Source organism: Rhinocladiella mackenziei (genome assembly GCF_000835555.1).
Source record: "Rhinocladiella mackenziei CBS 650.93 unplaced genomic scaffold supercont1.2, whole genome shotgun sequence".
Taxonomy (NCBI): domain Eukaryota; kingdom Fungi; phylum Ascomycota; class Eurotiomycetes; order Chaetothyriales; family Herpotrichiellaceae; genus Rhinocladiella; species Rhinocladiella mackenziei.
In genome coordinates, this window is record NW_013550603.1 from 2,443,296 (window position 1) to 3,345,826 (window position 902,531).

The 902,531-nt window shown below is 50.6% G+C and overlaps 306 protein-coding genes and 1 non-coding gene across 307 annotated transcripts; 158 read left to right on the top strand and 149 right to left on the bottom strand.

Moving 5' to 3' along the window:
- Positions 1-5,733: 5,733 nt before the first annotated feature.
- On the top strand, positions 5,734-6,066 carry Z518_02677 (uncharacterized protein; the record flags this gene model as incomplete). The annotated part of the gene is made up of 1 exon (XM_013419704.1): positions 5,734-6,066. One exon carries the CDS (start codon positions 5,734-5,736, stop codon positions 6,064-6,066), a length of 333 nt encoding a protein of 110 aa, XP_013275158.1.
- Positions 6,067-6,565: 499 nt separating this feature from the next.
- Z518_02678 (uncharacterized protein) lies at positions 6,566-9,074 on the bottom strand (the record flags this gene model as incomplete). Its single annotated transcript, XM_013419705.1, has 2 exons — positions 6,566-7,194; positions 7,241-9,074. 2 exons carry the CDS (start codon positions 9,072-9,074, stop codon positions 6,566-6,568), a joined length of 2,463 nt encoding a protein of 820 aa, XP_013275159.1.
- An 832-nt stretch (positions 9,075-9,906) lies between these two features.
- Positions 9,907-12,939, top strand: Z518_02679 (uncharacterized protein; the record flags this gene model as incomplete). The annotated part of the gene is made up of 1 exon (XM_013419706.1): positions 9,907-12,939. One exon carries the CDS (start codon positions 9,907-9,909, stop codon positions 12,937-12,939), a length of 3,033 nt encoding a protein of 1,010 aa, XP_013275160.1.
- A 352-nt stretch (positions 12,940-13,291) lies between these two features.
- Z518_02680 (uncharacterized protein) lies at positions 13,292-18,838 on the top strand (the record flags this gene model as incomplete). The annotated part of the gene is made up of 1 exon (XM_013419707.1): positions 13,292-18,838. One exon carries the CDS (start codon positions 13,292-13,294, stop codon positions 18,836-18,838), a length of 5,547 nt encoding a protein of 1,848 aa, XP_013275161.1.
- A 1,296-nt stretch (positions 18,839-20,134) lies between these two features.
- On the bottom strand, positions 20,135-20,593 carry Z518_02681 (uncharacterized protein; the record flags this gene model as incomplete). Its single annotated transcript, XM_013419708.1, has 1 exon — positions 20,135-20,593. One exon carries the CDS (start codon positions 20,591-20,593, stop codon positions 20,135-20,137), a length of 459 nt encoding a protein of 152 aa, XP_013275162.1.
- A 614-nt stretch (positions 20,594-21,207) lies between these two features.
- Z518_02682 (uncharacterized protein) lies at positions 21,208-25,837 on the bottom strand (the record flags this gene model as incomplete). The annotated part of the gene is made up of 2 exons (XM_013419709.1): positions 21,208-25,434; positions 25,490-25,837. 2 exons carry the CDS (start codon positions 25,835-25,837, stop codon positions 21,208-21,210), a joined length of 4,575 nt encoding a protein of 1,524 aa, XP_013275163.1.
- Positions 25,838-26,136: 299 nt separating this feature from the next.
- Positions 26,137-26,727, bottom strand: Z518_02683 (uncharacterized protein; the record flags this gene model as incomplete). The annotated part of the gene is made up of 1 exon (XM_013419710.1): positions 26,137-26,727. One exon carries the CDS (start codon positions 26,725-26,727, stop codon positions 26,137-26,139), a length of 591 nt encoding a protein of 196 aa, XP_013275164.1.
- Positions 26,728-28,040: 1,313 nt separating this feature from the next.
- On the top strand, positions 28,041-29,657 carry Z518_02684 (uncharacterized protein; the record flags this gene model as incomplete). Its single annotated transcript, XM_013419711.1, has 1 exon — positions 28,041-29,657. The coding sequence occupies one exon, from the start codon at positions 28,041-28,043 to the stop codon at positions 29,655-29,657; it is 1,617 nt and encodes a 538-aa protein (XP_013275165.1).
- A 425-nt stretch (positions 29,658-30,082) lies between these two features.
- Z518_02685 (uncharacterized protein) lies at positions 30,083-30,399 on the top strand (the record flags this gene model as incomplete). The annotated part of the gene is made up of 2 exons (XM_013419712.1): positions 30,083-30,200; positions 30,272-30,399. The coding sequence occupies 2 exons, from the start codon at positions 30,083-30,085 to the stop codon at positions 30,397-30,399; spliced, it is 246 nt and encodes an 81-aa protein (XP_013275166.1).
- Positions 30,400-30,427: 28 nt separating this feature from the next.
- Z518_02686 (uncharacterized protein) lies at positions 30,428-30,921 on the top strand (the record flags this gene model as incomplete). Its single annotated transcript, XM_013419713.1, has 2 exons — positions 30,428-30,821; positions 30,869-30,921. The coding sequence occupies 2 exons, from the start codon at positions 30,428-30,430 to the stop codon at positions 30,919-30,921; spliced, it is 447 nt and encodes a 148-aa protein (XP_013275167.1).
- A 968-nt stretch (positions 30,922-31,889) lies between these two features.
- On the top strand, positions 31,890-34,232 carry Z518_02687 (uncharacterized protein; the record flags this gene model as incomplete). The annotated part of the gene is made up of 5 exons (XM_013419714.1): positions 31,890-31,951; positions 32,008-32,087; positions 32,162-32,194; positions 32,743-32,953; positions 33,011-34,232. The coding sequence occupies 5 exons, from the start codon at positions 31,890-31,892 to the stop codon at positions 34,230-34,232; spliced, it is 1,608 nt and encodes a 535-aa protein (XP_013275168.1).
- A 712-nt stretch (positions 34,233-34,944) lies between these two features.
- On the bottom strand, positions 34,945-37,599 carry Z518_02688 (uncharacterized protein; the record flags this gene model as incomplete). The annotated part of the gene is made up of 1 exon (XM_013419715.1): positions 34,945-37,599. The coding sequence occupies one exon, from the start codon at positions 37,597-37,599 to the stop codon at positions 34,945-34,947; it is 2,655 nt and encodes an 884-aa protein (XP_013275169.1).
- A 1,887-nt stretch (positions 37,600-39,486) lies between these two features.
- On the top strand, positions 39,487-41,124 carry Z518_02689 (uncharacterized protein; the record flags this gene model as incomplete). Its single annotated transcript, XM_013419716.1, has 3 exons — positions 39,487-40,774; positions 40,834-40,971; positions 41,021-41,124. The coding sequence occupies 3 exons, from the start codon at positions 39,487-39,489 to the stop codon at positions 41,122-41,124; spliced, it is 1,530 nt and encodes a 509-aa protein (XP_013275170.1).
- A 339-nt stretch (positions 41,125-41,463) lies between these two features.
- On the top strand, positions 41,464-42,552 carry Z518_02690 (uncharacterized protein; the record flags this gene model as incomplete). The annotated part of the gene is made up of 1 exon (XM_013419717.1): positions 41,464-42,552. One exon carries the CDS (start codon positions 41,464-41,466, stop codon positions 42,550-42,552), a length of 1,089 nt encoding a protein of 362 aa, XP_013275171.1.
- A 1,216-nt stretch (positions 42,553-43,768) lies between these two features.
- On the bottom strand, positions 43,769-45,407 carry Z518_02691 (uncharacterized protein; the record flags this gene model as incomplete). Its single annotated transcript, XM_013419718.1, has 2 exons — positions 43,769-45,267; positions 45,371-45,407. The coding sequence occupies 2 exons, from the start codon at positions 45,405-45,407 to the stop codon at positions 43,769-43,771; spliced, it is 1,536 nt and encodes a 511-aa protein (XP_013275172.1).
- Positions 45,408-46,004: 597 nt separating this feature from the next.
- On the bottom strand, positions 46,005-47,107 carry Z518_02692 (uncharacterized protein; the record flags this gene model as incomplete). Its single annotated transcript, XM_013419719.1, has 2 exons — positions 46,005-46,491; positions 46,563-47,107. The coding sequence occupies 2 exons, from the start codon at positions 47,105-47,107 to the stop codon at positions 46,005-46,007; spliced, it is 1,032 nt and encodes a 343-aa protein (XP_013275173.1).
- A 360-nt stretch (positions 47,108-47,467) lies between these two features.
- Positions 47,468-49,274, bottom strand: Z518_02693 (uncharacterized protein; the record flags this gene model as incomplete). The annotated part of the gene is made up of 7 exons (XM_013419720.1): positions 47,468-47,693; positions 47,748-47,826; positions 47,875-48,277; positions 48,337-48,459; positions 48,511-48,541; positions 48,600-48,641; positions 48,694-49,274. The coding sequence occupies 7 exons, from the start codon at positions 49,272-49,274 to the stop codon at positions 47,468-47,470; spliced, it is 1,485 nt and encodes a 494-aa protein (XP_013275174.1).
- A 1,981-nt stretch (positions 49,275-51,255) lies between these two features.
- Z518_02694 (uncharacterized protein) lies at positions 51,256-51,872 on the bottom strand (the record flags this gene model as incomplete). Its single annotated transcript, XM_013419721.1, has 2 exons — positions 51,256-51,457; positions 51,766-51,872. 2 exons carry the CDS (start codon positions 51,870-51,872, stop codon positions 51,256-51,258), a joined length of 309 nt encoding a protein of 102 aa, XP_013275175.1.
- Positions 51,873-52,311: 439 nt separating this feature from the next.
- Positions 52,312-53,685, bottom strand: Z518_02695 (uncharacterized protein; the record flags this gene model as incomplete). The annotated part of the gene is made up of 1 exon (XM_013419722.1): positions 52,312-53,685. One exon carries the CDS (start codon positions 53,683-53,685, stop codon positions 52,312-52,314), a length of 1,374 nt encoding a protein of 457 aa, XP_013275176.1.
- Positions 53,686-54,183: 498 nt separating this feature from the next.
- Z518_02696 (uncharacterized protein) lies at positions 54,184-54,986 on the bottom strand (the record flags this gene model as incomplete). Its single annotated transcript, XM_013419723.1, has 3 exons — positions 54,184-54,644; positions 54,704-54,866; positions 54,915-54,986. The coding sequence occupies 3 exons, from the start codon at positions 54,984-54,986 to the stop codon at positions 54,184-54,186; spliced, it is 696 nt and encodes a 231-aa protein (XP_013275177.1).
- An 820-nt stretch (positions 54,987-55,806) lies between these two features.
- On the top strand, positions 55,807-60,558 carry Z518_02697 (uncharacterized protein; the record flags this gene model as incomplete). Its single annotated transcript, XM_013419724.1, has 5 exons — positions 55,807-56,171; positions 56,229-57,889; positions 58,641-59,040; positions 59,093-59,895; positions 59,954-60,558. The coding sequence occupies 5 exons, from the start codon at positions 55,807-55,809 to the stop codon at positions 60,556-60,558; spliced, it is 3,834 nt and encodes a 1,277-aa protein (XP_013275178.1).
- Positions 60,559-61,080: 522 nt separating this feature from the next.
- Z518_02698 (uncharacterized protein) lies at positions 61,081-61,972 on the top strand (the record flags this gene model as incomplete). Its single annotated transcript, XM_013419725.1, has 3 exons — positions 61,081-61,230; positions 61,362-61,484; positions 61,616-61,972. The coding sequence occupies 3 exons, from the start codon at positions 61,081-61,083 to the stop codon at positions 61,970-61,972; spliced, it is 630 nt and encodes a 209-aa protein (XP_013275179.1).
- Positions 61,973-63,488: 1,516 nt separating this feature from the next.
- Positions 63,489-68,889, bottom strand: Z518_02699 (uncharacterized protein; the record flags this gene model as incomplete). The annotated part of the gene is made up of 3 exons (XM_013419726.1): positions 63,489-68,414; positions 68,473-68,701; positions 68,762-68,889. 3 exons carry the CDS (start codon positions 68,887-68,889, stop codon positions 63,489-63,491), a joined length of 5,283 nt encoding a protein of 1,760 aa, XP_013275180.1.
- Positions 68,890-69,708: 819 nt separating this feature from the next.
- Z518_02700 (uncharacterized protein) lies at positions 69,709-71,376 on the top strand (the record flags this gene model as incomplete). Its single annotated transcript, XM_013419727.1, has 4 exons — positions 69,709-69,778; positions 69,864-69,948; positions 70,045-70,110; positions 70,176-71,376. The coding sequence occupies 4 exons, from the start codon at positions 69,709-69,711 to the stop codon at positions 71,374-71,376; spliced, it is 1,422 nt and encodes a 473-aa protein (XP_013275181.1).
- A 211-nt stretch (positions 71,377-71,587) lies between these two features.
- Z518_02701 (uncharacterized protein) lies at positions 71,588-74,198 on the bottom strand (the record flags this gene model as incomplete). Its single annotated transcript, XM_013419728.1, has 6 exons — positions 71,588-71,856; positions 71,919-72,372; positions 72,436-72,943; positions 72,997-73,204; positions 73,259-73,940; positions 74,124-74,198. The coding sequence occupies 6 exons, from the start codon at positions 74,196-74,198 to the stop codon at positions 71,588-71,590; spliced, it is 2,196 nt and encodes a 731-aa protein (XP_013275182.1).
- An 893-nt stretch (positions 74,199-75,091) lies between these two features.
- On the top strand, positions 75,092-76,546 carry Z518_02702 (uncharacterized protein; the record flags this gene model as incomplete). Its single annotated transcript, XM_013419729.1, has 1 exon — positions 75,092-76,546. One exon carries the CDS (start codon positions 75,092-75,094, stop codon positions 76,544-76,546), a length of 1,455 nt encoding a protein of 484 aa, XP_013275183.1.
- A 758-nt stretch (positions 76,547-77,304) lies between these two features.
- Z518_02703 (uncharacterized protein) lies at positions 77,305-78,324 on the bottom strand (the record flags this gene model as incomplete). The annotated part of the gene is made up of 2 exons (XM_013419730.1): positions 77,305-78,069; positions 78,127-78,324. 2 exons carry the CDS (start codon positions 78,322-78,324, stop codon positions 77,305-77,307), a joined length of 963 nt encoding a protein of 320 aa, XP_013275184.1.
- Positions 78,325-79,315: 991 nt separating this feature from the next.
- Positions 79,316-81,145, top strand: Z518_02704 (uncharacterized protein; the record flags this gene model as incomplete). The annotated part of the gene is made up of 1 exon (XM_013419731.1): positions 79,316-81,145. One exon carries the CDS (start codon positions 79,316-79,318, stop codon positions 81,143-81,145), a length of 1,830 nt encoding a protein of 609 aa, XP_013275185.1.
- Positions 81,146-81,649: 504 nt separating this feature from the next.
- Positions 81,650-85,432, top strand: Z518_02705 (uncharacterized protein; the record flags this gene model as incomplete). The annotated part of the gene is made up of 1 exon (XM_013419732.1): positions 81,650-85,432. The coding sequence occupies one exon, from the start codon at positions 81,650-81,652 to the stop codon at positions 85,430-85,432; it is 3,783 nt and encodes a 1,260-aa protein (XP_013275186.1).
- A 1,170-nt stretch (positions 85,433-86,602) lies between these two features.
- Positions 86,603-88,665, bottom strand: Z518_02706 (uncharacterized protein; the record flags this gene model as incomplete). The annotated part of the gene is made up of 3 exons (XM_013419733.1): positions 86,603-88,155; positions 88,206-88,469; positions 88,572-88,665. 3 exons carry the CDS (start codon positions 88,663-88,665, stop codon positions 86,603-86,605), a joined length of 1,911 nt encoding a protein of 636 aa, XP_013275187.1.
- A 2,057-nt stretch (positions 88,666-90,722) lies between these two features.
- On the top strand, positions 90,723-91,466 carry Z518_02707 (uncharacterized protein; the record flags this gene model as incomplete). The annotated part of the gene is made up of 2 exons (XM_013419734.1): positions 90,723-91,182; positions 91,240-91,466. 2 exons carry the CDS (start codon positions 90,723-90,725, stop codon positions 91,464-91,466), a joined length of 687 nt encoding a protein of 228 aa, XP_013275188.1.
- A 1,168-nt stretch (positions 91,467-92,634) lies between these two features.
- Z518_02708 (uncharacterized protein) lies at positions 92,635-93,750 on the bottom strand (the record flags this gene model as incomplete). Its single annotated transcript, XM_013419735.1, has 1 exon — positions 92,635-93,750. One exon carries the CDS (start codon positions 93,748-93,750, stop codon positions 92,635-92,637), a length of 1,116 nt encoding a protein of 371 aa, XP_013275189.1.
- A 258-nt stretch (positions 93,751-94,008) lies between these two features.
- Z518_02709 (uncharacterized protein) lies at positions 94,009-97,248 on the top strand (the record flags this gene model as incomplete). The annotated part of the gene is made up of 1 exon (XM_013419736.1): positions 94,009-97,248. One exon carries the CDS (start codon positions 94,009-94,011, stop codon positions 97,246-97,248), a length of 3,240 nt encoding a protein of 1,079 aa, XP_013275190.1.
- Positions 97,249-100,594: 3,346 nt separating this feature from the next.
- Z518_02710 (uncharacterized protein) lies at positions 100,595-103,907 on the top strand (the record flags this gene model as incomplete). The annotated part of the gene is made up of 5 exons (XM_013419737.1): positions 100,595-100,696; positions 100,759-100,857; positions 100,913-101,077; positions 101,127-101,439; positions 101,488-103,907. 5 exons carry the CDS (start codon positions 100,595-100,597, stop codon positions 103,905-103,907), a joined length of 3,099 nt encoding a protein of 1,032 aa, XP_013275191.1.
- A 436-nt stretch (positions 103,908-104,343) lies between these two features.
- Positions 104,344-106,196, top strand: Z518_02711 (uncharacterized protein; the record flags this gene model as incomplete). The annotated part of the gene is made up of 2 exons (XM_013419738.1): positions 104,344-104,384; positions 104,456-106,196. 2 exons carry the CDS (start codon positions 104,344-104,346, stop codon positions 106,194-106,196), a joined length of 1,782 nt encoding a protein of 593 aa, XP_013275192.1.
- Positions 106,197-107,046: 850 nt separating this feature from the next.
- On the bottom strand, positions 107,047-110,514 carry Z518_02712 (uncharacterized protein; the record flags this gene model as incomplete). The annotated part of the gene is made up of 1 exon (XM_013419739.1): positions 107,047-110,514. The coding sequence occupies one exon, from the start codon at positions 110,512-110,514 to the stop codon at positions 107,047-107,049; it is 3,468 nt and encodes a 1,155-aa protein (XP_013275193.1).
- Positions 110,515-115,610: 5,096 nt separating this feature from the next.
- Positions 115,611-116,513, bottom strand: Z518_02713 (uncharacterized protein; the record flags this gene model as incomplete). The annotated part of the gene is made up of 2 exons (XM_013419740.1): positions 115,611-116,115; positions 116,200-116,513. The coding sequence occupies 2 exons, from the start codon at positions 116,511-116,513 to the stop codon at positions 115,611-115,613; spliced, it is 819 nt and encodes a 272-aa protein (XP_013275194.1).
- Positions 116,514-117,664: 1,151 nt separating this feature from the next.
- On the top strand, positions 117,665-118,431 carry Z518_02714 (uncharacterized protein; the record flags this gene model as incomplete). Its single annotated transcript, XM_013419741.1, is given in 2 exon segments — positions 117,665-118,060; positions 118,069-118,431. Coding segments are annotated over 2 exon segments (759 nt in total).
- Positions 118,432-120,323: 1,892 nt separating this feature from the next.
- Z518_02715 (uncharacterized protein) lies at positions 120,324-121,949 on the top strand (the record flags this gene model as incomplete). The annotated part of the gene is made up of 3 exons (XM_013419742.1): positions 120,324-121,340; positions 121,387-121,607; positions 121,655-121,949. The coding sequence occupies 3 exons, from the start codon at positions 120,324-120,326 to the stop codon at positions 121,947-121,949; spliced, it is 1,533 nt and encodes a 510-aa protein (XP_013275196.1).
- A 1,003-nt stretch (positions 121,950-122,952) lies between these two features.
- On the top strand, positions 122,953-125,515 carry Z518_02716 (uncharacterized protein; the record flags this gene model as incomplete). The annotated part of the gene is made up of 2 exons (XM_013419743.1): positions 122,953-124,238; positions 124,300-125,515. The coding sequence occupies 2 exons, from the start codon at positions 122,953-122,955 to the stop codon at positions 125,513-125,515; spliced, it is 2,502 nt and encodes an 833-aa protein (XP_013275197.1).
- Positions 125,516-126,451: 936 nt separating this feature from the next.
- On the top strand, positions 126,452-128,265 carry Z518_02717 (uncharacterized protein; the record flags this gene model as incomplete). The annotated part of the gene is made up of 5 exons (XM_013419744.1): positions 126,452-126,655; positions 126,706-126,910; positions 126,952-127,435; positions 127,489-127,778; positions 127,841-128,265. The coding sequence occupies 5 exons, from the start codon at positions 126,452-126,454 to the stop codon at positions 128,263-128,265; spliced, it is 1,608 nt and encodes a 535-aa protein (XP_013275198.1).
- A 1,061-nt stretch (positions 128,266-129,326) lies between these two features.
- Z518_02718 (uncharacterized protein) lies at positions 129,327-130,988 on the top strand (the record flags this gene model as incomplete). The annotated part of the gene is made up of 4 exons (XM_013419745.1): positions 129,327-129,694; positions 129,854-129,960; positions 130,103-130,581; positions 130,866-130,988. 4 exons carry the CDS (start codon positions 129,327-129,329, stop codon positions 130,986-130,988), a joined length of 1,077 nt encoding a protein of 358 aa, XP_013275199.1.
- A 2,112-nt stretch (positions 130,989-133,100) lies between these two features.
- On the bottom strand, positions 133,101-134,763 carry Z518_02719 (uncharacterized protein; the record flags this gene model as incomplete). The annotated part of the gene is made up of 2 exons (XM_013419746.1): positions 133,101-134,075; positions 134,125-134,763. The coding sequence occupies 2 exons, from the start codon at positions 134,761-134,763 to the stop codon at positions 133,101-133,103; spliced, it is 1,614 nt and encodes a 537-aa protein (XP_013275200.1).
- Positions 134,764-137,864: 3,101 nt separating this feature from the next.
- On the bottom strand, positions 137,865-138,248 carry Z518_02720 (uncharacterized protein; the record flags this gene model as incomplete). Its single annotated transcript, XM_013419747.1, has 1 exon — positions 137,865-138,248. One exon carries the CDS (start codon positions 138,246-138,248, stop codon positions 137,865-137,867), a length of 384 nt encoding a protein of 127 aa, XP_013275201.1.
- A 1,556-nt stretch (positions 138,249-139,804) lies between these two features.
- On the bottom strand, positions 139,805-142,608 carry Z518_02721 (uncharacterized protein; the record flags this gene model as incomplete). Its single annotated transcript, XM_013419748.1, has 3 exons — positions 139,805-140,761; positions 140,812-140,959; positions 141,014-142,608. The coding sequence occupies 3 exons, from the start codon at positions 142,606-142,608 to the stop codon at positions 139,805-139,807; spliced, it is 2,700 nt and encodes an 899-aa protein (XP_013275202.1).
- A 1,622-nt stretch (positions 142,609-144,230) lies between these two features.
- Positions 144,231-145,077, top strand: Z518_02722 (uncharacterized protein; the record flags this gene model as incomplete). Its single annotated transcript, XM_013419749.1, has 2 exons — positions 144,231-144,711; positions 144,806-145,077. The coding sequence occupies 2 exons, from the start codon at positions 144,231-144,233 to the stop codon at positions 145,075-145,077; spliced, it is 753 nt and encodes a 250-aa protein (XP_013275203.1).
- Positions 145,078-147,547: 2,470 nt separating this feature from the next.
- On the top strand, positions 147,548-148,195 carry Z518_02723 (uncharacterized protein; the record flags this gene model as incomplete). The annotated part of the gene is made up of 1 exon (XM_013419750.1): positions 147,548-148,195. The coding sequence occupies one exon, from the start codon at positions 147,548-147,550 to the stop codon at positions 148,193-148,195; it is 648 nt and encodes a 215-aa protein (XP_013275204.1).
- Positions 148,196-148,662: 467 nt separating this feature from the next.
- Positions 148,663-149,095, bottom strand: Z518_02724 (uncharacterized protein; the record flags this gene model as incomplete). The annotated part of the gene is made up of 2 exons (XM_013419751.1): positions 148,663-148,782; positions 148,847-149,095. The coding sequence occupies 2 exons, from the start codon at positions 149,093-149,095 to the stop codon at positions 148,663-148,665; spliced, it is 369 nt and encodes a 122-aa protein (XP_013275205.1).
- Positions 149,096-150,329: 1,234 nt separating this feature from the next.
- Positions 150,330-151,724, top strand: Z518_02725 (uncharacterized protein; the record flags this gene model as incomplete). Its single annotated transcript, XM_013419752.1, has 1 exon — positions 150,330-151,724. One exon carries the CDS (start codon positions 150,330-150,332, stop codon positions 151,722-151,724), a length of 1,395 nt encoding a protein of 464 aa, XP_013275206.1.
- An 886-nt stretch (positions 151,725-152,610) lies between these two features.
- Positions 152,611-153,453, bottom strand: Z518_02726 (uncharacterized protein; the record flags this gene model as incomplete). Its single annotated transcript, XM_013419753.1, has 2 exons — positions 152,611-152,880; positions 152,968-153,453. 2 exons carry the CDS (start codon positions 153,451-153,453, stop codon positions 152,611-152,613), a joined length of 756 nt encoding a protein of 251 aa, XP_013275207.1.
- A 2,505-nt stretch (positions 153,454-155,958) lies between these two features.
- Positions 155,959-157,325, bottom strand: Z518_02727 (uncharacterized protein; the record flags this gene model as incomplete). Its single annotated transcript, XM_013419754.1, has 4 exons — positions 155,959-156,334; positions 156,394-156,538; positions 156,660-157,231; positions 157,315-157,325. The coding sequence occupies 4 exons, from the start codon at positions 157,323-157,325 to the stop codon at positions 155,959-155,961; spliced, it is 1,104 nt and encodes a 367-aa protein (XP_013275208.1).
- Positions 157,326-163,922: 6,597 nt separating this feature from the next.
- Positions 163,923-164,489, bottom strand: Z518_02728 (uncharacterized protein; the record flags this gene model as incomplete). Its single annotated transcript, XM_013419755.1, has 1 exon — positions 163,923-164,489. The coding sequence occupies one exon, from the start codon at positions 164,487-164,489 to the stop codon at positions 163,923-163,925; it is 567 nt and encodes a 188-aa protein (XP_013275209.1).
- A 2,079-nt stretch (positions 164,490-166,568) lies between these two features.
- On the top strand, positions 166,569-167,099 carry Z518_02729 (uncharacterized protein; the record flags this gene model as incomplete). Its single annotated transcript, XM_013419756.1, has 2 exons — positions 166,569-166,658; positions 166,710-167,099. 2 exons carry the CDS (start codon positions 166,569-166,571, stop codon positions 167,097-167,099), a joined length of 480 nt encoding a protein of 159 aa, XP_013275210.1.
- Positions 167,100-167,973: 874 nt separating this feature from the next.
- Positions 167,974-168,594, bottom strand: Z518_02730 (uncharacterized protein; the record flags this gene model as incomplete). The annotated part of the gene is made up of 1 exon (XM_013419757.1): positions 167,974-168,594. One exon carries the CDS (start codon positions 168,592-168,594, stop codon positions 167,974-167,976), a length of 621 nt encoding a protein of 206 aa, XP_013275211.1.
- Positions 168,595-170,737: 2,143 nt separating this feature from the next.
- Positions 170,738-172,568, bottom strand: Z518_02731 (uncharacterized protein; the record flags this gene model as incomplete). The annotated part of the gene is made up of 2 exons (XM_013419758.1): positions 170,738-170,987; positions 171,079-172,568. 2 exons carry the CDS (start codon positions 172,566-172,568, stop codon positions 170,738-170,740), a joined length of 1,740 nt encoding a protein of 579 aa, XP_013275212.1.
- Positions 172,569-173,385: 817 nt separating this feature from the next.
- On the top strand, positions 173,386-175,296 carry Z518_02732 (uncharacterized protein; the record flags this gene model as incomplete). Its single annotated transcript, XM_013419759.1, has 1 exon — positions 173,386-175,296. One exon carries the CDS (start codon positions 173,386-173,388, stop codon positions 175,294-175,296), a length of 1,911 nt encoding a protein of 636 aa, XP_013275213.1.
- Positions 175,297-176,483: 1,187 nt separating this feature from the next.
- Positions 176,484-178,485, top strand: Z518_02733 (uncharacterized protein; the record flags this gene model as incomplete). The annotated part of the gene is made up of 3 exons (XM_013419760.1): positions 176,484-176,748; positions 176,804-177,475; positions 177,530-178,485. The coding sequence occupies 3 exons, from the start codon at positions 176,484-176,486 to the stop codon at positions 178,483-178,485; spliced, it is 1,893 nt and encodes a 630-aa protein (XP_013275214.1).
- A 239-nt stretch (positions 178,486-178,724) lies between these two features.
- Positions 178,725-179,160, bottom strand: Z518_02734 (uncharacterized protein; the record flags this gene model as incomplete). Its single annotated transcript, XM_013419761.1, has 2 exons — positions 178,725-179,048; positions 179,137-179,160. The coding sequence occupies 2 exons, from the start codon at positions 179,158-179,160 to the stop codon at positions 178,725-178,727; spliced, it is 348 nt and encodes a 115-aa protein (XP_013275215.1).
- A 1,195-nt stretch (positions 179,161-180,355) lies between these two features.
- Z518_02735 (uncharacterized protein) lies at positions 180,356-181,963 on the bottom strand (the record flags this gene model as incomplete). The annotated part of the gene is made up of 3 exons (XM_013419762.1): positions 180,356-180,640; positions 180,677-180,733; positions 181,709-181,963. 3 exons carry the CDS (start codon positions 181,961-181,963, stop codon positions 180,356-180,358), a joined length of 597 nt encoding a protein of 198 aa, XP_013275216.1.
- Positions 181,964-183,207: 1,244 nt separating this feature from the next.
- Positions 183,208-184,080, top strand: Z518_02736 (uncharacterized protein; the record flags this gene model as incomplete). The annotated part of the gene is made up of 1 exon (XM_013419763.1): positions 183,208-184,080. The coding sequence occupies one exon, from the start codon at positions 183,208-183,210 to the stop codon at positions 184,078-184,080; it is 873 nt and encodes a 290-aa protein (XP_013275217.1).
- Positions 184,081-184,404: 324 nt separating this feature from the next.
- Z518_02737 (uncharacterized protein) lies at positions 184,405-186,151 on the bottom strand (the record flags this gene model as incomplete). The annotated part of the gene is made up of 4 exons (XM_013419764.1): positions 184,405-185,579; positions 185,672-185,825; positions 185,887-186,005; positions 186,079-186,151. 4 exons carry the CDS (start codon positions 186,149-186,151, stop codon positions 184,405-184,407), a joined length of 1,521 nt encoding a protein of 506 aa, XP_013275218.1.
- Positions 186,152-188,075: 1,924 nt separating this feature from the next.
- Z518_02738 (uncharacterized protein) lies at positions 188,076-191,926 on the top strand (the record flags this gene model as incomplete). Its single annotated transcript, XM_013419765.1, has 4 exons — positions 188,076-189,148; positions 189,370-189,529; positions 189,583-190,179; positions 190,232-191,926. The coding sequence occupies 4 exons, from the start codon at positions 188,076-188,078 to the stop codon at positions 191,924-191,926; spliced, it is 3,525 nt and encodes a 1,174-aa protein (XP_013275219.1).
- Positions 191,927-191,960: 34 nt separating this feature from the next.
- On the top strand, positions 191,961-193,985 carry Z518_02739 (uncharacterized protein; the record flags this gene model as incomplete). The annotated part of the gene is made up of 2 exons (XM_013419766.1): positions 191,961-193,156; positions 193,220-193,985. The coding sequence occupies 2 exons, from the start codon at positions 191,961-191,963 to the stop codon at positions 193,983-193,985; spliced, it is 1,962 nt and encodes a 653-aa protein (XP_013275220.1).
- A 511-nt stretch (positions 193,986-194,496) lies between these two features.
- On the bottom strand, positions 194,497-195,358 carry Z518_02740 (uncharacterized protein; the record flags this gene model as incomplete). Its single annotated transcript, XM_013419767.1, has 4 exons — positions 194,497-194,584; positions 194,644-195,090; positions 195,177-195,216; positions 195,274-195,358. The coding sequence occupies 4 exons, from the start codon at positions 195,356-195,358 to the stop codon at positions 194,497-194,499; spliced, it is 660 nt and encodes a 219-aa protein (XP_013275221.1).
- A 276-nt stretch (positions 195,359-195,634) lies between these two features.
- Z518_02741 (uncharacterized protein) lies at positions 195,635-199,472 on the bottom strand (the record flags this gene model as incomplete). Its single annotated transcript, XM_013419768.1, has 2 exons — positions 195,635-199,105; positions 199,188-199,472. The coding sequence occupies 2 exons, from the start codon at positions 199,470-199,472 to the stop codon at positions 195,635-195,637; spliced, it is 3,756 nt and encodes a 1,251-aa protein (XP_013275222.1).
- Positions 199,473-202,166: 2,694 nt separating this feature from the next.
- Positions 202,167-203,420, top strand: Z518_02742 (uncharacterized protein; the record flags this gene model as incomplete). Its single annotated transcript, XM_013419769.1, has 1 exon — positions 202,167-203,420. The coding sequence occupies one exon, from the start codon at positions 202,167-202,169 to the stop codon at positions 203,418-203,420; it is 1,254 nt and encodes a 417-aa protein (XP_013275223.1).
- A 296-nt stretch (positions 203,421-203,716) lies between these two features.
- Positions 203,717-204,985, bottom strand: Z518_02743 (uncharacterized protein; the record flags this gene model as incomplete). Its single annotated transcript, XM_013419770.1, has 1 exon — positions 203,717-204,985. The coding sequence occupies one exon, from the start codon at positions 204,983-204,985 to the stop codon at positions 203,717-203,719; it is 1,269 nt and encodes a 422-aa protein (XP_013275224.1).
- A 388-nt stretch (positions 204,986-205,373) lies between these two features.
- On the bottom strand, positions 205,374-207,624 carry Z518_02744 (uncharacterized protein; the record flags this gene model as incomplete). Its single annotated transcript, XM_013419771.1, has 2 exons — positions 205,374-207,363; positions 207,419-207,624. 2 exons carry the CDS (start codon positions 207,622-207,624, stop codon positions 205,374-205,376), a joined length of 2,196 nt encoding a protein of 731 aa, XP_013275225.1.
- Positions 207,625-208,592: 968 nt separating this feature from the next.
- Z518_02745 (uncharacterized protein) lies at positions 208,593-211,860 on the top strand (the record flags this gene model as incomplete). Its single annotated transcript, XM_013419772.1, has 2 exons — positions 208,593-209,802; positions 209,852-211,860. 2 exons carry the CDS (start codon positions 208,593-208,595, stop codon positions 211,858-211,860), a joined length of 3,219 nt encoding a protein of 1,072 aa, XP_013275226.1.
- Positions 211,861-213,725: 1,865 nt separating this feature from the next.
- Positions 213,726-216,840, top strand: Z518_02746 (uncharacterized protein; the record flags this gene model as incomplete). The annotated part of the gene is made up of 3 exons (XM_013419773.1): positions 213,726-213,809; positions 213,868-214,138; positions 214,190-216,840. 3 exons carry the CDS (start codon positions 213,726-213,728, stop codon positions 216,838-216,840), a joined length of 3,006 nt encoding a protein of 1,001 aa, XP_013275227.1.
- A 1,702-nt stretch (positions 216,841-218,542) lies between these two features.
- On the bottom strand, positions 218,543-220,039 carry Z518_02747 (argininosuccinate synthase; the record flags this gene model as incomplete). Its single annotated transcript, XM_013419774.1, has 2 exons — positions 218,543-218,692; positions 218,942-220,039. The coding sequence occupies 2 exons, from the start codon at positions 220,037-220,039 to the stop codon at positions 218,543-218,545; spliced, it is 1,248 nt and encodes a 415-aa protein (XP_013275228.1).
- A 2,445-nt stretch (positions 220,040-222,484) lies between these two features.
- Z518_02748 (uncharacterized protein) lies at positions 222,485-223,693 on the top strand (the record flags this gene model as incomplete). The annotated part of the gene is made up of 2 exons (XM_013419775.1): positions 222,485-222,699; positions 222,763-223,693. 2 exons carry the CDS (start codon positions 222,485-222,487, stop codon positions 223,691-223,693), a joined length of 1,146 nt encoding a protein of 381 aa, XP_013275229.1.
- A 1,395-nt stretch (positions 223,694-225,088) lies between these two features.
- On the top strand, positions 225,089-225,487 carry Z518_02749 (uncharacterized protein; the record flags this gene model as incomplete). The annotated part of the gene is made up of 2 exons (XM_013419776.1): positions 225,089-225,331; positions 225,425-225,487. The coding sequence occupies 2 exons, from the start codon at positions 225,089-225,091 to the stop codon at positions 225,485-225,487; spliced, it is 306 nt and encodes a 101-aa protein (XP_013275230.1).
- Positions 225,488-227,272: 1,785 nt separating this feature from the next.
- Positions 227,273-229,052, bottom strand: Z518_02750 (tubulin beta chain; the record flags this gene model as incomplete). The annotated part of the gene is made up of 8 exons (XM_013419777.1): positions 227,273-228,004; positions 228,053-228,375; positions 228,428-228,560; positions 228,617-228,671; positions 228,721-228,762; positions 228,823-228,848; positions 228,903-228,926; positions 229,041-229,052. The coding sequence occupies 8 exons, from the start codon at positions 229,050-229,052 to the stop codon at positions 227,273-227,275; spliced, it is 1,347 nt and encodes a 448-aa protein (XP_013275231.1).
- A 478-nt stretch (positions 229,053-229,530) lies between these two features.
- On the bottom strand, positions 229,531-231,238 carry Z518_02751 (1-pyrroline-5-carboxylate dehydrogenase; the record flags this gene model as incomplete). The annotated part of the gene is made up of 2 exons (XM_013419778.1): positions 229,531-229,691; positions 229,747-231,238. The coding sequence occupies 2 exons, from the start codon at positions 231,236-231,238 to the stop codon at positions 229,531-229,533; spliced, it is 1,653 nt and encodes a 550-aa protein (XP_013275232.1).
- A 485-nt stretch (positions 231,239-231,723) lies between these two features.
- On the bottom strand, positions 231,724-233,019 carry Z518_02752 (uncharacterized protein; the record flags this gene model as incomplete). Its single annotated transcript, XM_013419779.1, has 1 exon — positions 231,724-233,019. The coding sequence occupies one exon, from the start codon at positions 233,017-233,019 to the stop codon at positions 231,724-231,726; it is 1,296 nt and encodes a 431-aa protein (XP_013275233.1).
- A 1,049-nt stretch (positions 233,020-234,068) lies between these two features.
- Positions 234,069-236,218, bottom strand: Z518_02753 (uncharacterized protein; the record flags this gene model as incomplete). Its single annotated transcript, XM_013419780.1, has 2 exons — positions 234,069-234,133; positions 234,190-236,218. The coding sequence occupies 2 exons, from the start codon at positions 236,216-236,218 to the stop codon at positions 234,069-234,071; spliced, it is 2,094 nt and encodes a 697-aa protein (XP_013275234.1).
- Positions 236,219-238,343: 2,125 nt separating this feature from the next.
- Z518_02754 (uncharacterized protein) lies at positions 238,344-239,464 on the top strand (the record flags this gene model as incomplete). Its single annotated transcript, XM_013419781.1, has 3 exons — positions 238,344-239,208; positions 239,266-239,368; positions 239,419-239,464. 3 exons carry the CDS (start codon positions 238,344-238,346, stop codon positions 239,462-239,464), a joined length of 1,014 nt encoding a protein of 337 aa, XP_013275235.1.
- A 430-nt stretch (positions 239,465-239,894) lies between these two features.
- On the top strand, positions 239,895-241,661 carry Z518_02755 (uncharacterized protein; the record flags this gene model as incomplete). Its single annotated transcript, XM_013419782.1, has 5 exons — positions 239,895-240,802; positions 240,849-241,047; positions 241,102-241,167; positions 241,200-241,258; positions 241,310-241,661. The coding sequence occupies 5 exons, from the start codon at positions 239,895-239,897 to the stop codon at positions 241,659-241,661; spliced, it is 1,584 nt and encodes a 527-aa protein (XP_013275236.1).
- A 2,218-nt stretch (positions 241,662-243,879) lies between these two features.
- Z518_02756 (GTP-binding protein rhoA) lies at positions 243,880-244,779 on the top strand (the record flags this gene model as incomplete). The annotated part of the gene is made up of 5 exons (XM_013419783.1): positions 243,880-243,947; positions 244,013-244,040; positions 244,175-244,372; positions 244,429-244,563; positions 244,627-244,779. 5 exons carry the CDS (start codon positions 243,880-243,882, stop codon positions 244,777-244,779), a joined length of 582 nt encoding a protein of 193 aa, XP_013275237.1.
- A 1,029-nt stretch (positions 244,780-245,808) lies between these two features.
- Z518_02757 (uncharacterized protein) lies at positions 245,809-248,942 on the top strand (the record flags this gene model as incomplete). Its single annotated transcript, XM_013419784.1, has 2 exons — positions 245,809-246,113; positions 246,227-248,942. The coding sequence occupies 2 exons, from the start codon at positions 245,809-245,811 to the stop codon at positions 248,940-248,942; spliced, it is 3,021 nt and encodes a 1,006-aa protein (XP_013275238.1).
- Positions 248,943-251,904: 2,962 nt separating this feature from the next.
- Z518_02758 lies at positions 251,905-252,020 on the top strand. Its single transcript, XR_001230608.1, has one exon. It is a non-coding gene; the product is annotated as a 5S ribosomal RNA (ribosomal RNA).
- A 1,807-nt stretch (positions 252,021-253,827) lies between these two features.
- Positions 253,828-254,855, top strand: Z518_02759 (uncharacterized protein; the record flags this gene model as incomplete). Its single annotated transcript, XM_013419785.1, has 2 exons — positions 253,828-253,955; positions 254,042-254,855. 2 exons carry the CDS (start codon positions 253,828-253,830, stop codon positions 254,853-254,855), a joined length of 942 nt encoding a protein of 313 aa, XP_013275239.1.
- A 1,421-nt stretch (positions 254,856-256,276) lies between these two features.
- On the bottom strand, positions 256,277-258,648 carry Z518_02760 (uncharacterized protein; the record flags this gene model as incomplete). The annotated part of the gene is made up of 4 exons (XM_013419786.1): positions 256,277-256,335; positions 256,416-258,002; positions 258,059-258,586; positions 258,642-258,648. 4 exons carry the CDS (start codon positions 258,646-258,648, stop codon positions 256,277-256,279), a joined length of 2,181 nt encoding a protein of 726 aa, XP_013275240.1.
- Positions 258,649-259,535: 887 nt separating this feature from the next.
- Positions 259,536-260,739, bottom strand: Z518_02761 (DNA repair protein rhp51; the record flags this gene model as incomplete). The annotated part of the gene is made up of 4 exons (XM_013419787.1): positions 259,536-260,344; positions 260,399-260,466; positions 260,518-260,597; positions 260,647-260,739. The coding sequence occupies 4 exons, from the start codon at positions 260,737-260,739 to the stop codon at positions 259,536-259,538; spliced, it is 1,050 nt and encodes a 349-aa protein (XP_013275241.1).
- Positions 260,740-261,281: 542 nt separating this feature from the next.
- Z518_02762 (uncharacterized protein) lies at positions 261,282-262,952 on the bottom strand (the record flags this gene model as incomplete). Its single annotated transcript, XM_013419788.1, has 1 exon — positions 261,282-262,952. One exon carries the CDS (start codon positions 262,950-262,952, stop codon positions 261,282-261,284), a length of 1,671 nt encoding a protein of 556 aa, XP_013275242.1.
- Positions 262,953-268,330: 5,378 nt separating this feature from the next.
- Z518_02763 (uncharacterized protein) lies at positions 268,331-272,005 on the top strand (the record flags this gene model as incomplete). The annotated part of the gene is made up of 1 exon (XM_013419789.1): positions 268,331-272,005. One exon carries the CDS (start codon positions 268,331-268,333, stop codon positions 272,003-272,005), a length of 3,675 nt encoding a protein of 1,224 aa, XP_013275243.1.
- A 3,705-nt stretch (positions 272,006-275,710) lies between these two features.
- On the bottom strand, positions 275,711-276,346 carry Z518_02764 (uncharacterized protein; the record flags this gene model as incomplete). The annotated part of the gene is made up of 2 exons (XM_013419790.1): positions 275,711-275,939; positions 276,006-276,346. 2 exons carry the CDS (start codon positions 276,344-276,346, stop codon positions 275,711-275,713), a joined length of 570 nt encoding a protein of 189 aa, XP_013275244.1.
- A 301-nt stretch (positions 276,347-276,647) lies between these two features.
- Positions 276,648-276,968, bottom strand: Z518_02765 (uncharacterized protein; the record flags this gene model as incomplete). The annotated part of the gene is made up of 1 exon (XM_013419791.1): positions 276,648-276,968. One exon carries the CDS (start codon positions 276,966-276,968, stop codon positions 276,648-276,650), a length of 321 nt encoding a protein of 106 aa, XP_013275245.1.
- A 1,007-nt stretch (positions 276,969-277,975) lies between these two features.
- On the top strand, positions 277,976-279,013 carry Z518_02766 (uncharacterized protein; the record flags this gene model as incomplete). The annotated part of the gene is made up of 1 exon (XM_013419792.1): positions 277,976-279,013. The coding sequence occupies one exon, from the start codon at positions 277,976-277,978 to the stop codon at positions 279,011-279,013; it is 1,038 nt and encodes a 345-aa protein (XP_013275246.1).
- A 1,069-nt stretch (positions 279,014-280,082) lies between these two features.
- Positions 280,083-281,505, bottom strand: Z518_02767 (uncharacterized protein; the record flags this gene model as incomplete). The annotated part of the gene is made up of 2 exons (XM_013419793.1): positions 280,083-280,178; positions 280,234-281,505. The coding sequence occupies 2 exons, from the start codon at positions 281,503-281,505 to the stop codon at positions 280,083-280,085; spliced, it is 1,368 nt and encodes a 455-aa protein (XP_013275247.1).
- Positions 281,506-282,369: 864 nt separating this feature from the next.
- Z518_02768 (uncharacterized protein) lies at positions 282,370-284,840 on the bottom strand (the record flags this gene model as incomplete). The annotated part of the gene is made up of 5 exons (XM_013419794.1): positions 282,370-283,338; positions 283,406-283,657; positions 283,714-284,461; positions 284,507-284,629; positions 284,701-284,840. 5 exons carry the CDS (start codon positions 284,838-284,840, stop codon positions 282,370-282,372), a joined length of 2,232 nt encoding a protein of 743 aa, XP_013275248.1.
- Positions 284,841-291,896: 7,056 nt separating this feature from the next.
- Z518_02769 (uncharacterized protein) lies at positions 291,897-292,947 on the top strand (the record flags this gene model as incomplete). Its single annotated transcript, XM_013419795.1, has 3 exons — positions 291,897-292,067; positions 292,119-292,685; positions 292,816-292,947. 3 exons carry the CDS (start codon positions 291,897-291,899, stop codon positions 292,945-292,947), a joined length of 870 nt encoding a protein of 289 aa, XP_013275249.1.
- A 9,562-nt stretch (positions 292,948-302,509) lies between these two features.
- Z518_02770 (uncharacterized protein) lies at positions 302,510-303,094 on the top strand (the record flags this gene model as incomplete). The annotated part of the gene is made up of 2 exons (XM_013419796.1): positions 302,510-302,964; positions 303,019-303,094. The coding sequence occupies 2 exons, from the start codon at positions 302,510-302,512 to the stop codon at positions 303,092-303,094; spliced, it is 531 nt and encodes a 176-aa protein (XP_013275250.1).
- Positions 303,095-304,405: 1,311 nt separating this feature from the next.
- Positions 304,406-307,278, bottom strand: Z518_02771 (branched-chain amino acid aminotransferase; the record flags this gene model as incomplete). Its single annotated transcript, XM_013419797.1, has 6 exons — positions 304,406-305,421; positions 305,529-305,695; positions 306,273-306,414; positions 306,468-307,036; positions 307,097-307,209; positions 307,258-307,278. 6 exons carry the CDS (start codon positions 307,276-307,278, stop codon positions 304,406-304,408), a joined length of 2,028 nt encoding a protein of 675 aa, XP_013275251.1.
- Positions 307,279-308,860: 1,582 nt separating this feature from the next.
- Z518_02772 (5'/3'-nucleotidase SurE) lies at positions 308,861-310,209 on the bottom strand (the record flags this gene model as incomplete). Its single annotated transcript, XM_013419798.1, has 4 exons — positions 308,861-308,901; positions 309,022-309,386; positions 309,456-309,672; positions 309,753-310,209. The coding sequence occupies 4 exons, from the start codon at positions 310,207-310,209 to the stop codon at positions 308,861-308,863; spliced, it is 1,080 nt and encodes a 359-aa protein (XP_013275252.1).
- Positions 310,210-310,872: 663 nt separating this feature from the next.
- Positions 310,873-313,599, bottom strand: Z518_02773 (uncharacterized protein; the record flags this gene model as incomplete). Its single annotated transcript, XM_013419799.1, has 1 exon — positions 310,873-313,599. One exon carries the CDS (start codon positions 313,597-313,599, stop codon positions 310,873-310,875), a length of 2,727 nt encoding a protein of 908 aa, XP_013275253.1.
- Positions 313,600-314,405: 806 nt separating this feature from the next.
- On the top strand, positions 314,406-316,538 carry Z518_02774 (uncharacterized protein; the record flags this gene model as incomplete). Its single annotated transcript, XM_013419800.1, has 1 exon — positions 314,406-316,538. The coding sequence occupies one exon, from the start codon at positions 314,406-314,408 to the stop codon at positions 316,536-316,538; it is 2,133 nt and encodes a 710-aa protein (XP_013275254.1).
- A 711-nt stretch (positions 316,539-317,249) lies between these two features.
- Z518_02775 (uncharacterized protein) lies at positions 317,250-318,911 on the top strand (the record flags this gene model as incomplete). Its single annotated transcript, XM_013419801.1, has 1 exon — positions 317,250-318,911. One exon carries the CDS (start codon positions 317,250-317,252, stop codon positions 318,909-318,911), a length of 1,662 nt encoding a protein of 553 aa, XP_013275255.1.
- A 239-nt stretch (positions 318,912-319,150) lies between these two features.
- Z518_02776 (uncharacterized protein) lies at positions 319,151-321,128 on the bottom strand (the record flags this gene model as incomplete). Its single annotated transcript, XM_013419802.1, has 2 exons — positions 319,151-321,048; positions 321,107-321,128. 2 exons carry the CDS (start codon positions 321,126-321,128, stop codon positions 319,151-319,153), a joined length of 1,920 nt encoding a protein of 639 aa, XP_013275256.1.
- A 1,766-nt stretch (positions 321,129-322,894) lies between these two features.
- Z518_02777 (uncharacterized protein) lies at positions 322,895-323,752 on the top strand (the record flags this gene model as incomplete). Its single annotated transcript, XM_013419803.1, has 3 exons — positions 322,895-323,066; positions 323,122-323,530; positions 323,581-323,752. The coding sequence occupies 3 exons, from the start codon at positions 322,895-322,897 to the stop codon at positions 323,750-323,752; spliced, it is 753 nt and encodes a 250-aa protein (XP_013275257.1).
- Positions 323,753-325,277: 1,525 nt separating this feature from the next.
- Positions 325,278-328,598, bottom strand: Z518_02778 (uncharacterized protein; the record flags this gene model as incomplete). The annotated part of the gene is made up of 3 exons (XM_013419804.1): positions 325,278-325,411; positions 325,473-328,524; positions 328,569-328,598. 3 exons carry the CDS (start codon positions 328,596-328,598, stop codon positions 325,278-325,280), a joined length of 3,216 nt encoding a protein of 1,071 aa, XP_013275258.1.
- A 363-nt stretch (positions 328,599-328,961) lies between these two features.
- Positions 328,962-330,118, bottom strand: Z518_02779 (uncharacterized protein; the record flags this gene model as incomplete). Its single annotated transcript, XM_013419805.1, has 3 exons — positions 328,962-329,506; positions 329,563-329,799; positions 329,848-330,118. 3 exons carry the CDS (start codon positions 330,116-330,118, stop codon positions 328,962-328,964), a joined length of 1,053 nt encoding a protein of 350 aa, XP_013275259.1.
- Positions 330,119-330,473: 355 nt separating this feature from the next.
- On the top strand, positions 330,474-330,958 carry Z518_02780 (uncharacterized protein; the record flags this gene model as incomplete). The annotated part of the gene is made up of 2 exons (XM_013419806.1): positions 330,474-330,546; positions 330,621-330,958. 2 exons carry the CDS (start codon positions 330,474-330,476, stop codon positions 330,956-330,958), a joined length of 411 nt encoding a protein of 136 aa, XP_013275260.1.
- A 1,649-nt stretch (positions 330,959-332,607) lies between these two features.
- On the bottom strand, positions 332,608-334,816 carry Z518_02781 (uncharacterized protein; the record flags this gene model as incomplete). Its single annotated transcript, XM_013419807.1, has 4 exons — positions 332,608-333,090; positions 333,155-333,591; positions 333,644-333,680; positions 334,556-334,816. 4 exons carry the CDS (start codon positions 334,814-334,816, stop codon positions 332,608-332,610), a joined length of 1,218 nt encoding a protein of 405 aa, XP_013275261.1.
- A 408-nt stretch (positions 334,817-335,224) lies between these two features.
- Positions 335,225-336,415, top strand: Z518_02782 (uncharacterized protein; the record flags this gene model as incomplete). Its single annotated transcript, XM_013419808.1, has 3 exons — positions 335,225-335,351; positions 335,401-335,536; positions 335,728-336,415. 3 exons carry the CDS (start codon positions 335,225-335,227, stop codon positions 336,413-336,415), a joined length of 951 nt encoding a protein of 316 aa, XP_013275262.1.
- A 263-nt stretch (positions 336,416-336,678) lies between these two features.
- Positions 336,679-337,413, bottom strand: Z518_02783 (guanylate kinase; the record flags this gene model as incomplete). Its single annotated transcript, XM_013419809.1, has 1 exon — positions 336,679-337,413. The coding sequence occupies one exon, from the start codon at positions 337,411-337,413 to the stop codon at positions 336,679-336,681; it is 735 nt and encodes a 244-aa protein (XP_013275263.1).
- Positions 337,414-337,600: 187 nt separating this feature from the next.
- Z518_02784 (uncharacterized protein) lies at positions 337,601-339,442 on the top strand (the record flags this gene model as incomplete). Its single annotated transcript, XM_013419810.1, has 1 exon — positions 337,601-339,442. The coding sequence occupies one exon, from the start codon at positions 337,601-337,603 to the stop codon at positions 339,440-339,442; it is 1,842 nt and encodes a 613-aa protein (XP_013275264.1).
- A 347-nt stretch (positions 339,443-339,789) lies between these two features.
- Z518_02785 (uncharacterized protein) lies at positions 339,790-341,913 on the bottom strand (the record flags this gene model as incomplete). Its single annotated transcript, XM_013419811.1, has 4 exons — positions 339,790-340,788; positions 340,851-341,435; positions 341,490-341,689; positions 341,745-341,913. 4 exons carry the CDS (start codon positions 341,911-341,913, stop codon positions 339,790-339,792), a joined length of 1,953 nt encoding a protein of 650 aa, XP_013275265.1.
- Positions 341,914-342,469: 556 nt separating this feature from the next.
- Z518_02786 (uncharacterized protein) lies at positions 342,470-345,231 on the top strand (the record flags this gene model as incomplete). Its single annotated transcript, XM_013419812.1, has 6 exons — positions 342,470-342,560; positions 342,662-343,431; positions 343,485-343,660; positions 343,718-343,839; positions 343,896-344,088; positions 344,142-345,231. The coding sequence occupies 6 exons, from the start codon at positions 342,470-342,472 to the stop codon at positions 345,229-345,231; spliced, it is 2,442 nt and encodes an 813-aa protein (XP_013275266.1).
- Positions 345,232-346,049: 818 nt separating this feature from the next.
- On the top strand, positions 346,050-348,568 carry Z518_02787 (uncharacterized protein; the record flags this gene model as incomplete). The annotated part of the gene is made up of 2 exons (XM_013419813.1): positions 346,050-348,150; positions 348,201-348,568. 2 exons carry the CDS (start codon positions 346,050-346,052, stop codon positions 348,566-348,568), a joined length of 2,469 nt encoding a protein of 822 aa, XP_013275267.1.
- Positions 348,569-348,762: 194 nt separating this feature from the next.
- On the top strand, positions 348,763-350,807 carry Z518_02788 (uncharacterized protein; the record flags this gene model as incomplete). The annotated part of the gene is made up of 2 exons (XM_013419814.1): positions 348,763-349,003; positions 349,075-350,807. The coding sequence occupies 2 exons, from the start codon at positions 348,763-348,765 to the stop codon at positions 350,805-350,807; spliced, it is 1,974 nt and encodes a 657-aa protein (XP_013275268.1).
- A 908-nt stretch (positions 350,808-351,715) lies between these two features.
- Positions 351,716-353,025, top strand: Z518_02789 (uncharacterized protein; the record flags this gene model as incomplete). Its single annotated transcript, XM_013419815.1, has 2 exons — positions 351,716-351,901; positions 351,955-353,025. The coding sequence occupies 2 exons, from the start codon at positions 351,716-351,718 to the stop codon at positions 353,023-353,025; spliced, it is 1,257 nt and encodes a 418-aa protein (XP_013275269.1).
- A 1,660-nt stretch (positions 353,026-354,685) lies between these two features.
- On the top strand, positions 354,686-355,309 carry Z518_02790 (uncharacterized protein; the record flags this gene model as incomplete). Its single annotated transcript, XM_013419816.1, has 2 exons — positions 354,686-354,885; positions 354,949-355,309. The coding sequence occupies 2 exons, from the start codon at positions 354,686-354,688 to the stop codon at positions 355,307-355,309; spliced, it is 561 nt and encodes a 186-aa protein (XP_013275270.1).
- A 224-nt stretch (positions 355,310-355,533) lies between these two features.
- Z518_02791 (uncharacterized protein) lies at positions 355,534-356,038 on the bottom strand (the record flags this gene model as incomplete). Its single annotated transcript, XM_013419817.1, has 2 exons — positions 355,534-355,879; positions 355,938-356,038. 2 exons carry the CDS (start codon positions 356,036-356,038, stop codon positions 355,534-355,536), a joined length of 447 nt encoding a protein of 148 aa, XP_013275271.1.
- Positions 356,039-357,135: 1,097 nt separating this feature from the next.
- Positions 357,136-358,266, bottom strand: Z518_02792 (uncharacterized protein; the record flags this gene model as incomplete). Its single annotated transcript, XM_013419818.1, has 1 exon — positions 357,136-358,266. One exon carries the CDS (start codon positions 358,264-358,266, stop codon positions 357,136-357,138), a length of 1,131 nt encoding a protein of 376 aa, XP_013275272.1.
- A 1,099-nt stretch (positions 358,267-359,365) lies between these two features.
- Z518_02793 (uncharacterized protein) lies at positions 359,366-361,349 on the bottom strand (the record flags this gene model as incomplete). The annotated part of the gene is made up of 3 exons (XM_013419819.1): positions 359,366-359,621; positions 359,715-361,102; positions 361,251-361,349. The coding sequence occupies 3 exons, from the start codon at positions 361,347-361,349 to the stop codon at positions 359,366-359,368; spliced, it is 1,743 nt and encodes a 580-aa protein (XP_013275273.1).
- A 2,824-nt stretch (positions 361,350-364,173) lies between these two features.
- Positions 364,174-365,678, top strand: Z518_02794 (uncharacterized protein; the record flags this gene model as incomplete). Its single annotated transcript, XM_013419820.1, has 4 exons — positions 364,174-364,362; positions 364,586-364,680; positions 364,777-365,424; positions 365,483-365,678. The coding sequence occupies 4 exons, from the start codon at positions 364,174-364,176 to the stop codon at positions 365,676-365,678; spliced, it is 1,128 nt and encodes a 375-aa protein (XP_013275274.1).
- A 530-nt stretch (positions 365,679-366,208) lies between these two features.
- Positions 366,209-367,093, top strand: Z518_02795 (uncharacterized protein; the record flags this gene model as incomplete). The annotated part of the gene is made up of 1 exon (XM_013419821.1): positions 366,209-367,093. The coding sequence occupies one exon, from the start codon at positions 366,209-366,211 to the stop codon at positions 367,091-367,093; it is 885 nt and encodes a 294-aa protein (XP_013275275.1).
- Positions 367,094-367,152: 59 nt separating this feature from the next.
- Positions 367,153-368,592, bottom strand: Z518_02796 (uncharacterized protein; the record flags this gene model as incomplete). Its single annotated transcript, XM_013419822.1, has 1 exon — positions 367,153-368,592. One exon carries the CDS (start codon positions 368,590-368,592, stop codon positions 367,153-367,155), a length of 1,440 nt encoding a protein of 479 aa, XP_013275276.1.
- A 542-nt stretch (positions 368,593-369,134) lies between these two features.
- Z518_02797 (uncharacterized protein) lies at positions 369,135-370,882 on the bottom strand (the record flags this gene model as incomplete). The annotated part of the gene is made up of 2 exons (XM_013419823.1): positions 369,135-370,563; positions 370,617-370,882. 2 exons carry the CDS (start codon positions 370,880-370,882, stop codon positions 369,135-369,137), a joined length of 1,695 nt encoding a protein of 564 aa, XP_013275277.1.
- Positions 370,883-371,309: 427 nt separating this feature from the next.
- On the bottom strand, positions 371,310-372,104 carry Z518_02798 (uncharacterized protein; the record flags this gene model as incomplete). The annotated part of the gene is made up of 1 exon (XM_013419824.1): positions 371,310-372,104. One exon carries the CDS (start codon positions 372,102-372,104, stop codon positions 371,310-371,312), a length of 795 nt encoding a protein of 264 aa, XP_013275278.1.
- A 1,146-nt stretch (positions 372,105-373,250) lies between these two features.
- On the bottom strand, positions 373,251-374,058 carry Z518_02799 (uncharacterized protein; the record flags this gene model as incomplete). The annotated part of the gene is made up of 2 exons (XM_013419825.1): positions 373,251-373,528; positions 373,584-374,058. 2 exons carry the CDS (start codon positions 374,056-374,058, stop codon positions 373,251-373,253), a joined length of 753 nt encoding a protein of 250 aa, XP_013275279.1.
- A 1,944-nt stretch (positions 374,059-376,002) lies between these two features.
- Z518_02800 (uncharacterized protein) lies at positions 376,003-378,909 on the bottom strand (the record flags this gene model as incomplete). Its single annotated transcript, XM_013419826.1, has 1 exon — positions 376,003-378,909. One exon carries the CDS (start codon positions 378,907-378,909, stop codon positions 376,003-376,005), a length of 2,907 nt encoding a protein of 968 aa, XP_013275280.1.
- A 1,541-nt stretch (positions 378,910-380,450) lies between these two features.
- Z518_02801 (uncharacterized protein) lies at positions 380,451-384,222 on the bottom strand (the record flags this gene model as incomplete). The annotated part of the gene is made up of 5 exons (XM_013419827.1): positions 380,451-380,632; positions 380,691-381,144; positions 381,198-381,497; positions 383,818-383,930; positions 384,000-384,222. The coding sequence occupies 5 exons, from the start codon at positions 384,220-384,222 to the stop codon at positions 380,451-380,453; spliced, it is 1,272 nt and encodes a 423-aa protein (XP_013275281.1).
- Positions 384,223-385,214: 992 nt separating this feature from the next.
- On the top strand, positions 385,215-387,992 carry Z518_02802 (uncharacterized protein; the record flags this gene model as incomplete). The annotated part of the gene is made up of 1 exon (XM_013419828.1): positions 385,215-387,992. The coding sequence occupies one exon, from the start codon at positions 385,215-385,217 to the stop codon at positions 387,990-387,992; it is 2,778 nt and encodes a 925-aa protein (XP_013275282.1).
- Positions 387,993-389,504: 1,512 nt separating this feature from the next.
- On the top strand, positions 389,505-390,830 carry Z518_02803 (uncharacterized protein; the record flags this gene model as incomplete). Its single annotated transcript, XM_013419829.1, has 1 exon — positions 389,505-390,830. One exon carries the CDS (start codon positions 389,505-389,507, stop codon positions 390,828-390,830), a length of 1,326 nt encoding a protein of 441 aa, XP_013275283.1.
- Positions 390,831-391,558: 728 nt separating this feature from the next.
- Positions 391,559-393,025, top strand: Z518_02804 (uncharacterized protein; the record flags this gene model as incomplete). Its single annotated transcript, XM_013419830.1, has 5 exons — positions 391,559-391,653; positions 391,792-392,420; positions 392,470-392,733; positions 392,808-392,920; positions 392,987-393,025. 5 exons carry the CDS (start codon positions 391,559-391,561, stop codon positions 393,023-393,025), a joined length of 1,140 nt encoding a protein of 379 aa, XP_013275284.1.
- A 1,185-nt stretch (positions 393,026-394,210) lies between these two features.
- Positions 394,211-395,047, bottom strand: Z518_02805 (uncharacterized protein; the record flags this gene model as incomplete). Its single annotated transcript, XM_013419831.1, has 1 exon — positions 394,211-395,047. One exon carries the CDS (start codon positions 395,045-395,047, stop codon positions 394,211-394,213), a length of 837 nt encoding a protein of 278 aa, XP_013275285.1.
- Positions 395,048-396,805: 1,758 nt separating this feature from the next.
- Positions 396,806-397,269, top strand: Z518_02806 (uncharacterized protein; the record flags this gene model as incomplete). The annotated part of the gene is made up of 2 exons (XM_013419832.1): positions 396,806-396,850; positions 396,910-397,269. The coding sequence occupies 2 exons, from the start codon at positions 396,806-396,808 to the stop codon at positions 397,267-397,269; spliced, it is 405 nt and encodes a 134-aa protein (XP_013275286.1).
- Positions 397,270-398,464: 1,195 nt separating this feature from the next.
- On the top strand, positions 398,465-398,803 carry Z518_02807 (uncharacterized protein; the record flags this gene model as incomplete). The annotated part of the gene is made up of 1 exon (XM_013419833.1): positions 398,465-398,803. The coding sequence occupies one exon, from the start codon at positions 398,465-398,467 to the stop codon at positions 398,801-398,803; it is 339 nt and encodes a 112-aa protein (XP_013275287.1).
- Positions 398,804-398,851: 48 nt separating this feature from the next.
- On the bottom strand, positions 398,852-399,906 carry Z518_02808 (uncharacterized protein; the record flags this gene model as incomplete). The annotated part of the gene is made up of 4 exons (XM_013419834.1): positions 398,852-398,995; positions 399,053-399,274; positions 399,330-399,661; positions 399,738-399,906. The coding sequence occupies 4 exons, from the start codon at positions 399,904-399,906 to the stop codon at positions 398,852-398,854; spliced, it is 867 nt and encodes a 288-aa protein (XP_013275288.1).
- Positions 399,907-400,783: 877 nt separating this feature from the next.
- Positions 400,784-402,198, bottom strand: Z518_02809 (uncharacterized protein; the record flags this gene model as incomplete). Its single annotated transcript, XM_013419835.1, has 2 exons — positions 400,784-401,724; positions 401,805-402,198. The coding sequence occupies 2 exons, from the start codon at positions 402,196-402,198 to the stop codon at positions 400,784-400,786; spliced, it is 1,335 nt and encodes a 444-aa protein (XP_013275289.1).
- Positions 402,199-402,531: 333 nt separating this feature from the next.
- Positions 402,532-407,422, bottom strand: Z518_02810 (uncharacterized protein; the record flags this gene model as incomplete). The annotated part of the gene is made up of 3 exons (XM_013419836.1): positions 402,532-403,832; positions 403,884-403,983; positions 404,042-407,422. The coding sequence occupies 3 exons, from the start codon at positions 407,420-407,422 to the stop codon at positions 402,532-402,534; spliced, it is 4,782 nt and encodes a 1,593-aa protein (XP_013275290.1).
- Positions 407,423-410,652: 3,230 nt separating this feature from the next.
- Z518_02811 (uncharacterized protein) lies at positions 410,653-412,183 on the bottom strand (the record flags this gene model as incomplete). Its single annotated transcript, XM_013419837.1, has 6 exons — positions 410,653-411,114; positions 411,182-411,331; positions 411,398-411,523; positions 411,593-411,851; positions 411,913-412,060; positions 412,117-412,183. 6 exons carry the CDS (start codon positions 412,181-412,183, stop codon positions 410,653-410,655), a joined length of 1,212 nt encoding a protein of 403 aa, XP_013275291.1.
- A 976-nt stretch (positions 412,184-413,159) lies between these two features.
- Z518_02812 (uncharacterized protein) lies at positions 413,160-415,140 on the top strand (the record flags this gene model as incomplete). Its single annotated transcript, XM_013419838.1, has 5 exons — positions 413,160-413,219; positions 413,279-413,540; positions 413,600-413,976; positions 414,190-414,345; positions 414,400-415,140. 5 exons carry the CDS (start codon positions 413,160-413,162, stop codon positions 415,138-415,140), a joined length of 1,596 nt encoding a protein of 531 aa, XP_013275292.1.
- A 632-nt stretch (positions 415,141-415,772) lies between these two features.
- Z518_02813 (uncharacterized protein) lies at positions 415,773-418,178 on the top strand (the record flags this gene model as incomplete). Its single annotated transcript, XM_013419839.1, has 1 exon — positions 415,773-418,178. One exon carries the CDS (start codon positions 415,773-415,775, stop codon positions 418,176-418,178), a length of 2,406 nt encoding a protein of 801 aa, XP_013275293.1.
- Positions 418,179-419,088: 910 nt separating this feature from the next.
- Positions 419,089-422,262, top strand: Z518_02814 (uncharacterized protein; the record flags this gene model as incomplete). Its single annotated transcript, XM_013419840.1, has 1 exon — positions 419,089-422,262. The coding sequence occupies one exon, from the start codon at positions 419,089-419,091 to the stop codon at positions 422,260-422,262; it is 3,174 nt and encodes a 1,057-aa protein (XP_013275294.1).
- A 2,755-nt stretch (positions 422,263-425,017) lies between these two features.
- Positions 425,018-426,983, top strand: Z518_02815 (uncharacterized protein; the record flags this gene model as incomplete). Its single annotated transcript, XM_013419841.1, has 5 exons — positions 425,018-425,283; positions 425,347-425,539; positions 425,596-425,797; positions 425,850-426,200; positions 426,253-426,983. The coding sequence occupies 5 exons, from the start codon at positions 425,018-425,020 to the stop codon at positions 426,981-426,983; spliced, it is 1,743 nt and encodes a 580-aa protein (XP_013275295.1).
- A 1,908-nt stretch (positions 426,984-428,891) lies between these two features.
- Positions 428,892-430,110, bottom strand: Z518_02816 (uncharacterized protein; the record flags this gene model as incomplete). Its single annotated transcript, XM_013419842.1, has 3 exons — positions 428,892-429,643; positions 429,695-429,915; positions 429,971-430,110. The coding sequence occupies 3 exons, from the start codon at positions 430,108-430,110 to the stop codon at positions 428,892-428,894; spliced, it is 1,113 nt and encodes a 370-aa protein (XP_013275296.1).
- Positions 430,111-432,446: 2,336 nt separating this feature from the next.
- Positions 432,447-433,829, bottom strand: Z518_02817 (uncharacterized protein; the record flags this gene model as incomplete). Its single annotated transcript, XM_013419843.1, has 1 exon — positions 432,447-433,829. One exon carries the CDS (start codon positions 433,827-433,829, stop codon positions 432,447-432,449), a length of 1,383 nt encoding a protein of 460 aa, XP_013275297.1.
- A 513-nt stretch (positions 433,830-434,342) lies between these two features.
- Positions 434,343-435,701, top strand: Z518_02818 (uncharacterized protein; the record flags this gene model as incomplete). The annotated part of the gene is made up of 1 exon (XM_013419844.1): positions 434,343-435,701. One exon carries the CDS (start codon positions 434,343-434,345, stop codon positions 435,699-435,701), a length of 1,359 nt encoding a protein of 452 aa, XP_013275298.1.
- A 374-nt stretch (positions 435,702-436,075) lies between these two features.
- On the top strand, positions 436,076-436,921 carry Z518_02819 (uncharacterized protein; the record flags this gene model as incomplete). Its single annotated transcript, XM_013419845.1, has 1 exon — positions 436,076-436,921. One exon carries the CDS (start codon positions 436,076-436,078, stop codon positions 436,919-436,921), a length of 846 nt encoding a protein of 281 aa, XP_013275299.1.
- Positions 436,922-437,538: 617 nt separating this feature from the next.
- On the top strand, positions 437,539-438,671 carry Z518_02820 (uncharacterized protein; the record flags this gene model as incomplete). Its single annotated transcript, XM_013419846.1, has 2 exons — positions 437,539-437,931; positions 438,021-438,671. The coding sequence occupies 2 exons, from the start codon at positions 437,539-437,541 to the stop codon at positions 438,669-438,671; spliced, it is 1,044 nt and encodes a 347-aa protein (XP_013275300.1).
- Positions 438,672-441,453: 2,782 nt separating this feature from the next.
- Positions 441,454-443,646, top strand: Z518_02821 (uncharacterized protein; the record flags this gene model as incomplete). The annotated part of the gene is made up of 1 exon (XM_013419847.1): positions 441,454-443,646. The coding sequence occupies one exon, from the start codon at positions 441,454-441,456 to the stop codon at positions 443,644-443,646; it is 2,193 nt and encodes a 730-aa protein (XP_013275301.1).
- A 1,534-nt stretch (positions 443,647-445,180) lies between these two features.
- Positions 445,181-446,563, top strand: Z518_02822 (adenylosuccinate synthase; the record flags this gene model as incomplete). Its single annotated transcript, XM_013419848.1, has 1 exon — positions 445,181-446,563. The coding sequence occupies one exon, from the start codon at positions 445,181-445,183 to the stop codon at positions 446,561-446,563; it is 1,383 nt and encodes a 460-aa protein (XP_013275302.1).
- Positions 446,564-447,297: 734 nt separating this feature from the next.
- Z518_02823 (uncharacterized protein) lies at positions 447,298-447,897 on the bottom strand (the record flags this gene model as incomplete). The annotated part of the gene is made up of 2 exons (XM_013419849.1): positions 447,298-447,599; positions 447,660-447,897. 2 exons carry the CDS (start codon positions 447,895-447,897, stop codon positions 447,298-447,300), a joined length of 540 nt encoding a protein of 179 aa, XP_013275303.1.
- Positions 447,898-448,492: 595 nt separating this feature from the next.
- Positions 448,493-449,515, top strand: Z518_02824 (uncharacterized protein; the record flags this gene model as incomplete). Its single annotated transcript, XM_013419850.1, has 1 exon — positions 448,493-449,515. The coding sequence occupies one exon, from the start codon at positions 448,493-448,495 to the stop codon at positions 449,513-449,515; it is 1,023 nt and encodes a 340-aa protein (XP_013275304.1).
- Positions 449,516-450,296: 781 nt separating this feature from the next.
- Positions 450,297-451,703, bottom strand: Z518_02825 (uncharacterized protein; the record flags this gene model as incomplete). Its single annotated transcript, XM_013419851.1, has 1 exon — positions 450,297-451,703. The coding sequence occupies one exon, from the start codon at positions 451,701-451,703 to the stop codon at positions 450,297-450,299; it is 1,407 nt and encodes a 468-aa protein (XP_013275305.1).
- A 900-nt stretch (positions 451,704-452,603) lies between these two features.
- Z518_02826 (uncharacterized protein) lies at positions 452,604-453,947 on the top strand (the record flags this gene model as incomplete). The annotated part of the gene is made up of 4 exons (XM_013419852.1): positions 452,604-453,046; positions 453,093-453,410; positions 453,461-453,729; positions 453,796-453,947. 4 exons carry the CDS (start codon positions 452,604-452,606, stop codon positions 453,945-453,947), a joined length of 1,182 nt encoding a protein of 393 aa, XP_013275306.1.
- Positions 453,948-454,671: 724 nt separating this feature from the next.
- Positions 454,672-459,084, top strand: Z518_02827 (uncharacterized protein; the record flags this gene model as incomplete). The annotated part of the gene is made up of 1 exon (XM_013419853.1): positions 454,672-459,084. The coding sequence occupies one exon, from the start codon at positions 454,672-454,674 to the stop codon at positions 459,082-459,084; it is 4,413 nt and encodes a 1,470-aa protein (XP_013275307.1).
- Positions 459,085-460,398: 1,314 nt separating this feature from the next.
- Z518_02828 (uncharacterized protein) lies at positions 460,399-464,845 on the bottom strand (the record flags this gene model as incomplete). The annotated part of the gene is made up of 2 exons (XM_013419854.1): positions 460,399-461,375; positions 461,422-464,845. 2 exons carry the CDS (start codon positions 464,843-464,845, stop codon positions 460,399-460,401), a joined length of 4,401 nt encoding a protein of 1,466 aa, XP_013275308.1.
- Positions 464,846-465,848: 1,003 nt separating this feature from the next.
- Positions 465,849-467,129, top strand: Z518_02829 (uncharacterized protein; the record flags this gene model as incomplete). The annotated part of the gene is made up of 2 exons (XM_013419855.1): positions 465,849-466,101; positions 466,168-467,129. The coding sequence occupies 2 exons, from the start codon at positions 465,849-465,851 to the stop codon at positions 467,127-467,129; spliced, it is 1,215 nt and encodes a 404-aa protein (XP_013275309.1).
- A 2,875-nt stretch (positions 467,130-470,004) lies between these two features.
- Positions 470,005-472,788, top strand: Z518_02830 (uncharacterized protein; the record flags this gene model as incomplete). Its single annotated transcript, XM_013419856.1, has 4 exons — positions 470,005-470,623; positions 470,674-471,015; positions 471,063-471,357; positions 471,405-472,788. The coding sequence occupies 4 exons, from the start codon at positions 470,005-470,007 to the stop codon at positions 472,786-472,788; spliced, it is 2,640 nt and encodes an 879-aa protein (XP_013275310.1).
- Positions 472,789-477,428: 4,640 nt separating this feature from the next.
- Positions 477,429-480,227, top strand: Z518_02831 (uncharacterized protein; the record flags this gene model as incomplete). Its single annotated transcript, XM_013419857.1, has 1 exon — positions 477,429-480,227. One exon carries the CDS (start codon positions 477,429-477,431, stop codon positions 480,225-480,227), a length of 2,799 nt encoding a protein of 932 aa, XP_013275311.1.
- A 706-nt stretch (positions 480,228-480,933) lies between these two features.
- Positions 480,934-483,458, top strand: Z518_02832 (uncharacterized protein; the record flags this gene model as incomplete). The annotated part of the gene is made up of 3 exons (XM_013419858.1): positions 480,934-481,251; positions 481,451-483,101; positions 483,157-483,458. 3 exons carry the CDS (start codon positions 480,934-480,936, stop codon positions 483,456-483,458), a joined length of 2,271 nt encoding a protein of 756 aa, XP_013275312.1.
- A 1,323-nt stretch (positions 483,459-484,781) lies between these two features.
- Z518_02833 (uncharacterized protein) lies at positions 484,782-486,452 on the top strand (the record flags this gene model as incomplete). The annotated part of the gene is made up of 3 exons (XM_013419859.1): positions 484,782-485,024; positions 485,085-485,301; positions 485,359-486,452. 3 exons carry the CDS (start codon positions 484,782-484,784, stop codon positions 486,450-486,452), a joined length of 1,554 nt encoding a protein of 517 aa, XP_013275313.1.
- An 809-nt stretch (positions 486,453-487,261) lies between these two features.
- On the bottom strand, positions 487,262-488,323 carry Z518_02834 (uncharacterized protein; the record flags this gene model as incomplete). Its single annotated transcript, XM_013419860.1, has 1 exon — positions 487,262-488,323. One exon carries the CDS (start codon positions 488,321-488,323, stop codon positions 487,262-487,264), a length of 1,062 nt encoding a protein of 353 aa, XP_013275314.1.
- Positions 488,324-491,472: 3,149 nt separating this feature from the next.
- Positions 491,473-492,420, bottom strand: Z518_02835 (uncharacterized protein; the record flags this gene model as incomplete). The annotated part of the gene is made up of 1 exon (XM_013419861.1): positions 491,473-492,420. One exon carries the CDS (start codon positions 492,418-492,420, stop codon positions 491,473-491,475), a length of 948 nt encoding a protein of 315 aa, XP_013275315.1.
- A 193-nt stretch (positions 492,421-492,613) lies between these two features.
- Positions 492,614-493,729, top strand: Z518_02836 (uncharacterized protein; the record flags this gene model as incomplete). The annotated part of the gene is made up of 1 exon (XM_013419862.1): positions 492,614-493,729. The coding sequence occupies one exon, from the start codon at positions 492,614-492,616 to the stop codon at positions 493,727-493,729; it is 1,116 nt and encodes a 371-aa protein (XP_013275316.1).
- Positions 493,730-497,717: 3,988 nt separating this feature from the next.
- On the bottom strand, positions 497,718-499,094 carry Z518_02837 (uncharacterized protein; the record flags this gene model as incomplete). Its single annotated transcript, XM_013419863.1, has 1 exon — positions 497,718-499,094. The coding sequence occupies one exon, from the start codon at positions 499,092-499,094 to the stop codon at positions 497,718-497,720; it is 1,377 nt and encodes a 458-aa protein (XP_013275317.1).
- Positions 499,095-500,422: 1,328 nt separating this feature from the next.
- On the top strand, positions 500,423-501,373 carry Z518_02838 (RNA polymerase II subunit A domain phosphatase ssu72; the record flags this gene model as incomplete). The annotated part of the gene is made up of 1 exon (XM_013419864.1): positions 500,423-501,373. One exon carries the CDS (start codon positions 500,423-500,425, stop codon positions 501,371-501,373), a length of 951 nt encoding a protein of 316 aa, XP_013275318.1.
- Positions 501,374-501,556: 183 nt separating this feature from the next.
- Z518_02839 (uncharacterized protein) lies at positions 501,557-502,558 on the bottom strand (the record flags this gene model as incomplete). Its single annotated transcript, XM_013419865.1, has 1 exon — positions 501,557-502,558. One exon carries the CDS (start codon positions 502,556-502,558, stop codon positions 501,557-501,559), a length of 1,002 nt encoding a protein of 333 aa, XP_013275319.1.
- A 618-nt stretch (positions 502,559-503,176) lies between these two features.
- Positions 503,177-505,076, bottom strand: Z518_02840 (inosine-5'-monophosphate dehydrogenase; the record flags this gene model as incomplete). Its single annotated transcript, XM_013419866.1, has 3 exons — positions 503,177-504,318; positions 504,516-504,824; positions 504,875-505,076. The coding sequence occupies 3 exons, from the start codon at positions 505,074-505,076 to the stop codon at positions 503,177-503,179; spliced, it is 1,653 nt and encodes a 550-aa protein (XP_013275320.1).
- A 1,988-nt stretch (positions 505,077-507,064) lies between these two features.
- On the top strand, positions 507,065-508,928 carry Z518_02841 (uncharacterized protein; the record flags this gene model as incomplete). The annotated part of the gene is made up of 5 exons (XM_013419867.1): positions 507,065-507,146; positions 507,195-507,226; positions 507,281-507,360; positions 507,411-507,492; positions 507,543-508,928. 5 exons carry the CDS (start codon positions 507,065-507,067, stop codon positions 508,926-508,928), a joined length of 1,662 nt encoding a protein of 553 aa, XP_013275321.1.
- Positions 508,929-509,754: 826 nt separating this feature from the next.
- Positions 509,755-513,501, top strand: Z518_02842 (uncharacterized protein; the record flags this gene model as incomplete). The annotated part of the gene is made up of 1 exon (XM_013419868.1): positions 509,755-513,501. The coding sequence occupies one exon, from the start codon at positions 509,755-509,757 to the stop codon at positions 513,499-513,501; it is 3,747 nt and encodes a 1,248-aa protein (XP_013275322.1).
- Positions 513,502-515,293: 1,792 nt separating this feature from the next.
- Positions 515,294-517,262, bottom strand: Z518_02843 (uncharacterized protein; the record flags this gene model as incomplete). The annotated part of the gene is made up of 6 exons (XM_013419869.1): positions 515,294-515,714; positions 515,774-515,809; positions 515,871-516,439; positions 516,493-516,593; positions 516,654-516,715; positions 516,775-517,262. The coding sequence occupies 6 exons, from the start codon at positions 517,260-517,262 to the stop codon at positions 515,294-515,296; spliced, it is 1,677 nt and encodes a 558-aa protein (XP_013275323.1).
- A 525-nt stretch (positions 517,263-517,787) lies between these two features.
- Positions 517,788-518,382, top strand: Z518_02844 (uncharacterized protein; the record flags this gene model as incomplete). The annotated part of the gene is made up of 2 exons (XM_013419870.1): positions 517,788-517,883; positions 518,053-518,382. 2 exons carry the CDS (start codon positions 517,788-517,790, stop codon positions 518,380-518,382), a joined length of 426 nt encoding a protein of 141 aa, XP_013275324.1.
- A 2,005-nt stretch (positions 518,383-520,387) lies between these two features.
- Positions 520,388-521,345, top strand: Z518_02845 (uncharacterized protein; the record flags this gene model as incomplete). Its single annotated transcript, XM_013419871.1, has 3 exons — positions 520,388-520,586; positions 520,639-521,180; positions 521,241-521,345. The coding sequence occupies 3 exons, from the start codon at positions 520,388-520,390 to the stop codon at positions 521,343-521,345; spliced, it is 846 nt and encodes a 281-aa protein (XP_013275325.1).
- A 558-nt stretch (positions 521,346-521,903) lies between these two features.
- On the top strand, positions 521,904-522,302 carry Z518_02846 (uncharacterized protein; the record flags this gene model as incomplete). The annotated part of the gene is made up of 1 exon (XM_013419872.1): positions 521,904-522,302. The coding sequence occupies one exon, from the start codon at positions 521,904-521,906 to the stop codon at positions 522,300-522,302; it is 399 nt and encodes a 132-aa protein (XP_013275326.1).
- Positions 522,303-523,990: 1,688 nt separating this feature from the next.
- On the bottom strand, positions 523,991-525,381 carry Z518_02847 (uncharacterized protein; the record flags this gene model as incomplete). The annotated part of the gene is made up of 2 exons (XM_013419873.1): positions 523,991-525,182; positions 525,215-525,381. The coding sequence occupies 2 exons, from the start codon at positions 525,379-525,381 to the stop codon at positions 523,991-523,993; spliced, it is 1,359 nt and encodes a 452-aa protein (XP_013275327.1).
- A 1,074-nt stretch (positions 525,382-526,455) lies between these two features.
- Positions 526,456-527,329, bottom strand: Z518_02848 (peptidyl-prolyl cis-trans isomerase; the record flags this gene model as incomplete). The annotated part of the gene is made up of 4 exons (XM_013419874.1): positions 526,456-526,642; positions 526,736-526,842; positions 526,908-527,077; positions 527,233-527,329. The coding sequence occupies 4 exons, from the start codon at positions 527,327-527,329 to the stop codon at positions 526,456-526,458; spliced, it is 561 nt and encodes a 186-aa protein (XP_013275328.1).
- Positions 527,330-528,232: 903 nt separating this feature from the next.
- On the bottom strand, positions 528,233-531,035 carry Z518_02849 (uncharacterized protein; the record flags this gene model as incomplete). The annotated part of the gene is made up of 2 exons (XM_013419875.1): positions 528,233-528,643; positions 528,705-531,035. The coding sequence occupies 2 exons, from the start codon at positions 531,033-531,035 to the stop codon at positions 528,233-528,235; spliced, it is 2,742 nt and encodes a 913-aa protein (XP_013275329.1).
- A 1,310-nt stretch (positions 531,036-532,345) lies between these two features.
- Z518_02850 (hydroxymethylglutaryl-CoA reductase (NADPH)) lies at positions 532,346-535,924 on the bottom strand (the record flags this gene model as incomplete). The annotated part of the gene is made up of 3 exons (XM_013419876.1): positions 532,346-532,745; positions 532,801-535,532; positions 535,589-535,924. 3 exons carry the CDS (start codon positions 535,922-535,924, stop codon positions 532,346-532,348), a joined length of 3,468 nt encoding a protein of 1,155 aa, XP_013275330.1.
- Positions 535,925-538,983: 3,059 nt separating this feature from the next.
- Z518_02851 (uncharacterized protein) lies at positions 538,984-539,826 on the bottom strand (the record flags this gene model as incomplete). The annotated part of the gene is made up of 2 exons (XM_013419877.1): positions 538,984-539,581; positions 539,648-539,826. The coding sequence occupies 2 exons, from the start codon at positions 539,824-539,826 to the stop codon at positions 538,984-538,986; spliced, it is 777 nt and encodes a 258-aa protein (XP_013275331.1).
- Positions 539,827-540,110: 284 nt separating this feature from the next.
- Z518_02852 (uncharacterized protein) lies at positions 540,111-543,395 on the top strand (the record flags this gene model as incomplete). The annotated part of the gene is made up of 1 exon (XM_013419878.1): positions 540,111-543,395. One exon carries the CDS (start codon positions 540,111-540,113, stop codon positions 543,393-543,395), a length of 3,285 nt encoding a protein of 1,094 aa, XP_013275332.1.
- A 299-nt stretch (positions 543,396-543,694) lies between these two features.
- On the bottom strand, positions 543,695-553,291 carry Z518_02853 (pre-mRNA-processing-splicing factor 8; the record flags this gene model as incomplete). Its single annotated transcript, XM_013419879.1, has 1 exon — positions 543,695-553,291. One exon carries the CDS (start codon positions 553,289-553,291, stop codon positions 543,695-543,697), a length of 9,597 nt encoding a protein of 3,198 aa, XP_013275333.1.
- A 454-nt stretch (positions 553,292-553,745) lies between these two features.
- On the top strand, positions 553,746-554,289 carry Z518_02854 (60S ribosomal protein L34-B; the record flags this gene model as incomplete). The annotated part of the gene is made up of 3 exons (XM_013419880.1): positions 553,746-553,783; positions 553,858-553,981; positions 554,098-554,289. 3 exons carry the CDS (start codon positions 553,746-553,748, stop codon positions 554,287-554,289), a joined length of 354 nt encoding a protein of 117 aa, XP_013275334.1.
- Positions 554,290-558,699: 4,410 nt separating this feature from the next.
- Z518_02855 (uncharacterized protein) lies at positions 558,700-559,943 on the bottom strand (the record flags this gene model as incomplete). Its single annotated transcript, XM_013419881.1, has 2 exons — positions 558,700-559,209; positions 559,263-559,943. The coding sequence occupies 2 exons, from the start codon at positions 559,941-559,943 to the stop codon at positions 558,700-558,702; spliced, it is 1,191 nt and encodes a 396-aa protein (XP_013275335.1).
- A 1,560-nt stretch (positions 559,944-561,503) lies between these two features.
- On the top strand, positions 561,504-562,858 carry Z518_02856 (uncharacterized protein; the record flags this gene model as incomplete). Its single annotated transcript, XM_013419882.1, has 3 exons — positions 561,504-561,981; positions 562,036-562,605; positions 562,662-562,858. The coding sequence occupies 3 exons, from the start codon at positions 561,504-561,506 to the stop codon at positions 562,856-562,858; spliced, it is 1,245 nt and encodes a 414-aa protein (XP_013275336.1).
- A 1,248-nt stretch (positions 562,859-564,106) lies between these two features.
- Positions 564,107-565,741, bottom strand: Z518_02857 (uncharacterized protein; the record flags this gene model as incomplete). Its single annotated transcript, XM_013419883.1, has 1 exon — positions 564,107-565,741. The coding sequence occupies one exon, from the start codon at positions 565,739-565,741 to the stop codon at positions 564,107-564,109; it is 1,635 nt and encodes a 544-aa protein (XP_013275337.1).
- Positions 565,742-567,605: 1,864 nt separating this feature from the next.
- On the top strand, positions 567,606-568,422 carry Z518_02858 (uncharacterized protein; the record flags this gene model as incomplete). Its single annotated transcript, XM_013419884.1, has 2 exons — positions 567,606-567,954; positions 568,043-568,422. The coding sequence occupies 2 exons, from the start codon at positions 567,606-567,608 to the stop codon at positions 568,420-568,422; spliced, it is 729 nt and encodes a 242-aa protein (XP_013275338.1).
- A 1,079-nt stretch (positions 568,423-569,501) lies between these two features.
- Z518_02859 (uncharacterized protein) lies at positions 569,502-571,560 on the top strand (the record flags this gene model as incomplete). Its single annotated transcript, XM_013419885.1, has 2 exons — positions 569,502-570,410; positions 570,466-571,560. 2 exons carry the CDS (start codon positions 569,502-569,504, stop codon positions 571,558-571,560), a joined length of 2,004 nt encoding a protein of 667 aa, XP_013275339.1.
- An 889-nt stretch (positions 571,561-572,449) lies between these two features.
- On the bottom strand, positions 572,450-575,437 carry Z518_02860 (uncharacterized protein; the record flags this gene model as incomplete). The annotated part of the gene is made up of 2 exons (XM_013419886.1): positions 572,450-574,990; positions 575,054-575,437. The coding sequence occupies 2 exons, from the start codon at positions 575,435-575,437 to the stop codon at positions 572,450-572,452; spliced, it is 2,925 nt and encodes a 974-aa protein (XP_013275340.1).
- Positions 575,438-577,497: 2,060 nt separating this feature from the next.
- Positions 577,498-581,710, top strand: Z518_02861 (uncharacterized protein; the record flags this gene model as incomplete). Its single annotated transcript, XM_013419887.1, has 2 exons — positions 577,498-577,703; positions 577,753-581,710. 2 exons carry the CDS (start codon positions 577,498-577,500, stop codon positions 581,708-581,710), a joined length of 4,164 nt encoding a protein of 1,387 aa, XP_013275341.1.
- A 1,600-nt stretch (positions 581,711-583,310) lies between these two features.
- Z518_02862 (uncharacterized protein) lies at positions 583,311-583,886 on the top strand (the record flags this gene model as incomplete). Its single annotated transcript, XM_013419888.1, has 1 exon — positions 583,311-583,886. One exon carries the CDS (start codon positions 583,311-583,313, stop codon positions 583,884-583,886), a length of 576 nt encoding a protein of 191 aa, XP_013275342.1.
- Positions 583,887-586,866: 2,980 nt separating this feature from the next.
- On the bottom strand, positions 586,867-589,251 carry Z518_02863 (uncharacterized protein; the record flags this gene model as incomplete). Its single annotated transcript, XM_013419889.1, has 3 exons — positions 586,867-587,555; positions 587,605-588,712; positions 588,766-589,251. The coding sequence occupies 3 exons, from the start codon at positions 589,249-589,251 to the stop codon at positions 586,867-586,869; spliced, it is 2,283 nt and encodes a 760-aa protein (XP_013275343.1).
- Positions 589,252-591,628: 2,377 nt separating this feature from the next.
- On the top strand, positions 591,629-592,335 carry Z518_02864 (uncharacterized protein; the record flags this gene model as incomplete). Its single annotated transcript, XM_013419890.1, has 2 exons — positions 591,629-591,778; positions 591,829-592,335. 2 exons carry the CDS (start codon positions 591,629-591,631, stop codon positions 592,333-592,335), a joined length of 657 nt encoding a protein of 218 aa, XP_013275344.1.
- Positions 592,336-593,747: 1,412 nt separating this feature from the next.
- On the bottom strand, positions 593,748-595,583 carry Z518_02865 (uncharacterized protein; the record flags this gene model as incomplete). Its single annotated transcript, XM_013419891.1, has 1 exon — positions 593,748-595,583. One exon carries the CDS (start codon positions 595,581-595,583, stop codon positions 593,748-593,750), a length of 1,836 nt encoding a protein of 611 aa, XP_013275345.1.
- Positions 595,584-597,253: 1,670 nt separating this feature from the next.
- On the bottom strand, positions 597,254-598,060 carry Z518_02866 (uncharacterized protein; the record flags this gene model as incomplete). The annotated part of the gene is made up of 1 exon (XM_013419892.1): positions 597,254-598,060. The coding sequence occupies one exon, from the start codon at positions 598,058-598,060 to the stop codon at positions 597,254-597,256; it is 807 nt and encodes a 268-aa protein (XP_013275346.1).
- Positions 598,061-599,250: 1,190 nt separating this feature from the next.
- Z518_02867 (uncharacterized protein) lies at positions 599,251-600,684 on the bottom strand (the record flags this gene model as incomplete). The annotated part of the gene is made up of 1 exon (XM_013419893.1): positions 599,251-600,684. One exon carries the CDS (start codon positions 600,682-600,684, stop codon positions 599,251-599,253), a length of 1,434 nt encoding a protein of 477 aa, XP_013275347.1.
- Positions 600,685-601,346: 662 nt separating this feature from the next.
- On the top strand, positions 601,347-602,142 carry Z518_02868 (uracil phosphoribosyltransferase; the record flags this gene model as incomplete). Its single annotated transcript, XM_013419894.1, has 3 exons — positions 601,347-601,526; positions 601,603-601,702; positions 601,754-602,142. The coding sequence occupies 3 exons, from the start codon at positions 601,347-601,349 to the stop codon at positions 602,140-602,142; spliced, it is 669 nt and encodes a 222-aa protein (XP_013275348.1).
- A 30-nt stretch (positions 602,143-602,172) lies between these two features.
- On the bottom strand, positions 602,173-603,144 carry Z518_02869 (uncharacterized protein; the record flags this gene model as incomplete). Its single annotated transcript, XM_013419895.1, has 1 exon — positions 602,173-603,144. The coding sequence occupies one exon, from the start codon at positions 603,142-603,144 to the stop codon at positions 602,173-602,175; it is 972 nt and encodes a 323-aa protein (XP_013275349.1).
- A 473-nt stretch (positions 603,145-603,617) lies between these two features.
- On the top strand, positions 603,618-607,172 carry Z518_02870 (uncharacterized protein; the record flags this gene model as incomplete). Its single annotated transcript, XM_013419896.1, has 1 exon — positions 603,618-607,172. The coding sequence occupies one exon, from the start codon at positions 603,618-603,620 to the stop codon at positions 607,170-607,172; it is 3,555 nt and encodes a 1,184-aa protein (XP_013275350.1).
- Positions 607,173-607,824: 652 nt separating this feature from the next.
- On the bottom strand, positions 607,825-608,723 carry Z518_02871 (uncharacterized protein; the record flags this gene model as incomplete). Its single annotated transcript, XM_013419897.1, has 3 exons — positions 607,825-608,116; positions 608,169-608,590; positions 608,649-608,723. The coding sequence occupies 3 exons, from the start codon at positions 608,721-608,723 to the stop codon at positions 607,825-607,827; spliced, it is 789 nt and encodes a 262-aa protein (XP_013275351.1).
- Positions 608,724-609,193: 470 nt separating this feature from the next.
- On the top strand, positions 609,194-610,855 carry Z518_02872 (uncharacterized protein; the record flags this gene model as incomplete). Its single annotated transcript, XM_013419898.1, has 3 exons — positions 609,194-609,397; positions 609,456-609,599; positions 609,659-610,855. 3 exons carry the CDS (start codon positions 609,194-609,196, stop codon positions 610,853-610,855), a joined length of 1,545 nt encoding a protein of 514 aa, XP_013275352.1.
- A 985-nt stretch (positions 610,856-611,840) lies between these two features.
- On the top strand, positions 611,841-612,860 carry Z518_02873 (uncharacterized protein; the record flags this gene model as incomplete). Its single annotated transcript, XM_013419899.1, has 1 exon — positions 611,841-612,860. One exon carries the CDS (start codon positions 611,841-611,843, stop codon positions 612,858-612,860), a length of 1,020 nt encoding a protein of 339 aa, XP_013275353.1.
- Positions 612,861-613,835: 975 nt separating this feature from the next.
- Positions 613,836-614,435, top strand: Z518_02874 (uncharacterized protein; the record flags this gene model as incomplete). Its single annotated transcript, XM_013419900.1, has 1 exon — positions 613,836-614,435. The coding sequence occupies one exon, from the start codon at positions 613,836-613,838 to the stop codon at positions 614,433-614,435; it is 600 nt and encodes a 199-aa protein (XP_013275354.1).
- Positions 614,436-616,147: 1,712 nt separating this feature from the next.
- Z518_02875 (uncharacterized protein) lies at positions 616,148-617,815 on the top strand (the record flags this gene model as incomplete). The annotated part of the gene is made up of 1 exon (XM_013419901.1): positions 616,148-617,815. The coding sequence occupies one exon, from the start codon at positions 616,148-616,150 to the stop codon at positions 617,813-617,815; it is 1,668 nt and encodes a 555-aa protein (XP_013275355.1).
- A 1,500-nt stretch (positions 617,816-619,315) lies between these two features.
- Z518_02876 (uncharacterized protein) lies at positions 619,316-620,475 on the top strand (the record flags this gene model as incomplete). Its single annotated transcript, XM_013419902.1, has 2 exons — positions 619,316-619,722; positions 619,866-620,475. 2 exons carry the CDS (start codon positions 619,316-619,318, stop codon positions 620,473-620,475), a joined length of 1,017 nt encoding a protein of 338 aa, XP_013275356.1.
- A 303-nt stretch (positions 620,476-620,778) lies between these two features.
- On the top strand, positions 620,779-623,112 carry Z518_02877 (uncharacterized protein; the record flags this gene model as incomplete). The annotated part of the gene is made up of 1 exon (XM_013419903.1): positions 620,779-623,112. The coding sequence occupies one exon, from the start codon at positions 620,779-620,781 to the stop codon at positions 623,110-623,112; it is 2,334 nt and encodes a 777-aa protein (XP_013275357.1).
- A 1,232-nt stretch (positions 623,113-624,344) lies between these two features.
- On the top strand, positions 624,345-625,997 carry Z518_02878 (threonine synthase; the record flags this gene model as incomplete). Its single annotated transcript, XM_013419904.1, has 1 exon — positions 624,345-625,997. One exon carries the CDS (start codon positions 624,345-624,347, stop codon positions 625,995-625,997), a length of 1,653 nt encoding a protein of 550 aa, XP_013275358.1.
- A 320-nt stretch (positions 625,998-626,317) lies between these two features.
- Positions 626,318-627,788, bottom strand: Z518_02879 (uncharacterized protein; the record flags this gene model as incomplete). Its single annotated transcript, XM_013419905.1, has 3 exons — positions 626,318-626,432; positions 626,483-627,312; positions 627,372-627,788. The coding sequence occupies 3 exons, from the start codon at positions 627,786-627,788 to the stop codon at positions 626,318-626,320; spliced, it is 1,362 nt and encodes a 453-aa protein (XP_013275359.1).
- A 1,005-nt stretch (positions 627,789-628,793) lies between these two features.
- On the top strand, positions 628,794-630,353 carry Z518_02880 (uncharacterized protein; the record flags this gene model as incomplete). The annotated part of the gene is made up of 1 exon (XM_013419906.1): positions 628,794-630,353. One exon carries the CDS (start codon positions 628,794-628,796, stop codon positions 630,351-630,353), a length of 1,560 nt encoding a protein of 519 aa, XP_013275360.1.
- Positions 630,354-631,101: 748 nt separating this feature from the next.
- Positions 631,102-633,553, bottom strand: Z518_02881 (uncharacterized protein; the record flags this gene model as incomplete). Its single annotated transcript, XM_013419907.1, has 3 exons — positions 631,102-632,770; positions 632,820-633,458; positions 633,534-633,553. 3 exons carry the CDS (start codon positions 633,551-633,553, stop codon positions 631,102-631,104), a joined length of 2,328 nt encoding a protein of 775 aa, XP_013275361.1.
- Positions 633,554-634,696: 1,143 nt separating this feature from the next.
- On the bottom strand, positions 634,697-636,060 carry Z518_02882 (uncharacterized protein; the record flags this gene model as incomplete). The annotated part of the gene is made up of 3 exons (XM_013419908.1): positions 634,697-634,824; positions 634,882-635,636; positions 635,693-636,060. 3 exons carry the CDS (start codon positions 636,058-636,060, stop codon positions 634,697-634,699), a joined length of 1,251 nt encoding a protein of 416 aa, XP_013275362.1.
- A 1,192-nt stretch (positions 636,061-637,252) lies between these two features.
- Positions 637,253-638,334, bottom strand: Z518_02883 (cytosolic Fe-S cluster assembly factor nbp35; the record flags this gene model as incomplete). The annotated part of the gene is made up of 2 exons (XM_013419909.1): positions 637,253-638,196; positions 638,250-638,334. 2 exons carry the CDS (start codon positions 638,332-638,334, stop codon positions 637,253-637,255), a joined length of 1,029 nt encoding a protein of 342 aa, XP_013275363.1.
- Positions 638,335-639,078: 744 nt separating this feature from the next.
- Positions 639,079-642,084, top strand: Z518_02884 (uncharacterized protein; the record flags this gene model as incomplete). The annotated part of the gene is made up of 2 exons (XM_013419910.1): positions 639,079-639,259; positions 639,317-642,084. The coding sequence occupies 2 exons, from the start codon at positions 639,079-639,081 to the stop codon at positions 642,082-642,084; spliced, it is 2,949 nt and encodes a 982-aa protein (XP_013275364.1).
- A 285-nt stretch (positions 642,085-642,369) lies between these two features.
- Positions 642,370-643,551, bottom strand: Z518_02885 (uncharacterized protein; the record flags this gene model as incomplete). Its single annotated transcript, XM_013419911.1, has 2 exons — positions 642,370-643,064; positions 643,137-643,551. The coding sequence occupies 2 exons, from the start codon at positions 643,549-643,551 to the stop codon at positions 642,370-642,372; spliced, it is 1,110 nt and encodes a 369-aa protein (XP_013275365.1).
- Positions 643,552-644,740: 1,189 nt separating this feature from the next.
- On the top strand, positions 644,741-646,365 carry Z518_02886 (uncharacterized protein; the record flags this gene model as incomplete). Its single annotated transcript, XM_013419912.1, has 3 exons — positions 644,741-645,015; positions 645,066-645,966; positions 646,024-646,365. 3 exons carry the CDS (start codon positions 644,741-644,743, stop codon positions 646,363-646,365), a joined length of 1,518 nt encoding a protein of 505 aa, XP_013275366.1.
- Positions 646,366-647,349: 984 nt separating this feature from the next.
- Z518_02887 (uncharacterized protein) lies at positions 647,350-649,851 on the top strand (the record flags this gene model as incomplete). Its single annotated transcript, XM_013419913.1, has 1 exon — positions 647,350-649,851. The coding sequence occupies one exon, from the start codon at positions 647,350-647,352 to the stop codon at positions 649,849-649,851; it is 2,502 nt and encodes an 833-aa protein (XP_013275367.1).
- A 776-nt stretch (positions 649,852-650,627) lies between these two features.
- Z518_02888 (uncharacterized protein) lies at positions 650,628-651,841 on the top strand (the record flags this gene model as incomplete). The annotated part of the gene is made up of 2 exons (XM_013419914.1): positions 650,628-651,446; positions 651,503-651,841. 2 exons carry the CDS (start codon positions 650,628-650,630, stop codon positions 651,839-651,841), a joined length of 1,158 nt encoding a protein of 385 aa, XP_013275368.1.
- A 9,166-nt stretch (positions 651,842-661,007) lies between these two features.
- Positions 661,008-662,861, top strand: Z518_02889 (uncharacterized protein; the record flags this gene model as incomplete). Its single annotated transcript, XM_013419915.1, has 1 exon — positions 661,008-662,861. The coding sequence occupies one exon, from the start codon at positions 661,008-661,010 to the stop codon at positions 662,859-662,861; it is 1,854 nt and encodes a 617-aa protein (XP_013275369.1).
- Positions 662,862-663,483: 622 nt separating this feature from the next.
- Positions 663,484-665,307, top strand: Z518_02890 (uncharacterized protein; the record flags this gene model as incomplete). Its single annotated transcript, XM_013419916.1, has 3 exons — positions 663,484-663,525; positions 663,612-663,760; positions 663,813-665,307. 3 exons carry the CDS (start codon positions 663,484-663,486, stop codon positions 665,305-665,307), a joined length of 1,686 nt encoding a protein of 561 aa, XP_013275370.1.
- A 1,340-nt stretch (positions 665,308-666,647) lies between these two features.
- On the top strand, positions 666,648-667,838 carry Z518_02891 (acyl-CoA thioesterase II; the record flags this gene model as incomplete). Its single annotated transcript, XM_013419917.1, has 2 exons — positions 666,648-666,854; positions 666,936-667,838. The coding sequence occupies 2 exons, from the start codon at positions 666,648-666,650 to the stop codon at positions 667,836-667,838; spliced, it is 1,110 nt and encodes a 369-aa protein (XP_013275371.1).
- A 788-nt stretch (positions 667,839-668,626) lies between these two features.
- Positions 668,627-669,316, top strand: Z518_02892 (uncharacterized protein; the record flags this gene model as incomplete). Its single annotated transcript, XM_013419918.1, has 1 exon — positions 668,627-669,316. One exon carries the CDS (start codon positions 668,627-668,629, stop codon positions 669,314-669,316), a length of 690 nt encoding a protein of 229 aa, XP_013275372.1.
- Positions 669,317-670,685: 1,369 nt separating this feature from the next.
- On the top strand, positions 670,686-672,025 carry Z518_02893 (uncharacterized protein; the record flags this gene model as incomplete). The annotated part of the gene is made up of 4 exons (XM_013419919.1): positions 670,686-670,790; positions 670,978-671,167; positions 671,225-671,413; positions 671,487-672,025. 4 exons carry the CDS (start codon positions 670,686-670,688, stop codon positions 672,023-672,025), a joined length of 1,023 nt encoding a protein of 340 aa, XP_013275373.1.
- Positions 672,026-673,596: 1,571 nt separating this feature from the next.
- On the top strand, positions 673,597-674,234 carry Z518_02894 (uncharacterized protein; the record flags this gene model as incomplete). Its single annotated transcript, XM_013419920.1, has 2 exons — positions 673,597-673,908; positions 673,935-674,234. 2 exons carry the CDS (start codon positions 673,597-673,599, stop codon positions 674,232-674,234), a joined length of 612 nt encoding a protein of 203 aa, XP_013275374.1.
- Positions 674,235-675,448: 1,214 nt separating this feature from the next.
- On the bottom strand, positions 675,449-677,434 carry Z518_02895 (uncharacterized protein; the record flags this gene model as incomplete). The annotated part of the gene is made up of 1 exon (XM_013419921.1): positions 675,449-677,434. One exon carries the CDS (start codon positions 677,432-677,434, stop codon positions 675,449-675,451), a length of 1,986 nt encoding a protein of 661 aa, XP_013275375.1.
- A 1,293-nt stretch (positions 677,435-678,727) lies between these two features.
- Z518_02896 (uncharacterized protein) lies at positions 678,728-681,782 on the top strand (the record flags this gene model as incomplete). Its single annotated transcript, XM_013419922.1, has 4 exons — positions 678,728-678,761; positions 678,845-679,948; positions 679,997-680,070; positions 680,118-681,782. The coding sequence occupies 4 exons, from the start codon at positions 678,728-678,730 to the stop codon at positions 681,780-681,782; spliced, it is 2,877 nt and encodes a 958-aa protein (XP_013275376.1).
- Positions 681,783-682,442: 660 nt separating this feature from the next.
- On the top strand, positions 682,443-683,019 carry Z518_02897 (peptidyl-prolyl cis-trans isomerase-like 3; the record flags this gene model as incomplete). Its single annotated transcript, XM_013419923.1, has 2 exons — positions 682,443-682,454; positions 682,507-683,019. The coding sequence occupies 2 exons, from the start codon at positions 682,443-682,445 to the stop codon at positions 683,017-683,019; spliced, it is 525 nt and encodes a 174-aa protein (XP_013275377.1).
- A 1,228-nt stretch (positions 683,020-684,247) lies between these two features.
- Positions 684,248-685,565, top strand: Z518_02898 (uncharacterized protein; the record flags this gene model as incomplete). Its single annotated transcript, XM_013419924.1, has 3 exons — positions 684,248-684,325; positions 684,387-685,271; positions 685,323-685,565. 3 exons carry the CDS (start codon positions 684,248-684,250, stop codon positions 685,563-685,565), a joined length of 1,206 nt encoding a protein of 401 aa, XP_013275378.1.
- A 995-nt stretch (positions 685,566-686,560) lies between these two features.
- Z518_02899 (uncharacterized protein) lies at positions 686,561-686,905 on the top strand (the record flags this gene model as incomplete). The annotated part of the gene is made up of 1 exon (XM_013419925.1): positions 686,561-686,905. The coding sequence occupies one exon, from the start codon at positions 686,561-686,563 to the stop codon at positions 686,903-686,905; it is 345 nt and encodes a 114-aa protein (XP_013275379.1).
- Positions 686,906-687,318: 413 nt separating this feature from the next.
- On the top strand, positions 687,319-688,821 carry Z518_02900 (uncharacterized protein; the record flags this gene model as incomplete). Its single annotated transcript, XM_013419926.1, has 1 exon — positions 687,319-688,821. One exon carries the CDS (start codon positions 687,319-687,321, stop codon positions 688,819-688,821), a length of 1,503 nt encoding a protein of 500 aa, XP_013275380.1.
- Positions 688,822-690,395: 1,574 nt separating this feature from the next.
- Positions 690,396-690,770, bottom strand: Z518_02901 (uncharacterized protein; the record flags this gene model as incomplete). The annotated part of the gene is made up of 2 exons (XM_013419927.1): positions 690,396-690,583; positions 690,647-690,770. 2 exons carry the CDS (start codon positions 690,768-690,770, stop codon positions 690,396-690,398), a joined length of 312 nt encoding a protein of 103 aa, XP_013275381.1.
- A 562-nt stretch (positions 690,771-691,332) lies between these two features.
- Z518_02902 (uncharacterized protein) lies at positions 691,333-693,287 on the bottom strand (the record flags this gene model as incomplete). Its single annotated transcript, XM_013419928.1, has 2 exons — positions 691,333-693,174; positions 693,228-693,287. The coding sequence occupies 2 exons, from the start codon at positions 693,285-693,287 to the stop codon at positions 691,333-691,335; spliced, it is 1,902 nt and encodes a 633-aa protein (XP_013275382.1).
- Positions 693,288-695,559: 2,272 nt separating this feature from the next.
- On the top strand, positions 695,560-696,849 carry Z518_02903 (uncharacterized protein; the record flags this gene model as incomplete). The annotated part of the gene is made up of 1 exon (XM_013419929.1): positions 695,560-696,849. The coding sequence occupies one exon, from the start codon at positions 695,560-695,562 to the stop codon at positions 696,847-696,849; it is 1,290 nt and encodes a 429-aa protein (XP_013275383.1).
- An 873-nt stretch (positions 696,850-697,722) lies between these two features.
- Positions 697,723-699,721, bottom strand: Z518_02904 (uncharacterized protein; the record flags this gene model as incomplete). Its single annotated transcript, XM_013419930.1, has 2 exons — positions 697,723-699,339; positions 699,419-699,721. The coding sequence occupies 2 exons, from the start codon at positions 699,719-699,721 to the stop codon at positions 697,723-697,725; spliced, it is 1,920 nt and encodes a 639-aa protein (XP_013275384.1).
- A 547-nt stretch (positions 699,722-700,268) lies between these two features.
- On the bottom strand, positions 700,269-702,470 carry Z518_02905 (uncharacterized protein; the record flags this gene model as incomplete). Its single annotated transcript, XM_013419931.1, has 2 exons — positions 700,269-700,976; positions 701,028-702,470. The coding sequence occupies 2 exons, from the start codon at positions 702,468-702,470 to the stop codon at positions 700,269-700,271; spliced, it is 2,151 nt and encodes a 716-aa protein (XP_013275385.1).
- A 3,013-nt stretch (positions 702,471-705,483) lies between these two features.
- On the top strand, positions 705,484-708,265 carry Z518_02906 (uncharacterized protein; the record flags this gene model as incomplete). Its single annotated transcript, XM_013419932.1, has 4 exons — positions 705,484-705,505; positions 705,554-705,618; positions 705,673-706,557; positions 706,619-708,265. 4 exons carry the CDS (start codon positions 705,484-705,486, stop codon positions 708,263-708,265), a joined length of 2,619 nt encoding a protein of 872 aa, XP_013275386.1.
- A 1,431-nt stretch (positions 708,266-709,696) lies between these two features.
- Positions 709,697-710,634, top strand: Z518_02907 (uncharacterized protein; the record flags this gene model as incomplete). Its single annotated transcript, XM_013419933.1, has 2 exons — positions 709,697-710,556; positions 710,616-710,634. The coding sequence occupies 2 exons, from the start codon at positions 709,697-709,699 to the stop codon at positions 710,632-710,634; spliced, it is 879 nt and encodes a 292-aa protein (XP_013275387.1).
- Positions 710,635-712,391: 1,757 nt separating this feature from the next.
- On the bottom strand, positions 712,392-713,456 carry Z518_02908 (uncharacterized protein; the record flags this gene model as incomplete). Its single annotated transcript, XM_013419934.1, has 5 exons — positions 712,392-712,492; positions 712,561-712,995; positions 713,054-713,211; positions 713,349-713,389; positions 713,448-713,456. The coding sequence occupies 5 exons, from the start codon at positions 713,454-713,456 to the stop codon at positions 712,392-712,394; spliced, it is 744 nt and encodes a 247-aa protein (XP_013275388.1).
- Positions 713,457-714,111: 655 nt separating this feature from the next.
- On the bottom strand, positions 714,112-715,039 carry Z518_02909 (uncharacterized protein; the record flags this gene model as incomplete). The annotated part of the gene is made up of 4 exons (XM_013419935.1): positions 714,112-714,182; positions 714,240-714,368; positions 714,423-714,684; positions 714,752-715,039. 4 exons carry the CDS (start codon positions 715,037-715,039, stop codon positions 714,112-714,114), a joined length of 750 nt encoding a protein of 249 aa, XP_013275389.1.
- A 402-nt stretch (positions 715,040-715,441) lies between these two features.
- Positions 715,442-717,463, top strand: Z518_02910 (uncharacterized protein; the record flags this gene model as incomplete). Its single annotated transcript, XM_013419936.1, has 1 exon — positions 715,442-717,463. The coding sequence occupies one exon, from the start codon at positions 715,442-715,444 to the stop codon at positions 717,461-717,463; it is 2,022 nt and encodes a 673-aa protein (XP_013275390.1).
- Positions 717,464-718,270: 807 nt separating this feature from the next.
- Positions 718,271-719,928, bottom strand: Z518_02911 (uncharacterized protein; the record flags this gene model as incomplete). Its single annotated transcript, XM_013419937.1, has 2 exons — positions 718,271-719,641; positions 719,695-719,928. The coding sequence occupies 2 exons, from the start codon at positions 719,926-719,928 to the stop codon at positions 718,271-718,273; spliced, it is 1,605 nt and encodes a 534-aa protein (XP_013275391.1).
- A 751-nt stretch (positions 719,929-720,679) lies between these two features.
- On the bottom strand, positions 720,680-723,118 carry Z518_02912 (uncharacterized protein; the record flags this gene model as incomplete). The annotated part of the gene is made up of 6 exons (XM_013419938.1): positions 720,680-720,769; positions 720,819-721,023; positions 721,075-721,309; positions 721,363-721,672; positions 721,724-722,563; positions 722,612-723,118. 6 exons carry the CDS (start codon positions 723,116-723,118, stop codon positions 720,680-720,682), a joined length of 2,187 nt encoding a protein of 728 aa, XP_013275392.1.
- A 2,634-nt stretch (positions 723,119-725,752) lies between these two features.
- Positions 725,753-726,811, bottom strand: Z518_02913 (uncharacterized protein; the record flags this gene model as incomplete). The annotated part of the gene is made up of 1 exon (XM_013419939.1): positions 725,753-726,811. One exon carries the CDS (start codon positions 726,809-726,811, stop codon positions 725,753-725,755), a length of 1,059 nt encoding a protein of 352 aa, XP_013275393.1.
- Positions 726,812-727,480: 669 nt separating this feature from the next.
- Positions 727,481-729,541, bottom strand: Z518_02914 (uncharacterized protein; the record flags this gene model as incomplete). Its single annotated transcript, XM_013419940.1, has 1 exon — positions 727,481-729,541. One exon carries the CDS (start codon positions 729,539-729,541, stop codon positions 727,481-727,483), a length of 2,061 nt encoding a protein of 686 aa, XP_013275394.1.
- A 5,755-nt stretch (positions 729,542-735,296) lies between these two features.
- Positions 735,297-736,610, top strand: Z518_02915 (guanine nucleotide-binding protein subunit beta; the record flags this gene model as incomplete). Its single annotated transcript, XM_013419941.1, has 5 exons — positions 735,297-735,414; positions 735,502-736,214; positions 736,269-736,358; positions 736,411-736,530; positions 736,590-736,610. 5 exons carry the CDS (start codon positions 735,297-735,299, stop codon positions 736,608-736,610), a joined length of 1,062 nt encoding a protein of 353 aa, XP_013275395.1.
- A 1,430-nt stretch (positions 736,611-738,040) lies between these two features.
- Z518_02916 (uncharacterized protein) lies at positions 738,041-738,767 on the bottom strand (the record flags this gene model as incomplete). The annotated part of the gene is made up of 3 exons (XM_013419942.1): positions 738,041-738,574; positions 738,633-738,686; positions 738,738-738,767. 3 exons carry the CDS (start codon positions 738,765-738,767, stop codon positions 738,041-738,043), a joined length of 618 nt encoding a protein of 205 aa, XP_013275396.1.
- Positions 738,768-739,356: 589 nt separating this feature from the next.
- Z518_02917 (uncharacterized protein) lies at positions 739,357-740,030 on the top strand (the record flags this gene model as incomplete). Its single annotated transcript, XM_013419943.1, has 2 exons — positions 739,357-739,441; positions 739,492-740,030. 2 exons carry the CDS (start codon positions 739,357-739,359, stop codon positions 740,028-740,030), a joined length of 624 nt encoding a protein of 207 aa, XP_013275397.1.
- A 706-nt stretch (positions 740,031-740,736) lies between these two features.
- Positions 740,737-742,356, bottom strand: Z518_02918 (uncharacterized protein; the record flags this gene model as incomplete). Its single annotated transcript, XM_013419944.1, has 1 exon — positions 740,737-742,356. The coding sequence occupies one exon, from the start codon at positions 742,354-742,356 to the stop codon at positions 740,737-740,739; it is 1,620 nt and encodes a 539-aa protein (XP_013275398.1).
- A 354-nt stretch (positions 742,357-742,710) lies between these two features.
- Z518_02919 (tRNA pseudouridine(55) synthase) lies at positions 742,711-744,064 on the bottom strand (the record flags this gene model as incomplete). Its single annotated transcript, XM_013419945.1, has 2 exons — positions 742,711-743,951; positions 744,025-744,064. 2 exons carry the CDS (start codon positions 744,062-744,064, stop codon positions 742,711-742,713), a joined length of 1,281 nt encoding a protein of 426 aa, XP_013275399.1.
- Positions 744,065-744,481: 417 nt separating this feature from the next.
- Positions 744,482-746,041, top strand: Z518_02920 (uncharacterized protein; the record flags this gene model as incomplete). Its single annotated transcript, XM_013419946.1, has 2 exons — positions 744,482-744,689; positions 744,741-746,041. 2 exons carry the CDS (start codon positions 744,482-744,484, stop codon positions 746,039-746,041), a joined length of 1,509 nt encoding a protein of 502 aa, XP_013275400.1.
- A 161-nt stretch (positions 746,042-746,202) lies between these two features.
- Z518_02921 (uncharacterized protein) lies at positions 746,203-747,400 on the bottom strand (the record flags this gene model as incomplete). The annotated part of the gene is made up of 2 exons (XM_013419947.1): positions 746,203-746,489; positions 746,581-747,400. The coding sequence occupies 2 exons, from the start codon at positions 747,398-747,400 to the stop codon at positions 746,203-746,205; spliced, it is 1,107 nt and encodes a 368-aa protein (XP_013275401.1).
- Positions 747,401-747,869: 469 nt separating this feature from the next.
- Positions 747,870-748,336, top strand: Z518_02922 (uncharacterized protein; the record flags this gene model as incomplete). The annotated part of the gene is made up of 2 exons (XM_013419948.1): positions 747,870-748,104; positions 748,221-748,336. 2 exons carry the CDS (start codon positions 747,870-747,872, stop codon positions 748,334-748,336), a joined length of 351 nt encoding a protein of 116 aa, XP_013275402.1.
- A 390-nt stretch (positions 748,337-748,726) lies between these two features.
- Positions 748,727-749,905, bottom strand: Z518_02923 (protein disulfide-isomerase domain; the record flags this gene model as incomplete). Its single annotated transcript, XM_013419949.1, has 2 exons — positions 748,727-749,313; positions 749,383-749,905. 2 exons carry the CDS (start codon positions 749,903-749,905, stop codon positions 748,727-748,729), a joined length of 1,110 nt encoding a protein of 369 aa, XP_013275403.1.
- Positions 749,906-750,665: 760 nt separating this feature from the next.
- Positions 750,666-754,210, bottom strand: Z518_02924 (uncharacterized protein; the record flags this gene model as incomplete). Its single annotated transcript, XM_013419950.1, has 3 exons — positions 750,666-753,820; positions 753,885-754,072; positions 754,137-754,210. 3 exons carry the CDS (start codon positions 754,208-754,210, stop codon positions 750,666-750,668), a joined length of 3,417 nt encoding a protein of 1,138 aa, XP_013275404.1.
- A 1,277-nt stretch (positions 754,211-755,487) lies between these two features.
- Z518_02925 (uncharacterized protein) lies at positions 755,488-756,175 on the top strand (the record flags this gene model as incomplete). The annotated part of the gene is made up of 3 exons (XM_013419951.1): positions 755,488-755,873; positions 755,953-756,052; positions 756,128-756,175. The coding sequence occupies 3 exons, from the start codon at positions 755,488-755,490 to the stop codon at positions 756,173-756,175; spliced, it is 534 nt and encodes a 177-aa protein (XP_013275405.1).
- A 386-nt stretch (positions 756,176-756,561) lies between these two features.
- On the bottom strand, positions 756,562-758,338 carry Z518_02926 (uncharacterized protein; the record flags this gene model as incomplete). Its single annotated transcript, XM_013419952.1, has 3 exons — positions 756,562-756,897; positions 756,962-758,218; positions 758,264-758,338. 3 exons carry the CDS (start codon positions 758,336-758,338, stop codon positions 756,562-756,564), a joined length of 1,668 nt encoding a protein of 555 aa, XP_013275406.1.
- Positions 758,339-758,956: 618 nt separating this feature from the next.
- Positions 758,957-760,822, bottom strand: Z518_02927 (uncharacterized protein; the record flags this gene model as incomplete). The annotated part of the gene is made up of 1 exon (XM_013419953.1): positions 758,957-760,822. The coding sequence occupies one exon, from the start codon at positions 760,820-760,822 to the stop codon at positions 758,957-758,959; it is 1,866 nt and encodes a 621-aa protein (XP_013275407.1).
- Positions 760,823-761,049: 227 nt separating this feature from the next.
- Z518_02928 (uncharacterized protein) lies at positions 761,050-762,176 on the bottom strand (the record flags this gene model as incomplete). The annotated part of the gene is made up of 2 exons (XM_013419954.1): positions 761,050-762,066; positions 762,117-762,176. The coding sequence occupies 2 exons, from the start codon at positions 762,174-762,176 to the stop codon at positions 761,050-761,052; spliced, it is 1,077 nt and encodes a 358-aa protein (XP_013275408.1).
- A 552-nt stretch (positions 762,177-762,728) lies between these two features.
- Z518_02929 (uncharacterized protein) lies at positions 762,729-763,714 on the top strand (the record flags this gene model as incomplete). Its single annotated transcript, XM_013419955.1, has 2 exons — positions 762,729-763,421; positions 763,475-763,714. The coding sequence occupies 2 exons, from the start codon at positions 762,729-762,731 to the stop codon at positions 763,712-763,714; spliced, it is 933 nt and encodes a 310-aa protein (XP_013275409.1).
- Positions 763,715-765,164: 1,450 nt separating this feature from the next.
- On the top strand, positions 765,165-766,163 carry Z518_02930 (ribonucleoside-diphosphate reductase small chain; the record flags this gene model as incomplete). Its single annotated transcript, XM_013419956.1, has 4 exons — positions 765,165-765,194; positions 765,262-765,531; positions 765,621-765,841; positions 765,896-766,163. 4 exons carry the CDS (start codon positions 765,165-765,167, stop codon positions 766,161-766,163), a joined length of 789 nt encoding a protein of 262 aa, XP_013275410.1.
- A 46-nt stretch (positions 766,164-766,209) lies between these two features.
- Z518_02931 (uncharacterized protein) lies at positions 766,210-766,668 on the top strand (the record flags this gene model as incomplete). Its single annotated transcript, XM_013419957.1, has 1 exon — positions 766,210-766,668. One exon carries the CDS (start codon positions 766,210-766,212, stop codon positions 766,666-766,668), a length of 459 nt encoding a protein of 152 aa, XP_013275411.1.
- An 801-nt stretch (positions 766,669-767,469) lies between these two features.
- On the bottom strand, positions 767,470-767,988 carry Z518_02932 (uncharacterized protein; the record flags this gene model as incomplete). The annotated part of the gene is made up of 1 exon (XM_013419958.1): positions 767,470-767,988. One exon carries the CDS (start codon positions 767,986-767,988, stop codon positions 767,470-767,472), a length of 519 nt encoding a protein of 172 aa, XP_013275412.1.
- Positions 767,989-769,367: 1,379 nt separating this feature from the next.
- On the top strand, positions 769,368-770,564 carry Z518_02933 (uncharacterized protein; the record flags this gene model as incomplete). The annotated part of the gene is made up of 1 exon (XM_013419959.1): positions 769,368-770,564. One exon carries the CDS (start codon positions 769,368-769,370, stop codon positions 770,562-770,564), a length of 1,197 nt encoding a protein of 398 aa, XP_013275413.1.
- Positions 770,565-771,364: 800 nt separating this feature from the next.
- Positions 771,365-772,141, bottom strand: Z518_02934 (uncharacterized protein; the record flags this gene model as incomplete). Its single annotated transcript, XM_013419960.1, has 1 exon — positions 771,365-772,141. One exon carries the CDS (start codon positions 772,139-772,141, stop codon positions 771,365-771,367), a length of 777 nt encoding a protein of 258 aa, XP_013275414.1.
- A 394-nt stretch (positions 772,142-772,535) lies between these two features.
- Positions 772,536-774,165, top strand: Z518_02935 (uncharacterized protein; the record flags this gene model as incomplete). The annotated part of the gene is made up of 3 exons (XM_013419961.1): positions 772,536-772,653; positions 772,700-773,050; positions 773,105-774,165. The coding sequence occupies 3 exons, from the start codon at positions 772,536-772,538 to the stop codon at positions 774,163-774,165; spliced, it is 1,530 nt and encodes a 509-aa protein (XP_013275415.1).
- Positions 774,166-774,309: 144 nt separating this feature from the next.
- Z518_02936 (uncharacterized protein) lies at positions 774,310-775,449 on the bottom strand (the record flags this gene model as incomplete). Its single annotated transcript, XM_013419962.1, has 1 exon — positions 774,310-775,449. One exon carries the CDS (start codon positions 775,447-775,449, stop codon positions 774,310-774,312), a length of 1,140 nt encoding a protein of 379 aa, XP_013275416.1.
- A 550-nt stretch (positions 775,450-775,999) lies between these two features.
- Positions 776,000-777,117, top strand: Z518_02937 (uncharacterized protein; the record flags this gene model as incomplete). The annotated part of the gene is made up of 2 exons (XM_013419963.1): positions 776,000-776,062; positions 776,134-777,117. The coding sequence occupies 2 exons, from the start codon at positions 776,000-776,002 to the stop codon at positions 777,115-777,117; spliced, it is 1,047 nt and encodes a 348-aa protein (XP_013275417.1).
- Positions 777,118-777,501: 384 nt separating this feature from the next.
- On the bottom strand, positions 777,502-781,977 carry Z518_02938 (uncharacterized protein; the record flags this gene model as incomplete). Its single annotated transcript, XM_013419964.1, has 1 exon — positions 777,502-781,977. The coding sequence occupies one exon, from the start codon at positions 781,975-781,977 to the stop codon at positions 777,502-777,504; it is 4,476 nt and encodes a 1,491-aa protein (XP_013275418.1).
- Positions 781,978-783,421: 1,444 nt separating this feature from the next.
- Z518_02939 (golgi apparatus membrane protein tvp18) lies at positions 783,422-784,173 on the bottom strand (the record flags this gene model as incomplete). The annotated part of the gene is made up of 4 exons (XM_013419965.1): positions 783,422-783,722; positions 783,778-783,870; positions 784,063-784,078; positions 784,137-784,173. 4 exons carry the CDS (start codon positions 784,171-784,173, stop codon positions 783,422-783,424), a joined length of 447 nt encoding a protein of 148 aa, XP_013275419.1.
- An 826-nt stretch (positions 784,174-784,999) lies between these two features.
- Positions 785,000-785,799, bottom strand: Z518_02940 (uncharacterized protein; the record flags this gene model as incomplete). Its single annotated transcript, XM_013419966.1, has 7 exons — positions 785,000-785,019; positions 785,071-785,164; positions 785,252-785,353; positions 785,416-785,487; positions 785,551-785,615; positions 785,669-785,686; positions 785,793-785,799. The coding sequence occupies 7 exons, from the start codon at positions 785,797-785,799 to the stop codon at positions 785,000-785,002; spliced, it is 378 nt and encodes a 125-aa protein (XP_013275420.1).
- An 813-nt stretch (positions 785,800-786,612) lies between these two features.
- On the bottom strand, positions 786,613-788,415 carry Z518_02941 (uncharacterized protein; the record flags this gene model as incomplete). The annotated part of the gene is made up of 1 exon (XM_013419967.1): positions 786,613-788,415. The coding sequence occupies one exon, from the start codon at positions 788,413-788,415 to the stop codon at positions 786,613-786,615; it is 1,803 nt and encodes a 600-aa protein (XP_013275421.1).
- A 1,710-nt stretch (positions 788,416-790,125) lies between these two features.
- On the bottom strand, positions 790,126-791,713 carry Z518_02942 (hydroxymethylglutaryl-CoA synthase; the record flags this gene model as incomplete). Its single annotated transcript, XM_013419968.1, has 4 exons — positions 790,126-791,176; positions 791,231-791,432; positions 791,487-791,589; positions 791,654-791,713. The coding sequence occupies 4 exons, from the start codon at positions 791,711-791,713 to the stop codon at positions 790,126-790,128; spliced, it is 1,416 nt and encodes a 471-aa protein (XP_013275422.1).
- Positions 791,714-795,230: 3,517 nt separating this feature from the next.
- On the bottom strand, positions 795,231-795,743 carry Z518_02943 (uncharacterized protein; the record flags this gene model as incomplete). Its single annotated transcript, XM_013419969.1, has 1 exon — positions 795,231-795,743. The coding sequence occupies one exon, from the start codon at positions 795,741-795,743 to the stop codon at positions 795,231-795,233; it is 513 nt and encodes a 170-aa protein (XP_013275423.1).
- Positions 795,744-796,308: 565 nt separating this feature from the next.
- Z518_02944 (uncharacterized protein) lies at positions 796,309-797,379 on the top strand (the record flags this gene model as incomplete). Its single annotated transcript, XM_013419970.1, has 1 exon — positions 796,309-797,379. The coding sequence occupies one exon, from the start codon at positions 796,309-796,311 to the stop codon at positions 797,377-797,379; it is 1,071 nt and encodes a 356-aa protein (XP_013275424.1).
- A 211-nt stretch (positions 797,380-797,590) lies between these two features.
- On the bottom strand, positions 797,591-798,427 carry Z518_02945 (uncharacterized protein; the record flags this gene model as incomplete). The annotated part of the gene is made up of 3 exons (XM_013419971.1): positions 797,591-798,038; positions 798,096-798,307; positions 798,353-798,427. The coding sequence occupies 3 exons, from the start codon at positions 798,425-798,427 to the stop codon at positions 797,591-797,593; spliced, it is 735 nt and encodes a 244-aa protein (XP_013275425.1).
- A 643-nt stretch (positions 798,428-799,070) lies between these two features.
- Positions 799,071-801,816, top strand: Z518_02946 (uncharacterized protein; the record flags this gene model as incomplete). Its single annotated transcript, XM_013419972.1, has 2 exons — positions 799,071-799,086; positions 799,151-801,816. 2 exons carry the CDS (start codon positions 799,071-799,073, stop codon positions 801,814-801,816), a joined length of 2,682 nt encoding a protein of 893 aa, XP_013275426.1.
- Positions 801,817-802,917: 1,101 nt separating this feature from the next.
- Z518_02947 (uncharacterized protein) lies at positions 802,918-803,234 on the top strand (the record flags this gene model as incomplete). Its single annotated transcript, XM_013419973.1, has 2 exons — positions 802,918-802,992; positions 803,043-803,234. 2 exons carry the CDS (start codon positions 802,918-802,920, stop codon positions 803,232-803,234), a joined length of 267 nt encoding a protein of 88 aa, XP_013275427.1.
- A 207-nt stretch (positions 803,235-803,441) lies between these two features.
- On the top strand, positions 803,442-805,934 carry Z518_02948 (uncharacterized protein; the record flags this gene model as incomplete). The annotated part of the gene is made up of 1 exon (XM_013419974.1): positions 803,442-805,934. The coding sequence occupies one exon, from the start codon at positions 803,442-803,444 to the stop codon at positions 805,932-805,934; it is 2,493 nt and encodes an 830-aa protein (XP_013275428.1).
- Positions 805,935-807,608: 1,674 nt separating this feature from the next.
- On the bottom strand, positions 807,609-808,043 carry Z518_02949 (thioredoxin; the record flags this gene model as incomplete). Its single annotated transcript, XM_013419975.1, has 1 exon — positions 807,609-808,043. The coding sequence occupies one exon, from the start codon at positions 808,041-808,043 to the stop codon at positions 807,609-807,611; it is 435 nt and encodes a 144-aa protein (XP_013275429.1).
- A 1,041-nt stretch (positions 808,044-809,084) lies between these two features.
- Positions 809,085-811,730, bottom strand: Z518_02950 (uncharacterized protein; the record flags this gene model as incomplete). Its single annotated transcript, XM_013419976.1, has 1 exon — positions 809,085-811,730. The coding sequence occupies one exon, from the start codon at positions 811,728-811,730 to the stop codon at positions 809,085-809,087; it is 2,646 nt and encodes an 881-aa protein (XP_013275430.1).
- Positions 811,731-813,962: 2,232 nt separating this feature from the next.
- Z518_02951 (uncharacterized protein) lies at positions 813,963-815,226 on the bottom strand (the record flags this gene model as incomplete). The annotated part of the gene is made up of 4 exons (XM_013419977.1): positions 813,963-814,679; positions 814,736-814,943; positions 815,002-815,139; positions 815,198-815,226. 4 exons carry the CDS (start codon positions 815,224-815,226, stop codon positions 813,963-813,965), a joined length of 1,092 nt encoding a protein of 363 aa, XP_013275431.1.
- An 886-nt stretch (positions 815,227-816,112) lies between these two features.
- On the top strand, positions 816,113-817,413 carry Z518_02952 (uncharacterized protein; the record flags this gene model as incomplete). The annotated part of the gene is made up of 2 exons (XM_013419978.1): positions 816,113-816,224; positions 816,284-817,413. 2 exons carry the CDS (start codon positions 816,113-816,115, stop codon positions 817,411-817,413), a joined length of 1,242 nt encoding a protein of 413 aa, XP_013275432.1.
- A 648-nt stretch (positions 817,414-818,061) lies between these two features.
- Z518_02953 (uncharacterized protein) lies at positions 818,062-818,764 on the top strand (the record flags this gene model as incomplete). Its single annotated transcript, XM_013419979.1, has 6 exons — positions 818,062-818,081; positions 818,166-818,209; positions 818,275-818,302; positions 818,354-818,397; positions 818,453-818,542; positions 818,592-818,764. The coding sequence occupies 6 exons, from the start codon at positions 818,062-818,064 to the stop codon at positions 818,762-818,764; spliced, it is 399 nt and encodes a 132-aa protein (XP_013275433.1).
- Positions 818,765-819,766: 1,002 nt separating this feature from the next.
- Z518_02954 (uncharacterized protein) lies at positions 819,767-821,293 on the top strand (the record flags this gene model as incomplete). The annotated part of the gene is made up of 2 exons (XM_013419980.1): positions 819,767-820,071; positions 820,165-821,293. 2 exons carry the CDS (start codon positions 819,767-819,769, stop codon positions 821,291-821,293), a joined length of 1,434 nt encoding a protein of 477 aa, XP_013275434.1.
- Positions 821,294-822,067: 774 nt separating this feature from the next.
- On the bottom strand, positions 822,068-823,283 carry Z518_02955 (uncharacterized protein; the record flags this gene model as incomplete). Its single annotated transcript, XM_013419981.1, has 2 exons — positions 822,068-823,125; positions 823,274-823,283. 2 exons carry the CDS (start codon positions 823,281-823,283, stop codon positions 822,068-822,070), a joined length of 1,068 nt encoding a protein of 355 aa, XP_013275435.1.
- Positions 823,284-823,549: 266 nt separating this feature from the next.
- On the top strand, positions 823,550-825,032 carry Z518_02956 (uncharacterized protein; the record flags this gene model as incomplete). Its single annotated transcript, XM_013419982.1, has 3 exons — positions 823,550-823,633; positions 823,685-824,860; positions 824,919-825,032. 3 exons carry the CDS (start codon positions 823,550-823,552, stop codon positions 825,030-825,032), a joined length of 1,374 nt encoding a protein of 457 aa, XP_013275436.1.
- Positions 825,033-825,192: 160 nt separating this feature from the next.
- On the bottom strand, positions 825,193-825,957 carry Z518_02957 (uncharacterized protein; the record flags this gene model as incomplete). The annotated part of the gene is made up of 1 exon (XM_013419983.1): positions 825,193-825,957. One exon carries the CDS (start codon positions 825,955-825,957, stop codon positions 825,193-825,195), a length of 765 nt encoding a protein of 254 aa, XP_013275437.1.
- A 304-nt stretch (positions 825,958-826,261) lies between these two features.
- Z518_02958 (uncharacterized protein) lies at positions 826,262-828,741 on the top strand (the record flags this gene model as incomplete). Its single annotated transcript, XM_013419984.1, has 3 exons — positions 826,262-826,301; positions 826,352-826,512; positions 826,570-828,741. The coding sequence occupies 3 exons, from the start codon at positions 826,262-826,264 to the stop codon at positions 828,739-828,741; spliced, it is 2,373 nt and encodes a 790-aa protein (XP_013275438.1).
- A 5,422-nt stretch (positions 828,742-834,163) lies between these two features.
- Z518_02959 (uncharacterized protein) lies at positions 834,164-835,036 on the bottom strand (the record flags this gene model as incomplete). The annotated part of the gene is made up of 1 exon (XM_013419985.1): positions 834,164-835,036. One exon carries the CDS (start codon positions 835,034-835,036, stop codon positions 834,164-834,166), a length of 873 nt encoding a protein of 290 aa, XP_013275439.1.
- Positions 835,037-841,399: 6,363 nt separating this feature from the next.
- Z518_02960 (uncharacterized protein) lies at positions 841,400-842,501 on the top strand (the record flags this gene model as incomplete). Its single annotated transcript, XM_013419986.1, has 3 exons — positions 841,400-841,438; positions 841,489-841,955; positions 842,003-842,501. The coding sequence occupies 3 exons, from the start codon at positions 841,400-841,402 to the stop codon at positions 842,499-842,501; spliced, it is 1,005 nt and encodes a 334-aa protein (XP_013275440.1).
- Positions 842,502-842,789: 288 nt separating this feature from the next.
- Positions 842,790-843,308, top strand: Z518_02961 (60S ribosomal protein L32; the record flags this gene model as incomplete). Its single annotated transcript, XM_013419987.1, has 2 exons — positions 842,790-842,954; positions 843,078-843,308. 2 exons carry the CDS (start codon positions 842,790-842,792, stop codon positions 843,306-843,308), a joined length of 396 nt encoding a protein of 131 aa, XP_013275441.1.
- Positions 843,309-843,538: 230 nt separating this feature from the next.
- On the bottom strand, positions 843,539-844,062 carry Z518_02962 (uncharacterized protein; the record flags this gene model as incomplete). Its single annotated transcript, XM_013419988.1, has 2 exons — positions 843,539-843,932; positions 843,983-844,062. 2 exons carry the CDS (start codon positions 844,060-844,062, stop codon positions 843,539-843,541), a joined length of 474 nt encoding a protein of 157 aa, XP_013275442.1.
- Positions 844,063-844,385: 323 nt separating this feature from the next.
- Z518_02963 (uncharacterized protein) lies at positions 844,386-846,071 on the top strand (the record flags this gene model as incomplete). Its single annotated transcript, XM_013419989.1, has 1 exon — positions 844,386-846,071. One exon carries the CDS (start codon positions 844,386-844,388, stop codon positions 846,069-846,071), a length of 1,686 nt encoding a protein of 561 aa, XP_013275443.1.
- A 548-nt stretch (positions 846,072-846,619) lies between these two features.
- On the top strand, positions 846,620-848,031 carry Z518_02964 (uncharacterized protein; the record flags this gene model as incomplete). The annotated part of the gene is made up of 5 exons (XM_013419990.1): positions 846,620-846,677; positions 846,734-846,942; positions 846,994-847,156; positions 847,210-847,954; positions 848,007-848,031. 5 exons carry the CDS (start codon positions 846,620-846,622, stop codon positions 848,029-848,031), a joined length of 1,200 nt encoding a protein of 399 aa, XP_013275444.1.
- A 951-nt stretch (positions 848,032-848,982) lies between these two features.
- Positions 848,983-849,834, top strand: Z518_02965 (uncharacterized protein; the record flags this gene model as incomplete). The annotated part of the gene is made up of 1 exon (XM_013419991.1): positions 848,983-849,834. The coding sequence occupies one exon, from the start codon at positions 848,983-848,985 to the stop codon at positions 849,832-849,834; it is 852 nt and encodes a 283-aa protein (XP_013275445.1).
- A 2,575-nt stretch (positions 849,835-852,409) lies between these two features.
- On the bottom strand, positions 852,410-856,252 carry Z518_02966 (uncharacterized protein; the record flags this gene model as incomplete). Its single annotated transcript, XM_013419992.1, has 1 exon — positions 852,410-856,252. The coding sequence occupies one exon, from the start codon at positions 856,250-856,252 to the stop codon at positions 852,410-852,412; it is 3,843 nt and encodes a 1,280-aa protein (XP_013275446.1).
- Positions 856,253-857,388: 1,136 nt separating this feature from the next.
- Z518_02967 (uncharacterized protein) lies at positions 857,389-858,225 on the top strand (the record flags this gene model as incomplete). Its single annotated transcript, XM_013419993.1, has 1 exon — positions 857,389-858,225. The coding sequence occupies one exon, from the start codon at positions 857,389-857,391 to the stop codon at positions 858,223-858,225; it is 837 nt and encodes a 278-aa protein (XP_013275447.1).
- Positions 858,226-858,388: 163 nt separating this feature from the next.
- On the bottom strand, positions 858,389-861,298 carry Z518_02968 (uncharacterized protein; the record flags this gene model as incomplete). The annotated part of the gene is made up of 4 exons (XM_013419994.1): positions 858,389-860,741; positions 860,800-860,976; positions 861,029-861,158; positions 861,211-861,298. 4 exons carry the CDS (start codon positions 861,296-861,298, stop codon positions 858,389-858,391), a joined length of 2,748 nt encoding a protein of 915 aa, XP_013275448.1.
- Positions 861,299-862,597: 1,299 nt separating this feature from the next.
- Z518_02969 (uncharacterized protein) lies at positions 862,598-863,252 on the bottom strand (the record flags this gene model as incomplete). The annotated part of the gene is made up of 2 exons (XM_013419995.1): positions 862,598-862,924; positions 862,977-863,252. The coding sequence occupies 2 exons, from the start codon at positions 863,250-863,252 to the stop codon at positions 862,598-862,600; spliced, it is 603 nt and encodes a 200-aa protein (XP_013275449.1).
- Positions 863,253-866,449: 3,197 nt separating this feature from the next.
- On the bottom strand, positions 866,450-867,304 carry Z518_02970 (uncharacterized protein; the record flags this gene model as incomplete). The annotated part of the gene is made up of 2 exons (XM_013419996.1): positions 866,450-866,960; positions 867,072-867,304. The coding sequence occupies 2 exons, from the start codon at positions 867,302-867,304 to the stop codon at positions 866,450-866,452; spliced, it is 744 nt and encodes a 247-aa protein (XP_013275450.1).
- A 352-nt stretch (positions 867,305-867,656) lies between these two features.
- Positions 867,657-869,673, bottom strand: Z518_02971 (uncharacterized protein; the record flags this gene model as incomplete). The annotated part of the gene is made up of 2 exons (XM_013419997.1): positions 867,657-869,570; positions 869,623-869,673. The coding sequence occupies 2 exons, from the start codon at positions 869,671-869,673 to the stop codon at positions 867,657-867,659; spliced, it is 1,965 nt and encodes a 654-aa protein (XP_013275451.1).
- A 666-nt stretch (positions 869,674-870,339) lies between these two features.
- On the bottom strand, positions 870,340-870,819 carry Z518_02972 (uncharacterized protein; the record flags this gene model as incomplete). The annotated part of the gene is made up of 4 exons (XM_013419998.1): positions 870,340-870,406; positions 870,471-870,496; positions 870,547-870,639; positions 870,694-870,819. 4 exons carry the CDS (start codon positions 870,817-870,819, stop codon positions 870,340-870,342), a joined length of 312 nt encoding a protein of 103 aa, XP_013275452.1.
- Positions 870,820-871,199: 380 nt separating this feature from the next.
- Positions 871,200-872,631, bottom strand: Z518_02973 (uncharacterized protein; the record flags this gene model as incomplete). Its single annotated transcript, XM_013419999.1, has 2 exons — positions 871,200-872,082; positions 872,141-872,631. 2 exons carry the CDS (start codon positions 872,629-872,631, stop codon positions 871,200-871,202), a joined length of 1,374 nt encoding a protein of 457 aa, XP_013275453.1.
- Positions 872,632-873,476: 845 nt separating this feature from the next.
- Z518_02974 (uncharacterized protein) lies at positions 873,477-874,498 on the top strand (the record flags this gene model as incomplete). The annotated part of the gene is made up of 3 exons (XM_013420000.1): positions 873,477-873,505; positions 873,536-873,612; positions 873,672-874,498. The coding sequence occupies 3 exons, from the start codon at positions 873,477-873,479 to the stop codon at positions 874,496-874,498; spliced, it is 933 nt and encodes a 310-aa protein (XP_013275454.1).
- Positions 874,499-875,681: 1,183 nt separating this feature from the next.
- Positions 875,682-877,529, top strand: Z518_02975 (uncharacterized protein; the record flags this gene model as incomplete). The annotated part of the gene is made up of 1 exon (XM_013420001.1): positions 875,682-877,529. One exon carries the CDS (start codon positions 875,682-875,684, stop codon positions 877,527-877,529), a length of 1,848 nt encoding a protein of 615 aa, XP_013275455.1.
- A 207-nt stretch (positions 877,530-877,736) lies between these two features.
- Z518_02976 (uncharacterized protein) lies at positions 877,737-878,735 on the bottom strand (the record flags this gene model as incomplete). Its single annotated transcript, XM_013420002.1, has 1 exon — positions 877,737-878,735. One exon carries the CDS (start codon positions 878,733-878,735, stop codon positions 877,737-877,739), a length of 999 nt encoding a protein of 332 aa, XP_013275456.1.
- A 1,257-nt stretch (positions 878,736-879,992) lies between these two features.
- On the bottom strand, positions 879,993-880,586 carry Z518_02977 (mitosis protein dim1; the record flags this gene model as incomplete). The annotated part of the gene is made up of 1 exon (XM_013420003.1): positions 879,993-880,586. The coding sequence occupies one exon, from the start codon at positions 880,584-880,586 to the stop codon at positions 879,993-879,995; it is 594 nt and encodes a 197-aa protein (XP_013275457.1).
- Positions 880,587-880,744: 158 nt separating this feature from the next.
- Positions 880,745-881,746, top strand: Z518_02978 (deoxyhypusine hydroxylase; the record flags this gene model as incomplete). Its single annotated transcript, XM_013420004.1, has 1 exon — positions 880,745-881,746. One exon carries the CDS (start codon positions 880,745-880,747, stop codon positions 881,744-881,746), a length of 1,002 nt encoding a protein of 333 aa, XP_013275458.1.
- An 80-nt stretch (positions 881,747-881,826) lies between these two features.
- On the bottom strand, positions 881,827-882,198 carry Z518_02979 (uncharacterized protein; the record flags this gene model as incomplete). The annotated part of the gene is made up of 1 exon (XM_013420005.1): positions 881,827-882,198. The coding sequence occupies one exon, from the start codon at positions 882,196-882,198 to the stop codon at positions 881,827-881,829; it is 372 nt and encodes a 123-aa protein (XP_013275459.1).
- Positions 882,199-882,641: 443 nt separating this feature from the next.
- Z518_02980 (uncharacterized protein) lies at positions 882,642-887,976 on the top strand (the record flags this gene model as incomplete). The annotated part of the gene is made up of 3 exons (XM_013420006.1): positions 882,642-882,771; positions 882,820-882,970; positions 883,020-887,976. 3 exons carry the CDS (start codon positions 882,642-882,644, stop codon positions 887,974-887,976), a joined length of 5,238 nt encoding a protein of 1,745 aa, XP_013275460.1.
- Positions 887,977-888,928: 952 nt separating this feature from the next.
- Z518_02981 (uncharacterized protein) lies at positions 888,929-890,936 on the top strand (the record flags this gene model as incomplete). The annotated part of the gene is made up of 2 exons (XM_013420007.1): positions 888,929-889,067; positions 889,114-890,936. 2 exons carry the CDS (start codon positions 888,929-888,931, stop codon positions 890,934-890,936), a joined length of 1,962 nt encoding a protein of 653 aa, XP_013275461.1.
- An 868-nt stretch (positions 890,937-891,804) lies between these two features.
- Positions 891,805-895,407, bottom strand: Z518_02982 (uncharacterized protein; the record flags this gene model as incomplete). Its single annotated transcript, XM_013420008.1, has 2 exons — positions 891,805-895,217; positions 895,266-895,407. The coding sequence occupies 2 exons, from the start codon at positions 895,405-895,407 to the stop codon at positions 891,805-891,807; spliced, it is 3,555 nt and encodes a 1,184-aa protein (XP_013275462.1).
- A 2,610-nt stretch (positions 895,408-898,017) lies between these two features.
- On the bottom strand, positions 898,018-901,323 carry Z518_02983 (sodium/hydrogen antiporter; the record flags this gene model as incomplete). The annotated part of the gene is made up of 1 exon (XM_013420009.1): positions 898,018-901,323. One exon carries the CDS (start codon positions 901,321-901,323, stop codon positions 898,018-898,020), a length of 3,306 nt encoding a protein of 1,101 aa, XP_013275463.1.
- Positions 901,324-902,531: the final 1,208 nt, after the last annotated feature.

Below are 902,531 nucleotides of genomic sequence, written 5' to 3' on the forward strand. Positions count from 1 at the left end.
AAAAAAAAAAAAAAAAAAAAAAAAAAAAAGCAAAAAACAACAAATCAAAATCAAAATCAAAATCAAAAATATCGGAATGAACTGGACGGGGAGTGGAACAGTGGGAGGCTCTCTCTTCGATTCACCCCGGCCGATTGGCTTGAGGGTTCAAAAAGCTCACCTGAATTTTTATTTCCCCTTTAGTTACCCAAACAGGGGTCGACCACATTGCCTTTGCTTTAGAGAAGAAGACTCTTTCGTCTGCATGAACCAAAAACATCTCGTTTCCGCGTTCGATTCAGCACCAGGAATTCGAATCTTCGAAAACTCTGGTTCTTGTTACACATGCATAGCAGAGGAGAGCTTGGGTTTTCATGACTGTACATAGTGCTTACATTCTTGATGATTGTTGCCTGCTTTCGCTTACGAAGGAATGATTGACTTGACGGGATGAGCATGGACTGGATGGGTGGGTGGGTGGAACTTCTCATGGGACACGACTTGGTATGGGATCATGTGGTATGACACTCTTCATTTGCATAATTGTCAAATATGACTTGACGATCATGAACACGCGAGAGAAGGAAGAACCAGAAAGGATCAGACGGAGCTTGAATAAGACTATTTCTTTTCTCTCTCTCTCTTTTCTTTACGCGTTCATTATCAAAATGATGCTTAACTACTGGCTTTGTGAGAGGGCGGACAAGTTGTTCCTTTTTGAAGCAAGCAAGCCAAAAGACCTTTCTTTCTCGGACAGATCTCTCGAGTTGTTGATATGGGTGGAATATTGCAATTTAATAATTTCTGTTCGTTCACGATCTATCTTTTCCCCAGGCTTGCAAAATCAGCAGCAAACGAATCGGGCGCCATTGTTCCTGTGTGCTTGGCCCCCGTGTTCACTGCTGTTCACTCTAGTACGACACGAATTCAACCGATCGAATCCCCCATCTCACGACCGCAGATTTGACTGAGAACTACATGTTGTGTGTCTCATGAGTAGTAAGTATGTGTAGCTGCATGGGAAGCAGTGTCCTGTAATTTGCTTTGTAGGCCTAACTGTGCGCATCCAAAACCCTTAGTCTTGATCGTTAAAACTTTTCGTTCATCTTCGATTCTCAGCCTCGTCGCCTTTTGGGGAGGTTCGAGTTGGTAGCAGCTTAGCTCGCTTCGGTGTAACCACCAGTGGTGTAAGCGTCGGCTGGGATACGTACTCATTCCTGTCATTCTCCACATGGTACTTTATGTATATGTGTTCTCTCTTTTTTTCCCTTTTCTTTTCCTTTTTTTTCCCCCCTTTCCCTCCCTTTTCTGCATCTGCCGGAGAAGTCATCCCACGCTCAGATCGTGTTCGTGTAACGGGAAACAATAGGATAGTGGTTACCATGCATGCCAGCAGGGTTGCACAGCATGACAGGAGGTAGGGATACGATTCCGTATTTTGCTCGTACGTGGTTGTTTGTTGCCAATGGGAGTGTCTGGACTCGATTCGATGAAACTGCTTTTGTTAGTCTTTTGCTTTCCTTTCCTTCTCGTTTCGATCCGGTCTCGTTTTCAGTGAGCAACTGACAGCGGCGTTCATGCACGCCGCTCCGAAAATCTCAATGCCTCCCAAGCCTAAACGTACTTAGGCGAGAACGATGGGATGCAGCAGAGTAGACCAGCTCATGCACTGCGCAATGGCTAAATGCGTGAAGCCGTCTGGATTCGTGTTAGCGGCGAGCAGGGGTGGTTGGTGGTGGTCTGTGACTCAAGCCAGCTTCGTTGCGACTTGTCACCATCTTGTAGCGATTCACCCAGGCATTTTTCTTTCAAGGGATTTGTTGGAAATTATGCTCGTATTACATCATGGATAAACACCGTTATTTTAATTCTCGGAGGAATTCCTTTTGTTCTGCCGGGATTGTTGGGTAAAGAGAGCTATGGCCGGAGGGGATGATACCTCAGAAGGGCCGGAATGTGATGTGGCTTGCATTGCAGGTGATGAGTAGAGAAGGGGGGGGGGGTTGTTTATCCAGTGGGGTCCGGGAGGATACTTCCTGCAAAGTTTCTCTGGACCAAGGACTCGCCGGCTGCTGAAGTATCAGGGTAGTTGGTAAGCCTTAGTTGCGGTGAGGGTGAGGGAACGCATCTTGCATAATTGACTAAGTCGGCTGAAACACAGACAATTGGTGCCGAACGAGTAGAAAGCTTCCCTGAAAGGCTGGGATCCAACTCGTAAATGGTGGCTGAACATTGTATGTCCTTGGATGGACGGTTATCCAGAAGTTTCTTTGGGAGGGTGAAAATCACCTGCGAGTCGCTCAAAAGGGTGTGCATGATTGGAGAGGACGTGGGAAAACTCCCATGTCGTACGACGCTCGAGACGGCCCAATATAGCCCAGCCATGGAAAGGCTCTACATCATCCCTTTTGGTCTACATGGAATCATGTTAGCGCTGTGCTCTAATTCTCAAACGCAAGGCACTGGAAATGGGACGTCACAAGATTCAGGACATGTTCTTTTCATGCTCAGCGACTTACTGTTCTGCGTCATCGTTCAGCATTTGGATGAGCGGTGACTGGGCCAATGTTCGATCTTAGCTGAGTTAGGCGTGAAAGCTGAGTTGAAGTGGTGTCCACTACTGCTGTGCGACATCTCTAGCTTTCCGTGGTCAACATAGTTGATGAAGAGATTTACTTGCCAAGCTCGATTGGAAGCTGTGTAACCCTTCCCCCCGAAAAGCGCTATCATGCGGCACGGCTCGGGGCCGTTTCCCTCCTTATCCCCTGGTCCAGAACCATGGCTTCAGGTTAAGACTAAGATCCATGTTTTGTGTTACCATCCCGGAAAGACAGAGAGCTCGGCAGTTAAGAGATTTTGATGAGGGGAGAATTTGGCGCCTCAGGCTGTATGCCCTTGAGGGTGCTCTTTGGAGTCCTCCAGGTCTAGCTTTGCCGATGTCGGTACTCAACCTGGTCGACAAGTCAAGGGAAATGTAGTGTCGGTGAGCTTTGAAGGATTGATAACCCCACTCTCCACCTGGTCTGGTGTAGTCTATAGGCCAAAAGTTCCAGAGACTTGTCCAAGGTTCACAATTGAAAATCACGTGCAAGGCTGGATTCTGCCACTCGCCTCCTTCGTGCTCCTGACCTGGGCGCTGAAAAGTACCAAGCAGTCCCAGAATATGAAGATCGAATATCGATCTTCATGCAGAGTCACCTGAGAAACTCTCGATGCAGACGGACCTACACATGATGGTCTCGTGCTTCACCTTGTTGATCAGGCACCGTTGAACTCGCGCGGCATGCAGCCAAAGTAATCAAGCACAATGTAAGAGGTTTGGTGTCCTGGCTTAGTTTTTCATTGCACCTGCATTAGAAAGGCTGCAAGAACCTCAGGTCCACCTTGCAGTGGTTGGATTGACCTGTTCCCCCAAACCTAGCGCCCACCTTTGAATATCGTCTCTCCTGGACACAGCCAAACAGTCACCTTTTCTCCGCTTATGATCGGCCGACATTCTTCTCCAAAGTCCCTGTTGGGCCAGCTTATAGGATGGACGCCGAGTTAATTCGGTATAGTGTGAGGAAGGTGGGTTGACGCATTGATCCTGATGATTGTGAGAATTTTTCCTCGCAGATGAATGCCGAGTTCAGGAATAACTTGAGCTTTGAGTCGTGTGTATCTCCACAGGACCTTTCTCTTTAACTGCCCCGAACGTCGTAGAGCGGTTAAAGGCGGAGAGTATGCAGGGTCGAGTCAGACTTAGGCATCCTGCATATGCACACAACGATGGGTCGGGCATCAGAGCGGGACAAGTCGGACAATCAACGGATAAGGCCATTGATATCAAGGTTTCCGAGGGGGGTCCGCGTAGATACATGGGATTTTGGTTGCGGCCCCCGCCAGCTTGCGAGCAGTGCCACCTTAACGAACAACTGCGGAAATTTCAAACCCGCAAGGTCAGTGTCAGTATCCAAGCCACGAGTTGAAGTCAGAGAGAATGAAAAGGCGGAAGCACTAGGCCCGCGACTTCTGCTTCCAGCTTAGGCGCCGTAGAGACATTTCCCTTTCATTTCTTGAACTTGAACAGATAGTTGCTCTTTCCAGAGAGACTGTCTGCTACATGGTCATAAATGGTCCGAAATCAAGGACATTTGACGATAGGAGGAAGAAAAAAAGAAATACTGTGAGAGGGGAAAATCATTCTGTCTGACAGTCTAAGAATTTCCACAAATATGCGAGGAACCAAATTGTAAGAAAACTGACGACTTGTCAGACTGTTTTTTTTTATCCCTTCTAGGGGATTCGGAAAAATCCATTTCTCCGGCCTTGACTTCAATCCTTTCCCGTGCCGTCTCAGCTTGGGAGCATTCAATCCAAGTCAATGCCTTGTTCAAGCAGCGTTAACATCATAGTCGACGAGACGTCGAGGAAAGAGATGGCTTTCACACCATCATAACCGACCTGGGGGCATTTGCCCAACGACAAACCCCCTCTCAGGAATCATTGTGCAATGACACATTGACCACCACAACCTTCGCAGGAGTGGCGTGCTCTCTCCAGCCCCTACAAAATTACCTCAGCTGCCCTCCGTTTTTGATCCAAGGCTGCAATATATGGCAATATCCTGGAATGGCCAGCCATGTATATGCTTGGGGTGTAAGTCGAAGTCTCTCGTTATCAGTGATTGTTTATTGTCCACTCTTATAATTTACCCGTTGGTTACAACGGTTGTTATTGTCTTCTTTCACAATATCTCTCACTTCAACCCTCGCCACCGAGCAAGACTGGGAAGAATGCGCGGCCTCTCTTCGCGATACATTTGAGGCCATCCAGCGCTCGCACGAAGATTACCTCGCCGAACACGACTCCAGTCTCGCTCGCCCAGATGCTGCCTTCGGACGTCCTGGGTGACCAACATCCTCAAGGCCGCTAGCCCCAATCGTACGATCGCTTCCTCCGCGGATTTCTCAGATCAATTATCTCACCTCATGGCCAGTTTAAGAAGCTCGGTAGAACTGTTGATTCAGCTTCTCTCTTCACAGGAGAACTTGTGCCTCTGTTCCCTGCTTCTAGGCCCTCGTCGCTTGCTATCTTGCCCATTACAAATCTCACCACAACGCCCCACATATATCCAACACCGCCTCCAAGGAATCCTACTACAACCACAACAAGTCTTCCGCCGACAGAGGCGTCTACATTTAATCCGCAAGCCGACAACTTCAATGTCGTGTATTACTCTCAGACTGACCTAACTCCGGCCATCCCTCTCACTCAAGTCTGCGATGACAATTCCATCGGATATGGTCATCATTGCATTCGTCATCAAGCTCTTTTGCGTTGGAGGGCCTCCCCGAATTGAACATGGCATCCAATTGCTGGGCACCAAACTCAGCACAATCAGCAGCGGGGGTGACCAGCCTTCTGGATTGCATGAGAGATGATTTCGAGAGCAAGATTTCTACCTACCAGAACAGAGGGAATAAGTTCTGCTCAGCCGTGGGGGAACTTTGGAGATCTCTCAATGTCCCGCGGAGAGAAAGTTGTTAAGGTGGCACATACAGTGTGAAGTTTATTTTCGGGTGGATCGGATCCAAACTTGACGGCGATACAGCCTTATGGCCTTTCCTTTTGAGCGTAGAGTGAAACCCACTAATATCTTCCAGGCAACGAAGTCACCACCGACGCAGTCTATATCCCGACCTTAGTATCAGTGCTGCACTAGCTCCTAGTAACCGACTCGTCAAAGTCGTACTACGTCACCACAGCGCCTCAATGCCCACGGCCGACGCCTCCACCCCTGTCTCCGAATTGCTTAAGGATATCGACGTCTTCAGCGTGCAGTTATACAACAGCTTGTCGCGCAACCTGGACGCCGGCGACGGCTTCCTCGATCTCTACAAGCGTGGCCCAACAACCTCCTGCCCAGGGGCATCTCCGGGCGGAGAAGAGCAAAAAGTTCCCACCGGGCCGCAAGATTTAGCAACGATAAACTTCCTCCTCCGTTCCCCCCTCGTCGAAGTTCCACAGCATCAACAACGACATCATTGCCCCACGCCTACTGATCGTCACCTCGGCCTTCGTGCACGCACGTTCCCTCTACGTTGACGTGTCGGGCCACAGGACTGTTCTGGAGCAAGCCAAGGCTCTGTCTCTCCCGAATCTTGCGGGCGTAATGTCCTAGGACAGTGTATATCAGGAAAACCAGTGGGACAGCCTGTTGACGTAAGTGGTATGAATATGATGTTCGTAGAGGTTCGTCAGGTAGGTTATGCCGTAATTTGGAAGGATCATAGTGATCTACTCTGGACAGGAGAGTGAAAAATGGTAGCTCATGACTTCCTGTCTGATAAAGAAATCCTTTCCTTGCAGCTACTAATATGTGTGACATGGGATGAGGCTGCGAGCCCCTAGCACGCTAAACAGTGTCTAGTGTAGTCAAGTCATGGTAACAATCTTCGCCTACTACATAAATATACAATGTTTCGTCCCGGTATTGCATTCGGAAGAGGTCCTTGTCTTCCTATCGCTCGTCTGTTAAAATTCATAGATCTGAAACAATTCAGCCCAATAAAGGATCAAAAATGTCTCCCATAATCCCTGCCTCTTACGACTGCTGTCCTGGCGGCATAGTAATAAGCGGCCAACCCAGGGGCCCAAGTCCGTCAAAGTAATGGCTGGGCGAGAAGTTCATCATGGGGTCGCCACCACCTAGGCCGTTTTGTGTCTGCGGAGACGTCGGGTAGCTGACATACATACTGTTGGAGTCGTTGAGCAAAGAGGCTAGCGATGTGGGAATTGTCTGGGTTGGTGTCGTTCTAGAAGGGCCGGTCGCGGGAGATTGGGAGAAGGCGGGATATATGGGAGAGGTAGGGCCTGGTTGTTGGCCTTGACCTTGGGATTGGGGTAAGAGGGTGAATGGGGGCTGCCATTGCTGTTGCGGCGGATGACGATTCGATGGAGACTGGGGCTGGTTGTGATTCCTCACTTGGTTTTGCATGTACAGAGGTTGAGGGAGGTGATTCATCTGATTTGATGGATTCTGATTTTCCTGATATGGAAGCGAGTTAGGTAGCTCGAATTTATGGGTAGATGGAGTGTTGGAGCCGTTGACAGGCATAAATGGTGTTTGAACAGTAGTTTGTCTCGAGGAATTGTCGACCAAAACTTTCCGATATTCTTCTTCGAGAGCCTGGACACGAGGCTGAAACTGTCGTTGCAAATGGTTACCGGTTCCTATGAAGGTGTCAATATGAGAACGTCGTGCATCTGGAGCACTTACTCATAACTAGATCTGCATACGCCATTAGTGATATCCAGCCTTTCAACTCGTTCGTCATGGCCTCAAATTGTTCCATCGTTACTGGTGCTATTCTTCTCCTATAGATGTACAGCGTGATACCAAACCCCGTGGCGTAAGCCAAGGTTGAGTGCCACGTAAAGTCGACACCTTTGTACTTGCTCGATAGGATATGAAAATTTTGCAAGAGACGTTTTGACGCCTTGTGGCACATATCTAGACGTCGATCCATCACGTCGGGATCATCGCTTGTACAACATACGGGATGATGAAGATTCAACTGATATTCAGCTGCCCACGTTTCAATGAGTAGGGTCGCCACCACGAGATTGACATGCTTGGGCTCCGATTTGGTCGATTCCTCCCAGTCTTGTCGCCAGGCGATGATCTTGGTATTCAATGCTTCCACAGTTCGAAGATATTCCGCAGCGGGTTTTCTTACAGCAATGATGTTGTTATGAAGTTCTGTTAACAGAGGGAGTAGTTTAGCCACGTGTAAACAGGGCCAGAAATCACAATGGCCCGAAAGGTCAGAAGAAATGCCGTGCTTGGATATTTCAGAGTCTTTCAGAGCTTTGGGAAGAGGCAAATCAATATGCTGGAATTGCCATGGAGCAGGCAAACCAACCCGACATCCCGTCGTCACACACACGGCCAACATAGAATGGAAGATCCTTTTTCGAAGCTCCTTGGAGAGTGGGTCGTTTTCACCTTCTGGGAGTTCAATCTTATCGGGATCTCGATGATATTCTAACTCGATTGCACGCACAAGGACTTTGTGACTGTAAGTCCAAGACACCCCCGGTTTGGGGAGGGTCCGAAAATGGACAATGATCAACGCCATAGCTTGCATGGAAGCGATTGACCGGTCATGGAACAGGTCGCGGTAGAATCCCAGGGCGTAATGTAAGTAACGCTGTGAATCCTCGAACTTCTCGGCGGAATGAAGGTGGTTTCTAACTGCCATTTGATGGGAGATAATGACAAACACCATCACCACTTGGACCCGCTCCGCCGCTGACACCGAACTCCGGTCGTCATAGAATCTGTGGACGAGTTCCATGAAGCTCGGTCTGTGGACCACGGGGACATATTGTGACATTACGACCAGAAAATGATGGGCATCTCGTAAAGCTTCATCTTTGGAAGGGAGCCTGGGATCTTCGACTCGCTGATATCCTGTGATCGTGTTGGTGATGGATGTTCTCGACAAATTGAATACGTTCCTTGTATCCTTTGGGTATTCTCTCATCATTTCACAATCCCAATCCGCAATATCGATTGTGCCATCGAGAGTGTCGACGAGGGTACCTTTGACAGGGCCCGAACAAAGTGGTTCCGAGTGATCAGGAGCAGGCCACCCAATGTAGCGTGCATCTGGCACAGAGGTTGCAGGACATCTTATTGCAACAGGAAGAGACTCTTTTGGCGTCGCAGACACGGGAGCGACGGTCTCTACCCGCTGCAGAGGACCGTACCTGTGCTGGTAAGCCGCCAGTTGTTTTCTCAGGAATATGAGCTCGTTTTCTGCACGATCTGACTCTCCTCTTTCCCTAGCTTGCCCTGTAACACGATCGGTGGTGTAGCATCGCAGACCCTTCACGCGACACGGTTGACAGGCAACTGGATCTGTGTCGCACTTCATCTTCCTCTCTTTGCATCGATCGCAGGCCTGACCCGTCCGAGACGTGGCTGCGAGTTTCTTTCGCACGGCATCGCTGTACTGGGTAGGCACTTCGGAGAGGGGCTTGATTCTTTTCGCAGACGGACTAAGGTCATCAGTGGGAGGCGAAGGTCGTTTCGAAGGCGTGTCCATGGAACAGGAAGAGTGATTTGATGAGTGTTCGAGTGAGTGGTGGCCAGAGCTAATGGCAAGTACCGTGAAACACAAAGGGCTTACCCCAGGATTGGAGATGCAGGATAAACGAACCCATAGGCCAGGATTGTTTGGGATCCCAAATTTCGGGGAAGCCGCCTGTTGTCTCGGGGGCAAAAGCCAAATGGGTCTCCCTGACGTACTCGAGAGCAAGCGAAGGGGATGTTCGCCAATGGATTTGCTCGTAGACAATAGAGGGTGGCGGGTTTGTCTCTGGGCCTGCCGATAACCGAAGTCCGCGATCTCAAGGGCAGGCCGGTTTGATGCCCTGCAAGTCGGTGCTACTTAACGACCCGGTAGCGTTTCGGTCAGCAGATGAATGCCGTTAGGTCCCCAGTTTCAGCCTGGAGAATTTGATATCTTGCTCATTTTCTGTGGAAAAGCTTCAGCTCTTCACAAGACAAAAGGGCGCAGAACTGTGCGGTCTGAAAGGCCCTACCGTCTGACAAAGACATCTATGACCATATCAGAGAGATTCTGATGCAATTGAGCGTCAGACAGCCCTTTTCCACCGGCATTCAGCTTTCTCACGTGACACATATTGTCTTGGCATCATATTTTCAACTTGAAAATGGTTTGCCTCAGGCTCTCAAAGTCACCAATCCGCCTCCAGCCTTCCATCTCATCGGCCATGGCAGAATCAGTTATCGCACTGAGTGGTAGCCTAAGCAGTCAAAACAATCACACATCTCATCGTTTCCTTTTCTAGCATCACCACTTCTCGAATCCTTGACAGAGGACAGAGCTTGAGTAGGCCAATTCTCCATAGAACATGCGCTCGTCCAAATATGATTCCCCTCGACCTGGCCCGAAACCACCTCACCCGACTTCTCCGTTTGCATTTCCACCTAGAAGACAAGAAGACGTCTTCAAGTCTCGCTCACCGGACCAACGGAGTGAACCATCCCCCCATTTTGTGGAAGACCGCAGAGGAGACCGCCAAAATCTAGCATACGGATCTCTAGATCGACGCTCCATTCCACGCTATCATACTGCGGGTAATGGTGCATTGATCGGCCTGCCTTCAAGGTATCGCATCACGTCTCGATCGGAAACTCGTCGTGAAGTCGAAAATGTGGACCTTGACTCGGTTCGAAGATCACGCAAACAATCTCTACTTTCGAATGTATTCAATGATGATATGAAGTCCAAGAAGCTCCTTTCCCGCGAAGAAGGAGACGAAGAGGACCCGCACAAAGATTTCCTGAGGTTTGAACACCGCCATCCAAATAAGAGGAGACGGATAGATGCAGACGCTGATCGCCACGATTCCCAAGAAGACGACAGTTATGGGTCGAGCTCAGGGGCCGAAAATGAGCGTCTAGCTGAGAATGCATTTGATGCTTTCAAGAAGGATCCTGTGCATCAGCACCACCTGAAACTCGCAAATGCCACTTCGGAACGACCTCATGACGTACAAATATGGCAGGCTCTCATCGACTACCAACAAACTTCTTTCCACCATGACTCTCATGATTTCCGGCCTTCTTCGGTCCGGAGTCTAGCAGAACTCAAAATATCTCTCTACGAGCAGGCACTCTCACACATAAACGATCGCGAGGGAAGACAAACCCTGATCCTGGGAATGATGCAAGAAGGTAACAAAATCTGGAACGCGGAAGAACAGGCTTCACGGTGGCAATCTTTCCTCGACAATGACTCTTCCTTTGACCTGTGGATTCTCTACCTAAACTTCGCGCAAAGTCATGCTGTCAAGTTTAGCTTTGAAGAATGTTTGAATGTCTACAAACGCTGTCTTCGAATTTTCCGGGATTCACCTGCTCGTTCTCGTGACGCACAGTGTGTCTATCTTCTGCTGCGTGCAACATTGTTTTTGTGGCAGTGTGGATTCACTGAGCATTCCATCGGAATTTGGCAAGCGCTTCTCGAATACAACTTTTTTCGGCCGGCCAACTTAACAAGCGAAGAGCTTCTATCATCTTTTGGTCAGTTCTGGGGAAGTGAAGTTTCTCGGATAGGCGAGGAGGGTGCAACCGGGTGGGGTTCTGAAATGAGTCCCGACCTTGAGCCCAAAGCTGACGAGGTTCGGTCTCCGATCCACGGTTTGGATTTTGACACCTGGGCATCTGCCGAGTCTAATCTCGAAAAACATGCAGGGATGCCGGCAAGATCTCTGGACGATGTGAACGAAGACGACCCTTACCGAATTGTTCTCTTTTCAGACATCAAAGATTTTCTCTTCACCCCACTCACAGACCACGGCTTGAGAATGCTTCAAGACGCCTTCTTACTCTTCTTGGGGCTCCCAAGAGTCTCTCATCTCCCCGAAACAGAGCATTGGACGCGCGATCCCTTTGTTTACAGCCACTCTCCTGCCACAGCAGAACCCGCTCTATTTCTGGGTACTCCAAAAGACGGCGGTGGTCTATCAGAGGACTTTCGACATGACATTCCTGTTTTCCAGGAAGTGAGGTTTTTGCCGCCTGGTGTTCTGTCTCCCTCGAGAAAGCCTGCAGGGTTCCATTCCCACTTTGCTCGCCGCGTATTTTCCCAGTTAGCAGCAATCAAACTTCAAAATCAACCCGACGAATTAATGATGGAATATGTGGTAGCTTTCGAAGCTGATATCGACCCAAAATCCGCCCGAAAGCTGGCCAAATCATTTCTCAAGTGCAAGTCCGATAGCCTGAGACTCTACAATGCGTATGCCAAGCTTGAGTGTCAACTGGGCAATTTCGAAGCGGCAGAAAGGGTATGGTCTACAGCACTATCGATGCGCAGCTCGCTCAACCAAGATGCCGAGAGCAGGACCTTTTCACTGTTTCGCGATTGGGCATACTCTTACATGTTCCGGAAGAAATACCGCCAGGCAAAAGTCTTGTTGACCATGGTCACGGACACCCAAATTGATTTGAATAAGCTCCAGAAAGAAGACGCAGAGAGCTCAAAGCCGTCGGTTGCCACCCAGATCAGGGTAGAACAGTACATCCAATCCCAATTTGATAATCTTGTGTCCAGAGGTCGATTTGACGTTTTACCAGAGTTGATTGACGTTCTCGCCATCCACAAATACCTGAATGATAACTTACGTCTGGAGAGTACCTTACAGACTTATGACAATTTCCTCAAGCTTCTTACCGGTCCGCCAGCGACGGTGTCTCCTGCTGTGGAAAGAGTGCACGTACAACGAGCCAGTCTCCTTCATGCACATTCAACCACATTTGGGAGAGATTTCAGGCCTAGGGAGATATGTGCCATATTGATGGAATCAGTTGCCAGATTTCCCGAAAACTTCTATCTTCAGTTGCTCTGTCATTACTATACCCAGAAGTCTGGACTCATTGACAGATTGCGCCAAGTTGAATCCAAAGCACGAGTGCACGATTGGACTAAGGATGCAAGAGGCAGTATCATTCCATGCATACTTGATCTTCTGGTCGAACTCAAGAGACCTTCCTATTCTGGAAGCACAAATCACAGCATTCGCTCGGCTTTCAAACGCACCACTGAGCAAGGGTCCCCGGGGCATCACAGTGTTGAGATTTGGAAGGCGTATGTCTCGTGGGAATTATCCAATACGGTTGACGACGATCGAATAAGACATAGCACCGAATCCAAGGATCAAAAGAGAGAACGCGAGAGGAAAAAATCGGCTGCTGAATCTTTCTACGCCTCTCTTCGGGCATGCCCTTGGGCTAAAGAACTATATATGCTTGCCTTTGGGCAGCGCGTTCTAAGAGACGTGATTGGAGATGATGGTTTAAAGCAAGTGTATCAAAGCATGGTGGAAAGGGGTCTGAGACTGCATATTGATATCTCAGATAGCCTTCCGGATTCCAAGTAAATAGAATTAACCATGAATCGCTGGCAGGAGTCCTTGAACTCCGAAGGCTGAGCAGCACCACCCGCCTCGGTCGTTTGATAATCCGCAAGGCTGCCAACCCGACAAGGGAAAGCACTCCGCAAGGCTGTGATTCAGTCTTGGCATGGTTTAAACCCGAACTAAACTCCGCCACCTTCACGGTTCCCCCAACTATATTTTCTCATGGCAGCGTGAAAAGTGATTATTGCGGCCTCAATTTTGCGACGCAGAACTAAATTGTGAACGGTCTTTCAAGTATTGCCATTGGCATTTCAGATGCAGTTTTCTCACGATTTGTTAGTAGTGCAATCCTGCTAGTGGCAATCTGCCGGCAATGACCACGACATTCGCGGCGCAGTTACGCACCATCGCCGCAAACTCGACAAACGAGTTAGACCTCCGTGCTCGTCGAGACGCCCATGGCGAATCCCTCATTTTCGAACGAAATCTAGCCGTCCAACAGGATTGGGAGACTGTATATCAAATATGCGTCGATGGTTTCCAGGAGCTGTGTCGGTTAGACTCAAGACTTCGAGAGTTCGATCAGAATCTCTACAGCCCACAAGCCAAGAACCAGGACAGAGAGCAATTGAACAAGACGCAAAATGAGGCTCTCGGAGTCGTCATTGAACGATGTCTTGCACTTCTGGGGGGGAAAGTCATGCTCCGCCCTGGCGTTAGAGCAGTGGAATGGCTTGTGAGAAGGTTCCGCGTGCACGTTTACAATACCAGGGCGTTTCTTCTGACATTCCTTCCCCATCACGAGGCACCCGTTTTTCGAAACGTGTTGAGCATTATTCCGGCCAACAAGATCACGGGCGAATGGAAGTTCCTTGGACCCTATCACAAAGTCGCCGCCAACATTCCCCGCCACGCACTGGTGTACACCGCTACACACGATGACGCCTTCTTTTCGGTCTTCAACCATCACACTCTCCGTGTCTGTCAGGAAGGCGCAAGTTACCCACAACTTCTACGCTTCTGGGGCAGTATCGTCGTTGAATCGGTTAGAGGCAGGCTGAATCAAGTCAAGAGCGGCAGAAAGGAAGTTCAGAAACAACGGTTGGAAGATGCATTATTAAAGATCCTTCCTGCGCTCAGCGAAGGACTGGGAATCAAAGATTGCGCCGAATTGACATTCAGCTGCTTTACGATATCTCTGGTTTTGTCGAGCAACTCCGAGCTCGAAGACCGTGTGATTGATTCGTTAGTCAAGGCTATTTCACCGTTCATTACCGATGGCGAAGTTGATCCGAAATCCACCTTAGCTTGTTTGTGCATTCTCGTGGCAAGAAAGACGGAGAAGAAGGTTTCGAAAGATGTTCTTGAGCGTTTCATGAAGATCAGCAATTTGCAAGGCCGACTTCTCGAGTTGAGAGCACAGGTTCCTGTGGATGCATTGTGCGAATCGCTAATTCGTTCGTCGCTCACGGGACTGAAAATCTCGAATCTTAATTCAAGATTTGGATTCGTCGAGAAGGTTTTTGATATAAGCCTTGAGCTGTTTGAACCCTCATCGTCGAGCGGTCTTGTTGCCGTCTTGCTTCGGAAACTCCAGAATACATCTTCCACGAATGCTCTCGAGTCAGCCATCCGAGCCCATGTAATTCGGCTGCTACAGAAGCTGAACGAGTCTGCATCGTTGTCGTCTACATTCTACCAAGCCGTGGAATTGACAGACCAATCCTTACCCGAGGTTGAAGCAATAATTGAGGGAACTATTGAGCCGGCCACGTCTGTTCTCATTAAACCAGACCTCGTGGATGTGGATGGGTTGCATGCTGAAACGGAGTCAGATCCTGATAAGGCGGAGCAAATGTTGGCCGTGCTACCCTCACAGTCTACCGAACTATCATTTCTGAAGCCAAATCATTCAACGCTATTCGATCAACTTGTTCAGGTTTTCGAACTCTGCCACAAGACTGAAGCTAATCTGGCTAAATTTCAGGACCTGGCATTGTGGCGTCAGCAAACAAGAAAACCTTCGGACCTGCAAACGAGTTTCCTTTTGAGAGTTGCGAACCTTGCTCTTCCAGTTTCCGAGCGGGCCTCAGCCCTTCGGATGCTCTCAAGAATGCTCGAGAGAGAGCCTCGATTAGACTGTCAATTGCTGCTGCCCTATTTGACAGTTCTCCTCGCTGATCCCGCACGACCGATAAGGCGAGCTACCGTGACTTGCTTAACGACTATCCAAAAGTGCATGTCAGAGAATTCTGAAGCAGAGAGCAGCACCCAGAAAGATCCGGAAACAATGTATGACGGTGTGACAATGGCACATGTCAAGCGAATTCCTCCCTTGCAAGTAGTCAAACTTTTAAGTCAAGTCTATTTGCCGACCCTCGAGGAATGCATTCTAGATGGCTCCCACATTCGGAAGGTATTACAGATAGCTCTCGATGGCCCGTCTCGTCCTTTTTCGGCTGGAACAAAGACATGGAATATCGAGTTGAAGAAGTCGTTGAAGCAGAATTTGTACGACCTATTGACAAGCTGTGCAGTCAACTGTCCCCTTACAAGGGTCAAAATTGGTGTCGTTGAACTACTCATCGACGTTCACAAGGTAGGCACCACAACCACCAGCAAGGCCCTGACGCCAATCCTGAGAGATTGGGCATCTTTGAGCGACACCGATGCTACATCCATTGCCATGGTGGAAGGCCTGTCGCTACCTCAAATCGATACGGTGATGGTCCAGCTCATCAATGCACGCGACAAGGAAGCGGTCGAACACGCCCTTGCCATGCTTGAGGAAGAAAAGCTTCAGCCTAGATTGGACTTAATCGAGGCGTTTTTTGGTCGAATCGCTGCGATTTGGAAGGAAATGCGCCATGAGTCTCAAATCTCATCAGCGGTACGCCTTTTCGATATGTCATTTTCGGACACGCCGTCTCACGCGAGAGGAAGTCGTCATGTCCTGCATTCTGTCACGCATTCCACCGATGTACTTGCCACCCTACTTGATCACGCTTGTTCTGGTCTGGCTCAAATGCAGATGGAGGTGCCGCCCAAAAAAAGACGCAGAATAAGCCATGGCCGCGAAAGCATACCGAAAGAAATGATGCTTGAATTGCACGTCGCAGGCTCGAGGCTGACATTTGCGCTTGAGATTGTCGAAAATTCCCAGCCTGAGTCCCATCCTCAGCTGTTAGGAAATTTGTTCGAAGTCCTCATCACTTTGAGGCGACTTAAAGACAAGAGCGCGTCAGAATCTCCATACTTGTTCACGCTGTGCCTGGGCAGTATCCTGGCTATCATTGACAAGGCACGGGATTCAAGGAAACCAAATATTGATATGTCCAGCATTCGTGCCGACTTAGTCATCGATTGTGTTCGATCATCCGAAAATCCTCAGGTTCAAGCCACGGCTCTACTCCTCTCAGCATCTCTAGCGTCTTTGGTCCCCGATAGAATTTTGCACACCATCATGCCAATTTTTACATTTATGGGTCACAACATCTTGTCAAAAGACGATGAACGATCAATTTATGTTACCAACCAAGCAATAGATCAGATAATTCCACCTTTGGTCTGCACTCTGAAGAGGCAGGATGCAAGCAACCTAGTCCACTCTACTTCAAGTCTCCTCTCAAGCTTCGTTGCCGCTTACGATCATGTTCCTCAACACCGCCGAGTGGCATTTTACCAGAGGTTGTTGAACCGACTGGGCGCAGATGACTTCTCATTTGCAATAATTGCATTACTTTCCTCCAGACGACATCATCAAGATATGTCGACATTCCTGTCCAGCTTGATGGGTGTTTCATCCGCTGCAACCCAACTCTTGACATTCAGAAAGATCATCGAGTTAGTCACGGACATCTTTTCCCAAAATCCTCACAACGCCGAACCATTACTAGACATCACCAGGTCTAGTAAGAATGACAAGAGAGAGCGTGAAGCATTAGTCCTCTTGAGAACTGCTTCGAAGCTCCTTGAGCCGAAAAGATTGAAGTCTCAAGTCAAGGAAATGTGCAAGACGGACGAAGCTGAAACACGACTATTGTGGACCGAGTTCAAACTCTGCATTCCCAAATTATTGGCTATGATGAAGGACCAAAAGGCCAGCCATCCATCTTTGACCTCCTCGACCAAGACGTGTCTGAGTGCACTGCTTGAACTACCTTCTCTGGCAGAATTATTGCATATCACGCCAGACCTTTTGCAGGAAATGGAACAAGTCGGAGATCAAGAGCTCCAACCTCTTGTACTGAGAGTTCTGGCCACACAACTTCAACATAACGCACCGAAAGATACCAAGACCCAATCTGAGGCAATCTCTATCCTTCTCACGATCGAGAAGGTCATCACAACCACCAAGGATGAGCAGTTCCGACACGCCGCAATCACTTGTTTGGATCGAGTTGTCGAAATCTATGGTCGCAAGAGTCCTGAGGCGATCCTGTCCACTGTCTCCTTGCTCATCGACAGGGAATATGGTCTCAAATCCCCAGATTCAAGGACCCAAATCATGTCTCTTCTCTGCCTGGCTTCAGTGATGGAAGTTCTCAAAGAAGCAGCAGTTCCTATTGTGCCGCCAGCAATGACCAACGTCTTGGATCTCTTGAAAGCGAGCCTGAAAGACGACATCTGGAATGCGGAACTGCACAATGCCGCGTTCGCGCTAATTTCGTCCTTCATCTCTCACGTTCCATTCATGATTTCGGATGGAAATGTGGCGGAGATACTACACACATCCTACCAGTCATCGACAGCCAAATTGGAAGCATCCTGTAAAGAATCTAGGACAGAGACGTTGAATCTTCTCGCGCACAAGATCGATCTGGTCAGCATTGCGACAGGTCTAAATCAAGTGTGGAAAGCTCTTTCAGATAAGATCGAAGCTGAAGCGGTAATGGAGTACCTCGACCTACTCTCACAGGCCATTGAGCGGAACTCCAAATCCACAGTCGCGCACTCCGCAGATGCAGTCTCTACATTCGTCCTACAAGTCTTGGACCTCCGACGTCCACGTGCGTCGAGTGGTGGTGAAGAGGACAAGAACAACCTCCATGCAGAAGTCATCGAGCAAATCGAATCCAAGCTTCAGGCTTTGGGCATCACATTCATCTACAAGCTCAACGACACGACTTTCCGCCCCGTCTTCGAAAGCTGGATTGACTGGGCGATGCAGGGTTCCGATCTCTCCGTCGCTTACTCTGATCAAGCAAAGACAGCACGACTAACGAGCCTATTCAACTTCATCGGCCACTTCTTTGCCACACTCAAGAGTATCGTGACTTCGTATGCAAGCTACATACTCGACGCGGCCAACGAGATTCTCCGCTCCGTGACCCAAGAATACGCCACGGGCGATAAAGGTGCCTCGGTCTCAGAAGCCTCGCTTGCGCTGTATGAATCAACATTGCACCTCCTCACGGCAGCCATGACACACGACGCCGACGGCTTCTTCGCATTCCCAGCCCATTTCTCACCTCTTTTCAATTTACTCGTAGCAGCCCTAAAGCTATCATCCGCGAAGCTCAAGGCCTTGCGCAATACGGTGTCGACAATGGTGATTCCGGCCCTCGTCTCGCTGGCGACCGCGACGCAAGATACGCCCGCGCACCACCATGCGCTAAACCACGAGTTATGTCAACTACGCCACCACGGCTCTAGTGCTGTGCGACTAGCCGCGATCCGAACGCAGCTGGCGCTTACGCAGGCCGAGGACGTCGGTGAAGAGTGGGTAAACAATGTCGTCGTGGGCACGACGAGCACCAACACGGAAGGTGGCGGAGGTGTTGGAGTAGGTGGTAGTGGTGAGACCATGGTGTATGTTAATGAGAGTCTGGAGGATGATGAGGAGGAGGTTGAGTCCGAGGTGCGAAGGTGGGTGAATATTGTTAGAGAAATGGTAGGGGAGGATGTTTTTGAGGTGTAAATGTCGGAAGGGATAGGATAGGAAAGTGTGGCTGAGTTCATACGGGATGGAGAATTGGGGAAATGATGAGATGAATAATGAACCGAGAGAGAAGTCCATTGATATGGGATAGAGGAAGCCCCTGAATGTCCAGCCTTGCTCAAATGAGGCGTTGAGCATGTGCGCAGAGCTTGGCCAATGATACGATCCTTGGGTCCCTGGCATTTGTTGGGCATTATTGGCAAGGAGCCCGGAGCACTCCATCGTGGTGTTCGATGACATGTGGAGTTGACATTATGGCTATGTCAAGTTCCCATGCGGTGATGAGCCACGTGGCATAATCAGTGGCATTCGGCTACTCCTTCGCGAAGATAGATTATTCGTCGTGTCTTTGGTTTGAGAACTTTAAAATCTTCATTTTGCTGATGAACAGTATTGATTTCGGTGTTTGCTGCTGCTTTGCCTTTGGATTTACCAGTTTCATTCTAAGAGTGTGTGAGATACTTGCTGAAGCTGGCCCAATTTGATAGAAAAATGTTTTGCCCAAAGATAATTCTGTTGCGAATCGAGATTGAGATTTTTCATACCTTTCTCAATGTCGCGAGTTTCGGCCTGCCTGTTTTTGCTAGGACGGTTTGCCTCCTTGTCTCTGCGATCAAAAGGCCATGCTGTGTGAAATTTCTTTCTTTGTTTCCTCTCGGCTGCTCCCAATCGCCTGTTGAAAGCCATGTTAGAGACCACGAAGTTGACTGTGATGAGGATACCGAGAAAGAAGACCACCACTTGCCGCTGAGAAGAGTACGGACTAAATATGAGAAGTCTGGTTGCCGAACTGTTCGTGCCACGAGCCAACAATTTGTTTGAAGTAGCGAAACATCCATAGTTCGCTTGACGCAGATCAAAGGGCCTGTTTGGATTGGCTAGCAAGGCAACAAATATTGGAGCGGTTTGCCATGATGGGAAGCAGAGTAGGAACAATGGAAATAGCTTTGCATCCGGTTCACGTGCTGATGTAAACCAGAGAAATGGGTAGGGAAAGAATGGACAGTATGATAAACAAGCTTGCTTGTTGAGATGCAGAGTAACACTTGCAGAGTCAATGCCTGAAGCATGTTGGCGCACAGCAAAGATGTTTATGCAGACGCGGTCGGAACAAAGGATAGAACTAGAAATCATGGTATCAACATGGGGAAGGATAGATGACCCCTGGACTCGTCAGCCTCGAAATGGCCATGGGGAGATTCTTGGACGGAGAAGGAACGAACGAACCAACTAGATCCCTTCTGAGCTTCGCACTCTTCGCTGTGCCTTTTGTCCCTACCTCTTCCCCTGCTCGACTCTTCGCTTCAACTCGCCATTGAACTTGTTGATCATCTTGATCAAATCCTGGACCATTGAATTTGGCACCAGGAATTTCAACATGCCTTCAATGCGCTCCCCATGGTCAAATCTCGTCTTCCCTCCCTCTTGGGGCACGAGAATAAACCAGTGGTGACCTCTAAGAACCCATGACAAGCTGGTGGGCATGGGCCCTCCTTTCCAGGCGAATTCCTTCTTTGGTTCCCACGTGACCATGTGAGCATTGTAGGTACCCGGTTTGGCGGTCTCGGACGTTTTGTTTGTAAAAGTGATTTTAGTTCCCACTGCCGGATTGGGGTCATGGCTATGAATCGATGAGAACCAGGTATTCCAATCTTTCCAGTGATCGAAGTCGATGAGGACATCCCAGACCTGGTCGGACGGTGCATCGATGACTATTGAGGATAGGGCGGGCATTGTGACGCAGATAGGCCGTCTCAACGTGCTCTCAAAATTGTGAAGAAGGTAGTAGAGCAACTGTCATCAACTCACGAGATTGCACGTGTTATTATATAGGAGGGCCATTTGGTCCCCCTCAGATGTTTTAGTCTGTCAGCTGCAGGGTCCTGCATATGAGAAACAAAGCCATTGCTGAACCGGGCACCCTTGTCGAGGCGAATGAAGCGATTTCAAGCTGGTGGAAGACAAAGTGAAAACCTGGAAGTGAGGCCGACATAAGCACTTTACTGTGCCAAGCCACCGCGTCGTCCGTCCGATATTCATCCGTGCAATCGACCTGCTCAGTCCTCAAGGCTGAGCACCTCAGGGGGAAAAAACTGCCTCTTCATGAGCCTACGCGTGGTGATTCTGAGCAACTCATACTATCTTTACACGGTCATCATGCACCTGACTCGTCTTAGCTCCCATCATAACCAACATACGCAGCACATTCATATCATACTACATTTCCCCGACCTGTGACTTGGGCAGCGAAAAACCTTTTGATAGTCTCCCAATAACAATGACATGATGCCTATTGATGTTGGATAAACACAGCAACTATTAATCAATTCCATCGCAGCCCAGCCGACTCATCTCTTCGTACTACGAGTCCGTCTCGTAGTTCGTGTTGACTGTTCTGGCTTCTTCTCTGGCGTTGTCTTCTTGGTCGGAGTCGCCTTTTTTCCTTTTTCCCGTCCCTTACTCTCGCCTCTAGCGTTTCTCTTCTCCCGCAACGGTGGTGACGACTTCTCTTCTTCTGTCATATTTATATCTTCACCCTCATCAGCTGCATCTTCGTCTTCATGCACATGAACTTCTTCTTCTTCTTCTTCGCCGCCATTCTCTTGGGTTCTCCCCTCGACTTCCTCATCCGGATCATGGACTGTCTCGTCCTCGTCTTCTCGTTGTGCCTCTCCGTCTTTGACCTGGGCTTTCTTCTTCCGATAAGAGGGCGGCGTGCTTGCAAGTCGATCCACCTCCTCCATTTCAGCGTCATCCGCGTCACTATCTGCCTCGGCATAAGACACAGCGTTTGAGACACGGGCACTCTTTCTTGATGGCATTGTCGGGCTTGAAGGTTCGGAGCTTTTTCGCTTTGGCTTGGGTGTCTTTCTGATTGCGAGAGAGGCCTTCCGGGGTTTCTTGATCGATTTCTTCCTCTCCTCGCCATCGCCGTCATCATCTCGACCAACAGCGTCACTCTTTCTCTTCTTGTCGCCCACGGTCGACTTCTTGGCAGGCTGGCCAGCATTCTTCAAGGATCTCACGTAGGTTCGGACTAATTTCTCAAGTCCACTGGCGACATCCTCGGGCAGATAATTTTTCTCGGCGATTTCCTGTGCGGCTTCGTGACTTGGTAAGGCTTTGAACAAAGACCGGGGAAGAGTTACGTGGCCAGGCCAAGTCTGGAGAAGGTTGACACCTTTCGCGTGTGCCGGCATGAGGTCCGCATAGTTTCGAATGACGGCTTGAGAGAGATCACTCAAAACGTACAGTCGCTTGCTAGCATCATCCGAATTGGAAATGCCGTCCCTCGCGCCCTTGACACGTTGGGCAATATGAAAAATCAACGACAGGTTGTCGTCTGTAGCAACCGTGAAAAGGTAGAAAACAACATATTTCGAGAAATCCAGCAACTCTCCATCAAAGTCATGGCTCTCTGGACTTGGATAGTCTGGGTGGTGCGCGAGCAGGCTAAGGAGGCGCGCAAATATTGACTCCAGGACATTCTGATGCAATCTCTTGTCTGCCGATTTGGCTTGGAGTTGTTGCCTCGCATAGAACTGTGCTCGAGCTCGGATCCAGGTTATCGTCGACGTTCGAAGCTCGATGTCGGGTTCATAAGCAAGGAGGAATAACGCGGTGAACCATCGATGAGCAAGGCGATTTTGGCCGAGGTATTTCTTGAGGTAGTTGACGAAGCCGCTCCGCACTGGATTTGGAGGATTGATCATGATCATGGCAATTGATGTAAATACGGATGGAGTGATTGCGTCCTCGCACTTCCGCTTGTGACAGCAAAGCTTGAGGACGAAATGGACAGCGGTGAGTCGTAAGCGGTTCTTCTGTGCAGCAGGGGTGTCCTTCGAAGGAGTTATCTCACCATCATTCTCGATCAAAGACGAGAGATGGCCAATAGCATCTTTGGCCGACTGCTCAAAATCGGCGGCATCGAGTTTCTCATCTTGCGACCGACAACGGTTGACAAGGATCTTCAACGCCAATTCTTTGGATATTGTTTCGTCATCAGGTATGTCGCTCCAGGCATTTGGGTCGGCCTTCGAACCGGGCGTGCGATTCTTTTGCAGAATGTCTGCGACCGCCAGCTGTTGAATGGCACCTGCCTCCATACTAGCAACAGTAGGAGCGAGCAAACACACCTGGGAAATGGCTGATAGTCGAGCTAGGAAATTCGGAGAGTCCGGTTGACAATGCTTCAGCGCCTTCGATAGTACATCTTTGGCATACATCTCCTTCTTTTCGGCCGCCATCATCACGATCGAGACAGCGTGCTTTGCAGCCCGAGGAGATCTCGAGAACAGCGCAAATTGAGTCAACGCGTTGAGAAATTTACGGTCCTTTGGCACTTCAGAGGGATATTTTCGAGTGAACCCTGCACATGCTTTGAGTGACTCAGCCGCGCCGACTTCTTCCCCCCTCAAACCTGAAGGTGCGCTTTCTTCGATTTCCGAACACAACGCTTGGATGTGGGATTTGAGGATCTCCGGATTGCGAGCTGATATTTCTTTGAGGACTTCATGGGCAACGTCTCCCAACCCGCCTTCGTCGGTTCTCGATATCTCCATGATAGTTGGGACATGGCTACGATTGTAGGTAATCAATGCACAACGATACAGGATAGACAGGATGGTATCCAGAAGGGATTGCAAATTAGCTGGACCCTCACGAATTCGCTTGGTGAGCTCTTTGATGGCCTTGGTTACCGTGCGATAATCGTGCTCGGCGCCCATGGCAAACCTTATCAGTTGATACCAACGACGATTGTGCTGTTTGGCGAATTTCCAAAGCTCTGCCGCGACACCGGTCGGGTCTGGGAAAGGCTTAGAGATGGTATCGATGAAGCGGGTGAGGCGGTCTTTGATCGTTGTTTCAGAGGCGCTGTCATCAACAACACCACCATTGAAATCTTCGCATGTCCGTAAAAAAATTGTCATGGCTTTGCTTAGTTGAACCTGTCGATTTTGAAGATTGAAAAATACGGGACGAGATTTGGGATCCAGACTTTGCACCAAAGTCAAAATCCGGCGGGCTCTGATGGCATCCGGATCGGAAACGGGGCCTTCTGGTGAGTTTTCATCTTTATCTTTCGCTCGCTGCTTCTGGCTGTCTGTCCGAGAAATTTGTACTTTGAGGGGTGGAAATGCGAGCGGCAACAAGCTTTCATAAAGAGCCTTGTCGAGTGCAGCATGAACGTGCGCGTCATTGGTATAAAAAGCACGGAATAAACGATTCGGAATGTCCCCCACCACCTCTTTCACAATCTCAACGCCTTCTTCGATATCTCTGGAGGCAACACCCCAAATTCGAGCCAGTAATTCAATCGCTTCCTCTCTGACGCTGTGCTTTCGGTCAGTGACACGATCCATCAACGTGGACAGAACAGTGCCGGGCTTGGCTAGCCCTCCGTCTGCGCCGAGAGTATTGATGATAGCCAGATAGCTGAAGTTATTGATGGAGTGGACGGCAGTTAAGCGGACATGTTCCTCGGGATCGCGGAGCATTTGCGCGAATCCGGAGAGTAGTTCCTGAAGCTCTTGATCGTTGAGTCCAATACCTCCCGCCGCCGTCAAAAGTATCCGAGAAGCCGCAACGGCCCATGCCTCACGGACAGCTGGTGATCTATCATTCCGGCGGCCCAAGAAAGTCTGATACGCTGCAGCATGTACTGTAGCAAACGGCTTGGGGGAAGCCGGTGTCACTAAGGAATTGGTCGTCTGCTGAGGGGCCTCTGACTGCTCTATCGACGGCAGGGGGTAGGCAGCGGGGTCAAGGGGCGCTGAAGGAGGAAGTCGTGCGATTCCGATGCCAGCCATGATGTCTCCTATAGTTTCGGTGGCAAGCTGGCGAAGGGATGGCGAATCAGCAGAGAATTCTGCTTCGATTTGGGGGATGACATTGAGAAGGACATCGGGACATGCCCGCCATAGCTCCCTCAGGAGACGATGAGCTTTCCGCAAATCTGCAATTCCTTCTTGCTCGTCGTCGTCCGAGTCATCCAGGTCAGAAATCCTTCTATGTGATGGTTTGGAGAAGCTATTGGCAGATGTAGTAGCAGTTGCATCCACAATGACCGTACCGAAGTACTGCGTGATATGTGCGGTCATTTTCTCAGGACAGGTGGTACAGAGTGACTTGGCCATATTATAGGCTGGAGGATAGTCCTTGAGGAGCAGAGTCCCTTGTTTGTTATCCAACGCATCCCGCTTCTTGCTTTTTGCACTTTGTTCCCGGACATTTCGAGCATCCACGCGCATGAATTGGGATATAATGATATCGGTGACTTCTTGGGGTAAGGTTACTTCATCCACAACTGCAGCGAGGAGGTTCTTCAAATGATATTCCACGCTCTTTGAGACCTCCACTCCGGAGGTGTTGTTGCCTGACCCAGAAACAATATCAAATGCTGTAGTGAAAAGGGAGACGATCAAATTCTCGTGATTCGGAATGTCAGTCACCAGTAAAATACTCTGCGACTCGGCCAAGGAGCTCAATATGTACATGTGCTGGACATTGTAGGCGTTGGTCGGTTCAGCAAGAGCAGGAAGAATGGAGTTGATGGTAACAGTGAAGATGTCCTGGGAGGGGTATTAGTCGTGTGCGAGACGCCGTGTAATGTTCGGGTATACTCACTTTGAGCTGACTGTCAACGAATGGTGCATCCGGTGCGCAAATCTTCAGAACATCCACTATACATGATACAGTCCACGCTCTCACGCCCTTATCCTTGTGTCCTAGAAGATTCGCATTTGCGAGGTCATGCGCAAGTGTCGTAAAGGAGCGCGAATCGACCTGGTCAAGGTCAAAGTGGCGTAGTTCCGCTGCGAGCTTTTGTAATCGTGCCAGGAGTTCTGCAACAGGAATCGCCTTGCCAGCGCGCCATGAAAGAGTCTCGCCGAATTCGAGGCCGGGAATATCATAAGCTCGTTCTTTTGACGCAGCTTCGGCCGCGGTAGTAGTAGTTCGACGCCGAATAGGCATTGTGTAAAGATTCACGAGCTGATAATCATTTTCGAATGGCGCGAGGGCGACAGGAGGTATGCTTGCGTCAAATTCCAGAAGTTGCAGGTGTGGTGAGGGTGGCGCCAAAGCGCTGGCAGGTGAATCGAATTTAGTGGAGGAGAAAATTGGAGATGATTGCCAAACGCGTCCGGAAAACGCGTCCAATCCCGCAAGCCTTAGCTGCAAAGATCATACTTTAGGGCACTTTTAGGTGAACCGAGTGATATAGTCATGATCGAGCAACAGCAATGCGCGTCCATGCCTGGCTCCCATCTCTTTCATTCTAACTGAATAGAAAGCTCCTCGAAATATACGACCAGATCATCCTTCTCACCATGAGGCGCGGGCTTCGCTGCGTACACCCCAATCCAGCATTCAGTGTCCTTGTCAAGATCTCCCCACCAAGTCACTTCTCTCAACGGAGATTTCTTCCCGTCCGAGGCCAGAAGCCACACCCAAAGGCTGCCATCGCCTGCACTTTCCATCTCGATAATGGCATGATTGCTTGACTCCGCCAGCAGTGGCCTGAGACTCCAATCCGACCATTGGTCCTTTGCGACGGTGCTCACGTTGGCTTGTCCATCCAGGAACTCAACGCCAGTTTTCACCCAGCGAGTGACATCGGCCGATTTGATAACGAGGCATAACCCGCCCTGATCGTACTTGTCCTTCCAATGCGCCGAGACTGAGACCTGGGCGGTCTTGAAAGATTTTTTGGTTGTGATTTGATATATTATTGGCGCATTGAATGAGTGGGTTAAAGGAGGTTTATCCCAGATGTCAGTGCCAGGAGGGCAAGTAATTTGGAAGGACCCCGAGAGGTCAGGAATTGCGTGATTCAGGTGTTCTGCCTTGAAGACCCAAGCCATTTCCGACCAAGAGTCGACAGTGTGTTGACGGTGGCAGGGGAATTTACAAACAAGTTCGTCAGCTGTTCTACGTGAATTTGCCAGGCTAAAACGTCCTTGATGGTGCTTGATATAGAAGACGAGAATCCCTCATTTTGGTTGCTCATAACCAAGTCTGGGGGGTATTGGTAGCGGGGGAGAGCTTGATATGGCAGCCCGGCCGCTTTCTGCATACCGAATTAGGAGCGGTCCGCTCGATTGGAAATTCGGTTGCTCCAAGAATCTGGAAGAGAATGATTGACACCCATTGGGGGCTGCAAGCCCTGTCATCCGAAGCTCTTCCGTCGTCCATGCCTGAACTAATTCCTACCTGATCATGGTCATTTGAGACGATGTACTATAGGACAAGTCGTCATCGCTGCAGTGAGGATTCCTCCCACTCTACGTGGGTAGGGATGTGCGGTGGGATGATTCCTGCGTCCGCCATACGTGTGCAATCCTGGGTTCGAGATTGTACTCGGGCTCCTTCTCTTGTTAACGACGCCTTGGGGAATATTCGATAAAGGGGGGCCGAACGGCCTAATTGAGGTGTTCCCTGCGAGGTGTTTCTCACAGGGACGAAATTTAAATCGACCAAAGCAGAAGACTCGGCTATCGAATTCGACGAAAACAGGGGTTTCTCGCGCAGTTCGCCTTGGAGTTAAATTCCTGATTCAGGTGCAAATCTCGTAGGCGAGTGATTTGTTTCAGCGGACAAGGCCTCGGAAAAGAGAAATGAGATCCACGGCTGTAGCCTGTCAGGGCAAAACACAAAAAGCTCCCAAGGGCAGGGGACTGCTGACGTGCTGCTGACAGGGCGGCGACCTTTGATTGGTCTGCGGCACCTAACAGCCCAATGGCTCAAGGGGCTGTCGAGAACACCAAGGGTTGGTTAGTGGACAGGACTTACGTAGTTGGGGAAAAAAAAATGAATACGAGGGTCGAGAATTCCGCAATTATAATTTAAACCAATCTTGGGAGGCTGTGCAAATGATCCTCTGCGCCTAGTTTATCGCAATGACAAACAGGATTGTGGCACAAACGTGCTTGCTGTTTCTTGCTTCATCAATAAACTAATACCACCATACATTCTTTAAAGGTCGCCTTGTTTTCCCCCTTACCCCAGGCATGCGCCCTCTTCCACGTTTCCCACTTCTCACAGCCTCTACTTTATATCTACAGGCTGTTGGCTCTCAGTCTTTGTTGGATTCCTCCTCCTTTCATCTTATGGCGACTCGATCTCCCTGGTTACGACCCTAGCCATATCCACTCGTTCCCCCGGTTCCCCGCACGCCATGAATTATCAGGATGATGAATATGAGCTATCGGGAACCAGTACACATACCTCGGAAGACCAAGAATCAAATCTTCTCTCCTATGACCACGACTACCACTATGATGATCCGCAGTCCCATCTCTTTCCTGGCCAGAATGTGTCCAGTGTTGTCAATCCTGCGGTGACTGCCCGCTTTGCATCTTTGGCACCAGCATGGCTGCGCAAACCACACCGCCAGAGGCGTGTATGGGTCCGGGCAAAGCGTCGAGAGCGCTGTTGCTCATGTTCTCCGAGATTCCTCCTACGAAAATTTGCCCTGTTCATCTACCTCCTCTTCACGACTATCTTCATTCTCCTCGCAGTTGGAGCGATTTTCTTCCCGGGATACACTCACCTGCCCGCCCATTATCAAGCTCTGCGAGAACAGGCACTGGCTTCTGATAGTCCGGGCCGTGTCAATTTGCAAAACCAAAAAGTATTCATAGCAGCGAGCATCTACGACAAGGGTGGAAAGCTTTGTAGCGGGGATTGGGCACAGAACGTACTGGATTTGATACAATTGTTGGGACCGAAGAATGCATTTCTGTCGATATATGTGAATGACTCGGGCCCGGAGGCGAAGAAAGCGCTGGAGAACCTCCGGCAGCGAGTACCTTGTGACCACGAGCTGGTCTTTGAGGATCATCTGGAGTTGGATGAACTACCTCACATCACCACTCCCGATGGGTCACAACGAGTTAAACGCATCGAATACTTGGCCGAGGTGCGAAACCGAGCCTTGAGGCCTCTTGAAATTTCCAACACGACCTTTGACAAGCTTCTATATCTAAATGATGTGGTTTTTCACCCGATCGACGCGGCGCAATTGCTATTCTCAACGCACACCGTGGCAGAAGGGACCACCGATTATCGAGCCGCATGTGCGGTAGATTTCATCAACGCGTTCAAATTTTACGATACTTTTGCCACGAGAGATATGGATGGCTACAGCATGGGATTGCCCTTCTTTCCATGGTTTTCGGCCAACGGTGACGAGCGAACCCACCAGGACATCCTCGACGGCAAAGATGCTGTCCGAGTCAGAAGTTGCTGGGGCGGCATGGTCGCATTTGATGCCCGATTTTTCCAGAAACGACCGGGTCAAGACGTTGAACCAGTAACGGCAGGAAATCAAAGCCCCGGCAATCTCACCGTTCCTTACAGGTTCCGTGCGGAGAAGGATCTTTATTGGGACGCCTCAGAATGTTGTCTCATTCAGGCAGATATCCAGAGCCCAGAACCAGGACATTCGGGGATATATTCGAACCCCTTTGTACGGGTGGCGTATGACTCCAAAACGTTGTCATTATTGGGTTTCACTCGACGGTTTGAGCGCCTCTATACGCCAGTCCACTTCTTGCTGGATATTCTCACCGGTGCACCGGGATACAACCCAAGGAGGTACGAGGTACCGTGGCAAGAAGTGGAGGAAACGATTTGGATTCCCGATGAGAAATCAGAGGACGGCGGTTCTTTTCAACAAGTGACAAGGATCGCTACCCACTCTGGCTTTTGTGGACGCCAAAGCCTCCAAGTGATGAAAGAGAATATCACTGAGGGGGAAAGAAACTGGGAATTCTTGCCAGTACCATCATGATTTGCATAGCAACGGTTGGGATTGAGCTTCTTTGTACGAAATAAAAGAGTGAGCAACAATGATTTTTGTTTTCCTTATCCCCCCTGGAACCGAGCATTTGCCGCTCTTGTATCTGACCCCTTTTCCCCTCGTGCTGCCCTCCCTCAATGTGAAGCCATTAAATATCACAATCCCCCTCGGTTGCCCTCTCTTCACAAGTTCTTGCGATACGGTTACATACGACTTGCCCGTCGCCTTTCCTGCACTGTTGTCGCACGTTCTCTCATGTGCCTCACCCGCCGCGTCACGCCATCTTTTATTTACTTCTCACCCTCGAGACTTCCATCCTCATTTTTCCAGATCGTGCAACAACAGCAACAAGAACAACTTACACCAAACATATTTTTCATCATCGCCAGGTTCATTACAGAGGAACATTTGTCAACATGGTGGCGCCATTTGACAACCTTGACCACACCAACGCCTTCCAGCGAATCATCAACGGAACCCCGTTATCTACGAGCCCAAACGCTCGGCCGTCATCAAACTACGGAAAACAGTCAGGTATGCATGTCACACAATAACCTATCGTGACCCAGGAACTGTTGCTAACTTGAACGAGGAATCCTCTCCAGGTGTGACTGCCACTGCCTCATACAAAGAACCTGACTCTAGTTACACCACTCTAGCAGTGCCCAGCACCACTACTTCTGCTGCAGCGAGTCCTTCTACAGGCCATCGTGCTCCTCCAACGGCTCCCTAATTCTCAGACATTGTCTACGAACGACAAAATGGGTCAGCTTGGCTCTATCGAAGAGACCGAGGGTGACACAATGAGTGGGTTGCCAAAAGATTCGTCTCCGAGAGACAACAACCAGTCACCACTTCCTCAGGAAGAGGACGATGCAAAGAAAACTTCTTCTCCATCTCAAACTAAGCTCACACTGAAGAATACCCATATTCGTGCTGATTCAGCGGCCTCTTCCTCCCCCAAGACGACTCCCACGCAGAACTCGCTCTTGGAAAGAAGGTCGAATTGGAATAGAAGGCTAAGATGGCGCCCACGGCCGAGATGGAGAAGGAATCCAATGGATACATGGGACAAGGACATGGAAAATTTCCGCATGTCGAGGGAACCAATGTTTACTCACGGACGCAGCTCCAACATTGAACGTGGCAGTTCTGGTAAGAGCTACTTATTACCTCGAATTCTTCGACTAACCTCGTTATAGGAACACAACCTGATGACTGCCAGACTGGAACGCCCGACACTGAGCCCTTTTGAGGATACCACAACCACCACACCGGATGAAAAAGTCAAGCCATCACACACTCCTCTCCACTACGGTTAAAGCTCTCTTTCCAAGGGAATCTTCCACATCAGTCAGCCCAGAGTCCAAGCCAGAGGATAATGACGACGACAAGATTGGAACTACGCGGGAGACCGACAGCAGCACTGTGCTCTTTCAAGGCACTCATTCTCCCACCATCGTCGTTACGGCTAGCACTGAGACCGAGGCAAGCGAGGATGGAGACAGTAAAGAGGGCGACCATATTACTCGTTTCGATTCATTGGGTGCAGCTGCAACGCACAATGAGCCTAGTAAGTGTCCTTATTTCCCGTGCACCAGGCCTTTGCTGATGCTCCTAGGTTCCTGTGTTCTCACTGTCATTCTCGGTTCGCTCCACTTATTTTCGCTTTGCTAATATCATCGACGCCGTCAAATTCAAAAGCTATCTCGGTGGAGAAGCTAACTGAGAGGGATGCTCGATTGATTTCACGCAAGACCCATGCGAGAGGGCAACTCGTGTTCATGTCGAATGAGCGGCTTGCTCCAAATTCGGTATGCTCCGGGCCGTTCTAGGTGTGGTACAAGAGCGAGTCGAAGATCGCAAGGAAGATCAAGGATAAGATACCGACATGGACATTGGCATGAAACGGATCATAGTATCAAAGTTGCCGCGGAGAGTTGAGACAGAGACAAATATGTCCCGACTTTTGAACCTTCGAATCTCCATTTGGAGAATGGCGTGATACGTGCAGAGGGGTAGCCCAAGATTTGAGTAAATGCCCTGTTTGGTATGCCCCACAGCTGTGACTTTTTTCCTTTTTTTTCTTCAATCATCTGGTCCCACCATTAAGACGGCACAAAGAGAGATAAAAGTTCTAATACCTCTCCTCGGTGCCTTTTTCATTCTCGAACCTAGGAATCCACACTCTCCAATTTACTAGCTTGCTCGCGAAACATCACCATGGGTCAACCATCTCAACCGGCGTCCAACGCCATCATCTACACCACATATAGCCTATTCCTGTGCGTTACTCTCTCCTACCCAACGACTGATTCATAACTAATTCTTTCTTGTTCAGCGTCTTCGGCCTCTTCGTCGCATGGACTCTCCGCCATCAAACCAAAGGCGAATACCTCGCCACATTACGAACGCAGAAGGGTTAGAAGTCGAGCCTCATGACATCCTTCCCACTCTCTTCCACGGCAAAATGCCCCCCTACTAACGCGCTCCAGGCATACCATTGGCCCTCAACTTCATCGCCTCGGGTGAGTGCGCTTGGAAGGCAGCATTGGCCTGAAGCGGCAGTAAAGGAGGGCATTACACTCGAGACGACACACAGACAAAAGGATTTCATGGATTCAAGACCACAATGACCGATACAATTCTGCTGGGTGTCATTTGAACAAGGGCTATCTGAGGTTCGTACGCTTGCATCAACGGCATTGGTCTTGTGCTCTCGGCCGATAAAAAGCATGCATTTGACTATCAACCTGAAATCACCCGCGGAGATACAGGATAGGAATGTTGTGTGAATTTTTGAAGCCAAAGGCGCAAGGCCAGTGTGCAGCACTACGGGCGCTTGTGTGGACATTCCTCGCATTCATCCACCTGATCCTTCTCCAAAGAGACCAGAGATGAACGAGTTTCAATGTCGGACACAATGCTGAGATTGTACCGTTATGACTCGATCAAGTTAATGCTTGCGTGGGAAACGTGCTGCCGCTTCTCCCCTGCTCCCAAGAACCCCCCTTCTTCCCCGACATCCTGATCGAACGTACTAACGGCACTTTAATTTGGTGATGTCTAGCTCTAGGTTCGGGTATCCTATTCTCGTATCCACAGATCTCCACCATCGCTGGTGTGCAGGGACTCGTGGTCTACAGTCTATCCTCCGCTCTGCCACTACTGGTTTTCGCTGGGCTCGGCCCTATTATCAGAAGGAAGTGCCCTGAGGGGTTCGTGCTCACCGAATGGACTCGCCAGCGATATGGCGTAATCACGAGTCTTTACCTATCCGCTTTGACGTATGAGGATGATTAGGATCCCGTCACCAATGCGCAGTTTGTTCTAACTCTTTGCAGTTTAATAACACTCTTCCTCTACATGGTTGCCGAGCTCTCAGCCCTTCAACAAATTGTCACAGCTTTGACAGGCCTGAATGGTCTCCCCGCGGTCATCGTCGAGTGTGCAGTAACCACAATTTACACATCACTTGGCGGGTTCAAAGTCTCCTTCATCACCGATAACGTCCAAGGTGCCATGGTTGTTGGACTCATCATCGTCGGCTGCATCACAGTCGGTGTCGAGACAGACATTCAACACGACCTGATTGACCGCAGTGGATACCTCGACGCAAGCTTGTTGGGCTGGCAGCTAATTTATATTCTTCCCGTGGCAATTTTGACGAACGACTTCTTCATCTCAGGCTTCTGGATGCGCACATTTGCTGCAAAAACAGACAAGGACCTGTACATCGGCGTGGGAGTGGCGACGGTGGCAGTCGCAATCATCCTCGCAGTGGTCGGTGTCTCCGGCCTGTTGGCCGGCTGGTCCGGCGCACTGGGAGACCCTCCGGAGGAGTCATCCATTGCATTCTTCTTGCTCCTAGAGCAGCTCCCAGCCTGGGTCATTGGAATCGTTCTCGTCATGACAATTTGCTTGTCCACCGCCGCCTTTGACTCCTTCCAATCCGCCATGGTGAGCACAGGGTCCAACGACATCTTCCGGAACCGGTTGAATTTCTGGTTCATCCGCGCCGCTGTTGTCCTGGTGATCATCCCCGTTGTCGTTGTGGCGCTGAAATCACCTTCGATCTTGCAGATCTACCTGATCTCGGATTTGATTTCTGCATCAAGCATCCCATGCTTGGTGATTGGATTGAACGAGCGAGCCTACGCCTGGCGCGGCTTTGAGGTCGTGGTCGGCGGACTCGGAGGCATGTTTACCGTGTTCTTGTTTGGGCTGGTCTTCTACGACGGCGACGCCAGATTGGCAGGAAATCTCATGCTTCTCGAGCAAGGACTCTACGCCAACGATTGGTCCGCGTTCGGCGCATTTGTTGCCGCCCCTGTGGGAGGTCTGCTCTGGGCTCTTGCGGCCTTCGGATCCCGGCTTGCTGTGCAATGGTGTCTGGCGAAGTTCAAGGGTACCCCGTTCGAGGCGTTCGAAAAACCTGCCGCTCCGACCGCAAGCTTCTACACCGGCGGAATCAGCTCGGGTGTCAGCGACGGTGAAAGAGAGATCTATACTGACACCGACGGCGTAGAGAGAAGCGAGGTCAAGATTAAGGGCAAGTTCTTCTGAGAGCGAGGTACCTGTGGCTATGAAAAAGGAAGAGAAGGAAGCGATCCAAATTTGATACCAGGGGAAAAGCGGTATTATTTGCGACGGGTGATCGGAAGGGAAAAGAATTTCGGAGTTTCTCTCTCAAAAATGTTCCTTGGAACACAGAGCATCTTGGTTCGAGCCACAGGTATAATTCAATCGGGGGCGGAAGAGGGTAAGGAAGAGGGAAGAAACGACAGCAGACGCATCCAACCAGATCATGGTTCCCAGCACCGTAATAATTTCCACCAGGTATCGACAAGCGACATCAATCATCCACATCAGCATTCAGTCCTGTTCAGAGGCAAGCCAGACCACAATACAAAGTTTGCCCGGATCCACCATGATTTCCGACAATCCTTTTCTTTCATCTAGGAACTACTAGTGCTTGTTGTCTTTCCTCGAGACACACGCCGCGATCGGGGTGCAAATACGACGAGACTACTTATGGGTGAAGGATGGACGGGCTTATTTGGACTGATCTAATCTGATCACAGTCATTCGTTAACATACGTCATATACATATACTCATTCCTTCTTTCATTCAATCTTTTGGTTACTTCTCTCGTCATGTTCCTGGGCAAATAGGCTGTCTGACTGTAATAGGTACACCGAAGGCTCAATTTTGCATTATTCTCTACCACATACTCTTACTCTATTCCTGGTCTCAGAAGCCTCAATCGCCCTCGCCTCATCTTCCACGTCCTCTCCATCCTCCCTTCCAAAGACAACAAATCCCATTCTGCTCGCACCAGGCCCGCACTTCAAGTGGATTCACTTCTCGATCCTCCCCGATAAGCCTGAAGCCCTCCGTGTTCAACCAGACGGTCAGATCTTCAAGCACGATCGGGTCGTACATGAGGATCTTTTCGCGCCAGGTCGGGGAAAGAGTGTGGTTCCTTACCCTGTCAGGGTTTGAAGGAGTGAAATAGATTGCGGCGCGGATTTGTGTTTGGATGTCTGGCAAGGCTGGGGTTTGCGCGGGTGTCAATGCACCGGGGGTCGTGATCTCGCGATTCCTCGAAGTCGGGGGTAGAATTGATGTCGAAGGGTCCTGCACCGATGGGCCTGCAGGCAGAGGTTCAAAGGCAGGAGATGGCGAAAAGCTGATCGAGGGTAGTGTAGGAGGAGGTGTTGCTGGTTTCTTAGGTCGTGAAGGGGCTCTGGCGTTCGAGGTCTTCTTCTTCCGCTTCATGATTATCTTTTCCGCCGGTCCTCCTTCATCTTCAACATTGAGGGAAAGGGAGTCAATATCATTCACATCCATGATGGTCTCGTCCGAAAGTTTCTTTTTCGTCGCCCGCTTTCGGGGAGTCTTCTCTGCTTCGCTCACGGGATCCTTTGACATTGTTTCGGTCCTTTCCCTCTCCTCGGGTTCCATTGGAGTCGGGTCAGAAGCCTCTGATTTGCGCTTCGCTCGTGCCTTCTTCGCTTTCGGGACTTGCCGAGCAGAAATATCGTGGACCTTACTTAGGAAATCACCGTGCTTCGTTGTATCGGCGGGCTCTTCTTCTTCTTCATCGGGGGTCACGCCATGCTTGTCATCCCAACATCTATCAAGGATTTCAATCATTTTCTCCCGTTTTTTGATAGGCTTGAACCCGTACGCGGATAATTGCTTCTGTAAGTCATGAGTTGAGAAGCCTGCATAAGATGGTCTAACGGGTGAGGTTGCAGATTTTTGTGGAGCGCTCTTCTCTCTTGAATTCTCGTCAACGTCTTGAGCCCCTTTACCAGGTCGTATCTGCGGTGCCTCCAGAGGTCTGGCTGTATGGTACGATCTCACGTGCAATCGTGTTGGTGAGTTGATTGTAGCTTGAAACGCAGGCGTGACAATGTCGTCAATGTCTACCATTGATTCACCTTTTTTAGTTAACGGGGTCTCATCATGATACAATATCGTCCTTTCTTTCCGAACAGTTCCATTTTTCTGATGACCAGGCACAGCGGGCTGAACAAGGGCATCTTTCCCGGTAAGAGCTAGACGTACGGCAGGAGAATCTATCAGATCAATTGTGTCAACCTGCAGAAGTGCATTGTCTTCATCTCGACCAGCAGCTCCCCATAGATTTCTTCTTTTCACGAATCTATTGGTGCCCCAAGAATTTTTGGCCGACATTGATTCGATGGAGAATGGCGGCGTCTGCTGGGACGAAATGGGATCAGACGACAGGAAGCACTCTGACCGCTTGAGGACCTCTGGAGTATCTCTCATCAAGGTCGGCGATTCGTCACGGGCCAGTTGACTTGCTGATCCAAAGAGCATTTCTTGATCATCAAATGCCTTCAGCGCCGATGTTGGAGATACCAATCGACTCTTCGTGGGAGCCTTCTTGCTGGATGCTCTTGGTTTGGCAGGCTTTTTCCTGGCTTTCTCCATGGAGGATTCCAACTCGCATCCCGCACCAAGCTGGGTTGCAGTCAGACGTTCCAGCATTGGTGCAGTCTTTCTGCCCTTTTGCTGCTCATCACCATAATTTGAGGTTGCTAAACCAGTTATTGTAAGCGCCTTCTTGGAAGGCGATTTATTTCTTTTCTTGCCTCCATCCTTTTTTGATTCCTCGCGATTGCTTGAGATGTCTGAGAGCAACGACGCCTTGTTATGTGATTCGGCTGTCATAGCAAAATCAATGCGCCTTCTCTTTGTTGGTTCCCCACGCGTATCGATTTTCGTTGTTATCTTGTCCGCCGATTCTCCGGCAAGGGTTTTAGCAAACGTGAAATAATTCAGAAGATCTTTGGAAAATCCGACAGACGGCTCTTCCAAGTCCGAAATGTTGGCCGAAGCATTAGCATGTGGTTTAGCAGGAGTCCAGTCCAATCGCCTTGGTAAAGCCTTTTCCAATTGCAATGAACTTGACTCTGCCTGGGAATTAGATTGTGGTATATGAGTGCCGTCATTGGGAAAATCAAAATTTTTAGCCTGACGGGAGGCTTCAGGGCTTTCATAACACATTTGTCCTCCAGACTCGGGGTTTTTGACATGCTCAGAATGCTGCTCATTCTGCGAGCTCAGTGTCGTGGTAAGGAACTTTGCTCCAGTGGCAACGTCCGCGCTGCTCTCTGGCACAGACGCTGAGCCTGTCGATTGGAAGCTGTCTTGGCCTGGAGAGTGCAGGGGGATGTTCTCCACGCCGGCTTTGGTTGTAAGCAACGAACGGACGCCGCTGAAACCATCGGAAAATCCATCTCTTGTCTTGTTTACAGATTTGAACCGCTTCAAACCTTCCGTAACATCGCTCAAGATTGAGCCGGGTGAGGGTAATGGGGGTGGAAGCTCAGAGGGGGTGGGTGACCGGGCAAAGGCTCGAGGTGGCGACGAAGAGAGAATAACAATCGTCGACATGGCGGGAAGGCCACAGAGTGCCCATTGGGGCAAACGAGTTAGGGCCAATGCGACACCAAATGGTCATGGACACAGTAGCAAATGCATCAGCTTTGGGGGGGGCCGAGTTGGTGAAAATGTCAGATGGTTAGCAAGTGTGAGTACACCTCTCATGGTGTTGTCGTTCAACCCAGAGGCATGATCAGGCTTGGCTTTCAGGAACGCGGTCTTTCAACGCTCCGAAATCGCGAAATCACATGACATCGAATTTTCAAGTGCCCGTTCACCCTTTACGACACTTTAAGGTTTCATACTCGATGGTACATAGCAAAACGTGGCCAAAGCAACCAATGAAAAGACTTTTCCCTAGCCAAATGCAAACTTTGCGCCAACACCCGCGTCCCTCGTTATGCCTCCTTGTTGCCAAACACCGAACACCCCCGACCCAAAACAAGGTATCTACCCCAGTGTGCTGATCCAATCCGTATTCCTCTTATCATCCGGAAAAGGCCTGCTCAGGGAAACTTGCTCCAATTCCGCTAAAGTCTCTCGGATCATTTGTGCTTAATACAAGAGGTGGTGAGCCGGGCGGTGACAATACTGGCGAAGTTCGGCCCGATGGATTGGCCGTGACACTCGTCGCGGAAGGTTCGGAGGACGGAGGACTGTCACTGTCGTCCGCCGGCAGAGAATGCTGGTCTTTGCCATGTCCAAACCCTGAGACCGTCAGCTCCAGGCTCAATGGAATCCAAATGAAGCCATTGGTTGAATACTCACATTTGCAGAGAGGACGAACACAAGCCTGACACGCGTTGAGGGTGGCATAGACAAGTGACAAGATTGCGGAAACGGTATAGCTCCAGGAGTTCCCGAAGAATGAACTGATGGCTTGGAACGGTTGCATGACTCAGATTTCGGCTAGATCAGCTAGATTATCTATCGTGAAAGAGAGGTGTGGCTTCGTTAATGAGTCAAAGCCATTTGCTGCGTCGGGGTGGGCGAGAATGATATAGCAACGTGCAAAAGGCAGGGCAAACATCGAGTCGATGCCAGCAGACACACTCGACCAAATCACCACACATAAAATCACCCATGGTAGAAAGAACTGAACTCATAGTATGCCCAGGTGTGCGATCGAGTAAGGAGGGATTTGGGCAGTCCACGGATATCAATCAGGATCGGGGGTGCCATCATGGTCGGTGGTGGGCCAGCACTACTCATGAGTTCGAAATGTATTCAGGCAGAAGCTGGCTTGACGTGAGGTTTTGTCCATGATGGTTGGTCCGTGGAAAGGAAATGGGATCATCGGGATGTGGATTTGGGCTCGGTTGAAAAGGCGCCCTGAGGATATCGCTATGCTATACCGTAGCCAATGCTCCCGGAAATACGGTTAAGCAAACTCGCTCACCAAGTATGAGGGGTTCAGGCAAACTGCCAACTCCCAAGTTCCTAGACGGGCACCAGCCACCCTTCGATATTACTGGTCTTTACGGTCCCAGCGGCGGCCGGGGTAGGTATTGAGCCGGGCATTTCCTACTACTTCGGCGCGCCACCTGTCACCTGCGACATTTCAGCCGCAGCGCTCCTCTGTCATCGATGATTGGGGCCAAATAGCAAGGAGACGGAACATGCGAAACAACTTGGACCCTTCGCGACCTGCACAGCTCCTGCTGGCGCCCCCTGCCCTGACTGAACATCGGTGATAAGGTGGTCTTCATGTCATTCCATATGTATGAAGCTCCTCTCTTGACATCCGTATCATAAAGCCTCATCTGGAGACACATTGGCTGTCTGCGGAAAGCCAAGCTGACTGACAGCTCACGTGGCGACTGATTCCAGATCAGGCTGAAGACACACCTCATTGTCGACGTCGGATTTGCGGCAACGGCGAAATCGGTTGTGGTCATGATGGCGTCTGAGGACGAGTCGCAGGCTCTCGATAATCACCATGACGAAAAGGATTGGGAGGCGCAAAAGGAGAACTTCCGGATCTGTTACATTGACCACAACATGACGAGAAAGGGCGCCGCACAGTACATGAAAGAACACTTTAATTTCGATGCGACTCCGCGCCAATGGGAGCGCAAAATCAAGCAATGGGGATTTGCAAAGTATTCGAGCCGAGACGAACGACTGCAGCAAATTGCGGCTTCGGGCAAATCCGTCTACGATTTCAGTCGTCCCGGTCGAAGACCCCGGCCTCATGGAGCCGAGCATGGCAATCTCCATCCCCATGAAGACCGAAACCTACGTCGCTTTGCTCGTCGGGAAGTCAGCCGGTCGAGATCCCGGTCGAGATCTGACTCCTTCAGCCGTCAACAACGGCCTCATCTCAAGGACGAGTTTCAGGACGAGTCTTCCCTTGCCGTCACGGATCCAACCTTCAACCTCAACATTCCGAGCCCAGGACTGCTGCACCCACCGGGCCATGGTGGTTTCATTGTGGCCGCGACGCCAGCAGACGAAGGGCCAGAGTCAGGAGTTCCATTAAATTATATCCCCGCGCAAAAACCCCCCGGCCTGGGTGAGCCTGACGACCGCAGCCTTCTTCTGTCTGTCGATCACAAGGAATGGTCTCAGGCGGCCCTCGGGGACGTGTCAAAACAATTCGATATGCCGGGCGAACAAGAACAGTTCCCCAGCTTCCCGGACGATCTGACGCCGACGCACGCACCCACGGGCAGAGGGCCACACCGTCCTCCAATACAATATTCACTCGATGCGAACAACCCGTCCCTCGGATTTACGATGACCGACCAGTCGATGCACGCACCGGCAGGGTTCCCCCAGTACGCCGTTTCCGGGGACGGCATGGGGATTGACCCCAGCATGTTGAACGAAAATATGATCGGTGAACAACAGATGTTCGACAATACCTCGCCAATGCCACAAGGCCCAAATGCGCTGAATCAGCCCCATTTTGACAATCACCCGATCTTTCGATTTGATTTGATCGACAATGATTCAGCACCGGCTCTTCCACCACCTGAGGAACCGACTTTTCACGATCTGGGCAACGTGCCCGAAACAGTTCCCGACCCGTTGATCGGTAATGAGGGCCCGTTACAGAATGATGTGGCGCCGTTAGTGGAGGAGTATACCAGAGCCGTTCACGATGCGGCGCTATGGTGCTTGAGCAATCATCATTATGGCGATGGACTGGGGGACAAACTCGCGGCAGATCTCGACCCGCCTGGTAAGAACTACACAACTTGGGAACTCCTCTCGGCTCAAGGCTGACTGATGTCCGTCCAGGACAAGTCTTCATGGCCAAAATGGCGGTGGTCTTGGATAACTTTACCAAATCACAGCAAAGGGCTGTTCAGAGCATGAAGGACACTTGCAGCAAACTTCGCCAGAAGAATGCCATGCTGGAAAATATTATCAATAACAGTAAGTGGGAAAGCGGCTTGCCTGGGGCGTTGGGTCTAATGTGTGGTAGGCAGTCGAATTCCTCCCGACCCAACATCAGATCCGCCGCCTCATCGATCGTCGCTTCCGGTGCAACCCCCCGTCTACGATGGCATGTTCTCGTCGAACTTCTGAGAAGCGAGGCGGGAGGAAGGTTTGGGTTACTCGATGCCACCTCCCCCCTTAAGATTGACCTTCGCCATCACGTGCTGGAGGCTCGGCAGAAAAGTACCCTTCGCTTTTCCCGAGGCAACAGGCGACCCGCGACCAGGGGGGACCAGGCTAGGGACGGAAGGATCCATATCAGCCGCACACAAGTTTTTCTTTCACTTCCAGTCTATCTTGACCACCCACCCCGTTCCGGGTTGGTGACGGGGAGTGAAGATAACGGCGTGAAGCGCCTATAAACTCCAGTCTGTGATTTTTCTGCCATGCTCGCGATCAGAGAACCGATGACAGCAGACATCGTTGAAGATGTTGGTGATCCTCTTCGACCTTGATACTCTCCTCCACAACACCGTGGAATTGTTGGGCTCCAAACTCATTCCGGCATTGGAATCACCAGAACGACTGGAGGTGATCGTGAAGGCGTTGCGCATCTCAGAGTATGATGTCCGCACCATCCAGCTCCGCTCTTTGGGGCAGGATGAGCGAACGTCTCGGGTGACTCGGCTCAGCTTGGAAACCCACAATGACGGGTATCTTCAGCATCTACGAGATGTCTACGAAGAATGGACATCGGCCGGCTTGATTGAAAAAGACGGACATGTCCTATCGGAATGTTTTTGGTTCCCCACATCCGTCGGGAAACCGATACAACCACCAAAGGATCCTTTTGCGCGAGCGGGATATTACGCTTTTGACATGAGCACCAGTATCATGTCAGAGAGCTACCGAGCGATCATTGCGTCCGCCAATCTCGCCTGCGAAGGCGCCGACATGCTGTCAAGATTTCCCGGCCATGATGTCGACACGGTCTTTGCTCTCTGTCGACCTCCCGGACACCATTGTGACGGTCAACGTGCGGGTGGATATTGCTACATCAACAATTCCGCTCTGGCCGTGAGCTCATGGCGAGCGTCGAATCCCGATGCACGGATTGGCATCCTTGATATCGACTTCCACCACGGCAACGGCACACAAGAGATCTTCTACGCCGATCCCAAGGTCCTGTACGTCAGCATTCACGGAGAAGACGAATATCCCTACTACACTGGGGCGGAAGACGAGCGAGGCACAGGAGGAGGAGAGGAGTTGAACATCAACATGCCTCTCAAAGTCGGCAGTCCCATTGGGGAATACTTGGAGAAACTCGAGTACGGCGTGAAACGGCTGGCCGAGTACAGGACCGAGTTCTTGATTGTCAGTCTTGGCTTTGACACCTTCCATTCGGATCCGTTGGGGGGCTTTCAAATTCACACCGAAGACTATGAAACAATAGCGAGGGCGACGAGACAAGGGCTAAGGGAAATGCCTGTTCTCATACTCCTCGAGGGTGGTTATGTGATTGAACATTTGGGGGAAAATGTGTTGTCATTCCTCAAGGGGTGGAATTCTGGTTGAGTTGTCCGAGACTCCTGCCCTTCCCGTTGTCCTTTCCTTGTCCTTCCATGTTGTATGGTGTATCCGTGAACCAGTCCAGCTGTACCTGATCTCCCCAGGAGCAAAGGAGGAGACCACAGGCCCACTTGTGTTTTCCTACGCCAGTCACCGTGATTGTAGGAAGACCATGGTCGGACGCATCGGTGTTTCGACGGCGCAGTTCGATGGTGGCATCTGTTCCTTGTGTCAGTTCAGCTCTAGAATAAGTCTCATAAGGCTATGTACCTGGCATCTGACGGTTTGCTCGGTGAGTTTGCCAAAGAGCATATATACCGACGAAGAACATGGCAAGACCAAAGAGAATGTTGCTCAGCAGTTCTGGTGAGATGCGGGGAATATGGGTCGGCATCTTTGATATTTGATTGGCTTTGTTGGCGGCGAGGCCGAGGACGGATGCTTACTGAAGCAGAGGTCTGGTGGGCTTTGGTATTGCTCGTGTTCACGCGACTTACCGAACGCAGATGGAGATGGTAAGGAGATTCGGGAGATTTGTGCAAATTTATAGCCTGTCATGGTCAGCAAAAAGAGAAACCCTTGCTTTGACCTTTCTTTTTTCCCCGTGATATATTTCCCAAGGATGAAGTTCTCAGAGCCATCATATCAAATATTCGTCTTTTCTTGTTCCTTCTTGCTTCCCCACCGACCACGGTGTGACAAGCTTGTATATCCCAGTTACTAGCGCCTTGGCATAGGTCTTAGCTGGTCGGAGAGTACAGCCACACAATCAAAACGTCAAAATTGAGGCGCTCACATACCTTGGTCATTTGCGGGCTCTTTACCTCGTTGTCGCTCGATTCGGACTTTCCTGGCGTTATAGTGCCTATTTTGACTTTGAACCCCTCTTGTTGCCGTCGCCCTCATGGCCACTTCCTTCGTTGACGACTTCTGGCGAGCCCCCCATTGGGTGCGCTGAGCACCTCCGGACAACGCTCGCACAACAAGGGCCAATTGGGTGCGCAGACAGTTCCAGACCCACTCTCTGTTGTCCGAAACTCTCTGCCAAGAGTCTCTCTCCCGAGAGGCTCCCTCTAAGTATCAATATTATTTCTGCTAAGTAGTTCTTCTCATCATCATGCTATTTACTCCTCTCACAAATTCCTATTACCATTATCGGATCTTCCAAAGCCATATAACAAACCGCATCATTAGGACTTACAGCCAGAGGAAGATTCAATCTTCAATCGGTCGACCTGCTTGCTGCCGCTGTTTCCAAACGCCTGACCTCCATTTTGACAGCATCGATCACCTTCTCAATGAGCGTGTCCTCAACAACGTCCTTCTGCCACGAAACCCCTAGGACCAAACAACCATCTTGCCCCGTGACGACGGAGACCTCGAACGCACTCCCCGTAACATTCGCACTCTGTGTGAAGATCATCCTGCCCACCTCCGCTTCCGCTCTACCCTCCCCTTTATCTGTCCTCTGCACTTCTTCCCCTTTTGGGGAACTCTTGCTCTTGAACACCCCTAGATTCGAAACTTCATAACTCGACCCCCGTTCCTTCCCAACCTTCGACAAGAAGAGTTCTTTTTGGAAATCATCCACATACTTCAACAAATTCGGTCCAGCATTCTGGCCTTTCAAAGCTAGTGTTTGTTCCATCGTCCGTCGGGACCGTCGGGCTTCGTTCCACGGTAGCAAGCATAAGGTCTTGGCAATCTGATCAGTCTGGAACTCATCGCGCAAATACCGCTCGTTGAGATCCTGGATCCAGACGCCCATGCTATCGTCATCGATGTGTGCGTCTGCAAGCCACCGGCGCGCAGATAGCGCGCCTCGACACTCAAGCTTCGTCCAATTATCGGGGAGACTGCTGAACAGCGCGCCAGCAACGAGCGTCTGGAGGGCTGCTGTGATCGTGGTGCCGTTGGCGCGACAAAGGTCTTTAAATGCGGTGGTCTCGGAGCGTGAGAATGCAAAATGCCGTACGTTGTTGACCAGAGGCGTTAGGATTTTGGAGCCTGTCCATAAACCCGGGTCGCGGGGTGGGGACCAGATTTTCTCCCGGAAGAGGATGGAGAGCAGATGGAAGATGGTGACGGGCATGGCGTGGATGGATTCCACGTTGGGGAGGAGGGGTGTGGTAGGTGACTGTACTTTTAGAGTCGTGCTCAGGTCTTTGTATGCAGCCGACGAAGACGAGGTCGTCAGGACTTGGGACAACGCCTCGTGGAAAGTCCTATGAAACACCATCCCGGAAGTCCCGTCGCCGAGGGCATGATGGAAGACAAATGCTGCTGTGAATCGATACCGATCGTTGGATGTGGGGTTCAAGTTCGTCAATATACATAGTCGCCAGAAAGGGTCGGGTGGTTCGAACGGCGTATTATGTTGAATCGTGAGGAGTTCGTCTAATTCAACGTCCCGGTCTCGATCTGGTGCCGGAGTGCTCGGTTGACGCTCTTGAAACAGCACGCATTTCTCCAGATCGATCTCCGGTAGTCTCGCGAATTGTGGGGACTGCGTGTTCTCTCCGACAGGGATGGCAGAGAGGATGGGATGTTTGCCAATGGCCCTTGCACAGGCTTGGTAGATGTACGTTCTCAGCACGCCAGGTTGAGGATCGGTCGGCGTGCTAGTCGTGGTTGGCAGAGTCAGCATATACGACGCCGTGATGGCGACGTGAAGGTAGAATCTCAAGTCATGTCGTGCTGTGGAGTATTGCTCGAGTCTACCTGTTCCATAAGAATCAGATCCAGCCAGGCAAAAAGAAGGGGGTACAGAATAACGGATGGGTGTAGTAACCGCGGAATGGTCAACCCAGCCCAGGGGTCGTACCAAGAGGGCGCAATCTTTCGAACTTTTCTATGTCCATTTTCTTACAACCAGCTTGCTATGGCTCATACACAAGAATTGAATCGAGCCCAAAGTTTACAAGATCAATGATAGCACCTGGATAAGTTGTTACATACCTCTATGGGACTGTCTGGTTGCCTATTCTTCCCCTTTTTTTCTCCAACTGTACCACAGGACCTATACTGATCCGGAGTAGTTTGATTTCGAGGCTTTATTCTTTCGAGTCGTGCTGGTCGAAATTTGACCAAGGCCCAGCTTCTTTTCTCAAGGGGTAAGGTAATGTGGATCGCAAGTACACAGATTGGCATTTGCGTTTGAATCTTTCCTTTGAGAGCGGAAATGTATTTTCAACTTTTTATGGCATTTCTAATATACAGATCCCCAACAACCCCCAGTGCAAATTCACACGATCAAGAACAAATGCAGGCCATCGACGCGTATGCTAGGGAGTCGTCCCCCTCGGTGATTCACATCCCCGACGTTCCATCCCAACGCTCCCTCCAAAGTAACTCATATTCTGCTGAAGCGGCACGATGTGCCCTTGTTTTCATTGGTTGGTCGAGATTCGTCTCAAACTTCTGGTCCAAATCTTTCCATCACACCCGGTTTCAATCGATCATCTCCTGTTGTTGTTGGATCGCATGCCCAAGATCTGGACGAAGCGAATGAAAATGTTCAAAAAGTCCAATTCAAGGCTGACACTCTCATTCACCACATCTTTTCTAACCAAGCCACGCTCACTCATGCGGGCATGGTGAAGAATCTTCTGGACATCATACAGGGTGAATCCACCAAAGACGGCCAGACCACCGTACAACCAGATATTCTCAGTCCAGGCCAGGGTTCGGACGGCGGTGGCGGGAAGAACGAGAGGAGCGAACCCAGAAATGGCCACGATGGCAACACCGGCTAACAATGGGCCCCCGAGGTATAGATATTTCTCTTGCTTGGCAGTGGCACCGACGAAAGCGATACTGCCCATCATACCAACGGTGTAAAGACCCGCTCGGGCCAAAAGAGCAGGGGACAAGAACATCAAAGGCGAGAGAATCGCGGCTTGGGTTACGTTGAAGGCGGTCCACAGGGCGTACTTCTGAACATAGCTGTGGACATGAATTTAGCATTTGTTGACATTTTGAAGAGGAGGGGGGGGGGGTGGTTTCCATCAACTTACTTGTCGGGGTGGGTATAGAAGGTGCCGTACATAGTTCCAATACTCGCGGCAAGTGATACCCCGATGACCAACCACGGGTTTGTGGCCATGAGACGATAACTCCATCCGCTCGTATGCAATGTTCGAGCGGCCAGAGCAATGATACCAACTCCCAAGCCCGTGTGCATGAAGGTCTGGTTGAGATACTCGCGCTCATATTGGGGCATACCACCATCTTCCCGTGTCTCTCGGTTGAAGATCATGTTCGTGGCGACAATAGTTCCCCCCACCAAAGCAGCACCATAAAGCAGTCGTTGTGTCAGGTTTCCAGTGGCCGCCGGGCTGGCGGACTGGTAAGAGGGAGTCTGGTAACCACGTTTGAAGGCATCACGAAGAGCCGTGGATTTCAGGAGGGATTGCGCGTTCGATCTTGTCGGTCGAGGGTTGAAGAAGGGGCTTGATTTGGGACCCGAGGAGTGAAAGGTTCGGATGAAGCTGGAAGGTTTGCTAAATGGTTTGAAAGTGTTGGAGGAGACCGCAAACGGCCTCCTGAGAGTGAAGGACATTGTAACTCGATGCACGGGATTGTATCGATGATGTGGTGAAGGGAAGAAGACACAAGAGAAAGAAGTTGCAGGCAGTTATAGCTTTCGTGTAGGGATGGATGCCCGTGCCCACCTGCGAGACTTCGAGAAATGACGTTTCGAGTCGATGGGGTTTAGTGTGCAATTCGATGACTGCTGATTGGCCCAAGGGAAAACGTCGGCCATCACGTGGACTCGGAGATAATTCTCCGGCGTCCGGTCCATATAATGTTGAGTTTCGATATCTTTCGATAAAATGCATATTTGCAACTACGAACCCCGTCCATTCGGCGCTCCCATCAGTCTTAAGCACAAATGACTTTGCCGACACCCCGACCAGTCCTATGGAATATACCTAAAGTCAGGGTGCTTGTGTCCTAGATCCCTCTTCTCATCCGTCCTCAGCCCGTCGAGACGATGGTTCCGTCTTCCCTGATCCCGCACCCTGTTCTCACGCATATTGTATGCAATTCCAAAGCTGGCCACGCACAGTACAATGATTTGGGCCGTGAGGTTGATGGTATGGCCGATTGGATATCGAGGAGCATCCCGGACGAGATATGTCCATCTGCCACGGTCAGTTCCCGCTGAATCCCGGACACGCAGGAGCTTGATTACTTACGTCGCCAGTACACCTCCTAGTGTGCCGACTGAGACAATGTAGGCTGTCGCGACTGCTCGGACCGCCGGACCGGCGGAATCTATCCCCATTAGCCACCGACAAATCATCCGCAGCATCTCAAACATACTGTTGATGCCCCAAGACAAAAATCCAGGGCCCCCGGGGAATGCACCAGTAGTAATGAAATACACTGCCATATACCGAACTGATGCATTTGAATTCCATCTGAGGATAGAAAATCCAACAATGGGCGGGAACGTTGCCAAGGCCAGGTAGATTCCACGTCTGCGAGTCTTGTCGCTGATGAAGGCGATCAAGATAGCCACCAGACAAGCAGCCACATACGGTGGGACTGAATATAGCTGTGCTTTGGTCGCCGTCCAACCTAGATCGGCCAGAATGGTCGGCATGAAGATAGAGAGACCTTGCACGGTGATGTTGATCAGAAAGAAGCCTGCAGCGCAGAGGTTGTTATTCACATTCAGAACCGCAGCCTTAATGTGATGCCATTGGACTCGTTCATGCGGATCCTAACCTGGTCAGTGGGGGGAATGCATTCATGGACACACACTCTCTCGTCGATACTCACAGCTCTGTGCTCTCGAACCAATCTTTCATGGGCAATATGTCGTTCTCGTTCGCTGAGAAATGTGCAAGTTTGTGGGTTCGATGGCATGAAAATCGGTGCCGCGGCAGCGACAAGGGTAGTAAGCTCCTGAGGGTAAGTCCATCTTCAGGGGATATCGGCTCACAACAGGCTTACCAAGCCTTCGAAAAAGAAAATGTTCCTCCAGCTACACACAAGATGATCAGACCTCCGGGGATCTCAAATCGTGTAGACATAAGACTTACGTGTGGATGGGCGTGGAATCGGTACCCCAGCGGGGAATGCGCCTCGATCCTGGTCAGCCAAACTTCTCAATTGTATTCACCAGGGTCCTCTCACGCTAGAGCTGTCGCGAACAGACCGCCAAAGGCACCTGCAATTGAAGCGGCAGAGATGAAAATCCCAATTCGGAAGTAGAGTTCCCGTCGTTTGTAAAAGGTGCTCAAAAAGAATGCAATTCCAGGCATGGTACCTCCTTCAAATACGCCCAAAAATGCCCGGGCGACACAAAGCTCGGCGAAATTCTTGACAAAGGCCGTACACAGAGATACAATGCCAAAGCCTGCCACAAGTGCCGGAATGTAGAATCGGGGCCCAATATGCTTCAGAAGAATATTGCTAGGCACTTCGACCAGGAGGTAGATGATGTAGAAGACGCTGAGAGCCCAATTGAACCGGTAGCCGACCAGTTCAAGGTCTTTTGCCATTCCTTGAATTCGAGCATTTCCAATGTTGGCGCGGTCGAGGAAGCAAAGCAGGTACAAGAGAGTCACCAGGGGCACAATTCGCCAGTCAATCTTTCTCCTGATGGTCGTTTCTTCCCGTTCGGTCCAGGTGATCTCGTCATTCGATGACTCGCTCCGGTTGGGGTCTAATTCAACATGATCAAAAGCTTCAGCTTTCAATGTCGCTGTCGCCATCGTGGTTGGAGTTTCACGTTACGAATAAGTAGGTATGAGTGGAGGGTTCTCATCGTCCGGCGAGGCGAACGTCAGGAGCGTATTATAGCTACATAGCCAGACTCGAGAGAGTACCACGCTGTGCAACCCTGCCCCACATCTTAAACAAGAAACATGTGGATGTTTACCACCGACCAGGCTCAAAATTGCCACAGCTCGGTGCAAAGGGCTTTCCTCCCCTCCCCCCCGCCGGATGAAGCACCCTGTTTCCTGGTTACACCGGGAAAACTGGACAAAGTCATGGTGGAATGAAGACTTCAGGAATTACTGGGGCATAGGGACGGCCAAGGCGGCAGGGCAGCATTCTGTTCGAGCTGATAGGATCGCCGTGAGGTTTGTAAGGAAGCCAAGGAATAAGGCAGGCTTGGAAACCATGGGGAGGAGAAGGCTGGAGGGTGGAAGCGAAATAAATGGGACAGATCTGGGGTCAGGGAAAGTTCTCATTCTTGGCTCGGGGCGATTCTGCTCGAGTTGTCTTCGCGTGTGGATTGACTTACTTCTCATCACGAGGCAGAAGGCGGCGGGATGTCCTAGGCCCTTTTCTTCTGGAACAGCCCGTGAAAAGGAGAATTCCCGTAGGATTGGTTATACTCATTCCACGCACCAGATCTACCTCATCTTCGCCAGCTGAGATGGTTTCACAGACGCATCGTCACAGGAGCCTAACATCTTCTTTGAGTGCGGAGTGACTTCCCGGACAGGAAGGTGTATGCATGTTCCTCCAGCAGATTTTGGCCTTTGAATCACGGCAGATGAGTTTCCATTTGGTTCGACTTTGAAGAGAACGCGACGACTTGGAGCCTCATGGGGCTTCAAACAGCCACTACAAGAAGGCCACTTTTGCTGTTTCTTCTTTGGCTGACGCAGGCAGGGTTACAGCTTGGTTGAGCGCCACAAAACACGGCAGATATAAATTACGGCAGAACATAAGAGCACAAGTACAACGCCAGAGGATCCGCCGTAATCCGTCGAATAAAGAGCCTTACCGTGCCAACGGCCTCCAGCATAGACATCGATAAATGCGCCTCTTCCAGGTTTGTAACACTCTCCGGCAGGATATGGTAACGGAAACAAGTGAGTGATGTGGTGAGTACTTCAATTCTTGACATCCCGCCCACTCAGGATAGGGGCGTAAGCTGTTTGCCGAGCAAGACGCCCTATCAATATTGGTATCGACGTCGTTTTGACTTGCCCATGTAAACACAACATTGGATCCTTCTCGAGTCTCAAACTGAATCCAGCAGTTAGTCTTTCCACCAGATGACGCTAGTACATCAATACTTTTTTCGTTTTGAGCAAGAAACTGAAATCTCTGCCCTGTGTCGTCTCGCATGTGCGTTGTTTCGACAGGGAAGACATATGAATTATCCGTTTCAATGATGGTCAGGTCGTCATGGTCTTCAATATCGAAAATTACGAGAGATATTGCGATAGCACCTATCAGCCGCACTTGATAAGTCTTGTCCGACTCCCCGTTCATGACCCAAAGTAGACATGAAGAATCTGATGTGCCCGGGTTCTGCGAACTTGGAGCAGTGCCGCTTTGGCCGTTGATTAACAGTGGCGTGGGATCTTCAGTCCAAATCCAGGGAATGTCCGTCAACATTGACTCGACGGTGTGATCGTCTTCGGGGAAAAGTCGCCAATCTTGAGGGCGATTTCGTCGTCATAAACATAGGGAAGAGACATTGTGTCGTCCACAATTAATGGTCTCGAGACAGTAATGGCTTGAATTCCGACATGGGAATGATAAAAGGAAGTACCAACCTCATAGAAACTAGGATGAACTTCGTAGCCGAAAAAATGGCCCGGTGGGATGGGCCATCGGAGGCTTGTGATCTATCAGCATAAAGAGCCAGGGCCATGGAGAGTCTGTACCAGTGCTATTTCCAAAGACATATCTCCGTTAGGCAAAACGATCCAGTCAAGTTCCTAGGATTGCTTAATCACCCATTGTGGTATTCACATCTGCGTCGTTGTAGACTCGAATCCATGTTGTTTGATCGGGTCCGAGGTAAATTGGAGGCGCAGGGTATGAACCATTGAGCAGTGTCGAGAGACGAGAATGACAGTTCAATTGGATGGTTTCGACGCTCGCTCGAAGGACTATGTCTGGAATAAAATCTGCGTCGTGCTTGACGAGTCTGGCTCCCGTAGTAGTAGAAATGAAAGCCACGAAGAGAGAGAAGATAACGAATGGTGAACGAAATGATCCGTACATTATCGCACCTCCTATCCCTCCACACGGATCCTGAAATGAGAGAATCTCAATGCTGTCCATGGGACTCGAGTTCCTCAATCCCCGTATAAAGAGGTACTTTAAAGACGATGAGTGTACGGCCTCAACCACGTAATCATCTCCAATACCCGGCGAAGCTTTGTGAACTGCCTGCTACATTGGAGGCAGAGAAACGGGTTACCTGGATCTTCAGATAGCTGCTTGGCCACTTACGCCGGACCAGATATGACCACTCTCCTCATGCCGTGGACCGAGATATTTTCGTAGTAATTGGGTCTGAAAGGAGGGGGGGAGGGAGACGCGTTTCTTTTCGGTCCCATGCTTGAAAGGTCAACATGATCCGAGTAGCCGACAGGTGTTCAGAGTGTGCCCAAAGATGAGCTATAACGACAAATTCATAGAAATATCTTGTGACACCTGAGAGACAATCATCGTGCGAGATCGAGGTCAAGGTGTAGAGGGAGTGGAAATTGTCCGACGGAGAAACAAGTGATGAATGTCGTCCGATGTCCGCGTTGGAATGTCCCGCTTTACATAGAAAAGGATAATGAATTTTGTCCGTAAAATTGTTGATATATGCGGAGTGGGAGACTGACGTGATGAAGCTAAATAATATGAGGTTGATGGGCGGATGTTGGAATCAAATGGCGGACGCGTCCCCAAAGCACCGCGCGTCGTCCTGCGCTTTTCAAATATTTGACCACCAATTCTAGTGAGTCTATTCTATTTCACTCGGTAACATTCCTCCCGACAATTTCATCACAGCTTAGGAAATCTCACCCTCAAGAACTGACTCGGCCAGGCCACGTCCACACCCAACTTCCACGCCACCTTCAACACCCACTCGGGCTCCCTCATAAACTGCCTCGCCACCAAAATCACATCTGCCATCGGCTCCCCACCACCGCGCTTCGCATCCGTCATTTCTTTAGCTGCCGCAGCCTCGTCGTCGATGCCTCTATCCGGTCCGTCTTCAACGATATCCCTCGCCTGTTCCGCCTCGGTGATGAGTCCGACGGCCCCAATGAGAAGTTTGAGTTTGGCGGCTTTCATTGTCTGTCGAATCTGATTCGCGATCTTGGTCTGGTAATCCTTGGACGCAAACATATTGATTCTTTGAAGAGGATGGTTTCCCCCACTGCTGACATCGAGAAGATCCACTCCCAGGCCTGGGAGAAGACGAGCGAGGTTAATTGTGCTCTCCACGTCCCAGCTTCCCAGCTTCTTGGCGAGCTCCGTCTCCTCCAGCCATTCCGTCGAGCTGACGCGGAGGAATAAAGGCATGTCTGATGGGATCTGTGCGCGCACCGCCTCAATGACTTCGGTTAGCAGACGCGTACGGTTCTCGAAGCTGCCGCCATATTGATCGGTGCGTCTGTTGGAGACCGGGCTGAGGAATTGGTGAATCAGATAGCCATGCGCGGCGTGAATTTCAATCACGTCAATTCCAGCCTCGACTGCTCTTCGGGCACTCTCAGCGAACGCCTTGACTGTCTCCTGGATCTCGGCGACGGTCAGCTGTCTTGGGGGCCAGAATCCTCCGTCGTCCGCCAGACCTTTGCCATCCCAGGTCTCCTCGAGACCTCCCATCGGCCCAACCACATCGTCAGGCCATCCACCTACATCTTCATCCGCACGCATCGAGGATCTCTTGAATGTCGCAGCGATCCAGGGAGGAACAGTACTTGATTTCCGTCCCGCGTGTGCGAGTTGAATGCCGGCCAGTGAGCCTTGAGATTTGATGAATTCCGCAACACGCTTGACACCTTCCGTCTGGGCGTCACTCCAGAGCCCAGGACAATGAGGACTAATACGTCCGTTGGGCTGGACGCCTGTCGCTTCGATGAACACTAACGCAGCACCCTTCAAGGCGTAATGACCGAGCGTTGCGATGTGGTAGTCTGTCAGTTTCCCAATATCAGGGCCTGAAGAGGCCGTTGAGTATTGACACATAGGGGCGACGATGATGCGATTCCTCAGAGTTTTCGAGCGGACTTTCAGGGGGGTGAAGAGTGTCGGCGTATCGGGTGAAGGGATGAATGGGGTACCCGGGTTGGAAGCATGAGAGGGCGTGTAGTAGGAGATATTAGGAGCTCCTGGATTGAGTCCCTTGGGATTCGATGGGGAGGACATCGTTGGGTTTGGGCGCTGTAAATTTGTAGGGTACATCGGGACTCTTGATATACTGGAGGATGGCGAAGGTGGAATGAGTGCAATCGAATATATATATGTGTGTCTATCGCAGATCTAAATTGGAAATATCAAAGATAATTAATGATGCCAGACTCAATTGAGGACGTATACCGGCACCTCATCGGGAGCTCTCTTATTATTGATTTATAAGACATTTTCCATGGGGAATCAAGGTTGACTCGAAGCCGGCCAATAGAGCCGAACGGCTGTTCGTTCCATTGCCGAGGCTTGAACTCTGAACACTGAATGGTCAAAAAGCCAATTTATATTCCCAGTTTGGAAGAGTTGCCGACTTCGGAGGGTAACGAGCAGAGTGTAGGACAACCAGTCTCTAAGCTTCCTGGTCAGGAGATAATAGAGATTGGCGGAAGACAACAATTGCGATTGCGTTGCTGTCTCATATCTGAGTCGGCACACAGGATGGGATGCACGTTTTAATCACCAGGGTAGTTCAAATCCCTCGCGATGCCAAAATTTGCCTGTATCCTCTATCTGTTTCTTGCTGACAATGTTCTGCCACAATTTCGTCGCCGCCTCCTCGGGCTCGACAGTCTCAGGAGGCATCTTGGCTGTGGGCAACAAATTGGTCCTCACATACCCAGGGTGCAATAGCATCACCGTGACGCCCTTGTCTTTCAGATCTATGGCCATGCTCTTGCCGATGGAATTAACAGCGGCTTTGGACGAGCGGTATGCATAGTGACCTCCCGTGCTATTGTCGCCCACAGATCCCACGCGGCTAGAAACGATACCGATTTTGGGGTGGGAAGACTTCAGAATATCGGGTAGAAGGGCCTGTGTCAGAAGCAATGGCCCAAAGGTGTTGACGGCGAATGTGCGCTGGAGAATTTGAAGATTGGTCGTCGTCAGACTATCCTTTTCAGACGCAGACGCGACACCTGGTGCGGGACTTGGTTATTCTCACATCTTCTGCTCGTAGACTGGAAGAATATCTGACCTGCGATGTTGAGTAAAAGGTCAACGGTCGTACCACCAAGCGATTCCTCGAACGCTTGAATCGATTCAGGAGAAGTCACATCGACCTGGGCGGTACGGGCTTTGGCCTGGAGAGCCTCCAAACCCACGCCCTGATCCCGATCGACTGCATATACTGTGTATCCCTACCTGCAGAGTCACCGTTTGTCGGCTAAGTCATGAGAAGTGCTGACCTCATCACAGAGTAATTTGGCAAACGCATGGCCAATGCCGCTGTTTGCGCCGGTCACAATTGCGGTCGGCATCTTGTTCGTTTCTGCTTCTTCTTGAGAGTCAAGTCTGTTTCACGACCGAAAAAGGATTATTTCGTAGGATGGATTAGAGTTACACAAAGTCCCTTTTTGGGTGAGATGACCGAGGAACGACAGGGTGCCACAATCCTGTACGGGGATGACGTGATTCCACGGTACTTGGGGGGACGTAGTGGGCAAAGCCCACGTTTCCCGAACTCAAATCCCCTATCCAATCCCAAGGGCGCCGCTTAATCTCATCCCCAAGACGCCCAGACGCCACCCATTCTTAGGCCTGACGGCCTTTTCTCCCAAGCGACCCTGAAGCGGAATTGCATCGCTACGGCGACAAAGCGGACGCAATCTCAATCTGCCTTTATGTGGTCCTTTAACCAGCGTGCCCGGATAACGGCCCATAAGTTAGGCAGGTCAAGCCTTTTAGTAGGTCTTGGTATCGCTAACGTCGCTCCGGATGGGCAATCACGGCGGGCTCTCAACGTGGGGGCGTGGGCCATAGAGTCCTTAGGTCCAAATGAGGCTGGAGACGCTTGCGAAAGCACTTGCGACGCTGCCGTCCCTGCCAGGCCTTATCAGAGGGCTGCTTGCTCTTCATTTTCCATCTCATCGTCGTTGTCGCATTGACCTTGTACTTTGTACAGATATTCGCGAATTACGCGTCATCAAATCAACATCGAGGTGTCTTGTCGCCGAGTTATGAAAGCTCTTCCAAGCCAATTGCTGACGCTACTCCGCACCACGGCTTACTCCAGACCCAGCAAGACAGAAGAGCCCACACCCCGCACCCACACCTCGTCACGGCGGCCTCTTGTGTGGAATGATTGACTTGCTGTCCAAGTCCATCACGGGCAAGCTCAAAACTTCACATTCAGTCCACATTCGCGACTGGAGCACTGATACCTCCAGTAGCGGTCTGCTTAGTCCGGTCGGCTCACCAAAATGGCGACGGGGCCATCGGCGCCAACTGAGTTTGACGAGATTCTACATCCAACCCGGCAAAGCCATATGCACGGCCGCCGCGATAGCCCTGTTGACCGTCGTCGGTCTTTGGTGGTCGTTCAGACCGGTCGGCCGGGTGCCGATGCAGGAACCGGACATCGAAGGAGACCACGGACTCATACCAATGGGTCAATCAGAAAGTCGCGACGGAAGAGAGGTGTTCTGGTGGGAACAATTCCCCCGGTGAGTCTTCCAGATTCGTGGCAACGCGACGTTGGGGTTAACCTTTGTCGTCTCCAGGCTCCATGGTCTCTACCGTGGTCGCAAGAATATCGTTCCCTTCTTGGAATATGCTCCGGAGCAGCAGACAAATTCCTTCAACCCTTTCGATCCCGGCCCACAAAATGATCCCGACTTGGTCGCTCTGCCGTCGCCGCTTCAATCGGACATGGAGCAGTGCTATATCGATGAAGAAAGGAATATTCTGCCGCCGACCATATCTGCATACCAGGGATTACCTCAGGGAATGTCGGCGCCTCTGTTTGGCTCTCAGAAAGAACTCGGTATCAATGATCGAGTATGCTATGACCGAATCAACCGATTTGCGCCATACGGGCTGGGTTTTGGCCAGGATGAAGGCGGACTGGGTTTGAACCTGGACGGCGACAATCAAGGCTTGAACCATGTAGTTGCGACTGACTGGAGGCACGTCAATTGGCGCAACGCGCAAAAGCAGTGCCTCAAAAAGAACGCCGACCGGGTGAAATCTCGCACGGCATTGGTTATTCGCACATGGAACACCTTTCAATATTCCGAATATCACATCATGATGCTTCGGGCCATGATCAGCGAACTGGCCCTGGCATCGGGAGGACAATATTCGGTGCATTTCCTCATTCATGTCCAAGACGACACGATTCCCATCTGGGCTTCTCAGGACTTGTACAATCAGGTTCTTCGAGACAGTCTCCCGGAAGAATTTTGGGGAATGGGGAGCCTCTGGTCGGTGGCGCAGATGAAGTTGATCTATCCTCCACCATTCCCGGAAAGTATTGTCAATTTCTCAGGAGGCGACATCTATGAAGCTTATCGCTCTTTGCATTTCCCCTTGCAATATTTCGCCTCTCGTCATCCTGAATACGATTACTTTTGGCAGTGGGAAATGGATGTCAGAGTTACCGGACACTATCATGAATTATTCCACCGGATCACGACGTGGGCTGAACGCCAGCCTCGGGAATATGCCTGGGAACGTTCTTCCAAATTCTTTATTCCTTCCCTCCACGACGACTCTTACGACAACTATGCCCGATCCATTATGGACGAGACCACAGCGTCCAACAAGACACCCATCACGGGACCACAAATACCCCAAGAACGTCTTCTTGACATTCCTGAACAATCAATCCCGCAACATGCCGACGAAATTACAGATCTGATCACCTTGAACCCCTTGTTCGACCCCACCCACACTCATTGGGCATTCCACGACGACATCACCGGCTACAATGTCGATGTGGATGGTCGACCTCCCACACGAGCAGCACTCATCACCGCCTCCCGAATGTCCCGTCGTCTACTCCTCCTAATGCACGAAGAGACCTACCGCAACAAGCACACGATGTTCCCCGAAATGTTTCCTGCCTCGATTGCCCTCCACTACGGCTTCAAAGCAATCTACGCTCCTCTTCCAGTATATTTTGACCGTAACTGGCCAAGTGAACATGCCAATGAAGTCTTCAATAACGAACCGCTCAGCGCCAAGAGCCAAAGAGAGGGAATGGATCACGGAGACGGCTACTTCCACGGTGAGGGTGGTAGTGTATTCGGGCCTGGTGAGCATGTGTTCCGAGGGGCAACCTATTATTCCAATGCCGCCTTTGCTGGATACCTGTGGCGACGATGGCTCGGGAAAGAGAATGACAATGATGAAATTGCCTGGGAATCAGAAGGGGGATATGGTGGGGGACGGATGTGTTTGCCGATGATGGTATTGCATCCTATAAAATATGAATGACGACAGGAGGGAGGCCCCCGGCGGCGGGGGCAACAACGTTGATGACGGACCGACAGCTGAATGCGAGACCTAATTGCTTGGGGGGGGAATGCATGCATGGCGTTTACAAGGAGCGAGAATCAAGAATTGAGGCGTATCCGAACGATTTCCTTGGCCATAGGGCTTATGGTCAACCAAACAACTAATTTGGTGATGATGGTAGAAGTGTGTCTACCAAGCATGAATGGCACTGCACATACTATCTGTGGAGGATGAAACAGAACTTTCTACAACGATTAGTACCCCGTCTGGGAAGACAGCACAGGAAAAACCCTAGAAAACATGGTAACATCATGGCTAATATGTCGATGAGTGGTGCACCACAGATACCCAAGTACTCTTTGCTCTGAGCCCATAGTTATCGAAGAGCTCTGCCTGTTACCCTGCAGTATCAAAGAGCCTCAGCTTGATCAACATGATAACCCAGGACGGACTAATCCGGCTCTAACAAACAGGGTTCATGCATTTGCCTCGTCTTTGCCCGGCCCCCACCAGCTTTCTTCGGAGGCTAAATTCGTGAGAGCTGAGGGCTTCCTCTCCCACAGGTGGTCTGAAGCGACGCTGTCATTCTCCATGAAAAGATCAACGTTGATCCGGGTTGATTTGAGATCGGAATGAAATCCACAATGCTGACACGATCTTTTCGACGCGCTTAGAATTATGGCTGGTCACCGCTGCCGCTCAGATCTCCCAGACCCTCACAGCTATCATTAAACGAGCGAAGAAGGCTCCAAAAGAGTGCCAGGATGCTCGAGCAGAAGTTGATGACATGCGGAGGATCCTAGAACAGCTGCAGCTCTTTGTGTTCGGTATAGCGACAGCTTCACGGACCAGAACATCCTTGATCCTAGTCGATCAGGTCGTTACTACTCTCGCCGCGGCAGTTACGACGTTCTCGGAGTTGGATGTGTTTGTGGAGGTTCTTGACTCGGATGAGAAAATGGGATTGTTGGATAGATTCCGCTGGGGTTCGAAAGCGAAGTCACTCGGAGAGATCACACAAAAATTACAGCTACACAAGAGCTCTATGAGTCTAATGCTAGCTATATTAACATGGTAGGTTTGCAGATTGAGGACCCTTGTTCGAATCGATGAATAATCGGTGCAGCCAGAGCACCGTTGAGGCTGAAGATAAGGTGGACAAGTTATGTGACCTGGTCGAACAAACACTGAAGCAGAACACCCTCCTTGCAGAGAGGCTTGCGTGGCACCAGATGAAACGGCACAACGACTTTCAGAAGATACATCCAGGCCTCCCGAAGAACAGAAGCAAGAAGCAGAGAAGCCAGCCAGCTGAAGACGACAACAGCGAAAAATCTGTTTCTCCGGATCCATCGCAACCTGGTGCTCAAGGTCATCCTCGGGCATTCGTCTTCGAAGAACTGCTGATGAAATCGAGAGTCTATCGGAAGATGGCGTGGGATAACAGCGACACCTTCTCAGTTCTTAGCTCGGCTGGTAGAACTGGCACCTGGTCTCTGCTCTCCGGACTCAGCTTGTCAGAGATGTCCAATATTGCAATTCTCGCTCTTCCAGTTTATGCAACTGATCTCGAGAATAAAGAACGCTATGACTTCAGTTCTATCACAGAAGAACCGACCATCCCCATACTCCCCGATTCGCAAGAGACCCTGGTGGCCTTACCAAAGAAGACCGACACATCGTCCAGACCCAAAATATCTCAAATCTTTAGCAGGCGAAAGAAGGCCAGTGCTGGAGCTGGAACTACTACCCCGGCTCAAGAAGACACGTCCACCACCGATGCTCCGAGAGTGATGGGGGTGCCGGTTCACGAAAGTATTCGATATGCCAATGTCGCCATCAGCATCGAAGATGAAGAAGGCCAGGAATTCATTTTCTGCTACCTCCCAATTGTGGTGGCCAAATGTTGCAATTATCTAAAGGATCCCGGTAAGCCTGCGTGGCAAAGCGCCATGGAATCACTCTTCCTGACTCCGGTGCTTCTTAGGGCCCAATATGAAGGGCATTTTCGCCACCAACGGACGCCCTTCCCGAGTTCTTGCTTTGGAACAAATATTTGATAATCCAAGACGAAGATATGGGAGGGGGGTTGATTGGACTGGCTTTACCATACACGACTGTGCCGCCCTTCTCCTCCGGTATCTTAAAGCGCTTCCTGAGCCCATTATACCGTTTGACCGCTATTACCAGTTCACCGCTCCTTTTCGGCAGCACTCAGACTGGAAGCTGCCATACGATTATTGGCCAGATGTCGAGTCATTTTCCAGAAATCCTCAACAAGTGACGCTGATCCAGCATTGCAGAGAGGAAATATTTGGCCTTCCTACCCTCAATAGGCAATTTCTGCTCTACATCTTGGACTTGTTCTCCTACGGCGCCTCGAGATGGGAGAAGAACGATATGCCCATCGCGAGGCTAGTAAGTGTCTTTCATCCGGCAGTTCTGTCAGGGAGACCACAGGAAATGAATGAGGCCGAGCATCGGCTTGCACAGGATTCTGTCATTTTCCTTACTCATTGGCAAGATGGATTGTTAGAGGTGGTCATTGATCAGGCCAAAAAGGACTTGACCAAGGCTCGGCATAGTACATGACCTCATGGAACCGAGCTTACGTGGACTCATTCACCTAGACACGCGGCCGCCTTGGAAGAAACAGACTTGAGACGAGCCTATCTAAGAAACTCACGGGGAAAGGCATATTCTGGCGTAAGAGCAATTCCGTGGGGGGTTTGAATCAGCTAATGTTTCGAATATCTCGATTGTATGACCAGATGAATGGCCCTTCTGAGGTAGGGAGGGCGATAAACAGCACAGGGCTCCGGATCATGAAACACAGAGCCTTTAAATGCGGACTGAGTGGCTGAAGCTTGGTGAGCATATTAGATACAAATGGTGAAGAAGAGAGTAATTGGGTGATGTAAAGCGGCACTGGTTTTCACCGTCTTGGGACAAGCGAGAATTCGTTGACGCCCAAACTTCAAACCTGATCCTATCGCTTCAGGTTCTTTTCTATCCACCACTCCCATTCTATCCTGTCCTCGAATACATCAGAAGCAAAACCTCTTCCTGTCCGTCTCTCTGTTAATCACACCTCCTCAGCGAAAAACCGCCAAAATGGTCTCAACAATCCATCTAGCACACATGCCCCCCGATCTCCTCCTCTATGTGGCACTCTACGTCGATGTGTCGAACGCGGCTTTCCTCAAAGATCAGCTCTTAGCTGGCAACGCCGAATTCGAATACGCATTCATAGACGCGAGCATGGTAAGAAAGAGAGAATCTGACTCCTTTCTCCTCCTCTCCCTCTCTCTTGGTTTTCACAAACATCGGAATACTATAACCTGGCGTCCCCAACATGGTCACTCGATTGGTGGCTGGCTGACGCATGTTGACAGATTCTGTCAACCAAACACGTTCTCGCAGCATCCTTTCGCGCCATGAACGACTACTTGAACGACAGGCTCAAGTCGCGCAACATTCATTCTGAGATCGTCTTCTCATTAAGTCCGAGTAATAATGTAAGTCCCTTACATATATATTCCGTCAATCTTTCCACACTTCTCCATGTCTATACTCATCTACTCTCCTCTTATCCTTTTTCTCAATACTCATCGTCCACCTTCAAATACACGAACTGAAAGGTGTAAAGATAGCCGAAGCATTCCGACGCTTCGGCATCACCGAGACCACCAAGAATCTCCTCGTGCTCAAGGTCGCCACTACACCCGACGTGACGCACGAGAGTGTCTCCTCACATTTATCAACGCGCATTCAAGGCACGGAGTGCGTGTTTGAAGACGCGACGATTCGTAAAGTTTCGGATCTCGAGCGGATTAGGAAGGCATATAAACTCGGCTCGGCCACCAACTCGGCAGACAAGCAGGCTAATATTGTTGATGGCACGATGAGGGGAGGGAGTGGCAAGGACGTTGATGACGAGCAGACGAGGATCAGGAATCTTGAAGTTCAGATCCTCGGACTCATGGCTCTCAGAGGCGCGACTTGAAATTGACTTCAAGTTACGCTGCTACGCCGGTTTCTTGGACAAGTACTCTGAGTCATCTCCCCGGGAATGCGACTTGAAATCAGCCAAGTTCCGTACGGTAAGAGTATTTTTGGACAAGGCCTCATAGTCACTCGTTGTCACGAGTGCCGCGTCCATTCAGCCCTGCAGAGCTGCCACGATTCGAAGAATCTTGCCGATGTGGCAGCCACGGCATCTCTGATACGGTCGGAGACCTGCCATTTCAGCCTGCCGACCTATGGAGGTGATTGCTGTCTTGCGGAAAGTGCGGATGCATCGTCAAGCGCATGTCCCTGCAGATCTAGTATGAAACATACTCCGATCGACGCCAACCAATATCATATCGAATATCTGGTCTCTCTGTCCTGCTCTTCTCAGCCCTACCGGAACGATGAAGAAGTCTGTCGACCGTACGTGTGCCTTCTTCAAACAAACCGGGGCTAGAAGACACCAAGCGATGATACACCATGGGTTGGCAATGTAGATCGGATCCGCTCGATTCAACCGTCAGCATGTGGAATGGATTGATCTATTCCGGGGGGACAAACGGGAAGTGAAACAGAACAAGAACACTCGAGAATTTTCCACGAAGTGCAACAAACAACCAAGACGGGAGACATCTGAGGTTCATCTGTTCACTTTTTATTTCAGATTCCATAAAGCTGACTGATTCAGTGTCCACCTGACATTAGAAAGCAAGCACAAGCTGCAAGCAAGCAAACCAATCCGTACCTAAAGCCATCCCCAGGTTCTTGTAATGGATGGATTGTAAAGTCGCTTTTTTTCTGTCATTTTTGCATCCATTTCAGTCTCCCGACCATGCCACCGGTCTTCCATTCCTTTGGATGCGCCTCTTTCCATGTCCACTTGCTTGTTTTCGATCAATCCACGTTTCTTTCGGTCGATAACAATCTATGTTTATCTTAAAGTACACTGCAAGGGTCTCGTTCTCGTGCTCTCTCTTCCATCCCATTTTCAAGTTCGCCGTCACGAAGGCGCTCTTTTCCCGCACCCAATCCCTGAATGCCCGCTGCATCTCATTGCCAGATATGAGTATTGAATCGTACTCCCTATTTGGGTGATTCCATTTCCTCTTCCCCGACTAAAGAACAAACCCATTCTGATTTTCTTACTCATGGAGAAAGTATATCTTTCCATTCCGTTCCATGCAAGCAAAATAACAAGTCGATCGAATGCGTGAGGGAAAAACAGTGTAAAACCAATCCAACGCCGTCGCTAATGATCGAGTTTGTTTTTGTGAAAAGACATATGTGGCCGGATAAAATAAGGCTGGATCCAAACGCCAAGTTCAGCGCTTGATTTTCCGCCCATAGCAATTTGGTGTTACCGAGCCGTAAAACAATGCATGACAAACACAAGGCCACCCCATTAGACACAGGTTGAAGACAGAGTGCCAAATTAATGGATCCGTCATTCGTCCTGTCTCTGAAATTTGCATCGGGTTGACATCCAAGTCATGTGATGGTACAAAGATGTTTCAATCCTCTTTTGGAGAAGTTGGTGAATATTGTGGACTGTTCGGAGAATATTGGGGGCTGGTGACAGATGACGATCTAGCCTGGGGACTTCTTGGAGAAGCATTGTACATCGGACTCGTCGGTGAGTACGATGGACTGGTCGGTGAAGTCGGTGAAGTCGGGCTGTAAGTTGGTGATGTCGGCGAATAGCTGGGTGACGTTGGAGACTGCTTATTACCACTACCACCATACATAGGGCTAGTTGGGCTGTACATAGGTGACGTTGGACTATATACAGGTGAGGTAGGCGATGTAGGTGAAGTGGGACTGAAAGCCGGAGAAGTAGGAGAGTAGCTTGGCGACGTCGGTGAACCATAAGCAGGAGATGTTGGTGAGTAGTTTGGCGACGTTGGAGAATAGCTGGGCGACGTAGGCGATGCTTGGTATCCAGGGGAAGTCGGCGAGTATGCGGGCGAAGTCGGGGTAAACGCTGGACTCGCTGGAGAGAAGGATGGTGATGTCGGACCAAATCCAGGACTGGTGGCGCCAAACATCGGCGAAGTGGGAGAATATCCTGCGGTAGGCGAGAAGCCAGGTGAACTGGGACTGGTACCAAACGGACTGGCAGGCGAATAACCTCCAGGACTTCTCGAACCGTATGGACTGAATCCTCCAGCACCACCAAAACCCGGTTGATAGTCGGTAAACCCTCCTGGAGTCTCGGAACCAGAAGCGGCAATGGGTGAGAAGGAAGCACCGTAGTCAGGAGAGCCCAGGTAGTTGTTATCTGGCATCGGCGAACCTGAATCATAGGGAGTGGCAGCGCCATCGAGGAGTTGTTGAGAGCTTTTAACGCCAATGGCGGCGCCAAGGCCGTAACTGCCATTGTCGACGACGGTCGAAAGCATGTTCTGGTCGAGGAGGATCTCCATCGTTCCCGTGCCGACAGGAGCAGGTTGACCCAGGATCAAGTTCTCGGACACACCTCGACAATCGTCTAGTTCGCCAGCAGCTGCCGCTTCAAGCAGAATCTCCACAGTCTGTTCGAAAGAACATCTCATGAGGGCCCCAGTATCGGACTTGTTGATGCCATGACGAGTGACAGCCATGACGTAGCCACGTGAAGTCATCACATCGCACAGGATGCCCAAGTGGCGAGCGTTGACATAAGAGCCATCGAATGACAACACTTGAGTCAGTTCGCGAAGAATGGCCGCGCGAGTAGCCTCAATCCCAAGGACCTCAAACACTTCGGTGAAGCGGTTGGTGTAGGTACGAGCGGTGTCAACACCTTCGATTGCGAGAACCTTTGCAAAAGAACTGCCACTGGTCTCGAGAACATACTCGTTACAACGGGGATCACTCTTGGCCATGAAGACCGAATTATCGTCATTGATGATGGCACGGCTCTTCTGATCAATGAAGGCTCGAGTCACGCCAGGAACACCGTGGAAAGTCAGATGGTCGAGCATTTCGTTCAAGAAACGACGAAGAACCTCATCATCTTCCTTTCGATCTTCGTCCTCATCTTTACCATAGTTCTGGACCAGTCGAATCCGGATGATTTGCTCGTCGGCATTGATATCGCTAAAAATGACCGAGAGATCCTTTCCGTACGTTGACTTGATCTTCGAAGCGACATCTTGAATGTTGAGGCCCTTATCGAGAAGTTTGGCACGGCTGAGTGTGATACGCAACAGCCATTTAGAGTGAGCAGCCAAATCCTGATCACTGTCCTCGGGGATGATGAAGTAAGATTCGACCATGTCCAGATCCTCGGGAATGATGGTGCTCTGGATATCGGGATCGTACCACAGTTCGCAAGCCTCGGCCACGGATCGCAGATTGGTATGTTGGACGCGACTTCGAAGGAGTTTAGCTGACTCTTTGTCGCCCGCATTCTCAGGAAGTTGGTAGACCGTCATGGATGGGGTTCGGATGTTTTGAGACACGTTCAAAATTTCCTTGAGACGAGGGACACCCAAGGTCACGTTTTTAGCCGACACACCAGTAAAGTGGAACGTGTTCAGAGTCATCTGGGTGGCAGGTTCGCCGATAGATTGGGCAGCTAAAACACCCACCATTTCACCGGGCGCCGCGGCGGCCGCAATGAATCGACTTTCCACACCACCGATGATGTTGTCAAATGCCAGTCGGTTGATCCCATGTTCGAGAACAAGTCGCTTGTATGCGAGTCGAGAACGTAGCTGTGCCTTCAAGAGAAGAGTGGCATTGTTCTGAGCTTCTTTCGAAATCGCATCTTCCCCACGAACAACAATGAGGCGGTCCAGCAGTGACTTGACCGATGGAAGAACATGACGAGGATCGAGGTCGGTCTTGTCGCCACGACGGATCTTGAAGTTCTTTTGCGCTTGGTCGATGATTCGGCCAATATTGAGTGGCAATTGCATCGAATCCTCGGTGCCTTTGCCCATCTTTCGTAAGAAGTCTCGAGATTCTCGAAGAGCCTCAAGCTCCTCATCGAACATCTCCTGCAATTCGGTGTCACCTTGAAGTTCTCGAGCTTGGAGCAATTTGCCTCTCCACATAGAGATGTCGCCGCTCATGATGTCAACAGCATAGCGATTGTTGAATGCCTTGTCGGACATGGTGATGATGTCGACTTTTTGGTTTTCAATATGCGCACCATCAAGACCATCTTCGCCGTAGATGAATTGAATGACATTTCCACGCGAGTCACGGACCGTCGAGTCGTATTTGACGGTCACTTCTTCAAGAGCCTTGACAAGTCGGCGTTGAATGTAACCAGTCTCGGCAGTCTTGACAGCGGTATCAATAAGACCTTCACGACCGGCCATGGCGTGGAAAAAGAATTCCGTGGGGGTCAAGCCTCGGAGATAGGAATTCTCGACAAAGCCTCGAGACGGGGCGGAGTAATCGTCCTTGGCGAAATGGGGTAGAGTGCGATACTTGAAGCCGAACGGAATACGCTTGCCTTCCACAGCCTGTTGACCGACAATGGCGGTCATTTGTGCAATGTTGATGGTCGAACCTTTGGAACCGGCGCGAGCCATGGTGATGGCATTGTTGAGATCTTTCAAGCTGTCTTCGGTTGCAGCGCCTGCCTGGTCACGAGCTTGATTGAGAGAGTTCATGACCTTGCTCTCGAAGGTTTGGCGGATGTTCATACCCGGTGATGGTTCCAGGTCTTCCTTGTAAGCCCGGATCGTGATTTCGTCCACTTCGGCCTTCTTGGCGTCGACGGCTGCTTGGACCTTGAGAACCGTTTCGGGGTCAGGCACTGTGTCACCAATGCCGATGCTGAAGCCGTTATGCAGCAGCCAATAATTAACCACGGTTTGTGCACCGTTGAAGAATTGCATGGCGGCATCATGACCAAATTCATTGAAAATGGTGTGGACGATCCCACCAGCACTGGTGCCGACGAACTTCTTGCTGAACAAGCCGAACATTAAGTTTCCTTCGAGGACCATCAGCCCCGTGTCGTTCGTAGGCACATATGGGTCTTCACCCTTGGCGTCGAGTCTTTCAAGGTTCAGGGCCGCTGGGAGCACCATACTGATCATCTGCTTCCCCGTCCAGCGAGGTCTGGGCTTGATGATAGCGGGTTGAGGAATCACCCCATCCCAATCGGGAACCCAGAGCATAATGTTCATGACTTGCTCTCGACTCAAGAAGACATCACGACGACAGATCTTGTAGATACCGCACAGAGTATCCTGCACAATACCCATCAACGGGCCGTTTCGTTGCGGAGACACAATGTTACGAGGGACCATGCAAAGATTGGCGAGCTCGGCTCGAGACTCTTCGCCCTGCGGAACGTGCAAGTTCATTTCATCCCCATCGAAATCAGCGTTGTAGGGAGTGGTGACGGAGAGGTTGAGGCGGAAGGTGGAGTAAGGCATGACGCGGACTCGATGTCCCATCATGGATTCCTTGTGGAGAGATGGCTGACGGTTGAAGAGAATGACATCCCCATCTTGAATATGTCGTTCGACTTTCCAGCCGGCTTGCAAGATCATATCTCCGGTACGCTTGTGATGCCGCAGATCGATACGCTCGCCGGTGTCTCGAATGACATATCTGGCACCAGGATGCAGATTCGGACCGTTGGCGACGAGACGCTTGAGCTTGTCCGCGTTGAAACGGGTGACGGTCTCCGGGTAGGTCAACGTGCGGGCGATGCTTCGCGGAACACCGACTTCGTCCAGGGAGAGGTTGGGATCACCGGTGATGACGGTACGAGCCGAAAAGTCGACACGTTTTCCCATGAGATTCTGGCGCAGTCTGCCTTCTTTTCCTTTCAGTCGAGCGCGGATTGATTTGATGGGTCGACCACTCTTATGCTGCGCTTTGTCCAAGCCGGCAATCTCGTTATCCATGTACGTGGCAATGTGATATTGAAGAAGGTCGCAAAGATCAACCTTGATGTGATCAGGTGTCCCATCGACTTCAGTACGGAGTACCGCCTGGTTGGCTCGAATAATATCGCCGAGTTTGAATGTAAGGTCGTCTTCACCACGTTGTCCTTGACCGCTGCCGTCCACGCTGATGCTAGGACGGACGGGCGGAGGAGGAACCGGAAGCGCCGACAAGATCATCCATTCCGGTCGCGCATAATCGAGACTGAGGCCCATCATTTCCAAGGTTTCATCGGTCAGGGTGCGGAAAGTATTCAACGCATCCTGGGGAAAGATTCTCTTCTTGTCTGGAGTGATGTCTTCGTCCTCTTCACCCTTTCTTGGTTTCCATGTCGCCCACAATTGTAGACCCGTTCTTCGTATCTCTGGTTGCGCATTGCCACAGCCGCCATGCTTAGGCTGAGAAGGCCCCTTGAGAGGTTGGTCAGGATCTTCAGGAGGATCCGCTTCGCAGACCAGCCGAGGCTTGCTCAACCGCCACACGGCGTCGAAGCGTCGTTTTCGGTCTCGGAGAGAAACGGCGTGACGAAATTCTTCGGACTGTTGGGCGATGAGGTTAGCAAATCGAGCGGTCAAGGACCCGTTGGGGGCAACTAACATCAAGTGCCTTGATCTTGCCACAGTTGTGACAGACCGTCTCCAGAATCTTCTTGACCTTGGTCATGAACCCGTAGTGGAAGACCGGAGTTGCAAGCTTGATGACGCCAAAGTGACCAGGGCATTCAGCCATGTTTTCTTCACAAGTACTGCATTTGAAGTTACGGTCGATCGTACCAAGAGCAGGATCGTTGGGACCTTTCTCGCGAGGTCTGAGGCGCTGCTCATCCCTGGTGAAGAAGGTTAGAAGCACATCTCACAAGTCCTGTTTCTTTCTATTATCTACATACATCGTCTCAGGATATTCGATGTCGATGACCGCGAGGCGTTCAGTTTCTTTGGCCGAGAAGAGGCCAAACTGAATCTCCTCCACGGTGCGCAGAGGAGCGCTCGAGTAAGGGAAATTGAGGTTCGACATGATGGCTCGTGTATCCTTGGGAGACGATCTTTACTGTTCAACACGATCTGGGATGATCGCAGTCTTGCGCAACGGGCTGCGCGATGCGGTCAGGAACGACCTTCGCCCTGTCGGGCCACCCAAAACAATGCAACCTTTCACCAGCTGCGCGCTTCACCAACTCTCTTGTTTTGGGATCTGAAACTTCCTGGAAAGCGATCAACTCGTCAATTAGGGCGTCGAAATTCGTGGGCGCAATCGAGTCGAGATGGTTGAAGTGGGATGGTGATGGAGGAAGAGGTTGAAGGGCTGATGAGAGCGATGGCAAAATTTACACGGGGCTGGCGCAGGCAGCGAGCGCCAAGACAGAAAGGGATTAGCGCGATATCAAACTTGAAAGGCGCAGAGCGACTTTTTCGGGCGTCTGCCTCGCCTCACTGGGGATAGATGCGCTTCTACAACCTCATCGTATTAAGTTGTAGAGAACGGCTTGTGAATTACACAGGTGCCCATAGAAGTTCTTAGCGTCAACAGTGAAGATACAGTGGCCATGATATTGACCCGGCTGCATTCCCTTCATTTTCTCTTCACACAATGCTGTGTGCGGTTTAATCAGAACAATCCATGAAGCAGCAAAAGACACATCTACACTTCTTCTTACTCCTATTCTCGTTTGTGGCATCTTCATAGGTGTATCCGGCCCCGACTCCCGTGTGCTACCCCTGATGGTGGAAGCGGGGTCTGGCGCCAACCAATCGGCGAGTGGCGCGAAAGTCTCGTAGTTACTGTAAACCGCTACGGCATCCATTCCATCCTCTGCGCCTCCTGTTCAACCACATCATGAATTTGGCACTGATTGACCCTTTCCAACTAGCCCAGGACTCGCCAGACGCTCTCACGAATGATCTCAGTATGTCAAAACCCCTTCCCATAACTGCCATCTGCGGACAGGGCGACATCGCTTGGTTCTCACCCACAAAACTAACCCCGAACAGGATCTGGCCATGCCACCACCCTCCGGTTCAGTCGCAAGGGCGACTACCTTGCATCGGGTAGAGTGGATGGCAAGGTCGTCATTTGGTAAGTCAAACCCAGATACGGTGGTCAGAGAAATGGGCTCTCGGGGAAGATATCAAAGTGGATCCCCAAAAATGTCAATTAACACCGCTCTTCAAGGGATATGGAAACATACGGCGTGGCGATGAAATTGCATGGTCACTGGAAACAGATCCAAAGTCTAAGGTAATCTCCATTCCAAGCGCCCGCCTTTTATTGTCTTGCCAAATTCTCATCTCGTGCCTGATCAGCTGGTCAAGAGACGGCCGACACCTCCTCACAGCATCGCAGGACTGTCGAGCTTGCCTATGGGACCTGCAAACACAACAACGGATCCGGACCGTCAAATTCGAAGCTCCCATCTACACCGCCGAACTACACCCCTACAACCACAATTTATTCGTCGCATCCCTTTTCGAAGACCGACCATATCTAGTCGACATCACGAACCCCGAGCCCGTCAAACGCATCCTCCCCACCACTCCGCTAAGCGACAGCATTCCTCGGTCCGAGAACAAACAAGCCACGACCTCTGCCATCTTCTCCGTGCTGGGTAACCACATCATCGCCGGCACCTCGAAAGGGTACATCAACATCCTGGAGACGGAATCGCGCAAAATCATCCACTCGACCAAGATCTCGACGGGTCTGATCTCCTTGCTCCGTCTGACATCCAACGGCCGCCAGCTCCTCGCCAATAGCACCGACCGCATCATCCGCACCATCAACCTGCCTGACCTCTCACTGATCACGCCCTCGACGGCCCCGCCCTTCGAGCCGACCAGCGAAGACGACCAGCCCGACCCCGCCACCCTGGCCGAAAACATCGTGCTAACGACCGAACACAAGTTCCAGGATCTAGTGAACCGTCTGCGCTGGAACCACTGCGCATTCAGTCACTCGTCCTCGACGGGCATCGCCGACTACGTGACCGCCTCGACATACATGAAGAAGGACATCTACATCTGGGAGTTACGAACGAACTCACTGCTACGCATCCTCGAGAACCGCGAAGAACCGGCGATCATCGAATGGCATCCGTCCCGACCTCTCCTGGCCTGTACGAGCATCGAAACCGGCAGTATCCAGATCTGGGGGATCGAGCCGCAGCAGAAGTGGTCGGCGCTGGCGCCCGACTTCACCGAACTCACCGAGAACGTCGAGTACATCGAGCGCGAGGACGAGTTTGATGAATACCCGCAGGAAGAACACCAGAAACGACGGCTGGGTCGCGAAGACGAGGTTGTCGACGTGTTGACGGTCGAGAGGAAGATGGGGGAGGAAGAGAGTTTCGTTCTGCCTATGCTGTATAATATCGAGGACAGTGACGGGGACGACCAGGAGCTGGTGAGGATGGGAGTAGGCACCATGCGGAAGAAGGAGATCAACGAGGGCAAAGAGTATGAGAATGATCCGGAGGAGGTTGCGAAGACGGCCAGGAAGCGGAAGTAGTGTTTTCGCTCCAGTCTAGAAACATTGGTTGAAGAGGAAATAAAGTTACCACGACGGCTGGCACAAAAATTGCATGCTCAATTGCTATGTCTTACGAGAATGGGCGAAGTCGATGAGACCAATGTCCAATGGTGGGTTCCTTGGGTACAGAGACGTTAGGATCTTTGCCAATCTCCGCATTGTCTATGGATCACCGGTCCCCCAATGCCGCTCAATCGTCAAATTCCGTGCACGATCGAGAGACGAAAGGATTGTACGCAGCATTGACAAACTGCGCAGACCACATGACTGGTTCAGAAACCTCGTATGGCATCGTCTGAAACATCATATCAAATACATCCTGATCCGCACCCATGGAATCGAAAGTCGACGGCATCGTAGTTGACAAAGGCGCCCTAGATGAAGTCGCATCAGAGGGATTGTCGTGCCCGCCTTCAATTCGAAGAAGCTCACCACTCTGAGCATTATTTGGAGCCCTCGCTAGGTGTGAGTGAGATGGTCAGTATCGGGACGATCACAAGAGGCCCAGACCGAGGACGAACCTTGAGAACGAATCCGAGTTTCTTTCAGCCTTTGCATCATATCTCTTGCCAGACGTGCAGCATTCGAATTCGAACTCAGCGCTTGGAAAACAGTAAGACAGACATCGGCGTCTTCATCCACGCCAGCCCAGTCAATGTCCTGAGTGTCTTCTCCATCCAGGTCCATGCAAATACTTGCCACCAAGAGGATCGAACTTGCACAAATGAGGCAGGAGATCATTTGCCACCAGGGAAATCCGTACACAAGACTTTTCTTGTCTTCGACATTGTGAAGCAGTCGAGCCGTACATTGGGCAGCCAAAACGCATCTCCTCTTGGACAAGAGGATCTGTGCTCGTTCAGATTGATAGAAAGCCATTGGGTCGGCGCATGACTCAAACAATCTGGCCGGGGCAAGCAACGGTCGATGAATAAGAGCCTGAAGATTGTAGAACTTGATGGCCAGCATATTTCGCTAACGGCCCAGTCAGAAGAGGGGAGACCGAAATGTGGCTCTGGCCGTGCGAGAAGTACCTACCTGTCTTTTGAAGGTCATCGAATTTTCGAACGTGTGCGAGAGATCAAATCTCAAAGTTCGCGGCAAGCTGGCTTTCCATTGCGATAACTCACGATCTAAGCGTTCGATTGTAGACAACGTCATGCCGGCATTGACGGCCTTATTGGGCCCGTAGAGACCATTGAATACTCTTCCGATAATGCCAGAGAATTGGATCATTGCGATGAAATAGTGTCCCACCAGGGCATCACCGTGGGCAGGATATTGATCGACCGTGGCATGGCTGTCGTCCGATATGGCAAAGTCCGACATTCGGGACGGAAGTCGAAGATTAAAGCCATCGTCATGTATCGCAGGTGGTCTCCCCAATTGCAAGGCAAGAAGGCGGTCAAGAACGTATAAAGAGAACCAAACACGTCGGCGCGTTTCGCTAGATCGTTCATTCTCCGGCAGCTTTCTATGTCCTTCATCAACATGAAGACCAATGCTCTGGGCAATTCTGACTGCCATTCCCAAAGTCGTCCAGCATCTGCCGGAGGATAAGTCTCAAGGGTGGAGATTTAGGCCTTTGGTGGGACATACCGATCGGTGTGGCACGTTGCCAGGAGGTAAAAGCACTGAGCGAGGAGAGCTTGAACGTGGCCCACGGTGTGTTTCGAGTCGTATTTCTGCGATAGAGCAACCGCCTGGTCAAAGTATCGTTGGTGCTGATGGGATAATCTTTTGGAGGAACTGGCATTTTCTTGGTCTGCCATTTTCTCATAGCAAGCACCGATGGCGAAGATGGTCACTTCCACGTCAGTCAAACCCGTCCACCACGGGGCACGGGGCACGAGGCACTCACAAAGGAGGGATAGCCAAGGGCCTCGAAAATTCTCCAAGGACCCGGATCGCCAGAAGGATTCGTATGTTTTCTGGAAAGCTGGCTGCCAGATAAAAGGGTAAGCAATATGAATGGTTGAGAAATATACCTCGACGAAAGCATTGGCAGTGGTTTTGCGCGGCAGGAATGCTTCATTTTCGTCGAGACACTCTTGCAGTGGGACTCCATCTTGCTCATAGCTGTCGATTCGCACTTCGCTGTTGGTTTCTCCTCCTTTTTCAAGTTCGGAGGGCTGACAGAAAGCCTGCTCGATCGCACGGAAAAAGCGGATGTCGCTTGCTTCTCCCAAATATCGCTGAGAAGGGGATGATGGAAGCCGTGCCGTGAACTCGTTGTCTGGAGATGAAGGACTTGCAAGGGCGCCGTCCGTCGCCCCCAAAGCAGAAGGAGGAAGCCGGATAGATGAAAGTCCCAAATCGACAGCTTTACGGTCACTTTCGGAGAGCTTGTTACGAAGACCCTTGAGGAGTCTGTCATATATGCCAACTGCGTGCCTCAACTTCTGGGCTTCATCACAAGCTGACAAAAGGTTCAACCGAGTTCGTTTGTTTTCAACAGCACTTGTCCTCTGACCAGCATCATTCCACTGACAGGCATACCCATATCCAGCACACCGATCGCACGTCGGACGCTTTCCGTCACACTGGCGACAAGAGATGGTCAGTGACGGTGGAACTGGTCGGCCGCTAGAAGAAAAAAAGCACACAGAGTTTACCACGGGCAGGCTCCAGGCGGATATCACTCCGGTTCATCCAGGTTCAACCATGATCTTAGCAGCCTATGCTGCTTCTCATATCAACAAGTTGCCATTGACACAATAACTCACCTTTGCCTTCAACGCCCTGCAACTGTCACAGGCAATGGCAACACGGCGCCGCTTAAGAGGGGGTTCACCGGGCATATTCGTCAGATATAAGCAGCGCAACGCGGCGTAGGTAATAGTCTCTATGACCCGATCACCTATACACGCTTCGGGACTTTATCATCCAGTGGATGGAGCAACATCAGGGAATGCCCACTCAAGATGAGCGACAAGATGGGCGAGAAGCAACCCGCCGTGGAGAGAAAAGAACGGAGCAAGCTTCCGCCTTATCCGTCCGGTCCGGTTGAATCATCGCTTTTCCTTACTGATTTTATCCTCCCCTATCCTGAAATGGCTCTATCTTTCCGAAGTTGGCCCTGAATGGGGCAGTTAATACGGCCAGAGTCTTTCGCATTCGCATACGGTATTCCTCTCCAGTAGTGATCACGGGTACAACAGCCGTCACCACGCAGACCAATTCCGTTTACAGGATGCCTCCCTGCGACTCCCAGATTCGAGCAGACGGGATAGGCTGAGGGATTTTCAATGAGGTTGGACCTTTCGCGCCGTTCTCCAACCATTTGATGAATACCCTCTAGACTCGCCTCCGGTATTTGACCCGATTCCCCATGGGTAAGTTGAGCTTGTGCAATGCTTGTTCTTCGGTGGGTCGCTTGCGCGGTATTCATTACTTTCCCCTCCGACAGGCTACGCCGCCCCGAACGGAAGGCGTCTCACGACCTGGTTGAGCATCATGTGAGGGGCTCTATACATGGCCAATGTTGGCGGCATTTTGAACTTGTACACGGCTTGATTCGTCAATGTTGTACTCTTCACTCACGCCGCAGGATGTGCGACACAAGATGCTGTTGGCCGACAGATATAGATAAAAAGCAAGACGCTCGGCCTCAGAAGGGCATATCTCACTTAATCCCTTCTGATGCAACTTGTTGAAATTGAACCACAAGTTTTGCTCCTTCTCTGGCGACAAAATGGCCCTTTCCATAAGTCTCTCCAATGACGATGGAAGGCCATATACCCCTGGTTCGATGGTTCTAGGAGTAGTCAGGCTGGACACATTTGAAGACCAAACAATCGGCTCCCTGACCATCACCTTTAGCGGCCAGACCAAGGTTCTGTTGAACCAAAACTACGGCGACTTGACCGTGTCAAGAACAGACTACTACTCCTGTGGCTATCTCTTCAGCCGGCACCTCAGCCTGTACCAGGGTAAATATACCCACCACAAGGGGACATATGCATGGCCGTTTGCATTTCGGATTCCACTGTTTGCGGCGCCCAGAGCAATTGCCCCGGGATCCAAGGAGTTATTTGAGCGAAGGCCCCCATGGAAGGGTGATCGGGGACCGGAGCCTCATCCTCTCCCACCTAGCATGTTTTACAGGGGAAGATTCACCAGCTCCGTCGAATACGTGCTTCAGGCGATTCTCGCACAACCTTCAGCCAGCCCGATGGCGCTGAACAAGAACCTAATCGCCTTGAAGACGATTCCCGTTCACACCCTTGCGATCTCGCCAACCCTGAGCTCCGAGGATGATTGGCCCTATATAAATCACCGCCACGTCGTGAAGTGCCCGCTTGCTAGCGCTTCACAGACAGTGACAAGTCGAATTTTCTCTAAATTCTACCGTGGCAAAGGCAACGTGCCTGAGGTCGAACTTTGGCTCTGTGTCTTACTGCCCAAGAAAATCGAGATAAAAGCACAAGCGGCGTTGTCGATTCTTGTCTCTGCGACGGCCCAGCGCTGCATTCCGGAGACCCCAAGACAAGATCGCGGAGGGAATATACTGAATTCCCATGCGAAGCTGACAATCACGTCCTTCAAGCTGTCTCTGGTCCAACGCACCCAAGTCCGAGCGGGCTGCCACAGTCCCTCATCGGAGCGACAAATCTTCACCCGAAAGGGATCCTGCTCGGTGCCTGTCTCCCAATCACCTTCGACAACAAGCAGTACCGAACCCAGCAATCCAGAGGCAAGGACAACAGAAGCAACCTTCGTCAATCTCGGCGACTCAGCTGATCTCTCGGTGCCCATTGCATCTCTCGTGCCCGACTTCTCCACATATAACATCGCACGGTCTCACACGCTAGACCTCGCGTTGAACGTGGAGTATGAGCGCAAGCGGTTCAAATTCATCCTCAGAACTGTACCGATCCGAATACTGCCGAGGAGTGGCTCGGATCTCGAGAGGCGATTGAGCCAATCCCTCGCTTTAGATGATGAGTATGGTTGCGAACAGCGCAGTGGACAAGGACGCGTCAACAGTGGAATTCAGAGCCTAAGGCAGGGTCAAGGGGAAGAATCCTGGGTGGTCCCGCCGCCAGAGGCGCCCAATGCTGACAACATCGCCGACGCCGACACCTGTGGAGTTCCGTCCGATGCGATCTTCGCGGAGCCGCTGCCAGTGTATACCGTCCAAGCTTGACCGACCTAGGAATGGGGAGCGTTTTTGCTTTGAGGATATTGACGGCCGTGATACCCTTGCTTGTTACATCACGCTGCTGGGTGTTTTCGTTATGGGTTGGGGACCATATATTTGCAGGAGAATCCTCAATCTTGTTAAACTTCGTTGTCCTGTCTCTTCATCTCTGTTCTACATTACATAGCTCCATCCGGTGGAAGGCTATCAGGCCATCTCGTCACTCAGGTCTCCGTCGCTGAACCGCGCATGTGGCTCCAACACAGGTGCTCCCTTGCAAGTCTACCATCTCTCCCGGCCCGTGAATACCCCATTTTGGCTTTGTACTTCATGACATCGACACGGGGATGCTTACCCCTCCCCCTACGCCTCTGGGACAAGACACGATATCCAGCTCGTTGTCCTCTTTCTTCGCTCAAAAGAAGTGCTATTTAGATTGGGTATAATTTTTCCTCTCGAAGTGTGACTGGAAGACGGTAAGTTTGGCAATGTCGTATTGTGGACGATGCCCGCGGCGGTACCTGTATCCATCTTGCTTTCCGATTCCCTTGTAGAGGAGCTTGCCGATGTTTGTCTTTTGGACGCCCCGTGTCGTTCTGTTTCCCGGCCACGGTGACATCCGTTCAATGCTTGGGAGATGAGGTCGAGGGCAGACCTCGTGAGAATCGAGTGGTGCTTTGTAGGACTATATGGCAATAAGCCGTCGCCACGGCCGGTTCCTGGAGGGCCGTGTTTTGGACATCTCCTGGACCTCTGAGGGCAAATTAGCCCGGTAGCTCTGGACGTGCCCGCGCCGGCTTTTTCTCCTGAGAATCTGCCTCGAGACGGTGCGCGGAGAGGGTCGCTGAGATTACATCGTTTGTAGTGCCCGTGGAGTAAGGAGACTGGCCGGCGGCCGGCACGGAGTAGCCGTCTTGGAATGGATCTGCTGGAGTAGTTTGGTAGTGAGATGCTGGAGGGACGTCCGAGAAAGGGTGGCCGTGAAGTTCGTGGGGGGCCAATTGAGCCCTGTTGCGTCTCTTCTCACGGAAGAGAAGCCATGAGAGCAGGCCGATGACAGCGAGCAGTGGAAGGCCCACACCGAGCCCGGCGCCGAGGCCGGCTATTAGAGCCGAGTCTGAGTCGTCAGACGATACTGGAATTGTATTCGAGTCGATTGTTGCTGTGGCCGTCAAGGTAACTTGGGAGCCTGAGACGTCGGTCGTGAACGTGTATGTTTGCAACAATGTCGTCGATGGGTTTGGTTCACTGTCGGTGAGGATGTTTTGGATGGGCGCGATGCTGTAGCCGCTGAGGAAGGCAGAGCCATTCTCGACGACTGCGTTCTCAATGATCTTGAACAATTCGATTCCCTGGTCATTGCAACATGATGTCGAGTTGCCACCGCCGTTGGAACAGCACCATTTGTCGTCATCGCATCGGTAGACCGTGCTTGGTTTGCCGAGCCGTCGTGGAGTTAGACAGCGGGGGAAACACGCTTCATCTTGCCACGTGCTGTCGGTGCATAAGCCCGTGTTGAGAAACGTGGACTGGCTTTTATGTCAGTGCTGTGAGTCTGGGTATGCTTGGCCTCGCGTATTGCGTACCTTATTGAGACAGAGTCCATTCTTCAAACAGGTCGTGCCCTCGTTGCAACAGTGGGTCACGTTCGCTGACGGGAAACACGGTGTGTGTGTTGTCGATGTTGTCTGAGTGCCATCCGGGTTGTAGCAGATGTCTGTGGCAGCGAAGACGGCTGTCGACAGCGCCGTCACAAGGACACCGGCTGCGAGACTGAGCAGCATCTTTGGTTTAATTGACCGGAGCGAAAGAGGGGAAACAAATAGACGAAGAAAATGAAAAAAATTATGCGATGAATGGTCAATATAAACCCACGGCAAATTTTCTTCGATGGTTGCATCTACCGAGGACTTCCGCGCAATTCACTCATCTCCGTGACATTCAAGCTCCTGTTTCAAGAGTGGTGGCCTTACATTGAGGTGGAGAGAGCCCCCCTAGGCCTGCGCCATGCGCCAGCCTTGACACCGAGATTGTGGAACCCCCATTCCATAGACCTTGAAGACGCCTCTGTGTAGAAGCTGTGCCTGCAGCGGCTGATAGACAACCTCCTTTAACGGCGGTCGGATCAGCTTCAAATTTCTCTGAGAGTCCATAGGATGGCATCGTGGTAGGATTGGCGGAAGGGTCAGACGCCTGGTAGCATGACAGGACAATGAATGGTAGGGCAGATTAGAACCTTCGTGGCCTGCGACTTGTCAGGGGTTCTTTCAGCTCCAACGGCAGGTAGGTCCGCGGGTGCCAACGACCCTTGTCGCCGATCTCGTTCAGTTGACGAATCGCAGCTTTTCTGGAAAGTCAAAATATAACGGGCTTCCATCTGCCGTTCCGGCTCGTATGATGGCGTTCCGTGGGAGGGCCCAAATTGGATTTGAAAATGTACTCACTACTTCTACCAGGTTCACCCGGCGCTTGTCGAACAAGTAATGCGAGATTGAAGAGATATCTGATCGCCAAAAGACGGAGGGAGGGGGTTGTAATGAAGGCCATCAAGTTTCATGTGATTAGTTGGGCCAAGTCTGACAGATGCCTCTCTTGGCCGCAACCACTTGTCCTTTTGCAGGCGTCGGGGAGACTTGCCATCTGCGACAATTTTTGGCGGATAAACCGAACTCTTCCGATCACTGTTCTGCCTCTTCTCGACACCGCTTACGCCACTTAGATTTGTATTCTTGATCGAATGGCTGTAGATGGCCAGATCTCTCCCTCTTTCACATAATGACCTCAATTGACGACCTTTTCCGCAGGCCGAATGCTGCTCCGAAGCGGAAACTCGAAGATCCTACAACTGCCTTGACCAATGCCCTTTCCAACAAGTCGACCAAATTGAACAACGGCTCCTCCCCACGCAGCTCAAACAATGGCTTTCATGAACCATCCACCCCTGATGGTTCCGATAGCAAGGCTGCTTTCGTGCCAGACGAAGTTCCGGATGACCAAGATGACGTCGACGCCGGACCGGCCTTGCCTCGCGAAGATCTGGAGGATGAAGTCGGTGACGACGAAGAAGGACGCTTTTTTGGCGGTGGAGTGACAAAGCAGGAACGTGAAGTGATTGAATACATCGAGAAGAATGAAGGGGGAGAGGCCGAAGAGAAGATTGACTCGACATGGCTGCGTCGGACAGCCATTAACTTTGAACGAAAAATCAACAAGAACGCAGAACTACGCGCCAAGTACGAGAGTGATCCCATGAAATTTGTGGGAAGTGAGGCAGATCTGGATGCCGAGATTAAAGGCTTGAGCTTGTTGAGTGAGCATGGCGAGTTATACGGCGAATTTGTTAAAATGGGCTGTGTGGGCAGCTTGGTGGGTCTGCTTGCGCATGACAATACGGACATCGCCATTGGAGTCTGCGAACTGTTTGTCGAACTCACGGACGAAGACTCTGCCACCACTGAAGAGCAGTGGAAGACGCTTGTGCAGGCTATGATCGAAAGTGATGTCATCGATCTTCTGACGAGCAATCTTGGTCGACTGGATGAAGAGAACCACCTCAATGATCGAGCGGGGGTCTATCATGTCTTGAACGTTCTTGAGAATGTGCTGTCCGAGACAGAATATTCGGAGGTTGTCGGGGCCCGTGCTGAGATGATGGACTGGCTTCTTTCGAGAATCAGCAAAATTGATCCCAATGCTCGAGGAAAAGTCGGACAGAACCGTCAATACGCCGCGGAGATCCTTGCCATCCTTCTCCAAAACAACAGAAACAACCGAGATCGCCTGGCACAGAAAGAAGGCGTCGACGCTCTCCTGGAGCTGTTAAGTGTATACCGCAAGAGGGATCCCGAGAAAGATTCCGATGAAGAAGAGTTTGCCGAGAACCTTTTCGATTGCCTGGCCTGTGTCGTCGAGGAGAGGTTTCCTGCAGAAAAGTTCTTGGAGGGTGAAGGAGTCGAATTGTGTCTCATCATGCTTCGAGAAGGGAGGCTCGCCAAGGCGAGAGCTTTGCGAGTCCTCGATCATGCCATGAGCGGGGGCAATGCGACAGCAATTTCGGAGAGATTGGTTGACGCCGCCGGCCTGAAGACCATTTTTGGAATGCTTATGAAAAGCCATAAAATGGAGCGCAGTCTGGTTGAACATCTCATTGGAATTCTGGCGAGCCTATTGAGATATCTTCCAGGAGGATCTGCGGCCCGGATCCGCACCCTAGCCAAGTTTGTGGAAAAGGACTACGAAAAGATCACGAAACTGGTGGAATTGCGGCGAGAATACAAGACAAGGCTCAGTAAAGTTGATGCCCAGATACGAAAGGAGCGACAAGAGATGGGTGATGCCGCGGCAGAAGAACTGGCCGACGAATGGCTGTCTCGACGCCTTGATGCCGGGTTGTTTTCTCTCCAGGCCCTTGAACTGATTCTCAGTTGGATGGTGGCGGAGGACAACGGTGCGAGACAAACGATTACCGTGCTGCTCGGGGAAGACGGGCTCAAGATTCTTGAACGGAGCCTGAGAGATCAACTGGATGGGATGGACCCAGACCAAAGCGACGAATCAAAGTCTACAGAAGAGATGCTGGAAGCGTTGCTTCTCTGTCTTGAATAATGATGATTGCAGGCCGCTTATCCTGGGACGGCGAGGCATGGTGATTTGAGTTAGAAATAGTTTTGGGATATCCAAATCGAGACACCCTTTCCTCCGTGCTGACCGTTTCTTCGCCACCACTGGACAACGGGAAATTCCAACGGCCAGGTTTTACATCAGGCCGAATCAGGGCTAGCGGCGGATGTGAATGCCAAGACTGCGCCTTGCGGATTTCGCCTCCCCAAAAGGTCCCCAGCCAGATTTTAGGAATCCCGACAACATCGTCGTGACCGTGTCTTGTCAAGTTCCTCGTGCCTGTGGCTCGCGACTGCATTCCATGACTGTCTCAGATATTGTGGGTTCTCCTTGGAGGCATTCTAAAGCCTTGGCTGACAACCCAGTGCCTTGGGTCAGGGCGCGACGAGAGGAACCTGAAAACCGCCTGACGAGGAGACCGCTCCGTTCTCTTTCGTTCGCACTGATTTTCACCCCTCCATTTCAATTGTTGACCCACGAACGCGCAGGATGACCGATTACGGGGATCAAAAGTACGATGTGAACGGTTATTACGGAGAAGATGTCGGATATGATGACGGGGAAGGGGTTGATCAGGACATTACTTCGGAAGATTGCTGGAAGGTCATCAGTTCATTCTTCGATGTCAAGAAACTGGCCTCTATGCAGATCGACTCGTTCAACCACTTCATGAGATCGGGGTTGCAGGATCTGGTCAACGAGAAGGGAGGAGTGACACTGGACCACGCGCAAAACATTGATGAAGATGATCCCAATCCGGTTGTTATCAAGAGACATGAAGTCAAATTCGGCAAGGTCACACTCAGCAAGCCCAACATGGTGGAAGGAGATGGTGTCACGACGGATTGTATGCCACACGAAGCGCGATTACGAAGCCTAACGTACGCGAGCCCTGCGTTTGTGAAAATGACGAGAAAAACATACTACGCGAAAGAGAAGCCCTGGGATGACGACAGCGCGGATCAAGGCGTCATGAAGGAGGATGGGACCGAGCTGTTCTGGCGAGAAGGCACAGACGAGGATGATTACGACACGGAGCGAGAGGTCTACATTGGCAAAATCCCCATCATGGTCAGAAGTATGACATGTCACCTGATGAGCGACAGATTTCAAAGCGAGAAGGATTTGTTCGCCTGGGGAGAATGCCCTTATGACCAAGGTGGCTATTTCATCATCAACGGGAGCGAGAAAGTCCTGATTGCCCAGGAACGAAGTGCTGGAAACATTGTTCAGGTCTTTCAGAAGGCCGCTCCCTCCCCATTCACCCATCTTGCCGAGATCAGATCGGTCATCGACCGGGGCGCCCGGATGATGTCTCAGTGCACGGTCAAACTATTCCGGAGAGTTGATGGTCCTGATGGAACCAAAATCGATAACCCGATCCGAGTTCAACTTCCATACGTCAAGCAGGATATCCCGCTGGTCATTGTCTTCCGCGCCTTGGACATTGTTTCCGACGCCGACATTTTGGAAAAGATCTGCTTCGACCAAAGCGACCAGGAAATGATGGATATGCTAATGGGCTCTCTCCAAGAAGGTCAACCTATACAAGGTGCCGACCTGGCGAGAGATTTCATCGCTCGTCGGGGAAATGTTCCGACTCTGAAGAGTCATGAGCGACAAAAGCACGCAACGGACATCTTGCAGAAGGAATTCCTGCCTCATATCGGACAAGGCCCCGATGCTACGGCACGAAAAGCATTCTTTCTGGGGTACATGGTCAATCGACTTCTGAAATGCGCTCTTGGACGAGCGGAACCCGACGATCGAGATCATCTCGGAAAGAAACGACTGGATTTGGCGGGCCCGCTCATGACCAATCTCTTTCGCTTGCAATTTGATAAGGCCACCAAAGACTTCTATCGCTACATGCAGAAGCGTGTGGAGGCGGGCCAGCCGATCAATATTATGGCCGGCTTCAAGCATCCAATTATTACCAGTGGCTTGAAATACTCTTTGGCCACGGGCAATTGGGGCGATCAAAAGAAACTGGACAAGGCGAAAGCCGGCGTTTCCCAGGTTCTCAGTCGCTACACTTTTGCCTCCACTTTGTCCCATCTTCGCCGGACCAATGCTCCCATCGGACGAGAAGGTAAAATTGCCAAGCCTCGTCAATTGCACAACACCCATTGGGGCTATGTGTGTCCGGCCGAAACTCCCGAAGGGCAAGCTTGTGGTCTGGTCAAGAATCTGTCTCTCATGTCAATGGTCACCAACTCTTATGAAACTGGACCTCTCGTCAACTACGTTATGACAAAGCATGTGGAGGCACTTGAAGACTGGGAACCTCGTCTCAATCCTCAAGCTACCAAGGTCTTTGTCGATGGCGTCTGGTTTGCAGTGGTCTTGCGGGATCCGAAACGCCTAGTTGATGATCTCCGAAAGCTTCGGAGAAAGGGGGTGTTCGATGCCCAAGTCAGTTTGGTGTGGGATATTCGGGACAAGGAATTCAGAATATCGGGTGACTCAGGCCGAATCGTTCGCCCCTTGTTCGTCGTCGAAACGGATCGGTCTTCCGAAAATCTCGGAAATCTTGTTCTGAACAAGGAACATATCAACAAGCTCGATCAAACCGCATACCTCAAGGAAAGCGGCTTCCAGTTCACCGACGAAGTTCGACCTTATGGATGGACCGATCTGTTGGAAAATGGTGTCGTCGAGTACCTGGATGCCGAAGAGGAGGAGACGGCAATGATCATCATGACACCCGAAGCTCTGGCCGATTCGAAAGCCAAATGGCTGGGCATGGAGATTGAGAACGAAGATGATCCGTTGAGGAGGAACGATCCGCTCCTGAACCCTCACGCACATACCTTCACCCACTGCGAAATCCATCCGAGTATGATCTTGGGCGTCTGCGCGAGTATCATTCCCTTCCCCGATCATAACCAATCGCCTCGTAATACCTACCAATCGGCCATGGGTAAACAAGCCATGGGCGTTTTCCTCACGAATTTTGACCAGCGCATGGAGACCATGGCCAATATCCTCTACTATCCTCAGAAGCCTTTGGCGAGGACGATGGCTATGGATTACTTGAAATTCCGAGAACTCCCAGCCGGTCAAAATGCCATTGTTGCCATTGCATGCTACTCAGGCTACAACCAGGAAGATTCCGTGATCATGAATCAAAGCTCCATCGATCGCGGCCTTTTCCGATCTCTGTTCTATCGAGCTTACCAAGACGCCGAAAAGAGTGTGGGACACTCTGTGGTGGAGCAGTTTGAAAAGCCCACGAGGGCCGACACCCTCCGTCTCAAACATGGTACCTACGACAAGCTTGATGAAGATGGTATTGTGGCTCCAGGTGTGCGTGTGAGTGGTGAAGATATTATCATCGGCAAGACGGCTCCGATGGCTCCAGACGCCGAAGAATTGGGTCAGAGACAAAAGCAACACATCAAGCGTGACGTCTCAACGCCCCTGAGATCTACCGAATCTGGAATGGTTGATCAAGTCATGCTTACCACCACGGCTGAAGGTCACCGATTTGCCAAGGTACGCGTGAGGACCATCAAGGTTCCCCAGATTGGTGACAAGTTTGCGTCGCGTCATGGCCAAAAGGGTACCATTGGTATCACCTACCGCCAGGAGGATATGCCTTTCACCAGAGAGGGGATTGTCCCTGATCTCATCATCAATCCACACGCCATTCCCTCTCGCATGACTATTGCTCACTTGATCGAATGTCAGCTGTCCAAGGTTGCCACCCTCCGTGGCGATGAAGGCGACGCTACTCCATTCACCAAAGTCACGGTCACACAGATCTCGGAGCTCCTGCGCAGAATGGGATACCAGTCACGCGGCTTCGAAGTCATGTACAATGGACACACCGGTAGAAAACTAGTGGCCCAAGTCTTCCTGGGTCCAACCTATTATCAACGACTCCGACACATGGTCGATGACAAAATCCACTCTCGTGCCCGTGGTCCTACCCAGATCCTCACTCGTCAACCTGTCGAAGGTCGTGCCCGTGACGGTGGTCTGCGATTCGGAGAAATGGAACGCGACTGTATGATCGCCCACGGCGCCAGTTCGTTCCTGAAGGAGCGCCTCTTCGACGTCTCAGACCCCTTCCGAGTTCATATCTGCGATATCTGCGGTCTCATGACGGTGATTGCCAAGCTCAAAAAGAACACGTTTGAGTGCAAGAACTGTAATAACAAGAACAAGATCAGCCAGATCTACTTGCCGTATGCGGCCAAGTTGCTGTTCCAGGAACTCTGGAGTATGAATATCGCGGCCAGATTGTACACCAAGAGAAGTCGTTAGGAATGAATGATTCTTGGCAGGCAGCTTGGAACCAGTCAGGAAGTGGAAAGGGGAAAAGACGACGAATAGAATCAGTTGGCGGGCTCGGCGTGGTGAACTTGGCTCGGGGCATTGTGTTTTCTTCAGGTTCAAAAGGAGTAAATTCACAAAGATGAGTGACGCTCTCACAGAAATGAAAGCGACTTGATCCAACAACAGAATTGTGTACAACTTTTTGAGCGTGGTATTTGTTTATCTTCGTACCCAGTTTCCCAGGATGGGAGATTCCTGGTGGCGAGAGCTTGTCTGATTTTCACCAAAAACATCAAGTGTACCATAGAAAAAGAACACCCCGGCCTAACGAGAAGGGCTGGGGGATCAGCGATCGGAGAATGGCAATGATATTCACAAAAACTCTGTTTTCGTTTCATTGGTTCTTGCTGACCCATTATAAGGAAAAAGGGGGACGAGTAAACAAATTATATCGATTCCATGATCACCGATGAGATCGGCGTGTCTGGCTAAGAGCAGCTATTTACTGTCGCTTGCTAGCGAATTAAGCGCCCCGAGCGTCCCGTTATCCTCTAACTCGAGAATTTGTCAGTTGCTAACCGAACGCCTGAATTGGTGCGGCTTTTGGGAAGGAGTTTAGCGGAATTGGGACGTTTGGACAAAATGAAAATTTCATCGATTTGGGAGGGAATAGATGTTGGACAGTCATTGTTCGTTCGCCGTGGTAAAAGGGCCGGGAGAGAAGTGTCATGTTCCATTGCCTAGTTCCCCTGACTGAAGCTCGTCAAGGTCAGGTAATGGCTTCAATGCACCGATGATTCCGTATGCCAGACCACCCTCGTGCCTGTGTCCATGATAATGAAAAAGCCCGCGTTGCTCGGCCATTTCTAGCCTTGACTATTCCTCAGGATACTTCGCTGCCTCGGGGGTCTTTAGCGGGATCGTACGGAAGACCTGTCGTAATGTCGTGCGATCTGGGTACTAGTGGTGCTTGCTTCTGTTCCTGTGACGCCTGTAGTATCAGAAGTGATGCCTGTTGTTCCTGTTGGGTGTGGTTGCCTTTTCAGCTTTGCTGGTCCTGGGTCTAACAACCTGTGGTAGCAGCATGTCCTTGTCGCTCTTGCCTAAGACTGTCCGCTATGGGCGCATCACTTGTTTTTGGTTCGATCTTGAAGGGGGTTATATGACGGTTTCTGAAGGCCGCCGATAGGTACTCGTATGTGGCTTTTCAGATTCATGGTAAGCTGCTGCCGTTCCTGTCGGCACGGCGGCTCCTGCATCCCCAACAGTTGCTGCTTCGGCGGTGCGATAGTGCCGGTGTGTTTCGTCCTCTTCATCGGTGCTGTATTCTTCTTCTTGGCCGGTCTCCTTGTTCTTGCGTCTCTTGAAGATCCGTTTGAAGATATTCGGTTTCTTCTCCTCCGGCGGATCTTTGTACAGTCTGTGACGATCCGATTCCTGAGAACCCGTAGTTCTTGTTGGAATCTCTTCAGTCGGCTGTTCGTTGTCATGCATAGCATAGGCGCCCGTGCCGGCAGTAGCACCGGTTCCAACGGCGCTGGCGGCAGCAGCTTCTCCAGCCTCGAGACGCTCCTTTTCTTCTTTGGCAGCAGCCTTCTCCCTCGCTTTCTCTTCCTTCTCTAGCTCTTTCTGGTACTGCTTCTTCTCTTGGGCAGCTTGCTCCTCTGCAGCCTTCTGGTCTTTTCCAAATTGTTTTTGTCGAGCATCTTCCTGTTCAGCTTGATGCTTGTCGTCCTCGTGAACTCCACAGGCTCCGGCACCAGCTCCAGCGGCTCTGGCCAGAGCGGCATTGCGAGCTATATGGCTTTCATTCATTTCTAGCGGCTCGGTAGCGGGTTCAGCATTAGGAGCTTCTTCCGAGGCAGGAATTGCAGTAGCAGCTGGTGCCGCACCCGTAGTTTCCTTCGTAGATGTGCCTAATCCTTCCTGAGTGGAAGCAGTCTTCTCAAAAGTGGGTATTCGGGCTTTGGAGGCTTCAGCGTCTCTTGGGGCTTGGGTGGTTGAATATGAATGATCAGCCAACTGGTTCCCTGTCTCAGCTTCCTTCTTTTGATTCAATGCATAAACACCAGCCGGACCTGCACCAACACCAGCAGTGGCGAGGCCTGGATTACGAGCAATATGATCTTTGAATTCTGTTTCCTCTTGAGCGGCTGATGTGCCCCCACGTGGGGCATTGACAGGGGCTGGTGAATTCAGACCTGCAGGATACGCCGTTGTGGGAATGCTCTTCTTTTTATGATGTGGTGGTGGAGGTCCCGAACGTGTTGGAACAGTGTACGAATCTATCCCTGTGGTGGTTGTTGGCGGCTCTGGGGTATCCGCCATCGCTTGAGTTTTATCATCCTCGCTTGCCTGGGAGGCAACGATGCCAGCACTCCCGGCGACCGCTCCGAGACCCATAGCTTCCAATATCCACGCCATGACTCCAGATTTCGGTGGCTCGGCGGAGTCTCGCGCAGTGGTGGTATCTGGAGTGGCGGTAGGTGTTTGATTCGAAATATTTACATCAGATACTTTGGGCTTTTCTGCTCGGCTGTTTTCGGCTGGTCGATCGGCAGGGGATGCGATTGTCGTCAAGGCCGAAGGGGGAACTGTTGTAGAATCCTGCGCTGGCGCCGTACTGGAGGTACCGGCCGCAGCAGAAGCGGTCCGTGCTGAATCGGTTGTCGAAGGTTCGTGTTTGGGGAGAGCTCCTGGAATATGAGAGGCTAGGAGGTGTCAAATCATAGTAAAGGCGAGGTAATGACTTATAACATACTGCTGTGATTCCTGTCTTTATTGGATGTGGTCGACGCCGCTCCTCCTGCTGCTCCCGCAGGGACACCGGTGCTCGATCCATAAGAATGTTCGGGCATTTGGTAGGTGGCGAGATCTATTGATGTTGGATCTACGACGCTTGCGACAGCATCACCCTCAGGCAAGGTATGGGAGCTATACGTTGATGTTTCGCCCATAGTGGCTATGCTAGTCCTTTCGCCGGATATACCACTTGTGGATGATGTTTCGGTCGCTCGCTTTGCATCTGCAGCGGAAACTATATTAATATAGCCCTGTCCATAGATGACAACGCCGTTTCAAGATGATTCGTCATATCAAAATATAACTGTGACAGCCTTGAGCGTACCTGGAACGTAGCCGGAAGTAGTGTTCTGGGGAGAGGTGGTAGTATTTGCAGCGGGTTCATCTCTTTTAGGAAAATGTGAGCCCTGGCCTGTCATTCTTCCAGTTGGACCGCTGGTATCAAAGACTTGGGGGGTTTCTACCTCCCTGCTAGGTCTTGGAATGTGTTAGTCCGATGCCTGCTGCTGTTCAGATGAATACCTACAGCATAGTTTTGAGTTTATCCATCTTGCATGAGATTTCTGGTTCTTTCGCCATCTGCCGGTTAGTTTGGTAGAAGGCAGCCCCTTTTGATGAGAGGAATTTCGACGATGAATTTTAAAACCAAACAAACAAGAACCAGACCAGCAAGCACGGCGAAGACGAGCTTATACTGTAAAGCATCTTCGAGGCATCGTTTCAAGTTACGTCATAACAATGATGTGTGGAGGCACACAATATATTCGCAACTGTGCTCTAGGGCTTCAAGCCACCAGTAATGAAGGTGGAGTTTGCTGATTGGGCGACCGCAAAATCAGCCATGGAGGATGTATGGAGGGTACGCAGAAGGGTTTCCTGGCGTGATCGGCGATGAGGAGCGAAACTGTGATGGTCGAGAGGGTTCGCTAACGGGCTGGACAGGTGGTTGGACGTCAATGAAGTCATCGGCCGCGGTAAATGGACAGATGAGATCGTCAGACTTCGTTGCTTGCTGAGGTTTGAAAGGATTGACATCTGCATGTCATCATCCCATTTGATCCTTATCAGACGGCTAGATCGAGACGGTGGGGAACGCTTTGAAAACTTTACTTCCAAATCTGTACCGTGCGTCGTCACCTTGTGGTTGGGCATGACGGACGATGTTTCAATTTCAATCATAGGCTTGACGTCGGGGGACGAGCGCAATGGAGATTATGTAATACTCACGTGACTGACTGAAGCGGTCGAGCCTGCCATCGGGGAGTTTATTTGACAGCCAGCCATACTTCACCATTACCAGAGCAGTTTCACCCATCAGTTGCCTCACAAAGCGTCACGATAAAATATTCAGCCCAGTTGGACGATACCTTTAGCCGTGGAGTGATGGACCTCTTTATCTTATCTACCCGCAGGCCCTCAGCCAAGCGAGCAGACTGGTCAGAATGCCAACAGGCCCCTTATCAGAAGAAAAAGCCGGTATCTTTGCCTATCTCAAACGATAAACCTCAACCTATAAGTGTCGGCCGGTGTTGTGCGAGACGGGTGGCTGGAAAATAAGCGTGAGCACGCTCTGCAATCAAGTGATACGAGAGGTGAAGCTAGGCGACCAATGCAAGGAACGCGGACTCGCCACCCAACCAAAAGCGTCCAAGCCAGACAAGCCCAAAAACAAGCCAGTACAAGTCCCGGCGTTGAGTTTTTCTAGAAGGCGATACGGCTTCTTCGATCGACACGAGATTCGCATATGACAATTTTGTGAACACGACATCATCCAACCGCGAGATGTCCACAGCCGATCTTGCTTATTGCGATGTTTTGCCATCTCCCCCCGCCAATTTTTACAGCAGGTTGCATTGCATGGGCACACGTCCACCATGACCTAGGACTTGAACAGCGCTCCGAACAAAGGGTAGCTAGTGAGGTAGGATTGGAAAGGGAGCCCACCCGACTTGTTGGCGTTCCACCCCATAGGCGACATACATGCGGAATAGTCGGGATCCTTAACCTTGGCCGGCCAAACTCGCCTCCTCCGGGCCATACGTACTCAAAACTGCGATGAAAACGGAATGATAAGTCAAGGTGGATACTCCCGCCACATACAACTTGTGTTGCACCCAGAGAGCACATCTCATCCCATCTCTTTGTCTCCAACTCCCAGGCCCCACTGCTGTCTCGTCACTCCCCGGCCCATGGTTTCGATTGAGCCTGGTGTGTCACGGGCCACCGCCCCAATTCTCATCTCACCTGAGTAGATTAGTACATTCACCGTTCCTTTGAGATTTGTTCTTCTCAGTCTATCCTATCCATCATTTATTCCTCAACCTGAGACAAGACCTTTCATATTGACCACAGCAATCGAAAACCCCTCGATCAAGGGGCCTTATCGAAAGCTGGACGGCACCATCGATGTACATTTGTGGGTGGATCAAACTCACGTTGATAGCAAACATTACGAAGTCGAGGCGCTAGAACCATCATGGGCCTTCGAGTAAAACTACGACGGGCATTCACTTCCAAGAAAGCCAGTCCCGACGATTCAACACCTCGCAACGAGCAATACTACACCGACCGTACAGACATCGAGTACTACAAGCCTCACGAGATCCCCAAGTCCAAATACAAAGGCAGAGTCGATCCAGAGCATCAAGCCAACCTGGCAGCCTTCTCACTAGCCGATGCCTTTTCAACAGCCCGGAGACGGACGTCACTTGCCCTATCCGGCAGCTTTTCCCCAGGTGGCACCAAGGCCCAGAGCAGAGCAGCAAGTCGGGACCCAAGCCAAGCTCCAAGCAGAAGATCGTCATGTCAGGATCAGCCGGGATCGAGACGGAGGATGGAGAGCGCCGGGGAGTCAGATGGAAGTGATGACTCAACCAGCACCAGCAGGGAGAAGAGTGTAGCTGCCAGTACAGCGCCGGGCCCTGACACTGCGAGCAGTATGTCTTTCGATCCCAATCGTCTTGAACTTAGATTCCAGTCATTAACATCCTTAGCGTCCCTCTCTGATCAGCCAACTGCGGCCCCTTTCGCCCCTGCCGAACTCACCGCGAAACTCACCCAACATGACAGCGGCATTGATATGGGTAACGGTCTCTTGAAGCAAGTCACGGCTCCCGACACGCCCTTCACTGCCGAAGAGCTAGAGCAAGCAATGTCGCGAGCAACTTTGAAGCCAAGAGGCTTGGGTGCCGAGGGCAAGGGCATCGGTGTTGCTTCGTGATAATGCCCGAGCTGCCGGGGGATTCGGGTGAAAAATTGTTGTGAAATACACAAATGAGGCATGGAATGATGAAAAGAAAGCAACGTGGACATGGACATGACTGGAATGACCTGAACAACAAAAACATTCTTCTAGTGTAAGCGGACGTGTTGGGAGTTGAAGTCTGGCATTTTCCTCCTCGGTGGCATTAGGCTCCTCATGATATGGATAAATGGGTCCAGGATTGTCTCGTCGCTGTTGTGACGGGTATGAAACTTAGAAAATGGCATATGTTCTTTCAAATGGCCGCAGGGCCCAAGAGATGGCAAAAGGTTCAGGTTTTCTTTCCGACGCACCAGGAATATCTTCGGTCAAATCAATGGTATTCTAAAGACTGGGGGGGGGGGGGTTATGGAGGCGGTAGAGTTGTCGGATCGGTTCCAAGGGAATGAATCACTCTCCTATCAGACTCTTTTACTGGCATTGCTGAATGAGGGAATATAAGAGGTCATGAGGTGTGCCGTCTATGGTCGACGATCCCTCGTTTCTCGTTTATTCATGGCGGCACAAGGCTTCCTCTCGGGTTCCGGGTTTAATTCCTCTGGACTGTATGCTAGAGCTGATCTCGTCTTTTTGCATCACAGAAGACAAGGGTTTTGGTCCAGAAATGCAGGATGTATTTGACAAGTCGTGTCATCGCGTTCACGTGTTGTAATTTCCCAACCGCCCTCTTCGCCCGCTAGCTCCAAGGTGCATGGTGATTCTGCGATACGCCACTCCCTCATTTCAGTTCTCAGCTTTACTGGCTCTCACTCACGTCATGCTCGTCTTGTCGTATGGACAGTCCGGAATAGAAAGGGGGAAGCTTTGGATTATTGTTTTGGCGGATGGATTCGAGCTCAGTATTCCATAAGGGCTCGTGATCAAGTGATCCAGATAAGGGCGATCAGCCGGAACGTTTCCAGAAATCAAAAGCTGGGTGGCTCACATAGGTTTAGGCTTGGGGAGAAAGTGATGATGTGCCGAGTCGCTTACCTCCTTTCGTGGAGACAGGATCCGCAAAGTGGACGAGAGAATAGTGTTTCCTCTTTGACCGATCAGGCGCAAGACCCTCGACATTCTGAGGCACCCGTTGCGGTAACAGCAATAATCTTTGCGGATCTCGGAAAATCGATGGGATGTATCCCTTTCAATCATCGGTATGCGTAACGGCCATATCCAGAACCTCGAGTCTTCCTCTGCCTTTGGTTTCGGCAGAACAGAATTCGCCCAGGGCCTTGAAAGCACCTGGTTCAACAAAGCCAATGACTTCCCACTCTTCACCCAGAACCTCCTGGCTCTCAACCTGTTCGACGAACGACAGGATTCTGTCCTTGATGGTTCCTTTACCATGCTCCCCATCGGTGCTGTCATCCGCGCTCGCCATCTTGGATTTTGGTATTTGCTTCGCAATGCTGGTGGGACAAGTAATTCGTAACCTCATCCTTGCTCGCATGACTGGAATCGGCTGCCAGGCTATCAATGCCCGAATTGCCTCCAGGGCCTGTTGTTTGACTGACTTGGTCGTCACAACGCCAGTCCACATCGGCATGTCGCTCTTCTTAGCCTTTCCGTTGCCCGTTGATTCGTTGTCGTCATCAGTCATCGGTGTCGCTTGGCCGCTGGTGTCGCTGGAACCTTTTGGTCCTCCTGAGCTTCTCTTAACTCCCTCTTCGAGATTTAGTTTGCCTAGTTTATGTCCCAGAGAGTCCTGCACTGGAGCATGCCCGCCCTGTTTTGAGAGAACGTCGAGTCCCTTCTTGATCATGCCGGTAGTATACACCCGTTTTGTTTGCGGATCGACAAGTCTCTGTACCACCTCTTCCACGATCTCTTTCTCCATTCTCTCCAATAATTCTTTTCTCTCGCTGGCATTCACTTGAATCTCGCCTTTCTTCAGGATTTCTTCTATAATGGCATCTTTCCAGGACTTTTCATCGTCACCTTCGTCGGTGGCAGCAGCCTTGCCTCTGCCCTTCTTTCCTCCTTTTCCGCCCGACTTTCCGTGCGAGGATTCTTGAGGCTGCGAAGAAATCGGCCAGGCCTTGATCAATTCCGCGTTCGGAGCGGTCTCGCCTTTAGAGGCATTGAGGAAGATGGTTGGGACTTGTAGAACATTGTCGAGGTCGGTTTCTGTGCCTGATCGATATTCTAGCAATTTGTTCTTGTAACAGGCGAGTTCAAACCGCTTCTTGCCCTTCTTGTATCTCACAAGCGACACGTTGGTCAATTTGATCTGATTCGCGGGCTGCTGTATCGTCGGCATGTTGACGGTCGAAAGGAAATCGTCAGCAGTATGCTCAACAGCAAAATGTTTTTCCTGACGGTTATTGTAAAATTCTCTTGCCGGTGATGGGTAGCCTTTGTGCGCCTCTCCGTTAGTCAATACGGGGGTCGCCTAAGCCAGTGAAGGAAACTCGGCATTTGAGGAGGGAAACGCGGAGAAAATTTGAAAGACATCCGCCGCGTCTGTGGAATTCATGGCTCACGCTTCTCAAACCTTTCCCACTAGATCTGTGTGACTATGTTGGCGTCGAAAAGCAATGCAAGAATAACAATAAGCCAGCAACTAGGATACATATGTCCAGAATGTCGCATCCGCCTCCGAAGACGACTTGCTGCACAGCGTCCCTCTATCCTTGCCGCCTCTAGACAGTCTCCTGATTTTACCGGCGATCAACACAAACAATCTGCCCAAAGACGATATTTCAGCACAAACGGCGAACTTCGGTCGTTGGAACAGGTGACTCACCACACTGACCTGCCGCTTCCCTCAGGCACGTCGAGTGCACCGAAGCCGAATGCGAAAGGGATAGGGCTCGGGAACTCCATTATCCGCGATCATTTAAGAGCATGGAGCATTCAGAACGAGAAGGACAAGCTAAAGAGAGCCGAAGCTGGCTTCCAAGGCCCAGGAAGACTGACCGCACTTCCCGATTCACTCTTCATCGAAGAAACAAGATTTGACGATGACCATCGAGATCTGGACCCAGAGCTCTCACAATATGAAGATGAGCTCGAGGGCGCAGCGATATACAATTTCAATGTCGGTGATTTGTTATATTTGGAGCCGAGGAACGTCAGGTTTCGTGCACAACTGGCCGTTTTTTTGGGTATCAGCGGCTCTCAGGCTCAATTTTTCCTTGCCGATGGCAGATGGCTGGTCGAGAAACCGTCAAACCTGACCAGCCCGATCTTACCGCAATTCGCCTCCGCCGAAGAGGTTCAACCGATCCAGAAGCACCTCCCGATAAAGCCTGTGGAGAGGAAGGTAGAAAATCTAGACATTAAGGCCAGTGAACCTTTTGCCGACGATGTCCCGTATGTGGATGCGGCCCCTCTAGTGCAACGCCTTGCAGATTTTACGGAGGAGATGTTGTCTTTCCGCCGAGAACACATTCAACTTCTTGATTCTCTGTATGAGCGGATTGCCGATGATGAGCACTACACTAGCCTCTCGTTTGACGGGCTCCTCGCCAAGTTGTTGGGTGCAGGAGAGTCAAAGGAAATCTCCCAGGCAGCCCGGATGATGGTATATCTTTCGGTGAAAAAAGAACCGGCCTTCATCCAACCAGTCGGCGCCAGGATTATAGATTCGGGCAAATTCATCATTACTCCCAAACGACTTGCCGCGACGTTTACACAAGTTTGCGGTTGGGCTCGACAATATCAAGAATCCGCAGCTCAGGCAGCCCAGGGGAAGGACGTTACCAAGATCCTGGAACGCAACCCGCTTCTCGCGTTCATTGACAAGGCAAGGCGTCTCATCCTCAAAAGCCGCGCTCTCCGCTCTCCAACAACCACAGGCAGTCTTGGGCCGAGCTCCGTCCAGTCCATCGTGGATTCCAAGGTCGCCACCATGCCCACGGGAGAAACCTTCTCTGAGCACGACAAAATGTTTCTGGAATTTCTCTGGGACACTTATATCCGTCAACCAGACTCCAAGATTCGTACTCGCCATCATTCCATCGGCTCGCTGATTCTCCGAGCTATTGGCGCGTACCCCAAGCTTCGTCTTGAACGAAAAATTGGCAGCCTTTTATTGCAGGAACTCGGAGTGCTCTCTCCATGGGCAGAAACCATTGATCAGAACGTGACCCTTCAAATACCCGGGCGGAGGGGATGCCACGAATTGGATGCGCTCTGTCGCGAATCCGACAAACTGTGCGAAGAAATCGGGTTGAATGAAGCACCCAATGACAGGCTGCTCCACGATTCCATGGCTTCATTACGACAAGACTTTGGTGAAATCCCCGCATTTTGCGTGGACAAAACTTCAACCGCCGTCAGGGATGATGCATACTCTCTTGAACCTAACGACGACGTCCCAGGCACCTACTGGATACACGTTCACATTTCGCATCCCTCAGCTTTTTTTGATCCGGAGCATGCCTTCTCCAAGAGAGCCCGTGCTCTTTGTCAAAGCTTATATCATGTCAACTTTACTCACCCGATGTTTCCTTGGGGACTTGCTGAAGCCTTGAGCATCAAGGATAATGGCCCGGCGCTCACTATTAGTACCTTACTTACGGAGGATGGCGATGTTAAAGACATCAAAATTTGGCCCACCAGGCTCCAGAACGTTGTCGTCCTGGAGCCAGAAGGGGTGGATGTGACTCTCGGAGCACCCTTGGAGGAGAAAGCTTACTTGATCGTGGGCAATGACGAAGGGCACATCGTGCCCTCTGGTATCGAGGTATCGGCAGAGGCCATAGAGAAGGCCCAGAGACATCGCCCCGTCCTTGAAAAACTCTACAGTTTGTTGCTCGCTCGGAATGAAGCCCGTCGTCGGGACGTTCCTGAATATGCCAATTGGTGGATCGGCCAACCAAGCTGTCAAAGCCTGGTTTCCTACGTTGAAGATTACGACCCCGACCGTCTCTTTCAGAGCTACCACTACTACGGCGACCCGGCCATCAAGTGCTTTGCCGACCGCTTTCCGAAGCACACTCGACTAGCAGAAAGCACCGACGAATATTCTCTGACTAACATGGCCATGAACCTCGCCGGCGAATCTGCGGCGAAATGGTTGGGAGATCGGAACATCCCGGCCATCTTCTCAGGGGCTCTCACGCATCCAGGTTTCCCAATCTCCAAGCTCAACAGTATGGGTCGTTATGACCCGAAATTTCTTCCCCTTTCGACCTTCTCGTCGTCCCCTGTTCCCAATGTGTTTCTCTGTGCCACCGCGTACTCACGTATCAGCAGCCCACTCCGGCGATTTTCCGATCTCCTATCACACTGGCAAGTGGACGCGTATTTGCGAGCGGAAGCCGCTGGATTAGTCACGCAAAAAGCTGATGCCAGCACCATTGAGCTCCCTTTCACGAAAGAAATGGTGGACGAATATATCTCAGTCGACACCGCAAGGCTACGGGAGACACCACGTGTGATATCCAAGGTCCCCCCCAAAGATTGGTCTATGCGAGCGCTCTTCCGCGCCTTTCACTTCAAAGAAGCAGAATTACCGGAAAAGTGGGATCTGAGAGTGTCGACTACCTCGATGAAAATGACTACCCCGGACGACAGTAGGCTGCGGGGGTTTCTCTTGCCTTTCGGTTTCTTCGCGAAAGTGTTGACCTCGAAGGAGGGATGGGAGACAGACTCATGGCTTGGTGCTTATCTACCGGTAAAGATTGAACTTGTCGACCTGGACACGATGTGTGTCTCATGTTGTGCCATCGGACCGCCCCGCAACACGTTCAACTTCACGGATCCTATCAGGATCGCCCCGAGACCTGTAAAACCATCACAAAAGAACTGAAGACGTTACGCCGGGAACGATGGACAGGATAGCCCCCCGGGGGGGGGGGAAGGGAACCCGGGCGGGAAGGAAAAAAGGAGTTGGGGTCTCAAGCTTGTCCCTTAAGACTTCGCCTAACCAACATTCGCGACAATATTCCCAGATAGCGTGCATTAATCTGACATCATTCAGAATGCTGACGAACTTCCCGAGGGATCGTTTTCTTAGGAAAATACTTCGATGTCCGAGATCTAAATATCTAGCTATGTTATCTGGCCATCCCGAAATTGCGTTAAAACAGCGGATTTCAGATTTCGGTATGCGGGCCCGCGGAGGAATCTTTTCTCTAAAGGAGGCAATGGCGTAAAGGGGCCCCAAAAGTCTTACCTACCAGCCGACGACGGTTTGTTGGATCTCTTGAGCTCTGAGTTCCTCTCCATGACCAGGTGTGACCCGGGGAACTGGGCATGCCAACGCCGTTCTAGTACCCCCAGGAAGGGGGGGGGGGAGGGGGTTGAGCCTCCGGTGACCAAAATTGGTGAGCCTGCTTGAAGACACGGATTTTTGCCGCCGCTCCTTGCGCGCACTTGACGTTTTTGACATTTCTGCGACGTATTTTTTTCAGCTGCGTGGGTGACGCGGGAGTGCTTCTGCAAAAGGAAAAGGATTTCTGCAGGAGGCGAGAGGCGAGAGGCGAGAGGCGAGAGGCGAGAGGCGAGAAGCGAGAGGATCCATAAAACCAAGCTTCGCCGTCTCCTGAATCAGAAAGATCGTCGCAGACGGAAACAGGTTCTGTATCGTGTTAGAACAGTGGACTCAGTCCTGGGTGGACAAGATCCAAAATTGCAACTCAGTGCGAGTCTACGACCACGCATAGTTTGGTATCACCAGTACACACTACTCTACCACTAGCAGCAGTCATGGAGCACACTGGTTGGCGACAACAATGCGCAGGATGTCGAAACAAGGGAGCGTCGTTTTGTGAAGCTCCCTTGGCTACTTTTCATGACCAGAGATATGAAAACGACCAGGGTGTCCCATTCGCAGGGCGAATAAGGCAGGGCCACATGGAGTTGCTCACTGATCATGACTCACCGCGCAATATCATTCCTGTCGCTTGAAGCCTCCAGTCGAGACTGAGGACAGAGCTGGATATCCCCCAAGGCTCAAAGGAGTGTCCCCTTGTCTTTTCTGACCCAAACGCCGATAGCTAGCCTTGTCCTCTATCAAACATTGCGACATGTGCGAGGTGGCAAGCGTGAGTTTCTCGGGCTTTACGTACATTTCTACCAAGCTCCTGGGACGGGCGGGTTTTGGGGGTCGCCTCAAAACAGGTGGCGCGTTAGGGATTTGCCGGCGTTCTAGGAGTGAGGCGAACGGTGAGTGGACGGCGAGCCGTGCTTGCGAAAAGGATGCCATCACCGGACTTATTCAAGAGGCAGAGCCCCGAAGCCACCTCCCCAGGGAGTCTGAAGCGAGGGGAGACAGCTCTTTACAGTAACTAGCCCGGAAGTCAGGGCGAGGCGGCCAAAAGCGGTCTACGGGCTGCTCCCTTGAACCCAGGGCACTCCCCGGTCCCCTTTCTGTCACAGATTCCCAGACCTTGTGGCATGCCGGGTTAAGGGATTTAACAACTCAGCTGGCTTCTCGAGGCTCCAGAGGAACTAGACAGGCCAGGAACGTGCCTTTCTCCGCCCTCCTGAAGCAGACGTGATGTTCAACCTTCAAGTTCCAAGATCGAATCCACCAAGGCAGACCAGGATCCTCAGGATCGCAATGGCCCAAACCTGCGAATGCAAGCCAGAACACCGGCGTGGCTGTCAGTGAACGCGGGGCTCTCTGTCCGGGAGTCAGATGCAATAATTCACATGTATCGGCCAGTGTGAAAATTTTGAGGGGAGCTGAACAAGAGTGACAAGCCGCATGGGTGGGCCAATCAGGCAGTCTGCCGGAGTGATTCAGAGTGATGATGGCACTAGCCGATTCAGAGTCCCAACCCACAGCTCTGGCTCCGGCTCAAGAGCACAACAAGATCTGGGTTTTTCCCAGATCTCTCGTCTATCGCCCCTTGTCGCTAAACATTCCCCGACCTGAGTGCCAACAACCTCTCAGCACACGGCGAATCCCACCGCTACGACGAAGCCTTAGGCCGTAGCAGCCCATCGCCAGCATCCCATGGAAGGGTCGCAACCGACACCACTCAGATCTCGGTCGCCCAGGATCAACCGCAACCTAGAGAAGGGAGATTTTCCTGCCCTTGATGCATCATGGAAGATTTGCATTGACCCGACTCATGGCCCGGGGAAAAGGGCAGACGTGAACTCGTGGACGAAATGCCACGGCTCCTGAGCCACAACTTGGTCAAATTAACTGAATTGAATCACACCTCTAATCCCAGCTGGCCTGGTCCATGAGGCCCAAAGACAACCCTGCTCGCTTGCTGGTCCTAGTCAACCGTCAACCATCGACTAACGAGTCCCAAAAAGCACAGACGTCTTTCGAAGCTTCTCGACCAATAAGCCCGTCGCTGGCTAAGGCTGCCTTTTCCTGCTTTTGTGGTCGATTCCCATCCCGCGAGTCCCCGATGCCGTGGAGTCTTGTTTAACCTGAATTGACTTGATGAACTCGATTGCGTGGCGGATGGCTGCAGCAGTGTGGGGGGGCAATATCTACCAGTCTGCTGTGACTTGACCCCCTCCATCGCTTAACACGAGTTTAGTGTCGAAACCCTCTTTCGACTCCCTCGACTATCCAGTTTGCCTTCGTGGTATCATGGGCGACTGCTCCTGATTGGCACTCCCCGCTAAGCACCTAGGAGGGTACATCCTGGTCGCCAATGCCACACTAAACCAAATCATGCCATCAAACATGGACAATGTTTCCTACCAGTTGGGCATTTTGGGAAGTCGGAAAAATCGAAATAGCACTGTTCTCTTGCAGCTGGATCTGATCCCAATTCTCATGCAACGTATATCCTTACCCTCTTCGACCTTTCCTGACCCAGGCATACGTTTATTGGAATCGCGACGCCTCGCCTACTTTTATTGTCTGCGTCTTCGCCTCGAGCCTCATTATCAAACCCTCCGCCTCCAAAATCGGACAGGTACAGTCGCACCTGTGCCCAAGCTCTCACATTTCCTTTTTTCCCCCAACAACGGCGGATTGAAGTGTATTGCTGTCTGCCAACTTCTTGATATACTTCCCTGGATTTTGCCCTGAATTATACGGAGATTGTGCTGTGTGCCATTTGTTTGCTATTCCCGTTTGCCTTGGATTTAAAAGCAGTCGCGTTGCACCGTGGCCGTATCGGAGACCCGGTGGCAGGAGATGGTTGCACGAACTATGAGGTTGACAGTTGACTGTGAAAATGTCAACACCACCTCCCCGGTCGCCCCGAATCGACTATGCCGCCAAAGTTCCGAAGAGACGAGCTAATTCCTGCGTACCATGTCGTGAAAGCAAGTCACGGGTATGAGCTCGCATCGCCCTTGAAAACACACCGGCAACGACTCCTGCTGATGAGAATCATAGTGCTCTGGAGGTATTCCCTGTTCGACCTGTCAAAGGAAGCGCCAGAAACCTCGATGCTTCTATCGCACCATAATAACGAGAACGGGTGAAGACGGCGAGGTCAGCAATGTATGGCTCCGATCAATCAACGGTGCATGACTAACTATCATGACAGCTTTTTGGACGTAGTTACTCGGAGCAACTCCAAAAGGAGGGGTTTTCATCGACCGCTCTGCAGGATCTCGCAAAGAGGCTCGACCAAGCCGATGATGAAGGTCACTCTTCCTGTCCGAATGATGCCTTCTACGGGTGCTTTTCCCTCTCACGCATTGTAGACGAGGTACCATCTCACATGCCACCACTTGCGATTGCGCTGACCCATTGCGCAGTTCAAGCTACTTTTGCCCTTTGAAGGATCGATTCAGGATCTTGTTGCGTCAATCCAAACCGTACCTGTCTTCAGGACTGGATTCGATGATGAAGAAACTCCAATGTCGAAAGGTTGGGGAAACCTGGGCCAATTGCTTCGCGGAATCGGCCTACGCACGTTCGTGGTTACGGATGCCACTAGTGAACTGACACCATCTCTGCGTCGCCTCTATCTGAAATACCTGTCGATACGGCGGCTCCTCGATTCGGGAAAGGTGGCGCGGGCCTGGGCCAACTTTCCCAGTATCGTCCGCGATGCTCAACTGATGGGCTGTAAGCTTGTCCACGTCTGCAAGAACGACCTCTTGCTAATGAGTCTAGTGGACCGAGACAAAGGCTTGAGGGACTCTGCTGCGGATGGGGATGACACAGAGCCTCGCCGGCGCATCTGGTGGCTTCTTATGGATCTCGATGCTCAGCTCAGTTTCCTTCTCGGTCGACAACCTCTCATATCCCCTGCCTCAACCGTCCCGAAGCCGGCCGTTGATGCGTCGCGGCGCGAGGTGAAAGAATTGCACCACAATATCATGGATTTCTCGCAATATTTGGTAGAAGCCCTGGGCGAGATGACTTCTGATCGGTCTGAAATAGGAACCGAAGGGGAAAGGCCTCCGCTAGAGACAATCCCAGGCCAGATAAATTCCGATCAGCCTGCGAAAAGGTCTACACTCGAGACATACCTGTCGCGGCTCCAGCGACTGCAGTCGAAGCTCCCCCACCTTCCACGAAACGGAATGGCCGAAATATCACTATGGATAGACATAGCCGAACACCAACTCGAGGTCCAGCTCTTCTCGATGGTCCTCAATTGCCAATTATCTCGATGGACACCGCCAGAACCAGCTCAACCCATTATTGAGAGGTACACCCCTTCCGCTCCAGAATTGGGAACTCCTGGTAATTTGCCCAAGCCGTCCTGCAAAAATTATCTCAATGAGACACTTCAGTCAGGCCGAAGTATTATAGACACCTTTGACTATATCCATTCCCTCGACCCTTCTAAGTCTACCTCTTCCTGGCCGCGCTGCTTCGGCGTATTCTGCGCCGCCGTGATCTTGGGCATGGGTCGACTGGGTCGCAAGGTCGATTTGGAAACAGACTCCACACGCATTGAGCGAATGCTCCAAATTTTCCAAAAACTTTCCAAGAGATCACCAGGGTCCCGAATGCCTCAAATGGCGGTCAAGATACTCGGTGACATTCTCGAGGGAATCAAGGTCCTTGATGGTCTTCCGGGGTCCAGAACGGACTTCTGCATAACTTCAGCTGTTGGCGAGACCTCTTCAGTGACTCGGCCAAGACCGAAGGACAAGGTCGAAACGACAGACCCTGGTCCTCGAGTCCTCCTCAAACGTCCGAAGACATCGACATATGAGGAAGACATCGGAGCGCCAAAGCGCCAGAGATATAGCGAAATTCAGTCAGGCTACGACACTTCCTTGCCCGAGAATGCTTCACCGTGGCAGACGAGTCACGAGCAGCAATACACCCAGCACATATCTGCGTTTCGTGAGATGCCCCCGGCTCCATTCCACGAGTCATCTAGCCAAGACAGCTTTGCGCCGCCGCCGCCGTCGCAGCAACAGCTGGCGTTTCCTCCCGGTGCGTCAACGTCGTTCAATGCAAGCGAGCAACTGGAATACACCAATGTAGGCTTCCCCTCGTCTCATCCGGATAACTCCTCGGAGATTTTCTCGGTTCCCTGGTGGGTACATCCACCAATGATGTTTCATCCGCCTATGTACCATGATGGATGGCAAGGCCAGGACCTGACTTTTACCATGATGAATGCCGATGCCGCTCAACATACGTTCTACTCTGAGACCTCAACCGTACCGGTAAGGGAACCACATCCACTCGATCCCAACATACATGATGGTCAACATATTGGCCTGAGTGACATCGGCCCTCCTCCATCTCGGGGTGAGCCTGTACCTCTGAGCGATCCCAAAGCTGTTCAAGCAGCGGGCAGCATGCAAGTAGGCGTGGAACGTCCTCGCGAACGGCAAGATGGCCACTTCTACGATGATACTGGGGAATGTTATTCAAGCCAGGATCATCCGGCCAGTTCTCCCTCTCTTGGAGGGGATTTCTCGCATAAAGAGGGCATTTTCGGCCGCCCCGCGGCCGCTACTCGTCGTCGAAGCGCCGTTGATGAATATCAGCGAAAGGGCAGTGGATGGCCGATGGACACGCCACCAATTTTTACTAACAAGATGGGCAAGGGCAAACACAAGGACGGAATCTATACACCTCAGACGCCTCCACATGGAAGCTTACTCTCTCCTGTCAGCGAAGACGAGTCTAAATCACGCCGCCATTCGTCGACGCCTAGGCAGATTGCGAGGCCAGCTCTACCGGCATCGCTAGAGACGCGTTCTGATGTGCCCACGCAGGAACAGCAGCACATGTCTCTACGTAGCATAGACGAGGAGAACTACACCCCTCTCCGAAAACACTCAGTGGTACATACTCCTGAGGTCGGGATGGCGGATACCACGCCGCGAGGAGAGGCGAGGGTGGAGCATGCAAGAGACCACGCTGGACAGCACGGTTGGCGAGACCAACCCCAATCTCAAAGTGCCTTTGACACGACTGGACCAGTGCCAATGCCTTACGATATGGAGATGACAACTCAGGGGATGGGATATGATCAGGACTTTCATCGGCATCTTCCCTCCACGAAGGTCGTCACAACAGGACCGTTTACTGGAGAAGGGCATCATTGGTGGTCCAGATGAGCAGAACCAACGGTCATTACCGAGGAAAGCGTTCTCTTAGCTCTCCAAAGACGTTGTACAGTATATATGAAAATTACCGACTTGGCGGCATCACGCATGACTTTTGGTGTCACGACGCGATGCGAATGGGCATGACTAAGGAAGTCATGTCTGATGAGCCCCACACAGTGAACAAATTAACCATCCATTCCATATGTGATCCACTATTTCATCTACTCGACGAACGACAGTTTGCAGTCTTGAACCTGTAGCCTTGCGCGAGATCACGTGAAACTGACCTAATCTGGCAGGTCTTTGCGAGATGTCCGCAATTCGTATAGCAACACACTTCAAGCGGCCGCGCTATCGCTAAACTACTCTTCTACCATTCGTGACTGTGATAATTAGCTCTCCTCGACCCGTTTCTGAACGATTTGAAATGATGTAAACCGTCAAAATGTATCCGCCATTTGATTACTTCGAGCACCGCCGGGCCTGGTAAGTGTTCAGCTATCAAGTCTTCATCCCGATGCTGTCCTCTGTCCTCATGCTGATACTCTCTTCCTCAGCGTGATCAAGCAGCGCCAGCGCGATGCCCGGTTTGAATCTCTCCCAGACCCCTACAAAGGCCCATTGACCTCCCAACAACGATCTATCCTCAATGCCCCCATTGCCTCGCTAGTCAACGACGTACAAAACTCGATCCTGTCACCCATTGACGTTCTCCGTACCTACGGAAAGACCGCTGCTATCGCTCAACAACGGACCAACTGTGTCACTGAGCTTCTCCTCCCGGAAGCGGAGTCCTGGGCTAAAAACGATGTGAATCTCAGGGGTCCCCTGGCGGGCATACCAGTGTCACTGAAGGACAGCATTGCGGTGGGAGGCTTTGATGTGTCCGTAGGATATTCAAGAAACGTCTTCAAGCCTTATCAGGAGGATGGAATCATGGTCAAACTTCTCAAGAGAGCCGGTGCGATCCCTCACGTCAAAACCGCACTTCCGATTACACTGCTATCCTTCGAGTCGGCCAATGACCTGTGGGGTGTCGCCAAAAATCCTCATAACCCCAAGTACTCCCCCGGTGGGAGCACGGGCGGTGAGGGCGCTCTACTAGCTTTGAATGGCTCCCGGATTGGGATAGGATCAGATGTTGCGGGATCAGTGCGTGCGCCAGCCGCTTGGTCAGGAATTCATTCCCTTCGGTGCAGCACCGGCCGATGGCCCAAGATGGGCATGAACACCTCAATGCCCGGACAAGAGGGTGTTCCCTCGGTTTTCTCTCCGATGGCTCGAACGCTGGACGATTTGACTTATTTCACCAAAGCCTTCATCCAGATGAAGCCTTGGGAGGTGGATTACACGGTGCACCCTATCCCCTGGCGGCAAGAGCTGTATGACGCCACTGCTGAGTCGAAGCGTGTGCGAGTTGGCTTGATGACCACCGACGGTGTCTGTACACCTGCCCCAGCTATTGCACGTGGTCTAGAACTCACAGCAGAAGCACTACGATCTGCTGGCCACGAGGTGATTGAGATTCCCATTTCATCATTTCCGGCCTCAGCCACTCCCGCACAAGGGTTGCAGATTGCATCGGTGTTACTGTGTGCCGATGGCGGCAAGACATATCACTCTTTCTTCCGCACCCTCGAGAGAAATGACCCCGGCGCCGCTCAGATCAATTTCTACATGTCCCTCCCCCGCCCCATCAAATATCTCTGGTATCTTTGGACGCGCTACGTCAAGCGAGATCGACTCTGGGCTTCTATCCTGCGGTATTTCCACCCGCTATCCGCCGCGGACCAGTGGAAATGGGTTGCGAAGCGTGAAGCCTTCCGTGGGACCTGGTTTGACTGGTGGGACAAGCCTGCGCAGAATTTCGACTTCATTCTCTGCCCTGGAAACGCCACACCGGCACTCCCACACCGCGCAATGCACGACGCTGTCTCTAGCTGCGGATACACTTTCCTCTGGAACCTCTTGGACTACACGGCGGGCATCGTCCCAGTGGCTAAAGTCGACGCGGAGAAGGATAAGCTGTCAAAGAATTTCAAGCCGGCCAACGGCATCGAGAAGGGCGCCTATAAGCATTACGACAGCGACAAGATGGCGGGCTTGCCTTGTGCTGTGCAGGTCGTGGGACGCAGGCTCACGGAGGAAAAAGTCCTCGCATACATGAAGATCGTGACCGATTCTCTTGCCGCTGCGGGCACCGTCTACGAGCACCTGAACATCGAGGCCCTTCCGGAGATTCATGACATTGAGGCACAGTCGAGTAAAGTCCCTGTTGATCCGAAGAAGATTTGGTAGTAGTGGGATGGTCTGAGCCCCTGAGCTGAACATGTCAGTCGTCTGGCCGCCCATGATGATCATCCAAGCATCTGGATGGAAGGGAAATCCTGAAGGAGGTTGAGGATGAGGTAGGGGGGGGGTTGCTCTTCCGTATTTGCCGGGTGATATGGCATTGGGTGGGGATTGCATAGTATATAGTTGAGTCTTTGGTTTATTCTATATCTACATCGTTATCAATATCACTATCTGTATTGAAGCCTAAGGCGACGAGGCAGGCAATTACGGGATCTCATATTCGTGTCCATAATCATGCCATGTATTTGATTGATTGACAAAGTATTAACTGGAGAAGTTACCGGGGGACATGTATTGGACTGGCTGGCGGAACCGATCCTTTCTTCATCCCCAGACCAAACCACATCAAAAGACATTCCATCGAATAAGTAAGATCGTCTCGAAGAGAAATTAGGCCACGCGACAAAATTCGTGACAAAGGTGACGAGGCCGACGTAATGATGCATATCCGCATGCTGGCGTTCAAAACATTTCTCAATATCTTCAACGTCAATATCAATACCAAATCCGACAACCATGATTGATCCCCACTCAGGAAATTTCGGAACGTCCCTTTGAAAGCAGTTCAATCCTGGACGCCGTGCTATATGTATGTCCCACTTTGAACAAAAGTTCGGAGCTGATTCCCTTTATCTCCCGGTTTCTCACGTTTCATAATAAAGCCGTTCATGAATCTCTTTTCCTACTTCCCTCCCAACTAAGCCGATCATTCGATTATCCGACCCCTTCGGCAGTTGAAAAGCAAAATTTCGTAATATTCGTAAAGGACAGTGCTCACCACATTCGTCACATTCTACCAACCTGGTCTTCCATGGACCTCCGCCGTGCTGCCTTCAAACTCGGGCGAATCAGGACTGTAGTGAATATTATCACTAGCTCGGTGCTGCTGTACAAATCCCATATTTGAGGGTCGATCATTGCGGAGATCTGCTCGATGTGACCCTAAAGCCGATGCGGAATCCCGGAGATGATTTGTATACGAAGAGTGAACAAGAACATTCTCATCTCCATCTCGCAGTACACTTGATGTCGTCGAGTCTGCGCCAGTGGAATATCTCTTATTTCGAGGCGTGGACGCTTGAGTATTCGAGAAAGGGATACGGTTCGCGCTTAGGTTCTGCGAGTGGCCTTTGTTGGAAGTGGGTTTTGACTGTCCTATGTCCGATGATCTTAATCCGGCACCAGCTCTATTTCCCGAATCGCCTCCAGATTGTCTTCGGGAACTTTTTCGCGGTATGGCAGGAACTGCCGGGACCTCTGGGACCTCTCCTGTCGGAGGTTTTGCGCGAGCCTTTCGAGATGCTTCAGACCCGATTCGACTTGGCAGTTCAATAGCCCCCACGGAGTCTATCAGTGGTAAGGAAGGCGGTCTTGCCGGAATGTTGCTGACCGGTTGTTCCTCATCGTCGGATTCCATGACAGACACCTCATCGGAGATGCTCCGTCGTTGTGGAGAAGCCAGCCGAGCACTGTTTTGCACGCTGCTCCGTTCTTGTGTCGTCTCCTCAGCGTCATCATGGTATGGCTCGGGACATCGACTCTCTGGGACAGGTGTTGGCGGAAATAGACCGGGCGGTGGTGCCCGAGCACTTCGGACAACTTCGAAACCCTTGTTTTTCTCCTTCGTTTTGCCACCAAGGAGGCCCTTAAACCAGCCCCTTGCCGTGGAAACCGGCCCAGTGGGATCGGCCGGACCAGTCTTGAGTTTCCTGGTTCCGCTGGACAATGCGGCGCCACGAACGCCATAATAGAAGTCGACTTCTCTTACGGCGTAATCGATCTTCGCTCTGGCACCATCATTGGCAGGATCTTCGAACTCATCATTCTCCACCCGCAGAGGAGTGGACGTTCCTTCACCTGCATCATCGTCTACAGCTCCCTCGGTGGACACCACGGCCTTTGAGCCATTATTAGCGACTGACATGGCCGGGCGCCGGTCAGTGGAAGAAAGTGGCTCCATGGTATTTCGGCGTGGTGGACGATAGTACGGATCCTTCGATTCGACCTGCCGTGGAAGGCCAACAATTCCTCCTAATGAGCCAGTGCCGCTCAATCGGTCGGTAAGGCGCCGGGATCCTCGGGTAGATGATCCATCCGGAGTAGTCACACCCAACACCCGGCCATCAAGGTTTCGACTGATTCTGCTCGAATTTCTCCCGCTGTCCAGCAAGACAGCTGATGTGGCTGACACGCTGCGAGACCTCGTCTTGGCCATTTGCAGTTGCTTCTGCTCATTTTCCGTCGCCGCAAGCATCGCCACGTTCGAAGACATGCTGTGACGGGGGTGGTGATCGCGTCGAGGCATTCTTCGCGATAATTGTCGCATCCCAAACACTTTGTTCAAGCCACCTCTCGTTGGACCGGATGTGTTCTGATCCCGTCCGCCGGCACCCGCCAGTCGGGCGATCACTTCGATCAATGTTTGTACCGCATTGAGGAAAAATCCGAAAACCAGGGTACAGGCATGGACGACGAGGATCGCGTATCCAATCCAACCTCTCGATGAATCTTGAACGCCCAGCGACGGTACAAAGGCTATTGACAGGAGAATGGTGATCAGTCGAATGACGGAGAAACATGTATGGTAGATGTTCATCGAAGTGGCGGATGGAAACGGTCGGAAGGCGATGATTGTGAGGATGAGGACGATTTCGCAAATGGCGAGCAGAACCACTTGTGCCACTCCCGAGGATTGAACGGCTCCAATGGCAATGCCACGTAGAAAATTGACAAGAAGCGGGATGAGTGCAAAGGTGGCGACATCGTCGCAGTAGGTGTTGTAAAGAGGTCCATACGCAAGGACCGTGAGGAGGTCGTCGAAAAGGAACGAACGTGGTCGTGTCCGAGCGAACAAAAGTATGAGTCGAACCGAGAACGCAACCACGGCGACCAAGCATACCGCTGCCAGTGCCACGGAGTAAGCCGGACCGCGGCCGGCAATCAAGAGCTGGTAAAACGACAGCGAGGCTAAGGGTAATAAGAAGAAGTTCAGGACAATCCGCACCATGTTTCCGAATGTAAAGGGACCGTTCTTGGAGCGCAGATCCTCCGCTGGCTCATTGGCGATCTGTCGGTGTACCCATCGCGCGGCGAATCCCACTTGAGTCAAAATTGATGCGGCCGCGACAATGACCACCAGCCAGACGATCATGTCGGCCCACATGTCTTTGTCAGATGTCATGCCCACCAGTTGACTCATTCGGTCAAGTCCATATTTGGTATTGCGTCGAATCTCGTAGACCCCGTCGACCAAGCTCTGGGTGCCATTTCCTCCGGTTACCAAGCTTTCATTGAACATGAGAGACGACCAACCAACGCGGCTCACAGCCGGTTGGTAGAAGCCCGGATAATTGAGGGTCAGACTGCCGGTGAGGACAACAAATTGGATATATTGCAAGCAGTCTCCGAAACCCGGGGTGACCAAACGGAGGAGATCCTCATCACGACCAAAATTGCTGCTCCAGTTGAAAATGTCGGTCGACCCCCAGGGACTGAATATAGCAGCCGCAATAGTGGCAATACCAACGACGATGAGGACAGCGAGAGGCAAATATCTCAAGATTCCTTGTAGGTAGCCCCCTAGATCGGGTGTAATGGTCGCCGTGACACAGCTGTAATATTGGCCGTTGGCGTCACCAGATTGAACCCGAACGGTTGCTTGAAGCGCTGCAAACGCATAGCTTGAGAACAGGTCATGTGCGACGGAAAATGCGGGTAGTTGATCGAGTTCACTCGAGTTGACATAGAAAGCCGGGGCCAATGGGCAACCTCCTTGAACAACCGAGTTACAAAACCTGGAAGGGTCGGCATTCCACGCGGTATAGCTCAAGAAATTGTATCGCGCAAAGAGCGTAGTATACTTGTTGTTGGCCTCGCTCAGATCAGGGATTTTGCCAAACGTATCGTTGGGATCACTCCATGACGGATCATCGGGAGGAGGATATGGCTGAGCGGTAGCTTGGCCTGTTACATTTCCATAGATCGTAATGTTCAGATTGTGGTTGCCGGACGAGTTATGAAAGACGGCAGAAACGTTGACGGGATCGAACTGGAGGAGTTTCGGATTCGAGTCCACGATACTCGCGTCCAAACAATTGCGAAACTCGACATAGGCGGCTCGGGTTGACGAGGACAAGACGAATAATGAGAGAAGGATGATGGTGAGCGAGTGATTCAATGTCGGTACTTGCAGTTTGCGACAAGAATGGCATCTGTGCTGTTTCGGAAAGACAAGGTCTGCATTTTCACAGATCACCGCCATTGAAGCACGTTGTGTACACTTCCCTCTCCTTCTCTTCCCACGTCAATCTTCTAGATATCCGACATTTCTCCAAAGTAAATAGCGGTGTGACCTGAGGGGAATGAGGATCTAGGTCTTCGGCGTGAGGCCGGGGGGGGTCGCGATTCCGAAGGCCTAATGGGATCAAATTATCCAGCTTGGGAAGGGGATTTCGAGTGTCAAGCAAATATTATTCGAGAGGTTTGAGGATTAGAAGGCAGCAGTGATTGAATTTCGTTTGGCCTGAAGCCTGCCAAAAAGGCGTGGTGCAAAGCAAGTGGTCGCGGCGTGAATTGATTCGATAGATTCGGGAATAGTGATCCCAGAATTATGCAGAATAACGAATGGCAAAGAGCAATGTAATTAGAAAGTGGGAATTGATGGAAGGGAAAAATATTTGCAAGGATGAAGAAAGACGTAAAGGGGATTTGATTGATGGGGTTCACCGTGTGATGAAGAGGAGTATTTCGGTAGAGTTCTCAGCAACGAGAATAAAAGCGATGGATGGAGCCTGAGGCGCAGGGAGAGACATGGAAACAGTTCACCAGAGGGTCCGGGCTGGCGAAAGCATCATCCCCCGTCTGTGTTAGGCTGCTCGAGCAGGCTCCGGGCCGCCAACAGTTTTAGTGGCTGACTTGAGTGGCATGGCGCCAGCCCGAAAAACCAGACGGTAATCTCTTAACCGTCTCCGTGGCGGGAATTACGGTACGGATACGCACCATCGCTCTAAGACCATCGTTAAGGTGGCGAGTCCCAGTCGCTAAAGTAACACTGGTGCGCTGCTATTTCTGGCTCCTTTTTTCCTCCTCACCTTCAGGATGCAACCGTTTTGGTCACAGAATGGCAGAATTGCCCTCTCATGGAACACCCTCATCTGACACCATATTCTGCAGACAAGAATTTAATTCTGCTTCAGCCATCAGTCCGGTGCAGAGGGAAGAACAGCAATGCGCGCTGTCCCGAGTTTGAGAGCGTTTCTAGACTTCCATACCTTCCAATTTGTGACACTCAACCTCTCAAGCATATTACACGAAGCTATGACCTCACCATTTTCCGAATCCACGGCTCCAGAATTCGAACCCGGTAAGTAAAGAACCAAAGCATGGGTTGCGGCCAATGAAAAGATCAACAGCGCAGTGTTGAGGTCACGCACTGGAGCCTGTCGCTTTACTCACCCTCGGCTCACCTACTGCTTCCTGAGCGCTCCCTAAGCTTTACCTGAGCCCTTTAGTCTTTAACCAACTTTTATCAACTTTAGACGGTGAGACCCGTTTAGGATACTAGGGGATTCTAACCCCCCCCCCCCCCCCCCCCCCCCCCCCCCCCCCCCCCCCCCCCCCCCCCCCCCCCCCCCCCCCCCCCCCCCCCCCCCCCCCCCCCACCCCCCTCCTAATATACTCCTCCTCTTACTCTTACTTAAACTACTTAGTTAGGCGCCTACTATACTACTCTATTGTCAGGATAAGAGCCTTCGTCCCTTGTATAACCAAAAAGACAGAGAATTCGCTATTCCGTAGCGAATATCTAGGCTCTTAAATAGATATCCTTGTGTTATGAGACTGCCTAGCTGTAGATAGAGAGTAGCCAACGCTAGACCCCTGTAACGAATAGGTTCTTAAGAGTATCACTAAGTAGTCCCGTTAACCGTAGCTAACAACATCGACTCAATCGTTATGGGAGTTGTAGAAGACTCCCATGCGTTTGAGGTGCTCTTACCCTGTTCTCCTCGTGCGAAGCTAATTCACAATCTGCTCCTGAGATGGCGAACTCCCCTTCTCGGAAAGGCGTGCAATAAGCCTATCGCTCGCACGTGAGAACCATGTATCCGACCCTCGATGTGTTCCTGACAGTTGTCACACCGCGAGGGCGTCACGTGGGTCGGGGGTCAGGGACCATGAGTATAAGGCTAAGGAGCAGTAGATACAGAGCGTATCGATGTATCTAATGGTAGGGGTGTGATAATGAACGAAGTTGACTACGTAGAGTATCGAGGGGTGAGGCCACGACTCTATAGACAAAGGTATTGCCAAATGTGGTAATGAATGATATGCCAGGATACCGCAGCATATTAATTATCCTCATATTTCCCATTCCGGGTGTCACGTGCTTCCCGGCGTACCTTCCCTTATGGTCCCTTCATAGGCCTACTTATAACACTAGAGCGATAGAGTACGCTACGTATCCTCCCAGCCTTACCGACGAGGCTGTATATTTTAGGCGCTCCCTCTCCGCCCACATTCCTTATTCCCTGGGCGGCCTCTAAGGTGGTCGCGTCCGTAACATGAGAGTTAAGCAACTACTATTATTCCACCCCTACACAATTGAGGCACCAAGCATGATCTTTCCATCAAGCATTTTGGCATCCTCGGATGCTGGAACCCTTAGCCCCTATAACAACGCTACTGTATACTAGCAGGCGGGATCCGATATTCTGACGTATCATTTTAGACAACTCAATTGTGCTGGAAGATCGACAACTAGTTGACACGCAACACAGCGGCACTGTTCCTGACGATCAAAAGCTTACCTGCGAAGCCGCTGATCGAGCAACCAGCGATCTGTCCCCAGGTTCTTCTGGAAGATGTACCGAGCCTCTCACGGATGACAGAAAGAAGACTTCGGAGTACTCAGCCAAGCATAACACTGACAGCCGTGCAAGTCACGAGCAAGAATGGGGCAATGAATCACATAATGACGAAGCTTTCCACACTCGTACTCTCGCTGGAGGTAGTGGTGTTAACGGGTGCAGTGGCAGTGGTATAGATCAAGACCACCGGCATCTGCTGGGCAAATCCACGACCTCTTTGCCGAGTATGAGGAGACGTTCGGCCAGTCCAAGTCAAGGCGAAAAGCATCGCGTTGGACTCTCCATAATTACCCAGAGAGTGGCACCATAGCAGACTCTATCCCACACAGACCTGCTTATTTTGCTGCGATGTGTTGATATCAACTCTGCTATCTGGATATATCGATATCGATATAACTCTCTGTCTCTTAAATGGATATCAAGATTGATACCCACCAAAACTACGCGCTCCGCTCCGCCTTCCTCGTTTTGCCGGAATGGCTTTGCGCATAATGCTCTTCCACTGTAGATTTTCCCTGAATCATGATAATTGTTCGCAACAAGTGTAATACCCCACCACCAGGACTCAGGGAGAATCTATGAAGGCTGGGAGACAAGGTATAAGAACGGGTCGAAGAGGTAGGTTTCGGTACATTGCCATCCTACACCCTACCTTGTACACTTGCATCTTCTGTGATTCCTCTCGATCCCCACCGTGACAAGCATATACCACTTCGTGGTACACTTATCTAGGTGATTTATCGTCCATGTCATCATCTCGGATCACCGCCGGCGGGTCGCGCAAGCGCAAATCTATGGAGGATATTGACATCTATCGAGTAGGGTGCCCCCCGGCCAAATGATCCACGGATTGGATCCGATGGCGGTGGTCCTTCGTCGGATCTGATCCATGAACCATGTCGATGGTGATCGATAGAGCTTCACATGATCCATGGATTGGATCCGATGACGGGCGGGTGTGATATGTGGCGACGCCAAGGCTTGTAAAGACCTTCGGAAGCGTTGTACGCTTCGTACACGCTTCGAAAGTATATAGTCTGACGGTCCCCCGGACCCTTCGAAATAGGACAAGTCCTCCGTAAAATCACACGGGAGTGTACACGTGCCCACGTGATAACGCCAAGACATGGGCTTATATGATTGGCCAGCACATCCATCTTGGCGTCGCCGCACAACGCCAAGCCCTAACCAGGCGATTCCAAAATGAAAAAAAAAAAAAAAAAGAAAGAAAAAAAATCCAAGTTTACATTTTATTCCGCCAGAAAAGTTGATGATATCCTCTTGTTTATACCGTTGGGAGATCACTGATTCAAACCCTTCTGCAGTTGAACTTGTGTGGCTGAAACTTTCACTGGCTGCGGCGCCACATCTATAAGTTCGTCAGAGATGGACTAGGACATGATACTACCCGCCTTTTTGAAAAGGGATATTGAGAACGGAACCACCTTTCGATCCAGGATGGAAGGTGATATACAAGAGACAAAGACTCTGGAAGCTAAGCACCAGGATATTTTGTTACACACACGCACCTGCCTTCGGTGCGAGGCCGCGCCAAGGCGCGCCAGCCAGAGAGGGCTATTCCGACCTGCGAGTCCTCCTGTCTCTTAGATGATCATGAACCAAAAGCAATTCCTCATCACTGCCAACAATATTCCCACGTTAGCTGGCAACTACCGCTCAGGTAAGATCTATTCTCGCGCCGTCGAACCTCATCCCCAAATTCTGCCATATGCAATCACAGAAAACGCCAGTCCCTTTCTACAACATCCATTTCCGTCGTCTCCCACGACTCCCGAACAGGCGATCGGATCTGATGCTAGTGCTGTCACCTAAGGAACATGACCACGAAAATGATCTTGGTCATCTACTAAGTGTCGACACGGGCGCTCCTCTAAAGCGACCTCGCTGTGCCGCGAAGGAGACACGCAAGGCAAGGGAGGCAAGGGAGGCGAGACGGTGGAAAGCAAGCAGTCTCAGACATTATCAGGTCGATCTTGAAAGAACAGGGCTCCTTGCATTTATCGTGGTGCGGGTCGTGTTGGCAAGGTGGCAAACATTGAGATGTCTATCTGCGCAGGATGGCTCCACCCAGTGTCTCGTCACTCGGCAGCCATCCATGATTACCATGGAGAATCTCGCAGGCGGTGAGGTACGACGGCGGTGCGAGCAGCTGTTTGGGAAGAGGTATGGCAACCCTCAAGCGGCAAAGCAAGAAGAGATGAAGACATACCGGTTCTCCCTTGACCAGCAAATCTACACTGCCATATGAAAACAGAAAGCGACTGAGCCGATGTCGCATAATTGAGTCCATTGTCCTACTGATCCGGAAGGACCAGCGCGCTGCGTGCTCGTAGTAGGCCGACGGTACCCCTATTTATGCGTTAGGGTCTGCCAGAGACCTCCCGCATCGGGTTCGAACGCAGTCATCTCGCCCTCCCAGTATACTTTGATCGCTGCAGTCGTCGCCTCCAAACATCTTGTTTTCAGACCCTTACATGTACGCACTTATGCAAGTCTTTGCACCCGGGTCATCCCATGTAGCGTCCGTCCCATTGAACAGCCAGCAGTTGCCTCTACCCACGTTGTATTCGGAGGACATTGATGCTTGAAAGGTAACAGCAGAACAGATCTGCTCATTGCGCCAAACATTTAGTCCGCCGCAGGCTTCGACGCACTGCTCTGCGGTGTAAGCCGAGAGCTGCATTATAGTTATTCCCACATCCCCCCTGTCATTACCGAGGAAAGCAGTTTCACACTGCCACTTGAACGTTTGGACAGGAAACGGGTCGTCATTTATCTGGTAGAGGTAGTTTTCTGTGGGGCAAGGATGTTGCAGGAGCTTGACCTCCGAGGGTGCTAGTGGTATATAGTCTCCGGTCGTCGTTGTCGCCGTCGCTGTCGTTGGTGTTACGTCTATCGTCGCTGAGATGGAAGAAGCTGATGTGGCTCCGGTCATTCTAACACCATCTGGCTCTGAGGGCGAGGCGCTCTGCGATCTGTCATCGCTGTTAGCATAATTCGTACTGTTAGATGCTCCAATTGCAGTCCAGAAAAGAGGTTCGAATCGTAGAAAGACATACCCGGACGGGCATTTAGATGATGAATCGGCCAATGCTGCACCTACGCCACCGCCAATGGCGGCGCCAACAACAATCATCGTAACGATAGCAGTAAGCACACCGAACCAAAATGGTCGGAGGCCGAAGGGATTATTCCACAACTTGCGTTTGCCACCAGTATTCGGCACATCCTTGTAACTCAGGTCTTCGAGGCGGTTATTGTCCTTGTTGGCTGAAAAGGTTGCGTATAAAGCTCCTTTCGTCCGGTCAGCCTCTAGAGTATCTTTCGCCCTGTCAACTTCTAGCCCTGGCTGCTCATTCTCATTGTGCATCATACTGATAAGTAGTTCTTGGTGATACCGAAGGGAAGAGCGGAAGGATGGGGGAAACGAACTGCAATGGTCCGGCAATCTGTGCTAGAAATAACGGCCCAGCATAAAGCCGCCGACCCGATGGTTGACACAATTTTCAAACGCATGGTGAACAAGTCAAACGTCTTGGCATTTACAGGATGGCGCCGCAGTCGGCGGCTCTTTCCCCTGCATTCAAGAGCGCGCCAGGAAGTACTTGGACTGGAAGAAATCCAGGGGAAGCAAAAGAGAGCATGTTTAGTCAACAACCCAGACAAAATAGACTCTAGCTATTCATGCTTTGCTTTCGAGCTTGACGACCCTCGCGACGGGCCGCTAAGCATAATCTAACATCTACTACCCAGCATCTGGTCCTAGACACCGCCACCATGCTCGCGGCAACCCAAATATTGAGCTTGGTATCAAATAGAATACTTACGAATGGCGCCTAAGGAATCTAGTACGGAGTATTGCGTGACCTCCAGGTGACCCAGGGGCATCGCCCTACCAATAATGTTTGCAGAAACATGGGTGGGCCATCAAGCTAGTGGAATTCCTCGCCGGGGTGGTGGCCTGGAAATCACACTGCTGTCTGCGAGCAACAAAACATCACTCACGCTAGTCTCACACAAGTTAAGTAGGAAAAATAGTGGATCACGTGATCATTCCCTTTGGTGCTTTAAAGTGCGAGCTGAGGCAATGAAATGAGGGGCGTGGGGCTTCCGACTAGCTATTTTCTGTGCCGCCAAGAATGGTCGCCCAACCTACTTTTCACCTCGAACCTCCCATCCTTGGTGATCCTGGTGCAGTAGGAACTCGACTTCTATTGTCATCAAGTCTACCAGCGGCCTATCCAGACGCGCGTTCGAAACCTCAGTACGTCCTATTCACACACGAGTTCCGATCATAGCGCCCTCTTGAGTTCGTGATGCTTTCGAGATCGTTACTTGGGGTCCTGCTCTCATTCTGCGTGGCTTTGGTTGCCTCGCTGGGTGGTCTATGTCGGCCTCGGATATGCTGGAATCGACATCGCAGTCCCATTCTCATCCGCTGTCATACGTGACACCAAGGCACCTGCACAAGTTGAACAGACTTTACTGTGCGCGGTAGATCTCCAGAAGGATTGGCTTGCCTTGATGACGACGAATCTGCTGTTGGTCTGCCCCCGTGTCGCCGACGTATTGAAAAGCCATCAACAGATGTCATTCATTCGGCAGCTTCGCAACTACGTCGAATTCCAACTACAGCAGCAGGGTAACCCTCGTTTGGAATGGATATTCTTTCTCAAAGACCGCGAAATGTTGTTTTCGCACACGCCGAGATCACTCAAGAAATTCCTGCACTCAGTCCCAGCGGAGATAAACGTTCTCTCATTTGGATATGGCAATGTGCAGCAGGCACTCGGTATCTTGGCAATTCGAGTCGATTACAGGAGTATTGGTCTACTTGACTCGGCCCTCGAGCTACTTCAACAGCGACCTGGCTTAACTGAGGCCTCGGCTATCACAATTGCTTTGGCAACTCTGAACAACGTACTTAGCGCGTGGCCTATATCCCGCAATGGTGGTTCGAGGTCAGAGGCAACTGCCTTGAACCAGCTACATGGGAGGCGCAATCTGGCGTGACTCATGTGGTGAAAGCAGATGAGCTTTGTTGTGTCTCTGATCTCTGTCAGGCTGCTCTGAGTGACGTTGCTAAACAGTCCAAGAGAACAGGCAATCAAGCCATGGATTCACAGGCTCCTCTCACGTCTGACTCAGGGTTATCCGTCGAGCATGCTGTTGAAGATTTCTGGACCTGTATGAAAAATATGGACGTTTGTTCTGAGGTCAGTCCGGCTGTCAATCTTTCAGAGGCTCTAGTAGCGGAGCAGAGCGCTGCAGGAGAATGCCGGGGTGTGTAAAGATCATCAGTCTAAAAGAGACACTCGGCAGGGCGAATTTTTCTATTTGTAGGGGAACTCGCGCAGGGATGTCGCGCCCAAGGTTATTCTGAAGGGCTGTAAAATCGGATGAGTTGGACTATTCGCTAGGAGGGCCTCGAGCAATTTTTGGATATCAAACTACTAACTAAGGGAATAGGCTTTCGTTATAAAGTTCCATTTGACTCTCTTCTCCTTCCCCGAAGATTGAGTAGGGCCTCCGTATCAGGTATATTGATCAGCTTCCTCTGAGGCATTCCTCGGGAGATTCTCTAGACAAGCAATCTAGCTTGTTGAAAGAACATCTTATGGAGGTCAAACGAGAAAGCAGGAAACAAGACCAGCGGTATCAAAATCATCAGTATCTTCAATGCCATCGAGTATTCAAAACAGACACATACGAGTAATTCACGAACGTCAATCCTGATTGCGTGGACGCTACATGTCAGTGGGTGCTGTCCAACCCTCAATGTCGGCAGTGGCACACAACGACCCATGATGACCTCCTCTGGATCTCGGCAGACTTGGGGTGCGGCAAGTCAGTCCTCGCCAAAGCGCTCGTTGACGACGGGCTTCGAAATGCTGATCAGCACACTGTATGCTACCCCCTTTTTTTCAGGACTACGAAGAGCAGGGTAACCTGGCCACGGCTCTTTGCGCGCTCCTCCATCAATTGTTCACTTACTAGCCCCAGCTAATCTCACATGTCATTCCGGCGTGGGAGAAGACGGGCGAGGTTGTACAATGTCTGTTTCCCAATATTTTGGCAGGCAACAAGGCCGTATGACGACCTTCCTGAGATGAGTCCGATACGACTTGGGGACTGCTGGGCCAGGCCCAAGGTTTCACGGAAATTTAGGCAGCAGCGTAAGGGCAGGGAATCTGCCAGGGAGCGCTCAGCGATGCTCAGCCAAAGGCTCAGTTTAAGCCCAGGTCAAAGCGGCCTTCGCTCACCCACGAGGATCAAACCGTAAATGGCAATTAGGTCGTTCTCGAGTACATTATCCCACACTGGTAGCGGTTGATTGCCATTTACCCCGTGCATCAGCGAGAGGGTTTGCAACGAAGAGTTGTCCTCAACACATTTGGTTCTTCTGAGGTCATCTGAAGGAGCGCTTGAAGGTGACGGGACGCTGGGACCAGCCGGAATTTCTCTCTTCTGAATGATCTCTGAAGATGGAAAATAGATGATCGGGGATCTGGTTGACGGTTTGCTATGTCAATGCGATATTTTGGGTCAGAGTTGCCATTTCATATCGAATCCATCTTCCTTCATCTGTATATGCGGCTGGAATCAGGCTTGGTTGAGTGTAGACGTGGCACAACTTGCTCCGCACGGAACTGTCCATTTCTTGACGCCCTGATATTTGAACGAGGGAGCGCGAGGGAGGAAGGGCGCATAAGTGATAGCCCAAGGATTATGGAACAAGATGTCCATACTCTATACCTCCGTAAGAGATTCAACTTCGGACTAGTACCAGTGGAGGCGATAGTGAGACGCCGGACTCGACTGCGTCAGTTGGACGGGCATATTTGGAGAAAGGCTTCGGCGACGGCCACTGCAACTTGAACCATCGCGGTATCCGACATCAATCAGTCACTTTATCTGATGACCTGTTCCTACCACGAAGCCTTACACCTAACCCATCGCGTCGGATATTATGTAGGCATCTCTCCTGTGCATGCGGAATCGTCTCGATATTCCCAATCACAAACCCACCTGCGCCCGTCTTTGCTGGTCTCTATGACATTGTATGTTCGGCCCCCTTCTGTCGTTGCCACGTGCCTGCCTTCTCAACCTCATCCTCCTTTGAATCACCAAATGTTCACATCGCTTTGCTCTCTACCTGACTTGGGGATCGGCCTACAAGGACATGTCTTCATCTGATTCAATCAGTTCCCGCAGCAGTTTCGAGTCCGATGCCGCTACAACGTCCGGTCGCACGTCAACCCAGCGCCCACTCCCTCCTCCTCCTCCACGACGCGCGGGCTCAAGCCACAGCGGGCAGATGCTGGCAGCCATCCTGCGTGACCGTCCATTACCTCTTCCGACCGCTGATCAGACGACTGAAGAACGCAGGCAAAGCATCCTCGCCCTGGACCGCAAGAGAAGGCTGACCAACCCTACTACATATGATGAAGCCAGGAGAAGAACAATCAACGATGGCTTTCAGGAGCGGAGATACACCCACGATGCCTACCGACGGGATGGCCCTTCGTCTCCTCCGGCTCGCGGTCATGCCTCCTCAGATCCAAACAGACCCCTGCCGGAGATCGTAGACCTGACAGACTCCTCTCCTCCTCTACCACAAACACCGCGGGACAACAGGCTAAGTAGGACATCCTCCAACGGCTCCAGACGATATGTGGTACCTCGATGGCAACCAGACTCGGAGGTCAGCGAGTGTCCTATCTGCAAGCGCCCATTTACCTGGATGTTTAGACGGCACCATTGCCGAAAGTGTGGTAGGGTGGTTTGCAATGACTGCTCTCCCCACCGCATTACAATTCCTCGACCATTTATAGTACGCCCTCCAGGCCTGGATATTACAGCCTCGCCCAGTGACACAACCGCACGATGCTACGATGCAGCTGATCTGACGGAAGATGATGATGAAAACAACCCGTTTCAAGATCCATCCACTTCTTATCCTTACATAGCTGATTCTCACCTAGAAGGTGGTGAGAAAGTGCGGTTGTGTAATCCCTGTGTCCCAGATCCACAGCCTGACCCCCTACCGAACTACCCTCCTCCCAACGATGATTTTCCAACCCATGAAGGACCATGGAGCACCGCAACTGCTCAGCGTCCCGGCGGGGTTCACACAGGAGAGCCTTATCAAGGGCTGGGAAGATATCGAGCTGATATAGGGGAGATATCAGTAATGAGCGTGAGTTCCCTTTTTTTTTTTTTTTAATCAAATCTTAGTGTCATAGACCATTCTCCTATTGACGTTCTACCCTTGGGTGTTTAGGGAAATTCCGCTCATCGCCACCATCATCGCTCGAGTGGGTCTCTTCAACCCAGCTATAGCGATACTCGAGACAATGGTATGTCTTGGTTTGGATCGTATCGCGGGCAAATGTCACCAGCCCGCCACCGTCGACAAGAGTTACCTACCTCGCCTGACTTTGGACAATTCCCTAGCCCATCAAGAGTAAGTAGAACACCTACTAAAGGACACCCTCATATTAATCAGGTCAGGATTACATCCCACAGGAAGGCCGGGGAACCTTTGGTATGTCACGCGCCTCCTATCCCGGAAGTCGCCAGCCTCGAGATGAGTCTGCCAACAACTTTCGAGAGTATAATTCTGTCAGGTTGTCACATGATTTTTCTAACACCAGAACCGATCGACATCCTCGCCCTCTATCTCACGTGGTTGAGCCTCCTTCTCGACCCCGGCTGCACGAGAGAGACATCTGTCCAGTCTGCCGTCGAATATTACCTCCTAGAGGTGCCGATGGCGATGAAACAGCCCGGGAGATGCACATTATAGACTGCATAAGGGCGCGAGATCCTTCATACCACGTCGAGGGTGGTCCTGGAGGATCATCTCAACCACGGATTCATATGCTGCCGTTTATTGCCACAGAAAAGGATTGCGTCGCGCAGGACGGCAACGCACAGGAATGTTCTATATGCATGGTGGAGTACGATGTTGGCGATGAACTAGCACGGCTAGAATGTCTCTGCAAGTTTCATAAGGAATGCATCGTGGAATGGCTTGGTCATAAAGCAGAATGCCCGGTGCATAAACTGATTGCATGAACTCACGACGCTATGAATGATTATTGGACGACCGGGAACGACATCTTATTGATTTTTTGGTTTGATGGGATCTTTTATCTGCAAGGCAATACTAGCACTATGGTACAATAGAGCCACTGGACACGCCGAATGGGTCAAAAAGGGGCGATGGGAGTGGTTTGAATTTTGATATTTCTACAGGAACGAGTCCCGTATCACTCTACCAAGGTACATGTAATAGATCTCCATCCCACGGTGCGACTAGTTACACTTGTCCACTTCATGAATCATCAATGATCGCGTCGATGATGGGGGGGGAGAGACGCGATCTATTATTAAATGAAATGATCCAAGTTCGCTAGCGAGCCGTCTTTTGTCTGAGTGGCTGAGCTCGCCAAAGTTAAAGAAGAGCGCACAGCCCTTGGTGCGGTGGTGGCCTTTTGATGCCGAGGGTGTCGTTCAAGGTCAATTGCAAATACGCCAAGACAACTCGTCATCCACCACGACTTGTCTGCTACCGACTGTTGTTCAACTGAGAGCGACCGCCTGTTCCTGAAGAGTCATCGTTGAGTGGAAGCGGTGATGCAAGTCATAAGTACTCGGACGCGACACCATGCTCACATCCACTCTTGACGAGCAACGTTGAACCCCTTCGCCGTCGGCGCGCGGCATCCCAGACGGCGAGAACTACCACCGCATTCCCGACATACTGACCACGAGTCCACACTTCCGCGGTCGACTTTACCGAAATCATGGCGAGCATCGAATCCTTTAATCCCATCGATCCAGCCTTGCGAGGCTCTTCTTTGACCTCCCCTCCAAAACCACGCGATTCCCAGTCCTGCCAGAACGGCGCCGCTGCTGCCTACTCGTCCTTACAGGCATCACCGAACAATTCCTACCAAAGCATACAGACGCCAAACTATTATCCCAACAATCCGCAGACTCAGGAAAGCCCGGATGACCAGAGTCCTTCGGGCAATCCGGCCGATCCCAATGATTTGAAAAGACCTCGCGCCTGTGAGGCGTGTCGACAGCTGAAGGTCAAATGTGAACCAGATGACAACAGCCCCACGGGTTCATGTAAGAGATGCGCCAAAGCAAACAGACAGTGTATTGTCACCGCCCCGAGCAGGAAGAGGCAGAAGAAGACGGACAGTCGAGTGGCCGAGTTGGAAAAGAAGATCGATGCTCTGACCGCCACGCTGGCTGCCCGAGGAAGAGCTGATTCAGATCTGGCGGTAGATCCCGCCATTTCTCAAGCCCATGCCTCTCAGCCTGTTCGTCCTCCAGCATATGGAGATCAATGGCATGGCCCGCCACCAATGGGCACCCAGTCTCCACAGTCTCTTCAGCAGGGCGTCAAGAGGAAGATTGCAAATGACTATGATTACTTTGGGGGTGAGCTACACAATTCCTCCTCTTCATCCGCCTTCAAACCTGCTGCGCCTGTTCCTCAATATCAGCACATGTACCCGGACCCTGTCAAGGCCAAAGCAGACCCTGATGAGGCTGTTTCTGTCGATGCTGTCGAACGCGGTATTGTGGATGCCAACACTGCCCGGGTATGCTTCGAACGGTATATGGCGGAGATGTGCGAGCATCTCCCACTCGTGGTCTTTCCACCCGGTACCAATGCTGATGAAGTTCGCAAAAGCAAACCCGTTCTGTTCCTTGCTGTTCTTGCAGTAGCATCAGGCACAATCCGACCAGATCTACAGCCCAGGCTCATCAGCGAAATAACTCGGACCCTTGCGGATCGAGTCATCTTTCGAGGAGAGAAGTCACTCGAGCTGGTGCAGACAATTCAGGTGACCACGTGCTTCTATCAGCCTCCGGAAAAATACGAAGAGTTGAACTTCAATCAACTTATCCATATCGCTGCTGTCATGGCCCTGGATCTTGGTATGGGGAAACGAGCTAAACGAGGAGGTGGAGGCTTATGGCGGCCATACCACGAAAATAAAAGACCGTTGACGGATCCTAACAGCGCAGAGACCAGGCGATGTTGGTTGGGTTGCTATTATATGTGCTGCAAGTGAGTAATGTGACGACGACGACGATGATGAATAGTCCCTTCATCGACTAATAGGTATCAGTTCATCCATGTCTCTGAGGCGACCATTACTTGTTCGCTGGAGCCCTTATGCGGAAGAATGCATCGACATTTTGAATTCTTCACCGGATGCCCTGCCCTCAGATAAATGGCTCTGCCATCTCGTTCGTGGACAACACATTGCCGAAGATGTTGGATTGGAGTTTTCCATGGATGATCCCGCCTCTCTCTTGACCCTAGCGGACCCGAAAACGCAATATCATCTGAAAGCGTTTGAGCGGCAATTGAAGGAATGGCACGATGCAGCCACCAAAGAAATGCTCAAGAAGCCATTCGTCCAACACTCCGAAGGAATCATCAATCTGTACATGCACGAAATCGCCATGCACCACAATCACAACATCGATGATTTTCGACCGCCATTCAATGCCACCCCCATTGAAGGTCCTCCAGATCCTGACAACGTGACCCCGGCTCACATTGAAGCTTTAACCATTTGTATCCATTCTGCCCATGCTGCATTTGATGCTTTCCTGAACATGGACATCAAAATGCTTCGGGCGCTCCCCACACTTTTCTTCGTGAGGAACTCATACGCCGCTGTTGCGTTAATCAAAATGTACTCCGCGGTGTCTGCCAAAGGCTCCAAGTTTGCTTCAATATTCAAGACGAAGGATCTCAAAGTGGAATATTATCTTGACCGACTTATCGAAGCCATGACCAAAACGGCTGAGGATGGTATGAGCAGGGTAGCACACAAATTCAGCCTGATCTTCAATATGTTGAAGAGCTGGCATATGAAACGCACTGAGCCATCCCACAATGGCAGTAATCCGGTGTCGAGACAACGAACTCCTGCAGGCAGAGGTAATGCACAACAAATATACAAGGCCATGGCCCCTCAGCAAGACCCTGGAAAGTTGGCATGGAATTCACAAAATCGAGCAGCTATGGATCAGAATGCTCAAGTCCAGCAGCAACCAAGAAGTGGTCTCCAAATGCTCTCCGAAGCCGCAATGGGACCTGGGCCCCCTCCACCAACCGTCATCCCGCAACAATGGATGCAGCCAATAAGTCAAGCTCAAATGCTCCCTGGCGTTACAGAGATGGGAATGCAACAAGGAATGATGCCATATGGCATGCCTGGACCCGATCTGGGACACATGGACGTGACTTCGGATGAACTCATAGCATATGGATTTGGCGACGAGTTTCTGGCGATGAACTTTGGTTTCGAACAGGGCGGCTGGCCACTTTGAGGTCCTCCAGGCTTCGCTGTCTGACCATCGCATCGCCAGCGGCTGATCAATGACCTTTGAATTCCGTGGCTTCGAGCTTCATCATGGGTTTCCCCCACAACGACTTGCGTATGCCCGTACCATGTCCTCTTTTATGATTTGCATGTTTTCACGGCCGAGAAGCAAACGACTTGCTCATGACTTGTTCATTGTACCTTGCATCTTAAAAGCTCCCCTCCGGTTAGCCCATACGAAGCTAAACAATGGATTTACACTATTAACCAGGTTTCCACAAACTTTTCTTTTCTGATGTCTGAAATCTCATCATGAACCCACACTTGGCCGTATAACTGATTAGAATATGACTTCCTGAACTGACTGTATCACAGGAACAGTCCCCCACCCCCCATCCGGAAAAAAGAAGTCTTCCTACCTCGGACTAAGACCGCAACATAGCCAGAAGACTCGGCCCAAGATATCGTGGAGAATTGCTTGCTTGAAGCTTGAAGCACTGGACATGTCACTATCAGATGTGGGATTCAACAGAACCAACACGCCACACTTTTCGGCAGTTGAATCTTTTCTCGACTTAGATGTCCATCATACATCTCCTCAATCAATACCAAGGGACTACTCCGGTCAAACGCCGCTCGGGTGACCGTCACCAGAATTATACGACAGGCACCGGGCCACTATTTGCAGCCCCCTCTCTCCCTCTCCGCATTTGTTCCTTCCCCATACTCCAATTCCACATTTGCAGGGATCAAGAGGTTGGTGCTAGCTCTACAGAAGCACCATTCCTAGGTAGGCTATGATCGGTTATTCGTTATATTTCATCTTGTTTCGCTGCGAAGAATTGCCTTTGGCGTCAATGACGAGAGCTCTGACGGTCAGCTTTTCCGGTCTACATCACTGTCAAGCTCGATTGCTATCATCTTCAAACATACCTCCGCCACCATGGTCGCGGCTCCTATTTCTGCAAACCCTCTGAAACTAGACGTACGAAGTCATCTCAAATGTCTAGCCATCTGTGTTGTCGCGACATTGTCGACTTTCCAATACGGACTGGACTACGCGCTGGTGGGCGGATTTTTGTCGATGCCGGGCTTCCTCGAAGTTTTTGGTTATTACAGTGAAGATTTGCAAAAATGGAACATCGACGTCAGTTTCTGCTGGCCATGTTCACTCACTTTATTGACCATGACCGTCAGGCTACTGTCCAGCAACTTATCTCCTCCCTCATGACAATTGGCACGTTTGTATCTTCATTGCTGGTTGGTCCTTTCAGCGCGAGGTTCGGGAGACGACATGGCCTGTGGGCTGCAACCATTCTCAACTTCATCGCCACAAGTATTCAACTAGGCACCACGACTAAGGCCGCTCTCTATGTTGCTCGACTCATTCTAGGCAAGTTGCGTATTCGAATGTTGCAAGCTTCATTGTGCTGACAATCTCAGGCATATCCGTTGGCTGGTTTTTGACGTTTGCTCAGCTGTACATTCATGAAGCCGCGCCGGCCCATCTTCGCGGCATTGTCTTTGCCGTCTATCAAAGCATGCTGTCAATTGGGTCCATTGTTGGGGCCAGTATTGACTTTGGGACCCACACAATGGATGGCAGGCAAGCGTACCAGATTCCACTTGCAATATTCTTTGTTGCTCCAGCGCTCCAAGCAGTTTTACTTTTTGTCGTCGCTCCAGAGTCTCCAAGATGGCTCATGGTTCAGCGAAAGGAAGATCACGCAGAGAGAAGTCTGCGACGGCTACGAAACTCAAGTATAGATGAACTGGAATTCCAAGCCGAACTGAATGAAATCCGTCAGTCAACTAGGGAGCAACTGGAACAGAACAAGAAGCTCCTTTTCCTGGAAATGTGGCGAGGGACAAACTTGCGTCGCACCCTTCTTTCGATTGCGGTTGTGTGTTTCCATTCCGCCAACGGGTGCGTCTTTTTCAAAATGTTCAGGACCAATCCACTGACTTTTCTGTTAATAGATCAAGCTGGGTCAACATCTACACGACATACTTTTTGGAGATTGCCGGAGTGCACAATCCTTTCGCCTACTCGATTCTAGTGACTTGCACTGGCCTTATCGGTGTCCTCGTCAGCTTCTTCTTCGTGCGACTGATAGACCGACGCATGGTCATGCTTATTGGAATCACGGCCTGTGGGATATGCCAACTGATACCCGCAATTGCATGGAGTGCAAACCCCGGTACCGAATCAACCGGCAAGGTTGTCGTTGCATTCATTGCTCTCTTCACTTTCTTCTATGTTGCCTACGGTAGGTCCGCCCTTTCATTTCCCGAGCACGGCCCTTCCCGAAACAGGGTTAACATCTGTTAGCACCTTATGCCTGGCTTCTCGGCGGCGAATATGTGAACAATCAACTTCGTGCGTTTACATTTGGCCTGGCAACAGCCATGAACTTCCTTGGTAATTGGCTAGGTACATTTACGGCCCCTTATTTCATCAACCCGGCAAAACTCGCCTGGGGACCAAAGTACGGGTATATATGGTTCGGAAGTAACATGATTTGTGCGATATTTACCTGGTTCTTCCTACCAGAAACACGAGACCGCACTTTGGAGGAAATTCACGAGATGTTCGAGGCGAGACTTCCGGCAAGGAAATTTAAACACTATGTTTGTACAGGAGTGGAAGGATATGCTGCCGAAGCGATGGGCAAGGATCTTAGCGAGCGAAAGAACATGGGTCAGTCCACCCACGTGGAAGAACTCAGCGAGGCGGAGAATAAGAGTCAAGCATGATTGAGAGGGCTCCTCCCTGTTGGTAATGGGCGTAGAGAGGGGTTGATCGGGGGTCCGGGGTGGTGTCCTGCTGCAAATGTGACTGGGTAATTTACATCAAATTCCTGTCAACCCGAAGACCACTCTTCAGGACACTAGAAACTATTGTACCATCCAACTTGTTCCCAATTTCTCAAGATTTGAGTTCAGGAATATAGACAAGGCTGCAGTGCAATGGGCCGCTTACAAAGGCACGAACCCACTTCCCCCCCAACTCTCCAAATGATCCCCGTTTAGCTTACAGAATACGAGATCCAATGTGCTCGGGACAGTGGCCTATACTACTACTTGGTAGAGAAACATATATCCGTCGTCAAAGCACGGCAGTTGTTTCAGCGACAACCCAAGAGCCGTCATACCCGATCGGTCTTCTCACCAGTGGTCGATCACCTGGACTGCAGATGGCACGGACGTTCTGAGCCTGAACATAATCATTACATCTAGGCCAAGGTTCGCCCAATTCAAACACTGGGGAGCCATTGAGATGAACACGAAGAGCATCGATTCGAAACCTGACCGCGAACGTCGGACAACCATTCTTGCTGTCCATAACCTACGACATATCGTCTTCGGCAGATGTTTATTTACTACCAGACCATTCCGGTCTTTTAAACGAACAAGCCCCATGGGGTAAAATTGCAATGGCGAACTCCAATCCGACAGACGTGAAACAACTTCCCCACATAGAGACAACGGGATGGTGGGAGCAAGACTCTCCGCAGTCATGCCCACACCAGAGGGGTTGCCTGGAAAGATTGATATACTGTACTTATACAGCCCCACGATGGAGATGGCGGATGGCGGATGGCTGACTGTTACATATCTTCGGAATGAGTTGACATACAAGCCACGATGTACGATATACAACATTTATCGTTCCATTTTGTTATTGTTGTGTCGTAAATCGTCTTAGTTTAAGGCAAGAATTCAAATACAGGTATATAGGATCACACGAACATAACATACCTCCCTACGGCCACAATACCCAATTCATCTCCCTTGCATCAACCAATCAATTGAAAATGGGTTCCATCTCACACATGAAACTCAAGCGCACACCGCTCAAAAACTCCGGCTCCATCGACCACCTCGAATACATCGACGTCACACCCATCATCGGTCGCGAATATCCAACCGCCAAACTGAAAGATATCCTCCATGCACCCAACTTCGAAGACCAAATCCGCGACCTGGCCATCACCATCTGCGAACGAGGCGTGGTCTTCTTCCGCGCTCCTCAAGATGACTTGACCGTCGCGGAACAGAAGACTATTACGGATTTGCTTGGGAAGTTGACGGGACGCCCCAAGGAGCATGGTCTGCATGTTCACCCGCTGTATAATGATCCGAATAATATTCCTATGGCGGATGGGACGACAGATAAGAATATGTGAGTAGGCCCTTTCTATCTTTCTATCAATGTTGATTCACTTGGTCGATAGATATAGCTTCTGAGCGACCTGCCAGCTTGGTTTGCTACTGCTATCTTGTCTCGTCCTGTAGGTATATATATGACCGTTATGCTAACAAATCCGAAATATACGTCTAGTTACGTGATCAATTCCGAAGCCATGAAAAAGCTGTACAAGACGATGAAAGATCGACCGAACAGCACCGGCGAACCCAAGGACCTCAGCAGAGAATGGCATAGTGATTGTTCGTCCCTCCCCCCTCCCCTTCCCCCTCTTATCCCTATCTCTCCCTTTCAATTGGACTTTTCCCCTACCTCTGCAATAAATTTTTGAGCATAATCATCGTTCATTGCCGATCCGTTTTCTCTTTTCTGAAATAATCTTAGGCCTCTTCGAAGAATGTCCCGCCGACTTCTCCTTTCTTCGCATGCAAGACACGCCCCCTTCGGGCGGCGACACATTATGGGTCTCTGGATACGAACTGTACGACCGCCTCTCTCCCCCGTTCGCTCGCTTCCTTGAGACGCTCACCGCCACCTGCGCTCAACCCGTCTTCAAATCCGCCTGCGAAACCGGCGGATACGAGCTGATGTCTCCGCGCGGTTCACCATTGAACATCGGCGATAAATTCGCCCCTGTCCACCCAGTGATCCGCACACATCCCGTGACGGGGTGGAAGAGTCTATTTGCGGGCGTAGGGCTGCACGTGAGCAGGATCAATGATGTCTATGCATACGAGGATCAGATGATTAGGGACTATGTTCTCAGGTTGATTACGAGGAATCATGACTGTGTGGCAAGGATGCATTGGACCAGGCAGGCATGTGCGATTTGGAGTAATGCGTGCACGTTGCATGCCGCCACGGTATGTTTACCTGAAACTCTCTCTAATATTTCACCTTTTCTCTTGCCCACTTCTCATATTTTCTTTCCGCTTTCCTTCGTTGGAATGTTGTATTGCGGTGAAAGTCCGGTTGGGATTGTATTGGCTCGGTGGTGGAGATGGAGGTTGAGGCGGAAAAGACCCCTTTTTGCGCTCAGCCTTGTCGGTCACTATTCACCATCGCCCACACTAGAGCTTAATTTTTCAGTCGGACATTGAATTTGATCTTTTCGGTGTCGGAGGCTAACATGGATGTTCTTCTTTAGCCGGACACGCATCTTGTCGATGGAATCAGAGTTGGCGTACGTGCTTCTGGTGTTGGTGAGCGCCCGTATCTCGACCCAGCATCTACAGGGCGTAGGGAAGCTTTGGGGTTGCCGAAAGTGTAAATCAGCAGTCTAGCAAGCAAAGGCCGAACGAACCATAGGCGGGTACTCTTCCTCCCCCTCGCCTTGTGGCTCTTCCACACTCTCCCCCTTCCTCATTGTAATGGATTACATGCAGGTACTTCCAAATATTAGGACCCCACGCGATACAAGTCCTCATCTCCCCGCCGATTTTTAGGTGATTCTTGATTAGAATAAAGTTTCACGCTCGAGTAATTCCTCGTCTTCTAAAGTCCACTCTCTGTGATTCTCGAAAAGTTTGGCTGTGACATAGTGACCTCGACTCCGCGCCCAAACTTAACGGCTTGGTAATACTGTCTTCGGTAACTTATAGTCCATCTGTCTGTGCTCACATCGATCCATCCGTGTTCGGCAGCATTTTCAAGCGCAGCTCGCCCAACCTTTTTGCGGCAGACGCATTCACATTACCATTGGTATGTGGCAAGATGCGAATAGTTTCCTCGTCACCTAATTCGATGATCAATTGCAATGCGGATCTCGGCGGCACGATGCTATATTGAGGTCACAGTATGGCACGAAATAGGATCCGAGTTAACATTTGCACCGTGGTCAACTCGAAGACAGATTACGTCGTGTCTTCTAGCGTACACAGCTAGTTTCAAATACCTTCTTGCTTTTCGAGAATTATCATTCAAGCTTCCTACATGCTTCAAAAACATTTCGAGCATAGAGTGATCCTGATGTTCCACTGCCCGCCTCAGAGCAGAATTGCATAACAGGACACCCCACGTTCAAGCAGAATTTTAAGGATATTCATGTCTGTACCCTGGACCCAAGTCAATCAACGGTATATCCTGTGTCCGATGATATGCTCTCTTTTCCTCGATTCTTAGGTGCCACCAGCCAGCATCATGCCGGCAAACGGGAGGGGGAATGGCGCGGTAGCGGGAGGGATCGTCATACAAGCGTGTTGCAAGAAGCAAGCTCACAAGCTGGGATTTCCTAGTCGTGGGATGGACCACCATACAGATGTTGAGAGGTACGGAGCGTGGAGAGCAAAAGTGTATTTCCAGTACATTGCCATCTAAACACCTGCTTTGAGCGCGAAGAGGACGTGATGGGTATTATGCAAGCATTGTGTAGAAAGGCAAAACCTTCGTCTGCTGGTCAGTCTCGAATTCCTTGACTCGAATTCCTTGACAGTTCGGTTCTGTTTCTCGACAGAGAGTTGATGCCCTATAAGGGAGTGAGATGGCCGCTTCCGGCTCGTTGACTTACCAGATCCAAAATCCCCAACCTGCGCCCATCCAGCCTTGCTGATTAGACTCCACGCATGCCAATAGCTCTCTCTATGTACTTGTGTGGGCTGGGCTGTCCAAGCATTACGCTGGCTAGTAAGGTGAGCTGCCTCACAACACGCCGTTCTTAACTAGTTATCTCCTTGGGCACCCCAAGGTTTTTGACACAAGCAGTTTAAGCACTAGCCAAGCCCAGTGGCTCCTCTCCCAGGTGGAAGATCCAGTTTAACACGGTTCATATTACAGTAAGGCTGGATCAAGGCATGAGCCTTTGGTCGACCATGGCTTTGTAAAACTTCTGGCGGCATAAGTTGAGCGAAGTCATCCTGGAACTGGACGTTCCGAGTAAATGAAATTCCAAAGCTGGGAACCCATAGCCCAGAAAAGGGCCCATATAGACGGTGGTGGAATAGCCCTCAGGGCTGCCCTAGGTGCTCAGGACACGCTCAGGGCTAGCAAAGCCAACTTCAGGATCGCACGGCCATGGCTGAAGCAAAACAGCAGGTGCTCAGGTCTAGAAACGAAAATGGACTTTGGTGAGGTCAAGACTCGGGAATGAATATTACGGGATTTGTATTGAGTATCCGAGGGTGGACGCGAACTTTTGCTACCTCACCTCCAAAGGTGCAGAGTATTAAAAGGCCGACTTGTGCTGTCAGCACTCAGTTCCAAGATTGTCCTTTCCATCAGCATCGCTCAACCACCCCAACGTCGACGCTTGGCTAATGAGAAACAACTAACGCCCGAAAATTCCCACAGCACACATCAAACCGCCTTCTAATGCGTCGAAGCTGAGCGAGCTGGCTTCTTTGGCCATCAGACCCGTGTAACTAAAGCGCTGGTTGATCTGGTATCGTTATATATTCTTGCGGCTCTCCTCCTTCATTGCTCTCAACCGTTTCTCGCATCTTTCATCCGCAATCCTGTTATCCTCGAGCAGCTGTTTCCTAGCGCCACCCCACGGCTTTCGGCGACCCATGTCGAATAGTCGCCATATCGTGGGCGAGAATACACCTCCCAGGCACATCTGGTAAAGTTTTGGCTCGTTCCACCAGAGCTTCCATCCTCGCCATTTGAACCAGCCGAAATGGTCGAAGATTCCGGTCCCGGCGGTTCTATCCAGCCATGTCAGAAAGGAATGGATAGGAAGAATGACGACATAGAACGTCCCCTCATGTCTGTGATACGCGAGGAGCCTCTTCATCGCCTTGACATTGTCTTCACGCCACTTTTTCATTTCCGAGAGTGATGGGAGTACAGATCTGCCTTGCCAAATCTGTGAGATAGCCATTACTTCCAACTCATATTGAACAAGACCTATGAACGAGGTAACTCCTTGGCCCACGAACGCCAAGGAATTGCGGACGGCTGGGTCGGGATGGAGCGGGAAGATATTTTGGTACAGCATGGGAGCTTCACCCACGATCGGATACGGGTTATACTCCGGTGGCATGAGGGGTACCGCGAATTCGTATCCCGTACAATACACGATTGCATCAATATCTTCCAACACACGTCCATCGGTCAGTTCGATTGACTTTGGACCAACAACCTTCCGGGTGTTTGGCACCGGAGTGGCAAAGCCGGTGTTCAAGAAGGCATAGAGCTCATCTGCTACAAGTGGAAGAGAGACAGCAACAGACTGCGCAGGTGAGAGGCTCCATTCCTTGGGCTGGTGGGGAAATGCTTTCTTGGACATCGATTTTAAGACACGATCCAGGAAAGCGTTGAGCAGGTTGGGAAACCATTTGTCTGCAAAGACTTGGAAGGCCACAAACCGTAGGTTCATGTCATAGTCAAAAGTACGGCCATCCGGCGTGTACCGGGGAGCCTAGAAATCGAGTTTAGCCCAAAGATGGGACAAACCTTGACAGACTTACCAGGATCACACCGCTCCTATGAGCAATATACACCTTTCTGGCGTTTCCTGCTAGTTCCTTCACCATGTCCGTTGCGGTTGCGTGCAATCCGACCAACAAGACATTCTGATTTTGGTATCGAGACCCGTCTGAAAAGTCAATGGCATGGATCACGGAGCCTTTGAAATTTTCGGCTCCGGCCAGACTCTGTTTGGGGTATTTGGGGCCCGCAAAAAGTCCAGTCGCAGACAGGATCTTATCAAATCGCTGGACGATCGTTTGGGTGCCGTTGACGAGGACCTCGACTTCCCATTTGTCATCAGCCCTTCTCAGATCCTTGACTTCAGCGTCGAGCTGAATGTGGGGTCGAAGTTCAAAGTGGTCAGCATAGCTTTCTAGGTATCGATGGATCTGTTCGCTAGTGGGAAAATCGTCCACCTCCTCCGGGAATGGAAAATCAGAGATCGAACTGCGAAACCGACTGGTGTTGAGGACTGTACTAGGTGTAACGGAGAGGGATGAATCTTGTGTTGGCTTCCAAATACCTCCAACATACGGTTTCTTCTCAAATGCCGTGACTTCAAACCCGTCTTCTTTCAAATTCTTCAAAGCCATCAATCCCGTGAGGCCAGCACCAATTACGCATACTCGGACCGCCATGATAATCAATGCTTTTCGATGGGACTTGTGGTAATCCCGATCAACTCAGTCGTTCCACAAGGCAGAAGGGCTCGCTGTCCAAAGGGGAGAAGCGTATATGTATACTCTAGCTCCTGTACGAGCGCCGCACTTTGTGTCAGAATTGTGACGTAGAGCCTCCCCGCAAAGAGACAGTCAGGATGAGCGTTTTATCTCTGAGTAAGCAAAGGAAAGGTTTACCGTCTCCTTGTGCAAGCTATGGTTGAGCCAAAAGCAGGGGCAGAGCCGTTACATTCTAGAGTTGCCATGAAGGTGTCACGAGTCAATTCGTGTTTGATGAGCCTTAAGGCGTCGTAACCAAGCTGAGAGCAGCTGATAGCGCCTGAGCATTTAGGGGCCGTGTTGCTGAGAAAGGCGTCCCGTGGAAAGGCAATCCTGGAGGCCTGATAAGCTTATATAAATGCATGGTCAATGAGCGAGTACGATCAAGGGCCCAGATTTTGAGGAGAATGATCCTTTCTTGCAGATCTTTATGAAGGGAACGCTTGCGGGCAGAAAATCTAATGTGGAGCATTATGACGAGCAACTCAAAATTCAAAATCCATTTTACCACCTTCCCACTGCAGCCAAACGCCATCCTAGCATTCGCATTGAGATTGAGCAAGTCTCCCATGAGTCCTTGGTCTCCGTTGAGGCATAGGTCGGCGCCGTAAGGGGAGGACTCTCGTGACGACGGCAAGGGGGAGTTGTTGACTAGTATCTAGTATCCCGCTAGAGGGAACATGGTCACGATTTCTGAGTCTCAATTCCGGATGTACACGTGTCATCTTTTTCGCGCAAAGCCGTCCTCTCCGGCTGACGCTCACCATGATCATAGGCATGCCGATGCTGATGGGCGCGTTCACCGTACAACCCCCACCAGAAGAGCCCGCTGTTCCATGGGGTTCGAAAAGCTGGTCCGGTCCAGTGCTTGAACCCGTCCCCCGGTCGTTATAAAATCAATTTCTTTCGTGCGATACTGTAGATGAATGGTTCATCCAACGAGATCTCTTATGTGATTAGTGAGGCTGTGCAGAGAGCTTGGGAGAAAGTATCTCCTCGGTCTTCGAAGAAAGAACTCCGACTCGCCGGCCATCAGAGCTCGTAGTGATGATACAGTCTGTGTGAGAGTGTGTGTATTCATTTACCCTGACCCCTCCCATTTTGGTGATGCGGTCTCTTGTAAAATCGGCCATGAGATCATCAATCACGTACGAGGCTATCTTTGACGAAGTTTCTCCGTTATGGTTCCAGACTCCTAACATTCACCTCTTCTAGCCCGATTCTGAAGGGGAGCCTAAGAGCGGCAACAGAATTCTATGGGGTAGCATATATGGCCTGATGTACTCCGCGAGTTGTAAGGATATTCGTTGCCCTTCGAAAGTACGAACCTGTGGTCTAAGGAATCAACAACTGAGACATCGTAGTGCAGGCCTGAGTCACAGTGCTTAATCTAAGTGCGCCGAACATCGCGCCTATACGCCAGGAAGTACATCGCCGGTTGAATCTGTTGTCCATACTCACTCAATGGAGGAGCAACCAGTCACAGGCCGCACCAAATAGCCAGGCATATCAACACAGAAGACAGCATCTTACTGGAGTTGTCGAAATTGAGCATAGCACCATCAGGATCGTCGAAGTCACTTGGCGTATGGCCGGGTCAAGCACCTTAGACAGAACCTGATGCCTTCCTGGGAGTTTATAGGCAAGACACGATTGAGTGCCGTGATGACTATTCGTTAGCCTTGTGATTCTGGCCAAGACGCCAAGGACGACGCTTATAAAACGGCCACGATTTGTTCATAGATTAGGCTAGTCTTTAACACACTTTTCACAACCTTTTGGATAAATACCAAGGATGAAACGTTGAAGACGAGATATAACTGGTTTGAGTGCGGTGATTCTCCACGAGTCTGCTGGGCCCCCAGCACAGAGTGCAGATGAAGAGAAGGTCAAGGTCGACGAGGTCCGACGGGTTATGACATTCAATCATTCTTTCTAACACGCGCTCAGGGCAACATCATCATCACCTCTCGGTCCGCGAAATTAGCCTTCAAGCAAGGGGCATAGTGATTTTCCCTTTAACTTTCTTCTCCCACATGGTAAACGTTCTGCTTCCATTGTTTTCTATGGGATATTCTCGAACGCCCTCAGAGGGACAAAATCCTCTGAAGTATGAACAATCGAAGGCTATCTGCAATTCTTGAAGCATTCGATGCATGGCCGGGCCGTCTACTCCATAAGGGTTCGTGTTGAAGTTTGTCTCTAGCAGGAGCTCGCAAATGGTGACCGGCGACAGAATTGCCGACTCTCCTGGTTCAACTTGTTCAGGGAATGTGGATGCCTCCAGCAATGTATTGACCACAGCGGCTCCATTGGCCAGCGTTAAGGACTAGCGCAGAGCAGTTGGCCATGAAAACACCGCATGTCTCTATGATGTGCCTGCGGAAAAGAGAATAATCCATTGATCCACGCCCACGGTCTAACCCGAATACTGTGGCGTGACGGCATTCCCACACTCCAACGCTAGAACTACATTGGATGGAGGATCACCGACATAACGCAGCAGAAATAGGAGAAAAGCTCGGGTATCCTCTTGGGGCTGGCGTCTTAATGTGACAGATCCGCAACCTGTAAAACATGTATGACTGCAAGAGTGCAGACAGGGAACGCTGAATAAATGCATCAGAGTCAGGGACCAATGAATCTGCCAGAGCACAAATGCTGACATCGACAACCATGGCGGTAAATAGCACGAATGTCGAATCGGATATTCTGACTCCTCACTCATGAAGTTGGCTCTTGATCCAGTTCTGCCCACTGAGGTATTTGGAACCGCATCAGGCATTTCTTTCGGCCCCGTTTCCCAACTCAGAGAAGTCATTCCATGTGTTGGAACGACACTGCATTTCGTACATTACACATTTCAATTTTCTTCCCTATCCATTCCAAATGAATCTCCCCAGGGAATTCCTCGTCCCTGTTATTCGCCTCGCCATCCCATTGCCTTAATCTTAATCGGACATTCGCTTGCGTGACTTCACGCGGAAGACCACCACGCCAACCTCCCGCTCTAATTCTCCTCAAGAACTGTTGTACTCGTCGAACGAGAGAAGACGGTCTGCTATTTTCCACCGTCTGTCCGCCTCGTTCTCGGAACCCCTCAGCCATCGTAAATACTGAAAAACCGCGACCTGCTGACGGATAAGATCATATACGAACATAGCAAAGAGAGGTCCAAAGATGTAGACGCCCACTGCTCCAATAGGCGCTGGGAACGCAGAAATGCGGAAAGCGTCACGGATCGAGATGAGAAGAGAGCCCCAGACGTAGAGGGTTATGGCCAACACGAGCAGCGTCGCCAGACCACCAATAAATCGGGCAAGGAAAGGCTGAAGGGTGAGGATTGGGCGGCGGACGACTGCTTCTGCGCCGAGAGAGACAGCCACGAGACGGCTTTTCGTCATGCTTGAAAATATGAATGAGCATGGTTCGTGTTTATACCCACAGATTCGCCGCCAACAAAGTCAAGGCTGTTAGTAGTCTCAAAACAGCGCCGATTGCATGAAAACCGTCAGCTTTTCAATATTGTCACATCTGCACCATAATTCGGCTCCATGGTTGGACTAGCAAAATCGGCAATGTGTCTTGGAATATTGAAAAAGTGGTGTATTAATAGTTCCCGGCCTGAGCAAACGGCACCGTCGAGGTAGTCCATCCATAGGAATTTTCGAGAGGGCTCTCTCCCTGCGCTGACATTTCGGATCGTAAGGGGTTCCAGCAGTATGAACTATTTACAATTTACAAGGGGCTTGCGAGCGCCATGGCCCCCTGCAATCAACGCTTGTGTGAGAGTCAAATACGAGACCGCCAATGGGCAATCCCGAAATCTGAATGTCACTCCGCAGCCCGCAATAGCTACAGGAAGAAAATATCAGCTGAAAAATTTCACCATATGTTAAAGACATATACCCAATTCTTTCCGGTGCAATCAAGTTTGAAGTCGTGGAGTCCAAAAGCCAAACCCATAGCATTGTGGCTTGTTGCAAGAGATGAGTCTGCTATGGGCAAAGATCAGTCGTGATTCGTGGGTGGGGACCCATCTGGCCACTGATCTTCTGTCAGCCCCGTTTGGTCTGATTTGCTGCCTCACACTGTTGGTCTTCAGAACCCCTTTTTTTACATGCAGCAGATTCGCCTCTCGTATTCTCCGTACAACCTAATGCTAAATCCACCTTGTCTGTCTCGCCACAACCAGGCTGGAGACGAGAAGGCCCGTGCTCTAGAAGGCAACCCGTAATTGAGTTGTGATAACATCCATGCGTATGTTCGTTTACAGCTTAGAGGAGCTCCCCATCTTGACCCGGCTAGTTCGGTCTTGATGTTTCCACGTGCGCCCAAGCCTACGAGCACGGACCAGTATTCTCCTTGACGGCCGCTGGAAGGAGATGGCGTGATAACGTGTCGAAAAGGCACGGACACGGGGAAAAGCTTTCGGCAAAATAGATTGTTTTGGTACCCCAGTTTCTCGTTGAATGATTTCCTGAGCCGTGGCCGGCACAGGCAGCGCGACGTAGTCAGAGCGACTTCCACTTCATAACGAAGTCGCTCCCTGGGCAGGACCAAGCTTCAACGAGATAGGGACTCAGCTTCTGGCAGGTTCGCCCACTCGCGACCTTCGCTGTTGCATTTCCCTTTTCGATATGCATGAAAAGGCATCCTCTTATGGGGCAGCAAACACAGATTGTGTCTCCAAGTTTCAGCTCTGGGAGAAAAATTATTCAGAAAAGATCTAGTCGAAGCCAGTGGCAAGAAAGCGCGGAACACGAGGATGTCATATTATGTACTGCATACAGGGTTTCCGACTCTGGCATTCCACGGCATTCTGCGGTCGACGTCAAGAATTATAAAATCCAAAAAGCAACTGTTTCCAGGCGTGCCATTCCATTAATTTACGTGTTCAACTCTGTGTGCAATGCTCGGCGTCGTTGTTGTCTTCTAGGAATGCCGAACCACAGCCATTTTAGTGCATGTGGCGTCCATGGGGTCTATAATGGTACCCGCCCAGGTGTCGTCTCTTGAGGCCTGATTCATATGGAGCCTTGCCTTCGCCACCAGCAGCTTCGTATGATTCGTAGGCAGCGCACTCATCCTGGAAGGAGGGAGTTTCCCAATATTGTTCGGCGTCAATGGCATCTGGTTGTTCAAGGAATTGAAGGCCCATACCGCCGTCCGCGTGCCAGATGATGTGGCAGTGCATGACCCAGGCACCGGGGTTGTCGGTCTGGAAACCAATGACGGTCCAACCGGAAGTGAATGCTGTTGGGCTGCCGATACCGAAGAGAAGGGCAGTATCTCGTCGAATAGGGTTGTCGAAGTTGAGTTGTCCCACCATGTCGGACGTGAAGACACCACGACCTTGACCAAGGACGGAGAAATCGTGCCCGTGAAGATGCATGGGGTGTGAGGTCTGGAAGTTGTTCTGGATAACGAAGTAGACCCATTCCCCGGCAGGACCATCCAGGACAGCCGAGTTGCTGTACAAGGAGCTGTTGAGTGGTAAGGTTGGCAAGGTCGCAAGTGTCTTGAGTGTGGGTTCACTGTAAGTCACATTGACGGCCTTATTAGCCGCAGGAGTAGCGCTGTTCTCGGAAAGTTCTTTGAGACCCCCCAGGAACCATCGGATAATAGACCCGTAACCGTCAAAGTTCTGGCTGCCAGCATTCCCCCCCGGGAGGAGTTTGACAGTGGAGGTAAAGTCGCTGGTCGAGCCGGCATTCTTGGACACGTGAGGAACAAGGCTGGCAAGTGGTTCATCCTTGCAGTCGCCGGCGGTGGTGATGGTGAAGTTGTCCGAGACTGGCGTGCCGCAAGCGCCTTCGTATGTGAAGATACCATTAGATGTTCCAAGACCAGTGTTGCCACAGGTGACACCGCACCCGGTTTGGGTAACGGCACGCAGGAAGTATGCTCCGGCAGGCTGTTTATGTGTGAGTCTAGATTGACAAAGCTCATGATAGCTGCGCTTACCTGATTCATCTCGACAATGACATTGTATCGCTGGCCACTCTGGATCCACAAAATATCGGTCTCGTACGGCACAATGGGGGTATAGTCGGCGCCGATGACGGTCATCTTGTGGTTGTCGAAGTGGACAGCGTATGCGGTTTGAGCAGAGCTAATTTACATATTAGCAATCGAGGAGGCATGGGACTCGGCTGAGACTTCATACCTATTGATGATGCGGAAGAGATGCTTCTTGCCCTTCTTGACGGTCCATTTCGTAGCTTCACCCGTGGTGCCATCTGGAGACTTGTTCTTACCGTTGAGCAGGTAGTTAGTGGATGGTGGCAGGGCTCCTCGGACTCTGGCAATGTTATAGGCCATTTGGAAGATTGTTTGACTGAAGGTTTCATCAATCATAACTGTGCCCATGTCGAGGTCATAATCTGCGGTAGCTGGCCCATGAATGATGACAGGGCCTCGGATACCACCCCCGTACTGAGCCAAAGCATGAGAGTGGTACCAACCCGTTCCATAGGTCGAAGCATGCCATTTATAAACTCGAGAACCCAAGGGGGGGATGGCACATTCAGTCACACCAGGAACACCATCTTGATCATTGGTGCCCACTTGCCGAATACCATGCCAATGAATAGTGGTGGCATTGTCGGTCATTGCGTTGATGACTGTGACCTCAACCATATCACCCCAATTGGCAACGATAGGTTCACCAGGAGACTTGCCGTTGACAGCAAAGGCAGGCTTGGCAGTGCCATCAAAGTCGATGTCTTGAGCGGTGATTGTCAAAGTGTATTCCCTGGTTGTTCCGGTGTAGAAGGTATCGTGAGTATCATCATCGACCGATTTGCCCAAGCACCATTTGCTACGGTCTTCTGGGGTATTGCATGTCGGAGTAGGAATACCGGATGCCGAGACGGTTGAGGCAGCACAGGTGGAAGTGGTAGAAGTAGTCTTGCTTGTCGTGGTGCTCCCAGATGTTGTCTTTGAGGTGGACGTGACGCTGCCAGAGGTTGTCTTGGTTCCGGAGGCCGAAGTAGTCTTCGAAGTCGTTCCCGAAGTAGTCTTTGTGGTTCCAGAAACCGAAGAGGTAGTCTCTGTGGTTCCAGAAACTGAGGCCGAAGTAGTCTTCGACGCCGTTCCAGAAACCGAGGAAGACGTAGTCTCTGAGGTGGTTCCGGAGACTGAGGCAGTAGTGGTCTTTGAGGTGGTTCCGGTGGGTGAAGTAGTTTCACTTTTGCTGGTTGTATCGTGACCAGGTATCTTGGTGGTCGTATCTGTAGGGCTGGTGGTGCTACTTCCCTCACTTCCTTTCGAGGTTGTGGTAGTTTCAGGACCGCTGGGCGTGGTGCTGCTTTCGACATAGCTTCCGGAAGTTGTAGTGCTTTCACCAGGGCCACCGGGATGATGACCACCGTCGTGGCCACCTGGAGTGGTGGTGCTTTCAGGTCCACTTGGGTTTGTGGTCGTGCTCTCCGGTCCACTCGGAGTCGTAGTGCTATCAGTTTCACCCGGAGTGGCAGTGCTTTCATCAGGACCCCCGGGATGATGACCGCCCGGCCCATGGCCCCCTGGACGTCCAGTGTGTGTCGGCTCGACCGGAGTAGTGTCGGGGTAGGAGGCGGTGTTGGTCGGAAGATCGATATCGCAAGTAAAGAGTTCCGTCAGGGGGCAGATGGTCACTGTTCTGGTCGTCGTTACCACCACGAGGACATCTTTTTCTTTGTTCCAATCGGCCCATTTTGCTGCGAGGCCATTGGTGACGAACAGGGGCAACAAGGCCGTCAAATACTTGAGCGACCTCATCACGAAAAATCAAGAAAAGAGCGACAAAATAATGAACGAAAGGACGAAGGCAAAAAATACCTTCCAAAATCACAGTGCGAGTTGAAATGAACGTGAAGGCAATAGGTATGACGAAGAGAGTAGAATCAGGAAAATGGACGTTCTCAGCACTTTGTACTCTCGGCACGGGGAAAATAAGGCTGCCTCTCGTTCGGTCTGGTCATTTCGGGAAGCGTCGCCTAACGCAAAACCATGGTTATGATCCTATTATGGCACGCCGGCCTGCAGCGGTCTTAGAGGAATGCACCACTGGAAACAGAAATCTCTCCACCGTGAGTGTGAGTTGGCGAGGCAGGAGGGGCCAACAGCTCACATGGCGCCAGCGAGGTCCTACCATGGCCGACAGGGGGTTGTGGATCTGTGGAGCCCGATGGGATTTGTCGAAAGTTGAGACTCAACGCCATGCTGTTGTTCAGGAGATTGGAATAAGCCACAAAAAAAGGAGGAGCCAAGCATGAAGATGTCCATTTTGAGACGGCCAAGTCCACTTGTTCGCTTGTCGAGAGAAGAAAAAGCGCCGTGGAGTCGTTGGCAAGAAAAATGGGGAGATTAAAAGCTCCAATGCCAAGAGAAACAGTGGTAGTGAGACACGGGAAAACAGGAGACGAAGAAAACGCGTTTTGAGTTACGTACTCACAAAATGGAGCCAGACAGTGATGGATCATGTAGATATGGTAATATTTGGTATAATTCAACAACCAAGTAAAACATAAAATCAAGCCTGAATATGATGGTGACAGAGGTTGTTCTGATGATGTCATCCTAATGTCAACACAAAAATCATCACCCACAGAAGCGCCCTGACTCCTTCAGGATCCAGGGGGTTGAAGAGTCCAGACTATTGCCTTCGACATGGTTCACTGCCGCCAACGGGGTTTCTACTCCTGAAATAGTCTAGACCTCACTCAATACGTCCATACCAAGCTCTGCCATCCTACTCCGCGGCACGGCCTACTCAGCCTCGTAGGCCTAATTTTCTCGGACTCCTACCCGCATTCTCACCAATGCTTGTTTTCCCTCACCATTTCCTACATCAAGACGCTGACGGTACCTCCTGAGAAAAATCCTCGAAAATATGAAACATGGTGCTTACAACTCGAAATTATGGAACATTCCTCTGCCATGCCCGGCCTCGGGCTTGAGTAACAGCGTTCCAGCCGAACCAGTATCCCTTCCCCCCTGATGCTGCTTCTGGATAATGGTCTTTGAACTGACGATGAACTATTCGTTATGTCTAGCTCCTCGTATAGTACTGTATAGGCTATATTCTTTTGAATCCCACTGGGGTCATCCCCAGAATCCCAGCCATAATTCAGTGTACGAGATGCATGATCGGGCAGTTCGGAGAATTCGACTCCGAATGTGACCCAAACCCTTGTCCTGGGAGTTTCTGACTCACCCACAACCCTTTTTCATCAAGGCACCGCGTGTTGGATGCCATTTCAAGTGTGAGCACCTCTCATGTTTTTCATTATCATGTGGAGGCGCTGTTCATGGATTGATCGCTGCATCGGCCTCGTGACCTGACCTTGGGCCATATCCCCCGTCCTTTTTTTTTTTTTTTTGGTGGGGGTTATTCGGGCATGGAATCTAACCTTGAGCCCTCAACCTTGACCATTCAAGTTCGCCATGCATCGAAAATTATCCTGACGCCGCCCCAACATTCCGATGGGCCTGCCGTTCTGCTCGCTCTCAATGATCCTCGCGTCTACACGAAACTCAACGGTCCTCCATACCCGTACCAGGAGAAGGACTGGGAAGAATGGTATCCCACAATCTCGAACGCTTCAGCGAGCGCGCTGGAGGATTTTAAAGTCGCTCAAGAAGAGAGGACTCGATACGGGTCGGCAACGAAAGGGGTGGGCAGGACTATGTGGCCGTTTTCGATCAGGCAGGTTACCCAGCCAAATAATTCAGGCGGAGAAGAACAGAGATGGATCGGTGAGATCTCGATCCAGAGAGGCAGTTTTCTCTACATTGTAGAGGAAGATGAGAGGGAGAAACGAAAAGAGCAGAATGACAGCCTCGAACCTGGAGATCCACGAATTATCTGGGAGATTGGCTGTAAGTAAAGTGACGACACATCCCCCATGCCCATCCATTTCCATGGCTTGCCGGGAAGATTGCATAAACACTCAGTCAATTAATCGAGTGATAGTCTATCTCATCCCCGAATATCATGGCCGCGGTATCATGCCGGCCGTCCTCCAGACGCTGATGCACAGATTATTCGTTCCGTATATGAATGCCAAGACTATCCGGGCGACATACTTCGAGTACAACTCTGCTAGTCGGCGAGTTTTTGAAAAGTGTGGCTTTCACTTCTTAATGTTTGTACCGGATGCGATTACTCTGTCGAAGACAAAGACTGGGGATCACACGCCAAGGAAGTTGGGGTTAGGGGTCATGGAGTGGACACAGGATACCTGAGAGTGAGGTTATTGGAGTCTATGGGAGGATAGAGGTTGTGGCATGATTTCCTCGGTTGCAACGGTCTGCTCGTACTATTCATACTTTCGTTTGGAGCTGTCAATGAGCGTCTCGCTTATGTCAATGCTTCGCGAAGGTTTGCGCACGAGGCAATTTACGCGAAAAGAAACACCAGATCGTCGATCAAAGCATGGCAAGAGCGCTTGGTCCTTGTCATTGCGCTGATTGATAAGCACGTGTAGTGTGTGACAGAATGGTCCTTTTGACAGAATTTGGGAAAGTTTCAGCAGCTGAGTCGTTGACAGCTTACTTTCAATTCGGAGGTCTTGTAGTCAATGGGAGCTATTGCCTTGGTCTTTGATTGTATTGCCGGGCTTGGCTGAAAGCTTGAAACTAGTAAGAACGTGACCCAAACTGTATAGAATTGAGAGGCGCTTTGAAAAGGAGATACGAGGATAGATGTGTTCCTTGATGAGCTCCGGCACTTCCGTCCCGATATGTCCCTGCAATCAACTCGAGCTATTGGTACAGGAATGTGGCTGGTTGATTATTCCGCGAACGTGGGCGAGTGTCATCTGTCCCCCTTTGCTTTTGTTGATAGATGTCAAAGCTGTCATTTAGCGGTTTTGGTGGGCAGCGAGCCACCAAGAGAGAGAAAGTATAGATATCTGGACGCCTTGCAAACTTGTGGAAGGCTGGAAACTGTCCGAAAACTTTAAGGTATCGCCGATTCTTTGTTCCAGGTAGTCTGTGGTGGCCCGAGGATCAAAGACCATTAGGGGATAAACTCTTAAGCATCTGGAGGAAGTAGCTGCCAGTACTGGTCATAATGACGGTCTGGTGGTTCGGAAGCTTAGGAGAATGTTCGCCGGCCGTGCTGAGGTTGAGTAGCTCCTTTTCTGGCGTCAAGAGAGAAGAAAGCGATTGAATGGCACAGAAGCATCCAATGAGTATAATTTTCTGCACATGCCTGATCATTGATATGTCGTGGAACAGACCATATCCTTAGGGCCTAAAGAACAGAGTCAGTACCGTGTATCAGACATTTCTCTCACGGGGAAGTTTTCAACTGTGCTGAACGCACAGTCTACAGCAGGAATCCAGTGATATGAAATTGAGTCCGTCGTCTCGTTTCCCTTGCAGTGTCTGTTCTGTTGTCGAAAGAGGAGTTGTTTTCACCAAGATACCCGCACTCATCTCTGCTACATCTGTATTGGCAGACACGCATTTGACACGTCGCGCCACTGACTGCCTACGCCAAAAGAACCTGTCGTTCAGGAGCAGGCTTGGTGAGGGTCACAAGGTGCGACACGTCAAGGAGAGCAAACGTGCGTCGAGTGGGCATCTGAGCTTCGGGTTTTGATAACAGCCCTCACCCGGTCGAACTAAATCGAAACTGTACAACATAAGACGAACTGAGCAGATCGGAGTCAGTGCATCGAATAAGCTTTTGTGTGGGCTAGACCCTAATGCCTTAACAGCACAATTTGTGAGAGGTGTCCATGTCCCTTTTTTAATCAATCGATAGATCTGATCTGTGGCTGTCGCTAATACCTACTGGAATGGGATTTCACGTAAAAAAGAGCGAATCAGCTTTAGGATTGGACTGCTTGCCACGAGGTGAGGCTGCTTCGGTAATCTGCGGTACTAGGGAAGTTACGGTTCTTTTACGATTGATGGCTTGAGCCAGCTGTTTTCTTCTGCAAAGCGCCGTTTGAAAGGCGGTTAGATTGAGGGTAGATTGGCACCAGCAGAGTTGGAGCTGGTTGGACCATGGAGCTGGCTGGCTTGCCGGTCCCAAAGGGGAATAGTATGTTAAACTTTTACCCTAAAAAGGCTTAGTGGAATCTTGAGTTCATGGCCATGGGGGTCTGGACCACTTGAAGTTTTGACAGGTTTCTCTCCCTCCATTTTCCTGCTTCTGTACTAGCCTACCATCGCTCGCGGCGACTGGCCCATTTTTGCGCTGATCAGGCTGCCCGAACACAGCGAGGTTAGCCCCCATCGGGCGAAAATGACGAACGATGGCGTGTCGCTTGCTGGATGGTCCTCTTGATCCATCTGCTTCGTGGCCCTGGCGCTTGTGCACTTTGGTGCATCCTTTCAGTACCGCACAAACAACTTCTTCCTCTCCCAGAATGTTTTTTTTCAGCCGCGCCCTCTCCATGGCTGTCTTTTGTTACTCTACAACCTTAATCCCCCCCGGTCCATGCGGCTCCACTCGGACGTGGACGTGGCTGACTGGGGTTGATCAATGATCTATGAGTGCAACCCGACTACACAGATGTTGATTGTCGCGCCCGACGCACAGGCTCGTGTTCGACTATCTTCTGTAAAAAGACCTTTATGTAGGCTTTTCCCTTGCTTTTTCATCCCTCTCGACTTCACCATTTTGCTTCTTGTGCCCGGCGTGGTACGATCCACGGTCCTCAGTACACGGTGATATTGCAAATTACACATATCCATCAACATGTCCCCATCAATTTTCTCACCCGTCACCGAGAAGGTGTCAGCAGCCTTATGCTCACACGACCCCCTCTGCTTCGCAGCCAAACCTGAAGTCCGATCAGAGATGACTCGACCAGCTGCTTCGAGACTGTTTTATATTTCAAACTGGAAGCTCGGCACCCTATCGACGTGCGAGGAACCAAATTTACGGAAACTTCTGGGGCACCTCTCAGTGTACGACCAGGTCCGAGAATTCCCTCAAACGCAACAAATACAATCTTCAGAGGAGACCCCAAGACCCAACGAGTTGTCAACATATCTCCAACACCCGGTTCCTTCCTTCAGGGAATTCCAGGCTGCCATTGAAGTTCAGCTCGCCACAATAGCACACATCTCAGCCGCTGCGGCCCAACTCAATGTTGAAGAGTATAGCAGTGACGAAGAAGAGGATGATGACGACTGTGACAGCAACGATGGTGAATGGAGTGATGAAGATACGGCGGCTGAAAGCGATGACAGCTTCACCGACTATGACAGTGTGGAAGGCCAACGGTCACAATGCAGTAGCCCAACATCGTGTCCAGACGATAAAGGAGGTGAAGAGGGAGACCTGTGGGCCATACGGCCATTGACTCCCTTCATGAATAACCGGCAGGTTGATGTCGGCTAGGGCTGAACCGATGGATACGCTTGGCTACCATTTCAATCTCGTGTCAGACCTTGGCAGTGGTAACATTCCTTTTTTTCCTTCCCCCAAGACGTTGGTGGATCTTGGAATGAGTTGCGAAACTCTATTGGATGATGAAGCATTTCAGCAGGAAGAATTAGAACAAAAGCATGGTGTCTGAACACAAAGGTATACCCCAATTTTGTAACTATGTACTGTCGAAACAAAGTCTTGCGGTCCACCCTCGTGACCGGCAATAAAAATGAAACCATGGCAAGGTACTGGCATGATCCTCTTGTCTTTTTCGTCGAAATTCCTTGAAAACTCCGTCTCGGCAATGCTGTTGTCGATATTGATCGATCTGACCATGTGCCACCGAAACTCCAGTGGTCCTCCGGCAGAGACACCGTCACATCATGGAACTCCTGAAACTCCCCCCACCCCGCACATTGTATCGGCGACGGGGTACCCTAATGCTTGCTGTCCACGTATTTACTGACATCGGCGCCCTCCAAGAACCACTTGGACGAGTCGAGATTGGCATTCCGCTTGGTGAATCGGTTGTTCATTCTGTGCCCTGATCTTGCGGCCTAGAAACATCAGCCGCAGTCCTTGGCATCAGCACTGCCGTGTTGGGATGGGTTTGTGGCTAACTTCCGACTTGACGCGCGGGGCAGCAAAGCCGATAGGAAGCATCTCCAACACGAGGTCGAGTAGACTTACTGCATATGTTACGCCTCCCAAAGTAGCCACGGTCGCTGCAGTGAAAACGCCGCGCATTAATGACCGATCCTTAGGTGACATATGTCCTGATGAAGTCGAAGCATATCGAGCTGGGGTGGTCAATCGTTGGCCGAAGCCCGTGACCAAACGGCGAGTCATCAGTTGGCGAGTAGCATTCATTGGGGGTAAGTTGATCGGTGATAGACCAGAGAAGTGATGTTGGTGACAGGTGGGAGTGGGGGGAGATATTAGGATTGAGGGATTGTTTTATCGTGTGCTTCTATATTGAATGGAGAGCTTGGAGGAACCTACCTCGTTGTTGCACATTCTTTGAGAAGTCTTTTAAACCACTCTTGAAGATGAATCCTACCTGTTACGTGCACCCTGTATCTCCCGGGCAGCCCTGATAGGTAGGGCCACGGTATGCGTCGACTTCATCAGCACACCGAGAGCAGGACTCAGCAAGAAACATGGGCGATATCAGGTGTTGCATGATCAGATCACCAGCCCTGCGAAAAAGAGGGAGTGAAAAATGAGCGTCCGCGGTGGCCTCCGAGAAATATAACGAACGCCCGGGGGTGGATGATTGACCGGAGCTTGCAAGGCTGAGCACTAAGCGAACCAATCGTACGCCAACGGTAGAATCCGGACTTGTGTCAGGTGATGATTTTGAGTGGTACGTCATTTACCGGTCCCAAACCACTTACTTTGGTGTGCACAGACGGTCATTACCGTCATGAGGAGAAAGTCTCCTGCTCTCCTGTACGGTCTCGATTCAGGGCGACTTGTGGGGCCCGACCCGTCCAGCCCGTCTCACGCTCTGTCACTGTATTACCGCACGTGACCGTCTGGAGTCCTTTGTAGGCTCTCATTGGAGAATACATTACCAGCTCCTCCTTGGCAATACTGCGGCCCGACATCGTGGTGTGACGGGAGGGAAAGTTCTATTCACCCACCCTTGTCCGTCCTCAACTCTTTGCCGGGTGTACCTTCGGTTGGCCGTTCTCGCCCGCCTTCGACCACCTCTCCCAAACTCAACGATTTTTTGCCGAGCCTCCTTCGTCACCATGCAACTACGGTTCTTTCAACTCCACAAAATTCCTCTCACTTCCATCATCGTGGCCTGACACACTCTCTTCTTCAATACCACCAAAAACGAAATCTACGGCCTCCCTAGCCTCTCAAGGGTACCAGGCGCCCAACCAGCTCACGTTTTCGCCCACCGCAAGCACGATAATCAGCACCGATTAGGACTGTTTGGTGGCAGCGAACCTCCGAAGAACCCTCTCCGAAGGGGCCATTGAGCCTGTTCGTGCGGCACCATTTCCCATCCAGCACCAGGCATCCCCGTTTCTCGAGGAAACAAAGGGGTTCAGCGACCTAAAAAAGAAAAAAAAAAAACGCCGGTGAAACAATGCCTTTCCCCACCGTCTACCGGCAAGAAGAGGGCTCTCATGACTTTCATAACCAGCACGGTTTCCAGCGTCATCATCCCCAGATAGCCATCGTCAATCCTGACACGGTCGATTACAGCGGGTGGCATGAGATGGACTTCACAACTTCCCTTCTCAACTCTCCGTTGACCAACTCTGCTCCTCACCACCAAAAATACGCGTCCAACATGGAGACCGGCGTCGATTCGCTGGCCTATCTACGATCCTCCAATCATCGACAAAATTCCACCGGTTCGACTGTCAATCCCTCTTGTCAATCTCGATCTCATCAGCAGTCTCCCGAGGCCAACGCCCTCTCAGGAGATCTCTACACCACCGGACCTTTCTCTTACTCTCAGCTTCTCAACATGGATTCAGACATCTCACCCATGGATCAGTCGAGTCTTTGTAGCTCACGCGCTGATGGCGATTCCAATATGCTCAACGACGACAACACTCTTCCGACTTCCTTATCTGTATCAGACTCACTCAACACCTCGCCGCCTGTTTCCACACTCGATCCCATCTCCATCTCATCCAAAACCGATCCTTCAGAGAAACTCTGCCCTCTAATTGCTGGACAAGTCGACACCTGTCAACCTCAACGGTGTGGCCCGGACGCTCCCTGCATGAATTTCACCACCCTTCCTCCCATTGAAGAGTGCACATCTGTTCCGTGCATTACACAATCCACCAATCCCAATGAGACCATGATCACCAGTGACAGCGTATCGGTCTCCTTACACTCGCGACCCAGCATCAGCGCCAGAACCAGCAGCGGAAACACCTCCTCCCATTCCTCTCCCCTCCGTCGCTCTTCAGGCTCATCAAATGACAACCCGGTTCAGTCGGTACCTCTACCGCCACGACGCTCCGCCGCCGCCGCCGCCGCCGCCGCCGCGGCGCGACGCCGAACTCGAACAAGTACGACGACAACATCAACGAACACCATAGCTTCGGACGACGAGGAGGAACCGGCGACCGCGAAGCCCATAGCGCCATCCAAAGCCGACGCGAAACAAAGGGCCAAACAAGCCCATTCCCTCGTCGAGCGCAAGTACCGCGAGAACCTCAACGCCAAGATCGCCCAATTGCACAACACTCTCCAGTCGTCACATTATGGACCCAAAATCGGGGATGACGCCGACAGCGATGCCCCGGCTGCAGCCAACGCCATCCCCACGGGCAAAGTACGCAAGAGCGACGTTCTCACCGAGGCCATGAACTACGTCAACCAAACCGAGGTGGAAATGCGACATATGGAAAATGAAATCCACCGCCTCAGTGAAAGAGTGAGGGTGCTTGAGAAACTTGTCCGCTGTGAAGACTGCAGTTTACTCAAACAAATGGTCAATTTACAAGTTCAAGCTGTTTGAGGCCGCTTGGTGGACTGAATTGACACATGAAACATGAAACATGAATTGGAATACGATGGAAATGCGAATCGGAATCAAAGATGTGGGATGGTTCATATTTCACGTGATACTACATTTTTCCTTGGATCGTTCATCTGATAGCTTTTTAAATGGCTTGTTCTGTACGATGACTCGCGGCACCGAGCAGGATGTTTGGCCTGGAGTTCAGGAGTTGGTACATTCTACCGCGTTCATCTAAGGCGTCTCGGGAATACGAAGAGCAAGGGACCTAAGATCCGGCAAAGATCCGGCATTCACTTTTTGGGGGAAGGGGGAAAGGACGTTGAAGGACAATTCTATGGCCCCCTGGGCTTTCAGAATTCCTCTCACCAAATTGAGGAGAGTGGTGGTGGATGTGGATACCTAGGAATCAAGTCATGAAGCATCAGCTCCTCAAAAGCAGATTCATCAACTTGTCAAGCTGGCTGACAGCCCATGCCCCCAAGATTGATAGCACGAATCAGTAAATAAGTACATGATGTTGTACTGTATCTCCACACACAGAAACCGTTGATCAAGATGCCACCATATCTTGTGAAGACATGTGATATCTCTGGGCACGTGCAGGAGAAACTGAAGAACTACTGGTCATGCCGCTATGGGTCGGGGGAATTTTTTTCCGTTTCTCAGCCCCTTGGAATTATAAACTCAGACAGTAGTTCATCGCCACCTAGTTTATGCGCAAAAAAAACAAAAATCATCCCCAACAATCCTCATCCATCTCAGCCCAGCATTAGAAAGCACTCTGGAAATGTATTTCGACCTTCGTCCCGTCTTTGCTCACCTGCATTTGTTGTCCTTTCTTCATGAACATGGACATGCTCCACGAACTCGAGCCGTGTCCCATTTATTCGATTTCGATCCTGATTCCGCCACCCTTCACGTCTTCGACACTCTTTTTCGGTAAGTCGATTCTCAACAGGCCACCTTCAAGTCTGGCTTTGAGCTCCTTCATCTCCACGTCGTCAGGTAACGTGAAAGTCCGTCTCCAAGGCCCGATTTTTCGTTCGGTCAACAGCACGGTCGGGATGGCGTCGGTCATGAGTTCAGCCTCCATTGTTTCTCGAGAGGGGGTGCGCATCAATGGGCCACCGTCAGTGGGTTCCTTCTGTTCCATCTTGTCAGCTTGGGGGTTTGTTTTATGCAGCATGTAGAAAGGTGTTGATCAACGCCATTGTTTTGATAGAGAATTTTTGAATCGTACCTTTCCATGTCCAGCCTCCTTCGGCCACCCATCACCTTCACCCTCCCAGATTCGTTTCCCCTCCTCACTGTCCAACAGTCCGATATTGGCAGGCCTCTTACTCTCCCCCTGCACCATCAATGTATGGGGACTCATCCACTGGATCAAGATGCTATCTTTCTCCGTAACACCAGGTGTTTCGACCTCGATGTGATACGCGCGCATCGTCTCGCGGATATCCGTTGCCGGCGCCCAAGAGGTTCCGGACTTGGGTGCCGATACGCTGCCGGGCGCGTGAGGTCCGCGGAAGTGTGTTCTCAATGTCATTTCGTGCAGCGATGTGCGTGGGAACTGGAAATGTGATGGGTGTGATGGGTGAGGTTGCACTGGTTCATGAGTCCTGGGGCCAGCGGCAGCTGCTTGTTGAGCTGCAGAATGGGCAAGAGAGCCTTCTTCGACAAGGCGGATCACGTAGTTTGATGGTACGGCGTAAGGGAGTCCTGCCATGGTGAGGGTGATTTCTGAAGTGGATTGAGAGTCGAAAGGGGAATATGGGTACCAAAGGGTCTTTGGAGGGATATTGTCGTTAGGTCGATCGGGAAACGCGTGTTTAAGGCTAGTTAACCTTGAGTCAGGTCAAAGGTCATACACGAAATAGGTGCGACCGAGTTGAATTTATATACCCGAAGAACAGACCATCGAATGCAACGTAAGCTGCGTTCATTACTCAGGAGCAACAAGGAAACGGAGAAAAAAAAAAAAAAAAAAGGATTTCTCAAACAAACTCCGCACAACTGCCACCGTGTTTACTGTATGGATTGCTTAGAGGCCCGTGAATCTCATGGTGATGTGATGTGCGGGCTATACGGAAAGAGGATCACACAAGACAACAATGACCAGTTTCGCAGCGTGGGAAATTGCCCGATAGGTCCAGAGCCCGCCTCGCTTGGCTATGGGATGCGAGGATCATGAGAGCCAACAGATCGGCAGAGTAACGAGACGAGATTCCGGGGGTGCAGCGGAGCGGAGTGCAGGGAAAAGAGAGAGGAGAGGCACCGGAGAGAGGCACCGGGCAAAGGGATGTAAGGTGATTCGTCGTGTAGTCGCGGATGACTGTCTATGGAAGATCCTATTCGATTCAGAGTAATGACTCAAGGAAAATCACCTCATGATTATACGGTTGGTTGTCGGTCCTTATGAGGCCGGAATACGTAGTTGCTGCAGTGGTAGAATGGTTGGGAGCTTCGGCGAGAACAGGACGAGATCTGCTGTCTATCAGATTGGGAGGCAAAGAAATGACTCGGCCAAAAAGGGCTTTCGTGGTTGCCCAACAAAACTAGATCGTAAGTTTCCGCGAATAGGATCTTCGGTTGCAATAGTCCTCGGTCACCATACGGAAGCTGTATGGAGGAAAGATGGGCGTGGTGTGATATTGAACAAGTGCCGTCAGACTTGATCATCCATCCTCCTTCGGGCTGCATCTCACCGAATCCGTGCCTTGTCCTGACAAACTCCCCTTTTTTGAGCCGCCGACGAAACATTTGCGTTCTTGAATGAGCAGAAAACTCGGATCGTTCTGTCAGGCAGCATGATCGTCCGGTCACCGTGTCCCCAACTGTGATTTTGTCTGCACCTGCTGAGCCATGACCTTGCCAGCTTGACAGGAATCAATCGTGGAGATATCGAAGGTATGAAACGCTTTCCAAGGAGTCGGCCTGACAATATGATGGGACTACAAAGCATGGGAAAGCCCCCGCGCCGCCTCCATACAGCTCAAGCGAGGTAATTGGATCCTCATCTATAGGAGGTATCCATTAGGTGAGATTCCGTGGGAATTGGCAACGAAGAACAACAGCAGTTTTCCTTGTCCTATTGACATCCTTCGCAGCTTGGTCGGGCTTGTTTCTATTTATCCTTTGGGGTCCGTATGCCCAAGTTGATTGGTAGGTAGACAGAACAGAGAGAGTACTACAGGAGCGAATTGGCGCGCATGGACTTGGAGTTCGATGGCATTATGAGGTTTGCTGGCGGCGTTTGCTCGATGGACGGGAACTGGAAACTCGGGGTTGGCCTCCAATGCTCGTTTGACCAACGTCTGTGGAGGCAAGCAAGGGCACAAGAGCGGCAAGAATCACAAGCCATCGCAGTGGGATGGTGTATCCCAAGGACCTTCTGGTAGCCAGCAATTGCTCGTTGATAAAGTTCCAAAGCTTCCTGCCAGCGCCCGTCGGTCCATTGACTCCGCCTCATCATACTTCCCTTGATCTTGCAGCACCGACGCCAGATTGCCCACACTCGTCAACGTGTCGGGGTGGTCCACCCCCAATACCTTCTCCCCCCCCCGCCAGTGCCCGTCGGTTCATTGACTCCGCCTCATGTAGTACTGTCGCCATCAGTGACAGACTGTTGAGCGATATGTCGTTCCCGTCCCCGAGCATCGCCACCCGTATGTCGTACGACTCCCGGATGTGTCCAAATGCCGCCTCATACTGCCCGGACGCCCAACAGAACCACGAAACATTGTACTGGAGGTCCCCTCGACTTTTACTAGTGAGACCGACTCCCTCTTGGTGTCGTAATGCAGCCAGCACGTGAGGGAGCAAAGTCTGGCACACGGCCCAATTGCTATGGTCTCCACTGGGGAAGCTCTCCGCCAATAGCTGGACCACTTGGTCGACGTACGACTCTTTCTCCTTGTGCTGGTCCAACCAATACCGCACCGACTCCTGCACGAGAGGGTGCATGGAAACCCGTCTCATCCGCGGCCGCCACCACCACCAAAGAGTAACCCGCCACCGTCCCCAACGCATGGCGCCAATCTGCCTCCGCTGCCTGCGTGTGCCGCACTAGCATCGACGGGATCGACTGCCCATCTAAAAAGGCCAGGAACGCGAGGAGTGTGGCCGCCGCGGGATCACGCTGTCGCATCTGATCGAAAGACAGTCTCCATGTCCGAAAAATCGAGTTAGGGAATCCCGGCTCGCGACGATGATCCTGCAATTCAATACATCCTTATTCCGCGTCGTGATCAGGAGCCGCCTTGATCGATCGACAACCCGGGGGAGATAGTCCATCAGCGGCTTCGTCGGGGTTTCCCTGTCGGTGCTCACTTCGCCTGACGGGATCAGACCTAGCATGAGATTCGCATCGTCGGCATTGTCCACGATGAGTAGCCATGGCCCATTCTTCCTCATCATCCAACCACCTCGCTACTAGCTCGCACGCGTCCGTTTTGGGATCGTCACATCCAGGCAAGCGCAGTCGCTGTGCCATGCGCTGGCACGCCTGCACAAACCGACTCGATGTGGCCGCATATATCCAGAACACGTGGCTCCGTGGATGCTGTTTGTGGTATTGATGAGCATAAGCGATTGCAATCTGCGATTTTCTGGTTTTTCCGGTTAGTTTGCTGAAGATTTTTTCCGGGGTCGAAGCTTGTAGCCTCACCCTGTCCCTCCCATGCCGTACAGAATGGCCCGCTGATGATCATCGAGCTGTTCTTCGATCGACGAGGAGAGCGTATCTCGGGATATGTAATGGGGATCAGGCTCGAAGGGAACGTCGAATATCGCCTTTGGAGCCGAGGGACGTACTGTCGTCCTGTCAGTTCCTGGCAATCCTACCGACCTCATTCCATTCCCGGATCGTCACAGATCCCATCTCTGGCCGAACCAACCTTTTTTTCATGGGGGGCGGGCGCAGAATTCACCTACTCGGCTCAATTGAAGGGGTCGGCTTATTCGTGACCGAGGACTGCAATTCCTCTTCCCACCGAATAAGCTCCCCAAGTACCCTTTGAAAGCCTGTTTCTTCGGCGGATGCAAACCTAACCATGTCACGATGATTGGCGTGGATACTGATGGGATTATATCCTGCAAATGTGGCTGACTCCTTGGAAACCCCTTTCCCCACCACCGGTAATGGTAGTTCTTCAAAGAAACAGGTTACCTCAAGCCGCCGATTGTTTTCTCTCAGGTCTCGAATCATGGCCAGGAATCCAACCTGAATAGATTCAATAAGCTGATCGTCCGTCTCTAAAATCTTGAGCAACGTCGTATTGGTGGATTTGAGGATACCCAGAGCCGAAGCAGGGAGTTTCGCCCAGTCAGCCATCCAGTTTCCGGTGTGAGGAGTGCCCATGAATATGACCCCTTTGATGCGGTCGAAAATTTTCTTCAAACGCATCTCTGGGTTGTTGCGAGAAAGCAAGATCGCCTCCTTGCACACTAGGCCACCAAGACTATGAGCGACGAAAATGATGGGACGATCGGACGCATTGTTGCTGCTAGCTCGGTACGTCGTCAGATCGTTCAGGAGGTTTGTCGAGTGATCGATCAGTCGATTCGACGAGGCGACAGATTTTCGTACCACGTATGCATCGTAGCCGTATGTTAGGATTCGTGCTCTGTTGAGCTTAGGTCCAAGGCCCGCGGCCACGGTTGGGATTGTCCTTCAGCCGTCCAAGTGCTTTCTCTGTTTCCGGTCAGCCCATGAATGAAGCAGACGTCGACTATCGCGTCAGTACAGTCATGTAGCACCTGAATACCGTCCGGAAAAGAGATGGTGGGTGGACGATTTGGCGACGACAACCTCGAGCTTTCAGCCTCACGTGGCGCCTGAGCTACAACTGTCTTGAAGAGGCTCTCCTTGAACTTGCGCATGATGGCCAGCTCCGTTCAGCGAGGCGAAGAGGGAACGTTGTGTCTAACCTAATCGCCAAAGGTGGGCCAGCAATGAGAGAGAGCAGTAATTGGTCTCGGTCTTGGCATTTCCGAACCCACGCAGCCCTTCAATGGCATTCACGCCGAAAATTTGTCAATAATTACGCTGGAAAGACACCCACGGAGCTTGAAAGACACGTGGAAATCACCCGGGGAGGAACAAGGTAACTTAACTTGATTCCTGCTGTCATCTCCCCCTCTGCTCCGCAGTCGAGAATGCTGGCAGCGGGCAGCGGGCAGCGCGGTCCGTGACAGACGTCGTTGCCGCTATAATTAAATAGGCTATGAATGACCCATTTCTGTCTAGGCTAGGAGAGCTTTGCTTTGTATCCGTAAAGGGTAGGGCGGTTTCGGGCCCCACTGTGGTCGACATTCGAATATGAATGAAAGAAAAGTTGATCAAGCTGGTCGCCGTATGAGATCGAACATGTCGAAGGGGAAGCGCGAAAGGGAAATGCGAGCCAAATAACCATTAAACAGGACCATAAGATTGTGATCACCCAATCAAAAACATATCCCAGAGGATCTTGGTGTGAGATCTTCTCGTTGGGGGGAACATACATGGCAAAATCCAATTTAGACCACCATCCAGTTCCCAACCCTGATCATCCGAGAGCAAACTGTTGTTGCTTTGTAGTATACATGAGTCCTTTGAACGCCGAAATCCATTCGCCCGTGCCATCATTCAAAGCCTTGATTGCCGGGCCTCCATATCAGCAATCAGTTCTTGATGCATAATCTCAGCCACTTCTTCTGCGACTTGCCTCTCTATGCTCCTTCTCTTTTGCTCGATTTCTCCAGGTTCCTCGACCAGACCGTACCGCTCACTCAGGTTCTCAATCGGAGTCACGTTCTCACAGTGGCAGTCATGATGATACCCGGAGTTATTGTGACGGTCGACCCGAGTCTTCAGAGTGATTTGTGTCGGCGAGGAACGCCGATCAACATGCTCTTGACTGACCATATTCTCGGGGCATAGGCCTGAATGTCGTCGAACATGATGGATTGAAGAAGGTCGAGGGGAGTTTTCCGTTGGCATGGAGATATCCGGACAGAATCCATCCCAGGATTCCTCGTCGGAACTGTGGTCACGGCTGCGGCGGAACAGGAATTCTTGGGATGGCCGCCTCATGTGACATTTGGGACAATAATTTGGAGGAGAGCCGTGACTGGAGGAGAGTCGTCGCAATCGTGGATGAAGTACTCCCGGATGATTGACCGGGCTTGCTCCATCGTTGGAGTGGGTTGATTCCTGCGTGCCCTTCTCACGTGTGGGAAGAGTCGAGGCATTAAACATCGGTGCAAATGGGTCGTATTGGACCATTGATAGATGTGTTGAGGTGGTTTGATTGGTGGATGATTGTTTGTGAATTGGTTGTTTGGATTGGTAGGATGATTGATTCCAGTCCTCTCCATGTTCTTGTCACAGCATTTATGGATTTCGAGGCTGCCATGGTCGAGGTGGGAAGCGGAGGCGGTACCGACAAGTCACAGTCAGCCATGACGAATGGGGATGGACTCTGAGATTCCGCTCCGCTGTCACATCCCCTACCCTCTCCGACGATGAGAGGTTGAGTGAAGTTTCTCGAGCCGTCTGGTGATGACCAAATGTCGCAGAAAGGTGTTAGTGGAGATGACTGGATCAAACCACGATGACCGCTCAGTTGTTCAGTGGTGGTGCTTGGACGCAACACTGAAAACCTTGATTAAGCAAAAGCCTGATGATCTATTTAGCTCCTCGGCGGCCGCCGATACAGTTTTGACAGGGTCCCTCGGGCCCAAAATCACGCCAGCCTCGCCATCACAATGGCACAGACACCGAGTCTGGTCACTCCACCGCGCCGACAAAATACCGCAGCTTGACACGAGCAATGATGCGCCGCGACTCCTTAGGGGTCTGTGTCACTATAGGCGTATTCTGACTTCCCTTCTTATTCCTACCAATCAGGCGATGTTGTTGGACGACCACGTATGGAAATTCCGTGTCTTTGATTCAATAAATTCTCATATCAAGTTGTAAAATACTGTATGGCCGCGAACAGTATTTTTGACGCCGTCCCTCAGAGACTTATTGGAATTTACAACCTGTCAAGGGGAGTGCAAGCATGTCAGGCTTGCGGCGAGACAAAACCCCTCGTCTTCGTGCCCCATAACCATCAATTAGGGGGGCTCTGGGGAAGTTTCATTGTCGGTCCGAAAGAGTCTCCTGCTGAGACGATGAACATTTCAAGCCCGTTGACCGTGGACAAACAGGCTTGAGAGATGGCCAGCGGAATGCGAAGCGAAGCATGCGGTCAATCGTCAGAGACTCAGGTCTCGTAAGGTAATGATACTAGCTGCACGTGCGAGAAAATCAGTCTGGGGCCGCCTTTTCTAAGCGAGGTGTATCCCACTGGACATACAGATTTCCCGGGTGGCTTGCTGACCAGGAATCGACATTGTTGGCTTTCCACGATGCGGCACGATGGATCGTGATACCTGTTGTCGAGATCACTCCGCAACTAGATCACTTCTCTCTGGTGCAGGTTCTATTCAGGTAGGAGTGGTTGCACATGATGGAGTTCGAAAAACCCATGATCAATCAGTCTCGGGTGCAAAACCATGGTCGGAAATCTTTTTGGTGTGTTTCCTTTCGTTTTGCATACGGGATCTCTGAAGCCGTCACACGACATTGTCCAGGGGCGTTCTAGGCTTGAGATTGCGTCTCAACCCGGGACCTGCAGAGCATCGGGGGGTATCAACTAGCGGGTCTTGCCTCGCGAGAGGGAAGGCCTTTGTCTGTACGGAGAGCAAGAATTGTCAACGAACATGTTACAGCGTGGTTTACAGAATCGGTAAGATCTTCGGCAGAATTTTTCTCGAGGTTCGCGGCTTGGGCTCAGACGTGCTGCGGTACCCATCTAGTCCGAGGATGTCGTGCGCACAAGAGGGAACACCTGATCCAAGCAATTCTCACATGCTCGCGCAATGTCACCTGGCGTGGTTTCGAGGCGAACTTGTGAAGACTTTGTTTTTCTCCGGATATACTCACACCACTCTTGAAGATCGCTCATCAAGGATAGGGACAGTTTTCAAAAGAAAGCCGCTTATTCAGGATGGGAAGAGTTGAATGCTAAAGTCGATCTTCCGGAAAATCGATCCTAGATTGTTGTACACTTTCCAAGTTTACAAGAATACGGGTTCACTGGTGAAGCGGTGCTTGACAAAGGGTGTGGTATGATCAACGGAATCTATGAAAATTCAACATGGGCTTCTTGATGTCATCAACATGTTGCGCCTGATAACGAGCAAGAAAGGGGATGAGGACATTTGCCTAGCGCTGTAAATCAATCCATCATTAGTAAGTTTTTCAGGATTTTCTTAGGGAAGACCTTGAGCCATCCTTTTCCAAACTCCAACGCCAAAATTGTTGTGCTCACATTACACAACAGCCCAAAGCTGACCCTGTGATGAATCCCAGCATCAATCCAGATTTGTGTTTCTTCCCCTTTGACCTCATTTACAGTCAGGACTGGACTGGACTGATTTCATTTACCCTGACCCCTCCCGTTTGGGACTTGGGCTATCTCTCCACCACCATTCAATCGTAACTAAATTGTATGAGCGGACTTTTCGCCTCGTCAAGGGCCTGTGTTGTTCCCTCGGCTTGGCTGCCGGAGCCCGTGACTTGAATCGTTGAGATGCTTCCGCGAATTCGAGGACTGCCTTGAGGGCTTCTCGATTGATTGTACCATTTGCTCCATTTACAGTCTCTTTGCAGAACCGGCTTCACACCCCAAATGCAACCGGAATTACTCTCCGCCCACCTCTACTGCAAGGGTTCGGCTGCTTTACCATAGGAGTCTAGGGCCTTCTGTCCAGTATAAAAGCGGCAGCACAATTCCTCTGGCCCAACGAAACACTTACAGACATGATCTTGGCCAAACTTAAGTCATAGCACTTATGTGGGTATGCTACAAGCTGTTATGCACTGGACGGGAGGATCCTAGGCGAAAGGTGACTCCGGTTCTTGAACCACAGGTTGAGGTCATCAGTCCTTGATCGCCTAATTGTCCAGCGGCCTGGCTGGCAGACAAGCTACAGTGGATTGCGGATGCAGTGTTCCAGCCGCACTTGTCCCGTAACAAACGTCGGCCCTGAACACACTACAATATACATCGAGCACCACGCGAATTCGGGAGTGGGCGCGGTTGGTCGTTGCACGAAAATGTGGCCGTGACTACCTTATCTGGTACAGGACTGGGAATTCGCTGCACCCGTTGAAGAACTAGTAACACTCAGCAAAGCGCTCTTGATGACCTGGTTATGCTCGAAAAGGGAAACAGCATTGTAACATTGTACGGAATGGTTAGTCGGACATGGAATGAACGGTGGACAACGAGGGTAGCGAGTAGCAAATCACCTAGTCACTCTATGGATTCGGCCCGCGTGGGAGTCCTCTGCTCTCGGCTTCTGGCCATAGATCACGTAGCCAGGGACATGGTCAGGTACTTGAAGGATTTGATTAGCTGGAATATGGCATTCACATTGGCAGATAGCTTATGTGTCGACTTCTGCATCCATACCTTCCTCACATCCACCAACAAAATTTCCCATTTCTTCCGCCGTCCAGTCCAGCGGTCCGGCAAATGCTCTCACGCTCAGTCCGTTCGGGCCTTCTAACAAACCTCGCAAGGAAGAAGGCGCCAGCTTGTCGCAGACGCTTGTCTTGCAGCCAGAATCAAATTCTTTAGGCTAGGGTCTAGTGAAATGATACGTGTACTTCGGAAACCAAAGCCTCTTGCGTGATTGGTGCGTTGGAATTGACGCTCTAGACTGCATATGGTAAGGCAACCGCCCACCTGACCTGAGGAGCCCCTTATCTTGAGAATTGACAAACCTAAGGTCCAGAGATTGAGTTGGGGTGCCAGAGAGGCGGGGATTCGTAACGAGACCTGCATTTGGCTCGTCATTCTCAACAACGTAGATCTCGATTCTGATATATTCAGGTGTTTCGAGTCCCCTGACCAGACCGTCCAGGTTGAAATTGACTTGATTCTCGTTCGAGTCGCTATCGCCGCGAAAGGGAAACACAATTTTCGTACCAATTGGACCTCGGTGCGGACGGCCACAATAGTGCCGGAATTGTCATTTCCACGGTGGATGTACATGGACTTGATGTTCAGGAACTGAAGGATGTAACAGTCATCTGACATATGAGATGGTGGCTGTTGTTGGACGACTGGTCAGGGTCGGCATCAACGACACGCATAACTCTCTCGTTGAGGGGATTGGTCGGTCAGTTGCGAACAAGAATTCAGAAGAAAACGTCAAGGACGAGGCCACCTCCGTACTGGGTGATGGAGGTGGATTTGCGTCATGATCAGAGACTGTTTGATGGGCTTCCGCTTCTGCAGCCTTTGAAGCCATTTTTTGTCGTTGTTGTGGATGCCTCCAGAGAGGATGCCTTTTCTCCCTCTTATAAATGCGGAAGAAGGGAGTACCACAATGAAGCATCAAAGATTTTCGAACTCACACGAGAACTGCCCGCGCATATGATAGCTCTGGTGGAACGAGGCTGAGACACTGGTCGTCATCACTAATGCAGTACCTCGAGACGTAGAGTAGTTGCACATACTATCCTTCACACAATTACGCGATTTCCTTGGCCGTATCCCCGTCCTTGTATTTGCATACCATTCGTCCTTGAGTAGTGATGTCAACCGAGCTGCGTGCCGGGGCTACCCTATAACTTGGCAACTTCGCCTAAGTTGGTGTCCAGCATCTTTGAACAGAATGCTTGACTAGTTCGTGGATCTTCAAGGAACGTATGCTTTGAGGAACAACGACGGAAATAGCGTTGTATGGTACACACACCGTCCGCACTATTGAGTCAGCTTGATTGGTTCTCATCTATAGCATTCAATTGGGAAAAGAGATCTTTGTGACATGTTTGGAAAGGAATGTTATCACAAATATAGGTCAACTATCTGAAGCGCTAAGCTAGAAAGAAGGCCCCATGATTTGTAGACTTTTGTTGCCAATGCCGTTTGGTTTCTCATGCCTGAAGATAATGTACAGCAATTGTTTCAAAGAAACCAGACACTTCCCACACCTAAACACCAGTCACTAATGAATGTGATTATCGTATACGTTATCGTTTAAGTCGTATGCGGAGCAAACGGAGAAATGAATTGGAGGCAATGAGTGACTGATAGAGTAAGACGAGACGTTTCGAGGTTGAGTCCACTGAACTTGACGTCGAAGCCAACTTTCTTACTCAGAGCTGATCTGGATTCTCTTGGATGATTTGGCCCTTTCTAACTTTGGCACGATGACGCTCAAGATACCATTCTTTAAGCTTGCCTTGACATGTTCTTGATCAACGGGATTGGGGAAGGAGAAGCTCCGAGCGAATTCACCCACGCTGCGTTCCGAGACCCAGTAAGTGTGTTGAGGCTCGTGCTTGCCGACTTCCTTGGGGCCCGTGGTGGTCACTTCTTTGCTGGACGACTCGACATGGCCTTCACCTTCCCTAACCTCCGTGGCTTCAGTTGGTCTCTGGCCTTCTTCTTTGTACCGTTCGGTACGACCCTTGATGGTGAGGGTCTGTTCGTCTGCAAACTCAATGGTGACGTTCTTCTGGTCGATTCCTGGCAATTCGCCCTCAAGAATGTATCTGTCTTGTGCTTCTTTGACGTCGAACCTGGGAGCAAAGGTGCGTGATGCCGTTTCGGACAGCTTCTGGAGTTCAGAAAAGGTGTCGTTAAAGAGGTTAAAGAAAGGACCTAGCTCATGGCGAGAGGGTCCGAAGGAAGAGGAAAGTCGTGGGAAGAGCGCCATGTTTCTGGATCGAATAATTGATGTAAGCTTTGGAGAGATACGGTGTGGTAGCCTTCGAAGACTGCTAGACATGAAATGGGTTTTGAATGCTTTGCTGTAGTCTGTCGATCAAAAAAAGTCACTTCTGAGATAACTCGAGGGAGATTTATAGGGCGTGGGAGTGGTAGATGAAAGTTCTGGAAATGTATCCTGCGTGACGAAAGGATGAGGTAAAGTGGGGTAAGGAGGGGTGGCGTGAAGCTTCTAGAGACCCGCGTCATTTCCTATTTTGGCATCACGAACATACTGACTCCGATGAGGCTCACCACCCTGTCTAGCAGGTACGCAACCGGGAACACATCATCTGGAGTCTTGTGGCACTATTATCATTGCAAGCAGAACATATATCCCTTATGAGATAACTGTATCTTGTTCCCTGGCGGCTGTAAGATAACAGCACAAGTGGTTCATCTCTGAAGCTTGCAATGTCCCCTTGACGGGGAGTACCAGGGCTTGCGTGCGTCATTGCAACCGCAAAAGAACCCCCAAATGTCTTGTGACGCCTGGAGAACTCTCGATATAGCTAGAAAGTTCGGCGGGTCCCCGGCGATCACTCCACCCGAGCTGGGCATGACCCCCGTAGCTTCCGTATGCAGGGCTTTCTGTGGCCGATTATTTGCTGTCATGACGATGAGGTGACCGGGGACCGTGATCGTTGGTGAGGAGTCTGTAGTACACGTCAAAACAATGCTGTTTGCAGCTGGATGTTGAAAATCAAGTATCTACGTTATGTCCTCATCATCGCAAGAGATCATGATGGTGTTGCCGTTGGCAATAGTCGGCACGGCGACACAGACCACGTGACTCCGCAGATGGCTGGCTCTGATTGGTTGGAAATTTGTGATGCGTCTACCTCTTTCGCGATGTTAACATTGCATTTACCACCTCGATTCAATGTGCTCAAGGTAGGACAATGTCTCAGGCCCTGAATGTCTAGAAAACTGGTGCCAAAGCAAGGGGGTTGTCATAGATACTCCAGGTAAACATCCGAGGATACTCAATTTGACCCATTTTGACAACACATATACCGAGCGGTTACAAGAGAAGGAGCACAGCTCAGCCGATGAAGATTTCGCGCAATCTTTGATTTAAGACTCGGGAAATGTCTCGTCAGACACAATCCTCTCACTCATAACACCTTCTCGCTGCTCAAAATGGGGGAAATATTTGCCTCATATGTTGAGGCGGCTGCTGATCAACAACTCCCTTAGTTTATTGGAACCATGTCAAGACACTAGTTTGATTTTGGTATTGCAAACATCCTCCCACTCAACATCTTCTTGCAAGGTCATTGCTGGCTGATTCCGAATAACCAGGCTGTTAACAGCATCTGCCTTGGCTATCTCATCATGCGAGCTGCCGGCGGATTTCTCATTCGTGACATTGCTGCGGTCGTCGGTGGAGCCCCGCTTGCAACATAACCGACCGCCGTGCTTGGAATATTGACCGCAGCCCTCAGTTCTCCTGTGTCACAGGCCGCAGACTACTGGGGTGGAAAATGATTTCTTGTCATCCTCACGGCTTTCGGATGCGTCGGTGGCATCATCATTTCGAGAGCAAGCTCAATGGGAAACGCAAATCACGAGTACTCGAAACAAACTTCAATGTCTTGACTGGATCGGATACGCTATGGTGGGCCCGAGAGTAGTTTTACTCTGCATCGGTCTCTCCTGGACTCCAAATTCATCTCCGTGGGCCATTCTCATGTCTTGGTTCCGTTTTTGGTCGGAATTGTTATTCTGCATATCCTTTTGGTCTGTGAGTGGAAATTCAAGAAGGATGGAACTTTTCATCATGGCCTGTTCCGTAACCGGAATTTCGCAAATTTCACAATTACGCTTGCCCTGCATCTATATCGAAGGAAATGAAACTTTTCAGCGAGCTACTTCGTGCCGTTCGAACTCAGTGTATTGTACCCAACGATGGGCTCTTTCCGAGTTAGGCTTTGCCATAACCATTTTTATGTAATAACTCGTTCATCGTCTTCGCGCTATTCGTCAGACCTTATCTGGATAATCAAGACCAGTTCAACCACCAACGATGGCTGGATTCCCGGTATTCTTACTGGTTTTCATCTTCGCAGCCGCTGCGAAGACAATCACCCCTAAGGCTGACTTCTGGGGCTATATGGTATTTCTAGGAGCAGGCCTTGGTGTCTTTTAACTGCTCTGGTTGTCGCAGTACAGTTTCCAAACTGCACCACAGCTTACTGCATTTATGTCTGGTCTGATGCTCTCGGTTCGGAGTCTGGGAGGTTCCTCTGACTGGGTGATCTATCAAGCCGTCTTCGGTCATGGAATTTCGAAGAACCTGGTTCTGAAGATAGCTGCGACAACACTACCATGGGGTATCCCAGAGCTATCGTCAGAACCTTTGATTGGGACCTCGATGTCGGATAACACGGCCAATACTGCTGAACTGCCTTGTCGGACGTACCAGGGATTGACTCCTGAAATCACCGCAGCAGCAGGCTGGGCCGTACAGGAAGCATACAAACTTGCATTCAGCTATGTCTGGGTCGCCACGGCTTCGTTTGCATTTGTCGCTCTCGTTGGTAAGTCTTATCCCTGATTCACTGTCTTATTTCCTTGCGTGCTAACCAAAAATTTGGCGCAGTGCTCCTCGGAGGCCCTAAGAACGAGTCCACCTCTTGGACCGCAATCAATTCAGAGGTGCAAATTTTCCCAAGTACGGAGCTCTCTTGGCGGCTTGTTTCGGTCTACCGTGGGCGGCGTTAGAATTCCTTGAAGCGAGCGGGAACGAGAGAGTGGTAGTGCGCGTCGCACGGTATTGGTAGACCACTCCACAAAGGTAAAATACGAAGATTTGGTGAGCTTGTTAAGCCAATGGTCAGTGGGGCTGCGACTTGTGAGCTGGGGGGATTTCCGCCGCCGCCCTGCTCATTTCGGCTGGTGGACGCGACAGAACGCGGTACCTGTATCTGAGCTAATTTAACATTGTCCCGAAGAATTTCACTCCGGAACAGACGGGATTCTCCCTCCGCAATGTCTCCCTGTCCAGGCGCAAAGAAAGGAAGATACAGAGATTGCGTCATTACAACTGGAAAGGGTATTCGGACATCGTATGATTCATTGAGGGATCTCGATTTTGCTAGAAAGTTCGGCGGGCCTAGGGGCTCGTAGGCGGCCACTGCAACCAAAACCGGGCATACCCTGCAAGCTCTCTCTGAGAGGATTGTTCACATGTCATTACAATTTTCAGAAGACGAAGAAACAGGATATCGTACAGGAGCATTGGAATCAAAGCAAGGCCGTAACTGGGATCCTTTTTCCTCCATTAAGTCCAAACCTAGACAGACAATCCTGCGCCTCTTTTTCGAGCACTACCTCGATGCTCAACTGTTTCCACCCATGCCACAACAACCCAGGCCCGCTGCAGACCACTGTGAAAGTCTCATTTCCCGTCGCTATCACTTGCTTCAGAGTCATTTCCTTGGAGCAGGGAGATCCCCCAGACCTGGCCAGCCGTATGTTTCAGATTCGGCCGCATTGTCTATGGCCTCGAACGCAGCGGCTTCCATCTTTGGTTCCATTGCAGCGACTCTTCCACTGCCGGATTTGGTCGAACTCTTACGTCGAGTTTGGGCCGGATCTTTCGGGGGCTCGGCATAAGTTCCGAGACCCGGCCATCCCCAGCTGTCTCTCCTCCCTTGATGTGATTCAGCGCCCATGCCATTCTCATTGAGCTCAGACTCCTGACGGGCTTCGACCGCGGGGCTTGTCGAGTCTTTTGCTTCGGACTCCCAAAGCATTTCTTCCTCGACTCGTTTGCGTTGGGCTTGGTCTTGGTCGCGCAACTTCGCCAGACGTTCGCCTGCAGCGGGGTTGTATTGGTGATCGTGATGGGCCGCTTTCCTCTCACCGAACAGTTTTTCTTGTTCCTGAGCAAGAGCGTGTCGAATCGAGTCCATTACCTGGCCCAGTCTTGAGTTGCGTCGTTCATGGAGGTTGGGGTCTGTGCTTCTCCTGCTCGCAGAAGGCGAGGTGTCTGTGTTTTCGGGTTGCTCCGGGTAGTCCGTAAGTGTGTTTGAATTGCGTCTGGTCATGTTTCAATGTCAAGTCCGATGTTGTTATAAGCTTTGTTGGAGTCTCGTTTAGTTTGTGCCGAGAAGAAGATGGGGCAATGGGAAGGCTGGAATCCTTGGTGACTTTTATACTTGTCACAGGGTACAATCTTCACATTGATAGATATCCTGTGTGAGGGTCAGCAGTACGCTGAGAATCATGTTCAAGTCTGGATCGTGCCCGAAAGCTCTGACGGGAGTGGTGGAGTTTCGGTAAGAAAAGGGATTAGTGACGACAATACTCGATACATCTTGTGTGCACCATGAGCGTCCAGTTCAGTGCCAAAGGTCACGCCACTGCTTGTCAATCCATCGGGCGGTTAGAGCCGAAATCACGCTCCCCAGCATCGTGGAGAAGTATCGAGCATATCGTTCGCGATCAAGATCTCCGGGTGTAAGGCGCTTCGGACAAGCCTTTTTTGAGTGAATGACTTTATTTCTATCGGTACAGCTATGCCCGCGCGTGATAGAGAAAGGGGAATGGACAGTTCATGACCAGGCCACTAAAACCCTCACATTTTCTTCTCTCTTCTCGAAAATTCCGAGGAAAGTTTCCCGAGTTCAAATGACGCACAAGACTCGGCAAATGTCGCGCAGCCTCATGACTGCTCTAAGATTTTTCTTCGCCGCGGTGGAGTGATGGTGTGACCCCCAAGGTTCCATCATCTCACTTTCGGCTTCTTCAGATCTTCCATCGATCAGGCGTTCGCCTTGGCATTCGTATTCACCAGCGCCATCTGCGCAATTCATTTTCGAAGAGAGGGAGATGGACGGGAAACAGGTCGGCAAGTAATGGCAGGCAAGACGCACATCCCTGGCATCTCGAGGTCGTACCCCCTACGAATTGAAGTCATAACGCGAGAAAATGAATCAATATGCATTGTGTTGAGTCGCAGGCATCTCATTAATTCGAGAAGCGACTGTCGCGTGCCAAATTTCTGGAGAAAGAGAAGCCAGCCATCATATATAATCACAAACTCCCGATGAATCCGATCGTCCGACGTCAGTGCCAGGTTGGCTCCTACCCAAAAAGGAACCAATGGCCTGAATAATGCGTTATTTCCTTCACACGTACGAATATCACCGAAATTGAATGGACATCCGGAGCGCAGTTTGAGAAAAGAACGCGTCGGTTCATTTGCTCGCCTGTGAAACCAGCACCTGATATAACCCCGGTAACAACAGTCAGCCAAGGAGTCCCAGTTTGAATATTGTTGAGTGGTGTCAAGGAATAGCAATTCCGCAAAGTCTACTGGCGTCAGTTCACTAGCCTTTCTTGGAGGCTCCTTTTCCATGGTCGACATCACTGGACTGCGGAGCAACGTCAGCGATGATAATCAATACTCTTATGAATCCATTACGGAATGAAAAACCAAGGCCAAACTTACCATCCACGTTTCCCACAAACCAACGATGCACAATTCTGTCGATCTACCTTTATAGTCCTGCAGAACGCCACTTATTGTGACATCTGTGTTCGGTATGTATGCTCATGACATGCTTCCAGCTGGAATATCTTTGTTACCGGGTGAATCCAAAAACTGGGAACCCTTACCCGCGCCACACTGTCGACGACGATTCAAACAACGATAAAATATTGGCAAATTTTCTTCCGCCCCCGTTTCTTTGATTGAGACCTTAATCGCTCTACAATTGCATTGGCCTTCCCACGGCATCTAGGGTTTGAGACGAAGACGGTTCTAATTCTCGAGCTCTTTTGGAAGTTAAATGGATACTTCAACTTTCGTTTTCTATCGGAAAGCGATGCAAACGATTTTGCAAGCCAATCATAGCGATGGAGCCACCTGAACAGTGGCTTTGAACAGGCCGTGTGGGCTCCTCCACATGCAACGCCCTAGAGAACACTTTCTCATTGATTACACGGATACGCACTCCAACCAGGGCCCCCCTTTTCCCCCAGATGAGGGCTTTCGGTTTCCCACAAACCCTGACTCCAAGGTTGTTCCCCTGTGTTGATAGAATGGTAAACCCCCGGAAGTCCCTCACAGGTCCCCTCCTTTTTTTGGGGAGGGGGGGAAACCTTTCAATTTCCAAAGTGCTCGTTTATGGAGCAACTATATCTCATTTGCTTACAGCCGTAAAGTTCCTCTTGATGAGCCTTATCCTACTGTACAACCTCCGTCATCAAATCCTCCGGCCACCTCGGTGCATCCTTTCCATTCCCCCTCGTGCCCACATTATACCTGAGCACGACCTGATCGTTGACAAACTTGATGACTGGTTTGATAGTCCGCACGACCACGCCGAGAGCTTTGCTTTCGCGATACTCGAAGAACGACGGATCGAAAAGCTTGCTGTTTTTCATGATCATTCCCATATATTGAGGGATTGTGTAGTTCATGTTATGGTAGCACCTGCAATCCAAAACACAATGAACCGTTAGCTGCTCAACCTCTTTCTGCTCCTCGTTTCAATGAAGTTTGCATGGTCATGCAAGAAGCTCACCTGAACACCTGCTTTCCATTTCTCTGCCAGACATCCTGCCAGACATCCTCGGGGTACTCGCCGACCGAATTCGCCAGCCACTGATTATAGTAATTTAGCGCCACGTCGACCTGGTAACTGCCACCTTCCTCAGCCCGTCGCATCAGTGCGGCTAGAATCGCCGTCACACCAGCAATCCCCGTCATATAGTCACTATTAGGAAACACAGGTGTCACGGCCTCATTATCCTTGAGACCCATCGCTTTGCCGAACGCGGCGGAAATACCCACGCACGCATCGCTGATCTGCTGCCATCCAGACCGATGGCTCCAAGGGCCATGCCAGCCGTAGCAGTTCTCGCGGACGGAGATGATGCCCCGCTCACGGTCCTGGATCAGGTTGATGATCGCCTCCTGGCTGAAGCCGTGTTTATCCAGGACACCTGGCCTGTAGCCTTGAACGACGACGTCGGCGTCGCGGATCAGGGCTTTTAGTTTCTCCTTGCCCTCCTCGGTCCTGAGGTCCACACTACATTGCCACTTCCCCCAGCTGAGATCGATGAGGAGGCTGCTGAAGTCCACGATGTGAGGGCTAGTAACGCGCATGACGCTGGCGCCGAGCTCGGCGAGGCCCCTCGTCACGGCCGGTGCGGCGATGACGCGCGTCAAATCGACGACTTTGAGGCCCGCAAGCGGTCTGGCTGCGCTTGTCTGCGGCGTCGACGGCCACCAAGAAGGCTTATGAGCCGGGTTCGGGACGGGGTAGATTTCGAACAGTCCAACGTGCGCGTTGGCTTTGCCGTGCTCCGAGGCGCGGAAGGAGTCGACCGTCTCTGCAATGACGCCAGCCTGTCGGTACACGTCGGACGCGAGGCGTTGCATCTCCGCTGACTCGATTGTTGCAAGTCTCTCGATGAACGGCGTCAGAGCTTCGTCCCAGGTCTTTAGCTCAGGTCTGTCCATAGGGAATCCGATGCTCTCGAGTGTCGGGTTTGGGTTCATACTGCCGTGCAAGTGGAAGTACCGCCCGTCTTTGGTGCGATAGATATTCGTCGCACAGTGCCGGAACAAGCTGGAGGTCATCTTGTGGAAGTCGTAGTTGGGAATCAACTCGTAGAGTTTGTCCACGTTCTTACCCAGTGAGATGGCGTCGTCAGTGCCCGGATTGATTTGCCAGATCAGCGTCGACATAAAGAACAGCTGGGCATGGTCGGTGTTAATCTCCGCACCGGTGAGGTCGACGCTGTATTTCCGCTTCAACAGGGCGGAGATAATGCATGCTTCAAACGCTTTCAGGCATGCGGCTGACTCGGCGAAGCGCCAGTTGATAGGGATCGAGGGCAGATCTGTACCTTTGAAGATGATGCGAGAAGCGAAGTCAGCGGCTTCTTTGGGTACGTCTTTGGCGATTTGGGGATTATTGAGTAATGCTTCGGTCAGGAGTCGTTTGGATTCCGAAGGGATAGAATAGGATGAGAGAGCATCAATGCCGGGTGTGTCGATACTGCCCATTTTGGCTACGCCAGAGACAGATCGGTCACTTGTTCGATGTCTTGAGAAGTCAAGTGTCTTGCAATTTTCCCAGACGTGAGATATAAAGCTGCGCAAGAAAAAAGGGTCTAACAAGCCCACGTCAGGAATTTCTAACGTGAACAATGTTATGTGACAAGATGCGTTCGTGAATGCGGACAAAAGATCCCAAGAATCTCATTCGATATTCCCGACCTCGGCCCAGGCGTCAAATCGCTAAAGCACGGGAAGCTGGACGCACCGTGGGGCTTTCGGATATTCACTGCTGAAGGGACATCCATCCGTGAGGAGAAGAAAGCAATTAGAACCTATTGAGACCGTGATTGGTCGATGCCCGCGAGTCAACGTTCACGAGTCGCGGCAAAGAGCAGTCCAGGTTCGCGACAAATACCTCGGGGAAAGTTTGGAGTGGGAAAACTCAAAGACCAATGGACTCAGAGGACCGTGACTCAATGTGGCCACGACGGAAACCGGCATGAAATTGCCGTCGGTGTCTTTGAGGAGGTAAAATAGTGGACGTTGTGAATTTATGCAAAGTGGCCTTTCAGTTTTGATTGACTTGGGAACGCAGTCGCATGTTACAACAGTTTTCGCGGCGTAGGCGAAACGAAGTCAAACTTTGGCAGGAGACCTTTGTTAACTTGCAAGAGTTGAAACGGAATTTCTGATTCCCAGCGAAGAACCAACGGGTGGTGCAATATCAGGACATCGACTGATCCGAGAAACCATCCGAAGGATTCTGCTTCCGACACCATTACTGGACGCAAATCACCATTCCAGTCAGCCATATAGATTCAGAATGGGTGATCCGGGTCCAAATACCATTCCAACAACGCGGCCTTGCAGGATAGCCAACTGTTCGGGTGCCCGGGGTGATCCAGGATATCAGATGCGGCGCCAGGCGACGTTGGGTCCAGTCGATTTCATTACCGGTGACTACCTCGCTGAGATGAACTTGGCTGAAAACACGGAGAAGATGGCACTGGGACAACATGACGGCTGGGAACCCACGGCATGGGATGGCCTTGAACAGACTCTCGATGTGATCAAGGACAAAGGTATCAAGATTATCATCAACGGTGGGGCGTTGAATCCCAGGGGACTTGCGCAGAAGACCCAAAGGTTTGTGAACGAGAAAGGGCTCGATTTGAAAGTCGCGTACGTCTCCGGCGATGATCTGAAGGAGGAGGTGAAGAGCAATCTTGAGAAGACGGGAAAGCTGCCCCAGCATTTGGATGGAGAGAATGACCAAGTCACATTGGCGGAGAACGCGGCTGCTTTGTTAGACACCAAAGGGAAACCTATTGTCAGTGCCCATGCCTACTTGGGAGCAAGAGCTATTGTCAAAGGACTGGAACTTGGTGCCGACGTGATTATCTGTGGAAGAGTGGCAGACGCAAGTCCTGTCATAGGAGCTGCCTGGTACTGGCATAAATGGACCGACACGGATTATGACAGGTTAGCTGGAGCTCTGATTGCCGGACACTTGATCGAGTGCTCTGCTTATGTCACGGGGTCGAATTTCTCGGGCTTTGATGAGTATCCGTTGAACACTTTTGTCGACTTGTCGTATGGTATTGCTGAGATCGCCGATGACGGGACTTCGGTCGTTACCAAGCATGACGAGACCAACGGCTTGGTGAATGAGGACAACGTCAAGTGTCAATTCCTGTACGAGCTTCAGGGTGGCATTTACTTGAATTCCGACGTCTCTGCAGACACAACCGGCGTCGAGATCGAGCAAGTGGGCAAGAACCGAGTCAAGTTATCAAACATCAAAGGATACCCACCTCCTCCCACAACCAAGTTGGCTATCTTCTATCATGGAGGGTACGAGGCACAATTTCTTGTCAATGCCACCGGATATGCCACGGCCGAGAAATGGCGTCTATTTGAGGCTCAACTGCGATATGCTCTTGAGCAAAAGGATCTGGCGGACAAGTTCCAAATGCTGGATTTCCAAGTATTGGGGACCCCGGAGGCAAATCCAGGATCTCAGTTCGCCAGCACCACATACTGCCGAGTTTTTGTGCAGGCCGATGCAGAAGCTCCTATATACGGGTTGCTGAAATCCTGGAGTGAGATTGGCATGCAGCATTTCTCTGGCTTTCATCTTTCTCTGGATTTGAGAACGGCACTCCCAAAATCATATTTAGCCTTCTATCCGGCTTTGTACCCGCAGGATAATCTAAAGGAAAGGGTTGCCATTCTGTCGACCAATGGAGAAGACGCACAAAGTGCAGATTCAGGCCATCCTTCTCAGTATCAAAAGCTGGCCCCCAGAGAGAATTATGAAACAGCCCATCCCGTGGACATGACTTCATTTGGACCATCACGACCAGCTCGGCTCGGTGATATCTGTCTGGCACGATCGGGCGACAAGGGAGCCAACATCAACTTCGGGCTTTTTGTACGACGAGGAGAACATTATCCATGGCTGCAGACATTCATGACACGTTCAAAGCTGCAAGAACTCATGGGTAAGGATTGGCAAGACGATTTCTTCATTGAACGAATGGAATTTCCTAACATCTGGGCTGTCCACTTTGTGATTTATGGGCCTCTTGGAAGAGGCGTGAGTAGCTGCCGGTTGCTTGACTCCCTTGGCAAAGGCTTCGCGGATTATATCCGAGACAAAGTAGTGGATGTGCCAGAGAAGTTTTTGGCAGACGTAGAGCAGGTGAAGCAGCAAAGGAGGGCCATGCTATGAGTGGGAAGTGCTGATGGATAATGTGGAACCAGGGAGGCAGTGGCCTTGCACACGTCAAGGGAGAAGGAGGGGGGATTTATGCTCGAGTTATGCTCGATTATTGGCCTTTGGAATACCGACCAGTTGCGATGCAATCAAGTCGAAGCGATATCCAGTCTCTGGTTTGCTGTGCTTCATCCTCGCTCTCTTCACATGCCGTTATATATCAAGCCACGGCCGGAACTGCCAAAAGTAAGCTTCCGAGCTTTCCATGCTTCCACGAGGATTCTTTGAGGTTTCACTTTGGTACGGGGCGAAAGGATTAGAAATCAGAGAAGCCCGATCGATGCCTCGGCAAAATCGACGCAGCATAGCCTTGGGTGGCTCATTATGATCTCAAGGCTAGGTAAGATTTGAGCAAGGCTCTGTGGATCACGGAGGTGAATTCCGTATCAGGATCGAGCCGAGGCTCACGAGGCTGCTGCTGTCCAGTCGGGTAAATGCCTCGACTCCGCTGGGGCTATATATGTGGGCACCACCCCTATTTACGGCCGCTCCTGGGAAAAAAAAAAAAAACTTTGTCTCGTATTTCGTGTTTGCCATTCAGATTCAGGGCCACACGATCCAACAAATGAACAGGTACAATTACATTTTTGTGCGTTGGTGCTCTATGAATCGCGGGCAGTCGGAATTGGCTCAACAGCAGAGCAACCATCCACAGATCCCATACATTCCACAGCGGTGGTCTGTGATAAGCAGCGATAGCAGATCACCACAGATCACCGACGTGCCACTTTGTGGATTATGTAGAAATTCTATTTGTCCAGCTTCCGGCCGAAAGTTGTTCTAACTCCCAAGTCGCCAGGCCCCGAGACCAAGCAAGGCACACCCAACGGCCACCCGATATCAGGCAACGTTAATGGCCGTCCAAACCTGCTACCTTTCTCGTACTCTGGGACCTGTCCGCCGTTCGGTGTCCATGCCATGTCAAAATCAATTCCAGATTCTGTCAAACATCCAGCCCGGTTTAATCTCGAATGAGTAGCATTACAAGCAGACCCACCACTTATCTATGCCTTTCCTCATTTTTGTGCTTCGTGATGCAATACACGTGTTCCTTCCTTTAACAGTACGGTTGCGCTCATGTTTTATTTGACTTCAGACTCTCTTTCTCCAATATCTCAAGTTGCCTCGCCGCACGGAAAGAAATGACTGAAAAGACTGATTTCGAAGACTCTCGCCCTCGACCTTGGCCTTTGCTTCGGCTCGTCCTTGATCAAGCTCGAGTGACTCAGGAAGTCCTCAAATTCCCCTATCCAGGGTCGGGAACGGATGATGATCCCTATATTGTCAGCTACATCCCTCACGATACCGGCAATCCCTACAACTGGGGGAACCGCTCCCGGTGGACCATCAGTTGGATCGTAGCATTTGAAATGTTAGCTACGGCTTTTGCTTCGAGTGCTTTCAGTGGTAAGTGCGCTGATATGATCTTTCTGGTCGTTTGAACTTCGCTGATGCCCTTTAGGAACTCTTCGCGAGCTCATCATCGACCTGCACGCCAGCACCGAATTAATTACGGCGGGAATATCACTTTTCGTCCTGGGTTTTGCTCTTGGACCGCTGCTTTGGGCCCCATTGTCAGAGATCTACGGCCGCCAGGTTATCTTCTTCATCAGCTTCTGCGGATTCACGGCATTTTGTGCTGGTTGCGCCGGGGCTAACAGCATCGGATCTCTTCTCGTGTTGCGATTCTTTGCTGGTGCGTTCGGCTCTTCTCCATTCACCAATGCTGGAGGTGTCATTGCCGATATCTTCAATGCTCAGGATAGAGGGCTGGCACTAGGGATCTTTGCACTGGCACCTTGTATGGGCCCTACCTTGGGCCCATTCTGCGCGGGTTTCTTAGGTGAAAATCAAGGCTGGAGATGGGTCATGGGCTTACTCGCAATCTTCTCCGGCGTCCTCTGGATTATTGGAACTCTCTTTGTGCCCGAGACTTATGCTCCAGTCCTGCTACGACGACGGATACGTGTGCTCTCGAATATGACCGGAAAAGTCTATATATTGGAGGCAGACAAGGAGAAAGGTCCTCCTTCACCCAAGACCCTGCTGTCAACTGCACTGATTCGTCCGTGGATCTTGCTGTTCCGAGAACCGATTGTTCTGCTGTTGTCGCTTTACATCGCCATCATCTATGGTAAGCAACAATCTCAACGTCTCACCGACTGTCAATATTAATTTGATTAAATAGGAACTCTATATCTTCTCTTCGGTGCCTACCCGATTGTATTCCAGGAGAAACGCGGCTGGTCCGAAGGTATCGGCGGCCTCCCCTTTCTCGGTGTGGCGTTTGGGATGGTTATGGGAATTGGATTTTGTGGCTACACGAACAAATGGTACACCAACGAAGCTGCCGAAAAGGGGGGAATTGCGCCAGCGGAAGCCCGGCTACCTCCTTCAATGTACGGCGCCATCGCGATCCCAGTCGGATTGTTTTGGTTTGCATGGACAAACTACGTTTCCATACACTGGATCTCGCCTGTCCTCGCAGGGGCTCCATTCGGATTCGGATTCACCATTGTCTTCCTGGGCGTCACGAACTATCTTATTGATTCGTACACCATCTTCGCGGCGTCGGTGCTGGCCGCCAATACGGTGCTGAGATCACTGTTCGGTGCTGCCTTTCCACTCTTTACGCCTGACATGTTCGACGCCCTCGGGATCCATTGGGCATCCTCGATTCCGGCATTCCTGGCTCTAGCCTGTGTCCCATTCCCATTCATCTTTTACAAATACGGGGCCCGAATCCGCGCCCGCTGCGTGTATTCCGCGCAAGCCGAAGTCGTCATGGCCGAACTTCGTGCCAAATCCGCACGAGCAGCTAGTCATCAAGCTATCGTTACATCCGGCCCAGAGCCAGGTCCCAGTTCTTCTGGGCCCTCGGTTGTTGAAGTCACTGATCCTGAGAAACACGGAGAATTGAGCGCTGGACCTCGATTGGAACTTCTGAAGACCACCAAATTGTCGGCGTCTGAAAAGGCAGTTCGATCGCAGTCGTTGACACGCGTCCAGTCGAAAACTGGAAGTATCAGCGAAGCAGCAAAGTACAACGCCAGTCCATATGACATTGATCGTGTGAACACGACGACGTCATTGTCGGGGCTCGATCTCAGTAGGGCCAGGACAAGAAGCTCCGCAGATCGGTGATGACGAGATGATTTCTCCAGAAATTGTTGACATGGTTTCCAAATACAACATTTTTCTCCACCATTATCAACGGCGCTCGGGAAGGGGAGAAGAGGACAGGAAGGATAGGACAGAACAGTAATTTTGGGATACCCATTACGCTACGGCGTGCCACAATCTTCCTGCTCACTAGAATAAGAAAGAATGAATAGAAGATTAGATTTCGATTTTTACGTATATTTCATATCCGGCGATTTGATCTAAACTTGACATCCACATCTCTCCTCCCTCATGGGCGATACAGCTACCCTTGCCGATTCCAATTCGACTTTGATGCCATCGAGAATTCGTTTCCACAGTTCGCCTAATGCTTCCTGTAGGATGACAGCAGGGTTTTCAATCTCATAGTCCTGGAAATGCGTCTCGAAGCTGAGGATACCGTTGCTGTACTCCGGGCCGAGCCAGGGGTACGCATGAGTATATTTAGTAGTCCAGCCGGGGTCCGAATCTGGTTGTGGTGCAGTGAAGACCGTGGTCGTAGATGTTGGAGATTGACCCTGAGTGAAATAGAAGTTTTGAAGAAGCTGTTTTTATTGCTCTCGGATTAGTTCTCGTGTCATACTTTGGCGCATATTATTTGACCAGGACAGAAATAAACGAGGGACGGCATACCGGTAATTTCTCGATCTCAGCCATGGTTCAGTTGCATTGAAAGAACGAGATTGCCAATTCTGTCGTACTTTTGCGAGGAGAAAATATTGGTGCTACAGCTGCAGTGTTGCAACACTTGGGAAGAATGAACATCCTTGGAATCGGGAATGTTTTTCAATGTCTCGGATCATTCCTCTTTCACATGCCATTGTCAAATTGATAACGGGAGAACTAATAGCCCCGAGCCATGGCGCGGGCCCACCAATGCCTAAAGTAGCATCCCACTCGAGTGGGAACAAGGCTCCCTCTTTGACTAGTCCACTACCAATTCAGGTGGCATACCGTGAATCACATGTCAGAAAAAGACAAAATTGGATTCACGGCTCAGGCCCAGGGGAGGGGGGTTCCCAAGTGGACTGATTCTAGGAATTCGGGTGTAGAGGGTTCCGTGAAAACTAATCTTGAAACTTGGTGCTCTGGGTGGCATCGGATAAAACTTTAAAAGTTCTCTGCGTGCAGTGACCAGAAAGGGCAGTCTCTCGACATGGTTAGCATAGTTGGTTCGGCTTCAAGCACAGCAAGCAAGCTTCCACGAACAGACCTTAGGAGCCGAGGGAGTTCTCCTCACTAGACTCAAGACAGCTTTATATCTTGACTCATGCGGGCTATGGAATTCGACTCCTCGATCACAAAGTGTTTTTGATAGCTGGATTTGGATTTCCCGCAATAGCAAACTCTGTCAAATATATTTGGAGCCATTGTAATAGATGAATGGGACATCTTGACCATGGTAACCCGGAGTCAAAGCAAAGATGTACGAATAAGTCTGCTTGGGGAAGGTCTCAGAGACAGCGTGTGCCGTCCAGTGTGCGTTACAGGTGAACGATGCCTCTGCAGAAGACAGATAAGTTCGAGCTTCATTGGACGAATAGCCGTATTTGAGATTCCTGACCGTGCTCCAGGTCCTCCTAACCGAGGGATATAAATCTTCGACAACCAAATTCACAATCGGTGGCTGAATTGTATCAAAGGTGGTTTGAAGTCTCCGGCGAAAGTCGTCGTCGCTGCTGGCACTTCGTCGGTGAAGAAAAGCGTCTCATTGGAGGTATGGCTATTTAAGACCCGGACAGATTTGTCGAATCTGCCACTGGCGAGCAGTTGACCAGGTAGAGCTGGTATAAATTTTCCGTCGACTGTTGGAGCAAACGTAAAGAGCCCTATGTCTGCACGTGCCACGAGATCACGATTGGCTTTCTGGAGGGCCCTGGTATGGAAGTTTTCGGGCTGCATCTAAACTGGTGACATTCAGGGCATCTAGGTATCGAATGAACAGAGTGTCTTGCTGGAAATTGCTGGGCACAGGCTGAAAACCTGGAGAATGAAGGATGGCTTGCTGAAATGGCACCGATCCGTTCATCCCGCCGTATGCTGTAATTTGGTGAAGGATTGAACCAGCTCCAGCAGATTGACCAAACACTGTCACCCGGTTTGGGTTTCCACCAAAAAGATGTATTTTCGATTGAACCTAGTCCAATGTAAGTCTCTGATCTAGGAGACCAACATTGGCATCGCCATTGGTTCGAATATCTGGTCCAGACAAGAAGCCAAATGCTCCGCCCTGAGCGTCATTAGTCGATGGGCATGAAGTTGAGATGAGAATCAATGTAAAGCCTCCCCCATAAACCCAGGCCATGATAGGAGCACCCTGGTAGCCAGCCTTTCCACTTCTTTTCCAGATGCTCTCTGGGACCGTAGAATGGCGGCATACCAAGCCGGAAATGCTTGTGGACATATTCTTCCCACCTCCCCATTTTGAATGTGAGATCAGTTTTCCAGGGGCTCTAAAGGTGCTCTCCAACGAAGGTTTCCTATGGGAGCCTGTCCATAGCGAATATTTGAGAAGTTATAATATGTACCAGAAGCCTAGAACGTATTAGACGGGTGAATTGGTAGATTTTGGTTTCGACTTACGTTGTAACTTGATGCCTGATGAACTTCATAGCCTAAGTCAACAGTAGGTAACTCAGCTGCTAATGCCAATACTCCATGAAGAGTGTAGACACAGACGAAAAGGAACAAATACTTCGCGAAGACCGGCATTTCGACGTTTGGGTTTGGGAAATGAAAATGCTCTAGGCAAGCGCAGGCATATCTGTCCGAAAACAGGAACATTGGCTCTTTACGTATCGGGGAAATTTGGTCCTGGTAAGGGGCAAGAGTACTTAACGGTGATGACCTGTTAATTTCCCTGGGCTAGCTCTGCTAGGGTAGCAACGAAACCATTCTTCCTCATAACTGTTGGCCAGCATGCAAAACTGCATCGGTTACGACGTCTTTGTTGTGCAAAAATTCTGCAGTACAGCACCACGGATTAGCTTCCAGTCCTGAATTACTATTCGGAGAGGAAGACTTGCCAGGAATCTGCGACGGCACCCAGCCCTTGAGCCAGAAATCCACGGCTGATTCTACGCAGCCCTCCACAGGAACGGGAAAAACATGGGAAAGGGTCCCGCCGGGCTCCATTGAATTCAACTGTCATTGGCGATGGTAATCTGCGGTCATTCTCATCATACCGAAGAATTTGCCGTCTTACTTGAAGGTCCTCGGATCCTCCTTGTTCTGATTGACCACCTGAAACATTGGGATCCTCGTCGGTGATCACGGGTGTGGTGGATCTTGTCCGTGACACTGCCAGGTTTTTGTCAAGCGAGATGCCCAGTGGTCGTCTTCCTCGTTTCTTGTGCGTATAGGAAGCTACTGTAAATCGAGTTTCTTTGATGCGGAGATCATCGGGGTGGTGGATCTTGAGGAACGTCACCGGTGGGTGTGATTTGCTGCTGTCGGACATCTTTTCAAACAATCATGGAGATAAGTCAATTCATTTTCGGAGTGTCTCATACGAAATCCAGGGATGAAGCTGATGATATACATCTTGCGTCGCTGCTCTCCTGTCTGTCAATGGGGCGGTACTAGGATCTAACAGTATCGGCGAGACCTTCTTGGTCCTGCTTAGCTGATGACAGGTATCTTTAGAATGTCAAATAGTATGCGAAAAGGAAAAAAAGTAATCCTCTAGCCAAGTGAGATCGAAGGTCTTGTCCGGTGGGCCCCTACCCGATGTGATAGTGGAAAGGAGAGCTGGGGCTGGGGCTCAGCCTAGCCATATCAGAAAATGCAACAGCATGAAGTTCCTTTGTTCAGCTATGCTTGGTGAAAGAATAGGTTTGGTAGGCGGTACACTGAACGGGTGTCGATGGATTGCAAAGACGTGGTTAGATCCAGACATGCGTGATTGGGCCCATTATTGTCGACTTGCGATGGCCAAAGTGGGCAACACGAATTGGGTCGAGGCTGAGCTGCGTTTTCACACCGCATCATCTTTGGCAACGCACGAGAGCGAGGTAATTGGGGATACTTGACGTGGACGCGGAATCGGGGATAGCGATGGCAGGTTCTTTTACCCGCTCTGTGAATTCTGAAAGGAGTGGAAGAGGAATTGGAAGTGACTTAATCACCAATATACTCCGCCGTAACAAAATTGCGTTAAACCCATAGCAACCTAACCGTATGCTCACGTGATGAACCTGGTCTTGACAGGCAAACTTCAAGTCATCCCGATTCTTGACCACTTTATCCACCACTTCCGACCCTCAACACTCTTTTGTTGTTTCAATACCCTCTCATCCTTCAACTAAGAGCCCATCGATCTCCCTTCCGACTCTACCAGACCTGATCGACCTATGTTGCCATGATGATGGAAGAGTTTCAATCGGAAACCGACAGCGACTACACCAGCTACTGGCGGGATTGGGTATGTTGATATCCCCCTTTCTATCGCCTCGGGCTCTCTTCGCACCCGGAAATGAAGTCAGTCTGCACGTGAGAGGAAGAAAGAATATGACTTCATCGTTTACCGTGTTTTGTTACCACCGTCCCTCGCCGTCTACCCACAGCCTTGCACCAGCTTCTCCAAGAATTGTAAAGCAAACCCGAGGCGAAAACGGAATCGAATGGCTGCAGAATCTTGATCTCTTCGCCATCCCCCAAGGCTACTAAGTTTACCGCGGCTCCCAAAGCCATTATCACACAAACATGAGATTTGCTCAACCATTCAATACCTTCGAATTCCTTTTTCTCCTCCTCCCCACCAAGAAAACGACTAACAGCCTTACTTTACAGTTCATTTCCTCCCGCGGCAACGAATATTTCTGTGAAATTGACGAAGAATACATCACCGACCGCTTCAACCTGACTGGCCTCAACACCGAAGTGCACTACTACCAACATGCTCTGGATCTGATCACCGACGTATTCGACCTCGACTGCGAAGATGACATGCGCGAGACGATCGAAAAATCCGCCCGTCACCTGTATGGCCTCGTGCACGCGCGCTACATCGTGACCACCCGCGGCCTGGCCAAGATGGTCGACAAGTTCAAGAAATCCGACTTCGGCCGGTGTCCACGCGTGCTATGCGACAGCCACCCCCTACTCCCCTTCGGACCGAGCGACAACCCAGGCTTGAAGACCGTCAAGCTCTTCTGCGCCAAGTGCGAGGACATTTACAACCCGAAATCAAGCCGGCATGCGTCCATCGACGGCGCCTATTTCGGCAGCAGCTTCCACAATATCCTATTCCAGGTGTATCCAGCCTTGGTCCCGGTCAAGTCGCGGCGGCGGTACGAGCCGAAGGTGTTTGGGTTCCGAGTGCACGCGGCGGCGGCACTGTCTAGATGGCAGGACTCCGAACGGAGGAAGATGCGCGCGCGGTTGAAGGAGGCCGGCGTGGTAGGTGAAGGGGCACAGTTGTTCATCGAGGATGCAGAGAGCAGTGATGGCGAGGACGGCGTTGAGGAGGACGATGATGATGTCGTCGAGGTTGAGAATAATGGAGATAGGAGCATGAGGATGGCTAGGCCTGGGGACGACGGCGTCGGCCTGAATAGGGCTCCTACTGCTGGCTAGGCTAAGCCACGCACTGGGAGAGATAAGGCAATGCGGACGGGGCTAGACCAATTCGGGGCTGGGACGGGGTTGAGGGGAGTCTATTGTTTCCTCCACGGCGTGCCAGGTCAACGGCGTTTGACGATGTTGTATATGCACGAGAATCAATTCAGTGACTTTTTCAGAGCAAGGGAGCGCGAATCCGAGTCCGGAAGAAATGGAAAAATGGTGGTTTTGGACTTCAGATTCGAGTGTATCTTTATCATTGTACATTTATTGTATCCTCCCAAGCCGCCTGCTAGCCCTGGTAGGTCTCCCTACTCCAGGAGTGGTGGTGGTAGACTTCTAATCTCGCCTCCTCCTCTTCCCTTTTCTCCCCGTTTCTTCCGCTCCCTCAACCTCCTCCTCATCTTTGCCTTTTTTGAGTTCATCAGGTGCGAGGCCCCAAGCTTCGGCGTCAATCCAGTCTTCTCCGTCAGACCACTCCCCTACATGTCCCTCAGTTTTGCACCAGTCCCAGACATTATCCCGCATTCTCTTCGCTTTGATTAATTTGGCCAGCACGGCTTCATACCCCCGAACACTCTCTTCTTGTTTTTGAATGAACATCATCAGGAGGCGCCGTGTTTCGATAAACTCTTCGACAGGGAGTCCAAGTCGGGATAGATTGCGAGGCGCTCGATGGTTGGCTGCTAGTGACGGAGGGAGGAGGAACAACGGATCAGCTTGCAGCAGCGAGGAGTCGATGGAGGAGTTGGTCGAGCGCCGTGATAGAGGAGTGGGGGCGTTTGAGCTATTGTGCTCGGCTGCAAGTGATCGAGTAATCCTCCGCGTTGGTTGTGGTTGTTCTGTGTCGTCTTCGGATGCGCCATCATTGCCGTGACCCTCTGTGTCTACTTCCATACTCTCTGGTGCTCCGCTTTTCGATTCCAGCGCATTATTCTCTTTGGCCTTTTTCTCCCCCGGTTCACCTTGGGATGTGTGAGCATCTTCGTTGGTATGAACCCCGTTTGTGGTGGCCGGGCCTCTTTCAGTCACGTCTACTCCATCGGTCGCACCCAGTTCGGTTTCCGTCTCTAATTCTCGTTCAGACTTGCCTGTCTTCTTGGAATGTGATTCCGCCTGTTCTTCAGGATTTGATAACTGGGCGTCGACGGCATCTTGCATAGCCAAACCATTCTCACCCACGTCACTGTAGTCATGTCCATTTATACCGTTTGGGGCGGCTTCATTTTCAGTATTTCGTTTCCGCTTCTTGCTTGCGCACGGCGTAGTCGACCTTGGCTTTGGTTCGAACATGTCCCAGTCGTCATTAACCTCCATTCTACCGCAAGGCATCCACGACTCATCACCCATGAACTGTCTGCTTAGGTTTTTGGCGCGCCAAAGATTAACCCTCTCTTGCCGCAGCTTGTCCTCTGTCGACTTCACCATGTCAGGAAGGGCACTATCGAGGAACGGGAGGGACAAGGTCGGGTGCCTTGCAAGATCGGATGGATGTTTCAGGGGACACAAAAGCTCTACATGAGTCCAGTCAGTAGAGGTTATTAGACCAGGTGAACGGGTGCGTGTTTTTTTGGTTGTTGTTTTGGTGGGGGGGTGAAGACATTACCCTCGATGCGAACATTGCTATACGGGTTCTCGTCTTCGGCGTCGGCATCTGCTTCAGCGTCGCTTTCGCTATCTTCCAGTTCGTCGCCATATTCATTGTATCGTTTTGGATTATAGTCCAAGATGTATCGCGAATATCCAGCGTGTTCAATTTTCTGCAGGCCCCGTGAGCCTCAGATCCTTTGAGTCTGCTTTGCGCATGTTGCTTGCACACACCTGCTTGTAACCGTCTGGACCATGGAGATAAGGGAGAGCACCCGCGTGTACGTAGTTTGCTCCACGTTTCAACTTGTTTCCTCTGTTCGTTGCCGAAGAGATAGGTTGGTCTGTAGGAGCTGGATGCGGAGAATGGATTAGCACAAAAGTTCAACAGTCACGCCTAACACAGCAAAAGAGGCAGCAAAGTACCTTCTCTCTCGCGTCGCAGAGTCCTTCTGAGAGCAGCGATTGTCTCTGCAATTTCAACGTGTTGCGGAGGCATTGTGTTGGCTGAAGATAGGAGGAAGTGGTAGGGCACTCGACCGTCGGTAAGAGAGCAGTATACCAGGGTGCAGTGAGCGGGAAATGGAGGGATGGCAGTGGGTCAAATTCATGTAGATTGATCAAATCCCAGATGCGAACAGTAGTCCGCCTGCGAAAACATGATATCGTCGGGTGGGCGAAGAACGAAAGGACGGTCAGTCGATCTCGCTGCTTCTCTACTCCTCATCCAACGGCCGACTGGGGCGCGCGCCAAACCGCAAGTGCATTTTGCATCATTCAGGTTCACCCTACAAAAGCCTAATTTTGGTATGGCGGAGCATAACTCCATCGATAGCGCTCACCTCAAGGGGCGCGGGGGTGAGCAAAGGACACCTGGATTACTCGCGAATAAAAACCTTATTCGCCATGTACGGTTTGATCCTAGAGAGTGAGCGAAAGCCTTAGCCTGGGCTTTAGCAGAGCCTCACCGAGCTCCCCTCCCTCAAGTAGCATGCTGAGCCCCCCGCCTTCCCGTGGGGAGCGGACGGCTACACATACCAATCAACTATTCAGATCAGCCTGAGTGAATCCGGCAAACCCTGCCGCTATACTACTACCTAAAATTCCTTATGCATCGCACTCTAGTAGAGCGCATCGTAGAGCCAAAAAGCTATTGAGAGAAATCGTGGTCAGATGCCCAAGAGGTGCCTAGAAGGCCCCATTAAACTAGGGCGACGCCAAAGGTACAGGATTGGCAAGGATCGGCACATCCCGCCACATGCTGTCCGCAGCCGCAGTAAAATCTATCTCTCAAAGACTCACAGTAGCGTAACCCAGCACTGCTGTCATTTCCGCTAGCTCGGGTTCGCCGTGGAAAAGGAACCTCAAGTTTCAAATTCATTTCTACACCCAAGCGCATTATCGGTCATGTTACTGCTCAGAACGGCAATTCAAGCCATGAAGGCGATTCCCCAACCACAAAACGCGGCAAAGGGACAATCGAGGAAGGGTGTGCCTTATGAAATCTCTGGCAGGCAAGTTACGAGCGAAGGACTCATGACTTGGAGGGGCCTTCAGGTAGACGAAGTGCAAATGGACGAGGGTGGCGCATTCCAGGGAGGATGGTTCGTGACCTAGGGATCGGATGCTCAGGCTGAGGACAACTCAGGCTCGATCTGCTCCGACTGTGTCCTCTTACTGTAGGCCTTCCAACGATGATCACAAATGAAGACGCTGACAGCTGCAAAGAACGATTGTGACATTATCCCATTGGCTCACGTGTTGGGAACCCCTATACCTCTGTTGCCGCTATCGTGCACTTACTGGAATCCAAGGGACCAAGATCGTATAGGTTGAGGGGGGGGCGAAAATCAACCAATCCCTGACAGCGAACCAGGGCCCAACCGGTGTACAGGCAGGAGCAGACCGAATCGATTTTGCATCCGACAGTCGACAGCGTTGTTCGCCATCGCCATGGGATCAACTCTTGTGGGATTGATAGCCGCCCTGCATGCCCACTCTCCTCAGCTGAGGACATAGCTTGGTGCACCACTTCAGAACAACCAACGTTCTTGATTCTAAACTTGAAACCCTCTCTCATAGACTGACGACGAAAATCATCTCTTACCTGGGTGCAGGTTTGTAGCTGGAAACACGGTCTCCATGTACCGTCGAAGGCCTCAAGCGCCGCAACATTGGTGACCCTAACCGATACGGGGTTTCGCACAGCAGCATCGCCCAAATACTCTTCATCTAACTCCATACCAATCGATTTCACCTCCCATGAGAAGCTAATCTTTCTCGTCATCCACATGAAGATGGTTGAGAACCCTTCGTTGTCAAGAGGGCGGGTTGTAGAGCTTCTCGACGGCTCTAAACCCTCCACATCATTACATTACCACCGGGACGTTCAGAGCTTACTGCACAAACCACCCAGCTTCTCGATGTCTGAAATCCAGAAAGCAACCGTCTCCTCTGTACCGACCAATCACCCTCTTGGTGACCACATGCAAACCCCGAGTCATGGATCACCTCCTGCTGAGGCATACACGATTGGCTGGATCTGTGCATTGCAGGAAGAGTATCAGGCTGCATGTCGAATGCTGGATAAAGAGTTCGTTGGTCCTGATGAGCTTGGTGCCAACGACAATACGATATACGTCTTTGGTAGGATCGGTGGACACAATGTAGTGATTGGATGCCTGCCGACTGGTTGTATAGGCAACAGCAATGCTGCCGGTGTCGCCAACGACATGGTCCGATCATTTCCCAGCCTGAAGTGTGCTTTGCTGGTAGGCATTGGAGGAGCGGCTCCGACGAAGAAGAGAGATATCCGCCTCGGTGACGTGGTGGTGGGCGTGCCTGATGGGCAGCAGCCTGGGGTAGTGCAGTACGACTTCGGGAAAAGGTTACCGAACGGTAATTTCGAACGAACCGGCCATTTGAACGCTCCTCCGAGTGTTTTGCTGGGTGTCATTCAAGAAGTGAGACGGCCCTATGACGACCCCCGAAAGCCCGATAGAATATCCGAGCACATGAAGCGGATGGACGACATGCCAGACTATCAATGTCCGGGACAGGATCGGTTGTATCGTGCCGACTACGAACATAGAGGCCCGCTTAACGATGAGGAGAGCGATCAGGAGGAGGAAGAAAGCTGCAAGAATTGTGGTAGTGATGGATTGGTCCAGCGCCCAGCACGCAAAAGTCTCCGTAACGTCACGGTCCATTACGGAACCATCGCGTCTGGAAACGCTGTCGTCAGGGATGCGAAGATGAGGGATCGATACGCCAAAGACCGGGAACTTCGTGTTCTGTGTTTTGAAATGGAGGCTGCTGGTCTGGTGAATAAGCTTCCCTGCCTAGTGATACGGGGAATATGTGATTACTCGGACTCTCACAAGAATGATGATTGGCATAAATATGCTGCTCTTGCAGCTACAGCCTACGCGAGAGAGCTGCTGAACCGTCCTCAAACCGCAAAGGGTGTTTTTCATGCCGTCATGGGCGAAACAGTGTACGTAGGATCATTCCAGAGGTCTGGGCTTTTTGCGGCGTCCCCATCCGAGTTCTAACACAACACAATAGTGGAAGGTAAAATCGATATGATGATTGAGGAAATAGTGAAACGCGATCAAGAAGGTAATTTACCAGTTCACTTTATCAAAAATACGAGAAGGTATCCGTCCGATAACACTTCTGACCTGAAGGGCGTGAAAATCTGGACATGCTACGTAGGCTGGAACCCTGTGACTTCGAATCAATCAATAACGAATACCGACTGAAATTCACCCCGGGCACATGTCAATGGATTGAGCAAGAGCGTGAGTTTCAGGAATGGGGAGCGGAGAAGAATTTACTGTGGATTTTCGGGTCGGGCAAAAGTTTCACTGCACATGTAAGTAGGAACAACGATTAAGGATGGAAATTCGATCACTGAAAATTTATCAGTACATTCGCGAACACTTGAAACGTAAAAATGACTTCTTGATGCATTTCTTTTTTGACTCGAAGAGCGCGGAGGTAAAGGGGCTATGGTCCCTTAGGGTGTTCTATCAGACCATTCTTCACCAATTGCTCCTCCAATTGATCGACAGGAATCGAGACACCAGTGAGAAGCTCAAAGCTGAATGCCTTGAGATTGTACGGTATGAAGAGACGCGCCTGGGGGATTTGAAGGGTGCGAGGTCTAAAGTTGCCATGCGGCAAATCCTGGCTAAGGTTGGACCGACATTCCTTGTCGTCGATGCTCTTGATGAATGCCCAGACAGCGATCCTGATGTATTACGAGACTGGTTGGGAGAGCTAAACGGGCTCCCACACCTCAGGACTGTCATAACAAGTCGTCCTGAACAGAGGATCAGAGACGCGGCCGAAATTGGACTCCATATCAATCTTGAGCTCAACTCTCTTGTTCACAAATCGAATGAGGACATCAGACTGTTCATTCGAACTCGACTTCAAAACTCCAAAGACCTGCAAGGTTCCGGGTCCGCTTGGGAGAAAGTGAAGGCACGGATAGAGGAGGAACTGATGGCGAAATCTAATGTATGCGGTAAGTTCAGCGCCGAAATGTTCACTGATCTGATAATTTCCCCAGGGAATGATACTCTATGCAAGGTTGATGCTCGATATTCTTGAAAACAAAGCTGCCGACGATGTGGACATAGTCAGAGAGCTAGACTTCTTGCCCACAAAGCCTGGAAAGGTATATGAAGTCGTGTTGAATAAGATCGACGATAGGAAATTTGCTCAGAGGATCTTCCAATGGTTGGTTACGTGCAGGCGACCACTGACAGTCGATGGACTTTGGGAAGTTCACACGCTTCGTAATGCAATTCAGCGGAAGCAAAGTTTCGAGTTGCAACCTCGCGATATTCAACCTGGAACGGACCGGTCTCGCTTCCGACGATTTCTGCTCAAAGGGGGCCTCCCATTGATAGAGATTCTCCAGGATGACACCGTGCGTCTCGTTCACACCACAGTTACACAGTTTTTATTAGGCCAACACTCTGAAGACGACTCGAGTGTAGAGTGCCCCCTCCCCTTCCGTGTTCAACTCGTTGAAAGCCATGCGGAAGTCGCGCTGACGTGCCTGACGTACCTTCGTGTCTCTTTGGGACGCAATGACGACAGGGACTCTGAATCTTTGAGCAGCGATGATTTGTACGATTATGCGGTGCGAGAGTGGCCGGCGCACACTGCGGAATCTGAGGAACAGATCATGCGCAAGGAGAAGGAGAGAAAGGTCATCATCTCGTTCTGCGAGGAGCAGGCATTCCAGCTCTGGCTCGAGGCTCGTGCGAGCGTGGACAGCCGTTTTGGGGTCCAGTTCTCGCTTGAGAGTGCAGTGGTCTGCTATCCTACCCCTTTACACATTGCGGTCCACTTCAATTTGTGGCATGTCGGGCTCCGGTTTTTGATCGCCATTAATGCGCGTGACGCAGCAGGCTGCACTCCACTGCACATTGCAGCCGGACAGGACAGCCCACGCATTGTCCAAGAGTTGTTGAGCAAAGGAGCCCGCACGGATATACCTGATACGCATGGCTCATATCCAATCCACAAAGCAGTGCAACGAGGCCGCACTGCTGCTCTCAGAGAACTCCTCGGCCGCGGTCAAGGCGACATTGATGTTCAAGACAAGTATGGGTTCACGCCACTGCACATTGCCTGCCAGCTTGGATGGATAGGATGTGTCGAGGTTCTGCTAGAACACCATGCCACAATCCAGATTGAGACTAACGCAATCGAGACACTTCTCGGACTTGCAATTGCAAATGGGCACTCTGATGTCGTTCAGGCTCTGTTGTCCCGAGACCGGTCTTTAATCGCACATTGTGGCAAGCCATTGGTACAGGCCGCTCGTAGAAGGAGGAATGAGATGGTGAAGTTTCTCTGCGAAGCTGGAGCCGACATGTCTCACTCAGACTTCCTCGGCCAGACCGCCTTACACAGAGCCTGCATTTCTGGAAACAAGGATCTGGTTGGATACTTGCTCAACAACCCCAAAGTCGACGTCGATCCAATTGATAGATCACAGAGAACACCGCCCTATTTTGCGGCCGAGAAAGGATATCTTGACATCGTGGAGCTGCTCATTGCTCATCGTGCGAATTTAAATAGCCTAGATCGGCGGTGGGAGACAGCCTTATTCAAACCTGCAGGTAATGGGCATACTAAAGTGGTGCAAATGTTACTCGCTGCTGGCATAGATGCCATGAAACTGGACATGTGGAAACGCACTCCCATGCGCTTCGCGGCTATGAAGGGTCGTCGTCCGGATGTTGCTTGAAAGGACAAAGATCGATCAAAACTTACCAGACTGGATGGGTCGACCCGTCCTTCATGTCGCAGCAGCGTATCTGCGCCACGGTCAGGAGGAAGTGGTCGATCTACTCTTCAAACATGGAGCACGGCCAGGGCATCGCGGATTTCAAGGTGGTAGCGCCCTTCATGCTGCCATATTTCGGGAAAAAAGTCAGCCACTTCCGACCAAAGTTCTCGTGGAGAAGCTTATACAGCATGGTGTTCCGCTGGACACTCGAGACAACTACGGGAGAACTGCCCTTCACCTTGCTGTGCAGACTAAAAATCTCGAAGCTGTTGAATTGCTTCTCCAAGTTGGTGCCAGTCCGAAATATAATGTGTTTCACTGGACAGCCGGAGATGGGAAAGATATGACGAAATATATCCTGAATACGTCAGATTTGAATTCTAAGGACGATACTCGGAGAACGCCTCTCCATTTGGCAATATTGTCAGGATGTCTGAACACTGTTCAGCAACTCCTCTCAGCAGGAGCGAATACGGAGCTTACTGATGAACAGAACCAGACACCTCTACATTATGCGGCTGAACACGCCGACCTGGACATCCTGGAAGCTCTTATAGCGGCGAGGGCAAATCTTGACGCCGTGGACAAATGGCGAAATTCACCCTTACATCTTGCCGCGCAGAAGGGCAATTCGGCCGTGGCCCAGAAACTTGTCGCTGCTGGGGTTCGATTTCAAGTCAACGGTGAGCAGAAAACTGCCTTACATCTTGCAGCCCAGGAGGGGCACGATGAGACGGTGCATACCCTGCTACATAGTGGCATAGGAGATCAAGAAGTTTTCCAACAGGACGACGAAGGCAGGACAGCCTTGCATTTTGCATCTGAGCGGGGAAGATCTAGCGTCACCACACAAATACTAGACTTTGTGGAGCAATCGGCCGCAATTGACATCCAGGACCATCTGAGCGTGACCGCTCTTCATTTGGCATCCAAGAGAGGCCATCTCCACATCGTGCAGAGCCTTATCCAGGCTGGGTCATTTGTATATCGAACGAACAGAAACCGAGATATGGCAGTGCATTTTGCCGCGGAGTCCGGGTATCTTGAAATCGTCGAGGAGCTCCTCGCTGCCATTCCAGCCCAGGTCGAGCGCTGCCTTAAAGAGTGGGACAGGTGTCTTCCGCAGTGGCCAAGCGAGGAGGATGGAGTCAACCGAGCATTTTTGGAAGTGCTTGTCAATATAAACGCGTTAGTCCGAGTTCCGAACTCCGCAGAATGGGGAGCCGCACCGAATTAGTGGCTCTCATTCAGGAGGCAAGCCCTAAAGTCCAAGATCGTTACAGGCTTGCAGACATGGGACAAAGAGAGATACAGCATTCCCAGCACCGCGTTGATGAGGGCCGTGAGGGGTGGTCACGTCGACATTGTTAAATTCCTGCTCAAGGAAGTCCCTGGAATGCCCCTAGACACGCCTACCTACCATGAACCCAATGTGCTATCGCTTGCCGCATCCAAAGGGAGAAGAGACGTTGCCACTCTCCTAATAGCTGCTGGGTCGGAAGTCAATGCTATCGCTGACAGCCAGGTGACCTGCTTACATGAGGCTGCAGAGAACCGCCATGCAGATGTTGTCGACTTGCTCCTGGAGGAAGGTGCGAATCCTGACCTGGCATCTCTTCGTGACGGATATACTCCACTGCATCTGGCCGCCGAGAAAGGCCACACCGAAACCGTGAAGTCCTTGATTCGTTTGGCCTTTTTTAATGTGATTGATGACCTTGGAAGGACGCCCCTGCATCTAGCCGCCGAGAAAGGTCACACCGAAATCGTGAAGACTTTGCTCGGTCTAGCGTTCGTTAATGAGATTGATGATCTTGGGAGGACACCACTCCGTCTAGCATGTCAAGGAGGCAAGGAGGAGGTGGTTGAGTTGCTTTTAAATGCCGATGCCCATGTATTAATCCTGGACTTCACGCAGAAGACGCCACTAATGGTGGCAAGCGAACGAGGTTATGAGAGGATCCTGGCACGACTTCAAGTCCAGGCCAAGAGACAGAGGCAGGCCGCGCCCAAATAAAAGCGATTGCCGCTTAATAGAGGCTCTCTTCTCATGAATTTACGGCTTATTAGACCCTACGGAGAGTAGTCTAGGCAGATTTGAGGGAGCCGGATTGGGATACCCAGCATTCAAAGTGGATTCTATCGTCGACAGATGACAAATGCTGGTATTTGGAATGAAGAGGGACGGCTAGGCTCAGGGAGACCTCTACGAGCACTTGGGGAATCGCTCGGGAAGCAGAAGGTTGGCGGAGGGCGAGCAAAGCGACAAGCGACTTAGCCAGCTTAGTCATGAGGCGAAGGTGGGCGACTGGTCTTTCGCTTGATACTAGGTATTTTTGAGGCTGTGTTGAACACCTCCACAGACGTGCCTCTTCTATCACTCTCGTTTCTATGCAATTTGATCTAATTCATCTTTCCGTTGGTGATGAATCCCGCGCTATGCAGTCGTATCATAACTCCACAGGGCCGAACGGCGAATCTCTCGGTCACCCTGTAACTCTCCCTGTCCATATCGACTGTCCTCTCCATCATGCCTTCTTGCGTTCTTTCTGTCTCGTCATGGATCGAGTCACCGGCCTAGCCTCCTTGTTCGCGTATATCTCGGCCGTGAAGGGACTGGGAAAAAGGTCAGCAAAGTCCTATCAATAAGCACACAGATTTGCAACCGAACTTACTCTTCGAACTGCAAGGCAATGAGATACATGATAAACACCTCCAGAGTGAGCAACACCCCCGCCGTACGACCCTTGTACAGTGCTGTTCCTAAGAACGACAACGTGCTTCCCCAGTACATCGGCGCGCCCGCGATGTTGAATGGGAATCCTTCGACTTTCTGGTCCATCAAGATACCGAAGTAGTCGCCCAAGTACGTTCCGGTGATCCCCAACGCCCACATGCTGGAGAGCACGAGGACATTGCCGATCAGAAACAGGACCACGCCCACTGCCGGGTGGTACAAGGCTGGATAAAGTGGTTGGTCATCCAGCGCATTCTTGTACAGAGAATCCCGGACAATGCCGATCGTGAAGATTACCACGGCCAATGCATAACAGCCATGGTAAGGAGAGCGGAATATCTTGGTCAAGAAGTGGGTTTTGTACTCTGACCACGTCAGTGAGAGGCTTGCTCGGGGGTAAACATCTTTGCCTTGTCGTGCGACAATACTGCTATCGTCAGTAGAGTCGTGTTGCTGAGCAGAAGTACTTACTTCCAGAAGATGGGATTGAATGCTATGGCTGCCGCGGCGACTTCAGGTTTGTCAGTGCCCTGTTGCAGAACCAATGATTCCAAGGTTCAAAAGTTACCATAGAGCGAAGGCTGCGACGTGTCAATGAAGCCAATCTTCTCCTGGCCGGTCAAGCTGGCGATATAATTCTGTATTTTCTCCATTGGTGAAATTGATAGCCTGGCCTCATAGAAAGGACATCAGGTTGGGAACTCAAACTTGAAAATTCGCCTGACCTTGGAGGTAAAGAGGGGCTTGGCATGACGTGACGCGGGTTTAGCATTTTGGATTTTCGCTAACGAGGCTGCACGGAAGGGCATTGGCCGCCCCCTGTTCATCCGTTTACGAGTACAGCAGCAAACGATAAAAGTCCACTAAAGGAATCTTACAACCGAAAAGTTTCGTCGTTGATAGGGGCATCAGCACCAGCACTGGTCGTCTTAAACCTTGATCAATACATTGCCCTTTTTATCCATCTTGACGCCATCTCCGCCAGGCAGAACTCGCAACGTCTGTCCAAAATAAGCGTCGACCACATTCAAATGGACCTCGATCCATTCATCTTTCTTATTCGGTAGTATTCGATATGTCAAGGTCTGCCTGCTTATGGGGACCAGACTGAGGGCGCACGCCTTTGGTCCACTGAAGGCAAAGTCTTCACTCGCCTCCATCGCCACGTTGAATGTAAGAAAGTGCATGCTTGGATTCTCGATCATGAAAGTCAGACGATGCGCAGGGACATTCGAAGAACTTAGAGATGTTTCCGACGTCTTAAGCATGACACGAGGTTCCGCCATTGGGGCCACCAATCTCGGCACTTCGAGGACCGTGGTGGTGATCTCCTGTGAATCTTGCCGATGCCATCCAATCTCGAGTGCGAGATCTACTCCCACCGTGTGCCGGTCACCGAGAGTCAGTTTTTGAACAGACAACTCCAAGTCGAAGCATTCCGTTTGATCGGGCCGTATCAACGATGGGATCGCAATCTGGTTTCCAGTTTCTGGTGAGTTGGTTTTCGCTCTCACGATGCCGTTGCTTGATGAGCAAATCGCCCCCCCAGCAATTTTGTGTGCAGTAAGCAAGATGGCTTCGATGACAAGAGGTTCCGTGGCAAATGAATAAAGATTTGCTGCGACGGAATACTTATGTCTTAACCCAAGGGCGCTAGAAGAGTCAGCATCGGAAGGGGGAGCCTCAAAGAAGCTTGGCCATGGATCATCGTCTAGCCGCGGTGTGAACTCATAGTTGGCTTCAAAAGGACGTATGATTCCCACATCGATCGTCACACTTTTAGTTAGGATTGTTTCGGGCTCCGAGGTAAGCCTATAGGTCGCGATAACTTCAACTTCATGATCCACAGCGATCACTGTGTCAGTAATTCGCAGCGAAATAGCCTTTTTCCCCGAGGATGGGATCGTTCCAAGCTCTCTAGGAGGCAGTGCCGTGATGCTGGATGCCGAAGCTGTACCTGGAGCATGGTCCGCTCCTGAATCGCTCCACCGTACTTGCGCAGCACCTGCAACCGGACTGATCATCCGTGACTCGATGGATACAATTGCGTCGTCCTCCTCGTGGTTGACAATGTCCAAGTCGATGCTTATGGACTCGCTGGTGTAATATGTTCTTCTGAGACCCAATGCTTCAATTTGCAAATTTGGCGGTTTGGGCTGAACATTGATTCTGTTGTATGCATTAGATTCTTGCCCAAGCGGGCGAGCAATGGGGTTGCCACCCTTTGTCTCCCACCACTGAGCAACGGCGTGCTCGAAATCTGACGTGGTAACGGCGAGTGAGAAATCGTCCTCATCTAACAAGAGTGTGATGGAAGCAATCGATATCTCACCTGCTTCCCGTGGCACAACACGAAACCGGAAGATTGTGGTATGATTTGAGGGTATTGTCAAATTAGTCCTACCCGTCTGGGATGCAATACTTCCCGCGGAGGACCTTTTATTTCTCGACAACGTGCTTGAGGTTGACTCCTGGAGACAAACATCAACAAATTCAGCACCTGAGGACGTAGCCTCGGCATCTTGACTTTCTCCGGCGACCAGGTAAACAGGCTTCAGACCACCCTCGAACACAATTTTGACCTCGGTCAACTGAATCGGGCGAAGTCCTGTCTGCGCTCGCGATTGAATGCACAGTTGACACTCCAGCGGCTCTCCCACGAACACATTGTGGGTGGAGAATGCAAAGCTTGGGACAAGCGGTGACAAGGCTCGGTCCATGTCAATTGCGACAGAAGGATGAGCGCCATCAACGCCAAGTGCCGTGATGGCGTGGCGCAAATCATAATCAATTCCCGGCTTTCTGTCGAAAACGTTGTTCGAAAGTTCCCATAGGAGTTGGATCACCAGCTCGGGCTCTTTCACTTTAGCAAGGCAGTCGAGAAGAGTCCAGCCGAGTAGTTGTAACAACTTCCACCACCCAGCAGTCCTCCAGTTCTGACTCGACCAGAGAGGCCGCAGTGTCGAAATGGCATCCGCCCAGGACCCCATTTCGATCTGTTCAAGTGCTTTTTGAAGTCCCAAGACCTCAATCTTCCGTACCTGGCCTCGCTTTGCAAAGTGCTGGATAGCTGTGTCCAATGTAGCCATGATCTCTTCCTCGTACTTGTATCCAGTGGTTCCATCAGTGGGAACTTCACGGTATGGCTCGAGTGCTAAATACGTATCATAGAGGTGGGCCTTGCTCGCAACCATCGATGCAGGTGACCGGCCTGGAGGCTGTCTGTCTTCCTCAGGAATTTGTAGAGCCCACTTGCGACGGGCAACGGTGCTTCTCCGGGCCATATCGAGCCAATACCCTTCATGAGGGAGTTGTTCCCATGGAGTCGAACGCTCACCAGCAGGAAGAGACTTGTCGACACCAGCAAAAATGGGAAGGATGTCAGGAACTCCGGGAATCTTGATATTGAGCAATGGATATTCCGATCTGGACAACAAATCCGCCATGACCATTGCCCACGCGGTCTGCCAGGCCTCCCATCCATAGCTTTCGGTCCCTTTGCCTCGGCGATTGACCAAGTCCCTGACTCGGTTCCTGTGCATGATCCAGGACCTCACCGCTGTCGTTCCTTGATCTGTCCACAGGAGACACCTGATGGTGCGAAGAGCAATAATGTCAGCCAGCAATCTTGCTTCGTTGAACCGCGGGCTCCAAATGGCAATGGCATCTATGATCTCCGGGCCAAAGAGACTCTCATAAGCGGTCTCATAGTTTCGACAAGCCGCATCCATCTCTTGTCGAAACTCGGCCAAAACGCCGAGTTTGAATTCGTACCGGACATTCCAACCTCGTAGTGACAATACACGCGAGGTCCCTGGTTGTACAGTGGGCGGGGGGACAGAATTTCTATTACGCTTTCGACGAGCATGCTTTGAAAGGTCTCGATAATAGTCTACACAGAAAGGATGGAGAATGGATAAGACCGAATTGACAAAATCCACGACCTGGAGGGATGAGGAATCATAAGGCAGAAAGTGAATGCTTCTCCCATCGAGTGCGGTGGCACGTCGAATGTTGTTGAAGCGATCTTCGGCATCCGAAGGGCTAATGTTACCATCACCCAGTAACAAAACCACAAGCCTAGTCTTATAATGGGTCGATGAGAAAACACTGCGAATATGGTTGATCTCGGCTTTCAACTTATTGTCCCGGAGAGAGCTCGTGTTGGGATCAGATGTGAACGAGAAGCAGGCAAAAAAGGCGCATGGTAGTCGAGACTGATGTTTCGTTATCCACAACGAGGATATGATGCCGTCAGGATACAATGGTGAGCTAGGGGTCAAAGGTGACAAAGGAGAATGGAGCACGAGTGGTGATGGAGGACTTCCATTTGCAACGGTGGCTGACAAACGAGGGGAGTGAGGAGGCGGAGGCGCTTTACGGGGGGGAAGGGTGTACACCTATCTCCGATGTCAGCATGGAGAATTGGGCAGCGACGCCACATTTCCCTCCACAGGATAATTTGGGAGAGCTCTGACCTACCCGTCCAACGGTCAATATCTTGAACACGCGGCCATTCTTGGAGAGCAGAGCGTGCGAGTGCCATGGGATATTAGAGCCATCTTGGTCGCGAAAGGCTTGGAGCAGCCGCCTCGCCAGCGGGCCCTGGACCACTGGAAGGTCTACCTTGATTCTGAACCCACCCTCATGCAAGAAGTTATGTGTCCGACCGGAAAGATCTTGTTCTGTCTGGTTCCCTGTGTCCAATCCGGACAGAAACAACAACGGCAGGTTATGAGTGGCATAATCAACAGGGAATCGGTTCATGATGATCGGGCATCCTGCGACTGAGAGGGACCTGGCGAGGTCACAGGAGCGTCGATGCGGCTTCTAAAGAGGTCAGTACCTGCATAATGTCTGAGAAATAGCTGGAAGGTGGGTTGGACTAAGTTGATGGAGGGATCTCGCACTCATCAAGTCGAGATGAGGTGAATCATGGAAGTGAAATCACCCGAATGAGGCGACTTTGAAGTGGCCTCGGCGCACTTTCCTCATCGGACGATGTGCGCTTCCATCTCAAATTTGACTTCCTCATCGTCTTTCTCGATGCCCCTCGGTGGTCCGTCTATCTGCGGGTCATCTCATATGTGCCAGTTTGTGTCAAGTATCCGAACGTCTTCGAGGGGCCTGTGTCGATCTCCAGTCGGTAAACTCGGTTCTGGTAGGGCTCCAGACAAATAGTTTCGACCCCACGTCCATTTCCGCCCAATTGAGAGCACCATTTCGGGTAGTCGAGCCTATTATTTAGTACAGCCTCTTTCCTCGAGACAGCGACTTGGATGCTCTCGATTCAATAACCTGACAGTTCTTGCATTTTGGAATACCAGATGTTCTCTGACAAACCCTTCTCCAGTGCGACCATTCTTCAGAATGCATTGATCGGTTCGAGCCATGGATCTCATCATTATAGCCCTCCTCCGGCGTATCTAATCGATGCATCGAGTTCAAGCCTCTGCTCAAGATGCAGAGGTGCCTTAATTGCTGACTAGTAAGATCCTACTGACTAAAGTTCGAATGCTCCAGTTTTGTTGAGGGCAAGGAAACATCAACCCTATAACAATGCTCGGACCACTTTGCCACAGGTATGCAAGGGCCAGCTGACAGCCCCACTATGTTTGTCATGCTTCGATACAAGGCACAGAGAGCTTCTGCCTCTACTTCTGCAAACGCACGAAGCAAATGCTCATACTCGAACATAAGATGAACAAGCTTTCAGTGGGAACGACGTCATTCTCAATACAGCATCATGATTACCGTCTCGGAAAGAATCACGATTCGCGTCGCTTCAAAGCCGCGATTGGCGTTCTCATGACTGCAACCAGTATAACCCTCATTTCACGTCTGCCGGCTTACCAATCCGCGCACGGAGCGGCTCGCCCTGCTGAGGAAAATATTGGCTGGCTGACACTGATTCGGCAGTCTCAGAAGGGAAATAAAAATGTTTCGAGGTTAATTGCCTTGTACGAACCAAAAGGATGGCTTTGGTGCACATTCCTTAAGAGGAAATTCTGCAGATTTTCTACCTGCGCTCCCACTCTGATATCTTGGTAGAGTCTTCTGGAGCGTCTGCACATTGCCCCAATACCATCACAACCTATGGGTGAGTTCCAATATTGCTGTACCAATGTCCGCAGAGCAACTGCTACCCAAGGAACCAAGGAGGATATTCCGCCCAAAACCCGAGGCGGTCCGACGGTACCCACCGGGATCGTTCCTGCTCGTCTGCCAATGTGGCGAGCCAAAGTCCCCAATTACTCAGAAACGCATCACCCATTTGTCCACGACGCAATCTGGTCATGATCAACTCGATCCAACTTATATCCCACAAGGCCACATGGAAACTCTTCCGAATTACCGGAATGGGAAGGTGGACTAAAGTGTACTTGACTACCAAAAAGCGATAATCTAGCCCTGAAACGTATATTGGCTCTTTTTGATCTGAAATCCCCTGGCAGACATTCCGTCCGAGGACATGGATCCAGGTTGTTCTCCTCATTCCTTGAGCTTCAGCCTTGCCACACTCTCCCCCCGTTCGCCAAGATTGAGATGCCCACACAGAGACTACAAAATCCAGACTAATCATCATGGTCGAGTCAGATTTCCTCCCCATATAAGAACGCTGTACGTAACGATACTTTCCAGAAGCCCGTCCGCTGCTGGGTGACTGTCGGATATCAAATAGCCAAGTCAAGTGGGCTTGTTAGTAACAAATTAATCAGCGCCATGCTACAAGTTAAGCTCGAGGCCAGGAATCAACAGACTATCCAACCAGAAAGTGAGGGCGCTTTTCTACCTTTCTATTTGGGATAACGAAGTCTCCGAACGATCAATGCTAGGTAAAGATATCTGGATGCTCAAGCCCCTTCGAATGCCATCTATTTGAGACCGAAATATTCAACTTCCGTGGGTTCTCTCTCTCAGCGACTTCTGCCCTGGAGCAGACCCGACATAAAACCCCCCCTCCCTCTGATCGAAAGATACAATTTCCACGATCCCGATCTGATCGAATGGTTTTGCCTAGCTTTCTAGCGGTGTTACCGACAAATGCCTCCGAGGGAGGACGGGACACCAAAATCATTCACCTGGATCACCGGAAATCCACGGAGCAAAAAAAATATCACACAAATTCATCGACACGCGGGGCAGAGTTCCGTAGTCAGGCCTGAAGCTCCATCTAGGCCTTGGACAAACCATGATTCACGGCATCTCCATCCGGACAATTCAATACACCCTCCTACAAGGGTCCTTCTCGTTAATTCTGCGGGTTCAGCGGGCGGTCATTCTACGGATACTGAAGTTCCTTCACTCGGGAATCAACGTGTATTCTACCCTTCTTTCCGACTAGGAGAAACGACAGCACCGGTAGCGAGTGCAAAAGCAAATCCTACACGAAAGCTGACCATTCGCGAGTTGGTTAATGTTCCGGATAATGAAGATGAAGAGCACTTTCCTGTTTCTCCCATGCCCACACGGAGGAGGGATCTGCCGCTGGTGGAGGACGACTCCCAAGAGCCTCATCAAGACGAGATAGATCCCCCAGTGTTGAAACAGGCCATGAATACAGCGCGAGGGCAATTCGTGCGTGACCAGCCCCGACATTCATCCCCGCACACAACGCCAGCACTTCGAGCCAACATTTCCAAACGGCGAGCGCCAGGTTCGGGCTCTTCGCATGTATCATGGCGTATTGGCATGGCCCCCTCCACCGTGATGACCTTGTCCAAAGAAGAATCGCAAATCGAGCAGATTCTCTCACAAACTAGTGCCTTCTACTGCGGCATGTTTGAAACTTCCTGGTCTCGACGGTTACAAGAGAGCAGCACCGCATTCGACATCATGAGCGAAATGGAGAATTTCAGCGGGTCGATCACTACAGCAGGGGGCCTTCTGGCTGTTGACAGAATCGACACGGCATCATTGATCTTGGGTCGAGTGCTCCCTACGCTTCAACACCTTTTGGTATCGCAACATCCGCAATTATACTATGTATTGGCGGATCTAAGTCTTGATACATCGGACAATGAATTGGGACGGCTCCGTGGGCAGGTCAAGCGATTTTCAGCAGGCATATCCCAGACCATTCTTGGAGCACAACATCCCATCACACGACTTCTGCGTCTTGACCTTCCCCTTGATCAAACCCTTCGCCTGCGTGAACTGATCCAGCGCAAAGTCCACGAACTACACGAGCAGTTCTTCAGCCAAACATCATACCAAACCACCGGACAGTATTACTATCTCGCACGTGTGCTAGCGCAACTCGGGCAAACCGACGAGGCGGCACGGATTCTGTCCTCGATTATGACCATTTGGGAAGTCAACTACGGGATGAACAGCCTGATGTCGGTGACGGCGCTGCTAGAGATGACGAAAGTGCGCCTCGCACAAAATAACCCGGACGTGCAAGCCGAGTGCCTAGTGAACGATGCACTGCAACGGACTCTGACACTCGAGGACAGCACTAAGGTACGGCCGTTGAGCGCGGGCATTGTGCACAGTCGCATGGGCTGCCTCCGCACACTGGCTCGGCTATTCGTGATGCGTAACAACTACACGATCGCCCTACAGCACTACACGCAAGCGGTGCAAGTGGGAATCAACGAGTTGGGACCTGCGGCGCCCGCGGTACTACTCGCACTCGCGGACCTCGACGCCGCAAGCAAGATGGCTGCTCACGCAAATGCAAACGCAGCGAGCATCGGTCTCGAGGAGTAAGGCGGTATTGATGTAACAGCTGTCAACTAGTCGAGCACTTTGAGCATAGCGAAGGCGGCGATAAACTGGGCCTGAAACGGCAATAGAAGCAAAACATGCATGATTTGACATTAGCTTCCAGCATCACTATCTCATATAGGTACATGTTCATTGTTGTCATCTCAGCAGGCACTTGACAAGTGGCATTTACGCAACATATCATACCATTGAGAGCATATAGCATCAAGATATAATTTTGTTCTTGTGGGTATCTCTATGCTACAATTCAGATTGCTCAATTTCCATTTTATAACTTTTCATGTCCGCTTTTGTTTATTACCTTCTACCTCCTCGTTTCCGCCTTTCTTTCCCTTTTTCTCGCTATGCTGAATATACGCTTCAGTGGCGATGCCTCCGAACACGAGCACCACGCCCATCCACTGGCCCTGACTGAGACTTTTGCCGAACCACACCACGCTCAGCACCATGGTGAGCATTTTACGGGTCACTGTCACCGTGACGAGCAAGAGGCTCGAGAACCGCTCCAGAGTCGCGTAGATGAAGAGCTGGCCTATGGCGCCACATGCCGCGAAGCCGAGGACGTCGTAGAAGGCTGCTGGATGACGGATGAGGAAAGACAAGGCCGTGGCCAGTTCATGAGTTTGACTCATTTTGGCGAATGACGGGACGAACGGCTCAGGTATATACGGTGTCGCGAGCAGATATACGCTCATGAGCACTGTGCCGAGCAGATTCAAAATGACCATCATCTGAGGCCCGGAGGTCTTGCCATAGCGACTTGGGGATTGGAATATATGATCTTGCACGGTGTTCGTCAGGCCGTCGAACAGCAGGTTTATTCCCAACAGAGTTAAGCCATAGATGCTCGAGGACTGCGGCTTTTGCTCCCTGCCCGGTTTCGGCGGGTGATAGAGTGTAAAAATAGCGACGCCACTGGTGACGGCGAGCACGATCATGTATTTTGACAGCGGATAGCGTTTACGGAAGAGCGTTACATGCAAAGCCATGACCGGGAGGAGTTTGCAGGACTTCGCGAGGACGAAGGTAAGGTAATCGACGTGGGCGAGGGAGGCATAGCCAAATGGCGACGCAAGGGTCGTCGTTAATGTGACAAGGAGGAGAGGGACGAGGGAAGCCTTCGACGGGAGGATGTTGAAGGACTTTGTCTTGTACAGCAGGTACAGGCTACCGCTTGTAAATGCGAAAAAGGCCTGAAGGGTGTTCAAGACGACGGGGAAACGAAAATATTCTGATTGCGCCTGCGCGGAGTCGTCGATCGGGTACGGTGTGGTTGTTATGCGCTCTTGGAGAAGACCCCAGGTCAGAAACGATGTATAGATTCCACTGACGCAGATGATGAGGGTCAGGATGCCAGCCTGTGCAGGCTGCGCGTGGGACGTCGATCTAGGAAAGGAGGAGGAAGGTGGATTTGATGTAGACTTTGAAGTTTTCGATATGTCTCCATTGGTGTAGATTGCACGTTTTTCTGGTTCGTCCGAGGGCATCTGCATGATCTCGCCGGAATTGATTCGTTGCACGGGAGCGACTTGTTTTCGACGTGCCATGATTGCTGGTGGACTCCGTGTGAAGGGTTGTGGCTGACGAATGTAATAGTAATGAATGACTGGAGTGAGTGGTTCAGAAGGAAGAGATAGAAGGACGCGAAGATCAACTCAGTTCTATGTCATATGTGGCCTCATGTTTCAAAGTCTGAGACAAAATTAGATGCCGCTGACAAAAAAATGTCCCAAGGGAGAGGCTGTCGGGAGCCGCATTTTAGCCTTCAGCCTTGCCAGCCTTGCCAGCTATTGTCACAGCCACAATTTGACCCATGCACTGAGCTTTGTCATGAATCATCAGGCCTGAGCTGTTTACGATCATTTGAATTCGAACGGAGAATTCATTGCTCAGAAAAAAAAGAGGGCAAGTTACATTCGACCTGGTCCCATCTTCCTATTCATCTTCGTCATCGCTTCCAAAGATCGCTTTGAAAACAGCCTGTCCGGGCCTCTCTTGCTCAAGAGCTTCATTTCTCTCTGAGTCCATCACCGCTGAGGCTACCGACATATCTCGCTCTGTGTCTGGTTCTTCAGACTTGGGCTTTTCGCTCCAATCTCCGCCTCTCTTAGAGTCACTAGTCTCAGCTGCGCCATCATGCTGAAGACCTGCCGACATGAAAGACCTGAATGGTGTTGCTGCCGAGCTTTGCTCTTGGGCGGACAAAGTTACATCGCCTCCCATCCCAGAAGCCGGAAAATTGGATGGATTGGGCACAGGGACGTTGAATCTCTTACAGAGTAGTCTGGATGGATAAAAATTGGACACTGATCGTGTCATCGGTCCAAACATGCCCAATTTGGCAGCCGACTCTGCAGGATCTTCTGGCCTTGCACTTGGTCTGGTCAGCAGCGAGTCCGCAGATGCCGTGCTTGACTCGCCATTTTGACTCTGTGGCAAGGATGAAGACGAAGTAAAGCGGCTGGCCATCAAGCTGCTGATTGGTTGGAAGACCTGGGCTGCTCGTGCGAACTCATGCATTTCCAGCACCCAATCCTCTTGTCTCATACCATCCGCACGGGGAGGAAGATCATCGCCTCCTGCATTCTGCCTCAAACCCGCCTGTATCTCGAGATAAGCGCGGTACCTGGATCTCTTGTTCTCATCTTCTGCATAGGGCATCCAACCACCAATTCCACGGTTGAGAGCATGAAGCGCCACATCGCGATCTAATGAAGGGACAAGTCTTCGGAGAGACTCTGGTGTGGACTTCGAAGCCTCGTAGCTTTCTGGAGGTGGTTCACTCTTAGCCGCTGGGAGGTTCTCACGGCCAGATGCAACAGCGAGCCGATCACGAGCTGCAGGCGTTAAGAAATCGAAGACCGATTTCCCCGGAAGCTGTGACTCGCCCAAAAGAGAAGCACGAGCTTTCGCAGTTAGGTTCGAGGATTTAGCGGCTTCAGCCATCGAGACAACAGTGGACGCAGGTTCAGCTGTCGTTTCCTTGGACAGAGATGATTTCCATCCTGCTGGCACTTCGAGAGGTTTGTACTGGTCGTCTCGTATGGCCATCATGCCGAAAGAATCCAACTGATCAGCCAATACAAATCCGTCGGGGGGTAACCGACCATCGCGACATTTCCTTAGCGCACCCTTCAAGTTTGCCAGCCTCTTGGACACAAAAGTGGGTTTATTTTTGAGTAGCGGATTTGTAGAACTGAGAGGATTCTTCGACTTGGCCTTCGATCTTTTATCCCCTCCTATGACCTTGTTGTACGAAATCTTCGGACCCATGGAATAGGGGTCATCGTCATCAGACCCTTCATCATTGAGAATGCCAACACCGATACCTGTCTTCCTGTCCCGTCGCAGTGGCTTCCGCGTGGTGGCAAGCCGAGGTCCAATGTCATCGTCATCAGAAGACTCAGTCGACGCCAGAGGCTTTTCATGTCTCCTATGAGCCTTCATTGTCGTGTCTGTACCGCACTCCAGCTCGCTTTCGTACCCTAGTCCTTTGCAATCCATTTTGCGTGGAAAAGAGACTATTGGGACATCTTCGGGAGCAAACAGGTGAGTTTCCTCAGTTTCGTCGAGCTCGTCATCGTAGTTGCCTAAATTTGCGACTCGTTTGACACGGGGTCCAATGCCTTGACCTTCTCTCCATCCCATTCTCTTCAATAATCTCGAGCCAATCGTTTCATCGAGTGGTCGAAAGATGTCAATGGCAGCACTCTTGCGTATTAAATCTTCGTCTGTGCCAAATCCGGCGAGCTCATTTGACATATGCAAGGTGCGCGATTCCTCGGCTTCTCGCAAGTCTTCCTCATCCATGAAATCCTCAGGCCTCTGCTGAGCAGATTTCTGGCTATCTTTCCTTCGATTCTGCCTTGAGGAGACGAACGAAGAAGGGGTCCATCCTTCCTTGGAGCCCACTGTGTTAAAATATCTGTTTCCACCATTTTAGCCATCATGTTCTTGAAGATCATGATCCGCAAGCTCACCCGGCGCTGAAGCCCCCGGTGAAGGCGCCGTGTAAGCGTTTTCTTCCTCTCTCGTCCGTGACTTCTTGCTTCCAAACCGGTACAAACGAGCCATCATCTCGAATGTGTCCGTCCCAAGGTGGCAGGGGAGTACCGTAAAGAACATAAGGTGACGTCTGCTTCTGGAGATCAGCTTCGAAGATGTTTCGAGAGCGTTTGTAAGCCATGATGTTGCGACATCAGGTCCGGTCGTCAGGGCTGCGAATTCCTGATCATGGAGTGGAAAGATCATGAACATGCAACGGAGTTGGGAGCTCTGTTGAGCGCCACAAAGTGGAGTATAATCGGGGCTGGCTTGCTGTGGCTGTGAATGGGGGCGGCATTTAACTGAGTTCTTATGGTCCTTCAGGTGCGGATAAACGGTCGCCAGAATTTTGTTGCCGGGTTGGTAGAGACACACTCTCCGACAAGCATCGTTCATTTGTTTGACTCTCAAGAGCAAACCAGGGTGCAGAAATGACAGCAACACGTAAAACGATATAGCAACCTCCTTGGCATGGAAGACAGAGCACATTCGTTGCACTCTCAATGTGTACCTAAAGTAGGACATCTGTGCAGCTTAGCGAGGTGCCCGGTCCAGTGCCGGGCCACTACGCTTGTACATCTTCTCGCCCCCAGTGCCAGTGTGTCCACGCTCCATCATCATCGACAAATTCGTTCGTAAGATGCGGTGGCCCTGCAACTTGGAACCAAGTATTTGCTTGACACAGACAGAGCATCTGTACCATCCATATCTTGCTCTGATCATCAATCTCGTTTGACCTGACACGCCGATTCACGGCAGCCCGCCCCATCACCCAGCTGTCATCTTACTCCTACCTCATGTGAACCCGAACCCGATGATAACAATCGAAGCATCCTATCCTCAAGACCGCCTTCATGTGCATCACTTTCTAGCACCATTACGGCTCCTGGTATCCTTGGGCAGCTGCCTTGACCGACGCTCTGACACTGAACATCGCGCAAACACAAAGCCTTGTGGCTGCAAGGCCCACGGCTGAAAGGCTTGCGTTGTTTCTTGTCCTTGCGTCTTGCAAGGCAACACATTCCTGCAAACGTAACGTTAACATCGGATATTGTGTCCAGCCTTTCCCACCACGACACGACATCCTTTTGACGCGGCGGCACCGTTGAAATGGCTAGCGCAGCTTCACAGCAATCACCATCTATGGTACGCAGCCATTCCTCCTCGCGCAATCCTCCCTCCTCATACGCACCCACCTCGCCTGCGCAACCTACCCGGACGCGTTCGACAAACCAAAGACCAGCCGTGTCCTCAGGCCATGGCCGTTCTGGGTCTCGCTCCCACGAAAATCCTCCTCAATCCAACCCCGCGGTTCTTGCAAATGTCGCCCGCCGAGACTTTGAACAGAGTAATCTAGCTCGGACGTCCTCTTCACGGAGGAGCTCTCGAGATGGACGAGGAGATTACAACACAGATTCGTCAGCACATGGACGCACATCTTCGCGTCCTGGATCAAGACGCGGTAGTCAAGACTTTCCTGCTCCAACAACGGTGATGGCCAACGGAGCATCGGCTCATCCACCACCTAGCGCGACATCACAAAGTGAGAGACACTCTTCGCAAACATATCCTACTGTGGGTCGTAGACGGACATCGATTACCGCCCAAACCGGTACCTGGGCTCTTGGGAAAACCATTGGCCAAGGTAGTATGGGAAAGGTCAAGCTGGCAAGAAATGTCGAAACTGGAGAGCAGGCAGCTGTCAAGATTATCCCTAGACAAACAGCTGACGAACACGGTAACCCCAAAGACGAGCGGGCCGATCGGTCGAAAGAAATTCGAACAGCCAGAGAGGCGGCCATGGTATCCCTGCTTTCACATCCATATATCTGTGGAATGATCGATGTGCAGAGAACAAACTACCACTGGTATATGCTTTTTGAGTATGTCAACGGAGGTCAAATGCTGGACTACATCATCGCCCATGGACGGCTCAAAGAAAAACAGGCTCGAAAGTTTGCCCGTCAAATTGCAAGTGCCCTGGATTATTGCCACCGAAACAGCATTGTTCATCGAGATCTGAAAATCGAAAACATTTTGATCAGTAAGACCGGTGATATCAAGATCATCGACTTCGGCCTCAGCAACCTTTATTCACCGCGTTCGCTCCTCAAAACATTTTGCGGAAGCTTATATTTTGCCGCTCCGGAGTTATTGCAGGCTCGCCAATACACCGGCCCCGAGGTTGATGTGTGGAGTTTTGGCATCGTCCTCTACGTTCTCGTTTGCGGTAAAGTTCCTTTCGACGATCAAAGCATGCCTCAATTACATGCAAAGATCAAAAGAGGTGTGGTGGACTATCCCCAGTGGTTGACGGCCGGTATGATTGTCTCCTCCATGTCCCATGCTTCATTACTAATCGTGTCTAGAATGCAAGAATATCATATCTCGCATGCTCGTCGTTGACCCTCGTGATCGAGCCAACCTGCAGGAAATCATGAATCATCCATGGATGACAAAAGGATTCAATGCTCCGCCTGATAATTGTCTTCCCCATAGAGAGCCGCTTCAGTTGCCTCTCGACCCCGAGGTTATCGAGAAAATGCAAGGATTCGACTTTGGGTCTTCGGCCTACATTACTGAGCAACTCACTCGAATCGTCGAGTCAGAGGATTACCAGAATACCATACGAAGAACCAATAAGGAAGATTATAGTCACACTTCCAGCAGCAGTGAGAAGAAACGAGGTGTGTTTGACTTCTATAAACGACGAAATTCCATCAGTCGTGAGGGCCTGTCAATCCCGTCCTCGGAGGCAATTCGTGGGTTCGACCCGCTCAATGCCTACAGTCCCTTGATTTCCATCTATTATCTGGCGCGAGAGAAGCGTGATCGAGAACGCAGAGAACAGAATCCGGGTGTTTTGGCCTTGCCCATAGCCCCAGGAGAGACACCACTGAAACTCCCGGGATTGCCTACACCCGAGGCCGCACATACCAACACATTTGCGCCAGAAATGCCAGGCGAAAAAGCCACAGGTGGCAGGGCGAGACCTCGCGCCCGGACAAATGGTGAAGATGATGTGGTACACGACGTGAAAGCCCTGGATATTCCTGAACGAAAACCTGGCCCAAGCGCAACCTCGCCCGCTACAGCGCCGCCTGTTGACCAGCCCGCGAAAAGAGAGGGAACGGCCATGGGTCTGCTCAGAAGATTCAGTACCAGACGTTACCGTGATCGAGACCCGGAACGGCCTCAGCCTCCGCCGGTTCTCAATATCCAGCCTCCGCAAGATTCGGCGGCCCCCCCACGAAAATCTTTCTCCGTTCGCCGCTCCCGCAGAAGAGATCCAAGCCCGACGACTCATCATGCCGGAGGAAGTCAGCCTCAGCATGAAGGTCTTCTCAGTGCCAGTGGCGGACTATCGAAAGCCGGCAAGTTCTTGGGAAGATCAACTAGTGTCAATTCCGCTGATTATCGGCCACGGCGTCTCTTGCACCGGGGTGTCTCAGGGAATGATTCGCCCTTACTTGCAGCTGAGCCACCACCAACCAGTGGATCTGATCAGTCGAGTGTGAATGCCGGCAAGGCTAGTAAGGGCGTGGAACTTACTGACCGATCCGCGCCCAACGCTAGTCCGATGGCTACACCACGTACTCCAGCCGCTACTCGTACGAAGTCTCTGGGTCACGCACGGCAAGAAAGTATTCAGGCTCGACGAAGACGGCATGAAGAGAGACGGGATCGAGAGGCAAACGTTCCAGAGGAGACCGACGCTGATATGCGAGACGATATGGATGCCCTAGACACTTCTACCCTTCCCGATACTCCTGGAACCGAGATTTCCAAGCCCGCAGGTCTCAAAGGCTTATTTTCCACTTCCACGACAAGTAGCAAGCCTCCAGAATTCATCAGGCATGATATCATTCGAGTCTTGAATCAGCTTGGTGTGCAATACACGGTCATCAAGGGAGGTTTTTCGTGCAGACATGCTCCTAGCATAAATCTCGAAGGGGTCAAAGAACCTGCGGCAGGTCTTGAAGAGGAGAGGAGTGGGCGTGTGACATCGGGTCATCAACGACGGATTTCATTTGGAGGAGCATTCCGGGGGAGGGAACGAGAAGATCTCAAGGACGAAAGAGTAAGCCGACATCATACGAGGAGAAGACAGCCCGATCAGAGTTTTGTCACAAATTCCGAGGGTTCGGATGAATACCTGCAACAAACGCGACACACCGGTGATCTACCTAACGACATGGCCGCGACAAGGACTCGGGTGCAAGATGACACCGGTGAACGCTTGGTGCTCAAATTCGAGATTGCCATTGTAAAAATCCCTCTTCTTTCGCTCCACGGCATTCAGTTCAAAAAGGTGCAAGGTGGTATGAACCAATATCGTTCGATGACTTCGGCGATTCTCAATTCTTTGAGATTGTGATGGAAACGCAGTGGATGGGCTTTTTCTACAGGGAGCGAGGTGAAAGCAAAGTGGACACAATCGCGAAGAGGACAAGCTGGGTCAGAGTATGTGTGGCTAGGTTGGGATGTTTCTGAACAACGTAATCAAAACATGAATGAATGCAGTAGTTGGGCAGCGATTTCAAGTGCTTCCCCACTCTTGCCACGAAATCCCTTTGTAGTGTGTATAATATGGTAGCTTTAAAAGATATGGCAAAGATTATTTTTTGGTGTTCAAAAAATGAGATGTGGTTGGTGCGACGGGGAATGCGTGATCCGCGGTCCGTGGGGCTTGTCGGGGATAGAACCAACTGCCAGCACAAGGGAAATCAATGGTTCAAATGACCCAAATTTTGGCAGTTTGGTGGGATGAGGGAATACAGGCGATGTTGTCATCGGCATCTGGATAGTATGTGGCCAGTATTGACATGAAAACTTGTCTGAGACCACTGGCTCTCATTCCATTGAATTATGAAACACTCTGAAAAGAGGAACACGAATAAAAGTACCGTGTCGACTAGTCCCACTCTGTGGTTTGGGATGCTGAGAGCTCTGGCAGTGAGCCTGTGATACACCTGCGCAGTTGTCGCGGGCAGCGTCATAAGCGGAGGAGAATACCAGCGAAGGATGAGGACTGCGCCTGCACCCGCGCACCGCAACTACTAACGAGCTACTGCAAACTGCTAAACTGCCTGACAACCCCGGTAACTTATTACAGACCAGCCTAACGACTGCTTTTCGGTTTTGTTCAGCTTCTTTAGCTGAACTTGTTATCTGTTTGACTGACGGGCAGATAGACAGGCAAGCATCAGGACGGGCCTGACTCGGTCGCAGAAAACCCCAAGTCCATTGTTTTTTTTTAAAAAAAAAAAAAAACAAAAAAAAAAGATCGTTGTCACATTGACCGTACGTCCCGACATCCGTACAGGAATCTAAAACTCCCCCAGCTTTCGGTTTCCACTTCAAACACAACCTCAACCTCATCCACAAACCAACAAACCTCCTCCTTCGAACGCCTCTTCTTCTTTCTCCTCCTCTCCATCTTATCCTCTCAACTCCTTCCTTGCAGTCTCTGTTATTGCTGCTGCTTGATTCTTAGACGCCTCAAAGTCTAGCTTGTCAGTCGCCTCGTCTGTCACGTCCTTTTTTATTTTTGGCGTGTTTTCCAGAATCCCGCAAACTGCGCTTCGGATTTCTCCCAGCTCGCTCGGCCACCTCAAGACTTTCCTGAGGCTCGTGCCCTCAGCCATCGACCCTCCACCGAGACTTCCACTACTCACCACTGTCAACCCTTTCTCACCCCCGAAATTTTATAATTCGCATCCGAGCGCAGTCTGACTGGCTGGCCCCCGTCGATTCAGCTCCTCTGAGCCTCTTGTGCGACTCTGCCAGCAGGAAACTGCAGCTAATGGCGTCTGCCGCTAGCGTGACTTCCAATCCTACGAACTCATCTGGCGCCTTACTGAACTCCCACCCCCCACAAAATAATGGTTTGGCAAGGAGCACTATGAGGTCAAGCAGCAACGCAAAGGTTGTGGATGCAGGGCGCAAGCAGAGTCCTGTTGACGGACTTGCACGGTATGTCTCGCCTCACTTGTCTTCATCTACAACCCCCTAACCTTTCTCTTGTGATACCCTAATTATTTCTTTCTGGCAACGTGCTTCACAAAAATTGTCTTCCTTCCATCATGGCTAGCTTGCACAAAAGACGTCTGCTGATTACTCCATCCTAGCCGACCGAGTGCTCAGAAAGCTTGGGGCTCGACCTCCAATTCCAGTTCGCAGCGCGGCCCCATGGCTGTCCATCAGAATGGTAGCACCTCTCAACCCAGAAATTCAGCCAATATGAGGTCGGCAAACCAGAAAGAGACGGGCATCACAGATAAACAGGCGCACGAGAGGTTGATGTTTCTCTTTGGGGCGGCTATTGTAAAATCTATCCTTACCCGACCAAGACGGGCTGCAAGTGACTGACCTCGGGTGGCAGGGCTTAAACATCATCATAACCGTCAAGTCTGGAGAAAGATTCGAGGGTATATTGTCCGGATCAACCCTCAATCCCACCCACTCCAAGATCACCATGAAGATGGTCCGAAAAATACAACCTGCCGCGGTGGGACAAGTTAATGGTGCTGCACCTCGGGAAGCGGCCTTGACTGGCTCGAGTCCCGAGTACGCAATGAACTTCGACGTGAAAGACATGGCCGACATGATCATTTCCGAGTTCTCTCTTCCCGAGAACTCTAAACTCGCCAATGGTTGGATTGACAGCTCCAGTTCCTCGACATGGACTAACATTTTCCCTGCAGGTACCCCTTCTGGATTTCAAACTGACAGCGACATCTCGGGCAACTCGCTTCGTGGAGAACGGACCCTGAAAAGATGGGTTCCAGACGGGCCGGACACAACAGACTTCGCTCTGGAGTCTGGCAATGCTTCTAGCTGGGATCAATTCACAGCAAACTCACAACTTTTCGGCGCCAAGAGCACGTATGACGAAAACCTTTATACCACGACTATCGACCGAAACTCCCCCTCATACAAACGCAGAGAGGCTGAGGCTGAGAGAATTGCCAGGGAGATAGAGGGCACGGCATCTACAAATCCGCATGTTCGTGAGGAGCGTGGTCAGGCTCTAGAGAACGATGGCGAAGACGAAGAAGAAAAATATAGCGGTGTTCGTCGTGATGATCGTGCTTTTCCACCTTTGCCAGTTGGTGGACCGAACAAATATACTCCGCCGGCAAGACGTGCACCAACAGGGCAAGCGACAATCCCTGGTGCTCCTGTTGATCCCGCCATTATCTCAGCGCAACTATCTCGATCTGAAGCCCCCCGAACCAATGTTCAGAAACCGAAGCAAGAGAAAGAAACCGTGGCAGCTCCGGAGAAACCTTCCGTCGCCTCGACCGAGAAGACCGAACCAGAACCAAATGGCGCGGCATCTACAGCGGCTCTGGAGCCATCGGCCGCTGGGACTCCCGTCGTGGCTCCGGAAGCCGCGAGCAAGGCTGAAAATGCAAAAACAGGACCACAGTCTACTAGTAGCATGGCTTCGCAACAGGGCCCTACGGAGAACGTAGAAGCCAAAGTCCTACACCACTTCCGTCAGTTCGCTGACTTCGAGAAGCAAAGAGTGATAGAAAGAAGGAAGGCACAACAAAGCCAGGATCGGACCGCCAAGTTGAATGAGTTTCTTCGTTTCTCCAGAAACTTCAAACTGAAGACGCCAGTCCCGAACGATCTCATTGGTATTCTTGCTAAAGATCCGGCCAAACAAGAGGCTATTGTTGAAAAGGCCCAAAAAGAACATGACGAATCAACTTCAACCGGTGCCAGCCCTTCACCGGCACCAGTGGCCAACGCCACCCCCCGCAAAGCCGATGTTCCACAACCTCCCCCTTCTGTGCCCGACCGACAGACATTCAACCGCGGTCGTGGGGGATTCCCTCAACCTGGACGATCTGACCGCCCGGTCAGCCAGCAACAACCACCACTTTTCCCCGGTCGAAACAACAATACTCCATATCAACCCAGATTCGGTTCCCACCAACAAGATCGCAAAGCCACTCAACCACATCCCGTCCCGGCTCCAATTCCCATTATTGACGGCCGAATACCTCCCACGGGACCGATGGCCGAGCAAAATGGAATGACCAGCCCACAACGATCGAACATGCACACTCCAACTTCGGCGATCTCGGGCAAATTCAATCTGAACGTGAAAGCTTCAGAATTCCGCCCTACTGCCGCAACCTTCAATCCCGGCGCTCCCTCCCAAACTCCGTCTAGTCCCAGCTCGACGCACAGAGGAGGATCCATTTCCCGAACGGCCAGTCCATCGGTATTTTTTGGCCACCGAAAACCCAAGCCCTCCTCAGAACGGCCATCGATTGCCAAAGATTTCAACCCGATAGTACGCATGAAGGAGGAACATGCTCCCAAGAAAGTAGAGAGCGGCACAAAGCCTGAAGAGGTGCAGAAGGACTACAGTGGCAATGGAGGCATCCCGAATGCATTCCAGACAGGACCAAGGTGGACGGTCAAGCCAGACAATGATCAAAAAACATATGAGGAAGCATTCGAGCAACCCAGTGGTCCGGTTGCTTCGCCAATTCAAAGCCGATCAGGATCCAGTCATCACATTCCATTTCCTGGACAGGGGGTGCCAATCCCGAATGGTCCTGCTAATATCCCACACATCTCGACGCCTCAGCATGCACCACATACCGGACCACACCAATACCCGCATCAATACGATGAAGGAAACCATCGGATACAGTTTGGGGCTGCCACTTCTGGAGTTTTCCCGTCTCCTAGTATGCCAGCTCGTCAGGCATCTGCTTATGCCTCGCCAATGGCACATCCCGCTCAACTCTCATATCAGCAACAACCCTATTTTGGCACGCCTGGTGGACAAATGCCGATGCAAATGCGACCTTACCCAGGCACTCCCGGGATGATGCATGCTCAGGTTGGACAGATGAGTGCACCGGTAATGGTTCAGCAGCCTTCTAATGGACCGTACATGGCAGTTCCTCAACAATTCAATCACCAAATGCAAATGTATTCACCGAACCCCAGTCAAGTATATCCTCAACAGAACGCCGGATACTCGAGTCCAGGACGGATGGCCCCCATGATGATGCAGCAAGGGTCACAACCAGGTCATCCGGCAGCACCGAATATGATGTTTAGTATTTCGAATCAAGGGGCTCCAATGGTATATCCGCAACAACAGATGGGAATGCCTCGAGGCGGCTATGGAGGTGGCCATCAGTATGGATCGACACCTCATCAGGGATATGCCATGCAACATCGAACAATGAGCAGCGGATATGGACAAATGCCCCCAAAAATGCATCCTCAAGTACAGCCGAACCACGTAAATCCCATGAATGGACCACCTCAAGGGCCAACGTATGGTCAGATGGAAGGAGTGCAAGATGATGGCAAGTGAAAACGTTGCCGGCTATGTTTGAAGGGGGAGGAAAGCCCCCCATCAACAACAGGTTTTCACGCTCCTTCGGCCATACTGACTAAATCCACGGAACAAAGTCCCAATATGACCCCAGATAAGGTCTAGGCTGGTATTTCCAAAAGTGGAGAGATCTCGACTCAAAGTGGTCGCAATATGCCCAGGTGTGCAAGAAACTCATTTAGCTCGTGCTTGATGCTAACAAAGATAGTGCAACACGTCACGACCAAGAAGCAGCAAGTATTGAAACTGCGAGAGAGATGCAGAGAAAATTAAAGCTGCCGCGCCCCGGGGCTGGTCTGTCCAAAAGCACCAAACTGGTTCGGTACACCAATTTGGTAACTGCATGTTGTGTCTTTGGTATTCAGCTCCAACTCACTTCGCTCTCTGGGCGGTGAATTGCGGACCGCGTTTGTTTTGTCACTGCATTGCTCTGTGGCAGGTGTGTTGTGTCACTGGCATAGTGGATGCCAGTGGCTAGGCCGCAGGCACAAATAGCGTGTTTGTTTCTTGTTTCTTTCTTCTTTCTTTTTGATCAGGCAGAACACACTCAGGTACCAGCAACGATTGTTCCTGGTTAATTGTTTCAACCTTTGGCGCAGTTCCTCTTCCCCAACCACTTCATGTTCTTGTCCTTTAGTTCTTCATCTCTTGCTTATTATCCTTCTCCCCTTGGCCCTCGACAAGAGGAAATTGGTTTCTCCGAGCCAGCCGAGAGGATGGGGCCAGGACTTCAAGGACTTCAAGATGAAAGTCTACTCCCATCAACACCAGCAGACCCGCCAACTTTCTGAAGGACAGTCTCAGAGAATCAGATCTGCAATGCGAAAAATTTGTACGGGCCTTGATTCGTTCTATGGCTCTATGAGGCGTACGTTTCGGTACGATCGCTTTGAGACCGAAAACAGTGACGACGAAGAGATTCCCCCGAGCATCACCAACCAAGATTGTGCGGACGCCAGTGACACTTTCATTTTTGAAGACGACGAGGACGTTGAAGATGGTTTTTGAACGCACGAGTCCCGATTGCAATGGCGACGAGCTTCAAGGCATCAATTTGACCTTGATGGAGGACGTGGTGGATAAGTATGCGATGTGCCGACGCTCGGCGCCTGGAAGTATTTCTCGAGCACTCCCAAAGATCCTAGTGATAGGACCAGGTGGACCAAAGAACAAGAGGATTGGATTGTTGCGCGTCTGAGCTGACAGGGATGGACGACTCGGCCGAATTCAAAGCAAAATTTTATGTTGCACGTACAGTCAACTAGACCGGGCAAGCGACTCAAGCGTATTGGATGATGGAAAGACTTGAGGGTAGACGAGTAACAAGGGATGCCAATGTCTGTTAGGAAGCAATTGTTGTCATGGCCAGCTGGAAAAGCCACTGATCGGCGGCTGACTACGTCTTTGCTGGTTCTATCTGTCATGGACTGTCAATGAGCACTAGATATTCCCGCTAATGATCCTAGCCTTTTCACTGAGAGCTATTGAAAGGCAAACGGGAAGAAGGAAAGACGCCACGCAATTTTCCGTAAGATCCGCTGTGAAAAAGAAAACCACGCCCTCCATGTCTATCCAGCTGGCGCAATCTTCGCATCCCAAGCTGCATCCAATGATCCTTGTCCAGAGTTCGTGTCCAAAGACCTGCCGAATCCAGAATTCCCAAGTACATATCACCCATGCATTACAAGCGCTCACCCTTTTCTGCCTTGGATTTTCCATATTTCTTCAACCGAATAGCCTGCACCTTAATAAAGCCACCCGCATCAGTCGGCTCGAAGTCGCCGATCTCGTCCATGCTCGACTCCGAGGCATCATATAGACGCTCCGTCTGCTGTAATTATTCCAAGTTCGTCAGCAGAGATCCATAACAACGGGGAAACAAGAGGGTGATAGACGGAGGTCAGGAAACAACGAGGTTGGGCCCGTCTTTGCAAAAGACAATTCTTAAAGGGCCCAAAAGGGACCCCTGGAGCGGAATGAGAGGGTTCCAATGGAAAAGCCCGCCATATGCCTTCGGTTCACGGTGTCCATCATAGGCGAATGCTACCCCGTTCGAGAAGGAGACAGGGATAAAACTTACGCTGCTCCTTCCAATCACTATACAGTTTCCCTTATAAAGTCTGAGACGGACTTGACCGTTAACAGTCTTTTGAGACTCGACAATGCTAGCCTGGAGGAACTCTCGTTCGGGGGAGAAGTAGAGGCCGTTGTACAAGATCCTACTCCAATTGAAGGTAACGAATTGGTCCCGGAGAGCACGGACCTCACGGTCCAGCGTCAAGCCTTCCAAGTCGATGTGAGCAGTGCGGAGGATAGTGAGACCCGGAGTCTCATAACATCCTCGAGATTTCAAGCCGATGAAGCGATTCTCGACGATATCAATCCGTCCAACACCGTGTTTGCGGCCGAGACTGTTCGCGGCAAGGAAGAGCTTAAGTGGTTCCGTCTCTGTGCCGATCGACTGTGCAGTTATTTTCACCGGAATGCCTTTCTCGAAGTCAATGGTGACGTCTTCGGGTTCGTCGGCGGCAGAAAGGATCGGATCAGCGGTTAGCTTCCACATATCGCTAAGCGGTGTGGTGTCTGGATCCTCAAGCATGCCGGCCTCATAGCTGCAGTGAGCTAAGTTCTCATCCATCGACCAGGGTTTAGCTTTGGTTGATGTAACAGGAATGCCTTTCTTGGCAGCATAGTCGAGGAGGTCGCTGCGTCCTTTAAAGGTCTCATAAAACTCGGGCATTCTCCACGGAGCCAGGACACGAATATTAGGCTTGAGAGCGTAGAATCCCCCTTCTAGCCTCTGTTGGTCATTCCCTTTCCCAGTTGCGCCGTGCCCTACAAACTGACATCCTTCTTTTTCAGCCACGGCGATTTGAGCTCGAGCGATGACCGGCCGAGCAAGTGATGTTCCCAGCAGATAGACATTCTCGTACGACGCATTGCATTGAATGGCTGGGAAGCAGAGCTCTTTGACGAACTCGTCTCTGACGTCCTCAACATAACACTTTGTTGCTCCTGTCTTCATGGCCTTTTCCTTGACTGCTTCGAAGTCCTCTTCCTGGCCCACGTCTGCGACGAAACAGATCACCTCAAATCCTTGTTCAATAAGCCATGAGGCTATGACACTCGTGTCTAAGCCTCCGCTATAGGCCAAACAGACCTTTTGATTCTTAGGCATGATGGCGGCGGTTGTCATAGGGGTCGAACTTGTGGTGGCCGGACTAGTAGTAGTCCCATAAGAAGTGTCAGTACAGCGTGCGAGAGTGCGGGCGAGAAGACACAGATAAGTAGCAGGCCAACCGAGCACAGAAAAAAAAAATAAAAAATAAAAAAAAAAAAAATTTTCAGGTCGTTCTGAGCAATGACGGTGACATGCGACCGAGCTTTGTGCGCGGAGAAAAAGGAAACGTTTATCATTGGGCGACTGCAAAGGCTCCGCCTCTACTGGCTGGGGAAGGGGAGACGTCACGTGGAAGCCAAATGCGCAGGTGTAATTACACTAGGCTTGGCGTGATGAAAAGACACGGACTTTTTTGGTGACTCTCTGCATATGGCTACGAATTGCGTCGAACTACTCTATATACCTACAGTAGGCGCTGCGGTGTGAAAGTTCTGAGTTCTGAGGAGGCGGGCATTTGGAGGGTGTTTCGTTCCTCCCTCCTTCAGACTTCTTCTCCCTGGCTATTTTCTCATCTTTCTTGTTCCTTTCCGCTCAGCGTGCCACGTGTCCCTCCCTCCTAGCCAAAATCGGATTCTCTGTGACATGTACTGGCAACACTCTTTTCTTTGGCGCCTTCGTTTTTATCTTGCTCTCTCTTGCATGAATCTTGTCTTTGTTAATTCTCGTCCTGTTTCCTTCTCCTCATCTTCCGATACCAGTCTTCCGCGGAAAGAATCTTTCTCTGCCGATCATATCTGGATCTCTATCCTACCCTCATCTTGCTCTCTTCCTCCCGCTTATCCTCTCCTAGCTAGCTTCCAGAAACCTAATTCGAACCCCGGTCGAACCGGTACAACGCGCTATCTCCCAATCTGGTAAAATGTCGACCAGGGGAGACGCGCTTGGTGCGCTGGCACGTTGCAGCTCTCCCAGATCGCTGGCTCTCAGCCTCTCGTCTACTTCTCCGAGCTTACCACTTACAACTGGTCCTCTCCTCTTCGATCATTGATTCTTTTGCGAGCTCTAAGCAGACGAATTACCTTTTCTGCTCCCCTTCAGTCGCTGCCCACCGCATCGTCGTCATGGTATGATGCATCCTGTCTGCACCTGCAGCCTCCCGCGGCCCTTGCCAGCACCTTAACTGGCAAACGCACACACTCACTCACCTACATTCGTTCGTTTTGGTTCCCAATCCGACCTAGAATTTCACCTTCGTTTTGTTTCTACCTGCTTTCCATCGGCAATTTCGAGCTTGATCGCCATCTATGCCCACTACGGTCTCTCGTCGATCCTGTCTTTTCCCTACCCTGAAATTCTCTCGATCAGGACCACCGCGGAGCTCCAAACTTCATTTCAGGGACCAAAAAATCGGGCAGCAATTCAGTTCCCCATTGGACGTCGTTCCCTAAAGGTCCATTCTTCACCTGACGACAGCAATATGCGTCAGACGAGAACAAGCGTTACCCTACAGCCTCATTTCCAGACCTCCTGCGACCGCAATTCCAACCTTGATCAACCTGTCCCACAATCATTGGCTAGAAAAATACCGTGCCGGGCGAATAGGCAATTTTGCGTCAATTTCTCGACCTAGCGGTCCAATCCCAAGGTACGGTGGCTTCAAAAATCTTCCAGCAACAAGGACGTCATGCAAAAAATCCTCTATGCAGACTCGACAGGCTGACAACTGTCCCAGATACCCGACACCTGAACAACCCCCGGTCTTATTTTGGGCAGCTGTCCTGTCCAATCCTGCTGCGAACCATTTTTCATCTGTACATTTTTGTAACAACAGCACATCCAAAAATTTAATACTAATTGTCCGGGCTCCTCCAAAATTTTACAACCTATACTTTCTCTTTGTACCAACACTCGATATCCAACCAATATCCGTTCGCTTTATTAAAGAAGGAGGAAGAGTCACTCGCTTGGGTCACACACTCACTTTTGATCTTGCTTTTCTATCCTCATCCAACAACGTCGAAATCCAAAAAGAGTCGATCGAACTCCATTCAACGGCCGGCTGTCTGAATCCTTTTTTTCCCACTCACCAAAAATTCTCCGAAGAGTCCGAACGGATTCCAAAAAGGCACGAGGCTCGGAAGCCCTGTCCAACTTGAATTACAAAAAATTTGTTCTGAGACAGCTGGTTGCAAGCGCCTAATCTGACGCCGGGCGGCTAGAGGTAAATTGCACTTTTGCCATTTTTCGCGTTCCACAAACCACCCTTCAGTCCAGTTCAGTTCAATTCACCACCATCACTTTGTGTTTCCTCCCATTGTTCTATTCCTTCAGTCGATGGACGATCACCAGGGTCTTTTCGACCGGATCGAATCGAATCTCTCCTGCCATTGATGCTGAAGAAATCAATCACCCCCAGCTTTTTACCATAAAAGCGTCCAGAATTGTTTCCAGCGACTCTGGGCGGTTGTTTCCATGTCCCAACGAGGCTCCTGGTGCAGAAAAATGGATACAGTTAACCCCGAATTCTCCGAATCATCACCTCCCACACGAAAACCATGGAAGCGGACATTCATTGAACTGACGTATCTGTCTCGACAGTGGCAGCCGTCGGAGGGCCCTCCCTTATATTCATTTTGGATGGCCTCCTCGGAAGTGGATCAAAAGTTTCTCGGTTATTTTGCAAAAGTGACCACCACAGAGAATAATTATCTGTCGAGGTGAGAGAGCCAATGTCCTGGCCGAGACATGTGATCAGACACTAATTGGTCATGGTGTTGTAGTTTTTTATTCCGTGTCCTGGGCCTCTCAGTCATTCTTGCCGAAAAGCTTCTTCGCGCTCGGAAAGCCAAACGATTGGATCCTGTTCGAGATCCGAGGGCCAGACATCTCATTCACCATATCCTGTGGCTGGCGCGAGAAGGACTTGTGATGGTGGAGCAGTATGTGCTCCCCATGGTAGGAAATTACGTCGAACTTCGTGTTCTGTCTCATAAATTAAAAGCCTCCTTCTATCATATCTTCGTCCTCTTTCACAACGAACCTCCCGTCAACGATCGAATCAACCGGTCGAGATCAGGATCGTTCTCACTTTTCCCGGACCCTTTATCACCCCGACTATCTTCCAAGCCCCCTTCGAGAGAACCTACTCTTCGTTCACCCACTGGCGGTCGCCAGCGTTCACCAGCAATCAGCCTCGGCGGCCCTGTTGGGGGAGGAACTACGACGACACGCACTCCCCCCGGCCTCCCTGTCCCCCCCACCCACCCATATACCAATGGCTCGGCCAATGGCAATGGTACCGCGACCTTCCTCCTCCCCCTCCAAGACTATCGACCTTATGCGACACAAGCGTTCCGAGAAGCCAACGAACTCGCCGAACGCCTTCTGCCTGGTTCACACCCCGTTCGTCTGTCGGTTAAAGTTGAATATGTCGCATACGTCTATGACTGCTTGCACGAGGCTGAACAGTCCCGCCGTATGGCAAGATTGAGCATTCGGCATGTGTATGAAGCGCAAGAGGGCATGGATGATGATTCATTTGAGGATGCAGCAGAGATGGTGGGGATATTGGGAAGAATGATGAAGAGAGGTCTAGGAGGGGGTGGAAGTTCAGGGAGTCAGCAACAGGCCCAGAGCAGGGAGAGGGTCAGTGGCGCTGGTGAAGGGGTTCGACAGGCTGCGCTCCTGCAGCAGCCGACGACGTGGCTGTAGATTTGACTTGAATTAGAACCATGCTGGCCCTGTATTCTACCTCACGATTCTGGCCACAGAATTGAAAATATATAAATTCCCCAAACATTTACATCATTCCTCCGAGCTGACACCCCCTTGCATGAATTTAACAATGGGGTTGTCGTGCAATGGGGTGGGAAATGGCTACCTGGTATCTCATGATTCCATCTCTGCGCACGACATGGATTGGAGTAATTGTTGGAACAGCACGGCCTTCAGGACAAAACCTCCAATTTAATAAACATGATAGTCAGCCCCTTGAGCAGAGTCTTCCATTCATTTTGACGACAAAGACAACACTGATGGAGGAGTCGTTCTCCTCACAACATCAGTGTATCACGCTCACTCTGAAGATGATGCAGATCCAGAAGCCGTTTCGAAATCAGGACGGGGATTATGAAACATCTTAAGTATTCGGTGGAATAGCCCTCTCTCAAGCAGGCCCCGGAAGCAAAGCTGCCTGATCGGAAACCACGAAGAAGCGAGAAGGAGGAAATCGAGACCCGGAGGATCGGGAGTCTTGGAGACGGCAATTTCGTATACAATTGAAGGAGGGACGATGCCGGCTTTGGCAGGTCGAAGAGTATTCCAGGAGAGAAGACTGTGAAAGTCACCGATTAAAGTGAGTGAGGCTCAGGAGCAAGCACAAGAGACTGACGAGAATGTTAGAGATGCCAGAATTCAAAGTCATCGGAGGATAGACGTGTTTGAGCAGGGACGCTGCTCACCAGAGTGAATCAATCCATCCTACCATGCTCTCTCATTTCTTTCGCCGTGCCATAAGGCTGATTTGTTGTCTTGACATGTATTGCATTTGTAAATCCGCAGGGTCAATCTGCTAGGCTCCCGCCGATTGTTCTACAAAACAGTGAAGCACGAGCGGTAATGACAGGACGATGACCAGACATTTGGCCTTGAATGCTGGGCGACCTTGCAAACGTCACTTCGTTGCTCGCCGCCTCAGGCTGCGACTGGGATTCCATTGCTATTTGCCTTTGGGATGCAGTGCCGCCAGCGTTGTGATTGCGACCTCACGCGCCTTCTGGAAATTCAATTATTTAAGTCCGCAAGGCTCCCCCTACTTGACTCTCTCTTGTCTTCCTCTTCTCTCTTACTTACATCAACTCTTCCATCAGTCTCTCCACCTTTCTATCTCCCCTCGACATCTCCGTCTCAATCACTCTCAAGACTTGTTCACCCTCTCTGCGTCAGTCGGGTAGGATACCACTAGCACTCGATCTATATTTCCCCCTTCCGCTCTTAAGATGACTCAATTCTAACACCGAAGCGCATTTTCAATAGTTTGCGCGACTGTGAAATTACCCCTCTCTTCGACAGACGTTCCTTTTCCCTCTCATCCTCCACCCCGATACAATGTCTGACGCAGGTCAACAATCACCCAATGGGGCCGGCGATATACCTGCAACGCCAGCGAATAATGAACACCTCAACATCAAAGTTACAGATGGAAATAATGAAGTGTTTTTCAAAATCAAGCGGAGCACCAAATTGGAGAAACTCATGAAAGCCTTCTGCGAAAGGCAAGGCAAAGACCCACGCACAGCCAGGTTTCTGTTCGAGGGTAGTCGAGTGCAGGCAACAGACACTCCAGAGCAAGTGAGTGGTTCTCTCAGATACACCCCCACCATCATGGTGAACACTTCAGAGCACAATGAATGGGATCGCACAGGCTGACAAGATTGACTCTAGCTCGAAATGGCAGATGGCGATTCCATCGAGGTACATCAAGAACAGATTGGTGGTCGGGCTTAAGAACACGAAGTCAACATTGGGTATGGAGGGCCTGCAGTCACTACATGCGAGCTACAAGAAGTGCTGCAAAAGAGAGATCCCTGGTCCACTGTGGCATTTGTGGTCTCTTGACGGTTTATATTTGCAAGAATGAAAGAGACATGCAAAGCAGGATGGAAAAGAACATGGTTTGACACGGAAAGGTGACCGCGCAGGCGAGAAAACCACTACAGTTGAGAATCATCTGCTTCCTTTTTGCTAACCTTGGCCCCCTGTTACCTGACCTCATGGCAGAAATTCCACAATCGGTCACACTTATGCATCCATGAACGTTCAAAGCAATGCCTCGGTAGATTTGTTTAGTTGATTTCAAAAAGCTTACAAAGTTGAAGGCGCCAAACATCTCAAATTTGAGCCTAAATCATGGGAATACTCTACCATGTTCCCCTCGCTACTCTACCTATTTACAGGTAAGAATAACGAGTATTCAGTCCGAGGTTCCTCAACAAATCGTCGCAGGATGCTGCCATCATTGTGGAATCCATCCGTTCGAGTGCGACCTCCTGGTGCAAACAATCATTGTAAAATATCGCACCCCGCCCACTTTGAACTGCGATAATTGTTATTCCTTCGCTCTACCTCTACGTCGCTGTTTCCAGCTTGCGATGTTTGGATTCCTCGCTCGATGCATAAAGCAAGGGGTAACGACTGTGCTGCTGATCCACAGCTCTCCATTTTCTTTTCTATTCCCTTCCCTTCCGCTCCCCGCTTCCCCTACTCTATGAATTTGTATGAGATCCGTCCCCAGCTCTCAACCATCTAGGGCATCGAGATTCGACCCGAACAGCACAGCTATACTAAAGATTGACTGACATTCACATTCAAGTTTGTAAAACCAAAATGCCCCCATCTTCATCTCCTAGGGCAGAGCAGAGCCCGCCAACGTTTTGTTCAAAGCAATGAGAATGGAACCCGTTTCAGTCGGAGAGGGACGAAGTTTGAGCGTACTGCAAGTGTGCGTATGAATGAGCGTGGTGACATCACGGATGTCAGATAGCAGGTGTATCGCATCGCACCATATCGTGTGGAATAAAGTTTGTAAAAAGGGAAATATTTACTGCTTAATTTCAGCCTTGTACCGATTCCCCCAACCAAGCCTTCCAAATTCCGTTCCTCCGTTCACTTATCTTCCTCGACCTGAATCTGAATCTCTCTCGATTTCATCCACTGCAGGATGCAGAGAAAGAAATATTCAAAGTTCCAAGGGTGAATCCGTGAGAAAGGTTCTTGAATCCGAGACTGGATATGTGGGAGCTCAGAGCGAAGCAAACGAACTAGGCCTTTCACTACGTATGCGTAAGCATGAAGCTGTGACTACTTGGAATTTTGGTTTGCGTTTGGGGGGCACGACTTGAAAGAAACGAGAACAGAGAACCGAAGACAGACGCCATCAACCGGTCGAGCAAGACGCATGAATCGAGAGACTCGATCCCAAAATCCAGGTCCAGCTTGTACAAGCCCAAGATGAGAAATGCTAGAAGGACGGAATTTGAATGTGGGTGCGAAACTTTGCTTGCCTTCACCATAGTTTCTTGAATTCAACTCCTACACTGACCGAGAATGAAAATTCGCCTGGCTTTGGTACGAATTGGCTCTGTGCCTGCCCGTCTTTCCATACATGATTATACTCGGTTTCACTTTGCACAAAGTAAAAGATGTGTTTGTGGCCAAACATCAGCAATCAATAGTCATGTCCAGAGCACACAACATGACCCAAGTCAACTCTTGTACCGATTCTTTCCACATTTACACTTCTTCCTCCAATGGGGCTTCCTCCTCACCATACTCTTCCTCGCCTTCAGAGATGCTGGCATCTTGGTATTGTTGATATTCAGAGACGAGATCGTTCATATTGGACTCGGCCTCGGTGAATTCCATCTCATCCATACCTTCGCCAGTGTACCAATGCAAGAAAGCCTTTCGTCGGAACATGGCAGTGAATTGATCACCAACACGCTTGAAGAGTTCTTGAATGGAGGTAGAGTTGCCGACAAAGGTAGATGACATCTTCAAACCACGTGGCGGGATCGAGCAAAGAGCAGTTTGAACATTGTTGGGAATCCATTCAACGAAGTAGCTGTTGTTTTTGCTCTGGACATTGCGCATCTGATCCTCGACTTCTTTCATGCTGACCTTGCCACGGAAGATTGCAGAGCAAGTCAAGTAACGACCATTTCGGAAATCGGAAGCAGCCATCATGTTCTTGGGATCGAACATCTGTTGGGTCAGTTCTGGGACCGTCACGGCACGGAAAGAATAAGCACCACGGCTGGTAAGTGGAGCGAATCCGACCATGAAGAAGTGCAGCCGAGGGAATGGGACCATGTTGACGGCGAGTTTTCGAAGATCAGAGTTGAGTTGACCGGGGAAGCGCAAGCAAGTGGTGACACCCGACATGACTGCCGAGACAAGGTAGTTCAAGTCCCCGTAGGATGGGTTGGACAGCTTGAGGGTACGTATGCAAATGTCATAGAGAGCCTGCAATGGTTAGCCAGAACAGACATGATGGTGACCAATATCCCATACCTCATTGTCGATGCAGAAGGTCTCATCAGAGTTTTCCACTAATTGGTGGACAGAGAGCGTCGCGTTGTATGGCTCAACAACGGTATCGGAGACTTTAGGAGATGGAACGACGGAAAAGGTTGCCATCATGCGGTCAGGGAACTCTTCACGGATCTTGGAGATCAACAAGGTACCCATGCCAGCGCCGGTGCCACCACCAAGGGAGTGGGTGATCTGGAAGCCTTGAAGGCAATCGCAGCTCTCGGCCTCTCGTCGAACGACATCGAGAACTTGATCGACAAGTTCAGCGCCTTCAGTGTAATGACCTTTGGCCCAGTTGTTTCCTGGATATATGTTATTGTTTGTCCCAGCATGTTTTCCACTTTTATATCTTACCGGCACCACTCTGGCCGAAGACGAAGTTGTCGGGACGGAAGAGTTGACCGAAAGGACCAGCTCGGACAGCATCCATGGTGCCAGGCTCGAGATCGACAAGGACCGCACGGGGAACATATTTGTTTCCGGAAGCCTAGATATGAAGTTAACAGGGGGGAGATGCGAGGTGGTGTTTTGGTGGAGGGATACCTCATTGAAGTAGACATTCAGACGCTCGAGTTGGAGGTCCGAAGTGCCATTGTAGCTGAAAGCGTCAGTTCAAAGGGTGCGGTGGAAGAGGTGAGTCTCCATACACGCCAGAACCATCGAGGCCATGTTCGCCAGAGATGACTTGCCTGTGATCCAGTTAGAGCTGTTGATAGGGGCTCTCTCGCGTCCCAAAAAGAATTGCGCACCAGAAGGCAGCTCCAATTTGGTTGCCCTACCGATCAGTCAGTCAAAATTTCCGAAGAAGACCGAGAATGAGAATACGTACACATTGGCCAGTCTGCAAGTGAACCTGTTGGAGAAGTTATGTCAGTTGTCGAACCTGTCAAAGAGCCGTGATGGTGGGGTCGAGGCAAAGGGGGTAGACAGGGTCAAAAGACGCGTAGCGCAGGCTGCCAAAACTCACAATTTCACGCATGTTGACGGATGAAAGAGGCTTGAGAAGGTAGCTGAATAAATGGGAGGATGATGATTGAAGATCGGAGAGCTACACCAAAGGGAGTCGGAGAGATGTAGAGATGTTGTTGGGTGAGTGATTGTGGGCAAAGTCGAGGGAATGGGGCTCCATCAACAAAAACCGGAAGGTGAACGCCAAGCTTCGTCCGCGATAGCCACTTTGGTTTAAAAAGCGTGAAGGGCGGTGAAGAAAGATGCTATTTCCTTGCACTAGAGCAAATCAGGCTAAAATGCCTCTACTACTTAGGACGGCGTGGGAAACCAAGGCCCGATAAAGGCAACGATTGTATTAACCACCAAGGAACCTATTCTGCCACCCAGGCACAATATTCCTGCAGTTGAAATGCTTTTCTCTACCTGCCGAATCCCATTCTCATAATTCATGCAATCTTGCCAGATGTATAACGCAGGGGTATACGGAGTCCCAAATATCCCCCATCCTACACGTCATTCGAAGGATACTCAACCTTGGTGGTGGGAAGAGTCTCCTCCTTTATCGACCTCATACTCACAAATCGCGACAAGATGGCAGCGGATCCAGCCTTGTCGTTGGTACCTGAAGCACGTGCTCCTCCAAATGGCTGTTGACCGACCACAGCACCTTGTTCAGTATTAACGGTGTATTCTTCGGACAGCATGAAATCATTGACACTCACCTGTGCTCTTGCAGTTGATGTAGTAGTTTCCAGCGGCATTTCTCAAAGCCTCCTCAGCATACCTGATTGCTGCACGATCTGAAGCAAAGACGGCACCAGTCAGACCATATTCAGAAGTACGGTCCACCACCTTGCAGATCTCCTCAAATCCATCGGCTTGGGAATCATCATAAACATAGACGGTCAATATCGGACCGAAGAATTCGGCGTTCATATTTTTGTGAGCAGGGTCCTTGGCGACATAGACGGTGGGATGCACGAAATATCCCCTAGAGCTATCGTATTTCCCACCGGTGATGAGCTCCAGGCCTTTGTCGTCTCGGGCAGCATCGATCACGCCCGAGAGCTTCTTAAAGCTCGTCTCGTGAATGACAGGTCCAATGAAGTTGCCAAATTCTTCGGGAGGGCCCACTTTCAACTTCTCTGTTTCGGTCACAAGTTTGGATTTGAAGGCGGGCCATATCGAGGAAGGTACATACAACCTCGAGCATGCACTGCATTTTTGACCTTGATACTCGAATGCTCCTCGGATGGTTTGCACCACGGCATTATCGATGTCGGCGCTCTTGTGAACGAGATGGAAGTTCTTTCCTCCCGTCTCCCCCACTATTCTGGGGTATCCCTTGTATCTTCCTTCAGCAATACCTTGACCGATTAGACCGTACAGTTTTCTGAAGACAGCGGTGGAGCCGGTATAGTGTAGAGCAGCAAATTGCTTGTGGCTGAGAACAGCCTCAGTCACTTCCTCAGCGTCCCCGGGCACAAATTGGATAACACCCGCCGGGAGGCCGGCTTCCATCAGGATTTGGTGGACCAGATAGTTGGACGCAACAGCAGACGGGCTGGGCTTCCAGATAACCACATTGCCCATCAGAGCGGGAGCGCCTGGCAAGTTTCCCCCAATGGCTGTGAAGTTGAATGGAGAGATCGCGTAGACAAAGCCTTCCAATGGTCGATATTCCACTCTATTCCAGACACCAGGAGAGTTGTATGGTGGCTGCTGAGCATACAGCTCTTCTGCGTATTTGACATTAAACCTCAAGAAGTCGATCAACTCCGCAGCTGCATCAATCTCGGCTTGCCATGCATTTTTGCCTTGTCCCAGCATTGTAGCAGCCATCAGTTCATATCTGTATTTTGTGCTAATCAAATCGGCTGCCTTGAGAAAGACGGCGGCACGGTCGGCGAAGGGAAGGGATTCCCACGCAGGCTTCGCGGCGAGGGCTCCCTCGATAGCTTGGTTGACATCCTTGGCGGAGGCATTCGAATATCGGGCAATGGAGGTTGCGTGGAAGGAAGGATTGTTCTGGGCGAGGATGGAAGAGGTCTTGATGGGTTGGCCAGAGACCACCAGAGGAATATCGAGGGGAGCCTTCTTCTGCAATGCTGCTACTGCAGACGCCAGACCTTCTCTGTCTGGAGAGCCCTTGCCATAGTGTTTATTTGGTTCGTTGGAGATGATGGGAATCTTGAAAGCACCGAAGGTGGACATGGCGGATGGAGAAGAATGAAACCCGCGTACAAACTGAGCGGGGGAAGACGAGGACGAAGAAAGAGAATGTCGAGGTAGAGAGACCAGATTTCTACACGAAATAGACATTTTTACTCGAAGTCACGAACCTACTGACGAAATCAGATTGGAGACCTCCTCACAGAAAACTGCCTACCCCACGTCGCCATTTGGCAGACTTTGTATTCTCTGATCCCGGTGTCCGCAGCGGTGGTGGCTATTCTCGGTTTCTCTCGGGCATGGAGAAGGCCGCCCAGAAGCTTCTTGATGGGGCGTTTCATACTGGCAGGAGAGGCTAACGGGCACGCGGGCTTTTGCGAGGGACAAAAGTTTGGTGATCATTATCAGTAACCAGGGCGTGGTAGCCTTGCAGCTGTCAAAATCATAAGCATGTAAAAAAAAAAATTTTAATCAGCGTAAATGCCATGCAACCATGGTACTTCATCCATCTCCGTAACATCATTAGGTCAGGTTCGACGCACCGCAAAAGGACATCCGGCGGTTCTCTCCTTTCTCAGCTTCTCCTTGGTGGCCTCCATCTCCTTGACACCTTTGCCGACAAATGCAGATGGACCAGCATTCTTGATCTCAAATCCTTCTGGATATGTGCCCTTATCACCGGGACGAGGCACTCCCATAATCACGTTCATGATCGCACTGGGGCCCCATCGATTCCATAGAGTTGGTTTGACATACACTGGCGTGGTGTCCCACTTGACATAATATCGTCGACCGTTCGCATCGGGCTCTTTGGTGAGGAGAGTAATCATCATGAAATGCGCTCTCGGAAGGGCGAGATATCTCAAGTAGAGCCTCCTCAATTCCATAAACCCATTGAAGAAAAAGGTATACGATGCGGGTGTCCTGTCAAACATGATGGCTTCTCTCAAACGATCATCCAGAGGAGCACTGATGACCTTTGTGAGCACGCCTTTCATGAAGTTAGGGTACATACTCTGAAAAAGTTGTCGAGTCTGGACAGCGGTGTCGTAGTTCTTTTGGTTGGGGACCATGTATTGCTTCTCATACTCTTTAGCCCAGGTATCGAGTTCACGATAGAAGTGGAGCCCATCCTTCCACCCGGTGGAGTACGATGGCAATGGTTCAAAAGAGATCTCCATGCCATCGCCCATGGCTTTGTGAAAGACTCCCATGGCACAAATTTCTAGATCTGTGAGTGGCCTCCATTCGTACTTGTTGATCCACTCCACTGGCTGATTTAGAAACAAAGAGAGCGTGTAAAGCATGTCGTTATTGCTGATCTGCCCTTGCTTGATGTAGTGACCATGCAAGTAGTTCAGCCTCGCATAGGCTTCGAAGCATTTCTCACTTTCAGGCTCAGCGGAATACATATCAGTCAAAAGCACCCCCGTATCTGCGTATCTCTTGGGGACATTCTTGGCCGTGGACAATTGAGTGGTCTTGACAAGCAATTTGCTGATGGTAGGAATTCCATAAGTCCGGAAGAGGGCAAATTGGAGACCCTTTTCGAACAACGCTGGAAATTCGAGGTCGCTCAGTGCTTGGACGATATCATGGGCCTCCTTGACTGTCATGCCTTCGTAGGATGGGTGTTCAGGTGTACCGTACTTGTATTTGGCTTGCAGACTCTTGAGTCGCCGAAAGCGAAGAACCGAGCATAGGAAAGGATAAGCGACGATGGCAGGTAGAAGGTAGTATGACCAGAGCCATGATAGACCAGAAAGTTGTTGCGAAGAAGCTGAAGCAAGCTTGGAGAAGGACTGTGTAGAGAGGTTCGCCATGCTGGATGATGTTCCCGGCGAAGACAACGATGACAAGGCGGTTCAAAGTGGGAGGGACAGTTGCCCTGAGTATACCCACGTGCTCTCTCCGGCGCGCGTGTGCTAGAAAGAATCAAGAAACAAACAAAGATGGGAAAATCAGCAATGTATGTATGACAGGCAAAGATGACCCGTGGAAGGACAGTGGATGAAGGGAGTGCAACTAGGAGTGACAAAAGTCAGCATTTCCTGATGGCCGAGCGTATGAAACCTTTTGATCTCTAGGTCGTTTTCTCACGTCCCAAGCCTCGGTCGCATCCTTCTTCGATTTGGGAGACCCTGTTGGATCCATGAGGCTGGCTAGCTGCCGGCATTATTTATCGGAACGAGGTTGGCCTAAAGTCAATTAGGCAGCTTCCTGCCTTGGTATTCCTACAGCCTGCAATCCGACTGTCAAATGCCTAGGCACAGAAGTCAAAACGTTTGGCTTGTCAAAACTGGAATGGGAATACCAGTGAATGAGCTCGAATGGAACCCATCGCATATGAGTTGGCTATTCCCAGGCCTTAGAAACAACAGATCACGATCTACCTAGAAGCAGATGCTCAGTCATCTCCCAAGCGATAGGGACTGAGACAGCGTATCGACGTCGACACCAATATCTGACTGCATGCGACCTTGCTCAGGAACTGCAAGAGCAAAACACTTTGAATGAAAACCATATTCGCATATCGACCGTTTCCTCTGTCCCCCGTTTCTGAAATCTTTACAAACCCACCCCGCCGCAAATTCAGAAACCAAAGTACTCCAGTTCGGGTGAAGCAAGCGATGCCATGGGGCGGTAGTGTATGGGGAAGGATATGCTTATTTTACTTTGGTATAGGTATTACCCCTCGACCATTCGTATCTTGCAGCTTTCTTGTACACGGATCCATAACATACAAATGTACATCTGATAGATAATGCATAACTTGCACAACTCATTTCTCTATCAACTCTTATGCAAAGTGTCATGCCTAATCTCGTCCCATATCCATGGTCCCTATATTCGTGGGAAGTTGTCATCAAGTCTACTTCCTCTTTGCGGTACCGTTGGCTAAAGCAATGGCTCGGGCGGCCGCCTCTTCAAAAGAATCTATCGTCATCATTGCGTCAGCAAATGTTCTGATTTGTCCATTTCCCGTCTCTTACCAAAAGCATCAAGTTTGAGGCCGCTCTCTTGGATCAGCTTCTGACCCTCGGCCTCACGTGTACCCCTAATCCTAACCACCGCAGGAACTTTGAGGTCCAAGTCTTTGAAGGCTAGTAAAATGCCGTTGGCGATCATATCTCCCAGAGTCAGTCCACCAAAGATATTAACAAAGATGCACTTGACTCGAGGATCAGATGCCACAATTCTGAAACCAGCTTTGATCGTCTCAGATGTTGCTTTGCCTCCCGTGTCCATGAAGTTTGCTGGATGACCGCCGCGAGCAACCAAGGCGTCCACCGTATTCATCGCCAGCCCAGCTCCATTTACGATTGTTCCGAGGGTGCCTTTGCCGGTCAGCTTCACATATGTCATGCCCTCCTTCTCGGCCTCGACGTCTTCGCGGACCTCGTTGTGAAGGTCTCTCAACGCATGAACATCGGCTTGTCGACCGGAACTTCGGAAAGCGGCATCATCGAATCCAAATTTGGCTCCTTGTACTTGTAGACCTCCGTTGCGGTCAATGGCGATTTTCGTCTGAAGCACAAATGCCTCTTTGGACATGAAGATGTCTACTAGCTCGGCAATAAGTTTACCCAGCCCGTGTTGACCCTTTCCAGAAATGCCCAAATGTGTCCGTACCTTCTCCAGCATCTCATTGGACGTCGCATCATCTGTTCCATAGGCAAAGGGAAATTTCCTCGAGTATTGAAACGCTCGGGAAGGGTCCGTAGTAGGTGATGCAATGATACAAGGTTGTCGCGCTTCTCGATCAATGGAAATAGCAACGAACTTTTCCTCCTCTATCGTCGGGATGTCCACGGTGGGAATACTCCGCTCCTTGAGCATATCGAATGCCTGCGATTGCTTGATGTAGAGGGTCCGGCGCTGCTCGAAAGTCGTTCTCTTTGCAACATGGGCCCGAGGCCGTTGTCGCATTGTATGGTATCCTCTCTTCTGTGAGACGTCAGGACCGGAAACATGCCGGCCCCCCGCCCGGGATCCCTCGCCTAGTAAAATCTTCATGCCCTCTCCCAGTTTTTCGGGATGGTCAACCACAGTGACTCCAGCATCTTCCAAAACCTTGATCTTTTGTGCGGCATTAGCCTCTCCCGGCGCAGCCCACGCTCCGGCGTGGCCCATGACGCGGCCAGGAGGAGCTTCGACACCGCCAATGACCGACATGAACGGCTTGGGGCTTGTTGTTCGCCGATTGTAGTCTTTGATCCAGTCAGCCGCTCTCAATTCGGCGCTGCCGCCAATCTCGCCAATCATGATGATGCCTTCAGTGTTTTCGTCTTCGACCAGGACCTGGAAGGCTTCGACAAAATTGGTACCAGCAAGGACATCACCCCCTATACTGATAGCATAGGTTTGACCGAGCCCAGCACGGGTTGTGGACGCTACAGCCTCGTAGCTCAATGTCCCCGATTTGGCGACAATTCCGATTTTGCCTTCTGTGAAGAAGGGTAGAGGCTGAAATCCCAATCGACAACGGCCGTGAGTGTTAATAATGCCAGGACAATTGGCGCCCACCAATCTTGTTTTCGACTGGGTTCGTAGCATCTCATGGATTCTTAAAAGGTCGTGAATGGGAATATGTTCTGCGACGGCGACAATGAGTGGGATCTCGTTTTCAATTGCCTCTTCCATTGCAGTAACGGTGTCATTGCCCGGAACGTAAATGGCACTGGCGTCTGGCTTGAGCTGCTGCACGGCGGCTCTGACTGTGGGTAAGACAGGCAACCCCAGATGCTCACCTTCCACTCCAGGTTTGACTCCTCCAACAATGTTGGTGCCGTACTCCAGGGACTCTTTGGCGTTCATGGTAGCTTGGCGTCCAGTAAGTCCTTGGTAAAGTACACGAGTATGCCTGCCTATCTTGAGATTCTGGATTGTGTCGGCATAGGACCTCCGCCGAGCGGAAGTCGAGAAGAATACAGCTACATTTCCACACGTACCATGCTTCTGTAAAGCGGCTTGTGAGGCTGTCTGAGCCCTGAAAACTCCCGGTAAAATGATTCTCGCCATTACTAGTATGTGGCAGAGTATAAATTGGGGAGACAAGGGTCGCAACACGAGACAAAAGCGAAAAGTGAGAATGACGAACTCGGGGGAGATTCTAGGACTCAAGACATGAGAGCGAGAGTATATGATATGGGATGAGGGGAAACATATACAAAGACAAGGTTTCGAGTAAGAGGAGTATGATGGGTGTTCGGCACGATAACTGATGGGAGAAGAAAAGTGGGCAGAAAGTTCCCGAGGTCGGAGACGTCGATGTTGAGAAGTTGATCCACTTCTCGAGATGCACTAGCTACAGCATCACCCTTCATCGCTCTCGTTTTCCGAGACGCTAACGAATTTTCGAGATGGGTGGAGGTCATGGTGCGAGCCCGGAGATTAGAGGTGTGACTGCTCGGAAGATGTCGGCCGGAGTAAGGATTTGAGGAGCCCGCTGTGCTATTGATTGACGGAGAAGTTTCATGTCGGTGATGAATCCAAGGGTTGAGATCGACCTGACGATGATGATTTGAGGAAGGTAGTGGTTACTGAAGGATGCGAGATGTAGAGGAGTAGGGGAGGAGTCTCGCATTGACAGGCTGTGGGAAAAAAAAAGGGGGGGAGATGTGGGGTTGGAGGCCCCCTAGAACTTCAGACCAAAAGTGTTCTCACGCAGTTTGTCTGGTAGAGCAAACTCGGCGAACTCGCCCGCAAGCGATCGTCTTCTTGAACACGACGGGCGCGTACAGCACCGCCTTAGGGATCGCGGAAATGGATGCTAGGAGAACTATGTCTACTGCTTTAATCGCGATATCTGACCCAGAGCTCAGTGCGATGCCCGTGTCTGCATGATTTAGGCTGGGTACATCGTCGACACTGTGGCCCGTACGGTCACGATGTATGATTCCGACCGGAATTCCTTGACGATGCGCAACTTCTGGTCTGGCGTGGTTCGGGAGAAGACGGTTTCGGTGTGTGAGGTTGTCAGAGCTTCCCACTGGTGTGGGAGGAGTGAAATGAGGTCCCGACCTGTGTGGACCTATCATCCAAGAGTACATGTACTGAGATTGAATATCCACTTGCAATATCTCGGTAAGACATACCCGCGAGACTTCAAGTGTCCCTGTTCGAATAGCATGAATTGCGCTGACAACCGGTGCCGCTGATCTGAGCATCACATCTCACCCATATGCGGAGATGATGGCGATTCGCCAAAAGTCGCAGATCGATCTGTGTATGCTTGGAGAGATCATTCCATGCTCGTTGATAAGTGTCTCCAGGCAAATTTATCGATATCCGATAGAAATGTTGGGGAGCTGAAAAGGAGTACCGCCACACCCAGCAAACCTAGCTGCTAATCAGAAATTGTCCATCTATGAATGGTTTGCCTTGATATTCCAAATAAGTATAGAAATATCAACTTCACCCAAGCCGGTCAAATTCTTCTCAAGATACGATAAATCAGCCAACAACATTCGAGAGTCACACGCGTGGGCCGCCATTGGACGAACACTCTTATTGACCGAGGACATTGTAAGAAGTGCATACCAGCGCCGAGCGCTGGAAGGTATAGTAGAGGATGATGAGAAGTTCGAGCGTGCAATGCAACGAGGCCGTAAGTGGTATATAAGCCTAGCTGTTTAACTTCCACTGACGGCGTTGCGGGTATAAGGCGCGGAATATCCTTGGGATGAAGCAGTTAAGCGAAGCCGTTTAAAGGCATCCCCGGCCATGGGGCTCAGGTCCATCATCTTCCGGCCTGAGCTTGATGTCCACCGAGACTAGTCGGGCTTCGGATCCATCCGCTGGAATTCGAAGAGCGAGCGAACTTAGCCATATGGCTAGTCCTGTTTCGCAGGTTCTGTCTTCTAATAGCGTCTTGCGTGAAGCTACCCACCTTGCAGAATCCCTCTCCTCGAAAGTTCTAGCACTTGGAGCCGGCGATTGTTGGAACCAGAATTAGTGCTCACAAAAGAGGCGACATAGGAGCAAGACAACGGCGTGTCTTGGCACTGCGAGGCCCTTGCCAACGCATCGACGCGATTTACCGTCCTTAACTAGCTCAGCGCATCAACTTCTATTGCCTCGTCGATGGGACAGAACCCAACACACGCAGGGTCGTATAACTTGCGACCATCAATTTCGTGCCACGATGATGAGCTCAACGCAGGACACGCAGGACACAGGAGCTATCCGTCCCGATGATGCGACAGACCTCGATTCGGCGTTGGGCAACGATGACCAGTCTGTTCTGACGGAGACGTTGAGGTCGAGTTTACTGGAGAGCGTGAGGGAGCACGGCCGAGGGTATCACAGGTACAGCTCCACGGCTGGGCCGCAATATCCCCTGCCCGAGGATGAAGTGGAGCAGGCCAGGCTGGATCTCCAGCATGAAATGATCAACCGGACTTTTGCAGGAAAGCTGTACTTATCACCCATCCAGAAAGAGATCCACGAGGTATTGGACCTGGGAACTGGAACGGGCATCTGGGCAATCGAGATGGCCGACGCGAATCCCCAAGCGAGAGTTCTTGGGATAGACTTGAGCCCGATTCAACCATTATACGTTCCGCCGAACCTTAAATTTGAAATCGACGACTTCAACAAGGACTGGACCTACGCGCAAAAGTTCGATTTCATTCATGCTCGGGCGCTAGTGGGCTCAAGTAACGACTTTCCCCGTCTGATCAAGCAAGCGTACGACGGCTTGACGCCCGATGGCTATCTGGAGATGACGGATGTGCAAATGCCATTTTTGTCGGATGATGGTACCATGGAGGGGACTGCTTTGGAGACCTGGAGCAACAGACAGGTTGAAGCGTGTGGTAAACTTGGCATTGATACCAGGGCACCTTCGAAGTATAAGCAGATGATGATCGATGCCGGATTTGAAGATGTGCAAGAACACAAGTTCAAATGGCCGGTTGGCACTTGGCCGAAGGACAAGTTCTTCAAAGACTTGGGAAAACTGTGCATGATCAACTTCCTCACCGGTCTGGAGGGCTTTACACTGCGACGTCTGTCCTCGCTGGCCTTGCGTTATTCGTAGTGGGATATACTGACATATGCTACAGTTTGGACGGGGGTGCTCGGGATGACTCTCGGAGGAGTGCAAGTTTTTCTCGTGGATGTGAGAAAAGACGTTCAGAGCCATAGGATTCACTCATACTGGCCAGTGTAAGACTTCGTTCGCTCGTTGGGATAGTCTGCGCTGACATGTTTAACAGGTATTCGGTGTATGGACGGAAACCCAACAAACCGCCTGCAATTTAGAGCTGAAGGCTCGTGTAAATTCTTTAGTTATTCTCGACTGTTCAGTCAGACAATTCATGACCCCCCCACGAACGAATATACAGAGTAATCGATGAATAAGAAACATTTTTTATCTTTGCCATCGTGCGTGTGCTTGTCTCCTCGTCTCGTCCTTGCCCAACGTAGGTAGACCCAAGAACAACCTGGTGTGAATAAATGTTGCATTAGCTTGGGTTCGATCCGCCATCCCCTTCGGCAGGGGGCATGGAATTGATAAAGGCATGGGCCTACTGATACTTTTAGTGTCCTTCTCCACCCCTAGCTCTGAATCTCTGAATATCTGACAATGGCGGTAACCAGCACCATCTTTCAGCTACGATAATTATCGGGCAGCCTTTCACTGCCTGAGCTGAACTGTCTCTGCGGCACTACGTAATACCACCAGCTCAACATGTCTACCAGTCCGACTCTTACAGGTTCCAAAGTCGCTGATGGTGTTCTTCTACTTCTTGTTATCGCCTACGTCACCTCCTGGCTTAGATCGTGGTACCAACTCAGCCATATCCCGGGGCCTCGAGGCTGGGGATGGAGCATTTTCCCGTGGCTGAAGCTTCACACTCGAACCGATCTTCTCGATCAGTTCTGTTATCTGACTGACCAGTACGGACCGCTCGTGCGTGTCGGGCCCAAAACCCTCGTCTGCTCCGACCCAGATGTTCTGCGACGTCTCTCCGCACCGCGATCGCCCTATGTACGTGCAGACTGGTACTATGCGATGCGCCTGAACCCAGGTGAAGACAATATTTTTTCGACCCTCGACGAGACTCGGCATGAAGAGCTCCGTCGCAAGATGGCGGCAGGATACTCTGGCAAGGAGAACACGTCTCTTGAACAGGATGTGGACCACTGCCTCCTTGAATTGATCCACCTTATCGACCGGAAGTACATCAGCGTGGGTGGCACCATCAAACCTATGGACTTGGCCCGCAAAGTCGCGTTCCTCACCAGTGATATCATGAGTAAGGTCGCGTTCGATGCCGAATTCCACGACCTGCGCGACGATAGGGACAATTTCGGCTACATTGAGGAGCTCGAGGCGCTTTTTCCGAACATAACTTGGACAGCCACTGTCCCGGGATTCCTGAAGGTCATGACGAACCTCGGCCTTTTGCAAAAGCTGGCGGCAGCTGCAGACGGCAACATGGGCGTGGCCAAGGTCAAGGCAATTGCTTTTGAGCAGGTAGGCAAACGGTTTGGTCCCGATGGAAAGCCCAACCAAGACAAACCGGACATGCTGGGAAGCTTCATTCGGCATGGGCTCACGCAGGAGGAGGCGAAGCAGGAGAGTGTTCTCAACTTGTCGGTCTCACCTTGACACCGCATCAAGGGTGCTAACTCATGATAGGACGGCTGGTTCTGATACCACTGCAACAGCAATACGAGCAACGCTTTTGTGCATCATGACCAATCCGAGGGTCTATCGGACACTCATGGCCGAGATTGACGAAGCTTTAGCACAAGGAAAGATTCCTGCCGGGCCAACAGAGGTCATCACAGAGGCGCAAGGGAAACAGCTACCTTATCTTCAGGCATGCATCAAGGAGGTCGGTCTTTGGTTTCTTCTTCCAGCGCGACTGTTAACAGCTGACATCCTATAGGGGCTCCGTTGGTACCCTCCCGTAACTGGTGAGCTCTCCAAGAAGGCCAGTATCCAGTACTTACCCGTGATTCGCTTTCATTATAATAACCGCCCCAGACTCCTCCTCAAGGTGACACGATATGTGGCTACTACGTACCCGGTGGTGTCAAAGTTGGGTAAGTCCTTATCCCCGGAGCCTTCCCTTCTGCTCGCTAACGATCCAACAGGTCCTCCGTCAAGGCAGTCCACCGCAATCCCAAGCTCTTCTCACCAGATCCCAACTCCTTCCGGCCCGAGCGCTGGATTCTTGCTTCTGAGCCCCACGGTCACGAATCATCAGCTGAGAAGCTCAAAGAAATGGAACGCAATAACGATCTCGTGTTCGGCTACGGTAAGTATCAATGTCTAGGCAAACCAGTGGCGTTCATGGAGTTGAACAAAGTATTCGTGGAACTGCTGAGGAGGTTTGAATTCGAGGTTAGAGACCCCCTGAACCTGTGGGATACTAGGTGTTGTGGGACACATCTGCAGAAGGACATGTGGGTGGTCGTACGTAAGAGAGCACTAGGCATCAAGTAGCGGGAAGATGACCCAGAGATATATATTAGGAATGGATCTTTTGACATATCCTGGAAGATCAACTCCAAGGCATGAAAACCATGTTCATATTGATCTGAGGCTTGCATGGAATGGCTGTGCCACCTTGCGCGCATCATTGATATCAAAATCACGTGGCACCATCCGCGAGACGCGAAGCTGCCTTCAAATATTGTCCAGCATTGTTTGCAGATTCACAGTTAAGGAAATGAGGGAGTCAGGATGAATCCTGCGGTGTCTTAAGCCATTGGTTTTTTTAGATTCGTCGTTTGTAATCCTCAGTGCCATCAAAGGTACGGTCTTGATGTCGCAGCGTGACCGGTGTAGTCATGTGCGGTCAAAACAGTCCTTTCTGAAGCCACGATGGTGACGCATCTACTTCGCGACAATCTAAGCACGGGTAAGCACTTGATTAGGATCCGTTTGGAAGGCGCCGTTGCAATACTGTGTACTGTAAACGTTGTCAGAACCTCCATCGTTCATTATTGTAGTTAGGAGCAACTCGCTTCAGTCTGCAGGAAAGCAATGCGCCCATACGTCCTATTTGCAACAATGGTTGCGTCACAATGTTTCGGTGCACGTGGACTGGGTGGCATCAGGGCGCTCATTGCACAGAGGTGTGGCTGGGGAGTGGAATAGAATGCTCGGAACATCGAGAGAGGCTCAAACTAGAGGTTACAATACATTCTTCCAATCCTTGCGCCGGGAACAGAAAAGGCCAGATTTTTGTTCAGCTGCAGGGGCCACAAACCGGGCTGGTTCAGGGAAAGATGTCCTGTAGCCGCTCCCGATCTGAAGGATTTGCGGTCAGCTGGGTGCGAGGGCCTGCTCAGCTGAATTATTTCTTAGTCTTGTGAGCATGATACGGGTCAATTGAGCAGAAGGGCGCACTAGAGAGCTGAAGAAAGCAGTTGGACAAGAACATTTGCATGATATCGGATATCGGTGACATGGCTTAGCTTCTTGAGGAATGGCAAGATATGGTGTGAAATAGAGCGAAAGCAAGAAACACGCGTTCTTTTGGGGCGGAGGGCCTTTCGGATGGGATCCCAGCTACTGGCAACCCAGCCCTGAGGACCAGAAGCCGGGAAGGGCACGATCGAAGCATTCGGGACAAGAAAGCAAAGCAAATTGAAGGGTTGTCTGCAGCACGTCGTTCGCTTTATCAGTGGGCTTTGGAGGTTTTGGAGCTGCTTGGCCTGCACTGCCCGGACTGCGCTGCCCGAGCATGGGCAGAATGGCACGACGCAGGCAGAAATGGGCCGCAGGCATGGTACCCGGGGATAACATCTTGTGAAGGCATCTTGTAGGGGCATCCTCGACAAACATGTATGGGATATATTTGTGGAAGTGTAGGACACTGTAAACTCGGGTCGAGGTTGAGAGGACGGTCACCGGTGAGAGGGCAAGGGTTCTGGTGGCCTAGGGGAGACATTTCGACGTCCTAGGTAGTGATCCAGAAGAAATAGGTATTGCAAAGGAAGAGCTGGATTGACGAAAGCCGATGGATATGGACTACACTGACGTGCTGATGATGATGATGCAGAGAAGTACACGGTAACGCAGGCACACGGAGGCAGTCGCCGCAAGTTACCGATCTGTTTCTCTGGGAGCTTGTCGGGTGTCTGGCGTACGAAACTCACTTTAATTCCCTTTCTTCTTCCCGCTTCCACCCAACATCTGTGCACTGGGACGGACTCGCTGGATCCCAAACCACCAACTCGTACTCCCGCCCCGCTGTTCCCGCCTGTAAGTCATCTGCGTCTCCATCCTTTACCTCTACCTTTTCTTGACCGACTCACAACAACGCTCCATCAAAATCTCAGTCAAAGCTCCTAAATCTCCATCCGTCCCGTCTCCCGAACCTTTGCTCTCCTTTCTCTTCCACCGCATCTTGTCCGCAGGCCAGTAGACCGAACCCCGTCTTTCTCTCGCCCACAATCGGTGGCAGGACACAAAGTGTGTCAGTGTCTTAGCCACAGTCCACACTAATTAACCTACCCCGAAAAAGGTGCTTTCCTGACAATCACCTCTCAACCTCTTTCATTATACCACCATCTCGTCCTACCCTCATCCTTTCGCCTGCCATCTCACTCCTTTTCTATCTCCATTCTCCCTGCTGAACCGATCATCCTCTCTGGTCGACGTCTTTCCGGCTTTTGCTTAGTCCCCCTATCTGACCAAATCCGCAGCAGCCATCATGGCTGAGATTCGTCGCAAGCTTGTCATCGTTGGCGATGGTGCCTGTGGTAAGACTTGTTTGTTGATGTAAGTATCAATCCCCCATCGACATCTCCATCCCTCTATCATTTACTGACAATCTCGCCTTGTAGTGTCTTCTCCAAAGGCACATTCCCTGAGGTGCGCAATCTACTCCTATCCTGATACCTCGACCTGATCTACCCTCGCGTGGATGGACCTCCTGTTCTAGGAGTTATACTGGCAAAAGAGCTGGCACGGTGCGGACAGGGTAACTGACGAGTAAATCACGCCAGGTCTATGTCCCAACTGTCTTTGAAAACTATGTCGCCGATGTTGAGGTCGATGGGAAACATGTTGAACTAGCTCTATGGGATACGGCGGGCCAGGAAGATTACGATCGCCTCCGACCCCTATCATACCCCGACTCCCATGTCATCCTTATCTGCTTCGCCATTGACTCTCCCGATTCACTTGACAACGTCCAAGAGAAGGTACACAGCAAGAGCTCCACAGTTTTGTCAAGATGGAACTGACCAATTTTCCACAGTGGATTTCCGAAGTCCTACATTTCTGCCAAGGTCTTCCTATCATCCTTGTTGGATGCAAATGCGATCTGCGACATGATCCAAAGACCATTGAAGAGTTGGCAAAGACCTCTCAGAAGCCCGTTACCCCGGAGCAGGTGCGTTTATTCTCTCCAGCAAAGAAATTATAAGGCGATAGGAACTGATTTTGGCTACCCTAGGGTGAGGAAGTCCGCAAGAAGATCGGTGCCTACAAATACCTTGAATGCTCGGCCAAGACCAACCAAGGTGTTCGTGAAGTCTTCGAATCCGCCACCCGTGCTGCCTTGTTGACTCGCAAGAGTGGAAAGAGCAAGAAATGCTTGATTTTGTAAATCAAGTAAACCAGTCTTTCTTGTAGCAAACATGTGGACCAAGTATGCTCCCGGCATTATATCAGGATATCATCAGACGGGGTCCAGATATCAATCAAGAATTGCAATGTTTTCTTGCTCTTGCTTCGACACAGGTCCGGTTCGGTGGCTTTGATCGTGCTACGCTTCGGCACTGATACATTAGTTTTGTTTCCTTATCGAGCGAAGGATGGGTTGATGGTTGAGGCAATACAAGAATTGCGGAGGCCATGGATGGGCAAACTTGGATGGTACTACAAAGCATGATGGCGTTCTACAGTCGAGAGATGTCGAGATCATCATCCAAATAGGAAATCCATTCACGGCGTTTGTCCTCAGGCTTCGGGCTCTTGATAGCATTCATCTCTCTTTCCATCTCTGCTTTGTGGTAGACAATTCTCGACCCAAGCAATGAAAGGATATCCATTTATACCATCTAATCCAGATCTGTGCTATATGTCCTGTTGAGGATACAATCTCTACGGAATCACGTTGCATTCAGACTTCAGTCTTTTTGGAAGTTAGCTTGCACTGATAATTTTCAATACACGAACTCTCGCGACCTCCACATCCTAACGTTATCTCAGGCCATTTCTCAACCACAATCCGAAAACCCCCTTTCCTCGCACCAATCTTTTGCAAACGAACATGCCTAAGACAACGGAAACCACATCCCCGACCTGCCACCTTTGTAAAGATGCACAATTGAGAGCCTGTTTGGCACTAGATGTCTCAACATGTTAGCACGTGCCCTCTTCGGGTCCGGCCAAGGCATATCACGTGATTAGTACAGCCTTGTCGGTGACGCAGTCCTTTGTGATAGGCCGGACATTTCGACCACGGGCTTCGCCTTTTCACTTCCTTGATTGCTCCGTTGTTCAGTTGTCGCACAGCGTATCCTAACTTTTCAGAGGAGCATTTGGATGAAAATCGCTAAGTCAAGGACGTATTAACCAAAGTTGTCGACATGGTTTTCATATCAAGCAAACAGAGACTGCGCTCTGAGTAGCGATGTCTTCTGGGAGCAGCCATCTGCGCGTCGTACCAGCTCACCTGTCCTATCTTGCCATATACAATCCCTCGCTTGGCCCGACCGATGAGACTGTACGCGATCAGATTGTATTTTATTATTCAAAGAAGCTAGAAGACGAGAGGGAGCGACGCAGGAAACAAAGAGCCTCAGGAAGCGGGAAACGAAATGAGCTATCCAAACATGACCAGCAGCGAGACTCAGATACCAAAGAGGAGGGGGAATCAGAGGAACATGAAAGACTGCGGCAAGTTGGGCTTGCGCAGGGTATGGTGGACTTTGTAAAGTAGGTAGGCAGCCAACCTTTCATGCACTTTTGGTCCCCGCTACTTTCTCCAGACTTGAGGAGGCAGTACTTGATTATCGATAAGGCGCTCTGACTTGATATGTATTCTACAGTAATTTCTCAAACGGTGCTCCCCTCGAGTCGATCGAAACGGAAAAATCCCGTGTTGTCCTGAAAGAAGTTGAACCCCAATGGTGGATTCTCGCCGCCATTGACCTGACAAAACTGCCATCTACCAATTCCGGTGCCTCGACCACCAAGAAATCAACTAGCTCCACAAAAGATACCGGATCAGCCAGTACTGAAAATGTCGAATTCTCGTCGCGGGAAGTGGCCCCGGCACCGCTGCTTCTCGCGCAGCTCACACAAGCGCACCGCGGCTTCTTGCTGCATCATGCATCGTGCCTAGCGGAACTTTGGAAGAAACATGAAAACAACAAAGAACTATTCTGTAGTATGTTGAGCCGATATTGGACACGTTTCATCTGGAACTGGGACGTTCTCTTGCATGGAAATCCTGCCGTAGAGCTATACGACGCCGTCAAGCTAGCCGGTGGCGGCGAGCTCGGCATAGGCGTTGGTGAGGAAGAGTGGGGAAGTGGTGAAAGAGAAGTACTGGAAGAGTTTGTAAGCCGAACTGAAGGTCTTCTCGACTTGGTCGTGGGAAGATATGGAGATGCTCCCATGGCCCAAGTTGATGGCAAGCAAGGTACGGAAGCGAAAGTGTCGGAGGTTTCCCAAGATCCAGAGCCTTGGTTAGGGAACGGAGAGGATTCTAGGGCTCAAGATGGAATAATCTTTTCGGGTGTGGGTGGCATCTCGCGCCGATCTCTTGCTGCTATATCGCAGTGGATGGATGCCATCTATGTTCAAGGGGAGGCTGCTTATGGTGTCAGCGAAAACCCTGCGTCTCCACCCAGGAAACACAGAAGGAAGAGGAAGCCAGGTAAAGATGGCTCTTCACGGCCGCGTTTAGATCGAACGCGACAACAGCAGCGTGACGAAGTCCAACTAAGAACTGGATCGCCTAGAGGAACGACACCATATCTTCGACGCAAAGCGATCGAGAACAACGCCACTCCCCGAGGGATCCCGGCGCCTCTTGTTAGTGCGGTGGAACGATCTTTGAATGATGTAACAGCCAAAGCGAATGGCAAAGGCCCGACTCAAAAGGACGAAGATGCCGGCGAGTCAACATCGGCTCAAAGTCAAAAGGACCAGGAGCAGTCCTCGACGTTTGGTGCCGAAAAGATGATGAAGTATCTCAGCCTTGGATACGGAACGAGCTGGACATTGAACCCAAAAGGCTTCAGCACAGACAAAATATCGCAGGAAACCCCGAAGGAGTTCGAACCATATAAGGACGAAGATCACGTTGAGGGCACGCCGGCAGCAGAGGAACAGCTGCCGGAACTTGATCCCACTCCGGAAGTAAGTGACGAAGAAGAACAGCCATTCGTTCAGCGACTTGAACAATCTATTGGGAGATTCTTGATCGGTCTGTCCGGAGACCTTGAAAACGCCGAATTTGAGGACGAGGCCAATGATGAAACAACCGACAGGGGCTCGGAGGTGAATGAAAATGAAGAAGCAGCGTCTTCGGCGTCTACAAAGATATCAAACCGGATTTTCCTCCGGACACTGGTGATGGAGATGTCCCCATCGAGATTTTCCAAACTGTCAACTGTCGACAATACTTTGCCGCAGCCTAGTGTCTTCAATTCCGAGACCCCGTCGAGCAAAGGAAATACCAGTGCAGCAGCAACAGCAGATGGTTCTCGGCCAGCGGTCACCAACGAAAAAGTCCAAGTCGCAGTATATGTCCATCAACCGTTCATCTTCGTTTTTTTGTTCCAGTTACAGACACCGAATCTCACCGTCCCCGGCTTTTATCGTGCGATTCACCACACTCTAGGCCCCTTACAAAAGAGTCTCTTACGAAGCACAGATCCAGAGCGATGGAGGGAACGAGTCAAAGAGACATTGCAGCCAGGGTCTAATTCATTTCCCAACCGAGAGCCGAGTCCAGCCGCTGTCCTCGGCTCAAAAAGCCTTTTAGAAATATACGATCTCGTCTACGATCCAAGCAAAGGAACAATACGAACCTCAATCCCCAACATCCCCCTTCCAGGAAGTCTTGCAGCCGAAGGTCTTCATCGGGCACAACAACAACTGCGTCCGATCACAGTTTCGGGGTCTTGGTACACTCTTGGGATACCGATCGGATCGTCATCATCATCCACCAGCCCATCTGGTGGGTCGACACTGGTGAAAAGTGAGTGGACCCGTATCGAGGCCTTGAATGTCCACGCGCATATCCTGAATATCTGGGCGACAACTCGTGAACAAAGAGTTGGCACTGGCCGATCCCGACAGGGAAATGCGGAGCTGGAGAGAACCGTGAAAACAGCCAGAGGATGGTGGATAGTATGGATGAGGGCACTCTCCCCGAGAGGAAAGCATGGAGGAGCCAACAATGAGACTGGGGAGAAGCAAACGTCACAAAACTGGAGTACGTACCATTCCGACTGTGATAAAAGCGATTGCCAGACAAACGGAATGGTTGCAACAGAAGCAATCCTGGTCCGGCGATCGCCACAACACCACGCTTCAAGTGGCAGGGAGACATCCCGCTCGCGGTCTGACTCTAGGAGGGCCGGTTCTGCAGGAAGATGGCTCCTTCGTGAACAACCACGTAACCGAGAAGTTAGCGGCACAGGGTATGGCAATGGCGCAAGTTCAGGGACGACAAATGCAAAGGACGTCAGCGAAGGGGTGGGAGTAGATGCGAGGAAATGGGTGGAGGGGCTGATCAGGTTGAGTATGTGAAAGGAGGCCGGGAAAGGAGGGAGATACCGCATTGTATGGTAGAGTCCCTCTCGAGGGCCGAGACGACAAATCCCAGTCTTTTTGTATAACGAGTAGAGTACCACGTCCCATCCTAGTAGCTACAACCTTGTAGCCGGCACGAAAACCCATGAATACACAATGACAAAAAATCCCTAGACGGAAGGACAATGTCTGAGGGCTCCATACGTGCCTATATTGGTCTATACCGTGCTTGTCAGTTGGCACGCCATTGAGAGTGGGGGTCGTGTGAAGGACGTGGCCTGACGCCCTCGCACCTCCACTGTCTGCGGGGACTCCTGGCCAAGCCACTGGTCTCGGCTGGTCTCCTAGTCCTCGACTGACATTAAACAGGAAGCCGGTGTTGTTTTTCCACGGTTACAGTGACCGTCCTGTTTTTAACGTCTGTAAGCCTGCAAGCTGCATACTGGCCGCTGCATGCTTGCCAGTCCTAAAGTGAAAAGCAGGGGATATGCCGGTCAAGTTCAACTTTGCCCAGAGACCCAAGGAAGGAAAAGGAAGGGGGTTGACAAGTCACGGCGACACAGCCATCATTGCTAGCGATAACGACAGGGAGAGTAATGTTGCTACTTCTCTCTACGCGCGACTCGGTACTCCTAAATTTTGCCAATTGAGTGATTGAAGGCTCGCGGCTGGCTGGCTTGCTCTTCGACTCTCTTGTTCTCCTGCCACAGGTTGTCTGGTTGGTTGGAAAAAAGGCAGTTGTTTGACGATTTTTCTGAACAGCTACACCTGCCATGACGTTTCTTCATTCTCCATGTCTCAATCTCAGCAGAAAACTATCATCGCCGTCATCGTCATCATCGCAGCCCCTCGCTCCCGCTACCGGAGCAGGCGGCGGAGGGGGGAAGTCTCTAAGAGAAAAGTATGCTACGGATGTTCGCTCCATCTCAGACTCAATGTTATCTACAATGGCCATCTCATCACCTAAATTGGCTTGTGGGGTGATGATGCTTCGATTTGTTGTTGTTCGTCCACTGCTCTTCAGAATCTGAACGACCGGAACCAACCCTGTCCCAACTGTCATGCGAGCAACACAACGTGCATCTATGACCCGTTATCAGATGGGAGGGCGACAAGAGGTTCGCAAGCGGCGGCTCGAGGAACTCAAGCTTCGCAGTTGGACCCTCGAAAAGCTCCTCGCCACTCTCAGGAAGTCCTCCAAATCTGAATTCGCAGCAACTGACTGAGCTGATCAAGCGGGACGTTCCATTAGAGGAATTCATTCGGTTCCGGGATGAACATCCTGGGGTTGCCGCCAATGAAACTTGTGCTGCTCTTTCTGCCAACCCCCTTTCGCCTGGAGGGTGGAAATCCGTTCGCATGCTTGCCATCAGTGAGTTCGTTGACCGCCCGCCTTTTGAAGTACCGGCTACGCCGTGGACCATGGTCACCAATGATAATACGTTTGTTTCGCATCTCGTCTCTGTGCACTTGACCCGGTATCACTGGTACTCTCACAATTTTGATGAAACGAAATCTGGAGACGTCAAATCGACATACTGTTCTCCATTCCTCGTCAATGCGGTTCTCAAAATGAGAAGCGTGAGTTTCGTCTCGATCAATGGTGGTCTCAGACTTGAGGGTTCCTGACTTCCTTGTTTAAGGTTCTTACGGATCATCCGGCCATCTTTGGCATCCCCAGGTGATTCGACTATTCGAGCGCTACACTTCTACACGAAGCATGTCGGCTCTGGATTTTGGAAGCTGCCCCACCAACACTTACAAACGTACAAGGTTTCACCATCATGATCACGCTCCAAGTCAGCCCGTTGGAGCCATCGACTCTGCCGACACTAACTGAATGCAGTGCGACATTCATCGGGAAGACAGGGTGAGAACGACGTCCCTAAAGCAACTCGATGTCATGGCACCCCCTCCGTCTTCGTCAATACATGAGACAATCACACAATCAAGTCATTTCTGAGGATTTTCGACGATCACGAAAGATCACGGAATGGGCTACATATATGTACACAACATACTATTCCAAGCTACTATTTCTAACGATTCTGCTGACATGTGGTAGGCCTCCCCGAGTGCGAAGCCCTCTCTTTGAAGCACCTTATGCGTCTCATGTCTGGCCAGGACATATGACGTCCTGGGCTCCTTTCCCGCTCCCCCAAGACCCAATCGACCTCCCCTCCGCAAGTCCTCTACAACGACATGTGCGAGCAATCACGCGCGACATTCAAGCCCTGGTGTGTTTGCAGATTTCGCGACCCTGGATGCGGTTGAAAACTTGGACGCATTTCAAAGGATGGATGAACGATATGTGGCGCGGTATAGCTCGTTGCCTAATCAGTTTCAGGTTGACGATCCGAAGTATATTCCTGATCCGACTACGATGGATTTTGGCGTAAGCCTTTTCCCCTGAGCATGGTCTTGCTCTGTCGGTTGGGGACCATTTCCGCTTGGCGATGTGGAATTGGACAATCCTGCCACCTACTGCTCCGTCTCAGCCCGTCGCTACTGAATCCGAAGCCAGCGATGAAGACGGATCAAAACCAACCCCATCAGCTCCGGATCCCGAAAGGTTTGGAAGAAATCAGGAAGAAATCCAAGGAGAAGTGCATGGAGATGACAAGCATCACAAAATGTCTTCTTCAAACTTTCGATGCACATTGTGGCCGGAGCTACTTCTATATCCTCATACCCCAGTCCAGTATCCTCGTCGCCAGCTACTCGCTGTCTAGTAATTTATACACCACCCCGGAGGAGGGAGTACTACTTCAAATCTTTCCAATCCTAGTTCGACGTTCACGTCGGTGTTACCCAGATGTTGCTCAAGGCGGGCGGAGGATAACCCCGCCATCTCTTTCTCTGTGTATATGATTTGGAAGTCCATGATTTGATCTAATCAACCAGTATTCGCACCTTGGATATGACATATATACAACTTTTGCCAATACTTCTTCCGCAATCGGCCAAAGGATCTGGAAACCAGGGCTTCCCGTCCGCTCAGCCGTACTTAAGCCAGATGCCGGTCAGTTAGTACCAAAGTGGGTGACCATTTGGGAATCCTGGCTGTCGATTGTTTTTTGTGGGATTTCCCTTGTGGGTAAGGTGTGGTGGCGGTAAGAAAATAGCAAGACTTTACTGTAAGTAAGCTATACAGAGAGACTGCGCCTAAAGGGGATCGACAATGCTTAGATTTAGGCGCTTAACCATATAAGTTATAGATGCCACTTGGCATGCCCCAGTTAAACCCGAAGTAACAATCATCGAAAGGAGAATCTTGGGCTGCCATATGTCTTACTACATCATCGAATTTAAACAGACAGCAGAGTTGAATTTACGACAGACAATCCCAGACATTAGGTCGGCCCTCGTCAATATCCTAGCTGTGTTTGACAAGGAGAGACCAGGAAACAGCCCGCTTGAGAGACGAAACTTTTCTTCTTACCTCCGCATGCCCAAGTCTGTTGATCATGAGCCCTAGATAAGGGGCTCCCTTCTCTCTAGATGGAGCAAAGAACAAGGTTATTCGGATATCTGGGCATCCGATCCTGTGTTGCTTTGAGCAAATGCCTTGATTGGGCTTCGGCCTGATCACGTGCGACGTATTATCACGTGAGATATTTTATTTCACGTGACCGCGTCTTCCCCCCTAAACGGACTAGCCTTGTGTCTCACGTCTGCAACAGATTCAAACCTCCTCGTTGGCTCCCCGGTCACCACAGGAGAACCAGCAAAAATATTACCGTCTCAAATTCAACTTCTGCCGCAACTACAGTCTCACAACGACTGTCCCATCGTGCAAACTGACCAGTCCGGCGCCTCAGGCTCACACCATTTCCCAAGATCGCGAACCTGCTCCGAAGCGATAAAGCTCCTCCGCTCCATCTGCCACATGAACTGTCTTGACCCATCGATCGACCGGCCCCAGATCTGGCGCCTCGTCCTTCACACCCAATTCATCCACCTCGCGTGCCATAACCTGCTACAGGAGACAACGGGGCTCAACCTCTCGCCCTAAACAAATACATCGTGGTCTTGTCTCCTGGGCTACGCCGCAATCATGCCATCCCCTTGAGACCAGTGGTTAGCGCCTGTCTTGCCCTCACGTCATAAACGGTTAGAGAGACATGGCCGTTTCTCCGGAATCACCACACGATACGAGCGTGCCTGGTCTGCCGCCCGACAAGGACCGTAAGGAGGGTTTTTGTAACTTTGATCTAGACTGACTAGGAAAAGAATACTCCGGAAATCTTGCCACCCGCGTTCGTACTATCCCGTTTGGTTCTCTCATCTCACTGTCGCGATCCAACCCTAGACCCTAAGGCCCTGTTTTTGGTAAACTCTTCGCCAATCTCTCAAATCTAACTTCTTTCTTTTCCTTCCCTTTTCCCCCCTCAAGGCGGGTCTTCTCTTTTCCCTTGTACTCGGGTTGATCTTTCATATACCAAGCTGGACTGACCAGATCCATTCTCTTTTCTTGCCTTTTTCTTGGTTTTCCTCTCTCTCTTTCTTTGAGACCGCGGCGCTGGCGCTGAGCGCTGGACGCTATTTTACCTTACCTTGCCTTTCTATTCTTTTGGTAGAATCTAGTCGGGTCAACCTTCTTTGACTCATTCACGTACCTTATTTGGATGGACCTTGGTTGGTCTTTCTCCTTTTGCAGTGTAAACAGACACCGCCGCTCGTTCATCAATCTTGGGTCCGAGCATTAAAATCAAGACCAGTTGCATCGAGAGTGAACAAACATCCGCCCCAGTTTTTGGTCAATTATCAGATTGGATCCAGTCCCGATCCCAGATCCGGTCAACAATTCAACAGTGACATCCAGAAGATCAACATCTCAAAAGTCAAAGCAGTTGAACCTCGTCCTTTCCGGTACCGGAAAATGCAGACCCGAGCAGCACAAGTGATCCTGCTCATTCTTTCACTTGTTCTAGCGATCTTTCTCCTCATAGCCGCATCCAAATATGCAGCATGGTCAAAGGTAATGACGGTAGCATCGGGAAGTTGGCTGTAAGATCCCCTATATGAACTATAATTGCTCTTTGGCCTCTCGAAGAGAGCTGTTCCAAGCGAAATACTGACAAGGAAATACACAGTCCATTAGTCTTCTATATCGGCACCATTCCATTGCTCTCGCTCCTCTACACAACTTCTCACTTGGCTGCTTTACAATTCAAAGGGCTCCCTGTTCCACCGTATCCCAACGCTCGGGACTCAATACCTACATCGGCCAAGTCACGCGAGAAACCCTACGATCCAGAACGTACGGTGAGCACAACATTCTTCATCCTAGCCGTGGGAGTGGTGCATCTCCTCGCCTGGCTCATCCAAGCAATATTATGCACATCGTGCGAACTTGCCCCCATCCTCGCCGGGACTCAAGGCCGAGTTCCACGCTGGTGCCCCCAGTCCCGCTTCAAAGACACCGGCAAGCCCGGGCTTGCCGACATGCTCGGCACACTGGCAACAGTCAAAGACTTCATGCAATGGGTGATGGTAGCGATGGCAATTTTGCTCATCGAGTGCGCACGCCGCGAGTACATGCGCGCAAACCGAGTACAACGGGAGGCATTCCGACAAGCCGGTGCAGGCATTGATTTCGGTGGACCCAGCAGAGGCGGAGATTTCAAAATGCCCGGTTTCACAAATGGTACGGTCATCGAGCTGAACAACTTGAATATCAGTGGACCCCGACTGTTCAGGCCCGAGGAGGAATTCGCGAACAAGCAGGCGCAAGGTGGACAGAGGATGAACGAGGAGGAGAATAAGGGGGCGCCTGACACCGGCCCACGACTACCTCCTGGGCCCGTCGGCCCCGGTGTACCCGGTAATCGTGACAATTACTATGGCAATGGCATGGGACTGAAGAGGAGCAACACCTTAAATTATATGTACGAGTCGAGAGTATGACACTTACCCAATGCATCTGTCGTCAGTCTCAGTCACTGTCCTTTTCCTGTCACATTTCGGCACCTTACTCTTTTTTTTTCCCCTACGTCGAGTCACTCGATATGGCAGAGTCCCTGATTGAATGTCACTGGAGTTAAGCAGGTGGTGTGGTGGTGGTGTATGGCATATGATGACTACGATAAGGGACGTCCTCCCCCTTCTTTGGAGGAATGGCACAGAAACAAAAGGAACAGTTGAGCTTCTCGAAGTTTTCATGTTGAGCGTTGGGCAAACCCCATCTTCCTCCGACTTATTGAGAGCTGAGTTGAATCCTAGATGAATGCTGCATTTTTCGTGGCCTCGCATTTACGATCGTTTCGTTAGCTGAAACACTTGCGTCGTGAACAGTGTAAGTGTATAGAGACAGTATTGGAGAGGGATAAGAGGCGGAGAGAGCGAGATGAGAAACCCCGGAAGATGCTAGGAGATGGAAATGAACTTGACTTGGATGTGGAGAGATGGATCATGCTAGCAGTCAGAAAGGACGGAACATTGAGTGCTAGATAGAGAGCATAAATAAATAGACTGGCACTCATCTACTAGTCTCGCCTATGTGCTACTGGTACAATGTCATATATATGTATGCGTGTGTGTATGCGAACAAATGTATGCTGGTATACCAATGTGATGTATGGCTCTCATTTCCAATCACCAATTTCTCCACGTATCAAGGTAGGGAGCAGATTCAACGAGCACGCAGGGACCGAATTGATCACGACATTGAGAGAGACACACCGCTTCCGCATGTTTACATCCCTTTCTCAGTGACATAATTATAACCATCAGTGGATTTGGATACCAGTACGACAGGGTGAATCGTAACTTTTTCGCAGGTCAAGTATTACATTGGGACGGAAACGGAGACAAGACGAAATATTCAGGACTCGAGCATATTCAGGTCTAGGTACTATGGATTATAAATCATGAATTATCTTCTTGACCTTTGGTCTTCAGCCACTAACTAGCCCACCGGCCTGGAAAGGTAGAGAGGGCCAGGTTGGGTTGGATTTCAACGGGTAAAACTAATTAGGACAGACAATACAGCACAGGACTCTGACCCCTTCAGCACGAAAGGTAAAGGGACCCCAGCACCATGTCGAATTGAAGAACGTCAAACAACGATAAAAAAAAAAACACAGACCGAGAACCATTACTAGAACCGCTTTTTGCGGGATACATATCATATCCTTTGTTTCCCCCTGCCCTTTTTCGCAGGTGGGTGTAGCAACTCTTGCTCCTGCGCTTGATCAAGATCGTTCAAGATCGACATCACTCGAGTCAAAAATGTCGTATGAATCGAGGACTGCATGCCATCCCCTGGGAGAAGAGAGACACCGTACAAGTCTGATGACCATCCACTATCAAATCCGAGAGGAAATCAATTAGGCCGCAACGGGAGCAGTTGGCGCTGCCTTGGGTGCAGCAACTGTAAGTTTGGGGACTTTGCATCAAGATTGTTAGCGGTCTTCCGACCACAAAGCGGAATCTCTGCAAGACGTAGAAAATGATTTAGATACTTACTGCTCATTCCATAACCTTCCGTGTGCCCCTCACGATCGCGATTGTTAATCTCGACTCTGATAGCGACATTCAAGCCACCTTTGAGAGCTCCTTCACTACTGATACCATTTGCGGCGGGATGCTGGGTACCAGCACCTTCTTCACCGACATGAAGTGGACTATGCCCATCGGTACTTGTGTCAGGACGAGATTTACCGGCCTTCCCCGTCGTGTTCATATGCGCGGTGCCATTGATCCCATTCGTAGGCTGCTCCGCATTTGCTCCAACCTCAATGTCTGAAATCTCCGTAATGCAGGCATAGTTTCGACTAGGCATGGTGCAGTGATTCCAATCCGCACTCTTCATTTGACCGCCGGGCTGTTTATCGAACATGTCCAATAGAGTCTCGTCAGTGTTTCCGTCTTTCAGATGATGAATCTTGTTGCGTCTTGCCAACAAATTCGCCACAGCCTTTGGAGGGGGTTTGTTCGTAATGGCCGAGGAAACAACGTTGGCCATGTAGCGTGGGTCCTCCAGTGGATCCACGTTGTTGGCCGGATTGGAGTAGAAACGGCCTAATGCGGCGAGATGCACGTCGCCACCAAGGATAGTCACCCGGACTGAATATGCAGCGGCGAATTTTTGGAGACGGATGATAAGTTCTCTGCGCTCGGTCTTGTGATGACGTGCCGTGTAGTGGTCATCAAGATCATCCAACAAATCGACCGAACCATCAAACGAGTTGAAGAAACCTCCTGCGAAGCCAAACCGCTTGTTGAGCAAACGCACGGGGGCAATTAGGGGCGAAGTCAGAATGTTTTCCAGCCATGCCAATCGCGGGTAGGCAATGGGGACACCCAAAAGGAGGATGAGATGCCTGATTTGTCCACGTGCTGCCTTGAACTCTTTTTCTAGCCTCTCGAAAATCAAGTCATACGTATCCGGGTAATTGACCTGTTTTCTCGTTCGTTCCGTTCGTGCATCAATCCCGCAAAAGGCAATACGTTTGCCCAGGCGCATGTAAAGGTTCCTCGACTTTTCCTCTACGTACGGACCTGGTCGCTTACCGACAATCCAGCTGGGATCATCTGCCGGTCTCTTGTATACATAGGTGTCCTTGAGCTGGCGAGGGTCGGGACCCGCAGTCCCATCTGCACCGGCCTCCATCGTCCGCGGTGTGTCTGTCGTAAACGTGGACACCGGCGGAGCTGTATGGTGCTGGAATAAACAATAGTACTTGAAGCTGACCCCACCAAGACCACGGAACACTGCACATCTCATGAAATGGTCAGTGTAGGAGCCAAATCCATCGATGATGTCGTGATCATCCCAAATATTGATCTGAGGAATTTGAGAGTTGGCCGTCGCGAAAGGCTCGGTGCTGTACCATCGAACGTAGTTCTCAAAGTAATACTTGTCGCATCGACCGCGGAGGTCCTCGCCGAAGGGGTATTCTCTTCTCTTTCTGGGATTGGAAATCGTCGTCCATTCTTTCAATGGCCCCTTGACCCGGACGCTATCATTGTAGATTTGGTCACCTCCGCCAATCATGACATGGAATGGACGTTGTTGGTGAGTCCTCAACACGTCGTTCCACAATGCCGGACCTAGCATCACATGTTAGCTGGTTCGGCCCGTTCAATGCCACGGAAATAGCACCGACCTGACCAAAAGTCCTCGTCCGTTCCCACAGAGAACCCATTGCAAGAATGAAACATTATCCGCATTGATTCAGTGGAGGAGGGAACGACAAATTGTCTTGACGCTGCCTTGCTGACATCCGAGAGGAACCGCATGTTGGCTATGGAGTATTGCCATTTTGCCTCCGCCTCAACCAAGGGGACCCGCAGACTAAATCGCCAAAAGGTTTTGTCCGGATCTGAGAATAGCTTCAGGCCTCCAACGAGCTGTGCCTGAGGGAACTTGACATTGGCGCTTGGATTCAACGCTCCCAATGACTTCAACTCAAGGCTCGGAACCTTTTGACCCAGTTTTGTAACAATGAGAACGGAACCATGCCAGAAGACTTCTGAACCCTCCTCGCTCATGCGCTGATAGTTGAGAAGAGGACCGCAGAGGATTTCAAACTCGGAGCTGTGGGAGTTGCTAACGTCGGGACCGGTGCCGTAGCCATCTCGAGTTTCGGAGACTCGCTGGTTCTCCGTTGACGCAGCCGTACCATCTCGTTGACCTGGTTTCCGTGTTAGGGCCCAGGATGGATAGACTGCGCCATGGCCAAACACTACCTTCCATTTAAAGATATTTCAGTCCGCAGGGCTTTTCCCGACAGTGAGATTTACTGTTGGTGCCTTTGTTTAGACAAATATCAGTGACAATAGGCTCAGGTGCAGGCGAAAATGAAGAAAGGAGCGCGTTGCTTTGGAAAGGTCCGGGGGGGGGAACCAACGGTTGGGGCCAAAAAGGTGAAAAAAAAAAAAAAAAGGAAAAAAGAGAGAAAGAAGACCAGCAAGTGATCCTATTCCTGATCCTGAATTCTAATCCGTCTAGATTACGGAGTATGGTTGCGAGGGAGAGAGAGGCTGGGATCATGAGAACGGTGCCAATAGCCAGCGATGATGAGCATGGTCCTGTCAATTCAGCCCATTGCGTGAGGATGACGATGACGCCAAGCTCCAACTCTGCGCGTGGACCATGGACTTGGGGGGATTGGAGGAGCAGTCTCCGTACAGGGTACCAAAGCTCCCTTCCTCCCGAATACGTGTGGCTAAGTACCGACTACCTACAGTACCTGTCGGTTCGACGGAAACCCTATTAAAAATAACTGGGTTTCAGCTGGCGAAGTGTTTCTTACTGAGTCTCCTATTCGCTCCAGCCACTTTGATGTGCATCAGCCACGATGCTTGACCTCATCGACTTTTGTTGCCGTGTGTTCGGTGATCCATTGTCCGGTCAATTTCCTGCGTGGCCTGATACTAACTAATAGATAAAGCCCAGACAAAGATCATCACCCAGCACAAACATAGCTCATACACGGTGGTCTGTGGTGACTCTAACCGATATACTTTGTTGCTTGGCATCGATAATTAGCCCCGTGCGCCCACGCCTCACGCCAGAAACGTCATTGTTCCATCAAAGCCATATTCAGTCCCTCGTCATTGATCCTCTTTCCCATTCCATTTTTACTCCTTGTCATCCTTGGGCTGAGGATCACCGATTCCATGTTCATAGATGGCAAACAAGGTGTCGCTTTCTGGCAGACAGGGACTGTCATAGATCTTGCAAATCCGAGTCTCCCCTCGGCCCTTCTTCAAGCTTAGACGGGTCGTGCTGGCATGTGCGATGATATTGCCGCCAATAGGTTTCTTCGGGTCGGGATTGAACATAGCGCTGGGTCCACCGTCCACTTGAGCAACCACTTGATTCGTGATGACAACCGCGATGCCAAACTCGTCCGCTAGTCTCTGCAATGTGCGCAGGAATTTCGCCATGTGTGACTGTCGTGATGACAGCTCTCCTCTTCCGTTATAGTCGGTTCGGTAGAGTGAGGTGGCCGAATCAACAATGAGCAATGAGAATCGTGTCTCGCACATCATCTGGGATGCTTGTTGGAGGAGTTGCAGCTGATGTTCCGAGTTGTACGCTCGAGCGTAGGCGACATTGTCAAGGACCTCTTCGCCTTCAAGACCATATCGGTTGGCCACCGACAGCAGTCGCACTGGTCGAAAGGTGCCTTCGGTGTCGATGTATAAGCATTTGCCTTCACCACCGCCCATGTCAAATGGCAATTGACATGTAACCGCCATTGTGTGACAGATCTGACTCTTTCCAGTTCGAAACTCTCCGAAAATTTCGGTAATGGACCCCGTTTCGATCCCGCCACCGAGTAACCGGTCGAGATTTTTGGAGCCGGTGGTGATTGAGATGAGGTCACTTCGGCGGGCGTGCATTTCCGTAGCGGTGGTGAAGCCCATCGGGACAAGTTTCATCGCTAGACGGGGTGGTCAGTTGGGAGAGAGAGTGCGCCGCGCCACGTGAAGCATACCTTCGTTCAACAGTTTCGATGCTTTTGCTTCTGAGATTCCTTTGATTTGTTCCAGTTGACGACGTGGTCTATGCCAGTTAGTTCAATTGGTTGACATGGCCACCGGCTCATTCACTCACGTGTATGCGATGGATTCAACAGTATGGAAGCCACCTTCGATCACCAGTTTGATATCTCGGTCGGTCAGACCTGCGACACCCTAGAGACATCAATACACCCCACGCGCAAGAGTGTGCTCCTTTACTCACCACGAGCTGGGAGACGGGAATGGGAGCTCCAGGGCCACCCGGCATGTCGTCGTAGTCATCTTGCTGGGTGTCGACACTCTCCATTTGGGTCATGATGATCTACAAGTGAGGGATCTGGGGACGGAAACAATGGTCTGAAAAGCGATGAGCGGACTGGGAGTTCAAATCGGTCGAAGACAGGCAGTTCCGAGTAAGAAAGGTGGTGGTACAACAAGAGGATGGGTCGTTCCGTCGACGCGACAAAAGAAAACGCGACGAAGCAACCATTTCGGGTTTAGCCAAAAACACGCTTTCACGTGATTACATGGAAACCGGCCCCCCCCTTTTCCATACCTCCAAGTCGTTCACGGGGAATTTATTATATCAGCCTGCAATTTGAACTACCTCTCAACTTTTGAATGCCCATGCACTACAGTAATGGTACACAGCCCCATCGTCAGTCCTCGACCTCAGATCGGTGGAAGGAGGGGGTATTCTTTGATATTTTGAACTCCATTCCTGCCCTTCAACGACCCATTGCAAACTTGATAATTCATGATACGCTTTTCCTTGTCCAACCCGGTAAACTGGCACCATCAGCCCAGGATGCTCCAATCTCTTTCCTTTCCATGTCCCGAACCGGCTAACCCAATCGTTTAGTCTATGACTCTGACAACATATTGCATGAATTCGCAATCGTCCAGTAATCGTTCCATATCGATTTCTGTCATTTGAATGACGACTTCGATGAATTCCTTTCGGTCGTCGTACGGAAGCACGATGCACGAACCAGGGTCTTTCGACCATGGTTTACGCACCCAGTCGGGTGGCCCCAGATCCATGTCGAATGTGGTCTCATAGCACTTCAACTTCTCCCAGCTTGTTACGTACATGTCGGCTCCGTTGGCTCGATCCATGTTGCTCGCTTGCAAGTCTCGAACATCACGGTCGGGTCCTGCGTATTTTGCCAGAGCGATGGCTTGCCGAATATACGGCTCGTCGACACTGTTGATGGCTTTACGTATCGCCATGGCCGTTTGCACGATTTGAGGAGTACTCGCGTTCGCCAGAGGCGGGATTGGCTGCTCACAGGCGGCAAAATCAATGGCAGCACCGAAATAGGACTCCGGAAGCGGTTCTCCAAGCTTGTTTCGGATGTTGATGGGGATGAGCAGCTTGGAGTGAGTGATCTGGCTGCTTTGCAACAGCGACGGCGCCCGGGCCCTGGTCATGTGGTGCCAGAGCAATGCCAGGAGAACGTCATTCGGTGTCATGAAATTACCATCAGCATGACATTCCAACGATCTCTTGACCTCCGCCAGCTTTTCCAAGGAGAAGGCGACGACGCAGCCACGTCCACGAGGCCTGGTGGGATGATTCACCGGAGATGCCGCACTGGTGCTCTTGCACTTCAGCTGTCGATCATAGACCAGATTTTCGGGAATGTACGAGAGCGCCTCTCTGACGACACTCTTGCGGTTGGCATATGCGTGCAGTCTCGACGAAAGACCTGGCATGTCATGGCCGTCGGCATCGACGGGACGGTCAAAAGTGAATTCGTCCTTCAGCACACTGCCTGATATCAACATGCCAATTCCGGTGCCATCGGAGATGCAATGGTGTAAGTAGACGGAGACAATGAGACCTCCTTCCACCAGATTTGCTTGGACACGAAACACGGGAGCTCGATCTTCGTCAGCAGATTCGGCCAATGCGGAAATGAGTTCGGGCTTGATGATGCTCGGAGGTAAGCCCATCCGGTCGAGATCATCGTAACTATATGGGACCTCTGCATGTGTGAGGCGGCGGAAGTTGACTCGGGGAAATTCCACAAAGTCTCTGTCGGAGAAGCGTACTTCGATTGCACCAACCCGGTTCCCCGGCTCTCGGACCGCCACCACGTAGCCGCACAGGTACGGCTTCGCATCAATCGTTCTCCTAATAAAGCTGTTCAGTTTCTTCTCCACCTCGGGGAGCATATCTGGGTCTGGCAAGCGATATGCCAAGCAAATGCGAATGTACGATCGAGGCATACAACGTTCAATGCTTGATATGTGAATGATGTGTTCTGGGCCGCCCGGGCCATGTCGTCCGACATCTCCATCGACTTCGGCGTCGAGATGCAGAGCGTTTGGCCCGGAGTCAACGACAAATCCGTTATGTTGAACTGGTTGAATTCGCGTTTGATCATCCTGATCCTCGGAGGGATTCGACGATATTATCGAATGCGGTGGGCTGCTGGGACTGACTGATGAAACAGACTCGCTCGACAAGGCAGACATTGGGTCGCTTCCAACGATATTTTGTTCTTTGGCAGGATCAGTCATTGGCGAACAGGCTCTTGAGGATGGTGTTTACCAAGTCCAGAACAATTGGGAGAGTCAAGATCAATTTCAGGCGACCAGTTGCTCTGTTGATCTATAGAATTTGGCCAGAATGGTGCATGAGCATTGCGATGGAACACCAGCATGGCTGGAGAATGGGTCATATATGGCGTCTGAGCGGTGTCACTGCCTAGTCGTCACCGGCACAGATCTTGAGGCCGTGATATCTTTTTGTTGCTTCACGTGGTGACACTCACCAACGCCGGTGGAAAGGAGAGTGCGTTTCAGTCACCACCAACTGGGACAAGATGAAGTTGAGGGAAGCGTTCTATTGTGGTATACTGCTTTTGAATATATAGACGCCCAAAAAACGGGTTGAGTCGGTCAGTGTGAAGGGCAATCCAATCAGATGTCAGCAGGCTGCTTGCTCGTCCAATATGAGAAGACCCCACAACTTGAACAAGGCAAAGATGGGTTCGTTCGAAAGCCACACTGCAATTGAATAACCCAGCCGGACAGAAGAGCAGGATAGAGGTAACTAAATAGACGAAAGATAACCTAGAAGACCTGGGGACAAACTGAGGGTCGCCGGTCGTAGATGAAGGGTGAAGAACTGGTTGCCTTTCCGCCGCGTATGCGAGAATACGTTTGATCTCAATGGGTTTTGAAGATGTCGATTATTACAGTACTGTACGTGCCCCTTTGCCTCTGTGTAGCAAGACCCATGTGGCTGGCTATTATTACTTAGCGCTGCCCATTCCAGAGAGGTGCGTGACGTGTGAGCTCGTGATGGTGGAAAAGTGGGAATTCTTAGGGTAGGGGATATGTAGAACCACGGCCAAGCCGGACCATTTGGATCTCGATATCTCTATCGCGGGCTGCGGGCTAGGAGCTCTGCAAGGCGAGCGACTTGGGAGGGATGAGCGAAAGAAGAGCGGCGAACACAGCGTGCGCTGTGTCACCTCGCCACTCTGCCGACCCGAGGCAGTCAGCCTCGCTTCAGAGCATCTTGTTGGACTAGCATTCGATGAGCCCACAGGGTCCACGGACAAAGTCGACATGGTTTTGAGGGGTGCTGGTGCGGCGAATGCGGCGAGTGGGCTGGCAAGGGCGTTACCAAGTCGTCCAGGAGCGGTAACAAGCAGGGGGGAGAGCGGGGGGGAAAGGTGAGGGTACGGGTCGACACAGTATAATTTTGGGTCAGCTGAGCGACAAAGCGGTGGAGGTCCGGCGTGCAGATGGCTTGCGGTGCTGGTGCAGGCACAGAGAAGGCACGTCGATTGTGTGAGCCGTCATCGAAGGGGGAAGGGAGGAGAAGTCAAGCGAGCCCCGTCCTGCTTGACATCGTGCGCTACCGCAGCATGCATGATGAAGAGAGGTGTGGTGTGGGAGGAAGTGACGAGATAAGTGGGATAAAGGACAAAGATTGTCACAAAGTGGAATAGTCACAGCCGGGGGCATGGGCACGGTGATGATTGACCAGTCTTTTGATTTCAGATAGATTTCTCAGTCCGTTGAATGTGCCAGCCCTCGTTAGTTTCGGGCTCCATATCTCGCCTCATGTGAGGATTTTCCCGGGCGTCACGAGTGATGGAGTGATAACGTCGGAACCCTGGGCGAGGGTTGAGTGCCTTGGTGCCACTTCTGATTAAAATCTTTCGAAACAAGCCTCCTCAGCCGCAAGGTTCCAGAAATTCGAGTTCGAACAAAAGGCGTACAAAAAAGGCTCGGAGAGCTCGGCCCCCCTGGTTTCTCCCCCCCGGGGAACACCCCAAATTCGACAAGAAGGGGATCTCACTGCCTAGACGAGCCTAGCAGCATTATTGAGAACACGAGGACCAGCGCCGACGCCCTTTTTCCTGAGTCTCAAGAATCATGACCACTGAACAGGAAAGCTGTCATTTTCAAGAGAAAAAGTCAAACAGTTGTTGCACCAGGGCATGTTCAAGGGACCCTTGACCCGTGGATCGCATTGTGGCATCAAAGGGCTTGCTCCTGTTCGCGCCGGTCGACGGGGAAGTGGCATTCCCCGGAAGGATGCCTTGGTTCCGCGCAGTTCAAGTGTCCCTTAGACTTTGACAAGGGGCTTCTTGAGCCTGTGGACATCCTTTGGGTGGAGGCTACTGTCAAGGCGAACCCACAATCTCCAGGCACCCTCTTTAGCCTTTAGCTTCTCTCCGTTGGCTTGGGCCCGGGCCTTGGAAAGTCGGGTTTGGTCTGGCCACTTCCGACGGTCATTCAAGAAGGTGCCCTAGTAAATCATCCTCGGACGTCGTCTCTTTTACTCTGGAGAATTGGAGATGTTGCGACCAATTTCCCCCCTCCTAAATCGAACCTGGAAGTTGGAAGAAATATCAAATAAAAAAAAAAAAAACCAAACACAGTCAACGGAGTGACAGGTATGAGAGTGCGGGTGGAGCATCCCGCAAAATCCTCCTCCACCATCCTGACTGGTGCTCGTCATGCACAACGTCAAGGGCTTTAGGATCATCTCTCTAACCCCGTCCAACGCGCCGGATCATCCCCATAGCTGTCACAACCTCATCAGCAGGACCCAGTTTGAGTGATGGTGCAGATGTCAACTCGTATCTCTGTCCAGTGCCTTCCGCTCAAGCCCTTCATTCCTGCCGGTAATGTCAACCGGAAGCAACAACGAGCATTCTGCTTCGTCATCAACTTCCCAGACGGTAGTATAACAAGAAACCGTTGTTCCGCTTTCATCGCGGAGGCTTTTCACGGCCCTTGGTGTAGTTAGTGGATGCTATGCTGTGCTGTGCTGTATATTTTCTATACCGAGTCCTATCGCTGACCTCGCCAAATTTGAACAAAGTGTAGCTGCGCGAAACATTTCAGCTCTCCGTGGACTTCATATGATTGGATTTGGAGCCGAAGGGATTTTTCTGGCGGAGGTGCGTAAGTTTGATTCTGGATGACCCCCTGAGGTGACCAGCGCTCGTTCCTCATAAATTGCCACTTCTGTTCACCGCCAGAAAGGACGTTGCAATTTGCAACATTGTATATTTTTGAACTGCCATGTCTCTCATGCTGAGCATGGAAAGGCGCCCAACTCTTGATCAGCCGGTGTTCGCTAACGGTAATTGTTGACAAGAGACATCGGACCAGGGTTCTGAAAGTCCGGAAGCGCAGCTAGCAATGCCCCAAGAATTATGCGACCCATGCGTCTTGAAATGAAACATCAAAATCCATGGCGCAGCCACAAAAGCATTGCAGGCTCTCATTCTTTTTGATACCAGAACATGGCGAGGAATCACACGCACCAAAGACGAATCTGAATTGTGGAAGCAAAATGAGGTTGAGCCAACATTAAGCTTCAAGGGAGGAAGACATCCCTCCGCGTATCCGCCCGGAGCGAAGCCTGAAAGCGAATGCCTGGGACCCAGAAGTATCCTCGAGTTTGGGAAAGTAGGTGTGCTGAGATCCGAAGGGTATGGTATTGAGGGACGAGGGCACCTAAAATGGGCTGCATTCGGTGGCTCACCAGGCGACCTGCCGATTGAAGGGTTTAAGCGCGTCGTCGCCCATCAATGGCCAATCCGTTGGCTCTCCACGCTCCACCTTCTGGGGCTTTTTCTCGAAGGTTGGGATTTATTGTATGACAATCTGAGATCTGTAACGTGATCGAGTTTGTCGTGCTGACTTCTTTTTCCGGCGCATCAAGGATTGGGCATACAGTTTGTCATTGTTCATCCATCAGGGAGTCAGACGAAACATCGCCCTCATGCCCGACCTAGTCTTTTGTTCTGGCTTCTACATACCATATCATGTATCGATGTCAAGCTTGCGCAGTCAGCCGACCTGTCCAAACAGACTCATTCGGGATCAGGGGAGATGACATTGGGTCTCTCAAGCAGGTCTCTGGTATCTGCAAGGCAACCACGACCAGGGTAGGCAGCAGAGTCTTTTGCCTGTGCGACTTGATCCCGGTTGGTCCCTTGTCATCCGAATGCCCAACGCGCACCAAATGCGACTGGTAAGGGGATGTAGAAAGCCTGGAGAGTCGATCCCCGCTCTGGTTGAATGAAGCGAGTGTGTGTGTGTGTGTGTGTTGTTCGGCGACTTGGCGATTTTTCCCTCTTTCTGCCCTGGGGATGGCACAAGCCATGTTCACAGACACGCTGTTACTGTCTGTCCCCATCACGTCAGTGGGTATCCGCCCTGGTCAAGTCCTCCGTCGACTTCCGTTGGATTAAAGGTAAGATCAGCCCTGTGAGAAAGGTGGCGGGTAAAGGTCTTGCGACCTGACTCATTCATAGCCTTCTGCGGAAAAGTGGACTTCATCGTGGGATGTCGAGTGTGTCTACCCGGATAGGATATTGCTGAACTTTGTTTTTGAAATTTGATGGCTTGCATGGCTTCTTGCGCTCCGCAAGGTGCCTTAATAGAGTTTTCTTCTTGCGCGGACGTCGGGATCTGACAGGCACGAGGAAAGTCCAAGGCTGTGGCTCTGGCGGGGCGTCTCCCTGTTTGCATGGTTTCTCCCATCCCAGCAAGGATCAATACGTCGTTGGGGGGTGGGGGTGGGAAGTTGAACAAAAGACTCAATACTTGCGCAAATCTGTTGGTGTCAGTGTTGCAAGAGGCAATCCATTGAGACCGTCATCAGTATGCGGTGTGGCATCCGACTTTGTGTTTGTTTGATATTTTTTTTGGGTTTTTTTTTGGGAGGGGGGGGAGGTCTTTGGGCATTGGGCATTGAACCATCACTGTTACACAAGCCAATGGCATCCATCCACGGTGTCAACGGCACGGGCAAAAAGGACATGACCAATTCGTTAGCAGTCTCATGGGGGCAACATTCAAAGCAGCAGGCGTGAACTTGAGCAGTAAGTCGCGAACAGGGCCGCATGTAGCACTCTGTATAGACTTCCTGGTACCCGGTACCTCACTCCGAACTTGTGTGTGTACCGAATTCGGAGTACCATTACATGCATGCTCAATGTGTACCATGGACTGTAACGTAACGTTCTGCGCTACACTTGCGCAGGAAGGTCTGGCGACACACTTTGACTTCCTGCCGCCGCCGTCGACAACGCTGTCAAACGGCATCCACATCTCAGAATACATTCTCCAGTCCACCACTGTCGACCATCGGACTATTCCAACGACCACATCAGGTCGCAGCCCATCTCATTTGTGACCTACAACGCACTGAACTCTCCTCCCGACAATACGCGTCCCCCCCCCGCAAAAGAGTCACCACTCAAGGAGCAGTCCTCAATTACCGCAAACACGACAGATCGACTCTTCCGCTCCCATCCCTGTCAGAGCACAACTATGGTGTAGATGTCTAGCCTCTCTCCCCATTGGGCTGGCTTCTCGGCCATCTCAGCGGTACCGATCGGTCCAAATATGTGTCAAGAATGAACCTTGCTCAGAAACATGTCCTCTTCGCCGCCTTCGCCGCTTTCGTCGCCTGGGGTTTTGCGGTGCGCTGGCTGCCGGTCTTGCGCTTTCTGGGATATGCCTTCACTGGCGGCTGCCTGATCACTCTGGTCGCTCTTCTGGCAGCCATCTTGACCGTCACTCGATCGCGAGCAAGATACCACCACGCCCACGCGCTCCCTGCAGCTTCTCCCGCTTTCCTGCTCCCCCCCAAATGGCGTTCCGAACTGTCAATCCTGCAAGCCTCCCGTCAGTACAAACCCATCCAACTATATGACCAATCATTTGTCGTTTCTGAGGCACTAGACACTCTGCTTGGTCTTGCTTTGAGAGATTTTGTGTCATCTTGGTACGGAACGATCACCAAGAGCCCGGTATTTGTCAATGAGGTGGACAAGAACATCCGGGCCGCCTTGGCCGAGATCAGAGATCGAATACTCAACGAAGACATGGTCAATGTTGTCGTATCCAAGATTGTCCCCATCATCACCACACATTTGCGGGACTTTGATCAAGCAGAGCGGGCAGTCCGAGGTCGCAGCTTGAATCGCAGTGTCACCGAGTCGGAAGAGCTGGAGCTGGCCATAGCGGCTAAATACAAAGATGGAAAGTTACATCCCGCCGCTTCGCTCGCCTACTCCGACACCAAGATCATTCAGCAAGACCATCTCCGGAAAGTATTGGTGCGAATTTTACCAGATGTGCTGTCACCGAACACGATAGGTAGCCGCGCAAGCTTGGTCCTGGTTAAGGAAATCGTTTCCGGCGCTGTGTTGCTTCCCACCATGCAACTTCTTGCAGACCCTGACACATGGAATCAAATCGTCGAAGCTTATGGACGAACCGCTTTACAAGATCGGAAGACGGTGCGTAGAATGAGGGCCGCCCTGGATCAGCACGCGTCTCCGGTTCCGAGAATCAAGCCCGACCAGGAATCACCACGCCTGGCACCAAATGACAGTGAACGCGCCTTTGAGCGTTTTGTTAGAGCCATTCGCAAAACCAAGAATCTGTCCGATGCTCGGCGGTTTCGAAACTCGATTGCCAGTCAGATCCAACGCGAGAGCATGGTTGAAGGTCAAGATCCTGTCTATTTGCGCAGGCTAGAAATGGCCAAACGGGTGCTCGATCAGAAAATCACCAAACTGAGTCGAACACGAGCGGTCCCGCAAGCCCCTCAGCCCGACTCACGGCCAGGTCCGACCGCCAAACCTCACGAGTGGACGATGGTCGAAATCATGCATACCGCTTCAGGGTTGTCATATTTCATGGAGTATATGGACCGGTTGCACCGTATGTCGTTGGTACAGTTTTGGGTGGTGGTGGACGGATTTCGCAATCCTCTGGAGGACGACTTCGGGGATGAATTGAACCCCGCCTTGCAACAGAGCTGGACAGACGCGGACCGGATGGACATTGCTCAAATCAGCGAAACCTACATGTTGAAGGCGGAATTAAACATCCCACAGGAATCTAAGGACGCCATCAAATCCTTTTTGGCTGCTGGCCGCAAAGCCACTCCACAACAATATCGAGCAGCCAGGACGGCAATTCTATCTGCACAGTCTGCCGTCTTGGAGGAATTGGAAACTCGACATCTCCCCAATTTTCGGAAATCAGATCTCTATTACAAGTTTCTCGCGTCTGGAGAAGCATCGGCCATGCGTCCTCGGCTCCAGAGTGCAGATAGTATTCTCGAGATGAATGACTCGGCTTTGGCAACCGCCCCAAAAGCGCCAACACAAGCCCCCGCGATGACGAGGACCAACTCTCAAACTGGTGCTCGAGCCAAAGATCTGAAGCGAGCCGCGGTGTCCTCGTCAGATGTGCGCAGTTTGGCTTCTTCCAAACTGTTTGATGATGGCGATTTCGCCAAACGTGGCCCTTCCGCACCACTCTTCGACGACGGGTACGACACTGATCCATTGGCACATTCCACCCACAGCCTCGGCCATGAATCGTTGAATGGTGATTCGGTGGAGCAGCGCCAGGTTATCGAAAGCATGGAAGCAGCCATGAATAATATCATGACCGACAGTCCAATGGAAGATAGCATGAGCTATGACGACGATGCGCTTTTTGGATCTCCCACGTCAGGTTCGAGATCGACCAAGACGATGGAGTCGCCGCGAAGTTCTCTCGATTTTCAAAGTATGGATACCGCAAACAAACCGAAACCGAGCTTAGCCACCCTCGGACTGGTCAACACCTCGTCCCGAATTGGCGTGTTTTCCGACAATGACCTTTTCCCCGATGAAGAAAAATTTATTGAAGATGAATATGTGGATAACGATGAGACGAAGGAAAACGATGTCGATGAAGATGCAATTCACGAAGCAGCCCCCGGAGATCTGGGACTTGCGGAAGCTATCACGGCACTCAACAATGATATTGAACGCCTGGTGTCTCAAGAATCTGTGGTCGACGCCCTCACCCGCAAAGCTGAATTGACCAACAACGTGGCTGAGCTCAGGATTCTCAGCAAATCCAAGTCAAGTCTCCAAAGAGAGATTCGACGAAAGGAACTGCAACGTCAACAGTACATCGTCCAAGAAAGTGACAATTCTTTATATGGCCGATCTAGCATTTCAATCAAGTCTGTCGTGGTAGGCAAAGAGGATGATGGGCGAGAATTCGCTTTGTATGTCATTGAGGTCCAAAGACAAGCCGGGGACCAGATGCCGGCCGCGCTGTGGGCAGTGCCGCGTCGATACTCGGAATTCCACGATTTACATCAAAAATTACGCCGCAGATATCCCTCCACCAGGAGTCTGGAGTTTCCTCGGCGGAGAGTTGTGATGAAGCTTCAAAAGCAATTCCTTCAAAATCGACGACAGGCTTTAGAGCACTACTTACAACAACTCCTTCGAATGCCCGACGTGTGTCGAAGTTGGGAGTTGAGGTCATTTCTCTCACAGCAAAGCATCACGTCACACCAACGCGCAAACAGCGCCTCCGACGCACAAGACATCGTCACCCGAATCTATAATTCAGTCACTGACGGCATGGATGAATTCCTCGGGAATGTTTCAGTGCTCGATCAACTATCGGTTGCCGGGCAGAATCTGATCTCCGCGGCGACGAATCAACTTGGAATTCACCAAGGTGATATAGTTCCCATGGACCCTGGCCCAATTGCGGAAGCCGAGGCCGAATTGTCGGCCTTTGAGGACAAAGAATTGGAACCATTCGTCAAGCCCATTTGCGATATTTTCCTTGAGACTTTCGAGCTCAACCGAGGAAACAATTGGCTCCGTGGTCGTGCCGTGATTGTCGTTCTTCATCAATTACTCGGCGGCACCATAGAACGCAAGGTTCGAGAGATCGTCAAATCTTTCACGCAAGAGGACGCGCTCTTGAAATACATTGACTTGATCAAAGAAACCATGTGGCCTGGAGGCGGGAAGATGAGGGAAGTACAACCACGGACGGCTGCCGAAAAGAAGAAATCCAAATCGGAAGCGTCCATGATGTTGGCGACGCTCGTGCCTGATTTGGCTGCTAATGTGGTAGGAAGAGCTAATGCCCAAGCGGCCGCTAGAAGAATTTCGGCCACCATGAACAATGCCCGACTCAATCAGCATCTCCTTTTTACTATTCTGGACGAACTTATTGGCGTCCTCTTCGATCCTTCCAAGAAAGGATTCGGATGAGCCAGTACTTTTAGCATTGGCACTTGAGGTTATGACAGAACCCCCTAAAAGGAGGGAAAGAAAGATGCTCATCAAGACCCCAACAAAAGAAGTTCAAAATTACATGCAGGAGAAGGAGGAGGGAGGAAGGTCATGAATGTGAGATCATATTGAATTCCCTATCTACTTATCTACCAACCTATCTACCAATTCTCTCTCAAGATCAGGAAACAACATCGTCAACGTCTATATCCACGCATAGACAAGCTGCTAGTACTTCGATGAAGAATATCTTAAGAACGAAACTCAGATAATTCGAGCATATCTCCGTCGACAATGTATCTACCACCTGAATACCTAGGTACCTTTCTTTACAGCCAACTGTGATGATGATGTGTATCATAAGTCCTCGCAAGGCTGACATGCTATTGATATGCGCAAGATATCAAGGTAGGCGTTGTGCCACGTCGTGTCTGCATTCTGATAGCTACGAGCAGTCTTCACTACTTGTGTCCTTCTCCAACATTGACCAGGCTCCCTCGGTCTTTGAGTTCAGAGTCATTTGCGTTTCCGCGTTGACACCGTCCAGTTGTCAGTAGCAATTTGACCACCTCTATGTGTCCTTCTTCACCAATGCCATCTCAGAATATTTTGTCCTCTGAATTCACGTCGATCCTATCTGCTGTCAGGAGCAACTTGACCATCTCTTCGTGCTCTTCCGCCACCCTCGTTAAGGCGGTGGCGTCCAACCAGTCACGGGAATTTATGTCGACACCCTCCGCAGCCAGGAGTAGCTTGACCACCCCCTTATAGCCATCCCTAGCAGCCACGAGGAGCAGCGTCTCAGAGTAGTCATTTTTTGCGTTGATGTCGGTCCCATCCGCAGCGAGTAGTAACAAGTGGCCTAGTAGCATGAAGAATCCACGAGAGAGTCGGTTTTGCGAGATCCCGCTTGCCATGCCCTTGGTCTCCAATTCTTTGCAATGATCGTTTAGAAGTTGCATTCAGTCCGTTTTTCTGTTTGTTTAACCCCGTAAGGAGAAACCTGAAATATGTGTCATCAATATAGGTTTCGCAGCATGCAATGTAATTTACACTCCATCAACGTCGCTTGTCAGTTTGCTCTTAATCATCTCTTGGATTCTACCAGGGAAGATGTCAGATGGTAGATGTCGCATTCGCCCTTCAAAGAACTTTGCAGCATCTCTCCGGTCGCACGAATTTCGAAGAGAAATCTCATCATTGAGTGAGTTGGCAATCTCATCGTTGAATCGAGAAGCGGCAAAAAGTGTTGGCTGTGGTTTCCTCTTGCAGGCTGAATATCCTCCAAGAAGACGCTGTTCGACACCCGTCGGCGGTTTGGCGTTCGTCCAGCGCGTCAACAACAATGAATACCTTTGAGTGATTGGAAATAACCTCGTCATTTGTCGGTCTCGTACGCCTGTTCTTGTGCTGCTGGTAGAGGGTTGTCACACTCTCCGGTAGCGGAAATTCCTCTTGAACAAGCTGCTTTAGAAGACTCATCAGCAAGTGATCGAGCTTCTGATCCTGATGCTGTCGGAGATTGAAGTATATATATGCGATGCTGAGGGAAGAATCTCTTGCAACCCCAGATAAGAAGTTGTCGACAGCAAGAGATGTCAGAATTGCCGGGACAGAACAGTACTTGCTGACTGGTGTTGAACTACATCTGGATCGTATATGGTCTCTGATCCATTGACCGGTCCCTTCTTGCCCCCGCTTGACGTAGTCTATTTGATTAGGATGGGTGTGAGCCAGTCAAAAATGATATCACGTTCTTCGCCACGATATCGAACAGAGAAGTTTGTCGACTCCTCTTGACATCTCACTCATATCCTCTTGGACTCCTGCACACATGAAATGAGTAACCTTCATGGCAAGCGAGGATCATATTCAGTCAAACTGACGAGAGAGGGTATCGACAATTTCTTCCTGGGTTTCAATCTTGCTTGGAAAGATTCGATCCAGGAGATCCTTTGCGTACGCAGGCCCCGTCATCGCCGCATAGCCATGCCACTGCTTGTTCTTATGGGCGTCCGAATAATTGCATATGCCGCGAATAATCTAACAAGGAAAGTGGATTCACAAGACCTGCTGTGTCAGGAAGAGGTCTGCAGTCCTTTGGGGATCGCCCCAAAGACTAAGAATCCGGTCATTTCATGATAGAAATTTGGACCTCCTAGCTTATATACTTGTCATAACCCAATTTGTGACATGCCGCTTCCATTTCAAACCAAACATCCATCTCCTTGCAAGTTTATCACGGACCAAAGCGTTCTTCACTACCTCATTTGCCGAAGTAATCAAATCATTGTGGATTTTGGGATTGTCCACGTCCCCAGGCCGTTGTGTCGGGCCGCCATGCAAGATGCTTCATCAGCGCAGACCGCTGGAGCCTCGGCTTCAGCTCAAAAATGGTTTGGATAGTTTCTTGAACTTCGTAACCGTCGAGCTCATATCGGACTTGGAATCTGTTCACGGCTGCACCAAGGTTCGTTGGCGGCGCATTCAAGAACCCCATTTGTTGAAAGCATTGTTCCTATATGGGTTTTCCAAAGTCATTGTGCGCAGTCAAGACCTTTGTGCTTTTCATCGAGGAACGCTTGCGCGGCAACATATTCTGTCGTGATCGCACATATCCAGCCAACGGTGTAGTCTTCAGTCTCCAGCATCCTCCGACAGACGCTATCAGCTGCTTGTTCTGTCTCTTCATGCACCAGCTTCCTGCGCTTGGAACTACAGGAGCTTGGGATTGCGATGTCTCCATGGTTCCTGGGCCCGTCTGACTGATCTCCCGAGGTTGAAGCCAGCTCCTATTGGTAGATAGAATCTCCATATATCTACTTCCAGTATACCCGGAGGATTTTCTGAGAGGCAGGCAATGCGTCGCCCAACGCTCGATACCCCAGATACTCAGAATCAAATCGACAGAACATGTCCTCAACGGAAACATCGTAATCCAACGCCGCTATCCGGATGAAGTGGCCAGGCTGAACAGTTGAGGTCGTAATTGAGGCTGGCCAGGCTCCTGTTACACAAAATTGACTTTACGTGAGGACCATCAAGAGCTATTGGGTAATCTGCAGCTACAAGCAAGGAGTACCATTCCAAAGTACCATTCCGCATTCGCAGGTCATCTAAGCCAGTCACGCCATTTCATCAACAATGGTGGTCGATCTGGCGTCTGGAAGCTGGTACAGGGAAGGCTCGTGATCAATCCGAGGGCATAAAGTCTTCCCGCACATTATCTAACCGTTCTCCTGAATTCCGAGCCTTGTCACGGCTGGCACGTGCTTTCTCAACTTGGCGCCAGCAGGACTACATAGGGGGTGACTGGGGGACTCCTCCACCAACAGATGCGTTTTCGGTCGATGACAATGCCAGCCTGGGCTTGATTATGATTGGTGATATTGGTATCTCTGTCTATGATATCGTGACAACCCGAAACAACTATCAGTTATCGATCGGGGTGAAGGACCTTTACCGACTTTGAGCAAGAACACCCTAACATCTGGCCTCAGAATGTTCTGAATCACCTCCTTCATGCGCGCATGCCCCTTTCGTACTGTAAAAACCACGACTCAAATTGCAAGAAGCAAACTGCACAATTCTAAGATCCTGCCGAGACTCAACTGGACAAGTCCTTGAGTTGTGTATTTGGCATTCCAGTGGTCCTAACGAGGGAACCGGCAGCGGAGAGTGAAATCAACCTAGGTGTGTGGGATAGACGGTCGAGTTCCAGCCGTCTGCGCCAACGTCCCAGGACTTGCAGCCACTCGAGGGGAAGAGGGAATTCTTTAGCACCTTTTGCAAATCAGAGGTCCGCTTGAGCTCCATGGACTCTTTAACCTCGTACATGTCCACATCACCTCTCAAGATTGGCCCAGTGAAGCTCAGGTTATAGTTGACCATGCTCTCCCTTGCGAGAATCACGCTGTTACGGTCTGTAGCCGTGTTTGGGGCCGACGATGAGGCTAAAGTTTGGGAAGCCGTCCATCACAGTTCCAAGATATGCTGTGGCTCCCACCCCGCTCCTCCCATGTTTTTATACGGACTTCGCCCATTGCGACCTGTAATGTCCAGTGGGTGACGCCACTGGTTTGTGTCGTAGCCACCGGCCATAATGATCACATCCGCCGGGATTATCCTTGCTTCGGTGGGCGCCGTTGAAGAAGATTTTGACATAGGTGGGTAATGTCGTCCCGGTCCCAATGTCACTGATCTAGGCTGAATGGAGGTGATAGGCAGAGTGGTGATTCCCACATTTGGTTTCTGCAAGCTGGCGAACCAGCCTTCATCCATGACACGGCCGTTGCACAATACCTCATAATCCGGTGTCATAATTTCATGGCATCCTTCTGGTACCGTCTTGTGGAGGTATGCCAGGAGCTGCCTGGCTTTCTTTTTTTTGGTCATTCCCGTGCAGCTTCATTGGGGTGAAGATTCCCATGGGTTCGGCCTCAAGGCCCCGCGAAGAGGAGTTTACGTAGGCCGTTTCGGAAACCCGGCATGGACTGGCAGAGTTTTGGGGGTGTATGTCCTGTAGGACTCGGCAGCGGTAGGTGGAAGGAAGGACACAGTCCAGGGCGGAGAGCACATTAATTAGGTTACATGCTTTGCGTCATATTTCGGGCTTGACGAGTCAAGGCATGACCTGCCTAGCATTACATCCTGTGCCGATGACGGTGGCCTCTTTGCCCTGCAAGATGAAGTCTGGCTTCCAACGGGCGGCATGCACGATCTCGCCTTCATAGGTTTCAATTCCCAAAATTTCAAGCTGAGGCTTGGGTTCAACCAGGCCACCGACAGCGCTCACCGCAGCTTTCGCTCGAACACTCTCGGTCCCTAGAGTTGGGGAATTCCGCCCCTTTTCTTTCTCCAACGCAACACGCCCGTAGGTCGCCAGATCGCCGAACCCAGAGGGCAAAATGCTCGAGCGCAACCTCCCATTCTTCTTCGTCATCGAGCCGGCGCACGCTTTTGACCGAGGTATGTAATTGGATCCTATCGAGGATCTGGAATTTCTCGCACACGTGGTAAGGTAGCGAACGGTTCTTTGCCCGAGCGAAGAGAGATCTCCAGTACGGGTTCTGAGCAAAGGAGAATGAATATAGAATTGTGGGTCTATTCCGTCAGTGGTCAGCAAAGAGTCCATACAATAGGATCAACGGGAGATCTCGTACACGTCGCAAGTAATGCCTGGGTCCTGGTTAGCATATCAAGTACCTCCCAACCTAGACCTCCTTACGAAGACGCGGAACTGATCGAAACCCAGGGCTCATCGTAATCTACATCCCATAGCGATATCCGATATCCGATTCACCGGTTCCGATAATCAGGACTGGGTAGTAGGTATAGGTGGACTTCTCGGATCCTCCGACGTGTCGGGTCCCGTCGATTGGGTGAGAGGAGAGCCAGGGAGGGGTGGACAATAAGACAGTGAAAGAGAAAGAGAGAACGTGAGCCGACAAGAAGGACTGACTCTTCAACATGAATGACGATGTTAAGGGAGGCGCATCAGTAATAGGTCTCAGGCATTAGGATCCCCAGCATGGATCGCGTTCAGGCCACTCCTCCTCAAGTAGCTTGCACATCTCCCCGCCATCTCTATACTCGTTGCAATACTGCCAACCGAAGCACGGACAGCCTCAGTCCAGAGTCGAGCAATTAGCAACCTTTCGGTAAGAGACAGCAGGGCCGAGGGCGCAGCCGGAGCCGAAGTCGTGTGTACTTCGCCCGCCTGACTTTCCCGTTCGGGTGATATGAAACCTCCATCACTGCTGCCTTGCAGCGACCCAGGTTCCCAAGCTACCACCTGTAGAATCGACAAATCCTCATACCCGAGGGGTCAGAGGATTGAACACAATCTCGACGACAAGTCGCAAGTGGGGATACGAGATATGCAAAGGCTCTTCTCCCTCCGTCGCTAGGTACACCGTTACGGCCTTGAAGAATTTCATTTAGAGACCAATGCAATGTCTTGCCCAAAGAGCAAAGAGCACAACAGCTCTGCACAAGGTCTTCAATACTAGCATCATCTCCCTTCTTTCAAGATATCAAGCTCGACACTTCAGCGTCTCGTACACCAACAAATCCCTCAAACCAATCCCTTTCCTCCCATCATGGGACGCGAACATATTTGCAGAAAAAGCATGCAATCCAGGCCTACCCTATCGACTCCCCCGATCTAAAGCCCATATCCCACCCGCATGCGACAAATGGTTCACCCACGACAACGACGCCGGCTTCGTCATCCTTGACGAAGGCATCGATGACCACGACAAAGTCCATATCCCCGAGTCATCCGAGCTGAGGTCTTCATTCTGGACCGAGCACGGGTCCACCATCGTGCCATTGGAACTGACGACCTCGAAGTCTTCTGCCGACGCCGTCAATGCTACTAAGGACAAACATGGGGAAGAATTCCATCGTGCCGAAGCTCCCCTCAGCCTTCTTTTAGCATACCTCTCTTCCAAATCTCCTTCGCCACCCGTATCAATCTACCTGGCCCAGTGCGATCTGTCCACGCTCCCAGCCTCGCTCCAACGCGACATACCACTACCTTCGCTCCTGGACCCGACCTCGACCTCCGGCGTAATAAAAGGCGACATATACGCGTCCTCGCTCTGGCTGGGCCGCGCGCCGACATATACGCCCTTACACCGTGACCCGAACCCAAATTTCTTCATGCAACTCGCGGGGCGGAAACGGATACGCCTCCTCCCGCCGGCAGTGGGCGACGCCGTGTTCGCAGACGTGCAGCGCCAGTTGGGCGCAAGCGACAGCCCGACGCTACGAGGCGAGGAGATGATGGTCGGTCCGCAGCGCGAAGCTCTGGATGATGCAGTTTGGGGCACCGGCACGCAGTACGCGGAGATGCTCGACACATACGGCGCTGAAACGGTGCTAGGGCTGGGTGATGCATTGTTCGTCCCGCGCGGGTGGTGGCATAGTGTCAAGGGCGTCGGCGACGGTGTGACGGCGAGTGTGAATTGGTGGTTTCGCTAAACGACGACTTGAATTGAACACTCCTAGTCAGCGCCCTCGGAAGGTATGTGTTTATATGCACTGCAAAGGGTCTGATGGAGAAGCGGCAGGCCGGGTAAAGAACGGCACCCATTCATCCCCGGTGGTGATGGATAATTCCAACAAGGGTCCTTAGCATACGATTAAAAAGGGAGCAGAAATGGACGAAGAAGAGTTTCACCGAATCAAAAAATCGGATTGATTTCTCCAGAGCCACGGCCAAAGACTCCGTATCTTAACGCATCTACTCAAGGGCCTTGGCCCCTGGAACACATCCGCCTCTGAAAAGGGATCCCAATACCAATCAATTGATCATCACACCTGAAAATTCCTTCATTTCCTTTCACTCCATGCTCCTTGCTCACTGGTATCTCACCCATCACCTATAACTTGGGCCGTGCATTCAATCCCATGGCGCGGACTGTGAATCCTCCTTTCTTTTGATCCTCCCTTTCCAATCAAATCCAGTTTGACTCAAAAATGACAAATGCATTGGAATGCCAAAGATGTCTGATGAACTCCAAGACGCCATGCCATGCCATATCCAGAATTCGGATTCAAATCAATCCACCCCTCTGCTATTGAGACGGGGGAAAAAGGGAGAGGGAAAAAGAAAAAGAGTAGAACACAACACGTCTGGAGGCTCGCAATTTCGTCGATGAAAGGATGCAAAGCTGTACCTGTAAACGTGCGGGATCTTTTCTGTTTGGTGCTGTTAAAATGACTGGCCTCGTGTTCACAAACTGCTTTGCGATTCTGCCCAAGGCGTACTTCATACCACCATCCTCCGAGGAGATCGCCGTTTTGTTTCTTCATGGCTGACTGTTTGTGTGCCTGTTCCGGTGCATATGTACTTCCAAAAGGTCCTCAGACTGTTGTCCGCATATACCATGCCATCTGAGATTTGGGCGAAGGGACCTAAACGTTCCGTTTGACAGGCCGGTGTGCCTTCATATTGGCTCCCTTCTTTGGATGAGAGCAATTGACTAATAAGGAGTTTCTCAGAGGGTTCATCTCACCCGGTTTGTCCTGAAATTCTTCATCAGATTTCTCATTCTACCTCATCGTCTCGTCTCAATCGTGTCGCATCATATCCAATTTCCACCTTCATGCTGCTGTCCTGGAATCTCCACGCCTTGATTCCGGGCTGTTGCGGACTTTCGTCTCGATTTACCTCGATTTGGAGCCTGGCTCTGACTTACCATCAATGCTTCTCCATCGGCATCAGGCTCTCGTTTCGATTTGCCCCTGTTGTTATTCTGACCTTGACTCTGACTAGCCATGAGAGCATCACCGTCAGGGTCTACGCCTTCTTCCACGTCTTCATTCTCCTCAGGTCTGATCGAGGGGTCTTCGTCACCGTCGACGGTCCCACCATATCTTTCATGATATATCCTGGCCTCATCGAGTTCGTTGATGTCAAGGGGCTTGGATCGAAGCCACTTCATTCTCGGCCCACTTTTGGCTCGCTCTGAAACTCTGAAGCCGTAGATTTTGGGTTCGTAGATTTTACCTTTGCCCAGGCCTGGTGCGAGGTTGTGCGTTGCGATTCCATTGATCGTCGCCGGCTGCGGCGGTAATGTAGTAAGGGACGTGGCGGTTCCAGATGCCTTCTCATCCTTGGTTTGTGTTACGCCCGGAACAACAGGAGCTTGCGGTAATGTGAGGCTGGAGCTCCTGCTCACAGTCATACCACCACGCGAAGTGTTCGCCTCATTGGGGCTCAGGGTGCTTTCGACATCATCGATTCCTTGGTTGGTTGAGTCCCGGGGAGCTCGCCTCTTCAATGGAGCAATGTCGAGGTCGGGATAGGACATAAAGAACAAACATGGAAATGTCGTGCCGAAAAATGCGCCGTCGACGGCCTGAAATCGAGAATTGGGAGGTGTGTAAACATCCAGACAGCTGGGACAGAAGAGTTTGACGGTTTGCTGACCAGGAGTATCCGTCAGCCCCACTGGCAAGACCTTGGCTCCGGCGCAATACACCCTCGGACAGAAACCAAAGTGGGACAATTCATACTTTTCCATCATTTGCTGAATCCCGGGTCGGGAAGTGATATATCGAGCATGAATCAGTCCGTAAAGGAGTTCGGCAGACGACTCGATGACAGAGGCATCAGAGGAAGTACGGCCGTGCCGTCTCCCCCCCGCAGAAACACCGGATTGTCGTCTCGTGGCCCCATTTTGGTTGGCGGGAGGGTCGTCCAACTCATCTCCCAAGATGCCGTCATCTTCCTCTTCCTCCTCTTCCTCCTCTTCTTCCGACAAAGCCGAGGAATTCGTATCTGACGGCTCAACATCGAGAATCATTTCCAAAGCATCCTTGTACATCGGTACTTGGGCTTGTAACCCCGTCAGGTTGAAATCATCTTCGATAAAGTCCTCACTGACTTCCGCAAAATATTCGTGGCCGACCAGGCTGCAGAATGTACCTATCCAGCTGTCGGGACTTTGAGACGAGGATTGCGACATTTCGGATATCGTAGCCGAGGAGCTGGTGAACTGTTGGCAGTACAGTGATTCAGAATATTCGGATGTGATCTCGAGCCTGTCCAGGCCAGTGGCCAGAACGGAGGCCTGTTCCGCAGACAGATTGGTCTTGATGGTGCCTAACACAAGGCCGTCTTCGTGATTTTCCAGTTGAGCTTCCGCCGTAGTTCGTAAAAGGAGAGAGGGGTGGGCGGAGGTTGGAAATCGTTACTGCGACGGCCACATGGAGAGGTTTTCTGGATGCTGTACTCCCGTAGCGACGTATGTGGTCTCCTGTTTAAATACCAAAATCAACGCGCACCCGGGAAAGACTCGGACAGGAGCTATCGAAGATGCAATGACACTGTGTGGGCAGCGCAGATTAAGGAGCAGTCAGGAGTGGGTGGGCCAGATGGGAAATTCGCACAGGATCACGAAGAGGTACTTGGAATATTGCCTTCCAGAAGGAGTAGAATTGAAGGGCAGGATGTCGAGTTATTTGGCCGTGCATTGAACTTCAGAACACATCGATGCCCAATTGTAATGGGCCCAAAGTTGAGAGTTCGGCCGCCAGTGGCACAACGTGCTCCGGCCTTGGCACATTGTCATGTGGGCGAACCGAGGAGGTCGACAAGGCTTCAGCATCAAGGTCAGAGAGTAGGGATTCCTCAGACATCCCTGACACCGATCACTGATATACTCTAAGCGTTTGGGCCATATGTGACATTATCATATCGGATGCTAGCTGGAATTCTAGACGATTCAACGGAGAGGTGCTAGAGAGCCCCCCCCAAATCAACTTATGCCTGCTAAACTTAGAAGATTCCCTTTCTTCTTTTGACCCTAGGAACAATTCCCATTCCACTCTCAAAACAATTCATTCATGATTCTCGTCAGTTCCGGTTCGTTTCCAAACGCAGTGAAGCCTTCTCCCAAATTTGTGTCCCCGTTCGCACCGACAAAATTGAAGGCGTCTGGTCCGGGAGTGGTAGCTCCGTATCCTCCGGCCAGCTCAAACAAACTCGATAATTCATTGGTGATCTGAAGTGCATCGTCAGGACTGACTCCAAGCTCTTCATGTCCATTTTTCTGAGGCGGATTCTCAAAAGATGAGTAGTCGACCTTGTGTCCAGCCAGACCAGCCATGGCAACCGCGGCATCTGAATGAGCAGTATCTTGCTCAGAATCGTTCAGAGAATTGCCTCCGCGTGCTAGGAGGCCGATCTTATCGCCCATATCTTTCAGACCGCGGATTGTCCTCCAGAGACGCTTCGACACATGAGATTTCGTACTGAAACCTTTGACAATCTCGATGGCAGCATAGAACTCTTGCCTCGTTTGTGAGCAAAAGATTGCTGGAGCGTGTGCCACAGAGAGGAAAAGCACAGCCAAGGCTTGGACCAGGAAATAGTTGTAAAGGACTTGCTGCGTCTTGTAAATATCGGATATCTGGTTGATCCCCGTGAGGGTGTTGATTGTGTCTTTGGCGACGTCAATGACGTTTTGAGCGTAATGGCGATTTTCCATGATGCTGGTGGCCGAATGAAGAATGGGTCGATAAATGGAAATGCGTGCTTGATTCCTCCGCAGATACATCAACAAGCGAAGACGCCGGACACCCCGTCCCGGAATCTCGCTCTCTCGAACAAGATCTCGGTTGTTGAACTGCATTGATTCAGGAAGCTGCTGGTACCATTGGAGGATCTGGTAGTCCAAAAAGCCAATTTCGTCCTTTTTGGTATTCCGTCCTGCTTCGTAGGCGAGGTTATGGTACCAAAGTTTGGTTGCAATCTGGTTGTATTTGGTAATGTGTCTCAAGTATGGATGGCTCTCGTCCTGATGCAAAGTCAGCCCGGGGGGAGGGGGGGTTGAAAATGGACCCGGGGCAGGAATTGTCACATACAGGTTCCGGCAAACTTGGATCAATGTCAGCATCTTGCAATGCGAAAGGCATTCCGGTTCCAAAACTCCAGCGTCGATCAAGAGCATATACTGTCCAGAAGATTCGAATGGCTTGTTGATACTCGGCTTCGTTGATGAAGGATTTGAGCAGGGAATCCTTTCTGTGAAGACCCATCTCTATGCACATCCGAGCCGCAATGCCAATGAACCGCCACGCCTGTGCTTCTTCATCCTTCTGGAAATAGAAAGTGGCCTGCAGTTATTACCGGTTAGTGATATTACCCCGAGGGTATGCATGCGGTCACTTACCGTCAGGACCGTCAAGACCACCGATTTGACGTCCAAGGCCGTGACGAGCTTTAGATCCGTAGCTGGCTTCGCGGCATCAAAGAATCTTTGGCCCAAGTCACTACGACCGTGGCCTTCTACAGTCATGGTGATGGCGAGGATCATTTTCAGGACAGTGGTCTCTTCGTCGTCAAACGTATCGGCACCCGGAAGACCTGGCTGGCCAAACCCAGTCCGAAGAGATGCACCAATGAACTTGTACAGCGAGTGGGCATGTTTCAGCACCTTGTCAATATCTACCACGGGGTACATGATGCCGATTTCCTCTTCATAGACTCGACACAAACGGACCACCTCGGAATGTTCGATCAACCACAGCGGATCTTTGCTTGGATGCGGAGGAAGCGAAAGGACCGGCGAGGCGGCTCGGGATCGTTCGCGCGACATCAGATCATCATCTGGAGCATTATGTGTAATTCCCATCGTCTGAAGGGAGGATTTGGCAACATCCAATCCGTATAATGTACTTGTTGGACCGTGGAATTGCGGTAGGGCTTTTGGTGGCGGTCTCCGGGGCGAGATCAGCGGAGGGAGTGTTCGGGAAACAGACATGGACAGAGAGCGATTCGAGCCATCTTGGGAGAAATGAGGATCGATGGGCGCAGAGTAGAGAGAGTCCGATCTGCTTCGGAGGTCATTCAGACTGGCGCAAAGGTCGTTGACTTGCTCTTGGAGGGCGGCAATATGGTCGCGCATCTGTTTGAACTCCCTGGTTCCTGGTTAGAGAGTTCTCACGACGATTGACACCACTTACGCCGAGTCCTTGAGAGAGTTTGTGCAGCAGTTGGGAGCATAGATACACTCGAGGGAGAGGTTTCCGCATCGCTGACAGGGTGTCTGGCCATTGCATTTGATCTTGCGACGCTTGCATTCATTACTAATAGCAGATTATATTATATTAACCAGGCCCGATTCTCTTGTATACGGCGCAGTTGATCAGTCTCTCACCATGCGATGGAAATATATCTGTTTCTTTTGGACCTGCTGTGAGGTTGCTTCTCAGCTGTTGGGTCACCTTCGGCTTTACGCTTTTCGCCATGGCCATTGGACTGAGGTGAGACATCTGAGGCCGCGACACTGGACACCATGTTGGTCTAATCGAAGAAATGAGGCCAAACGCGAAGGGGTGGAGTGATGAAGGGATTTAGGAATGATTTCCGCCGACACGCTGTCCGCAGCCTCAGAGTTACTCAGTGTGTGGAGAGCGCGCAGGCGAAGTCGGAAGAGACGTGGACAAGTTCGGCGGGTTGCGGAGAAGGCGGGGGGGTACCCTCAGGGGAACAAAACAGAGCCAGCCCGTGATCTCAACCAATTCCTTTTTCCCATTCCAATCATCGTCGCCGCATTGCATTTATTTTTCCTAACTCGGTAATTCTTGGAGGCTTCCCCATGCTCAAACAGAGAGAGAGGCAGATTTGACTGGAGGCATCCTCAACTTTGCCTGGCTGGGGCGGAAATCTTGTCCACCGTCTCTTGTGCCACATATATTGCTAGGTCCTGCTGCTGTTGGTACGTACACTCTGGAATCTCCTTCTCATACCTGTCCCTCACTTTCCATGCAAGATGTGGAAACAGCCCACCATCTCTTGCTTTTAGCATTGTCGTTGTTTTTTTGTCCCCAGCTCACTTTTTGCTCCCCTAAACCTCCATAGGCCCCGATCTCGACAGTCAGGCCACCAAAAGTGTGGAACATGTCGACGAGAGATCCCATCATGCGGATGAATGCCACGTGTAACGTGATCTCCAGCCAAAGGGGGGCCTAAATTGAAGAGACGGATTCGGTGTCCTCGGCGTTGAGGGAAGAGAGAAGTTGCCTTTATGGCCCCGATCCACCACCTCCCACATTCGAATTCTTGTCCTCAAAGGGAGAATGAATGACTGAAAGAGAAGGGGGGGGCCAGTGCTGGGGGCATTCCATCTCGGCTCGCCAACGCTCCAAATCCAAAGCAACAGTCCGCCCGACTTCCCATCTATTTCATGACGCCTTCTCCCCCCTCCAGAAATTGATGGCATGTACTGCTTGCTATGATCCTTGAACAATGTACGTGCATGGCTTCTCGAAGCCTTAAGTTTCGATTTCAAAGTTCCCCCTCCGGTTGACGGAGAATGCAACCAGAGTTTCAAAATATGCCCGCGCTGGACGTGTCCAGCTCATTCCGGACCCGGAACATCATGGTCCGCTATCTTTAACTTCCATTATAGAAAACTTTTACTGTTCCTGTGTCCCAGCATCTCCTAGGGCCAGACATGTCTTGCAAGGACACTTAGCGTGCATGGGCGAGGTGGGTTTTCTGCAAGGATTGTCGAAGGATCAAAAATGTTGATAGCCTCTTTGTGCCGAATTGGTTCTCCTGTTACCCGAGCCAAGGGTCTTGCAGAAACTGATTTCAAGATTGCAATGAGGATGCTCCCCCGGCGTTGAAAACTTACACGGTTTGGCCGACTCGCTCCTATGAAAAGAGAGTGGAATCCAGCGAGCGTATCGCCGATGCGAGAATCAACTATGCGAAACCTCTGACTGGTGCATGGCCTTGGAAGCTTTTCTGTCGATCATTCTTCAAGGTGTAGAGAGAGAGGAACTCCTTTCATCTCCTAGTCTAGCGTGCCGCCGTGGGTATACGAATATGCGCACTCGGTGAAACAAGTTCTTATCGTACAGGTGCAACCAGCTCTTCAAAACAAAGCGTTCTGGAAAGTGACATGTTAGAGTCACGACCACGGGAGTCGGATTCCTGATTCCAGCCATCCTTTCTCAGGATTCGGAACCGTCTTTTCCAGTGGTGGCGTATCAAGAGCCTTCCGAGGCTCAGCTCCGCACCAGAACCAGAGAGTCTGGGTTGAGAAGGATCATCAAGATGCTCGAACCCCTTACTCTGTCCATCGACGATGCGTTTCTCCGTTCAAGGCTCTTCTCCTGCGGATCTCGAAGCTCGCCTTGGTCTAGAGTTGTCTACGGATCACGGACATGTGCATTGAAGGGTATAGAGACGGATCTCTGCGTCGCCGCACCCAAACTGTTGGAGACGGCACATGGCCAAGCTGAGGTAAGGCCGGAACGAGAACCGGGAAAGGACTTTTGATCATCTCAATCGAGGGCCCTTGGGAGGTAGGCGTGAGATGGGAACGATTAACCGTGCATTACTCTTCGAAGGATCATTTCAGATATGACATGGGAAAATGGGGACCTCCACCAGCGCCACCCCTGTCCACATCATAGCCGTACGAACAGCTGTTCCTCCTCCCTAAATGGAGGATCACTCTCTACAGAACAACAGTCTCTTGGGGTTCGTCAGAGAAATACTCACAAAGAAGTACTCGTGGTCATTTCACCGCGTCGCCGGCCGTATTTTGTCAGACAACCTCCCAATCACGGGAGGGGCAGAATCCTGCTAACGTTCTCGCCCGCTGTTCAAAGGGCCAGCATCCTGTGGCCGATCGGCCAACACGAGATGGGAGTGCTTTGCGTACATTCCTTTGGGCACGACCGGAGTTGATTCAATGGGACGTCCCAGAGGCAGACATTCGCGTCTTCATCCGAATAATTCTCTAGCAGACTGGAGAGGCAGGACACCTCGATTCAAGCCCTCTCTAGGCTGCTTGATCTCAACGGTCCTGAATAGAAGGAGTATGAGGAAGGGTGAAGTCTTTCATATTTTCTCGTGTTGCAGTCACCGTCGCTTCTCACTCCTCCCGTCGCAAATGCGGTGATGAAGCTCTTAGGCAATGGTATGATAGAAAGGGGGACCTGTCCTCGGGTGATCCTTTTGGTCGATCAGCAACCACTTTGATGCCCACAAAATCTTCGAAGCAGGGACAGGGCGACAACATGTAGCACCAAAATATCAGGCTCTTCAATTTCCAGATGCATGTGGAAGAGAATCATACTGTTTGAAAGCGGTCCCCTGAAATTCTCAGCCTGGTATTAAGGGGTTCGTTGAATGATACCTGGGATTTCCCATGCCCGCAGGAGCTTGCAGCTCGGGGGGAAACTGGGAGAAGATGCCTAGGGGGTGGGCCTAGAGAGAAGGGGGAAAATGACAAACATGACTGGTGGGTGAGCACTATGCGGAACCGAGATTCGGTAGACCATTTGATGGGAGGAACAATTCCCCCCCGCCCTCTAAGGCCGTAAGTCATAGCGAGGGTGAGGAATGCAGCTCGAACCAATGAGGGCGCAGGACACTTGCGACCAAACTGTGATTCCTGATCAGCATGGGTGATATGTTGCAAAAGTTCAGAGCCCTACCATGGAGTTCGGCACTTACGTTGGGAGATCGTTGTCGACAGGGAAGGCGATGGAGAGGGTGTGGAAACACGCTAATGAACGAACAAATGGGAAGCATTTTGCCTGCTACCAAAACAGGATTGAAACGAGGACAGGATGATGAGGGTCCCATGGTGAGATATGCTCTGCCAGGAAAGGGGTAGGGTTCTGAAGAAATGCCTGGCGTAGCGGATGTACTCACCAAGCTTCTTCTTCTGGAATGTGCCGAGGAACGAATATGACAGCGGCGTGGTATGCTAAAGGGACTTGCTGCGTAGCACAGCAGTTGGGCCCAATTGCTTGGTACCAATTGGCAGTGTGGCACTCGAAATTGGTCGTGGATCGACGAAACAGCTGTCCGCATATTTTTAGGATTCCCTTTGTCAGCCGTTGAAAGGGTAGTGCAGGCCAGGCGATCGTTGCATTGGCGCCAGCCAAGCTAGATGCTAAGGGCTGCGAGGGGGGGCCCCGTGGCGCTGGTCCGCTGGATGGCCGGCGGTAGCTGCTAGGCTCGCTGCGAGAATCATGCTAGGGGACCAAGGGGTAGACTTTAATGATCCTCCCGTCCAATTTGGGAGTTGGCCTGCCCCTAGGGCTGAACGGAATTCTCGTGTGATTATTGGCGGAAAACGTCGGAGGAATGCTTTGCTCAATCAGGAAAATGAGAATCCGTGACCAGTGGGGCCGTATTCATCGTCCAGCTTAATTAATTATGCGTTCTCTCCGGCCAATGGCGTTACAAGATTTGATTCGTCGATGGATATCTGGCACGACCTATTTTCGCAAGACATTAGTCTCACTGACGGCCTGGGCACGATACTAGAAATGATTAATGACTAGTGAAAGCCTGAGACTGTATTGAAGAGGCGACTGACCGTTGAGCATTAATTTGTGGGCTTCGTTTCGACAGATCCTCTCTCGTTGGTTCTGGCGCCGCTTCGAGATGACACGTAGAACAGCGTGTAAGGCTTCATTTTGGCGCATCTGGACCCCCTAGAGAAGTAGTCCACCGCGTAGGGCAGGATGACAGAGCAAGTGCGCAAAGCTCTACATCCCTGACCATCTCAACGGATCGTGATGAATCCCTTCGAAGCGTCGACTCGTGTAACCTCGAACAGCAAGGGTCACGGGGTAGAGAATGTCCTTTTGATGAGGCCTATGACTGTACCCACATCCATGCAGTCCCAGCATGGTTCCGGCTGACTGGGAACCAATGACCAGCCTTGCTCATACAGGGCGACTCTGGATGAGGAAGAGGGATAAACAGCTGACTACCGGATTGGATCACTTTCCCTGGTTGGATCACACTCTGGCCATCTGCTTGTCGCTGTGACTTTTGTTTGAGGCAAGACTGTAAAGTCGGTCGGAGATGGTGATTGGGTGAAATTTAGGCTTGCCTGTTGACGAGGCCCATGACCGTTATTGCGACAGCTCACAGTCCCCGTAAAACTAACCTGGACACGCAGGAGGGGCGAGAGACAAGACTATCTCGTGGAAGAAGGGCAATTTGAATGCCACCCTCTCACCATGGCGCAGGGATATTCTGGGATCGCGACACGGCAGCCCTATGAGTGCCAGCCACAGGTGAATGTCTGGAGCCCATTCTCTTCGACTCATGTCTCGGACAATTATGGAACCAGCGGATTCTGAACATGAAACTGTGGTGGCTGGCGATTAGCGGCCTCAGGATGAATTGAGGCAGTTCGCCCAAATTGCGGCTCAGCCAATACTGTAGTCAATTATAGACCAACCCCGGAATGGCCGTGACAATTCGGTATGGTATGAACCCCCGAAGAAATTGGGGGGAAAACCATGTAGAGTTTACATCGTATTCGTTCAGTAGCCACCAGAAAGCATGTTTTGAGGTCATGGCGAAACGAACAAGCATACTATGGACAGCCTGAAAGGGAGGTTAGAGGTTAGTCGCAGCATAGAGATGTGGCGGGCTTGGCCAATGGAGAGCTAGGGAAATTAAGTTGCGATCAACCTGGAGATTGGGAGGCCCAAGGAAACTCTGCAGAGTGATGACCTAGCTCGACGCATTGTGCAGTGCGGAAAATGATCAAAAAGGGTGGTCCATCGTCTGGCTCTAACCCCCGTACCAGTCGGTGACACGACCCATTACTCATCGGCTCAGGCAGACCTCGGAAAACGTTTCGGCAAACGATGTCATAGCCAAGAACTAGATTTCGCCCACGATTTATATCCGAGAGAATTTAAGTAGTGCTCAAAGATCCAGATCACCGTGCTAGACACAGAATAGGTGATTGAAAATCAAGAATGTAATCACCGACAGAGAGCGTTTGTTGGGAGGGAGACGGCCATAACGGTTCTCCGGGCGGCGGGTTTTACCGGAGTCGACGCGGATTCTGGGCGGACAAATCATGAGGCATTTGCCATTGCGACACCAATACTGCGGTTTCGGCCAGATCTTCGAGGGCGACTTGTTCCCGTTAGCAAAGTTGTTTTGATTCAACATCGAGCCATGAGCTTGGTGGAGACAGATTACCTTCCCATTCCGAACTGTTAGGTGTGGTGTATCTCGTTCAGCCCTTTCTTCAAATGTGGAGGTGTCAGTCGTCTGTGGGCGTTCTCGTGGGGGCCAGGCACTGATGCAGGCACTCAGGGTTTTCTGTAGGGGGGGAGTTGACAGACTTGTCGAGAGTAGAGTGATTATGGAATAAGGTAGACTCTGGCCGTATGGATGGAAATGGGTGAGAAGCTTGCCAAGCTCGTTCTTTAGCGTTGCCTCGTGGGCATCTCGACGAGTCAGGGGACGAAAGTGGTAAGGGTTGCAAGGATGCAGATTCGCTTTTGGAGAGTTGGGGAGCGACCGAAGCAGATGGTGGGATGGGGTCTCGAGGGAGCCGCGCGAGGACGAAACAAGATGATGCAACGAGAACTGAAGGAGAGCTGCCAGATGAATGGCGGAGTATGAGCGGACAAGACAGTTGATGGGGATGTTTAATAGAGAGAAGGCGTAGGCACAGAGCGTATGCTGTAGGCGTAGGCAAGGCCAAACCCACAGTCAAGGGCGGAGGGGGCCTGGAGGGAAAGATGGTGGTCGCTGTCTGTGCAGACCGCCCTTCTGTTCAGAGCAGCAAGGCGCTAACATGCATCGGGTTAGATCCGCGGCAGGGGCGCAGCGCCTTACGACGTTGCAGTGGAAAGGCTCATTGCCAGCAATTGATCGAATAAGGCGAATCTCCTTCCAAAACTGCACCCTCCAGCACTATTTCCGTACCATGCCGGCTCCTGTTCACTGCCAGCAGCGTCCCAGCCTCAGTTGGCCGTTCGTCCGTCCTCCGACGTGGGACAACGCTACTACCACCAGCCAGGGTCGCCGCAACGGCCCCCTGCACCCTCTTGGGGCGGTCAACCCTCCCATGCTCGGTGGTCTCAATTCTCCTATGATCCCTGCAATCCCGCAGGGCAGGGCTATGACCCTGGACACGAACTGTGGACTCCTAGATGGAATTCACTCTTGCCTGGGACATGTGGCCGCCCAACAACGCTCATGACCCAAGTAGGCAGAGCGAAGTGCTTGCACAACCCCGGTTGGACTTTTGTGTACGGATACTGTCATATTCCCGATCCACAGTTACTGCTGCCGCTGCTAGCACGCTTTGGGCCAAGCGGTATTTGTATTTCCGCTGGCTATTATATATCAGGGAACTTCGTTTGGGCGTCCCGTTAATCTGTTCATCTACGATTGAACTAGCTTTCCGACCAGAGGACTATTAAGTCCCTCTTTCTCGTCTCGAACCACCTGCCGCACTGGCACCTTGATCTCTTCATCTCGAGATATCCGCCTACACCACTCACTTCATCACAGTCTCTGAGAGACACCCCTCCCCCTCCCCCAAAACCCAACATCACTATGCAACGGAGTCAAAGTTACTCCTACCCTCAGGCCATGGCCGGACACTCCAGATATGCTTCCACACACGCCAGCAGCTCTGCCTTCAGCGCGTCTGCAAACCCCAACGAGGACTGGACCAAGATCTCCGATCTAGCAGAGAGAAGGAGAATACAGAACCGGATCGCTCAGGTACGCGGTCGCCTGAACTAACCTTCCGTCGTATACTAACAAGATGGACAGCGAAACTACCGTAAGAAGCTCAAGAGAAGACTTGAAGATTTGGAACGTCGCGCCGGATCTTCCTCTGCTTCTCCAGAACAGTCTCACTCAGAACTGGCCACCCCTGTGACCAAGGAAACCTCCCCAAAGCAGCCTCAGAACATGGCCCGTCAACCTTCAAGATCCAGCATTTCCCGCGACGTTCAGCGAGCATCGCCTGAGATCTTGCCTTTAGACGACCATTCCTCGCTGTTTGATGCCCCAGCTACACGACATCTCTCCATCAACTCACCCCCAGCATTCACATTCTCGACATATCCACCTACGACAGCATATCTCCAGTACGAACACCAACAGCAGGCGGCTTACGACAGCACGCCTAGCTACTACTCAAGCTACCCATACCCTGTGGATGTCGCATCTTCAAGTCTGCCTCCAACACTCCCAGCCATGCTCCCTTCCACCTACGGGAAACAAGACCATCTCTTTGGGGATGACGACCTGTTGAGCCCTTTCAGCATGAACTACGCCTCTCTGGCTGGCCTTGAAATGCCCTCCAATCAAGCATACACGGGGGCTAATTCTCATGTAAATCCCACCACTCTCTTCTCTCGTTCATGTTCCAGCCCTCAATTCTGAGCCAGCTCAGTGCTCCGACAAAATTTCCCCCAACCTCGACTTCAAATTCGCAGCTCAAATGCTGACATCCTCTGGCTAGACACCACCGCTCACAGATCCATACTCAGTGGACTCGGCACACAACTCGCCCAACTACTTTGATGTGCCGCTGACGCCGGTGTCCCGAACGGCGAGCCCCAACATCCACCTATTCGACATCAGCTGCAGTTGAGCACTCAGCCAGAAGGAGGCTCAATCAGCCGCTACCAGACCGACTTGACGGGCGCTACGCCGCTCCAGCCGGGGGCCTGATAAGGCACAAGGCAATCTTCCAGTACAGCTGGGAAGCCGATTGTACGGAGTACGGCTGCGGGAAGCGAGGATAGGATTGCATTGCTCCGGATTGCGTTATGACGACTCGACATGTTCCACGCCATCTTATTGAAAAGGATTTAGATCACAGGGCGGCCCTTCAATGGGCGAAATACGGATAGGACTAGGGTGCCATTAGAGCTGCAAAAAGCCGCTCTGGAGCGTTCTCGGTGACTGATTTTTTATTTTTATTTTTATTTTTTTTTGGGGGGGCCTATTGCTTAGCGATACAGAGACGGGGGGACGGAGAGTGTCTGATTGGTTATTGTTTATACCGAAGTCACTGCCATAGGTATTATGGACTCAGCAGTCCATGGTGGAAGCCAGAGAATGGCCGAAAGGCCAATACAATGAATGCATTTTGCAGCGCCGAAAATGACGGGCTTCTCTGATGTGACTGAGGTCTATGGGCCAAAGTGCCATCTGTGTGATATAACGTCCCAATGGAATGCTGGATGCTACCTAGACCTGCATTCAGCTGGCAGGGCTGAAATAGAGAAGGTGAACAAAGGCAGCTCCCTTGGGGGGAAGTTGGTGGACAGCCAGCCACATCTTCCCTCCTGTTCCCCCTTGCTGCATTAGGATTGGTCTGCTGGATTTGAAACTTATGCGCTAGTCGCAATGAAAATACTGCCGACGAGAAACTGTACAAGTGGTGGCCCGTCCAGGAATCATCACGGAGTATCCGGCTTCCTGAGCTGGTCAGCCTATCCTTCTGGCCTCGTTCGGACACATTTGCTGCATGTCTTGATGCGAAGGAGAAAGTTTGATTACAGTCAAAGAACCCCCCTGAAGTCTGGGAGGATTTCACGCATCAACGAAACGCAAGGGTCTTGGGGAAAAGGAGTCTAGAATCCAGGACTGTTGCAAGGGAAACGAATTGGCCCACCGTCCCAAGCGTCGAATGTCGAATGGCGAATTCCAAAAGTCAACAATGGATTGCCTCAGCCAGTGCCGAGTGCTGTTTGGGGATGAATATGTAAGCAGTTGTTATTTTCGACCTCGAGCCACCGGACCCACTAATTGGGAGGTGCTGGATCAAGCGACGACAGGGTGCAAAGAGGGGAATCATTGGTACATACTGCTGGCTACTGCCTTCGCGTCTCGTTTCTAAAGCTCGAGGAATATCTTGTCTCTCGACGATCTTGTCGCAAGACAATCTCTGGCAGTCCTACTCTGGTTGTACCGGTAAAGGGGAGGGGGGAAAAGGGGGGGGTCTCTTTCCGTGGACTCCTCAATATTGAAACTCTCGGCGGGGGCAGTCTTCGCTCCCAACGGGGTGTTGGCGGTGATCGACAACAGAATTTTTTCCTCCTATGCCGGTGCCGAGGGCCTCGATCGACCCCTCACGATGTGACAACAAGGTGTACATGTTGACCCTCAAAGACCAACTACTTCCTCGCAATCCCATCCAGACAGTGGGCAAGTGAACAATCTCCTGTGAATACGACTTCTCCAAGGCAAAATGTCATCCAACCTCTGATGCTGCTGCTTCTTCCTTCGTCTCTCTTCTCCATTCCGTGAGACCGCTCTAAGCCCAATTACCGTGGCAAACCGAGCAACGATACCGATTCTGGACCTGAGCAGCATCATGATCAGAGGTTCGCTGGTTGGCCCGCGTCCATATTCGTAAGAGCTAACAGATGGCCAGTTTCTTCGGTTCGCAGCATGGAGATTATCGTTTGCATATCTATCGTCATCTGTTCCTCGCCCAATCAAGCAGCATCGTCCAGAGCTGACGAGAACGAATCGACGTGAACCTCCTCCGGTTGCCACGAGCGCTGTTCCACCAGAAGATGAGAGAGGAGAAGGCAATTCAAATGGGCCGGTGGCAATCTGGAGGTGGTTCTGGGGGCAAATTGTGAGAGAAGAGGCGGTGACTTGTTCTTCCACGGGTGACACTTCGAGCCTATGCCTAAGAAAGGTACCGCCTGGGGGTTCATTTTGTCATCGGCCTGTCCTTCGGTTGCAAACAACGCACACGATAAGCAACAATGACAATGGTAATGTCGATGGCGGTGTTCACCGGCCATCGTCACCCACCCGCAGCCTTTGCGATTTGTCATTCTGCCTTGGAGCCCGTAGCAGGAGTCCTCTCACCAATAGAGCCGTTGAAGTCGTCCATCTCAATATTATCGAATACGGCTCATGGCTGAGTAAGGTCATCATCTCCACCTCCCCTCAGGGCAGTCAAGCAAAAAGGATATATCTGCGGCAAAAGGTTTTCTGAAAACCTTTGAGAACCGTGGCAATGTAGTGCGCGTGCAATGCTACGAACTTGGGACTCTCGGATAGAATGAGGGATAATGGCCTTGAGTTACATGCGACGTTCAGCCTTTCACGAAGCACTATGCCTGCTCGGTGCGTATTGCCCAGAAAGGCAATCCCCAGCAGATGCTCATAGGCTCGTGTTTGGATACGCCGAACGGGCGGACTTACCCACGGTGCCCAGTACGAAGTACGCAATGGCCTCGTGTATTAACAATTATAAAACGTCACTTTGGCGTCAGGCCTGGTCCAAAAAGGTAATTTGGCAGCGAGGCTTGAGATCTTTGAGCCCGACCGCCTACGACAGACGCGTGTACGGTAAATGCCTCACAAGGCTTTGAGTCGCACATCGTCCGCTGGAAAAAGGATCGATAGGAATAGGCAGCTGGCGCCCTTGCATGAGACTTTGACCTGGCGATGCACCCAAGATCCAACAGTGGGAAACCTTGTGACCGCATTCGAGGTTCAGGGTGGAAGCGCAGACATTGACGGATGCTACGGTTAGTAGGTTGGCGGCACGTCAACGAGAGAATTGTTAATAATGCTATCGTATTGGTCGCTGGGTTGTTTCGAGAGATCCGGTGCACAAGAGCAGGATAGACGTGTATGTCGAGGAATAGAGAACAGCACATCTTTCGGCCGAAACCCCAGCCTGTAGGAAAGTAAGTGTGTAATCATACCAAGCTAGTACTTTTACAATACGAAACCCAAACGATGCAACCGGAGTGTCGAAGTGCTACGGTTGGCTGCGTTGAGGGATTCCCCCCCTGTCTCGATCTTGAATGGTCGGGGGCTATTTCTGGGATGTCAGGATGCAAGGATACAGCAACTAGGACGATTCGAGCAGGAGGGGATGCTAGCCACCGTGCATCATTGACACGATCCGGATTTAACGAGGGCCCGCGGGTATGGACATAGTAGAGTTCTGTCGCAGTACTGGTAGCTGGGTCCAAGAGCCCTATGCGGTGGCTGAACATTTCCACGTCCCACGTGGAGGTCAGATGCACAATCCTAAGTCTAATTGATTACACATTGCGCTCAAATACGCGTCAAAGCTCGTATCCATTTTCCTGAATTTGGGAATTCCCACATCGTGGGCGATTATTGCCCTTGAGAAAGTTTGGCGCTTGATACATTTTCCAAGTCCATGTCACCATTTAAGGCCTTCCCGGCTAGCCCAAGATTCCCAATTTGAAAAGACTCAAGAGGCCTGATTTTTGGTGTGTTAATCATATGCCCTTCCAAGATGAAAGGTCACTGTCGAATTGGGAAAGTTCTATGCTTAGTGCCATGGAACAAACACCAATGCCGTCCTAGTAGGTCATGGCGGGAGGCCGCAAAGGGGGATGGATATCACTGACTGAGGCCTTGACGCCTGAATGGAAGGCCTTTAAGCAACGACAAGGAAGATCTGAAATAAACGAGATTTTCTCTCTTGATCTGTAACAGGGTACGACGTCGTTCGGTCGTCCAAGCACAAGCAGCATTTGGTACTATGCGTGGGGGCTAGAGGAGCTTTCGGTCTCCAAGAATTTCGATAGAAACAAGAGCAATCGCTTGCATCAGCACCAGGAGAGTTGACGGGAAGAGCTTCTAGGCGGCGGTGGCATCAAAGGGAGATCAGGGGGATCGAAGGGGTTATTTTGCGGGCCTCGGCTAGGGCCTTGAGTCTTGGGTGTTGGTTTTCCGGGCCCACCTAAGGAGTAGTACTTCTGAGTAGTGAGGGTGTGCACATAGGGGACAAGGGGGATTTTGTCCTAGCAGCTCTTAGCCAGGAGTCCTTATTACTACTACCTTCCCTTTTCAATATGCTATGCCTCGCGTGAAGTGTCTATCAAGCTTAGCATTAGCTGAGACCTGCAAAAGCTCGACGTGGATCTGAAAAAGTATTATGCCAATATGGATTATGGGCTGACCAGGGCTCTTGATTCATTCTAGTCCACCCTTTGTTAAAATTGCGCCTTGTACGGACGACAGCCCGTGCTGCAGTTTGTCGACTCGGGTTGTATTACTAAACGAGTGCGCACAAAAGTGCCTCCCTCTGAATAATTGCCCGTTCCAGCTGCTGGTCCCAAGAAGCAGCTATGACAAACGCTGCTTTGTTGGCAATCATGCAATTCACGAATACATCAGTCCACCTATCCATACCACAACGGCCCATACATACGTGCCAAAACCTGCTCCGGGGCCTGGATGGAATGGTCAAGCCGGGGCACCGAAGTGAGGAGCAAGCTAAGTAAGCCACCACAATGAAACAAACGGGGACGGAAGGCATGGCCTTATGCACCGTGAGTGTCGCCATTCTCGCAGGCGCGAAGGATCGGAGGCTGGATCCTTTCGAGAGAAAAAAAAAAAAAAAAAAGCCCCTTGGGCTCATCCGGCCAATTGTCTATCAGCTTTCCCGACATTACCACTCGTGGTCAAACCTGCTTGGCGCTCGTCTCAAGCATCTGACGTGTGCACTGTGAATGGACGTCATTGACGCGCCTTGTCCGGGGGAACACACTGTACAAGCAAAAAAAGAAAACCTGGTGCCTTCTCTGGTGACCTCGGCCGTGGGTGCTTGGGCAACGTCATTTCTATCACATCGAGCCTCGCAAAGCAGAACTCTTTCCCCCTAACGCAGTGAACTTATGCCCCAAATGGAGAGCCGTATGAACCTTCGCAGGAACCTATTCCCTGTGAAAAACAAAAATGCCTCAATCATAGCCCCAGTCCGGAGCATCACGGATTGTTTTGTCTCCCAAAATAAAGGTTCGCCGCTGGGCAGAGCAAAGGCAAGGCCAACAGGATTTCCTGTTCACGCTGGCTTCGTAAACGAGAAGGTGGTGAGGCGTGCCACTTGTTTCTGGTGACACCCAATCAAGCGACGTGGAGTCGTGGACAAGCCTGCTACCTACTCCGGGTGAAGATGCATTCGTCGCCGACCGACGAGGAGCGGGAGGGACACGTCATGAGAATCAAGGTTTTGTGCTTCTTATGCCTTTGCCTCTTGTGCCTCCTTCACGACGTACTCGACGTACCCCGTACTTGCGTATTCGCAGTTTTAAATTCAACTTGTCCTTCGGATTGTCGAGGTCCGAATTGATGTTGGCCTTGGCCCTCCATGTGGTTGGCTCTGCCGGGATTAAAACAGCGGCAGCTCGCAACAGAAGTGGAATAACTTCCATTCCGGTAAGTGCCGGCAGCTTGTTACTAGGCCATTCTAGTCTCTGCAAACCCGGAGACCCGAACGCTGCCAGCACTCTAGCACCCCCCCGGCTTGCGACTTGCGACATGCGACATGATCTTGAATGTTTAAAGGCTATGCCTATGACCACCCATTTAGCCCCTGTTCGGTCCCTCCGCACTCACTCCATGCTCTGGGATATACGCCGTTGCCCCCCTCGAAATGACGAATGCCGGTCCACACTGCTGTGTGCCTCTTCAGTTTCTTCTTGTCGGCTTCCGATTTATCACGAGAGCGACCCGCCGACGAAAGAGCTGAACGATCACTGACCTCATCAGGTGGGGAAGAAGAGCCATCGGTCTTCGCGCGCTCGGGGCTCCGCGGGTCGTCTGCTCTAGGGTTCAAGTTACCGAGGACTTAGGCATCACCATCACTGGAGACCGTAGTGGACGACTGGCACAGAACACGGCGCCAAGGCCCGGGGATTTTCTTCATGTCGTCCTGTTGAAAAATGTCTCCGTGCCCTTTTACTGGGCAGATTCTCGTTGACTTTGTCGCAGTCGAAAGCTGCCATCGCATTTTATGCCTTTATGGTGTGCGCCCTTGATTTCCCGATCAAGTATATCTACGCAGTGCGTTACAATCACACGCTTGAGAGTTTTTCAGCTTTCAGCTTTTAGGTTCCTTGCTTCGTCTGTTTGGTATGGTGGCTCGTGGAAGGTCTCAGAGGCATGCCACCAAACGATCCGTCCGAGGGATAATTTGGCCTCCCAAAAGATGCTCCAGGATGCTCATGGGCAGGGTTGCGCTAGCTCTACTTGCAAATACAATCTATACCAAGCATCCCTCGAATGCATTTCCTATGACATCCACCGCAGTTTGGCTGGCCTTAGGTTACCCAACGTAGCATTTAGGCACGCTTGAAACCCGCGTTCGAAGTTCGAACATCCCTGCAAGGGCCACCCTGGGACCTGATGCCATCGCATCTTGGCGGCACTAAAGAGTAGTTGAGATCGAAGCCCGAAGTTTTGAAAGCCGAGATAACACGACACGCCACGACTACGTCTCCCCTCTCCGGCTTGCCGTGAGAGTCCTGGACAAGACTCTGAATTTGAGACAGATTCAAGGCCCTACCTTCAATCGAAGAATGAAATGTGTTAGCGCCGTTAGCACGCTTTGTCTATCTGCCTTCTTTTTGGACCTTGGAAAATTATGATGGCTTTTGTTGCGAGACATACTATTTAAGGGATATGATATCATAACTTCTGCTCTTGTCATTAGGCAGGATCCATACCCAAAACGAGTTTTCGACTTGCATTTGTATTTGAACCTGCGTACCTAAGGAATGAAGAAGTGGGATAGGGGTACGACGGAGTGGACTATTCATGGTACGCCCTACGGTGCTGGTATTCGATACGCTGGCCTTCACATTGCTCTACTTGTTCGTCCACCCAGCTGGAAGGTAAGAAAGGGAAGAATGCCCGCGCCCATATTCTAACTTCTGGAAAGGTAGTTCTTGCGCAGGAGAAAACCGGCAGCTCCGCCACTCTTGCTACTCTTTCTGTGCTGCAATTGTCACTACCATTGCCCGGTGCTATGCTTTCCTCATTCTACCCAAACTCTAGTTCTTCGATTGTTGTACTACTCCTTAACAGAAAAAGACTTCTTCAGCAGCGGGATACAACTACCCAATGAGGTCATTCACTAGTCGTGATAACAATTTTGATGCAAAAGTTCGGTGTGCCCCATTGCCTAGGGTATGCATGCCCTGGCTTTTACGGTTAGGATGGAGGCGATGGCCTGCCCGTGTGCTCGTTCCGAGTGACGTTACGTCTCGCCTCTCGGTGTGGACATTTATGAGTACACATGAATACGCAAACGTTGTTTTGGATTCGAGAAGACCGAGAACGAACAGCATCATCTGTTCAAGGCAAACCTTGGCTGAATACCAATCTTCAAGCCTTGTGAGGAGATGAGAGTATTCCGACATCCGAAAGGTATGAAGGGCCGAGATATACTCGGCTTGAAGCTGAATTCGAGTATTCGAAATACGGAGATCAAATATTCAAAGACGCAATTGTCTTCGTAAATGTAGGTACAAACTGAAACTCACCGTGGGCTACATTTTTTTCAGACAGCCTTGGCTGTCAAAATGGAAGCTGAATTGAAGGGTGTGTCGGTATCATTTTCTTCGTTTCATAGTCCCCTGTTTGCCATCGGTGTTGAAAAGGCTGCAGGGCTAGCTCATACGTCCACAGCCATGCGACCCCAAAAGCCCCAACAGTATTCCTCGTGGTAAGTCGACTGGGCGACGAGCCAGACTTGGTGATAACCCCCCTTTTCTCCTCCTGCCCGTCATATTTGGTCGAGGTGTGCACTCAGCCTCAATCCTTGTGAGGGAGGGTTGCTTTTCCGAGGCCGAAAATCTACCCTTCGAGACAAAAAACCGTTGAGGCTTAGATCTCGAGAATGAAGTGTTCCAACAGAGAGACCTCGACTCCGCCAGTTTCCATAGGTGTCCCTTACTTCACACGGAGTTGGTGGTTGTCTAGCCACACGCACAATGGGAACAGGAGATAGTAAAAGAGGTGAGTGCGCTGAAAGGCTATATTGGGTTCCCGACAGGAAGTGCCAGCCTCGTCAGTATGTCGGCGATCAACGACTTGCTGCCGTGCACCAGAAGGCCACCCATACTGACAAGGAAGCCTGCCATGCCATTCGCACCGTAGGTATGTGACCTTGTTCTTATCCATCATTCAGTGATGCTGAATGGTAGTATTTTGTAGCAGACAGCTCACAGAGCCTGTGATACCTCGATTTACTCTTTCTGTCAAAGGTAATCCCCTCCTATTCTCGCCTCGGTGTGGGCAAACCCCCGGCCAGATGTTTTATGGAACCAAGTCTGAACCTCTCCCCCCCACCATAACGGTTGAATTGGCATTTTCTGGGAGGAGTCTCTGAGGACTCATTTCATCCTCGAAGCTTTCTTAGGATTATGTCTCTTGGGAGAGGTCTCTGAGTCGCGCGCGCCACACAACTGAGCCAAAATGCCGGTTCGTTGTCTGACACCTCGCGAGCCAAGCCTCTACACGTGACCTAAGATCAACCTTGGTGCCATCGTCCACTTTCACTGCATCAACCCCATCTCCCACAACTCTCGAGGGTCACTGTGATCGATCACCCTAAAATCCTAGAATACGGGCAGCCGCAAACAAAACGCGAACGGCCGATTATGATCCAGGAGAGCAAGAACCATCTCCAAGACGGGCCTAGTCGTCAGGGAGTGCGAACCTCAAGTCGACGGGAAATACCCTCTTCAACCCGGGAAAAATCTTTAATCATTCCTCCTCCAACCGAGACTCCATCGATAAATGCGTCCAGACCCCATCGTGACGACAGTTCTCAATATGGGTCGGATGCGGGCAGTTCTCATAGTGGCAGCAGTATTCTCAAGGCCCCGAGTTGGTTGAAGCGGTTTTAGAAAATTGTGAATAATGCGGACACTGCAGAGCTTATGGTTCTCGAGTTGATGGACAAGTATTCGTTCAGTCTCGATCAACGACTGATTGACTTCCAGAAAGTAACCTTCATGTCAGCTTTTCCAATGTCAAGTATGTTGACATCGCTCCAAAGGTCGGCCTGGATCCAGTGAGGAGACGACATACCTCCCTTTGAAATATTTCGCGCTCGGCTGCCTAATTCTGTCTTTCCTCAAATCATTGCTGATCTTGAGAGCTTTTCGTGGCAATACGGACCATTGAACAGGCACGTCAATGAAGAGGCTCGGACCCGTTTTCTAACAGGCTATTTCAACAAATTTGCGGCTCTGTTTTCTGGCCTTCTGTTCAACACACCGGAAGCAATCCTCGAAGGCCAAATCACAACCAAAAGCCGTATCGATTATCAATTCAAGACTTATAGCGGAGTGCGATGGTAAGTTTAGGATGAGACCGACTTCAACACCTGGTTAACAGCCTGTGCTTGGATGAACCTTCAGAATGGATTCAATGTGCCCATCTTAGCCGTGCTATGCGATGGGACATCCTTTTATTTCTTCAAGTTTCCGGACCGACGACAAGCAGATGGAGGACCACAGTCTACTTGGGCATCTTCCCCAGAAGGCCGCGGGCGACAACCTATTGCTGAGATTGACCTTGCCGATGACCCCACAACTTTCTTACTCCAAACTCGCCTTCTTTGTGAGAGCCTTTACTACGTGTTTTTGAATGGGTATCAATCCGATCTCCAGGCTTACTGGAACCATAGCGTGGAAAGGAGTAAGGGTTCGTCACGAGATTCGACTCCAAAGTGGTATAACGCAACAGTCTCGGCTAGAAAAGCTCTTGAGGAAGCTAAGTCTGTTTGGAAGCTTCGACAAGAGGGCAAGGTAGAAGAGTCGAATATCTCTGCGGAAAGAGCGCACCAGTTTTTGGCGAAAAGGTAATTATCTTGGGACCAAATAATATTTTAACTGCGAATGCTGACTATCCATAGCGTGGAAGAAGCTCCTCCTCAAAAGCCACCCGGGTTCGCCCATCGCTTTACGGACAAGCTCGTAGCCTTGACATGATTTTTGAGGCTGGCAAGAAAAAGGCGAGCCAATCTGATCGCGTTACCAAGGCTGATGAGGCCTCATCTGTGGTAGGATGATGTTTGTGAAGAGCCTTCAAGGAAAGTATGGGATGAGACAAGATTCACTCACGTCGTGCGGTGCCACAAAAGGATGCCCTCTCTGGGTAAAAACAGGTTTTGAGAACTCTCAGACTAGGTATATCTTCAGCAGCTGGCATTGCTAGCTTGGAATGACTTGTAGACCATCAATCCGGCTTCCAGGCGGTTGTTCCATCTCGGTACCAGCATGTTCGACGACAATCGGAAGGTAAGCAAGTCTTGAATCCATCATCCAAGGCGGCCCCAGAACGATAGCGAGCTTGCTGGCCAAGCCGAAGGAACCGCTTGTCTTTAGCCTTCCATCCATATGGTTTAACTCTTCTCTTCCGTCTGTCGTGATTGATGAATGGAAAAGGAGGAGAATGGGTCGGATCGAGTCGAGGCTTTGCCAAATCTCTTTCCTTTAAAGTAACATCTCCACCAAGGGCAAGACCATCGGCTCTTACGGCTGGTTCAAGACCTACTTTCGTAAGTCCAGATCTCATTGTTGTCCGATGAACCGATTTCTATGGGGCGATGTTCACATTTCCGGTCTCTTTCTAACATCAGTAGATCTAGGTCGGTTTGAAACGAAGAGAGTTTCGCCGGTCAAGCAGAGAGTCGCGCAGTGTGCGATAAGATTGCCTGAGTCGAGGTTTCTGGGCGTGGGAAACAAACTCGGAGTCAATGATTCAGGCATGATGGCGTATCAACAAGCAGAAGGAAACTTTCCCCCAGAAATTCCAATCAAGTTGACAGGACCATTGCTTTGCCACTAAATGAGAATGACACCATTCTATCCTATTGTGCTAGAGCAAAATCCAAGACGCCCAGTTGACGTTACTTACGCACAAAGCTAACTCCAGCATATGACAAATGCTCAAAATCAGTCAGCTGGTGCGACGACCCATGAGGGGCAATCTGTGGATCAGCTTGAACCGACGTGTTGCAGAGTTCATGAATCTGTGTAGCGGTTCCGTCTCGATGGCGTTTGTGCCACAGCGATATTCAGCGGCGATAACGTCGGTCATAAAATCCAAGGAACTGTGGCTTGGTTGGTTAGAGCCTCAGCAGATTGACGATGTGGACGAATGGGGACTCGGGAACCTCAAGGAAGAAACAGTCTCTTCATTTCGTGCTCCCGCTAATATGAGATCTGGTTCTTGCAAGGAACCTCCCTCTCTTCTGTCTTTGTCCAACGAAATCCTGACAGCCGACACCTCCCTCTATGTCACGGAATCTTCACACTCCAAGGATGTTCCTCATCTCCGTACTGAATACCTTCGATCCAGCCTTTCATTCTCAGCGCGATTTCGCCCGCTTCTTCCGTCTCTTTCAAGCCACAGTCCAGCATGCGGTCTTTCCAGGCGATCTTCCGGACGGGCGCCACGATGGCGGCGGTTCCGGTCCCAAATACCTCGAGCAGTCTGCCCTCGCTCTCGGCCTCGGCGAGCTCGCCCATGGTCATGTAGCGTTCGTGGACAGTCCAGCCTTCAGGTTCGAGGCGCTCGCGCGCCAGGGTCAGGACAGAGTCGCGCGTCACGCCCTCGAGGATCGTCCCGTCCAACGGCGCCGTCACCAGTTCCTTGTGACCGGTCTCTTTGTTCTTCATACACACGAACAGGTTCATCGTGCCCACTTCTGTGATGTACTCTTCCGGTCCGAAGAGCCAAAGGTTCTGATGGAGGCCGCGTTGTGCGGCTTTCAATTGCGGCACAACGCACGGTGCATAGTTAGCGCCGAGTTTCTTGTCCCCGACTCCTCCTGGCCAGGCGCGCACCGCGTAGTCGGTCGCTTCTAGTGAGATCGCTTTGAACCCTGTTGGATAGTACGGGCCCACGGGCGAGGCGATGACATAGAGTAATGCCGACCCTGGTGGGCCTACGCCCAATGTTCTCTGTGTCCCGATCAATGTGGGCCGTATGTATAATGAATACCCCTTTTCCGAGGCGATGAAGCGCTCGTCCATCCTGCACAGTTTGCCCATTAATTCGATCAGTTTGTCGCCGTCGAAGGTCGGAAGAGCGATGCGCGCCGCCGATTTATTTAATCGCGCCATGTTTTTCTCTGGACGGAATAGGCGGAGAGAGTCGTCGTGCGGGCATTTATAGGCTTTCATGCCCTCGAAGCATTCGAAGGCGTAGTGGAAGACACAGGTCGCGGGGTCGAGCGAGAAATTCTGGTACGGTGTTATTCGCGGGACGAGCCAGCCTTGCGAAGCTGTCCATTCGATGGAGAGCATGTGGTCTATACAATGACAAGAGTAAGGTCTATGTGAGTACAATTGTTGGTACTGCGTGAAAGAGAGAGCCAGAGGGAGGGGAAGGGATAGTGATGGTGGGCAATGTCCATACCGGTAAATGTTCTCCCAAAAACAAGATCTTTGTTCGCAACCAAGGCCTTGGGAGTGATTGTTTTGGTCACCTCAAGTTGTGATGGGTCGATGCCCGGGAGCTTGGAGTATGTGCCATCTTCGATGGTTAAGGCGTCGGACCTCCCCCAGGTCGTGGAAAAGGTTCGTCTTGAAGGTAGTAGTCGTACAGAATCCGATTTGAATGTCCATGTCCATGTCGACGTTAATCTTGTGAGTCCGCGTGCGCAGGGTACGAGCCGAGGGAGCGACATTGTTTTTCTGTCTATGAATGAGGCATGGGAGAAGAGAGGAGAAGTAAGAGAAAGGGGAGTCGCTGACTGAGTTGCTCCCTGCTTAAAGGAATCTTGGAGCCAGGAAAAAGAGAGAGAGAGACGGAGGGAGAGATGTCAAAGGGCGTTGTCGTATGGGAATGGTACTATATAGGCATTGATTGATACTGTTGAAATTCTACCCGCGAAATCGGAGCTCGGAGCTCGGCAGCAGTTCAGCCGTTCAAGCCAACCGCAGATAACCGCCTGGCCCAGTAAAATGGATACGATGATGACTATTTGTAACTGTCTTTTGACTGTTCTGACTCCTTGCCATAGCCTACTGGTCCCCAGATAGGGGCTAAGGCGCCTAAGTTCATAGCTTCCATTCACACCGCCGACGACTAGTACTGCTCCCGGGAACCAGTATCTTGCCCTCCATCACCTTCACTCCCGATCCTATCACCGCCACATACCCCGGGTCGCTCGTGACGGTCTCTATTTCTGCCTCGCCAGTTCGCTTCGAGACCTGTTTAGCCTTCATACACGAGGATGACTGACTCAATTTGGAAGACCAATATGGAATCAAAACACAATATGTCGAGCCTGTCGCTTGATCTGTAGCAATATCAACATGAGTTTCCTCTCGAGACGAAAGAAAAAAGACATACCCTCGCTTCCATACGCGAATACTCGCTTGAGAAAATCAGCGCTTTGCCCACCGCCTCTGCTCGTAATGATCTGACTTCGTGTTCCGGGAGGAGAAGCGTTCATCAGCTCAACCGCGTCGATTTCCATCCCGGCCGCGGAGAAATCTATTGTCGGGTCCAGTTCGATGACTAGATCATGCAATGAATTCCTTCCCAGTGCCAGAATCTGCGAGGGTTGGAGACCAAGGCATTCTGCCATCTGGGACCGAAGCATCGTGTCCGAATTGAACCACTCATTGACTGGAAACGCAGGAATCTCCAGCTTTATGCTGCATTTCTCTCCAAGGTCATCTTTATGGGAAGCCGAATGATCAGCAGCCACGACTTGTGTTTTGACGATGATCCCGTCGACGGTTCGAAAGGTCATCTTTTCAGCGGATTCTGGCCGAATCAATAGGATAGCTGCCGCCAGAAGACCATGGCCACAGAACGGTTCTTCTGCGTACGGAGTAAAGGAGCGGGTGAAATACGACGGGTCTTTGCCACCCACCGCCCTTTTCACGAAGATTGTCTCGGATTGATTCATTTCTCTGTGCCAATCAGTCCTGGGCCTCGTCAATGTGTTGGAGAGAGAGAGTGTGTGTGAATACCTGGAGATGATTTGCATGGTTCGCTCTGTTGGCCATTCTTTCAGATGATCAAGGACGAAGACTGGAGTCGGATTGCCTTGGAATGCGGTTCCCGTCATGGAATCAATCATGGCCTTCTAACACTAAGCCTTGGGATCCACATCTGTTGGTCCATGACTTACGAAGTCCAATGATGGCGGCATTGTTAATATCGGGTTCTGACCCACGTCTTGCTTTTCTCTGCCGAAAGACCGCTTTCTCTGGATTTCCGGACAATGAAGCATTCAGTATGGACACCATCTATTACATATCCTCAGTCCCGACCTCGACGATTAGCATATCCTACCCTGATATCCTATACACACCTGATGTGGAGTTGTCCAACCAGGCACGCTAGCACCGGAATGGGCAAAATGTCCCGATTGAGAAGAAAATCTCCTTCAACATGATAAAAGACTGGTCATCACCTCGTACCAATAACTTTCGATTCTCACATGGCTCTGCTGGATGCCCGCACCTTCGTCGTCACTCATGCTCTTGCCGGCTGATCCCTATTTGTCCAGATCGCCCAGTCCGCACGCTGTCGTTCAAGCCTAGGCCTTCTCTGATACCGTAGTTGGGGGCAACTGAAGTATGAGAGGCTGTCACTTCTGTATCAACTACGAGGTTGGGATGTCTTGGTTGATTTGATGAAAGAAAACGTGGTTTTGAGTTATTATGTGCTTCTTTCACCGAAACTTTCATAACTACCAAGGCTACCAAGATCTTCTATTTGGTAGCCTCAGATTTGCGGCGATGTGCCAGTGACTGTGAGATTGTAGGGCGCTGGGGCTTAATGAGGCACCTCTTAGAGTTGAATGTCGATATCACGGATGCCTTATTCACGAGATGCATACCTCGGTTCAGACGAGGCCCTTTCCTGAGTGCAAACATTCCTCCGTCAGAAGAGATCATTTCTCTGCAGGAATACAATCAACTTTTCCAAGTTTGCAGTTGCACTTTGCACATCTTGCAATTACTCTGGGAGAATGTTGCCAGTTGCGTGCCAGTCGACCTTCCAGCTTACGCGTTCCTCCCGCACACACATATATATATATATATATCCACTACTACTCTCTCCACCTACAACCACGAGATAAGCCGGTTAGCCTTGACTGGACCCCCTTCTTTTCCCCCTGCGGCCTCGCATGGCGCTCTCTATGCAGCTTGCACGCTGCGCATCCAGATTTTCAATAGGTAGGTACTGGCTTAGCTAACCTGGGTGGGGATCCAGGATGACGGAAGATCATGGAATCGCGAAAGAAACGTGGTTTTTGACTGATCGCGGATCTCCTACTGTACCATTCGCACGTTGAGCACGAGGAATAGTACAAACTTCTCCCTATCTGCGGAGAAAGTCCGTCTCGATGCTTAACGTGCTTACTCGACTAAGTGATTGACTGATTGATCAATTTGATTATATTATACCATTAAGATCTTTCCCCCAGCATATACTATCCTCTGCTTGGACTTCGCTTTTGTTTGAGGTATGCGTATGTACGGTTAATCCCCTGCATTGTGGGACCAGAAAGGCCGAAATCTGGGTATCTGTCGCATGAAGACCAAGGGATTTCTTTCTTTTCTTTTCTCTTTTGACTTTTTGTGATGGGAGAAGGGGGAGGTTCATTATCGACATTCTTCGCTGTTATCAACTCTTCACATTACTAGTACTCGAGTTCTGCTGTCGCCTCGCGACGTCATGAAATAGCATCGGGTGAAAGATTCGCGCCCTGTTAGCGGGCTGAATCACTCGTGGCGAAGGGGGTGTCGAGCTTCCAGTTGCTCGGCTAAGCACATTTCTGTCAGCGCAAAATTCTTACTGGGAAGGGGAAAAGAAGGAGCTAAGGCTAGAATGACGATATCCCATCCCAAAAGGTTATGAAAGAGGGGATAAGGGGGGAACTGACCCGTCCATGCTTCGCGGGCCTTGATCTTCATTTTCGCGTCGGGGTTCTCAAATTTAACGAGAGGCGTCAACATGCCGCGGAGTTTGCCTTGGTCGCGGCCCAGAGGAGCATCGTAGTCAATGGTGAATACCGACACGGAGGTGTAGCAGCCGCCGTCGACCACGGAAGTTTCACCTGGTAGTGCGCAGTTGCCGTTGATGCAGCGGTTGATAGCCGCAGTGAGAAGGTTGCCGTAGGTAAATGTACCAGATGTCTCGTTGTACACTGCCTTGTCTGTGAAGCCGCCGCCGCCGATTCGGGTCTGGATGAATGGTGGTGCGACGCAAGAATCGTTGGTCAGAGAGGTGATGTAGGGAGTGTTGACGCTGGAAGATAAGGAAAGTTGAGTTAGCCTTGTTCAAGGTCTTTGGAAGACTATGGGAAAAGAGGCTCACTTGATTCCATAGCCTAAGGGCATCAGAGGCTTTGACCCATGGGGGTTGTTGACGAGTTGGTTGACGAGGTCGACAGCCAATTGAGCTTGGATAGTTGCTGGATCAGGATAACCCGAAGGGGTGGTCTGGTTGATCCAGGTGTACGAGCGTTGTTCGCTGTTGGCTCCGGAGAAGGCAATGGCGGGAATATTTCTTCCCACAGCCGCATAGGTGCCGCCTACGTTTGGGGGAGGTTAGTGATTTGCTCATGCGTTGATCCGTTTGGAGGCTTGAGAGATATCCAAAATCGGCACTCACCTTCCGTCCCGGACAAGGTATAAAGGAATGATCCCAGGTTCGAGCCAAAGTTGGGACCTCCAACATACAGATCGATGGTCATGTTGTCGTAGTAGTTTGGAATGACATAGTCGAGGGCGACGAAGGTGCATGCCGCTGGAGTACCGTTGTAGTACCAAACGTCTGGCTCATCAGGAGAACGACCGAGTGAGGGAGCACCGGCAGGAATGATGTCGAATTCGGAGGGGTAGTACAAGGTCTTCGAGTTGGTGAAGACAGATCGACCGCCTTGACCACTTTCATTGTCGACGGGAGCGACGACGACAATGTTGTGGCCTTCTCCCTTCAACAGGCGATAGAATTCTCGGAGCTGGGCACTGGCGAAGCCATCGTCATTTCCCATCAGGATGTTAAGGGCGGCAGAGCTTCCAATGAAAGCTGAAACCGCGACAGCGGCAGATAGCATCGAGAACTTCATGGTCGGACTGACTGTTGAAGGCTGGGGATGAGTGCGGTGGTAATGGAGGAAGGCGTCGCAGGGCTGAAGGGAGAGCAAAATTCAAGCCTGGAAAATGTGACGAAGCTTTAATAGATGGAAAGCTTCGTCCTGGTTAGTCGATCTGCAAGCTTTGCGATCAGCAGGGACCACGCCTGGGCCATAAACTGGCAGCCAGCGCCAAGTGGTGATAAGTGGTAATAATACACGGAACATCGTGGTAGAATGGAGGCATAGTTCATCATGACAGATTGGATGGTGGCATTGAGCATCGCGATGGTAAATCCACCGCCCCCGAAGAAGGAAGGTTTCGGTAAAGAAAAGTGAGGACTGCGAATACCGTGGGGGGAATGATTGGCTTGGATGAAACTTTGGGCCAAGGGTGCTTATTAGATCGAAAGGAGGCACCAGGGATCCCAGGGATCCAGGAACAATCTGCCGTTTAACCGACTCTCCGAACCCGCAATCCTTTCATCATGACCTTTTGTTGCAGTATCGTCAGCCTTCGGCCGTCTGTCCAATCAATCCGCCACACGCAGAGGGTCCTCAAAACTCGCCTCCCAGTGCTACCACTTCAATCAAGCATTCATCCGAAGGACTTGTTCCGCCACGGCAATCCACTCCAATCTCCATGGGCATGTTGTCTTAGAGCAACGATTCGTATTTGTCTAGGCCCGTTTTCTTTTGTTGGGACGGCTGTTGCGGACTGTTCTGCGGTTGTAGAACATTCATCGACCCTCCAAACCCAGGAGGTGAAGTCATCCCGAGACCATAATTTGGTTGTTGCCAGGCGTCTCTCTGCATGTTACGTTGAGGAGGTGGAGCTATGCTAGGTGTAAATGCTGTATTCGAAATGCTTCGTGAACCCGGAGGAGGTGGGAGCTGCCAAGCATTCGATGATGCCGGCGCCGGAGACGGAGCGTTCGCCGGGCTAGAGAGGAGGTTGGATGGCTGCAGCACTTGGTGGTGATTCTGCATCGTCATCGGAGGAGGTGAAGATGCTCCCCAGATTGACGCAGACGATGGTTGGGCCGGTTGTAAACTCGGGAATGCCGAGACGCTAATATCTGGAGTAATGGAACGAGACGCAAGTTGCGGTTGAAGAGCAGGCAGAGATGACAGAGTCTGATTCGAGGACGGAGGTTTGTTGGATGCAGACACAGGCGACCACGAGAAGGATGGCGGGTTTGCGGTCAACCTTTGTCCATCTGAAAGGGCACCGGCAAAGACGTCGTTCTTCTCCGCATTCTTGTTCCCCAGGACGAGCTTCTCAAAGTCATCTTCGGTGCCAGTGGCCTCGCCGCCTTGATGTATCCCATTGCTGGCCGCCTTCGGTGAGGGAGATGTGAGCCGCGCTTCCGCGGGCCGAGTGGAGGACAGCTCTTGAAGTTTTCGTCTCTGTTCTTGTTCAATCTTGGCCGACAGCGACTTAATGACGTCCATGAATGCCTGGAACTGCGGAAGGTCCAGCAGAGGACCCAGAGAAAAATTCCAGAGAATGGGCATCACTTCGAGGGCGGCGAAATCACTGTCGACAACGGTCCCAATTTGTCGAAATACTTTCAAAGCTGCCATCATCACCGCTGGCTCTTTGGTCTTGATGGCCTTCAAGAGAGGCACCACTTTCTCTTGCATGGTGAACTTATCCAAGCTGGAAACGTTCTTGTCTTGTCTTTCTTGTTGCGCGGCGCCCGAAAAGTCGTCGGCACGAGAATCGGTCTGGGTGGAAACGCCACAGAGTACTCCGAGCGCTTCGAGGCCACGGATCTTGATACTCAAGCTGCTTGTTTTGCTAAACACGTGGGCAACCACCGGGAAGAGATCATGCTTGACGGTGGAAAAATCAAGCAAGGGTAGAACCACCGGCAAGCTCTGTAAAGCCGCATCGGTGAGAGAGTGGGTAGAAGACTCCATGGCAAGATGGATGATTGGCAAGACATCGTCTTTAAACTGTTTGGCGGAACAGTGGTCGGCAATGAGTTGGACGTTGTTGAGCACGGCAAGCAACGCCGCTTCCTTACTGCTGTCTCGTTCCTCTGACTTGGATTTGGAGAGAAAGATCTCCCTCGTTCGTGGTAGCACCTGGTCTGAAACGGCTTCTCTGCTGGAAGGGATGATTTGGACTATCCGAAAGATGTTTTGCATAATCAGAGGCAGGAGCTCCCGATCCTTCATCTCGTCAAGGAGAACACTGAGGATCTTTTTGCCGAGCACGGACGGGGGAAACTGAGGCATGACTCGGCCGAGTCCTTTCATGAATTGCGACTTCTCTGCCGGGGTCTTTGCGGGAAATGCATCCAAAAATCTCATCGTATTGACCAAGATGTTGTCAAAATAATCAGATTGCTGGAATTCGCTTGCTGTCAACCGTTGAGCCGGTCTTCTGGTCAGCATCCTTGGTAAGGTGACGTTTAATTCACGAGGGAGAGCGCCCTCGGAGAGATAGTTGTTGGCACCGGTCGGCACCGTCCGGGCATTGCTGAAGATTTTCTTGTACGTTGATTGATTGCCATGGGTCTCAATCGGCGACCGGTGTGGTTTTCTGTAGCACGCGAGGATGACGAGACCTAATGAGAACATATCGGCCAAGAAGTTGATGTTCGAGTCAAGCACGAAGTCCGGAGAGGTGTAGTCGAGATCCAGTTGGACCATCCGTGGTATGCGAGGGTCATGATACAGTACTTCGGAGAGGGAAATTTGAGGGACGGGCTGGTGCCCTTCTGCCCCGTCGGGCGGTCCAGCAAAACCAAGTCCCGCGATCTTCCAATCCGACTTTGCATTGATCATGATTGCATCAGGAGTCAAATTTCCATGGACCAGTTTGGCCGAGTCGTGCAAAAACTCGAGCCCTTTGGCAACCTGAAGCAGGCCCTTCTGGATCTCCACTTCATCGATTTCCACGTCCTGCAGGGATCGAGATGTGGTGCCATCATCGGACGCACACGTGGAGGGACCTCGGCCATTCCTACCATCGGTCCGGTCTTTTTGTGCCAACGCGGCCGACAAGGAGCACAAGACCGGCTCAGTCGCAAACATTAACCCGCCACTACGAGTTTCTTCCACGGGTTCGACCAGCTGGAGAATGGAGGGGTGTCGGAGACGGGCCAAGCTGCTGGCTTCCTTCTTCAGGCGCTCGACAACTTCATCTTGAATTTTGCGTACCGAGGTGGCACTGGTAGCACGGCCCCCCAAACCACTGCTGGTGATATCCAAGGACTTGCGGTCAAAGATGAAGACCGAGGCTTGGGTACCGGTACCCTTTTTCTTTGCGTCGAAGACAGTCCATGCGCCTACAGTGGCAGATGATTGTTTGGAAATCTCATAGTTGGACGTGATGTTGGAAGAGAAGGACTTGAAGGCAGATGAAAACATGGCCGCCTGTTATCGAAGTTGTCTAGCAGGAAAACATCGGAAAGCGTAAAAAGGGGGAAAGGGGGGTTATTTTTCCCTTTCTTTTATTTAAAAAAAAATCGTCGAGTGATTTTTTGGGCATTGAGGTGATGGAGAGGAAAGTCAAAATGTCCGCCCGACAGCGGAAAGGCTCCTGCCAAGACCAGGGACACGTTCCAGGTCACGTGTGAATACGGTCAAACAGTAATACACCCAGACGATATCTGTCTTTGGGAAGGCAAGAAATTACAACGTTGTGCTGTCCAATACGTCCAAACGCGTTGTGTTCGCATCTACAATGTACTCCTCGTCGAGCAGATCGCAAACTGCGACCAATTCGATCGCGAGGGCGCAAATCCAGCCCATTCGAAGGCAATGTGTTCGACGAGGCTAAATGGAAGGCTTGAATGTGGAAACATGATTTTGGGTTAACCAGTTATCACATCGACAAGAATGGGACATGACGCCGTGGAGACTAATTACACCGAGTGCGGCTCACACATCATCAATCCGTGGTTTCTTAGGGCATACTGGAGAACATAAACTGCGCGATACTCATAGAAGTCCACCCTAGATATTGTATCGGCGAGCCCTCCCGCGGCAGCCTTGTCCCTAACCGAGTTTACTAGAACCGCGAGAAACAAAGTTGTCTCAAGACTCGTGGAAAAGGGTGACCGGCTGCTTCACACTTCTTCTATATGACAGGTTCTCTGAGACCAGCATCATCTTTTCAAAGGCTTATTCATAGACTTTCTCAACTGGCCTCACAACTACCTCCCTCTCCTACAATGGACCCATCCCTTCGATCCCATTATCTTGCAGACCACCCTCCCACTGTTGTTCGATTGGAGATTGCACCTCACTTTGCCGCCCTTTCGCCTAAGCAAAAGCGTTATGCCCATCATCTCAGTCGTGCGTCGTTTCTCGGTTCTCGCGTGACCTTGGCTCAAGTCTCGCCTGAGGCTCCCGTCATTTACGATCTCATTCTTGCTCTTCATCGTGCTTGCGGCGGCAACTACAAAAAGCTGTCTGAAGCCACCTCGATCCCTTCTACCGATATTACACTATGGCTCGAATACTCGGCGCAGTTTCTGGGGAATTGTGGCAATTACAAGGGATTCGGTGACTCCAAATTCATTCCACGAATCTCGCCCGAGACGTTGACGACACTTTGCGATGTCAACGACGAATGCAGGAGGCTTCATGAAAAGGCTACAAAGACAGGAGGCGGGATATATGAGACGAAGGACGCGGCACTCATGCATTTGGGATATCCGGAAGCGGGACATCTGTCGGCGTACTATCCAGACTCGCCCACAATCACGAAGGAGGAAATTTCCATCGTCGGGGATGTATTGGAAGAGAAGAAACTGCTGATAGAGAACACTAGACTTCGAAAATTGGATTCGGGAGATTTTGAATTGCTTATCGCGTCGGGCATCTCAAATCCTCCCGTGTCGGAGCGAGACTTGGGTGATGTCTCGTCCATTGATCTCACAGGGAAGCTCTCGGGAAAGAAGCTGAACCTTGTTTTCGGTGATTATCAGGATTCCATGGCCAAAATTGCTGTGGAGATCAAGAAAGCGAGAAAAGTGGCGGCAAACGAAATTGAAGAAAAGATGCTGGACGAATATGCTCGGTCTTTTGGATCTGGTAGTATCCAAGGTTTCGTGGAATCTCAACGATGTTGGATTAAAGACAAGAAGCCCCTGATCGAGACCGACATCGGCTTTGTTGAAACCTATCGAGATCCTCATGGGGTGCGTGGTGAGTGGGAAGGATTCGTTGCCATGGTCAATCAAGAACGAACTCGAGCTTTCGGCAAACTGGTCGAGGCGGCTCCGAGCATGATTCCCAAATTGCCGTGGGGCAAAGAATTCGAAAAGGACAAGTTTTTGAGTCCCGATTTCACATCGTTAGAAGTCCTGAGTTTCGCGGGAAGTGGCATACCTGCCGGCATCAATATCCCCAACTACGACTTTATCCGACAGAATGAAGGTTTCAAGAATGTCAGCCTTGGAAACGTACTGAGCGCCAAAGCACCGGACGAGCCTATCCCTTTCATTCGCAAGGAGGACGATCAAGTGTACCGCAACTGCCGTGACCCTGCATTTGAGGTGCAGGTTGGCATCCACGAGCTCCTAGGCCATGGCTGCGGCAAGTTAATGCAAGAAACGGCCCCTGGCGAGTATAACTTCGACATCAAGAATCCTCCAATCAGCCCCATCTCCAACCAGCCGATCACGTCGTGGTACAAGCCTGGTCAAACGTGGTCGAGCGTATTCGGTGCAACTGCTTCATCATACGAAGAGTGTCGTGCTGAGTGCGTTGCCATGGTCCTGTCGTGTGACTTTGAAATTCTCCAGATCTTTGGATTTGGTGACGGCAAAGAAGATATCACTAATGAAGCCGGCGACGTCCTCTACGTGGCTTACTTACAAATGGCTCGAGCTGGGGTGGCTGCTCTTGAATTCTGGGACCCAAAGTCGCGAAAGTGGGGACAAATCCATATGCAGGCGCGGTTCGCCATTCTTCGTATGTTCCTGGAAGCTGGCGATAATTTCTGTGAAATCAAGGCTGCTAATGGCGACATCGAAAATCCTGATGACCTCGCCATCTACCTGGACCGAAGCAAGATCTTATCCCACGGTCGACCTGCAGTGGCAGCGTATCTTCAGAAACTCCACATCTATAAGTCCACCGCAGACTATGACGCAGGGAAGGCCATGTATGATGAGATCACCAATGTGAACGAATGGTGGGCCCAGACAGCTAGGCCGTTGGTTCTAAAGAAGAAGACTCCTCGAAAGGTGTTCGTGCAGGCGAATACGGTGTTGGATGAGAGTGGTGAGGTCCGGTTGGTCGAGTATGAGCCGACCGTTGAGGGAATGGTGCAGAGTTATTTCGACCGAGATGTGTGAGATACGGACCAGATGGCCTGTTTTGGTGGAAATGAGGCAAATGATGCAAAGAAGGAATGCATAAATGGGACTACATAAGACATCATCCGATGTAAAGACGTCATAAGAATAGAACGATGGATGACAGCCCCCCAATACGAAATAAATAACGGTCAATGACTTTCTGTGCGTGAAACAGAGATCTTGTGGTCGTTGGTCCAAGCTCTCTAACCAAAGACTGCGTCCTACCGTCAGCCTCGTTAAGAACGGGCTTGGCGACGGTGACTCAATGAACTCTTCCTGTCTTCTTTCGCTCCTTGTCCCAAATAAGTGAGACTCAATGCGAGAAGGTAAGCTCCCGCGATATAGTAAGCCCGAAAAGAACCATCGGAATCCCTCCAATGACTCCCCAGCAAATTGTTGGCGCGGCTTGAACCGTGTCAATGTGGCAGTGACACAAGACTACGACTTGCTTTGGTTTAGTTCCTACGGTGTTCATCATTTCTTCGAGTCATTCTTAAGTACAACTGCCGTTCTTCATGGAGATTGAGTGCGTCGGCACAGGCAAAGAGAGATAAATCCCAAAAGAACAAAAAATAAACCAGCCAACAAAGAGCCCATATCCGCGCGCCATATTATCACTCGCTTTAGGATCCTGTTGTCACTTCTTCAAACATCCTTCCCATCTTGTATCTAGAGGTAGAGGAAAACCCCCCAACAAAAAGCGGACGAATGCTCACCCTCGACGGCTCAACGCTAGAAGGCGGCGGACAGCTTGTGCGCGTCGCCTTATCTATTTCCGCCATCTGCAGTATTCCCGTGCGCATCACCAAGATCCGCGCGAATCGTGCGGCAAAATCTTCACGGACTACAGACAGAGGTCGTGGTACTCGTGGAAGGAGAGAGGCGCGTGGCGAGGGCGGCGAAGGTAGAGGTGGAGGTTTAAAAGAAAGTCATCTGGCGGCGTTGAATTGGCTGGCGGATAAATGCCACGCGGACGTAGAAGGGGATCAAGTCGGTTGTACGGAGGTGATGTTTCGGCCTGGACGTCGAAAAGTTCCCACTAGCTTTGGAATTTGCGAGAAGAAAACTGATGGTGGTGAGGTTGAGGTTGCCGACAGGGCTGAAGACAAAGCGGAAACAGAAATGATCACGTTGGAAAATCCAGGAAGTGTCTGGCTCGTCTGGCAGGCGATATTTCCTTATATTGTGTTCTCGATGCTCAGAATCCCTGATAATAGTGATGGAGCATCGCTACCGGTCGATCGAGTCGAAACCGAACATGAGCCTCAGTGCCAATTTCAACCACAAGATCAGCACTCCGACTCCGACTCCACCAACCTCGACTGCACCCATCCGGAGCACGAAGATGATAATTACCAGCGGGACGAGCGGGGCGAGCCATTATTCAAAATCATTCTCAAAGGCGGCACTAATGTTCCTAAATCCCCGTCGACCGAGTACATGCAACAAGTCTTCCTCCCATTTTGCTGGAAGATCGGACTACCTAGAGTCGACATCCACGTCCGCAGGCGCGGGTGGGCAGGCAGCGCGCCTGAGATCGGGGAGATCGAAGTGTGTGTGTTCAAGCCAAGAGAGACACCCAGAGTGACACCTGAATCCAAACACGAAGCTAGATCGGAATCCCGGGCGAGAGCAGACGAAAGCACTTCCGGTCACCAGGATGGTGGTGGTGGACATGGAAGTGAAAACGAAACTGGGAAAGAAAAAGCAACGATCACAGCCAATCTTGCGGCAAAAACAGACCCAGAAACTAAAACACATATTCCTTTCTGCCTTCCACCCTTCAACACCCACGACCCCGGGCCCATAACACATATAACAATGACCATCCTGTCGGGGAGTCCCACGACACAGCACCTCCTCCAATCCGAGCTCATCAGCGGTTTACGTGCGCGCCCCATCTTCTCCTCATCCTCATCCCCCTCGCTTCCGGACCCCATCCCGATAACCATACACGCCTCGTCGGGTCTTTCAGGCGACGAACGGCGTCTTTACGTACTGCTCGTCGCGCATACTGCGAATGGATATAAGATCGGCCGCGACCACCTGGGATCCGGAAGGAAGCTTGTAACCGAGGCAGATAGACGGAAGATCGTGACCGAGGTCGTGGGGTATGTGGTGAGGGAGTTCGAACGGGAGTGCGAAAGGGTCAAGGGTGGGCGTTGTGTCGACGAGTTCGCGGAGGATCAGATAGTGGTGTTTCAGGCGTTGGGGAAAGGGAAGTCCAGCGTCGATGTCGGAAGTTCTCGTGGAGAGGGGAAAGTTGATGGGGGAAGCCTTCATACCCGGACAGTCAGGTGGGTTTGTGAGGAAATGTTGGGCACGGTGTTTGATGGGGTGGGCGGCTGCGAAGGCAAAGGAAGGGGATGAGGAACGGGAAGTGGATTGGATAAGTCGCCGGAGAAAGTCGAGACTCCCTCACATGAACCCAGGTCATCATTGGCTTAAGTCGGGAATGCTTCTTCTCGAACGCTGGCAGACAATTTGAATTCCCTTTGCTGGCAAAGGAACAAATTCCTCGTCATTCCTCGAAGATGTCGTAGTCGTCAAAGACAGTCCTAGGGCCCCTGGTATGTGCCACCCTGAGGATTCGTGGTACTCCAGAATCCTTAACTGCGAGAGCCAGCAGATGATCCTCTACTAGCCCCGGTAGCTCTTCTGGCCAATATCTTATTCTTCAACTCCTTATGAGCTTGACGCTTGGCCTTGTTGTATTTGTCCTTGCCCATAAGTGGGAGACCAGGGATTTTGCCGGTTGCGTTTGGATCCGATTTCGGCTTGCTCGCAATAAGATTCGACTTTGGACCTCTGGCCTTGACGAGATTCTTGCGTTCCTTCTTCTTTTTCTCTTTCTTGAGTTTCTTACCAGGGGGACCACGACTGGCTTTGGGTGAGTTAGAAGATCGAGACTCTTTCTCAAAATTGATATCTCCAAAAGAGATGAAATCAGCTTCGTTTTCCGGGTTCCGCTTGGAATCCGTCTCTGGGGCTTCAACTGTTTTGGTCTCCTGGACAGGGTCTGACTTAGTCCCTGGGGCAATGACGGCGTCTGACTCTTTTGCCAATTTCTTCGCTGTTTTCTTCTGTGCTTTTCTCTCTACCTTGGTGAGTTTCGACTTGGACTCCTTTTCGCCGTCGTCTTTGGCCTTCTCTTCAACAGCATTCACCGGTTCAGCAACGGGAGGTTCAACAGCAGAAATGGCCACAGCGATCCTCTTCTTATCCTTCTTTTCTTCCTTGTTCTTGGACCTTTTTGACTCTTTGGCTGCGGCCTCGCCTTGGGGCGGAACCTTGGTTGGCTCCATCGACCCGGCGGGACCGGCCTCTTCACTCTCAATTTTCCTCGCTTCATCTTTTCCGGCGGGTTTTTGTTTTACAGCTTCCGAAGGATTGGCCAAGGTCGATGTCGGCATGTCGTATCCAATAGCCTTCATCTGTTCGGCCTTCTTGCCACGCTTACGCTTCTCCTTGTCAACTTTCTTTTGCCAGTGTTCTTCACTCTTGGGTGCGGCCAGAGCCGCTCGTTCAAGCTTTTCATGTGGAATCTTTCTGAACTTCTTGTTTGCCCCTTTCCATACATCCGGATGCAGCGAATCAGGCTCGGCGTACTTGCACTTGAGGATGTGGCCGAACAGTAGATAGTTGTCCATGGTATTGGCCACGATCTTGGCGACCTCCTTTGAGCTAAATTCGATGAAAGCAAAATGTTTGGATTGTCCAGTACGCTTGTTTCGAGAAAGTCTCAAGCGGGTGATATCACCAAATTGAGAAAAGTACTCGTTCATCTGCTTCTCGTAGAATCCATGGGGAATACGACCGACATAGACAGTACCGGGACCTTCATCATCACCTTTGGCTTTGACCTTGTCCAACTTCTTGCGAACTTTCTTAGATTTGGGGAGCGCAAGTGTGGTGGTGAGATCAAGGCCTCCTTCATCCTCTTGCTTGTCTTCCGAGTCACTGTCAAAGCCGGCCAAAAGGGCAGCAGCATTATCCTCAGTTTCCACCTCTTCAGCGCGGTCGTAGTCGTCATCACTTGCAAAGCCTCCAAATCCAACTTCGAGTTCCTGATCGACGGTGCGTTCTGCTTCCGCTTGCATCGAGGTAGAGACCGGTTTGTGTGTGGTAACAGTGTCAAGATTTCCATCTCCGTCATGTTCTACCACCCCATTGATACCGTCGGCAGAGAGCACTTCGTCATGACTGCCCTTTCTATCCTTATTCTTGTTTTTCTTCGACTTCTTCGGAGCCGGTTCATCAGCATCATCAGGAGGGACAGAAATGGCGGTCTTGTTCTCCGTGACTTTCGCATGAGTTTCGGGTTTGGTGGGTGCGTCTTCGTTATCATTCATGAAATCTGCAGCCCGCTTGCGAGATCTCTTTGATGTGATAGTGGAAACATTGTCTGAGGAGAGGGATGGGACAGGTGGGACTGCTGCACTATTGTTTTCGGTGTGCTTTGATTTTTTGCTCTTCTTGAGCGGCGGGTCTGCGGCGCCAGACGACTCTGTGCATTGTCAGTCTCATAAAGACCTCGCGGTAGCATGGATATGATTTATACTTACCTTTACGTCTCTTATCACCCATTGTCGTGACAGTGTGTTGGGTAAGTTAGGTACATGTCGTGGTGAATTGAATCGATCCAAAAACTTTCTCCAACTTCGCCAAGGCAAACTTACCCGTGTTCAGCTAGGAGTTTACCTGGGGTACCTACAGACAACCCTATCTATTTCACCTGCACATGGAGTGCCACAACCTTTCTACTGTAACACCGAGAGCGGTTCTGCATGACATAGTAGACAGACGTGGGAAACTGCCTCGTTGTTAGAAGTGGTGCGCTCCCTACAAACAGTCAATGCCCTCAGCTTGCAGACGCTCTCTCGCCCTCTTGAAGTGCATGCTAACCGTGTCTCCAGTGGTCAAGTGGTTGCTCAATACAAGAGCAAAATGCCTCAAACCACCATTCATGGGCCACCATAACTCTGTAGAGCACAATGGGTCCGAAATATGTCCAATGAGATTTCCGAGCCACCCCATATACGTCGCATTCTCAGTCAGCTGGAGACCACGGTTGTGCGGGCAAGATTCTTCCATAAGCCTCTTGACAGCGTCATAAGCTCTTACAAGCTTTGTCCGCCCTCGGGCGATGGAGCGCCGTATTACTTTACCTTACGAGTTAAGGCAGCCACAAACGAGCGAATTGCAAGCAAAGACAACAGATGAAGAAAATCATCCGACCAGGTGCATGGATTCGTTTTTATATGGAGAATGAATAGCCTGCAGCGGACACCATAATGAGATGGAAGTTGACCACGACTCGGTGACCGAGCTCGGTGGTGCTTTTCCACGAGAAGATCAATATCCATCTCCAGGCAAACAGTCAACAACGATCACATTTCTACTCTCGTCTACAAGACCTCGGATGATGGCAACCAAATCCCAGAATAGACAATCTGTAGCTAAATCTCGTCCTCAGCCTCCGCCTACCATAATCTCCATCTGTACGGACCCGAAAGCAGAGCCGTTGTCAGAAAAGGTGATGCATGGTTCTCGGCCCATCGCGCTTTATCGCCCCACGAGTCAAACCGAAGAATCCCGCGCCACCTGCGTCATCCTGCCCCGAAACCCCTTGCCGGTCTAGCCTTCTCACTCTGTCACCTTCAATACTCTCTCGCCTAGTGTCCTGCCCACAGATCTCGGTGGAAGAGTGGATTGCAAATCCTCACGTCTATGGACCTAACTCACCCAGCTGACAAACGATCGTCAGGCTACCTTATCCCAGGCCTTGATTTCTCCGTTCATGGCCTAACCCACTCCTACCTATGGGCTTGTTAGCCTGTTGGCCTGTTTGGCTTGAGCGGATCAGCCGGAGCTCTTCGAACACAGGTGAACGAACCTGATCCCCCCCCCTTTCCTTCCTGGTACGGGAGTACGGTCGCGGAGTGGAGGAATCCCAAAAAAAAAAAAAAAATAAGCACTCTCGACTACGTGAGCGAGTCATAAAAAGACCAAACCAAAGGATAATGGCTCGTTGGTTATCTCCTTTCGTACGATTCCGCGGCGTGGGCACCGGGCAGGGGTGCTAATGGCACAGGTATTACATGTTTGGCTCATCGTCACCTGGACTTACTGATGCTTATGCGAATTCGTGACTTGTCAGTCCGTCTCTTTTTAATGTGCCCCCCCATCTTTCACGTCTTGTCTCTCCTGATCTCTTGTAACTTACAACAGAAATATCGCGATTCGCGAGACTATCATCAACCAATCCGATCAGGAAGGAGACACAATTCGACAATCAAGCACGTGCTCAGCTTTGGATCCCTCCTCATCGATTAGAGTATCGGAAAGGGACCATGGCTGTGATATGGGGTCTCAATTTGAAGGATATTCAATGGTGGAAGTTCAAGAGCTCATACATGTTTGGTAACAAAGATTACCATCTACGACGGACGAAGTTTGTGGTCTATCAGATTGCCATGATATGCTGCGTTGTTTCTGAGTCTGTCGGAACCGCCGCTTTAACAGGTGAGTACGTCAACCCCGAACTATGATGGACCATGTCATTAATCTATTATCGCAGACTACGTGAAACAGCAATCGACAATTGAACGATTACATTCGTCAGCTAGTGTTCACAACGATGACTTCGTCGGTATTGCTTCCTACAACATCTTTGTGGGCATCGCCGTTGCTACAGTCTTCGGTGCCGGATTCTTCTTTGATCTCTTCTTCCCGGAGCGTTGGGAACCTCGCAACATTCGATGGTCATGGAGACTTGCCGCCTTGTTCGTCACTTTATGCTGTATCGCCGATACCTTAGCCTTGACCGTGATCGTGGCGACAGGTAATGCCTGGATCTCTGCTGACAGTCAGGACGCCGAAGAAATTGCGGAGGAGAAAATCAACCCTCCTCTACGATACCGAGACAATGGTCGGGCTATTGCTAGTGTGGTGTTCTTGTGGATTGGGATGGCTGCCACTGTGGCCAGGTGAGCGAAACGTGTGATCATTTCCAGTACGTTTTGCTGACTTGACCTAGCTGTATTATTCTCTGGCTGTACTACAACCACCTCGACACCTATGGTCCCAAGTCTCACACTGCCCGGATGCGAGACGAAGTCGACAAGAGTATTTTGACCGCCGAGCGAGTGACTTTGGAAAGAAGGTCGAGAGACCAGGTGATATTTCATCATGGCGATGGAAGAATTTGAGCCCAATCGGAGTGGAGCCACAGACTTCTCGACCCCACTACCTTGTTTCGCGACATCAAAAAAAGATCAAGTGTGCGGTATCACTCTCGGAAAGACGCGGAACATTACCTGCTTCCTAATAACTCGGTGTGAAAAGCAAAGAACCTCTTCGCTCCTCACATGGAAACGAGACTCGGCACACTTTTCACGAAACCCGGAGACTTCCGGGAACACTTTGCAGCTGGCTCGATCCAGACGGCCAAGTGCAGTACAGCTACAATTCTCGCATACGGTAAATGGGGCGTGGACTATGACTGATCTTCACGATATTATGGGATGGATGGGGTTAGGAAGAGAAATCATATTGGAATCCGAATACGGCATTACACTTTTGGGGATCGGTGCATGACAAAAACGGGTATTCCGGATCATCCCGACACTTATTTATCTTGGAAATGGACATGGACATGGATATGGCCCGAGCCTATGGCGTTGATGGGTAGTGCATGCAGTTTAACTATTGTACAGATGTAAGCGTTGGAGTAATTTTGTGACTAAAAGGACACGATATATACTCGCACTGTGTGATGCCACCCCTTGGGGGGAAGACGACATAACCCCTACGTATATTGACTAGAAGAATCATCTGTGTCATATCCAGATCCTACGGGCGTTCGCAGTGCATCAACACTGTTGGCCTGATAGCCTACATAGGCACCGTGTCTGCTCGTCGAAGAATGAAGGAACTGTTAGCAACGCCGTCAATCATATGTCAGGAGCTGAACTATGGAAGCTCTCTATCATCATTGAAGCATCGGATGAATGTAAGAGTGATTCGCATTTCTTTTTGTGTCAACGGTGTACAGCTTCGTCTGCCTTGAATCCCAGACACAGGCACTCGAAGCCCGCAATGTTTTGATTCCTTTCCTGCCGAAGAGGTAGGATGTTGGCACTTCTTTTACGGAGGACTTGTGTTCGAAGCGTGTACAACCTTGGTGGCGCCATCTATCACAAAAACCCCTAAAATCTGTCATTGGTGGAATCCATCATCGAACGACTGAACGGCGACGACAAGAGGAGAGCTGTAAGATTGGGCTGAAAAAAGCCTTGGTACCAAAGCAAAGAGCACCAGAGTGACAAATGTGATATGGACACTTCGTTCGCATGCTCTTCTCTTCTGTACTGCAATTTACAATCTTATCTACCTCATGCCACTTCCCTTTCCTTGCGCCATTCCCGCGAGGAATAACCCTTCGCCATAGGATGCAATACATATTCCACGGACTTGGAGAATCACAACACACTCCCCGGCTTTGTCGTGAAGCCCATTCGTACATCATGGCAGGAATCCGCGAGAATGGATGTCCTGCAATCTTTTCTCAGTCATTCTTCGCCTAACCTTTCTGGTATTCTTTGTGCAATTCAAAGCCAGGGTATTTCTCCCAACCCAGACCAATCCACTTCACTAGAGTCATAATGGGTCGATCATCCAGAATATATCCAGCAGCTACGTCGCCGTGAAGTCCCGTTGACACTCGGAAAAGTTTTACTGATCAACATCCATGGCCTCGCCGTCGGCATTGCCACCCTTTTCCGTCTTGACGGTCTCCACAAAATCCTTTCGGCGGCTTCCAATCTTTTCCTCTTTGAACTTTTCGATCTGTTCCTTGATGTCGGTTGCTATAATGACACAATCGCGTGAGCACACTGGGCGTACGGATTCAAATAGCAAAAGACTTACCAGGAATCACGTCTTCGATCTTCAGAGGAACTCGATTGAAGGGATCGTGTGGATCACTCAATAAGTGACTTCTGATAGTGCTGCGATCAAGTACAATCCGACTCACAGGCAATCTCACTGGGTCTTCCATGAGCGTGAACATCAAAGGATCCAGGAATTCGTCGGGAATTTCGCCAAGATCTGCATCTGCGGCCTCGTCCTCTTGCTTCGCCTTGGCAAACTTCTCGATGAGTCGATCCCATTTCTTCAACTCTTCGGGTGCTTTCAAGACAAATTTTCGCAGAATGTTGCCTGCGGCTGCGAAGTTTTCCGGCTTGTAAGACCTGCCGTCTCGGGCCACGGCGAGGATGAAGTTTTCTTTCTCGCTGAGATTGAGGTATACGTCGACAATCTCGCTCAGCAACGCCCTCGGGTTGAAGTTGTACTCTTGAAGATTATCAACTTTGAGGGAAGTGCTCTTGGGGGGGACCATAGCATCGAGATTGTAGTCCAGCATGTCTGCCAATCGCTGAACAATTTCAGGCATTGTGAAAGCGTCTGCTAAAGCCTCGGTGAACAGCTTCAACATACCAACTGTCTCATTCGTCAATTGCATGTAGGATTTGGCTCGGCCTTTCGCCTCCTCTAATGCCTCTTCTTTCTCTTGTCGTTGCTGCTCATTCAAGGTTGTACCTGCCAGAGAGAGTTCCTTGGAAATATCGTGTATCTTGTGGAATGCCGTGAATGACTCGTCCAGAACGAAGGTGACGTCGTTCAACAACAAGTTCACAAACCTGACAAAGAACTCCATGTTGACTTTTGCCTCCCTGAGGAGATGATCCCTGTAGACCGTATTGGACCAGATGCACTTGATGATCTGAAAAATCTCGAAACGGACGTTGAACTTGTCGAAGAATTGTCCGTGACCACCCATGAACTCCGCCTCGATGAAAAACTTCATCAAAGAATGTAATAAGTGATCCGTCGCAAAAGGCATGCTATTATATTGATCCGCTAGGATTCCCCTGCCACCTTGACGCCATGACCATGTTCCTCGGAAGAGAATCGTTACCAAAGAGGCCTTCAAGTAGGGATTTTTGATGTATTCAGAATTTCGTAGGAAAGTGATGCAAAGCATGATCAACTCATCAGATTGGGTTGATGAAATGACTTGTGGCATGTTGTACATGATGAATCCGAAGTTTCCGCTGATAACATCCAAGAAATATTCCGGAAGATTCTTGAACGCTTCGGGTTGTTCAGAAGGTAGAGGAAGAGTCAACTTTTCTTTGGGGAATTGGCGACGGGGAGAAACTTGACGGAGGAGCCAGACGGTCACAAATCGCATAAACTGCATTGAGCGAGTCTGAGCAAGGTCGTCAAGTAACACTCCTTGGACGGCGTATTTGTAGGACAAACTCTTATCGTGTGCATCTTTGTACCTCTTCAGTGCATTTTCAAAAATCTGTAGCTGTACCGGGTTGTTGACGTATTTGTGTCTTTCCGTCTCGAACTGTTCAATCTGCTTGGCCATATGCTTCAATTCCCGATCCATCTCCTTCAGCATATTGCGGGCGGCCTCACTGCCGTAGTGATGAGCAGCGACAGTCAAAAAGAACAACTCGGAAATGAAGTTATTAGTCCCTTCGAGCTGGTTCGTGTAGAAATTATCGGATTGATCTTGGTCGGCGTTGATCTTGGTTTCGTCCTTGATATCCACTCGAGGATGTCTTCTCAGATAGTCAATGTCGACACGATCCATTTTGGAAAATTGAGCGTCTAGAAAAGGTTCACACAGTTGATCCAAGCATGTGTTGACGTTGATCATGAATCCATCACTTGATACCGCCGCCCTGTCGACACGCATAGCTCTGCGCTTATGGTTGGAGTTTACTGCCAAGGCAAACCAATCGAGAACTCGTTCTCGAGCATCCGAGGACGATCGTACCAGGGTGTTGATAATGTCAAAAAGTTCGGTTTGATGGGACCTCAGAGACATCTGGAGAGATTGCTGAGCATTTCTGATCCTCCCGGGATCCATCGTCTTGGGTCCCGAAAAATATTGCCTGGTCACATCAGCCTGCAGGGGTGATATTTGGAAATAGGGGCCGAGCAAGGTGCTGGTCTCTAGTTGCGCTGCCGGAACTGACTTGTCCACGAACATGGAGGATTCGGTAATAGCGATAGCCATGGGCTTGTATCGGATCAAGTGGCGCAACATTGCCGTGTATCGTCGATAGTCGCTGTCCATGGTCATTTTGGCCAGTCGTCGACTGAGATTTTCCACAGCACCGACAAAGGCATCCTTGATCGTCTCATCTTCATCAAACCTCGTCACGACCTCTGTTAAGAAATCATGACAGACTCCACCGTCTTCATCAGGGTCCGCGAGGAGATGATCTGCCAGAGCGGAAACGCCCTCATAGTCGGCCCCAAAGACATCAGGAGTGGTGACGGATAATATACACCAGCTCATACATAATCTCTTGGCCTCCAAAATAACCTCCATTTTCTTGCTGTCGCCTGCTCGATCCTTGACGGCCTTGTTGAGTCTGGTAATTCTCTTCCAGCAACCAAAGAGCCAGTCATGCGGGCTTAGTTTCCCTAGATCGGTCCCAGCCTCCATAATGGCTTGTTCGAGCAATTCCTTGCTTAACAGGACGGGCTTCTCCTCAGACTCCAGCTCTTCTTTAAGTTGCGGGGTCACAAATAAACTGTGACCTTGAACGTCTTTCGTTTGACTAGGATCGAGACTGATCCGGAAAATGCTTCTCAGTGTACGGTCTTCCCATTGTTCGAAGCTCTCGCTTTGCCGGGAACTCGGTCGCTCTGCACCGTTCATCTCTCGCTTCAGCGGCGTCACATTGGCGGAAGTTGATTTTATTCGAGTGGACGGTGGTGGAGGTGAGGGGGCTTTGGAGATGTTGATAGACGGCTTTGGCGACTCGGTCGGTGCAGGAGTCTCGGGCGCACTCTCTTGAGGAGTTGCCGCTTGTGAGGATGATATTGACTCGGAATCTTGCGACTGCGCTATTTGTGACTGCTGCAATTTCGCTAGTCTCTTATTGCGAATCTGATCTATGTTAGAGATTCTCGATGCCTATACACTCGACGCACCTTATCTGAGTCTAGAGATGGGTCTGACATTGTCGTAGATTGTAGAGATGACAAATGTGGCGGAACGAAAGTACGGTTGAGGTCTGAACCTTCGACACCTTTTGGGGGTTGATCGGAGATATGGCAAGCCCACACCCAGCCTGCCCTCCCCTGACTGGCTGATTACCAGCTATGTCACCTTGTGGATGCCTGCTAACGTTCTCATTTCAGGCAACGGAGAGAACCGCCAGACACAATGCGTTATTTGAACAGAACAAAGTTCATAGGAGGAATGTAGTCATCTCACAAAGGCCCCTCTTTTGGCCTGTTCTACAAGGCCGCCAACAATCGGCTTGACGACGCCACCAACACCAAACACTGATGCAGTCGCACATACAGCACCTCAAAGAGTCCTCAGAACTGTCGACTGACTTTCAATTCATCCAACCGCTGACAGCCAGGCATCGGCATATTCCTTGCTCTCTTCAATCTCTTCTCGTCCGTGTAGAAGAACCCGGTGGCGTCGTTGATTTCTTGACGCTTTCGCTGTACCTCCGTCTCACACTGATATCTGAGCGTTGATACATAGTCCACTTCCGCCCGCTGATCCAACGAAGAAAACTGCCTGGCTTTCCATCCGTCCACCTCCGCAGGATTGATAAAATAATCAATTTTATATCTGGGGGTGACCCGATGCATCGTATGTGGCGGAACCGGTGAATCAAATCGGACTTGAGGGCCGGAGGGGGTCGTGCCGGAGAAAAGTGAAGACAGCAAAGGTAGAATAAACAGGAGTAACAATGGAAGCAGTTGGGTTAGCGCGGACAATCCACTCGGCGTGGATTCTGCGTTAGCTTCTCGTGGCCTTCGCCTCGGTGTTGGGCCTCCCATACGATGTACTGTAAATCCCGGACCGCCTCCCATATTAAAGACAAATTGTGGTCCTCCAATTCCACCGCCTTGCCATAGAGTCAGCAACTTTGTGCTCACGGCCCAGATCGAATAGAAATCTTACCAAACTGGAAACCTGGACCCATGCCTCCACCAAAGAACCGGTTGAATAGTTCTTCCGGTGAGATCTCATCTTCGTACATAGGCCCTCTTCCAGGAGATCGCGCGAAGCCGCTGAAGGGGCTGGCACCAGCGCCGGCAGCACCGCTACTGGAAAAGCGATTATCAGGGTCACCTCCAAATTGATCGTATCTTGCTTTCTTGTCGGCGTCCGACAGTATTTGAAATGCGCGCGAGACCACTAATGGTGTCAATATTCAATCCATGAAACCCTGGCAACCGTACTGACTCTTGAATGCCTCATCGGCGCCTTCATATCCATTTTTATCGGGGTGCGTCAACAAACTTATTTTTCGGTAGGCCTTCTTGATCTCTCCATCGCTCGCCGTTTTCTCGATCGCAAGAATCTCATAGAATGCCGTGGGGTTGCATTTCCGTATCCGTATTACTTCGGCCTTCTGCTGGGGGGTATACTTTCTGTCTTGATTGCCCTGATTGTGGTCTCGTGAAGTCGCCGAGCCATTTGCCCTGGCATCAGAGCCAGAAGCCGTTGCGGACATGCCGCGCGGTCGGGATGGTGCTTTGAAATTCAAAAGAGAGCCCGAGGGTCGAACAGGAAATTCTTGGGGGGAGCGTGAAGGGAGTCTCAAATTCAATCAGGCAAATGGTTCATATAAGCCTCCCGCAGGGATGCGACCTTGGAGTTGGTAAGGTGGTCATAAGAAGTGAAATCGCATGCCGCGCTAATTGCCAATGGTGGGTTTGAGGCCACTGCCGCAGGCTCGGTCTGGGCTTTTTTTTACTTTTCCCGAACCGAAGCGGTAACCCTGAGCTACGAAATTCTGTTTCTCTTCCTCTCTCGCACCAGTATGAATTACAGCTGATACTGCTCGACGGGAGTGTTCGCAATTCAGGATGGCTGGTCCTCAGAAGGAGAAGGAAGAGGAAGTTAGAAAGTCCATGATTGAGTACGCCAAACAATGGGGAGGTTCGTGATTGTGCAGCAATGCACATTTCCCATCCGTTGACTAATCTCGAGTCGACATATTTACACTGTAACAGAGAATCCTGCTCCTGCAACTCTTCTTGCAAGTCTCACCTTCGCACAACACTATAGGCCATTTCAACCGCTTCCACTGCTCTTCCCGCCGTTGCTACTCTTCTCTTCCTATCTCAGTGTCCTGGGCTACAAAATTGACAGCGCCGGAACGACTGCTGCTTTAAGTGGAACATATTGGGTTCTAGCAGGAAGGAGAAAATTTCACTTCATGAAAAAGTTTGGTGCACGAGGAATTGTCAGAGGGTTGACGATGGGCTTGTGTCTGATGAATGTTGTCGGCGGCGGTCTTGCATACAGCCTCGGGGACAGGGCGAAGGAGGAAGAAGAGAGAGGATCTTAAGTGGCTACCCTAGTAGATCATGAACGGTCCGTTTCGCTGAAAGGGTCTGGGAAATTCTGCTGAGAGTGGAGTGACTGCGGTACTCTGGACGACAACGCTTGGAGGAGTTTGTCTTGGAGGTTACTCCTTCTGTCTCACGGTCTTTACATTCTCCACGATGAGCCCAGACGTGCTGAAGCGGCGAGGAAATGGTCGGCAAGCTAAATTCGGCAGCCGTCATGGTCCACACTTGTGAGGTGGCTCCACACAAGATTCGGTGGCCAGTTGCCTTGGATGTATGAGCATGAGAGAGAATCTCGCCTCACATTTGTGACAATAGCAAAAGGACAGCAAAGCCTCCAACGCGGTGGAAAAAAGTTTGGCAAAAGTGGAAACGGCATCAGCATAACGGTGGATGGACGGGAAGCAGCATGTCACTGAACTCTGCAAACGAACTCCCTTGAATTGGTGTATTGCCGGGTTGTGATATTATTCTTCCTGACTTCGCCTATTTCAGTCAAAAGAAGAAACAAGGCCGAGTTCAAATGACACAAACACGCCAAGCCTCAGCATGATATACAGATTTTCCCCTTCTCTTCTTCTCTTCGCCATATTTTAATGTAAGGCGCTCTATTATACCCTTGTCGAACGCACACATCCGATTGTGTCTACACATTTCCGAGTCGCCGAGATTAACCCCAAAGCCGATCCTAATCCGATCCACTTGAATTCGCCAGGTGATTTCGGTTGCTTGTGTGAAAATCATGGTGGTGATGGTTCGCTATTGGCGGACATCCCATTCAAAGATATATATTATATACAAAATATAGCCCATCTCTCTCTCCTCTCCCCTTTCCCCAAACCTGAACGCGACAACAGCCCAAATGCGACAAAGAATCCACCGCTCAGGAGAGAAAGAAAGAACCTGGGCATGGAAAGTATGGGGACGAGGGCTCTTCTGTTCGAAACACACGTCAAGGACGTCCAACCCAAGCCACGTCTGTTTTGGTCACTGGGTCTCGGCAGATTAGGTACGTACGAAGGCACTTTCGAAGCTTCATCCACCAAGTTCCATGGTCGATGTAGTCAAAATCATGCCAAGATTGAATCAAATTGAAAAAGGTCCCAAGGGCCATTCTCTGCCTTTGTTTCACCCACTTCCGGCCTCCCACATAGGCGTTGTGGATGAGGGTCTCTCTGGGGAGAAACATCACACAACCTGGTGCTTAGTGCGGAGAAGTAAGATAGCTGCGACTTTCAGAAGATCAGATAGCCATGGCGGTGGAGTGAGATTTTGAATGGCGGCATATTTGATCAATTTTCTTGTCCTGAGGAAGCCATATAATGTCTTTTGCGGACCGAATCCATATCGAGTTCAAGCTTTCTTCTAGCTGATATTTCCTCTGGACCAGCAGTCGTCCTTAGTCACTCCTTTCCGAGAGTTTTTTCCTAGCTCAAATTAGGTGGATGGAGTCTGCAACACCTTGTGATGCTTTTGGGCTGAGCTGTGGCTTTCCCCGGTCTGGGTCTAGCTAGTCCTTTTCGAAGCCGTGATCTTCGAGCTTCCGGCTCCTCATCTCAGCACTTGGAAGCCACCACTCGGCGCATGACCCATGACCCAAGAGAGTCGTTTGGTTTGGATCTCATCGAAGCCCTTCAAACGGGATCTTTCATCCACCTGTAGCCTCTCTGTAGATCGTAATAGCCCGGTTACTCCCTGCCGTTACAAATCTTTCCGCCTTCTGCCTCTCTACAGAGGTTTCGCCCTTCGGTAACCATTTGACACACCATATCCCCCTTTCGCTCTCACTATGCGTCGCAACGCAAGTTCTTCGGTCAATATCCCAAACTTTCACCTTCCCATCCAGACTCCCGCTCAGCAGATATTGACCGGTGTAACTCCAGTCAAGGCTCGTGATCCATGCAGCGTGGCCACTGAGGTTTGCTACCTGTTCGCCGGAATTGGGATCGTATAAGGAAATAATGCGTGCATCACCTGCTGCCGCAACCAATTTGGAGCCAGGGGAGAATTTAACGGCCCGGACAGGTTTGATGAGGCCGGGAAGGGAATGTAGAAGACGAGACGTGGCCGTGGAGAAAAGGTAGATATTCCCAGATTCGTGGCCGCTGGCGATGAAGCGTCCATCCGGTGACTGATAGGCTGCATCAGTATCTGTTTGGCAAAGTCGTGGGGCAGAGTAGCATCAGCACACGTACCAGATCAATACACATGCCGAAACTGCCTTTCGTCTCAAACTCCTTGACTTTTTCTCCCCCGTTCGTCAAATCCCAGACATTCACACGCCCATCATGTGTAGTTCCGGCCAGGTACTGTCCATCCAGCGACAAAGTTACAGCCCAGGTCTCGCCGGCTTTCCTGGGAGCATCGATGCCTGTCACATCCCCATCATCTTTCCAAATGCCCTCCTCATACTTCCAGACCTTGGCCTCTCCAGCGAAACCCGCACTGACGGCCTTTGTGCCAGGTTGGTTCGTGACGATATGGTGACAGCCGAGCTTATGTGCGTCTCTGAGGACTTGGGCAATCGGAAAGTCGTCCTCAGTTGTTGAGTAGATTTTAATCGAGGGCTCACCAGAACCGCTGAGAATCTGGGCCTGTGTCGCAGCTAGAGCGAAGACATCGGTGGCATGAGCTAGATTTGTATCAACGAAGTGACCTCTGGATTCTGAGATGTCGGGACGTACCCTCATCTATTGTATGCTGGGCGAGATACTGCTTCGACTGTGGCTCTTGTCAGTAAATTTGTTCGAATGTTCGTCAGGAAGGACTAAAGCCGACCATGTTGATTTCCGCGCGGCATTATACAGAGAGTCCTGGATAGGCAATCTTGTAGCAAAATTGTCAGGTGAAGGGTTAACATTAAGGGGGAGCGGGTGTGGCAGTCCACATTTCGATGTAAACGACTGAATTGATGTTTTGAAAATTACTGTACATGTGACGTAATTTACAAGGTAATATAATGCCTGCAGAGAAACTTGTCTGCGGATTGGACACAAATGACTGCTCCGTCCATCTTCACTTTTTCCACCTAGCAACTGTAGATTTGATATCATCCGACTGAGAACATGCCTGGTACGCTCTCGTGTATGATTGCGAATCCCACAAAGATCAACTTGTTGGAGAATCCTCCCCTCTAGCACTTTGGAAACCACTTGAACTCTGTGGAATCGGGGGTCTCTGACCATTCCGTACAATTTGGTCATGCTGCTCAATTGTTCACCTGCGGTTCTGGCGGCTTGTTTCCTTCAAGACTAGGACAGTTGCAAATCCGTCATGAAGTTTCAGTATAGGCATTTCGATGTAGTCGCTGATGGAAAGGAGGATCTAGAAGCCGGTATTCTTAAACTAGTCGAAATCGTTCATCCCTTGTCTTGCCCAATTCCGTGACCCATCTTCTTCATACCGGACTCTTCTCTTCCTTCGCCGCTTCTCGTTCCTGCGCATCTCTGGCCTTCCAGCCTTCATATATCTCTGAGTCGTATTAGTACCAAGAGTGTTTTGGAATGACTGTGAGCCTGACCTGCAACACAATATGGGCATAATGTATGAGCTTTTTTCGGCCTGCCGCAACCTGGACATTGATTGATTGCTCTTACATCCTTCAATGCCTTTCCAGCGAGCTGTCGATGTCTCTTTTTCATATGTGACGTTTTTTTCTTGGGAACGGCGTTAAGCACTCCCTCCCATATATCTGCAATGATACCAGGGATGTTTATCGCGATGGTTGGGATTGCAACGGATGCCGATATCAGGTTCCGAAACGACCAAGCTCGGATCGTTGTTGAAGATGTGGTTGCGCTTCGTCCTAGGAACAAAGAGGGGATCCGGGAAGCGGCTGCAGCATTTGCCAACGCCATGCTACTTGACTACACTGCATCACCTGAGAAAGGGAGAGGGGCGTGAAGAATAGGAAAACTCACAGGCTCAACTGGTCGTGATGGCCGTACTATTTGCAGGAGTGTCGAGATTTCTCAAACCGCGCGCATACACGCTAGCCTCATCCTTCGTTAAGTGCGGTTTAGGGGGGTTCCCGTCTTCCCAGGTTCAAGCCTGGCAAATCTACCCCTGTCCTTGGCATCGGAGAGATCAAAAAAGGGGACATTTGACTGACATCTCAACTTGTCTGGGGAAATTTTGTCGCGGGTCGCAATTTACTTCCTCGTGCATCCTCAATTCCCACTTCTCTTGCGCATCACGACTCCCATATTGTCATCGGTCTTTCATCACTTCAACCTCTCCGGTCCATCCTCCATCCGCAGATCATCATGACTATGGCAATGCCGCAAGGAAACGCGGTCTTCCCGCGAAGCCACGTCGGCTTTGACAGCATCACCCAACAAATTGAAAAGAAGCTGTTGAAGAGAGGTTTCCAATTCAATGTCATCTGCGTCGGTGCGTATATTTCTACCACTCACTGCTCTTGAAGGCTTACTCCCATCAGGTCAAACCGGTCTCGGAAAATCTACTTTGATCAACACCATCTTCGCATCTCACCTCATCGACTCCAAGGGTCGTCTGCGACCAGATGAGCAGATCCGTTCCACCACCGAGATCCAGACCGTCTCACACAGTGAGTCGTGAATTTATCAAAGGGGATGGAAAAGTACCACTGACCATTTTGCCAGTCATTGAGGAAAATGGAGTGCGACTACGATTGAACATTGTCGATACTCCTGGTTACGGAGATTTGGTCAACAACGATAGATGGCAAGTTTTCTTTTTGGGACACTTCCATGGACTAAGATGGAATGGGCTGACTAAGATGCAGTTGGGATCCTATTGTGAAATACATCAAAGACCAGCATTCTGCCTACCTCCGAAAAGAACTCACTGCCCAGCGCGAGCGCTACATCCAAGATACTCGCATTCACTGCTGCCTCTTCTTCATCCAGCCCTCCGGCCACGCCCTCAAGCCTATCGACATTGTGGTCTTGAAGAAGCTCTCTGATGTTGTCAATGTCGTTCCGGTCATTGCAAAGGCCGACTCACTCACACTTGAGGAGCGCAGGGCGTTCAAAGAGCGCATCAAGGAGGAGTTTGCCTTCCACAATCTCAAGATGTATCCATATGACAATGAAGAACTAGATGACGAGGAGCGAGCCACCAATGCGACCATCAAGGACATCATTCCGTTCGCAGTCGTCGGCAGCGAGAAGTCCATCATTGTTAATGGCAAGCAAGTCCGTGGCCGACAGAACAAATGGGGAGTGATCAACGTTGAGGATGAGAACCATTGCGAATTTGTCTACCTCAGGAACTTCCTCACCCGCACCCACCTCCAAGATCTCATTGAAACCACCAGCCAGATTCACTACGAGACATTCAGAGCCAAGCAACTGCTGGCCCTCAAGGAGAGCAGCGCTGCAAGTGGTATGGCTGGAAGCCGGCCCATCAGCCCTGCTGCGGATCGAGAATTGAGTAGAAGTTCGCAGCGTATGACCATGAACGGATATTGAAGAGAAGGCCACCAAGCACGTTTTCAAGGGTTTCGAGGAATCGATTTCATGGAGCGATGGTTGAGCTTGAGCGATTGCCATATCCTTCTTGTCACCTTGAACTTTGTCTAATGGAGAGCGGGTCTTTCGTCTTTCAACCCCGGAGAGTATTAAGTAATCCTCTAACATTTCATCGCTCTAGTTGATTCTGTAATCCCATCCATTTTTTGTCTTTCTCTAAACGCCCTGACAGATCATACTCCTCTTGTTTGGTTGTTCCAATTCTAATTTGCTGAAGAAATGTCTCTCATGACCCACTCATCTAGCTCCTTGAATGTAGCGTCAAGGTCATCATTTATAATGACTTTGTCATTCTTGCCCTCAGTCTTGCAATATTCCATCTCGTTTTTGGCTTGAGCAAGTCTCTTTTGAATGGCATCTTCACTCGTGTCGCCTCGGCCACGCAGCCTCTTCTCAAGAATCTCGATGCTGGGTGGCTGGATGAAGCATATCCTTGGATTCAGACTGCTTTTCTTCAATTGTTTCACCCCTTCCATCTCAATATCGAATATGCAGATTCTTTTGCCCTCAGCAGTGGTCCCATCAATGCTCTTCCCTTTGCCTTCCGCGACGTCTTGGACTGCCTTTTTGGACGAGCCATAGTAGTTCCCTCCGAACTTGGCGTGCTCCTCAAATGCGTCCTCCGCGATCATTTTCTCGAACACTTCGGGCGTAGTAAAATGGTAGTGCACGCCATCTTGCTCGCCGGGACGGGGTTTCCGGGTAGTATGAGACACGCTGAAGCCGAAGAGATCAGGATGCTTCGCAAAAAGGCGGGTAATGAGCGTCGACTTCCCAGTGCCCGAAGGACCAGAAAATACAATCGGTCGAAGTTTATCGGTTGATGGAGCTGCCGGTGCCATGCCGAATTTGCGATAGAGAACTCGGTGGTAATGTGTGAGCTTCAGTCTCTGGCTGGGATAAGACTCCACAAGCCGCAGAGACAATCTGGTGCTCATAAGGGAAACCCTTGCGGAACAATTGAATGAATTGAACTGGGCGGTAAGGCAGCGCGCCAATAGCAAAGCTCGCCGGGGGTGCGGCGGGGGGATGTCTTGGCAGGGGTCGGATCCTCCTAGGCGCCTCAATCTTCTCTCTATTGCCATCTGCGAAAGACATCTATTTCTATCACTGTACCATCTCACAATGGATTCTCCAGATCCCCTGGCGGAGTCGGATGGCGCCTCTGGACCATCATCACCATCCCAAACCAATGCCGACGGAGATGACAGAGCCGATGATGTAGATAGAGCGAAACCAACGCAGGCGCGTCATCGAGGCCGACACGCCAAAGATCCGCTCGGACAATCCGTGCTCTTCCAATGCCAGAGAGTGGAGGACCTGGAAACAAAACTCCGCGATTATTTAGCCAACCCAACAGGAGATCCTGAACATACGACATTGGAGTTCTCGTTCCCTGTCACTGCAGCATTCATGGTGGCAGCCCGAGAGGCAATCCCAACCAAGGGCCCGAATAGGAAGGTCCCTTACCTCTACAGCCCCTTCAACAAAACCGCCATCAGTGTCATTGATGCTCTTCATACAATTAAGGACCCTAAAGAACAGATGCTCATGCAGAAGGGAATATCCCGAGCTCTTGTCGAAGCGGTTCAACAAGCAGATGGCTTTCGCTACAGCTTCCATAATCACTGGATCAGCAGAGAAGATCAAGCCAGCAGGTTTTCCTATTATTGCAATGACTCGACTCTTAATAAAGGTAGAGCTGCTAATGAAGGAGCATCCAAGGTCAGACTCGGAGTGAAGATCAGAAAGCCTGTTTTCGATTGTCATGGCCTGCTTTCCGTCAAGTTTTCATCGACAAAGATGAGCCTGGAGCTTCATTATAAACATGTTCCGCTCCACCAGACCTATGAGGAGCGAGCTCCGCCTCCACGCAAGGATAGTAAACGAAGGAAGATCCTGGAGATTTTCCATCCGGATAAGCTACCAAAGCCGAAGGAGAAAAAGAGGAAAGCTGCACCGCCATCCAGACAGTCGCCGGCGCGCAAAAGACGGGCAACGGAACCATTGCCTCAACCAGAGAGTGGATCAAGGCCGGAGACTGCCCGGGAAAATAGCTTGCAGCCTTTGTTCGACTTCTTGGGATCTGCGGGGAGGCTGGATGAGGATCGACCTACAACCGCAGCATCAGAAACGACAGGAGATATAACTACCCGTAATGCAGAGTCGGAGCCACCCCTCACTGGAGGTGGTGGAATCAACCAATCTCGTGACGAAAGCACCTCAGAAGTATCAAGTCGTAGGCCACCGAAAAAGATGCCCTTCCCTGGCATGATGTCAGGATTCATGGCAGGCGAGGAGATAACTTGGGGCCGCAAGACAGCTGTTCGCAGGGCTCAACGGTCCAAGCGAAGCGAAATAACAGTTCCGGTCTCTACTGCCGAAAATACTTCCACAGACGCCCAAGTCCCTGAGGCCAACACTCAGCAGACAGCGCCCAACCCTCTCACAGAACTCGAGGCTCTAAAGGCCAGATTGCAAGAGGCGGAGCAGAAGATCCGAGACCTTGAGGCGGAGAAAAATAGAGCAGTAGCACCCATAGTTTGGAATGGGCCGCCACCACAACCTCCGGCATCGAGCCCAGGGTTTGCTCATCCGCACTATCCTGCACCGTATTATCCATATCGACCGCCACAGTGGCAAAACCCTCCTCCTCCCGCTGCCCCTCCTAATCCTCACGCGGCGCCTACAGCCGCCAGATATCCCGGCCCTGTTCCTGCCTCAGTCTCTGGACCAGCTTCCGATGCCTCTCAGCCTCCAAAGACAGGGCCAAACCAAGCGCCAGCACAAACGCCTGCTCCAGCATACGGTTTCATACCGAATCCAGCAGACAGTGCGGCAAACCAAGCAACACCCACTCCAACGGCGCCCCAGCCAAAACCTCAAAAGGCATTACGCTGGCAGAATCCACGGACGGTGGCAAACGTTGCCGATAGAAAACCCTCCCTTCAGGGCTTTCATGATTGAAGCGTGGAGACTATATCTCCATCCAGCAATTCGTCTTCGGCTTTACGAATCTGAGAAACATGATAGTGATGGTTGGTCAGTCACAGCCAGATTACACCTTTGCAAGTGTCAGTTAATTCTAACCGTACTATGTAGTAATACTTCTACCTTCCTTTTATGACTGGATCTCGATACCTACTATAAGAAAGTATTTGTCTTCTGATAATACTTTTCTTTCTAAGACGACTAAGTCTCAATTCTTTTTTTTTCCCTTGAAGGTAAACGGCGTTCATGTATTTGAAGGGGTTTATTCATTATGTCATCCTCATGGGTATACCTAATATCTCGATAATTATCATCCAGCGTCGTCAAGGGTATGCCCCGAAATATCCATCTTGCTGAGACATCTCTCTCAAGATTTCCTTCCCCTTCCAGCTCAGATACACAGTTTCATGGACCTGGACATAATTGTCGCTGTTGGGGGGATCTTCGTCAAAATCGACTTCCTTCTGGATCGTGAATTCTGTATGGCTACGCCGTTCGATTCTTCTCACAACGAGGATAGCAACCAGCCACCAGAGAGCAGCGAAGCCCAACACCGACCAGCCGACTGTGGGGACGATGAACCATGTCACAGTCTGAGACGGCTGGGCTGATGGGTCTAGAACTTCCTCCAAGTCTGACAATGACGATGAGTCCTCAACCTGGCTCAAAGCGGCTTCCGGCTTGACCCAAGATGTGATGACTGGGAACAAGTTCCCAATGAGATAGACAGTCGCGCAGAGAACACTCAGCCATGGCCGGGTGTTCCTGGTCTTCTCACGCCAATTCTCCTTTTTGGAGAATCGGAGATAGAGGATCCCCAGGGCCAGAAGACTTCCAAAGCATGCGTTGACGACGTATGCCGCGATGCCAGTGAGAATTACATATGCATTCTGCGGTGTCTCGCCATAAGTTGCGAAAATGAGAACGATGCATGTAATCAAGTGCAATAAGAGAGCACCAACGGGTGTCTTTTCCGAATGAACTTCGGGGGCCAACCAACGCATTTGCAAGAGACGACCGAACGGTCGATTAATGAAAGTGGACCGCTGCGCCCAGCGGAGCATGCGCCCAAAAGAGAGATCCTTGTTTTGTCCAAAGAATTTCGGCCATGGCAGAACACCTTCCTTTGCAACCTCTTGCTTAACACGAGCTGCCGTATACGTCATGACAATGATGTTTCCCAAGCTACAAATGGCAAGGAATGCACTGAAAATCCGCGCCCCAGTGTTGTCGCCTGGTGCAAGGGCGCCGTAAGTCAACTGGAAGAAGGACTGGGAAACACTCGTGCCACTGATTTGTACTGATTTGGGGACAACCACCATCTTTGTCCGGTTAGTCAAGAAACAGGTTTGGGAGGCGGGGCTAGAAGGACCAGGGTACTCACATAGCTCACGTTGACGGCCATATAGAGCACACAGACGGTGGTCAATGACGCCACCATAGAGATGGGATATGTCCGTTGTGGCTTTTCGATTTCCCCCAAGACATAGTTGGGTTGCTCGAATCCTCCATAGGCAAAAATGATGGCAAGAAAGGCTTGAGCATAGCCATTGGCACTCTGTGATGAGTCGCTGAAAGCAGTCGACGGTGACAGATTCTCAGACAGCGTCTCATCTCGGTCAATATTGTTGCCAGGATTATCTGGGAAGGCTCCAGTTCCATAACAGATTGCCGTGACAATGATGAACAGCATCATGCATATCTTCAGGGCAGCGAAAATCGTGCTCAGGAGGATACCACCTCTACGGGAGAAGGTGTGAATGAAACAAGCGACAACAGAGACAGCGATGGCTATACCACGGACTGCTCCATTCGTCACTTCAGCGTTTGACGCTTCAAGAATTCGAATTCCGAAGCTGATGGCGTTACCTGCCATGTTGCCGAGGGCAATAAACGAGATGCCAAAGAAAGATGTGATGAAGAGGAGCGTGTCTTTTCGATATGCTGGCTTCCGGAAGACATATTGCAACTGTGGAGGGTCAGCGTTGGCGCAGTGGGAAACGAGAACAGAGGGCCAAAATACGTAGTTCACATCACCTCCAGACCTGGGCACGCCTCGATCCATCCCTCCAACGACTCGCCGTGGTATATTCAATCCATACTCGATGTATACATGCATTCCTGCCAATGCATAAACCGCACCAGCGAACCAGAATAGCAAAGTTGTGCCAGTGCTCTCTGTTCCCTGAATGACTCGAGCGGGAGTCATAAAGATTCCCGTACCTTACAGAAGAATTAATCAAAGGCCCGGGATGCTATCTGGGGATGAATCACATACCAATCATTCTGTTTATAACCAGGCCCATGACTGCTATATAGCCAAGCTTGAAACGATCCTCGGGAGATCGCGTGACAATTCGATTTGGGTCTTCATTTTCAGAAAAGAGGCTCTCTCCAGCACTGCGTGTGCTGTCCTGAGACCGACGTCGAGCAAGACCACCGTTCATGACGACTGTGGCTTGAGGGACACAGTTTGAATGAAAGAGGCGGTGGTAGCTTGACAAGACAGCGACGAGGCGACTATACCGCTATATGAATGGGATGGCCAAAGAGCCGAGCACCATCTTTCGTGCCGTGAGGCTGATTCGACGGGTGGTCCAACTTTTCGAGACGGAACTTTGGAATCGAACAGGCTGTTTTGCCTCGTGTTCACAGTCCCCTCTCACTGGCCGGAAGGCAACCCTACCAACTGTTTCTGGTAAGCTTGACGCCCTCAAGAGAAGCACCCAAGAGCGCTCAAGATTCTTGGAGTTCTTGATATGAGGTTGCCGAACCTATCTGGAGAGGGGATATCTCAATGCTAAGCCACGCAATGGTGCAATCACGGACAGGGGGGCGCATGGCCACAAGTCATCGTCCTCCCCTATCTAAGCGAATCTTTCCCCACTAGCCTTACTGAACCATCCTCGACACAATCGTTGATCTCGGCCTGTCTGGGAGATAGCTTTAAACTGAGTCGGATTTCCTGTTGGATTTCCAAACTCTTTGCAGTTATTTGATCTTATGGCTGGGATCCAGTTAGGCGACATTATCCAAGTGAGCAAGGCTGTATGGGACCTCTACTACTTCGGCTGGGCGGAATCGCAAGGTGCAGGTATGAGCCTCCCGTGGATCAATTTCTTTTGAGGAATTTGTTCTTCTCGGGCACCAAGGGCCCTTTCTTCGTCTTTGAGGTTCCTATTAACACCACTGCAGCGACACAGTATGCCCAATTCGGAATCGCATTCCGAGGACTGGCCGAGAGCCTCGATAGCCTCGTTCGTGTTCTTGAGAGCGCGCGGAGTCAGGTTCAGTCTGGGATTAACCCTCAGGGCCTTCCACGATGGAACTTGTCATCTTTAAACGAGATCATTGGCGACTACCAAGCCACCATCAACGAGTGCCGCAGATTGCTGGTGGCTAATCGCCGGTATGGCCAACGTGTCGGTCCCCTCCGAAATATTGAATGGAATATCTTGATTCAACCAGAGGCAAATGCTCTAAAGGAAAGAATTCTTCTCCACAACTCGAAGATTCTGATTATCCTTAAGCCTTTGGAGATTGACCTTTTGAACCACATCATCACCAGGATCGACGCCGTTCATGGCCAGGTCGAGAACGTAATTGGCCTTCTCACTTCCAATGTGCCGCAAGCCATCCGACAGCAGCAGATCTCCCATACTCTCCATATACCCCCAGCACTTGAAGCCCGGTTCGGCCAAGCCGCAGAGCCCAATGTTACAAACCAATGCCATGCAGCGAATCGTTCCTTACCAGAACTCACCGAAGCCTTTCTCCTTCACTTGAGACAATCGACAATAGATTTTCAACCACGCCGTTCCTTCCAACAGCAAACGGCACCTATCGAGGAGTATATCAACCTTTTGAAATGCGTATGGCTGATGGAGCGAATTGAGCAACACCTTACTCCCTCCCCGGAAGAAAACGATTCTCATTGGCCATCATTTATCAAGGGATTGAAAACGGTGTGTCGAGTATTATGCATGATGGTTCCAGGAGGCTGACAGTTGATCCACAGGAACTGTCCAGAGAATGCTGGAGGTTCAATCCATCTTGTCCGGATCAAATCCTTCCACCGGATCTGTCATCCCTCAGCGGCATCGACTTTTCAATCTGGGCTAAACGTGAACCCGAAAATATCCTGCCGCCCATTGTTCAGTTACCGGCTGCCATGATGGATGAACTTCTTAATGTGTAAGTCAATCACACTGCACTAGTAAAAATTGTTTTGCAACCGACACTGATTCACAGGTCTCTCGAAACGTCCAAACCAACCGTTGTTCAGAACCTACGCCTGCTGCGTGGTGTCGATGGCAAAATGAGTGCTATTGTTTCAGCAATTGATCTTAGTGGTGATGAAGAAAGGAGAGACGGTATAGATCAACCCGCATCTACACTAGCGTGCACGAACTAACTCAGAACCTTGGAGGTCGCACTTTGGATTTCTACATTCAATCTGCTAGTCTCATCCCGTTATATGCCGTGTCATTCAACCAGGGACCTCTAGGTGTCATCCTGAGAACCGATTCATGCATGGCAGAATTCACTTTTAAGCGATTGGACGAAATGTTGCGATTTCAGCGGGCATTGACTGGGTTCAAAGTTTATGAAGAGTACTCCCAGTAAGGTTATTCGATCAGACAAGGTGATCCTATGCTCGCTAATACTTATGCAGACCGGAAGTCTCCGTCGAGTTCATTACGTCTGATCGGAACACATCGCGGGTTGACACAGCCCATATACAGCTCTGGATTTCAAAGGAACTCGAAGGCCGTGCCAGTCGTACGTCCGAATCCGTTGTGGAGCCCGGCCCTCTCTCACGACAGAATTCTGCTTTGTCAGACATTGCATCTCCAATCTCATTGTATTCTGGCGGAGACTTCGGTGCCACAAACGACCCTCGACTCTCTGATCCTCTGATCTCACGCCTTGCCTACTTGAATGTCAACAACGCTCAACCAGCAAGGTCTCCACCATCCTCGAATAGCACTATACGCGAGTCGGTATTTTCACGATCGCCTCGGAATCAATCCATCCCAGACCCGAGGGTCAGTCGTGCGACCTCCATATCATCAACGCAAACTACTTCTTCGATCTCAATGACTCGTGACTCGGTCTCAGGAATGTCTTCTGCTGAAATCAATTCGAGCGGCACAAGCTCGAGAGTAACAACCGTCGATCATGGCTCAGGCCGTGGTTACGTGCACCACAAACCAACACCTCCGATGCTTGTCCTCCTCCTGAAATCTGGCAACTCCCAGCTGGATTCGCAACTGAGCCCCGCGCCGTTCACTGTGGTCACCGTCCAGCTCGATGAAAAGACTGCCCCGAATTTCGAGCGTTGCAAATGTCAAAGTCATCCGGGTCATTGCAAAATCACTGCTCTAGAGCGCAGTAAAGGAACGGAAGACCTAGTGGCTAACATCACTGAAGCCAGTGATTTGAACAGCTGGGATCTTATGAGCTTCAGAACCCCAAGAAGGGAAAATCAGTCGTTATCGCCCTCATCTATTCGGGCGCAGCCCCGGCCCCTTCAAAAGCTTCGTCGTCTAACGCTGACTTTCTCGAACACTGAGTCCCGACACAATCTAAGCGGCAGACCATGTGGCTGTAAAATCAAGCTCACGGCTGACCTGATGACTTGCCTCAAGGAAAAGCACCAGGGATTGCTCGGGAATTTGAAACAGCTTCATAAGAAGGAGCTCCAAAGCTTTGAGAAGAGTCAGAGGACGAAGGAGGACGTTGTGCTGGCTCCCGCTTCTTAAGACGGTCGGTAACAGTTAACAGTGGCTGATTAATGATCCATGATTGCGATGTTATGATGGTGCGAACGACATGTACAATATTGTTCTCCATTTTGAGTGTCAAGCAATACCCCTTCTTGAACGGACTTTATGATCTGGCTCGGAAGACATAGCGGGAATTGAAAAGAGATCTATCACCATCCGCGACGAGACGTGGATATTGTCGTAGACCGCTCCTCCTCCCGGGGACGTGGTCCATCGATCGGATCCGATGGCTCGTGGTATTTCATCGGATCCAATCTATGAACCATCTCGATATCGAGGCTCATCTGTGAACGCTCCATGCGATCCATCTCGAGTTTAATCAGTAGGGCTTGTCTAGGTGGTCCACAGACCGGATTTATCTGGATATGATTTATGACTTTTGGCTTGGATTTGCCGTCCCTCAGTTACGACGCGCTGAGTGAGGGAGAGAGAATAGGACCACAAGCTTAGTCTTACTCTCAGCTATTTCAATGGCAATATATTGCAAACGAAGACTGACGTCTGTCTTTCTTTTCCACGCAGGCGTCGACTGGAACGCCTAGGGTCTAGAAAAGTGGGGGCAAGGCTGTCTGCAACAGAAGGCTCAGCCGGTCTCCAAACTCCAGGCAGCTGCTTTTCATTTCTATCTCGATTCCACCACTCCCAAAGCGTTCCCACCACGACGAGTATGACTTAGAGTAAGTTGTACGCAAAAGCATCGAATAGCCTTGATATTCGCCCAGTGTCCAGATCTCTACCCGGCTCTTTATCTCTACAAAATCGCTGGGGGGTGCACAGCTCAGAGCGAAGCTGACATGGGCCCAAGTGAAACACACTCTCTCAAGCTCTGTGACGATTGCCTAAATGTTCTGACAAAGGTGGAGGAATTGGAATCGGGAAAAAGTCCCTCTGTGATCCGATCTGAATCACGACCCGATCCTACTCCCTCCAAATCTTACGAATGCTATAAGAGCGAGAAGGAGTTTCGAGAGTCCGACTACTATAAACATATCTTGCCAGAAGATGATTCGCTCGATCACAAGTCAAGCCGTGCGGACTTATTGGAATCCGCCAATTCAGGGTGCCATCTCTGCCGCTGGCTACTTAATTCTCTAGACTCTCGTGCCAAAGAGTCATATTCACATACGCAAACACGATATCGAAGACGGCCTGGGATCCTGCGCAAAGACCCTATGAAGAGCCCATTGGGACTGAGATGCGCGGGCCACTATTATTTCTCAATCAGGTGTGCGCCTGACCCTCGAGATTGGCCTGTGAGTGTACAAAGGGCAGGCATCGATCAACATCGACACGCTTACCAGGAATATGTGGGCGACGAGAGGGCTTCACTTATCATTGATTCTCTCAACGGCTTATCGAAAAGGCTTTTGAACCCCATTAATGCGACGGCAAAACTAGACGACTATACGCCGGGTGCTTCGACATGGTCACTGTTTAAGTATTGGATAGAGAATTGTGTATCCGATCATCCAGAATGCAAGCGACAAACTTTCCCAGATACTGCCACCGTTCTTCCCACTCGATTGTTAGACCTCCAAGACCCAGGTGAGATTCGCCTGGTCGAATCCAAATCCCTACCAACATCGAATGTTCCTGTCTACGCTGCTTTGTCACACTCTTGGGGCACGACTCATGAGCCTCATCTCGATAAAGAAACATTGGATTCGTTCATAGAGGGCTACCCCGTCTCGGCTCTACCGCAAACATTCAAAGATGCCGTCACCATGGCCCGGAGACTTGAGATTCCTTACTTGTGGATTGATTCCTTGTGCATTCGACAAGATTCAACCGAGGACTGGTTGCATGAGTCGTCGGCGATGGGTGCAATCTATCGAAATTCACACCTCTGCATTGCCGCGACCATCAGCAAAGACAACGCCAGTGGCTTCCTGGAGAAGCGCGACTTAACTCACAAGCGGCCCTTCATCTACCACGACCTAGTTGTTCAGGAGGACGTCGCCATGAGCAACGACAATTTCAACATGCGGCAAATAACGTGGTGTGACAGAATACGTACCCTCATCGAGTGGGGAGTCGATCGAGCCCCGTTGAATCAACGCGCATGGGTGTTTCAAGAAAGGATGCTCGCCCCCCGGATCATCCACTGCACCTCCGATGAGTTTATTTGGGAATGCTGTCGAGGCATGCTGTCTGAGAGCCACCCTCTGTTGACCAACGGAGGAAGTGTTGCCAAAGATGCGTGGAAGCATCTTTTGCGCGCTCCAGAGTCGCTCAGGGATCCGTTGTCCAAGGAACAGCATCTCAAAGAGCGAAAAGCATTTCTCCAACGATGGAGCGAGCTTGTCGCCACATACTCAAGTGCAAAGCTTACGCGTTTCGACGACAAACTTGTCGCTTGTTCTGCCATTGCAAAAGAATTTCAACCACTCCTCGGTGACTATGTTGCCGGTTTATGGAAAGCATATCTGCCCAGCCAGCTACTATGGTCTCATCACACATTCTGTGGCGTGCATCTTGGGGAGAAACATAGCATGCGGTCTCGAAACGGCCCTTCATGGTCCTGGGCTTCGCTCGACTGCCGAGTGAAACTGCCTTATTATTACGATGCATCGCACGACCCGAATTTTGATACCAAGGAGGATCGCCGAATGGAAGAGCCCATTAACCTGAGCAACTCCTCACTAGTTGATGTCCTCGATGTCAACGTCTCACTTCGCGGGGAAGATTCAACCGGTCCGGTCAACGGTGGAAGTATCCGTTTGGGTCGCTGCCAGATGTACCCCATCTATCGAAGTGCAGCATTCGGGTGCCGACTAGAAACCGAAGCGCCGGATGCATTTGAACAGGTGCAGCCGGTGAGATGGTATTGGGATGATCGGGACGACCCAGAAGTGGCTGATTATGATCCAATCATGAAAGATGCTTTCAAACCCGGTGAGTTCTTAAGAAGGAAATTTGGAAATATGAACAGGACTCACATTTAGAATCAGAAAACCCGGAGGAAGAAAATATCATGAGGTACGGCAGCCCGCAACGCTTCCTCCTGATTCACAAGAAAAGGCTTGCGCACCACAGTCCAAGATTAACTCAGATGTGTTGTGTGCCAATTGCCATCATTAGCACACGCGGTATGGCGAATTGGTATAAAAGGGGTACTGTCGCTGGGTTGATCGTCCAATTCACTGGTGGGGCTATTGGACAGTATCGACGAGTTGGTTACTTTTGCTGTGGGAAGGATTATCTCGAGAAGGTCTCTCGAGTGGCACCGGAAGTGGCCTTCACGCCTCCGACCGAATGGCCATCTGCTGAGAAATATAGCCTTGAAGGTGGATACACGATATGTATTGTATAAGGAGTGGAAGATGCCTAGGGACGAGGGTTGAGAATGGAGGAGTTCGGAAAGTAGATTCAATGGTATCAAACATGCCAAGCCTTTGTATGCAATGTTTGCCGGATTTTCCCCTCCCCCAAAAAATATTGTGGTTTCGACCGCCTTTATTGGAAACAGACTACTGAGGAATACTCTCCTTCTCTTGATTGATAAATATGTCCAAGATGAAACGAGCAAATAAGGAGGTCGAGGTCAAGGCCTCCAAAAAAGCCAAAGTCGCCAAAGGCAATTCTGAGAAGAGCAAACCCTTTGCCGGACAGGACTTCATTGGCTTCAACGATGTCAAAGATGAAAGTACTCTGGCCGCAGGAGAGGAAGTCAAGTCGACGAAACAAAGGGAAAATTACACATCTCAGAAATATACTTCCCCCCGGAGGCCTGAGCCATATCTGAACGGTGCGTTACTGCAGGGTCAACATGTACACCAATTGTGAAGCACATCCTCGCTAACGCATGGACAAATGCAGGCAGCACATCGCGCGAAGTGCATGCGAAGCAAAAAGCGCTAACCCAAGACCGAAAAGCCGCAAAGCCGCACGCCGACTCGATCGCCCGCTCGAAGAAGATCTGGGAGCGTCTACGGCGGAAATCGCATGTTGAGAAATCCGAGCGGGACGAACTGGTCAAAGAACTGTTTGAGATAATATCGGACAGAGTGAAGGACTTTGTCTTTAAGCACGATTCGGTACGAGTCATACAGTGTGCGTTGAAATACGCTACGCCGGCGCAGAGGAGGCAGATCACGCAGGAGTTGAAGGGCAGTTACAGAGAACTAGCGGAGTCCAGATATGCCAAGTTTCTGATCGCAAAAATGGTCATGGGCGACGATGAGAGTCGAGACGCTGTTGTCGAGGAGTTCTATGGCCATGTTAAAAGGCTCATTCGCCATCCCGAGGCGAGTTGGATCGTCGACGATATATACCGGGCCATTGCGACGAAGCAGCAAAAGGCCATTATGTTGAGAGAATGGTACGGGCCGGAGTTTGTCGTGTTTGGTCACAAACACGGTGGAACGTCTGAAAAAGTGACGGCAGAGTTGTCGGAGATTCTGGCGCGGAATCCTGAAAAGAGAAGTCCAATCATGCAACATCTGAGAGAAATGACGAACCAGCTGGTGCAGAAGAAGACGACGGGTTTTACGATCCTTCACGACGCCCTATTGCAGTACTTCCTCAACTGCAAGCCAGACAGTCCGGAAGTGACAGAGTTCTTGTCAATGCTTCGCGATGACGAGGAAGGTGATTGCTACAAAAACCTGGCTTTCACGAAATCTGGCTCCCGGCTTGTATGCCTTGCTCTCGCACACGGCAACTCGAAGGACAGACGAGGCATTCTGAGGTTCTTCAAGACGCACATCAAACTCCTGGCCTCAGACGTCTACGGGCACAGCGTCCTTCTCACCGCCTATGAAGTTATCGACGATACCGTGATGACTTCCAAGGCCATCTTCTCCGAACTTCTCAGCAAGGATCTCGACAAGGAGGGCCGCGAACAAGAATTGATGGCACAAACCGGGCACCTCACGGCACGGATTCCACTATTGTATCTTATGTCGACCGAACCTCCGAAATGGCTCACGACCGACGAGAGCACGGCCATCATCAAGGAAATCCGTGAGATACGAACAAAAACCTCGAAGAAAGACCCGGAGACTCGGCGGACGGAGCTGCTGAAAGCCATCTCCCAGCCGTTACTGGATCTGATTGCCTCGAAGGCGAAATTTCTTGCACAGTCGAGTTTCGGTTGTCAATTCATGACAGAGACTCTTCTCGGCGCGATTGGGGAGCGGGAGCCTGCACTCGCTGCAATCGCGCATCTTGCGACTGAAAGCCCCGAGATTGAGGAAGCCGAAACTCAAAATTCCCACATTCTTGCCTCGCGAGGGTTTGGACGCCTGCTCAAGGCCCTGGTACAAGGTGGACGTTTTGTCCGATCCACAAACAGTATCGAACGGGTGGAGCCGCCGTTGAAGTTTCATGACTTGCTGTACATGCAGATCCAGGGCCAGGGCGACGGAGATGAGGCGATCGTCGCTTGGGCAAACGGACCAAACTCGTTTGTTGTGGTGGCGATGCTCGAGGCCGAAGATTTCAGTCATCGGGATGATCTTATCCAGCAACTCATGCGGAAGGCTACATCGTTGGATGTCAATGTCCCTGGTGCGAAAATCATATTGGAGAAGATTGGAACCGAAGTATGAGGCCGAGGCACAGGAAGAGAAAACGGGGAAGAAAGGAAAGGAGAAGTTGACAACGTAGGCACAAACATGTCGTCTAGGCGGTCGATAGATGACGTGCATTCGAGTCAACCTCGAAAAAGAAAGGACTTTGAGATCCAGCCAGCACGCGCACTTATTAATGTGACAGTTTACATGACATACTGTCGCAAAAGCCTTGGTGTCTGCAAAATGTTGCTATTTATTGATCCGCCACCATTACTCATCTTTTTACATCAGTTGTTTGCGGTCGCATGCCGCGATACCCGATGGCAGTAGAATCCGTTGAGACAGGAGCTGGAACGAAACAAACAGGAACAAGGGAAAAGTGGATGGAGGAATGGAAGGAACAAGGTTTGAGTAACGAGTCGATGGTAGAAATTGGCAGGTGTTCCTGTAGGGCCAAGCGAACGATGACGTGGAAGTGTGAAGCGGGTTCCTGAAAGATTCTGGGTGGGTTCGAGAGCTTCGATGCGCCGTTTGCGGCAGGGAGAGAACAATACGGGCAATTGTTGAGGATGCGTGTACCCGGTTTGAGAATGAATCAAGTCATAAGAGTTTGAACCAACAAAGTGTGGGAGGAGATGAATAAACGGCTAATAACGATGGGCAAAGGCCCTCCCTGCGCCCGCCACTCATACTGCTTAAAATATCAATCCCGGGCCACCAAATGATCCATCACTCACCGGCAAGCTGTCAGGTGTTCGGCAGTCTCCAGTTCCATTCTCCAAATCGCACACTGGCACCCTTCATATAGTTAACCAACATCCACTTTTGCAGCGTTCTTCTCGAGCCTTTCCTGCTTTATTTCCCTTTGTCTCGACTCTTCCATCTCTGCTTTTTCAATCCCGCCCTTCTGACCTTCACGCTCCGTCCCCAGGTCATGTTCTGTCATGGGTACACACATTTCTGAACTCGCCAACGGACATACGCCACCTTTAGAGCACATTGACCTCTCCTTTGACAACAACACAGTTGACGACTCGGCTTGTGCTTTGGTCTATAGAATCCAGCCCAAATGGCGAGAAGTCCCTGGGAAAATTGACATTGTCAAGTTCACCGACGGCATCACAAACACGGTGAGTTGTCCTCCATCTTCCAGGCACGTGCTCCTACTCATTTTTGTATCTAGCTGCTCAAAGTGGCCAAACATGTCCCAGGCCTATCTCAAGCAGAAGTTGATCAAGAATCCATACTCCTACGTGCCTACGGGAACAATACGGAAATCCTAATCGACCGGGATCGAGAGGCGAGATCACATGCTTTATGCGCAGAACGTGGATTGGCTCCTCCTCTGCTGGCAAGATTCAAGAACGGGCTCCTGTACAGATACATCATTGGTCAGGTCTGCACTCCCCAGGACCTCATCCGAGAGCCTGTATGGCGAGCTGTGGCCAAAAGGCTGGGTGAGTGGCATGCGCGATTACCCATTGACGACGCTGCTGAGGAGAGTGATGTCTCCGATGGTGTCAATGGTCATAACGTGAAGAATGAGACTCCGCCGGACGCAACCCCAGAGCTTGCGTCCAGAAGACCGGTCCCCAATATCTGGTCAGTAATGCAAAAGTGGACCAGTGCTCTTCCATGCGACACTCCCAAGCAGAAAGCTCGACAGGAGCTTCTCCAGAAGGAATTAGATCGATCATTCAGTGACCTTGACAAACAACGAGGCCCTGGATCAGGCGGGTTTGTTTTGGGACATTGCGACCTGTTAAGTGCCAACATTATTATCCTTCCTCCGGAGAACTCCTCCGTCAGTAGTAAGATGGAAGACGATATCAAGGTCTCATTTATCGACTATGAATATGCAATACCATGCCCAGCAGCATTCGACATTGCCAATCATTTCGCCGAATGGGGTGGCTATGATTGTGACTACAACATGTTACCCACCAAATCCGTTCGTCGTCAATTTCTCCAAGACTATCTCGAATCGTACAAAGCCCACAGCGACAAGCCCGTATCTGACGATATGCTCGACGTATTACTTGCCGAAGTGGATCGATACCGTGGTATGCCTGGATTGTACTGGGGCATTTGGGCTTTGATCCAAGCCACCATTTCACAAATTGACTTTGATTATGCTTCATATGCAGAGGTTCGTCTAGGAGAATATTTTGCATGGAGGGCAGAAGAGAACGGAAGTCAAGCCAACGAGAACGCAGAGATGCCCCTTCGCGAAAGGAGATGGGCGGAATCTTAGACAAACTACAATTAATGAGCGTATGAAGCGGTACGGGCTTGGTCCAGGGATTCAACATACCACGTTCATGATATTGGAGGCAAGCTATATTGTTTGATAAAGGATGGAAGTGGGCAGTTCTGAACCACAAAAGTTTTATTTTAATTTTTTTTTTTTTTTTTTTTCCCCCTCCATAGGATCTTCTCTATCAATATTTATCAATCCGATCTTGGAACCTTTTGCCGGATTTGTCTCAGTACTTTTTGAGTTTTCCTAGGCCAAAGTGTTACTTGACGCATGGTGCTTATGTGATGATAGCGACAACGTCTCTCATACTTATCCTTTTGTCTGGTGACCAATTTGATAAATCTTCGTCTTACTATCTCCCCTCCCCATGAGCTTCCGAGGTTGACTGATTGATGAAACCGAAGGTTCTCTCATCTCGAATCTCGCTAAATCCTGAGCGTCATCCCATCTCGATCCACCACCCAAGAGTCCTGCGATGACCATGCCACCCACGACGCAGTGCCGACATAAAGGGGAATCTTTCCTTCTTTCATACCCATACCCCAAACGAGTCCCCACCCTCATGTTCGATCTGTATTTTACCAGGGAACTACGAATCCACTTTGGCCTCAATCATTCGGAATTGAGCCGAACCGGGCACCTAGGAAATCGGATGACTTGAAGACCGGGCTGAGGGCTGGCCAGACCTGACCTCACTATACCGGGCCAAATATATCAACATCAGAAGTCCTGGATCTACGAAGCTTTCATCGAATACTTCCATGGTCAAACACGCAATATCAAAGCATTGACAACATCGGCATCAAGAGTTAAGGACCAAAGAACAAGGCTTCCAAATGTCAGCGAGTCATCCAAACAACATTTTTCATAACATATAACAATCCAACCGAGCTGAAGAGCAGAAAGAATCGGCGAACAGTTTCATCATTTGCATCCAAAGGTTATCGTCCGACCTCCAAGAGCATCGTCCTTGATCGCTCTCATTATCGACCTTTTGTCAAACGTCAAGCTGGAGAATCACCATCACCCAACGGTCACCAACGCCAAAACCAAGAAGGCGATGAAGCCAGATAAGAAGGAGATTCCTCCGACCAGTTCTGAAGACGGCCCAACTCCAGCTCCAGCTCCAACTTCTCCCGCTTCTCTCGCCCCTCCCTCCTTGGGCCCCTCCTGGCCGACCTTTTCACCGCCTACCCGATTAGCTACAAGGCTTATGTCCCATTCTGGCGGACAACTGTAAGTTGAATGCTCCGTACTGTCGTACGTTTGGTATTGTTTCGATCTCGTCCCTGACACTCGGATACCCCTGTCCCAGCCAATCAACAATGTCACTTTCCCTTTGCCGCGATCCTCTGCTCCTTTAGGGGGCATCATCTTGCGGTGCAGGCCCCAGCTTGACGGTTGGAGGCTAACCATGGGTGTTCTCCTAAATTCAACTAGCAGTTATATGATTCCTCCACCCGCGATTCAGCTCGGCACTGGGCGTTGAAACAAGCTGCTATCTCATCTGATTCAAGGTAGCCATGTATCACCGGGGTGAGGCATTAAAGCATTTGAGGTTGAAAATCGAAACCGCTCGAAGCGCCAATGATGACGCTGCAATTCTGACTGCTCTTTGGTTGATGGATGTCGATGTAAGCTCGGGTACCCTGCCATGCGATCTTGTTCTTTTTCTTCTATTGCCGATGGCCATCTTTCTCTTTCGGCTAACGGGACATCCAATCTTCTTGCCCAACAAGCTGCAAATGGCGACCTACAGGCTTATGCCATGCATAAGAAAGCGAAAGAGAGAATGGTCTTGATACGGGGCGGGATCAGGAAGCTCAACCCTGACTTGCATGACGAGTTGCTGAAGTGCGTATGCACTTCTTGATGGTTTTTTTTTTTGGTTGTGGCTGACCTGCAATACCTGGCCAGGAGCAAATTCTTTCTCCCATTGTCGTTATACGGTAAGTTTGTCTGCGAAGTCACCAAAGACGACCACATCCTAGTGCGTTTCAAGGAGAACGCCCCTATCAAGACCTCCCAGGCCGGTAGATGCCAGGGGTTGTCCTCAGTCATCGCCAGCAAGGGCCCCATCACCACTCAAGCGGTGGAGATTCTTCAGCGCATTTTCAAACAAATCTTCAAAGAACCACGATTCATGCGAACAGGAGAAGCATGCGGCGCTGACAATAACGACGATAACCTAACTCCTCAGCCTATCATCGATCAAGCCCCCAATGAAATGAGTCGAGTCCTACACATTACTGATGAACTAGATTCGAAGTCCTTATAGCATAGTCTCATTCTTGTGCTCTTGATCTACATTTTCAACTCCCACGATCAACCGGATGCCAAGGTCAACTACTCGATCCCATTACCATTATCATCATCACTATCCTCAACATCTTCGTCCTCAAGATACCTGTTATATTTAAAGGTTCAAGAAAGTATTTTGAATTATCATCAAGAACGCTACATATATTGAGCTCTCTACACCGCTGGGATCACGAGGCCGAGTTAACGGTGCATGCTGCTGCGTTCCAGTACGTCTTTCGCGCCAAAAAACTCCTGCGCCCATGGTCGCACAGTGGTGCATTTCCACCCAAGCGCACGCTCGAAAAACTGTTGGGCGAGGATGTCTTTGTCATCGATCTGGAACAACTTTTTGACTGTTTCGGCTGTCAACAAGTTTGCCTTACAGACACGATTGTAAGCGTCCTGGCTTCCAAACAAGATGTCGAATGTGAGTTCGAATGGACCAGAGTTTTTGCTTCGGATGGTATTGGCGATGTCTTGAAGGAGAATCGGCTCCTTGAAATTGAGCTTTTCGGTGCCTGTTTCACAAAGCTTCATTGACCCTCGTCTGTGTTCATTAGAGGAGTGAAGAGAGGAGGGGGGAAGAGGGAACGAAACTTATATACGGGCTGGCTGCGTCGTGGCCTTCATAGGGATTGTGAAGGCATGATGTTCGGACCGAATTGGCAATGCATAATGCGTGCTTGGCGCGAAGTCTACGTTCCATTTCGCAAACGTTTCTGCCAAAATTCGATGGTTTTCGATAGCTTCCTCTAATATCTGCTAATCCTCGTAGGCGTAAGAACACATTGCTGTTCTCCTCAAACCATTCCATTCTCTGAAGTCGGTAGATTATGGTAACGACAGCTAATATGGGAAGATAACATTTCGACTTCAATGACGAAGTGAGGAAATAAAGACTTCCATTGTAGATCTCGCTGCGACCTGTGCTGAATAATCGACAGTGGATTTAAGGATTGCCTGGGATATTCCCAGTAACTATGAGCCCGGATGGTTCGTAAGGTAGAATGAATTTGACATTGGAAAGTAAAATCACGCCCGGGGACTTTCCAATGAAATTTGTCGATTACTGCGTTGCTTCATACTCACGTAATAAGTCGGAGCCGACAAAGGTGACAGAAGCTGACAATGTACTTATCTCGGATTGTTTTACTGTACTGAATCTCATCCAGTAAGTTACTCTCGGTTGATGTTGGCATCTAGGATGACGCCGAATTTATCAGCAACAACATACTGAACGTGTCCAAGAATCCAACGTTATCGAACAGGAGCAGTCTTTCAACACGCCTACCAGATTTGAGGAGAAGAATTTGATCCCTTCACTATGGCTCGTGCCATGGCCTTCAGGCGATCCTCCATCAATGGTTCTCCATTCCCTCCGTTAGGCGAAGTGGGAAATCTGCCGCTGTCAAGGTATGAAGGGGCTTAAATTCCTGAAAGGAGCCCAATGTTGAAGGGCCCTTGGATCGATTCTCGCATTGCCAGAAATCCGATGACGGGTGGGTCGAGGCCGCGCCGACACGATTCCTTGATCTTTGGCCGTCGACAAGGACTCAAACAAGAAGATTCTTACATAACAAGCTGAGGAATGATGCCCAAACGCAAATCGATGTCTTCCAAGCAGTGTAAGGTCGGCGGAATCTCGTTTGGCAATGCAAATGTTGAACAATACACAGTACCTCTTCATTGGAAAAGGGTTATCAACCCTATGCAGGATATAGGGGAGGAATCGGAGGTCAACCAAGCACGTGCAAATGCTAGCAATCTGGCGGGACCAGTTGCAGAGGACAACCTAAATTCACATCATCCTTCCTCTTTCATGGACATATCAAGCACCAGTTTACCCACCACGCCGGAATGATAGTCCTTGACCAAATCATTCAGCTTCGAAAATGGATAAGTCCTAATCCTCGCCTTGACATCGTTCTGGACACAAAAGTCAAACATATCTCTCATCGCCTGATTGGAACCGATCAAACTACCGACGACCCGAATGCGACGGAAGACGAGGTCGTCTGCTGAGACGTGGAATCCTTGAGGCGGAAAGGACACCAGGACGAGGAGGCCGCCACTCTTCAACAAGGCCATTCCGTAGTCGAAAGACTGCTGGCTCTCTGGCAGGATCAACACGGCGTCTAATCCCATCTCTGACAGATTCTCCCGTCTGTCCTCTTCACCCATTCTGCGTCTGACGGTTTCCGCGCTCTCTTTCGACGCATCGACGATCGTCGCGCCAGTCTGCAATCCTTTCGCGAGCCCCAGCGCCCGTGGCGCCACATCGACCCCCGTAGTCTTCAATCCCATCTTCGTCGCAAACTGCAGCCCCAAGTGTCCCAAACCACCGCCACACCCCATAATCCCGACTCGTTGTCCCCGCTGAAGCTCACACTTCCTCAATGCCGCGTAGATCGTGAGTCCCGCACACATCAGCGGCGCCACCTCGATGGCTGACAGACTGTCGGGGATCAATGCCACCTGTCGTGAGTCGACGAGTGCATATTCTCGAAACCCGCCTGGCTTGTCACCTACCCCCAGTCCACCACCGGCCTTGGGACAGTAAACAGAGTATCCCGGTTCGTCGGGCACAGGGCCCGAAGGATTACGACACTCCAGGCATTTCCCGCACACGTGGTGACCACGACCTGGAACGGCGACACGATCACCCACTTTCAAGTTCCGGCTGGACGATGGCCCAGAAAGAGCCACCACCGTGCCGGCAAACTCGTGGCAGCCAATGTGGGGGAGAGGCGGAGGGTGCATTTTGCCCCCGGCCAAAACAGCATCCGTGTGGCAGTAGGATGCTGCATCAACTCGGATAATGATATCATTGGGATCTTCGATGACAGGAAATGGGACGTCGCGAAGGACATAGGGTGTGTTGAACGCCTCAAGCACGTGGGCTTTCATTGTGGAGGGGAATTGTCCCTGAGGCATGTTGTTCAGTTGTAACGTGGTGACAAATGTGCAAACTGGTCCAGCCCCTCGTGCAAGACTTCGTGAACGTATGATTGAGAGGAGGAGAGTATGATGGGCTCTTCAGTCTACCTGCCTAATGTGGCGTTATGATATACCCCAACTTGACAATGTGGGGGGAAGCGAATTGAGAAATCCACTTATTGCCTCGACAAGCCCCACCCGCTGAAGAGTGGCTCCGTCTGCGAGAACATCCCTCAAGCACGGAGTATGGAGATCAAGAAGCTTTGAGGGAACTAAGGTGAGGCTACAGAACCATGTTTTGAAACAATTGTATACTAGAGATACTCATTATGTTCTTCGAGCCGGAGGGCCATCCGATATTGCCCTGGCCAGTGTTTCTTGACTACTCTGATTCGCCAGCATAGATTCAATCCTCCGTATTTGTCTAGGCAGTCCCATCCGGCTTACAACATTCTGATCATGTAACACTGCTTCTACTCAACAGGTTATTGGCAGACACTTGGTTCGCGACCCTGATCAGGGCAATGTTAGAAGAGGACCCGGAGATGTCTTTTTTTCCTGTTGACTTGACGACATGAGAGAGAGAGAGGGCCACGAGCTTGAAGCTACAGTGGCGAACCCAATGGCCGTCTCCATTGAGCCGTTCAGTGAGAAGCTCCCAGGATCACCTCAGTCAACAAACTCACAAAACCGCACTGGCCAGGGTCTTTTCTCTCTATTTGCTGACTAATAGAGGTCCCATTGGGGGCAGTAGCCACGCAACCAGCGCTAGGAAGGGCCGCAAACATCCATGCTCGATGCAGATTTCCCCTACCTGGGTGTGACGTAGTCACAAACACTCTCCAAGGGCGAGAGTTATTGTGAGAAAAAGTGTCATTACACATCACACCGACTTCGCCAAAGCCCTTTTGACTATGGTTAGCCCCCCTTCCCTAGTATAATTGGACCTCACCGGACTTTTTTCTTGACCTCGATCGAAGTTTTGAGGCATCCCTTCGTTAAACGTCAAATTCTTGAAAATACCGAATCGGCATGGCAAAGATGGCCGGGCTAGAACCAAACACAATTGAAGGGTGAACGGGCAACAGTGAATACCTTACGATACAACTTCTACCCCCAGATCTTGAGGCCATCTAGGTGTATCCTTCCCATTCCCTCGAGTGCCGACATTGTACTTCAACTCCACCTCATCCTTGTCGAATTGTATGATGGGTCTCACGGTCCGGATCACTGCATCAATTGCACCGCTGTATCTGTCTTCAAAGAATTTTGGGTCGAAAAGTTCGGCAGAGGAATTGCACCGGAGCATCTCGATGTACGCGGGAACCAGAAATGGCATGTTGTGGTAACACCTGAAACATATCGGATTAACCGAGGAAGATGACAGACACAGCGCTGACCCAAGGGAACGCAGGAGAGGCTGGACAAAGGTCGTAGTCACATACCTGAATATTTTTTTACCATGTCGCGACCACACGTCTTCCCATACGTGAGCGGGGTACTCCCCGACACTCTCCACGAGCCATTGATTGTAGTAATTCAAGGCCAAGTCCACTTTATAACTTCCTCCCTTGTCTGCTCGACGGAGCAGTGCGGTCAGAATCGCGACCACACCGGCGATGCCGGTCATATAGTCGCTATTTGGGAACACTGGAGTGACCGGTTCTCCATTCTCTAGGCCCATGGCCTTGCCAAAGGCCCAAGAAACTCCAGTGCAGGCATCGGAGATTTGCTGCCAGCCACTGCGCTGGCTCCATGGTCCGTTCCATCCGTAGCAGTTCTCGCGCGCTGATATGATTCCTCGTTCTCGTCCCGAAGAGGCGACAAGATCGATGATGGCCTGTTGACTGAAGCCATATTTATCGAGCACGCCGGGTCGATAGCCTTGGATAACCACATCGGCATCAAGGATAAGATCGCGGAGCAACTTTTTCCCTTCCTCGGTCTTGAGATCCACACTGGAGTTCCATTTGCCCCAATTCAAGTCAATGTGAAGGTAAGAGTAATCGACGAGATTCGGCGATGTTACCCGCATGACAGATGCCCCTAGTTCCGCCAATCCTCGTGTGACCGCCGGAGCCGCAATAACCCGTGTTAGATCTACCACCTTGAGACCTGCAAGGGGCCGTTTGCTCGACGTCTGTGGGCTGTCGGGCCACCAGGAAGGCGGATGTGCCGGGTTAGGAGCATCGTGGATCTCAAAGAGGGCGACGTGTGCGTTTGCTTTACCGTGTTCTGAATCTCGGAAGGATGAGATGGATTCGCAAATCACGCCTGCCTGTCCGTAGACGTCTGTCGCAAGCCGTTGCATCTCCTGACTATCAATCTGTGATAACTTCTCGATAAAGGGCGCGCGAGCTTCCTCCCATGTTGTTGCTTTAGAATCCATGGGAAGGCCAATGCTTTCGAGTGTGGGGTTGGGATCCATGCTCCCATGAATATGGAAATACCGGTGGTCCTTCGTCTTGTAGATGCTCGTGGCGCAAATTCGGTGCCGCGACGATTGCATCTGTCGAAAGTCATAATTGGGTATTTTCGCATCCAGTCTCGCGAGCTCCGGCCCTGCTAGAGTACCTGGAATCGCATCCTCGGTATCGGGGTAGACAGTGTAGAGTAAGGTGGACATGAGAAAAAGGCTGGCGTGATCTGTGTTGATGGTGGCGCCGGACAATTTGGTGCCATATTTCTTTTCGACTAGCTTCGCGATCATGCATGCTTCCAACATTTTCAGGGCCGTTGCCGATTCAGCGAAGCGCCAGTTGATCGGAATGCTGGGAGAATCATTGCCGACCAGTTTGATCCTGCTAGCGAATGCGAAAACATCTTCTGGAAGCTGCAGATTATGAACAGTCAGAATTGGGAATTCTAGAGTCTTTGGATGTACATATTCTCTTTGTCCCCGACAGCATTTGGGAGACCTGCAGAATGGGAATGCCCGGAAACAATTACCCGGTCCAATCGTCCAGGCAATTGGGACTTACAAGGCTTGTTAGTTTAGGATTGTTGGCAATGCCTTCAATAAACACCTTTCCCGCCTCTTCAGGAACGGAATAGAGCCCTAATGGGTTCGGGACAATCATCCTGGACCGAAGTCTCTAGATGCTAATGAAGGCTGATAGAAGTTGATGTGCCCTTCTCCTGTGGTTACCTCCCAATTGCGCGCCGGGATACAGGAGGAATGAATTTGACAGCCGCCGTCGGCTGATGAAGTGGACCTGGGTTAAAAAAAAGGGGGGAGGACCGGCTTTTCAAATGTAAACGATCTTCGAGGGAAACCGAGGATCCTGCAACCTTGGAAAGACTCTGCAGTAAGACGATGGGAATGGTTTCAACTGATACGGAATAGCCTTCGGAGCCCAGCCCGAGATCTTCAGAATCGGTCCCGGGCGCCGCCTCTACGCTTGGTGCTTCTGACATGCGTGACTTGGGAGAAACTGTAGCGGCCCAATAGAAGTCAGATCAGTGAGTGAATCTTGAAACAACATACAGCGACAATAAGTCCAGCGCTCTCAGCATCATTCTACGGCAACAAACGCTTCACCAACGGCGAGTATGTCGATTCGATCTGCAAAGAAACGTACACCGTCCAGAATCCCAAAGATAGATCAGTTCCGTCCGATCATATGGCCATCGCTGGCGACGATGATGTTGAAACAGTGGTAATAGCTGCTTCAGCAGCCTTTTATGGACCTCGGAGCCAATTCAACGGACAACAGTGTGCAGCACGTTTTGAACAAGCTTGCTGCGATCATGGAAGACCAGCTTGCCTATATATATTGACGTTGGACTCTGTATAATTCCAACCCGAGAAAAGAACTACATAATCACGACTCGTCAATATTACGCCGGATGGACCGACCAGCAGAAAGGCCATTACCGTCCAGCCGATGAAACTGGTTCGACACAAGCCCCTTTGGTGTGTGTGCTGCGATCAACCAGTCCAACGCGCCGATTGCGACTTTCATTTTCAAACTGCAACCTATCTTGGCCACAGGTAATGTACTCATAGCTAAGCTCTCGGAAAACCAGTTTTACTGGAAGTGGACCGACAAGCAAAAAGATCCAAATTGCCGCAGCTCAGAGTAATCTCATGCGAGTTACGTTGGAACTTGGTGGAAAGAATCAACGTTCTGCTGGCGAGATCTGAGCAAGTTTATGTTGCTGCAATCCGAGTATACGTCCACCGTTCCATCGCCAAGGACTTCATCAACAGTTAGGAACAGAAGATGAAGGAAGCTGCAGGCCGTTTCTGAGACCTGCAGGATCCCAACACCATTCTCGGGCCCTTGGTGGACCATCTCGCTCTGGGAACGGCCCAAAGCATGATGATTGATCGAGCGAAGCAAGACGCTGAATAGACCATGGGAGGAGCAAAGGTTGGAGACGAGGGGCTGTTTTTGTCTCTACGAGAGATGTTTCGGGAGCCATGCGAGTTTCGGGCAAACTTGATGTTAGCGTTGTGGATGTCGATTGTGAGTGACGTGAGTTGTTTTACGAATTTGGTTCCCACTTATGCAACTAACACACTTCTAGATGAATATGCAGACTCCTTTTGGTGGAATGAAGCTTCCAACCTGGACCGAGAATTTGGCGAGTATGTATATCCCCATTCTAGACTCCTCTTTATGGAAGTGTTGATCACTCGCTGACGACTTCTTGTTCAACAGGCTTTGTGTGCACTTTTACTGAGCCCAAAACTGGGATGGTCAAGTAAGTGGTTTGACAATCCTCCAGCCATTGGGAAGGCCCCGTCTAATGAACTACGCACGCTTGACCTGTGGCACAATCACGATCTTTCGAGACTCGATCATTGAGCCTTGGTCCACGATTCCTCAGTCTGGCTCATAACGAGCAGCCTTACAGCAAGGATAGCGCGATCTTATCCAGAGGAAGACTGTCTCTGGCAGATCCGAGACGATGGCTAGTGTACTGATGATGTCCGGGGCCCTGATAGGTAGAACGAAGAGTCATGACCACGGGTATATCAATCCCGTTCTAACTAAGTACCCATTCTTCCTGCATCTCAGCGAGTGCATAGGTCCACCAACGGACGGCTCCTTGGAATGGCTTCAAGGAAATGATAATGCGAGGCTTTGTCACTTCCATACCCGGTATTTCGGTTCAGCGTCTCTGTGGGACGTGTCGTTACGAAGGGGCGCACAGATCTCCCCAGGCCTCTTGCGCGTGGAAAATTTGATATTCAGTCTCGACATTCTCTGATTCTCTACTCTGAATCATGCACTTGAGCTCGCTTTATCGCTTTCGGAGTGAGCACCCGAGAAATAAACTCCCTGATCCCTTCGGACTGGCTTTCCCAAGTACCTCGTCATGCCGAACCGAGGACAGCGCTGTGCCCGCGCTGTGGGTATATCGGTCACTAGTACCGGGCAAATAGAAGTCTCCACATATGCGAAAAGTTCTTCGGCACGGCAGCCGTCTGGAAATCAAGCAATTATGTGTGCAGGTCAAATTCTATTGGACATGCATTGGTGACCTCCCCGCAGCCTTGGTCCCATTCGGGCAGTTCAAGTTTTGACCTCCCGTTTCCGGGCTCCCAATCAAGGTCACGCCTAAAAATTTGTTCTTGCTGGAACTGACCTTTCTGACTTGTTGACTGAATGAATCCAATATAGTTGTTCGCGGAAGGCTGATTATCTTCAGTGTGCATGGTCATTCCAACTCCGGCTACGGTAACGGAACCGCTCAAGCAAATCTAAATCAATCCTCCTTTTAGACGGGACGCGAAAAGAAAGCAAGCACCTAACGACGCTGTGCCGAGTCTCAAAGACCGGCTCGGTTCTACCCAACGTCAGGAGAAGGAGAACATCACTATTATCAGAGACAGACAGAGAATCCCACCCGAGGTCTTTCTCTCGACTATCTCTCAACTGTCCGAAGCACACCATGAGCGCAACAACCATGATGGATGCTGTGATATTCAAGGGCCCCTTCCAGATGGCGACTGAAAAACGCCCCATACCCCAAATCATCGACCCAACAGATGCGATTGTGAAAGTTTCGGTGGCTGGGATATGTGGTAGTGATTTACACTTTTATCGAGGTCATCAAAAAATGGAGCCAGGTTGTATCTGTGTAAGTCTTTTTACCTGCGCTTGAATCGGTCATTCGTTCTTTCTTGCCAGATAGCAACATCCAGAGAACAGCGCCAAAAGGTCAATCGTGGCAGAAATTTCCGTCCTGGCTCCTGGTTCTATCAGACTATCTGGCCTGGATGGCGCCCTCTGCCATCCACTGCCCCTGCAAGAAAAGATCCAGGCTTTTAAATCTCCATACTGATCTTGGCTAAATTGGGCAGGGACACGAATTCGTCGGCCACGTTCACGAAGTCGGATCTAGTATCAAGAACTTCAAGTCCGGCCAGAAAATCGTGTGCACTTTCACCGTCACATGGTAAATTTCTTGTTCCCTTCCCTAGATGACCTAGCATACCTTTGCACACCAGGTTCCCGTATTCATACTTCTGTCCTACTCACGCTTTCTCCCCAGTATGGAATGCTGGTTTTGCCAGCACGGCTACACGAACCGTTGCATACGGGGCAAATCGTTCGGCTCGTTGGGCTTTGATGGCGGCCAAGCTGAATACGTGCGCGTCCCTTTTGCCGATGGCACCCTGCAACCCGCGCCCACGGCGGTGGACGACGAATTACTGATCATGATGTGCGACATCTTCCCGACGGGCTACTACGGCGCCGTCCGTGCGATCCAATACTTCGAATCCCACACACGTGAACTGGAATCGATAAACCAAACCCGTCCGATGTTCCAAATCCAGTCACTGCAGGACACTGTCTTCGTATGTCTCGGGTGCGGGCCCGTCGGTCTGTGCTCGATATTGACTTGTCTGACCAAGAAGGTCGGTAAAGTCTTTGCGGTCGATGCGGTGGACGACCGACTGCGTGAAGCCGAGAAATGGGGTGCGATTCCGCTGAAGCTAGGCAAAGATGATATCAAAGCCAGAATCCTCGAGGCGACAGACGGTCGAGGCGCAGACGCCGTCATCGAGCTCGTGGGCAATGCGCTCGCTTTGAAATCCGCATTCGACCTGGTAAGGCCCGCGGGCTGTATATCTTCAATTGGGTTTCATCAGGGTGAAGTGCCTTTCACAGCGTGGGAGGCGTATTCAAAGAATTTGAAGTGAGTGACAAACCCCTATTCATTGGTGGAGAAGAATCTAAATATGGACTCCGTCTAGCATCAATATGGGGAGAGCACCAGCGAGACGAGTCTTCAATGATGCATTGGACGTCTTGGTTGCAAACTCCGACAAGGTTCGGGAATTTGTCACGCATAAACTACCAATTTCAGGAGCAGCAAAGGGATACGAGATATTCGAAAGGCAAGAGGCGAGGAAAGTCGTCTTGGTAGTCGGGGAGGAAGCACATAAGTAATTTCTGCTTGGAAGGGGAGCCCTTCTCGAAGAATATAGAGGTTTTTATCCGGCGGCCAAGCCCACATCAAATAATATACTTCTCTAACCCTCTGGGCTCAAAAAGTTCTGCTAATATTCTCATTGGTAACGATCCCGACGATCTTACAGCTCAGGATCAGAGTTTGGGGCTTCCATTGGCACTACTCCGAAGAGAGAGCCCTCTGTTGGTAAAAGATGGAGCATTGAGTACATCTCAAGTTACCCCCCCCAACCATTTGACCGGATATCTTGTGAGCCAAACAGATGCATAAGGGAAACGAAGGGCAAAATAGGATCGGGACAACCCAGAAATAGCACATGCACCATTGCTGAATGTTGGTCTTGATCTGCGAGCATGCAGGATCATGCGTGAGTTCGGAGCAATCGGCATTTCTCGAACTTTGCGCGCACTTAGTCCCTCACTCCCACTCCCGGTCAATATTCTCTACCCGGCACAGAACAGGTGTGACCATTCGGTATTGCTCGTGCCTTGGATCGTCCGCTCTCAACATGCTGCACCTCTATCCCCTATCTCCTCACAGGAAATCCGACCACGCCTATCTCCCAGCCATAGCGCGAATCCATCTTGCAGCATGGCTGACTAACCCGATGATGCGAACTGTCTTCTATGGCCCGGCCAGTTCACATCCTGAATTCATTGCGAGCAATCTACAGCGCCACTCCAAGGCATTCGTGGAGGAGTATGACGATGAAAGGAATGCGTGTCGGTTTGCAGTCGTTATTGATGACGCGTGGCGACCGGATCCGGAAGAGGAGTCTGGGAAAGGCGGAGGTGACGAGGACGAAAGGCCAAAAGGCGAAGTCATCGCCGCGATCAAGTACTACCTCGTCAATCCCAATGCTCCCACTTCAGAAACTGCCTCGGCGCCCTCGTCGACCGCTGTGCGCACCTGGCCGCCGTACTCTAATGGTGCATTGGCGTCACATTTCTGGTCCTGTCTCGTCCATGTTCGGACACGACTGACTGCGCTGCTTGGCCCGCATGTCCTGGTGGATAATTTGTATACGGACCCTGTGCACCATCGACGAGGGGCCGGCGGAATGTTAATGCAACACGCCTGTGCCGAGGCGGACGCCAAAGGGTGGCCGAGCATGTTGGAAGCGAGTCCGGCAGGGCTGGGCGTGTATGAACGTGTTGGATTTAGGAGGGTCATTGCTGAGGATGTAGATCAGATATGGGTTGATTTGAAGCGGTGGGAGAATGGCGGGGATAAGGGCAAAGAGTTTTCCCAGAAGAGGCTGGAAGAGGACGGAGGGAGAGGGGATGGCTGGTATGCCCAAGTCGTCATGGTTCGGCCTGCGACCGTAGCAGGTGGGACGACGATCGCTGTAGACGAGGCTGAAGTTGGCAGGGAAGAGGCGGCTGTCGTGTAGTCTTGGGAAGATCGGAGACATCGGGCGTGCACTCCGTTCCGACAGCGCGACATGGTCCTTCAGCAAGGCTCCGACATAAAATCGTCCTGTTCTGCCCTTGATGATCCTGTTTCTCCGTCCCTAACGCATCGCAACACATCACTCACCAAATAAAGACTTCCAGCAATACAGATCTGGCCGTCCCTCCCCCCCTCCCCATCCTTTCCTCTACCCGCGACCTTCACGGCACTTCGAATCGCCTCGTCCACTCGTCCGTCCGGAGCGACCTCAACTCTTCCATCCGTGAATTCTCTGGCAATCCCCGCCAGCGCTGTGGCATCCATGCTCTTGACCCACGGCATTCGGTCCACGGGTCCAAACGTGCATGTCACAACGTTATCGGACCGCTTGAGCAGGATGGAAAGGATATTTCGGACATCCTTGTCATTTTTCACGGATAGAACCCAAGTGAAAGGAGCAGTTGAGCGAGGTCGGATGTGTGTGCCGATGTAGTCTGCCAGCGCCTGTGCGGATTGGGGATTATGCATGCCGTCGAGGAGAACTGGGACAGATTCATTGCCTCGATTGGATGGAAGGAGGTGAGCTGGTAGAGTAAGCCTCTCGAGACGTCCGCGAAGGGAGGACTGGGCTGTGGAAATGAGGAAAGGAAGATTGTGCGTAGTGTTCGCAAGGCGTTCGTCAACCGAGGGAACGGTGATCGAGCGGGTTTCTAACGTTGACTTGACGCTGGAATTTGACGGCGGCAGGCGCAGTTCAGCCAGCTCGTAAGCTGTATATGCAGTCCGAACGTTTTGTTCTTGATGTTTCGCCAGGTTGATACGATCGAGCGCGTTGTCCAACGCGGCTGTTCGTTCCGGCGACAGAAGGTAACGCCCTTCGTCACCTTCACTTCCCCAGCCCAGCTCCTTTAGTCGATCCCGAACCACCGTCAATACGCTCATTTGATTACTCTCATCCACGACGACGGGCACGCCCGGTTTAAATATCCCCGCCTTCTCCGCCGCCACCGCCTCGACCGTATCGCCCAGGAACTCTGTGTGGTCGAGGCCAACTTTCGTCAGCACACTGATCAGGACATCCTGAGGCCTTAGAACGTTTGTGGCATCGAGTCGGCCCCCCAACCCACATTCCACGACGGCGACATCCACTTCCTCGTCCGTGAACAGTTGGAATGCCATAGCTGTGAGGATCTCGAACTCCGATGCATTCAACCCCTGTGAGACGCTGCGATTCTTGACGTTGTTCTCGATAGAGAGGAACCTATCGCGGTCGACGGGGTGCTGGTTCAGCGCAATACAGTCCCATCTGTCGATGAGGGGAGGCGATGTGAAGCGGCCGATTTTATAGCCTGAGTTGGCAAGAAACGTGGAGATTAGTGAGGCGACGCTGCCTTTGCCGTTGGTGCCGGCTATGTGAACTGCTTTCCAAGGTAGGGTAGGGTGGTGTGTAAAGAGGGGGTTGAGGAGTTGGGAAATACGTTGGAGGCCGAGATTGATCATTCTGGTGTGCCACGTGGAGTTTGCTTGAACATGCTGGTAATCACAGTGCGGCCCGGTCAAGTTGCGAATGAGATAGCTCGGACATGCTGGAGACGTATCTCGCTCATTTCTTGAGTCCCGATTTCCAGATATCGAGGGAATTGGCTCGGGTTTGGTAGAAAATGAGAAGAAAAGAGAGACATGATGTCGACGTCAAACCCCTTGGCTCACAAAAGACAGGCCAATAAGAGCCACGAATGTATTTGGACGAGGCTGAGAGTGAGGATTCGGCTTATCCTTGACGAACAGAGAGATCGGACGCACAGCATTATTTATCTGAACGTTTGTTCGTCTTTCCACATGATCCGCTTACCAGAAGCTGCCTGGGAAGACATTTACACTTGGTTGTGCATACAGTTATCTACATAGGCATGAGCCGCCGGCCATTCCTCGAATCGCAAAGCGCCACGCTAAAATATCAATTAGACATCTCAAAGGAGATCTGGACCGAGTATTATTGAAGTGGCAGACATATCCGCCTTTCTCATTTTTTCCCATGCTTTTTACCGGTCAAGCCTCAAATGTCGGCGCAGGGATAAATATCGTTCATAGCCAAACAACTTCAACTCGACGCGGACAAAACGGAGCCAGGCCTTGATCAAACACCAGATATTCCGGGGGTGCAGCAGACTGCCCCGTCGGCGAATCTTGTCCTTCTCCTCTTCCCAGACCGTCAGGCTGGCGTATCGCGCCAGAATCATCATCGGCCTCATCGGCTCCTTCGACCCCAGGGACTCGTCTAGACTACGAGTGAGATCGTTGGTCTTCAGGATCAGGAGGATGATTCGAGGAACATGACCGAGAAGCTGCACGAGTTGTTGGAGGAGATCTTCACCAAAGACTTCGTTGATGGCCTCCTTTTCTTCCGCGTCGCGCATCGAAGTGGCGACCTGTCTGCGGGTCAACACCCGATAATCACGCCCGGTGATGGCCGAAGCGAAGAGTGGGAATTGCTCGTCCGTGACCCCGGCGACTTCGTAGGCGTATTTTCGCATTCGAGCTTCGTCCGCGTCGATAACTGCCAGCCACCACCTCGCATAGTCCCTCCTCAGTTTGTCATCAGGCATTCGATAGAGGCCGTGGTCGTAAAGAATGACGTCGAAATTGTAAGGGTATCTTCTCTGGGGATTATGTCGAATGGCGATGTTCCCTCCATGCGGGTCACAATGTAAAGGCGCGCCGCTCTGGAAAATCATGACGTTGAAGATCCGCGCCAGCGTGGCCGATACTTCATCCCGCGAGATCTGGTGTTCGTCGAAATAGGACACATTGTCCACTCTCGCCCCTGTCACGTAATCCATGACTAAAATCCGTCTGCTCGCTGAAATCACCTTCGGGATGATGAGGGGGAACGTGGTGTGTCGTTCGAAATAATCCCTTGCCCTGGTAGCATTGGCTCCTTCCAGAGTAAAATCCAACTCTTGCGGTAATGAAAAGTCCATCTCATTACTCAACCACTCCATGTCGTAGTCAGGAAATGCTCTCTTCAACGTCCTGAACGTGAACCTCGTCAAAGCCAGGTCCAGCGGAACCCACTCTTCTAAACTGGGATGTTGCACCTTGACCGCCACCCTTCGGTCGGTATCTTTCAATATCGCCGTGTGAACTTGCGCCAACGAGGCCGCGCCGATCGGTTCTCTTGAAAACTCGACGAAATCATCTTCTATCTGATGTCCCGTGTCGTGAAGGAACATCTCTTGTATGGATTCATAGGATGAGACAGGACACTTGTCCTGCAGAGGAATAAAAGTCTCGGTCCATTCGGTGGGCAGAAGGTATCCCATCGACGACAGGTGCTGGCCTAATTTAATAAATATTGAACCATTTTTCTCCAGCACCTTCAACGTTCGCTCGGCGCAGCGTTTGTGGCATGCCTTGAGGATCGCAGATTCTTCTTCGGCGTCTTCGAGTTGCTTGAGCGTAACCCGGTAGCTGATCAGATCAGTAACTCGACTCACCCAGTGTCAATACAAGGGGGTTCATACTCATTTATACACACGGCCAATGTCGAGACCACTCTTCCAGTCCGTTCCGCAGCCTGCCAACCATGCCGTATATCATCGCCGAAAAAGAGCAGAGTCCCGCCCACGGACCCGCCAGCCGCAGCCCAATACACGGCTTTCCGAGGTCGAATTACCCTCACCGACCGTCTAGACACGCTATACCCACGCCGTGCTGATTGCGTGCCTTTGCACCGAGCACACGTCCGCGTGGCGCGGCTTCGGAAGAGAGCGCCGGAGTTGAGTCGCATGAGCGAGATGGGAGGCTATTGGGCCGGCATGGAGCGGGGGGGATTCGCAGGTTTCGGTGAGGATATACAGCAGATGCACTGAGATGTTGAGCGAAGGGATGGAATGGTAGACAACTATCAAGATCGAAGATGTGGGAATGTCAGTCTCCAACGCAAAGCCCAGATTCGTGGATATTGTTGCATTTTTCCCTCTGGGCGGGAAGCTCCCCGGGGAATTGGCCAAGTGCCTTGCCTAGGTTGGTATTTTTGCGAGCCACAAAGTGCCTCGATACCTAAACACGTTTCTCACATGATGATGACGTCGATGAACAGCATCCAACCAACCAGCACTCAAATGACAGATTGTCCTTCTCGAGATAGAACAATAGCATTGCCGATATCACATCCAGATCGTACTCATAATCCAGGAGTATTGGCCATCACGTCTTCACGTGTGCGCTGGCGGCTCTCTCACCAGGGTTCTCCCCTCTAGCCTCACCCTCGTCACCATCACAGGTCGTCTCATATGCAAATACTCACTGAGAAAACTTTGGGTGTGAATCTTGACTCTCTCCTGTCCGACGTAACCCATCTGCACATAAAGCAATTCTCCCTGGGGGCTAGCCTCGATCCAGCAAGGCAGCATCATGGCATCGGCCACATCATTCCCCCACTGCATCATCATTCGACCACAGCCTTTCCCCTGATAAGCCGGGTCCGTGAACAATAAGAAACACAAGACGTGTCCTTCTTGACATGCACGACGTCGCCGAGTGAGAAAGTCTTCCATCAGCATTGCTGCATCGATCCGTTCTTGTTCTGTCTCTAGATAGGCGAATGCCGGTTCGTCGGTCGCGTCTTTGGCAGTCGAGTCGGCGCTCCCGTTGGTTTGAGCGGATGACTTGCTCGCCTCCTGCTGTTCCTGGGGGGCCACGTAGGTAGGGAAGATCTTCCAGTTACTGGCACAAACGATCCTTTTCCTTCGCTCGGTGCCGATCGGGTTCCCCTTGTTGTCCAGGATGTTGACATCCACTTCGGCATCGAGATCCTCAATCTTGAGAAACACGTCGGCCGGATCGGTGTGTAATCCTGTCAGCAACACTTTCTTGGAGTAGGCGTAGGATGCTGGGGACTTGCGACCGAAGAAGACGTTGGCCAGGTCGACTTTGCTGAAGGAGTCAAACATCATCGGGACAATAGCGTCGAGGTCTCTCGGCTCGATACGAGAGAGGACGAGATGCATTTTTGGCCCGGATGAGAATGTGTCGTACTTGCTGAAAGGACCGTTCGGAGAGAATCGAATTTTGTCCTCTTTGAGAACGAGCTCGGTAGGGCACCGCGTCGCTATTTATATAGCTTGCTCTCGAGCGGCACCGCTGGCCAGGCCTTGAAGCCATACTCGTTTCCCATTCGAAGCAAAAGGCACTTTCCACTGAATAGAGTGAACTTCACGTACCACTTGCCTGTTAAAGCTCTGCAGACTCCGAAACGGACCAGGAAACGTGGGATGAGAATGCAACCGGCGTCGTTCATCGATACATACGGCATGATCAAAATTTTGCTAAGAGACCTGCCACCTGCATTAGTCTGTCCCTATGAGATTTCTTTTTTTTTCTTTTCTTTTCCTCCGCCGCATGAATCCGGCCATGCCAACATTGTGCTCGAAAGGCCAGCGAAGGGACCAAAGAACAAGATGTTTCAGATGAGGCAACTGGAAAATTCTCTTCAATCTTTTGTAATAGTTACTCATGGTCTATATGCGTGGTGACTCACGTTGACCCAGGCTCTGATAGATGATGGATAGCTATTCTGAAATTGAACACGAGGCATATCATGCCCGTAAATGAAGCAACGTAGTGTTCCATTTTCCTCAGTGAAGTAGGGAAAAGAGCGTCGGCACACGAAGAGGTCTAGGATGAGATACTATCAGTAAGCCAGAGGGTCGCCAACAGAGTCCCACAACAATCAGCCAAGATCATGATGGTGGTTTGTATATCCTGTGAATGTGTTCTGTTTTTGCTTCTCTCGAGTCAAGGTTCTATGTACCCATTGTTACTCACGGCCATCAAAAATCCATGCACCAAAAAAGGGGCTACTCGATGAAAAGACATCAAAATAGCCCATCAAGAAAGTAAAAGAATTTTCCGGATTTTCCTTTCTGCTCCATGGCTTTGCCTGCTATACTATGTAACTGCGATTTTTGCTCTTTCATGGCACCAGGCGGGGGAAAGACGAGAAATTTCGACCAGCTGTCTCTTTAGAAAGACTTCAGAAGGGCCCGAAGAAAAAGATTCGAACAAGTTTCCCAGAAGCTCTTTTGTCCGGGGTTGGAGGCTTGTTCGAAAGAGCATGTCTCACGTGCACGGGTCACTCGACATCGAGTCGAAATCTAATTCAACCACCATTCAATTCCGCTCATACGGCCATCACCTTGTCCGTCGGTGATAGCACTGAACAGAACATTGGTGCAGTCAATCGCCCGATCGACACACCCCATGCATTTGTCACCAACGGTGGCTTGGACGGTGGTCCCGGAGTCGGGATTGTACAAGGTGACCGAACGACCACAGTAGGGGTTGCCGTTGGATTGAGTTCCCATGAAGGCATACGGCAGAGCAATCGACATTTGGCTATTGGAGTCAACATTCCAGCCGCATGCACCGAGGCCTGCGAATCACGTTAATGACTGTCAAAGAAGCGTGAGAGCGGTTAATCCACGTACCACCATCCCAATGGGTCACATCGCCGACGCAAGCATTCCCTTCCCCTTCGCAAGTACCTGATGGCGAAGCAACAATGTCCTTTGATTGAACATTTACAGAAGCAGGATCTGGCGTAGCGTCCGTGGAGGGCGATGCCGGTGCCGGTGCCGATGGAGAAGACGACGGTGACGAATCAACGAGAGATGAAGAAGTGGCAGCCGATGGAACAGCAACGACCGTTGCGAAGGTCGAAGGAGTGGAAGTTGGTTGAGCAAAGACCGCTGGTGGCGCCGAGCTGGTGGTCTCGGGTGTGGCGACAGGAGCGGGAGTGGGATCAGATGGGTCAACCCAGACCGTGGTGGTTTCTTCCACAGTCACCCAGGCGATTTCGGTGTAAGTGTGAGTATAAATGGCGCGTTCATCGAGTTTGGGAGCAGCCAGCGCAAAAGGAGCGATCAGCGAGGCCGCAAGGACAATATTCCTGAGAACGGCCATTGCGGGAGATGAGTTTCTCGTTGAAGATTCTCAAGATTTGATTTTCTTATAGTTGGATTGGAAGGACTGGAGATCCGGCTCGACAGACTCGAAGTGAACCGGTCACTGAAGGAATTTTAGACCGTTGTTGTCGCGATGACAAGTCTATGCCAGGAAGAAGTGATGATAAAGGGACGTCAAGTCCACGGATGAATACACCAAGGAGTGTAGTGGAAAAAAAGAGAGAGGGGGGATATTCAGGCCCAACGAGGGATAAAGAATGACTAGGTAAAGGCAGGGACGAGCGAAGGGAAAAGAACAGAAAGAGTTTTCTCTTGCGCACTCTCTGCCTGGAGGAAACAAGAAAACAATGAACGACTTGGAAGAATGAAAGTCGAGATGGCACTCGTCACCTCACATCGGATCGAGAATCCCAAGAGAGACTGAAAGGAGGACCCTTTTGAGGTCTAGAAGGGATATGTGGTTCTGATGGAATTCCCCATTGGCTCGCCTGTCCCCAGTTTTTGTTTTTGGCCCATTCCCCCATCCCCTTGCCATTGTCGCTGTCAATCTTTTTTTTTCGTTGCGACCCAAGGGGGCATCACTGACCCAACCGGGCGAGCTGTGGAAATTCGGGAGAAACAGAGGATCAAAGCCTGCCCCAGTCACCACCATGCACGGACCAGAAACCCACAGAGTTGGACCCGTCAGGAACAGCCGGATGACTTTGGGGATGGCTGCCGAAACACTGACGGACAGGGGGTTGGGGGCCGTCTGAAAAGGATTCCGTCCCCATTCGTCGAGGGAAAAAAAGTGTCTTCAGGTACAGCCGGGTCTAAACTTGAGTTGTTCAAGTCATGAACTAGGATTGTTTTTTGTGCCTGGCACTGTGAAATCCTCGCTTGTCCTACCACAAGCCAGTGAGGTGGTTCCTCGGTGTCGGCTTTTGGTGTGCTTGTTCCTGGCAAGGCGACTCGATTGTTGCGACCCGTTCAACGCATTTTTTCAATACCAACCTGCATGCGTAGTGCAAGGTACCTGCTGGTAAAAGACTGTCCACGTTGTCATGCAGTCTGCCACCCCGTCGCCGTGCCATAGCTGCGCCGGAATGACAGCCAGTGCAAGACGGGAAAAAACTGCATGGCAAACCATACTGTCGAATCGCGCACCAACCTCCCTGCAGGAACGATTCCTAGCTGCTGCAATGCAGAATGTAAAAAGGACCATGGCGAAGTAAAAAACCCTCAGACGTCTGTGGGAACAACCCCACCACCTCTCGGTGCAGTTGGAAATTCAACGGCATTTCTGATCACTTGTTGCGCGCTCATGTGAAAATTCGAGCTCAAGTTTCAGCTAACTAACTTGCACATGGGACCGGTTGCTATAGCCCTTTTGCCACAATGGATGAAATGGGTCATGCAATGGTTCTGGCTAGTTGGTCTGATTCCGAGTTGACAAAGAACCTTGGGCCTAGACCGAACCAATGAAGCATCATCGTCTCAGGCAGACCGTTTTCCTCAGCATGGGTACATAGCTACATCGGCCTTCTCGATGCAACTCCATCATGCGCAAGTCTGTTCCTTCCAGACTGTTCAATGGTGGTTCGGCCGCGTGCGTGACATGGAGAATACACGTGTCGGCGCTTGGTCAACAGGGCTCGAAGTTGCTTGTTCTGTATCCTACGCAGTCCCCAACAAAAACCCATTTTGTTCTTGACTCCAGGTCAAAAATGTTCATGTGAATCATATCGCCATTGTGTTCTCTTTCCCCAAGAGACACAAGCGAAAGCGCTCGGCATATTCTGCGAGGCCGTGAACTGGGGACCATTAAAAGGACGGGGGACAGACCATATCGTTACGATACGTATATACAGTATATATGTGTTTACCAACGAATAGGAGACTCCCGCCGGATCCCGCCAGAATGTCGCTTGAGCCAAACGTCCACGCCCGCTTTTGAGTCGATTCAGATCTTTCTCATCATGGCATGATAATCATCAAGACCGTTGTCATGTTGGTCCTTTTCTTCCCAAAGTGGCCGATGTTCACCGCTGGACACGTTTGATTTAACCTTCTCGTCCATTCCTGGAACGTTAGGGTGCCCTCGACCATCGTTTTCGGTGCTAGAGCTGCAGGCACTGGCTTCCGATATCTTCTCCAGAGGCCAAAGAGCGAGCTCAGCAACGTGACCTCTGGACGGCCTCAGTCGAATGGGTTTTGGTTCTTCAAGCTCACCCTTCTCATTTGCAAAATCTATCGACCAAATGGCTGATGTGGGAACTCCGCTCAGGCTGCTGCTTTGTCGTTCCACGTGCTCCACTGACGGCATTTCCATATGTTTATTCTTCTTTCGCCGAGCAACAATGCCCGGCAGTCCAAACCGTGGCAAAGGGTCGTCTTGACTCGCGTTAGCACTGTCGGCCCTTTGAACTCTTCTGTGTGCGCGTTTCTCGTGGACCGGATCCACCTGAATTCTTGCGGCGGGGACCAGATTCAGGTAGAGAGGGAACAACATTCCACCAACGGCTCCAGCCAGAGGGACACAATATGAGTATCTCAACCCATGATCGTTTGCCGCCGCCCATTGCAGGGGAGGAAACACCGCCCCTCCCGATATCGCCGCTGTCATCAGAGCAGAGCCAGTCTTGGTGTGCGCGCCTAATCCACGCATGGCAATCGCAAAAATGATGGAGAAAATACCCGCTTCGAAGAAGAAGGTCAGTACGCCAAGGGCGGCCCCCGTGTTTCCGCCCAGGCGCATATTAAGAGCGAGGCATACCATGAGACCAGCATAGAGCGCCAATAAGATCCATCTCGGCTTCAGCAGATAATTGAGCAGCGCCGACAGAAATCGACCAGCTGCAAAAACCGCGTGTGCCAGCGTTTGAAAATCAAATGGCTGGAGGCTCGAACCCGGTTGAACCAATCGAACCAGCGACTGGAGGTTGTTGCCGACGGATTCCTGTAACCCCACATAGCACCATTGGCTGAAAACACCTAGACCAAGTGTCACGTAGACAACCTTCCACGGGCCAACAGTAGCACCGTATGCCGCACTTCGACGATCGGCCAGCTCTTCCAATTGTTCATCTGTGGCCTCCGGAAGCGGGATGTAGTAGAAAACGACGGCCAGGGCGAAGACGAACATGGCGATGCCAAGGTATGTCCATTGCACGTCCACCAACGAAGGAGCGTTGAGGACGTTCTTGAACAATACCTTGGTTGCCAGCAGGGGAGAACAGATGGTACCGATGGCTTGAAATCCCTGTGAAAAGTTGAGTCGAACCTCCGCATACTCCAGCGGCCCACACAAGGCGATATAGGGGTTGGCTGCAATTTCCAGGCACGACAGTCCGAAAGCGACAATGAAGTTCGAGACGATAAACGCCCCATACGAAGTCAACACGGCGGAGGGCCAAAAGACCAGGGTTCCACAGCCGTAGACGCAGAGTCCCGAAATCATCACCGCCTTGAACCCGTATCGCTTCAGAATGAAGCGCCCCAAGGTCAATGGACCCACGAGATACCCTCCAAAATAGGCCGCATGGAGCCCCAGTGCTCCTCCGCTGGAAAGTCCGACGACCATCTGAAATCGGGAGTTGAGGGTGTCCAGGAGACCGTACGCAAACCCCCATAAGAAAAATACTACCGTCACCACCGCGATTGGCCAAATACTCTGCCGGTTCGACAATGTGAGCATGTTTCTCCTCCCCGACATCTTGACAAAACCGAAATCGGACGCCGGGCTTGGGTTCGTTTCTCGCCGAGAGAGCTTGGTCGCCGTCCTCGACAGATTCGGCGCGTCCTCGTCTGGTGGCCGAGCCAGCATGTTCAAAAATCCCATTTGATCTCCGTCATCCTCTCCGGAATACTCCTTGACTGTAGGTCTGCGAAACGCAGCCGGGTTGTTGAGCATGGAGACGTTGGTGGCAGGAGCGCCGTTCGCGGTCCGATGATCCAGGCTGCCATGAGAGTTGAGCTGATCTCCAGCGTCCTTGACCAAGCGTGGCATAAACCGCAGGAAAAGCGGCCTCAAACTTGGGACACACGCACAGACGATTCCAATGCAGATCTCAACCGCTGACCACATAAAGCTCAGACTGGCGTACCAGGAAAAGTCGTTCTCTTCAACAATCTTGCTGCTGTTCCCACTGTTGGTTTTGACCATTTTCAATCGATTCATGGCGGCGCTCTGCAGATACGCGATCCGGATAACATCGACCACCGCAACAAAGGCGCCGAAACTGAAGGTCACTACCAGGATAATTTTCTGCTTGCGAGGTAATCGCATTCCCGTTAAAATTGGCATCGGCAAGAACAAGAGCGCGATGTCCGTGATGATATTGATCGGAGCCGATGAAAGATACAGCGTGACGATATCGGTGCATTTGGCATTCTCTGGCCGGGGGTAGAGGTAGCCAGCCGCGACGGGCCGGCATTGAAAGATGTTGAAGAAGGTCAGCGCGGTTCCGACAATATTGACCAGTGCAAGAGTCAACCAGTTGCACCGTTGAAAGACAGGGTCGACATCTTTGCTCATGACCGACAGGAAAAACACGATGATGGACGTTTTGGTCAGCATGAGAGATGGGTTGTATAAGATGGAAAAGGCGTATTCGGCCTTCCGTAGAGAGCTGAAGGATCTCTCAGGTATGTCGGCTTTGTGTTTTCCCAAGCCATATTTGACTGCCACGCATATCGATATCGAGAATCCCACCGCGAATATCCACGCTGCAAGAATCCACCAGTCATCCTTCTTGATCGATCTGACCAGCCAGACCCGAGTGAAAAACCTTGCAGCCACGAAAACAGTGGCCAAAACTGTTATGACAATGGTGACGGCCGAGGTGGCCGGTCCTCTGTCCGGTACCATTTGTATGAGATGTTTCAACCGCTTGCGATGTGGTCAATGGTCAATGGCGACCGTTTGCTACGATGGGTCTCGGTCTTCGATCTTGGATAGAGGAACGTCATAGCCGCCGAGGAAACGTGAGTAGGTGTCCACTCCTTGGACAATGCTGCTCATTGCCAAATACGTAGGGATAAATTGGAGAAGGTGCTGGCCGTCAGGACTCGGAACACAAGGAAAAAAAAAAAAAAAAAAAAAAACAGAAGTTGAGATCGTCAAAGGCATCGGAGAAACGCATCAGGATTAGTTGTTCCCAGCATGCCACCTGACGGTTGGGAGGCACAGACCTACCTAGGTCTGCAAAACTGAGTTCGAGATGTTCATGTTATTGGGCACCTTGGTGTCCTTCTGTCCCCCATCCACAGGAAAATAGACCCGAGATGGTGGGATTGGACCGGCACCCGGTTACTGCAAGCTTTCACAAGATGCCCGGATTGGAGGTAGATTTGAGCGGAGGGTGAGTCGAAGGATCTGGTTCGGTTGAGCCCCAAGACTCCGATCTGGGGTGAGAAGAAGAAGAAAGAGGATTGATTGGAGGGATGGATGGTCAGAAATGTTCGTTGAGTTTGAGTCAAAAAGGCGGAGAGTCCATTTCGCAATTGCAGTCACCAAAGCGTAAATTTTTGCCCTCGCCACCATGGTTCTTACGAACTCATCACTCTCGCAAACTCGTCTCTTTGGCTGTCCAAGGTCTGTGGCGCAGTTAGCTTTCTCCCTTTTCCCACGCCCCCGGAGAAACTCATACTTAGGCGATCATAGGACACATGGGATTCACGGATTATCTGCCGCATCTGAGATCAGGTCGTCTTGGCTCAGCGACTAAAGAGGAGGCAAATGCCATTCATTGATCCCGTTGGCTCCATTCCCTTCTCCCATAACAAACCCCCCCCCCCCCAAAAAGAGCTATCTAATTGAACGCTAAAAACTGGTATCGAATGCTCCTCTCCATGGCCTTCCTAGATGAATCCTGATCTATTTCGATCCAACAATCGAGTCTCCTCGGGCTCCTGCACCCGAATGATCTCGTGATTGATGAGGTTCTGCGATGCTCTCCTGTTACTTCGTTTCTGGTACGCGGACTTTGCGCTTTTCTCTAATACATGTTGTACCAGAATTCAACCTCAGGTTGTCTGCGGTAATGAGATCCTCGTCATTAGGAGGAATCCACTTGCTACTCTTCCAAGGCTTTACTTCAAGTAGGAACATGGTGTCGGTCTCCTCCAACGACCGTCCAGATGTCTCTGGAAGTATACAAAGAAGACAGCGAAAAGATTGCACCCGGCAAAGACGTACCCATAAGCAAAATTAATTTCGCCGGTAATAAACGGCGTGAAAAAGGCAATCAGGCTGCCAAAAGCATCAGCACAGGATTCCATAAATGTGGATGTGGACTCGAGCAATACACTGTGATCTATATCGCGAAGGATCGATCTCGGCGCTGACAGCCCAAGCCATCGGTCCCCAGGTGGAGGCAAAAGCGGCGATGAATCAACAGGAAAACACAATCATGACATAACCGATTGTCTGGTTGTTGCTACCGTCATCATTTTGCAAGGCAAATGCCCCAGAGAGGCGAAGATCGTGAAGCACATGAACATCCAGGCCGCTCCAGTCATACGGCATTTGCGACGACCGAACTTCTCGACAAAGTAAAGGCCCGGAAAGGTTGTCCCAACGTTGACAGCACCTAGATTAGTTTAGCTGGAGAATGCTCTTGGAGCACGCTGTTTCGGCCCTTCACCTACCCAGAATTATTTGGGTAACATAAGAATTAGACAGTCCGACCGACGCGAATACCGTGGTGCTATAATAGAAAAAGTAGTTGGCCCCGGCAAGTTGCTGAAGGGCCTCGTACCAGGGGTGGCTTCCTCCTTCAATCTCGATTTGAAGCTTTTTTCGCATTTCCATTAATTGGTTCCTGACCACGGTGTGTCGCTCGGAGACACCATGAAATTTGGCGATGGAGGTGGTCGCACTGTCAATTTTGCCGTGCCGGTATTCGTGGCGAGGGGTTTCCGGACAAGCAAGAATACCAAAACCGAGAACCAACGCAAACAAGAAGCCGACTCCCATCGGCACTCGCCATGAGGCTGTGCTTTGGATGTTTTCGGTTCCAAAGTTGACTAAGTTGGCAATCAAGATACCAATGGCGATGAAGAGCTTTGCGTTCACTGTCGGTTCGGTCGTACATTCTCCAAACTGGTGGTTTCGCGAGCTGGCTTAGCTGAAGGCACAAGCCTTCGAGGATGTACACCAAGACCAGATTTCGACGGCGTACCCGGTAGCAGCAGACAATGGCTCCCCGGACATGTCGAGGGCTGGATTCTCCCTGGTACGCAGGGAACCATGACGGAAAGACCACCTATCGCAAGTCCCGCAATGATTCTTCCAATCATCACTTCATACCAACGGGGACCACGAGCACCAATCTGCACGGTGACGCCAACGCAGAAGATGACCGACCATATACAGATGGAGTATTTACGGCCAATGGCGGCATTGTTTGCAACGGGACCCGCCATCAATGCTCCGACAAGAGTGCCGATGGAAAGCTGACAGATGTATTAGACTTGACATCGACAATGCCACACGAACTGGGCAACTCCCAGACCGGACATTGGAAAATTCAAGTGGGGTTCTCTGATCGGCAAAGTTTCAAGAAAGTTGTCCATCCTAAGGAAACTTGACCCGTATTATAACTAAAGCAAAGACTCTGAAGGAAATAAGCATGGCTATGAAGAACGTCCTTCACGGCGAGAATAGGAACCTTAGAGTCACCATCAAAGGGGCCTTTTTCCACCTCAATGTCAGCGGTGTCTCCTGTTTGAGATCGCACAAAGTCACCCCCCCGGAGACGTAGGGTTTCTTCGGCAACATGTCTTTGATAACCATGACAGATTTTAACCTGTTCGAATTGGGAACGAGGAATGGTTGGGACAAGAGGTCGGCATGGGAAGAGGGATGTTTGTATAGCAACGAACAAGGCAAGGTTATTCGGGTTTGGTGCAGGTGGCACCAGATGTCATGGTTGATGCAAGTTGGTAGTATCCACAGCGACTTAGAGTTCAATAGTACCCAACTGTTGGATGGCATCATGATTGATCCGTCTCGGACGTCATTGGGCCAAATCCTTGTGCTGGCCCGTGTCGACGAGGCTTTCGTCTCGACCTCTGCCGTCAAGAAAGGCGAAAAACTCTATTTTTTTTTTTTTTTTTTCTGGGTATTTCCCATTTGTTTCTCGTTGGGAGCGTTGGCCATGATCGGTAATGTAAGCATTCACAAAATGTATTAAGGCGCTTGATTCGCTGCCCAACTCATGCCAGCAATGGGAGTAAAGAAATGAGAATTTGACTGTTTACTCGGCCAAAAAGCGTCGATGAAAATGACTTTGATCGCCATGTTCACCGCAGATCCAGAGGATTTCCTATTCCGCGCCTTGGTTATATTAGAACGAATACAGTCCAGTTGTAAGTGATTTCAACAACCTTGGCTTTTTGGACATCGCACCCTAAGGCACGCTCAGCGAGACCGTGTTGTCGTTCTGCATTTTGCTTCTTTGTATCCTGTTCGCCATCATCGGGTCCGAAAGCGATCAAGAGCATCTTCGATGATGGCATCACGCCATTTCATCCGAGTCTCTTCCGGATCTGAGGTGAAGAGGTCAGAATGCCTTGCGATGTTGCCTGGAGTCCAAGATGCTGAGGAAAACCGGCTTCCCCGACGAATGACTTACAGCTTCTCCCGGCCGTCACTCTCACAAATGGCGTGATACGGAATTTGGGATCTCGGAAGGCCAGGCAACGAGAGCAATTGCCTCCGATCAATGGTCACATCTTCTTGCAATTGTCATATAGTACCCGCATTGCCAGCTATATTTCCTTGCCTTGGCTTTAGGGTCTTCTGAAGAGTAGGAAAATATTGCGGGACAAAACCTTCGGGACAGGTTGCTGTGGAGATGTCGAGAGACAAGACAACAGAACGATACCATATCTTGAACCGATTGATTCATGCAAGAAATCCTGAGATCAGCTCCGAAGCATCTGAGTTGCTGGTAGCGAGTTCGCACATAACCTCGAGCTCACGGACTCGACTATTCTATCACTTATTGGACAACTTATACCACGATGGGTGTCTATGAGAGCTTCCGAGTCTTCACAATGCCGTTGCCGCGCACAGTACATCGATCCCCACGGCATGATTATCGATGGTTACCTTGGACCGCAAGGTGTCAGTTCAACCGTCTGTCCCATGCTAACTCTTTGTCACAGGTCAATATCTCAATGGTCAACCAGGTGGCCCATTACAACACCTCCGTTTAGTGTGACAACTACAACTCATTCCAGCCTGAGAGATGGCTGACCTGTCTAACTCACTTTTCCAAATCATCTCGCCTCATTTCGGCGCAGGACATCGAGCGTGCGTCGGTAGGAACATCGCCACAATGAGTATCGTCAAGGCCTTGACCACTGTTTAGAGACGGTATGAGCTTGAAGCGCTTGGTTCAGATGAGCAGCTGGTAGTGGAGAGTGTGGGGTTCGGCGAAGAGAAGGGACTGTTGACGGCCAAGGCAAAGTTGTGTGATTGATGACACAGGTTAAACAAGGGCTAGAAGGTAGCGCACCTGGCTCAGAGCTGCTGTTGATAGAAGAAGGGAAAAGGGAGCAAGACGTGCACCAGCAAACGCTTGATATTTTTAATTACCAGGCTTCTCGAAAAACGGGAATTCCAGGATGAGCTCGATATTGATCCTAGAACAGCGGTTGGCGCAGACCGTCTGCATTGGCACCTCGAACCATACCGATGTTGAAATACTTGCCCCCTTTCCAAGGTGACAGCCCAAGCTGAAGCTGTCCAACTTGCTTGAAGACCTACGGGAGTTCTTTCGACATAGGTAGGGGGCCCTCGACCATCAGCTCGCTTCAATCTCCAGTCGAGCAGTTGTGAAGCAGCTCCAGGTTTCTGATACTTCGGACTCGTGTCTATCGCTGCCCGAACGTTCCGGCAAGGTCCATTTGGTGAACAAGATGGCGGGAGAAGGAAAAATGGTGACCTACAAGCGTAGGGCTTTTGGGCACCAATGGTGGGCGCCAGAACTTTATGCCGTCTTCTGATGCTGTTATGAATCAACTTATTTCCCACTTCCTTGTTGGCGTCAGCAGGAAGTTGGAATTCTGTAGGCCGCATTTCTCGATCAATTTCATCCTGGCTTTTCGGAAGATAGGAATGCCAAATAGCAGAACCAGCAGCCTCGCCGGAAAGGGCGTCCTTCATAATCATGATGTGGCATGTAGGGTCATTTTCTCTGTCCTTTCATACGAGTTCACGAAATGGGGTGATCGAAGCTGTTGTAGCGCCATGAGGAAAGACAATTGGGAATTCATGATCGGAAGCGCAGGCACCAAATGGTACATGGGCGATAAGGACGGCGAGGTAGGAGTGACCACGGGGACTTGTTGCTATAAAGAAGAGGTCAGCACGATCTGAGTTCAGCAATCCTTCTTCATTACCGCCAGGTATGAGAAGGATGGGTGGATTTCAGCAAAGTCTTTCCCACGGCCTTTGTGGCGTTCAAAGCAACGGTACGAGCACGCGATCTCGTCTTGCTGCTGACTCGGCCCACCCCCGAGTTTGTGGGCGGGATAAGCTTTTGGCCCTTTGTCTCTGTCTTGACCCCAATATTACACAAGACGGAGGCTAAATTTTGGTGCTCTGGCAGAAACGTCCACTGTCATTTCATCCCATTTCTGCAGTCTGCCTGGGTCAATCCTCATCGCTCCTTATCCCCCCCGGTCTCAGCAAGCCACTGTCAATCCTTTCACAGGCAATGCCGATGCTTGGTCCATCGAAAAGAGCCGAGTCCACTCGCTACAGGGTACCTTGCCTGTGCCCCTGGGGTGCCTGGGCCTTCCTCTCACAGATCCCTGCTCCAGCAATCTGGCTCACCGGGATTTTTCGCTGGTTTGATGCTTTCTTCGCCTTGCTCGCCTTGCGGGTCCAGTCCCTTTTGATTGAATCACTTCTCGTTCTGCACGATCAAACTTTGACACTCTTTCTGGCTTCTACTCATTTCAATATTGCATATGATTCTGTTCTCGCCCAGCTGACCCGTCAATGCTCCAAAGTTGCCCTACATACAATAATCACCGAGATTGTTGGGTTCTGGCCTGTGGCCCATCCCATGAAACGGGGCGTCCTCGAGCTGCGGTCGCATTTTTGGAAAACTCGTCGCATATTAAATTCAACCCGATCAGAACCGCCGAAGAGTCACGATGATGGTCAATACGCATGCTCACCCGATTCCTCACGACCTCTTTACTCAAGAAGTGCCTCCGTCGCCGACGTTGACAAATCCCGACATGATCCTCCCAGTGAACCCACTGGACGATTCAAGTCCAACACCGTTGGCCTCATCACCCATCTTACAGTCCTCCTCTCTCCCTATGCGCCCTGATTCGGCTGTCTCATTGAGCTCATCTCCGCCGGATCCTGGCCCTCCTGTCGAATTGGGGATGGCGACCACGATTCGAATGCCAATGCGAGGGGTTCCTCCTATCAACACCAGTTATAATGGTTACGAACATGGAGCGCCTCTGAGCGACATTGGGGAAGAAGAGACGCCTAAATCGAGAAAAAGCCGGAGGACTGACAGTCCAACAGCATCAGACCCTCCTTCCCCCACACCAGCGGGGCCTTCATCACGTCAGTTACGGAGGCTGAGCCATCGTTCTTCCTCCAGCAATGGCTCCGACCTGGGCAATTGGGAGGATTTTGACACCTCCAAGATCATGAACGAGAGACTCGCTGCAGATGTGGCCAAGGTTCCGGATGATGAGATCGAGGATCCCGATAGTAAGAGAAACAGCACGGTGGCGGTGAACACCGAAGACGAGATGGCCGCACTGAACGAACGAGCGGAAAGAATTCTTGAGCACGCCAGGAAGAGATTAACCCACATGGAAGACAATCTCAGCAAAGCGCGCCACAGCATCCTTCTTTCCTCGCGTTCGTCGCCCAATATGTCCGATCTACATCAGCCTGCTGGCGGGCTGTATCGTTCCATCTCTCTGGCGGGGGCCAGCCAACGCAAGTCACGATCATTGTATCCCATCGTCAGAACAAATCCCGCCGCACATACCCGAGGTGGCAGTGACATCACCACCGCTTCGGGACTGAAACGCCTTTCCATGATTCCGGAAATCAGGTCTGCGAGTGCTCTTGAGTACGGACGCCGACAAGAATCTCCATCTCAGTCCCAGATTTCACCGCCGACCCGCACTGGAGGGCTTTCTCCTGCCAGTAATCGCAGCTTCGATTCACCTTTAAGAGTATTGCAGGAGGAAGAAAGTCCTCCCGGCTCGAGCAAGACTTTACCCGAGTCCGCGACCCCACGAGGCTTAGGGATCAATACTTTGGCCTCTGTATCGAAAGAAGACGTTTCCGTCGTCACCAGCAGTCCCACCACGGCCGTTGCTCGCTCTTCCTCCGCAATGTCAAGCCATTCTACCAAAGAGATTCGCGAACAAATGTCGGACCTTCGAGCCCGAATTTCGGACTTGAAAGATAAGGCTCAGGCCGATAGTGTCAGAAGACGGAGTGTGCAGCATACGAGAACGCCTAGTCCTTTTGCCAACGCACAAACGCCGGAGCTATGGTATACAAGTGCTCCGGAGTATAGAGAGGCGGGAAGTCCAATCAATACGAACGCTGGCCAGGGCTGGAGCCCTTCTCAACAGAAGAAAGCAGTGGAAATCAAGGTCACCCCTGTCACGCCGCAAGCACAAACCTTTCTCAGCGTCGAGCAGCCTACAACAAACGATTCTATGCTTTTGAGTGAGGTCAGGACGGACAAGAACACGCCGAGCCTACACAAGTCTGTCCACCTGAATTCCCCGATGCTCGACGAGTCAAATTCAATCATCCATGAATCAAACTATGAAGACGCGGCTCAAGAGTTTGATGACGAAGAACCAGTTGCAGCCTCGGAAGAAGAGCAGATCTACTTGAATGAAGTTCTCGAGGAGAGCTTGCAAGAGGTTGAGCCCGAAGTCCCGGATCTTCCCGAACATTTTCTCCCAGGTGATAGCGCAGCGGAACGCCACGAAGACAGACTGGATGCCTTTGACTACGAGAACATGTTTCTGCATAGTGCCTTGGGAAATTACACCGGGACAGGAACGAGAACCGAAACCCCCAGTGAGAGTGACGGCAGCAGCGTCACAACCACTCGAATGGATCAAAATACCCCCACGGCAGACGAAGATGATGAAGAGAGAGTGTCGGATCCACAGTCGAGCAATGACGAAGGAGCGGACACACCAGTTCAAAAAGAATTTCCGAAGTCAGATGTGCTGCCAAACCCTGCCGCATATCTGAGGGCGCCTCCCAAACCATGGATGAAGGCATCCAGGAGCAATAGTGTGGATTCCATTTCGACAGAAGCCACCTTTGCCACGGCCACTGAAGGAGACGGTGGCGATGAGGATGAGGAGGAGGAGGAGGGCGAGGATGGGATGCCGAGTGAAATCTTGCATTGGGGAAATGACATTGGATTTCCCCAGCCGCCAACGAGCCCCAGAGGAGAAATCGCTTCTCCGTTGTGGCCAACACCGACCTTGAACGGACGCGCTCGGCAGGGTCCCGTTAGATCACCCCGAAATATTCAGATTCAGGCATCTGTTGTGTCCAACGGCATACCCACTCCTCCTGTTCCGTCGCCACGTACCACTCTTGCAACAGCAGACGGACTGATCAAGCAGCAAAGTCCTCGACAGACCGAGGGGCCGGCCGACTATCCTGCCAATACCGAGATCCTCATGGAGAGTCTGATCAAACTGGCAGATCCAAATTTCAAAGCCCCCGAAAGCCAAGGATCAACGATATTTTCGGAAGTTGACAAGGATCTCGTCCTCGATCTCTTACGAGCCGTAGGGGGTGTCTGCAATGAGATCCTGAAAGCCGAGAGAAAACAGGAAGTACGGACGGCAAAGGTAATGAGGAGAAGGCTCGACGAATCCAGGAAACTATTGGAGGAACCAGAAGACGAGTAAGGAAGGTGTTTCCGGATACTCTGAATGCAACTGTATGTCCTGGGTGTCAGGCACCAGGATGGGAGCGTTTGACATATTGTGGCACGGCCTACGAACCAGGGGCCGCTCCCATTATGGAGCTAATGCTGATCCTGCAGAATGGTGTTAAGGCACAAAACCTGGTCAGTTTTCTATATTGTCCACACATACCCCCTACGTCTTTATGGCCTTGAAGATATATACTCTCTTATAATGTATCGACCATTCTACTATGATCGTGCGGTTGGATTTGTGCTCGTGCCTGTTCAGCACCAAAGACGTACAAGCAGGAGCCCTACGTGAAAGCCGACGCAGATGGGCGGCTATTGCTCTCCATTGCATGGATGCAAGAATGATTGGGCTGACGGTGCTCCATGATCCTGGCATAGTGAGCTGTCATCGGACGCAAGCCCTGCTCTGCCCTGCTCTGCCCTCGTATTCTGGGAAAGCTGAGCTCATATTTCTTGGCCCCTGACCGCGGCACAGGTTATTGTCCAAACTCCCTTTGCTCCACACACTCCGATGCCTTCAACTCCAAAGTGTCAGTGTTCCTAGAGCAGGAAAAGCACAGACAGATCCAGCGACACAACGATTCCAGAGGTTGGTCCCAGGGAATCGATTTCCCACACAGAAACATATCAGACAGGTGATCGGCGCTGCGAGGCTGGAAGCAATCCAAGCAAATGTGGAGCAACACGAAGGATCGATCTCTATTGACATTGCCATCCTGGTAAGAGAGGTCTATGCCTTCTGACATGGTCGCTCGGCAACAAGAGAATCAGGGGGGGTGTCTCGTCCTACGTCCTTCCTGGTCGTATCCTGGCCTCCATCGAGTATACTATCTTCGGGTTGGATCTTTTTTTTCTTTTTTTCTATTTTTTAAATTCCCCCTCCAATCATCCCAAACCCAACACCACTCCTGTCCTAGGGACCTGCGTCTGCATTTCTCCGTTCACATCTACGCTCATCGTGGATGCAGTGCCTCGGAATCAGATGACGTCGTGAATGGCTTGCAGCATCATGCCTCGAACCCTCGTTCATGTTGAGATCCCCTTCTGATGCGCAGAGGAAACCTCGTAAACTCGAAGATGGGGACAAAGAAGTGGAGTCAATTCATGCATTATCTCTCTCTCTCTCTCTCTCTCCAGGACAGCCTTCCTGCAAAACAAAAAGGGTCAAGGAGGCCACGCTGCTCGAGTATATATCTGTCGACCTGGCCGTCCAGTGCCATTTGCCTCGTTCGCTCATTCCATCTCTTTTCGCGCTCCCCTGTTTCCAGTTTGTTCGCAGTTCAGCAAAGCAGACTGTATAGGACCGTGGCCTGAGAATTTCCCGGCCTTTCCAAGGTATTAGCCCGATTGGGAGGCCATTGGCCAAGGCTCGCGTGATCTGTATCTCCTATTGCTGCCTCCGGCGGACAAACATAGACGTCGTTCAGTATTTGCTATCCAGGCTCATAGTCACAAGATTGACTGACCTGGTGGACAGGTCGTAATGGGCACCGTGCCGACGATCGCACCTAAGGGCTGGCACTCTCGAGAAATTAAATTGCCTAGTGTCGCTGAACTTTTGAACGGCCAACCCCCAGTGTCGTCTTTTCCTTCAACTGGTCTCGATCAAAGGCACGGGGCATCCAGGTCGAATGATCTCCCGATACTTCCCAACATCCATCGAGTCCTCCCACAGATTCCAGAGCTGGTGAAGGAAGTCGAGGCTCCAATTCTGGAAGGGAGTCCCAAAAAGGCCTGTCCATCACCTCCAAATCAGCTTCCATCGCCAGCGTTCACGTTCACTGCAGCTACTCCGGCTTGTTCAACTTCCGCTGACGTTGAACATGATTTCGAAGGATCGTTGGAAGACTTGCTCAAACCGGCAGAGCCCGACTTCCTCAGTCTCCATCATTGCATATCTGAGTTGCTGGATACCTCTGTTAAGCCCGCCTATAAACAAGGCTGGTATCGTCCACACTCACCAGGCAATGAAGTCAGTCACAAGCTAGAGGACAAAATTCGGGGGTTAGACAGGGATAGCCTCGTCCAGACTTTCTTCTCCCGAAATGAAGAACGCATACCATATGGAGAAAGGGTAACTATTCCGAAGAGATTAACCGATGAGAGAGCTGCCTCTGAGATCCCAAGCTTGATCATTGAAGCTGATCCAGTGGCCCTGGCTAGACGGAAGAGGAACAAGGAATCCTCGGAAAATCACAAAGAAGTGGAAAAAAAGCGGCGTGACCAGCATCGAAAGTTGCAAAAGCAAAGTCACCTTCGCTGTGGTGACGTTGTAGCTGAATGCGGTGACGAACACGCAAGGGAACAAAAGGCTTCAACCAGAAGTCAAAGCGCTAAGGGCCCGGGGAAAGATGAGCAACTGTGGGCAGCCATCTATGCTCAAGAGCTTGCAGCCAGAGTGGTTCAATCTGAACACGATAGACGCAAAAGGGCCGAAAAGATCATTCGAGTGTTACTCCAATTCATCCGTCGGCAGATGAACCCCAATCTCGGAGCTCAGGAGGAACAAGATCGTTTTGACTTCATGCATTCAACCTCACTGCGTCTCCCAACCTGTGTGGGCAAGAGGAGATTCCAGATTGACTCAGACGGCGAGGCCCAGCGAGGCCCAGCAGAAAATGCCAGCACGGACAGTGAAAGCGGCTATAGTCGAAGCTCGTCATCATGTAGCCTCTGGAAGCGGCGACGAGGACTTCCTCAAGACGAATGCCGCTCAATGACGATGCAGAGCATTTCGCCCTCGCCGACAGCTAGCCCGGACGAGACAAAAGCTTTCATCTCTAATGTCATTCTCGACACAGAGCATTGATGGCTCAATTCAGCCTATCGGCAAGGGAATACTCTTCCTTTGGGTGAAAATCGTACCGCCACACTTCACGGATCGGCAAACAATAGAGGCATGCTATGCCACGATCTCGGGATTATCTCTTTTCCGGTTCTCGGACCTTATTTTTCGTGCCATGGAGGATTGAGACGTTTGGTTACTGATGTCCTGCCGTAGGATATGACCGTCGTGATGATGAAGGAGGAGCGAAGGCATGGGGATGTTCATGGTGATAAAAGAAGAGATACAGGATATGCTAAGCAGAGGTAGTTCAAAGTGAAATAAGGCCACGCAGGCGTCTTGCGACGTCGACGTCTAATATCTTGGGCCGGGAACGGGCTATTCCCCTTTAGGCCCTCAGCAGAAGTTCGTATGGGAAAAGAGTCCTTATCCTCGAACCACCTCCAACATCACTCTGGGCAGTTCAACTGCATTTCCCTGGCCATCAATCCCATTGCCACCTTCAAGCATCATCCTCGGCTCAGTTACTCCCACCGTCCTCATCGAATCGCGTCTAATCGACCTAATTTCACCTCCCCCCACTGCGCTCCTCTCCTCCCTTTTGGCCTCACGCAGGCCATTCCATTCGTTCCTCAACAGCAGCTCAACCTGGCCACGACCTTGACGACGTCCTCCTAGTGAGGCTATTCCTTTCTCGCACCCTCAATCTTCTCCTCGTCTGAAATTTTCCTCCTGTACATTTGCTCATCGCCATGCTTCTTCCTAAAGGCGGCCTGACCTGGAAGTCCGCCAAAGCAAGATTACCTCCATGGAAAGCTGTGTTAATGTTTTTGACCCGCACACGATTGTTGGTGGCTGTCGCACTCACTGGCCTGATTGTCTTATTATGGAGGGGGATTACAGTATCAACACGAGAGATGTCAAAGTATTTACACGACTCAGCCTCTAGGACCGGCACAAAAATGATGGCTAATTGATATGGTAGTTTTTACTGCTTTGGACCTTCAAAGCCGCCGACTCAGATGACCAATAACGAAATGGTGGCGTGGAATCAGCATCTACAAACTCCAGTCCTGTTCAACCATCATGAACCCTACGAGGTCAACGCGAGCACAATTCAACGAATTGACCTCAATCCCATTGTCTCGACCTCAAGAGCAGTCAGCAACCAAGAGCGGGTTCTCATCCTCACCCCTCTACGAGATGCTGCCCCTTACCTGATCAAATACTTCGATCTTCTTTCCGAGCTTACCTACCCCCACGAGCTGATTGATCTCGCCTTTCTTGTGGGTGACTCGATCGACGATACCCTCGCAGTCCTCTCATCCGAGCTGAACAGAATACAGCAGAGGACGGACAAGATTCCCTTCCACAGCGTAACGATAGTTGAAAAGGATTTCGGTAACTCACTCAACATGGACGTCGAATCCAGGCATGGATTCGCTGCACAGGGCCCCAGGAGAAAAGCCATGGGAAGAGCAAGAAATTATCTTCTCTACGCGGCATTGAAACCCGAACACTCGTGGGTGTACTGGCGCGACGTAGATATCGTCGACAGTCCTAAGAAGATCATTGAAGATTTTGTCGCCCATGATAGAGACATCTTGGTGCCGAGTAAGTTCCCCGTCCTCTGTCGCTACACGACAAATCTAAGGCATTGCAGATATCTGGTTCCACCGTTACGAAAACGGTCGCGACATTGAAGGCCGCTTCGACTATAATTCTTGGATCGAATCTGACAAGGGTAGAAGACTGGCAGCTAGCTTGGACAAGGACGTCGTCCTGGCAGAGGGATACAAAGAATATGATACCGGCCGCACATATCTGGCTCGGATGGGCGACTGGAGAAATAACAAAGACGAAGAAATAGAATTAGACGCCATTGGTGGTGTCAACATTCTCGTCAAGGCTGACGTGCACAGGTCTGGTGAGTGTATTCCGCTCGGTCCCGGTCCCCGACGTTGACAACAGAAACATTGCTGACCGGTATTTCATCGACAGGCATCAATTTCCCCTGCTACGCTTTTGAAAACCAAGCCGAGACCGAGGGATTTGCCAAAATGGCCAAGAGGGCCGGATATCAAGTTGTGGGCTTGCCAAATTATGTCGTTTGGGTATGTGATTCCCCCTACTTTGCCTTATGGTAGCCTTCTGAAAGCTGACATTCGGGAAATCAATAGCACATCGACACCGAAGAAAAACCAGGCAATGCAGCGTAGAAAGAAGAATATGCCAATCACAAAGACTCCCCAAAAGTGTCGTTTTTGACGGGTTTACGTTACCCTTTTGTATCCTCCTGTGTTGGAGGAGTTCGGAACGAGGAAACAAGGAATCAAGAAGAGATATGGGATAAGGGGGTAGTTGGTCTTTGCCTTTACATTGAGAGAGCCTGAACTGGGGACTTGAATTTGGGACTGGGGCGGCCCTAGTGTGTCTTCAAAGTCTTCCTTGAGACTCAGACTCAAGTCATCCATCCGACTCGGGCTCCGCTTTACGTCTTCAACGTCCAGGCAAAGCACTGATGCCGCTGCTGGTCCCTCAGTTTCAGTCCCGGTCTTGCGTCGCTGTCTGTCTGTGTCCATGTTTATTCTTACCTCTTTGGCGTTATTCTCGGGATAATAGTCAGGTTAAGGGTCCGTCCCGGTCAAGGGTATGGTCAGCGGCGGCGTCAATATCAACAAGATCAATAGCCGTATCAATGTCAATGTCGATGTCAAGCGTTATCGGTATCAGTATCCAATATCGGCATCAGTCAGCATAATGTCAGAGCCTTTTATGCATATCGACCATGTCATACAATCACAGGACCGCGCCAGAGTCTCCTACCTAGGACCCTCTGTAGGCACAGGCCAAGCAAACGAGAAGAAAAATACAGCGAAGGTCAATGAATTATGTGATGGATATGGTTTCAGAGTTCAGTTGCTCCTGTATGATTTTATATCACGTTCATCGTGCTCACTACCACTCCAGGTGCGCTTATCCACCATCCGCTAGCTCTCATATATATGCAGTATTTTGCGATAAGAAACGTAGGTTTCCCTTTTTATCTTGCCGCCCGATGTCCTTACTGCCTCTCCGATTTCATCATCTCGAGCAATCAAGATGCCCCCCCTCAACAGATGAAATACTCCGCTGGCTTGGATGGAAATCAGTGGACAACGGCCTCCTTCGAAAAATCGTCTCCATTTGCACTCGTCATGTCGTGAAATCATTGCTAATTCATGATAGGAACGCCGTTGCTGAGAATCGTGATAAAAAAAAAATTAAGGCATGAGATGGATAGATTTCGCCGGATGGAACAAGCCAGGAATAACGGCAAATATTGATGGGCTTTCTGCTTCCTAGCCTGGATAGTTCTCCTCAAAATGTCAATTCCCCCTAGGTCGAGTCAGGATCTAGGTGAGTCAAGGTCGATTCCACCATTCTTCCATGCCATCGGACTTCTGTTGCGTGGCAATAGTCGAGGAACCGTAATGGCTTGGCTGGAAACCCGCATACGATGGTGGCATTTGTTGGGGAAACGGTGTCGGTCGTTGTGAATCTCCCATCTCGATAAGTTCAGCCATACGTCCGCCCGGTGTCTCATACTCAATAGGCTCGATGTACTCATGTTGTACGAGTGGAGTAGGGACACTGACGCTTCTAGAAGGATGAGGATGAGAAGTGCTCGTTGGTGATGCCACATCCGGGCGAGGAGAGGGCTTTTTGTTCAGTGATGGCGTGTTGCTGGCACTCCGATCCCGAGGGGTATTCGCTCCACTAGGATTTCGGAGACTCCCACTTCGACTGACATTTCCACTCAGATTTGCAGGCTGGTAGTCGTCCCAATTTCGTCGACTTACTCTCAGCGGTTGTGGCATGCCTTCGTCCCAAGTCGATCCAGTTTTATGATTCATTACTGGTCTTAGACCGGTGCCCGCGGTCACTTCAACGCTGGCCCTTCGATTGTCTGCAGGAAGGTCCCAGCTTTCTTGTGGTCGCCAGCTAGTGCGTGCATCGTTTGCTTCTTGTTGATCACGCAGGGTCAGGATTGGTCTGTCGATCTCAACATCCCTGTTGTAATCTGGCCCTGTTCGTTGGATGTCCAGAGACCGAGATTCCCGGCTTATCTTTCTTTGCTCATCATACTCGTCGCGCAGTCCTTCCCAGCGCTCGTAGTTTTTCTGACGTTGTTTCTCGCGACGATGGTGGACAATGCCCTTGTGGCCCAGATAAATCGAACCAAATATCAAGGACGTCATGGTATCAGGCTTGCTCCGTATCCCTCTCGAATTGCTATTTTCCTCCCTGTCTGACCCTTGGAGCTTTCGGCGGAGGATCGGAAAAGGCGGGGCTCGGCTGGGACAGGAAGAAAATGCTTGAATCGCCAAACCAAGCCACAAGAGGCGCCTAGATAAGGGCGAATAGAAGGGAAGAAAAACCTGGGTGTTTTCTGAGTCTTTTGTAGAGACGGTGGCCTTAATAGCTCTTGTGCACTGATTTCGCAGGGCGGACCAGCTTTCTGGTTAGGTTGACAAGGGTCGCAATTCGGAGGGATTCAGTGGCGAAGAAACGTGGCCGTATGGAAATCTGGCGGATTCTTAACCGTGCACGATATGACTGTGAAGGAGGAGAGAGAAAAATGGTATGTTCCGAAGGAGGGAAATATAGGCACGAAGGACACACAGTTGGGAGAGCAAGAACACTCGGGTATGTCTGGAAGCGGCGATTGTTGAGTGATAAAGACGGCTGCCGAACAATTTCCACACGAAAAACTCAGCCACAAAGCTCACCGACGACCTTCTGCTCCCCCAGAGAGGGGAAGGGAAATTATTGCTCTCCCACTGGACAGATACGAGTGGACTCTTCCCAAGCCAATTGGGACAGATCACGCGACGGCAAGAAAGGAAGAAGCACCGTTCCTGTTTTGTTTTGTACGCCGCAAGCCATTGTATTTGGGTCCTGGTCAGCTTGAGATGCCCATGATTTGCCGTCAGAAGCAACGGGTCTGCCTTGATGGCTCCTAGTTGATCCGCTTTCTGCCGTGGCAGCGCAGAAGAAAGATGCGTGGCGATGAGGTCAGCAAGCCTCCCACGTCAGATATACGGTAACAACAGGCACGAGTAGGAGAATTTAGCGAAAGGCTTCCAACATAATGACCTTCCTTATTCGCTCCTCGGCTAGCTACGCCGACCGGTGGACTTTCTGAAGAGAGCGGTTCGACCACGGATTGGCGAGGTATATCTCCTCAACCCGGCACCGAAAGGCCTCTGAATGGATGGGCTGTGTGACATTTGAAGGGGCCAATACCTCCACGGAGGCATTGTGACCCAAGGGACATCGGCAGCTTCATCTCCGGACTCTTTCAACATTCACCCGTTGAAGTCACACATTTGGAAGAGCGCTGCGAGAGGAAGGGAGATCTTGGAATTGTTGACCTGCCACCCGAAATGCAGCGTGCATTGCATTGGTGATGGATGCAAATTGACAAGAGAAACTGGGACGCGGCATTGATTTCAGCATAAGTGAGAAACGACAGGCTCGGTGACAGGAAGATGAGAAAATCCGTTAGAATAAACACTTAAAGACCGAGATGTCTGTTTGCCATTCAATGAAAGATGCTGGTGTCTCTTGGAACAGGAAATACCATAGAACGAATGAGAGAGACGAAGCACCGGTTGGCGATTGATGTGGCCTTCATCAGGACAGTTCGTACCATCCTGATCTCTGTATAGTACAGCAGTGTTGCTTTTGATCTAGGATCCTCAAGACCAATCTGTAGAGAAGGAAAAGACGACAGACATGCTGATGCAATACTGTAATAATGATGCCGACAAGGCAACGGGGGTAGCGTGGGGTCGGGGTGACTCGAATTGCGGAGAGAGCATGGACGAAAACGAATCACGCAACACCCAAAACCTGTGTTTATTTTTTGGCATCATGATTACTGAATCTTGACGATATCCAAATTCGGTTGTTAGAATACCTCTTTCGACTGGTGTCCTAGATCTTGGACAACAATGGGCGCCCCAGCCAAAGGTAGAGGATCCGCCTGGACGCCTCGAGTAAGTACTGTCTTCGGTCGAACCAAGATGCCACCTGTGAAAGCTCACTTGTCAAATAGACTGTCACAGCCCCGATTGCCGCTGTCATAATGGCTGGCCTTCTTTATACATACTCTGTTACCTCGATCCGAGCCGCGAAACGAAATGCCAAACTCCACAGAGAAGCTGATGGCGGACAATTGGACATGCGGCGTGAAAGCTTGCGCAGGCACGGTCTTCTGGAGCCCGTCGAAGGCACAGATGGTATTGCATTATTCAGAGATGCAAGAGCTGAAGTGAAACAAGAATCCGAAGCGAAGCCGCTCGGCGCAGACCAAAGAAAAGAGGCACGCAAGCCCCGGACTAGGAATGAAAATATCCTTGACGGTTATCGAGGCCGCGGCGGTCTGGAGAAGTTCAAGGAGGACCGCTCGCAGTGAGCTGGGGAATTTGCAGCGACCGGAGGCGTCTAGCTGCTGACGATCATCGTCGCTAAACAACTGCCACACATCCTTCATCGTACATCCTCAATCTGATTGTATGCATGTCGATTCAAGACACAACAATGCTCAACCTCAAAAGTTACGCTGGACTCGAATACGCATTCTCTTGCCTCTTATTCTTCCAGTGTCAGCCTCGGATCCATGGAGACTGTTTACCAAGCACAATTAATCACCGCTCTGTTTACGTGGGAGGGAAAAAATAGAGAAAAAAAAATTTGAAGAGAAAGTCATGCAATCCGGGATATCCGAACAACGCTTTTCGCAAGAGGATCCCTCTAGACAAGCTCCAAGTACGCATGTCCATACATCAACCACACAGATCCCCCTGCTTGAACAGCCGTCTTTCAGTGACTGACTTCCTGGCTGTGTTGGGTCTCGAATCTTGTTACCCGACTCATGATTCGGGGGACAGTTTTTCATGATTGCCGGCGTCAACTTTGGGTCTTCTCGATCTAGCGGTCTACGTGTACGGATGAACTTCAGAGTGTGGGATGACTAACCCCCTATTACCCTTGGCATCAGCCCGGGGACCTTCGACATAAGAGACTTGGGCACCACTACAGAGGAACATTGCATTTTGCAGGAGGAATCATGAATTTTTTTTTTTTTTTTTTCCTTCAATCTCCAACATTTCTGTCCGTTCCTCCGATAAGACTCCCCGTATAAAACCCTGCAAGGCTTCATTCTGCGTAGATCGGTTTTTTATGCGTCGGATACGCTGAGAACCAATGACGCCAGCAAAGACATGATCAATCCCCGAAAACGTGGATAACCAGCAAACTAGCTCAACAACGGATGCCACCATGATCAACTAGCTAGATGCCCACAAAAGCACCAAACCAAACCCGGGGTATCAAAAGCCTTTGCAAAAGGATAACCCAGCTGAACACTCACTGAAGTGGCCGTCAAGGGTATCGCTAGATTGTGGGTCCATAATGCTTGAACCTTGGCATGCGCTGAAATAGTTTAGCGCAACCCGCCCTTCAAAGCGGCAACGAAAAATTCTGGTATCAAAATATTCCTTGGCCTTCGCTTCTTCGAAACAGGTGACCCTTGACCAGCTCCAACTTTAACGACGGTCCCTCGTGTTTGAGATTTCGATTTGTCAAATCTTCACGACACAAGCTACAAGATGCGCTCAAGCCTCGCACTCCGCGTGTCCGGCGTACGATTAACTCTGTTCACCCGCGCCAACTGCGGACTCTGCAACGTGGCCAAAGCACGCATCGACGAGTTCCAGAAGAAATGTCCACGCCCAATCAATTACTCCGAAATCGACATTATGGATTCCGCACAGCAGAAATGGAGGGATGTCTATGAATTCGATGTCCCCGTCCTACACGTGGACAGGGTTGCAGATGGGACCAATACCCATCCCACGCTCGAGGCGGCGAAGAAGCTCATGCATCGCTTCACGGTCGAGGAGGTGGAGAGAGCCGCGGCCGAGGTGGAACAGACCTCATCGTCGTGATGTTCTTGGATCGTTAATTTGTGTCACTATCTCCAAAGCTCCATGAACCTAGTCTTTCGTCACCATGTTTGCGGCACCGTACGCAGCCCCCTTGATCGCTTGGGCAGCGGCCTGACCCCAAGTTCCTTTTGCTTTCGACAACGAATCCGCCATAAACGTCGGGATTGCCGTCATGTCGTTGACCACGGAAATCTAGAGGACTCGATCAGCACACGACATGTCTCTCCAAGAGGCGCCAAAAGAACTGACCATCTGGAATCCCATATCGGCATATCTCTTGGCAAACTCTCCAGATGGACAATATATGCCCGACTTCTTGCCCGCGCCTTGAGCAGCTTTCAGGATTCGGGCGATCGCCTCTTTCAATTCGGGGTCAAAATCACCCATCACGGGATGCCCGATATTGTTGCCTAAATCCCAAGGACCGACGAAGAGGACGTCAATGCCGTCGACCTGGGCGATTTCCTCGACCTAGACGTCGAATCATCAGCTGAGGAATGTCCTGTCCCGGATTGTTTTTACGCACACAATCCAAAGCGTCCTTCGTCTCAATCTGGACAATCGTCAAAAGATTCTCATTCGCATTCTTCATATACTCGAACCCGGACAAATCCCCCTTGACATCAAACGCGCCCATGGAGAACGGGCTACCGAACCCTCTCTTGCCGTACGGCGGGAACTTGGCCGTCTGCACCAGTCTCCTCGCATCCTCGACGCTGTATAGCAATGGCACGATAATACCGTGAGCGCCGGCGTCTAGGGCCCTTTTGACCATCCAACCCTCGTTCGCGGGGATACGTACAATGGGGCTGACGTTGCAGGAGGCGATGGCGTGGACGGAGTCGTGCATATCACTATCTATTGTTTCGCTCTGGTCAGCTTGATTGAACCAAAACCAACCAGATTACGACCCGGGGCGTCTCAACCTACTCACCTGCAATATTGCCGTGTTCACAATCAATGCAGATCCAATCGAAGCCTGCTCTGGCGATCGTTCTTGACAGATGCGTTCCTGGCAGCATCTGCCAGGCACCGAAGGAGAGGCCAGTGCCTTTAGTCAGCGCTTTACGCAGTGTATTTGCATTGTTCATTACGGAGGCCATCTTGTGTGGCTTTCTTGAAGGGGAACTAAAACCGACCTGTACAGGGAGACGTAGGAAAGACGGACGGAAAGAAAAACGAAGAAAGGGGAAGGAAGAAAAGAGTTCACAACCTTAGAAAGGACGAAAGAAGTTCAGTTCCACTTTCTACTTTTCGACATGGACCTTTTTCTCGCTGTTCTCACAGGGCGTACTTCAAGCCGTCATTTCCTTTGCCCCCGTCCGTGGTCCGTGTTGTTGCCGATGTGCCAGTGCCATGTTTGGGGTCGACACGCTGAATCCCACGCAACTCCTCTACGCTATTCTCTCAAGTCCCCCCACCATCACCGGCGACCGGCGCGGGGTACGTTTTCAAAAGCGCAGAGACGCGCGGTGGATGTGTTCCCGAGGCTTGAACCCGCCGGCCCTGGAGATGACGAGGAGCGAGGGCGCCTTCGGTGGGCGTTGTGCCGAAGAAATTACGCCTCGGAATCAACAAAGACGAAGGAAGCGAAGGACATCGCCCACAAACGAATACACTCTCTAGGGTCCTCATAGCGTGGAATACGTCGATAGGGAGCAGGAATAGAGAACACTACAGTAGTACACAGGGTTAATCTTCTCTTTCTCTCTTACTTCTCACCAGTGATCGCGATCTTCCGATTCTCTGGCTGGTTGCTTATCCACTTCCCTCCCAGAAACGATTGGGACGGGGATTGGGCCGACATATATCTCTATCCAAAGAGAAATAGGCCATTCGTATGGTACCATACTCGAGTTACCGTATAGTATTTTAGATCGAGTCCGAGCTCAACTTGACGGACAAGTCTCCTGTATGAAACAGAACTGGCATGTCTTTCGTACACATAATCCCCGTATCCTCCAGTCATCACCCATTCTTCTACAATTTACTCCCCCCTTTCGCATCCAACGCCTTCGTCGCATTTCGATAGTTCTTCACCAGCTGCCTTATCGCCAGATCGAGCATAACATCCTCGCTGCCACCTGGGATTCGGGTCCCCGGAACTTCTCTATACAGACGTTCGGCGATCTCGCCCTGGCCGGTGCGCGTGTACCCGTTGCCTCCAAACAAGAGCACGGCGGTTTGTGCGCACTCGTTGAAAACCATACCGGCCTTCGCTTTCGCCAGGGCCGTGAGACCACCCAGCCGCAGATCTGCCTCCGCCTTGCTCAGCTGTGTCATCTGGTACAGGAACTGATCGACCCAAGCCTGGAGGGTTTCGAGCTCTGCGCCGGCTTTAGCCAATCGATGCCGCACAACGGGTTGTTCGATGAGTGCTTTGCCGAATGCCTCGCGCTTCATCACGTACTCGAAGGCCGAAGATACCGCGACGCGCGACTGCCGCGCCACGCTCACAGCGATGGTGAGCCGTTCGTGGTTGAAGTTGGTCATGATGTAGCGCATGCCCATGCCCTCTTCGCCGATGAGGTTCTCGACAGGCACTTTGACTTCGTCGAGCTCGATGAAGGTCGTGCCCGCGCTGATTTGGCCGGCGACTTTGAGCCGTCGCATTGTTACGCCCGGGTGTCCTTTGAGCGGGCACACGATCATACTCAGCCCGGGGGCGCCGGGACCGCCTGTCCGCACCGCCATGGCGGCGTAGTCGGACCAATAGGCGTTGGTAATCCATTTCTTTTGTCCGTTGATCACGTAGAATTTTCCGTCGGGGGTTTTCGTGGCGGTCGTCGCAATGTTAGCTACGTCACTGCCGGCCGTGGGCTCGGTGATGGCGATGCAAGCCCGCCTCTTGCCGGGGAGGAGATCTGGGAGGAATTTCTCGTGCAGGGCCTTGCTTCCGAATTTGATAATGGGGGGGATCCCTACGTGCCAGGATCAGTGGGAGATGACTCCATTAGGGTGTCTGATTGATATCAATCGTTGGGACTTGGGGATTACTCACCAAACGCATGGCCGGCAGTCATGGAACCACCGGGCCCACCGAGACCTGACCGGGCCATCTCATCCAAGTAGATGCCAGTGTGTAAGTAATCCCATTCTTGCACCGGTGTTCCCAGAATATCATGAATGCCCAATCTCTTCAACCAGTCGACAGGTAAGGGCGCCGGCAGATTGGGAATGAGCATGTTGTGTTTGGCGAAGGTCTGGAACAAGTGATCCGGAACTGTCTCCTCACGCTCCCATTCCATGGCGAAGGGAAGCAGGTGTTCTTCGATAAATGCCCGGCATGCTTTCTGAAATCTCTTATGCGTCTCCTTGTAATATGGGGAAGGAAGGCCCGCGAGCCACGGAGGCTCAGAGAAAGGGATCTGCTTCAAGGAGGACTGAGAAGTCATGATGACAGGATCAATACAGTGGGGAGGACGAGAAGCGTCACCTTGTTCACAACACTGTTCGATTTATAGCTGACCAGAATGGGAAAAGCATCGAAGAGAGAGAGAGAGTGAAATATATCTCACTCTCATGCCTTCAGCGTCGAGGTACAATGCCATTCATTTTCCTCGTTACTTTCGGGGCCAGCGCAGAAATTAGCCGACAGATGCCTCGGTGCTCTGTCAGCTCTCCGGGGTTTTACTTGCGATCACGTGGATGCATTGGATATCATGTGACTTACAACATTGTGTCCAGGGATACATTTCAGTGATCCCGTTTTCGACCCCATCAATGCGTTACTTTGGACCTTCGATAAATCCTCCTCCAGAGGGCGATGGGTTCAGCATGGGCAGACCGATTGGCACCGCTTTTGCCAGTGTCAGCTGCTCGATTCTTCGCCGGTGCTCCCTTTCTGCGAGCCCTTCCTCGGCTGTGACCTTGTAATCAATTGCCTTTCGCTCAATGTAGTCAATCTGTTTGCGATTGTCTAGATCAATTTGCATCCGTTCACCGTATGCCGCTGTTTCAATTTTGAGCAGATTTCGTCGGTGTCTCTCATCTTGATCCCTCTCACTCTGTCGAGTTCGGAGTTGGTCCTGTTCTCGTTGACGACTGAGATCGTTCAAAAGTCGTTGATGGTTGTATTCGTCTTCTCGTCGCTCGCGATCAACACGGCTCAGCTGACGGGCTTGTCCAATGCTTTGCATTCCGAGCTCCTCGTGGTGTTTCAATTTGAGCTCGTGTCGTTGTTGTTCGATGCTCTGTTGACGTTGCTCCTCCTCAATGAGGCGATTGACCTTCCGCCGATAATCGGCCTCTTCTGCCGCAATCTCCTCTTCCTTTGCTATCCTGATTGCTTCCTTTTCGGCAATATGAGGAGGCATGCCCTGAGGCTTGGGAGGTTGTGGCCCACTGAGACTGTAATAGACATCCCTGTTGGCGCCGTATGTCCTCAAAAGTCTTACAAGTTCCCGTGACTTCGCCGCAGGGCCACGAAATATTCCTTTCAAAACATAGTACGTGGGCGAGTACACCACGTCATTTTCTTCGTACAGATTGAAGTCCTCGTCGATGAGTTTAGAAAGATATGCCGCCATGATCGCTTCGACCATTGGTGCAGGGTCGGAATTGTCCAGAGCAAGACAGATCAAGGGTTTTCGGCCAATCCGTTCTTTGAAGTCGGCGCCACCTTGGCATAGTTCTCTCAGAGTGTCCACCATAACTTGATAGGATGATCCCGATGCTTGGGCTGTCAAACAAAGCTCGCCCAGCGGGCTTCTTCCGCCGTGTACGCGGGATCGATAATTTGGATCGGCGCCATTCTGCAGTAAGGATTTGACAACGCTCAACTGCAAATTGCGTGCAGCCTGATGTAGACTTCCGTCGTTGAGATTCACGCCTGTGGCAATAAACCTCTCGGCAGCAGCCGTATTTCCTAATTCGCTGGCGAGCAACAAGGGAGAATTGCCTTTATCGTTCGTGGCAGATACATCCGCACCGTTTTGGATGAGATTGTCGACCAATGCCGACCGTCCCGTCCTCAACGCCATCAAAATCATAGTGTCCCCGGTGGCCGGGTCTCGAGAGTGAACATTTGCTTCGGCAAAAAGGTTAGTGGTGACGCGCAATCTTGGGAAGAATAGCCTACCTCCGTTTTGGATCAGGATCTGCAGACAATCGGTCTTGATTCGAGGATTCTGCTGCGACATCGCCCAGTAGAGAATGTCTTTCTCGAATTTTGTCGCCACCTGTGAAGGGATCAGTGATTGCTTTAACGCCTAAATGCGTGGTCGAGACGATACATACATTATAGCCATATCCGATGACTTTCATTAAGCTGTGAGTGTCTCCGGGCCTGCCCTTGAGCAGAACTCGGATGGGCGACTCAAAATCACGCTGATGATCGACGAAGTTGGGCTTGGTGGTCTCGTAGAGACTTCTTGTTCCCCCCGGATTGCCTGGCGAGGTAGAAGCCATGATCATGTCGAGCGCCGTGCAAAACTCCATACCCGGAACACTGGATTTCACCAGGTAATGTAAGGCCCTAGATTTCGAGGACGTGCCCGGATTCGATAGCAGCAATGTTGAAACGATGTCGACTCTCCCGATCTCGCAGGCACGACATAAAACCGCACCATTTCCAAGATCAGCTCTCGCTCCTTTCTCAACCAACATCTGCACCATAGGAAGGCCTCCGGACGGATCAGTTCCGAGATTTTCGACCGATTTTAGAAGTGCTTGGTCGAGTAACGCCTGGTCCACCCCCTGTCCCATTTGTTCTCCTTGTTCTAGAAGAAACTTTAGAACCCGTATTTCATGGCGTTCGACCAGTCCGGCAGCAAGACAAGCCTGGAAACAACGAGCAGCAGTGTTTGGAAGGACAGCTCTCGTGAAAAGAAGTCGCAAGACATCTCGATTTCTTGATGTTGCTGCGAAGATTATGCTGAAGCTATTTTGCGCATGTACCGACGCCTCGTGGTCAAGTAAAAGTTCAATCTCGTCGATGGGAGTGAGGTCATTCCGTACCAAGGCAATCAAATGCTGGTCAACAATATCACCACGTAAGCCAGCCTGAAGAATAGCTTTCATCGAAGAGAACCTTAACGCTGAGTCCTTGAGTGTGATTGCTTCTTGGAACGCCGCCGAGAGTGAGCTGTGTGATAGCTTGAATGACAAAAATGTCGCCAAGAGCATTGAATTGCCCGTCGAAGTGGCAACTTGTATCGCAGCCTCATGATCTTGAAAATTAATCGAGACTCCGTGTTGAAGAAGTTGTCTCGCAGCTCCTGTCAGTTGTAACTGGCTCGCTTCGATCAGAGCGTCGGAAAGGCCGTGGAACGATGGACGGTATTGAATGAGCAGACCAATAGCCTCGGATCTGTCGTCAACGGTAGGAAGCCTCACGCAATGCAGCAAAGCTTGGTCCACAATTTCTTGTCTCAACACTCCACATGCTAACATGGCCTTCGCCAAAGGAATCGCGGCGTTGTCGACGACAGATGTGAATACTGCGCCACTTGCCATGTTGATGTCAGCTCCCGCCTGGAGAAGTGCTTCGAAAGTCCGCAATGGCCACACGCGGCCGCTCACAAATGCCGTCGTGCAAAATTTGACGTAGGTAGAAAATGCCTTGACCGAAATGTAGTCTGACTTCTTCTTGGAAAGTAGAATTTCTGCCCTGAAAGACTTTTGCTCATCATTGAAGTTTTCGCTCTGAAGCATGTCGCAAAGACCCTTTGAAACGGTCTGGCTTGACAGGTTGTGAGACGACGCCACGAGCTGCAAAATATCATCATCTTGTTGTACGGCAGCAAGTTTCAGTGCGCGCCCGCCATCGTCGTCGACCTCCGCGCTGCCACGATTTACCAGAAGATCAATCATTCTGACCTCCGCTTTGTCTTTGGAAAGTTCCGAGCAGAGGGCTCTGGAGATACTCTTGACTCGGGCACCTTGTTCGATGGCTCGTCGCATCATGTAGTAACGGGCGTCTAGATTTTCTAGCGTCACAATTTCAGCGGTCAGCGAAGAGAAAACGCCTTCTGAGACTAGAGTTGCACTCTTCGTAAGATCCATAAACAGTTTAACATCATTCATGTTGATCGCATGCCGAATGCTTTCTGCATCGTTGAACGATGGGTCAGCGCCGGCTTTAATCAGCGCATCAATCAGCAGAGGGTCTCTGTCAGCACTCTGGTCACAGACCGCATCTCTCAGCGCTGCGTTGACAGAATCCCCCGAGGCCTTTGCGTCGAGCAGGAGCCTGGTCATTTCCAGCCGCGGAGCCTTCCCGGCACTTCGAAGATGCGGAAATGCCTTCTGGAGGGACTCCGTGTTCACGGACCAGGTCAGAAGCGTTCGCAAAACTCCTACCTGTTCATGTTCGATAGCCTCAATCAATGCGTGCCCTTTGTTGCGGGTCAACGAAGCACCCCGCCGCAGGAGCATCCCTATGGCGCGCTCATCGCTGTCTTTGACGGCCAGAATGAGCTCATGATCGATCGCGGACCCGTGCGCTCCAGTGTCCAACAGCATCTCATTGATGCGTTTCCTTTCTTCTGCGGGAACATGTCTGGGAAGTGCTTTCATTGCCCTGGATGCATTGTCTGGTGCTAGACCGCCGCTGGCTAAAACAGCCTTCAAGAGTTCACTGCGTCCTGCACGAGCAGCTCTGACGACGGCCTTACCCTCTTCCCAGTTGATGCTAACATGGTGCTTCGCAAACAAGGCGATGAAATCCGTTAGGTCCGAAGCGACTGCATCGGCGAAGGACGCTGCCGAGTTGTTGCCAGAGGCGCCTGCGTAGAAGAGAGCGTCAATAATCCGAAGCCTCAGGCCAGCATCAGCATTTGACATCTCAAATGCTCTCTTGACCAGGCCGTCCAGTTTCTGAGCATTCAGGGACTTCGCACAAAGAAGAAGTCTAAGAAGCAGGTCCACCCTTACCACGCGAACAGCTTCATGGACGGCCTCCAAGTCTGGGGTATTGGCGAGGTCGACAGCGCCGGTGAGAAGGGTCAATATTTGCAAAGATCCACTCTTAACTGCCTGAGTCAAAGCATCTACCAGGATTTCCGTGTGCGTTGGAATAGGAGCGCGAAGCAGGATTGATACAACGGCGACGTCGCCCTTTTGGCATGCTTCTGTAAATTGATCCTTGCATTTATTGGGGTCGGCCCCGTATTCGAGAAGTTTCGTGATGATGGCTTCATTTCTGCGACGGATGGCCGAACCGAGAGCTTGATTGCGTTGATTTTGAGAACATGTAGGAGCTAAGAGCCCGACGAGTTCAACGTTGCCTCTTCGGACCGCCGATCCCAATAGTGCATCCCGTTGCTCGATCTGGATTTGTCTCCTTTCTGCGTTCTCTACTTTGTTGGATGCTTTTCTCATGAGAGCCTGCACGAGGCCCGGTCGTCCGTCATTTTGGACCAGTCCGGGTAGAATTTCCGTGACATTCTTGTAGGTATGACTTTCGAGTCGCCGCTTAGTCCGAATCAGGGGCTTTTTAGAACCTTTACGAAGCGAAAGCAGATGATCCGCTTCTTGTTCGTCGTTGAGGCTTGCATAGTTTGGTACGTCGGATTCGGATAGTCTGGCCAGTATTGGCGGCAGGGTGAAGTCAGGGAGGGATTCCCGCCGCTCCAGTTCTCGCAGTTTATCAAGGTTGTACGTATTTGTTGCTACCATCGTCAGTGATTGATTTCAGAACAAATGGCAGGTTCATCTCCGGTCCGAAAGCCGAGCGAGGGAGATGGCATCACAACCAGCTGACAACTCAAATTATTACAATAGTCATTCAAGTGGATATGGGTACCTCTCCAAAGTTCCAGGCGAGGCTGAAAAGGCCAGCAAAGGTGTTCGTAACACTTTGATGCTTAATCTACGACCAACATCCAAGAGCTAAACACTAATGCAGGCGGGCGCCAGGAACAAATACGTGTCACTCTATCATATGAGCACACGTGGATGATCCATGCTTGTGGGCGTCAGCCTTGTAGGTCGAGCCGTTCGGGCAAAATCGTTTTCTGAATGTTGTAGCCGAGGAACCCGGGCGTGAGTTTGCTCGTCGCCTCCAACACGAAAATCGGGCGTATCCCAGGAGCGCCTTATTCATGTAGAGAGCAAATAAGGAATAAGGTTAGAGTGTGACATCGATTGTGATGTTGAAATGGATTGGCGAAAGAGGTGGAAGCGAGACGGATCCCGACGCTGCGAGGGGCGATGCAAGGGAGCTTCCATTTACGGAAAATACCCTATCGTCTGGCAAAAGGTTTTTGCGTCGCAAGCCGGGTTCTAAACAGGCTGACTGCCTGTCAGACATAGTGTTTATTTCCACGCATTCGCCCCCTGCCTGGGACCACCATCAGCTCCTCTGCCAGCAATCTCTTATCCTATCTTCGATAAATCACCACTGTTCCCGACCCATTACAACCTTATGAGTATTCTCCGAGTCTCGGGAGACAGGTGCGGTGATGCGGTACAGCGGATGTTTGCGTTTACTCTGCATAAGTGCTCTCAAATACCTCCCAGAAGAGCAATATTCTCATGTGGGTGATCGGTAGCTATACGGCAAAACGACGAGCTTCATGTGGACTGCGGGCGTCAATTCAATTACTTCCCCTGTCCATTTCGCTTTCCAAGTGCCCTGCGCAGGTGCTGTAGTTCGTCATGTTTGGAATCTTGGAAAGCTGCACAGTTATCAGCGCTGTTGCGGCCTTGGTATCAGCCTATAAGCAAACAGGTGGGAGATTCCGATTTTGGAAGTCGAAGCAGCCGAAGCTACACACAGACAGACATTGCTGTTCACTCGAACACTCTTTGAAGCATGTTCGTCATGACATCAAATCACAATTCGATCAAGGCTGTTCCCAACTGGGGATGGGATTTAAAAATGGCGATGGTTAGCACTTCAACATGGCCTCCCGAATAATCTGGGCTGACACAGCATAGATATCGCAAGAGCTGCCCTTCTTAATATTATGGTCCATTTCAACAGGTCGCTGGTAGACTGTCTCAGCTTGGTCATGGAGGGAAAATCCAAGCCGAACTTCGATCGTCTTCTGCGGGTATCTGAGAATACCGGCAAGCAAACGAGCAGTGTTCTTCACGACCTCTATCAGCGTATCGTTCAGTCAGGGCCCATACCGTGTGAACCTTCATTGTCGTGGCACCCTGAAAGAGACCACACTGGGTATACAAATCAAGCCGACCATTCTCGTCGGGGTGATAAAAGTTATGCGACACTTCCGACCAATTCATATTATCACCTACCCCTCCCTACCTCCACGGTGGCGCTAGGCTCTTTCGGAGCTGACTCCTCATATGCATCAAGAAAATCATCAACACGGTCTTCGTATACAAGCAACGATGTTCTTCAGAGGAATCTCAGTCAGTTAGCTCAGCACACCCGTGAAGTAGCCTCGTCGACGAGCTCAAGTGGTCATGTCTCTAGACTGTCTCCATATGCGCTCTCGAGTTCCAAAGTCCTAAGAAAGAACATGCTAGAACTGTCGAGTTGGACGAGATCTTGAGAAGCAAGATGGCACTTGTTATTTGACGTCGGCTGTTGCTTCTCATCCTGCACAAAAATCGCTGCCGCTGATAAAAAGAGAATGTACATATGATTTTAGGACACTTCAGAATGACTTTCTCTGCGGACCATCTGCTACTGACCTTGGCAGGGAAATGCTGTGGAAGATATTCGACGATAGGCGGGTTGAGGGCAATCAGGTCAGCCATATCTTCACCCACCATAACGTGCAGTCACAGAGACCCCGACCATCAGTTCTTCTCCCAAGCATCCTTTCCCGTCATGGCGACTTGCACGCACGGGTTTGACATTGCAATTCAAGTCAAAAACATGGTGAGGTCTTCGTTGGCGCCGTCACCCATCTTCGCGGCTGCCTTGTCATTGTCTCTCAAATTCTTGGTGGCACCAACGCCTCAGGGATCGTTTCATCTCCCCTTCCTGGACCACTCAATGTGCGCACATCACTTGGTGGACGCGCTTCCGTAGTGCACGGTCTCTTTAGTGAGGTACATATTGCTCACTCAGACGCGGCAGCCTCAATCCAGCTCGTTTCTTCGGCTCGGGTGCTGTCCTGCACTCCTTCTATCACTGCCATCGGACATACTGGGATCGGGCCAGTCCCGGGCTCAATTCTAGCCAGTGGATTCTTCATGATCATCAAAGCCCTGGAATATGAAATTGTAAAGCCGGGAGCGAGATGCTATTGGAATGAAGCGAGGATGCCTGATCCTAAGACCACCGTCGAAAAGTAGATTGATCACGAGAATATGGCCAATTGACGAAGGAGTTTCTTCCGAACTCGACACGGCCAGTTGGATGCTGCCACTACAGGAAATATCACGATTGGTGGTAGACGTTCCAACAACGATATGATCTCCACAAGGACGAACGAACATGAGCCGGACTTGGAAGCAGGAACGGGGAGCCCCTGCGCCCTTGAGGTCTGAGGCGTCTCCGGGTATTTTTGGCCCCAAAATTGTAGCTTGTCTGACTCGTTATCACATTTGATTAAGCGTGTTATTCGAGCCCTGATCAAGAAATATATTAGCAGAGACGGAGTGTTGGAGCGGGGCTTCGCTGCATCTTTATGTATTGGTTCCCAGATGCCGTCTTCTAGCATCCAGTAAATCATTATCCAGTCTAGAAGATGAGGACAGAGTAGCAATGTATCATAGATTTGGTCCCTGGAAAAACGCCGCGGCAGTCGCTCAAAAACCAAATCCCAGTGTCCTCTGAAACATACATCAAAATCCAACCCAACCATTTTTAGACTTTGTGAATGGCGAACCGTCCCAATCCTGACAGAGTGGTGACTAAACAGGTTCGGTAGTGCACGCCTCACACCCTGGGTCCTGCTCCAATTGCGCGGAAAAAGGCACTTCTGTCCCTAGTAGTTGATGTACATCGGGGGAGCTGTCTCCGTCACCGTTGGGTCTCGCTTCATCCTCCTCCTCTCTGATCTCATCGTGAAAGCAAAATTCATCGCCAGCAAGATATCCTTCAAATTAGGCAGTGTTGCCCAAGCCTTCAGGCCAAGGCGGCCGCCGTAATACTGTCCCTCATACTGACCGGGGAGTCCATAGCGCAAGCGCTCGCGCTCCTGTTGTTCATGTCCCGCTTGTGCTTCAGCTTCGTTCGGGCTAATTCGGCCACCCATCTCTGAAAGGGGCAAGGGCCGTGCTCTGGATAGGTTGTAAGCACCGACGTCGTAGGCGTAGTGGAAGAAGAGAGAAAATGGCACCATTTCGATGCACACGAGCATGGTTTCGATGCCCCAGTTCACGTCGGCATACGTCAGTTTCGACGTCTCTTTCAGGGCATTGGCGGATCGGAGGATTTCGAAGATAATCTGAATACACCACATCGTCAGTATTACCACTCCATGTAAGGAATGGATTGGTTGGTTGACGGCATACTCTTTGAACGAAGGTGAGGAAAATGATAAGCTTGAATGCCAGGAATTTTGCTAGCGGTTTGTGGTGCTCCAGATCCTTTTTCATGATGGTGTAGAACTTGACACAGGAGATGACCGCTACGAAGATGGAGATGTTGATTATGATTGTGCACTGTGATCAAGTATTAGTTTAGAGCTGAATTGGAACGAAGGAGTGAGCTAAAATTCGTGTTCTTACCCAAATATGAGCAAAGTGCACATTGCTGCTTTCCAAGCAATATCTACCAATTGCTTGAGTGATACAGGTGACGACAGCGATAACGAGTGAGACAAATGGGTATTGGAACACGGCAACCCATCGTTTCTAATAGAACGTCGCTGTCAGCGTCTTGGCCTTCGAGGCTTGATCCCTTTGTGGTCGAAGTTCTCTTACCCTATACCATGACAAGCCGTCGACCTTTTTGCCGTCCTTCTTTCTGCGACTCTTGGGGATCTCCAAGGCGGCAAAGAAGACATCTCGAAATTCGGAGCTTGGCGATACAAATTCACAGAGCAGGAGGAAGAAGCTGCTGAGGCCAATGGCTTGGAAGAAGTCGACGAAGCCCTCCACGTAGATATGTGAATTCGGGGCAGCGATTCCGATCCACGAAAAGATGGCTTCGAGGGGAATGATGGCACAGATTTTTAATATTCTATAAGCCAAAAGGGGTCAGCAATTGAGCTTGTGATCAAGGGATACCGCACGCAACTTACTTGCTCTGCTCGTTGGGTTTGCTGAAGTGCGTGGCATGCCTTGCCATCAGGATGAAAATGGACACAGTGGCAAAGGCAGCGCAACCACCTGAGACGGCCATGTTGAACTGGTGAAATGAAAGATCACCAATAAAGGGTTCTGAGGCATCTAGATTTCTGGATCAGTTTGTGGTTGTAGGTGTTGATTTCCGTGTTGGAACCTACCGGCGACAAAGGAGGAGGGCATATCACAAGTGGGCTCGGACCGGTCATCGTTGTTGAGGAAAGACATCTTGTGGACTATGTCTTGTGACCGAGTCCGCTCGAACGAGGTTGGGGTTTGACTGAATCGAGTAAAACAGAAACAAAAGACCAAAGTAGAGATGGTACGGTAGACCCGCTGTTTCTCCAAGAAAGCCAAGTTCACAATGGAGAACCCAAGAAGCAAAGCGACTGAAGCTGCACTTATACATCTGGACAAGGACGACCGTGTGAAATCATAGCGAGCATGCAAGGGGGGATTTTCAGGGCCACCCACTGGATCGGGCATTGAGCGCGAGCAGGGCTGAGGTGCTATCGCGGCGGCTCCTGAGTTATGCTACGACGTGTTATGGCGTTGCATAAGGTATGCCAGGATACGAAACTTGCAGCGCCTGACCCTATTGTGGTTAAAGAGGTTGAACAAATGAATGGGGAGGGAGAGAGGGTACCGGCGTGTAACGGGGGACCCGCGGCAGCCTCGCGGTGGCTTAGCTTGAGAGAAAGCCTTAAAGAACGAGGTATAGCTTCGTATCGATTTCCACACAGGGCTTAGTGTCAGAAGCTTGAATTCAGATCGCTTGGGCTTCGGCATATCCCTGGCACCATACCAGGGTCTTCCAGTAGCTGAGTCACCACCCTGCCGTCGGACGGCCAGCTTTGTTGGCGGGAACTGTCTCGTTGGTTCGTCTGGCTGAGCTCCTTTTGGTCCCCCCAGTGGTGGCTTCAGTCTGGTCTTTGTTCTGTCAGACCAGTCGCTGAACAGATCCGGTTTGGCTTCTCGGGTTCCAAAAATCTCTCGCCGTCATTCGTAACTATCGCGCTGGTCACTGATGGTGACAATGATAATTTGTCTCAGCCCCAGCGGAGTGTGCAAGTGTTGCGAACACGTACCAACACAATTCAGTTTATTTCGCGAGGATGGAGAGGAATAAAATCAGAGGAGCGTCAGAGGGTGTAATTTTCAACCAAGGTCAATATTCGATTTTTCAACCGATCAGCTACCCGATATGCCTAACGTTGGTAGACCAAGTCGTGACTGTCACCTTTGCAGACAACGTCGTGTGAAAGTGAGTAATCAATTCGAGATAGCGGCCTTCAAGCACCAGCATTGACAGGACAACGCTAGTGCGACTTGACCCAACCAGAGTGCATCCGATGCACACGTCTGGGGAAGAAATGCCCAGGGTATCGAGATGAGTCTGACCTCTTGTTTCGTGTTGAGAATCCAGCCTCTTTCGCCGATGGCACCACGCGAGACCGCCGCCGGAAACACGGGGGCAAAGCACCACCAGACGCCCGGCAGCACTCGACAGCCCCTGCACAGTCCTCTGAAAATGAGGGAGGGCCTGCAGGATCGACGAATACGGGAGGTGTGTTGATTCGAGCAGGTGGTCTTGATAGAGGTGATTCTTGCCCAGCCATACGAGGCACCAATGCTAACACAAAGACTCACAAGACACGGTGATCTTCTCGGGTTGGTATTTGACGCCCTCTCGAAATTCGGCGGAATGCTGGGACAGTCAAGCCCTGCCGCTATGTTTAAGCAACATCCGCGCTCCCGTACAACATCGAATGGTCTTTGGCTTCTTAGGATTCTTACCCGAAATGATAGCGAGATCCGGAGAGGAATCATCCGTCGCACTAACATGTCGAGCAATTGCACAAGCCTTCATCACCAACCAACTTAGGACGCCTGAAGCACAATCTCAGCGGGGAATAGCCTATGGCAAGGCTTTGACTTCGACCAATGCCGTTCTTCGAGACCCTGCGCTACAGACGCAAGATGAGACGCTTACCTGCGTTTGGCTGTTGAGCTTGTACGAGGTATGAACACCACCTAACAAATTCCAAACCCTTACCGTCGTGGAACAATAGGTCCAGCTTGACTGGTGAGGTTATTGATCCCACGCGGGGGGAGAAGGACCTGCCCGACATGGTTGTTTGGGTATGACAGCCCTCCAGTCAGGCTGGACCATTTATTAGGGCCCTCAAATATACTTCATATCGGCCAAACTCGAGCTAATCAAGAATGAATAGCTCATTGTCGGTTCATCTTCTCCCACACAGAACGTTGGTCCGGTCACTTGGAACGTCCACACCCAAGGGCTAGTGAGCTTGCTTCGACTCCGGGGAACTTCACACTTCAGCACGCCGATTGAACGCAATCTATTTTGGTTGGTTTACAATACAGTGGTGAGTTTGTTGAGACCCGGACTCGCCCAATTTCGTTGCTGACTAGCGTCATAGCAAATTCGATGTTTTATCGCAGGTGTGGAGTGCCCACCCGAGTCTCTGGAATGGCTCCAAGCGCTGCAAACGAACCTGCGAGATGAGGAAATGCACTTACATCGCGTCTGCGTTTACGGTTATCACGCATCGTTCATTTGCGCCAAAATTCGGACAGTCATCAGTCAAGGCATCATCTCCTCGCCCAATCCCAGTCTAAAACTCCTCGCCGAAGCCGAAACCCTCGAAAGGGAGGTAAATGAACAGTTGATTTCCCTCCCTCAGGTTTTGGACACGAATGCCCTAGGACCTGAACTCGGCGAGACCCGGTTGAATGTTCGAGACATTACCGTCAGGACATTCTATTGTGCATTCAGGCTCAAAACACATCTCACGGTGATAGAACTTCTGGACCTGATTCGGCTTCACATATCTGGTATTGATACAGAAATGCTAGAGAACCAGTGTCAGCATCACGTTATGAAGACCCAGATGTTGGCGGATGAGATATTGGCAGGAGTCCCATTTCTTTACCAGTCGAGGGACGCTCCAGCTGAATTTCAGCCAGGAAGACCACGATATTGGACCGACGGGCTTCGTCTGTTGTGGCCCCTGCGGCTCGTGGCTTATTGGCGATCTGTTCGCGAGGACCAGAGAAGAGTTGCAGGATCCTTCCTTCGACATATAAAGGAGGAGCTGGGGATTCAGCAAGCCACGGAGGCATTCATTCCTGGCACTCTCAATATGGGTCAGGATCGCTAGTTCGAGATCGTCCTGGATACGAGCACAAGGCGTCAGATCGCGGAATGGCTCCTCAAGCCCCAAACTCGTTTATGGAGATCCCGTTGGAGCCAATTGTAATTTACCTGCGAGATGTAAACACATCCATACCGCGGGGCTAGGGGTCACGAAATGTCGGATGGAATTCCCATCAGAGCTCGTCTTCAGATAGAAAAGAATCAACGTTCCACCCAAGGCAGTGTATTCAAAGTCGTCAATACCAACGGCCTTACTTTGCCGAGATGACACCTCAGCCGCCGGCATGGAAAATTTCCTGGCTTCGAGAAATACAGTCACATGGACAAATAGCAAAATATGCCCGCGCAGAGCCAGTCTCACGTGCGCCAGTATGCCAGCGCCGTTATCAAACTGTTATCAGTGCTCTCCCTTATCAGTGATTTGGCCAAAAACTTATCCCCGCTGTCGATGACACTCTTCCAGTGGCTTCTCTGAGATCTTAAGGTTCCCCGGAGATGCAGATCTCAATTGTTTCCGCTGGCTAAAGCACTCCAGCGCCCATATCCATCAGAGATTTTCTCTTGGGTGACGATGAGAATGGCTTCTTCTGGCCATTCCCCTCTTATTCCGGCTTCAATACTGCCCTACCGCCCGTCATGGCTGCTGATGAAGAGCACGCCGACGAGAGAACACATCTTCTGCCTCAGGACAGGAGACTAAGCTCCATCGTCCACGGGACCGACGCCTCATCCGTCATTTCTTCCCATGTCAGCAAGGAGGAGCAGGCCTTGGGGGAAACCGCAGTGGGAGAACGTCTTCCATACAACGATTATACAACAATTGACTGGCTGCATGACCTCGTCAGTTTTCAAGTGGATAACACCCAGGAAAAGCATGCTGACCATGGGCAGGTCAAGGACTCGTATCGCTATCGTCCCATTCACAGCGGAAGAGGGATTCGAGACTCGGTGAGATCCGCTTTCGATTCCTGCGAAGGCTGGATCGCGGCCGCCCTTATAGGGACTCTGACAGCTTGCGTGGCTTTCCTCGTTGACATCGCCGTCGCCACGGTCAGCGACTGGAAGACAGGATACTGCAAAACAAATCACCTTGCGAGCAAGGAAACATGCTGCCTGTCAAAACCACCCTTGGGCCTTCTTGCGGACACGGGAGAGACATGTTCTGATTGGCAATACTGGACAAATAATTACTGGCACGGGTTCGGTATATACGTGGGATTCGCATTGCTCTTCGGGGTCATCAGCAGTGCAGTCACGTCGACGACGCGAAGAGCCTTACCGGCAACCGCCCCTGGCTCGGGAGATAGAGAACCGATGCGAATGTCCACTCAGGATGCCTATGGAGAAGTTGGAAAACAAGCACCATCTGGAAAGTCGATATACATGGCTGCAGGCAGTGGCATTCCCGAAATCAAGACGATTCTGTCTGGCTTCGTGATCCCACACTTCTTGGACCTCGACGTGCTGGTCGTGAAGGCAGTCGGCTCTATATTTGCCGTGTCTACCGGCATGTGTCTGGGCAAAGAAGGGCCCTTCGTCCACATCTCCACGTGTGTTGCATATCTCGTAGGCATGCGATTTCCCAAGTACCGAGAGAATGGCCGCAAATTCCGAGAAATTCTTGCCGCTGGATGCTCCAGCGGTCTCTCCGTCGCCTTCGGAGCGCCAATTGGAGGCGTGCTCTTTGCATACGAAGAAATTTCTACCTATTTCCCCAGAAAAGTCCTCTGGCGAGCATTCGTATGTTCTCTATTTGCGGCAATCACCCTCAAGGCTCTGAACCCTACGGGAACAGGCAAGCTGGTTCTTTTTGAGACCAACTATGGCACGACCTATCAACCTTACCATTACGTCGTGTTTGTCGTTCTGGGAGTTGCCGGTGGTGTCTTCGGGGGCGCCTTCTGCAAGGCCAATTTCTTCTGGTCACGCAGCTTCCGCAAGTATGGCATCATCAAGAATTACCCGGTGTTTGAGGTTTTGGGGGTTGTGCTCGCTACAGCAATTCTTCAGTATCCCAATCCTCTCACGCGAGAGCCGGGCGATATCATCATCAAAAACCTCCTGGTTGACTGTGCTGACGCTTCACGGACAGCGTATGTCTGCGTGCAAGAAGGGCATGCTTCGCCCACTCCCCAATATCTAGGCTGGCTGGTCTATGGGACGCTCGTGAAGCTGATTTTGACCATTATCACGTTTGGGATCAAAGTTCCGTCGGGAATCATCATTCCCGCTCTTGACGGAGGAGCCCTTTTCGGAAGATTGGTTGGCCAATTGCCTTTCCTGGCACAGTCTATCTCGCCCGGAATTTTCGCCATGGTTGGTGCCGGTGCTTTCTTAGCCGGGGTCAGCCGCATGACCATATCTCTGGCGGTGATCATGTTCGAATTGACCGGAGAGCTGGAATTCATTGTGCCAAACATGATTGGGATCATGGTTGCTAAATGGGTGGCAGATTCTTTGGAACGCGAGGGTGTCTATGATCTGGCACAGACAGTTCTCGGCCACCCCTTCCTTGATCTTGACCACAGTATGAATCTAGTGCAGAAGGAACCCCATCTCGTCGAGGAACTTATTCCTCCTCCTCAGACGATGCGCGAGATCATTGTCGACGTGCCAGAAAGTGGCCTGGTTCCTCGGGCGGTGCTGAGTGAGAAACTACAACAGCTTCGCCGTCGAGGCCTCATGGACGCCGGTCTGGTTCTGACTCAGAAGAGTATGCTTCAAGGCTACCTTGCCGAAGGTGAATTAGAATTTGGCCTGGAAACTCTCGGTCGGAGCTTTCCAGAAAGCTGTCTTGTACGACTACTGCCTCCGGCTGCTGTAGTCGTACCATTTGAGCACGAGGGAGAGCTTGACATGTCCCAATTTGTGGACCGGACGCCACTGACCATATGTGATAAAGCACCCATGGAATACGCAGTGGAGATGTTCGGGAAGCTGGGGTTGAGACACTTGTGTGTGATTAAAGAAGGGAGTGGAAAATTGGTGGGAGTGATCATCAAGAAGAGGTTGGTGGTATGGTTGGAAGGGTTGAAACACTGACAGCAAAGCATGGCACTTCCATTTGTTTATTCCCTCTTCTAAGACTTTTTTTTTTAAATTTTCCCGCGGTACTCTTGATTCCAACAAACACCAAGTCTTCTCGATCGCGTCTCTATGTGAAACCGTACAGGTAGATGTGTGATTCGAGGGGCATGTGCGAAAGGCCGAGGCCGTTAGAACGGAGCTGCTCAAGGAGGTGGAAAGGGGGGGGGTACATCGAGGCAAATATGAAGCGGGGTAGATGATGCACATGAAGCCCTTGCAGCTCATTGATGGTTGGCGGGTGGATGTAGATGGAAAAGGCTGATGGCAGATGGCTGATCCACGTCAAAAAGTTTTCCCAATCACAGCAAATGTCCTCCTTTGGCTTGTTCGATTGCAGTCTCTGCAGGTCAGTGACGCTTTTGAAATTTCTTCTGACATCTTCCGTGAGTGGCTGGCATCCAGCTGAGCTGGAACAAAATCTCTTGTAGAGGCCTGTCTTATGTACAGTACTAGTATCCCTGTACCCGATCCTCGTCCTGTTTCCCGCTCATGCCACCAATTGCCCGTTGACTGCTCACCAGAAAGGAAAAACCCTTTCGACAACAGTTAGAAACAAGCCACGAGAATTGTCCGTTCCCGAAAACATCAGTCCACAAGAACCCACCGTTATGCTTGTCTGTGGCGCGAGCATCACACCTTGGGATTCGTCACTTTTTCGCTGACCTGGGCCAGGCTCTTCTGGTCCTCCTCACGCTCGAGACGAATCCTCTCGCTGAGTCCTCATTCCCTGCTCTTCTCGCGTCAACCGGGGAACACGGCCAGTGACTGGAGAATACGAAAAACTTTTCGCAAGCCCCGTTTCCGCCCCGTTTGAAGAGCTTGCATGTGCCTGCGGGTCAGCATGATAACCTCATGAGCCAGCATAATGACAACCACTTCCACCACGGGCAAACAACATGCCCGCCACAGCTCTAATTTATCAAAGGGCCGTCCCGCTCCAATGCCTGCCTCTCCCTCTCGAAAGAGTGACAGAAGTATAGACGAAAGCAATCCTCTGGCCATTACCGACCGTCCTCACAAACACCGGTCTCGGGCCAGTTCAACCTCCAGCCAGCCTGCAGCCAGGACTCCCACCAGGTCCTTCTACCATCGATCATTCCATGGCCAGCTAGATCCGGCTCAGTACTCTTCCTCCGCCGGATTACGAGCCCAGACTGCCGAACTGGCTGCATTTGCCCTCTCTGACAACGCTTCCTACATTGGAAGCTCCCCACGAAGCTCTTCTCCACTCTCTGATGGCGGTTATCCCAACGCCATTCAAGAAGTCTCGGAACCGGTATCACCGGAAGGCTCCGAACATGAGCCTGCTGGTGACCCGAGGGTGTCTGAATTGACCATGATGATTCAGAATCAAAACGAAGAGGAGGAACAACAGACAACTGACGTTGATAAAATCATCACTGATCGTGCTAGTTCCTCGGGCGTGGCCAGGCCCACGCAGCCAAACGAGCGAACGGGCTTACTGGACGATGGCAAGGCTTCAATGCAATATGGTCAGCTTGGCGACATTGAGCGTCAGGATTCAGACGACGATGGCATCGGCCAGAAATGGAAAGCTGCTTCGGCGCGGGTACGGCCATGCTGCTACGCTCTTGCACATCCAAAGACCTGGAATGCACGTAAGATCTACCACGAAGTGATTGTGCACCCAGTGAGTCTCTTTCCCGCGGTCTTCCTGGGGCTCCTCCTGAACATCCTCGACGCCCTCTCTTATGGTATGATTCTGTTTCCGTTGGGCAGTGAAATTTTTGACAGTCTGGGCTCGGATGGCATTGCGATCTTCTATGTCAGTACGATCGTGTCCCAGGTCGTTTATTCTTCCGGAGGCTCGATCTTTCGCGGTGGTATTGGATCCGAGATGATCGAAGTGGTCCCATTCTTCCACAAGATGGCCTTCACAATTCTTCAAAAGGTCGGCGAGGAGAATCCCAAATCCGTTCTGGCCACCACCATATTGTCTTTTGCGACCAGTGCCGTTGTGACCGGGGTGGTCTTTTTCCTCATGGGAGCGTGCAAGTTGGGATCTCTGATTGGTTTCTTCCCTCGACACATTTTGATTGGCTGTATCGGGGGTGTCGGCTGGTTCCTCGTTGCAACCGGCATCGAAGTCTCGGCCCGACTTTCTGGCAGTCTGGAGTATGACCTGGACACTCTCAAGCAGCTCGTACGGGAGGACACCATTTTCCTCTGGATCATCCCGCTTTCCCTTGCTGTCATTCTGCTCATCGTACAACGGTTTGTAAAATCAAATCTCTTGGTGGGCGGCTATTTTCTGTCGGTTGCTGCAATCTTCTACCTCTTCAAATTGGCCTTGGACATACCCATGGACACTTTGCGTTCGAGGGGCTGGGTTTTCGATCCACCTCCAGCCGGGAATCCTTGGTACCACTTCTATACGCTCTACGATTTCAAGGCCGTTCATTGGGGGGCCCTTGCCGACACGATTCCGGCGATGTTCGCTCTGACATTTTTCGGAGTATTGCATGTTCCTATCAATGTTCCGGCTCTCGGTATTTCGACTGGCGAGGACAATCTGAACGTCGACCGTGAACTCATAGCCCACGGGGTTTCGAATTGCGTGAGCGGACTCTTGGGCAGCGTCCAGAACTACCTTGTATATACCAATAGCCTTCTCTTCATGGACAGTGGCGGCAATGATCGTCTTGCAGGACTTCTCCTGGCGGCCGGCACTTTTGGTATTTTACTGGCCGGGCCGGTAATTATTGGTTACATCCCTATCATGGTGGTTGGAGCTTTGATATTCTTACTCGGTATTGAGCTCCTCGAAGAGGCCCTTGTTGGAACATGGGGCAAGGTTCACAAGCTTGAATATGCCACCATCGTCATTATTGTTGTTACGATGGGCGTGTGGGATTTTGTAATCGGCATCTTGGTGGGCATTCTACTGGCTGCGTTGAGTTTTGTCGTCCAAACGTCACGCCGAACCGCCATCAGGGCGACGTACTCAGGGCAAGTCGCCAAGTCGTTGGTCAGGCGGCCACCTGTTCAGCTCAAGTTCTTGAAGGAGACCGGGCAGCAAATATTCTTGATCAAGCTGGCAGGGTTCTTGTTCTTTGGAACCGTCGTCGGGGTTGAGAATCGCATCCGAGCCCTCCTTGCCGAGGACTCTTTCAGGAATAGACCGCTGAGGTTCCTTATATTGGACATGGGGCATATCAACGGTATCGATTTCTCCGCTGCCGAGGCATTCGCACGCATCAACCGTCTTTTGCAAAAACGGGGAGTGGAGTTGATTGTGAGCAGCTTGGACGTCAACGGGGAGATTGGTCAAGCCCTGCAGAACGTCGGTCTGTTCGCGGCGGGGTCCGAAGTCGAGATTTTCACCGATCTCAACGTGGCCCTCGAGCACTGTGAAAACAAGCTGCTGACGGCTCTTTACCGCCAACAAGAACATCGACGGTCGAAACGGGTGGCAGCGCATCTTGATGTGCCCCGGACCAAGGGTCAAGAGCTTTCACAGTCGTACAAGGCCGAGTTTATGGGTAGCTCACCCCGACGAAATCTTCTGCATCAAGTGGCCCAGACCACCCTGGACGAAGATACATCCAACATGGGTAAATGGCAGTCTTTCAAGCAACCACTGCCTTTGCTCCTCCAGATATTTGCCGATCTATCGGACAAGAACGAAGACTTCTGGTACCGTGCGATGGGGTATTTCGAAAGAGTTACTTTCCCCCAAGGCTCGATCTTATTCAACGTTGGTGATCAACCCAATGGCTTCTACATGCTTGAGGAAGGAATCTTGCGCGCCGACTACGACCTGCCCCAGGGCAAGTATTCCGAACTCATCGTAGCGGGACGTCCTTGCGGTGAATTGCCATTCTTCTCGCAGACGTCGCGTACCGCAACAATGGTGGCGGAGAAGGACTGCGTTTGCTGGAAATTGGATGGCAAGAGGTGGCACGAAATGCAAGCCCAGGATCCCGATGTGGCCCAGGAATTACTCATCATCAGTTTGAAATTGACCAAGGAGAGAATGGATGCAATTACTTCATACATTTTGACGACAGCGGGTTAAGGGAGGCAGTCTCAACCGTCATCCCTCTAAAAAGAAGAGGACAATGTATGAATGCCAACGGAAAACCAAAAGTGACTTTTTATTGATATGTATGGGAGTAGGCATGGCGCTGGCGGCAAAAAAGAAGCCACAACTGTGGGCGAGCATGTACAGACGTCGCCCTTTTATCTTTGAGACAGTAGGAAGAACGAAAGCGGCTGCTGCAGTACGAAAAGAAAATCCAACAGGACAGAAAAGCGCTAATTGTCAAAGAGGAAGGCCGCTACGGAGTACATACTACAAGAGACTGCAAGGTGCCTCGAGCCATGCGGGATAGTTCTCCGTGCGGACAATTTCTCACCCTATGGATGGATTGGTGCGATAGATTCACGGGTCCATTTCATTCCTCCTTGTTCTTTGAATGATGATTGTAGCCATCTCTGAAGCTCCTTCAACAGGACGTCTCCCTCCTATATAGGGACCGACAAAAGCCCTAGGACGTCTGCGTCTTCCAAGTCATCTTCATCTAACCAGCCAGCCAACGGACTTGGGTCTAACTAGAAATCATGGGGTCAATCCTCATCCAGAGATTCGAAACCCCCGCGAAAAGAAAAGCCCCAGAGCAGGTCCGAGCGTCTGCAAGCGATCCACGCCATGGTCTCAGCTTGGACCAGCCTGCCCGCTTCCAGTACAATTGATTTGAATCATTTGCCATTTGGACTGGCCGCTTGACTTCTCGGGGGCGGGGTTTCATCCTCGTGCCCAGAAGCCAAAATCCCTCCAGCAAAAAGGAGATTGTTCACTAGACTCCAAAGTCTCCAGTCGACCCAGCTACACTGAGAGGCGTTTCAACCTAGTTCCAAGCCAACGGCAAATACTCCCGGGTCAATTTGCTTCGGCTTCTACTCAACGTATCTTGTTCACCAGTCGATCATGGACCCGATCCAGGCCGTTGCGAATCGGAGATAAACTGGATATTCCATAAGAGGATCGACAGCACGGTGGATGTGCGAGCACCCACCGACTTGTTAGGTACAGCATAGACTGGTGACCGGGTGGTGGCTATAGAAATTGACATGTTTCTCTGCGACGGTGGCCAAAAAAATGGGAAGCAGGGTCACTCAATAAAAAAGTCTATTCGCAAGAGGGCACCATAAAAGAGGATGGTCGAGAATCTAGATAGCAAAGCTGACGGATTTGAGCACTAGCTGATCCTTCTTGTTGTTTATGGCCGCCGTGATTTTGAGGAACAATATACTTTCTTGCTCACCTGGTCGTCGCTTACTGCGTGATTACGATAACGGGAACTGTACAACGAGCTGTTATCAATGATTCTTTGCTAGACTACCTCCTCAGCTTTGATCTGATTCGCAACTCTAACGGTCTCCTTCCCGGGCAGGGTACGGAGGATGCACGTTGCACGTCATCCTTGCAGGCGAAACCATTTGATGGTCGCATGACCAGCAAACCGTCTTCCTGTGATATCTTGTGCGCCAGCAACCGGGATGTCTTGAGTGATGTTATCGGGTTTGCAGCCAAGTCGCTGCAGTGCGCAATTCAGGTCACGGACGAGCGTAAAAGAGGAGAAGCGAGAGGGGAACCTGGACAGATATAGAGTACTCCGGTGGAAGGACTTTCGGCGTGGAGATTGAACTTTAGCCCCTTCGACAAAGAAAAATGATGTTGATCTCGAGATTGGTAAGAGATCTCGGTCCAAAAATTTCGTCAGAAGCGGGTGTGTAGGTGGCAACCATGTACGGGAATTGTCACAGGCTCCTGACATGATGCCTCAGCCTCACGGGTTTGCCATTGTCACGAGATAGACCGGACTTCTCTGCAGGAGACCTTGGCGTCAGAAAGTTGCCGGTAGAACTGGTGAGATGACGGTGCCCTGGGGACACATACGTTGATCATAATGGTCCAACAGTTTCTTATACGCTGGGAACTTGTTGAACTGCCTGGACTTGGGCGGGACACCGTGGAAGGCCCGAAGTCTCCTTCGTGTGGCGTACTCCGAACACGATTCGATGCTGTGACGGGGATTGGAAGGGCGGCAAGCGAGATGCCTGTGATTCAGATGTTGCTGGGGAGGGAGACTCGGGCGCGCGGCTTAATGGCGCTGTAGAGGCTGCAGCCGGTGGGGATGTGGGATTTGGTTTACTGAAAGGTATGTTGAAAGCTAGTTTTAGTTAAGCTGGTGGACCAGTTAGTTGCCTCTTAGCAGCCTTTTGTCCCCTGTGCATAGCGGGTGGGCTTAGGCGGTTCTGGGTACTAGTTTAACTAGGGGGCTGTCTAGCGCGCCTCTTGTGCAGCCTCCAAATCTCCTTTCCCTGTGAAACGTCCTGCTCTGCCCGCTGTAGACTTTGACTGGCTAACACCTACCTAGCCCAAAACAATCCCAGGCAAGACAAAAACTTGAACCAGTCCTGCCAACTACGACAGCCATCATCTCATCTCACCACGCGCCTTTTTTTTAGACCTTCTGCTCGCTGTTCTCAATCTTCAGTCACATTTCTTCTTTGACTTCCTTCACCTTTCAATTCACTCCCTGCACTGACCACCAGTACTACACAAAGCCTCGTGGTCCTCCTTACCATTGTCAACCTTCTCCCTTAGTTCAACCCAAATCCTCTTCAGACACACCTCTTTGTCTGAACTTGGTCTGCCACTTTGTCGACGCTCCCTCCGCCTCTTGACAACTTAAAAAGAAAAATAATAATAAAAAAACTACTTGCATTTCATACCGTCACATCATTCCAATCACAAATCCAACATCATGTCTGTCGAAGCTCCTAAACCCGTCGAGGAGACCCCGGTCGTCGATGCCACCAAGGCTGCGCCAGAACAGCCCGAGGCTTCCACTGCCCCAGCCGAGACCTCTGACGCCCCAGCTGAGACTACAGATGCTGCCCCTACTACTACTGCTGCTGCTGCTGAAGAGCCCGCTGCGGCGGCCGCTGAGGATTCAAAAAAGGATGAAGCTGTTGAGGCTGTCCCTGCCTCTGAAGGTGTCTTGGCATACAAGGAGCCAACTCTCTTCAAGTAATGCTACCTTTCGGAAATCAAAGTGACCGAGGGGACGAGGCTGACATGAGTCATTTGCAGGAAATTCTTCTTCACCAAACACTTCTTCTGGTTCTCCGAGGAGCCTTCAACAGCCGAGTCTTTGACAACGTACGCGCGCTCTGACCGGGCTGTGCACGCATCTGCTGCATGGGCTCGTGAGACCGGAAAGGGCTTGCTCTTCTTTGCCAAGCGTGCTGAGGACAAGGCCACGCCCGTCGGTGTCATCAGCCTTGTAAGTACTGCCCGTCAACCAACGCCATGGGGGTGGTGAATTAATGTTCTTGACAGGCCGACGCTTCAGCCGTCACCAAGGAAGGTCACAACCAATTCTCCTTCAAGGCCGGTACTCATCAACACCGCTTCGAGGTTGGCAAGCCCGAGGAACGTGACAGCTGGATTGTTGCCATTGAGAAGGCCATCAAAGAGGCTAAGGAACTGAAGGACGAAATCACTGGACGTGAGAGCTACAAGAAGAACGTTGAGGAGTACGGTAGGTTTATGTCCCCTTTGGGAGCTATTGGTTCCAGCTAATGCGGCACTAGCGAAACCTCCCGTTTTTGCCGCTGCTGCAGCTCCGGTGAAGACTCCCCACCCCAAACCCAAGGAACCAAAGAAGTCTACCGATGCAAGCGCTGCCACGGCCGAAGCTACGACTCCAGCTGCTGAGAATGGCGACGTTGAGTCTGGCGAAGCTGATGAAGCTACCAAGGCCAAGAAGGAACGCTCTCAATCGCGTAAGCGCGGCAGCATTTTCGGTGCTCTGCGCGTCAAGAAGGAGGAGCATGCCGAGAAGAAAGAAGAGAGCAAGGCTGAGGCCGAGGGAAAGAAAGAGGAAGCTAAGCCGACCGAAGAAGCTGGCGCCGCTACTGAAGCAGCTGAAACTTCCGCTGCTGGTAAGTTGCCGTTGGTCCGCGTTGACCAATTAATATCTAACCGAATTTGTAGGCCCAGCCGCCGCGTCTGACAAGAAAGAGGAGAAAGAAGCTCCATCGCCAACCGAAAAGAAGAACAAGCGTGGCTCTGTCTTCGGAAACCTCTTCAAGAAGGGTGTCACAAGCCCAACCGCTGAAAAGACTGAAAAGGAAGCCACTGCCACGAAGGATGCTGATGTCCCTCCTGTCTCTGAGAATGCTCCCAAGATTGAGGAGCCAATCGAGAACAAGCCCATTGACGCTGCGGCAGTCACCGCGCCCGCCAACTCTGCTGAAAAGCCCGCCGCTGAAGAACCTGCCGCCACCAGTGCCGAGGCCGCTGAGAATGCCGCTGCTGAGCCTGCGGCTGAGACATCTGCCACCACCACTACAGAGGAGCGTCCTGCTCGTGATAACAAGCGCCGCACTTCCCTGTTTTTCAACAAGAAGAAGCCCGAGACCGGCGAAGGTGAAGACGGTGCTGCCGCTGAATCCAAACGTGAAAAATCTCCTATTCCCGGAGGAAAATTCATCGGTCAGCTTGTACGTCGCGCTAGTAAAGCCGTCAAGTCTGAAAAGCCTGAAAAGCCTGAAGGTCCCAAGGAGAAGACGGCGGCCGAACCAGCCGCCACGGCAGCCGCCACCGCTGAGACCCCTGAAACGGTTCCCGAGGCCCCAGAAACCAAGACTACCGATGCACCTGAAGATGCACCCAAGGCTGAACCTGTGACCCCTGCTGCTCCTGAGGTCAAGGCCACCGCTTGAAGGTCCGACGAGGTCAGAGACAAGACTCCACGCACATCTCTGTCACATCCATCTCGACTGTCTCGAGCAGCTAGTCCAGTTGAGTTCGAGAAATGGTGGGACGAGAAGACGTATAGTAATCCGTCGCTACCCCCTCGCAGCCCTTCTCGTCTCTCTGGCCTCGTCGTTTGAGGTAGCACGACATGGTTGGGTCGACGTCAACCCGTTTTGGCTTGATTTGGTTTGAGATTTTCCACGTCTCCTCTGATTGACGACAAACTCGGACATCACTCATTTTGTTATGTTGTTGCTTTTCAGGATACCCCACACTTACTAGATCGAGATTGTTATTTTTGTGTTTTTGTGGCCATTCATTGTCAATTGCGTCTTTGGTTGTGCGTTCAAGTACAGATACCCCACTTAGGCAAGTCTTGTCCTTATGAGAAGAGATACCCCCAAAGCAAGTGCTACTGGATGAAAGGAAGCAACAAAACATGGAAAACACAGGAGGCTTATTAGTCCTTTTGGTTCGTTTCCAATGTGGAACATCCCTGGAACTTTTATGGAGCACTGTTTGAAATGTTGATATTTCAAGCAAATGATGGACGGATTGATTCTTATTCACTTCAGTGGAAGTGGGTATGGGGTCAAAGTGGAGGAAAAGGAGATGTGCCAATGCGGGAACAGAGCAGCAGCAAGTCAGTTCAGCAGTGCAAGATTAGGATAGTAATAGCTAATAATATCAAAATTGATCAATTCGGTTGAGGTGAATTTTCTCTCTGCGTAAACCGTATTTTGCCTAGGTAGGACGTTTTGGCTTCCCCTTACCAAAAAGTATTGGACATCATCTTGGTTTCCAACGCGAAATTCAAGCCGCCACTACGAATCTGAGAAATCGAGCATTGGGAGAGGGCCGGTCCCTGACGGCTTGATTCTGAGTAGTTTTCGGCATACAACTATACCACATGAATGCAATAGGCGCCAAGCTTGTTCCGCAGACGTACAAATCACTCCTATGAATACATACATGCATATGAACACGAGTTTAAGGCAAGCATGGACACGAAGTCTGAACTGCTTTCATGGTAAATGAACACTAGCATGTGTAATGGAAGATTGCACAAGAGCACAAGGCACCACTATGTTGGTGCGAACGTAATTAAGCACGGTGAGTCTAAAGATATATTGTACAAATATCATTCCAAAGCAAAATTGTAATGAATGAGTTGCATTTCATGACTCCCACTCTGATCGAGAGTGGAGAGCAAGACACAAAGTCTTTGTGATCATGCTAAACGAATGGAGTGATACATCCCTTTCACCCGATGAGATCGGAATCCGTGATGATCATGACGATGGTGAATGGTGAAACAAAATCTGACAAGGCCACGAGTCGATCCCCTTCGAGAAAGCTGAAAAGATTTCCTGCATGCCCCAGAAGGTGAACATGAATTTTTAGGTGTTTCAAGAAGAGGGAGACAGTCAGAACCGGCCACATTCGCGCCAAATAACAAGAAATGCCCCACCGTCCAGACCAACTCCCCAAACCGCTGTTACGCAGTAGAGTGCTGACGTCGTGGGACCTGAACAATAAAAGAAATCGTAGCGATGTGATGTCCAAGGGGAAGCCTGAGGATCCCTTGCGGGAAAGCTCATCAACCCCGATGATCGCTTGAACAATAAACCAAGAACAAGAAGAAAAGGCGACGTGGCGGATGGGAGGCAGCCCTACTGGCTTCAGCCTGTTTGAATCCCCAACCCCAAAACGTCATGCTGCTGTGTCGGCAACTACCAGTTTGACTGGTAGAAACAGCGTTATTGTCATCCGATGCTTTGCCAATAAAACAAGTATTCCAGTGTTGAATGCGTCCATTTTCCATCACCCAATGGATTTCCAAAAAAAAAAAAACCACTTCCTCGGCGAACCCCTCAACTTTCAGCATCAGGATCTGCTCCGAGACGATAAATAATACCTCTGAGACGCTGGATCTCAGCTTCGGCTGCCTCGGCATGTTCCTGCTTTCTTTGTCGAGACTTTCGAGCGGCAGCAGTGTTCTTCTTCCTCTTGGCGGTTTCCTTGTCGTCATCACTATCAATAATGATATCGGGCAAGGCCTTACGCGGCTTCGCCTTGGTGATACCGTAATTTTCCGAGTGTTTCCGTCCGTGGCTGAAAGGTGTGGACGGTGGCCGACCTGGGGACGATTTCTGTCTAACCATCGGAGACGTATTAGACGAGGGCCGGGAGTTTACGGCACTGAAGTTGGACTTCATGGAAATTGACTCAGAAGACGTAGGCTGGTTGGCAAACTGATCAAAGCCATTTTGAGGAAACAAAGGGGCCATACTGTCGAGTTCAGCAAAGTTCAATTGGCCATCGAGGAGGCCATCTTCCAGCGGAGACGTGTTGAGGCCGCTGCTGGCCATTGCAGGGGATTCCAAATAACCAGATTCCGGAGTGCTCAGATTTGGGAATGCAGTAGATGGCGGTGCCGACATGATCGCGTCATCATTGAACAGGTCGGATGGGGAAATTGTACCATCGTTTGCGGTGGTTCCGGAGGTAACAGCGGTGAAGTTGTTGGACTGGAAGTTGGTATCGATGTCCATGAAGTCATCATGGGAGGTGAGCATGTCACCTCCCGGAAGGAACATGGAGTCAAACGCGGTAGCCATGTCGCCTGAGTTGGAAATTAGCGGGGGTTCTCGACGAGGAAGACGGTGAACAGTACCTTGGGGAATGCTCGGAACCGAGCGATTTCGACGGGGAACGGATGTGTTTGAACCAAATGGAGGAACAGGTGGAAGACGGTGTAAGTGGGCAAGCTGACGCAAATTCTGTTTTGGCAGTGGTTGACTGTGCAAAGCTGGACTTGAGAAAGACCGGTGGTTGGTTGACGAGTGGAAAGGCCCTAACGACGGAGACTGAGAAGACTGGACAGGAGACACTCTGCTATTGAGAGAGAGATGTCGAGCTTGGAGCAGACGTTGGCTATTAGGGGCTGTACTCGATATCGCCTGCGCACGCGAGGCTTGAGCAGAGACGCGGGGCGGGGTCTCCGGGGCGGCGAAGAGCTGAAAGTCCTGGTTGAAGCTGTGTTGGTTCTGCGACGATGCAGTTGACGATCTTGAGGTCGGGGAACGCCATTGTTGCTGATGATCCGTGGTGAAGGATGTGAAATCCAACGCGTGAATGTCGGCGGTGGAAGACGAAGAGCTCGTAACGCGAAATGCGACGAAGTCTTGGTTCACAGGTACTCCAGAAGGAGACTGTGGACGACGAGTGAGTTGAGAGTGAGGTGTTTGTAAGTGGAGAGGGATGACTGAGTCTATCTTGCTGGTGAGCGAGATAGAAGGGTGGCGACGAAAAGATCAGAATGACTCCATGTCCCGATGAAGTCTTGGTGATGCTTAATGTCTAAATGAAGTTGTTCGGATAGAGGGAAGAAGAGGAAGGAAAAAAAAAAAAATTTCAGGCAACAGACATGGGATAGACGAGTATAAGTGGGTGGAAAGGAGACGTGGGCGCAGGCAGCGCTGGGGAGCCGGTGGTGAGCCTTGGCGGGGCTAATAGCGACGCTACGCCTATTTGGGACTGTGAGTCATAAATGAGGGCCCTCGGCGGATTGGACACGAAAGCCCGGAAATTACGGTACAGACTGCCAGTGCAGGCGGCTCAGCAAATCGTATTGATGCCTCTGTGGGATATGCATGGATACAGTCTCCTTGATTGCTCAGGATGAATTCAATCTCGGAGACGGACACATTCTGGATCACGGTGGTTGGGAGTGTCGCCAGCCAGACCAGAGAGTTGCTGACCAACTCGAACCTGAGGAACGCAAGTCGCAGTTCTCCGCCAAGCCCAAGGCAGACGGCGGCACGGTGGGTACATCGTCTAAAGAATAGCAAAGGTTGTAATTACTTCCCAAATAGGCCTGTGCCTGAGATGAGGGCACCAGTGAAGTTTAAAAAAAAAAAAAAAGGCGTCATTACAAGAGATCGAGGATACACCACCGTGGTTCATGGTTCATGCCGAAGAAACAAATTGACTCACATGAATGAATTCTTCAAGCGTCAACGGGGACAGGAAATCAAACGAGCCATTCATCGCGTGTCTCACAAAAGTGCAGTGCATTTGGGGTTGCAGATTGGCATTCAATTGGCACGCTTTTTTCCACCCGAAACTCGACCAGGATAATACGTTACCGGTTTGCGGACGGGGGTGCTAAGCAATTCCATCTTTGGGAGTTATACGCCCTTTGGCATGATGATCAAATTCTGTATGGGTATACCAAAAATACTATCTAGAGGTGCTTGAGGAATACAACTCTGTCCTACAGTGCACCTCCTGTTTCACCTTGGCACGCCATCGGTCATCTGAACTGGATCTGAAAGGCATCAAGCCAGCCGTAGCGACGTACCATGCTGGTGTAGTCTCACCCACATCTCCATCGTGACTCACAGCCTGAGGCTCCAATCTGCGTGCACCTTTCCTATTCTGCTTGACCGTTCCTCCTAAGATGACCACCACATTTCCATTTCTCTTCCGAAGTTTGTCTTATATTACGTCGATCAATCGTAATTCAATCCCATACCGATCAATCCTCCTCGCGGGGCCAAACAACGGCCTAATCAATTGACCATCTTCGGTCCAAAAAGAGGCTGTGTTTCTGCATGCACTGCGGCTCGCATCAACGTTTTTACGTGTTCTTCCGTGCGAAACCATATCCAACCGGCCTCTCAGTCCTCGGACTCGAGATTCCCAATCAAAGATCTCGTATTCTCATCTGCACTGCGACGTAGTGACGTCCCATTTGCGCGCATTTCTCCTCCTATCAAACCCCTCCTTTTCCTCATTCATCGTTTGGGTTCTGACATTTATCGTGCATTGGATTTGCCCACTTTTTTGCAATGGCATACCCAATTCGGTTGATGCCTCGGCTCCATGGGTCATCTGCCCCGTTGGCTGGAATATGATGTACGGGCCACACGACATACCGGGAAGAAACAAAAGCCGGAGAGCTACCGCAATGCCTGGTCTGTTCTTCAGCCCTAAACGGCATTGGCAAAACCGGTATGCCATGTGTCTTTTCGTGTTCATGTCAGCTGCCAGGGGCATTGCCGTCCATTCGACGTCTTCGATGGCCTTCGCTCATGCCTTTTTAAGATGGTTGGGGCAAAAAATCTCCGCCGATACATCTCATCGCTGCATGTTGCGAGAGGTCAACAAGTGGTCTCCAAAATGACGGCTCGCCCTTGGCTTCCTCCCGTTCTCGGACCCCTTCTCTTCCTTTCCCCCCTTCCCCTCCCGGCCTTTTCTCACGAGACATAAAAAGAAGCGCATATCCCAAAGGGGACCATGGTCAACACAGAAATGAAATATCGGTTCCGGCATTGATCCAGGATCGCACGATCAGCACCAAATACCGGGGACTCTTATGGGGGCTATCCAAACGCAGAGGGAGCATTCCGTCGCTGTTTTGATTATGCCGGGGAGGATGTCGTGAGCTGTTGTAATCCCTTCAGCATTTCCCAAGGACTCTGATCCCCCAGGGTCTGCCTTTCCCCGGTGAACATCTCTGTGACACGTCCGACTTCAGCTCGCATAACCGCGTCCAAGATCTCCTCGGTGCGCTGCCATTCGACCCGGCGATTTTCGTCGGCGCTTTTCTCATCTCCCAGCCCCTTTTTGATCACATTACCCCTAGAATCTTCCGTCGCGGCTCGTATCTCCTCCAGCTCGCGTTGCAGCACGCGTCCTTCCTGTTCGGCCCAGTGTATTTGTCGGCGCAAGAGACGGAAGTATTGGGAAGGGGGCAGGTTGCGTTCGTACTCATCCATGTCATCCCAAATGTCAGCAGGATAATAGTCTGAGGGGAGTGGCAGGGTGAGCGGCACACTATCCACGTCGACGGCATCGAACAGTTCCTCTGACCCATCATCCTCGGCCATTTCCACCTCGTCAGGGTTCATTCCCAACATAGAAACCGAATACCGGGTCGGCAGCGAGGGGAGGTCGCCCACCAGGGTGGCTTTCCTATCGCCATTGGTTTTGCCGCCCATGGTCAGCTTCAGCCGTTTGATGGGGATCCCACTTCCACCTCCATTGGAGATCCCCCCCGTGTGACCTCGAGGAACGGGATCACTGGGTCGTAGAGCCTCAGTTTCATGGACCGTTCGCATATGCTTGGCCAAGGCATCCGACCGCGTGAAGCTCCGGTCGCATTCTGGTAAAGCACACATGAAAGGCTTCTCCTTGGTATGACTTCGCATGTGAGCTTTCAAAGCATAGGCACTGGTGTGAGGCTGGCCCTTTCGAATGCACCCATCCCATTCGCAGTAGTATTTCTTTTGACGGGGAACAATGTGGACATCGTTGATATGTGCAACAAGATTGTCCATATTGCCTTGTTCCTGATTGGCGCAGCCCTCCCAGAGACATTTGGTCACTTGAACATAATCTCCTGAATCAGGATTCTCAGGGTTGGCCTGCGCGGCCGCATAGGCGGTGGACAAAGGATGCGTGGGACCCAGATGGGCAAATGAAGGTGATGTAGGTACCGAGCCTGAGCTGTCGCTTGATATCGAACCCGTGGGTGATCGAGCGGGGACAACGGTGGACGCGGATTGAGGAGTGGCATCATCATAGCTTGATGCGCCGGTCTTGCGGCGTTTGTTCGGCGGCATTTCGAGGTTTTGTACGGCAGTACTCATGGGAGACCCCGTGTCATCCTCTGAAGCAGAAATGGTAGAACCTCTAGAATGTGAATGCGACCTATGGTTGAATTTGACGTCTTCATGAAATTCATCAGAGTCAATATCGGACAAGGGTGACCCTGACGCTGGGGTGTCTGGGTCTTGATCCATGTTGCTGGGATGGAAACAGAAGGAAAGAAATGGCGAGTGAATTGATTACGATGACCCAACCCGCGTGAAGGATTGATGGACCATTCTTCACGGAAAAGCCGTTGTCCATCAAAGCGGTGGCCGTGTCCATTATGAATTTGCACGAGTTTGCAAAGATCCGCTCGGCAGACCTGCTGGATTCAGAATCATCCAACACGCTAAGAAATTTGGCGCAGAGTTATCCAAGGCCAGCCCTTTCTCAGAGTTCAGAGTCTGTCAGGCTTCCCTTGTCGTGCCAAATGTGGACGAGATTTTTTTCCTGCCAGGAGTCCGTCGATCTGATTCTCCATGTCGGATTGGATATGCTGAGGACTGTCATGCGTAGGACATTGGTTTCGAATGAAGACGACGACTTGCTCATCCTTGTTCGCTTGGGGATTCAAGATGTTGACTTGACAATGCTTTATCAGGTAGGAATTAATGAGGTTTTCTATCACTCTGTGTTTGACTAATTTCGCCATTTGCATTTGACATATGTCCACTCTTCACATTGTCATAGTTGGAGCGGGTATTGCTGGCCTGGCGGCTGCGATTAGCATTTCTCAAAAGGCCAAACATGACATCCTCATTTGCGAAAGTAACCCAACACTGACCACCACTGGGGCGGGCATCCACATCACTTCCAGTGCTTCCCGTCTATTGTGCAACTGGGGCTTGCGAGAGAAGTTCGAGGACATTGCGACGGTTCCCGACTACATGGACGTCAGGAGGTACGGCGATGACCGACTCATCGGTCTCGTGCCGTCAAACATCAGAGGCCATGCCGAGCGTGTTTGGGGGTTTCCGCACTGGCTGGTCCATCGAATTGACTACCGAAAGATTCTAGCCGATGCGGCTACGGCAGAAGGTGTCAAGATACAATTTGGGCAAAAGGTTGTGGCCATAGATGCGGAAGAAGGTCGTCCCACACTGGAGGACGGCAAGATTCTGACGGCCGATTTGATTATCGGTGCAGATGGAATCCATTCAAGAACTCGACGTTCCCTTTCTGCAGTAAAGGATGTCGTTCCTCACAGAGCATCCTGCTATTGCTATCGAGCCCTCATACCGCGAGAGAGAATGCTCTCCAACCCTCTAACTGCCGCCTTGATGACAAATGAGAATCAGTTGACTTGGATGGGCCCCTTCAAGCACATTGTCGCATACCCTGTTGCCGCCGGAAGTCTCTACAACATTACGATAGTAATTTCGGACGATAGTGACGCTCCAATCGGCCTCTACGATGAGCCCGGCGATGTTATGCAGATGCGAAATGATATCAAGGACTGGAATGAAGCGGTTACGACCATGCTGGACATGATCGACAGCTGTGCGAAGTGGACGATAGCTGACCTTCCCCCATTGCCTACCTGGACGAGCCCGAATGGACGTGTCATCCTCCTTGGAGACGCATGTCATGCTATGGCGCCGCATGCAGCATCCGGGGCTGCTACAGGGGTTGAGGATGCCGAAATTCTCGGTCATTTCCTGGTCCAATGCAAAGATGTGAGGGACTTGGCCAGAGCTGCCAGGTCTTATCAAGACCTTCGCCAAGGACGATGTGAGCGGATCCAAGAAGTGTCTCGTCAGAATGCGAATACTTTCTCCATTCCCGACGGACCCGAACAACAAGCAAGGGATCGCATGCTTCAGTATGGCAAAGAGGCATTGGAGGAACAGCTGGCCGAGGACATCCCGTGGACTATTCCACAACCCGACGCCACGAAACCGTTTCCGCATCCTGATTTCCTCATGTGGCTGTGCGGATACGACGCCGCGAAAGAAGCAAAGACACAACTTAGAATGAATAGGATCAATCCGGTTGCCGGAACGGAGGTTCGTTTAGCTACATAGTTGTGTGAAGAAGTCGTCAATAGACATCTTATGTCGGGTTCCGGCCACTGTCATTGCCTTTCCCGGAAGGGTGATATCGCCGAACGCCCTTTGATTTAATCCGTCACTTCCACTGATTTCCTCTCGCTTCTCTTGTTTACAGTGTCACGTATCCTTCAGAATAGATCATAGAGGAGCATTTCAAGGTCATGAGTCGCTAAGATAGTAAATCAAAAACAAAATCTGTGTGGGCGCGAAAATCTAGAAAAAAGGCCCAGAATTCTCTCACTGAAAGAATAATGCTATACCAGCATCAACCAGTTTGAAAAGAACGGAAAAGAAAGGAAAATACAAAATCCTCACGGAATTGCCCGCCATACTCGACTACTTTCAAGATGTCCAATCCCATATCCCGGACCATCCTAACCTTCCAACACAATGCGAAGCTCTACACGTTCACCACCTCTGTCCTGGCCGTGGCGCCCTTCGCCTCCCTCGCCGAAGCAAACCGCCAACTCTTCAAGACTGCCACGGACGATGACTCGGTCGTCGTGACGAAAGAAACCATCTTCCACCCCCAAGGCGGTGGCCAACCTTCAGACGTCGGCACCATGTGCTCCTCCAACCCCAGCCCCGGCGACACGGCCTTCAATGTATCCGCCGTACGCATGGACGCCGTCAACGACGGCCAAGTCCTCCATCTCGGCCGTTTTGCAGATGCAGCTCAAAGGTTCACACCGGGCGAAACCGTCACGCAGGCCGTGGACGTCAACACCCGCCTGCTCTACTCCCGCCTGCACACGGCAGGGCACGTCCTCGGGGCCGCCGTCCGACATTTACTCGAGGCCCAGATCCCGGGCTTTGACGAGCTTAAGGCCTCGCACTTCCCTGACTCTGCGGCCTGTGAGTTTCGTGGCCTCATTGACGGCAAGCACAAGGAATCCATCCAGGCAAAAGTCGACGCCTACGTGACTCGGGCCATGCCAGTCGAAATCGATTGGTGGACAGAAGATGATTTTCGGGCTAATGGGCTCGAAAGGCTTATTCCGAGCCCCGAAAACGGCGGCTTCGGTGTAAGGTTGCCGGCAGGAGAGAAGTATCGCGTCGTCAAGATCGTGGGAGCGGAGGTGCATCCCTGTGGTGGGACACATGTGGAGAGCACGGATTTGTGTGGGAAGGTGGGCGTGAGGAAGATTAGTAGGAATAGGGGGACAAGTCGGGTTTCGTATAGTCTATCCTGAATTGACAAATGCTGTGATTCAAGGGATTCTTGGGCTTTTTGGAAGGGGGATTTAGATTTTTCGAGGATGATAGTGACAATGGTGATCTGCAGTACCCGTGAGTATATGAAATGTATGATTTATTTTTCTGTTTGTTCGTTTCAAAAGTGAAAGGGGTAGACGGAAGGAAAAGGCAGTCAAAAATAGACACATCAAGGGCAAGACGAAGAGATCTATAAAAATGCTTAGTCCTTGACATGAACCCCGTGACCCCAAAACAGCTCATCAAACATAAATACGGGAAAGAAGCTATGTAGGCGGAGTCCAGATCTATTGTCGTTCGGCTTTTGCTCAAATACCCGCTAACACATTTCATTGACCTCTCGCTAAGTAACATGTCCTAGAACTAGAGTGTTGGGGTATGGGTGACTAGATCAAATGAAACGACCACTTCACCCGTGATTCATGCCCTGACGCCTATCTGACGTCACGTATGCATGGAATACCAAACTCACCAATATGTCGGAGTATTTTGTTCTCTCTGCTAAGAAGACAGCGAAGAAAAGGAAGAAAAGAAACGACAACTCCCCCCACCCCAACTGGAGACCTGTCAATGACTTGAGTACATGTTATTCATTATGGACGAGTCAAGAAGAGGAGACTTTCCCACATGCTTTGCTTCGTGTTCGATAGGTTTCGACCACGCTAGATACACTCTTCCGGACAAACTTGTTGCCATTGCAAATGCCGGTTTCGACGCCATTGAGCTGTCCATGTCAGACATTCTGGGGTACGGACAACAGATCTCGGAGAGCAAGTTGGAAATCGATCCCAAAGACTATGCAACCCTCCGATCGGTTGGAAAAGACATTGGAGATTTGTGCCAAAAGCAAGGCCTGGAGATCTTGATTTTGCAACCCTTTGCCAATTTCGAAGGGTGGCCTAAAGGAACTCCACAGAGAGAGGATGCCTTTGAACGAGCCATGGGGTGGATGGGTATCATGGAGGCCGTAGGGACGGATATGCTCCAGGTACGCGGTAATCGCCTGCAATTGGCTCAGAACGAAGAGATGAAACTGGGTATGAACACGGGGCCTTGTTGGTTGACTTGTCCATGTAGATTGGCTCGTCCGACGCGGAAGGGATCCTGTCAAGTTTGGATGATTCAGCATCCGACCTGGCCGAACTTGCAGATACTTTTGCAGAGAAGGGCTTTAAAATCGCGTACGAAAATTGGAGTTGGGCCACCCATGCCTCGACTTGGAAAAACGTCTGGGAAATTGTGAAGAGAGCCAACAGGCCGAATCTAGGTCTGTGCCTGGATACTTTTCAGAGTGCAGGAGGAGAATGGGGAAATCCGACGACAGAATCCGGACTGAACGAGGGCGCAAATAAGGATGAGCTGGAGAGGAGGTGGAGGGCCAGTTGTGAAGAACTCTCCAAGACCGTTCCTTCGGACAAAATATTCTTCCTGCAAATCTCCGACGCTTATAAAATGGATCCGCCATTGAAAGACGAACCGGATGAAAATGGTTTGAGGCCCCGAGGTCAGTGGAGTCATGATTGCCGTCCGCTCCCGTATGATGGTGGATATCTGCCTATTGAGAACTTCACAAGAGCTGTGTTGAAGACAGATTTCCGAGGCTGGATGTCAATGGAAGTGTTTGACGGTAGAGGTCCTGAAAAGTATGGAGATGACATGGGCATTTTTGCAAACCAGGCGTTCCATGTACTGCAGAAACTCTTGAACCGAGCGGGAGAATCAGAGTAAAATGTTCACCGGAGGATTTGGCAATATCTGTATTCTTAAAGTATCAAATCTGGCCACCATATCCACGTTTTACGCCTTATTCTCCAGAAGTCGCATATGAGAGACATGATGATTTGTATGTGTTAACATTTCGCCTCTTCCCTGCCTCGAGATGCACACAATGAGCTGATTGGCTATGGTAGGCCCAGCAATTATAGCACCGATTTTCTAACCACCTCCCAACCCCTACCAAAGAGCATCGCGCCGTCCCCTTCCGATAGTCATTTATTTGGGACATGTTGTATGCATTGGCGAACTCAATGCCAATGAGATTGACATCGTGAAAGTTGCGATTTGGTCGGCGACATTTGGACCATATGGGGACGTCCAGCAATCTTAACCAAGGTCTGTCGTGACTTGCTAATGTTGAGAAGTTCGGCTACCTAGAGTTAGGTTAGCTGCCAGATATTCTCTCTATAGGTAAGCGTACTCACCGGTTCTGAGAGAAAGGTCCAAAGGGAACCACCGTCCACAAGGAAGAAAACCCAGCGAGCTTTATCTACATTGTACGGTTTGCAGAACCGAATATAATAGCTTTGCCGACATCAGACACCCTACTGCCATTGGCCTCGGTTGCCTTCGCAAGGTAGTCGATTCCCATAATTTCAGTTCGCATTTTCTTATCGGTAACATCCGCGATCAGCACATCGTCCTCTTCCGGTTTCGCGCCAGTAACATCATGAATTTCGACGAAATCGCCCTGCTCTTTAGCCTTTTGTGCATCTTTGAAGCGTAGCTTCTAGATTTGGTTGCGAAGAGAAGCGTCGGCTGAGAGTATCGTAACTTGGACGTCCAGAGAACGGGACTTGCATGGCATTGTTATGGACGTGGCGGGACGTGGCGTGACGCGGAGAGCTGTAGAGGATTGCGAAGAGGGCTGCGAAGAGCCTTGAATGCCTGCTGGCTTTGGAATCTTAACATGGCGATGCAGAAATTTGAGGGAAGGTCGAGGATTCTTATAGACAGGTCAAAAGCGGCGAGTTGCTAATCTTGGGCCTCCCACTAAAATCTGAAGAGGATTTCCTCATACATTCTCTTCACGCCCACTACAACCACAATGAAATCATTAAGCGGGCTAGAAATAGCGAGCAGATAACTATCGACAATCTTGTTCCCGCATTGCATGTTCCAAGGATGCTAAGCATTTCAGGCACAAGGTTGGTGGTTTCACCTTCAGACACTGGATTCGGATAGACCGAAGCGTTCCGACATCTAGATCCTGTTTGCTTCTCAACAAAGTTTGTGTATGTCTTGGATTGGTCAAGTACAGCCTTGCCAAAAAAAAAAAAAAAAAAAAAAAATTCATGAAATGGAGAGTTCGTCGTTCGGCACGAGTGCTCCACCAAGGGCAAGGTTGCATCCTGGTCTCTAAAAGTCAAGCCTGCATTGCCAGATTTCTAGACTTTTGTCATCAACGTGCGTTTTGCATGTGTCAGCGGGAGGATTGGAAGATCGGTCGTTGTAAGACCCGACGCAATTAGAAGACAAGTGGTATTTGGACGGTCGCACAAAACTATTTTGTACTTGTTGATGTCCACTCCTTCGAGAGTCAAACGGCGTTCGGACGGGGTGTAAGCTCATAGGCGCCCTTATACTTTGCAAAGCTATTAGAATAGGCCATCAGGGATATACAGACATGATTCATCAATGATAACGGATCCCAATGTTGAAAGAAATTAATTTTAACATTTCTTGGCATGGCCTTAGACCGACAACTATACCCTAAAGAAGTTTAGCAACGCAATCTCCGGGACTCCTTCCTCAATCTCCTGCACTCCCGACTTCTTCGTTCCCAGCAATTCTGTCTTCATCGCCATTCAAACTCGCACCATCTCGCTCTTTCTGTCCAATGCGTTCATCACGTTTTTGCGGCTCCCTCGTTTCAGCCTCCTATCACGTCATATAACCCAATCGCAAGCCTCCCCCCTGGGTTCCTAGGGTATGCCCCCCCTCCTTCTCAGCTTCGCCTGCCTGACGCCTCTGACAGCATCGTTCACGACAAAACAGGGCTGATATCGGAATCCTTGCACGTTCATTTCGTTCTGTGTTGTCTACCGTATTCGCGAATGTCATGTATAGAGACCCAAAAAGCAATTGACGATCCCCATGACGATGGAAGGCTGCTTGTTGACCGTGGATGTCAGAACCCCCAATAGGACGAGAGATCATCCCCCCCCAAATAGGGCAGCCTCTGCAAGAGTCAGGCACGAACCAAATATCCGTCATTTCGATCAGGTTTTCGAGCTGCAGCATCCAATCCCAAACTTCTGCATCTCGTTTTATGGCTCCAATGTGGCTCCAATGTGGCTTCATTTGTGGTTTTGAACGGTGCTCTCTTCCTGGGAAGGCTCCACTAACCAAGTTTCTGGGCAACCTGCAGGCTTCCCATGGGCGGATATGCTAGGGTATGTTCCGCAAATTCAACTCAATTAACGGTAAGTCGGCGCCGATGCTGAGACTCAGAAGCCAATGCTTGTGAATTCCTCGTGGGTGGCATGCTCCTGTGTTCGTCCGGTATATCACGATAGACCTCTGTCCTTTAGTCCATGTATTCCCAGGGAATCATTCAATTCATGTCCTGCCTAGGTTTCTTGGGATTTCCCCCATTCCATACAATCCTCTTCTATGTAGTCGCCCTCACCTTTCATTCTGCTTCATGGATTGTCAAAAGCTGGATGGGTTCAAATTGACGATCCCCCCCTCGTCGAACAACTTGTTCCCGACTGTACCCAGAGTTCTCGACATGGAGAAGGGTAGACGAGTTGAACAAATGCCTCCTGGCCCCCCTGGTCCTCCTGGTGGTTGGCTTTGTCAACGTATGTCACGACAGCAGGAGATCCTCTTCAATATTATGGTGGCATTTCTTCAGCTCATTCCTCAATCAACATTGACGACGGTCTTTCCCGTGAGCGCCGACATCGCGAGGTCTTTTTCGATATCCAATCCATCTGTTCTACCGTGGCTCGTGGCCGCCTACGCTTCGTCATTTGGCACGTTCATTCTGATCGGGGGAAGACTCGGCGACATATTTGGACACAAGACCATGGTGGTCCTGGGATATTCTTGGCTTAGCTTTTGGAGTGTTGTTGCCGGTCTGAGCCATTACGTTGGATATCCACTCTTTTTCGTGGCAAGAGGATTCCAAGGTCTTGGAGCAAGTCTCCTGGTACCCAACGGATTGGCTCTTCTGGGACGAACCTATCCGCCAGGTTCCAAACAGAAAGTCTTCTCGTTCACTCTCTTTGGCCTTTGCGCTCCGGTCGGTGCCTATCTTGGAATGATCTTCGGTGCTCTATTCACCAAATTCGCATTCTGGTGGTGGAGCTTTTACACCCTGGCCATTGTCACTTGTTTTTTGGCTGCAGCCGCATATGTCGTCTTGATCTCCCCGCCTCCCACGCCGAAGCAAATGCTGCCTGTCAAAGAGAAACTCCGGGATATGGATTGGCTGGGAGCCATCACCGGCGTGCCCGGTTTGATCTGCGTCCAAGTATCCCTTGTCTCCGCGCCGGCCTCCGGCTGGAGCACTCAATATATCTTTATGCTTCTGATTATCGGTGTCCTCCTCATCACATTCTTCGTTATCGTCGAGCTGAAGATCGTGGAACAACCACTCGTCCCCTTCAGAATGCTGAAAGCGGACGTGGGTTTCGTTCTCGGAGCTGTCGCTTGTGGTTGGGCCACATTCGGTATCTGGACTTGGTTTTTGTGGAAGTACCTGTTGGGGGTGAAACAAGATACTCCACTCGAAGCCGCTGTCCATGTCTTCCCTATCGTCCCGGTTGCATTGGTTGCCTCCGTCCTGACGGCGTGGATGATGAGAAAGTGTGAGCCTTCGTGGACTCTCTTCTGGGCTTTGGTAGCATTTACTTTTGGACCACTCCTTCTGGCGATCGACTCCAATGTCGATAAAACCATCTACTGGTCCTGGACCTTTGTCAGCTTAGTGGTCATGCCATTTGGCATGGACATGTCATTTCCCGCCGCCACCTTGATCATGTCCAACTTCTTCCCGCCTCAACAACAAGGTGTTGCCGGCAGCCTTATCAGCACTGTTGTCAATTATTCCATTTCTCTTGGCCTGGGTCTGGCATCATCGGTCGAAGTCCACGTCAACGACCATGGCCGTGATCCTCTGGCTGGGATTCGCGGCGGCTGGTTCATGGGCGTCGGCCTTGGTGGATTGGGCATCATCATCTGTGTTGCCTTCGTCATCAAATCCATCTTCTATCCTCCTCCACCACTTCCCAAAGGACCGCCCAGCGCACCACCTGGACCAGGAGCAGCAGTGCAAATGACGCCTCAAGAACCCGGTGGACGCAAAACTCGTAGCGCCACTGTTTCCAGTCGAGCCACAACCATGGTTCCCGATAGTGCTGGACCAATCACACCCAAAGACATCGAACTTTACAAATCATTCAACTTCGAAACACCGCCATCGACATCGACATCAACTCTCAACACACCACGAACGAGATCAGAAGGCATTTTCAACCACGCCAATTCCACATCCTCCCCTAGTTCCAATCCACATTCTAGCTCTACCAAATCAAGTCCCAAATCAAAGGACACACACCAACACGATGGCCATAGACGTAATGACAGCACGCAGCACCCCCATTCACGAAGCAACTCGCGGTCTTATTTAACGTCTCATTCTGCCCAATCCCCGACCTCTCCACCGCTACCGATACTGCATCTCACGGAACCTGAAGCCGTCTATCGTGGCCGTGCCAGTTGGGAAAGCATGGATGACCAGTGCGATCGTGACCAGGATCACTGGGCCCCACCACGGTCTGGGAGAGACAAAGACGACCATCGACCAACTGAGTACGGATATGCTTATGGCTCTGGTTTGGCATGGAGAGATGCCGATGGTTTCGAATACGACCCGCGACCGGCGGTCCCAAGGCCGATGATGGGCGACAAATTTTGAGTTTGATTTTGAATGATTCTCCTTTCCAACATGGGCGGCCAGCCCAGTCAATGAAACGGTGTTTCTCCTACTACACCCTTTGCAATTCCTCTGGTGTCTTTTGGGAAAATTTGCATGTCGGACGTAAACAGGATGCTTGGACTATATAGATCAGACCGGGGCGTCGATATGAGAACCTTCAGTTAATTTTTTTTGGTTTCTTCTCTCAAGACATCTAATTTGCTAGGATACCATGGATGGACTTTCCTTTTTGGGTGGCGGGATATGATGGGATCGAACACTTGAGTCTTCGGGAGCACGAATAAAAATACTATTGGGACGTCTTATGCGATGAGATATACGAAATAGTCAATAATGCTATTGCAATTGCAATTGCAATTTCCTTTTGTCCCCCTTTCTCCTTAACACACCTCTCTCCTCCCCGGTCACTATAACATCGTTCTCCGCCTTCTCAAACATCTCTCTGAATTCACATAGTTTCTTCTGCTGCGTGACTGCGGTTTGGGGATTGGTTCATAGTGGTCTTCTTCAACGACAACACTCGTTTTGGGAGAGATGGTCAGGTTGTGGTATTGTATTGGGGGGTTTGGTTGTATATCGGAAGGAAGAAAGCGTTTGCGCTGGTTGAGACTTGGTCATTGCTTTGGATTTGGTTGACGCCCATACAATATCAGGATATAGCCTGGCTGATTCAGTCCCCCAGAAGGAAGTATGTTCCTCTCCAACACTCAAGTGACGGAGGATCCGAAGGTAGTTGCTTCATACTCACTGAACAAAACTAATGCGGAACGAGTCTGGAAGTTGACCGAAGATCTTGTTGGTCAAAAGTTCGCGTTCGGAATCACTGATCTGAAGAGGATCCTGGGCGTATACACAAGCAAACTCGCTGAACACGAGAGCGCAGAAACCTTTGTAGACTCCGTGTGAGGAAACAGCAATTAGTAAATGAAACTAATTAAGCAGGGGCATTGTTCATGTTGAATAACAAGGAGTCGCCAAAAATGACTTGCTGAGATGTCGACTTTCTTCTGCTGCCGTAGTGATGGTTTGGATTGACGGGTTTTTGGTGAAAAGACAAAAACAAATGACCGACTTGAAATGACCTGTATAGGTCATGGGACATCAAGAATCGTGGACACGTTGATTGGCGGAACTCTCTTACTTGGCCGAGTTCGTTACGAAAATTTCCGGTACCGTTTCCGGTCATTTTCAGCCCCACCAGTTCTCCAAGAATTCTCTTTCGCAAACTTGAGATGCTCCCCCCACCATGGCCATCGACGCGATTCAAATCCAATTCTGCGCGTTCATTTCTTTTCTCTCTTTTTACTCTCTCCTATGACTGAATAGAAACTCTTATTTACAATTTGGTTCACCATGATAGAAACTCCATCCGTTTGAAATTTGGTCTCCCTCACAAATTCCTGCCTTTTACTCCTCCCTCTCTTTTAACTTTTCCTCAACTCCACTCCGACATCGCTCCTCGCGCTCTCTGGACGGACACATTGACCCAGTCGGATAGACTCCAGCTCCGAGAATGCCAGTCACTCTGGTTCTAGGCTCGCAATGGGGCGACGAAGGCAAGGGCAAGCTCGTCGATATTCTCGCTTCTTCCGCCTCCCTCGTATGCCGTGCCGCTGGTGGGAACAATGCCGGCCACACCATCGTCGTCAACGACGTGACCTACGACTTCCACATCCTCCCTTCCGGCCTCATTAACCCATCGTGCAAAATCAATCTCATTGGAACCGGCTGTGTCGTGCATATCCCGAGCTTCTTCAAGGAACTCAAGGCGTTAGAAGACAAAGGTTTGCAAGGTGTACGCGAGCGCATCTTGATTAGCGACCGGGCGCATGTCTGCTTCGACCTGCATGGCGTCGTGGACGGCATCGCAGAGGACAAGAGCAAGAACATCGAAGGCGGCAAGGGCATGATCGGCACCACTCGCAAGGGTATCGGGCCTTGCTATAGCGACAAAGTAGCGCGCCGCGGTGTCACGTTTTGGATGCTCGTCAATGAGAAGCAGAGATGGGAGCGGCGATTGCGAGACCTCGAGGCCAACTACCGCAAGCTCTATGGTGATGCGGCGCTGCGGGGCTACAACGTCGAAGAGGAGATCAAGAAGCTGAGCGCTTTCCGTTCCGAACTGCAGCGGTATGTCGTTGACCAGACGCCTCTCCTTGCACAGGCCGTCGGGACCAAGGGCGTGGCGACCGTGAGCTCCAATGGCCAAGTAGCCGGCCCACCGAACATCTTGATCGAAGGCGCCAACGCCTTGCTCCTGGACATCGACCACGGGACTTATCCCTACGTCACTTCCAGTAACACCGGTCTCGGCGGCGTCTTCACCGGCCTTGCCGGACTCTCGCCTCAATCCCTCTCCGCGCCAGGAAGCGACATCGTGGGCGTCGTCAAAGCGTACACCACGCGCGTGGGCTCCGGACCATTCCCGACAGAACTCGACGCCGCCATCTCGTCCGTGGACGCCGAGTACGGCGGACGATTACAGCGAGTTGGGCGCGAATTCGGCGTGACGACGGGCCGGAAGCGACGCTGCGGCTGGTTCGATCTCGTGCTCGTCAAGTACTCTGCCCACATCAACTGCTATACCAAACTGAACCTGACGAAGCTTGACGTGCTGGATGACTTTGAGGAAATCCGCATCGCCACGGGCTACAAAGTCGACGGCCAGGTCCTGCCGAGTTTCCCTGCTGACCTCGACGCCATGGAGCAATTGGAAATCGAGTATAAGACCTTCAAAGGTTGGCAAACGAAGACTACGGGTTGTAAGTCCTTTGAAGACCTGCCGCCCCAGGCCAGGGAGTATGTTGATTACATTGAGCGCGAGGTTGGCGTGCCTGTGAAGTGGATCGGCACGGGGCCGAGGAGGGAGGATATGATTGTTCGAATAGAATCATGAAGATGAGGGAGAAAGGATGGAGATGTCAAACGAGTTGGCATCTGGTGGGTATTTTTTGGGAAAGGAGGGGTTGGGGGGGGGGGGGGGGGGGGGGGGTTTGCTAACATGCTTGAGCACTCGGAGCTCACAGACGCTGTGCTCTAGATGTCAACTCATCCAGCACACCTTGGTCCAAGGTGTTGAAAATATGCTACAAGCATAGAAAAAGATGGAAAGATATCCAGCCTGGACGGTCACACAGCTGACCTACCCCGACAAAACCTGGATTTCGTTTTGAATCAACAGCTATGAGAACAGCTGCTTTTTGAATTTTGTCTTTGTACATATGTTCTCGGGGATGATTGGCTTGGTTTAGAAAAGAGAACCACAAAGCCTTCCCAAAACCGAACAATATCAGGCGTGACCTGCATGCCCGACACGACCTGTTCATTAGACCATGTAGTATTCCTCCTGTCCCACGTTTCCCCCATCTCGATGAAATATTTCCATCGTACAAGAAGGAGGTTCGGGACCAGATCCCATTCGTGAATCCCGGGGATACAATGCACCTCGACTCGTCTGACACAATACCGATTGACTCGATGACTCCGACACGGTCCATGATCTCATTTCGACTGTGGTGTTATGCACCTGGTAGAACCTCGATAGAAAGAAAACACAATGATTTGTCGCACCCGTGGCTCCCACCCTGCATGCAAAACGGAGATCATACTTGTCCATTCATGAAAACTCCTTTACAGCACAGCAACAACGCCAGCAATGGCAATGACAGCCGCTGCAAAGCTTCCCACTTGCTTGGCATCTACGGCGGCATTGTCGGTTGCTGAACTACCGCCAGCGGTGTTGGTAGCGGAAGCCGATCCACCGCTTGTTGCCGTGACAATACCCGTTGAAGCAGCCGCGCCACTCGATGCTGACGTGACGATCGTGGTAGTACAATCGCAGTCGGAGTTGTAAACAGCAGTTGTGTAGACGAACGTTCCGGAGCTGGCGCCGGTGGTTTGGCTCTCGGAGGTGGAGGTTGCTGTGTAAGGGGCTGGACAAGGCATTTGGGTCAGCTATCTGTTCAAGATGTGGTGGACATTGTACGACCTACCGACGGAGGACCCTGCGGCAGAACAGGTCGAAAGGAATGCCGATTGTGCTACCGATTGATTGTCACCGCACATGCTGGCAATAGCCTCTTGGACATCAATGGCATCGTCACCACAGATAGCTGAAAGATCGCCAGGTTCATCTTGTGTATTGACAGCATTGAGCAGACAGGCAGGAGGTACATCTGCGAGGACTCGAACGGTGAAAGCGAAAACGGGTAAGATCAAGGAAGCCTTCATTGTGACACGCGGATTTCGTATTAGTCGGGAAGATTAGGTCTGTTAATGGACGCGTGAGGTTGGAGTTTGCCCGTGGAACTGAAGTCGATGTTGAAGGAGTGGAAGAAAGAAGGCGCCAAAGAAGGAATGACTGAGAAAGGAACGCTGCACAGAAGCTGCGGGTTGGGTCAAGTACAAAGAGAGAGAGAGAGAGAGGTGAGTGAGTGAATGAATTAGAGGATTGATAATGAGGTTGTTGGTCAGAACAAAAGGCGCCCCTGGAAGTTGAAGATGGAAAGATGGACCTGAGCATGGCAGTCTGGGCACCTGATACGGAAAAACGTATCCCCGATTCTGCAACATGTCCTTAGTCGCTCCGACCTTCGATCACCGATATAAGTCCATTTGAGGATTCGGATTTGCACCACATTCCTTGTATTGAGAGTCGGTCCAGAAGATAATACTCACTATATGACCATTTTCGGACCCTAGGACCTCATCTCGCTAGCGACATGACGAAGATAGTCTACCTGTGCTATTCCGAGATCTGATCACAATACTCTTTCCTCCTGTCCTGAGAGTATCCTCTGATCATTCCAGTGTGCACGCGTGCCCGATGAGGCCGAGGCCTGGGCCGAGAAGAAAACTTCCATATCTCCAACAATGGAATCTCACGTTCGACGTCTGGTCGACCGGACCTGGGGTACTGCCGCTCCTAAACCCCCCCAATCCCCATTCAGATATCGTCCGTCTCACTCATCATTGCATTTTGGCAGAGAAATTCTCCACTTGCGACCTCTCACAGCGTCTCTTGATCGCCATCTCTGGCATCCCAGGTAGTGGGAAGACCACGTTGGCGGCCTCCGTCGTCGCCGGCCTGAACAAACTACACCATGAATCCCGCCGCAAGAATTTTCCCAATAGCCCCGAGCGCGACGCGCGACGTCCTGACCCGTCACAACCGGACATCGCCTTGGTGATCCCACTGGACGGATACCATCTGACCCGCAAGCAATTGTCAGAGATGCCGAACGCGGAAGAAGCCATCTTCCGTCGCGGAGCGGCATTTACCTTCGACGCCAAAAGCTACGTTGATCTGGTGTCGAACGTCCGTAAGCCGATATCCCCGGAGACGCCTACGATCCACGCGCCGAGTTTTGACCACGCGGTCAAGGACCCTGTGGCGCACGATATTGCGATCCCGCCAACCACCCGCATCGTGCTGTTTGAGGGCCTATATACGGCGCTTGACGCCGATGGGTGGCGCGACGCCCACGCCTTGATGGACGAGACTTGGTTCATCGAGGTGGACATCGAAACGGCCACGCAGCGCGTCGCGAAACGGAATTTCGCCGCTGGTATCTCCAAGACCTTTGAAGAGTGTTTGGCTCGCACTCAGCAGAGCGATATGCGCAATGCTCGCGACATCCTTGACAACCGCCTGCCCGTCCAGGAGATCGTGCCCAGCGTGGAGGATGAGAGCTGGCGCGGCGAGCAGGTCATGAAAGTCGAGGGCGAGCTTGAGGAAAATGCACAGCGACAGGAGGATAACGATGTTGACGAAGTCAGACTAAGAAGGGAACGAATGATGCGCATGGATAGTATTGCTGCGTTGGCGGCGGATGGTGTCGGGCTGTGATGTGATAATGATGTGATATGACTCTGAGGAACTACACGGCTTTGTATCTGTAATTGTCGATGCTAGAATCAGCAATGTTCCATATACAGACACAAATCTTGAGAAAGAGAAAGGGGGGAGTAGCGATCAGATATCTGATACCGCCATCAACGCCGCTTGACGTCCAGGGTAATTCTGAAGGGCCGCAAAAAGGGTCAAACCAAAAAGGGATGGAATAAATCAAACATGAACATCACCACCGGTTGAATAGTCGATGCCATTTTTGTCTCCAAATAGAGGCCAAAACTGTGAACTAAATCTAAGCAGCAGACAGAACGGACCAGCCATAAGCCCTGCCATTGCTATGGCCCAATAATCATAAACACCTGAGTGACCAGACCAGATTAATTCAGCAACTCAGAACTCTCTTTGGTGCTGGATCTGCTTAACACTTCCATTTATTTTGAAATAAAAAAACGGAAAACAAAACAAAAGCGACCATCCAGAAAAGACTCCGTTCGTACATGTGGTAATTCAAAACACAGATGAACTTTTATGACCTCTCCAGGAGATTCCATTGTACAGGAATCTGCATATCGTAAACTCATCGTGAGATTAAATTTTCCAGAGCCATTGACTTGCATGTCAATCCATGCTGTTCAGCAGACTGCGACCAATCTGCAATTCCATGGTCGGAGGTAAAAGGGGACCTTTGACTGATGTTGGGCACACATTCTGAGTCAGTAGACAACCGTAACTCGATTCGTCCTCCACGGGGGCCCCATTGTCTAGCAGAGGTGGATTAAGCACTTCCCCGAACAACATCGGGTGAAAGGCCGACCGCCGCCCACCATTCATCTGGGATCTCTTCCCTTCTTTGCATCCTCTCCAGGATGACTCCAAAAACTTCCAATTCAAGCATTCTCTCATTTCCACGCGCAAGATCTCTCTGAATTGCTTCAGGAACCGACTCATCGGGTCTTGGAACAGGCTCTCGCCGTAACCTGCCATGGCGTTCACGAATCTGTCGCACTTGCTCCTCGGTAATACCTGAAGGAAGGTCCAAATCGCATGAATCGTCGGCCCCAATCTCTCCGAAGCTCGTGGCCACCGTGGTCGCTTGGGATGAGCGATTGGAGCCCGACCGCGAATCGGGCCGTGAGGACAAAAAGGAAGTGGCTGTACTAGATCGTCCAGGTTCCATGGTGTTTAACAAAGTAGCCCAATTTTCTTCCTCGGGCGTGTCAGATGTTGGGCTTGGACTTCGAAGTCGATCTCCAAGTCCATCAACTCGTGAGCCTGATACACCAAGTGGGCGCGGGGACATGTGGCTCACACGTCGGAGAGGGGGGTATGACGCCTCCAAACTTTCCGGCGGTGGTGTATCCATTAATCCATCTCCGGGATTGGCTTCCGATCTTCGGGATCTGTCATCCAAAGGTTGGGATGCGGCACGAAAAGCACCATGCGCCGGGGCAAAGCCGGGGGTCAGTGTGGCGTTTTCATTGTCGTCATCGTCTCCATCGTCGAACCCAGCTCGCTGGACCGCGAGCGACCAAGGCGATCCCGCGATGCCAACTCGTGTACCGCCAGCGGGACTGGAGACCCGCGTGGCGCGAGCACTGTGGAATCGTGTGCGGCGAGGCGGTTCTGACTCCGATTGTGGGGTTGCCGCGACCTCGAATCTAAGGCCCGATTCTCGAGAAGGGCGAGGGAGATGTTGAGCGATGGTATCATGAGAGTCGGACAACAGAACTTCGATGCCAAAGTTGGAATTTACGTCGTCCAATGAAACATGACCAACATTGGCACGTAATCGGCTCAGGAGCTCGAGATCCAGATCATGCCGCGGTTCCGGCTCCGGGGGGATGTGGTCATTGTTGTTCCTCCTCGCCAATTCGCGGTCTAATTGATTGGTACGAGCGCGATGTCTCTGGCGGAGGGAACGAAGGCGCTCCAGTTCGGCATCGAGATCAAAAAATTCGCGCTCAGCCTCACGTTGCTGGCGCGAAGGGAAAGTAGTATTTCTTTGCTCATGTGCGATCTCTCGACGACTATCGCGTATGCGATCTATTAGTGAGCGCGATGAGGAATATCGGCCGGGTCGCGCGGTGGATTCGCGACGAATGGTGGATCGTCTTGTAGCTGCGATTTGATCGAGCTTTGCCGCTGCTTGATCTGCAGCAATCTCTTCAGGCTCTCGGAACATACTAAACGAGGCAAGAAATTAGCGAATGAGCCGTCGGGCTTGGATCCACCATCATATTGATGTTGACACCGGACACGCGCAGGCACCAAAGATGGGAAGAGGGCGTTGGGGGGAGGGGGGAAAACAAGGTGAGAAAACTTACGGCAAACCCATGGCGTCGGTCGTGGGTCGCAAGGCGCGCAGAAATGAGGAATGCAATTGAAGGAGAGAGCGTAGGAGATTGACAAAGATGGGAGAGACGCGACAAAGAATGAGATAGGAGTGGAGTGGAGGATGAAATGGGAGAATTGTAGATGGATTGTTGTTGGTTGGTTGATAGGGAGGGAAAAAGGGCAAATACCCGTAGGCGGGATTCTGTGGTGCTGGCGCGGGCGGCGAAGGCCAAGGGGGGAGCCTGGCGGAGGTGGGAGGAGACAACAACAGATGCAAGGATGTTGCAGGGCAGAATGTATGGAAAAAAGGGTGGCTGGAAGTCATTAGCCGCCGCCAGTCGAGCATTTGTGCAAGTGCAGCTGCCGCTTTAGGCTCCGTCAGGACCATCTTGGCAAATGCTTGGCGTCGACGCACCTTCAAAGAGTCACAATGCAATAACGAACTCTTTCACAATCACTTCGTCCCGTGGTCACATGGGACACAAAAGTCCAGTGTCAAGCTGGCCTCAATACAGTCTTCCAGGGCCCTGTTCAATGGTCGTCTATCGCCTCAAGCACAAACGGTCCGACTGGTCCGCTCCCCGAAATACCCCTACCTCGTATTCGCATTATTCACCTCTGCCGAAAACTGCTTCTTACCGTTGTGACACAAACTGTTCCCTTCCCTCGAGATATTTCGCCTCTTACATGATTTCTCCTCCGATTTGTTGACTTCTGTGCTTTTCGCTGTTTACTTTGGCCACGCTCAATGGACCCCAAATGGTTTCCACCTCCAAATCGGGCTCTCCAATCCGGAGGAGGAAGCATCTTGGCTGCCCATGGCATTGGCACGGCCGCTTTATTGCTTCCTCAGGGCCGTTTCCGCCATGTCATAGTCGTCCCGCCGCTGGTGTGGATTGCTTACAATTTACGGCAGCATACCACCGGCAAGACAAGTGAGGACTACCTGACCGCCGTCCACGTCTGCATGGGGTGTCTCAAATGGATTGACTTCTCCGTCTTGAGGGTTCCCGAGCAGTCTCTTCGTCGTGTACGAGCCGATGGAAGTGTAGAAACGGCCGAGGAAATACAAAATATGACAGTCTGGTCGAAACTTCGATGGCTCTTGGATCTCCAATCGACCATGCGTGGCATTGGATGGAATTGGAGGGTCAAAAATGTTGATGATGTGCCCCCAGATATCTCGCGGAGGTGAGACCCATTCTTGCTCCTGGATGCCTGTCGCTGAATGGTATAGTCGATTTGTGCTGGAGCAGGTCATCCGAGCCGGATACTGCTTCGCGTACATCGACATTCATGAATGGTATATTCGTCGGACACCATTCGGCGATGGCAGTAGTGGTCCTCCTGACCTCTTTTCCATCCCAATTGGCGAGCAAATCTTTTGGGCTTGGTTTCGAGCCTGCCACAGTGGATTCACCCTAGTTTTTGGCTACTACCTTTTGGCGGCTATCCTCGTTGGCTGTGGTCTGTACCGCCCTCAATCATGGCCGCCCATGTTTGGCTCGTTCATCAGGAAAGGCTATACCATGCGAAACATTTGGGGCTATTGCTGGTAAAGACGTCTAAGATCGAGCGTTCCCCTTCGCTAACCATTTGTCGGAGGCATCAATTCCTCCGCCGAACTTTGGAGACATACAACTCGTGCCTCATCACTCTTTTCGGGGTCAAAAGAGGTTCGTTGGCGTCGCGTTATTTGCAGCTTTACAACGCTTTCTTCATTTCGGCTCTGATTCATCATGTCGGTGCCCTGAATATCCCTTACTCTTCATCCGTGTGGGATCAATTTATTTTCTTCATGATGCAACCCGTGGCAATCACCATAGAAGATTTTGCGATATATCTGGGCAAGAGGGCCGGTTTGAAAGAGAGTTGTAAGTACCCCAACTTCTGGAAAACATCGTCTTTGGGACATTTTCATTAAATTATATCCCCCACAGGGAAGACTAGAGCAGTTGGATATGCTTGGGTATGGTGTGTGCTGAGCTATACTCTTCGATTTGCGATCAAGTCGTTTATGGATGTTGGATTGGGCAGTGCCCGACATCCTTTCGTAGAGAAATTCAGCATCATGGACCGCGTTTTTGGATAGAATTGTTGCGGTGTGTGGTGGCGGGTATTTGGTCATTACAACCGGGCCATAGGGCGACTTGTAATTGGGTTCTGTAATCCTCTCAGCCATCATTTTCCCGTTATGTAGCAATAGACATCCACTCAGGCATTGACGATCAGATAAGCGGTCAAGCAAGACACTCCGTTGACCTGCATAGAGACCACCAGTCAGAGGAGGCCGCAATTATCCCAGCAAGTCGTGGGACACCTTGGGGGAAAGAGGGTCGCGTGCTACGACGCGTCGAGCGGGCCGAGCCCAAAGTGCGGTATCGCCTCCGCTAAATTTACACCTGGGCGGGTTGACTATGACTTGACCTGCAAACAAACCTCAGCCAAGCCAATCTCGTGCCTCTACCTGCAGCAACTGTGCATGCACTTCTTCGTTTGCTTCATGTTCAATGTCCCTCTCCATTAAACTGCTCCATATGCTCATCTGAAGACATCTAACCTACCATTTGGCTGTCGCCTCCGTCTACGGTCTGGCGGTCGGCGGTCGGCGGTCTGCGGAAGTCGCTTTGCCCCTAACACACGCCGTACCTCCTTGGATGCCACGGGAGACAGTCTCAGCGTCTTGCGTTGGGTCTCTCTGCTAACCGCCGTCCGCTCGTTATTGCCAGAAAAGACCACGCGGTCGAGTGCACAGATGATGAAACATTCCGAGGCCCTATCGAATCCTTAACGTCTTCCCTTTACCGACCTCAATAATGCCTGCTCGGACTGCCGAATCTCCAGATGATATACCCGCGTCCAGGGTGGTCGAAGGCCTGGGCTTTAAGGCCAAAGGACCCAAACCTCCGTCTAGTCCGACCAAGAAAGAAGAGAAAACCAAAGCACAGGATGTCGCAGAGTTGAAAGATTATCAATTGGGCGATTGTCTGGGCAAAGGCGCCTTTGGTTCCGTTTATCGAGCTCTGAATTGGGGGACGGGGGAGACTGTCGCAGTCAAGCAGATCAAGCTAGCCGATCTCCCGAAGAGTGAACTGAGGGTGATCATGCTGGAGATTGACTTACTGAAGAACCTGGACCATCCCAACATTGTCAAGTATAACGGATCCGTCAAAACTCCCGAAACCCTCAACATTATCCTGGAGTATTGCGAAAATGGATCCTTACATTCCATCTCCAAGAATTTTGGGCGTTTCCCCGAGAATCTCGTCGCCCTCTATATGTCTCAAGTCCTTCAAGGATTGGTCTATCTCCACGAGCAAGGGGTCATTCATCGGGACATCAAAGGAGCCAACATTCTTACCACCAAGCAAGGTCTGGTCAAACTAGCCGATTTTGGCGTGGCCAGTCGGACCACCGGCTTACACGAGTCGAGTGTCGTCGGAACTCCATATTGGATGGCCCCCGAGGTTATTGAACTGACAGGAGCCACCACCGCTTCGGACATATGGAGTTTAGGATGTACTGTGATCGAATTGCTGGACGGCAAACCCCCTTATCATGCGCTCCAACCGATGCCCGCCTTGTTTCGAATTGTGAACGACGATCATCCACCTTTGCCACAAGGGGCATCTCCCGCTGTTTTGGACTTTCTGATGCAATGCTTCCAGAAAGACCCCAACCTTCGAGTATCAGCCAGGAAATTATTGAAACATCCCTGGATCGTCAATGCCCGAAGAACAGACTCGGACAGACCCAAGAATGCCACCGAGTATACGGAAGCGGTCAGAAGCGTCCAGGAGTGGAACGAGGCTTTGAAGGATTCTCCGAATGGCAATTCCATACGCAAGAATTCCAATGCCTCGACAGCCAGTCCAATCCCGCCAGCCAAGGATTTGCTTCGGCTGGCCAAATCACAGACGAAATCTCCTATTCCTCCCCTCAATAAAGATGGTGGCGCCACCAGATTTCGTTCTTTGGAGGAGGCGGATGATAATTGGGACGATGATTTTGCCACGGCAATCTCTCCGAGCACGTTTCAACTCCCACACTTACGGCCTCACGATAATTTCGGTGGGATGCTGTCATCCGAAAGGTTAAAAGCATTGGCGGCCATGGAAACCGCAACAGGGAAGGAGAATGAGGTGGCCGAAGACAAGGATTCCACGCTCAAGGCTTCTACATCTACGGACGGGGAGAGCGTTAAAACTGTGCGACTGGCAACAGCAACCAAGAAGCCTGAAATTCGTCACGCTCGACATAAATCTGAAGTCCCGCCGAAATCCCAAACCAAGCCCGTACCGGCGCCGAGAAAAGCATCGTTACCTTCTGCGCGTCAATCTACCAACCTTTCCAAGAGCAAACCTCCGCAGCCCAAAGTCTCGTTAGATGAGCCTCCAACTCGGCGATATCGAGAAAGCTCCGTGGAAGACTTCTCTGATATCATTCAAGGGAACGAGCTGACTCTGGATACTAAACTGGGCCTGATGCAGCTGCAGAACGAGGGGCCGCCTTCCAAAATCCTTGACTCGCCCACTGTGACCGACTTGATGCTAAGCATGAGGCCTCCAAAGGCTGGCGAAAGCCTCAAGAAACCTCCAGTTCCAAGGAGCAAGTTGTCGATGCGACGGACAAGATCCTCTATCGAGATCCAGCGTTTTGCGGAGAATGAGGACGATGAAGATTTCTCCGATGTCTTTGCCCAAACCGCGGCCGTATTGGAAAAACCCGACAGTGAGGATGGTTCGGAGTTGATGTTAAATTCAAAGATATCGAACCTGTCTTGGCTTCCGGATGCCGAAGACGAAGATGATCCATTCGCACAGCTCGAGGAAGGCCTCCCCGAAGTCGATCTCGAGTCCAACATAGCTCGAGATAAGCATGCGCGGCTTCGGACAGACGTGGAAGTTTTGGTGGACCAGCTCAAAGTTATGCAGGACGACGATGCTTTACTACAAATCTCCGAAGACTTGATGAACTTTTTCGACCTCTTCTCCGAAACCAAAGGTGTCATTATCAGTGCACACGGTGTCCTCCCGATTCTTGAAATACTGGAGGACTGCATGCGTCTTGATATCGTTCTCAACCTCCTGAAGATTGTGAACGCCATCATTTTCAATGATGAAGAGGTGCAAGAGAATTTGTGTTTTGTCGGTGGCATCCCCAAAATCAACAAGTTTGCGTCCAAGAAGTTTCCTCGAGAAATTCGCCTCGAAGCTGCCGCCTTTGTACGCCAAATGTATCAAACGTCCACTCTCATCCTTCAAATGTTTGTCAGCGCCGGCGGTCTGACAGTTTTGGTGGATTTTCTGGAAGACGACTATGATGATGACCGTGAATTGGTCCTTATTGGGGTCAATGGGATCTGGAGTGTGTTTGAGTTGCAGGGATCAACCCCCAAAAATGACTTTTGCCGAATCTTGTCTCGAAATTCAGTCTTGGAACCTTTGTCACTGGTCCTCAATCGAGTCTTGCTCGAACCAGCCGATTCCGGCGACCAGAAGGAGCTGGCAGATTTGTGCGAAGGTCGAATCGCCAGTATTTTCTTTGTTTTCTCGCAGGCCGAGAACTATGTCAAGGAACTTGTGGCGGAGAGGACTGTTTTACACCGCGTCCTGAAGAATCTCAAGAGAATGACTCCAGCACATCAGGTGACAATGTTGAAGTTTATCAAGAACCTATCCATGCTGTCGACCACCTTGGATGCACTTCACAACTCGAATGCCATCGACGTTCTGGCCGAACTTCTCAGTAACAGTATGAACAAGCCGCATTTTAGGGAGATGTCGAATCAGATCCTAAATACGATTTACAATCTGTGCCGATTATCGAAACGGCGACAGGAAGATGCAGCTTTGGTTGGTATCATTCCTATTCTTATCAAGATCGTCAAGCAAGAGAAGACTCCGGTCAAGGAATTCGCTTTGCCAATTCTGTGCGACATGGCGCATTCCACCAGAGCCGCTCGTCGAGAACTTTGGCAGAACAAGGGTCTGGCGTTCTATGTGTCATTGCTGTCAGATCCTTACTGGCAGGTAACAGCACTGGATGCCATCTTTACATGGCTCCAAGAAGAGACGGCTCGAGTGGAGGACCATCTCCTAGAAAACCAAAGCTTCACTTCCGCAATTGTTCCCGCCTTGACAAGCAGCAAATCGACCTCCTTCGAAAACCTCTTGGAACCGCTCCAAAAGCTCCTGAGACTGTCACCTCCCCTCGCCGCGTCCATGGCAAGAAGTCCGCAATTATTCGAGACCCTCGGCCAGAAATTGAGTCACAATAAACCAGCTATCCGTCTCAACCTCCTGCGTATTATTGGCAGTATCTGCGACTCGACGGAAGAAGGCTGTTACCTTCTCGACCAGTACGGGCTGCATGATGTGATCCGCGAACTTTCCTTCTCTGACTCGGCAGTCCTTGTTCGCAGCATGGCCAGCGAACTGATACGCTCATGCGAAGAAACTGACAATGTTAGTATCAAGAGCGGACAAGGTGGAACTACAGCTCCCAACGGTGCTCGAAGAAAACACCCAGGCTTCCAACGTCGTACCAGTTCCACTACGCCTCCACATCTCCTTGACCGTCAAATGAGCATGCCTACTTCCCCTCAACTTGGACGCTCGGAGCGAGCTAGCATAAATATGTACGACGCGCCGGTTGCACAGACACCTCGACGGCAACGCAATGGTGTGTACGTCAATGGCGCGAGCGTGATGCGGCCTGCTAGTCGTGATGGGTCAACATATGTGCGGGAAAATTCCCCTGCGTTCGCCATGCCGAGTCTCACCCGTGCCAATACTGCCAGTGCAGTGACTGAAATGGCCGTCAATAAGAGCAGGCTTCCTCGACAATCCACAGCCGGGACTTCAATAACAGGGCGTCATCATCGCCTCTCAAGGCAAAGCACTCGCGAGAGCATGATTGGCGCCGCGGAGAGAGATTCGACCGTGCGTACACATCAATCTACGCATAGTCACAGTAGTGGAGGAAATACGCCCATTACATTGACGCCTGTGGCAGAAGGGAAGGTCCGCAAGGAGACGAGGCATGGACATACGGGCAGTGTCAGTCAAAGTAGTGGTGGTATCATGGGGGGGAATATGAGGCAAGCTCTACGTCCAGGCTCGCGACAGAGTCAAGACCAAGGCCTAGGACGGGGACAAGTCGAAGTCACGGTTGCGAGGAGAACGACAGCCAGAAGACATGGCCCTGGGGATGAACGGTGGAGTTAGAATCCTGAATGGGAGAGAATCGTGACCCCTTTTTTCTTTTCTTTCCTTTCTTTTTAAACTCTTTTGCTCGCTTGGGACTGTTGTCTGAGATGGTCTGAGGATCCTGAGTGGGAACTTGATGAGCCATGAGCATAATGTTGAGATGTTCGATGAGATGATCAACCCTCAATGAATGGTCTATCCGAATGGTCTATCTGTACGGGAAAAAAAATAACACCATGGAAAGCAAGGGGCGCAAGCCTATGTGTTTGCCTGAAAAGAAGGTTGGTGGATTGATCCTTTCGCTGTTCCTATTCCTTCGTCGAAAGGATATACACGTTTTAAGGGCACTCGAGGACTGAGATCGTAGATAGTGTTGACTTTTAGACCTACGACTTGAATCATAGACGGTCGAACAGAAATCTATGTTGGAGTCACGAATAATCGAGATTCAAGCCGAAAGTCAAGCCCTTCCTTTCTTTGTTCGTGCTCCCATACCGCCAGGCGTCTGCCTGCATGAACGTCCTGAGAAACAAAGCGCGATTTCGAACCGAAGTCGCCATGGGCCCAGCCGGGGAATGCACTCCATTGGTACCTGATGCAGTGAGATCGCGGGCTCCTCTATGCAGGTTCAAGCTTACTATCGGTCTGGAGCCGTAGATCACATTGCAGATAGAAGGCACACAAATGCTTCCCCCAATATCTGTCCCGACTCCGAGCAGACTCTCTGGGAGCGCAGCCAGGCATCCTTCGGCCCCCTATAGTACTACCAGCGATTAAGGTACGTCCGGCCGAACACGCTGTTGTCGTTGTCCCCCCGTCATGATAGCTTGAGGGAGGTTTGCTCTCTTGCCGAATACCACCGTCAGTTGGCTCAGCAGAGTATTCTCCTGCTTGAGCTTCTCGAGGAGAGCCATGGCGGGTAAAGACGAGGTAAATCGACGCCGAGCGTACCTCGACCCTCACCCGACCCGGGCCCTTTTTAATCACTGCTCGCCTCCTTCACTCACCTTCAACTCACCTACGACCACCCTCTTCCCTGCTCGATGATGAGACTTCTGCTCCTGCGCCAGACTAGGATGCCAGGGTTGGTAGGCTAACAGGTTCCCCATTTTGGGACCTTGAAGCGGGTTCGCCGTTTCCGTCCCTTCGACTTTCTTTCCCACCCTTTCGAGTGTCCCGTCCCTCTGCCTACAAAATGGGCCTTCCTCCCTATGCGGGGGTTGGGGGGCCCCCTTCACGAATGTTCGCCCTTTTCGTACCCAGCCGACCCTGTTCATCTTACAACCTCGTCTTCCGCCATGAATCTACTACTTTCCCTCCCCTTTCACTTCCCTATCCCTTCTTGCAAGCAGCCTTATGCGTCTTCCAGTCCACCCTCTGGTGCTCCTTGCCGCAATACGCCACCTTTCCGCAGCCCGTGCAGCGCTTGCCCGGCGCGCCGCAGACGTTGCAGATCAGCGTCCCTTCGGTTCCGGGAGGGGCGGAGGAGTCTGCGGTCGTGGCGCTGGAGCTGGCGCTTGCGTTTGAAGCCGTGGGTTGGGGTGAGGGGAACGGGTTAGCGGTCGGGAGTGGAGGTTGTGGTTGAGATTGCGACTGAAGCTGTGATTGGGACTGTGACGGTGCAGGGGTTGCGTTGCTGGGTTGGCACATTGCCGACGGGCTGGGCGAGGTGCTCTGGGGAAGAGGCGATGTTTCAGCTTCCGCGGCGACATCATCGTTTGGGGTTGTGCCCCATACGTCATCCGTGTCGGCCGTGGTGCTCGTGGGGGGAAGCTGGCCTGTTGAGAGGGCGGTCCCGTCGTCGGCCGTTGATCGTGGAAGCGGCAGGGCGCGTGGCGCGTCGTCTTTCGTCTCGTCAAAGTCATTCTCCTCGTCCCACTTGAGTTTGTTCTTCTCGACGTAGTCTTCCCACATGCGCGTCTCCGTCTCCGTCATGCTGTAGTTAAACCACTGCGGAAACCAGTCTCTGCGTCGACGCTCGGAGGCAGAGAGCAGGCCCAGCTCGATCTCGACTTGCAACGACGCCATCTGCAAGTGATACAGGTTGGCCGCGTTCTTATCGGCATTTTTGATTTTGAGATTGAGCATTGCTATGAGAATGTTGAGGAAGAGGACGGTGATGATGATGATGTAAAGCGCGCGGAGTGTGCGAACCGCTGCCGAGTCCTCAAAGGCTTCCAGCGCACCGTAGTCGGACGAGATAAAGTTGAGGATATTCGCGAAGGACATGGCAAAATTGGAAAAGGGGTTGGGCGCCGAGTCGATGCCTTCGGTATTCCTTAAAAGGAGAAACGGCACAAAGGCGAACCCTATCACGTCGTCAGCTATATGGTCGGCTATAGTTGATATACGTACCTAAAATGATAAAGAAGAGCAGCACTAGGAACGAGAAAATCTCCTGGATCGTCTCGGTCAACAGCAGCAGCAGCATTCCCACGGGCCTGTAGATGCGCAGCATGAGGATTGCCGCGATCCAGATTAAAAGCGTCGAAAACCCCAGAAACGCTCGCTGCGGCGCATGCCTGGTGGCAATCTGGAAAAATATGGCAAGACCCAGTGACAGAGCGGTACCGTCGACATAGGTGAAGATGGAGCGGAAGAACTGTCGCAGGATACGGTAGGCCTGACGCAGCTTGACTGAGAGAATAAAGCACGAGGCCGCAGCCTCAATTGTCGCAAGCAGGATGACCCACCAGCCGATCCGGTCCTCGGTGAGCCCATCGCCTCCCGTCAGGAGGATCCCTAGTGTCAGATGGAGCACGAACAGCACCAGCATGGGCAACGCGGTCCGGGTCAGGTAAATTTTGCGGCCGAAAGTGCGCATCTTCCAGGTAAGCAGCTTCTCCAGCCACACGACCTTGAGATAGGTCAGTTGGAGGTCACGATCCTTCATCTCCAAGATTTCCTCAATCAGCCTTGTGAAAGGGCTGGCCGGGCCCTTGCCCGACTCCGCCACCGACGTCTGGAGCCAAGACTCCCACGTGGGGAACTTGCTGTACGGGGTGGTCGCGAGTACAAACGACCAAAAGGAGTCATCGCGGTCGGAGGCGCGGGATGCTTCAACCGGAGGAGGCTTGTATAGCTTGTTGTCAAATGAGCAAAACCCAGGGAGTGGCAGTGTCAAGAGCTGCTTGTTCGGTTCGGACTCCACAGCCTTGGCGTTGACGCGGAATAGCATACGGATATCTTGCCAAATGACTTTCGCTCGTCGACGCCACTTGTACCACTCATTGTCATAATCCACCGTCTTTGCCTTGGTCGCGCCCTTCTTGACCTGCACGGCACCGATATCGATGACAGCCCACGGATAGAGCGCAACGAAACGCATGAAGGAGAGCGTGGCGCCGGGGCGTGCCCTACACGCTATCGGGAGAGCGCAGGTAACTGTCGCAGAATTATCCAGTAGCCTGTTTTGATCCTGTCGAACGCGGCGGAAGAAGGCGTCGATGTGAATGGTCCGCTGCGATCGATAGTCGGAGTTGCAAGCCAAGGCGAAGGTACTGGGGAAGAGCGGATTCGCATCGTCGTACGCTCTGTCGTCGTAGACACTGCGGAAATAAGGCCCCAATATGTCGGCGTAGCGGCCGCCACCAAAGAATATGTCATTGAGGTTGCCTTTCCGGAGCCCACGAAGGCCGTACTCCTTCCACAGCAGATACTTCGGGAGCACGTAGGCGGAGCGGGTACGAAGACCGTAGTTGATCTCGTCTTGCACGACCAGCGTGTTAGGCTGGAAGTATGCATACACGTTCGTCGACGAGGAAATGGCTTGGTTAGGCGTGGCAGACCACCCGCCAGGCATCGTGACATGGTTGCTTCGGTGGATGACAAAAGTGTCATACCAGGCATCCTCCTCGAGAAAGTGAGGCGACATCAGCGTCCACCGAGGGATGGGCATGGGGGCCCCAGAGTACGACGAGAAGCCCTCGTGCATTGTATATACGCGGAGAACGTAGCGGCCCTCGAGCTCGTAGATTTCAATATGTTCTATCTTATCTGTGGAGATCTTGATGTCTGTGGCGTAGAGCACCCGAATAATGTCCGTCCCCGAACCGGACGAGCTGGCGGCTGGCCCGATCGAAATCAAGTGGTATTCGTTCTTCATGACTACTCCAAAGACGCTGACCCGCTTCTCCGGGGCCCAGGGGTACGTGAAGCTGAAAAGGTGCGGCACGAAGAAGCGACGTAGCTCTGGGTTATTGTCCTGCTTCCACGACGACGATCGGTGGGCGTAGACGTTGACGTAGAAGTCGAACTGGCGTCTGGCGTCCTCGCTGTTGGTGACTGTGGTCGGTCCAGCCGTGCGCGGGATGGAGAATTCGTCGTTGCGATCCATGACACCGGGCTTCCACTCGAACTTGGCCAGAGGCATCACTTGTTTGCTGTACACTAGGTCCGGCAGCGCGGCAATCCGCTCGCCGATGTTGTCAAAGTAAACTTCGATGGCCTTGATCTTCTCGAACACCTCTGGCATGGCGATCAGGACTCCCTTCATCCCAAACAACCGCAACAGGCCTTGGTGGTCGCGGGTGATGTCGGCTGGACTCATCGCAAAGACGTTGAGCCCTGTGGTCTCATGGAATCCAATCCGCAAAGGGACGTATTCTGTCCACGTTGCGTCTTTGATCGTCTCATGATGGACCAGCTGGAGGTTGAACGTCGACAGTACGTTGACGACGACCATCGAATCGTTGACGGTGACCACGGTAACGGTCTTGCACTTGGGCGAATAGCGTACCTCGTGGATCTGATCCGCGATGGCGTCCTTCATCTTTGTCTCCTTGCCGTAGAGCAACCAGGTCCGATACGTGCTGTATTCGACGCCAGGCAGTCGGACACTGCCCAGGGGCCTAAAGGACAACTTGTTCAGGTCCCAGTGGTGCAGCATCGCCGCATCTGGCTCGACGTAAATGAGGTGCGCATTGTCTGGCGACACGAAGCAGCTCATGCCGCCGCGACTCGTGATGGAGTCGATGCCTGCGAAGTTCCAATGCAATTGCTGGTCTGATGACGCGATGAGCGGCGGGCTGTTCCGCTGGAGGTCGTCGCCGCCGAAACTCGAAGTGTCAATCGCCATGTAGGTCGGACCTTGAAGCCGCAGATGGGGCAGAAGACAGACGTTCCTCATCTGGTAACAATCGCCAAAGCCAAACGATTCGGCTTTCGCGCACGACAGATGGCGGATCGAGTAGGCCTCGACAACCTTGGCTTGTCCATTCCTCCCGAATTTCTCGCCTGAGCGGACATAAAAGAGGTACTCACTATCTTCGGATAACGTGCCGATACTAGTAGAGTAACCCAAGTTCGTGTCAGACGGGGGTTTCCTCGAAGTGAAACCGCGCGCATTGACGAGGTACGCCCTCGTTGTGCTTCCCTTCGGTCGGTAGACGAGCAAGACACACTGGCCGTCTTCCGTGATACCACCGTGGATCGCGCCGTAATCGTAGGAGCTGACATAGGCATCCGCTGTGAACTCTGATTCAGGCGCTTCGTGGCTGGTGGACCACTTCTCTGCGAATTCTTGGTCGAGGTGCCAGACGGTGACCTTGATCGTCCTGTCTTGGGCGTTGGCCTCCACCGTCGCGATGTGCGAGCAGCCCGCGGAAACAAAGACCGCAAACGAGACGTCGACGGCGGCCCTCTGGAATTCTACGATGGCGTTCGCCTTGCAGTACTGGCTCAGATCTTGTGGAATGCGGGCTTGCTCTCGAAAATGCCACTCATTTGCAGTCGCAAAGATCACCTTCGTATGCGCTGGGTGGCGTGTGGTGACGGCCATTCTGGCGCCAACGATGCGGCGGCACCACTGCCCGCCTCGAGAACGATGTTTACCTTAAACATGCTTTCCAGCGGAAAGGCAGAGACTATATCGCCCTTAGTCAAATCTGCTTGGCGAATTTCCCACAAGTCGTCTTCTAGTGTGGCGCATCTCAGCCACGGTGCTTGCAAGGATCCAGGTGCGCGATCGGCAGACTATATAGGGACGGGCAAGACGGGGTCTCAATGCATGCCCCTTGAAGTGTGGCCCCTTTACTTTCCCCCACTTGCGTTGCAAGAGGCTCGCACCGTTGACCTCGCCCACAAACCATTTTGATTGTGCCATGCACAGTCTCATGGGTTAGTTCTGTTAGCACGGCGCCAGAACAGGGTTTGGCGAGCGTTGCTGCCTTTTCTCTGCCAACAGCAACAAGGTAGTCAAGCCATAACAGCCACAGTAACAAGGTTACATGTACCACAGTACACGCCGCCTGAGTCATCGACTCGGAGCTCTCAGACAACGTACCGGCCCACCGAACAAAACTAACCCATGTAGGTCCATTTGTGAGGTTGCGTCAAAAACTGGGTCCGAGATCTTCTTCAGCCCCCACATGGACGAGCCAAAGCCACCACAGGCGCTGTGACCCTTGACCCAAAAAGCCAATCACAGAGGACCAGCTTCGCACCATCTACGCCAGGGCGCCAGGGAATTTGGCCCCTATGATGGATGAAGTCATAGGGGGAGGCTCACCCGGATCGGGTAAGCTGGGGGTGAGCAAAGGGCGGCATCACCCTCGTCCCAAAGGGGGGTGAGCTGGGTGTCGATTTACCTTCTCTTAGCCGTGATGATGTTTCACCCACTGCGACGTGACTCTTCAATTTCACCCAACTGACCGTGTGACTGTCCATATCTTCTGCTCGGTCGGTCTCCATTCGAGGTGTGATTATCCTACAAAATTGTTTCAAATGCCGCGCCCTCGTCGAAGAAGAAGGGGGGACCTCCAAACGGCCTAAGAAATCACGAAATGGAATGGCCAAAACAACAAGCATCTCAAATCGACTCAGCTGAGTTCAGCAATGAGGATTACAACATTCGTTCACCGGCGCGCACCAAGCTTTTGGTCCAAATTAAAGAAGTAATCGGCAATGTTTCCGTCTCCCCCGCTTTCTGGGCTTGTTGTCACCTTGCCGATATGAACTGCTTGCGAGATATCGCCAATTCGCCAGAGCAGATGATTCTTGGGTATGATGAGCCGTTGGTTTTCCTGTCATTGCGATGTGAGTTGCTGGGTATAAGACCCGATCAAGGTGTTATATGACTGTTGACATGCTCACTGTTAACAGGGACTCAACGATTCCGAGATTCTGGACTCCCCGGATCAGAGGTAGCCTCACAGCGTTCAGAGGGTCCAAATAAGCACAAAGTGAATCCAGACGGACAATCATGGGTGCAGCGATCGGTGGAGGAGGCGAATAACCGAAGTCCATATTGTTCCATAATACTCCGGTCTGACAATGCACCATGCAGAGAGCGCGACGATGACAAGTGCGTCCTGACGAAGCAGCCGTTGCCTGAGGCAGCCCATATATTCCCCTGCCGTGTGCTCGATTCGCCCGCTAAAGGGAGCCGAACATCCAGTATGATCCCGGATTTTTGGAAGCTTCTACGTCTTTTCTGGGAGAAGGATCGAGTCAACAAATGGAAAGAGACGATCTTTCCGAGTTCCCAGAATCCTAATACTGATATCGACAAATGCTTCAACCTCATCTCCCTCGACGCCAGCGCGCATGTCAAGTGGGCCAACGGGTTGTTCGCACTCAAGCCACTGGAACTTTCAGGCGATCAGAAGCAGCTTACTGTTCAATTCTTCTGGCAAGTTCCTGGCAATTACGACATTTCAAGCCGGATTGATTTGCTTACAGAACCCGCATCATCGAAAGGTTTGGAGAACGCCGGCGGACATGTATTACCTCGCGTTGTGGATGGCGGCCCAGCGCGCTTTATTCGTTCTGGAGATATGTTCACTTTCACCACCAAGGATCCGAAAAATCTACCGTTACCGAGCATGAAGCTCTTAGAGATGCAATGGTTTCTTCAACGTCTCGTGGGAATGTGCGGTGGTGCGGGATGGCCAAGTTTGGACTTGGATGACGATGAAAATATCGATGATGGCCGTGGTTGGCTCATTCCGGACCACACTTCTATTGTGGACAATCCCTTGAAAAGAGTCTGCGAACGGGTTTCTGCCGAGGAGGCTGCAGGCATCACACCGGAGATTTCCAACGGCGACGCCATGTCCTTCTGATCCCGTGTCATTGACCGAAGGCATATCGGCAGGCTGACGAGAGGGTCGGTGGTGGCAACGAGGTTGACGACACGTGTCACTTGGCGGATTCGCCCTCTAGAGGTGTTTCTTCATGGATTGTACAGTATGCCGCTATGCAAAGTAGCCTCGGCCAAAGTATGCCTTCGTTTACCCAAGTCGAGCGTCTTCTTGACCTGTATGTAGTCACCGGCGGGGGGCGCCGTGCTTATGTAAAAACCAAGAAGGTAGAGAAAGGGAGGCATATTCCTTAGCTTCCTTCTAGCTCCGATTTCATTGTAGGATCCGACCCGCAGTACCTGGTATTATCCCCGTTGATCATTTCCTTCGTCTCCAGAAGATGAAAAAGACTGCCACAGAAATCAAGATAACGGCGAGAGGGACAACAAGCCGATAGAAATCTTCGTGCGCGTGGATAGCCACCTCCTACGGACCCGCTGGAGTTGGAATCACCTCCAGATACAGGTTCCCCATCTGACCTCGTCTGAGATGGCTCGCTAGAAGCAAGGATCCGCACGTTCGACTCAATCAAGAGCAACTTTTGGCCACTCGCCACGGCCCGTCCTGGGTGCTTGCAACCGTGACTGTTGTCGTTAAGCGCGCACAACTCTGATCGTTCGTGGTGGCTATCACAACCTCGCCAGGCGCGCCGATCGAGGAGCAACCCCTGATGTGGTCGTCGGTGCAGGTGTAGCCACTGATCAACAGTAAGCCACCATTCATCTTCTGAGTTGCGACGAAGCACTCTAACTTACCTTGGACAGCATCCTGTCGCTGTCTCGCCCTCTGATAGCATATTCCAAATAGCCCAGCTGACCGTCGTGAATATTGGCCCTGTGGTCGGCGCCGAGACCCCTCGCATGTGCACCACACTGCGGGCGGGTTAGCCAGAAAGGCACACCTTCCCGGCGAGTACGCTGCGAACGTGGTGAGGAAGTCGGAGCCATCGCTGTTGATGTAGGAGCCATAGTCGCCTAGATAACAAGTCTCGGCCACATAGATCACAAGGATGTCGCCATCTGTTCCCCTGGCTTTGCAGCGTTCGCCCCACTGTGCAATGAAGCCGCACGCGTCGGTGCGGACGTGCACCCTCAGCAGTAGATGTGTTTGGGGTTGGGAAGTAGGTGAGAGCAGGAGTTTGTTGGATGAACGATGACTGGCCTGACTGGAAGGGCCCTGGATATATTTCTGCAGCGATGGCGACCGAGAGTCCCTAGAGTGTCAAGAGTGAATGGGGCATCGAATGCTCCCACGACTTTTGGGTGAAGAAAATGTATATGATTGCCAGGGCAAGAGATCGTCCCAGCCAATCAATGGCCGCCAGAACAGGAGCCACAAATGTTTAGAAAACCCTCCTCCAGAGGCAATTGGCCCCACCCCGTCCAGACACGGTCCCAAGACCCAAGGTCCCCCCGCCGAAGCCCCATCCTTCTACTGTACATCTCCGTCGTGGGCAATTGGCTGACTTGCATAGAGCGATAGCACCAAGCGCTTCTCTCTAGCCTGGGTTAGCCTCTCATTCGCGAAAGATCGCCTGTGGGCCCGAATTTCTTCGGAGAGATCCGAGCAAAAACTGTTCTCGTTTCACGTAGTGCACAATTTGCGAAACCCGATCGGTCCTTTCGTTTTGTGGCGTCAGGTTTTTGGGGAGAATTGTCATCCCGCGTCCCAGGGATAGTTTTAGTTAGCATCGATACCAAGCCGGCTTTCCCAATGCGAGCCTAGAGGGTGAGACGTATACATACGGATTCTCTCGTAGACCGGGGTGTGATTGGGAACTTGCCTAATACGGAAGGTCCGTAGAGCAGACTAAATTCAACAAAGGAGGAAGGTGGAGCGGGGAGCGCTGATTGGTTCCACGTCCTGCACCATAAACAACGACTACTTCAGTCAGCCTTTGCTATTACGGTATTCCCTTTCTCCCTTTTCTTCCCCCTCTTGTCCCAGATATGACAACGAACGTCAAGTCTCGAAAAGGAGAATAAAAGAAAGGGGATTTTCACAGATGAACCCTGAAAAAGGGAACTCTAGATGCTCACTAGCTAAGTTCATCTAAGCTTGGCTAATTAAACATTGCTTCTTCTGCAGATATAACACTTGGCACTGCGATGTCAGTAGGCGTGGCACAAGAGCCTTGATGGCAGTTTCCGCCCTTACAACAAGTGCCAAACTCCTTCCTGCTGCGGAGCAGTCAGCCGGAGTACGTGCTGCCAAAGGCATCCCTGCTACAGTAGCCTTGGACATTGCAGGGATTATTCGTGATTCCAGGAATGAGGGTCGGTCGATCCTAATGGCCTCTTTGAATCTTCACCATAACGCAGACGCCTGTCTGAGCCTGTTTCAGTGGGGACCTGACAGAAAGGTTATGGAAATCTTCAAAGTAGGATGAGGAGACAATAAAACGTCATTGAGCAAGGCCAGGGGACACCCACGATGCGTCCAAAGTGGAAATTTACAGACTCCTCCAGCGGCGTTTCTGCACTTCTGGGCTGCCGGTGATAGACATGACGGCACCCTTGATTTCAGCCAATCCCTGGTCAACCTGTATGTAAAGCAGGGGTTGTTCATTTCGCAAACCGCCCTCTTTCAATTAGTGCTTCGATGAGAGACACAGCCCATGCTTGGCAAAGCACATTGCGGCTCTACCAAAGAAAGAGGGGTCGATGAGTTGGCCAGGCCAGAGAGAAGGTATCTATTTATAAGGGTTCACTGTCACTACCACTGCGCCTTCCGCTGCTACGGACGTCGCTGCGGTCCAAAATGGGGTTCTTCAAAAGGAAACCCAAGCCTCAGCCAGGTCAAGAGCCGACTTCTCAACAGTTTGTTTTCCCCTCTCCACAAAGCCCATGACTAACTTATGGCTAGGATACATGAGTTGCCTAGCACCTCAATCCCAACACGGCCGAGGCCAGTCGACAACCTTTTCTTGAAGCGTGGCAATGAACTCTTCAATCAAGGCGACTACAACAATGCGGTGTTCTTGTATGGCGAGGCTCTGAGGCAGGATACAGACAACGCGTCGCTATATTTGCAGCTCGCCCTTGCTCGGATGATGTGTTCCCCACCCCAATTAGACCAGGCCTTGCACGATGTCAATTCCGCCATTCAACTCAGTCCTTCGAATGGTCATGCTTGGAAGCTCAAAGGTGACATCTATTTGCGAAAGCAGGAATATCGAGCAGCAGAAGAGGTGCTCGAACAAGCAACGAACATTCTGCAAGGCTATGACAAGGTGCAAGCAATACACTCTCTGGCAGATGCCCGCACAAGAGCATCTACTCAGCCTCCAGCAGCATCTATTCCCCGGACCACCACACAGAGTGTCAGTGTTCACCCCCCACAACCTGAATTGGCGGCGAACCGTCCGACTATTAATGTAGATTCTTCACAATCTAATCCTCCAGCCGCTGAGACTGAGACAAGACCGCTGCCACCTGCACCTTTGACGCCACAAGCCCCGACAGCAGGCACGGCCTGTAAGTGATCAATCACTTTGACGGGTTGAATGCCACTGAGAATTTATTAGCTCTATCTCCATACCCATCTCAACCTCCTCGGCCTGCTACTCCGAACATGATTACCCAGAGTGAAGCGCTAGCTCAACAGCTTGATATACCGACAGAAGCACCTCCTTCGTACAGTGCGGCATCAAGACCTGTGACCGGATCAACCATGGGCGGTCCTACAGCAAGTCAAACTCTGGACTTTCAAACAACCATCACAGCTAAGCGGCAGGGATCGTTATATTTGAGACCTTTGACTACAGAAGGTCAGATCGACACGATTCAATTGTTGTTCTTCGGCAGGACTTATATCCAATCAATCCTTCTTGACCTCCCACCACACACGGCAGTGCATCCTGCATGGAGTAAGTTCGGGCATTGAAAGGCATTCAGCGACTTACGTTTATCACAGAGAATTACTTTGTTGACGCGATCTCACATCCCGGAACAAATTTCGTGGATTACGATTGTGAATCCACAAGCAGCTACGATGGATATCATCTGGGGACCACATCCGTGCTAGGCTATGCCGAAGAATACAGAGAATATCAGTTGACCTTGAAACTGCAATTGCAGCTCTCTTTAGAAGCACAAACCATTCCTCCCCCCATGGCACTTGATGCGATTGTTGAGAGAATCCAACTTCTCCAAAGGAGCCCGACTCTTGAAGACAATGTGAAGCTGGATCAAATTCTAGGATTGGTGCCGTAAGTATGGCTCCGGCCACAATACATGTCCCCTGACCGGGAAACAGGGCCTTCAATGCGACGACGAGAACTGCGATCTCAGATATCTGCATGTCATTTCATCGTGCGCAGTACACTGCGCCAAATCGCTTCATAGATTTCCTCACCTCAGGATCATTCTCGGTCCACCTCTTTGGCACTACCGGCATTGGCCTCACAAACTTTCTGTTTCACATTCTTCTGGGCGCCGAACTCGCCATTCGTTTGACCAAAATGGGGGCAGGCCAGAAGTATCCGAACATCATGAAGACGACAACATCTGCCTTGGTCTTTATCGCCAGACAATGGATGCAGAACGTAACAATTCGACGGAGCCTTACAAGTAAATATGCTCTGGTTGCCACCAATCATGCCACTCAGTCGGATGGTCTCTTGCGATTCGCAGAAGCTCTCGGTTGGCCCTACATGCACGAAGCACGAGAAAACATCGAAGACCTATACACGAAATTGACATCCAACCCTGCAAATGTCGCGGACTACCTAAAGGACTGGCTGTACGGGTTGGTACTTCCTGGAAAATTCTTCAGACATCGGATTTTGAGTTGTTTGGTGCTAGCGTGTCCCACAACGAAGCACTTGGGGTACGCGCCGCACTATGACGCCGGTCTCATTGTTGGTAACAAGAGCTATTGGCCGAAGCGGACAGTCCTTGGACGAGTGCTCGGAGGTCTGAGAAATCCAAAGTCGACATGCGGGTGGATCGGTCCCGTTCCTTGTCCCACTGGGTGTCAGTCAAGCTGGATCCTATTACATGCACGCCGTGTCAATTTCGTGACACCAGTGGTCGATGATATGACACAGACAAATCTTGAGCTCCTCGGGTTCTCAGAATCTGAGGCAGACATAGATCCGATTGGCTTGACAAGAGAAATATCGGACATGAACAAGTGGAATCCACCAACCAGCCTGCCGGCACGAGCGGGAGCCAGCACTTCTGCGGTCTCGAATGATACATCAGCAGTGCGATTAACAGCCGTTCGACTGAACGAAGTTGAAAGCACAGTCAGCGTGGCCCGACAGTACCGAGCAGCAGTAGATTTCATGTGTAACGGCGAACAAGTGACTTTCACGCTTTATTCAAACCCAGTGTTTGTGCATGTCCCCAAATGTGCGGGAACATCGCATCCCATCCACGAGCGACTTGTCAAGAAGATGTTTACTGGTGTCGTGCTGGCGAAGGACCTGAATAACGGAGCGAATATACCCTCTACCGAGGTTCTGACCATTATCGACGCGACCGAACCGGGCGAGGAGGCTCTGGCTAGGGCTTGGTGTGCTCAGTCTGGGAGACACGCCGTGGTGAGGAAGAACGGTATTGGATGTTTCACCTGCGCGACCAACTTAGCCACTAAAAGAACCGGACTTGGTTTCAATGTGCTCATTTGGTGCTGATGATATTGTAGCGGAGTACTACGTCTGTAGGCCATGCAATGAGGCCATCAGATGTTGAATGTGGCAACACTTTCAGCGTGGCAATAATTTTTCTCTATAGGCAGGACCTCAATTTGATAGAAAACAGAGCACTCCTTCAACTCAAGTTGTACAAGAAGTTTGACAGCAGATGTCGTGGAACACTTCAGCCATATGCAACTTCCCCAATTGCACGATTTGGCGAGTTGGTAAATCTTAACAACGCCTCTAGCGGTGGGTGACGCTGCTGGATGGGGTTTCAGTAGAACAGCGAGTCCTGAACAGGATGACGGCAACGAAGTTGGGACCAGGATATGGTCCTTGAGAGTGTGGTTTCTGTTAATAGCGGATGTTGTGACAAGAACATTGAATTCGTCCCACAAGAACACTACCGGCTCATCAAGATATTGATCGGGCTTCAGAGATCGGGGCGTCCTCCGCCATTGCGGGGCGCAGGTATGGATGGATTTGATAGTACGTTTGTTGCATCCAGCCACGTCTGCCATCTGCCCACGGTGCGAGGCTGCGATCAACAGAACAGGCTTTTAATGACGTCTGCTAGAATGTTCGGGAGTGGGCCTGGAGCTATCTAAGCACTAGTTGTCGGTGGATGGCGGGGTACCTCAAATTCCTAGTAAAATGGGGGGTTTTCAGGTACCTTTCCATCTGCTTTGCCTCCCTCGCACGGTTGGCCCTGTTGGTCCCTTTTGACGGAGCCTTTTGCACACGATTTTGGCGTTGTTGCGTGGTCTCTGTTGTCTATGAAACCTTTCTATCGCCCGTGTAGCCCTCCCTCTTACCTTCTGACCATGTTGTCACTTCTGTCGCCTCTGTTTGCCCTCTGCTGCCTCTTGGCCTCGCTGCCGAATCACTTCAGGACCTCCCTGACGCTCTGTGCCGATTTGGGCGATTTTACTAGGGTTTCCCGCGGGTTTGGGGGGGAGCGGTTTCAGATACCTCGCCATCCAACAACTAGTGCTTAGATAGCTCCAGACCCACTCGCTGCAGTTCGAAACTCGCTCTGCAGACTCGCTCTTCCGAGGCACTCCCATCGGATCCAATCCGTGGATCGTGTAACCGGGGCACCCTACTTGATAGAAGTCGATATCCTCGATATCGAGACGATCCACGGATCGGATCCAGTCTGTGGACCACCTAGACAAGCCCTACTGATCAAACTCGAGATGGATCGTATGGATCGTTCACGGATGAGACTCGATACGTCTGTCGCGGATGGTGATAGATCTCTTTTCAATTCCCGCTATGTCTTCCGAGCCAGAACGGACATTCAGTTTCGCAGGACAGATGGTGACGGCTCAGAGGAGTCGACTTCGAGCGGACATTATCGGCATATCATCTGTCGAACAAGGGAGTTACCTTACATAGGCTCCACCGCTGAAACACAGGGTAAAGGTTTCCATAAACAACGGTATTCCTGAGGGCTGCTCTGCGCGACGACGAGATATCCTCGCGTCTAGAAAGGAGACGTCAGGAACGCAACAAGTAGATAGAGAAGAGAGCATTCAAGACATCTCAAGTTGCACCCAGTTTGACATCATCTTGGGAGAAAAGTGGGCCTATCCAAATCGATTCAAATTAAATCAAATCGATCCTTTTCGAAGTCAAATCAAATCAAATTTGAGGCTCTACCCATCTAGGGGCAGCCCACGACGACATCGCTTCAAGCAATGCTATCCAATGATCTGTCAATTGACCACATTTGCCGTGCGGTGTTAGGGTCACTACATACGGCCAAGGTGCAATGGTGCCGTTTGATCTCGACTATTACCCAGAAATTGAGGGTCACGCTATCGGGTTACTCAGACCGTACCGGAGCTCTATGATATTCTTCGACCCAAATATGAAATATCCGTCATCGCAAGCTTCTTTGGCGAGTGGCTTCGCTGCTACACACGGTATGTGGTCTCGCCGGCAAACAACGTTGCACCTTACGGCGACCCTCCTAACCCAAGAGAATATGTTCGAATCTATTCGGAGCTCTTCCGGAGTGAAGTAGCCGGTCCAAGTAGCAGTGGAAGGCAGCCACCTCCTGCACAAGGAGATTATGGTGATTCAGCGCCTAGTGGCTCTGTTCAACAGAATGGAGAGTCAAAAAGAGAGATAGGGTCGGACCTTCACAACATAAATTCCAGCAAAGCCCACAGTGCGGACCGAGTTTCGAAGAGATCGAGATCTGACAGAGACGTAGGCAAACTTTATGATTTGCGCAATTGGCGTTTGAGGGCATTTTCCTCCTGCTGGCGTCATTGGACGAAACATTTTCCACGGTTTAAGACTCTGAGAAACGCTGTCCATCTGAGAGCGGGAGGCATTACACATTCGGTCTGTCGTCTGGTATCGACTGACCCCGATAGCCAGCGTGCATTCAGATGAGGACATAAGCTAACTCGCCGATCACGTCTCCATTGAAGCTGCCCATCTGCCATGCTCTCATACATTGTCGCATCAATGATTCGATGCGATTGAAATGCCTCAAATTAAATAGTGATACAATCCGCTTGGAGTGGAAAATCGGAAGTGAATGGAGATCATATCATGATAAACCTCAACGAGGTCACGGGTGAAATTTTGCTCACGTCATGAAAATGCCGCGTAAGCTAGATGAATAGAAGGCTGAAACGGATGTCCGAAATCGACGGGCAGGAGGGTCGATATCGGTTGCCATCTGGATCCTGGGGGCTCCGCTTAGGCTTTGTCGGCCAGGCTTGTCACAGTGTATCCTCTTCCAGTTTTAATGTCTCCTTCTCACTCACGTGGACCGTAGGTCCATCATGGGCATTTGGAGATAGAGAAAGAATTCCAAGGACGTTCATCACAGTCTGCTTCATCGAGTTTTTCCTGTACCAATATTCATCTCCGAATTTGGTCCAACATGTTCCACGTCGGCTCTCCGCCTACCCATTCCTACCATCGCAATCACGGAGACTTGGATCACATCTGCCCACCGTACAGATGTCGGAACTCATCGAAGGACTTGCTCTGCGTGGGACCAAAGAAAGGGATTGAACTCTCGAGAACCGGCCAAGCGCCGGGTAGGGATTTGGATGGCGCTGACCGCAATAGTGTCGATAGAGACCGAGATTGGGAGGTCGTCTATATATTTCTTACTCGACGAGCATTGCGGAATAGTCGTCCTTTGCGGTGAAGACGAAGCGTGAACATGGATCTTCGTCACTAGTGACGAGCGGTGGGATAGATGTGCTGTGAGAATCAGATTTCCGGTCTGTGGGCCAAAATGGCGTGTCCAATTCGTGGCCTTTCTCGTACCGTTTATTGGGGAGCATGGTTTCCGCTCCTCCCTCGTACCCAATCTCTTCACTCCTCTCCCAAAGTTTCGTGTCGTTGCGACATAGAAAGGTTGCTCACCGCGCAATGTGCAGATGAGTAGAAAGACATGACAACCAAGCACAAGCAGAAAGCCGAGTTCAAGATTCCGACGGCAGGTTTGTTGGACGAGTTCGGAGAATGAGAGAATCCCGAATTCAAGGGAGAAGATTTTGGGTGAGAGAATAACGAGAGGGACCCGAATGAGATCTCTGTGAATTGCCAGCAACTGACGAGCAGATCATAGCAATTTATTGAGTTCACGGCAATTGAGGGGTCGAGAACAGGAGGGAAAATGATGAAGGGAGATCTGAAACATGTCTTGCATTTTCAAATCTTCCACTCACCTGGTCTAGTGTGTTGTTGTTTTTTATGCCCCTTTGGGGCTGATGCTAAGAGAACGGAGGGTAGGGCGCATCGAGAAATTAGCTGTCACAGCCTTATCAAGTTCAGGAGGTGGGATGAGCTGAATGGTCGATGATGGAGTGACAATGATTCTGTGATACTGATCGATAGGATCCATCGATATTGCTGGTTGTCTGTGATGTTCTCCATAGGCTTGCATGGCAGCCGGCAGAAGAAAAGTACATTGAGTTGAAGGAAAATGGGCGTACCAATCAGACAAGCTGGACACTCACCCTGTCCGTCTCAGGTTTTTCCCACTTTTTCGCTCCATACTGATCATCAACTTACGACTTTACCATCTGTCTGTCTTTCAATCCTTCAATTTCTCATCTACCCCGAATTGCTACTCCCTGTTATTACTGTCTATCCCTCCGTTCTCCTGCCCTAGCACTATCGCCTCTGTCTAACCAATCCGATCCTCGTCACCGATTTGAATCACTCGCAGCCGTCATCTACCCTCAGCCACCTCCCGTTGCTGTCCTCCCACAGCATCTCTTCCGTCCAATTTGTCGCTTTAGCTCCCGTTGCCTCGGAATCGACAATATATCCACTTGACGACGGTGCGAAAGAAAAGGTCAATTCGTTCCCCGAGCCCTGCTTTGCGCACCACCTCTACCATCACCACCACCGTGCGCTGCCCTCGGCGCTGTTACACTTTGCGTCACGCATCCTCCATTTTATTTTCCACGTCTCACGGACTCCACTAGCCTTGACACCTTCCCCCTATTCCGCTGTAACACGCCTAGGGTCGACCATAATACACCGAAGTCCATCACGAATGTTTCGTCCTTTCACTCCCCCCTTTCGCGACCATCGGGCGCAATGAAGAGAAGGACTGTTAAATTTTTGGGAATACTGTGATTCGGTCTATGATGGGGAGGACTACTGAATACACCATCGTTGGTCCGCTCACCGAACCTCCCGGACGTTACCTTCCTTCGGTAGTGAAGTCTTTGCCGGATCGAAAGGATACCCAAGTGGCCTCGCCCAATTTACGAACGCTCTATCGCATCTCTGCCCAAGATTCTAACGGCAGCCATCCGGAGCAACCATCTCATCCTTCCACGGCTCTTCCTACTTCGCCGCATTTACCGCCCACGCCGCCTGGAGCAAGCAATGAAGACACGACACCTCCCGTTGACGAAGCCGCTTCAGATACTGCCATGTTCAGATCAGCGTTGGTAACTCCGATCAACCAGAACAGCCCTCCTACGCCAGATGATACCCCTCCCCGCGAGAGAAATGTCCCATATGTACGTCCCATTTTGGGTACAGCGCCATCGCTAGCTTCCACTCACGCCGAGTCCTTCAAGACTGCTCGAGAAGACAATGTCTCCGAGAACGAATCAGATGCTTATTCACAGCAGTATGAGAATGGGTTTCAGTGGCCATTGTCGTCGGTAAATGAATTTGCTCCCGTCGCACACCGATTACGACATGGTGCGTTGCCGCGATCGCCCTGGGTGAATGGCGACGAGAATCGGCCAATCCCGCGTCAATCTCCCGAACAAGTTTTGTATCAAAGTGCTAGAGCTAACAAGACACATGAGAATGGTGTATCGGTTTATCAGGATAAGTCACCTACCTTTGACGCGAGTCCCCAAGATTTGAGTGCTCGATCTACCCCGGATGATCAATTGAATGAGGAAATCGTCCAAATACATCTTGAAACAGTTCCCCATGACCCAGCTGAGAACGCGAAGTTGTCAGCCCCGTTGTCTAAGCCTGCTGGTCAAAATGGTCTGAGACGTGATCGGAGCCTTCGCGACAGACTTCTCGAGGCTCAGAGTCAAGACCCGTCGGCATCGACCGAGAAATTTGCAAATATTATCGGCTGGAACAATTCTGTCCCCATTGAAGATGATCCGATTGATCATCGCGAGGCAGGACATGAGGACCACCGTCGACTGTCGGGTATCTCGACAGGATCCACTATTGAGGCATTTGTATTTGATCCAAATCCACTTCCTAAAAGAAAGACAACGTTGCGGCATGTGAGCAAGCACGAATCTTTACGGTCTGTCAGCTCACCATTACCGGCTTCCAACCGGAACTCCCTCCATTCCGCTTCAGACTCTCCGCATCGCCTGGTTCACAAGAAGGCGAGACTGAGCAACCAAAATCGGTGGAGTTTCGGCTCAGAGGCTTCGCGGTCACATAGTTTGGCCTCGAGCGCGGTTTTGCCAAAAATGGAGGTCATTCGCGTCGCGGTGATACCGGAGAGAAGCTCCTCGTTAGGATCATCTACTAGTAGCAGCAGCCAGAGACAATGTCTCTCCGCAGAGTCGGGACGAAGCCACTCCCGCAAGACGTCGGATAATCCACCTTCATCCTGGCAACATAAAGGGCCTTTTTCCGAGTCCCTTGATCGGGGTAGACAACCGGTACAGGCACCACCAGCGGTACCTCCCCGAAGTTCGTCGTTTTCTGCGCCAACGTCCGGAACTACTTCGCGAGCCAATTCGATCACTTCCGAACATCTGCGTGTCAAGAGACAACAAGCAGAGAAGGACTTGCGCAAAACTTTAGATCGAATGGGGTCCGAAAGACTGGTTCAAAATCTGCGTGACTGGGGAGCAGAGGATCAGGTCGTCCCCATGGTCAACGGAGGTAGAAAAGTGAATCAGCCTTATGGATCGATGGGACAAATGAGTGCACAAACCTCTCCCCTTCCAGGGACCTTTCTGAGCCATCCCGCAGACAAGGGCGAGGTCACGAACAATGCACTTGGTTTGGTGGTGCCGGGAACGAAGGAATGGGCTGCCCTTCGGCCTCCGTCCATCTTGGAGACGCCCTTTTCACAGCCATCTTTTCAATCCGCATCTCCCGAGATCAATGAAGCCAAGGCCATCAATTATTTTCCTCACAACAACCATTCATTGCAATTGATTGAGCCGTTTCCGGTGCCGGAATCCAAGGCGGTGCGTGAGGTCCAGAAGCAGCAATTACCACAAGATGAGGTTGAGTCCCCCTTACGAAACCCACGACGTCCTCCTGAGCCACCTCAATTCAGAGTAATTCCCCCGACGCCCGGAGACGAGCTCGACCAGCAACTTGGGATTGACGGGGCGCAGGTGCATGGACGATTCCCGGGGTCTTTAAGACGTCCCATGGGGAATCGCCGTCGATCAGAATCCTTCATTAGCTCCATCTCTCGGAATCTGAGCCTCAAAAACGCTCGCAATCTCAAGGCCGATCAGGATCTTGATGGCAAGCTCCATCCGTTCTGGCGCCCTCGTGCATTTTGGGACGATATCGACAATTCTCGCCCTGACATGGAACCAGAGCGCTCTCTCGATCGAGGCATGGTCAACAATTCTCTGGGCCTCCCGCAAGAACGAACAGTGGTTACGGGCCCGGTATCACTGGTCAGGCGTATATCTGAACGACGCCGGCAGAAGAGGGGAATAGTCAAGCAATCGAGCCATGGGAGTCTGGCGAAACTTCGAGCGTCTCGCCGATTGCACAAGTCACCTGGTTTGGGATTACAATTTCATTTGATTGGAATCAGAAATATCCAGGAACGACTCGTTCATGCCAAACAACGAAAGGAAGATGAGAAACGAGAAAAGAGGAGGGCTGATCTCAGGCGGAGTATTGGTGCCAATGTCATTTCACAAGGTGATTCCAGATTTCCAGCAAGCAATACCAGTCTTTTCAGGGATATTTGAGCCTGAGACGCTCCAAGGAGGTAACGATATGATTTTCTTTTTGACAATGCCCTGGCGGCTGAGAAATGTCCTTTGGTGTTGGTGTTTTGGGGAACTTGTTCAAACATTTGAGGATGTGAGCGTGAAGATTATGCACGACCTGACGTCTTGATGATTAATGATATGGACGAATTGACGATATGTACAAAATAGAAGCACGTCCAGGGAATGATGACCGAAATAGCGGTTGTTTTCCGACACCAGGTTGAATTTTCAATCCAGATTTGGTTTTGAGTCTGATGCTTGTGCCTGTGCTTCCGTTTGCTGTCTCTTTCTCAGCTTCTCGAGCCCAACCGAGTCGAGAAAGGGTTCCGGAGCGATACTTGAGTCGAAAACGGTTACTGCACTCTTTCTGTTTAGCGTCTTGCACGTCTTTGGGGAGAAATCATGAGTCATAACGCTCACCTCGCTGGTCTTGACTTGATTGCTGGGCGAAGTGTATGGTGCTCGCAGCGTGACTCGGTGCTAGGGTAGTAGAAGACTCTGTTGACTTTTTCAATGGACCTTTCAACTTCTCCCGTGGCACAAGGTTCGCCATTGGAATCCCTCGCTTGATTCCACTGTTTGGTACAGGCTTGTGTGCTGTCGAGCAAATGTGGATTTGTCGGCACGTTCCCCTCCTCACCCGCAATCGCAGTGCTCTCCGCGTGGAAATTTATCTTATCAGATGACTTGGCACTCTCTGATGCTTGACAACCTCGACTCCCGGACTTGCGATATCGGCGCATGCTGGAAACGGTCAGACCAAGGCCTCGACATTGGTGACGAATTCAAGCTGGCTTCCATATCAACTACAAGTGAAGGTGATGGTCCTGGTGCCGGACTCACCAGTCCACTCCAGGGCTACAAAAGGAATGCCTCCGTTGCAGGTTTTGATAGCTCACCAGCGAGCGTCGAGTCACCAGACCAGAATGGAGACGGGCACGCCCGTGATGGCAGACGGCGCCCGGTAAAAAGAGCTTGTAATGAATGCCGGCAGCAGAAGGTGAGCGAGGCACTTCACCAGCGATATTGCAGCCATGAAGAAAAATTCTTAGTCTCATAAGAGAAAAACCTTTCCCATCTTCGCAGAGAACGGTCTACCCCTCACTCAACACTGTGTCAGGTTGCTGTCGCGCGTCTGTCATCGGAGGATATCCTCAGTGTTGATCCTCAACCATGTTCATGCTGACAAAGCCGTGTAGTTGCGTTGCGATGTCGTACAAGAACCTTTCCAGACTTGCAGCCGCTGCAAACGCCTTTCACTCGAATGCAAGATCGAGGACAATTTCAAGCGCATTGGCAAGAGGTCGCGAAATGCAGAAATGGAGCGCGAGATCATTGAGCTGCGGAAACAGGTGGCACAGCAGCAGGCCGGCAGCATATCCAATGGCAACATAAACTCGCAATCATCGCAGTCGGGGATCGGCACCTTCAGTCAAGATGCGGCTGCGGCAGGGCTTCTTGACCTGAGAGGGGGTGGGTTTGAGAAGAGTCCAGGAAGACCCATATTCAAGCGCTTGGAAGATGTCACTTTGACCCTCGACCGGGTTCAGGAGCTGTTTCAACGGTTCTTCACATATCACCACCCTTTCCTACCCTTTCTCAATCCTGAGAGAACACCGGAAGAATACTTTACCCGGTCGCCTCTACTGTTCTGGACCATCATCATGGTGGGCTCTCGCCACTATCCAGTTGAGCCTAATCTTTTAAATGCTCTTACCGGTCCCATGACCAGACTCGTCTGGTCGACCATTTCCGAGGTCCCGCAAAACTATCACGTTGTCAAGGCCCTCATTTTGTTGTGTGCTTGGCCTCTGCCCACTAGCAGCACCTCCACAGACCCGACGTTCATGCTCTGTGGCATGATGATGCAGATTGCTCTACAAATTGGCTTACATCGTCCTACCCACGCGCAAGATTTCACCCGGTTCCGAGTTGAGCTTCGAGAGGTCGAACTCCAAGACAGGGTCGTGGTCTGGAGTGTGTGCAATATCGTGGCTCAGAGAATATGCACCGCCTACGGGCAGCCTCCTCTCACGATCTATGATTGGACTCTCGGGCCCAAACCAATTGAAACGAATCCGAATTATCAGTTACCGGCGCCCATCTTCAATCGGTTGCTCGTGGAAAAGTTCGTCGACCGAGTTTCCCGGACCTTGTACATGAATACACATGATCCCGTGGGCCTAGCAACGGACGCAGAAAGGCCTACCTACGTATCACTTCTCGCGCACGATCTAGACGAGCTTGAAGATAAGTTACGAAAAGATACCTCCCCAATCACTAAAATCTATCTGAGGGCGGCACGGCTCCACATGATGCTGAGCGCATTCTTCTCTCCTCCGTCACTGCCCTCATATAGGGCGGATATGCTGAAGCTTTATCAGGCCACCACCGATTATCTCGAGATATGTCTCAGCTTAGAATCCACCATGGGCGTCAATTTGCCATCCAATTACTCTCATGGGTTGTCTCTCTCGCATGCGACTAACTACATTTTCCACATGATGTTGGCAGCTGGCTTCTCGCTCCTCAAATTGATGCACAATTTCCTGGGCGAGCATGAATTGGACCTCAAAGGAGCATCTGACCTCCTTTCCAGAACAGTGTGGGCATTGCGAAGTATGAGCGTGGTAGAGAATGACCTTGCGGAGCGACTCTCCGAAGTGTTGGCCCAAGTTTGGAAGAGTGGAAGAGTGCGAGCCGAACCCGACAACAATAGTATTGGAGAAGGCGACGTCGACGACAGTCTGCAGTTGAAAGTCAAATGCCGGATGTCCATGTCGCTGGTATTTGACTCGGTATGGCGATGGCGTCGGAATTTCCATTTCAGGGGTGGAAAGCCATCTGATGGTGAGGAAGACGTATTCGAGTCATTGCGGACCGATTTACTGACGTGGTAATATAGTACGGCAACGCAATGCCAAACTACAACAACTAGACAGCCAGGTCGCCTTGCCGGGTTCAAATATGGACTCCAACTCAGCCATGAATGATCCCATGCTGTCCACTTCTGCCATTGTACCGGGCGTGGCTGGAATGGCGACGGGGATGACCGATGAATTTGGCATGGATCATGGCCAAGCGAGTTATGATGTGTTCGATCCTTTGAACTGGATGCTGGACGGAATTGTGGACTTTCCCTACAACTTCAACAACGTGCAAACAAATGACATGCCGGGCATGGAGTCACTTGGAGGAGGACTGTGAAGCTCCTTGAAAAGCTACCCAATCTCCACTGTGGTGATTTCTCTCTCCATATCGGCGACCGGTAATACTGTCAGGGGTGGAAATTGCAACAGCTTTATCTTTAGATACACTGCATCTGGTGCACAGATATTGGGGTTAGGAGGAATTCTCCACCAGCCGTTACGTTGCGTGGCTCTGGCACTCAGCTTAATGAAGACCACTATTCAGGTCGAGACCAGCATTGTACGCGGGCACTAGGCTGTGTACGACCTATCAACAGGGGGGGTTTTGTGCGAACTGCGCCGAGGCCATCTCCGGCTGCCACATGGCGTTTCCAGCCTCTTGCAACACACCCTGCGCATTACAATCTTTCACACAGGGTCTTTCTCAGATCGGATCTCGATGTGCTGGCTCTGAATCGAGACGATCCGAACTACATCAAGTACATCCTATCCGAGGCCACTCGGCGGTTCTACACAAATTTGAAGTATAATAAATCGTCTGTTCTAAAGCGAGACGTAGGATTGAGCTAGACATGGGATTGATAATGTCGGCCATCCGCGAAACCAATCAACTGTGACCAACACGAATGACTGGATAGAACTCGACACACCTGAACAGCTTATCTTGAACTTGCATCGGAGTGGAGGTCTCGAAGCATCCTGTGTTCGAGAAAAACGATCCGAACCTCAGTCTTCGCCTGCAGCCCTCGCTTCAAGCTTTCTCCAAGCTCGCTCAGCCCTGGCTTCTTTCGCTCTTCCCCGGCCAACTGGCTGGAGATGGTGGGCCGTGATGACCACCGGTATCTCCACCATGCCCAGTTGAGCCCGATGGTCGCACTGGAATTGTGGAAACCGCTTTCACCGAGGCGAGCTCCGACCATTCGGCAAGCCCCTGAATCAGTGAGCCCCGCCAAAAAAAATAATCACCTCGAGCTGTTCGAATCGAAAGAATCAATTCAAGCTTTCGAAGTGGCTTTGGACATTCGCATCCAACCGAGTCGGTCAAATCATGAGGGTCGCGGCGGACTTCCAATACCTGTCGATCGTTGGTTCCTTATCTCGCGCCACGCCGCGACCGCTCTCCTCGATTTGCATTTGTGATGTTCGAACAGCAAATCGAGGCCCCATTGTGTCCAGACACGGTGCACTCTATGATGGTGGCCGCCGATACGTTTAAAAAAAAAAAAAAAAGGTATATTTACCTGAGGAATCCTCTCACGTCCATCTCTAGGTTTGCTTGGAACTCTTCTTCGTCTTGCTGGCGCCCTTCTATTCTTGGCTTGCTATAGCATCGTGCTACCTCGTTCTTCTAGGTATTCTCGACGGCAGAAGGCCTGCAGAAATGGCTTCCTACGAGAAGAAAGGTTACGATGTTGAGTATCAGTATGGGGCGGACGACCAGCACCGCTCCAGCATCGTCCCTGATCAATCGGGCGCCGTCCACGGCGAGTTGTTCGTGACTGGCGATACTCTCTACGCTAAACTCCAGCGTTTGGCAGGACGTTTTAGAATAGAGCAGAGAGGCATCGAACGAGTTCCTGATGATGAAAGGACAGATAAGAGTACTTTCAAAGTCGGCACGATGGTATGAGAAAAAGGACATCCACCGAGTAAATGCGAATCATAGACTAATGTGTCAAAACAGTGGCTGGCGGCCAACATGGTTGTCTCTTCCTTTGCCATCGGCGTCCTTGCGGTTCCCGTCTTCGCGCTGGGTTTTGTCGACTCTCTGCTCACGATCTTGTTCATCAACATCCTTGGTATCATTCCAGTCGCCTTCTTCTCCACCTTTGGGCCTCGATTTGGCATGCGACAGATGATCTTGTCCCGCTTCTGGTTTGGATATTACGGTGTCAAGCTCAGTATGTTTTCTCTCCTCTCTTCTCCTCTCTTACGCGTTCTCCTAACTAATATCTCAGTTGCCATCTTCAACTGCCTCGCCTGCTTGGGCTGGTCCTCCGTGAACGTGATCGTCGGCGCTCAACTTCTACACGCTGTCAACCCTCACGTCCCAGGCTATGCAGGCATTATCATCATTGCAGCCGGCACTTTCCTCATCACGCTCTTCGGCTACAAGGTCGTGCACATGTACGAGATGATCAGCTGGGTCCCCTGCTTTGTCATCTTCCTGATCGTGCTCGGCGAATTTGCTGCTCACGGCTCCTTCGAAAACCTGCCCATGGGTAGCGGTGAGGGAGAAGCCGGCTCGATCTTGTCGTTTGCCGCCTCTGTCTTCGGTTTCGCAACTGGCTGGGCCTCCTATGCAAGCGACTACACCTGTTACCAACCCGTCAACACCCCGCGCACCAAGGTCTTCTTCTACGTGTTCGCAGGACTTTTTTTCCCTCTGTGCTTCACTGAAATGCTCGGCCTGGCCATCGCCACCGCGACCGTCAACTCCCCCGCCTACGCCGACGCCTACGCCAGAGACGCGGTTGGCGGCCTCTTGCACCAAGTCCTCGTCCCCCCCCTAGGCGGCTTCGGCAAATTCTGCCTCGTGATCCTCGCCCTCTCCATCGTCGGCAACAATTGTCCCAATATCTACTCGCTGACATTCTCGTTACAAATTCTCACGCACTACGCGCAGATGATCCCTCGATTTCTCTGGACTCTCGTCGGCACCGTCATCTACTGCGCCATCGCCATCCCCGGTTACTCGCACTTTGAATCCGTGCTCGAGAACTTCATGTTAGTCATCGGCTACTGGCTCGCCATCTATGAGGGTATCTCGCTACCCGAGCATTTCCTCTTCAAGCGCGGTTTCTCCGGCTACTCGCCCGAACACTACGATCAGCCTAAATACCTGCCTCCCTCGATCGCGGCACTCGGCGCGTTCTGCTTCGGTATCCTGGGTGCCGTCATGGGCATGGCGCAAGTCTGGTTCATTGGTCCCATCGGCAAATTAATCGGTATTGGGTACGGTGGTGATATTGGCTTCGAGCTGGCTTTCAGCTTCACCGCCGTCACGTATGTTGTTTTTAGGTATTTCGAGTACCGGTATTTCCATCGATGAAGGGACAAGGGAAGGGGTGAAGAAAAGTGGTGCGTGGGACGACAAGGATGAATGCGGAAGGATTCCCCTGTCCCTTGTACGTGCAAATGAAGTTTTGCAACATTGACGTGTCAGTGATAGATCGAGCTCTCTATCTGTTAGGGAAGGATGCAAAATATGTGATCAATTTTTTATGACTACAATACAAACATTGCGCCACAATCAACCCCCATTCTCTTGTTATTTATGACATCTTGAGACATTTTCCTGTTTGAGCCTAGAAAATAGTGATCTACTTTCTGGGAATCTTGCCTGTATACTGGCGGTATGTTCTCCATGACGCCATTAGAGAGTCATGGGACGAGAATCCAAAAATAATCATTGTGGCAAGTGGCATACAAAATGTCACCTTACGACTTGAGCTTTGCTGTTTTATCCTGGGTTAGAGTCCATGTCTCAGACTCGGCGGTCACGCGAGCACAGTGGAACGTTAACAAGCGCTATTGTTATCTGGGGATGTTTTCGAACTAAATTGCGCGCACAGGATTCACTGTTTGTTCTGATTAAGTGGGTATTACTATATGCTATGCTGCAACTGGCTTCCCATTCCACGCTATGCAAATTCCCGTATCAAGCGGCGTTATGCAGTTCAAAATCCCCACCCCATGCATGCTATACATTTTGATACCAAATTGGGATGGTAAGGATCGTATCCATTCAGTCCTATAGGGTCCAGTAAATAGTCCTTGTCGTAACTTCAGATCTCGTAAGGAGTGTAAAGAAATAGAGGCTAGGTTGGTTGCTTCCAACATTGTGATGGAGATGAGCGTTTAAAACATTTTAGCCTTGGCCCACGAGGTAGGAGTGTAGCTACTAGTTTCTGTGGCCGAGGTGGAGGTGGAAGTGCTGGTGGTACTAGTGGAGGTGGAAGCGCTCGTGGTACTGGAGCTCTTGGATGTAGTGCTGGTAGAGGAGGAGGTGGAAGTGGAAGTGTTGTCATGGGGCTTGGTAGTAGATGTGGTCATCGATGTCCATGTAGAGGTGGTGGTGGAATGAGGCTTCCGGGTGGTGGAAGACGAGGTAGTGGAAGGCTGGGCAGGAGGAGTGGGTTGGTTAGGGATGGCAATCGTGACAATGTAGCCCCAAACATCAGTGTAAGTGATGGTCTGGCATTTATGGCATTTACCCGGTGGGTAGTAGGAGCCCCAAGCCGGTTCAGTGACGGTAACAGTCACAGTCTTGGTGACCACAGCAGGGCAGCTTGGGACGGGGGGAACGGGAGCGGGAGTGACTGTTGGTTTGGCCGGAGGGGGAGCCGGATGCCAGTGAGTGCTGACAGGGTAGCAAGATGTGGTGGTCCAGATCTTAGAAGTCAACCAAGTCGAGTAGTACGTTGTGGCCCCTTGAGTTGCAATAGGAGTTGAGCAAGGAATGAATTTAGTCTTGGTAATCCATTCAGTGGTGGTGTATGTGGTCCAGATCTCCGTGGTAGACGTGGTGGAGGTCGTGGGCGCAGAAGTACTGGAGCTCGTGGTATGTGGCTTCTTCGTCGTGGTGGTAGTAGTGGTGGTATCCGTGCCAGGGCTCGTGGAGTGAGTCCATGGGGAAGTCGTCGAAGTAGAGGTCTTCGTAGAACTCGACGAAGAGCTGGTGGTTGTCGGATGCTTAGTTGACGAGCTTGAACAGGAGCTAGAGGTCCACTCAGAAGAAGTAGTAGAGGAAGAAGAGGTTGGCCAGGTCGAGGTGGTCGAGACAGAAGTAGTGGAGGCAGAGGAGCAGGAGGTGGTGGAGGTGCTGCTGCTGCTGCTGTTGCTCGGGTATCCCTCAGCGTAAGGGAAGGCCAGAGAGGAGCCAGCAAGGACAGCGAGGATCAAAGAAATGGAAATACGCATGTTGGATAGACAAAGAAAAGGATATGCTACTCAAGAGATCAAACAAGACTGTGTAGAACTCGAGAGAGCGAGGTAGAGTCAAGCGAGTGTATCAAGGAATAACGAATGTCCTTGGGGAATGATGAGCGAGTGTTGGGGGTTTCCGTTTGGTATATTTGATGATGAAAAGGCGAGAACATGCCATGGTGACAGCGGATAGGATTTACTTATACCTGGCAGTGGCGTTGTCATTGAGGACGAGACATTGCTGACCAGACACGAGGATCAAGCTTCAATGGTAACTTTGAGGAAGGTGACAAGTGGCCATGTCGTTTTCAGTGGTCAGATGCATGGCAAAGGTGGAAGAAGGCTAGGGAGAGGCTCGAGAAGGCTGTGCCTTGCAGTGAGTTACGAGGTTGCGATGAAGGGAGGAAAAAGAGCGCAGGCAATGGGTTTAGTCCCGAACGGCTCGCTCAACTGCTGCTGCTTTGAGAGAGCCCACCAATCCACTCGGACCCTTCCACACCAAATCTAGAAAGCGGCAAAAGCGGCAGGATGCGTTTAGTTGTCATATACAGGCATCTATTGGTCATCAATCACGTGCGTTTCAGCTAAGGCCACTAGTTCAATATATATTTTTGGCAAGTTGTGGCGTCACGTCACCGGGTCGTGGGAGCCACACAACCCGCCGATGCCATCACCTCGCCAATTACTACTCACTTGGGCCTTTTGCTCAGACTCTAAAAGGTCTTCTGGCCTCATCAACCCTCGTCTTGTTGGTCTCCCATCTCCGAGGGCCCGAAAACCCGAAACGCAGCCATCGACAACGCCACCTCTATCACGCGCCAAAACGTCTCTTGAGAAATCTTTGTGTCTTTGGAGGAGAATGTCTCGGGAGAGCAACCATCCACAGTGACTCGCGTACCACAGTGACCTAACCGGACATCAATTGAGCCTAGTGGTGCGAACGTCGTCCGTATGAGTGGACTCCACCAGCAACAGGAATCTGACGCTAGGAGACAGGAAAAGCGTTGACAAGACTCTCAAGATACGACGGAGGTGTGGAACGAACCTTGAGGGCGCTCGCCAGAGATCGCCGACAAAGAAAGTGGCCATTAAGGCTGCAGCAGCAAGACGGGGTTCAAAAGGGTCAAACAGGACTCTACAACACCAGGAAAGTCTATACAATTGAGCAACAATGAGGTAAAGAGTCACAAATGCCAAAGGGATTTTGAGGGAGGGTTGGGTACCTTTCTTTCATGCGGACAACGCCCGCACCACTAGGCTCGATTGGTGTCTGGTTAGGTCGCTATGGTACGCGAATCGCAGTGGGCGGTCGTTCTCTCGAGACATTCCCCTTTGGAGTACTCTATCTTGAGAAACAACGAGATGTCTCAAATGCAATATTAACACCGACCGACTCCGATTGGGCATATGCACATTGAAATCCCTAACATGTTTGGGGATGCTAGGCTCCACTACAACTTGGGCGCGCACAATTCACCTGCCCGCCTCTCCACCAAATAGTCAGCTGTTCCCCAAAGAGCGCAAATTTTCGGCCTTGGACCAGGAGCTTTCTATTCGAATATGGGCATTGAAACCTTCTCCCGCAAAAAGCTAACGAATGAGTGGGCAACGCTAAGTCTGATATGCAATAGCGTACACTAAAATATCCTCCAATAGGATATCTTCTTGTAGAGAGCAGGAAACCCCAAAGATGAGATTTTGCAGTAATACAGTACAAAGCAGTGAAAACCAATACTATTTTGTAAGAGCGGCAATGAAATAGGTTGGCATACGCATCCCGTGAATGGATTTCATTCCAGCGCCAATTCTTCTTCGTATGGTGGTGTTGTTGTTTTCGATGTCGTCGTCGCTTTCGTCGCTCCGCCGGAGTGGCAATTGCATTGTTGGACTTACTACCTACCGCCGAAGGTGCCCTATAGACGTTTAGTCTCCCCGTTTGCACACTGCTAGTCCCGATGGTGAGCTGGATTTGTAGGTATTTTGTATGGTAGGAAGCCTCCTCTTGTTACTGTGTAGAGACCTCGTCGTCGCTTCATTCTGCGTAGAAGCTTCGAGAATTCGCCTATCGTCTATCGCAGTCGATAGTATGACATCTCCCAACACTCGTTTGGCGCTTATGGCCTATCCCACGTTCAGTGTGCTTGCGTCTTACGATCGGAAGCCGTGGCTTGATCATGTAGAAGAATCTAGGTACCGCCGCAGAGCCTCTTGCAAATCCGGCACCGCCTTGCGCCCTGGTCATCTCACGACACGGAATTTCAACCGCATCAAACGCCCACCTCTACCTTGACCAATCCTGACTGGCGCAGCCTTCTAGCATCGGAACTCGTGGTCTCGACGTATAATTTGTCCACATATCGAGATCGGCTGAGGGCGTTGGTTGAGACCATGTTGTCCAAAGACTCTGACTCACCACTCGACCTCGCTCAAATGCACCACGATATCGAAAATGGCAGTGGCCGCGTCCGGCGTTTGTTCCGGACAGGAGATATGATGCTTTTGGGGCAGGTGCGAGATCTCTTCGAGTGGGTGATGATGTCTGGATTCTAGCTGGCGGTCGTGTACCCTATATTTTCCACCCAGCCGGCCGTCCACCGACGGGCAGCGGGAAGGGAAATCGACATCGTCTTGTTGGTGAAGCGTACGTCCATGATATTATACATGGCAATCCATACAGATTGAATCGTGAACTCGTGTCAACAGTCTTGGAATGAATAACAAGTGGCGACCAAGTATTGCTTGGTGGGAGGAGAAAAAAAAAGGGAGGAAGAGGGGTTGTTTTCTAGCAGGAGACTTTTTCTGGCTTATGCTTCCGAAGCAGCGAAGGACGGGTATAGTTGCATATTATCATGCGTTTGGAAATGAAAACAAACGTGTTTGGAGTTGTTCATATGCCCTATTGACTGATGTCAGCACGTGCTCAAATGGTGACATGTACACATTGTATTTCGATGGCGCGATTCAGACGGTGGAGAAGATTTCCGGCTGGTTTCTTGTAGGCATTGCAAAGAGAGTCCGGGGTTGAAAATGAACTTTCAACCACCAGCGACGAATGCTTCTATGGCCCCAGCTGCCTCATCATATCAAGGACAATGTAATGGTGGACCACCAACCTTTCACCCGCTCGTGTTCGCATCAAGACATTAGTCCGGCTTCTTCATCGTTAGCAGTGACGGATACCAGTGGGAGAATTTCGCACCGACCGTCAATTTTCCCCGTCGTTGTCTCATCTCCTCGACCTTTCGCTTGTCCTCTTCGAATTTCTTGAGCATCTCAGTCTGTTGCTCCTTCCTCTTCTCACGCATTTGGAAGCGGTAGAAATCCTCCACGCCCTTGTTCTTCCCCTTTTGCTTTTCAGCAAGTTCTTTTGCTTCGTCCATTCGAGCACCGCCCTTGGAACCTCTTGTCACGGTAATAAAGCCATCTTCGTCAGGCTCTTGTCGTTTCCGGGCATTTTCTCGACTCCGTGACTCTTCCATTTGTGCATATGCGGTCATGAACCCGTTGACGGATCGAAGTAATTCTTTCCTTGATGGAAATTGCAACTCTTTGTGATGTTCATATCTCGTCAGACCAAGGCGAGGGACAAGGCTCTCTGCTCCATCATTCCATGTAATCGGTGTGGCCGACTTTGCAGCTCGCCGCGCGGCTTTCAATGTAAGTTCCATACTTGACCTGTCGACAAAGACAATGATTGCAGTAGACCCACTTGGGTGTATCTGACTATCGAAAACTTCGGGTAAAGAGTATTTGTCCAATCCAGCTTCAAGTTCTTCCGCTGTCATTCTCTTCCGCTTACGACTGGCTTTCGGCGCGGCCCCGGGTTTTCCTGGCGCATGATCGGCAAAATGGACCTTGTCAACACGTCCTCCTTCGAGACGGGTTGTCAATAAGTATTTCAAGGACTGGGTAGTCGCAGAGATCGGTATGTTCACGAGAAAGAGTGATCTCGGTGCATCTTCGTCGGGCAACATAGGTTCGTGAGGCCTCAGGTACAGATAATGGTTGATTTCTTTGGGGAATGCTTCCGTCGCTGGAAGTTTCAAAGGAAGGACCACATACCCGCCTACCTCACGAGGTACTTTCACCATGGTCCCCGGTCTCTGTGAGTCTGAAAACTGTGGTTCTGTTTCTCTCTGCGAACCGCGACCGAACTTTTTTTTGGTCGATGTCCCGGCGATAATCACGCTTGGCAAATTAAATCCCGGCTGTGGAAAACATCGGTGATTTCAGTTGTTCCATTCAGTCCCCCAGCTTTTCCTTTACATTCATTTCGATTCCAACATGCGGACCACTGTTCTACATGCGTCGACTTCTGGAATTCGCGCCTGGCAGCGTCACTCTTCCGTCGGACGGCTGGCCGAGCCACTTCTTCGTCACATATCCTCAACAACAGTCCGCGCCGCAACACCTCTCCCCATCACAGCCACTGGACCTCCTCCCAGTGCCCCTGTCCCGACTTCACCCCAATATGGCGATCGAGTTGAGGAGCGGCGGAGGAAAGCTGAAATGCTCAAGCGCGGGAAAGAACTTCGAGTCAGTCCGTCGGCGCAAACAAACCCGTTGAAGAAAAGATTCTGGAAGGAAGTATATGTCAAGGAAGTCCCCGAAGGATATCAGGTTCACCTGGACTCGAGGCCTGTACGGACGCCGGCAAAATCTATCCTCACGGTCCCCCGATCCAAACCTCATCTTGCACATGCGATAGCGATTGAGTGGGATATGTTAGAATCAGCCCAGCAAGCATTGAAGAATCACAATATCCCTATAACCTCAATAGTGGCACGAGCACAGGACATATTGGAGTCGGAAGCAAGGGGGGAAATGAAAATTCGAGAAGAGATCACCGCTGTCATGATGCGATATCTGGATACGGACACGTTATTGTGCTGGGCCCCGGAACAGACGGCACACGATGCGGCGCAGTTAGAAATGCAATCAGACCGTGCAGAATCATTACGAGACATTCAGATCAAGACTGCCAAGCCAATCATCAGCTTCCTTAATACGTCCGTTTGGCCTGGTGTTGAGATCAGGCCCGTCCTCGATGAAGGTAGTATCATGCCCGCTCAGCAATCGAAAGTCACCAGAAGCGTAATCAGGGGATGGATTTCGGGACTCCCGGCCTACGAGTTAGCAGGCCTTGAACGGGCAGTACTGGCTGGAAAGAGCCTTCTGGTCGGTACGAGACTTTTGATTGAGTGGAGTGAAGAGTTTCGGGATCTGCAACGAAGTGGCGAGAAGCGATTTGGCATTGAGGAAGCAGCTGAAGCTTCTAGTCTGGAAGTCCGATGGCAAACTGGAATGTGGGGAGAAGTTGAAGACACCCACGACGTGGATAATGAGGATATTAGACGACAGCTGGGAAGCGCAATTCTGCTCGTTAGCGGCAATCGATGAGCTTTCTTAGCGGGCGGGTATAAATTCATGTCCACATTGGGAATCATTGTCTGCATCATGCATGTTGTATATACCGAAAGTTGCGAAGACGAGACCAACGTGAAAGCTTCGAGCCTACTTCTCAGATATCCGATGCCAGTGTTTCTAATGGCCGATTGAACTCGTCGCTCGACTGCTTTCTGTTTCCACATTCAAGCAGAGTCAGGTTGTTGTCCAAGCCGGTTTGGCTATGACTACCTTTCCATATCCGGCACCACGACAGACACGAAGAGATGCATGACGACAGATGTCGAGAGGCGGCAAAGTATAACCTCCCGTCTTCTCTTTTGATTTAGGGGGATTAAATTGACATACAGAATAGAGCACTCAACATTTCGCACAACGCTCGACAGCAGCCGGGTCGAGAATGTATAACAGTTCAAAGCCAGCCACAATTAATCCTTACGGCAATACATCTGAAGCGCCATTTCCGAACCCTCAACTCTATTCTCCTCGGTCATCCTTTCCAACTAGCGCAGAGATGCGCCATAAACACATCCACACCAAAGACTTCAAAAATGATGTCGTGTCCGGGGTGAGAGATAGAGACAAAGGCGGGAGGGGGCCGGAAGAGGAAAAGCAGAGGAGCAAGCAAACAAATTCAATGAGATCGCATCACGTCCTTATTTTGGTTGTTGCGATACCGGTAGTAGCGGTAACTGGGAAGTTTATCCTTCAACCTTATCGAACCGAAGTCCGCAAAGAAACAGCTCCTCGTCATATCTTTGTCATGGTGAGTAGATCTGTGATGACTTGGGTGACGAGAAGTGTAAAGCCGTTGTCATTTGTTTTCTGGTTTCAAGACCACTATGTCGATATCCGGAAGCATAAGGAGCTCTTAATTCGATGCACCTGATCCACCAAGCCCCGATCTTTCAATTTCAGCCTCAGTCATCTCCTGGTCAAACAACACAGACATACGCGACAATACTTCTATACCTCGCAAGACTGCCACAAGAGAGGCTACAAGGTGGATTGTACATGGTACCGGGAACCTGGACACACGAGACTGATCAAGCCGTGTCTTCATGTTGAGTACACTCGTGCTGGATGTGGTTGCACTGACAATGTTGTCAAGAAGAATGACGAGGGACATGAAGACAAGGGGGAACAGAAGAAATGATTCTTCCCCCAGTTTGAGCGCAGATCCTGTGTTGAGACTGAAATCCTGCTTCCAGCCTTGTCGGGAGGAAATTCGAGAGGCAACATACTCTCTCACTTACTCTACCTCCGTGATAACGAGGAGATGCTATGACAACATAGGGTGATGAGAGACGAGAAGGTATGAAATGCCCATCATCTCATCTTCTTGTTTGCTGGATCTTGCAAATGTCAAATGAACAGGAATAACAACGACAACGACTGCTGCGATCCAGAATCCATTCAAATATTCGACGGCCACGGAGCACCAGAACCGGAACGAAGACAAACATCTTTCACATCGAGGCCAGCATCAGCCCGAGTGATAACCACCTACCATCGTTGCGGACACATTGCATTCGATTGGGTATACCGTGGACACTGCTGAAGGTGTGTTCGTAAGCCGAGGGTCACTCGACAAAGCGTCCGCGGTATATGCGGCGGTTGTGCTTCGGAGAGAAGATGGCGCTGCGAGTGTTGCGGTGACGAGAAGGAGCGCTAACCCATCATCAATCCATCCTGGACTCAATTACAACAGAAATTGGAGAGAAAACACCTCGAAAAAGTTCCGAGAAACCCAAAAGGTTTTCAGCCCACTCTTCTGATCTCTGCTTGAACGTATAGAACGTGTTGTGAAATGTTCATTTATTACCGCTTGAGGCCGTGTCAGACGACATTATCGGCACCACGAGTAGCCTGAACATCACCCGACGACCACTTGCAGTTGCACCTCCTCTTTTTGTGATGAATGTTAGTTGGGACTGGAGGGAGAAATGTTTGCTGAAGTTATGTCGGGAATTGCTAAGCTGTGAACGCAGCAGTCTCGGGAAAGGAGAACAACTGGTGCGGTACTGTCCGAGCCAAGGCTGAGAATTAGGGGGGAGAATTTGTGGCGGCTCGGCTCCGGGCATTTGCTGGATTGTTTCAGAGTCCACTTGTACAGCTCCAGAACTGGAGCGATCACATAACGCCTCCTTTGCGTTGTTGTGCCTGAGATATAATGTCTGCTACAAGCCTCACCAGGATATCGAATGTCGGCTGATCGACAAGGCGAGAAAATTGATGAAATGAAGTGATATGCACAGCCACAGGGAAGTGGGTTTGTCACGTGACTAGGCTTTAACAATCCACCAATCAAGAATTTTTGACTCCATGAAGCATTCCCGGTTGTCCTATCTATGGCACATGAGAGCTTTCCGCCGTGACGTCTCAGGTTTGAATTTCAAGCTTCGACAAGCCCATAGTTTCCATGTTTTCCTTGCAGAATGTGCATATAGCTCACGGGATTATTCCAAGCCTGGAAAATTGTAAAAGCCCTTGCTTGAGAAAGATGGAAGAGCACCGCCACAAGCAGCAACGGAGGTATACAGTACACAATGGTGCTGAGGCTGCTCTCGAAGAGGGGTGATTCTCTCTGTCGTCAACCCTTCTCGTGGCATGCCTCTGCCACTAGCCTGAAAATTCCACCTCGCTTCAAGCTGAGACACACTTATTTTGTAGCTTTGCTCCCCTTCTCTATGCTGTCCCTTTCGGCAAGGGCTCAGCAATCCAATTGTCACCAATTGGCAGAAGACTTGGGCTTGGACAATCACAGCCGGAAAGAAACCCCGGTCGAAATACACGTCCCACTCTTCAAACGCATCGTCATAACACTCCTTTCCTCAACATTTTCTTTCCTTCCATGGGCGTCCTGCTCGTATGGGGACCGAATGAAAACCTCCTCTTCAACTGCATCATCTTTCTCCTAGCCGTGATCCCTTCACACACTCACGGCTTTCAACCGCAAGCGCGAGGACCTCAACAGAATCTACCCGGCCATCTGAGACATCTGATCTGGGGTGAAAAGGTCAACAACGGCGGAGCGAATAGGAGAGAATTCGAGCGGTCAATGCGGGAGAAGGAAGAAGGAAAATTCAGTAGGAGAATCGGCCGACGAGTGACGGGGACGAGCACGAGCAGTAGAAGTCGAATCGGGGACTGGCCTGGTGGTGCAAAGAGTATGCTACCAACCCGCAGATGAGTAAGACTGATACAAGAAGGAGAGGGGGAGGTCGAGGAGGGAGAGATATTACAATGAATATTGGGGTTATTGAACCTGTTTTGTAGCCGTCCAGCGCTGGAAGTTTTTTGGTCGAAGAGCCAAATGTGTCTAACCTCTGGCTATATGACTTAGCTTCATACCAAGAAGCGAGAAATCCGTCGAACAAAATTTTGATGCGAATAGTCATTGATGGAGGAGGTTATACTGTGCTGCGCTCAGTCAACGGATTCTGTTGGTGCTCAGCCAAGTGCTTGATAAATGTACGTGTCTTCCCCAGAAATTGTACCTTCCAACTACCAGAGGCGCACTGGACCGCATGTCAGGAGAAATGTGTCATGATGTCAATCATGTGGCTTCTAGAGTATAGAAGACCTGAAGAAGAGAATGAAGGTTGTCGAAGGCTCCCTAGGATTGATGCAACTAGTATATGGGAACAGATAGAAAGCCCAAAACCTGCCATCGTAAGTGCAGGCACTTAGAATAGGAGGATCAAGTCGGTTTGAATGTCCCATAACCAGAAGTCATGGGTAAAATGTTTATTTCATTCATGTTGTCTTGACATGGACCTCGTCGAAATCCTGTCCGTCTCCTATCTTCCAAAAAGCTCGGCGCGTAATGGGGATATCTTTGCGTTCTTTCAGCTCATTGACACATTTTGATCATACAACACATTAGAGAATACTTCGAGTGCATAAAATATGAATATTCTAGCACCGTTGGTTTTTCCATTTTAATCTGTTCTTTTTTCCAGCCGGCGGGCAAAGGGTGTCAGCTCATACTATCCTTCTCCCTCTCTTTCTCCCGGTCCTTTGCTCCCTGAGGTCCCACCACAGGAGTCGTTGCTGCGGCGTCATCGGTCTTCCCGGGAAGGGGATAGGGGCCAAAATCGCGACTGCTTGTGCTGAAACTCGATTGGACAGGTGGATGCTTCTCTCCAGAATTGCCAGAGTTGCTATTTGGCTTCAGAGTGTTGTGAGGAGGGAAGTCGTGGTTGTTCGGAACGGGTGTATTCATTGAGCCCGGATCCGTCGAGACGGGACTGATAACACCGTCGGGATTCCCATCATCCAAAGTCACGGAATTCAAGCCATGGAGACCACCCTCGATATCTCTAACCAACCTGACAAATTCCTCTGGAACAAGTCCACTCTCTCCAGTCCGGGGATCTTCCGCCACGAGCCAGCCTTGTCCATGTCGATACGACACTAGAATTATCTGCCCTTCTTTCAAAGGCAATTCATTTTGATGCTCACTTTCGAAATCAAATAATGCGACAGCTTTTCCGTGCATCTCTTCATCTGGACTTGCGATGGTGAAAGAGTAGTCTTTTGAGAAACGCGTGTCATCGTCGGCCTCGGAAAATTCGTCTTCGGACATGGGCTCTTCGGTAGGAATGGGTGATTGGTTTCTTTGCAGTGGTTTTGCGAAGTTGGAATCTCGATGTTGAGGCTGATGCGGAAACCGGAGTACATTATTATCATAGGTGTCCACGGCCTCACCCGGTCCATCATCATCGCCTGGATAGCCACTGGCTCCAATCAAGTTTCCGCGATTAGGTCCGGCCGCACCAGGCGATCTCCCTCTTTCATTTGATTTGTGCTTTTTATGTCTACTCGTGGTCACAATAGGTGATTGGATATCTTCATCCTCGCTGTAAGGAGGCCCATCATCTTTGAACGTCATGGCGGGCAGTCGATCCCGTCCCCACGAACCAGAACTGGCTTCCGACATCCACGGAGGCGTGGCAGACCATTGTCCTCTAGAATCCTCCCAAGATGAGACCGCAGGATCCGACAATCGTCTCGATTCACTGGCGGGTGTGGACAGTCCTGACTGGTTGGGCGGCGGTCCATAATGCAAAGGATGTGTCGATAAATATGCAAAATCTCGTACCAGGGTATATGGTAGACTGGAATGAAAAAGAGGAAAGACATGAGAGGTAGGGCGCGAATGCGGCTGGTGGGACGACTTTGAATTTGTCGAGAAGGAGGACATGCGCCTTTCGACATATGAGGTTGGCCTTTGAGAACTCGTCTGCCGCGGAGTCGGTGTCGTCGTAATTAAAGGAGGAAGAGTAGGAGGAGAGCTGGTTGATGCCGCCAGAGGCGGTGACATGGCCGGTGGTGAGGCGGTGATGGTTGCCATTGTCACCGAACTGAGAGGAAGGCGTCAGTCGCCCCGAAGTCTCCCACCAACAAAGAGGGTTTTCGAGAGAGAAGAAGACGATATTGACTGTTTTCAATGTCGATGCGCGTATGCAGGCACGAGACCCGGTCGGGCGGCTAAACGGTCCCAAAGACGGCGGTAGATTTCCTGGTCGGTCGCAAGAAGCGAAGCTAAGGGACAGAGGTGAAGAGCAGCGCGCGCTTATGAGGATTAGATGGAAAGAAGGACGACAAGGTGAGTTCCTGAGAGATGTCAACACTCCCTGGCGGCTGCGTCTTTGCTGAGACGGAATAATTGATGGGAGACTTGGTCGAGGGTCGAGGTTTTGAATGCGAAGATCTAAATATAGTACGCCCGAAACACCAGGTTGGAGAGAAGGAAATGAATGATTAGAAGAGCACCGTCATGCGACGGCGCATGGTGGACTATGAGACTTGTCAGCGGAAGAGAGTGAATGTACGAGATAGAATACCAGACGAGAAGATAATGTTGTCGTGGAGCTACCAGAAGTGAGGTCGTTCCAGGGTCTTTGCCAGGTTGAGGTCGATCGAGGTCGGGAATCAATCAGGTTGTTTGCAGGGTTGGATTGGAGCAAGGGTTGGAAATGAAATGGAGGGAGAAGAAATACAACCGCCGGGCAGAAACCGAGTAAAAGAATCTAGGGCCAGTGGGCGCAGACGCAGGACCAAATGCCATGCTAAATGAATGGGTGGGGGGGTATTGTGTTGTGAGCGGTAGGTACTTTTTTTTTTTGTAGTGCACCAGTCAAATATACCTGCAACAATGAACTTTCTCAGTTGGTAAGAGATCGGATTGGCATGCGCCTGATGGAATGGAGCAACAAACTCGGGCCTTCTGCTGATTCGGATGCTTCCAAAGCAAATCGAACTCCACAAAAGACACCACCAGTGTTTCAGGTCAGAGGTCCAGCCTGCTTAGCGCTTTAGCCGCATCTCAGGCTCGCCAACTCACCTACTTTTCTGCGGATACACATTCCTCACCGACGTCCATCGTGTGAGATGCGCACTCGATAGAGCGACGAGCGAGAGCTACCCTCTTGGTAAGTCGCCGTTCACTCGCCTCTTTTTTATCTGCCATCCGTCCATGATGATCACAATATTGGAGCTGTCCTATCCTCTGGCTGAGGACAAACTCTCTCACCAAATACGCATACCACTTACCTGAGTGAACCATAACCTGCTTGGTTTTCCCGTAGGAACAACTGTTATCCGTCATCACTACTAATTCGAAACTTAGTCTCGCGTTATGATCACTGCACGGCAACGATCTCACATCCCTTCTTCATCATGTCGACGGACCCTCGACTAGCCCGCCTACAAGCCCGAACAATCACGCCTCAACCTTCACAGCAACAACCACAGTCTCAGCCACCACCGGTTTCTCCAGCTCCCGCACCCTCGCCCTCAGACACGATACCGCCACAGACAGTTCCGGCAACCGCTCCGGCGAGCGTTGATGGCAATGGCGATTCTCCAAAACCAGCGCCGGCTTCAAGTGCTTCGGCTGATACGACGGATATCCCCTTCAAGTTAAGATTTTGCACGGTATGCGCCTCAAATAATAACCGAAGTATGGAGGCACATTTACGATTGTCTACTTCAGAGAATGCCTACCCTGTCATCTCCTTTGGTACAGGCTCCTACGTGCGATTGCCCGGCCCCTCAATATCTCAACCGCAAGTCTACAATTTCAATACGACATCCTACACGAAGATGTACGAAGAACTGAATGCCCAGGACGCGAGATTATACCGAAACAATGGCATTCTAAATATGCTGGACAGAAATCGAAATATAAAATGGGGGCCGGAGCGATTCCACGACTGGATGGTCGGAGCTGCAAGGATGGACGCTCTGAACCGAGGAGACAAAGGCGCCGTCGGTGCAGAAGGCGGTGTCGTCGATGTCATCTTTACATGCGAAGAGCGATGCTGGGATGCTGTTGTCGACAATTTATTAGACAGAGGCGCTCCTCTCAATCGACCTGTCCACGTTTTCAATATCGACATCAAAGACAATCACGAAGAAGCGCTCGTCGGAGGCGGGGCCATTCTGGAACTTGCCGACTCTCTCAACGAGGCTGCTGTCGAGGAAAGAAAGTTAAACGGAACATCGGGTTGGGAGAATGGAACTGGAACAGCACGTACGAGTTTTGACGAGAGAGTTCCTGATATTCTGGCTGCCTGGCAGGAGAAATGGCCCAACCTGCCGGCTTTATGGACATTGTCATGGTTCTAAACTCGGTCACGAAATATCTTTGCTCTGAGCGAGGCGCCGGGTGGGAGGTTGAACGAATGGAGATTTTACAAACACTGAAAAATTCGGACCGCATTGATTCGTCACACTTCATGAGGTCGACCATCTATCTTGCACAACCGCCAGAGGGGGAGGGTTCTATGTCTACTCTATTCACAACCGTCACTATAACTTCGTTCCCTTCCCCTTCAAGACATCCCTCCTCAAGCCAACTTCCACCTGTCTAGGCCCCTCTTGACTAAACTTGACCAGCACCACATACTCGGAATCCCCTTTCAATCCACTCTCCTTCAACTCCGGCCCCGGCTTATCCAAAGCCAACACCGATCGTCCATCTTTCCGACCAAACTGCAACCCAATTGGGCTGATAAACTTGTCTTTCCACGGCGGCGACCCTTGCTCCCCAATCTTGCGCCGCAGCTCTTCTCTTTTCCGCAGCAGTTCCTCACCACCCTCGGCCTGCCCGCCGACAACCCCACGATCTAACACTTCCGAGATCAAATATAGTAGAAGGAACTGGGGGGGGAACAAGATGATCTCTCCGCTCCGTCCACGCGCTAACCAGTCACTCGCCCTCCGCCACTCAGGAGCCATGGTCTCGACCTCGTCGCCCGTCGCGCGCCATGACGGGTTCCCCGCCTCCTCAAGGCCGATGAAATAGACGTACATCTGCGTAGTGAAGCGCTTGGGCACATTTGGCGGAGTAACCCAGTGCGTGAAAGGGATGAGGCGATCTGTATCCAGAACAGCCTGGGGGGATATCGTCCTTAGCCAGGACGCAAATGGGATTTTGCCCTTGTGGACAGCGTCGCGCCCGCTCTTTCGCGCTTGGTGCGACACAGAGAGTAGAGCTGCTGCATCTCTCGACTCCCGCGCCAGAAGGATGCCCGTCTCTTCGAACAGCTCGCGGATCGCGCCCGTTCGGTACGCAATGCTGTCAAGATGGCGCTTCACATCCGTCGGGTTCGAGGGCACTTCGCCATCCGATGCCTCGAGATTGCCGCCGGGAAAGACGTGTGCCGAGGGGAAAGCCGAGGATGTCTGTACACGATGGAGCAGAAGGATCTCGTTGGTGGGTGATATCAGGATCACGCTGGCACTGGGCGATGCGGGCTGGGGGCTTTTGTGGTCGGTGTACCCGCGCACTTCGAACTTGGAGGGCGCCATCATCGCAGACCCTGCTGCGGTGGCCGAACCCAGAAAAATAACCTGCAGTCCCTGGCTGCTGGGTTTGCGTCCACCGATTGGAGGAGTTCTGCAACGAGAGAGATGGCGGTCCCGAGAATAAGAAGAGGAGGCTCTACATATCCATAAAGAGTGTCGAGTCGACAGAGTGGAAGATCTCTGATCAAGCAATCTAAAAAGGCCGGTTAATTGCAAATGTATATCAGAAATACCCCAAGATCTACAACGAAAAACCGAGGGAACTGCAGGCATGGCATGGACAGGGAAAAGACTGAGAGCGAGGCACGTCTCGTATGCATGGAGGAGATCCTTGTTTGAGTGGCCAGAAATCCGCTTTGCTCGGTAGCTCCAATTCGCGGTGCTTTGCAGCAAATGCCCATCTGGGCGTGGGGAACCGAGACTGCACCGAGGTTCATCTGATGACCTGACCAAAGCTATTACCATAACTTCCGTCCGCCGCAATTTTGGCTCCTGATGTGAGACTTTCGTTTTATATACTCCATCATCATCGAATCCGTAAAATCATTTACAATACCAAATCCAGTGGGGCAATCCGCCCTCAACGCCCCACCGTGATGCTACTACTGCCCCTCCCGTCGATTACGAGTAGAGCTTCTTGTCGAAACTGTCGAGGCCATGGACATTCCCTTCCGCTTGCGCGCTGACAGTTCGGAGTTCAAATCGAACTTTGCCGCTAACTACATCCTCACGAAACTCGATCAAGCTCTTAGATCCGATGTCCTGAAGAGAATGTTGAAGCCCGGCCAAGAGGTAGGGGACAAATTTGGTGACGGAGCCTCGATCGAGTACAGCCCCCGACACGCCTTGGGCAACCAAGAGGCGGTCGCCTTCTGAGAAATATCTTGCTGTGCCGGCGTTGCTAGCTTTGGAGTTCTTAGCCCCTCCACTAGCTTTTTTATCCTCCATGGCGTCGATACTGCCCATTCCTCGGTAAGCCTTGACAAGCTTGCCTTCGCGACTAACAAAGTAGTTGCCTGGAGATTCGGTGGTGCCGGCAAGAAGTCCACCCATCATGACGGTGGAAGCACCCATGGCCAGACCTTTCACGATGTGACCAACGTTCTGGATGCCGCCATCAGCAATGCAGGGGACTCCAAATCGAGCCGCAAAAGACGACACGGCAAAAACAGCTGCGGCTTGAGGTCGGCCCACCGCCATGACTTCCTGAGTAATGCAAGCACTGCCGCTGCCCATGCCAATTCTTAGCCCATCGGCGCCGGCTGCTATGAGGTTGGCGGCTTGTTCACGCGTCACCACATTTCCGGCGATGACGTCAAGCTGCGGGTACTTCTTCTTGATATATTCGACCATCTCGATTTGATAGACGCTGTTTCCTTGGCTGCTGTCAAGAACAACAATATCAAGGCCGGCGTCAACCAGTTTCTGAAGTCTCATCTGGTCATCTGGTCGAGTACCAATCGCCGCGGCGGCAATCAGCTGCTTCGAATGAGGCAACTTCGAGGCCAGCGGATAGTTGAGGTTTTTGAGGAGATCGGACCGTGAGAGAAGAGAAATCAGGTTGCCGTTGTTGTCAACGATGGGCAATTTACCCTTTCTTGATTCACGTAGCACAGCATTGGCCTCGGCCAGGGTCGTCCCCGCCGGGGCTGTGATCAAATCCTTAGACATCACTTCCGTGACCAAGTCATCGAGGCGAGGATGAAACTGGATGTCTCGTGTTGTAACAATGCCAATCAACTTGGACTTGAGTTGGCCATTTTCTGTGTGTGCGTGATTGGTCAGCGTATGAAAAGCCAGGAGGAACGAGCCAAATTGACAGTAAGAGCAGTCTCAGACAGAAATCTCCATAATTTCCCCATAGCAAACTCCTGCTGCGGATGAACGAAAGTTTCAAAGGGTAAATGGTTTGGACATCATCGAACCAAAAAAACCTTGCAAATCTGGAGAGCGAGCATACCGGTCACCGGGAATCCACCAAAACCCCATTTCTCTTTCAATTCTTTGGCTTCACCCACCGTAGTCTTTGGGGAGAGAACGACAGGCTCGGAAATGAACCCGTTTTCATATCTCTTGACCTTTCGAACCATATCTGCCTGGTCCTCTGCAGAACAGTTGTGATGGATAACACCCAGACCACCCAGCAGGGCCATGTGAATGGCCATAGAATCTTCTGTAACAGTGTCCATAGGAGAGGAGAGGAGAGGAGTTTTCAAGGAGATACGCTTGGTGACAGGCGAATCGAGAGTCACTTCTGAGGCGGGAAAACCTGCACAAAGGAGTCAGGAGTGCACCTGGAGCGACATCTGGGCCATATACCGATATATCCAGGCAGAATAAGGAAATCGTTGTATGTCAGAGCGCCATTCTTGGTCGAGTCAAGGAGAGTCTGCACGTCAAGGCCGTCTCGAGACTCATATTCAGTCTCGAGAACTTCTCGGGCTTTGCGGTAGTCCAACTTCTCGATTTTGCGGTTGAGAGTAGTGCCGTTGCTGGCGACATCTCCGTTGGTAAGAGGCATTTCGAAACTGATATCGATGATGTGACAGCAGAACCAGTCCGGGCACGGGCACGGTGTGCTGGGGCCAAAGGAGTCTTTGCCAAAAGTTTTTCAAGGAGAGTCGCGCCCGAAGAAGCATTTTTCAAGGTTCGAGGTGGAGGCCACTGGCGCTAATTTGCTTGGCAGTCGGGGTTTCGAACAAAGGTTTCCGAGATCTTGTTATCGGCGAACGAGGTTGCTTGAGCTGTGATTCGAACTTCTCAAACAAATTGCTGATTCTCATCCAGGACTGGAAAGAAAAATCCGGACAACTGTCCAGAGATGCGACAACCCTCTGCAGCATTAGACCAAGAACATGCGAAATAGCGTACTCAAGAAAAGGGTATCTCTCAGACATCTGTTCACGAAGCTTTGATCGCAACTTTTCATCGTTGATCTCAATGTATTCCTAACAGCGGATTCTCACTATCGAACTATTAGTCCGGGTCGAATCCTTTGGAGTCCATCACCTTTTAATTGGAAGTTGCGAACTGGTCCATGAATGAATTGTACCCTTTGATGTCTTGAATTGTTGTATCTGCCAGCTCTTTGAATGAGCTCAACGCTGATCTCGTCTGGATTCCATTCGGTTCGCGTCTCGAGGTTCTATCTTCGACATGATCGTGTAGTATAGTTTCTTCACACTTGAGAGGTCTCTTGACAATATAAGATTCATTGTAGGCATAAGATCAATTCGCCAATCTTCCGTTCGTCTCTTGTCGAAATGTCATGGAAGAGATTGTTGAGGTCGTTGGGTATTTTATTAAGCCGCCGTCGCATTGCCGGATTCCCCCCGCTTCAGAGGACTCCCTCCACAAGTAGCGATGTCCTGTTTCATCCTAAGGACATTCATCAGGTGGATGCTACCACTCGTAAGGTGCTCGTTACCTCCTTCGGTGGGATGATCAACAGCAGTTCCCTTCAAGTACGGCGCGGCCACCGCAGCCGCGTACGGCTGCCCATGGTTATTTTTGTACGAGTCGCTATAACCGCATATGCCCCTTGACAACAAGATATGGGAAGGCATCCAAGACCCCGGCAGCCTCCATGCTCTCATAAATAATGTTCAGGTCACCTCTCAGGGTATCACGCATTTTGGCATCTTTCACGACCATATTTGCAGGGCCAATAGTACCATAGTGAATTCGTAGCCGTGTATCTTGTTGAACTGAAGCGTAACGATACGTGTTCGATCGCAATGTTGGCAAGTTGGCCCATATTGATGAACGTGTGTAGAGTCAAAGAGTTGATCACATTCTGTGCCAGGATAAGCATAATCGACCATTTTCTCTCTTGTGGAGGGATTGGCGTCAAGCACATCTAAGATGGATTTGCCAGAGCCGGTCGCCTTCCCTTTGATGTTTGGCTTTCAAGCGCTCAATGCTAGGCGGAGATTTGTTCAGGATTCCTGTACGCCAGCAATTGGGCGTTGGATGTTTGAACAACACCGCCAAAATTTATCTTTGGGCTGACTGACAACCACATCACCAGGTCGGATATCTTTGTGACCAGGAACGCCACCCCCGTTCCCTACCAGCAAAGCCAAAGGGGAATCGAAGTCATTGCTGAGCTGTGTAGCGACAGTAGCGGCAGAGTTGTTTCTAATTTGTGGCATCATCACGACTGCTATGTTATTGTATGTCCCATCTCCCAAATATGTATGTGTGGTAATCCCTCAACGTCCACAAGAGGTTGATTTCATCGAGCATTGCCTCCACGGGTGCCGGTTCGGCCCCCATCCAGCCGAAGGGGCCTTTTTTTTTTTTGTGGAAGACGTGCCTGCGCTCCGCCGGCCCAATGTTGAAGATCTAATAGCCCATTGAACATCGCTCTTCCATAACACATATTGAGATCTCCTCTCAATACTCGCAAGCACTCCTGCGTTGTGGCGGTTTGTTTTTGTTCTACTTCCCTGAAGTCAAACTCGCCTTTAGATCCTTTAATTTAATCCCAGCGCGTCGTTTGCCAGGATGGATTTCGAAAGTCTCAAAAATCAGGTCAGCAACTTGACCCTTTATGATATCAAGGCGGGTGTTCGTAAAGTGCAAAATGGTATGTCTGGTATTGAAAGTGACGAACTTGACTGACAAATTTTGCAAGCCGTCATGAATCTGACCGAGATGGAGGCAAAGGTCTGTTTTCCTCCATTGCCCCCTGTGGTCATCTACTCCTCACACAGGTTCCAGGTTCGAGAAGCCACAAACGGGGATCCTTGGGGAGCGTCGGCCACTTTAATGCAGGAGATTGCTCAAGGCACACACAACTAGTTCGTCCATCAACCTCTCCGGCCCAACTCTCGTCATCTGACCGACCTAGCCAACAACTGAATGAGATCATGCCCATGATCTACAAACGATTCACGGACAAGACTGCGGAAGAGTGGAGGCAGATATACAAAGTATGGCTCCGATCAAACTGTATATTTAAGTCATACTCACAAGGCCACAGGCACTGCAGTTGCTGGAATTCCTCTGCAAAAACGGCTCGGAGCGGGTCATTGATGACGCCAGATCACACCTGTCCCTCCTACGGATGCTCCGACAATTTCACTATATCGATCAGAACGGCAAAGATCAAGGTGTCAATGTCCGAAACAGATCTGCAGAGCTGGTCAAGCTATTGAGTGATGTGGACACCATCCGAGCAGAGAGGAAAAAGGCGCGAGCCAACAGGAACAAATATGGCGGAGTGGAAGGCGGAATGGGCATGGGCAGCGGTTTCTCGAGCGGAAGTCGATATGGTGGCTTCGGAAGCGACACTGGCGGATTTGGTGGCTATCAAGGAGAGGTCTATGGTGATGGCGGCGGTTTCGGCGGGCGTGAGACGGACTTCTCTGGCACCCAGCGCCGAGGAGACCAATTTGAAGAATATGACGAGGCTGACGAAATAGAAACGACAAAACCGACAGCTACACGGACGGCACCAACGACGGCCGCGAAACGAGATCCGCCCCAACCGAAAGAACCAGAGCAGGATCTCTTTGATTTCGGCGATGAACCACCCACGACTACATCTAATGGCAAAGCTTCAGCTACTTCTTCCAGCGGCCTCGACAATTTGGGGGGAATGCAGAGAAGTTCTGCAAATGACGACGACGACGACTTTGATGACTTTCAATCAGCAACCAGTCCAGCAGCAGCGCAACCTGCCGCCAATCCTTTGGCAGCCATTACTCCTCCACCTGCCACTTCGACGACGACGTCAGCGACTCAATTCGCCGCCCCCAAGCCTGTGGCTCCCGGACAAGCCGCGAATCTCAACAATATCTTCTCTACTGCATCGCCGGCTCCATCGACATCTTCTTCCATAGTGTCTCCGGCGGCGTCGACGTCAACTTTCTCACCACCGCCACCGACACAGAAACCCCCTCAACCCCTACAGCCGGCCGGAGGGTACAAGCCTACGGGACCAAACTATTTTACTTCGGTGCCCATCTCGGTGAACCCGCAGCCTACTCCGACGTCAACCGCATCAACACCCATGAGTGGAGCTACCCCGTCATATACATCCTCCACCTCAGCAGCTTCCCTGGGCAAACCCTCTCCCAAGCCCGTATCGAGCGGCGGCAGCGGCGGCGGCGGCGATGCCTTCGGATCACTTTGGAATACGGCAAGCAGCAAGGCCGGAGTCAAGAGCGCATCTGGGCCACAAAAGGGGCCAGATTTGGCGAGTATGGCAAAGGCAAAGAGTCAGGCTGGAATTTGGGGAGCAGCCTCCTCCGCGGCGGGCTCAACCCCAAGACCTAGTGCCACAACCCCGACTCCGAATACCGCGTCAGGTCAGGGGAAGCCCAGTACACCACTGGGCAATGGATTGGATGATCTCCTTGGATAGACAGCGTGCACAAGTATTATGAAAAAGTCATGAAGATTCCAGGCGGACATAAAGAAATATATGGCTTGATGATTCTGAGAAAACTGCTATAACCTGGCCGACTTTCCGGGCCTCGCGTGCTTTGCACTGCCATCTGACAGTTACGTACCACCCCAAGTAACTGACGGATACGAGATATTTGTGGCAAGGGATACCGAGACAACGGGCAGCACAGACTGGCCATTTTCCGGCTGCGGATTCGGGAGACGCGTTGGCAAGAGGTGCTGAAGAATGGGCGGAGGGAAGATGGCAAGCAAGCGAGAAAGAATTTTAGTTTCCACATGCGCGCTGCCATTTGTTGTGGCTTTGACAGCTATGTTGTTCCGTGGGTTGACTGTCTGACGTACGTATTGTCCATTGAGCCTGTCAAACTATTTACCTCACGATCCAGATGTAGAAGTAGATATTACTCCCTCGTTCCCGCTCGCGTTCGGCCTCCGACTAGACCGTATCGTCAACTCTCACATTGCAGAGAAGTGCACTTCTTGATGCCCACCCGTTCGTCTGGCTACGCTCTTCGTCATAGTGCATATGTGGGACGGTTTGTTCATAGTTTTGCCATTGCCTTCTTGTGCCAATTAGGTCCCGATCAGTCTGATGGCGGGGGAAGCGTCGAGCGAATCAACCGCCATTCACCTGGGTTGCTTGCTCTCCTTACCAAACTAAAACTTGCCTTTGTGTGAGAGAGCCTCTGCTACTGTCTGTCGTCTCATTCTCTGGTCGCTCATCCTCTACGTTTGGTCCTCCAAACTCTCTATCATCTCCTTCACCGCCGTTCGACCCTGATATGGCAAACAGAACCGTCCACAAACGCTCCAAGAGCTCTCGAGTCCTCAATCTGTTGCGCAGCGACAATCTTCCGCGAGAGACTGGCTCAGATCCAGAGTCGCCCGTTTACACCACCACCACCACCTCCTCCACGGGTCCATTCTCTTCTACGACTCCTACATCGCAATCGACGCCTCTCGACGGGCTGAGACTGACCCCCCTGTCACCGGCCACTACACGGACCTCTCAGATAACAATGGACCCGAGCGAACTATCTGCCGGGACAGATGCCTCTCATAAAGTTTCTTCGGGTGTTTCTCCCGGCCACAGTGGCTCCATAGAGGATTCTGTTCGAACTTTTCGGGTATTTGAGGTTCTCCGAAGCAAAGACACAACAGCAATATCAAAGGCCATCGCCGACTCAATACCTTCGTCCGCCACTCCGCAGCCAATCCCAGGAACAACGATTCTTCACCTATCTATACAGTGTGCCGAACCACATGTGGTAGAGCAAGTTATAAGAGAAGGCCGAGGTCTTGATCTGAATGCCCAGGACAAAGAAGGAAATACCCCGTTACATTTGGCCGCGCAGCTGGGGCGAGCACCGGTCGTCAGAGACTTGTTGGAGCAGCCCAGTATAAACGATGCCATCTCCAACCGGCAAGGGAAGCTGCCAATTGATCTTGCACGTACCCCAGAGATATTTCAGCAACTCCAACTGGCGCGTTCCATCTTTTTGGACGAAAAGATCAAAGAGATCCACACCGCATTGGCCAATGGAGAGTATAAACAAGTGGAAGCCATCTTGGTGGAGCCCCGAGTCGAAGGCACTCTCGATGTCAATGCCTTGGAATTAGCAACCGAACCCGTGACTGTCCAAACTGGTGGCACACTCCTTCACGAAGCTGCGCGCAAACGCGATTTAAAATTGGCACAGATTCTGTTGTTGCACGGTGCAGATCCTTTCCGGAGAGATCGAAAGGGCAGACTGCCACAGGATGTGACCAAAGATGATCGAACTAGGGCGATCTTGAAGAAGTCCCCTGCGGCAGCCGCTGCGCAGCGAGGAATTCAGGAGAAGGCTATTCTGGGGAATCACCCTACGCAGGCAAGATCTGGTTCTGGTGGCCCCAATGACGCGACTAAAGACGCCCGTGAAATCAAAGGATATCTCAAGAAGTGGACAAACTATACGAGTGGATATAAACTTCGATGGTTTGTGCTCGAAGAAGGTGTTCTCAGCTACTATAAGCACCAGGATGATGCAGGCTCTGCCTGTCGTGGAGCCATTAACATGCGCATTGCTAGACTGCACATGGACGCGCAAGACAAAACCAGATTTGAGATTCACGGAAAATCTTCCGTCAAGTATCATTTGAAAGCCAACCATGTCGTGGAAGCCAAAAGGTGGTTCTGGGCACTCAACAACGCCATTCAATATACAAAAGACGAGGCGAAAGAAGAGGAGAAACGGCGTACCCTCGATACCGACACTCTCCGCCATGCCCGGGTTGAATCATCAGATCCAGTGAGTGCGACCAATAGCAGATCTAAACATCCAGCACCCTCGCTTGGAGTCGCAGGAGGTTCCTCCAAAGTCAGTTTCCGATCGGACATAGAGGCTGGATCCATGTATGATTCCAACGATGCCAGTGTTGTCGGCGAAGAGCTCCAACGGATACCAACGAATCCTGTGACCGCCACCATCGATGCAGACGAGGACGCAGACGGTGACGATGCCAGCAGTCGTGAAGTCCATCACCCCGGAAGCAAAGACGCTTTCAATATCACGGCACAGTCGGCTACGCTGCAACTTGACCTTCTTGCTCGAGTCTCCGAGGCACTTATTGCCCGAGCATCCTCTCAACCCACTACAACTTTGTCTGATCTAGACGTATCTCAAGCGCTTCTCACCTATCAGACGGCGGTCAGCAGTTTGAACGGGTTGGTGACAGACTTGCTGAAGATTTCTCGAGATCGCGATGCCTATTGGCAATACCGACTTGACAGAGATGCAGATGCTCGACGAATGTGGGAAGAAAGCATGGCAAAGATCGCATATGAGCATGAAGACCTGAAAAGATCTATCGCTGAGTCGGAGGATAAGCGCAAACGGACCAAACGTGCTTTGAAGGAGGCACTTGAGGGCCAATCACTTCCTGTCAGCCGACCTAGCTCAATGGCGCAACAGGATATAGGAGACCGTGTCCAATTTACAGAAGCCGTGGAGGACCAGTTGGCTATCCGTCCAGAAGCTCAAAGCTCGGTAAGAGGCCGATCACGACGAAAATCTTTTACCAGAGAAGGCAATAGAAGGAAATCCATCATCGCGCAGTACACCAATCTGTCAGATTCCGAGTCTGGAGACGATGAAGAATTCTTCGACGCTATTGATGCCGGCACAGTCGAGGTTGTCGAACCACCACTTATCAGCCCACCGCCAGTACAAATCCTCGTTGGACAGGAAGAAGTGGAAAAGACCCTCTTTCCATACGATGAGATAAGGGCCCAAAAACAAATGGAGATCGAACCGTCATACGCTGGCTATGAGGATGGCGTTCGCGAGAAATTGAAAATGGACGCTGATAACCGCCCCAAGATCTCGCTTTGGGGTATTCTCAAGTCGATGATCGGGAAAGATATGACGAGGATGACGCTCCCGGTGTCGTTCAATGAGCCAACCTCTCTCCTCCAGCGTGTCGCCGAAGACATGGAATACGCAGATCTCTTAGACATTGCCGCAGACCGTCTCGATTCAACCGAAAGACTTGTCTATGTCGCCGCCTTTGCGGCCTCTGAATATGCAAGCACAATAGGTCGAGTTGCGAAACCATTCAATCCACTTCTGGGTGAAACTTACGAATATGTTCGTCCGGATAAAGGCTACCGTTTCTTTATTGAGCAAGTCAGCCATCATCCTCCGATTGGCGCGGCCTACGCCGAATCTGCTCGCTGGGATTATTGGGGCGAATCGGCTGTGAAGTCCAAATTCTATGGCAAATCATTTGATATCAATCCACTGGGGACATGGTTTTTGCGCCTCCGCCATTCTGACGGGAGTCCACCAGAGTTGTACACATGGAAGAAAGTCACGAGTTCCGTCGTGGGTATCATTACGGGAAACCCTACGGTTGACAACTACGGGCCGATGCAAATCAAGAATTGGACGACCGGTGAAGTCTGCGTATTGGATTTCAAACAGCGAGGATGGAAAGCCAGTTCTGCCTATCAGGTCTTTGGCAAGGTCATGGGTGTTGATGGTGTCACGAAATGGAGCATTGGAGGACGATGGAACGACAAAATCTACGCGCGTGTCACCGAGGGGTTTGAGGATGAGGCCGTGGGAGAAGGCGAATTCTCCTACGCGAAACCCGGAAGTCAATCCGGTCACCAAGCGTTCTTGGTCTGGGAGGCCCATCATCGCCCACAAGGAATTCCATTCAATCTCACCCCATTTGTTGTGACACTGAATGCCATCCCTGACTCTTTGCGGCATCATCTTCCCCCTACAGATACTCGATTGCGACCGGACCAACGGGCTATGGAGGACGGCGAGTATGATTTCGCTGCGAGAGAGAAGAACCGTGTCGAAGAGAAGCAGCGTGCAGCTCGACGGAAACGCGAAGCTGCGGGCGAAGAGTGGCGGCCCAAGTGGTTCGAGAAGAAGACTGATCCCATTACAGGCGAGAGTTATTGGGAATATAATGGCTTGTACTGGAAGAAACGAATGGAAAGGGAATGGAGCACATGTGATGACATCTTCTAGGGGAGAGGGGAAACCGAAGATACAAGAGCTCGCCACCACGGAGGGAGAGAAAAGCAAGGCAAAGGCGATCGAGCGAGTCCATTGGAATGATGACCTGAAGACGGACGGCCAAGTGATGCTCAAAAGTTCTTGAGGCTTCATGATGAGGAACCAAAGCAGGGCTCACGAATCGCTTGCATGTTTAAACGAGTCCTCAGTCTCCAGTAGTAGGGAAGCCAGCCCACGGTCTCACGGACGTCAATTCTTAACAATGACGAGTCACCTTATGTTCTATGGCATCTCGTTAGTTAGCCAATTTGTATCCCCTCTTCATTCTGTGTTCCCAAAGTCCTAGTTTGATATCCTGGTTGCGAACCTCCTCTTAATCAAGTCTGAAGTCTGAATTCCAATTTGTAGAAATCCCATCAACAGGTAAGAATAACTGCTCTTGGGGTTAGTCTGCTTAGATTTCGGCTTGCTGTACAAGGTATTGATAGATACTACCCACGCAGCAACAGCCGCCAGGACTTCGAAGGGCAGCGCACTTGCAAGCCGTGTTGTGGCAAGTCCTGTGGTTATCCCAAGACGCTTGATATCGTTCGTTACAAATTGAAGAATCCACATTGGTCCTAGGAGCAACAGCAGGCCGAGGATGATGAGAACGGCAGTAACAAAAGCCTCGAATTTCGTATTATTGAGGTAAGACGTCGTAGCGGACGGGACATGAACAGTCCGTGAATTCGTCACGAATAATCTGCTGATGGCTAAGGGCTAGAATTTTTTGAGAAAGCAGGCGAAAAGGTGACTTGACCCGTCGTACAAAGTGCGACTACGTTGCCCCCTCTGTAAATGAAATCTTGTTCCTCATCCACGATGGCTCTGGGATGGTTATACAACCAGTTTTCTACGGTCGTGACTTGACATTCCTGCGTACTCTTTCATCCCTTGATCTGGGAATATGATATCAAATATTCATCTTCAGCAATCAGCATGTCATCGTTGGAATGGAACGTGGGCCTACTATACCGATTCAGTATAGGAATCAGCTCGTCCGGTAGCCTTTCACGTTCCACCTGAGGGTTTATCAGGCAATGAGCTGGAGTCTCCCGTTTCAGCAATGTCATGTCATGTCTACTAAGCTATTGGCTCCGCCGGTAACTGGAAACATGGGGTGATTGAAGTCGGGTGGAATGAGAGACGAGGTCATATATCAGTACAGAGGGCGGCTTAGGCCGTGCAGAATGTGTGAAGGATTGAATCGTCACTCCGCGAGCCGAAAGCTGCTGTCAAACTGAGTATGCCAGAGAATGTGTATTGAATGCTCCGTCTATCTAGCAACTGGTCCTGCCAAGTTGTTGGTATTTATACACGTTTGGTTGGACGACCCCTTTCTTCTCTTATTTCTGCCCCTCTATCCCCAAAAAGGGGCACTGGCTACTTGTTCAACCGTTCAACAGCTGCCTTGAAGGTTGCCTTTTCGGGAAACTTCCACCAACGACTACGGCGGAAAGAACTCGGCTACAGAATGGCCTAGGGGTGGTTTAAAATGACTCCCGGAGAGGACGAAGTACGCTGCAACTGGTCACATTTGCTCAATGAGTGGGACTCCATTACGAAGAAGCAGCTTGAAGAGGACACTCCTAATTCAGTTTCCGATAAGTCGAGTGGGCGGGTCGACCGGACAACATAGGGAACGGTGGTATTGAAAAGAAGAATGATAAGCCTCCACTCTCGCATGAATTGTGACTGTCCTCATGTTTCAAATGTAACATATGCAACTGCGCACGAATCTGGAACCATGCTTACGTTCATATTAGTAAACGTCGAATCTTTCCTCCTTTTTCCTCAATCTCAACATCTTCCTGAGTTCCGTCCACAAGCCAATATCCTGATCAACGAGGCTGGCTTCATACGCGTCGATGGTAGGAGCTTCCCAGACAAGGTCGACCTCACGAGCCGGTATAACCTTAGTGCGCTTGAAGAGTTTCCAGCTGATATACAGGACTACACAGACGATGATCATGCAATAATAGATGAAAAAATCACCGACATCGAATGCACCAGGTAGGAAGATGGCATAACCATAGCAGAAGACCACGAAAGTCATGCTGATCAGACCATACCAGGCGCAGAAGGGCTGGAACCAGCCCTTATACGGAAGCCGGTCTCGATCAAAACCCTGCGCCTTCATGGCACGGTAGAAGAAGAGATAAACTAGCGCCATGCCGATGAAACTGTAAATCACAAAATGTTAGAAGATGATGCTTCGGATAAGGGGCATTGGAAAACATACTCGATAATTTGCGCACCAGTGACGAGATTAGCGAGCCTAGACAGCAACGTTTAGTATTCGATGGATGCTGAATCTATTGAGGTTGGTGGGATCTCACCATAGAACTACCTGTGAGGCATTGCTGCCCAAGATCAAGAGCGAGAGAAAAGGGAAAGCCATCGTGACAACAAAACACCAGATCGGCACACCAGACTTGGTACATTTTCGAAGGAACCTTGGTGCATGGCCATCTAGGGAAAGGGAATAGAGAGTTCGGGAGGCGCAGTAGACGTAAGAGTTGCCCGCGGAGAAGATGCTGGTCAGTAGTAAGGCGTTTGTAACGGAAGGCAGGACTGTAATGCCCATATTTTGCATCGCGATGACATAGGGACTGGCGCCTCCGGTCCCTGCACCGCTGGCAGCTCCAGTGTTGACGGCTACCAGCGTAGGGTCATTGTATGGGACGACGATGCCAACGGCGAGAGCGCCCCCAATAAAGAAGACGCCAAATCGCCAATAAATGGTCTTGTAGGCTTTTTTGAGAGACTTGCGAGGGTATTTGGTCTCTGCGGCTAACATGGCAACGTATTCGGGGCCAACGATGGTGAAGGCAGCCCGCCACAGACCTGCAAGCAAGCCTTCAAATCTCCCCAGAGAACCGGAGTGGAGATATTCGGCAAAGGAACCCTCAGATTCGTCAATTTCAAACAACAACAGAAGGGACCGGGCCTGGGCCTTACCGGATTGTTCCAGTATCGGAAACCATATGCATCATGCTGAGGATTACCACCGACCATGGTGACAAATGTGAAGCCGAAACAAAGTCCAATCAAGATGACCTCTAGACTCGCATTGTTAGGGAGAGTGTACTTCAAACGGGAGGAGATGTGATAACACGTACTTCCGATGGCCAACCAGAATTCGCTTTCGCCGTACTTTCGAACGGCAAACACGTTGATAAGACTGTTTTCAGCATATCAGCGGCTCTGTTGTCGATTCCACTGCTGAGACTAAGGCTTTACCCATAGAGAACAATGCATCCAACACAGATAGCAGCAGCCGGAATGTGGTCGCTCCAGAAGGTCAACACCAGGTTTAGTGCACTAATCTCAAATGGTATGAGAAGTGCTTCATAGAGGAAGAAATTCCAACCCAGAGTGAATCCAAGAGCATCGTCGGCCCAGTGACTCGCCATACGGATCCAGCCCCCAGAGACCGGCATGTAGACAGACATCTCTGCCATACAGTTATTGCAAGCGGCTGTGAAAGAACCGTAGATGAGGAAGCCGATCAGCAAACTTCCAGGACCGGCAGCCATGAGACCAGCTCCAATTGTCACGAAGAGAGCAGTCCCGATAGAGCCGCCGATGACCATCAACTGCATCTGACGCCAGCTGAGCTTTCGGGCTAGGTTGTTGGTCTCGACCGTGCCAACATCTTGGTCGGTGGTGTTGTTTTGATCGCTGGGATCGATCGCTTTGTCGCTGGTATATACGGTCTTGGATTCCATGGCTGTCTCAAGAAAGAACTGGTGTCTTGAAAGGGATGAGAAGATGAGAAGGCAGACAGATTGAGGAGCAAATCTGCTTGAAAGCAAGGTTCATATTGGAAGGCCCCATGACGGACATGACGAGAAAAACGTAGATAGTAGAGCCATCCTTGCCTTCGTGGAGCTCAGGTAAACTGATAATGGTTCTAGAATTGGAGATAAGGCGAGTTCCGTAGTTGCTGTAGATTGTAGCGCATGTTACCCACGGACAAAGGAAAGTTATCCCAAGAAAGGTAATATCTGGTGTATATCACGACGATTCGGCAAAAGCGGGCCATGTATCCACTCTTATCATCTATCTCATTCTTAGCCACCCCAGAACATGTGGACTTCAGCGTCACTCTCCACTTGTATCTTGAAATGTAACTCTCCATGAGTTATATTCGCTATGAGACTACCCATTTGGACTTCGCAAAGAGTATCCCCATTCCTTCGACATATCGACCCTTTCTCAGCCGAACAATCACATAATTTACTTTCTACTAGATGGAAACCACGCCCCCAGCTACTGCAGCTACGTTGCAACGAGTTGACACCTTTGATATCGAAGGACTCAAAAGTGCCATCATCGAAGATGGCGCCGTAATGACCGAAAACCTCATGTTGAACAGGCGAATGACCTATCGCTCGCGACAGGCCGATTCGTTCTGCAATACTCGCCCACTGGGCTGTATCACCATTGACAGGCAACAACACTGACGTACACTGCTGAGATAGATGTATAGATAGACTCTATCCTACACTCATTTAGAGAGCCAGAGCACTCCTTCAATTCAAGTTGCGCAAGAAGCTTGACGCTTCACCGTCCCAGAGTTCATGGGCCAAGTTAACGCTGAGTCTCAGCCCTACTTGGACGTCGATAAGCCGTGGAAGGAAAGGAGCCCTATTCCATCCCGAGACCAGAAGATGTGCCCGTCTCGTGTTCCGTAGCAGGACGATCAAAGAAGACTGGCTCGTCAGCCCCTTGGCGGACGAGTTTTTCCTGGCCAAAACTACCAGCAACTACTATGGCGCTCAGAAGCATACATATACCACTCACCTGATCGTCGATGTCTCTCACCATCAAGACCAGACCCGGTAGTGCGACCCGGCATCTGCATCGAGACGACAAAGAATTTTCATGTCGACCATGTTGACCAGACCAAGATAGGGAGGGTGTCGAGTAGGTACTGAGGTTGGAAAGGCGTTTTTGATCCCTTGTCAGGGCGGCCCCTGCCAAGACACTAGATACCAGGCGAGACGCAGGCTTATAACCTGCTCATCTCACCCCATCATCGCTTGACTCCTCAAGCGATCGAGTTGATATCATATAGGACTGTCAATTCCATCAATTCCCATTTGAATCACGCTTGCCCTTCCGTTCCTTGGCATTCCTTGATATCCCTGGTGTGGAGAATACCGTCATGGTACTGCTTGTACTTTGCTAACTAAACCCCCTTATGAAAAGGTTCTTCCCAGATCGCACCTGTGGGGGATGGAGCAATAGCCCAAGGTAGAGAACCTCGCATATGCAACAGTGGACAAAGATGAAGCATATTGTAAGCTGGGCTCGGCTTATCATGCTGGCGGTAAGAACTCGACGGCCGTCCAGAACCGTCCAAGGCAAAGACCTTTATTTAGTGAGGGTATCTTACGTGCGGAGGTAAGTATTCATCCCTCCACATGTGTGTGTTGACCGATTTTGACTTGTCTACAGGAATACTAGTGCATAAATCATACCAAAGAAGAGGCCCTTTCTTGGTCCCCAGCTACCCATGTTGTTTGATAATGTTTGACTACGAACTGAGCGTGCGTAGGAAATGAAGTAGGACCATAATCCTTCGAGGGAATAGATGTATTGATGAGATTCTGAAACGAAGCGGGATAACCTTGGGTTGTGCATCAGCCCATTACCACTAGTAGATTCATGAGGCTTGTATGTGTCAGCAAATGTCGCTGCGTTGGGGAGCAAAAACCGGACACCGATGCCCTGCCGAAATGAACAAGAAGGGAGATTGCCATCCACAGAAGTGAGGGAATGAGACTGTGTGGGTTTGAATGGCATCATCATGTGCTGAAGGGCCCGACTCTTGTTTTTCGTACTGCACTTTGGTTCGGTGGTGCAAGATCGATCAGCCAAAAAGCACCAGTGGGCCTTCTGCGATATGTATGGCGTGTGCGTCGGCAAGGCATTCACTGTCAATATCTTGGAAAGCCTACGACCACATTGCTCTGCTATAAGGCCGTGGTCCGAGTCATGCCCAGCCTTTCCGAATCATGAGAATCTTCAATTAGGGGTAGCATGTATGAGGGAACGAGGCCACTTACCTGTGTAGAGTAACGTCCTTCCACGACCGCCATTATCATGGTTTAGACCGGATGAGTCTCCATCGAAGCTACCCAATTCTGGAACCTAGGATGCTTACCGCAGCTCGATCACGAAGCCTTCGTACGGAAGATCTGCGCTTTGGCATGTAATACAGCTTGGCGAGACTCGTCACACTTGGACTTTACGAGCTCGACAAGCGACGCAGCCCTGTATAGACTTCTATTTTGATATGACTACCACATGTGTGATGGGAATGGAGATGGACTTGAATGTCAATATCGAAAAGCTGGGGAGACTCTCCTGATGTGTTCAGCCCGTGTTGTATACAAGTACATGTATATGCTAATAGATAAGGGGGGGGGCGGGCGCTGATAATAGTCGAAATGTGATAAGGGTGCAGCACTAGTGGAAGAGAGCCGCAAGGCTTTCATGATTTTGCGGACAATACCGCCGAATCACTCTTGGGAACTTCGTTCAATTTCTCTACCGTAGTGTTTGGGCTGTCCATATTCAATCAATTTTCTATGCTACATTGAATCAAATGCGACAAGGATGAAGCCGACACTAAAACTGGCCAAGACCCTGAGATAAACATCAAGTCACCTCTATCGAAGTCCTGAAAACGATGTTGGCTCTGGCGTGGGCAATTTCGGTACCCTTTCTGTTGGCGGCCGGCTTATTCATTGCCGTGCGATGGTTTCTGCCAGGGTTGAACAGATTTCGCAGTGGCAATGATCTTAACGGGGTGAGTGACCGACAAGATCATTTTCCCGTTAATATGTTCCATGACATTCTGATAAATGAGACTGATCAATCTCAGAAAACAACAGCACGCCTCCGCAGACACCAGCAACAAGGTGTCCAGAGCCAGCAAAAGGATCCATATGGCCAAATAGAACCATTGCACAATTTCGATTGGAGAACTACCGAGCCTCTCCAATTTCGACCATTCAAGCCGGTTTACCACCTGTCAATGTGTAAGTGAGCCATGGTTCTGAAATGTCCGCTAATCACAGTGGATCACGCCAGCGCTCGAAAATCCTCATGTGTCGGAGTTAATCGAGATGGACAAACATTATTTAGATAGAATAATGTTGCGAAGGCAATTGATCCGGGATCACGAGGACAAAGTCATTGCGGTTTGCGATGGTGTTAAACAGGCTATTGACGAGCTGTACTCGTGGCTGGCGACGATTTACCTTCCCATCCGCTTCCCAACTATGTTCCAGATAACCACGAATGGGTCCACGGGTCAGGCGGCATTGTTCAACAAGGTGATATCGGAAATCTCCCCATTATGTCCTGAACCAACGGCTGATGCTACACTGCGAAGGCTTGGAGGTCTTGTGAAAGATGATATTCTGTTTCTTCAACCTACCGAGGACGGGGATGGGTATAAGCTCAAAGCATTTGTCGCATGCTTCCCCAACGGATTCAACCCGCGAGAAAAGCTCGACATGAAGCTTCGGCGCATTCATGAGTCCGTTCCCAAGTACAAAGACAAGCTAGAAAAGAGCATGGAGCGTTGGTTTGACGGGCTGGAAGTGGGACGAGTTGTCAAGAGGTGTAATGTGAGTTGCCGACCCAATGTGAGGCCCCGTCAGCCTCGGCTAACAAAACTGGATTAGTAGGCCATCTCGACGCACGATAGATTGTATGCACCGGCAGATCATCGTCCACGCGAGGGCGACTCTGTTCAGGCCAAAAGTGTGGACATCGACATGGTCTGGACTTGACCTTCCCTACTTTCGCTGCTCATATTAAAATACTAACTCCAGAGCCAGACCCACGTCCGTTGCGAGCGTCGGGTTGTTCATCGTTTGCCCCAGTCAAAAGCAGTAGTGTTTTCCTCGAAGACCTACCTTTACCATTCGTGATATCAAAAATGAAGGGTCGGGTGCAGTCCTGGCTAACGCCATTGATGGCTTGCAGAAAAGGAGCGTCCCCCAGATTCATTTTTACAAGCGTGCCGCAGTATGGGCCGATTCAGTCAAAGCCTTTCTACTCTGCTGAGTTGAACCCCTGCATCCAGCTGCGCAGAATTGTACATTGCTATGGCTATACACATATACATGCAGTGGGATACATATACTAGCAGTCGAATCGGAAAAGTCCCAGCAACGCACCAACCATTCCCGGTTAATTCAAAATCCCAGTTTCCTAATGAGGATAGACGATTTTTGGTGTGGGAAGGTTTTCGCCCTCCGGCTGGATGCATGACCGGTCGAAAGTTGATGTGGATACCGATTACTACCCCCTATACGTCCGGAAGCTTGGTGTCTCGAATAATCAGAATGCAAGCCCCTGATGACGACAAGGAACCCGGAAGCGACCAGAAAGACCCAGCCACCTTCAGATTCATCACTGCAAATCCTCGGCCGGAGAAGGACAAGCAAGAATCACGGGCGTTGATCAGAGCCTACGGCTCACACTTCTCCTGGGCAAAAGTGAGAAAAACGGGATACAAATTGCAAGACCAAGAAAAGACTGCTCACGTCGGGTCAAATACACATGCGCGCCAGCGTCTGAGACCTCCAAACAAATTGCCGTGCAGACGTCAACAATCGAATGGGAAGTTTGATGAAGAGGAGAATCAAAACGAAGGTGGCCTAGGTCTCCAACACTTCAACACGGCTAGTTTCCATTTTATGTCAGCAAGGCATCTCAACCCTCTTGTCAGTCCACTCAATTGATCAAGGCTAGTCGCGATTTCGTAATACCAGCAAATGCTTTCAGTGGCCACGAAGGGGAATTCAAAGAGCTTCTACGGCCGGTATTGATCACATTTCATTGGTGCGAGGTTAGTCAATCGCTTCCTCAACCACATCTTTCTGTCTGATCAGGACGACCCCCAGAATTCACCTACCAATTATCAGACCTCCAGGTACTCGACAGGCAGAGTCTTATTCTATGGACATTTATATAGTCCGCTCGTGAGGATTTCAGCATCGAAAAATCCCCTCGAGATTTCTTCAAGTCAGGAAGTGCCCGTTTGCCGTGCCAGTCGAGGAGTCAACAAAGTTTTGGCAGTTTGGCAACGAGACGTGATGATGATACCATCCTCGCCATCCTAGTACTAGCATTCATGGCAATGTGAAGACAGCTTCTCGTCAAATTCGCCCGTCCAGGGCCCCGTGAATGCTATGCAGCGCGTGGATATTGATGGAGGTTCGACTGGATACTGTTTCAATGCACATCCAGGGCCTGGCAGAAAAGTTATCAATTCGCGGCGGCCTGGACACCTTTATGTTTCCTGGGCTGGCCGCCATGGTATCTTAGTGAGTGTTATTCTCAAAATGACGACCTTGACCTGAGGCTCATTCCTTCCTGGCTAAGTCTCAACCAAAATTGATGTTTGGATTGCCATGGAGGCCTGATATCAACCTCCCAGCCTCTTCGAAGACCAGCGCTCTCATGCGTGTCAAATGGTCGACACCCAGAGAATTCATTCACCGGCATCCGTCGAAAAGACCATCCCCTTTCTAGCCTTGCCACAGGCTTCAATATCCTTCACTGTATGCTCCCACCGGAAGACGCTGATGAACTATACCCGGTCTTGGTCAATTTACCCAATGACACTCTTGTCGTGGATGATTTTGTGATGGGGAGACCGCAAGCACAAAGCTTGAAGACTCTAGCCGACCAAAGAAATTTTGCCCAGCATAGCTTGACGTCGATATGCCCGATCGAGACGGAATCACCATAACAACGTGAAAAGAACCCCCCTGCATCAAGCCACCTGGCTTGCAAGCAGCTGTGCACAGTTTGATCACCGTGTTCCCGATCCCTCACCGCACTGTATCATTCGCACAACTCAGTCTCCAGATCTGAACTCGCCTCTTCACACCGATCATCCACAACCGATGGGCCGAAGCATCATCTCTGATGCTATGGATCACGGTCATGGGTGCAATGGCAGCTGTGCCAAGCACCGAACGGCTCTGGTACCTATCGGTTCCGGGGCGATTGACTAATCGTCTACACGTGGTGAGTCGGGACAGTTTACGTTCGGAGTTGCAGGTGTTTCTTCGGTGTCACAGTGTCAGTGATGCCGCTGGCCAGCAATTATGAAAGGACATTCGGAAATCAAGCCCTTTCAGTTAAACGGGTAGACCGCTTGTGCATTATTATGAATCGTGGTACCTCATAGACATGACGTGAAGGCTCATTAGGTCTCCAAATTGAAATCGCTTTAATCCCTTCCATGGGCTTCGGATGCGTATAGAGCCGTGGAGAAATAAGACCGTTCGTTGCGGAATCATTTTCCTCTCCCATTTAGCTCGCTCCGCATATTTACTTAGGTGCCACCCGAGAGGACCATCGAGGACTCATGTGTCTAGCTCAATCGGTCAACTCTTGGGTTTGGGGTCTTTTCTTTTCTTCATGCCGTACCTTCAAAATCCCTCGCATGCCTTCTGTCGCTATTCCTCTTTTTATTCTTATACCAGCTACTCACCAATGCCTGATCGGCCTCTTTCTGTCCGTCTGCCAGCATATGCTTAATATTCCTCTTTCCCTGGCCCCTCAGTCGTACATCCCATTCATCCGGCGTATCGGTAATGACCCAATCAAAGCCTGTCTTGAGTATCCAGTCAAAATTCGACCTATAGTCATGCCCATCCGTCGACATGTTGCCGACGATACTATCAAGCAACACTGGTGCTCTGTTTTCCCGGAACACGAACACGGAATTATTCACGCGCTCATCAGCGGGTAGAGTGTAATTGGCTGTGTCGAAGAAGGTGCGACGTGCGGTTGTGGGCGTTACGAAGTCGCCGATCGCGTAGAAGATGCCGGATGTACGGAACATGCTGTTTCCTCCCGGCTGTAAGGTGGCAACGTGGTCTTGGAGGGCCTGCAGGGGCCCGTTGGGCGAATAGAGCTCAATCTCGGCGCTGATGGTGTAGTTTGTCTTCAGGAAGCCCTGGAGACTTGCGAGCGTGTCGAAATGAACTTCGTCATTGGGATTGTATACCGGGATGAACGCCAGTTGGATACCGGAAACGAATGCGTCTTGGACCCAGGGTAAGGCCTCGAATTCTTCTGGTGTTCGGTACCATGTTGCTTGGAGCTTGTAGATGCACCATTCGTTCGCGGGCACGCCGGCGGCGTTGGTCAAGTTCTTGAGTTGCCAGTAGGCAGGTTCGACGGCTTCTTCGTCCTTGAAGTCGAGTTGGAGCACGACATTCGTGCCGCTGTCGTAGATGCTTTGTACAATCTGAGGTAGTGTCGGGACTGTTTCGTCGTGGACCCGGCCTCCTTCGTCGCGCAGGTGCAGGTGCTCGATGAAGCCTTTGAACGTGCTGTTGTTGACGGATGGATTATATCCTTTGCCTGTGAATGGGTTGTAGGCGGCGCGGCCTGTTGCTTCGCCGACGTCGGTTTCACGGCCCAGACCTGTGTCGTGGATCATGGGCAGGTACCCGTCAAGAGATATGTGGATGTCTGTTTCAATGCATTCGACCCCGGCTTCTGAGGCACGGAAATATGCATCGCGCGAGTTTTCGGTGGTGCCGTTCCATCTGGTCGAGTCGTCATTTAAATTGCATAGGAAGAAGAGAAGAACGAGAGCACTGAGGGAGGTAAGCAAGAGAAAGTCTCTCACCGTAGACCTCTGTGGGCGCAAAGGACCACCAGATCCTCATGGGGCTGGCGGAATGCCTGGATGACCTTCCTCACATCATAAGGCTGGCGTGCTCCAATAGCAGTCAATGGGAGAATGCCCAGCACCAACAGCAAAGATATCAATGTCTGCACACGAATTCCAACCATTCCCCCCTTTTTCGTTCCCCAAATCAAATGTTGGCGTAGGTAAGAGGTGAGATGAGCTTCAGACATGAAATGTCATTCAATTTATAGCATTTCCGCCCGCGCGGGAATGTACCCAGGGTCCCATCTTTTGGAGATCAAAGTGATGATCACTCAGTATGTTTCCCTTCCCAATTCAGGTTAACAAGCTGACCATCGTAATGCAAACTTGCACACGTGCCGAATGGTGCCCATCCGATATGATCGGATAAAGCTTGGTCTAATGAAAATATGTTACATTGAGCTTCTCAGAAAAGCATAGAATGTCTAAATCCCTTTGACTCCGGAAGGCAGTTCTTGGTTAAGTCCAAGGGCAGGAATCTAATGAGGGCCGACGATATACTCCGTACCAATCGACATGCACCCACGTGCTGAAGGTATTCGACAGCACCAATAAGAGGGAGCATGGCTGTATATCGTCGTCGGCTTTTTATTGGCCACAGGGTCCTTTGCATAGAATATACCTTGTTCAACGAGATATGCACAGTGAATAGAAGCAGAGCTATTGACTCCAATGTGGACAAAACCATGTACCGGCGCTTTCTCTTCGGCTTAGCCTCAAGTCTTTCGTTCACTCTCTCGTAGGCACTGCTTTACGATGGACCTCAAAGTTTCTAATCTCACCGGTGGCATGGGGACCGTCAATCCTACCTCTTCTCGCTTAGCAAGGAATCATTGGCGGCGATATCGGCATGTGTAGAACCAAGTGTTCAACGCAGTAGAGCACCTTCCCCCACGATGACCGGCCTTGATGAACGAGACATGATTTGAAAATAGGAGCCGGGGCATCCAATTTGGCGGACCATCAGCTAGCTATTTCGACTCCGAAAAACACAAGCAAATCTTTGATGGAATCAACTTTTCATTTGCCCACTACTTGTATCTAGTAGCCATGTTGGCCAATCTCGCTCTCCTCAAGTGTGGGTGCGAGTGCACAATTGCAATACTCTTTCACACTTTTTGTCTGCCAGCTGCAGTTTCGGCGCAAACAGTTCCTCTACCGACCATCAACGTATGCCCGTGTGAATATCTCTGTCTTTACTCGGCACCGCAGTCAACGATGGTGGGCTTGAAATCCAGTTTGACTTGACCGGTACCCGAACCAGTCTTCTCGAGATCCGAGACGACTTTCATGCTCTCTTGATCGGCAACTTCGCCGAAGACGACGTGCTTGCCATCCAACCAAGAGGTCACGACGGTGGTAATGAAGAATTGAGAGCCGTTGCTGGACGAGATCGAGTCAGTTGTCGATATCCTTTAGCTCATGGGGGGAGAGATCACCCATCAATGGGATGGGTGGAGAATCATTGGAACTTACGTGTTTGGTCCCGCATTGGCCATGGACAACAGACCCGGTCGGGAGTGTTGTTTCTTGAAGTTTTCATCGGCGAACTTCTCACCATAGATCGATTTGCCGCCGGTGCCCTAGCAATTCCCGTCAGCATGGATGTCTCTCTTGTTCTCCCCCTCTTTTTATGGAGTGGACTGACGTTGCCCCGAGTGAAGTCACCGCCTTGAAGCATGAATTGAGGAATGATTCGGTGGAATTTGCTACCCTTGTAGCCGAAACCCTTCTCGCCGGTGCAAAGGGCACGGAAGTTCTCGGCAGTCTTTGGGACTACGTCGTCGTAGAGATTGAAGTTGATACGTCCTTTCTTGGCTATTGAAGTCCGCAATGGGTCAGCAGGGATTTGACCAGGAACCTGGTGCATGGTGAGGGTGCAAGAGGAGGCCGAAATCAGTCTCATGGCCGCTTGAAGGCATTGAGGAGCTGAAAATGCGGGGTGACGGTAAGGAAAGACAGGGAAAACGTACGAGCTGGGACAGCACCGCCAGAACGCTGAGCATCACTTCTGGCTTTGTCAAGCGCAGCGTCGGTGTACTCGACGTCGAACCAGGCTTTGATGGTCATGTTTGCAGGAGAGATGGAGAAATGTCTCGCGGACCAAGGAGCAGGCGGAATTCGATGAGAAGAAAGAAGAGATGGTCGGATGAAAGAAGTTGGAGGGGTGAGGAATGATCTGAAGGAGTTCACAGCGGGGCGATGCATTTTTGGACGGTCGGATTGTAGGGAAGGAGCGGGGCAGTGGCAGTGAGGTTCTCTAAGGCCACAGGCGGGGAGTCAGGGTATGGAGATGAGAGTGGCGCTGGCTGCACGTGACTGGCTGAAGTGACGGTTCCCCTTGAACGGCTCACTACGGGTGCTTGTTCGGTGATGGCGCAATAGAGAGATGACTACAGCTGAACCTGAAACAATCAGCGCGATCACAATTCCCTTCATCCAGACATCTCTGAAGCTGGACCGATGCAGTATCTTACCAGGTTTCAATGCAAGAATAGAAAATGCCTTTAGCTCAAGAAATGCTGAAGCTCAACACAAAAAGATTAGGTAGGAGGTCTCTTGAAGAGTTCCCTCAGACAGATATCTCACCGCGTAGGAGAAACGTCGTACGCAACAAGAAGAAAATTTGCCGGGATGCCGAAAATTAGGTGGGATTGATACAATTTACACGGTACTGTACAGAATGTAGCCAAAAAGTGGTCCGGTCCCAAAAACAAGCTGCAGGTCCAAAGTTGGAGATGGAAAATGACATGCAAAAAGTTTTGTTGCATTCCAGAATGCCAACGCCCGAGTCAAGTCACGTGCAGTGGAGGGTTCCAAAAGGGGGCAAGTTTCTCGTCATAGCATTATGGCATCGACTCGGGATGATACATATATACTCATGTCTATACCAGCCCGAGCCCCCTCATATGAGATTAGTTTTCGGTCACTGTCGGCCACATCCTGTCAGTCTTCATTCAGCTGCGCTGGCTTTCAGCTGAAGTCATCATCGCCCCGTCCCACTCCCACTTCAATCGCCATGATTCTGGATACCAATTCTTTGGTTTCTCGCGCAATCTGGAATGCTAACGGCGGCAACTTCTGCGTCAGCTCTTTACCCTCGGGTTTCCCGTCATATGCTGCCGAGTCTGTGCTGGCCTGAAGAATCTTTCCTCGACACTCTTGTAAAATCGTCATCATCGGACGTGACTTTTCTGTCAATGCTGTTTGATAAGAAGATGGCTCATTGCCCGTTCTTTCCACCGAATTTACAATATTCTCAATCGCGCTAGCAATCGTTGTGAGATGATTACGAATGGTTGGCGTCGGCTTGTCACCACGGATAGCATCAACCAGGGAGGTAATCGATTGAACCAACCCATCCGTCTGATCTTCGAGATACATCTGTCAAACTGATTAGTGGCAAAGTCTTCTGGCCACAGCTGGCACAGCTCGCACAACTCACCTTGAGATCCTCGAGGTCGGCTTCCTCCTGGCTGGCGCCATGCGTGGACTTAATACCAAGCCCGGCTCCGTTCATGTAGTTCGATCCATTTCGCTGATGAAGCTCCGACCCAGTTTGATTGGGGGGATTTTTGGTCTCGGACGGGGTGCTCAAAGCGCTGTACACGCTTTCCACCGCACTTCGCCTTCTCAATGTTTCAGCAATGTTGAAGTATCCATTACTTTGGAGAGGTTCCAACGTCCCATCGTCATCATCTTCCAGCTCTCCTGCTGGAGTGGGGCGAATCTTCACGGCATGTAAGAGATCAACCACCGCCGCGGTGAGATGCGACGCAGCAGCATCCACGAGACTGACCGGAGAAAGTCCGCTGGCCGAGGCAAAATTCTTGGAAGCCGTGATCAGATTGTTGGCGGTTGCCGACACTTTGCTTTTAAGTTTCGCCCGCCGTTTCAATGCTTCATCATCCTTAGCGGTAGACGCTCCGGCATCAATGTCTGAAGTGATACCTCGCACCGCCAACACCACCGTTTTCATATGATCAAGCACGGCTGTGGGGGTGTCCGATCTAGCCATCCGGAGCAGTTCATCAATCGAGATCTGGAATTTAGTGACGTGGACATCTCTGACCAATCCATCCGGGTCCTGGAGAGCAAGCGCGTGGCGGTTGGCGTCGGTTCGAGCGATGCTGAGTCCTAACGAACTGGCTCGAGCACTCCGGAGTTGGGTTCTTGCTTTGACATAACGGGCCTTCCATTCCTTGACCTCTTCTTCGAGTTTGCGAACCTCTGCTTGGAGTTTCTCTTCCCGCTCCAGATTCCCGCCGCCAGATTCGGCCATGGTCCTCATCTCTTCGAGATATGCCTGACCTTGCCGGCTCACTTCCTCGGTCAATTCTCGCTGTTGCGCTAGTTGGCCTTGTAATACTTCGTGCTTGTGATCGAGTTGAAGGTATTTTGTTTTCCAGAGAACATTCTCCCCGCTGAAATGTGGTTTGTCGGCCATCAGCCTTTCAATTTCCTCTTTCAACGATTCGTTGAGCCTCTCGGCCTCTTCCAGCTTCTTCTCGAGATTTTGCTTCGTCAAGGTCCATTCGCCGTTTTGGGAGCTCAACTGTCGAAGCTCGTCATCCTTAGCTTCTAAATTGGACTCTAAATCGGCCACTTTATCTTGCAGCTCCGTCAAAGTGAGCGGATGAGACTTGGAGTTGAAGGTCATGCTGACTCCGCTCTGAGAAGTAGCCGATGTGTCTCGATCGCTTCGAGGGCTGGTGAGGGAGCTTTCTAGGCCGAATGCATCGCTGGAACGATCATATTTGGAATCTGTCCCCGGAGTGTCGTCTTCATCTTCAACCATCGTACTTTTGTTCGGCGTAATGGTGTTACTTTGAAATTGCTTCGCCATGGGCCGGCCGTAGTCGTTCGACGGGGGATTGTCAAATTGAGGGATGTTCGTCACCGAGTCCGGCTTGGGGGGAAGTCCGGGACCGGAAACGCCAAAAGATTGGGATCGTGGTGGCGGCCCAAAGCTATTTGGACCGGCAGGGCCATCTCTTGAGCCACTGCCGCGTGGACCTCGTGATTGTGAGCGAGAGCTGTCTCTTCTTCCTCCATCTGGTCTCGAAAATTGTGGGAACCTTCTTTCTAGTTCGCAAAAGACATCCGTTGATAAGTCTCGAAATCTTGGAGTCTGGAGGGATGACAGTTTCTGTCTGGCTTGATTGCGCTTTTCATGGAAATCCGGACGCGGTTGCAAAAACGGAGGCACGTTCTGTTGCCGCGGTGGGCGTCCAGGCAGGGGTGTTGCTGCTTGTCTCCGTTGTAACTCGTCAAAGACATCGGTACTCAATTCGTGGAATTGGACGGGGGATAATCGCAATAACTTATCCCGTGCCTTGTTAGGCCGAGGTGGGGCCTGAGCTCCCCCTTTGAGATATCCCTTCAAAACGGTGTAATGTCGAAGTAACTCGGCCTCCATCCTCCTGTATTTTCTGCTCTGCTCGTCAGATATTGTGCCATCACTGGATCGCGAATTGGCGATGGAACCGGCGCGTGAGGAGCCTCGAGATCCGGATTCTGAGGGACGAACTGGTCCCGTCGGATCGAGTTGGCCAGGTCCAAAGCCCATATTTCCATTAGGAGGAGGAGGAGGAGGACGAAGGCTGGGTAGTGGTTTAGAAAAAAGATAATCGTCTCCGGAGGCATTGAACGGGGTGGACGGTCCATCGTTTCGTGGTAGCTGGTTATAGTTATTGACCCCAGACCACTCGCTACCCGCAGTAGACACGGGTGACAATTCGGGGCCTCGAGAGGGAGGCGGCATGGTGGCTTGCATCTTGGACAAGATGGTTCATTCGATGCACGCAAGGTGAACAGGTGGGAGTTCAGATTGCTGAATCGGAAGAAGGCTTTTCCACCAACCAGGTGAACCGAAGTCGAGGGGAGAGGAGCAAGAGGCGTGGTGTGAGGGTGAAGCAAAAAATGTCGGAAGTTCTGCGACAGATCAAGGGAGTGGACGACCAGGGATGGCCGATGCTCAGATGTGGCATGGAATTGAGGACTCTTTGGACCACGCAACAATGAAAAAAGAGAATATGGATTCAATACAATCCGGACTGTCCAGCAGACGGGGGTTGGGTGGAAACGAGTGTAGATGGGACGTGGTGGATGAGAGAAGGGAAGAGAGACGGTGATGGCGGTTATGTTTGATAGTATGGTGAGAATTGAGTTAAGGCCCTACGAAATGTTGGCGGCTCTGGCACTCTGCCATCTGGCGGTCAGTCAGGTGCCATTGCATGCTAATTAGCCAGCTACTGTGATAAAGCACACCTCTTCCTACTACTGTATTTCTATCTCTTCTAAGCAAATTTGCCTGTCTTTCTCCAGAATCTCTATCGATTCAGCCCCCAACAAGATGTGAACGCTATGGAACGGATCACATCGGTACGTTGGTGCTTAAAAAGCCTTCACTACTGCTGTCGGTCCTGCACAACATCAATGCATTGCTCCCTCCCCTCAAGGGAGTGTCGCAACTGGTCCATGTCATGGGCTTTCTGGCCCTTACCCCCTTACTAACAGAACCGTCTTCTCGATAAAAACGAACCTTCGCTAGCTTCCATACCGGGGTCCCCTTGGGCGCCAACAACATTATTTCACTGGCCAACCTGTTCCACTCCCATCTCACATTTCTTCAGGGGTGACAGGTGCCACCCCTATGGCTCAAAGCACTAGACGCACCTGGGACTTTTGCCATTTCTACCGATTTGACAGCTGGTCAAAGCTTGAACCCTTACGGAACCAACTTCTCCGATTGTTTTCCTTTGACATTCCATAGCAGAAGACGGTGACGACACCATAGAGGTGGATATTATTCCTGTGGCCGAACTACAGTATCTGCATATTGTATATCATCTGGAATCGTTGCCTGTGACAAGAAGCTTCAAATACTACTTTCCTCGAGGATGGCTCTTTCACCTGCAAATGCAACTTCGCTCCCGCTGTCCAAGTGCACACCCTCGACATTTATCGTCGATAGCAGTGATCCGATGCTGCTCCAAAACACGAATTTGGTGTCAATCAACACATGGCCATCCTTGAACGCCATTCGCTCAACATCCCATATATACAATGCTGTTTGGTTGTACATCAACGTGAGGGGTTAATCTTGTCACCGACGCATTTCCCGTTCGTCATTTTGAGAGACAGTGGAATCGTCGGCCCATTTTGAGCTCGAAGAAAAGGCTCTACTGCAGCAGATACTGGTGTCGTTGCTCGAGTCGGAACTGCACTTCGGTTGTGCGCCATGTGCGCCTTGACCAAATGACCGGCGGCCAAAGCGCTGCAGAGACTGAGCTCTCCAGCGAGCACTGCGGCTGCAATGATCCTGGCGAGTTTCCGTGCATTGTCGCCTGGATTGGTTGGATGAGATCCTCGGACACCAAGGATCTCGAGCATCGCTGATTGTGCCTCTAGAATGGTTCCTCCACCGATTGTACCGACTTCGATTGACGGCATGGATACACTAATTTGGAGGTTTCCATTGTTGCTAGGTCCGGTCAGGAAACTTCAACGAACGGCCGAAGGACAGGAGTCGCACTTACTTCTTCATAATCGTGATGCAGTTCGCGCTCTCAACAACCTGGGCCGGATCTTGACCGGTGGCCAAGAACATTGCCGTCACAATGTTGGAAGCGTGGGCATTGAATCCTCCAATGCTGGCCGCCATGGCGCTGCCAATCAAGTTCTTGGATACATTGAGCTCGACGAGGGCATTCACATCACTCTTCAGAACACTGCGCACGACATCGCCTGGGATGATAGCTTCGGCAACCACCGCCTTTCCTCGACCATCAATCCAATTCACGGCCGCCGGTTTCTTGTCTGTGCAGAAATTACCCGAGACAGAAATCGTGGCCATGTCGTCAAAACCACACTCGTTAGCCATGACGGAGAGAGCTTTTTCAACTCCTTTAGAAATCATATTCATCCCCATGGCGTCGCCGGTGGTTGTTTTGAATCTGATGTACAGGTAGGTGCCTGCTAAAGCAGTTCTCATCGATTGTAATCGAGCGAATCGACTCGTAGAGTTGAATGCTTCTCGCATTCTCTGCTGGCCTTCTTCCGAGTCTAACCACACCTTGGCCTCTCCAGCCCTGGCCAGAGTCGGAAAACCAACGCAGGGTCCTCGAGTCATGCCATCGCCAGTTACGATGGTTACGGCCCCGCCGCCGGCATTGATGGCTTTGCACCCACGGCTCGTGCTGGCCACCAAAACGCCTTCTGTTGTGGCCATCGGCAGAAAGTAGCTCTGACCGTCAATGAGGAGCGGCCCGGCAATACCCAAGGGAAGGGGTAAATATCCGATGACATTTTCGCAACAGGCCCCATGGACAAGTTCGTAGTTGTAGTCTTTGTATGGTGTCTTCGAAGATTCAAACGTTGCAGCGACGTGCTTGGTGGCTGGAGTCCGGGATACCACGGCTCTTCGTACCTTGACTGCTCGAACCAAGGATTCCAGCCGCGTCATAACTTCGGGATTCTCCAGCGTTTTTTCGATAGCATATCCAGGAATCTTGCCTCGCAGGGACAAGTCAATCAGCTCCTCATCGGTGAGGTAGGCAGCTTTTTTGTCTTTGAGCATTTGCTCGCATTCAGCTCGTGATCTGGTAGAGCCGCCTGTGAGGTCCAGTTCGGTCGGTCGTTGTTTTGGTGTCACAGGCAACTCGAGCTGTGGCGGTTTGGATGCAGCTGGAGAGCTCGTGGTCGATTGTGGCTCTCTCAAGCTCCATCGAGCAGCATTGAACAAATATCCATTGAGTATGAGACTCAGGGTCAGCGCAATGAGTACCCATTTGCTCAAAACCGGATCTTCTAGACTTTTGAGGACTCCCTCAATCACCCGACCGCCCACGACGTTGAGGAGTTGATCGGTATACTCGTGATCGAAAAACCCGAGGTGGTCCTGGGAGTCGGCATGATGAAGCGAGGGATAGTCAAATTCGTATTTGATCGGTGGGAGCACTGTCACGTACGTCTCCACCTTGTTGCTCTTCGCATCAACGTAGATTGCATCTAGACCGTTTTCTGCCACCTTGAATGGATCAATGGGCGAGGGGGTCAAAACACTTGGCATCGTGGTGCCGGGAGACTTGATACTTCGGGCGGTGCGGAACGGAATGGTGCAAAGATTGATCAGGTTGACGACGACGAAGCCAGTCACCATCCATATCTTGAATTTTGGCACGCTGCTGGCCTTGATCTTCTGACCAAAGATATTGAATCCTGCTGCCTGGTCGGATTGCCCGATAGGCCAATCATTGTTCGTAGCCACGTCCTCAGCCACGCGCTGGTTGATGCCGTCTTCTTCGAGTGCTTTGCGAAGCGCAACGTGTCGCTTGATTCGGTTGATTTCCAGCTTGATGCAGAGAATGGTTGTGTAGAAGGTGAAGAGTAAAGCGCAGTCAAATACAAGGATCCATGCCGCTAGGAAACAGAATTGTCGCAGACCACCTTGAATTCCGGAAGCTGCCCCAAGAATGAGGATTGCAATTTCAATGGCATAGTCACGGACAATCTCGAAGCCTGTTTCCTTGACGGCAATCTGGATGGCGTCTTGGATGGAATTTGGTGGACTAGGAGCACTTCCATTGGCAGGGCCATTTTCGGCGGGTCGACGTTTGGTGTCGTAGGAAGCGGATAGAACGGCTTTGGTCAAAATGATGGACTTTTCGAACCCGATGGTAACAACGAGGAAGGGGAGGCCTTCTGACAGCAAAACCATGTTGACTGGAACTCCGAGTTTGGTGGTCGTCACCAGTCCAAAGAGGAATGCGAAGAGGCTGGACAGCATGACCGAGATGGCCAACCAGGCGTTAGAGCCAAGGCGTTTCATGGAGAGGAACAGAGAAATAAATGTCAAATGCATTGACAAATAGCCCAGGGACATAATGATTATGTCCAGTGTCTCCGCATGTTTCACCAGGTCGACAAAAGAAGTCCAGCCTTCGCTCAGCCACGTTCGATAGGCACCACGAGGGCCGTTTCCATTTAGTCGGGCAGCTTTCATGATCCAGAGTGAATTTCCCGCGTCATCTAAGGGAGCATTTTGTGCCGGTAGTTCCTGGACGGCTCGCAGAAAGTCAGCGAGCTCGGAGAAGGGAGTATAGAAAGCGAGCGAGGTGTCATGCGATATCGGCGAGAGCAAGTTCGAGGTGGTCGGGATATTCGTTGCGGAGACATTGGCCGGTATTGGGACCACACTGGCTTCAGGAGCCAGCCGAGAGGAGGAAGAATCGGGAAACACGAACGTAGTGAGGGCATAGTGGTTGGGACCCTGTCACAGAACTGTCAAGAAGAATGTCTCGGTTGTGGCTTCCCAATTAAACTCACCTGTGAGATGTGTGGAATTGTAGACTCGTCAGAGAACTGCCATTTCCACGCAGTATTCTTGGACAGTTCAAGGGTTCTGCTCCCTTGCAGCAATGCTCCAACATCTACCCGGCCATTGTGTAGCAGAGATTTGATACCGCTGTCAAACAAGCTCTCTTGGAGGAGACCAACATATGACGTGCTAGCGAACAGGGCAATGGCCACAATCGTGTGAATCGGATGCTGGCAAGCAACGTGTGAAACAGCAAGAAGGTTGGATGTGACTGTGCGGTTCAACCAGCTGTCGCTTTTGCCTAGGGAGCGCAATTGTTTAGGGAGTAGAGACGAGCCTCGCATTTTGACGGCGACTGAGGCGCAAGTCGGACCTGAGGGAAGTGTAGCACGAGGAAATAAAACTGGCGGGTCTAGTATCTTGCCATGCTTGGGAGCGAGTCGGACGGGTCCTGATCGTCAAAGTCGTCAGTCACGTAGACAAAGAAAATATTGCAGAGAACAACGCGGAATTTCAAGTGGCGGTCAAGACGGGGGAACGCGAGCCGCATACCAGTGGAGCTGGACAATGATTATTTATTGGGGAGGCAGACAACGCAGCTCAGTTTTCACGAATGGCGGGCAAGGCGGTCTAGTAGTCAACACAGAGTTGGTAAGATGGAATTGTAGGAGCAAGAATCGATATGGAGAAAGAAAGCTGGTTGGGTTGCTAGTGCTGTGATCCAAGTACCAAATTTCCCGTTTGAACTTTGCTCAAGTGTTAACGTACTCGGTTACAGGCAAGTACCGATACTTGTTTGGTAGCATGGATCAATCAACTGCGGCCAGCTCATGGGCCCATTCGGCTTCTCACTGTCATTGCATCTGTACCTGCATGAGCTTGTTCCACTACAGCCAATGTCCGTCAGCATCCTTACTGCAGGGTCAATCACCCTCATGAATTCGATGATCCGTCGTCTTATCGCTACGGCAGTGTGTTACTGACACCGCATTGTTCACTCGGCACCCCTCTGTCCTCGATCACGCCCTTCGCAACTTATGGACCTCTGGGAACGTATGAACACGTGTACATCAGCCGTCAAGCCGCTTGGAATTGACTGCTTGTCTTATAAGCTTTAGTCTGACGACCAGGAAAGCTGTCTTTCGGAAATCCTGTGCGTGTCTGTTGATGCATCAAATCGTCTCGGCACTTTCTCATTCCATTCCTTTCAGGCCTCCTTCAACCAATTCGCTGTCATTTCCGCCGTCTTCATTGGGACCCCTGGAGCAAGAGAGTTGGCCGCCATCAATACATACCTGCTGATTGTCCACGAAGGACAAAGCTAGTCCGTGGCTCTGAGGTTTGAATACGGTTACAAAAGGTCGACCGTCTATGACAATCCCAGGTGTTGAGTATGGGCTGGGTCTTACAGGCTTGAGAGTCGGCCTCTTCTATCTCGGTCGGAGACAAAACAACAGACTCCGTATACATTCGGATATCCATAGTTATTTAAGAATATGGAAGTACCGTCGCTTGTGGCCATACTCATACTTCAGCGGAATGGCGAATTCGTGGAGCACCTAGGTGGCTAAGGTTCAACCAAGTCTACCTCCAGTTTCTATCTTCCCATTTCATTCGACGATGGATACTCGCAAAGACGATATGTCGGTGGTATGACAATCCATCAAAGGCAGTGTTTCATTGCTTGTCAGTGCATACACATACTTGAAGCAGCATGATTCCAGCCTGTAGTATCCAGATCAACACATGTTGAACATAAAATCCATCCCTTGGCATGGATAATTGAGACCAAACAAGGAGGACATTCATTCGTAAAGTTTGGCTGTTATCTAATCGGGTAGCTATTTTGTGTTGGTATGAATTCCGAGAATGAGTGCATCAAGTTCCTACTACGTTTGGGGTCAACATTCCAGCCTCGTGGGAACTGACAAGACGCGCGACCGGAGGATTCTTTCGGAAGGCGCAGCAACTCATTTCGGCATGTCAAAACCCCTTCCACTTTGCTATCTCCCAGTCGGCTGCGCTGTTTCAATCATTCCTTCCCTTTCTTCACAACAGAAAAGGAATGTCGCTAAGCAAAGTAGCCACTCAAAAGCGCGACGGATTGAAGACAACGAATGGAACATACCGGCAGCAAGATTGGTGGCATCACAGCAAACAGATGATAAATTCTGAAATAGAAAGGTGAGAATTCGTATAATAAAGGCCCTCTTTGGCAAAGGGAGGTAAGAGGCGGATATCCTCAGCAACAGTGTGCCTGTGACCCAAAACATTCACTTGGTCGCATTGTCTGTTCCAGATCCGCTAACTGCTTCTCAGGTACGTAAAGATAGATCTTGTCGGGCTTTCTCCTATCCCTCATGTCCACAAGAACAAGTGGTTGACGACTCTCTTTCATCATTTCTGGAGTTCGAGCCAGCAACAAAAGTCATCGGCAGCAGCCCAAGACATTCGGCATGGCACCAAAGAATTCAACAGCAGCATACGCACGAAAGCGACGAGATGAAGAGGTGGCTGATAGAGAAGAGGTACGCCCTCTCATTCCGCCAAATCATTTCGATGCTGCGTTGGAGGAGGATGAAAAATACAATACCACAGCAAAGACGATCAAAGCCATCATTGCTTTCCTTAAAGATAAAAATCAGGACGGCGACAATGTTGACGGAGAATTTGCTCGGCCGCAGAACCCGCCATCCGGCCAGAGGAAGACAGGTAGAGATAATAACTCACTAGCGAGCATCCTATGGCCCTGTTCATGATTCCCTTACTCACCAGAATTCCAGAGGACTAGCCCCAATCGCTGCAGTCTCCACCATAGCTTCAGAATGACTCCAATATTCGCGCCTGACAACAGACCATGAACTGCCTGACGCAGTCAAATCCAAACACGGATGATGGCAGAAGGGGGAAACGTTGGACGAACTAAAGGCGATTGTCGATGAGGTGAATGACCTGTTGGCCGATATCATTGATGACTTGGAGGGCAATCGGGAGAGCTGCCACAGGAACCAGGAGGAGCCGTCCGGATGGACGGCGTAGGGGGTGTTGATGAAATTGGGCGGGCCGTCGATAGATCGAGATGTGATTTATGAGTAGAACAGACGTCATGTATGCTCTCCCTTCTCATCATCACACTTTTGTCGATTCGATAGCTTAGGGGTAGGCCGCCTGCACAATAAGGAAATGATTGGTGTGGTGTCCCTGAAGTCTGCCAGATGAATTCTGCCATCCTGCTAGCAAAGAAGGTGGCTGGTAGACACCCACCTTTCCTGATAATAGTAGCTTGAACTGCAGAGGATAGGGCGACCATATGTAACATTTTCTTGAAGCATAAGAAGCTGAGGTCCATCAAGGGCAATAATCATCACATCCTGTTTATCAAGGAACCAAGCCTGAACACAACTTATTTCCTGCTTTGCATCACTTTTGCACCGTGTTTCCTTATGACTTCCTCCATCTTCCGTCTCATTTGTTTGCATCCATCTACGCCTGTTGCTAGCATGCTTTCCAATTTGCTGTTCGCTCCGCCGATTTGACATCGTGATTCCATCATTAGAGCAGAGACCTTGTCTTCCAAGCCTTGCTGGCCTGACACAGTGGCAATCGAGAGAAATGGTAGTTCTTGTTCTTCAGCATTGTTGAGATCTAGTATTGGTTCTGGCTTCGCTGAGGAATCGTCCGCCGGCGTGATACTTCCACTCGAAATGGCCGCGAGGATCGAGGGCATGGGAACACCTGCGTCCACGAGAGCCAGGCTCGCTGCATTCAAACACGCGGCTAGTAAGGCTCCATCTAGACTCAGCACATGGAGAGATATCGAGATAGTGGAGCGGGGGTACATGTGTGTGAAGAGGTGGCTTTGAAAGGTATTTGATATCGTGGTCTGGAGTTCCATGATCCGCTTATCGTTCCGGATGCGGCGTCGTCTGTCCATCTGTGCGAAAGGTGCAATGTTGAGTTCTGTCTCGACCGTGGCGTTGTTGTTATCCCGTTGACTGCGGCTGCGTGAAAGATTAGTTCCATCAGCTTATCGCGAAGGTTCCCAGAGTTTCCTGCAGATGCCATACCCTTCTCTTGGACCAGTTACAGTGCAGACAACCATTGTATTTCCCATAGTGAGTAAACTGCTGCCATCGCTGGATGGTTGAGTTGAGATTGACGCCGTGATTCTGCGAAGCTCGTTCCATCTTCGCCCATCTTGTCGGAGGAGCGTCAGCGAGTATGTAGAGAGAGTATCGAGAGGCATTTTGCAGGTACCACTTAAGGCCAACGCAGGTCGACCGAAAGAGGTGTTTGGGCTGCTTCTGTACGGTACTTCATTATTTGACTTGGAATTCTAGAGCAGCGCAAAACGAAAGATGGGGGAGCGTGAGTTGGAAGTCTCGTGCTCAGGTGGAAGTTTCGTGTGTGCTCAGAACGCCCCGCGTTCAACGACACCTTTCCGGTCCGTTCACTCTGCTTTCTACCCTTTGGAGACCTATTCCGAGATTCCTCAACCCATGCCACGTCTTCTCAGCTCCCCCAGTCATCATGGTGTTCAGCGACAGCGAAGATGATGATTCGGACGGACCGCGCATCAAGGAGGAAGAGTCTAAGAGCGACCATGGAAAAGTTGACAAGTATCTGCCCCAGGCACCAGACAACGGTTTAGCCGCAGCAACCGAAGTGGAGAGTTCTGATGCCACTATGTACAAAAATGATTTGAAACCGAAATCACTACAAGCCCTGTCGGCTGCCAATTCTAAACGACGCCAGTCAGATTCCGACCATGAGTTTGCCCAAGAACAAGATGAAATATTCAAGAGCCGTGACTCGGGGGCGGCGGGAAGGAGAACATCGGGGCTTTCTAAGGAACCCACAGTTGCCCACAAAGAAACGAAACCTCCTTCACGGTCTAGAACTGCTACTACTGCTGCCACCACAACGGGTGTAGGAAAACAAGTGTATAGGAAGAGGCGCAGAAAAGTCAGGAACTATGATCACTCCGACTCCGATGCCGATTTGATGGAATGGAGTACGCCAGACTATGTTCAGAATCGAAGAGCACAATTTGATGAGCGAACCAAACGGCTAAAAGAGGGAGGTTTACAATTGCCACCCCACTACGACGACGTCTACTTTTCTGATAATGAGAGGTTGCAACACTTAAAAGAACGACCGGACTTCCCCCCGTCGATGGCTATGCGAGAATACAAAGACATTGAGCTCCCATATTCTCTCGGCCTCATTCCAGCTCCAATTGCACAGTATCTGCGAGAATATCAGGTTCAGGGCGTGGCATTCTTGCATGAGTTGTTCGTCTATCAAAAGGGAGGAATCCTGGGTGATGATATGGGCTTGGGCAAAACTGTCCAAGTCATTACATTCTTGACTGCAGCTTACGGTAAGACTGGTGACGAGCGCGACAGGAAAAGAATGAGAAAGATGCGGCGGGCCGAGAAATGGTATCCACGGACCCTCATCATTTGCCCGGGCACGCTTATGGAAAACTGGAAAGATGAATTTCAACGCTGGGGCTGGTGGCACGTTGACTTATATCATGGCGGTGCCTCCCGTAGACATGAGGTATTCTTGCAAGCCCAGGCAGGAATGCTAGAGGTGATGATTACTACCTACCACACCTATCGTGCCAACAAGGGGGAGATCAATATGGTCCAATGGGATTGTGTCGTCGCAGACGAATGTCACCAATTTAAGGAGCGCCGTTCGGATACCACGAAAGCAATCAACGAGATTAATGCCCTGTGCCGTATTGGTTTGACAGGAACCGCAATTCAGAATAAATATGAGGAACTTTGGACTCTTCTGAACTGGACAAATCCAGGTCGATTCGGGCCAGTATCTACCTGGAAGAAAACAATCTGCGAACCGCTCAAATTGGGCCAAAGTCACAACGCTTCGAATTATCAATTGGCAAGGGCTAGGAAAACCGCAAAGATGCTCGTAGAGAACCTCCTGCCTCAATTCTTTCTGCGACGAACCAAAGCATTGATCAAAGATCAGCTACCAAAGAAATCAGATCGTGTTGTATTTTGCCCCCTCACCGAAACGCAAGCGAGGGCATACCAGAACTTCCTCGACAGTGACATCGTGGAACACATAAAAGGCAGCAGCGAGCTCTGCGATTGTGGGAGTCGCAAAAAGGCTGGCTGGTGTTGTCATATGGAGCTAGATGATGGAAGCCGATGGCAAAGTTGGGTATTTCCTGCAATTAGTAACCTCCGGAATCTGTCAAATCATCTAGCTGTTTTGATTCCTCAGGGAACAGACACTGCTGAAAAACAAGCAAAGGACCTCGAGATGCTCCAAATCGCTATGCCAGATAAGTGGAAGGAAATATACCGAACTCGAGACAGCATCATGCACACAGGCAACCCTGAATATTGTGGGAAGTGGAGAGTGTTGAAGAAATTGCTCAACTTCTGGCACGATCAGGGGAACAACAAAGTCCTTATTTTCTCACACAGCGTCAGGTTGCTTCGGATGCTTCAAAACTTGTTCATCAGCACCAAATTTAATGTCAACTACCTTGATGGAAGTATGGCATATGAAGGTCGGTATGCTGCGGTCAAAGAATTCAACACCGACCCTACCCAGTTTGTCTTTCTCATCAGCACGCGGGCCGGAGGTGTCGGCTTGAACATTACGTCGGCAAATAAAGTCGTCGTCGTGGATCCAAATTGGAATCCCAGCTATGACTTACAAGCGCAAGATCGAGCTTACCGAATTGGTCAGACTCGTGATGTCGAGGTTTTTCGACTCATCAGTCAAGGCACCTTGGAAGAAATTGTATACGCCCGGCAGATCTACAAGCAACAGCAAGCGAACATTGGATACAACGCGACTTCTGAGCGACGATACTTCCAAGGTGTCCAAGACCGAAAGGATCAGAAAGGAGAGATCTTTGGCCTTCAGAATCTCTTTGCCTATCAAAACGAGAACCAGGTGTTAAGAGACATTGTGAACAAGACGAATATTGCAGAATCAAAGGCAGGTGTACGAGTCACCAATCTCGAGGTCGAAGAACATGAACCAAGCTCGGAAGAAGACGAGGAGCACGCGGTGAAAGAAGAGGAGGACACCCGCATCAAGACTGAACCTGACTCTGAGGATGCGGCCATGTCCCAACTTGCAGCAGAAATCATCGGCGACACCGACAGATCCCGTGGGCGGTCCAAGACTCTCTTTCGGCCCGACAACGCTGTCAGAAAACACGACGCCGTTCAAGCGATCCTCTCCTCCGTTGGCGTATCCTACACACACGAGAATAGCGAAGTAATTGGCTCCTCGAAAGTCGAGGCTCTCCTATCCAAGCGCGCCGAAGCAGCTGCGAGCAGCAACAGAAATTGGGGCACGCAGGAACAACAGTCCAAGGTCTTCCTAGAGGAATCGCAATCACAGGCTTACAATGACCATGTTAATGCGAACGACGACCAAGGCGACGGCATCACCACGCCAAACAGTGGAGTGCGGCATAAATACCGTCCGCCCCAGGCCGTCAAGAAGCGACAGTTCTGTAGCATGGCACGCTGGGCCGGCTACGGCAACGATGTGGTCTCATTCGCACTTGTCGTGGAGAATTGGACACAAGCCGAGCGGAGAGAATGTTTGGATCGTTTCTACCATTATAGACGCGATGTTCTTGACGGCCTTGTTAAAGCTGAGAAGACCAAGTGTGAAGACGTCGAGTTGGAGGAGAAGGATATCGAGACGGAAAGGGATGTCAAGCAGGAGATTAAGCATGAGGCTGGAGCGGAGGCCAAAGACCTTCTCGATGTTGAGACAGAGAGCGATGATGAGAATGATGAGCTTTGAACGTCGATCCCGTCGACTACGCGATGTTCTGTTTAGTGATACCCCTTTACGAAACGCTGAAATGGATAGATACGTTCCAAAAAGTCATGATGATCTTGGAAGGCCAAGGCCACCCAACGCCGAATTGCATTGTCCCGCTCGTTTGTGATATTCCTGTTTTTTGCCTTCATTTTTTGTACACTGTTTCGCCTTCCCTTAAAGTCTCAGCCTTTTATTGTCAGCGAATCCCTTCCATACATCCAAGCCAAAATAAAGCATCATCACTCAAAAGCTTGATGACTGGATTGCCTGATGATCGATCAAGCAAAGACATCCTCGCGATCGGCCCAAATATCCTCCAACTCATTGAAACTGCTAAAATGCACAGGGCGATGTCTATCGTCGTAGAAACGCCGGGGAGTATCGATCTTGACATAGACAGGCCTCTTCTCGACGGTCGAAAAGCTGGCGCCCATGAAACTGTAATTCCACGTCTCCGTCTCCGGGACCAGGAAGTACCCCCGGATCTTGTCAGACAGCAAGAGCTGCGTCTTCTCACCAAACGAGGTAGAGAAGCCCGATGGGTTGTCAGATTGTGTGTCCTTGTTGTTGGCGCCCCAGGTGTAGCCGGCGGGAGTGAGGGCCCAGGACGACAGCGATACTGAGCCAGGGGTGAAAGAGACGGTGAGCGTGATGGTCTTCTTGTCCCATGACGGGTGCTGGGCCATGAGACGCGAGTGCATGGTGACGTCTGCGGCGGTCATATAGGATGTTTCGTTGCCGGAGGCGGTGTGGATGATGCCGAGAGGTTCCATGGTTTTCAAGTACTCGTGCTGCGGAAGTTGTTGGGGCAGTTGGACTTCGCGGGTGCTGCCAACTTGAGGTACCATGACGATTGTGCGGATTTCCTTGACTTGGTCATTGTCGGGTGGCGAGGAGCCGTAGAGGTATCCTGCGACTTGGACACGAAGGTCGGCAACCGTGATGAATTTCTTCAGGATGTTCTTAGGAAGGATATATGTGTATGAATCATCGGACTCGTGGATATCGTCGCTCGAGATGTAGATGTTGTTTGATCGAGTGCGGAGGTTGGATGCGGCAATGGCTCGAGTTCGCCATTCTGTCTTGGATGCGAAAGACTGTTGCTCATATTGAGAAGTGGTCGTCACAATGATTTCCTCGCCTCGAACGTTTTGAGTCTTAGTGGTCACCGCAGTCAATTGTTGTTGTTCTTGTTGCTGCTTTTCGATCTCCGCGGCTTGTTGTCGTTGCATGGATGGAGCAGAGATTTCCATACCTAGAATGATATCTCGCACTTCGCTGCTAGTGAGTGACTGAACATTGACGTTGTTCTTCTTTCCGTAGTCGTTTAGGATGAGGTCGCGCAGTTGAACTTCCACCTTGATCCAATCTTCATCCGACAAACTTGGCCAGATATGATGTGCTTGCGTAATAACAGTCTTGTCAGGCCGAAGCAGCAGTTTGGTTTTGTCAGTGTTGACATGCAGTGCACGAAGGATAAGAATCAATCTCGAAAATGCCGTATAAGACGAGATTGTCTTCAGCCATTCGTCATACAAGTTGAACAGGACCATCTGCGGCTCTTTGGCTTGAAGAATCATGTCAGCCAGCTTTTCAACCTTCATCGCAGCCTGGAATGGGAGTTGCAATTCCGAAGCTCTGATAGAAATGTTCGGGAAATCCAGAAGGTGAACTTCGAGCGGGTCAAGGAGACCTTTACGTGTCACAATCAGCTGCTTGGGTTGTTCTTCGACGGGCAGAGATCTAATCAGCGCCGCAACTTCTTCAGCAGTCTTCCACTTGGCTAGTTGTCCAAGTCGTTTTTGACCCGCCCAAACGCTTGTGTGAATGATCTTCAAGAACAGCTGACCAGTCTTGGGATTGAAGATGAAAATGGCGCCGTTGATTGGCTTGGTTGTCAAATTACCTTCGAAGGTCTTGTGAATAGTAACACGATACACATTCGTGTCATCGATAAACAGCTGGGTCTGGTTACTGAACAATTCTGAATAATTCTGAGAATTCAAGAACTCCTGGGAGCTCTCTGAGGCGTAAAGCTGAAGGCCTTTCCTAATGCGCTCGCGCAGCACATAAAGCGCGGGATTCGCTTTCATAATCTTGGCCATGGCCTGCTGTACGAGGGCCTTTAACCCGGGGAAGTATTGTCCGTAAGCAGAGTAGAGGTTGTAAGCGAGATCGATACCAATCATGAGACCAGTAGCAGAAGGGTAAATACTCATGCTGTCTGTTGTGTAATCGAGATATTTAGCTCGGACATAGCGCTCAATATCGTGTGAATCGTAGTCGCCATATCTCAGTTGAACGTCGATCCAGAATTTGTTGGTGGTCGTAGCCTCAATCTGGTCCTTGGTATCGAACAGGAGGGATGGTCGAGTGACGTTCCACTTATGGCTGGCAAACAGGAGGATATCTGCGCAAGAACTGTTCATCTTGTACGATTTTCTAGGATGAATAGTCTCTTTCTGAACGGTTTCAATGCCCAGTTGTTCTAACTCTTGATCGAACACCTGGCACAGATCCATAACCACCGACTCATGGATCTTCTGCCACAAATGGGCTCTGAAAATCTGAATCAAGGAGATCTTCAGCGTTGGAATCTTGCCATGCAAGAAAATACCAGTCAGATCGAGCTGGACCTGGAAGCCGACGTAGACATTTGCACGATTGATAGTTGGTGACCACCAGAGTGTGAAACGACGGTTAGGAATTTGATTTAAACCCGATCGCTGGGCGTTTGTCAGTTTCTTGAATTTCATCGACTCTTCGAAGCCACTGTTGTGGAGCACAAGATAATCATGTCGCAAGTATAGCTGGTCCTTATCGACCCGGAAACCAGCCCATTTCGTGGGCTCAGATTCGAGGAAGATGTCCTTGATGATAAAGCTGTGGGCTCGTGGGACTTGTGGGATGAAACGGTCAACTGGTTTCTTGCGCGCGAGGAGGCAGGGAATCTCCGCCAGATTGCCAAATATCTGAGCGAACAGTTGAGGAAATTGTTGCGTACAGGTTGGATTCCACATCATGCACCGCTTAGTCCGTACGCTGAAGCCCAGTGAACGTGCTAGGGCAACAGTATCCCAAAAAAGATCAGAGTGCCAGCGCTCGCTTTGGCTGAAGCCGAACATGTTCTCGGGATAAACGTGCCAGCCGTCCGTGTCGAGCAGTCCTGCAAGGACGGCTAGGCGAACAGCTCGTGTATTCTTCATAAAGACCTCCGGGATACGCTTTCTATCAAGCCCGTGGCCTGTAGCTCCGTTCGTGAGCAATCCGAGTCCGCGGAGCGCGCGGAGAAGCGAATTAACACCAGACGAGTTTTCAGAAGGGTCAACGATCTTATCGGCAAGTCCTTCCTCCTCGTTCTGCTGTAAATCACCGTACGCTCGGCGACCAGCTTGCAAACGAGTAACATGTCGCCGTTTGAAGCGTGATGTCCGGCCATTATATCCTTCAACGGCGATCTGGATGCTCCCATCGTTGCTGCTCTCGTTGACGCCGTCAATTTCACCCTTTTCACCTTCTTCATCTTCGTCCTCACTGAGAGCATCAATCATGTCCAAGTCCATGTTGTCGACATCCTCATTTTCCTCCTCTGGCAGGTCATCAGCAAGCGTTGGCTGTTCAGGCACCTCGGAAAGACCGACGAGCTTCATAAGCTCTTCATCGGACTTGAGCTGCGTCAGAGCCTCTTCAGAAGTCAGCTTGGCAGATTGCGAATTGGGTTCTTCATTGCCAACAGAAGGAAAAGACGATGGGAAGTCGCGATCAGACATCGCCCGAAGGCGCTGCTGACGCTCTGGGAAGCTTGCAAGGCTCGAGCTCAGGGTATGCTTTGCTCCATGCCGCTGTTCGGATGACTCAGAACATTCGATGGGGTCACTGATATCTCTAGGAGGCGATTTCCAAACTCGGGCCTGGCCAGGTATATGCTCTGGCTGGATTGTCCATCCAGCAGCAAGCCGCTGCTTGATAATAGTCTGCCGCGCTCGACGCCTGGCTGGACGCTGAGGTCCTATGTCTTCAACAACGGGAGGAAGGGATCGATCACCGTGGCAAGTCTTGCTCACAGTAGCGTAACCGAGCTGCCCATGCCAAACAAGATGAAGATCGAGTTCAGCCGCGTAACAGGCAAGAAACTCCCGAATCGCAGCTTCATGGTTACTGTAGATGGTAGTGCTGTTACGCTTCCCATCTCCTAGCCAAAGCCCGAGAAAATAGGGGTTGACTGGCACATTCTGCGCAGGCAGCTCAAAACCGGGACATCTGAAGAGCCTGTATTTGGCCCTCTCTGCCGGCTCTAGAGATGCGAATTGGGCAGCAGTCATCTCAACCGTATCGTAGCGCTCAGCGGTCGAGACCTGTGGCGCAGCCGAAGGACCTTTGAGAACGGCCTCATCTTCTTCTAGATCGTTCTCCTCAAGATTGCGCTCCTCGTCCGAGCCCGGCAGCAATGGGAAAGTGTAGCTGCGTGCGTACTTCACGTAATTGCGAGAACAGGACACTCGTATCTTGAGGTTTGAGCCGTTCTTATTCCAGAGAAGAAACAGGTTCGACAGGCCCGTATCAATCCGTATCTCTCCGCCCTTGCCATCGGTAGATTTAGCCAAGAAACGTTGAATAAGGGTCGCTAGAGTCACATCACCTTGGTCATGAATCTCGCGACTCTTGGCGACAGCAGCAGCGAAGGCTTCTTCTTTCGTCGAGAAGAAGACTGGCGGGTGTTTGTCGTGCCCCTTGAGATTCGTTCGCTCAGGTTTTCCCCATGTGAAGGTCGCGTATTCTCCTCGGCTGCCTCGGCCAGCGGGGATACTGACGATATAAGACTCCTGGCGAGTAGTAATACCGGTAGTATCATTGCGCCTATTTCGGACATGATCCGCTCCGTTCTTGCCCCGTTCGGCACTAAGCACCCAGGCGATGGCACTCTTCAAAGCAGACAAAAAGTCTGGTCGCTTTTTGACGAGATTCTTAGGTCGATCTGCATCCGCTAGATCACAGCTGGGCTCGGGCAGGTCGCCAAGCTGGTCCTCAAAGCGTCGACGATGACCCCGAAAGTGTAACCCGGTGTATTGGTTCCTGTACCTTTTCTCCCGGTGTAGAACCAAGATGTGGTTCGGTGTAACAACGAGATCCTCTTTACGAGAACCAATCTTGATGCGATACAGACGATCTGTTCCTTTCACGACATTGAATGCGCGACGAGGACCACCGTCGGGGCCCAGAAGTAGATCTCCTTCCACGACGTTTTCGACGGCGACCTTAGAGCCATCGTAGCGCAGCAGCATAGTCCCATTGGCGAGACAGGCGCGTTCCCAGAAAAGGCCCTCCCAGGATGGGAATGCTGTAGCTTTGAAGAGCGTGTGTTCGAGGATAGTCTCGACACCACCCAATGCTTGAATAACATCGGTTCGATAAGCGTTCAGATTCCACAACTTTCCATCGTGTCGCTGACTGGTCCACCAGAAGGGGTTGCTCTTCATCAGTTGGTACTGTTTGAACTCAGTACGTGCTCTGAAACCCTTGTCGAAACTCAGCGTGCTCCTGTCTTTCTGGAACAGAGTATTGATTCGCGGTAAACCTCTGTCCCAGCTGTCCTCAAGATCTTCAAGAGTAAGTCTGCGATTTTGTTGATTGGCCTCCATTCTTTTCTGCGAGTACTCAGTCCACACGCGTTGTGAGTCAATAAACTCAGCCTCCCAAGGAATGATGTACCGGAAAATGTTGGGAATCAAAGTTTCTTCATCATGAGACATACCGGCACGGTAATGTGTCACGCCTGTGTCAGTCTGCTTGGACCATCGTTTATCGCTAGTAGGGATGAGAATGTGCGACCCGGAAATCATGCCTAAGCCGCCAAGTTCTTTGGGAGTGTAGAAGACTGCCGGCGGGAATCGAGAAGGCATCTTGGAATTGAGGCCGATTTTGACACGGGTTTGGATCTTGGTCTCGCACTTCACAATGGTGTCCAGTAGATTTACAGTCGAGACTGCGGCTTCCCGATAGTAGGTGAATAGCGCAATCAACGTCGTGTTCCACTTGTTTGCAATCTTCGTGAAAGTAGTGGAGCCTGAGGACATCAAGATCTGTCTGATGCGGTTGTTGAACTTTTGTATGTCCTCTTCTGTTACCTGCAAGAAGGCAAAAGCCGTGCGTTCCTTGGTCTCGTTATTGGCAAGAGCCCAGACACTGTCCTTTACCGGAAATTCATCGTTCTGATTCCGAATCTTGGGCAAGATCCGGACTTCGAAGCCACACATAGAAAATAGTAAATTGGGGTTGTCGCGAGAGTAGACACTCGCGAAAGTGTCATCCCATTCGATAGTGGTAATGGATCGAGGCAGTCTGTTCTTCAGATCCCAGAATACAGCACGCCCAAGGTTGACATCGTGTCTCATCAACCTCATTCTCGAGTCGCGAGGCCAGCATTTCTTGTTTCGGTAGCCGATCACGTTTTCAAAATTTGGATCTGGCTGCTCAGTCAAGAAGCGTTGGATAAGGTCCTTTGACTCCTCGGCAGTGAATCGGAAGAAGACCCAAATCTTGTCAATGTATCTGGTGTACAGTCGAATGGGATGTCTGGTCTCCGTCCCTCGGTCCCGGAACTGGAGGAAGTCATTTGGGCTCTGAGGTGGTCCGGCAAGCTCACTGGCTCGTTGCAGACCAAGTAAAAGCAGATCGATGACTAATCCGTAGTATTGGAAGACGAATCCAGAGAACTGTAGACCTCGAATCATCCCATAGCTGTTTGTGTGATTCATGTCTTTATAGTTGAGTTGAACGTTGTTCTTGGAAGTAATGTAATCCGCCAAATTGTGGTCCATGATAAGTCGAAGAAGACGGTTGAGCAGAGTCAGATCGATCTTCTCGTAGACTTTAGAGAGCTGGGTCTCCATCATGACATTGCATTCGCCGTCTGCAGTTTCCCAGACATTAGTCAAATTGTTGATGCCTTGAGCCCATTTGTAAACCAACAATGGGGGGACTTCGGAGTCTGAAGGTTTGACCCATGAGGGGAAGAGATGTCGAGTATCTGCTTGATACCAGAGATATTGATCCAGATATGCATCGGTGATTTTCTCGATGGGCTCAACATCATATACAGGGTTGATTGAGCTGTAGTTATCGTTCATGTCAATTCCCACCTCTTTGAAGGCACGCTGAGTGAGCAAAAAGCGTTTAATTCTCGCCAACGTTGTTCCTGGAGAATCGTACGCCTGTTCAATCAGCGCAAGCTCTTCTCTCTGACTCTGGTTCAGGCGGCCCTTGACTGAGTATGCTTCCCTAAGTCTTTCGAGAGCCAGAATGAGGATCTTTGTGTCATGCTTGTAAGATACACTAGGGAACGGAATGGGTGAAAATTTCCGCGACTCAAGCCAGTGCACCGTGGTGGTGTAGATAGCCACGGCTTCCTCTGAAGACACATATGGCCCATCTTTCATGTAGTTGTGCTGTCTCTCTTGCTCCGCCTTCAACCAGAGTCTGGTCAAGCGTCCAAGGTTTTTCTTAGCGACGGTCTTGTCCACGGTGGCACCTCTCCTGATCCTTTCCCGGTTGTAATGAGCGACAGATATCCACCAGTCGGCTTTGCTCTTCACATATCTCAGGATGATGTTCTCGATTGGCGCTGGCAAGCCAGGAACTTTCCATGGGATGTTACTCTTCCAGCACCGCCATGCCTCTGAGAGATGTTGAAGCACGGTGTTGACCTTGTTTTGTCTGATACCCTCGGGCATCATGTCCATCAAATCAGCCATGACGGAGGCACGAAGCTCGAGGTCGAAATGTGACTCGACTCGTTGCTTTGTAACGGTTTTTGCAACGCCTTTGCTATGACGACCTTCAAATTGTCTTGACAATAGATTTCCAAGCCATCTCTCAAGTAGGGGAATGATTCCTCTCATGAAGAAAAGCCACACTCGCCAGGCAGGGGCCCAGAAGCCACATCCAGGACCCTTGCCCACGGGACCAGAATTGAAACGGTAATAGATCAGATGTTTCAAATCTTTGCACGATCGAATTTGATGCATAAGCTTATACTTGTACCGGTACATACCAGTGAGCTGTCCGACATGGTTAAAAGCGTAGAGAATACCGTCGGCCAATTGGAATGCATCGATGTTGCCGAGTCGATACTGGACTTGCGCATCGACAATGAGCTTGGTGAGCCTCAAAATCTCGCGCATCAGATGGAAAGCATTTCCGAATCTGGACTTCTTTCGTTCCTTGGTGGTCAGGGTTTTGACAGGCTTCAGATTGAAGTTGTAGTCCAAGTGCAGATAAGTCAAATTCTTTCGATGAATCAACAGATTTAGCATATTGAACCCTTGGCGACACACCTGCAAACCAGCCTCAACCCAGTCAATGGTGGTTTGCTGGAAGAATTTGGTGGATTTCAAAGCCCTGAGAAGATTCTGTTTGTTTTGTGCCTTTGGTTTCTTCTTATGCAGCTCGTTTAGAACATACGTCTTCAGCAACTTCTGGTACGAAACTCGGACTTTGACTGGTTGGCCAGGTGGGCAATGTTCCAGATACCACTGCTTCACCAGTGGGACGTCTTGAGCCCGAACCATCCCACCAGATCTTCTATCGAATGGGAATGGAGCCCACCATAAGGCTATAGCAGAGGCAGTCTCGTTGTTGTATAATTCTTCGTCCGCAAGGAACGGCTCGACATTTCCCGGAAGCTCGAACTCATCGTCTTCATTATTGCCAATTCCGAAAATTTCGTCTTCGTGGCTCATGGTGACGTTTTTCGGTGCGACTGACCTGGAGGAGATAGGATTGATGACAGGATCGAAGTAGAAAGCAGGCAAGTTCGGGTCCTCCGACCTCACATAGACAACCTGAGGGTGGGAATACCATGAAAGCTTCACACTCCGTGGTAGTGAGTTGTACAAATACGGAAATGCGACTCTGTATTCTGTTCTGATCGGTGCTCGGAAGATAATTCGGTCAATCGCATTGAACTCGCCAAAGTCCTCGTCGTTTGGATCAATGTCTTTGTAGAGAGGCTCAAAACGCGGTCCGCCGGGAATCGCAACGTTGAGCGCCTTGGCCGTGAAAAAACTTTCTCGATCAAACATGTGAAAGTAGTTCTTGTCGACCACATCGCTGAGGAGTTGGTGTGATAATCTGTATAGAGTGGCCATCTGAGACAATGTCAAGTTCCACGTCTTGTAACTAGGGCCGTTCACATGCGGCGTATCCAAGAGGGGTCGGTGATCGTAGAACCATTCATACACTGGACCATCTTCGTTCTCATCCAGCTCCATTTGGATCGGTTCAAGTGGCTCAACATCTTCGATGTTCTCAGACCAAGATAGTGGTGGTTCTTCATCATCGAAAGGAGGAAATCGCATCCGCTTGAAGTGTCGCCTGTCGCTCTTCTCTCTTCTCATCGACACCCACATCGTAGCCCACTGTGCGTGAAAGACTGGTTCAATCACTCTTGGGATCTCGTTGACCAGTGTCAGACATCCGTTGACATGATACAATACTTTGACCTCCCTGGCACTCTCCCAGGGCATCGGCATATTCTCCAGGAGCTTCAAAACCGCATGTGGCATGTACTTCAACGCGCCCAAATAACTTCTCTTGTCACTGCTGAATTTTTTCTGACTGACATCTCCGATGTCTTTGACAATCTTTCGCAAGTGCTCGGGTGGCATGTCTGCCTTCTGGGTCTCAACGAAGCCGCCCTTCCGCTTCTCGCCATATCGATTGCGCTGGGTCCGAAGCCACTCTTTCTTCTTCTGCGCAAATTTTGCGACTTGGGGATCGACAGGAGGTCGATAGCCAGGCGGAGGGGGAGCCATGCCAGGAGGTGGCGGTGGCCCAGCATTCCATCCTGGAGGTGGAGGAGGTGGGATAGAGGCCATTCTGCCGTTAGGTGGCGGGAGGCGACTGTCGTGATAGAACGGATGAACGGACTTGTTCTGCTTCGAAGACGTGTTTCAAGGTCTCTTACCATTTACGAAGCGTTGCTCGCCCTTTACTTCGGCTTAGAATGCAAGCCGATTCATTCGTACAGATTCAGGACGGCCATCCACCTGCCAAATATTTTCTAGATGATGGATTTGATGCTGCCGTGATCTGAAGGTGCGACTGTTGCCTCTATAACTCCATGAACAAGATCTTTTTCAAGTCAAAAGTCGAGATTTGCGGAGATTTTTGATCACGTGATTTTGAACCCGCCACTAGCGCAGTGGCCGCCAAGATTCGCACACACGGCAATTTTTGAACTAGCAGTTCGTTCAAGAGATTCGACGACATCAGTCAAATAACGGTTATTGATTTCTCTTGCCCTCCTACTCTCCTTTCAATACCGTTGCAATGGCAGGCGTCAGACTCCAGTACCGCCGGCGAAACCCGTACGTGGCCTCAATCTATTTCTCTCAATCACGGGAATGGCGAGAATCAACGGCTGACATAAATCGCACTGCAGTTACAACACCAGCTCAAACAACGTCCGTGTCATCAAGACTCCTGGTGGCAAACTCCGATATCTACACGTCAAAAAGCGAGGAACTGCTCCCAAATGTGGTGATTGTGGAATCAAACTCCCGGGTGTAAGTGCCTTCCCAAAACGGACTCAATATGTGTCGGATTCGTGAAGGAGAGCGTGGGAAATATTCAATAGGGCTCTGGTAAAGGACGAAACCTAACGGTAAATGCGTCAAAATAGATCCCAGCGCTCCGACCCCGAAAATATGCTACTACGTCAAGACCTAAAAAGACCGTGCAGCGCGCCTATGGCGGATCCAGATGCAGCAACTGCGTGCGAGACCGGATCGTACGAGCTTTCTTGATTGAAGAGCAGAAGATCGTTAAGAAGGTGCTGAAGGAGACCCAGGAGAAGAAGACAGGGAAGAAATAAGCGTGACATGGGCATGATCACGATGACTGGGAATGGGGATTCCAAAATTCGTTGACCATGGAGAAGGCGCATGGGGATTTCACTATGCAAGATTTAGTGCCGGGTATCCCGTTATTGTGCTATTGGAAAAACCGAGAGAGAGAAAAGGGAGGCAGGGGGGGAATTTGAAACGCCACAAGAAAGCTGCATAGAGGGCACGAAACTCATTTAGAGCATTGCTTTGCAGCGTCTACGAGAAGTCCCTCCCAATGTGAAAAGAATTATTGACAAAAGTGGCTGTTCAAACAGTATTCAGATCAATAATACCTTACGTTTGGAATCCGTCGTTATAGGTACAGGTCACCTCGACCTGTCCCATGGACTTTATGCTTCAATCTTCGTTCGTCTTCAATTGTTCTTGCCCGCCAAGTTAGATATATTCGGAAATGTGACAGATGGAACCTAAGCACCCAGGGTATTTCGTACTCCACTGGCTCCAAAAGGAAAAGCCTCACATTCCGACCTTCATTTATAGCCTATGAGGCGCTGCCCATATGCTTTCCGTCGAGATCCCCATCCTGCGGCATGCTTTGTGAGGCCAGAATCCCCACACAGACAACATAAACTTCATAGGGAAATTGGAGGTGAGATTGATTTGTCCATAACCCCCTTCCCTAGGTGGCTTCTCAAATGTTCCATTCTGTAAGGCAACGGTGCACAAAATCGGGGGATATCGCACCAAGGGTCTAATACTTATTCCTTCCTCTTCTTTGACAACTAGATCTTTCGGTGACGGAAGACCATTGTCTCCGTTTCCCATTCAGGGCGTTGCTGCGTCTTGCGGACGAGCTCACAGTTGAGAGGGCAATGTCTGGCTTCAGTCGATGAGAAGTATAGTGAGATCTTTCGCAGTTTCGATACAAAAGTCCACCACTATGTTAGCGGTACTGAACGCACGGAAGAAGTTCTGTTGGACATGCCCCGATAGGCACACCTCACCAGGGCTCACAACGCTTTATCAGGGTGAAATTGAGGCAAGTTCCCCTTGCTTCATGCCATTTTTCCATCTGTACCTGGCTCTCCCCGCTGAATTCTGCGGGAGGAATTGACTAATGGCCACAGCTCTACCCATTTCGCGGTAAGACCCGGTCGATGCCATTGTCCTGGGGCTAAGAGACCAATACAAGTTACCGGAGACCACCAGGCAGCTCTTTGGGGTGGTGGTCTCCCCCCCCCCCCCCCCCCCTCCTTGAGGTGTGAGAGATGCCGCAGCCAAAACTGTCATATCTGCTGGTTGCCGGATAGATGAGCTCGTTGAGGATCCATTGGGGGATTTTGCTGTCAGTTGAAGATACCATTGTACAGCCCTCGTGTGGGCCAGGGATCTTTCTACCTTAACAAAGTGAAAGGTAACATAGAATTTACTGTGGGAGGGTCGGAAAGCCACGCCCGATGCTAGGAATGGCCCACTGATTTTACGTTTTCTGAAAGTCAAAGTCCGCAAGGAATAGGGCAGCCAATCTCATAGGCATGTCGACAGATTCAAGACGAAGAGCTCGAAGTTGGTGGAGCGAGAGAATCGGGATCCAAATTCTTCCGCGAAGCAAGAAGGTTCCCCGGCTTGCTCGGTAGATATTTGCTAGGGAAGGAGAGGTTGGCACCTATTGCACAGTTCATTAGCTAACAACTCTTCGGCGCTTTCAGGGAGGTCTCAGGCTTAATGCAACACACCAGTCCCGTCTCCTCTGGCTTCCGGCGTCAGCAGAAGCGAATACTCCAGTGCTATACCGATAACTCATGGAGACTCTTGAGCATCATCTCGTTGCTGCTCTCAGCCCGAGCCAGGTACACCTTCGTGGGGGAACACTAGAAGGACCGCCTCTAGAACACGTCAGTTTTCTTCTATTGGTACGACATAAATGCTCTGCAGTTATTCCGCTAAGCCGCTTCAGCTTCTGAGGTGGTTGGCAGAACTCAGCCGGTTACAATAGAAACGGGTCAACAAGATTAGAGCTGGGGCTAGGGAAACGTACTTCCCTCCCAACACAAAGACGTCATCACAACCCAGGCCTGTGAGAGTAGGAGGGAACTTGTTGGCCATCATAGTGATTGTGAAAGATATTTGGTCGAAGACTACTCTCGGCAAGAAATGCAAGAAGCGATGCCGGGCACCCTCGAGCAGCACCTCGTGCGCGAGGTTGTTGTCAGACAAGTGCAAGGAAACTTGACGTTGACATACGCTGTGAAGTTCCAGGTCCAATACTACTGTCATACGTTACCTAGCATATGCCAGGGCACATTCTTACCGCTAACAGGGACAGGGATTTTCGGAGAATTGCATCAGAGGTTGACACCCAAGTCGGTAGTCTTGCGCAAAGTACAGATGACGTTCACTCTTCAGGCTAGGATGAGGATAAGGAGTTTAGTCGCTGTATGGAGGTAGATGGCGCTGGGAAGGCCGTGCAGAATTGTGCCGCATCCTCGACAGCCCGGTTGAGCTGACTACAGGCTCGCCAAAAGGAAAGTGATTTATCGCTTGGACTTTTATCCGTGTAAAGGAGACCGTAGTCTGGAATTCGGATGTCTCGGGAACCCAAGCATTTTGCCGCCCTCGACATTTTGTTGAGCGTTCCAAGTGAAATGTCTAGACTCAGATTCGAATCCAGAGCCCAAGTACTTGTCCCGTTTTTGCTCACCGACATCTTCTTGAATATGAGGGAAAATTTTTGTCCAGGGACGTACCTTTGAACTCCCGCAGCAGCTAGCATGCAAGTTGGCGAAGTGGCTTTCGAAGGACGCCTCTTTGGGCGACGAATATTCAGGCTTCCAACGACAGCTCTGGCTCTCGATCTACACTGGAATTCTGCAGCCTTGATACAGCTGTGTTCACACGTACTTGCAACATTCATTGACTGAAATATGTTCGATTTTGAGAATACCATGGGTCCTCATGTTTCTCGATTAGCATCCATACCAAAATTTCAAATTATGCAGGAAGGACACTCTAATCAGATTCTAACTATTTTTGATATTCGAAACCCACTCTGCTGCATTGGACTTTGCTCAAGTCTTGACGTATCCTTTGCCCAAAGCAGTAAGAGCAGCCAACACGCTGCCTGGAACATCTCTGAGGAAAAGTGACTAGGGGTACCCATCGGGCTTCAACAAGGTTGGAAAGCGCAAAGACTGCATATCGCCCTGGCCATCTGTCGTCTGGCGGTAGAATGTATTCTGTGCCTTTGTTAGCAGTTTACGAGTTTCGCTTGACCAGTTCAGCTGCAATCTGGACTCGGCGGCAGTGATAGATCAACATTGATGGTAAATTTATTTTTGTCCTGGAAAGTGAGATGCTGAACTCCTTGAGAAAGCTAACAAGTAGCTTCAGAGTTTCTCCCATGGGCCCGTACCGCCTCAACGGTTGTCAACGGGTTTTCGGTCGACAGATCAATGAGGCAGAAAACTGAGGTACTGATCATGAAACGAGCTCGTGCATTAGTTCGTAGAAAATTGTTTGAATCTCGGGCATGATGTGACCTCGCTTGCCAAATCCTGGACGGATGTCATCCCCGGGTTGTCTCCAGGTAACTTACGGCACCGTCTGCCTGGCAAGTCTGGTTGCCAACCCCAGCTGTGGGACCTCTTGGGTTGGTTGTCAATTGTCGGAGATCTGTCTGGCATTGTTTGATGTGATCGGGAAGGGCTCTAGAGCCATCTTGAAATCTGAACCTGCAAGCGAGCACGAAGCTGCCAGCGCATAATCGTCCCATCTTACCAGGATCATGAACGTATAAGAGAGAAAGCGAATAATTCACGCACAGAGCTGAATGGTAGCGAACACGGTGATAGGTACGATACTTTCTCAATATTCAAGATGATCCAGCTCGCGACTCTGGTCTCAGCTGGTTTTGGTAGAGATAGGAGAAGAAAATTGATGATAAGGCTGCGATCAGATAGGCGAAGCAGAGCCACTCTAGAACCGCAAATATGGAATGGGCATTCTTGACCCATGGTTCCGGAGGCGACCGATCACGTCTACCGTTGGATAGCTACGAGTGGATCATGTATGTTACTGTCCAAAGGCTCCTAGAATATATTCCGCTTCCCGCCAGTGTCAGTCGAAGACTCGAGTCCTCAAACACTCCTCTCGCGTCAAAGTGTTCTGATTCCAGCGATTGACGCGATCATCGTCCACGTATCCAAATTCCAAAACGGCATCAAGATATGCCAAAATAAAAATTGCCAAAGAAAACCCTCCACGCAACCAACCGTCTTGCATGGTAGCACACCCGCATCGGACTGCTTCTGCCCGAGTCTATACCAAATCTTGGTGGGCTCTCCCTTAGATCCATGCAAGCCACCCAATCCGAGACCATTGCGTTGTGAAGATTTCAGTTTTCAGTCGGCGTGATATCTGACCTGTTCGCTCAAATGCTAACTCCCTGTTGATCGCAATAGAAGACTTTGTACATACAAGCTCTCATCTCCAAAACGGCGATGCTGAACCTTGTAATCCCGTGGGCTTAGTGGTGACAGAGACGCGTCCTGGAGCACATCATCTCCCAGATTGTGATTGCCTTCTACGGGCGTCATGGGCCAACTTCGAATGGCTGGTTGAAGGTTGTGGTATTCAAATTTGTGGTAGTTGCTAACGTCCGAATACGAAGGGGTGGCTGGGCTGCCGGAAGGAGGACGATCAGAGACGAAAGACCGCTCTTGACGCCTCTGGCGGGCAGCGCGACGTGCTGCTCGACCACCTTTGGCACCAGATCTTTGACGTTGGATGGCAGGTACTTGACTGGCCAACGATCTTTTGGCCCCTCCAGTTTTGCGGTATCTCGTCGTGGACTGAACTCCGTTCTTAACGGCGTCTTTGGTCAATATCCAGGCACTGTTGGCTTTTCTCGAATGGCCGTGGGAATGGTCTCTGTCGTTTTCAAACGCCTGAGACTATCATTAGTAAGTGGCAGATTGATACCAGGGCACTTACAACAAACCTTGTTCATGGATAAATTGTGCCGGATGCTATTTTGCCATCCATTCGAGCCAGACTCGTGAGGCTTTGACGTGTTGAGGCGGAACCACTCGTAGATATCTCTCAGCAGCATCCTATGGCCAGGAGCCTGCATCAACGCCTCGTAGATCAATACTGCGTATGGCTTGTCATTGGATGCTTCTTCATCTTCCCCTACCAACATCAAAGGTCTGCAGTGAGCGAACTCTGACGGCAATGGCCATGGACTCCTAGTCCCACCTTCCCCAAAATAGTAGTACGTAGAGCAATTGCCTGATACTGGATTTGAAGCAGCAAATGGCGAGAGAGCAAAGTCTTCCAGCACAGAAGTTGGTTCAACTCGGCCGTTCATGGCTTCTGGATAAGTCTGCTCGGTGGTCCACGTTGGTCCTAACTCTATGTCGGAAAGTTGAAGTTGAGTTGTCGTTTGCGGATGAGAATCATGGCGGGCAATCGGAAGGACACACCACTCGTCGAGGCTTTCGAGTTTGGGAAGAGGGTGCACTTCCTGATAGTACTCGCCTGAGTATGTTTGCGGTTGTGGAGCTCCAGAAGAGGAGGGATGGGAATTTTGCCGGCTTAACACACTTGTCATGCGGGAGAGCTCAGAATTCACCCGGTTGGTGCAAGGCTGGCAATGGTGAGGCAAACTCTCATTCTCCATTTTGGCCAATTTCCACAGGTTGCCAGCGTCGGCAATTCTGGATTGTCTAATAACTGACCAGGGACACTTCTTTGGTATACCATGCCAGGGTGAAGACGGCGAGTAATTGACCTTTTATGGTCAAAGTCCCAAGAAGAGGCAAGCTGGGGACGAATGATCCTGGATTGGATTGATAGACAATGAATTCAAGAGCGCAGGAAAATGGCCAGAGTTAAGGGGATGTCAGTCTAAATAAAGAAAGGTAAAAGGTCGGAATTGCACGATGGACAGTTAAAAACTGGTCGTGAACTGCACCCAGATGATGGTACATGAAGGGAATGGGAAATTCATGCAAACAGGCTGGGAGCTGAGCGGCGGGAACGGCAAACAAGGGTTCCTGACCAAAACATCATATCAGTTCTTCAGCAGGAGAAAAAGCCTAGATTCACCTCTTGTATGCTAGCGCAATACTGTACTGTATCACATCTACCCAGAGCATTTCGGTCATTCTAGTGTGTGCCTTGTCCAATCAATTCACGACCAAGATGCGGAGCGCTTTGTACAACGTGAGGCAAGCACAACGGCTGTCTTGGTCGGACGAGTGCAGATGAGCGCAGCTAGTTGGGTTCACATCGCCATTCTGCAGTAACGCACACACTGATCCCGCACCGTCAAATTTGGCCTTGTCATTTCTTCTTCTCTGCCTGTGAAGCCACGCCGTGTTCTGAAAGGGGGGCATACCTCAGGTGACCGGCCACCCTATCAAATAAGGAGATCAGGCTGTCGAAGACAGGAGATCTCGGTGGTTTATGAGGTGAGGGAACAGCTGTTGTGGTGCCCCGTGTGTGGGAAGGCTTCTCAAATACCTGAGTGACCTGGATTTCTCTGGGCCAGGTCATATCAAATGGAGCCGTAGTCCTCAAACGTCCTTGCAACCCCAGGATGAGTGTGCCCGGGTTTGCAAGGGACCTCAGAATTTACTGAGGACAACGCAAATTGACTCTAACCGGAAGTACAGGGTCAATATTGCCTGCTCAACGGCAACATGTACACTTGAGCGTCGGCCTGGTTTGGGTCCTTTGGTAATAGGAGAAGTGGGAGGAAGACAAAAGGTACCTTTGGATTGGCCCCATGGAAATGATACTCCCGTTGGCTCTCATAACATGAGATGATAAATGCAAGGCGAGACAAAGGCGTGAGGCGGTGTATGTCGGTCAGGAGAAGACACATGATGAGATTAGATAAGACGGCTTTTCAGGCTCGGCGCCAAGCCGGAAGGAAACGCCTTCCGCCCTCCATCACCCTGTGGGAACCCCAGCCAATAGGATGCAGAGGGCCGAAAGTGTTGCATGCTGACTACGCTGACTGTTACGGTGGTGACCCATGTCCAATTCAAGGCCGTGGCCGTCATAATGTCGTCTAGTTGTCTACGCCTCAAGCCCAATCCAGCAGTACCCTCCTGGCGGGACTAGATCAACCTTTCCGGAACCTTCCTATACCTCCGTGGATTCTCTCATTTCTGAGGATGCTTGTATCTATTCCCTCTCACCTCCCTTCCTGTGCACAGCCAAACATCCCACCATGCCCGAAGTCGTGCGAGGCAGTCGTGTCAGTCTCCAGCAAGAGCGTGGTGCTTATCCGCCCTCAACTCCTAACCGAGAGCCACGAAATGTCCATTTCAGTCCTGAGAGCCATCCAGCCCTTGAACCCTCCCCGAGTCAAACTCTGAGTGCCGTCGACACCGGCCTCAGTACTGCGTCTGGTCGAAAAAGGAGCAGAGAGTACAAGAGACGGCGAAGTCAAGACGAACCGGAGAGGGATGCATATTATGACAGTCGGGCTGCCACCAAAAAAGAATTCCGAAGACGAGCGAGCACGTTACAAGAATACTATGCTCAGAATCCGACCCTTCTGCCACAGCTTCCTTTTACCTGGAGATATGGCTGGCGGAGATGGAAGTTGTTCTTCACTATATTCATTATGGTGGTGGATGCTTGTGTTGTCCCTATTGTGTTATACTATACCATGACTTTTGCTGGCAACGTGGAGGGATGGATAGGTAAATCAACACCACAACAGGCGTATTCGCAAAGCATTACTAACGCGAACCTAGTTTTCGCTGTCGTTGCTACCATCTGGGGAGGCCCAACCTACGTCGAATTTGCCGTTCGATCCTGGAGACTGATAAAGCCCGAAAACTTTTTCCGGCCATTGGGGACGTCGAATAGATGGGCTTTTGATATTACACACTGGATCCTTGTTTTGACCATCACAGCCGTCACAGCGCTCCTGATTGTTGGCAGCGCGCCACATATCGTGTGGTTACGCGTTCTCTCCATGCCCGGTCCGGCAATCCTCTTCTGTTTGGGGGGCAGTATCTTCATTATCACCATGTGGAGTCTTTCCGGTCGAAAAGCTCCATTCCGAATCAGCTCGACACCGAAAGGCGGTGATGTCTACCCAGGTGTCTACTATATCATTGAGGACATTGTTGCGGTCAATGCAAACGCGGGCAGACCATACCGTGAAGCATTGGCTGCCAGATATAACGCGAGCCCGCGATTCAGAAGGATGATCAAGCAACAATCGCTATTTTGGTCCATCCCTTCGCTGGTCGTCGCCATCGCATGTACAGTCGTTGTTGTTATTCACCCAGTTCCTAAGCACGTGGCATATGGCATTGGTGAGTTTTTGAATGCCCCCTTGGCACTCATTTTACAACAGCTAACCCGAACCTAGGCTGGGGTGTCCCCTTCTTCTGGGCTGGTGTTTGGACGGCGATCGCCATCCCTTGGATTCGACGCGAAATGCACAAGGAAACCGTAACCTGGGAAGAGGACTGCGGCATCGTGCCATCAGAGAAGAAAGCGCACAAGAAGCTCGACCCGAATGACTCGGAGCACGAAGCCACGAAGGAACCAGAACCTGAGCCTTGATCATCATCTCTGACCTCGTTGTACTATTACGCTCGGTACCATTTGACGAATACCGCTGGCCCAATTCTAGGTCGATTTTAGTGTTGGCTGAGAGATTGGGGGAGTTTTTGCCTCAGACGAAACAAAAGCCGGCGCTGGGGGGAAGTCGCGACGTCGTGTTCCTCGAATCGTTTTTAGCGTTGGATTTAAGCCTCTTGCATGTGAGAATAATGGGCGGATGAATAGGGGAATCTTCTTGATTTCAGGCGTAGAAAGAGAGATACCACTTACCAACTTCGAACGGAGACCGAAATAATGACCAAGAGCTCTTCAAAATCTGTTCGTCTTGTTTCTTGTATGAGTTCAGCTCCACTACATGCAGCACGCCATTCGTCTCAACGACGAGTAAAACAAACCTTTCACGAAGAAAATTTCTGACCAGAGGCTCGCAGCACACGGCCCACAAACAACACGCAATCCGCTCGCTCGCTCAAATGCGTCATTCATACACTCTTACACCGACAATTCAATCCCACCGCGTGCCAGACATCTCTGGTTGGTAACGATGCTGAGGCCGGACGCTTTGTATCACCCTAACACTTGCAGATCATGAGGCTGAGACTGGGAATTGGTGCCCTGACGGACAAGCTAGGTGTTCGAGCCGGTAACCCGTCAATTCGGGGCAGGTCAGATCAGATCAGCTCATTTAAGAAGTGAGGGGAGCTGTAGAGGACCGACCACAAAGGGCAATGGGAATGGGAAATGAGAGGAAATACATATCGGCGCTGCGTCCGCAGGATTCCGCGGCGGCCTCACCCTTCCTTGAGCTGGATTGCCCCAGGGGCGCCGGGTGGGGGGGAAGCTTTAGAGAAACGGAAAGTAAGATAGGGGAAACAGAAACAGGAAAGGGCTGATTCAGTTAGCAATGAGCAAAGAACAGAGGACCGTAAGATTTCTGGCGTGTTTTTGGGAACCATTGGCAAGATGATGTTGAATGCGCACAAAGCAGAGCACGACAACCGCATCGAGCTAGAGCTGAAAGTCCTTCGGGGATCAGGCCTCATCAGCTCGACGTCAGCTATAGAGTAAGCTCGCTTAGATGCAGTGATTTGAGCCCCCAACTCCTGAGGCTGTGAGCACTGATCGGTACTGATACTAGCGTCTACAGTAGCATCTCGGCTGTAATCATTGGGACCCAAGCAGACACAGACACCAACTCTCCCTCTCTGAAAATGTCCATCCTGACGATGCCATGCCTGCTTCTTTACTTTATTTCCGGTAAACAATCCTCTTGAAACTAAAATGCAGTGTCAAAATGCCTCGCTCAAACGTACTCTTGAACCCCCTGTCGTGTTTGGCCGAGTAATCCCAATCGCGATCGACGATGCGAAACGCGATATCTTCATATGGCGGACCCGACATGAAGCGAATGATACACGTATCTTCTTCACCCGCAGGAGCCATGGTTTGGCCCTTTTTCCGCCCGCCCTCGCGTATAATTTTGTAGGTAGGCGCCTTGGTCGGGTCGATCAGGTCTGGGTAGAAAATGTGGAATTTATAGCCCTGGACGACTTTTGGAGGGGGTTTGTCGTGGTCGTAATGTGTTTGATTGTATTTGTTCCATTCGTAGCCCATTTGTACGCGGTTGAAGTATTTCGGTTTCCGGGGCCGGTATTTGCCGCTCCAGAGCGGTTTGGAGTCTGGTGATGTGGTGGGCACTTCTTCTTCACCGGCGAAGATCTCCTCATCCTCATTGACGCCTTTGGCGACGTCACGGTCGAAGAGTGCTTTGGTGGTGGAAGAGTCGTCGGCGGAAGAAGTGTGGTCAAAACGGCTTGTCGGATCGGGGGGTTGAGATTGTCCTGACAGACGAGGCTGAGATGATATCTTCGGAGCGGTCGCAGTTGTTGTCTTTGGCGCCGGCACATAGCCCATCTGAAGGACTTTCCGTCTGCTTGCGGCAACATTTTGTAGAAATGTGTTTTCGTCGAAAACCTCCAAGCCCTTATCTTTCGACGGAATTTCCAGTAACGGATCCGGGTCCAGATCTTTGGAGTATTTGAAGGGCTCCGGTGCTTGCGTAGTGGCATTGCTCAGCTGCTGCTGAACTTGATGTGCTATCAGCTCATTCTCTTTCCTCAGTTGCTTCAATCGCGAATCAAGAACATCTTGATAGAGCTTCTTGAGCGTTGCCTTGGCCTTCCAGACCAATAAGCTGTCAAGCAGTTGCTGCCAATAATCTGTGTCAATTGGCTCATTTGACTCCAGTTTCGTCCGTATTTGGCCTTCCAAAACTTCCAGCTGCTCATACGTCTTTGGGCCCAAAAGTCTGTCGATATCAGACGCGACAGAACTCACTGCCCTTCCCTCAGGTCCTAATGCTCGCAGTTTTTTCTGTCTGTCCTTGCAAATAATCTGCATCGTACGCCAGTAATCTCTGTTCTTCCTATTTGTCTCCAAGTTCATATAGGTGTCGATATCCTTGCGGAGATCAGAAAGCTGTGGTTCGGAGAGCCCATCAAAGACGCTGTTTGGGTCCATAAACTCAAGGTCGTTCTCTTCAACTTCATCATCCAAGGCAGTTCTCGTAGGGTCAACGACTCGAAGCGTCACAGCCAGCCAATCGATAGGTTTTGCTCGGCCCTCTTTGACTCGAATCTCTGCCTTTTTCTTGGCCTGCCTTAGGACAAAGTCATCTTCTTGGGCCACCCATTGCCTCATACGCTCGTCTTCTTGTAGCTGATTGATTCTCATTTGATCTTTATGGGACCATCTCTGCTGTCGCCCGTCGTCTCGTCTTGACAACGCATCTCGTTCTCGATAATGTCTTTGACTTTGGGGATTTCGCCATGGCGATGGGGACCGAGACCGCTTTCGCTGGTGGTGGTTAGTGTGATCGTTCATTTCGAAGATATTTTCCCAAAGAAATTTTCTTCGAGTCAAATCGCAGTTGTCGGAGCCTGTCGCCTAAACCTCGGCTTCGCTTAATGCAGCCAGCCACAGCTTGTGGCCTCCCGCCTCATCTGTGGCTGCGTAGGTCAAAAGTATCCCCAGCCTCCCCATCATCTACTATCACGTGAAGCAAGGCTGCGAGAAATTGAATCGCTCAAATTCAGAGGCAAACAAGGTGTAGATATGTCACAAATAGGTAGGTATCGAGCAGCGGAAACCTAGGAGGACTACCTGTATCAGAAATTTGAACCCATATAATCTATCTTTGCCTCTTCGACGAAGATATTTAGTGACAGAACTCGCTGCCACAGCAAAGCTGAGCATATCAACTGCTTCGGCCCATTTCAGGTCCACAGCAACGCTAGCCAAAATATAGGCCTCAACCCGCTATAGGGGCTTTGTATGTGCCAAGTAGTGACTGAGGCCTGAAGCAGGTCGGAATCAATGTCGAGGGTGGCATAGCACCCGCGGTCCTCGCACCCTTTGACAAGCGTTTTGAACAGGGCATCGGCAATAATAGGGAGAAGGCAACCCAGTCATGATTCTTTCAGATGGTAAGCTTGGCTTTCATAGGTGTTCCAATGGCAGACCCACATACCCCCCAGTCTCCTTGGGCTGCATGTCTGTCAGACGGGCGCCCGCTCTAAAGCGTTGACAGTCGATATTTCCATCCTCACCAGGGGCGGAACACCCATCACCCGAAGAAAGGGCCTACGGGGTTGCGAATACCCTCTTTGAACTCGGCGTATGGCTTATCTTCCAGCTTCGAGAGTTGTTATATCTTGAGCCTAGCTTCAGGGAATTCGTCGGATAGCAGTCCAAATCCTGGTACAATCGCGGTCCAACCCCAGTCTGCTGTTTGTCGGTCCAAAATTTCCACCTCCAAGGCATCTCCAGGTTCTACTTCACGGACGTAAACAGGGCCAAAGGCAAGGTCAGAAGGATGATCAATGATTCGGGGAGTCTACCACCTACTTGATAAGTACCCTAGAAGTTGTTGGATTGGGAGACAGGAGTATGATGGCCCGCGCAGAGGGAAGGATCGCTCACTATTATGATTGGGCATTCCCAGCCCGGGGAAACCCCCTGGACATTATTACACAGGAATCCTGTATCTTCTAGCCCGATGTCTGCGATATCCGTGGTAGAGCTGGAGTTTCACTACTAATACGAAGCACGACTGTTTCTGGCTGAGAATATGGTCGGTCCCTTTCTTCTACCGAACCAATACATGCAATGAAGCCTGAAGATTTGTCTCAGACCTAGGGCCCGTCCGAAGGGATGACCATGCCGTTCTATTTCCTGGAACACATGAGACAAAAGAACCTTACCAAGCAAATATTTGTGGAGATAGCCCCAGCCGACATATCTGGGGTATCCACGATCACAATCATTTTTCAAGATCCTTGGTGATCAATGGACCCTTATAACCTTTCTAAGAATTTGTCAGATGGGGAAATTCCCGAGTCTCTGTGTCATCACATAGGGTCTTTGGGCTTTCGGACGAAAAGAAAAGAAACTTCAGATTTCCTCTCATTGGATTGTTCTGAAAAGTACGGGGAGCATTAGTTCAGCGCACCTGCATATGACTAGGATCGGGTTTACCCCAAAGCACGATCGAGATCCACTCGGCCTTATTCCTCCTCCTTATCGCGCATTAATGGGACAGGAGCTTTGCATAAGCTCTCCTGCTGGTCCTCCGACAGTCCCGGGCGGCAGGCCCTCGACCTGGGAGATAAGTATCTCAAACCCCAGTCATTTCACTCTACGCCTCGACCAGCAACCGAGGTAGCCCTCAAAAATTCCTCCTTGCATAATGTCGGGACCTCCCTACAACAACCTCAAGTATTACACAACCACCACGCCCAATGGTTTGAAAGGCGCCATTGTCCTAGAGGAACTAAGTCTCACGTACGACCATCAGCTCATCGACATCACGAAGAGCGCGCAGAAAGAGCCCTGGTTCATCGAGATTAATCCGAATGGCAGAGTCCCTGCCTTGACGGACGGAGACCTGAAGGTCTTTGAGTCCGGTGCTATCATGCTATATCTGACCGATATGTACGATCTGGACAATACTATTTCGTACAAGTATGGCACGCCAGAGTATTACGAAATGGTATCGTGGCTGATGTTCCAGATGGGAGGAATCGGGCCGATGCAAGGTTCCTAGACTTCCCTTTTCGCTACCACTGCTTTGCAATTGTGCAGACTCATTGTGAGCAGAGGAACTGACACCGTCAATACATGTAGGACAATGTCACCACTTCCGCGTCATGGCCCCGGTTCATTCTTCCTACGGGATCAAGCGCTACACGGATGAAACGAATCGGCTCTATGGCGTGCTGGAGTCGCGTCTCTCCCAAGCCGACTGGCTAGCCGGAGACAAATACACTATCGCGGACATCGCAAGTTACTGCTGGATTCGAGTAAGTCCACTAGTCCTCGACTTCGACCTCAGTGAGTGGCCGAGTGTGGAGAAGTGGGTGCAGAAGATCGATGCTAGACCTGCGGTGGCGAGGGCGAAGAAGATCCCAGCGTCTCCTCGGACAGAAGAGGAGTTGAAGGTATTCTTCCGGTCGATGAGGGATCGACTTGATGCCATGAAGAGCTCTGAAAAAGCAAACTCTTGAATTTAGGACACGCTCTCTCTTTTCACGCAGAAACGGATATACTCTACCTTGGATAGCACCCCATAGTGGCCAAAACTGTGGCGGAACATCAAAGTCTTCCAGTAAATTGAGCAAAGAATCCCAAACAATCAGATCGGCCCCTGGAGAGTCGAAGATTGCATTCTCCGTAAACTCCTGGGTCCTGACGTCGTCGTGAGAAGGCCGAGATGATTGACCCGTACCAGCAGCGGTAGCAGTACCGTTTGCACTATTAGCGAGCCGTTCACTCAACAACTGCATCTTATCAAGCCCAAGTTGGTTTTTCAACCATCTTATCGTGTCCCATACAATATTTGATGCCATCCTTGACGTGTGTCTTGAGCGTAAATCCATTCCCCTCCCTCCCCAACGGGCTTTGACTCAGGTACGACATAATCATGCGTGTTCTAGTCAAGTGCTCGTCCCTAACCATGATGCAATCATTCCAAGCTTACCCGTTGTTCCTAATGCTATGGTATAAGCGAGACGGGACTTAAAAAAAAAAAGTTGTATGCTGTACCATGCTCTTTGCCGGTGTCGTCAATGGAGCCATTGCCTACAGTCTCACCAATAGTCTAGATGGCGTCAAGGGATGGCTACCATGGAGATAGATCTTCTCGATCGGAAATGGGAAGCGCACTCACTAACCGGTCATCGGGTCTCGTTGCCATAGGTGTGGGCATAACCCTGGCGTTTTATCCTCCCCTCTGTGCCAGAGAAGGCCGGGTTTGCTAATCTGCGAATAATGGTCCTTTATTGCTGTGTAAGCGTCAGTTTCTCATGCTTCGGAAGTCTCTTGTCGAAGATTCTGAAAGTCTTGGGATATTCTGGCATTGAGGGCCGCTTGTATATCATCCCAGCACAGGCAAGGCTGCCAAGTGCCAGGATCTGCGCATCACAGTTCTGTGGGTCACCGGAATTGATGCCTTTCCATCCTCTTCCAACAACCACCTTATTCAGAGCGCCTCTCCGGCATAGGTCATAGGCTACTTGGATGCATGCCGGTCAATATCGCTTATCATACAGCGTCAAGAGATCATGTAAGTGGTGCTTCTTCAGTCATGAGGCCAGGCACTGCGAATGAAGGCTGGCAACAACTCCAGCTCCCTTCTCGACGACAATGTCCTAAACTCTTCTACGCATTCACTGCTCAGAAGGACTCATTCACACTTCTTCTAACTGACCTGATATCTTTGTGGAGCGTCTCATTGGACAGAGACGATATTATCACAGAAGCTGCCCGCCAGCATGCGAGTATCGATCCATCTGCCTCAACTGACCAGTTTGGGGTCTTACTGTCCAGAATCCGCGAAAGCCTGAAGGAGGGCAAGAATGCTCTCGTCAGAGAGGATGGAAGGGGCACAGATATCCTACTTCTCCGGACAACAGTCGAACTTCCACGCCCACTAAGACCCTTGGAATGGACCTTCAGGCTCGAACCCCAGAATGCATCTGAATTGGCTGAACACATCCTTCGCCCCAGTCTGCATGAAATATCCATATCTCACGACAAAATCGAGTCACTACACCAGATCATCAAAGACAAGGACCACGTAATTTCGCGGCTGCTTGATAGAATTGGCAATTCGGCCGTTGACCTGGGCTTAATCTTTCCCGGTATCACAGGCTTCACTCCACACAAATACGGCCATGTCTCCGTCGCAGACGCCAAGAAGTATGTGCCAGGGATGGCTGCTTTTGAAGAGACGTCATGGTCGGAGCGGTTCTTCAAGGACGAAGGGTACGAAGGCGCTGACCGCACCGGATTAGCCAATCTCGTCCGTGGCTGTGAAAAGTGCTTTGCGCATACGAAGTCTCAACATGAAAGTTGGGTGAAAAGTCTCTCGTCGTCAGGTACCTTGGACAATAATGGTGACAACGGCACCCAGTTAAGGGCGGCTGCAAGGAAAGCCTCCCAACAACAGCAAGACCCTGGTGATGATTCAACGGACTCCAACGACGATTTTGAGGTAAACGGCGCAATACCCCTACGTCTGTACTCATCATGAGTCTAATTCGTCACAGAGACAACCGACGCCTCCGCTCTTGAAGTCAAAGAGCCCGGAGACCAGAAAGACGGCGCAAGCAGAGGCAGAAGATAATACCGAGGAGGAAGTACCCCCTTCCAGACGAACGAAACCTTCCAAAATCGGCAGCCTAGCTCGACGCAAAGTTATCAAGGCGTTTGGAGGGTCTAAATCTGGTCCTAAATCATCTTCTTCCGCAGGGCAATCCTCTTCGCCGCTTCGCCGTCAGTCAGACGCATCAACCGCCACATCTACTGCCACTGCTTCAGATGACCGCTCCGATTCAGATTCCCAACCACCGCCAAAGCATCAAGACACTACAACTCGATCCAGTCAAAAATTTAGATTGGGCACGCTGAGGAATAAAAAATTCCCAACACCATCACATGCAACGCCTTCACCGTCTCGCAGCATCTCACCCGTTGCCCGCGCAAGAGAACAATCCGAACAAATTCAATCTCGTCCTCAGAGCCGTGGCACTGAATCCGAGGCACACTTGGGTCTAGACGGGCCTCATACTTTGTCATCACCACGGCACCGCCTGGGTCGTCTTGCTCAGAAGCCCGCTACAGCAAAGCCCAGCAACGAGCAAAGCGCAAGCGTCTCGCCAGAGCCACAGGATGAATCCTATCAAAGATCCCCCACAGTAGCATCGGCCTCAGTTTCGACTCCGAAACGGAGACTCGGCAGACTAGGCGGTCGCAAACGGCGAGAGACAGGCTCTTCCACTGGGCCTTCGCCGGAATCGAGTGAGAAGAAATCCCGGACAAAAGCTCGCGTCGACGTCGAGATGAAAGACACCCCTGCCGACGATGAAGCGATTGACTCGGATGCAACAGGTTCTCCATCCCCGTCTCCGTCCCCTTCTACATCGAAACGACACGCAAAATTCGCACATCATCCTGAATCCAATGCAGGCCCGAGGTCAGCAGCTGCGGCGGAGCCAGAGCCCGCACAGCAAGGAGAGAAAGCAGAGGAGAAAGAGCAAAAGCCTAAAGAAGAAACGGAAGATCAAAAAGCTGACCGTCGACGCATGGAGCTGAAACGTGCACTCGCGTCCAATGCTGGCGGCAAGAAGAAACGGCGGTTTTGAAAGTTTCGAATCGTACGTTGACTTTTGTACCTGACATCACCTTCCTTCCCCTTCCCTCCGCTTCAACTTGAAGCGTTGCACAGTGACGTGGCGGCGTAGAAAAGACCAAAAAAGGGAGAAGTCCATGTCGGCTTGGCCTAAGTTTTGTACTCACTGGCAAGCACAAAGAGATATTTAGATTCGCCTGGACTCTGACAAATAAATATTCAGTTGTGCTCCTACAATGAAGAAGAGGCACGAGAATGAAGGAGGGAAAGAAGTCCATGGGCTATCTTTGCTAACTCGCTAGCCTGCTCAAGTTCCCGGTCCTCTTTTGGCGTGGACGGAAACGACAACAACGGAAAGCAGCGCCATTAAACGATGTCGATATAATATGGCGTGGATGGATAGAACAGCAAAAATCCCCCGAACTAAACTCGGCCCTCATGTGGCACCCCGTTTTCTCCATCGCCGTGAGGCCCATATTCTTCCTGGCCAAATTGAAAAAAAAAAAAAAATTTACCTGCTCAAATCACACAGCCAAAATTTCAAATGCTTTTCCTTACCTCGACCATGGCCGCTCATCAACTTTGTCAATTTTTTAATTTCGTAACGTATTTCGCCCGTCTCAATTCATCAGCCAGTCATGTTGTTCGGTCCGTCATCCGACTTGATTTGGTTTGTGACCGTCTTTTGTGCTCGTGCCGTGACTCTACCCAATTGCTCAACGCCATGATTAGTGTGATGTGAACCCTCGAAAGTAATGTGCAAGAAAAATAATTGTAAATAGGATAGACAATGCCCATCCCGGCATCTGAATAAAGGTGCAATGTAAGCCACTCCAAGCAAACATAACACAGACATCCAGCTTCCCACAATATTCATCCCACTATGCTCTCATTCCTTTGGCTCAAGGATGTCCTGGCGGCTTGCCAGGATGGCCATGGTCTTGACTAATTTGAGAGCTGTCGGATCTCTCATCAGTATCCCCGTCTTGATCATCTACTGGCCAGCTTGCCCGCAAATGACTACTCTCGCTGAAATTGACCCTCTTATGTCCTTTGACGAATGTCTTGTCTCTCTTCTTAGCATGCTCGAGTTCTTCTTCACTGACGCTGGCACTGTCGGCCTCGGCTTCTTCCAGTGCCTTCTTAGCCCTAGTCCTCAACTCGGCAGCCTCTGCAGCGGCCTTCTGTGCCCTAGACTGTTTTCGCCACATGCTGGAATACTTTCCCCCCAGAGCGATCAGTTCTTCATGAGTGCCACTCTCAACGACGGTGCCATGAGATAGTACAAGAATCTGATCAGCATTCACAATCGTGCTAAGGCGGTGAGCGATGATGATCATCGTTCGCCCTTCAGCGAGAGTGCTGAATGACTCCTGGATTTTCTCTTCCGTCTCGGTATCCAGAGCGGCGGTTGCCTCATCAAGCATGGTGATGCGTGGATTTTTGAGAATGGTTCGGGCAATCGCAACTCGTTGACGCTCACCGCCTGACAAACGCACCCCTCTTTCACCCACTTTAGTATCGTAACCATTGGGGAATTCCATTATCCGGTCATGGATCGAGGCAGCTTTGCAAGCGTTGTAAATATCTTCCCGGGAGGCGTCTTGATTGGCATATTGTAGATTGTACATGATCGATTCATTGAACATGTTGCAGTCTTGCGGGACGACTCCAATGAACTTGCGCAGAGAGTCGATTGTGATATCCTGGACATCTTTGCCATCAACCTTGATTTGACCAGATTCGGGATTGTAGTAGCGGAAGATCAACCTCATCACGGTACTCTTCCCGCCACCTGATTCGCCCACGAGAGCCGTTGTCGTCCCCGGAGGACAGTGAAATGATAATCGGTCGAGGGCAGGTCTTCGCTTGTCATAGCTGAAAGTCACATTGTCGAAAATGATGTCTCCAGAACAATCATCTACGGTTTCTGCTCCCTCGCGATCAACCACATGGGGCTGCTCTTTGAATAACTCCAACATCCTCTCGGCGTTAATCAGATTCGACTGGATGGATCGGTAGAATGTTCCGAAAAAGTTCAAAGGACCCTGTAATTGCGCCATGTAGGTAATGAGGAGCACAAAATTACCCACGGTCTGGTCACCCTGAGCGACCTCAAACGCTTCTATGAAGCTGGCAACCAGCAATGCCACCATGAAGAGCGCACCCTGAACGGTGTTCATGTACGCCAAAGTGACATCGACCCAGTACTCGAAGCTCTGCATGGTCTTGATGGCAGATTTGTAGCGGTTGAATTCGTACTCTTCGGCGTTGAAGTATTTGACGGTGTCCCAGGAATGGAGAGAATCGTTTTTGACTGCTTCCATTTCTCGATCGGCGTTGACGTAGTTCCGGCGCAAAGTCACCCGCCACGAGGCAAGGCGGATGGTAACGTAGATGTAGAGAAACGTGACAATAGCCACAACCAGACCGAGGTAAGCGTCGAACTTGATCGTCAAGTAGACCATGGCCACAACAAGATCAAAAACCATGGGGCCGACTTGAAAGGTGGCCATTTCCAGGAATGAGTTGATCGAACTCCCCTTGTTCAACGCTGAAATCAATTCACCCGTTCGCTTACCTGTGTGAAATTCCGCACTGAGACCGTGGACATGTTCAAATGCGGCCGTGGAGATGGCACGGTATGAATACTGCTCAACCGGGATCCAGAGAATTGACCTGGCCGCCGAAAAAATGCCTTGAGATCCCTGAAGCCACCTGAACAGGATATACAGGGCAATGTCGAGCCAAGGTGCTCGGACGCCTTTGCCATCGTCGCCAGATAATGCGTCTGTAATTTTGCCCACCATCACGGGAACAAAGACATTGATCACCCGTTGTCCCACCATGATGAGGAAGCAGGTCCCCGCCAGAAGCTGCAACTTCAGTGACTTCTTGGGCCAGAGATATGGTACGAGGAGGAGAAATCCTCGCAAATACGCGTACCACGTTATATTGGGAACTTCGGTTGGTTTGGCCCAAGCATCAACGTGCTCTTTAGGTTCCGAAGTTGTGCCATCTTGGTGATTGCCATGAGCATGTCCATTAGGCCGAATACCTGTTTCCGTAGCCGTGGCATCAAGTAAAGGCGTCCTTTCGCCGGATTCTGTGGAGTCGGAAACCTTGGGTTTGAACACGTTGATCTTGACGGTTAGGAAGAGTAACGAGAGTCCAAGGAGCAAAACCAGCCGGACCAGGTTGACGATGACCTCGATGGTTTCCCCACCAGTAATCGATTTTCTGTACTTTCCGCCTTGTTGATCCCCAACTCGAGGCTCATGATGAGGTACGGTGTAAATCTGGAGGCAGGCAACGATGATGACCACCTCCAGAGGGATAGCAGAGAGCCAAGTGACAAAATGGACAGTATTGGGTGAAGGCTTCGTATCAAGAATAGAGATGAAGACCACAAGCCAGACGAAGGTCGAAGCTATCACGTAGATCTAGGTTGTGTACATTAGCCATATAAAGAAGGGCCACGGATGAAAGAGATGTCATCCACATACCACCGCATTTTGGCCAGGCCACCATTCATCCTTTCGATTCAACAGGGTCTCAAAAAGGAGGAGGCCGGCATTTGCCAGGAAGGTCAGGATGATACCCATTTGACCGATCTTGACGACTGTTTGGGTTCCACTGGGTAAGTCCTTAAATGCCGCAGCTTCTTTGACTTGATTGGCGGATTTCCGGCGGATCGGAAGAGGTCTTCCTCCAGGCCCACGCATGGAGTGAATCTTGACCTTGTCCCCGTCATCGGGTGCGGTTTTGATGCCATGCGTGACGAACGCAATGAGAAAGACAAGTAAGACGACGGCGGGGTACGCTGATTTGGCGACATTGAGAACCCGGAGACAGGTTTGGATAGCAGCAAAATCTGGTTCACCATACATATTCCTCAAAGCCTCGCCACCAGCAGGATTGTATGCAAAACAAAAAGGAAACAGCCGCCCAAGGATTAAAAGATTCGAGTTATTAGGTTCTCTCTTATTCAAATCAGGACGCAATGATAGTGCAGGAGTGGTGTGGCTTCCCTGGTTTCCTTCTCGTCTGGGTGAATGCGGGACAAGGCCGATTGTCTGTGCTGCCTCGGTTCCCCTGAAGAAAAGACTGACGATCAGGGTTGGACGTGATTGAGATTGTGGCTGATTAGAGGGGAAACAGTTGTTGGATACCGAATTTGAGCGAACGACAGAAGGAACTATTACAAACGAGAAACAAACCGATGTGTGGAAGAATGAAGTAGCGATTGTGGTTAAAGTGAACAAGTGATGGTTCAAGTTTGTAGTTAGAGTCGATCGTGATAAAATGACGACGTACAAAAAGAGGCCTTGAGGTGGCGAGCCGGGGGGAGGGATGGAGGTGGAGGCGAAAGCCGGGAGGCAGGTCGGGTAAAGTTTTCGCTGTGCTGCACCGGTCGGTCTCGATCGCGCTTGTCGCGTGACAAGAAACTTTGACTATGGGTAGTGCCAATGGGTCAGTCTGGTTCAGTGGTGACCGTCTGGTGAGCTGAGTCGAATCTGGATATGGCGAGTGAGCGAGTTTCGGTCACCAGAGACTCGTGAATGGTGTCCTCCGTAGGCTCGAGTAGTGTAGATGGTGGAGTCGTTCGCCGAAACCCGTGTGGCTGTCTTTGGAGGGAGGTGGCACAGCTGTTTGGTGGGACTCAAAGAGCCGCGGAACGAGGCAGCGGATCACAGGGCTAGTCGGTCACTAGGAGGGGTATAGACCGCGTAGTCAGAAATACCAATGTCAGATGGCGGATTTGAGATGTTCGATTTCAGCGGGTGAAGTGTGTAATATGGAGGACAAGAGATGTCAAATCGATCTGGGAGTAGAATTGGTCGTGATACCCGATGGGAATGGTCAACCTGGGTTGACAGAGTAACAGATGCCGGCCACGAGAGTGACACAGTGTATGCCCGACAAAGATGAAGGCGGAAGTGGGAGGAGGAAAAGGGAGGAGGATTCTGGAGACGATGCTGGAGAAATATATTCAATTTGGCCATAACGGGTAAGAAACGGGTTAGATTTTGCAACGCGCAGGCACAAGTTGAGAAGGCCAGGAGATGACAAAGAAGACGATTGATTCGGTGATTGAAGGCTGGATGGATGGATGCTTGACTGGTTGACGGGTGGACTGGACCTGAAAGTTCGGAGGAATACGTCGAGTTCAGGAATACATGAATGGATCAATGGATCGAGAAAGGAATGAGAAGGAAGTCAAAGAAAAAGCGCAGGCTGCTCACCGCCGCCTCAGCGAGTATCTGTCGATGTCGCCGTCACTGCGTGTGCTAGCGAGCTATCCCGAACTGTGTGCTTGTCTGTCAGCCACGACGAAAACCCAAGTTGCGAATAGCAAGAGAAATGCCGTGGGAATTGTGTGCCCAAGTACCAACGACTCGTCCGGAAGAAAAATAATAGTTGTTAGTGCCGAGGTTAGAACAGCTCATCTGGAGTATTGGCTTGCAGAACACCTGCATCCCCGGAATCGAGGCTTGCCCACTATGTATTAGCATAACCAGGTACCCATAGGTGCTGGAGGTACTTTAAACCCCAGGGTACCTACAAAATTGCCGGATGCTTCCACCAGACTGACCCACCCGCGGGCATCCAATTGAAGCCTTCTTCATCCGTCCCGCAAGCGACCACTTCCTCCGAGCTCTGCGTTCCCTCTCTTTTTTTTTTTTTCGCCCTCTAAGGCTCCCTGGTAGCCTTCAACTTTCTACGGCAGCATCTGCTATCTTCCTGCATTTCCTCGCTGCATCCAGGCTGCATACACGTATCCACTGTGGCTTCGCTCGCTATCCGCTCCAATGATGGCTCTCTGTGTCAACCATGAGCCCTTTGGAGTCCGTCCCCTTCCGCAGCCCACCCGCTACCAGCCTTAGCCTCCCCATCATCGATATCCGGCATCTGAGCGGGTCCCGTTGATGCTGAACAGTAAAGAGCAATGTCTGATCCCATCCTCGCGGAGAATCAGAATCCCCTTCCTCCCCCAGCGCCCCCTTTACCGCCTGGTCGACTGGGCCAATTGGGGAGAATCATTGTTCCCTGGGGAAAGTATACTGGCCCAAAGGCCCATGGTGGTCCAGCACAAGGCGACCGTGATCACGCTCTGCGTCAAATCACCGGCATACACACGTACAGGCATGAGAGGTATTTCGGTTGATGCTCGCGCATGAGGTGGCTAACAACAAACCTCCAGTTCGCTCCCATGCCAGACGGCCACCCATCGTACTGGTATCCCCATCGCCGCTCTCGATATCAACCAGTCGGGAACACACGCCATCCTCGCGGGCAAAGACATTCTCAAGACCGTCCGAGTGCAGGATGGCAAGGTCACCGAGGACCTGAACCTTCGTGCCTCCATTATTTCCTACGCGTCCACTCGTGCATCGCCTCAATTGGACGGACCTAGCAAGCGCCGAGAATATTTACCAGCAAGAGACGTGAGATGGTCCAAAGGCCAGTGGCATCATATCATAGCAACAGCGGCCACGAATGGTCGCATTGCACTCTACGACCTGAGCAGTTCCAGCCCCAAAACCGAGCTCGCTTGGCTTCATGAACATACGGGCCAGATTAACAAGCTAGATTTCGATCCGTTTGCGGGATACCTTTTGCTATCTGCCAGCCAGGATAAGTCGGTTAGGTTGTGGGATTTGCGAGATCCCAAACCCGAAAAGGCCCGTATTCGCTTCGAGGTGCGGAGTGCCGTTCGGGATGTGCGCTGGTCTCCGTTAGAACCACTCGATTTTGCGGTATGCGCTGATGGAGGTGTGATCCAGAAATGGGATGCGCGTTCTCCATTGGGCCCGAAGTTGAGCATCAGTGGACACGAGAAAGCGTGCTACTCGCTGGACTACCATCCTGATGGCCGCCACGTGATATCCGGTGGATTCGACAAGTACGTGAGGGTCTGGGATTTTCAGAGTGACAATAGACGCCAGAAACCCGTCTTTCAGCTTAGAGCGCCTCATGCGATTAGAAACATTCGATGGAGACCTCCGTGCAGAGCTTACGAGGCGGCTAATTCGGGCCATTGGCAAAGTACTCAAGTCGCCGTGTCCTACTATCACGACGACCCCAGGCTTCATATATGGGATCTTCGACGGCCGCTGCTCCCGTTCCGGGAACTTGACCGATACAACACTCCGGCCAATGATCTTTTGTGGGCAAATAAGGATATGCTTTGGACCGTTGGAGACGAAGGAATCTTTACTCAGTGGGATGTCAAACATGCTTCTCCTTTGTACAATCAACTCTCTCCTTGCGCCTCGGCCTTTACGCCGGACGGTCAGTACTACATGTTCTCCGAAGACAGAGAACTGCGGTGGGGTCCTGCCCAGGACGATCCTGCGTTGGGGTTCTTAAGTGTTCCTCACGACAGACTGAGCAGTGGCGACGATGGCGGTGCAAGTCGAAGCTTGACCGACGACGATAGCGCTCTTGACACGACCATGACAACGGGCTTTCGACGGCAGGAAAGAGGTCCAATCTCCTCGAGGTCAAACAAATCCCGGGCAAATAGTCCGCCTTCGGTGGAAGAAAAGCCATCTGTTCTCCCACTAGACAAAGCCGTTTTCGAACGTCAGGATCTATTCCGCAATAAACAAGTGGGTGCTGCCGACTACATTCCCGGTGTGGCTGCTGAGCCAGAAGTCGTGGAATTTCTGGCCTCACACTATGCAGCGCCGGCCACCGTCGGGGAAAGGATGCATGATCCAGATACGATTCTGCAACGTTTGCAAAATGTCTTCCACCAAAATGCCGCGGCATGTGACGCCGTCTCCATGCATCGAATGGCACAATCTTGGAGGATACTGGGTGCGGTTATAGTCCCCGAACTCAAGGATTGGGCGGACGCCAATCGTGCTAGACGTCGCGCTGATGCCGCTCGACGACGTGAGACTTTGGAAAGTTTCAGGGCCAAGGCACATCAATCGAGCGTCTCCCCTCTAGCGGGGCTACCCAACCGTGGGACGGCCCCGAAGAGTGATGCAAAGTCCCAGAACCTCATGAGCAGCCTTTTCAGAGGTATGGTGGACGCTGAGCGAGCACATTCTGAGTCTGGAATGGATAGCACGTCCAATATGACCACCCCTGTGGCAAAACCTCTGCCAAGTTCACCTTCAGACTACAAGAGATGGATTCATACTAGTAGCGAAGAAGGCATCGACACCATCGCACCGCTTCCTCCGTCGATCCTGAACTCACACTCCACCGCGGCCGCGGCGGCACGTGCACTTATCGAGAGCCCAGAGAGAGTCACGAAATCAACATCTTCCTCCCCGGAAACGGGCAGACAGGACCAGGGCGGCACTCGTCAATCGACCCGAAATCTCTTGACGGTGCCGGAGTCTCCTTTTCACTCAGCAAAACAACCCAACTCTGACCCCGTCGAACCCAGACGGACAGTACCCGCGCCACAAAATCAAGAAGATCGGAGAGCAGCGTTACGGGATTATCGGGTGCAAGCTCGCCCCGTATTTACCTTGGAAGGTTCGACCGACAAGCCGAATTCTGAGAATCGACATGATTCCGCGGGGAGCTTTCCGATGTTTTCTGCATCAACCGACAGCTCGCACAGGGCACGATCACTTGAACGGTCGTTCGAGTCTCCCAACAGTCCTGGCCGGACATCGGGTCGACGTCGGGGTAACAGTGCCCACTACGAGCACGACGATGAATCCGAAGACTCGTCGTCTGAAGATTTCAGTGGCCAACATTCAAGATTGAACCCAGGACCAGGGGCCAATTCCGACGAGCGCGAAGGCGGTGCTTCCGCCACGGACACGCCATTAGACACGAGATTTGGTCTTGGTGACTCCCATGATACTGGCCGGTCACTTCCTGCCCAGAAGAACAAAACTCTCTGGGACTCGGAGCATGATCATGGCTCCGCTCCCATGTCGTATTTGAGCACAGCGGTGTCCTCCTCGCCGGACATCTTTCACTTCGAGGAAAGTGCACCCATACCTAAGCCACGGATACATACGTCCAATCCGATACGAGCAGGACGTCCTGACAAGACGGTGGAAGGACACAACGCCGACGGGCAATACGGCCCAATATCCATGGCCGAACTTGACTGTGAGACTTACTTGTATCAAGATTTCTGTCCCATTGACCTATCCAAGTATGAACCAAAGTTGCCTTTTGCTTGGTCATCGCTGCCCTTGATATGTCAAAGCATCTCTTTCGATGTGGAGAATGGGATCGGCCACGCTCAATTCGCCACCCATCTGCTCATGCATGTTCATCCTTACTTTTTCCACCCGAGTTTCCGGGACCTGAAGCGACCAGGGAGTGAAGCAAATTGTCTTGCCGATAGATTGATGACTCCACATCTTGGACACCGGATCATTGAGAGCCTTTTCGAGAATCACCTGATGTTTTTGAGACGGACCGGCCTTTTCGAGTCGGCGGCCCTCATTCGAAAGATGTGTGTGGAACTTGACTACCCCCGGCTGTGCCACGCCGGGTCGTCGGAGAGCACGCAGACCGGTGGCAGCCTCTCCCATGGAGATTCGAGGAACGTATTCATCGTCTGCAGCGGCTGTCAAGGCCCGATGCCCACAGGAAAAGATGTGTGCGACAGGTGTCAGAAAGTCAGATCTGTGTGCCCGATCTGTCAATCCCTGAGGGGTCCAAGTGACGGTCTGTTCCTTTCAAACATCGGGGCTGCCGATTCACAGAGCTGGGGTCAAAGCAGGAACACGTGGTTGTTCTGCCAGGCATGTGGGCACTCGGGACATGTTCGATGTCTGATGGAATGGTTTTCTCGGCCTTTCAGCGAAGGGACGTGCCCAAGTCAAGGCTGTGGATGTGACTGCGGCCCCGGTCTGACCCGACAACAGCGAATTCAGCAACAAGTGATACGAGAAGATGAAGCCAAACTCATTCGCGGCACCCACACGGGAAGCGGCTCTACTAAGCGAGATCCTGTCCGAGCTACGCCGAGTCCTGCGGTGGACAAAGTGAGGGTGGCCCTCCGCAACGGCGTTGGAGAGCGGGCTACGCAGAGCGGTGATGAACGGAGTATGACCGGCCGGCGGGCGAGCAGTCGAGGAGGTGGAATTTCTAGTTTTAGCAGTTCACGCAAAAGTGTTCGATTAATCACGCCCGGTGAGGAAGGCGACCAGTTTCAGCCGAGATCTTGAACGGTCAGGCTAGAGAGCAAGTGTCTATTTCACAACCAGTAAATGAAAAGATCAAAGAGGGGCACAAGATATTTTGATCACCCTATCCAACAAAACTAGACTCATAGTTTAGTTTCCTTTCAGGCCCTTTCCAAAGCAAAATCAGCTCACCGAATCGTCGGCCGTAAGTGTACGAGAGTGGATTCTGGTGATGTGATCTGGTTGGATGCTCCCTTGTCCGTAGATCCAGTATGGCAGTAACACCTTGGAGGCCTCGCGATTGGCCCCAGGATCCGGAGAGAAAGCTAGTTTTGGTTTTGGGGACCTGGAAGTCAAGCAGGTTGACAGATCGCCACGAGGTCTGGGGCTGTGGGACGGGCTAGATTCCACACGCTCAGTCAGGACCAAGGTATCAAAGCACGTACGTAGTTGATGCAGTGGCAGTTAGCAGAGAGAGCGAGGGAGGATGAGGATCAAAGTCGGGTGAGTCTGGCTCCTGGTGAAAAACTGAAGAGTCCGGTTCACATTGGAAAACCATGAGGAACCAACTAGAATTACCCCTCCTCAAGCTATTCCAGATTTGTCTTAGATAGTAGGATGCAGCGGGCGGTGGGCAATGGTGGATTCTGCACCTGCGGAGTACGAGCGTTTCCCCCCAGACTCGTTCATTCTACACAAATCTTATCGATGTGATACTAACCGCAATCAATTCAAATCATACGTAGGGAGGACGTCCTCGTCGTTCTCGACTTCATCATCATCGCCACCTCGGTACCTAGATACCTATTTACCAAATCCTCTGTCCTCCAAGCTCCTGGTCAGCAAGGCACCAAATGAACGAAGTTCCCATCCCTTCCTTTGATCTATCTAAAGAATACCGCTTCTCTATTCGGTCGCGAGACTAGACTACGGCAGGCTTTATGCTTTGTATGGAAACCCCCCCATCTCTGCTCTGCTACCATGGGTCAGTTGAGGGCGGCGGAAACCAATCATATCGACAGATTCGTATCCTTGGATAGTAACCGTCCCTTGCTATCCGACCCTCCCTCTTCTCTCCTCCCTCAAGGCTACTGCCCTTCTCCCTTAGGCCCTTGGTCTCATTATTCTCCTCTTTTGGGCCTCTCCGTCGCTAAGCTGACGGTTCTGTCTGCTCACATCAGACCGGTGCCAACTCTGTTCCTGCATCATTCCTCACACGTCATCCCAATCCCTTGATGCTAAAAATTTTTTGACCTGCCGAGGAGGGCACTCCGTTACCATCCCCCCTGCAAGCTGCAAGCCGCAACCTGACTTAGTATCGGGATAAACCAAGGTAGGCGGAGCCGGATCTGTTTATTCCACATGATCAAAGCAAAAAGGCCTGCAAGGCCGTCTGCAGCCACCATAAATCCATTAAAGCAAGCTCCTCATCCCCCTCTCGTCTGTCGAGTTTTCTTTTAGTATCACCAGTTGAGCTCTCCACGTTAGTCGGTACAGTCTGTCGCTATTTCATCCAGCCTCTCGTTGTCTGCTACATAATCGGTCCTACCGTCGTCGGAAAAAAAATAAACAGATCTAGTCTACCTCGAAGCAGGAATCCAGAACCCCAAAAGTCTTTCTTTCAAACTCCAGATCAGTCACGATGCGTTTCTCCAGCCTCCTTGCCCCGATCAGCCTGATCGGCATGGCCTCAGCCCTTCCATCTCTCGCCAAACGTGGTGGTGGTGGCGATGAGGGAAAGTGTATCCCATACAACACTGCGGTCGAGATCGTTGATCAATTCGTCTCAACACTGACCAATTTCGACACCAATGTCGCTACCAATTTGCTTGCTCCATCCTTCACGGATACCTCTGACTCCATCAACTTCCTTGCCGGCATTCCTTTGGGATCTGTCACCTTCCCATCGCCCGCAGCATACATTGCCGGTCAAGGCACTCAACCTCCTATCGGTCTCGACATCCTCAACATCGACGCCGTCACTTGTGATGGTGTCATTGTTTTCAGATGGCAAGCTTACGTTGGAATACAAGTCGGCCCCGTCAAGGGTATCACCGTTTTGTATGCAGTGCAGTCCGGCTCTGATTGCGATGTTGTTGGTCCTACCGGATACCAACTTGGAAAACTCTACAGTGAATTCAACTCCGCTGTCTGGACCTTGGATATCGGTGGCACCTGCACTCCTCCCTCTGCTCCCAGCCGCTTGTTCAAGGTGTAAATTCCTAATCTTGGAGTAATCATGACCCAAGAAAAACCAAAAGAAACCCGTGGTCGAGGGGACGAAGGACCCCGAAAAGAAGGGGAAAGGAGGGAGGGGGAAGGATGTTTTCGTCAAGAGGGAAAAAGTACGTCGTTGTCGTCGCGATACTAGGTAATGGAACGAACAACGGGTTGCTTTGATTAGCATTGCATTTACATATTGGGACTCGCGTTTGAGGATGGCTTGCTACATACTCGCTCAAGTCATGCTGAGATCTGACCATACTGCCATTGGTGTTTGATAACTGCTATGAATATTGCTATTGATATCCTCTACTGTCATTTGAATGAAATACACGCGCATCATGCACCACTTAATCGATGATGATAAACCCGCTGTACAGAGATGACACTTGGACAGTTAAATGGGAATCTTTCTTGTTCTTTCTTTGCTTCCCTCGTATGTCGTAACAGTCACGAGCGAATGAACGACGCTATGGTAAAGGATATGTTATATACCTGGCTCCAACCCCAGGAGCAAGAGCAAGCAAATGCAAATGCAAATGCAATTCACAGGCGCTTGGAAGTTGAAGTCGACTTTGACTTTCTTATGGACACCAAACGAATCCAATGATCTTGAGCCTCTTGATCAATGGTTGGGGGCTTCGGTTAACAAATAACAGCTAAAGAGCAAGGTGCGAAGGGCCAAAAAAGCAGGGAATCGGCGTCATAGATATAGCCCTTGTTGTGATGGAATATTTATCGCCGAGATGGTCCACTTTCCGGGCATGACGAGACCACTGATTGAGTCCCGAGTCGCTGACCTCTCCAATCAATCTCCATACAGATACATGCCTGGTCCTGGTCCCGGTCCTGGTCATGGACATGGACTTGGAGAGATAAGAAGTGGAGTGTACGTATGCAGACAGGGAAGTGGTGTTTTAAAATGTGGGGCTTTTGACGTTGCTATCTGGTAGGCAACGTTCGATGGTAGTTGCTGTCAGTGTCATGGACTTTATAGAGATTTATGTCGGGCGCTCCGAAGTAAAGAAATTGCAGCACGACACGGGTTGAAGGGAAATCTGCCGCCGAATGTGGAGGGGTTGTGCCGCCGCTTTTGGCGGCGTTCTTCCCTCGATGCCGAAGGGAATGTAAACACCAGTTGAGCCTAGTTGTGCGAGAGTTATCCGCAAGATGGCGAGATACCTCAAATCTCTACAGAAACGGGGGGTTTTCAGGTACCTTTCCATCCACTTTGCCTCCCTCTGTAAAGTTGGCGCTTTTTAGTGCTCTTTCAACGACGTTGAACGCTTTTGACAGAGCCTTTCGCACCGACCTTTCCACGCCTTTTTGCTAAGCCAACTGCCTCACGTGATTGGCCAACAACCCCCCACAACGTAGCACCCGTAATCTGGGAAATCTACTAGGGCCGCGGACAGGATATTCCACGGGGGTAAAAGCGTAGCTTTTGTATTTTGGGGGGCAAGCCCCCAAACCCCCAGGCCTCGCTGCGCTCGAGACATCACGTGATTGAGCCGACCACATTGGTCTTGGCAATTCTTGGCGGCGCACACATGCGGCCCTATCACGATTCACGTGATTGCCAACCCCTTGGGATCCGGAAAATCTATAATCCGGATACTACCAAATCCCTTGGCTGGCGCCATCGGATCCAGTCCATGGGCCAACCCTCGGGCCTCTTGTATCACGTGATTAGCTAACCCTCGACAATCCGGAAAATCTATAATCCGAGAAGTACGTAATCCTGCGATTGGATCCAATCCACGGCCCGTCCAGGAGTGGGTAGAGCGCCCGCCGTAGCCCGGAAAATCTATAATCCGAAAATTACCTGATCCTGTGCTTTGACTGGCTGACCCATCGGATCCAATCCACGGCCCACTCAGGAATGGGTAGAGCGCCACCGTATCCCGGAAAATCTATAATCCGACTCCTAATCACGTGCTCTAATTGGCTTGACCCCCATCGGATCCAATCCAAGGCCCACCCAGGAATGGATAGAATGCCGCCTTTGTCTGCCAGGCCGCCCTGATCGGATCCAGTCTATGGATCGCGTGTGGACGATGTTGATCACGGTGTCCTGTGCCGTACGATATCCTCCATCAGATCCAGTCCATGGACCGTGTGTAGACAATGTTGATCACTGTGTTCTGAGATACTGGAGCGTAATCGGATACCAAATCCTAGTCAGCAACACCATAGTTGGAAATGACGGAATACTCAATTAGGAAAGCCGGCTATAATATCGGCGATATATATTTACTAAATACCGATACATTGGGCTCAGATATCGGCGATGAGATCGGTACTTGCCTGCACGAAGAGAGGACTAACTATTATTACTCATACTCCCGTGCGATCCAGACTCATTCTTTTATCTCAGGCAGAGAAAATTCCAGACTCTTTGACCATTCGTTAGTTCGTGTGGAGTGGTTTGTGGGGCTCTGCCCCTTGTGCTCTCCCTCTGAGGGAGGCGTACCCGCCTCGGCAAGGGCTCTGCGGAATATGATTGGTCCTATAGAGCCTATAGATGCAGTGGGTGGTCGAGATGTATAAACCTGTTCAAGACTTTTTGCTTAGTGTTTGGTATGCAAAAATGTCGCGGAGTATCTTTCCAAGCATTGAGAGGACCTCGTCGACTACGCCGTCGATGGTCCCCTCCTTACCTTCAATAGTGCCTTCGACTTCGTCGCCCTCGATCTCGACTACATAAGCATTGGCTCGGCTCCGCCTCTAGAGGGTTGGGGAGGAGGAGGAGACTCTTGACATCGCTGGTCGTAGCTAACGAGGCCTTCGAATATTGGTAGAAGCGAGACAGATCTCGATACAATAGATAGTCGATTAATGCTTTTCTATGTAAGACGTCATAATGATACAAGGTTTCAAAGTTCATCTAGCAACGCAAGTGACACAATTCTTTGAAGCCCGGGTGAGCGATGAGAGAATCTTTTCTCCAGTAAAAGACTCCCGCATAATCCGCATCAAATCTCCTCTTCCGATTCTTCTAGGTCTCCCCTAGTATCGATCTTGTCCAACTGGTAACTACCACTTTGCTTCCCTTCGTCGCCGAGGTGCATATCGAAAACCGCCATGCATTCTTTGAACAAGCGTTCCTTCATTGGATCATCGTCATTCGTATCCTCGAGATCCCTTAGCCCTTTTCCACCAGGCATGAGTGCATCTTCGTCGTAATCCCGTTTGTATAAGACGCGCCGAAGGTCCCATGTGCATCTGACAAAGTCGTCGTCTTCGCGATATGGCTGTTCAAAGTGATCAATTATCGACACCTTGAAATCCACTGCAACCTGAAACCAACGCACTTTAGCGTTTGCAACATCTGTGGTCGGCTTTTTTTCAATAACAATTTTTACCAGAGGCTTATCTTGAAAGGCGATTTCATCGTCATAGTTCAGTGATGCGACCCAAAGCATAACAGCAAAGAACGACTCCATATCATGCCCCAAGGTTCTTCGAGTAACTGGTTTGTCCTCAAGAAGACTCGGCGCCATGAATGCGGGGGTCCCACTTCGAATGCTTCTGCTGGATGCTCTCCCGTCGGCGGTAAAGCATAGGTTCCAGTCAATGAGAGTGCCGCGCAGTGTCTCGTGAGTAAGGCCGCCAGTAAGTTGAGTCTCCTCCACCGGAACCATGATATTCTCAATCGAAATATCTAAGAATTCATTAGCGCTGTTCATCGTCCAGCACATTCGTAATCTTACCACCATGAAGAAAACCATGCTCAGGACGTTTGTAGGCCTCGTAATAAACGATCATAGCGTCGCGGATTGTTCGCATGAGTTCTTTCGGCTGGGCATTGCGCATCGCCTCTTTCAAGGGTTGGCAATACGAGATGATAAGGCGGGCCCGTCGTCTGCGCACGTCGGTACATTCATTAAAATTCTTTTTCTGCCCGTTGACTCGGAAATGGAGATCCTTGCCTGTAGTGCCTGGAGATACGCCGATGGGATCGAATTTTGAAGGGCGCCCAGATACGAAGCTGGATTTAACCACCTTCATGGTTCGATCCATTATTGCCGCGAGTGCGTTCTCACAATTCGGAGGGAACTCGCTGGTCAACACCTCCGTATTGTCGCCTGACGCCTCCACATTGTCGCTGCCTTCTGTAATCGAACGGCACGATTCGTGGAGCTGTGGAAGGCCTCGTACGTTTGCTTCGACAAGAATGCGGAGAATCTCTTCTTCAGGCGGTGGCGATTGGTGTTCAGGCTTCTCTTCCCAGGCATCCTTCATAACCCACTTATCGTTGAGGGAGTCCGCAGGATGCACCCGCGTGACCCTGAGATGTCTCCCAAAAACGCAGGGACGGTAGCATAGTAAGCTATCGGTTGCTTCAGCCCACTTTATTCCCGCATACTCAATGAATATCGAGCCGTCTTGTTGATGAGCCGTAACATGGGGATCTCGTCCACGGTGTTCAGGTTCCGCGATGAAATCCGCCAGAAAATCCGCGAGGAATTGAGTGTGTTGAGAATTCTTCACAAAATCAAGTGGCTCAGAGTACCCGGCACAGCCATGATCAACGTAAGTAATTAAGGCATACGGTTGGAGGAAAAGAATCCCGTAGAGGTAGCGGCGGAAGGGCTGATGATAGAATATGTTCCAGGCATTTCGCAACCACTGCAGGAATTTTTCAGGGGCCTTTTGCAAGGAGCTTTGCGTATGCTCAAAAACAAGTTCCACATGAGCCCAACTAGTACCCGTTTCGAGATGGAAAAAGAAATCTGGTTGCGAAAGCGGCTCCTTACCTCGTTTGGCTCCGAGTAACGTCTTCGAGAAAGAGCTGGATAAACTGAGGTCACTAAGAACCTATTGACTAGATTAACAGAACGCCTCCAAAAACACTTCGAACAAAATATAACCTTCTTAGGGAGTGCTTTTTGCAATCGCTGAAAGAACGACGTCTGTTCCCAATTATCGGTACCAATTTTCTTAATATCTTGGATGTTGAGCTGCGGTCGTTCATCTTTGTGTTTGAAGGGGCCTAGAAAGGTCGAGCGGAACGTATCATGGGGGATGTTCTTTCTCGTGATTTCACGGGCTTCTGCCAAAATCCGTATTCCTATGTCATCGGCATAAACGACATCATCTTCTTCAATCAATCCAGAATAATTGACCATACGCTTGTGAGTCGGTGTCTGTTTATACTGCGTGGGGGTGTTATCACCTTTTGAAAGGGTTCCAGTTGGCGTGCGATCACGCGTGCGCTTCAGCACTTTTTTTGCCCCGTGAGTAAATGTGGCCCTCAGTCTTTTGGTGCCGCCGCCAAAGGCGTTGTGGACTTCTTTGAAAGCTTTCTCTGCCGCCCGCCGGTGAGGACGCGATGGGGACCTGGCAGGCGAATTCATCGCCACGGAACGAGAGCAAACTTATAGCGCACAAGTGTGAATAGCGTATCAAAGCCTCCTTTTGATTGCAGACAAAAAGCCACGTTGGGGAACTGGACAGCAAGTGGACGAGGTTGTAAGAGCGGATAATCGTGATGATGCCCCCCCCCTGCATGTCCTAAGTGAATGCGGTATTGCGTGCCCGTAGATGCAGCCTTTAGGGGAAAGCTTGGCGCCTAGAATTAGTATTTGTTAGAAGTTAACGCAGAAATCCGCAACCACGTTGACATTGGTTGGAGCTTTGGGAACGAAAGCAGAAGCGGTATTGAATAATAGACTGTGGAGTTTAGTGAAGGGAATGCGTTATTGTTCTATCTAACAAGAGAGCAAGACTGAAGAGGAGGAAGGGTTCAAATTGCAACATTGCCAAGCCAATTGTCTCACGTGATGTTGCTAAGCAACGTGTCACGTGATTGGCCAACAAGCGCAACATTGGTTGGAGTTTTGGGAACGAAAGCAGAAGCGGTATGGAAGACGTGTTAGACAACATGGGAGAGAAGATTGATTGATTGTCTATCTCAGAGCACTGACGAATGAGTGGAAAGGTTGAGGGTGCAAGTTGCCTCGGATGTTACTTCAGGAGTGATGGACACCCCGAGGGGGGACTACACATACTGGAGAAACTAGGGGTCGCGGACAGGATATTCCGCGGGGGGTGAAAAGCGTAGCTTTGTCTTTTGGGGGCAAGCCCCTAAACCCCCAGGCTCGTGCGCTCGAGAGATCACGTGATTGAGCCGGCCACATTAGCCTTGGCAACTCATGGCGGCGCACACATGCGGCCGTACGACAATTTACGTGATTGCGACCCCTCGGGATCCGGAAAATCTATAATCCGACGACTCTGGCGCCATCGGATCCAGTCCACGGGCCAACCCTCGGGCCCTCGTGTCACGTGATTAGCCAAGCCTCCCCACTCCGGAAAATCTATAATCCTAGTATTACGTAATCATGTGGTTGACCCCATCGGATCCAATCCACGGCCCACCCAGGAATGGGTAGAAACTCTGGAGCATCGATGGGGAACAGGCAGCGCAAATTTATCACCTCGTTGGTGGCCGCATGATACACCTCAAGTTTATCGCAGACAGGCTCAAGAGAAACAGCTTGTTTGAAGGTATGTATACAGCATGCAGAAAACGGGATTAATTTCTCACTGCCTTTTAGCTATCCGCCAGATGATGCTCTACGACGCCAAAGGACAACCCTGAAGTTTTTCCTGAACGTCGTTATCACAAGGAGGGAGCGGCGATTATACGTGAGATTTTAAAGGATGGATCCATCCCGCGGGACACCTTCTATGATCTGGTGGGCGCCGACGCCGGGGATAAGTTATTGGAAGCAAACATATTTGCATTCCATTTGAATTCTCAAGAAGTCACCTTTCAGTCGACGGTGATGAAACGGTTTTGCGAGGAAAATTCGGCTCTCTGGCAAGAAGTCAGAGAGGGGACAAGATGCAGACACTGCACATGGAACTTCTGTGTCAGTCTTGGTCACAGCGCCACAAATCAATCCAAAATAACTTTGGACCTTGGTACACTAAACCTCTCCATAGATGGTTTTTGAGAAAGGGGAGAGGGAGGGAAGCGGGAACGAATAGCCACTGGAGCTACTGGCGTGATTGCCCACATGTGTCAGAAATCAGGCGCCGACATTTACCAGGATACGATACAAGGAAATGAACAGCAGCCTGCGCATGGTGGAGGAAACAGGTAGTGGGTCACGAGGGATCCTGGTCCCAAAAGGCCGTCCCAGCTTCCAAAAGCTGCAGGGTCGTTTTCAGGGTCGAAATCAATAACATCTCTTTATTGGTTTGCAGCAATTTTGTTGAATGCTTTTCAGCGGCTAGTAATTCCGGAATGTTCGACCCTGTGATTTAATGTCTCATGTGTCTGAGATCAGAGACTGAATTCTCGTGAAGCTCTTCGTGATCACCAGTGTGTGATTGTACCATTTTCGTGCTCCCAACCTGTTTGTCCTCCTCGTCGGTAATCTCAGGTGACTCTTGGGGAGCGAGGCCACGTGTGAAACGTATCGCACTTTCAGGAGAGATGATGCTACTATACAAGTCACAATGCATTTCGAAGATGTTGGATCGGTGAAATGGGGGTAAACGTATCAGAGCCTAGGCTCATTTGGCAAAAAAAAATTGTCAAATTTTTTGATTGGCCGGCGCTTCAGCGCGTCAATCGGCGCCTTGGCGCTTGGCAACCGCTGTCTGAGATGCTGAGACAATGAGACACGCTACCCGTAACGAAGCGATCCACGTCGTCAGCAGTACCTGGTGACATTTCTAGCCTGTGCACAAACCTTCGCCCAGATCCAGAGGAAATATCAAATGACAGACTCTGCAAACGCGGTGGTTGAACCACGAGTATGCGTTGCCTGCAACAAGTCTGAGGTCGAACTGCCTACTGGCCCTGGCTTGAAAAGATGTGGCCGCTGCCAGAAGGTGAAATACTGCTCCAAAGGTTCGTCAGCAGTAGCGGTAGCTACTCTCTCCATGAATCGCTCACGATTCGCTCTATAGAATGTTAGACAACTCACTGGCCGCAACATAAGGCCGTGTGTCGACGACCGACCGCAACAAACACCAGCACGACGCCTCGCCCACCTCCCTACCCCCACCTTCTCCACTTCTTCACCCAATTCCAGACCAACGAGTCTAAGACCTATGAGATGCTCATCGACACATTCCGCCTCCGCTGCGAGGACGACTATGTTCACGGCGCTCACAACCACGGCATCTACGGCAACGACCCCCCGCTCCCAGTGTTCCGGGATTTCCTGACTCGCGTCAAGGCTGCGAGGATGTTGCCGCAGTGGTGGAATGAGGAGAAGGAGAAGGAGTGTGAGCGGATGGCGATGGAGGATGAACACTTTAACATCCAATTTGCGGTGGAGAAACCGGATATCCAGGAATACTACCAGGATAACATGATGCCGATGACGCTGCGAATGGTTGCAGAGAATGTGTATGGGGGCGGGTATGGGATAGGGCAGAGGCCGATGCCAGAGGATTATGTGTGTCAGTGTCGAGGGTAGGATAAATTGAAGGTTGAGTCAGGAGGAGTTGTCGGGAAACTGTGATAGCCGGGTCCAGCAGCAGACCCTACTTTTTCGTTCCATTGATCCCAGTAAAATTTCGATATCTGTAGCAGGGATATCAATCAGCGCGGTTGCCGTCTCGACCGTTTCGGAGTCACCGATTGAGCAGCCAGATAGGTAGCCAAATGTGACACCCAACCACCGCGCTAGGGAAGATTACATAAGAAGGCTGGAGGGACGAAGGCAAAGTATAAGGGACCATGGGCCCAAGATGGAAAAACAAGGCGAGGTGCCTTTCAAAAGTCTTTTCCTGGTACATGCGCAGCGGCGCTTTAGCGCTTACTAGCGCGCACACACGCAAATGTCAAAATTCCTCATTGCGGTTTCCATCACCTTCATGCCTTCAGTGATTGGACACAGCAGGTGCGGCACTTAGCTCGCTTGCGCCGGCTGTGCTTCGCCGTCTTCCATGTCGTTCTCCATGCAGAATCCCGCACCGACGGTGCAGCACGGCGAGCTGAGTGTCAACCACGGCGACTGACGATGTTCGATTTTGACGGCCATCTCCCAAGGCTTTCGCAAGTCTGGAACAATCGCCAGAGGAGCCCATCACGCGAATTCATTTTCGCAAGGGGCGGTAAACAGGAGACGCACCGACGCCGACACCCTTAGGGCCCTGGTCGAGGCGTGGATGATAGAGGGGTTAGCTGAGCCTGCACGGTGCGTGGCCGGTGAAGCAAAATGCGCCATGGAGGAACTGGAGACATGAAGGCGGCCGAAACGAGTTGCATCGAGGGCGCAGAGGCCGTGAGGATCGGGAGTGACCGGAGTGCTCTGTGAGAGGCGAGGCATATTTGGGAGGAGCCGGTGGAGAATCGAGAGGGGGGCCCTGATGCGGCAGAGGAGGATTCAGGCGGTGCCGTGCGACACACGACGGGTGCATCAACGTACTAAGAAAGAAAACAGGTTGGAGCAGAGGAAGAAACGGGAAGAGGGTTCCTATAGATGTTCAAAGCGGCGGCCCGCCCAGCTTGCGACCATACCCGAAAGGGCCGGGCCGCCTAAACCGAAGGCGGATTTCCGGTCAATGACTTTACTAAAAAGGGTACCATATAATATCTTTTCTTCTATCCCATCTCCCTATAGCCTGGGTGAGAGGGGTGTCTGGCAAACACATAGAGAAGTAAAGACTGTTAGGTTGGTATATTTTTTTTCACTCTTCAGCAGAGCTCTAGTTCTTCTCCTGGAAGGAGATCTGATCAATTCCATTCCAGCAACCCTCGACTTGAACTGACTGGAGTCTTTCAGTATAATACCCCAAGGCCACGCCGTTCCAATCCGTTCCATGCACGCTGGCTCGCCCTTGTATCTGTATCCGGAACTGTAAACATCATGATAAAATCTCAAAATCAGTGCTTCATCCCACATCCACAATCCATCTCGGCCTCGCGTTTTCTGTGCTTGAAATCCCCGTGATACTCGTCGAGATGCACGAGCTCACCATTCTCATTGTTGGCCAGGCCGGGTGGACCCATCCATTCACCCCATTCCTCGCCTTGTTCTTGTCCGGGAACGCCTGAAGTCTTGACTTTCTTCTCCTTTAACTCTTTGGTGATCGATTCGAGGTCGAGGTCCAAGTACTCGGCTATGAACTTGCCCACTTCGGTGTTCTCATGGTTTCCTACCAAGCCAGGTGCATGAGCCGGGTTGGATGCGTAGATGTTAACATCTACGGCACTGTGGCCATGCGTAGACCAGCCGACTTGGGCGCGACGAGAAATCATGTCGGCGAAGAGGTAGCTGGCCGGCCAGATTGGTTTCGCATCGACGACGGCGTCAACTTCTTTGCTGGTATAGTCTTGGATTCCGAGGCCCGAGGCGACTAATTCGGCCACCTTATCTTCTTTCTCTTGACGTGAGGCCGCGGATGAGTCGTCAAGGAAGTCGTGCCATTGACGTGACAAATATTCGCCCGAGTGTGTTGCGTTGGCCAGGGCTTCGGGAAACCAACGATACATGGGGTAAGACTGGTGGAGTTGACGGGCAGTAGCAAGACCGCCTGTTTCATGGTCGGATGTAGAAACGAGGACGCCTTCTGTCTCGTCCTCGTCGAGGAAGTCTAACACGGCCTGGAAAGCGGCATCGTGGGCCATGACTTCATGTACGTGAGCAGCTGGGTCATTGCCATGTCCAGCGTGATCGATCCTGGAGCCCTCAACCATGAGGAAGAAGCCCTTGTCAGAGTCTTTGGTTGCTGCGGATAACGCCCGGAGAGCAAGTTTGGTCATCTCGGCTTGACTGGGGTAGATATCCGAGACGTGCACTCTGTCGATTTCATAGGGAACGTCGGTGTTGGCAATAAGAGCCAGGAGAGGGAGAAGGCTGTCATCTGTTGGGTCGAGGTGATCAAAGTCTTTTCGATTGTCGACGTAGCTGAAGCCAAACTTGTCTTTAGCCATTGCCACGACATCCTTATCATCGCCTCGACAGGAACCTTCGGTTGTATTGGGAAGGAAATGGCATCTTCCTCCGCCAACCATCAAGTCGACCACACGACCCAAAGGATAATGGCCGATCATTTGTTCGGCAATGAGATCTTCATATTCCCTTCGATTGGCATGGGCTGCAAAGCAGGCTGGAGTCGCATCGGTGATTCTCGTAGTCACCACCAGACCAGTCATATACCCTGTTCTTTTGGCAGCTTCCAAAACCGTCCCGCATGGGGTATGGTCCGGCAGAACCGAAATGGCCCCGTTGTAACTCTTGAATCCACAGGAGAAGGCTGTGGCACCAGCGGCCGAGTCGGTCACCAGACTGCTGGTGCTGCGAGTCCGCGAGGACCCGATGTGGTGTCTGTCGAGGACCAAAACATCGTCGACGGGGAGTCCACTCATGTATTGTCTCCAACTCCTTGTTAAGGATAAAGACGCTGGACCCATTCCATCCGACACCATAAAGATGACGTTTCGCTTGCCCGTGGGTTTTCCGTCTGGTCCCCATCCTCCTGTTCTGGGCCTGGGGTGCGCGATCGAGGACTCATGTTGGTATACGACGGCGAGAATGATGACTGCCGCGGTAGCAAGAAGAGCCCAGACAAAAAGCCCAAGTTCCTTCCATTTCTGGGCTCTGCTGGGTGATCGATTCGTGGGTCGGCCGGTCAATAGAGCGTCTTCTTCCTCGATGTCGTTGGTGGAGGAGTTGGGGGATGCCGGTCGGGCAAGAAGAGGTTGATCTCCTCGAGCCATGATGCTTGAGAGATGATCAGAAGCTCGGAACGGGCGTTGAGGTTGATGAATCCATATAAATGATGATGGATGTTGTTTTGAATGCCACCACATACGCTGCGCGGGCGGGACCAGGCCGCTAGAAGACTCGAAAGTTGCGTTTTAGGAATAGCTCCGCCTAGCATACCTATTAAGTATAGTTCAATGCGCAGAGTAAGCGTCTCAGCACGTTAATCTTTAGGGAAGTGAGTTTACCAGCCCCAATTGGGGGGCCTCGAGCCTCGCCTAATAAACAAAGGGATGTCTGTGGTGGTGTAAGTTTGGAATGGAAGCATCCACCACAATAGTGTTATCTACCCATAATGAATGGCGTGTTCTTCACTTCCTCTACCAGGGGTATCTCATTCGGACTTTGAACCATGCCCTGTTTTTTTGTTTTAAGGCCCCAAAGGCTCACTCACACATTGTCACTTCAGGCCCCGAACCCCTAATGATGAAAGTCTACAAAAGAGGCTATCCCGTCTTCCCAGTGCCTGGTGCTCGATTCTCTCCTCAAAACCGTTTCCTTCTTTCCATTGGTAGTGTTATTGTTTCTTTGCCGTTGATCATAATGCTCCATTGGGTCAGTTCTTTGCAATTTCCTTCGCCATGTTTATCCAATCCGCCAGAACAGGAGCTCTGAAAATCTCTTTTAGCAGGTAATGGTGTGAATGGTGAAACTGCTTCTCCTCAATCATCACGAACTCCAGGCCTTGTGGATATGCCGTTTGGGCTGGCGATCCAGGCGTCAAACACGAGGGTTGTGGCAAGAATCACGTCCGTGCTGATTGGCATCCTTATCAAGCGACATCTCTAGACCTGAATTTCACGGACTTCATACGACCAGGATGGGTCATGCAGGTAAAATATATCACATTTCAAGCCCTGGGAAACCCACAAATCTGCACCACCAGAGGTATCCTAATCATACCAACAGCCTCATGCCATCTTGGCACAGAATTGCGCCATTATCAAGGGGGGCCGCGCAATCCCACATATATCCATAAGTACTTCGGATCTGCAACTTGTCCATACGCTTTACTTACCCGTCAGAGGCATCTGTCTCTCTTATGTTCGATAGACTGAGGTAAGTTGATGCGTTGGAGTGCTGGCCTCGGTTGAAAAAAGGGGTCTAAACCCCATATTCCCGCAGCCTTGCCTTTGACGAGGTACTCCGTGTATCACATCTCCAAATGTACGCTGTTCTGCAAAACCGAGAGGGGTGAAAAGGATAAGAGAAACCAAAAAGGCCATGTTCCAAACAATTGCATGGGACATGATCTCAGTATGGCTCGTCCAATCCTTTGAATTCTAAGATTTCTAACTCTACCAGGCCAGAAGCCCAAACAGAACCGAAAATGGACAATTAACATCTCAGCACCAGCGTCCGCCGCTGTCGACCTTCCTTCCGCGCCTGGACGATCACCAAACGGGTCATGCATACAGATTCCCTCGGCGCATTTTCGACCTGGAAAGAAAAATCTGATACCTTTCGCACCCGTGCCGACGAGGTCTTTTAGTTTTCCAAAACACAAAAATTTATTTGTCCGACAGCCAGTTTGCTTGAGTCACATATGCTTTCATCTCAGCCCGGGTGCTAATCCCAACATCGTTTCATATAGTACATCCCACCGATCCCGTTAACCTGAGGATTATATCACATTGGCATATTTGGCGGCGGCGAATCCGGCAACACCAATGGTTACGAAGATACCAGCCCAGGCCATCAATCCACGCTGGACACTTGCTTTCATGAAGCTCTCCATGGATTGGGCATCGTTCAACTTGGGGAATGGGACGTCCTTGGGGACGGGGACACCCAAGATGGCGCAAAGCGGCTCCCAACCATCACGGACGTCATAGAAGAACAGCTTCTCCTTGGGCACGACTCTCTTGAGGTGTTCGATGTGTCGGTCCCACATAGCTCTGGTCGGTCTCTTGGGTTCGCCTTCACGGAAGTACAGTTCGCCCACGCGGCCATCGTCCAAGGCATCGTGGTAGGTTCGGAACATGCGCAGGGTTGGGAGAGGCGCCAGGATCCACGACAAAACAGTCAAGTTACCCTTTTCGACGATGGGGGCCAAGCTGTTCCACCATTTATCGGGATCTCGCACCGTGCAGATGACTTTGGCATCGGGGTAGATCTCCATCAATTCCTCGACAAAGGCATTGGATGGGAGATCGGTGCAGGCAACATAACCATCGAGCATCTCTTTGACTCCTGACACCAGTGCCTTTCGGTCGGCTTCATTCTTCGCCGGGGTGTGTTTGATGATCTGAATCCAGCGCTTGATGTGCGACTCGGGGGAGTTGAGCATTTGGGTGCCTCCGTGGTAGCACGGGCCATCGAGAAGGAGTGAGCAGGCTGCGCCGAAGGATGTCGTTCCGGTCCTCGAGAGACCGGCTCCGATGACTTTCAAGGACTTGTCGGGAGACGGTTGAGATGCTGTTTGGCCCATCTTGTGGTATGTGGGAATGTTGTTGGAGGGCTCGAGGTAGGCGGGTTTATGAAGTGCAAATGTGTTGATGTTGATCTGCTCTGACTGAACACTACCTCCCTGGCTTGGCTGCTGACGATTGACAGTTCACTTTGGATACCACAACACGAGGGTCTAAGCCTTGACTTATCTATTTTTTTTCCGAGGGCGCGAATAAGAGAGTACCCTCCCCCCCCATAAAAGGGTAAACTACACCAAGACCGAGCAGCGCCAATGCGGTGGACATGGGGCTGTGATGAAGTTGGAACAACCTACTGTAACGCCAACCCACCTATTTGCTCGTAACGCGAAGATCCACTTTCTGGGTGCTCGCGACCCCTATCAAGGAGACTACGAAGAAATCGCTTAACTGCAAACAACCACGATAACCAGGGTTAGCGGTTAGCCTACGGAGCTTCCTGGGAGTTTCATGGTGCTGATGTTAACAACCAAGAAGTCAGACATCGGCTGTGAAAGGGGGTTATGAGAGTGCAATTTGGCCTGAACAGTGATTATTTTTTTCAGCTGTGTCTTGGTACGGCCGAAGGTGAGACTCGGACGCTGAGGATCAGTCTTACACGATCGATGGATGGTGGCTCATGATTAATTACATATTATCTGCATCCTGGGAAATTGGAAATATGTCTTCATCCATGAAACAGGCACGAGCCAAAAAATTACTTCCACCAGGCACGGATACCAGATCTAGGGGCCGCCCACAAAAGGAAAAATGCATTCAAACATGGTTCTGGTATGGAACTGACAGAGGCTGGAGAATGGGGCGAAAACGTATGTTCAGGAGCCAATTGGTAGGGCCCAGCCACAGTCAACCGGAAAGTATCGCAAAAGGCAGAAAAATTAGGGGGGAGAGGGGTGCGAAGAAAATAACAATCTGCAGTGCGCAGGCCAGCGCAGTCAATAACGGACTTTAAGCGGCGCCGATGAGAGCCTCGACTGGGGTCTACCAAAACCGCCGACCGATGCAGCAATTGGTGTTGAATAACCTCAGCACTAGCGTTTCAACTAACGCGATAAGGTGAGAACGGGGCCGCTGAGGCTGGCTGGTTTCTGACGAGGTAACTCGGAGACATCCTGTTGGGCGGATGCCCGGGGTAAGGTGCCGAGACCGCATACCGGACTTAGGATAAAAGGTAGCTAGAGGGTATACCTGATCAACTGCACGCCGGGGTCCGAAATCCCACTGTCCATCCCATACTCCCCATGATAACCACGGTAAAACCCAGAGCTACACCTGCGCTCGTCAAGCCGTAGATCCAACCATGTCGTCGCCGGAGTCCGTTCATCTCGGCCACCCAGGTGCTAACCGTTGTCAGACAACCGCAAAAGCCTTCCATGATCCCTTGTAAAACCGAGCATGCGTTCGGATTCGATGCGCCAATGTCGCTTGCGTGCTGCAGGTCGAACGCCATCCCCAGCACTGCCGTCCCGAAGATGTTGACTACAAATGTCCCCAAAGGGAATGCTGGGATCACCGCGTTCAGATGTTTCGATGCGTAGAAGCGAAGAAGACAGCCTGGCGGCGCGAAAATCAGTGGGAGCACTGCGCGGAATCGCCAGTGCGTGTCATTTCCAGGGGGCCATATTGCCAGGAACACGGCCCCAATCCAGCACCCAAATCCAACAAAGACCATCAACGGATCAAGCACTTTGCGAGCAAATCTGAACGGTATCGTGGGTGTTACCGGCTGAAGCACTAGGGCCAGCTGGGCTCCCACCTGCAGAGCCGCCATTGAAACGGCCGGGTGTATGATCAAGATGGCCAAAAGTGCGAGAAATGAAAATCCACCACTCCTTGTGGCGATTGTTGGATCGACTTGGTATGGCCGTGTCGGCGAAGGTGATTCGAGCGCGTTCGTCAAGGCTAGAAAGCAATCCCGAATGAAGGAAGAGAATGACGTGAAGCTACCACAAAATCCGGTAGCCAGGCCAATGTAGAGCGGTATGGTTTTCTTGACCTTCGCATGATTTGATGCTGGTGCTTTGGGATCCGGTGCACCCCATTCTTGTCGGAAAAGCCGTCGATCCTCGGCCAGAAAGCCCATGAAGAACGAGCCTCCCAAATTTGCCCAGAGGACTCGAGAAGGAAATGGAGAACTGGGATAGAGGGTGATCGCCTCAACTCCCAACCGTGCCAGTGTGCCCATTAACGAGAAGAAGACCAGCGATGAGACTGTGTAAAGCTCGGTCGCAATAGGCGATGGCTGATATTCGACAGGACTCGTGACGGATAACTTCTGCTGATCTTCTAGACTTCGTCGACGAGGGGATTCGACTGCCGTCTCTTCATCGGATGGCTTCTCACGTGAACTTATGGGCTGGGGAACAGCAAGCTCCCCAAGGGCACCTTCACTGCGATGCCTTTGTCTGCTCACCCTCCGCTCTATGTCTTCCAGTGAAGGCCGCCTGAAATCTTCTGGCCGAGCAGGAGGCGGGATGACTACCTCGGTTAATCCTGTATTGTCATCTTCTGCCTCGACATTGTAATCACGCCGTCGCTCTTCAGGGTTCTCGACCGATTCAAGGAAGTTCTCTCTTGTCCAGCGATCGCGACGACGATGTCGTGGGGTCTCCATGGAATCCGACATGATGCGAGTGAGATAGGGCTATCGCTCTTGAAGGCGTCAAAGAAATCATTGGAAGAGAGAGGGAAATGGGTGTCAGGCACACTCTAACGGAGGTTCATCGCAAACCTATGGTAGTTGCGCAGCTGAAAAATGTTTTCGTGGGTGGAAAGCATCATTGTATTGAGGAGATATGGCAGGACGATTTGTTTTGCCGGAGAGAATAAATCTCACCCGCCCGGATCGTGCACAGCGACTTTGGAGCTACCAGTAAATGACGTATAGTTTCAGCAGCTTGAAGGAGAGAATATATTTACCGTACCGCACCTGATTACCATCCTCAGGTTTTGTCTCAATGGCTTTTTTGGGAGATTCAAGGAGGCACATATGCGATGCGTTTGACCACAGAGACACGATCATCAATGTACCAAGCCATCTCCCTAGCAAGAGGCGATGAAGGCGATCGGAAGTGGCCGGTCCCTCTCGCTTTGGCTTTGGGGCCCTTGCAGCGAATTGTAACAATAGGGAGGGGGGAAGACAAGCTACACCCCTCCACCAAAGACGTACCTGCGCGGGCCCAGGGATGAAAAAGGACGCGCTGCTTCAACACCCTTCCTTCGCCTCATTGTCAATTTCTAGACCATTTCTTACTTCCATCTTTTAGATCAGACCATTATTCTCCTAACATGGCGCCCAGTCTGGCGCCCAACATTCACGTCTCCAGGCACCCTTGTCTGCGCGCAAAGTTATCGCAATTGCGATCAAAAACAACCAACGCCCGCGAAACCAAAGCCCTCATCCACGATATTGCCCTATTATTGGGTTCAGAGGCGCTCGCCGAACTCGAGATCGAGGTCACTGGATCCGTGAGTACTGTCTCTTGTTGTGTTCGCAAGCATCCGTGCTGATCAAGAACCAGGCTGACCCTTGATCGGTTTGTAGGACGAAACACCCATTGGATATGAGTACCCCTTTGAAACCATCAAGTGTAATAAGATGACCCTGGTGCCCATCTTGCGATCCGGCCTGGGAATGGTGGAAGGTATGCCACACAAAAATATAATTGATTTCCTTGTGATTGACATTGAGGCAGCCATCCAGACCCTCCTCCCAGGACATGTCTCTGTCCACCACCTCGGCCTGTTCCGCGAGAAAATGACACTGCAGCCCGTTGAATACTATAACAATTTGCCCCAATCGTCCGAAGCTGTCGCCAAATTGGCCATAGTCGTTGATCCCGTTTTGGCCACCGGTAACACCGCCATATCCGCGATTCAAATCTTGAGAGATTGGGGTGCGGAGAAAATTATCTTCCTCAGCGTGTTGGCTGCAGAATCGGGACTAGTCAAAGCCGCAGGAGAATGGCCCGAAGGGACACAGATCTGGGTTGGAGGGGTGGATAATGAATTGACAGAAAACGGGATGATCAAACCTGGCCTGGGAGACATTGGAGACCGACTCTTCCTAACAATTGGAAAGTGAAAATGCAAAGAGTTGGAAGAGTGACGCGGCTCATCGAAGACATATGAGTGCTTGGTGACCAAATACCATTTCGGCCGTGCCTTCTTGCCTGAGCAAGCTTCCAAGCCATCGTCTGGCCTCATCGAGCTCTTTCGCTCCAAATTTGAGCAAAACAAAGCCTCGGGTATTCGATACCGTCCACAATAGACCATCTCTCTGCTCACGTTCTGGTGCCATCTCGGCCTGCTTTACTCTTTCGCCAGTCGTTGCCCAGTTCTTCGCTCCAATCCGAGGCTGGTTCGTGAATTCGCGAATCAGGAACTCCCCCAGCCGATTGAACACAGGCCCATACACAATCAACGTGCCGAAGATGCCCATGTTGTTGGACTTGTCGATGAGGGCGGTACCACCCAGATCGTCCTCGTACAACATGACTGCATCGCGAAGAAGAAGTCGTCCTTTGGACCTTGGGTCAAATTCTCTGACCTCGTTTCTGCCCTTCCAACTCCACAGCTTCCAGCTCTCTCCTCTTGCGCGTCGACCTTCGCTCACCCAGTCGAGCACTAACAAGCTGCTACTAACGTCTGGTTCGACATAAAATGTTTGGTTCTGCTCATAGACACTTTCCGCAAACGGCTGAGTGGGATCAGGCAAGTAGCAGAGAGCTGCTTGGGATCCCACCTTGACGTCTAGGATTTGTCGACTAACCACGGACCTTTCTGGCGATTTGAAGATCTTGGTGCTGCCTTGAGTAACGAGGACAAGTCGAGTAGATTTTTCCAATTCGACCTTGAGATTGATCTGGTCTCCTCCAACCAATCCTCCTCCATAAGTCAGGAGGAACGCGACTGTCACGTGCCGGCCGTCGTCGGAGTGGTGAGGGTCTGGAGCAATGAGTTTCAGAGGGTATTGGTATGTAAATGTCCGGAGAACTTGTTTTCCAGGAGGGAGCAGTGAAAGGACGATTTCTCCAGTTCCTGGCACGGAGGACGAAGGCGCAAATGGGGATTTTGGTAGTGACATGCCTTTTGCAAGCAGCAAGCTGTCTCCCACCGTACGATCCAGGCTGCGTGACTAGCATTCTCTTTCCATCTCTATGGCAGAATACCATCCCATGGCTCCCCTCGAGCGAAGGAATAAAAAGGAAATCGACGTAGGAAAAGTAAGAACAACTCTACCTATAGACCGGACTTGCAAGCTGCTAGTAATACCTTCTGTGGGTTGCTGGGTAAACCCGGTCTGCCGCACTTAGAACCTGGGCGCCCGGTATACCTCCCTTCCTTTCGCGTCAACGCGTTTTCCTCAACATTCTTTCTGTGCTCTAATCACAACCCCGCGCATCTTCATCGCTGTGTTTAGAAGCAGTCCATCCGACCTTCAACCCGCGATTAAATCCTTACGCGGTGTCCTTGGATCCCCACTCACGCCCTCGAACCCTAACTAGCCTACCCAGTTCGAAGACTTCTTCGATCGGGTGGTTTACCCACAAAGATACCATGGTGGACTCAAGCGTTCCAAACGGTACTCCAGAATCACGTCGCAGATCAGGAAGAATAGTGCGCAAACCAGATCTTTTCTCCCAAGAGAACCATGAGGGTAGCGTTCTCACAAACGGCTCGACCAAGCGGAAAAGAGTGACCAATGCAACCACTGCGGATGATGATGAAGATGACGAGGAACCAGACGAGGAGGAATTGAGGGCCGAGCGCAGAGCACCAAGAGCGAGAGCAACGGCTGCAAAACCTGCTACCAAAAGAACAAAGACGGCTAGTGGGCCCAATACCACGCTGGCGATTCGATCAGCCAAATCCCAAAGTAAATCCGGGACGAAAGGCTCAAAGACACAAAAGGCGCGTGTTCGACCAGGTCAGATGCATGAACAAGGACTCTATGCCGAAGTATTTGGGAGAGGACGCACACCTGAGGACTCTGCTTCTCTCTGGTTCCGGTCAATGCAGAGGGATAGTGTTGCCGCCATTCGAGATTTGATCAATTTTGTCCTGCAATGCATCGGGTGCGATTCTAAAATCGAGTCTCAAGATATCGAAGACATAGACGCTGCCCCCGACAGGCTCAGAGATGTCCTTGAAGAATACGAACAGCAGAAACCGCCTGATTATCCTCTCATTTCCAAGCAGAAGCAATACTCCGGATTTCAATCAGTGTTGGAGGAATTCTTCGGGGCCATCATCAAAACATTGCATGCTTCTTCCGTCTTCTATGACCAGCCTGAGGTCTACGACAACATTTATGTCTGGATCGCAACAATGTCAGGTGCTAGTTACAAGTCATTCAGGCATACGGCGACGATTGTCTCTCTATCAATGAGCACTGCTTTGTGTGAGCTTGCTAGAGAATTGCAAGAGACCATGGCGACGCTCAAATCTCAGATTGATGCAGAAAAGAAGAAAAGGAGTGTCAACAAAGGTCGCGTCGGGACCATCGAGGAAAATCTGAAAGTAGCCGAGAAAAAGCTCGAAGCTATTGATGTCCAACTAAAGGACGCATTCGACACGGTCTACGTCCATCGATATCGAGATGTCGAGGAACGAATCCGTGCCCTATGTGTTGCTGCACTAGGCAATTGGATCGTGCTTTACCGAAAAATGTTCTTGGAAGGCCAGTTCCTGCGGTATCTGGGATGGGTTCTCAGTGATACAAGCCCTTCTACGAGACTCGAGGATATCACACAATTGAAGAACTTATTCGCGAATAAGAAGAATATTGCCGCTCTGAGAGCCTTCACCGACCGATTTCGGCAGAGATTAGTAGAAATGGGAGCAAGAGACGCAGATCTCAAGGTCAGAGCCGAGACCATTGAGCTGCTGGACCAACTGCGAGAAGCTGAATTATTGGAGCCTGAGGACATTGATATCATCGGGCGATTGATCTTTGATAGTGAACCTCGTGTCAGGACAGCGGTTGCTAAATTCTTTGTCTCCAACATTGAAGATCTCTACGGAGCAACTGTCGAGGATTTCGACCAAGCGCAGCTTGTTAGCGCCCTGCCCGACCCAGACGACGTTGAAGATTTTATGGTTCCCACTCGGTCCTGGATCAAATTCAAGTGTCTAGGTTCGATCCTTGCCGGCTTCGACAAAGATGAAGAGTCGTTGGACGGAGCGACTGCTCAGTCCCTACCTCTGGACCTTACCACCGAATCTCGCTACACGCTCGCCACGCAATCAATCTTCCCTCATATGGATGAACTTCACCAATGGGAGTCTCTTGCCGGTTTTCTCCTCTATGACCATTCTTCGATTCCCACGCAAAGCGATGAAGACGATATCAGCTTCCAAGTTCGACAGGCTTACAAGTTGAGTGCAGATGAAGATATTATTTTGTTGGACGTCCTTCAGTCCTCAATCAAGCAATACTTGCAATCGATAATTGAATCTCCTACAGGTCGTAGGACCAATGCAGCCAAAGACCGTATTCGCGAAAAGCAAGAATCTGCCGCCCAGAATCTCACGGTCATTATTCCTCAACTCCTCGGCAAGTTCGGCAGCACGCCTCAAGCCACTTCGTCTATTCTTCGCATTGAACAGCTATTAGATATTGGGTTAATAAATGAACTTCAGAGCGGCGAAGCCACCTACTCTGCCATTCTGGATGACATCAGCAAACAATTTACATCTCATTCAGACAAAAAAGTCCTTGCGGCAGCAAGCGCGGCGTTTAGAAATGCGAGAAGCTACGAACAGAGCAAGGAGGCAGCTGATTCCAAGGTTCAGGAGATCTGGACTGATTGTGTTACCGCCCTTGCAAACCTCGTTCGAGGCAAGAATGTCGAAAGAAGAGGAACGCTTGACAAACCTATACTTGGAGAGCTTGTGAACACCACGATGCGGCTTGCAGAGCTCGCAGGGGTACATGACTGCACAGAGGTCATCGAAGGAAAACTGGACTCCGGGGCTTCAAGGAAACAGAAAGGCAGATCAAGCAACCAACAAACACTCCTAGGTCTCTTATTGCAGCTGTTAAAGCGAGGTGAACCAGATGAGGACACGACAGAAGCCTTCGCCGAACTGGAAGATCAGTTATGTACCGCCCTTATCGAACTTTTCTCACGTTATTTCCGATGGAAGGTCTTTGGCTTGAAACAAGCCATCTCTGCCAACGATACAGCCCAGTTGACAACAACGTCTCTGACCAATTTCGCAATGACACGGTCAACTTTTGTTGAAAATCTTGCACCAGTCATTCAGCTTCGCATCCCCCTCGACCCGGTTCGCTACAATGCCATACTCAATGTGCTGGAGCTCTTTGCACTTTTTACCACGATTCGGAACATGCGCCCAGACAAGAGCGAATTAGACGAAGATATCGAGCAGAATCTAGCTAGTCTCATCACAACCATGCCCGACGACACTGTTAAGGAAGTTATGACGACATATGAAAAATTGGAGAAGTCATTCGCCAAGATAACACGCCGCAAGATCCAGAAGAGTGACAAGAACAAAACGAAAGACTCGGCGCGTGAAGAGGCAGAGGAAGATATCGAGAAACCCCCCCAAGATTCTGAAGACGAAGCCGGAGATTCAGACGCTGACGACGAAGGTGATGATGATGGTGACATTGCGGAAGCCACAGGAGGGCGCCGTGCAAAAAAACAAGCTGCTCTTCTCGCGGAGCAGAATCTTTGTGAGCTGACCAGCAAAATCATTTTTGCGATCGTTGGAGGTGCTATCAAGGACGACAAAGTCAAGCAACGACTCATGTTGAATCGGACCAAACTGGGCAAGAACTATTCAACACTCATTGCCTATTTGGACGAGAAGAAGGAGAAGAAGCCGAAAAGCAAGGCGAAGACTGCGACGGCAAGAGACGATGAGAAGGGTAGGAAAGCCAAAGCCGCAGTGGCAAAGAAAATGGTTTCGGCAGGAATCGTGCTCGAGGACGATGATATTGAGGATGACGAAGATCATGACGAGGAAGAGGTGCAGAGACAACACGACCTGGAGGATGATATTCTGGAAGATGACGCGGATCAGGATGACAATGCGCTTGAAGCGCACGACGAGGCCGACGATGACATTATGGGTGATTAGACCACGACGGTAATGAAGAGGAGGCCTTCATTTTATTTTTTTTCCAACTTTCCCTAAGGCTAATGTGCAGGATTCCTCCCTCGCAGACATAACATGTGTGCACTCAGTCAGGGGGCTTTTTGCTCAAAATGGATTTTCAGGCTAGCTAGCTTGCTTGCTGATGGACCATAAACAGTTTCGGGGTTCTGTGTCAATGTCAATACCAGTTTCAGTAGTCCACAGAGAGAGTCGATGGAATTGACGGCGTTTTGTGAATATTTGTTTTCATGTGTTATGCTGCTTCAACTCCACATATTTTAGAGATTCTCTCATTCACGAACCCCTTCTTATTGCACTTGCGGCCTAATCTCTGGCTGGCTGTGTGTTCTTCTGTACTTTTCAATCCCAACTATTTTCGAAACACTTTTGCCCTGCAAAACTCATCAAGGATCAATTTCTCTTGAATGACATCACAAATGTTTCATTTTGTATTTGCAAGCCAGGCACATGCCCATTGTCGTGAACCGGCCGTTCCGATGATCTCCACATGCTTCTGCTTCTCTTTACCCTTTTTTTTTTTTTTTCCCCTTCCCCAATCCAAGAAGCACTCTAGGTCTATTGACATTTCGGGGGCTTCCCTTCAAACAATATAGTAAACCATCGATGAGTCACTTTACTCGGGCTTGCCACGGCCTTTGGGTCTTCCGCCACTCTTTACCCTACGAGCCTCAGGACGCTGGATATGGTGGCTTGGGATCCATTCCTCTTTGTATGTCGTGGAGCCGGTTGAAACGCCCGCGCCCTCGTTGTCTGATGTAACAGATCCAGAATCAGTTTTCTTTGGGGTAAACTTCTTGCCGCCACCACTTCTGCGTTTGTGCGGAAAGTACGGCACAATCCAGATAGTATAGAAGAAGTAACCGACACCGACAGCGCAGGCGAGGAGGAAGAAGTACAGGAAGAGGCTATATTGGAATTAGTCGTATGCGCACGCAGTCAATGATGTTCGTTGCTTACATTTGAGGATCAAAGATGCTAGCATCTGGTTCGACAATAGAGACAGTGCCGTTGAAGGCCTGTAAGGTGTAGAAGGTAGACTGCGAACTGACCACGGCCGCCAGGTTGAGTCTCAGGTCCTGAGGATGCATGTTTGTCTGGAAGCGGTAGGGCAGGCTTTGCTTCTCGCCAGGAGGAATCTCGACCGCATATCGAGCCGAGGTCAGGTTTCGGACGATACGAGGAGTCGCACCCTCGAACGTCCACAAACTGCCACCAACAAATTGGACAGTAATTGGGTCCGGCTCTTCGTTCATGAAAGAAAGGGTTGACTCGGTTGGTTTACCATTGACGAGCTTGATTCCAAAGATCTCTGCATCAGGGAAAGATGCTTCGACGGAGACAGCGAGAGAAGGGCTCGTCGAGGAGTTTTCGACTTCTTCCTAAATTTAACGCATTAGCTGTGTAGTCTCGTTGAAATGGCCAGTGACTAGAACGCACCGGGTCGGCCTGGGCGAAGATGCCTGCAGCCTGGAAACCAAAGAGGAGAAGAGCAAGATCCAAGAATCGACCCATTGTGCAGATGCGCAGTGTGTATCGCAATGGAATTTCTAGAGAATTGGAGAAAAAAAATTTGGCCTGATATTGCAGTGGCAGGTCGCTGGCGCAGGAAAGACAGTGGGCCGGACGAGCGTTCTGGTAGCAGGCCACCACCTTTGCGGTTAGAATGATGTCAAGCTGTGGATGTCTCAGATGAGGGTTTAACCGCAGTTGCCGCCACGCTCGTGCTTGGACTTTTCGAGCGGCGAATCGCCCTTCACCAGCGCCCGGCACAAGGACGCGCTACAAGGCAACCAAACAATCCCATCCACTAATTACGCGTTCCCCAGAATCTTTTTTGGGAGCCACAGCGACCTACAACTTTTGCAAAAAAGTACCCGGAACCTGCGCCTTCGTCTGCAACCTGCAACCAACCTCACCGCCAACAACACCTTCTCTCTTTTCGCCCTCCCGATCCCTCGTCCTCGTGTCCTCGACCTATCTCAATGCCCGACATGGCTCGTTACGATCCCTTTTCCCCTACGTTTGACCATCCGCTACTGAATTCGAGTCCAGACTACGGCTCCCGAAATGGCTCCTTCAGAAATCGTCCCATTGGCGACATTTCCATTGTCAACTCTCAAATGTCTTTTCGAGAGCGTAACAAACGCCTCAGAAGCCTGGAAGATGAAAAGAATCAGTTGATCGAGGTATAACGGCCTCTTCACCGACAAATACTCGTGTCCGAGTCCTAACTCTGGAACGCAGGATCTTTTGTATCAGCTCGAAAACACCCAAAGTCAACTTGAACGGCTGCAGCTCGATCACAAGCGAGAAGCCCAATATAACAGAGAGGGCCAATTTCGAGAAAGTGCTCTGCAAGAGCAATTAATGCTAGCCCAAAAGATTATGGTGTGCAACCTCACTCTCGAGTCAGACGTTCTAAATGACATAAACTAACCCTATTGCAGGATCGAAATCCCTTTGTCGTCATCCTCATCGATGGTGAAGACATGATATTTACAAAGGAACTTTTGAGCAAGGGCGAAAAAGGTGGCAAGGAGGCTGTCAGCGCTATTTCCGACGCCGTCAGTGCATTTGTCGCTCAACATCTACATCACTTGGATTCGCCCAAGGTTGCGACCCGGATTTATGCCAATACCAAATCGCTCTCTGATATGCTGGCGAAATTGAAAATAATCGAGCGGCCTGCGATATTCGATGACTTTGTGCGAGGCCTCAACAGCACACGGGTACTTTTTGAGTTTGTTGATGCCGGTTCCCGAACCGAGAGCACAAAAGAAAAAGTCTGTGAACAATTCAATATCAATCTCTACGACTGCCACTGTCATCAAATCATCCTGGGCTGCTCCAGCGACGACAAGTATGCAAGTTTGCTGCAGGACACGATTAAAGATCCGGCCGTGCTGGATCACATTACCCTTCTTGAGGGTATACCATTCGAAAAAGAGATTGCCGCGATCAAGAATAATTTCAAAAGTACTAAATTTGAAAATGTTTTCCGCACCACCAAGCTAGCCCCTTCGGCCGTACAGCCAAAGGGTCCTTTACAGGCAGTCACCGCAACGTTGCCCGCACTCGCGCGAGTGGAATCAAATGGTACGACCGGGACAAACTCAAGTTCGAGTACACCAGCCATGACTTGGGCCTCGATGACCGCCCAACCTTTCGCCCCTTCTGCTCCAGCATCCAAAGCTAGCACTACACGAACATCGACTCCCACGTCTATGAAGAGCCCTGAGGCTGCGGTTTCGAAGCCGGTAACCAAGAGCATTGATCGAAATCGTCATGGCCAACGAATTGACAAAGTTGATTCTTCCATTCCCAACTACGAAATTCAACGCATCAAGAAGCTGAAGCTTTGTAATATCTACTACCTTCAAGGGCCTTCGTTTTGTACATCGAACAACTGTTCTCATTCTCACACATATCCCTTGTCGAAAGGAGAACGCAACGTCTTGCGTGAAGTTGCACGCATGACTCCTTGCTATTACAAAATGGATTGTACCGATCCCGACTGCATTTACGGACATCGGTGTCCGCAGAACAAACCAGACGACCCCGGATGCTGGTATGGTGAGGACTGTCGGTTCTATGGCTGGGGTCACGGGATCGATACACGAGTAGTAAAGACTACGAAGGTGTAAACCCACATCAACGCACCTATTTCTCCATTCTCTTGTTACGATCGATCGGACCCCCTTCGATAATGGAGGCTTCCAAATACATCGGGACAAAGTGTCTTGATTACTTTTCGGAGCGCGCCTCGCACATGGTTTAATGGCATCACAAAGATTTAGACCAGGCTTCCTTCACAGGAAAAAGAGAGAAACCAGGTGTCCAGATCCAATATTTTTTCGGGCTCATAACAAACAGCAAGGTGTGGTTTCTGTCAGATTTGAAAGTTAGAGAGCCTTTTTTTTTTTTTTTTGTTTCTGGGCAAGCAAGCGGTGTATGAATGGGAGATACCCCCGGTTTTTCCTGCTTTTCGGCCTGTGAGTTCTGCTTCTTCATCACGCAAAAGCATGCCACTGTGGTGACCGGGATGCAGTCAGCTGGAATAGCGAGATACTCTGACCCAAGGGGGTCGGAGCCCCGGGAGAGCGACTGGGTCAGCCATGTTACAGACTTGGTCCGAGCATGACGATCTGTCCTAAACCCTTCTCAAGATTAGTTTCAGCAAGCATTTATTTCCAAGACAAATTCTTTTCATCATTCTGGTGGTCGTACTGTGCAAAGTCAGTGTTGAGATTGGTCATGTGGCCAAATATCACGTGATATCAATTTCCCTGCTTAGCTAATGTTTTGTCTGGCATTTTCTCTTTGCGATTGCCCTTTACAACGCCAGTTTCAGGAACTCTCCGGGCATTGAAAACGATATTTGGTAAGTTGCCATGGATTCTGCTCTGACGCTTGTTGCATGAAATCCCGATCTTGCAAATGGAATGGGAATGGGAGAGTTCCTTGTTCTCTTTGTTCCTCGTTTCTGTATTCGGATCCAAGAACAAAGACTGCGCTCCATACCCAATGATCAATAGTTATGTCACTTTCCGGATCTCTTCATATCTCAAAGATTGAATCATCTTCCCACGCGGATTCCTAGCTAAGAGGGGAGACTGGCAAATCTCCAAAATGGACAAACCAGGTGGCCCTTCAACAGAGAGGCTTCCAGTCGGCTTGAGGAATGCTTGTCCCATGATCAAACCTCCAGATGTCATTACCACTCGCACTAAAAACGACGTTTCCACATTTGAGCTCACTGCCATCGAACTATACGCCGAAGTCCTTCTCAGTCGCGCACACTTTCTCTTCTTTAACTCCATCCGCGGTGATATCGGGAGCAGAGGGCCCAGCCTCTTCCACGAAGGAAAAGGAGCTCTCGAAGAAGCCGAGACTTTGTGCATGTCCGGACAATATTCAGTGAGCACGGAGTCGGTGGCGAAATGCTGGTATGTTAGAGGGTTTCTGGCCGATGTTACTCGTGACAACGACAACGCTGTTTACTATTTTAGAAAGGCCATCGAACTTGACGAAAAGTACAAAAATCTAAAGCGAGTAAGATGGCATCTACAGCGTCAAGAGGATATGACGGAACTGGAAGATATGTGGGACGATATGGGTTCACTTATGGGAAGTTGGACAAGTTCGAAAGGCCAGACTGATCTCAGTCTTGAAAATGAGATGGCCGCTTCTCGCCTGGTCAGATCTCATGAAAGCTTTCGAAACAGCGCTTTATTTGAAAGGTTGATGCGTGATGTGCAAGAAACATTGAGCAAACCGCGACCTCTGGACGTGTCGAATATGTCACCAACTCAATCAAGCTATTCGACGCCCCTTGCGACACCCCAGAGCGCAAACTCTGCCCGAGTCGATTTTGATGGCTTCATTGAGAAATTGAAAAACGACCCTATCCACAGACACGCCTCTCGTGAAACACACGCAGCATTCTCTAAGATTGAAGGATATTGTGCCAGAGATACAGTCTTTCCATTGCGTGATCACAGACAGGAACAAGCGAAGGCAGAAGCAGATGATCGGCAACGTGCACTATCGGAGACAAGGGAGTCAGCACTCTCAGCCCCTACCAGGCGTCCTTCACACGAAGAGGCGCTCCTGTCTGATACGCCCAGTATATCCGAGCTGGACACCTGATTCACTCAGATTTCTGTCGATGGAAATCCTAGCATGCAGTCCCCACCAGAACTGTCGGTTAGTACTCAAGGAGGTAAAGATTATCGATATCATCCAAGATGAACATCCTCTCGCCAGCATATACCAGTCCCTTGAGAAAGAGCCTCGTTACCCGGTGACGTTGAGAGTGACTCTGCCAAATCCTCGGGCAAAGGCCATGACAAACAGTAAGTTCGGACAGAGAAAATCAAAAATGTTTAAACAACAGTACACCAATCCGAAGCAAGGATTTCCAAGTCTACTCCGAGTTTGTTTGCTCTTATTATTCATATCTGGGTTCAAAGGCGACCTTGGAATTGACGCCTGATGACAACTTAGTTCTAACCGAATCCGGACATGGAAGCGGACTGACCCTGGTAGGACCGCGTTACTATGGCCTCATTCCTCAGGACAGAATCTCTTCCAGGCTATCGCTGAGACCAGACTTTGCATGGCAGGCACGAATGAAAGCTTGGAAAACGGCATTTTGGTTGCAAGCGCAGTGAGTAGCCGTATATGCAACTTTCCCCCTCTTTTCAGCCCGCATGGTAGTGTTTCGGGGCAGATTACTGAACAGATGGCTCACCCAGAAGGATAGGTATCTCAGCCATTGGTACAGCGCGCCATGAACAGCGAATGAGGGAAATGAATTTCTATCCAAATGGTCCTATCCCTGCGATATAGTACTGCCGGTGTCCTCGAATTGGGCATCACAAGCACTGGCCGGCTTACGGGGTCTAATTTGTCGCCTATGCACCACAAAGGATCAACGTTCGAGGAGGATTTTGTCGGCGTGGTTCATTTGAATAGCTGTCCGTCCCTGTTCCCTCTCTTTTCTATCTGATCCACAGCATCTTCCCATTTGTGAACCAAGCTCGGGCCCTGAAGACGGAGTAAAATCTTCGAAAATACCCATCTGGACATTGCATACCAGGCGGCCGCCACCATTGATCAATCATGCCTGTCACGACGCAAATACAACCCGTCTCTACCGACCGTCTCATCTACCGCTCTTCCATCTCATTCGACACTGCCGAAAACCGCATCCGATCCTCGATCCAAAAATCCTCTACCTCCGGTTGGTACACGTCCCAAAACCCAAACCCAAACTCTCGCCCCATGGACAGAGAGTCCTTCGAGGCCTCCATCAACTCGCAGATCGGTCCGCATGGATTCATGTATTTCAACGAATACAACCACGGGAGTTGGCTGCCTTTTTACGCGCCACCAACGTCCGCCGTCACTACACCGGATGGCGAGACGAAGAATCTGCGTTGTATACGCTTCATTCTCGGCAACCCACTGATTGCGATTACAATGCTGCGCCACGACATCGACGCTGGGCTGTCTGTGCCCGTCGAAGCGTACCTAGTCGAAGAGCCTGAAACAAGCGTGAAAATCATCTGGTACCAGCCTAGTGGGTTGGTTGCGGGCTACGAAGGAGCCAAATCGGAATTGGTGGACGCAGCAAGAGCGTTGGATGCAAAACTGGAGGCGTTGATTAGGTGGGTGTTGAGAGAGGAAGAAGATGAGGGTTCTTTCACAGAGAAGCTGTAAGGGTTGCAGATGCGAAGCAGTCGAGAAGAAATTGCTGATGGATCTCATACTTTTGTGTCAATTTTGCTGGTAGTCGGCAAATACTCAAAAGCAGGTCGGCCAGAGACTCGCCCTAATTTCTTCCCGCTTTTCACCTATGCTTCATGGAGACACCTGCGTCCAGTGTAATACTTCCTCTTACAGCTTTTAGAATCTGAAGAGTAAGAAAGAAAGGATGTACACGAAGATGCGGTGCACCGGTGACTTGCAAAAAATCAGTCCAGGAACATCGACTTTAATTGTTGAATGAAGCTTTCAGTATTATATCCCGATCGAAAATGTTCAGGGAAGAAATCGCTACCTCTCTTTCTTTGATGTCATCGACTCATTTTGCTGCTGCGTCATTCTACGGTGAGCCTGCCGGGACACCAAGACATCAGATGAATCGATGTCACGTCAACAGAGAGGATGCATTTTTAGCTAACTGGCCGCGGTAGAGGGTTGGATCATGACCACAAGAACAATGTCGGGAAGTTCCGAGAAAGCAATGTCGATGATTTCAATTGCGTTGCTTCTTGGACTTCCTCAGAGGGTTCTTTGGTTGTGATGATGATGTTCTCCATGCTCTTCTGGGTGTAGGAGAAGTCTAGAAACGTGAAATAGGACATGCGCCGTAGCTTAGATGGGGATGAGCAATGACTCAAAGAGAGATCAACCCCCAATAGTTACTGAGAGCAGTATTTGGAAAACAATATCACATCGATGGCGCTCTTGGTTCGAAGAATTTGCGTTCGCTGAGTTTCTCAGGTACCATGTTAAGCCATTCATCTAGATCTGAAAGCAAAGGCCCCGGTCTTCTCCCTCCTTTTACCTTTGGTCTTTGTTGTCTGCCAAACACGAAAGAAGTTGTTTCTGCACATAGCCGCAACATCTCACTGCATATCGCATTGTCGTCTGCCTCTTCCAAACGATTCAATTTTTGGCCACAAGGCCGGATCCTACATCGTGGGACTCTCCACGTGCAAAGAGGGCCCTGACTTCATGCCGCACGTATATCCAGAGCCCATATCAGCGGCAGGCAACCGTAAGTCAAGAGCAATGCCTAGACGGCAGCCATTGCTTGAGGGCACCTAGGAGATCCGACAGGATGTCAGTTTCAGGCAGTCATATCCAAGCGTCCGAGAGATGGGCGCGGCGACAGAGGTGGTTGATAGAAGGGGGAGAAAGGGTCAGCCCAAAGAGAATGCTGTGGACGAATAGATGACTGAGGCGGCGGTGGGAAAGACTGACGCAGTAGGGATCCGAGATGAAGAAGAGTAGATAGAGAAAGGGATGGCAGATATAAACTCGTCGTCGTGCCCCGTTAGGGAGCAATTGGTTAGAGCAGAAGCGGAAGAGGAGTGACTTTCTGTCCTCGACAGAGGGGTTACACAAGTGATCTGTCTGACAAGGTCTTTCTTCTATGCTCCACGCGCAAATGTGGTCAATAATTTTGTCAGACAACGCTCAATTTTTGGACCATACAACTACCGAGGTCAACCGGCAAACGATATCCAGCTTCGCCATGGCGTTGACAAGTCCTCGTATCAGCGCCCACCTACGTGGCAATATCAAGAACGTCTAAGCCGACATCTTTGACATACGCCCACCATTTATATACCTTTCGCTTATCTGCCATCCTCGACATCACGGTCAGTAGCATCGTCTGAAGCCATCCCTTCTCCACAGACATCATGCCATACAGCTCACCCTTTCCTCCTCTCGACATCCCCAAGTGCAATATTCTGTCATACCTCTACCCTCCCGGCAAGGCCCTGTCCACCAAACCATTATGGATAGACGCTGCCAACCCCTCCCATAGCCTTTCCGCAGCTCAAATGCTGTCTTGGGTAAGAAGATTTGCCATGGGCTTAGATAAACTCGGCATTGGACAGCAACAAGCAGTCATGGTCTTCACCCCAAATCATCTCTATGTCCCAATGGTATACCTTGCGGCCGCAGGATCTAAACGCTACTTCACTGGTGCGAACCCCATATATACCACCAACGAGGTGGCACATCAAATGAAGGCTATTGATGCCGCGATTGTACTTATCCATCCCTCGCTGCTTGAAACCGGCGTAGCGGCCGCAAAGCAAGCCAACATTTCCCTTGATCGACTATTCATATTCTCCGATTCAGAATGTCCCACCACTCGAGGCATTCGAGATTGGCGATCAATGGTGGCCTCTGAATCCGAATCCGAGTTCTGGAAGTGGGATCTCCTGGATGGTGAAGCTTCGCTGCAGACTGTTGCGGCAATCAACTTCTCTAGTGGGACCACGGGCCTTCCCAAGGGCGTCTGCATCACCCATCGGAACCTTATTTCCAACGCTGCCCAGACGATTTTCAGCAGATTCGAGGGAACCCCTTACTCAGCCGATAATCCGGGACCAGAGAGTTGGCTGGCTTTTCTCCCTCTGTACCATGCTTATTCTCAACTTTGGACCATCAATATCGCCTGCCGGCTCCAAGTCCCAGTGTATATTATGGCAAAGTTCGTATTCGAGGACTTCCTCCAGTATATCCAAGCATTCAAGATCACAGCGCTGCAGACAGTTCCACCAGTCCTTGTCATGTTGAGTAAACGACCTGAAGCAGCAAAATATGATATTAGCAGTCTCAAACATATTCTTTGTGGAGCCGCCCCTCTATCGGGAGACTTGCAGAATGAAGTCAGCAGTCGATTCAAAGTCGTGATCTGCCAGGGTTGGGGGATGACGGAAACGACATGTGCGGGCATCATGATGCCGGGCATGACCGAGGACCGAACCGGGAGCGTTGGGTATCTCCTCCCCAACACAGAAGCCATGTTAATTGATGAGGACGGAAACGAGGTTACCAGAGAGGGTGAGCCAGGTGAATTGTGGCTAAGAGGACCCCAGATGTTACTGGGATACTGGAAAAACGAGCAAGCCACGAAAGAAAGCAAGACAGAAGGTGGCTGGTTCAAGACCGGCGATGTCGCCGTATGCCAGAACCAAAAGTGGTGGATCGTCGACAGAAAAAAGGAACTGATCAAAGTGAACGGTCTTCAAGTAGCTCCGGCGGAGCTAGAAGCAGTCTTGCTCGACCATCAAGACGTAGTAGATGCTGCCGTTGTGGGCATCGTTCTTCACGGCGAAGAGCTCCCTCGTGGCTATGTGGTCTTGCAAGAGCGAGCCAAGGGCAGAATCAGAGAAGAAGACATTCAAGATTTCGTGGCTGGCAGGGTGGCCAAGCATAAACGACTGGCAGGCGGTGTCAAATTCATCGACGAAGTCCCCAAATTGGCGAGTGGTAAGATTGTGAGGAAGTTGATGAAAGAGTGGGCGAAAAGAGACGCTAAAGATGTGGAGGCTACCGTCAAAGCAAGGCTCTGAAGGGTTGAATGTCGACAGACCTTGCTGCTCTCCCTTTAGTCGCATTTCACTAAATCGTTCAATGATTTGCACCTTGCCGAATGCTTGCCGATGCTAGCCGAAGCTCCTGCGACCGAGGAGGTTGTGATTTCGGACCGCTCCTCCTTGACTTTTCTGGCAAGTTTAAGCATATGGTCGATCTGTTGCGATAATGTCCTTTGGTACACTTCCAGGACACAGAGGGAGGGCATGGAAAGATGGGAAATTGCGATTCTGCCAGGGCTTTGAGGGATAGGCATTCCCCAACACAAGATGTTTCCACCGTTCCACAGACATTTACGGATTTCTTGATACATGGTCGGCAAACGGCAGGGATCCCCGTGCTCTTCAGTGTTCACACATTTGGGCCTCGACAGCCTTTGAGGCCGGCCGTAGACAGGTATGATCAAGCTCTAGAATCTAATACGTGTGTCCGTTGTCTGGTTTGGGAGAGAGATTATACTTCTCAGAGGGGGGGGTTCGTTGAAGTTGTTTTGAGGCCGAGAACATATCCACATGAAGGGTGCTTGAGAAAGACTCGATACCGATGCTGACGCTTCACGTCACTTGCTTGTAGTCCCACACTGTATATTCCATATGGGATCTCTCGCTTAAAGTTTCGGACGTCATCAGCCGATATCCGCACAGGTCTTTTGTTGGGTCGGTAGTCTGATCCCACTGCGATGGTTATTCTCCGATCCACCAATGCGACGGTCGAGTTGAGACACACCGCAGGAGAGAGCTCCGGGCTCGATTTGATAGTTGGTTCGGCAAAGGCTAGTCAAAGGCTCGTCGTGGTTAGATAGTGGAAGAAGCGGTACCGATCACAGGGACTGGGAGAAAGGGTGTTCTGCCCAACTGAGGGGATTGTACCTATACGGTCAAGTCGAACTTGTACACCCTAGGACCAAGCTTGTACCGGACGACTCAGATGGCTTCGATTAGCCCAGGTGGCAAGCATAGGTAGTACAGGTACCCGGCGAAAATCGCACCACCTGGGGTCCTGGACCTTGATAATGCAGCCCGGAGAAGTCACAGGGAACCAATAATCGGTACCGTGCCGAGGGAGAGCCACAGTTGATTTGACAGATGCCCGACTCGATCCCCTCAGTTAGCTCTAGGGAAGCTAGACCCTGAATCCCTGTTTGCCGACAACGAAAAGCTACACGCATTAGTAGTACAGTCTACACTGCGCTCTGCATGCTGCCGGCATAGATATTTCCCACTCCACCACTCCAGAGTTCCACGGTCCCAGGACTAAGGAGGTCGATGCTGGGATGGTCAATAGATGGCGCAACAGGCGGTTGGCTCGGCCTTTGGTCTCACCAGCTTCTGCCAGCGGACTGACTTTGTGGCACACAAGCTGCCGCTGTATTTGTACGACGACAGACAAGTCTCTCCCCCTCCTTTTGTTTGTAACGACTCCTCCTTCGAGTTTCCGACTCGGAGCCAGCAACCCCCTACTCGAGAAGTCCAGTGAAAATGGTAGCCCAGATCCAACATCCACCATACCCCCTTCACCCAAGCGTCAAGGATCGACTCCATCCCGACTATGTGGCGTTCTACAACAAGTACCTGTTAAACCAGCAGCCCGTCCATTATCAAGCCATTGCTATCTCTAGATGTAGTGGGAAGGTCATTCCTACCAACACCGAGCCACTGCCCGTGGGTATGACTCAAGATATCTCCATATCCCGGCAGGATACCTGCGGTCCTAACATATCCATCCGATGCTTCACCCCGCAAGGATGCCCACCCAGCTCGGGTTGGCCGCTCGTGCTTTATTTCCACGGTGGAGGGTGGGTTTTTGGGGATATCAACACCGAAAATACCATCTGCACCAATATATGTGTTCGAGCAAAGGCCGTGGTGATCACAACTGACTACAGGTTAGCAACCCTCGCATTCCCCTTCCTTCCCCCCCCCCTCACGACTGTCTTCAGCCTCGTTGCGGCAATGCCGCCCTCAGCAACTCGTGCTGTTTGGTTCTGTTGGTAGCTCTGCCAATGTCTGACTCCACCTCATGAGACAGGCTCGCCCCGGAGGAACCATGGCCGGCAGCAATCCATGATTCATGGGAAGCATTCCTTTGGGCGACGTCATATGGAGGGAGTCTTCTCAACCTGGATCTTACCAGAACTGCCATGGTGGGGTCATCTGCTGGAGCAAATATCGCCGCCGTGATCGTCCAGAATGCGGTGCTTCGACCTCAGTTGGGTGTCTCGCTTTGTTCGCAATTCTTGGTCGTACCTGTGACAGACAACACGGCCTCTCCGTGTTCCAGCCCCACTTGGAAAGCGTTTGAGTTTACGGCTGGTCTTCCGGCGAAGAAGATGCTTTGGTATCGCAACCATTACCTACCCAATCAGGCCGACTGGTCGCACAGGGAAGCCTCACCTCTTTTGGCCTCGGATGAAATTTTCGCACGGCTGCCACCCGCAAATATTATCGTTGGCGAGTTGGATGTATTGAGACATGATGGGGAAGAGTATGCCAGAAAACTGAGAAAGAATGGGGTTGAAGCCAAAGTGACTGTGATGGAGGGAATGCCACATCCTTTTTTGGCGATGGACGCTGTTCTTGAGGCTGGAAAAAGGGCTATTACAATCATTTGCGAAGAACTGGATCAGGTATTCTCTTGAGATGTCTGGCGCTTTGTGGTGGGCGTTTTGGGCTCTAGGGGCGGCACTTTCTCTCGCTATATCATACCCCAGGAGTGGCTGATTTGAAGTTTAGCGTGAGACACGATATTCGAACTAGAAATGAATAGCACGAACAAGATATTCGTCAAGAAAATATACCCACCAGAGGAGAGATTTTCGCTTTGATGAAAGCCCGCTCGGAACCCGGCTTTGCCGAGGAGTCACACCCCACCCTCCACAGGAAATGAAAGTCTCGAAATATTTGCGGTTGCGGTCATAGGAAGAGCTTGTCTGTTATCAATAATGGACTTGGGCGACGGTGGAGCGACGCCAGTCATCCTGGCAGACTGGCTCGACCGATTATTGACTTCGTGGCATGATGGTCGGCTTGCTGTATCAACAATCTTGGTGGCATGCCTATTGATTGTTTGGGTGCGGCGCAGACAAGTCTACAGAATCAGCCCATCAGACTCGTCGCCGAGGCCGGAGAAGGGAGACTGGCTCAACCAGACCGGAAATGATTCTTCTTCGACGACAAATGACGAGAGAAGTATCTCCAGTAAGGTGAACCAGCTTACCTTTGCCCAGAACCAAAAACTTCGACCGGCAGCAGCCCGAGTTGTCGCTGGACGCAAGCCAGTCCGCACGCGAGCAGGTCCATCTTGTGTACAGCCTTTGATCTTCTTCTCCTCTTTGACAGGGACTACTGAGCGCCTCTCGAAATACGTAGCTACCAGTCTCGAAACCCTGACGGCCTCACAATCCACCATTCTAAACCCACAGATATATGATATTTCGCATATTGACCTTGACGATTATTTCATCTCCGGTCCCAAAACATCCGGTCCGCGTTCAGACATTCGATTCTTCTACCTCCTTCTCATCCCGTCCTATGATATCGATACCATCTTGAATACCTTCCTGGCACACCTCGACGAGACACACCATGATTTCCGTATCGATACCTCGCCATTGTCTGTCCTGGCAGGATACACCGTGTTTGGGGTGGGAGATAAAGAAGGCTGGCCCAGCGAAGGAAGGGAGTTCTGCTCACAAGCAGTCGAACTGGACAAATGGATGGCCAAGTTAACTGGCAGAAAACGAGCATATCCTCTGGGCTTGGGAGATGTGAAGAGCAATGTACACCAGGCGCTACAAGACTGGACAAGTGGAGTTTGTGACGTCCTCAGAGAATTGAGTATGACTGGATCACTGGGTGAAGGAGTACCAGGAAGTGGTGACGCAGTTGAGAGTGTTGATGAAGACGAATCAGAGACTGGAGAGGCAGGAGTCGAATTCCCTGATCCTAGACGCCATAAGAGGCGCAAGATCGCTACCACAACGGACCTCGAAGACGTGGGCGGAACCGAAGGATCTTTAATCGCTCCGATGGCAATCGATTTCACAACGTACTCTTCTCCTCCGTCTGTACCACGAGAGGCACCGAAAGCGATGGTACCCAACGAATCACCCACTTACGCAGCATTGACGAAACAAGGCTACACAATTGTTGGCACTCACTCCGGGGTCAAAATCTGCCGTTGGACCAAATCTGCCCTTCGTGGCCGCGGTTCATGCTACAAGAACTCGTTTTATGGTATCGCTTCTCATCTATGCATGGAAACCACGCCGTCCCTCTCCTGTAGCAATAAATGTGTGTTCTGTTGGCGTCACGGGACCAACCCTGTCTCCACGACCTGGCGCTGGCAAGTCGACGATCCGCAGATGATTTTTGCTGGGGCCAAAGAAGGACACTACAAGAAAATTAAGATGATGCGTGGCGTGCCAGGTGTTCGAAGTGAACGGTTTGAAGAAGCAATGCGTATCCGTCACTGTGCTTTGAGCCTGGTGGGTGAACCTATATTCTACCCTCGGATCAATGAGTTTGTTGGTTTGTTGCATGGCGAGAGAATCTCAAGCTTCCTTGTCTGCAATGCACAGCACCCTCAGCAACTGCGTGGCTTACGACGAGTCACTCAATTATATGTCAGCATTGATGCCAGTAACAAGGACAGTCTTCGGAAAATTGACCGACCCTTGCACCGAGATTTCTGGGAACGATTTCAGTCGTGTCTCGACATCCTCCGTGAAAAACGATTTATACAGCGCACGGTCTTCCGTTTGACATTGGTGAAAGGCTTCAATATTGAGGACGAAGTCGAGGGATACGCTGATCTTGTTGCCAAAGGGTTACCGTGCTTCATCGAGATCAAAGGCGTCACATATTGCGGGACAAGCTCTTCCGCCGGAGCGGGTCTGACCATGCAAAACGTACCCTTTTATGGAGAAGTTGTGGCATTTGTTGAAGCTTTGGACCAGGCTCTCGCAAAGAGACGGCTGGAATACGGCATTGCCGCTGAGCATGCACACAGCTGTTGTGTCCTGTTGGCGAGCAAACGCTTCTTCATCAAAGAAAAATGGCAAACAATCATCGACTATGATCGATTTTTTGATCTCCTAGAAAACGGCGTCGAGTTTGCACCCGAAGATTATTGTAAGGAAACACCAGAATGGGCGCTCTGGGGAAATGGTGGATTTGATCCAAGAGATGACCGGGTCGACAGGAAAGGTAGACCGAAGGAGAAGAAAGATATGAAGGCTGTTGTGGTCGACGAGAAGGCGAAGCAGGGATTTTGAGTCTCTGGCATGAAACCAGCTTGCGAGTTTGGCTCATAACAAGGACAACGCAGTCAAAAACCCAATACCACAAATGAATTCAATGAGAAACACTACCCCCCCCCCCCCAAAAGACTAGGTATTGTCGCCTGGTGTGGAAGCAGCGGGAGAGCGGCCCGTCGCAGTAGTGCTTGTAGATGTATTTTTCTCTTCTTATAATCTTGCGCTCAAGTCTTGAAACGGCTGGCCTCTCGTACATTGCTCCTGTGAATCGCATGATTTTGAGGGTCTCGGGAATGCTTGTATTGAAATTTTCAGATTATACCGGCTTCAGATGGTGGGCGACTTGAGGCTTCCGCCTTTGTCTGCGCCCCGGTTGTCCTTGATAGCAACACATTGGACGAGTCGCAGTTTGTTCATCTGAGCCTCAAGCCTGCGGAGAAGCAAGTCTCAAGCTGGAGGGGGCCTGCTGACAAGAGCATCCTCTTGTCTCAAAAAATCTCGATCATCAGGGAATAATGTGAATAGAACGGTACTCTTCTCAAACTCCAACCAACAAGGGTTCCAAGCTCATGAAAAGTATGGTGGTTTGGGGCCTGTCAGAATCAGTCCCTCGATACCTCCCACGCAAAGCGGCACGAAGCCAGTCCTCCAGACGCAGGTCAAAGATCATCACCACTCTCTGTCTTCTCAAGATCCAGGAGGACCATAGAGAAAAACGGGCGAGAGTAAACATAAAAGGCTTCACTCTAGGGTACCGAGGACTTTGTGTCGTCAGCCAGGTTGAGGATTCTGTGGCTCGTGTGAAGAGCTCAGAAGAGGACGTTTACTATAGAAATGATTCTATGAAGTCTGCAGAAGAGTATGTTAGCACAATCGTCACCAAAGAAGGGGGATTTGAGCCTCAAAACAAAGAGGCGCAGACATAACGTACAAAGTCGCATAGTAAAAAGGAAAAAGAAAAATCTCGCTTTGCGTTTTGCGAAATTTGTAGGCGTCGGGGGCGCCAAGCCGCTAGCGATATCGAAATCACGTGCTTGGGTGAAAGGGGAAAAAAGTTTCTGGGGATGGAGTCACCTGTAGACCATCCTGCTAGGTGGCTCTCACCCAATTAGTTGCCTTTCTAGACCTTGAGCCACGGATTTCTTCGTCAGGAGGCTGTGTGAGAAGTTCCAAAGGTCTCGGTCTCTAGAGGAGAAAATCCAAAATTTTTTTTGCCCTTTGAGTCAATCTGACCGCTCCAGGTCTCCAGCATGGTAGCCAACAATTCAAAATACTCGAGTACTCGGTATCACGACACCTCATCACGGGAATTCTTCAGTTTCGAAGAGGTGGTCCTTAAAGGGCTGGCTTCTGACGGTGGCCTGTTTCATCCACATAAAGTGCCCAATATCCGAGCCCAATTTGTGGAATGGAAAGACCTATCGTTTCCTGAACTGGCCTACCGGGTCATGAGGCTGTACATTGATGAGCACGAAATCTCAAACGAGGAACTCAAATCAATAGTCGACCGCAGCTACTCGACGTTCAGACATCCAGACACGGTGCCGTTGGTCACGTTAGATGACAAGAAGGACCTTCATTTGCTCGAACTTTTCCATGGACCGACGTTCGCTTTCAAAGACGTGGCTCTCCAGTTCTTGGGTAACCTGTTCGAGTTCTTCTTAGTGCGTAAGAATGAGAAGCTTGAACAAGGCCAACCCAGACACCATCTCACAGTTATTGGAGCCACTTCAGGCGACACTGGCTCTGCTGCTATCTACGGGCTGCGGGGGAAGAAGGATGTCAGCATATTCATCATGTTCCCTGACGGCAAAGTGTCACCGGTCCAAGAAGCTCAGATGACCACCGTTCTGGATCCAAATGTACACTGCCTGAGCGTCCAAGGGACGTTTGACGATTGCCAGGACTATGTCAAGGCGTTGTTTGCCGACCCGGAGACGAACAAGATCCACCGTTTGGCCGCCGTGAACTCGATCAACTGGGCGCGGATACTGGCCCAGATCACATATTACTTCTACGCTTACTTCCAGCTCCTCAAGCGCAAACCTAACCTGAAACAAGCCAAATTCGTGGTACCAACCGGTAATTTTGGTGATATTTTGGCAGGATATTACGCCCAGAGAATGGGACTTCCTGTGGCGAAACTCGTGATTGCGACAAATGAAAATGATATCTTGCACCGTTTTTGGCAGACGGGCTCTTATTCAAAGACGCCAAAGCCAGCAGAGGAAGAGCGTGAAGGCATCAAAGCAGATGGAGCTCAAGCACACGAAGATGCTGTCAAGGAAACATACAGCCCTGCCATGGACATTCTGGTCTCTTCGAATTTCGAACGACTTCTCTGGCACTTGGGCCTGGAACATGAATTGGAATTGAATCCGCATGTCAAATGTGAGACATCGCTACGAGTGGCCGGAAGCAAGATCAACGGATGGTTTCAAGAGCTGAAAGCAGCCGGTTCCTTCACTGTGGACGACGACATCTTAGGGAAGGCGAAAGAGATCTTCGGCACATACCGAGTCAGTAACGAAGAGACTCTCGAAGCGATCCGGGACTGCTACCGCGGCGAAGCTATTTCAAAAAGGGGATATATACTCGATCCGCACTCAGCCATCGGGGTGGCTGCCAGCTTGCGCGAGATCGCAGCCTCAGGGCCGTCTGACGTGCCGACCGTGTCTCTTGCCACCGCACACCCGGCCAAGTTTGCAGGTGCTGTAGAATTGGCCTTGAAGGATGAAAAAGGGTTTGACTTCAATACTGTGTTGCCGGAACAGTTTGTCGGGCTTGGGGACAAGGAGAGGAAGGTGCTGAAGGTGTCCAGCTCGGAAGGACTTCCAGGGATTCGACAGACTATTACTACTGAGGTGGAAAAGGAGAAGGAGGCTAGGCAAAATGGGTTTTGATCACTCGGGGCGTTACAAAAGATACCGGTTTAGACTTGATGATTTTGGAAAAAGATAGAAAAATGCAAGGCGGCTTTTTGTTGAGATGCAACCTGTTCGAGTTCAAGTTCAACTTGAAAGTTTGCGCAGCGGGACATGATTGCTCTATCTATCTTTGTTCCGTTCTCGTACAATGTACAAATTATGTTGGCATCTTTCCCAACAATCAAAACCCTTCTAATCTCATGCATCACCCCTTGGGGCTGTTCACCTACTTTCAATCCCCACGATTCTATTGCGACTGTCGCTGAAAATGTTCCATAATATGACCCACACGCTCTCTATTCCAAGACAATGCTGCCATTTGCAAGGGGCTTGTAGTCTTCTTCTCCAGCCCACTGGGCCTCGTACAAACTCTCATCCATTTGGGATGCATCCATGCCCATGTTGACGTCCCTGTCGAGCGGTTAGTACCTGTACGAAAGAGATGCTGAAATTTCACATACTTGTCCTCCGCCAGAACCTCGAGGCCTGGAACGCAATCGATCAATGCGACGATCACGAATGAGCCCACGAAAGACCATGTAAAGCCAATCAGTGCCTCGACAACCTGAACACCAAGTTGGCGGATGTTGCCATCGAAGAAGACACCCCCATCCACTTCCACACCTCCGTAAGCGGCGACCGTCTTTTGTGCAAAGAGTCCAGTTGCGATAGTACCGACGACGCCGCCGACGCAATGGGTGGCAAATGTGTCGCCGTTGTCCACCCACTTCCATTTCCTAGCAAATTCCGTGAACTTGATTCGCAAGGCTTGACGGCAAATAACGGCTCCGAAAATGCCAAAAAACAAGGACGTGGGAAGATCAATGAAGCCCGCAGCTGGAGTGATCATGACAAGCCCCGAAATGGCTCCCATGAAGATGCTGTCCAATGACCACCGGCCGGTTTCGGTGTACGTGATTAAACCCCAGGTCAAGGCGCCAGCAGAGGCACAGAGATTGGTAACACACAAGGCCATGACCGATTGAAAGCTTAGGGTGAGCGTGGTACCGGCGTCAAAGGCCAGCCACGAGCCCCAAATGATTATCATGGCCAATAACTGACACATGGAGTTATGAGGGCGATGCAGCTTCAAATGGGATGGTGTCCTGTTTGGCGATTTTCGAGATCGGAAGATAGGGTATGAAAGGTAAAGACTGAGTGCACTGGCCGTGGCACCACTGCAAATGTGGACAGGAGTCCCGCCAGCAAAGTCAAGAACACCGAGTTCACCCAGAAAGCCATCACCCCAAACCATATGAGCGAGGGGGCAATAGATAAAGGTTGACCAGAGCTATATCAGCATTGTCAGCACGTCAAAGCCTCTGTAACCCAGGTATCTTGAAGACATACGAAGATGAAAGGAATCAATGGAAGAATCCGACCACGTTCACAGGCTCCTCCCACGCTGATCGCACAAACCGTGGCCAAAAACACGAGCTGGAACTCACTGAAAAGGACAGCTGGGATAGTACCAACCGGCTCAGCAAGTACACCTCGATGAAATGCATAGCTAAGGTCCCCAACGATTCCTCCGGGACCTTCACCGTACGCAATGGTATATCCGACGATGAACCATTGAATGGAACAGACGCAGACGGTCAATATTGAAGGAATGAAAGATGCAAGTCCGCTTCGTCTGGTAGAATACCCAGAATATCCCAGGCCAACAGCAGGTATGATGGTCCAGCAGAACACGGTACAGACCAGAACAAAAGCAGCATCTGTTCTGTCACAGGCCTCCCAGGCCTTCTGGGCGTCCGACATCATGGCGTGACTGGAGGATTCACGTGAGAGACTCAGGTACTCCGTATTCTGGAAAGGTTGAGCTGGGAGAGACAAAGAACGAGGCTTCGGAGGGCACTCTTATCCCGTGCTTATCGCGACCTCCAAAATCTGCCAAATGAGCTCTGGTCTCGGCGAGTCTGTTTGGGTCGGTGTCCCATCAGTGTTATTGGATCGTCATGTCTTGTTTCTCGTCAGAGTTCAGACGCGTTTGCTCTAAGGCGCTCCACCTCTTTGGATATGGAAGATTATTATCACGAAGTGCTTGGCTTTAGCTCCTGCGGCTTCTGGGTACCTGCGTTGACTGACACATGGATTTTGCTCACAGAGCCACATGGCCAATCAGTCAGGCTGTGTTTCGAGCAGACCATGAGTTTCCTGTGCAAGAGAAATCCGTTGATGCACCGAGGATTGACCTCCCTGGAGAGCCAAACTGATTTCGAGATAAGTCGCTGTGGCTGGTAGAGCAACAGCGAGGATGATTGGGTGGTGATAAACCTCGATGCTTGAGTGGACGTGCCAATGGAGAGTAGCCCACGCTACGACGAATGAGGTGTAGTTGCTGAGAAGAACTGGGGACTGATAAAAACTCGTCTAGGCCGAAATAGGATAAAATATCATCGTCGACGATATCAAACGGCGGATCCTGCAAGTCTCCTTACAAGTCTGCCATCTGCTGTGCAACTGGCTACCTGCATGGGGAATGGCCACGATGTCTACCGCATCCATGTCCCATTTCCATTTCCACTTCCGACTTCGTCCAGGGCTCTTCACCACGGATCCACCTCTGTGCTTGATCTGGTCATTCACTGCTCAGTGCAAGCCTGCCCAAGCTTCGACAAGACAACCCGAGAGCCATGCTTCACGAGCTTCGAGACCAACATTAAAAAAGCCCAGGCCCACTCGGCGGTCCATAGTTTAGTCCATCTCTCACTCATTTCCTTGAGATATCTTCCTCCCAGTCTCCGGTTTGCTTGTGGACACAAAACAATGGCTGTCGATACCGAAAAGCTCGCTCCTGGGGCCTCCGTGGTCGACGAGAGACGAAGCTCCCTTCGAGTTGGTAGTGTCGACGACGTCCATGTGCTCGATAAGCTGGGCTACAAGCCTGAACTGAATCGCAATCGATCCATGACAACGCTCTTGTTTCAATCACTTGCTATCGCTGCCATACCCTACGGAGAGGGTGCGCCATTGATCAGCGCCATTTATGGCGGCGGACCACTATCGATCTTCGTCGGCTGGGTCGTTGTCCTTTTCCTCAATGAATGTATTGCTCTTTCTCTCAGTGAGCTAGCCTCGAAATATCCGACCTCGGCCGGCCCTTACTACTGGTCCTTCCAACTGGCGGGTAAAGGGAAAGTGGTTTTGTCCTTCATCACTGGCTGGATTTGGCTGGTCGGCAATATCACCATCACACTTTCAGTCAACTTCGGGTTTGCCTCGCTCATCCTCGGAACTGTCGCCATGTATCATCCTGATTGGGTTGCCAAAGACTGGCAGCTACTTCTAATCTTCTACGCGATTTGCCTGGTTACCTTGGTCATCTGCACCTTTGGAAATCGATTTCTGCCGATGGTTGACACAATTTGCGCTGCATGGACCGCTCTCAGCATCTTGATTATCCTCATTGCGCTTTCGGTCAAGGCAGAGGCCGGAAGACACAGCGCTGGCTATGCTCTAGGCCACTACGACCAATCATTCTCAGGCTGGGGAGGCTTCACCTTCTTCATTGGCCTCCTTCCAGCCGCATACACATTCTCAGCCATTGGAATGATCTCTGCAATGGCAGAAGAATGCGCAAATCCGACTGTCAAAGTCCCCACGGCCATCAGCCTCTGCGTGCCTGTCGGTGGATTTGCTGGCCTGTTCTTCATTCTCCCAATTTGCTTCACCTTGCCCCCTCTAGAGGATATCATTGCTGCACCTTACGCCCAGGCGCTTCCATATATATTCTATCGTGTCATGGGCACTCCTGGAGGTGGTCTTGGCCTGATGTTCCTCATCATGATGATTACCCTCTTCTGCAGTATCAGCATTACGGTCGCAGCATCTCGCTGTGCCTGGGCTTTTGCTCGAGATGACGCCATCCCTTTGGCTCGTGTTTGGTCCAACGTCAACGGTCGGCTTGGAGTTCCGATATACGCTCTTTTGCTTGTCACTGTGGTACAAATGTTGCTCGGATTGATTTATTTGGGCTCATCCTCGGCCTTCACTGCGTTTGTGTCGGTGGGTGTGATCGGGTTGGCTGTGTCTTACGCAATTCCAATTGCTATCAGTGTTTCGCACAGACGGAAAGAAGTTTCTACCGCACGCTGGACTTGTGGGCCTATCGTTGGTCCTATCATCAATGGGGTAGCTCTCTGCTGGATTGCGTTTGAAATGGTGCTGTTCAGTATGCCCACAGCCTTGCCTGTCACGGCTGTCACGATGAACTACGCCAGTGTTGTTTTTGTCGGGTTCGGTGTCATCTCTGCTGTCTGGTACTTTGTGTACGCGCGAAAGGTGTACAGGGGTCCGCCTGAGTCTGATGGTATTGCTGCTGAATGATGTGGAGAGTTTCAAAGGATGAAACATTCATTTAGCCGGGGCCTTTGTTCTATCTCGCGATACCTGGCGGGTCGATGCGAGGAGCCTGTCCAGAGGCACTCGTCAAAAAGCTAGAGTCGTCCTCAACAACTGGAAAACCTCCCGTGGAATACCCATTATTCTTCAACAGAAAATATCTTAGATAAGAACTATTATCTGAAAGCAATACCAGAACCCCCCAATACTCATATAAGCAATATTCTCACCCCAGAATCTGCTCTTGTTTCAGCGAAGAACCCTCACGAGGTCACGTTTTCCCTTCGTTAGCTGCTGGACACATTTATGTATTGGAAACAGGACAATCTTTCTTCCTCCAGGGCCCACATGGATGTGAGGTAGTTCACTCAGCAGAGCCGCAAGGAAGATACTTGCCTTGGGCTTCTTGTATTCTTCTCGATGACAACAAGGTTGCTGCGGTAGTTTAAAAACGAACTCCCAGCATAACGCCCAGCAAATGACATCTCCCGTACCGGCGCCATGCAAAAGAAAAGCATATGATGTCGTTAATTCGACTCCAGGCCGCAGCGTGTCAATATCCTACTGCCAACGCCAATGAATTTTCGCGTTCCCATGAACTCAATCCGCGATAGCCAAAGGCCTTCATTGATCAACACCCAAGGATTGTATCATCTGAGGCCGTAAATCCCAAACACCGAAGAAATGCAGCGCACAAAAAGCAAAGATTGAAAGCAACCAAAAAGGGGAGATTTCAAGCGTACAATTTTCCCCTCTCTGGCGGCTCAAGCACACGGTCGCTGAAACAACAATGCCCAATTCCTCTACCATTTTCATCCGGTCCTTCTTCGAAGCCGTGGGCATGGTGATCACGGATACCGAGATCGAGGACTTTGGCTCCGCCAGGGACAGCACCCCAGCTGAGTGGATGAAGTACCATGTCCTCACGCTCGCTCTGATCAGGGCCAGTGGGCGGGTGGCAGGCCGCACTGATGGCAAGCGAGTTACTGCCAATAAGAGGCATACCGATGGGAAGTTTCCGTAGTGCCGTGAGGAGAAGGAACAAGAGCATCGCGAAGCCCAAGAACAGCATGAACAGCATTGCGATCGGGGAGTACGCCACTGTAGTGATCTCATCCTGCATGGGCACCAGACCGTCGCGCGGAATGATAGTTATGTTTGCCAGGAAAATGGCTTGAGACACGAGCCAGTGCATCAAACCAGAACCCACCAGCAATGGAATTCCATACTTGTACGGCAGATTGAGGAAGTATGTCGACTTCTGCTCCCCTCGCGCGTCGCTAACACGCAGATATTTCCGCCCGCGGCCCGCCGTGACGCTGAAGTTGGCTAGTTCGCGGGAGACAAACATGACGGTGAACAGACTGTTGTAGCAGACGTAGAGAAAAGAGAACAACGCTTGGGGGGTGTTGGCAATCAGCGTTGAGATCGCGATCGAGGTGTTGCCATACCCGGGGAGATTCCAACCCATGATGAGGTTCTGGGGCCGCACCGTGCCCAATCCAATGGACCACGCGTTCTGGATCGTCTTATCACCTTTAAAGTTTTCGATACCAAGCGCCAAACAGGCCGAAGTCCCGATCCCCAGGAGGGTGAACAGCCCAAGGAGAAAACTCCACTGCCGCCAGCTCGCAGATTCATAGAAACGGTGTTGTTGTGGTTCGTAACGCATGGTCGTCGCTGCATAGCCAAGTTTCGAAGACGCGACGACGCTTGCGTGGCTGGATAGGCACATGCCCTCAGATGTCCGGTCTGGATTGCGGAGGAAGGATTGGATGGCGTCACCGACCGTGACGAGCGGCGGTTCACCCAATCGAAAAACGACATACGCTATGCCAATGACTTTGAGGATGTTGAAGCCCAACACCACGCCCATCAAGACGAGGGAAAAGTGGAGATGGCATTCCGACTCAACGGGCTCGGAGAGGCAGTGGTCGACTTCGAATCCGCCGGTAGACCACTGGTCAGCCATGTCGACCAGTTTCGGAGTGATTTTGGAACACGGTACGAAACCGTATTCATTCTCGCAGCACGCGTCGGTTTGGTTGACAACATTAGGATTGTCACATATCCAGGCAAAGGGATTATATGCGTTTGTGATTTCCGCTGGAAATTCATTTTCTGTAGTTTTGAATAGCGAACCTTCGCTTGCTGGAGGATTTTGAACCACCACGATGACATTCCGGCGGTCTTCGACAAAATCCTTCGCATAAGCATGAATGCAGTCTTCGTTGTTCAGGATGATAAATTCGTTGAGTCGCGACCGGATGTCGGTGATGTTGCAAGCCTCGGTGTCGGGGAATTTGACAGTGTCGTATGAAGCGCCCTGGAGAAAGCTTTGCGAGGCGTAGAGGACACTGTAATTGTTGGTTGCGAGAGCAGAGTAGAAGATGGAGTTGTATCTGCGGTCGTCAGCCAATCCAAACGAGCCATTCCTCCGGGAAGACTGACACAAGGTGAAGGGGGATGGATGATATTCCCAGTAGCCACCAGAGCGCGACCTTCTTCCTCCTCAGAGAGCCCAAGTTGCGAAGACTGGGAATGCCAATATCCAGCCATTTTCGATTCACATGGGCTTTATCAACCTCACTCCGACTCGGGCTGGACAGCAATTGCATACAGAAGTTGGAACTGGCCAGCAAAACTGTTGCCACCACGTTGAGCCCCAGATGGACCCAGGTGTCCTTCGTTTCAGTCGCGCTGCAACTGCCCCTATATACCATCCAAATACCATCCGTCATGTCACTTCCAGTCGTCACAATACCGATCGTGAGGGCGATGTTTGTCACCAGTACCAAGACGGCACAGGCCAAAGCTATCCGTGAACCGGACCGCCATCCCCGTCTTCGCCAACCTTTTTTCGCAGGGGCATGCTTACTGGGTGATCTTAGAAAGGCTGTGGGTGTACTAGCCAAAGGATCTGGGGTATATGTAGTGACACTGTTGAGATCTGGACTGAGCAAATTCGCGCTTGGTAGATTCGACAGCGGGGTGCCTCCTGTGGGAGGAAGCGGAGTGAGATGGAGGTTTTCTGTCGATCCTAGTTGTTGATATGATTGTTTAAACGGAGGCCACGGGGGAATATGTCTCCTGGCGGACAGGACAGAGTCAGTCACACAGTTCTAGTCTCAACCTCTGTCATGGGAGGGCCCTCGCGCCACTTACCGCTTTGCACCGGATTCCATGATGATGTGTTCTCGAGATCCGTCTCATGGATGCGCAAAACATGAAGGGAAGAAAACACGACAAATAATCTCGGATGTAAAGCAATAAACTTACCGGCGGTATCACGTCCAAGCTGACACCGATGTTCCGACAAGGGGATTGGAGAAGGTATAGTATTGGTATTTTGGCTCATTCTGTTTGTCTGGCGTCCAAACCAGTCCGGCTAAACGAGGCCTTACAATTCTAGTGAGGGATCAGCCAAGCGGCCAAGTCGAGCCTAAGATAGAAACTGGCTGGGGGGGAAAATTCTCCTAGCAGGACCAATCAAATCATGGCAACGTTTTGCCTCATTGGCGGTAGACCCACCACCTCAGCACATTATTCCCGTACAGTTCAGCAACAACAGTCGGAGGCCGAATGGGGGTCAGGCACGTCGGCCTGGGGAGAGGCTCTGGGCTGTGAGGGAGCGTTACCTATTTAGTTCTGTCTTGCTCACTCGGCCATCCCTTGGGTTCTCCCGAGGCTCACGGTAATAGGCTCTCCATCTGTGCCCGTCTTCTATTTCACGGCACGTGATTTTGAATGTCTGGCGCTCTCAGCTTCAACGGTGCTTCAACGGTGTCTTCAAAGAACCTACTAGTATCCTTCCTCCCGACAAACTGAACATGAGTGGCACCATCAATTATGGAATTCACCGGCTGCTACATCAGCTCAACAACCTTTCCCTGTTCGCGAATCCTAGGACCGAAATTGAAGAGGAGATTCAAAGTTTCTTTGAGAATGGAATGCTCTTGAAGCTCCTTTGTAGAATAGTCGTGACCTTTTTGGGATATCTCGAGCTCAGATAGGTGTTTCTAGCTAACCGTTGTAGACAAGCTGAGTCCTGCCTGCATTGGAGGACGTCAGCTTTCTTTTTCTTTTTTTCGTCATTCAATCATTCGCCTGTTCGATCAAACCAACTTATCGAGCTTACTTATGCATATGCCAATGCTATTTCACATGCAAAATGCGGGATATTCCATGTGAAGCACGAAATCTCGAAGAACAACAATGCGTACCCTCAAGCAGAACTCCACCGCTATGCAATCCAATGGCACCTTCCATGCGACAGCGTTGCTGGATGAAAGGTTGTTCAAGGCGCACCGAGTCTGGTCAACACTATGCTAAGAGTGCGGCGCTATGGAGATGGACGGGCCTGAGCCGTCAAAGACGACGAATTGCGATTTGAAGAAGACGTCGCCATAGATGGAGAACGAGAGGCCTTGATTCGACTGAAGGCCGCCGAAGCAGACTATTGGTTACCAGTCAGCATGCTTCCAAGGACCTAGGAAATGAGATAAAAACTCACATTCTTCACCGGTTTGCGTGTCAGTTCCGACATTGGCGAAGTTCATGCCATCACCACTAATGGTCGCGAGATACGAATCGCCAATTGCGACCTGGAGATCGGGTAGGGCAGTATTGCAAGGGAAAATAATACCGCCCGCATCGGTGCTTAATTGTGCTCCATCCACAGTGGTCCAGTACGCAACAAGCATCTCATCGGAGACCAACATGAGCGACGTACCCGTGTCGATGATGGCTTTACCGTTGGGGATGTTGACGGTCTGGCCTTGTACAGCGGCAGACGCAGAGTCAACTTCCCAAAACCCCTGGGAGGAGTCGACGGCGGCGGTAGTCAGTTGGCCAGTGAAGGCAGTAGTGTCAATGTTGCCGAATTCATAGGCGCCAACTTCGCCGGATTTGAGCTGTGCCGTGAACACGGGCTGGGTTAAGTCTGCCATGATGTTGTCGAAAAATGTCTTTTGCGGATTAGGTCTGATGGTGTTGAGGGAGCTGAATGCAAGACCGACAAGGCCGTTGGCAGCGGAATCGGTCACAAAGCTGTCCGCTACGACGTCCGGAAGCCCGATGGCTTGGGCTGCGACAGTGGCGCCGCCGATGTCGACTTCGTCGACTCCCACCGGGCCTGAAGCGAAGGAACTGTCACCGTAGGTGATGTTGAATTCGCCATCAAGGTTTTGAAAGGTTGGAGATTGGTTCGGGTCGTAGATTGTGTGGCCTTGCTGCGAAGAAGCTGGCAGGTTTGTATTGAAGACCCATCTGGGTTGATTTATTAGCCTGATGCCGTGGAAATGTCACTGGGGGAGTTGTCCTACGTATCAGAAGAACCGCTGTCGAAGTTCATAATCAGGGTTTGCCCACCGACATTCACCGGAGAGAGGAACTGAGCATCGTTCTGGGTCGGAGATGCGGTAGTCTCGCCATCTTCGTTGTCGGCGGCCTCAATTGAGGCTTCAGTCGCTGTTCTGATTTTTGTGGCGATCTCTCCCTCGGGCAAAAAACTGATATCATTGAACCCGAATTTGAAGAGTGCTCTTCGGTACGCAGCTTTGCCATTTGCTTTGTAGTTGGCCTGTCGTATACGGGGGACTTTGAAAGACCGTTTCTGTTTTTGCTGGATAGGTGTTGCCAACACCGTGACAACAAACAGAACTGCCAAGAGCAATATCTGGCTTCGAAGCATATTGACGGTAGAGATCGACTGGCGACCGAAAACAATAAAAGGAGCAATATGGTACCTCGCACTGCAAAGCTGGTAGAAACAGAAAGATGCTGAAGGACCTGCCCCCCGGTTATTCAAAGAGAGAAGAAAACGGTGAATGAAAGAACTGGACAAGGCTCGACGGTCAACAGGGATAGAGAATGTGTATAACTGGCTGAAAGCAAAACATTTAACAGGAAAAAATCTTGAACGTTGTATGTTATTGAGAGATACTGGGTAAGTATTGCACACTACGCGGCCTCGTCTCGAATAGTGCTAGACAGGTCTTGGGCCACGCCATCCGGTGCCATCTGCATGTCTCAGGATCGAAGCCGGCAAGTCAAAGATCGTCGTCGATGAAGGTCTGGGGCAGAATATGAATCTCGGTCTCAAAAATCGAGCACTCCACAGAGAGCTCAGGTGTGACTGGTTCTGCAAAGAGAAAGCCGGCCCACGCCGAGATCAGGAGTGCATGAGGTATGGGCGTGACTGCGAGGCCATTGGCTGAGGAAGCTTCTCAGACTTTGACAAGGCTCTGAAAGACGCCATGTGGATGGCACATCCGGTCGAATTCGCGAGGAAACGATGGGGAAGAGGGGGAAAGGGGGCGAAGGTGAAACGCAGGGGCACAGTTTCAAAATGCAAAAAAGTTTCGAAGACGGATGCACAGCCGGATGCGGGTCAACTTTTCTCCCCCCACCCTCCTTCTCAGCTTGGCACTTTTTCGGGCCCCGATCCTTGAGGTCGCTTGATGTCCCCCCAATTGCAGTGTTTGAGCTCTCTGGAACTTGTCACTCTGCTGCCCTGCCATCGCTGCTCGGTTCTTCTCCTCGCCTGTCCGTCTCAACTGGATCTGTGCTCTACGAAATTTTGCATCTTGCGAGCCGAAGGTGACACACGAATATGGTGGTCGCGGGCCCTGTCCTGTCCATGCAAGACCCACGGTTCCCTAGCCTCTCTTGGTCTTCAACCGCTGCCCCGCAATTCCTCAGACTGTTGTTGCTTCGACTGACCAAACAGTGTGGCCAGTAGCATAGACATGTGGTGTGCCATGACACGATTAGGCCGAGTGGCCTGGTTCTCTTCTGCGGGTCCCTTGACTGTTCTTCCAACGTGACCGGTGCTGTGTTGAGTCTGAACGGAGAAAAAGAAAATCTTGCACATCTCCAAATTGCTATACCAGCCCGTCGGGAAGAACTTCATTGGGATCCTCACCAATCAATTTCCCGACCGACCTCACAACGTGTCGTAATGCTTTGCAAGCTGGGCTGTCTGGGAAGCTGTCCATAAAGCTCTCTCCGAAATCGCAGGCCATTCCTATGCGAGGATCCAGAGGGACCGAACCCAGGAACGGAATTCCCATGTCCTGACATAGTTTCTGACCTCCTCCAGTTGTGGCTCGGAATATCTGAGACTCGTGGGTACATTTGGGGCAGACAAACCCGGACATGTTTTCAACCAGTCCCAGCACACGAATGCCTGCTTTGCGGCAGAAATCAATTTCCTTCCGAACATCCAGCAATGACACTTCTTGAGGAGTCGTCACCACCACCGCTCCATCCACGCCGGATTCCTTGAGAAAGGAATTGACAGATAGATGTTCGTCGGATGTGCCTGGTGGCGTATCCACGATCAAATAATCCAATTCACCCCACTCGACGTCTTTCAAAAATTGTTTAATCAATCCATTTTTCTTCGGCCCTCGCCAGATTACAGCGTCGTCCCTGTTAGGAAGCATAAACTGTACACTCATCACCCCAAGGTTGTCCGTGACCCAAACTGGACTCCAGCCAGCGTTGCTCACGTGTATTGTTTCACTTTCAACGCCCATCATCTTTGGAATTGATGGGCCACAGATATCGGTATCCATTATGCCAACCGTCGAGTCTGGGTTTGCTGCAAACGCGTGTGATAGAAGAGATGAGAAAGTGGATTTCCCTACTCCCCCTTTTCCCGACAAAACTAAAATCTTGTGTCTTATTCCAGCTAGTCTTTGGGTGATAATAGGAATATCTGGGTCGGGTCCTTTGGGTACAGACGCGCAGATTGCTTGGTTTGGACAGCCATTGCAGGCATCGCCTTTGCCTGCTTGTTCGGACTCAGGCCCCGGGCAGTGCTCTAGTACAGATCGTCAGTTATTTAGGAGAAGAGGGCAGGCCATCGTAACGAACCCGGTTCGGGGGCAACCAGTTCAGGCTTGGATTTGAGGGGCGCTTCCAACGCTTCGGAGAGGGGTTCTTCAAAAGCCGGCGCCATCCGCGACGACAAACACACCGTCAATCCGTTTGAAGATAGGAAAAGCCTGTGCGATAGATTTGTAGATGGCCGAGAGATGAGTACACACAAAGGTTGTCAATTGGGTGGTTCCGGCAGCGGCTCGAAAAAATAAAAAAAGGATTGGTAATGCGATGGCAAATCTGATTGGCCTGGCTATGGACCGAGGAGAATCAACAGACCTCAGCCAGATGATGGCCTCAGCCTTGTCAGCCCCTCCCTTAACCCAGCAGCTACCCTGATATCATCATGCGTATGAAAGAGAGCCGTAGTTGTCGATATTTTCACTCTCCTTCGTCCAATCCATCTCGGCACTTTAATATTCAGTCTCCTCCCCCCGTGGGCGTCTTGTCCGTTCTTATTGTCCAATTGCTTCCACAGGTTTGAGCAAACCATGGCGTCATTTGCTTGGGGATGCATTCCTCTCCCATGGCGATTGGTACACGACGGTGGCACGTGAGGGGGACACCGCAAAATGCCCCTTGTTTCTAGGTCCCGGCCAAGCCCCCAGGGCCTCCAGGTTCTTCACTTCAACTTCGCCCACTTTCACTACCATTTAAACCACTCCATGGGCCTCAATTTTGAACGTGTCATGTTGTGGATGTCGTCGCGAACATATATAATTGCCACGTAGCCGCCTTTTTTTCCTCGGTCTCACACTAATTGCATCAGCCAACTTCCTCCTCCTCCATCAATGGTATATAGGGTATATCTCCGCCCAAAACAATGGTCACAGAAGCATCTCTCGACGCTGCGGCAGAGTGTCTTCGGAAGAGAAATGCACCCATCAAAGCAGAGACTGAAGAGGAGGCCAGAAAGACTGTCCTTGAGCTGAATGCCTTCGAGGAGAAGTCCTCCAAAGACGAAAAAAACCGAAAGACATATGGTCGCACTTCCGATGGCACTGGTACGTCTCAGGGCGCCTACTTGGATCCAAATACTAATTGCCTCTCCCTGTCACCAGTCTTCACCGTTCCTCATACGCATGACATGGTCTCCCAGCTGCTGTCCCCGTCTGAACCGAAGAACTTATCGGATGCCTTGGTCATCTTCATCTTATTCCTTCATGTTCTCCTCGCATGGGTCCTACCACCGACCTTCCGGAAACCTGTCCTTGCGGCCACGTTCTTGTTCTGGAGAGCTGGGTATAATGTTGGTATCGGCTACCTTCTTCACATGCAATCTCACCACAAGATGCTTGTGCGGTGGGCGCGCAGATCTAAATTGTTCCCAGTTGCCTCCAATGGTGAAAATCCGCACCCGAAGTTCCGCGCCTTTGTCAAGAGAGAGCTAGAAACCAAAATTCCTAGAGATTATGAATTTGACACAGCTCCGATTGAGTACAATACATGGTTGGTCTTTCGCCGAATTGTCGATCTCATCTTGATGTGTGACTTCGTCTCCTACATGCTCTTTGCCATTGCATGCGGTCACAGACCCGCCGGCGAGTCGGTTTTCATGACAGGATCCCGCTGGATCATAGGTATCTCCTTGTTTGTCTTCAATTTGTGGGTCAAATTAGATGCACATCGCGTGGTCAAAGATTTCGCTTGGTACTGGGGCGACTTCTTCTATCTCATTGATCAAGAATTGACCTTTGATGGAGTCTTCGAGATGGCACCTCACCCTATGTACTCGATAGGATATGTTGGTTACTATGGCATCTCCTTGATGGCCGCCAGCTACAAAGTTCTGTTTATCTCCATAATCGCTCACGCCGCTCAGTTCGCATTTTTGGTGATGGTCGAAAGCCCTCATATTGAGCGTACTTACGGCTCTCCGCCTCCACGACGATCGATTAATGAATTGCCGGCAGCAGCCTACATGGACAATCCGTCAACCGAAGCAAGTTCGTCCACCGAAAACTGGCCCAATCCTGCCCGCACGCAGCCATCCCAAACGCACAACCTTTTGGGCATCAAGAATATCGATCTCTACCGAACCACGGACTCCGCCGTTCTCCTTCTTCAGCTCTACATCTTTGCGTTGACCATGTTGACACCTAACACGACCATGTATCAAGCACTTTTTGTGATCAATGCCGCAGTGTGGCGAGTTTGGTATTCTGCTGGTATCGGCTATTTACTCAACAAACAATCGTCGAAGAAGAAATGGACTAGACACTTTTTGAAGTACGGCGAGAGTACTGGCGAGGCTTGGAGACAATGGAAAGGGATCTACCATCTCAGCATGACCCTCTGCTACACTGGATTCGCTGCTGCCGCTTGGAAAATGTATACGATGCCGTCGAATTGGAATTATGGCCTTGTTCTCTTGAAGCACGTCATGGGCCTAGGACTTATCGCACTCCAGATATGGGTCTCATTCAGCATTTATGACCAACTTGGGGAGTTCGGGTGGTTCTTTGGAGATTTCTTCTTCGACCACCAGGCCAAGCTGACATATGGTGGAATCTACAGATTCTTGAATAATCCAGAGAGGGTACTAGGTCTAGCAGGAGTCTGGGGTGTTGCTCTTATCACGAGCAGCAAAGCTATATTCTGCCTGGCAATCTTGAGTCACACCCTGAGTCTAGCCTTTATCCAGTTCGTGGAGAGACCACACATGCAAAAGCTTTACGGCCGAAGTCTTCGACAAGACGCCGGACTGGTAAGAAGTTTACGCCGATCACTTCCCCCGCCTTTGCGGCAATGGCAAGATGGAATGGACAAGATGTTAGGCGAAACTTTCGACATTCTGGAGGAATTTTTTGACGCCGCGAGACCCAAACTGGCCTCGGGAGTTACCAATATTGTACAGGACACCAAAAAGCTCTTGCCTAAACAAACGGCTCGCATCACTATAACAAAGGTAGAGCCCGAGGTGGAGGGACTGGATCCGAAGGACTACAAGTTGGTAATTGAAGGAACACCAGCGTCAGCTCTGGCAGACTCACAACGTTCAAGTGACAAGGAGTCGGAACAGGCTAGGACACCAGCCGAACGCACAAATGACTTCAGGCCGCTTCTCTTCGAATACGGAGCTCCGATCAAAGTCAAGTGGACGGCACCTCTCAACCACGGAAAGAAAGACTGGGTCGGGTTGTACATGGTATCGGACAATGCTTCTCGGGAAATTACCAAACTCTCCTCGTCGGGGAGATGGATCGCTACCAACCGCCATGGATATGACTTATTGAATTCTGAAGTCGGCATTATCGAGAGCGATGTCAAAACTGTAATCACTACGGAAGACGGTACAAAGAAAGAGTGCTTCACCGGCGAGATGCTCTTTTCAGGCGACAAGTTGTGGTGGACTCAAGGTGTGTTTGAGTTCCGATACCACCATAACGGAAAGCACAATGTCATGGCAATTTCTTTGCCTTTCGAGGTCCGGATACCGCGATTTACTGAAGGCGAACTCGGGCTTCTGGACTCAAACATTTCGTTTTCGACTCCGACATCTCCACAGAACGATGCACTGATAAGACACTCGATTGAGAAAACCCTGCTGCCGATTGTGCAGAACTGCTTTGATCGCGACCCTGACATCGCGCCTAGCACGGTAACGGAACCCTTTGGAAGCTTGGTCGACCGAGATGGAAAGTACGCTAAGCGCATTGTGTATGTTGTCCATCAAATGTTTGGGATTGAATTTTCACCTGAGGTTGTGAAAGCAGACGGCAAGGTTGAGAACTTAGCCTGGAGGATATGGGAGGCGAAGAAGGTGCTGGCTCCGTTTAGTATGTCGAGGTCGAAAGGTACGAGTACACCTATTGAAGGAGATAGTTGATCTTGGGTCGTCAAAGGTGCATCGTGTCGGGTAATTCAGCAAAAAAGGAGTTTTCTTGGTTCGACGGGCACAAAAGTTGAAACCACCCCCCCCCCCAAAAAGGTGAATCAGTATCGGACAGAATGGGCAAAAACGCACGGAAAGAAGTGCCACAAAACAACCCTTGGAATTCACATCAGGTTGATTTGAGTCACCTGCGGAACACAAAGTCCCTAATACCATTCCATTTATCATGAAAATTTATCCAAATCCCAAGCTCAAATATCCTCCAACAGGTACACAAGTCTAGTAGAAAATGGATCTGGTCCGATGATGTGGCAGCATATCCTCGACCTCACCGCTAGTCTCCAGCTCCTTGCATGTATCGTAGAGGAAGTAATCAATCAGTACAGCGTTGACTTTTCCTGTGGCTTCGGGGTGCTTCCGTTCTATTTCACGTCTGATCAATTCGACACACCATATGCTGCAACCACGGATCTCGATCTCCAAGTCTTCGCCAGACTCAAGCTGCTCGAGGCGTGCAATCCGCGATTCCAGTCGTGGCGAGTAAAGGAGACAATTTAGGCTGCGAAGCATCTGCGGGATGCGGTAGTCGGCGAACATGGTGAGTGAGCCGATATCGTCAAACGCTCCATAGGATGTGCCGTTAAAGCAAGCCCACAGGTCTGCTACGAGAATCTGTGCGCGTTTGTACAGCCGGATTTCCTGCCCGTGGAAATCAGTCGAATCCCGGAAATTAGGGAAGTATTCGACCACAAGATTCACGAGCGCTGCAGCTGAGTGGTTTGCTCGCGCGACCAGGTTGGAGGGCTTACAGCCGAAATGGTGGTAGAGAATCGTACCGGCCTCACGGAGGATAGAGATACGTTGCTGCTGCAGGGGAATCGGCTCCGATGTGGCGGACCGGAAGATATGTTCGAGTACACTGTCGGGACAGGCATCGAGGTCTTGCCAGAAGTCAGGAGTGGTGATCGGATAGCCTAGACCAGACACTTGGTGTGAATCCTTTGTACTCTTTCAGCCTGGCAACGAAAATCGATGGGCGGACTGACCTTCATCAAGTGCCCTCCGCAGAGCGGCTACGAGAGACCAATATCCCGTCCAACGACGACCTTTGTACTCCACTGTAAATCTTTCTTCAGGCGACAGTTCCGACCAGAAGGAAAAATTGAGCAGATTCATGGTGAAGATGAAATTGACAGTGCCTTCATCTTTGGTCTGCGGATGAAGCTCGTGCGACGACCATGTCTCCGTAGAGTAGTCCTGCTTCTGCATAAGGCGCCATATTGTCTCTGCAGCGGATTTGGTGCCTGATGACGAGATTGCAACGTCGATAGCATTGTCATACACGTATTCCGCCGACTTTAGGACTTCTGTAGATGAAGGAGCAGTGGACGAGTCGGGACCGAGACCGAGGGATTGACGGAGAAGAGTCAGCAGTTCTGGGTCGGCCTCATCATCTGACATCCCTCTATCCCTATTCTTTCAACGACGAGAGAGAGGAAAACAATTTCGCAAAGAATGCTGAGTACGGAGGTGTGCAGCAAAATAATGTTTCAAAGGCGGGTTAAAATGACAAGGTGTTTCAAAAGACAGTCTATTTACGATTGGTCACTATGAGCAACACCACTGGAAATAATTTCTGCGCTTGTAGGCGAGATGAGGTAGACGCCTATAGAATTTTTGTTTAGGCGACATTCTAGTGGCCAGTCTAGGTATGATGCCCGAAGTCAGAAGAATACGTAGGACGTTGTCATTTCTTTGTCATTTGCTCCGCGCTAAAAATGGTACCTTTGGTGCAACATTGCGGTGTTGTCGGAACAATGTTCTACCTTTTCCGGGAGATTCTCACGTGATGCCGGTCATGTCAAGCACTGTTGGCGATGCAGTCAGCAGCCCATTCCCAACAATCTCTGCCCTAACTAAACGCTTTTAGGCGTCAAAGAAGCAGTAGCAAAAGCCAATTGCCTCCCCACAACTCTTACCTGGTAGAATGCATATTGCAGGATCAGAGTCGATGTTTGGGGACAACGTTCTTTGCTCACATTGGCTGGGGACATGACGACTGGAAATTCTGAACAATAAACGAGATGCCCAGATCCTAATGGAGGCGATTCTTGAAAATACTGTCCTTCAGGGCATCCTCATTTTGATGCTTGTAGCAAGGGGGGCGCGAATGTTCTGTTTGCGTAGGCTGGCCTTGGCACTGAATCGCCCATCCTGCGTCCATTTTGCTGTGGATCGCCAATGTGACCTGCAAACACCATAGAAGCCTTCCTCCCTCGAACATTGATGAAAGTCGACATCTGTCCTCATGTTTCTTGCACTCACTGCGGCGAGCTCGCTATGATTCTTACATATCTGTCAAGATAATTATATCGCGTCCATTCGACGATATCGAAGCTCCTTCCGACCTCTGGCGTTCATCCCTATCACCTTCGACCCCAATCTTTGGTCGGAAACCTCCTCGCCGTTGTCCATCTCTCAATCAACCAAAAGGAGTTTGTCATTGATAAAATCATAATTAGGCACCATCGGGTCACCATTATTCCATTCGATCTTCGATGACGGTTGCATGCTAGCCACATAAAACTTGAGAAGCAGCGCGGAAAAAAGTCCTCCTTCGCCAGGAGAGTTTGGGCCGTAGTTCATAATCATGGGCTTTGTACAGCGTTTGCTCAAGAACCTTCCCTCAGCTCCATCCGGGCCCTCTCTTGAAGACTGGAAGGATGAAAAACCTAAGGCACTGTCACGACTATCGTTCTTTCGGAGGCGAATCAGGCTAAAAGGAAACTCATCCATATCCATACCACTAGGCTTTTTGCTGCTTTTCCCCAGCCTGGTGGTGTTATTGATTCTCATCCTCGTGGTAAAGCATCCAAGTTCACCGGGACGCATATTAGTCCCAGCTGGGACCCCTCCTTCTATCCGGTACGTTGCTCAACTCTTGTATCTTCGAGTCTCTCCTGACACGATCGCAGGAAAATTAGCGAAAAACACGACCGAGTATTCGCAACAGGGTGTCTGAATCCCGAAGAAGCCGCGAAACAGCCGCGTGCCAATGCCGCTTTCGTTGTCCTGGCCCGAAATAAGGAGTTAGACGGAGTCATCCAATCAATCAAGAGTATCGAACGACATTTCAATCGATGGTTTCATTACCCTTATGTGTTTCTGAACGATGGGGAATTTGAACAGGTTTTCAAAGATACTATTACGAATTACACTAGCTCTCCGGTCGAATTTGGCAAGATTGATGCAACAATGTGGGGATATCCGGACTGGGTCGATCACGAGGTAGCAAGAGAAGGGATTCGCAAACAGGGAGATGCAGCAATCATGTATGGCGGCATGGAAAGCTACCATCACATGTGCCGTTTTTATTCGGGCTTCTTTTACAAACATGAGTTGTTGCACAAATATGAGTGGTACTGGCGCCTCGAACCGGAAATCAAATATTTCTGCGACATCACCTACGACCCATTTATCGAAATGGCCAAGGCCAACAAGACGTATGGTTTCACCATTGCCGTCAAAGAGTTGAAGGAGACTGTCCCCAATATCTTCCGCTACGCGTCAGCCTACAAGCGGAAGAACAACCTCAAGTCTCAAGGGCTGTGGGAAATGTTTATCGAACCCCAGCCGGAGAAGGAAACCACCCCAGATGAGAAAAGAGCCAAAACATTACCCGACGAAATTTTGCAGACGGAGCCTGGGCACCAAAATATCGAGGACATAGACCCTGAATCCATGGAGGGTGAGAAATACAACATGTGCCATTTCTGGAGCAACTTTGAGATTGCCAGGCTCGATTGGTTCAGAAGCAAAGAGTACAACGACTTTTTCGAAATGATGGATCGGAGTGGAGGATTTTGGATGGAAAGAGTAAGCCCGCTGGAGACCGCACGCATCAGCCAAAAGGTTTTTACTGACTTGCTGTAGTGGGGAGATGCCCCCATTCATTCTCTCGCCGCGGGTGCTCTCCTAGCACCTCGTGACATCCATTATTTCCGTGATTTTGGTTACCGTCACACCACGATCCAACATTGTCCTGCAAATGCACCGGCGAGACAACTTCCACGAATCCCATGGCTGGAGAAGACAACTGAGGACGAGAAAGAACGACAGGAAGAGGACGAATATTGGGCAACACCCGATCCGCCTAAGGAGAACGGTGTTGGATGTCGTTGTCGATGCGACACCGATATTCGAGATGTGGAAGGGAAAGAAGGGAGCTGTCTTGCCGAATGGGTAGAAGTCGCTGGTGGTTGGGCTTCGCCTTAAAAAATGCAACATGAGGTCAAGAGCGAAAAGTAATGGTGGAACAAGATGTTTTGATTATGCATGGCACTCCGGCGTTGGGCGTTCTTCCCCCGAATCACCAGGCAAGAGTTTGGCGTCCTGGCGGTATCAACACGGCTCGAGGGTCCGTAGAAAGGATCTGGAGAACAATATTTGGATTCCAAGGTGTACCATCTGATTGATTTGGAAGATTGAAGGAGAATGAGTTGCCACAAATGCAGAAGGGGGTCGAGAAGGGGCTTGGGGCCTGCAACGAGAGGGCAGTGGGCACTGTTTGCAGCTCCTGGAGGAGTTTGGTTGATGAGATCAACAATGAAAAGCCGGAAGACGTGAAAACTGCGTCAAAGGCCATTCTATAATGAGATTTTTTTGGTGAGAAGCAAGTCATCCGTATACACCGCATGCAGTCAGTGTACAATTGAATTGTGTGGATACCATATACATTTTGTCGGCAGAGAATTACTTGGATAAAGGAAAACGAGGCTACATTGCAGCCTTGTGTTGATAAGGCCAGGGAGATAGCCAGACAGAACGTGACACGCGAGGGGCTGCGCGTGATTGCGGGGATCTTGCTGCCTTGCATGGACACCCAACTTACGACTTACTATCTGTTTGCTGCCTGCCTCATATCCCTTTCTATATCACGTTCCTCCTGGCAACCCCCCTGAGTTTCAGTTAATGGATGTTTATGTGAAGAGCAACCTGGTCTAACTTGCGGCGCACCGCTTCCTCTTTAATCGCCCGTGGCGCTCATTCGACTCTGCGCCGTGTTAATAGGCCGAACCAGTCATTCCGTACCAGCTCTCTGGTAGTTGCAACACTGGTTTAACGCACACGGACATACACAAACACACAGAGGAAGGCATCTGCGAGCGGTGCCTAATTCGGTAAGTTCTTCAAAACCTCTTTTCCACCCTCCCGCTCCGCCACATCCTCGGAGCCTCGTACGGCCCCTGCATGATGAACATGACTGACCTACGTCCTCCACCGTGCGGGAAGGCAGGTGACGACGGCCCCACGACTACGACCATAAGCAACTTTGATCTCGAATATCCAGAAATTCCTCTGCATCTTTCACTTGAATCTTTGCTCGCCCATTCGTCGTCCTCCGCCATGCCCGCCTCCGAATCGAACCCTCCTTCTCTCGATGACAGCTGGGCCTCTCTTGGAGATATCGAGTCGTCCAACGAAGACGATCTGCAATCCGAGCACACTGATGTTGGATCTCTACTCGATGTTCATAGTTCAGACGACATCCAAAGCGTCACTGATGACGTCCATGTTGGCGAGACCCAATCCATAGACGACGAGGGTATTGGAGACACTTCTACAGAAGACCCAGGCCGACGAGTCTCGGCGGAAGAGTTAGCTCAACAAGATATCCCTCTGATTCATCCGTCTATCCCAATCCCTCAAGCGGCACGCCCGGTGAGACTTGGCCAAGGACCTGAGTTGGTTCGGATTCACAATACGATCAGAACCCTGAGCGAAAATGAGATTCGAAAACTACCTCCACTATTTAAAGACGAGGGCGGATCAAGAAGATACTCTAGTATTATTCGCATAACGCTCTCAGAAGACGGCTTGGACCCAAATTCTCTTGAGTACTTCAAAGTCGTCCTGCTTGGAAAGCATGCGGAGCAGTTCAGACCTGAGATACAGCGAAAACTTGGAGATGCCTTGGTCTCACGGCGAGTAAGTCACACCACCACGCCGAGATCGATTTCGAGGTTTCACCTAGTCCCAAATACATTTGGACCAGGCTCAGAACCAGAATTCGCCGACCTTGTTGCTATTGACAATCAGATCGATTTTGACTGCTATGATCTGGTTAAACCTGCCGGCACTGCCAGTCATCGAGTACCATTGATATTGAGCAACAGCCAAACACGATCCGAGATTGTTTCGAAATGGGATGGTAGTACGTTCGTGGTGACCAATACTCGCTGGGTCCCGCCCGACCTTGCAGTTATCTGCGTTCACCTTGATCAAGAATACGAGATGGACGATGACAGTCTGCGAATGCTCACATTTGCCGAGAGACATGGAATACCCCACATTCTTATCCGAATGGATCGAGGTTGGCATGGTGACTATGGTATTGCAGGCAATCTGGACTCCCTTCATGAGAGTCTTGAAAGTCGACTCGAGCTGTCGCAAGATATCAAACCATTCCCGAAGCTTCCGGTGGATATGGCAGCATTTTTGAATCTTGACTCTGCTTTACTCAATAAACATATCGCCTATGTCATATCCACCGTAGAGAAGCCGACTTCTCACGAGCTGATTGATTTGGCTTATCGTGCCGATCCTCCGTACAAAAAGGAGCCCAGTCCTTGGATGCAAATTCCGTTCAACGGTGCTCTCCTTAAAACCTTCTTTATCACTCTCTGGATTGTGGGGATATACATTTTCCTTGGTGCTCATCTCTGGCCTGTGGTATCCGACTCTCTATCAGGTGGACCTGGCCGACCAGGGCAGGGAACGACAGCGACGGCGCAAGAACCATCGGATTCCACGTCAGGACGGGCATCTGCCGTACCGAAGTCGTCTCAGGCACAACCACCAATTCTATCGTCGCAAGGTCTTGAGTATGTTTCCGCGAAAGAGGGCCAGATTGGCCAACAGCTTGTTGAAATCGCTTCAGTCAGCTCTGTAACATTACCATTAGAAGAGGACGCTCTCCATTTCCAAGTTGGCATTGCAGGTGAAAATCAGTTGGTGGTGAAATTGCCCAAATTTGCTCTCAATCGCAAGAAGCGGTCTCAATTATCAGTCGTGCTGACGAGATCGAACCAAACCATTCCGGCAACCATACAGGAGCTCTTCGACGGAGTCTTCAGCGTTCAACTCCACCATCGCGATACTTATGGAGACATCGAGGTAAATCTAACCATGACCAAACCTCAACTAAGCGAGACTCTGACTGTGTCGTTCGGAAATAAATCGATCTTTGACTACGCACCGTTAAAGGGAGCCTTAAATACGGCAATGGAGCATCTCCAGGAGATGGCGGCGTTGATTTCTGGTGTTTGGCCATACAAACAAGCTGTCGCTGCCACTCAAGACCACGCCGATGTCATTCATGCGCTCACACAAGGACTGAAAGAAGATGTTCAGAAGCTCTTGTCTTGGCGTCTTGAATGGAAGCTGTCAAGCTCCTCTACTGCGTCCAGCCTCCAGTCACGAGTCTCGGGGAATGCACAAGCTCTGTACTCTTACGTTGTGCTGTTGACAAACGAAGGCTCGACGCAAGGGAGGAAAGTTCTGGCTCACGTGTTGGATAACATCTCGAAGGCTCGATCAGCGATACGGACTATGTCAACTCCCACTGATATGTCTGCACTCGTGAAACCAAGCCTAAACACCAAAGCGGTTGTTGACAAGCTAGGGGCTGCACAAGTACGGGCACGACAGATTGTGGCCAACGCGGCAGGTAGAGTAAGATCACGCCATGGGGTGCGGTGAAACCAGATGGGACACGGAAGGCTGCGAAGATTGGCCATATAAGTTCAAGGCAGTGATGTTGATATGCATTAGGGAGTGGTGAAGCACAGCATATGGCGTTGGATAGACGGGTCAATCCAGGACAACCAACACCGGGATGGGCGATGTGCTGACATGGAGCAAGGATTATACCCCAAGGTCAAATGAGTAGCATGATTTCATGTGCTGGTATAGCTGAGTTATGTAGGTCAATGAGCGGATCGTTTGAAAAAAAGGCATCAACCGTCTCCTGTGTGCCTATGTGTACTATAGACAATTATTTACGGAGATCTGATATCGTTTCTATTTCAGGGGCACAGGGCAACCAGGACCAGACTAAACCCAACTTGGAATGACCATATTTGGCTGCGCCTTGCTTTGGGAAGATGGGAGCGAACCCAGACAGATTCCATCTGTTTGTTTCCCGACAGTCAGAAAGCCTCGTTCGTTGCCCTCCAACACCACCACCACTCGTTTCGTCGCCTCCATCTTCACTTTGCGACAACTCATACGATAGACCCTTTCTCCGCCCTTCCTCTCTCCACCCGTCTCTCTTTACCCAGCAAGAAACATCAATCGTTCGACAACCTTTGTACCGCACCTACAAATTTTCCCTTGCAAAGTTTTCGCTCTCACCTCCTCGGGTGAAGCCCTGCAAAGGGCATTTTCTGTGGACGACGTTCTCAACTACATCCTCACCAGCATCAATCTCCCCTGATCCTCTCCGATCATTCCCTTTTCAGGGCACATCGCCCAAGATGGGCTTCGGTTCCTTCGACTCCATCTGCGAGCAGTCCGCCCTTCCTTTGTGTTATCTACTAGGCTCTCCTACCGAATTCACATCGATACACAACCCTGTCTTATTGCCAGCATGCAGTGCACGATCCGTCGAGTTGGCAAACACCATCATCTTCCAGGCCGCAACAGATTTCGCCCATATCGCCGCCTTGGGGATGACTGCCATTATGATCTTCCACGTCCGCTCGAAATTCACCGCCGTCGGCCGAAAGGAAATCTTAACATTCTTCTACGTCTACAGTCTGTTAACCATCGTTAGCCTGGTGCTGGATGCTGGGGTGATACAGGCAACCAATCAAAGCGCCTACCCATGGTTCGTCGCCGTACAAAATGGCTTTGCAAATGCACTGTGCACGAGTCTTCTGATCAATGGATTCGTTGGGTTTCAATTGTATGAAGATGGAACTACACTTTCGGTCTGGCTTCTGCGACTTGGTAGCCTGGCCATGTTCGTCATCAGTTTCGCGGTCAGTCTCCTTACATTCAAAGGATGGGCAGGTCTGTCACCAACCAACACGACGGGACTTTTCATCGTATTGTACGTCATCAACGCTATCTGTCTGGCGGTTTACTTAGTCATGCAAGTCATTTTGGTGGTCAACACTCTACAAGACCGATGGCCGTTGGGAGATCTTGCATTCGGAGCATTTTTCTTCATCATTGGCCAAGTCATTCTGTACCTCTTCGGGAGGAAAATCTGCGAAGGGGTGAACCATTATCTTGACGGATTATTCCTTGCCACCGTCTGCAATTTATTGGGTGTCATGATGGTGTACAAGGTGAGTTGATGCTGATCTCCTCATCCCCGTCGATCAAAACACTGACACATCTTCAGTATTGGGACAGCATAACTAAAGAAGATCTCGAATTCAGCGTTGGCACCAAACAGGGACACTGGGATGTCCAAGAAGCCTTGCTCGAGCCGAGCGAAGATTACCGAACCAGCATGTACGGAGGTGGAAGAGAAAGCATGTATGACGCCAGCAGCATGGACTACCAGCCTCAAGCTCCGGCACACTTCCGCCCCCCGAGTCGGGATCGCCTCTCTGGTTATGGCAACCTTATCGAAGGCCGGCAGAGCTACGGAGATATTCGACGACAATTGGGGAATTATGAGGACTATGACTCTCAGTACTCTGGCCCGAGGAACCGTGAAGGGGATTATACTTATTAATAGATTCGGACAGATATGATGGTGGGAGCCTTTTCGTCATTCATCCACAAGTTGAGCAGCATTTGCATATTATGGTCTGTGGATGATTTACAGAGACGAAAATTGGGGAAGGGAATTTATCAGCAGAACCTAAGAGTGGCTGACGAGTTGTATTATTATCAAGAGCCAAAGTGACTGGCGGTTCTGAAGACGTGATCGCTATATAGGCTGGACTTGGATTGTTGGCATTTAAAGATGGCCATGGCAAGAGCGATATTATAGGCCCAGCATAGGATAAATGAACGCACGAAAAAGGGAGGATAATCATGGGATGTATCCCTGCCAGTATTCATGCCCAAAAATGGCATCCGAAGAGGGCAAATAGCTGTCGGTGAACTCGACCATATCATATAGATTGTACTTCGGTATACCACCATAAACGTTTGACAAGGTCCTTTCCAATAATGCCGGTCAAAGGAGTAGCTATCAAAAAGGACGAGTGGGAAAAGGATCATCTCTCGCGCAACACGAGCACTACGAATGTAGGACACCAAATCCATCGTAAGTGTGATCAGGGACTGACACTTCTCGTGGTCGCGTACTCGAGGAGAACCGGTGTGGCCGAACCGAAGGCTTTCTCAGATCATCAATCGACACGTTCGACTCAAGGGTCATAGCGGATGAGTATTCCAGAGGAAAGAGAGCTAAGTAGGTTCTTCACTCTCGATTGGAAACAGCAGAGGGAATTACCAAGTTTCTGGAATAGAGAGATTTACCGTACAGTACTGGCTGTGGCAGAGCCAAACTTGGGACACAAGAGACTCAGGTTTCGATGCATCAGCATCACTTACAGCTCCAATGGTGTGAACGGAACTAGCAGGTCAGTTGCTCGACTTGCTAAAGGTCTAGCATCCTGACCTTGACGTGGTCTCTCTTTCAGCGGAGAGAACCAAACGACGTTCAGCTTCTGCTCCATCAAGTTCCTTACGAGCCTTTGCAGTTGGAACACAGAAGAGACGTGTCTTGTGTGTCGGGGCTGTCTCCATAGCGAGCACCAGTTCCATGCTCCATGCTCTAGTATATACTAGATTCACGAAGATCGGTCCTTCAAGTTTCGTGATCGAGTTCTGGCACTACTACTTCCTCGTTCATCTCGAAGGTTAGAGATGAAGATCCACCATCACATCCTCATTTTGGACAAATACTGCTCATGAAAGGCCGGCCAGCATTCGGTATGGGCCATTCGGTGTCCCAGTTGCATTGTAACAAGGGACAAATGGGAATGACGTAGGCCATAGGACTTGACACCTGTGATAGGGATGAGATTTCGGCCATGTTGCGGTGGTTGGATTGTCGGGGTGGCTTCTTCAAACTAGGCGAGTTGAATTGTCACTGGTCCGTGATAACGAGGTAGAGTGAGAAGGTATGGGAGGCGAAAGCGTTCGCCATCAGACATTCTTCCATCTATTGTAAGGGAAATTCTCTCGGTGACCAGTAAGATGGCCAAAGAAAGCGGAACGGGTAGGCTGAACCATTCCTTGAAAATCCTGAAGAGAACTTTGTAAGAGGATTTTGCTAGATGTCCCCTACCGTAGTGCTTGTATCCGAATGTCTAATGACAATTGGTGAAGGACCATCGGATTCGGCAGGAACTGGAAAAGCTCTTGAATTCCCACTAGCGAAGCACGGCGATTCAATGTAGTCAAGTCACCCTAGCCAAGACTGAGAATAAATGATATCGCGAGCGGCGAATTCTATCAACAACCAATTCGGTGGAGATGCCGTTGCCACAAACCAGTTGTTGATCCGAGTTTCCGAAGGGTGCTTGAGCCTCGAGCAAAGTGACCTGCGTTGATATTGACGGGATGCAACTACTCACGGAGTTTTCACCTGTTCACGATGTATCGGCATACCCTGGCAGGTACATTCGTTTGAATTTACTCCATAACAGGAGCAGTCCACGCAGTAGGTTCTGTTCCTCGGAAGAAAAAAAGAGATTGAGGACGGCTTGAACGATGAGGTTGTCCCACCCGAATCTCGATTGGAAGACAGGTGACCATGCAAAGGCTTACCTGTTGAAAGTGGTCTGGGCTAGAAATTCGCGGCAGGTGGTGAAGGTTTCCGTGTCGAAATTGATGCAAAAGACACTCGACACGAGAATTAGGCCCAACAAGTAGTTTGATTTTAATGCCCTGTCGTTCTGTTTTCAGTGGCAAATATCAAGTTGCACCTCAAAGTTCCTCGAGTCTCGTGCAATTTTAGGTGCAAGGAACAGAGTATCTACACACCAAATCAGCAGAGGGGATATCGAGCTTGATTGAGTTAGACTGAGACTTGCAGTGACTTCAATTTAAGGTCATGGAAGCAGAAGGAGCCCGACCTCGAAGGGGTCATTTGACGTGAATCAAATTGATGACTGGCTCACGGAGAGCTCCGTCATTTGACGATCTGATTACCGAGGAGGGTCTCTCCATCTTTCATCTCCAGAAAGTAAAAAGAGTCTGCCGAAAAGAGAGGGAGAGGGCCATTGTCGCCAAGATATCCATTCCCGATGAACCACAATAACAGTGCGTAAGGGGGTTTGTCGGTGCTCCGGGAAGTCGATGGTATTTTGGTCAAGGTTAAGCGTGCTCAGGATACCGTGTAACCATCGGGTAATTATAAGAGCGCACTAGAAAACTGGAGTCGTTAATAGTTATTCAACATTACCTGAAGCTGGAGCCCGTTCATGGGAGGTGTAGGGGACCAGGGTCTGATTTGTAGGTTTCGACAAAGTGTTTCCCGTTTGTTAGGTTACTTTCCACAATGCCTTTGCCTTAGTTGTCAGGTCCTCCACGTCAGCCTCCATCACGACGCAGAGTACTCTGTTTTCGGCTTCCACAATGGGACGGAACATCCTGCAATATGCAGAAGGGAGATAGCACGGGGATGCAAGTAAGACAACATGTACTGTAGACGGGGTCGTACACGATAAGTCCGTCTCCTAAATCGATTTGGAGGGTTGGAATATCCATGCGGTTGGTCGAAGTTTCCCTGGGCCAATAGGGAGGGAGAAACACCAGGCCTCGATTGCAATTGTGCGCGCCGCCTCGGCCTTCTGACTGAGGGAGAGACTTGAGGATTGTGAAACTATTTGATATTTCAGGACCGAAATCTTTCAGGGTGATGACGTGGCCAATAATGGTCATGAGATGTTGACCGACATCCCGAAGCGAGGTCTCAACCTGTTGAGAAGGTTTATTTTCGACGACAGAAGGCGTAGAACACGACAATCATGTTTACAACCAGGTCGGGGATCCTAGCTTTGGTTGACCGGCTAGGCAGGTAGGTTGCCTTGGACTTAGGTCAGACATGGGAGACTCGGCTTGGATGTATGTTGAACGGAGGCAAGGAATGGAGGCACAGGGCGTATTTCCAAATATCGTCCGCAAAAATGGGTGAGCAGCAAGGACTGCAGTGGAGCAAGTCTTTGCAGATGGGCGGTTTCCGAAAGAGATCAGGAACACCGTGCAGCCGTAGCTTTTTTTGCGAATTTTGTGACGGGCGGAATCTGACGGCAAGGCGTGATATTCGGGCAAAAAACATGAGGCGACTTGGGGGAGGAATCGTATCAGGCTGCCGAGATTATCGTGGCGGGTAGGAGCATAATTGGAGGTGGACCGAGGTGGATAGAGCGAAGGGTTTGACCAATGCATACGGAGTAGAGGCTTTGTCATTGAAAAGTATTGAATCGTGAAGATCTAGCCCGGGATCCATCGGCCATTTGACTCTCAAAACATGTTCCAGCAGGCCCCGGAGCCAAATGGGATTTGAAAGATGAATAAGAACCAGCCCGCAGCCTGTCGAGCCAAAAAGACGCGCGACAACGAACAACGTTTTCGCGTGTCAGGCGATCGACCAAACAGGGATGGCGAGCAAATCAAAATGTGCTGTATGTGATGGAAGATGACGTTGCAATATTTGTCTGAGTAGTAGGGATGAACGAAGATGATGGTGGCGACGACTTCCACCAAGTGGGTATGGTGCAGAACAGTGATGAAAAGCGGTGGCACACTGGCGCACTGGCACTGACAAGGCCGTCCCGCAGTTTGGCAGATGAATTATTATTGGGGTTGGTCGGGGGGCCAGGCCAGCCGCCTGCGCCGACTTGATCTCTCACCCCCTTACCTTTTCTGACCCCCTTTTGACTGGCGCAGTTTGACTGCTTCCCGGACTCCATAATTGATAGCAACTAGAACGATGAATCTTGGGTGCAGAAGTCTAGCCGCCGTCTGGGATGCTAGTGTCTTCGGCAGCGTAATATACTACCTAGAATGGTCCGCAGCACTGGAGACCGAGTTACTCCTGCGATGCTGGCAATAAGAAAAGCTAACACAAATCAGACCGTGGACTACCAGCTTCATAGTTGAAAAACAGAGGAAGCAAAAGGCGAACGGGCTGGCGTAGGCTGTGACTTCAGTTCTCGTTCAGAGAAATGCTGAATGATCTCACCTGACCAAGCCTGCTTAGCATGGGGGATGCTGCCAGTGCCTTTTTTGTGCTCAGCCCGTGGAGAACAGACGTTGTGTCTAACGATGCAAAGGACCCCAAGGATCCGTCAGAATAATGTGCACGCAAGCCACCATCAATCGTGGAGTCGTTTTGCCATGCCTCCATTATTTCCGATGGCTTCCTGTCATGAATGAATTGATGATTTCCCAGTTTAGTGCTCGCCGATTCGAGGGGTCAGTGGCATCACGGAGTGCGATTTTAAGCCAAGCCCATCTTATGGAGACATTTGACCGTGGCTGTTGGTTGGCGATCGAACCTGAACTCTGCAGACATTTTGCTAGTAAGTTTCATTCGCCCCCGTCCTGGTCCAATAGCCCTGTCATTAGCCTTTGGACCAACAAGCGTGAGTTGCAACCGGTACCTTGGTCATTTGTTGCAACTTGCAAAGCGATTTGCGCAATGCATCAATGCATGGCCAAAATGCGAAACAGACCTGGCATGCCGGCGTTGCTGAATCCTGGTCTGAATTCGACCGGACACCCAGGATGCTGGTACTCACCGGAAGACCCAACAGTGTCTGAGACTTTGTTTCTTCCAGCCGACAGATGAGAAGTACATGCAAACTCCTGAGAGCCTGGGACTCACCGACCCAGCCCAGCGGCCCAAACTATCCCGACAAGATTATTCTTCTCCGTTTCCTGATGGGACAGGAAAGGGCCCCCCAACTGACTTTCGGCTGGCTTTGTCCGATTCGATGTGGGATTGACTCTCCGAGGCGCTGTCATCGGGGTTAATTTCAAGAGACTTGTCGTTGATCCTGACTTTTCCTTTGACCGGTTCTGACTCCTGAGTGGCTCTTGTAACTGATCTCACACTACCACAGGCCAGGCCTGGACCAAGAATGAGAGAATTCAACGCGCCACCATCTTGCTCTCAGCTCTGGATATAACTGAACTGTCTTTTTTCTTTTTTTCCCCAAGTATCAAGTCCCACAAAATTACAAAGTTGTAACAATTAGAATTGCTGTCGCCTGCCATGCTGCATGCCGACGTGCGGCATCTACAAAAAAGTGTACTCGTACCGGCTCGCTTTCTTTTACTTTGTTGCGCCTGGCCCAATATTCATCATTCAGTCCCCCCTAGGCCTCGCTTCGCTGCCTTGTTGGAATTCCGGAAGTGCAAGGGGTGATGATTGTAACAAGACCTGCTCCGTATTCCTACTCCATTCCTGACGAAAAAACCACGTCAAGTGGGATCTCGATCACGATCCGTTTGCTCGTTCCGAGGATCTATCGGACCTTGTAATTTAGTCTTGCCAGGTCTGTGGACCGATCCCTGCGTGCGATGCAATGGTCAGACTACAAAGGGGACTGTAGAACGCATCAATGATTTCAACGCAAAAGACTAGAGATGGGAGTTTGGCCTGGATACGGAGTCCTGTACGAGGTATCATTTGGGTGACTCCGTGCATCGTCGTTTTCCTTCGACGAGAATTTTTGTTTTTGCTTCCCGGCTCCACGGTTCACTGCTTGACCATTCATTCGTCAGCTTTTCAAGTTTGTGATGATGACTACTGCTCCTTTGTGACCGACCATCTAGCATCATTTTCCTTTTTCTCAATTCTTCCCGATGTTGTGACGCCCTCTGCGCCTCTCCATCCCATCTTGTAACCCAATTATGCAATAGCGATTGCTGATCATGTTACCATCTCCCGCTCGGCGAATACTGAGAAATGACGAGTGACTTTGTTCAAACGCTTCGCATGCTGGAGTCTCGGCTCCATCACTCAAGCCTGGTGCGTGATTGCTGATCCGGTTTCTACAAATCAGTGGCATAGCAATTCCTTGCGAGGGTTCAACTTTCGCTTGTTCTATTAACTTCGAACTCTTTCGAAACTTGTCAAGACTAGATCCACTCGTCATGTGAGAACGATCAAACCGCCGAAGGAATTTTTGTGTTGTCCAGCCACAGATGAGGCCTATATGGTCACTAATTACGGCCTGCTGATTTCTCTGAAGGCCCTCGGGCTCCACTCACCAAACTTTGGAATTTGAATGTGTCTCTCTTGCCCAGTATTTGGAACTTAGTGGGTGACTTGGGGAGGCGTGTACTCGGGGCTCTGGTGCTTTGGATCAGCTGGCGTCTACTGGACGGTCACTGCTTTTCGGCGGGACTCCCTCGCTGCTACTGGCGGGAACATCAATAACTCCGTGTGCCCCAATATTGCGAGACGCACTGTAGCAGGAATTTTGGTGCCCATCTATGCTCAGCGCTGTGCCCACCGCCCAACTAGCAGAATCTAGTTCCGCATGCGTGGCTGTATCTACCGTCCACACAGTCTTACGCTGTCTGGGCTGCACATCTCCCACGATTAGTGATGCAGCTCTCGCTGCTTCCTGGCGTGGGCGCTTTTGTCTCCAATTCATTTGCAGTTTTCCTGCTCCTTAGGCCAACAACGGTGAACCCCCCCAACCGGCACCTGACATCCCATCGCGCGCTTGCTTTAGCTCTTTGAAAGGTTGGATGGACGGCTGATCCTGATCCTCCTTTTTCCTCGTCTTCCAATACGTTGACAAACCATGGTCCTCGGCCGACGCCACTACCCAAACGGTCATAGATTTGGCTAGCGAGAAACCTCAGACTTCAGAAGACTCGGATCATGGGATGAGTCTTGGGGGTCTCGAGGCCTTCCCTCTCCGGCAGGTTGTCATCTCATCCGCCAGCCGCCATCCACACAGCACTAGCAAGGTCATGGTCCAAGGTGCATCTGCAGCCAATGGCCCGGTGGCATTTTGTCTTGCGAAGCCAGGCGACCTCCTTGCAATCAGGCTCCAAGTTATTCCCGCCGAGTGACTATCACTGACACTTTGCTCGTAGCTGAATAGCCATCCCGTCCAGGCCAGGCCGTGCGTTGCTCAAGTCACCCTTCACACCTTAGCGCTGCGGTCACTGGCGGTTTCCCGATCAGTGCTCACTGCGCTCGGCACAGAGCACGCTGCACTTCAGCCCAAAGTCTCACAACATACCTTGAAGGAAATTGAAAAGAATGCCCCCCTTTCTTCCACCGCAGGACGAGTTCTACGAGCGGAGTGTTCCCCCCGGTCTAGTTCCGTCCCGTCGCCATCTCTGTTTCCCTCTCACACTCTGTGTGACCCGCGTTAGTCCCCGTTGGTGCTCTGCCTGGTTTGCTGCACACGCCCAGTTTTCGCTTTTTTTTTTCCGCCCCCTTTGCTTTTTCAACCTCCGAGCAACCAGCAACGCAGCTTGAACCTGGCCACCTGCCGTAGCAACCTGGGGACTAGTATCATTGCTAATCCAGTCCTCCCTCGCCTCTCCATACGACCAGAACCTCAAGGGGTCCGTCCGGTGTCCAAACAGTGGAGGCGAAAGATCATGACCGCGAACGCGAATGCGAAGGCGAAAGACCACACAGCCCTTCTCTCCACTTGTTCCCCCCATCCCTGACAAGGCCCTCTTCAAAGTTTCTCACTTCCCTCCGAGCATCATGGACCCAAGTCAATTGAGATAGTCAAATACGGATACATGACGGCTCCCAAGGCTTCCCCCCTTCCCTCTTAGCTCGCTACCGAACCCTCAAGTCCGAGGCCCCAACTTCGTCCATTCATTACCCGTCCTTTGTACTTTACTCCGTACACACAGCCCAAAAGACTAAACATGATTTTTTTGATACGATGCCGAGCTAAAAATGCCGTCGCTCGGTGCTCCTCTTCCATCGATTCTCGCATGACAGCATATTGCTCGCTCATCATTCACTAACCTGACCTTGTCGCCGTCACCTAACCCACAGCCCCCCTCCAAATCGCTCTTTTTGCTTCCGCCATCCATCATCCTAGCAATCCTCTCTTTTTTTCAAACATCCCATCACTTGTCCTCCGGGAGCCCGTCTTAGTCCACTCTGGCAATCATTGCGCGCGTTGTCCTGTCGCTCCATCTGCGCCCCTTGCCTTTTATTGGTTCGGCCGCGTGTACCCAGCATTCCTAATCGTAGCTCCCTTTCTGCGGCTTGCCTGTTTCTTCTGAACTTGCTTCCCCTGCTCCTTGTGTCGTCTCCTGTTGCGCCGGGCTCGTCACCTGGGGCCCTGACATCAAGGGCCCAGTCAGGAACGGCCTTCCATCCAAGACAAGGCCGTGTGTGAGTATCATTACAACTCTTGAATGAAATACAAGATCAGCCATCGTTGGTCCAACTGCTCAGTTCCGCCACAAACTCTACCTGCCGATGTTCGGCTGACTGGGTTTCCCCGTTCACTCACTCGTTCACTCATTCTTGTCATTTTTTGATTGCCCCAGTTGCTCCTCAACTTACCTGCTTTGGTCCAGGGTGCTCGCACAGTCACTGTCTGAAGGGCGTTGTGGTGAAGGTCTGCTGCACCTTGCAAAACATACGGGGTCCACCCTTTCAATACTGCCTTCATTCCGCACCCTAATTCAGACAAAGGCTCCAAAACATCAAATATGTTCCTCACTTATTGAGTGTTCTTTGTTTCTCTAGTGTTGCCATGCCCTTTGTCGTCGGAGACAGCCATTCATCCTCACTACCTCCTTGCAGTGAGGTCTGTTCAAAGCCTCGTCATATTCGTCGGGCCATCTATGTCGCACCCATGAGCACCACCAATTTACAGCAACTGACTCCATAAAATTGCCTCGATCCCACCTACGAAATCCATTTCCCGCTCATGTTGTCCATATCTGCCATTCATCGTCCTGTTGGGAGCCTGGACTCTCACCAAGACTCCACTGCACATGGGTTGAAGAGGTGGAATAACATCAACAATTGTTTCGCCGGCGGCTTGCCTACCCCTCCGGGATCAAAGACCATGCCTGGAGTAGTGTTGGGCAATGGCTATGCTGGCTTCCCTGCTAAGGGCTTTCAGCAGGACCGAAACACGTTTCAAGATGGGAGGGACACTTCTCAACAAAACCCAGCATCGTCAACAGCTCTCAATGGCAATTCCTATACGCTAATTCCCCCCTCGAATGGCTCGAGCCTTTACGACAACAGGAGAGCACCCGATCAGGCCAATGTCAATGCGATTGCTGCACACCTCCAAATTCCAGAATCGGTAAACAAAAGCAAGGGGAGTTTGGCGGAATTTGCTGCTGAAATCACCTGTCTATTCTGGTTTGAAACTGCAGATACTCTACAATACGCAGAAGATTTGCCGTTGGATAGACCTGCAAACAGAGGGTTGCTTCCAGATGCCATCCCAACAATTGGATTCCGGAAATGGGTGACGACAATCATCAGCACCACACAAGTGGGGAAACACGTAATTCTACTGGCGTTGATGTTTATCTACCGGCTCAAACGATTCAATCCCACTGTTAGTGGCAAACGCGGCAGTGAATTCCGATTGTTAACAATTGCTCTGATGCTGGGAAACAAATTCTTGGATGACAACACCTACACAAACAAGACTTGGGCAGAGGTCTCTGGTATATCTGTCACCGAAATTCACATTATGGAGGTGGAATTTCTCAGCAATATGAGGTATGACCTCTATGCATCGGCTGCAGAGTGGAGTGAGTGGAAGGCCAAATTAGGAAAGTTTGGCGCGTTCTACGACAAGGCTTCTCAGTTGCCCTTCCCAGATGAAAGCAAGGGAACTACCCCTGTAACGCCAACCTCCCAGAGTTTCCCTCCTAAGCTGCCCTCACCACCATCCACTCATCACAGTGTCAGTCCTTTTGCAGCCTCAAACGCTTTGAACGGCCATTACCCAACACTGCCACACCCATCGTCTGCCGCATCCCAGCTTCCGAATTCACCCCTGAGGCAGCTGCATGGGTCAGCGGCCCACCAACAAGAAAGGAAACGAAGCCTCGATTTCTCTGCTGAACAACCGCCTGCAAAAAGACAGCAATATTCAGTTCCCGTTGCGGGACAAGGTGGTGGTCTCACCTTGCTTCCCTATACAAATAACAGCCTGAGAACGTCTCCCACCACGACCAACCATATATCAGATTCTGGAATTTCTTCCACACCACTGAATGTCCCCAGGCTAGATGCCCCGAGAATACCGACGTCCTCTGGCCATCTATCCGATCAACTTGCCCCTCTAGCAGTGCCGGTGAGTCGAGCAATGTCGAGTATCTATCCCAACACCACTGCCGGGTACAGCCAACCCATCACTCCTATATCCTCTGTTCAGAATCTATTCCAAAATCCTATTCCGAGTTTGGGAGACGGCATCAGGCCAATCACCAATTACCCTTCGGCACACACCTCGCCTTCCAACGGTTTCAGCGGCGCCACTCCCACGCTTCCTGGTCTCTCACCCTCGTACTTCTTGACGCATCGCGCTTCTCCGTACCGACCGGTTCGACATGTCAATACGCTGTTGATTCCGCCTCCATCAGCGGCTTTGCAAATCCCCGTCAGAAACGTCCCATCCGATCAAATTCACTACCAACCTTTAAGCAAAGCTACTACCGAGCGTCGTGCCGGGCCTCTGCCGTTCATGCAAGCTGATGGGTGGCAACATAGCAACGCTTCCACCCCTGTTGTTCATCAACAATATCAATCTTGAAACACAACAAAAGAACATTGTATAAAACTAAAATTTCTCTTTTTTTTATTTGTATAGCTGGTGGGTTCTACTTCGCTCATGCATAGCGCGGTGGACACTACCTTTTTCCTGAGATGGGAATATTCGGATTACCGACGGGCATTTTACGGCGCTGGGATAAAAAGCAATATGGTAACTTACAAGGAGTTGGGTGCTTGTATGAAACGGAAACAAGAATATGTACAGGAATTAGAAGATCTAGCATAGAATGGTCGACAGGCTACTATCCAGCTCTTGATAAGAGAAAGAGAGCATTTACCAAAACCAACTCGTTTTCTCGATCAACATCCATTGGTGGTCTCTTGTTGCTGAACCAAGTTATCATTGTCCTGGTGCTCTGAATGGAACGGAGTTGATTATGTCAGCCGCTCTTCCACGTGACAGTAATTTGCCAAGGCCAAGTTTTTCGACACCAAGTCGCCGGAAGACCGGCTCCCCAGATCATTTGAAAGTGAATTGCAGAGAGTCGCCGAATGGAGTCGGACTTGTTCAGCTTTTGCAGCGTGCATGACAATAATGGTGAACAATACATGACCTCTGTTGCGGACGATGCAGCATCTATCTCAATCCTCATTCCGTAAGGATGCGCAAGACACTACTTCTTGTGTTCATTCATGGCTTCCAGGTACTCTCCCTCATCTCAAACTTGATTGCGCTCGTTTCCATGCCTCATCTTGCCGCTCATGCTCATTATGATCTTCTTCTTCTCAGGGTGGCGATAACACATTCGGCACCTTTCCCGAACATCTCCGTGCCCTTGTGAGCCATGCTCTCCCAGACATCGACGTCGTGGCTGTGACTTATCCCAAATTCGAAACTCGCGGAGAATTGAAAGATTGTGTGACACGCTTTCGAGAATGGTACGTACGGGCCAACTCGCCGGATGCAATATACAACTATGGCTGATGCCAGCGGCCCTACCAGGCTTCAGAACAAAGTCATTGACTTGGAAGTCGCGCGCTCCACACCGTCTCCCACAGTTGATCCTTCGGTCCATGTAATACTAATCGGGCACTCGATGGGCGGGATAGTCGCAGTGGAAACATATCTCCTCCTTGCGAGCGAGCAACCTATTCATCCCACATCCTCAAGAAAATATCCCGAGAGACCCACCTTCCACTCCACTACGACCCCAAATTCGACGACATCCACGTCTCATCCGACTCGATCGCACGATCACGACACTTCGGAGTCAAACAACTTCATGTTCCCTCATGTCCAAGGTATCTTAGCCTTTGACACTCCATTCCTCGGCCTTGCACCGGGTATGGTCGCTTATGGCCTTGAAGGAGGACATAAGGTCTTCTCCAACGCTTACAGCACATACAACGACGTCGCCTCGCTGTTTGGATGGGGCTCAAAGTCGGAACCCAACGTTGCGTCGGCATCAGCTAGCTCAAAGGCAATTGGAGCCCTCCCGGCTCCCACTTCTGCAACCGCAGATGCCGCCGCTACTCCGAAGTGGCAGTCCTGGGGTAAGTATGCAATGTTTGCAGGCGCGGCAGGTGCAGTTGTCGCTGGCGGCGCAGCTGCTCTCTATTCACAGCGTGAGAAAATCAGCGCCGGATTGCAATGGGCAAGCGACCACCTTCTATTCGTGAACGAACTGTTCAGGCCGGAGTACCTTCGCCAGCGGATCGAAAGCATTGAAGAGATGTGCAAAGATCATGGTGCGGGTTGTGCGAATCTCTACACGAATTTGGGCAAAGGCGCGCGAGAAGGGTACGGGATCACCGCCAGTGTGGCAGGAAAGGAGCGGACATTCTGCAACCTGCCCGTCCATGTGAGCAAAGACAGCAAAGAAGTTAGGGACGGTAAAGGAAATGGGTTCAGATGGGTGAAAGCTATCAATGACAAGGCAGTGGACGAAACCACTGCGCATATATCCATGTTTATCCCGCGAGACAACCCCGGATTCTACACCTTAGGAGAGCAAGCGAAAGAGTGTATCACGGCCTGGATTGACCAAGGCTGGTACCGTGCGAGCAATGGGCCGACATTCTTGGGGAAAGACCACAGTATCAGTTTCGCTAAGGTGGATGACGGCTGGGAGAAACCGGACTATGATGCCGAAGAGATCAAAGGGAATGAACGAGAACGAGATCGGTATGGCAGATATCAATATCCGGATGCTGATATTGAAGGAAACCTAGCTAGGGATTGGGCATCAGTAGATCTACATCAAGGCAGGGACGGGATTGATTCCGGGGATGATGACGATGTGAAAATGAGAGATCATGGGTATGAGGGTGAGGATCTCGAGGACAGTGTCATTGTGGAGAAGGGGGCAAAGGGCGAGGTGCCATTACCCAAGTCGAGGCCAAACTCAGGGTTATACAGCAACGGAATTACCAAGTTCTGTGAATCGTCAATTGAAGCCGAGTGCAGCGGGGAGAGAAAGAGATGATGAATGGCCTGAAATGAGGAAACGAAGATCCATATATTGGCCGGTGTGGTTATGAACATGAAGGCGCATATCTCACTATTTACGACAGAGAGAAGAGGGAATAATCATATTCGAACGACCAAAGACTGAAACAAGAGGGGAAAAAAAGGTGCAGCGGGATTCAATGGCCCCAACATAAAAACGCATGACTTACCGCAGCATAACTCTCTCGGCCGGACATGTACTGGTAGATCAGAACAGCGCCCAAACTTGGACTCCATTCTCACGCTTCTACCTGACAAGACCAGCGAGTTTCCTTAACCTACCGACACGATACAAATGCCTATCAAATGGTGCGACGACGATGACCAGGCCTAGGGTTTGGGCCTATAGTTGCTCTCCCCAGACGAACTACCTCCAGATACCGTTCATGCAGTCAACAACAAATTTTGCTCTTGACAGACGAGCATACTTTCACATGTGAAGACGATCCCTTTCAGCCTCATCGACCCAAAACCAGACCAGGAACCCAACAATGCTAGGTTCCTTGGTATTCACATTCACCCGGTCCCGCTCGTCTTCGACATCCTTTGCTATTCCTCCTCTACCATACCTTCACAGCCCGTGACCTAGCCCGCTACTTTCTCCACCGTGCCGAAATCGTCGACTGCGCTGGCCCGTTTGAAGTTGAGGATTTGGCGTCATGCATCTCGTGAACCGAACGAGGATCCGGCCGACTCTCCTGATTCATAGCCAAGGGCCAACAGCACTGCACCTTGGACGTACTGTAATAGATTGTCAGAGCCCATTGAAAATCCGGCATGGTAGGTTCCTCTTACCTGGACGTGGCGTCCGAGTATCAAAGGCTGAGGGTCGGAGGAGGCTTGCTCTGAAGACATTTGTGTAGCAAAGGTGAGGGTCTGGGGTTGAAAGGATGTCAATAGCGTCTTCCGCTGGCAGGTTGTGATAGTATGAGAATGGAAGTTTGAAGGATCCAAGTCAGTCAATTATCATTGTTGTCGATAACAGCATCTCAATAATGTCACCAAAGCGTTGTTGCTGGTGGCTGCCCACAGAGGATTGTCCACGTGACTTCGGATGGGAATCCCGATGCTGACCTCCAACCACCGAGGTTCATTCCGGTCGTGACTCCTCCCGACGTTTGACACATCTCACCTTGTCCACAATTATTCGAAACAATTCGCGGGGTGAATGGGACGGTAGGCCAGGTAACATGAATATGACACCCACGCGCCCTATGAGTGGAAGCATTGCCTTTTCTAGTCGTTCACGATAAGCAGCTTTGCTCCCCCTTCTCCCACCTTACCGTCAGCCAGCCAGTCAGGATCGTTGCAACAGCAATGACTCCGAAATTCCAAGTGCTCAAGGGCAAGAAGCCGCTTTCCTTCAGGCATCTGATGGCGCTCAAGCAGATTGGTGACAACACCTTTGAATCTTTGACGCCTGCCTGGCCTCCGGCTCCGCACATCAGAGCCTTCGGTGGACATGTCTATGCTCAGGCCATGTATGCAGCCAGTAAGACTGTGGATCAAGGCTTTGTTGTTCATGTATGTCAGTCATTTAGCAGAACCCGGTTGACAGGAGGCCGTAAAGGATGATATTCTAACTGTTTTGGTCCTCCTGTTTAGCAAATGACAGGTTACTTCATCCTGCCAGGGGCGATCGACACGCCGTTCAGCTACCGCGTCCGCAAACTTCGGGATGGTGGGATTTACTGTCTCAGAAGCGTCGATGTCTTCCAAGAATCTGAAGCGGCAGCAAGAGGTACGTCGCCTTGTTTTGTGGCGACGATTTCATTCAAGCGGTCGGAGCTGGCCAGCAAGAAATGGGTTGGGTTCGAGCATCAAAATGTTTCCAAGGACCACCTTAAGTCGACCTATGCGAGTGTCCTAGGAGGGTTAAATCCTGAAAATCATCCCGAAGCGCCCGGAGCAGATGCTTTGTGGTGGGAAGAAGAAGAGGCCGACGCCTGGAACCGTACCGCTGCTGCCTTTCCTGGCGTGGAAACGAGGAAAGTGGACATGACCAAATATAATGGAAAAATCGAGCCAGGAGGTGGCAAGGAGGGTCAAGGGGCTTCGCGATATCGACAGTTGCTCTTTTATCGCCTCGTCCAGGACGACGAGCCATCGGAGAGGAAGCAAGCGGCCACCGACTTGAATCTCCACGCCGCCGCCCACCTCTATGCTTCTGACAAGAACTCTCTCTTCCTCATCCCACGCGCCCTGGGATACGAGCGCGTCGTAACGACGATGGCTTCGCTGTCACATACAGTCGTCTTCCATGGCCTAGCAGATCATCTGCGCATGGTTGATGGGGATGGTGAATCAAAATGGTTTGTTCAAGAAGCCTGGACCAGCAACAGTGGTGATAATCGAGCTTGTCATAATAGTATTCTCTGGGACTATGACACTGGCCGAGTAATTGGAACCACGATCCAAGATGGGATGATCCGGTTTCCCCGTGACCCTTCTGGACACGTCAAGCATTACGAACGGTCAAGATCAGAGAAGGGAGGAAGCAAGCTTTAGTGCCAGTCGAGGGGACCGTATGAATTGTTCATCACAGGGCAAAGACAGTCAGCTGGAATTCTAAGATCATGCTGTATATAAAGCAAGCGACCACCGCTCTCGATATCTGAGACCGGTAGTTGAATAGTCAGAGGGATTTTTACTCTATAGATGAATGAGCGCTCTTATGTCAAAGCCTGTCCTGAAATCTTCCCATGATCATCACGCTAGTGAAGTCGTCGAAGCTTGAAATTCAGGCCGTCGGTCAGTAGCAAAGACCGCGCTTGGTTGTTTACCTTGCGGCGCTCATGGCCAGAAGCGAACGATTGGACGTTCTATTATTAAAGTGTCATGGCCGCAACCTCATCAGACATGTGGAACGAGACCAAATGCAAGAGGGCGAGCAGTGACGACCGGATGACGAGGAAAACGATTGAGCCGGTGAAGTTGTATAGAAGAGCTGTCTCGACGGTCACGAATCAAGAAAAGACGCTCCGTCAGACGGGAACCCTTCCCAACTGACGTGCGTCAAGTCTTGCCAATTTAAATGACAAATTTTGGTCATCGGATGGAAGTTCCTCTCGGCCGCTCTTCTCCGGACTGGGCCCAGTTTCCTGTCAGTGCTACCCTCATATCATCGATACCGAACCTGGGTTACTCTATTTAAGATCGTTTGTTCAATGGAGAATGAGACATCGACCTTGACAGAGTACGAAGAGGGCTTGTTAACATAATCCATCCTTCAGCGATTCGCTCGGCTATTCTCCTCCATCTTATCGGAGAAAGAAGAATTGAGAATAGAAACAAACATGAGGATCGAAATCACTCCCATCACATCGGCCGACATAGCATCTGCGGTGGAATGCATCCAGCTGGCATTTGCAGACGACCCATATCATCTGTGGGCTTTCGACACTCGGCTAGGCAAATTCAACAAGCAGCGGAATTTCGACAGTCTGAAAGCCAAATGTGAATGGGGCATGCGCAATGCACTGTTTTTCGTGGCGAAGGATGCAGATGACAAAGACGGGAAGGTATTGGGAGTCAGCATGTGGATGAAGCCGAGAAACGTCAATGAGAAGGAGACCTGGAGTGAATGGCTCGACGGCTACATCCTCTGGCTCAAACAAGGTTGGAATCTTGTCAAGTACCAGGGCCACGGAGGTCTCAACACTAAACGGTATTGGATCTGGAAGCGTGAGCAGGCCAACGCTCAATCCGAGATTTGGACTGATCCCAATGGCTACTACTTCTGCAACATTGTCACTGTCAGACCAGGCATCCAAGGCAAGGGAATTGGCCGGCAGCTTTTCGAGATTGTCACCAAAATGGCCGATGAGGAAGGCCGAAAATGTTACCTGGAGAGTTCCAAAGAGAGACCGAACATCGCAATCTATGAGAAGATGGGCTTTCAACTTGCCCGCAAGATGGTCTGTGAAGAAGGCGGAGACGTGTGTGATCTCTTCTGTATGGTCAGAGAACCGCAATCCAAGTCGTGAATCGGCAATCCCTTTCGTCAGAGTCTTTCCTAGGTGCATCAGTCGCTGTCGACCCTTGGAAATAGGCAGGGAGCTCCTCTCGAGGGTGCATTTATCAGCGAGTGCCAACACCGTTCCGCGGGAGGACAGTCCTGGATCGCCTCGAGACCCGGCAATGGTTGGTGTATGCATTCCAGAGTGTTTTTCCCCTGCTATCTGTTTTGATGCTTTCGGATCCATCAAATGGAGCCTGGCAACCGATGTTCTTCCAACCAGGACCCAAGGTAAAGGTTCTTCCGGTCAATCACTTTGCATCGTGGCCGATGCTGAGGCGGGTTCTTTGGTAGCGTCTATTTTCCCATCTCACTACTCCTCGTGCTGATTCAGCGTATCCTTTCGTGGCGAACCGAACATAGCAACCCTGTTTGGGAAGGGGGCCGAATCAGACTGCAAATTCCACCGTATGAAGACCCCGATCTTGCTTGGACGTCGGCAGAAGCTCTTTCAGGCCAACGATTGTGAAGGAGATGATGGTCCATGGCAGTGGTTACATGTGGTTTCTGGCATGAAGAGCGAGAGGTGATTCTGAGTCGGCGTCCATGTAGAAACATTAGCAGCTCCAAATGGAGCATCGGAGTTCCTCAGAGAAGCTTTGTACTAATCATTTCTTTTGCAATGCCCGTCTGTCACCGGTTAAGTCCACGTATCTCCATGAGCAATGCGTACAGGTGGATGCCTTAGTGCGACAGTATTTTTCTTGAGTTTGGAAAGATCAGTCCATTAGAAAGACCTCAAACGGAGATGCTGGAATCATTGCCCTGAAGGCTTTTTGCCGTCGTGTTGCCGAAAACCTCTAGGACCATTTTGTCATGTTCGGGAACCCCGGCCACCCTATTCCGAAGCCTAAGCCGGATATACAGAATAGCCATTAATGGCTAGCTAGATTTGACTCTACCCGGATTTACCTAGATCAGCCTAGGATATCTCTATTATTCATCGGGGTATCCTGGCTACCCACAGGGATGGATTCAGTAGCGAGGGATTATGTGCGGTCAGAGACCGTAGGCCGCACCCCCCATTGCGCCAACGTCCAGGTAGAGGCAAGGGAAGTAAAAAAGCCCGTTCAGGAAGATGCAGGTGACGAGAGGAAACGTGGAACAAGTCCAGATTGAGGAGCTGGATATGAAAAGCGAAGTCTTGCTAGTTTGCCATCATCGACCCTTCGCAGCCAACATTTGACCCTCCGGCCACTGCCTATATAAAGCCTGCCTCCCTCTTTGGGCCACTGACCAAATCCAATTCGATTCCAAGCCCTACAAACGACCGGACAAATACCGCGCAGGACAATTTCGAGCAATTCTCGTATCTACAGTAAACCCAGTCAATGACCATGGCACAAAACCTACCCAGCGAGTTCAAGAAGGCCGTGTTCGAAGCCAAAGGCCAACCACTTGTCTTCAAGCATGTCAAGCTCGAGTTGCCCCAACCTGGCGAGGTATGTCAAATGTTTCTTATCCATGTTCATTTCTGGACCTTGAGGCCACCCCGACATCAGATGCTCTGCCTCCTGGCGATTTGCGCCGAGGAGTCTCGATGTAGCAGATCCTGGGTCTACGCAGTGGTCACATAAAGCTTTTTGAGTTTCTCATTCGTCGATGCAGTGTTAACGGTGTCCATGACAGGTCTTGGTCAAGGTTCTTGCTTGCGGAGTCTGCCACAGCGACCATGTTGTTCAGCATGGTTTGTTTGGCAATTCATTCCCCATCACCCCGGGACATGAAGTCATTGGAGAAGTGGTTGCCGTGCCAGACACGGAAAAGCGCTGGAAGGTAGGAGATCGAGTAGGCGCACCATGGCATGGCGGCCACGATGGTAAGAAATAATGCATGGAGGCCCACAACCTGATTTTCTGACACCTTTGCTCCTCAGGCACCTGCAAACAATGTCAACGCGGGATGTTCCAGATGTGTGACAACGAGACTATAAATGGCGTGATGAGGGATGGAGGTTATGCCGAGTATGTGACTCTCAGGACAGAAGCAGCGGTTTCCATCCCTCCCGACGCCGATCCAGCTGCATACTGCTCTTTGCTCTGCGCCGGGGTCACTGTTTTCAATTGTAAGTCGCAAAGGAACCGACAAAGCTCTCGACTGGTCCGAATGATGAGGTTGACTGGGCTTCTCTTCTATAGCTTTGCGAAATCAAAAGATATCTGCCGGTTCGACCGTTGCGATCCAGGGTTTAGGAGGACTCGGCCATCTCGCATTGCAGTTCACAAGCAAGATGGGATACAGAACTGTGGCCATCTCGTCAAGCTCGGCCAAGAAGGACTTTGCCATGCAACTGGGCGCACACGAATATATTGATGCCTCCAAGGGCGACATCGGAGAACAGCTCCAGAAGCTAGGAGGAGCGTCTTGCATTCTTCTCACGGCGCCCAACCAGGAACTCATTCCTCCATTGCTTCAGGGGTTGGCTCCATTGGGCAAGTTGCTCATTCTGGCAGCATCAGCCCCCGTGGAGGTCAACACTGCATCAATGATCGCCAAAGGATTGAGCATTGTGGCATGGCCCAGCGGCCACGCTCTGGACAGCGAAGAAACCGTCGCCTTTGCGCAGACACACAACGTCAATGTGATGATTGAGAAATTCCCGCTTGACAAGGCCAACGAGGCACTGGAGAAGATGGTCAGTGGCAAGGTCAGATTTCGAGCAGTGCTCATCCCATAGTTGAAAGGAGAGTGAACGCCTGGTTGATGTTATTTGGCCTCACAGATAGCTAGGTACCGAAATCACATAATCTGGTATGCTTGAGCACACATCAAATCACGAAGGCATCATAAGGCATCTTGGATGAATAACCATTGGTTGGTGAAGCAGCCGCCGTCATGCATTTCTTCTGTTTGTCTGCTAGTCCCGCTCGGAACAAGCCCGGAGCTGAGAGGTTCCCAGTTTCGACCCCTGACAGTCTTCGCTCAACCAATCATTTCTGCCTACTTATCCATCGATCATACATTCTCTGCTTCATTCTTCGCATAGCCTCGTGCTAACGGCCCTGATGCAGGGTGACGACTGTCGCAGAATACGCACCCGTCTTCCATCCCGACTCGTTAGAACGGGTTTGCCTCAACCGCCCAGGACAATAGCGCCGTGCTGATGATGCAATGCAATGCGATGCACTCTTCAGGAGCACGGCAGCTCGTTCACAAGTTCTTCCTGATGATGCTCAGCTGCTGTTGTGGGGTTGTTGCTCTGTCCCTGAACGACAGAGACTAAGCCTTGAACCATACAATCACTCCCCCCTGTTTCTCTTTCTTACGAGCATCCCATGCAAGACACTTGATTCTTTCCTCTCATTGAAAACACAAAGGCTGACCGCAGGAAAACACTGGATCAACTCATCAAGCGAATAAAACTCCTCCTTCCCGCCTCTCACCTCTCCTGACTGGCGTCCAAACCAACCTGCCTGCCCCCCCCCGACCGACCCGAGGACAGCACGTTCCACCTGTTTGAAAAAGGCGGGCATCTTACCTCACACACAGATACCAGTAGATATAACTACTCGACCGACTGCTCTCGCATCTGTGCACGGTCTTGTTTCAGACCGACGGTCGGGATCCGCTGAGGTAAAATCACCTGACGATCAACTTCTCACCAGGCTGTGCACCTTTGATTGCGATCGGCAGAAATCTGTTGTCAACCTCTACCAGATCATCCTATGTGTAATTGCTCTGCTCTTTCGCCCCTGGTCGAGATACCAACCACTGACGTAGGACCCTGTTGATTCCTTTTCACCGACCGGACCCTAATTGAGCATACTATCCCTCCACCGGAGGGTCTTCGACCGTTGAAAGGTGGCGGTTCTTTTGACGCTTGGTAGAGAGGTCGACCATTGCATAGAGGACGAACGCTGTCATCCTCTGAAAAAGGAGGTCGCCACCTTGAACGGCTTGAACACTGCGATCTGGCGTCAGCGATTTTCCCTCTCGACAAAAGGCGCGAATATGCAGAATCTTTAAATCAACGGAATGTGGGCGGCATGCTACTCTTCTGCGACACCGAATTAATCTGATCCTCATCAGTTCTTTGTCCTGGTGAACCGCTGGAAGTTGATGTTTCCGATGAAGCAGCCGTCATTGAAATTCTGCTGCACTCGGAAAACAAATACTGCGGTGAATTCACTCATCGCTACCAAGCTCATCAACATTCTGTCCTAGAGCAACCACCATTTCCCGGAGACAGACATTTTTCCCCCTTTCATTTATTTAGTCCTCGCAACACTCTTGCACACCAAATCCTCGATGGAGCTACGGAATCATATTTTCTGGGGTGTTGCGCTCCTGTTGAATGCCCTTGTTCAGACTTCCACCGCCACCGTCTCATTTCAGGATATCCAGGCCATCGTTGGCTTCTCGACGTCCTGTACGATTGCATACGAAACGCCGGTCAGCGACTGCGACATCAATGACTTCCCGGGAATTGGCGGAACCGGTTCTTGCTCAAGCGACTGTGAAGCAAGTTTAGAGGCAGCCGAAACATTTATACAGCGATCATGCCGCGGTCAGCAAGCTGATGCCGATTCTTTGATCGGAAAATTGTTCACTGGCGAGGTTGTGAGTTATCTATGTAGCGCGAATAGTGCGGCTGCAACGACATCCACTGCCGCCTCGACAGAATCCACAAGCGTGGCGATGGATACGGAGACTTCGGAGACTTCGATCCCCCTCGCCACTTCATCCGCTGTCGTATCGACGACTTCAGCAAGCAATACCGAATCAGCGTCCCAAACAACCGCCAGCAGCAGCGCCAGTCCGTCCGAATCGTCCTCGAGCTCTGTATCTTCGTCCATTGCATCGACCACTTTGATCAGCTCGTCTGTCTCATCCTCCTCATCGACTTCAAGCACGGCGACAGCGTCATCATCAACGAGGACGTCTAGCTCTCAAAGTTCAGACACTGGCACGGGTGGTGGGAGTCCCTTCGATCCAGAGTTCTCAGCTGGAAGCATGATTTCAACGAGTTTGCATCTGCATACATTCTCACTCTGCGTGGCCACCGTGATATTTGTCTTACTTTGAGATGATATTCTTGAGAGACAAAATGATACCTATGAAGAAGTCAGGAACAATTCGATGTCTGAATACAGTAAGGCGCACCTGTTTTTCTTTTACCTGCATCTGCATCTGAGGGAGGCGCATCATATACAGGAGGGAGCAAGCAAGGAGGTAATCCGGAGGGCGAGGCAATGGGACTGCGACCAAGGGAAGAGATTAATGTACATGCGCCTGCAACAAGCCATTACATGACATGAGCATAATATCACACCAACATGAAGATGATTCTGGTGCAGCAGGGCTGTGGCTTTGCTTTGGAGGTGACGAAGAAATGAATTTTACCAGAAACATGGATCCTGTCGCATCTGGGAGCGAGTAAGATTGGCGAGAAAAGACTTCAGAGGAAAGGACGAACATGAGCGGACAGCAAGGTTGGCTAAGACTCGTGTACTGCGCCTTGATTTTTGAGCATTACGCGCGACCCATTGTATCATTATTCAACAGCAGCTGCATATGCATATGTGAAGGAGCACATGAAATCGAGTAATCAGAAAGAATATCAGGATACTTCTTCATGACTTGAACCGTTCATTTCCCCTCCCCATATCTGTTTCAGCTTAGGTGGGAAGATAAAACGGTATCACTGGCCAAAACTCGTCAGGGAGGTAATATCAAGGTTTCCTCGTGCAGAAGGGAGAGACATAATAACAAAGGTGGAATTCCCTAAGTACAACATTGCTGATCGTGTTTCCTCCGCAAAATCCCAATCATGCGTTCAATGGTCACTTAATTGGAGTTCGAGTCCCAGCCACCAACGCCTTGCCGTACATGTCTCGTGTGTACTAGTACACAAGAGTGAGAAGATTCGTTCTGAGTCGTGAAGTTGAAGAGTCCATCAATCCTATGCTACCGCTCTGTCCCGCTTCTGGTTCTCGCTCGCTTCATTATCTTCCCAAAACCCTGCCCCCCCACCCCCAGGGCCAAAAAAAGGTAAAAACAAAAAAATTAGTTTGACAATTCATGAGCAAAAGATGAATGAAACGCTCAGAGCAACGCCTTGGTGTGTCCCAAAAACCGAGCACGAGTCTTGTTGTCGCAATTACAGTCGCCACCCATTCACGCCTTGCTGCAAATTGTCTTCCTCGCCCGCGAGGTCTTCGAGCCAAGTACAGCGGACAACTCTAGTGATATCCCAGCGTAGCGAGTCGTCCATTTCAAGACACCCGTTCACAAGCTCATAGATATCGTCCCCCCCTTTCTCCATCAATAAGTCACGGTTCCAGTCTCCTGCAAGTATCGCCATGACAACGCGTGGCTGGAATGAGTTCTGGAACGGTCGTGATCCTATTATCATGCTGTACACGCAGACACCGTATGCCCAGACGTCGACAGCAGGAGAGATAATGTGACGCTCGGCTCGAGCGGCCTTGTCCATTCGTTCGGCGATTCGCAGGATCTCTGGAGCAGCATACTCGAGGCTTCCGCCTGCGAAGGCAGATGTCGAGGTATCTGCGGGTCCAATAGGTTTTGGGGGGGGGCGGTCAGAGCTGTTGTAGTCTGGACTCGGAGGATCGGAACTGCTGTCTGTTGAAAGCCATTCTGCCATGCCAAAGTCACAGAGACGGAGCAAGCCAGGCTCTCCGGCCCTAGTCGGTTCGATCAGGCAGTTTTCAAGTTTCACATCACGATGTACCACGCGCGCATCGAGATGGAGGTAGCGCAGAGCGGAGGCAAGTTGATAGGCATAGTTCTTTGCGATGTCTTGCGCGACACCTTTGCGATTGGATCTGACGAGGTCAAAGAGGGTCCCTCCGACATTGAGTGGGATAAAGCAGAACGTCGCTTCGTCGAGTTTGTACACGGCTTCTAGTGGGAGAATGTTGGGGTGATTGAGAAAGCGCCACAACTCGACTTCATGTTCGAACTCGGCCTGTACTTGCTCATTCTCAGCCTCGGTTTTGTTTTCAATATGGCGGCGAACGATCTTGACGGCCAGTGTTCGTTGTTTGCCGTCTTGAAGTTGTGTTACTTGCTTGATGATGCTGAAGCCGCCGTAACCAATCTGTTTGCCCAGCACATAATCTTCACCGATGGTCTGACCCTCGGCGTCACAGGCAAGAGGACCAGTGTCAGCTCCGTCACCATTTGTTCCGCTGCTTATCGAAAATGCACGCAGGTATGAGGATGCCGCCGACCTCGGGGATCTTGTAGAGCCTGATGTATCTCTACGAGACGCCCGCCCCGCAATATCACGCATGCTCTTGCGAAGACTCCCGGCGCGCGAGAAGAAATCTTGAGGGGATGCGGTGGTTTCGCCCTCTCTCCATCTCTGTGAGGCTGTGGGTCGAAAGCTCTTAGGTTCTTCGTAGGAAAATGCCTGCCCGGCGAAAGGGGTGGTGGGAGACGCGGCGGTAGGAGACAAGAGGTAACTGTCATCGTCTTGAGGGGTGAGGACTGCCTCGTTGGGAGACATCGTGGAATCGGAGGTCAGAGACATGGCTTGAGGTAAATTGGTTTGAGACTCTCGCGCCATTTCGTCCACTGTGGTCTGAAGGAGGGGAAACCGACCTTCGCCGACGCGTGGCTGTTCCCTCGGTGGACTTTGGGAATATTGGGGTAAGTGACGGCCAGTGATAGGATCGTAGTGAGATCGTTCTGACTCACTATGGGCTCGGGACGATCTCTTTTCATCCGCCATTGCCTGCAACAGCGAACGTCCTCGTTCCCGAGCCTTGGACGGCTTCTCCAATGGCTCCATCATGCTCTGACGATGTCCCGAATCCAACTTGATCTCATTATTGAAGCTAACAGAGGGGTTCCGTTGTCGCATGTAGTGATCGATATAGGAGGAAGAATCGGAGGGATCTGGTACCACGGCAGGACTTTCGCCGACTGTAGGAATGTCCACGGGAGGAGTCCCAGTCGCACGAATGGTTTCCTGGCTGGTGGCAGACCGTTTAAAAGGCACGCGTGATTGAGCAGAAGGCTGTCCTATAGACAATTCCAGGTCGTCGGGTTCACAGCCAATGGCCAAGGCGTTGTCATTTTCATGGCCGTTTTCGCGGACATTGCCAGCCTGCGCCATCGCGCACATCGGCCACAAAATGAGATGCGTCCAGACTGTGGCGAGGAGATGTCTAGTAGCCCTGAGAGGACAATTCTAAGAGACTGGTCATCTCAGCGAGCTGAGAAAGCTCCGAGCCATTGTCGGGTGAGGTTGGGGAAAAAAAAAAAAAAAAACCAGAGTTGATAAAACTCTTCTAACCACGTGAAGCACCAAAGGCAAACGGCTGGCAGGGTAAGCCGGATCAGCAGCCTAGGATGAAAGCAAGGGCCCGTGGTTTCTGGGCAGGTAATAGAGACTATATACCTACTTTTGGTCTTCTTGTCTTGTAGATCGTGGCTACACAAATGATTGGCAAGCAGATGGAAAGGGCCCAAAGAGGAATATTCTCAAGAAGGAAAAAAAAAAAAAAAAAAGAATTAGATCATAGTTTGACATCCCATGACGGCTCCCGTTGAAGGGCTGCAGCAAAGTGAACTTGAAACGGAAGTGTCTCTTGTTATTAGTTGTATGCTGATTGGTCTATGGGTAGGTCAATAATTGGTGGGGATTCCCGCCATACATTTAGGTATTCACTCAGGTGGGCTTAAAAAGCTCCGTAAAGCATTTACCGATACAAAACGTACAGATAGCATCTACACGGAGGATTGCTTATGCAAACTTCAGTGTGTTGGCTCGTCTCCCCCACAATTGTCTCATGGGGTGCTAAGTGGGTGCTAGGGAAGGGTTCACCCCTGGAGGTCTATTTGCAACCGCACTTGGCTCTGTTGATGCTGGAATCCGCCCGGCCCCCTTAAGGCTCATTGGCTGCTTCCGTGTTAGATAGTAACTGAGTTTAGCACAGCCAGTGGCGAGGAAACCTGCAATTTTGGCGCCATTCCTTGAGCCCGAGCCTGTTCCTGCGTTCGAGTTTTGTCTCCTATCTGTTCAAAATCAATCGCAGTCAATCCTATCCAAATAACTACTCTCCGACACCAGGTTCGCCTGCGCACACGACTCTTCCAGTCGGCCTTTCCTTCCTTTGTCTTCTTCTCAACACGTCGTTCCCTCCGTCGTCGAGCTGGGTCTCTCCACGCCACCAGTCTTTACCTACCGTGTTTTGCCTTGCCCGAGAATCTGGTCTTCTCGACTACCGCCCTGCTCTGCCCTGACCGTAGCCGCCCCATACCCATCAGAATCCTTGTTTGCGCTTCTCACCTCATCAACCCGACCAGCTCACCTCTCTATGCGATCTGAATCAACTCCGAGCCCGTCGATTCAGGTGGGCGAGCACGCAACGCGAGACACAATTTTCCCGCGCAGATGGTTCGCGCAATGACCACCTTGAAGCCACAGCTTGTGAGAGCTGGTAAGACAAACCTAAGCCGAGTTATGATATGGAGTTATTGGGAAACTAAAGTGGAAACGCATGCTCACCGCTCATGTTTCTAGATACTCTCGACCTGCAAGATCCTGATGCGCCCTCTGCGAAGGACCACACACGACAACCTGCACATCTGTTGTCATATGGGTTTGGACCTGCCGCACCACACCAGGCGCAAACATTGAGGCATGCTGAACACGAGGCATATCAGCAGCAGCATACAAGTCCTGGAGCGTCGGAAGACAGAGCCAATGGCGGTTTCCGGTCCAATCAGCATTTATACGACGATCTGGACGATGACCGAGATGACGATCAAATAACCTCCCAGAATGGAACGAATGGAGATGGATATCATGGGCAGGACCTTGATGACGGAGATGGTGGTGATTCCCACGACGAGGACATGGATGACGACCTCATGGACAAGATCTCCAGCTCTCCCTCAATTGAAGATGGTAAATACTCCCTAACCCCCCGGCCCGCACGAGCGGATTCGGTCGATTGTGAAGCTTCCCCAGCTCCACCATCGTCGCCGACTCGAAGCATTTTCTTTTCTTCCTCACCATTCTCTTCCACCCCTGAACACTTTAAGTTTCCTTCACCCCAATTGTGTCACCCGGCAAGTCATCATGGTGAGTATGGCCAAGGCTTGAGTCGCACCATAGTCAACCAGAACTTTGAATATCAGGAGCGTGCCGAATCGCTGGAAACTCCGTCGCCTACACCCATACCCGACCAGGCATCGCAATTCTACAACATCCCGTTGTCAGAATCACAAGAATTTCGAAGATACTTGCTACCTTTGGACGACCCAGTCTTAGCGGATACGGTTGACGACTACCGAGAGAACACCGTTTACAATGAAGATCATGAGTGGGAAGATGAGGAATCCTGCTTACCAGACCCTGCTTCAAGTTCTGATGATGATGATGATGATGATGACACCGATGATTTCCCATTCTGTCTTGACGATCGCTTTATCGACTCGGGTTGGGGTGGAGAATGCTTACGAGAAATAGAGGATATCGATTTCGAGTTCGTATATGCTTTACACACTTTTGTCGCAACGGTCGAAGGGCAAGCCAATGCTACAAAAGGAGATACCATGGTATTGCTTGATGACAGCAATAGCTATTGGTGGCTCGTTCGGGTGGTGAAAGATGGCAGCATTGGTAAGTTGTTTCAAAATTATTCGGGGGCAATGTTTCTAACTGTTGGAGGCTATCTGCCCGCCGAACATATCGAGACGCCTACGGAACGTTTAGCTCGATTGAACAAGCATAGAAATGTCGATGTTTGTGACCCTTATCTTCCACTCCGTCTCCGCTAATGCTGCAGTAGTTATCGGCTTCCATGCTTGGAGACAACCCTGAAAAGTCCAAGAACCCATTGAAGAAGGCAATGCGTCGAAGAAATGCTAAAACAGTCCAGTTTGCGGCTCCTACATATTATGAGCCTTCCGATTATGAATACTCTGATGAAGAAGAAGGAGAGGAGGGTCAACTTGATCAAATTGGTGTGGAGAATCCTGAGGATGGTGAAGCCGCCGAAGACCAAGAAATTTCGGCCACATCTACAGAGTCTCAGGACCAAAGTTCATCTACCACTGTGAACGGTATTCAGCGCATGACCAGCAATGACAGCTTGAAGAATGACCTATCTTCAAGTCCGGTCAAAACTCAACCTGCACCAGTCGGCTTAGACCAGAAGACGTCTGAAGAACCAGTACAGCGATCGAGGAAGGGAGTGGTTCGAAATACAGACTCATTCTTCAGAGACGATACAGTTGAGACAAAGAAGATATCATTAACTCCACGGTTATTACGAGGCGACTCTGACTCTGGTGGCTCTACCGAGCAAGAAGTACGCCAACGCCCAAGCTTGGAGACTTTTGATAAGATGATCGGTCCAGACGATAAAACCAAAGACAAGAAGAAGGACAAGAAGGGTATGCTTAGTGGTCTTTTCAAACGAAAGAAAGGTGCCCCCCATGAAGAGAGTGAAAGAATATCAGAAGACTCTCGGCAATCGCCACAAGCGAAGGATTCTCTTGAATCACTCTCAATGAAGCCTGAAGCAGGCCCAGAGCGCAAGCCGAGTAAATTGCAAAAGACGCCCCCGTACTTATCGCCGAAAGCATCTCCCACAGAACCACGAGCTCCACAGCGAGATGTATCAAATGCTCCTCAGACCGCCGGGCCTCCTGCACCGACAGGACCTGCGCCGGCGCCGCCGACAGTCCGAAAGGTCGAGTCTGACGATATACAAGCCGAAGAGTCACCGTCCTCAACATCCACGCAGTCTCAATCCACTGCCCAAGTGAATCGTTTCCCTTCTCTCACCGAAAAGCGATCGATATTTTCGCCCATTACAACAGCTCTGAAATCCACTCCATCATCAGGTTCAGACAATGGGTCTCCTGTAAAGGCGGTATACTCAAAGAAAGCTAAAGAACGGTTTGCAATAGACGACAGCGAGTCCGAGGATGATGATATTACTCCCAAGATCGAAGATCAAGATCGTTCAAGCGTATCCCCCCTTGCAGATTCACAGGTGCAGTTGTCTAGATCAGACTCTGCCATGCAAGTCTCCCCAATGGAAGCCTCAGCGCCAGGAGACCCCAAATCTCAAGTTCAGCCACCTGCAGCACTCAGATCCTCTCCTCCGCTAAACGAGATCAATCCGCCCGAGTCAGAAGGAACTGCAAGTACCTCAAAGCCGTCACCTTCTACTGCCACCCACACTCCATCAACTTCAAGATCCACTCCGACCTGGTCTGATGCTTCTCTCAGATCATATATGGAGAACAGTCAAGACATTAAGGATCTTCTCATTATTGTTCACGACAAATCGAACGTTACACCTGTTGGGCCGGACCACCCCCTTATGCACAATCTTTTTTCGGATGAGCGGACAAAGCTCTCAGAGATGCAGTCCCAGCTTGATACTATGCTGATGCACTGGATATCCAAAAAGAACGCAAACCTGTCGTCGGCCACGACTTGATTCAAGTTTCGTTTGGAATCGAGGGATCTACATTATTTGTGTACCACTTCGCTTCTCGGCATGTCAGGGCGGCAGCTCGACTTGTACTACTAGGGATGGGGCTCCTTTATTTTGTTTTGCCTGATGATGATATACATAAGAATGAAGAATGAGCAGTTGAAGATCCTGGTTGAAGACTATGCATATGTACAGGCATGCCCTTACAGAGGGTGGCGGTTCACGGGCAGAGCAAGGCAAGGTAGGACGTGGTATGATAGGGTCGAGGGGTAAAATGATTCCCCGAAGGTTCGGCGGTAATGCCAGTGAATCAACCTAGTTAATTGGGTGACCAAAAAACAATGCCATGTTACTCTGCAAAAATTTTGAATGATGGATACCTTCAAGCCCCCACTTTCAGCCTTACATGCAGAGCGCATAGCACGTGACCGCTATTTTATTGTTTGACGGCTTCTCTTCTGGGTGTTCCATATATTTATGTTTTGGTTGATTTGATGTTTCTATGTGCTGCACCAATGCGGTCTCTAATTCGCTCTCTCACGTTCCTAGATCGCCGCGTTCTTCCAACGCCAACGCTCTTGTCTTTGCAAAGAGGCTTGTAAGGCGTCTGAGAATCCTCGATCACTGTATTTTCTCCCGGATTCATGGGTCTGTCACTCCAACATGGCGGTCACTGTATGCGTTCACGCGCACTTATATTGCATTTTCAGACGCTTACGATTTGTAGTTACATACCACCCATGGTGACCTTAAGATTGAAATATTCTGCGAATCTGTCCCGAAGACGGCCGAGAATTTCCTCGCCCTTTGTGCCTCAGGAGCCTATGATGGTACGCCCTTCCATCGTCTCATACCCGACTTCATGGTGCAAGGAGGTGATACGTCGCTCTCGCCTCGGAACACAGCAAATAATCCAATTGCCAAAGGCGGAACATCAATATGGGGAGAATATTTTGAAGATGAAATCAAAATTCCTGCTTTGCGACACAGCGGGCGAGGTATGGTTTCGATGGCGAACAAAGGGCCCAAAACAAATGGAAGCCAATTCTTCATCACTTTCAAAGAGGCTCCGCATCTGGATGGGAAAAACACTGTGTTCGGTCGAGTGATTGACGGTGCCGAGGACGGCGGCACCCTCGAAAAGATGGAAGCCGTTGAGGTGGATAAGAAGTATCGACCTAAGGATGAAAAAATTATTCTTGAACGTGTGACAATACATGCGAACCCATTGGCAGGTTGAGAAAGACGGTGAGCAAGGAGCCCCTTGATCAATGCGATACGCGTCTACACTTCAACCCTCGACGAAGGTGTAAAAAAACACAGCGGCGATGCAACTTTATCTGTGACAACACCCGGAAGATGGTAATGGCTACGGAGCATATCGCATCCGAACCGGATGGCCAGCCATCGAACCACTCTTTCTGTTGATCCTAGAAATCTATTTCGAACAAGTCAGCTCAAAGTGGCAAGCATGTCAAGGGAGGTAGTGTTGGCGTCGACGGTTCAAGAACAACCACATGCTACGGACTTGGTTCGGTCCCAAAAAAAAAAATGGTGGTGTCGCCTAGGTTACGCAATCATTTATCGGAGGAAAAAAAGCGACACAAAACCTCCTCACTTTGACGTGGTTTGAACGTGGAGAAGGATTGGTAGAAGAGGAATACGATTGTACAGGCCACCGGGAGCTTGGAAAAAATTCCAAGACTCTTTGGACAAGTGTCCCTGCGGGGGGCCATTTTAAGGGCGACTACCGTGCCCAAGCTGCCTGAGGACCTACGGCAGAATTGTAATACTGAATCCTCTGACTGGCTTACAGGTAGACGTAAGGATTTGGTATGAAGCACAAAAGGTTGAAGGATGTCGGAATCAATTTGGCCACTACTGCTGGGATGGGCAATTGCCCACTTCGTACTTCAATAGGGCAATAAGAGCGTAGGAGGAGTCTAGCTGGCTATCCTTACGGTGTCCCTAGCACTCGCCAGCGTCTGTGTCCCACTCGCGGCCAGACAACAGCAAACCACCTTCCACTCATTCCTCCACCACCTACGTGCATCCTTCTCCGCCTAGATTTCTACAATCCGCGCTCACCACCCAGCTCATCTCCCAGATATTCCGAATCTCTGTACTTGTTAACATCATCTCCTATTATCTCTCCTTGCCCCATCGCTCAAACATCCCCGGCTATCCGATTCCTGCGCTCTCTGCACTCCATTGTTGGCCCTCCGCATTAACGAGACAACGTCAACATACTCACCTACAGTTCCATTCATCTCACAACAAAGCACCACCCAAGGCTTTCGGCTTCTTCCTACATGTAATCCCCGGCGCCTCCAAGACGTCTCTATGGGCCTCATACTGTCGCTCAGAACAAGGCCGCCGCAAATCTCAAGTCCTATCAGAGGCCGCTCGCAAAGGACGCTATCAACCACGCCTAATGGTCCCACTGGAGGCCTCAGCTCTACGAGAAGATGAGCGCATTTGTGCGAGTGTCTGGCCGTCCAAACACAAACTTTCTGGTCGGATACCCGGGAATCTCTGCTACTCTGGTGAGTCCGGCACCAAGTGCATGCGCCTGTAGATACCCCAGGCTGATGCTGACATCCTTAGCCTCGTATTGAAGGAACGGTCGAAATACGTCCTGGCGTCGGCATATCAAGTCCAGTCAATATCTCCATCGTTACCATCGCTCTCCAGAGGCGAGAGAGCATCCATCCTCATGCTGACTCGGTGGCCAAGAAACATCTGGCGGCGCCCAGGAAGGAGTCAACAGAGACGGTAGGGAAGGAAATGTTATTGTTCCGATGTCCGGCAAACAGAGAATATGAAGAGATAATGTACATGGATTTACCTTTTGTGATATTCATCCCATTTGGTCGCGGAGGACAAGAGACTGCCAGGAGAGTACCGCCGGCAAGCTTACAACTACCTCGGAGAACCGCCGAAACATACTATGAAATGGTGGTCACTGTGGGATATGGGTCTGGAGATCGCAAGCAATATGCCTTTCCCGTCCCAATTTCCCGATATGACACGCTTTCTACGTTTGGGATGTATAATCGTCCCGAGGCAGCAGAACGGGTATCGGATCATTTGGTGACACTAGGTATTTCTCTGCCACGATGGTCATATGGGCCTCTTGATCCGGTTACCGTGTACATCAAGCTGTCGCCCAACCCGGATTGGTTGAGCAAAGCACAAAAGGTGACAATTAAAAAGATCGAAATCGGGATTGATGAGGAGGTCATTTACAACCACGAAGGCGACGAACCGCTCACGAAATCAAAGAGCCTGGTTAAGAAGACGGAGAATGTGGGTGTGAAAATGCCCGAAGCAGGCTATTTTACGAATCTAGGCCTGGTCTTCCCATCGAATGATCTTCGCGATGCAGAGGGCATTATGCCCCGTGGCAAGGCACCGTTCCCAACATATGCGGTTACAGGCTTTACAACAACGGCAGGTTTGTACAAGGTCCAATACTACCTGACCATTAAGGTATGTGACTTGATTGATGTAGTTGGGCCGGCGGATCCTAACTCCTGACAGGCCTCAATGAGTGGTGCGAAGGACATCATCCTGAAACAGCCAATCGTGGTATGCCCTCTCGATCATGCAGCATGCAAAGCTGAAATGGAAGCCATCGAACAGGCCGCGCGCGATGCCTCCCATGTAAACGCAGACAATCCAATGTTACCCCTCGCCACTATCGTACGGGCTTCTGATCCCAATGCGATGAGTTGCCTTGGGGTTGCGCTCGTCGGTTCTGTAAAGAAACCATTAATTGAATAAGAGGTTGAAAGATGTGGACGACAACAGCCGTGAAGAAGTGCTTACAGCCAAGCCGCGCCATGCAAAGGCTGGAATTTTACTATGGGAGGATGGTCGTCCAAGCAGTTGATGACCAGTAATTGCAACGAATTCGAAGAAAAACTCCTTCGCCCAGGAGATAATGACCTTGATTCCCCGTGGAATTGCTGAGCAGCCAATCGCCGTACGATGTGGGCAGACTACAGCAGACTCGAAACATCGACCATGACCATGCTTCAATGCTTCGGCAATTCAACAAGGAGTAACCCCACCCTTTCTCCTATCTGTAAGTGCAGAGGCCATTTTCCAAGTTCGTTTGGGAAAAAAGCACAGCCGAATCGGGAGCGACCAGCCTTCCAATCAGAACATGAGTGATTTCCGGAGCTTCCAAAGTGGGAAAAGATACAAACGCTCTGACATTTGGATCGAAGTTGGGCTAGGTGTGAAGCTTGCTCAATTTCAGTTGCATATTGTATTGCTCGCCCGTCTGTAATCCTTTTCATGCAAGGCGTTGGTTTGGATGGGATTTGGGGAAGGAGTCTTGATCCAGGTTAATGACTGAATTGAATATCATCGTTACGATTGTTTCTTTCCAGACGTGAGAACCTTCGAAGCAAGAAAAAGTCGAGGATCATGTTTTATTCCCACGTGTCCATACCTATGACTATAGCATCCCGACCTCCTGCACCAACATCCCAGAATACAAGCAGTAAGATGTGTGAACTCAAAGAAGACCTCGCTTATTACTCTACAGCCTAAAGGACAGGAAGCGTATGACCTTTGAATCGAGTCTTATATACGCTCTAGCACACTCGAAGTTGTGGAGACGTCATCCAGGATCATACTAGTTCTGACTAAATATTCCACTCCTTTCACCTTCAATGTGAAAACCTGTCGGCTTCACAGCAAGGACTCTACATCTCATCTAGACTAGTTTTGTGAGATCCTCGGTTATTAGCCATTCTTGCTATGCAGAAATGGCTTCTTCACCATCTAGCCCAAACATTCATGCCAAAACGCAGCAGGGACACTCTCAAGACCAAAATGAGAATCAGACTCCAAACACTGATACAGACCTCGACCAACTCAATGTAGTACTCGACGCTATACGATCGAATCTCTCCAATGTCCTACGCACATGGGGCCGGGAGAGTGTGCAATACCAATCTGCTCTGGCGATCATGCAGTCGTATTGGGCCGAAAACCTGGACCGTTTGAAAGGGAAAGCTAAAGCTGAAGTTGGTGCCGAGGTCTATGATGTGAAATTGAAGAAGATGGAGATGGGAATTGAGGAATTGATGCGTGATTTGAGACTCGATTGATGGACTTAGCTTTGTGGAGCTGGCATGTCTGACCTCTTTGCTTTTTTTGTACAGGAAGCCCTATGATCTTCAACGCCCAAAACTCTCTTGGAAAGGACAGGGTTTAGCATAAGCAAGGGCTATATCAAAATTAATTCAGGCACGAACGCCCGGTTCAAAGCCAGGAGGATGCTAAGCTGACGAGAAATGCGTGCCAGAGCCAGAGTTAAAAATCTGGCCTCTCCAAGCTGGTCCCATCGACGCCTGAGCGAGGCTGACGAGGCTGGCTGTGGGCCAACAACGCTAAGATAAGATAAAAGCCAGACAGACTGCAACTCTCAGGCGGCAGTCAATGACTGATACAAAACCTCCACACTTTTGCCCTACATTGATCGCAAGCCTCAAGAGCTTCAGCAATTGTGAGAAATCCCAAGATGTCGGACGCTGATGAGGATGCCATCCCTACGCAGTCCGCTTCCGGGCCAGAAGACCTTGAGGACGAGACCCAGGATTTCCGATTCCTTGTCCAATTGACCTCAAGCACTACAGGACAGGCCATTATCCCCAAACGAGGGACAAAAGACTTCGAACCCAATCCCACTCGATCGCAAGCCTCAGCCCTCGATGCCTCGCGTCTGGCTATGCACACCGCCCTGAGTGCGGTGCGGACCCACTCGGGCAGAAATCATCTTCTCGGACAATATCTTCCCGATGAGGACGACTGGAGGTGGGATGATGATGGGGCCGGAGTGAGATACGGGAGGTGTGTTGTGGTATACAAGTTCAAGAGCACGCATTTGAAAGTCATGGGCCAAGCTGACAGGAAGAATTGGATCTGGTTTCTGCCAGAAGAGGCCCTGTATTTGCTGGAAAGAGGGAGCCTCGATATCAGATGGCCGGATGTTGACGAGAATGACGGTGCTGCAATTGAAGGTGACACTCATGATGCTGTGACTTCAGAAAGCCAAACGACTCAGAGGAAGGAGGATGTCTCACCTCAACAGCCATCAGGTCGAGGAGAGGGACTGATCAAGTTTGAGCAAGATCCCAAAGTCGGCGAACTTCCTATGAGTCTGCAAGGAGCCTATGCCAGTTTCATAGGCAAGGATGGTCTCACGCTGGAAAGATACAGCGTCTATGCTAGCCTGAAGAGGCTTGGCTACGTTGTGCAACGGGCTCCAACGTGGCATGACAATGATCCTCCTCCGGCGAACGGACACGTCCATCTTCAACCGCCTTCAGCTTCTGCTACTCCCGCTACGACGCCATCAGCAACAACGGTAACACTATCCAAACCTCGAGTTGTCACTGGTTGTGCAAGTCTCGTCTATAGATTGATATCCCGCCTTTTCCAAGCTGGCCGAGGAGAATCCTGTCCCGCACTAGGCCCCCTCGTTGCCCCAGGTCTGTACAGAAACTACGCTGGCATGTTCCGGGCATTGGCATTGATTCCTTACCACGACTCCAGCATCCCTTCCACCTCGTCCAATCCTGTATCCCGAGCCTCTCCCAACTCGATTCCAGTTCCAAGAAGGAACCCACCTCCCCCATTCCGCATTCATTTTCATGTCTGGAAACCTAGCAGTGCGAACACATACCGCAAAAGCGCGCCTCCGCCACCAGACTACCGCATCGCGGTCGTTGACGCCCGCACAACTTCTGTCCCTACGCTTTCGCAAATCAATGCCCTCTTAGACTCCCAGCCCGACGACGCCCTCCCCAGAGACAAGGCAGGACGAATGGAAACACGTATCAAGCATGGGAGGAGGAATGTGCTCCTCGCCGTCGTGGACATGGGAGTCATCAGTTATCTCCGATTGAGTGATGCATGTTTCGGGGCGGAGAAGTTGTTCGAGGAAAAAGTTAAAACCGGATCGAAAGGGAAAGGGAGAGGTGGCGGCGGAAGGAAAGGGCAAGGGCAGAAGCAAGGTAATTGAGTCCACGGAACAACTTAGGCGTTCATTGTTGCTAGTGTGGGATTCGGATTGGTTCTTTGACCTGGGCAGGGCCGTTTTTGTTGATGGAGCAGGGAACGTATTCATCACGGAAACGGTTTTTTCAGAAATGAAACTCGGGTAGAAATGCTAAAGAGAAAGACTAGGGATGGCGGAGCTCTTCTCCATTCGGGATGCATGGCGCGATGTCGGTATATTACCTGACTACATGACTTTGATTGGGATGACGGATCAAACATGACTCCAGACACGAGGATCATTTGAACAGCTACAATAGAGATATAGACTGTGATACCCCAATTTGGATGCTTGATGGACAGCTGAGGCATAGTGCCAATAGCGATGGCGGGTTACACACCCTATAGTATCAGCGATATGGCGATTCGCAATAGCGGGAGCTCTCCTGTCTATCGGCATGAGTAGAACCTTATACGTGGAGGATACATGGCTTATACGAGTGTAATATCTCATAATCCCTGACGCGGACCCGACATCTGTCGCTCCTAGTATTACCTTGCATGAGGGTGCTCGAGTACTACTAGTGGCACCTTCCATGAGGCTGTCTTGCTCGCGGACATCAAAAAATGTGCCGCACATTCGTTTGAGGGGAAGTTGAGTATCATCGTAATAGTTTGCAAGTGATAAAATCAAAAGATCTATCATTGCGTCATACTGGGAGCTTGCAAACCTAGGGTGCAGCGAGATCTCTCCTTTCCCCTTTGTGCATACTCTTGCTATATGAGAACAACGGAAATGGGCCAGGAAAGGAGGGGGAGAGGCTATCTGTCTCCCCTTGAGAGAACATCCCGCATACAGCATAGAATTCATGAGCTAGACGGATTGCCTGATGATCTAGGGAGTTTTGGCATATGATCTTCCATCTGCTATAGACGTCGGCCTGTGGGAGAGAAAACAGGGATTGCACACGACGTATATGCTTGAGATGGTATGTTGTAGGAAAAAGAAGGGAAAAGCGGTCGCATCGTGCTTGAGAAGGTGCTTCATTCTTTGAATTTGGTAGAGCAGGTAGGAGATGGAGCTTAGGAAGGCCTTTGCGATTCCTTCAAGGAGAACATAATAAGAATCTTGTGAACAACATGAATGCGGTCGATTCAATTCGTTGATGTTCTCTTCGGACCTCCAAAATTGCCGCGTCGGTTTGACTGAAACGAGGCAGATGAAAACGTCCTTGTCGCTCTCAAAGAAGTTGTGAAGTCTTCCCTTTTGTGACCTCTGCATTGGAAAGGCCAAGGGCTTACTGGCAGATAATCTTATTGTTGGTGGCCACTCGGAGACCATCATGTCATCGGGTACATGACAAACTTCCATGTGGGTATGATGTCGGGCGACTTCATCCTTGTTTCTCCGTTCTCAAGAAAAAAGCAAGTGCTAACTGGATAGGCTTCTTCCTTGTGGATGATAGTAACATCTCTGAATGCGATGGATTGCCAATCTTCGCAGGATCAATTCTTTCTCACCACCATATGCGAAGATATCACAATACATCATTGAAAGTGGTTTCTGTTCCTTTCCGTGCGCCCGATATCACCCCGTATTCAGGTAAGGAGATAATCCGCAGCCATGAGAAGTTCCAAGCACAACTCTGACGGGATATCCATGTCTGGCACACCAGTATCATGACGATGTTTCTCGTTGTAGTAGAAGTATTCGACGACTTTTTCTAGGACAATGCCGTTGATATTTTCAAGATGACATATTCCCGTCTGCGCCTCACTGAAATTGCCTGGAAAGAGATTTCCGGTCAGTTAACAAGTAATGGAGGAGTGCAGTGGGTTTCAAAACGTACTCTGCAGGTCCAACATGCGACGGATGGTTGCAGATACGCAGGCTGCTGAGCGACGGACGTGGAATTCAAAACCATCAGATGAAACGAGGGTCACGAATGGCGAGGGGGTCCCGTTGGCAGCCATGACGAGAGACTAGGAATCTGTGCAATGGAAGTTTTTGGTACCAATACGAGGTTGAATGTGGGCCTAGGATTGGGTGAAGGCGGTACGCCGCGGCAGAACGCGTGCTTTGACCAAGTCGCGTAATTCCCGTAGAGTAGTCTAACAACCGGTTCATGCGACTTGTCTGCTGTCTCCCAAACGGATCGAAGGAGATCTCTCACAAGAAAATTATAGGCCGCCTTTCCTGACCGTTTCATTTCATCTATTCTTCTCTTTCGGAGATCATATCGCGTCTCAAACTGGTCCAGTGATTAGCACATCATCAGCTCACTCTGTAGATCCGTTTTTGCCACCTGTGCCTCAGCCTTAGTCGTAAATCGAGCGGAGTATCGAGTACCAGAAAGGTTTGGCAAAAGCGGCCAAAAACCTGCCTCCAGAGTATTACAAAATCCACCTGGTATCTTGCCTTGCCTGGCCCAAATTGCTGGGTGAGTGAATTGGATGCCAACCGGTCGAGATCCGCTGATTCGGAATTCGATGGTATTCACATGGTGACTCTATGACTTGTTTCTTTGGGTATCCATTAACCATCATCAGCAATCAGAAGCGTCCCGTCGTCCTCGCCAATTACAATCGCTTGCATTGTGGGATTCTTCGCCATCTCTGCCGCCACAGGACCTTGTAACTTCTTTGCGGGTGTCTCGCTCCCCTCTGCGTCTTCGTCGTCCAGAGGTCGCTTCCGCTTGGCTGTTGGTTGTGAGGTGCTCGAGCTGCCATTTGCGAGGACCACGCTGTCGGCGTCATCTTGATTGGATTTGTCTCCATCGGGGAAAGGTGCTTTCTTGGGTCTTCGTGGGATCACCATTGCCTCGCCTTCTTTCTCAATGAGGAGGACGGGCTTGGTTTCACCTCCAGCTTTCTTTGCTTCGATTGCCAGTTGCAGGTCAACCCGGGGGTCTTCGTCTTCTTCATCCTTGACAAGAATGAAACTCGCGTCCCCAATACTGAGATCCGAGAGTTTCTTCTCCAAGTTGTCTTCCAGGTCGGGATCGTACACCAGACCAGCATCATTCATGACTGTCAGCTCTTTCCCGTACCCCAACTTCGTCTGGAGGATGTCTTCAACAAGATCTTTCAGCGTGGCTTTCTCAATGTCGACATGGACTCTGGCCATAGCGATGCTGCAGACAGCACACTCTGGATTCGGTTCCTCTAACTGATCCGTCCGCAATGATCCGTTCCACAACCACAACCAGCGTGTTTTGGCGTATTCGCCTTTCAATATCTTGAATGACTGCATCACGCACAAACCGGCAACCATGGCATTTGTGGTCGCGATTGCAGGGATAATATTTCCGGCCATCTGCTTGATGTCAAATTTTGATTTGGGCTCGATACCGAAAATGATAGCCCGAAGGTTTCCTGCGGCCGCGACAAAGTCCATGATGTCATCATCGTCTTTATCGAAGGTGATCGTGGGTGGCCCTGAATTATCATTTGATGTCGTGGTTTGTTTTTCTGCTAGTCGTGCCGAAAGGCGGGCGAGGCTGTCTTTGATCACGAAGAAATTTTCGGAGGCAGACCAGATGCGTTGACCGTCTTGTAGTGTCGAGCTGTCAACCGTGGAGGTCTCTTGTTCAAGAGTCTCATAGGACAGCGGTTCCGGAGGCTTCTTGTTCTTCCACATGTCTTCCATCTTGGCCAATCGTTCAACATCCTCTTTGAACACTTTGTCAAATACCTTTTTCGCGAAATCATCCGAGCCCATGGACTCTCTGATCTTCTTTAACGCTTGCGCCTCTTGCTTCAACTTCTCAATTTCCTCCGCATTGTCTGAGTCTTCTGAGTTGTTCACCTCTGGAGCTTCGTCTTCGCTCACCCCGAATAATTCTGGAAAGAGATAGCTTTTTGCCCAAACAATGCAATGAATTGGTTGACTGGGTGTGCTTCGAATTGTACAGACAGGGTAGGAAATAGGGGTTGCTTTCGGTGTACAGTCATAACATGCAGATTTGCCTTTCTTGATCACTTGCACTTGGCCCTTGAATCCCGTGGTGCCTGATTCAATCAAAGGTATATCGACCGCTAAACACATCTTATTGACATGCCGTCTCGCGTCCATATTATCGAGAGCATTAAATACAATACTGAAACCAGAAAACCACTCCAGGTTGAATTGTTTGTCTTTGATGTTGGCGTGATGTGCAAAAAGTTTGACATTCGGGTTGAACTTTTCAGCCACTTCTTTTGCGACCACAGCCTTTGGCTTCCTGATATGTTCTTGTCGGAAGAGGAATTGACGGTTTAAGTTACTCAGATCGATGGTATCGAGGTCGATGATATGGATCTCGCCGAAACCGGTCAGGACAAGGTTCTTCAGAAGCTCGCAGCCGATGCCACCTGCGCCAACCAAGAGAGCACGAGACTATGAAATTAAGTGTCAGTCCGTGCCAGCTCTGACTAAATCCGAGGTCTTACCTCCTTGACGAGTCGGTGCGTTGCGCCGAGAGACTGTCTTGCGGACTTTTCCCGCGGCATGGTGGTGGTTTGATGGTTCTGGTATCGTTGCGTTGTGGTTTGGAGGAAACGTCAAGGTCGAGTCGATCAATTTAGGCGGGGAAAAGACATGGCATGTGAAAGAAAAAGGAAAATATGATACAATAGAACACAAGGCCCGAAAATGAAAGTTGAAGTGAGAGAGATCCAACCCCGTTTCGATGGTGAGGATGGGTCGTCTGGGAGCAAAAACGAAAGCAGCCGTTGGCATTGAAAGAGGGTTCCGTCGGACCTCTTTTGGGTCGCCGCCAAAACCTTTCTAATCAGTCTTTCGACCTTCCAAGTCACCCAATAGCACTAGTACAATGAAACAAGAACCTAGGTACCGATGTGGAAGGTGTCCCGAGCCAGGGGTTGAGAACCCCCCCTAAAAAGCCCCAACATACAAAGTAATGTTTGCCATATACTACTACTATTCATCCCGTTGATTTTCTGTTGCTTTGGCCTTCATTCACAGGGAAATTGTATGCAGGTGGCCGTGAATCTACTACGTTCATTTGTGCTCCAGGAAAGAAGCCATTCAAACTCGCGTCCCTTCATTCCACCAATTTTGCCTGCGTACTTCAACTTTCGCCATCTCATTCCAAGCATTGACCGGAACCCTCCCGACTACATTCAAATCTCCGCCTGGCTTTCCAAAAAATGGCCCCCCTCATGCGGATGAGCAAGTATCACTTCTCCCCATAGTTGGTCGTGCTGTCTTTGCGTAGTCCTTCGATATTTCATTAAGCTCGTTTTGGTTCGTCATGCTTTGTTCCCCCCAGGCTTGTCAGAAGATTCGCAAATATTGGGGATGGATAGCACTTTGCAACTTCTCCCTGCCATGCAAGCCATTCTCACCAGGTTTTAGGCCAACGAGTATATTTGTCGTAGGAATGCCGATGGTGCCATGGAAACCTTCACCGGTCTAAGCGCCATACCGCTCGCAGAAGAAGCTGGCCTTTTTGCAATAGTACTACTAGTACTCCAGCCTGGACTCAGTCCATACCTCCGTGCCCTCGTCAACGCTTCTCTTTGCGATGAATGGAGACATTCGACGTCATCCTGATAAGATGAAGTAGATCGGTGAAGCAGAGAACATCTTGGCTGAGATAAACTCCAGCCAAAATCCGTGAATAGTGGCAAGGAGCGCGAATATCCGGGAAAATTTATCAAATATGCCGGGGACATGGTGTTGGAGGAGCTTGGTGACAGAGAAGGAACGGGGGACGATCAATCTGACGAGGAGATGGAGATAAAAACAAGACGAGATACTGACGACGAGCGATGTAATGAAGACGACACTTTCGAGGAGGCCGTGGAGCATATGGAGACCTTGATGGTCCAGTCCCCTGGAGCCGGATATAAACACAGCGATATTCAGAGAACAGAACCATGCCCACAAGTCGGAATGAAGAGATCGGTACCTTGTCACCGTTGCCACAAAATCTCAAGAAACCCACCAGCTTCTTACTTACCCCAGCCCTGACTAGAGGAAATGGGGAAGACGCGGAGAGTATTTCTTATGGCAAGGAACAGTCGATGCACGGACCATACTACCCCAGGATCAGGGACAACAGAAACGTAGGACACACATGACTGCTCTTTGACTCGCTCTCGCCGGGTTAGGTATTATATCCGCTTGGCTCTTCAAGTCCTCTTCCATCGTTTGGAGTGGTTGTCGCACCAGTTGGGTGACAAAGCAGGGCTGTCTTGTTTAATTTGAGTTGTCAGGGCTAAACCGAAAATGGAAGCAAGCTACTGCCGCTTGCTCTGGTATCAAAAGGCACCAAGCTTGTAAGTACTACTAATACCGTAGTACTGTGGCACCCTGCCAGTTCTCCAGTGACCACCGCTAATTACTCAGCATTCAGCGGCAGCAGCCGGTCAGTCAACACTAATATTCCAGGACCATCGGCCATTCCCCCCTCCCCAAGCCTCGTTTCGCCACACCTGGGAACCCTCTTTCCTCTCGACTGCGCCTCCACCTCCACCTGAATTAATAGTTTCAGCGCGAACAATGAACGCTGGCACCACCAACCATTCTTCCCTTCCACCACCTCTCTCGAGACACCAACGAAACGTCGCTCATCATGTCCCTCTGAAACATTCGTTTGAATCTGTTTTGCCTGAAACCTTCACTGACATCCTCTATCCACCTGCTTGGTATGCTTTCGAGGCCGTGTTCACCGCAGACAAGATGGTATAAGAATCATCATGCTTTGGATCTAAATTTCTGTTCAAAGCCTTTGTTCATACTGCCTGTTGATTGAACATGGCCGCAACTTCTCCCCTCCGCCCGTCTACTCCCTCACACCTACCGCTCGATGCTCCTCGTCTTTCTCCGAGTCGAATGCCTCCCGCCTTTGTTCCTCAGACTATGCACACACCAGGTCATCGAAATCTTGATGTTTTCTCTCCTGTTGATCAGAATGGCAGCTTTTGCTTTGACCGAGTAATCAAAAGGGGCAAAGTCCATCGCCGGGTTAAGAACAAAGGAGCTTGGAAGCCCTCCTGGAAGCCAGCTTATTTAGTGTTACGCCCAAACCTCTTGTCGCTTTACCAGAATCAAGACGAAACCGATTTGAAAATTTCAATAACGCTCTCTGAAGTCACAACTGTTGCCCCGGTTCGAAAGCCGCACACCGAGAATGTATTTGGAGTCTTTTCTCCCTCAAAGAACTCCTATTTTCAAGGTCTGTCTCCAGCTGATACGGCGGATTGGATTGTTCAGATTCGTCAGGAGGCGAGGACAGAGGAAGAAGACGACTTGGATCTCCTCGCGCCACAATTATCGCGGAATAATGTCGATCTCTCTCATGTATATGAATCCACCGATTTATCGGCGGACGAAATGCATAATTCTCCTGACCACCATGAAATTTACTCGGTTACAGCGCCCAACAGGCCAAGAAATGAATCGCAATTGGCTCCCCGGCAAAGACGGACATCCACCCTTCAAGAATACTCTGGAAATGAGCACTATACAACCTCAAATTCTGATGTTTCCGATGCCCTCGGAAGCTCTCTGCCCAAGAATTCTACAACATCGCTCCAGAAACAACCAGCTTTGACACCCATTGCATCATCACAGCAGCTCACTGCCCCGGCCGACGCCAAAGGTACCGCTCAGCAAGGGCCTCCAGTATCCGGTCTTGATCCAACTACTGATCCCGAGCGTGTGATACGTCACGGGCATTTGCAGATTCTCAAGTCATACAAGACAGGCGTCAAGGGATGGAAATGGATCTGGGTCGTACTGCGGTCTCGAAGTCTAGCCTTCTACAAGAACGAACAGGAGTACGCTGCTGTCAAGATTATCCCCATGCGCTCAATTATTAACGCGGCGGAGATTGATCCAGTCAGCAAATCCAAGAACTTCTGCTTCCAACTGATTACGGACGATAAGTCGTATCGGTTCTCTACGCCAGATGAGGATGACCTTGCAAAGTGGCTGGGTGCATTAAAGAGTGTGTTGAGTAAGCGCAACGAGGCAGAGAAAGCGCTAGCGAAAGGCAAACAAAAAGGAATTGTGGAAGCAACTGCTGCAATGTCTCTGCGATAAATGAACAATCAACCAAGGCGAGGATCGCACTGCGCCTCGTGACGACTTTACGACTTTGATGTGGAACGTGGATGCAAGATTCGAGAACCTCTTATACGCATTGTTGGCCAAATCAGGGCCCAAAACTCCCCCTTGGAAAAGTCTTTTTGGGACCGCTATTATCTTTCCTTGGTGAAATACTGCTTAAGTTCTTTGAGGACGCTTTATATACCCCTGTCTCTGAATATCCGCGACTTGGGAACTGAATATCGTGATAAAGACGATATAGTATGAGTAATGCAACATGTGCTAAATCCATGCAAATGCTACCCTATATGGAATGACTGAATCGTTCCTAGTACTCCTTATATACAGTTCCATGTAATTCGGTTCTGTCTTCGCTATGCTCATGTATTCACCCTGCTCTACTCAGACAGGACTTTTCTTGGTCGTGACGTGAAAATGCCAGGAGAGGGAAACCGATAACAAATTGGAAAATCCATTCGCCCTTCGCATTGTAGTTCATAGGAGTTTTTGAAGCCATATGCCGTAGTGCATTCGTATGAGGAGCCAAGGATAATGAGACTGAATTACACGGGATGGACAAAGTACAGTTGAAAGGAAGATGATCTGGGGAGTCGAAATTGTATGTCAGAGCAAGAACAGGAATGAGGGTTCGTCGGTAGCATAACCCGAGAGAGTTCTCGCCGAAGTTAGTGGTGAGATGGTTTGGAATTGTTGGTACAAGGTAATTGAATCTTGCGTTGACATCGAACTGGAGGTTCTTCGGTTTGCATGGTATGTATACCGCCTTTCCAGAGGGGTTGTCTGGCTCAAGCATATCTGTACAGACATCATGATCTAAGGCACTCGTGATCTGTATGCTTGTCACCCTTAATGACTGAAGAAAGAACGCAGGCGACCAAAGACGCCTGCGGGTTTCGCTTCCACGACGAAAGAGTCGAGTTCTTTGTCCTCAAATTCCTTTTTCTCCGTCTCCTTTTCGGACCGAGTTTCGGGCCCCCGGTATGGCTCCGACTCTTCATCTTCATCTTCTTCTCCAGGTCGTGGTGTCCAAACGGGCGGCTCCTGGTTACTCTTCGTTGCCATTTCGAAAGGCATCCAGCCATCATCCATGGCTCCTCCTATAACATGCACACTCTTCGCCTTCACAATATTGGTTTCGCGAGTGCGAACCCCATCATCCGCTTTCTCTTTCTTTTCAGGTAAATCTTCAACGGCGTGCTCTGCTGTGACACGTTCCACGGCTCTAGAAATCCCGAATGGTGCCAAATGGCTGTGGACGACGTTCTGGGGCCACGCCCCTGCAAACAGTCCGTCATTCATGTCGGCCCAGAACATCTTGATCTCGCGAGAATCGGCCCATTCAGGTTCTTTTTTCCCTGCCTCGTCCTCCTCAAACTTCTCAAGGGCGATCTTTTTCTCCTTCTCAATGAATTCCTCTAGAGACTGCTCTGGGGACTCCGGATCCGATACGCGGGCCTTGCTTTCGTACCTGATCCTGGCCTCCTTTGCCGCAGTCTTGAGTATCCTTTCTCTCCTCTCAAGTTTGGTCTTTTCAGCTTCAGATTTCGTCTGGTCATCAAATGCCTTCAGAGCGGCCGTTCTTGCCTCAGCAACTTTCTGCCAGACTGAATCTGATTCCGTCACGGGAACGTCATTGGTCTCAAACCACTCTCGTATCGCACGCCACTCCGCTTTCCTTGCGGCAGATTGTCTATCGGTCCACATGTTTTTGTCCACGGTTGTTGAATCGATTTGACTGAAAGATTCCCAATCTTTTATAGCTTTCCTAATATCCTGGATGTGTTCAACATCAACGAGCCTATGTCCATCTACCGAACCGTGAACATCCATGCTGAGCTCCTGAAGAGCGCGACGCGAGAGAGGCAATCGAGTCCGGTCGTTCGGATCCGGTTCGTCAAGCACCCATGACGCCCGCTTGCGTATCTCCTGTTTCTTCTTCTCCTCTTCTACACGAATGGCGTTGATTCTCTTTCGTGCTCTTTTGGTTCTGTTCTGGTGGCGGACTACTCGATTCGTTTCCACTTCGGTCAACTTCTCCAAGGGACGAGGACCGGAGCTTATCCAACCAAGCACAAATGCGGCATCAGCAACACTGAAAGCTTTGTGGTCCATTAGCCTCCGCCCTCTTAACTTTTTGGGTAGTATCTCATCGAGCTTTGGTATTTTCTTTTTCCCAATCAACAGATCTCGCACTTCCATCTCTTGCAAGTCAACCGGAGACCCTAACTTTGATGCCACGACATCAATATCTTCTTGGGTGACTTTGATCAAGGCTTCGGGTGGTGACAACTGCCGTTGTCGCGAGAGCTCTCGTAGTTTCTGAAATGCAAAGAGGCCTTGAAGTGCTCCAGCTGGGGTGGGAGGGAACTGAATTGAGTAGTAAGGCGTCCACATATCCCTGCGGACGGTGGCAGGCACAGTCTTCTTGCCATGGAAGACCAGTTGCTTGAGGATTTTGGTAGACTGAGCACAATGGCAAATTAGTTCATTCAGAGAATAACGAAATGCAGAACAACCAATCAACCAACTGAAAATAACTGACCTCCAATGTTCTTGTCAAGCTATAGACAACTTGATTTGTTCGAATATGGCGATACGCATATATATTCAACCCACGCGTCTCACACCGAAGAGCCTTTAAAACTTGACGGGTCTGGGTCGCTCGTTCGTGTTTGACCGCACTAGAGCGTGGGTTTCGCCATCGGCCTTGAACCCAGAGTGCATCGTGTGGAGCTTCACCAGGAGGTTGGGGTTTTGCATTTGGGTGCGGATCTCCCTTCATTAACCTGGGAGGCCGCACTCGTGGCATATGATGAGCCATTGAATTGGTCGCAGCCGCCGCCATTGCGTAGAAGTGGCCGATGCACAAGGTTAGGGAACGGGAACGAGATCTAATATGTCAGGGGATCATCTCGGAATACCTAGCAATGCGACGACAATTTGCTCGGTGAAGAAATTCAAGACACTTTCAACAATGAATAAAAAAGGCCCTATTCAGTAGTTTGGAGCTCACACGAGGCCGGTCGGCAGCCTTGGCATGTTTGCTGCTCGATCTGGGCATGAGAGGGGGAAGACAAATTTCATGAGCGGAGTCAAAATAATGATAATATTGAATCGATCACGACAAGGAATTTTCATGCCATGGTGCAACGATAAAACTTTCTCGTCCAGTCCACACCCCCTCTCAGTTCCGGTGTCTCAGAGAGCCATACGAGGTGAAAAACGCTCATGTTTGCATTTCCCCAATCCCCTTTCATTTCAAGTTTCCAAATGCCACATTGACCTATGTATGCAGAACCCAAAATCTCATGATATTTCTCCATAATATTCATCAATCGTACCTAGGTGATGTGTTAAATGAAGTATCAATTCAATATACCAACCTGTTTTGTTTAATTGGCCACCGACGTCGAGGATGCTAGCCCCGAAGTGGTCGGAGTTGTTGAATTCGCAGGTCCCCCAAGTGGTAGCCAGGTTCGCGTGATGTCCATACTTCTGTTGACTCGCCCTCCTGGAGTGAGAGGAATATCTATACGTGACCGATCGAGGCGGTCGTCTTCATCCGATGTCTCGTCAGCGAGCCGAGCAAAATAATCCGCCAGTGCGCTGTGAGAGTCCCCGGATACGACGTTATCATACTGCGGAGGCGGAGTGACCATAGGTGGTGGAGGCTCGTCATCATCAAAAGCTGGCGGATTGAAAGAAGGACTCCGGAGCAAATGCATCGGTCTCGGTTGTCCGGAGTTGGGGTCGTTGTGGACATGCGCTTGAGAAGGCATGGTCAATCCACCCGTATCGTTGGTCCAGCTCCGCGACACGCCAGGAACAGGAGCTCCGGCTTCTGCTGCGTTGTTCGCCACGGCAGCCCGGGTTTGCGACACCGAGGGGGTACTGCGTCTCCTCAATGCTGCTCCAGGACATCCGCACTCGAACTCATCCGCCGGTACAGGAGTCGCTCCGCCAGCACTATATGCCGGAAGCGAGATATTTGCTTGAGTTGCCCGACAAGACAGGATGTTGAAAGGAGAATCGATCGAAATTTCAAAATGACGGCGCTTGGTCGAGTCATTCTCATCCGGTCTGGACAACCGCATCACAATCTGGCGGACTCAGTCAGTGATGTACGGAAGCTCACAAATCCACTTGCGTACCTTTATCCAATGATTGACCTGGATGTTGGAATATGTGGTGTCGAAATGAAGACGCTCACTTCTGAGTTTGTCCTTCATCTGATGACAACTAGGCAGTTGCACATTGAACTCCATTTCAGTTGGGCCAATGCTTCCAGCATCGTTATCCAAATTACCAAGGAGGTTGGTTTGATCTCTCGGGATATCTTCATCTCCCGCCGCAGCCGCCTGACGGTAATCGTAAGGGACACCTCCGCCCGCTAGTATGCGCATTGAACTTCCGGGATATGAGGTCACACTGTGGCCATCTGCACGCTTTTCGAAGAGCTGGACCTTTCTGATCGGTTCGAGTCTGTGCACCTTTTTGTTGTTTGTAAAGTACTGAATATTCTCCGTCACGAAGACTTTGATCCTGTGGCACTGGACCTTGGCCAAAGGCGTCAACTTGAAGGCAATAGGCACCGTCGAGCCAAGTGGAAAAGATTTTCCAGAAATGACAATGTCGTAGTGCAACTGGTCCTCCCAATTCCGTGATATTGCGATAGGTTCCACTTGTTCCAAAGAGCCTTCGGCGGGAGCTCTGATTAGGGTCAACTCCTTCGTGCCGACCAGATTGGCGCGAAAGGCGCCGGATCGTTCAACAAGGGCCTCCAATTCGTATTTGACATGCCCTAAGTCGACACTGATAGATTCCGGTAACCTTGAATCGAGGGGCAATTCGAAATTGTAGATATAATCTCCAGGGTGAAATATTTTAAACCCTCTCTGAGCAACTGTGGGTCCGCCACTGATGGTATCACCTTTACCAAAACTGCGGGAGTGATTTGTTTGGAGAGACAATCTCTTCATATCACGAGAAGTAGGAGCCTTGGCAGGGGATGCACTCCGCTGGAAAATGTCAAAGGAAGAGGTTGTCACGCCCAGTTCCTTGGACTCGACAGATGGACCTTTCTGTAGATGAACGATATCGGCGCCATAACTGTACTCGGCCTGGGGAATCTGTGCATTGAAGAAGGACCAAGTGTGATTCATGATGGTGGTGGTATCTCTGAAGTCCACACGCTTGGGTGGAATTCCCTCCGGCCACTCGGTCTCTGATTTGCCGCGGAAGTTGAGGGATATCGACTTCAGTTTTGCTTGCTTCTGAACCCTCAAGAGCAAGCTCCCTCGGAGCATAGTGGTGCTGTGTGTTGAAGGATCATTAGGGTCGAATCCTTGCAAAAACAGGACTGGTTCCGCAAGAGATATGGAGACTGAGACGCCATTTCCGCTGGCAACCGGTTTCTCGTCAGCCAAATTGACGCTGCGGACAGTAGGCTCGGGGTTGGTTGATTGCGCAGATGCGTTTCGAACATCACTCTCCAGTCTCGGTCGATGTACCATACCACTGACAGGGCCACTGACACTGCTCAGGCTTCTACCCCGCTGTTCTGGTGAACCTCTGCCAACATCAGAGCGCACCATCTCCTCCGCTCCCACCGAATCTCTATGGTCAACACGATCAGTGACTACCGGATGAAGAGGGACTGGTTGAGCAGACGCCGGAGGAAGTGAGAGTCTGAGGAATCTTTTTGCGTATTCTCGTGGAAACGCCAGTTTCGATCGGAAGGCAATGGAGAAGGATGAGTTATTAGAATGGTAGTTGTTGGGGGTTGGTTAACGTGGGCGTGGGAGGATCTAGTCGAGAGAGAGAAGAGTGTGTGTGTGAGGGAGGTAGATCCGATCTCTGAAAAGTTCTGTAGACTGCAGAGAGTTCTGTGTTAGATCCTGATGAGAGATAGATATCTACTTGCTCACACTTTGCAAGCTGCGGTGACAATAACAGTGTCTTGACAGCATGAGGATGAGCAGACGTGCAAACTTGCCTCCGCAGTTTTGGGCGCTTGGCCGGACAGGTGACAACACCCAGGGCACAGCACTAGAGGAGAGTTCCGGGCTGATGGCGTCGACTCAGAGCATGCCGTGATCCTGAAAAAGAAAGTATGCGGTCATCGCTATTGGTGGCTTGATTTAGAGCACGGGCGAGTGGTGGAAGGTTGATATAGCAGAAGTTTAGGAGAGAGTTGGCAGGACGAAGAGAGGGAGAGAGCACCAAAGGTCAAATTCAGGACGAGAGATATGCTCTTGGTTTTGTTCAATGGTAGCCTCCAGGAGAGAGCCGTGGGCAGTGAGAAATTGTCATCGCTGAGCAAGGGCACCATCCGGACTACGGCATAGCTTACAGGACAGCAAAATGCTAACTCACAATGATCTTTCTCACTGCCACTTTTAACACTCTTTCTACTGCTAGAAGTGGTGATACTGTACTCGTGCCAGGGTGACCTCAATGGCCTGCAAAGGCTGGGGTTGGACTTTGACTGCCACAGACTGGTCCAACGGATGATATAGGAGATCTTCGAAGCCCTAGGTAGGAACGTAGTTGCCCCGTCTGAAAGTTTCATAGGCTAACGCATCCGACAGAATTGTCGAAATCAAAATCAGAAGGAATTAAAGCCGGACAACTCATGATTCAGACGTTCAATGGCATCGGTGCACATGTCGTGTGCCTCCCAACGTCAAACTAGTTTCTCTTTCCGTTTTTCATCCCTCCGGCCGTATCCTGGCTTTGTCAGGGACATTCCGGTTACGACTGATCACTGACCACTGATTGGCGACTCAAGGCGCGAGTCTGACTCCAACTGCCCGTTGTGGCGGCCATGAAATTGAAAAGGGAACCCCTCAAAGGCAAGTGAACTACAGTAACTTACCTGTGGGGTCGGCAGGAAAAGGAAAGCCGAGTCTCTCCACCGCAAGGCTCCTACCTGCAAAAAATTCGAGTCTGTGCATCAAGTAAACTATCCGAGGTCAGACTCCCCGACGGCCTTCCAGTTCCAGACCCATCACATACCTAGAGTTAGGCTTCTCAGCGATGACAGCTTCCATTCCCCTGAATACCGCTGGAAAGGAAGAAGGTTGAAACACCGCCAAAGCCCATTGTCAAACTCCAGGTCCCGGTGCCCGCGGGCTCGGCGCCCACCATGACATATGCTGATGCATGGTGCTTTATTGTTTCTTAATGGCTTGGCCAATTAGCTCCGCCACTCGCAACTTCTGCTCCTCCTCGGGATAAAATCCCTTCACCGCACCCGTGTACACTGTCTTACATTCGTGCAGCCCTTGTGCACCTATCTATTCGTACCGTCACCACAACTTGAAGTGCGGAGAATGTCGTTCCACTCCGTTCCTCGGGCCCGCCAATCTCGCAACAGCAACGAACAAGCATCGAAACCCTGCGCAACCCTGTGCATCATGCCTCAAATGGGGTTGACAAAGTGAACAACCGGATCTAGAAAAATTGCACCCGTTTAGACTTGTTTGGTTATTGGTTCTGCTGCATTCTTTGTCAGCAGCGCCAGGACACTTCGATCCGGCTCTATTTAATCCCAGGGTCCTTGACATGTGTGACCTGCAGGAAAGCTCCTTGTACGTCCTGTAACCGATTCTGTTTAGATCATCCCACAAAAGGATTCGTACATCGTTGAGGCTGAGCAGGCGGGTGATCAAGGATATGTTCTCTGGAGTGCTGTCTTGTCAGATTCCTCGTGTCAGATCGGCTTGCGTCCTCGACAAAACAGCAAAGATTCTGCCAATCAGAAACTCTGGTATCCATCTCATTTTCTTTTACTCATCAGTATGCCACCAATTACGCCTGATGCACGGCAAAACGAGGGTTGTTCTCACCATGTGGGTCTCAAGACACAATGTTCTAGGTGACGACGAAGGGTCAGCGGCTTCTTCGGCTCGCTTACGAGTAAACTTTATCCCCAAGAGTCGTATCTTGATGTTGTGATGCTCCCACCATCGGCGTTCAAGAGCAGAAAAACATCATGAGATATTAATTCGTCTTCGCCACGTCCCGCACGCCATGTGGGTATTCTGCCATAATCTGTGGCCTCATGTGCCATGAAATTGGGTTCTAGAATTCACATCGATCTCGAGTGCGCCATAGTGTTTCTGGAAAACACCATTGGAGTTGACAGATGCCATCAACGCCGGTATTTTCTGCCCTCGCCGAGATTAGGCACAGGATGGAAACGTCCTATTGGAAACTAGACAGTAGGACTCTTGAAACTGAGAGAACTTCAGGATTGGTTTTCCGCTACAATCCCATCGCCATACCCAAGCTCTTATGGGCCTGTACCTAGAAGAACGGTCATTGCCTCAGCAAGATAGAGCTTGGAGCGGCATTACGATAATTCACCCTTTGTGTCTCCTGGGATATCGTGTTGCGGGCGTTCTTCTCGGGCTCAAATCCTTATCGATAAGAGCCTGACCCCACGACAGGCTCGGTTAAGCTTCTATTTGTGGTCGCGTGTCCAGACGCGTCTTTTAGCTGGGAGTTCAATTGACAGGATGAGGTGCCTAGACTTCGCACTTCAGGTGCCATGATCTGTAAAAAGATAGTATGATTGTATAGGTACTCTCTACAATATGCACCATGGTACAATCAGTCTCTGGAGGTCCGTCGAAGCTGCAGATTCGGGTTCAATGGTTAACCTCATGTACAGAATCCGCCGAGCGACCGTTGAAAGGTGCGGTGCTTTGCTTTACTTCCGTTGGTCCAGAAGAAAGGGTCAGTTGGGCAATCTCCAATGTACGTCTTTCTCCCGGCTAACTTGGCGTGTAGACTCGATATGCCGATCTCGCGATACAAATGGGAGCTGAACATAAGCTTGACTTGACCTCCGATACAACCCATCTTATTGTCGGCAGTACCGATACTTTGAAATATCAATATGTTGCCAAAGAGAGAGAGGATATCAAAGTCCTGCGACCAGAATGGATTGAAGCAGTTCGTGAATGCTGGATCAAAGACCTCCCTTTAGATCTTGAAGCTCTGGCTCGTCAATATCGCATGCCCACCCTGGCTGGTTTAAAAATATGCATCACGGGATTTGACGACCTCTCTTTTCGAGCGCAATTGCAGAGAAACGTTGTGGATAATGGTGGAGAGTACACCGGCGATCTGACGAAGGATGTAACCCATTTGATTGCAGCGAAGCCGGAAGGGAAAAAGTACGAATATGGAATGCAGTGGCAGAAAAAGGTGGTCAGTTTGAAATGGTACAAGGATACTCTGGAACGGGGTATGCAACTGGATGAGAAGCTATATCATCCTACAGTCCCCGTTGTGGAACAAGGAATCGGTGCTTGGAATCGACGTCCTCAACGATCACCTCAACTTGGCAAGCGAACACGGGAAGAAGGCGACGTATCAGAACCATCTCGAAAGCTGAGCCGAACTGCCAGTGCCCGACTTAGGAGCCAAAATCAAAGCCTGTGGACTGACATTGTAGGCGGTGGTGGATGTGAAGCTCAGCTAGTCGAGCGCCCGCCATTGAAGCCTTCAATTTCTATGTCTGCGGTCCGAAAAACGAACAGCTTTACGAATGAGTCTCAGGACCACCAGAGTGAAACAGGCAATGCTCCGGTCCCTTCCGACACCTTCAATGCCAAGTCAGGCTTTCTCCAAGGCCAACAATTTATCATCAAAGCTTTTGATGAGAGAAAGGTTTGTTGTATACACAAAAATCCCCGGATGCTGCGAATTTGGTTTACTTACATCAGTCTAGGAAGAAGTTCTACGAAAAATTCTCGTCGAGCATGGAGCTGTTGTCATTATTGACAACGAAGATCAAGAATATCGAACGACCAACACATTTGTAATCCTTCCTCACGATGTGGGGGGAAAGTGGTTGACAGCCTCGAAACTTTTCCAATTAGGCTTGCAGGCTGTATCTGAACTCTGGCTAGAGCGATGTATGCTGCAGAAATCGTTCATATCTCCGGAAACGTATCCCTTGGGGCAGCTAATAAGCGAATCGCTATCGAACGCATTCTCAAAGCTCATCGTGAATGCCACCGGCTTCAACGCACTCGAAACGCTGCACATCTCCAAGATCGTTACTCTTCTTGGAGGCAAATATGCCGAAGTCTTCACTTCTGCGGTATCTATTCTGATATCCAAGACTGGGAGCAGGAACGGCCCCAAACTTGATCTGGCGCAGCGCGCGGGGATCCCCACAGTCTCCGAAGAATGGTTGTGGTGGACGATAAGAAACGGCAGAAAAGCACAAGTGGAAGGCTTCCTCGTCCAAAAGAACCCAGTTCGCGTGACGGAAGGTAAAACTACTGGTCACAAAAAGACCACCGAAGAGTATGTGGAAGTGGGCACGATTCTATTGCAGCCGAAGCACCGTGACCAACAAGCATCTGGACAGAGCAAATTACACGAGTCTCGATCGGAATCACGAAACGAGGCTAGAAGCACGGTAGACGGATCAAAATCCTTTGTCCCAGTACACGATGAAACCGCATTTGATGAATCTGGTCAGCATGATGATCAGTCAGTTCCCTCAAGGTTCATACAAGATCACCCTGAGCATAGCGACACAGAGACAAGTTCACGCGTGCTCGTGGAGCGCCCTCTCCAGGAGTTGTCTTCTAATTCTTCGGGTAAAACTACCCGACCGCAGGAATCAAAGAAGGCGTCAGTCGAATGTTTGGATGGCACTTCAAGCATGCAAGATTCAACGTGTGCGGAAAATGCTCAAGAGAGAACACATGGCCATACGTTGTGGGGAAGTGAATCCAAGTCAAGGAGCATTCAAGCCATCAGTGGAGCCATTCAAGAATTTCTCGACCAGCGGACTGCGAAGAAACCCGCCATCAGCAAGTTAGGTGATGAGTCTACGGGGAGAAGCAGACTGGTTGGTCGGGCCCTCAGCAATTTATCCAACTCATCAGCAACTTCGAACTTCCGACGGTCAAGAGCTAGCTCAGTTGACAGCATAAACACCGACGGGATTGGAAGTGAGATTGGTACCATGCAACCTGCACCGATGGCTGAGAAGGGAAACTTCAGCTTCAAGGGACGTGCAAAAACAACGTTGGCGGGACTCAGTCCCCATTCGTATGGGGTGGATGATCTAGATATGTCAAACAGCAACTTTCACAAGGAAGCGGAAGCACCCCCCATGACACAGCTGGGCTATGAAGACCCGGAAGAAGCGATTCTGCTACGAGAAAAGTTGGCCGAGTCGAGGAGAAAGAACTGCAAGGCTGGGCCAGAAAAGGAGACTTCGAGACCACCAGCACGGCCAAAACAGGAACGCAAGATACGAGACGACGACATGCTCGCAAGCGCAGGATGGGGCACCGGAAGGCGGACCAGGCATAAGCAAAAAAGTCCTCCATGTCAAGGCATCGAAGGATTTTGAAAACAAGTAATCCAGACAGATTTTGGACCAGATCGGGAACAATTGCCAAAGCTGTATCACGTGAATTCGTGTTCAGGCGCGTCAGTCAAAATTTTTTTCAGCAGCGCCCGCTTGAACGAGCGGCATCCTATACCATGAAAGCCATTTTTCTAAATGACAGAAAATGGGCCGTACCAAGGGAGACCTGTTAGAACAAAATCTGTCCTTCCTCCGTCCCGTTCTGCCGCATTGAAGACACGTCACCAACTTGTCTTTTGCCGGTATGGTGTGTGGAACACAGGCTAGCGGGCTCGTTTGGATGGGATATCCGAGCGAAGAGAGACTAGGAGCTTCAGCGAGACTTCGACCAGAGTTGGAGTTGGAGGTCTCCATCAATGGATCGGGAGAGCGGAGATATTTTGGAAATTTCACACTCGGTCAGACAAGGTTGAGAGATCCCAGTCACTAGGCAGCATTTAGCAGACAGGAGAGGAGACAGCGATGTACCTGGTCCGGAGAACTGCGCCCATGTGACAGCAACTCAAAGTGACAAGGCACGCGTGACAGGTACGATGTAGTGAGTGATTCCAATTACTGAAGCAGAGGCTAACAGGATGTGGAAATGAAAAATACGAACAAAGTCCGCAAACAAGATGGGCACCGCACATGAAGTCCGAGATCGACACCTAAAATTGGTCCAATCGCAGTCCAGTCACAGGGTTTTGAGTTAAACAGAGGCAGCTGGAACAAAGTTCAGTGATATGCGGAGTGATAAACAAGTTGCTACAGTACGTACTCGACTGGTATACAGTTATACGATAGTTGGGAAGGTAGTACTAGTGCGCTGCCGGCAAATCATTTCGATCTGGCGGGAAAGAGGAACACCTGAGTATATCAAGAAAAGCCGGGCACCACCCTACTATTCCCATTCCAGGGTTAGGAGTAGCTTGACCCTTTGACCAACTATCTACAGTTCTCTTAAGAAGTGAGCACAGTTTCATCCCATCTTCCTGCGCCTCTTGAAACAAAAGTCCCACAGCCAGCCCGAACCTTCCGGATTCAAGTCTCGGCCTGCATCTCCTACGCATCTATCAACCTCTGACGTCCTTGTGCCTGGTCTGGGTCCACCGCTCGTGCGACGCATTACCGGGACAGCGTTTCAAGCTATGCTCTCTCCGTCTTTCTGCGACAACTTTCCCACCAACCCACTTCTTACGAGTTGTCGCACATTCTCCTGTGCGTTACTCCGTACTCAGCTGATCGACCCCGATCCGTCTTACAGGAACTACTGGCCATTTGTACACGGCATAGCAAACTTTGAGACCGCTTTTTTGTCCCTATCCATATGTCACAGATCTCTCAACGACTAGCACTACCACCATCCTTGCCAATCCATCCATTGCCTCCACACCTCGTTGCGAGTGCCCTACCAGGTCCCCCGTCACATACATCATGGCCGACCTCGCCCGCGAAGAAGCTGACCGATATTTCTCTCACCGTAACCATCCTATCTCTCATCCTGAAGACCGAGACGACTCCTCGCAGCAGTCGTCTGATAACCAACGCGAACCAGACTTTGGTGCCTACCACTCTGATCAAGGCACAGACGACGACACTATCGACAATATGGCAACCGTGACCACCATCAAAACCACTTATCACCTTCCCACACAAACGCACTTCGCCAACACGGGACCCAAGGGTGTTATTGCAGACGCACAATCATTCGCCCGAGCGAAACAGTCGACTTTTCGTCAACGACTGGCGAGCTTTGCCAGCAATTTGACTCCCAACAAGGCCGGTCCCATTATCTCGGAACAGGCTGAGAAAAGGAGAACAATTTCGGGGTCTCCCAAATCAACATCCTCGGACTCGGAAAGCTTCGCCTTATCGGACGATGAAGCAGACTCGGAATTTATGAAAACGTGGCGAGCCAACCGTCTACAAGAGTTGACTTCCCAATCACAAGCCACCCAAAATCCCCAGAGGAAACAATTTCCCAGCCAGCGAACATGGGGTACCTTCCTGGAAGTAGATGCCAACGGCTACCTCGACGCCATTGAAAAAGTGTCTGATGACACCGTGGTCGTGGTGATGATCCATGACCCATCGTCATCGGCCAGTGCCGAGGTTGAAGACGAACTTGGCATGCTAGCGTACAAGCACAACAGAACCCGCTTCGTGAGGCTACATTATGAGATTGCGGAGATGGAGTCTATTCAGATACCTGCTGTGTTAGCGTATAAGGCTGGAGATGTTTTTGCCACAATATCAGGTGCAAAGGCCGAGGGTCTTGAGGGTATTCTCTTACAGTAAGTTTGATGACATCTTGAGATCCTACTTTCAGGATTTGGGCTGACCTGATTTCTAGAAATCGTGTTCTTCAATGAATCTAATGTCTCGGTTGAAGTGATTTTCGCCATCGTCGATACCCCGATACGTTCGTTTCCTCCATTCAACTCTGTACGCAAATCTACAACCAGTGTCCTTTATCAACTTACGCTGAATAGTACCTTCGTCATTGTTCTATTAGCATACGTCTGCCTCTACGCCTCGCGATCAACGATACCTCATGAACACTGTCTTGTCTCTGTGGCTGTCTCATACTTTGCCATATGAGGTGCTGACTGGATCTTCAACCTCGTCGTTGTCATCTCCAGTTGAGAGGGTCGAAATCAGCTTTGGTTGGCGATTACCGTGCTTATAAACCAGGCGTTGTTGGGCTCTTTTATCAGGGCGTCTCTCAACTGAAGCACGCTCGGACGGGTTCAACAGACGCGAAACAACGATCTCTACATACAAGTATCGATTTGTACATACATCACACTTGTCCGCGTGTTGATGTCGTCAGTTGCATGAATGGATGGACACAATGACGCGGAAGTCTCCTAGGTTTTGGCTTTGGGGAAGGGGGATAACTGGGCCCTTACCGAAGATTCCAAATTGGATGTGGGAGGTGGAATGGAATTGACCATAGGATTTCGAATGAGAAACCAGGGTTGAGGGCTACAGCCATCTATCTACATACCTGGGGGAATCTCTCGTGCTCTACCATAGAGACGCAGATATGTCCATATACACGGACGTCGATAAGAGGAGGAAAACGTTCGTGACAAGTCATTTCTTTTTTCCTCCCTGTATCAGACAATTGAATGGCAGTTCTGCGCCTTCTATATTGAAATTGCAATGTGGTTAGATACTCTCTGGCATTTTTCATATGCTGTCGCTGTTGGCCTCTGCCTTTCCAACCTTTCCGTCTCCAGCTCTTCATGAAAGGTAGTGGTAATACCACCCCCGTACTATTTCGACCAGCCTCTTAGTGAAAAACAACCGGTCGAATAAGAATGTCAGGTGCATGAGAACCATCGCGTCGATCTCATCATGATCCCCATATTTGCTTAGGAATTTTTCATTTGGTTCCACCATGCTAAGAGCAAAAGCGCCATGCAGATGAAGCGTCGCTCACTGGGTAATTGCAAGGCTGGTTTCCCATCATTTGTCCTCTCACACTGGCTTTCTTTTGCTTTGTCACGTCAATTAGTGAGACCGTTCCCAGGCATTTCATTCAACGCAACTTGACGGCTGGTAGCACCTTTATGAATCTACCACTGCACATCCACCCCATATCCGCTCGTTCACATACTCTCGTGCCTTGCATCGCCATGTCATGCACCATCATCACTACCCATGTTTTGCCACCAAATGCATTCACTCGCCGCATCAGAAATACAACAATCAATGTGAATATGGAAAAAACTGCCCGTAACTCTCGGTCCCTTTGCAATACAAAATCCCATTCCGCTGGTGACAAGCTGGTATCATTGTGAAAAGCGTACAAAATGCAGAACGACTGAGCCGAAGATTGTCATTGCAGAAGCCTCTTTGAGATTCAAGGTGGCCGATGTTGGGGAAAGAATTTAAAAAAAAAAAAAAAAAAAGCCCAAGAAATCAGCTGAGACGGTGGGTTGGCGTAGTGATGGCAGAAGTGGTAATACATGATCCAACTTCTTATCTCTTGTATGGACAGCATGACAACATACGATCCATGCAGGAGACCAAGAAAATTGAATAGATAAGACATACGGTTAGAAGGGGATGTTTCGGTCTCCCTTCACGCGTCGTCTGATTTAACCATCCTAGATGCCGATCAAGCAGATGCAGAGATGGCGTTCTTCTCTGTGGTGAAGTCCCAAAGCATCTTGATTAGACTCTCGGGGAGAGTGTAGAGATCAACGTGAAATTCCCCTTCTAGAGTATAGCATTGGTTAGTACTCGCGCAGACCTAGTCTTATGGAGTCATGTCAAGGGGCACCTACGCTCAACATCATTTCTCATCCAGGAATCCTCGCTCTTGTTGTCATGAACCATCTGCACAACCTGAAGAAGATCATCTTCACCAAGTTTCTGCAGACCCTCGGCCAATTTGTCCATGTCGATCGCTTTGCCATCTCCGCCTTTTTTCTTCTTCTGAGTACTACCGGCGCCAATCTCGCTGGCGCGCTTCTTGCTGGCAGCATCTGCACCGTTGGTTGTAGTCTCGCCAGGAATAGGACCTGAGTTACGAAGAGCCTCAAGGAGAGCGCCTTTCGGGTTCTTGAATGTGATGATTTGTTTTGTTTCATACCGGGCGTTCGCGAAGTTGAGATCGTGGACGACGGTGTGTGTCTTGCCAGCAAGATCCTTCATTTCGATTGCAAGTTCAAACTCTCCCCATCCGTCCTCAGCCACGCGGAATGGTGGTTTCGTGATGGCTACAGAGATATGAGTTCCAGGTCACTGGGGTGAGCGGAGGAAGGAAATTCCACGTACTTTGTCGGGCCTTCTCACCAAAAGACTCGTGAAGCTGGTATGTGACGGAGTCGAAGATGTCTGCATCGATTTCTTGTTTTGTATCTGCATGGAGGAGGACGATTTTCATGGACCAATGTCGCAGGGGAAAGCCCGCCACACCACTGTCTGCACCAGGACTGCAGAAATCAAGTCAGAATTTGTATCGGATGACTAGTATGTGCGCTGTTCGTGGGAAACGGTCGCAGTATAGGGGAAATGGAGAAACGTGGAAATAACGCGAGACTGAGATAAATCGGTGGGTAGATCGACATACATGATCTTTTGTTCGGTGATGATCTTGATCGAACGCTTGACCTGCGCGAAAAGTCAGTTAGAGGCACATCAGGGATCGGCGCGCAACGTCGAGTCTTACGTCCGGCATGTTGGGCAGTGTGTAATTGAACGAGTAAAAGGCAAATAAGGCTTTGAAGGTTGAGATCGGCTCTCGCGCGGATGGCACAGCGGGATCACGGGATACAGAGGGAAGAAAAGGCTGAATAGGCGACGTCTAAGATGTCGTTGGGAAGGTCTGGTGCAAAAAGAAGTGGGAAGCGCGGAGGTAGTAGATGTAATGGTGCTCGCACAACGTGCGCCTAGAGAGTGTTTTAACGTCTGGTGTCTGTTGTCTGGGTTCTCAGTAGGGCTTGCTGAGCCGTAAATGCACGCATAAAGACTTCAGACGGTGGTTTTGCCAGTCGCAAGGCACTAGGCACTTAGCAGCTATGCGGGGTCGCAAAGGGAAACTCAGCCGAACATGAAGCAAAGTATCAAGCCTGGCTAGCGGCGATCCCCCACTTTCCCCTGTTCAGTCAAGTGCCAGGAACAACTCAATCGAGCCAGACGGTCAGACATACTCATGGCTTCATGCTGTGGCTGAACTCCACGGTCTATTTAGTCTGGGCCAAGGCTATCGGTGACCAACACAAATTCGCTCTCTGTTTTTCTCTCATATGTACCAGTCTGCAATTGCGGGGGGGTGGAGACATTGGGTACAATCTCAGTCTACACGCTTTCCATGCTCCCTCTGGCACAAGAAACTATGACTTTTGGAACAAGGCCTCGTTCTCCTGTTGCGCTTTGATAAATGCTTCTTTGAAGAGATTGGCATCTGCGACGAGTGAGTCAGAACCTGTGTGCCCAAGGGATTATGTGGGCTTCGACTTACTCTCGCTGTTTCCGAATCGAATTGCTAGTGTCTGCGCTTCAGGCTCGCCCTCGCTGACATCGGCGGCAACATTCCAAACCCAACTGCGATCACTGCCAACATTTGGTGATAGCTTCATATCAGGAGTCACTGCAAAAATTAGATGAGCATGCGCCCTCGACGAGCCGGTATTCGTGGACTCACCGTAGTGGTTTGCGCAGACCTTGAGGGTCTTGTCTCGTCGCATGACCAATCTTGTTTTTCCGTTTTCCTTGTGTTTAAGTAGTCGCACATCACCAGTGCCTCTTTCTTTCCATTCTCTTGACTCCCGGTCGAACTTGAAGAGCTTAGCCCGCATCTTGAATACTTGTTCCTCAGATTCCTCATTCGTCTTAGTTTCTACTTTCTCGGTCAGGCGAACGACAGGTTCGAATTCGACATCAGCTTCTTCCTCATCGGCTTTGTCCTATGACAAAGATTTCCGTCAGTCTATGTTCAGCGTTCTGTCCTCCAATCAATCGAGTATGGCTTACATCGTCTTCCTCTTTCTTGGCTTTGGAGCTGCCACTGGGTTCATCCTTTGCATCTGCATCCTCATCGACTTTTCGCTCTTTCTTGGCCCCACCTCCGAACATGGAGAAGACAGAATCCTTCACACCTGATGCGGCCGTAGTGGTGGTACTGGCTGCACCGCCGGTAGCATTGCTTGCAGCTTCGGTGTAAGAGGTGGATTTGGCGTCAGTGGCAGGTGCTTCGGAAGAGGAATTGGCGGCAGGTTGGTCGGCGGCGTGAGTTGGTTTGATTTCGGTAGTATCCGACATGGTTGCGGATGGACGATATGATGGTTAATAGGATGACAGTGAAAGGATATTGCACGGATCGAGATGGTCTCAGCAGCTGGCAATAGAGTGGTCAGCTAGAAAACGAGTCAAGATAAAATAAACTGTTGTTCGTTGGCACTTTCCGCGCTAAATGATTGCAGAGCCTGAGAGAGAAAGTCTGGCCGCCATCAAACAAGGCGCCGCCACGGTTCGTGGAGTTTGTTGAAGCGCCAAGCCTCCTGAATCCGTTCGGGGCCTTTAAAGTGATGTCACACTCTCATTAGATCTTTTATGTTTGATGCCCCTTGTTCCGACATCAGCTCTCCGGTAACTACCTGCCTAGGCAGCATAGACCTCTTCCTCCACCCTAGAGATTCATTCGTTGCAAAAGACAATCGCACCATGACACTCCTTGACCTCCCCGGAGACGTTCTATCCATCATCCTCTCCTTCCTTCAGCCCAAAGACTACCTTACCTTCTGCCGAGTTTCGAAACCAGTCTACCTAGAATACCGACAGGATTCTCTGTATTGGCGAACCGAGGCCTCCAACACCTTCCGACTCCCCATCAGTCCGCTACTCGCCGCGGACGGCCCTCGTTGGTACTGGCTCTACAAACGACTGAAGACCCAAACACGACTTTTCACTTGGGGACAGGGAATGGGAGGAAACCTGGGGCCAGGGAGGTCTCGATCTGTTCCTCGACGACCTCAGCCGCATATTTCCCCAAGAGTGCTCCCTCGCGTACCGGCCCGACTCCCACGTCGTGAAATTTTTCAACGATCCTCCTCCCACTGGCCAACAGATGTCCACGTCCCAGATGAAGTAGGAGCCATCGCTGACCTTCAATGTGGAGGTTGGTCAACCACAATTTTGTCCTCCGATGGGAAACTCTACACCGTTGGATCAATTGACTCTTTGAATGGCGTCATTCGTGGCCAGCCTTCTGATCATTTCACCTTGCTCGAATACCTCACCGAAAGCACGTCTGCTATTCGGCAGTTCTCGTCTGGGCGGCGGCACATCTTAGCGCTCACGGACGATGGAGAAATCCTTTCGTGGGACAGAATTAATGCGAAGGGTTTGAAAGTTTTCTCCAGAAATGGAAGGACTTTTGGAGGGAGGCCGTCCAGCGTTGCCGCTGGCTGGGGAGAAAGTTCTGCTTACGTTCCAGAGATAGGGATTGTCTATTGGAATCCCATTGAAAACTCGCAAAACGATGATATGCTAGATGGAGTGCACGTCAAGGAAAAGATCGTCCCGGGCACGGCAAGACGCAAAACAGAAAATGGCCACGTCAAAGTCCTTAAGCACGTCGTTCTGGAAGGTTTCATCGTATGGATCACGAATGAGTCCAAAATATATGCCTGCTATCTCAGTGGCGGGGATCCCGAGCAACTAGAGCCGGCCAAACCTCCTTTTGAGATTCCAGGATTCAGTGCGCCAGATCGCGAACTGAAAGATATTCAAGGCCAGTTTCAAAGGTTTGGAGTCTTCACGGCAGGAGGCGAAGTTCTTTCTGGTGATATTGCCTACGTCAGGCGATGCGCCGAAGCCGCTCAGAACCAATCCGAGCTTGTCGAGTCCGGGGACTGGTCCACGATGACTAGTTTATTAACTTCTCGTCCCCTAGACGTTCCCGCCCTGCAACATACCAACGTCATTGCCCTAGCCTATGGCGACTACCACTACCATGCGCTTCACGCCGACGGCAAAATCACCTCGTACGGTAGTGAACCCCAGGGCTGCGGCTCATTGGGTCTATGCAGTCCGGAGACAGGAGGACGATTCCGTGCTGTCCGTCGAACCCGGCCGGGCATTCGAAGTGATGCGGAACTACTCCCTATTGCTAATCTACGAGGCCGTCAAATGTGGTTCGAGCCGGAGCGGAAAGATTGGCTCGCTTGGATGGAGGGCCAACTTCACGAGCCACATCTCATCACGAATGGACGACCCGGCCACACTGTTTGGGACGATGATCCAATGAAGCAAGCTCTCTTCAGCGAATGGGTGGAGCAAGAGGGCAAGCATTGGGATGAGGGACCTGTTATCACCTCCGCGACCACCACGCCGTCCATTGAACTATCGAAAAAGGGAAACCCTGAAGATTACGTCAACCTGGGCGCCTACTTCCCCATCGCCATTGCTGCGGCAGGCTGGCACTCCGGGGCGCTGGTCCTCGTGGACGAAGACAAAGCGTACGAAGTCCGAAGCAAATGGGTCAGAAAGAAGGCAGAAGGAGAACCACCCACGAAGGGAGGCTCGCCGTTTGATTCTCTTGATCGAGATGAAGTGTACGTGTGGAGGAAAGATGGCTTTCCCAAGGTCGAGTTGCCAAATGGTTTCGAGATGCCTGGAGAGGGTGAGCCGAGGGCCTGGAGGGACGGTATGCCGACCATGGGGGAGCTAGGGTTTGGAGGATAGAAGATAAATGTGCTGAGATTGTTCTCAAAAGTTTCGGACCCAGTATATGAACATTTCATTATTGGCAGGAGATCCTCAGCTCGCGGTTGTGGTCCCGGTTGTTGCTTGTCGCTCAGCCCATCTCACAAATCCTTCAAGCTCATGAGTCCACGACGTTACGAACTGTTAAGACTGTGCTTTCATATTATTTAGACAGAAAATGATCCGATCGAGTATTCCAACAATCGTCGCTCATAAAAACGGCAGGAATGTGCTCAGATCCGACTGGCATCTGGACGTTTTGGGAAATGCTTTTCAGGTTTTCGAATCAAATCATAAACGTCCCAGGTGGTGGAACGAACCTACGAAAAGGCCAGGCATCGTAAAACACAACCTTGCCTCTTCAGCGTCAACTTGTCTTCCTTTTCCAGCATCCCCCCTTTTTAATTGTTCGCGGTGATTTCTGCGTGGACGAGAACACCTCCCCCGAGCTCCCCGGCGATTAACATCCTCCTCCTAATCTCAGGCAGCATATATCTCCTTGGAATTTTTCACCTGGTTCTGCCATGCATGTACTACCATTTACTTCCACGGCCGTGCTCAATCTTCTTTCCTACGGACGTCTGATGCTAGAGTCTCTGCTCTGTCAATACGAAAGTGCAAATCAAGAAAGAGTTTTCTGTTCGACAATGTTAAATACAACCCAGATTCACGCCTTCACACACTTACACCAATCTAGGTCATGAAGATTCAATGTTGGAGGGTATCAATTCTATCGTGTATCCAGAAAAACACATCCGGTCCCAAAAAGCGATCTCTCACCCCCGACTAAGACGAATCACCATCATCTAGCAAGAAATCGTCGTCACCGCTTGAACCCGATCCACTACCTGTTGAACGAAATCGGTCCCACCAGCTCCTGCCTTGTTGTCCTTGTCCGCCGGAGCTCTGTTTAGGAGCTTTATTCTGAGCAAGGGGAACTCTTGCTCTTCGGTCCTCATTCGAAACGGCGATGATAAGACCATCTCCCTCAGCCCTGTCGACCTGGAATGGTCCGTCTCCATGCCCGTCTCGACCTTGCGGATCAGAATCTGTCTCTTCTTCTCTTTCCTCATGGTCAACAAATAGAAAACTACCCACCACAATGCCCGCCCCAAGCCAATACATCCAGCCCTCATAATGACCTTGAAGAACCATTTCCCCAACTAGACTGAGAGGAATAGTCAGACTTAATCCAACCGTGACCAGCAGTGGACTGGTCAAGACCATCGCATATGCCCAGCAAATGTCGCTGAAAAAGCTGCTGACGCTGTTCACCAACAGGATCGTCCATATCCGTCGTGTGGGTGGAAGAGAAAATTTTTCTAACCCAGTGAAATGCAAAATTGGAAAGAGCGGGAACAGGAGGAGTAAGTTGAACATCCCTACTAGTCCGAAAAAGAGGGGCATGTTTAGCGATCGAGGAAGAGCCTTGATGGTTGACTTCTTCAGTGTGATAGTGTACACGCCGTAAATGATGGCGGACAGGAGAGCTAAGGCGTCGCCTAACGCGAGTTCCGATGGAGGTTTCTCAGGAAAGGTGTCTAGGGACCGCACGGAGAATGACCTCCACCGCCTACCTGTGGGAGGATCAGTGGGTTCATTGTTGGCGCTGGCGGTGAGGTCGACTCGTGATATGAGAATGATGCCCACGAAGGAGGCCAGTACACCGCAGAATTTCCTCCAGGTAAACTTTTCGGTTCGGGTGAACGCACCGATGAGGAGAGTCCAAAAACTTGATGTCGAAGTTAAGATTGTTGTTGAAGCAACCGTCGTGTATTGCAAACATGCCATGGCGAAGTAGTTCGCACCAAACCAGAGGAAACAAAAAGCCAGTGACAAACGGGCGGTGGGGATGAGCCCCAGGTGCTTATCTCTTTCGTCCACGTTTTGACTTTCTTCATTTAATGGAGTTGTCCTGTTGGGTTTAATGAAAGTCTCTGATTCAGAATCTTCCGAATCTATTGGGTCATTGTTGAGAGGTCTATAGCTCCATCTTCCTGAAATGGCCGAGCGAATTGTGCCGTGCAGGTTTCCATAATCTCGATGTCTCTTGTATGCGGATCGTAGAAGGGTCGGGATCATGGCCAGCATGAACATGGAGGTATTGAGGTAGGTCAGGAAAAACGGTTTCGCGTAGGTGTTATCGGCAAATATGCTCTAGATGTCACCTTGGTCAGTGTCGAGAGCATTTTATTAAGGGACACCCATACGCTTCCTAGGAAGTTGGACAAGGTCCAGAGAAAGACAACACAAAGAAGGAGGATCAATCCCAGAGTATGCCTCGCTACACCGGCGAGGGCGCCTCGCTGAATGGCAGGCCGAGGCCGAGGCTGAGACTCGAGTAGCCTCTGTCTTGAAGAAGATCTCGAGATGCTGGCGTCCATTTCGATGTGCTCGGCAGGTTGAGAGGGTTGGTGTTGAGGTGGAATGAGAAGGTCGACCATGTTTGCGACTCGCACCGGTGCGACATTGCATTGGGAAAAGGCTACAGAGTGAAGAGATAGTAGTCACGAGCTTCTGGGCTGGCCTAAGATATACCCATAATGCTTCTTCCTTTCCCTCTCCTCAAGGTTTCGATGGTAAGGCCAGTTTCAATGGACACTATAACGGATAACTAAGGAGATATGCCAGAGGTTAAATGGGGGGAGGAGACCAGCCGTCGTGGTTGTGGGATCCCCGGTGGGCTTGTCCGTGGCAAATGAGGGGGCCGCGCTTCCCGAGCGAAAAGGGGCTAGATGCTAAAATAGACAGTAGCAATTATTAAGGAGGTTATCATTGGGGAGGCATTGAATGTAGATACGTCGAAGTGGATAGGGCGCCGTAAAGCTCTTAAATCTACAGCCTCCATATCAAGGATGTTGTTCTCCCACATCATTCATCCCTCGTCCCAGATCCCCTCCATACCTCGGTCCTGCTGCTCTCTCACGCCAGGCAGTACCGGAGAGACATTCTGATTACAGGCTTCCTATGGACTCTCTCAAGTCGTCCACCGGGCGTTGTCGTCCTCTTTCGAAAACATTGGTTGTGCCGTTATGCAGTGGTGCTTCATGCCACATTGTTCAAAGCATTGACCATCTTGTTGCTTCGCTTGCTGGTATCCCAGGAATTAGCTTCATTTCGAAAAGAGGTGAAGGATATTCAAAACATCGATGCCTTCTATCCTCAATAAAGACTTCTCAGTTGCTTCCTTCGTCTTCATCGTCGAGTGGAAAGCCACTCGTTGGCATCGGAGAAGAGCTTAGTTTCCTTGACTTCTGTCCCAGGTACTTGACTTGCAGCATAGACCTAGAAAGATCAGTATCGTGCCTCCAACGTCAACCCATAATCAACCTACAGCATCCCAGATTTTCCAGGCCTGGTCCAGACTCTTGGTCAAGTTGCCGCCTCCTTTGAGCTGTCCAAACCAATTGTATTTCCCTTCTTGTTGCTTGATACTGGTTTTCAAGGCATCGGTGACTTCAGGCTCCTCGTTGACGGCGTCCAGATAGGTCTTAACAGCTATTCCGAGTCCAGAACCATTGTCACTGGCAAATGGTAGCCTAGGGACGATGTCAGCTCCGCATGCAATGGTGGAAGCGGACCAGACCTACCTCTGAGCCAGACCAATCCAATCTTCACGATCTCGATCCACGTCCCCGTTTAGGAACATGCTTGTCATCACAGTTTCCAGAAGATCCCTCAGCGAAGTGCGGACCGCCGTGATCTTCCACGCAAATGTCAATAACTGCCGATCAAGAGGTCCGACAAATCCCATGGGCTTGTGCCGAATTCTACCCAGACAAGCGGTCTTGGAAATGAGATTTGTGTACACCTTGCGCTCATAGTCTTTGTCTGTACAATATCAGCAAGGTTTCGAAATGGAGAGGGCTGTGCCGAACCCGTTCGCGCAACGGGTGTTCCTGTGGCAAAATTGCCCGTAAACAGCCCGAGTCTGAGCATTTCCACTCCAACAATCGTGTACTCCTCGTCCGCAATTGCCACTGCGGTTTCTAGAGCCTTGCCCCATGCGGTCACCTCGTGCTTGTCGTCGATATAGTCGCGAACGTGGAGAAAGCGGAACACCGTGTTGACAAGAACTTCGTCGACCGATCGAAGTGCTGGATGTTCCACTCTGCCTTTGGTGATAGTCTTCTCCGCAAAAGCGGAATCCTTGAGAGCTCGCAAGCACGGAAGAAATAGAGAGACCGTCTATCCAGGTCAGCCCTCGAATTCGACATGAGAAGGACTGGCGAGACTTACCCCAGCATTTCCTGGGACCGATTCAATTTCGGTTCCTCGAACTTTCCACGGAGATAATTTGTTCCTCATGGGGGGAGTGTTTCTGATCTCGATGGTCAAATTGCTGGTGTCCTGAGGAACCCATGGATCCACCTTGATAACTCTGGACTGATAGTAGTAATTGAGAGACTCTGCTAGAATTTTGAGAGCCTCGGTGCGGAAAGGATTGAGTAATTCTATCACCAATCTACGGTAAGGTTCCGAATCCAAGACACCGCCGGGGAGGGAAAGGACGATTTCGCCAGATGTCAGCCAATTGGGGATTTGCGGCCCCAGAAGTCCTTTCGAGATGTAGAAGAACAGCTCCTCAGGAAGTCTTTGCCCGACGAATTCGTGAACATCGCCTGGGGCATCGTCGAAGTTCAGAGGAGCGACTACTCCATTTTTCTCCATGACCACATGGTGTCTGATCGTCATGATCGCCTTTTTGTATCGATCAGCATATCTCAGCGCCTGGATCTGTGGATGATCCCGGTGAAAATTGCAAAGCTGTATCACAGATTTCCCGGCAGCATTAAGCAGAGAGATTGCATCGATTACGCCGGTTGCTTTCGTCGCGGCCATACTATCAAGGATTGGGAAAGTAGGAGTGAAAGAGGTGCCGAGGAGGAGCTGAGCATCTCGAAGCGTCTCACCGTTGACTTTGAGAACATCTTCGCACACAGATTTGCTGACCAGGCTCAGGGATGACTTGTTGAGATTGAAGTCCGTCACGACTCTATCGATGCCAAATAGAAAACATTCTGTGGTTCCCATAATGGCATCAATGTACTGGTCTTCTAGCTTGAGGAGGTAGGACAACTGCCCAGTTGTTTAGCTCCCACAAGTATGCAGAGTATTTGGACTCACCTGTGCTGTTGCACTGTAGGGAGCGACCATGTATTGCACTTTATTGTCCGCCAGGAGTTTCTGGAGAGATCTGGTCATCACGTCAATGGGGTATTTGGCCTTTCCGAAGTCTACAACAGTCCTCTTGCCGTCCCCACTCAAATAGTGATGCCACGCTTCATCTTGAACTCTTCTGCTCTCGGTCGATCGCGAGTCCGGAAGACTCTTGTTCACGTAGTCCAGGCCATTGAACACGAAGATCAGGTTGATACCATTTTGGCGCAGGAAAGAAATATCGTCTTCTATGGCTTTCTTGTAGCAGAAGGGTAAGCCACCAAGTGCATGTTTGAGGGGCTCCTCGTTGTTTCCGTTCAGGCGCAGGTCAAGGTAATATGAGGCATCGACGCCAATGACAGCATCTTTCAGGAGGTGTAGTTGACAAAATTCAACATGTTTGCTCGCCCACTGATCGAATTTCTGGACTGGAAGCAAATGTAAGTAGAGGAACGCCTGAGGGCCAAGGGGCATCCAAACCTGACATTTCCAGGCGCTTTGAAGGCCGAACGGATCAGTCGTTCGACTGGGAGAATATCAGCGGCAGAGAGCGACGACGTAGGAGAGATGAGGATGAAGGGCAAACAGCTGTGCAGCTAGTTGTCTCCAGCGAACTGGAATTGGAGCTCTAGTGTCGTCGGCCGTGGTGACAGAACTTGCCAAGGTATGTACCTGAAACCCAAAAATCTTGCCCCGGACTCAGTCCCGATTCGGGCAAGGCTGATGCCGCCCTGAGCTCACAGCCTTGTCGTCTATCGACTCATCTATGCTATTGCTCATGATGGCTATATATTCGTAAGTCGGCATGTCCTAGTGTTCTACACCAACGCCACAGGTCTTACTTCGCAAATCATCGAAATAATCTGTAACATACACCGCTCCAAATCCAATCCTCCTATAAGCTTCTATCCCATCCCGGACTGTGTCTCCGTGAGTGAGAATAAGCATCACATTCGTGGGTGGGATACTCGGACCGGGCCCGAATGGTATGGTCCCAATCTTCACACAGGTGATTTCCTCATCTTCGAGGGGCTTCTTCTCATCTTCCATATACCACCCCATTTGTGGCAAAGCTCCCTTCATCCACCCTAGGTAGGTGAGATCTTCGTTGTGAAGGAGCTCGGTGGCTAGGATGCGTTTCAGTCGACACAAGACGACAGTCTCGACGGACCTAACAGGGCCCAGCGGATCCAATCCTTCCAGCACAACAGATGAATCTAACAAGTCAATCGCCGACTCGAGAAATCCATCGTCGCTCTGCACCCACCCAACCCCGCGATTGCGACGAGCTTGTCTTCAGGCATTGCCAGCCCTCGCCGTGCGTAATCCTTGACTATCGCATGCCATGAAATCACGTTCCGCAGATATGGAGAAGGCTTTCCGATAGTATCATCGTGCCCCGTGCTCCGGCATGTGGAAAGCATAGAATTCGTTGTTGACATCGAGTTCACCAGCAGGGATAATCTCGTGCTCGAACCGACGGCATCGCACACATTCGAAGAAAACCTCGCCCCGGCAGATGTGTAGAACACGTGGAGTGACCTGGCGCTCCTGGAGACACCACGCTCGCTGTGCTACGGGTCTATGACCAACGAGGCTGGTGAAGTCGGTTCTTGGAAGGCAAAGGTGTCGGTTACCTACATTTCCATCACTATTGATTATTAGTAGGACAGCGCCTTCACGTTGCAATGATGATCGTGGGACGAGAAATCCATCTCTGCAGTGCTTTGAATCACGTCCGGAAATTATCAGAACTGCATTTAGCGCATTGCCCCTTCGACCAGGCAGTCCAACCTGTGGCCCTGCAAAGATACGGAGATAATCAATCCAGAGGTACAGGCATCCCAGTGCCAGATAACTCGTGACTGCATCTTGTAAACATTTATGACGTTTCATTCAACTCAACAACTCTGTTCAGCGCTCTGCTGGCAAGTTTTGACGTAGCCAATCCAAGTCGAAACCTTAGTTCTCCAACAATAGCTCCAAGCAACGTAGTCATCGAAAGAATCCGGGACTTGGATGATTTGTAAGATTCCTGTCGTATACAGGTTGCGGAAGATCAAAAAGTCTCGTTGGGTATACTCTTGATTTTCCTTCCAGCACACTGAACTCCATGTGCCGTTGTGTAATGTCTCACCTATGTATTGACCTTTGCAACAAGAGCTTTGTCCATGGAGCTAGCGGCGAGCTGCTCGCGGATTTGAACTCCTAGTCTCTCTAATGAATCACCTAGTGGTCGTTAGTAGGAGATACGATACTCACTCCCAGTATGCATGCTGAAAACGAACCAGGATAAACGTAGATAGGCATTCGATATAGAGATAAAAGTTCTCGGACGGAGTCGACAACGGGAGGACAGGCCCACGCAATGACGCGAGAGCAGACATTGATACAGTTGATTCACCCATTGTAATTCGTTCTTCCCATTTGAATCTACCGCCGAAAGCTGTGACAAAAGTCCGAATCCTCGGGGCTCGTCTTGGTTCGAGAGGACGGCTGAGGGTTTCGCCAGGTCAGTAATCGGGCTCATAGCGAAGGGCGGTAGACGTGGCGAGACGGCTGTACCAGATGTCTTAACGACAGGTTTCTTGTGTGAGGTGGATGAAGCTGAATAGCGTGAACCAAGCCGCCGTACCATAGCCTGCAATCTCTCTATGAAGAAAAGCGAAGATGACATGGCATGTGTCACATATTTGGCTTGCTTCCTTCAAAGTTGACCAGTTTTCATGAATGACGCGGCCTTCAGGGCTGAGGAGCGATTCTAGTGAGATGGGGTTTGCGTCGCAAACAAAGAAGCATTCCCGGCAGAAGAAGTCTAAGAACCACCGAGGCATCTACTATACCCATTCAAGAGAAGGACACGCCTGGAACAAAATGCATCAGAGAGAATGATCATGGGATTGATAGGCCGAACGCAAATGTGGGTTGGAGGTAATGTGAGTTTGAAGGAAACAAGGCTGAGGATGAGGGGATTTTTAAAGCCGGCATGCAAGGAGGATGCAGTTTCAATTGGAAAGTTTTTGTATTTATCAAGTATTAGTGACAAAGATGTATTTCTACTAGCAAGAAGTCTCAAGCCGGTCGTTCCGTTATTGTCTACTCTCACTCTCAAGCAGCAGGACCAACTTCTTTCGCGTTCGCCATTCGGAATCCATAAGTTGCCTCCAGACGATTCATTAGATGCTCCTTCGCCGTGATAGCTCGTTTTGAAGTAGCTCCTCCTCCATATCCCACTTCTACGCCATCTTCCAAAACATGCTCAGCAACCAGCTTACTCGGGATGGGCACCAGCTCCGTATCATTCCCAGGGTGGCAGAAATACGCAATTGAGTACCTGTCCTCGCCTCCGCGCTTGGCGTCTTTGGGGAAGATTACTCTGTGGACCGTGCTCTTCAAGATGCCATTGGTCCAGTAAGAGAGCAAGTCTGCAATGTTGACGAGGATTGGCGGGAAAGTTGTCGACCTCACATACCCGTCAGGAATGACGGGGACAGGCGCCCAGGTGTCCTCTGGGGTTCTGATCTCCAGGCCAGGTTGTGACGGTCGTTGAAAGAGGAGCGTCACGCTTCCATAGTCCGAATGTGCGCCTGCCCGAACATCCACCTCAGGCTGATAATCCACGTCGGTGGGGATAGCAGGGTAATGTAGCAGACGAACCGTACATCCGCTGGGCTGAGTGTGTCGCGATGAGAAGAAGTTGGGCTCCTCAACTCCAAGTCCCAACGCAAGGAGGTCAAGCACTCGATCGCAGAACGTTTTGCATGTCCTTTCAAATTCTGCCAATTCCTTGATGTGCTTCTCGAGAAATGCGGGCATGGGCTGCTGAGGCTTTCCATCATGGAATTCCCCGATGTTGAAAACCTGCTTGAAGTCTCCTTTCCGTTGAGCTTTAGGATCAAGCGTCTCGCCGTGCATACCGGTCCAGCCACGATTTGTGTCGTCGATTCGACATTTCTCCTTTTCTGCATCGGGCAGTGCAAAGAATTTGCGAGAGAAGTCAAACTCGCGTTCAACCATACTCTCAGTGAATCCGGTGCCGTTGGTGTCGATGTAGAGGAAGCCAAATTTTTGGGCTGCATCAAGTAATTGTTTGCCAATCTCAACAGTGAATTCCGAGATGTCAATCACGGGCAGCTGAATCGCGCTGTTACTTGCAGCTGAGTCCATGCTGAGAGGATCGAGTGAGAATAGGCGTGTATGGTAATCTCGCGGCAGCGGACACCAAGTCGAGTTCGACGGATAGGTAGAAAACTAGTCATTAACGCTGGGATAGTAGCACTGCAGTGTTGACACGTTCAGCGAGGCTCTGACACACCCACTGATATCCAAAACCTGGTTCATATCAGTGAGTTTTGGATTTCGCTTTGGCCGTCGGCGAGCTCCGAGAATAAATTCCCTAACTCCAAAAGGTTCCGGTCGAGGCTTCGAACTACCCACCTATGCGAGGATCCAATCACAGCAGCTTCAATCGTCGCTATGGTCAGCCAATCCTACGATATCATCGAGGCTTACGCGAGGGCAGTCCCCCTCAGGCGAGACCGAAAGAGAAGATCCAGGACTGTTTGACATGGGATTGTCATAATTTGTGCACTAGTCAAGTCGTCATATTACACATTTTGTGTCAGTAGCAGCTCGTCAACGACCAGTTGATGCGGTGGTCAATGAGCACTGCTCAAAGGTCAGCAATCCAAAACACCTTCGCCGCTCATGTCCTTCGTCGCAGTGTTCGTTACAACGCAACTTGTCTGCTAATGATATGTCCCCCTCAGTCCTCGCATGCTTCGTTCAATAGCACCAATTCGCTGTACATCATTCGTACTAGGTGCTAAGCATCTGTCAGTGTTGGAAAAGGAACCCCAAACTTTGCTTTTCAAAACCGTAGAACCCCCAGAACGCCAAAGCAATATTCCCTTCACGATACTCCACGGCTATGCAGTTCCAAAAAGTGTTACGCGTTTGACCGGCGGCTGAGATAGACGTTTTCGAGGTGGCACCAATGTCTGTGCATGCTCCATGATTCGCGTTGGCATTCCTAGCAAGAAAGGTCAGCACTTTCCATTTCAACATAAGCTGCGTGGGGATGTTGACGTGACGTACCTTGCTGCAATACTTAGTTCGGCGGCAACGTCTGCATTTCGCAAATTGCCGTGTGTACTCCTCCCATTTCCCACATTTGTAATTGGCGCACTGCCGTATACCTCCCCGGGCATCGTCTTTCCTGCACAAATTGCGCATGACCACGCATGCCCAGTATTGCATATCCTTCGAGTGGTGACGGACTGTAAATTTCTCCACTAAAGGGAATATGTTATAGTCGTCAGGCTGAAGAAACTCTTCATATTCATCTTCAGTGGGTTCTGGAAGTGGTGCGCAACCTCGGACCGTTCCATAGATTCGCTCGACTTCTCGATCGATCCTAAGCCTGGGAACCAAATGGGTGGCCTGGAAATAGTGGCGAAGGTAACAGTATTTGGAAATATATGCCAGTAACTGCAAGCCCATCAATACGTCCTCATCGCGGGGTATCAACGCGGTCGAAGCGGCTGTAGCAGTGGCATTCCGCAAGAAGAAATTTGGGTAGGCGTTAAGTGGAATTGCGGGAGAAGCAGCTGTCGCAGGAGCAGCAGGAATGGGCGACGCCCCCATGGCCTCATGGCCTGCAGGCCCCAAGGGATGGCCCATTCCAGCCACGATGGGCGTCTGTTGGGCGATATCAACATTGTCGACCTCCCGACCTTGCTGAGGGGGAAGAGTCAAGGTCAATGATTCGCGCTCATCTATGTCATGCGGGTCGTGCGGACTATGGTCTCGGGTTTGGTCTCTGCTTTGGCCCTCAACTTGGCCGTCGGGGCCTAGAAGTTCTTCCTCGGGACCAGTCACGTCCTCTATGACAACATCATCATGGTCGTCAGAGGTCGAATTTTGGTGACGAATGGATGGCCTTCTCATTCGACGGCCGACAGAGGACAAGAGTCCTCGGTGACTAGGTGCAGATGGTGTGGTAGGGGAGTCGGGATGGGAGGCGACGCCAGTATTCAGAGGTGGTAACATGGAAGGGAGTCTGTCTGCTTCGCGGACAGGTCGTAATGAGAAGCCATCGGATGTATCCATCGAGGGCACGGCAGTGGCGGGAGGTTGCATGTTGACGGATCTGTGGAATGGCCCTCTTCCTTCCTGGCTTCGATTGTGCTGATGCAAATCACGCCGGGGAAAGACGGTTCGTTCTGGGGGAGAAGTGAAAACAGCGGCCGGGGTTGTTGCTCCTTCAGCTGGGCCTGGTTCGGTTGCACCAAACGCCTGCGAGAAAGACTGTGGTAGATCGAGTGATGGAGGGGGAGCTTGACGGCGGGTGGAACGGAGATCTGCTGTCGCACTCAGGTGTTCAAAGAAGGATGTCCTTGCGGTAGGTTCTTGTGGCAGATCACGAGAATGCTTGAAGGTGGACGATTTGGAACTTCCGGAGTGTTTTGAACCATTGCGCTTTTCCTGTTCAGCATCCGCCCTCAATTTCTCCATTTCAATCACCAGAATGTAGTCCCACAGAATTGTGGCGATGACGGGGACCATGTCCGCTTCCACAACACGAGTTCGCACATTTTCAGACCCACGAACGCCGATGTTTACGATGCATTGGAATGCAAGGTTCCATTTCCACATGTGCATTTCATCTTTACTCCTGCCCTCCTTCAATATGCACACAAGGCGCTCGATGCCGCCATCCACGGTCAGAATGTCTCGTATGCGGGCAGAGGAGGTGGTAAGATAAGCTAAATGGTTCAGAGAGTTGATGAGAGGGAGGGTTGAGGTACAATCCAGAGCTCGACGGTCATAGAGAGTCGTGGTGATGTGGACCGAGGCCTTGTTGACATTCGGAATGCTGAAATTGACCTCTCTCATGTTGTCTGATGTATGTCACTTCCGTAGTCAATCATGTATAGACTCGAGAGACCAATAAGATTGGTTTTGTGGTTCTTGAGTAAGGTGATTCTCGCTGGACTCCCGGGGATTTCTGTAGCAGAAGTCGGCCGTCTCTTCCTCGACCCGATTGAGATTCGACTCGGACAGAACCAGGTCCTATTTCAAATTCAAACTTTGCTAGCTAACGAATACAAATAGAGTAGAGGGCAAGAGGCCATCAAGTGATGGTGTCGAAGTGAACAGGAATAGCCAATGGTGCAGGGCGTGGGAGGCGGATCTCCTGACTTGACCAGTTAATGCGGAGATTGAGAAGACGGACGATGCTCGACTGACTCGAAGTATGGCAGGTCTCAACAGGCTTGATGAACACACAGAATTGATTTGTAGAGAGTGTGGCTGTTCGAGTCGAAGGCGAGCGAGAGGTGGCTTGAAGAGAGGGCTGGCGGAGGAGGCTCGAAAATCTGCGGCCGCCCAGGCCAGAAGAGCCGACAAAAGCAGTGACAATAGCAAAATCTGCCGGATGAGAAGTTGAGCAGCAGGACTCGATTGAAGAAGGGAAGGAAGGGATGGAGGAGATTGATGGACAGGTTCGGGGGGATGAAGAATGAGTTAGAGAGAGTGAGGAGAGAGGTGGTGAAGGTGGTGGTGGTAGTTTAGTGTTAAGGATGGTTAGCAGAGGCAAAGAGGTGGTGGTAATTTTGCCAGCAGTAAGTAAGAGATTAGTCTTAGTGGCTCGTTACATGTTACTTTGGCCGGGTCTGGTGAGTGGCTTGCCCGTCTTGTCTGGCTGCTGGCTCCAGCCTGGTTGTTTGGCCCGGTGAGCTCAAGATTTCAGGCTTCAAGACACCGGCAACCTTCCAGGCCGAGTCTCGAGCCTTTGGAAATTCTCCTTGGCAATTGGATGGCGATGGGCATCTGCTGCAGCGCGGCAACTACCGATCCAAAGTCATTTGCTCTGCTAAGTTGACCGCCAGACTACTTGTGACTAGTGCAATCTTTCGTTTGGCCACTGAGTAATTAACCAGTCCTGCTTCATTATTCCAGTTACAGCTGGTGCTGAAACAAAAACTCTTCATCTGCACGCTCTTCGACAATTAATAGAGCCTGCGGGAGGACTTGATCAAAATCGGGTCCTCCGAGAGAGATTCTTGTGATTCCTCTTGATCTTCCGGAGAACGTCCTGCTAATATGACGGAGTTTCATGAGTCCTAGGCTGCGGACGGGGCGGAGAGGTCCACCATCCATTTCTTCGTTCAGGGGCTTGTGTCCTCCAAAAGCCCCTTGGCAATCAATTCATCATGACGATAACAGCTGCGTTCTCGAAGAGCCCTCTGATCCTTCCTTCCAGCACCATCAGCTCGCGATGAGAAGCATTGTTGGTCTGATTAGACATTATTGGAAAGGCCATATTCTGGATTGATGGGCACAAAGCCCATTGTTACTGTATATGGGGTGGCAAGTTTTTCTCTCCACAACCAATCAGTGTGAACAGGGCTGGCACTCTGGGGAGTCGCCTCCATGCACAATGCTGAAAATATTTCCGACATTTTCTGCAACCATGCTTACAGCCTATATCCTGGAACGCATGCGGAGAAAATGCTCGATGTCTGATGTTGGATCGCACTCAAGAAGCCCACCTGAGACAATTTGCACCAGAACCATTGTGTATCTCTCTCTCTTCTTTTTTTGTTGGATTGTGATCTCGACAATTAATTGCGTTTCGCATTCTCATAGCAGAAGACATAAACGACAAGATCAACGGGAATCGACCAGGTGACGTGATGAGGCCATGTTCCACGAATCGTTAGAACTCTCTATGTCGGAGAGTGCTATTTTTGCCCCCCAGCCTCTACGCGAGAAGCTGTTTGATGGCGGCTATCGAGCCAATCGCCAAGCAATTTGGCAACATCGACTTCAGGAGAAAAAAAGGGGGGAGTTGTTCAGTCCTACTATCTGTGCATGAATCGTGGGGAAACTTCCATTGACAATAGGAAAATGATTTTCATGGCTTTCCAAATTCTTTCGCGTTCGTATTATGTTCAGCGCAGATGGCGCGCGGTGTAGAGTGCATCGGTTGTTGCTGGCTCTTCAAGTGCTCCTGTGACAATAGTAAGTCAGTCCCTTCGTTGAACAGATTGGTCGAGTCCAAACGCATGCGATTGGAATCTAATCCTCTTATTCCCCTGCATCCAACTCATTCGATGCTGTTGGATGGTGATTTGCTGACCAGTTGCCGCTATGCTCGTCTTTTGCCCAAGTCTGAGGGATTTCTATTCTCGCTGCAGGGCTGGTCGATGCTGCGCAAATCGATACTGATGGACAACTGCAAGCCTGTGATAGAAGGTGCAGCGCCAGCAGGTGGCATGAATGAAGGCCCAAAGCATTGAAAACGATAGTCTGTTCCAAGTAGTAGTCAACCAGATACGACTTGCGAAGGGGGATCTATCGTGTATCAATCTTACTTCCGCAGGGCATGCTATTCCACCAGTATTCCATCCTCACCTTTAACTCTGTTCATAGTCGTGGATGCCTCTATCACTGTGGCCGATGCTGTGGTCCTGGACACAATTAATTCGCTGCCGCATCACCGCTTTCGATCCGGGAGATAAAAGGGGGGCATGCGACAGCCCTGATGCTGCCAGATTCTTTGCACATCAGCGAGTAAGTCAATTTGAGGTCTGCGCGAGAGTCCGAAATCATGCCAACGTTCCCATAGGATTCGGCATTGGCACATTACCAGGCGGCGGTTCGCTCCTGGAGTTAGAAACTGCTGATATTTTTGTCTCCCCAGGCAGCAATTCGAACAGGAAATTTGGTGACATCTTGAGGCGGGACTTCTCTCAGCTGGATGAGAAGATTCCGTGTGATGAACCGGGAAGCATGCCTTGGCCCTAGGATCCTTCAAATTCGATAATGCGATGTCAAAGAAGCTGCTAGGTATAAACTATCGACCGTTTGAAGAGACTGTGATTGGCTCTGCAAAGAGCTTCTTGGACTTGGAGAAAACCTTGTTTTCAGCTGCTTGGGACCAGTTTGATCTGGATGTGTTGAGATGGTTTACTTCAATGAGTTTGGAGTGGAGGATCCCTGAAGTGAGATGTTGGTCTGTAGTAATACCATAAACCTGTGCTGTCTTCGCAGCAATCAAGCATAACCCACCTAGAGAAGTTGTCGGACCAATGGCTATAAAACGCTGAGGGTCGAGAGCCGGGAGATTAGAGGCTGCCACTGAACATCATCATCCCTGCTGTGGATAGTGCAGCTGCACCTTTGTTCTTGGGTGCTATAGATGTAGTAAGGAGGATACCACTGTATACCAACCGTATGACAAGCGGAGATGTCAGACACGCAAACGGCTAGATATATTCCACATCAAGGACGATTGACACAACACGTGTTGGAGATAAGGTTTCCTCACCTGATATCGAGCAGCGGTTGACCAACCTTGAGGGATTCGTCTTCAACCCATGCGCTCCGAATGCCTTGGTGCCACGGAGGAGGTGCCGTAAATGCAGCTTATTGTCCAGAACATAAGTGGAAGGTATGGGAAAAATAGCAGCTGGGTGTGAAATTGGTGGCGGAAACGTTCCTCAGCTGATGAATACTTTAACTGTCGTGTTGTGTTATTGCCTCGAGGGAGTTGAGGGAGTAAAAGATTCAAACTGCAGTGGTCTTTGCCAACAACCCTTGGCAGGGACGATCCGGAACTCGGAACACACCCTTTGGAACCTTAATTATGAGCGTCGAGCCACTGTCTCTAACCATCAGGGCCTGGCTGGAGCGAGAATTCTTATCGCGTTAAAGTACGAAACGCTGCTCATTGTGAGAGCCGCATTCTGCAGTCATTAAATGTATTTTTGAATGAGCAACATTATTCTCGATCATATGGACCACGCTCCGCAGCGACCGACGCCACTTCTCAGGGGGCCCAATCTGAACAGACCTCATCGAGCATGCTGCGGGTCAGAAATGCCATGGCTTTGACGGTGGGGCCCTTGACAATAAAGCCATCCTCTTCGTTGTGCAGGACATCGGGATCCCTGGCCTCAAAATCACGTCTTCACCACGAGGGATCGGGATCTATACCAAGAGATAAAATCCGTAAAGGGGATGGGAAGTCCACGTGTAAATTGAACTGGAAAGGGGGACGATCAGCAATATACTCCATAGACTCTGTAATCCGGAGCAATTTTGGAGCTGGCCGATTTTAGATTTTTGATCAGCGAGACGAGGGAAAGCATTACGGCTTTATTTCTTGCTGGTGCTTGTTGTCAATCGACCCATTTGCACTTTTAGCAAGGGCACTCTCAACGCCGTCAGGCTCTGCAGACAAGCGAAGTGATTGGCTACTAGGCTGGTGATGGAGCTGGAGGATCAGCAATACTCTAACGAAATGGAGGGGGGAGAGCTGAACGGTCGGCCCCTTTCTGCTGCAAGTGCTTTTCTCGTTTCGAATTCCCAAGGACGGGTGCTTCAGTACTATACTTGGAGTTGACTTACTGGGTCCATACGGAAATGGAGGGGGACAGAGAAGCGTCACACCGGCGTCTTTTTTAGCCAGCATTAGACGCGACAGGGCAATGATCAATCTCTCCTCTCTTCTTGTTTGTCTTGGGCTGCCGACTACAATCCCTGGCAAGCCTCTCTTCGCCGCATCCCTAACCCCCGGCAGCTCCCCCTCGGCAGCGCTCCCCCGGCACCCTCCTCTTGATCTAATGCACCGATTGGGGACTGAGAGACCCGCACGACAAGGAATCGTTTGCGAGAAAAAAGTTCGTGAAAGCCACAGTATTTGACACTTCTTGTGCTATTGCCGTGCCTAGCGCATGCTCAGTTGTCGCGCGCAGTGTTGAATTGCAAGGCCGGAGGAGGAGGTCGCATGGAGTTCGAGTGATTGGGACGATTTAGAATTACAAAATCTGTGCATCTGGCTCTGGGGTTCGGATGGAAGCGATGAATCGGGTGTTGGAGCGAGTTGGGGGAACTTGGTTTCTTTGTCACCCTGTGGATGGAGTGCGGCAGCAGAGAACGGAGTAACTATCCTGCTCGAGTTGGTACAATGGTAACACGGTGCTCCGTGGCCTGCATCCGTAGGATTTGGAACCGCACTTGGGGGGAAGGGGGGGTTGATCTGCTGCTTCAAACGCCCGAACTTAACAAAGAACTGGAAACGAAAAGTCACTGCGCAGTCCGCCCATTCTTGATGCTTGAACCCCAGCGCTGGCAACACGGGCATCAGCAGCGGCTCTCTCAGTGGAACTGGCTCTGACCACTCGCACTCGAACGGGATCACTGGGCGCCACTGGACACGGCACTAGACACCAACAAGCCGACCTGCCAGTTCCTGTGCTATTTCACTTACTTGCCTTCAGTTCTAAGATGCTTTCCTGATCCAACCTCGACACCGTCAATCAGCCTATTGTCGACGACGACCTTCAATTTACCTTTCTAGCATTGATTGTCTTCGATCGCCCTTTCCTTAACCTTGCCCAGCCCCATCATCCTCTCTCCTCCCCTCCTTCCTCCAATCTGCCACCCGCGGCACTGTGGACCGCGGAAATTTACCCATCCCTGATACCTGAGCTCCTGTGCCTCGCCCACTCCCAACGACGACTCAACATCAAAATCACCGCAATTCCTCCTTGCGCACCCTTCTGAGCCGGTCCAGGTCCAAGTCTCTGATTCCCTGTACAATTCCACCTGACCTGGTCCGAAAAGGACCCCAATCGGGACCATGTCGACCGATTTGACTGGAGAGCAAATGCAGGCCAAAATCACGGCTGCAAGAAGAGAAGCAGAAGGCCTGAAAGATAGAATCAAGCGCAAGAAAGATGATCTAGCCGACACCAGCTGTAAGTCCATGCGCCTTTTGATGCTCCTTAACATGTACGCTTCAGAGTCTTTCGTTTGCGGATTGGCTAATTGTGGGGCTTTTCCAGTGCGACAAGTCGCGCTCAACAATACCGAAGCGCTTCCTCGGATAGGCATGAAGCCTCGAAGGAATCTCAAGGGCCACCTTGCAAAGATTTATGCCATGCATTGGTCAACAGACAGGCGGCATTTAGTCTCTGCTTCGCAAGATGGAAAGCTCATCATCTGGGACGCCTATACCACGAACAAAGTACACGCCATTCCTCTCCGCTCCTCATGGGTCATGACTTGCGCATATGCCCCCAGCGGCAATTATGTGGCGTGTGGTGGTCTTGACAATATTTGCTCTATCTACAACCTTTCTACAAGGGAAGGCCCAACGCGCGTTGCTCGTGAGCTGTCTGGCCACTCCGGATATCTGTCATGCTGTCGGTTCGTCAATGACCGCAAGATCATCACCTCTTCCGGTGATATGACTTGCATGATGTGGGATATTGAGACTGGTTCCAAAGTCACCGAATTCGCCGATCATTTGGGCGATGTCATGAGCATCAGCATAAACCCCACGAACGCAAATGTTTTTGTCTCGGGTGCATGCGATGCTTTTGCAAAATTGTGGGATGTTCGGACTGGAAAGGCTGTTCAAACATTTGCTGGCCATGAATCTGACATCAATGCTATCCAATTCTTCCCAGACGGAAATGCGTTCGGAACCGGTTCCGATGATGCCTCTTGCCGGCTTTTTGACATTAGGGCAGATCGTGAATTAATGTCTTATCAGGTATGCTTGATTGCCCTGCTACGTCTTGATTCTGCTACTTACTCAGATCTGTAGAATGAACAGGTTCTTTGCGGCATTACCTCGGTCGCCTTCTCAGTCTCCGGCCGATTACTTTTCGCAGGCTATGATGACTATGAATGCAAAGTCGGTTGCTCCCAAGTTTGTCAAGCGCAATCGGTGCTGATTCGAATCTTAGGTCTGGGATACTCTACGTGGTGACAAAGTTGGCTCGCTGAATGGTCATGAAAATCGTGTCAGCTGTCTGGGTGTTAGCAACGATGGGATCAGCTTATGTACTGGTTCATGGGATTCTCTAGTAAGCGATGACATTGTCGTTGATGTTCGATCTGGAAATTGGCTAATGCGTTATTCTAGCTCAAAATCTGGGCGTGGTAAATCAAATATGGGAGGGAGGATGTATTTGTTCCACTGGTGCGACATGGCCAGATGATATTTCGAGATTGCCGAGCAACAACAGTATCAGGAAACCCTTTTTTTCTCATCATCCTCCGGTCGACGGCTTTTCGGCTTTCTGGCAACCCCCCGAGTGGACTGTTCACTAAAGAAAGGAAGGGGCCTTGCTCCTTTTTTTTTTTGGACCGCCTGGCCATTTACTGGATAGGGATCTATCTGGTGCTTCGCGGGACGGATCAGGCTTAGGAAGGACCCTTTGAACTGATTGAGTCGTCATCTCACTGGCGAGTGTGCGCGTGTTTTTTTCCTCCACGACTTATCATGACCGGGCCTGGTGCAAGATCGAGCTTAATCTGTGTGGTACTAAGGGTTGTGCCTCTGGCCTATGGAACTGCCCCGTTTCCTATCCGCGAGAGTCTCCTTTTAATGTTGAGCCACCAAAAAAATTTGTTGTTCCTGTATTTTTCTTCCTCCAAAATAGCGTGTCAACAGCAGCGCAAAAACCCAAGAAAATCTAAATGGAACAAATGTCGTCGAATTCTCTTGTTTTTGGTTTACTCTCCCCTGTCCAGTGTGTGTCTGCTACTTCACGGTCAAGAAAATCTATCACTCTCATAAGTCTGAGGGATAAGGAACCGGGGGCGGAGATGGGAGAGGAAGCATGAGAAAATGAAAGTCAAGAGACTGTCACACCAGGCGTGAAAGAATAGGGGGTGATGAAAAACAGAGAGTTACGGAAAGCTTCAGATTTGCACCATGGCAGCGACGACAAGAGGCTTTGCTAGTCATCAATCTACCTTGTTTTAGGAATTCAATTCCGCCTTTGGTCTGGCTGAGTGATTCGTTGGCCTGCAAAAGTATTTTCTCGGGTGGATTCTCCCTATGATCTTCTTTCGGGCCCGAACCTCCATGCTGCTTCCGTTTCATTCGAGAGACGTGGCTGTAAAAACTTCCCACATGCTTTTCAAAGAAGGATGACTTCGATTACTGCGAACGATAAAACCCAAAATGGAGGCCGAGTTGAAAGTATGGATCACTTAAACTCGATGCATGAACTGGAAATGGAGGATTTCAACTGTGGATTGTCTGTATCAGTATCTGTACACGCTTGCCGGTCCTAGCCCTTGCTTGCTTGCAGCCTTGAACGAACCCTACACACCAAGAAAACGCCATCACAATATGGAATACGAGCATGCCAACATCGATTCAGTCACAGAGCGATCTCGTGCCGCAGGGCTGGTATATGGGAAATCTTGTTTCGACTGAAAAAGGGGCATGGTGCGCACGTTATCCCTCCCTTCCTGGTCTCCTCCAATTCCAATAGGCGAGGGTCAAACGATTTCCTTGTTGATCTTCTGCAAAGTGAGTTCCAAACCGAACCGCCTAACAAGATGGTTAGATTCTCCCCCATCTTAGCAAGCACAACCATCTCTCTCCTGATCCAGATTGATATTGATAGGATCTGAGAAGTCACCACCGTATTCCTCACTCTCCTCTTGGGCCAGTGCATTCCTCGCGATGACTTCAAATGCCTGCTCGACATTGATACTCTCCTTTGCACTGGTCTCGAAATACGGCATCTGTCCTCGACTTTGACAGTAAGCAAGTGCCCTTTTCTGTGTGATCATTCTCCTGTCTTCGCCCATGTCAATCTTGTTTCCGAGCACGACGAAGGGGAAGCTATCCGGGTCGCGCGGGCTGGCTTGGATAAGGAACTCATCACGCCATGAATCGAGGGTCTCAAATGACTTGGTGGAGTTGACGTCGTACACCAGGACGCAGCAGTCGGCACCTCGGTAGAAGGCGACTCCCAGGGATTGGAAACGCTCTTGGCCGGCTGTATCCCAGAGCTGGAGTGTCACGATTCGATCGTCAACGGTAACTTCCTTCGTGAGAAAATCGGCGCCAATTGTGGCTTTGTAGGATGTAGAGAATTTCTTGTTCACCTAGAGTTCGACGGAGTCAGCACTGTACTCGAAGCAGGAGAAGAGGAAGGAGACGGACATATTGGTTCATTAAACTGGTCTTACCCACCCCGCTATCGCCCAGGATAATGACCTGTTGTGATGGCGTCAGTATGTTGTGTACGAAAGAGTTGAATATACGTACTTTCAATAGCACCTTCTTCCTCGAAGCCATGACGGGCGTTGTGAATGTTGAGAAGACTTTATCCGCTCGAGTTGAAGCAAGATGCCTTGTGCCCGGAAGAAATGGGCTGCCTTCTTGATCGAGCTGGCTTGAACTATGTCTGTGATCTGGGGTGGTAACTCTCTGCAAAGAGGTCACGCGTGGTCATCGATGGTGTTGGAAGGGAAGATTTAGGTTTCTCTGGGGGTGTGCGCTTGAAGGTGAGGGTGTTGCAGTAGTCTAACAGGGATACTAGCGCTGAGAGGAAGCTTATAACTCGTTCTGTATGAGAGTGTCGGAATCATACAAGTTAGTAGGAGGATGTTCGTTCATATTATGTACGAAAGTAGCCCAAGTACCCGCAGTTTGGCGGGTGGCAGCTCATCAGATCAGACCCTCCTCCAGGTGACCGAGTCGTTTGGGCAAGTTTACCGAGGCGACCCTGTTTGGCTGAGTTTCTTTTCTTGCCCTTTGTCGTTTAATCGATATAATCATCCGTGGCGTTTGGTATGGATCATCTTTCTTCTGGCGCTCTCCTTAGATACCTTTTCTAAGCTTCCCCATGAACGGTTTCTCACAATGATTCAGCTCCGGTGACGCCATGGCGACGTGGAAAGAACAATATCTTGCAGCCTTGCAAGCCAGAGACAAGGTGGAGAAAGCAAACCTGGATCTCTATGACTATTGTAAGCCAGAATTGCCAGGAGTGAAATGGCTCGATCACCAACACGTGTAGGCACCAAGCTTGCAGATGAGAAGGCTGAGCTGCAGCGAAGGACATCTGCCCTGGCGCCGACGGAAGATGTAGAGCCGGTCACCTCCCCGCAGCCTTCACTGATGGGCATGGGCATGGGCTTGAGGAGGGTCGCGTCGCCTGTTGCTAGTCCTGATTCTCCTTCGCTTGCTCAGATGCGTCAAGACCTGGCCAAAGCACAACAAGAACGGAGCAATCTTCAATCTCGTCTAGATACTGCTTTACGAGAACTCGAGACATTGAAAGGAAAGGCTAGAGCGGACAGCAAACGCATCACTCAGTTGAATTCGAACTTGTCACAGTTGACTATCAAGCTGAGAGATCGAGACGAAGAGTTGAAAGGCAAAGCCAAGTTGATAGAAAACGTCCAAGACGAGAATGTGACCTTGAATCTTCAACTCAATATGGCCGAGGAGCAGTCCGGCAAATTGAGAAAGGAAAACAAGGATCTTGTTGATCGATGGATGGCAAGAATGGGCAAGGAGGCTGACAGGATGAATGAAGAAAACAAATTCGGCTAATCTCACCGCTTTGGAAAGGCTACGAAGTGTCGATGTCACGAAAGCCAAGAGTCTCATCGCTTCCGTCTTAGGGAAAAGCAAGCCGGACTCATCAAGAAAAGATATAGCGAAGACGGGCGGACGAAGTTTACAAAGTGCTTAGGCCGAAAGCGGACTTGATCATCGGCTAAGTGTGTTCATGGCTACAGCTGTGCAACAAGATCCTGACAGTGAGTATTCCAAAGCCTCCCTTCTGATCACTCTTGTTGATTGATGCACAAAAAGGCCAACGCCTCACTGAAGTTTGAATAACTCACAGGTCAGTCCGATGCTTGACTGGTTCCCTGAATAACCTTTATCACGATAGACTGCCTGGCATTTGGGTGTGCAGTAGATGGAAACCAAGTGAAGAATGCACACAGCCACAAACTTTCATAGATAACAGAGCCGAAGAGGGAGACCAGGTTCACCGGTTCGGGATTGACCGATTGAAGGATTGGAGGATTGATACATTATCTCCAATCTATTCCGTGGCACCGGGCCAGATTGAACAATTAAGCCAGCTCCTTATTGCAGATGCGCCTGGACAATGCTCGTTGCTTCTCGCTGTTCTCCAACGCCATGCAAATTGTCGTCATTCATGAGATTTCATCCAATGACCAACCCAATTCAGTGCCGATGCTTCTGAGAAGCGCGAGTTCTGCAGGGAAAAATTCAGACTCGAACCCTAATTCAAGCCTCCCATGCTCTTGACGAAGACCTCCAACTCCCTTGAATCCTTACGCTGATGATACCATTTTCCAGGATCATCCGTCCAACTGACCATGCCGCTCCAACGATCCTTCTCCATGACTGCAAGCACATTGACAGGGTCGTTGACGTTCGAATCCTTGATTTTATGCGCCGGGCTGCGGAATGGCTTGAGGCTGACAATTTGGCATCCTTCTTTCAGGTCCAAGAACACATATTTCAGCTTGTCATTCAATTCAGCTGTGAATGCCTGGTTATTGACGAGGATAACGTCTGCCTTCTTTAACACCTGCCGGACTTGTTCATTCTTCAGGAAGTCTCCATGAATTAGGTGGACTTCGCCGGGTTTGATCCCCCACAGGCGACACCGAGCAGGGAATTCCTCTGCCTGAAGCTGAGCCAACGCATTAGGATTGTCCATGACCTCGCAGCCCCAAGATTCACATCCGGTCTCTAGTGCTGCCTGAAGGACGCAGTTACCAACACCTGAACCGAGGTCGATAAAGATCTGATCGGATTCCAATTTCGTCTCTTTGAAGATGCGGCTCAGAAACTTGGGCAGGAGCTCTCCGTAGACGTTGTCGGAAAAGCTCTCGTAGTGTCTGACAAGATTGACCTGAGGCGACACAGTGCGAGCGTAGACCTGGTTCTTAATAATATGCTCGACGAGCTTGAGATCAACACGGGCCATCTCGTCTAGTTTCTTTGCGATCGTGCCATCCCTGCGCTTCTCCGCAACCAACTCATTATACTTTTCGACCACGCCAATATATCTGGACTGGGCACCAACTCGTCCCTTCAAACCTAAAGTGGCCTGACGGTGCAACATTTGGATAAGCCCCGAGCCGTCTTCCTCGCTTGTGACCTTGCTTGCTGAAACATTGTCGAGATAGTACTCCGCCACGATTTTCATGTTGGCTTCTATCTCATCCAAAGGTTTGAAATCTGAGGAATCCGTCGGCCTGACCAGCTGATACTTCTCGCATTGTAACGCACTAGGATATTGCAGCTCGATTGTTGGACATTCATCCTCATCTCCTTCCAGAGCCGTGAAAAATGCTTCGTACTTGTCTCTCCCCTGCTCGATGATGCAGCTGTTCGCAATGTCCAGCGCATGCACCATGGAGAAGACACCACTATCTTCTTCAGAAAATGACCCAAGATCCCGAACTCGCCGTTTTTCGTCTATTCTTCCGGTCTGATCGAGTCGAAGTCGCTTTCTAGGTTGGTCCTCGTCTGCCTCGCTTTCTTCATCTGAACTCGTCAGTCTCGGGGTGGAGACCGCGGGAGACGATCGTTTTGTTCGGCTTTGTTTTTCTTGCTTCACCCTTTCCAGTGGCTCGCGGCTTGTTTGTCTCGAAGGTATTGAAGCCGGCGTGCTTGACTTGCGATATCCATTTCCTACGTGTGGGGTTCCGTTAGAGACAGGTTTTTGCGCGACCGAAGGCTTGGTGGACGGAACGGATGGCTGAGGCTTCATCGCCGTCTTCGCATGTGCATTCACAGTGACGATCTTTGTGGTAATCTTGGGAGGGGCCTTCTTCGCTTTCAAAGCAGCGAATGACAAGGGTCTGTTCTGCGGCGGCAACGGTCCCATCGTAGCGAGTGGATAGAGGGAGTGAATTTGTCGCAGTAGATGCCAGGAATAAAGGCGCTCTATATTGCGCCAACATGGAAAAGATGAAAGAATGTGAGAGGAAATGCGAGGGCGCAAGAAAACTTGGGCTGAACGATCACACGACCGCAGGGATAGAGTAGTGAAGATGGGGCAATCTTCAAGGCGGCCAGGCCGAAAAAAAAATCCTTGTCAAGGCGCAGTCAAAGTCAACTTAATCAAGGAATTGCCGATGCAGGAACCGCTCTTGGCGTGATATCACTCATTTTTACTCCCCTATATTTACTTGGCCTGCCGGGATAGTGGTACATAAAAATTTTGTACCCTACTATTCTCTCATGCTTCTGGCGACGAACTATTACGTCTCCTCGAAGGACGAGACCTATCCTCCTCTTCTCGATCACTCCATGTCCTCTTCGACCCGCCGCCACGGCCTTGAAACCCCTGGCCGCTCTTGTAGGAAAATTTCTTCTTCGGCCGGTCCCGATCATCGATACGATTTTGAACTGACGGCTCCGGATGTATCTCTAACCATTTTTCTAAGACCGGAATGATTTTGGGACCCCATACATCTTCCCCGGCTTCCATGTCCTTGTACGTGAGCGTAGGACTATAGCCCTCGGGAACAGGCTCAAGGGTAGTAAAATTGCCTTGTTGACTTCGCACCAAGGAAGCCATTGTTCCATAAGTACCACAAGCAAGCCCAAAGTCATGAGCAAACGACCGCACGTAGAAACCACTGCTAACTGTCAGGCGAATGCGTGCAGCAGAGGCCTCAGCAGGAAACGGGTCCTGAGTGGGAAGGTGATGAATATGCATTGCAGCCTTTGTCTTCGGCGGGAAGTCATTGATTCCAACATCTGGATTTTCTTCGCCTCGAGAGCTGTTCAGGGGCTGCTGTTGAGCTTCTTCGGCCATTGCCTTCTTGGTCGATTCGGCTCCGTCCAGGAGCTTTTTGGCTATAGCTTTCTCTTCGTCGTCGGCCTGCTCTGCCGGCCATCGAAAATCGTGCTCGCCAGGTCTGTAGAATTCGAGTAAAGAACATTCGTATAATTCAACATCCCGGCTCTCCAACTCTCGAGGCAATTCCTTGCCGCTTCTGGCATAATCATATAACTTCATGCCCTCAATCTTGATTGCGCTATATATGGGAGGAATCTGCTTCATTTTGCCACGGAATTTGTGGACTTGCTCCTGGACGATGTTTTTGGGTATGTCTTTTGATGGAGACTCTGCGATAATTTTGCCCATCACGTCGTACGTGTCCGTGCTCTTGCCGAAAAGTACCACTGTCTCGTAGGTCTTTTTACAACCAAGAAAGTCAGAGAGGTGCTTGGTTCCTCTGCCGATTCCGACAATCAAAATTCCTGTCGCCAGAGGATCCAGGGTGCCACCGTGGCCCATCTTGAAGATTTGGTCATTGCTGCTTTTGCGCCGCTTCGGTTGGCGCCGTTCTTGCTCTTCTCGCGCCCTCTTTGTCTGGTGAAGCAACGGTGCAAAGGTTTGGGATTCAGCAAACTTATGCTGAAGGTCTCGAAGGACTTGGGCAGAGGACAAGCTTGGTGGTTTGCTAATGGCTAGAAACAGATATGGACTGGTCAGGAATGGATTCGATCATCGGCAGGGTCTCGGGAGAGGAATTGGCCTCACCAAAGACGCCCTCAAGGACCTTGACGGACGGCTGAGCCATCTTGATGAGATGGCGGAGGGTCATGAAATGGACGAGATCTCAGAAAAAGTTCGTTGAGCAGCAAGTGCCCTGTGACGAAGGTGTTTCATCTGTCACCAAGGCAAGTCGGGTAAACATCGGAGAGTGTGCCACGTGACGCCGGCGGCTCGTGGCTTATGTGGGCCCCCGTCAAGCCTAGCACGCTTTTTGCTTTCCACTCTGTTCCAGCCTCAAATCTTTGCATCTTCCCCCTACAATATGACTCTCTTGATTACTGCCGACAATAGTGCCTACACCTACTCATCGCTCCACAAAGAGAGATTACCAGCTTGAATCGATGGTCGTCCCGAGATGACTAGTGCATCACTTTGTTCGGCAACAACATAACACGACGTCACCCCAAAGTCACAGCATGAGCCTCGAATCTCATCATTGGACATGTCCACGCTGCCTGAAGAACGTGTCCTTAAACCTCTCGATCCAGTTCCAGATGATGTGAACGAATGGCCAGACTTTGCCCTACGAGAAGCCAAGATATTTTATCAGGGCAAGGGTCGATATGCAGACTTGTTAGAGGCGTCTGAAGAGGTACCGCTGTGCGTTCTGGGAGAATTGATGCCGCTAGATGATGAGCAGGATCATCTCGGTAAGGCCATGGGCAATAAGCATACAGGGCTGCGCTAACACGATTGCAAAGTGTTGATCGAGAATCCGCTGTACGCACGAATAAAGATCGAGAACGTTACAAATTATAGCTTTGGTCAAAACGATGATGGAAAGCCAGTCATATGGGCTGCAGGGAAAGCAGGCTGGTACGAGATTGCGCCTTCAGATCGATACCTGAGCCATTACAATGATACTGTGGAGGCGATCGATTTGTTCTATTTCATGGTTGACCAGCATCAAAAGCTGCCAGGAAAACGACAGCGATTTGGATTCCTGATAGATCCATTCCTTACCGAATACCAAAAACATACAGGATATAGAATCGACGATGATGACGAGGCCATGGAAACAATTCACAAACACCATAGATTTCTTCTCAAGCAAATGATCGAGGAGAGAGAAGGGATTGACTGGTCACAGACACACCTCTGGAAGCATCTAGCGGAGACATATGCCGACGAACTAGAGGAACTTAAGGCGATGTTGGCTCGTGCGAGTCAGATCAGTGTATCGGAAGAGCCCGAATCCACAGAGGAAGAACACGCGAAGTTACAAGAAGAGTCAGGCGATTCAGACGAGTCCGATCAAGAGTCTCGAGAAGTATCAGAGGCTGCAACAAGTAGCGAGGCAGAAGCCAAACCGGAACCCATCGATTGGACCAAACCTATATGGGACATGCTCAATATACTTCGAAAATCAGCGAACTTCAACATGCGTCATTGTGGTATTGATGAGGCGGCAACCGAGCTAGAGAAACTGCCGGCATTCGAAGGAACCCATGAGGATGCGGTGGCTGCTTTTGAGCGGTCCGCAGAGCCACTTCTTCGATTGATGAACGAAGCCAAACTCCGGAAGAAATTCAATTGGTCTACCCGGAGGATATATGATGAGCTCGAAGCCACTCTAGCGGATGAGGTGGCAGAGGAGATCATGAAAACGCCAGGCAAGTTCCAGAAACAGCGGCATCGCATGAAATCAGTCCTTCGTCCTAGTGGGGCCAGCAAGGCACACAAACGGGCACGAGGAGCAGTAGATTCTCATGACGAGGACGAAGAAATGAGCGACGTTCCTGTTTCCTCTCCAGTAGCCCGACGCCAAGGCCCTCCGCTTCCCAGTCGACTGAGAGAGACAACGGCTGAATCGCTCGGCAGTCGCGAAGATAGCCCGAGCCGACAACTAAACGGTCATTATGATCCTGACGCTTTGCCCGAACTGCCTCCAGGTCCGGAAGCGCAAGAGATGCTCGATCTAGTTGCCCAGGAGGCGAAGAGAGTAGGCAGGCAACACCAGACGACGCATCTCCAAGCCTTCTTGGGACAGTGGGTGATATAAGGACTTCATCGGCACAAACGAGCATTGACGGCGTTCGGGCGGCGGGCTCATTGCATTGCCTGTGACTGTGATACCCCATATGCTTTGATATGAGATTTCTTTTTCCCCTTTCCAGTAGCGAATAGGAATGGCATCAGATTTCATCTAGGACTCCTTCCCATTTACCGGGCAGCTGCTCTCCTACTTTTGCCAGGTCTCTTTGCCTTTCCTTTCATTTTGGCTGCCGAGAAGCCGCGCATATCAGCGCTGCTGACGGCGTCGCCGCTCTTTGCGAACCGTTTCTTACCCCCAAATCCGTATTTGTGGTCGCGTTTTTGTCTCTTGAAATTAGAACCACTGCCTCGCTCTCGACCTGATCGGTCTTTAGCAGGTTCGTTTTCGACGTCGATGCTTTGGAACAGATCATCGTCGCCCTCCGTGACTTTGCCAGTGTCTTGGCCTTTGCGTTCTAGACACGAAATTGTTAGCATCGAGATATGAAGACACACATATTCCATCTGCCACGAAAGAGGGTGCGTAAAATGGGGTGGAGAACATACTCCTCTTCAGCTCCTTAATCTTGTCCAGCGTGTTTCTCTTTTCTTTCGCCCGCTCTTGCTCCTTGGCTACCTGCACCGCCTTCCCGAATTTCTTTGCTTCCCTCAACTTCCTCGCTTCTTCCGCGGCCTTTTTTGACGCAGCGTCGTCGTACATCTTCTTCTTGACTTTGCCCATGTGTTCATCGCTCTTGACCATCTCGGCAAAGTAGTCGTTCGGTCTGGAGAAGGGAATGTTTTCTTTCTTGAGTAGCGCTCGTGCCTCCACAGCGGCCTCACGTGCAATGCGATAGAACTCCAGCTCTCTCGTCAAATCGTCGTTGGGGTCTGGGATGGAGGTGGACGTCGGTAACAGGTGGGATATGAGGGAATTATGATAGTGGAATGGAGATTTAGGGTCTTTGATCAAGGCGATACGGTTATGAGATGCGACGAGCGCAGGTCCGTTATTGATCGTCATTCTTTGATGTGGGATGGTGTCTTCGAGGTCTTCATCTTCAAGTTCCGAGAGTGGAACGTCTGATTCATTTTCTGCTTCAGAGGCAGAGGCTTCGGCCCGTTCAAGTGGTTGAGGAATTGTGGGGGAGATGTCGTTTAGTGTCGACTGCTCAATCCCGTTTGGTTGAGCATTTTCATCAGATTTCTGAGGTACCTGATCAACAGCTAAAGCTTCTGGGTCATTTTCAGCTTCAATTTTCGCCTTTTCAGTCTTCAGTCGTTTCCGTTTCTCGGCCGCTTTCATTTGTGCTTTTCTCTTCTCGGCCGCGTAGTCTCGTCCCTTGTAGGCATCAAGAGCGGCAAGTAGCTTACTTTTCTTGACCATGATGAGTGTATGGCTGTCTAAAGAGTGGTATGCGGAGTCATAATAAGGGGAGCCCCTGGGGTTGTGTTCTTACCGAATACTCACGCGATTACGGCAGAGCAGGCGGCGTCTTACGAAGAACCCATGAAATAGTCATCTTCGTACTCAGGCTCCGGACAGCAAAACATACGCTTTTCAAAATTCTACGCCTGAACTTCTCTTTTACCCTGATCCTCCGTCGTTCGGTGGGAGAGCTGGCATGCAGTGACTGGAAGGATTTCGACATGCCCCTTGTGTGACGGCTCCGAACCTCAACCCATTCTCTCAGCAACCCGCTTTGAAGCATTCCTGCGTATTACCCTCTAAAGACAAAGAAATGCGAACATGGTGAGTTACAATTGCTCGATTTCCATTTGCAGAAAGCATGCATCAAGCCGCTCCCTCGCTGCACTTCGTTTCAGATCCGTACAAACTTAGCAGAAAACATAGTATGCCTAACGGGACTTTCTTTCAGTCTGCCTCTACTCCACCGCCACAGATGACACCTTCGAGCCCTCCTCTTTCTCACACCAGCAGCACCGTCAAAGCAACCACGACAACCGCAACTTCGTCCGACCTGATTAGCCCTAACGACGCCGCCACGAAACTCGCTGAAGCGATTGACGACTTTTTGGGTAATCTGGAGAAAAAGTTCAAGGGAATCAGTGATGAGATATTGACAAAACGTGAGTACAAACTTGGCCCCTATTTCTTCCTGGTAATTTTTTTGGGGGGAAATTTCGTGTCAACCATTGTGATGGACGCTTTCGGCTGACATGGTGGGCTTGGTTGTCTTTTGCAGTGGACGACATGGCGGAACGATGTGATCGATTAGAGCAAGAAATGCTGCTCAGAGATGCGAGTGCGCTGGAGACTGTTAGGAAGACCCCGACGGGCTCGACGACTGGCTCAGCCTGAAAAATAGAGAAAGGGTGATTTTTCAATACTTCGCATTTAATGTCCAACCGAGAAGGACACTCCTAGACAGGGGAGAGAAATTCATCCTCTGCGTATCCAGCTTCGTGCTTCGCGAAGACAGGCACCCACGGAGACCGCTATATGTCGAATCTACACCCTACCACCTATGGTTGAGAAGACCAGTTGCCGAACATAAAAAAGAATAAAGGGACAGGGCTGTAAGCCAATGCAAGAACACACACAATGACAAAGTCTTTGAAAAGACGATGCTAAATCAAATAATACCGTTTCAACTCCTCTCTTGATGGTTAATTTACAGTTCCGCCTGTAAAGATCATTCCCAAATCCCTTTTCCGCAATTTTGGAGGCCCCCTATTCCACCTCGGTTCTTCACAATTCACTCTTAACCTCATCCTTGATCAAAAATTTGGAGAGAATGTTGCTACGCTTCTGAAGGTCGTCAATCTTCTCAGGGGCCAGTCCTCCCTTTTTCAGAAGACCGGCAAGTCTGGTCTGTTCCTTCATGGCGTACTCTGGGTTGCCGGTCAATTTAGCGATGGCTCGGAGATAGTAATTGACCGACTTGTCCTTCAGGTCCTTTGCAACTTTTTTGACTTCCGCGGTAGCCTTTTCCACATCCTTCAGACCGTTCGCAGTGACGTATTTAGCAAGAACGTTGTCGATGACCTCGATGGTTCCTGCCTGAGAGTTCAAACCACCACCGACGACTCGGTATGTGCCCGCCTTTGAGTTGACAAATTCGACAAGAGCATCTTCGCTCCGTGCACCGCTATATGGTTCAGGCTCTGTAGATCCCTTGGGGAAAAACTTGATCGTAGGGTAGCCTGTGATTCCTTGAGCTTGGGCAGTGGCCTTGGAATTCTCGGCTTCGGCGTCCACCTTCGCGATAATGACATTTGGCTCGGAGGCGAAGTCAGCGGCAAGCTTCTCCCAGGTTGGGGCAAGTGATTTGCAATCTGTCACAAAAACAATTAGAACACTTCCCGCATTTCTTTTTTTGTTGGAGGGGGGGGAATTTCACGCACGCCCACACCATGGAGCTGTGAAAGCGACCAGGACATCTTTGTCTCCACCAACCTCTTGCTCGAATGTGGTATCGGTCAACATCTCAACGTGGCTGGGAGCCTTCTTTGGACCCTTGACCTTGAACCCGGTCTTCTCGACAATGAAGTTGGTCAAACTCTCCAAATCACGGCCGCCACTGTATTCTTGTGGCTCGGCTCCTGGTGTGCCATCAAACCATTTCAATGTTGGAAATCCCTGAACTCCAAATCTCTTTCCAAGATCCTTGTGCTTATCTGCATCGACATTGGCGATGGTGACTTTGTCGCCGCTGGCAGCGAAGACAGTTGCCAGCTCCTCGTAGATTGGGGCAAGGTTCTTGCAGTGACCACACCAGGGAGCGAAAAATTCAACTAGGGCAGGTTTGTTGGACTGGAACACAACTTTATCGAAGTTGGAGGGAATCAGGTTCACGACATCTGAGGCGGCGGTAACGAGAGGTAGGGCAATCGCTGTCAGGGAGAGAAGGGATCGTAATTGCACCATCGTGGCGCTTTCGGAGGAAAGATTGAACTGTAGGAAGTGAAAAGAGGGCAGGTAAGAATGTTCAGCAGTGTAGAAGCTCTACTGAAGTTGAGGGAAGAGAAGAAAGAATGCTCGATCATGTTCAGTGTTCACATTTGATACGCGGCGCTGCTTTACCAATTATTAGGCGGGCCAGGGTCCGGAGGAGGGACCCCATGATTTCCAAGCAAGCGGAAAAGCCAGCCTGTTCCCATACCCTCAGCCTTGTCTAATCTCAACGAATTGGCGAATGATTACTTATTACAGGATCTTCCTCAGCATGCTGACCCGGTGTCTAGTAAAAAGTCGTACAATCTGCGTGGTCGCATCCCATCGTCTGGTATGCTTCTTTTCCACTGTGTTAAGTGCCCCTAATTGATGGAACATCACGCTTCTGGGCTCAGACTCGTTTGGGGCAATATTCCCTGGTACGAAGATTAACTATGGGGGGGTATGAATATATATCATCTCCAATGAAGAGCAGGACCAGAAAATTCGGATTGACAGCAAGTACGCCTAAATGGCACCCCAACCGTCAATCCGGCACCATTGCATGTTGCCGTCATTCATAAAACCACAGGGTATGCGGAACTTGATGAGTCGTTCATGACCGTCGTTGCCTCCAAGACTGTGTTCTCCAATCATTACCCACTTCCATATAATTGATGATAAGCACTGTGAGCATCAACAAGCACTAGAGGACGTCGTCAGAAATCTTGGACACTAGGAATACTTGGACCTTCTACTCACTTTGTAAAACCTGGTGTTGGGCATGTTTACTTTCGCACGCGCACTGCACGCATCTGCCGTCCTTTAGGTCAAGTATAATACTCCACGCCATTTCTTCTCGTTCAAGGTCAGGGAGTGACGGTCGCTTGAAGTCGCTCAGGTGATATTTGCGTTTGACGTTCTTCGGATTTGCGTCATTCATCGGCGGGGAGAAAATTAAATATCCTTGATCGTCAATCTTCATGAAACGCCGCTTCCATAAGAACGACTCTGGAAATTGTACGTTGACATCTCCAATGTCGACAACATGCAGGAGGGATTCAGATATTGAACTCCCCCCGGCCGGCTCTGATTGTTCCTGGATTGTGTTCGGATGAGCCTGCTCCTTCGATACCGAGTGGCTTTTGTTGCGCGAGCCTGTGAGATTTGACATCCTCCTCATTAGTCTGCTAGTCCTTGAGCCTTTTGATTTCTCCTCCGAAAATGATGCGGCGTCACTGGCTGATCGTGGTCCATGTTTCTTGTAGGTGCTCGCATGTGAAATTTTACTGTGGGTTGACTCGGAGCGAGGCAGATTCGTCTGAGAAGCAGATCGATGAGAAGAGAAGGAAAATCGGCCCCTTTCAGATTTCGTCGGGCTCTTGGTTGCAGATTGGATCAAAGCCAGTGACTGGTCCCTGGAGGTCTCGTCCTGCTTCTCGTGCTCCACAATCAAAGGACTGCGGAACAGGTTGAGGGGAGTATTGTAGCTAGAACTCGGTGAAATAGGAGGATGCTGTTTGCTGGGATCCCGTACGATTCGCGCAGTGACAGATATGGTGTCACCCTTTTGTAATGAGCCATGGACGTCGACTGAGGGACGTCTGGGCTCTCTTGTCGCATGGGAAGGGCCAGGGTCATATTGAGAAGTTGAAGCAGGCAATTGTTTTGGCGGTGATGCCTCGGTCGATGCGTTGGGGGGCTGCTGGTTCAACAAGAACGACGAGCGTTTCATGAAAGATGAAAACGCCGATCGACCGGTAATGGTCTCCCGACTTGGTTGATGAGCCTGTTGAGAGTTCATATCCTTGGTTGTTAGCACTTCCAAGGCTTTGATGCGTTTTGAAATGCCTGTCCCCAGTGTGGGTTTCTTGGACAAAGGAATTTGGACTGGCTCCGTTTGCACAGGGGGCCATTGCGGAAGCGCTGTTGAGACACTTCGAATGCTACCGGATTTGCTGCCTGACCTATTCCGATCAGGAGTGCTTCCTGCGCTTCGTCGGGCCTGGTAGCTAGAATTCGAAGTCTTACTGACAATTTCGCGGAGGCGATCAGAGCTTCCTTTTGACATTATCGGAGTCACCGGCGAACGAGCAACGGAGACTGGTTTAGCCTCATGGACAGTAGCGTGTTGAAGTTCGTCCATCAGTGACTCGTCCTCGGAGACATCTGATGCGGAAGCATCACCTCCTGATAAGATTCGTAAAGGTTGGGGTGGCCCCAGACGTCTAGATTTGGAGGGGGATTCCGACGCCGGAGAGGATGCTAGACCACTATCCTTTCTGGGTGCTGAAACTTGCTGTCGTTCATCGGAAATAGGTCGAGGATCATCTTGAGAAGCAGGAGTTTCAATTTCTCGCCCTTGCGATGTTCCTGTCTCGGTTGATGCTGGCTTTGTCACAACCTCATACAGCTCTTCGGGTTTCACGATCGCGATTCCGAGTCCTGACCTGCTCGCCGGCCTATTGTCCGTCGAACTTGCCGGAGATTTTACATGGCTTGGGTTTTCCTGGGTAGGCGCCTTCGGTGTTATGGACGAGCTGGTGGCTGAGGATAACGAGCGCCGCTTCCTAGCAAGGTCATCCTGCTCAGTGAAAGAGGACGCCTTCGTCGACGGCTCTTCCGACACGTTCGTCGTAAATGTCGGGGATGTCGCGCTCGAAGATTGAGTGATTTTGGATTCTTCGTCAATATTCGAAAGCTGTTCCCTGCTAGGAATAGGTGACAGGTGATTGCTTGAAGAATGGGTACTGACACTTGACTCAGAGGCATTGTGTGTGTGGGCATTTGGAGGAGGTGGAGAGGTTACCGCGGACGCCCGTTGTGCTAGGAGTATGTTTCGTTTCCGCAGTTGCAATGCCTTCATCAACCTCAGCTTTTCCGGGGTCGCGGTCGAAGTTTCAGTGGTCACGGAAGCAGGTCTCGATATCGTCAGTCGGCTTTCTCCTGGCTTGTAGAGTGCTTGGAGATGGGATGGAGAGGGCAAAGGCGGGGGACTGTTGATTGAATGGCTTGAAGGCGCAAAGCGGCCAGGAGTGCTGCGAGTTGATTGCTGGGATCCAGGACGAAGAGCGAGGCTGACCAGAGATCTATTGTTCACTCGGATTGTGTTTGGTAGATTTGCAACGGGGCGTACATTCATGCTGCTATCAGTAGTGCCTGATGTTTTGGGCCGATGAGCTGAATCAACGTGAGGCCTGGGTCCCAGCTTTTTCTTTTTCGGTTTCACAGCTGCAAAAGAAGCAACGTTATTACTCCATTGACTAATGCTATTCGACTCAGCGGCGGAGAGGTGACGGGTTTGAGGGCCAGGACGAGGAGTAAGCGGTTCGGGAGGGTCAATTGCGGTAGCATCGAGAAGGATATTGCTCGTGGCTTCAAAATCCGGTGGTTTGGGAGGCTCGCCTTCACTGGTGGTGGGCGGTGTTGACTCAGGAGTTTCTGGTAGAGCCTTGTCGATCGAGGGAGGAAGTGGTGAGATCGGGGGCTTTGGAGCAAGGCTGTCTTTCCGAGGCGGTCGAAGCTCCTCTGGCGAAGAGTCCGTTATTACAGTGACCGCAGCCTCTTCTTTTCTCTTTGCCAGAAGAGCCTTTGCGAGGACCGCGCTTGCAGGCAGCTCATCGAGTTCGCACCTTCCGTACGTCGGTGTCAGTGCCTCCTCAGATTGCGCTGGGCGAGCGGCATTTTCTTTGGGTGGCACCGCACCCTCTTCTGCGTCCTCGGTAATTTCATCGAGTCGACGCCGGCGGAGGGACGAGCTCGACGAGGTCAACGACGAAGCCGACGGTAGCAGCATGGTGCACAGTCCCAGGGCGGACTCGGACACCTCGGACGCCGTAGTAAAGGAGAAAACTGTATCATGCGGTGTGAAGGTCTCCAGGACAGATTGAAATTGAACGGTAAGTCGCACTGTGAAGCATGTCAGTCGTGCCAGAGAGTACAAGATGGTGATGCAGTCAACGGGTTCGCCCACCTTGCAAGAGGCGCGAAGTTCCCTCTGGTACATATTTGAGGATGACCTTCTTGCGCCGATACTGCACCAGTCCATAGAGGGGCGATTTGTCTTCATATTGTTCTATTACACTCTTCACTTCTTGCACTCCTCCAGTTCCTTTCTTCAACAATTCCACGGTGTCGCGATTGACGTACTTCAACAAAAACCTGGACCATGCGAGTCAGCAACACATCTTTTCCAGTTCCTCCCTTCCTGCTTGCAACAACATACCATCCTCCAGCTTCCGCCAGCGCAGCCTGGTGCGCTTCGGCAACCGCAGCCCCATCAAGCCCATTCAATGACATTGCTCAGCCTCATCTGGGAGGCCCGAAGCCGCGATGGTTGTTTGGAGACGATCACATACAATCGAAGGAGCACAGATACAAAGTACAGAGGACACAGGGTCCCAAGACAATCACCGACCACAAGCACCAGAAGCCTAGAGATGCACCTTCGAGGGGAACCCGCATGCAGGACATTACCAATGGGGACACAGCGTCGAACATTTTCAGGGGGCAATGGACCAAGCCACGCACAAATGTTGCCAACTTAAAGACGCGACACTAGACATGGGTACAAGAAGTCCGTGGCAGCCCCGTCGCCAGGCATTTTGCTCCAGGTGCAGCAACTGTGGGGTTTTGTTTGACCTCGAAACCCCCGAAAGAGCTCATTTCCCGGAGCCTCATTTGACCGTCTCCCATTAGCCCATGGGCCAATTTCCCGAGCCCTGCTGCTGACCCTGACGGCCAGAAATCAGGAACCGGGGGCACTATTACCCATTGGGTCCGTCCGATTTTTTGTTGTTCTATGTCTGTCATCTGAAATTCCTCCCTTCCATGTCCAAAAAGACCGAAACTCAATTATACTGGATGATCACAAATACTTTCGAATGTCGATCCTCCTCAGCTGTCCGGAAAAGACCCAATCTTTAAAAGCGAAGAAAATCACCGGTGCCCACCTCGTGCTTCCCGCATTCTGGAGGGGCTGGCATCTGTCAATATCGCGAATGCTCCAACTCGATCTGGCTCCCGTGCTGCCTTGCCTTGATTTGACAGCATAACTTATGTTATTTTCAAGTCATCCGGTGTTTGATCTCGCATTTAAGCGTCAAGGCGTTAAATCCCAGGGTCGGCCTCGTGGAAGGCTGCGTCAATGGCGCAACCTTTTCTGCATGAAATCAATCGTTCATTTACACTCTGCTGAGTCCACTGCCGAATCCACATTTTGCTTTTACAAGACTATTGGTACGCCATTCTCTCACATGGCTGCTCTGGACAATGTCGCCAGCATGGACCTGGAAGCCATAAAGAGATCGCTGGCAATAGACTGGGCAAGGAAAGAACTCCATAGAGACGCCATCATTGCCATCCGCAGATTCTTCCAATTCCACGTGACTAGCATTTTGTCTGTTCGGCGACAACCGACGTCAAAAGGTTGCATAGCAGTCGTCGGCAATGACAGCTGCTCAGTTGCTTCTGCAGCATCGGAAATTTATTCCTCAGTCTCCCAGATTGTGTGCCTTTCTTCACTCTTTGTATTTCATCTGAAAGATTAACTTTGCTCGCATAAGGGAATTCTTCACATGGCATCGCTCCCTTCTATCTCAACTCTTTCGTCGCTTGACGCTGAAGATAGGGCGAAGGCATTGGACACCCTCTTTGAACCATGTCTCCAACTTCACACATTATCCGTCAGCCTGCTCCGAGAAAAGAAGTTTTCTACGTACGAAGATCTTATCAACGCGGTTGGCAAGCAATTGACAGAGCTCTACGAGTCCAATCTAGAAAGCGATTCCAAGAGGCTTGACGCTATCCTCTCTGCACATCCTCGTCTGGGTGAGAAGAAAGTCGACAGCGAGCAGAGTCGCAAGGAACAGGCGCAGCTAAATCAAGGCGGAGCTGAGGAGGCGGAGAAGTTGGCCGAGATGAACAGGAAGTATGAGGCGGCGTTCCCGGGGTTGAGATATGTGTAGGTTCCCCTAGCTTCACCTGTTGCCTGGCTTCCATTTTATTGAGAGGTTATTATGGCTGCTAATGGTAGAGGACAGAGTATTTGTGAACGGCCGAAGTCGGTCTGTTATTATGGAAGACATGCAGAGACGGATAGATCGAGCAGACTTGAGTCAGGAGAAGCAGGATGCTGTCAAGGTATGATCCATAGTGACGTTTTCTTGACTCAAGGTTCGCATACATCGGTATTGGGTGCTAACACCTCTTGTCAAGGCCATGTGCGATATTGCATTTGATCGAGCGAAGAAATTAGGTGGCTGAGGTCTCACGTTAGCGATATCGGCACATGAAGGATTTCCGAACATCAGAATCATGAATGAGTTCTTGGAATCGAGAACCTCTTCTCGGTTCCAAGGAATGAAAGCGTTCTCTACCCAGATACCGTTTTGGCCGAAATCACATGTACAGATAGCTGGATGATCCCGAGGCAGCGCCAGTGAACACCGTGCGAAGTGCCAGAAGGAACTCATCCCTATAGAGGCTGGCATCTATACCGAAAGAAGGATACATACATCATATTACATTTCCATAGGGCCCTTTTCATGTCCTTATTTGCTGTGCCATTCGTAACAATTCCCCGGGCTAGTGCCTAAATAGAAATCGATATCTGAAAGTGCTGCCCTTTAGCCGAAGCCCTAATACCAGGCTTACCTGCCCGTCAACTTCTTCCTCTCATCGCTGTCACTCTCTTCCTCGCCGTCGCTCCACTCGACTCCGTCTTCTCCGACCGCGAAAATCGTTTCTCCGTCTAACGACTCCCTCGGCCGAGGCGGATTCACAGGTGCTTTACCGCTATTTTGCAAAGGTGGGCCCGAGGGAGTCGGTTTGTTTGGTGGAAAGAGGTCAACTGCATCTGTGAGCGCCGTGGCAGCTCCTCTCGATGGAGCACCCTCGCGTTCTTGGTCTTTCCGAGCATCTTCCTCGGCGTCTGAGAGTGAATCGGCTATGCTACGGATTTCGAAGCCATCGTCGTCTTGGGCCAACTGTTTGCGAGTCATCAGCCGTGTTTTCTTTGAAAGGAGGATTTCTTGGAAAGGGAAGACTTACCTCGTCACTCATAGCGAATCGCCTGTTATTCGCCGTCGGACGCCATAGGTATGCAATGAAAGCAATATTAAACAGATAAACCAGATTCAACCAGCCATCCAGCACAAACCATCTCGTCTGCCAATGTTTTGGCACAAAATTGGCCGAGCTGCTTCCAGCGAAGGCCAGGCTGTTAACAAAGAAGAAGGCGAAGATGACCAAGATGGAGCCCAGAATACACCAGGATAGTTTCTTGTACATCATAGCTTTAGTTTTTTGTTTCCGCTCGACCAGGTCCTTGATGGTTACGTTAAGAGATGACAACGTCCACACGTAGAATGCAGTCAGAGTCCCTGCGAGTGGGAGAATGACGAAAAGGATAAGTGGACCGACCGACTCCGGAGTGACCGTCATTGAAGCAATTGCGTAGATGACGCCAAATATAAAGTGGGCGATAGCGAGGATCCGAACGTAGACCATTGTTCTGCCTAAAGACGGCTTCACCACACCATACCCCATGCAGACGATCAGCAGGAGGAAGAAGGACAGTGAATTCCGACCGGCATTCAGGATTGAAACAATGACCATGAAGACTTTGTTCAGAGCGTTGTTGCCATGTCTGTTTTGATAATCGTAGAAGCCCCACGTCATGAGCTGCTCGATGATCAAGAAAATGATCGTCGCTGTAATATAATTCTGAACGGGGAGGATGTCGGATCGATTCTGAACATAGAGGAAGGCCCAGAAAGCGCCTAACACCGCGTAAACGATGGTGAGGCCACCGTAGAAAGGCAATTTTGCTATTTGAGCTGCGGGAAGCTCGCCATAAGCATTCCGGAATTCCACCACGGCATTGTATTCGTGATCTGAGAATGCGAAGGTCGAGACACAATAGTATCCTGTTCTTCGGATCGGGTAATTCACGGCCTTAGGGTCTTTGAGATGGATTGCTTCGTTGTATATGAGGCTTTTCGATGCTTCGGTAGCATTCGGTGCGAGTATAAATGCACCAATATCTTTCTCTTCACATAGGCCAGCTGCAGCCGTGTCTGCAGAGCATATTGTTTCGAGATCCCGGTAGGTTTCTCCGCCCGGCGGCATTCTTCCTATGAGGCCTTCGTCTTGCCATTCGAATATTATCAGACTCGCAATAGGGTCGGTATCATCTTCGGTGCGGTCCGCAAGGAATTTGACAAGGATAAATGGCTCTATTGAACCTCCCCAGGATTTCCTGCTGTACATCCCTGAACATCTCTGTCGATGGGCGTCATCTTGTTTCTGTTCTGGTCAGTATCTTCGCTATAGACTGCGACGAGTACCCACAAGCTGCACCTCATTTCCGGCGACAATCGTTGCAAGATATGCCAGGAGGCCGAGAGATGGCACCCAGTGTCTCATGGTGCCTGCGCAGCCGTTATGGCTAGATTGATGAAGAATTGAAGCGGCACAGTAGCTGTGGAATGGTGGCTGGCGAATGCAGACGCTGTCTTCAGTCACAGCGCATATTAGCGGGCAAGGATTGTCATCTTGTGCTATTGCAGTGGAATCTGTCGTCTTGTGAATTGCAACAGGCGACGTATATGGTTGCATATTTGCCGTTGGAGATCAGGCTCCGCCCCAGCCGTTCACCTTACGGAACTGCAGTTATGCTTTTGCGTACTTGGCCGCGCCACCCGTACGGGAAACCCGACAAACTCCGTGTCTCGAACTCTGACAAATTTGTCGTGATCCAGTTTGCATCATACTCTGGTCGTTCCTATAATGCCACAACAGCTCAGAGCATCATCTACGGTGAGATCATCAGGCCGGGAAAAGGCAAGGCTGGACATTGCACTGGAGCCGAAGAACGAGATAAATCGCCAACTGGGCACGATTTCTCAGTTCAACAGACCTATTTCTTCCTTTCTTTCAGCAAAACGATCAATAGCAAGTGCTATGGCAACCCACCCCCATCACCCCGGCTCGAGTTCATTGCAAATCCTCAACCACTGAGCGTGATCGTGCTCCGACAATTGACTATCTTTCTCGCTTGCTCTTCGCCTTGCCAATCAAGCTCCTTGCGGTTTCGCAGATGTATATCTGTGGGCCCATGAATATTTCATCGTCCTTGAACCACTGAATTCCGTTGCGTTCATCCTGATCAAGCAGCTCGTTGATAGCCCTCAAAAGTCCCCTGGCAACAGTGCGGTTGCTCGTCAGGGTAGCGACCCGCTCGACCCAGCCATACAAGAAGACGGACGAATTAACAGGAGAAAGGTGCATGCTTGAAACCACACGGGCAGCAATTGAGGACGGGAATGCTTTAATTCGTTCAGCCCCAGGCACGCTCTCAGGACGGGCTGGAGATAAGAGCAGCTGGTTTGCATCAAAATCCACCACTTTAATCGGGAATTGGATTTCGTAAGGGACAGAGTATGATGATTGCTCGCTTAGTGCTTGCCTCAATACTGATATTGGTTGACCTTGGTACTCCCGTTCTCCGAAAAGAATATCAGCACGAGTCCGCTCGCTGCTAGTCCCCATACACTGAACAATCTCTCGCATTCTCTGTGCGGCATGAAATGTACATTTGAGTTCCCGACCCATCAGTAAGGGGTATATTTCCTTTGGAAGTAATGGTGACACTTCTTCGGCGTCGATCTGGCGGAGAATAGCTTTGTGATAGGACCCTTTCGGCTCATTGGAATCTGATGTGAGTCGAGGACCTCTTAGGTGGGAGATGTCGGAAACCAAGGCTAGAAGAATCGTGCAGTCCACGTTTAACGTCTCTGTCAACTGTCTAGTCAATACTGCAGGCATGAGGCGGTCAAGATCAAGCCTTTGCTGCGTGCCCAAAAGAGCGTGCGATTCGTGTGTCGAGAAAGTCCGATTGGCCTGTCCATAAGACACTTCCTTGACCATGCGAACAGTCTCATTTTTGTAAAAGACGGTAGCTTCGTGATTCAGTGCTACCTTTTCTAGACACACTTCCTGTTGGACTTTATTTGTGTTCACAAATCCTTGGCCGCATTGAACTGTTGCACCTGTTGCACGTAAACCTGCAATGAATGCGTCCACATCATGCAATGCTCCCTCTCGTACCTTTGGTAGAACGAGGCGGATGCGGGGATGCTGGAACTGAACTCTGACTGCTCTTGATGCAGCCTTCAATTCTTCAGCCACTCGCACAAGTTCAAGTTTAGTGATTCTCTCACAGCGATCTGCTGGCGCGTCGTTGCTAGGGCGGATGTCGCTTCCGTCGCTGAAATCTGCATACGATTCCCAGCCCTCCTTTGCCATTTCGAAAAGAAGCCGTTTCTCAGTCACAGTAGAAACTTTGATCCACTCCAAACCGTCCTCAGCTACAATGTCCACAGGGACTCCCTTCTTTCGAATATGGCTTCGACGTGATGGTGGTCGAGTCAGGACTTGATCTCCAGGCTTCTCAATATGGTTCGGGCAATCCTCTGCACTCCGATACACCTTCTTGCCCAGAGCGGTTATGCCACGACACGACTTTGCAACGTTCCATACCGTCTCGTAAAATGGAAGATTGGAGCTCCGTAACGCATGAAGCTGTGGGGACTCGTCGTCTTCCTCACATTCAGCCCAGTCAGCTTCATTGCCCTCTGCGAATCTTAGCCTAAGTTTCTCCAAACTCTTCACCTCTGCCTCAACCCCTCTTGTAAAGACTCCGATCTCGACTTCTTTCTGTCTGTTCCTTGCCTGGAGATGCGCTTGGTATGCTCTGAGTTCATCTAGCAGGGCTTGAGCTCGGATCTGGAGGCTGTTCAGTAGGTTGGCAGAGGGCGTAAAAGTTGAGGAATCGTCTTCATTTGTGCAGTCGCGAGAATACATCAATGGACTGAACTGATTCCGCCCAGGAGAATGGTTCTCAGGCATCAGACTATTTTCAAATCATTTGTGCATGGTGAGGATGAAAGATGAAATAAGTATGGATGCGGAGTACAGAAGTACGCGTGGGATTTTGATTGGCGGAGTAAACTATCACGCCAAGCCGTGTGCCCCCCCGAGTTTGGTACAAATGCCTCGTGGATTTCTGTGCATTCAATCCTTGGTATGTTGTCGAAATGACACCCTGATGTGTGGCCGAATAGCGTGGGGTACCCTCAAAGATCGGGGTTTTTGATCTGGTCGCCTGGGAGCCACATGCAGACTCTCGTATCTGCGGTCACGAGCATGTTGTAACGAGGATTGAATTGAACAATCGCGCTCTTGATTCCACGACTTGTTAGTCGAGCGGTAGGTTCTTGTCGACCGCCAGCAGCAGCAGTAGTAGCTTGAGTGTCCCAGACGATAAGGTCGGACTGGTCACCACCTCCTCCAACAACATATCTTCCATCCTGCGAGAAGCATACATCTCCTTGGCCCAAGGGTTTTCCTGAAGTTGACACGGGCGCAGCTCGTCCCGTCCCACTCGTTTTCCCCGCCAGAAATGATCTGACGGATCCATCAAAAGCGTCTAGCACAAAGTGACCGTGATAGTCTGTCCCCAGTAATATACTCTTGCCATCATTCGAGAACTCCAGCTTTGTCCACGCACGACCTTTTGTGGTTGGAGTATACCTATCCTCAGCTTCGGCCATGTCGAACGTAGCGAAAGGCGCCTTATCGAAGTTTCGAACATCATACATAAGGACGGACGAAGTCGATTGCGACGCTATGGCCATCACATTCGCTGAGGGGTCGTAGGCTGCAAGATAGGGGGTGACCAGCTTCAATTTACCCTGAGGGCTTCTGGAGTTCAAATCCCACAAGCATACCATATCATCATTTCCACAAGACAAGAATTGATCATTCCCAGGTGATAAGGCTATGCAGGTGACTTGTCCAGTGTGCGCAGTGAAGTATCGAACAAAGCTCTCGTTGTGGAGTTCGAGCAAGCGAAGGGAGTCATCCTGTTTTGTACTGGCGAAGAGCACATTACGCGGATGATGAGTAAAGCGCGCCAAATGAATGCCATACTTTTTGCTGGGTATTATCTTGGTTCTTTTTCCCTCTTTAATGTCATAAACTTGCATTGTCTCATCATCGGAAGCTGCGACTAAGAAGTCGCCCATGTTATCGAAGTCTAGGGATGTGACGTGACTTTCACCTCCATCTGTGCGAGTAGAGCCAGGGAATTGCTGTGACTCGTTAGCTATAGCGAAATACAAAGCCTGAGGGGGAAGCGCACTCGAGCAGGGCGGTAGTGTTTGATCACATCGTGGACTTTTTGCTGCGCAAGGGCAGCCATGGCTAGCAGAGAAGCCCGAGGGCTCAATGTATCATGAATTGATCATGCGTTGACAGTGCGCCAGAATTCTGTGTATCCGGACCTGCGATTCCAAAGCTGAACGAAAGAGTGAAATTTTATTCAGGTACGGGACGGTTTTGCGGAGATCATGCTGTGAAGCGTGCGATTCCCTCAGCCGCGCAGATCTCCAGGCGGACCGATTGGGGGCCATCTCGCCGGTTCTTTCATGTCCGTCCTGTAGGCATTTACAGAGAGCTGCCCGATTAAGAATTTCTTACCCCAATTCCGAACTCACCAACGCCGACTCGGGTTACCCTCGGTTTTATTGTACAGCTCCGAGCAACTTTTTTACGGCGCAGGTCACTTCTTCATCTTTTAATAATAATGACTTGTGTCGCACGCCCAACTTTCTGTGGCTGATGCTGACAGCGCCACCGCTCATCCCCTACCAGAACCAGATCCCCTCGTAAGACCACGATGCGCTCATCCTCAGAATAAATTTCCAGCGGAGAGGAGTCCAGAAAGAAAAGGCGAGCTTCCCCCTCGAGGACCATGTCGACAACAACTGGCGCATTTATTGCCGGCGGCATTGCAGCTTGTGGCGCTGTAACTGCTACACATCCGTTCGAGACAGTCAAGATCAGATTACAATTACAAGGAGAATTGCAAGCCAAAGATGTCACGGTCAAGAAGTACAGAGGTGTCTTCCACGGCGTCGGAGTCATCGTGAAGAATGAAGGCCCTCGTGGAATATATCGGGGAATTGGATGCGCATATGTTTATCAGATTCTTTTGAATGGCTGCCGATTAGGATTCTATGAGCCGTTGAGGGCTGCCGGCTCAAAACTTATCTTCCACGACACCAATGTCCAGTCTCTAGGGGTCAACATCTTCTCGGGGGCCGCCTCAGGTGTGCTCGGTGCGATGGCGGGATCCCCTTTCTTCTTGGTCAAAACTCGACTACAATCCTATTCCCCCTTTTTGCCAGTCGGTACACAGCACAAATATCGCAATGCTATCGACGGCTTATCTCAAATCTACAAGGCGGAAGGAATAAGGGGTCTATATCGTGGCATGGGTGCCTCTATGGTCCGGACAGGTGCTGGAAGTTCTGTTCAATTGCCGACATATTTCTTTGCCAAAAGAAGGCTGATACGTCATTTCGGTATGGAAGATGGACCAGCGTTGCATCTTCTCAGTTCGACCGCTAGTGGTTTCGTCGTTTGTTGCTTCATGCATCCTCCCGTAAGTTTCTGCTTCAAATCTCTCCAGCCCCAAACTACTAACAGAGAACACAGGACACCGTGATGGCTAGGTTATATAATCAACACGGAAACTTGTACAACGGTATCTTTGATTGCTTGTGGAAGACGGTGTCAACGGAGGGCGTCCTCAGCGTCTACAAGGGATTTACCGCCCATCTTGCCCGTATTCTACCTCACACCATCCTCACCTTAACGCTTGCGGAACAGACGAACAAACTGGTGAGAGAAATTGAGAACAGAATATTGCCGAAGTCGCTCAAGGAAAAGTTGTAAGAAGCCCGAGAGGATTCAAGGATTCGGTTTCTGCATTTTGAGGCGTTGCAAACGATCAATGTGCATTATTCCCCGTCGCCATGAGTAGTTTCCTGGAATAGAGCAAAGATATTGTATAGGCCAAACAATCGGGAGGCCGACTTGTCTCTTATGTGGTGATGGAAGTTGGTTGAGAGACCACGTAGGAGCTGGAACATGTCTTCATGACGGGCTCGATTGTTGTGCACTTCTTGAAAGTGTTCAAGTATAGATTTGCTCCCGAGATGCAGCGATTTTACACGCAGAAGATGAGAAACTGGTGTCAAGGACTCGGCGACGTCATTTATCCTTTATATCACATCGACAAGGCATCCACATGTACAGTACCTTGCATTGCTCTGTGCTTGAATTGAAGCAGTCCCTGTGATCGTGCATTGGAGTGGAACGCTCAAAGCCATAGCGCGCATCTAGACATGAATTCGAAGAAATGGTACTGCTCTCTGGCATAGCTGTCCACAGATACCACAAACAAAAAAGTTGAAACAAAATCAGACCTGGCAAGATTCGTTGTTATGCAACATTTCATGCTACTGGGCATCATTACCCTTGCAACCTCCCCATTGGAATCCTCATGCGCTCCTCGATTTGCTGAGTTCTGATTGATTTTTCTTCCACCCTCCCTGCCCAGCTGGTTGGAAAAAGGGGTAATGTGTCAGGATGAGGTAAGTTCAACACAAACGAGATTCTCCAAGATCTGAACGAAGCTACAGTGGAGGATCAAATAAGAGGGAGACATCATTGGAGAAGACAAATGAGCATATGTATTTCACCCGCACTCGCGGAGTCTGCTTCTTCCTTCAATAAACCAATTGCAAGTATAGTCAACTACCAGTCGCGCTGTGCTGTTCGTACATTAATTAGCCTGTGCGGTCGGCCTTGGAGAGGATGAAGAAATCACACTCTCTGTCTTGTAACCAATGTGGTACCCACAGACGCGTAGTGGAGGACCATGACATCACGGGCAAACACATTTGATCAGATAAAGACTTGATTAGATTTTCTTCTGCAGGCGAGGTCTCCCCATAAACTTCAGGCAGCCGTCCGCAAGTGGAGGATGAGCCCGAGAGAATATGGTCGTCGTTGAGGCCATTTCTCAGCATTTCGTAAACACCTCCACTTGACGCTCAATGCGCTCCCCCTAGACTATTGTAGTCCTCCGGGATTGTTGATGTGAAGTGGATCAAAGGCCGAGGCCCTGCCGAGTTCATTGTCACTGGCTTGCAGCAACGCGGATCGCGCTCTGGGCTAGCGTGTTATTCTGTTTCTCACATAAAACCATGTAACCATCCACCATTTTTCACATTGACTTCTCTCTCATCCTCGCACACCTCGACAACATTGTGCATTGCCTCTCAATACCTCCTGGCACTCTTTCTCTGGTTCACTGCCATATCTGCCTCCCCTTTGAACCATGGCTACCCAAGTCACACCTTCGAAACAGGTGCGTTTGGCCACTTACATCATCGACTCTGATGTTCCGGGTACATGTCTATTAACGCAACGCGCAGGCGGCCTCAAGCCTTGAGAACCTCAAGATGAAGGATAGTCCTGTCAAGAAACTTGACTTCAACACCGAAGACAAGGAGAACATGCCTGTCGCTCCTGATTCCACCGTCAAACCGCAGCCAGAGACGGAGCAGAAGCCCCCCACCAAAGTCGAAGAGCCTGCTGAACCACCAAAGGTCGCGAAGACCCTCAAAGAGTTGGAAGCTGAGGAGCCTATCCTTCAAGAGAACCCTCATCGATTTGTCCTGTTCCCCATCAAGTATCACGAGATTGTAAGTCCACTTTCTCCATGACGCGGTGTTCTCATCCCGGTCCATTCCATTACCACCACTCAAAACAATTCCTGATATCCCACCTATAGTGGAATACGTACAAACGCGCCGAGGCATCCTTCTGGACAGCTGAAGAAGTGGACCTGTCCAAGGACCTTCACGACTGGCACAATCGTCTCAATGATGACGAACGATACTTCATTTCCCACGTCCTTGCATTTTTCGCTGCTTCCGACGGCATTGTCAACGAAAACCTTCTCGAACGGTTCTCTGCTGAAGTCCAAATCCCAGAGGCCCGTTGTTTCTATGGGTATGTCATGCTTGCTTTGGGATGGTCGGGAATGTGTACTGATCGTCTCAAAAGATTCCAGGTCATGATCGAAAACATTCACTCAGAGATGTACAGCTTGCTCATCGACACCTACATCAAAGATCCCAAACAAAAGTCCTATCTCTTTGACGCCATTGATACTATCCCCTGCATCCGCAAGAAGGCTGACTGGGCCTTGAAGTGGATCTCAGACAAGGAGTCTAGCTTCGCCCAACGCCTCGTCGCATTCTCTGCCGTCGAAGGCATTTTCTTCTCCGGCTCATTCGCCTCCATCTTCTGGCTGAAGAGCAAAGGCATGTAATGCTCCAATAATAGACATGTTCTTATGCTAATCTCTTACAGGCCTTATGCCAGGCTTGACGTTCTCGAATGAGCTCATCTCGCGTGATGAGGGTATGCATACCGACTTTGCTTGTCTTCTGATGCAACACCTCAAGTATAAGCCCGATCCCAAACTCATCGAGGACATCATCACCGAGGCTGTTGTCATCGAGAAGGAATTTTTGACAGATGCTTTGCCTGTCGCTCTGCTTGGCATGAACGCCAAACTGATGCAACAATATATTGAGTTCGTTGCCGACCGTCTTCTCCTTGCCCTCGGAAACAAGAAGTACTACAATGCCCAGAATCCTTTCAGCTTTATGGACAACATCTCATTGGCGGGAAAGACAAACTTCTTCGAGAAGCGTGTCGGTGATTACCAGAAGACCGGTGTCGCGGCCAGCGGAAAGAAGATGCAAGAGAGCTCTAATGATAAAAAGACCGACGAAGAGAGCAACGGCATCAACTTCGATGAGGATTTCTAGATCACACTAGATTCATGATGATTTGTTTGACGGCGTTCATGGCCAATTGGAAGAAAGAAGTGATGGGATCACATGGTTTCTCTACTTTGTTATACTCTTTTCACCACATCATCAAGGCAGCATGGAAGGTTCAAGGGTATTCGACCAGGTAGTGCGATTGATTATCCATGGGCCGTTTTGAGAGCGGTTGTTTCAGGATGCATAGGTCAGCTAGGAAGCGTCCTATTCTCTCGGTGGGATTTCGGAATTGTATTAAATACATGATCCTCTCCAAAAACGAGAAAAGCATCATCAAAATCTTTTGGTGCTCGCCAAATGGGTTGTTCCATAATAGAATTAAACGGAAAATTGTCTAGACATCTTGCTCAAAGGACCGACATCCTACGTCCATTGATCGCTTCGAATTCTCCTCCCCCCGTCTTTTTTTTCCCCTCTTTCTGGTCTATTCTGTCATATTTTGTATTCCGGGCTTTTGACGCAACAATCAAGCGCCATTCTCAAGACCCAAGAGTCTTTTCTCCAGAGCGGACATGTCTGTCTCCGCATAAATCTGACTGAAGTCGGCGTTAGCTTATCAGTACTAGCCTTTGGATATGCTGAGCAGCAGTGCATGTAGACTCCCAAAATCCTCGGCCAGGAGCCATTTCCTTTAATTCCGAAGTGGAACTTGGGCACGTCTAGTCCTTGAACATTCCAGCCATGCTAACATTGCGCAGTGATTCCCTGTCAATTTCAGAGCCTACACCAACAAATGGACAGGCGACGTAATCGAAGAATATCATAACCAAGCCCACATGTATTTCATTTCTTCCCCTTCTTCCTCTTTCCTTTTCCGCCACCACCTGCTCCCCCGCCCTGCGTTGCAGCAAGTGGTGCCGTCACCACTTTATCCTCAACCTTTGGAGCTGCGACACCACTATCAACATCCATTTTATCGCTTTCGACTGTTGCAGCTTGTGCAGAAGATGTCGCGGTCACCGTGGACATTTCTATTACCTCTCCTTTAGCCAGTCTTCCTAGCCCCGTCAACAATCTACCGACTTCCGCCGCCTTATCTGTTCGATACTTCAAACATATGCCGGATTCAGGGTGGTATGTCTTCAACGTCAGCACTGCGGAGGGTTCGCGCTTGGCTTGCTGTGATGAAGCTCCCGTTGCGTCTGTTGTGAGAGAAGCAGGTGTCTCTCCCGACTTCGATCTTGCTTTTGTGTTGGCTTTCCTGGGCAGAGAATACTTCGTTGTTATCCGTGTGGAAGCGTATGCTTGTATGAGGAGCGAGGATTGATGGAGGTAGGTGTGGAGATCGGAGAAATACGGCATTTTTGCCCCTTATGCCAATAGCCTGGGTGTTCTCGAGCGTAGATTCCCAATTCGAAGAAGCTCATCCAGACTGGGGATTCTCTTGGTTTCTCGATGGTAGCGGGGTTCCGCCGCAGTGCTGTTGCCACTTGCTTGTGATCGCTCACTAATAGTTCGGATTCAGAGGTCGGATCAACCACGGACTTGTTCCAGATCTCTTAGTTTCGTCGGAACGTTGGCTGAACGGATTGTTTGGCGTCAATGTGACAGAGGAAGACGGTGGGGGTGGGAAATATGTAAAATGGGACATAGGAGGCTAAGACCGGCGCGCGCCAAGGCCTCAGATTCTCAGAGAGACTTTCACACAATTGCTGTTTTCTATCAAACGCCTGGACACGTTTGACGATGCCGACGATCTTATCACGCTCTCCAGCATGTTGCCAAGGCGATGAATAGCAAAGCAGTTTGCATTGGATGGAGCAATTCTATGCAAATGCAAGCGTTATTCTGAAATGTCTGTCCCTGAAATCTGGGCCCAATAGCTGAATCAGCAGCGCTACAGATACATGGCTACAACAATTTCTACCCAGGCGTTGGTTTGTCCATCCAAGTGCCAACTCGCAAGTATTCTCAACTCGTCTTGACTATATGAAGCTCCAGACGAGCACGGATGAATCTCAAGCGGGCCCTCCATCGAAATGGCCTCTGATAAGAGGTTCGAGTTTCTCCTTTCTGTATTGTTCAAAAGCGGCTGTTGTTGTTTCATCAGCAGAAACCCAGGCTAGAAGCTGCATATACCCAACCTGTCGTAATGGTCCACGTCGTCTTAGTCAGTAGTTCTGCAATATGAGGTCTTTCCTTGCCATATGGAAATTTACTCGGCATCAACAACTGACCTTGAAGCCGGGAAGTTGAACACACCATGGGTTCCCGAGCTTACTCGCCCTAGATTGCCTGCCGAATTTAAACTCTGACTGGCTAGGAGTAATTCAGCAACTTCCTGCTCTCAGACCTTCGAGGATGGGCTGTGACTGATGAATGGAACCAGCTTCTTCCACGCCCGAAGCTGACACGAAATCAATTATTTTCTGCGAGACATCTGGAAAGGGAAGCCATGAAGGCCATACATTATAGAAATTTGATAAGGAACTGAGGTTATGTCCCTAGGGGGAGTGACTATTGAAACTGAATATGCATTGGGAGGGTTGCTTGGTGTTTTCAGCACCATTGCGAGCCACGGTGCACAAGGCGGCGCCAATCTGGCCCAAACAGGGCAGAGTGAGGGGTGTTGGCCCCATTCAGTTGGAGACAATTTATATCCAAGATTCCCCCGATCGATTCATCCTCTAGTATTCCTACGCAACAGGTACTCGAGGAGGAGCGGCTGTAAGCTTCCAGATATGCCTCCAAAGCCAAAACATTCTCCCGCACGACCATTTATCTATCCCATCCGAAACCGGAGCTTCTTCGAACCGCAATTGCGGTCCTCCAACTCGACCAAATACCTACGACTCACGAACCGCACGCTTGTTCGGCTCGCTGGCTGCGACGCCAAAGTATTCCTGAATGATCTCATCCCAGCAAAGATCTTAGACATTCAGAGCACCAATCCTATCTACACGGCATTTCTCTCAGCGCATGGTCGCATCCTCAATGACGTGTTTATATACCCGCCGGCCGAGAGAGATGGAGAAGAGTGGTTCATCGAAGTTGACTCTGTGAGTGCTGGTGATTTAATCTCGCACTTCCGCAAGCACAAGCTGCGAGCACAGATTGACATTGAGAAATTGGCGCCCGAGAAAACCGGTGTATATTACAGATGGCCTTCGGACGCAGAGAGCGATTTGAAAAGCTCCACGACTGGGATACACTCTGGCGGACAAGATCCGAGACCTGGAATGGGCATGCGGTGGCTCGACATAGCGTTCTCGGAGCCTGAAATAATACAGCGTCTTGAAGACCGTGGGGGGAAGACAGCGACGTTGCAAGACTATGCGATTCATCGAATGCTGAATGGAGTCGCTGAGGGACAATCAGAGCTCATCGCGAAAAGCGCACTGCCGCAGGAAAGCAACATCGACCTTTTCGGCGGGATTGATTTCCATAAAGGATGTTATGTCGGGCAAGAACTCACGATTCGTACGCATCATACGGGCGTCGTCAGGAAGAGAATCCTTCCCTGCCAGCTGTACAACAAGGACAACCCGCTGTCGGCCGGACAGAGCGAACCGGCATACAAGCCCAACGCCAACTTACCTTTACCACCCGCCGAGTCGAATATTTCCAAGCTCAACGCCCGCGGCAGAGGGAGGAGCAGTGGGAAATGGCTCGGCGGAGTCGGAAATATCGGCCTCGCGCTCTGTAGGCTCGAGATGATGACGGATATCCAGTTGACGGCAGACAGGACGAACTACGATCCGAATGAGGAGTATAAAGTAACGTGGGAGGTCGAAGGGGAGGAAGTGAAGCGCGAGGTCATGTTGAAGCCGTTTGTTCCCCAATGGTTGAGAGATGGTGTAGAGCAGAGTTTACGTCGGAAGGAAAAGAAACCAAAGCCGCGCCAGGCTGAGGAAGACGACTATGAAGAAGTGGATTAAAAAGAAAAGGATTGTATTATATTGTACCATAGAGTATGGTTTTGGTTGTGGAAGGGGGAGAGGCTGTTCCTACTAGTAGCAACTCATGAATGATGGCCACATGAATAATCACAGACCAGTGCTGTCTCCGAGCTGGACGCCTTACGAGAGAAAGCAAAACGAGATTGGGTGAGGATAAGCGAATCCATGCATAGCGACCCCTTTTCGGATACCATTGTTCGAAAGGAGGTACATGCGTCCATAGCGTGCCCCTCACAATCATACTGCCTATTCGGGCTTGAAGGGCAAAATCAATACAAGTATGATCAATTTTGTCAACCTGAAATTGAAGCTCACTGCTCAAAGCATCAAGAAAATCCCATGTTGTATGTTGGGAAGGTGCCAAACTCTGGTGTGGTCCTGATGCTCACAGGACGGTGGAACGATAACACACCACATGGCTATGTCTTTGCTCATCAATAGATCCATATCGGAACTTTTATCCTCGGATTCCCGAGAGGGCTTAAGTTCCAGGACGGCGGGCTTCTCTCGTCTCAGAGAGGTTGGGGACATCCACCTGCTGTCTTATTCAGTGAAATACACAGCAATGACTGACTCACGGCGAGAGAACGGATTCCCTAGTGTTCTGCAAATGGCCAAGACTGGTTTGCTGAGGTTTCTCGTTTCCCGAGTTGTGCTCAACAGCTGGCCGAAAGCCCTTTTTGGGCAGACATTTTCTGATTCGGCGGCATGGTCCGTCTCGCTCGGAGGCAAAGCTTGTCGTAAGTATGAATTTGTCGAAAGGTTGACAAGTATGGATCTCAAGTACCTCCAGTCTCTTTTTCTGCGGCGGCCCATTGCACGCTTTCAATACCGTTCCATGGACCTTGAGAGACAACCTCTTTCGCAATGGCCAGAGATTTGAAAACAATAAGAGCACTTCCAAGCAGAATCTTTTTGTCTCGGCCTTCAACCCGACGTTTCTTGTCTTTGAGAATGCGGACATGTTCGACATCGCCCGCAGGGAAATTTTCTTCAAGGGCATCTCGATCAATTTCCAATCCCTCCCCTTCTTTAACCCAGCGTACCTTAACAGTTCGTTCAATATCTTCGCTAGGTTTTTCTTCTGCCTGTGCTCTTGCTTGGGCTTCTTGAGTCTTCTGTAAAGTTGCCGCTTCCCTTTTCCTTCTGTTCTCCTCAGCGATCCTCTTGATGGCCAGTTCTCTATCGCTCCATGTCCTCTTCACGCCATTCACTGAAGCGGGAAAGCCAGTTACATTTCCCTCGCGTTTCTCCAAATCTTCTTTCATTTGTCGCCTTCGGCTCTCTAGCGCAGCCTCTTCTGCCAGACGCCTTTGTCTGGCCTCTCGAGTCTGATCATATTTGGCTTTTTCCGTAGCATCAGTAAGGATATTGATCGCGGTCTGGAGCAGTTGGAACTTTTCCAAATTTTCTGAGGTTGGTTTAACTTTGTCTGGATGGTAGAGCAGGGATGTCTTTCGATATGCGCGACGGATTTCTGACTCTGAGGCAGTAGCTGGAATAGCCAGCAGCTCATAGTAGTCAGTCGACATATCCACCTCGTTGACCGGCGTCATGCTGGCTAAGATTCCTTTCAAGGCTGAGTGTGGAAGTGGGAAGAATATTATGCAAATATGCCTAACGAAAGAGAAAATGAAGTTGGGTATTACGGCGAACTTTACATGTCAAAAGCGCAAAATGCTCCGAGATTTCCAAAGTCTCAACCCTCGCTAGTTCAGCATTCAGACACGATGAGACCAGCTCCCCTGGAAGGTCGCTGCCAACATTGAATCACAGAGCCCAAGATAAGTTGAACCTTCCGGAAAAAGGCACCTTGTGGCATTCTCTTCCTCTTTTCCGTTTCTGTCTCAAGCATTTGGCCCTCCTTTTCTGTTGACTTCCAGATTGAATCGTCCTCTGGCTCTCTTGTGTGAATGCTGTGTCTGTGAATTTGTAATCGAACGGACGAAGATGACCCATCACACTGATCGTGCCAATGATGCAGACGCCCACAATCTACCTTGCCCGGCTCAGATCGCATTCGCACTGACCACGGTTCAATCAAAACCACCTCAAGTTCCGATAGAAGGTGTCTGGTGGACCCTATCCCCAAATTATCCACTGACTTTTGGCAGATTATCTCGCTTCTCTTCGTAAGGCTGTCACAGCGCAATCTACGAACAGTCCTTCGACTTTAGACTTTGACACGAGTATTCACTGGAGACAGTCTTATGCCAGAGCCGAATCGGAGCGTCTAAGACTTCTCAATGAAGTGGCAGAGCTCAAGCAAGAGAGGGATGTTCTTCGTGTGCAGAAAGAGTCACACCATCCTCACGAAAAAGCTGTTCTTGGGAAACGTAAACGGGACGCTACATCGATACCAAAGAACGACACACGGCAAAAGAGCAAACCCCAGGATCCGAGACTGGAACACAGCGATGACGATATCCGCTTGCAGATTGGGGATATTAATCCATCCAATTTATGTATCAGACCACTCCCACACCCAACATTTGGATGCACATACTGACTAATGATAGATCGTCATACCTTTCTCCGTGGCACAGCGTCTCTCCATCGCGAACTCCGTCTCAGGACATCCAACCAAGAAAAACTTGTGGCAGCCATCCAGGCGATTAGCGGTGCTATAACTAGAACTCTCGAGCCGGCTGACAATGAGACACGCCATTGCCCGGCCAGGGTAGAGGGCCAATCCGCTGACGAACTTTGCAGATTATTTTCACAGGCCTATCCATCAATTTTGCAGAGCTTGGAATCTGTTCAGCCCGAGAGCATCGATGATGGCTTGCAAATATTGCCTGGACTATCAGACATTGTGAGGATCTTCCAGTCCTTGCTTGGACATCTTCACAAACTTTCTTTGGATGAGTTTGTCAGACAAGAACGTGAAGCAAGGTCGAAAAAGAACAGAGCTCGACGCAGGGCCTCCGCGATCAAACGAGCGTCTCCCAAGACCACTGTTGAAAACTCCGCCCAAAACGCGAGGATATGTCGGATGCTAGTGAAGATGGTCACAATGCTCGATTTGTCTCACAACACGCACTGTGAACTACTGGAAGGAATATTGTGCACGCTTCTCGATCATATTGGCTCCGCGTTGTCTCTTGTTGTTTTCACCGATCCCAATCGGCGAGACCGGCCTGGCATTCTTCCGCCAAGTGGTTTGTTGGATGTGGCCCACATTGATTCCGTGACGGCAATTGGCACTGTGCAAATCGAAGGCCCGTATCTAATCTGGGTCCTCCACCAGATTCTGGAATTCCTATACGCCAAGACGAAATGCATGTCCGAACAGTCACGGTTTATTTTCTCATTGCAAAGCCAGAACAGGAACCGTGGCAAGAATCTCCGGAAACTGATTGAAGACACCCTACAGAACACCCTTCTTCGGGCAGTATTTGGTGATGAAGATGACAAATTTCACAATGCGCTGAGGCGAAATGACGACGATTGTGAAAAAGACCTGACGGAGCTCCTGCAAGAATTGGGGGAAACGGACCAAGACTCTGCAGAATGGTTCATCGGAAAACTCTGGGAGCATTTGGGCTGGGATATCTTATCTGGGAATAGAGGTGTTTGAGGTTTTGGCACTTCCCGCAGCATGCCGGACCGCTTTTTGGAGCTCCATTTATCGTTAGGAATATCATGTGTTATAATGGTATGTTCATATGCCGGGATGTCCAGTCCGCTAACCACTGTTATAAAAATTTGTTCTTGCGTTTTATCATAAGTCCAACCCAAGCACCCTCACCGCATTCCCGCCTAATATCTTCCGTTTTGCTTCGTCATCATGAGGAAAGGACGCATTGATAGCCCCTCGATTGCTCTCCACACTCAACCACTTGACCCTCCTGTCATCGCCCAAAGGCGGGAAGAAAGGGTGATCCGTTCCAAACATGACCCGATCCACGCTTCCGGCGGCTTCAATCCCCGCTGTCAACCCCGGTCGACCATAAATCACCGCATCGAGGTAAACATTGGAATTCAACACGTCCCAAATTGACCGTTGCGGCCCTTGTTTGTGGCCACCGTTGGCGATGAACTCACGCTCGTGAGCGACACAGGATTCAATACGCCCAGCTAGAAACGGCAGCGTGCCGCCCGAATGAGCCAGGAGAAACTGGAGCTGGGGATGTCGGTCGAAGACGCCAGAGAGATACATTCTAGAGACGGCGATGGTGGTTTCGAGCGGGAAGCCAAGGGCCAGAGGCAGCACGTGACCAGATCTCGCAATGATATCGGGCCCCCCAAAGGCAGAGTCCGGGAGGCCGTAGTGCGGATGGAGAAAGACGAGGGTGGAGGTGCTCGAGAGTGCAGAGTAGATGTCATTCAAGGCCGGGTCGTCGAGGCCGTTCCCCAGGCCCGTTGTGCCCATGATCACGCCCTTGAGGTGTGGTAGGGTCTTGAGGCGATAGATCTCTGTGACGACGTCATCTGCCGGCGCGGACAGCGGGAGGCATCCGAAGGCGTAGAGTTTTAAGTCTGCCTCAGATCGATTGTTCTCGGCACAGGCTCGCTCGAGGTCATCGTTGATGCCTTGGGCCGTGGACAGCGCGGAATCCGGGTTCAAAAAGTCCAGCCACGGGTTCGCTAGGCTGATGACGCTGCAGTTGATGCCATGGGCTCGCATAAATTGTCGTTTCTGGTCGAAGGACGAGTAGGAGCTGTCGACGGGACGACCGCGGGAAGATTTGGGTCGGGAGTTATCGTCGTCTGAGGCCAGGATAATCAGTCTGGGATCGGCGTTGGGGTCGGAAGGTTGGTGGATGTATGGGACTGCAGTGCGCGAGGAGAGCAAATTGATGTATGAGGGGGGGTACATATGTGTGTGGAGGTCGACAATTGGAGGAGTGGAGGAAGACATGATGACTGACTGGGACCAGTAATGATCAGGCGACAAAGAATATACCTTGATTTGAAGAGAACAGTTGAACAGGGTGATCCTCCGTCATGTTTCTCCGTGGTTGAACTACTTGTGGATGTTATATTCAGAGTGGCATTTGGCGGCGTCCTCCGACTCTCATGTTGTCTTCCTTATCGGCTCCTGTCCAATCGCAAGGTCCAGGTTGGTCTCCGCCCCTCCGCCGATGGTATTTATTTGGCTTCATCGAACAAACTGTCGTGAACCCTCCAATTTACTATCTTTGCTTCTCATGGGAGAAATTTCTCACGATACCATTGTGATTTTGGTGCCTTTTCTCTCTGACCAAATTCAGGGGGTAATATTTTGGCCCCGTACTATCATAGACGCTTCGTTTAGACCTCCATCGGGAACTCTCCAGGTAGGGGTTTCTCCGTCGAATACTCATTAGTCACGATATTTTGACCTTCGGGGATCCAGAAACCCCAGATTCGCTCGAAGCCAGACTTTCACTCACCCCTCTCCCCGGGCCCACTTCAGCCTTGCGCCAGACATGGGTTCCATCGGAGATGACGCCACACAGAAAGGCGTCGTTCAAGATGACTTAGTCATGCCAGTAAGATCACCCTCTCCGTGCCCAACAGGGTCTTCCATGATATCCGTGTCTCTGATCATCTTGCCCTGCAGCTCATTGACTTCGGTGCCTTTCTCCATGGTGATCCGACCGTTAGAAAAGCTACGGCCGACCAAATCTTAAACGCCTTCAAGACCTCTGGGTTCCTATATCTTCAAAACCACGGGATCCCTGAAGATCAAGTATTGCTGGCCTTTTCGGAGTCAGCACGATTCTTCGCTCGTCCACAAGCCCAAAAGGATGTGTTGGGCTGGACCACCCCAGACGCCAACAGAGGTTACGTGGCCTGGGGCCGCGAGAAAGTGACACAGTCCAACGACCCAGACGAGATCGCCAAACTGCGGGCCTCGAACCCTGACCTCAAGGAGTCCATGGAGATTGGCCGGGAAGGAATCGAAGGCAAACCGAATCAATGGCCTGCGCACCTGGACAGCGAGGGTGCCGCATTCACGAGGGACATGCAAAAGTTCTTCCTCACGCTCAAGGACCTGCACGTCAACGTGATGCGGGCGATCGCGCTCGGTATGGGCCTGGAGGAGAGCTTCTTCGACCCCTACACGGACGGCGGGGACAATACGCTGCGCCTCCTCCATTATCCGGCCGTCAAGAAGAGTATTTTCAAGGAAAACCCCTCGCAAGTGCGTGCGGGCGAGCACTCGGACTACGGCTCCATCACTCTCCTATTTCAAGACGACGTTGGCGGACTAGAGGTGAAATCGCCGCAGGGCACATGGGTGCGAGCCACACCCATCCCCGGCTCCATCGTCGTCAATGCGGGCGATTTACTCATGCGCTGGAGCAACGACCAAATCAAATCCACCAAGCATCGTGTCATTCAGCCGCCGCCTAAGGATAACGGAACCGACGATGATACCGAAGCCATGATCCCCGCCCGCTACAGTATTGCCTATTTCTGCAACCCCAACTTCGACCGCTTCATCGAGGCCTTGCCTGGGACTTGGGAGAAGTCCGGCAAAAAGTATGAAGGCATCAACAGTGGTGATTATCTGGTTATGAGATTGGCTGCTACTTACTAAGTATTGAACGAGAATGGGTAGGAATTGTGTCGATCCGGGTCAGGAGTTGTCCTACGATGGAGGAAAGGAGAAATTGCGTATGGTATGTTTGAGACGAAGTAAATTTTACGAGGCTTCTTCCAAGACCGCACAACAATAAAGCAAAAATATTCTTCAATCACCACCAAATATTTGGAAATTTCAAATTGGTTTTTTTACCTGAATTGATAAAATCACCCCCTCCGTGATTCGCATTTTGGATGTAACGGTGTATCACTCTCGCTCAACTAACAGCAAGCCCGAACTCCAAATATACATATATATATATAAACAAGTAGAAAAGTCACGTGTCGAATATAAAAAGAAAAGCTTTCATCGGACTTATAAACACCATATAAAAAACGCCTATGCTTCACCGCCCGTGAGGGAACCAGTCTGTCGTCTAGCCAACGTGGCTGGACCGGGTTCACCACCTCCTATACCTATTCCCATCCCTGATGCCATCGGCGGTCTCGTCACGCTCGGTCCAGGGGGATCTTGAGGGAAACCTGCGTCCATGGCGGCAGGGTCGGGACTGGGAGCTCCGAAGCGAGAATACTCGCCTCTGCCGTCGCGATCGCCGCCTCTCATCATGAAATCGCTGAAGCCCTGGCCTTCGGGTCTTCGCTCTCCGAGCTCCCAGTCCTGGTCGTCCGCGCCGTCGGCCCTGGCGCCAACATCGACACCAAACCGCCGTCGCTTGCCAATGGATTTCCGCTCGCGCCACCAGCCCATGCTATACCTTTTCCCACCAAATAAGGTCTCGAACTGCGACTGTGGCATCCACTCCGCGCCATCTGGGATGATTTGTTCCCGCTCATCATCGTCGTCTTCATCTGGTCCGGCATGGATGCTGACGGGTCGATTGCCGTCTTCGAATCCAAAGGAACGCCGCCGCGGTTTGCCGCAGCATTCGCAGAGTCCATCGTCCGCGCTGTGACAGAGGTCGCTGCCAGCTAGGAGTGACATCGCGCCTGCCAGAGAGCATGGATTGCAGGGGAGCACCCGCCGCATTTTCGTGGTGAGCCATGCCGCGGCGGAAAGAGCAGTCATGATCCCGAGGAGGATTTGTAGTGTTAGTTTGCTGGCATTATCTTGGACGAGGCGTGGCGTCGTTATAGTGGTGGATGTACTTGCGGTAGAATCCTGTCGTCGGGAAAGGCGAGAAGGAGTGCTGCTGTCCAACGGTGCACGCATGTTCACGGATATGGCTTGAGCCATGTAAATGCGGTAGAATTTGTTGATTGCGTCGACGAGGACATCTTGGTTATTTTCGCCGGCAAGAGATGTCGGGTCGTGTTTTTCTGTCCCATTGATAATTGCTTGGAAGTAGATATCGAATGTATTGGTACTTGAAGGATCGGATGCAGGCGTACCACTCCCGCCGTTGAACAGAGTCATCTCTTGAGCGAGATTATTCTGGATTCGAAAATCGAAAGATTTGGCACCGATATTACTGGCTGGGTTTTCCTCGAGGGAAATGCTTCCCTCATCCACTACCGGAGGATGATCTGGGTCGATGGTTGTGCTATTCAGCTTTAATGTAACGTTTGCTTGAAAGCCTTGTATTTCCTGGTAGCAGATCATGGTGGTGACTTGACTTTTGTCTGTGTTGTCCAACTTGAAATGACCAAATGTGAACGCCAGACTAGGGCAACCCACGGCCGGATTGTCGCCAATGTACTGACCACGGGCTTCACCATAATTCCCGTACAGCGTGGCGTTCTCACCAAATAAGAGGTCAAGTTGTGCGCCGGCATATGTCCCTTCTCCGCCCTCAGGGAGCTCGAAGTTGTTTTCGTAGGTAACAACAGAATCCGTGCCTGTATAACCACCGAGATGGCATGAATCGGGAAGTGCCGCAGTTGCAGTGACGAAAGCTTGATCAGTTGAATACGCCGAATCTGATCCAGCCTTCTCAGTGGTCAAATTGAAGGACGACGCAGGCAGAACCTCGCATCTTAGATTGCCGCGAACTCCAGGGAAGACATGACTGGAAGAGCCACTGACAGATGTCAGAGAATCTGTCGTCAATGCCGAATTGTCGAGGGAGAGGCTCGGAAAGACAAGTCCTTCATAGGTGAATTGCGGGTAGTTGAAATTCTGATGCATAATGAGATCCGTCATGGCGGCGGCTCCGTTGTCGGTGGTGAAGCTGTTTGGCCAACTCAATGTGAAAGAGTCGAGTTGCTTGAGCGATACATCAGGGCCTTCAACGGTGAAATGCTCCACCGTGTACAGCCCAGAGGCGATAACTGTAAGAATACTTGCCAGGGTTGCGGCTAAGATACTGAGGATCCCGCCTACGTATCGTGTCCGGAGAGCTTGTAGGAACGCAAAAGGAGGCGACCTTCCCAATATGTGATTCAGCAGGGATTTCTTGCTAATGGCGTTACCATTTGCCAGATTGATCCAAGGTCCAAACAGAGCCACATTGAAGTCAAGCATGTTGACTAATGTTGCAAGAATCAGCATCACGATACCTGGAATATAGTGACTGTAAACTTCAGTCCACTTGTCGTCCGCCACGGTGTAGAAGCCATTGCTATCGTCTGAAGAGCGTTGGACAATTTCCAGGACCACGATAATGGCCAACGGTAGAATCAGTGTAAGGACGATTACCGGGATTGTTGCTGTAATCGGTAGCCACCATTTAATATCCGTATTGGGCTTGGGAGTCGGTTCGTCCAGTTCACCTTCGGAGGTAACAATCTTGAAGCTTGTCTTTCCGGACTCCGTTGTTGCGATTGCTGTGCCGAATTCAAATCCAGCCAAGGCGGACTTCTGGTTTGCATAGCTTGGTGCACCTTGTCTTCGAAGCAGTCTGTTCAACTCAGTGCTTCTGGTGAGAATCGTTGCAATCGCGGCGATTGAACTGGGATCGCGTGGCACGACCGCTCTAGGAGCAATGAAAATCAGCGCGATGCAGAAAAGTACCAGTAATCCAAAAATTGACGCCATGGTCCACAGAGAAACATCATTGATACGCAGTCGGCGTTCCTCACGAGTCACGGTGCCATCTTCGATGTCATCGCTGTTGGTAGCCCTCAAGGTTTGGTGGGCATATTGTGACAATATTCCCTTGTATGTATCTTGAGCAGCTGAAATCATTTTGTCTGAGTCCAGTAGTGAATCGATGTTCTCAGAACCTCGAGTCATGGCCATGAGAGTAAATATGGCACTGGAGTCGGAAATTGTGTCATCGTTGATTGTGTCTCCAAAGAGGGTTTCAGCAGAAATAGAGGATTGCACAAGGACATTGGACGCGTTCCAATTCGAAAATTGTGAAAGTGTGCTGTTGGTGGCATCTTTCTGTAAAGTCACGGATATGGCTTGATTGCTGTCGAGGATCTGAGTATTGTTGGTTACCTTGACTTGGGTCATCGTATACGAGGGTGTGCAGAAGACACTTGTCATATTGGTGAGCGTTCTAGAGACGCCACTTGCAATGGTAAATGTCCCACCAGCAAGATCACTGGCATTGTCAAATAGAGTCTGTTGGTAGTTGATGTCGGTGATGGTGAACAACAACCCCACGGGACCCTTCGAATCTGCAACGCTCCCGTTCGTGGTTCCACAATAGATTTCCTGCATGGTGCCTAAGACCTGACGCTCGGGAAGAATTTCGGTATATGGGTTGTCAGCAGGTACGCTGATCGAAGAGAATTGATCGCACACATCCCCCGCTTGGATGGTGAGAGATATGTTGCTCGAGGTCGCAAATGCGCTATCGGCATTGGTGTCGTTCACAATCGCTGGACTGTCCAACTTCGCATCCAACTGTTGGCATGTCATAATGGGTACAAATGCGTCAACAGTGCCCGAGATAATGGTGTCATCTCCAATCGAAGAATTAGAATTGACGGTCATGGCGCCATAAGCCAGGTCAAAAGTTACACCATTTTCCAGTGGCATTCCCTGAGCCATACTTCCATAATATGCGTACACGGGCAAGGCCGAGAAAGTCGAAGAATCCAATGCAGTATTGGGGTCGAAAGCATTCGCAGTGAACCCCTGGACCTGAACTGATGAGCCCGTTTGAGCTACTTGGGTCGGAAGCAGAACCAGCAATCCGGTAGAGAAAACAGTGACAACTTTTAACAGGATAAATCCAGTGATGGTGGTAGTGACGGCAAAATGGCTGTTTTTAAATGCTTCATATAGTGATACGAGTTGGAAATTCGAGATATAGTCGACCAGAAGACTTTCAGAAGGTTTGATTGGACCGTTCTGAAGACTGTCGAAAGGCATGGCTAACTTGGAATGGTGGTCTACCATTCTCCAGGCCGCCACGATCAGGACAGCAATTACGGTGGGCGTATATGCCCAGGCGTAATGGCTTGTTCCTTCGGCCACTTCGAATCCATCGTTCTGCTCATCGTAGTGCCAGAGCAGAACCAGGGCTACCAGGAGAAGTGCGAATAAAAGAGCAAAGAGGCCCAGCACCCATTGCTTCAACCAGATGGGAGTCCATAATGGAGGAGTTGGTCCTGGAGGTGCGAGTAAATAACCATCGTCGGCTAGTCGTTCCGACGGCTCGCGGAGGGCGATGGAGTGGGCTTCGTCTTCTTCGTGAATAGGGGAAATTGGGGCATATTGGCGGGAATCGAGTCTTTGGGCAATGGCTGGGGGAAAATTCCTTATGACGGGAGGAGCATGTATGGAAGGAAATCGAAGAGGCACTGGGTCATTTCGATATGCTGTCTCTTCTGGCGGAGGGAGCTGTGATTCCGGTAAGAGTCTGTCGGAGCTGTCATCTCGGGGTGATTGATTGTTAGCCTGAGCCCGCTCCGCGTCGGTCACGGGCACGTTGAGATAAGCATTGGGCTGATTGCTGTCCATGGTATGCTCGAGATGCGTCTGGAGGCATTGTTCTTTCTTGGTTCTGCTAATTCATGTTCTTTTCGTGCTCCTTTGTCGTGAGGATTGTTTGAAAGTGAGTTGAGATGAGGTTTCGACAAAAGGTCGCATAGGGTTAGTTTTCAGGCCCCAAGTCGGGATCGAGTGAACGGGGGGCTTGCCAGGGTCAGAACCAGCTGCCACCTTACAAAGACTCGTGAGCCTGTGAGCCTGGAGCCACCTCTAACCGGAGTAGGCACAGCGTACTGCCTATAAGCCACACCCATGGCCTCAAGAAGCATCAAGATTGAGGTAGACGATAAGCTCACTGGCTCTCCAGGCTCAGCCGCAAATAGCAACCCGTGTTCGAGGCAGAGACCGAGAGCATAATCAGGGCTCGGCATCCGGGGGTGAAAGACGCCAGACTCAGAGAATAAGGGCTCAGCCTCCCTGAACAAGGAAACATGTCCATTTCACCACCTCCCAGTCTTGCTTCTTGCTTTCCCTCCACTTCAGAATTATGCATCAGCCACATTGGCTCAGCAAGAGTATATCTTTTGCCCGTGCTTACAGCGTCCATCTACACGGTTCAGCAGCTACCCCCTTCCTACTGTACTATCTACTCGCCACGCTGAGACCAATAACTAATCGGCGTACGCCATACCACCTCCTTGTGGCATGAATAGTGCTTAGGAGGCTCCTTCACACTGATCAGTGGGTATCCAAAGACATACCGACCGATCAACGGTGACCAATGCCCTTGTCGATAACCTCCTTGCTTCCTAGGCATTTGGCCATTTATTTCCCAAACTCAAACATCCGGCATTTGGATCGACACAAAGGCCTCCTCTTCCTTCCCATGTGCTTTCTGTACGGCATCTGGTTTCTCTCTCTTGACGGAACAAAAGGACCTGTTCTTCCCTAAGCCGTCCAAAAAAAAATTCGAACACCTTCCTCCAGTCGGTGAAACTAACGAGTCAAGCAATGTAAGCATTATATCAGGCTAAGCCAAGCCTCTGTCGGCTGACATGAGAACCCCTTGACAAGTTGCCGCCAAAGAAAGACTATCATTTGATATTATCCAGTGTTGGGAGAAGGCAATCAGACTGGATGTGGAACACTTGTGCGCATGAACGTAAATAAATCATTGAGTCAACGCCAATCATCCTGGAAGCAAGCGACGTTGCTCTCCATTCTCCCAATCGCTATCCAGCCCTCTGTCGAAATCGTGAGGTCGCTTGCTTTGATCCATATTCGTAGAAAAATGCCCCGGACTCTTTGTCAAATTTTAGTCAAGTGGCCCGAACGCCGTTGGTCGGTTCCTCGCGCCATATCCTCTTCCCCTAGGTGCACTGCTAGACGTAGGACTTCAAGTCACCTTCCAGTCCGCCCCAAAAAAAAAAACACATTGAGTCAAGAGAGTAGGGCGGTCATCTGGATTGTCCTTTTAGACAATCATCTGTGCCACCCCTTGTCCTCCAAGGGTCTTGCTCCCCACGAATTCTTGTTGTTTCAGTCCTGCCAATGCATAGCATGCTCCGGCCAAAGCCAATACAACAGCTGCAGCGATCAAGCTACTTGCGTCCACAATAATGCTGAGCCATTGAACCAGAGACATGACCCCGTAGATTGCCGCTCTCATGTAGTTAGTTGTGAATCGGCGAATGAAGGCATCGAATCTGGCCGAAGTAGGGCAAATTCGGAGCAGGAGAGGGATTTCGATAAATATCAGGACAAGAGATGAGCAACTGCCACCGAACGTTAACTCCGGGGTAGAGATTGACCGACTTAGGAGACACCTACAGGAGGATGATACTGAATAGAATGAGAAGGTCAAGATGGAAGATGTTGGCAATCCCCAAAGCAAATCCAAGGATAATGCATAGCACTCCGAGCCTGCTCTCTTACGTTAGTCTATCCTTCTTTCCTCACCTGCGCAGGCAATCCTTCGAGCAATCCCCTCCTCCAACCAGACCTAGCGAATCGCAGCCTCCCAGAGAGTGTGTCATGACCGATATTTCCGTGGCTTTGGAACTATGGGAGGGGATCTGGTGCTGGCCGCGCCATGGATTGAATATGTGTGCTTACCATTGCCCGTAGATACCTGCGCCCACGGTTAGTCTGGGATGGACAACTCATCGAGTCAGAGCTTGGAAACTCACTAAAATTGCGCGACTTGAATTCCTCCGCTAACGTCATGATGGTGGCTGCTATGCTATATTTGAGATGTCGTTCCTGGAAGTCGAAGAGGACAGATGTCGGCCGGCTGAGGAGGCTCTGAGGATACTTCTGGCTGGAACGATGCTGAAGTAGAAGAAGGTTGCGGGGTACGAAGAGGATAGGGTACAGGGTACAGCAGAACTGGATTGAGGTTCGTTGTAAAGGGGGACTGGCGGATACAAATCAAAAAGTTGATGACAGTTTGGGTGAGGTGTTTTGGCAGGGTGCAAAGCGGACAGGGATGCCACCAGTCTGACTTAGCATAGGGCAGAACTCCTCTTTACAGAGGATTAATTTCTTAGGGGAGGGAAGACTCTCAGGCCTGGAGCAGCTAAACGTCTTATGGGCGCTGGATGAAATGCAGTAGCCTGGAGTCCTCACAACCTGTGGCGACATCGGCTTCGGCCACGCGTTCACATCGCATTCCCATGGTATTACTGTACTAGTGGTACTGTACGAGCCGCGTAGTGAGGCCACTCGGACACCGGAACAGAGATGAACGGTTAGTTGGTGGAGGCCAAGAAATTCTGACGAGTACGCACACTTCTGTTTCAGTGGCAGTAATTTATTTTCTTTTTGGTGGTAGCCTTGTAAAAATATGGCTGTCGGTGGCGGAAGGCACTGTTTTGTTGATCGGCTTCTATCATCAATTGCTCCATCCCTCACAGTGTGTCGTGACTGAACTTCGCTACAATGCTCACCCCAATTCTGCGCCTTCCGCTATGCACGCCATCCCCATTGCGTTGACTTGTCCAAACTGCAACGGCCAGATCTTCAGAACTCCGTCGTCTTCAGCGATGATCTATCAGCTTGCAGCATACACCACTATACAACGCGTTAGCTCGTCGCAATTGGGACATTTCAAATCCCACATACATCGGAAGACATCGTTCTGAACAAAATAGCTGCCACCCTCAGGTACCAGGTTGAAAACTTGAACGTAGCTCATGGGTTGTGGCTGATCGTCGACCTGTGGTGTTTGCCCATCAGTGCTGCTTGCAACAATGTAAACCTGGTTTGATCCATAAGAACCCTTCCAACTGCGGCGTACACATACCATCAATGCCCCAGTCACCAGAACCAGAATGCCTCCCGTCTCGTTCGATGGTTGTGCGTCCGTTGTGTCAACTCGGTGTTGGACTTTTTGGAAGGGCAAATTCTGGTGGTCCCGTCAGCTCTTTGCTGCCTCATCGCATGTTGATCGTAACCAAGTTCACCCACCGTCAGCTTCTCAATAATGCTCTGTGTCCCTTGAAATGGGTCTTTCTCAAACGTGAGCATAGAGTTGTTTCTCTATATCCTTTCATCAACGCTCTGTCCTATCCTCGTGTTTTTCGTCTGTTCAGAGAGCCTTACGTAGAGAGCAGCCAGCTGGGTGCGGTCGCTGTCGAAAGTCTTGTAGTAGAATTCAACAAATTGTTCTGTGTTTAATTAGGCAAAGGGAGATACATATTTATCGATGAGGAACACGTACGAGCGATGGCCAGAAAGTCTGTATTATGAGTTTGTTAGCCTAATGTCGCGAACTCCCTGTTGCGCCGGGTTTCCCATTACAGAGGAAAGCAATCGGGGAGACGGCTGTGGGTGAGCCAACTTACCTCCCATCTTGACCAGATGCGAGATGTTGTGGACACAAAGTCAAGATAGATATTCAGTTCAACTAAGAATTTGCGATTTGTGCCGTCGTAACTTGGGTTGTGACGCAGAAGAACTGAAATACGATACGAGTTGTAGAGGTTGTTTGGCGGGCAAGGCAATCCACCCGCATCTCTCACTTGGGCTTCGCATAGCGTCACGTGCTCGCCCCGTTTCCGAGGCTCTGTCTATAAAAATTTGCTCGAGTCATCTTGACTTCTCGGTTTCTCCATCAACTTTCGATCTGGCCATTCTCAATACTCTACAGCTAGCTGTGCCACACGTGCCATACCTAATGTTTTTGACGTCACTATTACTCTAGCAAGCCTTGGGCAGCCACAATATCCTCCAATCTGCCCCGGTAAGCCAATCCAAGTTTCTCTTCACATGTCACCCATATCCTATGTCAATCACCAAGGCTCCGATGATTTTCAACTAGGTGCTTCAGACTGGATTTCAATATTCATGCCAACCAGCCGATATACTATCTAGATCAGCATGACCGTTTTGCTGACATTTCTCTCTTCGACTAGGATTCACCCTGTGAAGATTGTTCTACGTTTCCACGTGCCACAGCTAGGATGATTGCAAATAGTTCTCGGATCTTGAAATGCATGTATGGCTATTACCAATTTTTCAATATCAATACCTTTTACTTTACTTTCCTGAAGACCTGTATATCGAGCTCATCACCTGGATGGCATCGTTTGCGAATCAATGCCAAAAACCAACGTTTTTCAAGTCTCATGTCCCCTTCTTCTTCCCGAGAGTATCTCTGGAAGCTTACCCTCGTCTTCCACCTCTCGCAGCACCTCCACGCTCGCCACGTTCACCTTCTCTCTTGTGCCACGGATCACTCGGCCAGACCCAGCCTCTGACGGTTCTTGCTTCTCTCTTCTCGCCCATCTGCGGTTCGGGGATCCATTTATCCTTGCCATCTTTGCCCAATTCCTCAACATCTCCATCCTCGTCAACACTAACGGTGTTGACTCCATTTCCACCATCCCAGACTCTCTGCCTTGTCAACGCACCTGGGCCGCCGACATCCATGAAACTGGCTGGCTGGCCTGGCAACGGGGTCGACTTGGCGAGCATGAGAAGATAATACAAAGCTAACGTGACCGTCATGCTGACTTCGCCGTCACCCCTTCCCATGAGAGCGCCACCATCTTTTCGGGCGAAAGTCTTGGTCTCCACGGCCTCCGCAACCTCGAGGAAACCAAAATATGGCTGGCCTCGTTCGTCGCAGCCGGCACGGACGCAGACGAGCTCGATCTCGGTGATGATAAATCCATAACGACAACTGTGATCACGCATGCATTTCTGCAGATGCGCCAGCGTCCGCAAATACTCTACTTTCCGGGCTGGGCCTTCACGGCGCATGCCAGTGTTCCAGCGATCAAACGAGCGTACCAAGCCAACGACACGACCCCGTGGAAGTCCCGACAGGGTTCGATCATTGTCACTAGGGTAGTTGGCAAGGAAAGTGGGGATGTTGGCGGCGTTCGCGCTCACCCCGGAGCCAGTAGGAGTTGGAGCCGGATAGAGAGAGATAGAGTTGTTCCCGAGAGACAACCGGGTCGCAGCATTGACCTTGGGAAAGTAGATCTTGAAGATGAGATTGGCGAGGTCGGCTTCCGATGCAGGAGTTACGGTGTTGGTGTTTGTCTGGGTGAGCGGGAAACATGCTGTGTCATGTTGGAAATTCAGTAAAGTGAGAAGATCCGGGATGGTCGCCATAGTCTGCAAGTTGAAGGACTTCCAGGGTCGAATGTTGCGCACATCCCACCAGAAGTGATTGCAAAGACCACGGCCTGTCTGAACGGTGAGATGTCGAACCAAATTGATTGGCTGGGTCGACTGAGTCAGATAGCTGAGCAAGCTGGTAGTCGAGACAGGCGCAAGCATGGGAGGTGGACTCATGGAGCAAGGACGCGAGATAGCATCGAGATCAATTGGCATGTCAAAAGTGCCTTCTAGATTGATCATAGGAGGCTCAGGCATGGGTAAGTTTGTACATGGCATGTAGGTGGTCGCAAAGAGATCAGGTGAAGGGGTCTGCTGGCTCTGAGACATATAGACTGGGAGCTGACGATAAGTCGGATAGCCAAAACGATTCAGCACGTTACTGTCGATGCTTGAAGCTGAAGTTGAGCGGGAATGTGTCTTGACGGGCACAGTAAGCTGTGCTTTCGATAGAGTCGGTGATGGGATCAGTGAGTTGGATCGCGAATGAGAAGCATTGGAGACTGGCGAGATCATAGGAACACACTCCACAGGTTCGGTCGCGCTCCTGTACATGGCAGGCCGTGCATGTTTGTTGGTAGAGGACGAGGTTCGTCGATAAGCCGCTGGAGGCTCCAAAGAGGAATCCTGTGTTCTGATCTTTGGAAGCAAGGTCGGGCCATGCTGACGAAGAACTGGCGACCGACTCGGGGTTGAATTAACTGTAATTACTGGTTCAGGTGAGGTGTCAAGTGTGCAGTATGACGAGCTTGACAGATTCCGAGTGTCACCACGCTGGCCAGCAGCACCGGTGGCCTCTGGAGGCGTGAGTGGTCTATAGTAGTAGGGTGCCAACGACATTCTGGAGGACAACAGTCAGACTCTCGTCAAGAGACTAGGCAGCAAGGCCAACAGAACTCACATTTGTGCAACTTTTCGAGGGATGGACAAGCCAAAATCAATGGGTCACGGGAAGCCAGCTTCCCGGAGTGGAGATTGGAATCTAGGAACAAAGGAAACAAAAAGAGTAAGGAAAAGGAAATGCCAATGGCAGGGAGACCGGGTATTAAGTCTTGCAGCTTGAAAGAATGAAAGGCTGAGAGAGCTCGGAGGGAGGAAGGGCCAGGTATAAATGGGCTGGATGTATGCGACCCGAAGAGGGCAGAATTGAAGCCCGGCCAACAGCGTCCTGCAGGTCGTTATGCAGATGAAACATGGAGCAAGAACACAAGAATGGCAGGGAAACAAACACGTCGGAGCTAGTATTCGAGAATCCGATGCTGGATCTCGTAGATTTGTTCCCTACCGTGGAGAGCGCGGAGCCGTTGGAGCGTGGTGGAAGACGCGCGCCAGGATGATGGAAACGAAGACAGCTATTTCGGGCGGTGGAATGATGCCTGGGCTTTCTCGGACGACGCCATGGTGGCCCGACGGAGTATAACGATGACTTCACCATGTCTTACGAGGCAATTTGTGTCGGCGCTTGATCTCTATTTCGAGATGAGGCTCTTCGGCGGTGGCGGTTGTTTGACAATGGAGAGGAAGTCAAGCGTGGCAGCGGAGCCTCGAGAGGAGCGCGAAGCGCAATGCAGAGATCAGCAGATCGCCTCTGAGAGACGTCCGAATCTCAGATAGGCGCTGGGGGAGAGAGGATGTTTCATTGGCAGTGGGTTTTTCAATTCTAGAGCAGGTATGGGATGGTCATTGGTTGCCACAGTTGGCGCCGGTAGGAAAAGGACGTATAGTAAAGAAAAAGAGCCCGAATCTGTGGGCGAGAGGGTGGCGAGGGTGGCGCAGCGGCTCAAGGTGCTTCCAGTCTGGCAACCTTTTTTTCAGAATAAGTGTTACCGAAGAGGTGGATTTCTCGGGAGACCTGCCCCTATTGGGTACCCATACTCTCTTATCTGACACGTCTGTTGCGCGTTCCGTCCACCACCATGACACGAAACTGTCGCCATATCACGCGTGACTCATTTACTACTGGCATGAACGATGCATATGCAGACGGTTAGTACCTCACGAACTATACACGACTATTTCTCTCAACTTCTTTCGTTTGCATGCAACCTCCTGCACAGCCTGCACCGGGCCCTTTCCCACTGCTCTTTTTTACTGGCTTTGACCATCGTTCGAATTGGCTTATGTTTCATCTTTACAACAGCTCAATCCGAAACAGGTCATTTACTGGTCGCCCTCAGTCTGACGGATCATGCATGTCGCAGCAAGCGCATTGTACCAAAGGTTACTACGCAACCCTGTGGAACGTAAGTTTCTGAGCTCTGCCAATGCAGACACATGCTGCTTTGTCATTCGCTTTTCCCTTCTGCTGATCAATTATCGCTGCTAGTACTTCTGTGTCAAACCCATCTGCACTTCCTCATATGTACAAGCTTGGGTGAGGATCAAATGCACTTCTGGTGGCCTGAATCCAGTAAATCTTTCCTTGCAATGCCCCGTCTCGCTCTATCGAAGGGCGGTCTAGCTCCCAACCAATCTCGGTCCAACGCCATCTTGTGAAACGTGAAGCGTTCTGCAAGAATGATACAATCCGTCTCTGTTGATGACTTCGACTTATGCCTTGACTTCGTATTTTCGTCGGAACATCTCGTCGACCTCAGTGAGGTAATATGTTCCTGGCACCAAATCCTCCACTTTGCCCGCCGGTTTGAAGTCTTTCTTGAGGTGTGCCTTTTCTCGCAACAAGCACATTTCATCGTACACCTCGGGCGCAACAACCCTGCGGGCATCTAGCCGGGCTTGAAGGTTCAGCTTCTCAGCCATTTCCGTGGTGTCACCGACAACCTTCAAGCTGAACATCGAGCTGGCCAGACCACTCCCGTAGCTGAAAACCCCCACCTTCTTGCCTTGGAGCGTTTTAGGAGCAACGTTGCTGATCAGCCCAACCAGGCCACCGTATACACTGCCACAGTACATATTTCCACACATCGTGGCAACCTGGATGGCCGGTTGCACCCGTTCAGCAAATCGCTTCTTCGTCAATCCCATAAATGTTTTTTCCACGTTCTTGTCGGTCAGAGATGCCTGATATTCCAGATCCCGTAACTCAGGTGCGACGTCTCGGAATTGTGGGTGGCTTGGATCGTCCAGAAAGTCATTGTACAAGAGTCGAGCATATGATTTCGAGACGAGCTTGCAGGTAGGTGCATGGAAGGCCATGAAGTCAAACCTATCCAGGGGAGCTTTCTCGTTCTCTTCCGTGTGCATACCATTTCCGTTCATGACACCATGGCCGTTAACCACGGCGCCGTTTGCTCGGGATTTGAGCACTCGTTCTCGGGCGTTGTATGCTTTGTAGCAAGCGTCGACTGCCTCTGTATAGCATCTTAAAGAGAACTGCCCGTCAACATAGGGATACTCGCTGGTGAGATCCGGCTTGTAGAAATCGTAAGCATGAGTGATATATGACCCTCGGAGACCAGGTTCGAAGACAACCGGCGCATCAGGTCCAATCAGCATGGCCACACAGCCAGCACCGCCCGTGGGACGAGCATTGCCTTTCTTGTAAAGAGCGATATCTCCTGCAATGACAATGGCATCTCGTCCGTCCCAAGCTGACGATTCGATCCAGTTCAGTGTGTTGAAAACTGCATTTGTACCGCCACTACCTCTTAGTTAGAGTCTGGATCCTTGGGGCAAAACTTCCAGCAACACTCACTAGCAAGCATTGTAAGAGTCCACACCCTCAACGTTGAAATTACCCGACTTCTCGAATAATTGCATCAGAACGGACTTGACACTCTTGCTCTTGTCCAGCATTGTTTCCGTACCGACTTCTAATCTTCCAATGTTCTTAAGGTCGATGGAGAACTTCGAGATCAGGCTCGTCAGGGTAGTAAGGGCGATGGAATATATGTCTACTCAGATCTGGTTAGACGACAGCCGCGACAATTTCACACCAAAAGAATCCTGACCTTCCCTGTCGTCACAGAAGGACATCTTGGTCTGCCCCAGGCCGATTGTGTACTTTCCAGCTGCAACGCCATCGAATTTCTCCAGTTCAGATTGCTCAACGCACTAGAGGATATGAGCACATGTCCACACAACTTGGACTCTTTTCCTGTTTTCTGTCCTCGCATACCTGATTTGGGAAGTAGATCTCGATGGCTTTAATGCCAATATTCTGAGGTCGCGCCGCCATGGTTGCAGGATTTGAACATAGAACTGAGTGGTTTAGAATCGACTTGCAGAGGTTCTTGGTCGAACAAGGGTTGGCTGGAGGGCGAATTTGGTCGTTGTCGAATAAGGAGCGGTGAAATGGGGAAGATCAAGGGATAAAACAGATATGAAGGGTGGGGGCACGATCGTCTGGAGGCGCAAATAAAACAAAAGATTGTCTTAACAGGGTTCGCGCACAGATTTATTTGTATTCAGGATGAAGAATAGGAGAGAACCATAGGAACTGCTGTCAAAGTGAGGGTTATGTAGGTTCTAAAGCCATAGGTGCGTGTGCCTCCCAAAAAAAAATTAGGGTCTGATGTTTGGGGTCTCGACGAGCTACTCTTCCATGGGAGCCCCAATCTAACAGCTGGTGGCCAATTACCTGTCAGTATCCAGAGGCGGTGAGGGTCATTTCTGCCGCGCGCTGGCGGTGGCGCAACACGGAAGACGGGAGCTGCAGGTACAAAAAGCAGCCGAGTGGCACGATACTTCAGTTGTCCGATCTCTTCGACCATCGCGGTAAAAGATAGAAGAATGGTGGCAGGGAGCAGGGGAGTTTGGTCTAATTGTGTCTATTTTATCAACTTCAGCCTTAAGTTCTTGTCCTCACTGTGCAGAAGTCATGACTACCTTGTAGCATACCAGCTTCTACACAACACCAGCCCCTTTTTTAGCTCTCTGCCCATATTGATATGTCTCAGCTCCTGAGCATAATGACCCAGCACAACAATGCCATCAGAGAGACATTGAACGATGATACCTCAGTACTAGTCGAACTTCAATGGTGACATAACCCCTAATGCGGCGACAGGTGAAACACCGCAGATAATAGCACAACTGCACGAGGATGAAACATGATTGAGCCCCTTTCCATTGGAAAGAAGCCACCTCAGTCAGTTTTGTCTTCCCCAGAGTCTGCCGTGTGGTCTATAAAAGTCTCGTTCGAAAAAGAAACTGCTTCGCCTTCCTGAAGCCGGTGACCTTCACGGAGATGAGCTGTCAACTAACGAGGTTGAGCAAACGTTTTGGTTGACTTGCAATTGGGCGTTGGGCATTTGCGAGGTTGCTGCGCCTTGCCCTTGCGCATGGTCACCCCAAGAGTCTCTTCAGTCAAGCGTATGGCGTGAGTAATAAGCACGAGAAACGACGCGTTGATTTACACGTTGTTTTCAGTGGACAAGACTTGAGGTCGATTGGTTCCTTCGTTGGCTGCTTCTGCATTGGTCTCAAAACCTGCTCCGCGCAACTTTTTGCATCAGTAACACTGGGTTCGTGTGTCTTGCGAAGATGATCTCGAAGCTTTGATGGTGTAGTGAACATCTCTGTCGTTGTGCAATCTTCAAGCCGGCAGCGACATGCCTCTCGTGCTTTTGCCGCTTGTAGGATTAAACTTTTGATTTGACGGGAGCATTGACAACCGTCTGGTCACTGGTGAGCTGATGAATCCGTCTAAGGTGTCTCTTGAGGTCCTTTCTCTTCTTGAAAATGTTCTCTGAATGGCAGGACTCGGCCAACGGGCAAGTCGTTGGCTCAGGTGAGTCGTCGTGCACCGTTGTTATGTGACGCTCATACTTCCCAAAAGCTGTGAAAACAGGAGAGTCATCAGTGGGACAACCATACTCACATTTGCGTGGTTTCAACTCAAGAGCATCGTGGCGATGTTTATTGAGTGCATTTTTGATTCTCAAACACCTTTCCAGAGCCAGGGTGATCACACGGATAAGTCCCAGTATCACCGTCCTCGTCGTTTTCTGATGCGGGTACCAGCACAGGAAACATTGTGCTCTCTGATCCTGCTGATAGTGTGGGTGGTACAACAACGACTTTTGCACAATCGAGGACAAATCTGGCAGGTTGATTGCGAGCATTCCCCATTGAAAAGTTCTTTGCAGCTTCAACAGGATCTATTCGGTGAAGCCGCTTGTTGGTGATTAAGACATTGATGGCGGTGAAATATGTAACTTAAGCATCTCTTGGTAATATCTAAGGTTGCTGATCTATATTGGTATTAATATTTAGAACTTTTAGGTTGGAAGGAAGGTCATTCTCTGAAGTGGGTAGCTCCAACATTGTCTGGGCCACAAGCTCTTGTTCGATAACATTTCTCAGTGCCCAAATCGACCGGGTCAAATTTGTCGGTCAATGGGGGCTATCCCTTGACTACGGATGATGTCCTCGAGGGTATTAAGATGCTCTAGGTTGACATCTGACCATTCCGCCTCTGGTGCCGAGAGCTCTTGCATTTCCTCATGATCATCGCCACCGAGGTTGACGGGCATTTTCTCAGCATGAAGATCTAAAAGAGCAATCGACAACAAGAGTCAGTGCTGATATCCGAGTTTCGTGGAGTATGTCCCGCTTACCTGGATCAATGACAGGGTGGTCATTGAGGAGTGATACTGATGATGCATTAATTTCTGATGCGATGGTTGGCGTGTGGAGACTGTCGTGGCCCTAGTCTTCGAGGTTGGAAGAGCATTTCTCATCGGATTGGACAATCGGCTGAGCCGGTGTCTCTGGAAGCTTAGCCAACGGCTTCGCGTGCACTTCTTCCTTTCGGATTTCTGTGGCGATCTCTTGTCGTGTCCACCTGGAAACACCGACCGGGTCGATTCCCTCGTCTCTGAGACGTGCATCGGTCTGCCATTGAGGAATTCTCTTACCTGGTTGCTGACCATCCGATCGATGGAGTGAGCTCCAGCATTTTTGAAGCGACGAATCGAGTCCTGGGCAGTATTTTCCAGACCAAACTCCTCATCGGAAGAGTCGAAGTCGACAAAGTCTGGGTACACCTCCTTCCTTCCTTCCTTGGCTAGCACGGCATGAATTGCCCTTCACGGCAAATGATGGAAGCCGTCAACGGACGGAGAATGGGGACGGCGGCCCGCGTGGAGTGACAATGAGGTGGGAGTGACGGGAAGAGATCAAATTCAGTGCTCAGTCACAAAAGAACATACACATTGTCCACACCTGCACCCAAGTGTTCCCCTTCCTTCATGTGCCTCCTCCTCTCTCCCTCTGTTCCTTCCCTTGGTCTATTGCTCGATTTGCTCCTCCTGATTGTCAGAACCATCCAAGCCATGCCATGCCATGCCATGCCGTGGCCTGGGCAACTTTTCATACGGCCCGCGCACGGCGGGTCGTATATGTGATGGATCGAGCGTCCTCGACCATGATTTATCGACATTGGCTTTCGGACTATCTCCGTGCGAGACTGCTTGTGGAATGCTCCATGGTGCGTCTGCTCGTCCGTATCGCGTACTCAAAAGTCGTGAACACGCAAGACCATTAGTAAGGTGATGACTTTTGGACTTATCAAAACCGACATTTACTGAATTCCTAGTGATAAGCTATTTAGCTCAAAGCAAATGAGAAGACCTTTCGGTTTCGGGTCAAACAACCACACCTAGCTTCTACCTTGATTATCGAGGTAATTGCACCCCATATGCGAACGACACTTCTTATAGCGACTGAACGGCCCTTTGAACCCTGATGTTTTAGCGCTTCCCAAATGGCAGCTTTCCCTTGAGTCTACTCAATTTCCCGGGTTCATAGCTCTCCCCACGGTCGCCGCTTGTTTGCGCATGTGTGCCGTCCGGTAGAGTTCCGGGACTCACATCACGTTCTTCCTCTCTGGGCCTGGCTGGCACATTTAGTGGGTGTCGTCCCCTATCGCCTGCGCCTTTGGCGGCTGTGGTCTGCGCGGTCGTGGAAGGAGTAGAAGAAGGAGCACTTGCGGTTGCAGAGGCATCAATCGGCTGTGAAGAGGCGCCGTCTGTCTGGGTTGTTGACTTTGGTGCGCCCTCTGCCATCAAAGTGCTTGAGTATCGGTTCTGTAGCGCAACTCGACGAGTCTTACCTGGGGCGTTTCCACCGTCATACGGGTCCGATGCTGTGCCTTTGCCTTGAACGCCAGCCGGTGGTTCTGTACCTGAGTGGGGAGCATCTGTACCCATGACTTTGTCTTTCGAGTTGGTCAGAGTTTGCGAGACACCTTCGACAGTGGTCATGGTGATGGAATGAGTAAGAAATAATTGAGAATCTATGCGCAAGGAAGCTGTCAAGGTATGGGGCTGCTCGAGATACCCAATAGGTGTACATTACGACTTCAGCTGTCAAGTGCCCCAAACGACAACTGACAACGTCTTATCATGGCGCAACATCTGGGCTTTTCGCTCAGGACTGGGGGGCCCGATCTTGCATTAATGCCAGTCACGGTGCGTGCTAGCCCGCTGTGTTAACCCCAAAGTCGAGGGAAGTTTACGTCATGCTTTAGCGAGGGAACCAGCCACGTGCAGCATCCCCTTGCCCGTTGCAACGTCACCTGACCACGAAGCCCGGTATCGGGCAGACGCTAACAAACACCGAAAGGCTGAAGCCGAGAGGTGCACGCTGCATCCTGGAAATCTTATGCTGCCAAGACATTCAGACATTTTGACTCTCATGGTCTGCGGAGTCAACGAGAATTCTTGTTCCTCCTTCATGCTCAAGTTGTTAGAACAGGAAATTTCATCTTCCTCCCGTCTCGACCGTTGAATCCCCACACTCTCTTCTTGTTCGTCGAGGTTGGTAAGAATGACCATCGAGCTCTGTGTCGACTGTCGGGAGCGTGACGCCAGTCTTCATGTCAGAAACCGGCGCTTATGTGCCGCCTGTTTCATCCGATATGTTACTTCTAAAATCTTAAAACGCATGGAATCCTATCGATTCAAAAATCTCCGTGGAGATCAAAAACGCCGGCTGTTTCTTCCCATTTCTGGCGGAGTTTCTTCCTTCGTCCTGTTGCAAATCCTCGATGCCCAGCTGCAAAAACAAATTGCAAACCGAAATAGAACTGCGTACGACCTCGTTGTGGTACGTGTTATGCTTCTAGACGAAGACATCCAAGCGACAGTACGGAGCAGTTATGAGGACGTGGCGCACAGATTTCCTATGCACGTGTTCCTTCCCCTGCTCGCTCTTCATGACGTCTTACGTCTAGATCGCAATCTCGAACGGGATCTCAAACATATCGGCATTCAACGCAAGGAGGGTGAACCTGATGAGATTCTGACACGCCGGATGCTATCATCCACTGCTTCTGTAGCCACGAGAACAGAACTACAATCCATTCTCCTGCAGCGCCTCTTGGTTTCAGCTGCCAAAGAACAAAAGTGTGAAAGCATCCTTTGGGGTCACTCGGACAGTCGCTTGGCCGCTCTGGTACTTGCAGATGTTGCTAAAGGTCGAGGTGGGTCGGTTCCTTCCACTATCGCTGACGGTCTCTCTCCCCACGGTATCAATTTCAATTATCCTATGCGCGACCTCTTCAAAACCGAACTTCAAACTTATGCTCAAACTCTATCGGATCCTTTACTGCACGGAGTGGCGCAGAATGACGACACTAGTAAACCTCCCTCTACCGTACGCAACACTTCGATCGACAGCCTCCTAAATACCTATATCACTTCTCAGGGCGAAAAATATCCAAGTCTCGTGGCGAACGTGGTGCGAACAGCAAGTAAGCTAGAACTCAAGAATACAGGGGATAATGTGATTGCTTGCCCTGTCTGCGCGATGACAAATACAACCAGCACCGGAATGCCGAACTCGAATTCGTCTCTTTGCTACGGATGCCAGAGAATGAAGCAGGATATCAGGTCATAAATTTCAGATTTCTTCCGTTGAATTCCATGGCTTATGGTCATCAAGCTCTGCATAAGAGGTGGACAAAATCCCTGGTCCGCGTGAAGGAAAACTTTCTGTCAAGTTGCGCACAAAAGGAAAGGTCAATTCGGTCTATCGCGCGATATCAATCCTGGTGTATACGATGAGTCATTCCATCACAGCCAAAGGGCAGCGTTACAGGATCTGGCCCTCAACGTGTTCGAGTCGGCCTCGATGGGGGAATTTCGTCTGCTCTTTCGACATCATAATCTCTCCCACGGTCTCGATGCGATCTCCTAGACTCGCGCTGAGAGGTATATCTGGGAGGTGGACCGTTCTGTTGGTTCATTAGGTGCTCCTCGTTCTGATAGTCGAACTCATCTGGCAAACTTGGATCGGCCACGTTTGCTTGTGGGGTGCCCTTCAGTCTCTTTCTGCCCCGCTCCCGCAGCTCCTTCTCAAGCAAAATCACATTTCTGGTGTTACATTTGTATGCCATATCTGCAATATCGCCAATAAATGGGACCAAGCCGATGCCAAAGTCAATCGCCATATTCAATTTCATTCTCATTTTGACCGAGGCAGACAATTCTGGCTCGACCGAGCAACAGGTTCGGTACACCATGAAGGCTAGAAGGAGATCAAGGACATCGCCAATCCTAATACAACGTCAGTTCAAATGTCATACCCTTTTAAGGCATCAAGGAGGGACCTACCCGGGTATAAGGCCAATGATGGCGCCCCAGCCAAACCTCGTTCCGAAAAAACTACCAAGGGAGAGATCGACGCGGTAGGCCCTTCGCTTCGCCTTGGTGAGGACCTTTTCCTCTTGTGCGGTCAAACCGGGCGGTAGGGCTCTGCGTCTCTTCTTGGTCGTCTTGTACATTCCTCCCAGCCTCGTAGCTGGAATGGTCTCAAAGTAGGGATCCTGTAATTTATTAGTTGATAGGGAGTGGACTCTTAAAAACCATACCTCTTGTCCCTGCTTGTTGGAAGTGGTCTCTTTAAAGAGCTTTTTTGCCACGATCTTGGCCGCGAACGAAGCCATGTTTGCGGGATTGAGATTGGAATTGAACTTTGAGTTGTGAAAGAGGAGGATCTGAGCTGCGGAAATGCAGTAAGTAGATACTGAGTTAGAGAGTCAAGCAGGTTGGGGAGGTGACAAAAGGCGATCGGATCCAGCTTTTATGTCACTGCACGTCGGGGCTGGTGCAGGCTAGACTCGTTTGGCTCTTAAACAAAGTCAAACAAGCGCATGCCACAATTCATTTGGCCGGGACAAGATCGATTGGGCATCGAGTCAAGCGGGATGATGCAAAGCTCATATATAGAAATCTTGCTGCCCACCTTGAAACTCTTGTCCGCGGCTACGTAATTTGGTAGGAAAAACCTGGGCTGACGATCTGACTGAGCCACAGTTCACAGCCGCTAGCCACCAGCCACAATTGTCAGATGTCTTGGACAAACTTCTTCCGTTTGCGTGTTTGCTCCCTCGACCTTTCGTCTGACTACTAACTAGTACGCTACCCCACAAATCTACAACTCCCAAAAGGCCCCCGGATCACACATCTAGACGTAAGGCAGTGCACCTTGCATCCTGGGTGATCCCGTCTGGAATCTTCGATTGCACCAGAACATCTTGCGGGTAGTGGAAATGAGCAGACTCCTTGAACTGACCATCACCCTAAGAGATGCAGCTGGAGGACTGTAAGATACCTCGCCCTGGCATGATACCCTTACCCATCCATTGCTAATACCCAGCGTCTATCAGGGTTAGATGACCTCTGCGTACGATTCATTATCAACTTGCCTCCGGAGGAGCTCCAATCGGTAGAACGAATATGCTTCCAGGTCGAGGAGGCACAATGGTTCTACGAAGACTTCATCCGACCCCTTGATCCCTCGCTACCGTCACTCTCTTTACGCGCATTTAGCTTGCGGATTTTCCAGCATTGTCCTCTCTTCTCCCAATGGTCCGCCCAATACCACACTACCGCATTTGCGGAATTCCTGGCATACAAGTCCCGCGTTCCAGTGCGCGGCGCCATCATGCTCAATGATGCCATGGATGAAGTCGTCCTCGTCAAAGGCTGGAAGAAGAGTGCCAACTGGAGTTTTCCTCGAGGGAAAATAAACAAGGATGAGAATGACCTCGACTGCGCGGTGCGAGAAGTTTACGAGGAGACCGGTTTTGACATTCGCGCGGCAGGACTCGTGAAAGATGAAAAAGACATGAAATATATCGAAGTGACGATGAGAGAACAACACATGAGGCTATATGTTTTTCGAGGGGTTCCAAGAGACACCCAGTTCGAACCGAAGACACGTAAGGAAATCAGCAAGATCGAATGGTACAAATTGACAGATCTACCAACACTGAAAAAAAGTCGTCAACACGAAGGGAGCGGCACAGATCAACCGACTTTCAACGCCAATAAATTTTATATGGTGGCTCCTTTCTTGAATCCGCTTAAGAAATGGATTGCCCAGCAACGAAAAAAGGACAATCGATATAGCTCGTATCTAGCAGCACCGCCAATGGTGCCTGAGGAAGTCGCCCCCGAAGACGACCAGGATATCAACGGCGTTGATGGGGTGTTGACCGAAAGCGCGCCACAAGAAGCTCTCAGTGATCTGCCCGAAGTCTCAGCACCACCTGTCGATCCAACTACGCATCTGAAAGAGATCCTCAACATTGGATCTTCACAATCTCTACAGCCCGAACTCGGGCGCCGACCCAGTCATATGCACCAAGTCGATACCGAAAAGTCGAATGCGCTTTTGGCTCTGTTACGAAGCAATTCGAAGCCTCAGACTGCTGCTATACCTCGGACGCCTTTAGAACAGATTTCGTCACAACCCGAAGTAGGGCGATCACCGCAAGTCTCTCATGTAAACCCCCCCCAACTAGACCAGGCCCAGCCGTGGCCACTATTTCAACCACGGTCTCAATTCCAAGTTCAGCGTCCGGTACAGTCTGGAAAGACCGAGTCGCCCACCACATCACCACCAACAAACTACCCACAGCCAATGTCACAGCAGATTGCACCTTACCAACAGACCGGTGATCCACAATTTGCACAACAAGGCACGAGGCTGCAACATCAACCAACCGTTCCTCCAGCGAGCGCACTACCCAAGTTGACGAATCACACCAGGGCTCTGTTGGATGTTTTCAAGAGTGCCGGGACAAATCCAAGTGTTCCTTCATATCCCCTCTCGAGTAAAGGACCTTCGAATGACTCGTCGGAAGTAGAAGCGCTCCATCGACCTGAGAGGCAACAACAAAATGTGTCCACCCAAGCTTCAACAGTGCCGAACCTAGCCAATCAAGAACAGTTGAGAGCAACGGCCGGTTCTACGTCAACTGTGGCAATACAGCCGACTGCCAGTGAACAGGTTCATAGCCATCTGTCAACTACGACACCTATTCGAACACCCGCAAACGCACAACAGTCAACCCTTCTCGATTTACTTAGTCGAACCTCGAAACCAAAACCAACAGATGCTCTCGCTCCTCCTCAAACTCCACTGGTCGAACTTGCAGCCACAGGCCCTGCCGCATCTACTAAGAAACCACAAACGGACAAGGACGAGCTGCTTCTAGCACTTCTCAGACAAGGCAGTCCAGAGGCATCAAGAAAAACAGCTGAAGCAAAGCGCCCACCTCCAAGAGAGGGCGAAACTTCTGCCACTGTCAGCGGCCCTCTGAACCAGCCTGAATTCGAGGCGATTTCCAGGAACACTACGCAGATGACGAACGAGATGGGACGAAGCCCTCTTACTTCTAACAGAACACTTTACGATCCCAATCAACCGACACCAGTGAAAATTCTGACCCGATCGGAGGAATCCCGCCAGCAAGCTCCTCGGTCGCCCCGAGGACTGAAAGTTCCGCCGAAACGGACATCGAAAGAGAAGTCGACAGCGAAGGAGCAGAGCAAGATATTCCAACCTCAAATACTCCGACGGCCACAAACTGCTGAGACGTCAGAGGCACCCCCGCAGCCCACAGTGAGCGAGACTACAAATCATCAAGCAGTTCTGGGAAGTGCTGTCTCTTCACCCCCTGCCAGTGTCGAGGCTAGCGCGAGACCGATTCCAGTTCGACAGCCTTCCCAAACAGAGGCGCACAAGCAAAGATTACTCTCTCTCTTTGCCGGGGGCCTGGATAGCACCCCGAGAGCATCGACATTACAAGCTACGTCGGGAGTAGTATCGCCGTTGACGACGAGCCAGCTTTTCAGTCCAAATGGTGAGGGACCACTCTCTGGGATTGAGCCCATATCAACTCGAACATCACGTGGAGGAAGTTTGGCGTCCATTGGGAGTGGGCCCGGACCTGCTCGCACGGCTAATGAGAAGCGACAGACGGGTGCAGAAAACAAGGCTTTTCTTTTGGGATACTTGGGTAGAATTGCAAGCCAGGAAGGTTGAAGGGAGCTTGCAGCTCAAGCTGCACATTTAGGGAAAGGGATTTGAATGGATGAAGCTGGCCATGCCTCATGGGTATTTCCACGAGAGTGAGTTCAAATAGCAGTCAAGTGTGCAACTTATTTAATTTTAGGCCGCGTACACGAGTGGGATTTCGTATTCGTGTTGGCCGCTGCTCAATGGATTTGGCCGGGTTTCGCTCCTTAGGATATTATTCAGGTAAAGCTCCGACACAAAAATTGTGCACAAACTTTGAAATCGGGTACATCCAAAGGAACCTAGGGCTCGGTCGTTGGGCCCCGCCAGAGATCGGTGAGGTATTTAAATGCCTTTATTTTATTTTTCCCCTGTTTATCGTTGTAGTCTTCGGTGAATCGAGCCACTCTAGGGTCAACTACGGAAGCAGGCAAAGATGCGAGAGGAAACTCAAATCATGACCTCAGCCCCTTGCTTGGACACTTTGAGCAATAGGTTAAATGCCGAAGACAAGGCCGCCAGTCCCATTGAAAAGCCGCTTGTAGCTGCTACTTGTGCTGCCGGGGTCAAGCTGCATGGAGAGAGGATGGCTTGTTGCGCCAATCCCCAGGAACCTGACGCGGCGGAGGGATAGATATCGATATATTAGATGTGAGAGAGGAGGGGAGGAGATGCTGGCGCTGTCAATGTCGTTGTCGCCATAACTAGGTTCAGGTGTCCTCGTCGCACGCGACTCTCTTGTGAGCCTCTCCTGCAAATGGTACACGTAGAGGTTGGCACGCGTCCGGTGGAGGGGCCTCTGAATTACTCCAACTTCACACTTGCTCTTCAAAGTCCCACCTTGTCGTTTGCCAATGACGAACCTCCAACGAATGCAAACCACAATGATGAAAATGGTTCCAGTACGTCCTTATGTGAAAGCATCTATAAGCGATCGTGTTGATTATGTTCAACCTTAATATTTCCGGTTGCGGCAAAAGCGTCACCTCGTCAACGGCCGCAAGCCAGTCTTTTTTTGCTGAAACTCATGCTGACTGTGTTTGCTCTATAGATTCCACTTCAAATACGGATCCTCACACTATTGATCACGTTTACAATTCAGGCCTGAATCCAGCGACCTCTGCCACCATGAGTCCCGGCGCCCCAAGTCCTTTAGAGGCGCAGGCCGCCAATGCTGAGCAGGCGCTCGATCCCATTTCACGAGTACAGTCCCCCACCCAACCCACTTGCTCGCATGCTCAGTCAACATTTAGCAAATATTAGAGCGCACTCAGTCGCAGAACAGGCTGCCGCAAAGCACTCAGAGCGGTGTGTCTTCCAAGTCCAATTACGCGGAATCCGGACCATCCGAAGACCAGTACTCGGGCAGACTGAGTTCCGACCCGGTACCTTTACGCAGAGTCAACAGCACCGCCAGTAACAAGCTGGGCAAGGACAAAAAGTGAGTTTTGCACAAGGCGACGAAGAGGAAAAAAGCACACGACAAGCATCATTTTTCCGCCCCTATCATTTTCTCATGCATGCATAAGCACCATCCTCCCGGGGGGCCCAAGCCCGTCAATCCAAGTCTTCGCCCCAGACCGAGTGTTTGAGATTTTCAAGGCTGATATTCGTTTTTGCTCAGGAAAGGCGTGTCTTTCTTGAGCCGGATAATGGGCAACAAGAAGCGGGATTCCTTTGATCTTCGCGACGACAATGCCTCAGAGGTCTCCGAGAATCGTTCCGGTGGTGTCGAGGCTGAAGTCTTTTCCCAGCCTGTCGGATACATACCAAAGTTCCCCGCTCCTCCGCGCTATATCAAGGTCAAGGCTCAATACAGGAAACGAAAGGACTTCGACAGGTTGTTTTTGGCTCAGGTATTGTTGGATAATCGCAAGTCCAAGAGTCGGAAGACCTCAATAGACTCCAAGATCCACAGCATCAATGACCCTCCGGCCGCTGCCCCCACTCCGCCGTCGAACTCGACGAGCTCCGCAATATGGGCGATGGAATTTTCAAAAGATGGAAAATACCTTGCTGCTGCAGGTCAGGACAGAAAGTTAAGAGTGTGGGAGGTCATATCCACCGTAGAGGGTCGTGAGACAGAGGAGAAGTTGGCCGAAACCAACGCCGATGGGGAAAAGGTCAAGCTCAATGCCCCGGTCTTTAAGAGCAGACTTGTTCGGGAATACGACGGCCACACATCCAGTATCTTGGATCTCAGTTGGAGCAAAAATAGCTTCTTACTCTCTTCGTCCATGGACAAGACCGTCAGACTGTACCATGTCTCCCGGACGGAATGTTTATGTGCGTTTCAGCATAACGACTTTGTGACGTCCATTCAATTTCATCCAAGGGATGATCGTTTCTTCCTGGCCGGCTCTCTGGACTCCAAGTTACGTCTATGGAGTATTCCCGACAAGAACGTGGCGTTTTGGGCACAGGTCCCCGACATGGTGACTGCTGTGGCATTCACGCCCGATGGAGAAACAGCTCTTGCTGGTTGTTTGAGTGGTTTATGCCTGCTTTACGACACAGAGGGTCTCAAAGCACATTCACAGATTCACGTCCGCTCTGCACGCGGCAAGAACGCCAAAGGAAGCAAAATCACAGGTATCGACACCATATCCTTACCTCGGGAGAATGCACCACCAGATGTTAAACTTTTGATTACCAGCAACGACTCCCGAGTGCGAATGTACAATCTGAAGGATAGAACTCTCGAAGTCAAGTTTCGCGGAAACGAAAATTCTTGCAGTCAGATCCATGCCTCGTTCAGCGACGATGGCAAATATGTAATATGTGGAAGTGAGGATCGGAAAGTGTATATATGGCCTACTTCCGTCAATGAGAGGCCTGAAAATGACAAGCGACCAATGGAAGTATTTGAAGCTCACTCTGCAATTGTGACCACGGCGATTCTGGCCCCTGAAAAAACGAGACGCTTGCTTGCACACTCCGGAGATCCTCTGTACGACCTGTGCAATCCGCCTCCGGTGACTCTGATCAGCCGTGCGGACTCGGTCATTTCTTCCCACGCCCCAACGAATAACAGCAATTATTCAGAAGAGAGACACCCGAAGCAGGAAACGAGAATATCCGAATCTCCCAGACGCGCCCCTGAATCACCGGCTTACCTGGGCCGACATTCCCATCCAGGAGGCCAAATTATCGTTACTGCAGACTACACTGGCCAGATAAAAGCGTTTCGGCAAGATTGTGCGTATCAGAAACGACGACAGGAATCATGGGACTCGGGTTCGTCATTCTCCAAGAAGATGTTGGCCCGAAGCGGATCTGTGGCGACGCGAACTTCTGGAACTTCCTCTTCCCATCGGAACTCCTTCGCCATGGGATCCAAGAACCAGTCAACGGATCGAATTTTGAACTGGAGAAACTCTGTGAGTGCCACGGATGCTGCTGGAAACAACGCATCCACCAGTATGCTGGAAATTCGTGGCTCTCTACACAACGATCGGTCACGTAGCGCGTCACCAAGAAAGCTACTTTCCAATCGCCTCTCAATTCGCAAGTCGTCTCCGCCGCACAGGGACAGCCTCATGTCCCCTTCCACTCCCGAATATCATTCCCCCCTACAACAAATCCAAAATAGACCCTCAATATCAATCCAGTCGCCCTTGGCTGAATCACCGAAAAGCTTCCATTCAGCCTCGCAGGATAAATCTCCAGATCGTGAGAAGCTCCCTGCCTCATCGAGCCTGAGACCAATCTCTTCCAATCCCACGGCGGAAGATCTCCCTCACAACCCGAACGACCCACTTCTCTTAATAGACCAGGAATCCTATTTGGCATGGGATATGAGAAATACATTGATGCCCATGGCCAAATACCCCCCTCGGACGCCCGGCCTGTTAGGACCTGATGGAAATCCTCTCTCACGGGCAGGCAGCTACGTGAGCCAACTTTCTAGCGAACTCACTGGTTCAGAACAAGATCCCAATTCTGTGAATGCCAGCGTTCACGATATGGATGGCGATGATGAGCGAGCTGCGGATAAGAGACGCAAGTCTCGACCCCGAAGGCCGAGCAGCGCCGGCAGCGAGAATGATTTGCGATGTAGAAAGTGTGGAAGCAAGACGTTTAGGGCGACGATGACAGACAGGGGCCAAAATTTTCGGTGTAAAAGTTGTGGGACTGTTGTATGAATGCCCGAATTTGGATTTAGATCAAGGGTCTGGATCTGAGCTGTCTTCAAGGCAACCGAGGACCACTCTCACCCGCTCACGAATGAATTGAACGAAAATGGATAGGCCTCGGAAGCAGGTCGATAGCGATCTGGTTGATTCGTGCCATCCACCCAGTCCAATTAACATGCATTGGAATTCCGTGTATCGAACGTGAATACCGATGACAACGGCTACAATTATGGCTTCGACAAAATATCGAACGACCTCCAGCACGACCATACAGAAAGACTATTTCAGCTCACACATCGACAGCGGATTGGTACTGGTATTGAAGAAAGAGGTGCTGATACCTGTGCCCTTACGCCCTTATTCATGTAACTGTAACAGTAAATGGGTATGACAAACTCATAAAGTCAATCACGGCCTGTATCACTGTGCCCATTCTAGGTGGGCAAGGTTTGGCTTTGCATATGACATAAAATGAAATGAAGTGATCGATTATTCTGAATCAATATTTCGCTTCACGAACTCATTTACCATGATGGATTCATTTTCTATGTGAGCCGAACATCCATCATATTCTTCCTCTGGCTTGAACTGCTAGAAGTCCACACTATGCCAGCTGGTAGGCCTCACAGAAAGGAGCAGAGTCCTAGTACAAGACCAGATAAAGAGCTGGAGAGAGAAGTAGGTTGTGATGCTGGAAGGAATGAAGCTTTCCTGTCCCCATCTTTTTTCCTTTCTGCCCTTTCTCGAGCCCTAGATTTCCAGTCTTTGTGACCAGCAGTCAGCAGCGATGGTCTGGGTATACTCAGTAGTACCCACAGCGGGCGCATAGGACGCATAGATGGCACGGGCCGTTCAAAATTCCACCTGGGAAGTCTTCATCGCAGCTTCGAGAGATTTCACTGCTAAACCAAGTCACACAAGGCCGTTTCTCGGGCTCTGCACCAGAAAGGAGATCTCGGGAGTCGGATAGCGTCAATGGGAATTTGGAATATATGAACGAATGACTTGGTGTTTCGGGTGTCTCGCAGAATTTTCTTTCCTTGGCTTGTCTTCACTAAAACCCATTCGGAGATCTCGACAGAGAAACAAACGTCGAACGATCACGTTATGGTATACTCTGCTGGTTTGGCCACCGGATAATGCATGAATGCAAAGGTCGTGCTTTTCGGGAACGGATTCAATGCTCTTTGGGCTGTCAAAGGGAACAAGGTTCTTTTCGGTGCGATTCCAAACAGCTTTCGGGGAATGGCAGCACTTGATATAGGGGAAACGGTGATCAGCTCGTCAACGCCGTGCTGTCGATGTCGGCATGTTCTCGCGTTGATAGTAAAAGTATAGAGAGGGAAGATGTTGAGTAAATTCGAAATAGACAGAGCAGGGCAAGAAACCGAAATCAGAAATGGAACGAGCTTCGTGAAAAATGTTAATTGTTGCGATTTTCTGCGTGACTTAACATGGGAGCCATTTCGCTCTCGATACCGCTGTTAGAACTCTCAATGTAACCCAGTAATGCACCTCATGGGGGGCTGTTTCTCTGACAACGTTCGCCGTGCTACCTCCCAATCCCGCTTTGCTCGTGTGCAGATACCTGCGTGATTTTCGAGATCCGGAGGGGGCCGAGTAATTAGAGGCGTCGGAGGCTTGTCAAAGACGACTCGGAGAGGATATTAGTTCGAATCCAATCTACAGATGGGTTTGAATGGCCTGATAGAGGGCCCTCTTGTCGGCACCGACGATCTCGGCGACCTTCTGACCGGCCTTGAAGAGCATGAAGGTAGGCATGGCTCTGACGCCCAATTCTAGAGCAACATCGGGGACCTCGTCGACATCGATCTTGTAGAAGTCAACCTTCTCTTTGAATTCTTCGGACTCGCTGAATTTGGCGACTTCGGGGGCGATGACCTTGCAAGGACCGCACCAGGTAGCGAAACAGTCAAGAACGACCAATCTCGAGTCGGGAGCCTTCAAGACGGAGGTCGCGAAGGAGGACTTGCTGTGGATTGGGTTAACACCGTATTTCTTTGCAGGAGTAGATGAGGCGGAGGAATTGCGAGCTTGCTCTTCACGCAGCTTGGCTTGGTGGTAGGCCACGTACTCTGCAAGATTATGGACAACCATTTTGTTGGATGTGTGAGTAAAGCGGTTGGGGTGGGAGGTTGTAAAGAGGCGGATCTCTGGATTAGTGGCCAGAGGAGTCTGAATTTGTTTTACTCTTCGGAGTGGGGTAGAAGTTGTTGTTGATAACGGGAGCTTATGTAGAAGGCGCTGAAGTGCGATGGAGGGGAAACGGATCGATGCAGCCACAACGAAGGTATTTATGGAGATTTGACGGAAGAGGAGTTGTGTGATACTGTAATCGAGGAGTAGGTAAGGGGAGAGATTGGAAGACGTGAGTGCAGGTTTCGGATTCGAAAGAATTGGAATGAGTTCAAGATGATGAGAACGAAGATGAATGATGACAGTATCAGGTGTCGGATGGACTTTATTCGGAGAGCAACCGAGGGGGATTTGAGGAAGCTTAGAAATGCAAGAATGCTGTGCAACTGTAACAGCGAGATTTGAGGGACAGGCGCAGTTTTGCAGGGGAGTGGGAGGCAAAAAAGATTTGACATTATGAGGGTAACGGATAAAGTTCCCGATGACGCCATGTCACAATTTGCCTCAGCCCAGCAAACATTTGGAATTCAGTGTCACGTGATTAAAGCGGCCGCCACTCTCATCTGTCCTCTTCGTGTATATATGTTCTACCAGAACCTCCTAGCATTATCTCTCTTCCCCTCGGCGCGGTCCGTAAACACTATAGGGGTGTGGGATGGGTAAGAAAATACAAAAGTTTGGCACCTATTCTAGCAGGCAAACACGCGTTGGTCGATTGTTTCTTCGTTTCTTGCTTGGTAATTTGCAAACCCGCCTCAGTGGTCAACGCTTCAATGTACATACACGCTCGTGATTCAATCCGATTCAACCCACAATCCCCCATTTCCCCACTATTCTGGCAGTAAAAGAGCGATTCGGGGTATCTTTTATATCATCAATATCGTAGTATTCAGATCACCTCGCTCATAAATATTTGCTGTCTCAAGGGCTCTGGTGGTGAGTCCAACACAAGAAAAAGAACAAAGGAAAACTGTCATGGTCAAGGAAGGGCTTTGCATAGCCTTACGGCTCTTTGGGTGCTGCTGGTTGCTCCTGTGGAACAGACGTCGTCGCAATGTGAGGGAGGCTCGGGCTTCGCGATGTGGTCTCTGACTGCGTAGATGACCGTCGAATGTCCAATAATCGGGCGCTCCCAGCGCTGATATGTCGGGCGTGGCCCTTGTATTCCACACTTCGCGCTCGTAAAAGTGGCGTTTCTCGCAACTCCGCTCCGGCGGTTTCTCCTTCTGGCAAATCTCCATCATCAGCCCCATCGTCCTCTTCAACAGAGCTGGATCTTTGAGACCCTCCTGGGGTTTCAGTTCCGGATTCCTTCAAAAGTCCTTCCTTCGATTTTGCTCGATTCGGTTGCCGCACTACCGTGACCTGCCGCCCGACGCCTTCGTGCCATGTCTCATCCCCGCCTTGGCTGGAAGGAACAGGAGGAACTTCGGGTAGAGGACTTTGTTGCCGTTCCCGCTCTAGATCAATGACGGTGCTGCTTGCTTTACGACCTCCAGATGTGATTGAGTCACGTTGGCCACTTGGACCCGGCGTCAATCGGTTCAGATACTCGTCATCCGCAAGGTCATTTTCGTCCGCCTCAAATGCCCCAGGGATAGATGGTGGTGGGGGAGATGATTGACTCTGTCGAGGGGGCTGACTCATGCCGCCAGACAAACGCTTAACAGGCTTCCCGGACAGCCACGACCCTTCCGAATCAACAGAGGCAAGTGATTGAGACATGGCCATGCCCGATGCTGCACCACTGCCCACGTCAATGTCCATCGCTTGTGTGTGTCGGCCTTCTGCAGTCCCACGATCCAAGGCAGGGTTACTCGAGCTGGTGGCGAGGCTTCTCTCATCCAGTGTCCCTGAATGAGATAGTCGGGGTTGCCGGACAGACTGCTGCCCCAGGCCCGCCTGCGGGCCAGTCATGATTTCAGGAGATTGAACACGGGAATCCGGTGGTGAAATGGGGAATTCGGGTAGATCCTCCCGAAATTTGGACATGGTTCTCTGAGGAACCCCGGAAGATTCAGATCTTCGGAATGTTCGAGGGACGACAACAGGTGGAGGTTGCGGTTTTCGAGCAAAGGACTCGCGCGATGTGTTCGAGAACTCGGACGGGGTGCTTCTCCCACGTTCCGTGGTGCAGGGTTTGCGGCGGTTACCACGCTTGAAAAAATTGGTCCAAGAGCTAAAATGCTGGCTGCTTTGATCAGAAGCACGACGATCTAGCTGTCCATGTTCTGGGATGTCCGGCGTAAGTTCGCGGGCAAGACCAGATGTCTGAGAGAGGCTTTGGCGATCTGTAGGTCGTTGAATGGGAGAAGTGGGCGGGGAGATCGTTGTTGCCGGCGAAGGCTTTTGATCTCTTTTGACTTCGACGGAAGAAACCGTTCGTAGGGGAGACCTGCCGGGAACCGGTGGTCCCTCGTCTTCTTCATGAGCAAATGGATCATGCATGAGGTCGACGTCCTTCTCGTCATCAAAAGGATTTCGAATATGTTGGTATGGCCGGGCCTTGCCGCTGTCAGGACCGATAAATGGATCGGCTCTCTTGCTTCCTCGACTTGGAATTCTTCTCATAGCTGCTTCGGAAGCCTCTGCACCATTCCCACGAGGCCTTCTGCCTCGTCTTTCGCTGTCTTCGAGACTCAACCGGACAGGGCCAGTGGATGATTCGTTGACTTGACGACCGGGCATTTCCTCTTCCCGCTGTCTGTCAGTCTTCCGTTGGAGCTTCCGTTGGAGTCGATCTCTTTCAGCGACCTTTTTCCTTTCATGGCGTCTGCGGTCTCTCTCCATCAACTCTCTTAATCCACCAGCATCAAGATCGTCCGCCAATTCATCAATCCTCTTCTTCGAGGAGACATCTTCTTCCTCTATGGCTTGCTGGATCAAAGGTTTGATTCTGGCAGGCTGCTTTCCCGCTGACGATCGAGGGTTGGCCACATAGGTAAGTGTTGGTCTCGGACTCAGGGCAGCCAATATGCCAATCTTGAATGAAGCGTGATTCGTCAAATCTTTGGATTCCTGGACGGTTTCTGGTACGGGTAAAGACATCTCCGAAGCTGGTCGCTGAAGCCGCAGATTGAGATCGCCAGGGACTTGCTTCGTGCCTTGACGCAACTGGCCAGATCCAGAATACGTACTCGGCCGCTTCAGTCCGGGAACGGGCGAACTCATGGCACGAATTTCCCTCTCGCGAGCATAGTCTTCTGCTTTCCTTTTGCTGGATTTCCTTCGTAGGAGGGTTGGATCATTCCCTTTTCGTTTTGCTAGTAGAGTCGGAGCCTGAGGAAGGGTTGTGAAATCATCTGGTCCAATACTGGGCTGAGACATAGGGTTGTGTGAGTATAGACCATGTTCCACGGCAGACCCTCTCCTCTTCGCCCGCGATTCTGGTGCAGGCCCAGTGACAGGCATAGTTACGGAACGAGGAACGTTTCCTTGATGGCTCGGATGTCTCTGCTTGGAAAGTCGCCGAGGTGCCTCGTCACGCGTACTTTGGGAGCGGCCCATCGCGGCGAACTCTTGAGGGGCGCTTGTTTTCAACCTGGGACGTGGATCTGTTCGTTCTTTTTCGAGAAGTGTATTTCGACCTTGGTCTTCACCGTGGCTTGTGCGGCGTTTCTTGCCTCCGCCGAACGGCCAAAATCCCATGCTGAGCCCAACAGTAACGGGTGGTGTGACCAATGCGAGGGAGGGCGCAGTCAAGGAACAAAGTCTGGATGAGGGAGGGACTCGCGAGGCCGGATTGGAGACATCAACGACGACGAGAGCGGTGCAGGAGGAGACTTTTCTTCTGATGTGATGACCAAAGCCTTGTCGGCTAGCAACACTGGTAGCTTAAACGAGTGAGGTTGTAATTAGGACTTGATTGTTTTGCCGGGGGGGAACCCCATGCACAATCACGCTTGCAACCTTTTTGGGAGAGTGGACAGGTTGACAGGTTCTGGACAGGTTCTGGACAGGAGTGACGTCGGGATGGCGAATGGGGTTCAAGGGACGGAGACTCAAAGCCAGGTGTGTGGAATAGGTTGGAAAGAGTGGCAGTGGAGAAGAGAATCGAATTTCCAGGCAGTTTAGAATGAGAGTGAACGAAGGCTGGAAAAGTAATGGAAGTAGAGGTGGTTTACTGGTGTTTCGTTGATGGATGGCTAGTGCAATGAACTGACGACGGTGAACTTATGTCGCGAGCAACGACGGGAGTGGCAGAAGCCAAGGAGCAACTCCTCCAAGCGGCGTTTTTTTAGATACGGCGCCTCTTTTCACTAATAGCGGCATCGTTGGTGCCCACCCAAGATCGATTAGAGTAGGAATCCGTCCACGACATCGCACAGTTCATTCTACATCCAACCCTGTTTTTGCAGGATCACAAGTTCACGACAGATCGTTGGTCCAACTCTCCACCCTGTCTAATATTACTCTAATCACGGCGGCCACTTCAAGCGACCAGTCAAGACCCAGGGTCTGTTCTCACGCATGGCGCTCATTTACGTATATCCCCTTCTTTTTTCTTTTCCACCGTTATCTAGCCCGATGACGGAACCCATGTTCGCTTCCTTCGGCCAGTCCCGAATTTATCAATTGGATCCAACGTAACCTGTCTTGCACTCAGCAACCAAAAGAAACCCAAAACAAATCCCTTCTGCCGAAGACACGAGATCTGTCTGGCATGGGTACCCGCGACGGATAGGGCGCCAGGCGGGGGTTTAGAGCAGTCAAAACATGCAAGGAACATAAGGTACAAGTAACAACCGTTACCCATGAAGAATGAAGCCAGGCACAACATTGGCACTCGTTCTCATCGAAAAAGCTCCGGAGCGTGGCGCCTTTGTGTTCGCCAGTTGAACAGCGCCCCGTTGGCTCTTGAGGTCCTCTCTGCCGTTGACCTGCATCAGTGACCGGGTCTTGACTAGATTGTCGTGGCTAAATCACCATGCACCACCACAGCTGATCCTCCACGCGAAGGTGTGTTTGTCGGCATCCTGCTCCTTTCCGCCAGCAGTTGAGCTGTTAAAGGATGCCGTTTGCAGTTCAACGGACTTTGATGTTTGACTTATCCAGGTACCAGGGTCAGCTAGGCTCCGGAGGACCGCTTCAATGTCAAACCGAATTCGAAATCCCTACGGAGCGGATTGCTGGCCAAGTTGGTAGCGAGTTCAGGGATTGTGCGTGGAATGCCGGTTCCTGCATAGATCCCCTCCCCTCCCGAGCAGCATGTCTCAGACTTGACAAGCCTGTTTCGAGACAGTGCTGATTATTTTCGGATCCACTGACGAGTCACCGCCACAAACTTGCTTTCCGTTTTGTTTGTCCGCATATGTCCATGTATATGGTCAAGGCACAAAGTTCGACCTTTTTTGGTCGGTCGAGAGAGAAACAGAAGAAAAACAAAAAGCAAGTGCCCTACTATGGGGCATTGCGCGGCGCCCTCAGAGGACTAAATCGTCAGCTGTCGGTAATCTCTGGATCGGCCAGTAAGAATTCCGCCTTCTACGCTCTTCATCTCCTCCATGATTTCAGGTCCTCCAACGGTCAGATTGCATAAAGGATGACTGACCCCAGGCCTTGTTGCCGGGTTTGGCTAGTCGCCGTTATAGGGCCAAATGACATTGAAATCGCATGTTCACTGGATCGCATCGTTCAAATAATCTCAGGCTGAAACGAAAGCCCTCACCTTCCAGACGTGAATGATTGGCCAAAGCAGTTGGAAAACAATGGGTAATTATACCCAATCTCATACAAATGCTCACTCTACTTCGCGATTGTGCCGAGGAGCTCGATTAATGAGCGTCATCGATTTCATGTCGATTTTTATAAACTTTTCCGATCCAAAGGAGTGGTCAACGTTCGTGATGTTCATTTATGGAAAAAGATTTCACCTCATCCTCACAATTTGGCCTTGTCCTGGAAGGCTTCATCCACCAACTTGACTGCTGCTTGAGAGCAACCATACGAAGATTGATAACCCGCTCCGCCAGCGCCGTAGTTGTGAACAGTCCAGACGTCGTTTATTTTCTCTCGCTCAATCCTCGTTCCCCCTTCTCGGACAGGCCTGAGACCGACGCCGTGTCGAACAATGTCGAGGGCATCAATTCCTTTTCCGCCAGTCAATGCAGGGCATAATTCCACGCAACGCTTCATGATTCTTATTGCAAGACTCGGATCTGGTTGAGACTCCCAATTTCCCTTTTGATAGCAGCCCCCCAGGATGGTACCACCCCCAGCAGCCCGGGTCATAATATAGCAAGTCTCATCTGGGCCATCATCGGTGCCAGACACGCCATACATGGCTGGTGCTACGTTTCTGACGACAACAATCTGACCTCTTGCAGGCACAACTGACTTGTCCTCGACGCCACCGAGCTTAGAGGCTGATAGGCCAGTACAATTGACAACAAGGTCAGCCGAAGCGCCCGAATGGTGGACTCCAGGAGCCGCTGCCTCTGCAATGTGTTTGAAGACCGCCCGCTTAACAATGACCCCATTTTTCAGGCATTGAGAGACCAGCCAGGGCAAATATATCGCAGTATTAATACAAACCGATGTGAAGCATGTGGCGTTGTCCATTCCCGGCGGGAGGTCTTTCTGGGGGACTTCGTGAAACTGGTAGGAAGATGGTGAGTACTCAACACGGCGGTGGGAGTTGTACAAGGACTCACGTCGTCAAAAAGTGTCTTGAACCATGGAGAGGGACTGAGCGCATCAGCAAACCAGGCCGCAGTGACAGACTCGACGTCCTTTTTACGATTATAGATTGTCGTTTCCTGGAAATGAACACCTGCCTCAGGATAATTTCGGGCAAGCTCCGCAAAAGGCGCCCATGTATTCCTATCCCACTCCTCTGCCGGTGTTCCTTTCCTGGAGACGCTGTCTAAAGCATTAGTCCAACAAGTTTATCTCTGTTTCAAACGAGTCGTCGACTAACGGCATATAGTTGGCCCCAGCCCAAGGTGACGCATATTCGATATCATAGTCTCCAGGCATGTGCTTTGCGGCAATGGTGATTTTATATCTTGGATTTTTGGAGAGCAAAAAGGCTGTGGTCAGACCAGCAACGCCGGCTCTGCATCAATCAAAAGTCAGGCCGGTGACTGACAGCAGTATTGAGTAACAGCACTTACCCAACAACCACGATGTTCTTCTCAGTCATCTTCGTTGGCCGGATGGGAGTGAAGAGTGCACCAGTCTCTAATCCAGTTCAAGAAGCAGAAGTCCTGGTGGTTTGCCCAAGTACTGGCAGCAGGGTGAAGCGGATAAATGGCCGCTCGCTGGTTGGTACGATAGAGACGGGAAACAATATTCTATTGAAGACCTGAACCGCCCTGTCTTCTGCGGGCCTGACTTCCCTTAAATAAATCCTTTCTTCTCTCATGCCACCACCATGAGAAAGGAACGGAATTCATGATAGTGCGCCGCCCTTTGCTCTACAAGTGTGAATCTTTCGACCCCACTATCGGCCAGTACGGGAAGGTAGGATGACTTATCGGTTGTTTGTTGCCTTTCCTCCTTGCCGCCTATCGTGCGATACTATTCGTCAGCGTTTCAAGCCTGAGCATTTGCAAGGTAAAGCTTTTTCCAGGCGTAGCGGTGCAGGTATAGTAAGCCACAGCCCACAACCCTATAGCCCGCGACAGCACTGGACCCTCTCCTTTCCTTGGGCGGGGAGGCTTCAAGCTCTGCTTTTTGTTTTCGCAGGGCATTCAGCCGATGCTGCAGTTTCCCGCTGGCAGCAGCAGTGCAAGTGCCCAAGGGGCTCCAGGCTTTCGGGGCAAAGCTGAGCCAGTCTCTAGCCTAGCAAAACGCACTCTCACAGCCAAACTCCGCAAATCAGTTCAAGTCATCCATCCATCCCAGATCTGGCTTTTGTGAAAATCATCAAAGGGCCCGCTGCAAGACAAAAGGAGCAGGCTCTCGGGCAACTAACTGTCCACCTGCTTCAACCTGCAGCCCTGTCATGCCTTTCTGATCCTAATCAACTAGACATCTTCTCTTTTTCACATCCTACAAATGATCTTGTCAATGGATCATTCGCGATCATGGCTGACCATGCATTCCCTACCCAGCTTCCCAGCATGGTCCGAAAGCCCAAAGCTGTATGGCCGGGCCTCGTCAAGATGGGCATGTACCAGAAGCAAATAGCAGGGGACGGTATGCTTCTCCCTTGTCCGGGTCGTGTTGCTGTGATATCTCAAGCTAACATCGTCAAGGCAATTGTCTCTTTGCCTCTCTCTCTGACCAACTCTACGGCACGCCTGCAAAACATCCCGAGATACGTGCAAGCATCATTGAACACATGCGAACTTATCGACCACTTTTCGAGCATTATGTCCACAAGGATGACGTCCAGCAACGACGAACCCTCCGTTCTACTACGTTGGCTGTCCGCCAGGAACCAGAAGACGCGTTTGAAGAATACTTATCTCTCATGTCACGCAACGGAACATATGGCGGCGAGCCTGAATTGGTAGCCTTCTGCCAGGTATTTGATCAGGATGTCACAGTGCACCTGCCACGCATCAAGAACTTCGACAGGGACTCAATATCATACACGAATGAACACCGAGGGTCCCCTATCGCCCTGCCTCCCTTGCACATCTGCTATGGCGGAGACGAGGTCACGCGAGCACACTACGATTCCGCTCGAAGCAGAGACGGCTCTACACCCAGAACTCAGAATAGTCCTCTCCTCAAGCCTCAAGACACTCCTCGTAATGCTCTGACCGGTTCGATCCCCCTTGGCCCAGGCAGTGTCCTCACCACCAGAGCCATCCGAAACAGCAGGTCTGACTTGTCCTCCGAACTCATCCAAGATTTTCTCCAGAGAAGCAAGAGGGAGGTCGAGAACAATTTGGACCAACTCAGCGACAAATATCGCGCTAGGAGTCCCTCGGTAACCTCTTCTCAACGCAGCTCCAGCTCAAAGAGATCCTTGGACGACGACGGAGAGCCTATTCGCTCGAACAAGAGAGCTGATAGACGAAGGAGCACTCGAAGACGCGCTGATATGAAGATTACCATCTCAGACCCAGACGATGAGTTCGCTCCACGTCTGCCTATCGACTCTCCCAATGCAAACATTCCTTTAAGCACGCAGGATACCGAGCTCTCGTCAGACGTTCAGGCTCTAGAATACGATGCTGAATTGATCAGGACTACGTCCATTGCGCCAACCGAGAACGACGCCTTCGAGTCTGCTGCTCGTGCAACCAAGCAACCAGTCAAACCAAAGGATCGAACATCTCACAACATGGTCTCGAACAAATCACAGGCGTCTGAGTCGTCAAGTGTGAGGCTGATTTCTGTCGCCGAGAGGCCCAAGTCAACATTGCGGGCATAGCGTTTCAACGGAGTATAGGTTGAGGACATTTGTCTGTCTTGGAGAGGTGTTCTGCATAGCACGGGTTTGCATGATGATACCCCAGCATAGCATAGCGTCGGTGGGTATATGGTAGAAAATCAGGAAGGATTCTAGAAACCCGACTATTGGTTGGGTCCCCAGATGAAGTATGATACAGCGATCGTACTATAGAACGATCACACAAGACAGCTCGTTGGATCTTTTGCTGTAAGTCTTGCCCATTCATCTTTGCAATCTTTTTGCAAAGCGAGAATTATTAAAGCCATCTGAGCTATGATTTTCCCATTGCATCCTTCCAGCCTTAAAGGAGCTGATTGCCGTTTGATTTATTTTTCGTCAGCCCGCTAAGGCGCTCGGTTGCTTGGCATACGTGAATTGTTCAGTTCCCAGCTTAAACTCCCTTGCCTGTGACCTCCACTCCTGGTTTGGTAGCAAAAGCTTCCCCTTTGTTTTTCTGCCTGCGCAATTCCTCTAACTGCAGCTTGAGTGTCTTTGAAAATCAACTTCTTCATCGCCTCCCATCACGACCTTTACGAACCAAGTCCGTTGCGTCCATTCGTCTGTCGACGAACGCCCTGCTACCCAGATTGCTGACTCTTGTCGCGTTCTCTTGGGAATCTCATCACGATGGACTTTTCTAACATCTTGTACGTCCATCAGCCTGGCAGCGCAATTACATGGCGGATTTGACCAGCCTTTGACGACCCTCAAGCACTAACACTGAGCAATAGTCGGCTAGTCAATTTAGTCGTTGGTGGAATTATGGTCTTGGGAGGTATGCTTTGGAATTTGTTCCCACATGGCCAACTATTTAGAACTCAGACTGACGCTGTTCTCTAGGCATCAGTCAATTCTTTCCCATTAAATTGTCAGTTGACTCTCCTTGATGGATTGCGCCTAATTGCTGAGACCAGAATAGACAGAGTATCGTCATCGGTGTCTACGTGATTATATTTGGCTTGGGTATGAGAACGACCACATACGAGCTTTTGTTGAAGGATGCTGACCATTGGAAAAGCTGTCGCCGGTCTTGAATTGCTTCCTCAAGTTCCGCCATATCTACCTCGATACGCCAGCTTCCTCTTCTCATTCCTCGGTCGCGGCATCTGTTAGTATCCCTGATCAGACTCTGTCGGATAAGATCTAACACAATACAGTTTACATCTTCGTGGGCTGCATTATTCTCCAGGGACATGTGTTGCGAATTATCGCCGGCTCCATCGTTGGCCTTGTTGGTGTAGGCTATTGCTGCCTTGAATTCGCCCCGTCGATCGAACCTCCCTCCAATATGAGGGACGCTGATGCCGGTTGGGGCGCTGAACAGGTTTAAAGCCCCCGGATCCAGGTTTATGGCCGTAATGGAAGAGAATACTCGGTTACCCCGAATAATTCAATTGTCATCCTCCTGTCATGGAGCAACAAACTGTCCGGCAGCGAAGGTCAAGTTCTGGCTTCTCGTGCAGTGCATGAGCCAGGTCGTCGAAAGTGGGGAAGGAGGTCCTAAATGGCGTCAAAACCAAGGTGTGGAATGGGATGAAATATATCATCTAGCATTGTCAATGGTACATCTAGTGTTTTGGTTTCTTGAGCTTCAAGGAAGCAGGTCAACGTATCAGGTATGAGGGCGATTGGCGGAAGCCCAGGGACGACAATTTCCCAATTAAACTGTCTCTCATGGATGAGTTTTCGAAAAAAGATGACCATCTACTTCAAGCTCTCACCATTGTAGTACAGAGTCAAAAATACTCTCTGGATGTGGCCCCAACTGTACTCCCGAGCCAAGATAATGCACGTGATGAATAACATACGTGATCTTCCTTTCCGCTGCCAAAAGGACCCTTGGCCAATTAGGAGCAGGATGTTTGAGATTATGCTCCAGCAGTGTGGCCCGGCGCGGCCTCACGCCTCGTTGGTTGTGCCGTCACTCCTCTCCTCTCACGACTCCCTTCCCGTCACTCAATTCCTACTCTTTCTGCCACTGAAAAAATCCCCTCGAACTATCTCTCTTCCTCCCAGGACCACTGCAGTCTCGTCTTCTGCCATATTTGTCTTGAAGTTCCTCCCCCCGAGATCAGCCCATCACTTGTCACGGTCATCGCTTTCCTGTTTGCCTACACTTGCCAAGCGAAGACTTGTTCCTCGAATAGGTGGTTCGGGTGGTTCTGGAGAGACATTCAGATTTGCTGATTGCGCCTTCAGCAGCATCTCAAAAAAAAAAAAAAAAAATACCTCGCGACTCTTCTGGACATACGACATCAACAAGATTTTTTTTGGCTTGTAGCCTGGATGGGACTTGGGTTAAGCTAACAAGGCCCCCAAGAGTTGAGTCGGCATGTTGGCCGTACGAGGTGCTATGGACGCTTTGCAACGTTCTGCCTCATTTGGTTCGAATCGAGAAAGTCTGATGCGTCAACCATCCGCCGAAGATCTCGACGCTGCGCATCAACTTGTATCTTCTGCCCGTGGAGAGCGTCCCAAGCCCCATATTACTCACGAAGGCCATGTGAGCGACGCTGCCACCGAAAAAAGTCATCTCGACCACGTCAGCCCCCAACCAGGAACTCAAGATGCCCCTCGCCCGTCAAGTGAACTTCCTGAACACAGAGAGGATAGTAGTGGACTGGGTCAAGTTTGCAGGTATGCGACCCCAAACGCAATACTTCTTCCCTTGATGAGCCTGGCGTTCCTATTCCCTCTGGCACGAATGATTTGCGCTAACTTTGTGTGTAGTAATTGTAACACCACGAAGACTCCTCTTTGGCGAAGGTCTCCAACAGGGACGACAATATGCAATGCTTGTGGTCTTTACCAAAAGACTCGCAACCACCCCAGACCCACAAACTTCAAGCGTCCCAATTCAACCGCGTCTGCTGAAACTACACCCCAGAGAATAGGGATATCACCGCCAGCATCCGTCACACAGACGCCAGCGCAAAACCCACCGTCGAGCATACCTTACCGAGTTCCAGAGCACACCCCAGGTTCCTGCCCAGGCGGAGGAAACTGCAATGGAGCGGGTGGCGCGGAAGGGTGTGGCGGGTGTCCTGCATATAACAACAGAGTTTCCAGGACCACCAACACTTCTTTTGTCGTGAATCCTCCGCCAGACAACGGAGAAAGTGATACACAGAGTAATGCTGGCTCCGCCACCAGCCCGTCCGCTCCCGTCAGTGCGCCTCGGCCTCAGCCAGCCCCTAGCGACATATCTTTAGTTGTGGCATGCAAGAATTGTGGAACCACTGTGACTCCTCTCTGGCGAAGGGACGAGCAAGGCCATCCTATCTGCAATGCCTGCGGCTTGTACCATAAATTGCATGGGTCGCTCCGACCCGTGCAGATGAAAAAATCTACTATCAAGAGACGGAAGCGTGTCGTACCAGCCTATCCAGACGCTCCTAGGCCGGATGCCAACGTGTCTCAACAGAATGTGTCGACTTCTCCAGAACCCGTCTCTCCTTACCAAGTAGGTCAACAAGAGTCTGCTGACAATACACCTGCTCCCAAGAGGAGGCGACCACCCCCAATGGTGGATTATACGGGATATGTCCCGGAGTCCTCGGCGAGTGACGGACCGCGTAGCACAACAAGGACCGGGGAAGACTACACTGTTCAATTGCAGCTCGCTGCGGCAGCAGCAGAAGGCATACAACTTGACCCGGCATTGGTGGACTCCGCTCGTCGGCGGCGAGAACAAGATACCGCCGTGCAACAACAGAAAGAGACGCCTGCAAATGCGACAAATGCAGGGCGAGATCGCGAGGCTTGGCGTGCTGAACGTCGTGCACAACTCATGCGTGAAGCTGAGGTGATGAGGGCAGAGTTACGTGCAAAAGAACGTGAAATTGACGAGCTGACATGACGATACGAAAAGGCGAGGATTCAAGGTTTATGAGACTTGGTGCAAAAACAAGTGATGAAAACAGGAGGCTGGGTTCAAAATGAATACACAGCATGGCGCTGGCGGTCATTTTTCGTTCTAGGCAATTCAAGGCAAAGGAAATTTCTCGGCATCCCCAGGGTACCTATGAGCCTAGGATATATATATCACGTTATACTTCTCATGTGGAAGGATCATTATGCTGTGGATCACGAACAGCTTTGATTTCACAACATGGGCAGATTGAGCTTGTCAAGCAGAGGTGTATAACAGGCTGCAAAGAGGTTGTGCCAACAATGCTTTCCTCTTCGTACCCCGCGGGAGGATATGAATTACTGGTCACACTACCTCGTCCTCAATATCATTGATGAGATGTCCCACACTCATCTCGATCACGATCATTTTTTTCACCACCTCCATCCCCAGACTATGATTAGTAAAATTTCACGCTATCGTATCTAGTCCATCCTCTTTCTATACACTTCAATTCCATTCCAATGTGGTTGTCATCGGTCAGCGCAAGTACTTTGCCAGCTATGATTACTCCATGCTTGATTCGGTCATGTCCTTACGATCCCTTCTAGAATGAAGTGAGTTGAACTGTTTGACTCGGCTGTGGCATCTTTCTTCTCCTTGGCCAGCTCACGCCCTCGGTTTTTTGGGGCAGCAGCCAGGCTCGCTGCTGAATCAATCACAGATTCAAGAGGGATACGTAAATTTTCGCGTGCCTTGCCGGAAATCTCTCAATTCACCAGCTTAGAACCATAATTTAATCAACTCTTCACTCACGGCGTTGGGACTCATGATCCCATTCTCAGTAATAAGAGCCGAAACCAAGTCCGGAGGCGAAATTTCGACCATCTCGCCTTCGGCCGCGAGTTGTTTCCCGTCCATGGTTTCTGACTCCGGAGAGCTAGGGTTGGTGCTGAATCGCAAAATGTCTTGTTTCACGCCCATACGCGCCAGATCTCCGGGACCGTAACCTAGAGGGAAGTTACGGACGAACTTGTACGATTCCACAGCAACATATAAGGGGATGGAGACAGATTTGGCCGTCAGCCCGATTTGACGCGCGCCAAGTTCAGTGATGATGGATCCATTTTCCAACACGGCTGTTGCGCCGATGATGAATTGGGGTGGTGGAGAGGACGCTGATAGAGATGCCAATGCATACGTCAGCGCTCGTAAGGAGATCGTGGTCGTTGGGATGGAGAGTTTACGGAGCGATGAGATGGATTTTGAGAGCGTGTCTGACAGACCCGTCGAAGGAAGGATGTAGATGACGTTGAAAAAGCGATTGGACTTGGCGGCCTGGGTGAGCAAGGCTTGTACCACGCGACTATAGCCGTAGGTGATGACGATGGAGTCATCCTTTATAAATGGAAGGGCATGGTGAGCGATTTTCAGGCGGGCATCGTTCGCGCGTCGGACAAAAAGGGAGGAGTTTGTGATGATGGCGTGGCGGAGGGCACTGAAGTCGGAGTTGGCGAGTGAGGAAGGCCGTTGTTGGAACGAACTAACTAGATATCTCTGGAAGAGTTCTGTGCCGGCAGATACAGGAATTGGGTTGTGTTGGGAGGCGAGGAGTTTGCTGGATTGTGTGGATAGGAGGGCGAGGGTTTCGGAGATGGTGTTTAATGGTGTGGTTGCTAGGAGGGAGATGAGTGATTCAATGGCCGCGATGGGCGGCGTGATTGTGGGGTCGGTGCGAATAAGGTCATTGTAGAAGGCGACGATGTCGAAGTTGGTCGAGGGAGATTGATCAACTGTGATGGAAGGTTTGGGAGTGGCGGGTGGTGCACTTAATGATGATTCTGGATAGACAGTCAGTAGAGGACTTTTTGAAGTCTGCAAAGATGCTCATGTGGGCCCATATCCTAGTAAGCATTGCAAAATTGCACGTTGTGTCACGTGGAATGAAAGGGGCCGGCCAGTCGATAGAGGCGAGGCCGAATGACTTACCCGATGCCATAGCATATACGCATTCTTGTAATCAGTCACGCAAGCCAGAATTGACTGGCGTGCAAAATTAAACTGGGTGTTAGTGATCAAGAAAACTGGAGGATGACTTTGATGGAGTTCACGGCTCAAGAGCCTCGTCGCTTGGCGCTTGGCAACTCTTCCCCTTTCCGGACTTTTGTTTACGTGCTGATTCTCAGCGCATAGCTTGCAGTATTCTACTCTGTCCACATCAACTCCAATTATCAATCACTTCTAGTCTCGACTTCAGCCGTGAAAATGAGCCAGCAATATCGCGCGTCGCAACAACAGCAAGTGCGGGCCAAGAAGAAGGAGGAAGACCCTACTGATTTCATGCGACTGGTTTGTCTTCGGCAACCCTCCCGCTGGCATGTTTGCTGATAGTGACCATAGTCCGAAAAAGAAATCGCATCATGTATCAGTGAAATGGGAATCCCATTTCAGCCCTCCGACCTTATGAAACCTAATCCTCAAGTCATCCAAATGGTCTTCGAACATCTCGGCGAACTTGTCATGAATGCGACTAGAGATTCCATAGACCCTGCCATGCGTGCTGCGGCCGAAGATATCTGCGCCGAATTTCATGAGCTAGTTCCTACCGAAACAAGACTTCTTATGGGTTTCTTTGTTCAGCTGCGAACTATGCTGGAGCAATGCGGGATCAACGATTTTTCGTTCAATGACCTCGTCCGACCCACTCACGATCGTCTGGTCAAGATCTTCTCATACACCATCAATTTTGTCCGATTCCGAGAAACACATACGAGCGTAATAGATGAGAACTTCAACAAGGCAGAAAGCACAAAGACCCGAATCGAGACTTTGTATGCGGAGAATCAGGACATGGAACAGAGATTAGAAGAGATGAAACGCAACAGGAAAGCAATGGAAGTGGCTGTCAAAGAGAAGATGCGAAGGAACGATGAATTGAAGGCCCGCTTGCTCGAACTGCGTAAGGGACAGGAAAGAGTTGCGGAGCAGCTTGAGCGAGCAAAGGCCGAAAAGTCTCGGTCGCAAGCAATCCTGGAGGACAAGACCGAAAGGCTTGTACGAACACGACAAGAAAGCGAGAAGCTAAGGCCATACGTGCTGCAGAGCCCTGCTGCTCTGCAGAATGCCTTGACAGAGCTGTCCGAAAACCTATCCCGTGAAAAGAGCCAGATTGATCTCTTGGAGCGCAGGACTCGTGCTCTCCAAACTTCCAGTGATAGTTTCACGGTGGTTCAAAATGATGTGCAGGCCTGTGTCAAAGTCCTCGAGGAGATTGCCGTGGAACTTCAGAAAGAGGAAGAGGAAGATGCACGGGCAGCAAAGAATCGAGATGCTCTTGCAGAGCGTGGCAACAATGTTCGTGAAGTGGAGCAGAATGAGAAACTCCTTCAACGACAGCTCAAAAAGTGGGAAGAACGGACAGAAGAATTACGGCGGAAGCATAAGGAGCGAGATGAAGCCAACAAAGCAAAAATGGACGAATTACGGGACGTACAAAAGCAGCTTCGAGACGAGAGAGCTGAAAAAGGTCGAGAAATGGAGAGAAGGAGAGTGAGGATTGAGCAGACAGAGAAAAAGGTTAAGAATCCCAACAGCCCATGTGAGCCATCAAAATGACCATGCTAACGCTTTGCAGATGGCTGACCTCAAGGACAACATTGAAAATGAAGTCCACTCGGCCCACGAGGAATACCTGAAACTGGAGTCGCATATCAAGTTGTATATCACAGAAATGGAGCAAAGTATATAGAGATGACAACGGCTTGTCACGAGTGCATGACGGAGTTGGCAGGTTTGATCAAAGATACCCGAAGGCGTTGGAACGAGAAACTGGTATTGTGGTATTGGCTGGGTTGCCGGTTTCGCACAGGTGAACAAAACATATATTTTTTTTTTTTTTTTTTTTTTACTCAAATCAGCATTTCATCTTCCGAGTCAGCAATCTCATGGCAGTATGAGATGTCTTCGCTTTCTTTATCTCGTTGAATACGTCTTTGGACGTTAAACCATCTCGAGGCAACCTTCATCGCAGAAATTGTACGACGACCCCAAGCTGCTCCCCCGTCTCCTATTTTGATGGATGCATTAAGCAGGGGAACTTCGGCCCGCCACAATGCTGACCCACGGTTGGGATTCGAAGGATCGCTAATATCTCTGCATTCGACGAGCCTGAGTTGTTGATTTGTCCTATGAGCAGCAGAGACGGCGGTAGCGAAGGTCTGGGACAGACCTTGCAAAGTGAACTCCGATGTGCCATGGTGGAGGTTCAAAAGATTAAGGATCACGAGCTGGCCGTCCGATGAAGAGGAGGTCGGGTAGAAAGAGGCTGGTTTCGGCTTATGGACAGCAAGGTACCCGTGAAGGGCTGTGATTGTTGGAGTGAAGACCAGCTTGATGAATCGACTTGCATGCAAGAGATGTAGGGGTTGGGCTAAAAAGATATGGCCAGCGCCCGACGGTCTTGTCTCGTCTGTCTCGCTGCCGTCTCCATCCTCAGGATGACGTGATGGCTGTCTCAATTCATCGCTCTGCGCATGGAGTAGGGGAAGGATTTGAGTAAGGAATTCCTCCTTTGTCGAACATACTACCAGATCTGTTTGAACTGGAGGATCTTGTTTCACGAGGTCTTCGAGTAGTTCGAGTGCATGGGCATACTGTGTTGTGATGTAGTTCATGAAGAGAAGATCGACCGCGGGACGTGCTCGAGGGCGTTGGCCATCCTTGTCCGACAGACTAAGAGGGGAAACAGGTCGTTTCACAGATATCCACACGGTCTTTCGCCTGATTCAAGCGACAGAGTGGCTCTGTCTATCTGATGATGGCGGAGAAAAGTTTCTGTCTAGCCCAACTCCTGATCCGGACTAGTGGAATTTGCCCATTTTGGCACAGAGGCATCGACTTCCAGAAACTTGGACAACTTTCATTTACGTGGCACAGCCACAGTATGTTTATACAAAAGCCGGTGAGAGACACACCACCATGGAGTCGGTCTCTCGCATCTCGTCTTTGATGGACCCGGGTGAGTCAGAATGAATCCGGCCTAGCTTCAATATGCTGATCCCACTCAAGCACGAGAACTAACGGTGGAAGCAGCTCAGGCTATGAGCCTATCCAAATCGCTCAAAGGGGGCGGATCGTCTTCCCGGAACATTCCATTTGCGAAGCTCAAAGCTCTCCTAGACAGCAGGAATGATCGCGATATCCTAGAAGGTTTGAAGAAAGTGACATCTGTGCGTCTTCTATCTCTCTCTTTTCAATAGTGCATCTTGAAGGCTGATATGGTCCAGATGATGTTTCAAAATAAACCTTGTCTCCCCTATTTCTCGTCAGTCGTCAAAAATGTCGCAAATCCAAACCTCGAGGTCAAGAAACTCGTCTACATCTATCTCCTCCACTATGCCGAATCCGATCCAGACCTGGCTCTGCTCTCGGTTAATGCAATTCAAAAGTCTCTGACCGATCAAAATCCCCAGGTTCGAGCTCTTGCTCTACGCACGATGTCGGGAATGAGAGTCCCGGTTATCAGTCAGATTGTCTCTTTGGCCATCAAACGAGGCGTGGGCGACATGAGCCCCCATGTTCGAAAAGCCGCTGCCCTGGCCATTCCAAAGTGTTACAATCTTGACCCCAACACTCTTCCACAACTGCTCGACTACCTATCCACGCTATTAAGCGACAAGCAATACTTCGTTGTTGGCCCTGCTGTTCAGGCATTCCTGGAAATATGTCCTGAACGAATCGATCTTATTCATAAACACTACCGAAGTCTGGTAAAGAAGCTCGTCGATATGGATGAGTGGAGCCAACTTGCAACGCTGAAGCTTCTACTCTTCTACGGCCGACGTTGTTTTCCTCGGAAGACTCACAGGGTTACCAAAGCCAACAAAAAGGGATTCTATGAAGACGAATCCGATGCGGTTGTTGAGACAGACGAAGCGGTCCAGATCTTGGACCCTGATTTGGAACTCTTCCTCAACGCCTGTAGACCTTTACTCCGGAGTCGAAGTTCAGCCGTTATCAACTCTGTCGCCAGTTGTTTTCTGTATCTGGGCGCACCTGAATATCTCCAAGAAGCTGTTGGACCACTAGTTGGACTTATGCGCGGACCCTCAGAAGTGGAAGAAGTAGCATTATGCAATATTGTGTTGGTCTCATTATCAGCGCCCGAGCTTTTTGTGCCCTACGCATCACATTTCCTCCTCCGAACACAAGATTCGCCGCAGATATGGAAGCTGAAAATTGAGCTTCTCACGCTTATCTTTCCTCATGCGGCATTACATCTCAAGTCTATTATTTTAAATGAACTTGGGCATTTCTCTCACAGCTCAGATATCGAACTCATCCGTGAGTCGGTCCGGGCCATTGGACGTTGCGCACAATCCGATCCGAAGAATGCGCATTGGTGCTTCCAGGTCCTTCTTAATCAAATCTCCAGCTTTGACAACGTTCTGGTGTCAGAGGTGCTTACAGTCATGCGCCATCTCATCCAGCAGGATCCTACTTCCCATCGGAAAACCGTCGTCCGGTTAGCGAGGAATCTGGACAGAACGACAAGTCCAGATGCCCGAGCAACAATCATTTGGCTTGTGGGAGAATTCGCCAGTCTTGACCCAGATAACAACATCGCCCCAGATGTCTTACGGATCTTGACTAAAGGATTTGCAGATGAAAGCGAGTCTGCGAAGCAACAGATCATTTTGCTGGCTGCCAAAGTTTACCTATTGTTTTTGCAGCAGCAGTTTACCGACTCACAAAGCGAGAGGACCGACGCTGCAGCATCGCAAGACAATGGTGCAGAGACCTCTCATAGCGCGGTCGCTCTGGCCCATCCAATCGTCAAATTATGGAACCACATTCAACTCCTCGCTCGCTACGATACCTCATACGACCTTCGCGACCGAGCTCGATTATTCAAAGCTCTCCTCGCCGACCCTAGATCCACGCAGCTTGCAGCTCTCCTCCTCTTGGCACCCAAACCAGTCCCTCACCCACCCTCTCCTTCTGAGAGTCGGAAGGGTTTGATGCTCGGCAGCACCACCCTCGTCCTTGGGAAAGACGTCGTCGGCATGCTCGGGCTTCCCGGCTATCAGGAACTGCCTGACTGGGTGGAAGAAGACCACGAACCGGACCCAAAACTTCGAGATGCCATGGACGGTGGCGAGAAAGACGAGTATGTGCCAATAAGCCCAAGAAAAGCTACAACGGTAGCAGCTAGCCGGAGACTTGATGAGGCGGTTAAAGAGCAAGGGTTGGAGAAGGTTGTGGCTGCGCGATCGACGAAAGTGAATGCAAAACCCAGGACTTTGGACGACTGGCTGGCAGAGAGTGAGGAGGAAGAAGAGGAAACCGAGGAAGAGACAGAAAGCGAGGAAACCGATGAGGAAGAGAGTGAGGAAGAGGAGACTGAGGAGGAAAGTGAAGAGGATGAAAAGCAGCTGAGAAGGGGCTTGATGAGCTAGTTGGGCTGCAGATGAGAAAGAAAGCAAAATACATTCTTGATCCCACAGATTGTGCCTAGCTCTATTCCTTTCACGTCTGAGAAAAGTTTTGATGTCCCATGTAGTTATATGTAGGTACTACTTCCCTTCTGATCGAGGCATGTTGGCTAGGAGTACTCTTCTGACTGTTGTTTGCCACGCATACCAGATGGCATGACCGCTTACAGCCAAAGGGTATGTTGTGGGCAGCGCCGAATGTGCGATTGCGAAGATCTGGTACATCAGAAGGGGGCGGATCTCCAGGAAAAGGGCTTTCTCGTATCATGGTTGCATCGGATGTACATACGTCAATAGTCTCTAGGAGGAAATAGTGTCCGGGATCAGCAAGCATTCGATCACAATCATACACGGCCACGGTTGATATTCTAATGCTGATGAATATCACGAGCACGACACCAATTCTTGCAACTTTCTGTTTGGTCGTTGTTGCCTCCCGTAGAATAGCTGTTGCACCTGAATTAGGACATGGCCGAACGCAATCAACTCGACGCTCATTCCTTGGAAACTCATTTTCAATCAAGTCGCGAAGGTAAAACCAGCGGTCCCATGTCCGTGAAAAGAGCGCTTTAGCTCCTTGTCAAAGAAGGACAGGCAAACGGGTGGTCCGAGGCATAAATGTTGAGACAGGTTGCGGATCACGTACTACTCACCATGAGGATGTGTAGACACTCGGTGTTCCCTGTTTGAAGTCTATATGGTTGTAAAAAGGGTATTGTTATCGACAACCAGAGTGTCCAAGTGCGCGAACTCGAGCAGAGCCATCAAATTCGGAATTTCTGGGAGTAGCCTGGAATCATGGTGACTGCGAGCACCGACATATTCGCTGACCCTGTACCATTGAACCGACATGACGCCAAATCATAGGGAGGATATATGTGCCAACGTGGATAGCAGGCATTTTGTCTTGTAGGCTTATGTCCGGACCATCGTGACCCTGACAAGCTTCGAAGGGATGGGCAATTCGTCATCGAGTTGCAGGAGTATCAAATTGGTCTGATAAATTCTGTAACACGTAGTGGTGACAAATCAAGGGGAATAGGCCACGTAAAACGGTCCTCTGCCGTGATCTAGTAAAAATGATCAATATCAAGTGATATTTCTCGCAGGAAAAGGCCGGTATGAACTCTTCTCAGATAGATGGGGCATGGTACTCTGTACCATCAGTCACCGGCAAGTGTTAATTATAACCGCCAAATTCAGTTTGAATGATGACCGGAACTCAAGCAGGGTCGGCGCTTGTGGTCGCCATTCTAGTTAAACAAAATTAGCTGCAGCCTAGAATGTGGGCTGCCAATGGTGCCCAGGTGGGCGTGGTTTGGGCGGTCGGCGGAAGGTTCGGTCCGCGAGGGCCGTTGAACCTTAAAATCAAGCTAATTCTGGAGAGGGGAAACCATTGCCGACCGACGCCTCGGGACACCGGAAAGCGGCATCTAAGAGGGGCAGACAAAATTGACAACACCCACCGAATCATCGTACTCCACGACACCATGATCTTCATCACGATAAGCTGATAACTGTTTGATCTCCAATCCGCCCATCCTCACAAAGTTCCACTGCTACCCCGAAATCCTGACCCACTTGGTTGCGGAAAATTTAGGAGTCTCTTGACTCCCAACCGCCAGACGGAAATGCAACCAGATTCAAACCCCACACCTTCTCAAGCCTATGGTCTTCACTTACCACGTTCGCCCAGGGTAGAGAGTCATATTAGACTATCAACCAGGATACGCGAGTTCCCAATGACTCGCCTTGCGATTCCCTTCAATATCGGTCATTTTCAGTCTGGACCACCAGAAGAAGATTCCGCCAGCCACTGGGAAAGGGGAAAGAATGCAGAACAAAACTATATCGCGATATAGGCTCTCAAAACGGCTTTCAACGGCCACTTTCTTCGTCCCGTTCCGTGCCCTCGGGATCCATATCTTGGATATAGAGGCTATACACCCCGTTCTCACGACTAATCCATGATCCCAGAGACATGGTTGCTTCATGTCTCAATGTTGGCCTCCTCAGCCTGATCTCTACTCTGTTTCAAATACACTGCCCACCTAGCTGGAGCATCCCCACTTTTCCTATCGGTCACATCCTGTCCCAGTATTTTCACCGTGCAGAGTCATTTCGCTTATAGGTAGCTAGAGGCTGGACTCGGTGACGATTCAGTACGATTCAGGTTCGAGTCAAGTCACTTGAAACAACAATCTGTGGTGTCCACTATCCAGCTGATCTTTCATGGAAGCTAGTGAGGGTCCAACATGTCCAACATAGATAGTATCTCATGAGCAGTGATCGGATAGTGGTCCGCTTGATCCCGAATCCACGCCTTTGAAAGACTTTTAGCGACAACAGGTAATGGTGCGACTGTGCTAGGTCCCCAAAGATCATGCCACTTCACATTTCTCAGTAATTTCGAAAATCACGTTGGACAGATAGCTACATCCGATTGTCACCGGCACCCAGAATAGTCACTCAACTGCCGGGCGATAATATCTCGGTAAACGCAAGTCCTAACCAAGCCTTCGCTACCTACCCGTCTCCAAGCCCTTCGAGGTCGACAAATGCAATTCGAGGAAAGGCGTCATTTTGCCCTCCCACTCGTTTCTACAGTAGACTGGATCTTCTGAGGCGTGGGATGAGCAAGCTTGGCTCGAGTCAAGTTCAGGGGGGGGGAATCATCCATCCAGGCTTTCAAAGGCAATTCTGTCCGGAACTTCGAACTGGCCCAGCCTGAAGGATTCCATATTTGCCTGTCTTTTCCATCATTTTACTCCATCCCGTCTACTGAAATGGCACACTTACGCTGACTAGAGAACAGCGACCGGAGGGACTCTTAGCATGTCAAGTCGGGGATGCCGGTAATACAACCCATATCTCACCGGTACATCCGCGACAGAGGGGAACAAGGTTCGTACCTGTAGGCGCGGAAGTTTTTAAGGCAAACTCCTTTCCCGGTCATGCCCACGACCTCATCCACCCATCGCTCTACGGAACTGCGTTACGAGATAATTCTGTTGCATACCGACCGCTTCGGGAGGATCATTAAAGTAAGGTACCAGTTCAACCAGCCTTTCAGGCTGACGTGATTTCTTTCGGGCCCCCTTGCTCGTGGAAAGGGACAGAAAGGGAAAAACGTGCTCGTATTCACACACCAAAAACGCGTGGCCGCACATCAGACAGGATTCAAGGGTTTCAGCCTTGATTCCATCTTACGGATCTCCATGGTCCGTCGATCCTGCTTCGGTCGGAATGCCTTGGTACCTGAACAGAATCGTTCAGGCAGAAATTGCTTATGGCACCCACACCAGGATTTTCTCGTAAGTTTGAGCTTGTTCGATTGAGTCTCACGAGTCGCAAATGGATACAACGAGTGCGCGAGACCTCTTCCTCCGTTTCAAAGAGTTCCGAGACGGATCGATCCTGGCTGATGATCGATATTCTCCTAGCCAGCTTACAAGCCACTATATCACAGCCAACGACACACGGGACATAGCATCATCCCACTCCATACCATATACTCACACTCCACAGCGTAGCAAATTGATATCACTAACTTCCAGAGTTGGAGCTTCTCATTTCCTGGATCATGGTCTTTGACTGGTCGCCGTCCTGCATATTTTCTCCGCTGTTTTGGTTCGCTGTAGAGGAGACAAGAGGCTGGGCTGTGTCCTCTATCTGGTAGAGAGTAAGTTTAATACCAGTACGTACTGGTATATAATTCGGAGATCATGCCTGGCCAGACCCATACTATCTATACCGTGGACCCTCGAGCGTCCCCACAATACCCTCAGGCCATTCCACAACGTATCCCATCCAACCTCAAGACCACCAAATGCAAGACGTCGAGACCTTCTCACGATTTTAATCATCTCCTCTTCATGTATTACCTAGGGTCACCTGGCAGTTGAAAGCCTTTGGATCCATGAACTACGAGCCTTCCTCTACCTCATGGATATCCCAACTTGGACAAACGCTCTGTCAATGCCCAGTAGATACTATAGGACTAGTTGCTTGCCGTGCTCCTTCGTCATGCGACGTCGCAGGCAAGAGTCAAGAGTCGCCGACCAGCCACAGCCCAGCTATAGGGGTCAGTAGTGTCCTACTCATCCATCCATATCCATCCGTATCTTCTGCATCCATTTTTCCTTCCCTTGGTAGGCACAAGCCTAGTTGCCATTCCCCGCTCCTTCCTCTTCCCCGAGCCGTGTGGTTCTAAGCTCTGGCTGCGACCCCCATCCGTGCAAGTTGAAACAGACGAGAAACCACATCCACATCCTAATCCACATTCGTATCCACACCCGTGTAGTCCAGGTCCCGATCTGTCGGCCATATCGTTATCCTTGTTCAGATCGAGACTAAAAATATGCTTCGGAAGGCGAGACCGGAAAGGCGGGAGGCTCCCCGGAAGGAGGGGAGGGAGAATGAATAGAGCAGCAGTCAGGAGATAGTTTTTCGCCTAGAAACGTACAACTCGACCAAGAGAGTCGAGCATTTCGACAGAAGAGAAGACCTAGGTTGAGACGGATGTGATGGAATGATGGGTTCAACCCGATTGTTCTGTTCTCTGACGAGGCTGTGAAGATGAAATGCTGTGTCCATTTGAAATTCTGTGTAGGTATGATTGTGATCCGAATTATCTGTCCCATTTTGTCCGTCAGCAGCAGTAACATTGTAAGTTTGAGTGATTCTGAAGGATAAGAATCGTAGTTGAGCGATGAACGATGTGAGCCCGGCAAACTTTTTCTATAGAAAGCGTGGCCTCGAGAAGTAAATTTCTGCACAAATCAAACATCAGCAGCACAATTGGGACGCACAATAGAAAAAAGATGGTAGTTAGGAGTGAAGAAACTGGTTGTTTTCGATCTGTTCACGTCCTCATTTCCCGGAAAAAAAAAAATTTTGGAGTCCGTCTGTCCTTGGTTTCTTGATATTTCCTTCCAACTCTAGCTCTTGTGTCACTTCCGGGGCTTACCCTGGTATCCTTTTCCATGTCCTTCCAAAGACCTTACTCTTCCCCCTTTGCCCTTCCCTTTCCCAGTCCGCTGTTAAATCAATCTCTTCTTCGTCTTCTTCCAAAAAGGGAGAGAATATGAACCGTGACCCAAGGAAATCCCAAAATTTAGAGGAAAACTCTCGCTTTTCGCACATGACTCCCAAACCCTTTCAATACTCAATGAAAGGGTTTTAAACGAACACCCCATGACGCCACCATATGGAGATTAGGACGGGAACGCTCAGATTCAAGAAAAGCAATTCGTAAAGTGGGAATGGTCGTCATCGCATCATAGAAATGCTTAAAATGAATTTGGAAAAAAAAAAAAAAAGTCGGAAGCCGAAGAGTATGCTGAGTTGGGCCGAATAAACCAAGCCGTCCATGTCGAGGATGACGCTAGATCGTGGTGGTTGATCCCTCCTGAGCCGATTCTTGAATCGGTTTCTGTTCTGCCGGTCTGCCGGGAGTATTTTCGACGGTAATTGTGGCTTCCTGGAGACACCTCTCACATATTTGGTGATAGCAATTAGGACATTCTTGAGCACCTAGTTCGAAGCCCGTCTGACATTCATGGCATGCTCCTTCACCACTCGGTCGGGGTGCTTCAGTTGTAGACTCGACAGGTGGAGGCGCGGGTGTCTTCTGAGAAGATTTCGTCCGATCCTTTCTCGGTGGATACCGTGAGCATTGTGCACAACGACGGTGTTGGCAACCGATGCAGACTCTGTCATGGCCGAAAGTGGTGGAACAGTTATGGCAGGTATATTTGACCCTCATTCGAATATTCTTGGACACCCTTTCATATGGAACTTTCGGCCTCATGTCCCATTCGGATTCCCTTAGCTCAAGGTTATACTTAGCAAAGATTGCCTGGGCTTTGTTGAAGCGCATTTGTGATTCGTTTCGCGGATCTTGTGTTGTTTCTATAGCAGCGGTAGCGGACTCTTTTGGAGGTAGGTGCGTAGAAGGCTCGACAAGTTCTGCAAAGTCTTCAATCGTGTCGTCTACTTCGATCTTTGGTGGTTGCTCGGTCGACGGTTCCCTACTGACAATTAGCGAGGATAACGAAGGCTTGATTGATACTGACGGTATTGAGGTGGCCACAGGCTCTGTAGGGGGAGGGGCGACAGATGTGGTTGGCGCAGTTGCTTGAGTAGATGGAGCTGTGGAGGTGGTTGGTTTGTGTTTGAATATTTCTCTGATTTTGTTCCAGACCCTTCTCAAACCCTTCTTTTCCTTCCTTGCTGATGGTGGTTCTGCAGTCTCCATTGGCGTATGTAAATGAAAGGCCTAATAACGGAGAGGATCATAGAAGATGGAGGGCAACAAACGGCCCGAGAAGGAAGATCAGATGGTTATACGGTGCGGGCTATTGGTTGTTGGCTGACCCAGGGGATCGGGGGTGGTGATGAATTGTCAGGTGTCAATTGGTGGTTGGAATTCCGGCGGAGTGGACTGGAATGTTACTTGTCGGGTAACGAGATCCCTGTCGCCAGCGCGCGGGCCATCGACTTTGCAAGCGGGCGGCGACAGAGTTGTTTGGGCCAACACAATGAGAAGGAGCGTAGCGATTTGTTTTGTAAACGGAGTCAGAGAGCGAGGAAGGCAAAGGTGGAAGATTTGGGTGAGGCGGATAAAAGTTCCAGGTGAGCCGATGGGTCGTATCTCGGAGCCGGCTGTTTGGTCACGGACGATGTTGTGAAATGGGAAGATCGACGATGCCCGGGGGTCCTGAAGAGGGCTGCCGGTAAGTCCCTCGAACGTGGAGGATCGGCCAGTCGGCCAGAAGGGTTTGAACTGTTGATGGCCACTGTGGCAAGGAGGTGTAGGAGGAAGAAATGAAGGATGGATCAACGAGACGCAGCGAAGGTCAAGAGAAGGTCAGAGAAAAGGCGATTGTCAAGATAGAAATGGAGATGGTTGCGGTGGTGAGGTGGAGATACTGTAGGGAAAAAGAGGAGAAAAGCCAAAGCTAGGACGTCGGAACGATGGATCCTGAACGATGAGGGCAGTTAAGGATCAGGATCAGGGAGAGGACAAGTTGAATCCATTGCATGGTGCTGGGGATGATGCACAGGCTTGCCGGCAAGGATGGCTGGCAGACTTAGCAGCCAAACAAAAAGGATGGACTCGGTAACTAGGATGATGGGCTGAGGGCATGGTCGTTGATAGTCCTAAGCAGATGGCCGACCCATGTGGAAAATCATATCTAGTCCTGGTAGCTTGGGACGGGTGTGTTGGTTGTTGGGTCCCGATGGGCTGTGTCAGTGTCGGTTGTCGTGCCGCAGTGCCGCCAGTGCCAGTGAGCTGGATTGGACTTGGGATGCGTCTCTCTACACGAGGAGCGCCTAGCAGCCAAAGCAATAATAGCCTGAGGGAGACCTGCTATGGCAGTTTGGTGTCTGGCAGTGGCATTGCTGCACATGGCACGTACCAGGGCCGGGGTACGGGCCCTTCGGCGCACGTTGGGCTGATGGTGGCATCAAGCCGGGCCTGCTTCTGAATTACAGTGGTTTACAACGATAGCTCAATTCAGACATCAGACAACAGTACCCGATATTGCACCATGGATCACGGTCAACGCAGACCACCTCCAAATCCTTGGTACCACAGTACATCATGTTGCCTAGTAATTACTATCTCCTGCGTTCTGCTAGCAGACGTCTTCTCCTGCAGGCGTGCGGAGAAAAACTCAGGCTAATCGTGCTGCAATACCAAAGGGCCTTAAGCAAATACTAGCAGAAAAGAGTACCTACCACTCATACTATCTACTGCACGTCGCCCAAACGCTACCAGTATCACTCCCCATTGCTGATACACTACTATGATTAGTCCAGTTCCCTATCCTACACAGGCACTCTTCTCCTCGACCGTCGTCCGCATTGTCGCTTGGCATGTGGATGCGGGCGTTGATGGATTTGTCCTCACGCCCACTCATTTGCGTTTGACAATGACACTGGCATCCTGCCATTTTCCCAAGTCCAGTCCATTCTCTTAATCATACCAAATCTGTCCACCCCATTGTCGTCCAGGTGGCTTCACTCCGTAATCGTCCTGAATTTTACTCTTGCTGGGAGCAAGGAGCATTCACCACTCTCGGGCATCTCACTTTGACATGCGCAAAGCGCTTGGTCTTCTTCCCCGTTGAATTTACTTTGTACAACGAAAACTGACAGCAAACAGCAGATACCAGTCCCAGTACCACGAGATTGAGTGCCGAATACTAAATCCGCGCCAGTCTGATATGTAGATCGCTCAACGTCGCTCTGCATTGTTACGACGTTCGCAATCGCGATCTCTGTCAGATTTGGCCGCCTTTCCTGCAAATAGCCATGGCGCGAGCACAGGCCAGCAAGCAGCTTCAGTGCTCCATCAGACATCAGTTCCGTGCCCCCCTTCTTAGCTTGACGCATATCCTTGTCCTTTTTCCCTTAGCCACTTGCTTCCACCAATTGATGGCATGGCGGCTTTCGGCACACTCTGAGTTCCATCTCCTCGCTGGCGCGAATCAATCATATCCAGTCCACGCCGGGCGGCCCTCTAGGCTCCACAAGATCCCAAACTCCATCCGCAACTGGGTACATCATGTCTCCCAAATTCTTTCATCCCCGGTTGTGGCCCCAGGCTACTTGTCGCTTTGACGCCAAACCAAACAACCCTCCTCTCCGAGAAGATAACTACATACGAAATACGTATTTTGGTACTTTCGACTTTGCGGTGCCGGTTTGCTGCAAGAGCTGAATACTAAAAGAATACGTGCATACGGATGTTTGATCCTTTGCATATGCCAGCTTGTTCAAATATTTGCATGCTTTGGATCAGGTTGATCTCGAAGAAGTCGTAGGAGCCAGCCGCATCTTGATTGAAGCATGGTACGGAGCTCTATGCATTCAAGTCGCTCGTGCCGCGGGCATCAATGATCAGACCGCTCTTTGCGTCAAAGACGTCCCGGCAAAAGAATAAAAGGCAACTAATTCGATCCCTGAGTGTCAGCAAAGATCTACGTTTTGAAGCAGAAGAAACCATCAGGGTCCGACTTGAAGGATCACCTCAAGGAGTCAGTTTGAGTTCTGGAGCAATGGCTGGAAAGTGCAGTCAATGGCTGCTTCTCGCTTGTCCAAAAGGATACTCGCCAAGTGATCCCAATTCGTCCAGTTCATCTCCACCACCACCACGAGCGGTTCTTTTGGTTCTGCCACGATGCTTCGCTTGCGAAGAATTCCCGCCCTTGAGTGGTCAAATTCGCCGGTACCCTGACTCCTGATCGAGCTCGACCAATTTTCATCTCTTGATCCTAAGAGAGCATTGAATGGAAGATCATCACCGCCACGTTGGAAGGATAAATTCTCACCATCCGATGAACATGCGAGGAGCGATCGCCCAAACACGGGGCTTTGATTTCTTATTGGGGTCTTGCCCAAGAATGTCCCTGTTATCCTCACTCCACGACCGAACCCACACAAGTGAGGTATTGCCCAGCATCGCAATACATCTTGGAGCCACAATAAACAGCTTCCCATGCTCAAGACCTCAAGCACCATAACAACAATAACGAAATCACACCCTCTGCAATCTGCTTTCGGGATCGACATTTTGGGGCGAGCCATCGACGAAGGTGAGCTCCTTGAAATCCGAAACATGAGATTCGGCGAGCGGTTCGTCGTGCACAGACCTCCCCCGGAATCCAATATATCTGCTAAGCTTTGATGGTAATAGCGAGGAAAATTCGGTGCTCAAACGGCCACGCCTAGCACGCTAGGGGCAGATTAGTTTTGGCGTCCACCTATTAAGACCAACCAATGAACTTTATTGGGCACTCGAAACGAACCGAGGCCTTTTTTTGTCTGCTAAGCGAGGTTGAATCTGACCACTTCGTCACACTCGAGCTTCCTCTGCATCCTTCCCTGAAAGGTCTATGGTGGCGAATTTGTTTCCTTCTCTTAGATTTTCCACAGGAACCTGACTTCGATATCGATGCGAGGATGTTGTTTCATTCTTCGAAGGCGACATAGCGCCCAAGTAAGGTGTCCTTCAATAGAACGGCCTGCTCCGCGTGAACGAGGAATGAGTTCCAGAACTGATCCACAGTGATACCGATGGCGCTCATGGTTCCACCCTCGAATGCTCGCATGCTGAGGCATTACTTGCTTGAACCCGTTGAGCCCAAGAATCTCGAGTTATATTTGCGACTAGTCATACACAGTGAACGGACTCCGCCATGCCCTGGAAGTAATCGTTCCTATACTTCACAGATGAAATGTTGGGAGCGCCTTCTCCTTTACAACAACCCCAAGCATCTTCTACTTCTTAATCTAGCGTCAGAGTTATGTAGCAGAAAGCTACCGTGTCTCCACGGCGGCTAAAACATGCTCTTTGCTTATGTTCCCCCCTCCCAAAAAAGGGGCCAGCCACATGCTGCATGAGGCATAACATATCAATCCACCCCTGCAGTAGATCACAACGTCAACGGTGCCTTTTAATCAGGCTGTTTCGACGAGGCGAGATACCTAGCGGAGTGTATCTGACCAGAAGGGTCATGGATCCAAATCTTCATCTTCAAAGTGCCGCTGGCGCCTAGCCACCTTCATTTCGAATTGCCATCTCGAAACTGCATGCTTTAGGCGCTTGGGCAAAATACCGCACCGAGAGAGCCCTCCCGCTGACGATCGAACACGTGTCGAGCGGCCGGGCAAAAAGGTACCAAACGGGGCCACCATTTTTCTCCCAATGATGCCCTCCACCAATGTTGGCTTTGCAAACCCTCAAAAAGGTGTTCATACAGATCATCATGTAGGAGTCTTTCCAACATGATGGTCAGGTGCATTTCTGGTCTGCATGAGCCAGCAGTGGAGCGTCACCATTATTGAACGATCCATGCTTTGATTTTGTTCACAGCTCCTCGACTTCGCTGGAAGAATCCACCGGTCAGGTTCACAGTCTCTCATGAAAACCGACATTACCTCTTCTCAAGACTTCCTCCGTAGGTCGACATTATGTGATCTTTTTGGGTCACTCATTGCAAACGACCTCATGAAATAGTCTGGAGAGCTTTATATCGTAGATTCGCCTCTCAAGCCGAAGTGGAAATTCTTTCTCTTGGATGAGGCCTGTTTCGCCATTAGTAACAGGCAGGATTTTAGATGACAGGCTGAGCACAAATTTCCGTGCTTCTGCAGTCCTGAATTAGATTTGTCAAGATTGCAAAGAAACTTCCTGGGGTGTGCGAGCAGGACTAGACTTACGACATCCGTCCACACTCAGTCAACCTGAATCGCTTTGCATCCCCACGCCGATCTGCCCGTTATCCTTAGCGATGCATAAGTCGAAGCTTTGCAATTCTAGGTAGATGCGATTAGAGAAGTCGGGCCCAATAACACCATGAATGAGTGGATTGATCGTTCCCGTCGGTGAAACGAGAGCGATGGTCGAGGGTTCGGTTGTAGTCATTTTATCTAGGAACTGCATCATCTCAGAACGCATTCTAAACAATCGTTTCATTTCTTCGATAACATCATCTTTCTCACTATCACGCAGAAGAGACACTGCAACCAAAAATCCATCATCGAACGCAGTTTTGAGATGCCCCCATCCAAATCAGGAGGCACAGGGAGAAGGGTTTGACTTCCTCTGCCAGAAAATCAAGATCTTTGGTAACACCATTGCGCCTCACGTTGGCTTTAGGAGCTTCATGTCCGGTTGCAATCGACTCGTCCTAAGGAGGTAAGGTAGGTGATTTCGCTTGTAAATCTCGTAAAGACCATGGTCAAGTTGACCAAGGGCCAAATGTGCCCTAAGAAAATCCTCAAAAGCAAAGTATATGTGTCCAAAAGCTACCATTCCTTTGGCGTAAAAGAACAGACTGTCCACATTTGGTAGTAGACACATCGGTAATTGTTTGACAACTTGGATGCCCAAAGCATGATGCTTTTCTCGCGTAGTGGTATGAAGTGCTGTTGGCAAAGGTGCCCGAGTGCCACTCTCTTGAGATAAGTCAAACGTCGTATCGTTGCTAAGTTCGAAGATAACCGTCTATTAACGAGGTTCACCGCGAAAGAGCATCCTGCTATAGCCAGATGGCAATGGAGTGATAAAGGAGTGAGTCCGATAAACCAACAGCGGACCACTCTACAAAACGCTCATCCAATGGGCGTTAATGAGGGAGAACGAGTGCGAGGAGAAAAGGAGAATAAGGAGATGTTGCAAAAGCTGGAAGGTTTGAGATGCGACCATGTTGTCGCCTACGCCGCAGGCGAGAGACATGGTCTGGCACCCACGGCGAGTCGTGGATCGTGAGCTCGTAACTACCTGGTGCATTGTTGGAAATTCGACGTCGCCATATGAACGATGTCGCTAGGGTTCTGACGAAAGATCTCTATCACGTGCTAGAGATTTGAGTCAGCCAATGCGGACTCTGAACCCGCATTAATTGAGGTAAAACACGACGCTACTCCATACGTGATATGATCTCATTGATCGCAAGTCTTGTTCCTCGAGTCGCCTTCCACTAAGAATTACAGAACCTCGCAGAAGGTAGAAGTGCAATTGAACACAGCCGCCAACATGACCATTGGAGTTGCAATCCTGGGCGGAGGTAATGCCGTCTATCTGAGGCCGAGAATGCAATCATGACTCATGGCACTTGCAGGTATTTTCGCCAGAGAGGAACATAAAGTGGGTGGAAAAAGGGCCCATGCTGAGGCCCGCTACTAACAAATCAATAGCCGGCCGTGGAGACGGCAAAAGACCTGGCTTTGAAGGCTGTCTATTCTCGTTCAGTAAAATCCGCCCGATCGCTTGAGGTAGACGAATCCAAGGTTGATCTCTACTCTGATGACTCTGGGGCTGGGAAGTCACTGGATGATCTACTGGCGCGAAGTGACATTCAAGCAGTCATCATTGCCTTACCTATCAAAAACCAACCGGACTACATTCGGAAAGCACTGCTGGCGGGCAAGCATGTTCTTTCTGAAAAGCCTGTTGCCGAGAACGTGAAAGATGCTGTTGCTCTGATTAAATGGTATCGGACTGAGATGGTGGGCAAAAATGTGACATGGGGCGTTGCCGAGAATGTCAGATACACGAATTCATTTGACCACGCAGCCGACGCTGTTCAGACCAAGGGCCGCCAGCTGACTTTTAGATGTCGCATGCAAACCCTAGTCGAGGGCGGGAAGTACTTCGAGACTTCGTAAGGCCGTCGCTTCTCTCTAAGGATAAAAAGCTGATAGTGCATAGATGGCGTAAAGTTCCGACGCATCAAGGCGGCTTCCTGCTGGATGGAGGAGTCCATTTCGTAGCAGGGCTCAGGCTCATGTTGGGCAAACACAATCCTTTAGTGTCACTATCAGCGCACTCTGCCCAGCTCCAGGAACACCTCCCTCCAGTGGATACTGTGGAGGCTACAGCAAAGAGCAAGAAAGGAACGATTGGTACGATCTCCATATCTTTTGGAACAACCGCCAAGGGCAGCGAGTGGACGGTTGGCTGCGACAAGGGCTTCGTGAGCCTAACCCGGAACAAAGTCACAATAGATGACAAGACCGAAGAAATCGAGGACGAGAAAACTGGAGTGCCTCCGGAAATCAGGAAATGGGGAGAAGCTCTGGCAGCCGGCACGACGAATCCCAGACAGTCTCCTGAGGAGGCTCTTGCTGATCTTGAGTTGATCGAAGCCATGCTGCGAAGCGGAGAGCAGGGAGGGATTCCGATCATGCTAGAACACCAAGAGGTGTGATTCTGCAATATTTCGTCGATGCAACTCAGCTAGGGATGGCAGAAATGTAGAATCTCTAGAAGAGGGACTGCTGCTCCAGACTATTCCAAATCCGGTTTGACCCAACTTGCCCGTCCCACCCACAAAATTCATCTCTTGGCAGCGAATATTCGCACCCAAGCCCGGACCCGTCTGCTGTGAACAAACTTGAATCCTTGAGATTGCTTCAGATGTTTAAGACCACATCACCGCCAAGGTCGGAGTTTCTGATTCAGTACTGTTATCAACAAAGCTGACACGCACGCACAGATGGTCTCCGCAAAGAAGCACGTCGCAATCGTCAAGAAGCATCCCAAGAAGTGGCACCGACACCAATCCGACACATTCAAATGTGTTCCTTCAGCATGGAGAAAGCCAAAGGGTATCGACAACCGAGTTCGCAGACGGTTCAAGGGTCAGATGGTCATGCCATCGGTACGTCAAGCCTCCAAGCCTACGGTCAATGATTGCTGCACACGCTGGAGATTGGGATTGGGAAACCCAGAGAGAAGTTTGAAATCGCCCAGGACGCCGTGCTGACATTGAAGGAATTTACAGATTGGTTTCGGGTCAAACAAGAAGACTCGACACATGATGCCCTCTGGTCACAAGGCTTTCCTCGTTCACAACCCCCGTGACGTTGAACTTCTCCTTATGCACAACCGAACCTATGCCGCCGAAATCGCATCTGCTGTTTCCTCCCGAAAACGAATCGAAATCGTGGCCAAGGCAAAGGCACTGGGTGTCAAGGTTACCAACCCCAAGGCCAAGATTACCACCGAGTCATGAGCTGGAGAGTTTGGAGGATGTCGTGGTTTTGGTGGGAGAGGATGTGGTAAACATGTTTCAGCGAGCGGTCCGTAGCATTATGCCGGATGATTATTATGGTGAATAAAATGGCTGGAGTGTTGTCGCTACGGCCTGATCGCCGGGCTGAGAGCATGATAGGGAGCATTCGGGGTCAATACAGGAAACTCAAAAAAGAATTGATACCACTTCAGACAACCCTCTGGTTCCGGCTATAATTTTGGCGTGTCCTTCTCGAGAATCTGCGCCAGGCCCTCTCTCATTCGAGGGTCCATTCCATCCTTGGATGGTCGTCGCCCTATCGATTCTACGAAGACGTGGATGGAACCTCCCACGGCTTTCACTTGATTTTGACCTCTTTCAAAGATGCCCACTTCATACATGACACTCGATTTGCCCAATTTAACGACTCTTAACCCCAATTCGAGCACTGACGGATATCCAACAGAGCCAAAGTAGTCGCAATACGTGCTGACAACTAAGCCGACTTGATTGGAGCGGGCAGGATCCAAGCCGCATTTCTCTATTAGGTATGCATTGACAATGGAGTCAATCAAAAAGGAGTAGATGCTGTTGTTCATGTGATGGTAGACATCGTTGTCAGACCTATATGATTATCAGAGCAATCCTCATTGCCGTCACACGATGAGACTAACCATCGAGTCCTGTAGTCTAATCGGTAAGGATAGTCGCTGAGTTGCCTCTTCCGCTTCGAGGCTATATCCAAACCCAACATTCTCTGAAATGGGCTCTGAGCAAGAGTCGATTCTCAGGACAAGAAGGATTGAGTTCAAAGTGGCGCGCTTTCCAATATCTCCGATGGCCTTTGAAGGCTCCTAGCGGGTACCTCGGCCCCGGAAACACCCCCTACCACAGCCGGTAAAACCAAAAAAAAAAAAAAAAAAAAAAAAAAAAAAGGCGTTCCTGGCTTACGATGACTTTTTGAGAACCACTGACGGCGACCTCTCCGCATTGTCTCGTTTCTTCGACGCATCTCTGGCGCCCTCACCACGCGTGCTTGCCTATTTGGCAAGCCGCGGCAGATATCCCAGCCCAAGTATGGCCCTGACCACCGCGCCAATAAAACCAGCACCGTTTTGTGACGATAGGAAAGAACTTCCACCACCTCCGCCGACTGTTGCAACACCTTGTGACCCCTGGCCTCGGCCATATTACCTCGAAAATGGCCTTCGCCGCGTCGCTCCCTACCATTTCACCTACAACACCTATTGCAAGCAACGATGGCGGGGACGGGAGATTCTCGACATCTTCGCAGCTGAGTTCCGCGACCGGACTCGCGAATACTACAAGACTGCGATCGAGACAGGGCAGATTGCGATCAATGGGAAGCCATGTAAAGATGTCCACACCATTGTTCAGAATGGAGATGTCGTCTCTCACACCCTGCACAGGCATGAGCCACCGGTGACGGCCCAGCCCATTCGAGTCATCCACGAGACAGACAACATGATCGTGATCGACAAGCCGGCTGGCGTACCAGTTCATCCAGCAGGACGATACAATTACAATTCGGTCGTTGAGATCATGAGAGCAGAGCGGCACTTCAGTTTCAAACCCCTACCCTGTAACAGGCTTGACCGGCTGACCAGTGGTGTCATGTTCATTGGAAAAACAAGCAAGGAGGCGGAAGCCATTAGCGAGAAACTCCGAGGACGAACAGTCCGCAAAGAGTATGTTGCAAGAGTCAAAGGCAGATTTCCCGATGGCGATGGCTGGGACGGGAACCCAATGCGCGGCGGTGTTGTGAAATGTGAAGAAAGCATACTGCAAATCAGTCCGATCGTTGGCCTTAATAGAGCACGAGCGAGCGGCAAGTCGGCGAAAACACTGTTCAGAAGGCTTGCGTATTATCCTCACAAACCATATCGAGCAGTCTCTCCAGCTCCTACGACGATCTCCAATGGCACAGCAACCGACGAACAAGTTGTTCGACCGGCACCGGCTATCTCTGGGACTGAGAATGAGGGATATAGCATAGTTCACTGCCTTCCCCTGACAGGACGAACTCACCAGATCCGTGTACATCTACAGTTTCTCGGACATCCGATTACCAATGACCCCATCTATAGCAACAGAGCAGTATTCGGTCCGAACCTGGCACAAAACGATTCGACGGGCGAGCACGACGACGAGATTATAGCGAGACTGAAAAAAGTTGGGAAGAGCGAGGTATCTGACTCCATATCATATGAGCAAGAACGAGTCGCACAACTTGTGGATCAGACGCAACAAATGACAGTATCTGCCACAGTCCCACTCAGGGATGTATCGCAGAAAGACGACCCTCACTTCAAACCGTTGCCTGCAGGTACTTTGCATGCCGGATCACTTGCGAGCTTAGGTGAGGATCCTATGCATGATGATCCTCAATACGGAGCATTTGTCAAAGCGCATGACGAGATGGTGGCCGACTATAACAAGCGCAAGGGAGAGAAGATGACAGGAGAGAAATGCGCAGTGTGCGATACTCCATTATATTCTGATCCGGGACCACATGAGCTGGGGATATACCTCCATGCACTATCGTATGCAGATCTGACGCCAGGAAGCTGGAGCTATCGAAGCTCTGTACCTCGATGGGCCCTGCCTCCGGATGGATTCGAGGGGCCAAGGGAAATTGACGGATGGGAGTATCGAGGAGATGAGGTTCTAGACATAGGGGACGAGAAGGAAGACGAGAAAGCGAAGAACCGTCAAGGCCTTAAGAAGAACAAGGGAGAATAAATTGCCTTCACAACTCTTCTCCGTTCGTCTTTTCTCGACCAAATTAGGATTAGGCGGTCACGTCGATCCCCTTACTCCGTATGCCGAGTTGAAGTCTTCGCCAGACTTTGGTGAGTCCCCAGCCGCCTAGCAACCTCCTCTACCGGCCTAGCCTCTCTTGAGTACCCTCTCCCCTGCCCTCCCTCTTACTTGCTCCTGGCTGCAGCCGCACCACCTCGTTGAAAGGTGTTCCTCTTTGCGGGAGTCCTTATCCTCCTCCCTCATTCGCGCTCCATTCTATTCCTCCGGTCGCGTCGTCCCAATTCTTCTACCAATTGATTACACCGCAATTTGACAGTTAGACAACTCATTCTCCTCACCTTTTTCTCTCCAATCACTTTATTTTCTTCCTTAGCTATTCTGATCTGACCACGCAAAGCCGTGCCTTGCCGTCGCATCCCTCCACTGCTGTCGCTTGAGTAACAAACCACCCCCTCTCACTCTTCTGTACACGACTCTTCGAACCTTCCATACGCCGTTGGGCATCCCGTCTTAATACTAAAAAGAAGATGCGACCCTTACCTACAAAGCGAAATCCTCTGGTCGCGCCTGGCGCTGCGCCATCCTGTGAGATTGATCCTTGAGCAAGGCATTATACAAGGGGAGCTGATGGTGTGAAACAGATGATGACTTGCTCAATCGCAGGCGGCTGGGTAAAACCAAGCTCACAGTCAAACCGGACCAAGTAGGCACCTCAAATGCGACAAAGGCAGAGAATTTGGGTCCATTCGAATACGCCCACCTCCGGGCTCCTTTGCCAGAAGACCTCACAGGTTCGGAGATTTTTGCGACTCAGCAAAATCAAGCTCATCCCGAAACCTATTTTTTCATGGTACGACCGAAATCGTCGTGAGGGTCGCAAGACGTCTGACTTTGACCGCAGAGAAGGAGCAAGGATGGCTTTGTAAGCGCAACGGGCATGTTCAAGATTGCGTTCCCTTGGGCTACCCATGCAGAGGAAAAAGAGGAACGCGACTATCTTAAAAGCCTCGACTCGACAAGCCAGGACGAAGTCGCAGGGAACGTCTGGGTTGCGCCGGAATTCGGTATGGTTATTCCCCAAATGCCTTGAACCGGATCAGACTGACATTTGCAACAGCACTCAAACTTGCTGTTGAGTACGGTCTTAGTGAATGGATCCGAGCTCTTCTTGACCCAACCGAGATTTCTCAAGCACCATCGAGCGCCAAAAAGCCAATCGCTGCGCCTCCTAAATTTGAATTGCCCGTGGACAAGATCAAACTACCTGCTCCTACCAAAACGCCTCGTTCTCGGGCTACCCGATCTACGTCCCCAAGCAAGACAGGGAGTCCCACCAAAGTCAAAGCTTCTCCACGAAAGAGACAGACAAAGGCGCAAAAGGAAGCAAACATTGCCAACGCCAACGCCGCAAGCGCTACTCTTCAGTCGGCATTAGACGACGCAGCATCTGTGGCAGACACAGAAGGTAAACCGGACTCCCCAGTTCCGACAACGTCACCAAAAGCTGAGGGGGAGATGGTCAAGGTCGAAGTAGATCAGTCAGTGGAAGTCGAAGGTGCAACAGAGACCACTCATGCGAACGTGACTCTGGAGATGCCAGCAGGATCACCTGAATTGCCTCTGCCCGAAGATACAGAAAAAATGATCGAAACAGCCAGGAAGATGGTTGAGGAAGCCAAAACCTTAGAGAGTTCACCCAAAATCTCCAAGAAGCGAAAGACTCAAGAGCCTGAACTGTCCGATATCGATGCTGAACTGCCCGCCCAACCGGCCAAGAAGGCGAAGGTATTGGAAGAAAAATTAAAGAGGGAGAAAGTGAGGACGAGAGCGGTTTTGGGCGTCACAGCAACCTTGGCTATTGCGTGAGTTCCAGTATTTGTTGTTTGCACGAGGATGACCATCTAACTACTCTAGGGCCGCGATTCCATACTTTTTCTAGGAGTTACTACCCCAGGTTATCGAGAAGGACGACATTTCTACACTGTTCTGATTTCTTTTTTTCAGATACCAACCGTCGAGCATTAGCTATAAAGAGGGGCTCCAGGGGGGGCGAAGCAGCAAAAGTCGAAAGGAGATGCACACTATTGCCACAATCGATGACTCGTTTGATGTGTTCGAGTTTCCTACAGCCCGCAGGGAGACTCTTTGATTGCGCTACCTTCGTTTATCCGAGGATTCGCATTTTCCCAAGACAGATTTCGATGTTAAAGCCAAAGGACCCAGAAAGCCTGGCCGAGTTTTGTACCAGTACAGAAATCGATAGTTCTGATCTTGACTCGTTCAGAGAAGTTCTACGTTTTTCCCATGAGATTACGTTCTGCTTCCATTGGCGGATTGAAGGATAGAATGCCGTCGCGGTTGGAGCAACGGTAGTGGAATAGGCGGAGGGTGTTCGAAGGGCGAACATACTATAGCAAAGTACCGGAGGACGAAGGGAATTTGGAATGGGGGATTATGATCGGTGGAATTCAAGTTGAGGAATTGTCTGCTGTTGCACGTGATACGTCTGACCCTCGCTTCCCTTCGACAAGCCGCTAAGAGCCTGAGACATCTCATGCGACAGAATTAATTATTTTGATATTTGATAAGTTCATCTTCGGAGCCATCGACATCCGTGAAGCTCGTTTGACTGTGTCGGTGCGACTCTGTTGCGTGTTTGCATCCCAATGTTGATCCTTGAACCCCCGACGTGTTCTATTGCATTCGAGGTGTTCTTCGACTTTACCGTCGCAGGCGTCGACAAGGACAATATCACTTCACTGCGGCTGTTCTCCTGCGCGCCTAGTACAGCAACAAACGTCACTCTTGGGCCTTAACACCAGAATAAGACCTACCGACTCCCACCTTATTTCCTCCCAAAACCCTTATCCGTATCCTCTGAGAATGTATCATGGCCACTTCGACCCTCCTCCTTAACAGCAGGATCATGACTCCTTCATTTCCGACGTCGTCGAACCAATATCCTTCCTCCTGTCCCTCTTGCGGCCACGCTCTGCCTCCCTCCTCTGAACCTTCGGCCGAAGCCGCCCAAGCCCACCGCCGTATTCTTGACCTTGAGGCTCAGGTTAGGCTCCTGAATTCCAAAACTGCCTCCGCAGTCGATAAGATCGCAGACTACGAAGATGAACTTCAATATTTGCGTGATGCACATGCCCGATCTCGGCAGCAAGGACAGATGACCGGGCCAAGTAGTCTTCCATTCGAAGGACCTGGGCCGGCCATTGCGCCTGGCCGACAGCAACATCTGCAACAGTCAAGGCTTGCAAGTCTGAGCGCCTTTCTGCCCGGTCGAAGAAAAGAAGCCAACCCGGGTCAGCTTCCAACGACGCCCGCGACAGGAACATTCCCGCAAAACAACACCGCTTACGTCAACAACGCCCTCTCCCCTCCCAAAACCCCCTTCTCCGGTGCTAACTACTCTGCTCCTACCCTCCAATCCACGCAATCCGACAGCCAAGTTTTGAGTCTGTCTTCATTACAATCTTCTCTAGAGGAAGAGCGCACTTTACGTTTACGCGCCGAATCCAGCCTCTCTCAGACCCAAACCGAGCTTGAGGAATTGACGGCACAGCTATTCGGACAGGCAAACGAGATGGTTGCGACAGAGCGCAAGGCAAGGGCGAAATTGGAGGAAAGAGTGAAAGTGTTGGAGCAGAGAGATGTGGAGAAGAGGAAAAGATTGGAACGGTTGGAAAAGGCGGTCATGAGGATTGAAAGAGTCAGAGGGCTGGTGGGGCCTTGAAGTGACCGGTTTGAAAGATGACCAAAGATTTTCTGAAGTCGTATCAAACTCTGCCGCACACTCATCCCGTTGAAGGGTTTTATTTGTCATCTGACAGATGCTCTGAAGCCTCAGTCAGCATGGCTTTCTCACGAAAATCACAGCCTTCTTAGTGCAATCGCCCATACTATCAAGAGCCGTGAAAGCTTTGGCGCCATAAAGGCGATCCGCAATGGTGGCCTGGGAAACTCATCTGCCAATTTATGAAGAAAGGGCGCGGCCGGGCCCAAAATCTACCATCCTGGGATTGACGAAAACGGGCCTCGGACTCGTAGGCCTCGATCGAAACGGACCCGGGAATGGATGTTCGAAATGCGACTACGAAGTGTGAAGGGTCGCCTTACTATCATGGCAACAACTGAATCATGACTTGGGCCGGAAGGGTGCGGAGAAGATATCGAAGAAGATCGGTCCTACTAGAGGGCAATTGAATCCCGTTTGGCGCTCTACCATCAGAGCAGTCGAGAATAAGGGCCTTAATATCAGGTGCTACTTCGGAAAAGTGAACATGAGCATGAATTATGAAATGAAGAGAATCGATGCAGAGTTTCGCAAGGTTGAGCTCCAACGGCATGAAACCACAATTTGAAAGCTACTCTGAACAAGATATAAGAGAATTTTGTTCTTCACATATGTGTCTCTCTCGCTTCCTGAGGATATTCGGAAGTTGGTAACATATCATAGGAGAAAAATTCCAAACGACAAACGACCTATTTCACAATCAGAGGGCAGATGTGCATGAACAAGTTCGTGAAAATCCTTCTCCCAGTCTAGCCTGGATCCCAAGGGACTAGCTCTAATCACGGAATGCCTCTTGTTTTGACGATCCGCTATCTGTCCAAGTCAGGAGTCACGGAAGATTTCGAAAACACACTTCAATCTGATCTCGGCAACCACTCCGGAGACCTGTCCGCATGACGGTTTGGAATAAGTAGAGGGCGCCCGCATCCCATTCCACTGCGAAAAGATTTCCGCCATAAATTTCAGGAAGTTTGAATTGTCGGCTTGATCCATCTCAGTGCTGAACGAGGGCTGGGAACCGCAGAACGGGGACCATATGTCGTACCATGCACTGGAAGAATGTAGTGACGCGGGCCCTCAGTCAAGCTTTGGTCTGAGAGGGATGGGCCGCTAGCCCGGCACCGGTGACATGGTACACTCCCAGGCTGACATTCAGAGAAAGATATTCAGCATGAACTTGGGAAAAGACGTCCAAAAACAATAGGATACCTATCGCGAGTAAGTGCCAGATCGCGAGCCTGCTAGATTGTTTATGACCTTTAGTATCTTTTTCAATTTTCAAAGTAATCGACAAGACTTCTTTCGATCCAGGTGAGGGAGTCGACCCGGTGCCCTCTTGGCCAGGGGGATTCTCTGGCATTGTTATATGTCAGGGAGGCAGCACTATGATTGGTCGTCAGCCTGACCTAGCCATATTTGAAAATTGACGAAGACTCACCGGAAATCCTCATCATATCGTGGCCGGAGGAGTTGGCTGATAGGAGAGGACATCCTTCTGGTGGACAAAGTAAGGACGTTCTGGAAGCGCCTGCCACGAATAGATAGTGAAATGTAGTAGATGAATGCCCCGGATTTCAAGTTCAGCCTCCGTTGCTGGTCAGCATAGCAGATCTCGCATGCCATAGCTGACGCTAGGGCAAAGTGAAGGATGGAGGAGAGGAGGGCAGGACATTTCCGTCATTAGTACTTACACTGGTAACTCTTAATCAGAGAGCCCCTGCTTTCTCAAGTGTGTGAAAGGGCAATGTCATCTAGTCCTCCTCATCTGTGGGATGAGAAGTACTTCCTCCGTCTTTGTGGTGCCTTGATTTTAGACAGAAGTAATCAAAGCTTCCAATAGAACGCTTCTGTCCCAAAGCATATTGGGAAAAGCTCACGGAGCTCAGAAGAGCTCAGATATCGCAGCCTCTGGGTTTAGCGTGGCTCATGCACAACGGGAGGCGTGAAGCTGAGCCAGCCACCACCAACAATCAAAGCATACAGCATGCTAGCCGAGATGTCAGGCTGGGCCCCCGAAGACACTGGGTTGGGAGTCGTATGCTTCGTTTGAGAATGGGTGCCTCATCGGGCGTGGCTGTTTGTGAAGGAGGAACTTCGAGAGTACGCAGGCAAGATCGGAAAAAATTATATAAGGAACTAACTACGATAGTTAAAGTTGACCTACACTCAATCTAATGATCCAAAGCAACATGATATGCTTATCAAAATTCCATGATATTCAATATCGTTACAAGGCTCCAGTCCTCATTCTCGTCTAGTTTACATACAGTGATCTGAAGTCGTAGCGGAAGAGATGACTTTCTGGTGTTCTCCGCTTGTTGAGGACATCTTCCTATCGTTCCGGATATGGAAGAGAAAGGAACCTTTGTAATGGGGTCTGTAACGCCTCGCTAATGTAATGGCTGCATCTCTCGCTTGCTTGAATACATCGTAATGATCTCAAATCATCACTAGGTCTCTTCCATTTGATCATCATTCATCGTTCCGACATAATACTTCAACCCAGCCAAACAGTCTAGAGCTGAATCAAGTCCACCTCACTGAAATCTGGCGGGGCGCCACTGTACACACAGCGACCATTCGAGTCGAGGCCCTGCCTCACGTTGCTGACCCAGATATGATTGCTGAATCGGCCCATGCGGTGGATCTCGTCGTCGCTAACGCCGAGTTCATCTCGTGGGATCCAAATGACAGGCCTCTTGGCTCGGAGGGCGCTGTGTTGGAAAGCCCTCTGTACCAACTTGTCACGTTCATCCGGTGTCAAATCCTCTAATTCGTCATTAATGCCGGAGAAAAGGGCGTCGGCCAGTTGATTTCTGGCAGCTCGCTGAGCCTCGACATCTTTCTCATTGCCCATCAGGGGGTTGAAATTGTTCAACCTATTCAGCATATCTTTAGGGTCGGAGATGACGCGTTTATGACTCTTGCGCTGCTGGAGATCAGATTCTGATCGATGTAGGCTTTGACTTTGCAACGGGCTCTCCCATTCACCAAAATTGGAGGCTCTTCGATTTCTGACATTGCCGCGGTCGGCCCACGACTTTCGGTCATATCTTCGAGAGAATGTCGGTGGCATAATATGTTTCGTGGTCTCTGCTGTTCGGTGGGCCGCTGCTTGGACCATCCGCATGCCCTTGTTCTCTTGGTCCACGTTCATCTTGACCTCTGCATTCTGGGACTCGTATGGTTCCGACTCTGGCAACTTCTGAGATTTCTGTCTTTCGAGCCGAGCCTGCTTGTCCCGTTCAATCTGCTGAAGCTCATACGCTTGTTCTTGTCGATCTTCTTCTATAGACTGTTGCTCGTTACGCTCCAGCTGATCCTCCAGATCTTCTCCTTCCACTTCGTTCTCGATGAAGCCATGTCTCTTCTGCATAGCTCTGGCAAACTCTTCGTCTCGTCGCACCGCATCATCCTCTAGGGTGATGGGAAGATACCGGAATAGTGGGCTGAAAGCGTTATTGAGCAGAAGCTGATATCCTGCAGTCAGGATAAAGATCACAATCATGCCGACGGCTTGACCGGTGCAGGCAACATCTCCATTTTGATCTCTGACAAGGAAGAACATGCCAATCAATGCAATCTCCATCACGTATAGTCCCACGAAGGTATAGTTGATGGCGTTGGGATACAACAACCCACCTGTGTCGCGGGTGAACCGGGTCACATAGAGCGTGTTGTAGCGGTAGGTGAACCAGAATAACGTGAAGGTGATGATGTTGAAGAGCAAAATTAGCGGCGAGATGACGGAATAGATCAAGCCGATGCATGCCAAGTTGGTGTACACAGGAAAGAATGTGCCCCATTGAACGTCGGACAGTTGGGTATGTCGCTTGAACTTCGATCGGGCTGTGCTGTCGAGGAGAGGAGCAAGAATGAACCACCCAATAAGTGATCCCACTTGCAGCAGAGCACCCGCGCTCACTGACAATGCCTGAAGCAGCATGTATGAGAAGAAATAGTTGCTGGCTTTGGGAATGTTGGTGCCCAACAGGCTGGGAACGCTGGTCCACCCATCCACACTCGTGAAGAGAGCGAAGAACTGGGTGAGGGCAGAGGCAATCGAGACAACTAGAAATAATTGGACGAACAAGAAGCAAAAGTAATACTTTTGCACTGAGAGCTCAATGAGCATTCCAGACTGAGTTCCCTGAAGTCGGACCAAAAATCGGAGGATCAGAGGTAGGAGGAACATTAGGAGACCCAGCAAGGCTGCTGGCAAAACACCCTGGAGTACACTCCTGAACCAGGGAGGAATATCCAGGACCCAGTGAAGCCATGTCCATGTTTTGGCGGCTGTCTCCAGTTGGGACAGAGCAGACGTAAAGGCAACAGGAATGGCCCAGAGAATGATCATGCCCGTGACGGTGGTGATCACTCCGCCTGTTCGAATGTACGCTGACCACCAAGGAATAGACATATTGTCCCAAATGACGTCGTTTGGATCAATTTCGACCAAACGGGGCGCCATCTGCTTTGGAATGTGGTGACTGAGCGCTTGACAGGCCATATGAGCCGCAACCTGATGGTTGAATTGAACGAATGCCGAATTCATCAGCGGGAATCGTTCTGGATGTGCCTGATCGTCTTCAATCTCCACGTTCAATCTGGCAACCTCCTTCCGACAATATTGAATGGTGTCAACCTTCTGGCCTATCAAAGGCAGGGAAGGCATCCATTGCCATCCAAAAATTGGAAGTCTCATTGTCTCGCGATCCTTATCGCTCAAGTATCGTCGCCAGACCGCATCGTCTGGCTCATGCTCGAACTCCTCTTCAAACGCGGCGGGGTATTCAACAGGTTCCTTGTCTTCAGAGCCGAGACCAATTGCCTTCTTGAATTTGTCGAACTGGGTGAGTGACTTCTCGGGCCGAACCTTATCATCTCTCATCGTACTAGATTGAGAGATGGGGCTGAGTGGGCCTTCATCTCTGATACTCTTTTCGAAGCTCCGTCCACGGTTGGAAGGTTGAGGTTGACCCTTTGCAGACTCATCTTTTGCGCCCGTCGTCCGTTTCTGACATGGGTCGTTCTGAGTTTTGGGCGCTGAGCTGGAACATTCATTTTGGGGGCCACTCTGTTCACCGGAGCTTCTCCCCATTTCTTCATGGTCAGCATCAGCGGCCACGAAACCATTGGTGGTATCAATGGTGTCGTGGACTTCTCTATTCACTCCTCGAATTCCGCCCATGATTCGATCACCAAATCTATCCAGTCCCTGGGTGACTGCCGAGATGCCTTCGCCAATCACCGGGATAGGGATTGCACGTCTGTTACGAGGTGGTTCCTCGACCTCTTCTTTAGCATCGGATGAAGAAGCGAAAGAGGAATCCCCATCGTGACCATCGATGGCATCATGAAGATTATGGTTGACTTGATGAGGGTTGCCAGCACTAATGCCATGCCCGTGAGCAGCATTTGTACCAGCCTCATTCTTCATGGTGGCCCTCAACTTCCTTTCGTCCTTGGTCAATTTCTTGCCGGCTTTTTTCTCAGCTTTGGCAACGTCCTCATCGTTCTTCTTGAAACATTTCTTAATAAGCTCGGTCTCTGCTGCTTCTAGGGTAGCCGCCAGCTTATCACGTTGCTTAATCTTTTCACTGAGTTCGTCGAAATTTCTGTTGATCCAAATATTCCTCAAGCCACCAGGAAAGACGTCGTAGAGACCATCGAGGGCCTCAACATTGCACCACTTTCGAGGAATGGAGCTGACCAAGACAGTGGTCGCGGAGGCTCGAAGTCGATGTTGAGGGGATGTCATGTAAGCCTGGCGCATACGGATATAGTTGCGTAGTTCATCAAAGGCCACATAGCAAACCCACGTGATGAGAGCCAAAGCGAGTACCCAGTGTGCCCAGTAACGTCTCGTGTGCTCAGGGGCGACATTACCCCAAGCAAGCTGGTCCAACCCCGTGACATTTGTTTCGTTCTCGTATTTGCCGGTAGCAAATTTGGCACCTCGTCCATCAATTGTGTTCATTGGGATCAGGATTGGTAAAATAACTAAGGCTGCCGGGACGAAGACCTTGAGCAGAGTGCGGAGGTATCTCAGAAAGAAGTAAGCGTCCAGACCACATTTTTGAACGAACTCAGAGTTGGACGTGGCGACGACTGGCTTGATCCATTCCCACCAGCCAGGAGGGGATGGATTAGTCCGCTCTCTTTCTGGTACCAGATATGTTCTGGGTTGGTATATCCGAGCAAAGCGGTCTTTGATTAGGAGGAATAGGACGATTTCAATGCCGAAGATGGAAATGGCAGTGACCAGAGAAGCCGCAAACTGGCCGGCACTGAGACCATTCTTCTGCTCGGCTGCGGTGCTGTTTCCACCCAGGTTGAACGTGTCGTTCAACGACATGTTGAATTACTTTCTTTTTGAGAGGTTTTTGAGGGGTGGGAGGTTGAAGGTATGATTAAGGTTCGGTGGAGAGGGTCTGTAAAAGCATGACGGATTGTCTATGACAGCTGCGCGTTGTGTCGTGGAGAGGATGGTGAAGACGTGGACTGGTGTCGGTGGCGTGAAACCGATGTTTCACTCAGGAGTTCGGGCTCTTTCAGAGGCTCGAAACAAACAGGCAAAGCGAGCTGAAGGGTTTCAAAGGAAGGAGTTATAAAGAGGGATGATTGATAGAGCACAGCGACAATGGAATGAGAAAGAGATCAACAGTGGGAAGGACAAGGAAAGTGGGATAGTTGGTGGAGCGATGTGCAAGATTTCAGGAATACCAGATGAAGCACACAGCAGGATCGCGAGATGAATCGTCTGCATCTGGGGTGATTTTGCAGACGCCAGCATGACGTCGAAGGCTCAAATTAACCGATGCATTAGAAGCACCGTTTGCCAGTGAAATCCACGGCCCACAGCTGAGCCCAAGCAGGTGCTTCTCGGGCCCTAAGCCTACTACTACCTAGGCGGCACACAGGGGCCGGTTTGCCATGCTCGGCGAGCCGCACGGATGGAGCTACTAGGCTGTTCCAGTCCTCTCACCCAACCAGTGCCAGAAGCGAAGCACACATTACGACAACGAGGCAGCGGCACGTAACAAGTGGCGCAGCCACTGGGCTTGATCAGGGGTACCATGGTTTTTCTGTACCGTTTGCATCTCTGATCGGAAAACTTAGAGCATTTTTGGCCGAAACGCCGCTAGTCGAATCTCCATGATCCTGAAATTAGATTAAACTCTGGTTGAGAGCCCACAAGAAAAGGGTCGCTGTCTGACGTGAAAGCTCTCTGCATCTCCAAGTGGTAGTTTCGCTGTCAGACGCTGTCCAAAATTAAGCCGCGATAAAAGCCCCCTTGCTTGACGCAAGGCTGAGGATCTCAATGTGGGGTAGGACCTGTATAACACCTAGGTATGGGAGGCTGAAAGGATCAATGCACCCTTTCATTACGCTCTCCAGCATCAACGATCTTAGTTTCCGCCTATTTTATCCCTCTTTGATTGTTTCGCGCCATCTGTGAACAATTCAAACCCCGAAACAACGAAACAGAACATGAGCCGGCCCTCATCTCCTCAAGTCCTCACCTGCACCACCCCATCGGGCGTCACTACCATCACCATCTGCCGCCCCCATCGCCGCAACGCTGTTAACCCTTCGACAGCCCGCGACCTCTATGCTGCTTTCATTCAATTTGAAAATGATATTTCCCAGAAAGTCGCCATCCTCACCGGTTCCGACGGCTTCTTCTGTGCTGGCGCCGATCTCGTCGACATTACTGCGCAAAGCCAGCAGGACCCCGCGACATTAGATCATTCGGATAGAAATCATCTGCAGCCGGTTCAGGATCGCAACTGCGCACCGATGGGCCCCTCTCGGCTCCGAGTTCAGAAACCCGTCATTGCCGCAGTCGCTGGCCACGCGGTAGCTGGCGGGTTAGAACTGAGTCTCCTGGCAGACATACGAGTGGTCGAGGAGGATGCCATCTTCGGTGTGTATTGCCGTCGCTGGGGTGTCCCTTTGATTGACGGCGGCACTGTCCGACTTCAAGCCATTGTTGGTCTCGGGAGGGCATTGGACATGATTCTTACCGGCCGTCCTGTCTCTGCCCAGGAAGCCTTGGCCATGGGCCTAGCAAACAGAGTGGTTCCCAAAGGCAAGGCCATTCAGGAAGCAACCAAGATTGCCGAGCAGCTGCTGAAATTTCCTAATGCTTGTATGAACATGGACAGGAACTCATGTTACTACGCCGCCTACAACGCCCTGAGCTTGGAGGATGCTCTGACCTACGAATTTGACCATGGTGTCCAGGTTTTGAAGACGGAGAGTTTTCAAGGAGCTGCCAGATTTGCTGGTGGTCTGGGAAGACACGGGAGATTTGATAAATTATAATAATTGCTGACCATGTCGAAGGCTATCTACCGCGCTTTTGACCCGACATTATTCCCGTCTTTCGCCGGGATTTTTTGCTCAGCAAAAGTACTTCACTGTTATATCAACTTTGTTCATCTTGCGCTCTTGTCATTCCGTAGCAACCATAATCATTCCTTTTCCGTCAACGTCCGCCGTAGTATCCTGCGCTCTCGCCTCCTCCATACTGGTTTTGGTTCTGGTACGGGTCTTGGTAGGGTGTTTGGTACTGGTAACTTTGTCCCTCTCGACCATATCCTCCACTCCCCTGCCGTCCGTACTGTTCGTAACCAGGCGGTGGTTGCATAGGCATGGGACTGGGTGTCCTCATGTCATTGGCAGAGGTATCTCCTATGGCTGCAGCTTCGTGCAATTCTCGCGAACCGCCGAGTTCAGAACCGCCAAAGCCGTCATCCTCATTGTCTAGCCCACGTTTTCCACCGCCCCCGAACTCACCAATGAACTTCGTATACTTGTTAAGTGAGCTTGTGACGTTCTGTGCTCCAGCAATGGGTAGCTTGCCAGCCATGTTTAGGACATTGCCCAGACCACCACCTCCGCCGCTACCATGGTGCTGGACTGGCGGACGCTGATGACCTCCTTGACCCGTGAAATTACCAATCGCATCACCTACCATCCCAAAAGGACTGTTTCCGTGCCCACCTCCTCCGCCGCCATGATGCTGCTGTCCGGGAATGAAGCTCGCGAACCCACTCATTCCGCCAGTATTTGGTTGATGACCACCACTTGGCGCGTAGTGTTGGATATGCGCATGCTCATTGACCCCTGCTTTGTGATTTTTGCCTGCTCGCACACCTTCCGAACTCAAGACGGTCTCGAGGCTGCGACCTCTATCCGGTAAACCGTCTACCCACTTCTTGACTGCGGCAAACATGTTTCGGTGCACTTCGTTCCTGTCATTTCTGATTGCAGGGTGATGGAAAATACTTTCAACGTCCTGCATGACTTGCTGCACTGGGACGTCAGGATGTTCCCAAGCGTACAATACTCGTGGAGCAATAAATTTGAGGATTTCCGCTGCCACGGATCCGGCAGGCTCATTGAGAATATTGCTGAAATGATCTTTGCTCAGCATTGAATGGGTCGGATCTGAAGAGTGAGGATCAGTCCAGACTTCATACTGGTGCTTTCCAGATGAATTGATGACTCCCTCGCTGCCCGTCTGGAGAGTTTTCGAGATGGTGCCGAGGACCGGCCGGACAAAAGGCGCCAAAAGAGATAGAATAAATACCGTCAACGTCTCGGTAATGCGATCTACCAGTGCTTCAAGGCCGGGAATCTTCTCGATGATCGAACTGATCGTGCGCACGACCTTGTCTCGGAAGGCAAGAATTGGATATATCTGCGCAACCGTCTTGGCCGGATCGAAATTAGGCATTCCCTCAAGGCTACCCGATGCCGAAGTCGGTTGCTGTAGCGGCTGTGCGGGCGTATTCTGTTGAATGCTTTGTTGTGGATGGGTGAAATTTTGCGGTGGCTGCTGATGGCTGAAGTCGTGTGGTGGTGATTGCTGCCAATGTTGAGGTGGCGGCTGTTGTTGATGCTGCCAGTTATATTGCGCTCCCGAGTATTGATCGTGAGGGTTGAAGCTTTGTTGCGGAGCGTGACCATGCCACTGAGGTTGGTGTTGAGGCGGACCCCAGCCCGGCTGAGGTTGCTGGAACCCTGGTTGTGGTGCGTTCCAGGAATTCGCATCATACCCTGGTTGTGAAGGAAAGCCGAAATGGGAAGTTCGAGCACTATCCCAATCATGTACTCCACGGGTCGAGTCGCTAAAGTCGTCAATGCCACGAAAACTTCCTTGCCTACCGAATCCCTGTTCATTTGCACGAGTTTGAGCTTGAGCACTCGCCTGGAGTCTCTCTGCTTCGTCACAGAGATCTTTGGTACCTGGTACTTTTGAGAGGAGTTTGGTAAGTGTGAACAGAGGATTTGACGATTGGGCGGCTTGCTGAGCCGTTCCAAGGGCATTGTCCATTTCGTTGACTTCGCTTTGCGTGAAGTGGTCAGTAGCTTCCCCCAGGACTGAGTGGTAAAAATCCACCATGCCGAAAGTGCCTGTGACAAGAGGAAAGACATGCTTTCCACGGAGGTTAATGGCTGTTGCGGTCCCGACATGAGGAAAGACATTGTGGAAACCCATCTCCCTAAGTGAAAGCTCAACATAGTTGGTGTGGGCACCAAAGTCTTCGAGTGTGTGAAGGCCCTGACCGAGACATCTGAGCGCCTCGGCCAGATCCTCGTCCTTACCCTTGAAGAATCCGTGTCCATTTGTGTAAAGTCGGCCATGGTGGATGCTGCGTTCGAAACTGTACTTTACAAACGCAGCACTGGTTGCCCAATCTCCTTTTCCATTTGCAATGTAATTTTTCATGCCCGTTTCCATGTCAATTCGGAGCTCAATGTCGCGTACGGGGCCACGAAGACGAACATCGTACTTTCGAGCATCCTCGTTGTCATTGTAGTCTTTGGGATTACTGAAATGGTCAATTCTGGCTTTGGCGAAAGTTTTGGGGGAGAGTGGGTTTTCCCTACTCGATATGCTCCTCGGGTCGATAGACACCCAACCTCTCGGACGTGACCTCGAATTCTGCGGTGGCATAGCCAAACCCTAGAAAGGAGAGCAACCAGACGAGGATTCGAATGGTTTCTGGCTGTGCTTTCTTGAGTGCTCCTGTGTCCATGGCCTGAGAGTAGTCTCGAAGCCAATTGCTGCAGACGATCGTTCAGCTCTGTCTCAGTGGGTGGTCTGGTGAGAACATACCCAAAGTAGACACGCTTAATCATCATCGAGTTCCATTTGTGATGGCGGATACAAGCCACGGTCTTCAACACATCTTCGATATCTCCATGACGCCAATTTTTGCCCTCGACGGCCGAAATTGAGGCGATATCTGGCCGAGGGGTCAGCAAGTTGCTAAACGAATATCTTGGTCGTTGACGCACTTCCAGCACCAAAGGCATGTGCTCGGCAGGTAAACAGCGCCAGGCATAGAATGAGAACCACGATAACGTTGCGAAAGAGGAAAGCCATGATGAGTCGCTGATATCTCTTCGATCAGCTGAATGGGTGTATCTGGCAGCAAATAGAGGTGGAAGTGAGGTTCGACGAAATCTAACAATTGGCCCGTCTTTTGGGGAACCTGACTGCCAAGACACCGTCAGCGTGGAATGCCAGCGATTCGCAGTTCCAATCCGGCTTCTAAGGCCGTACGTATTAAATACTAAAGACGAGCTTCAATTGAACAACCCTTGGCCGCGGTGGAAAACAGCTTCAATCATGGCATGGGTCGCTCTACATGCCTTGGCCAAGCAGGATATGCCACAAGGCTCACGCAGCCAATGGAGGAGTTTTCTCTGCCGTGTTGTCGGGGTTGCCTGAATTGGAAGACTTGGCCTCTTCCTAAGTAGTCAGCCTCACGAGCTTCAATCGAACAGCTTAAGCTTCAAGCACTGCCACTTGTGGAGGTTCCCGGTACCTTGCAGAGCTGAACCGAGTCGAGAGTGGGTGACAAGGCTGACTCCTGCAATCGTATGTACTCATTCTCCTGCGACAGATCGACAAAGGTGATAAACGATGATAATACCTGCGATGCATGTGGCAAGATATCAAAGAATCGAACATGATGTTGAGACAGCATATTGACCAGCAGTCACACAAGAATGAAGACTCATATTTCCAGCATCTATAAATAGAAATACATCTCATGAACGGTGGTGTCAACCAGCCGCATACGCTGGATGACAAGTGTCCCCTGAAGCCCTAATTCATTTTAAACCGGCCGTCAACCATGAGATGTGTAACTTGTTATTTCATCCTTGGATTCACACCATATCCAACCAGAGACCACCCATCAAACCATCTGGTATCTTTGTATTTCTCATCTCCCATCCCTAATCCTTTTCCAAATGTGCCACAGTAAAGTCAAAACTCCGACAATCCACACTGAGATAACGCCGCCGATGGTAAAGTTTCATCTTCTATCATGATCTCTTAACCTTGGCCTATGCTCATGAACTCCATGCTAAAACAAATTGTCTTGTGAAATTGCTGTGCCACCATACTCCCCCCTTCCTTATTCTTGTCTTCAACAGTGGCTGGTATCATGATGTCAACTTCGTCAAATCGCTATGCCTTTCGCTCAAGGAACAGAACAAGTTTTTTTGGGTCGTGAGATACAATATGTACAAAAACAAGAGGTGAGAAGAGGAGGGCATGTCGAATATCGGAGAGCAAGGGCAAGCAACACATCATCACATCAGCCAGCAACAAATACTAAGTGGCACAACGGACAAGAAGCACGGAGGAAAGAGCACGACAAGGCGAAATCTCTTACCACCGGCGAGCGGCAGTCGTTTGTTGCATCGTGCCTGGCGAGATGGATGAGGGTGGACTTGCAATGCGAGTGCCGGTCGAGGGGTTGACAATCGGGATGGCGTTGGCACGGGAACGGATTGCGGATGGTTGGTGAATTTTAAGGTTGTTATTGTTGTTCGTTAATGTCGTTGGAGGAGACATATATGCAGAGGTGGCTGCAGAGGAAATGGACAGAGCCGGAGTAATCTGTTGCGGTTGTATTTGGGATTGTAGAGGGGAGGAATCGGGGGAGCCACTCGACAGAGAGGAACGATCAGAGGATCCTGAAGTTACCGACTGTCGCTTCTGCAAGTCAGCAAGGAATAAAAATTGAGGAGAAAGGCTCGCTACGCACCTCGTCGAGACTCAAGAGATTCGGACAGAACTCTAGGTCATCGTCAAGGTCAAACGATCGTCCTGCCTCGAACCTCGCCCGGTATGCAGTTATACTGGGAGCTTCGGCAGTAACAATCTCTTTGATGATCTTGGGCCCTCGGAACTGGCGATGGGAGTTTTGGGCGGATATACGCGGAGCTCTTCGAGACCGGCCATGGTGGTTATGAGACTGTGGCATTGGATTCGGGTTTTGAGATTGGTGTTGTTGATGGTTCCCGTAGAAAAAGGTCGACATGATGGAACTGATCTGATTTGCAGTTTGCCTGAAATGCAGAACCGTCTAGGTACCTGGTAGAGGCACAGTCTGGGAGTTTAGGTATTGGGGACAGCTAATCAAACAGGTGGCAAAATAATGATGGACGTCAGCTGATCACAATGCACCTCGCAACCGGGACCGAAAAGGGTCTATGCTGAGTAAATCTTATTGTGGAAGAATCTGAATGTGCGTTGAAGAGGATTAACAGGTGAAAAGGCTGCAGGTAGAAGAGCAGGTCGGTGAGATGAGAGGTGGTGATGTATGGAATTGGGACTAGGAATTGGCGGTGGATGGCGAAATGCGAGAGGCGAGAGGGCAGGGCAGAGGTCGGAAGAGCGAAAGAATTGGCTGGACGTCCGCAGAGCAGGCGGAGAGAAACAAGCAGCTTTGTTAGTAGAGGGCGAGTCTCGAAAGCCCGTTTATTGCTGCTAGCGGGCCTAGCACGCTGCTAGGCTGACCAGTAGTCGAAGGAAACGGGCGGTGCGATGCAGGCGGAGGGTTCAGGATGCAGGACCAAGTGCCTGCTTACCCAAAGCCCACTAGCCGGGGCTCGACTGGAGATGGTGCAGCCAGACTGGCGCAGGCCCGAGGACCTCTCGAATTGCTAGTTGAGCCAGGAACAGGCATTTTCTGGGGATCCCTCTCCATGGGAATCGCCACTTTGTAGCGCAGTTTTTAGACTGAGAGCAGGGTTGCGTGGCCATTTGGTATGGGCAGAGTCGTGTGATGCGGGTAAATCTGAGCACCAGAACGAGCACCACATACTACACATTAGTCTGATGACATTTTATCAGAGACAGGACCCAGCCCCTAATCTTCTTACGGTTAGATACGAGCGCTTTGTAAGCCAATAATACGAGCAGAAACCATCAAACTTGCCGAGGTGGTACTAGTTAACGTTCCAAAAGCGAATTGTGGCTGATCGTCTCCCGGAGCCCTGGTTATCTGCCATCTCCCCCTCACCACTCACCATTCACCTTTCGTACCTGCGCCCCTCCATCCTCTTCCCATAGCTTTTGCACACCACTCACATTCGCAAGCATCACCCGGGGTTAATCTCCATCTCACCACCGCCTCCACCACTGACAAGACCTTTTTGATTGTTGCACACCACCCTGCTTCTGGCCCCTACGCATCAAACACCAAAAAAATGTTGGCTCAACTCCGGCACATTGCTTCTCCAGCCTTGGAATGATGCCAAAGTTTCACGTTAAACCTACTATCACCACGTCTGGACACAGAGCTGATCGAGAAGACCATGTTCGGATACGTTTTCTCGACTGCCACCCCCCACAGTTCTAAAAAGGGATCCTCCGTACCTTCGATGCTCAAAATGGTCACTGGGGTGTGCAATTACTCTAGTTGTCCTGTGATACCATCGATGTCTCAGCAAAAATCCAAAGTCGAAACCCCGCCCACCTTGAATCATTCAATGCACGTCTCCTGGAATCGCTAACAGCCACTTCATCTCCTCCGGTTTGGAACAAATCTCGTCATTGGGAGGCTGTGAGCAAAACATCCTCCTCCTTTCTCCTGAGATCTCGCTTGCCAGTTCCCTAGAATAGTTCTTTGGTTGTCGATCTTCAACGGCCTCACCGGAGGAGATGAACCAGGCTCGGCTACACCTTGCTTTTGAGAAGTGTCAATCTGGACATCATCGAGAGAGATCAATCAGCAAGCACGCCTGCACATTCCAATGCAGCTCCAGCCGCGACAGCCATGGCATTATGGACGGCCGAGGCCTTTCTGAAAACCCCAATCGATCCCTCAATCTGAAGCTGCTGCTGGCACCGTCGACTCCATTTTCCATCAGCCCATTTCCCTTTCAGATGCCGAAAATAAACTCCCTCGGATCATTGTTTTCCCTTTCCCGCCTATTCCTAGAATCTCGTCATCCTTCTGCTAGGGAAACGTTGCAATGCATGAAGCTTTAGTCTCATTAATCCGACTTTATTAACGTCGTCCGCAGAAAATGGGCTCTGTTGGCCGTAGGGAAACTCACCTACTTTGACATGATCTCGAAGTTCAACATCATAACACAATTGATACTTCCCTGCCGTCAGAACACAGGGCACTTTAGGTGAGTCCCCGTCATTGGAACAGCCACACCGCACTTGATGCGTTCAATATTCTTCCCTACCCGACAAGTCCTAGGGTTCTATTGAAGGCAAAGTGCTATGATGATTAATATCTCAGATTTCCCGACGATGAAGGACCTGGCGATGTAATCTTGAAGGAGTCCAACACCATTCCACGAACGCTTTGGCGAAGGTTTTAGCCTTTCATGCGGGAAACATCCTGCAAATCGCTTCTCGATATGACAGTTGATGATCAGTGCCCGCCGTGGTGATTATCAAGCGTCGAGTTAGCGGGATCGAACACAATTCCCTTTTGACGGGCACTCTTACTCGGTGCATCCTGTGTAGCCTCATCTTCTTGAGCTTAACCTTGCTTGCACGTCCTTCTTCGATGGCCTCCATGAATGACAGTTATGAGAATCACATGTAACTCGATTGACACTTCAAGTATGCTTCACTCAAATCTTCTTACGTCATTTTACACCGTCTTACAATTGATGACACTCAATATGTTCTATCAAAAAAGGATACAGGTTGGTTGCCAAAAAGCACTCCTAGCGTCTACAATTAGAATACTCGGGTCGAATCGAATGTCACCGTCTCCATGGTTCTCTTGAGTTTTCATAGAACGCTGTTCTAATATCTGGCTGCCTTGACATATGCCGTGATTGATTCCTGTTCTACACATGGGCCCCTTGCAAATGCCCCCTTTGCTCCAGAATGCGGCGATACCGATTGTGCTCTGATAATCTATCCATCAACTTGGGTCAAGTTCAGTATCTTCCACTGTCCGCTCCGAACATAAAGTCCAGTCGAAAAGACACTGACCCATCTTCTCTGCTAGAGAATCTGTGAGAGGCAGCAGCAACTCTTCAGCTTGAGCATGGGCTCATACCACGGTCTCTAAGCGTCTCAAACGTAGGTTAAGGGTACGAAGCATTTTCAAATGCGTGCATACTCCTCGAAGTCCGAGCATCAACTCGTTGCAAGCGACTCTTGGTTCCACTGCTTGCTCGATGCCATGCTTGAAGCTGTACCATGGCCTTTGTCGTAGAGCCGCGGTGACATGACAAATGGTAGCAATCTGCACAAGACGTCTCAAATGGGATCATCCACCTCTTCCGCCTTCCTCAGCCTGCCATGCTCTTCACTGGCCCTCTCCCTCAAACCCGCATCTGCGGTATCATCCAACTCGACCTCTGCGGGACTGAGTAACCCTTCCGCCTCCTCTGCCTCCCTCGCGGACTCATCGAGCCCAACGCTTCGGCCTGGCTTTTGACTTTCCTCCCTGCGCCCGATGACCACATTCCCCACGGCCAACATACAAGCGCCGCCCCACCACACGCCATTTAGCTTCTCGCTGAAGATCATCCAGCCAAGGATCGCCGTGACGATGAAATTTGCACTAACGTTGACGATGCTTACGCGCGTCGTACTATCGGCCCTCGTTAACGCTGCCGTGAAAAGCGCCCACATTACCGCATTGAAAGCTAAGTTCAGGAGAAAGAAAGTGCCGCGGACGAGGAATTCGATGATGGCGTTCGTAGGGGAAAGGGACAGGAAGGTCGCGATGTGCGCGGAGAGCGTTGAGGTTAGGGCTGTCGTCGTCCTGTGTGAAAGAGAATTGGTTGTAGTTAGAAATAGCATAATCAGACCGGGTGAACATGAGAAAACTTTTCACGGGCTATACTGGGCCAGTAGTAGTAAGAGTGAGACATACAACTTTGCAAAAACACCATTCAAAGCCGCGCAGGCTCCGCTCGAGACCGACAGCACGATCCAGACGGGTTGTCTCCGCAGCACGCTGACGATGGAAGAAGCGTCCAGCGACATATCGTCCTCCTCCTCCGATACCGGCCAGGTTGGTGTTTTCTCAGGCTCAGCGCGCTGATGACTCCTTACCCTGGCCTCTTTGGTGCCCTTTCTGCGTTGTCGTACTGTAGACGTAGGCATTTGGGAAGGGTAGAGAGACGAAGATCTTTCAACCCGAGAATGGGACCACGGCGCTAGCTAATCCGGACCTAACAAGAGCCGGCAAGGCTGCATCGCGCACAGGAGCTTTTGATTGGCTGTATCTGCGCACGGGGAACTTGCGTGCCGGAATAAAAGAAGGCCACAAAGGCTGTGTGCTACTAATAGGTCAGGAATGCTTCGTCCTGTACGAGGAGAGATTACTATTAGCTTAGCTAAAACTGGCCATTTGTGTAGTTGTCCACTTGCAGTGATGGTGTCTAAAGGTAATGGATTCTTGCTTTCCGTCGCTGTCAGATAAGAGCATTCATTCATTGATTCATCCATCCTGTTTTCATTTCGCCTTGCCGTTTGCTACCGCTGTCGCTGGAGTCTTCCCAGTTCCACTCGCCTTGTCTTCGGCCTTCTGTTTGCCATTCACCTCGTCTTGAGGATCGATTTCACTCTGCGTTTGAGGTTGCGTGCCCAAAGAGCCCGGTTCGTAGCCAAGCGACTTAACGATTCCCAACCCTTTGGTCCTGCCCTCGCGGAACAAAATGCGCTCTCCGACGGCAAGAAATTCGGGCCTTTGCACAAATCGGAATGCGACGGTTGCACGGTCTCCAGTCCGGATGAATTCGCGATCAATGCCGATGATGGCGCATGTCTGACTGACGGGTCCCGCGTGCAGCATTGCTTGATACTTCGGTCGGATGGTGGTTGCATGCGACAGGATGAGGACTTCAGCAACAAACTCGCGGTATACTTTTGGTGGGGTTTCGAGTTTGGGCAGGACGACCATGCCCTTCCGGACCTCTTTGCGTCGGATGCGTTTCAAGGCGAAGGATGCGGATTGACCTGCGCTGCAGACGGGGACTTGTATTCGTTTGCGTTCAATGGATCGAATATTTGTCGTCTGGAACTGACCTAGTGAATCCGGACCGACAAGCACCGTATCACCGGCATGGATGACTCCGGACTTGACCACCCCTGACACGACCGTGCCCACGAAGGGGACGGAGAAGGTATCATTGATGTGAAACTCGAAGGGAGCTTGACCGTCATAATGACCATGATGTGGAAGAATGTTCAGAAACGTTCGCACAAGGTCCAAGCATTCTCCAGTGACGTTGGAGACTTGGAAGATCGGGCATATTCGCTGAGAAACGAACTGTGAAGCCGTTACGACGGTTTCTTCGTGTGTTTTGATGAAGATTGGGATCTTCCGTGCACCAGGCGACTTGAGTATCTTGGTTAACTGCGTAATGGTCTGCTCAAGAATCTGTGGTGGGCAGATATCAATCTTGGTGATGACAACCATGACGGGGACGTTCAACGCGAGCGCTATACCGAGATGCTCCTTCGACATACCGATCAAACCATTGTTGGCCGCAACCATAAGCAAACAATAATTAGGAGCGGAAGAGAGCAGGCCAAAGACTGTCGTCCGCAGATATCTCTCGTGTCCTGCTAGATCTGTGAACGAGATGACTTTGGCTGATCGAGTGCCAATTTCTGCCCAAGTCAGCTTCCGGCCAGGCACGCCAGATGTGACGACGTCGCCATGAGTGTCAAAGCCCATGATTTCCATGCCAACAGACGAAGTTCGACCAGATTCAATTTCGTGCTTGTGGCGGAAAAGATTGACTCGAGCTTTACCTCGCCCATCGTCCAAGTTTCCCTTGACAAGTACACCCAACATGGTGGATTTCCCGGCGTCGACGTTGCCTACTACCGCAATTCGAGTCTCGATGACTTCCTCTGCTGTCGCCGGTGTCTGTCGGATCAGCAGCTTGCCGTGGCATGACTTGTCCTTGGAACTTGACTGAGCTTCCTCTGAGCCGCCAACATTGGAGGTGAGTAGTACCCGGACTGCAGCTTTCACCGAGTCGGCCGCCTCCGTGACCCTTGCCAATGCCAGCTCCCAATCTTCTTTTGTAAGGCCCATAGATTCGCCACTGTCCTCAAGGCCCAAGTCAAACAATGTCTCGCCATGGCCTTCATCTATTCTGGATTGAATAAGCCCGGCGAGCTGCTGCAATGATGTAGTACCCTCTTGCGATGTGTCTAGCAGCCACTCTTTCAACTTCACCTGACTTGGGCTGTCGGAGAGTCCCAGCTGATCGAGGATTTCAAGTTCGGCATGATCTTCAGTGAGAGAAGAGCGTGCCTCCGTGGAATGACCGGCATCATTAGCGCTGGTTTCGACGGGCTTGGTGCGATTCTTTGCTTGCTGCTTTTCGACATAGTCGGCGAAATCAGAGAGCGCCTGCATGTCATCTGTCAGACGAATTGGTGAATGATTCAAGGGAAGTTCTCACGAGTTCTCCTTTGCGACGGTCATGCAGCGTCTGTTTTATGCGAGTGCCCATGATGGAATAGACTATAAGTCGAGATGGAACTGGAGTGAAGTAGTTGTAATTGAAGAACAGGTAGATTCGCCCCCGCGATCATCAAGGTATTCGTGGTATCATTTTTGAAGAGTTGGCATGGAACAAAGTTGTAAGGATTTCTTTATGATTGATGCATGGTAAATAGATTCCGAGAGGGAGGATACGACATAGAGACAGAGAAAATCGGAGATGAGGTCTTGTACGCTGCGGTGCTACCACCAGGACCTTTTTATCCAGCTGAGTTTTTGTTGGAGTCATGACCGCAGCGGGGAAACAAGGGTGCTGACTGACTCACTCGCCATCCAAATTCTGAGTCTAACAGTCGCCCGTCTGACGCGAAGCCTCGTTGGTGTCCTTTTCTTCATTCCCTTATCACGCATTCCAGAACCTTGCGCCTCCTTCGATTCGGAGCCAGGTGAATCATCAAGCCAAGCCCGTCATTCTCAAAATCGCCGGTGACCTTGCCAAATGCCCTCGAACTTGTGCTGGCGCCTCTTTTTCGCAATGACTCGTTCTCATGGCACTCGGTATCAGAATTCAACAAGACTTGTGCGCCGCTATTTCAATACGCCACCATGTAGTTTGGTGGCGATATACCCCATGATTGTCGATTGCATTGCATTTGATCGAGAAATTGGATCGCTCTTAGTCATGTGCATGGACGGTGGATCTCATGACCCAGGCTGCGGCGAGATGAGAACGACTGAATCTCCTAGTCACATGTTAGTTGGAGCGATCGAGGTATTCTAAAGAGGAATTGCATGCCTCGAACAAACAACATTTCGAATTGTTTCTTCGTTGCCTGGCCCTGTCAGCATCTAGCTTGCAGCAGAAGATGCGCGATCAATGGACCTTGACTATCTCCTCCCCGTCGTCCTCTTCTTCGATGATGTAGATCGTCTCTTCCACCTCTCCAAGCACAAGGTTGCAATGGCTATCGTATGCCTGTCTGAGTATTAGCCTGACTCTTTCGCTGTAACTGCATTCGCATCTCCATACATGCAATCTTCCTTTAAGTTCCCGATCTCCACGAAGACGAACGAAGACGACCTCGTCGAGGGACAATCGTACGAGGTCGAGAGGTTCTGAGACAGAGGTGGCTGCCTCGTCTGTCGTATCAGCCATTATAGGTGAACGCGCCTGCGAATGACTTGCAGTCAACAGGTACTAGTACTCTGTGATGTTGTTTTGAAGAGTGTCTGAGGCCGGAGCGGCCTTGGCACTCGAGCCCGCATTTGCTCTGCGGACTCGAGGCCTCGTAGTTAGTCCTCTCCTCGTATAGCAATTTAGTCTATTCAACGCGCGTAGCAAGGCTCGTGGCGCGACAGGATGGGCGAGGACGAAAACGAGCATGGATCACAGAAAAGATGCTTGGAGGAATTGGACCTTCCCCTTTGCACTCTATGATCTGCAAACCTCCCTCAAGCACAGTGGAACTTGTCAGACTCTCAAGAGGCGATCGAGAGGACGTGAAAATTTACGTTAAGGAGAGATAGTGAATCTAGTCACATATGCGGCCAATATACAGTCCAGTTGACACACTGGAAAGCACTGGCGGGCACTGCTCGAAGGCCAATGATATCTTCCAACAGCACGTACAAGCGACATACAGTATAAACAGCACAGATGGGCTGGGTGAAGAGAATCGACTTCAGCGGCACATCTAGCGCGGGATCCTTGTCTAGGGAATTGTTGAACCGCTTGTTGGCCAATCTGCCCAGGAGCCCCGTCATAAAGCGGTCGCCATGGATGGGCAAGGTCGCCTTTCGACCTTCCCCTTCTATGTCGGAAGCTCCCTCTTTTATTGAATTACGAGGTTGAGGTAGTGCCACCTCAACTATCCCAACAACGATGGTGAGACCCATAGACAACGAGGTACAGATGCGCCAGATCAACCTCTCTGCCGCGGAGGGAAACTCGAAGTTCCATGCAGCCATGAAGATTGCGGAGTAGACCAGGGTTATGCACAGAGTAATAACAGATCCTCTCCGTGGGAGCTTGGGAAAGCTAAAGGATGACAAGCGTTGAACGGGACGCACTTTGGGCCGTTGGCGTATGACGCGCAGTTTCCGTAGGATGTTAACGTTGTATTGCCAAAGCTGGGTTGCTATCCATTCTTCGCGGCTCACGAAATCGAGTGGTGTCAGCCGGTATGGTTGAGACGCTACATCTTCAGCGCTTTGGAGGATGTGGTGGATAGTGTGATCGGTGTTCAGCACGATCGCCGTCGAGACGTCCATTGGTTTATTTCTCCAGCAGAAATTGATCCCCAAGGTACAGAAGATGAATCCGATTGTTGTGATCTCAATAGTTGTCACGGCGAGGTTCTGCGTTGGTCTTGCGATGACATTGAGAGTGAACCAGATGATTTGACAGGAAGTGATGAATCTAGGAATCGGATGGTAAGCAACATTCAATACTGTGGGCCTGGCGCAATTCCACCAACCTCGCTAGTCCGTCGGATTTGTTCTTGTCGTCGATCATGGCTTTGTTGATTTCAGGATACCTGACATAGCCACGCTCTATCAAGTAGAATAGTTGTTTCGCATCGACAGGAAACGGCTTCCAGTCACGAGTCTGGAGAATAAAACCGCCCATGTCTGCATAAAACGCATGCATCGTGGTCCAGTCCTTGTAGCCCTTGTCGTGGAACGATTTCATTGAGGCGTGTGCACGCATGTACTGTCCGAGAGCCAGCATAAAGATGAATTCCGGGCCAAGCATAGAGAGGCAAAACATGTGCCATTTGTCCCAGAACAGATCCCTTTTGCTATGGTCTGTAGTAGGGACATTGACGCAAATCGAGGACCAGCTGCACAAGAAGACCGTCACGGCACAAGACACTGCCAGGTCGAAAGTGCCACGGGTGTTTGGCTGCGGGACCCAGCCTCGAATCAATGTACTCTCACTGTCTGTACCAGTGTCCCTGGTGTTCATATTGATGTGAGGAATACCTGTGTATGAACTCCAATCTCTCCATGAGCTCTTTTTCTGGCAGAATGAGTAGACATAGCCGGGTAGGTCCAACTTGCTGGTCGAGGAAAACCGAGTGACGCATTAAGACTAAGCCTGAAAACCTCGGTCCCCTCCATGGTTGGTCTTGAGTGCATTTTGCAGGTTAGGGGTTGTATCAAGCCAGTTTCATACCCATGTACCCAAGACCATGAAGTTAAACGCCGACCATGGCCCCGTTGCATCTGGGTAGATAGCGCCGACTATACATGTATTTCTTCAGAAACTATACAGTGCAATCGGACCTACCCCAATACTCTTCTCTCGTCAAGTTCTGATCAAGTCTGGAGCAAGCTGACCGATAGTCGTCGGAGAGCTGGACGTTCGTCACCCGCAAAGGGCCCCAGCTGACGCGCCTCCAGGAGAAAGGGAACAGGCGTTCTGGGAAGACATGGGCTAAGACTATTCTTATTGCTTGCAGTCGCATTAGGTGGCATTCTGAATAGCATGTAGGAGGTATACGGTGCAGATTGTACAAAGTAGACAAAACACCCAGGAGACTACCTGCAGATCAAATAGAGAAGCGCCGTCTCGCTCGGTGTTTGAGACTTTGCCAGCTCGGTACCGCCTACTCAGCCCCCTAGGCCCCTTCTTCCACGCTATCGTGCATTACTCCGCCCAAAGGCCTCGACCCAGTGCCAATTTGTTCCGCTGTTCTTGAAACCAAGCATTTTCGGAATCTACCACTTATTTCTTTTGCATCTTGTATAGGTCTTGTGTTCGTGTCTTTCTTGATCGTCATTCTGTTGTGTTAGCTGAGTATTGCTATTATGCCGGGCAAGTATTCCCCAAGCTCAAGGTATGTGTATGTAGCCACTAACGGCAAAAGTATAGAAAAGAAATCGCGGCGACTCAAGCTGCGTTACGTTGCCGGACTGTTGTCTGCACTTGCAGCAATACTGTTTGGTATATTCAGTGTTCACTCCGTCTACCTTAGCCATTGGTTGACGCATGGATCTCTCTAGCTGTGATTGCGAATGATGGGACAGAAAATCCCTCTGTACAAGAATACTACACCAGCCTGGAATCACGATTAGGATACTGGTTACTACTGGGCAATACACGACACTGTGGACTCTACCCGAAAGGTCAGATCTGGCCTTTCCCTGTTGGCAAAGCACAGCGAGCCATGGAGAACCAGCTGTACACCAAGCTGGGTCTCGAGCCTGACTCCCGCGTTTTGGACGCTGGTGCAGGATCCGGATATGTGGCCATGTTTATGGCGGAGAAAGGTCTAAATGTCCAAGCTATTGATATTACACCCCTACACGTCGAAGAAGCTCGGCGTAACGTCGAGGCGCGCGGCCTCCAAGACAGGATCTCTGTCCGTCTTGAAGACTATCATAATCTTACGGACTTTCCCAGCGGCTCTTTCGACGGTATCTATACCATGGAGACTTTTGTGCACGCAGATGACCCTATGAAGGTGCTACAGAATTTCTACCGCCTGCTCCGCCCTGGCGGCGTACTCGTACACAATGAGGCAGACTTCAACCGAAATTCCGAGCTTTTGCAGGACGTGCTTCGTCTCTCACACTGTCAAAATACACTGGAGGAGGGGGCTTTGACTACCATGCTGGAACAAGCTGGATTCAAGGACATTGAGCTAGATGACCTGACCGACGAAGTTCTTCCTCTGTGGCGCCTGTTTGGGGTCATTGGATACGTCCCCTATCGAATCTTACAAGTCTTCGCCCTCCACACTCGGTTCACGAACTTGATGGCCGGGGTCGAATCCTATTTGCATTGGGGAGAGGGGAGGTACATTTCTGTGAAGGCAATAAAGCTTTGAAATTGTTGTGAAGCGGTATGGCTCTCCGGGCAGTGGGACTGTAATGCTCTCAAAATTGAGTGTAAGATATTGGTCCAGGCTTGCCGATCAGACCCTGAGTCTCATACACGTGTTTCTTTTTGGTTCACTTCGCCAACTCAACTTTGCCCATTGGCGAGCCGGAGAAGTCTAATCGAGCGCAAGGGGCGGGAAAGATCAATTCTTCTGTATATGTCGTCAGAGCAATAACGCCGCTATCATGCCCGTCCAACGGGGTTCCATGGGAGTCGACCGATACTAAAATGGGCAAATGAACGGTGTATTCACATGGAACACTGCGTCCACCAACGCTGGGCAACCCGCTCGAGGACAGCCGTTGTTCGTACCGTCGAACATCGCACGACGCATTTATTAATTAGCTTCTAGTGGTGAAAGTTCTGAAAACGGATCACACCGAAGAAAACGTCTACCTTTAATTTGATCCAGTTAAAGGCAAGATATTCAGTTATTCAAACCCGTTTGTGAGAGGTGAGACTTCGTTCTCGGGTCTCAACTTCCTGTTATCGGTGCTGGGGAGGGGCCCAAGGGGTTGCCTGGCTAGGTGCTACGTAGGCGCCTATCTATGCGCAGGGTTAGCTATCACGTGGAATCACGTGAGGACATCACGTATCACAGCTCTACACTGGACGCCAGTGAAATTTAGGCACTCTTGGCATAAGAAAAAAGGTACGGACAAGCAGGAGGCCGCCGGCGACTCGCTGTTACCTGCTACCTTTTGCCTACAACGCAATTTTTGAATCCAATGCGTTACTGGTAGCTGCCTCTCTGCCTTTAGCTTCTTGCGGTCGGCGTTTCTGGTGTCTCACTCCTGAGAATCTTGATGCAAGGTTTGGTGCCTCTTTCGAGGTTCATCAATGGCGTCTTTCAGCCCTCATCCAGCCGTATTCCTCACTTGACGATCCACATCCTTCGCCGACAAAGTTCTTCTTCCACGCGCAGTCGACCAAGATGGCCTGGTCCAATTGCCCAGCGCCAAAGACGGCGACAATACACGTCTTCAGTCGATGACGAGACTTCTCTTACCCCTTCGGATTCACCTATTCTCCCCGACGAAAAGGATGCGCCACTCCAGTCATTGATTGATGAATTTAGCGGAGTACCTCGTGTGCGCTACCCGAAGTATCGCTTTCCAGCATTGATCACTATGGAAGAGTTATTGCAGGAGAACAACCCCGACCGAATCCTTCTGGGCCTAGTCAGTCGCTCAATTGGTGACGTTTTCGTCGCCAACGCAGACGACGATACTTTTTCTCAAGCTATATGTGCATTGCATCCAGACCATTTTATTGTCCCCTATCGAGAACTCCATCACCATCTCAAGCCCTCTTTGGAGGTACAGCCACGTTACCGACTGGTAACATCTTTGGAAGAACGCATAGATACCTTCATCAAAATCCTCGACACCTTGGTGGTTCTAAGACAAGAGAAGGGTTACATAATTTCCCTCGAAGTTTACCGGCATCTGTTACACTGTGCAGCAGCAGCAGGCCATAGAAGTCTGGCAAAAAATGTTTTTCGCAAGTTCATGCCTGAGGCCAACGTCAAACCCGACCTGGAATGTTTCAATTACTTCATGGAAGCACTCAATTGGAACAACGCATATGGCAGGCACGAAAGATACCATCTGAGAGTGATTCCATACAACCTGCATCGACGCTCATCTCCTCAGGAGTACAAAGGCTTTACAGGCCATGAGGTAGCCTCACCGACCCATCCCGGCAATCCAAATTCAATCAGGCTAGAAATCTTGAGGACTTTCAATGAGCTTGTCAGACAGGGTTTGCAAGGCAATGAAGCTACTTTTTGCAATCTGATGGTTGCTATGGGCCGTGAAGGTGACATTGCTAGCGTAAAGAGTGTCCTCAAGTCAGTGTGGAATATCGATGTGGACGCCTTGGAACATTACGACGAAGAAGAGATAGAGAGCCCCAGGTTTTATGAGGATGATTCGCCACTTCGGCCTTCTGGGCGCCTACTGTTTTCCGTGGTTCACATCTTCGGTACCAACAACCAAATCAGTGTCGCAAGCATGTTGCTCGACTACATTTCTCGGAATTATAATCTTGAGATCCCGGAATTCGTCTGGAGTCACCTTCTTGAATGGACTTTTGTACTTGCCAGCCAGGATCGAAACTACAGAATTCAAAAAGGATTTGGTATTGGTCGCGTTTCGGGCCAAGCAGTTGAGTCTCTGTATACTGTGTTCCACAGTGAACCTTTCAACGTCAAGCCAAAGATCGTGGATCTAATGTTCAGAGTCAAAGTTAGAGCCAAAAAAGGAATGCTTGATATGACACTGGAAGATATCCGCGAATGCATGCGAATGCTTGAAGAGGATCGGACAAATGTCTCGATCTTGTATGACAAGATGCGTTATCACTTGGATCGTGGTTACTACACCTTGTTCAAGAGCGGTATACCAGCTGCTGACTTTCTGAGATTGAGGAGGGAATTCGTGCTCGCTTCCTTGAAGCTAGAGTGTAGTCTTCAGCTCATCATTATTGCCGTCCGCAACGTCTTCAAGGAAAAGGAATGGCCATCCGCAGGACGTGGTGTTGAATGGCCATATCGAAGACTACCCGGCCTGGTTAAGGAATGGTCAGATTTCCTGCCCAACATCGTGCCCTACTACACGCCTACCGGGCACGTCACCTTATTGGGGGAGGAACACCGGAAAGGGGCCATTCGATCTGCAAACTCCAATCAAATGACAAAGGCAGGGTCGATGCGAATCATGTTTGACAGTTATAGCCCTGCTCGTCTCCTCCATGCTGCAGATTTCGTGTACCGGAAACCTACAGGTCTTACCGCGTTCTACGAGGAAGCAGAGGCAGACTCCGAATCCGTATATACCGACTGGGTTTCGGAAATTGAAAAAGAGCAACGCACACAGCGTATGGAAGCGAAAGATTCCAAAATATACTTCCCAGCAGCTGACTACAGGATGGATGAGTGGAGGCCCTGGTCTAAACACATAGGAAGTTGGCCTTGATCAATTCTCTTCATCTTCATTCTTGTTGTTGAAGATTCAGGTTCATCCACGGACCGACGCTTGCAAGTGTGTAACATCATCATGCATGGACATACCTAGGTATCTGGACTAAATTAGCGAATCGCCTCCCAAATAAAATTTCTCCCAAAACGATGGAGCGAAGATTAGTAGAAAACCTCTCACCAGCCACAAACCTGGGATATCATATCACGTCGCAATAATCTTCTCACTCCGCAAATCATTAACAACCATGTACCGGCCTAGACTTATCCAGCCCCATCGAAACCAAACCATTTGACTTTTGTGTCCGTTCACCATAGCTTCCCTTGCCTTGCGGTACCTCGAAATGTCATTGACAAAAACCAAACGGTCAGCGCTCTCCTTTTTGCCTGTGCCTCTTGTCCCCATCGCGTTGCCGACGATGCTGCCGTAGATTCCGTTCAAGAGCGTGGGGATCGAGTCGAGAATGAAACTGTACTTGCGCACGATGTTTATCGAAGGAAGCGTATACAGAGCCACGGGACAGGCGTAGCCCGAGTGCCCGCACATGATCTGCTTCACAAACAGACTGGCGCCATAATACAGGGCTTTGTGGTTCGGGTGTTTTGAAATCCCGTGCTCATCGAAGGTGATGAGCACGTCAATGGTTGCGCGAGGTCCTTCGCGCTGTGCAGAAGAAGGTGTTGCTGGCGTAGTAGAAGGGGATTTTGCGTGTTTGTTGGACTTTGATTTTCGCCGGTCCTTGTCCTTGTCCTTCTCTCCGGCCTGTGGCGCAAGCGGAGGTGGGACATTGAGATGCGGCGCAAACGCACTGGCAAGCACACGCGCGATCTCTTCGGGTTTCCACTCTTCATTCATACCGTCCTTGAACCGTGCGTCGTCGAGAACGAAGACATCTTCCCTGCGCCTTAAGCCCAGTGCAACCGCAGCCTTCTCTAACTCCAATCGCCGCGTCGACCCGAGCCCTTCGCTGTTGCCCGTGCTCATACACAGGATTTTCAAGTGATTCTGTAGTTGTGGCGCCGTAAGGGCCTGGAGGGTCGGGTTGAAGAACATGGACTCATCATCAGGGTGTGCGATGAGGAGGATAATACGCTTGTTGCGCAAGAACGAGGGTACTGACGGAATACTGTTGGCGGTGAGGTGCCAGAGCGCAAAGACTAGGACCGGTATGAGGATGAGGGTAGCAAAGGTCGCAGATGTCATGTTGCGATAGCGAGATCACTCCAGTAGCGAAGTTCTCTGGCGTCGAGAGGTTGATCGTTTACACGGGGCGATAACTGGTCCGAAAACGCGTCTTGTGAGGTGGGTGGGTTCAAGGAAGATCTCGACAATGCAAGTGATGTCCGCGACTCGTTATCCCAAGCGATATGCACAGCAAGGTTAGCGACTGCAGCTGAAAATTTATCACGCATGTTCACGTGCGTAGTAGTTTAGAGGGAAAAGAGGATGAAACCCGGAGGACTCTGTTCCAGGCTGCATGAACTCGTGGAGAATTCGAAGATGCGGTAAAGGCGGTCAAAATCAATGGTGGTTGCATTACGAGGTGTCGTACGGAGTAGAAGTCTAGCTTTGACGATTCTGGAGCTCGCCTCGCTTCAGGATCCCAATCAAGTAGCGGACTTCCCCACTCAAATTAAATCACCGACCGTCAGGAGACCAGGTTTGGTGCTGGCGACGAGATGAAGCCAGAGTACTTGCTCTGTAGAATGAAGTGTGTTGCATTTGGGAAAAATACTGGATCTGGCTGAGTCACGAGGCGCATGATATTAAGGGGAGTGGGTCGTGGATGTTGGAATTCCTCTTCATTTGGTTACAGATTTGAAGGTCGAACTATTGATCGGCGGTAGACGCAGCAAAACAGCAAGCCTCCTGAGCTATGACCATTTTCAAAAGCTGGCAGACAAACATGTCATTGCGGCGGCGCAGGCAAAACGGCAGGCTTGGGCTGTGCACGATACCATACGTCACAGACATAGGAATCACGCAATTTCGAGGACATGTCGACAAGGGCATCGTTGGACACGTTTCGCAATTCAGGTCTCTGAATCTCGCAGGAAGATGGCCCAAAGGCATGACAAAATGGCTTGACACTGTGTGAACGAGGACGAAGGGGTATACTCGAGGAAGAAAATAGGCGAACCTGGTCTCAAAACCTTGCGGTCTTGTAGATTGAATTGTGTCAGCAAATTATCATTGAATGTCCTAGTTTCAAAGAGAGACCAACCAAGCAATTCCCGACTCCTTTTCTTTCGGCCGGGCACATCTTTCGTTTATAGTCCTTGTGTCGTATGGTAATCTTTGTTTGCAGAGGCTGCATAGCGTGGTGAACGGGTGTTCGAATCACTACCCCGTCCTCACGTGGACTGAGGCTCGGGCGAAGATGGAGAACGGATGGATTCGCATAACCTTCCGGTCGACGCTCAGACTCGATGCTCAGATGCCATCCATATGTAGTTGCGTTTAGTATCTGTATCTTGTCGAATAGTCTTTAGGTGAAACAACCAAACCCCGTCCTTTCTTTGCACCTTTGTAGATTGTTTCGATGATGTCGATCAACTCTTGCTTGTCCTCTAGAACCCAGTTCAGCTTGTTGTTGTTACCGGTACCGAAATCGCACATCATGTGCTTGTTGCGGAAGAAGAACATGAGAGTAACTGGATCGTAGAGTTCGTACATTTGCTTGAAGTCGGGAACTTGGTCGAGATCGCAGACGTAGATGACAGCAAAGTTCTTGACTCGATCGGCGATTTTGTAGAGAACTTCATCTTGACGCATGCAGTCTGGGTCCCAGTCACGACCAAAACGAATCACCACCAGGCGCTCGTCTTCGGAGAGAATAGCCTGATCGACGTGCCAGCCAGTAACGAGGTGAGGAATTACGACGGAACCCATATTGACGACGGACTCGTTGTCGGCAAGATGGAAGGATAAGTTGAGTAAGTCTCGCGCAACCTCTTGAGGTAGAGCGTCCTTTGATGGGAGAAGCTGAATGTGTGTTGATAAGGAGTTGGGACGAGAGAAAATGAAAGAAGATTGAAGTTGAAGCCACACCATAATGAGGCTTGGCTGGCCAGGCTGAGGGGCAGGAGTCACGGGGCGATAAGGCAGCTAGGCTTACCCCGCGAGAAATTTTGGAGATTTCGCGAAGTGTTTTTTTCGGGTCAACAGTCTTGTTCGATTCTTTCTTCTCGTACTACGGACATTCTGACGAAATGGCACTAGCTGCCACCGAAGTGTCTCCTTCAGACCTTGACCCGACCATTCTAGCCCTCCGGAAGGACTTGATCTCTGAAAATGTGTCTCTTGCCCGCCGATTTCGTGCCCTCTTTTCCCTCAAATATCTCGCTTCTCAGACCCCGGGACCTCAGGCCACCGGCGCCATAGAGGCTATTGCGGCAGCCTTTACATCTACATCCGCCCTCCTAAAACACGAATTGGCCTATTGTTTGGGCCAGACTAAGAATCTTGTGGCAGTGCCCTTTTTAAGGGCTGTTCTTGAGAACAAATCCGAGGATGCTATGTGCAGGCACGAGGCGGCGGAAGCTCTTGGAGCACTTGGAGACCTAGGAAGTTTGCAGATCATGAAAAAAATGAAAGACGATGGACAAGAGCCAGTTGTGGTGCGAGAAACCTGTGACATTGCAGTTGATCGCATCCAGTGGGCACATTCAGAGAGCAGAAAGACGGAAACCCTCAAATCAAGCGATTTCGCATCAATTGATCCGGCTCCCCCAATGCCTCTGACCTCCGAGTCACCATCGATCCCAGCTCTTAAGAAGACTCTCCTCGACACTTCATTACCTCTTTTCCAACGCTACAGAGCCATGTTCACTCTGCGCGATCTCGCTTCCCCGCCTGACCTCCCAACAGCAGAACCAGCAGTGCACGCTCTTGCCTCCGGTTTCGTTGATCCATCAGCTTTATTCCGACATGAAGTTGCATTTGTATTCGGCCAGCTGTCACATCCAGCCTCGATACCAGCCTTGCAATCCGTCCTAGAAAACACCAAGGAGGAAAGCATGGTCCGGCATGAGGCAGCCGAAGCGCTCGGTAGCTTGGGAGAAGAGCCCGGTGTGGAGGAGATGCTTCGACGATTCATTGATGATCCAGAACAAGTGGTCCGTGAGAGCGTCATTGTCGCCCTCGATATGGCAGAATATGAAAAGAATGGCGAGATGGAATACGCCACAATTCCAGCAACGGTTGCGTCATAGTTGGGGGGGAGTCTTGGAAGAATTATGTTTAGTGTGCATTCAGGGCGTTGGCATGATATACCAAATTCGAGTGTCCGATTTTAGTTGTTTTGAACATCCTTGTATCCGCATTCACATCTGTAAAAGACTGTTGTGCCTTCATCGGCGCTTCGTAGTTGTTTGGTGTGATAAAACATCTCCGAGCGATGACAGGCAGGGCAATCTCGAGCTATGACGGCTTCCACCTGTAGATCCTCAGCGTTGATGCTCTGCACCTCGGAATGTTTAGATCGCAATGCCGAAGGGAAAGCGCTGGGTTTGGAAGCGGACGTTATTATTTTGGATGAGGTGTCTCGGGTGTATTGGAAGCAGTCGTCACATTTGACCAGATCGTCCTTGTTCTCCCCTGGCACGATGCGAGGGAGCAGTGAGCCACAAGCATCACAAAAGAGAAGGCTCCCTATGGCGACCATTGTATGTGTGGAGGTGCGGTTGTGAGAGACTTTGCTTGACTTTAGAGAAAATTTTTTTTTTTTTTTTTTTTTTTTCCCTTTAGTGATTTCACTGTATGGGATGGAGATCCATGTTGAAGCCCTGAGGCTGCAGATTTGTTCCTGGCTGGTCCCAAAAGGGTTTAGGCCAAAATCTTTCGACCGCCGTTCAGCCAACAGATCGCATCTGCAGTTTTTGCCGCAGACCTTCTCTGGCCTCTCTATACAACTTATTGAGTTCGTCCATCCATCTATCAATCTACCTTGAAGTATCCATATCTTCCCCGCGAATACATCGCCAAATATGCTTCCAGTGGCTCCTATGCTGCTGAAGCGTTCCTCAACTCAGCGTCTTTCTTCCCTGATGATACTCATTGAATTATTCCAGGCGAAGTATCGCATACATTGAAGAACGATCAACCACAATGGCAGGGAGAGATACTATTGAGGTTGTCATTCCACGGCAACCTCAACATCACTCCAATTCCAGACAACTCACCGTGGACGAGGCTTTGCAATATACTCCCATGACTACATCCATTCTACCTGCGCATGGTACGAATTTCCCACATCTGTTCTAGGCGTTAATACTAAAGGCATCAGACCGCATTCTTATACCGCAGTTGAGCCGCTCGAGTGATATACGTCTCACCACTTCGGCCGAACGTCAGGCTGCATACGGCGCCGAGTGTTACTCTCCCAAAGTCAAAGAGCGACTTGCCGTCTTGTTAGATCCTAACCGCCTTTCAGAAATGTATGACCCAGATTCTACCTGATCAGACTTTCCTTCTAACGTGTTTAAGAAAATTCAAGCATCATCCTGTTCAAGATAACGCCGGAACCAAACTTGATTTGAATCCGATACAAGAGATGGTTTTGAAGATGACCAAGATCGACTACACCTATCCTTCTACAGATCCATCTCAGCCTCCTGTTCGGAGAACAGACACCAAGAAAGCTTTGCAAAAGCCGGCCGGTGCTAGAGTCGTGGTTGAAATCCCCCGGCCACCTTCATCTTTCCGCCGGGATGACTACGCTGCCATACAGGATTCACCCAAACGACAGAAAGTGAGCGATTCTCAGGTGAATGGCCAGATGGCTTTGGCTATCAGCTCTAAGAAGGAGAAAGCTGTCCTCCTGTTGGCAAACTTTGAAAACCAACTCATAGAGATTTTCGAGATTCAAGATCGGTTGGCTTCGGATCCCTCAGCCTCGTCATCAGCCGGACCTATCCATGCGATTTTCGACTTATCCCATGATAAGGATGATGCAGAGCCACGTTTGGCAATTCCATTACAAGAAAAATTGCAGGCAATCTTGGGTCAGCTCGTCTCGTCTGACTGTCTAGGTGACGCATCTTCGGAACATCTTCAGCGGCTGCAAGGACTATGTGAACCTGCAATTGAGGCCGCACAGTCGATCAATTTGAAAATCCCCTCTGATCCATCTGATGAAGATATCGCAATCTGGCTGTCAAAATTGCACAGAGCAGAAAATGGAGCGTTCTCGGCTTGTACATTGATTTACACTGTTCTGGGTGCATCCCAGAACGAAGACCTTATCAACCTGGAGGTTCTTCAATGGCTTCCAAACGTTCTGGTGAATCTGTTTGAGAACTGTCTGATACCGATCGTTGAAGCTCGACCAGATGGACCTGACAGCCGATTATTCGAGCTCTCCTCGGCAAACAGCGACTCTCTAAAGAGGCTACTCGATGTCGGCCGGAAGCTCCTGGACCTTGTTTCGAAGGTGTGTGTGCAGATCAAAGGCGCCGGATCTATTGTCAACTCCACTGAATTCCTCGCATCGAAGCTCATTTTCGTTCAAAATGCTTACCACGACAAAGCATCGGCGTTAGGCTCCCAATCATATGAACGATTGAGGAAGCAGGCTATGGCAGCGCTTGCTCAACTGTACGCTGCATTTCCTCCCGAGAGAGGAGCGATTCTGGATGAAGTCTTGACATCCTTGGACAAACTACCCTCCAACAGTCGAAGTGCGAGACAGTATAAGCTGGGGAATGGCAAAAATATTCAACTCGTTTCAGCACTGTTCATGCAGCTTGTTCAGACACCAGCTATGCAATCACGAAGGAGTGAAACACATAAAAGGCGCCGTCTACACCGAAATCGCCCGGGAGATTCAGAAGGCTCGGATGATGAAGACTCAGCCAACGATATGGAGGCGGATTTAACGATAAATTCAGATCAAAATGAATCTGATCCTCTTCCGAAGTTAACTCAAACCGCGGATAATCTTTTCGATGATGCTTTCAAAAGTGCTCAACAGATTGTGGGATGGATGGTTGACAAGGCCTCGAAGGTTACCAAGACTGGCGACTCACCTTACCGCAACATCCTTGATCTCTTCGTTGAGGATCTCACCGTAGTCCTTCCATCGATAGACTGGCCGGCTTCAGAGCTGCTACTTACCGTGTTGGCTCTGCGGATGATAGCTCTTGCTAAGAATGACAAGGCAGCTTCTACCAAAAACATGGCTCTGGAATCTCTCGGACTGATGGGTTCTGCAATTTCCGTGACACGAGCATCTGCACGGAATCTACTGTCATCGATTCTACGGGATGGAGAATCAAATTCTGTCGGCCAAGCTCTTTCAGATCGTGTCAAGGACCGAGCCCATTTTTTTCTGGAGAACAGCGAGCTCATCTCTTCGAACGGTCCCTTCTCAATCGTGCATTCATATCTGAATTCCAAGAGCAGAGAGAGCTTGAGGACGAAGTCCGCGAAAGCTTTCTTTCTTGTACAATACGCCACCTTGATTTCTCGAACGCTGAAAGGACCGCATGATGCAGAACGTGAAATCGAGTTGGATTCGAAGTTGGCAGCTACTGTGTCGGCGATCCTTCAACAGCTCTCCGAACCAGATGAGTACCATGATGTATCTGATGATATCGGCGCAGTCACAAACCAAGAAGCTCAGTTGGCGTATATGCTGAGTATTCTCAATATGCGGTTCTGTCGACGTTTCCCGGACATCGCTAAAACTCTCGCCTCATCCCTTTCAAGTGATCAAGCTCAGGTACGAAGTCGCAGCTTAAAGAGCGTGGTAACCATTCTGGAGACCGATTCAAGCCTTCTTGACTGGGATCCCACCATAGCGGACGATGTCTTCAAGTGTGCGTCCGATGATTCCTCATTAGTAAGAGATTCGGCGTTGTCTTTGATCGCCAAATTCATCATGCCTAGACCAGCACTTGAGGAAAAGGCATTCAGACGGCTCCTGAAATGCGCTGTTGACGCCAATGTCAGCGTTCAGAAACGCGCCATGGGACATTTAAAAGAGATATATCTCAAGGAGTCGAGACAGAACATGAAGACGACCATTGCCATTGAATTCCTCCGACGAACCGCTGATCATGAAAGTTCTGTGGCCGACCTCGCCAATAAGACCTTGTCAGATATCTGGGTTGCTCCAAAGTTGACCTTCTTGACCCATGCCGGCGAATCAGCTCAGGCTGAGGTCGCTATCGAAGATCTGAAAACTCATATTGTCGGATGCGTCAATAGCGACACTGCTGCACTGGCGCCAGTGCTCAAAGACTTCCTGATATGGAAGCTGAAAGATGCCAAAAATGCCGACCAAGTCCAGGATCTTTATGCGCGGATAGTCAAAAGACTCTTGGATACTGCGAATGGTTCCGAAGCAGGACCAGCAGACTTGACCACCCTTGTGGCATTCGCAGAAGCTCGGCCGCAAACTGTGGTACCGGGAGACTTGACAAGCCTGAAGAGTTACCTGAAAGATCTATCCAAGTCTGACAACATTCTAAAATTCAAATCGGTGGTCGCTATCTTTCGCTGTGTGCTCCCTCAGTTGTCGAGCACCCAAGCCCCTCTCCTAAAAGAAGTTCAATTGGATCTCATGAAGGCCGCCAAAAGCCTTGTCCGTCGGCAGGAGTTGGAAGAGGTGATGTCTTGCTTGAGAAGCATTGATGGCGTCCTCCGCAACACGGGGAGGATTGTTGCATTCACCATATCAATCTTGCAAAATGTGCTGCAGCCTCAGATCGCTCCCCCGCTGAAAGAGAAATTGACAAAGGAAAACCAATTGAGCGAGATTCAAGCGAGGGAGAATAAAGCGCGGGAACAGTCCCTGCGTCTCGCTGGCACCGTTGCAAAACATATCGACCTGGAAAGTTTTCGAAAGAGTTTCCAAGCCGACTTTCCCACGTTCAAAAGTGGGTCAGTCGCCGGCTTCATCGCCGATAGCATCGTGCCTTTTACGCTCAGAACTTCACCCGTTGAAGTTCGATTGAAAGCATTGGAGAGTCTGGGTTTGATTTGTCAAGCCTGGCCGGGACAGTTTAACAAAAAGCATGTTCGTCAAACATTTTTCGAAGTCCTGGATGGACCTTCATCCGCCACCATTCAGGAGAACGACATCTCGAGGATGCAGCTGATGGTGCTTGGGATATTTGAAGAGCTCTATGGAATGCGTGCCAGTGCAAAGGACGAAATGAATAAAGCTGAAGGGGACACTGATGTTCAAGCGCTAAAGAACATCGGAGGAGACAGCAAAACTCGCGAAGACGACAGTGCCATTTCTATCATCACCAACCCTCTGGTGGATCATTTACTCCGGATTGTGATGGGCGAAACCGGGGAGAAAGCATTGCTTGCCGCAAAGACTCTGGCTAGTATCGATCACCAGGGAATGACACATCCGAAGCAAAGCACTTCAGCTTTTGTAGCGCTGGAGACCAGTACGGACTCCAGGGTGTCTGAAGTGGCCAGAGTTGCTCATGAGCATCTCCATCAACAGCACGAATCGGTTTGCGAAAGAGAGTACATTCATGCCGTTTTCGATGCATTTCGATATCAAAACGAGGTATTCCACGATCCCCGTGGGGGTGTCTTCCCCGGATTCCGATCCAAACTGTCAGCAGCCTTTGCGATTATCAGCAGCAGTGGGTCGAAGTATGTGAAGAAATTCCTCAGCAATCTAATCACGAAACTCAACACGGAGATCTTAAAGTTGAATCTGGGCGACAAGGACATTCCTGAGCATCTCTTGTTTGTCCTGTTTGTGACCCAGAATCTCGCATTCTTCGAGTATAAGAAGATGGACGAACTGCTCCATACTGTGCTGCAACTGGAATTGGCATTCGGAAAGAGTGGGGTGGAAACGGCACAGGCCATTGAGACCCATATTCGCCGAGAGGTGGTCAACCAGGCTCCGGCTAACGAAAGAGATGACTCTGTGCCAATCGATCCAATCACCATACAGCCGCCTATTGATCCAGCGCCGCTGAGGAGATTGGCAACTGCGGCTTGCGCAATTACCTTGATTTCCGAAGCTAGGAATTTCCTCAAGAGGCAATATGGCATATCCCGGGATGTCAAAATGGCCATGCAGCAAAACAAACAAACAAAAGAATCGAGCAAAGAACCAGTAAAGGTTCACGGAATCACCGGAGACAAGTTTTGGACCACGACCAACTCAATATTAGCATCTCTCAGCAGTGCCCAAGCAATGATTGAGCGATGCAGGGAGTTTGTTACGCTTGTGGCAGTGGATGATGAGGTGAAGATCGCAGAAGAGGAAGGAGAAGTGTATGCGATGGACATGGCACCCGAGGCAAGCATGAGCGCACCACGAGGGAAGAAGCGCAAGAGTATGAATGGATCGGTTGGGGGTACGCCAAAGAAGCCTCGCGGCCGACCGCCAAAGAACGCAGGTGGAAGACGCTCATCAAGTATATCTTCGCTGGATGATCCGGATGGCGACTTTGCTGAGTGAAACGGGTAGGTGAGTTGGGTTGTTCAACAAGTTTTTCGGGGCTCTAGGTGTGATGCAAGGCTTGAAACTGGCGTTCTGGTGCAAAACATGAAAGAAATGATATTCATGCGAAAGATATTTTGATCAATTGGGCACGACGGCACAAGGCAACCAGCTAAGGCTGTGGACATGATATACGATACCCCACATAGTTATTCCGTGGCCACTGATGGCTGCTAGACGAAAAATTTCGAAATCAAAGAGAGGATAACCTACTCAATAGACATCCCGTATACAAGTCCACCGACTTAGAACGGGAAGGGGATAAAGAACAGAGCTAGATCAGGGGAGGCTACATCAAGAAAGCTATTGGTTGGAAAGGGTGGACTAACTATGAGGAAGCAGCTGGCTGGTTGATAAGCAACGGCGGATGGATGAGATGAAGTTTGGAAAGGGAGATACGGCTGCGAAGAATACGGCGACGATTGGCGACAGCAACCCGAGATGCTTCGACAGGCGATTGGTGATGGGGGCATCAACTTGAAGATGGCGGTTCGAGGGGGTCGTTTCTTCTCCCACTGCAGCGCCGCAGCTCCGGTCTCGACGTCGAGTTTCCACTGGTGCTGAGGCGAAAAGAAAAGCTTTCATCGGGCGCAGTTTCACTCTGTACAGCTTCTGGCCACGGCTACATATATTTTATTATTTTTTCCATTCCGTCCTATTCTCAATGCGCCGGATCCATTCATTCCGCCAGTCCTCGCTTGATTAACCACCCAATTCAGTGGTCGTTTCCTTTTCAATCTCCTCTTGCTCGGCAACAAACAAACCACTGCGCTCGTCAGTCAGTCTCGTTCAGCATGAGGTAGAACTGCATTTCTTTCCCCCTCTACGAGAGCACCATGGAGGGTTTTCCTCGATTGGCCTGCCGTGACCTGCGTCCTCTTCGCACCTTTCACCTCTCGCAATGTCAACCATGTCGGTCTTTCAAACCTTCTCTACCATCTACGAAGCCTCTGCCGAGCTCCAGACTGTTATATTCTTCGTCAAGAAACTCTCGTCGTATTGTCTCACAGCTTCCCGCGCACTTACTCCGACGAGCTCCGGCGGGGACCGTCCGCTTCATTTCTACTAAAGAGTTGCCCAATCACCATGGGCCAGTCGCACGATTTATGTACCGTGTTTTTGCCTGGACTGGAATTTTCATCGTCTTCAGCGGGAGCCTCATTTTCGCATTTTTCCTGTACGATGCCTCCACATACCGCGAACAGCCAGACAAGATGGGTGACATTCCCGTGTCCGAAGCTGCCCTGTCCCCGAGAAGAGGAGGACCCAAAAATTTGCCCATCGCAGAGGTTTTGGTTGATGATGAAGACTGCGATCTTATGCGTGAACAAAAACACAAGCCCAAATTGGTCATTCTCGGAACCGGATGGGGAAGTGTTGCAATGTTGAAAGAGCTCAATCCCGGAGACTATCATGTTACTGTCGTCTCCCCTGAGAACTATTTCCTCTTCACCCCCATGCTGCCTTCTGCCACCGTTGGAACTCTGGAACTACGTTCCTTGGTCGAGCCTGTTCGCAGAATAGTCAACCGATTGAGAGGTCATTTTCTTAAAGCCGAGGCTGTGGACGTCGAATTCTCTCACAAACTGGTCGAAGTTGCTCAACTCGACGCTGACGGGAATCGACAGCACTTCTACCTCCCCTATGACAAATTAGTCATTGGAATTGGTTCAACCACCAACCCCCATGGTGTCAAAGGCTTGGAAAATTGCAATTTTCTCAAAACAATCGAAGATGCCCGTCTTATCAAGAACAAGGTCCTCCAAAACTTGGAATTGGCCTGTCTCCCTACTACCTCGGATGAAGAAAGACGAAGGTTGCTTTCCTTTGTCATCAGTGGCGGTGGTCCCACCGGTGTCGAATTCGCAGCAGAATTATACGATATGCTGAACGAGGATCTCTTAAACTCATTCCCCAAGATCCTGCGGAATGAAGTTTCGGTGCATGTCATTCAATCTCGAGGTCACATTCTCAACACCTACGATGAAGCCTTGTCCATTTATGCCGAGAAACGATTCGAGCATGATCAAGTGGAGGTTTTGACAAATTCTCGCGTGAAGGAAGTCACTCCAGATCGGATTATATTTACCCAAATGGAAGATGGGAAGCCCGTAACAAAGGAACTTCCCATGGGCTTCTGCCTCTGGTCCACTGGGGTTGCACAGACTGATCTGAGTCGAAAGGTGGCCCAAAAGCTGAGGGATTTCCAAAATAACCGCCATGCCCTTGAAACGGACACACATTTGAGACTTATCGGAGCTCCTCTTGGTGATGTCTACGCCATTGGGGACTGCTCTACCGTTCAAAATAATGTCGCCGATCACCTAACGACTTTCCTTCGTGGCATGGCATTTGAGCAAGGCAAAGATCCGGATAAACTTCACATCACCTTCCAAGATTGGCGATCTGTGGCTCAAAAAGTGCGCAAACGGTTTCCTCAAGCTGCAGGCCATCTCAAACGACTTGACCGGCTCTTTGAAGAATATGACAAGGACAAGTCTGGAACACTTGATTTTGGTGAACTTCATGAATTGTTGGTCCAGATAGACAACAAGCTCACCTCTTTACCTGCGACCGCCCAACGAGCCAATCAACAAGGTCAGTATCTCGGCCGTAAATTCAACAAGATCGCCGCTGCCATTCCTGGATTCCGGGCCAATGAAGTCGATTTCGGTGATTTGGACGAAGCAGTGTACAAAGCTTTCGAATATCATCATATGGGCAGCCTGGCTTATATCGGAAATGCCGCCATCTTTGATTTCGGGGGATTGAATTTCAGTGGTGGACTCATGGCTGTTTACCTGTGGAGAAGTATTTACTTCGCTCAGAGTGTCAGTTTCAGAACGAGAATGCTTTTGGCTATGGACTGGAGCAAGAGAGCTTTGTTTGGAAGAGGTGAGTTTTCTTTTTCTTCCTGATTCATTTGCCGCTTTGATATTGATATGCTCGCAGATTTGATGAGCTTTTAACTTTTTCCCTGAAGTTGTGCCACTTATCCTGATCTCCATCCATATATGGCTGTGAGACCATTTATCGTCTCGAGTGCGATTCTGTTCTCCCAATTCCAGACAGGAAACAAGTCAACAAGACAATCCAGCTTGAAGCTAGACTGCGATTCAAGAAGGGATAGAACGCAATCAATCCCGAATAAACTCAGATTAGATTTGGCTCCACCTCCGATCCAGGCGGGATCATGAGATAGGTGACTTCAGAAAGCAATTTGCCCCCAATTGAAACAACTCTGGCGTAAAAGTGGACTAGAGAACATAGAGAGGAAGAAACAAGAGAACCTGGAGATGAGATCGATTGGAATGAACCCAATTGCCTTGATTTGTACATACCCATATACCGCTGAAGTTTTCCCTTCATGTCGACGGCAATGATAAGAGAGTAGTGGCTATTGGAATAGTAGCAGCGAAAGGAGCGACGGCTATGCAGCAAACAGCGTGTGCGCGGCTTTGGCCCTCTCCACCCTGATCTTGAATTTGCCTGTTTTGTCCCCTTTTTATTTTCCCTCGTGGCCTTTGATAGCCTATCCTCCTATGAAAATTGAAAGTCGAGGAGATACATGTACAAATGTGCCTCGGTGCTGGTTTCAACTCAAAGTCTGGACGCCTGCGAATCGATTCTCTTCTAGAATTCCTCTAGCCTTATATCAGGGCAACGCAACAGGACCAACTCGGGCTTTTCAAAAGAGGCTCACGATGCTTTATTGCAGGCAACTTAAGTCAAGTCCCATGCATCAATCACTCAATATCCATGTCCCCAACCACTTATTGATCATCATCAATTATCATCTTGGACCTCATCATCCTCGTTGGCCCCATCTACTTTCGCCGCAACATCCTCCTCGCACTCCACATCCCCTCTACCCCTGACATCTTTAAAAACAGGCTTCCGCTCCTCCCATCGCCTGATCCCTTCCCCATCACACGTCCGCCGGACCTCGTGCTCTGCCACATCCAACAGCTTTGCCATCTCACCGTGAATTTCCCCAAACATAGCCCCCTGCCCGCTGTGCCCGCGCAATCCTTTCGCAATCGCAAACCACTCGCGTACGCCCGCACGGGTGATCAGTGTATCGCTCCCACCCCTCACGGTCGTCGCACGGTGCACAAGTCTTAAAACCTCTCTGCGCGCCGTAGCCGAACAGATGGGTGTTAGATAGTATGCAAAAAGGCGTGAGAAGACATGGGCGCGGCGGAAGAGGTCCATGTCTGTCTCGGTGCGAAGAGATTTTGTGAGCAGTGAGAGGAAATGTTCGATCTCGAGAGTTTGTGCGTTCATACTGCCGCCACTGCTCAGCTCAGTGTCGTCGGCTTCAGGCTCGGTGAGAAATGTCGTGGATAACAAGTCCGACAGTAGATGCGGGATCGACCAGCTAGGGCTACGTAATAGGAAGCGGTTTGCCTTGCGGTAGAATGGCGAGCTTGGGTCTGCGATCACGGGAAGCATATGGATTGCTAATTCAGCGACGATGGATGGAGGCGGAAGGTCCCCTCTACTTGCAGTGTAAGCGCGGATTGTCTCGCTGACTTCGCCTAACAAGAGATAAAGTTGGATTCTTTCGTCGTATGCTGATTGTTCGACGGCGTGTGTGACGGTTTGAAGCGTGTGGAAAGCTTGAATGCGGGTTTCCTGTGAAGGTGAGATCAGGCAGCGTAACAGACTTGCGAGATGCCCTGATTGGATCTCGGATTCGAAATCTGGTTTGTTCCAACGCTCGAGTCCGGTCAAAGACGTCGGGATGGCCGGTGGAGGAGGAAAAGAGGTCGTTGTAACGTCGTCATCATTGAGGTCTTGCTGTAGAGCTGATTCAGCGGGCAGGCCGTTCTTTCCAAGGTTCCCTGACTCGGGTTCTTCGAGCGTGCTTGCATATCCTAGATCGGGCAGGGTTATAGACTTCTTGCGCTGTTTCTCAAAAGCTTTTTCGAGTGCCGCTCCCGCCTTCTCGTTTCCCTCACGACCTTTCACCATCTCCTGCCGAAATTCCATCATGACCCTATAGTTCTCACCCGCCACATCAAGAGCTGAGAAGAATCTAGCAATCCATTCAGCGATATTCTTGATTCCTTGTTCGTCTTCCTTTTGGGGGACGAAGAACCATTGCTCCGCGACGCAACAAGCGACAAGGCTCAGCTCCTTCGAATCCGATACCATTTGCTGCATCTGCTCCAGTTGATCCAGATACTTGGCCGGTCTCTGCATCGTGCGCGTTATGCAATTGTCTAAAAATTCATATGCGGCTGGCTCTGGTTGCCACTTTTTGGTCGAGATCAAGCTCTGGATCAATGCTTCCAGGGACCGGGTACTAGAATTCAATATGCCTTTGCTGGTCAACATAGATCTGAGAATCGGTATTGATTGTTTTGCGACGGCACCTTCCAGCGACGGAATACAGCACTGGAGTAGCCGGACAATCAGCGAAAAACTATCAGTAATTGATTTATGAAACCACTTTGTTGCTGGGGAGATATCTGCGATTTGAAGAAGGTGGACTACTTGCTCATCGAGGATGTCTCTGCTTTCGGTATCAAGGCTCTCCGGCTCTCGAGTTCGGAGCGCTTTGCTCAGAGTGGGACCGATGTCAAATTTGGAGCCGGCTGTTGTGGATGGTAAGATCCTATGATAGGCAGCAATACATTCGAGAACCGTCGTGCGGACTTGTTCCTTATCATTTCCCAGACTTTGCAAGGTGGTGATGACGTCTTGTAGCACCGGAATACGTTCGACGAACAGATTGATGAGTTTTCTGGACGCTTGACTCCACAAGGGAGATTGAGAAAACGCGCGTTCAAACGTCCGCACGACAGAATCGAGCTTTTCAAATGCAACGGTCAGCAGGCGAGTGGAAGACATCGTCATAATATCTTCGTTGATGCGGAGACATTTCGTGATGGTAGATCGATCGAATGGGCGCGGAACAATGCTTTCGATGACAATCGATAGAGGTGGTGGTGTTGAAGCCTTCCCGTGCCAGCCACAATTGGGCGGGACAGGGAGCTGGACGACAGAGAAGAGGAATGCAAATTGACCACGCCATAGTGGGTTGTCTCCCGGCGGAACAAGGAACCTTTGCTTTTTGGTGAAGTACTCCGCTACGAGCTCTGGAGCGGCCACAAAAATTGAAGTGATGAGGTTTGCTTGCTGAATGTCGCTCTCTGGTCTGAGCGTCTGGATGAATGTTGACAGGGTTCCGTTCTTGACGGGCACTTTTCCGGAATAGTGGTCGAAATAATACGGCGAATCGAGGCCGAGGTCGATCATGTCTTCGTCTTGCCTTTGACTTTCTGGGGAGGTTCCTGGAGGGTACCACCCCGATTGAGGCACCAAAACTCCCCTCGTCGTCGTGCATACCTGCAGGAGTAGTTGATGCAAAGCATTTCGAACACCGGTCACGCGATCAATACCGTCGGATTGTGTCGAACCCGCTTGATAATCATAGAGTTTGGCCAGAGCAGACAGTATTCCAGAATTGAAGCATCGACTCTTGATCTGTTTGGAGAGAGCGTTATCTTCGAGCACGGATTTTTCAAGGGTGCTCAGAAACCTAATGACGATATCGGCCTTTTCATTGGGAAGACTGCGAAGCGCCGAATACAAGGTTTTCCCATGAGTGATCAGCTCGGACTTGGATGTCGAGTCAAGATACTTCAAATTGGCCGACAGGAATTCCAATGCAGCTCTATGAGGTGTAAATCTTGGGCCGTCAGCAGATTCGGATGCGGTTTGGGCCAGGATTCCGTCGAGTCGTCGGTAGAGATGGTCTCGTCGAGCGAAAACATTGCTGGCGAGAGCTCCGCCGTCGAAGCTGGTGATTTCTGTCAGGAGCTGTAGACACAGAGAAGTAATGTGCTCTTTGGATCTCGGAGAGGAGAGGCCTTTATCAAGAATGCGCAGTTGATCTCGTTTCAACAAACTATGGCACAGGGATAGCCCAAAGTCGCGGAAATCTACGTCACTGGAGATGGTTTGGAAGAACTGGACGAGGGCCGAGGTGACTGCCGATAGGATTGGTTCGTCATTGGATTGGCTTGCCGAGGCCCAAATGGATAATAGGTCAGGGAAGTCAACTTGGTCGTGAGAGGTGGATGATTGGGTTTCGCAGTAGTCTTTCAAAATCTTCAGCTGACGAGCCCGGTTTGAGGAATCCTGGTTCTCTGGAATGGTGGAAAGAAAGTCCGTGAAATGGTCGATTGCTAAGGAGGGTTAGACAGAAGGGACTGGTCGATGTATAGCGAACGCACCTGATTTGACCTCAAACGGGGAACTATGAGACAATTGCAGAAGGTGCCTTAGCTGGTCTGAATGGGTGAAGGACACGGAATGAGCTGGTATGGTGCGTTCTACCTTTCTTCTCTTCCTCGACCCCTCTTCCCTCACCGCCATGGCGCAATTCGAGTGAGATCAATGTTGATGGAATGAATGAGGCGGACACCAGAGTTTTTGTAGGCGGCCGAATGCGGTTTAGTCTGTAGCGAACGCCAAGACTGTTGCCAAGATATACAAGCGTTATAACGCTCGAAAGAACTTCAGCAACAACCAGCAATATGCTATTGAAATGTCCACTGTCGAGTATCGTATCTTGAACCACGATATGCTGTGAAAGGTCTCCTGTCGAGTATCTTATCTTGAAATACTACATGATATGAAGGTTTCCTTGCTGAACCACAGCCTATTTGGAACTGGTAACGACTCTGATTGCAGTGATATATTGGGTTATGGGTTTCAAATGTAGTGCTTCAAACCCTCCACGTAGTTGAATGAAGTTTTGCTTGCGTGGAGTTGTTTGACTTAGTCAAATGTGAAACAGTTTCTTCATTGCTGTAAGTTTTGAAACATTTACTGCAAATCCCGAGGTCAGGCCGTGCTTCAGTCAGTTCTTCACAGCGGTGTTTCACTGCAGCTTTCCCTCCTGTTGTCAAGTGGATTGTATTGAGTGCTCTGAGGGTCGTTGTAGTCAGCATCTTGTTGTGGGTTTATAGTATTGTGGGATTATCAAGGCAGTATGTATGGCGTTGCCATGCAAAAGGGGGGACGCACGTGGAATGGCACAAATTTTCCAACCAATCAAAACAAACCATTTTCGGAGACCAACAGTGAGGCTGACCAACCACGAGGCTCTGTTCCCCTGACTCACGAGGTCAGAGCCACCCATCTGTGATTCCTGCTGAGGACTTGAAATATCTCGGTCTCAGGGCTACGTCTGACTGCATACTGCCGAAGGCTTGCCATGTGTTTCGAAGGGGGCTTATATGGTCGGATTCCAACATGAGAGCACCGCTGTCGAGTAGGAACGCTGAGATGACAGCCTACCAGGAGGTAAGAGACATTTGCAAACTGTTATGCAGGATACGTGATGGGGTAGTTGCGTCTCCGTATGTATGGATAGACAATCAATCACACAAGCGCTTGCTACCCTTAGGGCTGGGCCCATAGTAAAGGCTGTCGGGCTGTTACGACGTTGAGCAAGGCCAGCTACTACACTATCAGGCTGTCATATGGCAACACTGTTCTGCTGTGAGCTGGCTAACTGGTATGCTCTTCAGTAGAGTATGCCGCCTGGTCGACGTCTCCATAGAAACTAATAACAGCGTGGGGCCACATACTCGGCAGCAATGCCCATAGGAGGGGGGTTATTATTCTGTACACTATGCCTCAACTCTCCCTATTCTGTACACCCCACTAACAGACCTTGTCACCGTTAACCTGGCGACGGCAAGAAAATACCAGTAAGTGGTGTGACTGGAGCACTGACGCATTGAACCCCAGTTGCGTTGCGAAGCAAGAAACACGTTTAATTCCCCAAAGACGGCAATACGCTACCATCGATCCCGCGACTTCTTGGAAGGCCAGAATCTACAACTGTGAATCCTGATGTTGGCCGCCACCTTGAGGAGCCTTGAGATTGTCGAGAAGCTTCAACAAAACCCACGAAAGTCTCACGAGCATCGCAAACGCAAGAGGTACTTTGATAAACTAGATGAGAGCAATTGATGCCAATTCGTGGCTTTCACAACCGGATTTGTATAGAGTAATACCATCGTCAACCATCATTTCCTGTTCTGCCATAGAATTGCGCAGATATCCGGAGAAACAAAAAATCCGGACCAATAAGAGGCGATGTAGCTTGATAAAGTACATCACGTGATCAGTATACAGAAAAATGGGACCTGCTTTTGGGATTACTAACATCTGCCCCGGAGGACGGACTGATGGCACGACAACCTTCCACAAGAATACCCACGGCAACCCTTGAGTCACTGATGCCGAAAAACCCCGCAATTGTACTACTCCTCTCAACAATTCCAAAACTTGTTATATGGTAGTTGCAAAACCTTCGCAAAAAGTTGCAAGCAACGGTCTTATAGTGTGTAAGCCATCCTCCGACCTTTTCGTATCCATGACAACAATCTAACCCGTCAAAAAGAGTGGTCGATCACCCAGGGTTCTGAATCACGTGATCCTGAGAATCTCGTGTACGACGAAGAGTTCCTGTGACCCCGGTTCGAATCCGGGTAAGACCTGCTTTGTTTTTGGTGCAAGGTGGGATGGCCGGTTTGGATGGGAGGCGGAATGTGCGATGTGCGGTGTGCGGGTGGGTACATGGGCGCCAAGGGTGGCAACCAGGGCAAACATAGCGATTATTGGTGGGTAAAGAACCGGTTTTGGGGGGTTTGATCTTTGCCTAAATGCCATCATCCACACTCATCACACTTTCCTGTTCCCAGTTCCCATGCGTCGGTGTATGGACCGTTGAACTCCAAAAACGAATAATTCTTACCAATGAACCTGCGGAGGGAACTCTGTTTGAAATTATCCATGTCTTCGTTGTTAGGATGGAGAGCTGATGATACAAGAGCTCCCAGTACCAGAATGAACGAATACTGGACGATACTTATGTCAACAGTCATTCAACTGCTCTACCTCATGAATGCTAGGTAAGATTCATACTCAAGTCCAAGATACGGCAACGTCAAACCAAAGGCCACCCCAGCTTCAAGATTTCTTCCTGAGCATACCCCTGAGTTTTCGCGCCGCACCGACGATTGGATCACCTTCATATATGTCGTATGGTTTCTCTTTCTCTCTTCCACTCTCCCCTCCCCATTGAATGCGTGCTCTAGGTTGAGTCGATGGTCCTTCCTGACCAGGTTCTTGCACCGCAGCCCGATTTCGACGAGGTTGGTCCTCCTCGTCACTTTCACTGCTCGAATCTTCCTCTGCGTCGCCCAGACCCAAAGCAGCCAATCGTCGTCTCTTTTCTGCTGCAGTTTCTCCTTCCTCTCCAGCTTCCTCTTCATTTTCGGATCGAATCCTTGCCAGTTGACGTCTTCTTACGTCTGCTGCAGTCTGACCTTTACCATGCCTGGCCAAACTCGACGCCACATCGTGAGTGGGAATGTCAGTTGCTTCGTCTTCCTCGTCTTCACTTTCTTCTTCCAGTGTCTGATTGCGCTCGGTAGTGGTCGTCCGGTCAGGTCTTGGACGTCGATGTGGACTAAAATAATCCTCACCATCAGGTACCGTCTCGCTTTGGGTTCTCCGGGCGGTATGTGGGCGTGGCAGATCGAGAATCGCACCAGTATTCGCTTCGGCTCGGTCTCGTCGGGGTCTGTCAAGAGGAGTGACAGGTTCTCTACCGCCACTGTGCTCAGCCTCTTGGACCCTACTCTTGGGGTCCAGCTGCTGCATTTGTTTGATGAAGTCTCTTGTGGACAGCCGTCTTCCAGATCCAAGAGCGAGGGTACCAGGAGCATCTCGAGTCTTCTTTTGTAGTCCGGTCAAGCCGTATTGATCAGTCTTCGATATAATCATCCTTAACCCGTCATCAGATGATGCATTGGACACATGCCTTCTAAAATCTGGTTTCTTCTTCGTTTCCTCTTCGCCCTCTGTTGAGGGAGCGGCGGTGGTACTTGGTCCGGCGGCATCGGTTTGTCGACCCAGTCCTACCCAGGTACTCATTCGGCGCAAACCGTCTCGCAATTGCTGCTCTCTCGTCTTCTCGCCGGAGGCACTGTCACTGGGTATCGTATATGTTTTGATGACCTCGCCATCTTCATCTTCAACGATGATCGTATTACCAAATTGATAAGCATGAGCAGGGCCCCTCTTTCTTGCCATCTTTGATGGACCAGCAGCTTCAACCTCTTCCTCTTTCCGTTTGCCGAAACCTTTCCACTGATCAAATCTCTGGCGCAGTGACTTCTGGGGTTGACCAAAAGCCTCGTCTACCTCTTCTTGCAGTTCTTCACCCTCATTTCTCGCATGAGTTTCATGTTTGTGTTTCGCGAACTTGCCAGTGTCATCCTTGGTCAAACGGACTCGAGCATTCTCAATGGCCTCCGCCTTCTGGTCCTCCGTCAGTCCAGCGGTATCAATGGTATCCACAACGTTGCCTTCTTCATCTTCAACAATGACGTGGGCGCCTTCTTCATAGGCTTCGATATCGGCCGGTCGGTCCTTCGAAGTGGGCCGCGTCTCGGTTTCAGTCTCTCGTTCCGCTTCGATTTCATCGCGTTCGGGAGATGAGGCCGCAGATCTTGTCACCGGGCGATCTGGTCGACTTTCTGGTGACGGTTCAACAGATTTCTCAAGCAAGGTATCCGAACCAGACTCCTGCTGGGAGAGCATGGGCTCCGGGCGCCTTATTGGCGCAATGGCGCTCTGGCTGATCGGGCCGCCTAAACGGTCCTCAAAGTCTTTATCTCGACGCCTCCGTCTTCGTGATCGCCCCAGGCTGGAGGATCTTGAGCCTGGCTTTTTCTCGTACTCATCTTCGCGTTGTCGTCGAAGTTGAAGTTTAGGAATTCCGACCGGAGGTAATTGTCCAGGAGGGATATCGAGCTTTTCGTCGGTCTCAAAGTCCGAGCTGTCCATACGTGACATGGATCGTGATTGAGATGTAATTCTTGGAAGACGGCTCATCCACGCGGGGCCCTTTTCGTTATCTTGAGTGTACGAGAGCGTGATTGTTAGGGTGTTGATGCGTTTACCCAAGGTGAACACCGCAATTGACGAGCCATGTACGAGGATGGATGAAATGACCAAGAAGGTCACAATAGGCCAAACAAGGTAGATCAAGTCGTACTCCTTTGAGCCTGGTGAAGGAAGTGTGGCTAGAGGTTCAGTTCCTTCCGTCTCTAGTTCTGCCCTAGCGAGAATGGCGGCAAAAATGGCACCCACTCCGATAGGACCAAAATGACCCGCAAATAAAGCCTCTCGCCAGGTTTTGACGTCTGGAATGACCGGTTTCAGAGCCAACATGGCGGGGATTCGACGGAACAGAATGACAAAGATGGAGATGACAACAAGCCTCCATGGAACCAAGCCATGTGACGGAGCATTGTATTGGTCCCAAGGTACAATGGTTCCAAAGTAGACGAAATAGGCCAAGTTGAGGAGTAAGTCAATGACGTTGGAGACATGAGATTCCTCTGTCTTTTCAGTGAACCAACCATCGTTGGAAAATCCGACTCCGGCTGCGAATCCGATCAGGAGATCATCCATGCCCAACATACTTCCTGAACCGGCACAAAACAAGGCCAGGACGAAGTAGAACACGAGAAAACTCTCTCGATCGATCAAGCCTTTTCGTTCCGCAAATTTGATGGCGTGACGACCCATATAACCGACAGTGACTCCATAGATAGCACCAAAGACACACTCGTACAGAATCGTGTAACATACCCAGTGATAGACAACTTCTCTGCCATGAAGGTCGTATCTCATTAGATATAGAGAAAGATAAATGAAAGGGAATGCCATTCCATCGTTGCAGCCAGATTCGGCCGAGAGAACGTCTCGAAGATGTTTTGGAACTCGTTTGGCGAATTTGCCCTTGCCGACGACGGAAGAAGCCAGGACAGGATCTGTGGCCGTGACGCAAGCTGCAACCGCAAGAGATTCCAGCCAAGTGAGAGGCTCAATCATCCACCAGATAAAGAGGCTCGTGATGAGCCAGCCAAAAGTCATGACTGGAACTAGCAGGAAAACAACAGATTTCCAATGTCTTTCCATGTAAGCTTTTGGCAGTTCGACACCGACGGCAAAGCATTGAACGACGAGGACTATGCGAGAGAACTCGAGCGTGATCATATCAGTGTTGCCCCAGGTCAAAGGATTGATCAGATTGGCAGCATGTGGTCCAAAGATAACGCCGCAGAGGGTAGCAACTGTGGCCTCGCCGATGTACAGCTTTTCCTTGATAAATAGTGAACACAGCATGAACATGCTCGTAAACCCACCCAGGATAATGTACACCAGATGCGGTTTGTTTATGGACAGGTGTTCCCACGCCATCCTGAGCTGCTGAGTTTACAATGTTGGACAGACTGGGGGCGTGCGTTTTGAATGAGTAGATTGTGGCTCATGTATAGTGGGGTGACAGGCTCCTCCAGTATTAAATTTTTACAGCAGCAGCAAAATGGTTGAGTATATCACGAGCGAGTATATTTGTTTCGAAATGGACGTATTACCCCCAATCGCTGCCTTCTCTTTGATTTAGATCGTGGTGGAGTATTCGGCGCATTCAGAGAGATATGGAGAGGTTCTCGGTTGGTTGCTAGGGAAAAGGAGGGGCAGAGGCCCGGTAGAGAATCTGGACAGCAAAGACAAAGTGAGAGCTCTTATTCTCGAGGAAACAAAGAGAACAGAACAAAAGTGAGAGAGAGTTCCCGGCCTCTGTGACGATAGTGGATCCGAGAACAAGAACCAGTTGGGAGTCGGAGAGAGAACCGGCTGGCCGACCGGAGACTGGGCAATCCTATTGAGGCAAGCGAAGCACACTCCAGGGAAGGGAGCTTGGTGTCTTTAAGAAGAGCGAAGAGAATCTGCCAAGTTGCGATAGAGGAGAAGACGATTGCTGAATGTTAAAAGCTCGGCGCCTTGTCTGTGGGCCTTTTCTTTGGGCGCGCTTTGTTCTGGCCTTAAAGCGATGCTCAGGACGAATAATGATCCCTGTTCGGCCTGCGCGGTGACACTAGGTCACCAAAACGCGAACCAACCAGAGTGAACGCCAGTCTCCATGGTCGGACACTCGGCTCCTTGTGTTATAATCCGAAAATCCTGGCACCTGCCTGGCTCTGGAATTTTGCCCTTCCAGTAAAGATGACGAGGAGCGTGTACGTATTGCGTTCAATGGGCGTTAGCCGAGATGTAGGTAGGTATGATTTTGGCTGAATCTAACTTTTTCTCCCTGCGTGTGGTGCCCCCCCGTACCTGCAAACGCATGGTTGATAAAGCTGTTGACCTCGTGCCGGGAAATTCGACATCCGAGGACAAGCAGAGCGAAGCGCAGAGAGGCGATGATTGGTGGTAGGCCAGAGGAAGATTTCGCTCGACTTTTGCGCAGGTGTACGCCGGACTGACTTGGCGCCCCCCTCCCCGCCCCACAAGGCGAAGCTGGTTGGCTTGTGCCACGCTTTGTTATACCTTGATAAGACTGAGTAGAGATATCCAACGGCGAAAAGCATTACCATTATCTACAAGTACACTACTGAGGAGCAATA